The following is a 1,153,433-nucleotide window of genomic DNA, read 5'->3' on the forward strand; positions in this document are numbered from 1 at the left end:
CCCACAATAGATAATGTTACTGTTAGTGCTTCTAGGGGATTGCTTTTGTCATTCTCATCTTACTGCTCTACACACTCTCCCAGTGTCATGAGAAATGATCAGTTCCTATTCATCCTCCATTTCTCAGCTTAAACAACACTTGCTCCTGGAAGCATTCCTTGGCTGCCCAAACATGGATCATATGCCCTTCTTAAGTGTTTTGTGATTACCTCAAATTTCCTCTACCATGCAATTTATATTACTATATTATATTCTTAAGTTTTCTGTATTTCCCCCATTAGATTATGAAATTAGACTGAAGTTAAGGGCCATATTGGTCTTCTTCATCCTGTTCATTGTGCTATCCCCATTCCCTAGCACAATGCTTGGCACATACATATGAGACATTCAGTAACTATTCTTTAATTTGCTCACTAAAATATACTCTTGAACAGCTAGTACAATGGAAAGGAAATGACAATAAGCCACATAAAAATATTTTGTTTCTAAATGCATTGTATGCTTTGGAGAACATTTTACTTCTTAGCTACATTGATGTAGGCTATTGTTAAATTAGAATTCAACACGTGATATTAAGAACCCATGACCCAATACATTCAGAGTGATCAAGCCTAGAAATGAAGACTATGTGAAGACAGGTAGGTAACTCATAGTATTGACTGCAGAAGGCATGATTTCCCAGAAAACTCTAGAAAACAAATACATCTGACTTCTCAAGTATTGTGTTCTTCAATTTTTAAAGGGGCAAACCCAATTAGCTTAAAGGCATCTATCTTCTATTCATTTATGTCAAATACAAGAGTAGAATTTTCCAGATAGCTTTATCCAAGAGATAATTCCAAAATTAAATTAATAATTCTAAAATTAAATTAAATTATACATACCTATATAAACTTACATATTAAATATATCTATTTATATGAATCTCTATATCCTAACAATGAAAATACTTAAAGAAACATAAATATAGTTTTTTAGTTACCAAGAAACCAGAGCCTTTAAAACCATTTATTAACACAGAGTTAATCTGAAACAGTTGTGAAGCATTGTAGATGCTTTTATTTAAGGAAAAGTTTTTAGTAGGTCACTGTTTCATAAGAGATGAAGAATTATGTGCTAGTAATAGTATTTTTTTCCACAAAGGAATTAATAAATTAAATTGAAAATTGTGTCCAAAATAGTTTGCCTCTGGTGAATGTTTCTATCAAATTATAATGTAATTAAACCCATGGGCTTTGGAGTAAGGGTAAACTTCGGAGTGCTCAATCTCAGTCTCATTTTTCCTCATTTGCGTAATACCTTATAAAGATATAGGATATCATTCCTTCACTCAGCTGGTGTTTATTGAGTGTACATTATTTAATAGACATTATCTAGTAATGAAAAAGATACACATGGGCTACTATACTAAGCTTACCATTGAATGGAGATTTTATTAGTGAAAATGTGTGACAAAGCAGTTAGCATAGTTCTTTGCACATAATAAACACTCTATAAATGTTAATCATTATTAGTGCTGCTATTCCTTCTCAAAGAAGCAATAGAGCATGTTATCATAGACTAAAGGAAGATAGAGGTGGGTGTCAATTTAGTTGCATTCATATGTATATAAACACATGTGTTCACACACACAAATATTTATACATAAGCATGCCAAGGATTCTGTAATCTCCACTACGATTCTTCATTTTAAAGGTATAAAATCCAATACAGTGTTTTTCATAATACAGAGACTTAGGATTCAAACTAATTTAATAAAGATTTCAAATGAAGTTGGAATAGTCAGTGACTCATAGGTCAGAAGTGGGTGGCAGGTGACAGAGGGGAAGGTCTCCAACAGAAAAGAGACTCAGTACAACTTTCCCATTCAAAATGCTATGAGGTATTATTTTTTCTGTTATTTTAACCTATGGTTGATGTGTAAGTCACATTTTCCCACATTTCTATCCATGAAACTACTTATGTTTAGAGAATTTCTGAAAAGAAAACTTGTCAAGCACCCCCAAAACCAACAAAACCAAAGGTTAAGTCAATTTTTAAAAGTCTTAATCATAATCCTTATGTTTAAAGATTTTTAAATAATCTGGTGCTACCTCTTGCTTTATCAAGAACTGTGTAACTTTTATAACATAGCTTAATAGTCGAGATTCTGTGTTATAAAGAATGTAGTCATTTTGTCTTAAAATGTTTGTTGAATGTCCTTAGTAATTTCGAGTTATACAAAGCAAACCAAAAATTTATTTTAAAATCTGTACAATATTAAATCATAGATATTCATAGTTTTTCTCTGCTTTAATTGGGATTATGTTCATGTCTGAGCAAGAGTTCTCTTGGCTATGATTTCACTACAGAAGTGCTGGGTTGTCTTCCCATATTAAACTTAACTATTGTAAATTGTATGAAATGTTTTTAAGGTACACAAATTATTATTTATCCCAATAATATAGCTAAGCCTAATAACTTACTTTGATAGTCTTCAGAGTCTGAATAATAATAATATTAATATTAATAAACAGTAGAATAAACCTCCTTGTTTAGTCTGAATATATTGAACAAAAGTCCTACTTGTTTCTAAGCAAATATCATACATTAACAACATAAGTATGGCTGGTATGCTAGGTCAACCAACATGAAATTATATAAATGTAGATGGGACCAATTGTGAAATATCTTTGTCACTCCTTTAATAAGGTCAAGGATGGAGAATTAAATGGGTGAGTAATATTATTTTCCCTCTTATAGTCAGCATAATACATCTATTTCATATAAAATCATTGAAGGTAAATGCTCAATAAATTCTGTATTACTAAAGTTATTTTTGGAAATTTGGTTATTCACATATGATACTGTAGATATTTTGAAAAGAAATAAAAACCAAATATAAATGTGAGTGTGTTTAGTGTAAATCTACCCTGTGAAGTGGTACCCATAAGATATCATTCACTATGACTAAGAATAAAAGTCTGTATATTAAACAGCCAAGATGAATGGTGGGCATAGTATGTGGCCCTCATTTGACTAGATCCTTTAGGTGACTCAGAGCTAGGATATTTATTTTTCAATATATAATGAGCACTTGCTAAATGACAGACATAGTGCTAAGCACTGAGTGAGTATACAGTAGGAAATATAGTAACAAAGTCCTTATGGACTATGAGTCTGATGAGTAAACAGGAAATTGAAATTTAATGAGATATGTACTATAGCACAGGAAATGCAGGTTTACTTTGGGGAAGATGAATAAGTAAAATCTAGAAATCAGGAAGAGCTTGGTGTACATTTGAAAAGTTCAGATAGAAAATGTGAAAACACAAATTTATCTGGGGCAGAGGTTAGAATTTAGTGTTTAAAGAGAAAATATTAGCTACGTAAAGTGAGGTAAGCTTATCATAATACTAACCTAACCAAGAAAGTATGAACTTGATATTGTAGGCAAGTCAAGTATGGAGTGATGGGTTTAAAGTTTCTCTTAATATTAGTGACATGGTGATGATCCAACGATAGAAAAACAGTGGAATAGACCAGAAAATCATGTGATAGTATCTAGGTTGGTGTGTTGAAAGCCTGGGCTTTTGTGAACAATGAGAAGGGAGAAAAAGAATCCCAGAGATTTTTCAAAAGAAGAATCAAAAGGCACAGTGACATATTGGATGCGGTGGATGACAGAGAGAGAAGAGCGAAGGGCAATGCTATGATTTAAGTTCAGGCACCTAGAAATATAAGAGAGCTACTGCACACAATTTTATCTAGAAAGTAAAAACAGGGGAGCGAAATTCTGAATTCATTTAGTATGCACTGAATTTACATGTTATCCACAATTCAATCCAATCTGTACTATCGCTAGTTGAGAATAAACACAGGAAGAATGCACATAGGAAAGGAAGGCTAAAGATGTCATTTGGGAATTATCTGCATAGAGATCAGAAACGAAGCTGTGAATATGCTGTAAGATCAGCAAAGGCTCAGGTAGAAGAAAGATTCAAGAAAAATGTGTTCTCAAATATCAAATATCTAAGTTCATTGAAGGAACATAAGAGCAAAGGTACAGTATTGGCTGTAGGGACATAAAGGTCACTTGTAATCTTTTGATAGTATTTTCAAGAGTTCACGGAGTTGGAAGAAAGGAGAATCCTATATCTCACAGTTAAACTGAGTAAGATAGGAAGTGGAAGCAATGGAGAAGTCTCTTTCATCAAGATTTTGAATATAAATGGAAAGATTAAAAAGTACCAAGGAGAAGTAGTGAGGTTAAGGAAGGTGTTTTTTGTTGTTTTAATAGTGGAGGTAGTTGAGTGTGTTTGGAAGCCGTCTTTACATTAAAGAAAATTAGTTGGGCATCAAAAATACAAGCGTGAAAAATCATGAGGACTGCTCTCAAGGAGCTCACAGCCCAGTAGACTCTTCTCCCAAGAGCCTGAATGGAAACATGAGAAGATACTAAGTTTAAGATGAAGAAATGTGACAGAGTTTTCAGCAAAATTAAGTTTGCGTCTCAAGAAGCAATATTTTCACTAAGAATGAGGGGAAAAAAATGGAAGATGGTTGGATGTTTCAAGGAGAAAAGAATAATAAGTGAGAGCATAGCTCTGTGACATTCGAGAGGTGAATAAAAGGTTTGATGTGACGACAGGTACGATCTTGATAAAACTCCATAGAATGAATCTATAATTGTCACACTCTTGTGCATTTTCTTTCATCAGCATTCTATGGCCTGACAGCCAAAATAGAATGAGTAAGCAGTGGGGATAATAGATGTTTGGGGAATAAGAAGCTTCTTTGAAGACAAAAAGAGCATGCAGTGATCTAAAGTTGGATTACACACATAAATAAAGCAAAGTGTAGCAATCTAGTCCTGTAAATGATGTGCCTGACAGACACATAATATAGTAGGGCTAATATCATTACTACTAATTGGCATTAATAAAAACCATGGAAGAGGGCCTCCCTGGTGGCGCAAGTGGTTGAGAGTCCGCCTGCCGATGCAGGGGATACGGGTTCGTGCCCCGGTCTGGGAGGATCCCATATGCCGCGGAGCGGCTGGGCCCGTGAGCCATGGCCGCTGAGCCTGCGCGTCCGGAGCCTGCGCGTCCGGAGCCTGTGCTCCGCAACGGGGGAGGCCACAACAGTGAGAGGCCCGCATACCGCAAAAAAAAAAAAAAAACCATGGAAGATATGATTATCGTAGAAATCTCAGTGATTCAGATATGAATCTGGCATGTTACTTGGAACTTGAGAAGTAATAAGAATAGCTTTCAGTAATGTTTAAGAGTTCATACCTATTTTTGTTAAATGTTGTTCTTAGTTCTCACAAGGCAAATGACTCCATGGCTGAAAACAGACAAAAATGACTGATGAAGTATCAAAAAACTAAAATGGGCCTCAGTACCATAACTTGGCTTTTGCCCTACGTCCTTTTGGAGGAAGGCCAGAGCCAGAATCCTCAATGACAAGATCAGAGTAGGAAGAGTTCTCCTAGTAACAGGGTCTCCTGATATTGAAGGGCTGAATTGCTCTATCAGCCTTGTTCACTTCACTCCCGAATTATACATAAAGCTCTACTCCATGGGAAGAAGAAATAAAGAATCTGGAGGGCAAAATATAGAGTTCTGTTCTTGGTAATTCTCTTAGTTAGATATGTTTGCTGGCAAAGAGCAAAAGCACAAAAATAAGTTAAAGTTAAAAACAGATGTCCTTATAGGTATGCAATAGTGAAATACACATTCATTCATGACCAAGAAGTGAAAGGAGTTGGACATCACAGGGGATGAGTCAGACCTACAAATTTACTGGTGGAAATTTATTCCTTTCTCTTTCTCAGAATTATCTTCCCTTTCTGCTTCTTGTTGCTGATTTTCTATTTTTCCTCTAATCTTCTCTATCTCTCTGAAAGCTGGTTTTCCTGTATCCTTGAATATGGTCAGTTATGAGTAGAACACCAGCTCCCTAGTTAACTAAGTCACATTCTCTCTGTAACTAGGAGAGATCATCTAATTGGAGTCTAGGGTTTTGGACGGGGAGTTTTCTCAAGAAGGGGTTTGGAGGAGGAAAACATTTACTATCTCTAGTAGGCTAGTCCAGAACTTCACCAAGAATATAGAATCAAGACAGTGTTTAAATAGAGCAACTGACTTTAGCATTTAACAAAAAACATTCTGGAGCAGATAGTCCACACAGCATCAACTAAAAGGTTTTCATATACTATACATTATGGTTTAGGTTGGGTTAGAGGAACAAACTTAGGATACTGGAGTATGTTGTCCTGTGTATTTTCTGAGTTTTGATATAAAAATCATAAGAATAAACTGAGGATGTATCAATATAAGCTTAAAGACTGAGTGCACATCTTTTCTTCAGATAGCTAATAATCTACTTTTTTGAGGATTCTAGGTTTATATTTTTCAATCAAGTATTATCATTACACATTTTAAGAAAACCAAAATCAAATCCCTTTGGCTTTCAAGTGTGGCAAGTTGAAGTATTGGGAAATACTGGTTACAGTTCTATAGAAGAAACCAGCAGAATACAGCAACATATACTCAAATACTACAAGCTTCTTCCTTTATCGGGGCTTCATTACCTTATCAATTGACAATTTATACCTATATTTTTAAGCTTCAACCCAAATAAGACTGCTATTCAGCTGTATTCAAAGAGGATACAACTTGTTCCGTAAAAGTCATTTATACTTAAGAAAGCTTAAAAACTGCCACCACCTCCTCCGCCTTTTCAATCTTGATCCAGGCAAGGAGCTGGTTTTAAATTGGATCCTCACACTTGAGTCAGATCTTTATAGGAACACAGCAAGACAGGAAACTTGTCCTGTGTGAATCACATCTTCACCAATTGTGTTAACCTGTAAAGATGGTGAAAAATGACTGAGTGCCTCATATTGAAACTACAGGTTAAATCCCTCTAACAACTGATTTCAGAGAAATATATTTTATGTTCTGTAAATGTCCTTGCTTTGTAGAGTATTGCTCCAAGTAAGGAGCCCATTGACTATGGCAGGGAATCTTTTTATCATGTGAACATTTGGGATGTAACAGACTTGTTACCAGTTTATAACTGTATCCTATGGACTGAATTGTATACCCCTCTCATTCGTATGTTGGAAGTCACATCCAATGTGACTGCATTTGGATACAAGGATTTTAATTAAGGTTAAATGAAGTCATAAGTGTGGGATCTAAATTTGATAGGACTGTTGGCTTTATAAGAAGAGGAAAAGAGAGAGAGAAGAGATTTCTCTCTCTCCATGTACTTGCACCAAAGAAAGGCCACGTGAGCACACAGCTAGCTAGAATGCAGCCATCTGCAAGTCAGGAAGAGAGTCCTCACCAAAACCCAATCATACTGGCACCCTCATCATGAACTCAGTTGCTCCAAAATCATGAAATTTGATACTAATCACCAAAGAAAAGAACTTTAAGCATAAAGAAAATTGTGAACTTGCAAATTCTATCGTGGCCTTTAATTAATTATGAATTATAAACATGTGCTACAGTTGGCTACTTTGTGGATACAGTTACTTTCTTGTAGTTGCAAAGTAAATTATAGGGCTTCCCTGGTGGTGCAGTGGTTGAAAGTCTGCCTGCCAGTGCAGGGGACGCGGGTTCGGGCCCTTGTCTGGGAGGATTCCACATGCCGCGGAGCAACTGGGCCCGTGAGCCACAATTACTGAGCCTGCGTATCTGGAGCCTGTGCTCCACAACAAAAGAGGCCGCGATAGTGAGAGGCCTGTGCATCGCAATGAAGAGTGGCCCCCATTTGCCTCAACTAGAGAAAGCCCTCACACAGAAAAGAAGACCCAACACAGCCATAAATAAATAAATAAATAAAATATTTTTTTAAATGATAAAATATAGCTCCAAAGACACTTATACCTTGAGCTGATACTTTATGGAAATAATTTTGATTTATAAGAAAACCCAGTAGCTCTAAACTTAAGATAACTGAATTAATCATAAAGTGATTTTATTATGGTATGATTAAACATGAAGATGAAGTCATCATTATATTATTAATTTATATACTACAAATATGCAATTAGTGTTTGTGATTTTTTAATTTACAAGTTTCAAATACTAGTAAAGCCTGCTGCTAATTTGGTCTTTGGTTTAGCACTTTGGTTCCCTCTTTTTATATAATGCCACCTAACTTAATTCAGAGGAGAATTTCTAAATATTAATAGAGAAGGTAATTTTAGAAATTTAATTAGTGACTCCTCCCACACCACTGATTCAGTTTGGCTTTGGATCATTGATTTTCCAAAAAAAATAAATAAATAAGAAATTATTTCTAAAAATTCCATGACCTAAAATGAATAAGTAAAATAAGTAAAATAATTTATTCATTATAGCATCCCTTTTTGCTATACACTTTTCTTAAAATAAGCCAGGTTTATCTCTGCTACTTGTTAACAAAAATGGAGCTATGGAGCTTTTAAATGGAGTATTTCTTTCCAAGGCTGTATAGTATTTCATTAAGGTCTTATAATGCTACTTGTGTGATGGTACATAGGGAGAAAATATGAAAAATTTTATATGTTTTGGGACATTGAGGAGATAGGTGTTTTCATGCTTTCCTGAGCTAGAAGTACCTTAGGCAGGTGGCAACTCTATTTTTAATTATTTTTATTAAAAAGGAACACATTGAGCTTAGAATTTTGAAAAATAATTACCCTATGGACATGTTAAGGTATTGGAGATTATAGTGTTCACCTCAGGTTGCCTTTCAAAAGATAAAAAAGAAATAATATACTATATTCATCCTTTTATACATTCAACAAAATATTTATTGAGTACCTACTAAGTGTTAGGCTATATGCTAGGAATGGAAGAGTCAATGATAATTAAAAACAGACTTGATTTCTATGCTTATGGAACTTATGGCCTAGTGGGGAAGAATGGCACTAATGAAGTAATCATATAAATCAACATAAAATTGCAGATTTGGTACATGCTGTGAAAGAAAGGTTATGTGTTACTCTGACAATACTTTGGATTAAGAGAAAAACATTGAAATATCCTGAAGTAGAAAAGATGTGGGCAAGGAAGCTTCTCAGAGCCAAGAAAATGAGAGGGACCTTGATGAAATATGCCATTTGCCTTTATCCTAAATTTACCTTCATCCTAAAAATAATGCAAAACATGTGAAGGATTTTAAGTTAGCGGAGATAGACAACTGATGTGATTAAATTTGCATTTTAGAAATATGTGTGGTCTGAAGAACAGATTAGTGGAAGAAAGTTTAGATACAGGCAAACCAATCAGAAAGTTATTCTGGAAGTCCAAAGTAGAGATCTAATTACACAGAATAGCGTATTCATGATGAAGTTGGGGAGAAATGGAAAATCAACAAAATTTCATGGTGGATTGGATGTTTAGAAACCATAAAAGTAGATTTTGCTGCTACAAGAGATTATAATATCAATGTTAAGGTGGATAAAGAAAAAAATATCCATTCAGGTTATGATATGAGATAAGCACCCTGTAATGTGAATAAATGATTCTTTAGTATTTAGTATTTAGTATTTAGTATTCTTTAGTATTGACATTTCCAAACCTATAAGGACTCCAAATATCAATATCCTTTTCCTGGTTCATTACAATGCTGTTTTGTTGGTCTACAGAAATCTTCCTAGTTTTTAGTCTCCATCTGTAATTTTTGTCTGAATTTTCACTTAAGTCAACTTCTGTAGAAGTTATTCCACTCCCTGAGTGAAAATTATCCCTAATTTGAAGGACATCACTTGAGACTTTTCACAAGGGGACTGACATTTCACTAGGGGAAGACAACCCTTGAATGCTGAAGATTTCAGGTTGCTAGGTAACCCAGCAAAGTAGCCCAAAGACTCTTAGGAAATAGATTGTGTGTGCTAGCCTCAGAAATGGTCACATATCTAAGCATGACCTGAAAGCCCTCTATGTTTTCAAGAAAAACTCACCTTTTAATTCCTTCTATATACTTTCTTGGCCAATAATGAGGAATTAGGATGTGAGTTCTGAATCTGCTCACAAAAACTAAGAAGGTAACACAATGAGTTAAGTAACTTTTCCAATATTGGAATCAATTTCAGTTTGTAGTTGAGATTTTCGTCTCCTTTTAATAGAGTAATTGTTTCCAAAATAATTTAAGGCATGATCTCAATTATTCACATCACCTCAATGATCTGTTTTTCCTATAGTCAAAATTAGGCCCTCAACAATTTTTGTATGAATGGTCTGACTGCTGAAAAACTGTCTATGAATTCACAAAGACAAATTCTCCCATTCATTTTGCAGTTTTTCAGTTGACTTTTCCTGTCAAGACAAAGCCTCTTATAAAATCAAAGGAAATAATAAAACTGTCAGATGTCAAATTGGGTTTCTTGTCAACGCATTCCCCAGTGTCCTTTCTCATGGGGTTTGATTTCTTCTGAAGAATACATTTTGAAATTTGAATTCAAAACACCAAAGCTACACTTTGCTGTGCAACAGAAACTAACGCAACATTGTAAAGCAACTATACTCCAATAAAAATTTTTTAAAAACCCACAAAAGCTAAATTCTTATTGCAAGGTCTTCAACTGTCAGTATATAGACACGTGTAAAAATACAAATAAGTGTGCACTTTATGTACAAACATTTTCCATTTGATCCTCTTAAAAGAATAATGTGTAAGCAAATTTTATTTATCCCAGTTTTCTTATATTTGTGTCTTCATCTGAGAACACCCACACACCCACCTTCTGACAGTGCTGCTGACAATGTCACCCCCAATATGACAGTTTCATTATTTTTTCCATTGTCTGGGGGTTGGACAAATGCAACATATTCTAAGTTTAAATAAACTTCAGCTTAGAAAACTTAAGAGAAAAATACCATTTTTAGTAAAAGTATTTCAATCAAAGATCTCAGGCAAGATATAAGTTAAAAGAAAGGCCAACAATACTGACACTGAAACCTTAATACCCTCTACTTTTATATCAATTCTGCTCCCCTATTTTAAATTGTACACACACTTCTTTTGCATCTATTTGCCTCTTGACTTTTTTTTTTCCTTTAGTTTTTTAGTAGCACTTCTTGCATTTTGTTTCCTGGTATTTAATTTTTGCTTGTTAAACAAAACTAGGATGTATATTAATAGCTCTCCATTATAAAGGTAATATATGTTCATTATACAGATGTGAAATACAGGAACAAGCAGTAGAAAGAAGCACCTGTTGTTCCAGCACTCAAAGTTAACCAACACTGACCCTTTTCTTACAATTTCAGAATAACTAGTCCAAGAAGATACTTGAGAAATCATTTCAAACATACTATCTCCTCTATAAAGACCAAGGTGGAAATTCTACAACCACACTCACAGATTTTTAAGGACAAACAATAACCTCGAATAGGAAAATCCAAGTTTTAGAAGTGATTGTCACTCATTTTACCAATGAAGAAACAACATCAGTATAACTAGGCAACTTACTAAGGCAAAACAGCTTGCACAGGCATGAGAAATGGATGACAGTTCCCCTGCACTTTTCCCCTGTCATTTACCTATAACCACAAGGCATGGACTGTTTTCTATGCTTGGCCAAAAGGTAAAATCATATGAGTAAATTGTCTATAATATAGATTTCCTGGGTCCCACAATTATTCAATGAATCAGAATATCTAGGGGAGAAACACAACTTTTTTTTAAAGGTTGCAAACCATTGCTGATAACAAGCAAGTTGTGCAAACCACTGGTGTAAACCAACTCTTCCTTCTTTCATAATTCTCATGTTATTCTTCGCCTTCTCCTTTCTATCCTCCACTTAAATTCACTAAGGGAATATGTTCAGCATCATGATAACTGCAAAGGCAGATATAAAGAAAATTAAGAAATGAATTTGCCCTTGAGGGTTGGGCAGTAGGAGATGGTGGAAAAATGAGTAGATGTTACCTAAACTAGTAATTACATGCTAAGTGCTATAACTCAGGTGTGAAATGCTATGTGAGTGTTGTGGGATGAATCGTGTCTCCCAAAAGTTATGTCTAAATCCTAATCCCTGGTACCTGTGAATGTGACTTTACTTGGGGATTGGGGTCTTTATAGATATAATCAAGGTAAAATGAGGTTATACTGGATTAGGGTGGGTCCTAAATCCAACGACTAGTATTCTTACAAAAAGAGAGGGTCACAGAGATACAGACACACAGAGGGATGAAGGCCATGTGAAGACAGAGGCAAAAAGGAATTCTTTCCTAGTGTCTTCAGAGGAATCTTGGCCCTGCCAACATCTTCATTTCAGACTTCTAGTCTCCAGAACTAGAAAGAATAAATTTCTATTGTTTTAAGCCACTCAGTTTGCGGCAGTTTGTTAAAACAGAAAACTACTACTACAGTGAATATCATTTATGTAGCTTCTTTTGCAGGGGAAAAAAAAAACAGGTTGGAATGGTCAGTGAAATTTGTAAACATTATATAAATTGAACTCTTCTATATTTTGTGATTGCTATGGCCAAGTCCTCTGGGAAAAAATAATCATATAAGGTTGTGTTTATCTTTGCCTGTTTTTCACCAACATAGAAATGTAAAGAAAACAAAGAGGTGTAAATTTTTTCAATAAAATCTATTTTAAAATTTAGTGACTGCATACAAAATACTTGAAAAATAAATATTTCTTACTGTATACAGTAAAAGACCGAAAATGACTTCAGTTTTTAGTAAGATGGATACTATACTCAGCTATGTTACAGTAATTTCTCTGTCTCATATGTAGGGTGCCTGGTCTTTGGGGACTTTGAAGAGATATTTAAACAATCCCTAACAGTGAAAATAATAACAATAGAAGACTATGTGCTTTGAATTGTGCTGGCCAAAATCATACAGCTACTGTAGAGACCAGGAGAGAATAGAGTGCAGCATAGGAAAAATGTAAAAAGAATGGTGTCAATTACCAAAATGGAGGAACTGAAAAGCAGACATGTTAACAAAAATATGAGTCTAACTTAGGGATGAAACATTTGGACCAAGGTAAGTAGATAATAGGCTGTTGTTGCATACCTGTTTATCACCTGAAGTAAATAAAATATTACTTCTGAGCTCTTATCCATGCAACTATCATCTTAGAGGATAAAAGTGGACAAGGTGATACGAAAGTCTCAGTAAAAAGATGCCAATTGAAACTGGAAGGAAACTGAATTCAGAATCAGTTGTCCCAATTTGGAGCAATCAAGCTAACCCTTCACATGGGTAAGTAGAAATCTGTTTCGGGTGTCTATGTTTTGTTTTGTTTTGTTTTGTTCCACTTTTGAACCAAATGCTGAATGTATACATGTAGTATAACCAGATTATAAGTTATGGATAGTAAATATATATATGGAAATATGGACCAATGAACTATTGTGATTACTCTTCTGTAGTGTCTACTGTTGTAATCTCTAACCCAGATTCTCTGCCTTCTCTATTTCCTAGGATGGACTCCACCTGATGATAAGGATGATGATAATGACAATCCATACGGATAATCATTATCAGTGTAAGCTAGCATTTCTGTGCTCTTACTAGATACTAAGCATTACTCTAATTACTTTGCATATACTGTCTATTTTATCTTCATATTAATAATAATTGAGTAACAGGTATTCTTATGGCAGTTTTACACATGGAGAGACTGAGATGCAGGGAGCCGAAGTGAACTGCCCTAAGTTCACCCAGTGGTAGATGGCAAATTTGGAAATCAAATCTAGGTGTGCCTAACACAACATGTCATGTTATTAACCACTAACTTACATGATCTCCCTTGGTTATCATCTCCTGTATCTTCTTTTCAAATTGGCCCAGGGGCAGGGCCAGCATTATTCCACATCTAAACTGATGAAATGTCCAAAATGGAGTGAAAAATTCCTTCTAAGGCTTTGCCTAACACCTCTCTAGATTCCCTTTATATCCTAGGTGGCAGGAGTCATCAGTTTGGGGCTTGAGAAGTCCTTTCTAACATTTCCAAACAGGTGAGGAAGTAGAGTAAAGAATAATTCTTTCATGATGTCCCAGACTGCAGTTGAAGAATTTGACTTGTTGGTATTCAAGGTTCAAACTTTGAATGCCCTTTCCCACATGGATAAAAATGTATAATAGTGGAAGAACATCTTTCAAACTCAAAAGGAGGGGAACATTCAACCAGCTGATGAAAGGAGGAAAATCAGAGAGAAATTCAGGGACCAATTTCTGGTGCCTCCTGTGTGGTTGAAATTAGGAGGTGTGATCTAGGTAGCTTACTGCTTAGATTGCTCTTTCTGCTCTTACAATTTCACAAAAGGATGGAGCCATCCCAGAGGGACCATAGGGAAGGAAGTCAATGAATAACCCATATTTTATTAATTTTAATTTTCACTATGAAAGTATTCATATTTATTTTTGAAAAAGATAAAGGTAAGAGCAAAAGGAAAATAATTTTTTAAATCATCTGTAAATACAGAGGTGACTATTTTAATTCTATTCATTTGCCTCTAATATATTTAACGTAGTTATAATTGTCTAACAGATCACATATCTATATATCATATATGTTAAACACTATAAATAAATACACTTATTTTTACGAGAGTAGAGATACCACATACAGTTTTCTGTAACTTCTTTTTTTCTCTTAAAACATATGAGCATGTTCCATATCAAAAACATAAATTTACATAATTTTAAATATGACATAATACTTTTATATGTCAGTAATAACATCTTTAAAGTCCTCTTATAGTATATTTCAATTATTTCATTTTTCTGTTGTAAATAATATTGTGACAAACATCCTTAGCATTTGTCTGATTGGAACAGTCTTCCAGAATTAGACTCTAGTTCAAAGAGTAGGTCACTTTTTGATATTTGTTGCCCTCTGGAAATGTACTAGTTTACTCCCACAAGCAATATATGAAGTCCATTTTCCAACATCCTCACCCACACAAGGCCTGGTTAATGGCATATTTAAAAACTATTTTATGGTATGATAATTATGTGTAGGAAGGAAACTCTAGTACTAAGTTTTAATGTTGAGATTATCCTGTTTGAGCAAAACAGTGAGGCAAGTTATCCATTGCTTGATGAAGATGATTTGCCAAGGAATATTAACAATCAATGGTAGATTAAATTAATGGTAGGAGTATTAGCAATTTGGTATATTACCATAAATATTTGCTCCCTCAAAACACTATTGGATTACAGTTTCTAATAGTATCAGAAACTTCAGTTTTCATGACTTGAATGACATTTATTAACTTATTATTAGGGCAAAGTAAACCAGCATCATTTTATAGCCAAAAAATAATTAATCTGCATCACAGTTCCTCTTTTGTGAATCATCAAATGCCACCTACCTGTGGCAAGTTTCATGAGCCATTAGAAGGGATTTTCCATCCTCTGCAATATCTTGCTGTCAAAAAAAAAAAATTTATAAAGTACACAAATTTGGTTTTACTTTCCCAGACAAGGGATTATATTTAATTCAAAGATGGTTTACACTAAGTCATATGAAACATCTATATCTTTGCTTCCTTTTCACCCATCTGGATCTATTTCCATGATTGAGAGGCAAGCCAGATATTTTGCCTCAAACTTAAAAAAAAAAGAGAAGGAAGAAAAAGCCACAGGCCCACCCAATATGCTAAGTGTAGTCATTAAGTGTTTATCAGTTGCTCAAGGGTGGTGAAAGAGTAAAATTACTCTGTACAGTTTACAAGGCAAAACTATAATCCAGTCTCAGTGTTCCTACATGCTCCTGGATGATGCATATCCTGACTCAGGTTCATCTATGCAAAGATCATCGACATCAATTTGCTCTTTGCCTAATTTGGCTTTGAGTCACTGTCATGAGGTTATCAACACTTTAGAACAAAATGATTCTAAAGTTCTGAATAGCACTTTATTCTGTTTAAGATTCCATTTTTAGCGTCACTTGGAACTCTTTTGCCTCAACTGTTAATTTAAGAAAAGTCAAAGTCCTCAAACAATGCAAAAATGCCAAGGAAAAGAATTTAACGTGTAAAGCTAAATGGGGGTTCCACATCCCTGCACAGCATGGCTTCTCAGATGTTGCTCATACCGACCCTGATTAGGATCCAGTTTAGGACTGGCTAAGTATGGAAAAGTGAGTGATGCACTTTATTTAATATGTCATCTCTGGAAATTTCCACCTTTCTTTTTATATCATTAGAATTAAATACTTAAGGATTTTTCTAATTTTTTCTAAAGTGATATTTCAAAATATCATTGCATGAGATAAATCCAGACCCCCACTCTTATGTGGTCAGAATGTTGCGCTAGAATCAGACCAAAATTCTATAATCCAGTGAGCACTCCAGGGAGAAATCGAATAACTTCCCTCATAAGCATCTCTCCCTTTTAGAATTAGCTAACAGTAAATACTTTAGAACCCACTAATGACAACGGAGGCTGATGTAAAATGATGTGAAACTGCATCACCTGTACCACATGGATGTATTGTTGGTATTAACTGGCTATTTAGTTGGACTGTTGGGTGGATGCAGTCAAACATCAAGGTCACTACAGGGATTGAGATCATTCCAAGCAGCTCACAGAGTAGAAAGACAGTCAAGAAGGCCTTGGTTCCAATTCCAGAATTTATTAACTGTAAAATTGGGTAATTCCTGAACCCATCTGGGACTCAGTTTTATAGTTTGCAATTGGGAAGGGCTTTTGTGAAGTTAAATATTTAATTAGGTAGCACAGTACCTAGCATATAAAGGGTGCACAATAATTATCTGTTGAATAAATGAGTGATCGATTTTCAGGAATTCAAGAATTGACAAAATCTTCTTTCTATCCTACTGAAGGTGAACTGACCAACAAGATAGTTTTGTTGTTTCTAAAGTTCCTGACATGATATTTTTTCCTGTTTTCTTGCATTTTTGTTTAAGAAACTTTAAGTTTGGTTGCCTATCTATGGAATACTTCAAAAAATTGATACTTAAAATTATTTTTCTCATCTCTGCCAAATTATTAAAGAAGAAGAAGAAGAAGAAGAACAACAACAACAAAATCACCTCATTGTTACTATATGAGCCCAGACACTTCTCTTTCTGTTTCTAAATTCAATGCCTAAACAGTGAATTCCTTTATGGTCCTTTATGTCCTGGAGAATTACCATAACTTTAAGTATTGTCAGTGTACCTTAAACCCTACTACATATGAAGAGATGAGAAAGTTTCTGAGAACATGTGACATTCCTTAAGCTAGAGGAAGTAGATGGTGGCCAAAAATCTATATTTGGGTATGCTTTTTCTTTTGCATTGTAGTATCCTCCCAAAACATATCAGGCAGACATATCTTTCAGGTGTGTGGCAAATCACATAGGTTGGCTCACCAAACACCCATTTCAAACCCCCTTCCCTTGTTTCTGTCTATTTTATTATTATAGACTTCCTCAAACCTAGGGGTGACACAGCTCTGGTCAGTGACGCATGAGTATGTGATTGCCGGGCAACTTTTTCCTCTTTTTCATTCTCCATTCCTGTAACTCAGACTAAATCCCTGGAGAAGCAACAGCCTCTTGCAGCCAAAAGGACAAATCACAGAGTAAGAACAGTGGGAGCTGTGTTAGCCTAAGTTCCATGTGTTACCGAGACATGTACTTTCCTAAGTTGTTTTCTTTTATTTTTTCTTTAATGACCATAAAGCCCTTACTTTTTTAAGCTACTAAAGAAAGGGATTTCTGTACTTGCATTGGAATGTATCATGGTATAAAATCTGACTTCAAATCCTCCCTTTGAGATGATTTATTTGATGTCCCAAGTCAGATATTTTGTCTATGCTGTTCCCACATAACTTTGTGCATATCATTTTCCAACAACAACAAAGAAATGTTCTCATTGAGGTATAAATCAAATAGTGCACAAATTAAAGGATATATCTTAATGGGCTATTACAAAGTGAGCACAAACTTGGAACCAAATCAAGAAACAGAACATCTGTAGAAACTCAGAGTGCCCTCTTGTGCCCCCTCCTGGTCACTATCCTTCCCCCTTCCCCAAAAGCCACTATAAATTAGTCTTTCCTATTTCTGAACTTATATAAATATTATACACACACTATGTACTCCTTTGTGTCTGAAGCCTTTAGGAAAATACTGTACTTGTTCAATTCATTCAGGTTGTTTTATGTAGCAATAGTCCATTCATTTTCCTTGTTGTTTAGCATTCCATTGTATAAATATACCAAAATTTATTTATCCAATCTACTGTTGATGGATACTGGACTGTTTCCAGACCTTGGCAATTAAGAGTAATACTTCTATAAACATTCTTGTGCGTGGCTTTTGGTGCACATATGTATAGATTTCTGTTAAATATATGCCTAGGAGAGGAATTGCTGGGTCATAGGGTATGCATATGTCAACTTTAACAGTATTACCAAACACTTTTCCAAAGAGTTTGCACAAATCAGGCTCCTATCAGCAATGCATGAGAATTCTAGAAACTCTGCATCTGCACCAATATTTGGTATTTCAGTCAATTTTATTTTAGCCTTTTTTGTGGGCAGGAAGTGAAATTTCATAGTGGCTTTTTTAACTTCGCATTTTCCTGACTACAAATAAGAGTCAAAATATTTCAAATGTATCTTGGCTATTTGGATATCTTTTTGTGTGTGAAGTAACTGTTCAGGTCTTTTTCCCACTTAAAAATTTTTATAATTGTGCTGTCTGCCTTTTTTCTTGGTGATTTGGAAAAGGGGTTATATATTCCGGATATTAACACTTTTCAGCTATATGTATTAATAATATAAATAATCTCTCCCACTTTGTGGCCTGCTTTTTCATTTTCTTAATAGTGATCCTAATTTTACTATAGTTCAACTTATTAGTGCTCTTTTATGGTTAATGTTTGTGTATTCTACCTTAGAAATATTTTACTACCTCAAGATTTGAAGGTTATCTTCTAGAAGCCCTGCTGTTTTACTTTTCACATATAGATCTATAACACACCTTAACTGATGTTTGTGTGTAGTGTGAGGTGGAAGTCAAGATTTATTTTTTTGAATATGATATCCATATAGCATGGTTTCATTATGATACAATGATGTGGCATCTTAGATTCCAGCCAATACAGCAATATTCTAAATTCATCATATTATTTGCAATGACAGAATACAGCATAGCATACTAAAATTTGATGAAAATTTTGTGATAGAGAGTATAGAAACTGATATATTTAAAACAGGGGAAAACTGATTAAGGTTTTAAAATATTATACGAGGATAAGAAATGGCTTTTGAAAGTTAGAATAATTTAAATAAATTAGATATAGCAATATGAATTCATGATTTTCAATAAACATCCCCAGTTCTATTACCTAACCTAATATACACTCCTGAGACACAAAATTTTGATCCCTAATATTATTATTTACTGACATTAGTGGAATCTATGTTTTGGACAGGGAAAACCAAAATGTGTCTAGAATATCTTGTCAGACTGAAAGTGTGCTTTCAAAGTTATCTGGAATAGTGCTAAACAGGACAAGAATTCTAACCAAAAGGATAAAAACAAAAATAGTAATTAAACTTCACTAGAGAAAGTTAACCTTTTAAGCGTCATGGGTTCATAATATTACACAAAAGGGCAAATGACATAAATGATACTAATTTAATGGAATGAGTTAAAATGATATTTTTTAATGTTCTATATTGATAAACCCAAGTTATTTAAACACCATCTTCAAGTTTCTATCACTGCCTGAGTTGACTATCAGAAATGTTAACATACATTTTATATATATAGTATATACTATATATGATCATTATTTATTACTTTATATAAATATATTTATATACCAATAACTTATAAATGTTAATATATATTCAGAATTAACTCAAATATGCTTATATTTCTATCAATTATAGGAAACATTTTATTAAAATAAATTGGGTATCCAAGCATTTGAAATAGCAGGAAGAAATAAAAGACCAGGAGAAATTTTCCTTAAAGACTGAATATTATCTAAAGTAGAGATTCTCAACATTTGGTCCCCCAACAAGTAGCATCAGTGTCACCTGGGGATTTGCTAAAATGCAAATTCTCCAGCCTTTCCCAGACCTACTGAAGCAGAAACTCTGGAGATGAAGTTCAGCAATCTGTATTTTTATTATTATTATTATTTTTTGCGGTACGTGGGCCTCTCACTGTTGTGGCCTCTCCCGTTTCGGAGCACAGGCTCCGGACGCGCAAGCTCAGCAGCCATGGCTCACGGGACCAGCCACTCTGCAGCATGTGGGATCTTCCCGGACCGGGGCACGAACCCGCATCCCCTGCATCGGCAGGCAGACTCTCAACCACTGTGCCACCAGGGAAGCCCAGAAATCTGTATTTTTAAGGCCTCCTGGTGATTCCAATGTACATTGCAGTTTGAGAACCACTGATCTCATGAGACTATTTAAATTATTGCACAGCCTGAGCTATAAAGCTAAACTGTGTTGGGCATTTAACACTGACCCCCATATCTTTCATAGAAACTTGACTGGTTATAAACCATATAAAGAGTCACATTTTTCTCTGTACCACTGAGTTAGGGCTAGTCATTTTGAGACCCCACTAGACACAAAATTACTAGAGTGGGAATTAAAATCCAGATATATCTTAATACAGGACTGCATTCCATACATTCATTTTCTCTCCCAACATTCATTACAACTCTCCACTAAAAAAAGGACAGAAGAAAAGTCACTTGCCTAAACTGAGCTTCTACCAAATTTTAGGCTCTATACATCCAAGTAACTCTAATCTTCATATCCATGTATATTAAGATGAGCTGTGTAGGAGCCCAAGTTCAGCAAGGTTAAATATGGTCATCAAAGCCACACAGCCAAGCCAGGGCAGAGGCAGGATTCCACTCTAACTCTTCCTGAATCCATATTCTAAACATGTGTTCCTCAATATCATACAATTTTAATACATATGCCACATGAGTTCAATAAAAGGTTATTGGGTGAATGATGAGTGAAGGAATGACCTGAATTTCCCTGTTATGGCATTTTCAGGGGTTGCCTCAGTGGGCATGTTCCATATAGCTTCCAAAAACTGCAAAGAACACTGACCAACATGATGGTTCCCTTAATGGTAGAGGTAAGAAAGATACTAGAGGAAGTCACTGACATCATTAAAATGTTTAGATCCTTCAGGAGAAAGATTTCATTCACTCAATAATCTCAAGCTGTGTGTTTCCTCAGTGCCCCCCCGAAAACACTGAAAATACACAAATGATATAAAAGACAGCTTATAACATTTTCAATGAAAGTGTGGATTTCAATACCTTAAAAAGCATATTACACTAGTGTGAAGCATTCCTGGTTCATTTAATTTAACTTACCTTCCAGATAACTTCTCAGGGAAACTCAGAACTCAATTTAATTCTAAAATCATTGTAAAATGACATGAAATGACGTAAGGAGATGAATGCAATAGTTGCTAATGTATCTTGGTGGAGTCATGGGGCAAGGGAGAGAGAAACAGATTAAGATGCTGTAGACATTTGTTACTTGAAGAGCAGCAGGAATGGAAAATGCACAGGGGTAACATTTGAAAGCTGTGTGTGGGAGGCACTTGCACAAAATATTTTGTCAACAGGATTTCTGTGTATACCTCTCACACATTGCTTATGAAATCTACCCCAGACGAGAGATTCTCAACTTTTTTTTTTCCCTTGCAAGCTGTCTAGCCTATGTAATTAAAGTCCGCCAGTAGAATAGCATTCAGGTGCTGACAAGATTGATAGTTCCCTAGCCTTTGCCATAGAAAGACAAAGTTAGGCACTTTCATTTCACTCAACTACAGCTCTGAAAAATGATCACTCTCATCTGCCTCCTAGCGCAATCTCCACTGCTGGTTTCCTACTAAGTTTCTCTGTCAGGTCCAGATGACATTTTCCCTCTGCTTGCTGATAGACATTCACTCTCTCCAAGCACAGTTATTTATATTTGATCAAATGCATGGAAACATCTTGAACCTTTATTCATGGTAATAATAAAAAATCATGGTGCAGCTCTCTAAAAGAGCACACTGTGAAATAGAATCTGTTGTGAGAGGCTAAGAATCATTGATTTTCTCTTTACTTACTTACTACTATGGAACTCGAATTTCCCAAAGCATTACCACATGTGTGGTTATTAGATTACGTTAACAGACCCAAGTTTGTGTGTTAATTAGCTCAAATCTCATCATATAAGATTCAAAGCTTCTTCTGGGCCACACACATCAAACCCTCTCTGCAAAGTCTCAGTTATTTCTGGCATAACACCCTCTCTTGAAATCCTATGTACGTACAAAGAAAAATAAACACACATACATGTGTGCGCACACACACACACAAAGATAACTGGTTTATCATAGAGCAGAAATGGGAAAAGTTTTTCTGTTAAGGACCAGGTAGTAAAAATTTATGCAATGGAAGCCATACAGTCTGTTGAATCTTAATTATACCATTATAGCATACATAAACAAATGGACATGCCTGTGTTCCATAAATAAATCAAACTTTATTTACAAAACCAGGCTGGGGAGTAGAGAGAGCCTGTGAGTTGTAGTTTGTCACCTACCATCTAAGACTATGCCTGCAATGAGTTAGCCTCACTCTCTTCCCTGGGTGTAACCAAGTGAGAAATCTTTGCCACTATATGCTCTGTGCATTTAGTAATGCATTCTTTTTTCATAGGCGTAATATTTTTTGTTGTTGCTATTTCTTGAAACTGTGTTTTCCATTTCTGAAGAACACCCTTATATCCCAATGGGACAATGAGTCTACAGGTAATATCTGATTAGGATATTCCAATCCTAAACGGCTCCTGAGCTGTTGGATCTGACCCATAGATACTCTGTAGTCCACAGGCCATAAACAACTGTGAACGTTTGTTAAACTTCTAAATCATACTCATTACTATTGGGCCAGCTTTAGAAATATTACAATCTATATATTAAAATTTTTTTATCTGTATAAACAAACACATAGGCAGTTTTTTTAACTTTTTATTTTATATTGGAGTATAGTGGATTAACAATGTTGTGTTAGTTTCAGGCATACAGCAAAGTGATTCAGTTATACATATTCATGTATCTATTCTTTTTCAAATTCTTTTCCCATTTAGGTTGTTACATAATATTGGGCAGAGTTCCCTGTGCTATATAGTAGGTCCTCATTAGTTATCCATTTTAAATATAGCAGTGTGTACATGTCAATCCCAAACTCCATAACTATCCTTCCCCCCACATCCTTCCCCCCGGTAACCATAAATTCATCCTCTAAGTCTGTGGGTCCATTTCTGTTTTGTAAGTAAGTTCATTTGTGTCTGTTTTTTAAGATTCCACATATAAGTGTTGTCATACAATATATGCCTTTCTCTGTCTGACTTACTTCACTCAGTATGACAATCTCTAGGTCCATCCATGTTGCTGCAAATGGCATTATTTCACTCTTCTTAATGGCTGAGTAATATTCCATTGTATATAACACATAGGCAATTGACTGAAATAATGGTATTCTCATTTATAGAATGTTTTTATTAGGAACTATTCAAGAAAAAAAAGCCCCAAATAATAAATATTGTTAAAGTATTGCATTACATTCTCCTTAAGGTCATTCTTTATCTATTCAGTAAACATTTAATGAAAAACTGTTAGGTCCAGGTACTAGACTAGATACTGTGATGCAATTATAAGTAACACATATCTGCATCCTGAAGGAACTAGAGTTTAGTGTAGTTATTAGATTCTTTGTATAGACTTCTTAATCCTTAAATGCAAACATCCTGTGGATCTGTGTATTTCACTAGCTAGAGTGCTCAAGTGGATTTTATGACCAAATTAAAATGACTGGGAACAACTGACTTTATTAACAGAAATTTAAGCATTTTTCCAGGGAAGCCCTCACCCCCGAATCCTAAGTGACATTTAAATATGTCCATGAATTAGTAACTATTATGGCTCATCTTCAATTTCTTGATAGAAGAGCAGATTCTAAAGCCTTTCTTTTAGGGCCAGGGTCTGTAAATGCAGATGTCTGAACAACTCTGATAGTCTTTGTTGGATGTCTCCAGTGCTACTGACAGAAGAGCTAGGTGTTCACAGTTGCTAATAGCTGTGCCAGAAGCCCTAGAAGTTTTATAATGATGTCACTCTGACTGACCTTATTGCCCTCATTACTGCTGGAGCCTCACTCATGGCCCCTCTATTCCTCCTGATTCTTTCTAGGCTTCTGTCAACCAATCCAAGTAATTTTCTTATAGGAAGAACACACACTCTCCCCTCTTCAACCAAAACTCAGTAAAGGATGCCCCATAGCAAAACTGGACCCTCAGGGCTGCAAATCTTTGGTGGTTTATCCCCTTGCATATACAGCAGTGTTTCTTCAGGCATACCGGCAATACCGGTCAGGGTGATGAGGTCAAGATGAAGTCCCAAATTGTCTGCACTGTGTCACAGCCAACAATCCTCCCACAACTGCCTTCCTTCCTGATTCCAACAACTGAGATCTTTGTAATAAATTCAGGAACTGATCCAGAGACAATCCTCTCTAAAGGAGCCTGCATCAGACATGCTTTATATTTTTGAGTCACAATTCAGGAATCTCCTATACCTGTGGACATTACTATTGAAAACAGATATAGGAGGCTTTGTTTCCTCTCAATCTTAAACACCCAATGAAACTATTTACTTGGAAGAAGTACAAGCCTTCACTTCACTTACTAAGAGCATCTTAGCTCTCCAGGTTCTTGTCCAGGTAAAATCAATTTATAACTTATTTCTATGATAGCATCACTAAGTACAGTCAAAGTAACTATAACAGAGCTTTATTTTAGGATAAAGATCTGCAAAGAACATCATTCATATCCTAACAATGATAAAACGATGAACAATCTAAAAATATCATAATGTTTTTCTTGAGCCGATCAGAGAGATAAGTCTGTGAAGCAACCAAGTAACCTGAATATCAAAAAGGAACAAGTTCTTCCAAGGACAGACAAAACACAAAAAGAGTTGTATGTTTGGCAGAGCATGGGAGACAGGTGGCTACCATACCAGCAGGTAAGAAGGAATCAGTTTAAAAAGAAACGTAGTGTAAAAGGCCAAATGTGGGCTATCATTATTTTAGAACAGATGGACGTATGAAACATAAGTGAAAACTGCATTCACTTACAAGATTTGTTCCATGGGCCTCCACTAAGTACTTAGAAGGAAGACTGAGGGCAGGGAAGAAGAATAGAAAGAGCTCTGTTCAGTGGTCCAGGCATGCAGGAGTCGATTGGTGGCTGTTAGTAGGTAGACATGAATCCCTGCCCACTCCACAGACCCTTCTCTCCTACAAAGCAAAGTTTAAAACAACTTGGGGAAGGGCAGCAAATCTGTCACTCTCAGGACCCAGACAAAGATCTATTATGACTAGGAAAATAGTAGCAGAAAAAAATCCTCTACGACTGGGGAAGAAGCAGTGATTTATCTTGGGACCATACCAAGCAGAAGTCTGTAACTGCTGAGGGAAGAATAAGAATCTCCTGCCCAAGACCAAGTACAGCTGCAAAGCAGTTTGGTTGCCACGGTGAGAAGGAGCAGGAATATTGAAATAGACTCATTCCCAAGACCCACATGCACAGAGGCTGCTCAGACTGAGTCAGGGGAGGAGCAAGATCACAGAGATCCAGGGACTGCTGAAAGCTGAGGGGGAATAGGAATATTGATACTCACCAGCACTGTAGTCCACATGCTAAGTACAAAGCAAAAGTAGCCCACCACCAGAGAAATTTGAAGCCTTAGAGCACTGAGATTAACAATAAAAACAACAAATCAAAACTAACTCAGCTGCTGATGTTTAGACTAAAATCCCCATGCTGAGTTTAACAGGAGAGTTATGCCAATTTCAAGGGTTACTTACTGTTCTATCTACTGTTCCATACATGAACACAGGCATTCAGTAAAAAATCATGACACATAAAGGAAAGAGGAAAAAAATCCACTGGCAAGAGACAAAGCAATTAATATTACCAGACTCAAAAGACGACCCAGATGTTGAAACTATCAAACAGAGACTTTAAAATAGCTATAATTAATATATTAAAGGATATAGCAGAAAAGGTTAACAAAATCCTGAACACATGGGGAACATCAAAACAGAGATGAGAACTATAAGAAAACTTAAATAAACATATTAGAAATAAGAAATGTGATACTAGGAATGAAGAATTCCTTTAATGACACCATTAATAGACTTCAAAACAAGAGAGGAAAGAAGCAATGAATTTAAAGTTAAGTCAATATAAATTACCCAGATAGAAGACAAAGAGAAAAAGAAAAGAAGAAAAAAAGTAAATCTCAAGAACCACAGAACAATATTGGAACATCTAAGATACCTGTAATATTTAATCTGAGAGAAATAAGAGAAAGTGAAAAGGATAGAAAATAAGTTTGAAGAAACAATGTGGAAAATTATATAAAAATAAACTAACTGGGAGGCAGGATCAAGATGGCAGAGTAGGAAGACCCTGAGCTCAACTCCCACCATGAACACATCAAAAATACAACTACAGGAGTGGAGGAGCTTCAAGATAGCAGAGGAGTAAGATGAGGAGATCACCTTCCTCCCCACAAATACATCAGAAATACATCTACATGTGGAACAACTCCTACAGAACACCTACTGAACACTGGCAGAAGACCTCAGACTTCCCAAAAGGCAAGAAATTCCCCATGTACCTGGGTAGGGCAAAAGAAAAAACAGAGACAAAAGAATAGAGACAGGACCTGCACCTCTGGGAGGGAGCTGTGAAGGAGGAAAAGTTTCCACACACTAGGAAGGCCCTTCACTGGTAGAAACAGGGGGTGGGTAGGGGGGAAGCTTCAGAGCCACAGAGGAGAGCTCAGCAAAAGGGATGCAGAGGGCAAAGCAGAGATATTCCCGCAAAGAAGATCAGTGCCAACAAGCACTCACCAGCTTGAGAGGCTTGTCTGCTCACCCATCAGGGCGGGTGGGGGCTGAGAGCTGAGGCTTGGGCTTTGGAGATCAGATCCCAGGGAAAGGAATGGGACTGGCTGTGTGAACAGAGCCTGATGGGGGCTAGTGCGACACAGAGAACCGGGACGGAGTCTGCGAAAAAGGCTGGAACTGCTTAAGAATCAAGACACCATTGTTTCGGGGTGCGCAAAGAGAGGATACTCAGAGCACCACCTAAGTGAGCTTCAGAGATGGGCACAAGCAACAGCTATCAGCGCGGACTCCGGAGACAGGCATGAAACACTAAGGTGGCTGCTGCAGGCACCAAGAATCCTGTGTGCAAGCACAGGTCACTATCCACACCTCCCCTCCCTGGAGCCTGTGCATCCCAACACTGCCAGGGTCCTGTGATCCAGGGACAACTTCCCCGGGAGAACACATGGCACAACAAAGGCTGCTGCAAAGTCACGCCGCCCACTGCCGCTGTGGGCTCGCCCTGCATTGTGTACACCTCCTTAATCCGGCCTGAGTGAGCCAGAGCCCACTAATCAGCCACTCCTTTAACGCCCTCCTGTCTGGGTGAAGAACAGATGCCAGAGGACGACCTACATTCAGAGGTGGGGCTAAATCCAAAGCTGAACCCCAGGAGTTGTGCTAACAAAGAAGAGAGAGGTAAATTTCTCCCAGCAGCCTCAGGGGCAGTGGATTAAATCTTCACAATCAACTTGATGCACCCTGCATCTGTGGAATACCTGAATAGACAACAAATCATCCCAAAATTGAGGTGGTGGACTTTGAGAGCAACTGTAGACTTGGGGTTTGCTGTATGCAACTGACTAGTTTCTGATTTTTATGTTTATCTTAGTATAGTTTTTAGCACTTGTTATCATTGGTGGATTTCTTTATTGGTTTGGTTGTTCTCTTCTTTTCTTTTTTAATACTTTTTAAATTTTTTATTTTACTAATATTTTTTTATTTTAATAACTTTATTTTTTTTTCTTTCTTTTTTTTCTCCCTTTTCTTCTGAGCCGTGTGGCTGACAGGGATTTCGTGCTCTGGCTGGGTGTCAGGCCTGAGTCTCTGAGGTGGGAGAGCCGAGTTCAGGACATTGGACGACCAGAGACCTCCAGCTCTATATAATATCAATCGGCGAGAGCTCTCCCAGAAATCTTCATCTCAATGGTAAGACCCAGCTCCACTCAATGATCAGCAAGCTCCAGTGCTTGACACCCCATGCCAAACACTTAGCAAGACAGGAACACAACCCCAGCCATTAGCAGAGAGGCTGCCTAAAATCATAATAACTCCACAGACACCCCAAAACACACCACTGGACGCAGTCCTGCCCACCAGAAAGACAAGATACAGCCTCATGCACCAGAACACATGTACCAGCCCCCTCCACAAGGAAGCCTACACAACCCACTGAGCCAACCTTATCCACTGGGGGCAGACACGAAAAACAAAAGGGACTATGAACCAGTAGCGTACAAAAATGAGACCACAAACACAGTAAGTTAAGCAAAATGAGAAGACAGAGAAATATGCAGCAGATGAAGAAGCAAAGTAAAAAAACCCCAGACCTAACAAATGAAGAGGAAGTAGGCAGTCTACCTGAAAAAGAATTCAGAGTAATGACAGCAAAGATGATCCAAAATCTTTGAAGTAGAATGGAGAAAATACAAGAAACATTTAACAAGGACCTAGAAGAACTAAAGAGCAAACAAACAGTGATGAACAGCACAATAAATGAAATTAAAAATTCTCTAGAAGGGATCAATAGCGGAATAACTAAGGCAGGATAACAGATAAGTGACCTGGAAGATAAAATAGTGGAAATAATTACTGCAGAGCAGAATAAAAAAAAAAAAGAATGAAAACAATTGAGGACAGTCTCAGAGACCTCTGGGACAACGTTAAACCCACCAACATTCAAATTATAGGGGTCCCAGAAGAAGAGAAAAAGAAAGGGAATGAGAAAATATATGAAGAGATTATAGTTGAAAACTTCCCTAACATGGGAAAGGAAATAGTCAATCAAGTCCAGGAAGAGCAGAGACTCCCATACAGGAAAAATCCAAGGAGAAACACACCAAGACACATATTAATAAAACTACCAAAAATTAAATACAAAGAAAATATCTTAAAAGCAGCAAAGGAAAAGCAAAAAATAACATAAAAGGGAATCCCTGTATGGTAAACAGCTGATATTTCAGCAGAAACTCACAAGCCAGAAGGGAATGGCAGGATATATTGAAAGTGATGAAAGGGAAAAACCTACCATCAAGATTACTCTACCCAGCAAGGAGCTCATTCAGATTCGATGGAGAAATTAAAACCTTTACAGACAAGCAAAAGCTAAGAGAATTCAGCACCACCAAACCAGCTTTACAACAAATGCTAAAGGAACTTCTCTAGGCAGAAAACACAACAGATGGAATAGAATTACAAAAACAAACCCAAAACAATTAAGAAAATGGTAAAAGGAACATACATATCAATAATTACCTTAAATGTAATTGGATTAAATGCTCCAAGCAAAAGACATAGACTGGCTGAATGGATACAAAAACAAGACCCATATATATGCCATCGACAAAAGACCCACTTCAGACCTAGCAACATGTAGAGACTGAAAGTGAGGGGATGGAAAAAGATATTCCATGTAAATGGAAATCAAAAGAAAGCTGGAGTAGCAATTCTCATATCAGACAAAATAGACTTTAAAATAAAGACTATTACAAGAGACAAAGAAGGACACTACATAATGATCAAGGGATCAATCCAAAAAGAAGATATAACAATTGTAAATATTTATGCACCCAACATAGGAGCACCTCAATACATAAGGCAAATGCTAACAGCCATAAAAAGGGAAATCAACAGTAACACAATAATAGTAGGGGACTTTAACACCCCACTATCACCAATGGAAACATCATTCAAAATGAAAATAAATAAGGAAACACAAGCTTTAAACAACACATTAAACAAGATGGAGTTATTTGATATTTATTGGACATTCCATCCAAAAACAACAGAATACACTTTTTCTTCTAGGGCTCATGGAACATTTTCCAGGATGGATCATATCTTTGGTCACAAATCAAGCCTTGGTAAATTTAAGCAAACTGAAAGCATATCAAGTGTCTTTTCTGACCACAACGCAATGAGACTAGAAATCAATTACAGGAAAAAAACTGTAAAAAATTCAAACACATGGAGGCTAAGCAATACACTAATAAATAACCAAGAGATCACTGAAGAAATCGAAGAGGAAATCAAAAAATACCTGGAAACAAATCACAATGAAAACACGATGACCCAAAACCTATGGGATGCAGCAAAAGCAGTTCTAAGAGGGAAGTTTACAGCAATACAACCCTACCTCAGAAAACAAGAACAATCTCAAATAAACAACTTAACCTTACACCTAAAGCAATTAGAGAAAGAAGAACAAAAAAACCCCAAAGTTAGCAGAAGAAATCATAAATATCAGATCAGAAATAAATGAAAAAGAAAAGAAGGAAACAATAGCAAACAATGAACAATGTTCATTGCAGCTTTATTTACAATAGCCAGGACATGGAAGCAACCTAAGTGTCCATCAACAGATGAACGGATAAAGAAGATGTGGCAGATATATACATGGAATATTACTCAGCCATCAAAAGAAACGAAATTGAGTTATCTGTAATGAGGTGGATGGACCTAGAGTCTGTCATACAGATTGAAGTAAGTCAGAAAGAGAAAAACAAATACTGTATGCTAACACATATATATGGAATCTAAGAAAAAAAAAAGGTTATGAAGAACCTGGGGGCAAGACAGGAATAAAGACACAGACCTACTAGAGAGTGGACTTGAGGATACGGGGAGGGGGAAGGGTAAGCTGGGACAAAGTGAGAGAGTGGCATGGACATATATACACTACCAAATGTAAAATAGACAGCTAGTGGGAAGCAGCCGCATAGCACAGGGAGATCAGCTCGGTGCTTTGTGACCACCTAGAGGGGTGGGATAGGGAGGGTGGGAGGGAGATGCAAGAAGGAGGAGATATGGGGCTATATGTATATGTATGGCTGATTCACTTTGTTATACAGCAGAAACTAACACACCATTGTAAAGCAATTATACTCCAATAAAGATGTTAAAAAAAGTCAATTTTTAAATAGACAAATTTATGCTTATACATCCAGATATCTTCCTAACAATAGTAAAGGTTTGAAAAGCTAGCTAGAAGAATGCCAAAGGTTTTGGGAAATGTTTCTTCATCCCTTATGAAAGGCAACAAAACACAAGCAGAGGTGGCAGTATTGCCAGTCCTCACCTTTGTCACGCTCATGAGAGAGACTGATGGCAATGTCAGAATTCTTCTCAAGACTCTTACCTGTTGGTCATAGTATGCCTGATGCAATTAGAATGGATTCCAAAATCTGACATACTTCAGTTGGAATCCAGCTTCACAATTTATAAGCTGTATTATATTGGATAAATTAGTTGGGCTTCCTATGTTACTCCTTGTGAAGATTAACAGAGATGTGGAAAAGATATTTAAAGTAGCGTCAGGCATATATATTCAATTAATAATACATAATCGTTACTATTCTTGATATCTCTGCTATGATTGTTACTATTAATATTATTGTCACTCTTATTGTTATTGTTACTATTGCTATTATTGTTCCTGTTATTGCCTTACTGTTGCTGGTCTAACACCCAGCTTTTACTGCAAAATTCGAAAGTTAACTGCATTTTGTGGCAGTCTTAATGAAGTGATATGTGAGTACACTATGAGGTAAAAAAGTTAATGTCTTGCCGAGATGCACTAATAGCAGTTGGGTGAAAAAAAAATTGCAAACTGCTTGAGGAACAGGAGAGTTCATTTGATAACAATAGGCTAGTTTCCCTGTCTTTGTGTTATTTCCAATCAAAGTGGAAAATTCAATTGCCACTAGTTTTATGAGTGCCTTCAGCATTGGGGGAATTTGGTGATTAACAACATTCTGCATCATGCTAGAATCTTATGGGCAAAATAATATATTGAAAAAAATAATAATGTGGGCCAAGTATCTGTTTATAAACCACTGGAGAGATCTGCTACCACACCCTGACAGCATTTGACATTAAGTCCCTCAAGTGTGGGTACAGTGTGAATCTCTACAATGTTAGATCTCTTGACATCTAGCAAAAGCAAGCACTTCATAAATGTGGTCAAATAAATGGATGAACAGGTAGGCAAGCTAGAGGTGCTTTCTCCTCTTCTCTGAAGGAGGGGGTACAGATCAGTATGTCTGAAGTAGACTAACTATGGGATTCAGTCAGGATGCAGCCCAGATTCATTCAGCTATACATGTTTCTGTCTTTAAATTATGATCAAATGTTAAACTATCCACTATGTGGCAAAATGAAATGTATGCTGGCATGAGAATCAATATTACAGCTCTTATCATTTTGTATTCACTCAACTTGTTGGGAATCTCAAAGAGTAAAGTGCTATATCAAATCCTGCAGAAGCATCAGTGAATTATACATGCCTGTGCACACCTTATCCCACAAAAGTCTCTGAGACTTGAGTGGAGAGAAGGGGGAAGAATGAGAATCTGCATTTTAACAAAGTCCCTAGGTGATATGAACGCCTATTACACTTTGAGATGCATTGCTCTGGAACTGTCTTGCCCCAGCCTTGTCTCCATCTCATCAATGTGCTAAGCCACACTGGGATTCTAGAAAAGCCAGCTCCTTTGACATGAGCCACTGGAGAGGCAAACTCAAGACCCCAGAAGTGAGTTTTGAGTTAGCTGCTCACCTCCTTGGAACATGCCAGTTGCAGCTGAGACCTCTTGGTCCCCTCTGCAGATTACAAAGCCGTAGACAGAACCTAGACCCTGGGCCTACTTTAGCCAAGCCCTCCCCCAATCCACTGCTGACCCAGGTAGTTTCTGAAAGGACCACACCAGCAGAGTGACCATCTCAAAGCCAGATAAGCATGAGTGTGCTCACTCAGTCTATAAGGGTTGATGTTGTTGGGGTAGCAAACTCTGGACAAGTGAGTTGTAGCTTGACCTGTGTTCCCAGCTTTGTCACCAACATGCCATGCAGATGTGGATAAGTTGCAGAATGTCTTTGGGCCACAATTTCTCCATAAGTAAAAGAAGGAGGTTAGATAAATCTGGAATGGTCGCGGAAGGCATCCATGCACAGATTGTAAATTACTGCTGATGAGTACCACTGAGTGATGGCAAATGTGCTGTAATAGATTAGTCATGTCTGACACAGGTACAGAAATGCAGATCCTCATTCTGTACATCTGGAGTGGGGCCTGAGATCTTGCATTTCCAAAAATCTCCAAGGTAATGCTCACACTGCTGGTCCATGAACCACCTTTTGTTGTCCAATAACAGCCACTCACCACATGCGGTTATTGAACACTTGAAATGGGGTGAGTCTAGATTGAGATGTGATTTGAGTATAAAATCTACACTAAATTTCAAAGACTTAGGAGAAAGAAAAGAACGTAATGTAATTAGTTACAGAACATATGCAGAATTGGTTACATATTGAAATTATAATGTTTGGGATATGTTGGTTTAATAAAATATGCTGTTAAGGTTAATTTCACCTTTTTTTTTATTTCTTAAAATATGACTAGAAACTTTACAATTACATACGTAACCTGCATGGTATTCTTTTTAAAAAAACAACAGATATAGTTCACATATCTCCCAGTTAAAATGTTCAACTCAGTGGGTTTGGGTATGTTATGGTATTTTTAAAATGTGGTTTTATATATAAATATATATAGCTAAAATGGCAAATTTATATATATAAGACAAAATTTGCCGTTTTAGCCATTTTAAATGTACGATTCATTGGTGCTAATTGCATTCACAATACTATACATTCATCACCACTATTTCCTAAACTTTTTTGTCACTCCAAACAGAAATTCTGTAACCATTAAACAGTAACTCTCGAATCCTTCCTCTCCGTAGCCCCTAATCTCTCATGTTCTGTCTCTATGATGTTTGTTCTAGATGCTTCACATAAGTGGAAGCATAAAATACTTGTCCTTTTGTGTTTGGCTGCTTTTACTCAGCATAATGTTTTCAAGGTTCATCCACATTATAGCATGTATCCTAAAAGTCCTCAGCACAAGAAAAAAAACTTTTGGTAACTATGTATGCCGTCAGACATTAACTAGAATTATTGTGGTGATCATTTTCAGATATATACAAACATCAAATCATTATGTTGTACACCTGAAACTAATATAATTTTATATGTTAATTACACCCCAATTTAAAGAAATTGAGGTATATGTTTGTGATATCCTGATCAACAGTTAAAAATACAAGGTCTGTAGTTACCAGCAGCGTGTGCTCCCTGACAATCTATGGAACACAGACTGAGGAGCAGATACAACGTGGCCTCATTAGTTTCTGCTATTTCCAATTTTTTTAACTGATCCAACTGAATATATAATCCAAGTGGGAAGAAGCTTCTGAGACTTCAAACCAACTATCCAATAGATAATTCTTTTTAGTCTTTGTATTAGGTAACGTTTGCATTTGGTGTCTGTGTCTCAAAGCAGACCTCCATTGCTATCCAGTCCCTTCATTCAGTCTCATAGACTGAAATCCTTTGACTCACTTGAATCTTTCTTTAAAAGCTGAGTGATCTTTACCAGGGGTTTTCTCTGATCTCTTTTCTGACAGATTTAATATACTGCATACTAATAACCTACTTCTATCAACCTACATTCAAGGAATTGAATACACTTGTTAAATAAAACTGAAATGTCAAATGAGAAAGTGGTAAGAGGACTTAAAAGTGATCTAATTCTACTCTCACTATTGAAGAGGAGGAAACAAAGCCCAAGTCCCAGAACAACTTTGCTGCAGGGCTGTCAAAAACCCTAATTTCCTCACACCCCGGGAAGGACAACTTCCACCCAGTGACCTGCTTCTTATTCTTGAAAAACCTGCTCATAAACCATCTCAAAATTAACAATTTAAAGCAAACATCTGCCATTAACTTAGGCCAACAGACACCTTTCCAGAACCACAGCCATTAGCAAGCAAAGCCTAGTAAGCTCGACGCTGAGAGACTGCTGGTTTGGGGAGGCTATTTCACATCTCACTTGCTGAACGTCCAAGCTGCTGACTGAATCCAAAGCAAATGACCTCCTGGAGCTATGCTCGTTTTGTACATTGTGTAGAAATGGGTTAGCGACAGCAGCAACCATTAAATTTGTTTCCCTATGATTGCCGCAGTTGAATCAAAAATTACATATAAAACATCCACATACTTTACAGGTGATCTGATCAATCCAAAAGGAAGGTTTGAAAGCACAGTGCATCCTACCTGAACTTAATCAACAATTACCTCTCTGTCTCAATGCTTATCTTTGTCATAAGGTCAAAGTGGGAGGAGAGTGGACAGATGGTAATGCAAGAAGATATTGTTTCACTGATTAATTGCCTGGCCTTGAAAAAGGCTGTTCCCTCTTGTAATCTGGGAGTATCCAGAAAGCAGCTATTGCTTTATAAATTTAATTCAATAGTATGTCAAAAGTGATTTCTCATATTTTGAACAAATCTAAATGCCGCAAAATAGGGGGAAAATCAAGTAAATTATGATACATTCACATGATGCAAAGTTTTCATTAAATTATATAATTAAAATATAATTCTAATTATATCATTAAAATGTAATAAATGTAATTTTAATGATATAATTAAAATAAATATATAACTAAACTATAAAATATATATTATCTTATAATTAAGTTATAACAATAACAAAAATAGCGAGCACAATACAGTCCATACTGTTTGCCAGGCACTATGCTAAACAGTAAATGAGAATTATAACAGCCCTGTGAGAAAGATATTGTTATTATCACAAACACACACAAACAAAAACCCTACATATAAAGAAATGTGCCAAGATGTGAACAATAGTCGTTTTGAGAATAGGTGATTATTTTTACTGTATGATATAATTTTCTAAATTTTCTATAATACAATCATTCACTTTTTAAATTAGTTTTTAAAAGTTCATCTTTTCCGAATTGAATTAGTTAAATGAGATGTAACAATTTCCATAAAATTTTGAGTGGTGTGAGAGAAGTCCATAGTAAACAAGGTTATGATATTTGGGTGATCATTGTGTTAGCTTTTCCACTCTTTTTACATTATGTTAATATCCGCAACACTTGCCTTGTGACGGCTTAGATGAAACAAATAATACTTTCAAGAGCATCAAGAAGAACCTCTTGCATCTAGCCCACACCTAAAATTAGCTTCTGCTTGTCTGTGGAAATGCCTAAAATTGTCATCATTTTGAAATCAGTTCTATGGAAATGCCCCTGGGAAAAATAACTCTTCTATTCCTGAGACGCTAATACTTTCCAAGATGTTAACTCGTAGAAAGGGGAAACAAGACTCAGAAAGGTAAATCTTGGTAAAAACCCAGCTTTTCTCCTCCACGAACCAGAACTGTGACTTTGCATGAGTTCCCTGAGCCTCATTTCCACCCCTGTTCAATGGGAAGAATAATTACAACTTTCTCACAATGAGTCTCGTGAAAAAAATAAGGAGCTGTATAAATTCTGGCAACTACAGTTGCAACTACAGCCAGTGAACCTGCCATGAAGAGTGATGATGATGATGATGATGATGATGGTGGTGGTGATGATGCCATTGATGGTGTCATGACGATAATGGTGATGATGGCCATGTTGATGATTTTCACCACGCCTTACCATGCCGTCCTAATCTCTACACCAATATAGACTGCAGACCATCAGAAACAGAGATGACAAGGCTTCTATTTTTTAATGTCTCAGAAGTTGAATTTATTCTATTAGTTAATGTAGGAATATAAAGAGAATTAACTCATTACTCAAGAGAATGATCACCAAGGAGCAAAAAGAAGAACTCTGTGGACAGAAAAAACAGCTGTGAGGATACATCAAAAAGTAGATGCAAACAGCCTAAGACTCAGCATCTGATACTTCCATTGGGAGATGGTTCTATCAGAGAACACTGCTGAAGTAAATTCACTGCTATAGTCAATTTCTTGCTAACATAGGAATTAAGTGGAAATAGAAAACAGAGCTTCAGTTGAGTCTTAAAGGCAAATAAGCTAACATTAAAAATGAAAGTCAACTATTCATTCAGCTGCTCAGGACATAAGGTGATCACTGGACTAATAAACTAGTTTCATGACTTGGAACAACCATTTCAAAACCTTAAGTATGTTAAAGAGCACTGCCATTTTCATTATCAGATTCCCTTGGCCATTTCCAATAGACTTTTTGATATGAGTTCATTTTTCTTATCCTGTGATTCTCAAGTGAAGTTCAATGAGCTTGTCACTTAATGATGACCCTTGGAAGGATTTCAAGGCAAGTAATAGATTGAGCCACCTCTACCTGTCAATCACCCATGTTTTCTTTCAATAGCTGCCCACTCATTCAAAGGCTCTTGGGATGCTTTGCTCAACAGTTCTGCCTTTTCACACTGGTGCCACAGTGTCCAGATACTTTCATCAGCAAATGTACAGTTCTTTTTACTGTAATAGGTTGGAAGTATTTATACTGCAAATTTCACCATTTGACCATATTAGTCCATCTTCCTGACCTGCTCATCTTGCTCTTTTCCATTGATCTAAATTTTCTCTTGTCTTCAAGATCTAGTACAATCTTGTCTCTTTTCCTCACTTTAACAATTATCATTCTTACAGCTACATCCTTTTTCTGTTCCACATAATACATACCATATGTAATGACATATCTGTGCTGTAGCAGTTGTGTGTCCTGACAGTTAGCATACAGTCTCTTAAGCCATTTAGCTTTGGGATTTTGAAGGACACTTCTTATATATATTCAGGCAAATTACTTAACCTTTCTTTGCCTTGGTTTCCTCATCTGTAGATAGGGAAAATGGTAGCATTTACCTCATAATGTATATAGGATTTTTTAAATGCCTGACATACAGAAAGAATTCAATTGTTAGCTACCAAACCACTGAGTTTACTATTCCACTGAGTTTTTGTTTATTTGTTTTTCTCTCCAGTTGGGTTGTAAACCCTTTGGGGACAAGAACAGTAGCAGATGTAGTGTGACAAGTCCTAGAACCTGAACCCACCACTTACTAGAGCCCCAGTTCCCTTTTTATTCTTGTCACCTCATTTTTCAGAGAAGGAAACTGAGGCCTAGCGATGTCTAGATTTAAGATCACACAGCTCTGTTGGAAAAACTAAGGGTTAAACCCATTAATGTCAAACTTCAAAGACTTGTTCTCTTAACTCCTCTGTAATATCCCCCTTCCTTCTTTACATAACCACATTGAGTATATCAAGTGTAGAATAAGTGTTTATTGATGATTATTATGCAAGCTGTGTTTCCTTATTATAATACTGAACAATACACAGCAAATATATACTATTTTGGTATTTTTTTTAATATCTGAAAATTTACTGGAAATAAGATTGCTACTCAGAAGCTTAATATAGGTTTCCTCAAGTATGGAATGTTTTGCCACATAAATATTCCTAGACAGTATTCATGGATCAAAACACTTAAAGTGAAGATTGGAGCAAACCTCAGTCTTACTGGAATGAGCCTTTGAAAAAAACATAATGTATCAAGAACCATAAGGAGAGTGCTGAAAGCAATGTTTGCTTTGCTTAATGGAGCAAGTCCTAAGTATTTGACATTACTCTTAATAGTAGTCACTAAAACAGTTTCCAGTAAAACTTAGGCGAGGAAATTAATCCCATAATAACTGCATGCATCCAGGTTAGGTTCAAATAATAGTAATGTGATAGCATGGAGAAGAGTGGTTTTAATTTGTGCTTTAGAATGTATTGGGTGGGTGAATTGCACACACTGAAAGTGTGTTATTTCTTAGCCAATTTTATTATTTAGCAATAACTTTGAAAATATAATACAATAGGTAAGTTCTATATAACGTAAAATTATCAAATAATAGTTTTTCAATCTAAATACTCCTGTAATCAATCATTCAATCAATATTTATTAGGTATCTACTATTTCATACCTGGAACTTTGTTGCTAGGTTCTGAGGATACCAACTTATAAACTGATGTAGTTCTTATCCTCAAAGAGCTCATGGAAGAGTGGGAGAGATCAGTAGATAAATAATTTTAATTAGAACATGATGTAAAAAGTTCTATGTGACATCGACTGCTGTATGTGCACAAAAGTCCACTTCATTTTTCTTCTGGGAACATTGCTAGAGTACATTTCCCAGACTCCCTTGCAGATAAGTATGGTCATGGGACTGAGTTCTTGCCAATGCAATATGGAAAGAAATGATGTTTGACACTTCTGGCCCATAGAAACCATCCACAGGTTTTATTCTCTCTCATTTCCTCACCTGCTGATAAACAGAACTCTGAGAACTTCAAGGCTGGCAGAGCCACAAGATGGAAGGAACATGCATCTCAGAAACTCTGCTCACCAGGCTGTCTGTCAAATACTCACACTGAATGCTTACCTGAATATGAAATAAATATCTACTGTCTAAAACCATTGACATTTGGGGGTTGTTTGTTATAGCAATTAGCCTACTCTTACTAACACATACTCTCTACAGAAAAGATGCTTACATATGCCAAGGACACACAAAAGAGGGAGGAAGCACTTCTGCTTGAGCTACACTCTAGAGGTAAAACTCAAACCAGATCTTTAGGGCCATTTTCTCTTTACAATGGACAAGTTAAAAGTGCTCAGATAGCCCTCTCCATCCTTTAAGAATCTTACCAAAAATGAGACATGGTTCTGTTTTGCTCTTTCTAGATCCGAACACTCCAGAACCGAGTACTTACATATAAAAAATGGCCAATCAGAGACATGATCTAGTGAGCTGCTTACCTTAAGAGGAGAGTTGATGAAATCATGGCATTCAGGATGGCGGGCCCCTCCCAGCAAGTGAGTGCTTATGTGAGATGGTAAGAGCAGCTCACTGACTATAGCTTGTGATTTCTGCCACCTGAGAAGAGAAACCATTTATACTCACACGACTTACTGTCCATATTAATATGACTCAACTGTTCTATGGTCTTCATCAGCATAATTAACTACTCCAGGGATCTCCTGACAAGAAGATAGTAATTGCAAAGAACTTTATTGTTCATGCTAGGAACTTCCTGAACAATACCTCAACTCTTTATTAGAAAGCTCAAATGACAGTTCACACTCCAAGGTATTTGGACTCAACTCAACTTTCTCACCTTGCTATCTACCAATACTAAACAATCTGAGCATGATCATTACCCACTGCTAATCAAGCCTACTCATTGAGAGACCCATCTTCAAAAATGTCAATAAATGTCCTGACAACTTTTCCCTTCCCCATCTAAGAAGCTACTAAAACTCTAACAGGGTAGACAAGTTCCTCCCTACTATGTAAGTAGTAAACTCAACTTTGTCTTATCAACAGGTTGTATGGATGATCTATTGGTTTCCTAGGGCTTCTGTAACAAATTACCACAAACTGGGTTGCTTAAAAGAACAGAAATGTAATCTCTCCCAACTCTGGGCACAAGAAGTCTCATATCAAGTTGTTGGCAGGGTCATGCTCTTTCTGAAGGCTCTGGAAGAATATCCTTCCTTAACTCTTACTAGCTCCTGGTAGTTGCCAGCAATCCTTCACACTCCTTGGCTTGTGGCAGCAACTCCAATCCCTGCTCCTGTCTTCACATAGCATCTTCCCTATGTATCTTTGTCCAAATTTCTCTCTTCTTATAAGAACACTGGTCATTGGATTACAGCCTAATCCAATATGACTTCATCTTAACTTGTTCATATGTACAAAGACTCCATTGATAAATAAGGTTACATTCACAGGTTCTGGGTAGACATGAATTTGGGAGAGAACACTACCCAACCAGTACAGATGATATTTTGGAAAGCCAGAATTTTACTTCCCTCTTCTCAATATTAGAATGACTTAAACATCTTTTACTGTGGAAAGAATCTCTTGTTTTTAAATTAGACTTAAAATTCAGATGCCACTGGAGAGAAATACTGGTGCTTAAATTTGCATGAAGCTGTAAATGACTGACATTAGAGTCTTTCCAGAAGGCAAGTTTTACAGAGGAGGATGGCACAGAGAGAACAAGAGGCTAAAGAGTGCCCAAGGGAATTCTGGAACTATCACACACACACACACACACACAAAAACAGAAGCCTTACAAATTTGGCCAAAAATATTAATACTAATTCTAGGACCAATATTTTATCCTCTTTTGCCCTACTGTGATGGCAGAATTACTACCTTAAAATATTGGTCATTTGAGACCAAGGCAATGTATCCTTAGGTAGTCCAGCCTTTACATGTAATTAATTTGGAGACAGATGACACATTAAGTTATTATACATTAACACTTTAGTAGGATTCTTTAACAGATAACCAGTTATCAGAAATATCAGTGTAAAAAGTCAGAAGAGGGCCCTAAAAATACATAAACTCATGATATAGCTTCTTAGTTTCTTTATTATTTATTTATTTATTTATTTATTTATTGCAGTATGCGGGCCTCTCACTGCTGTGGCCTCTCCCATTGCGGAGCACAGGCTCCGGACATGCAGGCTCAGCGGCCATCGCTCATGGGGCCAGCTGCTCCGTGGCATGTGGGATTTTCCCAGACCGGGGCATGAACCTGTGTCCCCTGCATCGGTAGGCGGACTCTCAACCACTGCACCACCAGGGAAGCCCTTAGCTTCTTTTTTAATTATTATATTTATTTTTTTAACCGAAGTATAGTTGATTTACAATATCATGTTAGTTTCACATGTATAGCATAGTGATTCAGATTTTTTGCAGATTATATTTCATTACAGGTTATTACAAGATATTGGGTATCCTTAGCTTCTTGGGGAGGAAGGTTCTATGGGAGACACCCCTGGTCACCGAGTAACAGGCAAGGATTCTTTAGAATTATAACATCACAAGGCAAATCAACAATTTATCAACGCTTTTTGTATGTATTTGTCTAATGCCTAGTGTTATCTTTACTCATTACAATTCTTTTAATACTTCCCGAACTTTGCCATGAGTAGTATTGCACATTGAAATTCTGAAGTTTCTTTATGCTTCGGATGTCTACAAAAAATCACCTGAGAGCTCAGCAAAAGTCAATCTTACTAACCCTAGAAGCCCTGTCAAATTATCACTGCAAGCGGAGAAGAATGAACCCCCAGCAGATCCTTGATTAACCTATTCACTCATTCCACAACACAAAACTTCTGCTTCAAACTCTGAGGCAAAATTTGCTAATGATTAATATCAGCTGATATTTCTAGTTTGTCTGAAAACTGTCATTTTCCTCTTTTAAAATCTAAAACACATTACTTTCCCTGGGATTTTAAAATGCCTGCTATTTTCCATAAGCTATTCAGTGAGTTTTCTTCTGCAAGTATACATGCAGAGTTTTATTTATTTCAAATATTATTTTATTTGTGTGATTATGTCTTTGTATTGTGTATTTTGTATGTCTGGGCTTAAATATGAGTTTATTTCACATGACAAAAAAAGAAATTATAACTCTCTTGAGTTCTGATTCTCTTTGGGGCATATTTATTTAACCCTCTCCAATTAAAAAGAAATTCTTGGGCTTCCCTGGTGGCGCAGTGGTTGGGAGTCCACTTGCCGATGCAGGGGACATGGGTTCGTGCCCCGGTCTGGGAAGATCCCACATGTCGCGGAGCGGCTGGGCCCGTGGGCCATGGCTGCTGAGCCTGCGTGTCCAGAGCCTGTGCTCCGCAGCGGGAGAGGCCACAACAGTGAGAGGCCTGCATACCGCAAAAAAAAAAAAAAGAAAAAGGAAAAAAAAATTCTTCTCTTGTAGAATTTCTAAAAATAAAAGTATATAGAAGGCAAGAATGTATAGCATGGAAGGCAGCATGAAGGCAAGAAGGGACAACGCATTCATTTTATGAGGAGACATTTTTTTCGGAACAGACTTTCACTACTGACAACAAAGACTGAAATAAGAGGAGCTTAATACAGGAGATCCCTGAAAACCAGGCTAAAATGTTTGGTTCTTGAGGATTTATATTCATGTAAGAGATAGGCAACAATATTAGGCCTGAAGTGGAGGGGCTGCTAATTGACAGCTGATCCCTATGTAAATTCAACTGTCAATCAAGTATCAATGTCATTAAATTATATATTTTGTCATTTTGCATATCATCAACAAAATTATTTCTACAGAGTTGAACCTAGCCTTAACACTAAAAGGACATTTGATTAACAATGTATAAAAAGTTAAGCACTCATTCATTGATTCACCCCTTTGTTATTTGTTTCCTCAGTACCATTTGTGTCCTAGAAAAAGTGCTATGAATGATACAGTATCTATACTTCAGATGATGATAGAATAATGATTAAAACTAGGCTCTTGCCCTCAAGGAGCCCAAAGTTCAGTGAAAGGATTAAACTAGCTTTCCTACTGTTCAATGTAGAGAATAAGCAGTGCCATCTGAGAGAGGTAAAATGCAATAGGAGTGCAGAAGCAGGAAGGGACACATCTTCCTGGGAAGACCTGGAAAGAGGATGGATAGAACATAGACTTTGCTTCGAAAGATACTTGAAAATGGTGGATGAAATATTCCAGGGTGAGAGAACTGAATGAACATAGGAAACTTCTGGGCAGCAATTCAGTGCGGCTAAAGAAAGGCTTTCCAGAATATGGAAAGCAACTCTTTCCTTAGGAAGTTAGAGGTATGTGAAAACACTGGGTTAAACAAAATGGAAGAGAGGTGGGATAGGGAAGGTGGGAGGGAGACGCAAGAGGGGGGAGATATGGGGATATATGTATATGTATAGCTGATTCACTTTGCTATAAAGCAGAAACTAACACACCATTGTAAAGCAATTATACTCCAATGAAGATGTTAAAAAAAATGGAACCAGTTTCTTTATTAAAAGACTTCTCAGAGGGCCTCCCTGGTGGCGCAAGTGGTTGAGAGTCCGCCTGCCGATGCAGGGGATACGGGTTCGTGCCCTGGTCTGGGAGGATCCCATATGCCGTGGAGCGGCTGGGCCCGTGAGCCATGGCCGCTGAGCCTGCGCGTCCGGAGCCTGTGCTCTGCAACGGGAGAGGCCACAACAGTGAGAGGCCCGCATACCGCAAAAAAAAAAAAAAAAAAAAAAGACTTCTCAGAGATTTTGATATGCTAATTTGCATTTTAAATCCTTAAGAGGGTAATGTAGTATACCGCCATTAATAAACTTATTTTACTATGGAATTCACTTCCTTTCCAGAATATTTTAGAGGACTAATATTTAGTGAAGATACATTGTAAAGTGCTTGGTTAGAGCAGAGAGAGGGAATGCTTAGGGGATCTGAGGGCAGAAGACTTAGAGTCAAGCTAATGAATTCCGACTTTCATTTGGTAGGTTTCAGAAAATCAAATCAGTATGGGAAGCCAATGTTTGCCTGTGCAAATTGATTCATTACAGTATGTATTCAAAACAAAGCATTGGTCAACTGGGAGTCATTCTTATTCTAAAGCATACTAACCAGAGAAAAATTGAGAGGAATTTGCCAATATACTCATTGTGATATTCAAATGATCACAAGCCAACATTGTAAATGTGGGTGGGCAACAGCATGGTTTGGAGATTATCAGCAGGAGGATAAGCCTAGAGATCTGATTAAATGGAATTCTTTTTCTTATGCCTCTGCGTCCCCACCCATTTTATTTCCACATTTATGTCATGTTGACAAAACAAATAATATGATAATATAATACATGGGAAATAATTTTCAGTTCTATAACAAAAACATGCTCTGTAGAAATCCACCTTATTTGTATCATTTTCTTTATTGTTATTTTCTGAATATGTCACTGATCTGTCTATAGAAACAGAATGAATGGATTCTAGCCTTTGATATACCTACAAAACTACAGGGAACTAGGAAACCTGGAAGCTGAAGCCAGTCATCTTAGGCTTTAAGGATGCTTTAAGAATAAGGGACCAAATATTTGCAAAGAGGTTTAAGCTCCTTAAAAGAAAGATGCAACACGCTTAGCTCACATTTCAAAAAACTTGGAAAATTAAATTGATTTAAAGAGGAATTTTCTCCCCAGGAGAATCTATTTACGCAGCATCTACTTTCATTGCTCTTATACTCCATGAGTCATCAGGAAGTAACACAAAGTCATACAAGAACACAGAGTCCTCCTGAGATTTTGAAACAAATGGATTTGAAACTGCTCAGTTGATCCTACCCAGAGGATGATACATACAGGAATTCAGCATAAGGAGAGTTTGATCAGTTCAATTAAATGTAAGCACTGCACCTGTGGAACCTGGAACACAATGTTGCAGTGTGATTTATGAGGCCAAAGTGGGTAGATTTCATTAATTCAAAGCCTTACTATCTTGCATCTTTGCCATGTGGTTAATGTTACTACCATTTTAATGGTGCTTGCAAATAATCTACCAGTGAAATAAGAAACATATTTTTGAACTTTTCACAAGTTTCTTGAGTGTGTACTATGTGCCAACGACAGTGTGAGCCACTGGGAATTCAAATGTGAGTGGGAATCAGTCCAGCTTCTTTAAAAGACAACAAAAACTCGGCATAAGTCCTATGCTAGAAGCAAGCGTAAGGGGCCTACATGAGCTCATGGGAGACACACTATGCCACCTCAGTGTTTGGAAGAGATGAATTTTAAGTGAGTTCTGAAGGACTAGACAGAGTTAGCTAGGCAGAGAGAGCTGGGAGCAGGCCTGGGAGGCAGCAGGAGCCAAGGTCCCTGAACCAGGTGAGGACTCAGCATGTTAGAAGAAGTATAAGTAGTCTGTCTGACTGTTCTGCTGATTTTGATGATTTTGATGTTCTATAAGTTTGAGGACATAACCAGAGGTCAGGAAAAGCTGCCTGTCATGTTAGGGACTATGGGATTTACCTTGAGGGACATGAAGAGATAATAAAATGCTTTTAAGCAAAGTAAGGAAAATGTACAAAGAGATAATAATCATTTAGCCATTTAGGGCCATCCAGCATTTCTCTCCCCTTCCTAACAACACTCTAATTTTCTCTTGGGAATGACCTCTATCTCATTGTATACAATCTTAGAGAGACTGTAATTCCAAGCTCTTCTGTCCTCAGAAACTGAAAGAGTCACTGGAGGCTCCAACTGTCACATCCTTTCTCTCTACTCTATGATAATCATTCAGAACAAAAGAAACATTAATCCCAGTCAACTGAGGCAAAAAACATATATATGTTTTTCATTTCCAACAAGTGTGCCTAGGCAAACCTATAGAGCAATTCCCACTGACAGGAATTAGTTTATAGCCATTCAGAACGTGATTCTTTAAAATACCTATCTTTAAATTCCCACATATCTTTCTAATTCCTTCCCATATATCTTTTTTTTTTTTTTTTTTTTTTTTTTTTTTGCAGTACGTAGGCCTCTCACTGTTGTGGCCTCTCCTGTTGCGGAGCACAGGATCCAGGTGCGCAGGCTTAGCGGCCATGGCTCACGGGCCCAGCCACTCCGCGGCATGCGGGATCCTCCCGGACCGGGGCACGAACCCGTGTCTCCTGCATCGGCAGGCAGACTCTCAACCACTGCGCCACCAGGGAAGCCCCCAATATATCTTTTTAATTAAGTTACCAGAGATGGTTTCTCTTGCTGGCCACCAAAGAACCCTAATTAATATAAGCAATCAGCCTGATAGCAGTGCAAAGAATGACTCTGAATGAATACAAAACTGGAGGAATGAAAAACAGTTAAAAGGAAGCTGTCGAAATCCAGGCAAGAAATAACAGGGACCTAGAAGAACACAAAGGCTAGACAGTTTAAATGAAGTGAATGCAAACAAAATATAGAAAGGGCTACAACTGACAGGACTTTGCAAGTAATCAGACATGGGAAGTGAGGGGAAAGGAGGATTCAGGTCACCCAGGTTCCTTGCCTGAGAAACTGGATATGTGGTACTACTATCCACTGATCAAAGAAACACAGGAAGCGGTACCTATTTAAAGATAAAGATGAGGACTTTGTGTTTACACAAATCAAGTGATGCATGCCTGCTGAAGTAGCCTGTCAATGGTTAAATATTCTAGAGCACAAAGAGATTCTGGTGAGACATAGAGATCTGGGCATTATAAGTTGGTAGGAGAGAATTTAGATAAGGAGACAGGTGCATCACCAAGAATAGTATGTGCAGTAAAAACAGGACAGATAGAACATGGATTTGAAGAAGAAGCAGAGAAAAAAATCCCACAAAGGAAAGCTAATAAAAAGGAACCTTAACAGTAGGCAGGTGAAAAACAAATGAGTCACGGAAATCAAGTTACAAGAAGGAGTGGTCAGAGTGACATGTTGCAGGGAGTTTAGATAAAGATTAAGAAGTGCTTATTGAATTTAATAGACAAGAGGTCATCTGTGACTCTTACCAGTTTACAATTGACACACAAATGCAACATGACAAACAACCCCCAAATCAGTGGCTTAAAACCACAATCACTGATTCTCACTGATGTGGATGCTGCTAGAACAGCTGAGCTAGTCTGAACTCAGCTGGAGCCATTCATATCTGCTCATCCACTTCCTGGAACCATCAAGCTAGTCCAGAAACATTATTTTCATGGCAATCTCAGGGGTCAAGAGGATAAACCCAATCACATAAGCAATTTCAAGCATTTGGTCTTATTGCACTCAGAAACATTTCACAGGCCAAAGCCATGGTTGAACCCTAAGTCAAAGGAAAAGGAAATATACTTCCCCTTTTTAGTTATAGAAACTGCAAAGTCACAGAGCAAAGACCTGGACACAGGGAGGGAAGTAGCATGAGGGCCAATAAAGTAATCTGCTGCAGTCTGCCCTTCCCACTGCAATTACTCATATCCCTCTCACACGCAAAATACGCTGAGCCTCACCTCAGAAACCACAAAATTTTCATCCAGTCATGTATTAAACTCTACCAGGATCTTGTGATCTATCACATTCAAATGTGACTTCCCTTGATGTGAAGACACTATCTAAAAAGATAAGTTATCTACCCTACACAAATCAATATACTATGGTGAAACAGGGGCAAGATGAGAGCAAAAGCACTCCCATTCAAAAAGGAGAAATGAGAGGGCAGTTCTGTGAGCACTGTAATTCTAAAATCACACTGCAGAATGGTCTGTCTCCTATTCTTGGGGCAGGGAAGGTTTATTAGGCACTAATTCTCTTTCTGGGAGTGACTCCCCTGCACATTTTTCTCCATGGCTCTGAGCTCTGAAGCACCCTTCTTTTCTATCACACTTCCTTGGCTACATATGAAGAGTACATTGAAAGACAGGACATTTCTATGGCTGAGCAACTTCCTGCCTGGAAAAAGTTGGGGATCCAGTAGTCTCCTTACATTTTGAACAGTCTCAGTATCTTTTAGTTCAGAACGGTAGCAAATAGGGTACCTGAGTTCTCTAAAACATCTAGTGGAATTTTATTAGATAGCTCTGCCAGAGCTCTCCAATAGCACTTTCTACACTGAAGGAAACATACTTTATCTGCACTGTCCAATAAGGTACCCATTAGTCACATGTAGCTGTTGAGCAGTTAAAATGTAGATAGTATGACTGATGAACCAAATATTTAATTATAATTAATTTTAGTAGCCACATGTGTCTAGTGGCTATCATGTAGAACAAAATAGCTAACTTCATTATGTATTTTGGGCATATTAGGCTGCTGTGAGTTCATAGCCTTAACCTTCCTAAAAGCTCTTTGCTCCAACTAATGGAGTCTAAAAGGTACTACCCTAAATTTTTCAGAGGTCTTATCAAAGACCTACAGTCCATGACTATAGACTTATAGGACCTATGGTCATAACCTTTAGTTATTTGAAGGCCTTGTACCTATCAGCTGTACTCTAGGTTTTATCTTCACTCTTAGGATTTATCAGAATTGAAGATTCTTTTGCTGTCTGGAGAGGCTGGAGATAAGTACCTCTTTCATTTTCCCATCCAACAATTAGGGACTCTATATTCCTTCTAAATTTTGCTCACAATCTGCTCAGTACTTTCCTAAACTTATGACTTTCTTAAAAGTTTCATGAGTTTACTTGTAACCAAACACAAGTAAAAGAAACCAGAATATACCTTCAACATTTTGCCTAGAGTTCTACACAAGTACAAAAGTTCATTGAAGTATATTTTCTATCTTCCCAGTTATTATAATAGACAATGTTACTAATTTCATCACTACGTAGTGTGAGTTGCCATTTATCCACTCCTCTAATTGCTTCCTCATCACTGATTTGCTGGTCCCAAAACTCACGTCACAAATTTCAAATATTTAATATGGCAGCTGCCCATTTTTAGGCACTGATTTTTGTATCAGTTAGCTACTGGCTCAAGAAAACTACAATAATGAACCATCCAGAAATTCAGCAGCTTAAAACAACAATACTCTATTTTCTGGAAATGCAGCTTTGCCGTGGATCAACTGATCCAGGCTGGGATCAGCAGAAATGGTTCAGACCTGCTCCATATGTCCGTCTTCTTCCTCCTGGGACCAGCAGGCTATCCCAGGCATGTCATTCTCATGGAAATATCAGAGGCACAAGAAGGTAAGCCCAATCACACAGAAATTTTTAAAGATTTTTTGCCACCTCACGCCTCCTAGTATCACATCAGCCAAAGCAAGCCACAGGGTCAAACTCAAGTCAAAGGTCAGGGAAGTATATTCCGCTTTAATGGTAGGGACTGCAAAAATCACACAGTAAAGAGTGTAGATCCACGCTGGGTGAAGAATCAGGACCATGCATGCAATCTAACATAGTAACTTTAGCGAGAGAAATGAGTTGAGTAATAATGAGCACACCCGGATTGCAAGACAATGAGAAGTAAATGGGAGGGAATTAGAGATGATGAATGTAGACGGCATACTTCATAGAACCATGGATTACCAGGGTTAGAAGGAAACATGGGCCAGTGAGTAAAACCTCCATTTTGAGGCTTAATTTCTTTCTACGAGAGCTTCAGAAAGTAATCTTCATGTCAGTTCTTGGATGCCTGGATTGACAAGAAACTTACCACCATTCCTGCTTACTGCACCTTATATTCTGAGAAATCTACATTCCTCACATCTCTTTCAAAATTCTCCATGAAATAAGTCCGACATGTGTCAGTTACTACTTGGTATTAGTTCTGCTCTTCATGTCAGTGCAGAATAAGACCTTTCCTTCATTTGTAAGACAGCACTCTCAATGCTTGTAATCAACCATAATACCCTGTACTTGCCAAAGTGCCTCACTTTCAGCCTAACTTTACCTAGTTCTGTTTGCTGTTTCTCACACAACATAATATTGAGTGTACTTACCTTTTTTATTTGAGATTTGGGGCACTGCCAAATTTATAATGACACAGCTAATTATCTAGTTTGATAAAAGAAATTGTTTTGCCAATAGGAACATGCTACAATTTTGACAGGTGCACAACAGCAAGATGGTCAGTTCATGAGGAACTTGATGAAGGCTGGTTAAATTTGGTTTTGATGGTGAAATTTGGGTGTTGCATAAATGGACAATTGTGTCTAAAGGATTATTCCATGAGTCTTCTTTGGAAGGAAATACTCCTAGAACACAGGTAATTATTTTATCCTTACCAGTGACCTCAATAAAATCATGAAAATTATGTTCATGCACTCAGTGGATGACATTAACTTAAGTACGGCTGCCTGTAACACAAGATAACAGAAAGATAATTCAAATGAACATTTGATTAATTAGAGAAATAGTCCATCAGAGAAAGGATGAAATACACTAGGGATCATTGTTAGATTTATGCTGAAGGGCTTCAAGCCATCAGCGGAAGAAAAGTCAGAAAGTCTGGTTAGGCATAAGTACAGCATAAAGGATGGGGGTATCAAAGTGGTAACAAGCTGAGAGAGAACCAGTGCTATTTGGTTGCTTCTTCATTATTATTAATAATTAATTGATTATAATGGATAATTAATGATAATAAGCAATAATATTGATGAAATAAATACAGGAGAGGAACTTCAAATAATAAAGCTGACTTGTAGACCAGGAGAGATTAGAGATGAAGTTGGCAGACAATACCATTACATTGGCCTTTTTATTTAATGTTGAAACTTGCTTTCATTTATATTATTGCTCCCTATGAAGCTGGACAAGGAAGTTTTTAGGAAAACTGAGCTCTACTGTCCATTTTTTCATAAACTATCTAAATATGCCAATTTATATTCAGAGTATAGGATAGATTCATAGAGGAGAAAGAGATAAGAACCAGATCCATGTTTTTTAATATTATGAAAAGAAAAAAAATCACTCAGCTGCTTACCAAAAGCTGAGCTCTTTTCAGATTCCCATTAGTGTCTGCATGGGATTCAGCCAGTGGAATATTTAATATTAATTTTATTTCTTAAGAGGGCTATGGATTTTTTCATAAGGAAATAGTACAAGTGTGAATATGCTGGCTACATTTGATACTTTTTTCCTGCAAGAAGGTATCTAATGCCAGTAAATGGCTGATATGAGCTGCCTTCATTTCTGAGAAACAGGAGAGATGCGCTAGCCCAGTGCCTTCATATTCTGGATGTTGCTTCATCTAATGTCAAAGTCAACTGGGACCTTATTATTAACACTCATCACGTTTTGGTTTCATTTATTTATGCTAATTTATTCCATGGACTGTTGGTCATCATCTTTTCAAAATAGCTTATTTCTAGTGGACTGATGAGGGTGGAAAAGCAAAGGGAGAAAAAGCCAATTATCATATACGTCTCAGGCCACAGGAAGTGGTGGTGAAGGATGGCCACTACCTTGAGGTACAGCATGGTGAACTCTTGGCATGAGCATACTTAACTATTTCATGAGTTTACTCTTCTCAAGCAACCCCAAAGAGCCCTGACAGGTAATCTGTGATAATTTTTCCAGAGATGTGAATTTAAATCATGGACTCTGTGAAACTGGTAAGAAAAAAGCAAGTCACTCACTAGTAGGTCCACCAAGCCACTACCCAGTATATGCTCTAGAGTATATGTTCAATGGGGCAAAAGAATGCATGTATATGTATTTACAAACATGGGCTACTTAAAAGTATCAGGAATTATTAATAAATTTACTTAATATTTATTAAGGACCTATGATGGGCTAAATGTCTAGCTTTACTATAAAGTGCAAAACTGACATGATCTCAAGCATTCCATTGTTAATAATAGCTGATATCTACTGAATGCTTAGCACATGCCAGGCACCATTCTAAATATTTTATTCACAATAATTCATTTTATTTTCATAGCAACTCAATGAGACAGGAGTCCATTATTTTCTCTATTTTTTTTTTTTTTTTTTTTTTTTTTTTTGCGGTACGTGGGCCTCTCACTGCTGTGGCCTCTCCCATTGCGGAGCACAGGCTCCAGACGCACAGGCTCAGCGGCCATGGCTCACCAGCCTAGGCGCTCCGTGGCATGTGGGATCTTCCCGGACTGGGGCACGAACCCGTGTCCCCTGCATCAGCAGGCGGACTCTCAACCACTGCGCCACCAGGGAAGCCCTCTCTATTTTTAAGATGAGGAAATTGAGGCCCAGAATGGATAATTTACCCAAAATTAGTCATCTAGGAAATGGCAAACCTAAGATTTGAATCAAGTTAGATTGGCCCAGAGAATGCCCTTGGTCACTTAAGATCCAAGGGTCACTCTACTCCCCTGGACCCTAATTCAAAAACTGCAACCTTAGACACACATTTTTTTTTAACTCTGACTTAATCACCAGGAAGTAAAATTCCAATACTATTATTATTGTCATCATTTACTAAGTGAACTTTATGTATCAGACAACGTGCCAAACCTTAAAAATAATTGCTAATCCTTAAATTTTTTAAAGTGAGTAGTTTTAATCTTATTTTATAGAATAAATATCTGAAGCTTGGAGAGGCTGAATGACAAACTGATGGCCAATAACTTTACGTGGAGACAGAACAGGAATCTAGGTCTGCTTGTCTAACGCTCCTGTTCTGCTCATACCCAGTGACTCTTAAAAATAAAATAAACTTGCCCTTCCTAGGCTAAATTGAGGCAATGTCAGGGTGGGGTAGTGAGATAAAACTAAACTATTAAATTCTTTATAGAAAACCTGATCTCTACTTGCCTGCAGGCATTGCTAATATAGCGGGACCAAGAAGAGAAATGTCATAACTTTTGATGATAGAATACATCAGTCAGTAATTCAATCATAGGCAATGGAGATATAGCAGTGAAAAAAAAAAACACACAAAATCCCTGCTCCTTTGGAGCTTACATTCTAGTGGGAAGTCAGATAATAACATAAAATACATAATACGCTAGAAGATGGTAAATGCTACAGAGAAACATAATTCAAGGAAGTAATGTAGGGAATTCCATGGGTGCTGGGGAACGCTGCAATATAAGCAGGATGGTCACAAAAGGCTTCACTGAGAAGGAGAGAAGGAAACCACTCAGCTAGAGAAAGAGTATTCCAGGCAGAGGAAACAGCAATTACAACTCTTCTGAGTGGAAGAATGCCTGGCCATGTTGAAGAGCAAAGCTAGCAAATCTGGAATAGAGGAAGGAAGGAGAATTTAGGAAAAGAGAAAAGCAAAGAGGTAATGTAGGTCAGGTACTGAGATGTACAAAACAGTGTGAAGACTTTGGCTTCATCTCTCTCACATGACGTCACTTCATTTTTAACAGAACAGTGTCCCAGCTGCCTTGCTGAGCACAGACTGAACAGAAACAAGGATGGAAAAAGACTGTTGGAGAAACTAAGCAAGAGATGATGCTAAAATGGACTAAGAGTAAAAGCAGTGAAGTTGGTGAGAAGTCATCAGATTTGGGGAATATTTTTTTTTTTTTTTTTTTTTTCCTTTTTGCGGTATGCGGGCCTCTCACTGTTGTGGCCTCCCCCGTCGCGGAGCACAGGCTCCGGACGCGCAGGCTCCGGACGCGCAGGCTCAGCGGCCATGGCTCACGGGCCCAGCCGCTCCGCGGCATATGGGATCCTCCCAGACCGGGGCACGAACCCGTATCCCCTGCATCGGCAGGCGGACTCTCAACCACTTGCGCCACCAGGGAGGCCCTGGGGAATATTTTGAAGGTTTATGTGCAAAGAGTTTGTTGACATACTGGATGTAGGGTTTTAGAGGAGTGGTGGCAAGGATCACTCCAAGCAGATGGAGTTATTATTAATTGGACTGGAGGGACTGTGGAAACTAGGCTAAGAGTTTGGTTTTGGGCCTGATAAAGTTAACATTTCGATTGTACATCTGAGTGGATGAGCTGAGATTTGGATTTGTTAAGTCTGGTGGTCAGGGAAGAGCTCTGGAGTATAGATTTAAATTTTGGAATCATCTTCATACAGATGCTATTTACTGAGGCTACTAAAAAGTAGGTTCAGATATAAAAGAAAAGGAGCCTAAAGATTGATCCCAGAAAAGTCCACATTAAGAAGTAAGGCAGGGCTTCCCTGGTGGCGCAGTGGTTGAGAGTCCGCCTGCCAATGCAGGGGACACAGGTTCGTGCCCCGGTCCGGGAAGATCCCACATGCCACGGAGCGGCTGGGCCCGTGAGCCATGGCCGCTGAGCCTGCACGTCCGGAGCCTGTGCTCCGCAATGGGAGAGGCCACAACAGTGAGAGGCCTGCATACCACACACACACAAAAAAAGTAAGGTAGATGCGTAGAAAACACAAGATGGAGAGGATAAAAACCAAGCAGGTAAACTGCTTTTAATGTATGAGTTAGTTTTTGCTTGTTCTGAGAGAAGAATAAGTAAGGACATTATTTAAGAATGCTTAAGGGGAAAAAGTGGAATCTACTGTTAGGGATATTATGTAATTCAAAAAAAAAAATTAGAGCAACTAGGTCTCAGAAAAGATGGTGAACTAGATACCCCTAGAGCATCCATTAGGAGGTTTTCATGGCTTCCCTTCTAAAACTCTACCAGTTGTACAACTCAACTCCCAACTTTTATTCAGAGATCAAACTTCCAAGACTCTAATATATGATTGGCCCAGCTTCCCTCAAGTGTCTATCACTTTTCCAATCAACAAGAGCTAAGGCCATACTGTACAAGCATGGTTATCAGAAAAATGCTGTCAGTTCCCCAGAGAAGGGAAGCTGTAACCTTGTTAAAAATTAATTGGAAAAGAACTGGAAAATATGAAAATATTGTATATTTTTGACATCCAGGAATGTTGGTTTAGATATTTAACTTTATGAGAAAATTTTATATGGTTCTTATTATAATAAACTTTCCCACTACTGGTCCAAGGATAAACAATTCAGAGTTTTTTACTTAATGAGATTTCCCTTTAATGTCTGCTTCATGACAATTTTCATAATTCTGCAACGATAGTACAATGGAGTATTTTATTACCTTAATACATTATTTTAATTAAGACGTATGGCTTCTTGGACCCCATTTCACTTAGTTCTTTCATTAAATATACTAATTCCTTAGTTTGCTCAAAGACAAAGCATTCTTGATTAGTCAGACCTACTAAAAATAAATAGGCAGTGTGAAAAAGTGAAAAATGCTAGTTTAGGAATCTAAAGCTTGAATTTTATTCCTGATTCTGCCTCTAACCAGCTATTAGTGATCCTTCTTAAAATAGTTAACATTTTATATCTTAGTTTTCTCATCTCTATGGACAATCTTGAATTTCAGAAACGGCAAACTGTTTCATCTTCATACCAACTCCGGGTGATTTTGTGTTGAGAAGAGCTCTGAGATCATATATAAGATCTGCTGGCAAGGTAAGATTAACCTGATGAGTTACCAAGGTCTACTGGGAATTATACCTGACCTGCCAAATTTGCCAGGTCCTTACCTTGCAAGAACTAGATGGTTTATTCACTCAAAATGCATTTATTGAGTGTGTGCCAATACCCGGCACTGACCGCATCATGCATGGATAAAGACAGATTAAATAAGGTATGATCTCTTACCCTGGTGAAACTCGTTTTCTAGAAGGTATGATAAGAATTATAAGAGATTGTTTCTAGGGCTTCCCTGGTAGCACAGTGGTTGAGAGTCCGCCTGCCGATGCAGGGGACACAGGTTCGTGCCCCGGTCCGGGAAGATCCCATATGCCGCGGAGCGGCTGGGCCCGTGAGCCATGGCTGCTGAGCCTGTGCATCCGGAGCCTGTGTTCCGCAACGGGAGAGGCCACAGCAGTGAGAGAGGCCCATGTACCGCAAAAAAAAAAAAAAAAAAAAGAGATTGTTTCTAAAAGTATATTCGTGCTCTGGAACTGTATGAATTCCTGATCTCTCTGGAGGTAGAAAATATGGATGTTACAGAGAAACTCTTCAATCCTTTACTTATTCTCAGTTTCCTATTTCCCATATAAGTATTTACAGAGGAATAACAACATACAGACAAACAGCCTCATGGCTGGGTCACCACCCAGCTCTGTGGGCAGGAATGACAAGCAAAGTTACACTGCAAAATGAATCAAGTGAGACAGCACTGATGCAGGGCCCTAGACAGTAACCTGAACATTGCTGCCTTTCGACACCAGATGTGGCTCCCACCAAAACTGACATTCTAGAATGGACTTTGCACAATTCCTGTTCCTGCACCACTAGTTTCTTATTCAAAGGTGGGCCTAAGTGTGGGTGTGTGGGCTCATAATAAAGTACCTGTGCATGGGCTGCGAGGTGGATGGTGTCTTCAGTTTCCACAGTGGGCTTTCATTACCTGGAGAATCCTAACACTTCCCTAGCCCTTCCTCCTACCCAATCAATATTGACCTGTCTGGGGCTCTGCTCTCAGCTATATTTTTCTTGTCAGTTAAAGTGATATTGTTTATACATCAATTTCCTGTGAAATGAGTTAGCATGATTCAAGACATCCAAATCTAATCCTTTCTTTGATACCAAAAATACCCCAAACAACAACAAAAAAAACCTGAGTTTAGAAGTATATAATACCCAAACTGTGACGTACAGCAACTGTATCAGCGAAAAATATTACCTTATAAGATCTCTTGAGAGCCATCCAGCTGGACTTCGAGTAATACCTCTGCATTACAACATGCTGGAGAAGGTTTTTCTCTTTTCAGACTTTGAAAATAGGCAGGTATCAGTGCCCTTGAATGAAACCAGCTAGAGCCATTGACACACTTCTTATGACACAAACTGGAAAGGGGGTAAAAGCTATAAAGGAAACACTTGATAGCTTTGCCTACTGGAAAAATTACCTGTAGGCCACGAGTAGAACTTTGTTCCCTCCTAAAACGCATAATATAGGTTCCCCTACACAGCCTTTCCTCCATTTGTCTACTCCAAGGAGCCCAATATCTTTGTTTTCTCTGCCTCCTGTTTAGTCAGCAGGTAATTGTCAGAATAATATTCAAGGAGTGCTTCAAGTGTACCAGTCTTCTACACTGAAACCCTCCAGTGGCCCTTCTTTTCCCCTAGAAATTAGGTTAAACCTCTCAGAAGGGTATGTAAGTCCTTTTACAATCTGGCCCCTGCGGTCCCCTCAACAATCCCTCCCATCACTTCCTCTCCCTCCTGCAAGTCCTCACCTGGAACGCCCTCTCCACCCCTTCTGCTTAATGCTCGATCATTCTAGCTCCCACATGAATGCCTCAAACACTCTCCTCATCCCCTCAGCTAGACTTACTTTCTTCCCCTTTCAAGTCTTCATAGACACATATACTTTTTTAAATTGTTATATTTTCCATGTACAAAATGCAGATTTTAGGTGTTCAGCTTACTGAGTTTTGACCTAGGCAACCACCACCCCAACTGAGGCACAGACTGTTTTCACCACACGAGAAAATTCCTTTATGCGCCTTTCCAGCAAGTCCCTCTGCCTCAGAGGCAGCCACTGTTAGGACGCCTATCACAATAGTTTTACCTATTGTAGAATTTCTCATAAACGGAGTTACACAGTATGTACTCTATTGGGCCTGGTTTCATTTGCTTATTAGCATAATGCTTTGAGACTTTTTTCTGTTACTGTTGAGTGTAACAATAGCTTGTCCCTTTTTATTGCTGAGTAGTATTCCACTATGTGAGTAAACCACAATGCATTTGCTCTTTTTATAATTCTGATTTTTCATTTATTTATTTGTTCACTACCTGAATCCACCAAAAAAAATGAGGCATGCCATGCATGACTTTTACCTTTCTAGTGAACAATTACAATGATTCTGGAATTGTCTTATCTCCTCTCTGCATTATATTCTCTGTAAAAAAGAAGGAAATGAGAAGGAAGCCATTTATTTCATTCCTGCTATACTCTAGGTACCATGCTAAGGTCCCTCATTTGATCCTTACCACAGCCCTATGAGGTAAACATCACCCTACTGTACAAATGAAAAAACTGAGACTCGAGGCATTAAGGATCCTGCCTGGGGTTATGCATTCAGTGGAGGAAGCAGGATTTTAACTTAGATACTCCTGGCTCCAAAGCACATATGTTTATTTCTGTGTCATGTTTTGAGTCTTGTAAAAATCTCATTACTATGGCTAGCATATAACTATCCCTTGAATTGGAGATATAGTCTACTTTTTGTAAATGTCCTTAAGAAGATCCAGTAAGATGCATTATATTAGGCAGATAATAAATAAAATGAAAATACACAGCAAACAAATGTGATAAAGAATCTTCACTAACCAGCACTACCCAGATGGATGGCAGGCTACAAAGCAATGGCCATCAGCTTTCTCAGAAAAGCCATAGACACCTGTTCTTCTCCCAATGGTATCCATGGAAGCTGTTATTGACATTACTGTTATTATAGCTATTTGCCAGATTCCATCTACTGGACTTTCCATAATTTCAAACTCTTCTTCAGTGCCATATTTTCAAAATACTCCTATTTAATATAGTAGAAATAATATGGATTTAATATCTGGACAGATCTATATACAAATTTCGTTTGCACCCATTTACTATTTCTGTGAGCTTGGGTAAATCACTTAACCTCTTTAAGGCTAATTTCCTTATTTTAAAATGAATACATTTATTATCTTAATCTGCAAAACAGAGTTGGTAATAATGGAATCTCTTCATCGGGTTGTTTGAGAAAGAAATTAAATCATATATGTAACAGACATAGCATATTGCCTGGCACACTGTGAATTATTAATAATTGCTTTATATTTTTTATAATGATAATAATTATTATCATTGTCAGTACAGTTGGGTTATGAGTGAGGGTGTGCTTGAGCCAACAGTTAAAATGATAACTGGGAAAGCATCTGTTTGGTCTTCCCTAAAAGATGTGATTTCATGTTTCTTCCCCAGGAGCTAATCTTTCATGCCAGAAATGCACAGGGCAAATGAATTACCTATCCTAATAACAAGGAAAATGGTTGTTTTCCACAGGGAGATAAGTTGACCCTCCACTTAAAAAACCACAGTGGCTGGACAGCACCACAATTGGGGAAACAAAGAATAATGTGCTGCCTGGTATTAAGTGTGGAAAACAAGGGCACTACCAGAAGTAAGCACTGAGTAAACATACACAAGGTCTAAGAGTGTTTATAATTACCAAGAAACTCACAAAATGAGTCATGAACATTATAAACAGAAGCCATGAACATAGAGGGAACACACCTCAACATAATAAAAGCTATATATGACAAATTCACAGTTAACATCACCCTCAATGGTGAAAAGCTGAAAGAATTTCCTCTGAAATCTGGAATAAGACAAGATGCCCATTTTTACCAATTTTATTCAACATAGTATTGGAAGTCCTAGCCACAACAAACAGACAAGAAAAAGAAATAAAAGGAATCCAAATTGAAAGGAAGAAGTAAAACTGCTACTCTTTGTAGGTGGCATGCTACTATACATACAAAATCCTAAACACACCACCAGAAAACTACTAGAGCTCATCAGTAAATTTGGTAAAGTTGCAGGATACAAATTTATACAGAAATCTGTTGCATTTCTATACACTAACAACTAACCATCAAAAGAGAAATTAAGAAAACAATCCCATTTACCATTGTATCAAAAAGAATAAAATACCTAGGAATAAACCTACCCAAGGAGGTAAAAGACTTGTACTTGGAAAACTATAAGACATTGATAAAAGAAATTGAAGATAATACAAATAGATGTAAAGACATACTGTGTCCATGGATTGGAAGAATTAATATTGTTAAATTTACCATACTACCCAAGGCAATCTACAGATTTAATGCAATCCTTATCAAAATGCCAATGGCATTTGTTACAGAACTAGAACAAATAATTTTGAACTTTGTACGGAAACACAAAAGACACAGAATAGCCAGAATAATCTTAAGAAAGAACAGAGCTAGAAGAATTATGCTCCCTGACTTCAGACTATACTACAAGCTACAGTAAGCAAAACAGTGTGGTACTGGCACAAAAACAAACACATAGATCAATGGAACAGAATAGATAGCCCAGAAATAAACACACACACACTTTTGGTCAGCTAATCTATGACAAAGGAGACAAGAATATACAATGGAGAAAAGACAGTCTCTTCAATAAGTGATGCTGGTAAAACTGGACAGCTACATGTAAAAGAATGAAATAACATTTTCTCATACCATATACAAAAATAAGCTCAAACTGGATTAAAGACCTAAGTGTAAGGCCAGAAACCATAAAACCCCTACAAGAAAACACAGGCAGAACACTCCTTGACGCAAATCATACCAATAATGTTTTTAATCCATCTCCTAAAGCAAAGGAAATAAAAGCAAAAATAAACAAATGGGACCTAATTAGACTTAAAAGTTTTTGCACAGCAAAGGAAACCATCAACAAAACAAAAAGACAACCTACAGAATGGGAGAAAATATTTACAAATGATATGACCAATAAGGGGTTAATTTCCAACATACATAAACAGCTCATACAACTCAACATCAGAAAAACAAACAACCCGATTAAAAAATGGGCAGAAGATCTGAAGAGACATTTTTCCAAAGAAGACATACAGATGGCCAACAGGCCCATGAAAAGATGCTCAACATCATTAATCATGATGTTGATTAATTAGGAAGCCACCTAAGTGTCCACCAACAGATGAATGGAGAAGGAAGATGTGATATACATGCGAGCACACACACACACACACACACACACAATGGAATACTACTCAGCCATAAAAAAGAAGGAAATTTTACCATTCAGGATAACACAGATGGCCTTGGAGAACATTATGCTAAGTGAAATAAGTCAGACATAGAAAGACAACAACAATATGTGGAATCTAAAAAATAAACTAGTGAATATGACAAAAAAGAAAAAGACTCACAGATACAGAGAACAAACTAGTGGTTACCAATGGGGAGAGGAAAGGGGGGAGGGGCAAGATAGAGGTAGGGGATTAAGAGGTACAAACTATGATGTATAAAATAGTAAGCTAAAAGGATATATTGTACAGCACAGGGAATATAGCCAATATTTTACAATAACTATAAATGGAGTATCACCTTCAAAAATTGTGAATCACTATGTTGTACACCTGTAACTTACATAATATTGTACATCAACTATATCTCAATTAAAAAAAAAAAAGAAATAGAAGCCATGGAAAAGAGAAGACTGCTATCTGGGGCCTCCAATTCCCTGAAACATCTGGGGCCTCCGATTCCCTGGAACATCAAGGTTAGACTACTTGCCCTGAAGCCTTGAGCAGATAGGGCCTGAACTCCACCTATCTGATATCCATGTGATTAACTGTAAACAAGGACATGATTTAACAGTTAATAAAACCTGCAAATAGATCACAATGTGGTAAAAAAATTGTTCCTCAATTGATTTCTTTAAAATCTAAATTCAAATGATGAATGTCATTTAAATGCTGTTGACCAACAAATATCATTGAGTTGGCCCAGGTAATTGTTAACCAAACCTATAGTAAAGTTATCACTTGGAAATAAACTGTTTCAGAATAGATAATGCCATTTTAGGATACACTGTAAACACTTCAGTCATAGGAACTTTGAAGAGAATGTACCTGGATGGTCACTTTCTACACAAATAAAACAAACATAACAGTTCTTCCTTAACAATATGAATATGCAGACTCTCAAATGTAAAAACTGTTTTGAGTTTAAAACTAGGTGATAGAGGAAAGCATCCCCTCTCTCTCATTAACTAGCTCACTGACATTGAAGTACTCTAGGGAACCCCAAGGCAAAAGCTACTACCTCAAGCCATGAGAATTAGTACCCCTCTGTGACTCTCCGAGAAACAGCAAATTTGGTGGAGTGAGGCCTAAGAAAGGGTCCTTGTCGGAAAAGCCTTCAAATTTGAGTGAAACAGGAAAGGTGCTTATAAAGACAATCTACAACTATGTTAAAAGGGAGACTCTGAACCATGAAGTGCTAAGATTGTACGGGGGAGGGGGTAAATAATTAAGTATCAAAATCTAATCTTGGGCTTCCCTGGTGGCGCAGTGGTTGAGAGTCTGCCTGCCAATGCAGGGGACACAGGTTCGTGCCCCGGTCCGGGAAGATCCCACATGCCGCGGAGCGGCTGGGCCTATGAGCCATGGCCTCTGAGCCTGCGCGTCCAGAGCCTGTGCTCCGCAACGGGAGAGGCCACAACAGTGACAGGCCCATGTACTGCAAAAAAAAATCTAATCTTAACAAACAATGATATCCAGATAGTGAGAGGTGAGCTGAGCTGTAATGAGAATCAGGCCTAAGGCATGGAGGGACCAGCGTTTACATTTACTCATTTGCAAACTATTTTTGAGCTCTTATCATATGCAAGGGAGAAACTGGTGTACAAGACAAAGAACCTGTTTACATGAAACCTGCATTCTAATGGGTAAAAATAGTCAATAAATGAGAAAATAAACAGGATTATCCCAGACGAAGATAAACATTAGAAGTAAAATTAAAAGGATGATATGATTTATATTGACAGTGGGTAGGGGAGCATCAGAATAGGTGGCCAGGGAAAGCCTCACTGAGGAGGCGATGTTTAAGTTGAGAAATGATGAACAACTGAAGATCTGGAGAGTGGGTGCTCCAGGCAGAGAGAAAAGCAAGTACCAGGACCATAAAGTGAGAATGAGATTCCATATTCAAGAAAAAGAAAACTATAATAATAGGCCTGAAAAAGCGTAGAGAAAGGAAGCTTGAAAGGAAGTTCAGATTTTATTCTTATTGCGATGAGAATTCGTTGGACTATTTTAAGAAGGAAGTGACTTAATTTGCATGAAAATCTGTATGACTGCTTAGGTGGTAATAGATTTTAATGGGGCAAATATGGAAACAGGAACACCCAGTAGGAGGCTCTTCCAGGATTCTAAGCAAGTAAATTAATATCTTGGACAGAAGTGGTAGAGATGCAAAGAAGTGGACTGTTTGAGGCTATATTTTGGAAACACAGAACTTACTGACAAATTAAATGTAAGTGTGATAGAACAGAAAGAATCAATAAGATTCTTTTGATTGGGATTTGAATAACTAGATGTTACCATTTGCTAAATGGAGAAGACAAGAGGAGAAACAGGTTTAAGTAGAGAGGAAAATGAAGAGTTTGTTTTGGGCACCCCAGTGGGGATAACAAGTAAGTCATTGGACACACATATTTATAACTAAGTAGACAGGCCAGGACAGGAAATTTTTTAATTGGAAGTCAACAGCCCACAGGATGACATTTAAAACCACAAGGACAGATGAGATCACCTAGAGAAAAAAAAAAAAAAAAACAGTATAACTGAGGAAAAGTAGAAGAACCTAGTGCTAAGTCAAGAGGAAAACCAATAGTTAAAGGAGACTGCAAAGGAATCAGAGAAGGTGCCATGAGAAAGGTGCCTGGAAAACCAGGTAGTGGTGGGATTACAGTAATAAAATTTTTAAAAAACAAACCAAAAATACCCAGTGTTCGTCTGTTTTTGAAGAAGAGGGCATGATCATTGTCAAAACATGCTGAGAGATCCAGCAAAGCAGCAGAAAAAATGCCACTGGATTTGGAGATGGATCGGTGGCTTTTCAAAGATGACTTGGCAAAGAGTAAAGAGGTAGGGAATGAAGCCCAACCAGAGTGCCCTGAGGAGAGAACGGGACATGAGAAGTGCAGATATGAACAACTATGATTCTGATGTTGAAGGACGACAGAGAAATGGAGTAGGATCTAGAAGAAGATCTGTCTACAGAGTTTTTTTGGATTACTTGCATGTTATTTGAGATGGAAGTTCTAAATACTATTAGTTCCTACCACTTCGTGATTACTGTATGCAAGGTCCTCTTCTAAATGCATTCCCTGATTTTAATTACAAAACTTCACAAAACCCCTATGAGGGAAGTACTAATCCAATCCCCAATTTAGAGATGAGGGGAGTAAGACAGAGACAGACAGAGTAATGTGCTTCACCTAGTGAATGTTAGAGCCAGTGTTCAAACCAAGGCAGTGTGACTCCAGAGTTTGTAATATTAATCTCTACTCTGAATTGTCCCTCACTATGCTAGTCTGCTTCTAATACATATATTGTTATGCTGATGAGAATCAACCAGTAAACAGAGAAAAATTGATGGTGCCAGAGAAAGAGAGCTACAGTGCAAAAACAAAGTCCTTAAGAAGGCAAGACTGAAGGAGATCAAGAGCAAAATGGTACAGATGAGGAAGGGGACACCTCTCTAACCAAAGGGAAAGGAGAAAGTGTGCATCTGGGTGTAGGTAGTTCTACACGTTCGGTGGTAGGAAGATGAAGGCGTGACCAGATGTGTATTTCCTTCTCACCAAACTAAGAAGTGGGATCCTCTAGATCTTTCTCACTAAACTGTGAAGCAAGAGAAAAGGGTCCTGGTGTTTTGATACTAGAGGAGAAGTAGAAAATGTGGAGAATCCCAGCGAGCACACCCCAAGAAACACAGTAGGAGAAGGTGGCACCCTTTTGAGACTGGTGATCACGAATTTAAAGTTGGTCCACATGGTTGTGTCTTTTTCTCCAGACCTATTTATATGCTTGGGGACAGATGAAAAATTGTTGGGTTTATCTGGGCGAGGCTTAATCAGGCATGTAGGATGGAGGGATATAGGAATAAGTTAGGCTTGTCACAAGGTAAGTTCTCTTCATTATCAGAAGAGGTGAGAGCTATTTAACTTTAAGGAAAATGCCACTCACCTGGGATGACTTAAATGTGATCCAGGTACAAACTGAAAGAATAAATTAGACAAAATCTTAAATTATCTTCCTTTCTGATGATGTTTATGTTTACACTTTAATCCTTTTTTCATGTACACAAGTTTAAGGAAACAGGAGAAAACATTATGTTTGAAGATGAGTTAATTGTGAATTTGGACTCACATTTAGAGAGCAGAGTTAAGTCAGAAAATATCAAGAAAGCCTCTTCCTTTCCTCCCACATTATGGTGGGTGATAGAATATGCACCATTTCACACCCTCCTCCTCACGAGGGTATCAATCACCTTGGAAATAAATGCTGAGGCTCCTGGTTATAGACCCCATCACCTAATGTGATTTCTGCCCACTCTACCCCCGCCATCCCTCTAACTGGAAAGGTTCATGCAACACGTTGTGACTGTGTCATCTATTAATAAGAGGAAAACCATGCTGTACTGCCCTCTTTATTTTCTGGAAATTACATGGCTAAAAGCAATAGCTTCGGAGACTAACAAAAGACTGTTTCATCTGACTCTGGATAGTTTTGCACTCAGGAAAAAAAGAATTACTGTAATGACAAATTTAACAGCCTGGGCTATTAGTGGCTAAGTTTAGACTAAGTCTTTACCCTAGTTACTATGTTTAGACCCAAAAATGAAAATACTATTTTAAGATGGAATGGAAATGCTCACCATGCTTCTCACATGGGAAAGAAACCGCTGCTGAAAAGAGTTTGAATTGGTTATGAATACAATGCAATTATGCTATTGAAAACATTGGCTGGGACAGTATTTTTCTAAAGATAGAAACCAAACAGGTTGAAACGACTTCAGCGAGATTCCTTGTCGCTGCACACAGACTTCAACTACCCCAACATGCATGCAACCAAATGGAAGAAATTTAATATTCTTAATCACTCAGTCACTGACAAGTATTTACCACTGAGCACCTTCTCACTGCTCAGAGAGGGGAAATGTACTGAGTTAGGAGTTGGGACTACTCCAGCTACTGTCACATTTGTGAACTTGAAGGAGCCACTTCCTTCTCTTTGAACCTGTTTTCTTCCCTGTAAATGAAAGCCCCTACATATCTAAAATTCTATCATACTCCCATTCGAATAAAATAGCCACCTCTGATATTTTTGTCTGTGACTTTAAAAGCAATACTCTCTTTGTGGAATGAGCAAAGGGTCTATTCAGCCAAAAAGGGGTAGAAGTCAGGCAGGCACAGGACCAATAATTTGGGGTGTTTGCTTTTGGCCGGACATAATCCAAGGCACTTTACAAACCTTAGGTCTCCTTTCATCCTCTCCAAAAACCCATGAGATTGTATTATCAGATGGACCAAAAGGTCAGATTGCCAGAGCACTAAACATGGGATCTACTAGAGCATTCAAACCCTGGGCAGGGTCACATTGATTTTATGATTCAAAGATTCCCCAAATGTTCTTTGTCACATACACCAAACTTACCCCTACTTATGGAGTAAATTAAGCCATGAGAACTCCACATGAGAAATTCATTCCTTTCTGTTTTAGTCTTTCCAGATATCTCCTTTGGAAACGAGACATTTCAAAATTTTAAATGTAGCATATATTTAAGAGTCAGCCTGAGTTGTAATTCCAACTTTGTGATAATTCACTTAAGTAATCTGAGCCTTAGAGTCCTATCTGTAAAATGAAGAGAGCAATGCTGCCTTCCATTTCTGTGAGAATGTAATGAGCTTGTGTGTGTGAAGTATTTTCTTTGCTTCTCTACCTCTTTCCTTATGGACCAACATAATAATTCTCTACCATGAATTCATTGCTAGTGCACAATATTTGAATATTGTCTGAGGACAAATTTCCAGTCCTTGAGGACATAAAAATGTGGGTTATAGAGAAAGCAGTCATGTAAGCAAGAGCACTAATTCGTTACCGGTTATGTGTAAGAAAGTAATGTTCACCCAGCCTCCTTAGAGTTCAGCTGATGCCTTGTCCTAAATTTCAGACCTTGCAGTTAGGTCGATTGTGGCCAATAGGCCAAAAACAGAAGTGACTTGGTCACTTCGGTCCAGGGCATTTAGAAGCTGGTGTGAATTTTCCATACTTTCTCTTTTCCTATCAAGGTAATGCTAGATGCCAGCTGTAAATACAGCAGCATCATGAGATGGTAGAGCTTCTTCCAGCTCAGGTCCCTGAGTGATCCATTCTGCTGAGGAATGTCCCCCACTAACTGCACCAGAAATGCGAGAGAGTAAGAAATAAGCTTAGCTATGCCAAGTCACTGAGATTTAGGGCCCACCTCCCATAACTTACTCTATCCTTACTATTACCCTGAAACTACTGTAGTAGTATTGTAATAGAAGTTTCTACAGGATACAGAGCAGGCAGAGAGGAGGCAGTTCTGCTTGGATTGTCTAATACTACCTGGAGTATCTGCCTGGGGGATGCTCTTGTTTCAGTTTTGAAAGATAAATTGTTATGTTCATCAAGGAGCCCTAGGAGGTTTGGGGGCTAGAGACATTCATTCTAAGCAGAGGTAACAGCACAAGAAAAGGCATGAGCTATGAATCTGCATGACACAGAGAATCACAAGTAGTTACTTCTGGCAGGTAGTTAAGTCTTCAGTGTGGTATTGTGGTAGCAGAGCCCCAGTAAGAAATTACATCTCACAGATGTATGCCCGTCCATTCCCCCTGAGAGTAAAGGAGAAAGAGGGAAGAAAAAAAACACTGGTAGAGATGGAATCCCAATGAAGATACTCTTCATCTACTTCATAATTTTGCCTCAGGTTGGACCTGCTTAAAAACAGGAAAGAGTTCAATTTCACCACTGGTATTTATTTTTGCTGACACCAATGTAAACTTGCAACACCCATTCAACCTCACTCCAAGTGGTTTTCAAGTTGAAGTACCAATTATCCAAAATGGCTTCCTAGTATGAAATATCCATATTTCCACTTGGGGCCCCCTTATTCCATAAAACTCATTTAATGTATGAGCTTAATTACATGGAGATAGATCAAGGGCCTCAGAGGTGAAAGGCTAATGAGGGCATTAAATCCGGAACCACTTAACAGCCGCCCCATCACTTGGCAGAAATGTATTTTAAAATAGTGTTTGAAATATATTTAAACTGAAATAAATAAAACATATTTTCCTGTAAATGATGCCAAGTCTTGCCAATTAAACTCGGATCTATTTAAAAGAAAATCTTTAGCTCTCAACAAATGCTGGCTGCTTTTTCCCACTAAAAGCAATTCTGAGCATTCACGCTCGCACTTTTTCCCTGTATCATTATGCTGTGTTCCTCCTGTTAATATTTAAAGCCTCTGAAACTGTTTTTCCCATATGCTTTTGGAGTAGAATGCAAAACTTAAGTTTTCCATTTTTATGAAGCTTTGTAAAAAATAATCTCACGTGCTGCTTATTAAGGGAAGATATTATTAATATCTACAGGCATGAAGTCTTCACTAAATAACAAGAAAAAGAAGACTTGGTAGAAAGTCATTTATCTTTATCATACTGCACTATTCACCATTAAACTTGATTAATAATAATGGTATAGCAATAATCATAATTTTCGAATGTGATACACTAGGTGCTTTTCTAAGCACTTTATATATAGTACTATTTTACTGTATACTCACAACTACTGTACAACTATTTTTCACATGGGGAGACTGAGTATCGGTGATTAAAGAAATTTGCCTAAAATTTCAGAGCTTTAAGTACCTGAGCTAGAATCTGTATCTACATCTGTCTAACATCAGTTGAAATCTCTATTCTATTCTGCCTTTAAACTTTATAGTTAATTTAGTTAACCACAAAACATATATATTTGTTTGGAAACAAATATTTGAAACCACAATATATATATATGTATTAGTTTAGCTGTTGCAGATTCAATAAAAAATGACTATTATTCGAATCATGGATCCCAGTTTATGGGGTGAAATTAAAAAGTCATAAAATCAGAATAACTATCTTCCCTGACTAGGGAGACTGAGAGATTAATACAGGCGATTTTAAGGACAGTGAACACAGAGCACTGAAGGAGATGCATTTTGTCTATCCTAATAAAGTCAGCTGGAATTTAATATGCTGGGACTCAGAAATGGCTGGGCATCTTTGGTATATTGCTAGGACAGTCTTAACCAAAGCTAATTTTCATGAGATGCTTTCTACAAGGCCAGCCACAAAAAGGCAGACACAACCAGAAATCCACAGTTGTCAGAGGAGAGAAACAAATCTGACTACAACACAGTTGTTCCTTAGATTTAACTCTAACCATAGCCCCCTCTTTAGACTCACTGCTCTGTCCTGTTGAGAATGTGGGTGAGGGAAGGAGGGGAGGTGGGCTTTGTATAAAACATGAAAGTCTTATTTCACTTAAAATAAGTCCTGCCTCTTTTAAATCAACTCTCCACAGTAGTCCACAACTGTGACAAAGACACACTGTAACACTTTATTCTTGGAATAAAGACTACAGACCTTAACAAGACACACTCTGGTCCTTATAGACTTATCCAGCATCAGGCTGCACATTCTCTTCCTTACTCTCTGTACTTTAGCCACCTTGGATTTCTTCAGATCCTGAGAATCACTATGCTTCAACCACCACACCCTTTAGACAGTTCTTTCTGCTACAATAACCTACCCCTCATTCACACTCTATCCATTCCACTTTACCTAGTTACTTTTTACTGATCCCTCCAATCGCATAGTAGCCCTCCTTTTAGAATCCTTTCCATGATTGTAGTCTTGTACTTGCATGTGTCGTTATTGGAATTTATTTGAGTAAGGTCTGGCTCCTCTACGGAAGTGGCTGTTTTTGCCCATTATTTCATACTCAACACCAAGTGACTTGCCTAGAATAAGTCAACATTCCACAAGGATCTTGGGGCCCAAGGAGTGCTGCTTTAGCGCCTTCTAACAGGATATGTCAGAAGAGAATGAGAGACATTCCTTCCTCTTTTACAAGAGAAAATCATGCAGCCCAGTGATCACTTTTTGTATACCAACAGAGCATGAGTCTGGCAAGAGTTGGCCATGCCCTCCAGCCTCACACTGAAAAGCTCTGCAGAAGCCATGGAGGTTCCTAGCAGTGTCCAACAAGTGTAGAGATACACTTGTTGAGGGCCCAGTCAAGACACAAGTGGAATATCAGTAGTACCACAAGGTAACTAACCAAACTGATGACTGATATCTTCCCGAACATATTTGAAACACCTTCTGAGAACTCCCAAAACATAACTCTCTAAAGTGTTGTATGATTTAGTTTTCCTGACTAGGTAGATTGAGGCTCATCTATATAAAATTTCAAGAAGAAGCACATGTTAGTTTCCCCACTAATCCAAACTAAGGACTTAGTCCTGTTAAAGGAAAGAAGTCAGTCATTGCTGACTCACGGCCAGAGATTAGAGTATAGGTGTTGGCTCTTTGCTCATCAATCACATTATTCACAAAAACTACATGACAATGTTGCTTTGGGATTTCTACCTTTAGCATCTCTTGTTTTAATACTTCTTAATTACTCTTCCATATTTGTAAATATGTTTCATAACTTACTGAGCATCAATATTTAGAACAATGTATTGTTGCTGATCTGGTTTGTAGCCATAATCCTAAACCTTTCCATCTGTCTATTACTTGGACACCACATTAGTTAATGTAGCAATATCATAAGATTCCAGAGATTTAAGACATCAGGCATATTATTCTAATTTGCCTCTTAGAGTAATATGGTATGCTTTCTCTCCATAATTTTTTTCAAATAACAATTTCAAATGTCCTTGAATCAGTTTGCTATCAAAGGGGCCAAGTGTGGTGCTGGACCACCAGGATCATCTTTGCTGAGCTAATGTAATGGGAAATCAAGTCTTTTCACCACTGTCAGGCCCCAAGCCTTCCATTCCTTTCTTTTTTTCCTTAAATTATTACCAACTCCTGTGTTCATCTTTCAAGAGTACTTTTATGGGCCCTTCACCTTGTGCTCATCTCTTCCCCCATGTCCTTAATCCCAGCAACATCTGCTGCTCCTGAAAATCTTGCTGGCTAATATACCCAGAATGTTAATATAGTTCTAACATCCAAATACTTGGTGACTCAGGACCAATCAATTTACTTTCAGCTCTTGTTCCTTTAGTTTGCAAATGACAAATTAAAAATGCATCACATGTGAATTCCAGAGACAGGAACAACCTTCTGTTAGGTGCAAACAAATTTCCCTATAGTCTTATTTTCAGTGATGCTTCCAACCTTTTCTTCCTCCAGCCCACTCCCTTTATTCTCCAATTTTTGCCAAGGACTTCTGCATTTCCTTCATATCCTTCTGGGTTATCTAATTCATGCCCATGAAGCATCTCAGAAATCTATATTTTCTGTGTAACTCTCACTCATGAATGCAATATTTGTAGCTTCCATACTAGGCATCCCCACCTGGATGTGCCACAGCAATTCAAGTCAGTACCTTTAAAGTTGAATCCATCATTCCTTGCATCACAACCACTCAGCTCCCTTTGCACATTAATTTTTTTACTGAGCACCACAAACAGCAGCCTGGTTCTCCAAGACTCTTTTTTTCTACCCTCAATATCCAATCACTTGATTTTTACATTCTGCCATTTTGACATGTGTATCTTTTTCCTCCATTCTACCTCCACTTCTCTCCTCCCACTTACTATCTTCAGTGTTTCATCATCTTGCTCCAAAATGTTTACAGGATACTCAAAAGATTTCTCTCTATACCTGTACAAACCTTATTCAATCTCTTCTTCTCAATGCATCTGGAAAAAAAGTTTTCTAAAATGGAAAATATAATTATGCCATTTTCTTGCTTAAAATCCTTTAATACACCTATATCGTACTCAGGGAAAAAACTCAAACACATTAACATAGCAATCAATGCCCTTCCAAATCTGACCCTTTGCTACTTCTGGAGCTCATATCTTTCCAACCCCCTCCACCCAAGAAAGACTCCTACCATTCTAAACAACTTTCACTTTTCTAAATGCACCATGTCTGAAAAACATTCGCTCTTTCTTTGCCTTTGTAAATTCTGTTCAGTTCTCGAGATCTATCTCAGGTATTTCTCCTTCCAGAAAGAATTCTTTATTACCCCACACTTCCATCAGATTGCCTTATCCCTGTTTCTCTTCTACCACAGGACCAAGCATAAGTTATTATATTTTCTCACACACATTAGAATCATCTGTGCATGTGTCTGAATTTGAATTGCAGAACATCACCTATCATTGCAAATTCCATGGCTTAAATTGTCTTTAAGTACTTACCAATGAGAGCAATAAGCATGTTAGTTTCTTCAATGTAATTTATGAATTATCTGCTATCATTGCATATTAACTGGGAATGCTTCCTCTCTGTGTTGGCAGTCCCATGACCTTCTGCTTTTTTTGACCTCTGTGTTTCACCATGCTTGGTGATAAGGTGGGCTTTAGTGGGTTAATGGCTTCCTGACTTTATACAAAGAAAGTATCTTCTTCCTCCAGAGAAAAACATGAATTTGAGGTCTGCTCTTTTGTGTCAACATGAAGTATCCTCCATGACTACTTCTGTTTGGCTACCTCCTATTCATTATTCAGAGATGCTACTGTTATTGACACATGTAACTTCCACTAGAAAGAAGCCTTTTTGATATTTGTATGTCTTTTACTATGAGTTGCCTCAAATTTTTCAAAGTACTACTGAATTTAAAAAAAATAATCAATGGGTGGCGCAGTGGTTGAGAGTCCGCCTGCCGATGCAGGGGACACGGGTTCATGTCCCAGTCTGGGAAGATCCCACATGTGGCGGAGTGGCTGGGCCCTTGAGCCATGGCCGCTGAGCCTGTTCGTCCAGAGCCTGTGCTCCACAATGGGAGAGGCCACAACAGTGAGAGGCCCGCGTACCAAAAAAAAAAAAAAAATATATATATATATATATATACATACATATAATCGATGATATAATCAATGAATATAAGCACACTTAATGAATAATAACCAAATAGATGACTTTACCCTGACTTGATTTAATGCAGTTTTAAAATAATTCTCCTCAATTATCCGATACAAATTAATAGTGTAAAAATGGACTTTTATGCATTTTAATAGGTGTAGAAACATATGAGACCTTTAGGCATCCTTCAAATGATGCTACCTGAGAGCATCATTTTTACACCATAATGATAAAGCTCAATCTGTTTGGGGATCACTTTGGTTCAGATGAATTTCATCCGTGACAAACTCATCTTTTATTCTCCTTTTGGAATGCATTTATTAAAGATAAGAATATCAGAGTCAGGATACATAGTTTGTCTAACACATTTTTTGTTTAAAGGGAATTTTTTTTCCCTCAGTAACACTGTGATCCAATATGATCCTATGGTAAATGTTTAAAGTTGTACAGACTTTTATTTGTGCTTGAGAACAACAAATTTTCAAACGCCAATTATGTCCATTTCCTGTGATCTTAGGAAAAATTCTTATATACAGTGAGAGAATCTAAAAATGGTATTCTTTCATTGTCCAGAGTCTTTGACCACCAAAAATTATACAGAAAACCCAAAACAAAATAATTGTGATTTTTGAAACAGTATCTCAGTAACTTCTCTGTCAAAATTTTTTCTCCTTGTCTAAGTTGTGAAGAAATCAATCTTCAGAAGGACACTAACATAATCAATTAATGAGCTAATAATTTTCCACCTCCTATTCTTTATTCTGGTGACATTATACTGCCAATTGAGGACAAATTCCCTTCCAAAGAATGTAGGTCACCATAGATTTTTACATGAAAGGGAAGAGAAATCTTCTCTTTTATGCTCATAAAACAGAATACATACAGTTTTCTGTAATCTATTGTCAAGACAGTGAAAGTGGATGGAAATAAAAGAAAGCAGTATCTTGAAGTATTAAGAGTGTGGGCTTTGGAGTCAAGAAAAATGGATTTGAATTAGGACTTTGTTACTAATTAATTTTAAAACCTTTGACAAGTTACTTAACTTTCCTGAATTTCATCTATGAAATGAAGATGATAGCACATTAGCACATATACAATCCTTAAAATGTTTTCTGTCTTCAAGGATTTTTTGAAATGATGTACGTAAAGCACAAAGTATAGTGCCTGGTAGGTACCAAATGCTCATTAACTGATAGATGTCAATCTTCAAGGAGAGGATTCTTTCAGGCATCAGTTGTGTTGGAATGTTACTGTTATCCTTTCAACTACTATAACATTCCTTTCTAAATTATCACAGTGCATCAGTAGTACAGCCAAGGGCATAAGCCATCTCTAAAATGAATTTCTTTTTCCAAATAAGCCTGGAGCACACAAAATGACTAGAAATTTATAATTCCAAAGTCATTCTTTGTCCCCCTCCTCCAAGGAATTTAGGCAAGAGGAGGAAATTAACCCTGATTTATAGTATATTTGCTCAAAGAATGATATTCTCATATCTCAATTTTTGGGTCAGACATTAAGTGGAGTAGGTTATATAAATCTGAATTAAAAAGCACAGTTTATAAAGCCTCCAGTGATTTCCTGAGAAACCAGACAGCATAACTTCATTAAGGATAGAAATGAAGCTCCTTGATCCCGCTGCTTGAGAAAATGTACTTTAAGTGCACAAAATGGAAAAGCAAGAGAGAAATAAACATGCAGAGAAGAAAAAGAAGAAGAAGAGACAGAAAGAGGAAGAGAGAGAGAGAGAAGTAAGGTCTGTCGATCTCAACAGTGGCCTTTGTTCTACCCAGAAGAATTATGTCACTTCTGTAAAAAAATCAAAGAAGCTCAAAGTCATCACACATAGAAAAATAGCTGAGTTTGGAACTGCCCTCTACTTTAAGCATTATCACACTTCTCAAATAGATGAGTGTTATCACCAGATGCCACTAATGGAAAGGCATTTTACAGACACATTAAATTCTACTCAAAATAATATAGCAATGCATCAATTCCAGATTCACTTACATTGAAGTATTTTAGGAGTTAGAAACCTACTTTAGATTTATAGGGGAAAAATGACCTAGCAAAAAACTAACCTTCAGTCTGTAATATGTTAACTACCTACAAGCAATCCATGGTAACTTGGCATATACTAGTTATGTCCCACCCTTTAGCTGGAAAAACCAGCCATGTAAAGTGAGTAAAGTTGACAGTCATCTCATCGGTGTGATGTTCAGTCACCTAAAATGTACCTTACTCCCGTGAACCCTGTGATATGCCCCATCACAGCGTCTAAAATTGGAGCATTTGAAGAGTTATTCTTTTTGCCAAATATATATTATGTGTCCTCAAAGTCTACCTATTACAACTCAAATGTGTTACCTGCTAAGACTGTGACATTTGATATAACACCTTGCTGAAGTTAACTCATCTATTCATGTAAGTATTTACTCTTTGATATATACCAGGAACATTTTATATGACTGGGGATAGAATAATGAGAAAGAGTCATGGCCCCTGCCCTCAAGTAGAGGTGGTTCCATCCCAAGAAACTCAAATGATATTATTGAAAGAATGACTATTGTCAGGATGGGCACCTGAGAATATGATGAAAGAGAGAAGAAAAATATAACAGTAATAAAGAAGCAAGAATGGTTTGAGGACTTTTTAAACACATTTCTGTATGATTCTAATATGTCTAAATATCTGCCTACTGAAGATATACCCTTGATCTAGAAAGTGTTCAAGTATATAATCCACAGATTAATTTCTTACCAACACTATGAATGCCTGTTATCCTTGGGTCTATGACTTTACTGTAAGTTTAAATACTATTCCCATATTTAGTTATAATTATTCTAAAAATTAGGCATATTGAAAGTACAAATATTTTAATGGACCCCTATGTGCACATACCACTGAGAATATATGTTAACATGTCATCGTATCTGCTTTCTCTCCCCCCACCACTCTTTCAAGAAGTATAGTTACAGCTAAAGATTCACCTTTTTTTTTTTTTTTTTTTTTTGCGGTATGCGGGCCTCTCACTGTCATGGCCTCTCCCATTGCGGAGCACAGGCTCCGGACGCACGGGCTCAGAGGCCATGGCTCACGGGCCTAGCCACTCCGCGGCATGTGGGATCTTCCCAGACCAGGACACGAACCCACGTCCCCTGCATCAGCAGGCGGACTCTCAACCACTGCGCCACCAGGGAAGCCCAGATTCACCCTTTTATATCCATTTTTGCCTTCTTCTCTCCCTCCCCAAGAATAACCAATATTCTGATGTTATTTCAGTTATTTACACATTCAACAAATATTTGATGAATGCTTACTGTGTGCTAGACATTATTCTGGGTATTTGGAACACATCAGTAAACTAAAGAAATAAAGATTGTTGACCTTCCACAGCTCATTTAGATGGGTGAGACAGATTATAATCAACAAATATAATTAATACATACATTTTCTATTCAGTGAGTGACTAATGCTCTAGAAAAATGAAATAATGGAGCAGAATAAGGAAGATTCAGAGCTGGGGCAGGCAATTAGAAATTGAAAGGTGACATTAAAGTAAAAATTTGAAAGAAGTGAAAGAGTAGGAAGTGAGCTTAAGGGATATTTGGAGGAAGTACTTTCCAGGCAGAGGGAACAGGCAATATAAAGACCCTGTGGAGGGCTCCAGGACAAGATGGCAACACAAGAGTCTCCTGAACTCACCTCCTCCCATGGACACATGGAATCTACAGCTACACACACAGCAGTTTCCTCTGAAAGAAATCTAAAAACTAGCTGAGTGACTCCTACACATCAGGCAAACAAGAACACCCACATCACCCACATCAAAATAGGAAGGAAATGCTGAGATACACTCTAACCATAAACTCCACCCCAAAAATAGCATCGTACAATTAGGGGGAACTCCCAACTCATAGTTTCACCCTGAGGAGCAAAGAGTCTGGACACCATGTCAAGCACTCCATCTTTTAAGATTACCACCTGAGGATGGACCCCAGAGCACCCAGCTCTGAAAGCCAACCAGGCCTGAGTCCAGGAGACCCACAAGATTATTGCAAACAAAGACACAGTTATTAAGGGGTTCATGAGGACTGGCTGTGGCTACCCCTCCCCGGGACTCAGTGCAGAGAAAACAGGCAAAACCCCCCATATCTCCCAGGCTTTCCCTGAAAAAAGCCTATTTGCATACTTTAAAAGCTTCTGCTTGAGGGTCAGTCTTCTAATTTAATATGCATCTAGGAGCTAACTGCAAGCCCCAGAGAACAGGGAAGCCAGCAGACACAACCTCTGCCTTCTCACCTGAGCCTACTCTGAATCACAAACACCTCCCTGGGAAGGAGCTTATACATGTCTGGTGCTCCAGCTTTTCTGGCTGCTGCCCAAAGACAGGCCCCAAAGAACAGGTCAAAAGAGAAATCAAAAGAGAAATCCAAAAATACCTTGAAGCAAATGAAAATGGAAATACAACATACAAAACTTACAGGATGTAGCAAAAACAGTTCTAAGAGGGAAGTTTATAGTAATAAACACCTATGTTAAGAAGAAAGCAAACTCTCAAATAAACAATCTAAATTTACCCTACAAGGAACTAGAAAAAGAAGAACAAACTAAAACCAAAGTTAGCAGAAGGAAGGAAATAACAAAGATCAGAGCGGAAATAAATGAAATAGAGACAAAATAAATAGAGACTAAATGATTTCAGTAAATTTACAGGATACAAAGTCAATATACAAAAATCAGTTGTATTCCTATATACTAACAACAAACTATCAGAAAGAGAAATTAAGAAAACAATTCTGTTTATAATTGCATCAAAAAGAATAAGGTACTTACAAATAAATTTAACCAGAAAGGTAAAAGATATGTACACTAAAAACAATAAGACACAGATGACAAAAACTGAAGAAGACACAAACCAGTGGAAAGATATTCCATGCTTATGGGTTGGAAGAATATTGTTAAAATGTCCATACCACCTCCAAACAATCTATAAATGTAATGAAAACTCTATCAAAAGTTCAATACTGTTTTTCACAGAAATAAACCATCCTAAAATTTATATGGAACCACAAAAGACCCTGAATAGAAAAAGCAGTCTTTAGATAGAAGAACAAAGCTGGAAACATTATACATTCTGATGTCAAACTATATTACAAAGCTATAATAATCAAAACATATGGTATTGGCATTAAAATAGACACATAGATCAATGAAACAGAATAGAGATCCCAGAAATAAATCTAGACATATATGGTCAATTAATACATGACAAAGCAGCCAAGTTATACAATGGGAAAAGGATAGTCTCTTCAATAAATGGTGTTGGGAAAACTGGACCAGCCACATGCAAAACTAGACTCCTATATTACATCATACACAAAAATCAACTCCCAAATGGATTAAAGTCTTAAATTTAAGACCTAAAACCATAAAACTCTTAGAAGAAAACATGGAAGTAAGCTCCTTGACACTGGTCTTGGCAATGATTCTTTTGTACTTCACACTAAAAGCAAAGGCAACAAAAGCAAACATTAACAAGTAGGACTACATCAAACTAAAAAGCTTCTGAACAACAAAGAAAACCATCAAAAAATAAAATAAAAAGGCAATCTATGGAATGGGAGGAAATATTTGCAAATCATATATCTGATAAGGAGTTAATATTCAAAATAAATAAAGAACTCTCAGAACTCAACAGCAAAAACAAAAACAATTCCAATTTTAAAATGGACAGAAGAACCAAATAGACAATTTTCCAAAGAAGAAATATAAATGGCCAGCAGGTACATGAAAAGCTGCTGACATCACTAATCATCAGAGAAATGCAAATTAAAACCACAGTGAGATACCGCTTCACCTCCACTAGGATAGCTATAATCAAAGAGTTGGGTAATGACATGTTGGCAAGGACATGGAGAAATCAAAAAACTGAAGGTGGGAATGTAAAATGGGGCAGCCACCTTGGAAAACAGTGTGGTACTTTCTCAAAAAATTAAACATAAAATTACCACTATACCCAGCAATTCAAATTCTAGATATATACCCAAGAGAAATGAAAATGTACGTCCATGCAAAAACCTGTACACACAAGTCCACAGCAACATTATTCAGAATAGCTAAAGGGCGGAAACAACCCAAATGTCCATCAATTGATGTATGAATAAACAAAAGTGGCATAGCCATACAACAGAATATAATTCAACCATAAAAAAGAACTGATGTACTGATCATACTACAGCATGGATAAACTTTGAAAACATTATTCTAAGTGGAAGAAACCAGTTACAAAATATCACATATCATATGATTTCACTTAAATGAAATTGCCAGAATAGGAAAATATATAGAGATAGAAAGTAGATTAGTAACTGCTTTAGGCTGAAAGTGTGGGACAAGGAATTGGGGATGATAGCTAAAGGTTGTGAAGTACCTTTCAGAGGTGATAAAACTGTTCTAAAATTGACTGTTATGATAGTTGCATAACTCTATCGCTATACTGAAACCCATTAATTTATGCACTTTAAATGGGTGAATTGTGTAGTATGTGAGTTATATCTCAATAAAGCTATTATGAAAAAAGCAACACATACACGTTATTCCTTTATTTCCAAACATTTATATGTTTTCTGTTATCTGTTTATTAATGATATCTAGCTTAATTGGTCTAATTGTTATTTCTTGTCCTCAGTTGCATTTAGATTTCCACCTTATCACCTTTATCTTTTTGTTCTACAGATTATGCAAAATGTTTTTATTTATTTATTTATTTGTTTGTTTTCTGTATCTCAATAGATGCAGAAAAAGCTTTTCATAAAATTGAACATCCATTTATGATAAAAACTCTTCAGAAAGTGGGCATAGAAGGAATATACCTCAACATAATAAAGGTCATGTATGACAAACCCACAGCTAACATCATACTCAATGGTGAAAAGCTGAAAGCATTTCCTCTAAGATCAGGAACAAGAGAAGGTTACCCACTCTAGCCACTTTAATTCAACACAGCCTTGGAAGTTCTAGCTACAACAATCAGACAAGAAAAAGAAACAAAAGGAATCCAAATTGAAAAAGAAGAAATAAAACTGTCACTGTTTGCAGATGACAGGAACCTATACATAGAAAATCCTAAAGATGCTACCAGAAAACTACTAGAGCTCATCAATGAATTCATTACAGTTGCTGTATACAAAATTAATATACAGAAATCTGTTGCATTCTGTACACTAACAATGAAATATCAGAAAGAGAAATTAAGGAAACAATCCTATTTACCATGATATCAAAACGAATAAAATACCTAGGAATAAACCTACCTAAGGGGGTAAAAGACCTGTACTCTGAAAACTATAAGATGCTGATGAGAGAAATTGAAGGTGACACAAACAGATGGAAAGATACACCGTGTTCTTGGATTTGAGGAATCAGTATTGTTAAAATGAACTTACCACCCAAGGCAATCTACAGATTCAATGCAATCCCTACCAAATTACCAATGGCAGTTTTCATGGAACTAGGACAAAAAAATTTTTAATTTGTATGGAAACACAAGAAACCCTGGATAGCCAAAACAAACTTGAGAAAGAAGAATGGAGCTGGAAGAATCATGCTCTCTGACTTCAGACTATACTACAAAGCTACAGTGATCAAACAGTATGACACTGGCACAAAAACAGACATACAGATCAATGGAACAGGATAGAAATCCCAGAAATAAACCCACACACTTACGGTCAATTAATCTATGACAATGAATATACAATGGAGGCAGGAATATACAATGGAGAAGACAGTCTCTTCAATAAGTGATGCTGGGAAAACTGGACTGCTACATGTAAAAGAATGAAATTAGAATGTCTTCTAACACCATATATAAAAATAAACTCAAAATGTAAGGCTGGATACTATAAAACTCCTAGAGGAAAACATAGGCAGAACACTCTTTGATGTAAATCACAGCAATATTTTTTTTGACGCACCTCCTAGAGTAATTGACATAAAAATATAAACAAATGGGACTTAATTAAACTTAAAAGCTTTTGCACAGCAAAGAAAATCATAAGTAAAATGAAAAGACAACCAATGAACTGGAAGAAAATATTTGCATATGATGTGACCGACAATGGATTAATTTCCAAAATGGGCAGAAGACCTAAGTAGATATTTCTCCAAAGAGGACATACAGAAGGCCAACAGGCACATGAAAAGATGCTCAATATCACTAATTATTAGAAAAATGCAAAACAAAGTTACAATGAGGTATCACCTCACACCAGTTAGAATGGCCATCATTAAAAAGTCTACAAATAATAAATGCTGGAGAGTATGGAGAAAAAGGAACTCTCCTACACTGATGGGAATGTAAATTAGTGTAGTCACTACAGAAAACAGTATGGAGTTTCCTTAAAAAACTAAAAACAAAGTTTACCATATGATCCTGCAATCCTACTCCTGGGCATATATCCAGAGAAAACTCTAATTTGAAAAGATACATACACCCCAATGTTCACAGCAGCACTATTTACAATAGTCAAGACATGGAAGCAACCTAAATGTCTACCAACAGATGAATGGATGAATAAGATGTGGTATTCATGTGTGTGTGAGTGTGTGTGTGTGTGTGTGTGTGTGTGTGTGTATTCCACACAAAATGGAATATCACTCAGCCATAAAAAAGAATGAAATAATGCTTTTTCAGCAACATGGATGGATTTAGAGATTATCACACTAAGTGAAGTAAATCTGAGAAAGACAAATATCATATGGTATATGGTATCACCTATATGTGGAATCTAAAAATCAATACAAATGAACTTATTTACAAAACAAAAACAGACTCACAGCCATAGAAAACAAACTTATGGTTACCAAAGGGGATAGCAAGGGGTGGAGGAAAGGGAGGAGATAAATTAGGAGTTTGGGATTAACATATACACACTACTAAATATAAAATAGATAAACAAGGACTTACTGTACAGCACAGGGAACTATATTCAATAACCTATAAGGGAAAAGAATCTGAAAAAAGAATAACCTTGTAATAACCTATAATGGAAAAGAATCTGAAAAACAATATATGTATATATTACATACATATATGTATATATGTATGTATAACTGAATCTCTTTGTTGTACAGCTGAAACTAACACATTATAAAATAACTCTACTTCAATTTAAAAAAATGGCTTCAAATGAATTATAACTTCTTAATTGAAGGATTTATATCTTTCATAAAGGAAAATCCACAACCATTCTTTATTCAAATATCTATGCCCCATACCCCCATTCCCTTTTTTATAATCTTTATTATGCATATGTTAAACATCTCATTCTGTTCTTTTTGCCTATATACTATTTTTCTGCTTTTTTTAATTTTTGAATTTCTTTTCTCATTTTCAGGTAATTTGCTTGGTATCATTCTTATTCATTAATTTTCTTTCCAGATATGCCTAATCTACTTAATCTATTTAGTTTTTAATATCAGTAGCTATTTTTTTTCATTTTTCAAAGTTCTATTTGCTACTTTTTCAAGTCCTTTTATGTTCTTTTATGTTTTTAATCATTTAAATATAATTATTTTATATTCTTTTTTAGAGTGTTATTCTAATTTTCATGGAGCTCCAATCTTCTATTTTGTTTTGGCTTCCTCCAAGTCTCACTCATGTTGAACTGCTGATCATACATTTTCAACTTTCCGACTGAGGGCTGATCTTCATTAGTGGTCGTTTTAATGTGTGAGATTTCCAATGGTCTACATTGTGAAAGTATCTTTCCAGAATGGTTTTTCATTACCCAGGCCTATTTTTATGGTCATTCCTGAGCACAAAGGATTTCAAAACCTTTTAATAGTATAAATTCAAATTTTAAACTTCTGTGAATACAGATTCAAGTCTTCAATTTTTCAGGTGACTCTTCCCCCACCCCAGTCAGGAACCCAGGCCTAGATATAGAAGCTTTCTTGCCAGTTCTCTGTGCTGTGGCAAATTATGGCCAATTTACCTTTTGATGAGGTTTCAGCCTATTCAGGCATCTTAGTTTTAATTCTTTACCCCATTCAGACGCAAGACCCCATTTCCTATTAAAATATTGGGAGTGAGATGCCCACAGGCTTGATAACCAGATTACTCCTACCTCCTACCCAGAAGAGACATTGTCTCCGAAGGCTGCCAATGCATTTAGTTAAAAGGTAGGGGGGAAAATCATTTAAACCACTCTCCTCCCACAGAAACTGTTTTCACGACCCAAATAGTTGATTTTTCTCATTTCATTGAGCAGATGTTGATTGCGTTAACAAGAATATAAGTGGCTACTTGCAAATCTGGTCAAGATGACCAGAAGGCATCAATCAATACAATCTGAATCACTTTCTCTCCATATTTCCAAGTATGTCAGAGAAGTTTCCAGTAGTCTCTCACTCCTCCTTCTGAGAAAATGAACCATACTTTTTAAAGGTAGATATCTAACCAAAATATTACAATGATGCTAATCATCTTACTAACACTTGACAATAACTTCCTAATTATTTTCAAAACCAAACAATCAAAATGATACTTCTGCTGAGAAACCAAGTTGTGCTAACCCTGACCATTTCATTGACATGTTTTTTCAACCTGAAATATAAGAAGATAACTTACTTTCTTTGCAGGCCATAAAAAAAAAAATTACCATTCTTGGTTTCACTTTCAACTTTCTATCAGCACAACCTCCTAAATTCCTTTGTGTATAGGACTCAAGCCCACATGTGAAATGGCTATTCATGGAAAAGGTAGAGAATAATCGAATGGAGGGGAAGGGACTCAAAGAGAAATCTTGATAAAATTTATAATTTGTGAGGTACTAAGAACAACAACCACAAAAGTACAGCAACTTTAAGCTGTATTTCTGCAAGTTCTTCTTTCTCTTTTACTTAGCCTTGATTAATATTTTAAAGGAGAAGGGAAAGAGAGGAGAAGGAAGAAGTTGGAGGGGAAGAAGTGGACATTTGTTGAGTGTGTTCATAATAGGTCCTTGGTTATTTCTGTTTTACATGTACTGTCTTATATAATAATCACAATTCAATGAGATTAAATTAATTATTATCATCTGCAATTTAGTGACAAAGAACTAGGGATGTTATGATAGAATATGAGGGTAAAAAGCACAGATTATATTGAGAGTGACTGAGTTTAAATTCTGGCTCTACCACTTATTTACTTTGTGATTACTAGCAAATTACTTAACCTCTTTGTGTCTTAATCATCTTTTCTATTAAATAGGAATAATGGTAGTTATTTCAAATGGTCATGATTAAGGATTAAATAAATTATTTTACATAAAGAACTTAGAATAGCAAGTGGTTTATAGTTAGTTCTCAATATGAGGGAGCTCCAAAAGCATGCAAATATTTAAAAACAAATAATTACAGCTAGTAAGTGGCTAAACTTGTACTTGAACACTGGTATACCTACTTCCAAAAGCAGAGCCCTTTAACACTCTTCAATTGAAACACAGGTATCACCAATTCTATAGTTTTAATGAATATTCATTGGTTTTTAATGTCAGAAAGGAACTTTAAAAGATAATTGTTGCCCAAAGTATGTAAGAAGATAGAAGAAACCAAATGAGTCTGAGTATCCTGTTGTTTGAGTGTTCTGGCCCAAATGAATTATGTTCCATAGTGGTAAATTTGGAAATGAAACATTTCAAAGCCATGATTAGAGATTTATAAGAACAAAAAGATTGGAGTTAGGAAAATCTTTCCCTAGTTCTTAATAATAGTGAATATTAAAAACTACATTATCAGTTAAATCAACATTGACCCCGGGAAAAACCCCGGATAGCATCATCAAAAAACATGTAAGGGGCCTCCCTGGTGGCGCAGTGGTTGGGAGTCCGCCTGCCGATGCAGGGGACGCGGGTTCGTGCCCCGATCCCGGAGGATCCCACGTGCCGCGGAGCGGCTGGGCCCGCGAGCCATGGCCGCGGGGCCTGTGTGTCCGGAGCCTGTGCTCCGCAACGGGAGAGGCCACAGCAGTGAGAGGCCCGCGTACAGCAAAAAAAAAAAAAAAAAAAAAAAAAAAAAAAAAAAAAAAAACATGTAGGTTTCAATATGGATTCTATATAAAACACAAACATGAACATGGGCAAGTCCTTTAACAAATCTATACTTCATTTCTCAGAACTAAAAAAAAAAAAAAAAAAAACCCACAAATGAAGGAGGTATAGCAGAAGGGTCCAGTGAATGCCAGCTCTTAGATTCCAAGATGTAATGCTTCAAGGCTTGCAAAGTTGCTAAGTGCTCTATTTGTCAAGAACAGAAAAAAGAAATACTGGTTCTATCGGTGTCAATAAATGTGTTAAACAACATTTAGTCTGAGCCTTTGAATTTTAAAAATAAATACAGAGATAAGACTTCCAAATGAAATATAAATAGGCATGGAATTAACTGTAAATGTGATGGTCAAATTTTATCTAACATTTAAATTCAAATGCTGTCTGTTCAAAGGAGTCTAAAAGGAAAGTACCATTTTTACTCTTTGCAACTGTTATTTGAGCATTCGCGGTTTAATTTGATACACCCTGATTTCACTGCGTAGATCATTATAGTAAATGCAGCATATCACATGTGCTTATTAACTAGATGTTATCTCTTAGAAGATGACAACCTATACATTTTGAAACTATGAAATTAAGATTCACTGAAGACAAATTAGAGTAATTAATCACATTATCATGTGTCACTCAGATAGGCAAGAATAAGACAGCAATGAAAGGAAAGATGGAATCCAGTTACAAATTTGTAATTTAGGTGAAAATCTGATACTGGCTGAGCAACATTCAGATTTCAAACATAACTCAGCATCACTTTATTCCCTTAATTGAACAGTATTATCATAAAGTTTTAGTTAGCAGGTGAAGGTAGTTTTGAGGAAAATACATTGCTGCTAGCAGTTTGGTTGTCTTTACATCTAAAATACGTTAGCTCAGGGAACATAGTCATTTCTGCCCTTCATAAACCTAGTAAAAATATCTAGTAAACTGCTAAATCTTACCTCATTTTTTCATCTTTTCTTCAGTGACTTTTCAAGATTATTTTATTTTCACCCACCAAGCATGTGCCTAGGATGCTGCAACCAACTGATCATGGTGCTTTCTCAATAGAATAATCAGTACATAAATACTTCTGAACCCTTCACCTCCCTCATACATTATTAAGGCCACTGCCAGATTGATACTAGAAAAAGCCATTTATCCCTCCTTTGATTTTATAATATCATATGGAATGTGTAACTTATTATCCATAGTGCAGTAATTTGAGTCTTCGTGCAGATATCTACAAAGATTTTTTTTTATTGGAATTAAGCGCTCTGAAACTGGGACATTTTTATCTTAATTTTCCTTACAAAGTCTACTGCAATGTACTGAGGATATTCAAAGAATACGTAATAAGTAAACATGGCATGATACATCTGCCCTGTTGCCAAAGAATTCCAATCATGGAATTGAGATTAGACCTATGGAACAATCAGAAGACAAAAATAGTAACTTAGAGCATCAATCTGTGGTATCTAGAATTCATTTTGAGAGTTCAATAAAGGAAACCCTCATAATGATATATTATTTGACCCTCGATGTATTAGTAGGATGTGGATGAAAAAAACAGGAAGATATAAGCAACAGAGAAATCAGCACACTGTGTTTCTCCTTATTGGTGCATTAAGTTTTTACTGGGGAACAGTGAAAAGCATCATTTGATAAGGGCAAATGAGTTTACTTTATGGAGGACCTTGATATTCAAAATTATTACATCATGAGAGAGGTATAAAAGTAACTGGCTAGTTCTCCATGACAGAGCCACTCTGAATTTCCCACTAAACTATATCTAAAGACAGTAAAAATAAAAGCAAAATCTCATAGCAAGACTACTGCTTATTCAACTCCTGTCAAAATCTAGGAAAATTTCTATAAATTACAAAAATGAAAAATTTTACTGAAAGGGCAATCAATAGTACACTAATCCTGCAAAAAGTAGGCAAGCATATCTTTTGCCTTTCTCTACCTTCTTCAGTGGCTCAAAAAAACAAAATGTGCATCCAGAAAAGTCACCATATCCCATCTGTCACAGTATATTACTTTTTACATTCAGATGGAGATTTCAAATACAAGAAAGGTACGGAAAGGTTTCTTTTTTGGAACATGACACCCTGAGAGGTGTGAAACCTACAAATAAAGGAGTATATAGGGAAATATAGAAAGAGAAACACTAAGAAGTGTTACATACTTAGGATTCTAGTCTCTTTTTCATATGCACCACCTCTTTCAAAGTTCTAGAGAACCAAACTGTGAAGCAAGAAACAAGCAGATGTGGGCTAGTACTGCACAAGGAGTTCCCATCCAACTTTATCTGTTGGAAAGAGAGTCACCCATCACCGGGATGGAAAGGTACACCAATAAAAATGTCTATACTTGGATGCCAGCCCAAATTTGATCTAGATAGGTCTACCATTGTGAGACAAAAAGCCATGACCTTTTGAGACAACATCAGAAAGTCATGAAAATAGAAGATGTTGAGAATGAAATGCAATGGAATAAGATAAAAAGAGAGCTGGAATTTATAAGGAAAATAATAAGGAAATTAAAAATCAAATAATTGAATTAATATATACAGAATTAGTAAAAGCAGGATATAAAAAATAAAATTTAATAAAATCCAACATCAAAATAATACATGGAATGCCTAGATAAGAATAAAAGTCAGAATTTTTTTCAGATGCTTTTGAAATATTATATGAAAAAAATGAAGCTACATAGCTCTATTTCAAATGGAGTTTTGAAAGACATAAATGTGAAACTCAGTCAATTTGACTTAAATGAATGTAAAGACAAGAACAAGACTAAGACACTATCAAGGAAACAAGGACTAAGAAGATACACCCATTTACCCTTCCTGAAGAGAGACTTGAGATGGCCCAGAGAGTAATCAAAATTAAGTATTTGAAAATAGAAATTTTTGAATTGAAGAGAAAGGAAGTGAGCAGTAAAAATAAATATCTGAGTTGATGCTGTTTTTAATTTAAATGAAATACCAAATTCAAATATGATAAAATTAAGATTGGAAGGGAACATCTGTAATTTAAAAAATCAATTACAATAATATGAGGATACAAACTAATGTTACACTTATAAAGATGAGATGTGGACAAAACAAAGTTTAACTAAACCCCTTGCTTTCTGTAGAGAAGAAAGAAAAGAGAACATTACCCTTGTGACTTTAATGATTAGGAAACAATTTGAAAGCTAAGGAAACCACTTATATAATTAAAACCATAAAATACACTTTACAAAACACTGAAAGTATTAAAAAATATTTTAAAATATATGTTAAAATATATATAGTTATTAATATTTTAATACAAATGGTTTAAATTCCTCTCTTAAAAGAACAAGATTTTAATTAGGTCAAAAAATAAATAGGGCTTCCCTGGTGGCGCAGTGGTTGAGAGTCCGCCTGCCGATGCAGGGGACACGAGTTCGCGCCCCAGTCCGGGAAGATCCCACATGCCGCAGAGCGGCTGGGCCCGTGAGCCATGGCCACTGAGCCTGCGCGTCCGGAGCCCGTGCTCCGCAACGAGAGAGGCCACAACAGTGAGAGGCCCATGCATCACAACATAAATAAATAAATAAATAAATAAATAAATAATCTTATGAGGCACAGCCAAACAATATCATACAGAAAGGTTAAAATAAAAGAATGAATAAATATGTTTTAGGCAAACACAGAGTAAAGCAGCAGTTGAAATATATACATTAAATAAGTAGAATCTAAGGCAAAGTCCTTAGAATCTAAGGCAAAAAGCAAACTGAAAATTTTTTACATGGATCAAATCTATTTTTAAACATAAGTTGATAAATTCATGGACTTTCAGAAGGTTAAAAAAAGCCCATAGGGCTTCCCTGGTGGCGCAGTGGTTGAGAGTCCGCCTGCCGATGCAGGGGATACGGGTTCGTGCCCCGGTCTGGGAAGATCCCACATGCCGCGGAGAGGCTGGGCCCGTGAGCCATGGCCGCTGGGCCTGTGCGTCCGGAGCCTGTGCTCCGCAATGGGGGAGGCCACAACAGTGAGAGGCCCGTGTACAGCAAAAAAAAAAAAAAAAAAAAAAAGCCCATAACATTGAAATATGTACATCAAAAATAGTTTGAAATGAAAGGAGATAATAATAACTCAATATCTAAGAGAATTTAACAAAATTCTTTCATACATTACCAAAGAAAATATTTTAAAAGATAAATAAGGGCACAGATAATTTAAATGATAAAATAACAATGTCAAATTAAAGCATATATATTGAATTTTGTACCAAGATGGCAGAATAGGAAGCCCCAGATCCTCCTTTCCCTAAGGAGAAACCTACTCAACAGTAATACATGGACAAATACCTTTGTGATATATTCATAAACCAGTTCATCTAAACCAGTGGAATCCAAAAAACCAAAACAAATGAACAAACATAACCAAACAGAAACAGAGTTATAGATACAAAGAACAAACAAGTGTTTGCTAGAGGGGCAGGGGGAGGAAAGCAATTGGTGAGTAAGATCAAGAGGTACAAACTTCCAGCTGCAAAATAAATGAGTCACAGGTATGAAATGTACAGTGTGGGAATACAGTCAACAACTATATAATATCTTTGTATAATGACATATGGTAACGAAACACTGTGGTTATCAGTTTGAAATGTATAGAAACATTGAATCACTATGTTGTGTAACAGGAACTAACATAGCATTGTAGATTAATTATACCTCAAAAACAAACAAACACAGAAAAAGAGATCAGATTTGTGGTTACAGGGTCAGTGGGTTGAGGGGGAAGGGGAATTGGAAGAAGGCAGTCAAAAGGTACAAACTTCTAATTAATAAGATAAATAAGTATTAGGGATGTAACGTACAACACGATGAATTTATTAACTGCTCTACATTATATATGAAAGTTGTTACAACAGTAAATCCTAAGAGTTCTCATCACAAGAAAAAAGTTTTTTTCTATTTCTTTAATTTTATATATAAATATGATATTCACTAAATTTATCGTGACAATCACTTCATGATATATGTAAATCAAATCATTATGCTCTATACCTTAAACTTATATAGTGCCGTATGCCAATTATATCTCAAAAACTGAAAAATAAAAAATGCACACACACACACACGCACGCGCGCGCGCGCGCGCGACAGGATGTCAACAAGATGGCAGAATAGGAAGCCCCAGACCCTCTTTTACCTAAGGAGACATCTATTCAACAGCAATATATAAACAAATTCCCTTTGTGAGATATCCATAAACCAGTTAAGAGAGTCCCACCACCTAGTTGTGTGGAAAACTAGCTGTATCTAAGCTGGTAGGAAAATTCATGGCACTCACTCACCTAGTCCTCCCCTTGGCGCTCTGCGGGATAATCAGGAGAAAACTCCGAGTTCCTGGCTTCTCCCTGGGAAGGAAAATAAAAGACTGAAATATTCATGCAACATTCAGACTTTTGGCGAAAGTACCCAAGGGTCTGATTTCTGTCTTGCCTGAATCTAAGCACTAACTGGAAAAGGTGTCAAGTTGCGAGCTGCTGAGAACAAAGGCAACAATTTAGACTAGCACCTATTCACTCGCCATAGTCCCTCCCCCCCAGCTCAGCACAGAAGGAGCAGGAAAAAATTCCCAACTCCTGGTTTCTCCCTGAGGAGGGAGAGTTGGAACATGCAGCCAATGTTCTAGCTTTTTCCTGAGGGCTGCCCAAGAGACTGGTTTCTGTTTTGCCTATCTCAAGGCCCTAATGGAACCCAGAATATTCTAGGTGCCTGGGTGCCACAGAGAACAAAAAGAGCTGGGAGCCTCCCTGCTGTTCCTGAGGACCAGTGGTATAGCAGGCAGAGCTGACACAACTTGGAGGCCTCTCCCTGGGGGGAAAGTGAAGAGTAGACCTGGCACCCAGTGTTCCTAACTTCAAAACATATTACAAAACTATTGGAAAATATATATATATATATATATGGCCCCGACATAAAAACAGATCTATAGATCATGGCACAGAATAGAGAGCCCAGAAATATGAACAAAGGACATGAGCCCGAAGTCACCAAGCACACCTTGCAGACTCTGTGCCCTGTGCCTTCCTGGGAAATTCCACACTCCACTCACCTGGACCAGGCTCCCAGCCTGCCGCGGGCGTCCTTGGCGGTGTTCAAAGAAGAAAATAGTTCCTGATGCAGGAGACTGAGTGGAGGAGCCAGCTTCCCCAGGCTGCTGCCAGATGGGCTGGTTCAGAAACAGAGAGTAATGCCCTGAAGCTGCCCTTAAAGGCAAATGTTTGAGGGACAGGAACAGTTGGTCTTCTGGCATGAATTTTAGATACCTCCAAGCTCCCAGCAAAAACTGCTTGACTGGGGCTTTCCTGGTGGCGCAGTGGTTGAGACTCCGCCTGCTGATGCAGGGGACACGGATTCGTGGCCCGGCCCAGGAAGCTCCCACATGCCGTGGAGCGGCTGGGCCCGTGAGCCACGGCCGCTGGGCCTGCGCGTCCAGAGCCTGTGCTCCGCAACGGGAGAGGCCGCAACAGTGAGAGGCCCGCGTACAGCAAAAAAAAAAAAAAAAAAAGAAAGAAAAAAAAACTGCTTGACTTGAGGATGGTGGAAAGGCTTGTCAAGTTGCTGTAGCCTTGACCTTGACAGACTTAGCAAGGGAGCCCTAGGTGGCCGGGCCTGAAGCGCCCGCGCTACGCCAGGCCCTTTGGCTCCGTTCCTGAAGAGCTAGAGATTTGCTGCCCGCGCATGCGCAATTCACTCCCTGATTCTGGCTTCTGCAGCCCTGCGCGTGCTGGGTGCTCGAGACATACATTTTGCACAGATGGTCTGGCCTCTGGGGCCCGGAGCTACTGCCCTGTGGCTCTGATTGGGCGGCAGGGGTGGAGGGGCAGCAGCACTCGGGACTGTGATAGGTGACGGGAGCTAAACTCCTTATACAGGAGTCTGGGAGGGGGAGGGCCTTAGCACTCCTGCTCCCAGGTGTTTCTCATCCCAGGACTCCCCTGCCTGCCCATAGATTTTTTTTAAAAGCAGCGAAATTTGGACAAGAGTGCAAACACTTCCCAATGGGGAAAGGATAGTCTCTTTAAAAAATAGTGTTGGGAAAACTAAATATTTGCATGCAAAAAATGGAATTGGACCCTTCTCTTACACCATACACAAAAATACACTCAAAATGAATTAAAGACTTAAATGTAAGACCTGAAACCATAAAACTCTTAAAAGAAAACATAAGGAAAAGACTTTATAACATTGCTCTTAGAAATGAATTCTTGAATATGACACAAAAAATGTGGGCAAGAAAAGCAAAAATAGACAAGTGGGACCACTTCAAACTAAAAAGCTTCTACGTAGCAAAGGAAATAAGAGCAAAAAGTCAATTCACAGAATGAAAGAAAATAATTGCAAACCACATATTTTATAAGGGGTTAATTTCCAAAGTATATATAATGAACTCTTACACCTTATTAGGGTAAATAAATAAATAAATAAATAAATAAATAAATGGATTAAAAAATGAGCAAATGACTTGAATTGACATTTCACCAAAGAAGATATAAGAATGGCAAACAAGTTTATGAAAAGGTGCTCAACATTACTAATCATCAGGGAAATGTAAATCAAAGCAATGAAATATCACCTCACAAATGTTAGAAGGGCTATTATTGGAAAAAAAAGAAGGAAATAGTAAGTGTTGGTGATGATGTGGTGAAATTGGAACTCCTGTGCACTGTTAGTAGGAATGCAAAATGATGCAGTCACTATGGAAAATAGTGTGGAGTTTCCTCAAATTTAAAATAGGACTACCATATGGCCCAGCCATCCCAATTTTGGGTATTTATCCAAACATATTGAAAACAGAATCTTGAAATGATATTTGCACTCCTATGTTCATTGTAGTATTATTCACAATAGTAAAGAGGTAGAAACAACATAAATGTCCATCAACGGGTGGATAGATAAAGAGAATGTAATTTTCATTTATTCAGCCCTAAAAAAGAAGGAACTCTTGTCACATGCTACAACATGGATGAACCCTGAAGACATGCTAAGTAAACAGGCCAGTCACAGAAGGACAAATTCTACATGATTTCACTTGTATGAGATATCTAAAAGTAGTCACACTCATAGAATAAAAAAGTAGAAAGGTGGTCACCAGAGAATGTGAGGAGGGGGAAATGGGAGTTGCTGGTCAACAGATATAGAGTTTCAGTCATGCAAGAGGAAAAAGTTCTAGAGATCTACTGTAAAACAATTTACATATAGTTAACAATGCTGTACTGTATACTTACAAATTTGAGTTGACTTCATGTTATGTGTTTTTTACTACAATAAAATATACATATATGAATATATGTATCACATTTATTTTGGGGAAATTTACAAAATAAAATAGGTCTCAAATAAATTTTAACTGATCACCTAAATCACAAATTACAGAATAATTTACCTGGCCATGCCATTATAAAACCAAAAATTTTAAATAAAACTCTAAAAAGGGAAAAGTACGCTATCCTGGATAAATATTGCTGTAAAAGCATAAAGAAACACAACTAAAAACTAAGGTGTATTCAATAATGTAAAGGAAAATTATATATATATATAGTAAATCTTATATATGGGAAAAACTTCACTATTCAGCAAATTCCTACCCTTCAACCTCTCACATTACAAAAAGTTATGAGGACAATAAAGTCTAGTTAAGAAAATAAGGAGAACAGAAATTTTTTGGAAAAAAAGTTGTAAAAACAAAATTTAAAGGTTTTATCTTAAATATTATAAAAATATGTAAATCAAACATATCTAATAACAGTACAAAATAAAAATTTAAATAGCCAAGATATAACAACAGATGTGGGATTTTTCTTAATTTACAAATAATTACTGTAAACCACACTTGTCCACTTATCTTCAGAGCCTGTATAGTATATCATGGAGGAGTTATGAGCAGCCAGGCCCAGAGGCCAGTAGAAGAAACCCAGATGTATAAAGATCCTTTGGGAATTCCCAGAAATATTCAGGAAGGACTTGGAAGGATCACAGTTGTGAATAAATTGCAACATGGAGCCAAGGTGATTTGAGAAATGGTTCTTTGGTGGCTTTGTTCATAAACATTGATTGATTTGATTGATAACACTGAAATTAATTTGAACATGGGGGCATATCTCATTCAAGATGAAATTCTGAAAATAAAATGCAATTTTTTCTAATATAAAGGACATTTCAATATAATTGTCTCTATACTTTTCCATCACCATATCTCTAAGCCATCCATTTTAAAATTTATATATAGAAAGTACTTGAAACCAGGTTTGACTAACATTAATATTGGTATTTTCTGGATCATTGAATTCTGTGTGAATTTTGGCATATTTCTATACACTATTTTATTTACTGTGTAAAATTTTTATAATTACAATGTATCATTTTTATAAAAACCATAGTTTTTATAGTACAAATGCTGATATTTGGAACACAGGCATTTGTCTTCTCTCCCTCTCAAGACTCCATTGTAATGAGAGTGTACAACTCTGAAAAGTAATACATTCATAACACAGAAGAAATCACGTCAGAGACATCAACAGGTCAAGATTTATAGCATAAGAGAATGCAATAAATTACTGGAAAATGGATTGTAGTTGAAGTGGGTTGACAAAACAGTTGAAGTACTTGCAGTCCAGAATAAATACATGGGGGAGGTTCAAAGTTGAGAATGGAACACCATGGAGTCAGTAGATAAGAGGATATGTGAGAGGGAAATGTTAAACAAGAGAATTTGTTATAGTTCTGAAAACAAAACTGCCATGCTAGTCAGCCCTCTGCCCATTCCCCATAACCCACACTTCAAAATGAAGGATTGTCAACCCATTATTTTCTGTCTGAATGAAAATCAAAAGGCTTTACTCAAAAGGAAAGAAAGATGAAGGGAGGGAGGGAGAGAAAGAGAGAGAATGAGAGAGAAGGAGGGAAGAAGAAGGAGGGAAGGAAAGAAGGAAGGAACCACCCTGGGATAGCTAAGACTTCAGGTTGAGACTCTCATTCCAGCATTGGAAGCCAACTTCCTATCCACACACCCTACCTGAAAGCCTTCCTATCCATAAACCCTGTCCACCAACAATGAAATTTCAGTAAACTTTCCCATTTTGGAGAAAAGGCTACGATTAAAATTGATCTCCATACCCAGCAATAGAAGAAACTCAGATTAGCTACTGAGAATATTTAAACAAGTCCTTTATTCTTAAATATGAATATCCATGAGCCAAAAGAAAATATGAGAAAAAGTAGTAGCACAAAGGAATAATATAAAATTAAAAATAAACGTAACAATAAATCCCAGAGGAAATATAATTTATATAGTTTAAGGGAACAATTTTTACTGTGTCCTAAAAGAGATTTAAAGTTATAGCACTGATAAAATATAAATACAATGCTAACAAAAATTATCAATCTGAAAAGAAATGGTAGTCAATAGATTAATTGTAAAAAAAACCCAAAAACAAAAACCAAAGACCTGAGAGATAATTTTTTTTTTAATCTCTGATCTCAGAGCAAAGAAAACAAAACAAAAAATAAATAAACTATGAAAAAACAGGGAAGAGACATAAAGGACCATTCAGGATGTTCAATATCCTACTGAAAATCATTCCAACAAGAAAAAGTAGATGAAAATGAAGGGGAGGGAAACAACATCAACAATAGTGACAATAGCAAATTCAAAAGTGTTAAAGGAAAGCATTATTATTTAGAATGAATGTGTCCAGGGAGTGAAGTACTAGACACTGCCTCAGACTTTCAAAATTAAACATAAGACAATAAAAGTTTACAGGGAAGAGAAAGAAAAGCAGGTCACCTATAAAGGTCTAAAAGTTAGTTACACCAAATGCTAGAAGATAATGGAGCAGTAGCTCCAAGGAATGAGGGAAATGCCTTTGAATTCTAGAATTTTATACTCAAATAATCATTCAAGAAGAAGAGTAAATTAAGGTATTTTTGACATGTAAGGTTCAGAAATTTGAGCACCCACGATTCTTATTTGTGTGTATTTGAGGATATACTCCAGGAAAATTAAGGATAAAACCAATATATAGGAAGACATAGCTGGGAAACTGTAGGCAGAAAGACCAGAGCTTAAAGACCCCAAAGAAGGGGGAGGGGATTTCACGTAATGGAAAACATGATTGAATTGGATAAATTTGACTAAATTGATTAATATTGAGTAATTAATATTATTAATATATGACTGACTTATCTGAATCTAAGCTAGGTTCAGAATATAGCTGAACCTGCCCAGCCCACAAACTGGTGGCTCCCAGACATCCCTTTGACTTGAAGTGCATTGTGATACTTTAGGATGTAAGCAATGTTGCTGCAGTGTCCCAGAGACAGTGTTCAGAAGAATCCCTATTTCTTCATGAAATTCAATATAGAACTGGTAGTGTAGAAAAGTTTCAAAAATTCACAGAGATACTTAGTGTCTTGAAGGCTTTCATCTGTAGGCATCTGTGGTATGAATCCATAATAAACTTTCTCTCTTTCAAGAATATCATTCCTATAAAAGGAACTGCCAGCAGAAGACAGAGGGTGACCACACACCTTTCTCAACATCAGCAAGGAGACCAGAGAGGAAAGCCATGAGATTAATTCTTCCTAAACACCCACTAAATACCTTCTGAAAACAAGAAATCACTAGTTTGGGGTAGGGTAGTATCAGGTTAGAACTATCAGTGAAGCAGTGTTCCTGATCAATGAACCATCAACCTTTAGATTATCAATATGAACACAGCTTAAATCATACAAGCTCATGAAAATGAGGAACATTCATTTTACATTAGGAAATTTATGAAAGATTACATTGCAAGAGTAATTAAAAGGAAAAAACATATTTTTCCTTCTCAGATGATGGCAAAAAAAAGCATTTGATAAAAATTAAACACCTGCTCCTGGTTAAAACTCTTAGAAAGCAAAGAAAAAGATACTTACTTAGGAACATAAATCATAAATCCATACCTAATATGATACTTAATGAAACACTGGAGTCATTCCCACTGACATCAAAAACAAGACAATGATGTGGACTATTTCCATTATTAGTTAGCATTTTCCTGGAAGTTCTAGCCAAATTTAATAAAACATTGAAAAGAAAGGGGTAGAAAAATTATCATTTTTTGAAGAATATAAGATTATGTGCTCAGAAACTCCAAGAAAAATAGACTTAAAATTCCTGGAATCAGGGCTTCCCTGGTGGCGCAGTGGTTGAGAATCTGCCTGCTAATGCAGGGGACACGGGTTCGAGCCCTGGTCCCACATGCCGTGGAGCAACTAGGCCTGTGAGCCACAACTACTGAGCCTGTGCGTCTGGAGCCTGTGCTCCGCAACAAGAGAGGCCACCATAGTGAGAGGCCCGCGCACCGCGATGAAGAGTGGCCCCCGCTTGTCACAACTAGAGAAAGCCCTTGCACAGAAACGAAAACCCAACACAGCAAAAATAAATAAATTAATTAATAAACTCCTACCCCCAACATCTTTAAAAAAAAAAAAATTCCTAGAATCAGTGAGAGTTGAGCATGTAAAAATTTTTTTAAATTAACAGATATCTACATTTTTATATAAAACAATGATAACCAGTTAGGAAATACAAAAGAAAAAGTTTTGAATTACAATAGCGTCAGTACTTTTTACTTTTTCTATGAGTAGGCAAAACTCTTATAATGAAAGAAAGGTAATAACTATACTGAAGGAAAAATAACTCAGTGAGATACCATTGTGATTCATTGTGTGCTCTGCCCAAAATGAATGATGAACAGAAACTGTGATGTAGGAAGATCATCTAAGGGTGTATGTGTGGTGAACCCGAGGGGGAAGAGACCAGAGTACGAAATGCCAGCATGAGTACAGCTGTGGCAAGAACTAAGAAAAGAAGGGGGAAAGTGAATAGGAGAAACATCTTTGAGAAAGGATTGATAGAATTTTATGAGAATAGAATAGAGACTGAAAGGGAGAAAAAGTCTAAGATGACCACAAGTATTTCTTCTCCCTGATGGACTGGAGTATGGAGTGGGAGAAAACCAATGTGAGGAACCGGGAAGAAAAGCAGATCATGAGAACCAGTTCGGATATAGTGTGTTTCAGAAGTGGTAGAGTGTTCTTAACAAGTTCGAGGTATTAGATATGCTGTTTATGTAGATGTGTAAGTTAGCTACGATGATAGCCGAACTTAAAATACAAACCTCATGCAGCAAGTAAAAGAGCCTTCAAGGAAAGAGGGCAATAGACAAGATGGTGCCTAGATGCTAGTGATAATGAGAAATAGAGAACTGTATACTCAAATATTATACGTTTCAAAAGGAAGAAGCAATTGTGCTCTGTAAGACAAATATGGGGGCTATTGTTTAATTTAACAAAACAATTGTTATTTCAAAAATACCGTATTTTAGTACAAAATACATTATGATTCTGGTTTAAAAATGTAGTCTCCATATGACCCAAACAATTGTAAGTCTCAAAGTCAGTCTGTTTTATAATTCTATTAGATTAGACACTCCTAGAGGGATAAGGGTAATTCTATTTGGACTTCATAAATTCTATATTCTATAGCACAGGGCTACGTTTCCTTCTGAATCATAATGAAGAAAATCTGGCAATGCAAAGTCCCACATACTTATAATATCTTTGAGTCATCACAGCAAAAACTCACAAAGTTATTTAGCACAGGTGCTTCTGAAGTTGAGACATTTGGGGAGTTCAGAGTGCCTGTGGTCCTCAGACTCTTACCTTCTCCTGGAGTGATTCTGTTCTAACGTTAGTACACAGAGATATAACATTAATTGTGCCATATTTCTGGGTGACCCATTAGCTGCTAGGAATTTTTTGTAGAGAGCCAAAGCTTTCCAAAATGTCTATATTTATTTGATAGTTTCTATATTTCTTCATTTAAAGAAAATTTAAGAGAATATGGAATCACATGGAAATCATATGAATGGATCAAAGTCTTATACACCACATACTATTTTGATATACTCCTAACACTGAAAGTAGAAACTCCCTTGTCTGTGTTCCTAAAACCTAAACCTATCTTTGCACTTAGATGATACTATACTTATCCACATCTAACTTTTTTACTCTACTGAAAGATCCTTGGCACAGAGACAATGTTTCATTCATTTCTATATCATTGTTTACAAATACACTGTCTTGCTATCGTAAGCATTCATTAAATATTTCTCAACCCAGTGGATGAATTAATCAAGTTGATAATTTTAAAGTTGCATTCTTATGAAGCAATTCAGTAAGAATCCCTAAGATAAACTATATTAATTATTCAATTTACTGAAATGTAGAGTTTGATTAAGGAGTTTTCTGGCTACCTCACCATTCTAATTTCCAAATATCATTTGGTTTGAATCCCAGTTTAGAAATTCTTTTTGTATCCTGCTTTCTTGCCTTGAACTCTTCAAGCAAGAGCAATGTATTAAGGTATTTACTTATTTTATAACTACTAATTTTGTAGACTCTCAGAATTCACTATTCTGGCCATAACTTTTAGTTGTAAATGATATGAGATAAAGATACAAATTGTGAAGAAGAAAGAGATTTGAGTGAGATTCTATGCTATGTGAGTCATGAGAGTCAATGACATCAGATTTTTGTAGAAAAAAAAATATATATATATATCATGAACTTATATAGTACTGAATGAGTTTTCTTGGTATTTGTATCACTCTGAATAAATCTGACTGTCCATATGCACAAAATGCAGGACTTAATGTTGAAATTCAGTTCAATAATCATTCATTCAGCACCCATATGGGAAAGTCTGTGCTGGGTGTCATGGTGTGCAAAGATGCAAGCCCTGTTAGAGCTTAAAGTTTATTGGGGAAATCAGGCATGTGAACTACAACTAAAACTAATAAGTAATACAAAATGTTTTATCTCTGTGACTATGAGTTGTTTAACATCTATGATCCTGAATTTACTCATTTACAAAATAATGAAAGTAGTAGAATCTATTTCAGATTATTTTTATGAGAACAAAGTAAGATAATTTATATAAAGTTCTTAGCATAGTACATGGCACATTAAAATCACTCAACAATGATATCTATTACTAGTAATTATTTTAAGTGATACAGAGAGAGGTATCATAGACAAGAAAATGATTAGCTCTGTTTGTAAGATTAGGGTTTGGGGATTGAATCAAACAGGGAATAGTTTATGGAAGAAGGGATATAAATTTTGAAAAGATGAAGAGATCACAGACACCCAGGTACTAACATTGGGTTTCCCACTTACTAGCTATGAGGTTCCATAAACTCTCTTAGACTGTTTCCTCACCTGTAAAATGAAAATTATATTTTATAGGGCTGAATGAGGGTTAAATAAGACAATGTATGTGAAAGTATTACGTGACTTATAGCAAGCATTGACAAAAAGGAAAGAAAGAAAGGGAAAGTAGGGACTTCCCTGGCAGTCAGTGGTTAAGGCTCCACTTTTCCAATGCAGGGGGCATGGGTTTGATCCCTGGTAGGGGAACTAAGATCCCACATGCAGCATGGTGTGGCAAAAAAAAAAAAAAAAAAAGAAGGAAAATAATAAATAATAAAAGAGCTAGAGTGTTGTATCAGTTATCTATGACTGTGTAACAAATCACTCCAAAAGTTAGTGGCTAAAAATATCTATTATTTCACAGTTTTGGTGAGGAATCCAGGTACCATGTATCTGGGTCCTTTAGCTCAGGTTCTCCCACAGGAGAGAACAATTGCAAGAGAACAATTACAGTGTTGGCTTAGTCTGCAGTCTTTACAAGACCCAACTGTGGAAGGATCCACTTCCAAGCTCACTCACATGGTTGTTGGCAAGATTTAGTTCTTCATTAGATATTGGACTGAAAATGTTAGTTTGTCAATGGCTGTTGGCTGTAAGCCACCCTTAGTTCTTTGCCAAATAGGCTACTCCATAGAACTGCTCACAACATGACAACTTGCTTCATCAGAAGGAAGAGCCAGAGAAAGAGCCAGAGAGAGAGAATAAGATGGAAGTCACAGACTCCTGTAATCTGATCTCAGAAGTGATTATCTCCTCACTTTTACCATATTCTATCTATTTGAAGCAAGTTATTAGGTCCAGTCTTTACACAAAGGGAAGAAATTACAGAAGGGTTGAATGTCAGAAGTCAGGGATCATTGGGGGTCATTTTAGATATTGCTTACCACAGGTGTTCACACTGATGATGGAGGTTTATAAACATAGTGGTTAGGTGCATGGACTCTGGAGCCATACTGCCTGCATTCAAATCCTGCCTCTATTACATAATAATTTGTTATTCAGAACAAGTTATTTAACCTCTTTATTCCTCTGTAAGGGTAGAAGAAAATAATTCCTACAACATTAGGAATAAATAAGTTAATACATGTAAAGTTTTTAAACAGTACCCAAGACAAAGTAAACCCTCATAAAATATTAGCTTTTGTTGTTGTTGTGCTCATTATTGTTCTGACTGTAGAAAATAGAGGCAAAATGTAGCAAGTCACAGAAAGATGGAAAATAAAGGAGAAAAATGACTCAAGTGAGTCTATCTACTCTCATAACACATCTTCCCAAGTCATCATGGGAAGACTTGTTGTGTGGATCAGGTTGGCTGCTTGAAACAAGGCCTGCAAATTGGGAAGTACATTATGTTTTGTTGTAACAGGAAGTCATAAGGGGGCAAGGAGACAAAACTTCCCCACTACCAGGTAACGGGATAAGCCATATCACCATAGACAAAGGAGACCTTTCCTGGTAATACCTCTGAAGCAAGTCCACAATTTTAATTAAATAGATCAAATCAGAATATTGCACACTCCCAACCTCCTCCTTCAGAATAAAAAAATCTAGAAATATGGGAGAAGAAGTTGCAGTTTTTATAAATGGTAAAAGCTGTTAATTCTGCAGTGAATTTTATACATGTTTTATCACAGCAGAGAAATCGTGTTATTTCCAGCTCTTCTTTTTATTGCTAGTAAGCCTCACAGAATTACAACCAGTGAAATATTCCCCATTTCTCTTGGGTGGTAATGAATTTCCCAGTGGAAAAGGAGTAATTTCTTGTTCTCACTACATAATAACTCAAATATTTGGCCATGTTGTAGCATAATATTTTTAATTGTCTAGTCAAGATGGTGTCTTATATGTTAAAAAAATCTAGATATAGTTTTCTCTACACTAACAGAGAATTATATAGGTAAAGCGGACTCTTCACATGAAATAGCCTAATGCTCTCATTTTTTTTAAATTAATTAATTAATTAATTAATTTATCTTTGGCTGCGTTGGGTCTTCGTTGTTGTGTGCGGACTTTCTCTAGTTGCAGTGAGCGGGGGGCTTCTCTTTGATGTGGTGCATGGACTCCTCACCGCGGTGGCTTCTCTTGTTGCAAAGCACAGGCTTTAGGCATGCGGGCTTCAGCAGTTGTGGCTCGTGGGCTCTAGAGCACAGGCTCAGTACTTGTGGTATACAGGCTTAGTTGCTCCGTGGCATGTGGGATCTTCCCGGACCAGGGCTTGAACCCATGTCCCCTGCATTGGCAGGCAGATTCTTAACGACTGCACCACCAGGGAAGCCCAGTTCATGTACTTTTAATGTTAACATCAAGCCTGGGTCAGGCCCTGTGCCAGATCCTTCCCATTTCTATAATAGCTCGCCTAAATCTCACTCCAAGTGTTGTTATTATCACCTTTACAGATGAAGCAAGTGAGACTGGGAAATGCAATTGTCCAGTGATTTAATTAATATATATATATAGGGGGTGGGGTCAATATGGAAGACTAGGAGGTTGTGGAATTCGGGTCTCCACACAACTAGAACACTTACCAGGCACTGGTGGGGGACCACAGACACCTAAGGGGATGGGAGGAACCCCCAGCGACCAGGTAGGACATGGGAGGGAGTGAGAGTCAGGAGAAATGGACATGAGGTGCAACAGGTCTGGCGCCCCCTAGGGGCAGCTGGGGGAGGGGAAGGGATCTCATGCCTGGAGGGGAAAAGGGGGGGACCATTGAGAGGGCAGAGGATCAGAAAGGAGCATAATGGCCAGCTTTTACCCTGCCCACTTGGGCCCTGGGAGGCCTGCTGAGATGCTCTCCTGATCCTCTGCCCACTGAGGTCCCCTCCAGCTGCGGGGGTCCTGAGAGAGTGGGAGGGAGGGGAGGGGGAGCAAAACTAAAGTCTGGACCAACAGGACTGGCAACCTTGAGGGGCAGTGGGGAGAGGGGAGGAGTTCCCACACCTGGTGGGACCCACCCACAGTTCAGTGGTGAGGGGGGAGACACTTGGGAAACTGGAAGAACAGAAGGGAGCACAGCCAGCACTTTCCCTGTCCACTTGGGCACTGGGGAGCCTCTTGGGCTCCTGGGCCTAATCCTCTACCCTCAGAGGCTCCCTCTAAAATTGCAGAGCCTAAGCCCTGCCCCTACACACCCACCCAGTGCCCTATCTCTACAGGCGGCACTCTAAGACACCCTCTGAGACATCTCCAACAGGGCTAGGCCTAAACCCCGCCCATACACCCTTACCCAGGGCCTTACCTGCAAACTCAAGAACTCCACAATCCTGAGACACCCCCTCAGAACGTGCTGCCTTTCCCCTGCCATACAAGTCCTAAGCCTAGGCCCTGCCCCATGCTTAAACGTCACCCCAGCCTAGGCTTCATCCCCACCCTAAAACCCACCCCTGCCTGAGTCCCACCCCCCGCCTAAGCTCCATCCCCAAAGCCAACACCTTTTCTGGCCTTGCTTTTTTTTCTTTTTTCTTCTTTTAGGTTGTGGTTCTGTTTTACCTTCAATTCGTGCTGTCTCGGTGCACGTACATGTCACCAGCTCTTTTTTTTTTTTTTTTATGGCTGTGTTGGGTCTTCGTTTCTGTGCGAGGGCTTTCTCTAGTTGTGGCAAGTGGGGGCCACTCCTCATCGCGGTGCGCGGGCCTCTCACTATCGCGGCCTCTCCCGTTGCGGAGCACAGGCTCCAGACGCACAGGCTCAGTAACTGTGGCTCACGGGGCCAGCCGCTCCGCGGCATGTGGGATCCCCCCAGACCAGGGCCCAAACCCACATGTCCTGCATTGGCAGGTGGACTCTCAACCACTGCGCCACCAGGGAAGCCCTGTTTTACCTTATTGTTGTTGATTCATTTATATTTTTATTTTTTCTAATAAATCTTTTATTTTTCTAATTTTATTTTATTCTCTATACTTTGTTATTGTTCTGCTCTTTTTGGCATGTTCCCTTTTTTATCCTTTCTTTTTTCTGTTGTGGTTCTGTTATACCATGTTGTAGATTCAATTATAATTTTATTCTTCCTAATATATTTTTTAACTTTCAAATATTATTTTATTTTTTATTCTTTGTTATTGTACTGCTCTATTTTTTTTCTTTTCTTTTGTCACACCATGCGGCTTACAGGATCTTGGTTCCCAGACCAGGAGTTCGGCCTGAGCTCCTGTGGTGGGAGCACCAAGTCCAAACCACTGGACTAACAGAGAGCCTCAGACCCCAGGGAATATTAAACAGAGTGAGGCCTCCCAGAGGGAGGGAACATACCTCAACATAATAAAGGCTATATATGACAAACCCACAGCAAACATCATTCTCAATGGTGAAAAACTGAAACCATTTCCTCTAAGATCAGGAACAAGACAAGGTTATCTGCTCTCGCCACTATTATTCAACATAGTATTAGAAGTCCTAGCTATGGTAATCAGAGAAGAAAAGAAAATAAAAGGAATACAAACTGGAAAAGAAGTAGTAAAACTGTCACTGTTTTCAGATGACATGATACTATACATAGAAAATCCTAAAGATGCTTCCAGAAAACTACTAGACTAATCAATGAATTTGGTAAGGTTGCAGGATACAAAATTAATGCACAGAAATCTCTTGCATTCCTATACACTAACCACGAAAGATCAGAAGGAGAAATTAAGGGAACAATACCATTTACCATCGCAACAAAATGAATAAAATACCTAGGAATAAACTTACCTAAGGAGGTAAAAGACCTGTACTAAGAAAACTATAAAACACTGATGAAAGAAACCAAACATGACATAAACAGATAGATACCATGCTCCTGGATTGGAAGAATCAATAGTGTGAAAATGACTATACTACCCAAAGCAGTCTACAGGTTCAATGCAATCACTACCAAATTACCAATGGCATTTTTTCACAGAATTAGAACAAAAAATTATACAATTTGTATGGAAACATGAAGGACCCTGAATAGCCAAAAAGCAACCTTGAGAAAGAAAACTGGAGCTGGAGGACTCAGGCTTCCTGACTTCAGACTATACTACAAGGCTACAGTAATCAAAACAGTATGGTACTGGCACAAAAACAGAAATATCAGTGGTACAGGATAGAAAGCACAGAAATAAACCCACTCACCTATGGTCAACTAACCTATGACAAAGGAAGCAAGAATATACAATGGAGACAAAACAGCCCCTTTAATAAATGGTGCTAGGAAAACTGGACAACTACCTGTAAAAGAATGAAATTAGAATACTCCTTAACACCATACACAAAAATAAACTAAAATAGATTAAAGACCTAAATGTAAGACTGGATACTATAAAACCCTTAGAGGAAAACATAGGAAAAACACTCTTTGATGTAAATCACAGCAAGATCTTTTATGACCCACCTCCTAGAGCAATGAAAATAAAAACAAAAATAAACAAATGGGACCTAATTAAACTTAAAAGCTTTTGCACAGCAAAGGAAACCATAAGCAAGATGAAAAGACAACCCACAGAATGGGAGAAAATATTTTCAAACAAAACAACCAACAAAGGATTAATCTCCAAACTATACAAACAGCTCATGCAGCTCAATATCAGAAAAACAAACAACCCAATCCCAACATGGGCTGAAGACCTAAATAGACATTTCTCCAAAGAAGATATATAGATTGCCAACAAACACATGAAAGAATGCTCAACATCATTAATCATTAGAGAAATGCAAATGAAAACTACAATGAGATATCATCTCACACTGGTCAGAATGGTCATCATCAGAATATCTACAAAACAATAAATGCTGGAGAGGGTGTGGAGAAAAGGGAACCCTCTTGCACTGTTGGTGGGAATGTAAGTTGATACTGCCACTGTGGAGAACAGTATGGAGGTTCCTTAAACTACTAATAATAGAACTATCATATGACCTAGCAATCCAACTACTGGGCATATACCCTGAGAAAACCATAATTCAAAAAGACACATGTACGCCAATGTTTACTGTAGAACTATTTACAGTAGCCAGGACATGGAAGCAACTTAAATGTCCATAGACAGACGAATGGATAAAGAAGATGTGGTCCATATGTATAATGGAATATTACTCAGCCATAAAAAGAAATGAAATTGGGTCATTCGTACCAATGTGGATGGACCTAGAGTCTGTCATACAGAGTGAAGTAAGTCAGAAAGAGAAAAACAAATATCGTATATTAATGCATATATGTGGAATCTAGAAAAATGGTACAGATGAACCTATCTGCAGGGAAGGAATAGAAAGGCAGACATAGAGAACTGACGTGTGGACTTGGGGGGGAAGGTGAGGGTGGGATGAACTGGGAGATTAGGTTTGGCATAAATACACTACCATGTGTAAAATAGATAGCTAGTGAGGACCTGCTGTATAGCACACGGAGCTCAGCTCAGTGCTGTGTGATCGCCTAGTTGGGTGGGATGGGTGACGGGAGGGAGGTTAAAGAGGGAAGGGATGTGTGTGGCTGATTCACTTTGCTGTGCAGCAGAAATTAACACAAAATTGTAAAGCAATTATACTCCAATAAAAATATATTTATATACAAATATATATATATATATATATATATATATATATATATATATATATATATATATATATATATATTTGGCTGCTCCATGTGGCTTGTGGGATCTTAAACTTAGTTTCCCAGCCAGGGATTGATCTTGTGCCCTCAGCAGTGAAAGCACAGCGTCCAAACCACTGGACCGCCAGGGAATTCCCTTTGATATTTTTCAGCCCCTTCCGTATGTCACTATGAGAGGCATTGGGTTTAGGGTTGTGAGATAGACCTAGTTTCTGTCCTCAAGGAGTTTGTCTTAGTGTAGAGTTTGGGAGGGTCAATAAACAAATAAACAAATAAATATGTTCATTCAAATCATGATAGGTGAAGAAAGCAGCCAGAGAGCAGTGACTAACTGAAGGAGGAAGGGAGGTCAACCCAAAACAGGTCTTTCTGAAAGAGTAATACTTAAGCTGAGCCGGGAAAGGTGAGAAATGGTCAGCCAGGAGAAGAGGGGTGGGGGGCGTTACAGAGAAGGAACAGAGCGGACAAAGGACCTAAGACAGGAAAGAATCTGACTGTTCAAAGAACTGGAAGAAGTCTGCTCTGGGCTGAGTGACTTGCCTGAAGGCACTAAGATATGTAGCATAGTGGGAGACACCCAGGTTGCCGGGCTCTGATATCCATGCTCTTCCTTCACTGTGTCCCCAAGTGAACTAGATCCCAGGCAAGGGGGGGTAGGGAGTAAAAGGACCATAATCCTAAACCAAAGGACCATAATCCTAAACCCCTGAGTGCTCATAAGTTTACCTCCTAAAAATCTTAAGAGACAGCGGTGATCCTAACAAAAATCTTCACTTTTACAACTGACCAAGAGGAACAAACAGCCATTAATGTGGTTTCCTCATGAACACAAATTCCTAACATGACTGTAAAGGAGAAGGGGCTTCCTTTTACACACCTCAGAGTAAGACTATACAAGAGGTGACAACAACAGCAGAGGGACCTTCTCCTCTCCCCCTGAGGCACACCAGTTCAAGATAATGTTAGTTCCTCAAAATTCAAGGCTGGGGCGACTGCTATCAAAAAAAAATTTTTGGATGCCCGGTGGCAGTTTTGGCTGCAAGAGTAACAAGTGAGTTTTAACACTGAGGAGAGAAGAGCATGAATATTTCTTGACTACCTATGCTCATATCGTCTCATTTTCTCCTCACAGCAAACTTAAGACATAGGTCTTTTTAAAATGTAGCTCAGAAAAAGTAAGATTTATTTTACTCAAATTGACACAAGTTAAAATTTAAACTCATGCCTAATTTACTCCAGGTTATAGTTTTTACATTTTCTCAATACAACTGCATTTTCTGAGGTAAAATATTGGGGTAATATGGCAGAGTTCACAGCATGGATGAGGGAGGATTACATTGCATATTACAGTAGACAAATAGCCTCCTGTTTAGTAATCCCTTCGTTGGGAACATTAACAAGAGAAGGTTAGTGATGGATTATATGCCACCTAATTGGCTAACAACTGGATACATTTGATATATCATGATTATTGGTGGGTGATTATATCTGAGCAGTCATAGATAAAATGGAGAGAAACCCTGTGCTATAACTTAGCATTGAAATAAAGGCTCCTTAAATTCCAATCTGCAAGCAAAGGCAGATACAACAAATCTCTTAGGACAGCCTCTGGTGTAGGCAAACAATCTGGCACTGATGCAAACACCCCCATACATCCCACAGTTGTGTGCTGAGTCAAAATGCTATGGGGATATAAATTCCTGCCCAGCAGACTCTGGGGCTCCGTGCTTGCTTTCAGAGATCATTTTATAAGGTGCTGTCCCAATTCTCCTTTCCTACACTAATGGGCAGATTGCCTTACAAGTACAAATCATTATCAAAATAGACCAGGGATTTGACAGTACCTTTCATCAGCAATTTCAAATGCACTAGCTGGATGCTAGTAAAATGAATCAACCTGTTCCTAAAAGCAGGTGAGCTGAGCTACAAGTTACCTTCTGGAAAAGGCAAGTGTAAATGAGGCCCACCGCCCTATGAACTGAAGGAAAAAGAAGTATTTTAATGTAGAAAGGTGTTATTTTTCTCCATTTCCCCAAGCAGTTCTTAAAATTTAGATTTACTTTTTTTTTTTACCCTCTTTTAGCTTTCTTACTCATTTAAAAAATGCCAAAATATGAGTGTTAGATTTAAATAACCCCTTAAAAAGTTATATAAGTAGTGGCATTACAGGAATACCCAATTGAGACTTTGCAAGTAAAAGTAAAAACAACAACAAAAAACCAACACAATGAACATTTCTGAGTCCCATAATATTCCAGGCACTGTGCTATGAAGTTCACATATGAGCCTGAGTGTAAAATGGAATGTTTACTTTTATCTGAGCATTTTGGCTGAAATTACATACTATTCAATAATAGACAGTGGGAGACGTGTCCCTCTGCATTCTGAAGGGAGCAGTAAAGGAGGCATATTAGAGAGTGGCCACACCAGCCCAACCTTCAACTTATCACTCCATTCAACTCATGTAAGGTCAGGTGGAAGAGAATTGCCAGGCTAGTTGGCAATGTGTCCACTGCTTCTCCCTAGTGGGAGAGAGGAGGTAAGTGGTTCTCGAATGCCCACCAGTTAAGAGATGCAGAACAACAAAATGAAAACTCACAGACATCTAGAACACTGTAAAAAAAGAAAAGATGGACATCTCCCTCCAAGACTGGATGCTTGATGACATAGATAAACCCTTAGGCCCAGCTCAGTGCTGTCATGAGAGTACAGTGTGGGGATAAATGCCTTAGGATCTTGACATGTATCCTCTAGAGTTTTGTTCTAAATCGAGATTAGTATCTTCTTTCCATCAGAAAATTCTGACTGTGGGAGGATGACTAGAGATGCTTTAGAGTCTAAGACAAGAAGAGAGGGTAGCAGTGATTGTGCGTGTCCACATTTGTCATGGAAGAAATGAAGGAGTCTCTTTGGGTCAGTTGGATCCCACAGAAGATAACCAGCTTGAGCTGTGTTACTGAGACTCCCCAAGACAGAGGGGTACTATAAGTATCTTGGGGTGAACTGCTATACAAGAGGTAGACTGGTTAGTGGATATGACAGGCCAGGTGTCAAATGCATCATCTACATCAGTAGCTGCCCAGTATGGAAGTCTAGGATGGGCATTTAACCACTCACGGATTTGTGCCTTACAAAAACAGGAACATTTAAACATTTGCCAAGACAGAGGGAATGACAAGTAATATAAGCCAAGATAGAACTTCAAACAGGACAAGATAAATTAAAAAAACTTTGACCATTTTCCTCCTCTTCTTCTTAACCCCGGAGGAGTTGGAAGGTGAAAAGTGGGGGAGTTAGAGAATGAAAGAAATATTGAGGAATAGTAAAAGGAGAAACCATGCTATCTCCCCAATATAGATGGAATGGAATTGAGACTGAAGTTTAGAATTTAGATTTAAGTCTAGATGAAACATTTTAAATGCCTGAAATTTAATCTTTATGATCAAAATGGAATTGATTCTTATTAAAATGAGCTAAAGTTATAAAGTCTTGCCTAAATATTGTTGGAATAAGGGAAGTACAACAGAGCACATCTGAAGACTGTAGAAAAATAAAACATTGATAGTTTCCTGATAGATCCAAACCATATTCGGCCTACTCAATAAAAGTCATGTGTTACCTTATATTGACTTTACAACATCCCTACTACATAGGGTTGAAAGCAATAAAAAAATTCATTCAAGGTCTCATGCTTTGTCGATGATTGCTCTAGGGTTCACACTTAGGTCCTTCTTATTCCCGATTCTCTTCTTTTCCCATTACACAATGGAATCCACAAAAAGATATGAAATAAAACCTGGAATATCTAGAATTTAGGTCTATGTGGGCAAGTGGTTAAGAGATGTATTTGGAGAAGTAAGCAAGGAACATCATACGGAGTTTACACATCAGGTAAGAAGACTTTATTCTGTCCTCATCTTATTCTTTCAATAAAACAGAAATGGAGATTTGACGGGTGGCTTAGGAATGGGGACAGGAAGAGAGAAGGGTCAGATATGGCAGAAAGTGGGGGAATACTCCAGGAAGAACAAACAGCAAGAGCCAACGAGACATGGGGGTCTCCCCTTTCTACCTTTTCTTCATTTTTAACTGAAATGCCATGCCCACCCTGCCCTTACCCATCACATCCAAAGTTCATATTTGCAGTGAAATTTTTCTGACCTTCTCAACCAGAGTTAGGGCTTGTCTCTCTAATTTTATAGTTCATATTACTTTACTTTAAACCACATTGTTATTCTTTTTTGAAAATTATTTATTTATTTGTTATTATTTTGGTTGTGCCAGGTCTTACTTGGTCTTTGTTGCGGCATGAGGGACCTTTTTTTCTTTTTTTTTTTTTTTTTAGTTGCAGCATGATGTGGGCTTCTTAGTTACGGCATGCATGTGGGATCTATTTCCCTGACCAGGGATAGAACCCCAGCCTCCTGCGTCAGGAGTGCGGAGTCATATCCACTGAACCGCCAGGGAAGTCCCCATATTGTTATTCTTTAATTTTTTGTCCTCTTCTCTGTCTTCAGATCCTATTTAAGCAGTAATGACTATGTGTTCTATCCATTTTTGAATATCCTGTACCTAGCAGAGTATCTGACACATGGTAGACTTGAACATGAGAATGAATGTATAGGGATAGGGTAGGAGGAAGGGTGAAGACATGAATTTAAAATTACTGAGGCAATTGAATTCATTTTTAAGAAGCAAAATCTCCCTTAAGAATTCAAAACTAATGAATTCAGATATTATTCCAGGAAAAGCAGGCATATTTTTGAGAAAGAGGCATTAATAGGTTTAGTTGGTTGATTGGCTGGTAGATTAAAGTTTGAGAATCATGGAGTAATGCAGCATCTGCACATGTCCTAAAGCTTGGATGATGTGGTCTTCTCTGTCAAGACACATTTGAATTAAAAATGCTCTGCATGTAAATAAGTTAATTTAATATTCAGTTAGATGTTGTGCTGGTCAAAATAATTCTCTTGAAAGATGTTCATGTCTTCATCTCTGAGCCCTGTGAATATGTTATGCTACATAACAAGAAAGGATTAAATTGATAGATGAAATTAAGTTTGTTAATCAACTGACCTTAGAATAAGGAGATTATTCTGAATTATTCAATATGCCCAATATAATCACAAGTGTCCTTTGAAGTGAAAGAAGGTGATAGAGAAGGAAGTCAGAGTCAAAGACATATTAGAAGATGCTATGCTGCTGGCTCTGAAGGTTGGGGGAGAGTCTGTAAGCCAGAGGATGCAGTTAGGTTCTGGAAGCTGAAAAAGGTAAAGAAACAAATTCTCTCCTAAAGCTTCCAGGAGGAACTTTGGTTTTAGCTCATTGAGTCCCATTTGGACTTCTGACCTCTAGAACTGAAAGATAATAAATGCGTATTGTTTTAAGCCACTAAATTTGTGGTAATTTGTTAGAGCAGCAATATGTAACTAATAGAGACAGTAAAGTCCACATTAATGTAACTAAATGGTAATGCTTGATGGAAACCTAAAGACAAGAAAATAGTCATTTCCCGTGTTACTAATTGATTTACAAAGTTAATCACGTAAGAGAATCTCAAAAAGAATTTGCACCACAGGTGGCAATTTGTGTGTGTGTGTGTGTGTCTGTGTGTGTGTGTGTGTTTCCTTTATCAATGGTTGGCCATTGCCTATCCAGAATCCTCCTCTCTTCCTTATCTATAACACCGAATCTAAACTTGAGGACCTGGCTATGCTGATTCCAGATAATGGTATCCTTTTCTTTGCTGTATATGCAATCGCTAACTCACTTGCTGTTTTTGGATAATTCTTTCATTATTTCCAAATCAAAATCCGTATTTTTAGCTGAATATCAAAGCCATTTTCCAGCTAGCTAGGCCTTTCTTTGTTTGGTTCTAAAAAGTAATTCCTGGAATAATTGGAATCCATTGTGTATATAGAATAATGTGAAGAGATGTCCCCAAATTAGGTCATGCTTTATTACAATGTGCATGAAGCTAAATTGATTGGCCTACTCCCATTCCATCCTGAGGACAAGTGTCCAGAGAAACTGGAGGAAAAATGGCAAATTAAAGCACATCCTGGTAGAGTGCACAACTAGGCTCAGACTCTCTGTCCCATTTCATAAGGGAGCCCTAGGAGAGCTAAAGGGGCTGCATTACTTTTGCAACCTCTAGGTACATAATAACTGTTTCTGTTTGTTCTGATTACCTAAAATCCAACCTATCCCAGCACAAACTGGATATCCACAGAAAGCGTGCTGACTCATTTCTTTTCCTTCTGTGCCGTATCTCACTGATGTCATTTTAAGTTCTCTATGATCTTTCTTATTGTCATCATAGCCCCCTGAGAACATTTATTCTTACTCTAGACAGTAACCTTTAACATTTTGTCATGGTTTAGGTTGGTTTGTGGTCCTGTTGGGAAGCCTTATTAATCATTTAGGTTCCACATAGTACCATCTCTTTTTTTTTCCCCCTTTTTCGGTACGCGGGCCTCGCACTGCTGCGGCCCCTCCCATTGCGGAGCACAGGCTCCGGATGCACAGGCTCAGCGGTCATGGCTCACGGGCCCAGCCGCTCCGCGGCATGTGGGATCCTCCCGGACCGGGGCACAAACCCGTGTCCCCTGCATCGGCAGGAGGATTCCCAACCACTGCGCCACCAGGGAAACCCCACAAAGTACCGTCTCTTGAGTTGGGTTGAATAAAAGGTTGGCAGGAAACGACCTAAGCAGAAACATTCGATCCCGTTCCTGCCTCTCACTTCACACACATGGCCACTCTTTTTTTCCCATAAGCATCTCGAACGTGCAACTTACAGCTCCCTCTCCATCTCCTTCCACCAATGAGAGATGCCATCAAATTTAAGATGTTAGTATCTTCTATAACCAAGTGCCCACATTCATTCTATGTGCAATAAATGGTGAACCCTCAGATAGTACCCGTTCTAGAGTTTGTGGGAAGAGAACAATATCATGACAGCAAAATATTTGAGCATTTTCCCCAACACGCTTCTGACCTTTACACTGAGACAGGCATTTTGGTGGTAATGAAATCCTTAGTCTCTATTGACAGGAAAAGCATCTACAAATGACAGTTTTTATGACATAGTAAATTGTCCCAAATGCAGCTAAGCTAGTAGTACTCTTGTCAAGTAGAAGTCTCAGAATTGAGCTTAACTGCCAATAAAATCTTTAAAAATAAAATAAATAAAGTAAAAACAGTAAAGCCATCCTTGGCACTTATTTAGCTTTATGCCATCTGCTCTGAGGTTCAAATACTGAAAGATGCTTTATGCCTAAAGAAATTGCTCCCTTGCCATGAATGGGACGGCTGAGTGTAACAAATTCCATTTCATTCATAAAGGCCTCTATGAGTTTCCACTGAAAACAAGTCAGTATAACATCACTCTATCTGTGTCTCCCATACTGCACTTTATACTTTGGTTATTTATATTATGTCTTATCTCTCCTGTTAAACTTAACCTTCCTTTTTGGCACAGGTACCTAAAGAGTGATAGTTGTGATGGAAAAATAGTTTTGGCTGTATGCTTAAGAGACACTTTCGAGACTAGGCTGAACAATTAACTGAGTACTTAGTCTTCAGGAGATCACTGTGACCTCTGAGACTCACTTTATCCTGTTTTTGTTATAGGTTATTTTAGTCAGAATTGGGGGAGCTACTCTGGTGTCCCTTACCACTCAGTGATGATTTGCATTCACTTTTCATTAGAATGTCTTGACTTAACTTTTTTTTTTCTAGTTGACCTATATAATCTATACTCTTCTGTTGCTACCGGACATGGTGGAAGACCCCATTATACCTTTTACATGATATAATTAAATATGAATTAAAACCTGGATTCCTTAGTATTTTGTGGTGTATGCTGGTGGTCACAGGATGAATCCCCAAGGAGAGAGTATCAGAGAAGATGTCTGGGGAAGAATGTCTCTGGCAGACATCCTAGTGAAAGGCCTTTAGCCCTATTACTTCTAGTTGTAATGCTGATAGGACACAACAAAGACTCAGAGAAGACCAAGGAATGTTACAATGAGAGAAATTGCTGTTCCTATTGTTCTTGCAATTATTTTAATCACATATGCTTTGTTCATAATTGAGCCTTTGGACTGGGCAAGGTGAATTCTTAACTTAGTTCCTATGGTTCAGTTGACTGTTAATAAAATTGCTTTATCCTCCATAAGCCAGAGAGGTCTCTGCCTTTATTCTAGTTCCCCCAAAGGCCATGGTTTTCAAAAAGACAGTCCTTATCATCCATGTAAGATATGTTTAAGGATATCTATTTGCAGAGTCTTGTTTTTTGGTGTAGTTGAACTAGTATCTGATTTTTTAAAAATGGCTTATAAACTATTAAGTGCAAAATTAATTTATTGGAGGTATTATATTACTTGTTTCTGTTTCTCTCATAGTGCTTCAAACCTCGAACTTTAATATGTTGGATAAATAAACAAACAAACATATACAAATGTTGTTTACCTTTTCCTATAAACAGGCATTTTCACACACCACAGAGCACTTATTATCATTTGAGCTACTTACCTTAATTATCACTTCCTTGACCTCCCTGACTAGATTAAGTTTCCCATTTTAAATGTTGTCATAGCAAACTGCATTTTTCCTTTCTAGCACTTTACACAGATCTAATTAATTACTTTGCTAGATTATCAGTTTAATAAATTATCTTTCCTACTAGATTGTTTGCACCCAAAGTACAATAATCATATTTAGCTTGTTATGACTAATAAGATTCCAATATACTGTTAAATATTTATTGAATGAATAAATACATGTACAATTTGACTCTGAAAAATAGTGAAAAAAACATATGGTATGTTGCTTCTATTTTTGTTTTGGGATTTTATTAGTCTTTGAAATACAATTAATACCTCTTGTACTTACCAAGATGTTCATCACACCTGCCTGAAGTCCTAGTAGGAGAAAAACAACCTCCTAGCATGGCATGTAAATCTTCATGAACACATCCTGAACCGGCCTCTGCAAACTTTGACTTCCCATCCTGCTTCTAATTTTCTAGCCACACTAGGCTATTATTCTCTAAACACTTCACACTTTTTTGTCCTTCTGTGAACTACTTCAAATTCTTTGTGGAATGAGGAATATAAATAAGTAAGTGAAGTTATTTAGATAAACTGGTGCCCTTGTTAAGCCATTTCCTCTGTTTTCCTTCTCTCCTTCTCTCCACTAACCTTGAAGGTCTAGCTCAGATACCCTCTTCTCTGTGAAAGCTTTTCCTGATATTTAGCCCACACTGCCTTGGAAAACCAGGCAGAATGACTCATTCGCTTTTACTTTTCCATGTTTCCATGGTACTAAGATGCTTCTATGTTTTATCATATCATGTTATAGTGTGTTGTTAATTAATCAATTTCTCTCTCTTTTTCTCTCTCTCTTGGTTGAGAAAGCCAACGACAAGGAGGTGTTGTATCTACCACCACAGTACCAACCACAGTCATGGGCACATAATGTATGCTCAATAAATTACTGAAGCACCATCATCCATCCAGGGCTAAAGGCAGAAATGTGTTCCTCATCTTTAACCCCTCCCTTTTCATTATCCCAGCTGTTTCAGTCAGTCATTCAGTCAGTCAATGACATCCAGTCATTCTTCCTCCACAATAGACCTGTCTTCTATCCATCACTCTATCTCCTCTGTCTCCACCCTGGTCCAGGCCATCATTGTCACTCACTCGGCATACTGCAATTATCTCCTCATTGGTCTCTTTTTATCCACTTCTATCCACTTCAAACCATTCTCTGCATAGCAGCCAATGCATTTCCCTGTATAAAACACCTCTGTATTTCACTAAGAATAAAGTAAACCTCTTTGAATGATCTGACACTCACATCCCGCTCCAATATCACCAGTGCTCATTGAAGTCTGGTGGCACTGGCCTTCTTTTGGCTCCTAGAATATGCCAACTTTTTCTCTATTAATGAATTTTTCCCTTTTGTTCATTCTGCCAGAACTGCACTTCCCCTGGCTATTTGCATCTTTGGGTTCTTCTCATCTATCACATAATAACTAAATCTCAGAGAAGAATTCCTGATCACCCCCATCCAAAGTCCCCCTGTTTAAGAACATAAACTCTGGGGCAAGATGGCCAAAGTTTAAGTCTCAGGTCTGCCACTGACTCACTGGGAAAGCTTGGACAAGTTGTTTAATCTGTCAGCCCCTTAGTTTCTTCACCTATAAGATGAAAGTGCTAATAGAAATACTGTAAAAAAAAGTATTAAATTAATTAATTTACATTCCTAAAACAGAGTACAGATTAATACATTTTTTGAAAAAAGCACTCGACATAAGTACTCAATGATTATTAACTATTATTATTGTTATTTACCACCATATCCTATTTATGTGCTTTATAATATTTATCGAAGCCTATGGTTATTGGCTTTGACTATTATTAGCATTTATCACAGCCTATAACTATTACTCCCTCTTACTGAATTGTTCAAACTGGACAGTTAACTTTCTTCTTTGTTTCTACTGGACATGCCAAAACTCCATTCATAGTACCTATATGACATGATGGTATTTCCCTCATCTTCTAGACCAGGACACCTTGCAGCCTTATGCATCACAAGACCTTTATAAATATTTGTGCAATAAATGACTAAACAAATGAACTCTGATATAAGGAACAAACGTTCTAATAGAGGTCACTGTTTTAGTGATCTATGACTAGTAGCAGTATTACTACAAACTTGTCTGTTTAAGACAATACATATTTATTTTCTCACAGTTTCTATGGGTCAGGAATTCAAGCACAGCTTATTTGGGTCTTCTGCTTCAGGGTCTCGCAAAGCTGCCATCAGGTATCAGCTAGAGCCGTGGTCTCATCCGAGACTCAAATGGGGAAAAGATCCACGTCTATGCTCACATGATTGTTAGCAGAATCCAGTTCCTTGCAGGCTGTTAATGGATGGTCTCAAGATTATTGCTGATTGTCAGCTAATGGCGGACCTCAGTCCCTTGTCACAGGACCTTCTCCATTTAGCAGCTTGGGGCATGGCAGCATGCATCTTCAAGGAATAAAAAAATGTCTCAGCAAGGTAGGCGTTACAGTCTTATGTAATGTAATTATGTACACATCATCATATACACCCCTTTGTCTTTGCCGTATTCTATCATTTAGAAGCAAGTCATGTCCTGCATATACTCTGGAGGAGGGGATTATACAAGGGTGTGACCATCAGGAGATAGGAATCATGGGACCACCCTAGAGACTCTCTGTCACAGCCTCCCTGGGAAAGGAACAGCATGGGCCAGAGGAGATGATTCTGGGATCTGAATAATTCAGCATAATGAACCTAAACCAGGCCAAAACAGAGATATCCCAAACCAAATAAGCTAAAAGTCTTTCAAGTTCATTATCTAGTGCTCATATCTGTATAGATAATCATGCTTAATTTATATACAAACAGTACCCAGTTTTCATTCCTTAGTGTGACAGAGAAATCATTATTATTTATCAGTTTTAATCTATAATAAAATTCTGTATTAATCTATAATTGTTTTATTTTTATATGTATATTTTATATTTACATTTACTATTTATAATTTTGTTTGAATTTTATGAAAAATAACTTTATAGTTTCTTGTGTGGAGATATAAACAGGTAATTTTTCCCTTAAATTAGTTTTTTTTAAAAAGAGTACAAACTAGGTTCACCTCTGAGAGAAATAATTATTTGGCTGCTCCTTAATGGGTTCACGTAGGTGTAGTTCAGAAGTACCCTGGCATTTTAGGGATGGACCATACAGACACAAGAAGCTCACAGTCTCCCCAGCTTCCCAGTCCGGCCTCCCCGTGTCCTCAAGTCCATTCTTCATGTCTATATCTCCATTCCTGCCCTGCCACTAGGTTCATCAGTACCATTTTTTTTTTTTTAGATTCCCTATATATATGTTAGCATACGGTATTTGTTTTTCTCTTTCTAACTTACTTCACTTTGTATGACAGACTCTAGGTCCATCCAAGAGGGAGGGGATATGGGGATATAGGTATGCATATGGACGATTCACTTTGCTGTACAGCAGACACAAACACAGTATTGTGAAGCAATTATACTCCAATAAAGATGTATTTAAAAAAAAAAAGTCACCGTCTCTTGCAAACATGTAGGCACATACCAGTCTCAATCATACCTTTCAAACATAACTTTTGTGCCTAAATGCCAACTACTGTGTGATGATCAAGTTGTAACTGCTAGTTTCTATATTAAAGTCCAGAATTTTAAAATAATTCAGGGGAGAATCCAATGGCTAAATAAATGAGAACTTTTGTTAAAAAGAGGTATTTTCTTGGGAGAGTGGATTTTAGTTTCAGGACTTCTAAAAAGATACTTGTCCCCAGAAACCTCTTACCAGGGCAAGCGCTAAGTTAAATATCTCTCCAGGTATTACTAAAAATAGAAATAACACCAAACAGTAACCAAATAGCTATTGCAGTTCAGAGGATATGCTGAGGATGAACAATACTGGAAAAAGTGTGCATGTATATATTTACGGGTGTATATTTATGGGTGTGTGTTTTAATGGTCATTTAAAAGTCTTAATTCCATCTAGATATACCATGTTAAAATGACTGAATTTTTCATGGTATGTCAAGTCAATTTAAACATCCTAAGATTTCTTCCCTTGGTTCCCTGGATATTGAAATGATGTTTATACTATAAAGAATGGTGGAAACATAAAATGTAGAGTTGAAAATGTCCTGGGCTTAGAATAAGGAGCCCAGGATGTGACTTCTAATGCTTCCACTAACTAGTCTTCTGATTTTATCAAACTCCTCTGAAAAGTAGAGGGAGAATTGAACTCCAAAAATCACAAAGGCCATTTTCTACTCTAAAAGGCGACTGATAACACTTTATACCAAAAGTTATCTTGGAAATACTCAAACATCATATTTTGAAATATATCAATATTTATGAGACTGCAGAAGTTGTCCCACACATGCATTTTAAAACCTCCTTTTCTGATAAATTCCATGACTCACATTTACAGTAACAACACGGTAGTAAGAATTCTTTGTACTTATTTATTTACTTTTACTTTTTCCCGAGTAAATTTTCTTTTCCTACTGCTGGCTAATTCTTTCAAATAAAGTATCTTAAAAGGAGTTTTCCTTATAACCAGCTCAGAAACACTTTGGCATCAAATTCCTTGGAGAATATCAGATATGGGATTATTATGTTTTATTTTCCTCCCCACAAGGCCATTCCAGTGTAATTTAGTAGAGAATAACCAGCAATGCCCATGTGAGTGGGTGTTTTCTTGGCATCTTCACTGTGGAGTAAAAAATTGTGGAGGCCCTTAACAGCCATCTTAGGAATCAAGGTGCACAAAAGGCTTATCATTAATGTACTGAAAAACCATTCTATTTCATCCCCTAAGAAAACAGTCTTTTTTTTTTTTATGTACTTGTCATCTGCTTCAGAACCGAAAGCCAAATAGCAGAATTTGACATAAAGCTAGAGAAAATTAGTCCTACTAATTGAATGGCCTTTGACACACAGAAGTAGAGCAACACTTGATGCTCAATTTATAAATGAGAAAATTATATGTACAACCTGTGAAGAGACACAACCCAATTTTTCTCCTATTCTAAGGTTACTTAGACTGTATATTCCTAAACAAAAGAAACCACTAATTGATACACAGAAAAATTACTCTTCAAATAAACTATATGTCTAGCAAGTGAGACTGAAATGCTCATGGTGTTCTCTCAAGATAGACACTGAAGATCAAGTAACTTTGAGAAAATGAGTCTCATTTAACTTAGGAACATTAAATTCACAGGGTCTAAATAAAATGTAGATAGGTCAACACTGATAATATGCATTTATAGTTAGAGAGATCAAACATCTCACTTTGCACCTCCTGCCGAGAGCACCCCTTTTTCTCCCCACATGTGCCCATGTTTGACTGCTGAAATATATGGTCAGCCTGTTTACAGATACCAAAGTCTTACATGACAGTAGCTAGCAAAGGTTAGAAAACATTCTTAGGCATTGATTAGATGTTTTCATGAGCTATTTCTTCATTTTTCTAATTGTTAACCTTTATGTATAGTAGCACAGAATGTCAAAATTACTCATCCAGGAATCTATGGGAGAATCTACTCATGAATATAGAAATGGAAGATTACAGTAGTGGGTCCAACCAGCGATCTTCCTGGTCCAGGATTGTTCTCATCATGGATGCTGAAGCAGATATTGCAAATTGGCAGCCTGTGAGCTGAAAAAATCCATAGACACTTTTCATGAAGTTGGAACATTTTAAAATTGGCAGATTTCATATAAAATACGTATTGATATCTGGCAACATTGACCCAAATTCCCACAGGGCAATAATAGGCAGGACCTAGATAGCAGCTTCCACTTGTGGACAGGGTGCTCTCTGCCATATGACAGTCCTCATGTTTATCCTACACCCAAGCTTCTCTGCTCATTAAATTACATGCCTGGTTCCTATGGGTCATTGAATTTGATACTTCAGGGTTAGAAAATGAGAGTAGCAGTTGCTGCAATGTTTGCTTCATATCCTAAAGCTATTCCCTTATTTCTTCCTATTTTACCAGGCTTTAGACCTTTTAGTTGCATGTTTTCCTTTTATTTTTATTTTTTTCCCTCTAAAGAGTAGCATTCTGTAGACATTCATACTAAACTATTTTACTCTTCTTACTTCTCCTGGACATATCTAATCATACCTATGGCCTCAATTCTTAGTGAATATCTAATAAATATATACCTTTATGCCAGGCTTCTTTTCTGACCCCCAGGCCAATATATCCAACCATATAGATGACATTTCCATTGCAATATCCTATAGGTACTACCAGCTAAATAGGTACAAAAACGTATTCATTATCCTTTTTACAAACACTGCCTGTTTTCTTATATTCCCCATTTTAGTCACTACATTATCATCTACCTGAAATAAATCCTTGACTCTTCTCTTTTACTTCACTTCTCCTGTTTTGTTGAACCTACATCCCTATCCTTATTTTGCCACACATACTCATGCCTATTTCTATTCTCTTAGTCAGTATCCTTATTACTTAATTGGACTACTGCAATAGTATTTTATTTAGTTGTTTTCCATGTATGTAATCTCTCTACCATCTTATCCAGCCTTGATATGCCACTAGATTGATTTTTTTCAAGTCACAGATATTATTTTATTCCTTATACTTGAATTCATTGAATTCAGAATGAAAGTCCAATTCTCTAATACAAAGAGTCATTCACAAATTAGTGCTAGTCAGCCTCACAGCCTATCACTCTATCTTGCCATATGAAATAGTTCCCTGGAAAAATTATGCCAGTCTATACTTTTGACAGTGATGTGAACTCTTCTTAATAGAGGCAATTGCTACTTTTCCTTGAAGTCTCAGGCCAAGCAGTACACACAGGAAGCCCTATCTTCTTGTCCATTTTGAAGTTAGGTGTTCTCATACTATATATATTCCTCCACCATAGTACATATTATCATTGTATACTCTTTTTTTTTTGCTTGTTTATTTATATGATTTTCAACTGGACTCTCAAAAGTCTTAAGAGACAAGAGTGGTATCTTATTTATATTTGCATTTCAAAACATTTACCAGAGTGCTGGACAAAGAGTAAGAACTCAATATAAATATTTTCATTTGATTGATGAATAGGTACTTTAATATTGAATAGTTCAATGGTCTTTGAAAATTGGAGGAACTTACTTGACGATGCTACTTAAGTCCGCCAACCCATTCTTTGAAAATGTTAGCCTATTGAGAGTTCCCTTTTAAAAAAAAAAAAAATCCTAAAATTACTTCTTTAAAATTTTAGGAGTGAGGATGGTGCCTTTACTCATATGATAATATTTGTCAATAACATTTATAGGCCCCCTACACATAACAAAAGTGATTTTATAGAGATAAATCATATATCCATTCTCAGTTCTTATTTTTACTGACTAGTTAGTAAAAATAGCTCTAACTAGTTTTTTGTTTGTTTTTAATTTTTGGCCACGCCCTGCGGCATGCGGGATCTTAGTTCCCAGACCAAGAATCGAACCTGTGCCCCCTGCAGTGGAATCACGGAGTCTTAACCATTGGACCACCAGGGAAATCCCAGCCCTAACTAATTTATGTTCACCCATTCAAGATGATCTCTTTACCGTCATGCTTTTTCTCACCTCTGGCTTTAGAGTGGTTATGGCACCTGCAACCTTGGATTATAAACTTAATCTGATGCACTTTCTTTCTTTATCCAAAAGATGTCACTATATAAAATGAATCTAAGATGAAACAAAATTGCTTTTTACTCTCATTGTTTTGTAGAATAAAACTTAAAATATGGGGTTGAGGATAAGTGGTCATCTGAGTACATTTTTCAAAACAACACTTTGAAAAATGTAGCTCAAATTTGATTCAGCCAAAAATGTTAAGGAATATTTATTCTTCTCCTTAAAGTTCTTATCATGGTTTTCCTTTAACCCAGTAATACTTACAGTCTAACATTTGTTGTCTTGAATCCCTTGACATATTTAGATGAGTGCTGTATCCTAAATAGGCATCTTTCTGGCAATAAAATTTGTAATTAACAAATATCAGATCTTACAGCAGCCTTGGTAAGCAAGTATGTGGGTAGAGAGAGTGAAAGATGAAAGGGTATCAAGAGTTTTATAGAAATTTTCTCTATGTCCTTTAAATTTATGCTATTTAGAACGTTTTCAAAATAACATGACTTAGTATCTTTTTCTTTATTAGTCTCTGCTTTACAACAAAGTGAATCAGTCATACATATACATCTGTTCCCACATCCCCTCCATCCTGCATCTCCCTCCCTCCCACCCTCCCCATCCCACCCCTCCAGGTGGCCACAAAGCACCGAGCCAATCTTTTAATCTAAACCTTGTATTGTAGGCTGACTAATGCCCCCTTGGTGAAGTCCATGTTCTAATTCCCAGAAACTGTGAATATGTTGCCTTACATGGCAAAGGGAACTTTGCAGATGAGATTAACTTCAGGATCTTGCTACAGGAAGATTATCTTGGATTATCCAGGTAGACCCAGTATAATTACAAGGATCTTTATAAGAAGGAAGTAGGAGGGTCAGAAAGCATGAAGGCAATGTGATAATGAAAGCAAATATCTGAGTGATATACTTTGAACACACAGAAAGGGGCCATAAGCCAAGGAATGCAAATGACCTCAAGAAACTAGAAAAGTCGAGAAAACAGTCTCCCCTAGAGCTTCCAGTAGGATCCAGCCTGCAGACACCTTGTCTTTATCCCAGTGAAACTGATTCCAGACTTCTGGCCTCCAGAATTGTAAGAGAAATAAATTTATCTTACAAGCTGCTAAGTTTATGGCAATTTTTACAGTAACAATAAAAAAATAATATATCTTGTTTTTTCTTAAAAAGTGTGTTGAAATAAAACTTGTATAGCTTGTAACTTAGTATAAAATTATAAATAAATGACTTAGAATAATACCATGACCTGATTTTTTAAAATTAAAATTTGAACATTAATTCAAGTGGCATTGAATGTATAATGACTTAGGTGACACACACTAACAATGGGAGAAACTTCAAAACAGTATCATGTAGAATACATACTTTGGAGTGAAAGTCATAGTGCTGTATGCCTGTCCGTACTGCTTACTAGCTGAATGACATTGTGCAAGTTATTTGCCTTTTGTAAGTGTCAATTTTCCCATCTGTAAAATTAAAACATTAGTTACCATTAATAATGTTATAGGAATTAAATTATAATAATGACAACTTAAACATAAATAGTAATTTTTATGTGTCAAGGAGTGTTCTAAGCTCTTTCTATCTATGAACTCACATAATATTAACAAAAACTTTATCAAGTAGGGACTATTTTTATTCCCATTTTACAGAAAAGGAAACTGAGGTGTTTAGGAACTCTTCCTAGGTCACATAACTAGTAAGTAACAAAGGGAGTATTCTAAACCAAAGTTTGGTAGCATACTCCATGCTATTAACCACTGCATTAAACTTGGGCCAGTACCCATAGAAAGAGCATAATTAGCTGCATTATTAAAGTTCCTTATGTCTGAACTTAAAAGTTGTTTACCTTTTTCACCTAAACCCACTTTAAGGAAAACATTTTCAGAATCACAGAGATCTTTAAATAATCCCTGCTAGGTTGATCTCCAAGGTCCTTACAGGCTCAATGAGCCTATAAAATGGTCACTGTCAGCTCTCAAAGGTGTTGGGTGGTCAGAGTTCCCTATCCAAGGAGATAAAACTCTTGTATGTCCAGATGTTTTGATTAACTGATCACTTCTATCCTTTCCAGGCCACTGAATCTATAATTAATCTACCCAGGAGAAACATTTTTAAAAATCTTAATTTAAAATATCATTGTTCCAAAGGATAAAAATGATTTGTCATTGGAAAAATACTTGGTCATGAATTAATTCCAGCTTGTCTTTTCTAGAAGTATGTTTATTTTAACATAAGTCAAAAGTTCCACTTCAGTACAAGATGTAGAAGGAAAAATACAACCACCCCTAAAAAGGTCTTAATGGGATTTTTAGCAGTTTATTTTTATCTTCAAAGGAACTGAGAAAATATTTCTAAAGAAAAGCATAAAATGTTTCCAATTCTACCCAAAGCATTTGTATTTTCAGAGTGGCACTTTATTTAGCCCACTGTGTTCGCATTAATTTTCAGTGCTGCGAGCAAGAATGGCAGTGTATATTAACACCTGATCTATAAAGGAAACGCTGAGGCCTTTCTCAAGGTATTAGTCACCGCACCTTGGGAACACTGTTGTGCTTCTGCTGTTGGCTTCAATGCGGAAGGATGCACATGCTTTGATTCTTAATGAAACATGCATATGATCAAATTCGTCACCAAGAGCCCTGAAGCTTCAACTGCTTTTCCCAAACTCAGAAGGATTTTCCAGGCATCTTCTGTTTTTTAAACACCATTGTTCTATGCTGTATAAAACATCACTTCCCAAACAGAATGTTGGAAAGAGAATTATAATGTGAAGGAGGGAGGTCTTTCTTAAAGGGTTTTGTATGTTTAGCACCCTTATCAAGATCTTCAAACTTGATATTCCCTAAGGTTTAGGTTTCACAAATAAGAATTTAAAACTTCAGTTCAGCTTGTCTCTCTCATTTTCTAGGTTGTAAATTATTAAGGGTAAACATTATACCATATTAATTTTTGTAACCCAAGCACTAAGAATTAAAGATTCCACCATAAAAGTCATTCAACAACATTAAGTGTAAAGAAGAAAGAAACCAGAATCAAAGAAATCTCCCTTCCTTAGGTATTTGCTATCTGTTAGATATTGATTTATATATTCCCTGTCTAAATAAATATTCAGATCTTTCCAGTCTAAAATATATTTATAAGCTTTCCTTAACACTGACAACTTTTTGGTTGACTCAGTTCCATTTCCTTTTCCTTTCACTATCGAATTCCTGAAAAGAGCAGTCCCTATTCTTTGTTTTCTTTTCTTCAAAATGTGTTCACTTCTTAGCTCCTGCCAACTGTTTCCTTTTCTCAATTTTCTACACAATTATTCTACTCAAGTTTACCAACCACCTCCTGGTTATTATTTTTATTTCTACTCCTTAATCATTATTTCATAACATTTCACACTGTTGCTCACACATTTCTCTTGGAACTATTTCCTCTTGGCTCTTCATCTTTGCCATCTCAGGCACCCCCCTCCTCAACTTTCATAAAAGAGCAATCTTTCTACTGATATTTTTAAGGCTCTTATTTCAGTATTTTGCTCTTACTCTGTAATCTCTCCCTTGGCAATCTCATATATCGTTGTCTATCTCCTGACTTTTTCTACCAAGTTTCAATGCCATATTGTGAACTGGCTACTTCTCCTTTGCCTCTCCCAATTATAGAAGCTGAAACATTAAAATATGCATCTTGCATAGTCCCAGTGCTGGTTTTATAAGTGACAGTCTTTGCTGACACACCTTTTCAGCTTTTTTTTTTCATCCTTCTCCCTTTTTTTGCTCTAAATATGGATGTGATGGCTGAAGACACAGTGGTCATTTTGTGGCCATGGAGACAAAGGCTAGGAACGGTGGAACAGGAAGACATATAGTACTTGTGTCCCAATGTAAAAGGTGAGGATCACTCAGCTTTTAATCCAGTTCATGTATTTCAAAGCCTTTCAATCCATAAGGCTAAAGCAAAGGCTTGAATAACAAAATCAGATTAACACTGAAGCACTTACACCAAGCACAAAGAATTTTTCACACAAAGAATACAAAACTCAAAGACCTTTCTGTTTTGGATTGGCTACCCAAGCTGGGGACTGTGTACTGCAAATGAGTCCCATGTCATTAGTCCAGTACCCATACAGACCAAGTGAACATTTACATATGAAAAACTGTATGTTGTATCTACAGATTAAAGCCATACCCAAGCTTGTCTCCTTCTTTTTCTTTTTATAATTTCTTCACTGATCAAACTTGTCTTCTTCAAAGGTTGTGCCACTGACTACAATGAATGCTACAGATTATTTGTATGTCTCTGATTTATTAGTTCATAAATTCCTTCAACAAACATTGAACACATGCCATTAGACTATATGCTAGGTAGTGAGGATACAGAAATGAGTAAAGCATGGTCTCTTCAACCACTGTGGGCAACTCACTTTAGCTTATGTAACATATTGATAAAGTGGTGAAGGAGTATTATTGACTGAACGTTGATGTGCTTGTGTAAATTCTGGGCTTAGTGGATGACCATACATAACCCAGTACTGCTAAGGGAACTTCATATTTCCCCAATGACATTGATTCAGCACAGATAAGTTTAAATTTACTATTTCTGTTTTGTTGTTTTATGAGAACATCAAGTTCACATACCAATAAAAAATAAAGAGGTGGGTTGGGAACAGATTTGGGTCAGAGGAGAAAAAGCAATTGTTATTTATGAAGATTGATCTATCCATTTATCTATCATCTACATATCCTGTAACTTCTTGGGGTCAGCGTATTCCTTTACTCAGTTCTGAATATGAAGAATTTCAAAACTTCCCTCTACTATTCTTTTCATTTTCTTCATCTCTGTATGAAATAGATTTGCCATCTCCACTGAATTATTAGATCTTGCAGACAAACTCACTAAAAAATGTTGTCAAGAGAGAGGAACTTGACTATACCATGAACTCTATATATCCTCAGCCTGTTAATATAGTGGCTCATACTCTAGGGGAAAATGGCCAGATTGATATGCTATCTTCCTTGCATAATTGTCCATGTATGAATTTATCTATCTTCAAGTATTAGATGTTGAATCAGAACAAGAATGAGTATTGCATAGTAGTTAACAATTCAGGTGAAACTTTATTTTTGATGATGGAGATGACAATGATGGTCATCCCTAAAACAAAAGACTTATGATTTGTGGTTATATAACCATCTCATTTGTTTACCTCTTCCATAAAGCTTGCCCAATGATGTCAGTTCCAAGTATTATTTCTCTTTTCTGACTTCATGGCACTGATTTCTTATAACTCGTCATTGACAACCATAGTTATTAGCACTTCTCTTCAAACCAATGAATAAATATTCATTGTCAGTTTTAAGCAAGGGAGTTTGCTAGGCACTGTGGGGAATGTGGGTTGACCAATTAAGGAGTGAATTGACATATTCATAAAAGATTAGCATAAAATGGATTATGAAATATGATATAAAATATACAAAAGGGGCACTTGACTTTATAGAGAAAGACACTGCAGAGTCAAAATGTACACTTAGAAAACACATTCATTGTAGATATGATTCCATTTCCTGAGAGCTTTACTCCAAGCATATTTAATCTTATGTTAAACACAGTCATAAGTAACTGGTTCACTTGAAATTTGGACTGGTGAAGACTCATGATATCTAATAATACTCAAATGCTGTCCCTTTTTAAGCGTTTCTATTTCAATGAATAGCCAAGTTGGCACCAAATATAACTGGCCTTATAAGCAGCCAATTCATAGGCTGGCCAGGGACTTCTAAAATGGTTGGGAAGTAAAGTGTCACTTAAGTCATAGCAACTAAGTGAACTAACTGGAACTTGTATAAGTGTTTGATGGAAATACTAAGACAAATAAAAGGAGAGAGTAAGTGATGGGTCGAATTGGCCAAGTTCTTCGCAGGAGTCTTGTAGAAGAGAAGGTGATGAGGTAGCCTAGCCCCCAGAATTGTTTTAGATCCTAAATGACTTTCTAGTTCCCAAGCCACTTTCTCGTCTTTTATTGCACAATTGTTGGTAGATTCCCTTAGGCATGATCATCTGGGAGACATTTCTGCCTTTGTTATTTTCACATGCACATAATGAAAAATCCTCTAGAATTTTAGATATAACAAGTGTTTCAGTTCCTTGAGCTAAAGGAATCCAACAGACATATACAAATACACACACACACACACACACACACACACACACACACACAGATATACTCACACATTTATATATAAACACCCACTTCTACACCATACCTTATTTCCTAGTCCAAAGAAGAACAAGTAGAAAATACTCAAGGAGCACATCAGGAGACAGAAAAACCGCAACAACAAAAAGAGACACAACCACTAAAATGTTGTCATTAGGAGTTATTAAAGATAAAGGACATACCAGTCCCTGTTTTATAACATTGACATTTACAACCACAATTTTGAATCACCAAGGAAAATGTAACTTATGGTCATTGTTATGGTTACAAAGTAAGGGAGAGGTAAGTGTATAACGCTTCAGCTAGAATGCCATCAAACTATTATAAAATTAAGAATACTTCACTACTCAAAATAATATAAATCACTTATAATATTTAGGAGATTATTTCCCAAATTTTCCACAAAAAGGTCAGGTTTTAATATACTGCCTTGAGCTTATCTTATCATTTTGAATTTTTACTGCTCTCCTGTGTATTTATAGCTTGGCTCTCTGAATTAGATTTTGAGCTCTCTGGGCAGGAACTAATATATATTTACATCATTCCTCTTTAGGAGAAAGTATAGATATGTTTATTTTTTAATATTCTCTTACAGAGATATAAAAACATAAAACCCCTATTTTATATTATTTTAAAGCACACAACTCTGAAATAAACTCCAGTTCAAATATAACAGAGAATACTTTTTAATCATTAGATTAAGCCTGCTCATTCTCAGTGACATGAGGGTGAGATTGGAAATAGAATATCATTAAGTCAGTGATTTAGATGAAGGATAATAATTTGCATTTGTAGTGCAGAGCACATTTCATTCACGAAGAGGATGAGTAATTAGATTTGTTTTCCTTCCCCATAAATTACTAGAATTCAAGTGGCATAGTAATTATGAGTGGACTGACTGCTTTTCATGTTTTCCACATTGGTTTTCAGAGCTACTTGCAGCATTTAATATAGCATTTATGTGAGCTCCCAAATTTGGGTTTCAATGATACTTTCCATGTTTTGAAAAAATCCAACTTTAAGTCAGTTGTACAGTAAAATATTTGGTCCCAAGTATCAACTATGTGCTTTGTTTATATAGTTTAGGCTGGGCTTTTTAAAGGCCTGAGTGTTTAAATAACGTAATTTATGAGATAAGTTTCTTTCTACCTCCTTAGTACAGTAAGGAATGAGTGAAATTAGAATATTAACAGAGACAAAAATTGGGTCATCAATGCATAGATAACCCCTTTTGTAATCCAAAAACATTTTCCAAAAGCAATCAGAACATGTTAAGTTTTGAACTGAAATCAAATGGCTTGATTTTCCAAGGTGAATTGAATGTTTAAGAGATATTTGTAAAACTCTGCCATAGTTTTTCCCCTGTATATTTTACCAGAATTTTACTTTGTATCCCAAAATTGCAGAAGCTTTTGGATTTGAGTTCCTGGGGTCAGTGAGGTGGCATTATAAAACATATGTACAATAGTGGCATAAACTGAGGTGCACCTGCAAAAAGAGGTAATCATCTCTTGCTGCTCTTAGTTCTCAAATTATTTCTCAGCTTCTCTGAAAAATAAAGAGCAGCTCCATGAAGGTTTGTTTTAATTTCCACTTTAGTTTCCAATGGACATCCTTCATTATTATGTTACTTACACATATGATATACCACATAGCATGATTTAAAAATATATTAATATAGAGGCTATTGTTTTACTAAAATAGGGCTTTGTGACATGGGCATTTCTCATTATTTACTTCTCCCTGTCTAAATATATTATACATAATTGACTCCTTTTATAGAAACACTATTTTCCTCTTTGAAGCCTGAGATAGTAATTTTCAAATCTCTCTGAGATCTGCACATCTTAGTTAATAGCTGATATCAGTTATAATCATTATTGGGATAAGTCTAAAGATGAAGACCTAAACTTGAGTAAAAGAAAATCATTACAAGAGAATCTATTCTCTTAAATTCACTGAAAAAAAATACAAAATTTACATTTTCCTATTTTTTTTAATGTTTGGTGAGAAAAGAGAAATACATGAGTCCAAGAGGAAAATCTTTTGAAAATAAAATTTGTGCCAATAGAACAATAATTTGAATTAAGTAGGATTAACACTATCAAAAGGTGATGTTTAAATGTTAGTTTTTAAAGTGTTATGTAAAAATCATGATGTATCGTCCCTAAGAAACCATCCAAAACAAAAACAATAAGAAAAAATAGAATTGTAATTTCATCTTTAATGAAACTAAAACAAATTTATAACTCTCAATATATAAAAAAGGGTTGCAACTGCAGTGAAGATCAAACAGGTAAGAAAACTGTACCTGCAGCTGCAGATTTCAGAAAAACAAAGGCATCAGAATATAATTCTCCAAAGTTGATGGCACACCATGAGGGGATGAAACTAATGACTCCTTGTTTCATACAACAGGAATGAAATTTACCAGTTGGCAGTGGAATCCCCGAAAGCTCAACTTGATACCAACCTAAAGCACAGGGAGATGGGCTGAAAGAGAACTCAAAACTACTCCCACTATTTGCCCAAAACAGTGTCAATAGAGTGAAGGTTAGATACTCTTTAAGCCAGTATCTTTGGACTGAAAGGGAATAATGGCTTAAAGAACTCACTAACGGTCTTGGGGAAGTTAAGTTTAAACACTTCCCAGCATGGAATACAGTCCTGGCTTTGAAATAACACAAAAGCCAGCCCTTTGCTGTCTATAAGAGAGACACCTAAAACAGAGTAACGCAGAATGACTGAAAATAAAAGGCATATCTGGAAAACAAAAAAACACTCCTCCCCCCAAAAAAGCACGGGTCACCCTTAATATCAGTTCAAGGTAAACAGTAAAAAACAAGTCAAAGAAAGGTTCTATAAAATGATAGAGAGTACAATGTCCAATAAGTACTTTGGAATATTTATTTGCCTAATAACATATGATCCAAATACATAAAATAAAAACTTAAGAAATGTAAGGATAATTGTCAAAAGTATCTTAGAAGTAGGAATATTTAATTTACTTCACTTTGTCTAAGATAAATCAATGAGGTAATATATAAGTTAAAAAGCAGATGATCAAAAGCAAACTTCACATGCAGATGTGAAAAATGTATGTGCTCTTAAAATTAAGGCCTCATTTTTAAGTGCTCATGGAATATTCAAACACACACACCTAAATTTTGCCTATATATGAGTAATAAAAAAGCCTATAAAGAATTTTTTGAAATAGTACTAAGACAGTTATGGTAAGTAAAGTAAGTCACACAGTGAAAGACAAATACCGTGTGATTTCACTTATATATGGAATCTTAAAACAAAATATGTAGAATCTTTAAAAACAAAATAAACAAACAAACAACAAAACAGAAACAGACTCATAATACAGAGAGCAAATGGGTGTTTGCCAGAGGGGAAGTGGGTGGGGAGGATGGGCAAAATAGGTGAAGGGGATTAAGAGGTACAAACTTTCAGTTATAAAATAAATATGGGGGCGTAGTGTACAACATAGGGAATGCAGTCAATAATATTGTAAAAACTTTGTATGGTGACAGATGGTAACTAGACTTATGTGGTGATCATTTTGTAATGTATAAAAATATCAAGTTAATATGTTGTACACCTGAAACTAATATAATGCAAGTCATTTATACTTCAATAAAAATAAATTTAAAAATACCTCATCAACCATGAAATTACAAACCAGATAATAATAATAACAAAATACTGTCTTGACATTTTATTACTGTTTCTTAAACAACTCTTCTGTCAAAAAGAAGATAATATTAAAATTATGACATATTTCAAAATAATTATAATGAAATAATAAATATCAAATGATATGGGTTATAGCTAAAGAAGTGTTAGAAGAAAAATCATAGCCTTAAAACATATTTATAAACAGTATAGGATAAAAATAAATATAATAATCATCCAACTTAGAATGTTTCAAATAAAGAAACATAATAAAACCAAGAAAACAAGGTGAAAGCATTAACACCAATAATTAATAAATGAAGAACAGAAAATACAACATATCTAATAATTTTTCTTAAAAATATTTTGCTTAACCTGATCAAAAAGTGAGCAAACACAAATGCATAAAATCAGTGATGGGGAGAAAACCACAAATGAAGAGGAAATTAAGGGAGTCATAAAGGGACTAATTTATAAACTTCATATATATAAGCTCTAAAGTAGATAATTTTCTAGGAAAAAATAATTACCAAAACTGACTTTATACCTTATTTCATGGGAAAATATAGCTGTCAAAGAGCAATACCATCTCCAACACACCCCCTCATGCCAGGACTAAAAGTTGCAAGGAAGATTTCTACCAATTATTTAAAGGACAATTAATGGCAAAGTCATTTCCAGAATACAGAGAAAGAAGCGATACATTTTCGATTTTTTTATAAAACTAACATAACATTAATATCAAGACCACACACACACACACACACACACACACACACACACACACACAAACAACTGCAAGGAAACTTCATCTATGAATGTCAATGTAAAAGTCTTAAATAAAATATTGACAAACAGAATCGAACAGAACATTAAAAAATTAACATAGGGTCCCTTTGGCAGCACGTATACTAAAATGGGAAACATACAGAGATTAGCATGGTCACTGCACAAGGATGACATGGAAATTCATGAAGCATTCCATATTTTTCTTTTACAAGAGAACTCCCATAAATGTATCAGCAAATCCCTCAACAGAAACCTTGCAGGCCAGGGGAAAGTGTGATGATGCCTTCAAAGTGTTGAAAGAAAATGACTGCCAACTAATAATACTTTACCAGAAAACCTGTTTTTCAGAAATGAAGGACAGATAAAGACTTTCTCAGACAAACAAAAGATGAGGGAATTCAACACTGGACCCGCCTTACAAGAAATGTTAAAAGGAGTTGTTCAAGCTGAAATGAAAGACACTAATTAGTAACATGAAAACATATGAAAATATAAAACACACTGTTAAAAGTAAGTATATAGACAAATTAAGAATATTCTAATTCTCTAATATGGTGGTTTGTTAATCACTTAACTCTAGCATAAAGGTTAAAGGATAGAGTATTAAAAATAAATACAGTTACAATAATTTGTTAATGGATATGTAATATAAAAAGATGTAAATTGTAACATTAAAAACATAAAAAAGGGAGAGGGAAGAGTAAAAGAGAAGAGTTTTTGTATGCAATCGATGTTAAGCTATTATCAGCTTAAAATAAACATATCTATAAGATTTTTAATGTAAGGTAAACCATAAAGCAAAAACCTATAGTAGTTACACACAAGATAAAGAGAGGAGAATCAAAGCATACCAGTAAGGAAAATCATCAGTTCACAAAGAAAGACATGAAGGGAGGAAAAATGAGGGAAAGGAATTACAAAACAGCCAGAGAACAACTACTAAAATGGCATTAGTAAGTCCTTATCTATCAGTAATTACTTTAAATATAAATGGATTAAACTCTTCAATCAAAAGGCATAGAATGAATGAATGGATATATGACAAGCATCATATCAACAGTGAAAGGTTGAAAGCTTTTTCTCTAAGATCAGGAACAAGAGAAGGGTGCCCACTATCCCTACTCCTATTCAAGGTACTACTCCTAGTACCAGAAGTCCTAGCAAAACAATTATGTAAGAAAAAGAAATGAAAGACATCCAAGTCAGAAAGGAAGAATGAAAGTGTCTGTTTGCAGTTGAAATGATTTTATACATAGAAAATGCTAAAGATTCCTCAAAAAATGTTTTAGATTCAGTAAAGTTGCAGAATACAAAATCAACATACAAAAATCAGCATCGTTTCTACACACCAACAATGAACTATCTGAAAAAGAAGTAAAGAAAACCATTCATTTACAATAGCATCCAAAATAGGAAAATACTTAGGAGTAAATTTAACCAAGAAGGTGAAAGATCTACATATCAAAAACTATAAAACACTGATGAAAGAAATTAAAGAAAACACAAAATAAATGGAAAGATATTCCATGAACATGGATTAGAAGAGTTAATATTGTTAAAATGTCCATATTACCTACACCAAAGCCATCTATAGATTCAAGAATCCCTATGAAAATTCCAATGGCATTTTTCACAGATATAGAAAAAACAATACTACAATTTATATAAAACTACAAAAGACCCTGAATAGCCAAAACAATCTTGAGAAAGAACAAAGCTAAAGGCAAAACATTAACAGGGGAATGGATAAAGAAAATATGTATACATTATATATATGTATACATATAATATATAAATTAATTTAAAATATATAAAATACATTTGGACATGTATATGTGATATAAATATTATATATATAATAATTTTATATACACACACAATGAAATATTATTCAACCATAAAACAAAAGGGAATCCTGCCCTTTGTGACCTGGATAAACTTGAGGACACTATGTTACATGAAATAAGTCAGACAGAGAAAGATAAATACTGTATAATATCACTTTTATATAGAATCTAAAAAAGCCACACACATAGGAACAGAAAATAGATTGGTCAATTCCCAGGGCTAGGGGCAGGGAAAATGAGGAGATGTTGGTCAAAGGGCACAAACTTCCAGTTATAAGAGGAATAAGTTCTGGGGATTTAATGTACAATACAGTGACTGTAGTTAACAATGCCGCACTATATACTTGAAAATTGCTGAGACATTAAATCTTAAATGTTCTTACCATAAAAACAACAAAAACATGGTAATTATGTGAGGTGAAGGTTGTGTTAACTAACCTTATTGTGGTATTCATTTTGCAATATATATGTGTATCAAATCATCACATTGTACACATTAAACAATGTTATGTGTCAATTATAGCTCAATAAAGCTGGGGGGAAAAAGATTAATACACTATAATCCACGACCTGGGATTGATACACTCAAAAGAAATATCACAAAACATCATGACAGATGCTAACAATATATTTGATAATGTTTAAAATATATTCTTTTTTTTTTTTTTTTTTTTTTTTTTTTGCAGTATGCAGGCCTCTCACTGTTGTGGCCTCTCCTGCTGCAGAGCACAGGCTCTGGACGTGCAGGCTCAGCGGCCATGGCTCATGGGACCAGCCGCTCCGTGACGTGTGGGATCTTCCCAGACCAGGGCACAAACCCATGTCCCCTGCACCGGCAGGCGGACTCTCAACCACTGCGCCACCAGGGAAGCCCTTAAAATATATTCTTTTTTAAAATTTAATAAAAAAGGAATAGAAGAATACCTTGTTAACATTATAAAAACGCATATCTGACAAAATAAAGATCATATTTACTGACGCAGCTCTACCAGTATTCTCCTTAAAGTTCAGGGACAAGAAATTATTGCCCACTATTATTTAACATTTTTCTAGGTAAAATATGGAAGAATACATAATGGGTTGTTAACATGGGTTATTTAGGGTGGAGAGATGCTGTGGAATAGGGGAGAAAAAAGGGGGAAAAAGGAAGGCAAATAAAAATAAATTTTTTTTTAAATCTACAAGGAGCATGAATATATGCACACATAATCAAGTTAAACTATCCTCAAAAAATAATAATAATAACCACAGAAACTGCTATCATGTTTTGTAGCAATGCTTCTCAAACTGTACTGGTGAAAGGCCAATCTTTTATTTTCACTTCATCATGGTTAGATAATTTTAAACAATACAATAAAAATTAATTGCTAAAAGAGTATCACAACAACAATGGATGTCACAAACATGTCAAATTGCTCTAAAATTTTCTAAATGTTTGCTTTTAATTTTTATTCTTATCTTACTAGAGACCAGTATAAGTCTATGGTCTGTTTTACACAAAGGAAGACTCAAAAAATGCAAAAACATCCTCTTCTCTTGGACAGAAAGATTCAATTTCAAAATGAAGCTAATTCTCTTTAAATAAATCTATATATATTATTAAATCACCTTAAAAGCTCCCAAGAGTTTTTGGAGATATATAGATTCCAAATTCACATGAAAAAATAAACCAACTGATTTTGTCAAAAATAACCCTGGAAATGAAGACCAATGATGAGGGATTAGGCCTACCAGCTATGAACATATTTTAGGTCTACAATAATTGAAATAGAACAATAATGGTACATGAATAGACACACAGATCAATGGAATTATAATAGAAAGTCCAAATATAGATGCGAACATTTTTAGAAATTTAATTTAGATAAAGTTGGCCCTTCAAATAAGGGGATATATTAAAGACTGGATTATTAAAAATTAATGTTGGGACAACATGGAATAAAATAGACTTGGGTTTGTATATCAATTATTATAGAAATTATATATTTATACAAAATATTTTAATTTAAAATATTAATCCATAAATTCTCTAGAATAAAACATAGGGTTCTTAAAAATAATCTCAGTGAGAAAGGCCTTTCTATGTAAAATACATAAACTAAGAGGTGATTTAAGAAAAGGGTGGTAAGTTTACCTACACTTTAAAAAATTTGCATAGTAAAACAAACACCTTAAATAAAATTAGAAAGTAAACTGCAAACTGGGAAAAAATTGCAACTCATATCACAAAAGTTTCAATTATTTATATGTAAATAATATCTACAAATCAATATAAAAGATAATAATGGGAAAAGTAGTCAAATGTTATTAAGAGTTCACAGAAAATGATAAATGAATAAATCTTAAACATATGAAAAAATGCTCATCTTTACCCTTAAAAAGAGAAGTGTAACTTAAAATAATAATGAATTACCATTTTGATCTTTGGCAAAAATCAAAAAGTTCAGTAAGGAATTGTGTTGAAAAGAGCATGGGAAAAACAGTACTCTCATTAACTGTTAATGGAAATATATAGCATTATATAGATAACTTGTCAATATTTATTAAAAATTTCAAGATTTACATACTCTTTAAATCAGTACTTCGATGTTTAGGAATATCCTGTAGATAGAATCCCACATTGTAAAAATGATATTGTATAAATGATATATATTGAAATATTTTTATCATGAAAATGTTTAGAAAAAAATAAAATCCCTTAGACAGTGAATTAATTAATTTAATGAGGGCACATCCATGCAATGGAATATTCTATGGCTAATAAAAAGAATGAGGCATTTCTCTCTATATATATCCATATGAAATAATCTCAAAAATATTTTGTTCAATGATAAAGCAAAGTGAGGTAAAATATGTAGATAATGCTAACATTTATGTCTCACAATGTGTACACACATGTGTATTATATATTTGAATATATATATGTAAGATGTATCTTGACAGATTACATAAAAATAGCAGCAGGGGAGGGAAACAGTATGGCCTAGCAAAAGAGGTGGAAGAGAGACTTAACTGTAGACCCTTTTACAACTTTTGGATTTTTACACCATATTTATGAATTAACAATTTAAAAAAACAATTTATTAAAACACATAAAACATAAAATATATAAAGTACAAGTAATAATACTATAAGTAAGGTTTGTATATAATATAAATTAAGTGATATTCTATCTGAAGGTGGCAGTTTCCTCATCTGTATAATAATTTTGATCCCTGTGGACCTTTCCAACTATAAAAGTTCATGTCTATGTTATGGAATGTTCTTGAGAATGACACATGTATATTATATTTTTGGAAAACAACATATGTTATGCTGAGGGAGTTAGTTATGAAATAATTAACTTCTTGTTGTATTTTGTAAATGTCAATCAAAGCAGTCAAATGCAATAAAAGCTCAAGTGAGTTAAAATTAAAATCAAAATTGCAGTCTTGAACTTGGTACTGTTTACCCAGAATTTTTAGCTGGCCTCTAATTATTTGGGTTCTAAGAGAAACAAATCTTATCAGATATTTGAATTAAAAGGATTTATTTGGACATGACCAGAATACAAGTTACCAATATTATATATCTGTTGGAGAATAAATGAATGAATGAGTGGGTGAGTCACAAATAAATGTACCTTATTATTAGGAAAGGCAAGATAATTAGTTGAATCAAAGAACAGAGTTAAGGGGCCATTCAGGATCAAGATTCTGAATGAACAGAGCTCCATCCGGCCTCCTTAAAGGCCCCTGGGGATCAACCTCAAGTCTTTTCCAACCCTTTGAATTCTTTTAATGGTTTCTGTTTGTTGTTAGGATAAAGTCCAAATTTCTTAACATGGCATTCAGTGCTCTTTTGACATTACCAGTGCTTACTCTGGAGACTCATTTCACATTACTCTCCTTCTTCCAATCCATACTTTAGCCATTTTAAACTTTCACTTCCTTGAATTTACCACGTTCTCACTTCCTTCTGAATCTTTTTTTTTTTTTTTTTTTGCGGTACGCGGGCCTCTCACTGTTGTGGCCTCTCTTGTTGCGGAGCACAGGCTCTGGACATGCAGGCTCAGCAGCCATGGCTCACGGGCCCAGCCGCTCCACGGCATGTGGGATCTTCCCAGACCGGGGCACGAACCCGTGTCCCCTGCACCAGCAAGCGGACTCTCAACCACTGCGCCACCAGGGAAGCCCCCTTCTGAATCTTTGAACTTATTTTTTCCTGTGCTGACCCTCAACCCACTTCATTTCTCCTCTGGCTTATATTATATTTTGGTTTCAATGTTAACGTCAATTCACCCATGAAACCATTCCTGATCCCCCTAGACTATTCAAAGTCTCCTTTTCCTGTGTCCTCATCCATAGCATTACATATACCTCTTATCCTAACGTCACAATTTAATATAATTACCTGTATTATCATCTTTTGTCTCCACCAGTCTAAGATCTATGAGTATGTGTCTCATTTATTACCCTTTCTCCAAAATCTAACACAACTGTCACTATACTATTTCAGACTGCTGCTCCTAACACACACACACACACACACACAAAATAACCCACTTTCTTGCCTTATTTTTCTCCATAGCTTTTTTTTTTATTTAACTTATTGTATTTTAACTTCTTCATTTTATCATCTGTCTTCTCTCACTGTTATGAAAACTCCATAGGGCAGGAATTTTTCTCCATTTTGCTCATTGTTCTCTCCCCAGAGACTAGTACAATGTCTGGCACATAATAGACACCCAATAAACTTTCTTAAATGAACAAATAACTGAATGAATGATGATAGATGCTCAAGAAAAGAACTGTGTTTTGAATGAATGCATCATGCCAACAGGCAAGATTGAGAAGTGGTCTATACTTAAGGTGAGCTAGTTTGGATCCTCAAGGTTAACAAATACCATATTCCCACTTAATCAATAACTAGACCCTCCTGGAGAGCTAAAAGATGGTTCTACTCCATATCTTCACCTGATTCCACTTTAAGGTTAAAGCTTTGGTCTTATTCCTTTTGAACCCCCAGCTGCACCAGCACAGTGCTTTGCATATACTACACAAGATACTCAGTAAATACATGTGGAAAAAAGTAAATGGAATCACCAATACACTTTTGGTATTGTTATAATTTTAGGAGTTACTGAAATAGAATGATTGCCTATAAGACAGTTTGGTGGGGAGGAGGTAATTCTAAACTTTGGCCCTGGCTGAAAGGTTCCTTGAGGGCAGCTCATGTCCTCATAATTCCCACACAAACACTGGAGAGGCTTAATGATAACATAAGTCTGATTTTGACTGTATACAGTTAGGGATACCTATAAGCAAACATCCCACTGAAGGTTACAAATCATGTTGAAATCCAAGGCTGTTCCCATTGACTGGTGAAAGAATTAGGGAAGAGGAGAAATTGATTCTGAGCTACCACACCAGGCACAGTCAAGACTCTTGTTTGATGCTTTAACCAGTTTTTACTGGACACTGAAAGGAGAGCATTCATCACTAGAACCCAGGTTTGGAGTGTCTTCTTAGCAATGGGCAGAAAAGAGTTATTCTTCACACACATACTATCAGCTCATTATAGTCAGCTGGAATCTATCTCATTCCAAAGTTCCAGATGCCTTCCCTCTGAGAAGCAGAAGGGAAGTTGGAATTTTACAGGAATTTTAACCTGTAAGTTACTAATTGCAGGTCAAAAATTTGCTTTATCCACAGTTAAAACAGAATATCCTTCTCTTACTCCTTTCCCCTATTGATACAGGCAGTCCCAACTGAGAAAGAGTTAAGACAATATATTTCCTTGAGACATCTCTGTTTCCTGCCACCTCTATTTCAGAAGTCAATGGATTTCATAAGACGTTGCCCAGAGTTAGCCAGTAGCACTTTCAGTAAATGCTAGATACACTTATTTTGGAAGGAAAAGTTTGGAGAGAATTTGAACTGAATTGCTCAGAATAAAGGGATTCCCAGAGTCTATTGACTTCTAAAGAAAACACTGCATGTTATGTATCATATCCAAGGGGTGTTGAACTAAAAATGATGAGACATTTGCCTGAGTCTTATTCTTGATAGTTTAAAATTTTCAATCTATGGAGAATTCTTACCAGTAATTATTCAAAACCAGCTGCCATAGGAGCCATTGTGACCCTATTCCCACCCTTGCAGGGAACACTGTGGTTCTATGTTGAACCTGGATATTTGTTTCTAAGGAATGCAACACCAGTACTGCTTTATGCCTAGTCATGAAACTAGCACTTTCTGTCAACTTCTCCACAGTTCCTAAGATGTGAAAATTGAGATAATTGACATCACAATACCAGACCAAAGAACTCCAGAACTGAATAAACAGCACATTTGTGTACCCCAAAGCACTATCATATTACTGAAATATGATGATAAAAACAAAAAAGAATTTTTTATAAGTACAGATATGATATGTAATTAGGCATGATCTTTCTGACCATAGGTTACCATGCTTTGCCATTCTTCCCAAACATGTCTCTGGTCAATTTTCCACCAGAAAACCCTTTCGACGGCACAAAGGAGAAACAGCAGAGAAGTATGACATAAATACATGCATGTGTATGTACATATATAAACTAACTACCTTTGAAAGGGGACCAGGTAACACAGTCAAACAGATGAAAATTCTGGAGAGAACTCTGTATGTGAGGACAATTCCCAGGGAAAACAGATGATGAGTTGTTAGAAATAGCCTGAAGGTGGAGGAGAGAAGACATGAATCCATTGGCCCTGGGATGTAGTATAAGATACAGCTGAGAATGGTAAGATTTGGAGCAAAATGTCTCAAACAAAGAACTTTATAAATTCTAAAAGTAAATTGACCTTTAGCTCCCATCAGGAAGATATTGTGTAGCTTAAATGTTATGAGGTTCCTTCCCTCTCTTAGACAATTTTGGTCTCTTTTGCATTTTTCACTCTTCAATGCCATATCAAATCCATGTGGCAGATTAACCCTGAACAGTTGAGAAATTATTTCTTTTGCAAGTTTGAAATTCACTGATGTTATGAAGTTTTCACTGTATATGTTAAGGTGTTTAACACCTGTATCATTGCTAGATCTAAAAAAAGAATGTCAACATCTGATGTTTTCATTAAAAAAAATAATTCCTGAATCTAAAATAATGAAAACCAAAAAGTCCAAAGTCAGTTTTATTTTAACAACCATGGAAAGGGTGCTAGTAGTCTTTCCCAGTGAATCTAAAGGTTCATTCAATTCATTGACAATGAGTGGGGTAAATCTGAGGAGTTTCTATAGATTATCCTCTGAGGGTAAGCAAACCAATACCAGGTGAATGATGATGCAACTACTGGGACATATTTTGCCATTTAAAAATCCACCCCAAGACTTAATGTCTTAAAACAACAAAGATTTGTTATATGTCATGATTCTGAGAGTTAACTGGGCAATTCATAGTGGGCCAATTCAGTTGGGGCTGAATGACGTTGGATGGCCTCACTGACATGACTGATGATTGAATCCATGTTAACTACAGTGATGGACATAACTTGGTCATGTATCTTTCATCATCCAAAAGGCTAACACAAGCTAATTCATGTGGTGGTGGGCTCAGTGCTCCCCAAAATAGCAAGAAGATAAACTCCAAAGTGCAAGCACTTTTCAAGACTCTGCTTGCGTCGCATTTGCTAAGAACCCTTTGGCCAAAGCAAGACATGTGGCCAACCCAGAAGCAAGGGGTAGAGAAATAGACTCCACCTCTCTTGATAAAAGTTGCATTGTTAAAGGCATGCATACAGGAAGGAGAAAAATTTGGGGTCCTTTGGCAATCTACCATAGGAACAACAGAGGAAGGATGGCTTGTGAAACTGACCTCATTCTAGGTACCCTACAGAAAGCCAGTGTCCAAATATTGTCTTAGAAGACTTTTTGTGGTTTCTTGGTACTGGAAATTACTCTAGAATTAGAAAGGTATTTTCCTGCCATGATTCAAGGACATATTACAAGTCATTATCGTTCCAAAAAGAAACTTTGATGTGTAAATGAGGACAAACATAGCCCAATGGAAGACAATGGAAATCTCCTGGGTAGAGAAGAGATGCTGTTAGCTAGCTGGAGCCTAGCAACTCCCGGACTGTAGTCTTTCCATCTGGTGTCACTTGCCCTACATTTCGAATCCATCTAGTTTAGGCTTGAGATGTTAAAGCAGCCGCAGAGCACAGGGAGATCAGCTCGGTGCTTTGTGACCGCCTGGAGGGGTGGGATGGGGAGGGTGGGAGGGAGGGAGATGCACGAGGGAAGGGATGTGGGAACAGATGTATATGTATGACTGATCCACTTTGTATAAAGCAGAAACTAATAAAAAAAAAAGAAAAGAAAAGAAAAGAAAAAAGAAAAAAGAAAAAAAAGAAACTGCCAAACGGTTTTCCACAGTGGCTGGAATTTTACACCCCCGTCAGCAATATGTAAGAGATTCAGTTGCTCCATGTCCTTACCGGCACTTGGTATTGTTGGTCCTTTTCATTTGAGCCATTCAGGGGGTATGAAGTGGTAGCTCATTGTGGTTTTAATTTGCATGTCTCTGATTATCATCAATGTTAAACATGTTTTCATGTACTTATTGACTATTTGAGTAAAATTTTTTGTGAAATTTCTAAAAAAAAAAAAAGATCTAAATACAAAGTCTCACTAATAAAATAGAAAAACAAAACAGTACTAAAGAAATATGTTTATTTGGTCACAACAGCTAAAACTGCTATTAGGTTTAGCAACATACCCTAATGAATTTAGATTTTTGACCCATTTGGGATCCTGTATTCTATAAATTTAAAAGACTACTTAAATAGTAGTTCCTTTACCGTTAACAATAAAATTCATGGTTAATGGTAATTTCTTTACCGTTAATAATATAATGTTATATTCATTTACCCTCTATAATATAATTCACAATTTTAAACCTCAGACTGATATCATGTTTTTCTGTTGTTCAAAGAATAGTCTTTATGAGCTCAGGACTTTCTTGGATTGATGACAGAGGGTGGTCAGCACATTCTACAATGAAACAGAGATCCTTCTACATCTCAGCATTCATAATGAAAGCCAGTCAAACCTGAAAATATTTTCTTTCACTTCAATCAGATTTTACTGGATTTGCTGCTTTATGAGTCTATTCCCATCTGGTCTAGGTTCTTTCTAATTTTCTAAAATAATTCAACTAACAATACTTTTCATTCCCGGAACTTCAAAGAACATTAACACTTTAAGAAAATGTAATCAACCTCTAGTTCAGAGATATTTGAAAGGTTTATCTCATTTGTTGACTCAGTTTAGTAGTTGCTGCCAAAACACTGTATTGAGAAGGATTCTAAGGTCATGTTTGGTCTCAGGAGAAAAGAATATAGTGATTGATTAATGATGTCTGCTATGGAAACTAGCATAAAGACAATAGAACTTATCTTGCTCTAAATCAAACTTGTCATTTTAAAGACTGAGGAACAGGCAGCAAAAGGGACTTATCCAAGGTCTCACAGTATTGAATGATAAAAAAGTCCAATCTAAGAACCCATCATGACTTCAAAGCCAATATTTATTTGGATAGTTGTCATTCTTCAGCTGACCATAATCCACTTCCAACTATTTTTATCAGTTCCTCACTGTGTGCCAACATAGTTGGAAGACAATTCCCAGAGCTTGTTTCCTACTGCTGTTCCTCTCTCAAACCACAGTAGCTGGGACCTTCCTCTACCACTCCTGGCTGTACCACAGAAGAAGCCAATGAGTTAGGCTTTGTTGATCTGGCCTTTGTTCTGGAACTCTAAATCTTGGATGGATAGTGCAAAAAATGAGGAAATGTAGGGGAAATCAGATGATTCCAACCATCACAAGAGCCCATGAATCATACAGTTGCTGTGGTATGACTTTGACTATGCTTCCTGCAGACTGGCCTGCAAAGCTCCATTTTCTAAGCCTAAGGCTACCAGCCAATTGTCAATTATGGGCATCCCTGCTATTTGTCCAATGCATCTCCTTTTGGCTAAGGCCAGAGATGGTTTTTGTTGCTTCAAACCAGGGACTCTGAATGATGTTTTACTCAGCTCCACAATCATGAGGAAGTATTAGTGATGGAATGCTTTCCTCAGTCAAGTCATACGTTTACACATATAACCTCCAAAATTAAATAAAATGTGTTCCATTGAAAAAAATGGAAAATACGGTCATTTGACAATTAAAAACATGTACAACCATGTCATCTCAGGTAGTGGAAACAGCACAATTATTCCGTGGTGTTGATTTTCAAGTTTCATCAACATCGCCTTATTCTTTCAAAAATAATCATGAAAAAAAGCAAAAATTAAATAACTGAAATGAAACAAAGACTTTCTACATTTAATGAGAACTGCCTGGAAAAAATTCCCTTACTTTTCTCTACCCTATCTATGTTCAGAATATATCACATCTGTTAACTATAGGCTGTAAAGAACATGTATTTCTAAGATTAAAGGCTGGTTTATAGACCTTTGTTCATGTAAGATGTAGCAAACTCATAAAACTCTTGCTACATACAAAGTCTGTGCTAATGTATTTTTGGCAAATACTATACTCCTAAGCCCTGGTTTACTTATCTGCTGTCAGTAAGAAAAGGTAAGAGGACATGCTGTCCTGGAAACTCATAATGTATTTCCATCATGCTGGTATCACTTTGAGGCCAATTCATAGAGTATATATTACTATTCTTGGCTATTTACATTAAGACTCCATTAAAAAAATTTTTTTCCCCTAGCCTTTCTGTGTTCATTAATGAAAAATGCTACATTAAGAAATTTCTGCTTGGTTTTCCTTCCTGTTTCATATAGAGATTCATGTGTAATCTGAAAAGCAGTCTGAAAAGAATGGCATAAGCAGTCAAAATATTTACATATTTTCCTGTAAAATATTTCATAGAAAGATTTAACAGGCATAAGTAAGCTATGACAAGCATGTTCACTTATCTGAATAGAAATACTTTGAGCTGATTTCTTGGCACTGAGAGGAAAGCTGGTTAAGTGACATCTCCTTTTTTGGAATGCAATGATTAAACCCATGAGTTGTGCTTACCTTCTCTAAGAGGGTCAGTTTGATATGGAGTTGTTTTCAGTAAAGCTCAGTGTACTATACCTGAAATCATAGAATATGTCACTAACATCAGTAAGTAAGCAAAGATAAACATTGAAATTAAAACAAAAGAAGAAATGAAAAAAAAAGCAAAAGCAATAAACCATCATTACCAAAAACAAACATAAGATTGTATGAGAGTGTACTAATATATAGATGAATAATTTCACAGAAAACTGAGAAAACAGTGAGTGCTCAAATATTAAGAAATATCTTACATTTGAAGATGAGAAATAGTGTATCTGAAAAGAGGGTTTTAATGAAATGATTCTTCTATAGGTTAAATGTAGGGGTTTTTTATTGTTGTTTTTTGTTTTTTTGTTCTTCATGAATTGTGAGAGAAATATAACTGGAGAATATTGCCATGATCTCTTGCAAGATCTTTCTTCAATAAAGAGAGGAATGAATGGGGACATTTATTGATCCCAAAAGGTAAATGCCCAAGCTCAGAAACCCCTGTCTACTTCCCAGAGGAGCAAGCTGTAATTTCACAAGCTATGTAGAAGGCTCATAGATTCTCCAATGCTGAAGTCATCAGCATTTCACATCAGAGACTATGCTGAAGGGTGTAAAATGATAAATACTGGGCATCCAGAAGCCCAGATTCCTAACTCATCATGATGACCTGAATTTCACCTCTGTTTCCCATTCTTCTTTACCTGGCAGTTGAAGATAAGTCCTTTCTCTCAACAGTGATTTCTGAAGTGAAATGAGTAAAAAGTTGATAGCCTTTGCAAAGTACCCTACTTTGGTGAGGAGTGGTAACTTGGAATAAAAATGCTGGATCCACTTCCTATTATACCAGAAAAAAACTGGCTTCCACAGCCTCCCCACCAAGACTACCATAATGTATTGCTTATTGGGGGCTTCTCTGGTGGCGTAGTGGTTGAGAGTCTGCCTGCCGAGGCAGGGGACACGGGTTCGTGCCCTGGTCCAGGAAAATCCCACATGTCATGGAGCAGCTGGGTCCGTGAGCCATGGCCACTGAGCCTGCACGTCCGGAGCCTGTGCTCTGCAACGGGAGAGGCCACAACAGTGAGAGACCCGTGTACAGCAAAAAAAAAAAAATATATATATATATATATATATATATATATATATATACACACACACACACACACATATATATTGCTTATTGGTAAGAAGTCTCCTTGTTAGCAGCTCTGATCACAGAGGTTTCATTCTAATCTATCTCAAATTGCTCAGCTTGGAAATACATAGGCAATAATTCCTGTCTAGCAGGATTTCAATAGCCTCATAAGTTCTACTTTGGGAAAATATTCAAACTAAGATATCCGTTCACATTGTTCACCACCTTATACTCATTTGCACAGAATAAGATGTCAAATTGAGTATCTTAGAAGATGCAGTTCTGGTTGTTCAGCATTTGGATTGCCATTAAAAAAAAAAAGAAGAAAGAAAGAAAGAAAAAAAGGGTGGTCAAGTGAGACAGGGCTTTCATCTTAACCCAACTGCTAAGGATTTAGAGGATGACAATCTGCCCATTACAACATGACTCTCAAAGAAGGTGATGGCAGTTGTCAATTTGTGTCTTCAATTTAATTTGTTTTTCAAGACTTTTTTTTTTTTTTTTTTTTTTTTTTTTTTTTCTGTACGTGGGCCTCTCACTGTTGTGGCCTCTCCCGTTGCAGAGCACAGGCTCCGGATGTGCAGGCTCAGCGGCCATGGCTCATGGGACTAGCCGCTCCGCAGCATGTAGGATCTTCCTGGACTGGGGCACGAACCCATGTCCCCTGCATCGGCAGGTGGACTCCCAACCACTGCACCACCAGGGAAGCCCTTCAAGGCATTTTTAAACCAAATGGAGTTGTCCCAATTTTTAAAAGTTTAAATGTGTTTTTCTTCCTGAGTTTAGAGATATCTGTTAAATTTTTTTAATAAAAGAGGATATTAAAAAGCAATATGCAAATATTGAACTGTGGTCAAGATTTTTTAAAAACGGAGAGAAAAGAGATAATCATATTTCTCTGAACTTTTCTTGCCTAAACTCCTGCATTCTGCCCCAGAAATAATAAGATGGATGGATTATTCTGGGCTATAAAAGAGATTCGACTATTGGGAGACATTTCAACTCTTTGTTTGAATAAGATAAAATATTTTTTATTAAAAAATCTATATCAATTTGAAAGGCAGTATGTATATAGGATCAATTTAGAACATGGAGCATAGAGTTTGAAGTTACAGAGACTGGGGCTCCAATCCTAGCTTTAGCAAGTCATAGCTGTGTTACTGAATTCTCTGAGCCTCTTTCTTCATCAATAAAAAGGGACTAATAATAGTATATATTGCATGAGCTTGTTGTGAATATTAAATGAGGTGTCAAATGTAAAGTGCCTACTACTTTATTTTGGATAAGGCACTTAAAAAGTTTTAGTTTTATCATATAGCTAGATGACAGACAGCTGAATAGGCCAATAACTGTTCTCATGAACCTTTGCCATGGCTGCATACCTACTTTCCCTGGGTACCTAGGCTTTATTCACTTTATCTCTCCTGGATTGCTGCCCTCCAAGTGGTAAGCTCATTTATTCTTTTGACATTTACTGCCAGCCCTCTGTGTACCAAGCACTGTGATAAGTGCCCAGAAGGCAGAAAGAGCCAGATGTAGTTCCTGTCCCCAAAGAGCTTTCAGATGCATATATGAGAAGGGGCCAGCGTTGGAGGGATGTTGACAGTATTTATAATGTATACAATGATGAGTCATGATAGGGATGTATAGGAGTAACTGTAATCTGCCTTCTTTGGGGTGGGGTGGAGGACATAGCTAACTATATGGAGAAGACTTCTACTGAGCCGAATATGATTTAGGAATTAATTTCCAGCATAAGGAGCAGCAACACACAAAGACAGTGACCTCCTGCAAGACCAAGGGTGTGGATGTGCTTAGAATTCAGGGAAGGTTCAAGAAGGCAGTAGTAAGTGTATGGATGGGACATCATCTAGAATTACTGAATTCAAAGCTAGAATTAACTTCACGGATAATAATAAAAGCAATAATAACAGCAATAATTATATACCATTTGTTATGTGCCTGGACATTTTTACATATTAACTCCTTGAATACTTAGAAGCACTCTCTGATATAAATATTATTATGATCCTCATTTTAGAGAAGAGAAAACCTGAGGTATAGAAAGGTTAAGCCATTTCCCAAAGGATATCCCATCTAGTAAAAGTAGCAGAATTGAGATTCAAACCTAGTCAGTCTAGGTCCTGAGCCAGAGTCTCACACACAATGGTACTCTGTTTCTTTGCTTTTGTGTTTTCAGTTAAAGTAGCTTGTACACAACAAGATAAATGAATGGAGCCCTTGGTGAGTGAGTGACCTCCAGCTAAAGTGGCTTTATCAGCACTACCCTGACAGGCTGCCACTAGAGAAACAAAATTACCTAATTGCCTAGCTGTCTGTAGTTAACAGTAACATTAAACCCTTGTGGCTAAAATTAGACCACAGAGTGTGCTCATGATGGTTAACCAGCAAAAAAAGGAAATAGAGCCCAAAACACAAACCAGCGAAGAAACAAGGTGTGAAGGCTTTGGCATAACTTCATGCTCAGTGTATCTGTGACCCCTTGGAATCAAACATTCCTTCTATGGGCACCACACAGGTATGCATCTATAAAATGGTAGAAATTCCTACCTCAGAATGCTGTGAGGATCCAATGTCAGGTGTTAACCCTTAGACTGAGACATAGTAAAGGATGGTTGTTGATATTTTTCCTTCCTTATTCTTTTTTTTACCTCTTTCTATTTTTTACTTTTTTCCTTCCTTCCTCCCTCCCTTCCTTCCTTCCTTCTTTCCTTCCTTCCGTCCTTCCTTCCTTCCTTCCTTCCTTCCTTCCTTCATCTTTGTCTTTCTCCCTCCCTCTCTTCCTTCTTACTTTCCTTACTCTTATTCTTTCTTCTTAATTACCATCTAGTAACTCTTCCACTTCCCTGAATGGTCTTTTGTCATTGCATCTAGTAATAAAACTTTAGTGACAAAAATAGGGAGAAATGCACTAATTCTGAGAAAGGTTGATAATTATTCACCAGACTACTGGATGACTTAGGAAAAATTGTGATGTTCTAATGTCATTTTAAAAGCTCAGAATCATGGTCAGTATTGAGCTACAGACATTCCCACTATGAAATATGTTAGCCTCTCAAGATATCAGTTATTGTAATACCACACCCTTGCCCTACCACTCAAGGGCAACTGTATGTTAACTCATGTAATAAGATTACTCTTTAAAAAATAATTTCAACAGTGTTACAATTATAGATTTCAGGGTTGAAAGGTATCATGATAGGAATGCCTCCCAGAACTTAGACAAGCTAAGTAGTAGGTCTGAGCTAGAAAAAAATATACATTCATTCTGAGAGGACCTCTCTTTACCTCAAATTTATATATACAATTTATTCAGGGGAAAATACTTTTTATGCTATGCTTCCTCCTAGTTTCATACATACTTATTTAATGACCCATGAATATACATTGCATCCATATTTTCATTTATATACACATGATATCAGTGATAAGAATTTTCACAAAACTAATGTTTCCAAGTTTGAAAGAAACTGTTTTGATCCCAAAGGAAGTCATAATTTATCTTTTTTTAAACATTCTATCCATTAGCTTTTTGTCTTATGAATGAAAGTATGAAGCAAGTAAGTAATGTATTCATGTGCCATCTCCTTGGGTATATAAAGTTTAAGAAAAATTGATTACAAACAAATGAGATCTATGACAAAGGCAGAGGAGTAAGGTGAGCAGCCCCCCAAATTAATCAGCATATAAATTAATCTTGCTCCCAGACAAAAAGTAGAACAGGAAGCACTGTCATCAATTATCTACTATGCCAAGACAGTCTCCAGGACGAATACTAATGAGTATAAGCAAATAGTAGCTAGATGGGTAATATAAATACTTAAAAAGTTAAAAGAAAAAGTCTGAACATTTTCTAGTCTGTAAACTATACATATTAAAAATATCTTATTGGGCTTCTCTGGTGGCGCAAGTGGTTGAGAGTCCGCCTGCCGATGCAGGGGACACGGGTTCGTGCCCCGGTCCGGGGGGATCCCGCATGCCGCGGAGCGGCTGCACCCGTGAGCCATGGCCGCTGAGCCTGCGCGTCCAGAGCCTGTGCTCCGCAGCGGGAGAGGCCACAACAGTGAGAGGCCAGTGTACCGCAAAAAAATAAAAAATAAAAATAAATAAATAAATAAAAATATCTTATTATTATTATTACCAGCAAAAATGCTATCACAGTAATTGATTACCATTTACAGAGTACCTACAGAGTGCCCCATACTATGCAAAGAACTTTTCATATTTTTTTTCTAGTTTCCACATTCCTTTTGCAAGGTAAGTATTATTACCTTCGTATTATAATTCCAGCAACTGAACCTCAAGGAGTTTAAGTGTTGTAACTGCAGATCTGTGACAATGAATCTAAGTCTCTCTGATTTCAAAGGCTATACACTTTCCACAGTGTAGAGAAAGACTGAAAATATTTTTCAAAAGCATATGATTTTAGTGACATAGTCTGTTTTTACAATCCTGGTGCTCACTGACTAATTGTTATCTTCAGTTTATCTCAGAAGTTAAACATATTTCTTCCAGAAAGTTCCATACTATTTAACTACCTAACTTAAGGTATTCTAGAAATGACCTTATATAAAAAGATTTGGACAAGTGAAAGATAGACATGATAACCTGAGGTACAAACAGTTTCTAAGAGGATGAACTCTCCTAAGGAGGAAAGATTCTTTGATAGTGACCTCACTCCATTTTACTTTACTTTACACAAAGGGTGTTTTCCACAGCCCTTCTTATTCTTCCTCTCTGACTGCCCCTCAATTCTCTTCTTCTGTTAAGAACAAGAATACATGGAAATTCTATCATTTCAAGCCGAACCAACATGTATAATTATAAAATTTTTTGAGGAAAAAAGTAGCCATGCATACCTACTAATTCTTAAATGGACTATCATGAATTAGGGATGGGTAGGAAATTTGCAAAGTTTTGAAATATTGACAATAAAATTGCATATGCTATGATTGAGAAAGAAAAGAAAGAAATTAAATATTTGTGTGACTGTGAATAATCTTTTCTCTCTAAATCAGTAAAATACTTTGTAAATTTCAGGTTGCAAAATTATTCAAAACGTCCTTGAATAATGTCTTTAAAAAAGTGTTTAATAGTTAGAAACTCACATAACTTAAATTTCCAACATGACACATTATGGTATCTATACGTGTAATACTATACTATGTAGTCACCTTATGGTAATGTAGGACTGTATTTATAAACAAGAAATATACCTACATTAAACTGTTAAGTGGAAAAGTATTATAGATTATAAAAATATTAAACACAGTATGAGCCCATTTGAAAAAGCATATTAAAAAACATATTTTCTTCATTAAAGTAACATAATTTTATAAATTTTGGAAGTATGAATTGTTTTGATAGTTAAGTCAAAATCTCTTGAATTTACATATTAAAGGAGAAAATTAACATGTGATTATATTAAAATAAATCATAAAATTCAGTAGCCATTCTTTGTTTGTTTATTTGTTTATTTATTTATTTATCTAGGCTGCATTGGGTCTTCGTTGCTGTGCGCAGGCCCCCTCTAGTTGCAGCGAGTGGGGTCCACTCCTCACCACAGTGTGCGGGCCTCTCACTGCGGTGACCTTCCCTGCTGCAGACCACTGGCTCCATGTGTCCAGGCTTCAGTAATTGCAGCACGTGTGCTCAGTAGTTGAAGCATGCAGGCTCTTGGGCACTTGGGCTTCAGTAGTTGTGGCACGTGGGCCCAGCAACTGTGGCTTGTGGGCTCCAGAGCTCAGGCTCAGCAGCTGTGGTGCACAGGCCCAGCTGCATCGTGGCATGTGGGATCCTCCTGGATCAGGGTTCGAACCCGTGTCCCCCATGCATTGGCAGGTGGACTCTCAACCACTGCGCCACCAAGAGAGTCCCGGGAACAGTCTCTTGTGGGTTTCCCAAGGCCTCTCCAAGCATCTTCTCAATGTTTCTCATTATGGCTACTTTCTGTTGGGCTTTGAGAGGATATTCAGTTCTCTCAGGGATGGGGGCCCCCTTATACCAGAAGTACACAGTGATGGTAATGCCCCCATTTAGTAATGACTCTGTGTGATGCCACCAGTACATTGAGATGTAAAGAACATCACCAGGGCCAACCACTGTTTCATAACCAACCACGTTCTGGAAATTGGGGAACCTCTTGTAGTCAGGATTGTCAAAGTCCACCTGGCTCTGTCTGTCATGTGGATGATGAACAGGATATGGGTAGAGGCACTCAAACTGATCCGGAGGGAACAAAATGCATCGCCTGTAGCCTTTTATCTGAGCAAAGAAGTTCTGTTGCTCATCATAGTGAGCAGGTGTCACATTTCCTTCCATGACAATAAGCAGCAGGTTAGAGGTCAGCTGCCCCCAGCCACAATTTCCCTGTTGCCTATTAATCCAGTTCCAGTTAAAACCCAAGAAGTCCATGACAATCTTCCTGCTCACAGTGTCACTGAGTGTTTGCTGCAGATACAACCTCTCTTCACCTCCTCACTGCTGTATATTCTGCAGTTGCTCAACAAACTCATGAAATTTCATTTCTTCCCTATTGGACCTCAGCTTAAAGTTCTGGAAATTAGCCGTCTTCTTCTCATAATAGTGCAAGAACTTGTGGGTGCTGGCACTATACACAGAGAAGTCTCTGTTGTCAATATTTTCTTGCAGTTATTCAAGGCCCCATTTTAGGGCAGGATACACAAGATTTGTGTCTGTCAGCACCACAGGCTCCTCATTCTCAATAAGCTCCTCTGCCCCGGGGTTGCTCTGACTGAGATGCTGGATGGGCTGGGTCAGGAAGGTATAACTGAGTAGTCAGGACTCATCCCAGGCGGGGCCGAGGGCTTCGGCCTCTTCTCAGGGTTCTCCAGAGCCTGAGACCGCAGCCTCCACCGCAGTCACCGCCCTCAGTAACCATTCTTACTACATAATGCATATTAACATTAAATTTTGGCTTGCAAAACCCAAAAGTTGATATTCAAATCCCCCTTTCCCAACAGCTGACAGACTCTTAAACTACATTTATGTTATGTTATGTTATGTTATGTTATGTTATGTTATATATTATATTTAGGGTGAGGATCCAAGTAACCTAAAATAAAACAGCAATTGGTAAGCTTAATTTACTGTGATTGCATGAAGAATTCAAAAATTTAAAAAGAAACTGGAGAGATTATTTTTAAATACATATGGAAAAAATAAATATGTAGTAATTTCTAAGAAACTTTTTGAAAAAGAGATGAGAGTAAATACCCTACCACATATAAAATTTACTATGCTGTTTATTGAAATGAAAACAGTATTTCATTAGCATAAGCAAAGACCAGAAACAAAGTAAAAGAACAGAAGATAACTGAAAAATAGAAGATGGAGTTCAGGGCTGCCCAGAGAATTAGCATTTGAAGAGGAAAAGCCTGGAGAGTGAGGAAGTTCAAAGAAGAAACCCAAAAATCTACATTCAAATCCCCCTTTCCCAACTGCTGACTGACTCCTAAACTACATAAATATATAAAAATAATATATATTATAAATCTATATAAATAATATGTAAATTCTATTATATTATTTATAGAGTGAGAGTCCAAATAACCCAGAATAAAACAGCAAATGGGAGGCTTAAGAATGAATCTCAGCAGCCACACCAAGAAAACAAAAATTAAAGTTGAATCCCTATGGAAGTAAAGAAACATTTGCAAAAATTTTAGTATTTCTCAGTTTTCACCTCAGAAGGGTGCCATCCTAGGATTAAGTGCTGTATTCTAGAAGTGAGGACTATGTACTACATGTAAGGACAAAATTTAAATAGGCCTAACTTGACAAAGCCTAAAACTAAGTCTGACCAGGACTGTAGTAATCTGCCAGCCATCTGTGTACCAGATGAAAAAACTTAACATGCTTTAGAGAAATGCCCATCAAAAGAGTCCCTAAAATGTTTCATCCATCAAGCCAAAAGTTATAAGACATGCAAAACCAAAACCAAAACCCACAGAATCAAATGATTGAAAGTAAAAAAAAAAAAAAAAAAAAAGAAAATAGGCAATAGAAATAGATCTACAGATGATTCAGATATTAGAGTTATTCAACAGGGACTTTTAAGTAACTATTATCAGTATGCTTAAGAAAGTTACAAAAAAATTGGACAAAGTAGAAGAAAAGAGAGAATTTTAAAAGAGGATTATAATTTATAAAAACTGGTCAAATGAACATTCTAAAACTGAAAAATAGAAAATAAGAAATTAAAGATCATAAGAAGTAACAAGCTCAGAATTAATGTGTTAAATGTACAAACAACTATTGAGTAACCACTGGCAGACACTCTTCTAAGAGAAAGGGGTAAAATAGTGAACAAAACAAAATCTCCTTGGATCTTATGATCTAATGAGGGAAACAGAATATGAACAATATAAGTAAATAAATATTTTTTAGAAGATGACAACTGAAGGTGATATTACAAGTGAAGGAGACACTAAAAAGTTAACACTTGAATGAAGGAGGTAAAAGTAAAACACATGTAAAATCTGAAGAAGGGCCTTCCTGGCAGAAGGAATAAAAAATGTAAAGGCCCCGATAAGGTGGTGATTTGTCTGCTAAAGGAAAAATAAGGAGTTTAATGTGGTTGTAATAGTAGGAGATGAGATTATTAACCACTACAAGGACTTTGGATTTTACCCTGAGTGAGATGAGAAGGTAATACAGAGCTTTTAGTGTAAGTGTGACATGATTCAACATCTTGCATTAGACTGTAGGAGTTAAGAACACAACTAGGTAGAATACTTTGGAGTCTATTATAATAATTCAAATAAGAGATGATGGTGACTGAACCAAGATGGCAGTGGTGAAGAAAGTGAGAAATATTTATATTCTGGATATATTTTTAATCAATGGCCACAGGGGATATAAAAGATAGAGGGTACTTATACATGACTCTGAATTTTTTGCCTGATCAACTGAAGGAAAGGAGTTGCCACTAGTAAATGGAAAAAACTGAGCATAGAAGATTTAGGGATAGGGGAATATCAGGCGTTGAGTTTGGGAAATGTTGAGTAGGAGATAACTGTTAGACACCTAAGTAGAGATGCCAAGAGCCAAGTAAATATTTGGGTACATGAAACAGGAATTTGGGGAGAAGATCCAGACAGGATCCAAATCCAGGAATTTGGGAATTATTGACACATAAATTGTATTTAAAATTATGAGACTGGGTGGTATTTCCAAGGTGCAATAAGTAGAGACATGTAAAAGATTTAAAATCATTGTTCTCTGAAAAAGAAGAATAAAAAAATGATAGAACATTTGTTTATGGAAAGTACAATGGTTTGCTGTTATGAGTCTCTTTTTAGATACCATCTCTCATTTTATCTGATAGTACAAGATCATCTAGATAGAATTTTAACACTGAATGATCTTTTAAAATTGAAAGTCTTCTTCAGAGGATGCTAGTGAATCAAATTATTTGACAACTGTCAAGTAAAGAGGGAAGTAAAACTCAGGCATCTATTCTGCTTTTCCTGTCAAACTTTATCATGCAGTAACCAAATGATAAGAGGAAAGTTTTCCTTAATAAAAGTATTCCAACTAATAATACAGAAGAAAAACTGAATTAGAATATCATCATTTGACATCCCCTTATTATGAATGGATCTAGGCATTGAGAATCAATTACAGCTAAATTATAAAAAGAGAAAGAAAATGACAACATGGGCCTCCTGATCCAAATAGCCCCATCAAAAAATAAAATAAATCTAACCTAAATCTTCTCAAACCACAAGGTCCAACTACCAATTCACAGGAAATTCAAAAGTCTGAGGGATGAGCTAAGTTGATTGTTTAGAGGGGAGGAAGGAAGAATTTGGTTCTTCTGAAATGACATGAGCGATTTTGATAAAGAAGGTAGCATTTGAGTTAGCCTCTGAATAGTAATTATGATTTCAAAAAGAGAAGGGATTTAAAGCGGTTTTTCATGTTGCAGGAACAATCTGAGCAAAGACAGGGAAAGTGTGATATATTTGTGACAAGCCCAATTGTCTGGGTGGCTGAGGAAGAATCTTAGCAGAATACTGAAACCTTGCTTGAAAGTGAAGATGGGAGTGTGTGTGTTTATGTGTTTCCCTTAACTGTACTTTCTAAATTTTCTAAAATGAACAAAGGATTGTTATATAATTATATTTCTATACTTACATAAACTCAAGTTTTTAAAAATGTAATTTAATAGAACTTTCAGTCAACTAATGGAAGGCTTCAAATGCCATGATCAAGTTATTTTACTTTTCCCCTCACCAATCCTGGTTGTGCAACTAAAGATATACTTGGCTGTAACTCTGTTCCATTAAATGTTGATGCTAAGGGTGTCACCAGTCATAAAGTTTAGAAAAAATCAAGTAGCTTTTTCAGGAATGTAAAAATCATTACCATTATTGAAATGTTCAATTTGAAGCCCAGTTTGAGAAATACAAAATTTCTACTTTATCTTCAGGGAAGTCTTCCAAGCATACTTAATGTTGATGCCAATAAATTTTAAAATACATTGTGAATATAAACAGAGTAAATACAGTTTGTATAGGCTCCAATTAAGACAGATATTAAAGCTATAACTTGATTTCCAAACTGTTCTTCGTCCTGCAGATTGGGGACAATTTAAAACCTGACGATTGGTAGAACATGGCAAGCTAGTCAAATGGAATGAGCAGAGACAGATGTGGGAGCGAGGATGAAAATGGAAGGAGTGATCATCTAAGAAGAGGAATAATTTAAAAGACTTGAGAACTGTAAGGACTTAAGAAAAACCCAGGGCTCTCAGTCTCTGGTTGTTGGCAGAGGGAGGCTAAGATAGGGCTCAGGCAGCCAAAGCAGGTCTACTTAGTCCGTTACCCAAATTGGCTAAGAGCAGACACACTTCAAGGGGTATGAACAACTTTTAACTGAAAAATGGAACTAAGATGTGTTCAAAGAAATGGTGTCTGACCCAAGAATAGTGTTTAAGATCAAGAAATCTGGGACTTCCCCAGCAGTCCAGTGGTTAAGACTCCACGCTTCCACTGCAAGGGGTGAGGGTTTGATCCCTGTTCAGGGAACTAAGATCCTGCATGCAGCACAGTGTGGCCAAAAAAAAAAAAAAAAAAGCTGGGTTCAAGGAGATGTCAACTAGATGGAGAAACGGGATAGGGATCTCAAAAGGAGACAAAAGAGATCATCTAACCTTTGAAGCCAGCAAGGATGCCAAGAACTTATTCTTACTGGGTTTTTCTGTAAGGAAAGCAGTTCTGCTGATATAAAGAGGCAATGCCAGAATAAACCCTTACATTTTACCTTAATATGTTCTATCTTGGGAAAATCCACCCCAATTTTGTGCTTTTTCAAACTTTCTTACCGTTATCAATCAACACAAACTTGATGCCAAGTAATTAATATGTATCTATATTTCTCCACACATATGTTATTTGTATAGTATGAAATTATTCATGGACATTTGCAGTGTATTTCCTGTTGAGGGCACCATACATTCATTCATCCAACAAATATTAATTGGGTACATACTCTTTGTAAGCTCTTGTAACTGCTGGGTGTAGAGAGGTGAGTAAAGCTAACTTAACCTCTGCTCATTATGGAACACATTCCAACTGAGAGGTGTGAGCATTAAATAAATAAGATGGTAACAAATTCAAGGTAGAGATTTGGAACAATGGGGTGTGACAGTTAGTGACTGAGTGGCTACTTTAGGTTGGGGTGGTCAGGAAGATCTTTGAAGAGGTGACATTCAAGCTGCATCCTGAATTGTAAGAAACAGCCCTAAATGAGTGGGTTTCAGTGTCTAGATGAAAGACAAGGAATAAAAAAAAAAATAGGTTTTGTGATAGGATACCTTGGAAAATGTTTGGGAAAACCACAGGTGCTTGAGTCAAATCTCACATGTACTTTGAGCCCCTCTTTTCAGAGGCGTTTCTAAAAGAAAGATGCCCAGAGGGAGTTTTTTTAAAGTTTGGAATCTTCTCTAAGGGAGAAGTATCAAGAATGACTACTAACTTGAAATGAAAATGTAGATTCTGCAGAGCAAAAGAGATGAAGCCATCATGTTTTTATTGTACAAGCTGAGTTTCACAGGCGAATTTGATACTTGCTAACATCCCCCGCATGCCCAAATGAAATAAATGAGAAATGCAGGAGATGAAGGTACAAATCCAATTTCCCTTTTGCAACAAGACAGAGTCAGTAAGTCTTTGTTGCTTTCTTCATTTGAAAACTCATCCATATTTTATCTTCCTTCATAAACAATGTTTAGATAAACCCAGTGAATAATGGGGTTGAAAGGAAAATTTTAAAGGTCATCTTGTGTATACCCCTGGCTTCAGGCAAGATTGCATTCATGCCCACCCAAGAAGCTGTCATCTTTTCTGTCAGGTTTTGTTTTGGATAATGTTTATTTTTTCCAGGGGGGAGTTGTGTAGGGAGGACAGTAATGAAGAGCATGTTTGCCTTACAAATATAAGCAGAGTTATTTTTAATGTAGGAGCCCTCCTCTCCCTGTTATGCCAGGGGCAGAGTATTCTCCAAATGCCTTATACACTTACTTTCAGCTCTAAATGTATTTGTGCAAATCTCATGAATCATCAAGGCTTTTGAAAATATTTATAGGGAAAGAAACTCTACCCTTTTCATTAGAGTGAGTAAAACTCACATTTGTATCTCGCTATTGTTTAAGGAGAACAATGGATGGGTGGATGAAAGAGAATGTCAGCTGGATCAACAAACAGCTGTTCCAACAGAAGTCCTGCTACTCTATACAGCAGAGCAGTACTAATTGCTGCCTTCCCTGGAGTCTCTAAAGATTCTCGATTGGCATTTAGTACCCTGTTTAACTAAAATCAAAAGTTAGGGCTGAAATGAGACTTTCATCATTATGACTACTTCACCTCCAGAGAGAAAGCTGTAGGCCTTTAAAACTTTCTTTATCTTCTTTTTTTTTTTTGCGGTACATGGGCCTCTCACTGTTGTGGCCTCTCCCGTTGTGGAGCACAGGCTCCGGACACGCAGGATCAGCGGCCATGGCTCCACAGGCCCAGCCGCTCCGCGGCATGTGGGATCTTCCCGGACCGGGGCACGAACCCGTGTCTCCTGCATCAGCAGGCGGACTCTCAACCACTGCGCCACCAGGGAGGCCCTAAAACTTTCTTTATCTCATCTACCAGGAAGACTCCACCACTTTCCAAGGCAATATATTCTAGTGTCCTCTTCAAATGACCTAACTGAAACTTATAACCAGGTGGTCTCATGTCCAGGCTTTGATGGAAGCCAGGACTCTCATATTATGTATAAATATATACTCCTTATAATATTCATAGGCCCTTGCAATATTATTTTCTCTAGGCCACAGAAATCAAACTTCTTCTGAAGGCAGTGTGGTACTGGGTAAAGGTTATAGGAATTGGACTCAGTTCTGGATGAGAGTCTTGGTTCTTCCATTGACTAATTGGATGAGCAACTTATTTGAGACCCAGTTTACTCAACTTTCTCAAAAGGTTGCTGTGAGGATCAAATGTGACAATGCATAAATCATTTATAACAACATGCCTAATCCATATTAGATGTCAATTTTTATCACTGCTTACCCACCTTTTTCCTTTATCAATGGGTGTTTTTCAAGTTTGTTTGTTTTTGTTTCTTTTTTTGTGGTACACGGGCCTCTAACTCTGTTCTTGTTTTCTTTTGTTTTGGATAGAAGTAAGTTCTCGTAAGATTTTTTTTTTTTTGAAGATCATGCTGATAGTGGTGGGGAAGGTGAACTGGAAGTATTAAGAGGCGGAGGCTGAGAGGTCAGACAGTCAACTAGGGAAGAACTCCAGGTGAAGAATGATAAAGGTCTGATGAAAGTCTATGCTAAATTAATCTCCTTATCACAGGGCCAAATAATGAAGTATTTTGGCAAATGTCTGCAATCACCAAATTAACATTATAATCTGTCATAAGAACATGTCTTGGAAACACAGGTCTGGGAGGGGCCAGAAAATATGTTTCCTTCAACTTGCCATGTCATCTCTCAATCCTGTCTACTTTGGGAAGTCAGTTTTCAGAACCCAATTCTTGGGTTAAATGTGACTGCCTAAATTTACTGTCCAAATTTCCAAAGATGATACATAATCTGATTAAATTTTTTAATAATCCCTTTAATTATTACATTTTCCTGGAGAGCCCTACTCCATCCATCTCTTGACAATGAGACTGAATCCAATGATACTATAATCTCAGCTCGGTTTTAAGTGCCCTGTGCTTTGCTAGCAAATTGCCTACTCAGAAACCAACACCAGTTTTAACCCTATTACAGTCTATTGTGGAGGCTCTGTTATATTCACTTGCTTTACAGAGGATGACTATTATACACCACGGGACTCCAGAACCTGGGACTCCTTTCAGATAAAGAAATATAACCTAAGGTGTCTGCCATATTCAAGGCTCTGTCAGTTGCTGATAAAGCTAAGAGGATATACAGATCATCACAGCCATTTCACTCCTCCTGAAGTAGTAGTCAAACATTATCTAACAATAGGTTACTGGGATTAGACTGTAGATGGCTTGCTGCGATGGTCCATCTTTGCCCTGGCCCAGTAAGTACCTCTTTTGGCAGTTTCATAACAGTGGTGTCAAAATATTGCGTGAGTCTGTTAAGATTTACCAAGATATTTACTCTTTGCTATTTATTAAAATGAAAGCCTTCTTTTTTAACCTTTCCCTCTATTAATCTGACATTCTCTCCCAATAACACACCTATGCGCTCCTCAGGAACAAATGTCGATTTAACATTTTCCACTACTAACCTTCATGACAGCTATAGATGTCTGACAGCATGTAACTTAAACATTTCAGTGGCACTTAGCATATTTTCTCAAGGAGCAATTGGTGGAAGTGAAAAGGAAACAATATACTTTTCAGTAAGCAGTCTATACCTAACTGCCTACATCTCTCCCTCTCTTGTCCCCTTCCTCTTCTGGGAGGTTGCCACGGTGCCAGACTACGTGTATTGTGAGCGCTGCTGTTTACAGTTTAAAATGAAGCATATACCTATTACAGAAAATCTGGGAGAGAATACAGAAATGTAGGAAGATTGAGAGGAAAATTGATCTCTAATAAAGCAATAATCATTACTTTGGAACTGTTTCATACAGTATTTTTCCTATGAATAAAATTTTGGAATTTTGGTGTATTTTAATTTGTTTTAAGTGTGTTTGTATTGGTAGTATCCATATTAACTTGTTACACTCAGGAATCTTTTACTTGCTGGTGACAAAAATCCAAACTGAATAAGATTAAGAGAAAAAACTGTTAGAAGAAAAAGGCTCATTCATGTAACTTAGAACAGGGGTTGATCAGGTATTTTTCTCAATTACTACAAATAGGAAATATTCACATAATGTGGCAAGAAGAGGGAGAGTACTTTGACATCCTCCCACTTAGAATCCCAGAGGAATGAGCTTTCTTGGCTCCCAGGGAAGGACTCTGGTGGACCTGGATCAGTCGCTATGTTGGGGTAGACCCCTCTCCCCCTTAAAACTATAAGAAGTTGAGGAAGAGCAATTTCCCAAAGAAAGGGAAGCTCCTGTTTTTAAGAGCACAGCCAGGAGGAATAGTGGATAGTCACAATCAAGAGATGAGTATTTTCTAATGTCAGGAACCATGAATTTTCTACAAAATAAGAATAGTCCTTATCCCAGGAAGAAGGAGAGTAGCAGAACTTTATGAGGTGCATTTCAATGTATACCTTCTGTCCTTTGTAAAAGATTTTTAGTTTTATTTCTTTTTTCTTGCTACTTCAGCTGTGAATCTCTGTATTGGTGAGCCAATCCTATAGAAAAAGATGTTGCATTCCCTCAAGTGTGTTGGGGTAGAAAAAAGATTAAGGATCAATTGTTCATCCACAAGTAATGAATCAAAATTTAAATACCAATTGATCTATTGCTGGAGATTTAGGTTGTCTCCATTCTTTTACCATTTTAAATAATGCTACTTAGAACATAAAGAGCTTTCTAGATTTAGAATTATATAAGACCAATTTTTAGCAGTAGAGTTACCAGTTCAAAGGGTATGTATAATTCACTTTAAGGCCCTCAGTCCATTAAGTATTACTGAAACAGTATTTCAGTGATGCAGTTTCCTAATGCTGGCTGGACCAGCTGATTTATTTTAGTATTAATTGTCCAGTGGTCTGCATGTATCAGCTCATGTATTTACAGTTGTTAGCACTAAGCGCAGTGCCTTGCATATGAAATGAATTCAACAAATGTTTCTCAATGATGAACAAGAAGATGCTGGTGTTGAGAGTCCAGGGATTTTCCTAATTAATCTGTATTTAGGATGAAAGTATGAAAAGGAAATTCCTTTTATACAAAAAAAAGGTCATTGTTGCTGCACGTTGGCTTTCTCTAGTTGCGGCGAGTGGGGGCTGCTCTTCGTTGCAGTGTGCGGGCTTCTCATTGTGGTGGCTTCTCTAGTTGCAGAGCACAGGCTCTAGGCACACGGGCTTCAGTAGTTGTGGCACGCGGGCTCAGTAGTTGTGGCGCATGGGCTTAGTTGCTCCGCGGCATGTGGGATCTTCCTGGACCAAGGCTCGAACCCATGTCCCCTGCATTGGCAGGTGGATTCTTAACCACTGCCCCACCAGGGAAGTCCAAGGGGCACATACTTTTAAAAATTATATACAGTTTCAGGCTGTTTATGAAATACCACAAACTCAGGGGTACATGAAAATAAAACATAGTATGTTTTCCCTTCTCAGAAGCTACTTGCACTCTAGTCAGACAGACATACATTAAAAAAAAAAGAAAAAGAAAGAAAGAAAAAGAGAAGCAAACAGGATGTGGTAATTATGGATGACTGTAAAGAAGAGCTATCACTGGAAGTCTAAAGCCATGCAGAAAGTCATCATGGAGGGGGCTTCATGTGGGATGGTTCTTGATAAAGGGCAAACTATGTATGGTGAAGAGCTATCTGGTACACACTGAAAGATGAGAAATATACATACTCTGTTATGTCCAGGCACTATGCTGGGTCTTGGACAATAATATAAATAAATTAGACATATTTCTTAATCTTAAGAAGCTCCTGATATAGAAAAATATAAATGAAGAACAAATAAAGAGAATGTGATGTGATAAAGTGTAGTATTTTTTCTGGGAGGGTGAAAAAAGGTTTTCGAGAAAGTGTCATTTGAGGTCAGTTTAAATTGTGAATAGAATTTAAGTAGAGATAATAGCATTTGGAAAGAAATGGCGAAGACAAACAGTATGTTACTATTACTGGATCATTATGGGGGTACATGGCAAATGAGGCCATGTACAAGAGAGTGGACCTAGAGCGCTTTTCTAAGGAAAGGGCACTTTATCCTGGAGATAAATCCAGACTTGCTTAAGGATAAGAATAACCAAATGTTTTATTAAAAAACAGATTCCCAACACCCACCTCCCAAGATTCTCATTCAGAGGATGAGCAGGAATCTCTGTTGTTTATCGGTGTCCTGGGGGAATTATTATTTTCAGGCAAGTTTAGAAAATAATACTGGAAGTAAAAAATATTCAATGAGGGGTTTTCAGATGCGAAAAGGTATCTTCAGTCCTGGAATTTGGAATCATTCCTTTGATGGCAGTATGGACAATTATTAGATGCAGTTTGAAGCAGGAAAATATTCTGATGCCCCATAGTAACCTATTGCAAGATGTAATAGCTTTTTTATATCTTGCTTAATCCTTACTCTATTTATTCTTTCTTTATCCTAGTGGAGATAACCAATAACTGGTCATGATCCTCTTTATCAAAGCCCATCATTTCATATCTAAGTTTCCTTTTGGATTACATTTGGTCTTCATAGACTTAGCCTCTGTTTTCTAAAGTTTGATTTTAAGAACAACTCATTTTAATTCATTCTTTGGTCTCCTCAAGTCTTCTCCACATTTACCAAGTTCTGGAGCTTATTTACAACACTAAGCCAATTTCTTAGGAATTTCTGCACTCTTTTTATGGCTTGACATTCTGTTTACACTCATGTCTCAAACAGCTAAATAAAAATATGACACACAGTCAACCAATTTTGTCATTTATTCATGCAGCAAGTATTGCTTGACTATTACATGGTAGGCACTATACTAGGTTTTTGAAACACAAAGATGAATACAAATAAAAGTTTATGCCTTTCTGAAGTCCACAGCGTAGGAGTGGGGGGAACAAGAAGTAAACAAAGTTGCCCCCCAAAAGTATCTACTTTTATAATAGATGGAAATAAAATATTTTGGAAGCACAGAGAACAGAATTATCTAATGCTAATTTGTGGGGTCAAAGAAAGTTTCACAAAGAAGATGACACTTGAAGGAATAACAGAAAGTTTCAAAGTGTATGGGACTGTAATGGCTGCACTCTCAGTGTTCTATAGCATCTTTGGGTTCACCAGCTCCTTCACCAGCTCCTTTAGCTTATCCCCGATCCCTGTTAAACATTTCCCTAGACATTCATGATCATGTTTCCTTTTTGCTTCATAGTTTTATGTCATAGCTAGGTAGGACGACAAACATTTCCCTGGGTTTAAACCAGGAGAATTATACAAACTCACCCAGGTTCAGTTGAACATTCTGTAACTATTGCCTGAGTCTTGCTTTGGAAACCAAACCTGAAACCAGATAATTTTCACATGGTTTCAAGTTTCACCATCAACAATTCACATGATACCAGGCTCAATTCATGTATAATATAAACAGGTGTAAAATTTCAGCCACAAGTCACTGTAGACATATGTCGGATGGGTCTTGAACTTGGCTTCACAAAAATGATTTGAGCTTCCACAGAGAAAGTATTTCCATTTGTCATCATCGCAAGTATTCTCCCTTCCAACACATATACCAATAGCCACTGGTCTAATTGTGGAAATAACACTTCCTGATTTGCAAAGTACAGACAACAGATGCACTGTCCCCAAAATGACAGCCTGGTATGTCGAGGCATAACAATGGCCAGCCACAAGTTTGGTGGAAACTAACAAAACGTTTTAGAATAATGGGAGATGATGAAATGGATCTTCAATGAGGATTTAATATGTCATTTTTAAAAACCACTAACATATGAGGAAACTTTCCAACTTACAACAGTGTGGAAAGTAATGCAATACTATATTTGATTAGAAAGTACTTCAGGATGTATTAATGTAAGCACTTAGCAAATCTCACAAACATACCATTCTGAAGTGAGCATACAGACATTTTCAAACATCCATTTCCACTTAAGTTGTGCTCTAGCTGATTGCTCTAAATGTGAGGGCAGTTCTACAAGCTCTTTCATGTACACTAAATTCAAACCCTTTGATCCCATTTTGTTTTGATATTTTTAAATGGAAATAAACACAAAACACTTAAATCTCTATATTTCTTCATAAGCTGTGCACATTAGATTAGTTCTGAAAGTATCTTTCCCTTTTGAATCCTTGTAAAACAGTCATTTAACACTATATTCTTTCCCTCTGATTCTCTGGGGATTTTTATTTGCTTTAAATTCAAAAGGGCAAAAGACTTCATCAGATAATAAATCAAGAGTTAACCTGGAAAGACTTATGTTTAACTAGTCTCCTTGGCAATGTTTGAGTTCAGCTGTTCTGACATGGGGAGCAACATTTGAGAGCAAGGTAGAGTTAAAAAAAAAAAAAAAAAAGCAAGACCCAGGGAAGAAAAGGAAAGGAAAGGAAAGAAAAGAAAAGGGCTTGTTTCCCTAAATAAAAATAATAGGAAAGCATAGTAAACCTCAGAACATTTATCAGGACTAAGTACCACAGGTGAGTTTGGGAAAACAGAAAGATAGGTAAACAAAAAAAATGAGAAAAGTTTGCAATTGTAAAAGTAAACTTATGTTTATCACCCTTGGACAGAGCCTTGTCAGAAAATGCACAAGGAGGCCTGGCTCACTCCCACTGCAATCTAACCATTAGCAGAATGCACACTGAGAAGGGAAGGCAGCCTGGAGGTAGCCGGCATCACCCACGCTGGGGCTTACCTGCAGCTTTTTAAAAAAATACACATGCCTGGGGAAAGCTTAAAGATGGCGGAAGAGTAAGACGCGGAGATCATCTTCCTCCCCACAAATACATCAGAAGTACATCTACACGTGGAACAACTCCTACAGAACACCTACTGAACGCTGGAGGAAGACCTCAGACCTCCCAAAAGGCAAGAAAATCCCCATGTGCCTGGTTAGGGCAAAAGAAAAAAGAATAAACAGAGACAAAAGGATAGGGACAGGACCTGCACCAGTGGGAGGGAGCCGTGAAGGAGGAAAGGTTTCCACACACTAGAAGCCCCTTCGTGGGCAGAGACTGCGGGTGGCGGAGGGGGGAAGCTTCGGATCTGCAGAGGAGAGCACAGCAACAGGGGTGCGGAGGGCAAAAGCACAAAGATTCCCGCACAGAGGATCGGTGCCGACCGGCACTCACCAGCCCAAGAGGCTCGTCTGCTCACCCGCCGGGGCGGGCGGGGCTGGGAGCTGAGGCTTGGGCTTCGGTCGGAGTGCAGGGAGAGGACTGGGTTTGGCTGCATGAACACAGCCTGAAGGGGCTAGTGCGCCACGGCTAGCCGGGAGGGAGTCCGGGAAAAAGTCTGGACCTGCTGAAGAGGCAAGAGACTTTTTCTTCCCTCTTTGTATCCTGGTGCGCGAGGAGAGGGGATTCAGAGCACCGCCTAAACGAGCTCCAGAGACGGGCGCGAGCCGCGGCTATCAGCGCTCACCCCAGAGACGGGCATGAGACGCTAAGGCCACTGCTGCCAGCACCAAGAAGCCTGTGTGCGAGCGCAGGTCACCATCCACACCTCCCCTCTTGGGAGCCTGTGCAGCCCGCCACTGCCAGGGTCCCGTGATCCAGGGACAACTTACCCAGGAGAACGCACGGCACGCCTCAGGCTGATGCAACGTCACGCCGGCTCTGCCGCGCAGGCTCACCCCGCACTCTGTACTCCTCCCTCCCACCGGCCTGAGTGAGCCAGAGCCCCCGAATCAGCGGCTCCTTTAACCCCGTCTAAGCGAAGAACAGACGCTTACAGGCGACCTACACGCAGAGGCGGGTCCAAATCAAAAGCTGAACCCCGGGAGCTGTGGGTACAAAGAAGAGAAAGGGAAATTTCTCCCAGCAGCCTCAGGAGCAGCGGATTAAAGCTCCACAATCAACTTGATGTACCCTGCACCTGTGAAATACCTGAATAGACAACGAATCATCCCAAATTGACGAGGTGGACTTTGGGAGCAAAGATATATTTTCCCCCCTTTTTCTCTTTTCGTGAGGGTGTATGTGTATGCTTCTGTGTGTGATTTTGCCTGTATAGCTCTGCTTTTACCATTTGTCCTAGGGTTCTGTCCATCCGTTTTTGGGGGATTTTTTTTTACTTTTTATAAATTTTTTTCTTAATAATTACTTTTTATTTTTTATTTTAATAACTTTATTTTATTTTACTTTATTTATTTTATCTTCTTTTTTCTTTCTTTCTTTCTTTCTTTTTCCTTTCTTTCTTTCTTTCTATTTTTTCTCCCTTTTTTTCTGAGCTGTGTGGATGAAAGGCGCTTGGTGCTCCAGCCAGGCATCAATGCTGTGCCTCTAAGATGAGAGAGCCAACTTCAGGACACTGGTCCACAAGAGGCCTCCCAGCTCCACATAATATCAAACAGCAAAAATCTCCAAGAAAACTCCATCTCAATGCCAAGACCCAGCTTCACTCAACGAGCAGCAAGCTACAGTGCTGGACACCCTATGCCAAACAACAAGCAAGACAGGAACACAACCCCACCCATTAGCAGAGAGGCTGCCTAAAATCATAATAAGGCCACAGACACCCCAAAACACACCACCAGACGTGGACCTGGAAACCAGAAACACAAGAAACAACCTCATCCACCAGAACACAGGCACTAGTCCCCTCCACCAGGAAGCTTACACAGCCACTGAACCAACCTTAGCCACTGGGGACAGACAACCAAAACAACGGGAACTATGAACGTGCAGCCTGCGAAAAGCAGACCCTAAACACAGTAGCTTAAGCAAAATGAGAAGACAGAAAAACACACAGCAGAGGACGGAGCAAAGTAAAAATCCACCAGACCTAACAAATGAAAAGGAAATAGGCAGTCTACCTGAAAAAGAATTCAGAATAATGATAGTACAGATGATCCAAAATCTTGGAAATAGAACAGATTAAATACAAGAAACGTTTAACAAGGACCTAGAAGAACTAAAGAGCAAACAAACAAAGATGAACAACACAATAAAGGAAACTAAAAATTATCTAGAAGGGATCAATAGCAGAATAACTGAGGCAGAAGAACATATAAGTGACCTGGAAGATAAAATAGTGGAAATAACTACTGCAAAGCAGAAAAAAGAATAAAGAATGAAAAGAACTGAGGACAGTCTCAGAGATGTCTAGGACAACATTAAATGCACCAGGGGACCCAGAAGAAGAAGAGGAAAAGAAAGGGACTGAGAAAATATTTGAAGAGATTATAGTTCAAAATTTCCCTAATATGGGAAAGGAAATAGTTAATCAAGTCTAGGAAGCATAGAGAGTCCCATAGAGGATAAATCCAAAGAGAAACACACCAAGACACATATTAATCAAACTACCAGTAATTAAATACAAAAAAAAACATGTTAAAAGCAGGAAGGGAAAAACAACAAATAACACACAAGGGAATCCCCATAAGATTAACAGCTGATCTTTCAGCAGGAACTCTGCAGGCCAGAAGGGAGTGGCAGGACATATTTAAAGTGATGAAGGAGAAAAACCTGCAACCAAGTTTACTCTACCCAGCAAGGATCTCATTCAGATTTGATGGAGAAATTAAAAGCTTTACAGACAAGCAAAAGCTAAGAGAATTCAGCACCAAGAAACCGGCTTTAAAACAAATGCTAAAGGAACTTCTCTAGGCAGGAAACACAAGAGAAGGAAAACACCTACAATAACAAACCCAAAACAATTAAGAAAATGGGAATAGGAACATACATATCGATAATTACCTTAAATGTAAATGGAATAAATGCTCCAACCAAAAGACATAGACTGGCTGAATGGATACAAAAACAAGGCCCATATATATGCTGTCTACAAGAGACGCACTTCAGACCTAGGGACACATACAGACTGAAAGTGAGGGGATACAGAAAGATATTCCATGCAAATGGAAATCAAAAGAAAGCTGGAGTGGCAATTCTCATATCAGACAAAATAGACTTTAAAATAAAGACTATTACAAGAGACAAAGAAGGACATTACAAGATGATCAAGGGATCTATCCAAGAAGAAGATATAACAATTGTAAATATTTTGCACCCAACATAGGAGCACCTCAATACATAAGGCAAATGCTAACAGCCATAAAAGGGGAAATTGACAGTAACACAATCATAGTAGGGGACTTTAATACCCCACTTTCACCAATGGACAGATCATCCAAAATGAAAATAAATAAGGAAACGCAAGCTTTAAATGATACATTAAACAAGACGGACTTAATTGATATTTATAGGACATTCCATCCAAAAACAACAGAATACACTTTCTTCTCAAGTGCTCATGGAACATTCTCCAGGATAGATCATATCTTGGGTCACAAATCAAGCCTTGGTAAATATAAGAAAATTGAAATTGTATCAAGTATCTTTTCTGACCACAACGCTATCAGACTAGATAAGAATTACAGGAAAAAATCTGTAAAAAATACAAACACATGGAGGCTAAACAATACATACTTAATAACGAAGAGATCACTGAAGAAATCAAAGGGGAAATTTAAAAAATACCTAGAAACAAATCACAATGAAAACACGATGACCCAAAACCTATGGGATGCAGGAAAAGCAGTTCTAAGAGGGAAGTTTATAGCAATACAATCCTACATTAAGAAACAAGAAATATCTAAAATGAACAACCTAACCTTACACCTAAAGCAATTAGAGAAAGAAGAACAAAAAAACCCCAAAGTTAGCATAAGGAAAGAAATCATAAAGATCAGAAATCAATGAAAAAGAAATGAAGTTAATGATAGCAAAGATCAATAAAACTAAAAGCTGGTTCTTTGAGAAGATAAAAAATATTGATAAACCATTAGCCAGACTCATCAAGAAAAAAAGGGAAAAGACTCAAATCGATAGAATTAGAAATGAAAAAGGAGAAGTAACAACTGACACTGCAGAAATACAAAGGATCATGAGAGATCACTACAAGTAACTCTATGCCAATAAAATGGACAAGCTGGAAGAAATGGACAAATTCTGGGAAAGGCAAAACCTTCTGAGACTGAACCAGGAAGAAATAGAAAATACGAACAGACCAATCACACGCACTGAAATTGAAACTGTGATTAAAAATCTTACACCTAACAAAAGCCCAGGACCAGATGGCTTCACAGGTGAATTCTATCAAACATTTAGAGAAGAGCTAACACCCATCCTTCTCAAACTCTTCCAAAATATAGCAGAGGGAGGAAGACTCCCAAACTCATTCTACAAGGCCACCATCACCCTGATACCAAAACCAGACAAAGATGTCACAAAGAAAGAAAACTACAGGCCAATATCACTGATGAACATAGATGCAAAAATCCTCAACAAAATACTAGCAAACAGAATCCAACAGCACATTAAAAGGATCATACACCATGATCAAGTGGGGTTTATCCCAGGAATGCAAGGATTCTTCAATATACACAAATCAATCTATGTGATACACCATATTAACAAATTGAAGGAGAAAAACCATATGATCATCTCAATCGATGCAGACAAAGCTTTTGACAAAATTCAACACCCATTTATGATAAAAACCCTGCAGAAAGTTGGCATAGAGGGAACTTTCTTCAACATAATAAAGGCCATATATGACAAATCCACACCCAACATCATCCTCAATGGTGAAAAGCTGAAGCCATTTCCACTAAGATCAGGGAAAGACAAGGTTGCCCACTCTCACCCCTATTATTCAAGATAGTTTTGGAAGTTTTTAGCCACAGCAATCAGAGAAGAAAAAGAAATAAAAGTAATCCAAATTGGAAAAGAAGAAGTAAAGCTGTCACTGTTTGCAGATGACATGATACTATACATAGAGAAGCCTAAATATGCTACCAGAAAACTACTAGAGCTAATCAATGAATTTGGTAAAGTAGCAGGATACAAAATTAATGCACAGAAATCTCTGGCATTCCTATACACTAATGATGAAAAATCTGAAAGTGAAATTAAGAAAACAGTCTCATTTACCACTGCAACAAAAAGAATAAAATATCTAGAAATAAACCTACTGAAGGAGACAAAAGACCTGTATGCAGAAAGCTATAAGACACTGATGAAAGAAATTAAAGATGATACAAACAGATGGAGAGATATACCATGTTCTTGGATTGGAAGAATCAACATTGTGAAAATGACTCTACAACCCAAAGCAATCTACAGATACAATGAAATCCCTATCAAACTACCACTGGCATTTTTCACAGAACTAGAACAAAAAATTTCACAATTTGTATGGAAACACAAAAGTCAGCGAATAACAAAAGCAATCTTGAGAACGAGAAACGGAGCTGGAGGAATCAGGCTCCCTGACTTCACACTATACTACAAAGCTACAGTAATCAAGACAATATGGTACTGGCTCAAAAACAGAAATATAGATCAATGGAACAGGATAGAAAGCCCAGAGATAAACCCACACACATATGGTCACCTTATTTTTGATAAAGGAGGCAAAAATATACAGTGGAGAAAAGACAGCCTCTTCAAGAAGTGGTGCTGGGCAAACTGGACAGGTACATGTAAAAGTATGAAATTAGAACACTCCCTAACACCATACACAAAAATACACTCAAAATGGATTAAAGTCCTAAACGTAAGGCCAGACACTATCAAACTCTTAGAGGGAAAACACAGGCAGAACACTCTATGACATACATCACAGCAAGATCCTTTTTGACCCACCTGCTAGAGAAATGGAAATAAAAACAAAAATAAACAAATGGGACCTAATGAAACTTAAGAGCTTTTTCACAGCAAAGGAAACCGTAAACAAGACCAAAAGACAACCCTCAGAATGGGAGAAAATATTTGCAAATGAAGCAACTGACAAAGGATTAATCTCCAAAATTTACAAGCAGCTCATGCAGCTCAATATCAAAAAACAAACAACGCAATCCAAAAATGGGCAGAAGACCTAAATGGACATTTCTCCTAAGAAGATATAAAGATTGCCAACAAACACATGAAAGGATGCTCAATGTCACTAATCATTAGAGAAATGCAAATCAAAACTACAGTGAGTTGTCACCTCACACCAGTCAGAATGGCCATCATCAAAATATCTACAAACAATAAATGCTGGAGAGGGTGTGGAGAAAAGGGAACCCTCTTGCACTGTTGGTGGGAATGTGAATTGGTACAGCCACTATGGAGAACAGTATGGAGGTTCATTAAAAAACTAAAAATAGAACTACCATATGACCCAGCAATCCCACTACCTGGCATTTACCCTGAGAAAACCATAATTCAAAAAGAGTCATGTACCAAAATGTTCATTGCAGCTCTATTTACAATATCCAGGACATGGAAGCAACCTAAATGTCCATCAACAGATGAATGGATAAAGAAGATATGGCACATATATACAATGGAATATTACTCAGCCATATAAAGAAATGAAATTGAGTTATTTGTAGTGAGGTGGATGGACCTAGAGTCTGTCATACAGAGTGAAGTAAGTCAGAAAGAGAAAAACAAATACCATATGCTAACACATATATATGGATTCTAAGGGGAAAAAAGGGGTCATGAAGAACCTAGGGGCAAGATGGGAATAAAGACACAGACCTACTAGAGAATGGACTTGAGGATATGAGGAGGGGGAAGGGTAAGCTGTGACAAAGTGAGAGAGTGGCATGGACATATATACACTACCAAACGTAAAACAGACAACTAGTGGGAAGCAGCCGCATAGCACAGGGAGATCAGCTCCGTGCTTTGTGACCACCTAGAGGGGTGGGATAGGGAGTGTGGGACGGAGGGAGACACAAGAGGGAAGAGATATGGGAACATATGTATATGTATAACTGATTCAGTTTGTTATAAAGCAGAAACTAACACAGCATTTTAAAGCAATTATACTCCAATAAAGATGTTAAAAAATAAAATAAAATAAAATAAAATACACATGCCTGGTCACTAATCTGAAAATCCAATTCTCAATTGTAAAGTGTAGACTGCCCCCAATACTTCCATGACAATAATCTGTATCTTTTTTAAAAAGAATAATACCTACAGTTTTTCAAATAATACCTGCAGTAATTCTCTCACTAGCCATTGTTGAAAACTGTGCTTGATCTTCTGCCTTCGTGATGTCTATAATCTTCATTAGTGCTACTACAGGCTACCTCCAGAGCTATACCACCCCCTGGATGCAATGAAATATCTAAGTCTTTGTCCCTAGATGTATTAGTTTCCTAGGGTTACTGTAACAATGTACCACACACTGAGTGCCTTGGAAAAAGAGAAATTCATTGCTTCACAGTTCTGGGAGCCTAGAAGCCTGAGATGAAGTTATAGGTAAGGAAGTATCCTTCTGGAGGCTATGAAGGTGAATCTGTTCCATGACCCCCTCCTGACTTCTGTTTGTTAGCTGGCAGTTGTTGGCATTCCTTGGCTTCTGGAAGCACAAATCCAATCTTCACATGGCATTCTCCCTATGTCTCTCTCTCTCTGTCCAAAGTTCTACTTTGTATAAGGACACAGTCATATGGGAATTGGGCCTACCCTAATAACCTCACCTTAATTTGATCATTTGCAAAGACTCTATTTCCAAATAACGTCACATTCACAGGTACTGGAGAATAGGACTTCATCATCTTTTGTGTGTGTGAGGGGGGAGTGGGGGACACAATTCAACCCATAACACTAGTTCCTTTATTCATTCAGTCAACAAGTATTTATGAATCAAAGTCTATGAGCTAGGAAATGTCCTAGGCAATAAATGTGCCAAAATTATCAAGACAGCTTCAAGATAACTGAATTTTCTATAAGGTGTTGATATGAGGATATATTATAAAAATAATAAACACACTGCATTCCTGGGAAGTAGCTTATTCATTTCATTACTTCATTGATAATTTCTATCATGTATGATATTGTGTTAGGAGTCATATATGGAGAGATAAAGTACACACACACACACACAGAGGATTGTCTATTACTGTGTGATACATGCTAGAAGACAGGAATATGTATTATGGGTAAACAAAGAAGGTACATGTAACTGAAGCAGGAGGAACCAGGGATTGCTTCCAAGAGGAGAGGATATACTTGAAATGTGTCTGGAAAGACATGTTGGGTTAAGTGAGGAAGAATTAAGGGTGTTCTATGAATAGAGGCATAGAAAAGAACTTATATTGAATATAAAAGCAAGGAGACAGGAAAAAGCATGAAATATTTGGAGAACTGTGAATGAATCCATTTGTGAATGTGGACATGGGGATTTGACAGGAGAAGAGGCCCTGAACATGGAGTCTGACCTTCATCCAGGAGGTAATGGAGTCAGAAGGGATTGATGGGATTGGATATGTGTTTCAAGAAGCTAATTTTGAGAAAAGTGTGAATAATGGGATAAAGGAAGGTAAGGCTGGAGGTATGAAGGCTACTGTGATAATCCATGGAAGATAAAAGGAGGACCTGAACTAAATCAGTGGCCACGGGAAGAAAAGATAGGGAGGAAGAGCTTCAGGAGATGTTGAGGAGATCAAATTTACAGTGACTAATTAAACATCTGAGGAAACTTTCAGCTGGGGTAGGCATGAGCGAAAAGGCTGAACCTATATCACATATGTTATCAGAGAATTTAAATGGTGTTTCCTACTTATGGATGCTTTGTATACTTGCTCTCTGCCTGAAATGTATTTTCTTCCATTAACAAGAAAGAGCTCATCATTAAAGTTCAGTCCAACATCATGTCTAGAAAGTTCCCCAGCGCATCTCTCCCTACGCTATTCTCATATACCTTTTCTGCCCATATTCTTGTGAACTTTGTGTATATATTTCTTGAAACAGCACACTCTTACCCCACACAGTGATTCAATCACTTATAGATACTCAAAAAGTGTTGATAGATGAATTTATATGTTTGATATACTTTCTGCCTGGGCCATATAAGATTGGCAATTTAGACAGTATCCCATTACAATGAATAAATTAATAAAATCTAAACACTGTATTACTGGAAGAGTTAAGCTACAGTTATCTGAAAAGCTGGATAATTCTAGCTAAATGTAGCATCGCTTACTCTTGTATTTGACAGAAATTAATTAGTGTTATTACTTAGTTAGTGTTAATCCTGGAAATAATTATAGCAAGACTTTTGCATCCCAGTCCCTTAGTCTTTATACTTCAAGCTGGAATGCAGGAGTAGGGATACTTTAGTACAAATGTAAGTGGACTGGACACACTCTTTCAAAATATAGCAGTAGCAGCCACAGCACCATTCTCCCTTTTAAATATTCTTCCTAGCACACTATCCACAGGACGGTGGCTCCCTGTGTGCCCCCATGTTTCTACTTTAGTTGGACCTTCACTGTGTTAATGAAGTTAGTTGTTGAAGAAACTACAACACTCTCCCAGTGGTTAATGCTGGAAGCACAGCCAACCCAGCTTCTTTAAACTTTGGTTCTGAAGGCATTACAGGAATCTATGAATGAAATGAAAATGTTTTGAAATCCTAGTCTCTTTAATAGCCCAAGCAATCATCAGTAAATTGCAGACTTTACAGGTATAATTTTCAGTAAGGGTCAGGGAAATTCATTCATTAGAATTACGGGAGATAAAAATTTAAACGTCTCTATAATATTTATAGGAAGAGTGTCATCAGTATAAAGCGGCCTTAAATCACATTCATTCATTATTAAGCACTCCTCTACATTTCTGAGTGAAGTTTCTAATGGGATGAAATCTCCTCAGCTGCAATAACATCATGACTGTCTATTTATAGCCAAGTTGTCTTTGGTTATGGAAGTGCATTTTTAGGTTGGATATTAAAGCAGGTTTTCCCTTTGAAGGGAGATATCTAACTTTCAATGACAGTAACCCATTACTTAGTAAAGTTAGGAGAGTTCACTAAAATTGGAAATACCTACTAATTATAATTATGTAACAACTGGCATGCAAGCACAGTACTAAGATTTGTCTGAAGTCCAGTCTTTGACTGAGTTTTATTATGTTTTGTTTCTAAGGGCTAGGGTTCCACTTTCTATTTTAAAATGGAAAACAAAACAAACAAACAAATAAAACCCACAGAAACCAAAAAGGTTTCTACCTGTATGAGAAAATCAGTTTGAATGTGTTTCCTCTTTACCATTAAGCACTCTGGAGGTCAAGTAGACCATTCTCTCTTTATATCATTAAAGATCAATAATCACTCTTGATGTTAATTTCCTTCCCACACACACCTGAGGCTCTGAAAATAGTAGCCTCTCATAACTCTCACTAATAAATTGAGTACATGCTGTTTAAATACCCAAACCTGAAGGTACACAATGTATCTGTTCATTTCCTATTCATGAACGATATCACCTATGTAACTATGTGCTATTCAATTTGCAAATTGTACCTTTTGCTAAGAAAGCCTCAGGGTTCTACCAAATCATTAATTATGATATGTAAAATATTTAAAGCCAATGACAGCGCTAGTGAAACATAAGAAGAACAACACAGCGGGAGCAGAGCTTAAAAATAGCAATAGGCAGCATTCTTTGCCTGTAATTCTCTGTCCCAATTACACAGATAATTCAGGCATGAGTAAGGATAATTGAGTCGTTCCTCCACTTTGTTCTAAGTTGTAGATCTGGCCAAATATCAGCATCCATCAGGGCTGATTGGGATCTTCTTTTAAATATGCCCAGAAGCTAACAAACCGTAAGTGAAAAGAATAATGAAATGTACCCTCAACAAATGGTAGGAAACATTCAATTTCATACAGTAGGTGTTTATTCAAGATATAACTTTCTTTCTTAGACCAATTTAGGAGGATTCTGCTAAAACTTTTATCTCATGGAAGAATTTAAGAGCCAGCAGCCCAATTAAAGAAATTCTAAAATGTGTAACTATAAAAGAAGAGAAAGGTAGATTGACTGGCCAGACTATATTGAAAAAAAAATGGGAACCAGAGGATCTAAACTATAAACTTTGGAGAAACGAGATCAGTAGAGGTTAGACAAAACCCTCATGAGGCTTTTGGAAGTTGTTGATCAACCTGGATCTCATGATTTTATTCCAAATGATCTGATGACTCAAAACAAGAAAACGGACCCTCTACCAAAGAAGGCATCTATACAACAGTCTGGTCAAGTTGCCTCAAAATAAGGCCCATGATGGGTGAACTGAGGAGGAAAGACTACAAGTCAAGGAAGATGCAAATAAAATCCCTTTTTTGCATGTAACCTTTTCTGAAAAACAAAATACATGGGTAATAAGACCACTTGCCTGTGGTAACTTTCCACCCTTTACACTCGAATGGTGCCCAAAACTAAGTTAACAGGAGTTCTTATAAAACTAACAAAAATGATGTTAAAGTGAGAATTTTTGAAAGGGGATAAACCTTTAATAGGCATTGAGCCTATACTGGGCCTAAGCATCAAAATCTTATATTATCATCGCAAAAACCCTGTGAGGTGGATCTTATACACGAGGAGCTAGTCAGAGCACTGAGAAGATTTAAATCATAGTTGGATTCCAGAGCCCTCTATGCTTAAAGTAATGGCTTTTATAAAAATTAGTTCTCCTTTTCTATCTAATATCTGACACCAGATTTTTATTGGCAGTTATTCCCCTGGCAAGGGAGAACTCAAACATATTATATCAGTAATTAAAACTCAGAACTGAGTATGTCAATGTTCACTACATTTAACTTTGGTTTTCTACCACAGTCTGCCATCTCCCCATGAGTGTAACCAGGTACACAGACACTCAGGCCTCCACGCCCACCTTGCTCATCCCCTTCTGTGCATGCAGCTGTCAGCACTCCTCACTCATCTTAGCATCCTAGTACATCATCCTAATACTGAGATGTTTTTGTTGGTTTATCGTAATTCAGGTCTATAATGTTGTCAGCCTTTTAAAAAGCTTTCTCTAGAATGATTCTTCTTCCCTTTTCTTAAGAGATTCTTTCTACTCATTGTTCAAGGATCAGCTATCAACTTTTCATAGAGGTTAGTCTCTCACATACTCTGAAGCCAGTGGTTTTGCTGGAGGGTTAGTGGATGAAAGGTGGGGTGTGCATGGGATAGGCCCTGAGGTCCTGTGTTATATAAGAGAGAATGAAGAATCCATGCAGACTGGGGTCTCTGTACCATAACTTTATTCATGCTTTGCCCACAGCAAAGATTTATAAATTTAAATAAAATATAAAGTTCCAGAATTATATTTCTATACCAATGTGAAACTACAGACCATTTAATATGCTATCTTCCTCCCATGTCTTACTCTCCATTTGGAATTAGTTCCTCACCTGAAAATTTCCCTATATAAATGTTTCTATGTTAGTGCATTCTGCAGCTTTTTTTGGCATTTGAAAATCAAATCATAGCACACTGTAAGTCTGGGAACCATGTGTTTTAGAGAACAAACACTTTTAACTCAGGGTACATCAAGTCACAGCTACAGCTGACCCACAGTACATAATTGCCAAATGTGTTTGACAAAACTCCTTCTTATTCACTATGTAATGTACAAGCAGTAAATCCTAAAAATGTTTTGAGCCACTTGTTTTTTAACTTAATGCTGGGAAAGTTCAGATGGAAATGAACTATTCACTACAGAAATCTTTTGTACTCCAGCCAAGTGTAACTGGGGCCTTTCACTCTTTTCTCATGGTCATGCTGTTGGTCAAGCTGATTCAGAGTTGGATATCTCTCAGCTCTCCTGGTAGCACTGAAAGAGGTATTCAGTCTCCAGTTACAGAGCTTGGCTCCACCACTGGCAACAGAGATCATTCTACAGAAGGTGGTACCTCTTCCACCTACCAGCTCTTTTAAGTCCCCGTCAGGGCTGGCACATTTCACTCTGGCTCTGAAAGTATGTTTAAAGTCTTTAAGTGAAAAATCTTTGCAGGTTTCATAGGATGGATCTTAGCTTCCTTGGTATACAATGGCTTCCTTGGTGAAGATACAGTCAGAGAACACAGGCAGCAGTGCCTCACAAGAGATACAAAAGGGTTTGGTGACAACTGGAGCCAATCACGTGATAGGCAAACCAGAAAGAAAACTGAGCCTGACACTCAGGCTAGAAGCAAAAGCTTCTGAATAGGCCTGGGAAGGGTGGTAGAGGGTTTATGGTGAACTGTACAGTGACTGGAAATGAGTAAGACAGGTGCACTTGAAGGTATGTGCATCAAAAGGCCAATGATCTGGTGTGCCTGAAGAAGTATCAAGAAAGAGCGTCTATTTGGAAATATTGCTTGGAAACTGTTTTCATCTCCCACGAGTATGAGAAAATGCCTGAAAAGCTGGCACTGATTGAAAACTTTTCAAAGAGTTTTGCCAGTTTGGCCAAAATCAATCAGAATTAACAATTTCTCTCAAGGTTAAGCCAAATTGACAAGGGAAATGTAGGAGAATCTAGGCAGAACAAGAATTAATGAATTGAAAACTTTCTCTGCACATGTACACACACACATGTACACACACATAAATACTTATGAGACTTGAGAACTAAAAAGCCAAGTGATATTTTTTAAATAAATATTTTAGGCAAAGAAATAGTCTGTATTCTGATTCAGCTTTTACATTTTTGAAAACCATCCTATACTTTTCACCACATGATATCAAAACTTCTGCCACTCTTCTAAAAGACACCTGTAGCACTGTACTGTTGATTATAATATTTTTATTCTCCACTTAGACCATTTGTATTTATCAAAAGAAGTGTTTATGAAGTCTATTATATAAAGATATCCTCCCTAAATACTATATCTATGTTTATTCCTCAAAAATAAAAGATGTATTTGATGAATTTTTTACACTTGCAAATTCACATCTCCAAATAAAACTGTAGCATATTGAGTCTTCCTTATTACTCTTACTTCAGGTTTATTAGAAAAGCAAAACTACATCAGGCAAATTTCTGCAACTATAACATTTACCATTGTGAAAAGTCATGTTGACCCTTAATTATTTTCTTCTAGCTTGCTCTTTTCTAGTATATATCCAAAGAAAATCCTCAAAGCCCTCAAGTAAACTCTTGAGATGGATGTCACAAAGAACCAGCATTCCCTTCCACAACCCATTCTTTCACATCCAATGAGACAATTTCAATTTTATAATATTGTAATTTCATACTCTAGACCTCGTGTGATTTCACCAGTGTTCTTGTTTCTACCTAGGCAAAGTACAGAAATATATTGAAATCAGAGAAAAAGTAAATAAATAATAAATGTGAAGATAGCTACCCCAAGAGTCATGAGGATTAAATAGGATTACCTATGAAAACACCTTCCACGATGTTAAGTATATTGAAGGTATTCTGTAATTTCCCTCCCCATTATTTGCTTTTAACAATGCTCTCTATATGTTTATTACCAGAGGCAGCATACTCTAGTGACTAAGAATATTCACTTTGAAATCAGAGAAATCATATCAAACCTTGATTCTGCCAGGTGACATTGGACAAGCACTTAATCTCTTTGAGGCTAACCTTTATTTTTTCTGTCTATGAAATGGGATAATGCTTACTGCCCAGAGTTTTAGTGATTATTGAATGGAATAACACACTTAAAGTCCCTAACCCAGGCACTTGCCCATGGTAGATGCTCAATAAATTGTACCTATTATTTTTATCTTCAGTTTTACCCCTAATGCCCCTGAGATCATTATCTGCATTTTATACCTAAGGAAACTAAGGGCAAAGAAGTTAAGGGACTCCCCAGTTGCTAGAAATAGGATGAGGAAGACAAGAACAAGCATCTTTTGACCTCTAGCTAAGCCACCTCTTTCTCAAAGGAGGGATGCAATCATGGTGGTCGAGATACGTAGACATCATCTGGACCTCATTCTCTATTCCTGGCAAAACCAAGGGACTCCAGGACAGTAAAAAAAAAAGAGCCTGAATTGCATTTAACACATTAAATTCAATAAGTGAAAAGCCCACTACTCATTTAATGAATGGATTTCAGCAAGGTACATATTGAAGGGGAAAATTCACTATAACTTTTAGTCTACTGTGTATTTAGACTTGAGGAAGAGCCATGTTGACTCCTTTAGACAAACTTTAGAGTCAGCTGATGGAATATCCTCCTTAATGTCATTCAGGTTGATTGCTTGACATTATGATGCTGAATATTTAGATTTTGTATAATTTTTCTTTTGGTGTGCTTTTTTCAGAGTTTCTTATTTAGTTCTCACCTCAACTAATGTGGATATGAGAAGCTGTATCTGAATTATTTCCAGTACAGCCTAAAAATGGACAAGCAAATGCCATTCCTTAGGCTTCTACTATGAGCTGAACCCATGCTTGGCTTAATAATAATCATATCCATTTTAATGAAGTAGCATATGTAAAACACTGATTTTCACATCATTTCAAATTTGGTATTAGCTGTGAGTTCCCTGATTAGGCAGATAGTAAATTTCTCCAATGAAGATGTCAGATAACAAATTATATAATGGGAAGATCCAAGTATCTATTGATTCAACAAAACTACCCAAGCATATCTACACATCATTCTTTAACATAACCTTATCCCTTTTTATCACAAGCTCGTAAATTACCTTAGCATGCACCAGGGTCAAATAAATCACTTTTTTAATGGTTGGTTTCAAAAAACTATCAAGAACACAGACTGAAGTTAAGATGTATGTATCCATTCCTACTAAGTTACACCACAAGTATTTAACTCCCAAGAGTAGATCTAATCAAGCATGCTTGGCTATTATTAATCCCAGCCTGATAATTATTTTAAATTGTGTTCATTTCATGCTACCAATAGATTTTTTTCTTTTTTTCTGTCCTTCCAAAGCAGTGAACACCCTGGACTAGCTCTGCCACAACTTACCTGGACAACATTGGGAAAATCCTAGCATTGCTCAAACCTCAGTTTCATCATCTCTAAAATGAAGACATTAAACAAGATGACCTTTAAAGACATTTTCCAGCTCTAATGCTCTTGGCTGTTGCCTCTATTGAGGAAGCCAAGAATAAACTATGGAGGTTACTGGGAACTCTAAATCTACTTTTGGCTCTCTATATCCTCTTAAGTTCTAAGTACAGTTTCTCCAAGGCTTTATAGACATGTTTCATAGGCTCATTGAATCAAAAAATTTCTCTTATGTGTAATATTATATAGAACACATAAACAAAGCAGTGCTTTGAGTAGCATTGATGAGAAGGATAGGTTTGGGGGTCAGATAATCTGAGATCAGAGTCCAGGCTCTATCATTCAGTTGGTCTATGATCTTGGGTTAGTCAATATCTCTAAACATCAATTTCCTTATATGGGGCTAATAATATTATTTACTTTATGGTTTAAGTCTTAAATGAGAAATTGGGCATAGAGTTCTTAATATGGTTCCTGGAACAAGAACCTAATTCAGAATTTTCTTCTTTTTTTAAAAAAATTTAATACCTTTTCTTGTTAAAAAGAGGATTTTTTTCCAAGTCTTTTTCAATCAAACTAGTGAACACATTCCTTTCCAATTGGAAGCCCCCACAATGTATCCCCAAAAGTAAAGCGTTCTGGTTTCTCCCATGTTACACTTTTACACGGAGGCTTGTAATACAGAAAATGTTGGGGGAGGACTCAGCTTCAGAAATGGTTCTAAACATGGTAGAGAACCGTCCCATAGACCCTTGAATTTAGGGTAGAACAAGAAGTTATTTGAGTTAATTATGGCTTGGAAAGCCTTCCCCCATTTTACAAAGACTTAACATACATCCAGCAGATATTTAATGAGCTCTTACTCTGTGACAGCAATCCTGAGTCCTGCCCTCATAAAACATATATTCTAGTAAGTAAGAGAATTCAGAGGAGTACGATGCATGTACCAAGGTGAAGTTCACTGTAATAGGAAAGTGCATGGAAGGGACATCCATTCCCAACTTTATGGATCAGGTAAAAGCTCATGGAGACCTAAAGAATGCATAGGAGTAGTCAAGGAAGTAGAGAAGGATTGTTCTTGGGTGGAGAATTAATGTATCCCCTATTTTTACTGTCCCATATTCCCCTTTTTGAAAGAACTAAACTCAAAAAATTTCATTTATCTAAACAAATGATTGTCCATTCATGTATTTAACATATATTTTATCAAGAATGTCCTACATTCCAGACTCTGTATTCAGTGAACAGAGCAAAACAGTAGTGAACAAAGTAACAAATGTCCTGTTCTCTTCAAGCCTAATTTCTAAAGCAGGAGTCAGACAAAGCCTAGGGACTAGACCAGATAGAGTCTAGAAAACAGAGACATATGTTAATTGAATAATAAACAAATAATAATATAAGTTTAAAAAAAACTACACGGGAGATAGGCACTTAGGACAATGACTGCACACGGTAGGGTAGAAATGACAAAGTGAGAAGATTCACAGAAGACATTGCTAAGGAAGGTAAAAATTAACTTTGCCTATTTTGTCAGAATTATGGGATCACAAAGACACAGAATACAGGGACCAAATCTCTGAATCCAATGGCTCTCTCTCTCCCTCTCTCTCTCTCTCTCTCTCTCTCTGAAGATATAACTATATATATGTTATAGACTGAAATGTGTCCCCTCGAAATTCATATGTTGAATTGTATTGTGATTGTATTTGGAGATAGAGCTTTTCAGAAGATAGTAAATAAGTTAAATGAGGTTGTAAGGGTGTAATTTTAATTCAATAGTACTGTGTCCTTATAAAAAGAGAAAAAGACACCAGAGCTCGTTCTCTCTCTCTCTCTTTCTTTCTCTCTCTCTTTCTCTCTCTCTGTGCACATACAGAGGAAAGGCCCTGTAAGGACGCAGTGAGAAGGTGATTGTCTGCAAGATAGGAAGAGAGGCCTAACCAGAAACCAACCCTGATGGTACCTTGATCTTGGACTCCAGGCTCCAGAACTGTGAGAAGATCAATTTCTATTATTTTAACCACCCAGTGTGTGTATTTTGCTATGGTAGCCCCAGCTGACTAAAACGCTGTGTATGTATCTATCTGGATATATAATTTGTCTCCTATTCCCCATACCTTTGGTTGACTTCTCCTGTTGGCTACTTTAATGGGCTGGTCTGCTTTGGGTCGACTGATGACCTGCTCTTCCATTCATGTGAGTAACAGCCGGTTCCCAGCACAGACTGTGGCCAATGCAGCCACCAGCAGCTGCAGAATGTTATCTTCAAATTGAAGTCAACTGAGCCTCTGTTCACTTACTACCTGAGGCTGCATAAAGGGAAAAGGGGAAAAAAGAAAAATAGACAAAGAAAAACACTATGTCCTGTGTCCAGGTCAAAGTGTGGACACCAAAGGATTGTTAGCAGAATTATTATCTGAAGTCAGCACGTTCTCTCTACTAAGGCAAGAGAAAGGTAGGAGAAAACCTTCATCTTTATATACCTCCAGAGGGATGAAGTAAAACAGCTTTCTTCAAACCAAAAATACTCTTGAAAAGTTTAAAAATAAAACCTTCACTTCCTGCCGAAGACAATAATAATAAAATGGTTGTGTTTATTAGATCCTTTCTATGTGCCAGGCACTGTGCTGTGTACATTAACAGAGGTTATCTCATTTAAAACAAAACAAACAAAAAAAAAAACTGCTAACATTTATAACACTTAAAATGTTTCCAGAACTGTTCTAAACAGTTCTCACATATGATCACACTTTATTACATACCTACAAGGTAGGAGGACAAGTCCCATTTCATAAGGGTACTGAGGTTTATGGAGAGCACAAATAATTTGTCCAAAGTGCAACAGCTGGCAACCTGCAGAGCCAGCATCCCGTCCCAGGGAGCCTCTCCAATCCATGGCCTCCATGACTCAGCAGAAAGTGGGAAAGGTAAAGAGAAACTCAGAACATGGACGCACCACTCCTTGTTAGGAGGCTAGATCCAGAAAGAACTACCAAGAACACCTCATTGAAACCTCTCATTCTAAAAGAGAACAAACAGAGGGCCAAAGTTGGGAAAGTGGCAAAGCTAGGAATGGCCCCCAGGTTTCCTGATGGGCTTACCTGTCCATGTGAAGCACAGAGCTCCTTGCAAGACAGAACCTGACTGGACTCACAGTACACAGCAGGAAAGGCGGCATTGCTCAGTGAGATGCAGAGGCCTGAGGAAGTGCCATCAGTTTCTCTTCTCTTTCTATCTCACATAAAATAACATCTCCAGCCATATTATCTAGGACCTGAATACTGCCACATGATCCAATCAGTGGGGGGCATTGAAAGAGCTTTATTTTTTGAAGGAATCTGTGTTGTCTATTAACATGAAAAGATGGGGTATTGGACACCACAAAATACTTGTGAGCTTAGAGGGACAGTAAATTAAAGACAAGCCTGTTTTTACTTTTGTGTGTGTGTGTGTGTGGTACGCAGGCCTCTCACTGTTGTGGCCTCTCCCGTTGCAGAGCACAGGCTCCAGACGCGCCGGCCCAGCAGCCATGGCTCATGGGCCCAGCCGCTCCGCGGCATGTGGGATCCTCCCAGACCGGGGCACGAACCCGTGTCCCCTGCATCAGCAGGCAGACTCTCAACCACTGCGCCACCAGGGAAGCCCTGTTTTTACTATTTGAAAACAGATGCCCTTGTATCATTCCCTCCTTTCCAGCTCTTTGAGTTTCTTGGATACAGAGGTGTTAGCAAGTTTTGCTATCTGTTCTGATGTTATGGGGCCCAGAGTTAGTGTAGCTCAAGTGAAATTCTAGGGAGAATAGCCAGGAGAACACTTCACTTTATTTGTTTGTTTGGTGTTTTTTTTTTGTTTGTTTTTTTGTTTTGGTGTTTCTTTACAAGCCCGAGGCCTGGGGATACAAACAAGAGGAACACCCATCCATTGTTGCTCCCCGCCCTGGCTTTCTAACTTGTCAGTGACTCAGCACCACCCCCCTTTAATAGACTAAGCCAGGATACACTGGGGCTTACAGATGGTCCTAAGACTCGCCTGCCCGAAGCAGGTTTCCTGCCCTGGTTCAGGGAGGTTCTGGGTACTGCATAAATGCATCAGTATCACTAGGAATTTGCTACTTTCGATCATAAAAGCCATAAAATATTTCTTCTCTGCACTGATTCTGAAGACAGATTCAAAAGTACATTTAGAAATAGACATGTAACTTTTTTCTGCCTTTAATAGCTCCCCCAAACTGGGGGCCAAATATAAGATTCCCTTTCACACTTGACCAGATATAAAATGACATAAACAGCTGAAAATACTTTGGAGAATTACATGAGTCCCTTGAGGATGGATGTCAGAGTTTGCCACTAATTGTGTCAAATTTTCTATTGCTTTGCAAGCAGAACATTTTCAAAATAATGAACATTTGTATTGAGGGTTAGTTGGAAGAACGTTTTTTGTTGTTGATTATGATTGTTTTTTTTTTTTTTTTGTACTCTTAATAAGCAGAAGGTTGTGTACATCCAGCCTGTTAGAGAGACCCTTTCTGACCTCAGTATATCTTTCAAAGCAGACACATCAACCCCTTTCAAAAATATCCTTGTTTACTTTTCTCAGTAATCCACTCAACACTAGCCATGCTATGGAAACCTGTTTTTGAAAAAATAAACTAACAAGAATGAGTCAAATTGATAAAAGCCTACAAAATATAATTTCAGAAGGCAGAGCAGAAATTTGTAACTATATCCTCAAAGGCTGTAAGACAGTAAAGAGAAAACCCTCTTTGCACAACAAAACAAATTAATTTACATACTTAAAGGATATGTTAGGCTCAGAATATAGATAATCTCTGCTCTCCATTGCCTGGGGACAAAATATATGAAATGTAGAAGCTCTCTGGTGAGTTTAATATTTTTTAACATCTTATTTGCACTAAAGAAGTTTTGAACACTCCCCAAATCCTGAACATTTGGTGGAATTTGGTGTGCTCACAGCTGTGGTTGAGTTCTTGTTTTGCCTAGTAATGCCGTGCAATTCCATATGTTGTATATGTTAAAATTGAAGATAATTTTTCTTTTGATTGAATAAACAAACAAACCCTTCTTCTCAAGGAGGGAGTTTTACAGATTTGGGCAGACTGAAGCTTTGTGTATGTTGAGAAGTATTAATAATCTGATAAAAACACACCTGTGGATTGTGAGTGGCAGCACACAGCATGCAGATGTATGAAGCACCACCACCCAGGGTATGTTTTATTGGCTTAGAAAGAGCAGAGTAGATGCTGATGAACCCTGTATATGAAGGCTGAGAATGGATTTCATCTCAAGAAATCAAAATCTCTCAGATCGTGGCAGTAAATGAAATTTCAAATGTGCAGGTAGACATTACAATGAATATCAGACTATCCCATGACCTCTTTGTGTGAGCCCATGGAAAATAGTGTGGAGAAAAAGAAATCTAAGTTTGGTTTTCTAAGGGCTCATCCTAGCTCTGCCCCACCAGCTGTGTCTTTGTGCAAGTTTCTTACCTTCCTCAACTAACTACAGATAATCATAGTACCTATACACTGAAATGAGAGGAAGATTAAAGGATACTTTTATTTAAAAATGTTCACATGGGGATTGGTTCAAGATGGCAGAATAGAAGGATATACTCTCACTCCCTCTAATGAGAATGTGTGCCCCATATCCAAAGACAAAGGAGAAGCCACAAAGAGATGGTAGGAGGGGCACAATCACAATAAAATCAAATCCCATAACTGCTGGGTGGGTGACACACAAACTGGAGAACACTTATACCACGAAGTCCACCCACTGGAGGGAAGGTTCTGAGCCCCAAGTCAGGCTTCCGAACTTGGGGGACTGGCAACAGGAGGAGGAATTCCTACAGAATCAGACATTATAGGCTAGTGGGATTTGATTGCAGGATTTTGACAAGACTGGGGAAAACAGAGACTCCACTCTTGGAGGGCACACACAAAGTACTGTGTGTATTGGGACCCAGGGGAAGGAGCAGTGACCCCATAGGAGACTGAACCATATCTACCTGCTAGTGTTGGAGGGTCTCCTGCAGAGTTGGGGTGTGGCTCTGTCTCACCGTGAGGACAAGGACACTGGCAGCAGAAGTTCTGGGAAGTACTCCTGGGCATGAGTCCTCCCAGAGTCCACCATTAGCCCCACCAAAGAGCCCAGGTAGGCTCCAGTGTTGGGTCACCTTAGGCCAAACAACTAACAGGGAGGGAACCCAGCCACACCCATCAGCAGAAAAGCGGATTAAAGTTTTACTGAGCTCTACCCACAAGAGCAACAACCAGCTCGACCCACCAGCAGTCCATTCCATCAGGAAACTTCCACAAGCCTCTTAGATAAACTCATCCACCAGAGGGCAGACAGCAAGAAGAACTACAATCCTGCAGCCTGTGGAACAAAACCTACATTCACAGAAAGATAGACAAGATGAAAAGGCAAAGCACTATGTACCAGATGAAGGAAAAAGATAAAACCCCAGAAAAACAACTAAATGAAGTGGAGATAGGCAACCTTCCAGAAAAAGAATTCAGAATAATTATAGTAAAGATGATCCAGGACCTCGGAAAAAGAATGGAGGCAAAGATCGAGAAGATGCAAGAAATGTTTAACGAAGATCTGGAAGAATTAAAGAACAAACAAACAGAGATGAACAATACAATAAGTGAAATGAAAACTACACTAGAAGGAATCAATAGCAGAATAATTGAGGCAGAAGAACAGATAAGTGACCTGGAAGACAGAATGGTGGAATTCACTGCTGCAGAACAGAATAAGGAGAAAAGAATGAAAAGAAATGAAGACAGCTTAAGAAAACTCTGGGACAACATTAAATGCAACAACATTCACATTATAGGTGTCCCAGAAGGAGAAGAGAGACAGAAAGGACCCGAGAAAATATTTGAAGAGATTATAGTCAAAAACTTCCCTAACATGGGAAAGGAAATAGCCACCCAAGTCCAGAAAGCCCAGAGAGTCCCATACAGGATAAACACAAGGAGAAACATGACGAGATGCATAATAATCAAATTGGCAAAAATTAAGAACACAGAAAAATTATTGAAAGCAGCAAGGGAAAAATGACAAATAACATACAAGGGAACTCCCATAAAGTTAATGGCTGATTTCTCATCAGAAACTCTACAAGCCAGAAGGGAGTGGAATGATATAGTTAAAGTGATGAAAGGGCAGAACCTACAACCAAGATTACTCTACCCAGAAAGGATCTCATTCAGATTCGATGGAGAAATCAAAAGATTTAGAGACAAGCAAAAGCTAAGAGAATTCAGCACCAAGAAACCAGCTCTACAACAAATGCTAAAGGAACTTCTCTAAGTGGGAGACACAGGAGAAGAAAAGAACCTACCAAAACAAACCAAAAACAATTAAGAAAATGGTAACAGAAACATACATATCAATAATTACCTTAAATATAAATGGATTAAATGATCCAACCAAAAGACACAGGTTGGCTGAATGGACACAAAAACAAGACCTGTGTATATATGCTGTCTACAAGAGACCCATTTCAGAACTAGGGACACATAGAGACTGAAAGCGAGAGGATGGAAAAAGATATTCTACGTAAACGGAAATCAAAAGGAAGCTAGAGTAGTAATACTCATATCAAATAAAATAGACTTTAAAATAAAGAATATTACAAGAGACAAGGTAGGAAACTACATAATGATCAAGGGATCAATCCAAGAAGAAGATATAACAATTATAAATATATATGCACCCAACATAGGAGCACCTCAATACATAAGGCAACTGCTAACAGCTCTAAAAGAGGAAATCGACAATAACACAAAAATAGTGGGGGACTTTAACACCTCACTTACACCAAAGGACAGATCATCAAAACAGAAAATTAATGAGGAAACACAAGCTTTAAATGACACAGTAGACCAGATAGATTTAATTGATACCTATAGGACATTCTATCCAAAAAGAGCAGATTACCCTTTCTTCTCAAGTGCGCACAGAACATTCTCCAGGATAGATCACATCTTGGGTCAAAAATCAAGCCTCAGTAAATTTAAGAAAATTGAAAGCATATCAAGCATCTTTTCTGACGACAACGCTGTGAGATTAAAAATCAATTACAGTGAAAAAACATAAAAAACACAAATACATGGAGGCTAAACAATATGTTACTAAATAACCAAGAGATCACTGAAGAAATCAAAGAGGAAATCAAAAAATACCTAGATGCAAATGACAAAGAAAACACGATGATCCAAAACCTATGGGATGCAGCAAAAGCAGTTTTAAGAGGGAAGTTTATAGCTATACAAGCTTACCTCAAGAAACAAGAAAAATCTCAAGGAAACAATTTAATCTTACACCTAACAGAACTAGAGAAAGAAGAAAAAACAAAACCCAAAGTTAGCAGAAGGAAAGAAATCATAAAGATCAGAGCAGAAATAAATGAAATAGAAACAAAGAAAACAATAACAAGGATAAATAAAACTAAAAGCTGGTTCTTTGAGAAGATAAACAAAATTGATAAACCATTAGCCAGACTCATCGAGAAAAAGAGGGAGAGGACTCAGATCAATAAAATTAGAAATAAAAAAGAAGTTACAGCAGACACCACAGAAATACAAAGCATCCTAAGAGACTACTACAAGCAACTCTATGCCAATAAATTGGACAACCTGGAAGAAATGGACAAATTCTTAGAAAGGTATAATCTTCCAAGACTGAACCAGGAAGAAATAGAAAATATGAACAGACCAATCACAAGTAATGAAATTGAAACTGTGATTAAAAATCTTCCAACAAACAAAAGTCCAGGACCAGATGGCTTCCTGGGTGAATTCTATCAAACATTTAGAGAAGAGCTAACAATCATCCTTCTCAAACTCTTCCAAAAAACTGCAGAGGAAGGAATACTCCCAAACTCATTCTATGAGGCCACCATCACCCTGATACCAAAACCAGACAAAGATACTACAAAAAAAGAAAATTAAAGACCAATATCACTGATGAATATAGACGCAAAAATCCTCAACAAAATACTAGTAAACAGAATCCAACAACACATTAAAAGGATCATACACCATGATCAAGTGGGATTTATCCCAGGGATGCAAGGATTCTTCAATATACACAAATCAAACAATGTAATACACCATATTAACAAATTGGAGAAACCGTATGATCATCTCAATAGATGCAGAAAAAGCTTTTGACAAAATTCAACACTGATTTATGATAAAAACTCTCCAGATAGTGGGCACAGAGGGAACCTACCTCAACATAATAAAGGCCATATATGACAAACCCACAACAAACATCATTCTCAATGGTGAAAAATTGAAAGCATTTCCTCTAAGATCAGGAACAAGACAAGGATGTCCACTCTCACCACTATTATTCAACATAGTTTTGGAACTTCTAGCCATGACAATCAGAGAATAAAAAGAAATAAAAGGAATACAAATTGGAAAAGAAGAAGTAAAACTGTCACTATTTGCAGATGACATGATACTATACACAGAGAATCCTAAACATGCCACCAGAAAACTACTAGATGTAATCAATGAATTTGGTAAAGTTGCAGGATACAAAGTTCATGCACAGAAATCTTTTTCATTCCTATATACTAATAATGAAAAATCTTAAAGAGAAATTAAGGAAACACTCCCATTTACCACTGCCACAAAAAGAATAAAATACCTAGGTATAAACCTACCGTCAGAGACTAAAGACCTGTATGCAGAAAACTATAGGACGCTGCTGAAAGAAGTTAAAGATGATAACAACAGATGGAGAGATATACCATGTTCTTGCATTGGAAGAATCAATATTGTGAAAATGACTATACTACCCAAAGCAATCTACAGATTCAATGCAATCCCTATCAAATTACCAATGACATTTTTTATGGAATTAGAACAAAAATTCTTAAAATTTGTTTGGAGACACAAAGGATCCCCAATAGCCAAAGCAGTCTTAAGGGAAAAAAAGGAAGCTGGAGGAATCAGACTCGCTGATTTCAGACTATACTACAAAGCTACAGTAAACCAGACAATATGGTACTGGCACAAAAACAGAAATATAGATCAATGGAACAGGATAGAAAGCCCAGAGATAAACCCACACACATATGGTCACCTTATCTTTTTTTTTTTTTTTTTTTTGTGGTATGCGGGCCTCTCACTGTTGTGGCCTCTCCCATTGCAGAGCACAGGTTCAGCGGCCATGGCTCATGGGCTTAGCCGCTCCACAGCATGTGGGATCTTCCCAGACTGGGGCACAAACCCATGTCCCCTGCATTGGCAGGTGGAGTCTCAACCACTGTGCCACCAGGGAAGCCCTCACCTTATCTTTGATAAAGGAGGCAAGAATATATAGTGGAGAAAAGACAGCCTCTTCAAAAAGTGGTGCTGGGAAAACTGGACACCTACATGTAAAAGTATGAAATTAGAACACTCCCTAACACCATACACAAAAAGAAACTCAAAATGGATTAAAGACCTAAACGTAAGGCCAGACACCATCAAACTCTTAGAGGGAAACATAGGCAGTACACTCTATGACATAAATCACAGCAAGGTTCTTTTAGACCCACCTCCTAGAGAAATGGAAAGAAAAACAAAAATAAACAAATGGGACTTAATGAGACTTAAAAGCTTTTGCACAACAAAGGAAACCATAAACAAGACCAAAAGACAACCCTCAGAATGGGAGAAAATATTTGCAAATGAAGCAACTGACAAAGGATTAATCTCCAAAACATACAAGCAACTCATGTAGCTCAATATCAAAGAAACAAACAACCCAATCCGAAAATGGGCAGGAGACCTAAATAGACCTTTCTCCTAAGAAGATATACAGATTGCCAACAAACACATGAAAGGATGCTCAACATCATTAATCATTAGAGAAATGCAAATCAAAACTACAATGAGATATCATCTCACACCAGTCAGAATGGCCATCATCAAAATATCTGGAAACAATGAATGCTGGAGAGGGTGTGGAGAAAAGGGAACCCTCTTGCACTGTTGGTGGGAATGTAAATTGATACAGCCACTATGGAGAACAGTATGGAGGTTCCTTAAAAACTAAAAATAGAACTACCATGTGACCCAGCAATCCCACTACTGGGCATATACCCTGAGAAAACCATAATTTAAAAAGAGTCATGTACCAAAATGTTCATTGAAGCTCTATTTACAATAGCCAGGACATGGAAGCAACCTAAGTGTCCAAGAACAGATGAATGGATAGAGATGATGTGGCACATATATACAATGGAATATTACTCAGCTATAAAAATGAATGAAACTGAATTATTTGTAGTGAGGTGGATGGACCTAGAGACTGTCATACAGAGTGAAGTAAGTCAGAAAGAGAAAAACAAATACCATTTGCTAACACATATATATATAGAATCTAAAAAAAGAAAAAAAAATAATGATCAGGAGAACCTAGGGGCAAGACGGGAATAAAGATGCAGACCTACTAGAGAATGGACTTGAGGATACGGTGAGGGGGAAGGGTAAGCTGGAAGAAAGTGAGACAGTGGCATGGACATATATACACTACCAAATGTAAAATAGATAGCTAGTGGGAAGCAGCCACGTAGCACAGGGAGATCAGCTCGGTGCTTTGTGACCACCTAGAGGGGTAGTATATGGAGGGTGTTAGGGAGGGAGATGCAATAGGGAAGAGATATGGGGACATATGTATATGTATAACTGATTCACTTTGTTGTAAAGCAGAAACTAACATACCATTGTAAAGCAATTATACTCCAATAACGATGTTAAAAATAAATAAATAAATAAAAATTAAAAATTAAAAAAAAACAACCCAATCCAAAAATGGGTAGAAGACCTAAATAGACGTTTCTCCCAAGAAGACATACAGATGGCCAAGAGGCACATGAAAAGCTGCTCAACATCACTAATTATTAGAGAAATCCAAATCAAAACTACAATGAGGCATCACCTCACACCAGTTAGAATGGGCATCATCAGAAAGTTTATGAACAACAAATGCTGGAGAGGGTGTGGAGAAAAGGGAATCCTCTTGCACTGTTGGTGGGAATGTAAAATGATACAGTCACTATGGAGAACAGTATGGAGGTTCCTTATAAAACTAAAAATAGAATTACCATATGACCTAGCAATCCCACTACTGGACATATCCCCAGAGAAAACCATAATTCAAAAGACACATGCGGGGCTTCCCTGGTGGCACAGTGGTTGAGAGTCTGCCTGCCGATGCAGGGGACAAACCAGGGTTTGTGCCCTGGTCCAGGAAGATCCCACATGTCACGGAGTGGCTGGGCCCGTGAGCCATGGCCGCTGAGCCTGTGCATCTGGAGCCTGTGCTCCGCAATGGGAGAGGCCACAGCAGTGAGAGGCCCACGTACCGCAAAAAAAAAAAAAAAAAAACAAAAACAAAACACATGCATCCCAATGTTCACTGCAGCACTATTTACAATAGCCATGTCATGGAAGCAACCTAAGTGTCCTTCGACAGATGAATGGATAAAGAAGATGTGGTACATATATACAATGGAATATTACTCAGCCATAAAAAGAAACAAAATTGGGTCATTTGAAGAGACATGGATGGATCTAGAGACTGTCATACAGAGTGAAGTAAGTCAGAAAGAGAAAAACAAATATCGTATATTAACTCATATATGTGGATCTTAGAAAAATGTTACAGATGAATTGGTTTGCAGGGCAGAAATAGAGAAACAGATGTAGAGAACAAATTTATGGACACCAAGGGGGGAAAGTGGAGGGGGGTGGGAGTGGTGGTGTGATGAATTGGGCGATTGGGATTGACATGTACACACTGATGTGTATAAAACTGATGACTAATGAGGACCTGTTATACAAAAAAAATGAATAAAATAAAATTCAAAAAAAACCCCTCTTGAATGAAAAAAACAATATATAAAAATATTCATCACAATATTTATATTATTAAATATTGAAAACTCCAAAAAGTCCAATGACATGGGATCTATCTAATACACTATCCATGCAGTATTATATTATAATTCAATCAGTATTTTCACCTTATAGATCACAGTATAATTTGCAACCATATATTCATAAACTTATACATTTAATAAAAATTACAAGGAAACACACCAAATGTTGGGTTTGTGTCTGGGTAAAGGAATTTTGAGGGAGTTTGATTTTTCTTTTTATTTCTCACATCCTCTATAATGATCTTATAATATTTTTTAAAATCAGAAAAAATTACCTTATAAAATGACTAAATTAATTTTGCTTGCCAAAGACAAAATGTGAAATTTGCAGAAATAGCCCCTGAGCATTGTAGGGAGTACCATACTATGCAGGTTAAAAAACAGACCTTATATCTGAATCTTTGCTCTACTGCTTACTGTGTTACCTTATGCAACTCTATAAACTCCCTGTTTCCTCTTCCATGTAAAAGAAAAAATAATAACTACCACATGAGGTTGTTGTGAAGGTAAAATAAAACTATACATGAAATCTCTTTGCATACTGCTTGTCACAAAGGAAATTTTCAATAAATATTTAAGAAATATTCCACATTCAACTATACTGTAGCATTTTAAGAGCTTGGGAAGATCTTCCCTTAAGCATCCTTCTCCATGGTTTTATTTCCAATTTAAGAAAAATGGTTCAAACTTGAAAATAAGGCAAAAACGTTACTGCACTCACTTTCAAAGCCACACAGAACTATTGTTGAACAAATCCACATAAGTGTCCATTTTTTGATCTAGGGAAAGACAACTGTGTTTGATTTGTAATTGTCTATTTTTTTTAACATCTTTATTGGAGTATAATTGCTTTACAATGGTGTGTTAGTTTCTGCTGTATAATAAAGTGAATCAGCTATACATATTCTTATATCCCCATATCTCCTCCCTCTTGCTTCTCCCTCCCACCCTCCCTATCCTACCCCTCTAGGTGGACACAAAGCACGGAGCTGATCTCCTTGTGCTATGCAGCTGCTTCCCACTAGCTGTCTATTTGATTTGTAATTGTCTTGATCAGGGCCTGGGCTTGGTAAAGTTAGATCTTAACTTGTACAAGATGGATAAGCTGCAAATTATTTTTGTCCAGTAGAGATGTGAATAATTTCTGTTCAGTAGGAAATATAACTCCAAAGGTTAAGATATTATTATACTGGAGGACATCAATCAGTTTGGAATCCAATTTTTCAGCCTTATGTTAGCATTCTTTTTCCCACTGACTATAAATATATATATATATATATATATATATATATATATATATATATATATATATATATATAATTTTTTCTCATATCCTCCTTTGAACTAGGTTTACCATCCTGCTGGTTCCCTTATTAATGAGGTAAATAAATCTTCGATACGTGATTACTGTATATTTGTATGAGGGCCATGTTTTTAACTTATTAAAAATTATACTTTAACACTGATCTTGGACATTATTTTCATTAGTGATATAAAATATATAAACAGACATTCACCCTTGTAAGCATAACATATATAGTTTTATTAGTGATAAATATAACACTGGAAAAGGAAGATGCTACATGGGATCTTATATCAGTACGCCAGGGTAGTTTCTGTGGAATTTTATCCCTCATGATGAGATACACAGGAAACTTGTTTTGGAACGGAGAACTGGTGGGAGGGAGCTGATAAATGATGATTTCAAAGATGGAATTCAACCCAGGAAACCCATTTGAGACACAGTGCCTCTTGGCCTGTTAAGAGTGCTGTGGTGCACAGGTGAGCAGGGAGGAGAACGGTGTAGGTGAAGGGTGTTGGGAAAGGAGTGGGTACAGTGAGAGAGGGTGTATATCAAAGGCAATCCTTACCTGTTTCAAAATTTAGCCTGGATCTTATCATGCCTCAGGTACGAACGTTCTGTGGACCCACAGGGGTGTCCAAGAAATGTTTAGGCACAAAGTCAGAAGGGTTTTCATAACAACACTGAGATGATATTTGCTTTTTCACTGACTGTGCAAAAGTAATGGTGAGTAACGGGGCTTGCACCTTGACATGACACTAAACACTAAACCAGCGATCATTACAGTCTTTACCAAATGAACTCACAAAACGAAGGTCAGTGTCACTTAATAATGTCCTTGATGAAGCAGTAAAAGTTGCTAATCTTATTAAACCTCAACCCTTGAATATGTGTTTTTTAAATATTCTTTGTGACAAAAGGGGAAGTGTGAATAAAGCACTTCTGCTAAATACTGAAGATGTCTCAAGAAAAGGTACTGTGTGATTGAGCTGCCAGCTTAATTTGCTGCTTCTTTTTCCATGGAGTGTCATTTTTTTTTTTTTTTTTTTTTTTTTTTTTTTTGCGGTATGCGGGCCTCTCACTGCTGTGGCCTCTCCCGTTGCGGAGCACAGGCTCCGGACGCGCAGGCTCAGCGGCCATGGCCCACGGGCCCAGCCGCTCCGTGGCATATGGGATCCTCCCAGACCGGGGCACGAACCCGTATCCCCTGCATCGGCAGGCGGACTCTCAACCACTGCGCCACCAGGGAGGCCCTGGAGTGTCATTTTTAACTGAAATAATGACTGACAAACTATGGTTATTCAGACTTGGGTATCTGGCAGACATTTTCTCAAAAATAAATGAAACAAGCCTGTCACTGCAAGGAAAACAACTGTCAGTGTCTAACGTCAATGAGAACAATTCCACTTGCAAACAATTATTAGAATTTTAGAAAAGTTGTATCCACCACTGTGAGCTTGATAGGTTCCTCAAACTTAAAGACTTTTCTAGTGAAGTAAGTGGTGCAATGTTTCATGCTGTGCCGCAGAATGAGTCAACATTTAGAAGAGCTACATAATTCAATGAACTGATACTTTCCACAGGACCATTGAATGATGTTACAAAATTATGCCTGTTAAAGAAGAGCGTGCACTCAAAGATAGACCAACGGATTTTAATATACCAGATACCACCTGTCAAGTTTTGGTGTAGCATCACAGAAGAATGTCCTCTGATAAATGTAAAGTCTTTAAAGCCAGTTATAGCTCTAGTGGAACAGAAGAACAATATAGCTAGAGCAGAGCTTGTAAATAACATTAGGCATTAGGCAAGAATATCCACAATGACCTGAAAAGGCTATTGAAGTATGCTTCCCTTTTCTAACCACTATCTGTGTGATGCTGAATCTTCTTCCTATACTGCAATTAAAACCATGTATTGCAGTAGATTGAGTGTAGAAGCAAATAAGAGAACCCAGCTTTTTCTATTAAGCCAGATACAGAGAGAATTGGAAGAATTTAAAATGATGCTATTCTCACTAAATATTTTTTTGTTTTGGAAAATATATCTATATTTTATTTTAAAATGGTATTTATGTTAACAGGTACTGTGTTTAGTATTGTTTTAAAATTATTTTAAAATAATATGTATATTTTAAATTTCTACTTCAGAAAGTATCAATACATATGACCCACATTTTTAAAAAAAAGCTCTTTGGGTTCCTCAATAATTTTTAAGGTTGTAAAGAAGGTCTTGGAAACAAAAAGTTGGAGTAGTTCTCCTCTAATGTACTGAAGCAAGAAAGATCTCTCCATGCTCAATTAGGTTTTTCATCTAAAGAACAAAATAATCTTTTAACTGACAGCATGAAAGAATAAGTTTAGGCACTTGGGGCATTATATAGTTTGGGAATGATTTCAAGTGTAAAAGCTCTGTGAAGTTTTCACAACAGGTTGGAAGGCAAACAATAAAACTATGGTTTGATGAATAATTTTTATTCATTAAATGTCTGGGAATAGCTCGTATTAAGGCTTCCATTTAAATAGACACAGTGCTTATTTTTAAAAGTATTTACTTTATGAGTATATACATAAAAGGCTATCCTTTACAATGCTGCTGATATTAACTCTATTTCTGTGTGTTAATCTATGACCAAACACACAAATGTACCCAAAGTTTACACAGATGTCGGAAATAGGAGGCTGAGGGGCTATGTTTGATTTTTGGTTGGTTCCAAAATGGAGGCAACATCTTTATCAACTTGGCAATGGAGATTTTAGAAAATCATTAAAACTCCTTTATTGACTTTATTTATTTTGATGAAATTCTCATCACAGTAAATAAACAATATTTTGTTTAAATGCCAGTTAAAGTTCTGGAAAGCTATAGGCAAAGTCTCATCCACAGATTAGCTCACCTGATATGTTGGCTATCACCTTTTAAAACTGATTTTTATGTGTTCTTCAAAAGCCAAGAAATAATCCTTGAGAATCTGAATCCAATATGTTGACTCATGTTGACTCAAAGAAAAAAAGTGAGGAAAAACCACAAGGGTACCCAACCTCACACTGATTGAAAATGTCTTTTCACATTTTCTGTTGCACAGTTCAGTTTTCAGTCAAATGAAACTAAAAATGATGATGATGATGATGATGATGATGATGATGAAAGGAAGAAGACTATGAGATGGTGGAGGAGGAAAATATAGGATTTCTTATTGCTCATTTTGGAAGTAAAGACATTACCAAAAAAACAACTCTTCTGTCTTCTATTTCCACTATTTAGTAAAAGAAAAGGCATTTTAACATCACGAAAGGCGTGAAGGATACAATTTCAGAATAAAGGGCAGTCTTTCTTAAGATAAGCTAGCTAACAAACTTTACTGATTGGATGGATGGATAGATAGATAAATAGATAGATAAAATGTGTATGTATAGTTATGTACTCTATGTATACACACACACACACACACACACAGCACAGTGCCTGGCACTAGAAAGTGTTTGATAAAATGATTATTATAATTAGGTTTTTCACAGTTAGCTTTTTGTAGAGGAAGGAATAGCAGGTATAATGCTATCAGGAAAAGGTGGTTGTAATTTAGAAATATGTATGAACTTCCTGGATTTTTGCTTCATTTTATATTCTTTCACTTCAGAAAAAGTTTGAAATCATGGAAGAGAAATCTTCACGTTTCCCATGAAATCTTCTAAATGGGTCTCCAAGAGTACAGAGTGAGGAATCTAAAATAATATTAAATGATATTTCCAGATGTACATGTCACTCTTTGAGACCTTGGACTTATGTCAAAGCAAGAGCTGTTTGTATTTTCTTTAGAAATACTCTCTTCAAGAGATTACAGTCAAGCAGAAAAACTTGCTCAGCAATGAAATTAGCAATAGGTCCTCAACTGAATCACAGTAGCAACCCTGTGTAAAAATAAGTTGATAGTAGACATTTAATCAGAAAATAAATGTTCCATTCAAGTCCTTGAAGTTACATGAATTTAGCACAATATTCTAGCCCAGGAAAGTCAAATAACTTAAAACAAATGCCTTGACTTCCCCCTCCCAAATCCACCTCAGACATCATATTAACCATGCCTCTCTTTTCCAACCAAGTGCAGATAAAAAGAGCTCAGAACACCTTTTTTTATTCGACACTTGAGGATGATACCACTAACCAACCAGATTAGGCAGAAGGGATGAAACTCATTTGCTATTCCTTTTTTAAAATTTCTACTTCAACATCTATAGATAAAGTTAGTGAGGACTTTTACTCAAAAATTTTCATCTACTCATTCATTTTGTACATATTTATTGAGTTCCTTTTATGTAGTGAACACTTGGCTTAGGTGCCTGGAATATTGAGGCATTTAGGATGAATTGACCTCAAAAAGCTTACAGACTGGTGGGAGAGATAGAAAATAAATTACTAATTACAGTACAGGATGCTAAGTGCTGAGTGAAGTATACTAAAGGTGCTGTGATGACACAGAGGAGAGATACCAGGCCCTTTCTAGAGAGAGAGTTTTGGAAGACTTTTAAAAAGAGATAGCCCTTTTCTGAGTCTTGAAGCATGAGCAGGACTTCATGAAAGTTAATGGAAGTTGTAGGAAGATGCATTTTAGAGAAAGAGAAGAGCATTTGTAAGTTTATGAAGTTATAAACCAGAATGGAAAATTCTGGGATGCAAAGAATTGGTAAGACTTGGAGGAGTGGCATTGAGACAAGTCTATAGAAGGAGTGGTTTAAGTCACAAAAGTTTTAAATGTTGAACCAAGGACAATATTAAGAAATTACAAGTTCCTCCATAATTTAACAAAATTCAGTTGTGTTCAGGATTTATACATAAGAAACAAACTTTTCCAATAGGTTTAAAATAATAGGTTATACATAAAACATATATATAATTACATAGACTACATATAATATAGATGTAGATATACACATAGACATAGATACAGATACAGATATATAGCTACCTTAATACTGATTTACAATATTAAAATGAAACCCCAATCTATTCCACTGATCTGGCTGCATGCCCTGATCATGCATGCAGATATACATTTATCCAAATTTACCTGTAATTTTTTCATTTTGTGGAGGACAGTGGTGCTGGTGTAATTCTATACTAATAATACAATTGATAGGAGCTTCAAGTCCCTCTTTAGTAGTTTTACACCAACCCCTATACAAATTCTACATTGGGATTTTTACTCATTCTAAAGTAATTTAGCCTTCATGATGTAAACCAGAATAGAAGAAATATACCCTGTAATTATCAGTGTTATCATATCTCTCTTGGAGTTAGGAACCAAATGATCTGGAGCTATTTCCCTGGCTAAGCCACTTAACAGTACTGAACATCCATTCTGTATTTTTTTAAATGAGGCTAAGAAAATGTCCTAGTAGAGCTGATGTAAAGATTAAATAATCACGATTCTTAAGACAACACTTTATGAGCTCTCCTCTCAAAGTTGCACCTTTTTGTAAATTATCATTTCATCCTTACAGTTTCTCACATTAAAAACTTTGGATCTGCCCTTAACTTCTTTCCCTCTTTCTCTCACACTCCATGTCTGGTCAGTGAGCAAATCCTCTTGACTCAATTTTCAAAATATATCTATAATCTCACCCTTTCTCACCTTCTCCATTACTATCACTCTGATCCAAGCCAGTACCATCTCTCACCTGGATAATTCAACAGCCTCCTTCCCCACACAACAGCTAGAGTGGCCCCATTAATGTGTACACTAGATGCATCTCTCGTCTTTTCAAAATGCCCATCCTGCTCTGCACTAAAGCCCAAGTCTTCACCATGACCCACAAGGCTCTACCTGATCTGGCATCCTGCTCTCATTGACCTTATCTCCCTAACCCTCTCTCTTGCTCCATCAGTTTCAATCATCTGGACCTTCTTGCTGTTTTGCAAACATGTCAAGGATACACCTTCTTCAGGGCCTTTACCCTGGTTATCTTCTTGGACTAGAAAACTCTTCCCCCAAACAACTACAAGACCACCCCCCCTTACTTCATTTCTCCACTTAAATGTTACCCAATCAATGAGGCTCTCCCTGGCTGATCTGTATAAAACAGCATTCCCCCCACAAGTGGCCCCTAGTCCCCACTGTCCTGCTTTATTTCTCTCCCAGGCCTCCTCTCACTATATGTGATCACCTTCAGGGCAGTTCTACACTTCTTCCAAACATGTGCCAGCATCATACTCCCTACACCCTTTGACGTTAGGCACAGACATAAGACTCGCCTTTGTCAGTGAGATGTGGCCTATGTCTCTTCTTGGTAGGAGCTTTAAGAGTCATTGCAGAATTCATCATGTTTCTCTAGAAGATCATGGCATATGTGTCAAGATGGAGTCTCTGTCCTAAATGCCTATGTAACTGTGAATTGCAGAGCCCCTCTGTTAACTTGCTTTAAATCTGTAGCATAAGTGAAAAATAAATTTTATTGGGTAAACCACAGAGATTTGAGCTTATTTTTTTTACTGCAGCACAACCTAGACAATCCTAATATATTACCTGAAACATATTTACTTTCTCATTGTCTGATTCTCTCATCAAAACATTAGTTTCATGAGGGCAGGACCTTCATATATTTTGTTCACAAAATTGTGACACATACTGTATACCCAATTGATTGAATAAATGAATTGGTTGAATAAATGAACATATGGATGTATGATGTCTTAATATGAGGCAAGCATTGTTCTTAAGTGCTTTGAAGCTATTATCTGATTTCCACACTACTACCCTATGAGATCCATTTTGCAGATAAGGGAACTAAGACAGAGAAGGGCATAGTGCCTGGCACAGAGTATAAAACCAGTAAATGTTGCCTAAGAAGAGGGAATAGGAGTGATTAGTATTCAATTCTTTCACCAAATAACTGCTCAACTAACGATGGCTAAAGAATTTGGATAAATGTAGTACCAAAGAATCAGTGATGCAACTTAAAAGATGACTCATTTCTACCCTCATTGGTCTCTAAAAATGTTGTATTATTAAAAAGATTTTTGAATTATTCTAATAGACTATTTATTCACATTCAAATGAATATTCACCCATAATATCCAGAGCCTTTCTACATGGGTATGTATTTCATTTTTAGGCTAAGCTCATGACAGAGGCAGAATGAACAAGTTAAAAAAAAAATCAATTGAGGTGTCAGGAGGGTAGATACCCCTGGATTTGAATTCCAGCTTGGAACATTACTAGATGTGTGACCATAGATAAGTGACCTTAATAGCTCTAAGTGTCCATTTCTTCACTATAAAAGATATTAATATCTATTAATAACATCACTGTGAGAAATAAATGAAATTATGTATATAAAATGCTTAACAGAAAGTTGATCAATAAAGGGCAATAAAAAGATAAATAAATAAATGTCAGTTCCTTCTCCCTGCCCTGCGCTGCTCTATGGCAGTGTTTCTTAAAATGTATTCTGGGAAACACTAATTCTGTGGAATTTAAATAGCTCTTACAAGAAAAGGTGTTTGCTACAATCATATATTTGGGGGATGTATAACATTATTCCCAACTGCATGTGTTCTGCTGGTGCACAGCTGGGGGTTCCATCCCATTTACTAGTTGTGCAATATGGGCCACTTTCTTAACCTCTTGGTGACTCAACTTTGTCATCTGTAAAATGTAGATAATAATTTTAACTAACATTTAGGATTATTTTAGGTATTAAATGAGATCATCTACATATTGGGTAACCATAGAATCTATTATCCAAACCAGTACATTTTTTCCCAACATTTTATTTTGAAAAGTTGAAAGAACTTTTATCCACCATCATTCATATATATGTATATATATAACAAATGCTATAATTAACATTTTTCTAGTTTTCTTATGTATATCCATTTATCTATCCTTCCCCCCCGCTCTGGGACAATTTTGAGAGTGAAAGGAGATAATACTTATGCAAGAATAGATAGGTAATATTGGGACTTTCCCAGACACACTTGGATATATGGTCTTTCTATGTATAATTTACCTAGGACAGTAATTGGCCATGGTAAACACACAATAAATGATAGACATTATAGTTTCCAGTTAAGTTCTGAAAATTCTGAATTAAACAGAGACACATAGCATTTTGTCCTGCAGCCACAGTCCTGAATAACTTTCTAATTACTCAATTCAGTAATTGTCTGAGATTGCCTCCATATGACTGCAACTTTTATTTTATAGCAACTTAAAGATTCCATGATATTTAGTGGTCACCATGGCATCTTTTCCCCACTCCTGCAACCTTGAGAAAATTAATAAAACCTAAAGGCCATCTTGGCTAAGAGGCATAAAATGATATCTGCACAGTTCACCACATCGTAAAATAAACTCCACTTCTGTTTGCAAAGTTTCCTAACTGACCACTCAGTGGTTGCCCCACTCAAATTCAGCTTCCAGAATCCAGACACTTGTTTGATTGTTTGCAGCTGAGTGGTTTATCGGGAGGATTAAAGAATGTGTTCACTAGCTGGGTTTGTAGACATCAGCCAACTTGGCCAAGGAGAGATATGCTTACATATCAGTATGTTGTAGAAAAAACAACAAAAGTAATAACAAAATGCAACTACCATGTGTTAAGAACTTAATAGATGCCAAATAATGTGTTCAGTGCTACACATGGAGGATCTCTGGACTTGACATCTAAAACCCGGTTTATGTCTCTTCCCTTACAATCTGTGATTACGAGATTTTTACTAGGTCACTTAACCAGTTCATCTATAAAATCTGGACAAGTATACCTGACCACCCTGCTTCTCAGGATTGGTGGAAGGATCAAATATGATACTGCAGATAAATGTTCTCTGTCAACCACAGATTTCTATACAGAATATATTATTGTCTGTTGGCTATCAGTTCTCTACAAGTACCCAGCAAAACCATCTATGGAGTCTACTAGCTCAGTAATAGATGCTAATAAAAAATATTAAATTTGTAAGTCCTGGGAAATTTTTACCTAGGAAGGGAAAAATATGTTTCTTTATCATAATAAAAAATATAATAAATATATAATTATATAATAAAGAAACAATTTTCCCACCACATGTAGCACTTATGACATATCAGCTTGAGGTTTTAGGACCTGGGGTAAGTCCTATGCTCCCTAAATTCTTCATCTTTAAAGTGGGGATACTGTCACCTACAATACAGGGTTGTTATGAGAATTAAATAAGACAGGATATGTAAATGCAAGTTATGAAATTGAAAGCATTACCCAGATATGGCATAATTATTCTTTGTATGTACCTGAATAGTCACAGTTTCTGTAATGTAGATAATTTAGACTCTAGAACTTGTTATAATTAGCACTTATGAAGCTCCCAGAATGGATATACTTTATATTCCATTCAAGAAGGCATTTCACTTAATTTTTAATAATCTGCAGCATTTCTAGACAAATTTAAGCTGGGCTACAAAGAAATGTAGTATATCATAAAATGATCTGCAAATGTACATTAAATATTTCAAAAACCTCCCGAAGTAATGTTTGTAGCCTGATCCCATTTAACATTACTAAGTGATACCAGTTAGAAATATCCCGCATCACACACAGGATGTGTAAAATTCTACTGGCTGAGAGATCGTGTTTGCAGGATAAATTAAATATGAGACATAGTGATGTTGTCTTGTGTCCCCACCCAATATGTTGTTTTAAGTTTATGAAATATGCTCTCAGCAGAAATCCATCCTGCAATGCAAAATTAGCTTCTGGCCTGTGACTCTGCAGGCCTTTGCTAATAAATACCTTTATAGTCATCTTGTACTGATATTATAACTAGTAAAAAAGAAAGAGAGAGGGAAGTTGGGAAAGAGGAGAGAAATAGAACAGATAAAAGCTGTAAGAGTTTTTGGTGTATAAATTTAAAATATCCTCTGAATGTATTTCCTTCTTTAGTCTCTTATTTCTGCTCCAGAAGGGGTCTGACATGGCAGAAAGAATGTAAATTTGCGTACTAGAGTTTTGAGGGTTTGAATCCCACCTTCATCTCTTAACCTTGAGGCCATCTGTTTAACTCCCCACCCCCAGCCTTATCTATACAATGGGTGTTGCGACTGTTCTTCCTTGTTAAGAAGCTCAAGGTTAAGTCATGAGAGATCCAGGATACAGTCAGCAGTGAATGAATATTGATGAATGAATATCAGTTACCTTCTACTTCTCTCTTTTTTCATTTAGTCATTAGCTCATTCATTCATCCTTTTTATATAATGTAAACAAAGTACAATACTTGGGGACACAAATATTAATTTTGTTATTTACTACTTGTATGAATTGCCTCTGAACTTCAAATTCTTCATCTGTGACACTGAGTTCCATGGAAGTGCCTCTGAGCTGCCCTAGGGATAAGGGTAGGGTGACTGAAGGAGGATGGACACATGGCAAAATTCAAGGCTCCTACACTCTACCCTCAACCACAAATAGCAGCTCTACATTTATCCTCTTATATAGGTTGAGATTTCCTGCAAGATATTCTTTTTAAGAAATAATACCATTGATATGAAATAAAAGGAAGAAAATCTCTGGACCAGACAAATAGCTAATGATAGCTTTCCATTTCTGTTCTAATTTCCAATGATTCAAAGTATTCAAAGTGCAATCCTAAAGACTCAGTTTTTCAGTGAGCTACAGAAACCATGGAGTTTACAACAAGGTTCCTACTCTAAAGGAACTCACAGTCTCATAAAGAAGATGACACATCTGCCCATGGACTGTTGAAAAATCATGAGACAATGCAAGTGCCACTGTCGATGGTATAGTGGCAAGGTTTGGGGACTCAGAGATGGGAATACACCTCAAGGCCTGGCATAGTAAGGGATTTAGGCTGGATGGGAAAGAGAAAGGCCTGGGGCTGGTAGAAAAGAATGGAAAGGCCATATGCAGTGTGAATACAGCATAAGTTAATGTGCAGTGTGAGGAAAGAACATGAAAGGTATAAGAACCTCCAAGAAACAAGCCATTTCCTACTAGACAGAGATGAGTAGAGATGTTTTATAAGGGCTTGAATGACAAGCTGAGGCATTTGGGCTTTAGTTTATAATAATTAAATCCACTGGCAGTTGTTTTGAGTAGGACATGATAAAAACCATGTTTCAGGAAGCTAAATCTAATGGTATTGAGAAATTTGGGGTAGAAAAACCAGGATTCCAGCCAAAAGATATTTTGATAATCCTCATCTGACTTTGCAGCATTTGGCATTCGCAACATTTCATCTTTTCTTTGATACACTTTCTTCACTCGTCTTACTGGAAAAACTATGATTTCCTAATTTTCCTTCTCCCTTATAAGCTGGTCTGGTTTGCTGGTTCCTCCCATCTCTCCAGAGTCCCGACCACAGAATGTCTTGGGCTCAGCCCTTGTACCTCTTCACTTTTCTATCTACATTAACTCTCTTGATCATTTTATCCAGTCTGGTGACTTTTAGTACCATATATACATTGATGAGGCCCAAACTTAAACCTCCCACTTGAACCTCATTCTGGAATTCCATCTTGTTGTAAGCAACTGCCTACTTACCATTTCTAATAAGCATCTTAAACTTAAGTGCCTCAAACATACTCGTTCTTACAAAATGGAAAGTCCATTTTTTTTAGCTGCTTAGGCCAAAACCTTGCAGTGATCGTTGAATATACTCCTTTTCTCACACCCCATGGCCAATCCATCAGCAAATTCTCTTGGGTCCTACCTCCAGCAGGACCCTGGACATTTTCCCAACCTCTACCACTCCTACTCTGGTTTAAGCCACCATCATTTTTCATGGAGATTACTATAATAGTCTCCTAACTGTTTTGTTTTTACTTTTAACCTGCCCCTTTAAAGTCTATCCCAATCCAGCAGCCAGAGTAATTCTCTCCAAACATAAGTTAAATCATGTCTTTTCTCTCCTCAAAATGCTATTGGAGCATTTTGGCGTAATGCTTTGGTATAAAAGTCAAAGTTCTTACAAAGGTCTTCAGACCCTTGTTTACTTGGTCCCTGTCTCGGCATCTCCTACTTCCTATCTTACTCATTCTCATCTCAGAGCTTTTGCTGTAAACTGCTCACTCTCCCTAGAATGTTCTTCCACCAGATGTCCACATGATTTGTCCCTGACGCTTTTCAAGTCCTTATGCAAAGATTAGCTTTCCTTATTATCTACTTAAAGTTGTAGCCATCATTCCCCATAACCCCTATTGACTTCCCCAGCTTTATTTTTCTCCATGGCTCTTATTCTGCCAGTATAGACTTCCTCTTCTTCTTTTTTTAAGTTATTTATTTTATTTATTTTCTGACTTATACTAGAAAGTAAGTTTCATGAAGGCGGGATTGTGTCAGTTTTGCTTGCTCCTGTAACCCTGGTGTCTAGAACAATGATCATAGTAAGAACTCAACAAATAACGTGTTTGGTGAATAAATATTTTTAAGCTGATAAAGATTTAACTATGGTGAAAACAGTAATTTGACAGAAAGAAAAGAAAAAAACAAAAGGAAAGATAAATGAGAAAAAAATTAGAAGTTCTAAGTGGCCTGCTGGAAATAAGTGAAAAAAGGGGAAAGACCGAGGTTGTCACCCTAGCAACTCATTGTCACTCATACTTCTTATTGTAGGTACATAAAACTACCATTCACATTAGGTGTCCCCTTCTGTGAAAGTAAAAATTACTTAAAGGAATAGAAGAAAGCCTCCCATATTCAAGAAAAGATCACCTTTCATAAGGCATATCCTCTCCATGAACTAAGGAGGATAAAAAGTAACTTGGCACTTCCTAATTTCAAAAAGTTTTGCATATGTTTTCAAGATACAATTATTGTCCCCATTGTTTGGGTAGCAAATAGATCTGAGTGCTAAATGACTTACTTAAAGATAGCATAACCATTCATTGAGCAAAAGGGAGCCTGAGCATTTTCCTGGTATTTTTGGTACCTAGCATTTACTGAGCACTTATTACATCCTTGGAGAATTGAGTAGGACTAAAATGCACGGAGAAAGTTAAGAATTCAGTTTAAATAACAACATCGAAATGCTCTGCCCTTCATTACTCTGGTGGTTTAACAGGTAAGAGTCATATTTTTTCGGGTGATGTCATATGCTGCTCAATCTGTTGTTAACAAAGGGTTTTGGTAACACCTAAAATTTATGCTAAGTATAGTACAACAGGGAGAAATAAATTATAATATGTTCCATAAACATAAAAAGAACTTGATGAATTTGTATTTATTTATTTAAAAGCATGCAGTCTCCTGCCCTCAAGAAACCTCCAATTCAGTTGGGAAGGCAAGAACTGCATACCAAGGAAAAACTATTTAAAAATCCAATACATTACCCAAACAAATTATTTAAAAGATGAGAGAGATGATAAGTTTAGGTAAAAAATAAATCAGTCCCCTTTGGGGAAATAAAATGGAGGAAGTTAGGAACTGATAAAGTGGCAGATGGGGATGAGGAGGGTAAAGGAAAAGAACATTCTAGATGGGAGGATCATCAAGAAAGGGTATTCCAGAACACATCACAAACAATATAAGGAAAAAATATAACTCTTCCCCAATTCTAAAGGAAGGCAGAATCTCCCAGAAGATACAATGGCCAGCACTTACTTGAGAAACAGCCTCTGGATCCTCAAGTCTTGCCAGTCCCCCAGGAGAATAGACGGCAGTCAACTCAGTTTTAACTTCTCCATGTTACAGGGAAGAGCCAGCGCCACAGAGAGACAGAGAGGAAGCAGCTCTCTGAAAGCCCTCTTGCACACTAAAGGAAAGAAAATCATTGAGGAGGGAGAAAAGGAGAGCTGAATACCTCTAAATCTTGACGTTCCTCAGCAAAGCACCTTGCTTTAATACAAATGAAATCTTCACAAGTTATACATATTTAATTTACTGATTCAAAGATGAGTCAGGAGAGGAAAACAACAGTTGTGAACCTTTCAATGGTAGAGAGAGATGCTTTCTGAAGTTTCCCAAAGCCTCTCCGAGGTCAGACTCATCCTGAGTTTGCAGGAATGCAAAGGATTTGTATTCAGAGATATGGCTTGATGAGACCACAGTAATCATAATTCTTGTGTAGTAGATGTCACTAATCAATAAGAGGGGATATAAAAAGTCACACTCCTCCCTCCCTGTGCCAGGAAGGAGGATGGCAGTCCATTTCCGGATGTGTGCCACAGCCGGCAGAGTGACTCATCCTGGGCCAAAATACCACTGGGACATGAGGGGAAAAGGAAGAAATGAACACTGTGACAGGCCAAGAAAGCAGTGGCCACCACAGTCAATCTGAAACAAGCCTTTTCTAATAGCTACAATGATAAGGGTTTTGCTGAATCAGAGGCCCTTTGAGCTGAAAGGGGCTTCAGTCCAAACCTGTCACTTTACAACGAGTATACTGGGTCCCAGGAGAGGATATGACTGGTCCCAAGTGAGAAAGCAAGTGAAGGGCAGAGCTCGACTTAGAGCCAAAATCCCCAGGATGGGTCTTCTGTACCACACATTATGTACATCATAACAATTGTGCTAACGATGAAAACATCCTAACCAGCTGTAGTCCAAAAACCATTTACATGTTGGAATATAAACTATTGCCTTTATAGAAATCATGGTGTGTGATGACAGTTTGCAGAGAATTGATGGGGATTTAAAGGGACTGGAGCTGGGGGTGAAGGGTTATGATGATAGTTTCCAGGTTAGCCTCAAAGGTTTCCTAATTCATAGTCTATTGGAAGGATAGTTCTACCAATAATATCTCATTACAATCAAACCCCTTCCATCACATTTCTATGGGATGATGCAGTTGGAATACTGGTGCAGGAGGCAGGCATGTATATCATACCCTGAGAGCAATGCCAACCACTCTTCCCAGAGTATCTTGGGAGACTGAGGCTCTGGTTGGAAGAAGGGCAGAGAAGACAGCCATGTGTTCTAGCAACATGTTGAACCCCACATCCATAAGAAAGATGAGTCTGTCAGGCCCTAGCTGTCCTGATAAGAGGGTAAAAGAGAAACCCACCAAGGGGAAGAGCCTGTCTATGCCAAGTTCCTATCCAGATGTAGGATTTATTAATAAGTCTGGTTCTCCAAAGCCAAGTGTTTGACAGTGCATGAGCTTTGCACTGAGCTGCATTCTTTCACATAGTCCAACTTAGAAACAAAACTAGTTTGTCAAATGGCTGGGAAGAGTTGGGTCTAATGCTACTAACAACAACAATAAAAAAATAAAAATAGCTAGATTATTTACCTCTTATATGTTAGGCAGTATACTAACCATTTTATATATGTTATAAATAGTCTTTACAACACATTTTATGTTGATGATATTATCTCCATTTTATAGAAGATGAACCTGAGGTTCAAGGTAATGAAACAACTTATTCAACATAGCTATTAAATAAGAGATCTAGGGCCTCCCTGGTGGCGCAAGTGGTTGAGAGTCCGCCTGCCGATGCAGGGGATACGGGTTCGTGCCCCGGTCTGGGAGGATCCCATATGCCGCGGAGCGGCTTGGCCCGTGAGCCATGGCCGCTGAGCCTGCGCGTCCGGAGCCTGCGCGTCCGGAGCCTGTGCTCCGCAACGGGGGAGGCCACAACAGTGAGAGGCCCGCATACCGAAAAAAAAAAAAAAAAAAAAAAAATAAGAGATCTAGGATTCTAACCCAGGACCATCCGACTCCAAAGTCGAGTCATCCAAACACGCCATAAAGTAAAGCCACTCAGGCCATATTGGAGTCTACCAGCCAAATGTCATTAGCCTCCATTTATACTTCAGGTGTCACTGAGATGCGATGTGGGAAAGTTAGGATGTGACGTACTTTCATTCATCAAATATTTATCAAGTGACTGGCCATAAGGACCCACACATTGTGGGAGGTGCTAGAACAATAAGATAGGCAACGTCCCTGACCTCATAAAGTTTCAAAACCTTATCTTTGCCAAATGTCTTCTCCTAAAGTTATTGCTCTTTGTTATCTTGTATTTACAGATGAAGAATCTGAGGCTTAGAGAGTTTAAGAAAATCAACCAGAGTATCACAACCAAGAAGTGGTGGAACATGATTCAGAGCCAGGTTCATCTGATTTTGAGTCCATGCTTTTCCTCTCGCATTACATTCCCATTCTGGAAGCTGAACTTTAGTGGTCATAAAAGCACCAGGTCGTATTTCATGGAGGAGCAGTGTGCATGAGGGAGTCTATTTTTAGCTACCAGAGGAAATGCCTCTCTAACTTCTAAACAGGCCCACTATTCAGGGAAGGTGAGGCAGGCACCAAACTACAGAACAGAAAGAGAGTGTCATCTTGGAGCAAAAGAGAAGAGGCAATAGAACAAGCCTTCTTAGAGAAGAGGGGACAGAAGATGGCAGCTAAACCCACCTCTGAAGAAACAGTGAACACATCTCTGTTAAAAAGACAGTAGAGCTCTGTGTCAGAGCCTCCCTACCCAGGATCCTGCAAAGGAATCTCCTTGATCCATTGTAGCCTCCGAAGTCAAGGCATTAAATCTCTGAACCATGCACTTGACTGCTAAGCACTACTCTGTGGCTTCCAGATTGTTTGTAACTGTGGTATTATTGTTGGCATTACATCTTCCTGAGATTGGGGGCTCCGTCTTCCATTCCTCTGGCTCTCCGTGAAGAGTAGTTTGCACAGAGTAAAGGGACATACTCACTAAATATTTGTTCACTGATTTATACACTGGTTTTTTACAAATCAGTCAATATGTGGAGCCAGATTATGCTCTGAATAGAAATACAGAGGTGGCCTATCAGTGATTATACTATAATACTCCCCACTTATTTAAAGATTTATGGCAACAGCATCTATCTGAAACATAGTCACAATGCAGAACTTGGAAGGGGAAAGTGTGGAAGAGAAAGAAAAACAACTCTCACCAAGGCCATGTGCTTTCTGCCCCAGAATGAACTGGAGTCAACCTCAGATTACCATAAAGGGTCAGAGGGCTTCAGGATTTTATATGTTTTTGTTCAGCGCTATGGAAAAATTAGCACTGGTGTTGGTTTCCCTGACACAAAATTTAGTATCAGCAAATAAGAATAAGAAGTGGGAGAGGAGTGATCAATATTGGAATAGAGACAACACAGAGCTGACAGCCTATCAGGTGGGTAGGTGACAGAAATGGTAAAAATTACTTTGACCAAAAAACGCTAAAAATTATCACTTAAAGCCAAAGTCATTTAGTATTTGTACAACTAGTGTTCTGTCCCACTCAGTCATATCTGAGGATATACCTTTGTACAATGAATGTTAGAGTGTTGAAGGACCCTAGAGATTTTGTCCAACCAGTTCATTATTTAAGTGATAAAAATGAAGGCCAGAGAAATAAGTATCTTGTCCAACATCATCCTGCTAGTTACTAAACTTCAATAAGCTTTTTGCACAAATACACTGCACTCTGGTATATATTTATATAAAGAGAAAGACATGGAAAATTTAAAAAGTAAAATTCCATCTTTGCCCTCAGGAGCTCAGATTTGTTCATCTGAGCACTGTTATTGCTGTACAATCCCTTGGCTAACACTTCTCTGTCTCAGTGTGGATCCAGAAGGGACCGACACCGCAGCAAGGACAACATTACAAAGAAATGGAAAGGGGTCACGGAGATGTCAACAAGGTCTAAATTCCTTGCAAAATGGATGTGATCAACATCTGCAGCATTTCACTAATCTAGGTTAGTATTTCTAACCTAAAAGAAGATAGGGTTAGCGGGGTTAATATGTTTCATGTATATGTAGTGATCCGTTACTCATTCCACATGACCATGAGTTCTTTTTAAGTGCTCATGAACCACACATTTAATAATCCACTTTGGAATTCTGATGGCGATTAATGTGACCTTATTTAAATTATACTTTCCAGAATCTGTTTTCTCTTCTGTAGAGAGAACTAATACAAAATATGAATATGAGGGATTCACACAGCCATCAAAGGGTTAAGGAGGGCACCCCCCCCCAACTGCAAAAGTGAAGGGTACTGCCACAAGGTGCCAGCAGGGGGCAGCAAATAGCAGTTGAGGATGGGAATTCAGGAAGAACCCTTGAATGAAGGATGGGTAGAGATTTGGGGTACCCAGAACACTGTAGTTATCTCAACACAGAGAATGAAAAAGAAAAACTAAGAAAACGGAAACAGAGTTGATATATGTACCCCAAACTCATAATTTAGGTAGTGGTGGAACTAGAAAAGTTATATTATATTTACTGGACTCTATCTAAGAAGGCAGAAAAATGTACCAGACACTGGAGGAACATTTTCACTAAAAGTAATTAGTCTTTGTATTAAAGTTAATGAGTATGAAGAATTGATTTTCTGTTATCCAGAAAACTCACTTTTCTGGAACACACCAATTGTCATGGTCACCATTTAAGTGAAGTTTTTGCTGAACTAAGATTCTACATATGTGTATGCAAGTATGTGTATGCCTGCATGATAGGGGAAGGAGGGGAGAGGAAGGGAAAGAGACACAGAGAGAGAGAGATGGTCTGCCCCAAACCTATTTTCCAAGTTTCCCCACAGTCTCCTTAAAAATATATTCTTCTTAACCTAAAGGTGTCCACACTTCATCTGAACTCTGAGATGAATTTCTTTAAAAAGTTTTATGTGATTCCATCCAGCTACTTTTTCAGCTACATCAGGATGAATAAAATAAAATTTTCCATTCTAAAAAAAGCCTGCAATGATTTTTTTTTTCTCTCCACTCTTCTAACTTAACAAATAGTAGAGGCTAGGAAGTTCAGGGCTGGCAGAATCTTAGTGAACCTGGAAGAAGGAAATCCATGCCAAATAGTCAGGAAGACAGTGGTTAAGTATTTTTAAAATTATGAAAACTTGAAATGATAGGTCTCCACACAAGAAGAACACTTCATTCTCAGGGTTGTGGGGACCTTTTGGAAAGTCAGTTATGCTGAGATGTTCCATGGTTAGGGTGTCAGCTATTCCAGTAAAGCCAAAGTGCTGCTAAGAGAAAAAGACAGAGATATCAAAAATAAATACTTTTAGGGAGGGTTGTCAGCTGTGGATTTGCTGTGATAAATTGCCTTCATTTGGTTTCCTGAAATTATGAAAGCAGAAGCATCTTGGTCATTAAAGATTTAGGGAGTTGTGGGAAAGGAGCAGAGGTGAAAGGGAATTTGAAATTGTTCAAAATAAATCCTCAATGTGCCCTTCTATCTTGTCTCCCACCTCTTGCCAGGTCCTCTACATTCTAACCACACTCCTTTTTCTTCCCAGACTGTCCCAGCCTTCTTGTCTCCCTGATTTTGCTCTTGCATCAGTGTATAATGCTCCCGCCCCCAACATACAGCACTCTTTCTGGCAAACTCCAGAAACTCCTACTCATATTTCAAAGGCTACTCTGAATATCACCTTTTCTGGAAGAATTCCTTGATTTTTCTGAGCTAGAAATAATCACAGAACTCTAAACTCACCTCTGTTACAATACCTAAAATAAGTTATTATAATAACCAGGGTATGTTATCTCTTCATTTAACTGTAACTTCTTTGATGTCAGGGACTCTGTTTCATGAATATCTGTATCATCAGCATTGTATCATGTGGTGTGGCTCATAGCAGATGCTTAATAACTTGTGAAAATAATGAATAAGTGATGTTCTATTAATTACTTCATAGAAGTATACAACAATGCACATTCTAACAACCAATAATTCTAAAATATATTGGTAATATTGTGTATTTTAATATAATGAGAATTAATACTCAAGTATTCTGAGTAGACATCATTGCATCGTGAAGTAGGGGATGGCTTTTCAAAGAAGATTCTGTTGTGTTCTTGAAAAATTAGTATTCTAGGATTTAGAAGACTGATGTGACCACATCCATCCAAAATAGAATATTTAGATATGCATGAGGAGCATCACTAGAGAAGTAAGATGGAAACTCATTTGCAGAGATGGCCTCAAATCTATATGCATCTAATAAGATGAAGCTCTTATGTCGCCCCTTCTCTCTAGTTGAATTGATCAGTTCCTTCACAAGCCTTACTTACTTCCCTCTACCTTTGCACCTTCAATACTTTACTGCACTTACCAGTTTGCCTCTCTGTCTCCTCTCCTAGACTTAATCTAGCACATATTGGGAGCACAATAAATATTTAATAAAGGCATAAATAAGTGACTGGAGTAGAATCTGGGAAGGCAACAGTGCCTTCTGTATTCTCCCATTTAGGAATCTAGGCAAAGGTTGTTATCATGATCTTTGAATAAAAGGGCAGTAAGTGGAACTTTGGCAAACTCTTTGAACATTTGTCAGCAAAGCTTTAAGATTCACCAGTAGGACATGATCTACCAATTGGAAAAGGTTGAATGCTCAATAGCTGTGTTAATGAAAACAGAGGCTTATCCAAAATAAACTGTGCCAGAACCAAATAGGACAATAGAGTACTTCTGAATAAAGGGTGAACTTGGGCAAGTCATTCACATCTCTGAGCCTCAATGTTCTCACATATTAAGAAAGAGCTAATGATAGTAAATTTTCAAAAGGTTTATTGTGAATTAACTGAGATAACCCATGTAAAGTAAATAGCAGAGGGTCTGAGCACTCAAGTACTAGCTAGCCTTATTGACAACAACAACAATAATAAACCTCAGCTCTGAGAATGCCTGTAATAACTGGCCTGCCTTAACAAAACAATGTGCAGTTATTTTAGTTTGATAACCCTCAGTCATCTAATTCCAGTTGCCTGTATAGTGTTTCCTTGGGATCTGCTGGACTTGAGGTGACTTTTCTATTTGTTTTGATTTTTTCCATTGACATGAACCAGGAGATTGAGACAGATCAAAGAGTTTCATGAGTCCTTTATTTTCTATCAAATGTGATTCCAAGTACCACCTTCTTTAACTCCTCCCACTGATAGAAGGTGGGAATCTTCACTAGCTGGCATTGTTTACTGGGCGGTACTTGGGAAAATAGTAGACAGTATACACAGAGGTTTTGTCTGCAGCTTACAGCTTGAGCCATTCTATAAAGACCTCTCCAGCAAAAGAAAGGGCGTTATCCAACCCTTTTCAAAACTTTCCTTGGGGCAAGGATTACAGACCCATAAACTGGATTTGGTTTTCAGGGACTATCACCTCCTATGGTAAAATTTTATCACAACTTTCCTTTAACTTACTTGCTTCAGATATTAGAAACTAATTTCTCCTTAATCTTTTTAAGGAAATATGCATACTGAAAAGAGCCTAAACAAAGGCACCTCAAACAGGGAAAACAAGATACGTTCCACGTTCTTTTTCAGTGTAGTTATAAGCATATCATACAGAAAAAGACAGCAACCCCTGTCTAGCTGAATGTATCTGTTAAAATGGTATTCAATTGCATGTAGCAGAGATCGGATTATAACAGCTTAACCAAATAGGGCTTGGTTTCTCTCCTATAATAAGTATGAAGCAGGCAACATAGTGTCCATGTGGCTCTTCAAGGACCTCCTCAGATATTCAGGCCCATTCTAGTATTTTGCTCCACCATCCATAGTATATGGTTTTTGTCCTCATTGTGCAAGATTTTTTCTCCTGACATTGTTTCTGTGTTCATGGCAGAAGCAGGGAAAGACAGGAAAGGAGTGAAGGTAAAGTTTCTTGCCATTTGAAATGGTCCCTTTCAGTCAGGAATAGAATTGCTTGCCCAGAAGCTGCTTGACCCCCACTAGAATTTTGCTTGAATTTCATTGGCTGGAACAAGGTCGTATAGTCTTGCCTAGCTGCAAGGGATCAGGGGAGGTGAACATTTGTAAACAAACACATTGACACTCTTTACCAAAACAGAGTTCCAGTGATAAAATAGGAGGAAGAAGGGGTATAGTGAAATTAGATAGGCAGCTAATAGTACCTCACACACTTCAGAACAACAATAATCCATTTGTTCCTGAAGAAGGGAAAAATTTTCACAGTATAAGTGCTACTCATCCAGTTTCCCTAGGATCTCCAATAACGCCAACCCTCGCTTCACGAAAGAATGTCTACGTGATGCCTTTCCCTTATCTTGACATTCATAATGCTGCCCCTCTCCTCCTGGGAAGGCTTTCCCCCCAAGTTCTCCACTAAAATCTTTCTCATGCTTTATGAGCCAAATCAAAAGCAACTCTGAAGCCTCCTGCAAACACCCAACCCTGCTCCATTCACACCGTCAGTCAGCATAAACGTTCTCATCCTCTCCAGTCGCTGCAGAAGAATATACTAACATGTTAGCTGCATCTGGGTTTTATTATAATCACCTGTTCATAATTAATTATTAATAATAGTTATTGAGTGCTATGTTCTAGTATTGTGTGCTTCATATGCATTATTTTATTTTAACTTCACAACAACACTTGGAGTAGTCTATTCTCATTTCCATTTTACTGATGAGTGGGGGACCTCAGTTTTGAACCCAAGTTAAACTGACTCCAGTGTCTGAGCTCTTCATCACTCTACGATTCATAAATGTCTCTTCTAAAATAATTAATATCCTTTTTGAAGATGAAGACTACTTCTTAATTTTGAATTTCTTCACTATATTCTTCATAGCACTGAGCTTTGTTCTCTACAGAAGCTCAATTAATGTCTCATTTTACAGATAAACAAATTGAGAGTGAGGGAAGTTATTAGTCACAGATCCTGGGCAAGGACCATGTTTTTTTTGTCCCCTACTCCCAGTGTACTTATTTTACACTACACCATAATGAACTATCCAACCTTTCAACAAATATTTATTAAGTACCTATCACCAGCCAGGCAGATGCTACTTTTTGCCTGGGTTGAGAGTCCTAGCCTGAAGGATTACAGTCTTATTCACTGGGAGAAAACAAAACAAGATCCTGGAAAGGATGAGATGAAACATTTTCATCTTTCAGCTTGAGGCTGTGTGAAATTGTTACTAGTTTGGGGTCCAAGGGAATGCTGGGATGAAATTCATCAACTTTGAGGTCATTTACCATTTTGTGGGTTTTTCTGCCCCTGGTTTCTCCTCTGCTCCCTTTAGACTGTTTCTGATGTCATAACAGCAAAGCAGCTCTACAGAAGACATGTCTGGAAATCCTCCATTTTTGCTCTCCTGAACACTGAGTCACACCACCTCTCCCCCAGCCTCTGGATAAGAGGACCTCACAAGACTTTGGGTATGTCAGAGTTGTCATTATTTGCTATGCAACTTTATTTCCGGGCTCTGCAGCCTTTGAAACCCTTTGCAGAAAGAACTTCAGACAACTCAAGCTTTTATGCCAATGAAAGTGTAAAGAGAAGCCTTTGCTCCTTGCCTTTGGGTAAGCCAAGCTCTCCATCCCCTCTGACATCCCAGAGTGCCCCACCAGAGGGTAGCTTGCATTGAAATCTATCTGTAAAAACTCTTCACTACAGGGGATCTTGCTGACATTGAAGTAGGCATTGAGATTATCTATTTCTTCAGATCTGAATTAAATGTCCAGGTATATCGATGCATCAGTGAGGAGAAGGGAGGAGGAGAAATTCAGCATGGACAGTGGTTGCTTGTGGCTCCTATCAAACTCCCTACAGAGAAAAGGACAACCTGGCCAGGTGTGCTAAATCATTATGAACATGGCCTCCAAAGCTCCTGTTGTGGTCATTACATAGTGATAAAAATACACTTCCTACCTCTAAAGCATGGACAAACTCTTTGCTTCTTTTTCCTGGTCCTTTTTTAGAGAAGCTGAGGTGATAAAAATGCAGGCTTATTGAATTATACATGCTTCTAGAAACACATTTTAACAGAAATTCTCTTTGAATCTTCATGTTCACTTTTGAGAATACAAGGGGATTTACGCAAGGCCAACGAAGATGATTTCTTTCAAAAGATCTGGCTTAATTTTGCACTCACGGTGAGGGAAAAAGGATAAATAAGATGTCTAAAGAGGAGAAGCTATGTGTGCCCTTAGAAGACGCCTTTGGTACCTCTTTTCACATACCCTGGCTCACCCCTGATTTCAGCTGTAGCTGTTGTGGGAAATTTCCAGAGAGCTGAGACTCACGTCCCTCTGCAAGCATCCTTCTCTTCAGCTCTGCCTGACAACCTTCTCTGAGTCCACAGGGGTCCATTCTACTAGAACTGCAGCCTAGAAATACAGGCATTATCCCTCTGGGGGTAACATTTAAGCAAGAGAGGCAGGAGCTCGTGGATAAAAACATGTACCAGCCTCTTTCCTTCAGATGGACAATTCTGAGGGATATTCTCAGACCTCTCAGCTGCCCTGGCACCTTCCTGAATAACTTACCCTGACTTTGGCCTTTGTTCCTTCCCTGTCTCTCTCTTCCAGATTCTTCATTCCTGCTTCCTGTGACTACATCCTAGGCTCATAACTCCCTGTCTTAAGTTCTTTTTTCAAAAGAATCCAAATTTAGATACTACGTATAATCATAACAACTGGTCAGTAGATTTAGATCAGTCATCTGGATAAATTTAGTACAGGAGAAAAGAAAAACAAGTCATACTCATTATTTGACAGTATATAGGTTTAGAAAAAAAGTTTGATTAATTTTCCAGTCATCATGTTAACAGCACTTGAAAACAAACTATAGGTGTTGTTACATTTTAAACAACTAGTCTAGCATAACAAAGGATTATGTAAAATTTATTAGCATGAAGATTGCATGCACTAAGCCTCCCTGGTTCCTTTCTACTCTTATCCTTTCTAAAATAGACCTTTCTGCCAGGCATAATGTCCTCCAGTTTGGTGGCCAGGCAATAACAAAATCATGTATCCTGAAATTTAACTTATTTCCATATGTAGACATGTTCTAGACTATCAGGGTATTTGTAATTCCAACAAGAAAATGCAGTAGGCCTCACTTTGCCATAATCAGTCCTTTGTCACATGCTGGTTCATGCTTTAGGACTCTGATTCAGATGCAACCTTTCTGACAACATGTAATAACAGACTGGTTAAATGTAGTTCAGCTGCACATCCATGATTATCCTCATCTAATTCTGACACGGTACAGAAATATTGTGATTGTCCTATTTGTCTTATTTTGTTGAGTCAGAATAAATTGAACATGGAATAGATTAAAAATCTGTCACTAAGGTCTTGGTTTTCCCTAGTTCCTCCCCTCTAGGTCCACCTGTAAATGACATTCCATAACATTTAACACAACTTTTAATAATTTTATTTGTTTTTCCTACATAACTAGATGTGTGTTGAGGGACAACATGCTTCATTTGGAGTTGGTGCTCAATCAGTGGACACTGAATGATAAATCAATCCATTAAATAGTCAAAAAGCCAAAATAGAGGGAGAGTCTACTTGAAGACTTGTGAAATCCCAACTAAGTTCTGAACAACAAAAAGAGTCGAAATTGTTGTATTTCTCATCCTCAGAGTAGGAGACAAAGTCCCCAGAACTGGGGAAGTTTCTCAGTTAAAGCCCCATTTCCTCCTGTCCAGAGCTGCAAATATGTGTTCTCACCAAGTCCCAGAGTCAGCTCTCAGGCTGCTGAGTGATCCCACCCCTGGCCCTCGGAGCCTGTCTGTCTGGGACCAAGAGTTAAGTTAAATGAAGCCAACTGGCAATCCAGTCTGCTACCAGCATTAACAGCTTTGTTATGTCAAAATGGTTCCTCTGCTTATTTCTCCTGAAGATTTATTTCCTTAAAAATTTGCCAGTCTGGCCAAATTTGCTGAGCTGGGAAATGCTTGGAAAAGACCGAAGGAATGTTTTAACTCTGCCGTTGTTGTATTTTGTCTCCACTTAGAGAATCCAGTGGTACACCCCAAAGTGCAATGTGTTCACGAGCTTCTTGTAGCCACAGTGTAAAGTCTGCTCTTGTGATCAAGCTAATTCCCAAGGAGGATTGCAAGGGCCAAACAGCTCACAAATCATGATGTTTCATTTTCTCCCTGTAACTTAGTGCTCACCATAGCTCAGAGCTGAATGAACTTTGCATGGTTTATTTCATGATCTTCAAAACAATCCTATAAATTTGCTCTATTCTTATTATTTCCCTTTAGGAAACTCAGCTGACAAAAATTAAGAGATTTGCCCCCAGATAATACAGTTAGAAAGAGGTGACAATAAAGCTGGGATATTTATGAGGTTTCAGTGTCTGGTTTAAGGTGGGTCTTTTGATCGGATTGGGTAAGGATTATGACATAATATTATACTTTAGGATTGGTAGATACAGCAAAGCAAGAATTTCAAGGCAAGGGTTTCAAAGAGTCTTGGAGAATAAATAATTATTTCATGCTTCCATACTCTTAGAAGAATAAAGTCATGTTAAGGTAGAACAGGGAAGTGTGTGGAAGTGGATGGTTTGGGTTCTCATCAATGTCAGACAATTGGTCTTAACTTATTATTTGGAAAATATGGTTACCGGGTTTATCCTCAAAGGGTCAAAGGGTATATGGAGGTAGACATTTCCCAGGCTGAAGTCCCACCAAGTGAAAGTTAGCCACTTGTGATTAGAATCTATTTGAGTAATAGCTTCCAAGTTCACACTTACTACTCTGCCTAAACTTACCTATGAACCTCCAGTATGAAGATCCTTCAAAGGAGAAAAATCTCTCCTAGACTTAGAGATTAAGGAGTAGACTCCTGAGGAGAAGGAAGAATCCATTCTATGCATTCAATCCATTCTACTCACTGAAGATTATCAGACCCTAGAACTGTGCCTACCATGTAAGATGTGCTCAAAAGAGATTTGTTGACTTTGTGTTGAATGAACAGTAAGATGATGATAATAGTAAAAGTTGATACTAATACTTAATGAATGCTTACGCTGTACCAGGTATCAAGCTAAACATTGATATGGATTATTATATTCACTTCATGCAGCCACCCCAAGAGATGGGTACTATTTAGTTCCTATTTTCCAGAGGACAAGATAAAGTTAAAGACAAAATTAAAACACCCAAAGTCCACAAACAAAAACTCAAAGCCAGGATTGGAACCTAAGTTCTAACTGTAGAGCTGAGAATACTGAGGCCAGCATCTTACTTGCCACACTATGAAAAGAAGAAAGCAAAAGCATATTAGATTATGAGCTGGGAAAAAGAAAATTACGGAGTGGAGACCCAACTCTAGGATTCTATAAGTGTTTGGAGTGTGTGTATATTCCCAGGCTTGCTGTTTCTTTCATAATTTTTTTTTTAGGGTTTCCTTCATACTTTGTACAAACTTTTATTGTTATGACAAACATAACAATGCAAGGCAATTCCTGTTTCATGAGGTCCTTCCTATTGGGGCATAAACTCTTTGAGGGAAGGAATCTTATCTCTGTATTCCTAGAACCTGGCACAATACTGGGCACAGATTTAACACTCAACAAACATGTCTGTTGAATAAATATGTCTCTCTCATATTAAATAGCAATAAGTACTTTAAATGCTTTTTGTTGGGGCTTGAAAGAGTCTAATACATAATACTGTAACTCTTTCCCACCCAAGTTCTGAACATATTGAGAAATAAGACAGAATAATAAAACAGATAGGCACCAACATATCATCTGTATAATTGAGAAAGCTGATTTCAGAGAATGTAGCTTATACCTATTGGTGGGTAGGTTATGAGGCTCCAAAATTATCAGACATCTATACAGTCATAGAGAGTTCTGACAAGTTGTAGGTTTCTGCAGGTAGGAACAGAGTCTTTTTCATTACACTTATGCCCTCTGCAAGCAAGTGGGTTCCCCAGAAGAAAAAAGGAGAGAAAAGGACTGAATTATTCAAAAACACCCATCAGATTAGGTCTCTCCTCAGTCCTGGGAAGGAGTCAAGGAGAGGCAGGAGGACTGTGCTGGTGAAGCTCCATCCATGTGAAGGAAAACATGAGGAAAACGATAACTGTGCTTTCTCCTAACTGTGTTCCAAGACAACAAAGATAGAGAGCATCTTGAGAGTGCAAGAAACTGTGAAATGGGGTAAGATGGCGGAAGAGTAAGACGCGGAGATCACCTTCCTCCCCACAGATACACCAGAAATACAGCTACACGTGGAACAACTCCTACAGAACACCTACTGAACGCTGGCAGAAGACCCCAGACCTCCCAAAAGGCAAGAAACTCCCCACATACCTGGGTAGGGCAAAGCGGAGAGATTCCCGCACAGAGGAGCGGGGCCGAGCGGCACTCACCAGCCCGAGAGGCTTGTCTGCTCCCCCACCGGGGCGGGCGGCGCTGGAGCTGAGGCTCGGGCTTCGGTCAGAGCGCAGCGAGAGGACTGGGGCTGACGGAGAGAACTCAGCCTGAAGGGGGCTAATGTGCCACAGCTAGCCAGGAGGGAGTCCGGGAAAACTCTGGAGCTGCCGAAGAGGCAGGAGACTTTTTCTTCCCTCTTGGTTTCCTGGTGCGCGAGGAGAGGGGATTAAGAGCGCCGCGTAAAGGAGCTCCAGAGACGGGCGCGAGTCGCGGCTGAAAGCGCGGAGCCCAGAGACGGGCGTGGGACGCTGGGGCTGCTGCTGCCGCCGCCAAGAAGCCTGTGTGCGAGCACAGGTCACTGTCCACACCGCCCTTCCGGGAGCCTGTGCAGCCTGCCACTGCCGGGGTCCCGGGATCCAGGGGCGGCTTCCCTGAGAGAACGCACGGCGCGCCTCGGGCTGGTGCAACGTCACGCCGACCTCTGCGGCTGCAGGCTCGCCCCGCACTCCGTGCCCCTCCCTCCCGCCGGGCCTGAGTGAGCCAGAGCCCCCGAAGAGGCTGCTCCTTTAACCCTGTCCTGTCTGAGCAAAGAACAGACGCCCTCCGGCGACCTACACGCAGAGGCGGGGCCAAATCCAAAGCTGAGACCCAGGAGCTGTGAGAACAAAGAAGAGAAAGGGAAACCTCTCCCAGCAGCCTCAGAAGCAGCGGATTAAAGCTCCACAATCAACTTGATGTACCCTGCATCTGTGGAATACATGAATAGACAACAAATCATCCCAAATTGAGGAGCCAGGAGTCAGTGCTGTGCCTCTGAGGTGGGAGAGCCAACTTCAGGACACTGGTCCACAAGAGACCTCCCAGCTCCACATAATATCAAACGGCGAAAATCTTCCAGAGATCTCCATCTCAACACCAGCACCCAGCTTCACTCAACGACCAGCAAGCTACAGTGCTGGACACCCTATGCCAAACAACTAGCAAGACAGGAACACAACGCCACCCATTAGCAGAGAGGTGGCCTAAAATCATAAAAAGTCCGCAGACACCCCAAAACACACCACCAGACGTGGACCTGCCCACCAGAAAGACAAGATCCAGCCTCATCCACCAGAACACAGGCAGTAGTCCCCTCCACCAAGAAGCCTACACAACCCACTAAACCAACCTTAGCCACTGGGGACAGACACCAAAAATAACGGGAACTACGAACCTGCAGCCTGCAAAGAGGAGACCCCAAACACAGTAACATAAGCAAAATGAGAAGACAGAAAAACACACAGCAGGAGAAGGAGCAAGATAAAAACCCACCAGACCTAACAAATGAAGAGGTAATAGGCAGTCTATCTGAAAAAGAATTCAGAATAATGATGGTAAAGATGATCCAAAATCTTGGAAATAGAATAGACAAAATGCAAGAAACAGTTAACAAGGACCTAGAAGAACTAAAGATGAATCAAGCATCGATTAAAAACACAATACATGAAATAAAAAATACTCTAGATGGGATCAATAGCAGAATAACTGAGGCAGAAGAACGGATAAGTGAGGTGGAAGATAAAATAGTGGAAATAACTGCTGCACAGCAAAATAAAGAAAAAAGAATGAAAAGAACAGAGGACAGTCTCAGAGACCTCTGGGACAACATTAAACGCACCAACATTCGAATTATAGGGGTTCCAGAAGAAGAAGAGAAAAAGAAAGGGACTGAGAAAATATTTGAAGAGATTATAGTTGAAAACTTCCCTAATATGGGAAAGGAAATAGTTAATCAAGTCCAGGAGGCACAGAGAGTCCCATACAGAATAAATCCAAGGAGAAATACACCAAGACACATATTAATCAAACTGTCAAAAATTAAACACAAGGAAATCATATTAAAAGCAGCAAGGCAAAAACAACAAATAACACACAAGGGAATCCCCATCAGGATAACAGCTGATCTCTCAGCAGAAACTCTACAAGCCAGAAGGGAGTGGCAGGACATAATTAAAGTGATGAAGGAGAAAAACCTGCAACCAAGATTACTCTACCCAGCAAGGATCTCATTCAGATTTGATGGAGAAATTAAAACGTTTACAGACAAGCAAAAGCTGAGAGAATTCAGCACCACCAAACCAGCTTTACAACAAATGCTAAAGGAACTTCTCTAGGCAAGAAACACAACAGAAGGAAAAGAACTACAATAACGAACCCAAAACAATTAAGAAAATGGGAATAGGAACATACATATCAATAATTACCTTAAATGTAAATGGACTAAATGCTCCCACCAAAAGACACAGACTGGCTGAATGGATACAAAAACAAGACCCATATAGATGCTGTCTACAAGAGACCCACTTCAGACCTAGAGACACATACAGACTGAAAGTAAGGGGATGGAAAAAGATATTCCATGCAAATGGAAACCAAAAGAAAGCTGGAGTAGCAATTCTCATATCAGACAAAATAGACTTTAAAATAAAGACTACTAGAAGAGACAAAGAAGGACACTACATAATGATCAAGGGATCGATCCAAGAAGAAGATATAACAATTGTAAATATTTATGCACCAAACATAGGAGCACCCCAATACATAAGGGAAATATTAACAGCCATAAAAAGAGAAATCGACAGTAACACAATCATAGTAGGGGACTTTAACACCCCACTTTCACCAATGGACAGGTCATCCAAAATGAAAATAAATAAGGAAACACAAGCTTTAAATGATACATTAAACAAGATGGACTTAATTGATATTTATAGGACATTCCATCCAAAAACAACAGAATACACATTTTTCTCAAGTGCTCATGGAACATTCTCCAGGATAGATCATATCTTGGGTCACAAATCAAGCCTTGGTAAATTTAAGAAAATTGAAATTGTATCAAGTATCTTTTCTGACCACAGTGCTATGAGACTAGATATCAATTACAGGAAAAGAGCTGTAAAACATACAAACACATGGAGGCTAAACAATACACTACTTAATAACGAAGTGATCACTGAAGAAATCAAAGAGGAAATTAAAAAATACCTAGAAACAAATGACAATGGAGACACGACGACCCAAAACCTATGGGATGCAGCAAAAGCAGTTCTAAGAGGGAAGTTTATGGCAATACAATCCCACCTTAAGAAACAGGAAACATCTCGAATAAACAACCTAACCTTGCACCTAAAGCAATTAGAGAAAGAAGAACAAAAACATCCCAAAGTTAGCAGAAGGAAAGAAATCATAAAAATCAGATCAGAAATAAATGAAAAAGAAATGAAGGAAACGATAGCAAAGATCAATAAAACTAAAAGCTGGTTCTTTGAGAAGATAAACAAAAATGATAAACCATTAGCCAGACTCATCAAGAAAAAAAGGGAGAAGACTCAAATCAATAGAATTAGAAATGAAAAAGGAGAAGTAACAACTGACACTGCAGAAATACAAAAGATCATGAGAGATTACTATAAGCAACTCTATGCCAATAAAATGGACAACCTGGAAGAAATGGACAAATTCTTAGAAATGCACAACCTGCCAAGACTGAATCAGGAAGAAATAGAAAATATGAACAGACCAATGACAAGCACTGAAATTGAAACTGTGATAAAAAATCTTCTGACAAACAAAAGCCCAGGACCAGATGGCTTCACAGGGGAATTCTATCAAGCATTTAGAGAAGAGCTAACACCTATCCTTCTGAAACTCTTCCAAAATATAACAGAGGGAGGAACACTCCCAAACTCATTCTATGAGGCCACCATCACCTTGATACCAAAACCAGACAAGGATGTCACAAAGAAAGAAAACTACAGGCCAATATCACTGATGAACATAGATGCAAAAATCCTCAACAAAATACTAGCAAACAGAATCCAACAGCACATTAAAAGGATCATACACCATGATCAAGTGGGGTTTATTCCAGGAATGCAAGGATTCTTCAATATACGCAAATCAATCAACGTGATACACCATATTAACAAACTGAAGGAGAAAAACCATATGATCATCTCAATAGATGCAGAGAAAGCTTTTGACAAAATTCAACACCCATTTATGATAAAAACCCTGCAGAAAGTAGGCATAGAGGGAACTTTCCTCAACATAATAAAGGCCATATATGACAAACCCACAGCCAGCATCGTCCTCAATGGTGAAAAACTGAAACCATTTCCACTAAGATCAGGAACAAGACAAGGTTGCCCACTCTCACCACTCTTATTCAACATAGTTTTGTAAGTTTTAGCCACAGCAATCAGAGAAGAAAAGGAAATAAAAGGAATCCAAATGGGAAAAGAAGAAGTAAAGCTGTCACTGTTTGCAGATGACATGATACTATACATAGAGAATCCTAAAGATGCTACCAGAAAACTACTAGAGCTAATCAATGAATTTGGTAAAGTTGCAGGATACAAAATTAATGCACAGAAATCTCTGGCATTCCTATATACTAATGATGAAAAATCTGAAAGTGAAATCAAGGAAACACTCCCATTTACCATTGCAACAAAAAGAATAAAATATCTAGGAATAAACCTACCTAAGGAGACAAAAGACCTGTATGCAGAAAATTATAAGACACTGATGAAAGAAATTAAAGATGATACAAATAGATGGAGAGATGTACCATGTTCTTGGATTGGAAGAATCAACATTGTGAAAATGACTCTACTACCCAAAGCAATCTACAGATTCAATGCAATCCCTATCAAACTACCAATGGCATTTTTCACAGAACTAGAACAAAAAATTTCACAATTTGTATGGAAACACAAAAGACCCCGAATAGCCAAAGCAATCTTGAGAACGAAAAATGGAGCTGGAGGAATCAGGCTCCCTGACTTCAGACTATACTACAAAGCTACAGTAATCAAGACAGTATGGTACTGGCACAAAAACAGAAATATAGATCAATGGAACAGGATAGAAAGCCCAGAGATAAACCCACGGACATATGGTCACCTTATCTTTGATAAAGGAGGCAGGAATGTACAGTGGAGAAAGGACAGTCTCTTCAATAAGTGGTGCTGGGAAAACTGGACAGGGACATGTAAAAGTATGAGATTAGATCACTCCCTAACACCATACACAAAAATAAGCTCAAAATGGATTAAAGACCTAAATGTAAGGCCAGACACTATCAAACTCCTAGAGGAAAACATAGTCAGAACACTCTATGACATAAATCACAGCAAGATCTTTTTTGACCCACCTCCTAGAGAAATGGAAATAAAGACAAAAATAAACACATGGGACCTAATGAAACTTCAAAGCTTTTGCACAGCAAAGGAAACCATAAACAAGACGAAAAGACAACCCTCAGAATGGGAGAAAATATTTGCAAATGAAGCAACTGACAAAGGATTAATCTCCAAAATTTATAAGTAGCTCATGCAGCTCAATAGCAAAAAAACAAACAACCCAATCCAAAAATGGGCAGAAGACCTAAATAGACATTTCTCCACAGAAGACATACAGACTGCCAACAAACACATGAAAGGATGCTCAACATCTTTACTCATTAGAGAAATGCAAATCAAAACTACAATGAGATATCATCTCACACCAGTCAGAATGGCCGTCATCAAAAAATCTAGAAACAATAAATGCTGGAGAGGGTGTGGAAAAAAGGGAACACTCTTGCACTGCTGGTGGGAATGTGAATTGGTACAGCCACTATGGAGAACGGTATGGAGGTTCCTTAAAAAACTACAAATAGAACTACCATATGACCCAGCAATCCCACTACTGGGCATATACCCTGAGAAAACCATAATTCAAAAAGAGACATGTACCAAAATGTTCATAGCAGCCCTATTTACAATAGCCCGGAGATGGAAACAACCTAAGTGTCCATCATCGGATGAATGGGTAAAGAAGATGTGGCACATATATACAATGGAATATTACTCAGCCATAAAAAGAAATGAAATTGAGCTATTTGTAATGAGGTGGATGGACCTAGATTCTGTCATACAGAGTGAAGTAAGTCAGAAAGAGAAAGACAAATACTGTATGCTGACACATATATATGGAATTTAAGAAAAAAAAATGTCATGAAGAACATAGGGGTAAGACAGGAATAAAGACACAGACCTACTAGAGCATGGACTTGAGGATATGGGGAGGGGGAAGGGTAAGCTGTGACAAAGTGAAAGAGCGGCATGGACATATATACACTACCAAACGTAAGGTAGATAGCTAGTGGGAAGCAGCCGCATAGCACAGGGAGATCAGCTCGGTTTTTTGTGACCGCCTGGAGGGGTGGGATAGGGAGGGTGGGAGGGAGATGCAAAAGGGAGGGGATATGGGAACATATGTATATGTATAACTGATTAAATTTGTAAAATAAAAAAAAAAGAAAAAAAAAAAAGAAACTGTGAAATTACTCTGATACACCATAAGAAAATCAAAGAAAGGGTGACAAGTTTCTGAAGAAAAAGGAAAGAGATATAGCTATTGAAGTCCTAAAAGTTTGAGGAGGGAAGCAAATGACAATACAGGGAGCCTGGAAAAATGAGGATGAACTCTTCCACTGACAGAATATCTACTTATTTTCCTAATGAGGCTGACAATAAAGAATTCCTCTTTCAGGTTTTATATAAAATACATAGAGGATGCCAAATCTGCTCCCTCACCATCATATTCTCCCAAGGTTAGAGAGAGTTTTTTATTCATCCTATGGTAGGTGCTGGACTGTATTCTTGAAGGACTACAAGAATCAAATAATCCATCAATCAATCCATCATTTACAAGGCCAACCTTGCTTGTGATACAAATGGTTGCAGATTAGCTCAGAGCTGGTATTTTCTCACAGGAGTTGCTATATAAAAATTTTGACCACCATGGAAGATGAGTCCCGCAGGTTTTCACAGCAGTGGCTTCAGTTTGGGAAAAGCACTGGTACCATTTACTGGCATTTCAGCAAATAAATGAGTAAAGGAGGAAAAAGCAATTTTATTTTTAAGTTAGAAAATCCTAAAACCAGCATCACAGGGAGACTAAAAATTCAACTGTTTCCCTTACTGGAAACTGATTCTTAAATAATGCAAAGAGAAAGCTGCATGTACATCCTCAAAGAGTGAGTGTTATGAAAAGGCAAAAAGCAGGCCAACAAGATCTAGGGAAAACCCCAGTGTGGCTCTGGGACACGCCCAGGTTATGGGGTGGGCTCTGCCTGGGCAGGAGGTTGTGCAAATAAGGGGACCTCAGTGCTCAGGCCAGGAAGCATTCTTATCACTTCAAGGTACAAAAGATGCATGAGAGGACCAGATTCTGAACACTTTGGCCTTTGTTCTTAGGGTCTGTTTCTTTGTTCAGAGATTGGAATAACACTTTGAGAAGTGAGACATAAGAAGTCAGCCTAAGAGGGGAAAAAGGAATGTGGATTTGGAAAACTCAAGATATAAATTCTAAATCTTCACTGATTGTCTGTTTGAACTTGGACAAACTCCTTAACCTCTTTGGGCCTCAGTTCACAAATTCATAAAATGGGAATACTAGCCCCTGCTGTGCAGGACCATTGAGATGAACAAGTGAGGTAATTATGTGGCAGCATTTTGCACAGTGGAAGGTGGAATAAGACTGTCCACGGTCAGTGTTCAGGGAAGCCTAACAAGGCAACTGCCTAGGAAACCACCTGAATATAGATCTGAAGTCCCCACCAGGTCTGCCTTTGACAATAGGGGAAGCTGCTGAGCTTTGATTTGGACCTTCCTTTCTTTCCCTTCTTGTGACCTACTCATTTGTCTCAGCATTTCTATACTACCTTTCTTTCAGGATCTAGTGCCCCTACAGTTTCCCCTTAGCATTTGCCTTGGGTGATAGCATCTTAACTAATTGAGTGAGTAGATTTCCCTTCTTCTTTTCCTCCCTTAATCAAACTTAACTCTTTGTTATCCCATTGCTTCAAGACCTTTGTCTTCTGTTAGGGAGGGGGGATGCAAGACATACTGAGTAAGCTACTCACTAAACCAGACACTGTATAAACACTGTCTAATACAACAGTTCTCAAAGTGTGATCCCTGGACCAGCAGTGTCAACACCTCCTGGGAACTTGTAAGAAATGCAAATTCTCAGGCCCCATTTCTGACCAGAAGAATCAAAAACTCTGGAATGAGGTCGGCACTCCGTGTTTTAACAAGTCTTCAAGGTGATTCTGTGAACGCTCAAGTTTGAAAACCATCAATCTAAGGCAACTCTCCCAACAACCCAGCCAGATAAGCATGATTAACATTATACAGGTAAGGAAATTGAGTTTAAGAGGTTAAGTAAGTTGCCTGAGGTCACCCTGCTTATAAATAGCAAGGCTAGGATTCAAATTCAAGCCAGTCTGGCCACAGAGCCTGGCTCAAGTCCATGCCACCTCCCACAATACCATAACAATCATGACTGAAAACCGGCATCCTATTGCTCAGAGATAATAGTTGTATTCCAACATCCACCTGGTATAAGGGCTAGAACACAGGGTGTGAATCACTAGGACAAACATTCAAACCCTGACCATGCATTTCCTAGCTCTGTGACTGTGGGGATTCATTCAACATCTGAGCCTTATTTTCTTCATCTGTGTAGCTTTAACTTGGTCTTATTTTCACACATTTCTCTTGTCATTTATGGGAGAGCGCATGACACTGGGGCACTCCTGTAGATAAACTTTTTGTGTTTTGAAGCTCTTTAGAGGCATTCAAGTTCTATTGTCCAAGAAGAGGAGCATAATCAGCTGTTGCGTGTAAGGGAAAAGGGGGAAAATCTATAAAATAGATGTGTTACCCAACCCCCATAGCCAGTTACAAACAAATTCAGCTCCTTAATGATCTGAGCTCAACTGGAGACAAGATCGCTTATCCAAGATGAGAGGAAGTGGAATGAACACTTTTGTGTTTAGAAACTGAAAAGGAAAATAGCCTAACCATTAGCTGATATAAAAAAATAAAATGTGTTCAAGTCTGCAGTGGACAGACACCAGAATGGAGTCTGACTTGGTATTTCCCACATGGCTGGAACTATGAAGCTTGACCCCTGCCAAGGACAGATGGACTCAAGGACTTAGAGTTGTCATCTTGGGAAAATAAGCAGGGGCACTTTTTTCTTAGCTCAGGTCTAGATGGAAGAAATGTAATCTTTCTCATTCAGTGGATCCCAATTTCCTCATCTGTAAAATAGGGGTGAAATAAAATAATGTTTTTAAGACCACATTGAGAAAAATAACATTTATAAATTCAATGTCAATTCCAATTCATTTTTATTGGCTACCTAGAGAGCTGTGTTGAGAAGGCTTCTGAAGTTCATTGTCATAGTTGATTAGTAATAAATACCATGGACATGGTAGAATTGGGTAGGGGGTTGCCTTTAAGATAAAATCCAAACTCCTTAACATGGTTTGAAATAAAATTCTTTGTGATTTGGCTGCTATTGACTTCTCCAGGCTCATTTCACCTCTCAATCATTCAATTCATCCTCGACCATGCAGTGTATAATGTTCATTGCCTCAGAGGTGGCGTTACAATACTGTTTCTTCGGTCTGGCATGTTCCTGCTCTCTCCCTCTTCTTCTCCCAACCTTCACCACATTCTTACTCGCCAGGTACATACTGGCGTACACACACATGCACGTCCCATGTTTTGCATGGCTAGTACCAAGGTTATATCCTCCTGCGATATGCTCCTTAGCACCCCATCATAGCCCCCAGGTGTGATTATCTGCTTGCCTGTCTTTCTATTTCTCTGAGCTACAATCTCTCATGGTCACTGATTGTGTGCCTGCTGTCACCAATATGAAGCATTACGCCCCACCCAGAGCAAGCTAGGTAAATATTGCTGAATTAACCAAATTAAGGTATCAGTGATACATGCCTAAGAGAGTCAAGTACACAAAGGAAGGAACTGGAATCTGAATTCTTCTCACACATGCCAGAAGCTGTACACAATTACGTTTGTGCCTTAGGTTCCTCAACTTTAAAATGGAGAAATAATAGTACCTACATAGCAGTGTTGTGAGTAAATATACAGAGAATACTTAGAAAGCACTGGGTACTTAGTAAACACAACATAAAATGTCAGCTACTAGTGTTATTTCTTGTGATTGACCAGTTGTTTTGAAATCATCAATATCTGGACAATTTCTTAATCTTGATCATAACAAAATAATGAAATTTAATATGTGAAAGTTAAGTAATAAAACCAGGAGCAGCAACTTTAGCATCTAATTCTGAAGTCTGAGCTCTCTCCACTAATGTTACATCTGCAATAACCAGATCACCTCATTTCATAAGCACTTAAATATTATGCATAGGGAATCACACAGTAAACTGAAACTGATTACAACATAAAGTGCCACACATAGTACAACCAGTGCATACTGTTTTATTAATATTTAAACATGTTGTTTTCTACCTTTGCCTGCTTTAGGCTGGTAGGTAAAACCAGTGCCCTATATTATGTACAACAATACTGATACATTAAATTATTAAATAATTGTGATTGTCTATGGCCAATAAATCATTTTCTCACTTTATTTATCATCATCTATTATCACCTGCATTATTGAGATTTTAATGTTCTTAAAACACAATTACTTAACAGTATTAAGTATAGATATGGTACTGGACTGTGGAGGAAAGCACTATAGATACTGAGGTCATGGCTGAAATCTGGTCCAAATCTAACTCTCTAGGGCTATCCTTGCTTTGATGTTCAAATTCAGAATAAACTGAAACTCTGAACTAATGATATGTTTTCATTTCACATGAGACATGTAAAACAGCATCAACTGAGGAGATTGATCACTTAATAAGCTTTAATTCAGATCAAGATTCTCATTTTTCGTATGGAAACACAAAAGACCCCGAATAGCCAAAGCAATCCTGAGAAAGAAAAACAGAGCTGGAGGAATCAGGCTCCCTGACTTCAGACTATACTACAAAGCCACAGTAATCAAGACAGTATGGTACTGGCAAAAAAAAAACAGAAATATAGATCAATGGAACAGGATAGAAAGCCCAGAGATACACCCACGCACATATGGTCATATTATTTTTGATAAAGGAGGCAAGAATATACAATGGAGAAAGGACAGCCTCTTCAATAAGTGGTGCTGGGAAAACTGGACAGCTACATGTAAAAGAATGAAATTAGAACACTCCCTAAAACCATATACAAAAATAAACTCAAAATGGATTAAAGGGCTTCCCTGGTGGTGCAGTGGTTGAGAGTCTGCCTGCTGATGCAGGGGACATGGGTTCGTGCCCCGGTCCGGGAGGATCCCACATGCCGCGGAGCGGCTGGGCCCGTGAGCCATGGCCGCTGAGCCTGAGTGTCCGAAGCCTGTGCTCCGCAACGGGAGAGGCTACAACAGTGAGAGACCCACGTACCGCCAAAAAAAAAAAAAAAAAAAAAAAATGGATTAAAGACCTAAAAGTAAGGCACTATCAAACTCTTAGAGGAAAACATAGGCAGAACACTCTATGACATACATCACAGCAAGATCCTTTTTGACCCACCTCCTAAAGAAATGGAAATAAAAACAAAAAGAAACAAATGGGACCTAAAGACTCTTAAAATTTTTGCACAGCAAAGGAAACCATAAACAAGATGAAAAGACAACCCTCAGAATGGGAGAAAATATTTGCAAATGAAGCAACTGACAAAGGATTAATCTCCAAAATTTACAAGCAACTAATACAGCTCAATATCAAAAAAACGAACGACCCAATTCAAAAATGGGCAGAAGACCTAAATCAATATTTCTCCAAAGATGATATACAGATTGCCTACAAACACATGAAAGGATGCTCAACATCATTAATCATTAGAGAAATGCACATCAAAACTACAATGAGGTATCACCTCACACCTGTCAGAATGGCCATCATCAAAAAATCTAGAAAAAATAAATGCTGGAGAGGGTGTGGAGAAAAGGGAACCCTCTTGCACTGTTGGTGGGAATGTAAATTGTTACAGCCACTATGGAGAACAGTATGGAGGTTCCTTAAAAAACCAAAAATAGAACTACCATATGACCCAGCAATCTCACTGCTGCACATATATCCTGAAAAAAACATAATTCAAAAAGAGTCATGTACTACAATGTTCATTGTAGCTCTATTTACAATAGCCAGGACATGGAAGCAACCTAAGTGTCCGTCGACAGATGAATGGATAAAGAAGATATGGCACATATATACAATGGAATATTACTCAGCCATAAAAAGAAACAAAATTGAGTTATTTGTAGTGAGGTGAATGGACCTAGAGTCTGTCATACAGAGTGAAGTAAGTCAGAAAGAGAAAAACAAATACCATATGCTAACACATATATATGGAATCTAAAAAAAAAAAAAAGTGGTTCTGAAGAACCTAGGGACAGGACAGGAATAAAGACACAGATGTAGAGAATGGTCCTGAGGACACAGGGAGGGGGAAGGGTAAGCTGGGACGAAGTGAGAGAGTGGCATGGACTTATCTATACTACCAAATGTAAAATAGATAGCTAGTGAGAAGCAGCCACATAGCTGCTGGGAGATCAGCTCAGTGCTTTGTGACCACCTACAGGGGTGGGATAGGGAGAGTGGGAGGGAGACGGAAGAGGGAGGAGATATGGGAATATATGTTTATGTATAGTTGATTCATTTTGTTATAAAGCAGAAACTAACACATCATTGTAAAGCAATTATACTCCAATAAAGATGTTAAAAAAATTCTCATTTTTCTCCCACCCCATGGAACAAGACACAATGTCCAGGTTTCCTGCAGAATCAAAAGTCAATCATATCTCATATACCAATAATAAGTGAAAAACTCAAATGTAGATTTATTACTGTAAATCTACAAAAATTATAGATTGTAAAAAGACTGGATGAATGAAAACTCACGTTGACCATACACAACTGATAAAGCCATAAATTTATACACTTTCACCAGTATGTTTGCTTTATGTAAGTTTCTTAAAAAACATAAAAGTTGTGTCATTTCACATAAGTCAAGGTGTAAGAGAGAAGCTACCAGTTTCCAAAAATTGATGGACCAGCCCCATAACCCTTGAGCAGAAACTATCTGATTGATCTATTTAGCTCCATGCTTAGCAAGGGAGAGGCACATAGTACACCCTCAGGAAATGTATGTTAAGTGGATCTGAGCTATTAGAATGGAGAATATCTGTTTCCTCAATCAATTCTAATTGGACATGCATTTCATTTCAAAACAGTTTTCAAGCGGCGCTTAATGTCATAAATTGCTCCATTTTCTCTATGGAATGGGTTTCAATTCGAAAACCTAATGAGTCTCAATCCAAAGTTTATCATTTCAGGTGTGTTTTCCTTAAAACAGCATAGAAGAAATCAGAACTCATTTGTAAATAAGCATCGTAAGCAGACTTCAACTCAGAATAATTTCATTTTCTAAAGGAAAATGAGTCATCACCTTTACAATAGAAAAAGCAAATACTGTAAAATAAATAAGCAATGAGGAAGGAATACTGATATCATTCATGGTACACCAGGAAGAAAGAACATAGAAGAAAGGGTGACGGGACAAGTTCACTCTCTCAGAACCCTGCGTATGATATTGATACCAGCTCGGCGAACAGGAGGACTGAAAAGGACAAAAGACTTGGCTATTAAAAAGGATCTGTGAACCTACAGAACCCTGCAGTTCTCACAGAATCCACCTGAAAAGGTGCCAAGTAGTGAGTCTGTCACCACACATGCTCCAATGACATATGGCCAATAGATTGTTGGTAAATATTTAATACAGTGAAATGCAAGACTCTGATGCCAACCTGCTAGGGTTACGAAGAAGTGGAGCCATACTGACAAAAGGCGGGGCCTGCAGGTGACAGTGGTGCTGTGTTACAGAGCTCATATCTGCAGACTAAAATTAAAACTCACTCTATTCATATAACATAACTCCCTGCAGGAGATCTTGCTAGATTTTCTCTTTAGTTAAAGCTGTCTTCTATGGTTCAGCAGGTTTAGTGCAGAGGGAAATTATATTGTTGGACTTCACATCTGTCCTACATACTCTACAGTAACTCAAGTTGCTGTTTGGTCTTGGAATTCCCAATGACCCAACCCAATAGTAGTGTTTACTTTTTGTCAAAGTTGTCACACTCTCCTTATTCTGGTCACATGAGGAAGACTCTGTACTGACTAGTCCAACGTGAGGGAAGAAGACTGATTAGTGATGTATTAAGTTTTTTATCAAAGATCTGAATTTTGGATGATTAGAACTATGGCCCAATTGATGTATAGTCCTGAAGAAGTTTTAGAAGACAAGCATACTTCATTTTATTGTGCTTTGTTTTACTGGGCTTTGCAGATATTACATTTGTTTTTACAACTTGAAGGTTTGTGGCAACTCTGCATTGAGCAAGTATTTTAGCAAGACCTAAATAGACGTTTCTCCAAAGAAGATATACAGATCTTCTTCAATGTTGGTCAAACAGCATTTGCTCACTCCATGTCTCTCTGGCACATTTTGGTAATTTTCACCATATTTCAAACCCTTCACCAGCAAAAAGATTATGACTCGTTGAAGGCTCAAATGATGGTTAGAATTTTTTAGCAACAAAGTATTTTAATTAAGGTAGGTACATTGTTTTTTTAGACATAATGCTATTACACACTTAATAGACTACAGTATAGTGTAAACAATTTTTATATGTACTGGGAAACCAAAAACTTCATGTGATTCACTTTAGTGTGATATTCACTTTATTGTGGTGGTCTGGAACCAAACTCTCAATATCTCCAAGGCATGCCTGGTATTCAACAATCCACTAATTTGGAACATTCATCTCTGATTACTACCACACAATACTATTGACTTACACCAAAATTAAGATCATAAGGAAAGTAACTGGAGAAGGAGAGAAATGTTAATGAGTATTATTAGTTACTATTTCTGACTCTGTTTTGTACCAGCCCCATGCTAACTGGAGTGTGTACCTTATTTCCTTTAATCTTCACAACAACTTTGTGCAGTAAGTATTATTATCTACATTTTACAGAGGAGAAATTGAGACTCAGAGAATGTCATCTCTCTCAGTGGAAAAAGCCCAAAATTAGAACATAGGTTTGTCTGATGAAAGTCTATGCTCTTTGTCATCAAACTATGATGACAGAGTCTCTGAAAAGTCCTCTGAAGGGAAGGGTCTTATGGGATGAGGCAGGTAATACAGATATCAGAGGCAGTAAGACAGAGACACAAGAACTATTTTAACTCTAAAGGGAAAAAAGGATTAATCGCAATTGAAACTTTGTCTTAATATTAAGGACACGATTGGGGGACGAGGGACTGTCGTGCAGCGAGAACTGGCAAAGAAAAGGTGAGTCTCATGAGACTAGTCCATGTCCCAGGGCTGACCATGTGCTGAGGTCAATCCCAGAACAATGTCCCAAGACCAGGTAAAAGAAGTCTGTTATTTGCCTGGAATCAGCCCATACCAGGAAGCAGGGCCAAGGTTTAGAACAAAGAATGAAGGACAAGAACAGTGATGAGCAAAGCCGAAGGGGGAGAAATGTGGAGAAGTTGGTGAGGGAACTACCTTCCACCAGTAGTGAACTTTGATTGTGCTGCAGGGGTTGGCTCTGTGCTTGAAACTATACACTTCGCGGTCCTGCCATAAGGAACATCTTCCAAGGTCTCTGGAGAGGGATGGCCACATAGTACATGAGATTTATCTTTGGGTTCAGTCTTTCCTTGTTTCCTGGGTACAACATAGTTTCAAGACACACATAAATGCATTTAGCTGCTAGTAGATGAAGGCTTTTACTGATTATTTATACCTCTCCTAGTGTCAGACCTTGGCATCTGTTCTGATCTCACTGCAAGGTAAAGCATACCCTGTCTGCCTGTCTGTCTGTCTGTCTGTCTGTCTCTCTCTGTCTCTGTCTCTGTCTGTCTCTGTCTCTGTCTCTGTCTCTCTCTCTCTCTCTCTCACACACACACACACACACACACATACCGTCATTCCTAGACTAGCTATCCTGGTCAATGCAGTCTTCTTTAGGACCAGTCTGATTTATAGTCTCAAGGTTTTCACTGGGATCTTAGCTCCCAGCCAACTAGCAGGGTTGCCTGGAGGTCAGGTGACCAAGTCTGTGTTGCATTACTCATTGTCAAAATTTCAGCCAAACAAGGAACATATGTAAAACTTAGAGACATTCTGGCATCACTCTTAATTAGTAACCACGATCTGAGCATTTGTTATTTAAGCTCATTTAATTCCAGCCAGATTACAGCGTGTTGCAATGCAGGCTGCCTTCTGCATCATCATGCGAGGTTCCATTAGCAGGCTTCAGGGAAGCATGAAAAGTCACATTTAATCACTTCTCAGAGCAAACTGTCCTGAGATGGAAGTAACATGAGCTACCAGGGGCAGCAGCTCTGGCTGTGGTGGTTCAGTAGGCGGCGCCCACAGGGAGGAACTCCTGGCCAGCACACCTTGGTGCCCACAGCAGGCCTTTGTAATTTTCCAACATATGTTACATAATAAACATCATTTGGGAACCATGCTCTTGTGAGCGTGTATACTCATTCATCCAAGTGATCAGAGAAAAGAAATAATATTGTTTCCAATAAAGATGGTAGGGTCAGGAAATGCCATCACTGACCTGAGTGAAGAGTAGGATACCTAATGAAGATGAATGAATTTTTAAAAATAAAAACAAGTGTCAAATTATGGGTTCAAAGGCTTTCAGTTGGCCATGTGGTTGCATGTCAGAGGTCTTGATGTAAGGTGGTCAAATGTTATAGCTCTTTCTAATAAAACCCAAAACTTTTGAATGCAGAATATGGCAGGGGTTGTCTCTCCACAGACATGCAGGGCAGTCTGTGCCAGGGTGCAGAAAATTAGGCGGAACTGAAGGGGTCAGGAAAAAGACAGACATTTAGGAAACTCTTTCTCTCCTCTTCCTCAGCAGGGAAGGAGGTTGTTTCAGGACCTCTGCATTTTGAGAATGACCTGGATGCAAGGTCCATGTTTTGGACTAGAGGAAAAAAAAAAAAGAAATGGATAACTGGAGAAGTAGGGGATGGAGCCCAAGGGAAGGAGAGGAGTCATCTAAATGTGGTTGGGAACTGTGCAGTGTCACCTGGTCCATCTCAGCTCCTACGTGGGAAGTGTGAGACCTGGATTCTAGTCCTAATTCCACTCCTGTAGAACTTGGGCCAAGTGCTGCATTTCGCTGGGTCTCATTTTCCTTATTGGTCAAATTAGGAGTTGAATTATAGGACTTTCAAAATTTTTTCCAATTGGAATATTCTATTATAACGTGTTGAAGTCTGACTACTCTGTAGTTCTTAAGTGTTTGAAATAAAGTCCTGTTTGTTTAAACAAATTTCCTCTATTTTAAAGCAGTATGTAAAATGAGCCCTTTTTTTTTTTTTTTTTTTTGCGGTACACGGGCCTCTCACTGTTGTGGCCTCTCCCGTTGCGGAGCACAGGCTCCGGACGCGCAGGCTCAGCGGCCATGGCTCACGGGCCCAGCCGCTCTGCGGCATGTGCGATCTTCCCGGACTGGGGCACGAACCTGTGTCCCCTGCATCGGCAGGCAGACTCTCAACCACTGCGCCACCAGGGAAGCCCAAAATGAGCCTTTTTAAAAAAGGTTTGTTAAAACTTGTTTCAGTGAATCAGGGTGTATTGAGGCCTTTTTTGTACTCAATCTTCTGATAAGAGCTGTTGGAGAGATAAGAGACATACAAAGTAACTCCTATCCTCAAGGTGCACACAGGCCAGTTCAGAGAACACATAGATACACGTGAAGGGATGAGTAAGTGAGACAGCATGGGATAGAGTAGGAAATTGTGATGGGTCAGTGCAATGGCTATCAGAGAACTGAGTAGTCAGCATGAGCTGGAACAATCTTAGATAGATCTTGGAGGAGGTAGAACTGACACTGGGCTTTGAAAAAATATCTACAGAAGAGTGAGAGTAGGGGATAACCTATGTGAGTGTGAAGGCATTTATAATTTACATAATATACATGGGCAGGGAGGGGGACAGAAAAACAACCTAGATATTAGAGGAAGAGTCATGTAATGAAGGAGCAGGAAACAGAAGAATGCTATGGAATCAAAAGGAAGGCCTTAAAAGCCAGCAAAATTCAGAATATATATCTCTATTTATTACATACACTCTATATATGGTTGGTTTTGAAAATAGCTTTGAATTAGGCTATTGTCTCACAACGTATTGAGCTATTTTAATACTTTCATAAGAATTGTCAATATTATATATGCTGTATAAACTTATTATTAGATATCTATAGAGTAGCCCATCAGTCTAGGGCCACCTAAATTTGAATCCCTTCTTTGCCATATGTTACTTGGGTGACCTTGGGCAAGTTATTTATCCTCTCTATGCCTCAGTCTCCTCATCTGTAAAATTGGAATAGTAACAAAGTTTCCATGAAAATTAAATGCGTTAAGACACCAAAAGTGTCTAGAACAGAATCTGGCAGAGTCTAAACAATAAATGTTAGCACTTAAGTCAATTTACCGTAATTTACTTAATCATTTCCCAAATTCAGGAATTTACATTGTTTCCCATTTTCCATCATTAAAAAAGGCACTGCTGTTCACCTGAAAAAGGTTTTTTGTTATTTAGAATTAGCTATTTCTTTAGCAGAGAGGTTCCCAGAATTGGAATTACCAGAGGCAAAGGGTGTGAATATTTGAAGATGCTTGTTACATCTTGCCAATAACTCCCCGATGGGCTGTGCAGCCTTGCCTGCATGAAGAATTGTCTTTACAGAGAAAAAGAGAAGTTGCCAAGTTGTTAGAGGGGACTAGTATATCAGTGTTGTTGGTTTCATTTGCACTCCCTTGATTACTAGTGAAAATGGTCATCCTCTCATCTTTGTAAATGAGCAATATTTCACTTTTGTGAATTATCTATTCATGATTTTTGCTTATGAATCTGTTGGTCTTGGTCACCTTAACACTTGGTCACATAAATTTTTCTTTTTTAAAAATGTATTCAGCTGTGTTGAGTCTTAGTTGAGACATGAGGGATCTTTCATTGCAGCGTGCGGGCTTCTCTCTAGTTCTGGGGTGTGGGCTCCAGAGCGCACATGCTCAGTAGTTGCGGCACACCGGTTCAGTTGCCCCGCAGCATGTGGGATCTTAGTTCCCTGACCAGGGAGTGAATCCATGTCCCCTGCATTGGAAGGTTGATTCTTAACCACTGGACCACCAAGGAAGTCCAACACTGCTTTTTCTTAGCATGAGAGATTGTTTGTATTTGGATGATATTTATCAGGCACTGGTGCATTCTTCCCTAACTGACCTCACATCATTTAATACATGTGTTTCCTCTTCTGTGTGAATGAGAACATTATCTTGTAAGTCCTTAGCATCTATTCCAGACAATTCTTAGTGTCTGAATCAATGCTCTGTATACAGCAGATATTCAGTAGACATTTGATAAACCACACAAAGAATGCTATTTTCCTTTACCACTCTGATCAAATGTTATCCAAAATTTGAAATTCATATAAAGTTGTAATCCTCAGTACATGACTTTCAACTATAGTCACCTGGCATTTTTTAGTGTAAATGCCAAACTTGCACCTTATTCCAAAGAGTGTGATATCGAGGCTTGGTCAGGGAAGACTTGTATCAACTTGAGCTGCTGTAACAAAAATACCATAGACTGGGAGGCTTAAACCAGAAACATTTACCTCTCACTGTTCTGGAGGATGGGAAATCCAAGATCAATTCTAAGATCTGGCAGATCTATGGCCTGGGGAGGGCCTGCTTTCTGGCTTGTCGATAGCTGCCTTTTCACAGTACCCTCACAAGGCCAAGATAGCAAACTCTCATCTCTTTCTCTTCTAATAAGGACATTAATCCCATCCTGGAAGCTCAGTCCTCATGACCTTCTAAACGTAATCACCTTCCAAAGGCCCCACACCCTAATACCATCTCATTGGGAATTAGGTTTTCAATGTATGAACTTCGGAGAAACACAAGCATGCAGTTTATAGCAAATAATATTCACTGATAAATACAAACAGTATAATCAGATTACCTGGGCCCAAATAATCACTTCCACATTCCAAAATCGTAACTCCATTATTCAACAAACTCTCCAGCCTACAAAAAAAAGGAAAAAGAGAAGGCACTGTTTCCCCATAATACTTTTTGGGTACAAAAGTTTTGATGGATAGCAGTGGAATAATGAAGTGCATATTCTCCTGGACAGTCTAATGTAAGCAGGGGAAGCAGAATGGCCTATATTTCATGAAGTGAAACATTGACAAGGGCCAAACTTCATGCTCTCAGCACTTGGGTCATTTCATTAGCATTTGTTATTTTTATACATTGGTAGTTATGGATGTCAATGGCATTTTAATATCCCAGAATGGTCATAGCACCAATATACTCACTCCCACTAATGTTTCATGGCTTATGGATCATTTCCAAATCAAGAGCCTGGCTGATAATATGTCTTAACACTTTCCATAACAGAGCTAGGAGGAAGAAAAATAAGATCCTCTCTCCTGGGTATACAATATACTCTCCCACTTAGTTTATTATGACCAACATTATTTTTCATTTATTTTTTGAGATTTATAGGGTGCATTTCCTCCAGAGAATTCTGTTCAGAATTGAAAGTACTTAGGTGACTTGCTTGCATGCTATTAATGTTTTTTTATAAATTTATTTATTTATGTTTATTTTTGGCTGCGTTGGGTCTTCGTTGCTGCACATGGGCTTTCTCTAGTTGCAGTGAGCAGGGGCTACTCTTTGTTGCAGTGAACGGGCTTCTCATTGTGGTGGCTTCTCTTGTTGCAGAGCACGAGCTCTAGGTGCATGTGCTTCAGTAGTTGTGGCACATGGGCTCTGTAGTTGTGGCTTGTGGGCTCTAGAGTGCAGGCTCAGTAGTTGTGGCACACGGGCTTATTTGCTCTGCATCATGTGGGACCTCCCCAGACCAGGGCTCGAACCCGTGTCCCCTGGATTGGCAGGTGGATTCCTAACCACTGCACCACGAGGGAAGCCCTACATACTATTAACTTTACTTACTCTATTATAGCTTTAAAGTATTTTAGACCCAGGTATTGCTGTGCCATAGCTTCCTAAAGACCCCAACAAAATACCAAGCTCCTCTGTAAGGTCTTTATTTTATCACCAACATCTCCATGTCATGTACCTTAAAAGCAGAATTGATATAAATTAAGCTCTTTCCCACTTACACTATATTACTGCACAATACATTATACCTTGTTGTGTGAAGGCATCTATTAGGTTGACTTCCCAACTCCTTAACTATGTGACAAACAACATCACAGAGAGTAACAGATCACAGAGTGACATTCCCAAATCCACCTTTCACAATGGAACCCACCATGTCTGCAACTGATTTGGCTCAAAGGGAACCACCTGACAAGTTGGACCAGGCAGAGTCTTCTGTAAGAACTTAAAATTAGGAGGGAGAGTGCTGTGTTTTATCCCTTTTGGAACTGGAGGTACACAGTAAGAGAGTAATAGAAATTTTGATGAATAAATTGGTTAACAAATTACCCAATCTCTAGTGAGTGGTAGAGGAATAATGGCAAGTGATTTATTTACAGTCAGAAAACTCCCACATCTGACTTGAGGCCTTCTCTTGTATCTTCTATGCTCACCCCTTTATTCCTCCCCAAAGACACTGCCAGCATGATGACAGCAATTCAGTGTAAAAGAAGGAGCATCAGCAGCGCAAGGCCAGGATACCAGGTTTCTGGTCTCATATTGCCATTTATGGGGCATGCATACCTTGGACATGTTATTAACCTCTCTAGAAGTGTCCCTATGGCTCACAGGAGTCTACTTTCCAGGGTACTGGGAAAATTTAATAGTTGGTAATGTAAGTGAACTACTAAGTACTGAATGAATGAAAAGAACTGTGTGAAATGATAAAGAATGGGTTAAAATAGATAGAACCATTATTGAAGCATTTTGAATGATATGGACAGAGAAGGAGGAGATGATCAGAGTCAGGAGGAAACAATTATTTTCAGGCACTTCCTAAAGCCTCTACGACCTGTGTCTTTTAATTCCTCCTCAACCAACAGACTTTAACCACCTCAGACTCCATCCCCAGGTTTAACTAGTATAAATATTTCTACATAATGTGTATGGTGGTGTCTTTTGGGGGAAAAAGTTAAGATAAAAGTAACATGGCTGACCCACCTCTTCAACTCAACCATGCTCAATCAATAGCTACACCTTGGGGCTTTGGGACAACCACTAGCTGTGAGAAGAAAGTGTCTTCTCCCCATAGGGGTGGCATATTGAACCAGGTGCCCAGTGGAGGAGAGAGTTCATCTTCTTTATAAACATCTAAAGTAGGTATTTGCCAAAGGCAGGAAATTAGGCTGCAAGGCCTGCTGGCCTATGAAATATTTTGAGAACTGATGGAAGTTGTGTTTCCAAATGTGACATTAGCAGACAAAGAGGGGCTTCTTATTCCTATTGGCCTAAATTCCAAAAGAATCTAGAAAATCACAGCAAGGTTAAGCAGAAAACTGAGGAACCATATGATAAAGGCAAACCAATACTCATGGCTCATCCCTGAAATCAAGAGATCCAGATTCCAGGCCAATGCCACCACTTATTAACCTGAAGTCCTTAGGCAGGTAATTTAGGATCTGTGGATCTCTGTTATTTCTTACATAAAATAAAGGTGTTGGATTAGAAAACTGGATGTAGGGATAAGTGACAGAAGAAGACTCTGGCTAACTTAAGTCTAAAAGAAATTCAATGGAAAGATTCAGGTGGCTCACAGAATTGAGAGAAGTCCTAGAGAACCAGTCCAGGAAAGAACAGGGACCAGAGAGGCTCTGGGGACCTCAGGGGCAGGAACTCCCACACAGCCTAACCAGCATGCTCATGCCGGAGCGCATGTGCATCATCCTTATTTTTCCTTCTTTTTCTTCTTCCTCTTCTTCCCCTTCTTCTCCTTCTTCTTCTCCTTCTTCCTCTTCCTCCTCTTCTTCTCCTTCCTCCTCCTCCTCTTTTTCCTCCTCCTCCTCCTCCTCTTCTTTCTCCTCCTCCTCCTCTTCTTCTTCTTCCTCTCTTTCTTCTTCTTCTTCTTCTTCTCCTTCTCCTCCTCCTCCTCCTTCTTCTTCTTCTCTCTGATGCCTTTCTATCACTTCAGACATTCTTAAGAGATAGTACACACTAACCTAATTTACCATTCTTCCTTCCCATTGCCAGGTGAAAGCAAGAGTAAATCCAATTAAATCTGCACACGATGGGGAGAGATCAACTCCTAAAACTCCTAAAAGAAAACGTGGCTGCTGTGATCAATAGAAGGTAGAGTGGACTTTGGGTAGTCCAAATCCACAAGTGTCCACTTTAACAGGTGTTAAGTTATTTATAGCAGTAATATTCTGGGAGTCCACTTAGCCTTTATTACACTGTAAAAGAATTCTGATAGAGGAAACTGACAACACAAGGGGGATATATACTTAAAGGCAAATGGCAGCTCCCCCATGGGTCTGATTTAGTGCATCTTGGGTGGACCCGTGAATATGTATTTGGGAACATTCTGGTTCCTCAAGGGGTTCTGATACCAGATCAGGCTTGGGAACCATTACTGTCCTGTTTGTTTAACAGAAGACAATAGAGATAGAGACAGACATGGCTGTCATTATGTCATTAGATAATATGAAAGCTCTCCAGGGAGAGATATATATATAGACATATGTATCTCCAGACACCAGACACTGTAACATCACAGTTCCCTAACCTCCTTCTCTACCTGTCATGGTAGACCCGGAGGGCAAGAAAGAGGAGTATTACACAGTACAGTTTAGCCCAAGCAAAAGTAGCAAATACTCTCCCACTCTCCTTTATTAGAAACACTGAATTTAGCAATCCTCCTCCTTCCTGCTGTGCTCACTGCTCCCCCTCCCCACCTCATACACCATATGTTTTTAATCATGCCCCCACGGCTTCTCTTCCTGCAAAGTCCCGGGCAAATTAAAATTGAAAAACAGAAATCTGAGAACTTGGAGCAAACGTGGAAACTCGTGACAATGGTGGTAATCAGCAACCAGGCTGAATTCTCCAGCCTACAGGCAGGCGAGGGGATGGTTTGGGGCCTCAATATAACTAAACCCATAGTATACAGTACACCATTCACTTAATGGTGAAAGGGGTTAATTGTACTCCTTCTGACTTTTCTTAAAAAGATTTTCCTCATAGGCTCCTGAAAGTCCATTCTAGAAGATGCTCTTAGAGAAAATCTAGCTCAGATTTGGGGCTTTTCTTTTTTCGTTGTTTTTTTGTTTTTATTCTGAAGTTCCAATTGCTACATTATAAGAAGTTTATGAAATCTTTACACTGCCTCCAAAATATTGATTATAATCATATTTATTTTTCTGGAGAAGGTACATTATAACTTTCATCAGATTTTCACAAAGACTTTAAAAACACAAAATTAACTTAAAAGTCCAAAAGTTGGACTGGTCCACCTCACTCATCTCAAAGGCTATAAATGTGATGGCTAAAGTCTTTAAATCTATAGGTCAGAGAGGTCTGCTTCAATTCCTTTTCCCACCACTTCTAAGATGTGAGACCCCAAGCAAGTTACTTCTGAGTCTCTGTTTCCATAGTCACTTGTGGTGATAATAGTATCTGGTACATAACATTGTCTTACAAACTAAATGAATTAAAAATACAAAGTGAAGGCATAGTACCTGGCTGTCTTAATCCATTCAGGTTGCTATAGCATAGTACCATAGATGACCTGGCTTATAGACAACAGAAATTTATTTCTCACAGTTCTAGAGGCTGGGAAGTCCAAGACTAAGGTGCTGATAGATTCAGTGTCTGGTGAGAGCCTACTTCTTGGTTCATAGATGGCCATCTTTTTACTGACTCCTCACATGGTAGAAGGGACAAGAGAATTATCTGGGGTCTCCTTCATAAGGGCACTAATCCCATTCATGAGGGCTCTGCGCTTATGGCCTCTCAAAGACTCCACCTCAATATACCACCTCATAAGGCTTTAGGTTTCAACATATGAATTTCAGGGGGGCACAAACATTTAGTTATAGCAGTCGCATTCCAAGATTAGACTTTAGTCTTATTCTTACTATTATGCATTATTATTATCATTATTATTATTAATGACAGATGGAGAGCTTGAAAGCCAAAGGTGCTCAGTATCATCAAGCGATCACAGAATCAGAACATGAAGGCAGGTCTTCTTATTGCTAGTAAAGTGGGAACAGATGCCTAATTTTACTGAAGTTATTGGGATCTCCTGGCAAAGGAGGAGAAAAGAATCATAATATCAGAAGAAACGTATTTGCACCATGGCCCATATCACATATGACAGGCTTTGCTTCTCTTAAAGATGAATTCAACTAAAATACCAACTAATGAAATACATGGACTCATAGCTTCACAAAGATTCATGGGACTTCAGGAGTCATTAATCCCAAGCATTTCATTTCATAGATGGGAAACTGTGGTTCAGATAGGTCAGGCAACTAAGATACAATAAAGGTCATTGGGGAAGAAGCTAAGGGGCCAGTTTATAGTGACCTAAATGATCATCCTGGGTCCCATGTGTACAACTTTGCCTGAGAGTCAGAAGAACTGAGTTTGAATTCGGGGCTTCAATATATACTAAGCATGCATTCTCAGAATATTTATTGTAGGTAAGGCATGTGAACATTGAGGAATTGAGCAGTAAGACAGGCCAGGTCTGTGTCCTTAGAGAACTTACATTCTAGAACAGAAAATACACACTAAACAACAAATTACAAAATGATGATTTAATTATAGTTGTGCTGGAACAGCTGGGTGGGTCTAAACACACCTGCCTCATGCACAGGGTTATTGTGAGTATTACATGAGCTAATGCATTGTGGGCACATAAGAGGGTTAGTGTTTCACACCCACTAGCTATTATATCGTCATAACAGCTTCCCCATGCCCTACATTGTTTACCAGTTATGATTCTATGTGTCAAATACTTCAAGTCAAGAAGTTTTATCTCACAAAGTGAGTTGGTTTTGACTCCAGTTTGGCAGAGGTCACCAGGATTTTCTTTTTTTTTTCCACAGATACCACTGAAACACTTTCATGGTTTAGAGTTCTTTAGTGATCTTCTCTAGATTTTATTCATTTTCTTCCTAGTTCTGAGAAAGCTTGTCCTTTGACAGATGAAATCATGAGTGACTTAAAATGAAATAGCTTTTAAAAAAATTTAAACACAGAAGGATGTTTCTTCACTATTGAAAGAGGTGGGGCAGAGAGCAATGGTCCAGGAAATTCTTTCTTTTTTTTTTTTTCTTCCAGTGTTGACCTAAAAGGTCAGGACTCTGTGAAGTTAAATTGTACCCACACTGTATCTCTAGCAGCCTGGCTGAAGCACAGCCATGACTCTATTCATCTTTCAACCATCTCCCAGCATCTTCATTCCTCTCTTGGCTCCACACTGACACTGCATATTCCTCCCATGCTTCTCTTGTGAAATTCCTGCCCTACTCAGCCCCCCAGGTTATCTCCCTATTACTGAAGGATCAAGTTGAACTTCTGCTGACTTTCTAATCCCAGCTCTGCCTTGCACTCACTTGTGTGGCCTTGGACTAGCTCCTAATTGTTCTAAGCCTATTTTCTATGCATGTAAAAGGGACAAATACCTAACCCAGAGGGTGACTGCAGGATTAAATGAAATGCCATGAAATAGCTCGCAAGGCTGCATTCAGTAGGTGTTAAGATGTTATTACTTTTCCCTCCTCTAGCAGAGCATCTAGCCAGTGATGGGGTTTTTCTGAGGGTATGGGCATAGCCCGAGGCCTCAGGACTACCAAGGCAAGTGAGAGAAAGGTCAAGGCGGCAAGATGTGGAGCCTGTAGCCTGCTGCAGTGATCTACGGGACTTCCCTGGTGGTGCAGTGGTTAAGACTCCACGCTCCCAATGCAGGAGGCCCGGGTTTGATCCCTGGTCAGGGAACTAGATCCCACATGCATGCCACAACTAAGAGTTTGCATGCCAAAACTAAGGAGGCTGCCCGCTGCAACTAAGACCTGGTGCAACCAAATAAATAAATAAAAAGAAAAATAATTTTAGATCTAAACTGAGTTGGAAAGTGGGAAAGTTCGCCAGCTGCAAAGGTAGAGGGAAGAGTGTGCCCACGACTTTCCTCATTTCTGACACCAACTGCAAACTCAGAGGGTTCTCACAACCAGCCTCAGGTATTGATACAATTCACTGGAAGGTTTCATAGAACACTCTGAGAGCAGTTATATTCACAGTTACAGTTTGTTACAGCTAATGGATACAGATTAAAAATCAGCCAAGGTAATAAGTGGGTAGAGTTGAGTCCAGGAGGTTTTCAAACATGTAGCTTGAAATTGTCCTCTTCCTGTGGCATCAGAGCAGCGTTAGTCCCCTGGCACTGATATGTGACAATACTCACAGAACACTGCCAACAAGGGAAGCCCACCTGAGCCTTGGTGTCCACAGTTTTTACTGGGGCCCATCAGGCATAGGCATGATTGATTGCCTGTGTGGTGGATCTCAGTCTCCAGTCCTTCTGGAGGTAGACTGTACCATGTGACTCAAAGCCTGCACCCTTAATTTCTTTGTTAGACTATTCAATGTGACCCAAGACTCCCAGGCAAATAAAGACATTCCTATTAGGCATGACATTCCAAGACTACCTCCCAGAAGCTGAGGACAAAGCCTAGAACTCTCTTTGAGCAATTTTAAATTCTTTGCTACACAGAAACTTCCTCTCAAATGCACACTCTAGCTAAGTCACTCATCATCTGCCCGATCTTGACCTTTTATTCATTCCCCCACATGGAATTCCCTATCTCCTTCTCTTTCTTTACCCTTAGTTCAAAACCTATCTCAAATCACACCACCTCTGTTACAACCACTGCCTCATATTGCTCTTTTACTTTTCTTATTGCCAGTGATGTATTTTACCTGCATACCTCTGGCACGTCACCTCAACAAACATTTATTATATGCACAATGTTCTGGAGAAAAAGGAGAGAGAGAGGGATGACCAACATGTTGATCCTGAATTTAAGGGAGCTTAACATCTAGTAGGGCAGGCAAGTTCTTTTCATTCGCTTATTCAATGAATATTTATTGAATATCTACTTTGTACCAGGATCTAAACTAGTTGTCATAATACATAATTATCTATAATTACAGAAAAAAAAGTAAGACCCAATGAGAGAGAATGTGAATGATATGGTCAGATTCTAGTGGATCTTGGTATCACATTAAGGAGTTAAGCCTTAAAGTCCTGTGTTTTCTGAATGCTGAAACATTTACCTTAAGATGATTTTAGGTGTTATGTTAATAACTCTTCTAAACAGTTAGTACTTATGTATTTAGTTTAATGATTCTCATAGAAAAACATTATATGATCTGCATATTCCAACCTGTGATTTCAGTTATGACAGGAAAATTAGAGTTAATTTTCATTATTTAATGACCACTGTGGCCATATTTGCTTCACATCAGCTGAATCAGCCCTGGGTATAGATAATCTGCCATTATGACTAAAATCAGGTAATCAAGACTAAAAAGGCCAGAGATTGGGAATTACTGCTATAGTAACTGGAATGGCATGCTCAGATGTGGCTTTAAGGAAAGTTTCCAAGGAACCAGGATGGAAAACGGCTCAGACTGGTATTGAGCTATAGCCCAGTGAAGATGCTATTGGAACAGTTCTGGTGAGAGATGAGGAATACGTGACTTAGAGCAGAGGCGTGGGGTTGGAGAGGAGGGGATAGATCTTTAGCAGTCTTTAGGACTTCGAGGATGGACTGGAAGAGTTGAGAAAGAGAAGAAAATTTAAGATGACTCTCAGGTTTCTAGCTTGTGTGATTCAAAAGATTATGGTGGTAACCAAGATAGAAAATATGGAAAGAGAAATAGGTTTGGAGGGAAAGAAAATGAATTTGCTTAGAAGGTACTATGATTCCTCAGTATATTTAAATTTATGGAATACCATCTCATTGTTTCATGTATGTACATTTTCTCTTCAATTAAAATTTAATCAAAACAAGAAATAAGTGATATCCCTTTTTTATATATGCCAGAAAAATATTTAATAGAGAGCACCAGTTTTTATTGGAAGGCTCTGAGTATCCCAGTACCAATTAAATGTGTGATTCAGACTGAACCATTTAACTCGAGTCTCAGTTTCCACATCTCCAAAATGAGATATTAATATTGATACCTGCCACACACAAACTAAAGAGCTACACAATTTTTAGTTGGGTGGGTGTTGGGAGGTGGTCTTATGCTGAATAAGAATTTCTTCTTGAATTGTCTTGAACCACTTATCAAAACACCAGTAGTGAGAAACTGTCTGTGAGGGGACCAAGTTCCATAACCAAATGTCTAATACTTCTCTCCCAATCTAACTTTCAAAAAGCAAAGCTGCCTGGTGACTGTATCCAGACATCAAAAAGGAAACAGATGTTTCCCTACTTAATTCCACATTTTCTTCATCCTTGAGAAAAATAAGGCTCCATACCTCAAATTTACTTGTATAGTCAAGAGGGCTTTCTCCCCTTCCTCTCCCTCACCCCATAGCCGCGGTCATCTGAGGTTATGCCCAAGCCTGGTTCTGATTTGTATTGTATATTTTAATGCCTAACTAATGGGTAATTCACTAACATAAAAAAGTCAGACTCTCCAAGTGTAAAATAAAATCCACCCAGGCACACCTTAAACAGTGTGTAAAAATGTCAAAAAAAAAAAAAAAGGCTTCCCAAAGCCTCTTTGTGAGAAGACAGAAGGAAAAGATCAGACTACCCAGAGAGAAGAGCAAGGATTCACTTTGCATGCTTCCCTCAGTAGGTCAAAGACCTCAGTGCTGGAGAAATGACACAAGTCATTTCTATCAACAGTTGCCAAGTAACCCTGCAGATCTGTGGTCCATCCTTCTACACCTGACCTTAGCGGATTACATTAACAGGTTCTTTCACCCTCTGGCTTTCTTTTTGGTCCAGCCAATGGGAATCTATTATTAAACTCTCCTCAAATTGTCCAATCTGTGTGTAGTGTCTGTTTCCTGCTGAGACCAGACTGATACACTGATCTCAGGAATTAAATAAGGCTCAGGATGTGCTGTACCCTCAAATCACAGTTTCCTTGTTGCCAGGGTGTCTGAAATCCCCACACTGCTAACTCCTTCAGATCATAGAAGGCAGCACTGTCCAATAAGCCTCTCTGAAATGAAGAAAATGTTTAATTCAGTGCTGTAAAATATGTAGCCACTAGCCATATGTGGCTATTGAAAATGTGAAACATGGCCAGTGCAGCCAAGGAACTGAATTTAAATTCTATTTAATTTTAATCAAGTAAAATTTAAATAGTTACATATGACTAGTGGTTATCATGTTGGACAGTACAGCTGTATAGAAAATACAATTATTATCTGGAAAGAACCATACCTTAACTCCTTGCTGGTTTTTAAGAGTTTATTGCTAGTATATCAGGTCACCTATAATCCTAAAGTCATGGACAGGGGCAAAGGGATCCTTATTCTCTCTCATATCTATTTTCTTCATCTTTATCTCCCAGGGTTAAAACCCAAAGCCACTGCTCAAACCAGAATAGGCTGCTCTGTTTGCTGTCTTGGTCTTCCAACTATTTCATCACCAACATCAGATCCACCTCAGTGTCTTTTATAAACTTACTTTCTTCTTTCTGATAGTAGACATGAGTAGTATTTCCTGAGTCAAGGACTTCATTCCTCAACTTTCTTTGCTGGACCACCCTTCAGTCACTTACCTACTTCACCTACCATTGCTCTGTAGGAAGCTCCCAGATTTGTGTCTCTAGCCAAGAACTCTCTCTCTAGATGCATTCATCATTTCTTTACTATTCTTTTAGCAAACACTGTTGAGTATCTACTATGTATTTGGCTTTCAGTAATAATTGCTACAGCTTAATAACAATAATATCAACAACAATAATGGCTAATATTTATTTAGTATTTTCATGTGTCAGGCATTATTCAAGAGCTTTACCTGTATAACTCATTTAGTCTTCATACAACACTGCTAAATAGGGACTATTACCCCATTTAAAGGTAAAGAAACAAGCACAGAGAAATTCAGTAATTGCCTGAAGTCACACAGCTAGTGGGTAATAGAGTCAGCATTTAAATGCAGATACTCAGGCTCTAGAATCTATGCTCTTTGCTATACTTCCAATGACCATGGCCCTGGAAAAGCAGACCAGAAGAGTCTCCATCTTTTTCTTCCTAGAAACCAAGTAGTAGCATCCCTTGTACTAGGCATATTCACAGTGTACCCAAATCCAGAGGCTAGGACCCTTTTTATAATTTTCTAGGAGCCAGAATATCTGAGTCAATCTTACATGTAAGAGTTTTTCTTTTTCCTAAAGTCATATTACTAACATGGATCAAAGCCATTCCCTTAAACTCAGGAAATAGTATTTGGATGGGGGAAATCAGACGTTATTAAGACAGAGTGTTGTGGTAGGAAGAATACCATCCAAATTGTCCTAGAAGGCAATTTGCCATAATGTATAAAAAGTTGTAAAAATATGCATACTCTGTGACTCGGCAATTCAATTCTAGAAATATATTCTGGGGAAATAATCAGAGAAATGTGCAAATATCTATAAACATGGGTGTTCATCTGTAGCATGATTTATAATAATGTCAAATTTGAAATAACTGAAATGTGTAGCAAAAGGAAATTAAATTTTTTATGCATAAAATGTGTATTAGGCAGTGATTAAAAAGAATCTTTGTATATATTCATAAAGAAAATGATCTTAATTTATTTTTAAAATAGTTTAAAAGAGTCCATATACTATAATCACTTTTTTTTTGTTTAAAGAATTATACATATGCATAAGACAATTTAAAAAATCTGAAAGCATATATACCAAATGTTATCTCTAGATTGTAAAGTTGTGGATGGGTGATTTTTATACTCTTCTCTTTTCTTATCAGTATTTCTAATAATTCATATTTTTTAAATAAAAAGTCACCAGTTTCCTTAATTAAAGACATATTAAATTTTCTACTGAAGCCAAATCAGGAGTATGTTAGTATTTATTTACTAGGACATCCTTATTTCTAAAAGTCATAGTTCTATAGCAATCAAAAACAAGTCTGTCCATTGTAAATTTAAAGCCACCAATTGCACAATAGAATTCTTTTCTATTCAAATCATCAGGGTCTAATTTATGGATACCTTTTATTACTTTTTCCCTTAATTAAAATTTGATAAAGGAAGGCTGGCCAGCTGTTTCCTGATTGGATGGATGACAAGGGAAACAAACACACACATATAAATAAATAAAAATAACTGGAATGCAAATCTATGTTCTGGTATTTTCTGGAGATATGATCTCAGAGTTATTTAATCTTTTCTAACCGCAAATTAGCTTCCCTGTATGTGGAAATGAAAATAATAAATAATTTAAATAAATTTAATTGTGAAATAGGACACATATAGAAAAGGCATTCTGTAAATTTAAAGTGTTACATAAATGTTAACCAGGGATGGGTAATGACAATATTGGTTTGTTTTTCTCTGTCACTAACTTATTCTGAGACCTTGAGCAAGTCACTTAACCTTAAGGACCATCAAGTTCTTCAACCTTAAAGCAAGGAGTTGAATGGGGTGACTTCTTTAGTTGTTTTTGACTCTATCATTCTGTTATTCTGTGATTCTACTGGTCTGTTTGTGGGTCGTGACAGTTTCTTCCAGAGTCCTGGAAAATGATATGGAAATTGAGCTCATTGAGTTTGGCGGGAAACACGAAGCTAACTTCAGTGCTGATGTGATGATGGGTAGGATGGCTTTAGAAGAAACTCTCTGTCCCAGTGTCCTCTGAATCATTTCCTCTCCAAGTGAAGGCAAAGATGAAGAGTAAAGAAATTCTGCAGTGACTATACACATGGAAACTGACCCACCACCGTTCATCCCCAAGAAACTTCTTGGAGAAAGCCATGCCCGGAGGGTGAGCTCTGTCCCCCTTGAAGGCTGCCTCTCTCTTTCCCAAAGGCTCTGGCTGTCTCTCTGGCACTGCATAACTTGGAAATCTCTATGGTAAAACTGAGCGGTAATGACTCTTTAACTGTATTTATGGTAGAAAAAAAAATGTGTGTGAGAACACTGAGCAGAAGAGTTCTTCTGACAAGAGGATATGTTACTTACACAAAATAATTTCTGGAACATAATGCTATTTTCCTCACTTGTAAAAGATATAAAAATGTCCAAAAGAATAGAATTCAGAGAAGAAAAGGTATTTTAGTGATCAGTTGACTCAGCTCAGCCATCTGTAAAGGTGGAAACCAAGACTAAGTGGGAGGAAGGGGGAACAATAAGGAAAATGATTTACTCAATACCTACTGTCTTCTATTGCTTAACAGGACCTTAGTAAACATTCTCTAATATATATATATATATACACATATGTATATATATATTTCATATATATATACATATGTATATATATATATTTCATATATATATACATATCATATAAATATGTCAGTGGGTATGATACTAGATATGTAGATAGATTTTATAATACCAACCCATAAAATAGATATAATTTACCATCTGTTTCTTTAACAAAGAAGCTAAGGTTAAGCTAGATTGAGTGACTTCTCAAGGTCACAAATCTAATTAGTGGCAGAACTTGGGCCTTTTGTCCTTGACAATCAGAATCAGAGGAAAGCAAACTTTTTTTTTTTTTCTTCCAGCTTAGAACATCCTGCCCAGGGATGAGTAAGCAGACACTAACGTACTTTTTTAACTTCCTAAAGATATAACAACTTAGATGTCTCTAAGTATCAGCCAGTTATTCCTTTATAGTCTTTCCTTCTATCCTGGCCACTGGCAAAGTGGCATTATTATCCTGTGAGTCATCATGCTAATAAATAAATCTAATTTGAAGGTACCCCGTCTTCACTTTCTGTCATGATTTAACCCTCCCCACTTGTTCCCATCCTTTTCCTCTCCCAGCAACAGTCCCTGGTGTCTAAGAACAAAATGTCACTGAAGGAGTTGCATGAAATAAAAAGAGGACAGTAAGATCCTAAAACATTGCAAAACCATGACTTTGGAAAGTCAGCTTTGGAGCTGTTTGAGATGACTTAGGGAGGGAGTGTCTTTGATGATGGAACAAATGCAGAAAGAATGTGGCCAAGGATACAATAGAGTTTGCAAAGAGACTGTCATCTAAAATTACTGGAAATGGTGAAGGAGGGATATAGAGGGGCGTGGTCAGGAAACAGGTCCATATTTTTTCAGTGCTTCATCTGAGCTCCCAAAGCAATTTCTACCTTGGTTTGTGATTTTATTTATCTTTCTCCATTTTGGCCATTTTTCTTCATATCTGTATCTTCAAGGTCAAGGATTATTGATTAAAAAGATAATAGTCAGGGCCTATCCCAGAGCTTGACATAGGGAACATTCTCACAAAGATTTGCTTACTGCAGAAATAAGGTTTATAGGAGTAGGGGGAGTTAAGGGAGGTGGTTGAATAGTTTCTGTCTGCATAGCATTCCTTCCTTCAGGGAAGTGAAGAGAAGCTCCAATGCTATAATAATTCTCACTTTACAAGATTCAGGCCCACACTGGGCCCAGGGATGTGAACCCTGAAAGAACTCACTAGCCCCCAGGCCTCCTGGGTCAGGTAAACATGTGTGTAATCTAAGCCAGACCAATCAGGGCTCTCCTCAAACATTTCGCAAGGACCATGGGGACAGTTGCTCTTTCTTTTCCTGACTTCATCCACTCCAAAGACCAGGTGACTTGGAACTGCCATGGGGCCTTTTGTTAATAAGAGAGGGAGAAAATGAGAGAGGGTTTTGGTGCAATCCTACAAATACTTGAATGCAGCAATACATGAATATCCACCTTATGTTTTTCCAGTTATATAAGCCAATAAATTCTCTTACCATTGGAGTTGGGGTTCTCTCACTGGCAACCAAAAGACACCTGGCCAAGACAATAAATCACATGACTTCATACAGTCCCTTTCCACATTTTAGACCTGTCATCCCATTCAGAGATAAATAGAAAGGATGAGCTACAGGGTCATAAAAACTCTACCTATAGTAACTAACTCAAGGTTACATGGGTGATTTATGTTAAAGAAAAACCTATGTTGATAAGAGTTTTCTAGGCCTGTGAGAAGAGTCTCAGCAAAAACAATAACAGAATATTTTCTGTTATGTATTTAACCTCTCATCTGCTCTCCTAGCTACTGGACAGTCCATGTGTAGTGGAAAGATTCCTGGAAGTGGATTCAGAAGACCTGAGCTCTATCATCTACTATGCTGTACCTCACTATACCCCCAGATAAAGGCACATTAATCCTTCATGTCTCATATTCCATATTGCTGACAAGGAGATAATAGTAGCTATTTCATGGGTTGTAGGAGTTAATTGAAATTATATATGTATATGAAAGTCTTGTCTAGTGTCAGACATAAAACATTTTGTGCATATCTCTATTATAGCTATTGAATTATGAAAAAAAAAATACTGAATGCCTACTATGAACCAGGGTCTATTTTTGATGGTCTGGTAAAGTAGTGATCAAGTCAAAGCTTCTGGCCTTGGGATGTTTACATACTAATGGGGGAGAAAGACAATAAGAAAAATAATATGATATGATATGATATAATATAATATAATATTAGGAAATTATAAGTGCCATGAAGAAAAATAAAGCAGAGTGAAAAAGTACCACTTTACATAAGAAGGTCATGGAAGACATTACTAAAGAGGTGAGTTAAGCAGAGACCTAGATGAAGTGTTAGGCATATGCCTCTCTGGGGTAGAACATTCCACTAACATGTTTGAGGACCAGGAAGCAGGCCTTTGTGGCTGGAGCAGAGTAAACAAGGGAAGAGTGGTAGGAAATGGCACCTATATCTGATTTTAATATATTTGTCCCATTACTCCTCTGTTTGCTACATTCAATTCTAAGCTCCTAGAAAGCAGGGACAGCATCTTCTGCATCCACATTCCCACTGCCTAGTGTAATATCAACAAAGAATAGATGCAAAAATACTCAGTAAATATTTGTAATAAATTATGCATGTATAATTGAATTATTGGGATCTCAATAAGTGATTGTCAGGTTTGGATCTGAATGTTACATCTGTTTAGGCCAGATGTGACATGTTTAAACACTCATAACTACAGAAGCAATACTACAGGAACCACAGTCAGTTTTGTGTTTTGGTGGTATCCAGACAAATTAGATCACCTATGTGAAAGGCACTGAGTTGTTATAGAGCTGCTAGTGGACATATTTTTATATGTGGGCACTGATTAATTTAATGTGCTAAATATGCTAAGAATGTTATCTTATGGCTTCTGTGAGCTATGTTAGAGGCAAGAGAAAACACAGCAGTGAAAGGATATAAAGTGATGCAAATCCATAACAGCTGATTCTACACAAAATCATCCTTGTTGAAAAACAAAAATGATAATTACACAAGTGACACCTTTGTCACTGAAATGACCAAGCAAATTCTCATTTGCCTGATTCTCTCATTTCATCTAGATACCACCCAATGATGTTTTTCTAGACATTCTTGGGAATAGAAATTCTTTTATACTTTAATACACTTTTGAAGCTTTCAATAATATTTTAGTTAAATCTAAAAATATTCTTCAAACAAGATTCATTCAGAGAGGTGACATGAAGTGACTAAGTTTACAAGTCAGGAAAGAAGTTCAACTCAAGTCTTATAATTCCTAATTTACTTTTTTTTTCCATTCAAGAAGTATTCAATCACTAATATGGGTTGAAGAATCATCTGTACTAAATCAAATGTGAAATTAGAAGTTTTAAAAGTGGGTAAATGTAATTATTTAAAAATATATGAGGTAGGATTATTTTAAGCAGGTGACAGATAATCATCTTAATTTCATAATCATATTGAACTAGCAATGGAAAATTTAAACAAATATAGCACCCAAAATATAACAATATATATTTAGATTTATGTATTTATCCAGGATCTTGTCAGAATAGAATAAAACCCAATTTTAGTTAACTTTAGGTAAACTTTTATTTTCCTTGCTAAGCTATACTTTCATGAATTTACATGTTACCTAAACAAGGGAGTTTAGGAGGTCCTCTTCATATCAATATACATTATTTAAATCCCTGTAATTATAAGACTGTGTAGGAAGGAAACTCATCATAAAATGAAAATATTCTCCTATGATCACAGGAAGAAATTTTCTCCACTTTAACATTGCTTCCCTCCTACTAAAAATGTATTTTCCTAACCTTTACATTACCTATGAGGGTCACTTTCTTCTGTTTGTAAGCTATTAAACAACCAAAAATACAATGCAAACACAGTGTGAATTGACTAAAAATAAAATTACAAACTTTCAAGAGATTCATGGTTCCATGAAGTATGCTAAGTTCTCACTGCAAATTCTACTAGTCATTGACTCAAGAGAACCTGGTAAAATTAGACCAGTTAATTAATACAAAAGAAAGAAATCATCATGGATGGTGAGATATGCATTCCAAAATAGAAGTAGTTGAATATCAAAGATTAAGAGCAGTCCTATGGAAAAATAGTGCCATTCCAGAATATTTTTGTAAAAGTAATCCTCTAAATTATCATACTGCAAAAGTCCAATGTGAAGTAAAGGTTGTAATATCATACTATCATATGATTATGCTGGAAAGGTATGGAAAAAAATGAAATCAATACTCAATATACACTTTGTTCTAACACTGAGCACATAGTTGCATTTATAATTTAAATTTTTTTAATTATAAGATAAAATAAACTATCTTCAAGCTTTAAAATCACAGAAAAATATAGGAGTTGCTTCCTGATTCTTCTAGAAGTCACCTCCAAAGCAGCAAAGGTAATACAAAATCCTTGTTCAACAAAACTATATCTATATAAAATGTAAACTAAAATATATAACCAAGGAGGACAGATACACTAAAAAGCATACTAGGATATGGAAAGACACCAAATAAGAATATCCATAGCTTTAGAATTCAAACAAAGCCAGCACAAATTACTTCTCCAAAGTACGTGGAACATTTTGAGAAACAAAACTCATCAGAACACAAGGAGGGAAAAAAACATATAAGTGGTGTTGGGAGCTTCCTTGAATTAATTTAAGCATGAAGTCTAGAGAAGCTGGGAAGAACAAGACCAAATGTAAAAAATATGGAAAGTAGCCCACCATTGAGGCATAGAAAAAGAAGTAAATTTATATTGTGAACAGCCCTAGAGCACAAGCTTAAGGCTAGGAAAATTCACTCATACTTCTGGTTCAGACTGGAGGTTTTGACTCTCCCTCATATTTAACCACCTTCAAAACTCACCTAAAGGTCTAAAGATGTTATGTGGAAAGATGTTATAAAAAGAAAGAAAAAAAAACAGGAAAAATGTCAAACAAATATCATGCACCAGAAATTTTGAAGCAGAAGAAAATTGTGACAAATATATCACTATGATATTTTAAAACAATATAGCAGGGCTTCCCTGGTGGCGCAGTGGTTGAGAGTCCGCCTGCCGATGCAGGGGACACGGGTTCATGCCCCGGTCCGGGAAGATCCCACAGGCTGCGGAGCGGCTGGGACCGTGAGCCATGGCCGGTGAGCCTGCGCGTCCAGAGCCTGTGCTCCGCAATGGGAGAGGCCACAGCAGCGAGAGGCCCGTGTACCGCAAAAAACAAACAAACAAACAAACAAACAAAAAGACAATATAGCAACACCTTCTATAAAACAAGAGCACAAAGGAGAGATATAAGAGTTTAGGAATGCTATAATAAGGTAACAGAAGATAAAATGTTGGTGTACAAACTTTAGAAAAGAGTGGAAGAAGAATTTAAGTCAAAGTAAAAGTAGCACAAGAAATAAAAACATTGTTGAAAACACAGTTATGGACAGTGTACAGGAATGAGAAAAGTGAGGAAATAAAATGAAATATGAATAAACAGATAAAAGTATCAGAGAGAAAATGATATATATGAAATAAAGGCATGGAGATACATAAACACATGAATAGTGATCCCAAAGAAAAAACAGAAATAATAGGCAAGAAATAAAATGTATAGCACTGTCACTAAAAAAAAAAAAAATTCTATAAATTAAAAAAAAATTAATTTTACTGATTAAAAGAGAATAATGTGTCCCAGGTAAATTTGACACAAAATAATCAATACATTCCAATATATTTTCTGGACTACAAAAATAAGAAGTATTCCTTAGATATCTGGGGAGAAAAGATGAAGTTATTCATAAGGGGGAAAATATGGGCTGGTCTTGCACTTCTCCACAGCCTCATTTGAAAAAAGAATATAAGGCTTTGATGCCTTTAACAATCTTCAAGGAACAAAGAAAAAAAAAGACAGAGAAAAAGAAAGGGGGAAAGAGAAGGAGGGAAGGAAGAAAGGAAGAGAAAGAAAGAAACAAATTAGAAACTGACAACAAAAAGGAAGCAACAAACATCTTCCTCCTAGCTTCTCTCTTGACAACTATTGGATCAAAGAAGAAATAAAAATTAAATCTGTTAAATATTTTGAAAGTAACCATAATTAATACTATACATATTGAATTCATGGAATAAAACTACAGAAGTGATCAAAGAAAAATTCATAGTCTTAAAGGTAATGGTGATGAATAAGCATGAAACAAGTGAGTCACTGGAAAACCTGATTAACCATTATTTAATAGATAATAAGAGTAAAAGCATAATTACTTCCATAGATGTGGCAAAGGATAAAACTTAACGTCCACTCTTGAAAATACCTCTTAAGAAAACAGGAAAAGAACTCAGAGCCAGCATCTTAATTAATAGAAACTATAGGACCATTCCCATAGAGTAAAAAGGTAAATAAGAATGTTTTCATAATCAGTAGTATTTAATATTTTTGTGGAGGAACTAACCAATGCAATTAGGAAAAGAATAAAAAGAGATGTATATAGACATTTAAAAGGTGAATATAAAATCATTATTGTTTGTACATCCAAAAAATATTTTGTAGGAAAACCCAGAACATAAATGAGAAACTATTACAAATTTAAAAGAACTAGTATGGTAGTTATATACAAAATTCACATATAGAAAACAATGGCCTAAATACATGCCAATAAAAACCATTAGAAAATAAGTGAACGAAACTACCTCATTTACAAAAGCAACAAAATAGATAAATTCCAAACTTAAGAAAACACATGTAAAATCTACATGAATAAAGCTTCAAAATACTAATCACGGTCTCAGAAGTAGTAGACAAACAAATGGAAATGTTTGCCATGATCCTGAACAGAAAATCAAATATCACAAACTTAATTTTTCCTTTAATTACCCAATAAACTCAATATATTTTCAATTTTATAAAAACAAAAAGTTTTAGGGAAGAAAGAAAACAAAAAAATTGATATTTTATAGGAACTAAACAATAATAATCCAGTATTTTTTTCAAAAGAAGAGTGCTGAAAGGATATAGCCTTATCAAATATTAAGATATTTAAAAGATTCTATAATTCAAACAATGCAATGTATTCACTGAGACAATCCTTTCTGGATTTTTCTTGAAAGGAAACAGAGTAGTTTTAGATCCAAATCACCTGGGATTCACTTAGAGGAAACTCTGGGACTTGGGAACAAAGAATCCACATCTTTTTGGTCTGCTGTAGCTTAAGTGTAACTTAATAGTTGATGAAAAGAAAGAGAGAGAATCAGCAGGGCCAATGATTATTGAGGGATTGGATCACTTTCTCTCAACAATTATTTACTGGGCAGTAGCAAGCCCTATATCAGGCACTAAGAGATAGAGTTGTGCAGCATATACATAGGTCATCTATTCCAAAACAACTAACAATATTCTTCTCTTTCTTAAAATGTCTTTTATAAAGTTGGAAAAGCAAATTACATACTTTCTCAGCCTTCCATGCAGGGGTAGTCATGAATAGTCATTGTGAGGGGAAGTATGATGGGGACTTTCAGGAAAAGATATTATCTCTCAGATAAGAAACTGGTGAGGAGAAAGGCTCTCAGCAGTGATACAGCCCTCCAGTTCTGACTTTGATTGCATCCATGACTTCTGCATCTTCTGTAGCCATCTTGAGTGCATGAGTGACAACATATGGAAGCTGCTTATCTCCAAACTTCTTTTTAACGTCATGGGAGAAAAATACTCTTATTTCATTAAGCTACTGTAAGTAGGTATTCTGTTATCTGAAATGGAAAACATTCCTAGCTGAAAATAATTTTTTTAAATAAAAATTAAACAGATATATTTCCTATTTCCTGGAGCTTAGAATAGTGAGAAATAGTAAAACAGCATCAAAAATCTGTTCTAAGCTTTTTGGTCTCTGACTGACCATAGTTTAGAAATCATTCTTATTCACTGATTTAACTTATATAAATTCCACAACTGAGTATAAATTGTGGGCTTGTGTGTGTGTGTGTGTGTGTGTGTGTGTGTACACTCACATGCACTAGTGCCCTGGGGCACCAAATTCAAAGAATGGGCAAGGGATTGAGTGGATGTCTTTGTCCCGACTGGAAATGGCATGAATAAAATTACCTCTCTTACATTCTTAAGGATGAACTCCAAATTCAGGAGTTATACCACTGAGTTGGTGGGTAACTGGAGGGGTCATCACTGAATTCTCAAAATGAAAAGATATGGGCCACCTGGCTTTTACATTTCATGCTCTTCACTGAAAAGGCATGAGTGAGCAGCTCCAGCTTCAAGCTGGCTTCCCTTCACATATGACCTGAGGCTCCAACTAAGAGGCTACAGTTGTTATGACTCACACTAGACAAGAGGATTTGCCCCCAAGGGCACAAGGACAATCACTCACACGTGTGGGCAAAGCCAACAGATTCTCCATGCAAAAGTCTCTTCACCATCCTCTGTCATGCTTATTAATTATCCTTCCATCAGCTGGAAGAGAGGGCCCCCTTGAATGCCAAGCTGGATGAAGTAGGCACCACATTCATCACTGGACAACTGGCTGAGGCTGACATAATATATACAGATTCGATTCCAGACAGAGATAACCCTCCATGGCAAAGGCTCACAGCCGTGTGGTTTCCTAGACACTCAGTGCTTAAAAGACAGGTTGACCTTTCAAGTTTAGCTTCTCAAGATACATGTTCACCACACCAAGGGAAAGAGAAAAAAAAAAACAACCCAGAACATTCTGCTTATGAGTTCAACACAAAGTCCCTGCCTTACCTGTGGATATACTATCCATCTTCAGATTTCTAGTATGAAGGGGAGCCAACAAGACACTGCCCTGTATATAGTTCAAGATGTAATACACTTGCTTGCTGAAATTCATGTCAAATGAGATCATATATTTGAAGAAACTTTTGAAAACACTAAAACAATGTATCAATATATGGTATGAGTGCTGTGAAGCCTAATGCAAAGCAATAAGGATATTATGCCCTTGTTGAAAAAACTTCAAAGACTCCCATTTCCTACAGAATTAAGTCATAGCTCCTAATCATTAAGAGGGACTATTTATTCCCCTTCCCATAAGTCTTTATAAAAAACATGAGGCTACTTCAGGTCCACTTTCCAAAAGGCAGTAACATTGGAGGCGCATTCCCTGCTCTTCTCTGGTGAAGTGATTAATATAATTGGTGAAAACCATAACCAGAGGTGAGGGCACCCCAATGCCCAAGAGCAAACCTTCATTATTCTGTTTCAACCTTATCCCCTGCAAACAGATGGGGGAAAATCTAGGTCATGTGACCTCAAGATTTAGGCTTAACTCTTTTCAAATCTAATTATTTCCAGAAAGTTTTATCTAATGGTGGTTCCTTACCCCATCTGGTTCTTCAACCAGAAACCTGGAAGTGAAATGGTAAGTAGCAAAACTCCAGCACAAACATACACTGAGGTCACAACACCATCAAGACACTCAATAGATGAGGGAGGGACATTCTAGATTGAGGAAACTGCATTAACAAAGGCAGTAGACAGGAAAGAAGAGGCACATCTTGGGAATGTTCACTAATCCAGTGTGACTATAACAGTCAAGAACCCAAGGAGGTGCAGTAAGAGATGAGACTGGAAACATGCATCTCTGTGGGTTCTAGAACAAAACCTAGCATGAAGTGCTCTGTAATAGTTTGTTGAAGGAAGAAATTATATTATTTAAAATTCACAACAATCGTATGATACTGGTGCTGTTATGCAAATTTTAGAGCTGAAAACTGAGGCAGTCTAACTTCAGAATTTGTTCTCTTAACCATAATGAGACTAGACCATACATAATAACTGGGTGGTCCAGGACAAGGACCAAAATAAAAGAGAATGGGAGAAAGGGAGGAATAGAAGAAAGAAGGAAAAGTGGGAGAGAAGAAACCAAAAGCCTAAAATAAAAATTAAAAGAATGTATGATCATTTCCATAGTTAAGTTCTTGAGAGAAAATAGAAAGATGTGAGAATCACTGGATTTCTACTGTAAACAACATAGTAGAAACAATGGTGTAATGAAATGACTTAGACCTTTCCCTCCCCGAAGTTCTCCGATAGCAGGGACTATCATGGCTAGAGGACTCTGTTGAAAGCAAAGTCACTACATTCTCCCAGTTCAGAATATGCTAGTTTTCCTGCTTTCTCTCTGCCCGAGTACACAGTAACTGAAACTTGTCTGACCATCTTTTCCAAAGAGATGTAAGATGGGACAGGAAGCCCCAAAGGCTGCCATTGGAAACTGCAGTATTTGAGAAGAGATGCTATCTCCTGTCCTTTAGAAGGGGAAAGGAGTGCTTCACTGGCTCTCTCCCTGAAGCCATCTCAGGGGAAGGGCCCTAATACAATGTTCCTAGAAGTTGGGAAAGTGGGTCAGAAGAGGAACTTGACACCTCATTCCTGGTTTGGGTGTCCAGTCAATGTCTGGTTTTGCCAGCCTGTTTCTGAGTGGTTGGGGCAGAGAAGAGTGCATGGGGAGATGGAGTTGTGATCCATCCGGCAGAGGCTCCCAAGTTTCCAAGAAGTAAAAAGATGAATCTCTTGTCCTAGAGTCCATCCAAAGGTGGATATTAGGTGGAAGCTGCAGGTTTGCTAGAGGCAACTACCTTGTGGAGCTATGAGGAAAACCCATAAAAGGACTGTGTCCTGAGATCACCAGCTGGAAGTCACCAGAAAACCAAGGGGAGCTTCACAAGTGGCCACCAATAGTAAGATTCCCCAGGAAAGATGAACTCATAACACACAAGGAGCAGAAGCTATCAACACAAAGCCTATAAAGTAGACACTACTAGTATTGCCATCCTTGATATTTGATTGAACCTATTCCCAGATGCTTCAATAGCCCCAGGTCATGTGGCTTCCCAGAGACAAAGTCAGGGCTAATCACATCTTCTGTTTTCTTGTCTAGTACTCACTTCATCCCTACTCTTCAGATCACCTTGCCTCCATGTCAGAGTCACAGGAAGATTGAAGCAGACCATTGGCCAAGCCACAGCCATGGTCACTGCGTAGAAATATTCTCCCCAAAGCTAATTCTGGTCTGTGGAATATCCAGTCAGAGCTATACCTCCCCGTCATGCTGAATTACAAAATACAGCAAGATGACTAACTTTTCTCTCATCACCAGCCACTGTGGGCTAGATGGCACTATAAACTAGGCTTTCACTGACACCATCACTATGAAAATGCCCGCAGCAGATGATGCTGAGGTGAAGCTTACCTGAAAGGTGCAACGTGGACAGAAGTTGAACTTCAGCTCCAGAGTGGTCATGATAATTTAATTTCTATCTTGAAACATCAAGGAAAATTTTATAATATGCATTATACCCCAAATCATGATAGTCTTCTGAGCCAGAAAGCCAAAGTGAAAGGAGGAACTGGATTCCTTCAAGTACTTAAGTAAACCATCAGGCACACATTCTTAAAATAGCTGCAGATAATCCCCCTCAACTGCAAGAGGATAGACAACAGGGACCAAAGATGAGGGTGTGAGCCATCTTAACATTTCCATTTCTATCTCGTACAGTATCTTTCCAGTAACGCAGCCAAGGAAAATTTTGTAAACCAAAGCTATGTAGACTTTTCCTCCACCCCTGTGTTAGTTCCTTGCAGATTTCCAGATGGTATTAGATATGAAAGAGAATTATTAGGGGCGGGGGGAGCAGAAGGTGGAGGTCAGGATGTAGGTCTGACACCTGTACAAGGAGAGAAGGAAGGAAAGAGGATTGGGTAGAAAGAGTCTTAGACGGCAGCACAGTTCCAAGAATGTTTCAGCCAGACCAGTGAGGAGTCCTCTAACCAAAGCTGCTCACTGGAGGAGTCTTGCATCTCTCCAGAGTCCAGAAGCAGCCTACAAGAAGAGTGCCTGGGAGCCAACACAAAGGTAGATTCCGAGGGGCAACAGCTGTAAGCCTTCGGTCAGTTGTGTTCCTTACAGTGGGAGATCTGAATAACACATTTCATCGTCACCACATTCCTAACCATTGCAGTCAGGGTTTAGAGTTCGAAAAACCAGAAATCAACGCTGGCTAAAGTATGTGTAAAAAAGGAATTTATAGGAAGGTATTGGGTAGCTCACAGGATTTATGGGAAGGCTGGAGGAAAGACTTGGGAAATGGGCAGGAATCAAGGTTATGCCTCAGAAATAACCTGATCAGGATGCTGCTGCCGTGGCTGCTACTGAAACCAGATTCCAGCACTTTCACTGCACCATGGCAACCACCACTGGCACCCCTTCTGCCATGACTAGACATTGGATATCACTGCCACCACTGCCACTGGCTGAATAAATTCTAAAGTGCTGCTGCTTCTCTGCATCACTTGAGTTATATTCAAAATACAGAGAGGGAACACCTAATTGGTTCAGCTTTAGTCATATATCCTGGCCCCCAGGTAGGGTTGCCAGATTTAGCGAATGAAAATGTAAGATGCACAGTTAAATGGAAATTTCAGATAAACACTGATATTTTTTGGTATAAGTATATCCCATGCAATATCTAGTATATACTGAACACTGAAAATATTGTCATTTATCTGAAATTCAAATTTAACTGGGTGTCTTTAATTTATCTTCCCAGGGGCCAGCAGGAGGGGAGAGTGGGTGTCTGTTTTTTAGTGTCTGTCACATAAGGCAGTAAACCCTGCCTTCCAACAAGATTGATGTAATGGTGAATTCTCCAAACTTGGGAAAGAGGTTATTAGGTTGTACTGCCACGGATGGGAATATCTACTCTCCAGAGTCCAATTAATACGGCATCCCTTATCATAATCAATGTAAAAGGAGCTACTCGGGGACATATTTTTAACCGAAATTTCTCAAGAACAGAATGAAATGGGCAGAAAGATATTTTTTTTTCTTGCTTCTCATGGAAAGTTGGTTTTTACAGACATATAAGTACAAAGCATTTGCTGTTTCACACATTTGTTAATGTCCAAATCTGGGCTTCATCCAGAGACAATAATATGCAGGGACACAGATATAACTGACTACAACTGCATCTGCCAACTCTGTTGGGCTGGTGGGGGCTTTTCTCAGACATAGGCTCTTTGAAGAATTTTATAGATAGAGAGAATGAGTACTTTGGGCAAGAGCTGTTATCCCAAGATTTTGATGAGACAGTGTTTCAGTGAGCACCACATGCCCTGCTGAAACGTGACCTCCAGGAACCCAGCCCTGGTCCTAATAGAGAGGTACTTCTGCTAGAGGCCAGGACCAGTCTGCCTGTGGCTGTGCTTTTCAGATGGATCTACCCCCTGGACAGGAGACATGCCCGGGAAGGGCCAGGAGCCTCTCTGAAATAAGACATGTATAAAGGGGAAATATTACAGTTCTTGAAAAACACAATTCCCCATGTAACCAAAACCATGTGTCCCTGGCCTGGGGGCTTTGTTCTCAGCAGGGTGTCAGATGCTGTCCAGCCTTGGAATGTGCTTTCTCTAGGCAACCAGTACCAGGTAGGGGACAGAATACACACCAAGTCCCTCCTCCAGGGTATCTGTGGCTTCAAGGTCCCCCCAGAGCAACCAAATCACTACATCTCTGTCTTTTACACATCCTCCTATCAACCTTTTCTAAACATAAAAGAGGAAATGATGTTTTCACAGTGTGGGCCCTTCCTAAGTGACACCTCACCTTTTCTAGACAGTTTCCAAAAGAGCCTCTTTTCAGAGCCCTCTTTTGTGTGCTGGGTGGAGAAAGGGAAAAGGTTTTCAAAAAATCTCACTGTGACTTTGCATATCACAAAAATATCTAAGATGATTCCGTTTTGTAATCTCCATGCCCTGCCCCTGACACACACACATCAGATTTTAAATCAATTTGTTAGGTTACTTCTATTCACAAATATTTAAGCGTATTTATCACTAAGTGCTTGGCATTATACTAAACACTAGTGATGTAAAGATGAAAAAGATAAAGTGATCCTTACCTTCATAGAATTTTCTTCTTTAATATACCCCACAGAAATAAGTATAAAGCTTTACATACAGTTCATTTCAATTAAACTAGTATTTATTGAGTGAACTGGAATTCCCCAGGAGAATAAAGTCTCCAGGAAAATAAAATCTTATTGAAAGTATACTAGATGTTCTTCCTTCTTCCTTCCTTTCATCCAACAATATTAAATATTCACCATGTGCCAGGGTCTGTGCTACAGTCTGGGTATCCAAGAGTAAACAAAGAATTGCTCTTGTGGGGATTACAGTCTAGGGGGAGAGAGACACCTTAAAAGATCATTCTCAAAATGGAATCACAGCTGCAAACTGTGATAACATTTGTGATGGTCCATATTGGTAGAATGAATAAATGAATAAGGGGTACTATGAAAGCATTCAACAGGGAGTCTGATAAAGCTCATGAAGCCATGGAGTTTAATTCAGCATTTAAGAGTAAGGTCAAGGGCCTCCCTGGTGGCGCAAGTGGTTGAGAGTCCGCCTGCCGATGCAGGGAATGCGGGTTCGTGCCCCGGTCTGGGAGGATCCCATGTGCCGCGGAGCGGCTGGGCCCGTGAGCCATGGCCGCTGAGCCTGCGCGTCCGGAGCCTGTGCGTCCGGAGCCTGTGCTCCGCAACGGGGGAGGCCACAACAGTGAGAGGCCCGCATACCGCAAAAAAAAAAAAAAAAAAAAAAAAAGAGTAAGGTCAAGAAATGTAGGGGAGGAGAAGTTACAGCCAGGTGCTGGGCTATGAATTCATGAATTTTATCTTAGTCTCTTGAGGTTTTTATTATTATTCTCATTTTGTGAACAAGGAAACTGAGACTCCGATTTGAAGTAATTTGTCTGCTGTCATAAGGCTACACAGTGATGGTAGACCTTGGATTCACTGCGTGCCTCCAGAATTCATGGTCTTTTCCTAACACCACATTCCCTCTCCCTAAGCCAAGCAATATACTAAACACTAAGACCTCATTTCTTACCAGCCCATTGGCCTTTGCGTTCCTCAAATACCCCGAACACATTCCCATCTCAAGTTTAAACTTGCTCATATGTCTATGTAGCTCCCTCCCTGCCTGCCTCCCTCCCTGCCTCTCTCCCTCCCTCTCTCATTCAGAAGTTTCCTTAAAGAAGCCTCCTCTGACCCCATTCACCATAATAGTGTCTGCCACTCTGTTTCCCTGCTTTATTTTTCTCTGTACCACCTATCACTATATGAAAGGAATTTGCTATTCATTTGTTAGTTGTCTCTTCCCCACTAGAATGTAGGCTCCATGTAAGTCCCAGACTATATCAAGTAGGGTCCCAGCAGGACACAGAATTCCACTCTGATGCTTTTACCCAAAGGATTTCAAAAGAGAGGTGGGCATTTTACAGAGGCTAGAGTTGTTTTGAGGAAAACAGTGAAGAAGTTTGAGACATCTAGAACTGAACAAAAGCCAGAAGGCATTACCACGCTTAGGCTTAGAGGGAGGCACAAAGGGAGGAAATGTTGTCCACGGAATCAGCAATTTCTGGAGCTTGCAGGAGGGGCTGGCGGGCAGCAGCTCTGGCAATGGAGGAGATGGCCAGTGCTGGAGCTGAGACCGTGGGACAGGGAGAAAGCCCAACCTCTTACCACTCTACCCCGACCCTGTTTTCCGCGTTGATGCTCACTAACCAAAGCCAACCGGAATCCAGCCAGCAAGGCGGCACAGGTGGTGCTGTCTCCAGCAGTCAGTGTCTCAGGCACAGAACAGGGTGGAGAAGTGGAGGATGGATCTGGGAATGGGAAGCAATAAACGGAGAATGACCAGGTACAAGGATTTTGTTTTGTTTACCTCATTTTCCCACCACCCAGAATACTGCCTCTCACAGCTTGAGTGCTCAATAATATGTGTGAATAAATAAAATATGCCCCATGAAAGAGAAAGACAAAGACAAGGGGACTGTCATCAGAGCAACCAGGAGTCACCCAGGAGTGGTTTGATGGGGACTTCTAACCGGGTGGCAGCTTTGAGCCTGGAACAGAAAACCAGACCTGAAAGTTGCTTCTAAGGAGCGTTACACACTTCTGTAGACTGAAAGGTTATATAAATTGGGAAACAGGTCACATCCACAAATATTAAGGAATGCAATGTAAACTGATATCCAGCCACTCAGATGGTCTGAGCTGATGTCCAGGGAGGAGCTGGAGGTCAGGTGTTCATGCTGGCTGGGATCTTAGCTGTGGATCATCTAGGTGCAAACAATGGAAACCCACTCATAGGAGCTAAATAACAAAAGGGGGGATATACTATGAGAACACAGGACTATTTTAAGGGATTTAAAGAAAGGAGATGTAGAGGAGGGACCACTGTAATTACTCCATCTCTCTAGGGCTGGGTCAGTCAGTCATTCAGCAAACATTTATTGAACTCCCATGGTGTGCCAGGCACTGTGTTAGATTCCGAGGTGAACACAACAAAAAGAGTGTCATCTCCGCTTCTCTGGTTACATTTGAATTCTCTCTTGCTCTCTCTCACTACGTCAAGTTTTATCTGATTTTTGTGGAGACAGCCCACACAAACAGTCCCCACCTGCACTGTGCACTTATGCCTTTTGAAGTCCCTAACCCTGCAGAAACATGATGTTTCTGAGTTTGAATTCTAAGCTCCAAGAAGAAAGAATCCAAGAAACTGACTGGATGGTTCTATTCCAATCAAGTAATCGAGTAGGGCAAAGGTCTGAGTTACCTGTTTCTCTGCCTGCTCAGCAGGGAGGAGAGAAGCATACTTTGTGAAGGGAACATAGGCAGCCTCTCCAAGAAGAGACTGGAGGGAGGAGACATCATTAGTACAACAGAGCATCTCCACCCATTCAGCCTTTACATGCCATCTCTGCCCATTTTTATACTCTGTAGAAAAACTCAAGGGCAGGAAATAAGAGAGTGCACCCATGAATATAACACACCGGCTCTGTTTACGAATACCCTGTGAGAGAAACGCACACCCTCTGAGGACTGATTCTTCCAGCTTGTTTACAGCATGTTCAGTATAACTCATCAGATAACCCATCAACCCACAGACACAGCCCTTCGGGGCTGCCACAGACAATAACCAGCAGGAGATGTGGCAAAGGAAAAGGGAGGGCATTTGTTCCTCTAATTTAGTTCTGACTAAGTGAGCAACTACAGTGAAGACAGGCAGATCAAATAGAAATTCCTGGCGTCCATGTTAATGAAAACGTCTACATTATAATTAAAGGTACAAAAAAAATCTACTCTAAAATGTAGAGCCTATAGAAGATGGAGTGGTTCACGCTGAACCAAATATAAAGCTACCTGGAATCTGAATCCTGTGGCATTCAGTGGGTTATTGATTCTTGCCAGTGGCAGTAGTGGTAATGTTCAGAATTTAAAAAAATATTAACTATGATTTAATTCATTTAAGCCTTACCTTGGAAGAGGTGGAGAGAGGCAGAAATCTGAGAGAAGAGAGTCATATGTGATAGTGCCACTTTCATTTCTTAAAAAACGGCTCCCAAGAGGCTCCTAACCATAGTAGGTACTGCCAGGATTAGAGGTATTAGAAGCATACATGGACATAGTGCTTATGTATATCTCTGCTTTCAGTGTAGTCTTTTTTTTTTTTTTTTTTTTTTTTTTGCAGTACACGGGCCTCTCACTGTTGTGGCCTCTCCCATTGCAGAGCACAGGCTCCGGACGCGCAGACTCTGCGGCCATGGCTCACAGGCCCAGCCGCTCCACGGCATGTGGGATCTTCCCAGACCGGGGCACGAACCCATGTCCCCTGCATCGGCTGGCGGACTCTCAACCACTGCGCCACCAGGGAAGCCCTCAGTGTAGTCTTATGAACAGACAGGAAGTAGACACTGAAGCTGGAAACAAAGGGCTTGGTGAGCCTCATGTGGTATAGAAAAGGCAAGGGTGACCCACCCCTCTGTCCCCCAATCAACTTGTCACATAAAACTTTAAGACCTTCCAGGAGGCAATGGACACAAATATCTGTTCCCTAAGGGCTCATAGAACCAGCAGCAACCTTATCAACAACAGTGCCCTCATTTTACAGGCGAGAAAAATTAAGACCCAGAGAGATGAAAGCACATCATCCAAGATTACAGGCAGTCACAGGTCTGCCATGAGATTGGAATACCCAACCAGAATATGCCTTGTGGCAGGCAGAATGCTGAGATGACCCTGAATGACCCTCATCCTTGCATTGATACCATTTTCTCCCTTTTGAGTGTGTATGGAACCTGTGAATATGATAGCACTCCTGTGATTGTTACATTTTAATGCCAAATCAAGATAATCCTGGGTGGGCCTGATCTAATTAGATGAGTGCTTTAAAAGGTTAGTCTCCTGGCAGGTTGCAAAACAGGAAGTCTGAAAGATACATGCTGGCTTGCCTAGAAGAAGACAAACATCTACTCTGAGGACTGCCTGAGGACACCATGTGACAAGAAACGGAGGTGGTCTCAAGAAGCCCAGAGAGCTGTCTCCGGCTGAAAACTAACAGGAATATGGGAACCTCAGTTCTACAACTGCCAGGAAATAAATTCTGCTAGCAACAGGTAAGCTTAAAAGAGGACTCCAAGCCCCAAGTGAGAACTGAAACCCCAGCCAATATCTTGATATCAGACTGGTAAGACATTGAACAGAAAACTCAGCCATGTCATGCTCAGGACTTCTGACTTACAGAAATTCTAAGACAATAAATGAATAGTGTTTTCAGCTGTTAAGTTTGTGGTAATTTGTTATGCAGCCAAGAAAAAACTAATACACTTCTGAAGAACTTATCTGGGTGGGGATTTTTTTATTTCAAGGAGCTGAAACTTTATAAAACCAGCTTGAGTAGAACAAAAAATGGTTTCAGAGGAGGGACAGTTATAGTAAAGACACAGAAATCTCATAGAATCTGAGAACAACAACAAAAAACTAAGCTTGGGTTCTTATAAAAGCTTTTGTAATGGAATCAGCCACCTTTCCCACCCATCCTACGGTGGACGCCATGTTCCAGCCATAGGAACTAGTCATAGTTATTTAAATATACTTTCCTCCTCTATGCCACAGCAGTAATTAAATTTTGTCTTGGGTGCCAAGGCTGCTTGACTGGCCATGGCTGCCTGGAGTGTTGTATTGAGGAGAGTTTTGAGTCTGATGTTTGGAATCAGCAAGAATAATGAACTAGGGTAAGATAACAGGCAGTGATGGCCTGAGCCAAGGCAGGGAATGGTTGACAGCCTGCATGCCATCTATTTGTTAACCCACGTCTGCCATTGTTTATGCTGTATCTTCAGCTTGAAATGGCTGCTCCTGGTGCTATCTTGCTACCCAAAACTACTCATTATTCAAGGCTTCTCCAAAAAGCCAATCTCAATTTCTCCTTACTCTCATCCATTAAAAATTAAGAATTACTCTCTCCCTCTTCTTGGTCCTAGAGTACTTTCTTCCTACCTCTATTTTCAGATTTAATATCATTATGGCTTGAATTGGGCCTGCTACAAAGATATTTGAAGTCCTAACCCTTAATACCTAAGAATGTGACTTTTTTTGAAATAGGATCTTTGCAGGTGTAATTAGTTAAGATGAGGTCATACTGAAGTACTGTCTCTTTAATTCAATATGACTGGTGTCCTTATAAGAAGAGGAAAAGAGACACAGATACACAGACATTTTTATGGAAAGATGACCATGTGAAGATAGAGGCAGGGATTGCAATTATGTTGCTATGAGCCAAAGAATGCCTGGGGTTACCCAAAGCTGGAAGAGGCAAGATCTTCCCCTAGAGGCTTCTGAGGGAGAGTGAACCTGCTCATACCTTAATTTTGGATGTCCAGCCTCCAGAACTGTGAAAGAATAAATTTGTTTGTGCTACTTTGTTATGGCAGCTCTGAGAAACTAATGCAGATATTCTATTGGTTTTGTGTAAATTTCTGTCTTCCTCATTAAATTCTAAGCTCCATGAGTACAGAGTCCATGTTCTATTCATCTTTTTATCTTTCATGACAGTAAATTTTGGATAGATAAATAAATGGATGGATGTATTTATTAACCCATTCATTCATTTGGCAAATATATAACGAGTACCCACTATGTGTCAGACACAATCCCAGGCCTTTGGGTATGTAGCAGAGAACAAAATACATTTTTTAAAACCCTGACCTCAAGAAGCTTATAAATGAATGAATTAAATATGGGTGGGTTGATGGCTGGCTGGCTGGCTGGATGGATGGACAGTGAACAATTACCAAAAGGAATTTTAGATCCTCTAATATGGTCAAGATTGGTTCAGGCATCTGAAATAACTAAACTTGCAGAATGCATTTAGTAAATTCAGTTTCTATAGTTAAAGCTGTTGTTCTCAACTGGGGCAAATTTTCCCCCCATCCCCACCCTAGAGGATGTTTGGCAGTGTCTGAAGACTTTTTTTTTTTTTTTTTTTTTTCTTTTTGCGGTATGCGGGCCTCTCACTGTTGTGGCCTCTCCCGTTGCGGAGCACAGGCTCCGGATGCGCAGGCCCAGCGGCCATGGCTCACGGGCCCAGCCGCTCCGTGGCATATGGGATCCTCCCAGACCGGGGCACGAACCCGTATCCCCTGCATCGGCAGGCGGACTCTTAACCACTGCGCCACCAGGGAGGCCCTCTGAAGACTTTTTGATTGTCACAGTGGGAGGGAGGGCTACTAGCATCTAGGGAATAGAGGCTAGGACTACTGCTAAATGTCCTTCAATGTACAGAACAAATCCCACAGCAAAGAATTAACTGGCCCAAAATGTCAGTATTGAGGAGGCTCAGTTGAGAAACCTTGATTTAAAAGTGTCCAGGGAACCCAGGGAAGATATAGGAAAGCAAGTGAATCTGCAGCGTCTGCAATCAGCTAAACACCATGCTGAGATATTTACTTATGTTAACGTGCTTAATCCCATTTTACAGATGATGAAACAAAGGCTCAGAATTTAAATAACTCTCCCAAGACCGAACATTTAGTATGTTGTAATACTATCATTAAGCCAGGTCTGACTCTCAGTGTTCCTTCCCTCCTATCACAGCTGCCTCATTCACTAGAACTTCCCTGACTTGAAATTGGAACTGAAGCTGAACCCTGGGGGTGAGGATATTAAATCTCAATCAGCAGACAATACTGAGGCTCCTGGGGACATTGGAGAGGAAAGAAAATTCTAGAGAACTATTAAAAGGAGGAGTGAGGAGATTGAAAAACTGGCCCTCTCCTAAAGCCATGAATCAGATATAGGTATAGGTAATGAAAGGTAATTCTCTAATAATACAGGAGTTCCATAAACTAATGAGAACAATTGTGAAAGAGGAGGAGAGATACTTGAAATGGAATCCCGAGATTGTAAAAGCTACAGCAAATAGAAAAAGATAAACATAAGAATTAACCTATAAGAGGGGCTAGAAATGCAATTTATGTATTTGTCCATTCACCTGGTATCTAGTAAGTGCCTACTTTGTGCCAGGCACTGTGCAAACACTGGATTATATATTGGTGAACACATAAATGTGGCCCCTATTATCATGAAACTTACAGTCTGATGAAACTTATCAAAACACTATCCCATAATAGGGGTATGTGTGTGTGTGTATAAAGATACACATATTTCATCTCAATTAGATTTATTGGCAGTCAGGAAAGCAAAAGGCTATGATACAACCTCGAGTTTCCATGTTTTCTTCAATTATACATCCTCTGTCAGTCTCTACATGCTTTCTTCAAGGGTAACAGCATAATGATGATAATGATCTTTATTCTTGTGTTCAAAAAGATTGCTCAGCAGCCTCTGATGAGGTTTAAGGAGTTGGAGAAAAAATGAGAAAAGAGGACTGGGTTTGAAGTGGCACATTAGAGGAAATTATCTGGGAGAATTAAGCTCTTCAGAACCAGAAAGTCTCTTTCTAGAGTGACCTCGTTGAAATGATTTAAAATATATCATAGTAAGCACTCTAACAATATTATAATCCTAATTTTCTTGTTGCTGTTCCCATCCTCATATCCCCCTCCCACAGAGAGCTTTGAAACATTCAGTATTAAAACAAGTGATTAAGGAAAATTGAGGATTATTTTGGGGAGATCCCTGATAAATCTATGAAGCTGGTAAATTCTATCTTCAGAGTCCATTCATGCCCAGTGACTAGAAAGGTACTAACCCCTTTCTAGAGGCTGTGCTCACTGAATATTTGCTGAATAGTAAGTGCTCACTGTATATTTGCTGAATGAATGAACACTCTTACCCTTCAGGAGCTTCTCCCATCCTTACAAGATACTCATTACCCTCCCGCTCTTTGATGACTGCAGGGTCCTCTTGTGGTCCTGATACCAATCATTCATTTATGTGTTTAATAAGTACTTACTGTATGTCCGACATTATGTTATCAGAAACTTCATGATAGAGGTATCATTATAGCCACTGCTGCTATTGGCTTATTTAGCTGTGTCATCTAGGAAAGCACTCTAAATGTGCAGATGTGCACTCTACAATGGAAAACATCCATTTTTTTAAAAAACGTAGTATATTTCAGCAAGAGGTTCTTCCTACTAAAAGGAATAGACCTCTGCAATGAAAGAAATAGAGCAAAGAATGCATTTTGCCAAAAGAACACATCCCATCATTACCTTTTCCCCCACGTCCACCTTCTCCTCCATGCACCTCCCCCTACCCCGCAAGGTTGATTGCTGAAGAGAACAGAGACTGATGCAACCCAGAAAGCTCGGGTTAAAGAGACAGCATCTGAGAGGCCATCTGAGCCATCCACCCTCAAGCTGATAAGGAAAGCAGGCTATTCAGCAGTTTTCTCAGTATAAGGAATAACATCAAAGCTCATGATACAATACAGTGATGACTGTATTTAAAGTTAATTTCTATACAAGGCTAACACATTGCCAAATCCAGGGGCACCCTCATCCCATGTGTATGGGATGTGCATGAACTCTTATGCAACAGCTTAACATAGGTCCATCTGTAATGACAGCAGAAGAGGTCTACAATATTCTATTAAAGATAGAGAGCAATCTGAAAAAGAATGTATTAAATAATTCCTTTTTGCATATATGTATACTATATACATTTATACATATATAATTAAAAGATAAACTGAGGCATATTAAATATTTAAGGGTGTACTTGAGCAAAAATCAATTTGAAATCAGGCAGCATCCAATCTAGCAGATGAAAAGGAGCCCCAAGGAGCTGTATGAAATAAAGTCTTTGGTGGGCAGAAGGGAACAAGAGCAAGGAAGTTATACCAGGCAAAAAGGTGGGTTGTTGTTGCAAGGTTACTTTCCTTTAGGGGCTGGCAGGGGTCTAGGAGTCATATTACCTAACTAGTGCTGATCAGGTGATTCCTGATTGACTGGTTTAAGATTCTGTTTCTGGGGGAGTCAAAACTAATTAAGTCTTGGTTTGGTGATATGGGGCTCAGCATTTGGGACTCCCATTTTGGACCTGTCATCTTGCTTTTAGCAAAATGTACATATATACATATAGATATAATGATTCAATCTCTATAATATCAGTTTTAAATCTTTTGTGTATTTTATCACTCATTTTTATATTTTTAAAATATTTCTTAGCTCTACCTATCTACCTACCTATCCATTTACCTCTACCTATCATTAGAATTTCAGCTCCAAGAAAGCAAGAACCTTGCCTCTTTCATTTACAGCAGTATTACCAGTGTCTGAACAGTGTGGCATATAGTATATAATTTCAACAATTATGTATTGAAAGGAAAAAATAAATGAGTACCTTTGTAAATGCAAAGAAAAAAACTTGGAAGAAAACTGTAGTCACCTTGGGGCCAGGGAGCTTGGTAGATAAAAAGAAAAGAAGATATGAGGGAATCTATTTACTTAATATTCTTTTATATTTTATGAAAGTTCTACAATAAGCCAGTATTTATAAAACTAAAAAAATAGACAGTGGGGTTTTATAAAGATTTTTATAATGAAATTTGATCAGTTTATTCAACGATTACAATTCAACTTTTTACAGTTGAATTAAAAGTCCTACAACATGAAGATAACCACCCTTAACAAAACAGTATGTGAGAAGAAGAGGCTTGAGTACACAAATAAAAACTGACAGAAAATGGGAGGGAAGAACACAGGCTAGATTCAATCGTCATCAACAAATAATTGTGTCATCTTTAGAAATTCCTGTGTTAAAACTTCTAGGTAGGTGGCCCCTTCTGGACTACTATAGGAAAGTGTCTAGAGCTGGAAGATGGTTAAACCATATGGAACTCTGTCTTTTAAAAGATTTCTGAGTGTGCCACACATTACATTAGACCCTTGAGTTACAAGGATACATAAGGTTCCTTTCCTGCCTCCGAAAAAGAGCTTAACATCTCACAGGTAAGATAGATAAGTGAATAGAAGTATTGAAATACAATGTACCAATAGTTGAGAAAATTGCTCTTGAAGCAGAAGCTACATTAGTTCAAATCATGCAATAAAGTATTGCAATTTAGCGTTTTGAAGAATGAATAGGAGTTTCCATATTAAAGACAGTTGGATAGTTCTTGGTGAGTAATCACGGTCCTTCTTGTAGCAGCAACTAATGCTCTTGAACTTTTGATATACAGACGCTGGCTGGGATCCTAATGTGTGTCTAGGAAGGAGGGGGAGTATCAAGAATGTATCCCACTTCCTGAAGCCCTTCTTGTCTAATCTTATGTGATTAGCTAATGTGAAAAAATACATAATAAAAGGTAATGATTACCTTGCTTTTTACTTGCCTCAAAATTAATATTTTAATTTTTGCTCAAAACCCTAATCCTTTATTGTAAAATGATGGATAGGTCATACCTATGATGGATAGGTAAAATGATGGAAGAATATAGAGTTTTCTCTTTCCCAAATTGTACCACATGGAGAGGTGGACATGCTGTTATTTAGAATAAGAGTTATCAATGGCCTCTTACCAACACCTCCACCATTTCACGTTCTTACTATACAGAGGTACTTGCAATTCTGCAAACACTTAACATACTATTTAGGGTTTCCACTCCCTTTCCCACTCGCAGCAAAACTCTATTCAGAAATTACCACCTCTCTGAAGACTTCCCCAGCTCTCCAACAGAGTCTATCACTAGTCCCTTTCTTTATGTTAATTCTGTCCATTTTTGGTCTTCTCTAATAATCCCTAATTCACTATAATGCAGTTTCTTATTTATATGTCCCTTCCTTCCTACCACACAATCAGATCCTGGAGGACAGAGATCACTGAACTTTGTATTTTCAGTACCTACAACCTTGTCTGGGACAGTGGTGGTGTCTAGAACAACAGAGAGGATTTGTGCAACAGAGAGGAATTCTTGAGCCAGCATCCTCAGTTCAGAGACAGTGTTTGTATAAATAACAAAGCCCAGACACAGGTAATCTTTTCTCCACCCATACTGAATATCTCATTCTAGTACTCAAAATTCCAGTGTCCTAGTCATTGTGTTTTAAACCTAATTATCAAACCCTTCTATACTCAAAACTCACACTTATTTCAATGGTTCCAGTCTCAGTGAGTGGTACCATGACCCAGACAGTTGCCCAAACCAGAATCTTATGAGGGAGACATTGATTCTTTATTTCCCCAGATACTTTTTGCTCTCATTCTGATAATCCTGCCATGAGTTCCCTTTAGAAGAACCTCTGCTGGTCAACTCTTAGCCCAAGGGCTCTGGGAGAGCAGTCTTTAGGGGAGGTCCCCATAACCTAGTTTAGGTCGAATCAGGCTTATTATTTTACTGGCCACAGTGATTGATTCCAGGAAGAGAAGTATGATCTAAGTCAGAAGAGCAGTGTGGAAGTCTGAGTTTTGTGACTGTTATTTGGCCTTTTGGAGAAGTGGAACTCTCCTTCATAGGACTTAATGCTGGGACAACTTTAGCCTATCAACTACCGTTCATTGGTATTGAGTACAGACTACTTTGCCACAAACCACTTGAGTAGCTGCATGACTTTTGCCTCAACCTTCTGCCCTAGTACTGCCCCTCTCCAACCCAGTCTCTACCCAAAGTGACTTTTCTAAAATGCATAATATGATCATATTTCTGCCTCCCTTAAAATCTTTCAGTATCTCCCCATTATTGCCTGGAATAATAACTTCCAAAACTAATACCACATGCAAGGTATACTGTCTATATACTTTTTAATTTTCTGCCCGTTAGGATATTTTGACCTCCTAAAAAGCCATTCTGCCTGGGGAGACACTGCCCCCTAGTTGGGCTAGCCAATTCATAGAGAGCAAGGACTGAGCCTGGGGCAGGCCTTTAGTATACAAACTACCCAGTCCAGAGCCTTATCTCCTCTATCTGGCCCATATACCCCAGGAGGCAATATTCCTCTGCCTCAATTATCCTAGGGTCAGGTACCAGGCAACTAGAAACCATTCCTATAGCTCAAAGCCCTCCATAATTTTTCAAACTAGCCAGTCCTATGCTGTTTCCATTGCCCTGTCTTCCTTTTCCAAGGAAACCCAGTAAGGGCTCTGGCCTAAACCTTTGCCTGATCCCTGTCTTCTCTCTCCTGACCCCCTCCACCCCAGTGTTTTCCCATGTGGCCCTGCATAGTATGCCATGTCCTCTGTCTCTAGGACTTGTGAGTACAATAAACTTGGTTTTCCTGAGTCTTCTCATCTGTTTCCTCTTATGATAATACTTGACTGACCATCTCATATAAAAATACCAAACACAAGTTCCCTACTTACATCTCTAACTTTAAGGCTACTCTCCTCTCCAGCCACACTGAACCACAAGCAATCCCCTAAAAGCACTATGACCTCTCTCCCCTGATTTTTGTCCAGGCATTTCCCTTGTTTTGGAATTATTTCCCTAGTGCTTTTCTTATTCCTATCCAATTCCACCTAGCATCTCCTACTTGTTGTTAAAACTCTGCTTAGACATTTGTGCATCTGGAAGACTTTCCTACTGCACTACCCCCAAGTCTGGGTGAAGTACTCCTCCTGGGTGGTGCCTAATAATCTCGTGTATACCTGTCTCACAGCACTTGTCACTGAACTATAATTGCCTGGCTTAATTTTTCTGTTTCCTCCATATACAGGAAATACCAAGAAGGCAGGAACTGTGCCTTACTTGGTGTCACACCCCCAGTATCTGATACAGGGCTTGGCATAAAATCAGTACCTAATAAATATCTGTTAACTACATGATAAGTGGCATAGTAACATGAAAAAATAGTCTATATTAAAGTTGATAAATATTTCCTCCTAAAGATGGGACTTAACTTTAGCTGCTGCTTCCCCCAGAGCTAAGAGCAGGTCTCATTGCAGCAGAGGGAAAAAATACGCAGGAACAGATGATGAGGCATATGTAGCTCCTTGCTCTTTTCCTGCAGCAAGAATTCACTTTCACTTTCAGGTAGGCCCAGGCTGCCGTGCAGTCTATTCCATGGCCTCCTCGGGGAGCCCAGAGAGAAGACAACTTGACACCAAGTGAAAGAACCAAGTTCTGATGAAGAAGAGGGGCTTTACCACTGCATCACTAGTCCAGCCACACTGCCAAGTGCCTGGATTTGCTGGGTGATGGGGAGGAGTAAAGGTGACTAACAGACAAGCCCAAGCCAGTGGTTCAGCTTCCAGGAAGGAAAGAGCAGCAGATTTTCCCTGGCTACACGCTGCAAGGAGGAGGGGTGGGGGTGAGAAGGATGGATAAGGATAAGGAAGCTAACCTTACCCCAGATTTGGGCAACGCAAGCCTTTCCACACAAGTCTGTTCAAAGTGCCCTTTGCTGAGGGCCTACCCTAAGCCCACTGCCACCAGTAAGACTTTCCTAACTCTCCAGCCTATGGTAATCTCTCTGGCTCTCCTACCAGCTACCATAGCACCTACTGACCACATATTCATTGCATTGGTACTAAGTACTGGCCACTTGTCCACAAGCAGCTCTGGCTGAGTGACCGTGCATTTTATTTAACTAAGGAAACAGGTCCTGACTTACCTCCCCAACTGAATTAAAAGGTCGGGGATCACACTGTGTTCTTCTTTATATGTCTTTTTATATGTTCACAGCATTAAGCACAGTGCTAAGTTTGAGATACCAAGAATCACTCAATAAATCAGACTTGAGTCTGATTTATTCATTCATCAAAAGTCTCACTATAGCAGAATCTATTAAATGGACACAGTCAAGGCTTCCTATAGGAATCAGCTTCTTCTGACCTGAGAACACCCGAGTATCAGTGGCACATCTTCACTTTACCCTCAACCAAATGACAACTGATAGGCTGGATCAGGTGCTGGAAAATGTGAGCTCCTGCATGGATCTTATATCATATGCCATCCACCTATGAGCTCTTATGTTGACAGTTCATAGTCTGCAATGCTATCCACAGAGTGCCTGGAGTTAGGGTTAAGTACTACTGCTGCTAGTTCTTGCCTGATTTGAATGGGGTCAAGATGTAGGTTACTTAAGTCACAGTGAGATTTCTATTTTTCCAGAGAAAGAACATGGCCTCAGTTCTTTGGCAAGTGTGAGTGGACCCTATTGTCCCATGATATGGAAATCGATATATATTTAAGGTTCTTACCATATTCAAAGGAGGATGCTCTAAGCCCTTAGGGTTTCAAGGATGATTGAGATACTGGTCTCCACTCTCAGAGAGACTGCAGTCTAGAATTCATGCTTAGCAAATTGTGAGTTGACCAGATAATAGGAGTTCAGAAAAGGGAGCAGCCACGTCAAAGGGAAAGGGGCTTGAATCATGCCCCAGGGGATCCTTGGGGTTCAGTTAGTGAAAGAGGTCAGTTAGTGAGAGGTCATTCCAGGCCAAGAAAAACTGAAAGTCCAGGGCTAAAAGTAGGAATGTGTCAGACTTTTTAAGGAATAGTGTGAAAACCAATCATTTGCAAAAGAGTTAAGTAAATGGATGGTTATTCATGTAACAAAAATTTACTGTAGGAGTCTCTGAGAAAATCTGAACCTATTATTACAGTTGTTTTAGAGAGTTGCTGGAAATCTGCATTCCATCTTTTAGGTTTTGCACTATGAAATGCTTGTGAGACACTGCATTCAGTGCTGAGTGGTGGAACAGGGCTTCTTGAACTTTAATACACACGAGGCATCTGGGAGTCATGTCAACATGCAAATTCTGCCACACTGTATCAGGGGATGTTCCTGAAATCCTACATTTCTAACTAGCTTCTAGATGACATGATGCTCCTTGTCTGTGGGCATACTTTGAACAGCAAATTACAAGAGCATCTTTCACTTTGTTGATGTAACTCCTATTTGTCATCACAGATTTCTTATTAAACATACTAGATGATAGACTCTTTGGGGGAAAAGACAATATTTTGTAAAATGTGTACAATGATAATCAACATTTTTTAAAAGGTGTAAACATACTCAACATTTATGGTGGCAGCTCACCATCAAATGTAGAGTTCAATTCAAACTGAAATGAAGGATTTTTATGGCTTATGACAGGGGTCAGCAAACTTCCACCATGGGCCAAATTCAGGCTACCACCTGTCTTATAAGTAGAGTTTTATTGGAACGCATGGCTCCTTTTATGCTCTAATATTAGAGATAGTTGCTACAGAGACCATATGGTCCTCAAAGCCTAAAGTATTTACTATCTGGCCCTTTATAGAAAATTTGCTGACCCCTGGTGATTTCTGAGTATCTCACTAGCTCTGAACTTAGACACCTAAGCTGCCCTCTAATCTCTTTGCTCCGAAGTCCAAATGTCTCTCTCAGGACACTGCTTTGAAGGGGCAAAACGGCCTCCTCAATTCTCTTGACAGGAGAAAGATTGGACTTGCTCAAGAAAGACCCACATCATGTGGCAGTTGGGGGATATTGTGGGAGACTTGAGTCCGGAGGGCTCACATGACACTCTCGGCAAAAATGCAAAACCCTTGTAACATATTTATTTCCTCACTATCAGGTACAAACTAATACATGCTGGTTCATGACTGGTGAGTTGGCTCAGGAGGAAAGCTAAGGTAAAGCAGCCTTACTCTGTGGGTGTGTGATTACTCTTACCCATCCTGGAACCCAAACCAAACTTTGTGGTCTGGCCCACCTCACTTGGCAAGAACCCAATCCTCCTGAGAGTCCTTGTTTCAGATTAGAGAGTGTCTGTTCCAAACCTGGCATACAACTGCAAGAGCTTTAAAAATACAGGAAGTAACCCCCTGCCCAACTGCCTGGGAAATTTGGACAGTCCCAGAAAAGAGACATTTGTCTGGACTAACCTGTGGTGTTGGCCTAGATCGGTGGCTAGTGGAGATCAAAAGAAAATGAGAAAGGATGCATGTTAAGGAGGGGCGAGGGTGAAAGTAAGGTTCCTCTAAGTGTTGAATACAAGGAAAAACAGAGGCCTCCCAAGTCTTAAACTGTAAAATCAACAGAAAATGTATCAGAGCGAAAATATGGGAATTCACATTAAAGATTCAGAAGAGTTTTTCCAGGCACATAAGACTTGACACTAACCCAGAGAGAATTATCAACACATTTAAAGGGGAAAATATGTCTGGCAACAGAGGGGCTGTGCAGCAACAGAAGCAGAGGAGGGAAAAGGTCTTGGGGCTAATATTGGTGATGCCCATCTTTTCCCGTACCAGAGAAGAGGGTGCCCGAGACAAGGGGCTTAACTCATCTCTTTGGAGGATTTCTTACTTCCTTTCTCCCTCCTTCCCTCTCCCCTCATTCCTCGTTCCCTTTCTCCCATCCACTTCCTCCCTCCCTCTCCTTCTTTCCCTTTCACTTTTCCCCAAATATGTATGAACAGTATATTCTCTGTCAGGACCTATGCTTTAGAGGTTGAGAATACAAAGTTAAAAAAATTTGAGTCTCTGCTCCCAGAAAGCTTAGACGTCTAGTGATAGAGACGGGCATTAATAAAATAATAACACATATAAATATATAATTGCTGTAACGAATACCTGTGATAAATGTTACAAAGCCACAGACAAAGCACAACCCTACCTTGGGGCCTTTACACTTGCTGTTCCTCCTGTTTGGAACCATTTTTCTCCAGATATCCTTAAAGCTCTCCCCTCACTTCCTTCAGGTCTGCTCAAACATCATTCTCTCAGTGAGACATGCCCTGATAATCCTGGTATAAAACAGCAATTTCCTCCTTCCCCACCTCCCTTAATGCCACTTATGTTTTCTCTATTATACTTATTACTTTTAGATATTATATATATATATATAAATGTATACATATATGTGTGCACATATGAGTACATAGGTGTGCAGTGTGTGTATAATGTTCTGTTTTCCATTGGTTGTTCCTCCTACTGTTTGTCTCTCTCCAAGAAGGCTACAGGACACAGACTTTGCTTTGTTCACTGATCTGCTGTATCCCTAATACCCATAAGAGGCACTAATACAGGTTTATTAAAAAACGAATAAAACTACAGATGATTGGAAATCGTGTATTACACACATTTTTTAAAGAGTAGTAGGGTATATGCCCAGTAGTGGGATTGCTGTGTCATATGGTAGTTCTATTTTTATTTTTTTAAGGAACCTCCATACTGTTCTCTATAGTGGCTGTACCAATTTACATTCCCACCAACAGTGCAAGAGGGTTCTCTTTTCTCCACACCCTCTCCAGCATTTATTGTTTGTAGATTTTTTTGATGATGGCCACTCTGATCGGTGTGAGGTGATACCTCACTGTAGTTTTGATTTGCATTTCACATTTCTCTAAACATGTGGCACACATATACAGTGGAATATTAGTCAGCCATAGAAAGAAACAAATTGAGTTATTTGTAGTGAGGTGGATGGACCTAGAGTCTGTCATACAGAGTAAAGTAATTCAGAAAGAGAAAAACAAATACCATATGCTAACACATATATATGGAATCTAAAAAAAGAAAAAAAAGGTTCTGATGAAACTAGGGGCAGGACAGGAATAAAGACGCAGACATAGAGAATGGGCTTGAGGACACGGGGAGGGGGAAGGGTAAGCTGGGACAAAGTGAGAGAGCAGCATGGACATATATACACTACCAAATGTAAAACAGATAGCTAGTGGGAAGCAGCCGCATAGCACAGGGAGATCAGCTCTGGTGATTTGTGAAGGGAGGGTGGGAGGGAGACTCAAGAGGGAGGGGATATGGGGATATATGTATATGTATAGCTGATTCACTTTGTTATAAAGCAGAAAGTAACACACCATTGTAAAGCAATTATACTCCAATAAAGAAGCTTAAAAAAATAATAAATAAAGAGTAGTAGGAGTTAACTAGGATAAGAGAGAAAAAAAGTCACTGCAGGAAGAGAAGAACAGGTAAGAAGGCTTTGGAGAGTAAAAGCAAACCAAGAAGCTAGAGTGAAGCTGAGGAAAAATCATGTCAGACTTTATGGAACAAGTTCTTTTTGCCCTTTTTATTCCAAGAGCAATTTGAAACCACTGAAGGTTTTAAGCCAAAAGATTTATGTTCAGATTTGCATTTTTAACATGGTAGCCCAGCTATCCATTGGATAGTGGCTCAGTTATCAGCAAGATGCCATAAAGCATTTGAGTCATGCCACAGGCTCCCCTTTCTCTGATTCCCTGCTCACCGAACTCGTTTCCGATTAGAATTTGGCTTTCTAGAATTTGACAGAGACCATGATGTGCATTTCCTAATGTACATGAGAGAGATGTGCTTCAAAATAAAGTAATAGGTGAGTATTCTGTGTTATCTGTCAGTTCTGCGAGAGCCTCCTGAGAGATGACTCCTGCCTCCTTGACAAACCAGGTTTTTAAAGCAATAGAGCCAAAGGTCAGACCTTGACCTCAGTCACCTGGCCAAGATGAATGTTCACCTTGCAGCCCCTTGGCAGCCCACCAGCAAGCCCACCCTGATAAACCCCTACCCCAACCCTGCCTGCCACCCAAAATCTTTGGGCTGTTAAGCAGAAAATCACTGTTTCATTCCGAGCCAGGCCTGGGAGGGCTTATATAAAACTCTGGGCCAGTGTAAAACTCAGCTCACCTGGTGGCTGACCCGCAAAGAATGAGGAGCCATGTTGAAGGAAAAGTGGTGGTTCAGCAACTCTGGATTTTCTTGGGGAACCCTAAAGGAGTACACAGAAAGATCATTATTGTGGGGTGATGACAAAAGTAACATAAAAGGCATTTGCGTGAAAGCAAATTAAACTAGTTACTCTGAGGCTCTGCTGAGCTTCTTTGGAAAGACATTTGCATGCTGAAAATGTGAAGCACAAACAATGAGCTAGCCACACTCATGAAAGCACTGAAAGGGCCTTCTGAACAGTGAAGTAGCAATGACAGTTTGGAAAAGTAACCATCATTTTCCCTTAATACAGCTCCATTCCACCAGGTTCTTCCTGCCAGAACGTCTAAGGAGAAAAACCACTGTACATCTTCCAAGATCCTCCAACACCCACTCCAAGTCTGGCCCTGAAATCGAAGTTCTCCAGGTCAGCAGGACAACCCTCATGGTCTGGAATACCAAAGTAAACAAGACAACACTGAGAGCATTCTTCATACGTGTCATCCGGGACACCCATGTTTTTTGCCTTCTAATTACCTAAGACAAAAACCACTTCCTCCAAGACTGGGCATTAAAAAACATGAATTTTACCCCCAGCTTTGCTACTGGCTGGCTATGAGACATTGAAAAGCAGTCTGAGCTATAGTAGATGATATTCATCCAACACCCTTTGATTCTTTACCCAGTGCCAGACCCCATGCTATGTTCTTAGAAAATAAAGATGAATAAGAGAAATCCTTCTCCTCAAGTTGCTCCAAGTTCCTTCAGGGAGATAGGCAAGGAAAGCAAATGTAACAACAGCAGCACAAGAAGCTCTATACCAGAAATATGCCCAGGGTATTAAGTGGGCTTCGAGGCCAACGCACATTTGCCTGCGGGAGGCTGGGAATGCTTCCAAGAGGAAGCGGCAGCTGAACTGAGATTTGAAAGAAGAGTTATAGTTCAGCAGGGCAGTAAGGTGGACCTTAGGGAACGGAGGATATTTCAAGCAAAGGGCACAGCGTGAGCAATGGTGTTTAGGTAAGAAAACAGGTGTTTTGGTGAGAGAAGCTGCAAATCTTAAATCTTCAAGAGGACCACAGATGGCATGAGTTGTGCAGGCTGAAGTTGAAGAAAGAGGCAGAGGAAAGAACATTGTACCTTACGCTGTGGTCTTCGACCATTTCCCCCCGGCACTCAGTCAGCCTGGGCATGCAGACTACCCTTTCTGCTAACACATTACTCTGCCTGAACGCTTTCTCTGGTCTCAGAGGCAGGTTCTGCCCATGCGCAGAGTGGGCTGAAGTACTTAGGTGTTAAAGCCACAGGCACAGATACCACCAATGATGATGGTAACTGGCTGATAAATACCCAACAAACTCAGCCTCTGAGACAGTTTCTACACAGGTCCGTGTGGTCCCCAGTGTGCTCATAAACACACCTACTACTTCCTCTCTTCCCTGTGTCACTTCCCCTCTTGCCTAATATTGCTCCCTGGGATCTTGGTCTCACCTTGGGTTTCCCTCAAAGATTTCAGTGCAAGTAATTTGGTGATATCGACAGCATGTGTAGCATAGCAATTACTTAGGTGTTCACCTCTTGAGGGCTGGGATGGAATACAGGTGGAAGGCTTATGCAATAGTTCTACTATTTTAAAGAAATTAAGGCAATATTAATTATAAAGATGGCTGGCTTGTTTTATTGGCAAGTTTCAGAGAACTTGAAAAAACATATGATAGATCAGCCAACTATCTACTCAGGGCATGATGTGAAAGGTAGAGGGTCTCCATGGCAATGTTAAGAGACTTAATTCCTTACAGTTGCAAGGCAGGCTATGCTGAAGATCAGGCTCAATATCTGATTGTAAGAATGATAGAGTTACAAAGGAAACTGAATTTACAGCTCCTGCAGGGCCCCTATGCAAGGGTCAGGACACCAAAGGGAAGGAGTGAGACCCTGAGAACAAGAATGAGGGAATTTTGGTGTATATCTTTGAGAACACTCAAACCTCAGATTCCCCCTCAGGTGTCTCTAGGATGGCAGGAGAAGCTGCTTTCCCATGGATAGAGTGAATTTTCCATCACCTGGAGACCATGCAAGGCCCTGATTTGAAGTAGACTCATCACAAGATGGTATGCTCCTCAGGATCTGCCCTTATCTCCCTTCATTGTTTTGAGAAGAGTTGTAAATATATTTGGCCAATCAGGAAAATTATTATTGGATTATTTGTGCCTTTTATTGTGTACAGTTAGAAGAATGCTTATTTTTTTGAGTACTGTGTATGGATTCACTGGATTTTAAGATTGATTTTATTATAAATATTTATGCCCCTGTGTTTTATTTACTTAATGAAGGCAAGAAAAGAGGCAAAGATAAATATAACCTTAATGAGTTCATTTTTCAAATAAGATAGTACAATAATGTCAAAATACATAGAATATTTAAATTATTACAGAAAATTATATTGGACAACAATGACCTATAGATATATAGGATATATAACATCAAGTCTCAGCATGGCCCATGCAGGTATTTATGGAAAAGGGAAGCAAGACCAAACAGCAAAATGGCAATAACTTGGGATTTAAGGTTATTACTAATAGACTATAAATGCTCCAGAGGCAAGGTAAATGGGCAGCTAACAAAGATACTGCTTGACTTACATAACAAAAAATATAAAAATAAAATACAATTCTCAAAACTTACTAATAACTCTCAAACTAACAAAAATGGGCAAAATATTTGAACAGATGTGTTACCACTGAAGACGGAAGCACGGCAAATAAGCACAGGAAAAGAGGGTCAACATCATTAGTCATCAGGAAATGCAAAATAAAAAAATGAGATACCACTATACATTTATTTTTTTAACATCTTTATTGGAGTATAATTGCTTTATTTTTTTTCATTAAAAGGTTATTTTTTTCTTTTTATTTTTTAATGTTTATTGGAATATAATTGCTTTACAATGGTGTGTTAGTTTCTGCTTTATAACAAAGTGAATCATCTATACATATACATATATCCCCATACCTCCTCCCTCTTGAACCTCCCTCCCACCCTCCCTATCCTACCCCTGTAGGTGGTCACAAAGCACCGAGCTGATCTCCCTATGCTATGCAGCTGCTTCACACTAGCTATCTATTTTACATTTGGTAGTATATATATGTCCATGCCACTCTCTCACTTCGTCCCAGCTTACCATTCCCCATGTCCTCAAGTCCATTCTCTACATCTGTGTCTTTATTCCTGTCCTGCCCCTAGGTTCTTCAAGACCATTGTTTTTTTCTTTTTTTTTTTAGATTCCATATATATGTGTTAGCATACGGTATTTGTTTTCCTCTTTCGGACTTACTTCACTCTGTATGACAGACTCTATGTCCATCCACCTCACTATAAATAAATCAATTTCATTTCTTTTTATGGCTGAGAAGATTCCATTGTTTATATGTGCCACATCTTCTTTATCCATTCATCTGTTGATGGACACGTAGGTTGCTTCCATGTCCTGGCTACCGTAAATAGTGCTGCAATGAACATTGTAGTACATGACTTTTTTTTTTTTTTACAACTTTCTTGGAGTATAATTGCTTCACAATGGTGTATTAGTTTCTACTTTATAACAAAGTGAATCAGTTATACGTATACATCTGTTCCCGTATCCCTTCCCTCTTGTGTCTCCCTCCCTCCCACCCTCCCTATCCCACCCCTCCAGGCGGTCACAAAGCGCCGAGCTGATCTCCCTGTGCTATGCGGCTGCTTCCCACTAGCGATCTACCTTACGTTTGGTAGTATATATATGTCCATGTCTCTCTCTCGCTTTGTCACAACTTACCCTTCCCCCTCCCCAAATCCTCAAGTCCATTCTCAAGTAGGTCTGTGTCTTTATTCCTGTTTTACGCCTAGGTTCTTCATGACATTTTTTTCCCTTAAATTCCATATATATGTGTTAGCATACGGTATTTGTCTTTCTCCTTCTGACTTACTTCACTCTGTATGACAGACTCTAGGTCTATCCACCTCATTACAAATAGCTCAATTTCGTGTCTTTTTATGGCTGAGTAATATTCCATTGTATATATGTGCCACATCTTCTTTATCCATTCATCCAATTAGGTTGTTTCCATCTCCGGGCTATTGTAAGTAGTGCTGCAATGAACATTGTAGTACATGACTCTTTTTGAATTATGGTTTTCTCACAGTATATGACCAGTAGTTGAGATTGCTGGGTCATATGGTAGCTCTATTTTAGTTTTCTAAGGAACCTCCACACTGTTTTCCATAGTGGTTGTATCAATTTATATTCCCACCAACAGTGGAAGAGGATTCCCTTTTCTCCACACCCTCCCCAGCATTTTTTGTTTCTAGATTTTTGATGATGGCCATCCTGGCCAGTGAGAAGTGATACCTCATTGTAGTTTTGATTTACATTTCTGTAATGATTAGTGTCACTGAGCATCCTTTCATGTGTCTGTTGGCAATCTGTATGTCTTCTTTGGAAAAATGTCAATTTAGGTCTTCTGCCCATTTTTGGATTAGGATGTTTGTTTTTTGATATTGAGCTGTACGAGCTGCTTATATATTTTGGAGATAATCCTTTGTTGGTTGCTTCATTTGCAAATATTTTCTCCCATTCTGAGGGCTGTCTTTTTGTGTTCTTTATGGTTACCTTTGCTGTGCAAAAGCTTTTAAGTTTCATTAGGTCCCATTTGTTTATTTTTGTTTTTATTTCCCTTTCTCTAGGAGGTGGGTCAAAAAGGATCTTGCTGTGATTTATGTCATAGAGTGTTCTGCCTATGTTTTCCTCTAAGAGTTTTATAGTGTCTGGCCTTACTTTTAGGTCTTTAATCCATTTTGAGGTATTTTTGTGTATGGTGTTAGAGAGTGTTCTAATTTCATTCTTTTACATGTAGCTGTCCAGTTTTCCCAGCACCACTTATTGAAGAGGCTGTCTTTTCTCTTTTGTATATTCTTGCCTCCTTAATCAAAGATAAGGTGACCATATGTGCATGGGTTTATCTCTGGGCTTTCTATCCTGTTCCATTGATCTATATTTCTGTTTTTGTGCCAGTACCATACTGTCTTGATTACTGTAGCTTTGTAGTATAGTCTGAAGTCAGGGAGCTTGATTCCTCCGGCTCCATTTTTTTTTTTTTCCCAAAACTGCTTTGGTTATTAAGGGCCTTTTTTGTTTCCTTACAAATTGTGAAATTTTTTTGCTCTACTTCTGTGAAAAATGCCATTGGTAGTTTGATAGGGATTGCATTGAATCTGTAGATTGCTTTGGGTAGTATAGTCATTTTCACAGTGTTGATTCTTCCAATACAGGAATGTTGTATACCTCTCCATCCATTAGTATCATCTTTAATTTTTTTCAGCAGTGTCTTATACTTTTCTGCATACAGGTCTTTTGTCTCCTTAGGTAGGCTTATTCCTAGGTATTTTATTCTTTTTGTTGAAATGGTAAATGGGAGTGTTTCGTTAATTTCTCTTTCAGATTTTTCATCATTACTGTACAGGAATGCAAGAAATTTCTGTGCATTAACATTGTATCCTGCTACTTTACCAAATTCATTGACTAGCTCTAGTAGTTTTCTGGTAGCATCTTTATGATTATCTATGTATAGTATCATGTCATCTGCAAACAGTGACAGTTTTACTGCTTCTTTTCCAATTAGGATTTCTTTTCTTTCTTTTTCGTCTCTGATTGTTGTGGTGAAAACTTCCAAAACTATGTTGAATAATAGTGGTGAGAGTGGGCAACCTTGTCTTGTTCCTGATCTTTGTGGAAATGGTTTCATTTTTTCACCACTGAGAATGATATTGGCCGTGGGTTTGTCATATATGGCCTTTATTATGTTGAGGTAAGTTGTCTCTATGCCTACTTTCTGGAGGGTTTTTATCATAAATGGGTATTGAAATTTGTCAAAAGCTTTCTCTGCATGCATTGAGATTATCATATGGTTTTTATCCTTCAATTTGTTAATATGGTGTATCACATTGATTGATTTGCATATATTGAAGAATCCTTGCATTCCTGGGATATACCCCACTTAATCATGGTGTATGATCCTTTTAATATGCTGTTGGATTCTGTTTGCTAGTATTTTGTTGAGGAATTTTGCATCTATGTTCATCAATGATATTGGCCTGTGGTTTTCATTTTTTGTGGCATCTTTGGTTTTGTTATCAGAATGGTGGCCTCATAAGATGAGTTTGGGAGTGTTCCTCCCTCTGCTATATTTTGGAAGAGTTTGAGAAAGATCGGTGTTAGCTCATCTCTAAATATTTGAGAGAATTTGCCTGTGAAGCCATCTGGTCCTTGGCTTTTGTTTGTTGGACGATTTCAAATCACAGTTTTAATTTCCGTGCTTGTGATTTGTCTGTTTATACTTTCTATTTCTTCGTGGTTCTGTCTCAGAAGGTTGTGTTTTTCTAAGAATTTGTCCATTTCTTCCAAGTTGTCAATTTTATTTGCATATAGTTGCTTGTAGTAATCTCTCATAATCCTTTGTATTTCTGCAGTGTCAGTTGTTACTTCTCCTTTTTCATTTCCAATTCTATTGATTTGAATCTTTCCCCTTTTTTTCTTGATGAGCCTGGCTGATGGTTTATCAATTTTGTTTATCTTCTCAAAGAACCAGCTTTTAGTTTTATTGATCTTTGCTATCGTTTCCTTCATTTTTTTTTCCATTTATTTCTGATCTGCTCTTTATGATTTCTTTCCTTCTGCTAACTTTGGGGTTTTTTTTGTTCTTCTTACTCTAATTGCTTTGGGTGTAAGTTTAGGTTGTTTATTTGAAATGCTTCTTGTTTCTTGAGGTAGGATTGTATTGTTATACACTTTCCTCTTAGAAATGCTTTTGCTGCATCCCATAGGTTTTGGGCCGTTGTATTTTCATTGTTATTTGTTTCCCAGTGTTTTTTTATTTCCTCTTTGATTTCTTCAGTGATCTCTTGGTTATTTAGTAGTGTATTGTTTAGCCTCCATGTGTTTGTATTTTGTACAGTTTTTATCCTGTATTTAATATCTAGTCTCATAGCATTGTGGTTGGAAAAGATACTTGATACAATTTTAGTTTTCTTAAATTTACCAAGGCTTGATTTGTGACCCAAGATATGATCTCTCCTGGAGAACAATCCATGAGCACTTGAGAAGAAAGTGTATTCTGTTCTTTTTGGATGGAATGTCCTATAAATATCAATTAAGTCTATCTTGTTTAATGTGTCATTTAAAGCTAGTGTTTCTTTATTTATTTTCATTTTGAATGATCTTTCCATTGTTGAAATGGGTTGTTAAAGTCCCCCACTATTATTGTGTTACTGTTGATTTCCTCTTTATGGCTTTTAACATTTGCCTTATGTATTGAGGTGCTCCTATATTGGGCGTATAAATATTTACAATTCCTATATCTTCTTCCTGAATTGATCCCTTGATCATTATGTAGTGTCCTTCTTTGTCTCTTTTAATAGTCTTTATTTCAAAGTCTATTTTATCTGATATGAGAATTGCTACTCCAGCTTTCTTTTGATTTCTGTTTGTATGGAATATCTTTTTTCCATCTCTCACTTTCAGACTGTATGTGTTCCTAGGTCTGAAATAGGTCTCTTGTAGACAGCATATATTCAGGTCTTGTTTTTGTATCCCTTCAGCCAGTCTATGTATTTTGGTTGGAGTATTTAATCGAATTACATTTAAGGTAATTATTGATATGTATGTTCCTATACCATTTTCTTAATTGTTTTGGGTTTGTTTTTGTAGGTCTTTTCCTTCTCTTTTATTTCCTGCCTAAAGAAGTTCCTTTAGCATTTGTTGTGAAGCTGATTTAGTGGTGCTGAATTCTGTTAACTTTTGCTTGTTTGTAAAGATTTTATTTTCTCTGTCGTATCTGAATGAGATCCTTGCTAGGTACAGTAATCTTGGTCATAGGTTTTTCACTTTCATCACTTTAAATATGTCCTGCTACTCCCTTCTGGCTTGCAGAGTTTCAGCTGGAAGATCAGCTATTAACCTTATGGGGATTCCCCTTTATATTATTTGTTGCTTTTCCCTTGCTGCTTTTAATATTTTTTCTTTGTGTTTAATTTTTGATAGTTTGATTAATATGCATCTTGGCATGTTTCTCCTTGGACTTATCCTGTATGGGACTCTCTGCACTTCCTGGACTTGACTGACTGTTTCCTTTCCCATATTAGGGAAGTTTTCAACTATAATCTCTTCAAATATTTTCTCATTCCCTTTCTTTTTCTCTTCTTCTTCTAGGACCATGTAATTTTAATATTGTTGCATTTAATGTTGTCCCAGAGGTCTCTGAGACTGTCCTCAATTCTTTCATTCTTTTTTCTGCTCTGTGGTAGTTATTTCCACTGTTTTATCTTCCAGGTCCCCTATCTGTTCTTCTGCCTCTGTTATTCTGCTATTGATTCCTTCTATAAATTTTTAATTTTGTTTCTTGTGTTGTTCATCACTGATTGTTTGCTCTTTAGGTCCTTATTAAATGTTTCTTGTATTTTCTCTATTCTGTTTCCAGATTTTGGGTCATCTTTACTATCATTACTCTCAATTCTTTATCAGGTAGTCTGCCTATTTCCTCCTCCATTTCTTTGGTCTGGTGAGTTTTTATCTTGCTCCTTCATCTGCTGTGTATTTCTCTGTCTTCTCATTTTGCTTAACTTACTGTGTTTGGGGTTTCCTTCTCACAGGCTGCAGGTTCATAGTTCCCATTGTTTTTGGTGTCTTCACTCAGTGGGTAAGGTTAGTTCAGTGGGTTGTGTACCCTTCCTGGTGGAGGGGACTGTTGCCTGTTTCCTGATGGATGAGGTTGGATCTTGTCTTTCTGGTGGGCAGGACCACATCCAGTTGTGTGTTTTGGGGTGTCTGTGAACTCATTATTATTTTAGGCAGTCTCTCTGCTAATGTGTGAGGTTGTGTTCTTTTCTTGCTAGTTGTTTGACATGTGGTGTCCAGCACTGGAGCTTGCTGATTGTTATGTGCAGCTGGGTCTTAGCGTTGAGATGGAGATTTCTGGGAGAGGTCTCGCCAAATGATATTACGAGGGGCCAAGAGGCCTCTGGTGGACCAATGTCTTGACCTCGGCTCTCCCACCCCAGAGACTCAGGCCTGACACCTGGCCGGAGCACCAAGACTCTTTTGGGAAGTCTGAGGTCTTCTGCCAGTGTTCAGTAGGTTTTCTGTAGGAGTTGTTCCACGTGTAGATGTACTTCTGATGTACTTGCTGGGAGGAAGGTGATCTCCATGTCTTGCTCTTTCACCTTCTTGAAGGTCCTCCCTATACACTTATTAAAATATCTAAAATTAAAAATCCTGACCATACCAAGAGTTGGAGAGGATGTGAAAGAACTGGGACTCTTATGGAACAACCACTTGAAAAAACAATTGGCAGTTTCTTAAAAATTTAAACATACTCCTATTTTGTCTCCTAGATGTTTCACCCAGGAGAAAAGAAAGTATATGTTCATCCAAAGACTTGTACATTAATTTTTACAGCAGCTTTATCTGTGATAGCCCCAAATTAGAAAAACCTAAATGCTTATCAACCTGTGAATGAGTAAACATATCCTTGTAATGGAATATTACCGGTAAAGAAAAGAATGAACTATAGATACACAAAATAACATAGATGAATTTCAAAATAAGCACATTTAACAAAAGAAATGAGGTTATGACTTCCCCCAGTCAAAGAGTAGGCTTGCTTTTACCAGCTGTAAAAGCATTAAATTCCCAAGCTCGGTGTTCCTCAACTGTGTTGCAAATCCACCATGTACAGCATCAGTCTGGATTCCTCCACATTAGTCCCATGGGATTTGAGCAGTGATAGTGGCTGGGATAGAGGCTGTGCATGAACACAACAGCATGATGATCCACTCACCAAGGCTGATATTGTTATTCTCATTGCTGAATATTCAACCCATTAGTATCAGATACCAATACCGAGCCTTTGATATAGTACCATCCCTCAAAGGGATCAACGAATCATTTGTTGGTAAACTGATTATATCAGTTTCCTCTCTAGAAAAGGCAATGATTCATCCTGAATGAAATTGATACATATTCTGGATAAGGATTTTCCTTTCTTGCTGGTAGTGTCTTGGTCAGCATCACTATTTGATGGTCCACAGAATGTTCATTTTACTGACCTGTGAGCCCATATAATATCACCTCAGATAAAAGACTCTTTAAGACAAAGGAAATGTGGAAATGGGTGCATGTTAATGAGATCAACTTTTCTACCATATATTGCATCATCTGGAAGCTGCTGGCCTGATAGGATGTTGGAATAGCCTCTGAACAGCTAATGCACCTGCTTGGGGATGAACTCTGCAGAATAGGGCGTTATTCTTCAAGATGCAGTATATATTTGTAACCAATGGCCACTATATGGTGCTGTGTTTCTAACAGGTAGAATACAAAAATCTGGGAACTCAGGGGTGGGAAGAGGCTCTGGGAATAATTTCTTCCTGTGACCTGTAGTTGAATTTGTGCTTCCCATTTCTACAGTTTTAGGTTCTGTAGGTTTCCAGGGTGGGGAAATACTTCTACCAGTGGACACAGTAAAATTCTTCTAACTCTAAAACTACACCTGCTGCCTGGTCATTTGGGGTTCTTTATTGGCAGGGACAATTGGCAGTTTCTATATTGTTAGCAGTTATTAGCCGTAGTTATCATGAGAAGATAAGACAGCTGCTACATAACTGGGGTAGTAAAAAGTATGTATGGAACTCAGAGGATTCACTGAGATGCTCTTGTTACTTCCAGACTGTTGAATAACATAGAACCATTAATTTCAGCAACCACAGACTGACAACAACCCAGTAATGAGGAACTTGAACCCTTCAGAGATAAAGGTCTGGGTCACCCTATAAGGCAAGCAACCTAGACAAGCAGAAGTGTTGGCTGAGGATGAAGGGAATCTAGATGGATGGTGGAGGAGGAAGATGATAAATATCAGCAGTAGCTTCAGGACCATCTACAGCAATAGGGACTATAGTTTATGCCACGAATTCTCTTTTTATTTTCTTAAGAAACTGTGACTATCCCCCACATTGAAAAATCAGTAAAAGAACAGAATAAACTTAATAGAGGGCACTAGTTGATCCAAGAGGGGAAAGTGGTGGTTTGTAGCAAATGCTGTTGGTTCCCTATCCACTACTCACCACACTCATTGTTCCTGGGTGTGCCAATAGATTCTCACTAAAACTCCCATGATTTTGCCTGAGGGCTTTCTCTCAATGTAGTAGCATTCCTGACCCACACACGGGTTAGGATGAAATTGTTGGTGAGAAAACCCCCAACCATAGAAGTGTTTCTGGACAAAATTAGACAGATAAATAGCTCAGTTTCCTGGACCCTCAAACAGAGCAAATCAGAAGCAACTCCAGTTGGTCCCTATAAGGTTCAGCATCAATTTTCCATAGCAGTAAACTTCTTATTAGCCAATCTTATATTCTCATCCTTTTTTTTGTTTGTTTTACTTCCCACCAGGTGATTGATGTGAAATGTTTTATGAAGGATGTTGAACTGGAGGATTTCTACACTCACTTCTACTCTGAAGTTTTATAGTTTGAAGACCAAATCCAAGACTTAACCCCTTTAGGACTTTTTCCCTCATGAGCTCCATATCAAATCGAGCACACCTAAATTTCATCTGCTTTCTCAAAAATGACAGTATGGATTACTTTAATGCAGACTTATTTTGCTTTCCTGTTGTCTTAGAAATACCTGTCTGGTCTCCCCAGCTAGATACCTTCTCAAACCATATTATCTGAGGTGGTAAGTTTCCAAGTATTTTATCCTCAAAGTAATAATAATAACTTCACCCAAGTACTCAGAACAATCCTGTGAAGTAGGTTCTATTATTATTGCTCCAATTCTGCAAAAGTGTGAACTAAGACTCAGGGATATTAAGTCATTTCCCCAAGGGCACTCAGCTGGTAAGTGGAAGAAGGGTCAGGCTTTGAACTCAGATACTCTGTCTTCTTAACCGTTTATCTTCTACTGCTTCTCAAGGACTATTTTGTTGTTGTCTGCACTGGGCCTTCGTTGTTGTGTGCAGGCTTTCTCTAGCTGCCGCGAGTGGGGGCTACTCTTTGTTGTGGTGCATGGGCTTCTCATTGAGGTGGCTTCTCTTGTTGTGGAGCACGGGCTCTACATGCGCAGGCTTCAGTAAATGCAGCACACGGGTTTCAGTAGTTGCGTTGCGCGGGCTCTCGGGTGCACAGGCTTCAGTGGTTGTGGCGTGCAGTCTCAGTAGTTGTGGCATGAGGGCTCTAGAGTGCAGGCTCAGTAGTTTTGGCCCACAGGCTTAGTTGCTCCATGGCATGTGGGATCTTCTCAGACCAGGGAACAAACCTGTGTCCCCTGCATTGGCAGGTGGATTCTTAACTGCTGTGCCACCAGGGAAGTCCCCCAAGGACTATTTTCAATCTTGTTTTTCCTTCACAAAAACCTTGTTTTGAAACATTTGTCTGTATAAACTAATTAGCTATGAATTACCCAATTTTATTAGGTAATAATGAATTTGCTTTCTTATTTTTTTAATTAACCAAAGAAATACAACATTTCTAACCATGAAGTTGAACTCACCAGTGTGATCACTAGACTATAAACTCTATAAAAGCTATTTCTTGAATGAATGAATGAATGAAAAAACTTACCTTATATAACCCAGTCAAAATAAAATACACTGATATTAGCTAGATTCTGCAGCTTGGAGGTAGACAGTTTTGAGTTAGGCTATTCCAAAATAAGATATTAAAATCAAATTCAACATAGGACCTAATAAAGGGGTTGCACGGTGACTCATTCTAGTAAGATGGTTGCTGAGAAAATAAAGGAAGAAACCTAAGAAATCCAATTATAAAAAGGATGACCCAGTTGTGAGTCTGACAAGGTTTTGGTGTTCCAGCCAGGTGTCAGGCCTGAACCTCGGTGGTGGGAGAGCCGAGTTCAGAACATTGGATCACCAGAAACCTCCCAGGCCCACATAATATCAATCAGCTAGAGCTCTCCCAGAGATTTCCAACTCAACACTAAGATCCAGCTCCACCCAATGGCCAGTAAACTTCACTGCTGGATGCCCCATGCCAAACAACTAGCAAGACAAGAACACAACCCCATCCATTAGAAGAGAGGCTGCCTAAAATCATTCTAAGTTCACAGAAAACCCAAAACACACCACTGGACGCCCTGCCCACCAGAAAAACAAGATTCAGCCCCACCCACCAGAACACAGGCACCAGTCCCCTCGACCAGGAAGCCTACACAACCCACTGAGCAAACCTTACCACTGGGGGCAGACACCAAAAACAATGAGAACTACGAACCTGCAGGCTGTGAAAAGGAGACTCCAAATACAGTAAGGTAAGCAAAATGAGAACACAGAGAAATACACAGCAGATGAAGGAGCAAAGTAAAAACCCACCTGACCAAACAAATGAAGAGGAAATAGGCAGTCTATCTGAAAAAGAATTCAGAGAAATGACAGTACAGATGTTCCAAAATCTTGGAAATAGAATGGAGAAAATACAAGAAATGTTTAACAAGGACCTAGAAGAACTAAAGAGCAAACAAACAATGATGAACAACACAATAAATGAAATTAAAAATTTCTAGAAGGAATCAAGAGCAGAATAATGGAGGCAGAAGAACAGATAGGGGACCTGGAAGATAAAATAGGGAAATAACTACTGCAGAGCAGAATAAAGGAAAAAGAATGAAAAGAATTGAGGACAGTCTCAGAGACCTCCAAGACAACATTAAGGGCACCAACATTTGAATTACAGGAGTCCCAGAAGAAGAAGAAGAAAAGAAAGGGTCTGAGAAAATATTTGAAGAGATTATAGTTGAAAACTTCCCCAACATGGGAAAGGAAATAGTCAATCAAGTTCAGGAAGTGCAGAGAGTCCCATACAGGATAAGTCCAAGGAGAAACACGTCAAGACACATATTAATCAAACTATCAAAAATTACATACAAAGAAAACATATTAAAAACAGCAAGGGAAAAAAACCAAATAACATACAAGGGAATCCCCATAAGGTTAACAGCTGATCTTCCAAGAGAAACTCTGCAAGCCAGAAAGGACTGACAGGACATATTTAAAGTGATGAAAGTGAAAAAGCTACAACCAAGATTACTCTATACAAGGTTACTCTATAACAAGGATCTAATTGAGATTCGACAGAGAAATTAAAAACTTTACAGACAAGCAAAAGCTAAGAGAATTCAGCACCATGAAACCAGAGTGACAACAAAGGGTAAAGGAACTTCTCTAGGCAGAAAACACAACAGATGGAATAGAATTACAAAAACAAACCCAAAACAATTAAGAAAATGGTAAAAGGAACATACATATCAATAATTACCTTAAATGTAAATGGACTAAATGCTCCAACCAAAAGACATAGACTGGCTGAATGGATACAAAAACAAAACCCATATATATGCTGTTGACAAGAGACCCACTTCAGACCTAGGGACATATACAGACTGAAAGTGAGGGGATGAAAAAGATAGTCCATGCAAATGGAAATCAAAAGAAAGCTGGAGTAGCAATTCTCATATCAGACAAAATAAACTTTAAAATAAAGACTATTACAAGAGACAAGGACAGTATATAATGAATAAGGGTCCAATCCAAGAAGAATATATAAGAACTGTAAATAATTATGTGCCCAACATAGGAGCACCTCAATACATAAGGCAAATGCTAACAGCCACAAAAAGGGAAATTGACAGTAACAGAATCACAGTGGGGGACTTTAACACCCCACTTTCACAAATGGACAGATCAACCAAAATGAAAATAAATAAGGAAACACTAGCTTTAAATGACACATTAAACAAAGTGGACTTAATTGATAATTATAGGACATTCCAACCCAAAACAACAAAATAAACTTTCTTCTCAAGTGCACATGGAACATTCTCCAGGATAGATCATATCTTGGGTCAAAAATCAACCTTGGTAAATGTAAGAAAATTGAAATCATATCAAGTAACTTTTCACATCACAACATTATGAGGCTAGATATCAATTACAGGAAAAAAAACTGTAAAAAATACAAACATAAGGAGGCTAAACAATATGCTACCAAATAACCAAGAGATAGCTGAAGAAATCAAAGAGGAAATCAAAAAATACCTAGAAACAAATGACAATGAAAACACGACGACCCAAAACCTATGGGATGCAGCAAAGGCATTTATAAGAGGAAAGTTTATAGCTATACAATCCCACCTCAAGAAACATCTCAAATAAACAACCTAACCTTACACTAAAGCAATTTGAGAAATAAGAACAAAAAAACCACAAAGTTAGCAGAAGGAAAGAAATCATAAAGATCAGATCAGAAATAAATGAAAAAGAAGTGAAGTTAATGATAGCAAAGATCAATAAAACTAAAAGCTGGTTCTTTGAGAAGATAAACAAAATTGATAAATCATTAACCAGACTCATCAAGAAAAAAAGAGGAAAGATTCAAATCAATAGAATTAGAAAAGAAAAAGGAGAAGTAACAGATGGCACAGCAGAAATACAAAGGATCATGAGAGATTACTACAAGCAACTATATGCAAATAAAATTGACAACTTGGGAGAAATGGACAAATTCTTAGAAAAACACAACCTTCCAAGACGAATGAGGAAGAAATAGAAAATATAAACAGACCAATCACAAGGACGGAAATTGAAACTGTGATTAAAAATATTCCAACAGGGGCTTCCCTGGTGGCGCAGTGGTTGAGAGTCTGCTGGCCAATGCAGGGGACACGGGTTCGTGCCCTGGTCTGGGAAGATCCCACATGCCACGAAGTGGCTGGGCCCATAAGCCATGGCCGCTGAGCCTGCATGTCTGGAGCCTGTGCTCCACAACGGGAGAGGCCACAACAGTGAGAGGCCCGCGTACCGCAAAAAAAAAAAAAAAATCTTCCAACAAACAGAAACCAAGGACCAGATGGCTCACAGGCAAATTCTATCAAACATTCAGAGAAGAGCTAACACCTATCCTTCTCAAACTCTTCCAAAATATAGCAGAGGGAGGAACACTCCCAAACTCATTTTATGAGGCCACCAACACCCTGATACCAAAATGAGACAAAGATGTCATACACAAAAAAAAACTACAGGCAAATGTCACTGATGAACACAGATGCAAAAATCCTCAACAAAATAATAGCAAATAGAATCCAACAGCACATTAAAAGGATCATACACCATGATTAAGTGGGATCTATCCCAGAATTGCAAGGATTCTTCAAAATATGCAAATTAATCAATGTGATACACCATATTAACAAATTGAAGGATAAAAACCATATGATAATCTCAATGCATGCAGAGAAAGCTTTTTGACAAAATTCAACATCCATTTATGATAAAAACTCTCCAGAAGTAGGCATAGAGGGAACTTACCTCAATATAATAAGGGCCATATATGACAAACCCACAGCCAACATCATTCTCAATGGTGCAGAACTGAAACAATTTCCTCTAAGATCAGGAACAAGACAAGGTTGCCCAATCTCACCACTATTATTCAACATAGTTTTGGAAGTTTTCACCACAGCAATCAGAGATGAAAAAGAAAGAAAAGGAATCCAAATTGGAAAAGAAGAATTAAAATTGTCACTGTTTGCCAGTGACATGATACTATACATAGAGTACCCTAAAGATGTTACCAAAAATCTACTAGAGCTAATCAATGAATTTAGTAAAGTGGCAGGATAGAAAATTAATGCAAGGAATCTCTTGCATTCCTATACACTAATGATGAAAAATCTGAAAGAGAATTAAGGAAACACTCCCATTTACCATTGCAACAAAAAGAATAAAATACCTAGGAGTAAGCCTACCTATGGAGAAAAAAGACCTGCATGCAGATAATTATAAGAAACCTATGAAAGAAATTAAAGATGATACAAACAGATGGAGAGATATACCATGTTCTTGGGTTGGAAAAATCAACATTGTGAAAATGACTATACTACCCAAAGCAATCTACAGATTCAATGCAATCCCTATCAAACTACCAATAACATTTTTCACAGATACTAGTACAAAAAATTTCACAATCTATATGGAAAGATAAATGACCCCGAATAGCCAAAGCAATCTTGAGAAAGAAAAATGGAACTGGAGGAATCAGGCTCCCTGACTTCAGACTATACTACAAAGCTACAGTATTCAAGAGAGTATGGTACTATCACCAAAACAGAAACATAGATCAATGGAACAAGATAGAAAGCCCAGAGATAAACCCATACACATATGGTCACCTTATCTTTGATAAAGGGGTCAAGAATATACAATGAAAAAAGAAAGCCTCTTCAATAAGTGGTGCTGGGAGAGCTAGACAGCTACATGTAAAAGAATGAAATTAGAACACTCCATAAAACCATAGACAAAAATAAACTCAAAATGGATTAAAAACCTAAATGTAAGGTCAGACACTATAAAACTCTTAGAGGAAAACATAGGTAGATCACTCTGTGACATAAATCACAGCAAGATCCTTTTTGACCCACCTCCTACAGAAATGGAAATAAAAACAAAAATAAACAAATGGGACCTAATGAAACTTCAAACCTTTTGCCCAGCAAAGGAAACCATAAACAAGATGAAAAGACAACCCTCAGAATGGGAGAAGATATTTGCAAATGAAGCAACTGACAAAGGATTAATCTCCAAAACATACAAGCAACTCATGTAGCTCAATATCAAAGAAACAAACAACCCAATCCGAAAATGGGCAGAAGACCTAAATAGACATTTCTCCTAAGAAGATATACAGATTGCCAACAAACACATGAAAGGATGCTCAACATCATTAATCATTAGAGAAATGCAAATCAAAACTACAATGAGATATCATCTCACACCAGTCAGAATGGCCATCATCAAAATATCTGGAAACAATGAATGCTGGAGAGGGTGTGGAGAAAAGGAACCCTCTTGCACTGTTGGTGGGAATGTACATTGATACAGCCACTATGGAGAACATTATGGAGGTTCCTTAAGAAACTAAAAATCGAACTACCATATGATCCAGCAATCCCAATACTGGGCATTTAACCTGAGAAAACCATAATTCAAAAAAAGTCATGTACCTCAGTGTTCATTTCAGCACTATTTACAATAGCCAGGACATGGAAGCAACCTAAGTGTCCATCAGCAGATGAATGGATAAAGAAGATGTGACACATATATACAATGAAATATTACACAGCCATCAAATGAAACAAAATTGAGTTATTTGTAGTGAGGTGGATGGACTTAGAGTCCGTCATACAGAGTGAAGTAAATCAGAAAGAGAAAAACAAATACCATATTCTACCACATATATGTGGAAACTCTAAAAAAAAAATTGTTCTGATGAACCTAGGGACAGGACAGGAATAAAGATGCAAATGTATAGAATGGACTTGAGGACACAGGGAAGGGGAAGCTGGGAAGAAGTGAGAAAGTGGCATTGACATGTATATACTACCAAATGTAAAATAGATAGCTAGTGGGAAGCAGCTGCATAACACAGGGAGATCAGTTTGGTGCTTTGTGAGCACCTACGTGGGTGGGATAGGGAGGGTGATATAGGGAGGGTGGGAGGGAGATGCAAGAGAGAGGGGATATATGTATATGTATAGCTGATTCACTTTGTTATACAGCAAAAACTAACACAACAATGTAAAACAATTATAATCCAATAAAAATGTTAAAAAATAAAATAAAATAAATTAAAATAAATAAAATAAAATTCAAGGAACCCCATTATCACCTTGTGAACTCTAAATTGTCCAAGGATTCAAAGTGGCAACTCCTCTTTGGTAGGCGGCTTTTTTTTCTTTTGTTTTTTGGAGGGGGTGGTTGCTGTTTTGTTTTGTGTTTTTAATTTTTTGTTCTATAGGAGAGACTTGATTCTCTTTACAAAGAGGAATATTGGGGCCACAATGGTAAATAATGGAGCACTCAGTCTCATTTGGACTACTCCTGATATAACTGATTGCTCTGATTTTCCATTTGTTCCCATATGCCAGAGGCATAATGATCACTTAAAAATATAAATCAGGCCCCGTCACTCCACTGCATAAACCCTCAAGGGACTGTGCATTTTGCTTAAAATTAAATCTAAATTCATTGCCATAGCCAAAAGACTGTGAGATTGTTTTCCAAGCAAATTACTGGATGATTCTTTTTCCCTTGGAAAAATGGAATGAACCACAGAAAATCTATGACATTTAGTGGATCTTCCTATCAAAATGACTCATTCACCATTCAGTCACCCAATAGTAGTCCACGAATGCATTCTTACATGCAGAACTTTCAACTAGTCCCTTAGTGCCTAACACTTGAACATGGATTAACATGCAACAACAGGGCTTTTAGGAAATCTTCCAATAAAAAGGAAAAATTTCAAACAGACAAATAACTTATATTTAATATCCTCACAGTTAAGACAAGATATTGAAGATTTTGCCTTCAGTAAACAAGGAGAAGATGCCATGAGAAAAAAGGAAAAATTCGGAAGAAGAATGCACTCTGGGAGATTGAAAGTATCCAAAATAAAACATCCAATAGGAGTTAAGGAAATCTCCAAGGAAGTACACAAAACAACAAAGAGAAAATTAGAAAGGAGACAGAAAACAAACAAGAAAAGAGGGAGCCATAAGAGAGATAAATCTTTATTTACCTTAAGACAGGCAGTTAAAGTCTAAAATTAACAAGCCAAGAAACAGAAGTATAGCATGTTATTTAAAATTTTGGAGGTAAATAAGAGAGTTGAAATGAATCCCTCTGAGAAGTAGATCTGGAGGTTAGGAAATGGTAGGCAAAAGTGGAGAGCAAGGGATTGCTGGTCATATAAATAAATACATGTGTATATTTTAAGATACCAAAGAGAGCATATCTTTATATATATACACACACACAGTGGTATGTATGTGTATGTACATATATTACTTTGATTAAAAAATAAAATAAAGATACAGTAAATAAACTTTTTTTTTTTTAAGATTTTTTCCAAGGTATGGTTTCTCTCTCCTAGTCCTATTGGCTTTTTTTGTGGTATCTTTTGAGAATGTTTCCATTATGGTATTTCTTTGGAACTGGTGTGACTAGCATAATTTGGGGCGTCTTCCTAATATGATTCTTATGGAAGTGATCTAAGGACCATGCTTTTTTTTTTTTTAATCGGCCACTCTTTTATTATATCTCATAATTTTGTGGATCAGGAATTTGGCCAAGGTTTGGCTGGGCAATGCTTTTCCTTCACATGGCATTAGCTGGGGCAATTCACCTGGAGGTGAAGTATCCACTTCAGAGATGGCTCACTCACACAATTGCAAGTTAGTGCTGGCTGTTGCCTGGAAGCTCAGGGAAGGCTGTCAGCTGAGGGTCTTAGTTCTTTTCTACATGCACTTCTGCACTCGGGTAATTGAGTTTTTTCACAGCATGGGTACTGATCTATTCCAAAGAACTCCCTGCAACTGCAAGCATTAAAGCTCAGCTAGGGGTACAGGCAGGCAATTTAAGGCAAAACAACAACAGAGACAAAAAACACAGTTAAATGTGACTTTAACTGGTTTCTTTCTTTGTCCCATATCTTCCCCGGGAATTTGTGGAATTAGCTGTGATTATGGGAAGTGGCTGGTCGAGTGTTCAGGCCTCTGGGTACCACCATTTCTTCTGTCCGTCCCCTGTAGTTATGAATCACAGCATCCAACACAGCAGTTTTCCATTAGTAATAACTTAGAAGGTACCTGAGAAATGCTTATGGAAAGGATAGAAGGGAAAGGGAAAATGGGATGAAAAGAGTTATATGGGGGAAGCAACCAACTTTTTAAAGCTGAGATGCTACAAAATTAATAGTAATCCACTAGTTGGAGGTTGGGTGAGCACATAGAAAACAGTCTGATTGTTTTGACTTTGAGAAAAGACCCTCAATCTGTAGTTGCTGAGCATCTAAGTGTGTGTCCAGCACAAGATGTAGAGGAAAACAAACAGAAGCAATGCCTAATGCCCACAAGTGTTTTAAATCCTCTTCTGGAAAACAAAGTTGACAAACATGAAAGAGATAGCAAACAGCTGTATAGCTGCTATACAATGCCATACAGGCAGTGAGTGCAAAAGGAATTGGATGTCAAACAGGTCAGAAATTCATGGAGAAAGAACCCTCAAGAATGAATTAGACTTGAATAATAACATACTTATGCAACCTACATGTGAAGCACAGGAGAACACACAGCAGAACCAGTGCAGAGAAGGATTCACATGGGAGGGAACCTGGACTAAACGAGAATTTATGGGCTTTGGAGCCCAGGAATATAAATGTGTTGCAAGAGTTTTGTACTTTTGCTGAGAGTATCATGTGAGCCCTTTGGATTCAGGTCTCCCAAGATCTCCCTCACCTGCCACACGATGTGAGGGTTTCCTGGGCAAGTCCAATCCTTTTCCTGCCAGGAGAACTGAGGAGGTCTTTGTGCCCCTTCAAAGCAATGTCCTGAGAAAAACATTTGGACTTCAGAGCAGAAACCTTAAAGGGCAGCTTAGGTGCTTAAGTTCAGAGCCAGTGAGATACTCAGAAATCACGTCTTCAGTCTTATAGTGGGAAATAAATAATAGCTGTGCAGCTTACTGACAGCAGGGAAGAGCGAGAAATTGCCCCAGCCTCTGCTTCCTCATCTACAAAATGGAATAACTGCCTCCGAGATTTGTTGGGAGGTTTTGATGGCACAACTTATCTTTTTTTTTTTTTTTTTGTGGTACGCGGGCCTCTCACCGCTGTGGCCTCTCCTGCCGTGGAACACAGGCTCTGGACGCGCAGGCCCAGTGGCCATGGCTCACAGGCCCAGCTGCTCCGCAGCATGTGGGATCTTCCCGGACCAGGGCACGAACCCGTGTCTCCTGCATCGGCAGGCGGACTCTCAACCACTGCGCCACCAGGGAAGCCCCCACAACTTATCATTTTTAAAGAGCACTCAGCATACATTCTTATTCCTCTTTTCCTGATTGGAACAGAGTATTATTGATGGTGAGAAATCGTGGGAGGCTGTTAGTCACAAACACCTGGTCTAATCATCAGTCACCTGCACAAACTGGGCTGTACCTTATTCATTGGATTCAGACTGGCTCTTTGGTTGTTTTATTTTGACCAACTCAAGTCAGTCCAAACTGTGTGCAGCTCTAGGAAACAGGCTGAGTTTGGCCTGTGCATTTTGGCATTCTGGACAAGGGGGTCACTAGGGAGAGGATGAAAAATTACATGGCAATGCCTCCTGACTCTGACTTCCTACAGGCGCCATCCACCTCTTGCTGACTCTGGGTCACCAGCAGCATGCCTCCCCTCCCCGCGGCCCATCCGCCCCTTAGGCCTGGCAGCTCTCCTCAGATACTGACTTCCCTTGCTCGCCTCCACACGTGTTCTCAAGGTGGAGGCAACCCTAATGAGGGACCACAGGGCAGCAGCTACAGCAGGTATTTCTTCTGCAGCAAGCAAAGTGAGGCCTGCAGCAGCCTCCTCTGCAGGGCCTGCCTGGTCCCACAGCCCTGCAGGTCACCCCTCAGACATAGGATGCTCCATCCCTTTGTCCTGGAGTCCTCCCAGGAGATGGGGAACTGTCTGAGCTCCACTGGACTGCCAGGGAATTCCCCAAGAGATTTTTTTTTTTTTTTTTTTTTTTTTTTTGTGGTACACGGGCCTCTCACTGTTGTGTCCTCTCCCATTGTGGAGCACAGGCTCCGGATGCACAGGCTCAGCGGCCATGGCTCATGGGCCCAGCCGCTCCGCGGCATGTGGGATCTTCCCAGACCGGGGCATGAACCCGTGTCCCCTGCATTGGCAGGTGGACTCTCAACCACTGTGCCACCAGGGAAGCCCCAACATTGTAAATCAACTATATTTCAATTAAAAAAAAATTTAAAAGTGGTAGAAATATTTGATTCCATCCTAATAATCCAAGACAATGGATGTTTATCATTGGAGCAAAGCAAATAAAAATATTAAACCATGAAATAAGATTGAACTTGAAATTGATACTATCTTCATTATATTTTAATAATGAAGCTCAACCAACCAAAACCTAGCTAACTAAAGCCTTCAGTCTGACATATTTTACCCTCCATATTTAGGAGATGGAGTCTGATGGTGACAAAAGATATTGTCTTAGGGTTCTTAGGTTAATTTCCAAAATGCGTTGGTTTCAACCTACAATTATCTCAATATCTTTCAGCTTCAATGGCTACCTTTACTGTTCCTTGGATGCTACAAGCACAGGTTCCCTATCTTTAAGTCATTCACACACACCAGAAAACCTGCTATATTGTAATTGCTCAATGAAAATCTACTGAATGGATGGAGCCTTTATTATGAATGATAATAATAAGTAAATGAATAATAATAAATATTATTATCATATAAATAATAATAAATGAATGGATTTCTTTATTATCCAAAGAAATCCTGAAACCTAGCAAGATTTTCAATCTTCCATTAGACTGAGACAGAAAATTTGGACATTTGTGAAACAAGATAGACTATTAAACAAATAATCATAAAATATCATTGCTCAGAGTCCCCTAGTCCCCAAACATTCAAGTTAACTGATATTTTCTGTTTTCTAATGATATTTAACATCATTTCTTTCTTCATATAAAACTCAAAAAGGGTCTCCCTGGTGGCGCAGTGGTAGAGAGTCCGCCTGCCGATGCAGGGGACACGGGTTTGTGCCCCGGTCTGGGAGGATCCCACATGCCGCGGAGTGGCTGGGCCCGTGAGCCATGGCCACTGAGCCTGTGTGTCTGGAGCCTCTGCTCCACAACGGGAGAGGCTACAACAGTGAGAGGCCCGTGTACCGCAAAAAACAAACAAACAAAAAAACTCAAAAAGGCCTCTCAATGTGGAGCACACTCTTTTACACCAATGTGCTGCAGAGGAAGGGGGTGTCTATTCTGGTTAATTGGCTCACAGAACTGGTTTTTAGGTATCAACAATATTCTCTATTTAGTCATCGAATGATCTCCATCAGGTTACCACGTCCTGGTGCTATTCTATTTTCATAAGTGCTCTTTCGTCACCAGCACATTTTCATCCTTCTTAATATTTCCAATGGCATCACTTCAGTCCACTAACGTAAAAAAACAAGCAATCTAAAAATTATCCTCTGCTGTTTCCCACTCATCCACAGAGAGTGAAGTTGCCATTTACGGACACTTGCTGTTGCCATGTTTTTCAGAAAGTTTGCCATTCCACAAGCTGTTTTTAGCCCCCATACCCACGACACTTCTACAGGCATTTAGTATTTCTTTATCTGATGCTTTTCCAAGGCAATACCTCCGCCTCCTCATTGAATCATGCAGTCTGTCTCTTAATCAAACGATATTTTTTGAAGTGTTTCCTCACTGGAGCCCACAAGGTTGTTTCTCATATTTTCCCCTACACCTGCTTCATACACTAACCTAAGGAGAACCACTTACGTCGTTTATTGTCCTTTTTGGAACAGAAATATGATATTTGTCATTTCCCCATTCTCCACAATCTGGCCCAACAGTTGAAAGTATCTAAAAATATCAACTAATACATCTTTATTTTCTTGCTCCCCAGAAACATATTTTCTCTGTTTGTATCTGGTATTTCACAAAAGATTGGCCAGATTCAAAACTGTGTGTTGCAGTGAAAACAGCTTGAAAATTAGCAGCAGAAAGATTGGTTCAGAGCTCATTTATTAGAGATGTGACTTTGGACACAAGCATATCTGAACCTCAATTTTCTCATCTGCAAAATGGGAAACACTGTGATGATATTTCAAGGTAGGACCTTTGGGAGGTAATTAGATTTAGAAGAGGTCATGAGGGTAGGGCCCTCCTGACAAGATTAGTGCCCTTATAAGAAGATACAGCAGAGAGCTTTCTCTCTCTCTCTTCCTCTATACCACACACACACACACACACACACACACACACACACACACACACACACACCGGAAAGGCCATGTGAGCACATACAAGATGGAAGCCATCTACGAGGCAGGAAGAGAGTCCTCACAAGAACCTGACCACGCTGGCACCTTAATCTCAGACTTTCAGCCTCCAGAACTATAAGAAAATAATTTTTTGTTGTTTAAGCCACCCAGTCTGTGGTATTTTGTTATGACAGCCCAAGCAGACTAGGAAATGTGGTACCTGTTGTAACTACTCAACTCATTGTGGCAGAAAAACAGCCATACATAGACAATATGTAAACAAATAAGTGTGATTCATTTTTTATTTACAAAAACAAATGGCTGGGGACTTCCCTGATGGTGCAGTGGTTAAGAATCTGCCTGCCAATGCAGGGGACAAGGGTTCGATCCCTGGTCCAGGAAGATCCCACATGCCACGGAGCAACTAAGCCTGTGTGCCACAACTACTGAGCCCGCATGCTGCAACTACTGAAGCCCACGCACCTAGAGCCTGTGCTCGGCAACGAGAAGCCACCTCAATGAGAAGCCCATGCACCACAGCGAAGAGCAGCCCCTGCTCGCCGCAACTAGAGAAAGCCCACACACAGCAACGAAGACCCAACACAGCCAAAAATAAGTAAGTAAATAAATAAATTTATTAAAAATACCTCACAAAAAACCCCGAATAGCTGGCTACTACTGTCCACAGACAGTAGTTTGTCAACTGTTGTTCTAGACCAGGGGTCAACAAACTACCTGCCACAGACAAAATCCAGCCAAGTGCCTGTTTTATTTATTGTCCTGTAATTCAAGAATGGACTTTATATTTTTAAATGATTACATTTTAAATGATTATATAGGTAACTACATAATACTCAATATTTTGCTTCTGGTCCTACAAATCCTAAAATATTTACTACCATTCTTTTTATGAAAACGTTTGCCAAGCCCTGTACTAAAACATAAGGTCCAGTTGACACTTAAGTTCCATGTACATTGGATCAGAATTTCTGTACCTTATGTTAAAGCCCAAAATTGACATTTTGGGAAGGAAATATGGAGGGAAATTTCTTGTGAACTCTTAAATTTCCCCTAAAACTCATCTTCTGCATCTCAATAAAAGGCACCACCAAATTCACAGCTAAGAAAGCACGTAACCTGGGAGTTTTCATTAACTCTCTCTTAAGCCTTTATTTAAGCAATTGGAAAGAACTGTCGGTCCCATTTTGAAAATATCTGTACAAGTCCAAGCTATTGAAATTATCACTGATGTTGCCCTAGCCCATGTTATCATCCTGGTCTCCCCGAGATAACTATCACACTCTCTTCCTAACTGCTCTTCCAGCTCTTCCTCCCATACCCACCCCCATCTAGTCGATAAGAGAAGTCAGAGGGATTTCCAAAAATTTAAGTTCCTTCTTAAACCTTTGCATAAAATCCTCTAGTAGTTCCCCTATTGCATTTAGAGTGAAAATCTAAACTCTTGACTGCGGTCTGAGGGATCCTGGAGAATCTGGCCCCTATCTGCCTGTCAAATGTAAAATCATGTGATCTGAACCCACTTCAGTTTGGTCCCCTCTTGTCTTCTGTCAGTTCCTAGAACCTGGACACACTCTCACTCAAAATAAGGGCTTAAAGCTTGCTTTTTCCTTTGATGGGAATGATTTTTCCCTGGCTCTTCACCTTGATGACATGCTTTCATCATTTATATCTCAAATTAAATATCATCAGAGAGGTCTGTCATATCTCTCTAAAGTAGATCTCCCCGATCATTCTCCATCACAGCACCTTGTTTAATCCTACACAATGAGTTTATTTTGTTTGTAAACTCCACGCACAGTATCCACTTCACCCAGCACAATGCCTGGCACTCAGTGGTGGATGCTCAACAAATATGTGCTGAGTAAATGACAGTATGTAACAAAGTTCATACTAATAATCACAAAACCACCCAATATTTGTATCACAATTTGACAATTCATAAAATTTTTCAGATGGACTAACTCATTTAATCCTCATGGAAGATGTGCAAAGCCTCAGAGGTGCACAGCCTAGTAAGAGAGATGAAAGAATCTCTGATAACAAGCAGAATGTTATGAGAGCACTGAGAGTGGTACCAATAAGGTATTTTGTGAAGAGAGAAAAACTTTGGGGTCCAGAGCCATTAGGAAAACTGTATTAGTTTCCAAGGGCTGCCATAACAAAGTACTACAAACTGGGTTGTTTCTAACAACAAAAATGTATTCATTTACAGTTCTGGAGGCTGAAAGTCTGAAATGAAGTTGTCAGCAGAGTTATGCTAGCTTTGAGACCCTGAGTAGCATCCTTCCTTGCCTCTTCCTAGCTTCCAGTAGTGCCTGTCAATCATTGGCATCCCTGGGCTTGCAACTGCATCACTCCAATCTCTGCCTCTGTCATCCCATAATGTTCTCCTCATGTTTCTCTATCTGCATTTCTGTTTCTTCTTCTTAGACAGCTATCAGTTATATTGGATGAGGGTCCATCCTAAGCAAGTATAACCTCATTTTAACCTGATTACATCTGTAAAGACCCTATTCCCAAATAAAATCACTCTCAAAGTACTGGAAGTCAAGACTGAAACATATCTTTTTGGGGGAATACAATTCAATCCATAATAGAAAGCTTTGCAAGAGAGGTAATAAAAGCAATACATTGAAGGCAATCATACTAAAAATGACGTAAAAGGATTTTCTCAATCCAATTTCTGCAACAACTCCAAAATTTCAGTAACTTACAACAATAAACATTATCTCACTAACTAGTCTGTGGGCTAGGCAAGGGAGTTCTGCTCCAAGTGGCAGGTCAGTTTCAGGTCTTCTTCAAGTCTCTCACTCTGAGACCACTGGCTTCCAGGTGCTGGCTCTTCTCACTTTGGATAGCCAAAGTGCAAGAGGTCAAGCACTCCAGGCAAGCACACATGAAGCCTCTGCTGTGTCACCTCTGCTAAAACTAAATTGGCCAAAGCAGCTCACCAGACCTAGGCCAATATCCAGTGGAGCCTGGAAAGATACCCTGCCTACTCTCATGGGAAGCCATGGCAAAAAGAATGAAGAATTAAGAACAATTATCCAATCTTCCAAAGGATTATCATCAAATGTACTCATTTTTCCCATGAAGCTCAGAGACAGAGGCCCAGACCCAGACTTTCTTCTAAAAGTCCTCATGAAGGTCTTTCATATGAGGAGATTTATTTATATTGTGCTGCAATTACATGTCTCAGATGAGAAATGTCCCAGGACTTTGGGTGTGATGAAGAAATCTCTAGAATTAATGAGAGGCTAGTTTTACCAGGCACTCACATTATATATATTTTTTCTTCAGTAATAGCCAAAATGGGGCTTGCCAGTGTAACATACAAGAAGGGTATTAGAGGGAAAATGGTCCAAGAGCCCAAAATGAGGGGACAGATATCTTATGTGAGGTCATTTGGAAGAAAACAAGCCAAAAAAATTAGAGCCAGTCAAAGCCTGTAAAGAAATATTAAGTCAGGTGAAAATTATGAAAGTGTCAAGTCTAAAATAGGGAATGGGTTCAAGTGGAAACTAGACAGGAGAGTGAGGGGAGTCCTGGAAAATTGCCAAAAACTTCTCTCAAGCATCCTTAGCTCACCTTCAATGACTGGCATGTGTGGGGTCCATGGGCACATCATAATGGCTGAAATACAGATTCAGGGTACATGTTTTCCATCTGAATACCCCGATTGCAGAGTAACATGCAAAACTAATTTCATTTTGCTGAAAGAACCCATTCCACTTCCAGGAAGAATGTACTATTGGAAGGTGATGACAGGATAGAGCTGTAGTGGAGGGAATTCCCTATCAGTTAATATGAAATGAGTCAAAGATGTCCGAGTGAGGACTTTGCATTTAAATAAGTTATCACACCACTATATTGACAGAGCAGCTTCATAGAGCCAAATGAATGCAAATGTTTTCCAGGGCATGGGTACTCGGAGATGAAACAGGAGAATGAAGTTTCTGGAAACTGTGGCACCTAAGAAATGCTGAAGTTACTAGAGATATTTTAACCTTGGGGACCCATGGTGAGTGTCTACACATATGTAAAGGGCCTTTTGATGGAAGAGGGAGTGGACCTGTTCCACATGACTCCAAAATGTAGGTGGATGCTACATTATCATTTCAACCTATAGAATGAGAACTAGTGAGCTTTCTGTAAAGCCTATATGGTAGGAGTAGGTAGGATGGGGCGTCGGAGTATAATTCAGTCTAGATCTCACATTTATAAGAGCCTTGAGTCAAAACTCAAGGTTGTGAGATTGTGTATATAATCAGTGTTTTTTCTTTAGTGTTTTTATATGTGTGTCAAAAATATTTATTTACTGTAAATATTATAAATGTAAAATAACCCTTGGCATTTTTTTGTTTTTATATTTTATGAATCTCCAAGAGAAATTGACTCGGGTCTCTCTTAACCTCTAAGAAAGGTTGGTTTCCTGCCATTTACATGGTTCAAAAGGAGGAGGGCATCTATTTATCTAGGATGAGATCAAGGTAATTTGTGTGCTGGGTATTAGTATTAGATTAGATGTCTAAGATTCCATTCAATATTGACATTCTTTAATTCTAACTTCTCTAGGTTATACTTTTCTTGTCTGTAAATTAAGGCAGTTGGACTAGCTCAGTATTTCTCAATGTGGAACCTGAAGCAACACTACATATTCCTGGAATGCTCTTTGCCCTCCACCCCCAGCACCCAACCCCACAAGAGTCTAGATAACTCATATTCCTCCTGGTTTTAGTTTGAATGTCAGTTCCTCAGAGTAAATTTTACTAGTTTTTCAGATTAGGGTAAGACCTCTGTTAGACACACGCCTGACTCACTTAAGCTCCACAAGGGGCTGGACTGATTTATCACCACGCCACTATTGAGCTTATAGCACAGTGCCCTACAAAGAGCAGAGACTCAACAAATAGTTATTACATCAATAAACAAATTACTTAGAATATTAATAGGTGTTAAATGATAAAGGGCTTTAATGGTCAAATTTATTGAACTAAATATTCTTAACAGATTTCTTTATTACCATTTTCAAAGTCTAATATGTGAACAACTATGGAAAGGGTACATGTTGTGTTTTCTCAGTTTTGAGATTTACTTTTAAAAACAATTTTACATTTCTCAAATTCTATGTGTTTTTATAATATATTGTTTAATATGTTTCTTCCCTACCCTCCCTACAGCTCCACCAAAATCTGTTATTAAATCTTAGTAACTATTCCCTACAATTAATGGTGTCATAGAATTAAGGGATTCCATTAGTTTAGAGTATTTCTCAAATGTGGTTGATTATGGAATCTTTTTTTACAGAGCTTCTCCTGGGACTGTGTTCTGTGGTATACATTTTGGGAAACAGTAGAATAGAAGGCCCCTTCCAAATTTACTAACCTTTGAGTCTATTGGCCAGAATTAGAAAGCAATAGCTGTAGGTAAAAAGAACAATAAATATGATTACTGAGACTTGAATATTCTAGAACCTGTTTAGTAATCTCAAACAAGTCACTCAAACCATCTGATTCTTAAGTATTTTATCAGTAAAAAAGGGACAATAATGTCTCTCCTGCTTACTTCATAGGACTATTATTAGAGAATAACAGGAAGGTTAAATGTGGAGAGGTCAGATTCTGGTTAAAAATATTAGAATGAACAGCTTATGTTCCTGTCTTCCCCAAAATAAACTGAAATGACAGTAAAGTGATCATTTTAAAAGGGCTAAGCTTGAAGAAGGAGGAGGAGGAAGAGAGGGAGGAAAAAGAAGAGAAAACAGCAACATTTTGGAAGCTGGACAGCAGACAGATGAGTGATAACTGATTCAGCAGATCCTAAAATGCTGAAACCTAGGGAGGAAAGCAGACAAGTAATTTTATTTGTACCCCTTAACTTCAGGATGTATGTGTAGGAATAAAATCCCTGAGAAGGCAAGTAGAAGAGATCTAGAGCAAAAACAGGACTTGAAGTTCTTCTTATTCAAGGAGAAAAGGAAGAGCAGAACATTACCCCCTCCAAAGAGAGAGAGGAAGAGAATAAAAAATAAAGGTCCCAGACCTTACATATGTTTCCTGATTGGAAGTATCTGCTGAGTGCCCACCACAATAAATAAAAGAGAAATACTACCACTATACCTAATCATAAAATTTTAGAATTCAGAAGGTGAAGATAACTGAAAAGCTCTCTGGGTTGATGTGGGGGTAGGAGAAACTCAGAATGGAGTCAAACTTCTCATCAGCAATGACAAAGTTGACAGTCACCTGAGGTGTCTGATAATATTGATATTAGATTTACATTTATACAGAGGGATTAAAAATGAATTAGTGACAGGTACATAGAAAACAAAGAAAACTAAGACAAGTATTTATCCTGGAAAATAAAAAAATTTAAAAAGAAAAGACAAAACTGCAAAATGTGTTCATAAAATTATAATAGTATAAACATGGTACATAAATTTTACCATAAAATTTGATATAGCTATATTCAAAGGAGTATTTATTATTTTTCTATTGTGATATAATAAAGTATCACAAGTTTAGCAGCTTAAAACAATACACATTTATGCTCTCACATTTCTGTGGATCAGAAGTTCAGACCCAGCCTAGATGTGTCTCTGATCAGGGTCTCACAAGGCCGCAATCATGGTGTCAGCTGGGCTGCATTCTCATCTGGAGGCTTGACTGGGGAAGAATCCACTTCCAAACTCATTCAGGTTATTGACAAAATTCATTTCCTGGTGACTGTAGGGTTCATGGCAGATTTCTTCTTCAAAGCCAGCAAGGGTGGAATGAATCTACTAGTAAGAGGAAGTCTTATATAATATAACATAACATAACAATAGGAGTAACTTCCCATCACCTTTGTCATATTCTATTGTAAGAAGCAAGTCACACATCCTTCCCACTCTCAAAGGGAGGAGATGATGCCAGGGTGTAGACACCAGGAGATGGGGACATTGGGGCCAAAGTCTAAAATATATCAGACAGCATAGAGGGCAGCTTTTTTTTTTTTTCTGATACTATATAGTGTAGCATGGTATGGTGGAGTTAGATCTGGATGGAATCCTAACTTCTCCACTTAAAAAAAAAAAAAAATATATATATATATATATATATATATATATATATATGTATATACATTTACAAAGTTGTGTAACCATAAATTATTATTGGTCAATCAATAAATGATTATTGTTGTTTAAGTCACTAAGTTTTAGGGTAATTTGTTATGCAACAACAGGAAATTAAGACAGATTTTGGTACTAAGAGTGGGGTGCTACCATTACAAAAGCTTAAAATATAAGGTGGTTTTGAAAAAGGGCAGTGGGCAGAAGCTAGAAGGACTTTGAGGAAAGTGTCAGTGAAAGCCTGTAGAAGACTTTGTGGAGGCTGCAGGTAAAAGCTTACAGGAAAGTGAAGACAGTACTACCAAAACCTGAAGGAAAGAGGAGCCTCCTTACAGAATGGCAGCAAGCTTAGCAATACTGTCCCCTCTGATAATATGAGAAATAGAAAATATACCTAATGAATTGGGAGACCCAGTTAAGGAGATTTCCAGACAGCGTGGTGAAGGTGCTACTTCACTTCTTCTGCTGCTTATAGAAAAATGCAAGCAGAGAAAGGCTAAAGGAAAGACCAATAAAACAGAGCCAAGAATTGTTGAGTTTAAAAATTCTCAGCCTCTCAAGATGACCTGTGATGCTAAAATTAAGAAATGGCTTCTGGGCAAAGATCAAATCTAGGACACTTTCAGGAAAACATAATCTAAAAATGAAGCCAAAGGTGTGTACTCAGGAAGATTCAAGCCAGTACCTCACAGAATCAAACCAAAGAACTTCTAAGCAGCTTAAGGATATTGACCCTCAGTAATCTCAACAGAAGCCCAAGGAAGAGAAATTCTTATCTCAGAGATATTTGCAGGTGTGGCTTTTGTCTATTTAATATCTCAGAAGGAATAGGAAAAAAGTAACCTTTATTCCTTGGTCCTATCACAGTGCTTCCAAAAACCCTGACTCAGAATGTTGATCTGGAGACTTTGCAATCCCTAAAGAGATTTCCATCTCAAGGACAACTGAACAGTGTATGTCCTGAATGACTCCAGTGGGCCCAGGAAAAGTCACTGTATGAAAAGTAAACATCTGTTTCTCACCTATGCTTTCAGAAGTGAATTTTTACTTTGTTGTGATAGTCTAAATTCCCTGGGAGAGTGGTCATTCCAACCACTGGCTCTTCTTCCCTTCTTCCCATTTCCACACTAAGGGGAAGATACACAACTAATATGAGGAAAGGGTTATCTCCTTACAGCCATAATATTTTACTTATACACAAAGACAACTACATTGTTCCCAGAAACTACAGAGATATTGAGATAAAGAGGGAAGGGGAAAGGGAGAGAACAGGTTGGGAGTTCTTGAAAATTTTAAAGTAAGCTATCTCCACCCTCACTTCCAGTGTCCCTCCCATGTGCACTATAAGTCCCTGAAAGAATCAATCAATCTTAATTCAAGAGTAATGAGATAATCCAAGGGAGTTTGAAATTCAACCAGCCAAAGGAGAAGTTCTTAGAAAATGCAGAGTAAGAGTAGAGTCACTGTGTTGTCCGAGCAAATTATTGCACAAAATTGAAAGTCTGCTTCAAACACCAAAATAGAAGGCTATTGTATGCAGGGTCAGTAAATTACCTCAACTGAGTATGTACAGTAGAACAGGTGTCAAAATCTATTACTTGTATAAAGCAGTAACTTAAAGGCCTACTTGTGTATGGAGATCTGTCTCTTTTAGATATAGAGTTAAATGAGAATTTCCCAAAATGACTAACATAGTTCCCCAAATCTAGATTCTCTAAGGAGAAGGTATCTGGTCAACAAGAACATAGAACTTCATGAAGTTAAAAGACTGTAGTTTAACAAATAAATTGTGCAGAGGTTTAAATTGACCAAAGAAAATGACCTTAAATAAGAATGGAGGTCCACAGAATAGTCAAATAACAATTGCCATGGTATGAAACAAGGAAAGAAGAAATTCCTGGGCTACTCAGATCATTTTTATTCATAAGTAGCAAATGATAGGCATTTGGGAAAGTTTTTCCAGGGATTAAACTCATTTTCTGCAGATGATAATAATAATAACACATTTTTAACATCTTTATTGGAGATTAATTGCTTTACAATGTTGTATTAGTTTCTGCTGTAAAAAAATGTGAATCAGCTGTATGAATACATATATCCCCATATCCCCTCCCTCTTATGTCTCCCTCCTACCCTCCCTATCCCACCCCTCTAGGTGGTCACAAAGCACCAAGTGGATCTCCCTGTGCTATGCAGCTGCTTCCCACTAGCTATCTACTTTACATTTGGTAGTGTATATATGTCAATGCTAATCTCTCACTTCGTCCCACCTTACACTGCACCCTTCCTATGTCCTCAAGTCCATTCTCTACATCCGCGTCTTTATTCCAGTCCTGCCCCTAGGTAAATCAGAAACTTTTTTTTTTTTTAGATTCCAAATATATGTGTTAGCATACAGTATTTGTTTCTCTCTTTCTGACTTACTTCACTCTGTATGACAGACTCTAGGTCCATCCACATCTCCACAAATAACTCAATTTCCTTCCTTCTTATGGTTGAATAATATTCCATTGTATATATGTGCCACATCTTCTTTATCCATTCATCTGTTGATGGACACTTAGATTGCTTCCATGTACTGGCTATTGTAAATAGTGCTGCAATGAACATTCTGGTACATGACTCTTTTTGAATTATGGTTTTCTCAGGGTATATGCCCAGTAGTGGGATTGCTGGGTCATATGGTAGTTCTATTTTTAGTTTTTTAAGGAACCTCCATGATGTTATCCATAGTGACTGTATCAGTGTACATTCCCACAGACAGTGCAAGAGGGTACGCTTTTCTCCACACCCTCTCCAGGATTTATTGTTTGTAGATTTTTGATGATGACCATTCTGACTGGTGTGAGGTGATACTTCATTGTAGTTTTGATTTGCATTTCTCTAATGATTAGTGTTGTTGAGCATCCTTTCATGTGTTTGTTTCCAATCTGTATATCTTCTTTGGAGAAATGTCTATTTAGGTCTTCTGCCCATTTTTGGATTGGTTTGTTTGTTTTTTTGATATACAACTACATGAGCTACTTGTAAATTTTAGAGATTAATTCTTTGTTAGTTGCTTCATTTGAAAATATTTTCTCCCATTTTGAGGGTTTTTTCATCTTGTTTATGGTTTCCTTTGCTGGGCAAAAGTTTTGAAGTTTCATTAGGTCCCATTTGTTTATTTTTGTTTTTATTTCCATTTCTTTAGCAGTTGGGTCAAAAAGGATCTTGAAGTGATTTATGTCGAAGAGTGTTCTTCCTATGTGTTCCTTTAAGATTCTTATAGTGTCTGGCCTTACATTTTAGTCTTTAATCCATTTTGAGTTTATTTTTGTGTATGGTGTTAGGGAGTGTTCTAATTTCATTCTTTTACATGTAGCTGTCCAATTTTCTCAGCACCACTTATTGAAGAGGGGGTCTTTTCTCCATCATATATTCTTGCATCCTTTATCAAAGATAAGGTGACCGTATGTGCGTGGGTTTGTCTCTGGGCTTTCTATCCTATTCCATTGATCTATATTTCTGTTTTTGTGCTAGTACCATACTGTCTTTATTACTGTAGCTTTGTAGTATAGTCTGAAGTCAGGGAGCCGATTCTTCCAGCTCTGCTTTCCTTTCTCAAGATTGCTTTAGCTATTCAGGGTCTTTTGTGTTTCCATACAAATTGTAAAATTTTGTATGCTAGTTCTGTGAAAAATGCCATTGGTAGTTTGATAGGGATTTCATTGAACCTGTAGATTGCTTTTGGATAGTGTAGTCATTTTCACAATGTGGATCTTCCAAACCAAGAACATGGTATATCTCTCCATCTGCTTGTATCATCTTTAATTTCCTTCATCAGGGTCTTATAGTTTTTACGTCTTCTGTCTCCTTAGGTAGGCTTATCCTTAGGTATTTTATTCTTTTTGTTGCAGTGATAAATGGGAGTGTTTCCTTAATTTCTCTTTCAGATTTTTCATCATTAGTGTATAGGAGTGCAAGAGATATCTGTGCATTAATTTTGTATCCTGTTACTTTACCAAATTCATTGATTAGCTCTAGTAGTTTTCTGGTAGCATCCTTAGGATTCTCTATGTATAGTTATCATGTCATCTGCAAACAGTGACAGTTTTACTTCTTTTCTGATTTGAATTCCTTTTATTTCTTTTTATTCTCTGATTGTTGTGGCTAAAAATTCCAAAAGTATGTTGAATAATAGTGGTGAGAGTGGGCATCCTTATCTTCTTCCTGATTTTAGAGGAAATAGTTTCAGTTTTTCACCATTGAGAATGATGTAGGCTGTGCATTTGTCATATATAGCCTTTATTATGTTGAGGTAAGTTCCCGCTATGCCTACTTTCTGGAGAGTTTTTATCATAAATGAGTGTTGAATTTTGTCAAAAGATTTTTCTGCATCTATTGAGATTATCACATAATTTTTACCCTTCAATGTGTTACTATGGTGTATCACATTGATTGATTTGCATTTATTGAAGAATCCTTGCATTACTGAGATAAATCCCACTTGATCATGGTGTATGATCCTTTTAATGGGCTGTTGGATTCTGTTTGCAATTATTTTGTTGAGGATTTTCACATCTATGTTCATCAGTGATACTGGCCTGTAGTTTTCTTTTTTTGTGATATCTTTGTCTGGTTGTGGTATCAGGGTGATGTTGGCCTTGTAGATTGAGTTTGGAAGTGTTCCTCCCTCTGTTATATTTTGGAAAGAGTTTGAGAAGGGTAGGTGTTAGCTCTTCTCTAAATGTTTGGTAGAATTTGCCTGAGAAGCCATCTGGTCCTGGGCTTTTGTTTGTTGGAAGATTTTTAATTACAGTCTCAATTTCAGTGCTTGTGATTGGTCTCTTTATATTTTCTACTTCTTCCTGGTTCAGTCTTGGAAGGTTGTGCTTTTCTAAGAATTTGTCCATTTCTTCCAGGTTGTCCATTTTATTAGCACATAGTTGCTTGTAGCAATATCTCATGATCCTTTATATTTCTGCAGTGTCAGTTTTTACTTCTCCTTTTTCATTTCTACTTCTGTTGATTTGAGTCTTCTCCCTTTTTCTCTTGATGAGTCTGGCTAGTGGTTTATCAATTTTTTTTTTTATCTCCTCAAAGGACCAGCTTTTAGTTTTATTGATCTTTGCTATCATTTCCTTCATTTCTTTTTCATTTATTTCTGATCTGATCTTTATGATTTCTTTCCTTTTGCTAACACATGGGGGCTTTTTGTTGTTGTTCTTCTTCTTCTTTCTCTAATAACTTTAGGTGTGAGGTTAGCTTGTTTATTTGAGATTTTTCTTGTCTCTTGAGGTAGGATTGTGTTGCTATAAACTTCCCTCTTAGAACTGCTTTTGCTGCATCCCATAGGTTTGGGGTGGTCATGTTTTCATTGTCATTTGTTCCTAGGTATTTTTTGATTTCCTCTTTGGTTTCTTCAGTGATCTCTTGGTTATTTAGTAGCATAATGTTTAGCCCTCACGTGTTTGTATTTTTTACAATTTTCTTTCCTGTAATTGCTCTCTAGTCTCTTAGAGTTTTGGTTGGAAAAGATACGTGATATGATTTCAATTTTCTTAAATTTACCAAGGCTTGATTTGTGAGCCAAGACATGATCTGTCCTGAGGAATGTTCCATGAGCCCTTGAGAAGAAAGTGTATTCTGTTGTTCTGGGATGGAATTTCCTATATATATCAATTAAGTTCATCTTATTTAATGTGTTATTTAAATCTTGTGTTTCCTTATTTATTTTCATTTTGGATGATCTGTCCATTGGTGAAAGTTGGGTGCCAAAGTCCCCTAGTATTATTGTGCTACTTTCAATTTCCCCTTTTATGGTAGTTAGCATTTGTCTTATGTATTGAGGTGCTCCTATGTTGGGAAGCATAAGTATTTACAATTGTTATATCTTCTTCTTTGATCGATCGCTTGATCATTACGTACAGTCCTTCTTTGTCTCTTCTAATAGTTTTTATTTTAAAGTCTATTTTGTCTGATACGAGAATTGCTACTCCAGCCTTCTTCTGATTTCCATTTGTATTTTGTCTGATATGAGAATTGCTACTCCAGCCTTCTTCTTTTTTTTTTTTTTTTTTTGCAGTATGCGGGCCTCTCACCATTGTGGCCTCTCCTCCTGCAGAGCACAGGCTCCAGACGTGCAGGCTCAGAGGCCATGGCCCACGGGCCCAGCTGCTCCACGGCACGTGGGATCCCCCTGGACCGGGGCATGAACCCACGTCCCCTGCTTCGGCAGGTGGACTCTCAACCACTGCACCACCAGGGAAGCCCCAGCCTTCTTCTGATTTCCTTTTGTATGGAGTATCTTTTTTCCATCCCCTCACTTTCAGTCTGTATATGTCCCTAGGTCTGAAGTGGGTCTTTTGTAGGTAGCATATATACGGGTTTTGTTTTTGTATTCATTCAGCCAGTCTATGTCTTTTGGTTGGAGCATTTAATCCAATTACATTTAAGGTAATTATTGATACGTATGTTCCTATTACCATTTTCTTAATTGTTTTGGGTTTTTTGGTAGGTCTTTTCCTTCTTTTGTGTTTCTTGCCTAGAGAAGTTCCTTTAGCATTTGTTGTAAAGATGGTTTGGTGGTGCTGAAATCTCTTAGCTTTTGCTTGTCTGTAAAGATTTTATTTTCTCTTCGAATCTGAATGAGATCCTTGCTAGGTACAGTAACCTTGGTTGTAGATTTTTCACTTTCATCACTTTAAATATGTCCTGCCACTCCCTTCTAGTTTGCAGAGTTTTTGCTGGAAGACCAGCTGTTAACCTTATGGGGATTCCCTTGTATATTATTTGTTGATTTTCCCTTGCTGCTTTTAATATTTTTTCTTTGTATTTAATTTTTTGATAGCTTGATTAATATGTGTTTTGGCATGTTTCTCCTTGGATTTATCCTGTATGGGACTCTCTGCACTTTCTGGACTTGATTGACTATTTCCTTTCCCTTATTAGGGAAGTTTTCAACTATAATCTCTTCAAATATTTTCTCATTCCCTTTCTTTTCTCTTCTTCTTCTGGGACCTATATAATTTTAGTATTGGTGTGTTTAATGTTGTCCCAGAGGTCTCTGAGACTGTCCTCAATTCTTTTCATTCTTTTTTCTTTATTCTGCTCTGTGGCAGTTATTTCCACTATTTTATCTTCCAGGTCACTTGTCCTTTCTTCGACCTCAGTTTTTCTGCTGTTTATTCCTTCTAGAGAATTTTAAATTTCATTTCTTGTGTTGTTCATCATTGTGTGTTTCCTCTTTAGTTCTTCTAGGTCCTTTTTAAACGTTTCTTTTATTTTCTCCATTTTATTTCCTAGATTTTGGATCATCTTTACTATCATTACTCTGAATTCTTTTTCAGGTAGACTGCCTATTTCCTCTTCATTTGTTTGGTCAAGTGGGTTTTTACCCCTCTCCTTCATCCGCTGTATATTTCTCTGTTTTCTCATTTTACTTAACTTACTGTGTTTGGGGTCTCCTTTTCACAGGCTGCCTGTTCGTAGTTCCCATTGTTTTTGGTGTCTGCCCCCACTAGGTAAGGTTGGTTCAGTGGGTTGTGTAGGCTTCCTGGTGGAGGGGACTGGTCTCTGTGTTCTGCTGGGTGGGGCTAGATCTTGTCTTTCTGGTGGGCAGGGCTGCATCCAGTGGTGTGTTTTGGGGTGTCTATGGACTTTTAGTATGATTTTCGGCAGCCTCTCTTCTAATGGATGAGGATATGTTCTTGTCTTGCTAGTTGTTTGGCATGGGGCATTAAGCACTTTAGCTTGCTGGCCTTTGGGTGGATCTGGGTCTTTGTGTTGAGATGGAGATCTCTGGGAGAGCTCTTGCTGATTGATAGTACTTGGGACTGGGAGGTTTATGGTGACCCAATGTCCTGATCTCGGATCTCCCACCTCAGAGGCTCAGGCCTGACACCAGGCCAGAACACAAATACCCTGTCAGCCACACGGCTCAGAAGAAAAGGAAGAAAAAAAAGAAAGAAAAGACAAATAAATAAATAAATAAATAAATAAATAAAATTATTAAAATAAAAATAAAACATTATTAAAATAAAAATGTTTTTAAGTAATAATAATAAAAGTGAAGAGGGAAACCAAACCAGTAAATAAATCCAGCAATCATTACAAGCTTTAAAAAGTAAACTAAGATAAAAATAAAAATCAGAAACAAGTCAGTTGCAGATAGCAAACCACAATTCTACAGTTGCTCCCAAAGTCCACCACCTCAATTTTGGGATGGTTCATTGTCTATTCAGGTATTCCACGGAGGCAGAGTACATCAAGTTGATTGTGGGGACTTTGTCTACTGCTCCTGAGGCTGCATGGAGAAATTTCCATTTCTTTTCTTTGTTCTCACAGCTCCTGGGGTTCAGCTTTGGTTTTGGCCTCACCTCTGCATGTAGGTGGCCTAATGGCATCTGTTCCCCACCCAGCAGGAGGGGGTTAAAGCAGCGGCTGATTAGGGGGCTCTTGCTCACTCATGCCAGGGGTGGGGGGTGGGGGGATGAGGAGTACTGTAATTATAACTGGAATGCAGGGCGAGCCTGAGGCGGCAGAGGCTGGCATGAAATTGCAACAGCCTGAGGCGCGCTGTGTGTTCTCCTGGGGAAATTGCCCCTGGATCACGGGACCCTGGCAGTCGCAGGCTGCACAGGCTCCTGGGTTGGTGTGGATAGTGACCTGTGCTTGCACAAAGGATTCTTGGTGGCAGCAGCAACAGTGTTAGTGTTTCATGCCTGTCTCTAGGGTCTGAGCTCATAGTCGTGGCTCACGCCTGTCTCTGGAGCTCATTTAGGTGGTGCTCTGCTTTCTGTGGGCAGACGGGGGAAGAATCCCCTCTCCTCTTGCACCCCGAAACAATAGTCTCTTGCCTCTTTGGCAGCTCCAGACATTTTCCCAGACTCCCTCCCGGCTAGCTGTGGCACACTAGCCCCCTTCAGGCTGTGTTCACGCAGCCAACCACAGTTCTCTCCCTGGGATCCAATCTCCCTGGGATCCGACCTCCGAAGCCCGAACCTGAACTCCCAGCCCCCGCCCACCCCCATGGGTGAGCAGACAAGCCTCTCGGGCTGGTGAGTGTTGGTTGGCACCGATCCTCTGTGCGGGAATCTCTCCACTTTGCCCTCCGCACCCCTGTTGCTGCGCTCTCCTCCGTGGCTCCAAAGCTTCCCCCTCCACCACCCGCAGTCTCCGCCCATGAAGGGGCTTCCTAGGGTGCGGAAACCTTTCCTCCTTCATGGCTCCCTCCCAGAGGTGCAGGTCCCATCCCTATTCTTTTGCCTCTGTTTATTCTTTTTTCTTTTGCCCTACCTAGGTATGTGGGGATTTTCTTGCCTTTTGGGAAGTCTGAGGTCTTCTGCCAACATTCAGTAGGTGTTCTGTAGGAGTTGTTCCACTTGTAGATATATTTTTGATGTATTTGTGGGGAGGAAGGTGATCTCCATGTCTTACTCCTCTGCCATCTTGAAGGTCCCCCAGTAACACTTATGAATGCTGAATATGTACTAAGCCCATATAACCTACTCATCACTCCTCACAACCACACAATGAGCTAAGTGTTATAAGGTTTCACAGTTTGCATATAGGAAGAAGCTTAGAAGTTAAATAAGTAGCCCAACATTATGTGGCTAGTAAATGAAAAGCCAGGCAATGTAGGTAAGCTCATGCTTTTAACCACACCAGACAGACAGTAAACAAAACTAACCTTTGAAAAATTATAGAAATATCAAACTATTCTATTCATAAAAATTAGGGACCTACTTCGAGAAGGCACAGACCAGTATGGAACACACAGCAGACAATAAGCACATGATAGTTTTCATAATTGTTGGGTGTAAATTTTAGTTAAGTTCACTGTTTAACAGCAGAAAGATATGGATTTTATTCCAACATGTAGATACATTCATTTATACAGTGTATCTTGTTATCTTCATTAGTCCTGAGTTTGAAACCACTCCAGATATTGTCTTTATATTGGAACTAACTAACTAAATAACTAGTATAAAATAACTAAGATGACTGCTTAACTACCACCATTAAGACTATGATGCTCAGATGGAACAAAACCAAGAAACAGCTACCTCTGACAGGATGCTATTGTGATAAAGTTTAGTTTTGTCTCAGAATGGGAAAACAATGCAGTTTAATCTGGTGTGACCAAAATAAAATGCTTAGCTAAGTTCCTTTAATTGAACATCCTTTTACCACTCACACAAAATATCCTATTTTTACTGATTATTTCCACTAGTGACATTTACTAAAGTTTCTTATAAAATCTAAAAAGGTCTATACAAATTCCAAAATTATCTAGGCTTTGAGCTATCGTCTAAATTCCTGACTGAGTCTAATTGATTGTGCCTCTAAAGAAACATTCCATACAAGTGAGACAAATATCCTAGATATACCTCACACATTCTTAACCACGTCCTCTTGTGCATACCCTCCCTGACCCTGAAGGTCATACCATTTTCCTTTAGATTGGATGGACATTCATCCAATGAATCACTCTCAAGAGTTGTCTTCCATTTCCCAGCCCTAATTGATAGAGATGGGACTTTTCAGAAAGTATCTGTAATAACAACTTAATATTTTGCAGAAAATTTTGCAATGCTGTAAAAGGGACTAACTGCCAAAATGATTTCCATCCCAACCACTCTCTTCTGGATAAAAACAAAAAGGGTACATGACTTTGTACTAATGGGATGAGGTGGATATTTCTTTGTTGGGAGAAGTAATCTAAAATTGAATGCAGACTTTAATGAACTATTAAACTCCCTAATAGGATATCTTGAAACTTGATAAACATAGGAATGTAGATTTTGATTCCTTTTCTATAAAATCCTATAGCTCTGCTAATCCAAAATTTATACAAACCAAAACATCTAATTCTTTTATGAAAGAGAAGGAGCACTGTTTGGGTGCTTTTTTTTTTTTTTTTTTTTTGGCTGTGTTGGATCTTTGTTGCTGCGCAGGCTTTCTCTAGTTACGGTGAGCGGGGGCTACTCTTTGTTGTGGTGCACGGGCTTATTGAGGTGACTTCTCTTGTTATGGAGCATGGGCTCTAGTTGAGTGGGCTTCAGTAGTCGCAGCACATGGACCCTACAGCGAGCAGGCTTCAATAGTTATGTCTCGGGCTTAGTTGCTCCTCGGCAGGGGGGATCATCCTGCACCAGGGCTAGAACCCATGTCTGCTGCATTGGCAGGCAGATTCTTAACCACTGCACCACCAGGGAAGTCTTATTTGGGTGCTTATTATGTGGCAGCCACTGAGTCACTGAGGACCCTGACAGCCATGATACTGAGGTTTTTAAGGATAAGGATGGTGTCTGATATTCGTTTGTATCCTAAGTATCTAGTACATTGCTCCCAACTGTTTAATGGTTTAAATGAAACAGATTTAAAAAAGAAACACTTTCCGTAGTTTTAAAACACTTGTTTAACTTTTTTTATTATTATTATTTCTAAATGTCAGATGGAACGTAGCTTGTTATTCAGATGGGTTTTAATTGGACTTTAATCCTTTGACACAAGAAACGAGAATCTAAAAAGTTGACAAGATTGGCCTTGGTAAGATGCAAACCTCAAGGCATATTCTGGTGGATCAAATTCTCTTTTATCTTACTTAAAACACAAGTGCTAAAGGAATGTGGCCTTGGGAGATTGTTTAGTAAGACATGAAACAGCAGCTCAAGAGGTTGACTCTTGAGAGGACAAGTAGGACAAGAATGGTCCTGCTTTGCCTCCTGCATGTCAGGTCTCCCGTCGAGCACCTGGACTTCAGAGAAACCACTGGAGGAGACAAGGTGCTGTCAAGAGGTCCTGCATGGAACAAAGAAGATAGGGAGGCAGAAATGTGAATTTTCTGTGGAAGTAGAGAATAAGAACCAAAATGTTCATGATTTTTTACAATGGCAGGGTGTGGTGGAGGCAATTGAATGAGATGAAAAATTCAACCACGATATTCCTCTGGAAGTTGGGAATTTTTTTTTTTAAGTAGTAAAGTTTTCTTGTAAAGCAGCTCACTACACAATGCGGTCAATTTTCTCTGTATCAGTTTGAGTCGTGAAGAGATATAGAGTTGAATATACACCATATGATTGCTCACTAAGCCATAGGAAACCAGAATCCTTTAACATCCTTGTCCTAACTATAGTTATTTGTATATTTAAGATTTATACCCCATTGATTCCAAAAAAAAACTGAAAGCAACTTACCAGCTAATACAAAATGTAACTTAAAGCAAATCAGAGACTCCCCTTAACTAGAATAATTTTGTGGCAAATATGCTCTTGTGCATCTTTGGATAGGTTGCACAAGCATTCTGATAGATTTGAAAAAAACTGGCTCTAAACATTCTGATAAATCTCACAAAAATGCAAAAACATTGAGTTATATCAATTCCATTTCCTGTCATAGGCAAGGGTTTAAACTTAGGTAGAGTTAGAACTTCTCCTGGGATTTGAATCAAGGAGGAATTTATCATGTAAAACTAGCAAGAGGGATGCTGTATCACAATAGCATAGATGCTGTCTTTCACCTCAGTTCAACAGAAGTCAGAGAAAGATTGCTCAAATGGATAATTTTTATATCAAACCTCTACAAATGCAGAGAGTATTATCTTCTGCATAATAATATAAATTATATAATTCAAATACTTTGCTTGACTTAATACAGAGATAGAATATAATTACCTAGTTCCACAGGTAATTGGCATGTTTATTTAAATGTCAGCTGTCTTAGGAGAACACTTGGTTAAATTTATGATCAAATGCCCTAGTAATTGCCAATGATATAAAAAGTCTATATTACTAATTAGTGACAATAGTAACTAATGAGTGTAGAGATTTTCTTCAGCTTATCAAGCACTTTTTACAGTCATTATCACATTAAATTTTTATTATAACCCTATAATCATACAGGTATCAGGATCTGCCTTCTTTTAGGGATGAAGAAAGAAAGGCTTGAAACTGTTATGTAATAGGTCAAGATGGTGTATCTGGTAAGGAGTAGTCAGAACTCAAACTCAGGTTTTAAGTTTTACTATTTATGTCCCTAAAATTGTATGTCCCTTCTATTACATATTTTCTTTTCATCTCTAGTTAAATATCAACCCAAAGTACAGTTGTCTTATGAAAGAGGCAGATTTGGTTTGGGATTAGATAAAAGCCTTACTTTAGCTAGTTTTAGTCAACATGGTGAAAGAAGATAGAAAGAGGAGGAAGGTCCTGAAAATATAATTTGTTGGGATGTGATCCAGATCCTGCCAGCCTTGTAGACTACTGTAAGAAAGAATATTGTCCTCTTCTCAATCATTGATACTAATCATTGAGACGGCAGAGTTTGATAGCACATAATACAAACAAAAAATATTTTCTTAAAATTGTATAACAAAGATATTAAAACCATCCAGTTTTCCTTAATGAATTTCATCCTCACTTCTGTAATTATATAATACTCTTTATTGCCATCAAAACCTTTCTTCTTAGCATAATTGCTGGAAAGTCCTCTTGGGGAAGACATAATTTTCTAACTCCCTTCCAGTGGTCAAGGGCTTGAGGATAGGTTCTGGCAAGTGACAAACTCTATTCAGTGTCCCTAATCTAATTCTTCTAGGAAACCAGTAGTATTTATTCCTCTAACAGACTTTCAGAGGTGGAGGCCCAGTTAGGGATTCCATAACTTGGTTACAGAAAACAGTATATTCATTCTCTTTTAATTTGTCTTTTTGCCCTAAATTTACACATTCCTCTTTTTATTTATTCACTCACTTAAGCTGCTAGGCCTACTAAGGGGGTTGACTCCAAAAGACAAAACCAAAGGTGTGATTCTTGAAGGGAAAACAGCTGCTGATAAACTGCTCTTTAAGGTCTATCCTTGTTGTAAATAACAAAACCACTTTACCAGTGTCAAAGGACCTAGTCTTCTCAGGAGGGAATGTGCATGCCACACACATCAAGCCTGTGTACTCCAATGTTGTAAGTACTAGAGAACTGATTAAAAATTGATTCATGGGGCTTCCCTGGTGGTGCAGTGTTTGAGAGTCCACCTGCCGATGCAGGGGACACGGGTTCATGCCCCAGTCCGGGAAGATCCCATATGCCACAAAGCAGCTGGGCCCGTGAGCCATGGCCACTGAGCCTGCACATCCAGAGCCTGTGCTCCACAACGGGAGTGGCCACAACAGTGAGAGGCCCGTGTACTGCAAAAAAAAAAAAAAAAAAAAAAAAATTGATTCATGCATGTTGACTAATATTACATATCCTGGCTTCAAGACAATTATGTAGACAAACTGGTTTTTTGTTCGTTTGTTTTTCTTTTGACAAGGCAAATAGTAGAAATGAGAATGTCAAATAACCTGAGAAAATTTATGAAAATTCTCCCTGATAGAATGCAATAGCCCTTTTGTATTTCTGAGGACTCTTTAAACAAAGTCATTTAGGATGACTGAGATTTTCCAGATATAAGCCAGGGATATTCAGATTATTTTCTCAAGTTTGCTGGTGGTATGATCTGAGGCATATGACTTTGGTATCTACCTGGAAGGGACATCACTTGATTAACTTGATACTACTGAGTGCCTTAAACAGTAAGGTTAGAAATGGATTGCATTAAAAGAGACCACTGTAAGATTTACAGAGCAATCTTTATTAATCTGGTAAACATTTACTGAATGGGTGGCTACAACATATTAGGACAAATCTTAAGTGCTGGGGATGTAGCAGTGCACCAGACAAATGAGTTCTTTGTCCTAACTGACACTATGGTCCAGTAGGGAAGACAGACATAAAAGAATCACAGAGAAGTTATATATTTAGAATTGTGCTTATGTTTTAACAGAAAATTAGAAAGGGGCTATTAGCAGATATAACCTGCAAGATGAAACTTAGACTGGGAAATTGAATGATCAACACAGGTCTCCTTGTGAAGTCCCTTTTGAGGGAAAGGCTAAAACAGTGAGTAGGAGTTAACTAGGTGAAGAATGCAGGGATGTGTGTGTGCCCATGTATATCAGGGCATGCATGGGGGAAGTGAGAAGATGAACATTCTAGGAAGAAGGCACAGCAACATTTGATGACATGAAGGGGAAAAGAGAGAAGCTTAGAGTGAATACAAGGAGAGAGTTTGGAGGTTATTGCTAGAGCTCATACAAGAGATTATTACTGGACTAAGTTGTGTGAGTACAGATGGAGAAAAGTGAATGGACTATACAGGAACTGGAAGGTGACTGGATGTGAAGGGGGAACACTCTAGGTTTTGTTCATGAGGAATACTTTGGAGGGAGGTGCCATTTTCTGAAATGGAAAACACAAGGAAAGATTTACAAAAGCAAAATTGAAGTCTTAAGAGCAAATTATGAATTTATACATACACATATAAACTATATTTTTTGGAAAACAAAGTTATAGGAAGATTGTATGCAAAGACAAGCAGTACTTGAATGTGAAAATAAAAGGAATAAGTATATCAACATATCACCAATCACTTTAAGGGTCCTCTAACCAATATTTTTCAGTAACTTATTTCTTAAAGTACTGTTCTAATGTGGGTATTTGTTTAAAATTTCTCTAGAACACTTTAGAATATTCCTAAGTTAAAACAAAATTATGAAAGGGCTTTTACCCTGTATCTCAGATACCAGTTTTCCAGATGAAAAAGACTTGGCCTTGCCCATCACTGAGAAGAATGGCAGATGTGGTATGAAAAAGTTTAAGATTGGTCTGGCCAGTGAATGTTTTTCATTTTCTTGGGGATAAAGCTCCCAAAGAAACTCTTCTGTTGCAAGTAGCATTTAGACTTTAAAACAACAACACATAAGTAGATAAGCTATTTGACAAAATGACCAGGACCTACAAAATGTTTGGATGTGAAGTAGAAATAACTCCTAGGTTTTGAACATGAGTTAATAAGAACAGTAGAAATTATAAAAATTTTATAACTTATAGAAACTTCTAGAACATTCTTATCTTCATAACTCATTTGCTTATGTTATTATATTTCTCATGGGGAAAACATGATGATAAGCTAAAAATCCTGCAAAATGAACTAAATTTTGGAACACTGTAATTATTGTGCCCCCTTAAAGCTTGGAAAAAAACACATATGTTGAGGATAAATTAAAGACATTCTGCTCCAGACAGTGGATAGCAAACTTGCCAAACCAAGAAACACTTTCTCCCAAGAAATCGCCCAGGCCAACATTTATTTAAAAGACTGAAATAGATTAAAAGATGACACATCTAGAGCGACTTATTAAGGGAAACCCAGTATTTCAAGAGCAAGGTCTCTAACGTTCATGGAGGATGCCAAGAAAGATTAAAAACCTACTCTCCCACAGCACAGCTGTTGGTACCTCTATTATCGATGGTTCTAGGCTGGCTGGACAAAAGGTCTGCTCCAAATTGGCAATCCTTATGTTCTTATTATGCGTGTTTCATCACTGTGTTCTAGAGGAAGAAAGACCATCGCCACCAACCAACATCTTCTCATTCTGGAGTCATCTAAAAATACCTGCAGACAGTATTACCCTGCTATTACCTCACACTCCTGCCCATCAGCCATGGCCACCTCCTACCTCCCCGCTCACTAATAGCACAGTCCTGTATCACCTCCCACTCAGCCAAGCAACACTACTGTAGCTGCTTTAGATACACTCATATCTATATATATAGTCTCATATATAAATATATATTCAGACATATACTCATGTGCACGCAAAAATGCTTTTACAAAAGAAGAAGGGGAAGCTAGTTATGTGAAAGTAACTGCACTTTGGAAAGTTAATGTGATACGACATTTAGGATACAGTTCCCGTTCTGTCCGAGTGTCCACCCAAATGTATGTAGGGAGGCATTTGCTAATCCCAAACATGCGAAGCATTTGCTTTTATTAACCTCTGACCCTTGAGCAATTGCAGCCTCCGTTTCCTAAATCTATTGCATTATACATTCTATTTCTTCCTTTTAAATATTGTAGTATAATATTATAAACTTAATATTTAAATTATAATTTTCTAGACCAGGCTGGTACATTTTCTATTTTAAGGATATTTTATGGATATTGTGCTCAGAATTCAACAGATATCTATTCTACTACTATTTCTTTTTACTGTTTTTTTTTCATTATTATTATTACTACTATTTAGTGACAGACTGAGTTATTGGTATGTCATTTGGAGACAGAAATGAGTGAGATAAAAAAGGGTTCAGGGGCTTCCTTGGTGGTGCAGTGGTTGAGAGTCCGCCTGCCGGTGCAGGGGACACGGGTTCGTGCCCCGGTCCGGGAAGATCCCACATGCCCCGGAGTGGCTAGGCCCGTGAGCTATGGCCGCTGAGCCTGCGCATCCGGAGCCTGTGCTCCGCAATGGGAGAGGCCACAACAGTGAGAGGCCCGCGTACCGCAAAAAAAAAAAAAAAAAAAGGGTTCAGGAGCTGAAGCAGTAACAAGACTGGGAGATGCTTGGTCTCTGATAGCAATGGCAGGCAAAACCACCGCTCGCATAATCAGTGCAACCACGGCTTGCAGCTAGGAACTGGGAATCCCACAACTCCTCAACTACTCCGCACCTAGCACCAAGCCCAAATGAACGCCGCTCAGTAGCACCTATGGCTGTGACGAGTAACTGAGATCACAGTTGCGGAAGGCCTCTGCGGGTGAAAATGGCGCGGTATGGCGAGGAAAGTTTCCATTACTTGCTTCATCAGAACATCTGCGCTGATCATTAAGCAGACAGTGGAGTGGGCACTGGGGACAGAGGACTAGGCTAGTTGCCACAAACCCAGGATTCAAGTCCTGACTCTGACACCAACTTGCTCAGTGACTGAGCAAATCTCTTCAAATAGCTGAGCCTTAGATTTTCCCATCTGGGCAATATATACCTCTCCCATCTGCCCTACAAATTATTGTAAACATTGAATTAGAGTTGTATGTGAAATGCTTTAGAAAGTAAACCACAGGATATGGCTGTGTGTTTACGACTGAAAAACTGTACCTGGATACTGTCCATATTCCAAACTAAAAGAAGTGTCTTTCACACACACACACACACACACACACACACACACACACACACACACACACACCATCTTCCCTGTCTCAGCTAATGACACCACATCCGTAGAATGTAAGCTCCATGGAGGCAGGTATTTGCAAGAGTACTAGTGCCAGCCATACAGTGGGCTCTCAATAAATATTTCTTGCATTAAAAAACTGAATCTACCCAGTTGCCTAAATGAGGGCATGTTATCTATGATACATTCTTGTCCTTCATTCTGACACATCTAATAAATCACCTCCAGCTGGCTCTGACACCTGGCTATGTCAGTCTCTTCCACTCAGTGGTGTACCAGCAAATGTTTAACACCCAGCTGTCAGGGAAACATTTCTGGCATTTGCCAATTTTAGTGGTGTAAATATTCCCACTATGGCCCACTTCAATCAACCAACATGATGGCACATTGAGTTGGGAAGAGGTGCCCACAATAGACTCTCAGGGCTGGTGTGTCAGCTCTAGCTCACCACAGCTCCTGGGGTTCTCATCCTAGACAAGACACCCTCCTAGCAGCCTGGCTTGATTCCCGGATGGTCCTCGTTGTAACCCACCACCCACATTGCCAATAGCATGATCTTTCAAACACATACATCTGATCATGTGGTTTTCCTATTTCAAAACCTTCAATGCATTCCTCTTGCTTACATAATAAACATCAAATACATAGTATGATAGACAAGGCACTTCTTAATCTGAAGGCAGTTTTCTGAGACCCTCTTCAGTGTCACTGTGTACTCTAGCCATACTGAACACAGGTTCTTCAACATCTTATGCATTTTTATTTCTCTCTGATCTGCTCATGCTATTCCCACTTCCTGTATAGACACTTTCCTTTCCTCTCCACCTGGTAGACCACCTACAAGTTCTCCAGGTCCAAATAAAAAATCATTTCCTCACCAAAGCTTTCTCTGATTATTAGTTATTTCCTCTTTACCCTTCACTTACCTATCAGCCCAGACAGAATGAATTTCTCACTCATTTATATCTCTATATAATTGTAGTCATACATATGATAACAAATATGAGCTTTTCTTACAGTTATTTGCTTATTTCTTTCTCTCTTTCCTGCTTGTCTGTGAGCTCCCCTTAAGTAGGACCTTGTCCTTAATGAGCCCTCAGAAGATACTGAATCACTAAATTGATGTCTTTCAAAGCTACTCAAAGTTCTCTGTGGACAGGCAGCGTCAACTTCAGCTGGGACCTTGCCAGAAAAGCAGAATCTCAGAGCCCACCCAGACCTACTAAAGCAGAATTTGCATTTAAAAAGAGTTCCTGGTGATTCATAAGCACATTAAAGTTTGAAAAGCCATATTAAAGTTTGAAAAGGTCTAAAGAAAGATAACTAGGGCCAACTATTGATGAACTTGACAGCTAGGCAAAAATATTAAAGTCTTTGTGGAATAGGAGTCTACTGACTGAGATAATATAGAAGAACACTATTTGTAGGTAATTAGTCTCACAACTTGGATGAAATGATTTAAAAGGCTGAGACTATAGCAGTGGTTCTTGACTTAGGACATTTATCTCCCCTCTCCACATCAAGGAGTATTTGGCAATGTCTGAAGACATTTTTGGTTGTCACAACCGGGAAATTGCTACTGTCATCTGGTGGGTAGAGGTCAGGAATGCTGTTAAACCTCCTACAGCACCCCTCACAATGAAGAACCATCCAGCCCAAAATGTTAACAGAGGAAAGACTGAAAATCCCTGGAATAAGAGGAAGGAAAGGCAAGAAGTTAATGAAATTATTCAGGCTTGTGGTGATGAACCTTCACTGGTGTCAGGGTGGTGCTAGGTCAACTCAGAAGAAGAGGAAGAAATAGGAGTGGCTTCACAATAAATTAACAGAATTTAGTGAGGAAGGCCAAAAGAGAGGGAGGTAGAAGAGAGCTCTCAGTTTTCTCCTTTGGGTAAAAGGAAGAATGGCAGGAACACTGGCAATAATAGAAGCAGCTGTCATTTTAATGCATGAAAGCAAGATGCAGAAGGATTTAGGCAAGTCACAGGGATCCTGATTTCACTAAACTTATCTATTGAGCACCTGCTAAGTTACTGGAACTGTGCCCTTTCGCATATTTGACCTTTTCAATCCTCCAACAACAATCCTTAAAGTAGTTATTAGTAGATTTTTCCTGCTGAAGAAACTGAGGTTCAGAGAAGTTATCTAACTTGTTAAAGAAAGAATTAGGCCTCAAACCCACAACTTCTGACACCCAAACCCAGTATATTCTCCTCTCTAGGGGATATAGCAAATGGAATTTTATCAGTTGCTGCTGACTCATCATGGCATAGCTGCCTATCTGAAAAGGCATTCAGAGGCATGTTCAGGTTCATCAACAAAAACTGTCATCAATTAGATCCCTGTCACGGAATGGGAGGGAGTCATGAGAGTACATATGCTGCATATTTGTGATGCTCATTCTGCACTACATGGACTCAGAGTCAGAGACTGTAGACTCAGCCCTTCATTCATTATAAGGTCCAGACATAAACATTTGAAATTAACATGATTTTAGTTCTAACAATTAGTGAACTTTTACTCTTCCATATAACATCACTAAATCCCTATCCTATTTCTTCTTATAAACCAATGAAAATGAACAGAAAATTAGGTAGCATTCAATATACACGTTATTAATGACAATTAATAGTGACATTATCAATATTGTCAAATTATTAACATCATTGAGCAAAAACAAAGCTCCAATCTTGCCCAATTTTATAATATTCTAGATCTTTTTTTAATAGAATAAAACCAAAATTATTTAAGTTTATGTTAAAACTGGTGATTTGAGGAGGAACCACCAATTGCGGGGCCAAGGGAAGAGACCTGAGTCAGCAAAAAGGAAAGGACAAAGCTAAAGACATTTTCCTGTTCTCTGCTTTCTTTCCCCCATAAAGGTGCACTCCAGTTCCCTCCCTGACAACTCCTACTGATAGTTTAGAGCCAAACAAAAGTGATACCTCCTTTTTGTATCTTTCCTGGACCTTCCTGGATAGAATTAGTTTTCCCTCAACTGAGCTCTCATAGCACAGAATATATAGTTCTGCATAATACACTATATTAATGATGTATTTACATGTTTATATCTCTATGAGGGTATGACCTGTTTTGAATCAGGGGTTGTTCTTGATTCATTTTGTAGCCTTAGCACATAGAGCAGGATCTGACTCCCAGCTGGTACTTAATAAATGTTTGTTGAATTCAATTAGCATAAAGTCAGTCCCAGCAAGTGAGTGTTTTAGGTTGACTTTTTCCTGCATCTTTGGCTCCTTTCAAATGTACTTCATCTTCTTAAGCTGTTTGCATTGATGTACACTATTTAAATGACTTAGTGAAGAATAAAGAGAGATGGGTGTCTGGTTTCTTTCACTTAGCATATGATTTCAAGGTTTATTCACATCATAGCATGTGTCACTAATTCATTTCTTTTTATGGCTAAATAATAGTCTACTGTATAGATATATCATTGTTTAATCCATTTTCTCTTGATGGACATTTATTTGAGTTGTTTCCACATTTTGGCTATTATAGATGAAGTTGCTATGAATATTCATGTACAAGTTGTTGTTTAGACATCTGATTTCATTTATGTAAAATAGCCAGAATAGGTAAATCCATAGAGATCTAAAGCAGATTAGTGATTGCCAGAGCGTAGGGGAAGGGAGGAATGAGGAGTGACTGATTAACAGGCATGGGGTTTCTGTTTGGGATGATGAAAAGGCTCCGGAACTAAATAGTAATGTTGGTTGTACAACATTTTGAATGACTTAATGCCACTTATTATATACTTTAAAATTGTTAAAATGGTAAATTTTATGTTATATGTATTTTACCACAATAAAAATATATTTTAAAGAGATTGATAAAAAGTCAATACAATTGGACAAAATTAGCTACCAGGAGCAAGATTCTTTGTTCATGAAAAACATTCCACCTGTGCTTCTGCAGTTCCCCTAAGTTTGCATGCAGAATCTGAGTTATTATTTCCAATGTTGAAGAAAACCTTATCTAGTGTTTCTGGTGATATCGACACAACAATTTTGTATAGTAATTTTGTAATATATGTCGAGAACCATAACAGTGTTCATGCCATTTAAACTTAGAATAATTCCAAGGATTTATTTTAAGGAAATGTTTCACAAGAATAATATAGCTCTGTGGGAAAAAAAAAGTTTATTACAAATATGCCTATAATATCTGAATGCTGAGAGAAAATCCAACAATAGAGGATTGTTAGTTAACATCTGCAACACTAACATGATAAGATATCTATGGAAACTATTTAAATATTTTATGTTAGGTAAAAAGAACAGAATACTACGTTTTTAACTCCCTATGAATACAATTTAGTTAAAATGTATGCAAGCGATTGACAGAGATTGCACATTGAAACAGAAAGTGTAATAGGACTGAAAATGACTCTTTTTCCTTTTTACAAATCCCTTTACTATCCCTTCAGTTATTCTTTCATTCAAAGAATTGTTCATTCAAATGAATTCAAATGAATTCTTTCATTCAAAGTATTTTTGAGAAACTATAATGTGCCGGGCACTACGTTAAGAGTTGCAGCTACCATGATGAACAAGACAGTCAGGTTCCCTGCCCTCAGCAAGCTTTCATTCTAAGAGAGAAGATAAACAGAAGCAAATAATTATACAGTTAATTATCTAACTGTGATTGTGACAAGTGGTATGAGGAGATGTATAAGGTTTCTAAGAATAAGCAGATGTTTCATTTGAGGTCTCTGTTGGATACTTAGTGGAAATGTTTAGTAAAACACTGAATATAAGAAGGGAAGTCAGAACTGTCCAAATAATTTGAGAGTTTATTAGACTTCTGATGGTAATTCAAGCCAAGGCAACTTCTGTGACTGCCTGGAAGGGAAGCATAAAGTGAGAAGCTAAGAAGGCTTAGGAATAAGATCCTGAGGAATTCCAATAAACAGAAGCAGTCTACAGTAGTTGCTAAGAACAGGGATTCTGGAGTTATGTTTCCTAGGTTCAAATTCCCAGCTTTGAGAGTTATTTAAATTTTCTGTGTCTCAATTTTCTAATATGTAAACCCAGGATAACCTCTCATAGGATTTTACAAGAATTTATTGATATAGTATACATAGGGTACTTAGAAGAGTACCTAGCGTATACTAAAATCTATATAAGTGTTGGCTGTGTGAAGGTCAGATATAAGACAAGAATCTCCCAAAGAATCCTAAAAAAGAATAACCAAGGCAGTAGGAGAAAAAAATCCGGAGAGTAAAGTAAAAAGGCAGTGGATAAGAGTGGCAAATATTGCTGAAAGTTTATATAAAATGAGGACTGGAATGTATACATTTCATTTATGTTACAGAGATGCTGGTGGAGTAGAGGATAGAGGAGCAAGACTGGTGTGTGATAAGGAGGGAATTCTGATTTGTTTTCTTTTTTCTAACAACAGTAGTAATACTGTTATGATTTTTTAAAAGGAGATAGAGGAAGCAAAGAAAAACTCAGAGAGTTAAAAGTTACTTACACACCATCATTACAGTATTAAAGCACTGTAAACCTGACTACATATCTACTTTTACAGTGAGTTTTATACTTTCATATGTTTTCATGTTGCTAGTTAGGTTCCTTTTATTTCACCTTTAAGAACTCCTTTCAGAATTCCACTCCTGAGTATATATCCAGAAAGAAAAAAAAACAACACTAATTCAAAAAATACATGCAGGCTTCCCTGGTGGTGCAGTGGTTGAGAGTCCGCCTGCCAATGCACGGGACACGGGTTTGTGCCCCGGTCCAGGAGGATCCCACATGCCACAGAGTGGCTGGGCCCGTGAGCCATGGCCACTGGGCCTGCACATCCGGAGACTGTGCTCCACAGGAGGAGAGGCCACAACAGTGAGAGGCCCGTGTACCACAAAAAACAAACAAACAAACCAAAAAGGTACATGCATCCCACTGTTCATAGCAGCACTATTTACATTAACCAAGACATGGAAGCAACCCAAGTGTCCATCAATAGACAAATGGATAAAGAAGATGTGGTATATATATACATAATGGAATATTACTCAGTCATAAAAAATGAAATTCTTCCATTTACAGCAACATGGATGTACTTAGACAATATTATGCTTAGTGAAATAAGTCAGACAGAGAAAGACAAACACTGTATGATATCACTTATATGTGGAATCTAAAAAATAATGCAATTGCATGTACATGCAAAACAGAAACAGACTCACAGACATAGAAAACAAACTTGTGGTGACCAAAGGGAAGAGGGGATGGGGGAAGGAAAAATTAAGGGTATGGGATTAACAAATGCAAACTACTATGTATGAAATAGATAAGAAACAAGGATATATTGTGTAACAAAGGGAATTATAGCCACTATTTTGTAAAAACTTATAATGGAATATAATCTGCAAAAATACTGAATCACTATGCTGTACACTTGAAACAAATATAATATGGTAAATCAACTATACTAAACAAAAAGAACTCGACTGAGCTCTGACCACAAGAGCAACAGCCAGCTCTACCCACCACCAATCCCTCCCATCAGGAAACTTCCACAAACCTCTTAGATAGCCTCATCCACCAGAGGGCAGACAGCAGAAGCAAGAAGAACTACAATCCTGCAGGCTGTGGAGCAAAAACTACATTCACAGAAAGACAAGATAAAAAGGCAGAGGGCTATGTACCAGATAAAGGAACAAGATAAATCCCCAGAAAAACAACTAAATGGAGTGGAGATAGGCAATCTTCCAGAAAAAGGATTCAGAATAATGATAGTGAAAATGATCCAGGACCTCAGAAAAAGAATGGAGGCAAAGATCGAGAAGATGCAAGAAATGTTGAACAAAGATCTAGAAGAATTAAAGAACAAACAAACAGAGATGAACAATACAATAACTGAAATGAAAAATACACTAGAAGGAAACAATAGCAGAATAACTGAGGCAGAAGAACGGATAAGTGACGTGGAAGACAGAATGGTGGAATTCACTGATGCAGAACAGAATAAAGAAAAAAGAATGAAAAGAAAGGAAGACAGCTTACGAGACCTCTGGGACAACATTAAATGCAACAATATTCGCATTATAGAGGTCCCAGAAGGAGAAGAGAGAGAGAAAGGACCCAAGAAAATACTTGAAGAGATTATAGCCAAAAACATCCCTAACAAGGGAAAGGAAATAGCGACCCAAGTCCAGGACGCACAGAGAGTCCCATACAGGATAAACATAAGGAGAAACATGCCGAGACACATAGTAATCAAATAGGCAAAAATTAAAGACAAAGAAAAATTATTGAAAGCAACGGGGGAAGAACAACAAATAACATACAAGGGAACTCCCATAAGGTTAACACATGATTTCTCAGCAGAAACTCTACAAACCAGAAGGAAGTAGCATGATATACTTAAAGTGATGAAAGGGAAGAACCTACAACCAAGATTACTCTACCCAGTGAGGATCTCACTCAGGTTTGATAGAGAAACCAAAAGCTTTACAGACAAGCAAAAGCTAAGAGAATTCAGCACCACCAAACCAGCTCTAAAACAAATGCTAAAGGAACTTCTCTAAGTGGGAAACACAAGAGAGGAAAAGGACCTACAAAACCAAATGCAAAACAATTAAGAAAATGGTAATAGGAATATACATATCAATAATTACCTTAAACGTGATTGGATTAAAAGCTCCAACCAAAAGACACAAGCTTGTTGAATGGACACAAAAACAAGACCCATATATATGCTGTCTACAAGAGACCCACTTCACACCTAGCGACACATACAGACTGAAACTGAGGGGATGGGAAAAGATATTCCATGCAAATGGAAATCAAAAGAAAGCTGGAGTAGCAATACTCATATCAGATAAAATAGACTTTAAAATAAAAAATGTTACAAGAGACAAGGAAGGACATTACATAATGATCAAGGGATCAATCCAAGAAGAAGTTTTAACAACTATAAATATATATACACCCAACATAGGAACACCTCAATACATAAGACAACTGCTAACAGCTCTAAAAGAGGAAATTGACAGTAACACAATAATAGTGGGGAAATTTAACACCTCACACCAATGGACAGATCATCCAAACAGAAAATTCATAAGGAAACACAATCTTTAAATGATGCAAGAGACCAGATAGATTTAATTGATATTTATAGGACATTCCATCCAAAAACAGCAGATTACACTTTCTTCTCAAGTGCTCACAGAGCATTCTCCAGGATAGATCATGTCTTGGGTCAAAAATCAAGTTTCAGTAAATTTAAGAAAATTGAAATCATATCAAGCATCTTTTCTGACCACAATGCAATGAGATTAGAAGTCAATTACAGGGAAAAAACCGTAAAAAACACAAACACATGGAGGCTAAACAATACGTTACTAAATAACCAAGAGATCAATGAAGAAATCAAAGAGGAAATCAAAAAATACCTAGAGACAAATGACAATGAAAACACGAAGATCCAAAACCTATGGGATGCAGCAAAAGCTGTTCTAAGAGGGAAGTTTATAGCTATACAAGCCTACCTCAAGGAACGAGAAACATCTCAAATAAACAATCTAACGTTACACCTAAAGGAACAAGAGAAAGAAGAACAAACAAAACCCAGAGTTAGCAGAAGGAAAGAAATCATAAAGATCAGAGCAGAAAGAAATGAAATAGAAACAAAGAAAACAATAGCAAAGATCAATATAACTAAAAGCTGGTTCTTTGAGAAGATAAACAAATTGATAAACCATTAGCCAGGGTCATCAAGAAAAAGAGGGAGAGGACTCAAATCAATAAAATTAGAAATGAAAAAGGAGAAGTTACAACACACACCACAGAAACACAAAACATCCTAAGAGACTACTACAAGCAACTCTATGCCAATAAAATGGACAACCTGGAAGAAATGGACAAATTCTTAGAAAGGTATAACCTTCCAAGACTGAACCAGGAAGAAATGGAAAATATGACCAGACCAATCACAAGTAATGAAATTGAAACTGTGATTAAAAATCTTCCAACAAACAAAGGTCCAAGACCAGATGGCTTCACGGGTGAATTCTATTAAACATTTAGAGAAGAGCTAACACCCATCCTTCTCAGACTCTTCCAAACAATTGCAGAGGAAGGAACACTCCCAAACTCGTTCTATGAGGCCACCATCGCCTGGATAATGAAACCAACAATACAACAAAAAAAGAAAATTACAGACCAATATCACTGATGAATACAGATGCAAAAATCCTCAACAAAATACTAGCAAACAGAATCCAACAGCACATTAAGAAGATCATACACCATGATCAAGTGGGATTTATCCCAGGGATGCAAGGATTCTTCAATATATGCAAATCAATCAATGTGATACACCATAGTAACAAACTGAAGAATAAAAACCATATGATCATCTCAATACATGCAGAAAAAGCTTTTAACAAAATTCAACGTCCTTTCATGATAAGAACTCTCCAGAAAGTGGGCACAGAGGGAACCTACTTCAACATAATAAAGACCATATATGACAAACCCACAGCAAACATCATTCTCAATGGTGAAAAACTGAAAGCATTTCCTCTAAGATCAGGAAGAAGACAAGGATGTCCACTCTCACCACTATTATTCAACATAGTTTTGGAAGTCCTAGCCATGGCAATCAGAGAAGAAAAAGAAATAAAAAGAATACAATTTGGAAAAGAAGAAGTAAAACTGTCACTCTTTGCAGATGACATGATACTATACATAGAGAATCCTAAAGATGCCACTAGAAAACTACTAGAGCTAATCAATGAATTTGGTAAAATAGTGGGATACAAAAGTAATGCACAGAAATCTCTTGCATTCCTATACACTAATGATGAAATATCTGAAAGAGAAGTTAAGGAGACACTCCCATTTACCATTGCAACAAAAAGAATAAAATACCTAGGAATAAGCCTACCTAGGGAGACAAAAGATCTTTATGCAGAAAACTATAAGACACTGATGAAAGAAATTAAAAATGATACCAACAGAGGGAGAGATATACCATGTTCTTGGATTGGAAGAATCAATATTGTGAAAATGACTATACTACCCAAAGCAATCTACAGATTCAATGCAATCCCTATCAAATTACCAATCGCATTTTTTACAGAAGTAGAACAAAAAACTCTTAAAATTTGTATTGAGACACAAAAGACCCCAAATAGCCAAAGCATTCTTGAGGGAAAAAAATACACAGCTGGAGGAATCAGACTCCCTGACTTCAGACTATACTACCAAGCTCCAGTAATCAAGACAATATGGTACTGGCACAAATACAGAAATTAGATCAATGGAACAGGATAGAAAGCCCAGAGATAAACCCACGCACCTATCATCAACTACTCTATGACAAAGGAGGCAAGGATATACAATGGAGAAAAGACAGTCATTTCAATAAGTGGTGCTGGGAAAACTGGACAGTTACATGTAAAAGAATGAAATTAGAACACTCCTAACACCATACACAAAAATAAATTCAAAATGGATTAGAGAACTAAATGTAAGACCAGGCACTATAAAACTCTTAGAGGAAAACATAGGAAGAACACTCTTTGACATAAATCACAGCAACATCTTTTTTAATCCACCTCCTAGAGTAATGGAAATAAAAACAAAAATAAACAAATGGGAGCTAATGAAACTTCAAAGCTTTTGCACAACAAAAGAAACCATAAACAAGACCAAAAGACAACCCTCAGAATGGGAGAATATATTTGCAAATCAATCATCAGACAAAGGATTAATCTCCAAAATATATAAACAGGGTCATGCAGCTCAATATTAAAAAAAAAACAACCCAATCCAAAAATGGGCAGAAGACCCAAATAGACATTTATCCAAAGAAGACATACAGATAGCCAAGAAGCAAATGAAAATCTTCTCAACACCACTAATTATTAGGGAAATGCAAATCAAAACTACAGTGAGGTATCACCCCACACCAGTTAGAATAGGCATCATCAGAAAATCTACAAACAATAAATGCTGGAGAGGGTGTGGAGAAAAGGGAACCTTCTTGCACTGTTGGTGGGAAAGTAAGTTGATACAGCCACTATGGAGAACAGTATGGAGGTTCCTTAAAGAACTGAAAATAGAATTACCATATGACCCAGCAATCCCACTACTGGGCACATACCCAGAGAAAACCATAATTCAAAAAGACACATGCACCTCAATGTTCATTGTAGCACTATTTACAATGGCCAGGACATGGAAGCAACCTAAGTGTCCATCGACAGATGAATGGATAAAGAAGATGTGGTACATATATACAATGGAATATTACTCAGCCATAAAAAGGAACGAAATTGGGTCATTTGTAGAGATGTTGATGCATCTAGAGACTGTCATACAGAGTGAGGTAAGTCAGAAATAGAAAAACAAATATCATATATTAATGCATATATGTAGAACCTAGAAAATGGTACAGATGAACCAGTTTGCAGAGCAGACATTGAGACACAGAAGTAGAGAAAAAAACGTATGGACACAAAAGGGGAAGGCAGAGGGGGGTGGGAATTGTGGTGTGATGAATTGGTAGATTGGGATTGACATGTATACACTTATGTGTATAAAATGGATGACTAATAAGAAAAAAAATTTAAGTAATATTATAAATTAAAAAAAAGGAAAAAAAAAGAACTCCTTTCATTAATTTCTTGTAAGGCAGGTCTAGTGATGATGAACTCCCTCAGCTTTTCTTTGTCTTGGAATGTGTTTATTTCTCCTTCCTTTCTGAAGGACAGCTTTGCTGAGTATAGTATTCTTGGTTGGCAGTTTTTTTTTTTCTTTCAGCACTGTGAATGTATCATCTCACTCTCCCCTGGCCTGCAAGGTTTCTGCTGAGAAATCCACTGAGAATTTTATGGTGGCTCCTTTGTAGGTTTTCTGTCATTATTTCTCAAAATAAGCTTTCGGTCTCTTTCTTTTTCTCTGCTCCTTCTGGGAAAAGTGGCAGTTTTGTAAGATAAATAAGTTCTAGAAACCTATTATAAAGCACAATATCTATAGCTAACAATACTATATTGTATACTTAAAATTTGCCAGGATGCCAGATCTTACATTAAACATTCTTACCACACACACACACACACGCACGTACGTATGCACGCATGCAAATGATATTAACAACAAAGAGGCAGGAGGAAACTTGGGGAGGTGATGGATATGTTTATGTCCTTGATGGTGGTGATGATTTCATAGGGTTATACTTATCTCCAAACTCAAGTTGTATACTTTAGATACATACAAATTTTTACATGACATCATACCTCAATAAAGTTGTTCTGAAAAATCTCAGAGAGCATCTTACACAAAGTGTCAATGTGGCCTCCAGCCCTAAATGTCACACAGACTATAATGGCACATAAGAAATTACTCTTCAGGATGGTAACTATGATCATAACTTTTTTTTTTGCTCTGCCACCAAGCCTAAATGTAAAGGCTTAAATATTTCCAGTATTTCTTTTAAAGGCCAGCCCTATAATTGCTGTCCTGGCTCTTCCCTTAAGCCCCTACAATTCCCTTTGTTAGTGTCCAAATGATTGAGTTACAGAGGAGCTGGTCAGATTTATCATCACAATTGGTTTCACTGTAATCGCATTTGGACCCAAATCTGACTAGAGTGAAAGCGTGAGTATTGAGACACTTTTGCTAATAATGAGAAATGCTTTGGGCATTTCTAGTTTGAAAAAGAAATGCTAACAGTTGACTGCCAATAAATAAAGGAGATTCCATAATATGAGAGTGGTAAATACTGGCCGTGATGGTGATAGCAATAGACAACACTCAGAACAATGGTGCTTGAACCAAGAAGGGCTCTCAAGTACCCTGGGATAAACAGCCATATAGGGACAGGCAGGAACTAGGAGCAGGCAATCCTGGGTCTTTGAGTAGGATCATAGGGTCCAGCATCACCAGTATCAATGGGATGGGTGAAGGCAGGGAATGAAACAGTCACAGGTCAGACTAGTCATATCCATAACAAATATGGTGTCTGAAAAGGGCCTGAAGCACACAGCCTGATCCGAAATCTTCAAAGGAAAAATGAAATGGAATGAAAGGAAAAGGAAGGGAAAAAAGGGAAGGGATGGAAAGGAAAGGGATGGGAAAAGAAGGAAAGGGAAAGAAAGGAGAAAGGTAAGAGAGGGGAGGGGAGAAAAGAGAGGAGCACTGAAATTAAAAGGGGCTTAGACTGGCTGGTAGTTCGAGCATCAGAGAACTTCTTGTTTATGACTTAACCCATTTCCTCCTTTGTAAAATGGGAGTGATGTTGATGACTACTTCAGAGGATTGCCATGAGAGAATTAAATAACAAAGGAAAGTACCTGACACATAGTTGCTCATCAGATGTTGATTTTCTGCCTTCCCCAGTGACAAGTATTGCTCCAGCAGCTGCCTGGGGATTTCATGTTGTTATTTTTATTGAGGCAGCCAGACCTACATGTTGGGCCTATCCAGAAAGTCTAAATTTTAATTTCAGAGAAGTTTTAACCCAGATAAGGAATTGGCTCTTTTGGTTTCAAAGAACCTAACGATCTGCTTGGCTTTCTGCCCCAGTGACTCTCACTCTTCTCAGCTGCCAGTTCTATTGTACCACAGACTAGAAGGGCAATGCTATCCCTATATAGAGCCATCTTAAGGATTTCTAGACAAATGGCTTAGAAGTTCAATGTCAAGTCATCCTGCAAATGATCATGAAGTGTACTGCAGATGTGTCCTAATTTCACTCTTCTTAGCCTTGGTCTCATAGGGTCTTAGATGTACCAAAAGTTGTATTACTTTTGTTGATACCCATACTTCTTTCTTAAGAGTACTGCCCAACCTATAGCCTTGGACTATGATATTCATACCATGTGACCTCACTGCTTGATCATGGCCGATTGAAGCAGTGACAAGCATTGGCCCAAGACTGGCCAATAATATATTCTCTTCTATGCATTTAGAATCTGGACACAAAAATGTTACTACATTTTGCAGCAAGCCAAGCAGAGAGTCCATGCAGAGCAAAGACCACTAAGTCGGGGTGATATAAACCAATTGGAAGTGAGTAGAAAAGATCAATCTGCTGAGAGAAAAGGATGAAATATCTGCCTGGAGAAGGAGAGATGAGAGCCGGTGTGTCTTCAGAAACAGAGCAAGGACAGAGAATGGATGTCTGATGATTTTCCAGATCCCTTGAGGCTTGGCTGTAATTCTAGCATTTTATTTATGGGTAATTTTCCTGTGACTGCACAATGCATTCCCTTGTTCTTAAGTTATATAAATGTATCTCTTCTTTTGTTGCTGTTTTCAACCAAATATGCCCAAGACATCAGGCCAAGAGTCCTATCTTTGAATCAGTCTTGGGGTAGAGTGTCTCCTGTCAGACTGTCTTAACTCCATCTCCCACCTGCCTGCAACACTCTTCTTCCAAAGGCAGCTTCTGCTCTCTGGCTCTGCCCATATGAAAGAAACTGCCCACTGCCTAGATTCACTACTGTCCATTGTATCAGTCATTCTCTTAACAAGTCTATGGGTGACAAAGGGTGGGACTATATTTTTTAAATAAAATAGAAACTTCTCAGAGTTTTCAGGATATAGAAAGAAAGAATATAAAATCACGTACATACACATGCACTATAATTTTCCAGTTCAGGAGAGAAATGTTGAAAATTCGAAGAGAGTATCTTTAGTTCTAATTCTAGCTCTGCTGCATTCAAAATAATGTGGCCTTGGGAAATCATGACCTAGGAAAAAGTCAACCTTTTAATCTTAAAAACAGGGATATTACCCATCTCATGCAGTTATTGTAAGGATTAAATGAGAGAATGAATATATTCTGTGAACAATTCAGTGCTATACAAAAATAGGGAAACATCATTTCCTTTACGAAAAATATACTTAAAGACCTGGGTTAACAGAAGTATCTCAAGTAGCAATACCAGTAAACTCAGAAGCTTAGATTTTGTATTCAGATATAAGTGACATATAACCTTGTGTATGTTTAAGGTTTACAGTGCATTGATTTGATACATTTATATATTTCAGTATGATTACCACTGTAGCATTAACTAACGCGTCTATCACAGCACATAATTATTCCTATTTTGTGGTGAGAACAATTAAGATCCAGTCTCTCAGACACTTTGAAATTTATAATACAATATCATTGACTATAATCACTATGCTGTGCATTAGAGCTCCAGGATTTATTTATCTACTAGTTGTAAGCTTATACTCTTAAACAACATTTCTCCAATTCCCCTGCCTCCCAGCCTCTGGTAACCACCATTCTACTCTCTGTTGCTTCAACTTCAGCTTTTTGAAATTCCACATGTCAGTGATATCATATTTGTCTTCCTCTGTCTGACTTATCTCACTTAGCATAATACCTTCAAGTTCCATTCATGCTATCACATTTCTCGTGGCTGAATAATATTCCATTGTATATACAGACATACATCAGAGATACTGAGGGTTCAGTTCCAGACCACTGCAATCAAATGAATAGCTCAATAAAGCAACTCACACAAATTTTTTGGTTTCCAGTGAATATAAAATTTATGTCTACACTATACTACAGTCTTTTAAGGGAGCAATAACATTATGTCCTAAAAAAATGTACATACCTTAGTTAAAAAATACTATATTGCTAAAAAATGCTAACCATTATCTGAGCCTTCAGCTGATGGAGGGTCTTGCCTCAGTGTTGATGGCTGCTGACTGATCAGGGTGGTGTTGCTGAAGGTTGGGGTGGCTATGGCAATTTCTTAAAATAAGATAACAATGAAGTTTGCCACATTGATTGACTCTTACTTTCATGAATGATTTCTCTGTAACATGAAATGCTGTTTGATAGCATTTTACCCACAGTAGAACTTCTTGCAGAATTGGGATCAATCCTCTGAACCCCTCCCTCTGCTTTAGAAATTAATTTTATGTAATATTCTAAATTCTCTGTTGTCATTTCAACTGTCTTCATCACATCTTCACCAGGAGTAGATTCCATCTCAAGAAACCACTTTCTTCACTCATCCATAAGAAATAACTCCTCATTCATTAAAATTTTATCATGAGATAGCAGCAATTCAGTCACATATTCAGGCTATACTGCTAATTCTAGTTTTCTTGCTGTTTCCACCACACATGCAGCTTTTTCCTCCACTGAAGTCTTGAACCCCTCAAAGTCATCCATGAGGGTTGGAATCAGCTTCCTCCAAGTTACAGTTAGTGTTGATATTTTGACTTCTTCCCCTGAATCACGAATGTTCCTAATGGCATATAGAATGGTGAATCCTTTCCAGAAGGTTTTCAACTGACTTTGTCCTGATCCATCAGAGGAATCACTACCTATGGCAGATATAGCCTTATGAAATGTATTTAAGTAATGGGACTTGAAAGTTGAAATTACTCCTTGATCCATGGGCTACAAAATGGATGTTGTGTTATAGCAGGCATAAAGAACATGAATCTAGTTATACGTCTCCATCAGAGCTCTTGGGTGACCAGGTATATTGCCAATGAGCAGTGATATTTTGAAAGGAATCTTCTTTTCTGGCAGTAGGTCTCAACAGTGTGCTTAAAATATTCAGTAAACCATATTGTAAACAGTTATGCTGTCATCCAGGCTTTGTTGGTCCATTTATAGAACACAGAGTAGATTTAGCATAATTCTTAAGGGTCCTAGGATTTTCAGAATGGTAAATGAGCATTGGCTTCAACTTGAAGTCACCAGCTGCATTAGCTCATAGGAGAATCAGCCTGTCCTTTAAAGCTTTGAAGCTTTGACTTCTCCTCTCTAGCTATGACAGTCCTAGATGGCATCTTCTTCCAATATAAGCTTGTTTCATCTACATTGAAAATCTCTTGTTTAGTATAAACACCTTCATTAATTTCTCAGCTAGACATTCTGGATAACTTGCTGTAGCTTCTACATCAGCATTTGCTACTTCACCTTGCACTTGTATGTTATAAAGATGGTGACTTTCCTTAAGCCTCATGAAACAACTTCTGCCAGCTCCAAATTTTCTCCAGCAGCCTCATCACCTCTCTCAGCATTCAGAGAATTGAAGAGAGTTATAGCCTTGGCTTTGATTAGGCTTTGGCTTAAGGGAATGTTGTGGCTGGTTGGATCTTCTATTCAGACCACTCAAACTTTCACCATGTCAGCAATAAGGTTGTTTCACTTTCTTATCATTCATACTTTCACTGGAGCAGCACTTTCAGTTTCCTTCAAGGACTTTTCCTTTGCATTCACAACTTGGCTAACTATGTGGCACGAGAGGCCTAGCCTTTGGCCTATCTTGGCTTTCAACATGCCTTCCTCATTAAGCTTAATCATTCCTAGCTTTTGATTTAAAGTGAGAGACATTCAACTCTTCCTTTCATTTGAACACTTAGAGGTCAGTGTAGGGTTATTAATTGGCCTAAATTCAATATTGTTGTATCTCAGGGAATAGGGAGGACCAAGGAGAAGGAAAGAAATGGGGAAATGGTAGGTCAATGGGGCTGTCAGGATACACACAACATTTATCGATTAAGTTCATCATCTTATATGGGTGCAGTTCATGGCGCCCCATAACAATTACAATAGTAACATCAAAGATCACTGATCAGAGATCACCATAACAAATATAGTAATAATAAAAAAAGTTTGAAAATTGCAAGCATTACCAAAATATGACACAGAGACACAAAGTGAGCAGATGCTATTGGAGTGTGCACCAGTAGACTTGATCTACGCAGGGTTGCTACAAACCTTCCATTTGTAAAAAATGAAATATCTGAGAAGCACAATAAAGCAAAACACAATAAAACAAGATATGCCTGTATCTGAGAATCATTTACTTCAAAAATAGTAGAGATTACCTCTCTACTATTTTTGAAGTAAATTAACGTCTCCCATTGACATACAAGCTACTGTTATTTTGCTGTTTAGACTGAGTTGAAGAGGAGGAAGAGAAACTGGGTTTCTGGGCTGATATATGATATTCCCAAACCAAAGAAACTACCTAAAAAATATGTAAAAACTTCATTGGGCAGTGACCTCTATGACCTGCTCAATTATCCATGCATTAACTCAAAAAAAAAGAAAAGAAATTTAGGGGCTTAAAATGAGCTTAGTACTATAATAGGCATAATAAGGGTAAAAAAGGAAATGATCTAGTTTTTATCCTCAGATAGCTTTTGATCAGTCAGAAAACAAGACAATTTCATTTAATTCAGTGCTTATTCATGCGTTTATCACTCATATGTTCAAACATTCAATCAACTAACATTCATGAAGATACTACTCCGTGCTAAGAGTAAACTGCTTCAACTAAAGTGTTTTTAAAGAACATCCCAGTTCCTATCCTCAGGGACAGAGGTAAAGAAATAACTATAATTCCTTCTTTTCTTCATTGTTCTTTCCTTTCTCTCTCCTTCTTTTTCCTTCCTTCTTTATCTTCCTTCCTTCCTTCTCTTAATCCAGTTACTATTTAGAAAGCCTTGACTATTCGACAAGCACTGGGCTCTCTGCTTCTAACCCACAGGACAGAAAAAGTCAAGTGTAGGTTGTGGTAACTAGCTTCCAAGGTGGCCCGAAGATCCCTGCCTCCTGGTGTTCACACCCTTGCTAATCCCTTTCCAGACTGATCTATGCAACCAATAGGATATTGTGGAAATGATGGTTCATGACTCTTGAGGGTGGGTCTTAAAAGACACTGTCTCTTCTATCTTGCTCTCTTGGGGCACTTGCTCTGGGGGAAGCCAGCTGATGTTTTATAAGGATACTCGAGGAGCCATATGGACAGGGTCACCCAGCAAGAAACTTAGGCCTCTTGCCAACCACCAACAGTAACTGGGTAGGTATGTAAGTGAACTAATTTGGGAACAGATCTTTCAGACAAAGTGAAACCATTAAATGACTGCAGTCCCACTGACATCTGGACTACAACCTCATGAAAGACTCTAAGCCAGATATTCAGAGACAATACAGACACTAACTACGTAATTACAAGTGTGAATAAGTAGACACATTGTGAGATATGTTATTGAGGAGATAGGAACAGAGTGCACACACAGAAGTGGATTACCCAGCCCAGCCTAGCAAAATTGAACAATGTGTCACCGAAAGAGGCAAGAGTTAGGTCTTGATCAATGATTTAGTGTTAGTCAAGTAGTGGGACCCTCATGTGTAAAGCAATAGAGCTGTGAGTAAACTTGGCAGAATGTAGTTTCTGAGTGACCACAATTTTTGAAAGGAAAGGAAATAAGATTGCTCTCCAGGCATTAAACAATGAATCTACACATTATGAATTGGAGTTGAGATATTTGAAACAAACTTTTAAAGAAAGAATGGCTCTCATACCTGTAACAAGATTAAGAATGTTAACATATGTAAAGAAATAATTATAAGACTGTTCCCACAGGATGAGTAAGGCAGTAATAGGTCAGTGTCTATCCAAGTCTTATCTACAAGGGCAGGGAGGGGAGGCTGCTGTCATGCTAACACAGGTACCCTGCCCACCTTAAAGTTACATCCTGGTAGTGGAGAATAGAGTGCTATCAGAATTTGAAGTTACAAAGCATGAGAAGTATATGACCTATTCCCCCTGCTTTGATACTGTGCTCTTAAAAGGGTGCTGTGTTTGTGTAGTCTAGCTAATCCAATGGAGAGTTACAGATCTCATTGTAATTTAGTAAACGGGCATTCTGGCTTCATACATCAGGTCATTGTGACTGTAGGTAGGAATAGTTTTGAGAACAGATTTCTGGAACTTACAAGGATGTAGAACAGACTAAGGCCTCCTTAGCCACCTGATTGGGTGGTGGGCTGGTCTTCCTCCAAATACATTTTCACTGCATCAGCATACCCTACCTGCTTTTCCAAGCATGATGGCAAAGAACAGGAACTCTGGAGCCAACACCACTTAGATTTAAATCCAAGCCATGTGAAATTGGGCAAGTTACTTAATCCCTCTGTGCCTCAGTTTGTAAGCCACTCTGTGTTTCGTATGGTGATCATAGTGGAACAGCCCTCATGGGGTTGTGTGAGGATTGAAGGAGTATCACATGTAAAGGGCTTAATACACTATCTGGTTCCATATTATTATTTTTCCAACCAAACTTTCTACAGAGGAAATTCTAGTAACTGAAAGTAGTTCATTCACTTATAAAATACAAATGGGGAAAGTAGAAGACAAAAGATGAGAGGCCACATATAGAGGACCTTGGAACTTCAACCTTATTCTAAAGGCAGTTAAGACCATTGAAAGATTATAAGCTAAAGACTGGTGATTATATGTGCACCATAGAAAACTCATGGTTGTAGCAGGTAGAGAATGATTTACAAAGGGTGAAAAACTGGAGGCAGGGAAAGTAACTAGGTGATAGGGGCCCACAGTTCCATGAGATGGCAGTGGGGATTGAAAGAAGGGTAGGGATTCAAAAGCCATTTAGAAACTAGAGTAATAGGACATGGTAATCAGTTAGAAATGGGGTTGAGGATAGCCCAGTGGCCAGGCTGGGGTAAAATACAAGTTCCTCCTCACGGGACCACATGCCAGTTATTTATTCACTCTGGGCCTTGGTTTACTCATCTGCAAAATGAGGACATTAATGGTACTTACTCCAAGGATTGTATGAGTATTAAGGTTTTATTAAAATGTAAAATGTGAGGTATAATGGTACTGACCTCATACGGTTGGTATGATAAAGTGCTTAGAACAGTGTGTGGCACATAATAGGTGCTATAGGAATGGGACCAGCCTAGGATACGTCTTAGGTTATTGGCTTGCGTGAGTGGGTGGGTGGTAATGTGAATCACTGAGATAGGGAAGGAAAGAATAGAAGCAAGTATTTCAAATGATGGGTTTTAGGTGCTAATGCTGTCCAAGTATATAGGTTCAGCATGTGGGTGTGTGTGCATGAAGGTTCACATATGCATGTTTACTAGTGTCACACACAGTGATAAATCTTGTGCATATATTATCTTATTTACAGGAGAGGTAGCTACTACTGAAATAACAATTACTGTAAATAATACATTTTACATATGAAGTTGCGACTCTGATCAAGCATTATGGTATCCACCTCATAAGGTCAGTATAATGATTGAATGAGAGAGTACATGTAAAATATCTGCACGATGGCCTGGTACCCAGTAAGAACTCAGAAAAGAGTCATTATTAACACTGTTAGTGTGGCCATGTTGTTGCTAATGTGCTTTGCATGAGGTTAGACAGCTATTGAGCATCAAGGTTGGGGTTCAAATCTAGGACTGCCCAACTGAAAAGCAGTGGCTCATAATCACTGTTAGTGAGTAGGTCTGTGGGCCCTACAGTGTAGGTGGCTCAAAGCTAAGTGGTATGAAGGATACACACAGACTGAAACACACAAAGACCTTAAAGTCTTACAGGGGTTGCCGGACAGTCTGGTTGAAAAGAAAAGAAGTATCCAATGTGGGATGAAGATTGCCTTGACCAGAACAATGAATCAACTAGGTTTTAAAATGCAGTCAGGTGACGAGAGTTGGGAAGGTGCCCCGGTGTCAGGGTGAGCAGAGTCCAGAAGGTGTGAATGAATAGGAGGCATACTGATGATTCAGAGAAGCCACGATAGGAAGTGTCAGATCCCCAAACACAGATTTGCAGACCAATTGGGTACTAACCTAACTGCTCCAATGCCCTGAGATTAAGCCCAAGCATTGCCTCTAGGACTGACCTGGAATGAAACTTTAGTTGTCAAAAGGAAAGCAGCCAGGGCCATGTTTGCTTGGTGCTGCTTGCAGGAGTTACATCCATAAGAAATTGTGGGAGGTGCACATGGAACTCCCCACCCACTGGGGTTGATACCCGAGCTAATTGAACACATTTCCAAAGCCTCCCGTGTGAGAAGGAAAAAATAAAAATGTTCTCTCAACATTTTTGAAGTTCATAAATGTGGCAAATGTTCAATAACTATATTTAACTCTCGTTGCATATTCCCTGGTTTTTGAAATATATTAAACCAACAATTTCATGCACTTGACAGGAAAGGCACATTTTTCTGCTCTTTTTTCTTTTGCCCTTTGAAGTGACCACCCATGTCTGCTACTGTCTTGAAGTTTGGGCTCAAGATTTACCTTTTCCAAAAGTTGCCCTGGCTAAACATGCCTCTCATTGAGCTTTTCCTCCCTTTGTTTAGCATTTTGGTATTGGATGTGAGCGAGGTCCTGGCAGCAAGCAGGAGAATGGAAAGATGGGAGGAAAAGGTGCAGAGTCCAACATCCACAAGGCAGAAGCTCAGAGGTGAACAGTCAGGATCTGCTGTGCCTTTAATTATCCCTCTTGCACTGTAAACATTGCTCTAGGTTCCTGCTCCTCAAAGTAGGGTCCTTGGACCAGAGTCATCATGAACACCTGGGTGCTTGTAAAAAATGCACTCTTAGACCTGCCCCAGATCTACTGAATCAAAATCTTCATTTTTACAAGCTGTGCAGGTGATCCTTATACACAGTGACATTCTAGAAGCACTGTGCTAATGCAGATGTATCACACTGCATTACAGTTGTTTTGTTTCCTTGCCTGTCTCTCCCTACACTGTGGTTCCTCTAGAGATGAACTGCATTTTATGGATCCCTATAGTCCAGCACCTAACCCAGTGCCCAGGAAACAGAAATAGTTACCACGTATTCTGTGCTTATTATTTGCCAGGTGGCGATATATATACTTTCAATCATTTAATCTTTACAACAATCCTACGAGGTCACCGTTATTTCCATTTTGCAGATTAAATAATCAGGGCTCGAAGACCATAAGTAATTCACCTAAAGTCACAGAAATAGAAAGCAACAGAACTGGCATTCAGATGGATCCTTATCGGACTATACAAACCGACCTCTTCACCACTATTTTATACTTCCCTAGATGTTTAACAGATATTTATGGAATTACACAGAATTTGCTGTGCACAATCTCGGCTGAGTCTCTGCTTCTTTCTGTCATAAAGTGAAAGGACTAGGGCTGCAGTTTTCATTTACCATGCAGTTTCTAAAGTGCAGAAGCATCCTGTATGCGTTCAAGGAAGTGGCCTGTAACTATACTAGGAATTCTGCATCCCCCAGCCCTCTCCTCTTGTAAGATCGGCAAGTGTTAGTAAGCCCTGCAGAGAAGCAATCCGTCAGGCAGAAGGTAGCCCAGAGCCCTTAAATAAAACATCCTCACAACCTTCCTCGGAGAGCATGGAGACAAATACCACGGATGTGAACGGTGTCGCTGGGATTACCAATGACGTGCTAATGGCTGTTCAGGCAATCTCCGTGCCTCTTGCGCTCTGAGTCACCCGCTCCCTTTGGAGCCTGTGCTCACGTCATTAAGGGACTGAGAGCTATTCACAGATCACTGACTAAAGGCAAGCTTGAGTCCGGCCTGCACCACCACCCCCACGGCCCTCTCCAAAAGACTAAGGTCACGGACAGGAGGCCCTGGAGCTTTTTACCGCCGCCACAATGAAGGGAGAAGGAAAGACAAGTCTTTCTCTCTTCTTTACATACATCACTTTAGCTGTGCTTCTGCAGATGCAAACTTTCCTCTTATTCCAGAATACGTTGAAACTCTTTACAAGGAACAAGCAGAATCTTGAGGAGGGTGATATACTTTTGACAGTTTATTATTATTCTAAAAAAAACTTTCTGATGTTATTTTTAATTCCACAGACATTTCATTACTAATCAACCCTGGAGCTTTCAGTTTCTAGAATACACACACGTTTCCTTTTTTGGATTTTTTATGTGACTGCTTGGTTGAAATTACTGTAATTTCACTTGTTTGTTCTTGCCATAATAGGATCATCTAAAAGACTAGGAAACATTAAGTGTAATATTTCCAGACACCACATTTTCTCCTACCCTGACTTAATCCTTTGAAGTAAAACATCACTTGGTTTTCCCACTGAGCACTTCTCCCTAAAATAAAATCACAGATCTGCTTTGGTCATTCTAACACTTAGATATTTCCAAGTTAACTTTCAGGGAGTCACAACTTGACAAGCCTAAAAAGTACTATATTTAGCTGCAATTTGGGAGTGATTTGGGAATGAAGATTGAATCTGAAGAAGCAAGATGGGATAGAGTATTTTGAGGTGAACGAAACAGGTAACAACTGCAGAATTATTTTTTCCTGAATAAACCAGGATCTATTTGATGGCCACTTTTTTATCCTTTCTCATAATCAATCCAACCTTTATACAAGTTTGAGCTCTTCAAGTTTAATCACAGGTTTTATCCTAAAAGATAATTTTCCTGATTGACAGGAAAAAAAGCTATTCATTATATAAAGCAAACTGGCTGGTGATACATTTTAGCCCAATTTGCTTTCTATGCTAATACCAAAACATATGAACTTAAGCATTTTGTTGGTGAAGAAAATATCACACTGGAGTTATTAAGACCAGTCATCAAAGTGATAAGAAAAGGGAACAATTTTTTCCAGACTTCCAGACTTTTTGAATTCTTATATCCAGCCTGAGAGCAGAGTTCTCAGCGTCAATTACATTGTTCAGTCAAAGAATGACCATGGAGAAGAAGAAAAAAAATGTAACATGTCTCCCATTTCTATTAAAATAAGAGTCAGGTTTAATACAGACACATTTTTCCCTAAGTGTGGTAAACAAACTATCTCCTTTGGGAAATATCATTTGGAGAAAGGAAGACATCTTTTTGAACAAATAAAATTTTAATTTATAAAAGAAATTTTACAAAGGCACAATGGGATCAATTCTGCTTGTAATCATGGGAACATGATCAGTATATTTAGAGAATTTGGTGTATCTGGTGTGTTGAAGAGCCATAGGGGATTTCTTGATTATATGCACCTTGATTTATGGTTCTAAGGTTTATTTAAAAAAACATATACACCCAAATTATAAGTTTTCATCATTATAGAGTTATGTATCTTACATAAGGCCACCAGAATTTATATTTCATTCTGTTTTCCCCAGTGATTGATGGGTCCAGAGAATAAAGTAGTGTTAATATACAGTTTCAGACTGTTCTGGAGTCAACTCAAGGATGATTTCCAGGTGGTTGAAATGGGGATGAGAGAGCAATTTTTACACAGCTCATTTGTTGACAATGAACTAATTTGAAGAGTTTTCTTGGAAATCCACCAGAATGATGGAACAAGGCAGTATCAACCAAGTTATCTTCACATGTAGCACCAAGATACTGCTACTGGAAACTCAGGGTCCTTGTCCTCTCTGAAGATCTGGGAAAGAAATCACCACCAAGTACTTACACTGTTCTACACTCTTATCCTCATGAATTTATTCAATACTTTCAATAACCCTGTGAGGAAGGGATTATTATTGTTACTCGTGAGTTTAGAAAAGTTAAGTAATTCATAAATCATAGGTAGTGAGCATTTCAAAACTACTTTGAGGATCATGCATATGTGTGCTTTTTTGTGTGTGTGTAAACAGATAAGGAGAGGTGGTTTATAGAACATTCTGGAAGCCCCTTGCAAATGTTCCTCTTGAAAATAAACTGGATTTATTATAGTAGCTGCCTGGAGCATTTTTAAACTAATTTTAAGTATATTAGCTCAGGAAAGAAATGTTCTTGCTGCTTCACTGTTTAAAAAAAGAAACTGAAATGTATCTTCAATCTATTTTACTGTTTACCATACTTTCTACATATTTTATGTGTGTTCTTTTCAATAGGGAAAAGGAAGTACCTGGGTAAGGGAACACACCTATAGTTAGCCAGAGCCCCAGTAAACAAATATTAGATGGAGAAGCCAAAAAGAATTGAGGCTTTGGAATAAGACAGACCTAGGTTCTATGTAAACTCCACCACTTTTATTTTAATGATCCTGCTGAAGTTTATTAGCTTCTCTGAGCATCAATCTCCACATCTATAAAATAAGCAAATCATGATACTTATGGAGTGACTGTAAGGGTTAACTGAGAAAAATATATATCAAAAAAAAGAGCAAAACTGGCATTGTGTTGTTGCCTGACAAATGTCAATTCTCTATTGCATGCTTTTTGGGGGGATCTAGTGGCTGCCAAAGGTCCCAGGACCAAACCAAAGTGATGGCTCTCTGAGAAACACTTACAGATCCATACCCAACTTCTCTTAGCTGAACTCCAAGCCAAAATTCACCCCCAAGAGAGCAGAAAGTCCTGGGAAATTAGAGATTCATAATATATTTTCTAATTCCTGGAGGCCTTATGACAGCATCTTGAACTTTTAGCTGGCTTGATAAATTTTGACGATTAATGTTTGGAAATAATTTTGTCAAAGATGTAACCGTTCACCACGTGGGCTGGAAAGATTAACCCTTTTTGTGTTATTATTATAATAATCATTATGATTGCTAAAAATAACTGGGAAATAACAGAACATTTTAAAATTAATTTGTCCTCACTATCTGAAATTGAAAGAGCCCATTCATGGTCTAAAGAGAAAGCCTTACATTTCTAATGATATAGTGTCATCAATGTTTCAAGCATCAGTTCTTCATTGTTAGTTCCTCATTACAGATTGAGATTTTGGGCCAAGGCAAGAGTGTCTACTTATGTCTTAAATACACTGGGATCTTCATCATTACTGTCGTGAAGTATGGCCATGCTCATTGGTCAAACAGAGAGGCTATTGAAAGAAAACTGAAGAAAAAGCAAGAATTACTCCATTTTCCTAAGTAACATCATGAGTTCCTGAAATGTAGAGTACACTGTTCACTCATTCTTCCATTTAGTCATTTATAATAAGCACCTACCATGTCCCAGGCCTTGTACTAAGAAGTCTAAGAAAAGCAGATTCCTGACCTTAATGAGCTACCATTCTAGAGAGACTCCCTCTAAGTCAGGGTTACTCAAAATTGTCACTATTGACATTTTGGGCCAGATGACTGTTGTGCACTGTAGGATATTTATCCCTGACCTCTACCACTAGTGCCAGTGGCACCTCCTTCTCAGTATTGACAACCAAAAACATCTCCAGTCATTGACAAATGTCCCCAGGGAGGGAGTTGGGGACAAAGTTGCACCTGGTTGAGGACCACTGGCCTAGATGCACATACCAATAAGTAACTGCCATTGGTGGAAGCTCCCTGTGCTGTTCTTGGTCCAGGTCACCTAAACTTCCTGGTTCAAAAATAAATTCTATGCTATTTTTGGTTTCCTGGAAAAGTTTATGACACAACAGCTCAATATAACTCAGATGAAGTCACACACACTTATGAAATTTAAATCTTTCCCAAGCAACTTATTATTTTCAGGGGGAAAAAAAAGGTACTAAATGCAAATGCCTGGGAGGCTTTAATATCTATCAGATCCAATAATGAACACAGTTTAGGGAGAACTGTTGCATACAATGTAGATTTTGCAGAAGATATCATAGAAGAGCAAGTATCTTGTGACCACTGGAGAAACTGTTTTACCCATCCATATAACTCTATAATGATCTATACATATCCTTCACCCGGGTTCCAGAAGCTTCATATGACTTAAAATATGTAATCAGTCACTTAAAACTAAAACAAAGAAACAAACAAAAACAAAACACCTTAGGAAAATTCCTCCATCATTTAGGCTCATTTAGATGTGAAGTATAGCAGTTGGACTTTCAAGTATCAACTCAGATCAATTGGTAGTGGCTGTCTGGAGTACTGGGCTGGGAAAAGTTCTAAGATCACACCTAAGGAAAAGAATGCCATGTTTGATTAGTGATGTCTATGCTGTCCACTGAAGAGTAAATTGTGTATACCTGCTATTTGCCATCCTTGATCCAGATACCATTTTCAGTGCTAGTGTCCATTATTTACACAGACTGGTTAACTCCAAAGATGAAGTATATAAATGGGCTTGCTGTATCCAGTTCTGACCAGTTCTTCAATATTATATATGTTATCCTACTTGTTTCTACTAAACAATTTGGAAGACTGTGTTTTCTTTCTAATAGATTATATCATGAGCAAGTAAAACTAAAGCTCACATCTCAAGAAAATGATTAGGAGTAATACAAGGCTTCTCTGAGGATTTATTGATCTTTCTTTCAGTTTTTCATTTTAGAGAGGCATAACCTAGGAGCATGGACATATGCCATCAATATGATTTCTAGGTTCTTCCTAACAGTGTTTTATTGAAATCTATATATCCCTCTCTCCATTTAAATATTTACTTATTAACTTATTCATTTAGTAAATATTTATTTAAGGCCATCATTGTGCAAGTAGGATGCCAAATGATTAAATCAGACATGAACTCTTCCCACAGGGACCTTAAAATCTATCAGAAGAGATAAGAAATTCATACATTACAAGGTTACAAAAGATAAAATGACAAACACCACTGCAGAAATTTTTAAGAAAGGAATTGTAGGAAGACTAGGAGGTAGAGACTCCTTTCCAGGTAGGAGATCAGCAAAGAGATTGCCTTTGAGTGGGACATGAGGTACTGGTAAGATCATACTGACAGAGATAGACAGAAGATATTCTAGGCAGCAAAGAAGGCTATAGTAAAAGCAGAGAAGGGGAATATTTGGGGATATAGATTTAAAAAGAACCCAGCAAGTAGCTCTGTTTGAATGGAACAAAGTATTAAAAAAGAGGTAACAGGAAATAAATTTGGAAATACAGAGTGGACTCAGACCTATTCTGAGTATAAAATCAGAGTAGGTAGATGTGATCTTTTAACAGATGAAATTCCAATTATACTTATTGGATGAGAGAGTTGGGTCATAACCCCCTTCTTTTTTTATTTATGTTTCATGAACATGATTCATGAAAGAATCATGTTAGAAGAATGGGCTGCTTGCCCACTTACCAAAGGGAACCAGGCATCCTCCTCTATGCTGACGACAGTTTTATTTTTATAAACTGGGAGAGGTCTTAAGAAAAGGACTGATTCTTTCAGCTAATCACCAGACACATGATTTTTAATTTAATATACAAAAATAGAGATCATTTTATTTGGCATTCATTCTTTCATTTTAAAGGCAGACTTAAATGTTGACTTAAAGAACTCAAACAACTGGACAGGTTTTCAGCTATCAGGGGGACATTTGCTGTCTGCTCTTGCAAAGTGGTAGAGCCTGTTGCACATCCCTCAGGGAGTATACTGAGATGATTTTACAACTGAAGCAGCTAAAAGATGAAATTGTACTAACTACTGTGATTCAGGGCCTACAATGTGACAGACATTGTGTAAACTCTTACTTAATTCTTCATTCTATAAATATTAATGGAACACCTACTGTGTAGAAGATGCACTAAATACTTGGTATAGAATGGTCAGTAATGACAGATAGGAGCTCCTTCTTACTTTCAAGGAGCAGAGAGTCCACAGAGAGATTAATCAAATGATCATAATAATAAAGTAAAATTACAAACGGACAACAGAGCTGTAAAGGGACTATAACAAGGTTCTCGGAAAACACATAAAAAAAAAGGAAAGAACCCAACACAGACTGTGAAGTAAAGAAAGGCTGATTCAGGAAGGTCACTAAATAAAAGTGGGATGGGTAGAAGGAAAAACATTGTGATCAAAAGGGACAACAGTTCTGAAGCAGTAGGGAGCATGTCATGTTTGAAGAATTCAAAGAATGCCAGTAAGTTGGAAAACAAAGAGAGATGGAGAGAAGAATGTGTGATGAGAGATAGGTAAGGTGAGATGAGGTAAGAATTTGGGTATAAATCTATGAACAAAGAGAAAACAGAAAGGTTTCAAGTTTGGGGAGTTTAGAAGAAGAGAATCTGATCCGATTTCCACTGCAAGAGCATTACTTTCACTGCAATGTGGAAATAGAGAAAAAGGTCAAGGTACAGATGTGAATTCTTTAAAGGCTGTTTTAGTAACCCGGGCAAGAGCTGAGGGTCTGTACTAAGGAAAATGTAGGAGACATAAAGGGAAAAGACAGAGAGAGGTGATTGGCTCTGGTAGATATGTAGGTGGTGACATTGGCAGTATTGAAGGATGGGGAAGATGAAGAAGGCAAGAGAGATGTTAAGGATGAGATGGAGATTCTAGAAGACAGAGCTGGATATATGGTGGTTCAAGTCATCCCCAAGGGGCACAGGAAACCAGGAAGGGGTCTGATTTCATAAGAGCCTGAAGTAGGAAGAAAACCAAAAGAGAGTGGCGTCCTGGAGAACATGTTTCAAGAAGAAGACAGCAATTTTCTCAAATGCTGCTGATGACAAAAGAAATAGTTCTAGGTCTGAATGCCTCAAATTTTGTGTCATTTTTCTACATTATTTTGTTCACCAGTTTACAGAGAATCTATTCCAAGGCTTACATCTGGCAGCCATTGGGCCAGGTGTATCCACAAATATATTTTTTTGACCAGTTCAGACAGTTTCAAAAAATAGAATTTGAAAGCCTTTATGTTGGTCATGTGCTCTGCAGTTAACCAAAGGCCTTGAAGTTTTGTTTAAAACAAGTATTTTTAACCTGGGCCTTACAAACATTTATGACAATCATACCAAATACACACACACACACACACACACACACACACACAAACACACAACAACAACAACAACATGGTGATTATTGTACTTAAACTTCTCCTCGGCCATAATGTAAAAAATTTTAAGGTATATCCTTTGAAATTTCTCATTCCGCTTAGTTCTAGTGTCTACAGCAAGGAGAATTATGGCCTCCGAGAATATTACATGCCCTAATCCTAGTACTTTGAATATGTTACCTTCCCTGGCAAAAGGGACTTAGCTGATGTGATTAAGGTTAATTGGTTGACCTTAAAATAAGGAGATTATCCTGGATTATGGAGTGGGCCCAATGTAATCACATGATCACCTAAAAGCAGAAGAGCAAAGCAGAGGGTTAAAGCAAAGAGATTCAAAGTATGAGAAGAATTTGCTCTTGTTGGCCTAAAGTTGGAGAGGGCTACTTGACAAGGCAATGGGGACCTCAGACTGACAACCAAAGAAACAATATTCTGCCAACAACCTAAATGAACACTACAGAAGATTGTTCCCCCTGAGCCTCCGGAAAAGAAGGCAGCTCTGCTCACACTTTGATTTCAGCTTTCAAGGCACTGAGCAGAGAATCCATCCAAGTTATCCTGGACTTCTGACCTACAGAACTGTGAGACAATAAGTGTTTAAGCTGCTAAGTGTGTGGTAATTTATTACACAGCAATAGAATGTGAATACAGCATCCTTAATAAAGTATATATCAATTTTGTAGTATATCCACGGTTATCCCAAGTCTAACTTCCTCCAGAAAGACTTCTTAGATCATTCTACCTGATTTCCATCCTCTAAACTCAGAGCGCTTATCTGTACCACCTAACAACATATTTGTTGTTTGCCTTGTCTGGCTATTCAATTCTCATGTTGTTTCACTTTTCATGTGTATTTTCAAAACTTCTATTAAAAAGACTGGAAGTTTCTTGAAGGCAGGGACTGAGTCTTTTTTTTTTTTTTTTTCAGTATGCGGGCCTCTCACTCTTGTGGCCTCTCCCGTTACAGAGCACAGGCTCCGGATGCGCAGGCTCAGCGGCCATGGCTCACGGACCCAGCCATTCCGCGGCATGTGGGATCTTCCCGGACTGGGGCACGAACCCGTGTCCCCTGCATCAGCAGGCGGACTCTCAACCACTGTGCCACCAGGGAAGCCCAGGGACTGAGTCTTTTATTCTCAAAATCAACTTCTGAAAATCTGATCTGGTTAAGTCACTGAGCTACTTAAATTATTGAATGGCTTTCTGTTGCCATCAGCACAAAGTTTTCTGGGCATGATCAACACAGATGGCAGAGCACGATCTGGCTCCTCCCCCCTCCCTAGCTCCATCTCATAAGGCACCATAGCACCCTCCCGCTGGATCTTCAGCCACAGTGGTCTCATCTCAGTCTCCCTTATTGGCTATGCTCATTCCTGCTCCAGGGCCTTTGCAGATGCTGTTCCTTCTGCCTGGAGCTCTCTTTCCTCCTTTCTGTGCTTGGTAAATTCCAGCTGTTCCTTTAGATCTCAACTCAATGGTCCCTATTTCTCAAAAGAAGCCTTTTGTGGACTCTTTTACCAGGTCAATGAACCTTTTTATAAGTTTTCATAGCAAAGTGAGAGAGTGGCATGAATATATATACACTACCAAACGTAAAATAGATAGCTAGTGGGAAGCAGCCGCATAGCACAGGGAGATCAGCTCGGTGCTTTGTGACCACCTAGAGGGGTGGAATAGGGAGGGTGGGAGGGAGGGAGACACAAGAGGGAAGAGATATGGGGACATATATATAGGTATAACTGATTCACTTTGTTATAAAGCAGAAACTAACAGACCACTGTAAAGCACTTATACTCCAATAAAGATTAAAAAAAAATTTTCATAGTATCACTCTTTCCTTATTCAAGCAATTTAATACTTGAAACTGTGATAAACTAATTAATGTCGTGTCACCTCCCAGTAAAAATTCCAAGATGGTAGAGAACATTCCATTTTTGTTCTTTGGTATAGTCCCAGTTTCTGACAGGGTGCATGTTATGTAATGGTGTTTTTAAAAAATTATTATAAATGCATATATAACTGTAGTCGACAGAATAATGTCCCCCTCCCCTCCCCAAGATATTCACGTCCTAATCCCTGGAAGCCATGAATATGTTAGATTGCATGGCAAAGGAGAATTAAGGCTGCAGATGGAATTAAGTTTGCTTACCAGTTGACCTTAAAATAAGATTATCCTGGATAATCTAGGTGGTAATAAAAGTGGAAGAGGGAAGCAGAGAAGAAGAATCAGTCAAAGGAAGATGTGACTAGCGAAGAGAGACAGTCATGGACCGACATGCAACACTGCTTGCTTTGAAGATGGAGAGAGGGGAGCATGAGCCAAGGAATGGGGCAGCCTCTAGAAGCTGCAAAATGCAAGGAAATGGGTTCTCCCCTAGAGCCTCCAGAAGGAGCATAACCCTGGCAATGCCTTGATTTTATCCCATAAAGGATTTCTAACCTAAAGAGCTGTAAGATAATAAATTTGTGTTGTTTAAGCCCCTAAATTTCTGATAACTTGTTACAGCAGCAATAGAAAACTAACACAATGACCTAGACCATTGCTTTGCCCACAGAAATTCAATACATGTCCTAATTGACTTCAGCTCAAAAACATTTACTGAGTAAAATTGAATTGTTAACAGTCTAGTATACTGTGACAAGATGTATACAATTTGGAGCTGTAAAAGAAAAACTTTAAAAATATTACCTCTAACCTCTTTCCCATAATACAGATAAAAAAATAATTGAAGCTCAAAGAAGTAAAGAAACTAGCAAAAAATTATACATCTAGCTGGTGGGAAAGCCTCAGGGAGACCACCTATGTTGTGAGACAATGAGAGGAAAAAAATAATGAAAAGAGTTAGGGAAACAGCTTTGAATAATCTGTTCTACATATGGTGATCTCCAGGAGTAACAAGTAGTGCAATATTTTTCTGTCTTGCAGACTAAAAGCCTAGGAGGTCTCTACCTAATTTTTTCAAAGAATACTAAATAACAAATACAATAACAAATAACAGATTGGCTGCAAGAGGAGAAAAAGTACTCTTTGAGTAAGAGTTGCCACATGGGATTAGTGAGTGTCTCATTATCTGTTGCTTGAGTTAAAAAAAAAATGCTCACATTATATAAATAGATTCCTTTACTCTTTGGAACAAAAATTATGTGTGTTTAGGTTGTAAAATGAAATACTGGCAAGCCAGAGAGCTAGCTATTATGTTAACAAATATCAGTGAGGTTTTTTTTGTGTCATAATGTAGTAGGCCATCGGTTCATGTCAATAGTGTGACTTGCTACTTGCCAAAGAGTTTATTTAAAATTATACTATTTGAGACCTAAATACATGTCTTCTGTTACCTACCAGATCTAGAGGATTTTCAACAGACAGATAAAAAGCTAGTGCAAATCATCAACCTACTCTGAGACTAAAGCAGAAGCATGACAAATACACAAATAATTCATGTCATCAGTGCCTTTGATGTCAGCAATGGACTTCAGTTGGGAACAGTCATGAGAAGGGAAAAGGTATTGGGATTTTCAAACAGTGGACCATCTAAAAAAGCATCCAGTCACTGTGGAATATGAATATTCTAGTCTTGGTTTTTCTGTTAGATCAGTCATTTTTTTAATCTGACAAATTTTAATGGAAAACATAATCCTGCCATAACACAGGTATTTGCAAACATCATCAGTATTAGTAAAACTGACTCTGGTTAATAGGGCCATGAAAATGCAAATCATTATTAAAGAGACTGTGTACAAATTAGAGAAAATGACTAATAGTAACATATTGTTCTGAGATGTCTTCCCCCAAGCAAGGCAAAAAATACCAGTCAACTAGTCAGCCAGGCTTTATTTAGTATCTAATCTGTTCTCAAAAGTATCCAAGCCTAGAGATGCAAGAGAAGCAGGTGGTCACTGCATTTATGAAAACAATTAATTCTAATGGCTAAGGTTTATGGAGAACTCACCATATGCCAGAAAAATTTACCTGGCTTAGTCATAATCTTCATACCAACCCTGCGGTGTGTAAGTTTCCATTCCCATTCTACAAATGAAGAACTATGGGAAAGTTGCAAAGAAGTCAAGTATCTTACCAAAGGCTATACAGCTAGCACAATGTGGAGTCCAGACTGATCCCAAACAGGTGTTCCTTCCACTCACTCTGCTGTTCCATTCATTTCTTTTCAGAAACAGTGCAACACATTGCTAAGAACCATAGATTAGGAGGGTTATCATAAAGCCGACTGTACACAAATACATGTTTGCTGTCTTTGAGAACCAGTAGAGTGTGGTGGCTAAATGCTAAGACTTTGGATTCAGCGTGCTTGGGTTCAAATCCCACTTCCTCCAACTGGGAAATTGGCTTGATGTGCCTCAGACATCTTTATTTCTATTACCTCACTCATAGAGTCTTTAATGAGAAGACCCAAATGCAACACCAGCTTCCTTATAGGGTCATTTTGAGGTAATGCAGAGGCAACACTACCTTCTTCATTGTGTATGTGTCATGAGGTAACACGTACACAGCACTTAGAATAGAGCCGGGTCCATAACTGTCATTCTGTGATTGTTAGCTATCATCAGTGTGAATCAAAGCAAGAGGGAGTAAAATTGATAAGTGTGTTTGATAGGCAGGATTGAATGAACAAAGGAGAAAAAATTAAAAGATTGATCAAATTTTTCCCTTTCTGAGCAGTCATTGAGTATGAGCACAAGCATGTCGTAGTCCATGGAAATGAATAAGATACATTTTTGGACCTGTCTTCAAGCAGCTTTTAAATCCACCTGCATTTACCATTGGGGCCAGATTAGGACAAGTGAGATTTTGGTTGGTCTCAGGAGACTCAGTCAAACCCCATATCCACTCAACACAACCTCATGCTTATTCTTTATCTTTGGCCTACACTCTGATCCCTTCCCTCCATTCTGCCTGACCTAGAATGCCAGCTCTCTTCATCTATTCCTATCTGCCACCTTGAAATTGCACTTCGAAAGTTACAAAATACCGGGGCTTCCCTGGTGGCGCAGTGGTTGAGAGTCCGCCTGCTGATGCAAGGGACACGGTTTCGTGCCCCGGTCTGGGAGGATCCCACATGCCGCGGAGCAGCTGGGCCCGTGAGCCATGGCTGCTGAGCCTGCGCGTCTGGAGCCTGTGCTCCACAACGGGAGAGGCCACAACAGTGAGAGGCCCACGTACAGCAAAAAAAAAAGCAAGTTACAAAATACCTTTTGGTCCATGTAACGAGATCTTTTCCAGTTCTCTCCCAACCAAACCCTCTCAAAACAAAAGCTTTAAGTTATGTAGTTTTCCAAACACATGTTACTGTTACTGTTTTATCCCCCATATTCTGATATCAGAGCTCTTATCCTTTCACATTATCCTTTTGCCATATAATGACTAGTTCTTCCAGTCAGGCTTAAAGAAAACTCCTATGCAGAGACTTCTCTGATCTGTTCAAGGCAATCCCCCACTCTTCTGTGCCCCTTCTGTAGCTTATATCTAAGTCTACGATGCCCTTACCAAGTTGTAGGGCAACTGGTCTTGGTTCCTTGTCACTGCCAAACTCCTTAAGACATAGACTTTGCCTGGTACCTGGCTCCATAGTAGCCATTCAGACCACTTAATTTCCACCACACTGATACTCTATGCTATAAAAGTTAGTGCCTGGCTTTGCACATATGACTTAGTAGTAGTGTTGAGGAGTAAGACTCATCATTTGAGCAAAATCTTAATCAGTAAATCAACAAATAATTGACGAAATGATTTTTATCTTTCTAGCTCAGTTCTCTGAGGCATACAAAGGAAATATCCAAAGAACTTAGTATATAACTTGGGGGAAACAAAACTGATCTAGACTTAGGTGATTAGACTCTTAATTATTAATCTCTTTCCTGTTTTCTTTTATCTCCTGACCTGTGTTGTTCACAGGATATAATCACTAAGAAGTTTATTTATTTTATCTGTTGTACAGTTAGTACCATTGGGGACAAATTTTTTTCTGTGGTTGGAAACCACAACTACAGAAAGGCATATGAATGCACAGATGGGTGAGCAACTGTTAGAAAAGGAAGACTCTGGGGAGCCATTAAAAACAAGAATTAATTCTGAATAGCAAAAGGAAATTACCCTAAAGTGTAAGTATAAAAGCAGCATGAGTGCTCCTTATATGAAATGAGAACATTCTATACAAGAATTTAGGGAGCAATAAAATCCATCCTTACATTATATTATTTTATAATCATCCTTTCTCTTTGATAATTGTAAGAATATAATCTATAACAATTATTTAGCTCACTCATATAGAACGTTCTGGTAAAGAGTGGCAGAAGACACCCAAGCAAAAGTATACGAGCAGGGGTTTCCCTGGTGGCGCAGTGGTTGAGAGTCCGCCTGCCAATGCAGGGGACGCGGGTTCGTGCCCCGGTCCGGGAAGATCCCACATGCTGCGGAGCAGCTGGGCTCATGAGCCATGGCCACTGAGCCTGCGCATCCGGAGCCTGTGCTCCACAACGGGAGAGGCCACAACAGTGAGAGGCCCGCATACCGCAAAAAAAAAAAAAAAGTATATGAGCAAAAGAATATGCCTCATTCAACCCCGAAGAGAATCTCAAGTATTTTCTGTCAAATGGGAGACTAGGAAATCCTCTTCTGTTTTCTACTCTGGCTTCTCAAGAACTCAAGGTGACTTGTAAATGAAAACTATGCTCTTCTCTTCTAAAGCTGTCTGGCCCAAGAAATATTCCAGCATAGGCTGAATAATTTATCTACTCTTGATTCTTAAGAAAAAAGTAAAATAATATGTATATTAATAGGTATGTGTTATTCATATATTTATTCAAGAAATTATTGAACATTTCCTAAATACAAGGCAACATGCCAGCTACTAAGAATAAATGGAAAGCTAAAAGATAAATAATAATAGTTAACAATTACTGATTGGTCAGAACTTTGCATGAATTATTTTAAGCCTTGTGATAATCCTTGTAGTATTAGCATTTTCCTTATTTTCAGGTAAAGTAACTGAACCTTAGGAAGATTAAATAACTTTTCTAATGTCATGTTACTTATAAAGTAGTAAATTTAGGATTCAAATCCAGGACTATCATATTACAAGGGTAAGAGATTTCATGGAAGAGATGACATTGAATTAAGCTTTGAATGATGAACAAGAGCATTAGCTAGATTATGCTAGGATATGCTATGGTAACAACCAATCCCAAGGTCTCAACAATTTCTTTTTCTTCTTGTATTTCATGTCTGTTGTGGTTCAACTGTGCATCTTTTTTTATTCTGCAACTAGTTTGACAGAACATGCCCTATTTGGAACATACCTGATTGATAGCAGAGGAAAAAAAGAGTAATTGATGGGACCATGCAATGGCTCTTAAGTCAGAAGTGACTTAATCTAAGAAATATAACAAACTGGTGAGTATAATTAAAAAAAGAAGCAGATCCACAGATATAGAGAACAAGTTAGTGGTTAGCAGTGGGGCAGGGTGGCGGGGAGAGGTCATATAGGGGTGGAAGGAATAGGAGGTACAAACTATTGAATGTAAGATAGGCTCAAGGATGTATTGCATAAGACAGGGAATAAATAGCCAGTATTTTATAATAACTGTAAATGGAAGGTAACCTTTAAAATTGTATAAAAATATAAAAGTTTTTTTAAAAAAGAAATGACTTAGATAACTTTCATTCACATTTCATCAGACAAAGCAATTTATAAGTCAAGTCTGCTGTTAGTGGAGTACAGAGGTAGAATTCTCTTATGGAGAGAGATAGCAGTCCTTGGGAATTCTGTTACAGGTTTAGATGAGTGGAAATGGGAAATAATATTCTAAATAGAGGAATATTCTAAACTTGACTCCAATCTCCATAAAAAGTAACCATGTAAGTATTTACAGAGAGTGGAATTTTAAGTCCATATGGAGTATTATTTAAGAGGTACAAAAAAGGACAATGGTTTGGGAGTATCTGTAGGCTGATCTGAAACAGTCAGTTTAAGAGAGAGAATTACTGAATGAGAGGGGAATAAAAAAGACTGCTTAGGCTTGCAGCAGAATAGGAACTTTCTCCTCCCTACTGTGTGCCTAAATGTCTGGCAATCGTAACTACAATTTAGACAGTGACACCAAACACCACCATCTGCTCTGATTTACTCTCATGACTTTGAGTTGGGATGGGCATCCAAAACCACCTGTCTAAGCTCACAGCCCTCAGATCTGAGTAAATTGGCCACTTACTGTCCACAACATTGAAGTAAGAAAGGCAATTCTTCTATTAGCACCATTCTTTCGCTAAAGTAACCTACACAGCTGAAATGATTTTTCCTTGGAAAACAACTGAGTCCCTGAAGGGTTGAGATTGCCTTAAGGTTACTTTCTGAATTTGATCCTGGCATCAAGAATAACACATTGACTGTTTTCTTTAATTTTACAGTGAGCTGTCCCCTCCAAGGAGACTTCATCTAAGCTATCTATACAATGCCAAAGTAGCCTATGAATATAGCAAAATACTAGGCAAACTGAAGGTTGGTTTTGATGTCAGATAAATCTGCACTGCCTACTTGGTGACCAATGACCTGGGATGAACTTCAACTTATCTCTGTACCTTCATAACTCCTTGATCAAAGTGGAGACTGTCTCACCTAGAGCTTTGCAAATCTCCTGCAGGAGTTCACTTATATTTTAATTGACACATTAGAAACCAAAAAAGAATAACATATGTCATTAGAAAATCAATTGGCCTCTTGGAGCTTTCATAGCCTCATCTGAAAGCAGCAGACCTGAGACTTGAGGCTACATGACCTGGGTGCCATTTTTACCCTTTTTGGTTACTTGACATAGAGAGCCCTGAAGGGTATGATGCTTTGAGGAAGAATAGCCAAACATCAACCTTCCAGAATCTCTGAGTGAGCAAGCAAAAGTAGAAACCATTTCATATAATACTCTAGGGATAAGAAAGCAATACTAAAGAGAAAACCAAGTACCTAGGAAACTGGAATTCTCACAAGCATTTCTTTTGTCTGAAGGGAATTATTTTAGACAAATTACGATCCTACAGAACACTGAGGAGAAGTTTTCAAATTCTAAGACTTCCTCAAATTTACCACACAAAGCATTTACCAACAAAATAAAAGAAATGCCCTTTTAATCTAAATGAGGCCCTCTGAGCCTTACCCACAGAGTGTGTTCAATTCATAGAAACTTTAGAAGCACAGTTGAATTAGAAATTCTATAACCTTAACTTGAAACAAACTTTGGAAATATTTCAAAGCATTTTCATGGGTTCTCAGCAAGCTCCAAGCCAATGGGTTTCAAATATTTTTCCCTGTGTCCCTGTGAACCGTGGAGAGAAGGGAAAGCCGGAATTATCAGGATCCATTCTGCCTCTCTGACTCTTCAATCTGAGTGTGCTGCTTTTACGCATATTATACATTGAACTTCCAAGAAAAAGTTCTCCTGAAGAATGGATTCTAGTATTCAAGTGCTTTGGGGAAAAACAAAACAAAACAATTTAAAAACCACTGTTCCAAGCAGGAAAAATTAGAGAAAGCTTAAAATGCATCAGGTTCTGGTGTTCCCTAGCTCCACCAGGTCTGTCAGGAACAGGGAGGGGTGAGAGAGTAGTAAAATGATCCTTAGGAGAAAAGGCAGCAGGAAAGAGGAAAGAAAAACTGGCTGCAACGTTCCTCTTACTGCGTGCGAGTTGCCCCTGGCAGCAGCTAGGAAAGATCCCATTCTTTGCTGAACGTTGTAAGTAACCAGCTGGGCTTGTCATGCTCACTTAATAGCAGTACTTTAAGGAAGTGTTGTCATTTCCTTGTCAGATTCATTTCTCTACCCTCTATTATCTTTTCAAAATCACATTACAAAATATTATGAGCTTCCTGTATCAGACACTTTGGTTCTTAGTCACTCAATTATTAAAACTGTATGATTTTTTAAATTACCATTATGTGTGGGCTGTCTTTACCAAAGCGACAAAGCTATTGAGTTAACCCAAATGGTGCTATGATTGCAGGATCAGAACATGGAAAATTATAGCACTGGAGGAAAAAAAAAACAGCTATTTTGCATCAGTGCCAATAAAATCCTGGGAAACTCACCATGACACCATTATGCTAGACAGAGCAGAGCAAAATGCTCCCCACGTATTTCCACGCAGGGTAATAGGAAAACAACACCGTATAGGGCTGATAGGTCTGTACCAAGTTACTCATCTATAGTAAATGAGGCCCTCTGGGAAAGTGACAAAAGCCCCCTCATTTCACAGCAAGAGCCACCTCTGTCAGCTACCTCACTGCCCCGTGCCCATTACCATGAGGTCTCCGTGCACCTGCCATCAGAGCTGCTGACAACAAGGGCTGGGTCCTCTGCCTCTCTCGGGGGACAGCTGGGGGCAGAACTCCATGGAAACAGCATTACTGGGATTCTTCCACAGGACGAGCTGGCTTTATGAGGTGAGCTCACTGAGCTTGATGAGCTTCTGACAAGACCAACGTGAAAAGGAGGGGGAATTCGCAGGTGCCTACCCAACTTGATTTTTTTTTAAAGAAGCCAAGCAACCTTCCTATTGCCTGACATTCTACAGATGATCACTTAGGTCTCCCTTAAATTCTCCACCGGAGACAGCTGGGCCTACTTAACACTGACCTGCAAATTCAGTCTAGCTCCAATCTCTGGAGCCAATTTTCCTGCTTGGCAGAATGGGTGATTTACCATGGCCCAGGCAAGGAACTCAAGGAGCCAAAGCCATACATAGGGTATAAAAATGGAGAGGGATGTTACATAACTGATGGCAGGTGTGGTGGAAACCATGGTGAACTTGAGAGGCTATGCTCATCCAAAGGCCTCAGCATTATATAGCTTCAGTGGACTCTTTTCAGGACAAATACAAGCCACCTTTGGCAGAGCTTCCAGTTTGTTTGTTAAGACATCAGAAATACACATTTTCATACAGAATTGGATTTTAAGTTGGTGAGGTTTTTGTCTTTTAAAGCAAAACATGTTTGCCCGCTGTCTTAGTTTCCAGTTGCTACTGTAAGAAACTACTACAAATACAGGGGTTTAAAACAACACAAATGTTTTATCTTAGAGCTCTATAGGTCAGAAGTCCAAAATATGTCACACAGGGCTAAAATCAAATTGGTGGCAGGACTACATTCCTTTTGGAAGCTCCAGAGGATACTTTTTGTTTCTTTGTTTGTTTGTTTCAGTTTCTATAGGCTTTCTACATTCCTTGGCTAATGGACCCTTCCTTCATTTTCAAGGCCAGCAACAGAGCATATTCAAGTTTCCTCTGACTCTAACACTCTTGTTTCCCTCTTATAAGGACCCATGTAATTACATTGGGTCCAACTGGATAATCCAGGAAAATCTCCCCACCTCAAGATCCTTAACTTAATCGCATCTTGGAAGTGCCTTTGCCATGTAACATATCCACAGGTTTGGGGGATTAGGGAACAGACATATTGAGGAGCCATTATTCTGCCTATCACACCTCCATTATGCAATGGTCTAGGCAACTTAAAGAGCTCAGAGGCTCAGCCTCACATCAGCCTTGAGCCCTATACCCAGTAACTAGATTCTAGTACCATAGTCATGTCTCCATTTTCTCTGCTCCAAGTCTTGTCAACAACACACTTTCTTGCCCTTACAACATCACCTAGATTTAAAGGTCACACAATGATATTCTTGATCCAGAGTATGGGACTGAGCTCACTGATGGGAATCTCTTGTTCCCAGACTTTAAATTTTTACCACCATGACTTTTCCACACTGCCTGGATCGTCTCCAGGGCTGTCTGCTGCTCTCTCTACTAAACAAAGTCCTGTCCCAAGAATTGTAGCTTCATTCTCTTGGGTTCTGAAACCAGTTACTCTCATCTTCAAACCTGTGAAATGACAAACCTCTTAGGAAGGATTATACATTTTTACTTTGCAGACATTCATCAACCATCACTTGAACCAAAGATGTATTCCTGGGCCTGAGTGGGTGCCATGAGGATGGAGGAATGAGATGCTCAGAGCACTGCCTCAAGGATACATTTTTACAGGGTACTTCCTTCACCACATTGACTAAGGAGGCTCAGATTTTGACTCCAGTTATCAAATTGAAAGTATTCCAACAATATTTAAGTGCAGGGATGGATCTCTCCTAATTAATGCAAGATCTCCCTGGAACTCCCTGCTTATAGCAAAGGTCCCTTTATCTCCTTCTCTCAAGGGAAATGGGGGATGCAGTAGCCAAGCCAGGACCAGATTCCAGCAGGGGCAGAGAAAAGAGAGTGAATATCACTGACATTGGGTTATAGTTTTCCTTCATAGTGGTAATGAGTTTACCAAAAATTGAAGCCCAAGGTGACAGTGTTTTATTGAAAGGAGTTCTAGACTTCCAGGCTGATCAAGGCCAGAGCAGAATTTAACTTGGCTTAGTGATAGGCAGGGGGTCACCCTCCCTGACAGAACAGGAGAATGGAATCCAACCACAGGCTGCTGCTGCCAGATCTTCTTTCTCACTTTCTCTCACCTCCCCCTGCCACTTCTTCTTCCTTACTCTTTCCTTATTCTCTTCTCTGAGAACTTCTTCTTTCCCTCTTGTGGAGGAGGAGTAACTATATAAAGAGAGTATTTGTATTTTCTCCATTTGAAAGTGTGTTTTGTTAAATGACCTTCGACCTGTAGCCTCTCACCCAGAACATCGTTGTGCTTTCCCTGAAGAGCCCATGGGACCCAATGAGTAATTTTTATTGCATTCAGCCTATGCCCACAAATAGCAGAGACTGTACACAAAAGTCACAGACTACTGGACCCTCTGCTGCATCTGTCCCAAAGATGTGTCTGACAGAATTGTTTTACTGAACTGTCAACACTTATAAAATCAAGACATTTCACTGTAAAATTCAGATAACCAGATTCTCTTAAAGAAGATGATCTGGCTTCTCTGTGTCTGCATTCCTGTAGGCAGTACACTCCTAGAACTAAGTAGTAGTTGACCTTTTAAACAGTCACACTCTCCAGTGTGACCCATCTACCTGACTAGCCCAGCTGACATTTGAGTTTGTAACCCATGCAGTCTAATGTAGCGGTTAAAAGTATGCAGTGGGCAGGCCTAGGTCTGATTCCTGACTCTATAGGTGAGAGCTTAGGCCTCTGAGGGCATTGTGGAAGCCATTGGTAAGAGATCAAATCTCATTTCCACACACGAGGAAACTCTCCAAATTATTTTATCACCTCTGAATATTCTTGCACTGAGGATTTCTAAAAACAAGCTGACCATGGATTGGTTCTTTGAGATCGCCTTGTCATTTACAGATTGGTGATTTGAAATGACTTCTCTTTCCAATTATACTTATTACATCTGGCCCACCTCCAATGTTCCATGATGTAGCACTGTGAGTGGGCTGTTACTTTTTCTGTTTAATACTTGCAAACTCATAGCATGGCCAAGATGATCATTTAGTGGTGAAGGATACAATAACAGGGCCAGGTCACCTCACCTACAGCACTCCTGGTGTCAGCTTCCTGGGCTATGGATTCCATTTCAGACCCCAGCATATGCTCAATATCACTTTCAACACAGCCCTAAGGTTGGGGAGGAAACATTTCATTGCCAGATACATATTTAAAACTAACAAATAAAATGTTCTCAAGAGACCATTCATTGGGCCATTTTATTTTCAGGATGCACAGGAAATGTTTGTCTGACCAATTTGAAATAAATGTAATTGACCTTTTAAACACAGAACCTGCGTGATTTAGGGAAAAGAGAGAGAAACAGTTCAGCTTAATCCTGTTAGAATGAATAACAATGGTGACTCTTCTATAAGACCTTTAGCTAATAAAAGCAGAATGTCCTTTCTAATGGTTATTAAAAGACTGGATATATAGAGATATGAAGATGGAAGAATTAGTAGCAGGAGTCCAGTTACCGTATCCCAGAGTGATATCATGAGAGAAGCATGACATTGCTAGGCAACGCTGTGCAGTTAAACAAGTTTTCAGTGGCTCAGTGTGGTAGAGTAGGTAGGAAACAAGATTCTAGAAAAGCAAAGGGAAGAAGGATTAAATTATTTATTTTAATAGGATGAGGATGGAGGGTATAAAAATATACAAGTTAGAGCCAAATTTTCAGGATATGAAATGTGAATTCTAAAAAAGAATTCTACAAAAATTAAGAATTCTAGAAAAATAAACATTCCTTTCACCGAATTAAAGATGATTTCTAAAAATGAAGATTGGAGGTATTACCCAGGTATTATGCTTTATATACATTAGATCATGGTAAGAGTCACTGTACCTTTTTACAGGTGAGGAATGAGGTTCAGGAAAGTGAGTCACATGCCCAGGATTAGGAGCTAGAAACAGAAGAAGCCAGGATTTTGTTAATAACTTTTTATTTTATATTGGAGTACAATTGATTAACAATGCTGTGATAGTTTCAGGTGTACAGCAAAGAGACTCAGCTACACATATACCTGTATCTATTCTTTTTCAAATTCTTTTCCCATCTAGGCCATTACATATTACTGAGCAGAGTTCCCTGTGCTATACAGTAGGTCCTCATTGGTTATCCATTTTTAATATAGCAGTGTGTACATGTCAATCCCAAACTCCATAACTATCTCTTCCCCCCACCCTTCGCCCCTGGTAACCATAAGAAGAAGCCAGGGTTTGAATGCACTCTGCAATTCCAAAGGACATGCTTTTCCCATTATTCCATGCTGGGCTCCTCTATTTAAGAATAACTGTAAAATAGTTACTCTTAAAAATAATGTAATGTAATATAAAAATAACTCTTAAATGTGACTCTAGCTTTCCTGAGCCTTCAAGATTTCCAACACAGCAGTATATTTTGCCCTGGAAAACAAACACATTACTGTGAATAGTCAGTTATCATTCATTGTTTCAACAAATACTACTTTCTCTCTCCCAAGCACTGTTCTAAGTATGGGAGAGACAATGGTGAAAAAACGAATTTCCTGTCCTCTTGGCACTTAGTTTTAAGGAGCTTGAGAGATTAGCAATAAACTAGTAAAAAAAAAAAAAAAAAAACCCAAAAAGTTTATATTATCTTAGGTGGAGATGTATGTTCTAAAGAAAAATAAAGCAGGGCAAATGAGATATGGAAGTGTGGGCTAGATGAAAGGGTGATCAGAGTCAGTTTTTCTGAGATGTTTTTGATCTACCTTCTATTACTAAGAAAGACTGTTTAGTGCTTTTTTTCTGCTATTACTCTGTTTTGATTATTTATAAATTCATTTATTCATTTGGTTGGCTATTTGTTTTTGTACTTCTACTTTGACGCATTGCAAAAATGAATTTCTCTTCTAACTTCTTGCCTTGACCTACAAATGCATTACTCTCCCCAAATGAACATACTGAAACTAGGATTTCAAATGCTTTGAGAGGACCTGCTCCATTTCAGTCATCACCTCCTAATTGGTGCCCTGCTTCTACTCCTACCCACCCACTGTCCATTCTCCACACAGCAGTCAGTCACGGTCTTTTAAACACACAAATCAAACAATAACATTCTTCTGCATGAAACCCTCTGATGACGTCCCATGGAACTTAGAAGAAAATCCACCCTCCTAAATGTAACGCTATGATCTGGCTTCTATCTCTTCTCTAACTCCATCTTATACAAACTTCTCTGTGTCTTCTACTCTATTATTCGGCATTTTTATGATTAGGGATTTTATTGCAACAATGGGATAGGGTGTTACTGAGCTCAACATTCAAATGGGTCATTTTTTTTATTTTTAAAATTTTTAATTGAAGTATAGCTGATTTACAATGTTGTGTTAATTTCTACTGTACAACAAAGTGATTCAGTTATACATATATACACATTCTTTTTCATATTCTTTTCCATTATGTTTTATCACAGGATATTGAATATAATTCCCTGTGCTACACAGTTGGACCTTGTTGTTTATCCATTCTATATATAATAGTTTGCATCTACTAATCCCAAACTCCCAATCCATCCCTCCCCCAACCCCTCCTCCTTGGCAACCACAAGTCTGTTCTCTGTGTCTGTGAGTCTGTTTCTGTTTCATAGATAAGTTCATTTGTGTCATATTTTAGATCAACTGGGTCATCAGAAACATCATTTCAAACTACTTTTTCCTATTCCTCTGTACTAAAAATGAAACAAACAAACAAAAACATAGAGAATAAAATTCTAGCTCTTTGACTGGAATTCAGAATTCTACCTTCCCAATCTTACTTCTCACCTTCCTCCCATTATATACCTTTCTTGCCATCCAGACTAACATATGATATGTAATCTATTCATACCTCCCAATTCCCCTCTCTATTCTTTTATTTTTACCTCTGAAATAATTATCCACTCTCTGCCTCTCTCATTTCCAAGTACCTACATCTTATCTAAAGTTTTATTACCTGGCTCAGCTATCATCTCCTCCAATAAAATCTTTGATTCTCCCAAAGGAACAGAATTTCTTCATCTCTTACATGGTGCATCTCACTTTCCAATTTATATTGCAATTTTCTATATTCATCTTATTTTTTTCTACCAGTCCATAAATTCCTTATATTAGGAAGAGTAAATGTTAGCTGTTGTGCTAAACAATCTCATGATCTCAGTGGTTTAACAAAATGAATACTGATTTGTGGCTTGTATCACAATCCAGTGTGATTCAGTAAGGATAGGATGAAGGGGGTGGAGAAATAGACTGATTTTCTCAATCACATAATTTTCCAGGCTGCTCCTTCCATCTGGTGGCTGTGCCATCTACTAAGGCCTTGGGATCGTCCACTTAAGACTCTGAATCTGTCTGGTAGCAAGGAAACAAAAAAAGCACAGAGAAGCTGTACTCACTCTAGACAGCCTTGGTCTCATTCATGAGGAGTGGTTGCATGGCTTCACCCTAGTACAAGTGAGCTGGGAGGGTAGGTTTGCAGTGTGCACAGAAAGAAGAGGAAATGCCTTTGGTGAGCATCTAGCCAGTCTCTGACACAGTCCCCAATTACAGATTCAATTGGAATCCCCCAAAGACCTACTGTAATGACTTGAACATTGAATATTCTCAAAATATACCCCCAAAAGGGGGAAAACTAATATGGTGAGACGACTCTGTGAGGAAGCTTTCTTTCCATATCCTCTAGTCTTGCTTCTCTTGTCAACTTCGGATTCCCTATTCTTCCACATGGAAAAAGTTTGAATTATAGATTTCTGGTTAATTACACTCTCCTGTTATAAGCAATAGAGTCAGCACCATATACAAAAATTCCCTGACCCAGGTCATTTTCCCTTGTGCCAGCCCGTGGTGTCTGAGATGTACATATTGGAGTCAATCACTTGTGTTATGACATCTAGAGCCAAAATCACACGGATTATATTTCTACAAATTACCAAAGTATAATGAAATTAAAAAATTAATTTAAAATGAACTTTAAAAATCTATATGATAGTTAAATACTACAAACTTACTCTTTGGTAAAGGGAAAATCATGAAGGAAATTTCAAAACGATTTGAGCAGAATGGCAATAAAATATAGGGCTGGCCAAAATGTTCATTCGGATTTTTCTGTGTGATGTTATGAAGAACCTGAACGAATTTTTTGGCTAACCCAATACTATTCAATACTTGCCAGTGTTTGTAAGTAGCTAAAACAGTACCTAGGGGAAAATGTGTAACTCTAAATCCATTAACCAATAAAAAAGACGTATGACAGAAAGGAAACAGCCAGGATGTTAAAAGGGACAGTCCAGGATATTGAAAGAAGGCAGCAATGGACAAAGTTGTACAATGTTTGAGTGTCCCATAAGCCATGTGAACACAAGGGAAAGTAGATGGGCATTAACTGTCTTGCTCAAAAGGGCTAGATGCCAAGGCAAAGAGTCTTCCAGCAAGAAGTTGTGGGGTGTATTTTTGAGAGCACAGCTGGGAAGGGTTGGACTATGTCATAGCACAGCAAGTATCCCTGACCAGAACCAGAGCAGCGGGAAGAGTCCTTCGGAGCTTCTGAAAAACATACAGAGGTACCCTATGAGAGAGCCTACATTTAGACCCTTGTACCCTAGAAGGAACCACCATCCAAGAGAAGGTTAAGACAATGTCATATAAGTAAAAAGCATTTATTTTCATTTCTAACCTTTTCTCTAATCTCTCCTTCCATTTTCTAACACTAGAGAAACTAGAATTAAAATAATAATGAGGGGGAAGTGAAAAGGCAACAGACCTTCCCCCCACTCAGACTGTAGCCTGACCAAAATCAAGGCTATCAAGAAGGTGAACACCAGATTGATGTGAGACTAAATTTTAAACCACACTAAATAAGACTGGACTTTTTAATACTTGAAAGTGACCGGGAAATGATGGGAGCTGCCTGAGACCATCTTAAGGGCTGGGAAAGGGAGACTCAGCAGAAAATGTTTGAAAGAAGCAATTGAAAAAAAATAATAAAACTGCTTTGTTCTTGTATCTTGCAGAAATCGGGTTGTTCAGTGAACTAGATTTTATTAAAAACAAATGATCTATGCATTCAACTCAAGAAAAAAAATACAAATCAGTAAACCCAACGAGATAAAAAGGAAGTAATAAAATGTTAGAAATTGATGAAATAAAGAAAAAGAGGGGGAAAATACATTATTAACTGAACCAAGAGCTGGCTCTTTGAAAAGAATAATAATACAAAAAGTAATGTGACAGATTTGGAGGAGCAAAGAAGCAAATAAACAATTAAAAAGAGGAAATAACTACAAAAAAATAAGAGATTTTTTAGAGTTATGAAAAACACTATGAACAACTATATTGAGTTACATTTAAAAATCTAGATGAAATTATAAGTGACACTGGGAAAACTGGACAGCTAGATGTAAAAGAATGAGATTAGAGCATTTCCTCACACCATATACAAAAATAAATTCAAAATGGATTGAAGACCTGGATGTAGGACCTGAAACCACAAAACTCCTAGAAGAAAACATAGGCAGAACACTCTTTCTAAATTGTAGCAATAATTTTTTTGGATTGGTCTCCTAAGGCAAAAGAAATAAAAGCAAAAATAAACAAATGGAACGTAATTAAGCTTAAAAGCTTTTGCACAGCAAAGGAAACCATTGGCAAAACAAAAAGACAACCTACTGAATAGGAGAAACTATTTGCAACTGGTATGACCTATAAGGAGTTAATATCCAAAAATACATAAACGGCTCATACAACTCAATATCAAAAAAACAAAGAACCAGGCTTCCCTGGTGGCACAGAGAGTCTGCCTGCTGATGCAGGGGACGCGGGTTCATGCCCTGGTCCAAGAAGATCCCACATGTTGCAGAGTGGCTGGGCCTGTGAGCCATGGCTGCTGAGCCTGCGTGTCCGGAGCCTGTGCTCTGCAACGGGAGAGGCCACAACAGTGAGAGGCCCACGTACTGCAAAAAAACAAAACAAAACAAAAAAACAAAGAACCCAACTAAAAAATGGGCACAAAACCTGAATAGACATTTTTCCAAAGAAGATATACAGATGCCCAACAAGCACATGTAAAAATGCTCAATATCACTAATCATCAGAGAAATGCAAATCAAAATCACAATGAGATATAACCTCACACCTGTCAAAATGGCTATTATCAAAAACTCTACAAATAACAAATGTTGGCAAGGATGTGGAGAAAAGGGAACCCTACTACTCTGTTGGTGGGACTTTAAATTGGTGCAGCCACTATGGAAACAGTATGAAAGTTCCTTAAAAAAAACTAGAAATAGAACCACCATATGATCCAGCAATTCCACTCCTAGGTATATATCCAAACAAAGACAAAAACAAAAACACTAATTCAAAAAGATACTTGCACCCCAATGTTCACAGCAGCATTATTTACAATAGCCAAGATATGGAAGCAACCTAAGTGTCCATCAACAGATGAATGGATGAATGGATATATATATATATATATATATATATATATATATATATATATATATATATATATATATACACACACACAATGGAATATTATTCAGCCGAGAAAAGAATGAAATTCTGCCATTTACAACAATGTGGAGAGAGTATTATGCTTAGCAAAATAAGTCAGACAGAGAAAGGCAAATACTCTAGATTATCTCTTATGTGTTAAATCTGAAAAATAAAACAAAGGAATGTATGTAGCAAAACAGAGATAGACTCATAGAGAATAAACTAGTGTTTACTAGTGGAGAGAGGGAAGGGGGGAGGAGTGAGATAGGGATATGGGAGCAAGAGACACAAATTACGATGTATAAAATAAATAACCAATAAGGATATATTGTACAGCACTGGGAAATATAGTCATTATTTTGTAATAACTTTAAATAGAGTATAATATATAAAAATATCAAATCACTGCATTGTATACCTGAAACTAATATTGTAAATCAGTTACACTTCAATTTTTAAAAATTGCTCTCCAAAGAAGTATACTGGAAACATCTGGATATGGGGTTATAATTAAAAACAAAATCAAAACAGTTTCCTTTAAAAGAAGTAGAACTCTTAATTCAAACTTGTTGGATAGCTGATAATGCAAGTGAAAATGCTGGCATAAATAGATATTGGGAAGTCTTAGGATTTGAATTTTATCATTGACCATCTGATTATATCCATACTTATAGAAAAATAGTAAATAGCAAAAGATTCATTAAAAGCCTACAAGAAGTCCATGACAAAAAAAAATCTAGATTAAATTAGTAAATATCCTGAAAAAGATGGAAAATGTCAAAATAGGCATACAATGAAATAGAATATATTAATATACCAAAATCATTAAAGAAATTGATGATAATCATTTTAAAAGCTTCCCATCTTCCACAATCTCTCCCAAAACATTTCAGACTCAGAGAGTTGTATGAGTGAGTTCATTAAATTTTAAAGAAACAGATAACAATCATATCTCAAGTTTTTTCCAGAAAATGTAAAAGCAATAAAAGTTATTCAACCCATTTTAAGAGCTAATATAACATCTATATTTAAACCACATAAAGTCATAATAAAGTAAGAAAATTTGGGTCAATTTTACTTACAAACATGTATGCAAAAATCCTAGATTAGCTAATTAAATTTAATTGCATACTTTAAAAAAATTAAGACAAGGGCTTCCCTGGTGGCACAGAGGTTGAGAGTCCGCCTGCCGATGCAGGGGACATGGATTCATGCCCCGGTCCAGGAAGATCCCACATGCTGAGGAGCAGCTAGGCCCGTGATCCATGGCCACTGAGCCTGTGCATCTGGAGCCTGTGCTCCACAACGGGAGAAGCCATAACAGTGAGAGGCCCGCGTACCAAAAAATAAAAAATAAAAAAAAAATTAAGACAAGTAGGGTTTGCTTCCGAAATTCTTAGATGGCTAAGTATCAATCAAAATGTAATTTACTACATAATACATTAAAGAAGACAATTTCTACAGTCATTTTAATATATAAAGAAAAATCATATGATAAATGTAAGACATTTTGTTTTGATTTTTAAAACCCTCTTAGAAAATGAGAAGTAGAAACTGTTAACTTGATAAAAATAATGGTGATAATAGCTTGCCAAAACCTAGAGCAAACATCATACACAGCGTGAAATTTTAAATTTATCATTTTAGGTTGGGAGAAGAAAAGGGTATGTGCTGTCCTTTCAGTTGTTTAACATGGTGCTAGAAGTCCTGACCAACACAATAAAATGGCATGCAAAGAAAGGGAGAAGGAAAAAAAGAAAGAGATTAGAAGGGATAATACAAATTGGTTACCAATTTTAAGACATAAAAAATGATATTATATACCTGAAGAACAACAACAAAAAAAAGAATATCAGTAGACAAACCATTAGAACTAATAAGATTTGACCAAAGTAACTAGAGACAAAATCAAGTCCTCAAAACCAGTAACATTCCTTGTCACCAGTAATAACCAGCAAATGGCATGGCAATAAAAAAAAAAATTGTCTAGGAATGAAACTAATAAAAGTGCTCAAGACTTTGTGGAGAAAAATTTTAAACTTTTTTAGATGACTTTGCCCACCTTTCCCAAAAATTTTCAATAAATAGAGAAGTATACTTCATTCTTGGAGAGGACAGCATTGTAAACGTGTCAACTCCACCAAATGACATATACATTTAATGTAGTTCCAATACAAGTAACAGTGAGAAATTAAACAAATTTATTCTAAAATTTTTAAGGAAAAATAGACATCCGTGAACCAATACATGGTTAGGCCAATAACTAACAAGTCATACTTATCAACAGTGTGGTCCTAGCATGGAGTTAACAAAGAGAATAATGGAATATGGTAGAAAATCTAGAAACAGATCCTTTAATATGAGACTCTACAATATGATAGAGGTGGCATCAAAGATCGGTGGGAAAGATATTAATTATTTAGAAAACGATGCCAAGAAGAACATGTCATATTTCCCACTTCACATATTACATAAAAATTAAACTCTGAATAGATTAAAGACCTAAATGAGAAAGGTGAAATTATAAAATGATACACGTTGAAGTAGGAGATTATTTTTGTTAGTTTGGGACTAGAGAAATATTTCTTTAAATAGACTCCAAAATCACAGGCCATGAAATGAAAAACTAATGAAATTACATAAAATAAAATATTTTTGTTTAATGAACATCATTATCAATGTTAACAGATGGGTGGCAGACTGAGAGAAGATATTTGCAATATCAAAATCTGACAAGAGTTTAACATCCAAAATATACAAAGAATTCCAGAAAATCAGCAAGAAAACTATAAGAAACACAATGCCTAAATGGCCAAAAATTAAACCAACACAGTTCATTGAAGGTGATTCAAAATGATCAAGATTAAGTGAACAGGCCTTCAAAGGAATCCTGAAGGCAATAATAATATACCAAATTTTACCCAAAAGATTGACAAAAGATAGGTGTATATGTAAAGTGTTTCTTAGAACATCATAAATTGGAAGGATTCTTACTTTGTTAAAGGAAGGTAACCTGGTATATCCACTGTGAAAAGTTACGTAGGTTATAATTTAGCTGTCCAGCTCCTGAGTAAATAGGCCAAAGAAATTTCCACACCAAGCCACAAGAATACAAGTCCAAATGGGTTAACAAATACAATCCTACCTTACATCTAGAGTAAGAAAACCGACATTTTGGAACAGTGCTAATGACCGTGAGAGTTCACCTCTGTGGTCACAAATACTGGATTCATTCTCCTTTCTACAAACAAAGTATCCTCAACCCTCCCTCAAGGGAAAATTTTTATAGTCTCATCTAATCATGACACCAATTTTTATATCAGTCAGAATAGGATAGGTTTTGTCATAGTAAGAGATATTTTCCAAATCTTATTGGCTCATAATAGCGACATTTATTTTTCATCTGTGCTGTTTGTACACTCTATGGCAGGATGGCTCTGATCATAATCACTCTGACTCTAGGACCCAGGCTGACAGAGCAGGAATTATCTGGAACATTATTGGTCACAGCAGAGGCAAAGTACATACTACACATATCTCCACCTGGAAGTGATATGTGTCACTTCTGCTCACATTCCAAACAACCACATCAACCAAAGTAATTCACGTGACTAAGTCCCAAGCTCAACATAGTGGAGAAGAATAGCTCTCCACAAGAAGGTCAGTTAATGTTGATGAACAGTCATAGTCTACCATAGTGCATGTTCATTGCAGTATTGTTCATGGTAGTCAGGAGTTTGAGTTAGTCTATCTGTCTACCAAGAAGGGGAACAAATGAACAATATACATACACATCTGTTGCTTCATGTAGCCCTCAGAACTGATAATACATTTTAATATATAAGCAAAGATAGATTTCTCTAAGTACTAAGTTCAAATTTTAAAAAGAAATAATCAAATTAAATTTATAACATTATATAGTGTGTTTTTTAAAATCTCATTAATGAAAAAATATTACATTTTTCAAAAGAAAAACATATCCACAAAGATATGTGGAAGCTCAATTGGAAGAAAATACAATACATACATTAGATTGGGGTAGGTATATATGAGGGATAGGGGAATCAAGTGGATATTGGGGAAATCAAGTTGATATTGAGTGATTCATATAAAAATAACAAAATAAAAAATAATACTTTACAATGATTGATGCTGGTGTTCCATGTACTGAATATGATCAATTCAATTCTGTTGAATAGACGTTCATTTAAACAGAATTCTAGGGGCTTCCCTGGTGGCACAGTGGTTAAGAATCTGCCTGCCAATGCAGGGGACATGGGTTCGAGCCCTGGTCTGGGAAGATCTCACATGCCTCTGAGCAACTAAGTCCATGAGCCACAACTACTGAGCCTGCTCTGTAGAGCCCATGAGCCACGACTACCGAACCCAAGCACCACAACTTCTGAAGCCCATGTACCTAGAGCCCATGCTCCACTACAAGAGAAGCTACCGCAATAAGCCTGCTCACTACAACAAAGAGTAGCCCCAGCTCGCCACAACTAGAGAAAGCCCATGAGCATAAACGAAGACCCAGCACAGCCATAAATAAATAAATAAATAAATAGATAAATAAATAAAAGAATTATAGATCCTTTTTATATATAAATATGTGACTTGAGAGGGATAATTCATTAAATACTATTAATATGTATACATCCTTTACAATAAACTAGCTGATGTGTTTTTGTCTTCATCAGACTCTTAAGGAAATGATACTTGGGTAATGTAGGGTTTTTTTTTTACAGGGGATAGATCATAAAAATGCCTGGCACAGGGCAGATGTTTAATAAATGGTATCATTTTTATACATAGAGTGCTTTGCTGTGTATATGTTATCTTATTTAATCATTATAACAAGGTAAAGGATTTTAACTGCAATTTCATAAATGAAGAAACTAATAAGAGAGGAGGTAACTGAGTTGTCCTGAGTTTACAATAACAGCAAAAAGCCAGGTTATAATAGAAATTTCTGACTTGTGAATTTTTTTTCAGCTTTATTGAGGCACAACTGACAAATAAAATTGTAAGACATATAAAGTGTACATCGTGATGATTTGATTTATGTATACATTATGAAAAGATTCCTCCCATCTACTTAATTAACACATTCATCATTATATATATATGTGTGTATATATATAGAGAGAGAACACAGGTTGTACTCTCTTAGAAAATTTCAATTATACAATACAGTGTTATCAGCTATAATCACCTATCAAAATTCCAATGACATTTTTCACAGAACTAGGAAGAACAATCCTAAAATTTGTATGAAACCACAAGGGACCCTGAACAGCCAAAGCAATCCTGAGAAGGAGCAACAAAGTTGGAGGCATCACACTTCCTTCAAGCTATATTACAAAGCTAAAGAAATCAAGCAGTATGATATTGTAGCAGAATAGAGAGACAAGAAATAAACCTATGCATGTATTGTCAATTAATTTATGAAAAAAGAGCCAAGAATATACAATGGGGAAAGGATAGTCTCTAATAGATGGTGTTGTGAAAACTGGACATCCACATGCTAAAGAATAAAACCGGATCCCTACCTTACAACATAAACAAAAATCAACTCAAAATGAATTAAAGATTCAAATTTAAGACCTAAAACTCTAAAACACCTAGAAAAAAACATATGGGTAACGTTGTTCTTGGCAATGATATTTTTAGATTCAACACCAAAAGCAAAGGCAACAAAAGCTAAAATAAACAAGTGGGACTACATTGAACCAAGATGTGAATTCTTGTATAATTTTCATTTGACTCTTAACACTCAGTCTAACACAAGAATAAGAATTCTTTGTGGCTCCAAGGAGAATGTGGTTTGAGTCTGGTATTACAAGTGTCTCTGAGTAGCCCTCAACCCTCTTTCTTATCAGCTTTCGAGTACTTACCTCAAGGACAGTGCAACTGTAGCCTGGATGGACATAGAAGCAACTTCTAGAACTCTTCTTTTCTACACTCTGCTAAACTTCGCCTGAAAATACAGTTTGTTCTGGTGCAGCTTCCCACAGGCACAGTAAAGGCATCACGGTTAAGTAGTTCACAAGCTCAAATACTGACCCACCTTACTAGGGGGAATAAAGTGTATATGACAAACCTTTAAAGGCATGCTGACAAACATTTTTGATAGGCAAGAAAATGTTTTGCTTCAACAGAGGTAAATATCTTTAAGGCAACATCTACAATAAAATGTTAAATTAAGTGGGCCAGGCAAATAATTATAGAATGGCATACAATTTGAAAGGAATAAAAGATTAAAAGATATTGTGTAATGTCAAACTGCAACCCAAGAAAGATTAGGTATTTATTGGAGCATGAGAGAACCTTGAATTATGAATATATAAGAGAGTAAGGTCAAGGCAAAAAACAATTATGCTCAGGGACTTCCCTGGTGGCACAGTGGTTAAGAATCTGCCTGCCAATGCAGGGGACATGGGTTCACTCCCTGGTCCAAGAAGATCTCACATGCTGCAGAACAACTAAGCCCATGTGCCACAACTACTGAGCCTGCGCTCTAGAGCCTGCAAGCCACAACTACTGAGCTCATGTGCCACAACTACTGAAGCCCGCATGCCTAGATCCCGTGCTCTGCAAAAAGAGAAGCCACTGCAATGAGAAGCCCATGCACCGGAATGAAGGATAGCCCCCACTCGCTGCAACTAGAGAAAGCCTGCGTGAGGCAGCAAAGACCCAACACAGACAATAAATAAATAAATAAATAAATTGATTAATTAATTAATTAATCAATTAATTAATTAAAAACAATTATGCTCAAATAGCCACAGCATGCTGAGGAACAACCAAAAAACTGCAGATGCAACTTACTCCCTTTAAGTGTGCCATCAAAATCTCTAATATTTAAAAGAAAAACTTTTGAGACAATTCTTCTCAATCAGGAGTAGGAAAACCACAGTCCATGGTCTGTTTTGTAGGGCCTGCAAGCTGAGAAGGATTTTTACATGTTTAGGGATTTGTTGAGAAGAAAAAGATGGAGAAGGATGAGGAAAAGGAAGAAAAGTGACAAGGACAATATACGGCTTACAAACTATAAGATATTTAGTACCTAACCCTTTCCTAAAAGAATTTTGCTGACCTCTGTTCAAGATCAGTGAAAGAATGGGCTTGTTTCTGCATTGGCAAGGTATAACATGAAAACTCCAGAAGACGAACACAGTTGTATAGTATCTCTTACCCAAAAAGCAGGGTAACAACCTATAGTAAACTAACTTGTTTACTTGTTTACTATTGTCTATGGCTGCTTTTGAACTACAACAGCAGAGTTGAGCAGTTGTAACAGAGACAGTATGGCCCGCAAGGCTAAAGTATTTTCTATTTGACAACATAAAGTTTGCCAACTCTGTAATAAAGCACAATAACAAGACTCTTGCCACTTACTTTGTAATGTCCTTTGTATATTGCTAGACTCTGACTTCTCAGAACTGAGGGACACAAAAGCTTTTTCCAAAAGATTTTTAACCATGGGGGCTAAATTTCCTTTTATGGTTTTGCCCTTTTGCTCCTCCTGTTCTGTGTTCCATCATGGTGTTCTATTCTTTGTTACTGGAAATACAAATAATTGTGAAGGCACAATCCTTGTTGACACAGACACCAGGCCTGTTGATCACATGGTTGGTAAAATTCAACCAGACTTATATATATTTCTACCTCAGACAATAGCTAAGATTCTTTAGTTAAAACATTATATGAATAAGACTTGAGTTGAATAATTACACTGTGGATAAATTGGTGTGAACATATTGAGAAAGATACTGTAAGAAATATATATATATATATATATATATATATATATATATATAGTTCAACATGGGTTTTGTTTAAGATATTGTCATTTAAATCATATTATTACATCATAGAATATCTCCTTTAAGGGGTTTGTATGAGGATGCTTGAGAAAATGTCTCAGAATTTGGTAATTGGCCTGATTTTATTGTGTGGACAAAGTGTATATGATAACTGATTCTTCCATTTATCAATTTGTCTCCTCTCAGCTCTAAATTCACCCTTCATTGCCTGCTATGCAAAAATGGATGTGGGCCCTTTAAACATGTTTCGTTTGCCAACTGGCACATTATTAAGCTTTGTCAATAGAGGGCACTGGAGGGACATTGCAGGGGGAAGGGTTTTGCTGTCTTGTTCTCAGGTTCTTTCAGGTTCTCAGCAGGCTCCTGAAGAAGGGCACATGGCTTCCTTAGTGTCCAGCAACTGTAGCAAGACTCTTGCCACTAACTATGTAATGTCCTTTTTTATATTGGTCAGCTTCTCATCACCAGACATCTCAGCATGTACAACTTCTCCAGTGTGTGACATCCAGAAGGACCCACTGACCAGCAGCTTCCCTCTGTATCCCTCTCAAGCTGTGGCTGGTGAGATATGTTCCCACGTATATCTTTCCTGGGCATGCTGGAGAACAGATTTTCTGGCAACTTCCAAAGGACATATAGCCAGCAGCACATTGACCATCCACAGAGCCACACCAGCCCTCTCCACAAGGACTGGATCTCAGCCCTGGGGTGAAGAAGGAGGTATCTTCCTTAAGTGCTCTATCTCAGCCCAGAAGGTAGTGTCTGCTCCTTATATATGCTATTCCTTTATTCTTTAGCTGCTCTCTATTTTTCTTACTACCCAATGCCTTTTTACTCCAACCTCTAGGTAGAATTAAAAATTCTTTATATTAAACTCTCTCTGGTAAAATTACTCTGTGCTTTCTTTCTCTCCTCATTGGACTCAGACTAATACACTAATTGTTTCTCTTATTTGTTTGGGTACTGGAAAACTCTGAGTTAAATGCCTATGCACATGTGTTTTTATAGACTTACATACATTCACATGCATATTCATATAATATACAATTAATATATTGAAATATTTTCTTTTATATCTGGTTATATAGTCTATACTCTTTAAAGAAATGAATTACTTTGGATACGATTTGCATGCTTAATATGACACATTGTATGATGCAAGTATTAAATTACTAAACAAACAAATATATCTGAGAAGTTGTGCTAAATATAATTAATTATAAACATATTAATATATGCTTAGTTTGACCACCAATCCCTGAAAAGTTGATAATCCAGGAATGACTGTTTAAGGATTTTAGTCCTGCCTCTAGGGCTGCCCTATTGCACAGTTGGCTCTTGTGCCTTGAAATCTGGATTCATTAAAGTCTTCTGACTCACTGCTGTGGCTCTTTCTAACACTGAGTTCACATATGTTCTTACCACCCGCTTTGTGCTAGCGGCACCTGCTATGGCTGCCTTGACTACAGCCTTCTCATCTGCATGAGTAGTTCTGTTTCCTACAGGAAACCCTGTCACTTAGACAGGAAAAGGAATGGATTTCTCCAAGAATGCTGAGAGAAAAACCATCACCAAAGAATAAAGTAAACACGCTTCTTTGATGTTTCTTGCTTCTCCTTATAATATACCCCTGCGTACAAGAAAGGAGCCATCGCTCAAAGTTTCACCTTTTTTGCTGTCGACCCTTTAGGAAAGAAAGTACCAAGGAAACTTTTAAGATCACCAAATTCAGCAGTAGCATAGTTGGAAAATCTAAATATTGTGCCTGAGAGGACATCAGGAGATTGGGGTAGTCCTGAATACATCTACCTCTAAGTCATCAATTAAAACTAAGTACTAGCTTACAATCAAAAACAAGGATATGAATCTCAGCATTTCAAATATCTAAAATTGGAAACTATACGTCCTACACTAGACAATTAGTGGAGTAAGTCATGGTTTCTTCCCACAACACACAGGCAAACCATTATTAAAACCGAGGTCACAGAAGACTATTGAATAACATGAAGAAATGATCTTCATGCATTATTAGGTTAAAACAAAAGTTGTTATGAGGCAATGAATATAAATTTTATTTTTAAACATATGTATACCTGCAGACACCCACATATACTCAGACAACCTGTACAAGTGAATCAAAAAAATGTGGATGGTTGTTTACTCTGGGTTAGAACTATGAGTGACTTATACTACCCTGATGTGCTTTTCTGAAATCTTCAAGCTCTCTATAATAAATTTGAATTCTTTCCATAATTAGAAAAAATACACATTTTTAAAAAGGCACAGAAATGACTGAATAAGACAAAATTTGCAAATACAGGGAAAACCTATAATTCCAGATATAGTTATGGAATAGAATTGCTCCACTGTTTGGTTTTCTTGGTATTTATTTTTAAGAAAATACTTCCTGATTAAGATTGGTTGCTGATCTCATCAAAGCAGGGAGCAAAAAGTAATCTCTAGAATCAAGGCTTTTAATCAGTTAGTCTCAGTTAATCAGTTATTCAACAATATAAGTCCCTGAGAGTATAGTTGCATGGAGATGGTTTTAACCAATAGATGTATGGATAGATTAGATAGATAGATGATAGATAGATAGATAGATAGATGATAGACAGATGTAGATGATAGACAGACAGATAATGTCCAGTAATGTATTTGTCATGGATTTAAAGAACAGGAAATTAGTGTTTTTAAAAGATTCACCTCCTCCAAGCAGGCAGTGTTACATTCGCCTAACCAGAGATTTCTTCATATGTAAAAGGGAGATAAAAATAGCCATGAAAATGAGTAAATGAATGATAATATATAGAGATGAAATATTAAAGTAGTTAAGTTGCTCCTGTTAGGAAATTGTGTTTGGGGTTTAAAGAGATATGCATCATTCTCTGTCTTTTGCTATTTGCTATTTCATCATCTTCTTATGTAGTAACTAATCTTAATTGAGTACCTATAATGAAAAGCCAGATATTCAGCTAAGCATTTTAATAATAATAGTTACTATATTATTATTAGATATAATAATATAGTCTATATTATAATACAATAATATATTATAAAATAATAATATATATTATATAGTAATAATTACTACTAATGATAAGAACAATAACTACTACTGTTACTATTTTTCAAGTGTTTACAATATGCCAGGCATTTTGAAAAGAACTTAATCAATACCATTGTATTTAGTGTTCTCAACTTTCCTATGAGGTAGGCATTGCTATTTTCAGAGGAGGAAACAGAAGATCAGAGAAATTGTGTGACTTGCTGAAAATGACAAGTATCTGTAGCAGTATTTAAATGAAGATATTTTTACAAACAGTTCATATAGCTCAATATCAAAAAAAAAAAAAACCCAACCAAAAAATGGGCAGAAGACCTAAAGGGACATTTCTCCAAAGAAGACATACAGATGGCCAACAGGTACATGAAAAGACACTCAACATCCCTAATTATTAGAGAAATGCAAATCAAAACTACAATGAGGAATCACCTCACACCAGTCAGAATGGCCATGATAAAAAAGTTTACAAATAATAAATGCTGGAGAGGATGTGGAGAAAAGGGAACCCTCCTGCACTGTTGGTGGGATTTTAAATTGGTACAGCCACTATAGAGAACAGTAAGGAGGTTCTTTAAAAAACTAAAAATAGAATTACCATATCATCCAGCAATCCCACTCATGGGCATACATCTGGAGAAAACTCTAATTCAAAAAGATACATGCACCCCAATGTTCATAGTAGCACTATCTACAATAGCCAAGATATGGAAGCAATCTAGGTGTCTATCAACAGATGAATGGTTAAAGATGATGTGGGGTATATATACAATGAAATATTACTCAGCCATAAAAAGAATAAAATAATGCCATTTGCAGCAATATAGATGAGCCTAGAGATTATCATACTAAGTAAAGTAAATCAGACAGAGGAAGACAATATCATATGATATCACTTATTTGTGGAATTTTTTAAAATATACAGATGAAGTTATTTACAAAACAGAAACAGACTCACAGACATAGAAAACAAACTTATGGTTAACTAAGGGAAAAGGAGGGGGTGGGATAAATTAAGAACTTGGGATTAACAGATATACACTACTATATATAAAAATAAATAAACAATAAGGTCCTACTGTATAGCACAGGAGACTATATTCAATATCTTGTAGTAACCTATAATGGAAAAGATCTAAAAAAGTATAGATATAGATATATATAACTGAATCATTTGCTTAACCCCTGAAACTAACACAGCATTGTAAATCAACTATACTTCAATAATGATAATAAACAGAAGATGTTCTTGATTTCCAGGTCTGCTCTCTTTCCACTGTCCTAAGCTACTGATTTTCACATGGCTCAGTGATTTGGGGTAGCCTTGGAGATACTCAAACTAAACATTTGAGTTTCTTAAGCCCAGAGATGTAAGGATCATTGGCAGAAATGAGTTATCAAGGACTCTATTAACATTGGTTGAAATAACAAAAGAATGAGACAAAGAGAAAGATGGGATGGGAAGTATAATCAGACTCTACTCTTATTTTCTGGGTCTATGGAGGCTAGGGAGGGGTAGTGGTTTTTGTAATTATTTTGGACCCTAACACTGATAGCATAGCATTATCCAGGCTTACATTGCTTTGTGAAGTCAGAAATGTCTTGAAGAGATAGCTGTAGCTAACCCTTTCTGTTCAAAGTAGTGAATAGCGTAAACATTATTGTTGAATGAAAACTGTGAATTCAGTTAGAATTCACTAATTTCAGTTGTAAATTATCTTTTTAATATCCATGTAAAACAGAAAAATCACTGGATTAACAGCTAGAAAACTAGAATTCTAGGTCCAGTTCTATATATTGATGCAACTTCCTTGATTTTCATATTCTTCCTTTGCCAAGGGGTAATATGCAGACTTTACAGGTTTTTTACAAGATGCCAGTGACATAGTGAATTTGGAAACATTTTAGAGAGTATTAAAGACTGTGAGATGTATCATATGGAACATGTGTCAATATGAAAGACACTTTTATTATAAATAATTTCTTCAGTAGAGGTTAACTTTTCAAATAACTTTTATTTGAGCTTTTCTTTTCTTATTACAAAAATAATATAGCTTCATGGCTCAAAGTGTCAAAGTTACAGGAAAATTAACTAAAAGTCCTCTATGTAGTGATGGGTTGGAGCTGCCTAATACCAGTTTGTGAAAGTCAATTGTTTGTGTCTCTTCCCAATTACATGTTCAGTGATACTGTGTTGGTAGCTTGAAGTCAACCATGATGAGATTGTTTACACCATGGAAATTGGCAAATGTTACAAAGCCGGTCTTTCTTTTCTGGAGAAACAGTTGTTAAACATTTACTAGTGTACCACTGCACATAATCCTTGCGCTTTATCAGTTTAGTGAACCTTAAATCAGATTGCTGTCCTTTGTATTAAGTCAAAAATTGAGGGAGAGTCAAAAGAAGAACCAGAGAGTCTGTCTTCAGCCTTTAACATGTCATCCTCCAACAGAGAAGGTAAAGTGTATCTGAATAAGCAATGAGAAAACATGCTTTATGAGCCCTAAAGACCTGCATTGACTTAGTCCTTTGCATTAGTTTGGCATGTGAATGAGTTACACAACCGATGTGATATTTATTTCATCCTCCTCTCATTCTTTCTTTTTCTCTCTCTCCTTCCTCCCTCCCTTCCTTCCTTCCTTTCTCTCTCTCCCTTTCCTTCTTTCTTTCCTTCTTTCTTTCTCTCTCTCTTTCTTTCTTTCTGTCTTTCTTTCTTTCTTTCAAGAATTCTAACCACTAAATGCCAACACTTATAGATCTTTAGAGGCTTTGCTTGTACCCAGGTTGTTTCATTAGTGTCTCATTCTTAATGAGAGCATTTTAGATCTTTGCATTGATGGCCAAGAAGTAGGGTTATTAGCCTTCCCTTAGACATTTGAGTTCCCTGTTAAGGATCCAAATTATGTACAGTTCCAAGACACTATTTTGGTAGCAAATAGGATCTGGAGCACCACCCCCACTTGCCTTTTATCCCTTTATTTTATTGAACTATTTTCCTAGCTGTCACCACACCAGAACATGAGGAACTAATTTTCTAGGGATTTCAGAAGATCAACGAAGACATTTGAAATATTGGACTTATTTTCTCCATACTTACGGTGTTCAGTCCATATACACAAAAACTTTAAAATGACATTTTGTCCACCAGAGGGCACTCATATTGTTCCAAGTATAGAACTAAGAATTATGGCAATTTGAAGAGAAGTCTGAGTCAGAGAAATGAAAGAACTCCCCCGGATTACTCAAGTCTTAACTAAATACCAAACAGAAGAATAAAAGCAAATTTTCTTTATTCCATTTTGTTTTCTTTCTCCCTACCCTGTTACCTCCCACCACACACACAAAAATTCTTCTCAAGTGTATTCATTAATTCACCAAAGAGAAAAAAGGGAAGGGACCAGGGTGAAGTTCTGTGTTCCACACTTTCAAAGTGTCAGCTTCACAGGAAGGTATATTTTTCTTTAAAATGTGGGAGTGTTGGAAGTGTGGAAGAATGTCAAGAAATTGGTTTTCATAAAGTTACATCCTTGGTGCTTTAAGATGATACCTCTGAAGTTGTTTTCTACCATGAAGCTGATGAACTGCATGCTTCAGATGACAGGGCTTCTTCCCTTGTCTTGGAGCTTTACACTTCTCAGGCGCTAGAAAAAGCAGAGGCCACCACATGATTGCAGTCTAGTGTGTTGACAACCTCAAACACAAGTTATCCCAACTTCTCACAAAAGCAAAATAAACTTGTGATTTCTGAGACATGTTGTGTAGCTCATTAGTGGTTTCAAGTAAGTGCTGTTTATTGATCTTAAAATCTCTCTCTCTTCAACGAAGGTAGACTTTCACCTATGTCTCCATCTTTTCCAAACACTCCAGTATTATGGACCCAGCAGTTAGACCCTAGTAATTGCTAAATTTAAGCCACTAGACCTGAGGTAAGGATTCTATCTCATTCCAGCTATGCTAACATGTCAAACATTTGCTTTATCCATTCCATTCTGTTTCTCTGCAGGGGCATTTTTATTCATACCTTTCAAAATTAGGCAGATCAAAAGACCCATCAAATCATCTCTGCCTTGGAATTGCTCACCAATGAAAAGCCTGAATTTCTTCTCTATTTTAAAAAGTGCTAGGTTAAGCCAGTTTAGAATGACCTGAAATCTAGCTATTTAGTATCTATGTAGTGCAAATACACATACCATAAGTACTTTACAAAAGGAAGAAATAATGAGACAATTTAAGTTTTGTGTCCGTTTGCAAAATTGATGTCAAAGTAATGATCAGAGAATTGTTAATGAACATTTATGAACTTGAACTTTATAGCCTGGCCCAAAGTTGCCAGGTACTGTAAATCTTTGAAAAAAATTGCCCTTTAGCACTGCCAAGACCAAGAGCCCCCCTTCCCCAATTCACATCTGGGTTCAATTTGTTCTCAGTTAAAAGAGCTTAACCCATAGTGCTGACTTGGGAAAGCAGCAATGTTATATGAAAGGAGCAGAAATAGGTGAATATATTTTTAAGTCCTCCCTTGAGGAGAAAATTGTGTTTTATTATGTTTGGATAGTCGTTATATAATTGCCTGGCATTAGGGAATTGGCTGGTTTGCTGTTGGACAATGCCTATTGGGTTTAGATGGTTCTTTTTTGAAGTATGCAGTTTACTGGTCAGAAGCCTTCAAAAATAAAGTACTTTATTACAAGAGCTTTAAACTGAGTAGGATTAAGATGAAGAAAATTAACTCTCTTTCCAATGCATTAGATAAGATACAGAAAGGATTCCATTAATTCAGGTTTAACATGAGAAATACAGCAGATATAAAAGTTATTTTTTAATATAGGTAGAGAATGGGAAATAGCAATGAGATTAAGGAAAATGTAAAAGGGCCATGATTCATATTCAGAGGTTTTTTACTAGTTCTTCTCATGAATGTGACAGTTGGCAATTACTTTAAAAGTCTGAATCTTTTAGGGTAAATCAACTTCATGTTTGGAAAGATTTATTCCAGATGGGGAATTATCATAAGATGCATTATAACTTTACTGACTAGATGAAAAAAGCTGAGTAGGTCTCTATTAAATAACAGTAATGATAGGAAAAGAAAATAGTACCACATCTTATCTCCATTGACTTTTTCTCCTTGCAATGACCTAGTGAGCACCGACTCCCTTCATCAGATCTTAGTTCAATTATCACTTCCTCAGGGAGACCTTCAAACACATTGATTAGGTCAAATCCCCTTCTCCCTGCCTACTGCCCTCACCCTCATGATAAGCTTTTAAAGCATCATGCTTCTCTCCTTTTAGGAGTTAGCAAAGTCGCAACTTTACATTTATTTGTTCATTTCTTTGACAAATGTCTATCTTTCCACTAAAGTATAAGCTGCCCAAGGACACAGACTGGTTTAGCTCTCCAATTAGTCACAAGCCTCTAGTACAGTGCCAGGCAAGCAAGAGGTACTCAATGCTTATTTGTTTATTGAACTATGAATGAATAACCAGGCAAGGCAACTGTGAGATTAATGTCATATTACAAAGTAGTTAATAAACTCAAAAACTCAAGTTAGCTAACCCAAGCTAACACAGTCGTTTAGTAACAGAGTTGGGTGGGACTAAACCCCTTGTCCTACTTTCTTTTCCCAATGTGCCTTATCAGAAAAACTATAACCAAAGCATTACGACTCAAATCAGTACAAGTATAAACTAGCCAACCAAATTTGTTTTCCATCACAGTAGTAAAATAAATCAAGTGACCATCAGCAATATTCTAGATAAATGATTATTTGCAAAGTAAAGTTAAATATTATTCAACCAAATGAAAATATCTCCTCAGAAAATTTATATTTATTTTTTAAAAGGATTGTATTTTATAAAGTCTGCATCTGCTTAGGTGTAAGGAGCAGACACTTCCTAAAATAGGTAGATCAAATAAATAAGAACAGGGTTTTGATTTTCTTTGCTGTTTTTTAAACAATAACATACATGTTTAGTTTTGATCACTTGATTTAACAGACAAGAAAATCATGACACAGAAAAGAGAATTAAATTGCATGAAGCTTGTGTCAGGGCTTGTATTAATTTGTTAGTTTGCTTGGGCTGCTGTAACAAATGCTGCAGACTAGGTGGCTTAAACATAAATTTATTTTCTCACTGTTCTGGAGGCTAGGGGTCCAAGATCAAGGTGTCAACAGGGTTTAATTTTTCTGAATCTCTCTCCTTGGCTTGTAGATGGCCATCTCCTCCATGTTGTTTTCACATGGTCCTTCTTCCATGTGTGTCTGTGTCAAAGACAAAGAAAGAATCTTGAAAATAGCAAGAAAAAAGTGACTCATCATGTACTGGGGAGTCTTAATAAGATTAACAGCTAACTCCTCATCAGAAGCTATGAAGGCCAGAAGGCAGTGGAATAACATACAAACTGCTTTTAAAAAAAAACCAAATTTTAAAGTATAAGAAAATTCTATGAGCAATTCTATGTCAAAAAATTAGATAACCTAGATGAAATGGGAAGTTTTCTAGAAAGATACAAGGTACCAAAATTCTCACCATAAATTATGAAGTCCTTTATGTTCTTGTCCATACATAGTAGTCTCATCTATCATCATATCCCCTTTAGCTTATTATACCTCAATTAGCCTGACTCTCATTCAGTTCCTAGCATCATGGAGTACATAATGCTCTATTCCTTTAACTTGTTGATTGCTCCATTTTATCTTTGAGGACTCACTTTAAATGCTATTTCTGCAAAGACAATTTCTTGAACTCCTTATAAGTAACTACTTATTAAGTAATACTATCTGCTTTACCAAAGATAATTTCCTTCATGATACCTTTCCCTCAAATATATACTTGGTAGGTTGTAATCTAGTTTTCAATCAGTTCTATGTTCAAATAACTATGTCCAAACTTCTTTCCTAGATAAAATTCTCAAGGCTGATTTGGGTCTTTGTTTCTGAGCTCCCAGGGCAATATATCTCAACTTAATAGTATATATCTTGAGACCAGATGAAATTAAAAATTTGGGTGGGAAGGCCATACACCCTTAAATCTGATCTGCATTCCAGAGTAGTGTATAAATCAGACACTGCCACTCAAAACCTCTTTAGATCTCATGTATTACAGTTGGGGTTTTGAAGCAGGATTTTTTAGATGACCTAAATTTGAGATTCTCAATATTCTCTTATTGTCTGACAACTGTCCAGTTATTTCAGGATTTATCTTTATTTTTCTTGATGAAAGGAGGAAGTAAAAGCCAATTTACATGATTATTCTGAGTCTTTCCAATGACGTCCCCTAGAACAGAGTTTCTAAACCACAGCATTGCTGACATTTTAGATCAGATAATTATGTACTGAAAGGGTCTATTCTACACATTATTAGATGTTTAGGAGCATTCCTGGCCTCTACTAACTACAAGCCTGCAGTATCACCTTCATCTCCAGTTACAACAAACAAAATGTCTCTAGACATTGCCAAATGTCCCAGGGGTACAAAGTCACCCCCAACTGAGAACTGAAACAACAGGCTCAATAGGCCCACCTTATGCCTTCAAGTTATCACAGGCAATATGTTTACCAAATATTTGTTCAAATTTATAACACGGGCCTCCATTTTTCGAAACTAAAAAAAAGGTTTCCTGACTGCCTAACACAGAGTCAGAGTTTCTTGACTGCCTAACACATTACTGAAAGGTCAATATCACATATTTTAAATATTTTTTATAAATGGCACCACATTTCAAGTTTATGTGGAATCATAACTGCAGAATTAGTTTCTGTACAATAATTCTAGATTCAGAATAAACAAATACAAACATTTGTATATTGTGACGAAACCCAATTTAAATTCATTTCTTACATGTAAAAATACAATTCTGGTTTTTGGTGGTTAGCCTTCTATGTGGGAATTTAGAAATCCCAGCTGCTTTCAATGTGTGGTTCTGTCACTTTTAACACATAGCTTCAAGAGTCACCATGTTTATGTGTTTCAAGTCATAAGCAAAAGAACATGGAGTATTATATAAAGGAGGGTGTTATGGGCTAGACTGGGATACAAGGAAATAGGTTTGATGATTACTCTCAGTGTCTGCTACTTTTACTCATCATTATTATATCCTCTCATTGTACCTTGTACTTTTTTTCTTCACGCCATTCATCATAATTATAATAAACTAAATATTTGAGCAGCTGTTAGTTTAGTATCCAACTTGCCTCAGGGGCAGTACACTCCATAAAGACCAGAACTAATCCATCTTATTTGATGCTGTATCTCCAGATCTAGCAAAGTTCTCGGCATTTAGTACTTTCTCAATAAATCTTTGTTAAATGAATGAATAAAAGAATAAATAAATAGATGAATTAATATCATAGATATGGTACTTGATTTAAATATAGTCTAGTAGATCTTCACAATAGTGTATTATTCTTTGCCAGACACAGATCTGGACATTGGTCAACAAGAGATAATGGCTGGCAGAACAGCAGAATATCCTAATGAGGGACGGTAAGGATGGTGATGCAAGAAGCAAGCAAAACTTAGAATTCTGTGCAGTAGCCAAGAGTTTTCTCTCCTGATTACATGATCTCATGCTTACCCTGCTTAGTTAGAGTATTTACAGCTGGTTCTGATCTCCACCTTCTGGTGAGGAGAAATAGGGGCTTTTTAGTTGCCAGGGCCCAGGTTTTACTGATCGTGTTGGATTCTGAGGCTCCTTCTGCTGCCTGAGATGGTCAACTTGGCTGGGCCATGGTGCCAAGATATGTGATCAGACATTATTCTGGATGTTTCTGTGATGCTGTGTTTGAATGAGATTAACATTTAAAATGGCAGACTTTATGGTGGTCAGATTGCCCTCTGTAACATGGCTGGCCTCATCCAATCAGTTGAAGACCTAAATAAAACCAAAGACTGACCACACCTAAACAGAAGGGAATTCTGTAGCAGAGGGCCTTCAGACTTAAACTGCAGCCTTGGGTCTTCTTTGGGCCTCAAGTCTGCCCCGCCCACCCTTCATTTATTGGACTTTCCAGCCACCATATTCATGTGAGCCAATTACAAAAAATAAATCATACAGTATCCTATTGGTTCTGTTTGGTGGTAAAGTCAAACACACTGCCCATGTAGAGTGTAATACACTCTAATACACTGATTCCAGACTTCACTCTAAATAACAGTATTGCCCTTATACTTTACAAGAATAGCTACTTTCAAAGACTTTGCATAGAGTTGTACTCATGTCTGAAATGGAAAGTGGTCTCTAAAACTGTAGGTATTAGATTCCACTTATCTATTCCCAAATTTATTTATTTTACTTGGTTTTAAGCCCCTTGAGGGCACACCCTGTATTATATCCATCTTTGTATTCCTAGCATCCAGCCAATAGTAGCAGGTTTTAGAAAGTGTGCTGAATTAAATAAATAGACAAATGAAGGGTAAATACTTATGTGTTAAAATATAGGTCTCAATGTGGATTAAATTAAATGAGATCAAGAATATAAAGCTTTGGGCTTCCCTGGTGGTACAGTGGTTGAGAGTCTGTCTGCCGATGCAGGGGACATGGGTTCGTGCCCCGGTCCGGGAAGATCCAACATGCTGCAGAGCAGCTGGCCCTGTGAGCCATGGTCGCTGAGCCTGTGTGTCCAGAGACTGTGCTCCACAACGGGAGAGGCCACAACAATGGGAGGCCCGCGAACCGCAAAAAAAAAAAAAAAAAAAAAAAGAATATAAAACATTTATCAAAATGCCTGGCCATAGCAAGAGTGCATCTAACATTAAGTTTCTGTTTTTTGAATGTGTATGTCAGAGATATAATTTCCTTCATTTCTATAGTTTTCTATTTTAACATCTTTATTGGAGTAGGATTGCTTTACATTGTTGTGTTAGTTTCTGCTGTATAAACAAGTAAATCAGCTATACTTATACTTATATCCCCATATCCCCTCCCTCTTGCATCTCACTCCCACCCTTCCAATCCCACCCCTCTAGGTGGTCACAAAGCACTGAGCTGATCTCCCTGTGCTATGTGGATGCTTCCCACTGGCTATCCATTTTACATTTGGTAGTGTATATATGTCAATGCCACTCTCTCACTTTGTCCCAGCTTACCCTTCCCACTCCCCGTGTCCTTAAGTCCACTCTCTACTTCTGAGTCTTTATTCCTGTCGTGCCCAAAGGTTCTTCAGAACCATTTTTTTTTAACATTCCATATATATGCAATAGCATACAGTATTTGTTTTTCTCTTTCTGACTTACTTCACTCTGTATGACAGACTCTAGGTCCAACCACCTCACTAAAAATAACTCAATTTTATTTCTTTTTATGGCTGAGTAATATACCATTGTACATATGTGCCACATCATCTTTATCCACTCATCTGTTGATGGACACTTAGGTTGCTTCCATGTCCTGGTTCTTGTAAATAATGCTGCAATGAACATTGTGGTACATGACTTTTTGATTTATGGTTTCCTCAGGGTATGTGCTCAGTAGTGGGATTGCTGGGTCATATGGTAGTTCTTTTTTTAGGTTTTTAAGAAACCTCAGTAGTGTTCTCCACAGTGGCTATATCAATTTATATTCCCACCAACAGTGCAAGAGGGTTCCCTTTTCTCCACATCCTTTCCAGCATTTTTTGTTTGTAGATTTTTTGATGATGGCCATTCTGACTGGTGTGAGGTGATACCTCACTGTAGTTTTGATTTGAATTTCTCTAATAATTAGTGATGTTGAGCATCCTTTCATGTGTTTGTTGTCAATCTGTATATCTTCTTTGGAGAAATGTCGATATAGGTGTTCTGCCCATTTTTGGATTGGGTTTTTTGTTTTTGATATTGAGCTGCATGAGCTGCTTGTATATTTTAGAGTTAATCTTTTGTCAGTTGCTACATTTGCAAATATTTTCTCCCATTCTGAGGTTGTCTTTTTGTCTTGTTTATGGTTTCCTTTGCTGTGCAAAAACTTTTAAGTTTCATTAGGTCCCATTTGTTTATTTTTGTTTTTATTTCCATCTCTCTAGGACGTGGGTCAAAGAGGATCTTGCTGTGATTTATGTCATAGAGTGTTCTACCTATGTTTTCCACCAAGAGTTTTACAGTGTCTGGCCTTACATTTAGGTCTTTAATCCATTTTGAGTTTTTTTCGGGTATGGTGCTAAGAAGTGTTCTAATTTCATCCTTTTATATGTAGCTGTCCAGTTTTCCCAGCACCAGGTATTGAAGAGGCTGTCTTTCTCCATTGTATATTCTTGCCTCCTTTATCAAAGATAAGGTGAACAGAGGGGCATGGCTTTATCTCTGGGCTTTCTATCCTGTTCCATTGATCTATATTTCTGTTTTTGTGCCAGTACCATACTGTCATGATTACTGTACTTTGTAGTATAGTCTGAAGCCAGGGAGCCTGATTCCTCCAGCTCTGTTTTTCTTTCTCAAGATTGCTTTGGCTATTCGGGGTATTTTGTGTTTCCATACAAACTGTGAAATATTTTGTTCTAGTTCTGAGAAAAATGCCATTGGTAGTTTGATAGGGATTGCACTGAATCCCTAGATTGCTGTGGGAAGTATAGTCATTTTCACAATGTTGATTCTGCCAATCCAAGAACATGGTATATCTCTCCATTTGTTTGTATCATCTTTAGTTTCTTTCATCAGTATCTTAAAGTTTTCTGCATACAGGTCTTTTGTCTCCTTTGGTAGGTTTATTCCTAGGGATTTTAAACTTTTTGTTGCAGTGGTAAATGGGAGTGGTTCCTTAATTTCCCTTACAAATTTTTCATCATTAGTGTATAGGAATGCAAGAGATTTCTGTGCATTAATTTTGTATCCTGCTACTTTGCCAAATTCATTGATTTAGCTCTAGTAGTTTTCTGGTAGCATCTTTAGGATTCTCTATGTATAGTATCATGTCATTGGCAAACAGTAGCAGTTTTACTTCTTCATTTCTGATTTGGATTCTTTTTATTTCTTTTTCTGCTCTAATTGCTCTAATTTTTCTTCTCCAAAACTATGTTGAATAATAGTGGTGAGAGTGGGCAACCTTGTCTTGTTCTTGATCTTAGTGGAAATGGCTTCAGTTTTTCACCATTGAGAATGATGTTGGCTGTGGGTTTGTCATATATGGCCTTTATTATGTTGAAGTAAGTTCCCTCTATGCCTACCTTCTGGAGAGTTTTAATTATAAATGGGCATTGAATTTTTTCAAAAGCTTTTTTTGCATGTATTCAGATGATCATATGGTTTTTATCCTTCAATTTGTTAATATGGTGGATCACATTGATTGATTTGCATATTTTGAAGAATCCTTGCAATCCTGGGATAAACCCCACTTAAACATGGTGTATGATCCTTTTAATGTGCTGTTGGATTCTGTTTGCTGTTATTTTGTTGAGGACTTTTGCATCTATGTTCATCAGTGATATTGGTCTGTAGTTTTCTTTTTCTCTGTCATCTTTGTCTGGTTTTGTTATCAGGGTGATGGTGGCCTCATAGAATGAGTTTGGGAGTGTTCCTCTCTCTGCTGTATTTTGGAAGAGTTTGAGAAGGATAGGTGTTAGCTCTTCTCTAAATGTTTGATAGAATTTGCCTGTAAAGCCGTTTGGTCCTGTGCTTTTGGTTGGTATAAGATTTTTAATCACAGTTTCAATTTCAGTGCTTGTCATTGGTCTATTTATATTTTCTATTTCTTCCTGGTTCAGTCTCAGAAGATTGTGCTTTTCTAAGAATTTGTCCATTTCTTCCAGGTTGTCCATTTTATTGGCATATCATTGCTTGTAGTAATCTCTCATGATCCTTTGTATTTCTGCAGTGTCAGTTGTTACTTCTCCTTTTTCATTTCTAATTCTGTTGATTTGGGTCTTCCCCCTTTTCTTCTTGATGATTCTGGCTAATGGTTTATCACTTTTGTTTATCTTCTCAAAGAACAAGCTTTTAGTTTTATTGATCTTTGCTATCATTTCATTCATTTTTTTTCATTGATTTGTGATTTAATCTTTATGATTTCTTTCCTTCTGCTAACTTTAGCGTTCTTTTGTACTTTTTCTCTAATTGCTCTAGGTGTAACTATAGGTTGTTTATTTGAGATTTTTCTTGTTTCTTGAGGTAAGATTGTATTGCTATAAACTTCCCTCTTAGAACTGCTTTTGCTGCACCCCATAAATTTTGGGCCATCGTGTTTTCATTTTCATTTGTTTCTAGGTATTTTTTGATTTCCTCTTTGATTTCTTCAGTGATCTCTTGGTTATTTAGCAGCATATTGTTTAGCCTCCATATGTTTTTATTTTTTACAGTTTTTTTCCTGTAATTGATATCTAGACTCATAGCATTGTGGTTAGAAAAGCTACTTAATATGATTAAAATTTTCTTAAATTTACCAACACTTGATTTTTGACCCAAGATATGATTTATCCTGAAGAATTTTCCATAAGCACTTGAGAAGAAAGTGTATTCGGTTGTTTTGGGATGGAATGTCCTATAAATATCAATTAACTCATCTTGTTTAATGTTTCATTTAAAGTTTGTGTTTCCTTATTTATTCTCTGTTCGGTTGATCTGTCCATTGGTGAAAGTGAGGTGTTAAAGTCTCCTACTATTATTGTGTTACTGTCGATTTCCCCTTTTATGGCTGCTAGCATTTGCCTTATGTATTGAGGTGCTCCTAGCTTATGTACTGAGGAACTCCTAGGTGCTCCTAGGGTGCATAAATATTTACAATTTTTATATCTTCTTCTTGGATTGATCCCTTGATCATTCTGTAGCATCCTTCTTTGTCTCTTGTAATAGCCTTTATTTTAAAGTCTATTTTGTCTGATATGAGAATTGCTACTCCAGCTTTCTTTTGACTTCCATTTGCATGGGCTATCTTTTTCCATCCCCTCACTTTCAGTCTGTATGTATCCCTAGCTCTGAAGTGGGTCTCTTGTAGACAGCATATATATGGGTCTTGTTTTTGTACCCATTCATCTTGTCTATGTATTTTGGTTGGAACATTTAATCTATTTACATTTAAGGTAATTATAGATATGTATGTTCCTATTACCATTTTCTTAATTGCTTTGGGTTTGTTTTTGTAGGTCTTTTCCTTCTCTTGTGTTTCTTGCCTAGAGAAGTTCCTTTAACATTTGTTGTAAAGCTGGTTTGGTGTTGCTGAATTCTCTTAACTTTTGCTGTAAATCTCTTAATTTCTCTGTCAAATCTGACTGAGATCCTTGTTAGGTAGAGTAATCCTGGCTGCAGGTTTTTCCCTTTCATCACTTTAAATATGTCCTGCCACTCCCTTCTGGCTTGCGGAGTTTCTGCTGAAAGATCAGCTCTTAACCTTATAGGGATTCCCTTGTATGTTACTTGTTACTTTTTCCTTGCTGCTTTCAATATTTTTTCTTTGTACTTAATTTTTGATAGTTTAATATGTGTCTTGGCATGTTAGTTCTCGGATATATCTTGTATGGGACCTTCTGCAATACCTGGGCTTGATTGACTATTTCCTTTCCCATATTAGGGAAGTTTTCAACTATAATCTCTTCAAATATTTTCTCAGTCCCTTTGTTTTCCTCCTCTTCTTCTGAGACCCCTATAATTTGAATGTTGGTGCATTTAATATTGTCCCAGAGGTCTCTGAGACTGTCCTCAATTCTTTTCATTCTTTTTGTTTATTCAGCTCTGTGGTGGTTATTTCCACTATTTTATCTTACAGGTCACTTATCCATTTCTCTGCCTCAGTTATTCTGCTGTTGATTCCTTCTAGAGAATTTTTCGTTTCATTTTTTGTGTTGTTCATCATTGATTGTGTGCTCTTTAGTTCTTCTAGGTCCTTATTAAATGTCTCTTTTATTTTCTCCAATCTATTTCCGGATTTTGGATCATCTTTACTATCATTATTCTGAATTCTTTTTCAGGTAGTCTGCCTATTTCCTCCTCATTTGTTTGGTTAAGTGGGTTTTTACCTTGCTCCTTCATCTGCTATGTATTTCTCTGTGTTCTCATTTCACTTAACTTACTGTGTTTGGGATCTTCTTTTTGCAGGCTGCAGGTTAGTAGTTCCCGTTTTTTTGGTGTCTGCCCCCAGTGGGTAATGTTGGTTCAGTGTGTTGTGTAGGCTTCCTGGTGGAGGGGAGTGGTGGCTGTGTTCTTGTGGATGAGGCTGGATCTTGTCTTTCTGGTGGGCAGGGCCACATCTGGTTGTTTGTTTTGGCGTGTCTGTGAACTTAGTATGATTTTAGGCAGCCTCTCTGCTAATAGGTGGGCTTGTGTTCCTGTCTTGCTAGTTGTTTGGCATGGGGTGTCCAGCTCCAGAGCTTGCTGGTCATTCAGTGGAGCTGGGTCTTAGCATTGAGTTGGAGATCTCTGGGAGAGCTCTAGCTGATTGATAGTACGTGGGGCCAGGAGGTCTCTGGTTGTCCAATGTCCTGAACTCGGCTCTCCTACCTCAGAGGCTCAGGTCTGACACCAAGCCTGAGCACAAAGACCCTGTCAGCCACATGGCTTAGAAGAAAAGTGATAAAAGAAAGAAAGAAACAAAGAGAAAAAAATAAAATAAATATTTTAAATAAAAAAATTTTAATATTAAAATAAAAAAATAAAATAGTAATAAAAAAAAGAAGAGAGCAACCAAACCAATAAACAAATCCACCAATGATAACAAGCACTAAAAACTAAACTAAGATACACATATAAATCAGAAACTGGTCAGTCACATACAGCAAACCCCAAGTCTACAGTTGCTCCCAAAGTCCACCACCTCAATTTTGGGATGATTTGTTATCTATTCAGGTATTCCACAAATGCAGGGTACATCAAGTTGATTATGGAAATTTAATCCACTGCTTCTGAGGCTGCACAGAGAAATTTCCCTTTCTCTCCTTTGTTCTCACAGCTTCTGGGGTTCAGCTTTGGATTTGGCCCCACCCCTGAATGTAGGTTGCCCTCTGGCATCTGTTCTTTGCCCAGAAAGTAGCTGGTTAAAGGAGTGGCTGATTAGGTGTCTATGCCTCACTCTGGCCGGGGGGAGAGAGGGGTATGGCATGCGGGGCCAGCCTATGGGGGCAGGGACCAGCATGATGTTGCAACAGACTAAGGTGCACTGTGTGTTCTCCCAGGGAAGTTGTCCCTGGATCACAGGACCCTGGCAGTGGTGGGCTGCACAGCTCCTGGGAGAGGAGGTGTGGATAGTGACCTGTGCTTGCACACAGGATTCTTGGTGGCTGCAGCAGCAACGTTAGCATTTCATGTCCATCTCTGGTGTCCGCACTGACAGCCATGGCTTGTGCCCATCTCAGAAGCTCGTTTAGGCAGTGCTCTGAATCTCCTCTCCTCGAGCACCTGAAACAATGGTCTCTTGACTCTTAGGCAGGTCTAGACTTTTTCCCAGACTCCCTCCCGGCTAGCCGTGGCACACTAACCCCCTTCAGGCTGTGTTCACACAGCCAACTCCAGTCCTCTCCCTGGGATCTAACCTCCGAAGATGGAGCCTCTGCTCCTAGCCCCCTACTTGTCCTGGCGTGTGAGCATACAAGCCTCTCAGGCTGGTGAGTGCTGGTCGGCACGAATCCTCTGTGTTGGAAACTCTGCTTTGCCCTCTGCACTACTGTTGCTGTGCTCTCCTCTGTGGCTCTGAAGCTTCCTCCCCACCCCACCCCATTTCCACCAGTGAAGGGGCTTCCTAGTGTGTGGAAGCTTTTCCTCCTTCACAGCTCCCTTCCAGAGGTGCAGGTCCCATCCGTATTCTTTTGTGTGTGTTTTTTCTTTTTTCTTTTATCCTACCCAGGTACGTGGGAGTTTCTTGCCTTTTGGGAAGTCTGAGGTCTTCTGCCAGCGTTCAGTAGGTGTTCTGTAGGAGTTGTTCCACATATAGATGTATTTTTGATGTATTTGTGGGAAGGAAGGTAAACTCCACATCTTACTCCTCTGCCATCTAACATTAAGTAGTAATATCTATTACAGGCAACCTTGTTTCATTGTACTTCACTTTATTGCACTTCACGGATGCAGTGGGTTTTGTATTTTTTGGGTTTTTCTGTATCACAAATTGTAGGATTTTGACAACTCTGCATCAAGCCAATCTATCAGCACCATTTTTCCACCAGCACTTGTTCATTTTATGTCTCTGTGTCACATTTTGGTAATTCTCATGCTATTTCATGCTCTTTCTTTTTATTATATTTGTTATGGTGATTTGGGATCTGTGAACTTTGATGTTACTATTTTAATTATTTTGGGGCACAAGGAACCATGCCCATAAAAGATGGTGAACTTATTGATAAATGGGTATGTACTGACTGCTCTACCTATCTTCTTCTGTTCCCTCATCTCTCTCCCTCTTCTTGGGTCTCCCTATTCCCTGAGATACAACAATATTGAAATGTGGACAATTAATACCCCTATAATGGTCTCTAAGTGTTCAAATGAAAGAGAGTCACGTGTCTCTCATGTTAAATCAAAAGCTAGAAATGATTAAGCTTAGTGAGGAAGGCACACCAAAAACTGAGATATGCTGAAAACTAGGTCTCTTACTCCAAACACTTAGCCAAGTTGTGAATGCAAAGGAAAAGTTTTTGGAGAAAATTAAACAAGCTATTCCAGTGAATGCATGAATGATATATGAAACAGCCTTACTCCTGACATGGAGAAAGTTTTTAGTGGTCTGCATAGAAAATCAAACCAGTCACAACATTCCCTTAAGACAAAGTCTAATCCATAGCAAGGCCTTAATTCTCTTTAATTCTATGAAGGCTGAGAGAGGTGAAGAAGCTGCAAAAGAAAAGTTTGAAGCTAGCAGAGGTAATTCACAAAGTTTAAGGAAAGAAGCTGTCTCCATGACATAAAAGTGCAAAATGAAGGGCTTCCCTGGTGGCACAGTGGTTGAGAGTCTGCCTGCCGATGCAGCTGGTGAGTTTAAGATGAAGCCAATGCTCATTTACCATTCTAAAAATCCTAGGGCCCTTAAGAATTATGCTAAATCTACTCTGCCTGTGCTGTATAAATAGACCAACAAAGTCTGGATGATAGCACAACTGTTTACAACATGGTTTACTGACTATTTCACGTCCACTGTTGAGACCTACTACTCAGAAAAAGGCTTCCTTTCAAAATACTACTGCTCATTGACAATGTACCTGGTCACCCAAGAGCTCTAATGGAGATGTACAAGACTAATGTTTCCAAGTCTGCTAACACAACATCCATCCTGCGGCCCATGGGTCAAGGAGTAATTTCTACTTTCAAGTCTTATTATTTAATAAATATGTTTCATAAGGCTATAGCTGCTACAGATAGTGATACCTCTGATGGATCTTGGCGAAGTCACATGGAAACCTCTGGAAAGGATTCACCATTCTAGATGCCATTAGGAACATTTGTGATTCAGGGGAAGAGGTCAAAACATCAACATTAACTGTAGTTTGGAAGAAGCTGATTCCAACCCTCATGGATGACATTGAGGGATTCAAGACTTCAATGAAGGAAGTAACTGCAGATGTGATGGAAATAGCAAGAGAACTAGAAGTAGATGTGGAGCCGGAAGATGTAACTGAATTGTTATAGTCTCATGACAAAACTTTAATGGATGAAGAGCTGCTTCTTATGGGTGAGCAAAGAAAGTGGTTTCTTGAGATGGGATCTACTTCTGTGAAGATATTTTGAAGATTGTTGAAAGGACAACAATGTATTTCGAATATTACATAAACTTAGCTTATAAAGCAGAGGCAGGTTTTGAGAGGATTGACTCTATTTCTAAAAGAAGTTCTACCGTGGGTAAAATGCTATCAAACAGCATTTCATGTTACAGAGAAATCATTCATGAAAGTAAGAGTCAGTCGATGCAGCAAACTTCACTGTTGCCTTATTTTAAGAAATAGCTGCAGCCACCCCAACCTTCAGCAACACCACCCTGATCAGTCAGCAGCCATCAACACTGAGGTAAGACCCTCCACCAGCAAAAATTTACAACTTGTTGAAGGTTCAGATAATGGTTAGCATTTTTTAGCAATAAAGTATTCTTTAATTAATGTATGTACATTGTTTTTAGACATAATGCTATTGAACCCTTAATAGACTACAGTATAGTGTGAACATAACTTTCATACGCACTGGGAAACCAAAAATTTCAAGTGACTCGCTTTACTATAATATGCACTTTACTGCAATGGTCTGGAACTTAAACCTGCAATAACTCTGAGACATGCCCATACTGTATCCTGGAAAGGTACCAAGACCAAAGGCAGGATATCAGTCCAAACAGTCTTTAATCGAAAGGTAAGCTGAGAACAAAACTGCACTGTAAATGCTGAGACAGAAGAAGAGATTGAGGAAGCTGAGAAACTGGGATCTGAGTGAAGCAGGCAAGTAGAAAATGGTCTAAATGAGTTCTGAAAACAGAGCCTTGTTGTCTGAGGGACCTGATATGTTTATCTAGGTGGCCCTCATTTGAGCAAACCAGTTTATCTAAAGATACTAGAGCTAGAAGGACAGTGACAATGCCCTAAACACTTCCTAACAAATAATGGATGGGTGGGGCCCAGAGAAATCATCTGCTCACATCAATGCCAGAGCCTCTACATACCCCAGAAACTGCTTCCTCCTGTCCACATTAAGGCTCAGAGCTTCCCTACCTCGTATGCTCTCAGTGTCTGACTCGACTGTTAACGTTACAGAATTCATTTCACTGACTCATTAGTGACTACACACCTGCAGGAAACAGATGACACACTCAGACTGGGAAAATTAAAGTGAACTTAAAAGGATTCTTGCCAGAATGGTGGAGAACATATAGGGAAAATACATGGAGTCTTGCACTACCCCAAGCTGAGTGTCGGAGGATCAAAATCCTCAGGCCTACCCACCCCCAGGCCTGAAGGAGCATGACAAGGGAGCCATGAGGGAACCTGGAGAGACAGAGTGAGTGGGGTGGAGAAGAATGACTGAGAGAACTACAGCTTTTACTTGAGGGAAACACCCAGCCCGAGTATGTGGACAGAACCAGAGTGATAATCACCTGACCTCATTCTGCTCCCACCTACTGGTCAGCTAATGCCCCAGCCAAACCCAGCCAGAAGCCAGAGGACAAAGGAGCCCAAGGTCAGCTCTGGGGTTCAGAGCAGGGCAGGAAAGTGTAGAGAGTCAACTGGGAAGAGCCACGAACATCAGATATACGGCACATTGCCCCACCTTCATAAAGCTCTGGCACTGCCTCAGAAGGGACTAACTTCATATGGTTGCCCTGGGATAAAGCCAACAGCCTGTCTTCTTTCATAGCCTCATCTACCTCACCAACCTGTACATTCAGCTCTTTCACATCAGGGTGAAATCCTCCTGCTTCTGGTCCAGTGCTTTTCTTTCCCCAACTACCTTCTTGTTTACTCATAGGAAGAGACTAGTGTGTACATCCCTCCAGGCCTTGGGACAGGCTCTGACATGTCAGAATTGGCTGGACATGTCCATGCTAGGACCTCCATGCTGGGACCTCCATGACACAATAAAATATGTACTTGGCACTAAAAAGCAACTGATTACAATGGAATCTTCCTTGGATGAGTTAGATACCTCAGGATTTTGCAGGGCCCCAGGTCAGGATTCTCAATGTCAATAGTCATTGCACAAAACAGTATAAAATATTATTCTGTCTTTTTTAGGGTTTGATTATTTGCATCCTGGATTAATAGCACTTCACTACATGTTACAAATTAACAGCTTCTGAAGTTTTTTGCTTTGTTTTGTTTTGTTTTTTAAAGTTTGATAGTTTTGTAAACCAGCCTTGAAATTCCTAGTTCTCAATACTGGCCAGAACCCAAAATGGAAACTGAAAACAAAGAAAAGAAACTGTTCTCACAAGTCAGAATTAGGCAGCATCAGAAATCATGAAAGAGGTTGGAAAACATTTTCAGACTGGTTTTACAACTCCTGTTAGCCTAGATAATTGATATCACCACCAAAATTTACCTTGACTGGGCTTTGAAAACTTTTGAAATTCACCTTCCTAAATGAATGCAATTCATAATTCCATGAAGAATGCTAAGGGTTCCCCCTCCCACCCATTACACTGAATTGGAATTGTATACCATGTTGGAAATCCTAAAGTCAAGTTTGAAGAATCACCTTGAAACCATTAATTACCAGATAATGCTCCAACCAAAGAAAAGACTTAAGGATGAATAAAAGAACTCACAGGGTGGTCTAACACTAAATTATTTTCTTGGGACCACTGTGGAGGCAATGTCTCTTGGGTCCCAAGTCTGGCACTAGACAAAATGGTGAAGCTGTTCTCAGTCACATGTGCTCCATCCCATTGCCTTTATACCCAATAACTTCTATGAGGCTCCCAGGGCCACCTCACCCAGGCCTCCCTGATAACTCAGTTCTCTTCCCAGGCAGGAAGGTTTCCTTATTTGGTTGGATAAGAAAGCTTAACCTTCCTATCTTCCTTCCTAGATAATATGCTAAAAAGTGGTTGGTTTTTTAAGTCCAGTATGTGGCTTTAAGGAGATTTATCCATGATGGAAAAGACCTGGCCAAGGAATCAGGGGGATTAGGTTCTTGCTTCAACCCTGCCACCAAAGGCAATTGTGATCTTGGCATAATCACTTTATCTCTGTGTCTCATTTTCTTCTTCTGTAACATGAAGGTGTTGGATCACGTCAGTGATTTCCAGGCCATTTCTTTTAACCTTTGTTCAAATGCAGTCTTACATTGAAGTTCAATATGTGAAGCAGAAAAAGGTAGAGCTACTCTGATTTGAAGGGAAGGTAATTTCCACCAATCCTGTGCACCTGACCATCACACTTCCCTGTATCTCTTAAGTTCACTTTGCATTCAAAGTATTACCTTTTGCCCGTGCCTCTGGCTCATGATCTCTGAAGTTCTGATTAAAAAGCAGAACTCTGGGTCCCACACTTAAGATCTACTAAATCAGCCTGGGTAGAGCTGAGGCTCAGGAATCTTCTTTTAAACAAGCATCTCAGGTGAATCTCATGAACACAAAAATTTGAGCACGTTGAAAAGAACCAGACCAGATATTTCTGAAATCTTTTTCTATGCCAACACTCTAGCAGTGTTGCTCAATATTTAAGATTTACAAAGCCATTTGAAATCTGATGAAAGAAATGAATCTTCTGTCTGAGAAAACTGCAAACACACACACACACACACACACACACACAGAGGCACATGTGAAATTTGTCTAGAATTACAGCAAGCTTAAATACCCAGTTATGTATCTTCTTGATGTCCATCATGGACACTCTATGAGCCCATAGTTAAAACCCCTGTGATATCCATGACCTAACAGTGGTATTTCAGGATGAATGTGGTGATTCATTACAGAAGGAGCCCTTCTGGCATTAAATCAAACCCTACTAGTTGCTGATATTGTACTAAACCAAAGGTTTCCTCCAACTTAAAACCTCTAACCCAAATTCAAACTTGTTCGAAGTACGTAGTACTTCCTTTTTGGGTTTTGTTTGTTTTTTAATTTTTTAATTACCAGGAATAGTGTCAGCCTGAATTTTTCTCAAATACTTCACTACAGGTATGAGGATAAAATGGCTAAACTCCAGCAAACCAGCTGACACTTTTCCAAGATTCTTGCTGTAAGGGCTATTCAGTTCCCAATTGATTTGTTTCTCAGATTGGATGCATAAATAATCCTGCCCATGGAACACTAGGGTCATGTCTTCCAACAGGAATGATGTGGCCAACTAATGGCTGAAATCCCAGGCATTCTTTTCAAAGGACCAAGGAATGAGCTTAGGACTAGTTTTCAACATGCCAACCAATAAAACTGTGTGGTGGCACCGAGCACACTTGTAAAGGGCTGATCCCTAAATATTCACAGACATGACAAGGAGTAGGATGGTCCTTTCCCAAAAGCTTGCCTCCATTTTCTACATGCCACCCAGATGTGTCATGTGGAGTGGGAACACTAGCATACAACATAGGCAAAGTGCTGTACCACCTATATAAGTTCTTTATTCTTTAAAAAAAATCTTTCTCTTGCAATTTGAGTGATTTTGGCTTTCATTCTGCCTTTGGTCCAACAGCTAAAGCCCCTTTCCAAGTCAGCTCCCCCGCCTATGTATTCCCAGTCAATAGGGAACCACTTAACTACATGAACATTAACTAGTTTGGAGTTTGCTTTTCATCCTAGCACTAATAGGAGAGGAGGAATGTGTTTGTGTTTGCAAGTTTTCCGTGTGGGTTAAGCAAAGATTGTTTGCTCAAGTATGAAGCTTGGAAGAGAAAGAGAAAACAAGGCCCATGTCTCATCTTGTCCTTTGGAGGTAGGCAGAAGGGCCATTGTTCACAGTGCAGCTGAAACTTGTGGGGTGAGAAACCACTGGAGCCTATTCTCTGAGGTTTCTGAAAATTTTCCTCAGACTTATCTGAGGAAAGATAAGATAAGTTGACAGACTTATCATTGTCAGCAACCGTGGCAGGCTGTTTCATTTTGCCTTTCATTCCTTATTTATTGCTAAAGCAAATGACAATGACAGTTAAGGATGGAAAGAGTGGCAAGCCAGAGTGAAATATAAGAATAAGGCATTGATCTAAACAGGAGAAGTTACTAAAAAGGAAAGGGAGTTCCTTCTTCTCTAAAAGCTCAAAGTAACTTTCATATTCCAGCAAAGCTGGACTGAAAGCAAAATTATTTTTAAAAGTAAACAGATAACAAGTGGTTCATTCAGAACTCCAGGGTGGATTTCTACTCCCTCCTGCAAGGAAAAGGTTGCCTTTTAATTCTTTGTAGGTAAGACAAGGCACAGAACAATGGGGAGAAACATGTTTGAAGGTAAAAAATGGATATATAATACTAAAGAAGAAGCTAGAAGATCCCTTAAAGTATAATCCTACCTTTCATAGTCTTAAGAAAAAGAATACCCTTGGTTTCCCCTGTCCTTAGCTGAGCCACGGCCAAAATAAGGATGCTGCTATTAATCAGGGACTTACTGGGGATTCTGTGTTTTTGATCTTGGCTTATTTGTTTAGTGGAATATACAGCATCTTCCATGTTTCTCCTTACATTATAGTTATCGTGATGAGCCAGCAGTATCTATTCTGAATGCCCTGATTTTGTCCCATTAGTAAAAAAAATGGCAATATATAGATACAATGTTTCAATGTTTCCCAATAACCAAAACGATAGAATCCTAGATCTTCAACATGGTTTGCATGGACCTCTATAATCTGATCCTTGCTTATTGTTCCAGCTCCAAGCACTAATATTTTGCCTCTTGAACTGCATGTTCCAATAATTTCAGAAACTTTAATTTCCTCCGAATCATTGTGCTACTTTAAGCCTCTATAGGTTTTCCAATGATATTCTATCTCCCTGGGCAACCCTCTCCCCTTACTCATTCTTTTCCCTGTACCTAATCCAACTTATCTATGTAGACATAACTCAGGTGTCATCACATCTAGGAAGTCATTCTTAACACACCAAACCATTCCCTCACATGAGATTAGGCACCTGGGCATGACATCCTCAGGAGAACTACCATATTTTATTGAAACTATTTTTGTGTTTATCTCTGCTACTAAATCATGTGTTCCTCAAGGACAAAGGTGATGCCTTATTCCCACTGCCAAGCAAAAAGAAGACACTTAATTGAATTTAATCAAAGAAAGACAGAGTAGTATGAAGTACTAGAGGGAAAAAACATTGAACTTCAATGACAAAGACATGATAGGCAAGCCTATCTTGCCCCTCAAACTCACCAGCTGAAGCTCACTTTGCTGCTGCCATCTTCATCTTCAGTCTTCCCTACATGCTAGCACAGTTCTTTGGTAAGTCTCATGGCATGGTCCATTGTAGCCTGGCTCTTCATGCCCAGTGCCCACTGAACTCCAACTCTGACAGTCTCTGCTCCAATCTTTGAATCTGAACAAACCATTCTCCAATATTCCCACCACCCAGTAACATTCAACAGCCGGTATCTAGGGCAGCACTGACCTAAGACCAGACAGAAACCACATTCCTGTTCCCTATCAGTTCATTATTCCCTCCACAATTATTCTAAATGACTGTCTTAAATTTTAATTTCCTGTAATAAGAATGAAAGGAATCTTCAAATGATGGTTTCACTTATTTGACTGAGTCTTATTCATCTCTCTTTTTTAGGGACCCAACATAATGTCTAAAACATAGGATACACTTGATGAGTAGGAATTAAGTAAGTATAATTTCTATGGTTCTTTTCAAGCTTATGATTAGATGCCTTGTAGTAGAGACGAATAATCATCTACCAAGATGTGTGCTCCACTCTTCACAGTGTTAAGTTGGTGCTGGGAAGAGGCTTCTTAGCTAGGGACTACATTTCCCAGCACCCTTCAAATCTATTGCAGCCATGTGACCAGTTTTTACCAATGAAATGGAAGTAGAAGAAACATATGGCTTCTCTAATTCAGGGATTTGAAGAAGTGTTTAAAACTTCTCCATGCTCTTTTATTCCTGATGGTTCAATGCAAATGACAAAAGGGCCCTAGAGTAAAGTCTGGCAAACTTTCTATGTAAAAGGATAGATAGTAAATATTTTATGCTTTGTTGCCATATGATCTGTCACAACTACTCCATTCTGCCTTTATAGTGCAAAAGCCACCGTGGACAACACATAAAGAAACATTTAAGGCTGTACTCCAATATGGCTTTATTTACAAAAATAAGTGGAGGGCCATATTTAGCCCACATGACATAATTTGCCAACCCCTGCTTTAGAGGACAGCAGAGCATGAGATGGAAGAAACCTGAATACCTGAACCCCACATGGAGAAAAAGCAGCAACACAGACCAGGATCACCAGTCTTGGTTTATTACATGAGTACAATAGCTAACTTCTACTTTGTTAAGCCACTGAAATTTTGGAGCTTACTTATTAAATAAGTTAGTATTGCCTTTACTAAAATATAATCCTAGTGTCAAATAAAAGAAATGAGAATTAAATATGTAAACTTTAAAAAGCCACCAAGATGAGCTTAAGGCAAAGCCACAAAACTTTGTTCTCTTGCTCACCTGTCCTCTGAACCATTCTGGCTCCTAGAATCATTTTTTTTCTCATGCTTTTCTTCCTACTCTCCTACCTCTATCTCACACTCTATTATATGGTCAAATCAAAATGAGGTTAAACATGATATATTTTATTCCATAGGTGTATTTTAATACTGTACTGGTTACACTTAACTCTGTACATACATATTATTTCTTTAAACTTAGTAACAAGATGCCATAGATAACCTGATAAAGGAATATAGCCACTATATGTCACACACAAAGGTATTGCTGTCCTCTATGGACAAAGCTGTTTGGTGATCTATGGGAAAAGTAAAAGGCCTAGCCCCTTATTTTGTGTTAATGTCCATTAGAGGGCCCTAAAGCAATGCCGCTTGAACCTGATGTGCCCTGGAGTGTAGTAAAATTATCATTTAACTTCTAATTAGAAAGCTATCTCAGCCTAGGCATCAAACATGTGTCCAAAGACTGGAGGGAGTGGGGGGAGGTTTGGCAGTTGGTAAAGGGAGGGGGATGGAGTGGGTGACACTTTTGCCAGGAATAAGTTGAAGACACATCCTCACTCTAAGCCCATAATTGTTCCTTCCCCTGATAACTAAAGAATTGTAAGTGGGTATACCTTACCAGGATTTCAGTGTAAGTAATAACAAATTCAAAATTCAAATCAACCAGATCTAAACAACGAAGGGCATTTGTTATCTCATTTAAATGAAAAAAGTTAGGATGGGGTTTAGTAATAGTTTGATCTGGACTATGGCTCTATTTCCTTACAATTCACTTATCTCTGTCCTACATATTATAGCTGTGTCCAAATGTCTCCTTATGTCACTGCAGCAGCCCCAGGCCTTACAACTGTACATCACACCATTCAAAGTCAGGGAGTGGTTTTATTCTTTCTCCAATCATAGATAAAATTATCCCATGTTCTGACTTGACTAAATTGATCAGGTAGATGGCACGTGTTCCTTGGTTAGAACTTGGTTAGACCTGTCACTGCTAGTCCCCGACACAATTGTTGTTCCAAAGGGGATGAGAAAATACTGATTGACTTTTTCTAATTAGGGCCCACCCAATCTGCATACTAACCATATAACAGGAGAGGGGTGGAGTGGATCTGTAAAGGCAATCACAATGTCCAACCCACTAAGTCAAGGTCAACACATCTGGTCCCTTTCCTAGAGTCTCCCCCAGGGCATGCTTCAGGTCCTCATACAATAGATTCCATGCTACTGTACCTTACCAACTTGCCAGATCCTGCTTTGCTGGCTTACGAGTAAGAAATAATCCCTGTTTTGCTGCTGAGGGAGTTGAGAATCAGAGTTAAGTCATCCTCCTAAGAAGTTGCAGCTAATAAGTGGTACAGCAAGGGTACAGCCACAGCTCCACCTGACTCAATTTCATGTTCTCATGCCCCACTATGATATCCCTCCCCCTAACACAATGATAGGTCAAAGTTGGAAGATATTATCACCCCAGCCCGGCCTACCATGTTAGGAGACGTCCCATCTGAACAGTGGGCTCTGCTCTGCTTTCTTACATTGAATGTTTTCTATAAGTACAGAATCTACAGTCTGTGCCTGAAAAAAATGTATTCTGGGTCCTTTAATCATCTAGGTGTCTAAGTACAATCCTCGCATTGAATAGAAAATGTGTATATGTGTGTATGTGAGAGTGCACATGTGCATATGTTCTATTTCCCAGTGTTCTTAAAATCTTAACAGTAGGTGGCTTGCATGGGTTTTAAGTGTGAAAAGACTCCACAAGTCTGTGGCATATGGCTAGCCTCCCTCCAGAAACTCTCTAGTCCATCCCATACAATCCTGGGGTTGTTACACAGTACTGACATCTGCCTAACTCATTTACAAATTTGTACCTATGCATATACACACTTCACACACAGCCCCTAAAGAAGGTACCTTCAAACCTTCTCCAGTTTTTAACTTCATCATCCTCAGTGGTCTGGACAGTTCCAAGATATGTTCAGAGTATGTGAGTAGTGTGTAGGGCTAAGTTCAAGAGGTGAAAGTGAGTTGATCCCACATTTGCTACTCAGTTTGCCTACTTAACAACCATGACTTTGGGTGGTTTTTAACCTCTCTAAACCACCATATCTCTTATTGGTATAATTGAAATAATAATAATGTATATTCCACATGGTTGTCATGAACACAATGGAGTATTGAAAACACTCAAAAAATGTTCACTGCTACTTCTATTATACTAAATATTGATGTTTATTTCTTTTACACTTAAAATTACTAATTAGAATTAGCATTTTTTTAATGGACAACTTTCTAGAAATATACAGACCACCAAAACTGAATCAAGAAGAAATAGATAATATGAACAGACCAATCACTAGAAATGCAATAGAATGTGTGATAAAAAATACTTCCTACTAAAACAAAAGTCCAGGACCAGACAGCTTCACAGGCAAATTCTACCAAACATACAAAGAACTTTTACTGATCCTTCTCAAACTCTTCCAAAAGATTGAAGAAGAGGGAAAACTCCCAAAGACATTCTATGCAGCCACCATCACCCTGATACCAAAACTAGACAAAGATACCACCAAAAAAAAAAAGAGAAAATTACAGGCAAGCCAATATTTTTGATGAATATAGATGCAAAAAATCCTCAACAAAATTTTAGCAAACCAAATCCAGCAACACATAAAAAAGATCATACATCATGACCAAGTGGGATTCATCCCAACTTTACAAAGATGGTTCAACATACACAAATCAGTCAATGTGATACACCACATCAACAAAAGAAAAGACAAAAATCACATGATCATCTCAATAGATGCAGATAAAGCATTTGACAAAATTCAACATCCATTCATGATAAAAACTCTTACCAAAGTGGGTATAGAGGGAACATATCTCAACATAATAAAATCTACTTATAATAACCCACAGCCAATATAATACTCAATGGTGAAAAGCTGAAAGCCTTCCCACTAAAATCTGGAACAAGACAAGGATGCCCACTCTCACCACTTCTTTTCAACATAGAATTGGAAGTCCTAGTCACAGCAGTCAGACAAGAAAAAGAAATAAAAGGTATCTAAATTGGAAGGGAAGAGGTAAAATTGTCATTATATGCAGATGACATGACACTATATATAGAAAACCCTAAAGACACCACACACAAACTGATAAATAAATTCAGCATCGTAGCAGGATACAAGACTAACATACAGAAATCAGTTGCATTTCTTTACTCTAACAATAAAATATCAGAAAGGGAATGTGAAAAAAATACCTTTTAAAATAAAACAAACAAACAAAAATACTTAGGAATAAATCTGACCAAGGAGGTGAAAGACTTATATGCTGAGAACTATAAAACATTAATAAAGGAAATTAAAGATGATTCAAAGAAATGGAAAGATACCCCATGCTCTTAAATAGGAAGAATAAATATAGTTAAAATAGCCATATTACCCAAAGCAATATACAGCTTTAATATGCTCCCCATCAAATTACACATGACATTTTTCACAGAACTAGAACAAATAATCCTAAAATTTATATGGAGCTGTAAAAGACCCAGAATTGCCGAAGCAATCCTGAGGAAAAAGAACAAAGCAGGAAGCATAATCCTCCCAGACTTCAGACAATATTACAAAGCTATAGTAATCAAAACAACATGGTATTGACACAAAAGCAGACATATGGATCAATGGAACAGAATAGAGAGACCAGAAATATACCCAGACATCTACAGTCAATTAATCTTCGACAAAGGAGGCAAGAATATAAAATGGGAAAAAGACAGTCTCTTCAGCAAGTGGTTCTGGGAAAGTTGGACAGCTGCATGTAAGTCAATGAAGTTAGAACACACCCTCACACCATGCACAAAAATAAACTCAAAATGGCGTAGAGGCTTAAATATAAGACAAGACACTATACAGCTCCTAGAAGAGAACATAGGCAAAATACTCTCTGACATAAATCATACCAATGTTTTCTTAAGTCAGTCTCCCAAGGCAATAGAAATAAAACCAAAAATAAATAAATGGGAGCTAATCAAACTTACAAGCTTTTGCACAGCAAGGAAACCATAAACAAAACAAAAAGACAGCCTATGGACTGGGAGAAGTTATTTGCAAATGATGCGCTGACAAGGGTTTAATTTCTAAAATATAAAAAGAGCTCATACAACTCAACAACAAAAAAACAAACAACGCAATCAAAAAATTGGCAGAAAACCTAAATAGATATTTCTCCAAAGAAGACATACAGATGGCCAATAGGCACATGAAAAGATACTCAACACAGCTAATTATTAGAGAAATGCAAATCCAAACTACAATGAGGTACCACCTCACACCAGTCAGAATGGTCATCATTAAAAAATCTACAAATAACAAATGCTGGAGAGGTGTGGAGAAAAGGGAACCCTCCTACACTATTGGTGGGAATGTAAGCTGGTACAGCCACCATGGAGAACAGTATGGAGGTTCCTCAGAAAGCTAAAAATAGAATTACCATATGATCCAGCAATCCCACTCCTGGGCAAATATCCAGACAAAACTATAATTCAGAAAGATACATGTATGCCTATGTTCATAGCAGCACTATTCACAATAGTCAAGACATGGAAACAACCTAAATGTCCATCAACAGATGAATAGACAGAGAAGATGTGGTGCATGTATACAATGGAATACTACTCAGCCATAAAAAGAAGGAAATAATGCCATCTGCAGCAACATGAATGCAACTAGAGATCATCATACTAAGTGAAGTAAGTCAGAAAGAGAAAGACAAATACCATATGATATCACTTATATGTGGAATCTAAAATATGACACAAATGAACCTATCTATGAAGCAGAAACAGACTCACAGACATAGAGAACAGACTTGTGGTTGCCAAGGGCAAGGGATGGACTGGGAGTTTGGGGTTAGTAGATGCAAACTATTACATATAGAATGCATGGACAAGAAGGCCCTATTGTATATCACAGGGCACTATATTCAATGTCCTGGAATAAACCATAATGGAAAAGAATATAAAAAAGAATGTATATATGTGTATAACTGAGTCATTTTGCTATTTAGCTGAAATTAACACAACATTGTAAATCAACTCTACTTCAATTAAAAAAAGGAGAATTAGCATTTTATTCAAATGACCAAATTCATTCTATTTCCTTACTGTTGGATATTAGCTGCATATAATTTCCATCTGCTTCGTATTCTGCCTTTGGGAATCTAAGCTTTAATTTAGATAAAGGTCTATTTTCCTCTTTCATATAACAGGAAAATAAACAAACAGATACAAAACATATCTTTTAAGTATCTTGGCTATTTACTTTCTGATTTATGCTATCCAGCAGTGCGCTTAAAGTTTTTCTTCCATTTCTTTTTTTGTTAGCTAAAGTAGCAGATCTTTTTACAATTTCCTTTAGTAATTACTTTCGGTACTTACCAAATCTAAGCAACTAAGACACAGGCCCTGTAAAGAAAATGTCATCTCTACACAGTCAATAGACCCAGGTTTCAATGGGCTTAACCTGAAGCTCTGGTCTGCCCAACATTTTAGTGTTACATCCCAAGGTCCTCAGAGCTAATGAAACAGTTGCAATCCTAATACCTACTTAAGCAAATTGAATGTGGCCATCCAGGAAAATTACCCGTTGTCATAGTAACCCTTTTACTATTTAGGTCAAGGAGAATAGAATTTAGAAAAAAGAAAAACCTGGCAGCAAATTCTACAACCTAAAATAAAGTTGTGGGAAGTATGAGGAAGAGGCAAAGACAAACAAGGGATTTAATTCAACATGGAGGAAAACACCCGAAATGCATGAGCTCCCCATAATATGTTCTCACTTAGCCTGCTTGGCCATAACGTTGGGGGGTGTCTCAGCTATAGATTCACAGAATGTGAAACATTGAAGAGCTTTTAGGAAATCTAACTTGAGCCTCTAGTTTCACAAATAAAGAAACAGAAGCCTAGAAAGGTAAAGCAACTTTCACAGTTAGTATACTCAGTTATTGGCCCATGCTGAAACAGCTCTCCTGCTTTCCTGTCCAGCGTTCTTCTTATCATTCTATCTCTGAGATTTAACGGCATAGAGGAACCATCCAAAAGACCTTTTGGAGTTTTTGCTATCTTAATTTATTTTTAAAAATTATAAAGGATAGACTCAGTGCAGAAGAAAAAGACAGATTCGTCTTAAACTGGTTACATGACCAGCCAGTTACAGAAAAGTTGGCAAGATCTCATCACCAATTACACATTGACCCTGTATTATGCACTGTGCTGGCTCCTGGAGATCTAAGATGATGTGGTCAAATCACTTAGGCCACTCATAGTTCTTGCAAAGTAGAACACCTTTATGTTCAGACTGAGAGGGAAGAGTCTGAAAATCTCCATCTCTGAGGGATTTATTCTCTATTTCACAGACCTTAGAACATATGGCAAACTTACAGTCCTAAAAAGCAACAGGTGCAGCCTGATTTTAAATCTATGATGTTTTCCATACTGAGAAACAGTGGAAATTGCAAAACAAGTACAGTGAGGCATTTTAATATTATTATCATCATTGAAAATGTGGATGCTAGTTGGTCAAAAAAAAAAAGGGGGGGGATCCAAGAAACTGAGCCAGTACATAGCATGATCCAGTAATATGAAAAAGGAATCCTCTATGTACAACATTTAAAAGATGTGTATGTATGTCAACATCACTGAACCATGTCCACCTTGGCTTAATGCCAATTCATTTGGTTTGCTAGAGCAGGACCAGGTACTTTGGTCTTATCTTCTAATGGTGCCCTTTGCCTTTCTGGTTGAACTTTTCATTGACTAGAAAGAATCCTTGGATTCCAACTGATCGCTAAAGAAAGATGTCTTGGTACCCCATTCTCAGGCCAGAATTCCTCAAGGCCAGGAGCAATCAAATGATTATCCAGCCTTAAACCCAGCAGGACTTGCAAGAGTTGAGAGGGAGCCTATTTGTTGATGACCATGAAGGGAAGTGAATAAGGGACAAGGAGCCCCCATAGAGATGTGGAAACATCAGTCTAAACATCAGTGAAAGTATGGTTCTGCCATGGTACTTTGTAATGGATTCTGTTTCTCTAATCAGACTTTAAACTGGGCAAAAATTGGTACTAATAAATGTGCCTTGAGTAGACGCATAGGTAGGTAGCTGGAAAAGAACAGAGCTGTGGTGACAAGTGATAGTGTTGATAAATTCTAAAACAGGGATAACTGATGGTTACATTCATGCAGTCAGTCACTCACTTATTGAACCAGTATTTATTGGGGAGCTACTATGTATTGATTCTGTTCTTGTTGTTAGAACTACAGCAGTAAGCATGACAAGGTTCTGTCCCTCATAGATCTTATATTCTACTGACAGGAGACATAAAATAAAAACTGACTAAAATAAAAATTCATGTGGCAATCAATGCTATGAAGAAAATAAAGCAGAATCAGGTGGTACCGGATGATCCAGCTGGAGGCAATGACATAAGCAATTCTAGATGACCTCTCTGAGAAGGTGACTTCTGAGTGCAGAGGTCCAGGCTGAAGCAGGGCCTTGAAGATGGAGTAAGCTTGGACTGTTCAATGCACACAAAAGACAATTATTGTATGACTGGAGTTGAGAAGGCCAGGGAAAGAGTAGTAAGTGATGAGGTGAGGGACTGGGCAGAGACCCGACCACGTATCACTTTAGGGGACATGGTAAGGATTTTGGATCTTTTATAATAAACTGGGAAGCTATTAAAGATTTTGAAGAGGTGAGTTAGGTGATCTGATTTACATTTAAAAACATCACCCTGACTGCTTCATGAAGAATAGACTGAGGAGAACTCAGGTGGTGTGAGGGAGAAATGCATGAAATAGTTTATGATAAGCTGAGGAAGAAGTGATGGCATCAGGAACTGGGAAGTAACAATTTAAGGGGTAAGAAGTGCTCAGAGGTAGGATCAACAGGACATATTGACGTATTGGGTATGAAGCAAAGGAGTAATTCAAAGATTATTTCTAGGATTGGGAACTAAGCAAAACTAAAGTAATAATGGCCCCATTTCAGAGATGGGAAAGAGTGGTGAAGATTTTTTGAAGATGGAAATCAAGATTTCTTTATTGGAAGCATTACTTTTAAGGAGTATGTTGAATCTAAGAGGAGAGGTCACATAGGTGGCTGGATATATGTCTGGAACTCAGGGAAATGGTATGGTCTAAAGGCAGAGATTTGGGAGTCAGAAATGTACATGTTGATTGATTGGTAGTGGCTGCTGGAACACTGTGTTAAAGATTGTGAAGTAAAGTTTGAACTCAGTGGGAAACAATGCTGAGATTGGTTAGTAATTCAGGTACCAGTAAACCCCATGATTCTCCCAATTTGAGCACAGCAGAAGGGGTAATGGGTCATGTTTGCTACTAGGAAGTCATGCAGCAATACATTAACCCCAAGAAAGATGCTTCATACAACAAGATTTAAACTAGTACCTCAGGACAGGTCAGGTCAGGTCATGCTTCAGTATTAAAAGGAGAATGGGTTACAGGGCAGAGATTTAACAACAATAGCTACCACCCATTGAGTGCTTATTTTGTGCCATTTACATCATGATTTCATTTAATCTTTATAACCAGCTTGAAAAATAGGTATTATATATATATTGTTTTATCAGGAATTAAATGAGGATTTCAGCAACCAAGTTTATGAAGCTAGTAAGTGGTGACATTGAAATTCAAAATCATGTGTTTAACTTCAAAGTCCATGATCATTCTATTTATCAAAGGAAATATCAGAATAGGGACCAAGTCAGAATAGAAACTGAGCCGATATGGTGAGTAGAAACAACTATAAGATAGAGGTGATGAGCGCTCTGCCCCCAACCAATGAGGGAGGTCCTATGTCACTTGATGACACGGACAAGAGGAGAGCACACACTAAGAACTCATTTTCATTCATTTATTCCACTAATATTACTAAACTCAGAGTGGCAGAGCAGGGAGGAGGCAAGAGCAAGACTGAGACTGTGAGTTTAGAAGGGCATAAGTGTGAGGAAGCAAGGTGAGGGTTCCTACAGATGCACAGAGCAAGAAGGGTTCACCAGAGTGAAAGAGCACCATGTCCTTCACCATCTCTTGGCTTTGCAACCAGGAACTTGCAAAGGGTTAGGCACAGAGGTGTGCACCTTCTTCCCATGGCTCTTCAAGGAAACCCTAGGAGTACACAAACACCCAATCCACTGTTATTAGTCAGCCAGTCACATTTTTGTAGGCCAAGAACCTACAGTATTTAATTAGCCACACCAACTGACTTTCGGATCCAACCAGAAAGCAAAACTCAATTCAAGTTGGAAGATACTAAATTGAGTATCCAACATGTACTAGCAACCACCTGTGATTTCCAGATGAATAAGATATCCTTGCTACCCTCACGGGGTTTACTATTCTGTTACAAAATGATATATATGCACACATGCATGTGTGTATGCATGCACACACACACACAATTATAAAAGGCAGAATAGTAATGTCATCATAAAACTACAAAGAAAATATTCTCAGAGCTCAGAGGGATTGAAAACATCCTGTAAGGGGATTAGGAAATGCTTTATAGATTAGTTTTTGGGGTTTTGTTGTTGTTGTTTTTAAGGAGGGGAACTGGCTAGACAGAGATGGCCAGAAAGAGAATTCTAGATAAAGAAAAACATCAGGGAACTACAGCTTATGTTTGGGGGTCAGCGAACTCTCCTGCCTTAGATGCTTTTTTAAGGAAGATGGTCTGGGTTGGCGGGGGGCAGGGGGTGGTATTTCCATATCCTTCTTGATTTTTCAGCTTGAAAGTCTTGATTGTGAGAATAATGGAGGTGGCAAGACCTCTTTGAGAATCTGATGAAAGTGATAGATCTTCCCTCAAGAAACATATATCTGGATCCCCAGGTAAGAAGTCACCAGTTACACTCTTTCCTAATTCCTTCAAAAACTCCAGCTATCATCTTTCCAGGAAAAGCCATATCCAGCCAACTTTCTAGCAAGCCTAGTCCTGACTGTTTACACCAGAAGCCAATGTGATCAGCTTTACCTGAGACTGGGAATGGCCTTTCCATTTGTTCTGTTGTTATTAACGCATGTCAAACCATGAGCCTGCTTAGTCTGGTGGTGCAGCACGAACTGAACTCGAGGGCACTGAACATCCGCCTCCTTAGGAAGGCTCCCCAGTGAATGATGACAGCTCCACACCGGTCAGAGAAAGAGGGAATTAGTACATTACATAACAGCAGCTTATAAATGAAAATTGATCCATGGCTATTTAAACATTTGAATTAGTTCAAAATCAAATATGTGTACACAGTCATGTCCCCAACATATATATACATTTATGCAGCTTGATGACAATCAGTTGAATTCAGTATTCAGCCTTTCCACACTGCACTGGCTCTGCTCCTTACCAGAGATCACGCATAGACTTGGGCCTAACCCAACTAATAATCTGAGTACATTATCCTCAGTTTTGTGTTTCCCCAATGAACCAATTAGACTCCACCAGAAAACCTAGTTAAGAGTGTACACTATTAGCCTATGGGGCATGTTTGGCTCACAGATTTATTTTATTTAGCCTGTAATTTTTAAAAATCTTGGATTGTCTTTAATATTTTGAAATCAGGAAATTACACATCAAAATCCAGATTTCTGAGGACTTTTTAAAGAATCTGGAGACTTCCCTGGTGGTACAGTGGTTAAGAATCTGCCTGCCAGTGCAGGGGACACAGGTTCAAGCCCTGGTCCAGGAAGATTCCACCTGCCATGGAGCAACTACTGAGCCTGCGCTCTAGAGCTCACGAGCCACAACTGTCGCGCTTCGCAACAAGAGAAGCCACCAAAATGAGAAGCCCATGCATCGCGACAAAGAGTAGCTCCCCCTCGCCGGAACTAGAGAAAAGCCCATGTGCCACAAAGAAGACCCAGTGCAGCCAAAAATAAATAAATAAATTTATAAAAAACAATAAAATAAAGAATCTAGAGATCTGACAATAATAAGCATATTTTTACATAGCAACAGTTTAAAATGAATTACAACTGCCCCCTTTAGATACAGCATGGACTCTCCAGTTTGCCACAGCCCAATCCAAAATTGAAGCATATCCAAACTGCTTCATAAATTTGTAGTAACTGCCTAGCCCATGAACACATTTGAGGTTGCAATCCTTAATCTAATACTGTAAATGATCAGGGTAGTATAATATAGTACTTAGGAGTATAAGCTATGGAATCAGACCTACCTGGGTTTAACTCTTTACCATCTATTGGTTGGACAAAATGAGTTACTTAATTCCCAAGATTCTCATTTCATCAGCAAAATGTTGATAATATCTTACGGGGTCTCTGAATAAGGACAAAATTAGGCTGTGCTTAGCACAATGTTCAGTATGTTGTCACCCAGTAATAGTAGTTGAAAGATATTAAATTGTTTTTCATTAGTAATAACTTTTCCTCCCTAGAGAATGATCAGACTTTTTTTTGCACCACTGAAGTCAGGCTTAGTCATATGACTAGTTTTAGCCAATGAAATGTGAGAAGTGAGGTGTGTCACTTCCAGGAATGGCCAGTTTGTACTTTACCACTTTTCCTGGACCACTGATGATACTCCAGATAGTGACCCATTCAATGCCAAGTCCTGGAAGGAGCTCAAGGAAAATGTGGAGGAGAGCTCCTAGCTGACCCTCAACAGAATGGAGAATTAATGAGGTAGAAAACATTTTTCTTTAGGCCTTTGAGATTTCAGAGGTGTTTGTTACAGCAATGTAACATAGTCCATCCTGACTGAAATTGTAGTGGTAATTATTATTTTTATCACTACTATTATCATAATTTGTGACTGTTACTCAGAGTGCTTTCCCTTGCCAGGCCTCCCTTTCCTTTATTTCCAGGGCTCCTGGCAAAGAGACCAGGAGATGCAGAATCTCTTCTCTGTCCTTCATGGTCAGCTGCTCTTTCCCTCCTTATTTCATCACCCACTTTGAGCTTAACTTGCTGTCATCTCACAGCCCTCAACACTCCTAGTGATCACAAGGCTTTGGGGAAGGGGAAAACACAAATCATTCCTCTTTACACTAATACTGCCTCTCCCCTTTCAATGTGAGAAGAACTACAATTTTATTCACGTCACAGACATGTGCAAAGAAAATATCAATTAATTCTACATTTAATTTCATTTTTCTCCAAAGTTCCTACCCTTTTGGGTAGTAGGAGAAAATTATCTTCAGTTGAATCCAAAAATTTAACTTGATTTAATAATATTGACCAAAAGTTGACAAACTAGTACCTGTAATCCCACTATTTGTGCAAATAAAGTTTTATTGGAACACAGTTATGCCCATTCATTTATATATTGTTTATGTATGTTTTCAGGCTACAAGAGCAGAGTTGAGTAGTTGCAACAGAGTCCATACTGTTCGCAAAGTCTAAAATATTTAGTATCTATCTCTTTGTGGAAAAAGTTTGCTGGTCTCTGATAAAAACTTTATCTTTAAGTAAATGATCAGTCCCTTTGGGATAGAATTCTTAGTCTTTCAGACTTCTCTTTCTTCATTCAACTCCGCTCCAAGAACATATCTTGGTTTTAAAGGGTCTGTGGTCTCTGTAACCATGGTAAAAAGAGAGGGGGAGAGACCAGGTCCTTGGTGCATGTGGTACCCTCTGGATTCTTGCTCGTATCTACTGTAGAGTGGTTGGTATGGATTGTTCCCTAGACTAATAACCACTGACATGAGACTCTTCTTATTCCTGAGTGTTCTGTGAAATTCACTGTCAAGTTTGCAACTGGTGAAACTCATGGTCTGTTCTCCTTTTAGCTTGTTAGTGTATGGTACCTTCCCTGTTGACTTGACTACAGATGATTTTTCAGACTCCATCAAGGGCCAGCTGGAACTCCCATGCAGTCCTCAACTGCAGGACCACTTTTTCATTATGCCAGGAATCCCTTCTGGCAAACTCCCCAGACAAAATCTCAAGTAACCTCCATATATGATCCCAGGGATATGTGGAAATTTCTGAGTCCTACGCAAGCTTCATAGGAAATAAGGATGCTTTGAGAAGGCTGCATATGTTTAACCATACTGTGATGCCTAGTTTCAAGTGGAGGAGATGACCTTTGAGGAAGTCACCTTCCACCATGCTAAGTAGAAAACGGAGCAGAAATCTCTCACCCTTCAGCATTCCCTCCTACTCATCTAATATTCTGCTATTTCATTCTAAAGGAGGGAGAGTGGGGCATATGGTTGGCCATTGGCCACCTGTTATGTTGCTTCTATCTCTCCCCAAATCTCTCTAGGTGATATGAGTATTTCTACCTTGTTCTTCCTGTATATTCAGGATGCCTATAAATCTCTATACAACTTTATAACTGAGCCTAATAGTCCAGGTTCTTAATACATTAAAAGGCAAGATGAAGGAATGTGAGGATAAGATAGCTAGTATATTAGTTTCTCTCAACAAACTGGGGCACAAAGACTACTGTATTGTTGAAGTTTTGAAAACCCCTAATTGGGGATATTCAGAAGCTGAATATTATCTTTCTTTTCATTCCTGCTGAAACGTGTAATAGATGTAGCTCTTGGGCTTACTGGGGAGAAAGTCATATACACTGAAAAGCAAAAGAGAGGAGCACATTCAAAAAAATGTTGTTCACATGGGCTTCCCTGCTGGCACAGTGGTTGAGAGTCCACCTGCTGATGCAGGGGACATGGGTTCGTGCCCCGGTCTGGGAGGATCCCACATGCTGCGGAGTGGCTGGGCCCATGAGCCATGGCCACTGAGCCTGTGCGTCCGGAGCCTGTGCTCTGCAATGGGAGAGGCCACAACAGTGAGAGGCCCGTGTACAGCAAAAAAAAAAAAAAAATGTTGTTCACAATACATATGCACAGGATCAAATCCATCTGAAGAGATCAGGCATCCATGAAAAATACATAAGAAATTACATATGGAAACCCTACCACCAATGCAGAGGGACCACCTTCACACCTCCTTGTAATCAAGGTTGTTAGATCTACCCCCAACCAGCAGATGTAGAGTAGGTATTTAACAAGGTGAGATTTTCATTCAAGTAAATGGGCATTTTTTAGCCCATCTCTCCTTCTCTTTAAAATAAAGTGGAAGGATTGGAAGCTGATTGAGGTCACTCTCAGCTCTAGAATCAATTTCAAAATGAGGCAGTGTAGAATAGTAGTAAGCAGACAGTGTCTGGAGTTTTATGGCCCTGTATTTGAATCCTGGCTCTGCCACTTAGTAGCTGTGTGTAACCATTCACAGTCACCACCTAAGTTTCTATATCATGGGCCTCTGCTCCTAAGGGATTAGGATCTCATGTGGTATTTGATTATTTTCTCCCATCCAGACCACATTGGTTTACATTATGAACTGGCCACAGGCAAAACAATAGCAAACCCAACCACCTGCCCTTTAAACAAAAATATATTTATTATTTTTAACTAAAAGGACAATTGCTCTAACTGGAATACCACATGCATCAGCAAAGTTAGATTCTAATTTGGCAGACTGTCAGAATCTCACCGAATTCCCCTCTCTTCTTAGTTTTCCCAAATGACTTTTGAAGGTCTAGCCCCAGTTCCCGGACTTGAGCCATGCAAAGAACCCAGAGACTGAAGTTCTGGAGGGTCCCCTATATTTATAGTTCCTGATTCCTGAAACTTGCCAACATGTCTTTCTTTGTGATTATTTCATAATTTTTCCAGACTGTGAAGTCACAACTCAAAATGGTGCCTGGTCACTTATTCAGTGGTCACTCTAAGAATTATTTTATCAAGTGCTAAAAAGCTGGGAAGAGATGATGATGCTAACTATTACCAGGATTCAGGTCATGGGAAGAATCTGGGACTGGCCACAATTTTGACTGGCATTAAATCTAGGCATGGGAATTGAAAGACAAGTATTATCCAGAAAGTAAAGAGAACTAAAGGAAAAAATATATCTGTTTATTCAGCTTTTGCTGAAACATTTCTAACGTTTCTTTAGGTTGGAAATCACACCATTTCCATAGTTAGTTACAAAGACCTTTTTATTATTAGGGAAAAGAAAGGATGACAGTGCCACACCTGGAAGTTATAATGACAATTATCTTGTGAGCATGTTTGTGTGTATGTGTGTATAGTCACTAAATATCTGAAACACTCCTCAAGGTCCCTTTGTGACCTTGGACACAAACTTTCCCACTTTACCTAGCTGGAGAGGACAAGAAAAACCTGGGGGGGGGGGGGAACGTCAGTTGTACTATGGAAGGGTCCAAGAGCAGGGTGGCATCAAACAGGCCTGCTTGAGGTGAGCAGACCCACAGGACAGGTATGAATAGGAATCACAGGAGCCAGAGGTCATATGAGGGGCAAAATAACATATACCAGATCTCACCTACTACTCATACCAACCCTGTGACATATGAACAGACAAGCTTGCCTATGGTTACATGGCAGAATCAAGATGTAAAACCAAGCAGACTTCAGACCCTGCCCTCTCCAACACTCTGAATATGCACTCTACCTCCTAGAATGTGGAATACAAAGTCATAAGAGAAGGAATAAGAAGTAGCCAAGATGAGAAAAAGTTGAGAAATGGAGTAAGACAATTGTTAAGGCAAGACAGTGCAGGATTTAGGCCATGCACAATATCTGGTTATCTATGAGCGTTCCTTGCTTGCGGGTACCATGTTGTATCATGAAGAATCTGAAATGCATCAATAATTGAATATTAGGTATTTCATAGATCATTAGTCCCAGAACTATTGCCTCTAATGAAAGGACACTGGGAAGGAGGCAGTGCTTTTATAAATGAATGAATCTCCAAGTTATGAAGATATCTGGACAAACTGAGGGAATTTTAGTGAGGTCAATACAAAGGAAAAGGACAAATAGAGTCAGGAAGGAGATTTGAGGGATTTGAGGAATTGTCTTCTTTGATAATCACTAAGATAGTTGCTCAGTGTTTCTGGATATATAGATAATTCAACCAACACTATTGAATGCCTCTTCAGATCCTTGAGCAAGAGAATTTGGAAGAAATATTAATAAGAAATGATTGTTCCTGCACTCAAAGGGCTTATGATCCAGTGAGATACATATATATATCCTTAGAGAAAGGGTATGAATTTTTTTTCTTTAAAAAAGGGACATGTGGAAGGACATTCAAAGTGTATAGAATGTCATTCTCCCTCTTTTTCTTGGCACTGATTGAAATTAAGTTTCTCTCACCCCAACACACATCCTTATATTACAGTTTCCATGGGGACTGAGAATTTATGTTGTGTGACAAAATGTCATTATAGTTAAGAATCTTAGTGCATGAGGCACACACTAATATTTGCATCCATTGGAGCCACCAGGAGAAGCTTTCTGAAGGGTAGAAAGCTAAAGAAAAGTAACATTTCACTCCACTTTGTTACAATTTGTCCTTTCTTTGAACTCTAAAATACAATTTAGCTTTTTATCATGGTGCCTGCTAACTGTTCTCCAGTTGTTAACTTTGTGTCATTCATCCCCAAACTAGTTTACAAAATTCTGAAGAGCAGAGATTGAGCCTTCATGTTCCCCTGTACTGCCCTCAATGCCCAGCTCAATGTCAAATACAGAGGCAGGGCCTGGTACTGGCTCACTTGAGCTGACTTAAGTAGGAATCGCAGTCAAGACAGAGAAGAGGGAGGTTCAGAGAAACTGAGTGAGGAAAGGTTAGAATAAACCTTGCAGTTTTAATGATCCAGGCTCATATTTTGGAAAGACCTGAATTTTCAGGGAGAGGTATGAAAATTGCACAAATCAGAAACAAAGTTAAAGGCAGCCTAGAGAGTCAGGGGACTGGCTGAGCCTCAATTTCATGCTTACATCATTATCTACTGGCACACAAAGAGTGTACTGGCTTTCCCTTAGTGCTGTTTCACTGTAGAAACTATTAACCCAGGAAGGACACAAACCAAGACGTTGAAGTGTTCACTGAATATTCACTGAGCCCCACAGGTGTCCAGCAGGGCACCGACCATGTGTCCATAAAGCACATGGTTGCCACAAAAGTCAGTGAAAGCCTATAGATTTAGTGGTGGCTCAGATAGCCCCAGGGATATTCACCTGTGTTTCCTTTGGTCTTTTGCTCACTCATTCTTCATTTATTTTTACAGCACAGTATTGAGTCAGCTTCATGTCAGGATCAATAATTATGCCACATGACTAAATAACATTAATAAAAACTTTGGAGCCTCCCATGCATTCAGAAGCCAATGTCTGAGGAATTGGTGAGCCATAAGGGAAGAAGGATAGTCCAAAAGAGAGAAAGTGTTGCTATATTTGGGCTCATTTCTCAACAAGGAGATTTTCATGCCTAAATGTATTTTTCCTTTTCATTGATCTTTCTGGTATAATCTCTTCTTTAGGCCTGGATTGTGCCTAACTTTTTCTCTAACTAAAGACAGCAGGGATTCTGGTGTGAGGGCCTCACTTGGCTTTCAGAAAGATAGCTTTTTGGGTTTAAATGCTATTAGAAAAGACTATGGGTCTTTGAGCTTTTCTCCCACCCTCTCTTTTTTCCAAGGGATTTGTCTGGAAATTATTCGACATACTTGAGTTTTCAGTGAATAACTGAAACATGCTAGCAAACATAAACTTCCAGGCTCTGACTTGGCAAAGAAGATGTACAGAATAATTCCTCATTATTGGATGGGACAAGCCAGAAATGATGTGGGGGGGGGGGCAGATTTGCCAGTGAAGACACTCATCACTAGCCCAGCATCCACATTAGGGGAGAACTCACAATTTAGAGGGACCAGCCGACTTTAGTTACTGAAGATCCAGATCCAGTCTTCCCTTTCCCTCCTTTATCCTTTGCTGTCCTCCTACAACCCATGCCCCAGCCCTTCTAAACTACTGAGAGCGTCTCATAGACCTGTCATGAGTTATCTCCTTTGAGAGATCTCAGTTATCTCAGTGAATATGTAGAACTCAGTTTCGGTATTACTGCTCTAGCGCAGATCCCTTCAATTAAACAATGAGAAATTTAAGATCTTAAGACATTCACCCAAGGACACACATCTAGTAAGTGGCAGAAACCAGGTCTTCTGGCTCCAAGATCAGTGTTCTTTCCACTACATCATGCTACTGAAATTGATTACCAACCCCAGTTCCATGTTACCAGAGGCTGTCCTAGTTATCTCATATTGTGAAAGGTGTAACAAAATTCTCAAAGCAAAAGTGATAATTTACTTTAAAAATTTGTAACACCACATTTTTGGTGTTGATCAGAAAATGGGACAAACTTCACAGAATCGAATGATAATAAGATAATGCCAATGCTAGTATATTGCAAATCTGAAAAGGTTGAAGCCCACAGTAATATTCAACCCTGCAAACTACACCCACACATTCAGACTCTGACCTTGAACAACTAATCCTTAGCAAATCTACTATACCTTAGTTTTATGCAGTTGTATTTGGTGGAAGCAGCAAGTGAGTAGATGTTTTTCAAAACAAGGTAATGAAAGCCCAGTGTTTACTGTACTAACGTGGGCTCCTCTCTGCCCAGAAGTTTCAGAATTTTAATAATAACCAACGTCAATGTTTAATTTAAAGCTAGAGCTACTGGTTAAGAAACTGCTAAAAATAATCTGCTTCATATTGATGGCTTTGGCTTTGTTGACTCATAAAATGTCAGGGTTAGAGAAAAATAACTTAACAGAAGCTTCAGCTGTGATTGTACCTTTAATTATTGATGCTCCATTCTTAGTCATCAGGACCCAAAAGCTAAGATGCGACATGATGAACAGAGACCATATGATGAACTAAGCTTGGGGAGGCTCGCTCTCTATTCTGTCCACAAGACTCCTAAAATTAACAGCTTACAGTAAAAACCACGGAGTCCAAATATCAACTGATTTCATAGCATTCCTTCACAGTGGATGGTGGGAGAAGGAGAGGAAGGGCATGAGTTGCCAGATTTGGGAAGCAGAGAACTAGGAGATGCCTATGTCCTTAGTACAGCCAAAAGTGAAGGTCTGTGCTTGTGAGCTTAAGAGAATGGTTTCCAAATGGATTCCCCTAGTTTACAACAAAGACTCCAGAATCACTCAAGAGATTCAGGATTCATCACTGTTGAGAAGGAACAGTTATGGGATTAAGAATCAGCAGAACTGAGTTCTAGTTATAGCTCTGCCTTATACTAACTACGTATACTTGAGCTGCTCGATCTCATAGTGTACCTACCTCATCGAGTACCTGATGTACCTAAAAATTCCTTACTGACCTTCAGCTACCAATTACTGAAGCCAGACACCATGCTAGGTGCTTTACATACATTAAATCACAGCATTCTGTACTCACAGAAGGGACTAACATTTTTATCTTTGTCCCCAGATAATGCAAATAAACTCCATGAACCCTGTATTTGTACTCATAAAGTGAAAAGCTAAGAATTGATTTCTGAAAATCACAAATGGAGACATGACATAGGCTTTCCAGAAGGTATCAAAGTGCAAGTGAATAACGAATTGCTCATGACAATGGGGGTCAACATTCAAGGGGTATTTTTTTGTTTTTTGTTTTGTTTTGTTTTGTTTTCTGGTTTGTTTTGGTCTCCAGTTCCCTTTTCTAAAATTAATCAATTTCTGACATTGTCACACAGCAAGAACACAAAGTCAAAGGAAACCTATGCACTCACTACCCCCCACAGAATCTGATTCAATGGCTTGCAGCTTTGAGGTTCAGCCGGCAGACAGAGTCTTTGGACATTTCAAGAGCAATGAGAGAAATGCCTGCCACAACATGTGCTTCTCAACTCTGCTGGCCTAAGAAGCCAACCCCAGACCCACCATGGGGTGGGAAGGCATCACAAACTGCTTCATGGAGCTTCTAGAAGCCAGACTAAGAGGGTGGTTCTGAATAACAAAACTTAGGCTGGCCCCAGAAATATTTTCATGTAACACCAGTGTCAGCTGCACATGGAATTGCTTCTTCCAAATCAGGAAGGAGTTTGCCCTGAGCCGGCATACTCTTGGGTTCAGACACATTTGTTCCATTCATTATCCATCCAATCAACCTTTCCTGAGCGCCAACTTGTGCCAGCCTCCTGGAAGCCTGTACTCTATACAACAAAATGAGGGGGAGAGGGGAAGTATTAATAGCTAATAGTGGTACCATGTATTCAATCCTATGTGAATAAAGAAGAAAGGAAAATAAGCCAGATTATGGGGAAAGGAGGTCCAGAGGAGTTTCCCAGATAGGGTTTCCAGATTTAGAAAATAAAAATAGAAGGTGCACGTTAAATCTGATTTTGAATATACAACAAATACTCTTTTTAGTGTAAGTATTTGGGGCCAATATGAAACATACTTATACTTTAAAAAGTATTTGTTGTCTATCTGAAATTCAAATTTAACAGGCATCGTTTATTATATGTGGCAATCTTCTTCCTAAAGGAGTTGCCTGGCTGAGTCTTACTTTGGTAAAAGGTTGGAGATGTTTCTCCTGTACGCTTGACTTATTAAGGATGAGATTGAGGTGCCTCCTGACTGTACATAGGAATGACCCGCCAGTCTCTGTCTTTCCATCCTTACAATTGCTGGTGCCATTTAACCTTGACCTTCAGGTTCAAAGCCACCCAGGCTCTGACCCTGTCACTCTTTATCAGAAGAGTCAATAGCCCAGGTGACTCAACAACACTGACCTTTCCATTGGCCCTGCTCAGACCATGCACCTGGTATGACCAAAATAAGTTTTGTAATATATATGAATGAGTGAGGGTCTTAGTTACTACTGGGTTTTTTTCTCTAATTTTTGTATCCAAGCTCCTATCCTGTCTCCCAGTTTCAGTAAGAGGGCCCCTGCTAGAATCAGGCACATGTCAGATATTCAATAAACATTAAATCTTTAATGCAGCAACATGAAAAAATGGACCAGAAGGTAAAAGCTGGGCCCCAGCTTTGCATTATTACACAACTCCTCCTATTCACTGGCCCTTGATTTACTCATCTGTAAAATTAGTGGGCCAAATTATATAGATGATCTGTCTCCCTAGCCCCTTTTAATTCAAGTCTGAGCTATTTGCCTATGTGTATATCCAGGCCTGTCCCTATGTATTAAAAAATCCATAAGGTTATTCAATTTCCCTTTTATGCAGGCCAAGATTTAATGTGTGAAGATAATATTGAGCAATAACTCATTGGGAAATTACCTTTGCTAAACTCAAACCATGTTTTAGTTTCATAATTCAACACAAATCCCTCCAAATTTCTAATCCTGGGACCAGTTTGAAATCCTTGGAGCATCTCTATCTTTATACAGCGCTCCAAATAAGCCAAGCCTTTTGACAAAAATTATCTATTTATGCTTAGCCTTGATGATGAATGCTGTTTTTTTAGCCTTGCTATTTTAAAAAGCAAATATTTTTCTAACAAATAAGGACATTTTTCCTCCTTTAATTTTCTTCAATTTTTTTGTATGTTAGAATTAATAGGCAAATTATGGCTGAAGTTTTCCTCTCAAAAATTTATCCAGTTAACTTAGTGGCACTCAACCCTAATGGCACATTAAGAAACACGTGGAGATCTTTTAAAATGACTGAAGCCAGGGTCTCACCTTAGATAAATTAAATCAAAATCCCAGAGGGAGGAGACCCTGACTTGCTAATGATTCTAAGGTGCAGCCAAGATTGAGATATACAGAATTAAAACACCAGAATTGTTTCCATGACATTAAATGTTTACATTATCTTTGCAAAATATGTGAGGCCAACAGTAGGGCAACTGGTCTGGGAGCACTATAGAGAGATGGGTTTGAGGGGGAAATTAATGTAAAAGTAACCCTAAGGGTCCAAGGCCACAGAGGACATTTAGCCATCATGACGACTGGGTGGAGATGAACGATCACTGAGAGGTCTCTTGGGGATTAGGAAGAGTACAATTCTAAAACCACCACACCTGCAAATACATGTGAGCATGTAAGAGAAGAAGTTGACATCTCCCATGGACCAGATTGCAGCCCCCTTTCAAAAACCTCTCTCTCAGCCATTTTACCTCATTATTCATCACTGAAAAGATAATTACAGTTTTGCAAGAAAACTGATCTCCTTCCTCGATCCTTATCCATTGCAAGCTTCCTTTGACTTTCTCCTCTTCTTTCCTCTCCTTCTCTTCCTTCTTCCTCTTCCACTACTACCATTAGCACAACCACTAGCAATTCTGAAAGGGGACATACAGTGAAGGGGGAAAAGTCAGGAGCAGGGTCAACTACAGAGAGTGACCAGTATACAGAAGTTCACTTTTCTTTCTTCTCCTGGTCTAATTCTGGGAGCATTCTGAGAGTTAACATTTATTGAGCACTGACAGTATCCTAGCTTGAGTTTCTCTTTATTTTCTCATATTCATCTAATCCTTGCTGCAATCCTCTGTAGAGTTACAAATATTATCCTCACTTTGAATTGAGGAACCTGAGGCGTAGAGACATGAGATAACATGTCCAAGGTCATACACCTAATAATCAGCAGAGCCAACATACACCTCAGCTGCTACTTCTCCTATGATCCACATCACCAACCATTGGTAGAAAGTGGTATCTCTCTCTGAGATTCCACAACATTCAGTTTCCCTTTCCAAGCACATGTCCTGTTCATGTTGTGGTAATTTCTGAACCCCCTCCTAGAGAGCTTGACTCTCTAAAGGTACTGACTTTATCCAGTTTATTTGTGTCCCCATTGTGCCAGTACAATATTTGACATGGAACATATCCAATCAATAACAGGTGAAAGTTGAATTGATTTGGAAGTGAAGGAGTGTGTGTTTCAACAGCTGACAATTTTCTTTAGCAATTTATGCTCTGAGGTACCAAGGAAGCTTTTGAGGAAAGCATTTGAGACCTGGAAACTCTTGTTTTAAAGTTACAAGTTCAATTAATCAAAGATATACCCTGCATAGGACGGGGCTGAGGCACCAATCAAGAGGCCAGTGCTGGAACTGGGTTTTAAAGGCTGTAAATTTAGGAAGGATATTATACTAGCAGCTGCCCAAAGCAAGAAGAGCTAGCAGGATCAGTTCAGAAATAAGTTGATTTTATCTCACATATCTCACCCACTGTATTGGTAATGACTGCTTAAGGAGCACTATTGGGAATGATCTGAGATTGTATCCAGGCTCAGCAGGAAAAAGAATATGGTGTTTGATTAGCAATGTCTACCCGGGGTAAGGGAAGGGGAGGAAGGGTTGCAGCCATGCCACGTAGCTGTTATCCTGAAGCTTATTCACATTAACATCTCTTAGTGAAGGTCTTCTTGGTATTTGATTCACTACCAAATACAAACACTAAAAGCCAACAGATCAGAGTTAAGATAGAGAAGCAAGAGATGGAAAAAAGAGGGAATAAGGAGAGTAGGTCTAGGAATACCCACAAATACAGTCTTGTGGGGTCAGAGCTATTTAGAATTAGTTGAGGTATCTGGGTGTATCTGGCTGACTTAAAGGACTGCAATCAGAGTGGATGGAAATCACATCATAAGAATTACAGTTCCATTACAATAAGAAATCCAGCCAAGCTGGACAGAGCACAACCACAGCTCAGGCATCTCAGATTTACACATCCCAGAGACCATCTTAGAACTGAGAATTCAACTCCCCAAATGGCGAAGCATCATAGTGTCAATGATGACATAATGAAATTAGCCCAGTTAATTTTAGTGGGTGTAAATAGATTAGATCCTGGGGAGAGCTAAACTGATACTCATTTAAATTAATTCCAGGTGAGAAAATAGAAGTGACAGAAAACAACACAACACTCTTATTGCAAAGCTGTGGCTTGTGTTATCCTTCAGAGACACAAAATCATTTTTAAATAAATGTAAGAATAGAAAAAGTCAGTGACAGAATTTAATTTGTTATCACTTGTTTTATCACAATTACTTAATATTTTGAATAAGCACAAGTTAGCTCATGAAAGTGCTTCATTTAAAACTTCTACTCTCAAAGCTAAAATTTTAAAAGAGAGTAATTTTGCTTTAACCTCAAAACATTTTAAGACTTGTTCCAGAAGAGTAAATGAAAATATTGGTGAGGGAATTCCCTGGCGGTCCAGTGGTTAAGACCCTGCACTTCCAATGCAGGGGACACGTGTTCAATCCCTGGTCAGGCAACTAAGATCCCACTTGCCTTGTGGCATGGCCAAAAAAAAAAGAAAAAAAGAAAATATTGGTGAAATAAGCATATTTACTAAGTTGCTAACCCTTATATAAATAAGTGTATAAGGTTAGGGCTACCAGACATGGTAAGAATATAATTTATGAAATTGCTTTTTGCCCTGTCCTCATTCTGTATACTAGCTAGAGTTCAGACGTTAGTTATGATTCTCCATTATACCCAAAGGAATTAAAAATTCTAGCTTTTCATGATACAAATAAAGATAAGTTGTTCCTTTCTTGTGGTTCCAATTGTCTTAATAAATGTCTTACTTCCAAACTGTAGACAATTTATCAAAAAGTTTCTAAAATTTCATGCAGTACAACTGTGCAATGCCACAGATAGCCAAGAAAAGGAACTAGAGTGTGAAGGAAGGAATAGAATAAGATGGAGAAAAGAGAAGTGGGTGGGTGGTGATGGGGCATTAGGTAGGGTTAGATTCTATAGCTATGTCTGTGGTCCTATCCACTTTCTAGGCAATTGTTTCTTTCTCTAACTTTAAAATAAGCTTTTTTTGTTGTTGTTGGTAGTAAAGTGAGACCCGTTTATTGTATTAAAATTTTTAATAAAAATATAGGAAGGCAAAGAAAACTGCAATCATACACCTATATATCACTACTGAACAACTTAAGCATGTAACTTTAAATACATATAACACATACACTATGTACAATAGATTATATTGTGTATACTAACTTGTAATCTGTTTTTTTAAATTAAAAATATATCATAAATATCTTTCTAGGTCAACAAATATTTAATATATACCTGATATATTTTTGATTGCATTAATGTACCATAAACTGCTTAATTATGCAAATATGAGCATTTAGTTATACCAAGTTTCCCTATTATAAATGCTGCCATGAATACCTCCTAGTAAAATCTTTGTGCAGATGAATGATTATTTTCTTAGAATGCATTTTTTAAAGTAGGTTCACTTGTTTCAAAGGGTAGGTGTCTTTTGAAGGCCTTTGAAACATGATGCCCTCCAGAAGGGCTGTGAAAATGAATGCAGTGGGTGTTTCACTGTAATCTCACCCAAACTGGATATCTGGGTGTTTTTTAAAAAATCTTTGTCAGTTAGATAAAGGGAAATGACTTTATATTTCTTCTGTTAATTCACATTTTATGTGTACCTTCTTAGAGTTCTATTTGGAGATCTATCCATAGTCTTCCATGCCAGCCTGTCTACAGCTAGCACTAAAGAATGTGGCCATGGATGACCTAGCTGGGTGCTTTCTCATCCCCCTTTTCTCATGAAAGAGCTGATTCTTCCTGACAAGGTGAACAATGCCCATGTGCATACTTCCAAGGTGAATGGAGAGAGAAAGATAAGTTATCGCCCACAAATTTCTGCCTTGGCAAAAAGACACTCTGAAGATACATTATGGAGAAGACAGCTGAGACTGTAAAAATTCTTTCAGATAGAGAGGCTCCCAGCTTGGAGTTATTGCCACAGACAATGAGATGTTACTTCCAGCCAACCAGATAGATGGCCTAGAGGGCAGATGGCTACCTCTGCCACCAGAAAGTTGCAGGCTTCACTAACAATCCCAGCAGCATCGGGAGAAAGAGAAACAGCAAAAGGCTCATTCTCATTGGCGGAGACAGAAGAAACTCACAGAAGTCCACTCAGTATCTCCAGGGCCTGTCAATTTCTCTACAAAGTGACAGAACATCTGCCTGAACCAATAATCTAAGAGGGGCAGAGAAAAGAAAAGAGAGGAAAAAAGTATTCCCAAGTTCCTCACCTGAGAAGCCAAGCCCAGGTGGGAAAGATTAACACAGGAGCAGGTCCAGAAGGATTAACTCAGCCCCTAGGACCACTAAGGGCTCCAGGAACTTGCCCGCACCATCCCCCAAGTGGCCTGGGATGTAGGAATGCTCAGGAGGCAGAGCTTCTGGGTTTGAACCTTGCTTTACCATATGATGTATGTGAAGCCATGGACAAGTTATCACTTCCTCTAAGCATTCATTTCTCATCTATAAACTAAAACTAATAATACTTTTCTCATAGTGTTTGCTGTGGATTGATTTGTGTCCCTCCTAAATTCATGTGTTGAAGCTGTAACCTGCAATGTGACTGTATTTGGAGACAGGGCTTTTTGAAGGTAATTAAGATGAGTCATAAGGGTGAGATCCTAATCTCATTGGTTTGGGGGCCTTATCAGAAGATGAAGAGTGAAAATGAAATTTCTGTCTCCATGCACACGCACTGAAGAAAGGTCATGTGAGGACACATTGAGAAGGGAGCCATCGACAAGCCAGGAGGAGGGCCCTCACCAGAACCCAACCGTGCTGGCACCCTGATCTCAGACTGCCAGCCTCCAGAACTGTGAGAAATGAAATCTGTGGTGTAAGCCACTCAGTCTATGGTATTTTGTTATGACAGCCCAAGCTGACTAAGATAGTGTTGTCAGGGGAGAACTAAATGAAAATTTGTATAGGAAACACATACCATATATTACATGTTCAATAAAGTTAACTTTAAACCTTTCCTATTCTCTACGCTCTCTCCTCCATGTAACCCTCTCACCCAGATATTTGCCCAACATGTACTGGAGTTTCCAACAACATAATTTATTCTGCCCCTACCTCTTCTCACTCCTCCCGTGATCTTAATGTTGCCACCCTCATCCTAACAACCAGTCTGAATTTCTGAATGTTCCCTCTTCTTGGCCATTTGGTTTTCATGTTCTTAATGCTGAATCGCACTTGATCCTGACTAATGAATTTGTCATTGGTAAGAAAAGGTTTCCAGTGTCTTAGAACAGTTCCTGGCACATAGTGAACCCTGTAAATGTAGTTATTGTCATTGTTACTCCCCAGCATTCTGACATTATAATTAAACTATTTTTCTTTTATTTTCTAGCATTCAATAAGAGTAAGCATAGTTAATTATACTGTCCTCCAAATAAATGGCTGAAACGAGAATGCCTATGCCAGGTATGGCCCTTTGATGTGTGTGGGTGCAGAGGGGGGAGTGGGGTGGGGGAGAAAAAGAGAGAGAATTTCTCTTTATATTGTAAGATATCATATACCAGGACAAACTTTATACCAGGGACCCAGAACCACAGCAAAGGAAAATCTGAAAATAATTCAAGGATAGTCCCTCTCTAGGCCCCAGCTTAGCTCTCCATTTGCCTGGAAGAGATAGATAAGCCATAAGAGATACCTAAGACCAATGAACAGGTGGAACACTAACCTGGGACACAGGACCACCAGTGGAAGTGGCCAGGAGACCCTGAGGCAGGACACCAGACTCTGTAGAAACTCCTTGCTAAGTATCTTGGGGAAATCCTAGTTGATGTCTTGGGGTCGAGTCTCACCTCTGTGTCTGTCATATCTCCTCTCAGAACTATTGAGTTCCCAATAAGAAGAGCAGGTTGTTCTGGTAAAAAAAGAAGTGAGTGTGCTGGTGGGAGCTGGCAGAGACAGTCAGTGTCATTATGAAAGTGCCTGTGATGTTGTGAAGCCAAGGGAAATGGAGCCAGGATGCAGAGCCATGAATAGATCCCCCAAAGGAACATCAGACTGGATGGCTAAGTAGAGACTGGATGGAGAATGGGATGGGCGAGGCAGCAAAGGAGCTGGAAACTGCAGGCAAGAACATTCCACAGAGAGCTCAGAGCTGAAAGCCAAGCAGGCTGAGCATCCCCTGGGGCATTTCTTCTCCATAGAACTCAGTGTGTATCATGGGGCAGTGTGCCTTTGAGTTTCATTAGGGAGGCAGTATTGCCTATTGGTTAGGAGGGTTGGTTCTGACACCAGACTGCCTAAGTTCCTATCTCAGTCCTGCTGTTTGCTAGCTGTGTTATCTTGGGCAAATTACTCAAGTTGTGCCTTGATTTCTTTGTATATAAAAGAGGCTAAAACTGCTACAGACTTAATAGGGTTGTTTGTGAGAATTAAATAAAGTACAGGTAAAGTACTTAGAATAACTCCAGATTTAGAGTAAGTACTTAATATGTACTATTATTATTATTATTATTATTATTATTATTATTTTATCAACATCATCATCATATGCATATAAATCCCTCTAGATCCTAGCAGGGAGGAAGAGCTAGGATCATTAAGTTAAAAACAAGATTAATAATCTTGCCCTTATCCAGTTGTCAGTCCTATCATCTAGAACTCTCATTTTACATATGTACCAATGTGTATGGGCTTCCCTGGTGGCGCAGTGGTTGAGAGTCCGCCTGCCAACGCAGGGGACACGGGTTCATGCCCCGGTCTGGGAAGATCCCACATGCCGCGGAGCAGCTGGGCCCATGAGCCATGGCCGCTGAGCCTGCGTGTCCGGAGCCTGTGCTCCGCAGCGGGAGAGGCCACGACAGTGAGAGGCCCGCGTACTGCAAAAAAACAAAACAAACAAAAATAAATAAATAAAATAAATAAATAAATATGTACCAATGTGTCATGTTGATACAGCTTAATAAATACCAATTGTTATACACCTACTTGATATCAGGGACTAGATTTACATATGTTATGACATTTAATCTTCATAATAAGTCTAAAAAGAAACACTATTATCATCTCCTCAAGAGTAGGCTTTAGGAAACTATAAATTGCAGCCCAAATCCAGCCCACTGCCTATTTTACAAACAAAGTCTTATTAGAACATAGTTGTACCAGTCATTTACATATCATCTATGGCTATGTTCATGCTATGGTGGCAGTTACTAGCTGAGACAGCAATTTTCAGAAAAAGTTTGCTGACCCCTCCCCACAAGAGATGAAGACACTGAGACTCGGAAATAAACACTGGGTCCAGGGTTGCATAGCTAGCTTCAGAGAAAAGATTCAAACCCAAGTCAGCCTGAGTTCAAGCTCAGGCTCTCAGCCACTATTATACAGTCTCCAAAGTTATTGGTCTTCATATAAAGGCCAAGAGGAAGTCTCTGAGGCTAGATGAAATAAGTAGATGGAGCTATGAACATCAATTAGTCATATAAATATCCGACATCAGGTCCATGAGTCAGCAGCATTTCCCTCCATTGTCACCACCAAATTGGTTGGCTGTGTTCAATAGTCTTGTCAAACGCCAGGCAACATGCAGTGAGCTCAAAGCACATAGTTCCCATTATGCCCACTGTATTGCTCCAGCAGCACCAGTCTTGGAAACAAATGGGAAGAAATTCCTATTAGGGCCCCTTCTTCTACAACTAATACAGTTCCTGGTTTGGGGCTGGTCAGCAGCATTTTTACTTTCACTTGAGTATGCCTATGTGTAAGCAGAAAGAGAGAGAAAAAGGAGAGAGAGGCTGATCTCAATTGAGTCCCAAATTGGTCACCATCTGATGAGCTTTAGATTAGATGGTCCTGGATGATGGTCCAGTTTGGAACTGGAACTAAGAAGGCAGCGTGCTGTATTGGAAAGAGATCTGAATCACAAGTTCAAACAGTGCTTCTTGAATTTTAGTGTGCCTAAGAATTATCTGGAGAGCATGTTAAAACATCGCTTCCTGGGTTCGGTGCCCAGAGATGCTGACTTTATAGACAAGGCCAAAGAACTTGCATTTCCATCAAACTCCCAGGTGACACTGAGCCACACTGTGCATAACACTGAGCCAGAGGAACTGGCTCCGGTCAGTGGCACACTCTTCACTACCTGAGAAGTCACTAAAACTTCCTGGGCTGTTTCTCATCTGAAAAATGGAGCTAATAAGCTAATAATCAATGGAAGAGGAGATTAATACAGAAGTTGTTTTAATATTTACTCATAATGAAAATCAGGATTTCCTGAGCAGCTACTCAGTTCTGTGCCAAGCATCTTACACCACACATTGCCTCTGATCTTCATAACAACCTTCCAAGGGAAATAAAATCACCATTTAACAAGCAAGAACCCTGAGGTTCCAGAGAGGTACCTTGTCTGAGATCCACAGCTAGGAAGTAAAAGGACTACAATTCCGACATAGATTAGAATGTCGCCAAAGCACACGTTTAAATCCTTCAAATAGGCCTAATTAGTCTCCTAACTCTACCAGAAATTGCTTACACAGTAACTTGTATCCAGTATGCAGGAGAAAGTGGGGGATCCTGACTACAGGTAGCAGCCACAGCTTCCAGCCATCAGAGGAGTGAAGACAGCTTCCCCACTTGCCCTCTGCTGATGATGCCATTTGATGGAGTGCTTGAGACCAGTGATTACCCACTCTTGAAAGCAATCATTTCATCCTTCATCCTTCAATGACCAGCAGCAGGGGTGCCTAGGGCTGAGAGAGCTTGCAGCCAAGGGTGAAAAAAAAACTTTCAAAATCCAGGGAGCTCAAATGAACACCTCTTGAGAAAATATATTTCAGAATTAAACGTTTAATGCTGGGTTTTCATTTCCTAACAGCAATGGGCTGTGGAAACAAGTGCCAAAGAGCAGAAGGAGACTAGCAGCGACCCTTGCCAATAACAGAAAATTATTTGTTGCTTCCCAAAGTGGTATTTGAGCTCAGCGGGCTGCACTTAAGATGTGACTGGATAATGGCTGTGTGACACACCCCTCTAATGGAGCTGTCACACAGGCTCCGCACAGCAGCCTGAGCGGCGGCTTCGAAGAAGATCCTCCACTGCCAGGCTTTTGCTTGGGCTGTTCTGGGCCAGGATGGAAGGAGATCCTCCTGGCCGCTTCAGTGACTTTGGGGGACAACTTGAGTCTGGTGGAGACATTGTGGTGCTCCCAGCAATTGAAACAGTTGGACAGTGGCCTAGCAGAAACCTGTGCTGCCTTTTATGTTCATGGGAAAATCTCTCCATGAAATCCCTACAGATGGAAAAATAAGTGTATTCGTTTCCTCTTGAGCTATAACAACAAATTACCACAAATTCAGTGGCTTAAACAATGCATATTTCTTGTCTTATAGTTCTGGAAGTCAGAAGGCCAAAATGGGTTTCCAAAATCAAGGTGTCAGCAGGGTTGCTTTCCTTCTGAAGTTATCGTCCACATGGATTTGCATCATGGAGTTATTGTCCACATGGACCCTAAATCAATTATGTAAATAGTTCAAAGGGTATTAACCTTAGGTGACATCTGGATTATATTCTATCAATAATGTGACACTCTCTCCCCAAAACTACCTATTCATAAGCACATTCCTTGAGCCCTCATTTTCAAGATTGAAATTACAGAAACATTCTAAACACTAGCAAAAGAAACCTTATTCCTCCTCTCTCTTCTTCCTGCCTAAACCTTGCCTCTTCGGCCAGGGAAGCCCTGTCCTCCTCATATGCCACAACTTGTTACTGGGGACTCTGCTCCCATTAAAGGGACAAAGCTTCAAGAATCTCTTCAGGGAACAAGACCTATGCATCAGGGAGTTATGAGTGTGCAAACTGGACCCAGGATCTCTTCCTTCTTTCGGAAACTGTTGCAAGGTGAAAAGCTTATAACAAGAAAGCACATCCACAGTCTCTTCCTAGCCTTCAAATTAGATTTATTCACAGCTCTAAGACTGGAATTCTAAAATATTAAATCTCAAAACAGGGATGAAGATGTGAAACAACAATGATTGCAAAGCCATACCACTGATTGTAGTACCCTTACTCATTTTGCTCTGGGGGATTAAGACTGAGGATACTCTGCTAAAATCAAATGGTTACATTGAGTGGTATGCTGGAACCAACTTATTAAATTTCCAGGAATTCAGTGAGCTCATAAACACAGCTCACCGAATATGTAAAAATTTATTAAAATTTTTATTACATAAATTTATAACTAAGCAATATTAAAAACAAAATCAATACACTCCCAAAACCCATCACTCCTAATGAATGATTTTACTACATTTCAATATTATATATGTTCTTGAGGTTATTTATATCTATTGCAGTTGTGAGGTGGAAATACTATGTAATGGTGCATTGATACCATCCTCCCCCCCAACTCTACATCCCATGTCATGATGTTGGTAACTTAAAATCGGCCATGGTGGGAATAGTCACGGCACGGAAATCAACAAAGGCCACAAGTCAGGGTTTGATTTATTGTTTTGCTGACTATCTCGACTTAAGAATGTAATGGAGAAAATGTTAATACTGCAGATTACACTTTAAAGCAGGTTGTCTATAATTGTTTGAGGAAATAACCTTCCTGTATTCTAAAACCTTTATCCAATTCAGCAAATAAGCTGTACACATCATTAGCCAAATCGTAAAGTTCCAACATATGTCTTCATTTCTTCAGTTTCATCTTATTAGCTAATATAAATGAAAATACCAAGCAACATTCATGTCAGAACTACACTCATTCTTCAATTGCAACAGTAGATCGGGTAAGGATAAAAGAGTTCAGCAAAAATCAACAAAAATACTGTGAGAATCAGTTCACTCTATGGAATTTATGATAAAGATGATTGTATATTATATATATATATATATATTTTTTTTTTTTTTTTTTTTTTTTTTTTTGCTGTACGCGGGCCTCTCACTGCTGTGGCCTCTCCCGTTGCGGAGCACAGGCTCCGGACACACAGGCTCCGCGGCCATGGCTCGCGGGCCCAGCCGCTCCGCGGCATGTGGGATCTTCCGGGATCGGGGCACGAACCCGTGTCCCCTGCATTGGCAGGCGGACTCTCAACCACTGCACCACCCGGGAAGCCCTGTATATTATATTATTTGTAATGCCCATACTTTGTATCAGTAAAATTTTTAATAATTTTTTTTGAATTTTTGAATTTTATTTTATTTATTTTTTATACAGCAGGTTCTTATTAGTTATCTATTTTACACGTATTAGTGTATATATGTCAATCCCAATCTCCCAATTCACCCTACAACCACCCCCAAAAATTTTTTAATAAATTTATAAACATGTATATATCTATATTTGTACAGACACACACACTTTTTATAGAGCTGGTAATTAAACATTTACTGCCACATCACTGGTTACATCTTTCAGAAAGAGAAACTTGCCCACAAAGACTAGTTACAAAGAAGAAAGAGAATACTCTAAGGCCACATCATTCATTTCTACTAGAAGCTCGTGAATATGGACCTAGAGAAGGGGAAAGAGATTTGAGGGAAACTGGATGGAACCTATATTAGAATTATCACAAAACCTTCTGTGTGCAAAGCAGGCAGAATGCAAGACTATACAAGAATAACTGAATAAAATCTCAGGGCCCAACTAAGAGGGCTCTTGAGAAAGCCAACTCTCATAGAAAAGGAAGCTAATGGGAATATACAAAGGTTCCTCCATTTTTAGCCTCTAAGATGTCACTTCCTTCTTTGGATTCTGTAACTTTTACATGCTTTGGCTTTTTGGGTAATTTGGCTTTCCCTCCTCTTTGTCCTACAGAACATTTATGGGCTGTACATCCTGTGAGGGCAGGGGTTGTATCTGTTTAATTCATCCTGTTAACCCTAGCATCTGATATAGCCATGACATATAGCAAGTATTAACATATATTTATTTAAATAATCAATATTTAAAACAAAATGGAAGCACAACCCTTTCTTTTATTCTTAGTTCAACTGCTCATGGCTGGAATTTTGTAAAGCTATTAAAAAAGCAAACAAACATAGACACACACGTGCACACACAAGAGAAATAAGCAAAAGTTTAAAAGGGTAGAGCTCAAAGAGCACAAGTTTACACTCCCGTAGTAGGTAATAAGAATGCTTGCCAAACACAAGACCTCTGTTCTGTTTTCCTACCTTGTCTGAGTCTTAACCATGTAGACTCTCTTGGCAGGGTCCATATTGTTTTCTGCCTCCTAGGAGCTAATCGGATTTAATCCTTTTACAAGCCTAAGGCAAATCAAAACCCAAACTCTTTTCTATTCTAAGCCATCCATGGCCTCGTGGGGACTCCCAAGAATTTGAAGCTCATTTGTAAAGTAGCAATGATAGCATACTGAACTTGCTTCAAATTACCAGTTTCACTTAACTCTTCATGGTTTTTATGTTCCTGGATAATGAATGGTGGTTACCATGAGTATCCAGGAACAGAACAAGCCAGAGAATGCAAGAGATGTTCCCAGGTGTCCCAAGCATCAAAAGGAGGGAAACCAGATCTGTTGGCAAATTTGGGACATGGAAAAGTTGGAGACAAATACAAGAGGCTCTGGAGGTAGGTAGAAACTGAAAGATAGTCAACACAGACAACAGAGACATGTAAATCAAGAGAGGCAAGATAATTGCCATAATTGAGGCCACAGACCCACCTAATATTTGTCTTCTATTGGCCCTGTTTGAATGATATGGCGATAGGTTGTCTAATTTAAAGGTAGAAAGTCATGGTAGGTACAGACTCCCCCATTACCATCTCTGTGAGTAGTTTTTAGATTTATAGATTTATGATAAAACCAGAGTTTGAATTAAAATGTATATAGTTAACATTTTTACCAAGGCAAGACGAAGGTAATTTCTTCACAGGGTAGTATCTCTTTAGGCTCTACAGCTTAATCAATGACTAGAGGTTTCAGATTTTTCCAACAGTTCTCACAGAACACCGGCTGAACACTGGCAGAAGACCTTGGACACCGGAAAGGACTATAATGATCCCTGCATAACTGGGTAGGATGAAGAAAGGAAGGGAGAAGGAGGAGGAGAGGAAGCAGGACCTGCACCTTGGGGCAGGGGAGCTGAAGCAGAGGAGAGATTTCCGAATTCAGGGAAACACCCTATCCAACAGGGAAACACCCTCTCCAAAGGGGAAACTCCCTCTCTAAAGGGGAAACTCCCTCTCCAACGGGGACTCTCCCTCTCCAACGGGGAAACCCCCTCTCCAACGGGGAAACTCCTTCTCCAATGGGGAAACCCCCTCTCCAACGGGGAAACCCCCTCTCCAACGGGGAAACTCCCTCTCTAATGGGAAATCAATTGGGACAGAAGGGAAGCATTTGAGGCTGTTGCAAGAGGGTGAAGCGGCCGATCTGTGGCAGATGGGACAGAGTGAGAAATACACAGACAGTTTGTACCCACAGCCCTACGTGCCTTGGACTGGAATGTGTTCACAGGTGTGCAAGGGGGCTGGGAGCTGGAGCATGGGGATTGGAGAAGAGGCCTGGAGTAAGCACTGCTGTTGGCTGTGGGGAGACAGACTGAGGGGACGGGAGGGAGGAAATCTGCAGCAGGGAATGCCTATGGAGGAAGACTGGACTGCCTTGGAAGCAGGAGCTACTGCTGAGTCACACAGAGGGGGAGGAGCCACTACTGTAGCCTCTCTCTCCCCACACGCTAGTGCCTGCCTATGGACAATGAAAGAAGTCCGCTCAGGGCTGACTGCCGAGCAATAGAAAAAGCCCCCCAGGGCTGGCCCTCATGCACCTTATGCCGGGGGCAAGAAAAGACCCTCACTAGGGCCATATCTCTTGTGCTGTGGCCGCCGCCTTCTCTGTGCATTCGGCACTGCTGGGGTTCCCACGATCCAAGCAGTCATACCATCTCTGTGCCCGGTCCTCCCTGGGGCAGACCCTCTTAAGAGCTCCAAGGCAGCCTCAGGACCAGACCGCTGTGGGTGGACCACACGCAGAGGTGGGGATAAAACCAAAGCTGAACCCCAGGGACAGGGCAACTAAGGAAGAGGGTCAAAAATTTTTCCATCAGCTGTACAAGCTGCAGATTAAATCCCCATGATAAGCTAAGTAGACCCTGTGTCTATGGAATTTCTGAGCCGACAATAAGTGTTCCCACAAATGAAAATGGTCTAGCTCTAGCAGCTGTGGACTTTGGGGGCCAGCACATGCAGGAACTGGGACACATCAGAGTCTGAGTGGTTCCCACAGGGCCCACAGCAGGTCCAGAGACCAGCTCAGAAGCAGGGGAGGGCTTCTTGGGGAGGCAAAGGTGGGCTGTGTCTCACTGCATGTGCAAGGACATGTAGAGCAGAGACCCCAGGGAAACATAATTATTACTATTAATTTTATTATGTTTTGATTCATTCTGTTGTTGGTTCTGGCTTGTTTTTTTTGTTTTGGTTTTTTCTCTATTTTTTGTTGTTTTTTAGTATTTTTTTAATTTAGTCTGTTGGGTTCTTCGTTTTTCTAATATATTTAAAATTTTTAAAAATATATTTCTATTTTTACTTTGCCTTTCTGATCTGTGTTCTTTTCCATTACTTTTTTCTTCTTCTTTTTCTTTAATGTGGTTTTAATTCTTTTAATATTTCCATTTCTACTTTACTTTTCTGTTATCCTGTGTTTTTGTCCCTTCATATTTTATTTTATTATTATTTTTAAAATAATTTTTATTGGTTTGTCTGTTTCCTTGCTTTATTCTTCAGCTGGCACACTGCTTTGGTCTTCTTTTTAGGTTTTGTGTTTTTGTTAGTTCTGATCCTAATTGTGTGATTTCATTTTTGAATTCTTCTACTTGTCTGGCTATTCTCTTATTTTTTGTTTCATTTGGTTCTGCTTTCATTTCTTTTGCATGTGTATATGTTTCCTTGTTTCTGTTTTTGTTTGATTGATTTTGTTTTTACTGTTTCTCTGGGGTTTTGTTTGTCTCTTCATTTCTTTAATATATTTTCTATTTTATTTTTTTATATTTATATTTCTATGTTGCTTTTCTGTTGTTCTGTCTTCTTCCCACCCTCACCCCCTTTTTTTTTTTTTTTTTTTGCATTACGCGGTCCTCTCACTGTTGTGGCCTCTCCCATTGTGGAGCACAGGCTCCAGACGTGCAGGCCCAGTGGCCATGGCTCACGGGCCCTGCTGCTCCGTGGCATGTGAGATCTTCCCAGACCGGGGCACAAACCCGTGTTCCCTGAATCGGCAGGCAGACTCCCAACCCCTGTGCCACCAGGGAAGCCCCCCGCCCTTTTTTTAATCATTTTTGTCTCTGCTTCACTCTTCAGTTGGCATTCTGCTTTGGTTTTGTTTTTTGGTTTTGTGTTTTTCTCAGGTTTCTCTTTAATTGCTGGATTTCATTCCTGGGTTCTTTGGTTTGTCTGGTTGTTCTCTTGCTTTATGTTTTATTTGGTTCTGTTTTTGTTTCTTTCCTGTATGTGCATGTTTCTTTGTTTATGCTTTTATTTGTTTGATTTTACTTTTTACCATTTGTCTGGGGTTTTGTTAGTCTTTTTTTTTTTAATCCCCTTTATTGCCGGGATGAGTGACTGCAGGGTCTTGGCTCCTCTACCGGAAGTCAGATCTGAGGCTCTGGGGTGGGAGCACCAAGTCCAGGATGCTGGATTACTAGAGAATTCCCAGTCCCTGGGACGATTAATTGCTGAGAGCTCTCACAGAGGCCTCTATCTGAATCCAAGACCCAGCTCCACCCAACTGCCAGCAGCTCCCAGCACTGGATGCCTCACACCAAACAACAAACAAGACAGGAATACAAACCCAACCATCAGCAAACAGACTACCTAAAGTCATACTAACTTCACAGATACCCCAAAACACACCTGACACAGCCCTGCTCATCAGAGGGAAAAGAATCAGCTCCACCCACCAGAATGCAGGCACCAGTCCCTCCCCTCAGGAAGCCTATGCAAGACACTGGACCAACCTCACCACCAGGGACAGAGAACAGAAGCAAGAGGAACTACAACCCTGCAGGCTAGGGAAAGGAGAGCTCAAATACTGTAAATTAGACAAAATGACAAGACAGAGAAATATCTTGCAGGGAAAGGAGCAAGACAAAAACCCACAAGACCAAATAAATGAAGAGGAAATAGGAAAACTACCTGAAAAATAATTCAAAGTAATGATAGTAAAGATGATCCAATATCTCAGAAACAGGATAGAGAAAATACAAGAAACATTTAACAAGGAACTAGAAGAACTAAAGAGCAAACAAACAGAAATGAAAAACAAAATAACTGAAATTAAAAATACTCTAGAAGGAATCAATAGCAGAATAACTGAGGCAGGAGAACAGATAAGAGACCAGGAAGAGAAAATGGAGGAAATAACTGCTGGGGAGCAGAATAAAGAAAACAGAATGAAAGGAATGGAGGACAGTCTCAGAGACCTCTGAGACAACATTAAGTGTACCAACATTCGAATTTCAGGCATCACAAAAGAAGAAGAAAAGGGTCTGAGAAAATACTTGAAGAGATTATAGTTGAAAACTTCCCAAACATGGGAAAGGAAATAGTTAATCAAGTACAGGAAGTGTAGAGAGTCCCATACAGGATAAACTCAAGGAGAAACACACTAAAACAGATATTAATCAAAATAACAAAAATAAAACACAAAGGCAAATAATTAAAGGAGCAAGGGAAAAGCAACAATGGAATCCCCATAACCATAAGGTTAACAGCTGAACTTTCAGCAGAAACTCTATAGGCCAGAAGGGAGTGGAAAGATATATTTAAAGTGATGAAAGGGAAAAACCTACAGCCAAGATTACTCTACCCAGAGAGGATATCATTCAGATTTGATGGAGAAATCAAAAGGTTTACACACAAGCAAAAGTTAAGAGAATTCAGCACCACCAAACCAGCTTTACAACAGATGCTAAAGGAACTTCTCTAGGCAGGAAACACAAGAAAAAAAAAAGACCTTCAATAACAAACCCAAAACAACTAAGAAAATGGTAAGAGGAACATACATATCAATAATTACCTTAAATGAAAATGGATTAAATGCTCCAACCAAAAGACACAGACTAGCTAAATGGATACAAAAACAAGACCTGTATACATGCTGTCTACAAGAGACTAACTTAAGACCTAGGGACACATACAGACTGAAAGTGAGGGGATGGTAAAAGATATTACATGCAAATGGAAACCAAAAGAAAGCTGGAGTAGCAATTCTCATATCAGACAAAATAGACTTTAAAATAAAGACTATTACAAGAGACAAGGAAGGACACTATGTAATGACCATAGGATCAATACAAGAAGATATAACAACTGTAAACATTTATGCACCCAACATAGTAGCACCTCAATACATAAGGCAAATGCTAACAGACATAAAAGGGGAAATCGACAGTAACACAATAACAGTAAGAGAATTTAACACCCCACTTACACCAGTGGACAGATCATCCAAACAGAAAATAAATAAGGAAACACAAGCTTTAAATGATACATTAAATAAGATGGACTTAATTGAAATTTATAGGACATTCCATCCAAAAACAAGAGAATACACTTTCTTCTCAAGTGCTCATGGAACACTCTCCAGGATAGATCATATCTTGGGTCACAAATCAAGCCTTGGTAAATTTAAGAAAATTGAAATCATATCAAGCATCTTTTCTGACCAAAATGCTATGAGACTAGATGTCAATTACAGGAAAAAAAAACTGTAAAAAATACAAACACATGGAGGCTAAACAATACACTACTAAACAACCAAGAGATCACTGAAGAAAACAAAAAATACATAGAAACAAATCACAATGAAAATGTGATGATCAAAAACCTGTGGGATGCAGCAAAAGCAGATCTAAGAGGAGAGTTTATAGCAATACAATCCTACCTCAAGAAACAAGAAAAATCTCAAACAACCTAATCTTGAATCTAAAGCAATTAGAGAAGGAATCAAAAAAAAAAAAAGAACCAAAGTTAGCAGAAGGAAAGAAATCGTGAAGATCATTTCAGAAATAAATGAAAAAGAAATGAAGGAAATGATAACAAAGATCATAAAACTAAAAGCTGATTCTTTGAGAAGATAAACAAAATTGTTAAACCATTAGCCAGACTCATCAAGAAAAAAAGGGAGAAGACTCAAATCAACAGAATTAGAAATGAAGAAGGAAAAGTAACAACTGACACTGCAAAAATTCAAAGGAACATGAGAGATTACTGCAAGTAACTCTATGCCAATAAAATGGACAACCTGGAAGAAATGGACAAATTCTTAGAAAAGTACAACTTTCCAAGACTGAACCAGGAAGAAATAGAATATATGAGCAGACCAATCACAAGCACTGAAATTGAGACTGTGATTAAAAATCTTCCAACAAACAAAAGCTCAGGACCAGATGGCTTTAGAGGTGAATTCTATCAAACATCAACAGAATAGCTAACACCTATCCTTCTCAAACTCCTCCAAAATATAGCAAAGGTAGGAACGCTCCCAAACTCATTCTACAAGGCCATCATCACCCTGATACTAAAATCAGACAAAGATGTCATAAAAAAGGAAAATTACAGGCCAATATCACTGATGAACATAGATGCAAAAATCCTCAACAAAATACTAGCAAACAGAATCCAACAGCACATTAAAAGGATCATACACCACAATCAAGTGGGGTTTATCCCAGGAATGCAAGGATTCTTCAATATACACAAATCAATCAATGTGATACACCATTTTAACCAATTGAAGGATAAAAAACCGTATGATAATCTCAATAGATGCTGAAAAAGCTTTTGACAAAATTCAACACCCACTTATGATAAAAACCCTCCAGAAAGTGGGCATAGAGGGAACCTACCTCAGCGTAATAAAAGTCATATATGACAAACCCACAGTCAACATCATTCTCAATGGTGAAAAACTGAAAGCATTTCCACTAACATCAGGAAAAACACAAAGGTGCTCAGTCTCACCACTATTATTCAGCATAGTTTTGGAAGTTTTAGCCACAGCAATCAGAGAAGAAAAAGAAATGAAAGGAATCCAAATTGGAAAAGAAGAAGTAAAACTGTCACTGTTGGCAGATGACATGATACTATACATAGAAAATCCTAAAGATCCCACCAAAAAACTACTAGAGCTAATTCAATGAATTTGGTAAAGTAGCAAGATACAAAATAATGCACAGAAATCTCTTGCATTCCTATATGCTAATGATGAAAAATCTGAAAGAGAAATTAAGGAAACATTCCCATTTACCATTGCAACAAAAAGAATAAAATACCTAAGGATAAACCTACCTAAGGAGACAGAAGACATGTATGCAGAAAACTATAAGACACTGATGAAGGAAATTAAAGACGATCCAAACAGATGGAGAGATATACCACGTTCTTGGATTGGAAGAATCAACATTGTGAAAATGACTATACTACCCAAAGCAATCTACAGATTCAATGCAATCCCTATCAAACTACCAATGGCATTTTTCACACAACTAGAATAAAAAATTTTACAATTTGTATGGAAACACAAAAGACCCTGAATAGCTAAAGCAATCTTGAGAAAGAAAAGCAGAGCTGGAGGAATCAGGCTCCCTAATTTTGGACTATACTACAAAGCTACAGTAATCAAGACAGTATGGTACTGGCACAAAAACAGAAATATAGATCAATGGAACAGAATAGAAAGCCCAGAGATAAATCCATGCACATATGGTCACCTTATCTTTGACAAAGGAGGCAAGAATATACAATAGAGAAAAGACAGCCTCTTCAATAAGTGGTGCTGGGAAAACTGACAGCTACATGTAAAAGAATGAAATTAGAACACTTCCTAACACCATACACAAAAATAAACTCAAAATGGATTAAAGACCTAAATGTAAGACCAGACAGTATAGAACTCTTAGAGGAAAACATAGGCAGAACACTCTATGACATAAATCACAGCAAGATTCTTCCTGACCCACCCCCTAAAGAAATGGAAATAAAAACAAAAGTAAATAAATGGGACCTAATGAAACTTCAAAGCTTTTGCACAGCAAAGGAAACCATAAACAAGACCAAAAAACAACCCTCAGAATGGGAGAAAATATTTACAAATGAAGCAACTGACAAAGGATTAATCTCCAAAATTTACAAGTAGCTCATGCAGCTCAATATCAAAAAAAGAAACAACCCACTCCAAAAATGGGCAGTAGACCTAAATAGACATTTCTCCAAAGAAGACATACAGATTTCCAACAAACACATGAAAAGATTCTCAACATCACTAATCATTAGAGAAATGCAAATCAAAACTACAATGAGGTATCACCTCACACAAGTCAGAATGGCCATCATCAAAAATCTAGAAACATTAAGTGCTAGAGAGGGTGTGGAGAAAAGGGAACGCTCTTGCACTGTAGGTGGGAATGTAAATTGTTACAGCCACTCTGGAGAACAGTATGGAAGTTCCTTAAAAAGTTGAAATTAGAATTATCATATGACCCAGCAATCCCACTACCAGGCATATGCCCTGAGAAAACCATAAATCAAAAAGAGTCATGTACCACAATGTTCATTTCAGCACTAATTACAATAGTCAGGACATGGAAACCACCTAAATGTACATCAATAGATGAATGGATTAAGAAAATGTGGCACATATATACAATGGAACATTACTCAGCCATAAAGAGGAATGAAACTTAGTTATTTGTAATGAGGTGGATGGACCTAGAGTCTGTCATACAGAGTGAAGTAAGTCAGAAAGTGAAAAACAAATACCATATGCTAACAGATACACGTGGAATCTAAGAAAAAAACGGTACTGATTAACCTAGTTGCAGGGCAGGAATAAAGATGGAGATGTTGAGAATGGACTTGAGGACACGGCGGGGTCGGGTGGGAAGGGGAAGCTGGGACGAAGTGAGACAGTAGCACTGACATGTATACACTACCATATGTAAAATGGATGGCTAGTGGGGAGCTGCTGCAGAGCATAGGCAGATCAACTCGGTGCTTTGTGACCACCTAGAGGGGTGGGATAAGGAGTGTGGGAGGGAGGCTCAAGAGGAAGGGGATATGTGGATATATGTATACCTATTGCTGATTCACTTTGTTGTACAGCAGAAACTAACCCAACATTGTAAAGCATTTATACTCCAATAAAGATGTAAAAAGATAATTAAAAAAAAGAAAATGGAAAATAAATTTGAAGGCTAAGAGCAGCTTGAGGTTAATCCTCAACAAATTCCATAAAGAAGAGTTGAATATCTTAAAATATAATAATGTATTTTAAAGTGGAATTCAAGGGTAATGTGTGGGGTCGAGCTGAACCTGGAAACTTATGAGGGACTGTTAGTGGAAAATGGTCTCAGGATTGACCCTCCAAAATGTTTAAAAATGGGATGGGCCTTCTTGTGATGTACAGCAACCTCAGTCATATACGTTTTTAAGCAAAAAATGGGCAATTTTTTGCCAGGGATGCTACAGAGGATATTCTTCTGTTGGATGAAGTGAGAAATGAAGGCTGTTATATTATTTTAAGTGGCAAGACACAGAGTTACATTCAGGCTAACTCATGTTTGTTATAAGGATTATTGTGACAATAAGGTAAAGAAAAATTTTCCAGATATTCAAGAAAAGAAATTGCAACATGGCCGTACTTAAAGAAATTGGAACAAAAAGTTTTTCTGTATTTGTTGAAGTTTTAGGGACCTGAGAAGCACAAGTCTGGGGATTTTTGTCTCAGGTAGGCTGTCACTAGTGTGACTAAGCTCTCAGCTACCCTCCCTGCCTGTTTCTCTGTCTCTTGCATCTCCTCTTATTACCACCTGACTTTCTTTTCAATACCATTCTCTACTTATCCACAGTTTCCACTTTGTCATAGCTTTAACTTACTCATAACTTTGCTCACTCATGTCTATCCTAGACCTTCTGTATGCTCCCACTGCTTGCAAAATGATTTGTTCTACAGCACAGTAAAGTGCAGTACAGAAAAGGAATTGATTATCCCATAAAAAATCATTGTTTGGTTGAGTTTTCAGCACTAAGCTATGTCATAGACCACCACTGGTTTAGCTGAAGTTTTGCCTACATTTGGGTCAGGTCCTTACATCTGATCCTGGCAGCAGTGTCCAGAGTAGAATGAGGTCGTATCGTAAAGAACACAGCAGCCCAGAGCTGGGGACTCAACATGCTCTGCAGACAACATAGTTTCTTTTAGGAAAGAATAGTGGGTATCCTGATTAACCCATTTAGTAGAGTGTGCAGGAAGAAAGTGGAATAAAGAAGTCTCTAAGGTCTGTCTCAACACTCAGTCTATAATTCTGACAGCTGGAAGTTAGTATGCAAGGAAGATGAGTACAAGCACCCCACAGCCAAGTTCTGAAGGCAAACTCATGTACGATATCAAGTAAGAATTCTGGTGGTCCTGTTAGAAGCACCACTATTGCCTTACGCACCATCTAGGTCATTTTGACAGCAACTAAACACTAAGAAAGTGAGGTTTCACCAATGAATGATAAAAAGCATTCTCTTTTCCAGGGACCAAAATGAAAAGACAATAATCAAACCCCGTAGCCTGATATTTCTATCTGGGTAATATCTCAGGGTGAAAAGGGGGACAATGGGCTGGGCCTGGCACGTGCTCTCACGCTGAGACAGCAACCCAGGAATATCTTCCCTAGAAAGCAACCCAGTGGGGAGCTTCTGTGAGAAAGTGAAATATAAATTATTCATTTTATTTTCTTTGTCTACTACCCCCAGCAAGCCTGTTTCTGCAGAGGCAAACAGAGCACAGAAGAAGATATCAGCCTAAGGCTCCTGCACGAAGCGCTGCTGAAGATCACTGCTTTCCAACAAGTACACATGCCACAGAGGACAGCAGGCAGCCTGGATGGCAGCAGGAGGTAACAACTGTCGCTGGTCTGAGAGGCAGGCTCACACATTCCATTGCTCTGCCACTCACTGAATGGGCAAAGCGCTTCAGTTCTGTGGAGCTCAGTTTTATTAGCTGCAATGAGAGAGTCATCTAAGGGTATCCTGGAAGAATTGGTTCTGGAAAAGCACGTGGTCAAGACTGGAATTCCCTCCTGACCAGCCAGCCTCCCTAGCCCCAAGAAATTCTTTAAGTACAGAAAATACCAACTAGAGAGAACTGCAGCATTGGGAACCCAAAAAAGAGCACCCTTCACAGAGCCTAACAATAAAGCGAGTGAAGAAATTCACTCTTGAAGAGTGACTGCTGCCTGCAGAAGGATCTGGACAAACAATGGCATCACTGCAGCAGGGTGCAAGGAGGCATCAGACTATGAAGACCATTTTTCAATAGCAAACCATGTGCTTGTGACAGAAGCAACCTAAGTAGTACCTAGGTCCTGTGACCTAGGTCATTTTTCAATAGCAAACCATGTGCTTGTGACAGAAGCAACCTAAGTAGTACCTAGGTCCTGTGACTGGACTGACCATTTTTCCAGGTCTCTATTCTTCTGCAGTTTAAAAGCAGGACTGGACTCCTTGGACTGAGTAAGTAAAATTCTTGGACAATTTATAAAGGAAAATCTCAAATTAATCCAGTGATTAGCCTGAATATTAAAAAAGAATAAGAAGCGACCTTATTCTCACCACCAAGTTGGTTAAGAGGATCATGCAAGTTTCCTTAGACAATTCAGAGTTTTAGTCAAGGCAGCCTTAAGGTTTCCACCTACTTTGAGAACCTCTGGACCTTGCTGCAGTCCCTGAAAGGAAGTACAACTGCTAAGTGACCTGCAGACTTCTTGCTAACCCAGATCCAGGTCAATTACCTCTGGCTATCAAAACAATCTTGTTAAATAAGACATAGGGAGGAGATGGAAGAACTCTGCGTCTTAGTCTTCTGTAATTCCAGCTAGTCATGTTGCCTTCATGGTCTCCATGTGTTAGATATGAGACACTCATTCTGAGACCCAGGAGGGTCAGTGATCAAATACTACCAACAGTGTATAGGAGTCTAAAATTGTATTGTCACAACAAACCACTTACCTTCATTTGACATATTCATGTAGTGTTCAGCCTTTACTGCCTGGCCAAATCCTCCATACAGGGAATTTCTGAGTCAACAGCATTTTCAAACCAAATATGAACTTTTCTCATAAAAACGTAGTACTTGCCTGAACTTTAACATCATCTGCTCTTCTCTTGGTGCAAGAACTATCAGGCTACATCATCCTTGAATGCCTACAGACTAGAACAGGAGTCTCATAATTTCATCTCTTACTAACCTGCCATCTACTTTAAGACTGTCAGGCTGTTTGTGAATATTCTGACAGAAAATCTGGATTTTGCTGCTTGGGTCACCTTCAGCTATCTTTAGGAGGTTACTTTATCACATCCATGCATATACTCAGATTCATGAATATCTATTTATTTCTACAGTACTTTGAGGGGGCTTGCTCACATTTTTTAGTTATAGTCTTAGTGACTTGTTTTACAGAGGACTTTGCAACATCTAGTTCTCTTGCTATTTTTCTTAGAAGTGCTTCTAACATGTAGTTTTAGAAAAAAAACTTCATAAACTCTTTAAAAAGTAATATAAATTCATTATTTAAAATAAACCAAAGAGTTGAATCATACTTGTTCTGCTACCTAACAGCAGCGTTATAAAAATGCTTTGTAAGCTATAAAATGTAATAAAACATTTTTGGTTATTTTTTGGATTAAAGAAAGGAAAATTATGATTGGAAACCTTAAATTAGTATTTATCACAGAGGGGTAGGACAGGATGAGAAAAATGGAAATAAATATTTATAAAATCTATCCCTAATAATTAGAAAAGCACACAATGCTATGGTAGTCTATTCCATAAATGCTAAAGCATACATACATACATATATACATACATATGTGTATATGGATGTATACACATGTATATGTGTGCATCTCTCTATGTATGTGACCATATCTGCCCTGGAGCTCACTGCTACTGGGGAGGACAGAGAAGGAAAGATGTGACACAGGCTCCTAGAATCTTCCATAAAAGTAGAGTGGAGGCACTGAAGAGAAGATGTCAATTCTGCACTGTGGTGTGGGAATAGGGAAAAGGAAAGGGTGTGGTATTAAAACTTGAGAGAAGGTGATGCAGAGAAGTTGAGTCTTGAACAAAACATTGGTTCTCACTAAGCAAACAGAGATAGAAGGCAAACACCCTGCCAGGGTATAATGTGTAATTAGATGAGTGGGTGAGGCCAGGTCAAGAAAGAAGATAAGCTTGGTGAAGCAAAAGTGAAATTGCAGAGAAGTTTAATGTCATTCTTTGTCTTTTGAAGAACGTTGTATTCCATTTTCGGGTGACATTCTGAGTCCTGACTCTGACTGGCCCATAGTTGCTACTCCAAACACCATGGTGAGAGGGATTCTGGGACCTCTTTTGAGCTCCAAGAGGAAAAGCGCTATGATTACTCATATCATGGACATGTCCAAGTTTACCATGGATGCTGGAGTGGAGCATGGCAGAACATCTGTCAACCATTGTCAACCATTACAGCTGAAACAGGTTAGCCATGTAAAAAATATTCCTTGACTGATGGACAGGAAAACAGCATCATCCAATTTGCTCACCCTAGAAACAGGAAGCCCTAGTTATCCAGGATTGGTTTAACAGGCAGCATTTTTGATACTGCAATTTTAACTGCATTCTCCCGGGTGATTTGTTTCATGAGTGTTGCTGGCATTATCACCATTTTCCAGGTACTCCTGGGAATAATTGAAATTCAAGACAAATATTCTCTCCAGAAAAGTCTATTAAAATACCAGAGGGAAAGAAATTCCTAGGTAACCCATACATTGAACAATAGTGTCTATGTAACATGCAGACATGGGTACTTCCAGCCATTTGAGAACCATCTCATCTCATCTCATCTCAGTGAATGTCATTCACATCACCCTCATCCAATAGCACTACATGTTTTTCCTGGAGGAATTTTAGGCTACATTCTCCTTCCTAATTTAAATCTCAGAGCAGTTTTTTAGCTCATCTGCTTCTTCATCCATTTATCCCCCCACATTTACTTAAAACCTATGATGTGCCAGACTGTGATCTACCAGGTAAACAGATCTAGAACTTACCCCCTTGGAGCTCAAAGTCTAAAGGGAAAATAGACACTTAAGGAAAAAATTATGTGTTCCACTGAATGCTTGGTCTCCAGACCTCTCTAAGGCCCATGTTAGCTATAACTTCACAAGGATTTCTTGCTCATTCTTCCTCTTTCAACTACAGGAGAACCTATTTCATTTTGTTGGCATTTGGCAGAATTTTTGTTTTCTCTCCTGTTTAAGATCTCTACAATATTTTCTTTGATTTTTAGCCCTTGGAATTACATCCAATCTCTCCTTGAGACTCTCTCCCCAGTTAGTCCTCTAATGGACTTTCTCTGTGTGTGGTTTATTGTTATTGTTGTTGTTGTTGGTTATTATTATTATTATTATTATTATTATTATTATTATTAGCATCATAGGCTTGATATAGACAAATGTCAAGAACTTGACCTAAGATAGAGACCTGAGAGGTCAAGGGACAGGAGTAAGCAGGATGAGGAATGGTAAAATTTTTTTAATATTTGGATCAGTCTACAACATTATAATCCCAGGCTTTACCGGAGATGTTAGAGATTACCCAAATCTCTAAAGAGAAGGAGGCAATGATGTAATAACCACATTTTCTATTTTCTGTATTTGATGCTTTAACAAGTTGGAGCTTTGCTGACTGGATAGGGATAGCCCCTCCCAGAATTAGCCACCTCCTAGAGACAGTAAAAGACTGGCCTGCAAGCACAGCTTTCATATGCAAACCAACCAATTCAGAACCCTTCCCCCACAACCACCTGCTTTGTCAATCTCTGGCACTCAGGGCCACAATGCCCCTGCCCTAATCACCCCAGATTCAGGTAACAGAAAACTAGGTCCAGCTGCTATGCTCCACAGACCACCAAAATAATTCAAACTAGCCAACCCTAAATCTGTTTACCCTGTCTTGCCCGTTCCTTGCCACAGAAACCACAATAAAAGCCTTGCCCACATTTTCCCCTCATTCCCTCTGCCTCCCGACCAATCCTGGTGCTTCCCCATATGAACCCCATGGCATGACATGCCCCTTCCTCTTGGGATCTGTGAGTATAACAAGTTATTTTTTCTATGGCATATGTCTCCTGATTTTTGGCCTAGCCATGCCTGCCTTACAATAAAATATGTATTTTAAAACCAATGGTTCTTGAACAGAGCTGCTTTCCTTAGACTTTTTCTATTTGGGATGACCCAGAGATTGCCATACCCTTGGGCTTCTCCTAAAAAAAAAAAATACAAATGTCTCTGGTTTGCCCTATAAGAATGGGTTTTGTGGTGGCCATGAGAATGTGCCTCTCAGATCTCTGACTGAAGGAAGTACGATGGACTGGTGGTCCAGATGTCGTGCTCTAAATTCTATCAATCCATTTGCATGGAGGCACATGGGCTACACGCAGCCAATGACTGAGGTCTGAGTAAGGCAGAGACCTTAAGGCTGGCTCATTCCTAGGAGACAAGGGACTCCTCTGACAGTCAGCCTTGGTTTGAGGACTCCCTGACTGCCTTGCCTAACTTTCATTAGGATGACACTGCAGTTTAAGATGTTTCCACCACTTTCCTACCTTCCCTCTGTCTTTCACCCAGGGTCAGACCTGCATCTTGTTCAGCCAGTTTAACCAGACTCCCAGTTTTCTCTCAGTTTTTCTCCCAATAAAAGTCTTACTCATCTAATGCCGTATTTGTGTCTGCTCCTCAGAGGAACTGAAATACACAAGTGTAGAACCAGTAAGCCCTGGAATGATTCCAGAACAGCCCATCTTTTTTTTGGCTCATCATGAAGAAATGAACTATACAAAATAAATGATCAGTGCCCCATTAGAGAGTCAATCGATTAGCCTGGAGTGAATTAAGTTCTGGTCAACAAGGCATTCAGAATGTTCCATATGTATACATTTTTCTTTCTTGGGGGCACAGAAAACCTCCTGTGTCAAAGTCTGTTCTTAATGTTGAAGTCTTTAAGAAGAATGAAAAAAAGAGAGATAAAGGAAGAAAGAAGAAAGAGATATTAACTCCAGCATGGTAAAAAGGCATAATGCTGTCCAGGTGGTCCAAGAATTTAATTTCCACTGTCAACACTGAGTAATGGGCTCAGAATCCAATGACCCAATGATTATGCTCTGACCCATGCATTTTTTATAAGAGCAAGGGTCCCAGACATACTTTTTATTTCCCTAGGCCAAATTTCTGTTGCCACCATCAGGACAGAGGCTGCTTGTTTGAGGTGATATCAACATGGAATTTATTTCCTAAGCAGGAATAGTGTACACCAGATAAATCAAGCCTCAGCACACCAGCAAAAGCCTCAGCTTCTAGATTTCCCACCCACTATTCCTATTGAGGTTGTTATTTTTATTTGAGTGTTTGTTTGGTTTTGTATCATTACTTTCAAAGTAGGAGGCCACGTGCATTACTATATCACCATTTCACTTTGGTCACATCTGACTGGAACAGAGAGGGACAGCTTTTCCACATTCAGTGAATATGTAGGCCGCTAGGAGGCTATGAGGTGGACTTAAGAGTTCTGCCATGAGGATGAGAATGACAAAGCATACCAATCAGATTTTCTTATTCACAACTTTGAATGTAAGAGAGAGAGAGGTAAGTAGTTTATATCTGGAGGAAAAGTCAAAAAAGAAGGAGCATGTGCAAGAAAAGTTGGGTCATGAAATGGTGCAGCATCAGTCTGGGGAAGAGGCAGAGGGGATGCTGCTGTTAGAACAGTACTAACCCTTGGAGACATCTTGGTTCTCAAACTACTTTCCCACGCAGCCTGGTTGTAGGATAGTTCCCATATTTCCTTAGGCCTTGATGTAGTCAATAACTTACAGTATTCTTACAGGTTACACTTATTCTTACACTTACAGATTTTGAGTGAGATTCTGCTCTTGAGGGGAGAAAAATCAAACAGATTACAATTACCTGGAGAGGGAAAACTATTAAAAATACAGATTGCAATACTCTCTCCTGGAGATTAAAATTCAGGAGGCCTGGCCTGGAGAACCAAGAATATGTACTTTTTACAGATTTCCAGATGATTATGGTAATAGGCCAAATCTAGAAACTACTGACCCAGCACAATGACTAGTCAATTCAGGCTCCAGAAATAACAAAAGATTCATCAGAAAAGTAAATATAATGGAGACGTGGAAGGCTGCATGTGCCCCATCCCTAAGTAAATGAGCAGCAACATACTAGTTATAGGTGTCTTCTTAAACAAGGTGGTGGTTTGGGTTGTCATTCATAGAACAGGATCCCTAGAGAAAGGTGACACCATTACACAAATCAAAAGTAAAGATGCATTTTCCAGAAAGTATGAGGGTACTTATGGAGGCAATTGTATAGAATATTCAAAGGGGGCTGTCAGAGGAAAGTTAAGATCTACTTTCATAGCTCAAAGTCCATGTGCAAGCTATAAGTGGATCTAATCATCTGAGGCTCCGTGTCTAAATCATGCAATTAATAGCCTGGTCTCTGTGACCACATGGATGTAAGTTCAAATTCCAGCTCTGCTCCCCACATACAAGATGTATGACTTTAGGCAACCTTCTTAAGTCCTCTTGGCTTCAGTTTCCCCATCTATAAAATAAGAATAGTACTGGTACCTTCTTCATAGAGTTGTTCTGAAAATTAAATGGGATAATCCATTTAAAGCATGTAAAACAGTATCTAGCACATAGTAATTTCTCATTAAATGTTATTCTGTTGTTGTTTTGCTACTATTATAATATAATAATAACTATTATTATTATTCCTCAAGCACCTGCTAGTGTGTGAAGTGAGATACAAGCACTTCTTGCATTCAGGGACTGATTCTAAGACTCCTTGCTGCTTCCCTTCCTGCTTCTCCCTCATTTCAATCCACATGTGCTTTCATCCTGTTCTTAGCACCATTGGACTAGACATTTGTCTCTGATATCTCTGGGATTCTGACTTTTGAGTTCCCTCATGGAATCTGCTTTAGATGTACCCCAACTCATTTCCCTCACCTCATGAAACCTCAGGTAGAATACCTTGGCCAGCATGCCCATGGAAATCTAAGACCAACATGGCATGCTTGAGCCCCTGTAAGACAGTGAGTCAGAAATTGGGTAAATTACATCTCTATTAGCAGATTGATGACTACTTTATTAAATACTTTAAAGGCGATTAAGTCTCCAAACTGATATCTCTCAATGGTGAGCTCCCAAGCATGCCAAGTTTCTCTAGCTCCAGATAGCTGATGTAAATAAGAGAACAAAGACTTATAATAAATCTATTATCAAGTTCTCCATTTGTTAATTATGGGAACCATTTCTTTTATTCATTGTGTCAATTTAAATTGCTTTTCTTTCCCTAGAGAACTTGTACTTCAAAAAGGCAAGATTTTCTCAAAGTTTCTATTGCAAGCCTGTGACTAGCAGGAATCCCAGCTGGACATTCATGCTTTTTCAACATCTTAGTCTCTTTCACCGTATTTGATCTGCCTCTCCTGAGCCCAACCTTACGTCATTCAGAAAAATCATTCAAATAGCTTTTGCCTCAAGTGTTTCATTGAGAGGTTTTCCCCCCCACAAAGAATGAGGTCTGCTCTGATTAGCATAGAATCCAGCCAGTTCTTTTTCTATGATCAAGGACAGTTTTTTCCACCTGTACCAGGAGGTTTATAATCTACCAGCTGGAAACATTTCCTCTAAAAACAACAGTGCTGAAGTCTACAGGGGTGGGGGTTATAAAGAAATATCTAGCACGTCCTCAGAGCAGCTTATATTATATCCAGACCTTGATTCAGAATATGTTCTGTTCTGTTCCAGAGATGACAAAAGCTTTAGCCAAAAAGCAATCTTGCAGGAGAGGGGAGTTGGAAGGCCATAACACCCACGTGAAGAGAGAGCTACAGTCAGAAGTACGCAAACCCCAGAAGTTCTTTCAACCACTTGCGCTCAAACCTTGCTTCACAACTGAGTAATGATCAGTTATTCTATTGATTCAGACCACAAAGGGGAACTGGACTATTTCTGAGCATAAAAATGAAAAAAACAATTTTTTTTGGTAGCAGCTAGTGTTTAAAGATGTCCCACAATGAATCACACCTTTCAGTATCCATGCCCTTGTGAGTTCCTGTCCCCTTGAATCTGGGTTGGGACTTTGATTTTCCTGAAATAAATAAGATATAGTGCAAGAAATGCTGCAGGTCTTCTGAGGCTGGGTCAGAAGAAGCCTTGTAGATTCTGCCTTGGTCTCTGGTATGCTTACTCTGGGGGAGCAAGCCTCGTGTAAAAAGTCTGGCCTATAAGGGAAGACGCCATCTTGAATGTCCAGCCCAGTTGGACATCTCCTGATGCCTCTAGCCCCAGGTGCCATCTGACTGCAACACTCAAGAAGAACTAAGCTAGAATTACCAGCTGAAGCCATTCGACTGCAGAAACACAAGTGATAAAAATAAGTTGTTGTTGTAAGTCACTAAGATTGGGGCATGTGTACCAAGATGTGGTTACACCATAGTAGATATTAGGAAAAATGTTCTAAAAAGTTAGGGTTACTGATTCCAAAGGTTACATGGCATCAGTCCTGCACTATACAGGAATTTTTAGTTTAAAATCTCAGAAACAAATACATACTGACTTAAGCAATTATTAGTTCAGGTAACTGAAAATCTTAGTTGCAGAAAATCCCAATCATAACTAGATCTAAGTCCTCAAAGATGTAGTAGGAAATTAATCTCACTCCTTCACTTCTGCTCTTCAGTTGGCTCCACTCTCAAGCAGACTCTTGCTTTGTGTTAACAAAATGGCTACCAACAGTGCTATGCTTGAAGCTTAAACTTTGGAAACCCCAGTGGAAAGAGAGCTTTTCTTTCTCAACAACTCTAACATTGGTATAGACTGGCCTGGCTTGGGCCACAAGCCCACTCCTCAAGCCAAAGATGAAACAAGTACTTTTCATAAACCTGTAAACCAAGAGGAAAGAAAGAGTAATTCCCTAAACAAAATGGGGCACTTATGGTAGCTAAGATATCACTTCAGGTTCAGTAGCAGAAACCCAAAATTTATATAACAGCTTAAAACTAAGTTAATTTCTTTCTCCCATGTAAGTTCAAGCAATGTAGCACTTCTCTTTCTTGAGGGCATCAGGGACTGAGAATTTTTTAAATCTTATTGCTTTGCCATTATTAATAAATAGGTTCCATCTTTTGGCTTAAAATGGCTGCTCCAGCTCCATTCATTGTGGTCCTATTCCCTCAAGTAGGAAGGGGGAGAAAGTGAAGGGAAGGATGTGTTCCTTCTCTTTAAGGGAAGGTTACAAAAATCACACATTAAACTCTGCTCATGTTCAGTTCACCAGAACTGACTATGCATAGCTGCAAGAGAGTCAGGAAATGCAGATTTTATTGATGGTTTTTTGCCCAATGAATATGTCTGTTACTATGTAACAAGAAAATTTCTGGGAGACAACTAGCAATCTCTAAAATATACAATTACCAACAGAAAAGGGAATGGGGGCTAAGTAGAAAAAATATCATTCACTGCATAAATGTTTAAATTTCTATGATTCTAAGATATTTTTAAACACTATGGGATTGTTTCTTTCTTGAAAACTGTTACAAGTTGCATCACTAGTAGTAATGACCCTCCATTTCTCTAATAAGACAGTCTGCAGGGTGATTCCACTTTATTTTTGTTTTCTTTTGTTGCTTTTGCAGTTTTTTGAAGTTTGTGCATAAATTTTCAATTCAAAAAATGTACACCAAGTAAGTTAGAATGTGTTCATGAGCCTGACACTCAAAATTAGGAAATGTTGTTATGTTTTAGTAGAGGCTACAGACATTTTCTCTTTTTTTTAGAAAATAAAATATTACAGATAAAATTGAATTCCACTGTTCCATTCCCCTCTCTTCCTGTCTAGATGCATCCCACTTCATGAATTTTGTGTGTATCAATGCACATTATAATACTTTTTCTAATAATAATAGTGAGAGCAAACATAATGCTTACTGTGTGGAGACATTCTTATAACTGTTCTTCAAATATTAACTCATTTTATCCTCATGATAAACAAAAGGTAGGTAACATTATTATCTTCAGTTTACAGATGAAATCTGAAGCACAGAGAGATGAAATAACCTTCCCAAGATCACACAACCAATAGTAGTAGAGTCAGTATTCAAATCCATGCATGCTGACTTGGAATGGAGTATGTGCTTTTAAAATCACTAATAGAAAATGGTCACTATGCCTCAAGAACACTAAGTGGTATTGCTTTGTGCAAGTCCTTGCTTTAATTTCAATAAATGTTACCATTTGTAGCATTCTGCAACATGACATCATGAAAATTTTTTTTTTTTTTTTTTTTTTTTTTTTTTTTTTTTTTTTTTTTGCTGTACGCGGGCCTCTCACTGCTGTGGCCTCTCCCATTGCGGAGCACAGGCTCCGGACACACAGGCTCCGCGGCCGTGGCTCGCGGGCCCAGCCGCTCCGCGGCATGTGGGATCTTCCGGGATCGGGGCACGAACCCGTGTCCCCTGCATCGGCAGGCGGACTCTCAACCACTGCGCCACCAGGGAAGCCCCATGAAAATATTTTTATATTTATTCTTATTGACGTATATAGATCTAGTATTTTCATTGTAACTGCTATGCAATATTCCATTGTACAGTTATAATACAACTATCTATTTCCTAGACTATTTTTTAAATGTTTCTAAAAAGTTGCTATCTGACAAAGTAATAATAGGTTAAATAAACATTGGGGTTTTTTTTTTTTTTTTTTTTGCTGTACGCGGGCCTCTCACTGCTGTGGCCTCTCCCGTTGTGGAGCACAGGCTCCGGACACACAGGCTCTGCAGCCATGGCTCGCGGGCCCAGCCGCTCCGCGGCACGTGGGATCCTCCGGGATCGGGGCACGAACCCGTGTCCCCTGCATCGGCAGGCGGACTCTCAACCACTGCGCCACCAGGGAAGCCCTACATTGGGGTTTTTTAACAAAAGTTCAGTCTATATCATGTATCTTCAAGGCACATATGTTACTGAAAAATTTATTTCAAAATAAATAAATAAAAGAAAAACCATTTCCCTCCATTGTCCAAAAAACCAAGCACAGTGACTGGAAAATATCATGTCTAGGCAACAGACACTTTGACCATCTTTCCTGAAATTTGTGACCAACCTAAGGCAGTGGATTGTTCTCCACCAAATCAAAAGTACTGAATGATTTTTGAACAGTACTTGTACACTCAAAATTATTTTTGTACTTTCCTACATACTGGAAGAATATTTTACACACTAACAAGTAAATGAAAACATCGCTAACTGATGACAATATTATTATTTTCATTTTAATATCAATATAATTTAGCAAATATTTATTAAGCATATGTAATATGTTAGACACTCTCCCAGCAATATATAATAACTCTGCCCCCAAATTTAGTGGGGGGAATGTCAAGAACAGAGAAAACATTTAATACACAGAATAGAAGTGTCCCTGGGAATGTGCTTAATTCAAATCAACATTTCTCAAGGTATAATTCCATGAAGCAAAGCTCCCCGGAGTATCTTTCATGATGTATTAAAAGATGTTAAGTGAAGAAAAAAGAGGATATGCTTTCTGGTCAAATAACTGAGGAAACCTGTACAAGCCAACTTTAATATATTTTCTTATTGCACAGATATAACAGTTTTAAATGTGGAAAATACTTTAAAGATTCAAAAATCAACAGAACCCCTCTGCTCCCTCCTGAGGAGGGAATCTAACAATTTTCAATTCAGGAATTTGGTGAATTAAGGTCAATCAGTAGTCAGACAAAATGAGTCTGGTTATTACATTAAATACTGGTGACCCAAAGGTAGAAGCCACGTATCAGAAACTGACCTAACTAAATAATGTCTACAATATTATTGCCCGAATGGTGTGCCACATAGTACTAGAAATTCAAGATCACACACACACACACACACACACACACACACACACACATACACACATCCATGACTAAATAAATGACCAAACCCATGAACTGAATAAATTTGGAAAATAATGTTTACTATAACTCTCTATTAAAATCCTTTAAAAGGCCCTGGAGCTTTTGAAAAGGTTGCATTATGTTTATAAAGTGGCAGAAATTAAAACCAATTCTCAAACTGATCTTCTATCTATTTCCTAAGATTGGCCTTGCATCTGCCATGCAAAATAGAGTTCTACCTGTGAGGGCCAGTTGGGATTCAATCTTTCACTCAACCAGGAATGAATCTTTCATTCAACCAATGATCAAATGCTCATTGATCGAAAGACATTAAGATACACTAAGAGGGGTAAGTGAGGTAGGGCCCTGGAATGATATGTAAATCGTGTGCTAAGGCTGTGGCCAGTTTGAATGTCCCTATAAGGAAGCTCCCTTCACTGACTTTGGAACTCAAGGAATTATATGCAAAGGTCCATAATGATCTCCTCTCACCCTCCAGGAGACCTACACTCGGGACGTACTTAGAGAAATTTGAGTGTTCCGGCAATTTATGCCTGCTTATATTATTAAATAATACTATATTGTGTGGAAATAGAATTTCTTCACAGATTTATGAACAACCCCTTTGTCTCTTAAGATGACATGCACTAGGCTAAGACATGATATCAACCTTTATTTGATAAACATGTAATCTCCTTATTTCATAGACTAAGGAATTAAGATGAAGAAAGGCTAAGGGCTTGTCCAAAATTTCCAAAGCCAATTAGAGTCAGAGGTAGGATGGGAAAGAAAGTCCCTTGAGGTGAAACAGTGTTAAGATATATGGGGATATTAGTGGCACTGGAAAAAATGGCTAACTTGTCGTTTAAGTTTTATGTTGAGAATTTTAAGTGCAATCATTTAAGGGGAGGTTCACACACAGTCTGCAAGTTAGGTCATCCAGTAGTAAAAGAGCTATTTCCTAGATCTTGTTTTATGCAGAATGGAGAAGTGCAACAAACAAGTATCTATATTTTGGAAGGGAAATTCATATTGTTTGCTCCTTCTCCTTCAAGTCACAGTTAAAATGTCACCCATTCAGAGATCCCTTTCTGGCCATGCCCCACAAATACTCCCCATGGTTCTATATCATATTATCCTCACATTTCCTTCATAGTGCATATTGCACCCAGAAAATTAATTTACTTGCTTATTGTCTCTCCCCGCACTGCCACGCCCCGCATTGGAACATACAATTCTTGTAGTCTCTCTTTTCATCACTGTGTGCCTGTTGCCTAATAAAGCATCTGGTTCAGAGAAGACACTCAGTACCTGAGTGGGTGAAGCCAAATCCAGATGGCAAATGGGAGGGGAGGGACAAGATAGCTACAGACCCTCTGTGATGTATGTAGGTGAGTGACACAAGAAGAGCATTGAGGAGAACTTCTGGACAAAGGTGCAGAGACCTAATGGAATGTGAGCGGTTGAGAAAAGGTTAGACAACAGAGGCTGTGCTGAGGAGGATTAGACTCATGCAGAGTGAGCGGGGGGCGGGCGGTGGGGGGCAGTTAGGAGTCTTGGGAGCTGAGCTCTTCCTGAGTCAGCAGAGTAGGAGTTGCCTACGGAGGTGTTATCAGCTTGATCTTTGTTTAAGCTGAGAACAAAAATGTTTCTGAAAGACCAAAATCCTTTTCTCAAATCTCTACATTGCCACTACCCGGGATCTGTCATCCCCCGCCCTCCTATGCCCTGTTACCCCTGCATAAGCCCACCACCACCAGAGGAAGAAGTCTAGAGGGTTGACATGAGTCTGGCCATATCACACTTCTCCATAGTGCCTTCTCCATCCAATGTCCTCTGCAGTAACTAGAATAACGGCTTAATGATCATTTAGAAAATTTATCTAGGGAAATCCTTACAGGCAGCCTGCCAGAGTCTGGGAAAGGGAAATTTCAGGCCAGGCCACGAGGGAAGAAATTCATATACACTTTCCCCAAAAAGGACTTAAGATTTTAAAAATGTCCCAAGGGCAGAAAGTCTGTCTGCTGTGGTTGTTTTCTGCACCACCTCCTCCCCAGCAGACTGAAACTCCATATATCTTGCTGAGAGGTAAGCCTAAGCTTCGTCAGTATCCAAGTTACAGAGCCCAAATACTTCTGTTTTACCCACCTCGAAGGGCATGTTTTCCCCCACACCAGCTCTTAAAAGGATACACTCAACCTGTGGCAGAATAGAGGGGTAAAAATTCACAAAGAGCTGAGGGTGAATGAGGTTCTGGAGTTGTTGCAAATATGTAGACAATTGGGCGCCTTGTGAATGTATGGAGAAGAGCCCAGCACCTTAGTCAGATGGAAACAGTGAGGTTGGGACTAGCTTTGGAACACACAATTACCTAGTTGCTGGAGACAATCACCCTCTATGGCTTTCTTGCCTATGCTGGAAATTGCACTAATGCACCCCATACATCTTGAGAAATAGGGCTGACCTGCAGTGTGGCCATGGTCTCTGTGCTTCTCTTATTAACTGATGCCTGATGGTTTCAGCCAATATTCAAGTGAAGATGACTATTTTCTTCATTACATGATCTCATCCTATTTCTGAACTCTTTATTAAACTGAGTTTAATATTACATGTATGCATGGTGGATTAATGCAGGTCAGTACAAGGGTATCTAACATTGGGGAGATCAAGGAAGCTTCCTGGAGAAGTTTATAACTGAGCTGACTTTTATAGGATGTGTAGTGTTGAATGAGACAGAGAAGAAGAGGAGAAAGGTTTTCTATGTACAGAAACACATGTAGTTGCTCAAGCACCAATTTATCCACTCATTTAGCTTCAGCCAGTCCATAATCATTTACTGAGAAAGGAAGCATAGCAGAGTGGTTAAGTGTACCCACTCTGGATCTAGATCTGCCTGGCTTCAAATCTCAGCTCTGATACTTCCTAGCTGTGTAACCTTGAGCAGGCTATTAACCTCCCCGTGACTCTACTTCCTTATCTGTAAAATAGGGATAATAATAGAACCTTCCTCTTGGAATCATTGCACAGAATAAGGGAATGAATATGTGTAAAGTGCATTATAGAAATGTTTGCTATTATTATCCTTGCTATTCAGTGCCAGACACTTGCTAGGTACTGGAGATAAAAAGATAAATAACAGGCATAATCTCTATCGTCATAAAGCACATAGTCGATTGAGAATATGAAGGTACAGTAAAGGCGGAAGTATGGAGTGCTATCAAATTATACAGGAAGGAGAACTATATTAATAAACAGAGGCTAGATTAAGTCAAGGCATCAAACAACCCCCAAATCTTATTGGCTTATAACAACAACTGGGTACACTTCATATTTCTGCTAGATGTCTGGAGCTGTGCTCCAGTCTTCTCAGTGAGGGACCCAGACTAACAGAGCCTTCAACCACCTAGAATAAGGCAGTTGCCTTGAGAGAAAGAGGGGTGGCTACTGCTAATCATACCCTGGCTCTTAAAGGCTCCTGCCTGGGTGTGGTACACACTATTTCTGCTTACATTTCATTGGCCAGAGCAAGCCACATGATCACAACACACTTCAGGGTTGAGTGAGCATGCAATCCAACTGTGTGCCCAAAAGGAGAAAAATGAGAGCATTTGTTAATAGTCTTGATAATGGCCACCTAAGCTAGCATTACAGGGTCAGATAAACTTCTTTTAGGAAGTGGTATTTTAGCTGAAAGCTCATAGTAAAACAGGAATTAACCAGGCACAAGATGGGATGGGGTGATTCCAGGCATGGTGATGAAAAAACCAATTAAGCAGAGTCCAAAAGTGAGGTGGCCAGAGAGAAGGCTGAGAGGCTGTCGGATCAGACTGTGTAGGGCCCAGCACATATATGTGCGCTAAACTGAATGAAAATCATCTTGAAGCAAAGATGGCCTCAAATATGTTTGAGCATTAGATTTTCATTTTAGAAGATGGTTCTGTTTGTGATATGTAGAATGGATTAAGATGACTAGACAGGAGGTCTAGATCAGGGGATACTGGTTAGGAGAATCTTGCTGTTATGCGGGATGAACCAAGAGAGAAGCAGGTGAGTAGAGAGAAACATATAAATCTAAAAAGAATCTTAATGGAAGCAGAAGCATCAAGGATGGTTGCCAAATTTCTGATTTGGCAACCAGTAGATGGTGATACCATTCACCGAAGAGAAAATATAGGATGAAAGGAAAGATGAAGGGTTTAGCCTTAGAGAGATTATATATGAGAGGCTTCTAAGTTATCCAAGTGGAGATGTCCCATATGCAGTGAATTTGTAGGTGTGGAGCTCAGAAGGGAGGCCTGAGTAAAAAAAATAGATTTAGGAGTCATCGGGATATGAAAGTTAATTGAAGATACAGGTGTAAGAATACTGTTCTGGAAGAATGTCCAAATGCAAAGAGATAAAGGCATAGGATCCCCTAAAGAACACCGATATTTGAAGGGCAAGAAGGAGCAGAGGGTCTCAGCAAGGAGGTTGAGAAAGATGTCTGGAATGGGGATTGAGGAGTAGGCGACGACAGTACCAAGGGAGTAAAATGAAAAGACTATTTCAGAGGGGAGGGCCATTAGTGTGATGCTGCTGAAAGATTCGAATAAGAAAGTAGCAGATAGGTAATTTCTGATGAGAAAATGCCAGTTGGAAATTGGCAGGAAAGAGTTCCTTGGCCGTGTTGTCAACAGCAGTGTTAGCGTAGTGGTGAAGGTGGGAGGTAAGATGACATTAAAAAGATGAGTAAACAGAAGAGGAGGAAATAGAGCCAGTGTGGCCAGATCTTCTAGAAGCTTGGTTGTGATTGGGAAGAAGGGTAAAAGGTAAATACTTTATGTTAGGTCATGAGATTAAATCTGGAACATTTTTCTTGCCTTCCAGGAACTTAAAATCCAATAGGAAATAGACAATATAGCCACAGAGAAAAACAATAAGGCAGTGAGACACTGAGCCAGACAGTTTGGAATTCAGAGGAAATATTTCCCCCTGGTGATAGGGCCCTCAAGGGGAAGTCTCAAAGAGTAAGCAGAACTTGATCTGGCCCCCAAAGAAGGAGTAGACCTTAGAAGAAGAGGGAGTTCCTAGGAGGGAAAAGAAAACAGATAAAAGCACAGACATGTGATAGCATTTGAGGAACAGAAAGTCGTACAATCTGACTAGAGCAGAATAGTAGACTTAGAAAGGATCCACATTTCATAATTTTCAAAAGGTGCTCTGGGGAGCCCTAAGGTTCCCACAAAGGTGTCCACAAGGAAATATTCTAGATCAGGGGATGGTAAACTATGGGCCATGGGTCAAATCTGGCCTACCAGCTATTTCTGTAAATCACGTTTTATCGGAACACACCTATTGCTTACATACTGTCTATAACTGCTTTCAAAGTACAATGGCAGAATTGGGTAGTTGAGACTGAGACTGTATGACCCACAAAGCCAAAAATAATTACTCTCTGGCCCTTTTCAGGAAAAGTTTGTCAACTCCTGTTCTAGGTAATGGAGGTCTTTCTGTTCTTATGGTTAAATCCTTTTTATTTATTTTCATCATTATTGGTAGAATCTTTTGTTAAATACTTTAGGAGGTCTTGCACAGACAGATGATGACAGAGTTACAAGAACTTAGGCTTTCTGCACCATTTCACAAATAAAATGAAATAAATGCCTTATAGTCTTTCTTTTCTTTTAAAGTAAAATATAATCAAACATGATTGAACTTTGTTGAGATGACTCCAGCATTGTTATAAACTCAAATTACCACATGAGGTTGTAGTACAGGAATGACTGCAGGAAAGCTCTTTACTGCTCATCCATATCTAGTTTTACACTCCTTCTGGCACAAGGGAGAATTACACTTGCCTTCCCCAACCTTGCACTTCGACAAGGTTATATGTTTAGTTCTACTCAATGGTAGATGTGTGTGTGTGTCACTTTTGGGCAAAACACTTAATTGTCAGGAAGGAGGCCCTCCAAGGATAATTTCCCCCTGTGACAGCACTGAGTGATACTGTGTTGAGAGTCAAGTGTTCAGTATGCAGTAGCCTAAATTAGTGAGCCTCTATGTGGAGATTAGTCACCTGAGAGAGCCACCCAGACCAGAAGTAGACCTTGTGGAAGGAAGGTGTGAAGTTCCTGAGATTTTGGTAGTGTTTGTTACTACAGTATAACTTATCCTATCCAGACTAAGGTAATGACCTATGGATTATTTATTGGCAGAAGAATGCTTTCCTCCATGTTATAGTGTTCCAGACTCATATGCTTTAGAGCATTTCAGTATTTGAAGCTTTATATTTTCTCTCTTTCTTCAATACCAGGCTATCATTTTAAGCAGTTATCAGTATGTCCCACATTCACATTCACTTATAATTTGCTGCTCCTAACCATCTATAAACCAATAGAGCACATACTTATAATCTTTATAATCATTTCTAAAGTAAAATGAATTGTCTCTGAGAGAAGTCCTTGAGGGAATTTCTTGTGATCAAAATGTTTCAGTAGCACGGGCAGGTCCTCTGACATCCATTTTGATGATTCAGAGTTCTTTTTTCACTTCCTTCCTTATTTTGAGTGGTGTTCTAGGTCAGAGAGGCGATCAAGCAGTAACTTTTGGATAAGACGTGAATGGATTACTATATGTTTAACAAAACTTCATGGGATTATTCTAGAAATTTTCAGACTTTGTTAGGTCTGATATGTATTTTAAAATTATTTTTCCACATCCTCACCTTATATATCTGGCAGGCTTCTCAAAATAGACTTATTACCCTCCCATAACACCTATCTCAATAACATTTTTTATTATCCATGAATTCATCTATGGCAAAACTCTGTTGTCTTCTTTGATTCCTCTCTTATCATCCCCCAACAGACAATAGACCATGAAGCCCTATTGATTCTACCTCTAAAATGCTTCAATAGTCTCAACTGACATACAAAGCCCTTCACAAGTCAGCTCCATCTTACTTTTAATGGACATTTGTCTTTGTTCTGGCCAGTATCTATTTCCATCTATTTAGGTAATAACAACCAAATAGATTAGGGAATTTAACTTTCTCCCATCAGTACCATTAACTTGATGGTATTCTCTATCAAGGGGGTCTCCTCTCTTCAAGCCAGGAGGTGTCCAAGTTGTAACGAATCAGATGCCGTCTCACTGAACTCTGATGTTTAAGGGAATTCACTGAAAATGATTTACCTCATGAGGCTGCCTGAAGAGACCACCAGTGGTTTCTGATGCCCCAGTTCCTGTCTGTTTTGAATCCTGGCTCTTCAGCGCTTCCTACGATTCTGTGAGTAGCACTGTATGCTTCCAATAAATTGTCTGTGTGTGCATGTGCATGTGTGTCTGCGTGTGTGTGTGTTGGGGTGGTGATGTGTGTGTATGTTTGGCATGAGTTCTTCCATCAGTTTCTGTTGCTTGTAACCAGAGGATTCTAACTGATACTCTGCCTTCCAACATCCTCCCAAGGTTCTCCTCACACATCCTAGATTCCAGGACAATAAGAAATTGAGCAGTTTCCACAGCGTGTTATATACTTCCATTCCATTTTCAAGCTTTGTCCTTAATTTTCCCTCTTCCCATAATACCCTTTCTTCATTTCTGGAAAATTCCAATTCATCCTTCAAGCATTAGCTTAAGTAAGAGAGGAAGTATTTCTACTTCAAACCCTTACCCAACTTTAAAGGCAAAATTAAGTGTCCCTGTTTTATATATATTCATAGCAATTTTTACATCTTTCTAACTTACAACATGGTAGCACAGCTAGTGATTCACATGAGCAATTCTTCCAGGAGATGCTGAAATCCTCAAGGACACACAGGCAAAATTCAACACATATTTGTTGAATTGAATGAACTGAATTACATCCAAAGGGATTTTTTTCAAAAGATGGCTCTCACTTTTTTTGCTTATATGTTTTAAAATTTCCAATCCTCTTCTCTTTTGAAAATTATATCCCATTAACACTTTATAGAATTTAGAATTAATGACTGATGAGACGTAGAAAGCAAAAATAGTTGTTTTCTTCCCTCTGTGGTTCCCTGTCTCTCTCTTTTCCACTGACACATCACATTTTGATGCCATTTTTTGTTTCCTTCCAAGTTCCCTTGGCCTCTGTCTTTGCGGAAATTGCAATGACCCATTATGCAATGAGTTACATTGTATAACAAACAGGATTTCCCTCCTCTCCTGAGACCATGTGGAAGAAGAAAAAAAACATGAAGTCCTTAATAAGGCTGCTCATGTGAATGAAGGCCAAGGATGCAATCCCTTAGGAAATTCTGGAGCTGGATACAGTTGGGCTCCTCCTGGTAAATGACTAGTGAATTATTCAATAAAAACAAAACATAAAGAAGAAAATGCCAGGGGTTCCTGTCTATCTTCCTGAAAAGATTGGTCCAAAGCCCCACTTTGCAATTGTTCAAATGAATTAACTTCAATCAGAGAAGCAAAATGCTAATCAAAACTACAGGGAAATAAATGGAATTGGTCTTCTCTTTGTATTATCTAATGGTGTCTGTCCTATCTCACCTGCTGCACTTCCTGATTGACCAGAGAGTTAGTAAATATTTCTTTGGTATTTTATGTCGCCATGATTGAAGAGAAAAAGGAAAGTAATCTTTCTCACTTAACTTCTTGAGCCTCTTCCCTTAACCCCTTTGCCTATACAAGGAATTCCAAATTCCTGAATTTAGCACACGAGGCCCTCCATGATTCCATCTAGCCCCAAGCTACCACCTCTCCCACTATCTCTATGATTCTACTCTAAAGCCAGTAACTTTTCCAGTTTATCCAAATACTCTGTTGACACTCATACTTTCAAGCCTGCTCTACCTTTTAACTGGGAAACTTATTCCCCTTTATCTAGCAGGAATATCCTCTCCATCTTTGTTCATTCAGTTCAAAGACTAAGCCCCTCACTACTCTGTGCCCCACGGCACTGTAAACACCTCTCCATGTTCTCCATGTAATTTATCATTTGATGTATTTTTCCCTGCCAGACTCTGAGCTCCTTGAGAGCTGAGAGCATATACCAATCACAGTTCCCAAAATATAATAGATATTCTAACATTTGTTGAATGAATTAATCATTACTCACTTCCAAAATAAAGCCATGGAGGGTTGTTGTTGAGGGAGAAGTAAATGCCCAGTTAATTGTACACATGCAAGTCTTTCCTTCCTTCTAAGTATGTTAAAGGAAACCAAAAGTTAAGTTTCATAACACAGATCATATGCCCTGTGCTAGGCACCACGATACAGAGATATAGTCTCAGCTTTGAAAGTTTACAGTCTTGTAAGAAAGAAGCCTCAAACTGGTACATGTTACAAAATAATAATGGGGTTAAAATGTGCTTATTTAACCTTTCTTATTACAGAAAAATAAACTTGACATCTCTGAGGCTCACTGAAAAACACTTCAATGACACATAAATAAATGGGCTTCACAGTGCCAGAGAGAATTTCATTGGTCTTTGCCATGACAGTTAGCAATCATGGTATCTGGAAATTAACACAAACAGAAACCAAAGGAAATTTCTCTATGCACACATAAAGGCATAAAGCAGTTAATCTATAGAACCATTAAGGATACCAACAATAAATGACAAGGGATAAACATATACTTATCTCCAACTGGTTCTGTTTAGGAGAAGAAGAAAAATGAGGTCAATGCTTCACTCAAAAAGCTATTCTAGGTTAAGCCTTTCTAACATGAGCATAGATAGATAGAAATTGGTTATTTCAGCCCAGATTCCAACAGCTTTAAAGAGCTTTTCTCTTTAGAGGGTAACATCCATTTAAGGGATCTTTCAACCTATACAATTTCCCAATTCCTAAAATTGATCATAGGAGCAACTTGATTCCAAAAGAAGTTAGGACTTCAATAATGACGGTAGGATAAGAAATAAGAAATTACTACTAACTATTTTACTGGTCTTGAAATTAAAAGGTAATATGGCATTGTGAAAAATGCATAAGCTTTAGAGAGACACAGGTTCTGGTCCTGGCTTTGTCTCTCCCTGGCTGTCACTTTCTGCCTGTAGGAACGTGGGCAAGATTTTTAGCCCCAGTGGACATCAGCTTCCTCATCTGTGAAACTGAGATTTTCAAAAGCCCATTTCATAAAGGTTTGTGAATATTGAAAATGATATTATAAGGCAGTGGTCCCAAACCTTTTTGGCACCAGGGACTGGTCTCGTGTAAGACAATTTTTCCACAGACCAGGGGGGTGGGGGATGGTTTCGGGATGATTCAAGTGCATTACATTTATTATGCACTTTATTTCTATTATTACATTGTAATATATAATGAAATAATTATACAACTCACCATAATGCAGGATCAGTGGGAGCCCTTGTTTTCACTTGCCACTCACTGATAGGGTTTTGATATGAGTCTGCAAGCAATTGATTCATTATGGTCTCTGTGCAATCAGACCTCTCTGCTACTGATAATCTGTATTTGCAGCCTCTCCCCAGTGCTAGCATCACCACCTCAGCTCCACTTCAGATCATCAGGCATTAGACACTCATAAGGCACACGCAATATGGATCCCTCACATGCACAGTTCACAGTCCTATGAGAATCTAATGCTGCCACTGATCTGACAGGAGGTGGAGCTCAGGCAGTAATGTGAGCGATGGGGAGCGGCTGTAAATACAGATGAAGCTTCACTCGCTCACCCGCAGCTCACCTCCTGCTGTGTGGCCCGGTTCCTAACAGGCCAGGGACCAGTACCAGTCCATGGCCCAGGGGTTGGGGACCCCTCTTATAAAGGACCTAGCCTAGTACTTAACACATAGTTACATATAAAGTAATACATACTCACTGTATAAAAGTATACGGGGCTTCCCTGGTGGCGCAGTGGTTGAGAGTCCACCTGCCGATGCAGGGGACGCGGGTTCATGCCCCGGTCCGGGAAGATCCCGCATGCCGCAGAGCGGCTGGGCCCGTGAGCCATGGCCGCTGAGCCTGTGCGTCTGGAGCCTGTGCTCCGCAATGGGGAGGGCCACATCAGTGAGAGGCCCACATACCGCAAAAAAAAAAAAGTATACAGATTATTTAATTAAAATTAATTTAATTATTTAATTACCATTTTAGATAGAGAATACCAAAGTAATGGGAGATACTACTATTGTCCCTGTGTTTAATAAAGACACAGTAGAGGAGAATGTTAAGGATGAAGAGCTGAGGTAAAGAACATGACAGAAAGGGAACAGGTAGAGAATAAAAGTAGGAGCATCTTAAGAGCACTGGATCATTGGAAGGGGGTTTATAAATATGTCGGGTTGGCTAAAAAGTCCAGCATCCTAGGACTGCATAAAAGAGTGAATTTCTGAACAGTCCACTTGACTTTTCATTCCACTAATGGACATCCTTCCTTTCTTCAATGATAACTCTCTAAAATGTCCTGCAGCTACAACGGTGTAAAGAGAAATATAGTTTTCTAACCACAGATGGTCATACAGATGGATGGGAAACCACTCTGGATAGATATAGGTTACATGATTTTGTTGTGAAGAGAATCAAAGAAGTAGTAAAGGCAATCAAGTTGTGGACCCAAGTGAGATAGTATTGCAGGATTTCTAGGTGGTGGCACATTTTGTTTTGCTGCAAGGCCCTAGGCAGTTAAGGAACAACAGTTCTAAGATGTGAACACATCACACCGTGAACTCTCCAGTTTTGACTTGAAAGAGACACAGAATCTTCTCTCTGAGCAGTGGTGTGAAGAGCTCCAGGCCTTAGAGGGAGAAAATATTAGGTTCAGGCCCCTCCAAAGATACTTGAGAGCCATAAGATATTGGGCAAGTTTTTTCCATATCTAAATTTCAGTTAAATGAATAGAATAATAACTACCTCATAGAGTTATGGTACAGATTAAACAGTATAATTATATAAATTAGATATCACAGCCCCCTACTACATAGTAAATACTTAATAAATGGTAGCTGTGCCTGTTATGTGGGTGAAAAAAAGAGAGGAAACATGGTCATTTGTCCATTTCTGCATTTGGTACTAAAAGAATCCCACGGAAGATTGAAGATGAGCCTTCGCAAAAATAACACCTAAACCTACACCAGTTTCAGTGAACCCCAGTGAAGCCAAAGGATGCATTTTCCACAGAGGCTACCAGAGAATATTGGACGGAAGGAGTTTCACTTTAAAACTCCCTCATTTTCCCCTGGGAGATGTAGTCAGGTGCCATAATGTTCTGCCCATTCAGGGGGAAGTCTGGCCAGTTGTGGGAAGTGCTAAGTGGGGGCTTTTCAAGGCTCTTATATTCCCAACAACCCCCATCTGGAACTTCAGTATAACTGATGTACACATTTGCAAAAACTGTCACCTGAAACTAACATCTGTGTCTGGATACAAATTCATATTGTGCTGCCAATACACCTCACTTCATTATGTTCAGGTTATGTTTTAATGACCAAGCATCACGCTTGCCAGTCTGCTGCCCACTGTGCAATGATGCCCAGTCTGTAGGTATGTACACTCAACCAGCTCCTCCTTATGGCATGTAAAAAAGGCAGAGCATTGGAGTTCTGCCTGGTGAGGGCCTAACTACCTCAGCCCTGTGTACAGCTGAGGCACTTGAGTTCTATGGTACATCTAGTAGAAAGAAGCCCCAGACATAGGGGATCAGAGCACTTAACAGCCATGTGAGCTTCGGAGGACATCAAGTAGCATCTACAAGCTTCAGTTTCCTTGTTTATCAAATGTGGATAAAAGCGTTTGTCCTCATCAACCTTCCAGACTGCTTGGGTGGATCAAATTATAAATAGATAAAATGTGTGCAAGTTTGGTATAAATTATGAAGTACTGAGGATTATAATAATATAAGCAATATTGTCATTATTTCTTCTTATAGGTGTATAAAATGTCTTATAAGTGTTTGAAAAAAGTATATAAACTTTCATTGAAAGAGGATCAGAAAAAGTGAGGATGGCATCTGTTTATTTGCGTCTTCTCTAAATATCTATTAAACACATTGGAATGTTGGGCTTATGTCCCAGACATTTGTTTTGGAAGGGGTAACAGTGTGTCCCTAGTAAGTCCCTATCAGAATCGTAGGAATGATTTTGTCTCTCCATGTTTCCCAGAAAATTTTTCAGTGCCGATATCTTCTCAGTGCATTTCCTTTTTGCTTAAGCCAGCATGTTGGTTACTATAGCTTGCAGCTAAGAAATCTTACTGATACACATGGTATATGTGGAAAAACCTTTGGGACCAGGCAGAGCTGGATTGAAATGCCAGGCCTTTCATTTACTAAACTTGGACAAGTCACTTAATCTCTTTGAGCCTCAGTTTCTAATCTGTAAAATGGGAATGAGAGTCTCTTCCTCACAGAGACTGAGTAGATTAAATTAGTGTGTGTAACTCCAGGTTGTTCATGTTATGCTGTATAAATGATGCAGTTATGGAAGTATTCACTTATCTGTTACTCCACAATAAACATGTACTGCTTTGTATTAGTAAAAAAAATTAGCATGTGTGAGAACACTGAGCAGGTTGTTGGCATCCAGAGGGGCTTAACATACTGCAGTTGCCTTTATTCTCTTCATCAATGGTTATTTACTTTTCAGGATCACTCACGCCTTTGAAAATCTAATGAAAGCACTGGGTTTCTGATCCAAAAATAATGCACATATACATATCTACACAACCTCTTTCATATAGTTTCAGAAGTTTTTTGGATCAACTGAGGTCTAATAAGGGCCCCCCACCAAAACTAAGTAACAATTCCTACTATAAGTTGTCACTTACATACATACATGTTTTCACTTTGAGTGTTAAATATCTGCTTTGTCTCTAAGCTCTTCTGCTACTGTTACTATCATCAAGACTCAATAAATGCTTTTACTTTTATAAAGAATAACTACTTAAAAGGGCTTTTACATTCATCATATCACTTAATCGTCAAAGAAAATCCTGTGAAGTCTATGTTGTCATCTTATTCTATAGATTGGAAGAAAAAATTTTATTTTTTATTTCTCCATCATAAATAAGCCTCATGAGGCTATAACCTGTATTATTTTAGTCACCATTGTTTTGTCAACAACTTATGCAGTGCCTGGAACATGGTAGACACTCAGGTACTCATTCAAAATAAATGAAAGGAAAATGTAAAAAGAGGATTCTCATTTCCTAAATAATGAGACAATACTTTGAGGCTAAATCAGCACAAAGCCAAAATTCTATTAGAACTTCCTTGTGACCTTAGCCCAGTACCATCAGAGATACAGTGAACTCTTGGTAAATATTTCATTGATGGATAGGTGGATAAATGGATGAATGAATAAAACCTCCTTTGTAAAAAATGGAACCCTGAATTTCAACAAAATGTTTCCTTTATCTATTACTGCCCAAAACTTAGTAGCTTAAAGCAACCATTTTGTTTTGCTCTCAATTTTGTGGATCAGGAATTTGGGAAGGGCTCAGCTGGCTGGTTTATCTCTAAACTACATGGTATCAGCTGGGGAGAATGGGGGTAGAAGATCCATTTCCAAGCTGACTTCTTCACCCACTTGCCTGTCCTTGGCTGGAAGAGGTCTCAGTGAGGCTCCTTTCTGTCCCCATGCAGTGCCAGAGTCTCTTTACTTTGCCTCTCTAGCAGGGTTGTCAGACTTTTTACACAGCAGCACAGGGCTCCAAGATGAAGAAGCAAAACTTACAGTCCACTTAAGTGCTATGTCTAGAATTGAAACAACATCATTTCCACTGGACTCTATTGGTCAAAGTAGTCACAGGTTGGCCTATGTTTTAAGAGGTGGGGAAATAGATCTCATGTGTTGATGGGAAGGATAACAAAGAATGGGAAGCCACTGTTAATCTGCTACAGTTTCCTTGACCAAGACAGAAAGTTCACAGACATTCAATTGTGGCATTGCTCTTGTTGCCAAGATTTTCGTCATGGAATAACCTTTATTTCCCAAATATCAATAAATAATCCTATAAATGCTTAGATTAAAATTCAGTGAAGCTTGGATGCATATCTGAATTAATTTCCATGCTTCAGTGAGCGTGTCTCAGGGGTAACATAGGAGTGTCTGTGTTCTAGTTATTTAAGGTAATTCAAACTTCTCCAAATCTGGTGGGATCAAGCAGCCCAAAATAGCATTACAGCTAAAAATTTACTCTACAGTAAAGTGTCATTACAAATCAATCCTGCACTACCCACCTCCTGGGCATGCAAAAAAATCAGCACTGCCACTTTCAGGATATTTTAGCATCTCAACAGGGAGTACCTCTAAGTAAGAGCTAAAATAGCACAATGATCCCAGAAACCATATAGAAGAAAGAAAATACAAATAGCACAAACAAGCACAGGGCATCTTGGACAGTCCCAAAGAGAGCTAAAGTTTATTCTCAACAATTGTTTCTAGAGGATCTATATTTTAAGGAGTTATACTTCTGAAGGTTTTAGCCACCCCTCCACTCCCACAAATTCAAATTATTTCCACAGGCACAAGGATTATTTTCCTATTGTGTCATGATCTTAATCTCTACCTGCCACAAACATTTATATTACACATTTATCTTCAATGACCCAGAGCTTTTGCTATCTATTAACTGATCAAAAAGAGGAACTGGTTAGTTTTGTCAAATGCAAATGTGCACTTGGATTATTTTGGCTCATTGAAACTTTCAGTGTAATGGCTGAGTATATTTGGGAAGAAAACCTTTTATGAATGTAAGGCTTGCCATAACTAAGGTCCATTTAGACACAAATCTAAAACCTTAGAATATGAGAACAAAGGAGAGAATAAACACAATGGGTTTAATAAAAGTTACAGATGTTTACCGCAGAGAAGGCATCTGGGAGAACCGTTTTGTTTCTGATGGGGCACAATGGTCCCAGCCTCAGTATCACAATCTTTCATTCTTAAAACATCCACTAGAATGCAAGATCCATGGGGAGCAAGATTTTGGTCTTTCGCTCATTAATGTATCCTAGACATTTAGAGCAACACCTGGTACCTAATGAGCATTCAATAAATGTTTGTTCATTTTTAACAAATGAAGTTCATGAGGATTGGCTGAAAGGGACCCAGGAGGCTAACTGAATGTGGGTGTACTTACTGGAGAGGTATTCATGCAGCAGGAACTCTGTCCATGGCATAAGTGAATGGAACCAAGATACCTGCCAACATTGAGGCAAGTCTCAGGGTCCTTGTCCATTGGATAGTGTGTAATGAGGGTCTCCTCAGTGCTAAACAGAGCAACCAACTGAGCTAAAAAGAGGGGACCCAGGCAGAACCCCTATTCTGTGCTGAAACTGAGGAAAGGGGACAGATATAAGACTGTTGCAACCCTAACTATCACTTGGGCACTCAGATTCCAAGCCTGATGAACTGAAATGGGTATGGGGGCAGAGTGGAGGAAATACCATATGATCTGAAGTGTGATATGTGACATAATTCCAAGATTTACTCTATTCAGAGGAAAAGAGTAATGTGAAGAAAATCATTATTCACCCTTTTTCCTTTTAATTGACTCAGGAACTGGGGACCATGCCATCTCAACTTGAAGGTGTGAGCAGGCATAGGTATGAGAAAAAAGCAGAGACTGACATAATCCTTCTTAACCCCTAAAGCAAGACATTCCATAGCCTCTCTCCTCCTGAGATATTCTGAATCTGAGGAACTTTTTAACAAGAAAGCATATAATATCCCGTCTCTAAACTTTTTAATGCATCAAGAAGAACTGATTTGAAAAATTATCCATGGTAAGTTTTGCATCAGAATTTACACAATATGAAGCTAGAGAAGAAAAAAAAATCTCAAAATCCAAGTAGACCACAAGCTAATGAGATTTAACTATTGGTTTCTGTGTCACAAAAAAGAAACACCCATAAGATGATGAGATATAGCCCTTGGTTTCTGTGGCATACACACAAAAAGAAAATCAACCAAACAAACAAACAACAACTAAACTGCAAAAAAAAAAAAAAGTCAAGGTCTATGCTCGTCTTATTCAATGTTTTATTACCAGCACTGCCAATAGTGATGAATTTACAGTGAATGAAGGGAGTCTGGCCTTGCACATACAAAACACTGTCTCAGGCTGTCAGAAGTCCTATTCACCAAGTGGTTTGTGGGTAACAGATGCTGTGTTCCCTTTTAGGAGGGAACTCTTTCTGCATCCCTGATCACCTGCTCTTTGCCAGCCTGCAGTCTTTCCCATGAGTGTACCTTTCTTCCACTGCATCTTGTAACCTAACCTCACGAGAGAACTACATCCCAGTTGGGCTCCAAATTAAGAAGAAAAGCATTAAATAGCTTGAGATGCTCAAAGTTGATCAAGGAAAAGAACAATATTAAAAAGCAGGATATACTGTAACACATATACATAGAAAAAAAGTCAGAAAATATCCAAACAATACCCAAGGTGAGCAGTGCAATTATGGGTGATATAAAAATTTTTCTCCTTTATGATTGTGTTATATGTTCCACAAAGAACAAATATCATTTTTATATTGAGAAAATATCATCAAACTGAAATATACATGTATATGATCCCATTTTTATTTTCATAAAAGGATTATGTGCACGTGTGTGTATGGGTGAGTGTGTGAATGCATTCATGCATATATGTTTGTATATGTATAGAAAAAATCTGGAACTTCAGACATCAAAACTATAAATAGCAGCCAAGTTTTGGAAATGTGATTGAGGGTATGGGGGAAAAACAGAGAGGAATTTTACTTCTTTTCTTTTATTCTTCTGTAATGTTTGAATTTGTATTTTATAGTAAATGTGTTATTTTTAAATTTAAAAAATAGGTGACTAGAAATGATATTCTAAAGTGTCCCCTTTGTAGTCAGGTCCATGGAAAATCCAACTATAAAATGAAATGTATTATTGCTATGATAATGTGTAGTTATTGATATGATAATATTATTATACCATTATTGCTATTGTAAAAATACTTTACATTTGTATAGGTTAAATTCCTTTTTTTATTCCTTAGGTTAGACTAAAGAAAACATACCTGAGGGACAAGTGATAAAATACAGTTCTCTAAACATAATGAAGCGCTTGTGACTTACATGTGAGTCCTTCCTAAAAACAGAATGAGAAGGAAGCTTAAGACCTGCTCCTTGAGGAATCTGGCTGAGGTACAGGGAAGATTTCACACAGTGAGGGCAAGTGGCACCAAGTGTGGGTTAGCAAGAAGCACACACAGAATTGCTTTCCCTGGAGGAGTTTAAAAATAGGCTGGCGTGTCTGGGTGAGTGGAAATGTGTTTCTGCTGAAGGCCAAGCAGATGGACTTAGTGACCCCTCAAGGTCCCTTCCGGTCCTGTGACTCGGGCTTACAGTCCTGTCTCAGACACAAGAGCTACACCTCACCCGAACAGCCTCACCTGTGTTCACTGGCTACTTCATCTCCATGGGCTACAGACGCTCCCCACATCCTGCTACACCTACAATTCTCGAGCCAGCTCCTAACTGGATAAGGAGCCTAATAGCAAATCTTTAGCAAGAAGACTGTTGTTCAGAAGCAAATTCAAAACATGAGGTTTACAAAACCCAAATTGAAAGACATACAATAAGATAATTGGCTTGTAACCTTCAAAAATGTCAATGTCATGCAAAACAAAGTAAGGCTGAGACATGTTCCTGGTTAAAGGAGACTAAAAGAAAGTGAAAGGAAACTAAATTAATGGAAACTAAATGCAGTTCAGTGATCCTGAACTGGATCACATAATGGGGGGCGGAGGGAGGAAGGCTATAAAAAGCATTACTGGGCCAATAAATGAAGTTGGAATGTACTGTAACAATGTTCAGTTTCTTGGATTTGAATCACATACTATGATTATGTAAGAGAAAATCCTTGTTGTTAGGAAATAGACACTAGAGTATTAAGGAGTAAAGATTAGATGAGTAGCTGGATAGATAAAGATATAAATATACGCATACACAGATGATAAAGTAAATATGACAAAATGTTCAAAATTGGTGCATTTGAAAAAGGATCTAGAGAAGTAATTTGTACTAATGTCTAAACTTTTCAATAAATTAGAAATTATTTCAAAGAAAAAGTGTTTAAAAGTGGGCTCTAGGGCTTCCCTGGTGGCACAGTGGTTGAGAGTCCGCCTGCCGATGCAGGGGACACGGGTTCAGGCCCCGGTCTGGGAGGATCCCACATGCCGCGGAGCGGCTGGGCCCGTGAGCCATGGCCACTGAGCCTGCGCGTCCGGAGCCTGTGCTCTGCAACGGGAGAGGCCACAACAGTGAGAGGCCCGCGTACCGCAAAAAAAAAAAAAAAAAAAAAAAAAAAAAAAGGGGGCTCTAATGTTGGTGTCATGACTTAGGCGTTTCACTCCCAGGATTCCGGCCTCCTCATCTGTTCCTCACCACTAGGAACCACATCCATCTTGGCTAACCTTGAACATCTGCTTCTCCTTTGGTCCTAATTTCTGGGACTGCCACAGTTCTCCCCTCAGCTTGTCTCCCCACTTCATACTTTCACATCTCTAACCCCATCCCTTCAGGATTAGGACTCAGGCCAGTTCCTCAGTTCCAGTGCCCACGTGGCAATCCCTGACTGACACTGCTCACATCTTGACATGACAGCTGTCTGCCTTGTCCTGAGCAAAGCTCTAGTTCTTTCGGGCTTGTTCATTCTTATAAAAACAAAAAAAGGCAAATAAAATCTTTCTTATATTCATAGGAGTTCAGTAAGCCACATGATAAATGGCTTGCTCACAATTTATTGCCATGTATGCCATGGTGGGAATCTTAACCTAGAAAAGGATTTTAAATTTGGTAGGGAGGATAGGAACTAACATTTATGTGTGCCACCCTTATGCTACGTGATTTACATACCCGATCTCATTTAACCATCTCAACACTTTTGCATGGCAAATTTTATTATCCCTATTTTATAGATGAGAACATTGAGGCTCAAAGATATTAAGCAATTTGTCCAAATTCATGGCTACTAAGTGATTAAGCCATTAACCAAACCAATGTCCTTACGTTTCCAAGACCCACACTCATCATACAAATGACTTCACAGGGAATTCCCTGGTGGTCCAATGGTTAGGACTCCATGCTTCCACTGCTGGGGACCTGGGTTCGATCCCTGGTCGGGGAACTAAGATCCTGCAAGCCACGTGGCATGGCCAAAAAATTAAATAAATCAATAATCAATAAATGACTTCACAACATGGCATCCCAAATCTGTGGGCATACAGCAGAGTAACACTATCTGTACTGACTTAAAATTAGTAATAGCAAATAAACTCTGAACTAATTTACATAAGCTATTTTGTTAAATTCCAATAAATATAAGCCACTTTATATTGATCTTTCATTTATATCTCCTATAAAATTTTGAATAAAATTCAACACATTTAGGGGAAAAGATCTCTCTTTATTGTTAGTAATACTGGTGGGAATATATACTAGTCCATTCCTTTTGAAAAACAACTTGACAACATATAGCTACAGCCTCAAAATATCTGTACCATTTAACCTAGCAACCCCTGGATATCTATCCAGTATTGTAACTATGGATGTTGGGTAACTTTGTGTGCCAAGATCTTCCTTGCAGCGTTATTAACAATAGTTAAGATAACAGCCTAAATGTCCAATGAAAAAGGCATGGATAAGTAAATCACATTGCACATTCCCATAGAATAACAATGTAGCCATTGAACATTATGTTTATAAAATGTAATGACATTTTAAAAATTCTGGCACTGAAAGTCATGCAACTTCATGAGACCATGAGGAATATATGCAGGTAGGGAAGAGGTAGAAGAGAGACAAGCACTGTCCCTGTTCAATCAGACATGAGGATGAGGAGGAAAACTGAGCAAAGGAGACAGAGAAGTAGCAGCCAGTCAGGTGAGAGGAATAATGAGAGGGCGCCATGCCTCAAAAGTCAAGCCAATTTGTGGGGTATTACAATGGAAATGATCAGTGATGTCAAAAGCTGCTGATACGTTAAGCAATGATTGTCAGTGGGTGTTAGAACTTGAGTTTGTTGTTGTTGTTTAATTCTGCCTTCCTGATAGAAATCAGAATTGTGGTTGCCTAGGGTGGGGAAGGGAGGTCATGGAGATAGATAGGAAAAGGATATCAAGGAGCTTCCTGGGTGGTGAAAATGTTTTACATCTTAACTAGGGTGTGGGTCATACAGGTATGAACACTTTTCAAAACTCATCAAACTGTACACCTAAGATCTATGCATTTCACTTTGTGCAAATTATACTTCAATAAAAAAAAATAAATTCTATTTTTTACCTTTCTGCATTTTCTAATATTACTGTAATGAACATTCATTACTTTTATAATAAAAAATAAACATTTAGAAACGAAGGTTGGATTACTGCATATGTCAAACTTCTTTGAATTGTAAAGGTAAGAATTAGCAGGATATTATTTTTCCCTCAACCAAAAACCAATGTAAATAATAATTGAATAGTGTACATAATGAAAACTTTGCCATGGATTTCTCGGGGTAAACTCAACTCCGCAAGTAAAAACCTAATTCTTATAGCTAAACCAGGAAACATCTACTTCTTGACAGGTCAAGACTGGACAGTTCAAGCTATGAGTGGTTTTTGCATTTTACAAATGCAAAGCAATGGAAGCTAATATCAAAACGTAGTTTTTGTCCTTGTGTAAGTCAGCTAAATTCTGTGTCCAGATTTTGTCCAAAATGGCAATTCCATGAGTTAATGATTATGAAATTATTTGGAAATCATAAAGAATTTTATAAGTTTAAGGCCTGGGAAATATTAATACAATCTGAGGCCATGGGCAGTTCCATTTATCTCAGTAACCTTACAGAGGATGTTCCCTTTGAAGGTAGACCTCAAACCTCCTTCTTTCCTGAAAATAATCGCCCAGAGCAAATGTTCCAATAACTGTGAATCTGAAACAGCCACTTTCTATGGTTAGTGAATTTTTGTAGTACAATGAGAAGGCTCATATCTTGAGAAATTGTCAAGCGACCACTTACTCTCTTTTTCTATACATCCTCAGCATCTCAATTTTCATTAGAATGAGAGACTCTTATCTTTTTGTAAGTTAGTTGAGAAAGAAATTTTAATTCATCAGAAAGGCATATCAACTTCCATATGTCCAAAATGAAATCTCTTCTTCTCTCCACAACTTGCAAAACTTACTCCATTTCCTGCATACAAAGCACCTTAGTACATGTCTACCACTCCCAGAAATTGTATTTGAGTGATAGAAAATAATTAGTATTTTCCAGAATAGAAAGCTGAACCAAGCTGAATTAGAGAGAAGACAAGAATAATACCAAGATAAATGGTGTGGGTCTTATCTTATGGCCAAATGGATGTCACTGAAAGTTTTTGAAAAGAAGAATAATATAATTTAAAAAAAATAAGTGATACTTGAGCAAGATGAATCTGGATTCGGTAAAAATAGATTGAAAGGGACCAAGTAATAGAAAAGCCCCCAGATGAAAGTCTACTGACATGTAAATGGCAAGTAACGGTGAGGTCGTGAGGGCAGTGAGAATAGAACCAAAACAGGAAAGTCAGAAATAGGATACAGTCATGAAGAAAATGAAAATAAGGTTGAGGACATGATGAGTTTAAGACAACAGTGAGGTCCAAATAGAAACATCAGGCGTATACAATCGAAAGTGCAAGACTAGAAAGCAGAACAGCAGCTTCAAACATAGTTTGGGAAGAGTATTCCATTCAGTGTGGTCATAGAGGGTCTGTAGAGTTGCCTTTACCAAAAGACTATACAGATTTTATTTATGTAATAACACATCTAAGCAATATATCAGAAATAGCTTTTCAGCATGTAAACAATATTAAAAGTTACTATGATACTTTTTACATTCTTTTTTCCATACTCTTCAAAATCTTTTTTCCATAGTCCTTAAAATTTAGCATGGATTTTACACTTACAGAACATCTCAACTTGGGCTAGCCATATCTCACGTATATTTACATATACTTGATTTATATTTAAGTACAATTCTAGATGATACCTTCCCACTCCTCATAGCTTAGCATTAATAGCAGAAGGTTGTAGGGGAAGGAAAAACTGACTACCAAGACAAAATGTGAGAAGGTTTATGAAAGTGTGTGTTTGTGTGCATATATGTGATATATATGTGTTTTTATCTATGTGTGTACTTATAATGACATTTATCAAGTTTTTATTATATACCAGGCACTGAATATAGCATTTAAAATGTATTAGTATGGTAGCTAGCTGAAACAATTCTGTAGAGTAAGTACTATGAATATTATTCCAATTTTAAGAGTTAAGAAAGTCTTAAGACTAAGTAACTTTTTTCAAAATTATTCAGCACTTACTATTTAGCCAAGACATGGAAGCAACCTAAGTGACCTTCAACAGACGAATGGGTAAAGAAGATGTGGTACATGTATACAATGGGATATTACTCAACCATATAAAAGAATGAAATATTGGCACTTACAGCAACATGGATGGACCTAGAGATTATCATACTAAGTGAAGTAAGTCAGAAAGAGATAGAGAAATATTATATGATATCACTTTTATGTGGAATCTAAAAAATGATACAAATGTACTTATTTATAAAACAGAAACAGACCCACAGACATACAAAACAAACTTATGGTTACCAATGGAGAAAGGGGGAGGGGATAAATTAGGAGTCTGGGATTAACATATACACACTGTTATATATAAAATAGGTAAACAAAAATGTTCTACTGTATAGCACAGGGAATTATATTCAATATCTTGTAATAAACTATAATGGAAAAGAATCTGAAAGAGAATATATGGGTGTATGTATATATAACTGAATCAATTGGCTGTACACCTGAAACTAACACAATATTGTAAATCAACTATACTTCAACAAAAAAATTATTCAGCACTTAAGTAACTTTGATAAAGTTACCTAACTTCTTTAAATCAGTCCAGTCTCATCCCAGAATCCTTGCACTTAACTTATATTAATATTTATGGGATTTATTTTATTGACTTTTTTGGTGAAAAAATGAAATGCTAGAGCTATTATTAAATAATAACCCATTGTAAGCAATTTTCATATTATAAATTAATATTCAAATTATGACTGTAATGATTGTGCACTAGCCATAATATGAATATCCAACAATCTATTTAATCATTTCTCTTTCTCTGGACTTTAGTTTATGACTCACAAGTGAGGCTTTTCTATTTAGCAACACAAATAACTAGCTCACCAGTTTGATTGGGTATGCAAAAATACAGTGAAATAGATGCTGAAAACTAGATTGATTATCATTAAATTCCCAAGCGTGGCTTCCCATGGAGAATAGCAATATAGCTACAGCTCTCCATCCCAGCCCTCACTAATGGCCACAGTCAGGTATCAAAGAGACTTGGCAAAAGCCTCCATATCTGCCCAACTTAGGCACAGTTGACAAATACACAGCCTTAGGAGCAGATCTGAAGACAGATATGCCAACTAAACACCAAAAATGTTGCCAAGTCAGAAGGTTCTCTTATGTCTGTCAACTCCACAGCTGGACAATGAACTGACATGCTCTGCTAACATGTGGCAAGTTTCCAAACCCAAGGCTTCTCTTCCAATTGAAAACCAATTAGGCAGAAAGTACTTGACAATTAAATCCCTCCTCTCAGAACATCCACAGTCCTATAAAATTCCAACAGATAATTACAGCAGAAGTAAAAGAGATGAAACTTAACAGTGCTTATAAAACACATCCCCAACTACCCAAGGCTTTGTGACGTTAGTACCATTATCAAGTACTCACTAAGACCTTCTCTCCTCTGCCTCCTACTGGTACCATACACAGGGATAAAGGAGGAAGACAGATACAGAGCCCTAAGTGAAGCACTGCACCAAGTTCAAGTTTAGGCACACAATCAGATATGTTACTCTAATAGACAAAATTCAGTTAGTCTAAACTGCATAAACTGCTTGGCTTGAGAATGAGTTTTTCTGAGATCTCATGGAGCAGATCTGCCCCACGTACCCCTCCATCTCTCCCGTCGATATCCTGGATACATGCCCAGCATAGTGTACTTTCATTATTATTATTATTTTTGGTAGCAGAAAGCTTAGAGGAAGGACTCTTAGAAATATGTAACACACGATAGGGACCCTCCTGGGACTTTCTAGGAAAGAAGTACCCTTAAAAAATTGGAAATATTCATGCATGTCTTAGTCCTTTTAGGACTTAGTCCTTTAATTGTTCCCTCCACGGATCCTAAAAAAGTTACAAATTATTGCAAAAAAGAAAATGCTTATCTGGCCAAGACTCTGAACAAGGATCCAGAAACTTCTAATAAAAGGTGACAGCTTCCTCTTTTCTGCCCCCACTCGATCCTATGCAGACATCCACCAAAACACCTATAGCACCTTGTGACATTTTTTTTGCATTCTGCATGCACACACACACACACATGTTCATACACACACAGAGACAATTAATGTTTCTAAAAGTGCATGTCTACACCATCAACATCAGACTTGTGGGAGTGGGGTGGTTGATAAAATAGTTTCCTGGCACCTACTCCAGCCAGGCCAGCTAAATTAGAATATTTGGAGAGTGGAAAGTGGGATTCAGTCAGACAACAAAGTCTGACAACCATGATGCTTTGAACCCTGAATCTCTCAAAGGCAGGGAATATGTTTCGGCTAGAAAGGAGATATTTGGGACCAAAGGAACGACTTTTGAGATCTACCAGGTTACCCCACCCCACCCAGGACACAGGCACTGGTCCTTTCTTCCTCCAAGGACAAGCCCAGCCCCACTTAGCCTGAAAAGACTTCTGCATCCTATCCGCCTTGTTAGAAACCCTGAAATATTTCCCCATAAATATGAAGCTCCTGGTTAGCACAGTGCACAGTTCCTCATTCTCATTGTCTGGGAAAAGGTCTTCAAGCAAGAATGAAAACTGGGATAATAATAGAATTGAGTTCCTGGGTCATTTTAAGAAATTACTATTAAAACTAATCACAAAAGAAGTTCCTACTATAATGTAGGCTGGAACTTCTTAAAATAGGAATAATGAATCTGGGTTTGTTTATTTTTGATTCATTCATTAATTAGTTTTTCATTTATTCATTTTTAATTCAATAAATATTTATTGAGCACCTCCCATGTACCAGGCACTAATATTATACCTAAGGATAAACAAGATAGACAGACTCTGCCCTTGTATGGTGAAAATTTGTTTCATTTATTTACTCATTCATTTATTCATTTGTTTAACAAATTTATGAAACACACTATTTGGAAGCAACTGGGATGGACACCGTAGAGAATCTTTAGACAAATTATGCATAGGCCATGCCCTCAAGCAGCTTTCAACCTAGCTGTGGTGTCAGAGATCAAAATGATTGATTCTCATACTGGGCAAAATAAAATGAATACTAAGTACAAGAATGAGATTACTTCTGGGACTTCCCTGGTGGTCCAGTGGGTAAGAATCCACGCTCCCAATGCAGGGGGCCTGGATTCAATCCCTGGTCAGGGAACTAGATCCCACATGCATGCCGAAACTAAGAGTCCACATACTGCAACTAAGAAGCCTGCATGCTGCAACTAAGAAGCCCATATGCTGCAGCTAACAGCCCACATATTGCAACTAAAGATCCCATGTGCCACAACTAAACATGCCTCAATGAAGATCCCGCATGCCACAACTAAGACCTGGCACAGCCTAAATATATTAATTAATTAAAAAAAAAAGAATGAGATTACTTCTGAGTAAAGCTGACCAAAGAGGAAAGGTCTGAGCCAAGCCATAAATTGCAGCAAATTTTGTGGTGCAGATATGAGAACACTCATCTGCTGAAATAACAGGGAAAAGGCAAATATGCCTATCCAATATCTGAGAAAAGGTGTAACAGGATGGGCATTTTATAGGGCGGGTTTAAAAACTGGAGAGAGAAACATCTGAACAGATTGAAGAATACCTGACTAAAGATTTAATCTCTGTTGCAACCCTATATGTGAAGCTTCTTTTTCCATTTATTCACTCAATTCAAAATATTTGTTGAGTACCTTCATATAATGGTGAAACAATTTGTAAAAATGTCACCTGTTGTAGCTAAGAAGACAGAAAATGTAGTAATGAACTTTTGGATTTGAGTGGTGAGATTTCCAGGCAAAACCTTCAAGGTGCTGGACTGGCTCTTATTGGCTGTATTTGATAAACTGCTATAAATAAGAAGGAGATGCTCTAAAGAAAAACTAGCTAGTTTATAAGCAGAACACAGAAGAAATATAGAGGGTTCATGATTTTCTCACAGGGAACATAGCACTGTTTTTCATCCCTAACCTCTCTGGGAAGCAGAAAATGTCTCAAAATAAAACACTGCTTGGGGACAAAAGATCAAATCACAGATATGGCCATAAGATCCTTTATAAGGATCTGTGAAAGAATTAAGTCAGGGCCTAGTAGAACTTCTCTGCTATACTAAAAGGTTTATAAGGGTATTATAGTTGTGGCTTTTAGCTCATGGAGTAAAATTACATCATAATCATAGGAAATCCACAATGTTTTTAATTCAGCTGAAATGGCAATGTTCTGTTCCTATAGATTAAAAGGAATTGAGACTGTAGAAAAAATGTCTTAAAATTGTAGAAAGACTTTTGTGCCCCCAATTCTCTATAGGCAGGAGGCAGGAATATTGTCCAATACTCTTTTCAGGAGGAATGAAGGAGGGTGAAAAAGAAATGATATACTAGCAGTCTTAGCCAAAAACCATGGAGAACAATGGACTGGGAGCCATTTCCAGGGAGCAGAACTAAAGTCTAACCAAAGAATATTCCCCATCTCCAGAGTAGGGGAAACTGGCAGAATTTGCCCATAAAAAGTTTAGAATTGCTATGGATCAGTAACTGCTATGTACAGTCTATCCTTCACCCTTTCCAAATGAGAATATCTATAGGTGATTCTCTTCTCATTTCATCACTATACGGTAGGTATGTATAGGGCAGATAACTTCTTTTTCTAGTATATAAATTTCTGGATCAAGAAGAGTTTATGTGAACCTGATGTAGATCAAAACACCCTTGACTTCAAGCATCATGCCACAACTTGGGTTTAGGAGGGTCTTGGAATGTAAGTGAACATTTTCTGCATGTGACATCATGTTGGTAATTGTGGCCAGAAAGCAAACTATGGTAGATTGTTTGAACTAGAGAGCCCTAGGATTCCATGCCTCCCTATATCCACGGTTTTTGGTCATGCTTTTTCACTCTAACTGTGGGCTTGTTTAGACCGGTGGGGAATAAAATCTGACACCAGCAGAGACTTGAAATAGTTCTTGTGCATCTCTCTTGATACCTGACACTGCCATTAGAACATATGGGCTAGCCTACTGGAGGTAATGAGAGACACATAGAAAAGAGTCAAGTTGTTCTAGCTGAACCTATAGCAGATCAGATGATCCCTAGTCAACGTGCCAACTGACTGCACCTGCCTGAAAAAGCTTAGCCAAAATGAGCTGAGCCTGGCCCAGATCAGCAAAACAATTCAGCCAACTTGTAGACTCATGAGAAGTAATGGACACTAAGTTTAGGGTGGTATGCTACCCTGTAAAAGCAAATCGAAACAGACAGTATGTAAAATGGAGTCTATTTGCCATCTCAGTACTAAAAGTTCCCTTTGAAGAAGTTTAATTAAGGCAAATTTGAAAGATCCCTAGTTAACAGATTCATCTTATAATGATACCATAAAATCTCAGCCAGATAGACACCTATAAATTTACAAACAGATTAAACAGAATAGCAGAGAGACTACAACCGATACAAGAATTCAATAAGTCAGTGTCTGAATCACTGAAAAGAGCCATAGTCAGAGATGTAATTATTCTATCACAGCATGGCCCAGCCTCTTCAATGCAGGATGATTCCCAAGGAGACCATCCAGTCCTTAGAAATAAGTCTAGTTTAATTACATTTGGTAATTAGATACCTCTAATAAAAATCACACTTAGGATGAATGGGGGATCCTTAGTGGGATTAGAGAAGAAAGGATAGATCTGTGAGACATAATCAAAGGGAAAACCAACTAGTCTTATAGTCTGACTCTGGTTGAGGAAGTATGAAAAATGAGGCATCAAAGATGATCACAACTCAGTAATTAATTTGCTTAAAAACCTTCAATGGCTCTTTGGGAATTTATGTGATACCCCTCCAAAGTCTAAGCTCCATGAAGGACTGGGTCATTAAAAATCAACATCATTATCCTCACAAAAGCTAACATCTGTTGGCTGCTTATGTTTGTTATATGTCAGGCAGTATACTTCATTAACTGTCTTGTTTATGTTTACAACAACCCTGAAAAATAGGAACTGATATTACCCCCATTTTACAGACAAGGAACTAAAGTCTTGGGAGCTTGAAGTGACTTGCCCAAGGTCATCCAGCTAGGACACAGTGGAGTCAGGGTTCAAACAGAGGTCTGTCTTTTACTTTGAAGCACTTACTCTTAAACATTACCTTATTCTGCCTCTTATAAGACACTTATTAGCTCCCTAATGCCAACTCAGGTTTGGCAAATAGTAGATACAATACATATTTGCTGAATGAATAAATTTTTAAAAAGGAATAAATAAAAAGATATATGAACAAATGAGTAAGAAATGATAGCACCAATGACAGAGACAAAAACTGAGAGGAGGACCTTAAGGAAGAGGTAGGAAGACTTTGGACCTTATTTGCTAATAAGAAAATGGTAATTCCTCCATGTGTTCTGGAAGAAATTAACAGGAAGGTATTTGAGAATTAAATGAACATCAGTTTTTGACATTGTCAATATAAAAGCAACTAGGTTATTTACACAGGAGCGACCTTTGTTTATGTGGAGGTAAAAGGCAAAAACGGAGGGAGAGGAGGTCACCAAAATGAGTAAATGGACAAGGTCTGGGAGTTTACTGCTGAGAAGGAATATTTCGTCAAGTCGTGGTCACATATGGTCATACTGTAAATCATTCTTCCCAGGGTGTACTTGCTTCCATGTGCACTGACCCTAATTAGCACGAATTCATTGATTATGTCCCTTTATGTACTATTCACTGTGCCAGACCCTTCATATGCATTCCATAATTTAATTCTCACAGCAACACTGTGAGATGAATATCATTCCATTTTTATGGATGAGGTTCAGGGAGAGAAAGATCATTCAGTTAGAAAATGGTGGAGGGGTTCAAACTTAGATCTTTCTAACACTAAAACCCTTTCTTATTTTCTTATACTATACAAACAGAACGGCCAGGTAACTGACTGAAAGAGAAAAGTGGTCTTCAATGGGCAATGTTAAAGGAGAAACATTTTTCCCTTCCAATACATTTCCAAGGAGAGAAAAGAATAATAAACATGAATGATCATTTCCAGTCAGTTGAATGATTATATCAGTAATTATTGGTCTTTATACTTAATTCCTTAAAAAAGAAAGAAATACACCCAACTTTGATTAAACTACCACAACACCATGAAGGCTATGTAGCAGAGAAAATAGCGTGGGCAGTTTTTCTTTTCCAGCTCAGTGTCTTTATTCTTTTGCATCCTCAGTTGCTATCAAATAACTTATTTTGCCCATGTAAGACTATATGGTTTGACTAAGAATTTGGTCATCTTAATTATAATCCCTTGTATGGCACAAAAGGGCATTCTCCACGAGATGGATGCCAAGTCATATAAGGTTTTGGAGCAGAAAGGCAGAGCCTTTCCTACACCCATAGTTACATACGCTGGTGCTAATGGAAGGATTTCTCCATTCCTAACAAGGGCTGGGAGAGAGTCAAGAATTCTATGATGAGCACCCTGTGGAGAAACAGTTTGCTTGTTGTCCAAAACAAGACAGACTAATAGTCTGACTCTTTCCTGGAGTGTCAGTATAGATTTCACTGGACATAAGTGTCCTCATTCCCCTTTTTAAAGTAGTTTTATAATACTTCCAACAATGTTCCAAGGCGCTTCTGACTCTCAACCTTCTTCATTTGAGGACACACATTATGTCCTCTAAGATACTATAGCTTTCTGATGGCAGGGACTCTCTAAATAGGAGTTTGGGTTGTGGCAAGGTCAAACTGAGAAGAGAGTCTTAGCTTGAGGGACTTTATTATACAAAATAGGGCAAAGTAAACAATAGGAGGCAGATCTGGCTATATTTCTGACAGTCCAGCAGAGGTGGAATCCATGCAGGGAAGAGGTAGCAGTCGAGGCAGAGGGGGCCAAAAAGTCAGGCAGGTAGAACGTGGTGATGAGCATTCCAGACAAAGATAATATAAATAGGTGGTGAGCACAGAGAGTTAGCATGGCCCCAGTGGGGTCTGGGCTTTAGGAATAGAACTCTAGTCATTAGGCTATGAGAAAGGGGGTCTGTTGGTGACAACTACAGGCCCAATTCTCAGAAGTCCCAGGGTCCTGGAAAAGAAATAAAGACACAAGGGAACAAGACAGAAACTCTAGTGGTGATTTGACCTCACGAATGAGGAGAAGTTAGGCTTGTTAAGGAGATCATGCCAGATCAGAAGGGAAATTGAAGTCCTGAGCCCCTAAGCCAGATTGAGAGCAAGATGTCTCCCAGAGTCTACGTTCATATTCAGCTTACCTTAGAGAGGCATCTATATGGTTTAAAGGGATTAAGTCAGCCCCTATAGTGACTCATAGATTATGGAATTTTATATTCCACCACAGGTTTAAGTCTAGAGCCCTGAGCACATAAAAGACATTTAACTATAACCATCTATACTAAGTGTATTCTATGTGCTAGGCACTAGTCTGGGTGCTTGACATGTGTTACCTCATCTAACTATAACCAAAGAAATATATACTATTATTCCTATCTAAAAGACAAGGATCCTAAGGATCAGGGAGGAGTTTGTTGCATAGGGTTTTGGGGTGGGGTGTGTCGAAGAACTGTTCTACACTTTGATTATGGTGAGGATTGCATTTGTCAAATTTTGGAGTGAGTTTTACTGAATGTAAATTCAATTTCAATAAACATGACTTTAAAAACTTAAAAAAAAAATACAAGGAATCCAAGGCCAGGTAGGTGTAGTAAATTGTCCAAAGTCATGCATTTAATAAATGATGATGCTGGAATACAGATACAAATAGCTTAACAACAAAACCCAATCTTTAAAGTAGATTGCCAATCTTGGTCATACATTTTTGTACAACAACTATTTGCTAAATTCTTGTTATGTGGCAAACTCTATGCTAGATATTATAGGTACCATATATGCCCTTAAAGAGCTTAGATTATAGTGGGAAGACAGATGCATTAAAGACAGTAACACTTTCCCCCGGACTCTGGTGGAAGACTAGAGGGTGCTATGAGAGCACTTAATGCTGGGACCCAATACTTCCCTAAAGTGAGACCTCCTGAGGGAAGTGATGGAAGACTAGTGGTCATGAAAGCAAAGGATGGAGAGTAAAGGGCAAGAAACATCTTTATCAAAGCCCAAGAGGCAAGAGAAAGCATGATTTCTTTCAAGTTACTGAACAAGGCTTGTGGACAGGAGTGTAGGGTGTATAAGGAGGTGGGAGGAAGAGAGAAGAGATGTCACCACAGAAGTGGCCGAGCCCCATTACGTGGGAACAAGGAGGCCGCATCTCCCGGGACCCACCCTGATGAAAAAGCCAGGAAAGGATTTGAAAGTCACATGACGAGATGTGCAGTTGGGGAAAATATTCTGGCTTCTATGTGGAAAGGATGGATGAATGGATGAATAGAAAACCAACTCTTAGGACTTTCCTGGCAGTCCAGTAGTTAAGGCTTCATGCTTCCACTGCAGGGGGTGCAGGTTCGATTCCTGATCAGGGAACGGAGATCCTGCCTACCATGGCGTGGCCGAAAAAACAAACAAACAAACTCTTGCTCTTTATACTCCATGAAACAGGCCCTAGTAGGGTTTAATTGCTCCTGTAGCTCATCTGCCCCTTAGTCTTCTAGTCTTCTACTGGGGCCTAGAGCCCAGAAGACAGCCCCTGAGGCTGAGTCCACCATCAGGAATGCTATCATATGGAAATAATGAATGGTTTTCATCTAATGGTTGTTTCCTTTCATACTCTGTATGGACCCTCACACCCCCATCCCAGTCAGGTGGTCTCCATTGGCTTCTGAGTCTCCATGCCCAGCTTTTATAGCTCTGACAAGTCATCTACAACCCTCCACTGCTGTTACCTCAAAAACATTTTTCTGCTCTCTCTGCATCCCTGCAGTAGACCCGCAGATTATGGCTCAACACAGAGAAAAAGGAGCACAGAAGAGGTCTGGAATGTTCGCTGTGATCCCAAACATGTAAAAGGTCTTGGCCTTATGTGATAAATCATACCTTTCACATCTGTCAGTGGAAGAGTTGAAAGGGGCACATCTCTTCTTCTGTGTGGCCAAATGGTTTTCTCCCAGCACTAAACAAGCCCATTTGAAACACAGGTTGGCAGGGGTCAATTCCTTTATCATCACACACATTTTAACAATCCAGTTGCTCAAAGAATATAAAACTTTATAACTGCCAACAAAGAGAGAACTTTGAAGAGCCTTTCAGAAGGAATTATGTACATAAAATTCTAATTGTTGCATTGATTTAATGTCCCTCTTTGTGTTCCTACCACTTCCTTATCATAATTATGTACCTTATCTCTACACTTTTACCCCATCTTATCCTTCATGCATAAAACCAAATAGGAGAGAGGGGCCTATAGTAGTTACCCACCTTAGGTACCTGTAGACTAAGCAAGAGGTGATGAATTTAGGTCTTTTTCATAAGACCGTGCAGCCTAGAAAAAGAAAGGGCAAGTGTTTAGAAAGAATAAAACAAGCAATAGGTTAGATATTTTTACTTCTTCTCTGTAAGTTAAGACATTTTTGCTTATTAGCAAGGTTAGTTTAAGACAAGTTTATAACCAGTATGACTATAAAAGTGATTCAATATTAGCATTACACCAAAATGACAGATGCAAATGCCAGTAAGGAGAACATTCTGAGCAGTTTAAAGGGCTCTAAAAATGCAAAGCATTATGCCTATGTTTCTCATTAGCCTCATATAGTTATGACATCTCACCTGTAGTCAATATTCTATCATCCAAGTTCAAAATAGACCTGATTTCAAAAAAACAAAAGAAACCTTCACTCAGTTTCCTGAAGTAGAGAGAGAAAGGAAAGAAGGAAGAAAGGGAAGGAGGGAAGGAAGGAAGGGAAGGAGGGAGAGAGGGAGGGAGGGAGGAAGGAAAGAAGGAAGGAAGACGGAAGGAAGGAAGAGAGAGAGAAGGGGGAAGAGAGTCAGGCTATTGATCAGGCTAAGGTGATATAATACAGCTCATGCACTTTATTCATATAAGAATGTTCCTGAGCTCACGTTTGTAGTCAATTTACTTATATTTTAGGTACAACTTTAATGAGCCTGATTATCTAGTTTCCCAGTCCAAGGTATCCTGTAGGCAGCAGGTCACCTGGGAGACACACACAGGCGGCATCAAAAAGTGACAGCTGGCAGCGCAAGAGTTGATGAAGAAGACAGAAAACCTCTGAAAAGTTGATACCAGAACTTCAACACAGAGCCTTGCACTCAACAGGCTCTATTACAGCCCTCTAGAATAATTTATGATTGAGTCATCAAGACAAGATCAAATTAGAACGTTCTATTTAATAAAGCCGGGAAATATATATACATTTTCAAAGATGTTCACCAAAAATAGCTTAAATGAACCTATTTTTATACATATGAACTTTGTAACCAGAAAAACTCATTTCCTTAATGTTCGAGATGGATAGTTAACATTTTACTGTATGTTGGTTATGTCCTAATTTTACTCTCAAGCTGCCTGTCCCTCCTGCCTCTCCTGCCCCTCAGTGACCAGGGAGCCACACTCCGGAAACACAATGTCATTATGCTAATACTACCATAAAGTTAACAAAATTAGGTAGGTAAATTTACTACCACCTCCCCAAATAAAAGCACACATTGCTACCCCAGCCCCAAATAAATGACTCCAGAGTTAGCTATGCCGCTGCCTGCTGCCAATCAGATGCAATGTTAGTGTATATGATGACCAAATTTAAATTCAATTTTAGTAGGCCATGTAAGAAGACATCCTTCTAATCTAACAGTCTGAGATTTTGTGACTGAATTTGTCTTTGAATCCCTTGAGTCAGAATCTCAAGATATCAAATCATTGTCACCCAATTGAGCTTAACTCTTGAACCTGGAATAGAAAGACAATAGATTGACTGGGACCTTGAAAATGGAGCAAGAACCTACATAGGTGATGTTTTGCATGATTCTTTCCCCAAATGTTAAAAACGGAAAAATCAGGGTCACCAATGCCAAATCAAACTTGAGATAAGAATTCTGCTGTACATACTAATGGTCAAGGTTTCTAGACACCATCAATACTTGAAGTAAGAGTGAAAAAGAATAAAAGAGAGAGAATGGTAAGTGTACAAACACCAAGAACCACCATCCACTTGGGGATAGCATGCCAAAATGTTTAGCATAGCACAAAGGAGGAAAGAACCCCATGGAGAAAAGCTTTACAAAGCCATTCATAAAAAGTCATGGTCAGTGTTATAGGTTGGAGAAAGGTGGCATATCAGTCAGGATAATGCTATAGTGATGGACAACTCCCAAGGTCCAAAGCTTAAAACAACAGATGTCTCTTTCTTTCTCATGCCACATGTCCACTGCAGGTCAGCTCGAGCTCTGCTCTATGTTGCCTGCCTTCCTCACTCCAGGATCTAGGCTTGCAGAACAGCTATTTTCTGGTCATTGCAGTTCATAGTGACAGAAGGAAGGAGAGGAAGTACTAGAGCATATGTTGGTCCCTAGAACCTCTGCCTGGATGACTTTTAAGGGAGTAGGAAGTATAACCCTCCTGAAGGGAGGGGCTTCAAATACTGTTGTGCTGGAATGCAGTCACTACAGGCAGTAGGGTAAAAGTGCCAAGAGGTCCGCCAAAGATCAGAGCTTTTTGAACTTCAGCATACACGAGAATCCTGTGGAGACCTTTTTTTTTTTAATATACTTAAAAAAAATTTTTTTTAATTAATTTTTTGGCTGCGTTGGGTCTTTTTTGCTGCACGTGGGCTTTCTCTAGTTGCGGCGAGAGGGGGCTACTCTTCATTGCAGTGTGCGGGCTTCTCATTGTGGTGGCTTCTTTTGTTGCAGAGCATGGCTCCAGGTGCGTGGGCTTCAGTAGTTGTGGCACGTGGGCTCAGTAGTTGTGACGCACGGGCTTAGCTGCTCTGCAGCATGTGGAATCTTCCTGGACCAGTGATCAAACCCGTGTTCCCTGCATTGACAGGCGGATTCTTAACCACTGCGCCACCAGGGGAGTCCTGGAGACCTTCTTAAAACAAAACTTTCTGGGCCCCACCCTCAGCCATCCTAATTCAGTAATCCTGGGTGGAACCCAATAATGTGCATTTCTTTATATACAGGCATACCTCATCTTGTGCTTTGCTTGACTGTACTTTGCAGATATTGTGTTTTTAACAAACTGAACGTTTGTGGCAATCCTGCCTCAAACAAGTCTATCAGGATAATTTTTCCAACAGCATTTGCTCACTTCATGTCTCTTGGAACATTTTGTTAATTCTTGCAATATGTCAAACCTTGTCATTATTATTATATTTGTTATGGTGATCTGTGACCAGTGATCTTTGATGTTAACACTGCAAAAAGCTTACGACTCCTTGAAGGCTCAGATTATGGTTAGCATCCTTTAGCAATAAAATATTTTTAAATTAAAAAAAATGCACATTTCTAACAAACTCCTAGGTGATGCTGATGTTGCTGGTCCATAGACCATACTTTGAGTAGGAATGACACAGAGCTATTGCTGGGAAGCAGCTGTCCAAACAGACATTATGTGTTCCAACCTTATCTTTGAATCTAGGTGGGGACAAATGACTGGTTCTCACCAAAGAAATATGAGCAAAAGTGATGCATGCCACTTCTTGAATTAAAGTGGTTAAAAAGAAGTGCCTTTTTCTCCCACTTCCTTCTGCCATATGCTTTCTACTTTTTGATGCCTGAGGCAACATTATAGCTCATGTTTGAAGTTAAAGACTCCATCAGCCTAAGCCACTTTCCCCCACGGACAAGAAGAACCTACATCAGATTACTATGGGAAAAGGAATAAATTTCTATCATGTTAAGCCATGAAATATAGGGATTTGTTTTTTACAGCAGGTAGCATTACCTTATCTAACCCTGGAGAGACTGGGAAGAAGGTCAAGAGAATCTTGACCCTCTGTCCAATATTTATCATTTTTCTCTCCTTCAGTTACATGAGAAACCTCTCTGCCTCCTAAACTTTTACAAATGTCACCTCCTTTGATCCTCCTTTATTATATCTGTTTTCTTCTCTAACTCACTGTGGTAACAGATAAAATTAAATGGATTAGGATTATGGGGTGAAAAAAACTCAGAATCACTTTAATTCCTGCTTAGGGTACTAGCTTAGTACCTTAATAATACACTTAATTATAGTTTATTCATTCATTTAACAAAACTTTACTCAATGTTAACTTACATATGGCTAAAACAGCCCTGTCTCCAAAATTGGCCTGGGCATCACCCCTGGTCCCTCCCATAACCGTGGCAGATATCAAAAATTAGAAGTGCTTTTTCTCACTGAGTCAAGAGAAAGCCTCAGGATCCTTTACAGCAGGGTGCTCCAAATAGTCACGACCAATAAATCCAGAATGGTGGTTTTGCCATGAAGGAAAAAAAAAAAAAAAGCAATATGTATCCAAGTCATTTCTATTTGTATCATTTCTATCAATAAGTGGATTTTTTCCAAATATGTTGGAAAAGGTTTGGTCTCCTGTGGTCACTCATTTCAATCTAATTCTTTTTTTTTTTTTCATAAAAAGACAGCATTTCTATAGAAATTTGAATGTTACTGAGAAAGCAAGTAACCCATTTCACCATTTATTGAGTTTAAAAGTCACAGGAGGGTTCTATATAAATGACCACCATGTTTGTTTTATCTAGTTTTCCCTTAGGAGTGGTCATTTTAAATTTATTTATTGATTATAACAAAATGTATACTATTCTAGGGTATGAAGTTTGTTAAATAGGAATTAAATGATCATATTGTTTTGAGGCATTCTTTGCTATGAGCATGCATAGATTTATAGATTTACACAAACATTATTATAGTTATATTTCTAAATGTGTGTGTATTATACGTACCTTAATATTTTTAGTGTGTTACTAGGCTGTGCCTTATGACAATACATTTTAAACATGTTCACCCTATCATTTTATTACAAAGTTGTCTTTGAAGATGTGTGTAACTAGAAAAATTATAATAATATTCTTTATACTTATTGATTTAATTTTAGATATTTAGAATGTATAACAATGTTCTCTCTATGTATTTTATATTGTCTTTTTTTTTATTTTTTTTTTTATTTTACAAATTTAATCAGTTATACATATACATATGTTCCCATATCCCCTCCCTTTTGCGTCTCCCTCCCACCCTCCCTATCCCACCCCTCCAGGCGGTCAGAAAGAACCGAGCTGATCTCCCTGTGCTATGCGGCTGCTTCCCACTAGCTATCTACCTTACGTTTGGTAGTGTATATATGTCCATGTCAATCTAATTCTAATATGTTTTCCTGAGTAATGGAAGCTGTAAAGACCATACTACATTTGCAGCTAAGTTTCCACAGCAATTTACGTTCCACTAAGCAGATATGCCTGCACAAAACTTGAAATGAAGAAATCAACAATGTGAGATAGAAGCCTTATATGAAGAGACTGGACCTTCGGGCAAACACTACTGCAGAAGTGTTTGGTTCTCCTGAGGCAGCAGTGAGGAAGGTTTTACAAGCCAGGGCCTGGCATCAAAGGCACAGAACAGCAGGTGTCTATGGCAGACAGGTTTCTCTTAACAAGTCCCTGGTGTGATTGGGCAATTCATCAGGCCATTGTTCCTGAACGAGCAGGACCTACGCTTGGTTCCACCCTTAGTTCCAGGCAAGATGGGCTCCTGTTCTGGGACCAATACTTCAGAGGCTCTTTCTCTGGCTCTCCTCTGGCCACCTCCCCTCCCCACCAAAAAACAAAAAGCAAAACAAACAAATAAAAAACACTGAGGTGAGAAGTATGTGGGGTCAACAGGACATACTTAACTGGATTTCTAGCCCCAGATTGTGCCCTGGGAACATGGACTCAGATTCCTTACTCAGATAGCCCTGAGCTTTCTGCCAGGGCCTGTGTGGGCTTCTACCCTGGGGCCATTCTCCTAGGAGTGGACCACACTGCCAATGTGGACACCTTTAGGTCTGAGGGCAGCTTGTTGCCAGGAGTATACATAGAGCTTGGACATGTGTGCTATAGCATCCACAGATATGCCAGTGAGGGTCCCCTGCAGCTTAGAATGGAGCCAGAAATGGGAAGAGAAAGATTGGGAGCCTGGATTGGGGGCTGGGCTCATGGTTTTTCCATGCCACTATGCTTTGTTGAGCAACCCAATTCTAGTCAATCTTGACCTTCCAATGTCATTTTGAAGGTAAATTTCTCAAGGTGGGAACATAGCACTTATTTCATTTAACAGTTTGAAGCTTATGTTTAAGTGTTAATATTTAGAGATGTTATATGAGTATCTACTTGTGCTCTTGCCCTAGATCCCACAAATTCTAAGCACTACTTAGTTCTCTAGCTTCTGATGCATTCTGTAAGCTACTTCACACTCTGTAATAAACCCCTTTCTGCCTAAACTATTCAGAGTTTATTTTGTTCTCTAAAACCAAGAACCCTGGTTGTTACACTTCTCTAGATGTTTAGAAAAGGCTTGTATTTTCCTCTTGTTGTAGATAAGTCTACATGAAGTCCAAGAATATGGGGTTTTTTCAGTATCAACCATAGCTTCTATTTGTTGTGACTCTTCCTGATCTCAAGGCTCTGTTACTATAGTAGAGAAGAGTATTCAAGGTTGAATGAGAGCCTGGGTTGGAGACAGCTCTAACACTTACCAAGTGTGCACTTTGAACAAGCCATTTTTAACCTCTCTGAACCCTAGCTTCTCATCTGAGAATTGAATAAGATAGTGTGTGTACATATGCTTCATTGAATAGCCCTCTGCTGATGGAACATTGTCATTACTGGAACTAAAGAAAAGAGTTAATAATAGCTGACTCTAGGGATATATTCCCTGTGGTGTATTCTCAGAAGTCCTTTCTTTTGTTTACTTCAAAAACCACTGCTCTAATCACTTCCCTCTGGAAAACCAATTCCACTGTCCTAACTTATGACTGTCCTAACTTATGTCCTAACTTATGAAACATTAGGAAATGTTTCTAGAAAGTCATTCAAATGTTTCCATTTGCCAATCCCATTTTGGTACTTCAAGTTCTGACTCCTTATGCTGCAGGAAACCATTTTCTTCCTTGCTTGCTATTTAAACTCTTCAACACTTGTCAAGCATTATTATATCATACTCACCCTACTCTGGGATTTAATCACACACTCCATCCACTTAAAGACATATTCATTTTCTGGAGTATCCAATGACATGATCTACAATATCAGAGATAAGGATTCAAGCATTTAAGTTCCTCTTGGGTTTTCTTGCTTTTCTGAATCTTAAAGAATCTTTAGAGTTAGTCCTACAACAATGCAAGTTTAAAAGCTTTCACAACATGATGTATTTCCTTTTCATTACATTTTTTCAGATTAAGAAACTACTACAGCAGTAGCCTATGCTAGCAGGAAGATAAGGTTTTTGTGGCTCATAAACTTGGAAAATGGAACATATCAAAAGTCATTTTGTTGGCATATTTCAATTAAATACCTAAAAATCCATGATGATATAAGCAAGAACTGCATCAGGTCATTTCTCTTTTTAAAGAATTTTCTAGTTTCTAATGGTCAGTCTTGTAAAGTTTCCCCCACCAAAAAGTAACTGATTGGAATTGTGGAACCGTTGAGACATGGCATCGAATTGTTGAAGCTACATACAACCTTTGAGAAAGTGCTTTCCATTTTGGAAACAATCGCTGTACCTATAGGTTCTGTGGCTGGGCACTTAGGCATTTTGGCCCCATTCCTTGTCCTTCTTCAGCTCAGCTCTCTACTAGAGGGGTAGCATGAGCCATGCAGTCTGTTTCCCAGGATCCTATATCAGCTGTCTTCTGGCTGAGTTTTGACAAAGGAAGTCAGTGGAGGGAGATTGAATGGGGTGGAAGAGAAAAGCCAGGACATTTCTCCTCCTGTGTCTCTGCTGGAGGCAACTTCTCAGCAGTTACTTCTCCTCTGTGGCTCCAAATCCTCTGTTCCATTGTTTGATAGGTTCATTTAGTTCCACCTTCCATCTGATGACCCTTTAGACAATAACACTGCTAAATGTTTCATCTTTCTAGCCTACAAATGGTAGTGGTTTTCTGTTGTTTAATTTTGGATTACCTTATCACTCCCTCTATGGTTCTTAGAAATTCCATCACCTGTGTAATAATTTCCCTAAATTAACTTCACTCTGTGGAAAAATCTTAAAGTGATTTCTGCTTTCCTGGTTAGACTATGATTGGTAATATAATGCACTTAATTTTGAAACAAAGCACAAAATTATTAGTGCACCAATAGAAATATTAATGAACTTGGATACAGTAAGTCACCTTATAGACTTCTCAGGACTTTACGGGAAGTAAAATATAAATTGTGGAAAAAACTGCCCCAGCAAGAAGAGACCAGTGGAATTAGAGGTATCAGTGGGATCTAGAGACTTGATGGTCATTTTTTTTTTCCCTCCAGGTGAAATAGTATCTAGGTGAGTAGTGAATATAATAACAGTTACTGACCTATTTAAAATTCTGACCTTGGGCCAGTAGATTTATTATCTAGTATGGACTGCTTTAAGATGTTTAAAAAAAAAGATGATCATTACAACAGTTCAGGGTAACACTTGAAAACATTATGTCTGGTTTGTTAACAAAACAAATGCCAAATATGATATAAACCATCATGGAAATATTTGCTTTCATTTTTATCTCATTCTTTCATTTATTCATTGATTATCTACCATATGCCAGTCACTCCTCTAGGCCCTATAAATATATCCCTGAGTAAGGAAGAAAAAATATCCCTTACTTGTGTGGAGCTTATGGCCTGGAGGGGGTGAAGGCAGTGTTTGGACCAATATCAACCAAGAGTTGAAAAACTCCATAGAAAAAACAGCCAATCTACACTTAGATTTTTTTTTTCTAAGTAATTTGTCATCTTAAATTCTAAAAGGGAAGAGAAAATTGTCTTTTTACTTTCTAAAATATAGTAGTACATAAGGGTACTGGATTTGAAGTTTGTCAAGTTTTGATTTGAGTTCAGGCTCTTTACTTTCCTGATTGGTTAAATTATCATGTTTATCAAGGATCCCTCATATAGGATCCTTGAAGTAATTTTAAAAATAGGGAATTGTGTTGAGAATAGAGATATTTAAGTTTGGAGAACTGAATTAAGTGAATAGTTCTGCCTCATTTTCATTTTATTTTTGATTCTCAGCAGTTGACCATGATATGCTTGTGGATTCATTGTTTTTGTTGTTGTTGTTTTTGTTTACCAAATTTGGGAAACTTTAGGTCATTACTTTTTTAGATATATTTTACTGCCTTATTCAATCCCTCCACTTCTGTGACTCCAATTACACTTTCATTAGACCAGTTTATATGGTCCCATGAGTCACTAAGAAAATACCATTTAAAAAAATTTTTTTTGTCTCTGTTCTTCAGATTGGATAATTTCTACTTTTTTATCTTCAAGTTCACTGACTTTTTTATTCATTATCCAATCTGCTGTTAATACAATACAATCATTTTTTAAATTTTATAAGTACACTTGTTAGTTCTAGAATTCCACTTGGTTTCATAGTTTCCATTTTTCTGATGAGATTTACCACTGTACATTTCCTATATACATCCTTTCTTTTAGATTCTTAAGTATGTTTATAATAGCTAATTTAAAATCAGCATCTTCTAATTCCAACATCTGAGTCATCTGGGATCTGTTTCTTGTGGTTGCTTTATTTTCATGATGATTAGTCACATTTTTCTATTTCTTCATATAACTAATATTTTTTATTTTAGGCAAAACATTTAAGATAATACATTATAGTGAGTTTGATTATATCATCTACCTAAATAAGCTATTAAGTTTTGTTCTGGCAGGCAGTAAAACTTCTCCTTTATTAAAAAAAAATCTGCTTTTATGATCTCACAAACTTCCTCTTATTCCTTTAAATACATCTGGTCAACTTTTTCTACCATAATAACTATCATGACTCTAGTTAAGGGGAAAAAGGCTGTACAAATGCTCAGCAACTTAGAAGTCATGGGTATTAGAGTTTGAAATCCATTTCATCATTTTATTTCAAGGGTGCTTCTATGTGGAGAACCCACTGTACAGAATTGCATATATATTATTTTGTATTACCTATAAAGATCATATTCTGTAAGAAAGTAATATAAATCTTTTTTAAAGTATAAATAGTCTTCCAAAATCAATTTGTAAATACATCTTAGTTTTCAAAGCTTAATGTGTAAAAAAATGATCTTAAGCAATTCCAGGGAAGGAGTCTTATCAGCTTAATGGAAGGCTGAATTAGATGCAATCAGAACAGTAATTTAGAGGTAAAGGAAACAAAACTACTTGTTAATCTCTGTTTGGATGAAATATGTATGAGGACTGAGCCCATATTTGAACACCTGTCCTTTTCCTGTTTGAGCCAAAGACGGAAAACCAATTATTTGATAGTATTTTTGTTATTGTTTTAAAAAGAACGTATTTGTTGTACATTTAAAAAAAATACTTAAAAGTATAAAAGAATGTTTTTAGTCTTCTCAGAGATAAATACCTGAACATATTAAGGTATTTCCTTCCAATTTTGATATGTAGGTATACATGTATATGTGTATGGGTGGGTGAGTATGTGTCTGGGTGTATGTTGGGTAAAAAATCACATATATAAAACAAAATTGGATTGATGCTCCCAATATAATATTTTATACATGTTACTAAAAACATTAAATGGGCTTTTCCATATCATTAAGTGGTCTTTGAAAAATGTGATCTTTAGATGGCCAACAGGCACATGAAAAAACGCTCAACATCGTCAATTATTAGAGGAATGCAAATCAAAATGACAATGAGGTATCACCTCACACTGGTCAGAATGGCCATCAACAAAATGTCTACAAATAATAAATGCTGGAGAGGGTGTGGAGAAAAGGAAACCCTCATATACTGTTTCTGGGAATGTAAATTGGTGTAGCCACTATGGAAAACAATGTGGAAGTTCCTTAAAAAACTAAAAATAGAACTACCATATGATCCAGCAATCCCACTCCTGGGTATATATCCAGAAAAAGCAAAAACTCTAATTCAAAAAGATACATGCACCCCAATGTTCAGAGCAGCACTATTTACAATAGCCAACTCATGTAAACAACCCAAGTTCCCATCAACAGATGATTGGCCTAAGAAGATGTGGTATATATATATATATATATATATATATATATATATATATATATATATATATATATATACACACACACACACACACACAATGGAATATTACTCAGCCATAAAAAGAATGAAACATTGCCATTTGTATCAACATGGATGGTCCTAGAGATTATTATACTTAGTGAAGTCAGACAGAGAAAGACAAATATGATATCACTTATATGTGGAATCTAAAAGATAATACAAGTAAATCTGTATGTAAAACAGAAGCACAGTCACAGACATAGAAAAAGTTACCAAAGGGGAAATGGGGTGGGGGAGGGACAAATTAGGAGTATAGGATTAACAGATACAAACTCCTATACATAAAATAGATAAGCAACAAGGATTTACTGTATAGCACAGGGAATTATATTCTGTATCTTGTAATAACCTATAATGGAATATTATCAGATAAAATAACTGAGTCGCTATTCTGTACACCTGAAACTAACACAATACTGTTAATCAACTATATTTCAATTAAAAAAAGAAAACTGTGTGGACTTCCCTGGCGGCACAGTGGTTAAGAATCTGCCTGCCAATGCAGGGGATATGGGTTCGAGCCCTGGTCTAGGAAGATCCCACATGCTTTGAAGCAACTAAGCCCGTGCGCCACAACTACTGACCCTGTGCTCTAGAGCTTGCGAGCCACAACTACTGAGCTCACACGCCACAACTACTGAAGCCCATGCACCCTGGAGCCCATGCTCTACAATAAGAGAAGCTACCACAATGAGAAGGCTGTGCACTGCAACGAAGAGAAGCCCCCACTCGCCACAACTAGAGAAAGCCCACGTGCAGCAATGAAGACCCAATGCAGCCAAAAAAAAAAAGTGTTTTTTGTTAATTTTTTTTTAATTTTTAAGAATTAAATTTTAAATATTAAAAAAATTAAATTAAAGAAAAATAAAACTATGATCTTTGATAACTGTCCAACATGTTATTGCAAGGATAATTTACTTATCCATCCCCCTCTTATAAGAGATTGTTGTTTCCAATTTTTCATTATCAAATAAATTAAATAATTGTTCACATATCTGATTATTTCCATACAATATATTTCTGACATGGAAATGGTGGGGTGATGGATGAGTTAAGATAGCAGGACATCAAGCCAGTGTAATGGAGAGAGTAAAGCTTGAAACAGAAGTAGCGGTGGTTTTAGTTAGTATTGTTTATATAACTGAATTGGAGAGGAGAGTATGCCAAGGCAGCAGGCTTTCATAAAATAGTTGCTCTGCATTTCCAACAATCATTGGAAAATGGGGGCTTAGACTGAAGATTTGTAAAGCTACAGTAGAATTCTTCATAGCATGTGCTGCAGAGCATCCATTGTGAAGGATTTTAACAGGCGTTGCATTAAAGAAGTGTTCTGATGTGTAGTGACTTTGGGAAATACAGACTTAAAGCCAAACAAGATTTTCGCTCTTATGTTTTACTACAGGACTTCCTAAAACATTTAACGTTCTTATATGCTTTTTTTAACATCTTTATTGGAGTATAATTGCTTTACAATGCTGTGTTAATTTCTGCTTTATAACAAAGTGAATCAACTATACATATACATACACATATATCCCCATATCCCCTCCCTCTTGAGTCTCCCTCCCACCCTCCATATCCCACCCCTCTAGGTGGACACAAAGCACTGAGCTGATCTCCCTGTGCTTTGTGGCTTCTTCCCACTTTTTAACACACACCAAACACAGTCTACAACATGGGATATTTCCCAAACTTATTTGACCACAAAATCTTTGGTTCATTAAGTATATTGAGAGAAAAGTGTTCTGTGGAACACCAGACCGAGCAAAAGTAATCTAACAGAATTGAGGAAAAGTACATTACAGTCAAGGCCAGTGGAAAAAAACATATCAGATTAAGTTTGATTAGGTTAAATGGTTTTATGGCAAGCAATGCACATCTTGAAATCTTGCTTTCAATTTAAATTCCTTATTTATCTCTTTTAAAATGCCAAATGACTTATACCCTTCTTTTGTCAGTGCATAACTCTACACAGAAGTAATATTTGGTGGGCTGTGAACTTTATCTCACTATGACATGTTTTTGCAGAGGTCATATAATATAGTGACAAAATCGCAGCCTAGGATTTGGGACAGAGTGTTTGGCTCAGCCACTAACTAGCTTTGTGATCTTACAAAATTAACTTTTTTTGGCACAGGTATAAAATGAATTGTCTGTTCTATGAATGATTTGAACTAGATGGTCAGAAACTTTCAATTTTTCTCACCTGTTGTCATTCACAGGCTTCAGGATGATCTAACCAGCCTCTCTCTCTCTGTGATTGGTTTCACAAATTCTACGTTGTGATGGTAATCTTATTCTCTATTGAAGATCCACAGCATTTTTAATAACGATGCTATATTCTAAAGATATAAACCTAGAGAAAAACAGATAGTTATTCAACTTCCTATCAATAATTTTAAAATAAAAGCATTTCTGTTCCACCTTTTGCTTTCACAGACATTTGTGCCCCAGAGATCAGGGAACTTGTTCACTTACACTTTCTACATTTTCCTTGTAGTCCCAGGTTGGCCAATGGCTTATTTGTCCTTACAATAGAGATGTTTAGCCTGGGGTTAGTAGACTTCAAGGGGTCCATGAACCCCATGAAACTGTGCATAACATTTTCTCTTTAAATGTGAGAACATTTATCTTTTTGGGGACATACTCTACAGCTTTCAATAGATTTTCAAATGGCATTTTCAATCCCTCAAAAAAGTTAAGAAGTATTGCTTATAGATTTCTTAAGTTTTTTGAAGAGGTATATGAAGGAAAAAACAAGGCACAGATTAATGCTCAAGTTCAAAACACTGATCTAAGTTATTGTTAATTTACCCATCATCAGAATGTGTGGGAGTAGAAATCTCAGGGTATAGAAATCAGCATGACTGCAAAAAAAAGGAAAAACAAAAAGTCTATTTAGAGGAATTTTCTCCTTTTTTCTTTGCCTCCTCAGGCCCTAACCACTGCATGGGGAAAAAAAAAACTGCAGGAAAAATGTCTTAATGCTATGTTATAAAAACAATGATTAACCAGATAGAAGTGACATCATTGGCAAAAACGGAGATAACAATATTTACTCATTTATTAACCATGTTCTTAGAAGCCTTTAAAAGAAACATTGCTATAGGATTGTCCAGTGTCAGTGGAGTGACTATGACATAGTCCACTGTGATTGGCCCTTTATGGAAAGGATTCTTAGGAAAGCCTGTCTGTAGGATAATTTGGCAATTTTTAACCTAATCCTGATTAATTCAGTCATACACTCTCTTCTGCATGCTCTCGGACTCCAGGTCTCAATTTATTAATGCCTATTCTAGATTAAAATCACACATATATCTCCATTCACTTCTGAATATCATCATTCTGTGACAGTGATGATGATAAAAATGTGGACAATGAAAAAAATGTGGACAATGATGAATATAGCTAATATTAATCTAGTATTGATATTTAGTATGTGCCTCACAGAAAGCCTTTAAAGTAGTGACTATTATTAACACATTTACAGACAAAGAAACTAAACTATAGAAGGTTAAGTAATTTATCCTAGATAATAGAGCTAGAAGATGCCTAAAGCAGGATTCAAGGCCAGATAGTCCTATTCCAGAGCTTATTATGCTGTTTGGCCTCTAAGATGTAATTCATATACTCCTCATTTTTCATCATCCCAATTTTTTCTATGTTTGTTCTCCCTCAGTTCTCCCACCCAGAATGCCCCCAAATTACTTCTAGATTCAACTACCACACACTGCAAGTATTTTCCCCTGGCCCAAAAGGTGTGGTCATCTCAGTTCATGACATAGGATGACTTTGACAGACCTTGATGATCATACCCCTTGCTGGCCAATTGTGGCTGAATCCAGTCTTTTGTGGTCAGAAATGGAAGCATTTATGTTGCAATGGCCCTATCGAAGTTAGTTAGAGTTAAACTCTGAACAGTCACGTTTTACTGATTATACGTAGATGTTTTACAGATCATATGTAGATGACTGAATGTCCTGGGCTGGCCAGGAATAGATTCTACATTGTACAAGATTGTTTCCTAAACTTTGGCCATTCACATAATACCTTCATGATTTCTTTCAGTCCTGTGCTATCTCGACCAGTATTTATGTAATATTTTGACTTAAATATACTTATTCTTTTTTAGTTAAATAAATGAAAGTTTATTTCATCACAAAAATTGAAAACTAGTATCATCTAACCTAAATAGAGGGCAATTCGACATGGGGAGGGGGGAGGGTAAGCTGGGACAAAGTGAGAGAGTGGCATGGACATATATACACTACCAAATGTAAAATAGATAGCTAGTGGGAAGCAGCTGCATAGCACAGGGAGATCAGCTCGGTGTTTTGTGACCACCTAGAGGGGTGGGATAGGGAGGGTGGTAAGGAGATGCAAGGGGGAGGAGATATGGGGATATATGTATATGTATAGCTGATTCACTTTATTATAAAGCAGAAACTAACACACCACTGTAAAGCAATTATACTCCAATAAAGATGTTAAAAAACAATTTAGTGGTTACCCTTGAGTTCACAATGTACCTCTTTAATCAGAGCCCACCTTCAAATAGTATTATATTACTTCATATATAGTATAAGACCTTACAATTCTTAATTCCCCCTACCATTCTTTGTGCTCTTGTTCTGTGCATTTTATTTTTCATGTGCTGTAAAAATGCATTTCTATTTTTGCTTTAGACAGTTTTTTTTTAGAGCAATTAAAGATTTCTTAGTTAAAAATAAAAAAAAAGCAAATATGATGAAACAAAACCATATTGCCATGTTGTTAAATTCTACCTGGATTTCACTGCTTTCTTAGGCTCTAATTATTGGGGTGTTAAAAAGGGAAATTATGTAGTATTAGAGAAAATCTAGTATTAAACTAGGATTTCTCTTTGATCTAATCAGAAGTGTTAAAGGGGAATGAACAAAAATAATTTTTTATACTATATGATTTACTCTTATTTAATGCCCTGTTTGCATATTACCTAAAATTCATCTTGAGAAAACTATCCAGCAGAAATAATGCATATCATATATAATTTAAAATTTTCTACTAACTATATTAAAAAAATAAAAATAAAGAGGAGAAATTTATATTTTATTGAAACTCATATCTGAAATATTATTTCAACACTTATAGTCAATATAAAACTATTATTATTTATGAGACATTATTATTATTTATGAGACATTTTATTTTATTTTATTTTATTTATTTATTTTTATTAGTTTCTGCTTTATAACAAAGTGAATCAGTCATACATATACATCTGTTCCCACATCCCTTCCCTCATGCATCTCCCTCCCTCCCACCCTCCCCATCCCACCCCTCCAGGCGGTCACAAAGCACCGAGCTGATCTCCCTGTGCTCTGTGGCTGTTTCCCACTATCTATCTACCTTACGTTTGGTAGTGTATATATGTCCATGCCTCTCTTTCACTTTGTCACAGCTTACCCTTCCCCCTCCCCATATCCTCAAGTCCATTCTCAAGTAGGTCTGTGTCTTTATTCCCGTTTTACCCCTAGGTTCTTCATGACATTTTTTTTTTAATTCCGTATATATGTGTTAGCATACGGTATTTGTCTTTCTCTTTCTGACTTACTTCCCTCTATATGACAGACTCTAGGTCTATCCACCTCATTACAAATAGCTCAGTTTCGTTTCTTTTTATGGCTGAGTAATATTCCATTGTATATATGTGCCACATCTTCTTTATCCATTCATCTGTTGATGGACACTTAGATTGCTTCCATGTACTGGCTATTGTAAATAGTGCTGCAATGAACACCGTCTTTTATATCTGGTATATATTTTACACTTATAGCACATCTCAATTCATACCAGCTACATATCAAGTACTCAACAGTTACATGAGGCTAGTGACTACAGTAGTACACAACACAGAAGCCTTACACTGCACACTTCAGGAAATACAGGCTAGAATCAAGATGCCTAAGGTCCACGATCCTTTGTGGTTGACACGGTTATGACCCCAACAGCCAGTTAACCTTTCCAGACCTCAGTTTCCATGCCTTAAAAATAAGAGGATTTCACTGGCTGTCCCTGTGGTTTCAAGCTGTCCTGCTCTACTGTGATTGCCATTTGTTTCTTCCCTGTTGAAGCTCTCTTTAAAGCCTTATTCCCACTATCTCGGAAAACTTCAAACAGCAAGATGCGCCATTGGCCTCCAACATTGTTGGTGAATGTTGCTACAAGAGAGCAGATACAGAGATGGTTTATATCTGAAGGTTACATGCCTGAAAGCAGCCTCCAAAGGAGATGCAAAGCACATCAAGAGTCAGCGTTCATCTGTTTGTTCATTAATTAATTAATTAATTAATCAATCCATTCAACAGACATTCATCGAGGCTGCTCTGTATCAGGCCCTGTGCCAGGTGTTGGACACAGAAAGCTGAATAAGATATGATCTATCAGTGGGAGAATGGGTTGTGGGGAGTTTGGTGAGACAGGGTGATGAGTACTGTTGACTGAAGCCCAGAGCTTCAGGAGCACAGAAGCAGAACTCCTAATCCAATCTAGGTCTTCCTAGAAAAGGTAACATTTAATGGCCTCTTGAAGAATGAATAGAAGGTAGCCAGGCAATGAGCAAAAGAAATGTTTTAGGCAGAGGAAGCAGCAGGTGCAAAGGCAAAAGACATATTTGGGGAACTCGAAGCAATTGTCACCAGATTTCAAGGTGAGAAATGACAGTGGAGAGATAGTAATTAGGGTGTAGATCTGGAAAGGTCTTGGGTGATATTTAAGGATTTAGACTTTATCCTGAGATCAGAGGAGCACTGGAGATTATAAATAGAGGGCAGGTAGAAGTGCATAATAATATATATATTAGATTCATATCTCTCTGGCTGCAGATCAGAGAAGGAAGGAGAGAGTCAAGGCTGAATGATAGCAAGGGGATCAGTTAGGAGGCTGCTTCAGCAGTCAAGGCTGAAAGAAGGAAATGTATTGGAGAGAAACTTAGGATGCAGAATCCAAAAATTGAATGGACTCACTGCTGCTGGTGAGGGACAGAGAAGTAGTAGAATGAATGGTATTCCAGGCTCTGGCTTAGATAATGGTGACATTCCCCAAAATGGGAACCAAAGGAGGGGGAATAAGTCTGTTCACTACTTTCTTGACCTGGAATCTGACATAATTTGTAGAACTTATGGAAACTACCAAAGCAGTCTTGGGTAGGCTTTGGAAGGCTTCAAGTAAATAACTGGATACTTTCCTTAGGTGAGAGTTATACATGTTTATTTCACGTTCATTGATGAGGAAACAAATGAATCATAATACAATAATATGAACCTTTATAGTTTAAAGTTATGATTTTTTTTCATAGAGACTTTGAAGCATATTGAAAACAAGATAAAGTTGTTATAGCAGTAACTTCTCTGAGCTATCCTTGAAGTATCCTCCTCTACCGTAATTTGGCCTCTAGAGTTTATGGATTATAAGGGAGCGGATTTTTTTTTTTTTTTTTTTTTTTTTTAGTCTCTCTTAGCCAGCCAAGATGAGGATTGAGATCTTCATCAAAGTCAGGAGAGCATCAGGAAGGGCCAAGTTCAGGTCTGCAGAGCACTATGAATGCATTCAGCTATTTGTCCCCAAAGCGTGGCACTGGCTGCTTTGTATGGGTTTCAATAGGTGTTGCTGTTTACAATCCTCATTGCAAAGACAAATTAGAAAAAGATGTTAAATAAATGACACAGCAATCGTCAAAATGATTACACAATAAAAGAGCAGAGATAAAAAAAACAGTATGGTCAAAAAAAAGGAAAAAAAATGTATAAATCAGACAAAACATGAGAGAGGATCAGGAAGTTCTCTAAATTTGAAAAAAATGAAAATGATTTTAAAAAATCCTGAGTGATAATAAACTAAAAATGTAGGTTAAGGTATTACTTCTTAAGGGAAATCTACAAGTAAAGGTCCCCAAAAGGATCACCCCAGGCAGATATTCTTAGAGTCCTAGTCAGCTGATTCTTCTTTCAGGCAAGTAATAATAATACCTGTGAAAATAACTGATTCCCTAACTTGGACGTTTCATTAGATTAAAACCACAAATATGGCAGTCTCACATCCACTGGAAATCAGTAGATTTTTGTCAAAATTAAAATGACAAGACACACCACTGAGCATGTCATTTATTGGGGGGGCAATTTTGCCAAATAAAAATCTATTGTTTGCTGTAATGAAAAGTTGTTGGCTATTTTTAAAACAGATTGGAAATGACTTCCTCTTCACAGCTGTTCACACACCCTAATTTTTGGTCACCCTGGTCCGAAGGAAATCTTGCAGTTAAAAAGACTTCACATAGGGCTTCCCTGGTGGCGCAGTGGTTGAGAGTCCGCCTGCGGATGCAGGAGGCACGGGTTCGTGCCCTGGTCCGGGAGGATCCCACGTGCTGCGGAGCGGCTGGGCCCGTGAGCCGTGGCCGCTGAGCCTGCGCGTCCGGAGCCTGTGCTCCGCAGCGGGAGAGACCACAACGGTGAGAAGCCCGTGTAACGCGAAAAAAAAAAAAGACTTCACATAATTCACTGCTCTCAAGTGTTTTCAATTCTGTTCAATTCAATGGTGAGTGAAGCTGTTTAGGGCGGAAATTCTTGTCTTTCCAAATTTAGTGTTCTGAAAACACGTTGTTGTGTGTAGTGAGCATTATACGAGCCATCTAAATTTAGCAAACATTTTCATTCCCTTGCCCAAGCCCACCCACAGCAGTGGATGAAACTTTGATTTCCTCCACACTCATCTGGGTAATGTAGACCCCTCAGGTTCTACAAAGCTTGCTGAGCAAGAAAGCTGAATGCAGAAATGTCAGGAAAATATGTAACCTCTGGACCTAAAGAGGGGTGGGGTTGGGGGCAACTCAGCCTCCACTGACTAATTCAGGTTGTTTTTTAAACTATTTCTCACCTTATCCACATCAGGTCTCATTTATTTGCCCTGAGAGCACCTGGAGAGATGCTTAATTAGGGGAAGCCAGCTCACTGTTTACCTGAGGAGCTGGACCTCAGCACTCACTGTGGCTCACCTCTGAGCTGAAGGTCAATCCAGGATGTCACAGCTCTCCTCCATTTTGATTACTTTGAGTGCAGTCATGCTTCTTAAAGGTTTAAAAATGTGTAGGCTTAAAGCAGAACTTGGATTATTGAGGTTGAATGGAAGTTGCTTTATATGGCATAGGACTGCAGCAGAGAAAAGAGGAGACAACTTTCTTTACACAATGCCACACATAGTAGGTTAGCAATAAATGATGGTTGCATAAATAAATTGTGGCCGGCTCTAAGCAGAAAGCCAAATTTATGATCCACCATCAAATCTACATAGCAATTTTTATCAAACTTTACTGCTTAAGTGCAGCAAACATTGTGAGGAGGCAGAGAGAAAAGAATATGATTAGGTGATTATTAGGTGAATGATATGATTATGATCAGCTCATTGTAGAAAATTCTTTGAACTCTTATATCCTCTCTTAAAAGTTCATGCAAATTTCAAAGTCTATACTGTTCTATATAAATTTTTAGCTTATGGCTTCAGGTACCACCTTGACAAATAGTTTGAGAAACACAGCAATCTGTCATTCTCTCTATCATGTTAACCAAAGAGAGGTTTAGAAAAAGACTTCTGGGAATTTATATACCCCAATGTTTGTAAAAATTATATGTAAAATTTATTTTATTTTATTTTTGGCATTTTATTATCAATCAGCAGATGCATTTTGACGTTTTCAAAGATTAGGAAGGTTTTATACATTAATATATTGAGTTCTGTATTACGGGAGAAACTATGTAATAAAGTAAGTAACTTTGTATTAACCACTTGGTGTACATATGTCACTACTACAGTATTGAATTAGATATCATAAAAAATAGCTAACTAATATTCCATTATATGTGCTATGAAGACAAATGATTTTTAAAAAACCTTGAACTTTGCATACATTGCTTTATAATAACACCTTCTGCAAATACAATATGACTATATTATCTAGAAATTTTCTTCAGAGGGATGAAAATAGAGTTTCATTTTCCCTTAAAGCAGCTGCTATAGGTAAAAGAGAATAAAATTCTTTTAGTCTTAATGCATTGAAACTAATCCACACTTACACCTTAAGTACTGAGTTCTAATACTGATTATACCTTCAATTCTGAGTCCTAGTTCTGAGTTTTAGGCAAGTGTGATAAACATTAAAACAAGTAAATTAAATTTCTATTGTTCAGTTAGGTTATATTTTATTAGTGTTACCCAGAATTCTCGGCCGAAGCTAGCTTCCTCCTGTGAAAGGTTTATATATGTATAAACCTAGAAGTGAAGCATAATATTGACACAGACTTTCATGGGGTTATCCCATAACAATACCCTAAATATCATGACTTTCATAGGGCATGTTCACCAGGAAGCAGATGAGACTTATTGGGCTGTACTCTCAATGTCAACACACATGAGGGAATAAAGGAAGTAGAATGAGGTAGGGGAGAAGTCAAATTGCAAAGCAGTCACAATGAAGGCCCAACTGATCCTACTGGGAGCTTTGCAGCAAGTCTGATCCTGCAGAGTTGTCCCAAATCAGGGCCAGGGGCAGACTTTTATATCTTCATACTGACCTTGGGACAGAACCTTGGGTGTGGCAGCTCCCTTCAAGATGAGGCCAGTCTCTCAGGAGGACTCAACCATAAGCTATCTGTCACCAATACAGAGCAGATGAGTTAGTGCTTCAGTCCTGAAATAGGTGTGATGGGGAATCAGGCCAAGGCACTACAATGACCACTACAGTAACCTCTGTTCAGTCTCTAGGGGTTATAGAGGAAGTCAGCTACTTTCTCCTAGAAGGCAGACACAGTATTCATTACAGTAAGTCCCCTGCATAAGAGCCTTCCAGTTGCAAACTTTCAAACATGCCAACGTGCGTTCGCATGTCCAATCACGTAACTTAGTTCACATGTGTGGCATACATCGTCACATGCGTGCACTCTCTACAAGTGGTTGTGCTTTTGTGTACTTTATTGTACAGTACTGTATAGCATATAGTAGTACAGTATCTGTATTTCAAGCCAAGGATGTCCGAAAACAAGCATAAAAGCAGCGGTGATGTAGCTGATACTGCTAAGAAGTGCCAGCTGTTGTACTGTACTACTGTACTTTTCAAGGTATTGTACTGTAAGATTAAAAATGCTTTCCTTATTTTTTATGTTTGTTTGTTATGTATTATTTGTGTGAAAAGTATTATAAACCTATTACAGTACAGTACTTATATAGCCGATTGTGTTAGTTCGGTACCTAGGCTAACTTTGTTGGACTTACAAACAAATTGGACTTATGAATGCACTCTTGGAACAGAACTCGTTCCTATGTAGGGTACTTACTGTATCTTGCTGTCCTGGTACCTTAACACAGTGTTTGACACCTAGAAAATGCTCAGTGAAATTTTGATGACTGGCATTCCCCTGAAGACCAGAGTCAGGCTTGTGTTTCACCTGACACTAAACTTCAAAGACAAGAAATCTTGGGTCCCCAAATTCTGAAGGCAGAATCAGGTCTCTTCCGAAGCAGACAGGAATTGTGGGCAAAGGATAATTGTCAGACTATGTTAGAGAATGCTCTATATACAATATACATGTGGCAGAAACTCACTTAAATGGATTTCTTCATATTTTACTTTATTGTAACTATGACTGATTAATAAGGATCAGCTCACTGTTTCTACAGATTTCAATAAGTTGTATGTTTGGTGGGGAAAAGTCTGCCAAGGTGAAATCTTAACTATGATTGTTTTGAATAAATGATTTAATTCATTCTGCTTATATTTAATGCATCTCTATTGTGTATCAGGCCCCATAATGTGTACATAAAAATAAGTAACACATGACTCTTTCATAGTCCTGGGGAAAGACCAGCCAAACTAATGATTATAGTAAATCAAGGTAAGAATTTTGTTGGAAAAACCATAAGAGCCATGTCCAGTATGGAACAGCAAGTGTCAATAAAAAGATGAAGCATCCTTAATATCTTTAATGTCTAAAACTCTCTTTCAGGGGAGAATCATGTTATAAGAAAAAATCTAATTTCTCCAGTCCATGTGGACTTCTCAGCATGGGACGATTAGAACTGAAAAAAGTCCATGAAACATTCTAGGAATTTTTTAATACTGAGAACTTTTGCTCTCTGCCATCTCCAAGACCATACTGCTTTTTATAACTTCCATCCTCCCCTGCTTGTGAGCCAGGGTATGTCAGTGAAATATCAAAAAGAGAACAGAAAAGAAAATTGGATCCAAATATGACTGAACATGATTGTCAGAGCCATACAGACTGAATGAGGCCAAAGTTCACACACATTCCTCTACATCTGTGTTGATGTGGATGGAAGTTTTTCTAACTCTGCCTGATCCTTCCCAACTGCCCGTATGAAGATATTTTTGTTAACCATCTGCTAATTAACAGAATTGGAATTCTTATGTGTCATGAGGCCTGTGACAACCAAATCTGATTGCTCAGAATTGTCCCTTCCTTCCTTTAACTCCTTGTCTTCTTCCTTTCCCCCTTTCTTGATTAATCTTTAAGAAAAACATGACTTACAAAAATAATAAGGCATGATCCCTACTCACAGTGTATTCAGCCTGATGGAAGTCAGACACATAAAGAGGTAATTATAACACAATGTATATATTAAAAATGAACATATGTTCATATTGTATGTATACATATATGCATATATATGTATACATACACAATGTACATATGCCATGTTAAGCATATATTTTAAATATGTCAGATATAAAATATATATGTATAATATACATATAGAAAGGCCACCTGCCAACAGCCAGTCCCAACGTGCCAACCATGTGATTGTGCCACTTTGGAAACAAATCTCCCAGCACAGTTAAGCTTTCAAATGGCTCCAGATGACATCTGACTGCAACCCCTAAAAGACCCACAAGGCAGAACTGCCCAACTAAACCATTTCTAAATTCCTGATCCATAGATAGCCCCAACAATAATAAATGATTAACATTGCTTTAAGCTACTAAGTGTTGGGATAATTTGTTATGCAGCAATAGATAACTAATATAGTTGAGCAGGATTAGGCAGATGAAGGTCACAGAAGCCACTGGGTGAAAAAGAAAAGGGGAAAGCGTTCAAGGAAAAGGGGAAAGAGCAAAAGTTCAGAATGTGTGGGGCTAGAAGTGAAGCTCTAGTACTGGAGAGTTAATTTTAGGATTTAAAAAAACTAAAAGTAAAAGATGTGGCTTGAGCAGTAGCCAGAGCCAAGTCATTAACGGTTTTATATGCAGAGTTAATGAACTTGAAGTTGAGCTCAACAAAGATTCTCAGAATGGGCTCTCTGGATCACAAACTCTGGAGTTTGTTGAGTTAAAAATTCCCCTGGGGATTTTTAATAACGACCTCAGCTGATTCTCAAGTCCATGAAAACTTAAGTATGTGCTGACAAATGGGGAGCAACTGACAACTGTTTAAGAAGAGAAGTGTAAGCAGATAGGGTAGGGGGTGCATAGAGAAAGAGAACCAGGCATGGCTTTCTTGATATAAGAGAAGCCATTTTTGGCCTAAGCCATTTTGTGATCTAAGCCTGGCCACAATGTTTGTCCTTGAACAGGTCTCAGTAATTAATGATCATAAGGGAACAAAAGAATGCAGAAACAGCTCCAACCAAAAGACATATAGACTGGCTGAATGGATACAAAAACAAGACCTGTATATATGCTGTCTACAAGGGACCCACTTCAGACCTAGGGACACATACAGACTGAAAGTGAGGGTAGACTGCCTATTTCCTCTTCATTTGTTAGCTCTGGTGTGTTTTTACCTTGCTCCTTCATCTGCTGTGCGTTTCTCTGTCTTCTCATTTTGCTTAACTTGCTGTTTTTGGTGTCTCCTTTTTGCAGGCTGCAGGTTCATAGTTCCTGTTGTTTTTGGTGTCTGCCCGCAGTGTGGAAAATTGGTTCTGTGGGTTGTGTAGGCTTCCTGGTGGAGGGGACTGGTGTCCGTGTTCTGGTGGATGAGACTGGATTTTGTCCTCCTGGTTGGCCGGACAGAGCCTGGTGGTGTGTTTGGGGTGTTTGTGAACTTATGATTTTAGGCAGCCTCTCTGCTAATGGATAGGGTTGTGTTACTGTCTTGCTAGTTGTTTGGCCTGGGGTGTCCAGCAATGTAGCTTGCTGGTCATTGAGTGGAGCTGGGTCTTAGTGTTGAGATGGAGATCTCTGGCAGAGATTTTGCCATTTGATATTACCTAGGGCTGGGTGGTCTCTCGTGGACCAATGTTCAAAACTAGGCCCTCCCACCTCAGAGGTTCAGGCTTGACATCTGGTCGGAGCACCAAGACCCTGTCATGCACACGGCTCAGAAGAAAAGGGAGAATGAAAAAGAAAGAAAGAAAGAAAAAATAAAGTTATTTTAAAAAATTATTAAAAATTAAAAAGTAATAAAAAACAGAAAGAAGAGAGTAACCAAACCAAAAACCAAATCCCCCAGTGACAACAAGTGCTAAAAATTGTATTAAAAAAACAAACCAAAGGGGGCCCGGAGGAAGATGGCGTTAGAGTAAGATGCGGAGATCACCTTCCTCCCCACAGATACATCAGAAATTCATCTACATGTGAAACAACTCCTACAGAACACCTACTGAACGCTGACAGAAGACCTCAGACCCCGCAAAAGGCAAGAAACTCCCCACATACCTGGGTAGGACAAAAGAAAAAAGAATAAACAGAGACAAAAGGATAGGGACGGGACCTGCACCAGTGGGAGGGAGCCGTGAAGGAGGAAAGGTTTCCACACACTAGGAAGCCCCTTCACGGGCGGAGACTGCGGGTGGCGGAGGGGGAAAGCTTCGGAGTAGCGGAGGAGAGCACAGCAACAGGGGTGTGGAGGGCAAAGCGGTGAGATTCCGGCACAGAGGATCGGTGCCCTCAGGCACACACCAGCCCGAGAGGCTTGTCTGCTCGGCCGCCGGGGCGGGCGGGGCTGCGAGCTGAGGCTCCGGTATCGGGTATCGGGTTTCAGTCGGAGCGCAGGGAGAGGACGGGGCTGGCGGCAGGAAGAGAGCCTGAAGGGGTTAGTGCACCACGGCTAGCCCGGAGGGAGTCCGGGGAAAAAGTCTGGAGCTGCCGAAGAGGCAAGAGACTTTTTCTTCCCTTTTGTTTCCTGGTGCGCGAGGAGAGGGCATTAAGAGAGCTGCTTAAAGAAGCACCAGAGACGGGCACGAGCCGCGGCTAAAGGCGCGGACCCCGGAGACGGGCGTGGGACGCTGGGGCTGCTGCTGCCGCCGCCACAAGGCCTGTGTGCGAGCGCAGGTCACTGTCCACCCCGCCTTCCGGGGAGCCAGTGCGCTCCGCCACTGCCGGGGTCCCAGGACCCAGGGACGGCTTTCCCGGGAAAGTGCACGGAGCGCCTCGGTCTGGTGCAACGTCACGGCGGCCTCTGCCGCCGCAGGCCCACCCCACACTGCGCGCACCTCCCCTCCCCTCTGCCTGAGTGAGCCAGAGCCCCCGAATCAGCGGCTCCTTTAAACCCGTCCTGTCTGAGCGAAGAACGGTCGCCCTCCGGCGACCAACGCGCAGAGGTGGGGCCAGGTCCAAGGCCCCAGGAGCTGTGAGAGCAGAGAAGAGACAGGGAAATCTCTCTGTGCAGCCTCGGAGGCAGTGGATTAAAGCTCCACGGTCCACTTGATGTGCCCTGCGTCTGTGGAGTGCATGAATGGACAGCGAATCATCCCAAATTGAGGAAGTGGACTTTCAGGACAAGATTTAAGACTTCCCCCCTTTTCCTCTTTTTACAACGAATTATCCCAAATTAAGGAGGTGGACTTAGAGAGCAAGATTTCAGACTTTCCCCCCTTTTCCTCTTTTTACAACGAATTATCCCAAATTGAGGAGGTGGACTTTGAGAACAAGATTTTCGATTTTTCCCCCTGCTCTCTTTTTGTGAATGTGTATGTGTATGCTTCTGTGTGAGATTTTCTCTGTATAGCTTTGCTTCCACCATATGTCCCAGGGTTCTATCTGTCCGTTTTTTTTCAATAATTACTTTTTAATTTTAATAACGCTACTATATTTTATACTTTATTCTATTTTACTTTACCTGCTCTTTCTTTTTTTTCCTACCTTCCCTTCCTCCCTCCCTCCCTCCGCCCCTCCTTTCCTTCTTTCTCTCTTTCTTTCCTTCCTCCCTCCCTCCCTCTCTGCTTCCTTTCACTCTTTCTTTTTCTTTCCTTCCTCCCTCCCTCCCTCCTGTCTGTCTTTCTTTCCTTCCTCCCTCCCTCCCACCCTTCTTCCTTTCACTCTTTCTTTTTCTTTCCTTCCTCCCTCCCTCCCTCCTGTCTTTCTTTCTTTCTTTCCTTCCTCCCTCCCTCCCTCCATTCACTCTTCCTTTTTCCATCCCTCCTTTCTTTCTTTCTTTCTGTCCTCCCTCCCTCCCTCCTTTCTTTCTTCCTTCCTTCCTTCCTTTCTTTCCTTCTTCCTTTCTTTCTCTCTCTCTTTCTTTCTTCTACTAATGCTTTCTTTCTACTTTTTCTCCCTTTTATTCTGAGCCGGGTAGATGAAAGGCTCTTGTTGCTGCAGCCAGGAGTCAGTGCTGTGCCTCTGAAGTGGGAGAGCCAACTTCAGGACACGGGTCCACAAGAGACCTCCCAGCTCCACATAATATCAAGCTGCGAAAATCTCCCAGAGATCTCCATCTCAACACCAGCACCCAGCTTCAGTCAATGACCAGCAAGCTACAGTGCTGGTCACCCTATGCCAAGCAACTAGCAAGGCAGGAACACAATGCCACCCATTAGGGGTTTATTCCAGGAATGCAAGGATTCTTCAATATACGCAAATCAATCAATGTGATACACCATATTAACAAGTTGAAGGAGAAAAACCATATGATCATACATGCAGAGAAAGCTTTTGACAAAATTCAATACCCATTTATGATAAAAACCCTGCAGAAAGTAGGCATAGAGGGAACTTTCCTCAACATAATAAAGGCCATATATGACAAACCCACAGCCAACATTGCCCTCAATGGTGAAAAACTGAAACCATTTCCACTAAGATCAGGAACAAGATAAGGCTGCCCACTCTCACCACTCTTATTCAACCTAGTTTTGGAAGTTTTAGCCACAGCAATCAGAGAAGAAAAGGAAATAAAAGGAATCCAAATGGGAAAAGAAGAAGTAAAGCTGTCACTGTTTGCAGATGACATGATACTATACATAGAGAATCCTAAAGATGCTACCAGAAAAGTACTAGAGCTAATCAATGAATTTGGTAAAGTAGCAGGATACAAAATTAATGCACAGAAATCTCTGGCATTCCTGTATACTGATGATGAAAAATCTGAAAATGAAATCAAGAAAACACTCCCATTTACCATTGCAACAAAAAGAATAAAATATCTAGAAATAAACCTACCTAAGGAGACAAAAGACCTGTATGCAGAAAATTATAAAACACTGATGAAAGAAATTAAAGATGATACAAATAGATGGAGAGATATACCATGCTCCTGGATTGGAAGAATCAACATTGTGAAAATGACTCTACTACCCAAAGCAATCTACAGATTCAATGCAATCCCTATCAAACTACCATTGGCATTTTTCACAGAAGTAGAAAAAAAATTTCAAAATTTGTTTGGAAAAACAAAAGACCCCGAATAGCCAAAGCAATCTTGAGAACGAAAAACGGAGCTGGAGGAATCAGGCTCCCTGACTTCAGACTATACTACAAAGCTACAGTAATCAAGACAGTGTGGTACTGGCACAAAAACTGAAAGATAGATCAATGGAACAGGATAGAAAGCCCAGAGATAAACCCACGCACATATGGTCAACTTATCTTTGATAAAGGAGGCAGGAATGTACAGTGGAGAAAGAACAGCCTCTTCAATAAGTAGTGCTGGGAAAACTGGACAGGGACATGTAAAAGTATGAGATTAGATCATTCCCTAACACCATACACAAAAATAAGCTCAAAATGGATTAAAGACCTCAATGTAAGGCCAGAAACTCTCAAACTCTTAGAGGAAAACATAGGCAGAACACTCTATGACATAAATCACAGCAAGATCCTTTTGGACCCACCTCCTAGAGAAATGGAAATAAAAACAAAGATAAACAAATGGGACCTAATGAAACTTCAAAGCTTTTGCACAGCAAAGGAAACCATAAACAAGACCAAAAGACAACCCTCGGAATGGGAGAAAATATTTGCAAATGAAGCAACTGTCAAAGGATTAATCTCCAAAATTTATAAACAGCTCATGCAGCTCAAGAGCAAAAAAACAAACAACCCAATCCAAAAATGGGCAGAAGACTTAAATAAGCATTTCTCCAAAGAAGATATACAGACTGCCAACAAACACATGAAAGAATGCTCAACATCATTAATCATTAGAGAAATGCAAATCAAAACTACAATGAGATATCATCTCACACCAGTCAGAATGGCCATCATCAAGAAATCTAGAAACAATAAATGCTGGAGAGGGTGTGGAGAAAAGGGAACACTCTTGCACTGCTGGTGGGAATGTGAATTGGTATAGCCACTATGTAGAACAGTATGGAGGTTCCTTAAAAAGCTAAAAATAGAACTACCATATGACCCAGGAATCCCACTACTAGGCATATACCCTGAGAAAACCATAATTCAAAAAGAGACATGTACCAAAATGTTCATTGCAGCTCTATTCACAATAGCCTGGAGCTGGAAACAACCTAAGTGTCCATCATTGGATGAATGGATAAAGAAGATGTGGCACATATAGACAATGGAACATTACTCAGCCATGAAAAGAAACGAAACTGAGCTATTTGTAATGAGGTGGATAGACCTAGAGTCTGTCATACAGAGTGAAGTAAGTCAGAAAGAGAAAGACAAATACCATATGCTAACACATATATATGGAATTAAAAAAAAATGTGATGAAGAACCTAGGGGTAAAACGGGAATAAAGACACAGACCTACTTGAGAATGGACTTGAGGATATGGGGAGGGGGAAGGGTAAGCTGTGACAAAGCGAAAGAGAGGCATGGACATATATACAGTACCAAACGTAAGGTAGATAGATAGTGGGAAGCAGCCGCAGAGCACAGGGAGATCAGCTCGGTGCTTTGTGACCACCTGGAGGGGTTGGATGGGGAGGGTGGGAGGGAGGGAGATGCATGAGGGAAGGGATGTATATGTATGACTGATTCACTTTGTTATAAAGCAGAAACTAATAAAAAAAAAAAGCAAAACGAAATGAACACAGAGAACCCTACGACAAATTGTAAAAGTAAATGTATACAGACAAAATCACACAAAGAAGCATACACATACACACTCACCAAAAGAGAAAGAGGAAATATATATATATATTTTTTTTAAATGGAAGAGAGCAACCAAATCAATAAACAAATCTACCAATGAAAATAAGCTCTAAATACTAAACTAAGATAAACATAAAACCAGAAACAAATTTGATGCAGAAAGCAAACTTCAAGTCTACAGTTGCTCCCAAAGTCCACCGCCTCAATTTTGGGATAATTTGTTTTCTTTCAGGTGTTCCACTGATACAGGTACATCAAGTTGATTGTGGACATTTAATCTGCTCCTCCTGAGTCTGCTGGGAAAGATTTCCCTTTCTCTTCTTTGTTCACACAGCTCCTGGGGTTCAGCTTTTGATTTGGTCGCCTGAGGGCATCTCTTCCCCACCCAGACAGAATGGGGACAAATTAGCAGCTGATTAGGGGGGGTCTGGCTCACTCAGGCTGGGAGGAGGGAGGGGTACAGATTGTGGGGTGAGCCTGCTACAGCCGAGGCCGGTGTGACGTTGCAACAGCCTGAGGCACACCTGTGTTCTCCCAGGGAAGTTGTCCCTGGATCACGGGACACTGGCAGTGGTGGGCTGCACAGACTCCCAGGAGGGGAGGTGTGGATAGTGACCTGTGCTTGCACACAGGCTTCTTGGTGGCTGCAGTAGCAGCCTTAGTGTTTCATGTCCATCTCTGGTGTCTGCGCTGTTAGCCACGACTCGCGCCCATCTCTGGATCTGGTTTAGGCAGTGCTTTGAATCCCCTCTCCTCACGCACCCCAAAACGATTGTGTCTTGCCTCTTAGGCAGTTCCAGACTTTTTCCTGGACTTCCTCCCAGCTAGCTGTCGTGCACTATCCCCCTTCAGACTGTGTTCACGCAGCCATCCCCAGTCTTCTCCCTGGGTTCTGAGCTCCGAAGCCCGAGTCTCAGCTCCCAGTCCTCACCCATCATGGAGGGTGAACAGACAAGCTTCTCAGGCTGGTGAGTGCTGGTCAGCATTGATTCTCTGTGCAGGAATCTCTCCTGCCCTCTGTACCTCTTTTGCTGCACTCTCCTCTGTGGCTCCAAAGCTTCCCCCCCTCCCACCCCCCGTCTCTGCCAGTGAAGGGGCTTCCTAGTGTGTGGAAACTTTTCCTGCTTCATAGATCCCTCCCAGAGGTGCAGGTCCCATCCCTATTCTTTTGTCCCTGTTTTTCCTTTTTTCTTTTGCCCTACCCAGGTACGTGGGGAGTTTCTTGCCTTTTGGAAAGTCTGAGGTCTTCTGCCATGTCTTATTCCTCCACCATCTTGAAGTTCTCCTCCTGATTAATTTTTATTGTTATCATGCTTTGGAGAAAGTTGCAAGCCTGGTGTATTTTTTAAAAAATTGATTCTGTAAGAAATTACCACAAATGTAATGGCCTAAAACAATACTTTTTATTATATCACAGTTTTGGTAGGTCAGAAGTACAGCATGATATGACTGTATTTTGTGTTTAGGGTATCACAAGGGTAAAATCAAGGTGTCAGCCAGGGTTGCAGTTCTCTGCCTGTTGAGGCCCAGAATCCTCTTCCATGCTCAATGGTTATTGGCAGAATCCAGTTCCACATGGCTGTAGGACTGAGATTCCCATTTCCTTGGCATATGGTCCCGTGTCTTCAACCCAACAATAGCACAGAATCATTCTCGTGTTTTGCATATCTCAGATTTCCCCTCCTGCTTTAAAGAGATAATGTAATATCCCTATCTTAAGGTCCACTGATTAGTAACCTTCATTACATCTGTCTAGTCCCTTCTGCCATGTAACATATACATGGGTGTAACACCAGAGAGAGAAGAAGTCATGGGGTCAAAATTCTGTCTACTACACCTGACATATGTATACTGTTCCTCTCTCTTTGCTGGTTGATATCTTTGGAAACAGTACAAGAAGTACCCTTAGAGAGAAGATGTACTAAACTCTAAGGCAATGCCTAATGAAATAAAGATTTAGGACTTCCCTGGTGGCACAGTGGTTAAGAATCTTCCTGCCAATGCAGGGGACATGGGTTTGATCCCTGGTCTGTTAAGATTCCAGGTGCCATGGAGCAATTACACCCATGTGCCACAACTACTGAACCTGTGCTCTAGAGCCCGTGAGCCACAGCTACTGAGCCCATGTGCCACAACTACTGAAGCCCGTGTGCCTAGAGCCCATGCTCTGCAAGAAGAGAAGCCATCACAATGAGAAGCCTGCGCACCATGACGAAGAGTAGTCCCCACTTGCCACAAATAGTGAAGGCCCGCATGCAGCAACAAAGCCTTAATGCAGCCAAAAATAAATAAATTAAACTAAATAAATTTAAAAGAAAGAAATAAAGATTTCTCTGCACTAGGTCAGATGATCAAAGTCACTTAGTCCTAATTTGTGGCTTACTTTCATTCAAATCTCCCACCACATCTTAGTGTAGTCAGTGAACATAGAGGTGGACAGGGAATCCTGGGATGTGAACTCAAGACTATGTGGCTTGAGAACCAGTTTCTGACCACTAATGCTGGTTCTGCCAGTATCCAGAGACATTATACATCAACTACATGGGAAAGAAAAAAGAGAGGGAGAAGGAAAGGAAATATTTATGTGTCAAACACATTCATACACACTATTTTATGGAATCCTCAGAAATACTCTATTTAGTGATATCTTCTGCATTTATAGAGGAGAAAATCTCAGTCAGGTTAAGTGATTTTGCAAAGATCGTAGAATTTGCAAGTCGTAAAGCCAGAGAACCACGTGTAAATCCAAAGTCTACTGTCCTTCAGTCTATTCTACCAGCCTATAAGTGATATACTCCTTCCAAAGTTGTAAGCAAAAGTTCTGCCTACCAGAAGCAGCAAATGAAAAGAGAAAAAATGTTCTGTGTGGAGTGAGCCAGGATGGTATTAACAACTGTGAGGTTCTGGACATGTCCATGGAACCAGGCCCAAGTGTGAAGCTGAATGTGCCCAGTCTCCTCAAGAAATGAGTCCTGAGGCCAGCATACTGGGCCCTGTGTCAGCCACAACCATGCCAGATAATGCCTCTTCTTCCCAGGAGCACATCCTGGTTCAGCCAGGATGCCATCTGGGTCTCCGATTAATTTGAAGATGACAAATTATGGTTTAAAGGTAGTTAGCTCTAAATACCAAGAGATGCTGGTATTAACCTGTGAAATCATTCGAGATAGCTCTACAAAATGACATCATTAAAATGATGCTTTTGTTCCCAGCCCTTTGGTTTGGCATGGTTCATCTGGTCTGAAATGCTCTGCCAAATGAGAATTCATGCCACTGCTTTGACAGGAGCCACCTTTGGGGTCAGAGAATGTCAGGCCATTGTCCACCTCAGTCAGAGCTTCTGGGTTGGCTATCTTTCTAAACAAACCCTGGCCTTTAGAACCTTTCCTATAGGGAGACCTTTCTCCTGCCTCCTTTTTATGCCTTCATATAAATATGCCTGAGCAATTTCTTCTCAGAAAGAGCATAAACTACTTTTCTTTACGTTTTTATTATTTCAAAATGTTCAATCTAACATTTGTCATTCATTCCATAAACACGTAGTGAGTGTCTAATGTGTGCCAGGCACTGTATTAGCTATCTTGGGCACAGCAGTAAACAAGACAGATAAGGTTTTTTATCTCAAAGATCTTGAAATCCAAATCGTCAGGGAAATGCAAATCAAAACCACAATGAGATGTCATCTCACACCTGTAAGAGTGGCTGTTATCAAAAGATAAGAAATAACAAATGTTGGTTAGGATGTAGAGAGAAGGGAACCCTTGTGCACTGTTGGTGGGAATGTAAACTGGTGCAGCCACTATGGAAAACAACATGGAGGTTCCTCAAAAATTAAAAATGAACTACTGTATGATCCAGCAATTTCACTTCTGAGTGTTTATCTAAAAAAAAACAGAAAAAACTAACTTGAAACTTCCATGTTCACTGAGGTACTGCAGCATTATTTACCATAGTCAAGATATGGAAACAAGTTAAGTGTCTATCAATGGATAAACAGATAAATAAAATGTGATATACACACAAACATGTGTATACATACATACACAGTAGAATATTATTCAGCCATAAAAAAGGATGAAATCTCGCCATTTGCTACAATAGGGATGAGACTTGAGGGCAATATGCTAAGCAGAATAAGTCAGAGAAAGACAAATACGGTATGATCTTACTTACATGTGGAATCTAAAAAAGAAAAACAAAATGAGCTCATAGACACAGAGAACAGATCAGTGGTTGCCAGAGGGAGGGGGTGGGGGGAATCAGAGAAACAGGTGAAGGGGGTCAAAAGATACAAACTTCCAGTTATTAAATAAATAAGTCATGGAGATGTAATGTACAGCATGATGACTATAGTTAATAATACTGTGTTGCATATTTGAAACTTGTTAAGAGACTAGATCTTAAAAGTTCTCGTCATGAGAAAAAACAATTTTGAACAATGTATGGTGACAGATGTTAAGTAGATTTATTATGATCATTTTGCAATATATACAAATATCAGATTATTATGTTGTACACCTGAAACTAATATAATGTTACATGTCCATTATGCTTCAATGAAAAATATCATGAAATTCAGTGGGAGAACACAGGTAACAACAAAGTAAATACATAAATGGGCAACGTAATTACAGAGTGTAAAAAGTGACATGAGAGATACAAGCAAGCTTATGAGATACCAAATATCCAGCAGCGGCAACTTAGATAGAAGGCAAGAAAAGAGCTCACTGAGAAGATCATATTGAGAGGAGGCCTGAAAGATATGGAGCAAAGAGATAGAGGGATAAAAAATTACATGTAGAGAGAAGAGCACTTGCAAAGGCCCTGGGGTGGGAAATAGCCTTGTGTGCTTGAGGAAGAGAAAGGCAGCTAGTGTGCCAGGAAGATAGTGAGTGAAGGAAAAAGATGGTGTGAGATAAAGTTGGAGAGGTAGGGAGAATCCAAAACATGGGGGACCCTGTAGCCCATGGTATATATTCTTTTGTTTTGATCCTCCCACAAACCTGTTAAGTATTAGTGGGTTTTCTAGCAATGAAGAAACCAGTGCTCAGGAATTTTAACCAGCTGAATGATGGATTTCCTCCAAAGACCAAGAAGGCCTGGCCTTGCAGAACTAACTTTAACCTACAAAATAGTTCCAAATTGCGACATAAATGAAATTCTTCAATGAAATTTCCAGGCCCTTAGATTGACAGGGCCCAGAAAAATTCCGGAATCTATTGACAAGTATGAATTTTTGCAAAATGTTCCAAGAGAGCCACCTTTAGAACAATGAACTAGGCATGAAATTATACGACTACATGTATCTAAAGCCAAAACTGAAAACAGGTCCAGGGACAGGCAAACAAGGTCATCTCAACCACCTCTGTGCTGATGATTTTTTAAATCTGTGCTCAGTCTCAATATTGCACTGAATTCCATGTCTCCTATTCCCTTCCACTGTGGTTCTCAGCACCTTTTCCTTGGCAGCATAATTTGGCAAACTCAAAACATACATGAAGGGATTAAAAGTTCAAAACTGATTTTAAAATAAATTTTGTAAAATTGAAAAGAAATGTACCCAGTTATAGCACCACTCACTGTTTTCCCTTAAGCTCTATGTCACTGAATGGGTAGAAATGTTAACTGCTCTGACCCTTCTTGCTTCTGTTTGTTGAATGAGCTGTAGTAAGAAGGAAACCATAAAGGCAGTTTTATTTTTTATTTCTACTGCTGTCCTCAACCCATTCTACTAGGTCCTTCTTTTCTGTCCTCTCAAGCCAATTCTATAGCTTTTCTGGCCATTTCTGGATAATAATAGAACAGCATCATTTTCAAATATTAAAAATAAATCTAAAACAACATCCAACCTCTCATCCAATTTTAGGCTCCTCTCTTCTCTTGTATGGAATAACCCAAGAAGTCTATAACTTAGCAGTGGGAAAGGGACATGGCCAACTTCTTTACTACTCCAATATCCCATTCTCCCTCTGTTCTCTCCTCCTGTCTTGTGTTCCTGTAGGAGTACCAAAGTAAGAGAGCCATGTGGACTGATTCATGAATTAACAATTTTGCCTAAACAGTCCCTCCTCCTAAAAGAAAGATCAGGCAGCATTTTCTCACCTGTGCTGTGAAGAGGTGGAGGTTAGGTCCTGGGGCATCGCTAAAAGAATTCAGATTCCCAAGCTTAACTTGCAAAGAAACGAAATTCATTTAATGTAAATTGAAAAATTACTTCACAAAGAATTACACTATCTATACCTTATCCTCTGTCTCATAATGTTCATCTACAGAGCCAGTGTCACCTTTGTAACCATGACGTCCATGTGAGGGAAACCAAGGCAAAGAGAACAAGTAACTTGCTTCGTGGCTCCAGGCCAAGTGAGCCTTCCAACAGAGCTTATAAGACTTAGTCTCTCTCAGGCTTTGGCTTTAGAGCCTTCCTAACCATGAGTTGTCTATATTTAAGACCTCTCAAGGCTGCTTATGATAATTCTGCTGTTATAAATTACCTGTCATGCCTCATTCACCATTATACATGACTGTTGAATACTGTTCTGTCACATTAAACCACCTTAAGTTTACACTTAAATGATACTCAAATGCAGGGACACATGTTATACTATGTTTTTGTACAGCAAAGTGTACAGACTTATGAGGATTGTACTCCTTTACATTTGGATAGTTGTGCCATGCTTTACAAAACACATACACTCTCTCTCTATTGTTCTGTCTCTCACACACACACCCACATACACACACTATCTTATTGATCCCAGTGAGGCAGATACTGAGATACTGTTATAGAGAAGTAGGGCCAAGAGCTAGAAAAAAGGTTCCAGATGTTCACGTTGCTTATTTATTTGCATTGATAAATGATTGTTTCTGAATTTATAGCTTTAAGTAGTCTGTCTCAAATTTCATTAAGTTTTACAAGTAAAGTCGATCCTTCTGACATTTCCCTATTCTCTGTAAAGAGAAATTAGTAGAATTTATTCCACTTTGCAGAATGGCTACGCTTCTCAAATTCATGTAGGATATGGGAATTTAGTGATATTTGTTAATAAAAGTTGCTTGGTAACCAAGGACCTAGTGTGAATATATTTTAATAGTTAATGTAGGGGGCTTCCCTGGTGGCGCAGTGGTTGAGAGTCCGCCTGCCGATGCAGGGGACACGGGTTCGTGCCCCGATCCCGGAGGATCCCACATGCCGCGGAGCGGCTGGGCCCGCGAGCCATGGCCGCGGAGCCTGTGTGTCCGGAGCCTGTGCTCCGCAACGGGAGAGGCCACAGCAGTGAGAGGCCCGCGTACAGCAAAAAAAAAAAAAAAAAAAAAAAAAAAAAAAAAAAAAAGACTTTAATAGTTAATGTAGGAAATGTTTATAATCCCTATCTCTCAAAAGTATTGTAAAATTAAAAAATTTAAGCGTAATTTATTGCCCTAAGTAGAGCATTTTCTCTGTGGGAACATTGCCCAGACAGTCAAGGAATACCTGTTGATTGGTTGACAGCATAACTTTGTGTTCATCTTTGTGCCTTTCACAATGTGCTAACTGCAGTACAAAACTGAGTCAGTTGCTGGACAATAAAAATATATGAAGGCAAAAACAAGTAGAGTAAAAGAAGGAATGTATCATCATTTAGCTCTTATCCAAACAATTTCAATCCAAATTAATTTTCTTTCTAGCTGGATTTTACCATGGGAGGAATAACTGTGTCAGCACATTTGGATTGATATGGTGTTTAATATGCTTAAGTTGTAAAGTATGGTTGGCCCTTTTATTTTGTTAATGCCAGATGTAATTTTATAATAAAGCAATATGTATTTATTAAAAACCATATGCAAACTACAAAATAGGAATTCTACCCTCTTTGCTTTTCCTTTTTTTCTCATTTCTTTCAAGTGCCTCTGAAATTGTCCTCCTGCATATCCGTGGATTTGTGAATTTTGACCATCATCCATAAGGTGGCCACAAGAATTTGTGGCCATATTTGTAAACAATTCCATTGATCAGGTTATGCTGATCATCTCTATTTTGGGTACAGGCATTGTTTCTTAATCTACAGCCCCTGGATCACATAGCACATAGTAGGTATATAATAGATGTTTAAAGGTTGAGTACATACAGAAAGAATAGAGTGGGAAGGCCATAGCTTGAATACCATTGGTGGCCATCTCCGTCACAGCAACAGCAACGTTTCTAAGGCTAAGATGTCCATGAAACAAACCACTGTGGCCAAACTCCCATCATTTATGCAATGTCTTCTGTGCTATTCTATACTCCTCACATCATCTTTATCATTTATAATCTTATTTAATTTATTAACACCTTTATTTTTCCTTAAAAATATTTACAAAGGAAGCAAAACCAATTCTGATATATATCAGAAGAGTGGATGCCTATAGAGGTTGGAGATTGACAACTTCTAGGGAGATGAAAATGTTCTACATCTCAATCTGGTATATATACAGAACTGTGGTGATTAAAATATGTAACTTTTGGGCTTCCTTGGTGGCACAGGGATTAAGAATCTGCCTGCCAATGCAAGGGACACAGGTTTGAGCCCTGGCCTGGGAAGATCCCACATGCCACGGAGCAACTAAGCCTGTGTGCCACAACTACTGAGCCTGAGCTCTAGAGCCCACAAGCCACAACTACTGAGCTCACGTGCCACAACTACTGAAGCCTGCATTCCTAGAGTCCGTGCTCCACAACAAGAGAAGCCATGACAATGAGAAGCCCGTGCACCGCAACAAAGAGTAGCCCCTGCTCACCGCAACTAAAGAAAACGCGCGCACAGCAACGAAGAACCAACACAACCATAAATAAATAAATAAATAAATTTATTTTAAAAATAAAATATGTAACTTTTTCCTCATTTAAAAATATATTTAAAGGAAAGAAATAGATCAGGTAACTTTAAACACATTCACAATTAAACAGTGTTAATGGTGTTATTAGATTATAGAGAGATATGATTCCTTACAGAAGACTCTAAGCCTGAAGACTGCTCTCTCCTTTTTAAAACAGAGATTATTTTTAAAAAATTAATAAATAATAACGCCTCCTCCCCCCAAAACAGAGATATAGTATTAAAAATAAAAGCATAAAGAATGCTAGCAGCTATGTCTCTTGTTCTCCCCTTCCCCTTTGTCCCTTTCTTTTCTTTAAAAAAATATTTATTAGCATCCTTGCTTCTACTGTCAAATAGCCATGAGTCAGGCCTGACAAATTAAGCTGCAGGCCTGTACAGAAGAGGCCAACCTCAGCACAGGGTAGGTCCATTTGCAAAGAGGGTAGGGGTCTAGCAGTATCAGAAGATCGGCTGCATCCAGAGAGAGTAAGCAAATAAATGAATACATCAAGAACAATGATGAGTTGGGTTTCTCACTATTGGAACGGGGTTAGAGATATGGAAGAATATAAAACTGGAATAAACCCAGCTGGCATTGGATTAGAATTGGATGTACCAAGGTGAGAAATAGTTATTACAGATAGATACAGAAATAAATATAAATGTAAATGTATGTGTAGCTCCTAGCCATCTGCTAAAAGGGCTTGGAAGCAGTGGAATCCCAGTAGTAATGAGCACCTAGTGATCATATCTTGGTTTCAAATAGTAAAATGAACAGGACTCCTTGAAGAAATGACTGAATCCAGGGCTAGAACTGGGAAAGAAGATGATGAGCCTGGAACATCTTTGGTAACAGAAAGTAAGGAAATGCTCAAATAAGGATGAGGGCGTATATCAAAAGAACACAGAAGTAAAACTGAAGGGACTCTAACTAGCCAAATAAAAAAATAAAAATGTGTTAATAAATTAAATAAGATATTCTAAAAAACAACTGGCTTATCTTTAAAAATGCCAAGATGATGAAAGCTAAAGTAAGTAAAATATGGGTGCAAGAGGAGGACACTCTAAATTCTGCTCGGAGATGTCAGGGAAGGTTTACCAAAGGAGATGATATGCATGTAGTCTGGTAAAATGAAGTTGTTATATAACTACAGAGGAAGTCATTTTAGGCATAGGAGACATTTTCAAATGTGTAGAGTGCTGAGCACTGTAGTGAGTTGGGTGTACCTAGAACATACAGAGATGGTAAAGGCAGCTGGGGAGATGATGTGGGACCAAATTATGATGGGCCATTTCCTCTTTTTCTTTTGTACAGTGTTTTGAGCACATGCAGTTTGAGAAATTGAAAGAGCCATTTGAGCTGATGTATTCGTCCAGGCCTTCTGAGAAGTAGACTCCAAGCCAGAATTAAATGTGCACGGAGTTTATTAAGAGAACTGCCTGCATGAAAGGAAATAAGGAGGAAGCTGAAGAAGTCTGGGAGAGCCATCAATCTGTGATGCAAGTCTGACCCTGTGTAAGGAGAGGTAAGGAAGTTTGGATGGAAGTTTCAGCAGAGCCATTTGTGAGTCCTTCAGTCAAAACTGACTGTCAAGTACTCCCCACCTCTCAGAAATGGGTCTGTATTTGCATTCCTACCTCACTCAATTATTGGTGGGAAGCAGCCCACGATAGGCACAGCCTCAGTGCAAATGCAGGGATGAACTTCAGAGAGCAGCAGCTTGGACCCTTAGTCAATTATGCTTCCTGTAGTAGGAGGCAGCCTTCTCATGGCCAGAACATTTGAGTTTGGGATGATGAAAAGGATTTAACTGTTAGAAGAGGTGAAGGTTATTACAAGGAGAGGTGTGAAGGAGCTTAAATTCAAGCATTTAGTACTTCACCTCGTTCTTTTTGAAGTATCAATTTTCTTTTAGTTACTAAGGAATCTGGCATTTTTGAGCTGAGCTGTGAGCACACTTATCAGTATGCAGTAAATAAACATGGACAACTAATCCTGGAGAACGCACCAACTTGCTTTGGCTTCTTAATGTAGTTAAGTCTTCTGTGTTTTGTCTGGTCCATCTGTGGAGGCTAACTTAAATATCACATAACTGTGTTCATTTTCTCTGGAATTATTTTGATCCATCATTGTAACACACATTGTTTTACACTCAGCAGAAGCTGCTTTGTAATTGTATATGCTTTTCACTAATAGGGAAATAAACTTTATATTTGGTAGAAAAACACATTTTTTTCCCTTAAACATTAGGTTCATGTTGTGGGAAAAGCTGGTAATGAGGAATAACAAAATGGTCTGATTTTTTTTTTCTAAATTTTTATTTATTTTTGGCTGCATTGGGTCTTATTGCTGCACACAGGCTTTCTCTAGTTGCGGCGAGTGGGCACTACTCTTTGTTGTGGTGCATGGGCTTCTTATTGCAGTGGCTTCTCCTGCTGTGGAGCACAGGCTCTAGGAGAGTGGGCTTCAGTTGTTGTGCCTTGCGGGCTCTAGAGCACAGGCTCAGTAGTTGTGGCACACGGGCTTAGTTGCTCTGCAGCATGTGGGATCTTCCCTGACCAGGGCTCGAACCCATGTCCTCTGCATTGGCAGGCGGATTCTTTACCACTGCACCACCAGGGAAGTCCCAAGTGTCTTTGATTTTGAAAAGGTTGGGAACAATTGAAATCAACTGATCCTGTTGAGGTCCTGTTGAGTTTGAAAAGAGAATGAATCCATGCCGCATTTTCAAGTTGCTTTAGCCTTCTTAACTGCAAATTTCCTAAACCTTATTAAAGAAAGGAGATTATTTTTCTAGACTCATTTTACCCGGTTTGGAGTCCTCTCATTCTTTATCAAGTGCCTAAAAGGTTCTCCAAATTGCAAAAGTATCAACTATAAAATATGACTCATTGCATTTCTTTCAGTGAGTAATGCAATTAACACTACAATATTGTAGCCACTATTTTAAAAAATTCTTATTAATGATTATTAACTGTTAGCATGAGGGGTTTTTTTACCTCTGAGAAAAAGATTCAAGATGCCCATTATAGCTTTTAACAAACTTAATAGTGTGTCCTTTCCTCAAAGGATGATATGTCTGTTCCAAATGATGCCATTTAAAAACACAACAGAGCACTTCATTGGATTAAAAAAAAAATGGTGCCTGGAAAAATTGGGGGGAATTTTTTCCATTTGATGGCAAGAAAATTGTTATTCTAAAAATGAAATGCATATAAGAAGTAGCTTAACTGAGGAATCATGCTAAAAATGTCTCTGTAAAATAGCTGCTGCATATGAACTGCAGTTTTGGCATTTAGTCGTCAAGACTATTCAGGTAAATGCTCTATAATACCTGAATAAGAGAGCAATATTTTTTGTGTGTGGTGAAGGGGATGGGGAGAGAAGAATCCCCATCCCCCTTTAAAAGAATAATCATTAACTTTAAATATCTTTCATTATAAGCACCATTCCTGGTTTCATATATGCTGTGCTTACTTGCTCCTCATCAGGAATGCACCGATTTACCCAGAATTCACACTCAACTTTTAATGCTGATCTGAACGGCAACCCTGGTACAGTCAGGCTGAAGCAATTTTTAGAGAGGATGTTAGAATGAATTTGCTTGATTTTGGATGTGGGTACAAAGATCTGTTTTGGTTATTTTATTTTTAAGGCTGTTTTGTAGCTGCACCAAATCCACTGGCCCATTACAGAAGAGGAATGAAAAGATGTAGCTTCTTCATTGTCAGGATCACTGCACTGCATGACTTCAGGGGTTATGGCTTATATCCTCCTCCATGTGTGATACAGTACAATAGAAGAAACTGTCTATTCATTTATTACCAGATAGTTATTATGGGGGAGAGGGTTTTTTGAAAGGTGAAAAGCTGATCACTGATATAACAAAGCCAGATATACAGAAAAATTGATATTTATTCCAGATTTAAAACTGTGCTGTCCAATGTGGTAGCTACTAGACATCTATAGCTTTCAAGAACCTATAATTCTTGAAATGTAGCTAGTCCAAATTGAGATGTGCTGTAAGTGTAAAACACATACCGGATTTTAAGGACTTAGTATAAAAAAAAGGAATGTAAACTATCTTATTTTTATATTGATTATATGTTAAAATATATTGGATATATTAGTTTAACTAGATTATACTATTAAAATTAATTTCAATTATTCTCTTTTACTTTTCTCAATGTGGCTTCTCAAAATTTAAAATTACAATGTGGTTCAAGTTGGTGGCTTGCATTATATTTCTATCGGACAGCACTAGTCTGGAGTATTTGATCTACTCAGACCCTCAGAAATCATTTCATCCCTTCTATTCTTTGTGTCTAGCACAAAACTCCTACAGGAGCCCAGATTAATCTTACTGGGACACTGCCCAGGTTGGTTGATGCCAAGATTGGGATCCTCTAAAACAAAGTAGGAAACTTGAAACATCAGGAATGAATGAGCCAAATGAGTTTAATAGGTAGAAATTGTCAACATTTATCCTTTGACTGTCACAGGCTCAGATTTGGGAATTGTGGCTTGAATCGAGATGTTTCTCTAGTGCAAAAGTTATTGAACTGGAGCCCATCATAGACATGAGGGTGTTTTATAAACCCCTTGATATTATACAAAATTAATATATATGTGCTTTCTTGTATAGAGAGACTCTAATTTCAATTAGATTCTCAAAAAAGACAATGGCTTCAAAAATATTAGGAATTCTAATTCTAGGATGAAATGTCTCATTCAGATAGGTTATACCACAATTACTGTTAGGTGGCCATCCATGTCTAAGAATATTAGTCTTCTCAATAATGTGCATTCACAGGTCATGGAAATCAAAGTTCATAAAGTTCAAAGAACAAGTATAACTAACAATAAGTGTAAGGCAGGAAGACTAGTAATGACATTACAAGGAAAGGCCCCCTGATATTATGTCCCAGGAAACAAAGCTACTGATGATTCAGCACACAATTCCTATTGCTCTCACACTAAAAGGATCAGTTATACATCCCTTGGTATCTATGGGCGATTGGTTCCAGGACCCCCACGGATACCAAAATCTATGGATGCTCAAATTCCTTCTACAAAATGTCATAGTATTTGTACATCCTCTTGCATACTTTAAATAATCTCTAGGTTACTTATAATACCTAATACAGTGTGAATACTATGTAGTTTCCTGAATGAGGCAAATACAAATTTTGCTTTTTATGACATTCTGATTATTTTTTTTACCAAATATTTTCTACCCAAGGTTGGTTGAATATACAGATGCAGAACCCACAGATATGAAGAGCTGACTATAAATCCAGTTCTGCCTGGAAGAAGAAAACTTCATTCATTTATTAATTCCTTTGTGCTCTTATAGAATTTTAACATCTATTATAGTATTTAGCCTATTATATTCTAACTTTTCAGAACTTACATAACTGTCTCAGTTTATACCATAATGTGGTTCAAGAACAAGGGGCACACCATTTTTTTCACTTTTACCCACAGCACCTAGCAAACAGACACTCAATAGGTGTTGCTGAGTCAAATAATAAATTAATGGTTGTCTAATTTCTACATATCTCAGAATAAAAGATAATAAGTGAAACAAATACAGCTTTAAAGATTAAAATTTAATGGAGAGCTAAATAAAAGGTTAGAGCCATGTAGTTTTAGTCAAATGACCAGATTTTACATTTGACCCTGTTCAATGTTCACAAATTGAACTAACCTGCAGAACGATTGTACACAGATTGCAGCTGTGATATACTTCTCCCAGGTCTAAACAGCGCTGATTCATTCACCACAGTTCGTTTGCAAGTGAAGGAAACAAACTTTTAAGTTAGAGAAATATAAGCAGTCTTATATCTGAGAGTCATCAGGAAATGTTTGGTGAAAGAACTGACTGAAAGTTAAACAGGTTAACGTGACATTTCAAAGGGATTTTGAAATTCAATAGCTTTCTCTAGCAGCTGATGTTTATTCTCTGGTTGTAAGGCAAATGTTGAATTTCTTCAAAGGAACAATGATAGATTCTAGAATAACTAGACAGGTTCAACATTCATGATAGTTGTTTTCTTCCCCTTCTCCCTAACCCCTCCCTACCCCATGAAAATCATAGATGTATGTACATAACAGAAAATGGGAAAGTCATCTGGCTGGCTCTTAAACATGGTTTTCATCATCATCAAAGAGATTTGTGTGTGAAAACTATAATTTATAGATTCAGAAGAAGTAGGTATGGTGCCATTAAAAAGAGAAAAGCAAAACCATAAACAATATATGTAAATCCAAGAAGAGGACATATTCTTTTTTTCTTACCATATCAGCACTGTGCAGAAATGTAAGATGTTTACTATTGTTTGAGTGAAAGTTCCATGAGTTGAGTAGTCCCCTTCAGTAGTACATTTTCTTTCACTTTTATTATTTACTTATTTGAAGTATAGTTGATTTACAATATTATATTAGTTTCAGGTGTACAACATAGTTATTCAATATTTTTATAGATACTTCATTTAAAGTTATTAAAAATAATGGTTATATTTCCCTGTGCTGTACAATATACCCTTATTGCTCATCTATTTTATACATAGTAGTTTGTATCTCTTAATCCCATACCCCTATCCTGCTCCTCCCTCATTTCCTCTCCCTACTGATAATCACTAGTGTGTTCTCCATATTTGTGCATCTGTTTTTATATATACATATTTATCTTTAAGATTCCACATATAAGTGATAACATATAGTATTTGCCTTAATATGATATTTCACTAAGCATACTACTCTCTAGGTCCAACCACACTTTTGCAAATGGCAGAATTTCATTCTTTTTCATGGTTGAGTAATATTCCATGTGTGATATATAGACATATATAGTAATATTCCATGTGTGATATATATATATATATATGTGTGTGTGTGTGTGTGTGTGTGTATACACATACACACACACACACACATCTAAATATCCACCTCACATCTTCTTTATCCATTCTTCTGTTGGTGGACACTTAGGTTGTGTCCCTATCTTGGCTATTGTAAATAATGCTGCCATGAACATTGGGGTGCATATAGTTTTTTGAATTATTGTTTTCATTTTTTTCAGATATATACCAGCAGTGACATTGTTGGATCATATGGCAGCTTTACTTTTAGTTTTTTGAGAAAACTCCATACTGTTTTTCACAGTGGCTGAACCAATTTACATTTCCACTAACAGTGTATAAACCTTCCCTTTTTTTCACATCCTTGCCAACATTTGTTATTTGTGGTCTTTTTTATGATAGCCACTATGACAGGTGTGAGGTGATATCTCATTCTGGTTTTGATATGCATTTTTCTGATGATTAGTGATGTTGAGATGAAGCAATTTGAAAACACTAGAAAGAAATGGATTGGAAGAATTAACATTGTTAAAGTGTCCACAGTACCCAAAGCAATCTACAGATTTAATTCAATCTCTATCAAAATACCCATGACATTTTTCATAGAACTAGAACAAATAATCATAACATTTATATGGAACCACAAAAGACCCTGAATTACCAAAGCAATCTTGAGAAAAAAGAACAAAGCTGGAGGTATCACACTCCCTAACTTCAGACTACACTACAAAGCTACAGTAATAAAAACAGCATGGTACTGGCACAAAAACTGAAACACACATCAATGAAACAGACCTCTTAAACTCATACCTTTGGTAAGTTCTGTTAATTTTACATTCTCAAGACTTATGTTTGCATTCTGATCCGTAGCAATAATTCCCACAGTTGTTTACTCTTAGTTCTGTATTTACATGCATTTGAAGCTTATCCTAGTACATTTTATCAAACTTCTCCCTTAACTGATATTTTGTTTTGTATTTTGGTTTGCTGGATTCCATCAGTACCCCCTCCCCTCAAAAGCTCTTGTGAGCCATATTCCCTGAGAATGTCCATTGCCTATGATTTTGGCTTCCAGTGGGTTTTAAGATGCTGTTCCTAGGAAGTTTTGGGGGTCCTTGAAACTGTAACTTGATGTCTTTCATCAGTTTGGGGACATTCTTAGCCATTCTCTATCCAAATGTGGCTTCTGTTCTATTTTATTTCTCCTTTTGGGATTCTAATTACACATGAATTAGACTTCTCATTGTAACTCCAATGCCTCTTGTACTCTTCTTTTTTTTTTCTTTTTGTCTCCATGCTTTATTCTGGATATTTCCTTCTGAAATAACTTCTAGTTCACTATTTATCTTTAGCTGTGTATAATCTGATCATAAACCAGTCCACTGAGTTCATAAGCTTGGGTATTATATTTTTCAGTTCTATAATTTTTGTTTTATTCTTTATAGTTTCCAGTTTATTTTCCTTGAACATATTTATAGCATTTGTCTGAATACCCCCCTGCCCTAGTGTGTTTTATTACCTGGATTTTTCTCTCTTTAAAAAATCATGCTTTGTCTCTTCATGACTGACTAATTTCTGGTTTAGTGATGGAAACTAAATATGAAATATTACTGAAATGATTTGTGTGTAAGAATTTGTTTTTCCCCAAAACTGCTTTTATGAGGCATTTAGGGACTCTGGCATCCAGGATCAATTTAATCCAATTCAAGGACTAAGATGATTTGAAACTGAGCTTCAGTTCCTTCAAGGTCCAGTTGGCTTTGAGTTCACCTGTACTCCCTAAAGACTGTCATCAGAAGTTCTGTTTAGTTTCTCAGCTGCCACTTCTGGAATTAGCAACTGGCAGCTACAAATGCTGGGCTAACCTCTTTGGGTTTCCTTCTTCTCCTGGATATTTTTCACTGCCTTATTAACCCTCTGGTGTTTTCAAAGAGAATTCTTATTTAAAAATTTTTTTCTAGGCTTTCTATTTGTTCTGAGTGGATGGTTGGTCCAAATTATTGTTTGCCATTACCAAAGCTAAAGTCCTGGTTGTTGGTACACAACTTACTTTTTTTAAAAAAAATATTTATTTTATTTATTTATTTTTGTCTGTGTGGGGTCTTTGTTGCTGCACACAGACCTTCTCTAGTTGCAGCAAGCAGGGGTTACTCTTCATTGTGGTGCACAGGCTTCTCATTGTGGTGGCTTCTCTTGCTGTGGAGCACGGGCTCTAGGAGCACGGGCTTCAGTAGTTGTGGCACATGCAGGCTCAGTAGTTGTGGCTCACAGGCTCTAGAGCACAGGCTCAGTAGTTGTGGTGCATGGGCTTAGTTGCTCAGCGGCATGTGGAACCTTCCCAGGTCAGGGCTTGAACCCATGTCCCCTGCATTGCCAGGCGGATTCTTAACCACTGCATCACCAGGGAAGTCCAGGACACACCTTACTTAATTTGATGTCAATTTTAACTTCCAGGAAGACTCCAATCTGTTATTTCCACTGTCTGTTATCTTGGCAGGATGCTCATCTCTCATCTACTCCATGGATGATCATGGTGTAATTTTCATAGTACTGCCTTCACTAAATGTACATCCTTAGGACTACCTATACCTTGTGAACAACTCACAGGAGACATAGTCTGGCTTAACAGGACAGATAAAGAGGGTTAAGTCAAGGAATCAGAGTTAGAGAGAAAAAGCTACAGGAGTGATTTTGGAGAATGCAATGGAGAACAGATTTTTATGGAAGGATAGAGAAGCATTATCAAATGCTGAAGAGATCAAGAAAGTGAAGAGGGAGATTAGGATACAGGGCCTGGTAATTAAGAGGTCACCATTAATACTTAAGACAATAGTTTCTATACAGAGTATACTGGAATTGGATAAGTGAAATATAGATGAAGAGTTGGAGGTAGTGGAGCCTTTCTTTTGGAGGTCAAGATATGAAAGAAAACAGAATGATGGGGGATATTTTGGTAAGGAAAACCCAGTCAAGGAGAGATTTTAGTCATTATGAATTGCTATTAACATGGTTCACTTTTGAATATGTTTGTAGATTGAAGGAAAGATACCAGTGGAGAATGGATTAAAGACTGAAGAGGGCAAGAAAATTGACTGAACTAAGTCCTAGAGAAGACAGAAAGAAAATGAGCCATGATAAGCTCTCTGATGAGAAACAGGAGTACAACATGGAGATAAAGAGATTTATAAATTCTGAGAAAAAGGTAAGTGGGTGGGAATTACATAGATCCAGTTATAATAAATATGTTTTGGTGGTGCTGTAAGAGAAGATCATCAGCTCATTCTAAGTGTGAACTGTCTATTTACCTTTCATGTTATTATCCCCTTAACACCTGCAACATACACACTTTATTGGTTCTTTAGTCTGTCCACATTGACTTTAGAGTGCAGAAATAGGAAACGTTTTAAATACTCCTTTAGAAATTTTCCATCTCATATATCATAAAATACTCATTTTCTCTCCTCAAAATGTATTTTGGAGAATATTACTACAAGGACCAATTAGGTAGGACACTTACTGATATGGAAGTGTAGAACAAATAACATTCTCTGACCTAAATGGATGTCAAATAACTTGAGCAACTGGTTCTTTTCTTCCCAGTTTGTTTTCTTATAAATGGAAACTCCACAAGGGCAATAACTGTGTGTTTTATAGGCCTTGTCAAGGTATAGCAAACACTGGGGGTGTTAAATAAATAACAAATAGGAATAAAATTCCCAAATAATAAACCGACTATAAACTCAATCAACTACTGCTAGTGATGCAGAGGCTGCACTTAAAACTACCAGGAAAAAAGTACATACCTCCTTAACCATGGTGTCCAGAAATGTGAGTTACATTTTGGTAATTATGACTTTCAGGTAACTCATAAATATTTACTGAGTATTTCCTATTTGATTCATAGTAACCTGATGAGAAAGTACCAATACTGTACTCATTTTGAAGTGAAATAAATGAGGATTCAGCATACTACAGAGCTATTCAGCTAATATATTCAAACCTGGAATTCAAGCTCATTTTTCTGACTCCAAAGCCAATGGTTTTATTTACAAGGCTATACAGCCTTCCCCTCAATTTAGCACTTATAAGAGTTGGATGATAATGCTTTTCCACGTGAAAGAATGAGGAATCATACCATTTGATTGTTTAACAATACAGATCCTCACCTTGTACACAGCAGACAAGTATTACTGGCCAAGCATAAAGATAGAGTTTAATGAACAGAAACTATTACTCAACAATCAGAAATGGAGCACGTCCTCTTGTTTGATTTCAGCTTTGTATTCTAATATCTGGGCAGTGATATGTTTAATAGGTCATATGCTAATGGCAGAAAATTTGTACTTAAATACCCTGTATTAAAGGTAAAGAATTGCCTAAGGAGAGGTTACATTACCAAAAAGGCAAACTTCTACTTTGCATAACAGAGCATTACATTTTATTTCTTTACTTTGATGTTGAACAATCTTGGTAAATTATGTGAGAAGAGAGTGATGTGGCCAAAACCTCTGTGAAGAATTTTAAGGTCCACCTAAATGATAAGTATTATGAAATATCATCACAGTGTCTTGCATTAATTAATTCTATTGACGTTTTAATGCTTTTGAAAATATAGACTGTAACAAGACAAAAAAAATTATATTTAATCTATCTCTTAGTATTCCTGCAGATCACCCTGTGTGATACCAAATATTAGTTGGGAATAGTAGCTATAAACAGATGAAATTTGAGAAAATAATATAAAAATAGTTATGTTTTATACAATTTAGCTTCTTTAGAGTATCATGCTAAGTTTTACAAACCATACTTCATTCAACATTGAAAATATGGCATTGTGGTTCTGAGAAAAATTTATCTCTAAACAGGATTTCTGTCATTAAATTTATATTTGTCAAGAACGTCACAAAATTCGCTTCACATTTTAATACTTATCTCTTTCTATTATGGAATCTTGTTTAGACACAAAAGATCTATCAGAATACTGTAGCATTCAAAAAAGAAATGAAGAAAGAATGAAAAGAACTGAGGACAGTCTCAGAGATTTCTGGGACAACATTAAATGCACCAACATTCAAATTATAGGGCTCCCAGAAGAAGAAGAGAAAAACAAAGGGACTGAAAAAATATTTGAAGAGATTATACTTGAAAACTTCACTAATATGGGAAAGGAAGTAGGTAATCAAGTCCAGGAAGCACAGAGAGTCCCATACATGATAAATCTAAGGAGAAACATGCCAAGACACATATTAATCAAACTATCAAAAATTAAATACAAAGAAAACATATTAAAAGCAGCAAGGGAAAACAGCAAATTACACACAAGGGAATCCCCATAAGGGTAACAGCTGATCTTTCAGCAGAAACACGGCAAGCCAGAAGGGAGTGGCAGGACATATTTAAAGTGATGAAGGAGAAAAACCTACAACCAAGATTACCCCACCCAGCAAGTATCTCATTCAGATTTGATGGAGAAATTAAAAGCTTTACAGACAAGCAAAAGCTGAGACAGCTCAGCACCACTAAACCAGCTTTACAACAAATGGTAAAGGAACTTCTCTAGCCAAGAAACACAAGAGAAGGAAAAGACCTACAATAACAAACCCAAAACAATTAAGAAAATGGGAATAGGAACATACATATTGATAATTACCTTAAATGTAAATGGATTAAATGCCCCCACCAAAAGACACAGACTGGCTGAATGGATACAAAAACAAGACCCATATATATGCTGTCTACAAGAGACCCACTTCAGACCTAGGGACACATACAGACTGAAAGTGAGGGGATGGAAAAAGATATTCCATGCAAATGGAAATCAAAAGAAAGTTGGAGTAGCAATTCTCATACCAGACAAAATAGACTTTAAATTAAAGACTATTAGAAGAGACAAAGAAGGACACTACATAATGATCAAGGGATCGATCCAAGAAGAAGATATAACAATTGTAAATATTTATGCACCCAACATAGGAGCACCACAATACATAAGGCAAAATACTAACAGCCATAAAAGGGGCAATCGACAGTAACATAATCATAGTAGGGGAGTTTAACACCCCAATTTCACAATTGGACAGATCATCCAAAATGAAAATAAATAAGGAAACACAAGCTTTAAATGATACATTAAAAAAGATAGACTTAATTAAAATAGGACATTCCATCCAAAAACAACAGAATACACATTTTTCTCAAGTGCTCATGGAACATTCTCCAGGATAAATCATATCTTGGGTCACAAATCAAGCCTTGGTAAATTTAAGAAAATTGAAGTCATATCAAGTATCTTTTCCGACAACAATGCTATGAGACTAGATATCAATTACAGGAAAAGATCTGTAAAAAATATAAACACATGGAGGATAAACAATACACTACTGATTAACCAAGTGATCACTGAAGAAATCAAAGAGGAAATTAAAAAATACCTAGAAACAGGGCTTCCCTGGTGGCGCAGTGGTTGAGAGTCTGCCTGCTGATGCAGAGGACACGGGTTCGTGCCCCGGTCTGGGAGGATCACACATGGCGTGGAGCGGCTGGGCCTGTGAGCCATGGCCACTCAGCCTGCGCGTCCTGAGCCTGTGCTCCATAATGGGAGAGGCCACAACAGTGAGAGGCCCGCGTACCACAAAAACAAACAAACAAAAACAACAACAACAAAAAATACCAAGAAACAAATGACAGTGGAGACACGACAACAAAAACCTACGGGATGCAGCAAAAGCAGTTCTAAGAGGGAAGTTTATGGCAATACAATCCCACCTTAAGAAACAGGAAATATCTCGAATAAACAACCTAACCTTGCACCTAAAGCAATTAGAGATAGAAGAACAAAAAACCCCAAAGTTAGCAGAAGGAAAGAAATCATAAAGATCAGATCACAAATAAATGAAAAAGAAATGAAGGTAATGATAGCAAAGATCAATAAAACTAAAAGCTGGTTCTTTGAGAAGATAAACAAAATTGACAAACCATTAGCCAGACTCATCAAGAAAAAAAGGGACAAGACTCAAATCAATAGAATTAGAAATGAAAAAGGAGAAGTAACAACTGACACTGCAGAAATACAAAGGATCAAGAGAGATTACTACAAGCAACTCTATGCCAATAAAATGGACAATCTGGAAGAAATGGACAAATTCTTAGAAATGCACAACCTGCCGAGACAGAACGAGGATGAAATAGAAAATATGAACAGACCAATCACAAGCCCTGAAATTGAAACTGTGATTAAAAATCCTCCAACAAACAAAAGCCCAGGACCAGATGGCTTCACAGGCAAATTCTATCAAACATTTACAGAAGAGTTAACACCTATCCTTCTCAAACTCTTCCAATATATGGCAGAGGGGGTAACACTCCCAAACTCATTCTAGGAGGCCACCATCACCCTGATACCAAAACCAGACAAAGATGTCACACACACAAAAAACTACAGGCAAATATCACTGATGAACATAGATGCAAAAATCCTCAACAAAATACTAGCAAAGAGAATCCAACAGCACATTAAAAGGATCATACATCATGATCAAGTGGGGTTTATTCCAGGAATGCAAGGATTCTTCAATATATGCAAATCAATCAACATGATACACCATATTAACAAATTGAAGGAGAAAACCATATGATCATCTCACTAGATGGAGAGAAAGCTTTCAACAAAATTCAACACCCATTTATGATAAAAACCCTGCAGAAACTAGGCATAGAGGGAACTTTCCTCAACATAATAAAGGCCATATATGACAAACCCACAGCCAGCATCGTCCTCAATGGTGAAAAACTGAAAACATTTCCACTAAGATCAGGAACAAGACAAGGTTGCCCACTCTCACCACTATTATACAACATAGTTTTGGAAGTTTTAGCCACAGCAATCAGAGAAGAAAAAGAAATAAAAGGAATCCAAATTGGAAAAGAAGAAGTAAAGATGTCACTGTTTGCAGATGACATGATACTCTACATAGAGAATCCTAAAGATACTACCAGAAAACTACTAGAGCCAATCAATGAATTTGGTAAAGTAGCAAGATACAAAGTTCATTCACAGAAATCTCTGGCATTCTTATACACTAATGATGAAAAATCTGAAAGTGAAATTAAGAAAATATTCCCATTTACCATTGCAACAAAATAGAATAAAATATCTAGGGATAAAACGACCTAAGGAGACAAAAGACCTGCATGCAGAAAATTATAAGACAGTAATGAAAGAAATTAAAGATGATACAAATAGAGGGAGAGATATACCATGTTCTTGGATTGGAAGAATCAACATTGTGAAAATGACTACTACCCAAAGCAATCTACAGATTCAATGCAATCCTTATCAAATTACCACTGCCATTTTTCATAGAACGAGAACAAAAAATTTCAAAATTAGTATGGAAACACAAAAGACCCCGAATAGCCAAAGCAATCTTGAGAACAAGAAATGGAGCTGTATAAATCAGGGTCCCTGACTTCAGACTATAGTACAAAGCTACAATAATCAAGACAGTCTGGTACTGGCACAAAAACAGAAATATAGATCAATGGAACAGGATAGAAATCCCAGAGATAAACCCACACACATATGGTCACCTTATCTTTGATAAAGGATGCAAGAATATACAGTGGAGAAAAGACAGCCTCTTCAATAAGTGGTGCTGGGAAAATTGGACAGCTACATGTAACAGTATGAAATTAGAACACTCCCTAACACCATACACAAAAATAAACTCAAAATGGATTAATGGCCTAAATGTAAGGCCAGACACTATCAAACTCTTAGAGGAAAACATAGGCAGAACACTCTATGACATAAATCACAGCAAGATTCTTTTTGACCCACCTCCTAGAGAAATGGATATAAAAAAAAAATAAACAAATGGGACCTAATGAAACTTAAAAGCTTTTGCACAGCAAAGGAAACCATAAACAAGACCAGAAGACAACCCTCCGAGTGGGAGAATATATTTGCAAATGAAGCAGCTGACAAAGGATTAATCTCCAAGATTTACAAGCAGCTCATGCAGCTCAATAACAAAAAAAACCCAACCCAATCCAAAAATGGGCAGAAGACCCAAATAGACATTCCTCCAAAGAAGATATACAGATTGCTAACAAATACATGAACGAATGCTCAACATCATTAATCATTAGAGAAATGCAAATCGAAACTAAAATGAGATATCATCTCACACCGGTCAGGATGGCTATCATCAAAAAATCTAGAAACAATAAATGCTGGAGAGGCTGTGGAGAAAAGGGAACACTCTTTCACTGTTGGTGGGAATGTAAGTTGATACAGCCACTATGGAGAACAGTATGGAGGTTCCTTAAAAAACTAAAAATACAACTACCATACAACCCAGCAGTCCCACTACTGGGCATATACCCTGAGAAAACCATAATTCAAAAAGAGTCATGCACCAAAATGTTCATTGCAGCTCTATCTACAATAGCCAGGACATGGAAGCAACCTAAGTGCCCATCAACAGATGAACGGATAAAGAAGATTTGGCACATATATACAATGGAACATTACTCAGTCATAAAAAGAAACGAAATTGAGATATTTGTAGTGAGGTGGATGGACCTAGAGTCTGTCATACAGAATGAAGTAAGTCAGAAAGAGAAAAAACAAATACCATATGCCAACATATATATATGGAACCCCCGCCCCCCACAAAAAAGGTCATGAAGAACCTAGGGGTAAGACAGGAATAAAGACACAGACCTAGTAGAGAATGGACTTGAGGATATGGGGATGGCGAAGGGTAAGCTGTGACAAAGTGAGAGAGTGGCATGGACATATATACACTATCAAACGTAAAATAGATAGGTAGTGGGAAGCAGCTGCATAGCACAGGGAAATCAGCTCGGTGGTTTGTGACCACCTAGAGGGGTGGGATAGGGAGGGTGGGAGGGAGGAAGATGCAAGAGGGAAGAGATATGGGAAGTGTGTATGTGTATAGCTGATTCACTTTGTTATAAAGCAGAAACTAACACACCATTGTAAAGCAATTATACTCCAATAAAGATGTTAAAAAATTAAATAAATTTATATTTATACTATCTCTTAGCATTCCTGCAGATCACGCTGTATGTTACCAAATATTACTTGTGAATAGTAGCTATAAACAGATGAAATTTGAGAAAATAATGTAAAAATAGTTATGCTTATTATACAATCTAGCTTCTGTAGAATATCATGCTGAATTTTACAAACCATACTTCATTGAACATTGAATATATGGCATTGTGTTTCTGAGAAAAATTTATCTCCAATCAGGATTTCTGTCATTAAATTTATATTTGTCAAGAACCTCACAAAATTCCCTTCACATTTTAATACTTATCTCTTTCTATTATGGAATGCTGTTTAGGCACAAAGAAATCTATCAGAATACTGCAGCACACAAGAAAATGCAATAGAAAAAGAGACACATTAAAATAAAAATTACAGATGTTAACCAGAAGCAATTTTTAGTTAATCCTTACCCATTACTAAGAATCTAATATGTAGGGCTTAGTTTGTGAGAGTACATGCTAATATTGCATAATATTTCTTTTTCTAGAGTAAATGTGAAATATAAATGAATATCATCTCCAATGGCATAAGAAATTCACACATAAACAGAGAGAGGGAAAGGGAAGTAGTATAAAAAGAAGGAAAGAATTGAGAGAGGTGTTTTTGATTTCTTCCTAAATGGTCAGGCTTTAATCTATACTTATTGAATGAACATATCCAAGTATTTATCTTCTTTAACCAAATGAAAGTGCTGCTATAAATTTTGTATCTGTTGTACATTTTGAATTTTCCATTAAGAACTGTCTCATACTTTTTGAATAAGATTTCAAATGAAATTAAATTATTAAAAAAATTCTACAGTATAAATTCATTACTATCTCTGCTTCTCATTTAAAAAGAGAAATTAGAATAAAGGAGTTTATAAACCTCTGAAGATATGTAATACTTTGCAAAGACTAAAGAAAATACAATTTTCAACAATTTGCAAGAGAATTTTAAGAAATTTAGTTAATCTCAAAAACCTAGTTACAGAGATTGGTTCAAGATGGCAGAGCAGAAGGACGTGCTCTCACTCCCTCTTGCAAGAGCACCGGAATCACAACTAACTGCTGAACAATCATCGACAAGAAGACACTAGAACTCACCAAAAAAATACCCCACATCCAAAGACAAAGGACAATCCACAATGAGATGGTAGGAGGGGTGCAATCACAATAAAATCAAATCCCATAACTGCTGTGTTGGTAACTCACAAACTGGAGACCACTTATACCGCAGAAGTCCACCCACTGGATTTAAGGTTCTGAGCCCCACGTCAGGCTTCCTAACCCAGGGGTCTGGCAATGGGAGGAGGAATTCCTAGAGAATTAGACTTTGAAGGCTAGTGGTTTTTGATTGCAGGATTTCAACAGCACTGGGGGACACAGAGACTCCACTTTGGAGAGTACACACAGTAGTGTGCTCATCAGGACCAAGGAGAAGGAGCAGTGACCCCATAGGAGACTGAACCAGAACTACCAGCTAGTGTTGGAGGGTCTCCTGCAGAGGCTGTGGGTGGCTGTGTCTCACTGTGAGAACAAGGACACTGGCAGCAGAAGTTTGGGAAGTACTCATTGGAGTGAGCCCCCCCAGAGTCTGTCATTAGCCCCACCAAAGAGCCCAGGTAGGCTCCAGTGTTGGATCACCTCAGGCCAAACAACCAACAGGCAGGGAACACAGCCCCATCCATTAGCAGACAAGTGGATTAAACTTTTACTGAGTTCTTCCCACAAGAACAGCCAGCTCTACCCACCACCAGTCCCTCCCATCAGCAAACTTGCACAAGCCTCTTAGATAGCCTCATCCACCAGAGGGCAGACAGCAGAACCAAGAAGAACTACAATCCTGCAGCCTGTGAAACAAAAACCACATTCACAGAAGTATAGACAAGATGAAAAGGCAGAGGGATATGTACCAGATGAAGAAAAGAGATAAAACCCCAGAAAAACAATTCAATGAAGTGGAGATAGGCAACCTTCCAGAAAAAGAATTCAGAATAATGATAGTGAAGATGATCCAGGACCTCGGAAAAAAGAATAGAAGCAAAGATTGAGAAGATGCAAGAAATGTTTAACAAAGACCTAGAAGAATTAAAGAACAAACAGAGATGAACACTACAATAAGTGAAATGAAAAATACACTAGAAGGAATAAATAGCAGACTAACTGAGGCAGAAGAATGGATAAGTGACCTGGAAGACAGAATGGTGGAATTCATTGCTGCAGAACAGAATAAAGAAAAAAGAATGAAAAGAAAGGAAGACAGCCTAAGAGACCTCTGGGACAACATTCGCATTATAGGGGTACCAGAAGGAGAAGAGAGAGAGAAAGGATTCGAGAAAATATTTGAAGAGATCATAGTCAAAAACTTCTCTAATATGGGAAAGAAAATAGCCACCCAAGTCCAGGAAGCACAGAGAGTCCCATACAGGATAAACCCAAGGAGAAACACGCCAAGACACACAATAATCAAACTGGCAAGAATTAAAGGCAAAGAAAAATTATTGAAAGCAGCAATGGAAAAATGACAAATAACATACAAGGCAACTCCCATAAGGTTAACAGCTGATTTCTCAGCAGAAACTCTATAAGCCAGAAGGGAGTGGCATGACATAATTAAAGTGATGAAAGGGAAGAACCTACAACCAAGATTACTCAACCTGGCAAGGATCTCAATAAGATTGGATGGAGAAATCAAAAGCTTTACAGACAAGCAAAAGCTAAGAGAATTCAGCACCACCAAACCAGCTCTACAAAACACGCTAAAGGAACTTCTCTAAGTGGGAAACACAAGAGGAGAAAAGGACCTAAAAAACAAACCCAAAACTATTAAGACATGGTAACAGGAACATACATATCGATAATTACCTTAAACGTGAATGGATTAAATGCTCCAACCTAAAGATACCGGCTTGCTGAATGGATACAAAACCTAGGGACACATACAGACTGAAAGTGAGGGGATGGAAAAAAGATATTCCATGCAAATGGAAATCAAAAGAAAGCTGGAGTAGCAATACTCATATCACATAAAATAGACTTGAAAATAAAGAATGTTACACGAGACAAGGAGGGACACTACATAATGATCAAAGGATCAATTCAAAAAGATGTAACAATTATATATACATATGCACCCAACATAGGAGCACCTCAATACATAAGGCAAATGCTAACAATCATAAAAGGGGAAATCGACAGTAGCACAATAATAGTAGGGGACTTTAATACCCAACTTTCACCAATGGACAGATCATGCAAAATGAAAATAAATAAGGAAACACAAGCTTTAAATGACACAATAGACCAGATAGACTTAACTAATATTTATAGGACATTTCATCCAAAAACAGCTGATTACACTTTCTTCTCAAGTGCACACAGAACATTCTCCAGGATAGACCACATCTTGGGTCACAAATCAAGTCTCAGTAAATTTAAGAAAACTGAAATCATATCAAGCATCTTTTCTAGACCACAACACTATGAGATCAGAAATCAATTATAGGGAAAAAAATGTAACTAACACAAACACATGGAGGCTAAACAATACGTTACTAAATAACCAAGAGATCACTGAAGAAATCAAAAAGGAAATCTAAAACATACCTAGAGACAAATGACAATGAAAACACGATGATCCAAAACCTACGGGATGCAGAAAAAGCAGTTCTAAGACAGAAGTTTATAGCAATACAAGCCTACGTCAAGAAACAAGAAAAATCTCAAATAAACAATCTAACCTTACACATAAAGGAACTAGAGAATGAAGAACAAAGAAAACCCAAAGTTAGCACAAGGAAAGAAATCATAAAGATCAGAGCAGAAATAAATGAAATAGAAACAAAGAAAACAATAGCAAAGATCAATAAAGTTAAAAGTTGGTTCTTTGAGAAGATAAACAAATTGATAAACCATTAGCCAGAGTCATCAAGAAAAAGAGGGAGAGGACTCAAATCAATAAAACAGAAATGAAAAAGGAGAAGTTACAACAGGCACTGCAGAAATACAAAGCATCCTAAGAGACTACTACAAGCAAATCTACGCCAATAAAATGGAAAACCTGGAAGAAATGGACAAATTCTTAGAAAGGTATAACCTTTCAAGACTGAACCAGGAAGAAATAGAAAATATGAACAGACAAATCACAAATAATGAAATTGAAACTGTGATTAAAACTTTTCCAACAAACAAAAATACAGGACCAGATGGCTTCACAGGTGAATTCTATCAAACACTTAAAGAACAGTTAACACCCATCCTTCTCAAATTCTTCAAAAAAATTGCAGAGGAAGGAACACTTCCAAACTTGGTCTATGAGGCCACCATCACCCTGATACCAAAACCAGACAAAGATACTACAAAAAAAGAAAATTACATAGCAATATCACTGATGAATATAGATGCAAAAATCCTCAACAAAATACTAGCAAACAGAATCCAACAACACATTAAAAGGATCATACACCATGATCAAGTGGGATTTATCCCAGGGATGCAAGGATTCTTCAATATAAGCAAATCAATCAATGTGATACACCATAGTAACAAACTGAAGAATAAAATCTATATGATCTTCTCAATAGATGCAGAAAAAGCTTTTGAGAGAATTCAACACGCATTTATGATAAAAACTCTCCAGATAGTGGGCATAGAGGGAACCTACCTCAACATAATAAGGCCATATATGACAAGCCCACAGCAAACATCACTCTGAATGGTGAAAAACTCAAAGTATTTCCTCTAAGATCAGGAACAAGACAAGGATGTCCACTCTCACCACTATTATTCAACATAGTTTTGGAAGCCCTAGCCACAGCAATCAGAAAAGAAAAAGAAATAAAAGGAATACAATTTGGAATAGAAGTAAAACTGTTACTGTTTGCAGATGACATGATACTATACGTAGAGACTCCTAAAGATGCCCCAGAAAACTATTAGAGATAATCAATGAATTTGATAAAGTTGCAGGATACAAAATTAATGCACAGAAATCTCTTGCATTCCTATATACTATTGATGAAAAATCTGAAAGAGAAATTCAGGGAACACTCTCATTTACCCCTGCAACAAAAAGAATAAAATAATGAGGAATAAACCCACCTAAGGAGACAAAAGACCTGTATGCAGAAAACTATAAGACACTGATGAAAGAAATTATAGATGATATAAACAGATGGAGAGATGTACCATGTTCTTGGATTGGAAGAATCAATACTGTGAAAATGACTATACTACCCAAAGCAATCTACAGACTCAATGCAACCCCTATCAAATTACCAATGGCATTTTTTTTACAGAACTAGAACAAAAAAATCTTAAAATTTGTATGAAGACACAAAAGACCCCATATAGCCAAAGCAGTCTTGAGGGAAAAAGTGGAGCTGGAGAAATCAGACTCCCTGACTTCAGACTATACTAGAAAGCTACAGCAATCAAGACAATATGGTACTGGCACAAAAACAGAAATATAGATCAATGGAACAGGATAGAAAGCCCAGAGATAAACCCATGCACCCATGGCCAACTAATCTATGACAAAGGAGGCAAGGATATACAATGGAGAAAAGACAGTCTCTTCAATAAGTGGTGCTGGGAAAATTGGACAGCTACATGTAAAAGAATGAAATTAAAACACTCCCTAACACCATACACAAAAATAAACTCAAAATGGATTAGAGACGTAAATGTAAGATCAGACACTATAAAACTCTTAGAGAAAACATAGGTAGAACATCCTATGATGTGTTCGTGCACCGCAAGATCCTTTTTGACCCACCCCCTAGAGAAATGAGAATAAAAACAAAAATAAACAAATGGGACCTAATGAAACCTAATAGCTTTTGCAAAGCAAAGGAAAATACAAACAATACGAAAAGAGAACAGTCAGAATGGGAGAAAATATTTGCAAATGAATCAATGGACAAAGGATTAATCTCCATAGTATATAAACAGCTCATGCAGGTCAATATTAAAAAAAACAAACAACCCAATTCAAAAATGGGCAGAAGACCTAAATAGACATTTCCCCAAAGAAGACATACAGGTGGACAAGAAGCACATGAGAAGCTGCTCAACATCACTAATTATCAGAAAAATGCAAATCAAAACTACAATGAGGTATCATCTCACAGAAGTTAGAATGTACATCATCAGAAAATCTACAAACAATAAATGCTGGAGAGGGTGTGGAGAAAAGGGACCCCACTTGCACTGTTGGTGGGAATGTAAATTGATACAGTCACTATGGAGAACAGTATGGGGGTTCCTTAAAAAAGTAAAAACAGAATTATCATATGACCCAGCAACCCCACTACTGGGCTTATACCCAGAGGAAACCATAATTCAAAAAGACACATGCACCTCAATGTTCATTGCAGCACTATTTACAGTAGCCAGGGCATGGAAGCAACCTAAATACCTATCGACAGATGAATGGATAAAGAAGATGTGGTAAATATATACAATGGAGTATTACTCAGGCATAAAAAGGAACGAAATTGGGTCATTTGTAGAGATGTGGATGGACCTACAGACTGTCATACAGAGTAAGTCAGAAAGAGAAAAATAAATATCGTATGTTAACACATATATGTGGAACCTAGAAAAATGGTACAGATGAACCGGTTTGCAGGGCAGAAACTGAGACACATGTAGAGAACAAACGTACGGACACCAAGGGGGGAAACCGGAGGGGGGTGGTGGTGGTGTTGTTGTGATGAACTGGGAGATTGGGATTGACATATGTACACTAATATGTATAAAATGGATAACTAATAAGAACCTGCTGTATAAAAAAAATAACATTCAATAATTCAAAAAAAAAACACTTAGACATGCTTTTTTTTTTTTTTTTTTTTTTTGCGGTACGCGGGCCTCTCACTGTTGTGGCCTCTCCCATTGCAGAGCACAGGCTCCAGACGCGCAGGCTCAGGGTCCATGGCTCACAGGCCCAGCTGCTCTGTGGCATGTGGGATCCTCCTAGACCGGGGCACGAACCCATGTCCCCTGCATTGGCAGGCGGACTCTCAACCACTGCGCCACCAGGGAAGCCCTGTATTCTCTTATAAACTATCAGTTGTAAGATAATAAATAGTTCAATATAAATGAATTTAATCACAAACCATATATGAAATATTACATGAAATAGAAAAAATATATAGGTATCACATATTACATGAAATAGAAAAAAAAATATAGATACGATATAGCCCAAAAATTACCCCCCAAAAATTATCCTAGAAATTTCTAAAAGATTACATAACTAACATATAATTGTCAAAATGAAATCAATATACAAAATAGGGATATCAATTAAAAATTATGTGCAGTTATTAAATTTCATTTCTTAATAAGCAATGAACTAAAACCTGTTAAGTGATGTCCTACACAATGGGATGGATGTTATATTAAAATGATTGGTAGAGAGCAGTCGATACAAAGATTCTGAAATGTAAAACAACTGCTTGTTTTATATAGTTTATATTTTATTGGAAAAGTAATGTACTTTTCCAATAAAATGTACTAAAATGTATTCATTTCAATAATCTGTTTTATTTTCTATATGTGTTGTATGAATTTCCCTAAAGCATTCTCCAGAGTTAACAATTTGAAACTTATTCATGTATTTTATTATGCATCCTACAACTAAGACTAAGAGGCAGGTAAGAATGATTGTAGCAAACAGCCTAATTACAGAAAAAAGCTAATACATTTTTACACTACAACATTTTGAAACCTATTTTGTGTTTATTGAAGTATGATTTTTTCTTCATGCATACTTTTCAAGATATATATATATATATATATATATATATATTTTTTTTTTTTTGGTCAGAGTATTAGTTCCTTAGGGCTGTCGTAATAAATTACCACAGATTGGCTGGCATAAAATAGCAGAAATTTATTCTGTCACTGTTCTGGAGCTTGGAAGTCTGAAACCAAGGTGTCAGCCGAGTTATTAGTTCCTACTAAAGTCTATGAGGGAGAATCTATTCCATGCTTCTCTCCTAGCTTCTTATGGTTGCCAGCAATTCTTGGTGTCCCTTGGCTTGTAAATATACCAGTTCAATTTCTGCCTCTACCTTCTTGTGGCATTCTTCCCTGTGTCTCTCTCTTCTCCTCTTCTTATAATGACACAGACATATTGGATTAAGGGTCTTCCCTGCTCCAGTATGACCTCCTCTTAACTACTTACATCTGCAATAGCCATATTTCCACATAAGGTCACATTATGAGGTTTTGGAAAGGACATGAAGTTTGGAAGGATGCCGTCCAACCCAGGGCAGTCAATTTCCATTTAACATTAATGAAAAGATTCCTGTATTATATAGCATCCAAAAATGATTGATGAAATAGGTGAATCATTGTTGAATATTATATGCGATCTTTTATATTCTGATCAGATACTCAGATGGGCACTTACCTTTGGGAATCATTCTCATTCACAAATATGACGTACATACAAAGAGGAACTTACAAAATTCTTCAGGAAGGACTGAGGAGATTAAGCTAGGTACTTTCATTTGTTTCTAATTTGAGCATACTGCTCCCTAGAATATTTTCTAATTCTGATTTCACTGCAGAATTGTTCAGATCTGAATAAAGTCTGTAAATTACAAGTGGTAAACAAACTTGGGAACTAAAGCTAAAGTTTACAGAGGTAGATAAAGTAAGTCTGAGGTAAATTCAAGTATTTAATTCTTATCTTTTGCCCATATAGTTATGTTGATATTTTATTCATTGGATTCACCAACTTAGAGTTTGTAATCATAATTGAGAAGATGAATTTTTCCTGTATTTGAATAAATAGTTTACTGAGCAAATTAATAGTATAAATATGACTTCAAGGGAAACTACTTAAGAAACAATCATTTACATGCACCTTTAATGAACATGCCCATGTATCCTTTTACTAATTATCTCTTATTCATCCTTTAAGTCACAAATCAAGCATCATGTTGTCAGACCTGGTTTCCTTCAGTAGATGAAATCCCTACTAGATATACTTATGGTACCTTGTACTACTTCATTATAGCCCTTACCACTTAGTCAATTTTATACTAATATTTATGATTATTTAACTACCATTGCTCTTCTCAGCTAGACTATAAACTCTACAGGACTGATACTATGGGCTATGTGTATTTTACTTGCCTTTTGTTTCTTTGCCTAGTTCAGTACTTGCTGCATAACTGAATAAATTAGAAGTGCATATTTATGTATAAAAAGTTATGTGAATACTGAATCAATTTCATTAATTTGTTAAAGAATCCTCTTCCACGTGAACTTCACCTGAATAAACATTTTACAGTTACAGCTACTATTTGTAAATACAATCATTACATTGGTTTTAGTATCTGGAAGAGATAACATACTTTTCCATTTCAAATAGACTTTGCATATTTTGACTAGCCCAATTTAAAATTGCAGGATTCAAATTATGAGAGATTTTTATTTATCAAAAGCATTCTGGGGTATTATTAAAATAAACACAATTGACTTTGAATATAAGTTTTGTGAAACATTCTCTGTGAGAGCTATTAGAGCAATTCTACATTGTTAGTTTCTAATATATGAAAACATGGCACATATCATACTGAAAAATCCCTTTAAAACAATGAACACTGTAATTTCAGTAATGAAATTTATCAGTATAATGCATTTTTAAAATAATACTTGAATATTTTTAAATTTTCATAGCACCTATATTTGAGAAAGCTATAGTAGTGAATAATTATTCCCAAGTAGGAAAATTAAAATTCATTTTATGATCATTATTAATTATTTGAGTTATAGACAGTCTTGCAAATCTGAATATCTAAATTCAGAATTTGGGCATGCAGATATAATTATAATCTCTCTTTTGACAGCTTGAATTTACATAGTTAAGTAAATACACATATTCTTCTCTTCTTCTTCTTCTTCTTTTTTAAAAAAATTCCTGGTTAGAGAAAGGACTGCATTTCAAAAGTCAAATATAATGCTAAGATAAACAATTTTTTCCAGTTTTGAGACACTGCTGCATCTTGAATTGAGCTATCTGTGTCATGCTAATATTTCCTACATTTTCTTTTTGAGAAAATAATGCTAAATACCCCCTATTTCCACACATATATAGTACATATCTCTCTATATCCCACACTTTCTTATATTAGGCTGTTCAGGAATATTACACGAGAAACTGAGGAAGAACTTGAAGAATCAGATGATGATAACTTTCTCATAATTTGATAGCTGCTCTAAGCTTGGCTGAGCGTCCTCTGGGGTTATCTTGTACATCTTGATCTGCTGGAGTAAGTACCTTCTTATGCATCATTTTCCACATTAAAGGGGCCCTTCCTATAGAGAATCCTTCCGTGTTTTCATGATCTGAACCCAACTGTGATTTTTGTACCACCTTCTGTCTAGCACTTAGGTTAAACCTTTCTGTCATGCTTATCCCAAGCAGGAATCGTTTGATGATGCGATCCTCCAGTGAATGGAAGGAGAGGGCAACAAGGCGACCACCAGGTCTCAGAAACTTCTGAGCTGTCTTCAGTCCTGTGTAAAGTTCATTGAGCTCATTGTTCACAAATATGCGAAAAGCTTGGAAAGTCTTGGTAGCGATATGGGTAGATCGTTGTAGCAAGTCTTTTCGTGCATAAGTAGCAGAGGGAGGAAATGCACCTACAAACAGATTTTGTAAAAACAGGAAAAGAGGACAAATAGGTAACATTAATGTTTTCCACTGTAAATTTACTGGGTTGCGTTGTGTGTATATTTAAGGAACTAAGTTTCCTTAGAAAGCTGTGTCATTTCGTCCATACATCTCCATTTTATTTCTGAGCCTTCCATCAAAGTTTAAAACTATTCTGTCAGAAACATCTTTCAGAACTCTTAAGGGTAAATGGAATCAAACAAGAGCAGAGAAAGAGAAAAAGGTGAACAAATATTTCAAGAAATAATAATGAAAAACTTCCTAACTTTGATGAAAAATATTAACTCTCAGCTACAAAAAATTAAATGGACCTCAAATAGAATAAACAAAGAAAACTGCACCTAGATGCATCATGATCAAACTACTACAAGCTGAAGATAATAAGAAAAATCTTGAATATAACACAGGAAAACAATATATTACATAGGAGAACAAAAATATGATTAACAGCTAATCTCTCATTAGGATAATGGAGTCTATAAGATACTGGAATAACATTCAAATTGTTGAGGAAAAAAACCCTGTCTTCCAAGAAAGCTATTTTAGAACCATTCTTCAAAATTAAAGGTTCAAAGACATTTTCAAATAAATTTAAAAATGAGAAAATTCATTGCTAACAGCTCTAAATTTAAGAAATGCAAAAGGAAATACTTCAGGCTGAAATAAAATAACATCAGGTGATAACTTGGATAGAGAGAGGGTAATGAAAATATGAGTGATATGATATGAAGATAAGAAATAATTCTCTTAATTTCTTAAAAGACAGGACTGTCTTTCTGTCATTCTTAATTTCTTTAAAGGCAAGACTCTAAGTAAAATTATAACATAACATTCTTGGTTTTATAATATAGATATAGATATGTATAGTATATGACAGCAACAGCACAAAGGATGAGAGTGTGTAAATGAAACTACACTAGTACAAGGTTCTTATATTTTACTGGAAGTTAAAGTTGCATATTGTGGTCCCTAGAGCAATAACAAAAAATAATGCAAAGAAATAAAGCTAATAAGTGAATACAGAATAAAAATAATCCACAAAATATTGTTTAACACAAAAGAAGGCAGAAGAACAGGAAAATAAAAATGAGACAAAGAGAAGACAAATAGCAAAATGGCAGACAATAAATCCAAATATAAAAATAATCACATGAAATGTAAGGGTACTAAACACTCCAATAAAAACTTAGAGGCTGACTGAAAACTAGCAAGACCTAATTATGCATTGTTTACAGAAATGCACATTAAATATAAAAACAAATAAAAGTAAGCAAGAGGCTGTGAAAAAGTATACCATGTAGAGATTAAGCATAAAAACCCCCAGAGAGACTATACTACCATTAGACAAAATAAACTTTTAAAAAGAAGAATTGTTAGACCCCAAAATAAACCTTTACTATTGAGGAAAATGATCAAGACAGCAGGAAGATACAATTACAAATGCATATGCACCAAATAACATAGTTCCAAAAATTTACATGCCTCAGAAAAATGACCCACATTTATATAGGCAATTATGTTTTCTCCAAAATGTCAAGTTAATTCAATGGAGAAGGAACAGATTTTCAATGAAAGTGATTATTTGTACAAAATAAAATGAACTTCAACCCTTACTCCACACCATACACAAAAATTAATTCAAAATGGATCATGGACCTAAGAGTAAACACTAAAACCATAAAATATATATCTGACAAACCTCTCTTATTCAGCACATATAAGGGAATCTCACAATTTATTAACAGTTCACACTTAGTAATCTGTAGCTCTGGTAGTAAAGTACATTAAGACACATCTGATTAATCTTCTTAGGAAATTGGATCAGAGAAGGGGAGAAATAATATTTTACCTGTACCACAGAGCTGAGAACTCGGCAGCCTGACATTAACCAAATCAGTGTTATGGTTCACTCTTCCTCTACAAAATCTACTTTGCTGAAAGGCTAGAAAATGTTAGACATTAGGGAATTTATCTTCCAACAACCAGGTCTCTCAGAAACAAAATGCCAAAGTCAAAGCTGAGGAGGGAGGTCAACTTCTTTCCCTCTGCTATTCAACTTCTCCATTTTCTGGGAAAGAGTTCTGGTCACTGGGCAATGTATTTCAAAACATTCTAAGGATCTGAACAAACATGCAATTATTCACGATTTAGAGGTTGGATTTAGAGAACGCTTCAAGAAGGTTGCATTCCTGAAGTCCTTACGTGATTCAAACCTTGCCTAATTCAACGCTAATTTTTTCAAAGGAGAAATGTAATATAAAACACATTTTAATGTATATGGATTTTAATGTAAAATAGGAGGTAAACATTCATGGAGCATATGGATCAACAAACACTGTAGGATATTTTTGCTTTAAGGCTTAAAAACTTGTTTTTCTTATCATCTCTAATACTTTGTAGAAATTAAAACCACGGCTCAACATGGTAACTGCTTAGCTTTCTTTGCATTTTACCACATTTCAAAGATATATATTTGAGGATGTGGTTTTTAACATAGCACTCTGAATTAGCCATGCCTGGATATGTGTTAACTAAATGGATGAAATGATAGAAAAGCAGAGAGCTTAATTAACACTTCCTTGATATTATCTTTAAATGTTTTTGAAAGCTAATACAAATAGGAAATGTTAAAATAACAAAGTAATGTCTGAAATCCCCATAGAAATTCTAATATAAACAATGGCATTGGTTCATTTGACATGACAAAGTATGGTAGGCATTTCTGTTTACCAGCTAAAATGGCACCTTCCTCTGCTATAATTATAGCTTATAATTAATTCAGCCAGCTAGTTATGAAACTATGAGTTTCCTGACTGATTCTTTTAATTGAAGAAATCTGTTTTTATTTCAAAGTATTCATATAAAGTGAGACTTTATTAACATTTTATATTATGCAATGTCAAGTTTATATAATTCATGTTCACATTAAGTACATCCACACTATGAATCTGGAGCTCACAAATTAACACCACTGTGACCAGATAAGCTTGTTTTTATAAGGTCTAATTAGGCCTTGTCAATATCATATCATGGAGAAAGAAAATAAGAGCTTTTGTTTATATTTAGGAATGGATGATCCTGAAGATAATAGGATAACTACATTCCATGAAGCTTTCCTTCTGGGGTTTTCTTACTTTTGTTTAGGGAATTCTAATATGGACTATGTCCACTGGATTTCTTGGGAAGGATTTCTAGGTGTGGTCCTGTCAGCCTCCTCAGGTCCCATTTTTAGAGAGATGACAAGGGACTGCAATGGGCAACGTGTTTCGTGCAGCTTTTTGGTGCTGCTCTGGGGATGAAAGGCACATATCCTCCCCTCCTTTATACTGGCCCTTTTGTGTCTGTAATTTATGGGAAGAGAGGTTGACAATGCAGATTGTGTAAAATGAAATAAAGAAACAAAAGTATATAAAATAGCATAGGGTAATGAAAATTAAAGTAGTAAAAACATCAACTGGCATTGTTACAAACAGACAAGAATATAAGAAAAGACAATACTGCTATCAAGAATTAAGCAAGATTCTTTGTCTGAATTGGACACTTTAAAGACAATCAGTAAATATCCTGTGCCTCTGAGGTAGCAAAAAAGGGTTTCCTTGTGAAAGTCACTGGTCATAGAGCAACTCTGCTACAGAGTTCTTAGGTATGCATAGACTAGGTAGGAACATTTGCCTACAGGTCATCAGGAAAAAAGATTCAAAAACTATACCAGAACCAATGCCTACCTATGATCTGGAATCTGATTTAGGCCATAGGAAGAAAAATATTAGTGAAACATGCTCCCTGACTCTGAGTAGCTGGCTGTTTTGCAATCCTTCACTGCTTTCTCATCTCCCACATCCTGTTATCAGAAATAGAAACTGGTCTCTCTGTTTTTCCATTTCCTGAGCTTAATCACAAAGTCTTGTATGGCTAATTCATTTGATTAAGGCAGAGAGCAGGTAAGATAAAATATGGACTCAATCACAATTTGGGTCATTTGGTTTGGTACTGAGAGAAAATCTCCTTTTTCTGGTTTATAGTCCATCAACAGATTTACTTCACACCAGGCCAATGTATATTAGTTCTAAGTGGGAAGAGGTGTGCTTACTCTTCACATAGCACTTATCACACTACCGTGATTACTAGTTTGCTTGCCTGTCTTACTCATTCGACTCTGATCTCCTTGTGAACAGGAACTATTTCATGTTAATTCATATCCCTACTGCTTAATAGAGAAGCTTATGATTCTTAACTTTGACTGCACATCAGAGTCACCTGTGGAGCTTTTGAAAAAATAAAGATGCTTGGCTTAAGTCCAGACCTATTGAATCAGTTTCAGGGGTTTATTACACCAGGAATCAGTACTTTAAAAAAGCTTTACAGAGGATTTTGACTTGCAGACAAGATTAAAAACTACTGTAGTAAACACTCGGTAAATGTTTGTTAAAAAGATAATGAACAGATAATGAACAAAAAATATGTATAAATGAATAAAAATCCAGGACCATAACTACAAAGTTTCATTCACATCATTGAATGGATATATGAAGAGTATAATATTCAGTTACATCAATAAGTGACTAAATGAAGAACATAATATTTTTAGTCTGAGAAAACATTATGAACAGATTTTTTAAATAATGTCATGAAACAAACCCCATCCTATATCCTACTTTTTGGCCAAATATGATTGTGCATACCTAATTATGATTTTAATGGGACAACTAAACTCTTAAATTTGCTAACAATATCATTGTCTCAATACAACTGTATGCATGTATTTAATGATACCTGATACTGACTGGTAATGTCCTTAATGAATCAATCATTTGCACATGCAATGGAGCAACTATAAATAATTTGAACCTTAGGCCATGCAAGCTTGAAAGCCTTTATTATCTGAAATGAGCAAATGTGCAAAGTGTACTTTATTTTTGCATATTTTCTTTTACAGAATAAAATAAGACATGAGAATGTATTGGTAAGATTTGGAAATTTACAGTAAAAAAATTCATCAAGATCTTCAGTGGTTTAAGTTCAAATTCCCCCCAAAGATGAATGCATTAATTAATTAATATTATAATTAATATTATAATTGAGTTAATTAACATTGTTGGGATTTTTAGGTTAACTATTTCTCTTAACACCTTTGAAATCTTAAATGACAAGTCTTCTCAGTTCTTCAAAATAGCAGAACTGTTTTCCTCCTAATACCTTAAAATAGCAAAATTATGTCAGTAAAATTCCTACAAAGGGAAATTAAAAGCTAATATACATTCAATACCAAGTTAAGATGTTTTCAAGTTAAGTACACTTTAAAAAAAATGTATATTTAAGAATAAATGAATATTAAACCCACTATGGGATAACAAGTTCTAATTTCAGTATAACCTTAAGACATTAATTGGCACTTACCTCTCTCACAGTAATGCTGGGAAAATTCATAATATAAGAGATCGACCCTAGCTATTCAAGAAAATTTTTGAAGTGTTCTGCCTCACTAGAGGCACTCCATTCTCACATTCCAGATCAGGCTCGTTTGCAGTGGTATTTTACAATGCCTGACAGTTTCATATCCTTATTCTTTTCTTCCTCTCATATCAGCAAATTCTGGCAACTCTTTATCTGGAATGCATCCAGAACCCTACCACTTCACACCAGTTCCACTGCTCTCACCCTACTCCAAGCCATCATCATCTTTTCCACACAGTCATCAGACAGATCTTTTGTGTACAAAAATTGGATGTCATTCCATGGTTCAAAACCTCTAGTATCTTCCTATCACATGAAATAGGAATTGAAGTTCTTCTTACCTTGGCCAAATGTCCCTATGTTATATACAATTTCTGCTTCTCACCACCCCCATTTCTCTGAACTCATCTCCTGATACTGAACTCTGTAATCTTAACTAATTCATGGTGTGTTCATCCTGGGTCCTTTGACCTGTACCAAGAATATCTATCTGCCTATATATACCTGGATGGGTTACTCCTTACCTCACTCAGGTCTCTCCTCAAACACTGCAGAATTAGAAAAGAAAAATAGCACCCTGTCACTGGAGTCCCCTTACATGGTTTTATTATTTTTTTTCATAATACCTTATCAGGGATAATATTTATTTGTTTACCATCTGTCTTCCTCCACTAGAATACACACTCAGTGAAAACAGAGACTTTGTTAACTGCTATAAATCTTTTACAGCAAGAAGAGTTAGTAGATTGAAAGAATGATTGTATTTGTACTTTAAAGTTATAAACAAAGTCATTGTTAAAAAAACAAAAACAAAAGCAAAAAGATTTATTATCTGTAGTATATGCAGCAAAATGTTAATGTCACTACTTAAATTCCACCCTAAGAGGCAATCAAGAGGTATACTTTCTAACTTTTCTCTTAATAGATATATATGACACTTGTATATAAATGTATGTACATGCATACATATATATATTTGTAAAAAAAGAATGATCTGTACAATAACTGCAACTTGTTTAATTACCTTACTTTTAAAAATAATTTCAGTTGTATAGACACATTATAGTCCATTTTGTTTGTTCATTTAACAAATGTTTATACTGTCAAGAACAGTACCAGCTAACTGGGAATGGTAATTAAGGTAGAGGCAGTCTCTACTTTGGTGGAGTTCATATTGCCACCACAGCAGGAATATTTGGGATGTTTTCTATTTTTACTATCACAAAAAAATGCTGCAGTAAACATGTGAACTGCACATTTTAAAAAATTCTACATGGCAGAAAACCTCTACAAAGTAAAAAGTCACAATGTGGGAAAAATACTTTAACTGTATGTGAACTTGTGATAGTACGCCTGTAGAATTAGTGTTAGGTCAAAAGCTGTTTATGCCCATTTAAATTTGAATCAATGCTTCTAAATTTACTGTCTAAATAGATTGTACCAGTTTACTTCCACCAATAGCATTTGAGAGAGTCCACCTCCTCACGTACTCGACTAGTACTGGAAACTATTACTTTTTGTAACTTTGACTAGTCTAATAGTAGGCAAATGATAGCTTATAGTTGTTTTAATTTGCATTTCTTTGGCAATTAGTAGAAGTGGGCATCCTCTCAAATATAATGACCATTTGATTTTAGCTATGAACTGCTTGAACAAACTCTTAATGTGATGTTGCTTTTTTCTTTATTGATTTGGCAAAACTATTTATAAAATAAAGATATAAAGCATTTTCCTCTCATATATAGTTACAAATATTTTTCCTGGATTGTGACTGCCTTTTTACTTTGTAGATTTTTTTCTGCTCTATAAAAATTTAGAATTTTCTGCTATATAGAAATTTTTCATGTCTTTTAGATTTTGTCAAGTTTAGGAAGGCTTTTCTCACTCCAAGATTATAGATATAACCAACTGTATGTTTTTCTGGTATAGTTCTGGTTTTATTTCTTACATTTAAATATTTGATCCACAAGAAGTTTAATTTTTAGTATAGTATGAAGTAGGGATCTAACTTTATTTTTTAAAAACCACATAGCTAATTGCCCTATTTATGAAATAGTATGTTATTTCCCTACTCATTTGAAGTACTGCTTTGATCATATGCTACATTTTTAGATACAAATCTGCTTCTGGATTCTCAATTGTGTTGCACTGATGTATTTCTCTATTTTTCTGCTAATACCAGATTATTACAGCTTTTAAAAATTTTCCAGTACATTTTGCTATCAGGTGGAGTAAGTCCCCCTTTCCCATGCCATTATCTTTCTTTAAAAAATTTTTTTGGGTATTTTCATTCACTTATTATTCCAAATTAAATTTAGAAATAATAAAGTATATAATGATAAACATTTTGATTGGAATTGCAGTAAATTTCTAAACTGATCTGGAAAAATTTACATTATCATATCAAACAATCCATCCAAGAAACAGTATTTCCATTAATATTTTACATGTCCTTCATTAAAGTTGAATAGTTGTCTTCACTTAAGTCATGGTCAGGCTATTTGTAAGTACTGTGTTTATACATACACATTTTAACCATCTCTATGGAAAAGCATAAGGAATGATAATATTATATTAAGATGACATGATGTAACAGAAATAGGGCTAAACTTTAGAAAGGAGAGACTAGGCTCAGTGTAAGATCTTTTACATTTTTATGGCTGTTTGATGTGGGACAATAACAAAACTTCTGAGTTTGTTTCCCCACTAGAAGATGAGGTGATAACACTTCTCACAGGATTATTCTGAAATCAAATAAAGAAAATATTCAGGAGCACCTAGTGCACACTTGGCATAAAAGTAGTCACTTTAGGAATGTCATTCACACACTTATTTATTATTCTCAGTTGTAAAATGGAATAAGTGATGAGGGGATTTGATAGGTTAATTTGAGGTTCTGCCAAACTAATTTTACTTTCATCCTGAACTAATAGCACAGTAGGTAGGATAGAGGGCTTCTGAAAACCCCTGAAGCATCTGAGTAATGCTTATTGGATTTAGGCATCAGACTAAAACACCTCGGCATCCAGAATGAAGTTAAAATTTTCCTTATGTACAAATTAATGGCGTACGTCTAAGTTTACTAGGCAGTATTTAGGCCTTAAAAGTATGAAGACTTAGCATGGCATAGGAAAGAGAAATCATAAAAATTTTTTTTTTACAGTTTGACCTTGACTTATAATAACTGATGCTAAGAGTTAAAACTCTAATTTCATTAACCTAAACCTTCCAGATTGCACTCACTTGTCCAGGAGATTATTTTCCATAATTACACTCCTAGATTCCTCTTGCCACCTAACTATACAATTTGTATTATGGCATTCTAAGCACATAATATTCTTTCTCTGTTCTTTTTTTATTTCTTTGCTTTAGTTCTCATGGAACATTTTTCTGCACAGGTTATCTGCTTTCTTAGGCACAGTTCCACAAGGATAAAATATATTTGGAGTCATTTTAAACCAGGCCCATTGTTTTCACAGCTCCAAAAAACCCAGTAATTACATGCTGAATGATGTATATCAGTAATTACAGCATCATTCACTTAGCCAATATTCATTATGTACAATGTAGTAAACACTGGGGATTAAAATGTTTATGAAGACATAGTCCTTGTCCTCAAGAAATTCAAACCCAAAGAAGAGAATGATAGACTTCCGGGTAAGATGGCGGAAGAGTAAGACGCGGAGATCGCCTTCCTCCCCACAGATACACCAGAAATACAGCTACACGTGGAACAACTCCTACAGAACACCTACTGAACGCTGGCAGAAGACCCCAGACCTCCCAAAAGGCAAGAAACTCCCCACATACCTGGGTAGGGCAAAGCGGAGAGATCCCCACACAGAGGATCGGTGCCGAGCGGCACTCACCAGCCTGAGAGGCTTGTCTGCTCGCCCGCCGGGGCGCGCAGCACTGGAAGCTGAGGCTCGGGCTTCGGTCAGAGCGCAGGGAGAGGACTGGGGCTGGCGGCGAGAACTCAGCCTGAAGGGGGCTAATGTGCCACAGCTAGCCGGGAGGGAGTCCTGGAAAACTCTGGAGCTGCCGAAGAGGCAAGAGACTTTTTCTTCCCTCGTGGTTTCCTGGTGCGCGAGGAGAGGGGATTAAGAGCGCTGCTTAAAGGGGCTCCACAGACGGGCGCGAGTCGCGACTGAAAGAGCGGAGCCCAGTGACGGGCGTGGGAAGCTGGGGCTGCTGCTGCCGCCGCCAAGAAGCCTGTGTGCGAGCGCAGGTCACTGCCCACACCGCCCTTCCGGGAGCCTGTGCAGCCTGCCACTGCCGGGGTCCCGGGATCCAGGGGCGGCTTCCCTGGGAGAACACACGGCGCGCCTCAGGCTGGTGCAACGTCACGCCGACCTCTGCTGCTGCAGGCTCGCCCCGCACTCCGTGCCCCTCCCTCCCGCCCGGCCTGAGTGAGCCAGAGCCCCCGAAGAGGCTGCTCCTTTAACCCTGTCCTGCCTGAGCAAAGAACAGACGCCCTCCGGCGACCTACACGCAGAGGCGGGGCCAAATCCAAAGCTGAGACCCAGGAGCTGTGAGAACAAAGAAGAGAAAGGGAAACCTCTCCCAGCAGCCTCAGAAGCAGCGGATTAAAGCTCCACAATCAACTTGATGTGCCGTGCATCTGTGGAATACACGAAGAGACAACAAATCATCCCAAATTGAGGAGCCAGGAGTCAGTGCTGTGCCTCTGAGGTGGGAGAGCCAACTTCAGGACACTGGTCCACAAGAGACCTCCCAGCTCCACACAATATCAAACTCAACAGCAGCACCCAGCTTCACTCAACGACCAGCAAGCTATAGTGCTGGACACCCTATGCCAAACAACTAGCAAGACAGGAACACAACGCCACCCATTAGCAGAGAGGTGGCCTAAAATCATAAAACGTCCGCAGACACCCCAAAACACACCACCAGACGTGGACCTGCCCACCAGAAAGACAAGATCCAGCCTCATCCACCAGAACACAGGCAGTAGTCCCCTCCACCAAGAAGCCTACACAACCCACTAAACCAACCTTAGCCACTGGGGACAGACACCAAAAACAACGGGAACTACGAACCTGCAGCCTGCAAAAAGGAGACCCCAAACACAGTAACATAAGCAAAATGAGAAGACAGAAAAACACACAGCAGGAGAAGGAGCAAGATAAAAACCCACCAGACCTAACAAATGAAGAGGTAATAGGCAGTCTACCTGAAAAAGAATTCAGAATAATGATGGTAAAGATGATCCAAAACCTTGGAAATAGAATAGACAAAATGCAAGAAACAGTTAATAAGGACCTAGAAGAACTAAAGATGAATCAAGCATCGATTAAAAACACAATAAATGAAATAAAAAATACTCTAGATGGGATCAATAGCAGAATAACTGAGGCAGAAGAACGGATAAGTGAGGTGGAAGATAAAATAATGGAAATAACTGCTGCAGAGCAAAATAAAGAAAAAAGAATGAAAAGAACAGAGGACAGTCTCAGAGACCTCTGGGACAACATTAAACGCACCAACATTCGAATTATAGGGGTTCCAGAAGAAGAAGAGAAAAAGAAAGGGACTGAGAAAATATTTGAAGAGATTATAGTTGAAAACTTCCCTAATATGGGAAAGGAAATAGTTAATCAAGTCCAGGAGGCACAGAGAGTCCCATACAGAATAAATCCAAGGAGAAATACACCAAGACACATATTAATCAAACTGTCCAAAATTAAACACAAAGAAATCATATTAAAAGCAGCAAGGCAAAAACAACAAATAACACACAAGGGAATCCCCATCAGGATAACAGCTGATCTCTCAGCAGAAACTCTACAAGCCAGAAGGGAGTGGCAGGACATAATTAAAGTGATGAAGGAGAAAAACCTGCAACCAAGATTACTCTACCCAGCAAGGATCTCATTCAGATTTGATGGAGAAATTAAAACGTTTACAGACAAGCAAAAGCTGAGAGAGTTCAGCACCACCAAACCAGCTTTACAACAAATGCTAAAGGAACTTCTCTAGGCAAGAAACACAACAGAAGGAAAAGAACTACAATAACGAACCCAAAACAATTAAGAAAATGGGAATAGGAACATACATATCAATAATTACCTTAAATGTAAATGGACTAAATGCTCCCACCAAAAGACACAGACTGGCTGAATGGATACAAAAACAAGACCCATATATATGCTGTCTACAAGAGACCCACTTCAGACCTAGAGACACATACAGACTGAAAGTAAGGGGATGGAAAAAGATATTCCATGCAAATGGAAACCAAAAGAAAGCTGGAGTAGCAATTCTCATATCAGACAAAATAGACTTTAAAATAAAGACTACTAGAAGAGACAAAAAAGGACACTACATAATGATCAAGGGATCGATCCAAGAAGAAGATATAACAATTGTAAATATTTATGCACCAAACATAGGAGCACCTCAATACATAAGGGAAATATTAACAGCCATAAAAGGAGAAATCGACAGTAACACAATCATAGTAGGGGACTTTAACACCCCACTTTCACCAATGGACAGGTCATCCAAAATGAAAATAAATAAGGAAACACAAGCTTTAAATGATACATTAAACAAGATGGACTTAATTGATATTTATAGGACATTCCATCCAAAAACAACAGAATACACATTTTTCTCAAGTGCTCATGGAACATTCTCCAGGATAGATCATATCTTGGGTCACAAATCAAGCTTTGGTAAATTTAAGAAAATTGAAATTGTATCAAGTATCTTTTCTGACCACAATGCTATGAGACTAGATATCAATTACAGGAAAAGAGCTGTAAAACATACAAACACATGGAGGCTAAACAATACACTACTTAATAACGAAGTGATCACTGAAGAAATCAAAGAGGAAATTAAAAAATACCTAGAAACAAATGACAATGGAGACACGACGACCCAAAACCTATGGGATGCAGCAAAAGCAGTTCTAAGAGGGAAGTTTATGGCAATACAATCCCACCTTAAGAAACAGGAAACATCTCGAATAAACAACCTAACCTTGCACCTAAAGCAATTAGAGAAAGAAGAACAAAAACATCCCAAAGTTAGCAGAAGGAGAGAAATCATAAAAATCAGATCAGAAATAAATGAAAAAGAAATGAAGGAAACGATAGCAAAGATCAATAAAACTAAAAGCTGGTTCTTTGAGAAGATAAACAAAATTGATAAACCATTAGCCAGACTCATCAAGAAAACAAGGGAGAAGACTCAAATCAATAGAATTAGAAATGAAAAAGGAGAAGTAACAACTGACACTGCAGAAATACAAAAGATCATGAGAGATTACTATAAGCAACTCTATGCCAATAAAATGGACTACCTGGAAGAAATGGACAAATTCTTAGAAATGCACAACCTGCCAGGACTGAATCAGGAAGAAATAGAAAATATGAACAGACCAATCACAAGCACTGAAATTGAAACTGTGATCAAAAATCTTCCAACAAACAAAAGCCCAGGAACAGATGGCTTCACAGGCGAATTCTATCAAGCATTTAGAGAAGAGCTAACACCTATCCTTCTGAAACTCTTCCAAAATATAGCAGAGGGAGGAACACTCCCAAACTCATTCTACGAGGCCACCATCACCTTGATACCAAAACCAGACAAGGATGTCACAAAGAAAGAAAACTACAGGCCAATATCACTGATGAACATAGATGCAAAAATCCTCAACAAAATACTAGCAAACAGAATCCAACAGCACATTAAAAGGATCATACACCATGATCAAGTGGGGTTTATTCCAGGAATGCAAGGATTCTTCAATATACGCAAATCAATCAACGTGATACACCATATTAACAAACTGAAGGAGAAAAACCATATGATCATCTCAATAGATGCAGAGAAAGCTTTTGACAAAATTCAACACCCATTTATGATAAAAACCCTGCAGAAAGTAGGCATAGAGGGAACTTTCCTCAACATAATAAAGGCCATATATGACAAACCCACAGCCAGCATCGTCCTCAATGGTGAAAAATTGAAACCATTTCCACTAAGATCAGGAACAAGACAAGGTTGGCCACTCTCACCACTCTTATTCAACATAGTTTTGGAAGTTTTAGCCACAGCAATCAGAGAAGAAAAGGAAATAAAAGGAATCCAAATGGGAAAAGAAGAAGTAAAGCTGTCACTGTTTGCAGATGACATGATACTATACATAGAGAATCCTAAAGATGCTACCAGAAAACTACTAGAGCTAATCAATGAATTTGGTAAAGTAGCAGGATACAAAATTAATGCACAGAAATCTCTTGCATTCCTATATACTAATGATGAAAAATCTGAAAGTGAAATCAAGGAAACACTCCCATTTACCATTGCAACAAAAAGAATAAAATATTTAGGAATAAACCTACCTAAGGAGACAAAAGACCTGTATGCAGAAAATTATAAGACACTGATGAAAGAAATTAAAGATGATACAAATAGATGGAGAGATGTGCCATATTCTTGGATTGGAAGAATCAACATTGTGAAAATGACTCTACTACCCAAAGCAATCTACAGATTCAATGCAATCCCTATCAAACTACCAATGGCATTTTTCTCAGAACTAGAACAAAACATTTCACAATTTGTATGGAAACACAAAAGACCCCGAATAGCCAAAGCAATCTTGAGAACGAAAAATGGAGCTGGAGGAATCAGGCTCCCTGACTTCAGACTATACTACAAAGCTACAGTAATCAAGACAGTATGGTACTGGCACAAAAACAGAAAGATAGATCAATGGAACAGGATAGAAAGCCCAGAGATAAACCCACGCACATATGGTCACCTTATCTTTGATAAAGGAGGCAGGAATGTACAGTGGAGAAAGGACAGTCTCTTCAATAAGTGGTGCTGGGAAAACTGGACAGGGACATGTGAAAGTATGAGATTAGATCACTCCCTAACACCATACACAAAAATAAGCTCAAAATGGATTAAAGACCTAAATGTAAGGCCAGACACTATCAAACTCCTAGAGGAAAACATAGGCAGAACACTCTATGACATAAATCACAGCAAGATCCTTTTTGACCCACCTCCTAGAGAAATGGAAATAAAGACAAAAATAAACACATGGGACCTAATGAAACTTAAAAGCTTTTGCACAGCAAAGGAAACCATAAACAAGACCAAAAGACAACCCTCGGAATGGGAGAAAATATTTGCAAATGAAGCAACTGACAAAGGATTAATCTCCAAAATTTATAAGCAGCTCATGCAGCTCAATAGCAAAAAAACAAACAACCCAATCCAAAAATGGGCAGAAGACCTAAATAGACATTTCTCCACAGAAGATATACAGACAGCCAAGAAACACATGAAAGGATGCTCAACATCTTTACTCATTAGAGAAATGCAAATCAAAACTACAATGAGATATCATCTCACACCAGTCAGAATGGCCATCATCAAAAAATCTAGAAACAATAAATGCTGGAGAGGGTGTGGAAAAAAGGGAACACTCTTGCACTGCTGGTGGGAATGTGAATTGGTACAGCCACTATGGAGAACGGTATGGAGGTGCCTTAAAAAACTACAAATAGAACTACCATATGACCCAGCAATCCCACTACTGGGCATATACCCTGAGAAAACCATAATTCAAAAAGAGACATGTACCAAAATGTTCATAGCAGCCCTATTTACAATAGCCCGGAGATGGAAACAACCTAAGTGTCCATCATCGGATGAATGGGTAAAGAAGATGTGACACATATATACAATGGAATATTACTCAGCCATAAAAAGAAATGAAATTGAGCTATTTGTAATGAGGTGGATGGACCTAGAGTCTGTCATACAGAGTGAAGTAAGTCAGAAAGAGAAAGACAAATACTGTATGCTGACACATATATATGGAATTTAAGAAAAAAAATGTCATCAAGAACCTAGGAGTAAGACAGGAATAAAGACACAGACCTACTAGAGCATGGACTTGAGGATATGGGGAGGGGGAAGGGTAAGCTGTGACAAAGTGAAAGAGCGGCATGGACATATATACACTACCAAACGTAAGGTAGATAGCTAGTGGGAAGCAGCCGCATAGCACAGGGAGATCAGCTCGGTTCTTTGTGACTGCCTGGAGGGGTGGGATAGGGAGGGTGGGAGGGAGACGCAAAAGGGAGGGGATATGGGAACATATGTATATGTATAACTGATTAAATTTGTAAAATAAAAAAATAAATAAATAAATAAAAGATGAAATATACCAGCTTTCCTGTTATCACATTGTAATGAGGCAGGAAATGCTAACTTAAATATAAACATATATATATATATATATACACACATATATACACACATATGTATACATATACATATTTTTCATAAATTTGGGCAAAGTACTTATTCTCTCTATGCTTCAATTTCCTCATCTTTTACAGCAAGTATGAATAACTGAGCTCTGTTTCAGCTCTAAAAGTCTACTATTTTATTATATTCTCAAAGTAATTACTTCCTGTTAGCTCAAACACAGCAGTGTATTGGAAGGATAATGTAAAACATCATTGCGTTTTCTGGAAGAGGTGAATCGTTGATATTTAAAAAGCTTTGTGATCATAGCAGCATCAGTGGCCTCAGCAGTAGCCAGCCATGGGCTGCTTAGCAAAGTATTGCCATTGATATGATTCAGCCTTCTAAACTTCCCTTTTTCCTGTCTCTGGGTTCAAAATTGCATGTTCTTAGGGTGGAGTATCTGGACTAGCTTGACTTGATTTGAGCCTCCAGCCACCTCTGGAACAAGAGGCCAACAGGAGCAAGAATTGGAGCATTTCACTGTGAATTGAAGCTTTTCTGAAAAGAGGACAACATTGTTAAGACTTTGGTAGCTGTATCAAGAGGTGTTTATTCATCCAATATGAATGGTACTTTGAGTATAATTCTGTATACTAGGCATATTATTAAAAAAAAAAAAAAAAAAAGGAACCTCCCACATATTTTGTTACATGGGTTATACCTATCAAAATTTACCTTACTGGAAATTAAAGCTGAGAACTTTTAAATTCTGTATTTATTAATTTGTTTAAAAATAAAAGGTCCATTATATAAGTGAAAAAAAAAAGAAGAGAATGATAAATAAATAAATATTGGGAAGAGGGTTATAAAGAAGGATTGTACATACTATTAAGAGGAGGGGGAGGGGGAGTGGAGAGGGAGGGGGAAGGGATCTTTGGCCCTCATATAGACAGCATTTTCCAAACTACTGTTCTGCAGAACAGTGATCTTGTAAACTATAGCACTTGCACTCCTAACCAAACACCAATGTGTCTGTTTTAAATCTGAGAAACGCAGCATTTTATACTCCTCTTTTGGAGACTCACAATACCCATTAGCATGGTAAAGCTCTGAAGGCAACCGTTTAACTTTGTTTACCTAGCATGTCCAAACTTTTTGAAACAGAACTTTTAATTTTTAATAAAAACTATTTATTCCATAGAACTCGTTTGCTGGGTAACACACTTTGGAAAATATTGAAAATAGGTTTTGTGTTAACCACTTTCCAAATATCTTAATTACATCATTAAATCCCTATAATAATCCTGAGAGGTAAGAAGTAAATATCCTTAGTTCCATTTAAAGGTCAAAAACAAAGGTGTAAAATGTGTCTTCTCAAGTTAACAGGAGTCAAATGGGAACTCAGATCCTTTTAACATGAAGTGTACCCTAACATCCCCTTTTTTGAAATACTGAATGAGCCTAACTTCTCCAGAAGAAAGGCATAGCATTTCTGGCGAGTTCATCTGAAAAACACATTCAGGGAAGCCCAGATCAGCATTAGTTCATCTAAACAGAAAGAAACAAAAACCAAAAAAAAAAAAAAAACCCCTTATATTATTATATAGGTTTGTAATTTTTTAAATTTCCTTAGGATGTTCTTGAGTTTTTAAGTGTGCCCAAAACAAGGCAACAATTTTAAGATTGTATGTTCACTAAACTATCTCATCTCCTTTTTCCTGATTAGAATTTAAGGAAGTTAAGATGAAATCACATGGTTTAGAGTGATTTCCAGAAGCTCTGATTCCATGTCTGGTGTTTGTATAACAATCTCATTTTCTGGGAGAAAATGAGTGTGGAATCTTTACTCTAAGCCTGAATAGCCTTTTACTGAGAGATGTTGTAATGGAACCCAAATCACTTTGCATCAAGTTGCAAGAGTTTGGCTTTCTTTCCACATTTCCCTTGGGGAGATGGGCATTGTCAAGCCTAAAGACTGCGCATGTGGTGAAGGCAGCAACTGCCCTGATCTCTTACCCTGGGAACAGTAATGAATACCTTTGGCTTTTGTCCTTTTCGTTCCATTGAAAATAATATATTGTTAGCTCAGGTTATTAGACTGTGCATTTGTCTCTTTTTCATCAGCTTTCTTGATAGTGGGTTTAAAAAAGAAACAGTTGCTACTGCTGCCATTATAAAAAGACTTTTGGGCAGGTACTGATTACATGTTTTTGATTAGGAATCTAGACTCATCCAGTGCAGTACATACTGGGCTTTTCCTGACTCACTTGCTAGGAAGGGAGCCCTTTACAGTTTTTTTCATGTTCTAAAAATGAATCTTAATATTCTCCAGCTAAGCAAAATGAGGGGACAAGCTTGTGTACAATTAGGAATAAAGGGCTCAGATGGCTAAAATCTTGGGAAATTAAACCCAGATCCTTTTATTTTTTTTCTTTAAAGCTTCTTAAAAAATGTTGAAAGAAGACTGAAAGATTTTTCCATACATTTGTTATTAAGCATTTCTTGTAAATACACAATTTTACCAATGACAGGGCAGTGCTCCTTGCTCTCATTCACAGTCTAGAATGCCCTTTTCCCTCTTCTTACAGTTTATGTCTACTCATCCTTAATACTCACTAAGGTGCAATCTTCTTCAGGAAGCTTTTGCAATGACCTTTTAATAGATATTTTTATCAAACTATTTACTACTCTATACTATTTATCTACTAGCCCCTACTAGGCTGTAAGAAGTCCAGAAACCTTTTCTTATCTTCCTTATATCCCCAGTCCCAGGTCTAGGGCCTGGTGCACAGTAGGTGGCAAAGGGGAAAATCCACTAAATAAAGATATTCTTCCAGTCCCAGATAAAGATCAAGATGTACCATAAATGGTATTCTGAATGTGGAAATTCATAAAATCCCTGAAATCTTTGTAAGATTTTGTATATACATGCAGATTTATGTGGAGACACTGCAGGGCTTCTATCAAAGTCTCAAATATACCAGGGACTCCAAAGTAGGTAAATTCCTGGCAAAAACATATTGAGTTTACTGAGTTTTTGGCTTACAACTTACCATCTTTAATAATACCACTAAACAAGGCTCTGCATTTATCTAGTTTTGGTTTGTTATATTTTTCTTTAACTCCAGGAATATCACCACTTAGCACCATCAGAAGCGTTGGTTAAAAAAACCCTTTAAAAAAACAAAAAAACAAAAAAACACCCCTTTATGCATGACAGCAGAAGTTGGAAACTATAGCAGTGAATATTCAGTCTTCCTCTGACTCACAAGGAATTTCATATTAAAAAAAAAAAGAGAAAAGCTTGCTTAGTAACAGGCTGCACTATATATAATAATAGAACACAATTTGTATGTGGAAGCGGTAAGATAGATTTCATTCATAAAAAACACCATGCTTCTGGCTAGATAAATTACTTGAGGTCCCAGAGAGAAATTATCATTTTTAGTTCTGGGATATCCTTATGCTACTTACACTTTTTAAAATTTAATATATTCACATGTTCAAATATATTGAGATTTTTAAGCTTGTGAATGAAATTAGCAATGTGCTGTGGCTGTCAACGTGATGCACTGCAATTCCTACTCAGTGATAGGGTTTAAAAATTAATTCAGCTCTTGAACCTGTTTGTCAGCATTCGTCTGTCGAATTTCCATCACATTTAATAAGTCTCTGTGATGTAACTCGTGTCCTTTTGCCTGGGCTCCTTTAATGTAGGGTTAAATTCTCACCCATCTGAAATTCAAGTAATATTACAAATTTCAAATTGTTAATTAAAATCTGTGAACTTCAGTGGTTCTGGATAAAATTGGCTTTACTCAGTGAGGTTCTTTTGAAACTTCTTCAGAGTTTCATCTAATCCCCAACTCCTACCAGGTTAAGTCTGATGACAACATGATCTCCCTCTGGGTGGTTGAGATTTACAAATCCTCCTACAATAGCGAAAGCATCGAGTTGTAGGCTTGAACCAAAAAGGTAACAAGGAACATTACCTACTGAGATGAAATAAAAAAGATGGCTCAGAATTAAATTAAAAGAATATCAAATAAAAGGATTGATATTTTTCTCACATTATTTTTCAATAAAGCTAATTCTACACTACCTGTGTCTTAAAATGCTTAGCATAGATGGGGTAGCTCAAAATGAATCATGATTCCTATTACCTATTTAGGTAGTCAACATTAAATTTACTTATTGCATCTTCAAACCAGGATTGAGGACTATTTGCCAGATACTGTGAACACAAAGCAGTCTAAGCAGGAGGTTCCAGCATATTAAAGACCCATAATAAGATACTTCATTTGAACCTTTAGGAATAATCTATAGGGCATACAGTACTACTCTCAGTTGGGCCAGTCACACTTTCCAGAGCTGGGAGATGGTAACAGGAAAAGATATTTAACAATGCCATCTTTTTCTTGTGAGGTCAGCACATACACATAATTAATCCTCATGCTCCAAGGTAAAGTTGTTTGCCCTCCTGTAGCATATTTAACCTGCAATGGAACACTTCTCAACTGTATTGAAATTATTTAAAAAAATTTAAAACTTAAATATTTCTCCCACTGAAATATAAGCTTCCAGAAGTCAGGATCGTGTGTTACTCCCAGAAGGCAGGGATTATGTGTTTTCTCATTCTTCTCATAACAGGCTTGATGAAAGACTAATAGACTGTCTTACTGAATTAAAGAATAGATGATCAATTTCTCCAAAGGCCCATAGCACATGGATTTTAATTAAATAATAGATTATAAGTGTCTCCTTTTTCTCCCTACCATATCCCAATCTAATAGTGAACCCCTCCCCCACTCATCTTTTATTTTTCTGCCTGCTCTATCCTACTAAATTGTTCTAGGAGCAGTGTTTTGGATAATGTTCAGTGAAGGTTACTGGTTTCTAGAAGAATGTATGTTCATTCTGAAAAACAATGTTTCAAGGACTAAAGGCATATATATATATGCCATTAATCTCACCTAGGGGATTTAGCCTATAAAGGAAATAACCCTCTCGGCTCCAAAATCCCTTAAATATGCATAGAAGCATTTATTAATTATATAGCTTTCAATAATAGCCTCCACTAGGAGGTAAGCCAAATATCTAATAATGATGATATGATTAAATAAATTATGGTATTTCTTACTGATACTTAGTATACTGACATAAAAAATGAGTAACATGATAAAACACTGAGTGAATGAACTCCCAAATTATATCCTTTCAACCATTTCAACTCAAAAAATGCAATAATAAATAAAAATAAAGAGATAAAGAGAATATGCAAAATTATATGTGTGCTATGGTGGTAGAGTGGTATTACAGGTTTTTAAAGTTTTCACTTGAATTTCTTAATGTTGTATGACATAAATGGGAATGCTTTTATAATAAAGAAAATTTTACATTTTTTCTATGATCATGAATTTTAATTATTTTTACATGTATTTGTGAAGAAGATTCTATCAACAACTAGATAAGGTAAATTCTTCATATTGATTAGCTTTTGTCAAATTCTATCATATGCCTAGCACAAGGGTAGGTAGTTTTAAAATGTAATTTCTAATCATCACAGCAATCTTATAAGTTAGGAAGCATTATCCTTATCTTAAAGAGGATTGGAATGATTATATAACTTGTCCAATTTCACACATCTAGTAAACAGCAGGGCTAAAATTTGAATCCAAGTTTTTGTATAATTCCAAAATGAATTTCTTTTTCCATTATTCAGTGACACAACAGAATGAAGAGACATGAACCCTGACTAATAATGCAAACAGGTAAGCAATATAGCAATACAGCATACTGGCTTGTTAATTTAAGTCTGTCATCAAAGTCCATTTTCCATCTAAAGAGTACAGAGATGAAGTCAACAACTTATAAATCCTACCTGCTAGATTATCATTCTCAGCTTCAAATTCTGAGATAGGTCTGAAGCACATAGGACTCTAGATCTTAATCTAGAGATTAGCTTTCCAGTGGACTTTACATAAATGTTCCCATTCTTTTTTTTTAATAAGAAATTGTAGTACCTTCAACATCATTGCCATGATTCTGTCTCTAAAACATTTCACTGAATAATAATAATTAGGCAACAGAAATATTCATTCAACAATAATAATTTATATTATTTTTAACAATAACCCACGTTCTCTTTTCAAAATCCAAGCCTATAGCTTATTGTGTGAGGGCTAACTTGTCACCTGGTTAATGAGATTTGATTCACCTTGAATGAGCTGGCAGCCAGCCCATCTTTAGAGTTCTTTAACTGATGAAAAAAAGGGGGGAGAAAGGTAAAGTAACAGCAGGAAATAATGTTTTCAATAAAAAAGGGATGCCTTCCCCAGTCTTGGCCTTTCCTCACACTGCTTCTCAAGCTTCAGGTTCCTAGTTCATTGACTGCTACATCTCTGCCTGCTGACATCTTAACCATCCCTTCAAAAAGCAAGACAGCTACTGCTTGTATAGGAAATCTCTCCTGGTGAATCCATTCTAAAATTTTTTACAGCATTTGTTCTATTCACTCAAATGCATTTACTCACTCAGTAACCTGCTCACTCACTTATTTTTATGCATTCATTCAACAAAACTTTAAAAAAGAAAAAGTCTACTAGAGATGAGTCCCTATTGGGCATTTAAAATACATTGTCTGAATTAGTTATCCAAGAATCCTGTGAGGTAGCTGTTATCATTCATATTTTTCAGATTAAGAAACAGAGATTTAGAGAAGGTAATAAATGCCCAAATTTACAAGGCTAGTAAATGACAGAGCCACTTCAAATCTCCCTTATTGAATAGTTCTTGCTTCCTCTAACCTAGTCTTTTGTTCTTTAACTCATTCCCTAGGAAATGGGTGCTGAGGCTACTCTGGTAAAGTTAGATATGTTTACTCTACACTTGAAGAGCCCACACAGTCTATGAGGGAGACAGAGTGTAATGAAGTAAATGCTCCTTAGATAAATGAACAACATGCAGGAAAAGTGAGCAACTTCAGGAAGATGGCAAAAAGGAAAGTTCAGGAAAGCTCCAAAGTAATGTCTAGTCTTGAAAGAAGTAGACAAAATTTTTTTTCTTTTTTTGAGGGGAGGGAGGAGAAGTGAGGAATGACATATCTTGCAGAGAGAGATCACATACAAAAGGATGGAAGTAAGAAAGCAGAAAGTGAGTTCTGGGACCATGAATGGTAAGCAGTTTGGTGTAGACAGGGAGTGTGGTATGGGGAAAAGGTGGTGAAGAAATTAGGTTAAAAAGATAGGCAAAAACCAGATCAAGAAGGGACTTGGCTTTCATTTTAAGGAGTTTAGGTTTTGTCTTACAGATAATAAGGGACCTACTAAGGATTTTTAGGAGAGGTGTGATAGTAGGAGAGTTGTATTTTATAAATATAACTCTGGTAGAGCTTGAGATGGCGGGGTTGGGAGAGACACAAGGTATAGAGTCCAGTTAGAAGACTAAGGTAAATATTCTGGCAAAGATAATAAAGGCTTATAATAAAGCAATGACAGTGGAAATCAGGGTGGGGTGGACACAAAGATTTAGGGAGGCAGAATTTAACTGTCTTAGTGATGCACGTTTTCACTTCATATTAAGGTTGATTTGAGGGTTTTGATTTGGGCTTTTGGGTAAATGTGGTTAGGTGCATTAGAAACAGAAAAAGAGGCAGGGTCAGTGGCACTAAGCAAGGTGAGATTTGGAACACTGAGCTTTATATGCTTGTGGGATAAATAGTTGATATGTTCAGTAAGTAGTGGCAAATATTGGTCTAGAGTTCAGAAGAAAAATTTGAGTTGCACATGGGCATACAGATGATATCAGATCTGTAGAAATGGATGTAAATGCCCAGCATCATATGTACAGTGAATCAAGAACCAGGGATTGAACTCCCAGCAAACAATAACATTTAAGGCAAAAGCAAAGGAAGAAAAATTAGTACTGAAAAAGTACAAACAGAGAGGCAGGAGGGAGAATATGCCATCATAGGAGTCAAGGGGGGAGAGGGGAATGGTAAAATATGAGATAAAGGAAATGGAAAACTATTCTGCCTCATTTTAGAATTATATGCTTAGATGTCAATATCCCACTACAGTTTAGACTTCTTATGAACATATAATAAGGATATATATATATAATATATGGCATATATAATTTTTTTTTTTTTTTTTGCTGTACGCAAGCCTCTCACTGTTGTGACCCCTCCCGTTGCGGAGCACAGGCTCTGGATGCGCAGGCTCAGTGGCCATGGCTCACAGGCCTAGCCGTTCCGTGGCATGTGGGATCTTCCCAGACTGGGGCACGAACCCATGGTCCCCTGCATCGGCAGGTGGACTCTCAACCACCACGCCACCAGGGAAGCCCCAATTTTTAAAATATATTATATACACAGAGAGAGATATAGATAATGTATCTTTATAAAAAATTACTGAAAGAAAAAGAAAGTAGAAAAAGGGAAGTCATTAAAAGGAAAGAATAAAAATTTTTAGAATTAAAAGAGCAGTGTTTATCCTCATCTATTCATATTTCAATGTTTTAGCAGCAAAGGTTAGTCAACCACTAGAGTGGTATAGCTAACAGATACACTAAATTGATGCTTGCAATTATCAAGATTATGTTATAAAATGTCACAAAAATAGGGCAATGAGAATTAAACTTACTAACAGAACACAAATCGTGACATGAAACATGAAATGTAAAAACAGTGGGACTGAATGAAGCAATACCTAAGAGGGGAGAAAAGAAAATACTAGTGATAAAGTAAGATGCAGGAGGGCCTCAGTGCCTTTGTTTATGCTTAGTTTCTTTGTCTTGAGAATGCTTCTCCTAGACTTGTCACTTGGCTACTTATTCTTCCAGACTTTGATTAAAGGCTACTTCTTCAGGGAAGCCTTCCTGAAACCCCTAAACCAGGCTAGGTCCCCATTGTACTCTCTGTAAACCTTATAAATTTATACTAAACCCTGTATGTTAATACTAAACCCTAAATGTTTTCTTCATAACACTTATACAATTTATAATTATCTATTTATTTGAATGATTATTTGCTTATTAACTGTTTCACCCTCTGAGGCCTGGAAAGATTAAACAACTTGGCAAAGTTACACAACCACTAAGTAGCAAAACGAGGACCTGAATGCAGATCGGCCTGACCCTAAAGCCTATATTCTCTTGTCATGCCACATTGCCATAATGAAGATGAAAGATGAACAAACTGCTATAGTTTAAATCAAAGGCCATACCCAACTTGGGAGATCAAGGATGGAATAATTAAAAATGTAAAGTGTCATTTAAGTTGGGCTTTATGGTGGAGAGGTTTTCAACCAGTGGAGGTGGAAGGAGAGGTCTATTTTTTTCCAGGTAGAAGATATAGCACAATAAAAAACATAAGCAAAAAACATATAAAGCATGCTTGGAGGGAAAAGAATAGAACATTTTTCGGATGAGTGGTTCTTTGAGAAGGTGGGAGTGGCTTGCTATTAGTATCAAGGGGAGGAGTTATATTGTTAGGATTAGGAGTGGTGTGGAGAAGGGGTCGGAGAAGAATGTTAGGGAATAATTAATGCTGTTGTCGTTGAGTTGATTAAGGAGGAGAAGGCTTGTAAAGCTAATTAGTAAGTTATGACCTCACCCCCTCCTTCACACAAGAATACGCTTTAATAGCCCGACACATCATTCCCCTACTACTCCTATCATTAAACCCCAAAATCATCTTAGGTCCTCTTTAGTGTAAGTATAGTTTAAGAAAAACACTAGTTTGTGAAACTAATGACAGAAGACTAAAACTTCTTATTTACCGAAAAAGTATTGCAAGAACTGCTAACTCAGAACAGTTAGGGAAGAATACAGATGATGATGAGAGAAGTGTGAAAATAAAGTCTTGGACGAGAGAATGGACCCAAATAGATTATATCAAGCTTAGGAGTATGGGATTAAATGTTTCAGCAAAGGACAGCCATTGAAAGTTTTTGAACAAGTAAATGACATGATTAGTAAAGCCGTGATGTCCTAGGGGGTTGACTGGAGGTTAAAGAATGGAACAAAGTCTACTCAAATAACTTAAGATAAAAAACAATCATTAAAAGGAAATGTATGAATCACAGGAAGTCAATTACAGGAAATAGCACTAGGCCTTAAAGGAACTAGAGAGCTATCAGACAAGCACTCCTTCCACACATGTGTTTGTGCATGCATTTGTTTCTGTGTGTATCTCTGAACATCTCCATTTTCTAGATGACTGTTCTTTCTGCAAACTAATCTCCTTCACTCTGTTCTTGGTTCCCAGTTCTCCTAACTATGGCTTTCAACTTGCTCTTGATTGAAAGAGAGGCAAATCTAGTCCTAATTCTTCATCCAATACCCTATAATTACAGATTCTGGTTTTCTTGGCTCAAAAAACTTTTTAAAAACATCTTTATTGGAGTGTAATTGTTTTAAATGGTGTGTTAGTTTCTGCTGTATAACAAAGTGAATCATCTGTATGTATACATATATCCCCATATACCCTCCCTCTTGCATCTCCCTCCCACACTCCCTATCTCACCGCTCTAGGTGGTCACAAAGCACCAAGCTGATCTCCATGTGCTATGCAGCTGCTTCCCACTAGCTACCTATTTTACATTTGGTAGTATATATATGTCAATGTTACTCTCTCACTTTGTCCCAGCTTACCCTTCCCACTCCCTGTGTCCTCAAGTCCATTCAGTGTGCCTGTGTCTTTATTCCTGTCTTGCCCCTAGGTTCTTCAGAACCAATTTTTTTTTTAGATTCCATATATATGTATTAGCATACGGTACTTGTTTTTCTCCTTCTGACTTATTTCACTCTGTATGACAGACTCTAGGCTCATCCACCTCACTATAAATAACTCAGCTTTGCTTCTTTCTATGGCTGAGTAATATTCCATTGTATATATGTGTCACATCTTCTTTATCCATTCACGTGTCATGGACACTTAGGTTGCATCCATGTCCTGGCTATTGTAAATAGAGCTACAATGAATATTGTAGTACATGACTTTTTCTGAATTATGGTTTTCTCAAGGTATATGCCAAGTAGTGGGATTGCTGGGTCATATGGTAGCTCTATTTTTAGTTTTTTAGGGAACCTCCACACTGTTCTCCATAGTGGCTGTATTAATTTACATTCCCACCAAAAGTGCAAGAGGGATCCCGTTTCTCCACACCTTCTCCAGCATTTATTGTTTGTAGATATTTGATGATGGCTATTCTGACTGGTGTGAGGTGATACCTCATTGTGGTTTTGATTGGCATTTCTCTAATGATTAGTGATGTTGAGCACCCTTTCATGTGTTTGTTGGAAATCTGTATATCTTCTTTGGAGAAATGTCTATTTAGGTTTTCCACCCATTTTGGGTTGGGTTGTTTGTTTTTTTGATATTGAGCTGCCTGAGCTGCCTATATATTTTGGAGATTAATCCTTTGTCCGTTGCTTCATTTGCAAATATTTTCTCCCATTCTGAGGGCTGTCTTTTCATCTTGTTTATGGTTTCCTTTGCTGTGCAAAGGTTTTAAGTTTCATTAGGTTCCATTTGTTTATTTTTGTTTTTATTTCCATTTCTCTAGGAGGTGGGTCAAAAAGGATCTTGCTGTGATTTATGTCACAGAGTGTTCTGCCTATTTTCCTCTAAGAGTTTTAGAGTGTCTGGCCTTACATCTAGGTCTTCAATCCATTTTGAGTTTATTTTTGTGTATGGTGTTAGGGAGTGCTCTAATTTCATTCTTTTACATGTAGCTGTCCAGTTTTCCCAGCACCACATACTGAAGAAGCTGTCTTTTCTCCAATTTATATTCTTGCCTCCTTTATCAAAGATAAGGTGACCATATGTGCATGGGTTTATCTCTGGACTTTCTATTGCGTTTCACTTATCTATATTTCTGTTTTTGTGCAAGTACCATACTGTCTTGATTACTGTAGCTTTGTAGTACAGTCTGAAGTCAGGGAGCCTGATTCCTCCAGCTCCATTTTCCTTTCTCAAGATTGCTTTGGCTATACCGGGTCTTTTGTGTTTCCAAACAAATTGTGAAATTTTTTGTTCTAGTTCTGTGAAAAATGCCATTGGTAGTTTGATAGGGATTGCACTGAATCTGTAGATTGCTTTGGGTAGTACAGTCATTTTCACAATGCTGATTCTTCCAATCTAAGAACATGGTAGATCTCTCCATCTGTTTGTATCATCTTTAATTTCTTTCATCACTGTCTTATAGTTCTTTGCATACAAGTCTTTTGTCTCCTTAGGTAGATTTATTCCTAGGTATTTTATTCTTTTTGTTGCAATGGTAAATGGGAGTGTCTCCTTAATTTCACTTTCAGATTTTCATCATTAGTGTATAGTAATGCAAGAGATTTCTGTGCATTAATTTTGTATCCTGCTGCTTTAACAAACTCATTGATAGTCTCTCGTAGTGTTCTGGTAGCATCTTTATGATTCTCTATGTATGGTATCATGTCATCTGCAAACAGTGACTGTTTTACTTGTTTACAATTTGGATTCCTTTTATTTCTTTTTCTTCTCTGACTGCCATGTTTAAAACTTCCAACACTATGTTGAATAATAGTGGTGAGAGTGGGCAACCTCGTCTTGTCCTGATTTAGAGGAAATGGTTTCAGTTTTTCACCATTGAGAATGATGTCGGCTGTGGGTTTGTTATATATGGCTTTTATTATGTTGAGGTAGGTTCCCCCTATGCCTATTCTGGAGAGTGTTTTTCAGAAACGGATATTGAATTTTGTCAAAAGGGTTTTTTGCATCTATTGAGATGATCACATGGTTTTTATCCTTTAGTTTGTTAATATGGTGTACCACATTGATTGATTTGCATATATTGCAGAATACTTGAATTCCTGGGATGAACCCCACTTGATCATCGTGTATGATCCTTTTCCTGTGCTGTTGGATTCTGTTTGCTAATATATTGTTGAGGATTTTCGCATCTATGTTCATCAGTGATAATGGCCTGTAATTTTTTTGTGTGACATTTTTGTCTGGTTTTGGTATCAGGGTGATGCTGGCCTCGTAGAATGAGTTTGGGAGTGTTCCTCCCTCAGCTACATTTTGGAAGAGTTTGAGAAGGAAAGGTGTTAACTCTTCTCTAAGTGTTTGATAGAATTCACCTGTGAAGCTATCTGGTCCGGGGCTTTTGTTTGTTGGAAGATTTTTAATCACAGTTTCTATTTCAGTGCTTGTGACTGGTCTGTTCATATTTTCTATTTCTTCCTGATTCAGTCTTGGAAGTTTGACCTTTTCTAAGATTTGTCCATTTCTTCCAGATTGTCCATTTTATTGGCATACAGTTGCTTGTAGTAATCTCTCATAATCCTTTGTATTTCTGTAGTGTCAGTTGTTACTTCTTTTTCATTCCTAATTGTCTTGATTTGAGTCTTCCCCTTTTTTTCTTGATGAGTCTGGCTAATGGTTTGCCACTTTAATTTATCTTCTCAAAGAATGAGCTTTTAGTATTATGGATCTTTGCTATTGTTTTCTTTGTTTCTATTTCATGTTTGTTATCTGATCTTTATGATTTCTTTCCTTCTGCTAACTTTGGGGGTTTTTTATTCTCCTTCCTCTAATTGCTTTAGGTGTAAGTTTAGGTTGTTTATTTGAGATTTTTCTTGTTTCTTGAGATAGGACTGTATTGCTATAGACTTCCCTCTTAGGACTGCTTTTGCTGCATCCCACAGGTTTTGGGTCATCGTGTTTTCATTGTCATTTGTTTCTAGGTTATTTTTTGATTTTGTCTTAGATTTCTTCAGTTATCTCTTGGTTACTTAGTAGCACACTGTTTAGCATCCACGTGTGTGTATTTTTTACAGTTTTTCCGTGTAACTGGTACCTAGTCTCATAGCACTGTGGTCGGAAAAGATACTTGATATGATTTCAATTTTCTTAAATTTATCAAGGCTTGATTTGTGACCCAAGATATCACCTGTCCTGGAGAGTGTTCCATGAGCACTTGAGAAGACAGTGTATTCTGTTGTTTTTGGATGGAATGTCCTGTAAATATCAATTAAGGCCATCTTGTCTAATGTATCATTTAAAGCTTATGTTTTCTTATTTATTTTCATTTTGGATGATCTGTCCATTGGTGAAAGTGGGGTGTTAAAGTCCCCTACTATTATTGTGTTACTGTTGATTTCCCCTTTTATGGCTGTTAGCATTTGCCTTATGTATTGAGGTGCTCTTATGTTGGGTGAATAAATATTTATAATAGTTATATCTTCTTCTTGGATTGAGCCCTTGATCATTATGCAGTGTCCTTCTTTGTCTCATGTAGTAGTCTTTATTTTAAAGTCTATTTTGTCTGATATGAGAATTGCTACTCCAGCTTTCTTTTGATTTCCATTTGCATGGAATATCTTTTTCCATCCCCTCACTTTCAGTCTGTATGTGTCCCTAGGTCTGAAGTGGGTCACTTGTAGACAGCATATATATGGGTCTTTTTGTATCCATTCAGCCAGTCTATGTCTTTTGGTTGGAACATTTAATCCATTTACATTTAAGGTAATTATCGACATGTATTTTGCTATTCCCATTTTCTTAATTGTTTTGGGTTTGTATTTGTAGGTCTTTCCCTTCTGTTGTGTTTCTTGCCTAGAGAAGTTCCTTTAGCATTTGTTGTAAAGCTGGCTTGCTGGTGCTGAATTCTCTTAACTATTGCTTGTTTTTAAAGCTTTTAATTTCTCTGTCGAATCTGAGTGAGATCCTTGCTGGGTAGAGTAATCTTGGTTGTAGGTTTTTCCCTTTCATCAATTTAAATATGTCTTGCCACTCCCTTCTGGCTTGCAGAGTTTCTGCTGAAAGATCAGTGCTTAACTTTATGGCAATTTCCTTGTATGTTATTTGTTGTTTTTCCCTTGTTGCTTTTAATATTTTTCTTTGTATTTAAGTTTTGATAGTTTGATTAATACGTGTCTTCGCATGTTTCTCCTTGGATGTATCCTGTATGGGATCCTCTGTGCTTCCTGGACTTGAATGACTATTTCCTTTCTCATATTAAGGAAGTTTTTAAGTATAATCTCTTCAAATTCTCAGACCTTTTTCTTCTCTCTTCTTCTTCTGGGACCCCTCTAATGGGAATGTTGGTACATTTAATGTTGCCCATAGGTCTCTGAGACTGTCCTCAATTCTCTTCATTCTTCTTTCTTTATTCTGCTCTGTGGTAGTTATTTCTACTATTTTATTGTCCAGGTACTTATCTGTTTGTCTGCCTCAGTTATTCTGCTATTGATTCCTTCTCGAGAATTTTTAGTTTCATTTATTGTGTTGTCCATCATTGTTTCTTTGCTCTTTAGTTCTTCTAGGTCCTTGTTAAACATTTCTTGTATTTTCTCCATTCTATTTCCAAGATTTTGGATCATCTTGACTATCATTAATCTGAATTCTGTTTCAGGTAGACTGCCTATTTCCTCTTCATTTGATTGGTCAGTTGTTTTTTACCTCATTGCTTCATCTGCTGCATATTTCTCTGTCATCTCATTTTGCTTAATGTACTGTGTTTGGGGGTCCCCTTTTCACAGGCTGCAGGTTAGTAGTTCTCATTGTTTTTGGTGTCTGTCCCAAGGGGCTAAGGTTGGTTCAGTTGGTTGTGTAGGCTTCCTTGTGGAGGGGACTGGTGTCTGTGTTCTTGTGGGTGGGACTGGATCTTGTCTTGTGGGCAGGGCCACATCTGGTGGTGTGTTTTCGGGTGTCTGTGAACTTAGTATGATTTTAGGCAGGCTCTCTGTTAATGGGTCAGGTTGTGTTCTTGTCTTGTTAGTTATTTGGCATGGGGCGTCCAGCACTGGAGCTTGCTGGCCATTTGGTGGAGCTGGGTCATAGTGCTGAGACAGAGATCTCTGGTAGAGCTCTCGCCAATTGATATTATGTGGTGCTGGGAGCTCTCTGGTGGTCCACTGCCCTGGACTCAGCTCTCCTATCTTGGAGGCTCAGCCTTTACACCTGGCTGGAGAATTAAGACCCTGTCAGCCACACAGCTCAGAAGAAAAGGAAGAAAAAAAAGGAAGAAAAAAGCATAAATTAAAAGAATAATAATAAAATTTAAAAAATAATAATTAAAAAAAGAGAGGAACCAAACCAATAAACAAATCTACCAATGATAACAAGCACTAAAAATTAAACTAAACTAAACTAAGATAAACATGATAATCAGAAACAAACAGACAGCCAAGCCCAAATCTACAGTTGTTCCCGAAGTCCACTGCTTCAATTTGGGAACATTCGTTGTCTATTCAGGTATTCCATGGATACAGGATATATCAACTTGATTGTGGGGATTTAGTCTGCTGCTCCTGAGGTTGCATGGAGAAATTTCCCATTCCCTTCTTTGTTTGCAGAGCTCCTGGGGTTCAGTTTTGGTTCTGGCCCTGCCTCAGTGTGTAGGTTGCCCTCAGGCGTCTGCTCCCCACCCAGACAGGAGGGGGTCAAAGCAGCAGATGATTAGGGCTTTCTTGCTCTCTCAGGCTGGGGAGAGGGAGGGGTATGGTAGTCATAACTGGAATGTAGGGTAAGTCTGTGGTGACAGAGGCCAGCGTGACATTGCAACAGCCTGAGGCGTGTTGCATGTTCTCCTAGGGAAGTTGTCCCTGGATCTTCGGACCCTGGCAGTGGCATTCTGCGTAGGCTCCCGGGGGTGGGGTGGGGGGATGTGGGCAGTGACCTGTGCTAGCACACGGGATTCTTGGTGGTTGCAGCAGCTGTGTTAGCGTTTCATGACCATCTCTGGGGTCTGAGCTGATAGCTGAGGCTCATGCCCGTTTCTGGAGCTCACTTAGGTAGTGCTCTGCCTTCTGTGGGCACAAGGGGAAGGAATCCCCTCTCCTCATGCACCCCAAAACAATGGTCTCTTGCCTCTTCAGCAGGTCCAGACTTCTTCCCAGACTCCCTTCCGGCTAGCTATGGCGCATTAGCCCCCTTCAGGCTGTCTTCATGCAGCCAACCCCAGTCCTCTCCCTGGGATCTGACCTCTGAAGCCCGAGTCTCAGCTCCCAGCCCCCATCCACCCCTGTGGGTTAGCAGACAGGCGTCTCAGGCTGGTGAGTGCCTGTTGGCACTGATCCTCTGTGTGGGAGTTTCTCTGCTTTGCCCTCTGCACCCCTCTTGCTGTGCTCTCCTCTGTGGCTCCAGATTCCCCCCTGCTCACCCTCTGTCTCCACCAGTGAAGCAGCTTCCTAGTGTGTGGAAACTTTTCCTCTTTCACAGCTCCCTCCCAGAGGTGCAGGTCCCATCCCTATTCTTTTGTTCTGTTTTTTCTTTTTTCTTTTGCCTACCCAGGTTTGTGGGTATTTTCTTGCCTTTTGGGAAGTCTGAGGTCTTTCACCTGCATTCAGTAGGTGTTCTTTAGGAGTTGTTCCACATGTAGATATATTTTTGATGTATTTGTGGGGAGGAAGGTGATCTCCACATCTTACTCCTCTGCCATCTTGAAGGTTCTCCCCGGCTCAAATGTTTGAGAGAAATATCTAATTTCCATGACTCTTTAATCAGCTGATTCTGGGGTACCCTGGTATAGCAAACATGGTTATGTAGGTCCTACCCTTTCTTTATCAGGTATTGGGAGTTGGTAAGGATCTATGCAATTGCAAGGAAAGAAGGTGTAGGCTGGGCAGACACTCCAAAATATATGTAACCGATGGATTTGAGTGAGGAGAGTGAAAGCAAGTAGATCTTTAAGGAGGCTATTGTAATAGTCTAAACAAGGGATAAACAGTGGTAGTGATAGGGGTGGAAAAGAGAGGAGTGAATCAAGAGCCAGGATCAGGATAGAATTTAAAAACTGATCACATGGAAAATTGTGGGTGGGGGGGCTTAGAAAGAAATGATTCAAATATACCTCTGAAGTTTCCATGCTGTAGGCTAGGAAAATGCCTTTTATAGTTTCATAAAACATTAGAGATTGGGAGATCTAATTCACTCTCCCTTTACAACTGAGACCAGAGTGAAAAATGACTTGTCTTGAATAACAGTCAATTAGTGGCAGAGTAGGGAATTAAGAGTCAGGGAATTTATACTTGGACAGTGGGTGGTGACAAAAATCTGGACCTTGGTGGGGTGGGGTGGTACTCCAAGATTTCCAAGGAAATGGACAAGAACAATATTGCATGAGAAGAGTTAAAGATGCAAATGAACGATACCTGTGTTAGTAAAGGAAAGATGGAAGAGTAAGAAAATTGGGCCCTGAATGGTAAAAGATGAAGCAGAATCTGGTCAGGACTAGGGCTAGCCATAGTTAGGTAGGTATAGAACGTGAAAGAAATCTAGTTAGTTGGGATCCAAGAACAATCTAAATAGGAGGCTCATTAGTCATCAGTGGTAGTATGAGTCAAAAGCCAGATTTGCATGGTCAGCCAGATGGTTGGTAGCAACTGAATGGAAGTCAGGTACTACCATTAGCACAACAAACACAGGAAGGAAAAAAGGTTTTGTTGGAGAAAATAATTAATTTGCCCTATTATCCATTTTGACATTGGGGTACTAACAAGCAATTCAGGTAGAAATGTCCTGCAGGCCACTGGAAATGTGGGAGTAGAGCTTAGAAATGTGATCTGAGCCAGAGTCATGTCTGTCTATGTATCTATCTATGTGTCTATCTATCTATATATCTATCTATGTATCTATGTATCTATCTATCTTTCTATCTGATGAACCTGCTAAGGCTGACACTATAGAGAGAAGGAAAGAAGTTTCAATAGAAGTAGCCTTATATTTGGTGGTAGGTAGGAGGATCTCAAAACAAGGCCATTTGTCTTGGACAGAGAAGCAATTTCACTGCCACTGGAAATTCTGGGAACCTGTAAATTTTATCATGCTTTGGTGACACACTAGAACTGTTATACAACAGTTATACAACGAATCTCTCAATACTTGTTTACAATAGGTGGGCACAAATAGATCTTTTTTTTTTTTTTCCTTTGGCTGCGCAGTGTGGCATGCGAAATCTTAGTTCCCTGACCAGGAATCGAACCCGTGCCCCCTGCAGTGGAAGTGCAGAGCCCTAACCACTGGACATCCAGGGAATTCCCAAATAGACCTTTTTTTTTTTAAAGGCAAATAGACACAAATAAACCTTTCTTTTAAAGGCAACCCCCCCAAAAACAAAAAACTTACCAACAGTTATGGACTTTTTCAGGAGCTACTTTTTCTTTGAAGCATTATTTCAATAATTATGACTCTGAGGGGGTGTCTATTACATGAGTGTATGTTTACTAAAACATACAGTAAAAGCATATATACGTAGAAGACATGAAGCAGTAAAAATAGATAAAAAGGTCTGAGTAAGCAGAAACTAGTAACCCTAAAAAAAAGTTAATCATAGAAGTTGGAGATAAAGAGTAGCCAAACCAAAATAATGACAATTTATGAGAGCACAGAGCCAAAGATGTTCCCTGGTGAGACTACAACGTGATAGTCTAGTAGTGAAGTTGTGTAGTATCCTGAACAGCTCCTGAGTCACCTTCTAGTCTCTCAGAGACCAGGTTATGTAGCTTAGATAACTTTCTTATTAACATGAATAGTCTTATAACAATTCCTTTTAATTATCAGGCAAAGCTTAGAATAACAACCCTTTATTACTTAAGTTTGCTTAAATGTGTCTTTGACTTCAGCAACCTAAAAGAACTTACTAACATGACACTTTTTGTTTGTCTGGTAGGTGATTGGGTAGGAAAGAGGAAGGGAAGAAATGAAGAAGGAGGCATTAAACCACATGCAGGGTTCCCAAAGGGGATGTGTGTGTGTGTGTGTGTGTGTGTCTAAAATCAGCAGATGAAACAAAATAGGAAGAACTGGAGAAAATAGAAAAAATGGGCATGAATATGATATAACTATATATATTTAGATATTTAAAATAAATTAAGATTTTAAATAATCAATAAAGGCTATAATGAAAGAATAAGAACAAGAGTACTTAGAAAAAAATTAGAACTTTAAGAAGCAACTACTGAATTCAACAAATGGGTTAAACAGAAGCTTAGATATATCTTAAGAGAGACTTAGTGAACCAGAAAAGAATCTTACCTAGATTGTAACATAGAGAGACAAAGACATGGGAAATGTGAGTGACATGGTGAATAACTGTTGCATAGGAGTTGGGAGAATGAGAGAAAGTAAATATGGGAAGAAATAATGTCTGATATTTCCAGTATTGAAGAAATATTAAAGAAGTTCATTCTGTTTCATTAATGACCAATAAAAATTGAGTCACAACCAAACACATCACAATTAAACATCAATGAGAGGACAATCTGAAAGGTGACAAGAAAAAGAAAAGGACCAACTATAAAATAATGACAATTAGACTTTTCCTCAACCATAATAGATGTCAAAAGACAATGGAATAATATCTTAAAAGTATTAAGTGAAAATAACTATAAACCTGATGATTCTATACACAACTAAATTATCATTTAAAAGTTAGGGCAAAATAAAGACAGATTTAAACAAAGTATGAGAACGTATCTCTCATAGATCTTCACTGAAATATCTCAAAATAAGTACTTGGGTAAGAAGGAAACTGCTCAGAACGGAGTGGGAATTGTAGCTAAGGGAAAAAAAAGTAAACATGTTGATATATCCAAATAAGCACTAACTGTGAAGACTACTAACTAGGAAAGATCATTTTTTTGTTAATTCTTGGAAGATGAAAGCTTTGTCTTAATCATTCATGTGACTTCATTAGTGCCTAGCACAAAGTGGACTCACAATAAACACTGATGATTAAATTAATATATAATGTATATATGAAACAGATGTCTCATCTCAATGTTAGTTCAAATTCTCTGCTTTGCTAATGAAGAAACTGAAAATATAGAAGACTGACCCAGTATTGTATGGCATATTGAACCCAATTCACCCTTTAGAGAACAGGAAAGATATTACAAGTGTCAAAAAATTATTGTAGTTTTCCTTATCATTGTAGGTCTGAGTCTACCTAACAATAGAAAGTGCCTATATACTGAAGAAATTAGTTGGTTATAAGACTCCTATTAGTTGTCTCTAATCTCATCTATTTTCTAAACATCATAAAAACTATAAAGAAATGGACATGAATTTATTCATTCAAGAAATATTAACTGAACATGTATTATAAGCCAAATACTATATTAGGTCTTGAGGATTAGGCAATAAAGAAGATATATCTAATCTTTGCTCTTATAGAGTTAATAGTCCGGCTGATAAGAGAGTCATTAAATGGATAATTTTACATTAGAATAATGTAGGAAGTCAGTAAATATTTCCTATTGCTTACTGAGTGCTACATGCAGATGGGTACTACATACAAATGTAAAGGGAAATTATCTGTTCTCCAGTTTATAATATGGTAGAAGTGATTCCAAGTAATAAAAAATATGTGAAGCAACATATAGCCACACAAACAGTAAAGGGATAAAATAAATTAAAATGTTTGAAAAATGGCAAAACTGCTAATATTCTTAACAAAAATAAAGAGATGAGGGAAAGATAAGAACATATGAAAAGTTAGTATAGATTCCTAGTATTTTCAATTCGAGGAATACCTTTTCCAAATATTCTATAATATCTCAATGTTGGCACAAAGCAAAAGATATCACAGAAAATAATTTTAAAGTATTCTTCTTAATTTTTAGTTATGATTAAAGTTTGGACATCAAAACTACTATTTCATTCACTATTTCTCCTCCCAGCCTTAGAAATATAATCATTGATCTCTGTCAACCTATTAACATTTGGGGTTCTCTTTCTTTGACATTCTTTTGGGATGATTTGAACATTTTAAACTCTGAAAATGAAAACAGATGCTTGTCTTCAAAGAATATTCCCAACATATAATCACTGACATCTGAAACTACTACTTTTAAGAATGGTGCTGCATACTGTTGATCCTCTTAGTACTTTGGGGGTGAAGTAAAGACTTGTTATTATACTTACAAGATACCTAGACAACATCTGAATCATGTCAATCTCAGAAACAAAATGGTAGTACAATTAATATATAAGACTGCTTGATCTTGATTCTCAAATAGAGAGCTCTCATATTTACCACCAAATTCTTAAAACCGCTCAATAACTAGTTACAGGAACAAATAACATTTCTTCTTATTCTTCTTCCTCTTCCTCTTTTTTCTTTTTCTTTTTTTTAAATTAATAGAGAGAACGACAAAATGGCCAGGCTATTTATATGCATCCTTACAAAATTAATACCAATGGGAAAACTGCTATAATGCCAGCATATCATTTTGATTTTCACTTGCAGAAGCATACAAAGTATAAAATAATAAGAAATGGAGTAATGAGATAAAAGGATGCATTTCCCTTCTCTTATCCCATAGAAGCAGTTTGAAATTCAGCTATAATCAGGAAAACCTAGAGGGCCTGGTTATTCTAAATTAAGAATCTGACCCAATTCGAGATCACATTTAGGATAGAATATCCCAAGATAATGGAGAATCCCAGGGACTTGAAGTGTGTTGGGTCCTGGGATAGGACCCTCAATTGCCTGTCTTCTATTGCTCACAGCCCTCTGAAATCCTACCTGCTTCTTCATTTATTTGTTCATTGATTTTTTTCATTTCTGTAATTAATAAGTTTCTACTGGGGGCCAGGGTCTTTTCTATAAACAGCCATCACTCTCCCCCTAAAAGGCCCAACTCAAACGTCTCTTTGTCTATAACTTCTACTCAATAACTCAAACTTTCTCAGCACATCAAAATCAGTTGCTCCCTTCTCTGGATTTCCATACATTTTTGTTCTTGACTCTGTTATACATAGCATTTATTACAGGGTGACAGAGTGAGTTGCTTATATGACTGTTTACTATATGAGTGTGTGAGATCCTGGAAGACTGAGCTATCAGCATTCTCCAACAGCAATTCATGCTGTGCCTTAATCATAAGAAAGGGATTTAGAGTAGTGTCATAAATAAGAGCACAGGGTCTAGAGTGAAATTACTAGCTTTCAATTGCAGCTCCACCTGACAAGAGACAAGTTATCTGGCCTCTTTGTGCTTCAGTTCCTCATCTGTAAAATGGGGATAAAAGCAGTACTTGCCTTATGGGTAGTTGTGAGGACTGAGTTAACACGAGAAAATAATTTAGGATAGTACCTAACATTTGTTCAAAAAGTGTGAGCTAGCATTATTACTATTAAATTATGATTGGGCCACAGTCACTTGGGATTGGCATCTCCTGCTCCCTACTTGGTACTTCAAACTGAGGATAGCTAGATTTTTTAGGAGAAAGATTTTAAGGTTTTATTCTTACTTTTTTTTTCCACATTTCATTTCATTCTCTTTTGAGTTGGACTTCTTGTACAGAATGTCTCTTGGAAAGATTACTTATTAAAAGAAGAAATAAGTTTACTGGGCAGAGTAGAAAGACATGCGCTCACTCCCTCTTGTGAGAGCACTGGAATCACAACAAGCTGCTGAACAATCATCGACAGGAAGACACTGGAACTCACCAAAAAAGACACCCCACATCCAAAGACAAAGAAGAAGCCGCAATGAGACTGTAGGAGAGGTGCAATCACAATGAAATCAAATTCCATAACAGCTGGTGGGTGACTCACAAACTGGAGAACAAGTATACCACAGAAGTCCACCCAATGGAGTGAAGGTTCTGGGCCCCATGTTGGGCTTCCCAACCTGGGTTTCCAGCAACAGGAGGAGGAATTCCAAGAGAATCAGATGTTGAAGGCTAGCTGCATTTGACTGCAGGACTTCGACAGGTCTGGGGGAAACAGAGACTCCACTCTTGGAGGGCACACACAAAGAAGTGTGTGCATCAGAACCCAGGGGAAGGAGCAGGGATCCCACAGGAGACTGAACCAGACCTACCCGCTAGTGTTGGAGGGTCTCCTGCAGAGGCGGGGGCGGCTGTGGCTCACCGTGGGGACAAGGACACTGGCAGCAAAAGTTCTGGGGAATACTCCTTTGTGTGAGCCCTGCTGGAGTCTGCTATTAGCCCCACCAAAGGGCCTGTACGCTACAGTGCTGGGTTGCCTCAGGCCAAACAACCAACAGGGAGGGAACTCAGCTCCACCCATCAGCAGACAAATGGATTAAAGTTTTACTGAGCTCTGTCCACCAGAGCCACACCCAGCTCTACCCACCAGCAGTCCCTCACAACAGGAAGCTTGCACAAGCCTCTTAGATAGCCTCATCCACCAGAGGGCAGACAGCAGAAGCAAGAAGAACTACAATCCTGCAGCCTGTGGAATGAAAACCACATTCACAGAAAGACAGACAAAATGAAAAGGCGGGCCTCCCTGGTGGCGCAAGTGGTTGAGAGTCCGCCTGCCGATGCAGGGGATGCGGGTTCGTGCCCCGGTCTGGGAGGATCCCATATGCCGCGGAGCGGCTGGGCCCGTGAGCCATGGCCGCTGAGCCTGCGCGTCCGGAGCCTGCGCGTCCGGAGCCTGTGCTCCGCGACGGGGGAGGCCACAACAGTGAGAGGCCCGCATACCGCAAAAAAAAAAAAAAAAAAAAAAGAAAAGGCAGAGGACTGTGTACCAGATGAAAGAACAAGAAAAAATCCCAGAAAAACAACTAAATGAAGTGGAGATAGGCAACCTTCCAGAAAAAGAATTCAGAATAATGATGGTGAAGATGATCCAGGACCTCAGAAAAAGAATGGAGGCAAAGATTGAGAAGATGCAAGAAATGTTTAATAAAGAACTAGAGGAATAAAAGAACAAACACATAGAAAAATTAAAGAACAAACAAACAGAGATGAACAATACAATAACTGAAGTGAAGAATACACTAGAAGGAATCAATAACAGAATAACTGAGGAAGAAGAACAGTAAGTGACCTGCAAGACAGAATGGTAGAATTCACTGCCATGGAACAGAATAAAGAAAAAAGAATGGAAAGGAATGAAGACAGCCTAAGAGACCTCTGGGACAACATTAAATGCACCAACATTCGTATTATAGGGGTGCCAGAAGGAGAAGAGAGAGAGGAAGGACCCAAGAAAATATTTGAAGAGATTACAGTCAAAAACTTCCCTAATGTGGGAAAGGAAATAGCGACCCAAGTCCAGGAAGTGCAGAGAGTCCCAGGCAGAATAAACCCAAGGAGAAATATGCCAAGACACATACTAATCAAATTGATAAAAAATAAAGACAAAGAAAAATTGTTAAAAGCAACAAGGGAAAAACAAAAAATAATATACAAGGGAACTCACATAAAGTTGATAGCTGATTTCTCAGCAGAAACTCTACAAGCCAGAAGGAAGTGGCACGACATATTTAAAGTGATGAAAAGGAAGTCCTACAACCAAGAATACTCGACCCAGCAAATATGTCACTCAGATTTGACAGAGAAATCAAAGTTTTACAGACAAGCAAAAGATAAGAGAATTCAGTACCACCAAACCAGCTCTACAACAAATGCTAAAGGAACTTTTCTAAGTGGGAAACACAAGAGAAGAAAAGGACATACAAAAACAAACCCAAAACAATTAAGAAAATGGTAATAGGAACATACATATCGATAATTACCTTGCATGTGAAGGAATTAATGCTCCAACCAAAACACACAGGCTCACTGAATGGATACAAAAACAAGACCTATATATATGCTGTCTACAAGAGACCCGCTTCAGACCTAGGGACACGTACAGACTGAAAGTGAGGGGATGGAAAAAGATATTCCAGGCAAATGGAAATGAAAAGAAAGCTGGAGTAGCAATACTAATATCAGAAAAAAGAGACTTTAAGATAAAGAATGTTATAAGAGACAAGGAAGGACACTACATAATGATTAATGGATCAATCCAAGAAGAAGATATAACAATTATAAATATATATGCACCCAACATAGGAGCACCCCAATATATAAGGCAACTGCTAACAGCTATAAAAGAGAAAATTGACAGTAACACAATAATAGTGGGGGACTTTAACACCTCACTTACACCAATGGACAGATGGTACAGAGAGAAAATTAATAAGGAAACATAAACTTAAATGACACAATAGACCAGATAGATTTAACAGACATTTATAGGACATTCCATCCGAAAACAACACAATACACTTTCTTCTCAAGTGTACATGGAACATTCTCCAGGATAGGTCACATCTTCGGTCACAAATCAAGCATTGGTAAATTTAAGAATATTGAAATCATATCAAGCATCCTTTGTGACTACAACATTACGACATTAGAAATAAATTACAGGAAAAAAATGCAAAAACCACAAACACATGGAGGCTAGACAATAACTAAATAAGAAAGAGATCATTGAAGAAATCAAAGAGGAAATCGAAAAACACCTAGAGACAAATTAAAATGAAAATACAATAATCCAAAACCTATGGGAGGCAGCAAAAGCAGCGCTAAGAGGGAAGTTTATAGCAATTCAAGCTCACTTCAAGAAACAAGAAAAATATGAAATAAATAATCTAACCTTACACCTAAAGGAACTAGAGAAAGAAGAACAAACAAAACCCAGTTAGTAGAAGGAAAGAAATCATAAAGATCAGAGCAGAAATAAATGAAATAGAAACAAAGAAAACAATAGCAAAGATCAATAAAACTAAAAGCTGGTTCTTTGAGAAGATAAACAAAGTTGATAAACCTTTAGTCACAATCATCAAGAAAAAGAGGGAGAAGACTCAAATCAAAAGAATTAGAAATGAAAAACAAGAAGTTACAACGGACACCGCAGAAATACAAAGCATCATAACAGACTACTACAAGCAACTCTATGTCAATAAAACGGACAACCTGGAAGAAATGGACAAATTCTTAGAAAGGTATAACCTTCCAAGACTGAACCAGGAAGAAACAGAAAATATGAACAGACCTAAAACAAGCAATGAAATTGAAACTGTGATTAAAAATATTCCAGCAAACAAAAGTACAGGACCAGATGGGCTTCACAGGTGAATTCTATCAAACATTTAGAGAAGAGCTAACAACCATCCTTCTCAAACTCTTCCAAAAAATTGCAAAGGAAGTAACACTCCCAAACTCATTCTACGAAGCCACAATCACCCTGAACCAAAACCAGATAAAGACACTACAAAAAAAGAAAATGACAGACCAATATCATTGATGAATATAGATGCAAAATTCCTCAACATAACAGTAGCAAACAGAATCCAATGAAACACTAAAAGGATCATACACCATGATCAGGTGGGATTTATCCCAGGGATGCAAGGATTCTTCAATATATTCAAATCAATCAATGTGATACACCATATTAACAAATCGAAGAATAAAAACTACATGATCATCTCAATAGATGCAGAAAAAGCTTTTGAAAAAATTCAACATGGATTTATGATAAAAACTCTCCAGAAAGTGGGCATAGAGAGAACCTACCTCAACATAATAAAGGCCATATATGACAGACCCACAGCAAACATCATTCTGCATGGTGAAAAACTGAAAGCATTTCCTCTAAGATCAGGAGCAAGACAAGGATGTCCACTCTCACCACTATTATTCAACATAGTTTTGGAAGTCCTAGCCATGGCAATCAGAGAAGAAAAATAAATTAAAGGAATACAATTGGAAAAGAAGAAGTAAAACTGTCAGTGTTTGCAGATGACATGATAGTATACACAGAGAATCCTAAAGATGCCATGAAAAAACTACTAGAGCTAATCAATGAATTTGGTAAAGTAGCAGGATGCAAAATTAATGCACAGAAATCTCTTGTATTCCTATACACTAGTGATAAAAAATTTGTAAGAGAAATTAAGGAAACAATCCCATTCACCACCATAACAAAAAGAATAAAACACCTAGGAATAAACCTACCTAAGGAGGTAAAAGACCTGTACTCGAAAACTATAATACACTGATGAAAGAAATCAAAGATGACAGAAAGCGATGGAGAGATATACCATGTTCTTGGTTTGCAAGAATCAATACTGTGAAAATGACTCTACTATCCACAGCAATCCACAGACTCAATGCAATTTGTATCAAATTACCAATGGCATTTTTTACAGAACTAGAACACAAAAATCTTAAAATTTGTATGGACACATAAAAGACCCCGAATAGCCAAAGCAGTCTTGAGGGGAAAAAAAGGAGTTGGAGAAATCAGACTCCCTGACTTCAGACTATACTACAAAGCTACAGTAATCAAGACAATATGGTACTGGCACAAAACAGAAACATAGATCAATGGAACAGGATAGGAAGCCCAGAGGTAAACCCACGCACCTATGGTCAACTAATCTATGACAAAGGACGCAAGGATATACAATGGAGAAAAGACAGTCTCTTCAATAAGTGGTGCTAGGAAAACTGGACAGCTACATGTAAAAGAATGAAATTAGAGTACTCCCTAACACCATACACAAAAATAAACTCAAAATGGATTAGAGACCTAAATGTAAGAGCAGACACTATAAAACTCTTAGAGGAAAACATAGGAGGAACACTCTTTGACATAAATCAGAGCAAGATCTTTTTTGATCCACCTCCAAGAGTAATGGAAATAAAAACAAAAATAAACAAATGGGACCTAATGAAACTTCAAAGCTTTTGGACAGCAAAGGAAACTATAAACAATATGAAAAGACAACCCTAAGAATGGGAGAAAATATTTACTAATGAATCAATGGACAAAGGATTAATCTCCAAAATATATAAACAGCTCATGCAGCTCAATATTAAAAAAAACAAACAACCCAATCCAAAAATGGGCAAAAGACCTAAATAGACATTTCTCCAAAGACATACAGATGGCCAAGAGTCACATGAAAATCTACTCAACATCACTAATTATTAGAGAAATGCAAATTAAAACTAAAATGAGGTATCACCTCACACCAGTTAGAATGGGCGTCATCAGAAAATCTACAAACAACAAATCCTGGAGAGGGTGTGGAGGAAAGGGGACCTTCTTGCATGTTGGTGGGAATGTAAATTGATATGGCCACAATGGAGAACAGTATGGAGGTTCCTTAAAAAACTAAAAATAGAATTACCATATGACCCAGCAATCGCACTACTGGGCAAATACCCAGAGAAAACCATAATTCAAAAAGACACATGCACCCCAATGTTCACTGCAGCACTATTTACAATAGTGCCAGCTCATGGAAGCAATCAAAATGCCCACTGACAGTCGAATGGATAAAGAAGATGTGGTACATATATACAATGGAATATTACTCAGCCATAAAAAGGAACGAAATTGGGTCATTTGTAGAGAAGTGGATGGACCTAGAGACTGTCATACAGAATGAAGTAAGTCAGGAAGAGAAAAAGAAATATCATATATTAACAAATATATGTGGAATCTAGAAAAGTGGTACAGATGAACCAGTTTGCAAGGCAGAAATATAGACATACATGTAGAGAACAAACGTATGGACACCAAGGGGGGAAAGCAGGGGGTGGGGTGGTGTTGGGATGAATTGGGAGATTGGATTGACATATATACACTAATATGTATAAAATAGATAAATAATAAGGACCTGCTGTATAAAAAATAAATTAATTAAGTTAAAAAAAAGAAATAAGTTTACTTATGAAATGTCATTTGCTAATTGGCATGAAGTTACCATACCAATACACACAGTGTATAACAGACTGAAGAAATTTAAAATGACAGAAGAATAAGTGTACTATCATAGGCAGTAGCAATGACAACTATGACTCACTGGCAAGCCATCCAAATTCAGCTGTAGGCTTGACCATACCATTCTCCACTAGAGTGGTAACTGAATTCTGACATACTCATTTATTCCTTAATTATGGCGACATTAATACAAAGAGTCCTTTTTGGGGAAGATGGAGGAAGCAACTTGTAGGTTATTAAAACAGAAAAAGGATGGCAAACTAGTCTGATTAGCTTCATCAGGAAAAAGTTTATGTTCCACTAAAATTTGACAGCAATGCCCATTTCTTAATGAATGCTTTATTTTTCATTTCAGAGGTTTCTCTCTGAATTAACAAAATTTTACTGGGAAAAGATAGTGATTTCAAACATAAGTTGAGGCATGAGCCATCAATGCTACCGTGGAAAGATTCACCTTATATTCACCAATGCAGAAAAAGATGATTATTCTTTCTAAAACTCACATAACCTCTAAGGGAAGAACAGCTTGGAATGAAGCAACCAGCCTATCACAGATCACACTACTTGGCTGTGGACAGGAATTCCAGGGTAGAAGACCACACTCAGGGTTCTAACTAGTGCACTTATTTGATCTCTGGATCACCCTAGTTCTGGACAGAGGAGAGAATAAAATGCTTACAAGTGTATTTACACTTTAAAATTCACAGAGAACTTTCCAAATATCATCTCATTTATTGGTTATAGCAGTTACTAGTTATCCCTTTCTTCCAGATGAAAAAATAAGGATCAGAGAAGATAAGTGACTTATTTAAGTTCACAAAGCAAATAAATTGCAGAACCAGAAATAGAACTTCAGGATTTTTGATTCCATGTCTTGGGGAGTCTCACCTATTCCTCACGCTGCTTTAACTGATACTGAGGACTTTGATGCTTAGGTCTCTCACTCTTCAATGTGAAGGGCAGAGTACAATTGATTCTCAGTAACACCTAACAACGTACAATTTTTTTTTCCTGAATGTTTATTTTACTTTGGCTGAGAACGTATACATCTTTTTATTGATTTATTTGTTCAACAGGCATTCATTAAGCTCTGGCCATGTACCCAGTACATGAGTCAGAATAAAGGTTACATAAAAATTTTAGTCAGAGAATAATGTCTATACGTTTAATCAACAAGAATCAGACATATCTAAGAAGCTTCCTCCCGTTGCCTTTTTCCCATTGAAAAATTGATAGTATAAGCCTTCTGTCACTGACAATCAATGGATTAATTATCTATTTTGTGAATTTGAATCTAAATCCCAATGACCTGAAAAGTGATCAGTATACTTCTTTGATTTTTGCATAAGCTTGGAAACTGCAAGTGAATTCCAATATTCATTTAAGTAAAATATAATTAGTAGGGTTATATTTGCTAAATAACAATGATCATCATCATTACTCACTTCCATTTCAAGATAAGAAAGATAAGGTCTAGAACTGTTCAAGTTTACACAGAAAGCAAGCTGTAGAACCAGGAGCTGAATTAAGATCTTCACATTAAACTAGATTTAATTTAATAATTAAGATTATTATTTTTTTCAAGTTTATCACATACATTTATTTTGATCTAGGATGAATTCTAAATCATTTTGAAAATCATAAACAATTAAATGAAGTCTTTCATTTCACCTACTGAATTTAATATTAAATGACTTTTTTTTCCCTTGACGTATCCAGAGAATTGAAAGAGAAATGGAATACAGGATAGCTCTAATGAAATATGAACAGCTTATTAAGGAAAATAATCAGACTTTGTTATTCAAAGGGATACCCAGAACCAATACCTTTTTTTTTTTTTTTTCCGGTACGCGGGCCTTTCACTGTTGTGGCCTCTCCCGTTGCGGAGCACAGGCTCTGGACGTGCAGGCTCAGTGGCCATGGCTCACGGGCCCAGCTGCTCCACGGCATGTGGGATCTTCCCGGACCAGGGCACGAACCCGTGTCCCCTGCATTGGCAGGCGGACTCTCAACCACTGCACCACCACGGAAGCCCACCAATACCATTTTTAAGCCTACATAAATCGGATATACATTAATTCTGCAAAATCTAAAACCACAGCCATTTTGTCAAAATTAAGTACATAAATTTCTTTCCTGAGGAGCTTGAGTATTTTTATATGTACCACTTCCCATCTTTAAAGATTCTTATTAGTAAAAATAGTTTATCAGAGAATTATTTTTCTTCAGAGTATCCCAAAATTATAAGGGAGGGCAATGTGTGTTTTCTAATTTACCTGAGTACTTTAGTGTTAATGTTGTTAGACCATTTTGGTATGGGAGATTCAGTTTCCATTTCAACATATAATGCACATAAAAAGTTTTGAGACATATTAAATTCTTTATTCTAACTAAGCTTCAAAATCTGGTGTGTATTTTGCATATATGGCACCTCTCAATTTACAGCAACCACATTTCAAGAGCTCCACAGACACATGTGGCTAGTGGCAACTGTATTGGACAGTATAGGTATAGAGGAAAAGATAAATAGTAAACAAGCAACAAGAACAGCATAAATGCTGTGACAGGCTAATACAGTGCTATGGGAGCAAAAAGAAGAGAATCTCAACTAATTTGTGTAGGACTGGAAAAAACTTCTAAAGGAAGTGACATTTCAACTAAGCTCAAAAGGAAGAGCTGACATTAGCCACAGGAAAGGGTAGGTGTAGGGAACTTTAGTGAAGGGAACACTATATACAACACTGTATATGTGTTATTTATATGAAAATTCCTGGCTAGGAGTTCTGAATAGTGCATATAATCAGTGAAGTCCTTCAGGTTGTTTTTGGAATTACCTTACAAATTGCTGACTGGTAATTTACAAAGGAATTCATGGTAGTTGTAAGTGTTCTATTCCATCCTAGAGCCCCAAATCTGTCTTCTGGAGCTCCCATGATCTGGAAGAATACTAGAACTGTAGTTATTTGTACTAGCAAAAGGCACTAGGCTTTAGGTTTTATAAATACAGCTTAATCACTTTAATTATTATATAATTCCACTAAGAATATTGTGATTACAAGTGTGGTGGTCTTTTTTGTTCTGAGAGATGATTAGCTTTTTGAAAGCAAAGGAAGTGATTTATATTTTTGTCCATACGTGGCTTTTACTATGTGTCAGGAACAGTGGCATATTTCCCAAAGTGCTTGATAATATTGAACATGTTTAGTATGAATTTATTAAGAACCAGAAAAGACATTCAAATATAATCACTGCATATCATAGCCTGCTAAAATACATGTTTGTTAAATAAAGATATTGCTTAGGAACTGTATGGGGTTGAACAGTGTCCCCCATAGTTCATGTCCACTGGAAACCAGTGAGTGTGACTTTATTTAGAAATAGGAACTTTGCAGATATAATCAAATTAAGATGAGTATATACTGGATTAGGGTGGGCCCTATATCAAACATGACTGGTGTCCTTATAATAAGGGAAATGTGTACACAAAGACAGATGAACAGGGAGAACACCATGTGATGATGGAGGCAGAGACTTAGTGATGCATCTACAAGCCAAGGATACCAAGGACTGCTGGAAACCACCAGAAACTAGGAATAGTCAAGGAAGCTCTTCACCCAGAGCCTTGCTGATACCTTGGTTTGGGACTTCTAGCCTCTAGAACTGTGGAAGAATAACTTTCTGTTGTTTTAAGCCACCTAGTATGTGGTACTTTGTTACAGCAGTACTATGAAACTAATATAGAAACCTTCTTGGGCCCTCCATTGCTTCCCATATTTCCTTATGAAGCAGCTCTCTTAAGAGACTTCTATTTAATGTACTTGACAGATTAATCCCTTTCTCTACTAAACAAATTGTATTCTACTATCTAGAATTCCATATAGTGCTGCTCCCACCAAAAGAACTGTATGCTTATAGCCCAGAGCACTTATATTGTCAATACATAGTTTAATGAAATATCACATGAACTGGTGAAATATGAATGCAAAAGGAAAGACAGTTGCTGTTTCCATGAATACTAAGTTGGAGACTTTGGAAACTTTTCTCTTATAAAGGTGAGCCACATAAAAATGCAATCAAATTAGATGTGGGTGAGGTAATCATTAAGACAAAAATAATGAAAATCTAGAAAATATGCTCATTCAGATTACCTTGTAAGTATCTTTAAATTCTTCATTTTAATAAAAATAAAATTAGAGCTTATAGAATATATGCCATGGCATCATCAAAAAATCTACAAACAATAAATGCTGGAGAGAGTGTGGAGAAAAGGGAACCCTCTTGCACTGTTGGTGTGAATGTAAATTGATACATCCACTATGGAGAACAGTATTTAAGGAACCTCCCTTAAAAAACTAAATATAGAACTACCATATGACCAAGCAATCCCACTACTGGGCATATACCCTGAGAAAACCATAATTCAAAAAGAGTCATGTACCACAATGTTCGTTGCAGCTCTATTTACAATAGCCAGGACATGGAAGCAACCTAAGTGTCCATCAATATATATAGATAAATGGATAAAGAAAATGTGGCACATATATACAATGGAATATTACTCAGCCATAAAAAGAAACGAAATTGAGTTATTTCTAGTGAGGTGAATGGACCTAGAGACTGTCATACAGAGTGAAGTCAGTCAGAAAGAGAAAAACAAATACCATATGCTAACACATATATATGGCATCTAAAAAAAAATAATAATGGTTCTGAAGAACCTAGGCGCAGGACGGGAATAAAGACGCAGACGTAGAGAATGGACTTGAGGATACGGGGAGGGGGAAGGGTAAACTGGGACAAAGTGAAAGAGTGGCATGGACATATATACACTATCAAATGTAAAATAGATAGCTACTGGGAAGCATCCACATAGCACAGGGAGATCAACTCGGTGCTTTGTGACCACTTAGAGGGGTGGAATAGGGAGGTTGGGATGGAGATGAAAGAGGGAGGAGATACAGGGATATATGTATATGTATAGATGATTCACTTTGTTATAAAGCAGAAACTAACACACCATTGTAAAGCTATTATACTCCAATAAAGATGTTAAAAAAAAAAGAATATATGCCATGGGTGTGGTTTATGTAAGAATGGATTTCGTGGGACTGCAGTTAGGACCCAACCATGTCCATATATATATATATATATATTTATATATATGAATGTATATGTGTATATATACATATATGTACAGGTTCTATAATTCTCCACTTGAAGCAACTTTTTCTATTAGCCACACAATCATAACTTCAGACTACAATAAATAAGAGTGTTTCTACTATAAGTACAAGTTTATTACCCCATGTTTTTATTCCATCACTTATTAGCCTGTAAGTTTCATGAACACAAAGGCTCTATCTGATTTGCTCCCCATTCTACCTTCAGTACTTCGTAAAATGCCTGGTATATAGCAGCATCTCCCAAGATATTTTTTGAATAAATAAGCACAAAATGGAAAACATTTTTTTCTGTTTTTCCCTTCTCCAAAGAATTATATTATCATCAATAAAGTTGTATTAAAATGGGCTGCTTTGAGCCTTAAAAATGGATTCATTATGGAGAACTCAATTTTTTAATGGCATTTACAAAAATTGGGTTTTATCTACACATACATGAAAATTCTCATTTTTAGTATATCATTTTTCACAGCCCTAATATGCTTTTCACATCATAATCTTTCTGAAAATACTTATGTACCTATTCTACATCTTCAAATAATTTCTATCTGATACCACAGTGTTATTTCCCCAAGTTTACAGATTAGGGTTCTGAGACAGAAAAGTTAGCTTAATTTCTTAAAGGCAGATTCCTAATGATGCCTCAAATTCTAGATTAGCATTGACATTGCCACTGTACTCTTGAGGAAATTGCTCACCCTCCCTGAGCCTTAGTTTCTTCAGTTATCAGATGAGGCTTTTTGACTGGATGATCTCTAGGATGCCCTCTACCCCGAGTCCTCATTTTCAGCACAGAAAATTCTGGATTTTCTTATCAATAAAAAAAAAAAAAATGTGACTTCTCACTGCTCTTCTTTCCAAAATGGGAGACAGAGAACATAGCTAGTTAAATAATGACAGAAAGGATAAGGTGGAGATGTGTTAGTGAGTATGGAGTAGGAAGAAAGGAAGGGACAGAAGACAGGGTGAATGTGATGTCAGCCTGCTAGGATAAACGTTTTGGGGGAAGAAAATCATGGAATATTTTATGCTCACATAACCTGCAAGATTTTACTTGTACTTTCCTACAGGAATCTCAGTGGTAAGTTGGAAGGGCTTTGAGGCCTTGAGGTATGCGGCTTAAAAAATTAAAGACTTGGTCAACTCTTAATAACTAAATAGAATATCGTTTTATTAAATTGTTATAAAGTAGTTGCTATATGACCTCTAAATCTCAATCTGAGTGAATGTATAATTAAGTTTTATTCCTTAAACTATGTATGATATTAAGAGAGAGGCAACTAATATTAGGTTCTTTTTACAAGCTATACAAATATTCCTTTTTTCTACATCTTTAGCTACTTAAAGTAACTTAATAGGAACTACTAAAAAAAATCTTATTACATTTGGTAAATAAAAATGATGTAGAGTTTCAGATGGTCCAACAAGATGAAGAATTTACCACTGGAATTCTGTTAAATAACTTCAGGATTTATATTTTTGCCTTGGAAAACTTTCATCATGGAACACAGCTGTGAAACAACTTTGGCTTCAGACAGAAAGGCTATAATAAAGCACCTCCTAGCTATACTTAGGTTCAAGAGGTTTATGGTGGTGAACAGCAGAAAAGATGAAATGTTTCAATAAGCCCCTCAGGCTGATTTAGTTAGCATTCACAAAGTGGAGTAACCTATACATCACATACCCTTTGTTAGCTGGTTGTTTAGAATAGATGTATGAGTCACTGGATTTTATTTTAGCAGTTGGGCAATGCAATTCTCCTTTTGCCCAAAATATTAAAATGCAGAAATGTGAAACTAAGAGAGGTAATGTCATATCTTATACAGGATGCTTATCAACCACTGTAATGGATAGAGAAATTCTTCTGCTCTTGTCATTCCACGTTTCACCTTGGTAGGCACAAATGATAAATCACATCATGCACAGAAAATTTCTATTATTAAACTAATCAGCAAACTACACTATATTTTTAAAAATTGTGTGTGGGGGAGAGGCGTTGGAGGGGGGAAGCTTGCAAATCCAAAGAAAGGTGGCATAAGAGAAGGATAGGCAAGATTCTATCCTGCATGATTTCAAGTACAAATGAATCCCTCTGGGAGTTTGGGGGGATTCATATATATATATACACACATATATATATATATATATATACATATATATATATATATATGTGTATATATATGTATATATGTATATATATATATATATATACACACATAGATGTGTGTGTGTGTTTGTGTATATATATATATATATATATTTTTTTTTTTTTTTTTTTTCTTCTCTCAGACACTGTTCAGAATTAATGAGGGTACCTGCAACGATGCTGGCAAGCTGCTGGGTTCTGGTGATGGGGTAGATGCTGCGTGCCTGAACGATTGCTGAAGCGATTTTCTTGGCGTGCTTCTCCTCCCCGTATGTTCTCAGGATGGATGCAAGTGCCTGTTGATCTAAAGCGTTCACAACATCAGCTGCGGTGGGCATGTCAGGGTACCTACGCAGAAGAAGAGCCAATTAGTTCGCTGACATCAGTTTTCATTGACAAGAGGTGAAACTTCAGAGTACTGAGACATAAAGTCAGGCATACACACATAGTCTAAGAGGTCTTATGAGGTTTTTAAAGTCACAGACTGAAATCTTACACAAATGAAATAGATTTTCCATTTCAAATACCCATGATTATGGCAAGTGGGACTGTGTGTGACATTCATTAAGGTCAAGGGCAGCAGAAAGTTAAAATGCTTTATTAGCCTTTAATTCAGAAAGAAGTTATTATTCCTTATGAAGATTTCTCCTAAACTAAAATAATGGAAAATGTTTTGGATTTAGTTTGTTCAAATTTAAATTACTGATTGATTTTTTTTTTTTAGTATAGAAGATACAAGGCTTACTGACTGATATTTAAATGAGCCTAGATCTCAGGAACTTAACTAAATCTAAGACTGTAAAGTAACCAACTATTTATATGAGGGTACAAATTGAATTTAGAAAGTCTAAAAAAGAAGATACTGCTGGTCAGTTTCCCTCACAAAAACTAGAACAACCTTAATAGTAATAACATATATTATTTCAAATTGTTAACAATATGGGCTTATACACCCATGACAAAAGTCACCATTGGGTAAAATCTGGTAATTAACAAACAATATTAAACAGGCCTAGATGGTAATTTCAGGTGGAGGAGACAAAGCAATAACAACCTCTGGTCAAATAGAATAAATTATAGTAACAGGAAATAGCATTCACTTTGTCAGGCCATTCCAATTTACCTTAATTTAGGGAAATGTGTCAAGGAATTTTAAGTGATGAGCTAACTGAGATCTTAATTATTAGAAAGATAGCCTTGCTAATAGTACAGTTCTCTCTCCTGTAGTTAATATGTTGGATTGATTGTTGGTACCATACTGTAATGACTTTAAGTAAGAAGGATATAGTAGCTTTAAGACCTGACCATCAATCAGAGTGGGGATGATAAGGAATACCTGAATCTGTCCTTAAAAATACTACATTGCACCTTGTTAACATGTCTAGTACCACCAGGAAAATAATTTTGTTATTGTGCTTGGCTTGTCCCCTATTTCGCCATGACCTCCATCTCTCTCTCTCTCTCTCTTTGTGTGTGTGTGTGTGTGTGTGTGTGTGTGTGTGTGTGTGTAACCTTGTTTTCCAGATCCGGTGATTCTTCTTTTTTTTCTTTTTGGCTGCCATGGTACTCCCAGATCAATGAACATCCTATAAGGTAGCCTATTTCCATCTCAACAGGCTTTGCTCCTTCAATAACAGCTTTTAAGGACAAAGATTTGGTCTATAGAGTCAGATCAACCTCGATCAGAATCACAGCCTTGCTACTCATATTGTGTAAACTTTTGAACCTATTGGAGCCTCAATTTCTAACCTGTAAAATGAAAGTAACAATGCTTACCTAACAGAATTGTTGACAGAATTAAGGGTTCATGCAATTATAAACTAGATAGTATAATACCTGGGACAGAGAAACTCAATGAATGTCACTGTCCTTTAGATCTTGTCCATTCCTAAATTTGCCAAACATCATTCTTGGTCTAACTGAAAAATCTCTGTTAGATCTTACCTAGCTGTTAATTCAACTGCCCAAACCACCAAGCATCAGAATGAAACTTGTTAGTGATGGTAAATTCAGACTCATAGACTACATGTACAGGTCTATCAGGACAATTCTAAGATTAGTATGGATGTACTCAGCATTTTTTTAATACCTTTCTACTTTTAAGTAAGAAAATTAAAAGAGCATTTTGCTCAAATACAGTTCAGTGGATAATAGGCATAATTTTATTTTACTCTCATGTTCACATAGAATAGCAGTGTATTGGGTTAGCCAAAAAGTTCCTTCGGTTTTTAAGTAAAAATAAAAGACATTTTTCATTTTCACCAAGAATGTTATTGAAGAACGTATTCACCATTTTGTTCCACTACCTTCTGCCATTTTTCTTCATAATTCCATCTTCCCAAAACTTTTTTATCTTTTTGAGCAAAGAACTGTTCCAGGTTCCTTTTACAGTCTTCCAGGGAATTGAAATTTTTTCCCTTAAGAGAATTTTGTAAAGACTGAAATAAATGGAAATCCGAAGGTTCAATGTCTGGTGAATACGGCAGATGAATCAGAACTTCCCAGCCAAGCTGTAACAGTTTTTCCCTGGTCATCAAAGAAACATGTGGTCTTGCGTTATCCTGTTGGAAGATTATGCATTTTCTGTTGACTAATTCCGGACACTTTTCGTCAAGTGCTGCTTTCAGTTGGTCTAATTGGGAGCAGTACTTGTTGGAATTAATCGTTTGGTTTTCTGGAAGGAGCTCATAATAAGGGTTCCCTTCCAATCCCACCATATATCACCCTCTTTGGATGAAGACCAGTGTTTTGTGTGGTTGGTGGTGGTTCATTTCACTTGCCCCACAATCTCTTCCATTCCACATTATTGTACAGTATCCACTTTTCATCACCTGTCACAATTTGTTTTAAGAATGGAAGTTTTCATTAGTTTCAGTAGAGAATCGCATGCAGAAATATGGTCAAGAAGGTTTGTTTTTCGCTAACTTATGTGGAACACAAACATCAAAGCGATTAACATAACCAAGCTGGTGCAAATGATTTTCAATGCTTGATTTGGATATTTTGAGTATGTCGGCTATCTCCTGCATGGTATAACATTGACTGTTCTCAACTAATGTCTCAGTTTGATTGCTATCATCTTCAACTGATCTACCTGACCACGGAGCATTGTCCAGTGAGCAATCTCCAGCACAAAACTTCACAAACCACTTTTGACACATTTGATCAGTCACAGCACCTTCTCCATACACTACACTAATTTTTTTTTTTTGCATTTCAGTTGTGTTTTTACCTTTCTTGAAATAATAAAGCATAATATGCTGAAAATGTTGTTTTTTTTCCTTCCATCTTCAATATTAAATGGCTACACAAAAATTCACCAATTTTGATGTTTTTTTTAATGCATGGTGATTTGACAGCTATCACAATACAATCTAACAAAATTGTTTTGAATGAAGTGAAAGACAACTAAGGGCTGCTAGAGCCATCTTACGGAAAAAAACGAACGAACTTTTTTGGCCAACTTGTTTCCATAGGGCTACAAGGCAAAAGGGGCAATACTCTGGAAAACTGATAGGCTGTTAAGAGGCTTCAGAATAGGCATTCAAATAGTGAAGAAGCCAACATACAAAATCTGCCCTTCCAAATTAAAAGTTAAGAGATCTTGTCAGTCCTCCAGAGATCACCAACTTACAAATGACTACACTCAGGAGGGAGAGAAAATATTAACATAATTTATTGCATAAATATTGCCATAATTTATGGCAATTCATTATTACCTTCTAGTGAAGAATACAACTGACAACAGAGCTAGACCTGCAAGTCCTTGAAGCTGGGAACTTCTTTCTGCTATATGAGAATTTATAATCTGAAAGCTACTGTTGAACTTGGGGTAGTACAGAATTAACTATGCTGTAAGATTCCAGTGTTAAATGGCAACAGGTTAAGAAAGCCTCTTGCACCATCTTCATCACAGGGAAATATCAGCTTCCAGGATCTGACTGGCCAAATTTATTGGCTTGGACTCCCTCTTCCCATAATACCACTTAGATTAGCATTAAATATATTTGCATCTCCAACTTTCCCTTATCTATGAATTCATGTGAACTAACTCCTTTCTGAATGCCATGAACTTTCTTCAGATATGTTAACATCTCTGATTAGTTTACAGCCTATGCTATCTACCTGGAAGCCACCCAGCTTTTCAAGATACATTTGCTCAATACTATTATTATCCATTACATACTGACTTAGAGTTTAATTCTCGAGGGCTTATTTTCATGTTCTTAGGGGAGAACCTCAGGAACCCTCCTCATTCATAGACTACAGTCTGATGATGTCTCTACATTAACAATATGGGGATTTATTACTATTAACTAGAAGCTTTGTTCACTGTATTTCAGAAGGCATCCTTAGTAAGACATAGGAACAGCAGAAATTTGCTTGACATTTTATTACCTCCGCACAACAACCTCAGTCTCCAAACATGAGAAGATATTTGACCTTTACTATTAGTCATTGGTCTTTAAAAGATTTTTATTGTTTTCTTTTATGACATTCTTCACTCCATGAATGCCAATTTGTGCAAATGAAGGTATAAGACTCAGAACAAAAAGGTTCCAACAAGATGAATCACACTCTAAGTTAACAGGTCATATCAAAACATGGGGAAAAGGCTATATGTGAACAATTACCATGAGACAAAGAAGTCTGTGGGAAAAAAAGTCAAAGTCAACTCAATATTAAATTGTTGACTTAAATTGGACATTAAGTTTCTCATATAAAGGTCCTTCTGACAGATTGGAAGAAATGTTGGAAAATACATTTGTTTCAGTAGAAATGTTTGTGCAGGTCTAGAATTGCAGATTAGTAACAGAATAGCTTACAAATTTAGATAGAAGAAAGAATAATGTTCTTTTAGAAAGTAAGCTTCCCAAATGTAGGGGCCATGATAAATAATTTGGTGGAGGGGGTGCATAAAATGAGAAAAACATGCTTAAGCTTTGTTTCGTAGGTACAGGCTATTCAGTTCCTGGGCCAGTGTTGGGCATAGAGACAAGTGCTAATCTAAGCTTTTAAAATTAATTTAGATTTAAAAGAAATTATCCTATACTTTCCTAGAATGTGACCCTCTTTGTGTTATTTAATATATATTACCTATTTAAATGATGGAGAACAAATGTATTTCCAAGGTGGTGAGGAATGAAGAGGAGGTGTAAAGCTGTCTTACACATAGTACTGTGTCTGATTTAGTACCATAAGTTTTAGTTTCCCTGGAGAAGGTTGAATCCAAGTGACTGTACAAGAAACAGGACAAAACACACAATTGCTGACCTCTAGGATCTTGCCTTTTATGCAGTATTCAAAAGAATATGCATTAAATATAGTTCCTTTTACTTTTCACAAAAGGCATAGTTGGGCCTGCACCAAAATGAAACCACTGCTTCAGTATCATATTAATATTGTTAGTAGTTTAAAAGATCACAGTGTATCTGTAAAAAAGAAAATCAGTTATCCTCTTCACTACTCTGTGTAAAGACTGCAATGATTTTTCTTTTAGAATCCCAAATCTAGAGAAAGACTAAAGTCTATAACGAGTAGCAAACAAAACTGATTTATTATGTATGGATAGTGTTAGGTGTGGGCGTGTGATGGGAATTCTACAGTCTTAAAAGGAAATTAAATTCAGAGTGTTTTTGAGAAATTGATTTCTTGTTATGAGGAGAAATGCTTTATCAATACTCACCTGCAACCATCCATTCTCATGTCCAAGGGGCCATCCTTCCTAAGGGAAAAACCTCTTTCAGGGGTATCAAGTTGCATGGAGGAACACCCAAGATCCAAAAGAACTCCATCCAAAGTCCCTGGTTGCACTCCAGCTTTCATTAGTAAGGCTTCTGCCTGGCTGAACTGGCCCAGGATGGCTCGGATCTGTTTACTGGGGATAAACCCAGGAGATGGAAAAAACACTTATGTCATATTAAAGTCTTTCTTAAGGTCTAGGATCAATGAAAGGGAGCACATTCTATTATTAGCTTATTATTAACCAATATACGTTTACTAAGTGCCAACCACATGCTTTGTACTATATAAGGACATACAGATATGGAAACTCTATATCTTTGGTTTCAACACCAGAGGTGGTTTAACATAATTTTATTCTTGCTAATAAACACAATTTATTTTATACCTTGTGAAGGTATATAAGTTTATGAATTAGAAAAATGTGCTGGTCAGACCAGTCCTTTTATTTTTTTTTTCTAAAAAAAAATTCTTATATCTCTGGGCTGGGAAAAGAAACATATGCCATTCTCTCAAAAGAATAAACACCTGTACACTGTTGGTGGGAGTGTAAACTGGTATAGCCACTATGGAAAACAGTATAGAGGTTCCTCAAAAAATTAAAAATAGAACTACCATATCATCTAGCAATTCCAATTCTGGGATTATATCCAAAAGAAATAAAAACACTATGTTGAAGCGATATCGGCACACTCATGTTCGTAACAGCATTATTTACAATAGTCAAGACATGAAAACAATCTAAGTGTCTGTCAATGGATGAATGGATAAAGAACTTGAGATGTGTATATATATATTATTCAGCCATAAAAAAGAAGAAAATCTTGTGATTTGTGACAATATGGATGGACCTTGAGAGCATTATGCTAAGTCAGACAGAGAAAGACAAATACTGTATGATCTCATTTATATGTGAAATCTTGAGATTGAAAGAGAGAGAGAGAGAGAGAGAGAGAGAGAGAGAGAGAGAGAGAGAGAGAGAGAGAACCATGCTCGTAAAAAAAGAGATGAGATTTGTGGTTACCAGAGGTGGGGGATGAGGTAAGGGGAATTGAATGAAGGTGGTCAAAAGGTACAAACTTCCAAATAAATAAGACAAATAAGTACTGAGTTGAATGAAGGTGGCCAAAAGGTAAAAACTTCCAGATAAATAAGACAAATAAGTACTAGGGGTGTAATGTACAACACAATGACTATAGTTAACACTACTGTGTGGTATTTATGAAAGTTGTTAAGAGGATAAATCCTAAGAGCCCTTATCACAAGGAAAAAAAATCCCTTTCTCTTTTGTATTTATATGAGATGATGTCTGTTAACTAAACATTGTTGTAATCATTTCATAATATATGTAAGTCAAATCATTATGCTGGACACCTTAAACTTGTACAGTGTTATATGTCAATTATTATCTCAATAAAACTGGAAAAAAATAAACTTTTAACTAGTAAACCAATTTAAATATCATTTTTCTTTATGTTTTATTACTTATTATATGTCAAACATCTTCAAGCCAACCATTTTAGCTTTCTCCATATTCTTCACATAATTCAGGATAGGGGTGCTGTGCAGCTGCACACTTGAAGAATGAAACTATGCCTAAAATAAACGCCTTCTTACAGAAGCAATGTTTTAGTTCTCAGCAGGGATTCTGAAGTGAATGGAGCATTCAGAATTAACAGACAGGCAAGGAGTTGGGATCACCTTACAGCTATATTAATTCTCCTTCCTACACAAAGTGAGATGCTGCCTTCAGTGTTCTTCAGAAGCCCTAGGGCAACTGGCATGCATTTTGGAAGGGGAATGAGAAGAGAAAAATTGGGCAACATTCCAAGACCTCATTCCCTCCATCTACAGGTGTATGGAGTGAGGGTGGATTTCAACTGTGTTGGGGAATTCATATCTATGATATTTACTTATATGTTATGTTGTTTAAGGAGAATTTCACAGCTCATTGGTAATTTTTTCTCAAATTCCAATGGTCAAAGTGATTTTCAGATTTACTCACCAAATAGTCACTAAATATCTGCTATATGTCAGGCATTATGCTATTCTGAGGTATAAACAGATTAATACATCATGGCTTTCTGAGCTTTGAGCTGAGAGAAAGGTATATAAATAAACAGTTTGCAAAACAATCTCATGGGTGCTAATAGTAGAGAGACAGACAAATTGCTATGGCTGTATTTGGAAAATATAAAATGAATGCTAATACTAGCATTGAAAACAGAAATAGTAGAATCTTGGGATTGGAAGGCAACTCACAAATCATTTGTTCCAATTATTTAATTGATGTTTGAATCTTTTCCCTTTCCACCATCACTGCCGGAGGGCAGGGTGGGGAGAAGACTCATTGTTTTAATCATATCTCATTCACCCCGTTGGTGAGGAAGGGATTCCGATTCTAAAATTATGGAAATGGTCAAGTGAACACACAGCACCCGACACTGGACAGATGAGACTAACAGGAGTTTATTAATCACATCCACTCACAGCCCAGGGGAGGAGGACACCAAATGCCATGCATGGCTACATGGGTGCTGCACTCAGGAACAGAGTGGACGGACAGGCTGTGAGAAGCAGATTTTATGGTATCAATAGGGTAGGGTGCCGCATGCCCAAGAAAGGATGTGTTGGCTTGTTTGAATAATTCCACGGGCTGGCAGGGAACTGAAACCTGCTACTCAGGGATGAGCAGGTATTATGCCTGATCCCTTTGATAAGGAGTGTTGTTTGGTTAGGAACTTTCTCTGTGGAAGCACAGTGGGGAAGAAAAGTTGTGGTTAGGCCATTTAAGATTCTTACAGCTTTCCCTAAATGTCAAGAACACATAATACTGGGCTTAAATTTTAGACCTTACCTCACAGTCATTTAGCCTGTGTTTGAACATTCCCAGTAAATAAAAACTCCCTATTGGTTTTTGGTTTTTTAAATTTTTTTTTAGTCAGTTGGTTTTTAGTGAAGTTGCTGGCTGTTACCTCACTATTTCTATAACTTTTGTCCCAGGTACCAGTCCATGGAAAACAATTAAAAACCCATGGCAGCCTGTTACATATCTATTGTTAGTTATGGTAAGCGATACTTGCTGGCTACCTCTTAGTTGCCAGTCTCTTTTTTCCAACAGGACGTCAAAATTTCAGCCTTGTATCTTGGGAGAGAATGATCATATCCATGACTGTTTATGTCAACTTGGCTTGGCAAAAGTACCCAGTTATTTAATCAAACAATGATCTAGGTATTGCTGTGAAGGTTTTTTTAGATGTGGTTACCATTACAGTCAGTTCCCTGTAAGTAAAGGATATTACCTTCCATAATGTGGGTGTGTGTCATCTGATCAGATGAAAGGCCTTAAGAGCAAAAAATGAGGTTCCCCAGAGGAAAAGAAATTCAATCTCAAGACTATAATATCATCTCCTATCATAGTTTCCAGTCTGCTGGTCTGCCCTACCATTTCAGACTTGCCAGTCCCCACAATGCGAGCCAATTCCTTGAGATAAATCTCTCTCTCTCTCTCTGTCTCTCTCTCTGTCTCTCTGTCTCTCTCTCTCTCTCTCTCTCTCTCTATATATATATATATATATATATGATGTGTATGTGTGTATATGTATTTATATCTCCTACTGGTTCTGTTTCTCCTGAGAATTCTATCCTAATGGATATAATATCTCTGCTCAAGAGGTAGATTTCTGATTAGCTAAGATAATTTGCACACATGACCACCACGGCCCCTATAATTTGTTCTAAGATTGGCGTGTGTCACATCTTTGGCCAATAAGATACAAGAGATATTTCCTAGGGACTTGGGGAAAGAAAATTCTTTTCTTCCATTGAGCTATGGGAAGAAAAATGTTTTTCAGACTCTCACTTGATATGAAAAAGCACACAAGCTCTGAGCATTGCCAGCAGATATCTTGGCCCAAAGAAGGGAGAGGGTAGCAGCCAATTTGGCCAAAACTCTACAAAGCAGAGAGAAAGATTAACCATGTCATTAGATTGAACCTCACCTAAAATCCAACTTGTCTCTGAACTTTTGAGGTATATGAGCCTATAAATTACCTTTGTTATTTAAAACCAGTTTGAGGTTTTTTTTTTTTTTTTTTTTTTTTTTTACTTGCAATGGAAAACATAACTATTATAGCTACCATGCTTCTCAGGTGTTCATTTCTCTAAATCATACAACTCTTGTTTCTTCTGCTATTTTCTATGCAAAAAGTCTTTCACCATGCAAGATGCTCTTTTCTGAATGTGTCCCAGTTTGCCTATGTCCCTAGATCTGAACTCCATAATGATCAGCACAGAATAAAGTAAATTCTTTCCTCTTTTGTTATAGTTATTATATTAATACAGCTCAAGATCAAAATAGTTTTAGAATTTGTTTCACACTGTTGACTTATACTATCTAATACCATTGTACACCACTGCTAAGCCTGTTTCCTCCACACTGTACTTGTGCAATTTTATTTTGTTAATTATTGTAGATCTAGTACAATCTCTAACCTAGATATTTTCTACAACCATTAGGATCCAGATATTATCTTGAACCATAGAAATCTTCTTTACACTGCAGCAAAAGCCTCAAACAAATCACTATTGCCCAGTCTTAATTCCTTAGCATTAGAGCTATATCCTGCTTAAAGCTAATAATATAATTGTAAAATAAAAATAATATCTTATAGGAGATGTTTGCATTCTTGGACACCCTCAAACATAACTGATTAACACTAACATTCAGATAGTTTTAGGCATGACAAAGAGTAAGTAACAAAAATATAATCCTCACCATAATCATATACAAGTATGAGAATATCATGTGGGGGAAAAAAGTAACCATGAGACAACACCACAAAGTAAATCATGTGTTTAAGGCAGAGTCTTCTGATGCTATATCAGTTATGTTTCTAGAATTAGATTATTCTCATAGTAAAAAAAAAAAAATCTAAAAGTATACCAACAAACTGTTGAAAATTTAGCCTTAACTTCAGACCCTGGGGCATTATTTCACATATGCAATTATATTGAGGCTAATTTTCCTGGGTAGGAAGATTCCACGCCCACGTTTTTCTTTCTTCTTCTCTTTTTTCTTTCCTTCTTCTCTCCCTTCCTTCCTCAGGTCCTCTCTCTTCCTTCCCTCTCTCCCTACCTCCTTCCTTTCTTCCTCTTTTATTCAAATTTTAAGTTCTTAGTATTTTTGCATATGTATTTTACAAGTGTTATAAAGCAAGTAAAAGAAAAGTGTGAATTCGCCAGAGAGGATCATGATGGTCACAAAAACCGAGCCAAACCAGGACTTTTAGCCATAACTACAAATACAGAATTTGTTTATCATTGTCATCATCATTTGTCATTACGCTAGGATCCCCAGGATGTAAGTAAAATGTTGCTTTTGACTCAAAGCACATGTTACATGAGAAGATTCTACAACCCAACGTCAAGAAAAATAAGGCACTTAGCAATAGAGTGCCAGTAATACCCTAGTTCCTGGAAGCCATTTTTTGAGGCTTTGACCATGATAAGTATTGTTAATCTTGACTCTGGTAAGTCATCTGCACTTGGAGTACAAGTTTTGGGTTTGTTTTATTATAAAGGATCCTAGTATATACTGAGGCTAGTGATGTAAGAGTAGCTACTACGTGATTTAGGATTAAACATGGAACTTCATCATTCCTCTAACTGCATACAGTCTAATGATAGCAGTTAAGGATAGATTACACAACAAATTATAAAAGTAGATCCAGATTCTTTCTAAAAAGAACAAATCATTTAGCTGTGAAGGAATTGAGGTCTTAGATGGGGATATGGAAACAGATTCAGGCATGAAAGAATAAGTTAGAGATATAATTTATTAGAACTGGCTCAGTCACTAAAACTGAGGCATCAAGTCAGTATCAGCAGCGAAGGCAACCTCATGTAAAGTTACCTAAGCTACAGACTAGGCCATCTTCAGCCCATTATCAGGAACCCTGTGGTGAAATCTGAGGGTACACTGAGCTAGCAGATGGATATGCAGAGAACTCTGATCATATGGACCAGAGTGACAAGCAGAACAATGTAAAGAAGAAAAGTAACATTTCTTAAGAAGATGCCAGGAATGTATTCAGATACTTAAAGTTCGTTTCAGGGTTCACTTTGTCATTTACTTTAATCATTCATTTTGTGTGTCCATTTGAGGGCATACCTAGGTGATAACATTGCCTAAGAAGATATGAAGAGCAAAATCCAAATTGTTTTTGCGGGGGTGAAGGTCTGATTACAGTGGATTCAAGCCTTTCTCACATTAGTATCAGCATTAATCCATGAAATCCCAGTGTGCTACCTGTTTTCTAGTCATTAAATTTTATTGGTCTGTAGGCACAGAGCAGGGGCCTTGGCTGTTTTTATCACTTCATTAGGCACCCCTCAAGCAAGGAACTCAGAGGGAGCCAAAGCAGTGGATGAAAGCATAGCTCATATTTGAGCAATGGTAAAAGCCAACATTTGTAGAATGCTTCTTATGTACTAGACCCTGTGCTAAATGCTTTATACTTATTAAATCATTTCATCCTTATGATAACCCTATGAGCTAGATGACATTATAACCCACATCTTGCAGATGAAGAAACAAGTACAGAGAATGAAGTCACTTACTCAAGCCATATAGCTAGTAAGTGCTGGAATTAGAATGTAAACTCAGTCCTGTCTGGCTCCAGAGTCATGTTCTTAACCACTACACTGTAATACCTAGGTTTCTATTTATTTAGTGCCATTTCAGACCTCTAACTCTTCATCATTATAACCTTGTCATGGTCCACAAATCTGCCTAGTTTTTCTGATTTTTTATTAAAATGCTTTAATTGTTTTCAATGTTTGCCATCTCTTCATAGCTATAGGTCTGCAGATTCAGCACTCAACAAATATTTGCTGAATAAGGATTATCTACCAGGTACTGGAATATAGGAATATAAAAATGAACAAAATCACACAATATAGAAAGGTATATACACAAACATATATAAATCACTGAGGAGATGGTTTATTTCTTCTTTAAACAACAGTGGTAGAGCAGAAAGGGGAAACTGCATCATAAGGCTTATGTTTAAAAATTGGTTCTGATACTTATTGACCCTATGGTATTGGACAAGTTATTTAATATCCCTCAGTTTCAGTTCCCTGTGTCTCATGGTATTTAAGTTTTTCCCCTTTGAGGCAGCCTGGTATGGTAGAAGTATCTCAGTAAGTTCTGGAGTCAGAGTGAATCAGATTATTAACTTTTTAATTATTTATCCCTTTACGACCCAGATTCTTTATTTGTACCATGTGGGCAACAGAGCAATTCCAAACTCACAAAGCTTTGGTGAGGAGTATGTTAATCAATGTACATAAGATACTAAGATGACTAGGCAAAGGAAGGCCCTCAATAAATGTTATCTCTCCCTCTGTTCCAACCTGCTTTTCTTTTTTTTTTTTTTTTTTTTTTGCGGTATGCGGGCCTCTCACTGCTGCGGCCTCCCCCGTTGCGGAGCACAGGCACCGGACGCGCAGGCTCCGGACGCGCAGGCTCAGCGGCCATGGCCCACGGGCCCAGCCGCTCCGCGGCACATGGGATCCTCCCAGACCGGGGCACGAACCCGTATCCCCTGCATCGGCAGGCGGACTCTCAACCACTTGCGCCACCAGGGAGGCCCAAACCTGCTTTTCTTCCCTTAGAGATTCTTCTTACGATTCGGTCACTGTGTTGCCAGCTGAAAGTTGGGAGTCATAGCAAGGATTTGCTCCAGGCACATCAAATGCAGGGCCATATTGACTATAAAGAATTCTCCAGTCTCTTTTATGTGCTGCTACTGAGCTGTATTTCTCCTTCCATTTCACGATGCTCTTGTTATAGTTTGAGAACTGTTCGCTTTTTGATATGTTAATGTTTACCATACTACATAAAGGTCCAAGATATGTTGATTTTCATATTAATTGTGATCACTTTTTAAACACTATTAAAAGATACACTTGCTCAAAGAGTATTTTCATACACTGTAGAGATGGAACGAAAAGATGTTGTTTTTGTTCTGCATAATCTGCTCAAAATCTTTGATAGCATTATCTTTATTGACCATTGTCTTTCCCTTCAGGAAATACTTTGTAAAAATTGATTTCATTGTTTAGTCACAACTCATATATTGACTTGAATAAAGCACATTTTAGAAATGATGAAATGTAATTATATTTCTATTTTTCAGTTACCCTTTCAAATTGTATTCAATGGAGTAATATTCCTCTGTTCTGGAATAACAGTTTCGGAGGCTATGTTATAAAATCTTTGAAATTCCATTGTCCAGGAAGAGGTTAAAGTACTAATTTATATTAGACTTTCATAAGACAATTACACATGTTGTGTTCTCCAGGGTAATCTTAAAAACTATAGTAAAATAAAGTATAACATATGAGCAAACAGAGAGAGAAGACAGAATGATAATAACAAAAAAGGTGGCAATAAAGAAGAAAAAAGGAACAAAGAACAGGTTGATACATAAAAAACTAACAGGAAGATAGTAGATAGATCCAAACCCAAATACACCAGTAATTATATTAAATATTCTGACTGAATACTCTAATTAAAAAAAAAGATTTTCAAAATCCAATGATATGCTGCTTATAAAAGACAAATTAACTATTAGGACACAGAGAACTCAAAAATAAGAAGATGGAAAAAATGTTAATGCAAACACTACACAAAAGAAAGGTGGTATCAGATACAGCAGATTGAAACAGTACTAGAAATAAAAAGAGATATTTTATCATGATAAAAGGGTCAAATCTACCAAATGGCATACAAATTACAAATCTTTATATCCGTAATAATAAAGCTTCAAAATATGAAGCAAAAATTGACAGAACTAAAAGCAGATGGATAAATATATAACCATAATGGTAGATTTTAAAATATCACTCAGTAAATATTGACTAAGCAGAACAACATATAGGAAATTTGAAACACACAATTATCAAGTTTGATTTAACTGACACAAAAAACCCCATACTCCAAAATTATATGAATGTATATATTTTTAAAGACACACTGAATTTGTAAAAAATAGACTATCTGCTGGGGCTATCAGACTAGTTTCATCAAATTTCAAAGGGTGATATCATACAGAGTATATTTTCTAAGCACAGTGGAATTTAAGTAGAAATCAATAATAGGAAAAGTCCTATTACAAAGTCCACAAATGTTTGGAAATTAAGTAATAGGCTTCTAAATAATCCAGAAAATAAAGAAAATTAATAAATATTTTAAACTAAACAATACTTAAATAGTATAACTTACCACCTAATGATAATAAAACACATCAAAACTTGTGGAATACTTCTAAAATCATTATTGAGAAAAATCCACATAATTAAATGTACATAAAAGAATGCTGAAAGTCAATGATCTATGCATTCTTTTTTTTTTTTTTTTTTTTTTTTTTTGCGGTACGCGGGCCTCTCACTGTTGTGGTCTCTCCCATTGCAGAGCACAGACTCCGTACACGCAGGCTCAGCGGCCATGGCTCACGGGCCCAGCTGCTCCGCGGCATGTGGGATCTTCCCGGACCGGGGCACGAACCCGTGTCCCCTGCATCAGCAGGCGGACTCGCAACCACTACGCCACCAGGGAAGCCCTGATCTATGCATTCTTATTTCATAAATTAAACGATAACCACAACAATCTATGGAATAGGATAAAAAATGATTTGCAAATGATGTGACCAACAAGAGGTTAATATCCAAAATATACAAATAGCTTATAAAACTCAATATCACACAAAGAATCCAATCAAAAAATGGGCAGAAGATCTAAATAGACATATTTCCAAAGAAGACATACAGATGGCTAACAGGCACATGAAATTCAACATGTTCAACATCACTAATTAAGAGAATTGCAAATCAAAACTACAATGAGGTACATCTCACACTGATCAGAGTGGCCATCATCAAAAAGTCTACAAAGAATAAATGCTGGAGAGGGTGTGGAGAAAAGGAAACCCGTGTACACTGTTGGTGGGAATGTAAATTGGTGCAGCCAATACACACACACACACACAATAGAATATTAGCCATAAAAGAATGGAATATTGCCATTTGCAGCAACATGGATGGACCTAAAGGGTATTATGCTTAGTGAAATAAGTCGGACAGAGAAAGACAAATACTATATAATATCATTTATATGTGGAATCTAAAAAAATAATAAAATGAATCCATATACAAAACAGAAACAGACTTACAGACATGGAAAACAAACCTATGGTTACCAAAGAGGAGAGGGAGGAGGGGAGGGAGAAATTAGGAGTATGAGATTAACAGATACCAAGTAATATACATAAATAATAAGGATTTACTGTATAGTACAGCAAAATTATACCCAATATCTTGTAATAACCTACAATGGACTATAATCTGCAAAAAACAAAAGCAAAAACAAAAACCCAAATCACTCTACTGTACACCTGAAACTAACAAAATATTGTAAATCAACTCTACTTCAATAATAATAATAATGAAAAAGACAATACCAAATTAAAATCCTAAAAAGAGGCAGAAAATTATAAATACAAGAGGAAAAAAAAAAGAAATAGAACAATAGAAATAATTAAAGAAAAAACAAAAATTTGTTCTTTGAAAATACTAAGAAAATTGATTAATCCCTTATAAGGGTAATCAAGAAGAGAGAATGAACAAATTACTAACATAAGGGGTAAAAAAAGAACATGTCACTACAAATCTTACAGGCATTAAAAACACAATAGGACATTATCAAGCACTTTACGATAATAAATTTGAAATTTAGATCAAATGAAAAAATTCCCAGAAAAATCATAACTTACTAAAACTGTCCTATGAAAAAATGTAAAATATAGTCTTAAAAGCATTAAGAAACTAAATCTGCAATTATAAAACGTTCCACAGAGAAGACAACAAGCCTAAATGGCTTCACCATGAATTCTTCCAAACAGTTAAAATAGCATCAATCTGATATAAACCCCTCCAGAGAACAGAAAAAGAGCCATTCACAAAGCCAGCATAACCCTGTTATGAAATTAAACAAGTACATTACAAAAAAAGCAAAACTAAAGGCCAATCTTTCTCATGGGCAAAATAACAAAAGTTAACAAAATATGAGCATATCAAATCCAGCCACATATATAAGGGATGATATCACTAGGTTGATATCCACTTGGCAAGGTCTGTGAAGCAGTTGAACGTGCAATAGTACTGAAGCTAAGGAGAGAGATCAGGGCTGGAGAGACAACTTTTGTAATTGTCTTAAAAGAGTAGGGATTTAGAAAATGTTTATTAAATGAATACACAACAGGATTTTAAAACGGAAAAATTCTTCTGGTCTCAGTTTCAGGCCAATATAATCGGGAAATAGATAACCACTGCTAAAAGAAACACCAAATAAAAATGCAATTTTCCCAAATACATGGTCTAGAGAAGGTTTCATTACACTTGGACCCCTCATAGAGATGTTTATTTAATTTTATATTATAAAAGACATTAGAAAATGAACAAGAAAGAATTCTAATAAGAAAATTTTTTTGGCAAGAACTGCTTCCTTGCTTAATTTTCTTGGCATCTCACTTTACTCTTTTTAATGATATTCAAACACTTAATCCTTGATTCCAAGTAATTCTCACATAAAAATATCTATATCCTCTGTGCTTAAATCACCCAGCCCACTCCTATACCCCACATTCTCTCTCTCTCTCTCTCTCATCAAAGACTATACTGTTCCAATGATTGGTGATATTTCTTCTTCAAGACTGAAGTAGAGCTTACTTATGATTCATTTGGCACTCAGTACATGCTACTTTGTAATGTTGTTTATCTTTTTATCACACTGCCTCTGTTAACAAGGACTTAAACCTATTATGGGTCATACAGACCATGTTATACAGCTTTTGGTATGTGTAGTACCTAAAAGATTCTAAGTGTTCAATGAAAGTTTTTTTGATGATGAAAGTGGTGATGATTTTAAAGGCATTAACATTTTTAAAGGCATCAAAGATGAGAACTCAGTAATAAAAAACTCAATGTTTTTTCCATCATACTTCACTAAGAAATACATGTAAGATACACAGTAAACTGATACAGCCTTGGAGGGACAAACAGTTATGCAGTGTGTAGCCTGTAAATTTAAGTCAATACACTCGTTAGAAGGGCTTAAGTTTCAGGCATTTATTTTTCACATTTTTAAGAGTCATGAGTTGTTTTATGGAACCACCTTATAACCATAGTCAATCAACCTAAAATAGTGTATTTTAAGTTTTTGTTCATGATATATGGCCATCTACATTATCACGGAAGAAGTTTGTTCATGGTATCTTGTGACATACATTATCATGGAAGAACTTAAATATACTCAAAGGAAAAAATGCTAGCATGTTCTATTAACAAAGGAAATAAAATCCACAATTCATACATACTAACCAAAGCCAGGGAATTCAGTTAAGGTTAAATATAACTCATTCAATAAGGAAGGAAACTTTGAAGTGCTTTAATTTGAAGGCTGGTATTACAATACTATTTAAATAAAATTCCTTTTTGGAGTATCCTTTTTTCCCTTCTGGAGCACTTTAAAAAGTCCCAGAAAAAAATGCATTTTATTTCATATATACAGAGATTTTACATATCTACAGAGATATGTAAGCGTGTTGGTTTTCTCTGTATAATAATTATCAGATAGTATTTGAGAAATGATGTTTAAACTGCTTCTTCTATGATTTCTAATATTTCTGACTCCTTATGCTAGATAACCCCACTCCCTTCATATTATCCTTTTATCCAATTTCCTATAAATCTTCGTGTGATCACTGGAATAAGAAGTGTCCATCTGTTGGGGGCATCATTTTCCAAAACTTACATGTTCTTAAGTAGTTCTGATAAATTCAACCTCTAAAAAATCACCATGCATATACACTGCCAAAATATCCCATTGATTCTATCAGTTATTCAGGAAGATCTCTCATAACTTAAACATTAATAGTTTTGAATGCCTGGCATTGATGATGCCGGGTGCTTGGATGACTGCCTGAACCCAGGTCTGAAGGGACCAGATGATTTAATCTAATGATCTCTAATTAAGGGTGAATATCATGATAATCTGGAGAATGCTTACAAATTATGGATGTTTTATTACCATCTTAAAAAATCAACATCAAGACAAACATGCTATATTTAGGGGATTTTCCTGAAAGGTTCTTATTCTCATAGCTCTCTTTAAGGAGCAATGGTTAGATATGGCCAAAAAGAAAATAGGTTTAGGTATGTCTATCAAGACCAAGAGGAACAGCAAATTCTTGAGGCTGATGATAGCTTTTATACACTAAGTACGCACAAGAACCATAAAGCAAAAGAGTAAGAAAAATTAAATGCTTACTGTTATGGTAAAGGATAAAAATTGCTACATAAGGCAAGGGGTGGCAGCTGCTAGGAACGCTGAGGCTTGGAAATATTAGTTGTGTGTCGCCCCCTTCCAAAGAGAAGAGAGAAATTCTCCTTACTGGTGATGAGCAATGAGGTCACTGACACAAGGATGTCCTGTGAGGGTACTAAGCTGTCCTTATGCATCAACAGGTCCTAACTCTAGTGTGTAAGTCTGAAATTACCAGTTCCTACCCTAGTATCTTTTGATGGGTGGACTTAAAATGGCACTGTGAATTTAAATTCAGTTTAAATAAAGAAATAAAAATCACTAAATACAACCAAGTATTTTAAAATGAAGGAAAAATCGATAATGGAAGTCAGTAGTGCTTTTCAAATGAAGAGAGCAGTCATTAGCTAAAAATTCAGTCTGATGTTTGAATTTTTAAATTAATGCACATTTTAATCTACTCTATATCTATTTTCATTTTAATATAAAATGTTTAATTATAAAACAATGTTTAATTTAACAAGTCAAATTGTTGCTCTAGGAAGACATACCATGTTTTTCCTGTAATCTTGAATACTCACTGACAACACTTCTGACAACATATTAAAATGATGCATATTAAAACAAAGCATCCAGAGAAGGAAAAGACAGCCTGCAAACCTTTGTCCTATTGGTAGTTCTCATTAGTTTCAAAACTCAGTGTGGTTATTACATAATATAACAAGATTATGGCAAATAGCTAACGGCTTTTAGTTTAAGGAGAAGAAAATATGGCCTTTCTGACCTCTTGAAAAAAATCATTAAAACTAAAAATTGATAGTGAGATTTTAGTGAATTTTCATTGCTTTTTTAAGTTCAGAGGGAGTAAGAAAAATGCATTCCCTCTGTAAATGCAAATTAATTAGCTGAATATGTGTCAGGAGCAAATTTTTTAGCCATACTATTTTCCAATGACCTCTCTCTGAAAAGGTTTTTCTGTACTTTTCAGTTGCTTAGTTTTATTTCTGTGACTACTGTATATCATTTCTCATTTTAAAAGAATATTCAAATGTACATTAGCAGGAGATAATTTCCCAAACAAAGCATGAATTTAGTTTATCTACGTCTTGAGTGGCATTATTTTGCAAAAGGGTGACTGCGTGATTAGGTTCAATTCTGGAATTGATGATTTGTATATGACATATAAGTTAGATTATTCTAAAATCTGGAGGCTGTGGCTCTAGATGCATAAAAATAATAACAGTTGTTGGCCATAAAAGATTTAATCAATTTTATAATTTCTCTTAATTAAAACCCAACATTACATTGCAGAAAGTAGAGCCTGCTGATAACACTGCAAACATAAAAATTACTTTAAGACCACACTACTTTTTATTTTAGGAAATTCCATAGGGATGTTCAACATAATTCTGAGTATATGTGGAATCCAGTTAGAAAATCAAAAGAATAAATCATCTCTATATTAAGTTTAAATTTTGAAATGTTAATATTCTTTATGCACAGATAAGATGCTTTTGAGATTTTTAAGGAAATCAGTCTGCTACAGACACTATCTGAATACTTCTATGTGTCAGATACTACATTAGATACTAAGGTCCCTATTGTAAGAGTTCATAACAGTGCACAACTTTATGATTCACAGAATGTTTTAACCTAATCACACTTTGACCTTCATCACAATTCTATAAATTATATAATGTAAACACTTTTCTCCTTACTTTATGATGATTGAAACTTGAGATTAGAGAATATTTTTCTTACACGTCTTTCTATAAGATAATCTAGCACAGTAATAGGGAACAGATGGGTACTTGATAAATACTTGATAACGAGTGAATTGCTCAAGGTCACACATTTAGTAGTGGTAAAGCTAAGTACTAAACTTAGGTCAGTTAGTTCCAAGACCAAGATGTCAAAGTATTACTATAGATAGCTTTGAGAGGTTGATTCAGGGCATCTGTTTGCACATCTCTCTGATGAAACTGATTTCAACACCTTCTTAATATAGTCATTCTAGAGCTATGTATACATTTTTTTTTGAAAAGGTGGAATGGCATGCCAGGAGAAAAAGTCTATTCATTGCTCTACTTTTAGCATCCACCCTTGAGGGGGAGGAGACAGTAAAGAAATGGAATTATAGAGATCTAGCATCTATGTCACCAATGTGGATGGCTAGACCACTGGCAAGTATTACCAGACTGAAATTATCTGCCTGATGAAAAACTTATGTGCACTTGAAAATAGGAACTATCCAAATATCAATCTTGAATCAGAATTAACCAGGTTAGCTTCATACCAACACAACAAGGTTTGCTGGAAGAACTACATATCTCAACTTCAAAAAGTGCAAAAATAAAATCTGAAATAATACATTTTTGCAGAAAGTACTAAAATGAATTCATTCAGATTTTGGGGTCAATTACTTAGGTTATTTCATTTGTATTTAAATTAGTTTTACAATAAATATTTATTGAAAGGCATTTTCAGGACTGCTGGGCTAGGTGTTAAAATGTTCAGAAATGTTGTGTGTCTTTGGGTAAATCATTTCTATATCTCGGCCTGTTTAATCATTATAAAATGCCAGATCTGGACTTAAAATACCTCTCAAATACCAGGATGCCCATATTCAGTAATTTTTGTATAACAATAGCTAACATTATTGAACTCTTACTATGTGTAAGGCACTGTTCTGAGCATTCTCTTTGTATAAAGTGTATAATCTTCAAACATACCTGAGGTAGGTAGTATTATATTCCCCCACTGTATAGATAAGGAAACTGAGGCAGCAGAGTTAAGAAACATCTTGAAGGGTTACATAGCAATTAAGCAGCAGAGCTGGAATTCTAACCTAGGCAGTCTAGTTCTAAAGCCTGTACTATTAAGCACCATGCTGTACTGCCTCTGAGACAACAAGAGTTACTAAGTCCAAGAGCACAAATGATAGTTACCATTTATTGTTATTATTATGTACCAGACATTGAGTTAAGGGCTTTATGTTATTTCATTTAATCCTTACAAAAACAATAATCTTTGAGGTAGTCATTATTATACCTATTATACAGGTCAGGAAACTAACTCAGAATTTTGCAATAATCTGTTCACTGTCAGAGGTAGTGATAGGCTGAAATTCTAATCCTGTTTGCTCTGATTCCAGTGCTTCTACTTTTAACCACTGGGCTATTATGATGTTTTGTAAGAAATATGCTACTTTTGGGGTTGGAACTCATCCTATACATTTTGCATCTCAAAAGGGTCTTGGTGGGTTTCAGGAGAAAAAGATGTAGTTGGAAAAAATTATAACATGCTGAAAGGGTTACCAGTATGGAGCTCTCCTACTAAAATTTTATATAAGCATTTGAATTTTCCAAGGAAAAACAATCAATATGCGATTAACAGACACACACTAATACATATAAAACAGATAAGCAACAAGGACTTACTGTATAGCAAAGGGAACTATATTCAATATCTTGTAATAATCTATAATGGAAAATAATCTCAAATATATATATATATATATATATATATATATATATATATAACTGAATCACTTTGCTATATACCTCAAACTAACATAATATTGTAAATCAACTACACTTCAATTTTAAAATGTGAGAATTAATAAGTAAATGCCACATTAAAAATAATAGTACTAATGATTGTTGAATCTGAGGTCTGACAGTAAAGTTTGAGAGAATAACTTTCTCTCCTCAGATTAAATGCAGGCATCTCCTTAACTGACACAACTGAGTTATTCCATACACACAATTTTGGCAATGTTTCATACAGGGCTTTAAGAGCAGCTAGGTCACTAAATAAAAAACTGAAATATTTTTCCTCTTCTTAATTCCAAATGGTGGTCCCTTCAGATCCAATTTGAAATGCACTGGCAGAGCTCAGCATGTAAGCTGGCACTTGGCTGGCTCAGAAGTCAAGGGACTTTATTTTAACTCCATGCATGGATGCACAGAGTATTTTAGTACCTTTGGGAAAAAAGCAGTAAAGCTAAGCAGGAGGAAAACCTGTTTGTAACTGATTATATTACATTTGTACAAAATGGTATCACTCCCATCACTTCTAAAGACTCTACTGTTGGAAGTAAACAAGTGCTAAGGAATCCTCTTGAAATAGAGCAACAGCAATAATGCCAACAAACATGGTAGAACTATGCAGTATCCATATCCATTGTAATAAACAACAATAATAATATGCAACTAATCCCCTTCCATAAAATAGTAATCAGTCATTAAATTAAGAAAAATAAAACAATAATATTTGGCTTTTAAAAATAAACTTTTAGGGCCTCCCTGGTGGCGCAAGTGGTTGAGAGTCCGCCTGCCGATGCAGGGGATACGGGTTCGTGCCCCGGTCTGGGAGGATCCCATATGCCGCGGAGCGGCTGGGCCCGTGGGCCATGGCCGCTGAGCCTGCGCGTCCGGAGCCTGCGCGTCCGGAGCCTGTGCTCCGCAACGGGGGAGGCCGCGACAGTGAGAGGCCCGCATACCGCAAAAATAAATAAATAAATAAATAAATAAATAAATAAATAAATAAATAAACTTTTAAAAGGCTCAGTATATATAATGTTAGTATACATATACACATATATAAACATATTTAAATATATATTATATATCCTAAGAATACAAAGCATATGCATATTATATATATACACATGCATATATATTTATGTATTATATGTAATTTTTTAGTTCTAAGAGGGAAATAAATCTAATTGGTCAAAATCAGTCATAAAATTTTAACCATGTTTCTGCAAAAAACAGCAGTGCCAAAGGGTAATGCATTGCTAATGGTTTCCAGTAGAATAAATAGCTACTCTGACGTCAAAACTTTGTTACACTCCAATAACTGGCTCACTTGGGGTTTCAGGTACAGCAAGTTACATGTCAGTTTTAAATAAAGTTATAAAAATAGAATGCCTGGTGAACTATGTTGTCTCTATGCAACCTGATATGTTATGATTTATATCCAATAAAACATTAACAAAGGTGATCGATTATACCAAAATAGTATCTGGTGGTTTAGGATGCCCTGCTCCTTAAATTTCAGGTTAAAAAAATGCTATATTTTACTTTGTCTTTTCCCAAAGTGGTATATAACTGAGTTACCCACCGTTAGCACATGTCAAATCAGAAATATTTACATGACAAAATGATTCATGAACTGGTAAATCTCCCTTGATAAGATATAATAATAATATTCTAACCAGGGACATGGAGCAATAAGGAACAGTAAGTCTACAGAATGCAAAAAAAAGAAGGGTTATTATGTTAGTCATATAGGAATATCAGTCATTTTTCAGAAAAGATATTGCTCAAATAAATATAGGAATTTACAATCAAAATGGAGCAATTGTATCACCTTACCTTAGAACTAGAATTGAAACTATAAGTTGAAAACCCCGAAAGATGTGTTCCAATTATGTATTATATTTAATAATGAAAAGATGCCAATTAACATAGTTTCATTTTAAAGTGGGCGCAAATGAGATCTTATAAGGCTTGAAGAATACATCAAACAGAATATACAATCAGAATGATAACAGTTTTCTATAACAGTGTCTTACTATGGATGGCATGGAGAATATATTTGTGTAGAAAAGGGGAATACAATTCCTATTTCAGCAACAGTATTTACAGAAATATTATCAAAACCAAGCAATATATATTCAAATTACTGATGAAGACAGCAATTTATGTGCAAGAAAATATTTACATTCTAGTATTACTCAATTATTATTTCTATATTAAGATAGAAAATATTTTATTCTTATATATAGACATTTATATGTGTTTTAACCATGCAATAACACATAAATCCATCCATGCATATGTATTTCTTCTATTCCCTTATTTTCACTTACTTTGTATAAGAGAGGCAAAGAGAAGGAGATTTAGGCAGACAAATCCAAGTCTCTAGAACATTGCCCCCCACAGGCAATGTTCCAAGCACTGCTATAGGCTATTGAAAATCATCAGCAAACAAAACAAAGAGTTCTGCGTCATGGAGATGATATTCTAGTAGGGGTGGGGATTAATAATAATAAACATTTAAAATAAGTAAATTATATAGTTTAATAGGTGATAAGTGACAACAAAAAATACAAAATAAAGTGGAGAAGAGTAAGATCAGAAGTGCTAGGGTTGTGATTTTAATAAAGTGGTCAGGTAGGTCACTGAGAAGGCGATGTTTGAGCAAAGACTTGAAGGAGGGAAAAGGAGAGGGAAGAACTTTCCAGGCAGAGGAAATAGCTAGTGCAACAGTCTTAATTCAGAGGCATGCCTGATAATTTTGAGAAACAGCAAGGAAGCCCGAGTGACCACTGCAAAGTGATAAAGGGACAGAGAAGTAATGAGGAGGCTGAACATTGTAGGGCTTTGTAAGCTACTGTAACTTCTTTGTTTTCTATAAAATAGTTACCACTGCAGAGTTTTGAGCAAAGGAATGGCATAACCTGGCTTAAGTTTTAAAAGGATCATTAATGGCTGCTGTGTTGAGAATACACTGAGGAGACATGAAGGTTGGGTAAGAGGTTACTGAGTGATCCAATTAGGACTGAGGTGGTAGCAGTGGAGGTGGTGCCATCTAAACATTCATAATGCATTTTGAAGTTAGAGGCAATAGGATCTGATGGACTGATATAGGGAGAGAAAGAAAGAGATAAATCAAGGATGACAATAAGGATTTTGGCCAAACCAATAAGAAGGTTGAAGAAGGCTATAGGTAAAGCAAGTTTTAGGTAAATGTCAGTTGTTCAACTTCAGTCACATTAAATTTGAGATCTCTTTACATATAAATGGAGACATCAAAAAGATATTTAGATATACAAGTCTTGAGTTCAAGAAAGAAGATCAGTATGAAGATAGTATTTGAAGCCATTAAACTCGATGGATTTACCAAGCGTGGGAATCTACACAGAGAAGAGAAGAAAACCAAGGAATTCTAACACTAATACTGAGGAAGGAATACTGATGAAATTATAACTGACATGGTATATATATTAATTGCAATAATAATATTCATTAAGATGCTCATCAGATACTGTATTTGGGCCTTCGTGCATGTGTTTCTAGACTCCAAATAAAAGATAATAAAGAGAAGGCCTACAGGATTGACGCTTTCATTTATTCAGCAAGCCTTTCATGCTTTTCACAGTTATTTATGTCTAGCCTTTCTACAATGGTGTCAGTGAGCTTCTACCTTAGCAGGGTACGGACTTCATCATCACATTCCATAGTCTATTAATTTTGTTGGACAATTCATACCTTGCAAATTTAGGGAACTCAAAGGGAAGGAACAGGGAAAGTAAGAAGGGAATATGGATCATACCTGCCTATGATTCATTAAATAGGGCTTGATCTAAATTTACATTTATAGACCATAAAACACCTATTTTGCTTTGTCTCTGTTTTTTATAGCATCAGACAACTTTGGTAATTTGTATTTACTCCCATCACACAACAGAATTCATTTCACACAAGTCTCTGATTGGCTTATTCCATATTTTGCAATTGTCTTGGTCACCATCAATAACAGAGGCTTGTACATTAACTGGCCAATATTATTGCTATTATCATACTAGTGAAATAGGGTGAAAGAAACACACTTTTTTCTTCCAGTGTTGTTGAGATATAATTGACATACAGGACTGTATGAGTTTAAGGTGTACAGCATAATGATTTAACTTACATACATCATGGAAAGATGACCACAATAAGTTAGGGAATATCCATCATCTCAAATAGATACAAAATTAAAGAAATAGAGAAACTTTTTTTCCTTGTGATGAGAACTCAGGATTTAGTCACTTAACAACTTTTACATATAACATACAGCATGTTAATTATGTTAATCATGTTGTACATTACATGCCTAGCACATATTTATCTTATAACTGGAAGTTTGTACCTTTTGACTACCTTCGTCCAATTCTCCATCCCCCCACCCCCTGCTGCTGGTAAGCACAAATCAGATCTCTTTTTCTATGAGTTTGTTAGTTTACTTGTTTTTGAAGTATAACTGACTTACAACACTACGTTAGTTCTTGGGGCACGATATAGTGATTCCATGTTTCTTTACATTTCAAAATGTTCACCACGTTAAGTCTAGTTACTGTCTGTCATCATAACAAGATGTTACATAATTACTAACTATATTCCCCACACTGTACATTTTATACCTGTGACTCATTTATTGTTTTAACTGGAAGTCTGTATCTCTTAATCTCCCTCACCTATTTCTCTCATTCCCACATCCCCCTCATCCCCCTCCCTTCTGGCAACCACTTGTTTGTTCTCTGTATCTATGACTTCGTTTCTGTTTTGTTGTGTTTGCTCATTTGTTTTGTTTTTTAGATTCTATATATAAGTGAAATCATACAGCATTTGTCTTGCTCTGCTTGACTTATTTCACTTAGCATAATTCCCTTCTAGGTTCATCCATGTTGTCATAAAGGCAAGATCTCATTCCTTTTTATGGCTGAGCAATATTCCATTGTCCATCTATTGATGGACACTTAGGTTGTTTCCATATCTTGGCTACTGTAAATAATGCTTCAAAAAAACATAGGGGTGCATATAACTTTTCAAATTAGTGTTTTAATTTTCTTCAGATAAATACCCAGAAGTGAAACTGCTGGATCCTATGGTAGTTCTATTATGATTTTTTTCAAGAACCTTCATACTGTTTCCCATAGTGGCTGCACCAATTTACATTCCCACCAACAGTGCAGGAGGGTTCCCTTTTCTCCTTATTCTTACCAACACTTGTTACTTGCTGTCTTTTGGATAACAGCCATTCTGACAAGTGTGAGATGATATCTTATTGTGGTTTTGATTTGCATGTTCCTGATGATTAGTGATGTTAAGCATCTTTTCATGTGTCTGTTGGCCATGGGTATGTCTTCTTTGGAAAAATGTCTGTTCAGGTTCTCTGCCCATTTTTTAATTGGCTTGTTCATTTTTTTGATATTGGGTTGTATGAGTTCTTTGTATATTTTGTATATTAACTGCTTATTGGATATAGCCTTTGCAAATATCTTCTCCCATTCAATACATGGCCTTTTCATTTTGTTGATAGTTTTCTTTGCTAGGCAAAACCTTTTTAGTTTGATGTAGTTCCATTTGTTTATTTTTCCTTTTGTTACCCTTGCCTGAGGAGACATATGCAAAAAAATATGGCTGAGATCAATGTCAAAAAGTGTGCAGCCTGTTTTTCTCTTGAAGTTTGATGGTTTCAGGTCTAACATTTATGTCTTTAATCCATTTTGAATTTATTTTGGTGCATGGTGTGAGAAAGCAGTCCAGTTTAATTCTTTTACATTTAGTTGTCCAGTTTTCCCAATACCACTTATTGAAGAGGCTGACTTTTTCCCATTGTATATTCTTGCCTTCTTTGTCATAGTTTAATTGACCATTAGTGTGTGGATTCATGTCTGGGCTCTCTACTCTGTCCCATTGATCTATGTGTCTGTTTTTGTGCCAGTACCGTACTGTTTTGATTATTATAGCTTTGTAGTATAGCTTGAAATCAAGGTGCATGATACCTCCAGCATTGTTTTTTTCTCAAGATTATTTTGGTTATTTGGGATCTTCTGTGTTTCCACACAAATTTAGAATTCTTTGTTCCAGTTTGGTGAAAAGTGCCATTGGTATTTTGATAGGGATTTCTTTGAATCTGTAGACTGCCTTGCTCAGTATCGATATTTTAACAATATTAATTCTTTTAATCCATGAGCATGGTGTACCTTTCCATTTGTTTGGGTTGTCTTCAATTTCTTCCATCAGTGTCTTATAGTTTTCTGAGTACAACTATTTTACCTCCTTAGTTAGATTTATTCCTAGGTTTCTTTTCTTTTTTTCATTTTGATGTGATTGTAAATGAGATTGCCTCCCTAATTTCTCTTTCTTACGGTTCATTGTTGGTGTATAGAAATGTGACAGATTTCTGTATATTAATTTTGTATTCTGCAACTTTATTGAATTCATTGATGCATTCTAACAGTTTTTTTGTGGCATCTTTAGAATTTTCTATACATAGTCATTTGCAAACAGCAATAGTTTTATTTCTTCCTTTCAATTTGGATTCCTTTTATTTCTTTTTCGTGTCTGATTGCTGTGGCTGGAACTTCCAGTACTATGTTGAATAAAAGTGATGAGAGAGAACATTCTTGTCTTGCTCCTAATCGCAGAGAAACAATTTCATATTTTTAAAAGTTTCCAAAAAATTAATAAAATAAAATAATAAAAATAAAAATAAAAGAGTTTCCTTCTTACAATGTTAAACACAAGATTTGAATGAGGGTTACAATGGTAAGGGTCAACCAGCTATGAAACTTAGGTAAAGTTATACAAATTTTCTAGCCTAACTTTAAGGTTCTACATGGTTAAATGTAGCTGAGAATTCAAGCATACAAACCTATTTGCCATGTGTGTAGCATTGTCCTGAGCCCTAGGGAAGATGCACACAAGGCATATTACATGACTCTTGACCTCTAATCACTTAATACCTTCCTGGGACAATAGTATATTCTGTTCACATTAAAAGACAATATATTATAGAGTATAACTATACATTTATGTGTAAAGAATATAGAAAGCATAAAGGAAAAAGAAAGTCAAAAATGAGGCCAACCAACTAACACACATATATATAAAGAGAAGGGTTTTTTAATTATTGTTTTTATAAACTTTAATAGAATTCTTTTAAAATTAAGCCTTTGAATGATTGATCAATTTAAGAAAAGTCCATGAAACAAAATGGATGTCTACTGAGTTCCATAAACTGGGCAAGATACTATGGATTGAAAGACAAAAAGACATGGATGGTCCTTTCTAATGGGAAGAAATACAATTATAATAACAAGTGATTAATTATATGTTTCAAAATTCAGAGACAAATTCTTGTCCTACCATCTGTAAAAATAAATCAAAACATATATTCAGGTGTCAAAAAAACTGGAGTTTAACAATATATGTACACTTAACTGTTTTTCTCCAAGCTCTAGTTTTAGTAATTTATCCAGCTCTTTCCTTGACTATAAAACTAACTGTATTTCAAGTTTAATTAGGTCTCATTTGTTTATTTTTGTTTTTATTTCCATAACTCTAGGACATGGATCCAAAAAGGTATTGCTGTGATTTATGTCAAAGAGTGTTCTGCCTATGTTTTCCTCTAGGAGTTTTATAGAATCTGGTTTTACATTTAGGTTTTTAATCCATTTTGAGTTTATTTTTGTGTATGGTGTTAGGGAGTGTTCTTTTCATTCTTTTACATGTAGCTGTCCAGTTATCCCAACAACACTCATTGAAGAGACTTGTCTTTTCTCCTTTGTATATTCTTGCCTCCTTTGTCCTAGATTAGGTGACCATAGGTGTGTGGGTTTATCTCTGGACTTTCTACCCCGTTCTGCTGATCTATATTTCTATTTTTGTGCCAGTACCATACTGCTTTGATTACTGTTGCTTTGTAGTATAGTCCGACATCAGGGAGCCTGATTTCTGTTTTTCTTTCTCAAGATTGCTTTGGCTATTCGGGGTCTTTTGTGTTTCCATACAAACTGTGAAATTTTTTGTTCTAGTTCTGTGAAAAATGCCATTGGTAGTTTGATAGGGATTGCATTGAATCTGTAGATTGCTTTGGGTAGTATAGTCATTTTCACAATGTTGATTCTTCCAATCCAAGAACGTGGTATATCTCTCCATCTGTTTGTATCGTCTTTAATTTCTTTCATCAGTGTCTTATAGTTTTCTGCATACAGGTCTTTTGTGTTTCTATACAAATTAAAAAAAAAAAATTTCTGTTCTGGTCCTGTGAAAACTGTCATTGGCAATTTGATAGGGATTTCATTGAATCTGTAGACTGCCTTGGGTAATATTTTGCACATCAAAGGAAACCATAAACAAAACAAAAAGACAGCCTACAGAATGGGAGAAAATATTTGCAAATGATGCTTCTGACAAGGGATTAATCTCCAAAATATACAAACAGCTCATACAGTTCAATATCAAAAAAAAAAACAACCCAATCACAGAGTGGGCAGAAGATCTAAATAGACATTTCTCCAAAGAAGACATAGAGATGACCAAAAGACACATGAAAAGATGCTCAACATCACTAATTATTGGAGAAATGCAAATCAAAACTAAAATGAAGTATCACCTCATACTGGTCAGAGTGGTCATCATCAAAAAGTCTACAAATAATAAATGCTGGAGATGGTGTGGAGAAAAAGGAACCCTCTTACACTGTTGGTGGGAATGTAAACTGGTACGGTTGCTATGGAGAACCATATGGAGGTTCCTTAAAAAACTAAAAATAGAGCTACCATATGATTCTGCAATCCTACTCCTGGGCATGTATCTGCAGAAAACCATAATCCAAAAAGATACATGCACCCCATTGTTCATTGCAGGATTATTTACAATAGTCAAGACATGGAAGCAACTTAAATGTCCACCAGCAGATGAATGAATAAAGGAGATGTGGTATATATATATATATATATATATATATATATATATAGACACACACAATGGAATATTATTCAGCCATAAAAGAGTGAAATAATGCTATTTGCAGCAACATGGATGGACCTAGAGATTATCATACTAAGTAAAGTAAGTCAGATAAAGACAGATATCATATGATATTGCTTATATGCAAAATCTAAAAGCAAATGATACAAATCAACTTATATACTCTACTTCACTTCATTGTACAGTAGAAACTAACAGAACATTGTAAAACAACTATACCCCAATAAAAAAAATTAAAAAAAGAAAACAGCATTGTAAATCAGCTGTACTGCATTATAAAAATAAAGATAAATTACAAAAAACAAAACAAAGCAAAACAAACAAACAAAAATAGAAGTAGACCCACAGACATAGAAAACAAACTTATGGTTACTAAGGGGGAAAGGAGGGGGATAATTAGGAGCTTAGCATTGGCATATACACACTACTATATATAGAATAGATAACCAGTGGGGACCTGCTGTATAGCACAGAAATGTACTCAATATTTGTAGTAGCCTATAAAGGAAAAGAATCTGAAAAAGAACAGATATATATGTATAACTGAATCATTTTGCTGTACACCTGAAACTAACAAAACACTGGAAATCAACTATACTTCAATAAAAACTAATTGCATTGCATTTCATCCATGTTATCTATAAGGCCAAGAGATAAAAGGCATGACAATAAAATATGAACTAGAGGGTCTCATTTTAGATTATAACACCTAACTTGACAGAAGTGGGTATAGCCAATAATAAGTTTTACTGTATATAAAATGAATAAACCACATCTCTTCATATCTTGCTAATAAGAGGCTTATTTCCAGAGGATGGGAAGACTATGACACTGTATTCTATTGATGTCTGTGTGTGCAGGGGTGGGGCGGGTGGGTGGTCAGAGCACATACTATGTTCAGTTCAGAGTACCACATTTCAAAAGATATACAGACCAAGAGATCCATGAGGAAAAGCATTTGGAGGTCAGGTCTTAAGAAATTTAGAATGGGAGGAAGTAGAAATAATAACTGTTTCCTTCATAAAGATTGAGGCACTTGAGAACATTAAAAATATCAAAATCTCAAGATTCATAAGAATAAACCTTGTGGATGCAGTTTTAAAGTTTCATGTATGCAAAACTAGGAAGACTAATATTTTGATGACTCTCTGCCTTTCTTCTCTATGACCTGGAAGAAGCCAGAATAGCAAGAAAAGGGTCCTGAATATGAAGGAAACTGCAGTGCTTAATCTGGATGAGAAAGCGTGGGCTGCTATATAGATATGGACTGGTATATTGTTATGGCTCAGCAAAGATAACATCTGATAACCCAATATTTGCCTAATAAAAGGTTATTTACCCCAAAGAATATGCCAAGTAGGATCTAGAAACTTTAATTACCAATTTTTAAATTTCTAATCTCTATTACATTTTATTCCAGGAAATGTCATTTCCTTTGTTAACTCAATCACAATATTTTTTCACCCTAGCAGAATTAATTATACCATATTTCACTATCTCAAATGAAGTGAATATGTATATGTTTGCATATATATACATAAATGTATGTACATATATAGTTATATTTATAATGACTGCATAGTCAGTTGTTTACATGTTGATCATCCCTTGATAGATTGTGAGCTATTCAAATAGGAAGCTTTATACCTACTAGCTCATCCCTATAATATGATGGGCAGTCAAGACATTTATTACATAAATGTATGAATCTGCTGGTTTAGTGATTTGCACTAAATCTGTGTGCCTTTGTTAAGTGGCCTTCTAACAGATAGGCAGTACAGAATAGTAGTTAAGAATAAAAACTTTAGATCCAGACTACCTTGGTTTAGATCCTGGCTCTGCCACTGACTAGCTCTCTGGGACTTTGGCAAGTTACTTAACTAAGTGTCTTAGTTTATTTATCTATAAAAACACAGAAAGTAATAGTAAACTATGTGATAAGTTTGTTATGAAGATTAAATAATACCTGTAAAGTGTTAAGAACATCAACTAACACACAATATAGTCAGTAAGTAGCAAGGAGAAATAAAAGTATACTCTTGCCCATTAATGTAGGGGGTGGCTACCTGAATGACTAACAAGCAATCTGTGATGGTCTTTAGGAAGGGCCATAATGATACATGTTCCTAATATGTGTGCAGGCACACACACAAACACACAGATATACAATGTAGCTACCTCTATACTTATCTATATTTATATATTTATGTATATATTGTATATATATAATATTACATACCTCTCTCTCTATCCCCTCACTCATTCACTCACCCATCCATTCATCCATCTATCCTACTAAGGCCATATTCTCTGAGGTGGAAAATGGCAGATAAGGAGAGTATCAAATTTCAAAATGATCTAGCAAGAGGTAACTTGTTCCTGATTATTTACAAATGTAACGTCTTGAAAGTTCAATTGAAAGCTATGAAAGATTTATAATTTTGGGATTTTAGTTTGTGGGTCTGGTGTTTAATTTCTGAAAACTCATTTGTTACCTATTACTATTCCCAAAGAGAAGTACTACATTCACTGGGGGTTCTAGAAAGTAATGGATAAAATGATACAGTGATAGTGTCTAGGCTTTTAGTCAAGGACACAATTCTTGAAACCCAGTAACTAGAACATTTCTGGTGAAAAATGGCAGTATTATTAAATTGGTCTACTGACCCAGGTTATGTAATAAATAGATCTAATTATGGTAGTCAAACATTTTTTACTCCTACCTCTAGAAGACCTACAAGAAATACTAAAACTTTTAGGCAATGCACTCTCTTCAAAATGGAGTAGTTATCTTAGTTAAGAGTGGTAATATGAAATATTTATCCCTTAAATGATTAGGTAAAGATGAGCAGCTCTCATGAAAAAAAATAGCTACATCTTTCAAAGAAGTACTATTTTAAGTATTTTAGATAACTATGACATACAAAACAGGGAGCTTCTGATATAATTTTGTTTTGGTATGGCTGGTATTCTATTTTCTTTGAGCCAAAGAAAATATAGGTCTAGGACAGTTGGAATTTACTGTATCCTAATTTTCCTGCAAGGAAATAAAAATATCAGGGATTCAAAGGTTCAAGGAATCCTCAGATGTCTCTAGGGAGTTTGGGGGTGCTCTTTTGTGTCTTTAGTCTTCTCTAGGAATCAATCAGTTAACAAAAACTTGTTGATCACCTACCATGTCCCAAGGCAACAGAGAAGAAGTAAATAAGGACAACAGGTCCTTAAGGAGTTACAGTAAGGGACAAAAAGATACAAGCCTTTACATACATAAATAAAAAGGATAATTTCAGGTACTGGTAAGTGTTATAAAGAACATAAAAAAGGGGAAATGGAGAACAGTGATGGTGGAGATGAGGAAAGGGGCTACCTCATCTTTAGATGAAGGAAAAGTCTTCATTAAAGGCTGAAATGTTTAGCTTGACTGATGAGAAAGAGGAGGCCACACAATAGGGAAGAATGTTCTAAGCAAAGGAATAGCAGGAGCTAAGTACCTGATATGGAAATGAAATTGAGTATGTCTTCAGTACAGAAAAGATAGTATGGCTGGAACACTGTGAAGAAGGAAAAGCTTAGAGAAAGGTGAAGTTGCATAGATAGGCAAGGCCCACTTAAGGCAGACAGAAAAGTTAGAAGCCTTCTGTAGTAAGCCAGGCTAGAGGTGATATAGTTATACTAAACTTACAGCATTTGGGATGGTGAGAAGTGGCAGACTTAGGACTATATTTTGTAGTAGTCAAAAGGTATTAGTGAGGGAGAGGAATCATGGATGACTTCTTGGTTCTTTGGCCCAAGCAACTGGGTGCCATTTACTGAGACAAGAAATAAAAGATGATTTTGGTGGGGAGGAAATCTTATTTAGGGTTTGCCCATGTTAAGTGGCAATTTCAAGCAGCTAATTGGACTAAACCTGAGTCGAGTTTAGGGGAAATGTAGGGCTAAAGATATAAGTTATCGGGCCTCAGTGAAGAGATGGTCTTAGAAACCATGGGACCAAACCCTGAAAGAATGTAGATAGAAAGGAAGGCCAAAGACAAAGGCTAGAGGCACTCCAAAATTAGAAATCTGTTAGAGGAGAAGGAGGCCAGGAAGTGGAGTTGGTGAGGAAAACCAGTGACTCTGAGGTCAAGAAGTCTAGAAACAACATATCAAGAAAGGAGAAATGGTTATTTCAGTAAAGTGAGGACAAAGGCTCAATTGCAATGGTTTAAGGAGCAAATGGGAAGTGAAGAACTGGAGGAAGGGAAGGACTGGAGGAAGGGAAGAATATGGAGAACATTTTCAAGGAGTTTTGCTGTAAAGGGAAGAGAAAAATGAAGCAAAGCCATAAAGGAATTTAAGATCAAGGTTGTTTTTTTTAATTGTGATATTAAAAATGTTTGTTTACTGAGGAGGATGCTTCCATGGAGAGGGAGAGACTGATAATGCAGGAAAGGGAAAATTTCAGGAGCAAAGTCCTTAAGAAAGAAGAAGAGACTGGGATTCAGTGCTTAAGTGTAGAGGCTTATTTAAAAGAGGTATTTCTCCATTATAACCAAAGGGAAGGCACAGCGGGTGGGTACAGATACAGGTAAGATGGTGAAACTGATGGTAGAAATATGATACAGTTCATATTTTATTTCATCTCTTTATCTGTAGGTGCAAGGTCATTGGCTGAAAGAGAGAGAAAAGGAGCTAGAGATTTAAGAACAGAGTATGAAACAGTTGTCTAGAGAATGGGAATTTACTGGCAGTAACAAATGTCCATTTGAAATTAGTGACGCCTTCTTTGTTAGCTAAAACAGCAATCCTTCCCCTTCCTATCATCAACACTTCTTATTCTTTTTCCCTACTGTATATTCTCCTTAGCGCTTGCTGACAAGATATATTTTACCTCCCACTAGACTGTATGCCCTAAGAAGAAAAGGATTTTTGTATTTTTTCTTCACTAATACACCCTCAGCACGCCTCACACACAGTTGGTGCCCAATAATATCAACTGATTGAATGAATTTGTGGTAATAAATTTGAAATTAGTCCAGTCACTACAATTATATTCTTTTCTCGAATAATGTTCAGATGCAGGTGTGGAGTAAGTTGGGTTTAAAGAAATTCAGGGGTTATATGAGGAAATATGACAGAGGAAGAAAGGGGAAATATGAGTAATGACATAAAAGGGGTGATGGATAGTAAAAAAGAATTATAGTCATTGGACATTGACTAGAGGCTGGAGTTCACCAGGGAGGTAAAAAGCAGTGGGAGTATTTGAGTAGGGGATCTAGAAAGACAGGAAGTCATGGTTACAGAGTGTGATATTTGAAATGGAAATTTTAGAGATCTAGGGTATGATCATGTGAGTAAATGGCTGAGGTGAGATAAAAAAATCATTAGAGTTAAGGAAGCTAGAGAACTGAGAGACAAGGATGTTGAATGCAATTCAGACTGGTCAGTGACATATTTCTAATGTTGATTCCTACAGCACTCGGTACCTAGTATCTATGAAGCATCTAGGGCTTTGTGAGTTGTTACAAGGAAAGTCTATTATAGCATTATATTATTTCTGAATGACATGGGGAATCTCAGAGCCCTGGAGTAATGACTCATTTATACAAGAAAACTGATGACCTAGCAAGAATAAAATTGATCTTCAATATCTTCTTGAGGGAGAATGTTATGAGTTTCAAGTTAGTTGAGAAGTTTGGTCTCCTCAAAGCTAGAAGCTTTATTAATTATAAAATATACTGCTGAGAGGGTTATGTGTGAGGAATGAAGCAAAATTCTGGCCAAAACATTAAGTTTGTAACTTAGCAACAGAGAGCTTGGCCAAAAAATGGTCATTCTCTTTCACTCTTTGGCTTGAGAAAAGTAGATACAGTGGGGTGAGAGCATGGTATGAAAAGCAAAGGTAGTAATTTGGCCATCTTTGAATCTACTTCAAATACTCCTCTAGTTAGTAAAAATACAAGAGATCTGCACTACTGAGAAGCAAATGGGAGGCAAGAAAGTCACAGAACCTTAAAGAAAAAGATATATTTCAGGTGTGACTGAGGGAAGGCTTTGTTTAAAAGGATAAAAGAAAAATCCAGATCTGATAGTGATTTTGATTCAAGAATCATTCTTTTCTCAAAATATCTCCAGAAATTCCTGAAACTCCTCTCTCACACTCCAATCACAAATAATGCAAATGGAATAGGAAAGTGAAGAGCTAAAACTGACAAGGTGGTTGACCTGAAACATTTTATTAGTGATGCAGAAATAACAATGTTTTGAATGCTACTGACAAGTCAAAGGTCACTGATAACAAGACAGAAGACGATTTTCTGGCAGGTGAAAAACAGAACTGAAGGTGAATTTCTAGACAAGAAAACCAACTAAGAGAAGGATACTTTGGCCTTTGAATCAATAATTTATTTTGCTGAATCAGCCATGCATACTGGCCAGAAAGTTACATACTTAGGCTCCTCTGCCCCTCTTTTATGAGCAAGAAGCAAATGAAGCAAATGACGTAGGAGAAACATCATTTTTTTAATGGAAAATAAGTCACAAAATATCTCTTTAGTGTTGTACCAAATTAGTGCAACATCACATAATAACATCATTTGTTTAATAGGACAAGGAAGCTAAATTATACAACATAACGGTGTGCATAATGATGAGCATTACCTGTTTAATGATGTAAAGAAAGGACTTATCAATGAATGAACATTTACTGAACCTCTTACAAAATGCAAAGCAACAAGGAAATACCAAGATTTAAGCATAAACTCATCCCTTATAGAAAATAAAACCTAATTTAAGAAATGATATATTTACATGTTATAGTATTAGGTGGAGTACCAGAGGGGTATTTTAATTTTTAGCTACCGAGAATTTGATAGAAGCTCTTGTCAAATTCAAAAATATTATTTTGAACAAGTAAAAAATTTAAAAAATTAATATTATAGTTACTCTATTTTAATTTATTTTAACCAGCTATTGTTGGTTAAAATAAGCTACTTAGCAGTTTTCCTTTCATTATTTTTCTGGTTGATTTCAACCCCTTGAGTAACTTGTTAGAAAATGATTTGAAAATAAGAAGTGATGTAAAAAGCCTTGTAAACGCTTATTAATTGTTAATGCGCTTTACCTTTAAGCCACCTGCTGTACCTCTAAAAGTTGATTATGGGACAAAGTCATCAGCAACTGACTAAGGAGAGAATGAGTTTTCAGTTCCAGATTTCCAGCATAGTATTTTCTCTCCCCCTTAGGAAATTCTGTTTGAATTACCAATCAATCTGAAAATGTTCTCAGGTTCTGGCCTTATGTAAGGCTTGATTAGTGGGTCAAATTACAAAAGATGCTAAACTGGTATTTATGGAATCAAAGTATGAATCAACTCACTTCATAAAGCAATTAAAAGGTGTACTTAGGTAAAAATACTTTTTGGGAAAAGTCCCTTCTCTTGAACAAATTTAATGTCTTAAGAAATTAACAAAACAGTCACAAAATAAAATTAAAACTCTATTATAAATTGTAACAATTGCAGCAGTATTTACCATAATTCAAAATATGCATACTTTTAAATTCACATATGCCATTTCCAATAATTTTTGCTCTTGAGAAATTATAGGCATGTACAGAGTTATATGAAAGAATATGTCCATCATGGATAACTTAATATAAAAATTATTAATGAATCTTTTACATTCTATTTTGCTATATCAAGTCTTTGAAATCCAGTGTGTATTTTACATTTCCAGCACAACTCAATTGAAGTGCCAAAATTTCATCAGAAATGCTTGATCTGTATTTAGATTTCATAACATTTACAGTTGAAAGAGTAAATTCACATGTCTAAGTTACTCTTAAGAGTTTCAAGTATTGATTTTTTTAAATTTAAATTTATTAAAATTAAAAACCCATTTCCTCAGTCACAGGAACTTCATGCCAAGGGCTCAATGAGCTGCCACATGTTGCTAGGGGTTACTATATTATACATTGCAGTTCTCAAAGATGGTCATCCTCGCTCATAGACATCACCCATTTGCTTCACTAACGTATCTTAGTAGGAGACATGAGCCTGAAAGGTGTCCCATAACGATACCATAAAAGCCCAGGTTATTTTTCACTGGTTTTAATGGTAATAGTAGTAACAATGGCTAGAGCTGTAATTCTATTGCTCATGTCTTTTGGCCTATAATATGTGACACACAGTACTTATTACTTGCTAGGCATTTTTAAAATCATTTGACATTTATTAGCTCAGTTAATCATTTTAACAATGCTATGAGGTAGGTAAGAGGTTACCAAACTTGCTTGGCTCACTGCACCCTTAGTGCCTCAGTAATTTTTTCACAACCTCTCCAGAACAAAATAAATATCTAAAAGTTCCATATTAAGTAGTTAGGGCCAAACAACTTAATAAGTATTTATGTCTTAAAATTTAGAGCCACTTGAAATATGCATTAATTAAAAGAAGAAATACTATTTTTATTTTATTCTTAATCACAATTACTTACTAAAGGTATATATATGCTTGTTAGACAATGTATAACTTTTCAAAACTTGGCATCAGGTTGAACACTATCACCCTTATTGTTTCATATTGATTTTCATATCTTACTTGTTTTTTTAATCAAAACAACCACTAAAAAATCAAGCTTGGTAAAGATATGACATTGTTGAAAGAAATAATGTATGATGTAATGTTGAAACTGTGAACTACTTTGAACTAATAGCTTGGCTGTATACAACAGGTGTTGAGTATCACTGTTTCCCTTGAAAATGTAAAATATACTTTTGTACCCACATGAATTCACTTAGTCTTCTGTGTACAGTTTCAGAGGTGGAGAGGTAGTTAATTATTCTCATCATTTTACAAATGGGGAAATAGGAATGGAGGTCAAGTAATTTTCCCAAAGAGCCAAAATGAGTAAGGGTGGAGCTGGGTTTTGAGCACAATGACGTTGTGTGAGTCCATCATCTGTAATTTTTAACTATTCTGCATTTCTGATTTCCAGCCCAAAGTATAAGAAGCCAAATCAGTTAAGAAGGCATATCATCCCCCATCTAGCTGGACATCAGTTCAGGTCCTAGACCGGCTTTCCTTCAGATCTATCTCCTGCTCTGCTTTGTATTTAAGGGGGGCTAAACTGCAGTCTGCACTCTCCAGGATTCTATTAGGGTCAGGCAATAGAAGATATTGACAATAGATCAGAAGGCAGGAGGAAGAGAGAAGTCAGGATATCTACTTCCTCTCAGCCTCTTTTCTACAATTTCAGCTCTGGCTAGGTGACCTGGGTTCTTGAGCTCCAGAACTAGCTCCTCACCTTTGTCCCTTCAGCCCAAGATTAGCAGTGGCTACTGGCCTTGCTAATCCCTAGACAGCCTCCCTGTTTGGCTTCTTAGATGTTCAATTATTGTGTTCAACTCACTGAGAAAGTCTCCTTTTGTCCCCGAGTCCTTCTGACACTTGCTTATAAATACTCTTTCCAGTAAGTATAAGATTTGAATGACAAGGCTTCCCTGGTGGCTCAGTGGTTGAGAGTCCGCCTGCAGATGCAGGGGACATGGGTTCGTGCCCCAGTCCGAACATGCCACGGAGCAGCTGGGCCCGTGAGCCATGGCCGCTGAGCCTGTGTGTCTGGAGCCTGTGCTCCGCAACGGGAGAGGCCACAACAGTGAGAGGCCCGCGTACCACACACACACAAAAAGATTTGAATGACAGAGTAGTTCTCAAATCTGGACATACCTCAAAATAACCTGGAAGAGCGTTTAGAAATGCAGATTCTGGGGCCACAGTGAAAACAACAAAAAAATAGGAGTTAGAACTTAGGAATTTGTACGGCAGGGGGTTGTCGGGGAGGAGGGAGAAGCAAACAAACAAATTAAAAATCATCCCCAATAATCTTATGTAGTGAAATTAGAACTACTTAAATCCCACAGTATATGCAAAATGATTATGAAATTGAGTATTATGTAAACGATATCATGTTAAAATTCAGACAGAGTAAAAAATTTAGGACAAGAAAATAACAGTGGTTATAAGAAACTATTCTTTTAAGATTAAAGAACAATAATAAAATGGATAGCCTTACATACCCTCATCAGGTAAAGAAATGGAAAATTAACCGCCTGCAATCTGATATCCTTGCCTAACAAGATATAGCCAAGATCCTGAATTCTGCACTAATTATTCCCTTGCTTTTCTTCATAGTTTTTTTAAAATCTATGAACACATCATCAAATATTATTATTTAGTTGCCTGCTTTTGAACTTCTTAAAAAATTTGTTTTGGGGCTTCCCTGGTGGCACAGTGGTTGAGAGTCCGCCTGCCGATGCAGGGGACATGGGTTCTTGCCCCGGTCCGGGAAGATCCCACATGCCGCGGAGCAGCTGGGCCCGTGAGCCATGGCTGCTGAGCCTGCGCGTCCGGAGCCTGTGCTCCGCAACGGGAGAGGCCACAACAGTGAGAGGCCTGCATACCGCAAAAAAAAAAAAAAAAAAAAAATTGTTTTGAACTGGCTATCCTAGCCATTTCCAGCCATTTAAGCAATCAGCTGAGGCCTCAGTCATTACAGAGCAGAGATGAAATATCTCCCATTGTGTCCTGCCCAAATTTCTGATCCATAAAATTATGAATATAATAAAATGATTGTTGCTTTGTCTTGTGATGGTTTGTTATGTACCTATAGATAACTAAAACAAGATTTTAGTAAAAAGTTATTATTTGTTCTTTGGATATAACATTTTCCTAGGGAATACAGATGAGGAAACAACCTTCTCAGAAATATATGTTCTCAACTAGGTTAGGCTATACATAGTTAGGATGAGTTTTCAATGGTTAGTAAAATTGATAATTTGCCCCTTACTTTATATATTGCTACTATAACCCACCCGGAGATCCCAGAGTGCTATTTTTAATTTGAATTAAACTTTAATACTAATATATTTGCTTAAGCATATGAATGCTGTAACATTGGCCAAAGGAAGGAAACTAGAATAAAACAGTTTTCCTCTCAAAAAAGTAACTGAGGGGCTTCCCTGGTGGCGCAGTGGTTGAGAGTCCGCCTGCCAATGCAGGGGACGTGGGTTTGTGCCCCGGTCTGGGAGGATCCCACATGCTGCGGAGTGGCTGGGCCTGTGAGCCGTGGCCGCTGAGCCTGCGCGTCTGGAGCCTGTGCTCCGCAACGGTAGAGGCCACAACAGTCAGAGGCCTGCGTACCGCAAAAAAAAAAAAAAAAAAAAAAAAAAAAGTAACTGAAATGTCAACAGTATGATATATATCATTTTATTAAATCAGGTAGGAAGATAAAAGGGCCTTCAACCACAGCAATGCAGGGAAGCAAACATATCGGTTTATGTTTTTAGATATTCTTTCCCACTTGAACTATTTTAACTGTACTAAATACCACGTTGCATAAACTTCTATTGCTAAGAGAGAAAAAGTGTGACCAAAAGAAGTCATGAGATTAATTCTAACCACAGCAGTATTTCTATAGCTAACTGAATACTCCACTTGGAGCACACCTGCTGGGAGGCTGTTTACTCACACCAACGATGACATCAAGACTCCATACATTTTAGGAACTCCTCTTTGGCATTTATTTTCAAAATCATCCAAAAATCCCTCTAGAATGCCAGTTTTAAAATATACTATTTTTACTTTCACACTGTTTTTTTTTTCTTTCAATGTGGCACAGAATTATATTTTTTTCTCAATAAGTTCTCCTATTAGTAATTATAAAAATACATATAATCATTCTCAGCTGTAAAGTTTAACCCATATTGCTCCTTTCAGAAGAACAAGCACTCAATAACAGATACCTATGTTAACAAAATTATTAAAGCAATATGATGTCTAGAAAACAATGTAAGAAATTTGGTGTCTGCCAGTAACCAACTCTTACAGGTTGGGCTAGATCTGTGAGATTTGGTTCTCTGCCAACTTAGCACACCCCTCCCCTTTACAGCAGTCTCAAAGAAACTCCAGGGTTCACAGAGAACATTTTGAAAATCACTAGTCAGATCAACTCTAGAGGTCCTTTTTTCCTAATTCTTCAAGACAGTTGTTAATATTTATTCTATCATTTGGAAATTAAATAGTTATAGAAAGTTCAAGTAAGGTAACACTGGAGTTTTACCTACTAAAAAAGTAAAGACACTGATGAAAGTGAAAATCAGTAATATAATGGACAAACACAGAAAAGGAAACTACCATATTACTTTATAACCTGATGGAATCCTTTTTCTTACATTTGAAGAAATGAGCATTTTTATACTCTAGAATGATGCTTACTAAATTATCATTGACTAAAGATTACTATTTGGAAATGATCTTTAGCTCTTTTCCTCTCTTCCTAGGATAATTTTTGCATATTAACAGTATATTGGAGCCGTTCTAATTTAATTCAAGAAACAAATTTTGAGCACTGAGAACACAGAGGTGAATAAGACATCATTTCTGTCTTTGAGTTGCTCATACTCCAGAGTAGAGATGGTGCAAAGCATGAGAGGAAATCAATAAATCTAAAAATAGTAACAAGAATTTTAATATGAATATTTAAGAACAATGGACAAACACGTGCATGCTAATAACATGCAAACATATGTATAGCTCTTCTGTCAAATACCTGGTCCTGATATTCTCACAATTCTAGTGAAGATTGGAATTTTAAACAGAGTTTTATTGATATTATTTTAATAGCCCCCGTTTTAGCTTCCTTGCTTCTGCCTTTTGCCCCTTGAGAGTACTCTCAACATAGCAGCCAGAGTGACGCTTTTAAAACATGTCAGACAATGTCATTCATTCCTGGGCTCAAAATTCTGCAATGACTTCCCATTCCACTCAGAATAAAAGCCAAAGCTCTTTCAACTACCTACAAAGCTCTGCCTGATCTGTCGTCTGAGCACCACCACCCTCCCTCCCACCTATTAGCTTTCTGACATCATCTCTCACTCTTAACCAACTCTTATTTGCTCATTATCTACTTCCCACATGGACTTTCTTGCTTTTCCTTGAATACATTGGACATGTGTGGCCTAACCCTCATGCCTTTGCCCTGCCCTGGCTGCTCCTCTGCCTCAGTGCTCATTTTCTCAGGTCTATCCTGTGCTAATTTCTCACCTCCTCTAAGTCTTTGCTCAAATGTCCCATTCTTAATGAAACCCTCTTTACCCTACAGAAAATCGCACCTAGTTTTGTCTACATTCCCCCACATTCTCAATCCCCTTTGTTTTGTTCTGGTAGTTTTCCAGGGCATGTATCACATTTCTCACATAGACAATTTACTTATTATATTTATTATGGGTTCTGCCCTGCTAGGATTAACTTCCATGGGGGCAGAGCTCTTTGTTTGATTTTTTCACTTACTTAGCCCAAGCACAGAGAAAAGTGCTTGGCACATTGTAGGTGTTCAACAAATATATGTTGAACAAATGAACAAATGACCATGTTTCTAGATTGATATTTCAAGAAAATATTTCCAGGGTATTTTACTATTTTGAGAAATCTGATAAGCTGTTTAAAAATACATCTTTCATTTTCTGACAATTATCTTGCTAAATAATTCCATTTGGCTTTTATTATTTTTCAAGTTTGGAACACATTAGCAGATTAATAGGGTTGTCAATCATCTACTTACTCACTCAGGTATCCTTTCACTCATATCTCTCTAACCATACCAAGCACACTTGGAATATTGAAAGAATAGGAAGGAGGCTGGGAGGCCAGTCAGGCTAGAATAGAGTAAAATGGAGGTGGGCACAGAGCAGAGTGACATGATCTAATTTGTTTTCAAAAAAGGATAACTTGTCCTGGTGCTGAAACTGACTACAAAAATATTATAATGGCAGAAGTAGGGAGACTGGTTAGAAGGGAAAAATCCAAGAGATGATGGTGGCTTGATCTAGGGTGGTATTGCTAAGGTGGTAAATAGGGGCCAGATTTTGTGTATATTTTGAAGGTACAGCTAATGGGATTTCTAGACAAAATTGTATTGCATATGAAAAAGACAGAATACTCTTTTTTTATTAAAAAAGTATTTTATTTTATTTTGCCTGAGCAAATAGAAAAATACAATTGCCCTTAACAGATGGTTGGATTCAGGGAAAAGTAGGTTTTAAGGGGAAGATCAAGAGCTTTGTTTGGATGTGTTAGATTTGAGATTTCTATTAGACATCCAAGTGGAAATGTTAACTAAGCAACTGGATGAATATGTCTAGAGATAAAAATATGACAGTCATCAATGAGTAGATAGTTTTTAAAGCTCTGAGACTGAATAAGATTACTGAGGGAGTGAGCATAAATAGAGAAGAGGCCTGTAGAATGATTCCCAGAGAAGCACAAATATAAAGACGAGAAGGAACTTGTAAAGGAGTTTGAGAAGAAGCTAACAGCTCAGGGAGAAGAAAAACTAAAGAATCAAAATAAAATAGTTTGAAGGAGGGGAAAGTGGGCAACTACATCACATGATGCTGACAGTTTAAGTAAGATAAGAAAAGAGAATTCACCATTGAATTTGGTAATGTGGATATCATTGGTGTTTGTGACAGGAGGAGTTTTGGTAGAGTTGAAAGGTAGAGCAGGTGAAAGCTTTTCTTGGGTAAATCCAAGAAAGAATGGAAGGAGCAGTTCAAAACAGTGAATCTAGACAGGTGATGGAATAAGTACAACAGAGAAGTGAACTCACCAATCACATATTTGTACTTGAACGTTAGCTGGGCGACTGACTCCAAAATAATAAAAACAGAAGATGCAATGCTATAGTAACAACAATTAAGATTTATTTAAATAATTAAACATTATTTTCTCACTTATGATCATGAAGATGAGGTGACTGACACATAAAGTAAATTGCTCAAAGTCAGATAGTTAATGGGAGGAAAAAAACTGAAGGTAGGGCTTCCCTGGTGGCGCAGTGGTTGAGAATCTGCCTGCCAATGCAGGGGACACGGGTTCGAGCCCTGGTCTGGGAAGATCCCACATGCCGTGGAGCAACTGGGCCTGTGAGCCACAATTACTGAGCCTGCACGTCTGGAGCCTGTGCTCCACAACAAGAGAGGCCGCGATAGTGAGAGGCCCGCGCACCGCAATGAAGAGTGGCCCCCGCTTGCCACAACGAGAGAAAGCCCTCGTATAGAAACGAAGACCCAACACAGCCATAAATAAATAAATAAATAAAGCTTAAAAAAAAAAAAAAAAAAAAAAAAACTGAAGGTAGTCTTGTCTTCCAAAGAGACTTACCTTTAGGTTAAAAAAAAAAAAAATCGGGGCCTCCCTGGTGGCGCAGTGGTTGAGAGTCCGCCTGCCAATGCAGGGGATACGGGTTCGTTCCCCGGTCTGGGAGGATCCCATATGCCGCGGAGCGGCTGGGCCCGTGAGCCATGGCCGCTGGGCCTGCGCGTCCGGAGCCTGTGCTCCGCAACGGGAGAGGCCACAACAGTGAGAGGCCCACATTACGCAAAAAAAAAAGGAAAAAAAAAAAAATCATCCACAATCTATGAGTATCTGGATGTCGTGGTGGAGAAAAAACTTAAGGTTCAAATGGATATAGAAATTTAATATCCAGATGTCATTATTTATATGAGCAAAGTTATTTTAAAAATACCTTTTCTTATTCTCTATAATTATTTTGCTTGCCTTTAAAGAATTCTACTAATATTAATATTCAAAATTTTAGTCTGGTTTTAAAATTATTACTATCTACATTATTTAACCGGTAAAGAAAATACTTTGTCTCCTAATCTAAAATAGTCAGAAGCACAGAATAGAATGGTGGTTGCCAGGTGCTGTGGGGAAAGGGAATTGGGGAGGTATTAGGCAAAGGGTACATAGTGTGAGCTATACAAGGTAAATAAATCCTAGAGATCTACTGTACAGCATAGATTCTACAGTTAACAATACTGTATTATATATTTTAAAGTTTGCTAAGAGGGTAGATCTTATGTTAAGTATTCCTATCACACAAATAATAATAATAAAAAGGATGAGAATAAACTTTTAGAGGTAATGAATATGTTTATGGCATAGATTGTGGTGATGGTTTCATGGATGTATACTTATCTCCAAATTCATCAAGTTGTATACATTTAATATGTACAGCTTTTTAAATGTCATTCATACCTCAATAAAGTGGTTTATAAAAAAATACTTTGTGTCATAAAATCAGGTACAAAGAAGTACTCTTCACTTATAATGTGCTCCATTTTGTGTATTTACATTCATTGCATTTGATAATATAAGTATAAATTTTAAACCACTTAAAAAAAACTATATTCATGATATCAGATGTGGTTCCTTAATGTGAGAAATTTAGATTGTTATTAGGGATATAATAAGAAATAAAGACTAATTTTGTTTTCCACTTGAATTCCTTCCATATAGGTAGATAACTTTGAAATTCTAAGCTTAGACTAGCTCTTATTCTATTTTTCCTCATGATGTGTATGCTGCTACTTTAATAAGGGGAGAAAAATGGGTCAGGCCCTGTTAGATATTCAGAGTGTGGGTGGAAATCCTTTGACTAGCTTTCTGGGGATGCCTCTAACATGGGAATTGCTGTTGAGATTCCAGGAGAAAAAGATAAAATTCTGTCAGTAGCGATATCTCTTACAAATAAACCCTTTCACACCCACTAAAAAGAAGGTTAGAAAGGTGCCTGAAACCTAGCAATTAACCAATATCGTTGCAAAGTTTTAGTGCAGAAAATCCTAAGCTGAGCCTCATATTGCACACAATATGTTCCTTTTAATATACTTGCTGATATGAAAAATAATTCTCTAAGATATAAAATAAGGGCGTTAATACAAAAAGCATTTTCTGAATTATTCTATGTATCCTGATATCTTTAATTATTACATGATAAGTTAATGTCATATAATTAGCTTTTGTTTCTTTAAAAGATATGATTATTTTTATTTATAGGAGTTTGACAGTTTAAATCTGAATTTTTCAGTTTCAGTAAAAGGAAAACAGACTAGCATTAGTAGAGAATGGAATAAAGTTTCTTATAACATATAGTATCTAAAGATCTTTTCATAATGGGAATATGTATATTCCCATATAGGTTCCTTTGGTATGCAGGACCCTCAAGTGGAAATAGATGATAACTGGTTTTTGTACAGTAAAAGCTGGTAATAAGGGCTCTGAGTTCATTGGAAGGTATACTATACCTAATCAGAGTTTATCTCCTAATATTTCTGTGAGAAGTTCTGTATTTAGTGAAGAGTTGAGTCTGCAGTTAGCCCCTTAATTCCCTCTGGAACCTAAATCTAGACTAACAACATTATTTCAAACAGTAGTTTGGAGATTTAAAAGGGTTCTATTTACATTGTGAAAATGGAAAGCAAGATAAACTCAGCAAATTGCATCAAATTTCTTCTACACATTTGATGCAGAAAATGGAAAATTATCATCCATTCATTTATCCATTCATCCATATGACCTTAATCCAGTATCTACTACAGAATTTTGAAGAAACAAAGTCAGGTAGGACACAGTCATGCTTGAAGGAGCATACAGTATATGGAAGTAAACCAACAGAATAGTGTGTTAAGAGCTTGGATAAAGATTGCACAGGGTGTGATGGGGGAAGAGAAGAAGGATACTAAGTCAAACTGGGAGAGTCACTGATGACTTCCTAAAGAACATGGCACTTAGTGGGGTAAATAATGCTCCAGTTAGATGAACAGCATGTAGATATAGAGAGTGGTAGGACAAAACATGATGAGTTTATTATGTAAAAGTAGTTTAATACTTCATGGAGGGTATGAGGAGACTGGTGTGGAGTCATAGGTAATAAATCTAGAGAAAGGACAGAGGCCAAATCCTTAATGGCCTCCTGTGGTAAGCCAAAAAGGTTTAACTTTATCTGGAAAGCTATGTTTCATCATTGAAAAACTATAAGAATTTTACCATGGAATAAAGCCTGCTGTATAGAAGTATTGCTTGAATAGCTCATTTAACTTGATCAGTGATATCTTATTATTACAAACATTTTACTTGTCCTGTGACATGTCCATAATATGTCCTATATAATGGGTATCCTTCCTTCTCATAAATATTTATAGTAATGGTATTTTATTTAAATAACATAGTTCTTCCATGTTATAGAAGCTTATTTCTACAATATCTAAGAGTCCTGACACTCATTACTCTGTATTGTAAATACCTGTTTAATATCTATAATTTCTGGTAAAGTAGAAAGAGATTATATTGCTCTTTTTACCCAGCTGTATCTCAGAATGCAGTTGAATATCTGCCCCAAAATAGTTTCCTGAAATGAACTAAATGAGTAACAAACAATACTTACAGTGAAAATAAGAACAGATATTCTAAAAATAATTTAAGTTTGGGTTTAGAATACATTTGATATTTTCCCTTCCAGGAGATTTATCTACCTGATCTCGTTAGTGGTTCACCTATCTATTAGATTGAGCTGTGTCTTGTGGTACAGAGACACAGAGCCCTTATCTTGGGCTTCTGAGCATTCCCCATCCCCAGCCTATTTCCCTATATACAGCAGGCTCTAAAATGAATATTGAATTGTACATTAAATTTAGATTGTATTCTCTTAGGAAACAAGAATAAAATACTAAAGTAGATAATCCAATCCAGCAGCTGTTTGTTTCAGTTTTACTTTAAATATCAGGCAAAAGTGGGGGTGTAAAGAACAGGAGGATTATACGTGTAACTATAGCAAACGTATTTTGATTTAATTAGCTTAGTACGTTACAGAAAATACAACTATTGTTTTCATTCTTTTAATAACTCAGAAGCCCAAGCATAAAGGATTTTACTAAAAATTTCTCATATGTAATAAAATATGTCTCTAAATATGTATTGCTTACACAAGATAAAATAAAATGAAGGCTTTCTAGGTATAGTCATTCTTGTGCTGAACAAGCTGCTATTCTTATCCTGGTACCATATGGTTATGTTCAAATGACGTAGGCAATAAAAATGGATTATCTTAAGTTTGTGAAGAGGTAATTCATTTTCTCATAGTTATGATAATATGAAACACCATTTACATTTCAATATACATGTTGACTTCCATGAATCAGTTTTATAAACTTTAAATTAAATATTCTAACTGAAGAAATAAATCTATAACACTACTTGGGAATGGGTGTAGAGGTGTTAATTATACAGGTCTACATAAGTCTATAGTTTGTATAGTCAGAAAGCAAAAACCAAAGAGTTTATCTGAAATAAACATTTGCAGACTCTGTCTACTTATGTCAGTAATAAGCTAAATAATAAATAAGAAGAATCTACAGAAAATGAAGACAACTCAAGAATCAGCCTTCCAGAATTTTCAGGTTTCAGAAAAAGAAGGGCTAAAAATTAAATATGGAAAAACTTCAACCTTCTTTAATGAGGAAAAAGTAGCTTCCGGGAAGCCAGCAACATATGAATACAGAAGGAGAAAGCCAAAGAATGGGAGACACATAGGAAATATTTTCTGACTGGTTGATGACATTCAAAAAATATTAGTTATTTTGGCCTGAAGCCAAGAGTTGATGGCGAAATCAAAACTTATAAAAAGTAAGTCTAGGTGTGGGGGGGGAAGACAATGATACAGTTCATTGGAGTAGTGCTTGGATGTCGTTTTCAGTATTTACACTGACAGAGGTAGTCTTCAGTATTTACACTGACAATGGGAAGGAGAGCCTGTGATAAAAGGCAAATGCCAGAACACTTTGCAACGTGAAGGAAGTTGGATGCAGTGTTCCACACCTTAAATCTTAAACCGACTCTGATATGTGCATGTTAAGGAACCAAGCAGATAAAGACAGGAAATAAAAGCCAATAATCCTGGTATACACCAATGAAACTTCTCAGACACTTAGAGTTATGATGATAATAATTAGCATAATCATATATTATCTTATATAATAATTATTATAACAAAGCAACTATAGCTAGTATTAATTAATTTTATGCTAAACAATTTAATTACATAATTTAGTTCTCATAACACAGCATGAGATACGTATGAATAGGAACTCATTTTACAGATGAGAAAAAAAACTCTGAAAGGTTATGTCACACATCTAAAATCCTACAGCTAAAAGAGGCAGAATTAAGACTCCAAACCACGACTTTTTGATTCCAAAATCTAGACTGCTTCTCCAACAGTGTGGATGGATATTTGTCTTAAGTCAGATCTGGATGAGTCCAAAGGGGAAGGATCCAGCTAGAGACAAAGAAGGTTCTTTGTGAGTCTGCAAAGTTTCTGGCAAGAAAAAAAGTAGCACATCCAAGTATGGAAATTGAAAAAAACTTTAATAAAGAGACTATTTACAAACACATGACTAGATTAAGGAGAGGCAAAAAGGGATGTGAGAAGTACCCTGAAGCTAAGAGGTGAAGAGGCAAGGGCAAAGAGTGGTGACTGAAAGCCCAAAGAGTCAGAGCTGCATCTAGTAGGAGAGGCCTATGAACAATGAACTTTGAAGAGGAATGTGGCCACTGCTAAGACACATTCTGACCTCATCTCTGTCCTCTGATTTCCTGCCAGTGTCACCCATTTGCTAAACCCAAGCAGAAGCCAGGAGATAAATGTTGTCGATAAATCCATAAAAGTTATCTTCCTGGGATCGGTGTAGACAAGGGCAGAGAGAGGTTCTAAAGACAAAAGGAGACTATCCAGCACACCTGGTAGGAATTCAGAAGAGTAAGGGTTGACTTAGAAAACTGAGAAAGGTAGTTCATTTGGTAAACCTGGGATAAGATACATTTTTGAGCCTGTTCATCATTCCTTCTCTAAGGTACTATCATAATCCCAAATCAGGAGAAAAGTTAAATAATTTTCATACACTATAAATGTTTTTTTAATGAGTTGATTAAAATGTTTTAATCACTTATCTAATATAAATCTAAATGTAAAAGATCTGAATCTAAAAGAAATCATAATTTTAAAAATTGAGATGCCATTCACTTACCATAATGTTCACCCTTTTAAAGTGTACAATTCAGTGGTGTACACTGTAAATATTTTGAGTACAGACATCTCTTACTCTGAAACTTGATTCCACTCCCCAACCATGTGTCCTGTCTTCGTAGTCAGTATCTATATTTCATATTCTGTTTCATTCATTGCAAGACAGGCAAAGTACAGTTTAAGAGATGGCAGTTTTCAGGGGGTTCTAATTCTCTAGGCATATTGGGGTTTCCAGGCAACAGGATCCTAGAAAGTATAACTGTCATTCACACCACTGGTTTCTGTTTTGTTTGAACCATAAATAAACACTTGTTAACTTCCATATATACTCCAAGCAGAGCTAGGTTCTAGGGATATGAACATACATTAGACAAAGTTTCTGCCTTCAATGAACATTTAGTACACAGTGTGAACAAATATGTGGGATATAGCCATATAGGATAGGTAGTTTTCAAAAATTTTTGATCAAGATACATAGTCAGAAATATGGTTTAACTGCAATCCCATATACAAAAATACAATATATATGTGTATATACGTACACATATATATTATTTCACTGGAAATGATACTCAATTTAACTTCCATTATGTAACATGATATTTCCTATTCTATTCCATTCCATTCCATAAAATGCTCATCAAGACCCCAAAAAAATGATTTCATGACTCACTAAAAGAATATGCTAAACAGTGTTCTAAGTCTAATCCTCACAACATTCCTAGGAAATAGATACTATTATTATCCCCATTTTAAAGATGAGAAAACTGAGAAACAGAGAGGTCGAGTTATTTATCCAAGGTTTTTCAGTGAAAAAATCAGAGCTGGGATCAAAAAATGAAGGAGTCTGGCTGCAGAGCTTTATAGTAAAGAAGAAAAAGAGAGGCCAAATATTAAAGTTGCCAAGACCTGAGGGAGAACTAAAAGACCCTCACTGCTGATTACACACAAGGGGCAAGGGAAAGGAAATAGTTAAATAAGATTAGTGCCTGAGCTCATTCACCCAAGAAATGATTATGAATGTATGCTTCCCAGTTGGTGCCATTCTTCCAGAGAGTGACAAAAGGTGGAACAGATTCTGGAGGAATGAAAATTACTGAAAGTCTTCTGTGAGAATGCAAATACTCTGCCGGAATTAGGAAAGTGGCAGGACTAAATGTACTTATCCCTTTTCCTCTTCCTTATATTGGCCAAGTCAGACGAGTGGGAATACTTGAAGGGTCTTTTAAAACTGAGATACAATATTAACATCAGTTTCACCTATAAGCATGCAACATAATTTTACTTTGGAATGAATTATTTTAATCTTTTAGAATGCTAGTAAAATGGGAAGCTAGGGACCATTAAAGCAAAGTAAAATTTCTAATAGGAAGATCAGGAAAAGAAAATCTTCAAGTCCCAATCACCATCAGTTTCCAAGTAAAGTGGCAATTCCTAGCCTTCTAAATGGTCTTACTGAATCCTTTCCAATTTTACCCTCCTCCAATCTATTCTTCATACAGCAGGCAGAATAATCTCAATGAAAATATGATCATGTCAGTTCCCTGTTTCACTGTGCCTTTTCATTGCTCTTAAGATAAAGACCAAAACCTTTAACAAGGTCCTGTGTGGTCTGGCCCTAGCTTACCTCTCTAGCCACTCCTTCTATCATCCACTCACATTGCTCATTTTACAGTCCCTTTAATATAACATTTTCTTTCCTCCTGAAGATCTTTAAATATTCTGTTCTCACTACTACAAATGCTCCCTCTCACTCCACCATCCCTCCCTCTTTACTGAGCTAACAGTCACTAGTCCTTCAGATCCTGACTTGAATTCACATACTCAGGTAGTCTTTCCAGATGTTCTAGACTAGATTAAAACATATTGCTCTTAGAGCATACTGTGCTCACATTGTTCTTAAAACATATTAAGTATGTTCATATTAAGTATGAATTAAGTATTCGTTCTTAGACATAATCCCAATTGCATTTAAATCATAAAAGGTGAAATTATCTGTTTGCTATCTATTTTTGCTTCATCGTAAAATCTGTGAAGACATGGACTATATGTCCTAATCCCCTTGGAACCACTAGAACTGTCAGACTGCCTGAAAACTACTTAGTACAATGCATTATTTTCTCAAGCCTCGGAACTAAAAGTTTAGTAAACCAGAGAGTCAGGTAGTTTCACCTCCTCAAACGCCTTCACCTTGCAAGATTGGTATCCCTTGCACAAAGGTTATATTTAAAAGTATTCAGTGGGGCAAATACAATATTCTGTTTTAGTAATATTTGCATTACCAAAGAGAGTGAAAAGGTGACAGGCCATCATCAATAATTCAAAAAGATCTAGTTAATTTTTCCAGGTTGTCTTTTTTTTCATGCTTGTTTATATTTATAAAAATTCTTTCACTTTGACTATTCATTAGCATAACTAGCCTCCTATCATTAGTAAGATTAATAAGAGCTGCGTCTCATATCTTATTCTTGCAGTCTAAATTTTAGGTAGATAGGGCTGTTTAAGATTATGTGTATTCCTTTACATAATTTTTACATTGGTCCTGAAGACAAAATGCCTGGGTTTGAGTTCTGGCTCTGCTAAAGAATGTGACTAAATTGCTATTTTACATATACACATATGTATATATAAAATAGTGTGGTAGAAAGAACACAAGCAGTGAACCTGAAGCCATGAGGTCAAGACTTGCCTTTGTCTGGGTTTCCTGTGTGAATTTAACCAAAAGTAAGAAATGGTGCCTGAAAAGGTAAATGGTAAAATTCAAGTACTAGAGAACAGATGGCACGACTTGAAACAGATCATATGTGTAATTTAGAATAGATCATATCATATAGGTAAACATATTTATAACTTCCTAAGTTAATGACCATGGAACAAACTTTAATAGAAAAGATGAAGGCCAGCTATTGATACTTATTTTTTCTGAAAACAAACAAAACAATGGAAGTTCAAATAGTATTATTAACTTAATGTTCCTCAAGGATGTCAGAATATAAGAAAAATATCTCTTCTTACGAAAGGTAAGATTAGACCCTGATTAAAGGCAGTAGAGTCAGTTAGTTAAAAGGTTAAGAATGTTTCATTCACACCCCTTGGCTCAGAAACACGAGAGCACCTCAGACACAAGAGACACTTAAAGTGTGTAGACAGGAATACTCTGAGGATGCTGGGGCCATTTTACACCACCATCTCTTCATATCCAGCCACCAGTATCTTTATCATTACATCTATTTAGGGATTGTAATTCATATAATGCAGTAACACCATGGGCAGAAATGGATAAGTGCTGTCAAAACGTGCCCTGGATATGCAGAATCTCTCTAGTATGGGAAAGAACCACTTCTGTGGTTCTTCCAGAAGAACCACAGAAGTAAAACATTACGGGAGCAGTAGCTTTAATGAACTGCATCCTCCAGTAAGAAAGTAGAACCATCCTAGAAAAGGAGTCCCCAATGCTAAAATTTTTGCAATAAGGGACTATATATTTCAAATAATTTTCTAGCTTCATATCTGAGGTAAAGATTCCAGCCCCACATGACTGAACAGTTAGCAGGTCAAAGGAGAATCTACACACATAAATATACAACAAAGACAGGGCCTATGAAAAGATCCTGGAAGAGAAAAGAAGAATTCTGTACTCAAGATACAGAACAAAAACATACTTTTGAAAATGATTTATTATATATACAAAAAAAGGTTAGAATGTGTATACTTTGGATTCCATAAATTTCAAGAAGGTCTGCTGACTATGAAATAAAGCATTAAAATGAGATTATAAGACAAGAGGAAATAAAAAGGAATTGGCAGAAAATAACATGTCAACAAAATTAAATAAGACTACAAGAAAAGAAAATTTCCAATAGCTGAATTAAAACTTGAACAAGAGGCAGTAAAAACCATAATTGACACTGTAGAAAACCAAATCTGTAACACATGGAATAAGTCTGAAGAGATTTCCTATAATACTGAGGCAAAGTAAAAGTAGCAGAAAACACTAAGAAAGGAAATAAAAGACATGTGGGACAGATAACACTCCAACCAACAAATCATAAGTGCTCATAGGTTAAAAAAAATGAGAAAAGAGTAGGGGGTAACTAACACAAAAACTCCTTTGTAGAGAAAAGACCTGATACATAAGCCAAAATTACTCACTGAGTACATAGAAAATTGATTAAAAAAAGAGATTAATTAGTAATATTTCTTAGTGAAATTTATGAATGTCAAAAATATTCAAAGAAATATATCTAGTAAGCATCCAGCCTAATAGTGGGAGGAAGGAGTGAGAAACAGATTACCTAGGAATGGAAAAAATAAACTGGGTTGACCTCAGACTTCTCCACAATACTACATGTCAGAAAAAAAAGAGTAACATCTATACAATTCCCAAAGTGCCATCCTAAATAAACTGTTGCCCAATGTAAGAAAGCATTAGAAACACACTGTTGGGTAGACAAAGACATAGATGTTTCCCTTTTGCATATTTCTAGAAAAACTAAGATGTAATCAATTGGTGGAGAAATAAGCCTACATAAAGAACTTGAAAGGGGACTTACAGTGTTATAAAAAGGCTAGTGGGGTGCATTGAAATGAATTAAATCAATTGAAGTAAGATTACTTTAGATATTACTACCAAACAATGCAAATGTTAACTAATAATTTTCATAATAGTAGATATTAATGTCTAAAAGCCAAAATCATATTTTAAAAGCCAAGAAGTGGGAAAAGAGAGGGAAATAAAAATTCAGGAAATAAGTTCTCACTTTACATGGGATGGTTAATCAAAAAATATTTCTTTCTGTATAGTTAACAGTAAAAAATATTTAAGTACTTTTAATCTTAAAAAATACTAACATCAGCCAGTAGTAAATTAAAAAAACTTTTTAAATGTCATCAAACTTGCTAGAGAAAAGGCAAAAACAAATATGTATATGTGGATAATGGACAAAAGAAAATTTAAATGCCAAAGATAATTTCAATAAAACACAAAAATAGAAAATATAAAACAAGATGACAGGGCTTCCCTGGTGGCACAGTGGTTGAGAGTCTGCCTGTCAATGCAGGAGACACAGGTTCGGGCCCCGGTCTGGGAAGATCCTACATGCCGTGGAGCGGCTGGGCCCGTGAGCCATGGCCGCTGAGCCTGTGCTTCCGGAGCCTGTTCTTCCCAACGGGAAAGGCCACAACAGTGAGAGGCCCACATACCGCAAAAAAAAAAAAAAAAAAAAAAAGACAAGATGACATAGAAAGAGTAAGCATATCCTGATTTAATTACCCTTTACAAAAACCAGATTTGTTTACACAAAGTAAATACATCTGGCATTTGTTGTTTATAGGAAGTAGATCTAAAATAACACAGCATAGAAAGACTTAAAACAGCAGTAATATGGATAAGGATAAGACTATATTAGAATTAGAATTCTAATAAATTAAGTTATAATTACATAAAGGAAATATTCTGCAACCAATAAAACTATTCTTTAAGGTAATTTAATGAAATAAGAATGTGCTGATAATGTACAAATAAAATCATATTTTGTAAACTATATATGTGTGTATGTATGAGTGTATATATATACATATATATATATAACCAAAAAGATTAGAAGGAAGTACACCAAACTGTTAATTTTGGTGGTGGTGGGCTATGAATCATTTTAATTTTCTTCTCAGAACTTTTCTGTACTTTATCATTTTAATTAAGAAAAAATATTAGTCAGAAACATAAATACTGTAATCAATGGAAAAATATACCATCATCAATAAAAATATATCAAGACATCAATTCTTTCTAAATTAGTATGTATTTAATACAATTGATCAAAATGGTTTCTAAACTTGGCCAAGATATTCCAACATTTTAGAAGTATAAAAAAGTAAAAATATCCAAAAAGTTCAAACAAGAAATAGTACATACAATATAATGAAATATTGGCAATTAAAAAGATGGAATGGGGAACCCTCTTGCACTGTTGGTGGGAATGCAAATTGATACAGCCACTATAGAGAACAGTATGGAGGTTCCTTAAAAAACTAAAAATAGAACTACCATATGACCCAGCAATCCCACTACTAGGCATATATATATATACCCTGAGAAAACCATAATTCAAAAAGAGTCATGTACCACAATGGTCACTGCAGCACTATTTACAATAGCCAGGACATGGAAGCAACCTAAGTGTCCATGAACAGATGAATGGATAAAGAAGATGTGGCACATATATATAATGGAATATTACTCAGCCATAAAAGAAACGAAATTGAGTTATTTGTAGTGAGGTGGATGGACCTAGAGACTGTCATACAGAGTGAAGTAAGTCAGACAGAGAAAAACAAATACCGTATGCTAACACATATATATGGAATCTAAAAAAAAAAATGGTTCTGAAGAACCTAGGGGCAGGACAGGAATAAACATGCAGATGTAGAGAATGGACTTGAGGACACGGGGAGGGAGAAGGGTAAATTGGGTCAAAGTGAGAGAGTGACATGGACATATAGACACTACCAAATGTAAAATAGCTAGTGGGAAGCAGCCACATAGCACAGGGAGATCAGCTCGTTGCTTTGTGACCACCTAGAGGGGTGGGATAGGGAGGGTGGGAGGGAGACGCAAGAGGGAGGAGGTATGGGGATATATGTATATGTATGGCTGATTCACTTTGTTATAAAGCAGAAACTAACACACCATTGTAGGGCAATTATACTCCAATAAAGATGTTAAAAAAAAAAGATGGAATGAAATACACAAAATCATTACTACTGATTAAGGTGGTGGAATGATAAGTGAGTTTCATTTTCTTCTATATACTTTTCTGTATAAGTTTACCCCAATGAGAATATCTACTTTTATAAACTGTTGAAAGTAACAGCTTATTATATTTTTATAATCTGCTTTACCTACAGTCAAATGATGGAATCAATTATAATTTTTACTTTTTCTTTATACATGTCTATATTCTCTAAACTCAGTGTATGGAGCACATATTATCCCTAAATTCAGAAAACAAAAAATTGTTTAAAAAAATTGTCTTCCAATATCCATCTTCCACTGTGGTAAAAGTCAGCCAACACCCCACTGCTCCAATTTTAATGTGTTTCCTCTTGTACAGTCTTCAGAGGCAACAGGGAAAAGTTTCAGTTTTCAAACAACAGGTGACCTGACATGTCATCTTTTCTGAAAGAGCTAAAATGGGTTAGCCTAAAATTCAGCTTTCCCATGAATTGCTTAGTTTTCTGTGAAAATGTTAGTTTCTATTTTTGACTTAGTTTTGACAGAGTGAAGAACATGGGATTTTTCAGGAGAAGCATAGGCTACTCTTTGACAACAACAAAATAAATAAATAAATGAAAGAAATTATTATATTTTCTCAAAAGATGTAAACGTTGAAATGACAAAATATTTCCTTTTTGCACACTTTACTGCAAGTTGTAATTACATATGTATTTTTTATTACTGAATCACCTGTTCAACTTTACTATGCAATGAAAAACAGTTTCAAAATAAAAAACAAAGACAAATAATGAACAATGTTATTGATTTTCTTAAAAATACATATGTAATCCTAGATATCAATTACAGGATTACATATGTTTTCTTTTTGTTTGTTTGTTTGTTTGTTTTGCGGTATGCGGGCCTCTCACTGTTGTGGCCTCTTCCGTTGCAGAGCACAGGCTCCGGACGCGCAGGCTCAGCGGCCATGGCTCACGGGCCCAGCCACTCTGCGGCATGTGGGATCTTCCCGGACCGGGGCACAAACCCGTGTCCCCTGAATCGACAGGCGGACTCTCAACCACTGCGCCACCAGGGAAGCCCTATATGTATTTTTAAGAAGATAATGAATTTATCTAATTTGTCAATCCTTCCAACAAACCATCCATCCATTTATCCATTATCCCCAGAAATAATCCATAGCCCGAATTTGTGTTTATCTTTGTCATGTGTAGTTTTATACCATAACTATACATGTAGATATTTATAAATAATATATAGCATTACTTGGCTTTTTCTACTTTACATAGATATGCGGAGATGCGTCATATAATCTCTAGGATTGTTTCTTTTAGCCATTGTTTTCCCTTTCTCCATACTCCCCCCCACCATTAATTCCTTCTTTCTCAAGTTCTCCATGATTGTATATACAAACAATGCATATACAATTTTTTTAACATTAAAATATATCCATGAAAAATAAGTATCATTTCCCCCATGTGCTCACTTTCAAAATTGTTACGTCTTCCCAGTTTGATAAGTAAAAAGTATTATACCATTATTATTTTAATTTCATTTTCCTCCTCACTGCTACTTATGTGGAGCATCTTTTCACACATTGATCTTCTATGATTGACCCTTCTATCCTTTACCCACTTTTCAAATTGGAATTTGTTGTCTTATGAAGTTTGAGAGAACTCTTTCTATATGATAAATATTGATGGGGTTCAGGAAGAGCTACCTCAAAATATGGCAACTTGGCATAGTGAATATCTTTAAACTGAAGGAATTTGAGAAATGGCACATGTAGGTCATAAGCTCTTCATGTGAGAGATGCCTGCCTAAACCCAAAAAAGCTTCCTTATCTCTGAAAATGAAGGGACGAGAGGAATCTAAATAAATGGGACTTGCTAAATTTTGCCCACATTACTATCCTTAGCTCATACCCTTTGTCCTATCATATTTTTCTGTAACTTTCCACTCTTCATCAAATCTAATATAAAAATGCTCCAGTTTTACTGTATCTTTGGGTCTTCATTTCCTTATGAAGTCTCATGAGTCATGTAAAACTTAAATTTATATGCTTTTCTCTTATTAATCTGCCTTTTGTTACAGGGATCCCAGTTGAGAACTTAGAAAAAATATATTTTTCCTCTTCTGTAATATCAATCCTTTTCCTATCCTCCATATTACTAATATATCTTCTCTAAGTTAACTGTTTGGAAATTTTACCATATGATTTTTGTCATATATTTTTTAAATTTTTATATAAATAGATATTTCTATTATTTATTTTTATAGATTTATGATTTTGAGTCTCAACTAAGACAGTTTCTTACCTTTAGATTGTATATATAATCTCCTCAATTTTCTAATAGGACTTTTATTTTCAATTTTTTCATACATTTTTACTCTATCTGGAAATTACTTCTGAATCTGATTTAAAATAGGGGTCCATTTTATTTTCTTCAAGTTTGATAGGCATTGTACCAACACCATTTATTTAATAATGCACTCTTTTCTCAATGAATTAAAACACCTTTATCTTCTGTTAAATTCTTTTATGTAGTACAATCTATATCTGGATTCTCTGCTCCACTAACCTACTTGCCTATTCTTATGCCAGTATAATATTGATTTCACTACAGTGACTGTATAGTGTGATCTGACATCTGGTAAGGCAAGTTTCCTCTCAATTTTTTCTTTTTCCCAAAAGACCTTGTCACTCTTCCCCCCATATCTACTCAAGATTATATTACCTAAGTTAAAAAAAACACACATAAGTTAAGGTGAAATCAATTAATATACTTCCTGGAATTACAATAAATACATATACGAATTTGGGGAGAAATGGCCTTCTTTTATAATAGTAATTTGTTTTACCCACAATCACATATGCTTTCTCTTTTGTTCAGATCTTTTACGTCCTTCAATAGAATTATACAGGTTTATTTTTATTTGGAAATGTGTCTTTCTTGCTAAATTTATAACTAAATATTTTATAAAGTTTTAGGTGCTTTTAAGAATGGAATATTTTTTTCCCATTTCCCTTTCTACGTATTTACTACTTGAGTAGATTTTTAAATTTTTATCTAACCATTTTGTATCATCTTATTAATTTTACAAGTCCTTTTGGGTTTTTAAGTATTCAGTCAAATCATTATTTTTAAAAAAAGACTATTTTAACCTCTCTTTAGTTTTTTAATTACATCTGCCAGACCTTCCAAAAATACTGATTAAAATATATATAGAAGTTAATCCATATTTACAACCTGATTTTTGACTAGATTGTTACAGTATTTCACCTTTTGGGAAAATAACTGCTATTTGTCCTTGGTTAATAGGATATTTTACGTTTAAGTAGTTGACTTATATTTCCATTTAACTTACAGATTTTAATAAGAACAGCTAGCTGATCATTGTGATGCTTATCAACCTATCATTGATTGACTATCTGATATGGAGCCATCCTTGTATTCTTGATTTAAACCCTATTAGGCCATAGGTATTATTCTTTTAACTAAATGAAGGGTGAATTAGATATGCTACTATTGCATTTTGAATTCTGCATTTATATACTTCAGTGAGGTTGGACATTTTCTCTTTTTCCTTTTATGCTATCTCTAGCAGAATTAGGTATTAATACTGGATTCAATATAAAATGAATTTTAAGAGCTTTCTTTATTTACCATGGTCAGGACTAGCATAAAAGGCAACGTTTTTCCTTTTATTTTTTAAATTTATTTATTTATTTTTGGCTGTGTTGGGTCTTCTTTGCTTCTTTGCTTTGTGTGCGGGCTTTCTCTAGTTGCGGCAAGTGGGGGATACTCTTCATGGTGGTGTGCAGGCTTTTCAGTGTGGTGGCAGAGCACAGGCTCTAGGCACGTGGGCTTCAGTAGTTGTGGCATGCCAGCTCAGTAGTTGTGGCTCACAGGCTCTAGAGCGCAGGCTCAGTAGTTGTGGCACATGGGTTTAGTTGCTCCGCAGCATGTGGGATCTTCCCAGACCAGGGATTGAACCCATGTCCCCTGCATTAGCAGGCGGATTCTTAAGCACTGCACCACCAGGGAAGTCCCTTTTCTATTCTTTATAAGGGCTAGATAACAATTGCAAATCTGATCACTGTGCATTTTTCTATGTACTTTACTTACCTTTCTAATCTCTTTTATGGTAATAACCTATTAAAGTTTTATAATTATTGAGTCAATTTTAATAATTTATATTTTGCTAGGACATCATTTATTTATCTAGGTTTCATATGTTTCCACAGAATTACAGTAGTATCATCTTATAATTTACCTTGTGTCTATGGTTGGTCTTCTCTCTCAAACTTAAGCATATATTTTCGCTCTCTCTTTCCTTTAACAATCAGTGTGAAAATGGATTTTGCTATTTTCAAAGAATGCAAACAATGATCTATTGGGATTTCTTTCTCCTTTTTCTTTTTGGTTTTTTGGTTTTTTGCTTTTCAGTTTCTTTGATTCCAGCTTTTACCTGTATTAATTACCTCTTCCTGCTTTCTTCTTATTTATCTTATTGTTCTTTAATTAATTTATTAGGTTAGGCAAAGGAATTATTTTGTCGATGAACTAAAAATATCTCAGTAAGATTTGAGACAAGATATAATTTAATAAAATGAGATTATTGGGTGATGGGTGAAATACATCCTATCTCTATTAAGACATGTATACCTTTTAGCAAACCATTTAATATGTGTAGCTAATAGTTTCCACATCTGTAAACTGAAGAGAATACAGAGCCTCAAGATTCCTGTTAAGTAAAAAATTACACCTGATAAAATTGATAATTTTAAGTTCCATTTAAGAAACTAGGGTGTTTGGAAGAATAAGAGACCTTGGGAATCACTTCCTTTAGAAACAATAATATCTAAGAAGATTCAGGTTGTCTATGATAGTGAAATATAATGGAGACCTATACTCCATTATATATATATTTTTATATATATATATATATATATATTTATATTCTATAAATGTTCAGGTCATAATCAAGTGAACTCCTAAGAAGTTTCACAAATATGAATGCCCTAGTACAAGACCTTCTTAAAGAAGGTGCATCTAAGTTATGTTGCTTAAAATGACAGAAAGATTAAAAAAACAACAACAACAACAAAAAACTACTATGCTACTAAACCACATCCTTATATTTTTCTTAGAAATAAAGAAGCTGGGGTCAAATGGGTTTCCAGGGACTTCGTAAACACTGTGATCTTGCGAACAAAAATCTAGGTATATTTATTTACACTTTTATTGGGAGAGTTAATCACATTGATGGATTTGCAAAGAGTCTGGGACCTGAGAGAGGTTGAAAAAAACTATTCTAGGTTAGTAATCCAACTTCTACCTTTAGTCTGTGATCAAACTTTTCTATGGTCATACTTTTGCTACTTCACCAAAGAGACCTTCTCTTTGTTGGATAGCTACAACTAGTAAAAACTCTAGTTTACGTCAAGTCAAACTTTACCTCTAAAATTCTCATCTATTTTGTTGATTTCAGTCTCTGGAGCTTCACACAGTAGAACAATTCCCCATTACAGAAAATAGCCTTTTACATATTTGGAGATAGCCATCTTAATTCCAAGATATTTTTCTTTTTCAGGCTGGTGTCTTCTAAACAACATAGCATATGGACATAACTCATTAATTCAAAATTTTTTCTCTAAAGGAAGATGCTTTAACAACTGATGAAGACAATAACTTTATATTTTTTAAAAGTTCTCTAGTAAATGCTCACTAATTTTGATAAATGGATAGAGTGCTCTACATTTACTTATGAATTTCAGAAAGACTTCAAAGAAAGCAATTGCATTATTGTTTCATGAGTTCTACAGAATTCTACAGAATTTTTACATATTATTTATTTACTCCACTAAATTCTTAGAAACTGTAACTCATAAAGTACTTAAAAAATGTTTTTAAAGTATGGGTTATTTGTCAAAATACTATTCATGGATGGATTTCAACACATTTTCAAATTTTAGCCAAAAACAAGTTTTTGTGTTTATACTTACTTACAAAGGATAAATGCAGTAATATCATTATTTTAAGTGATTCTAAAAATATCATTTACATCAATTCTTTTTGGATAAAAAGGGAGGAAATACTTAGTGGAGTGACATATAGTATCATACAAGGGAGAACAAATTCCAAGATGGTAAACTAAGCTCCATAAAACTTAGCAACAAAATTAAATAACTATACAAGTGCATTACTTACGAGTACAGTTCTGAAAGCTGTTCAGCTATTGCATAAGCTGTTGGGTCTCTGTCTAAGGCATACAGAGTAATATCTGACTCCTTCTGTAGAATGGCTCTTGTGTGTCCTCCTGAACCAAATGTCATATCTAGAAAAAACTAGCCAACACAGAAAAAGAAAATTACCACTTAGCATGAACAAAATTTATTCTTGCCAGCTACCTTATTTCTAGACACACATAATGCTTTTCAGAGCTGATAGCAAATAGAAAAACAAATTACTTTTTTTTTTTTTTTTTTTTTTGCCTAGAGTTCAATTTGTTATACATGAGATCTGGATCAATTATGAGTGACCAGTCCAAAAGAATTTGTCAGAGTAACAGCAAAATGATAATCTTTGTCACATGCTGGCCAATTCAAGGCAAATTTGCATTTCCCTCCATAAGTTCAAACTAGCCAGTGTTGTGCTGCTAGCTTTTTACTGCTGTCAAGCACCTGACTAAAAATGATATTTCCAACAATTTCTCATCATTTGGAGACAGCTTACAATTGGTGTGGCTCACTTTATCTCAAGTTCTCTAAATGCTTTATATTAAACATAAAAAATATTCAAGAATACAGAGAGAGAGAGAGAGAGAGAGAGAAAGAGAGAGAGAAAGAGATTATACCTAACAGTAGTCATAGGACAAATATGTAATTAACAAATCAGACCTGAAAAAGCCCAGGGGTTAAGTCAAAACACCTGGGATAAATTATAGCCTTGCCACCAAGTAGCTACATAGCTTTGGAAAAGTCATTTAAAATTCCAGGGTTTTTAGATTTCTCCAGAGTTTAAAAAGAAAAGGAAGGTCTAGGAGAAGATACTCCAACACCTGCCTAATTGGTAAGGTGACATATAATTTCTCATCTAAACCAAAACACTTTTGGTAGTAAAAGATTTGCCAGGATAACAGGATACAAGGTATGGGAGTACATATGTTTAAATGCTTGGATCACTGAAGACACATAATGAAGTTAATTGGATCTGAATCTATTTCTTAGCTATTTTATTTGGCCACACTTAAGAAAACAATGCTGGCCCACTTAAAAAAAAAAAAAAAAGCCAGCTGGCAGTTGGGCAAGAAACTAGACCTGGACCATAAGAAACATAAATGTAAACAAGGTAGTTGATTGTAGTTGGTTTGGAAGTCAAGACACTCAGCACATCCTCTCAAAGTTACACTCTTAGTTTAATGTGCTCTCTGAATAAGCCTCACTGGTATGATGAAAATAAAAACAGTTATTCCAATAATACTGAATACTGTGACAAATAACATACACTATAAGTCAGACTGTTAAAAATATTTAAACATATAACTTTTTAAAAGTTCATGTGTACATTGCACAAAGGAAATTCCTGTAATGGATTTGAACATTTCCCTGCCCTGAATGTTACAACTTATTTCAGGGAGAGTGGTCAGAGACAAGGCACAATTATGCTCTGATTTTTTTTTTTTTTTTTTTTTTTGGGCTATAAGCTACCATGCTGAGTCCTGTCCTCTGATCATGTCCTCAGAAAAGTTAGCCTACTATTCAAAGAATAATATGGAGGAAATCTTCTGATCAAAATTGAGAAGAGGACGGATGTAAAATATAAGATGTAAATGCGGTTTAAAAAAAAGGTGCAAGCACTGCTTCTTAACATAAATTTTTTAGTATAATTTAACCTTGTACTTCTATCACTGTCAGCACAAAAGGTATGGCTACATATATTTTTCACCTTTTTAAACAGTAACTTTAAAACAACACTTAAAGTCTTATTATTGGTAAAGCTGTTAGGAGTACATATTTAATCTCAAGATTGAATAATTTCCTCAGTCTGTATACTTATTTTATGCATCTATGAGGGTAAAAATCTTCTACCATAGCTCGCCATAGCTTGCCTCAGTTTTAAAATTGCTAGAGGTTTACCATGACTTAAACAAATAACTTTTCCAGGCAAAAGTATATACCACTTTCTTGTTATGCCCCAATATCAAGTCTTATATAGCCCTGGATTTAAACTGAGAATATATCAAATAAAATAATTTGCATATGATTACCTTATCCCAAGCCAGGAAAGTCCCAATCAATATTTTTAAAAAAATCCTTATGATTAAAAATATTTTGGAAAATGTGAGATGATTATAATCTACATGATTATTTTTTTAATATATCATGATTATGCCCTTGGAGATGTACTGACAATCAAGGAAGTTTCCATAGGAAAAAAATAATCTATTATTACCAGTCAAATGTAAAACAAAGCAAAAAGTGGGAGACAAATGGGATTTATGAAACTAGAACTGAACCCCACAATATGTCCTGGGTTAATAGGTGATTGGAGCCATCGACTTCCATTTTTAAAATTCTAATGTACACTGTCCATCAAATATAGTAAGTGACTTCTAGGCCTTATGAGTCACCCAGCACTACAATTGAAAAGGGAGCCAATTAGTTTTTCCTTTCTCCTGGGTCACTAACTTAACATAAGACCACATTTTTTAATTTGTACAACTTGATAATAAAATAAGGCGACTGGATGATTTTTTTGCTTAACAAATGCATAAGAACAACATAACTGAATGTTTCAAAATAATCCTTTTATGAATCTCAACTATGTATATATGCAAATGTTTATCTTATGCTCCAAACATATATGGAATTCTTTCTTTGAAATTACCTGATATAATTTATCTAAAAATCTGAACCCATATGATACCAAGAGTTTTTTCTGGTAATTTCACTCATCACCTTTATAACCCTGGCCAAATCATTTTAACTTTCTGAGATTCAACTGCTTCATCTAAGAAATGTGGATAAAATGTACCCTTGTTTACCTCAGATATTTATAAAGGTTATCTTATTTCTTCCTTAAAACAATGAAGTAGGTGTTAGTAAATTTTACATACACAGAAACTAAAATTACACTAAGCTAGTAAATGGCAAATGTAAGAATTGAATACAGGTGTACCTGGCTCTAAAACCCGTGTTCTTTCTCCCACTGACTCTGCATTAAGTCAACAGAGTCTATATCTGCACACTGCTTTATGACTTTCCAAGCATTAATGTTTTCTTACTTGGTCTAACAAATACTCTGTAACAGGGTATGGAAAAGTGGCATTATCCCCATTTTTACAATGGGGATTGTAAAAATTTGCATATTATTATGCAAATTATGCATATCTTTCAAGTTCAGAAAGATAATGTGACTTAAGATCATATTAATAGTAAGTGAGGGAAAGAGAATTCTAAACAAGGTCTCACCAACTCTGAATTCTGTGATTTTTCTGAAAAAAAATAAAGAGAAGAAGGGAGGGAGGAAGTGAAACAATAAATAAGAAAAAAAATAAGAGGATGGTTAAGAAAGAATCATGGCAGAGATGGCTTTACAAAAATTATACAACAAAAGCTTAGTGTTTTATAGATGACCCATTCCCACTGGAATTAAGGCTCTTGAAAAGCCATCTTTCTGTATCTTTATCTCTCTCTCTTTCCCCCTCTTCCCCCTCTGTGTTCCTCTTCTCCTGTTTCAAGAAGATGCCTAGGTATCTAGAGCTTTAGAATGTATGTTCTTTGAGGATATTTGCATGGAAGAAAGAAAAAACTTTCTATCTTTCCTATCATTTGAAGAAAACCACTTTTGTTCGGGTTTTTTAGTTTGTTTGTTTGTTTGTTTTGCGGTATGCGGGCCTCTCACTGTTGTGGCCTCTCCCGTTGCAGAGCACAGGCTCCGGACGCGCAGGCTCAGCAGCCATGGCTCACGGGCCCAGCCGCTCCGCGGCATGTGGGATCTTACCGGACCGGGGCACGAACCCGTGTCCCCTGAATCGGCAGGCGGACTCTCAACCACTGTACCACCAGGGAAGCCCAACAACCACTTTTGTATCTTTTAGTTAGAAACAACAACACAGTTCAGAAAGAGAGAATGCTAGTTACCCTGGGTAGGTGGTATCTTTAAGGAAAAGAGATGAGAGACTTCTTTGAAATTGAGTAGGAGAGACGGAAAAGATGAACAAATTCCAGAAAGGCGCAGGACCAATAAAGTGACTGACAGGTGGTAAAATCTCAGAGCAGCTGGCTAGATGATGGACTGAAGGGGAAGGACCCTCAATCACAGGGTTCCCAATGTTACCAGAGATTTCCATGCCTCTCTATGGCACAGAAGAAGCAGAACCTTTGGTCCCAGAGGGTCTACAAAGATTGAAACAAAAGGCATCTTAGGGGAAATTAAATGTGACATGAGGTGAGTAAGAAGGTGCAAGGTCTCTGCATAGCTCTGTATGGTGTGTGGGGTCTGGGGGATAAGTGAAATTGATGGCTTCTCAGCACAGGGAGACTGGGGATCAAAATCAAAGTGAAGGTGATTTAAAGAAAATAAAAACTAGCATTTGAGGCAGAGGATTCATCACAATTCTCCAACACTGCCTCCAATTCAAAATGGTAGCATCAGTGCACAGTAGTAGGTGTTTACTGTATATTTAATGATGTGATATGAAAAAAGAGCTCAGTCTCCCAATGTAACTATGATAAAGATTGCAACACTCATTTGTGCATATGAATTCAAGAAGTAAGACTCATTATGATAGGATCACATAAAATAGTCACAAGATGCCTAGCTTTTAAGTCATTTAACGTCAATGTATTCCTAATATTAGCAATTGATTCATTAATGAACAGAACTTTTTCAGAACATTAATAATGATCTGTAATTATATAACTCTATAGCACCATGTTTTTATTTGCTGATCAGTCTCCTTTACATTTGAAATAAGAAAGTGAACATTTCTTATCTTATGTTAGCTCTTTTAATCAAATACAAATAAATGACATTTTATCCCATGGTCTTCTAAATATCATAGAAAAGATTAGATTTTACTTTTCACCATGATGAGTCACAGTTGAATAGTTGAGCTATAGCTGCGGATCTGATATGGACATGGTACAGACACAGAATTTCAGAGCTCAGAGGGACATAACAGACTATTCCACCTCCTCATTTTACTTATGAGGAGATCAAGGCCCAAAGAAGGTAGCTGGTAGCTAGTTGAGGGCAAAGCTAGTATTAAAACTCAGACCCTGTGCTCCTTCCACCTCATCTCATAATACTCCCCCACTGAAATTATATAATCACACTGAAATAAAAACAATTGTTCTTTGGAAAAGCATTTTCTTGATATGAAGATATATACAAGTGGGAATTCTGCACCTTAAGCCTCCAACACAGTTAAAAACAACCACTGTTCTACCATTTTAATTTTAAGACTGTATGATGATAAATCTGTAGAATTAAATTCTAAAGACGATTATGTTTTATATGTGGCCTGAAAAAAATGTCTGCCCATTATGTGTAATAGCTACTGGTGAAGACTGACCTCTTGACAGGTTACAGTTTTCAAATTCATCTTGAAATTAAAAACAAAAAATTAAAACACCTAAAATCATAGACTCATGGGTGATTAAAGCTAGAAGGGCCTATAGAAGTTAAGCCAAATTTAATTCCGTCATTATATACCACTCTGTCTTTCTAGATTATATCTATGTCCCTTTTATACTTCTCAAATGTGATATCCTTTAAGACAGCTAAGGCTGCTCTCTGAAGTGGGGAGACTTACAGAAATCAAGGGATTTGCCCAAGATCACCCTGCATAGACTAGATATTTAAATGATTTGTTTTTCCCAATACAAGACCTCTAATCATTGAAATTTTCACACTGGGACAACACTGTTAAAATTGGACAGGAAAACATTTTGGGCCATGAACAGTATGAGGGCAGATCTTGCAATTACATTTTTCTACTGTTGATTAGTCATTTCCAATCTGTGCAAGATTTTTAATAGTAAGTTCTCATCTGAATTTGGAAACAATATGGCCTTATTTCACTTTAAAATTTCTTCCTATGAATATTTTCTTTTCTGGCAATTAATTTTGAATTTTTCAAATGAAAGTTCTTTTGAAAGAATTTTAGTTAAACTTCACCCATCTGTAACTAGCTTCATTTTGAAAAACTGAAATGTCTCAGGCATATACTTAACTTTCTAGAGTTTTTTCAGGAGGTAATTAAATTAAAATGCATGGCATTAATTAATAATCTGTATATTTACAGAACATCCAATATAGATAAGGCCATAGAAGGTAATACCAAGATAATAAGTTATGACCCTTCCAGTTTGGTGAGAGAATTTAGACATGCACACAAATAATTATTAGTAAAAAGAAATCAACAATATAAGAAAGGTGTATATAATATTTTACAAGGAGTAAAAAAATATTAATTTTAATCAGTAGTGAGATGAATGAAATTGAAGTAGGTTACAATTCAGCTGGGCCTTGAAGGTTGGGCAGAACTCAGAGCTCACCCTTTCTTCTCACTCTCCATATTTTCCAAATCAAATTAGTTACCAAGTCCAGTTGATTTTACCATACAAATATATCTTAAATCTTTCTACTCACTTTTTCAATTCAGTCCCCCATATTTCTTTGCTTTATTATTGCAGTAGCCTGACAACTCATACCCATACCTCTAATCTCACTTCTAATTCTTCTCGCTACACTGTTAACAGGATATCCTTTCTAAAATAAAATTGTAGCATGTGAAATTCTACTTAAACCGTCTCACAGGCTCTCCAAAACTACATGATAGAGTCCAAACTTCTAGGCAAAATGGACAATATTCTTCATATTCTGGCCTCCTCATTTATTTCCAACATTATCTCTCACTACTCATTTCTTTCCAACATGATCTCTCACTATTCCCAGACATGAATTTTACAACATATTCTAACCATACAAAAGTATGTGCAATAATCAAACATGCCAAGCTGCCTCATGACTTCTCTCCCATTTTTCCTTGTTCCATCTCTCTCAAATTTTATTCCCAAACAACTATGAGAATCCTAATATGTCCACAGCTCTATTCCAAGAGTTAGAAACACAATAGCAGGCCGAAATAGACATGGGTCCTGCTCTCATGTAGTTTTCAGCCTGGAAGCCTGAGTATCTCTAACATACTGTCCTTTCTTTCTAGAATAACCTCTGAAAGATGCCCTAAACATTTGTGTCCCTGGTGCCAAACAATAAATAACACACAGAATATAACCAATAAATATCTGCTGGATAAATAAAAACAAGGAGAATTAGAACTTAAAAAAGGCATAGACATAGGAAAGGATATGTCAGATATAAGGAGAGCAAGTTTGACTGGAATCTAGGATTTATTAAAAGAAGAGGGTGGAAAGGATAAAAAGGGAAAAGAGAGAAACGGAAAAATGAACAACTTTCATGTATGTTCCAGATATTGTTTTAATTTTTGCAGTATGTACCCTCTCTTAATCCTTGTAGTAGCAATGTAAGATAGACAAACTAGGAGCTCATGCCTGAAAGGTAGTGTGAAATCAAACTGCAGCAGTCCTAAAAGGCTAGGGTAAGTAATTTACACCACATTTGCTAGACGCTGGACAGCTTTGAAGACTTCCTTTTTTAACATTCAAAAAATAATTTATTCCCATGGATATGGGGAGGGGGAAGGGTAAGCTGTGACAAGGTGAAAGAGTGGCATGGACATATATACACTACCCAACATAAACTAGATAGCTAGTGGGAAGCAGCCGCATAGCACAGGGAGATCAGCTCGGTGGTTTGTGACCACCTAGAGGGGTGGGATAGGGAGGGTGGGAGGGAGGGAGACGCAAGAGGGAAGAGATATGGGAACATATGTATGTGTATAACTGATTCACTTTGTTATAAAGCAGAAACTAACACACCATTGTAAAGCAATTATACTCCAATGAAGATGTTAAAAAAAATAATAATAAATAAATAATAATAATAATTTAACTGCCAACAGTACTAGATGGATGGAACAGTGTGAGAATATAGTGGTGACCTGGTGTAGAGCACCCAGGTGAGAGGACATAAAAGCTTGAACTGGCAGTAGGAATGGAGAGTGATAACAAATGTATGCCCGTTTATTTCATGCTTATTTTATGCAAAATGTGGTGCTAAACATTTTATCGGTATTATTCATTCATTTTATATACAGGCATAAATATACACACATACACAGTTAATTGAAAGTGATTCTCAAAACCACACTCTGAGCCAAGTTACTATTATTATTATAATACTATTTTACAGAAGAGAAAGGGGAGGTTTAGAGAGGGCTAGGTAAGTTGTCTGAGGCACAGCTAATGAATGATGAAACCTGATTTCAAAAACCATTCTCTCTCTTGAACCTGTACTACTAATTACTTTGCTTTTTTATAGAGGTAGAATAGTAACTAGATGTGGTGAGTGGAGAAGTAAGAAAAATTGTTTAAATGATCACAAAGCATGCTATCTAGGTAACTAAAAGGATAATAGACACCATTTATTATGCAATTACGTGCCAGTGCTAACTATGCCACACACTTTAAAAACTTGATCTAGTTTAATTCTTACCACGGCCTGTACGTTAGGTAAAATAACTCCACTTTACAACAGATGAGTGTGTTGGAGCCATTTACTTTGGAAAACATGAATGGGTGGTACAATTAGAGATAGAGGCAGAAATAAGCATTTCTTTTCCCTCCCTTCCACACTGCCTCTCCATGCCCTGCCACCTCCCAGTTAGTGTTAGAAAGGCCAAGGAACAACTTCTTACTCCAGAAGACAGAAAACTAAAAGCATGTGAAGATACAGGCAGCTTGATAGAAAGAACAAAGAGGTTTAAGAATTTCATATAGGAATAGAATAACTCCTTGTAGTAAACTTGAAACAGTGAAGTGAGGGACATGGCTGAACAGAGATTTTGAAGAGAATAAAAAAAAAAACATACAAATGTAATAACGGCCCGATTATAATAGCAATAATCCATAGAGGGAGCAAGAAGTCTGGTTCCTGAAAATGCTTAAAAACATTAAGTTTTAATTGTATTTAAAAGCTTATCCTAATCAAAAACATTGATACATGTAAAAAAAGAGTAAGATAAATTATTTTCATTATATATCCAAATTATACTATGTGGCCTTTGGAAATTTGTGCCACAAATACAGTGTACCTGGCATACATTTACCAAAGGCAACAGAGGGGAGTTCCTTTGATGTAACCAGTGAGACAAATGTTAAGAAAGATGAGCTAGTTATTTGGATATGATATAATGGATATTCTGACAAAAAATCACTAGAAAGTAGTCTGCTTTATAATGTCACGGAAATGTTCATAATTGCTAAGGCAAACTATTATTCTACCATTGTGTGCTTAAATCACTCAAGGCTATCAGCGACTTCTCTCAGGCTTTACTTATGCTTTCTGTCTAATCTGTGACAGGTAGACATTTGTCACACTGATGCATTTGGAGACCTGAAATAAATTAGAACATATAACTGTGAACGTAGAAGGCCACCAACCTCATAGTCAGCTAACATTCTGAACAAACATTTTTCCTACAAAACCCTTTGATTTATTATTGTCTTGTCAAGGTCTGTTGAGTATCCGTCTGCTACACTCTTATTTTGTTTTATTTGTAACTAATACATGAGCTAATGTAAAAGGAAAAAAAAATCTCAAAAGAACATAAAAGTTATACCAAACAAAACAATCAATGCATTGCAATAAATTTATCTTCTTTCTCATTTTATCAAGAGTATTGGTGTTACTATGATGACTCATTCTGCATAAATTCTGCAGACATTTCATCTTGTAGCTTAAATTCTATCTTATTCACAAAAGAAATCTTAACTTGTCATAACAAAACTTATTTTTTCTTTTCTTTGTAAAGTACATTCTTCGATTATATTAAATAATTAGAGTATTCATCCTTCCTGGTGATGAGTAGCTTTTACTCTTACCTGTAACATGGAATAAATTTCAATCATAAGTCCCAGCGCTGTACAATGGACTGCCATTTGATCTGTTTTCAGATACAATGGTTGAATTAACACAAACAGCTAAAAATAATATGGCTTGGGTGGTCTCAATAAGCTTAATTTCACAAAGGTCTCAGGCCCAGGCAATGTCAATCTGTCTGCATCTTTTTGAATAAGAAAAACAGTTTTTAATCAACACCATCAAGAAATTCAGATAACATATTCTGGACAAACTTTTCTAGGAACACCACACAACTACTGAGAATGATAGACAGCTATTTTCTTCTAAGAATTATTAAGTGTATAGATTGTTTAAAGTATTTGGAAAAATAATGTGAAAATAATACAATACTGAACTCTTTCATCAATGTGTTCAGCAAATGCTCTTCCCAAAAATTTTTGGTGGGGGCCACAAGTCATTTTACTGATGATGGTTTCAACATCATTCTAATATTAAATGCTTATCACCATTAAAATAAAACCAATGATGGTAAGATTTACTATTATTTGGCTTCCAAATAACATTAATTTTATACAAGTCAAAACACAGCTATATATATAAGTATTGGTGTCCAATCCACTGTGCGTATATGTGTCAATGTGTATGCACACATATAAGGGCAGGTGAGTAGGAACTTCCGTATTCCTTAACTTGTTTAAACACATGATTGAAGATTGGACAAGTTTCAGACTCACACTCAGGATACACTATACCACCATTAAATCCTTGTGTGGAGTAGATGTTAGAAAGTAAAATTTAAGGAGTGACAAAGAGTTTCATAAGTTAGGAAGAGAAAAAATAATCAAGAAAATATCTTTAAAATAATTCAAAATAATTAGAAGAGGCAAGGTCAATAAAATATCTACATACTTTTAGAACAAACTGCTTATGTGACTTTCCAGTATTACACGAATTGAAAAACAAGATCTAAATGAGGCAGCAGGGTGTAAAAGAAAGAGAATGAGGTCAAAATATCTGATTTCTGATCCAGACTCTATTATTTAATTGCCATAAAAGTTGGACAAGTTACTTAACTTCTCTGAACCTCAATTTCCTCATGTGTAAATGGAGATAAATATACAATATTAGTTCACATCACTTTATTTAGCCCACAACATCTTTATTAGGATATGCAAATAAGACAATATGCATGAAGGAAATTTGAAAATGGTATAGTACTACATAAATAATATTAGTAAAATCTATCTTAATTAAGAAAATAATTATTCACAAAAGGCCTAAATTTCATAATAACTTATACTAAATACAAAAGTAATTTAGCATACAAAAAACATTTCACAGCTTCTTAGTTTGAAGAAACACTAACAGAACCTTCAGTTGGCAGATCGTCTTTAAAAGGATCCTCTCGATAATGTTAACACTTCTAGAGGGAGAAGTTCCAAAGAGTTTTAAATGCAATAAAAATCACCTATGATATATCTAAAATAAGACAATTTCATAATTACTCTTTGCTATGTCTTAAAACTAAGAAAATATTTTTGCACTGTCTTTTTTAATTCAGCCCAAATTGAAAAAAAATACAGCTTACTAGACAATCTTTTAAATACTTACTCTCTAAAAGCAAATGTTTAAAATGTAAATATTATTATTACTTTTCTTTTGCAGATAGTAATACCTTTAAAGATTTTTAGTATTGCCCTTTAAAATTTTATCACACGGGGATTTCCCTGTGGTTCAGTGTTTAAGACTCCATTCTCCCAATGCAGGGGGCCTGGGTTCCATCCCTGGCCAGGGAACTAGGTCCCACATGTATGCCGCAACTAAGCATTCACATGCCACACTAAGGAGCCCACGAGCCGCAACTGAGGAGCCCACATGCCACAACTAAGGAGACAGCGAGCCACAACTAAGTAGATGGCGAGCTGCAACTAAGGAGCCCACCTGCCGCAACTAAGACCCGGTGCAACCAAATAAATAAATAAATAAATAAATAAATATTAAAAAAATTTTTTATCACACTACTAATCATATGCGTAAACATGGTGCATAAACAACTCCATGTAGGGAGAATGAATTGGACAGTGGGGCTAATTTAACTACACTGGTATTCTGACATATTACTAGAAACAAAGCATCCAAAATTTCTCTATTTTTAACTGACCAGGAAAACTTTATACAACTTTCAATGTGGCCAGTTGACTGACAAGAAGTAACAGTCATATTAAAATCAATTATCTAATTACCTTCATAATAAAGTAAAAATTACACACTTATTGTATAAATTCTGTATGGAGAATACAGAATTTTAGAGTATAAGTTTTACATGTAGATACAAAGAATTATAAAATATACTACTAGTGTCCTAATGGACATTCAGTCTACTTGGAGAGACCAAACATGTATCCCTGAAATTATTAAATAAATTCCAAACATGCCAAATTTTTACTGTGAACTAAAATTGTATATTTATCTCCATTTACACATGAGGAAATTGAGGTTCAGAGAAGTTAAGTCACTTGTCCAACAAAATTCCAGACATGCCAAATGCCAGTGTATAATTACATGTCAATGTTAACAAAGAGTAAACTATGTTTTACAGAAGCAAATAATACTCTATGCAGTCATGGTCTGAAAAGTCTCCTTCATCAAAGAAGATGGCCTCAAGTCAAACCTCAATTATAACTAGCTAAGTATAACAGAGGAAAGAATGTGTCCCAGGAGACAGGAAAAATCTGAAACAAAGGCAAAGGAATTATTATTATTCATTATTCTTGAATCATTAACTGATTTAATTGTATAGCATACAGGATTTGTAAAACGAAATAGACCAGGTTGAACATAAGGTTGTTTAACCTTTCTGAGTCAGCCCTCTTAGTTATAAAATGAAGTCAGAAACACTGATCTTATAGGATTACAATGAGAATGAAATAAATTTGTGTATATAAATTGCTTAGAATACTTTCTGGCACATAGTGATTAAAAATCATAATAATGATAGTGATGATGATGATGATGATAATAATACCTACTACTTCCACTGACAAGAGGCACAAGAACAGATGAGAGCCCATGAAGCATAAGACTTGCACTAGGATAATGACAGGTAGAAAAGGAAGGGCTCATATGAGGAGAAATGACAAGGAATGCTACCATGAAGGAGTACTCATAAGAACCAAAGCTTAGTTTAGATACAAATGATAAAGTTGGAAAAAATGTCAAACTTGTCACAGAAGTTTCAAATCTGTTTACATTAAAGAATGATGACAGCACTGACCAAAACAAAACAAAACAAAACAAAACAAAAAACACTGGTATCATCAGAGGAGATAATCTGTTTTTCTGGGAATCAACATGATCCTCTCAAAATCTGACCCTCTCAAAATCTAAAGCACCAATTTATAAGCGGTGGCATATATTTCCTTCATACTCACGACCCCTTCTAATTTATCAATAGTTTTACATTTAAATCAATGACAATAACAGGTTAAGAATCAATTCAAGAACACTAGCAGGGAATGGGTCATATTACAGATGGACCCTCTTATTATTATTAAAAATAATAGCAAAGACTGATTAGATTCTTTCTACATGTGCCAAGCTACTTTACATAACAACTCTGTGAGGTAGATGCTACTATTATTTCCATTTCATGTGGAGAAGCTTTCACCTAAGGTTGCATGGTTAATAAATTACAGAGTTATCTGAACTCATGCAGTCTGTCCTTTGAGTCTATGCTCTTAACAAAACTTCCTATAGTTTCCTATAATTTATTTTTGAGTAGCACAAATATCAGATCATGTCACTCCTCCTCTGCTCAAAACTCTCTAATGGTCTTCCATTTCACAAAGCCCCTCAAAATTTGCCCAGCCAACCTCACCTAACTTAACTGACTCCATCTTCTACTCCTCCACTTCTGGATCACTCTATTCCCATCAGCAGAGCCTTGTTACTGTTCCTCAAACAATGTCTGTCATAAAGCATTTGTACTTAACGTCCCACCTGCCTTCCCCATCACAGCACAGATATTCAAGGATGGAGCATTTGTTCTGTCTTCTCTTTCAGGTCTTTGCTTAAATATAATCTTCTTAGTAAGGCTGAAAACTAAAATTTTTCTCACCATCAACACCCATTTCTCCCTATACCCCCTCCTTGCTTTACTTTTTCTCCATAGAACTTATCTAATATAACATAATCAACCTCATATCCTTCTTTTTTATTGTGTTTATTGTCTGTGTCCCATCAATAGAAGGTAAGTTCTAAGAGAGTAGATAAACTTTTGTATCTCTCATACCTGGAACAGTACCTGTCACATAGAGCTGAATAAATATTTGAATGTATACATGAATAAATGAATACAAATCTATTGGTAACTAAACAAATTTTGTTTTCGAAAAAAGGATAAAGGAGAAAAGGGAATAGGAATTAATATTTATTGAGCATCTAACGTGCGCCAGAAAGTTTACAAGGTGTTTAGCATCCATTAACTCACTAAACACTCATCTAATTCTCCTGTGAGACAGATATTTTTTTGCCCTGTTTGCCCAGGAAACAGACTGAGTTCAAGTGGCCTTTCCCAAAACAAACTGCAGTAAGTAATGAAGCCAAGGTGAGACAGTGGCCTTTTTGATTCTGAGGGTCCATGAGCTTCTTGCTTTATCACCCTGCCTCCTGTAAAGTATTTTAGGTAGTAGCTAGGATTTACACATCTAATCTAATCTAGCAGAAATCTTTAAAAACATTTCCATGAGTAAGCATCATCATATTCAGATGGATGGGTGCAATTCTAGTAACTTTTCAGATAAACAATATTGTGATGATTAGTTTATGTGTCAACTTGTCTAGGCTACAGTACCAAACACTAATCTAGGTGTTGCTGTGAAGATATTTTGTAGATGTAGTTAACATCCAAAATCAGTTGACCTTAAGTAAGTGAAATTACTCTCCATAATGTGGATGGGATCTCATCCAATCTGTTGAAAGGCCTTTAGAGCAAAAACTAAGGTTTCTTGGAAGGAGAAATACTTCTTTAAGACTACAGTAGTGAAGATGAACTGGTCTGAAAGGCAGAAATAGAGACACAGATGTAGAGAACAAACGTATGGACACCAAGGGGGGAAAGCGGTTGGGGGGTCGTGGTGTGATGAATTGGGCGATTGGGATTGACATGTATACACTGATGTGTATAAAATGGATGACTAATAAGAACCTGCTGTATAAAAAAATAAATAAAATAAAATTCAAATAAAAAAAGAAGAAAAAAGAAAGAAAGATTTAAGTCAGAAGTCTTCATGTTTGCATTCTGCTGACAAACTATTGACATTCAGTGAGAAATTTCAATGCAAAAAAAGAAATGGTAATTCTTCCTCTAAAATTCACCTGCTTTTGAAATTGTCAGCAAATAATAAAAGTGGACATTTTGCTAATGGTGGCATGGGGTAAAGACCTTCTTCCATACGAAGTAAATTGTAATTGTACTATTAAAAAAAAGACTACAGCAGTGGCAATCATTTTGTAATATATAAAAAATATCAAATCATTATGTTGTGTATCAGAAATGAATATTGTAAGTCAATGGTTAAAAAAAAAAAAACCCCGCACAGCTTTAACCCCTATATGAGACTCCAGCCAGCTTACCTGCCCGACTTCAGACTTGCTAGCCCCCACAAATGTGTGTGCCAACTCTTGAAAATAAATCTCTTAATATATAGGTATAAATTTTATTGATTCAATTTTTTTCCGGAGAACCCTGACTATTACAAACACTGTCTTCAAGTCTGAAACAATAAGTAAGACAAAACAGAAAATCCAGACGTAGACTTCTAGCAATGCTGAGTAGAACAGGCAATAAACATTTGTTAAGTTTAGATAAACAAATAGATGGCTTACTTAAAGGAAAAGGAAGAGAGAAAGCCTATAAAATTCTTAAAGAAAATACTGTCTGTCTGTCAAGAAAAACTGTTTTTTGGGGGGGTTCTTTTTATGCTTAATAAAAATTTTATTTCCATTTTTTCTTTGTTCAAAGGTGTCCAAACACTGGCAAACTTCTTAAATTGAAAGAAGAGTCGTCTAATTTATTCAGCTCATTCAACCATCGATATTGAATGTTTGTATTTTTTCTTACACATATTTCTTGTATTCCAATCGTGACATTCTAGAGCACAGTGAGCACATTTATAACTTATTACTGCATTACTACCTTGGCTATTCCTTGACCAAAATTTACTTCATACAACTGACAGCCTAACTAACCTACTAAGAAAACCTGTTTTAATAAACTTTGGATAGGTATTAAACAAAGATCTTGTTTAATTTGTATAGGGTTATCAAAATTCACTACAGATAGCTGGAATTAGCATTAATAATTTTATTTGGTTTGAATCTTAGATTTTGGCTTCTTTAAGGTGTTCTTTGCTATGGTATTGGCATAAGGTATAATTCTCCACCCAACTATTTCAACAGAGTCCTAATGCAGTGCTAGAAAACCACATGGGTGCCCTTAAGACCACTGAAAATGAAGTTAACAAATGGGGTTCATTTAGCAAAGGGTCTCCACTCTATGACCTTGGAAGTCATTTAATAAAGGTGCGTTTAATACAGTTGTGTGAAATAAAGAGAAAATTTATATGAAAATACTTTGTATACTGTAGATCACTACACACATATTATTTTTGCTATTAAACATTTGATGGTGACAATAATGGCATGACATCTAATTCTATCTCAAATTGTGTTTAGAAATACTGTCTTTCAAAACACCATAGATCCAAAACCAGAAAATTAAGTCAGACAGTCAAAATTATTTATTGCTATGAAAAATAATTAGGGAGCTTGAAAATCTCACTATAATAGATCTACCACCTGTTTAGTTTGACTGCATTGGGAATCTCAAAAGCCTATATCATGGTCTCTGTGTTCATGAAACCTGTGTTGTGTGCCTCCTGTACCTCCCCCAATTATGACCCCCCCACTTTCAAAAAGTATGGCTGGAGTACTTGAAGCAATAACCCAGAATAATACAAGTATTTTAGAGTTACAAGGTACTTAAATGCCAAATATGAGCATTACTGCAGAGACCATTTAGGTTTCTAAGCAATAAGTATAACATGAAAACTATTATAAGGATATTTTTAAGCACCAGGACTATATTATGTTAGAATACAAGGGGAACAACTTCTTAAAACAAAACAAAAAACTATAAATTGCTATAACAAAGGGAAGCTAGTCTTCCCTATATATCTGCTTCCACTTTTCAAGTGCTTCTTCTGTGTTAGTTCTATTTATTAAACAACAACCAAAAAAGTCCAATATTTCCAATCGATTCTAAATTAAATCATCTTAAATCATGCCTTCTGAAATTGAGGAGGAAACACTATTAAGCAACACGAAAAGTCAATTTTTCCAATTATTTCCACCTAAAATTAAACTTCTACCCTCAATGCTCTATCTTCAATTCTAGATTTATGTTGCAATAAACATTACTGAAAAATAAGTTGATAACCACTTAAAGCCTGGAAATCTTTTAGTTATGCCAAGTTGTATGTTACAGAATGTGTTATCATTTGTTGTGAGACAATATCATTTATGTCTTCATAATGCGAAGTATCAAACCTATCTGACACAATCTTAAGAGAAGATACAAGGTAGAGAAGATATGATCTTTGAATGAATACCTGATCCTAAAAAAAAATACAAATAAGCAAAGAAGGTTTAGTTTCCTATGTTTGAAGTAAAACATAATACCCCAAATAACCTCAGATGATCCAGTTAATCATTTGAAAAAGGCTTTAAATATATAAACACTGGCTATACCAAATGAGATCTGGAACAGGCTAAGGTAAAATAATACACATTAAAATATTAAACCATATCAAGAAAATTCTTCTTACTCTCGCTAGAAGGAGAAAATTAGGCAAAAACAACCAGCACTTTCTGTTAATCAGTTAAGATATTTTACTGTCAGAACACAATGCTAAGCTATTTTCTAACTACTAGTTTTCACAACAGGCTTAAAAATAAATCAACTTTGCCTTTCAGGAGTTTGTCTTATTTCAGACATGTAATTGTTGTTACTTCTTAAAATGTTTCTGTGCCAGAAGAACTCTTCTATATCACCACTTGCTTTTTTGTACTTGGAATTCATAATTAAACACTAGAATACTACCCACAAAATGTGAAATATACCACAGATTTACGTACATGTACTATTTTTTTTTTTTTTTTTTTTTTTTTGCGGTATGCGGGCCTCTCACTGTTGTGGCCTCCCCCGTTGCGGAGCACAGGCTCCGGACGCGCAGGCTCCGGACGCGCAGGCTCAGCGGCCATGGCTCACGGGCCTAGCCACTCCGCGGCATATGGGATCCTCCCAGACCGGGGCACGAACCCGTATCCCCTGCATCAGCAGGCGGACTCTCAACCACTTGCGCCACCAGGGAGGCCCTACATGTACTATTTTTATTAAAAAATATTTTAAGTTGTAAAAGAAAAGTACTATTGACTAACTGTTCTACTAAAAAAAATTTTTTTTACAAAAATGATATAGTCCTTGAAAGGTAAATTTCTTTATGGTAATATAAAGTTTAAATAATTTAGATCTTCTTGTCTCTTTAAACCTCTATTCCAGCTTTCTTCTGCCTTCAATATTAGTTAATTGTTGAATTCTCAAAAATATCCCACAAAGTACTAAAAACTATAACACAAAGGAGAAAGAAAAGCAATGTGAATTACTGTGATATCCAAACCAAAGACGTTATAAGAAAAGAAAACAGGCACAAATTTCACCAAATTATATAGAGAATAAATATTTGCTTTAAAATTTCAGATGAAATTTAAAATAAAAGCATTGTCACCAATTTTAAATTCTACAGGCAAGTGTAAAGACATTTGTGCTAGAGTTCAATTCTACAAAACAATTTATAATTTCAGGGGTAACTTTAAAATATAAACCTTAATATGATAATCATATGAAAGAAGCATCACTTGCCTTCTGGTAGATATATAGTAACTCTCTGCTATCAAGCAAAGTTATTATTAGTAGGCTCAATGTTTTAACTTCATTATACAATATAATGTAAATGCAATCTAGGATAACTCTCATTAGTGCCAGTCTACATCTATTACTTTGGTTGAACAAGTTGTAACTAAAGCAAATGAGCTAAGTATAGCAAATATTGACTTATTCCACCATAAAAAATGTTTTTAAAAAAAATCAATTTTGTTAAAATGTTTTAATTTGTACTAATTCACATTATAATTCTACCTAATATAAACATTAATTCTGCATCTTCTGTCATGATTGTTTATCCAGGTTTTAAAACACATGTAATTCAACAGATAATTATTAAACACTTAATATATAAGCAACACACTAAGCTCTTTATATAAAAATGTGGCTATATGACTTCAGGCAAGTCACTTTACCTATCTAGGCCTTAATTTTTTCAATGATAAGTCAAGAAGATTAAAAAAGATGATCTCTTCAAGCTCAAATATTCTGTAATTCTAAAATAAATAGCATCTAAACATATCTGACTATAACTTAAGAGACAATTCCTTTGCATTTTTAAGACAGTTAAGTAAACTTGAAATAACTCTATTATAACTTAATATCATGTCACGTGGGCCTCCCTGGTGGCGCAGTGGTTAAGAGTCCGCCTGCCGATGCAGGGGATACGGGTTCGTGCCCCGGTCTGGGAGGATCCCATATGCCGCGGAGCGGCTGGGCCCGTGAGCCATGGCCGCTGGGCCTGCGCGTCCGGAGCCTGTGCTCCGCAACGGGAGACGCCACAGCAGTGAGAGGCCCGCATACCGCAAAAAGAAAAGAAAAAAAAAAAAAAAAAATCATGTCACGTGAGCTGGAAATTTAAACCCAAAGAATAAGTATCAAAATGTTGATAAATGAAACAATGAATTTTTTCCTATAATTTCTGAAAATATTAGTTGATCTTTATCATCTAAGAAAATATGAATTATCTTTGTTATTGTTAGTCATGGAAAAAAGGTTCATGTGAAGAAGGGATTTTATCTATGTTCTAGGATAAATGAGAAAAGAGGCCATCTATTTTCCTTCTCCAAATAAATGGTTATAGTCACAGGCAAGAGAACTATTAAGGGAAATTAGAAACAGGAGGTATCTCTTTATGAGAAGTAACCTTAAAATTATCAGTAATAAACAGTATTAAATCAACTTTTGAATTATTATTGATCATGGAAAAAAATTAAAGCAGTCAATAAAGTATAATCGACATTTAAGAGCAAATCAATTGCATTAACTCAAAATACAGAGCACTACACGAGGCTCTAGCAGGAGTCCTGAAAAGAAAAATTATAAATCAATAGTATTTCAAATATATATAAAATCTGTTTCAAAGAACTTTGTAGTAATGGCTTCATAACTAAGTGCTGTTGCAATGAAAACACAGCTGATTGTGATCAATTTGGGAGTCTTTCATTTTACTGAAATTTCCATTACAATGTTATTTGAACAAATCACAAAATACTCTTGTATGGCATCCTAGTGATGTTTTATAAAATGTGAAGTTTACTGTACTGGTTAGCTCATCATCACCACGGGGAATCATCAAATGGAAATGATTCATTCATGTAAGCTGACTCCTATAATCGTTAACCACTTGTGCACTCGAATTGAAGGAGTACTGATAGAGTCAGGAGGTTTTCAAACTGGTCTCTGTTATTTACCACCACTTGCTCCATGGTTAATTGAGACTATAATAAATTGATCCGGACATGTTTACATTTGTCAAAATAAGAACTCAAGGTATAGATGCAAGGAGTTTATAAACAAAACTAAACAATTTTAGGATTGAATTTAGAAGTTCAAGCTTTAGGAAAAAACCTTGGAGTTTATTGATGGTCTCTTTCTGCACAAATAATATTTGATATTGACTTTAGACACAATCCCCTATCTATTATGACATTCTGTAGGCTTTGTTTCTTTCTTTGGGAAATAAAAAATGAAGATACACAGGACTGAATGACATTAAACACACAAAAATCTCATTTGGTAGTTCAAGTTATTAGTGACTTTGCAGCAAGGTTTATATCTTGAAATTTCAAAATAGTATTTTAAAGAAAGAAAGGAAACTTGGAATTATGACTCTACACTAAATTATTTAACAATTCTCGTGGGCTTCTGAGGGAAATGAAAATTCAACAATATACTTACTAGCACAGTATTTCAGTTTATAATATCACCCATATGCTATATTTTATTACAAATTCAAATGGATTCTAGGAAATAAAACAACAATAAAATAAGCCATATACCTAAATTACACATTGAGAAGATTATGGTAAATAATATTTCATGAATGTAAACATTAAAAATAAGCTAAGGTGAATTGATTACTAAGAAACAAGTTTACATATTTTTATACTATCATTTATATGAACAACCACAGTTTCCTTTAGGAAATAAACATTATTATTTTACACCAACAGAAGTTATTGATGACATTTCCCAATACAAAAGAGAAAGTAACAGTAATCTATAATTATATCATTTATGTTGACTTTGGGGAAAATATAATAATGCTTCAAATGGCATTCTAAAAGGTATGGCTCAGCCAAGAGTATACGGGCAGCAGCAAGACTCTGAAACTAAGTAGCTGAATGTAAACTTAGGTGAGTCCTAACATAAGCTTTGCAGTTAATATTATGCATCACTTTTTAAAAGACATTTCATATTCTTCTGTTTCTTCTGTGCTTCTACTCAACGATTTATTGTAATGAACATTATAAACTAGTAAGTTAACATTTAGGTATGAGTCAATTTTTTAAACATTTGCTTGATATCATTACATCATTAACTTTTAATTCATAGTAAATGAATTCCAGTAAGTGAATAATATCTTACATAATATTTTCATCTCTAAATAAATCCAAACAAAAGATCATAGTTATTTAATAATTTTCACTGTTAAAAATCACAAAGAATTAAATACCATCCATCTTGGTTTAAGACTCTGTCAGAATATTAAAATATCTTTCCAATGATATATTTGAATTTATTTTCAAATAACATATGTGATTCATATGTGGTTTGGTGAATCAAACGTCAGACATAGTCTGAGTCAACTATGATATGTCCCAGAATGTCTTCCCACTTATAAAGTTAGTTTACAACTTTGTTAGTTAGTTACAATTAGTTTACAATTTTGTGATATGGTATTCATTGTATTCTCAAATGCCACGAAAACTAGTATAACAAAAGACAACGAACAGAATATTAACTCAATCTGGCTCTGGGCCAGAATTGGGGAAACCTAAAAAGAGAACATGGCTAAAGATGAAAAATATCCAAGACAGTAATGACTGCATGTCTAAATTATATTATAAATACTCAAAAACTCCCATTTTATAAAATCAAAGGCATATTTTTCCATAAACTTGATCACTTACCTGTGTGGCGTTAAGTTGAAATCTTACACTCTCACATACACAAATAATACAGTAAAGCTATTCCCCAAAGTATATGTGTGTGTACACACACACACATATAATATATATATATAAATAAAGTATATATGTCCACATGTATGAAGTGATGAAACTATCATCTCTAAAGATATTTCCATATCAGAAGAGATACTTCTTTCTCTATTGTTATTTCTCAAATTAGGAAATACTTGCTATTTGGAACACTTCAAATGATAAATAACAATGAAAAGTAAATTAAATCATAAATTAAATGTATCATAAATAAAAATAAAATTATACTATATATTTAATGCTGCAACTATGAGGTAACCATGTTTTTATTATTTTAATAAGATGGACATCCTTCCATGTTAAAAAAAAAGTTAACACTTATTGTGTGTTTCCTATGTTCCAAGTTCTATCTGATATGTTCTACCTTTTTAATCCTCATAATGATCCTGAGTTACACTTATTACTATCACCTACCTCCCCTACCAGCCCTACCTCATCCTTTCTAAGAGCTGCATGGTATACCGATGTGCAATCTTACCATCTATTTATGCATTTCCTGAATAGTACATTTTAAAACATTCTAAAAATCTCCAGCAACCTAAATGAAAATATATACTCAGAGTTCAGCCAGGATTTATTTAGCTAGTCAAAGAGGACCATGGACAATATGAAAGTTTACAAACTCACCTACTTTTGTTCAGAACAACCTCTGGGTTTGTGGATAAACCTTAGTTACTTTTATACTTCTTAATTTTTATTTCTAAAGCACTATCATATCTCACAGACTTCATAAGCTTTATATTATGTACTTCTAAGAAGTTTCCAGAAAAAAATTATTCGAGGTTATATTGTTTAAGCTCATCAAGAACAGCACTGTTTTATATTTTTATGAGGTTTCTTTCCAAGTATATTAACACTATGTTCATTCTATCTGATTACTAGAATGAAAATATGTGATTGGTAAAGTGGTTTATTTCTAAAAATACATACTTAAAGATTAACCAATATGAGTATGTCTTCACAGGTTCCACCATTCTATTCTATCCAAGGAATCTGAATCTCCTTGCTTTTGACAAGTGTACTATATACATGGATTAAACTTACTTAACAACAGTATCGTCTTCCTAAAAAAAGTTTTAACTCTATCTTACTGTGGTATTGGGTAAAATTAAGCAGTAAAGGCAATTACTAAAGATAAACAAGTATATTGCATTTTGAAAAAAATTTTACATAGAATTATTCCCCAATTAAATATGATCAAGCTTGGAGAATTTAAAAATGTTGTGACACTGTAACCCATGCTATTTTCATCCATAATATAAGTACTATATATTATTGTATAGAATGAAAAGCTAGACAATTATGGTTATTTATAATCAAGTCTAATAAATTTTATAAAACAACATGTTTTCTTCAAGGGTGGAACCAGTAAAACAATTTTTATTATAAATATAAAATCCAAACTCACATAATTACCCTTCCAAAAAAAGTCCATCAGTAATATAGATTGAAAAGAAAGATTATTAAGATTTTTAGAAAAAGAAATCTTAAGTATGTGAGCTCTAAGAAATCATGTATTTTTTATTGACTGTAAAGTATTTTGTAATTATTGACAGTAATACAGAATTCTGTGAAGTAGGTTTCCTATATTTGCTGTCCCTATAACATTTTCTCTTCAACCCACTCCAATCAGGTTTTCAATTCCAACCACTTTCCTGAAGCACATCCTTACAAAATCACCAATGACCTCTATTCAGTTCATATTTTACTTGACCACAGCATTTCACACAATGGATGATTCAGTTCTCAAATTATGTCTTCCCTGGCCATGGTATTAAAGACCTTCTATGGCCTAACTTTTCAATTGTTCTCTAGACTCAAAACCCCAAATGTCATATTTGTCATTTCTACTTGGATTTCTACTATGCACCTAAAATTTAACATGGGCAAAACAGAATTCTTGATTCCACTATATTTTTTAAAATATATATGAATACATAAATATTTATGTTAATGTATATATAACATATAAATGTGCATATTTTTATATATTTATTTGACTGTGTATTACATAATTATGTCTCCCTCAATATATCATAAACTCCATGAAAACATGGATGTTTCCTGTTAACTGTTAAATCCTCAGGGCTACAAACAGTACCTGAAACATAGCTAGAGCTCTATGAATATTCACTAAGTGAATAAATAACATACAGAATTAGAAAAAATGATTCTTCACTTTGCTTTTACCTTGGGCTTTAAAATATTATGTAAAACAGTTTTAAACCTAAAACCATTAGCAGATAATAATTAATAGATTATTTTGTTTCTAAATGGTTTCAGAACAGAGTTAAGTTGATCCTGAACTATCAATAATAAAAATACTAATGATGATAGCTACTAATTGTTCAATGGCTATTATGTGCTAGTCATTTGAAGATGCTTTATATACATTTAATCCTAATAACAATTCTCAAAGATAGGTATTATAATCCTCCCAAGTGCAAAGAATAAAGACAGATATAGAAACTAAGGCTCAAGATAAAGCAACCTGCCCAAGCTTTTAACAGATGGGGCTGGGATTTGAGCCCAAATCAGTCTGACTCAAAACTCAATACTTTTACAGGGAACTATATTCAATATTTTGTAATAACCTATAAAGGAAAAAGTCTGAAAAAGAATTTATATATATATTTATACACATTTATATGTATATACATGTGTGTGTATAACTGAATCACTTTGCTGTACGTCTGAAACTAACACAACATTGTAAATCAACTATACTTCAATTTTAAAAAAAGGAAAAAAAACCTCAGTGCTTTTAAAAGAAATCTGTATTCTGCCTGCCTTTCTTTTTTAGTTCTAGTGTTTACTTATTTTAAATAGAATTCAATTTAATAAAAAAAAAAACTGTCAGTCAACTGCTACAATGTCTAACATACTGCAGGACAGTAAACAAATATAGAAAAGATATGATCCCTGATCCTTTGGACCTTATTATAAATAATTTCAGATGATTATAGATAGATTTCAAATCAGAAAATATTTTAAGACTATATAAAGTGGTTATTTTATGCTTTTAAAAAATGCAATATTCCCTTTTCTTATAATACCTATTCTAAAATTAAAGACATTTAGTAAAATGCGGATTAAGTAGGTCTAATCATTAAAAGCAAACTTCCAATATATCTCCTTTACCCAGGGACTCCCTAACAAAGCAGTCTGTTTTTCTCTGACACATTTGATGGAAGATGGCTTTCACAGGTTACACAAACTTCTTGGAGTCTACTCTACAGGGAAGATAAGATAGACTGTGGGTTTGATTCCTAACCAGTACTTATTATTTACCCTGTCTCTCCCCTGTGACAGTGTATATGGGCATATTTGCAAATTATTAAGTCACACATTACAATAACATAAAATTGAATCAGCTATAATTTTTAAAACTTTAAGTAAAATATAGCAAAATTTTGGTAGTAATGATAATAAGAGATAACGCTAGTTGAGAATTATAAGCCAAGCACAGTCTTAAGTACTTAAATGTATTATCTTTAAATATTATTAGCAACAAATTACTTACAATTGGTTATGACTCACCAGTGTGTCTCTGCACATAAGTTTGAGACCATGTCTTTATATAACAAGTTAGTTATTCATGCCTGTGGGCATGAATATTTTCTTTATTATTTATCTTGCATTTTGGCCATTTTCTAGCACCACAGGGCAAACAGAAAAGAGGGAAAATAAATTTACATCAATCAATGTTATTACCTCCAGTAGCTATTGTCAGAGTTGAGAGGAAGAAAACAAAACCTAGTGAAATATGAAAGATTTAGTGTGTTTGTGTAAATTTCATTTATTCATGATTTTACTTTCTTTACAAAAATAACTAAGGAAAAACTGGTAACAAATACTCAATAGCAATTTGTCAGAATTCATTTTTCTTACTCAAGTCTTGGAGACCACAAGTGGAAGAAGAAAAGGCCCCAAAATTTAAATAAAGTACAAAGGAACTGGGGAAATTGGTGTTTAAAATACGTTATTCTTTTCATTTGTATCACTTATAAAAATCATGTTGTTTCTACCTCACTTTTCAACCTCAGACAAGATAACTTAAGAAATTGAATGCTAATTCTCTAGTAGAGAGGAGACATACAAAGAGAGGATTGTCATAATTTATATTAATATGTCTCTAATAAACACTAGCATCCTTAAATGGCAGAGGTCCCAGCCCTTCTTAGTCATTAAATAACAACCTTACTGATTGAGCCAAAGTAGTAGAAAAGAAAACAGAAAGCAGAAAACTAATCATAGTTTCAGATTACATTTTTTTAACAGACTTTATTTTTAGAGCAATTTTAGGTTTACAGCAAAATTGGCCGTATTACTTTTAAATCAGTTTTGCTGAATCTAGGATCATGGAAAGATCAGGGTAACAGCAGTGATATCAGAGAATAAACAAGATATTTAAAAATGTTTCAGATATACAATTATCAAAACACATCCATTTGAAATGAAAGATGAGAAGAGTCAAGGATTCATTTGTTCATTTATTCACTCAACAATAAAGACTTAATGTGTACTCTTATAGAGTAGTATAGTCTACCATAGTACACAGAGAACACATCACAAGCTCGTCATTTCAATAACCGAGTGGGATTATGCTTCCATTAGCTGAAAAATGTAAAATATGAGGTAATGGAATGAGGACTTGATTTGGGACTATTTGAGTTTACAAGGGTTTTTAAACATCATTATTAATCAAAGAAACACAAATTGAAAACAATGAGATACCACTACACACACACCAAAAAAAGCTAAAATTAAAAACACTGACAATACCAAAAGTGTTGAGTTTGTGAAGCAACTGGAACACTCATACACTGCTGATAGAAGTGTAAAGAGATTAAACCACTTCGTAATACTGTTTAGCAGTACCTACTAAATGCTAAATATATGCTTACACTGTGATCCAGTGATCCTACTGCTAAATACATACCCCAGAAAAATGAGTGCATATGACTATTCAAAGATATGTATAAGAATGACCACATCAGCTTCAGTCATAATAGTCAAAACTGGTAACTACCCAACAGCCCATTAACAGGAGAATGGACAAATAGATTGCTTTATGTTCACAGAATAGAATAGTATACCATAATTTAAAAAAGAATGAACTACTAATCCTATCAAAATGTAGATGACTGTTACTAACATGTTGAATGCAAAAAAACAGCCATAAGTTAGTATATACTTTATGATTTCATTTCAATGAAATTCAAAATCTAGGAAATGGAGGTAATAAAGTGAGAATAGTGGTGATACTCTGGGGCAGGTATGTTCTATATCTTCACCTAGGTAGTAATTATGAGCATATATTAATTTATAAAAATTCATGGAACTGTACACGTAAAATGTCTGTATTTTGATGCATGTATTCTACTCTTCACTTAATAAAAAATGTTATTGGAAAAAGAATATATAATCAGAAAATTAACAACGGATAAATGTAACAATATATATCTAAGCCATCCAAATAGAAAAAAAGGTAAGATTATAGATTTCAACCCACAATTATCAGTGATTATATTAAATGCAAATGAACTAAATGTTCCAATTAAAATATTTCTAGATTGTTGTTGTTTTTTTGTTGTTGTTATGTTTTGTTTTCTTTTGTTTTGTTTTTGTGGTACGCGGGCCTCTCACTGTTGTGGCGTCTCCCATTGCGGAGAACAGGCTCCGGACGCGCAGGCTCAGCGGCCATGGCTCACAGGCCTAGCTGCTCCATGGCATGTGGGATCTTCCCGGACCGGGGCACGAACCCGTGTCCCCTGCAACTGCAGGCGGACTCTCAACCACTGCGTCACCAGGGAAGCCCTAGATTGGTTTTTAAATACACCTATGCATGTGTGCACATGTGCACACACACAAACTAAATCAGTACAAAAAGGTTTTCTTTTATCATACACTGGGTAAAAATAAATTGCAGATAGTTTAAAAATTAGTATTTGAAAATGAAACATTTAAAGTACAGAAAGAAAATATAAGTGAATATCAATATACTTCTAGAGTGGGGAAGATCTATCCTAGCATGAAAACAATGACCAAAAAACATAGTCAAATGAATGGAAAACAGATTGTGTTTCATAAAAATGAAAATTTCTGAGACATACACACAACAAACCTATAAAGATAATGTAAAAATAAATTTTTAAAACGAGGTGAAATATTTTCAATGAATATAATTTGAAAGTATTCATGTCAACAATATTCAGTTTTTGTCTGAAACAACAGGATTAACACCTAAAATTTTTTTATATGGGCACATTAAAATTAAGACTTGCACATAGACTATATTAAAATGTTCAACTTCAGATCTAATGATCTAATAAGGGAATGTAAGTTAAAATAGAAATAATGTGCTCTTGATAAAAACAAGTATTAATATTTGCACTGATAATACTGCTGGTAGAATGTCAATTGGTAGATATTTTCTGGAGGTCAATTTGGTAACATGTACCGAACACCATAAAATGTACGTAACCTTTGGTCTATGTCAAGTAATTAATACCAGTGTAATAATTACATAAAGCAGTTAGTAATTTTCCATGAAATATCATGAACAATAGCAAAAACTGGAAACAGTGAATTTCTAACAGCAGTGAATTGTTTAACTATGTGTGGTATATTTTTGCAAGAGAATACTGTAAATGCACTGTTTATTCATATTTGTTAACATGAAAAATATTAATGATACACTGTTACATAAAAAATGTTGTTTTAAGAGTAGTGTATATGTGTCAGAGTTTTCAGAATGCCATAATCCTGAATAAGCTACCACACTGACAGTAAAGATTTCTCTTAGTAGATGTTTGGGCAGGCAAAGGAAAATAGAAGCAAATTAGGCAGTCACGCATCAAATTACTTCTACCTCTAGGGAAAGTGAAAAGCAAGTAACTCGGGTTAAGCATTTCTTGTCTTGAAATCAGAAGCACTGAAGCCCCAAATCTTTCTTTTTATGGCTGAGTAATATTCCATTGCATACATGTGCCACATCTTTATCCATTCATCTGTCAACGGACTAGGTGGCTTCCATGTCTTGGCTATTGTAAATAGAGCTGCAATGAATATTGTGGTATGTCTCTTTTTGAATTATGGTTTTCTCAGGGAATACGCCTAGTAGTGGGATTAATGGGTCATACTGTAGTTCTATTTTTAGTTTTTAAGGAACCTCCATACTGTCCTCCATAGTGGCTTTACCAATTTACATTCCCACCAACAATGCAAGAGGGTTCTCTTTCTCCACACCCTCTCCAGCATTTATTGCTTGTAGATTTTTTGATGATGGCCATTCTGACTGGTGTGAGATGATATCTCATTACAGTTTTGATTTGCATTTCTCTAATGATTAATGCTTTCAGCATTCTTTCATGTGTTTGTTGGCAATCTGTATATCTACTTTGGAGAAATGTCTATTTAGGTCTCCTGCCCATTTTTGGATTGTGTTGTTTGTTTTTTTGATATTGAGCTACATGAGTTGCTTGTAAATTCTGGAGATTAATCTTTGCCAGTTGCTTCATTTGCAAATATTTTCTCCCATTCTGAGGGTTGTCTTTTCGTCTTGTTTATGGTTTCCTTTGCTGTGCAAAAGCTTTGAAGTTTCATTAGGTCCCATTTGTTTATTTTTGTGTTTATTTCCATTTCTCTAGGAGGTAGGTCAAAAAGGATCTTGCTGTGATGTATGTCATAGAGTGTTCTGCCTATGTTTTCCTCTAAGAGTTTGAAAGTGTCTGGCCTTACATTTAGGTCTTTAATCCATTTTGAGTTTATTTTTGTGTATGGTGTTAGGGAGTGATCTAATTTCATTCTTTTACATATAGCTATCCAGTTTTCCCAGCACCACTTATTGAAGAGGCTGTCTTTTCTCCATTGTATATTCTTGCCTCCTTTATCAAAAATAAGGTGACCATATGTGCGTGGGTTTATCTCTGGGCTTTCTATCCTGTTCCATTGATCTATATTTCTGTTTTTGTGCCAGTATCAGACTGTCTTGATGACTTTAGCTTTGTAGTATAGTCTGAAGTCAGGGAGCCTGATTCCTCCAGCTCCATTTTTCGTTCTCAAGATTGCTTTGGCTATTCGGGGTCTTTTGTGTTTCCATACAAATTGTGAAATTTTTTGTTCTAGTTCTGTGAAAAATGCCATTGGTAATTTGATAGGGATTGCACTGAATCTGTAGATTGCTTTGGGTAGTAGAGTCATTTTCACAATGTTGATTCTTCCAATCCAAGAACATGGTATATCTCTCCATGTATTTGTATCACCTTTAATTTCTTTCATCAGTGTCTTACAGTTTTCTGTATACAGGTCTTTTCTCTCCTTAGGTATGTTTATTCCTAGGTATTTTAATCTTTTTGTTGCAATGGTAAATGGGAGTGTTTCCTTAATTTCACTTTCAGATTTTTCATTATTAGTGTATAGGAATGAAAGAGATTTCAGTGCATTAATTTTGTATCCTGCTACTTTACCAAATTCATTGATTAGTTCTAGTAGTTTTCTGGTAGCATCTTTAGGATTCTCTATGTATAGTATCATGTCATCTGCAAACAGTGACACCTTTACTTCTTCTTTTCTGATTTGGGATTCCTTTTATTTCCTTTTCATCTCTGACTGCTGTGGCTAAAACTTCCAAAACAACGTTGAATAACAGTGGTGAGAGTGGGCAACCTTGTCTTGTTCTGATCTTAGTGGAAATGGTTTCAGTTTTTCACCATTGAGGATGATGCTGGCTGTGGGTTTGTCATATATGGCCTTTATTATGTTGAGGTAGGTTCCCTCTATGCCCACTTTCTGGAGAGTTTTTATCATAAATGCGTGTTGAATATTGTCAAAAGCTTTTTCTGCATCTATTGAGGTGATCATACGGTTTTTATTCTTCAATTTGTTAATATGGTGTATCACATTGATTGATTTGCATATATTGAAGAATCCTTGCATTCCTGGGATAAACCCCACTTGATCGAGATGTATGATCCTTTTAATGTGCTGTTGGATTCTGTAAAAACTTAAGACTTTTGATGCCCTTCACGTAGCTATGTTACTTTGACAAGAGTAACAGGCAAGATTTATTAAGTGTATATTCCATGCCAGGAAGTTTTCTAAGGTGGTGTTTTATACGAATGCTTTAGTTTATTTTTTACAAAAACCCTACCCAGTACTATCATAACCCCATTTTACATGTAAGATAACAATCTCACAGAGGTAAGGTCAATGGCTCAAGGTCACATAGTAATAACTGGAAGCACTAGCCAGGTCCACTTGGCTCCAAATACCAGACACTATACTACCTCTTAATATTAGATATCACATGATGTCATACTATAGTCAAAACCAATTAATACTGTAGAAGAATTGTGGATAACAGTAATATCAAATACTTATTTAGAACAGGCAGTGTTCTAAATATTTTCCAACATTAACTGATTTAACCCCTATTATACTCCTATTATTTTATAGATGAGGAAACTGATGCACAGAGGAGTGGAGTAACTTTCCTAAGAACACAGTAAGTTGTAGGGCCAGGATTCTAATCCAGACACTGTGGCTCCCGAGTTATGCTTTTAATGAAGACACTATAGAAAAGGATATTTAATTTTTTTGCTAAAGTACAAAAAACTATGAATAGTATGATTCCAATTTTGTAAGAAAAGAAAAATCATATAAACACAGAAAGAGTTTGGAAAGATATATACCAAGAGGATTAACAGTAGTTATCCCGAATTACAGGGGATAGTTTCGGTCTCCTTTAAACTTCTTTGTATTTTATTAGAATTTTCTAAAATTAATATATATTTCTTTTGAAATGTCCAAGTACAACAAACATTTTCAAATCATGATTTCCTTCCACCACTATCACTATTCTGATCTTCATTACCTTCTCTCTATTAACTAATCTCCCCATGTCTGGTCTTCTTTCCCACCTGTAAACTCCAAACTAGCACTAAATTAACCTTCCTATAACAAAATGCCGCACTTCAATTATATTATCATCACCTGAAAAAATATATGCCTACATATATTTGTTTACGCATTTATTTTCTATTTCCTTCACCAATATGTGTGCTCTTTTCGGGTAAGAAATTTTCTTGTTCATCAAGAACAGGTACTGTATGGTGCTACTGCAATGATCTAAGAAAAAGATGGTAGTGGCATAGATTAGGGCAAAGACCAACAGAGCAAGTTGAAACAAATATACTTGAGACATATTCTAGACTTAAATTCAACAGAGCTTAGTGATTATTTATCAGGTGCTGGGAGTAAGAAAGATAGGAATTCAAAGGTGATACCCAAGTTTTTGACTTGGACAATTGGTTGGCCATACCAATCACTGAGACATAAGGAGGTAAAGGTTTGAGAAAGTTAATAAAGAGTTGTTTGAAAAAATTTTAATAGGTGCCTGCAAGAAATCTAAAGAAAATCTCCAAAACAGAGACAGACATACGATTTGAGAGTTAAAAATGGATGCTTTGAAAAGAGAGGTAAGTTAGGAATGGATATCTGAGTGCATATTTCATAATGTATATATTATAGTAAATTCTAAATAGTATTGCATATAAATAGTATTGCATTGTAAATTCCAAATAGATTCAATATTTAACGGTAAAAACACACCACATTAAATAAAACTTGGTTATAAAAAAATGAAGTGCGAAAGTTCTTGCTTACTATGACTCAAAATCCAGAAACAATAAAACAAAAACAATCCTCTTTAAGCAAAGTCAAAAGTCAAATGTCAAATGGGGGGAAATATACTAGCAACTTATATTACTAACAAAGAGCAAATCTTCCTGATATATATCAAAGACAAAGATTTGGAATTGCTTGCATATATATGAAGAGTCTCAAGAGGGTATACAAGATACAAAGATATTAATTATTACCTTTTTATAATTAATGGAGAATTCAAATATTTAAATTAAAAATGGTAAACTTTTAAAAGTATAGTAGCTGGATAGTGAGAAGAGGAAGTTTAAAATAGGAAGAGAAAAGGTGCTAGAACCTAGGAAGAAATCCCAAAGGACTTTAATATGTAAGAACAGACAAAAATAAAAAATACAGCAGAGACATCAGTATGAACTCATGTTTAGCTTAATATAGATACACACGGTTACATATAGAAATATTTATAGATATGTGTATATAAACAGGTTAGTATACACACACTTACTTCCCTTCCTTGTTCTGTCAGCTGAGTGGGCAAGGCCACCCAAGTAGCAATGAACATACCTAGCACCCAGATATTGGTTTCCAAATACCATTCTCCAAAAAAAGAATGGATACTTCTAGTACTCAGGCAGGACATATACAAGATGAACCTGGAGCATTTCTAGTAGTAGAAAGTAAGAAATTACTAAATAAAAAAACAAAAATCAAAAACCTTCATTAATGGAGGTATGTCAAAGGGACACAAGAGCCAACTGAAAGAGCTACCAACAGCCAACTAAAACAATTTGAATAAAATAAATACTGGATTATATCTCAAATATAAAATAAATATCCACGAGTCCATACTGATATAAATAAATGTCTGAACAAATAAAAAATAAGGAAAAAGAGAAAAATATTCTATGCAGAATAATTCCAAATAGTTTATGCAGATACTCCACTCACAAGGAAGGGAGCAAACTCCCCCCATCCCCCCCTCCCCAAGTGTGAGCTGCACATAGTGACTTCCTTCTGAAAGGTACAACATGGAGAAAGGAAAAAGAGTAAGTTAATAATGGTGGAATCTAAAAATCCTAACTCAGTCAGGTGAAGTTTAAATCAACAGTGTTAAACCATGTTGATAGTACTTTCTCTTGACATGATGTGATAAAAACAACCCTTTACCTCTGTGGCCTTCCTCCCCAAAACCCATGAGCTCAGTCTAACCATGAGTAAAACACTAGGCAAATTCCAATAGAGAGGTATTCTACAAAATACCTGATTAGTAGACCTCAAAACTATCTAGATCTTCAAAACCAAGGAAAGTATGAGAAACTGTCACAGTCAAGAGGAACCTAAAGAGACAGAACAACTAAATGTGTGGTATCCTGTATGAGACTCTGGAGCTAGAAAAGGACATTAGGTAAAAGCTAAGAATATCTGAATAAAATATGGACTTCAGCTAATAATACTGTACCAATACTGGTTTATTAATTATAAATAATGTACCATATTAATGTACAATGTTAAATAATATGGGAAACTGGATGCAGGTTACATGGGAACTCCCTGCAGTATCTTCACAAATTTTCTTTAAATTTTCAAGCCTCTATAAAGCCTAGGTTCAGAAGTCTTTAAGATTCTTCATGTTCAAATCAGCTGTCCCAATCACTCATTAATTTCTCCTACACAGTTTCATAATAAAGATGCAAACTAAAGTAAAATACCAAAGTTTGAAAGGAGGAAAAAAAAAGCAATCAACAAAAGAGATTTTCTTCATAATTTGCTCTTCTTTCCTTGGGCTGAACAATTTTCTCACAGTCCAATACTGCTATTTTCTGTTTATTTCTTTCAGAAGTGCATATAGGTCTGATATTGGAAGACAATCAGAAATCAAGAACTGTTCTCAACTCCCTCAGGAGGCTGGTAGTACCTAACACAGTGTCTGAGACAATGGAAAAACCAACTAGACCTCTCTCAGCATCAGTCGCCTCATCTCTAAAACGAGCATTTAATATCTACTGGGCTACTATGAAGATAAAATGTAAAACAGAATGTAAGGCAGTTAGCAGAATGCTGAAACATGGAATAATAAATGGAAACTATTAGGAATAATAGGAAAATAGAAAATAGTGATGCAGTAAATAAAGAAAATTTGTATTCTCTAACACAATAAAAAAGTAAAAAGGTAATAACATATGAATTTTCATCATCAAATTAGGGACCTGAGATACAGCTGCTATGATGCTTTTGAAAGTATTATATTCAGTAAACTAATCATCCCCCGTATAATACAAGCTACCAGAACAATATGAAAAAAGGAACTGATCTAGTTATGCTCTCTTAAAGTAGATAAGCTCCAGTTCATTTAGATGGGCTTTATGATAAAATTGTGCCGCACACCTTTAATTAAAAGCAGATTACCAAAACTGAATAAAAACATAAATAAATTTGGAAATTTAATTGCTTTAATCTATATTTATGATCTGAGGAATTTAGACTTTCTTATGCTACCTAGAATCCCAAATATGCACTAAGGAAGAAAGCAGTTCATTTTATGCTGTAACATGTTGCAAAGGTAACTATCTTTCCAGATAGTCTGGCAAAAGCGTATATTTCTTAGTAGTAAATACTTCTTCATATGCCTAGAAAATATAATGAAAAAGAAAAGAAAAGGCAAGACAAGGCAGGGCAGGCAGGCAAAACACAGCACCTTAGAATATTTAAGTTTCTTCATTTCCAAAGCCATATTTGTTTTCTGATGAAAGATAAAATTGCATCTTCCTGAATCAGATATATTAATTTCTATGATTATGGTCAAAGTAAATTTAAAAAGGGCAAAAATTTGAAAGTTTCTTAAAATATGTAAATAGTCATGAAAATACTAAAGAAAGAAACCTTAGAGAGTGAGGGTTTTTTTTGTTTGTTTGTTTGTTTTGCGGTACACGGGCCTCTCACTGTTGTGGTCTCTCCCGTTGCGGAACACAGGCTCCGGACGCGCAGGCTCAGGAGCCATGACTCATGGGCCCAGCCACTCTGCGGCATGTGGGATCTTCCTGGACCAGGGCACGAACCCGTGTCCCCTGCATGGCCAGGCGGACTCTCAACCACTGCGCCACCAGGGAAGCACATTAATATTATTAACAGTCGTAGATTTATGATTAATGTAATTATCAACGATTTCACAAACCTAGTTACTAACTTAGACCAAGTTTAATTTTAAAGAACATTATGTTCGGGACTTCCCTGGTGGTGCAGTGGTTAAGAATCCGCCTGCCAATGCAGGGGACACGGGTTTGATCTCTGCTCCGGGAAGATCCCACATGCCGTGGAGTAACTAAGCCTGTGTGCCACGACTACTGAGCCTGCGTTCTAGAGCCCAAGAGCCACAACTACTGAGACTGTGTGCTGCAACTATTGAAGCCAGCATGCCTAGAGCCCATGCTCTGCAACAAGGTAAGCTACCACAATGAGAAAGCTGCACACCGCAATGAAGAGTAGCCCCCACTTGCCACAACTAGAGAAAGCCCGTGTGCAGCAACGAAGACCCAACACAGCCAAAAAATAAATAAAATTTAAAAACAACACAAAAAGAAATGGATGCTGAGGACAGACCAATCAGCCATACCACCACAGGGAGCTTGTTGGAACTTCCATTTCACAGATAAGGAAATTGAGATTCAAAAAAATTAAGTGACTTGCACAAAACTTCAGTGTTAAATAAATTGAATTACCAGGAATAAAACCTAGGGATTTCTAAAAAAAACAAACAAAAAAAACCACACACAAAAAAAAAACCCCAAAAAACATTATGTTCATTATTAAAGAAAATGACTAAAAAAATTTTTTTAGTGTAATAGAAATCACCTCCTGTGATTCTACAGCCAGTAATTTTAGTATATCACCTTTCAGATCTACGAATCTACATCAATGTTTTAATGGCTGTATAGTATCCTTCTATATCACATTTGCCTTGAATTTCTAAATTATTTTTTAAATGTACATTATAGAAGAACTTAAGTAGGAAAAACCCTTACATTATAAATATCAGTTTTAAATCTGAAGCTTTCAAAGGTTTGAACAGCCAAGAAAAGAAACACCTGGAGAATCTTTCTTCCATAAAGTTTTCAAAACACATAAACTGACAGCCACATCTGACTTTCCTTGAACCCTAATGTCCACTTATCCAATCCTTTGAATTCCTCCTCAGAATTTACTTGCTAATCTACTCTCCGCTCTCCATTGTAACAGTGATTGCATTAGTTAAATTCTCAGAATCATTCATCTAGATTACTACATAAGCATTTTCATTAATTCTACCAGTCTCTCCCCATTTTGGTCTAATCTCTGCTTTGCCTTTTGAAATATCTTCTTAAGAAAACAAATCTAATAAGCATGTTACTCCCTGTTTAAAAAACGCTAGTGATTGCCTTGTTGCCTACAGGTTAAAGTCCAAACTACAGCTGTCCTTGGAAGAAAGGGGTTAAGGATGGAACTGTGAGTGTTTGTTAAAGGGACCTTTAGTTGTATCTATTAATGTTTTATTTCTTTAAAAAATTAATTAAAGAAAATTAAGACAAAATGTTAATTCAGGGAGACAGGAATATAGGTGTTACTTGTACTACCCTTTGTGTTTTTCTATATTTTAGAATTTCTCTTTAAAAGAAGCATTACTTGGATTACTGATTCAAAAAAAAAAACAGTGAAAGCAAGAAGATTATGCTTCTGAGTTATCCTACCATATATGACCTACATAACCAAAATTTCTTATTTTTATAGAATTTTTTCATTTCTAACTTGTGACAGTAATCACTTGCATTCAGTTTATATTCACACCCGCGTTTCTCCACTGGTCAGGCTGAGGGTGTCATTGTCTTTTGTTTTTGTTTTTTTTTTCAAGACATGCATGCCTAAACATAGAAGTGCTCCATAAATATGTGACAAAGAGAAGAAAGGATAGAAACAGGATGAGAGGGGAAAAGGAGGAAAGGAAGGAGAAAGAAAGAGTAAACAAACTGATGTGAGTATAGGAATCTTTCCTCAAATGTAAGCAAAAATTGTATTAAAGGTTTTAGTTTTCATTATGATTGGCACATTACAATCTTCTAGAATATAAAGACTTTTCAGAGATAGAAGATAACCAGTTTTTTTCCCATGTTTTCAAGACCAAAATGAGGAAATAAAATCTTTTTTTTTTTTTTTTTTTTTTTTGCGGTATGCGGGCCTCTCACTGTTGTGGCCTCCCCCGTTGCGGAGCACAGGCTCCGGACGCGCAGGCTCAGCGGCCATGGCTCACGGGCCCAGCCGCTCCGCGGCATATGGGATCCTCCCAGACCGGGGCACGAACCCGTATCCCCTGCATCGGCAGGCGGACTCTCAACCACTTGCGCCACCAGAGAGGCCCTAAAATCATTTTAAAAATTAACATACATTGGATAAAAGAAAATCTAAGTAGTAGATCATGGTGATAAGATACTGAAATAACATGTAGAGTTTTAACTTGTTGTTTTAGTATAAATTAGATTTTTTTTTTTTATATCCAGCATCAAACAATGTTCTATGGGGGTGAATCTCCCAGTGTGGGCTTTCTTGGAAAGAAGTGTACTCCATCTCCTCATACGTAAGCTGCAGGTACCAGATGATCCCCTCTGCTCTCAGTCCCTGGCAGTAAGTGACCTGGATTCAGACAATTACATGTTCCACCTGGGATTTTGAAGGAGTAATGCTAAAATGCAGGGACATTTAAAAATTTATGCACGTGGGGAATTAGTTATGTATATACCAGTAGACTCAGATAACACTGAAATGATTATAATCAAGTTTTTCAAAGGAAAAGACAAACATATATGTCTAATTTGGGGAGACAACTATAAACTATGGCACAATGACTGTGTTACTCTCTTTCAAGCAGAAACATATGTATTCTTTCCAGGTAAATACATTCTACAGTACCAATGCTGGAAACAAAATGGTGTTTATAAGGTAATCATAAACTATGGGATTAAAGGCAATGGTGAAGTATTTCTTGTTTTATGATCTCAAGAGAATGATTGCATCATGATAACATCACCCTCTAATGAGTCTTTTGGTTTAAGTAATTGTTTTGTTCATAGATAAGCAGTTTTTAAATGCTTGTCTTGGTTTTAGATCAGTAAAGATACAATAGGGAGACTGTGTGTGTGTGTGTGTGTAATAAATTAAATGTCAAAATAAAGTACCAAGGAAATACAGTGATTTCATTTTGGCAATGATTAATCCCCAAGGGTAATTAATGTTAATGTTTAAAGAGCTATATGTATGATATTTTGATGTATGTGTTTTATTCAGACTTTACAATTACCTCTTCATATTTAATTTTTTTAATAAATTTAAGCCCATTAGAAAAAAATTTTTGGCTTTGTTCTTTAAAAAAAGGAGACTCTCCTAAAGAGAGAGAAATTATAATTTGGAAAATGTATTAAAATTATAATAAATAATAAATATTCTAATAAAAGATAGGATATATGCTAGTTGTGGTAAGTTTTCAGATTGAGGTCCATATTTTAATGGACAAGGAAAAGGCATCCAGACAACAGAAAGTAATGAACACTGAAGAATTAACAAAACAGCTCACTCAATTTTAGTTAAAGATAATTAAGTTCCTAGAGAATAAGCCATTTTGGGTCAGGTGATTCTGGGAAAAAAATTATATAAACAACATTATTTTACCTAAGTCACTAAAGGTGAGAAAATGCATTTGATTGTATGTATGCTACATGTATGATGATTGTGTGACATGTATATGCTACATATATACTTTGTATATAGTTTTATATATAGTTACATTAAAAAAGCATCCTATTAAAATTAGATAACCCAGTAACAGCATGTGGAGAGAGTTATGAGAAGAGAAATCTGGAACAGATTTCAAATGACAGCAAAAGCAGTGCTGCCGTGGAAAGAAGTTCTGGCAACAGGTGCAGAAAGATGAGCACATGGGAAGGCAGCCATGAAGCCTGACAGAATTCTGGGAATAAAATAATAATATTTAGAATTTATGCCATACTTTTTTTCCTTCAAGCATTTTACACACATCAACTAATTAATCATCAAAACACCCACATGAATATTTCTTCCTCATTATCACACCCAAGAATGATGTTACTTTTTCTTAACTATGTAATACAAATCATATTTAAAATTTTTTTCACTTTTCACACTAAACTTTTCTGCAATATTTGCCTTTACATCTAGAACTAATTTAATCATAGCTTTTGGTATCTTCAACAGATTCTATTGCCCCAAACAAATCCAAAATTAGATTGCTTGTTTCCAATAGATTTCCTTTGAGAGTGACATCAGGATTTATTAAAAGAATGGATACACCATGGTTGCTACGGTTCACATTCAATCTGATAGAGCATATTAAAGTTCAGAATAGGTACTGGGCAAATAAATAGAATATTAAAAACTTCCAGAAATTCTGAAAAAAAAATGCTCAGGTAATTTTCTTAGACTTTATAACATTACCAAATGACTATTTTCCAAGACTTACTAATCACCAAATCCAATAGCCTTTACTAAAATGCTCTTAAGTCTGTGATATTAACTACCACACTTTTGGCTTGGCCTTCCATGACAATGTACACTCTAATTTACTCTCTTCATTAACTGCTATTTCTTTAACTGCTGCCTTTAAAATGAATGAGCCCCTCAAGAATCCCCTTTGTTAGAAGTGGGCTCTTGAGCCAGATTGCCTGAGTTTGTATTCAAACTCTTCCACTTACTAGCTATGTGAACTAAGGCAATTTATCTTGTGTGTTAGTTGTTCCATCTGTAAAAAGGAGGTGTTGGTAATAATTGTACTATACGTATTTTATAGGGGTTGTGTGAGAAATATGTGAGAAAATATATGTCAAATAGACATACAGTGCATGGCACATAATAAACATAAACAAACGTTAGCAGTAATGATGATGTTAATTTCTATTATTACTATTATCCTCTTTATTTGTAATATCATCTAATCTTATAGCTTCAATTATTCCTACTTTGTGAACCACCTTCAAAAGTAAATCTTGTTGATTTAACCTTTTTCTAGAACTCTAATTCTCATTTTCAACTACCTGCTGAATAGCTCCATTATAGTGCCCTGTCAACAGCGCAAACTCAATAGGCACCAAACTGAACTCATGACCATCCCATCGTTCTGATGCTTTTTATCTAGTTGTAGAAGAATTTCAAAATACAAGTTATATTTCATTACTATGCCACCCTAAGTTACAACCTCGACAATTATTTTAATATTACACTTAAAATAAGGCCCAACTCATTTTCTCCAATTTGGCAGTATATAATTTGTCTTCTCATGTTTTCCTACCTTGACTAAAGTTATTACCCTTTTACTTAAATCTAAAACTAAGAAATGTGGTCTATTATAACTTATTCTAACACACTTTTTATTCTAGTGTCTTTTTGTACATTAACTCTTTCAACTTACTTTCTTGTATGGAATGATATATAATCTCTGATATCTCTTAACTCCAAACTTTCACTATATTGTTGTTTTCTAACATTTACATATAATGGTTAATGTTTACTATGATTCATTTCCCTTTTATTTCTTTAAATTATAGTTAGTACATTACATTGATTTTTTTATTATATGTATTTGGTTATATGTTCAGAATAAGAAGGGATGATACAAAACTTTCATAATAAAAAGGGGATGTTAGGTCTGATAGAATTGAGAATCAATGTACTAAATGAAGAGCTACATCAGGGAGTTTTATTGACTTGCTGGGTTTATTAAAGGAAGGAATGGTTTGTTATTGGTTTGTTTATTTTAATATTTTGACCATTTAGTACATTTTATTTACAAGGAGTAGGGCAATGATAATCATTACCATTATCATACTACTTTGCATATGCCTATAGTTTATAATTATTGCAAAATCTCACTCAGCATATTAATTTCATATGTACATACTCTATGCCAGAATTAAGTATATCAACTCCAATATTTTTTAAATGCTTTTAGAAAACAACAACGGTCACTTTTAAGAGGCCAGGGTCACACTAAGAATAAATTCAGCAGATGGGTATACAACCATTGACTTATTTATAAAAGACATCAAGGAAACCATTCTTAAACAGATTAAATTCTACAAAAATCCTAAATCTGAAACTTAAGCCAGATCATTAATTGTAGAATCCTACTGTCTTAACACAAGCAATTCTGAAAGTAGTATAGTAACCTGATATTAAGAGAAAGATCATGCCATAATCTCCTCCTTGATTACTTCCCAACAACAGACCTGTAGTTAAGAATCATTACGTCTTTTATGAGATGAGGAAATGGGGGTTTATAATTTCAGGAACAAGGGCTGAATATAATTTCTCTTATATCTATCACCTATTAAACAACCATGTTTTTTCAGAAATGATTTAAAGTGTCTGTTTTTGTAGAATTTTGGTAACAGGATATTTTCTATTCTTTTATTTGTGTTTGAAGGCCAATATCTTCTGGGTGGAGCCATCAGATTTGTTTGGTAAAGCTACCAGAGAATAAAAATAATTGTCTATACTATCACTTGTAAGTTTTTCAGTAGATATGTATAATTTTATAATAGAAGAAGGGAAATAAATTTGTCTACAGACAAGTTTGACAACTCATAAAAATTATTTTTTAGAGTTTCTATCATTTAATAAGATGATCTTGTACAAATGTTTTTTGGTTATTTTATTCCCTCCCCATTCCCTGGGGATAAAGCACTGATAATTTTTAACATTTCAGAAAGAAATAAAGAGTGACTTAACACATCTAGAAAGTGATGACATAAATGTTTATGAGCAAAGATATTTATCTATTTGAAAAGGTCATTTTTAAAGACTTCAAAGATTCTATTGTAACGAATATCCACAGTCACGAAGAATTATGGCATACTGTACTGAAGATACACTTTCCTAATACACTGAGATCTGTTGAAAACCATAAACATAAAATACATTTATGACATGAATAGAAGAAAAATGAGTTTCTAACCATTCTAGCTATTCTGAAGATAGAAAATGTTTCCATGTTGTATATGCCTTAATAGAAATCTCAGGTCTTCATCTCTTTTTTCTTCTTCAACTAGGTACCGTTCCAAGATCATGCCTCCCATAAAGTACAGGGATGAATGAGATTGTCTATGAGGTCCCTTCCAAATCTAATTTCCTATCCTAGGGTACACTTTAGACCCTAAAGGGTAAGAGTAATAACACATTAGACACACATAGGAACATACAAATTTTTCCAAGCAGAATACCATTACTGAAGAGGACCTGGAGCTTATTTAGTTCCTCATACAAAATAAATGAAATAAACAAAGCCCAAGGATATAAGGTAACCTACCTAAGATGACATAACAAGTTAACAGCGGGGCAGAAACCACAAATTGCTAATATTTACTGTGAACTTACCACCCTGTAAGGTAGGTATTATTACAAAGCACATTTTATAAATGAGAAAGGTGAAGCGAAGGGAAGGTAAGTGGCTTGTGTAGGTCATAAAGTAACAAGTTAGAGGGGGAACAGAGGTTTGTCCTCAGATAATCAGCTTCCAGAGCCTTGTTCTTAACCACTATGCTGGAATCTTCCTTTTAATTGCAAGTTGGATCTCCTAATTCCCTTTCCAGCTCCCTTTACTGGAGACTTAATAAATAAAAATTCCTGCTTGAAAATAAGATCAACTTTGCTCTTATGAGTTACACAGAAAAGAATCAATAGCAGAAACATCAGATAAGAATCCTAGTTTGAAACTTCAAATAGCTCCATTATTTCAACTAATATTAGATATTTACATGAAAATGCAAATGAGTCAACTTATGGAGATTAACAGAGGATCAAATTTTAAAACAGAACTTTCTCAAGCACTATTAATTTCTGCACTTAGCTCATGCTTGCAGCTCTACCACATGGATGTTTGTTAAACGAGCCTAACGATTAGAGCCTCTGTCCAGAATCATTCTAAATTGGGACCTTAATTGTTTCTGTTTCATAAGTCAGTGGGTGTAATATTTTATCTGTTGGATTTTCTAAATGCCAGTTCCATCATGTTCTGAGCACACTCTTTTGCCCACTCAATAGACTGGGTCATCAAGACAAAACTTTGGGATAACAGGATAATGAAATTTTCTAATTCTTTAATTATTCTCTCTTACAAGCAATCAATAGACTAATATTTTCATGGGCTCATCTACATCCCTCTCTCTCTCTCTCTCTTCTCTCTCTTCTCTCTCTCTCTCCCAATTTAACCAAGCCCAACTGTATAAATCACACATTAGGATATTTATTTTTAAAAATTATTTTCCAGAATAAAAAAAAGTCCCCCAAAGGCTGTAAATTAAAAGTAAATAAATAAAGGTTTCATAACATATTTTTTTCCCTTTTGCTCTCTGGGTGAACTGTTAAACTATAAAAAGAATGTGGTATGACCACCATCTGGTTAACACCAAAAATATAAACAAATCTCTTTCATCAAAATTGACTGGAAAGAAAATTTTTTTATCCTGAACCCCACTTCCTTCCTGACTTCCATTTGGAAATGAGAAATGAATTCAACAGAGGGGAGGTTACAAGACAATTTTAGAAAGCAGCTTAGGCATACTGCTTGTGAACTGGAAGGGAATCAGCAGTGTGGTGCAGCAAAAAGACATGCATAAGCTTTGAGGCCATATAAAACTAATTCTATCACTTCCTTGTTCTGTGAAGTTGGGCAACTCATTTTGCTTCTCTAAACCTAAATTCACTTGTCTAGAAAGTACATAAACTAGCAAGTGTGGCCAAGGGGACAGAAAGAAACTCTAAATGTCTTGGGAAATAAAAGCAGAAATACAGATACAATAACCAACGTTATATAATGTGAATAAAGCAGAGACTCATGCCACGGGCTGACTCTATTTCAGAGGCAAATAACTATACCGATAATTGAAATCTGAAGAAAGAGGGTGGGACCAATAACAACAGGGGTAAAAATTAGAAATTAAAGATTCCTTTTCAAGGGAGAGTATAGAAAATACAGGTCTTAAAGAACAGCCATAAACCTACTTGCAATTCTAAACCTTGCTGAGTGGAGACACACAGAAATTTACAAGATGCAGGAGGAGGGGTAGTAATTCAATAAACAGTCATTGAGTGAGGAACTGAGTTAAATGTTGAGAAAATACAGAATGACCTCTCCAGTTTAAAGAGGAAACAGGTAAGTTAGCAGACAACCAAAAAAGTGTAGTAAATGTCATCCTGGAAGAAAGAACAGTGTAATAAATGCCACCATGGGAGAAAGAAGGGACAGAAGCATGTGCAAGGTAACAGAGACCCAAAAGAACCTCATAGGTCTAATGTGGATGGCAAGTAGGGCATGTAGCAGAAGAGGAGGTTGACAATGTAGAACGGGCCGGGTGGTAAACGAACTTGTACATCTGCCAGGAATTTACAGTCCATTAAACTGAAAAGTAATATGATCAGATGTAAAGTTAAATCCATTTAACAGCAAAGTGGAAGATGTACTGAAAGTAAGTGATAAATTAAGAGGCTCTTGCAGTCATCCTGGTAAGAGATAAGAAGGTGGTGAGGTGGTATTTTAAAGTGGGGGATGGGTGAAAAAACTCCAATCAAGAATACCTACTGGGTTTTGCCTGAGAAAACCATAATTCAAAAAGAGACATGTACCAAAATGTTCATTGCAGCTCTATTCACAATAGCCCGGAGATGGAAACAACCTAAGTGTCCATCATCGGATGAATGGATAAAGAAGATGTGGCACATATATACAATGGAATATTACTCAGCCATAAAAAGAAACGAAACTGAGCTATTTGTAATGAGGTGGATAGACCTAGAGTCTGTCATACAGAGTGAAGTAAGCCAGAAAGAGAAAGACAAATACCGTATGCTAACACATATATATGGAATTTTAAAAAAAATGTCATGAAGAGACTAGGGGTAAAACGGGAATAAAGACACAGACCTACTTGAGAATGGACTTGAGGATATGGGGAGGGGGAAGGGTAAGCTGTGACAAAGCGAAAGAGAGGCATGGACATATATACACTACCAAACGTAAGGTAGATAGCTAGTGGGAAGCAGCCGCATAGCACAGGGAGATCAGCTCGGTGCTTTGTGACCGACCGCCTGGAGGGGTGGGATGGGGAGGGTGGGAGGGAGGGAGATGCATGAGGGAAGGGATGTGGGAACAGATGTATATGTATGACTGATTCACTTTGTTATAAAGCAGAAACTAATTTAAAAAAAATAAGAATACCTACTGGGTTTTGAATTCAAGTACCAACCAAACAATTATATAGTAGAATATTTAGAGCTATAAGTTTGTTTTTAATTGAGTTCCAAATACTCATTTTGAACATCAGGTCCAAATATTTGTCTTGTGAAAACAAATAATTTCTTCCAATGAAAAACTTTCATCCACAAAAAGCACATCTCAAACAGGGAAATCTTTTCTTATTACCTATTTTTTGATCACTGTTCTTCTGTCTGAACAGATGGGAAATTCTTCCTCTTAATCCAACTGAGGGCAGAAACTCCAAATGGTAAGAACTTTCTGGCATGGTTTTACAAAGAGTGCTTAAATCTATTCCAACAACATAGTGTGGGAGTATTTCAGCATAGGTTGGAACAGTTTCAGGTTCATCATTACCTTCTGAGAATACCTTTGATAAATAAAGCCTTAAAAGAAAGTAAGGCTAAAGTCTCAACTCTCCTGAATAGACAGAATTATTCTCTTCTGCTTTCAACATTCCAACCCATATGGGTAGAACTCCCAAACTGCTGATATCTAGAAATGATAGCAATGTATGCCCGTCCTTTATAATGAAATTATAAAAATGTTAGAGAGTTTTTGTTTAGTTTTTTTCTCAGGGGGTGTGTAGGGAGAGAATCTTTCATTTTTTAAAATCATCCCTACTTCAAATTCAGTAGAGGTATTCCTAAAGCACCTTTCCCAACTCAGTATCCTCAAGCTTCTCTTTTATTTTTGTTCTGTCTCCAACCTCTCCATATCCAAAATAATAGATATTGGTTTATTTGTGTGTTTGCCTGTGGAAGAGGTGTTAGCGAGAAGATACTAGTCCAATTCTTTTGCTCCCATAATATCTCTAACACAAATCCATGTCAATGCCATGAACCAAATAGAAGTAATAAGAAAGAAGAGGGAAAGAGGCAATAACAGGAAAGGGAAGACAAAGAACCAATAATAGTTAAATATGGACCAAGCTGAAGAAAGACCAGTTCTATACTAGTATAGTATAATTACCAAATTGAAAAATTAGAATTTTTCTAGTCCAACTACTTTGTTGAAATTTTGATGCAAAAGAGTACTGTAGGAGATTGGTGGGTGTGGGAAGAAGAGGGACTGATTAAGCATTTCAAACCTAATCTGGCAAGGAGTTTAGGACTGCCTGCCCAAGAGATTCATCCTAAGCAATAATAGGTCTTTAATCTGTATATTTAAAATTTGAAGAGGCTACATTGCTCCTAGGTGTGTGAAGAGTATAAAAGTATCAGATATTACCCAACTTCTTTTTCTAAATTCCTCAGTTGTTTCAGTGAGTAGTTTCCACTTGTAGGAAAGTGGAAACTACTTTTCTTGCCTCAGAATTTTATTTATTGACTCTCAATATGAGAAATGCAAATGTACTTTAAATGTGCTTTAAGCTCTATTTTGCTATCGTGCTTTTTTGTATAGGTCCTTTCTCTAGTTAAAATAATTTTTCTGTTGGAAGCAGATGAATCCTGGACAGTCATTTACTAGTTTGGTTTGGGTAACCCATCAGAAATACTCCAATGAAATAAGAGATGGTCCTACTCTCATATTATCTTTAAGCCATCCTCATCCACTACTTGCCTAACCTCCCAAAATTATACATTTTAAATCTAGAATCATACCTTTTAATAATTACCTAATTCAAAACAATTATTTAATCTATAATAGACACAGCAGCCTGGAAGGGAAGGTGATCTGCAAAGTCACATAGAGTTGGGACCAGAACCCAGGTCTCCTGATTTCCAGTCTAAAACATGAAAGATACAAGAATGGCCCTGGCTAAGCTTCCTAGATGAGAAAAGATTGTGTGGTTTCACCAACCCACCTCCCCACCCCCTAACACACACACCTTGGCTACATCCATATTTCAGTACATTTTGTCATCATATTATTGTCATCTCCATATGTACCAAGCAATGTTTATGAAATGCTTTACGAACAATGTCTACTCATCAGAAAATCCTGACATAGGTTCATCAGAGTAGAAAAGGCTAAAACAATCAGAAGGCTGAGACTGAAGCCAAGAAGATGTGCCGGTAACAAAGCATCAAGTTACTTGAAATAAATTCAAGTGTTTAGGCTAAATAAACAGCAGGATAGGAAAAGTGAAGCATATTACTCCCTTGCCCAAAAGCTATCTTACCTAGCAGCATCTTAGCCTGGAGGTAAAATTGCTAAACAACCTGGTACCAGTCCACATTTCTAATCTCATCTTCCATATCCTTTAATGCAGTATTATACTTCTTTGGGTCCCCTTTATATGTTATAAATTCAGTAAGTTATGAATTAATGGCTTTTTTGTCACTGAGATCATAGGGTGCTTGAAAATACAGAGTATGTAAACTCCCTAATGGCCATTACAGTTCTAAAAACAACACAAACTCAAGAATACTTGCTGACAGGGATGATGACAAGTACCATAAGTAAGAAAGGAATAAATGGAAAAAGACTGCAATAAAATCAGTATACTGAATGCCTTGGTGACTGAAGAAACATAGTCATCTATTGGCCAACAGGAAGACGGGTAAGAAGAAGCTAGTTTAGCTTAGGTATAGAAAGCCAAAGACTTAGGCAGTCTCTTTTGTACAGAAGTGCTAGGAATACGGCTCCAGAAACAACATTATTAAAATGAAGAACATACAGTAATTGGGAAAAGTGTGACCAAACATTACATGATTAAATAATCCTGACAGAACACATAATTGCTAAGTAAACTGACTCCAGATTTAGAGAGAGGGCAAAGAGAAGTGGGGAGAGAAGAAGAGGGGAGTCAGGAAATAAAGAGATAAACAAGAAAAATAGCAGGGAATGGAGATTTACTCTTTCTTAGTGGAAGTCCTTGAGGATGAAAAATGTCATACCTTGAAGAGATCAGCATAAGATATGGTAATTAGGCTCCCATAATCTCCTGAACTTTAGATGTCATAAAATGCCAGAAAATGGAGTTTTTCCTTTGTAATTTATACATTACCAAGAATTCTCTAGCTGTTCAGAATCTCTAATAAAACTCCAAACACCCAGTTAATAAGATTCAAATATCACAATTTTGCTAGCAAAAGAGGAAAAACTATATACCAAGACATGACTCAAAGGAAAAAAAAAAAAAAAGGCAAGGAATTGGTAAAGTGGTGTGGCCAAGCCATGAACAAAAAAATAAAAATAAAATGAGGTTGGGTAAGAAGATAGAAAAACAAAAATCCTTTAGGTGGGGTTGGGGAAGAGTGAAATAGGTGAGGGAAACTAAGGTACAAACTTCCAGTTACAGAATAAATGAGTCACAGGGATGAAATGTACAGCATAGAGAATATGGTCAATAATAATATAATATATTTTATGGTGATAGATGGTAACTAGACTTATCAGGGTGATTATTTTGTAATGTATAGAAATATCAAATCACTATATTGTGTAACGGTAACTAACATAGTGTTGTAGGTCAATTATACATCAGAAAGCAAACAAAAAGACTCATGGCAAAAGAGATTAGATTTGCGGTTACCAGGGTCCGGGGAGGGGGCGGTGCTGGTGGGGGCAGGTAACTGGATGAAGGCAGTCAAAAGGTACAAACTTCCAGTTACAAATTGAACAAGTACTAGCGATGTAATATACAACATGATTAATATAATTAACATCACTGTATGTTATATATGAATGCTGAGAAAGTAAATCCTAGGAGTTCTGATCACAAGGAAAAATAATTTTTCTTTTAGTTTGTATCTATATGTGATGATGGATGTTCACTAAAGTTATTGTGGTAACCATTTCATGATGTATGTAAGCCAAATCATTATGCTGTACATCTTAAACTTATACAGTGCTGTATTTCAATTATATCTCAATAAAACTGGAAGAAAAAGAGAAAAATCTGTTGACCCTCAGAAAGGTTAAACTCTAACTGGTGATAGTCTTAGGCAAAAGAGTATGTAATCCAGCACTTCTCAACATTACATATGCAGAGATTAAATTCTTCAAGCATATTCACAATGTTCTTTGAAAAACAGGTAAGAAAGAGGTAGGGTGGTGGGAATTCTTTGGTTAAATAAGTTTGCACAGTGGGTACACGAAGTTAAAAATATTTTGCTTTTTTTTCCCCCTAGGATTCTTACATGCTAGTGTATAATAAGAATCTCCAAGAGAAGTACAGATTATGCTATGTTTCTAAAACTTAATTAACCATAGAATTCTTTAAAGCCCATCTCATTAGAACAGAATTAAGGGAAAATGAATGAAAACCCAAAAGGTCAAATGGTTGCCTTTGTTCTTAAGCGTTTCTAAGGAGTAAAAAGAACAAGGACCATCTACTATATTCCAACAAATCTAAGATCATACTGATTATAAGATGAAGCATTAATATGTACTATGAAAGAAAGATGCTGCCAATTAAATTATGACATGTCATCAATTGTAAAATGTCTCAATTTCAAATAGCTTCAAAAGTAATATTTAAGAGTAAAGATTCAAAGATGTGTAATCCATTTACTGAAATATAGATTATCTATTGTATATCTAGATCAATACTTTTCCTAAATTTCCTTTCCAAATCTGGCATGAGACAGCACACTGATGTGCTGCCATAAATTGCCTAACGTGTTTATTATACAGATATTGTTGAAGACTTTCAAAAAGTTACTCATTAGCTGGGCTTCAAGTTCCACATTTGATTATGGGTAAATAATTCCCACCTCCAAGGGTGCTGGGAGGATTTAAAGAAATAATATATGGAAAGTGTGAGGAAATAAGTAGGCACTTAATATGTGAGTTATCTTCTCTTTCTTCTTCTTTTATTTCTCCCCCTCAGTAATTAACCCTAGCACTTTATCATCTTGCCAGAACATATTTGATCACTTCGGCCAAAATACCTTCCTGGTCTTGATTTCTTGTTTAATCTTCTGTAAACATGAAGAACACCTAATAAATCCCCCCTTGCAGAATCCTTTATACAAATAAAAGTACGTTCAAACAAATATGAGCACAATGAAGAACAGAATCTTTCAAAAACATGTCATTTTTAATAAGTTTATTAAGGTCAAATTAATGCAATGTAAAGGAAACTAAGCATGCCACTTAACCTCCAACATAATGTTTAGTCGGAGAGCGGGCTCTTATTTGACAAACCAATGTACTATTATTGTATGAACTAGTTTCTGTGGAGCATAAAAGAGTTCTCTCATGGACTGATAAATTAGCAAGCTAAAAAGAGAAGGAATTGCATTGAATAATTTTTAAGGGAAAAAAGCATCAAGCAAGGGAGAAATTAAACACAAATGACACAGAGTTCAAAAAAGAGCTTTAAAAAAAATCAACATGGTAACTATAGGTCTATTCAACAGACCAAAAAAAAAAAAAAAAAAAATCATAAAGCAAAACAAAAACCTAAATACCAAAGAACAATTAAGCAAGTTGCCAAAAAACAAAATACTTTTGTGGGATGTCAATCAGTAACAGTGAGCTGACAACTGTGCCTTAATTAATTTTGAAACTGTTTCCAATTAGTTAGTATAGAACACTAGAGGCTTCATGCTGCCTATGACTCAGTGCACTGACTCATCCACCAAAACTTTTCTTACAGAAGAAATATCCAAGCACCCGCCAGGATGCAAGATCAAAAGGAAAGAAGGTTCACCAACCTTCTTAGTTAAAGGCCTGTGATAAATTTAGATGACCGGAAGGATATGGAACAACTTTCCAGAAAGGTTTAATAGCCAGAAATAACTTGAAAAGTTTGATTTGTTAACAAAACAATGAAAATATATTCTTTAAAATTGCTACTGCAACTATCTCTATAAAGAATGCTAGTTGTTTTTTAAACTATACAGAGGATATAAGTAATAAAACCAAAATTAAAGTGTTTAATTAAATTCACAAATTCATCATATATAAATATCCCATATTTCCTAACTTCTTAATATAGCAGTGGAAACAAAATTTAGATATGAATAAAAGCCTAAAATCATCATATACATTTAGCCCATTGAAAGTTTCTTATATTTTTTTCAGATTTAGTTTATCCTTAGTGTGATCCAAGATTACTGACCTTTCTAGAATTAATATAAATGCCTTAAGTGGCTCTTCAAAATAACTACAAAAATAAAAAAGAATGCAAGTAACTACCTTTCCTTGTGTTTATCATAAAATTTACCTCTACCTAACATTTTATCTCTACCTCAAACATGTTATTAAATCACAGTTGCAATATAGATAACTATTTGTAAAACAGTTTAGGAATGTTTGGGGGTTGGGAGAGAGAGAAAAGAAGAATGAAAGACTACTCCCTGCAGGGAAAACAAAGAAGACCCTTTATTCAGAAACTGAAATCTAGGAGAGGGGGTGCTCCACAGGACTCAGCCAGTCTCAATATCGCAGAGAGCCTAGGGGATCCAAGGAGAGAGGTCATATTAATACCAAGTCAGTTCCTAAACAAATTGCCAATAAGAGATCCATTACGCCATAGAAGTCTATATGTAATGATTCAAAAAAATTAATATGACTTACAAAGACAAGTTAGTACAGGAAGTAAAAAAGTAAAGACATGGAGATAGGAAGGGAATGAAGATGGCAATAAAGATATAAGAAATAAAAAGGTAAAATTAAAATCACTAGTAAGACTGTTACTCAAAACATAGGACATAAAATGTTTATGTCCTTTGATAAAGGAAGACCACAAAATTTACGAGTTTCCTAGAAGCCACTGCAAAGAGAGAAACATATGCAGTCACATGATTTGTCATATCCAGAAAAACACACACACACACACACACACAAAACCTAGTCCTTCAAAATAAGATTTCTTACTACTATTGTACCTTGAAAACAAAAATTTCCTATCAGTCCTCATAAAGAAATCACAGAAAACCACCTTCTCTTCCACCCCTACAGTGAATATAACAATGAGTTTTAAAGTTGTGTTACTTTTAATATCCCTCAATATAAGCGATGGAATAACAGTGAAGCACAATTCAATTAAACTAATTCTAATGTGAAAACCATATGGTACAAGTACACTACAGTCCTTCATAAATTTTATTTCCCCAAAAATTTTTATAGGTATTAGGTGGCCGAGAGTTCAAAGTCATAATCTAAGACAAGAACCTGGAGTCTAGCTACTTTATGTTGTTTGCTAAAGAGCAAGTCTATATATTTTGACAGTAAGCAGGAAAAGATATGTGGCTGATATACACATACGAAGCCTAATGAGTCTAATGAGAATACCTGCCTGAATTAATTAAACAAGTGCTTAATGAGTCCCATTACATACAAGATAAGATAGTACTTAGTGGGGATACAACGTTGAACTTGTCTACCACCCTCCCGTAGCAGAGGTTAGAGTGCTGGGAACCACATGCAATTAAATAAATAATTACAGCAGTGATAAGGACAGTAATAAGATTGAGTGGCTGCCGGAGAAGAGCCTAACCTGGAAATGAAATGTTTAAAAAGGCCTTCCAAAGAAACCATTAGCTAAGCGAAGACCTGAGACCTGAAGCAGCAGTTAGCTCAGAGGTTCCAGACAGAAGTTAACACAGATCCCAATCAGTCCTCCTCTAGGCTCATCTTCCTTACCCCAACCATTAAATGATGGAGCTACTTAAGGATCAGGACACTTTCATTTACTCAAAGACAAGGAAAAATACTCTAAGCCCATGGCTTCAGTTTTTACTTAATGCTGAAAACTAGGTGACATGACAAAAATCAGTAATGTGTCACTGTTCCCAGAGGTGTTCCATGACTTTCTTCTCCCTAAGTCATCAAAAGATTACCTGGCTTTGAGCTCCCAGTTTCTTTCTCTACTCTCCACTGCAAGCAAGGCCCTATGTTGTCAAAACAGGAAAACACAGTTACATCAATTTAAATAATGAAGAGCAAAGAAGATGAAGGACGAATTTGAATAAAAGTTAGCCTGGATGGGAGTAGAAGGGTAGCTTCTTCAGGAGTTTTGAAGAAAGAGGTGGTCCAACAGCTGCATTTGATGAAGACAGAAGATGAGAAAAGGAACAAGAACAATATTACAAAGTACTGCTGGGAATTAAGAGTTCCACTCATAGTTTTGACAAATGCATAAAAAACTTGCACTATTTTGAAATAATTTTTGTTTTAATGAACTGTGTTCTTTTGACCACACACTCCTCAAAGACTGCATCACATGAATTATGACTTCATATGAAACAAAACTGACAAGTTTTTGTCTCATGCTCAGACCTTTCCTCTGAGTTCCCAAACAATTTATCCAACTAGCTCTTGAAACTCCATGTTGACTATGTGAAAAGCATCTAAAAACATGTCCCCCACCAAAAAAAAAAAAAATAGAAAATCTTCCTTAAAAAATTTGAGTCTTCATCCATCCAATGACAAGGCTATATACCTACCTTAACAGCTACATTTCTTTTCACCTCTCACATCTAACTCCTCGTCACCACATTCTGTTTATTTTTAATACAAAATCTCTCAAATCTGCCTACTTCTCTCCATCTAAACTGTCACCACTCTAGTCCAAACTATCAACATCTCTTTAGATAAATTCAATTACTTTCTAACTGGTCTCCTTTCACTCACCCTTACACAATCTATTCCCAGCCTACTACCTCTAATCTATTCTCCACAAGGCTATCTGAAATGTTCTTTACAAAATACATATCTAGTCTAGTTACCCCACATCCCCCTGCTGAAAACTTTTCAATGGATTCCCACTGCTTTTCAAATAAAGACCAAAATCCTTAATATGGTCTTGAGCCTAGCATTTTCTGATGAAGACTTCATCTCTTTCCATCTCTTCTTTGCTGTCTACACTTAGCCACACTGGTGGTCTTCAGGTTTCTAGCATCACCATTTCTGCAACATCTTATTGGTTACACTGGTCAACCCAATTCATTATGGAAAAGAACTATGGAAGAACATGAAAACCAGGAAGTGAAGATCAATGGAAGCCATTTTGTAGACACTGGTTATGACAGTATGTTAACTGATCTTTTATTCAATCTTCCCTAATGATTAAACTCCAGGACTTAAACTTAAGTGACTATAGTTAGCCTGAAATTACCTTGAAGTCTTGTGCTTAACCTTAGTCACAACTCCCATCCCGAAGGTACCCTATTTCCTGCCATGATCTAAAAACATCCTCTTCCTACCTTTCAACCACTAATTCTAGCCCTACTACTCCAACAGACATTTTTTCAATTTTTCCAAGAAAGGAAAACTTACAAAATTTCATATCCTAAGATTTACCTTTTGTCTTTTTCTTAAATCAGATTACTCTTAAGTAACATTCCCAGATAGGATTTTGTTATGACATGATATATTTTAACAATTTTGTAAGATTTAGAAGCTGCATTTAATTTCCGTATGCATCATTATTCCAATATGTCTGTGAACTTCCAAATCTGAGATGGAAATTGAAAATTAAAAAATACACTTTTCCCTTTAATCATATCAAACTTTTGTTGATTTTTGGAATAAGTACTAATTCAATACTTTATTCAAATAAAACATAATAAAATTATAGTATAATGCAGTGGGGAAATGAGAAGTTTTTTTTTTTTTTAATTTGATTTTCACAAAACTTTTCAGGAACTTGTCTAAAACAAACAAGCAAAAACACTACATTGTGTGTCAAAGAAAGAAATAATTCTCATCTAATGTACCACATGACACACCAAGGTGAATATTCAAAGGACAGACAATTGAACAACTCACTTTAGGGCAAATAAAAACTCAATTATAGTTTATGAAAATCTCATAGGAACCCCCCCACACAGGATGAACTTAAAAGCTGGTGAAATTAATCTGTTAATTGATTTAATGGATTCATTTTTGAGATTATTAAGGGCCCATGATAAAATAAGAAAAAGAGATCGAGAACAAATTATTTTCTACCAGTTTAAAACATAGACTAAGTAACGTATTAAGGTTAAGGGACAAGAACAAATTAGATTTTATGAAATATCTAACTTTTCTCACATAAAAATGATATATATTTTAATATAAAAGAATGTAACTTAATAAAGAGATGCTACCCATGCTTATAATCGTGATATAATTACATAGCGCCATTTAAATCAGCTATATGACCATTACAGTGCTACATTTCTAGACCCATGTCTTGTTGCTATAAACTTTACAAGGCAAAAAAAATAAATAAAAAAAGGGTTCAATTTTTACAGCTCTGGCTTCTCTGCTGGGAGACCCAAGAAGCTTAACAATTAATGTTAATCACAATGATTTCCATGGCATGGGCATATACCCCAGGAAATAGACTGAAAGTAGGAAAATATTTCACAAAGCATGTATACTTCGGGAACTACTCATCTTCACTATCAGGTTTTACTTCACAAATGAAGCTAAAAACCTCATCAAACCTCGTTTAATTCCCTGGGCAAACATTATTTTTATCATGCTATATTTTTATTTACAATGAAAAATATTGTTCAGTATTACAAAAATCACCTAATTTAAAATAAGTACAATATCTAAATAGCACAACTTGGCTAGATTTTCAAGATTAATCTTTTAAAAGCAATACTTCTGATTGATTAGGATCACCAGAAGTAAACTACTGCAAATGATTCTTCCAAAAATAACAAACCCATTAACACCGGACAAGGGTGACACTATTAAAAGTTTATCAGTTTGAACAAAAGATGAAACTGCAATAATTCCACTGCATTTTAGTGCACATTTGGATATGTTCATAAGCAAACACAGAAATTCAAAGATTACATTTTTATGCAACATATTTACCGATGGCAAGAAAAAGTAGAGAAATAAACATTTTAATGGGAAAGATCAGGTATGTGCACCTGTCTTCATATGGAAAAGGAATGCTTGGAAGTTTAGTAGAAAGGGAAGAAAATGTTAAGGTAGTTAAAAGAGAAGTTATGCTGAAATTACTCTTCACCAAATCCAGTCAAGAATTCTTACTGTACTAGGCGGCTAAGTGTTAATTAACCTGGCTACCAGATACATCTAAGCTGGGGTGCCTTGGGGGAAGGAGTTAACAAGGACAGAGGCTGAGATGGTAAAGAAACTTTACTACCTTGCAACACAGCAACTTTATATCAGGATTCTATTGAAATTTTGTTGCCAGGTAATTCCCTGCTTCACATCTCTATCATACTAGGTCACTGTGCAAAACAGGACCCTTTTCCTTGGTTCTAATCCACATGCTACTTTGTGCCATCTTTCCCCTAACCCAGTGGTGCTCAATGAGGGTGTTGAAAAATGTGTTCAGGTTATTACAAAGAATTGGAGGATGCCACCAGCATTTAATGGGTGAGGTACAAGAATGATGGATGTCCTGCAATGCACAGCACAGTGCTTCAAAATAACCCAAATTCTATATGACACACAGTTCACAAAGTGGGGGGAGGGGGAAAGGGAGAACAATGATCTAAGCCTGAAACCAAATTTTGTTTTACATCTCATACAGTACTTTTTACAAAGATTGAATATACATTGAATTTTCTAGGAATGGAGCTATTGTGTAAATTGAGAGAAACTTTACCAAGAATAGCTCTCCATTTCAGAAAATCACGTCACATTCAGCAATGCCACTTGTCATATTTAAGTGGTCAATACAATACCCCTTTGTTGGTCTGCATGTGCAGATTTGTGTTCAGTCATTCTGTTTATAAGTACAAACCTCTGATACTTCGACAAAATGTCCATCTCAAATCCAATGACCTTCACCTCTCACAGTCAGTTGCTAGAACTTTTCATTGGCTTATCATGTTCTAACTGAAATTTTAAATTCAAATACTCTATTCTTTAACCACAACTACTCCAGCTCTCACACGGGCACATCCACTTGTGTTCTTATTCTCTGTCTCTCCCTTCCACAACCACACTACTTTCAATTACTTTATCCCCCACATTTCAAGTATATATTAACACTTGAAAAATATCAGTAATAATCAGAATTATAATTTATAGAGTATTTACTATGTACCAGATATACTTTACACACATCTATACCTAAACACTTATTAACCCTCACAATATTCTAATGAGGTAGGAACTATAATTATCCCCTTTCTTAGACAAAAACTGAGGCACAGAAAAATAGTGTAATTTGCCTGTGGTCACACAACTCATCAGTAGAAGAGTTCCAGGGCCCAGGCTCTTAACCACCACACCACACTGCCTCGTGTCTCGATGACTATTCTAAATTTTCAACAACCTCCTTGAACCACCACTTCAATAATCTCTTCAAACAACTTTCTGATTTACAGACAACATTGTCTTTGATCTCATCCTGAAAATAAAGGCACTCAGACTAGATTCCTCTCAATTTTTCTGGCCCATTACCTACAAATTTATCTTCAATCACACCCATCCTCACTTCAAGTCTCTCCTCTACTCAAAGCCAATCTTATACCTGTGCTCTTGAACCAAGACTCTCCTCCAGCTTTCATCAGACCTCCCCTCTCCTGTATCTTCAAACTTTCTCTCTGGCCTACTCTATCCTCACAGAAATAAGGAGTATAACTACCTACCTACCTGCCCTCCTACCTACCCACATACATACATACACACACACATACATACATAAAACTCTTTCTTGACATACTACTATCCATATTCTACCCTCCTTTACTCATCCAAATCTTTTCATATCAATTTATACTTGCTCTCTCTTCCTGTCCCTTCCATACAGGAATCTGATTTCCAATGAACCATTACTCCATTGAAACTGCTCTCCCTAAGGTAATAATTTAACTGTCAGCTCTGAAAAATATTTTCTAGCCTCTACCTTTCTGAAATTCGGATGCATCTGCCATTGTTGATGGCTTGTGTCTTAAAACTCTATTTCCTTAGCTCACATGTAACCAGAGTCTCCTGGACCTCTGCATACCTCTTTAACCATTCCTTCTCTCTCCTTCCTTAGGTCATCTTCTTCGACCAAATTTGTAATACATTAGTTTCCTCTGCACTTCCATCTGTAAAAAAAAAAAAAATGAGGGACCTCATTCTCTTTGTGGCTTCAATACTGCCTTGCTGATGACTCCTTACATTTTTTTTTTTTCTAATCTGGTCTTCTCCTTGCTTCAGACTATTCAGTCAATCAACTACCTTCTGGACAGGAAAACCTAGATGTCCTTTAGACATCTCAAACACACAAGCCCAAAATTTAATTCATCAACTTCCCCCAAACCTAATCCTCCTCCATTATTCTCCATATCATGGAGCAGCATCACTCTCCATTTGGTTAGTCACACAAAAAAGAGAGTGATGATAAGCTTTTTCCCCTTCATCCAATCCACTGCCACAACTGCTGACTTTTCAACTCCTTCCTTCAACACACTGATTATTGTTCCTTTGGTTCAGATACCTATTATCTTTTATCTAATATAAAACATCAGCCTCCTTGCCTACAAATTCTCCCAACATATAGCCATTGAGTAGCCTATAAAAAGTGGAAATTTAACCAGGTCACTCCATATCTTAAAACTCCTCAAAGATTCCCATTGCCACAAGAAAAAACTCCACACATCTTGGGCTTCCCTAGTGGTGCAGTGGTTGAGAGTCCGCCTGCCGATGCAGGGGACACGGGTTCGTGCCCTGGTCCGGGAAGATCCCACATGCCGCGGAGTGGCTGGGCCCGTGAGCCATGGCTGCTAAGCCTGCGCGTCTGGAGCCTGTGCTCCGCAACGGGAGAGGCCACAACAGTGAGAGGCCCGCGTACCGCAAAACAAACAAACAAACAAAACAAACAAACAAAAAAAAAAACTCCACACATCTTGATCTGACTAGCCTAGTAGTATTTTCTGCCAGGAAAATGACCTAAATAAAATTGTTGAGCTCTCACTTGATTATAAAGTGAAGAAAAGGGGGCACATACACATGCATACATACACACATCTCTAAAACAAATAGCATACAATCCAATAGTAACCACTGAAAATTAACATATTAGTCAGAGAGCATATCATGTAGTCCCTCACAGAATATTTTAATTTTACAGAGACTCTTGATGACACTTAATGGTAATAAGTCCTTAAGATACAGAGATTGGTAGCAAGTCATCCCAAGAGAAGAGAAAGCATTCAGTCAGTTCTGGCAGGGGAAAAAAGAAAAAGGTGGCACACCCAAACTTGGTAATTTGAGAATGATAGTTTAATTAAGGAACTATTTGTAAAGATGTAGACAGAGTTTAGGGGATAGGGAACAGGGAATAGTGCACAGCTCCAGAGGATCTGACAACAGCCAGAGACGTTACCATCCCAAGCCTGAAGGACAAAAGGAGTAAGTGATTACCATTATCTAGAGAGGGTTAGTTATATAGAGAGGGCCTCCTGACAGGTGCTATGGCTCTGGGGAGAGAAAAGCAGCCAATTCAAGGCAACACAAAGGAGTACGACGACTTCACTTTCCCCTCACCCTCTGATCTCTAGCTGGTATCTCTCATTGGTATGATCCAACCAGAAGCCAAAGGGCAGGGAAGCTAGATGATATAGTTGGTAAAGGTCATCCTCCCAGGACACATACAGGGTGAGAAGGATAGAAAGTGGTTCTAGAAAGATACAGAAACAGAAGATATCCAGCCCTTTATAAAGCCAACTCTGACAATTACAAATAATGTTATGTTTGTAAGAGACCTTAAAGAGGATATAGTTCCAAAATCTTCATTTTCCATATTAGGAACTGAGGCTTAGATAAGCAAGTGACATTTCCAAGGTCACATCATTACTTAGGAGTAAAACATGAACTGGATGCCAGGTCAGGTGATAATCTCCATTTTGGTAACCTCTTGGTCCCCCAACACAGTGCTAAATACATAAAAAAAAAAAAAAATTCAGGGACTCCCCTGGTGGTCCAGTGGTTAAGAATCCATCTTGCAATGCAGGGAACACCAGTTTGATCCCTGGTCAGGGAACTAAGATCCCTTGTGCCACGGAGCTACTGAGGCCACGAGCCACAACAAAGCAGCCCGCGTGCCTCAGCTACAGAGTTCATGTGCTCTGGAGCCCACACACCACAACTGGAAAAAAGCCCGGGCACTGCAACGAAGAGCCCACTGCAACAAAAGATCCCGTGTGCAGTAACTAAGACCCAATGCAGCCAATAAATAAATAAATAAATACTAAAAAAACAAAAACAAAAAAAATTCAATACATACTTCTTGGATTGAATTTTGTAAAGTTCTTTTAGAAAATACAAAAGAACCAAAAGTAATTTGATATGACGTGAAAATTTCCCCTGTAGTCATTATGTTAGAAAGAAAAAAATACAAAAACAAATATCAAACTATATGAGTGTGTATTTCTTCTGCAATCTAGCAAAATCAATATATAAAATGTTATGAAAATTGGGGGAAAATCTAAACAATTTCAAATGTTCAAAATAACCACATGTACCTATTCACAGACATGTTGACCTAAAGTCTACTGACCTGCTGTGTAAACAACTAGCATCTAAAAGATCTCTCATTTCTGAGTCATGAAAATAAATTAGCATAACAAAAAAGAAAACCATCAAAGGCTAATTGATGTAGTATAGACAATTTAATGTTTTTGTATTCTCCTAAAACATCATTAGAACTACTTCAAGTTACAGTCTACAAAATTCTGTTGATGATCAACACATAGCCAAATCATCTAAGTTAATTAAATAATAAAGCTTTACCTATAAAATCTTAATAATCAGAAAACTCATTTCAAAAAATTTAGTTTCCCCACTCACACTTTTATAGGAAATTACATATACTCAAATTTATCAAAGAGAATAACAGTGAATGAATAGTTTCTGCTCACATTTGAACTTTTATGCAAAATATTAGAAAATAAAACCACAATGAGAGATTCATATAAAATATGCTTACTAAAAAAAAAAAAAAAAAAAAAGCTTCTAACTCTATCACGACATTTTATTTGAGGGAAAACTATACAAAGTATGTCCAATTTTTAAGAATCTTGAAAATAAATGTTTATAGCAAGCATACACATTTTATGTTAATTTTTAGCAATTGCAATACATTTACAAAAACTGTACTCACTGAATGCCTCTCTTAAACATCATGCAAACTTTACTTTCAATTTTGAACATTATGTAGATTTAAGCTAAACTATTTTTATTTAAAATATTCTTATAGACTATGAGTGTGGTATATAGTACCTAATTGCAACATCCATTCATCTAGAATTCATCTGGAGATTATACTGTTATTCCTGGTTAATTATTTTTCTACTCAATTTTTTTTTACCCTATCTTTTTTTTTTTTTTTTTTTTTTTTGCGGTACACGGGCCTCTCACTGTTGTGGCCTCTCCCATTGCGGAGCACAGGCTCCAGACGCGCAGGCTCAGTGGCCATGGCTCATGGGCCCAGCTGCTCCGCGGCACGTGGGATCCTCCCGGACCGGGGCATGAACCCGCATCCCCTGCACTGGCAGGCGGACTCTCAACACTGCGCCACCAGGGAAGCCCTACCCTATCTATTTAATACCATCAATACATAAATATGAAGAAAAGGTTTCTGCCTTGGTTAAAATAGTTGCCATAAGAAAATACCTGCAGAGCATTCAATTGAAACTCACATGGAAGAAGATCCTTCCCTCTCTTCCTTTAGGTATGAACATATATAATTCATCAAGTAGATCAGGAAAGATAAAATTAAGAAATCACATTCAGAGCTCAAGTGGGTATTCTCTGTCACTTAATTTTTACACCAAACACAGGTCAGTCTCTGAAAGGTAATAAGCCAACTAACAGGTTGAATATTAGCCCAAGACATTGAAGCTACAAACACATGGCAAGAAATTCAGCAAAATTCAAATAATTGACCAGGGATAGGTTTTCTCCAAGCTAGCACACTTTGAACTGTCAGAGCAATCTCTTTAGTGTACTGTTTTGTAAATGAATTTGTCAGGATTAGTACTAATAATAACATTAATTTTATTAGTTGGATCTATGTTATAATGTTTATTCTACATAAAACAACAGCAATGAAAAGCTTCCAAATAAACTAAAGCCACTTTACAACATTTAGGTTTCTAAATGAAATACAATAATGCATATGGGTGTTTTAGAGTTTGGATGAAATACTGTTAATTATATCAAGGGAACAGTTTATCCTAAATATGAGTAAGAAAACAGTCTAGGTATGGAAGGTATAAAAAATCATTTTTAGCTTTTATTTGATCTATTCACAAAGCCAGAAAATAAAATTTTCCTTAAACTCCTAGGCCAGTGGGGCCAAAGTAATGATGCAGATTAGACATGGCAGCCATTCATATTTCAACTTACTTTACGTATTTACCAACTTCTCTTATCCCTTCTTTTTCCATTTCCCAAATTCCTTTACAGCTTTGATATTCAATGTGTTACCCAAGGTTTCCTTCTTTTTGCCTTGACAATCATATCTATTCTCAAGAGTTTAAATATCACCTGTGTGGTAAATTCAATCTCCATATCTAATTTCTAACTCTAGTCTCTCATTTCTGTTACTGGACATTCAAGTGAAAGCCCCCCTCTTCAAACACAATCATCCATCTTTCCATCTCTATTCCCAAATAAGCTTCAACTCCAGAAATTCCTTGTCAAACCTCAGGGCACTGAGAGAAAGTATCAAGGCTCCCCATATCCAAAAGGTGAAGTCCCATATCATTAGCAAGCCTTACAAATTCCTTCATGTTCTGAACATTTGCTTACCTGAGCACATGCTGCTTTCTCATGACTTTCTGCCTTTGCACAAATAGTTCTACCTAGAATTCCCTTCCTCTCCTCCTAGAATTCCCTTCCTCTCCTTATCCACTTAGAAAACTCCTTGTTATTTCTGAAGATGCATATTAGCCTTCATCTCCTTTGTGAAAACCCAGGTAGAACAGTTTCCCTCACTATTACATCAAAGCAACATATATACATATATATATATATGTATCTATCTAATTATATATAGATATAGATATAGATATAGATATAGATATAGATATAGATATAGATATATAATGGAATGTTTTATTCCAAAGAGCTCTTCTATTGCAGGCTATTTCTTTTTTGTAACCCTTGTACGTAATAAAGTGTCTAACATGAAAATGGTGTTTAATTCATGTCAGCATCATCCTGTACTTTTTAATTCCTAAATATCTCTCTAAAATTTGTGCAGGGCTTCCCTGGTGGCGCAGTGGTTGAGAGTCCACCTGCCGATGCAGGGGACACGGGTTCGTGCCCCAGTCCGGGAGGATCCCACATGCTGCGGAGCGGCTGGGCCCGTGAGCCATGGCCGCTGAGCCTGCGCGTCCGGAGCCTGTGCTCCGCAATGGGAGAGACCACAACAGTGAGAGGCCCGCATACCACAAAAAAAATAAATAAAATTAAATTTAAATATCTGTGCATTCCTTTCCAAATCTACAATTATCACCACTCATTATCTTTGGTCAAAAGTCTCATTAGTCTAGACCAATCCATTCTCAATAATGTAGAGAGAATAATCTGTTTAAAAGGAAAACTTAATCATCTCTGACCTCCACCTTCCTCTCCAGCCTCATCTTTCAAACCTCCCCTTTGCATCTTCAGCTCATTCAGTGGCTTGTTTACAATCCTTCATTCTTGCCATACTCTTACCCAGCATAAAACCTTTATATATGTCCTCTCTTCTCTCTGAAGTGAATTCAACATCCATTTATGGTAAAAACTCTCAACAAAGTGGATATAGAGGGAACATACCTCAACATAATACAGGCCATATATGACAAGCCTAAAGCGAACATAATACTCAATGATGAAGAGCTGAAAGCATTTCCTCTAATATCGGGAACAAGACAAGGATGCCCACTCTCACCACTTTTATTCAACATAGTATTAGAAGTCTGAGCAACAGCAATCAGACAAGAAAAAGAAATAAAATGAATCCAAACTAAAAAGGAAGAAGTAGAACTGTCACTGTTTGCAAATGACATGATACTATACATAGAAAATCCTAAAGGCACAACCAAAAATCTATCAGAACTCATCAATGAATTCAGTAAAATTACAGGATACAAAATTAATATACAGAAATCTGTTGTGTTTCTATACACTAACAATGAACTATCAGAAAGAGAAATTAAGAAAACAGTCCAATTTACAATCACATCAAAAAGAATAAAATCTAACTAAGGAGGTAAAAGAGCTGTACTCAGAAAACTCTAAGACACTGAGGAAATAAACTGAAGATGACACAGAGAGATGTAATGATATATTATGTTCATGAATTGGAAGAATTAACGTTGTTAAAATGACAATATTGACTAAGGCAATCTACGTGATTCAGTGCAAACCATATCAAAATAGCAATGGCATTTTTTCACAGAACTACAACAAAGAATTCTAAAATTCATACGGAAACACAGAAGACCCCAAATGGCCAAAACAATCTTAAGAACAAAGCTAGAGGTATAGTACTCCCTGATTTTTTAACAGAGCAGGGCCCTATGGGTTTTCTTGGGACAGAGCCCTCCCCACAGGTCCTCTGGTTTAGCTCCTCTCTGAAGTATCTAATGAATGTAAATTGGTGCAGCCACTATGGAAAACAGTATGGAGACTCCTCAAAAAATTAAAAATTGAACTACCACAGGATTCAGCAATTCCATTCCTGAGTATTTATCCAAAGAAAACAAAAACACTAATTGGAAAAGATATATATATATATACCCATATGTTTATTGCAGCATTATTTACAATAGCCAAGATATGGAAGCAACCTAAGTGCCCATCAACAGATACATGGATAAAGAAGATGTGGTGTATATATACAATGGAATCATACTCAGACATAAAAGAATGAAATCTTCCCACTTGCAACAACATGAATGGACCTAGAGGTTATTACTCAAAGTGAAATAAGTCAGAGAAAAACAAATACTGTATGATTTCACTTAAATGTGGAATCTAAAAAACAAAACAAATGAATAAACATAATCAAAACAGACTCATAGATACAGAGAACAAACAGGTGGTTGCCAGAGAGGAAGGGGCTCAAGGGAGGAAATAGATGAGGGAGATTAAGAGGTACAAACTTCCAGTTGCAAAATAAATGAATCATGGGGATGAAATGTACAGCATAGGAATATAGTCAATAATAATGTAATATCTTTGTATGGTGAGAGATGGTAACTAGATTTATTGTGGTGATATTTTGAAATGTATAGAAATATTGAATCACTATGTTGTATAACAGGAACTAACATAGTGTTGAAGGTCAATTATACTTCAAAAACAAGCAAGCAAACAAACACACTCATAGAAAAAGAGATCGGACTTGTGGTCACCAGAGGTGGGGTGGGGGAGGGGGAACTGGAAGAAGGCAATCAAAAGGTACAAACTTCCAGTTATAAGATAAATAAGTACTAGGGATGTAATGTACAGCATGATAAATATAATTAACACTGTTGAATGCTATACATAAATGCTGTTAAGAGAGTAAATCCTAAGAGCTCTCATCTCAAGGAAAAAAAATTTTTTTCTATTTCTTCAATTTGGTATCTATATGAGATGATGGATAATCAATAAACTTATTGTGGTAACCATTTCATGATGTAGGTAAATCAAATCATTACAATACACACCTTAAATTTATAGTGCTGTACATCAATTATATCTTAATAAAACTTGAAGGAAAAAAAATGGTGTAGTATTTTCATATAACCGAAGCCATGCTCTCATATACTTTACATCATCCCTTGATTACTTAGAATACCTAATACAATGTACATACTATGTAAATAGTTGGAAATACAATGTAAATGTTTTGTAAATAGTTGCCTGTGAGCTGCAAATTCAAGTTTTGCTTTTAGAACTTTCTGGAATTTTTTTTTCTGAATATTTTGATCTGCAGTTAGTTGAATCTATGGATGTGTAACTGCAGATATGGAGGGCTGACTGTATTCTCCTTCACAGCTGTGGAAATTTCACATTCACCTTGATAATTATTTAATAAATGCCTGCCTCCTCCACTAAATTATAAGCTCCTTAGAGGCTAAGATCATGTTCAGTTTTGCTCCACATTGTATCCCCAACATCAAGAGCACTGCACCTGTTACACAGAAGCTCAATAAATATTTACTGAAAAAATGAGGAAATGGTCTCATTTTCACACAGAAACTTAGACCTAACAGCTCATTGTCTTTTTTGTCAATTTCCCAAGGCTTTCTTCACTTCACCCAATCACTTGCCATATCTACCTTCTTAATGTTTCTCTTACCAGTACCTTTCTTTTCATTCTTGCTTTTGATAATTATTTCAACAAATATTTATAGGGTACTTTCTAGATGCCAGTCACTGTCTTCAGCATTGAGGATATAGTTGTAAAGAAACAGAAAAAAACACAAGCTTTGTGGAACTTAAATTCCAGAATGCCATGGAGGGAGGGTGTGAGGGAGGGGCAACAATTAAGAAGCAAGATGGGGCTTCCCTGGTGGCGCAGTCGTTGAGAGTCCGCCTGCCGATGCAGGAGACATGGGTTCGTACCCCAGTCCGGGAAGATCCCACATGCCGCGGAGCGGTTGGGCCTGTGAGCCATGGCCGCTGAGCCTACGCGTCCAGAGCCTGTGCTCTGCAACGGGAGAGGCCACAACAGTGAGAGGCCCACGTACAGCAAAAAAAAAAAAAAAAAAAAAAAAAAGCAAGATGAAAATGAAAAAATATAGCATGTTACTGATAAGTATTAGGGATAAAGAAGAAAAGCAAGGAAAGGGGATATCAAACATTATGGGATGGTAGTTGAAATTTTAAATAGGGTGGCCAGGGATGATATCTCTAAAAAGGTGTCATTTGAATGAAGACCAGAAGTGAGGGAGCCAGTCATGTGGATATCTGAGGGATGACTATTCCAGGTTTTCTGACTTAACAGATGTGCTGTCTACTTTCACCTAGAAACTCCAGTTTGCTTAGATTAGCTCTATTGGAAAATTTAGTAGTGAGGACCTTGCTCTAAGTGAGCATACTAAGAAATAAACACTAGCAGAAAAGAATAAAAATGCACCCAGAAATATATAGCCATGTAGGGATTTAGGGAAGGAAGAAATTAAGGCACTTAGAAAATCACTGTTACATAGAACAGAAAAGAATGGATATTCAAAATTACAACCTTAAGTCAATTTTAAAAAGTTTAATTTAGATGTATAGACTCTAAGGTAAGTAAGGTTATACTTTGGAAAGATTTATAAGACTTTTTACCCAAAAACCAATATAAAACAAAAGTAATGAACAAAAACATTTATAGAACTTAAAGTAGTAACTGGAATATGCAATCATCCTAATTTACAATCTAACATAAGTGTTAAAAATGGTTTATTGTCTTCTCATTTAACTAGTTAATTCTTGGTCTCCCATAATCACGGAAGTAAAAAGTATCAGAGACCTGCAATACTGTGGTTAACATCCTAAACTGACATAATGAGCTAGAGATTAATTCTGTAATGAATCTTATTTAAAATGCAAATTAATATCTTGCTTTTCATATCATAATGCAAATGAATATCTGCCTTTGTATATCATAAAATTCTCTACTTTGTGGATATAATTATATATTATAAACTCAATTAGAGTTTGCTCTCTCTCAGCAAAATGAGCATCCATAAAATGGATTACCTTTGATCTATCATTTACTATTAGTTCTTTTAACAATATTAATAGTTTAGTTACTTATCCTGCCATTCAGGCTGCCTTTCCCTTACCTCCTTCAGGAAACTCTAAGCTATTTTTGGTGGGTGCCAGTTCATATTCTTTGTTTCTTCAAAAATGAAAGAAAAATTTGTACCCTATGGTAGACTGAATGTCCGTATCCACCCAAAGTTCATATGCTGAAATCCTAACCCCCAAAGATGATGGTATTAGGAAGGGGGGCCTTTATGAAGTACCTAAATCATGAGGATGGAGTCCTCATGAATGGGATTAGTGCCTTATAAAAGAGGCTGCACCATATGAGGACACAGCAAGAAGACACTGCTATGAAACAGGAAGAGGGCTTTCACAAGAACATCTGGCACAATGATCCTGGACTTACAACTATAGACTAAAAAATAAATTTCTGTTGTTTATAAACTACCACCTACTTGATGGTATTTCCTTATAGCAGCCCAAATGGACTAAGATATACCCAGTGGATGGTCAGTAAATAAAGTGAGCCATGAACAAAGAACATTTTGATTTATATGATTACATCTTCAGAAGGATAAAACTCATTCATTAATCAGTTATAAAAAAAATTACTTTTTGAATTCTTTTCCATGTGTAATTATAAAACCAAATCTGTCAAGTCAGTTACCTTGGATGTAATAAAAAAATTCAAACCAGAACACACTGAAAACAAAAAAATTACAAAAAATGCCAGTTGTAGTTGGATACTTATTTACCTTTATCCTTTATCCTTCAGCATAATCGAATCAGAATTATGTCAATCCATAAATAGATTTTACAGGAAATGGAGAATTTGACACTAACACCACTTCTCACCCCTGGCTTTCAGAAGGTATAGTCACATTAAGAAGAACTGACTGAATATCCCTAATGTAAGTTTCTCGAAGAACTTCTAACACTTACTTTGAATAAATTCTGAAATAAAATATTTTATTTTGTATGTTATTAACCATGAATTTAAGCTAATGGCTCTTCAGGGGAAAACAATAACTTTAGAAAAATCTCAGCAGTTTCTATAATGAACAAGATGTTACAAAAATATTAAACCAAGAAAACAGTATAAAACATTTCTCTCTCATAGTTGTCTGTCTCACTTAGAAATATCTGAAATATTCTGAAATATCTCACTTTGTATTTAAGCTCTAAAGTAGTCCTTAGCAAGAAAAGTTGGCTTCATGTTCATTCATTAACGTAGTTTGCTGCTTTGATCATTTTAAATTAGAGCAAAATCAAGCCTTTCTATTCAAAAATGTTGGTTTCACATGTATTACTCAAAGAAGAAATCATCTTGGTGACAATATTCCGTACTAGTGGAAAAGTTAGTCTTCATAAGACCATTTTGAAGATCATTTCTAAAATGGGAGGAAGAATGGATGACTGAATTTGCTTTAATTATTTCATGATTTCTTCTATAAAGGAAGGTAAAATCAAAACCACAGAGAAGAGACATAAGGTAGCGAGGAGGCTGGAAAAAGAAGGGAAAACATATAGAGAAGATAGAAATTCATGAAGTTTGTCTCCCTTTTTAGTATTAACACTGTTTCCTGAAAACATCCTCTTACAGTTTCCTTCCCTTGACAGCACCCTTTCCCTCTATCTCCATCTCTAAGCCTCAGTCACTTGATGGCTCTAGTCAGTTTATGCTATACCTTTCTTTGAGTTAATTTCTTTTGCTTTTCAAAAAGAAAAAAATATTCAACAAAAGAAAGAATTGGCTTTTTTCTGGAAATTTAATTATAAATACAGAAAAATACTGTATAGCACACAGAGCAAATGAATATGACGAGGATAAAATATATCCTTAAAATTATTACACAATGCAATATAACATCTCATACATTAAAGACTCAAGCAAACCAAGTGAAAAGTTTATAGGGAACAAGAAAAATTAAGTAGCCATAAAAAATGCATATAAATACTTTCTGAAACAACATTCATCAAAGTAAATAAAATCTTTAAATGCACATTACCTTCTGATAAATAATATTTGTTTCACACAAAGGAGACAAAAACTAGCACCACAAAAAAAGAAAGAGAAAGAGAGTTCACAGATCATTACAACAAGATGAGTCACAATGAAGTTTTGCAACTTCGTTTATTATAAAATAACATTTTAAGTATTCTACTTACAGCTAAGTAGTTTGTTATACGAGGAGAAGGTAGTGGAAGAAGAGTAAAATAAAACGTTCTGAGAACTCACAAGGTCAAGGTACACTTCCTACCACTTTTAACAAAAATAATATGGGACCTAGAAAAAAAAACCACTGGACCTAGCCTCTTGCAGTAACTATGATTAGACTATTGATCAGGGACTAGTGCTGACCTAAATAGACAGTAACCAGTACTCAGAATGACTCATGCAAATGTGCTTTGTGAACAGAAAAACCTCACCTGTTTCTCCTTTTTCTTTCTCTGAGCTTCCCTTACAGAATGGACCTTTGTTTTCTTCCTGAACTTGAAGAACTGCTCAAATAAATTTTAAAGTTCAGTACTTATGTCTGACATTTAGAAATGGAAGATCATTTTCGCAACCATGGAACCACATATATTTGGGGATTATTGCTGAACCAAAAACTGTAATTTCTAATTACCTTTTAAGTTAAATTTAAAACAAAAAAAGAATCTTAAATTCTCATATTTGAATAGCAAACGTATAGGAAAGATTCATCTTCTGGGCTACAAAAAAGACCAAATTATAAGAAGATAATTTAAAGACACTGGATAGGCAAAAGAATCAATTAAGTTATTGGTCTTATTTATCCAATGTCCTTTATAATCTGCTTCTAAATTCTAATGAAGATAATTATATACAGGGATAAAAATGCATTAAGCCACTGATAGAAAAGCAAAAATATTCTCACGGATACTAAAGTTACTAGAAAGGGTGGATATACATTCAAGAAATACACTGCAATTATTAAAGATTTCAATATGAAAACTAATGTAATTATACAATTATTTATTTAAATAAATGTGCATAAAAATACATAAATGGAAAATAAGTATTTTAAATAGTACCACATCTTTAAGGGAAAATAAGCATGAATAAGTTATTCTCCTTTTAATTATAAACGATGTATATACTTCTAAAACTCTAAAGAACTGTTAAAGAAACTAACATTTTGGGCATGATTGAGTAGCTCATTTACCTAAAGACCTTATTTCTTTATATATGCCAAATAAAATTTGAAAAAATAACCCGAAAACTCATTTTTTCATCAATTTTTCACATTTCTTACAGCATGAACAAACATTTTATAAATAGCATTAAATATATACATTCCCATTAGAGAAAATATGCTAAATTTATCATTGGGATCCATACTCCCATATGCCCCACCCTAAAACTCTAAGAGGAATTTCTATATTTGATACTTTGAGTAAGATGGGTTTAACTAATACACATTAGAGCTGATAAACTGTAGTTTTTACAACAAAAAATTAGTGATAAAAATTATAATTAAATGATCAGATATAAGAATTCAATATTTAATTGTCTAATTGTTTTGTGTTTATTACTGTTGACTCCCTGAAAGATTTTAAATACCTTAACAACAGTATGTAAAATGTTCATCACATCACCAGGTAGTGCAGGCTACATATAAATGCTACTAATAGCTGAAATATCAGATAACATATTAAATAAATACGGTACTAATAAAATATTGCATATAATAAACACAAAGCTAATCATGAAATCCAATACTAATGGGATTTTAAAATATATATTAAAGACATATTTTAGAAGTATACATAGAAGAAATCTGGAAGAAATACAAAATCTGCAACAGTAAAATAAAAAAGCAACAATATTTATTTTATTTGATGTTGGCATATAATTATAAAACAATCATCTATTTCTAGAGGCCATAATTTAATATAAAAAGAAGTGTTTTCTCAAAACAGTAACTTGCTCTTTTTTAAAACAAATTTTTATTATGTTAAAATACACATAACTTAAACCCACCATCTTAACCATTTTTAAGTGTATTTTTCAGTGGTAGGTATTAAATACATTCATAATTTTGTGCAACCATGCCTACCATCCATTTACATAACTCATTTTATCTTTTCTATTAAAAAATAACTCCCCATTCCTCTCCCCCGCAGCCCTTGGCAGCCACCATTCTACTTTCTGCCTGAGTCTGACTACACTAAATGCCTCATGTAAATGGAATCATATAGTATGTGTCTTTTTATGACTGGCTTATTCACTTAGCAAAATGTATTCATAGTTCATCCATGCTGTAGCATACTGAAGGATTCCCATCCTTTTTAAGGCTGAATAATACCCTATTTTATGTATAGGCCACATTTTTCTTCTCTCTTCACCCATCAATGAACATTTAGGTTAATTCCCTGTTCTAGGTATTATGAATAATGCTGCTATGAACATGGGTGTGCAAATACTGCTTCAAGACCTGCCTTTCAATTCTTTTGAGTATACCCCGAAGTGGAATTGCTGGATCATATGGTAATATTCTATTTTAAATTTTTTGAGGAACTGCCCTACTGCTTTTCACAGCATCTGTATCATTTTGCATTCCCACCAGCAGTGCACAGGAGTTCCAATTTCTCCACATCCTCACCAACCTTGTTTTCTGATTTTTTTGACAGTAGGCATTCTAATGGGTGTGGGGTGGTATCCCATTATAGTTTTGATTTGTATTTCCCTAATGATTAGTGATCTTAAGCATCAATTTCATGTGCTTATTGGCCATTTGTATATCTTCTTTGGAGAAATGTCTGTTCAAGTTCTTTGCCCATTTTTGAATCAGATTGTTTGTTTTGTGTTGTTGAGTTTTAAAAGTTCTCTATATATTCTGGATATTAAATCCGTATCAGATATATGATTTGCAAATATTTTCTCCCATTCTGTGAGTAACCTTTTTAACTCTGTGAATAGTATCTTTTCATGCTCATTTTTTTTAAATTTTCATGAAGTACAATTTATCTATTTTTGTCTTTTGCTATCTGTCCTTTGGTGTTATATCCAAGAAATCACTGCTAAATCCAATGTTGTAAAGTTTTTGTTCTATGTCTTCTTCTAAGAGTTCTACAGTTTTAGGTGTTATATTTAGGTCTTTGATCCACTTAGAGTAAATTTTTTATGTAGTATTAGATAAGAGCCCAAGTTCATTCTTCTCTCTGTAGATATCCAGTTTTCCCAGCACCATTTGTTAAAAAGACTGTCCTTTCCCCGTTGAATGATCTTGTCACCCTTGTCAAAAATCATTTGACCATACATGTGAGGGTTTATTGCTGGGTTTTCTTTTCTATTCCATTGATTTGTATGTCTGATTTTACGCCAGTACCACACTCTTGATTACTGTACTTCTGTAGTAAGTTTTGAAATTAGGAAGCATGATTCCTCCAGGTTTGTTCTTTTTCAAGATTTTTTTGACTATTCAGGGTCCCTTTAGATTCCAGATGAATTTGAGGATGGATATTGCTATTTCTACAGAAAACATCGTTGGGATTTTGGAACAAATTTCATTGAATCTGTAGACTGCTTTGGGTAATATTTTAACAATATTAAGTACTCAAATCCATGAAACCAGGATGCGTTTCTCTTTTTTATGTCTTAATTTCTTTTACAAATGTCTTGTGGATTTCATTGTACAAGTCTTTCAACTCCTTGCTTAAGTTTACTCCTAAGCATTTTATTCTTTTCAATGCTATTGTAAATGGAACTATATCATAATTTTCTTTTCAGATTGTTGATTGTTCATGTATAGTGATTTTTGTGTGCTGCCTTTGTATCCTGCTACTTTACTGAATCTATTTATAAGTTCTTTAGGTTTTGTTTTGGTTTGGGTTTGTGTGTGGGATCTATAGGGTTTTCTACATATAAGATCATATCATCTGCACAGATAATATTACTTCTTCCTTTCCAATATGGATGCCTTTTATTTCTTTTTCTTGACTAACTGCTCCAGCTAGAACTTCTAGTAGTATGTTGAACAGAATTGGTGAAAGTGGGCATCACTGCTTTGTTCCTGATATTAGGGAAAACACTTTCAGTCTTTCACAGAGTATGATATTTACTGTGGGTTTTTCCACATAAGGCTTTTATTAGGTTGAGGTAGTTTCCTTCTATTCTAGTTTGTTGAGTGTTTTTACAATGAAAAAGTGTTAAATTTTGTAAAACGTTTTTTCTGCGCTGATTAAGATGATTACATGTTTTTTCCCTTCATTTTGTTGATGTGGCATATTACACCAATCAATTTTTGTATGTTGAACCATCCTTGCATTCCAGGAATAAATCCTACTTGGTCATGGTGTATAATTCTATCAATGTGATGCTGAATTCTGTTTGCTAGTATTTATTGAGGATTTTTGTGTCAGTGTTTATAAGGGATATTGGTCTGTAGTTTTCTTTTCTTGTAGTGTCTTTGTCCGGCTTTGGTATCAAGAAAATGCTGGACTCATAGGATGAGTTAGAAAGTATTTCCTCCTCTTCCGTTTTTTAGAAAAGTCTGAGAAGGGTTAATATTAATTCTTCTTTGAATGTTTAGTAGAATTCACCAGTGAAGCCATCAGGTCTGGGGCTTTTCTTTGTCAAGAAATTTTTTGATTACTGATTCAATCTCCTTACTAGTTATAGGTCTACTCAGATTTTCTATTTCTTCATCATTTAGTCTTGGTAGCTTCTGTGGTTTCTAGGAATTTATCCAATTAATCTAGGTTATCCAATTTGTTGGCATACAACTGTTCATAGTACTCTTATAGAATCATTTCTATTTCTGCAGAACTGGAGGTTATGTCCCCGGGACATTTTTCAGTTTAGTAATTTGAGTCTTCTCTCTTAGACCTTCCAGCTAAGACTGTCAACTTTGTTGGTCCCTTCAATTTGGTTCCATTAATTTTCTTCATTGTTTTTATTTGGGTTTCATTATTCTTCTTTTCCTAGTTGCTTAAGTTGTAAAGCTAGGTTGCTGATTTGAGAACTTTCTTGTTTTTTTAATCTAAGCATTTATAGTTATAAATTTCTCCCTTAGCACTTCTTTTACTGTGTGTCTTCAGTTCTGGTATATTGTGTTTTTGTTTTCATTCATCTTTAATATTTTCTAATTTCCCTTGTGATTTCTTTGATCCATTGGTTGTTTAAGAGTGTGTTGTTTAATTTCCACAAATTCATGAATTTTCCAGATTTTGTTCTGTTATTGATTTCTAACTTCATCCCATTGCTACTGGAGAAGATACTTTAAATGATATCTGTCTTTTAAAATCTATTGAGACTGAATTTATAGCTTAACATATGGTTTATCCTGGAAAATATCCCACGTGCACTTGAGACATCTATATGCTGTTGATGTTGGGTAGAGTGTTCTGTAAATGTTAGATCTAGTTGGTTTATTGTGTTAAGTCCTCTATTTCCTTATTTACATTCTGTCTGCTTGTTCTATAGACTATTGTGAGTGGGGCACTGAAGTCTCTAACTATTATTGTAGCACTGTCTCTTTCTCCCTTCAATTCTGTCAGTTTTTGCTTCATTTATTTTGATTGTCTGACATTAGGTGCATAAATATTTATAATTGCTTTATCTTATTGCTGTACTGAACCTTTAATTAACATTTTTTTACCAAAATGGCCTCTTTGATTTAATTAAAATTCTCTTACTACTTCTATTTAATTAAAAATTAAGGTGAGATTCCAGGAAAACTGTTTAAAAAACAGTTACATTTTTATTATTTATTTACCTGTGTGAATCCAAATTGTGCAAAAAAAAAAAAGACACTGATGTTGATTTCAAAGTTTTTGCACTCAACAAAATGTCTCACTGTTATATAATGCATAATGGACTTGATAACAAGTAAATTACATAAACAAATTCATACTATACAATACCATTTTTAACCTGTTTTATATTTGGGATGGATTGTTTATTAGAGAGAGAAAAAGAGAATACCACTGTTAAAAAGTAGATGAGAGGGCTTCCCTGGTGGTGCAGTGGTTGAGAGTCCACCTGCCGATGCAGGGGACACGGGTTCATGCCCCGGTCCGGGAGGATCCCGCATGCCGCAGAGCGGCTGGGCCTGTGAGCCATGGCCGCTGAGCCTACGCATCCGGGGCCTGTGCTCCATAACGGGAGAGACCACAACAGTGAGAGGCCCACATACCGCCAAAAAAAAAAAAAAAAAAAGTAGATGAAAACAGTATTCTATGGCTACACCATGGTACCTTCCAGGAGAAACATAAAATATAAGTCTTAATGAGGGAATGTCAAATAAGCTAAGGGAAAAATTTACAGACTGTACTAATTTTCAGAATTGTCAGGCAAAAATTTTTGCCATTATATAATCTACAGATATCTAATGGCAACAACCATGAGGGTCCTATCCAGTATTATTCACACTAGCTAGAAAGCCAACTCTACATATTTCTTCCTAATGCTACATTCAGTGACACCAGGTTAGTAGCTTGAAATGTGCATGGTAAGAATTTGTATTTCATGGGAATCTGCAAGCAAAATAAATCAAGGTTTTTTTTATTTTTTTTAAATCCGTACCCCACCCTGATCCACACACTAGGTTGTTAAATATTTACCAGTACAACACTGGAAATATTACATTCCTGAAGGTATTTTGATACATAGGTCACTTAACTAGCTACACAATGCTTTAAAACAGAAACATTTTTCAAATAAACAATGGTAGAAAGAAGTGTAAAATAAAAATTTGCTTCCAAGAAAGCTATATGTTAAAAAATAAAGGAAAGGACACTGCATCTTGACACAGTCCATTCTATCTGAAATTTAATAGTTCTTTCTTTAGGGAAAAAAATGCATCTCCCTACATGTGCTATAGCACAGGTCCTGTCTCATATAAAAGTTCTTAACTTTTTCAATAATTTGAGGTTAAACAAAATAAACTCCTCCTTTCTGTTATTGATCAGCCTTTAATATTTAAAGACAGTAAACCTATAGTCCCAGGATTTTCTCTTTGATGTTCACTCTCTGTTTAAAGATTATAAAGGATTTAAAGTAAAACAAGTGAAATACTGCAATTGATGTTAAGAAAAATCCACTATATAGAGCATAGGGCATTTTTTAGAAAGAAAATTATCATATCTTGTACCATGACAGCTTTGGTAAATCAAGTGATGATGAAATTAGTGTAAAATGTTAGACTATCAAAATAGATAAAATACTTATTTTAAATATTTAGAAACCCAACCTTATAACCTTAGCCTGACATTTATCATAATTTATTTTGCATCAGTTAGGTACCAGCTCATTTTCTCAGTCCTCATATCTGTTCCTTCCCCAGATTTCTCCAGTTACTTCATCAGACTGGGCCTGCCACACTGAGGCTGGAATCATAAGTCTTGAGCCTGAGAAGCTACCATAGTACCCGAGGGACATTCCTTTTATCTGTGCCTCACATCTGTCCTCCAGTTTTCTCTGACTTTTATTCACTCCCTTAAAAATCCTTACAAACCCACCATGTTACAGTCCTTATGCTAGGCCCTGAAGATATAATGATACAATGGTAGACAAGATAAACATGTCCATGATTTTCACGGAGGGCAGTCTGCTAAGAGAGATGTCCACTGAATAAATAATCTCATTAAAAAATTATAATTATAAATTATTATAAGTGCTATGAAAGAAAAGTATATGACTCCATGGATGTATTAATCAGGAGACTGCTCTCCTCTGTAGGCTCCAGAAAAGCTTCCCTGAGAAAGTGAAATTTAACTCAAGACCTGAAGAATGGTTCAGGCAAAAGAAACAGTACTTTTTCAGTTCCAAACATGTTGGTTCCACCTTTGCTGGAACTTTTATTTCCACCTTTGCTGCCTCCTGGCATTTTTCTCCTGAATTTTATTGTATCTAGCTACCAATGCTGACCTTCCTATCCCCATAATATCATCAGATAATGTTTATTGAGCTCATACTACTCAGAAGATACTATTCTAAGCGATGTACATAAATGAACTCATTTAACCCTTACAATGACCATATGAGATAGGTTGTATTTCTTCATTTTACAGATGAGAAATCTGAGGCAGAGGCATGATAAGTTACTTATAAGTTACACATGAAATTACACATGATGTTATTACACATAAGTTACACATGAAATTACACATGATTACAGATGACATTACACATCTACTGGTACTAGTCCTTGCATGACCATCATGTCCCTCATAACTTATCACTCCTATAGAAACTCTAAGGCACCAAGCTACATTAGCAATACTACTGGGCAAAGAATACCAAGACTCCTATATCCTTCAACCTGCTATCATTTTCAACTGGACAGGATCATGCATTTTTCTCCAGCTTTCAGAAATAAGGAATAAAAAATTGACCAAAGTAGCCTACACTAAAACATCCTCAGGAGCAAGAAAAATGTCTGTAGAACAAGTAATACTTTCCTACAAAAATTATTCACCCAGACTATGAAATAATGAAAACAGGGCAAGGAGAAGAATTATAATTTATTTAACCCCTTCTGTACCTCCCAAGGAAGAGGAAGAGGAATTTTTTTCTTTTAATTCAAACTCATAAATATTTTGTATGTATTTGCAAAACTAAGTTAATATGTAGTGAGTTGGCTATGATGCAGAAGAAATTACCAAAATCAATTATTTTCTTTAAGTAAGCATCTTTTAAATATTAAAGAAAAGGAAATAATTATTAAATTAATGAGGCCTCACTCAAAACTATATTTAAAGTTCCTGTTATGATCAAAGTTTCACTTGCAAATTTATCATTGAAGGTGATGTGAAAAACAGTAATTAAGTAGGTGATTGATACAGGTGAATGTATGACTCATAGTTTGCAAAGGAAAATGATTTTGGAGAAAAGGCTCAGGAAGAAAAGCAGCAAATAATGGGTTCTGGAAGAAATGAAGAACTTTCCTGTCCAAGGACTGTCAGTAGTTCTTTATTACTTGAAGATTAAGGGAATAGTGAATAAAGCTGTCTGCCAGACAGCAGAAATGGTAAGAAATAACATTGTCTCTAAGTGTACCTCACATTAAATTTCTCATAAATAACATTCATAAAATTAAACTTTCTATAAAAAGTTACTAGAAAACCCAACTGAAATCAGAACAATGGAAATGTCAAAATAAACCAACATTACAATTGTCACGAACTTGAACAGAATGAAACAGCAGGGTAGGTCAAGTTGTAGAATTGCCTAATTTTATTCTACTTGGTTTTTGAAAAAAGACAAATCCAGTACTGAATTAGAAGGAGACTTAGCCAGGTTTGTTTCTGTTTGGTTGTTTTTCTACTTCATGGGTTATTGCAAAATAAACATTTGGTTTTTGTTACTAGGGTTCAGCAAATTTATACAATGAATTTGGTTTTTGGTTCCAGAGATCAAATTCAAGCCATCAAATCCAGTTCCACATTTTTACTAACTGCCCCTCCCCTCTCATATATATCTCAAATATATATATTTATACATACATTTTAAAACTCACATTTTGGTATGAGTTTTAATTACTATCCTTGCCTTATGAATCTTTAAAGGAAGTGAAGAGAATTTCATTTTGATGAAGTCATACTTAACAGGAAGTTTTATCCAATTTAATTTTTTAACTTACATTTTCATGTATATTTTGGAGTCCCTACTATGTGACAGCATTTAGTCAGATACTTTAAACACATAATCTCATTTAAGAATACTGGATTTGGGCTTCCCTGGTGGCGCAGTGGTTGAGAGTCCGCCTGCTGATGCAGGGGACACGGGTTCGTGTCCCGGTCCGGGAAGATCCCACATGCTGCGGAGCAGCTGGGCCCGTGAGCCATGGCCGCTGAGCCTGCGCATCCAGAGCCTGTGCTCCGCAATGGGAGAGGCCACAACAGTGAGAGGCTCGCATACCGCAAAAAAAAAAAAAAGAATACTGGGTTTATTTCATTATATATATACTGCCTGCCTGAGGACAAGGTAAACAGAATATTTTTTATGATAAAGCAACCTAAGTCCTATCACTGATGGCTTTTTAAGAGCTGTGTGTATGTGTTCACACACACATGCGTGCTAGACAATGGGTTCAAATCTATACAGTCTTGTTATAGAATCTTTGCTCTTAACTACTAAGCCACTATATGTTGGGAAAAGAAACAAAAAATGGCTTTTAAAATGAATATAACTGATTTAGGTAATAATAGTAGCTTCTAGAATAAGAGATCATAGTTTGGAAGTCAGTATGTTAATTACTATCAGCATGAAGTTATAAACAGACATTTAATGAAAATTTACTATGATAAAGATTTCTTTTCCTTTTGTAAATGTGATTAATTTTCAGAAAGACTAGTTTTTTCTTTTTGGATATTGTAACACCTAACATTTTTGTGATCTTTTTATAGATTTTAAAGATTTTCATACCTAAGACCTTATACAATCCTGTTAGCAACACTATAAATAAGGCAAGCATGATGGATAATTTTATATGTCAACTTGGCTGAGCCAGAGTGCCCAGATATTTGGTCATACATTACTCTGGATGTTTCTGTGAAGGTATTTTTTAGATAAGAATTAACATTTAAATTGCTGGACTGAGTAAAGCAGATTACCCTCCATATAATGGGTGGGTCTCATCTAATCACTAGAAAGCCTTAATAGAACAAACACTGACCTCCCTGGAACAAGGAGGAATTCTGCCAGCCAACTGCCTTTGGACTCAACCTGGAAATCTTACCTGGGTCTCTGGCCTACCAGTCTACTGTGCATATTCTGAATTTACCAACCCTCTATAATCACGTGAGTTAATTCCTTAAAATCAATCAAACAATCTCTCTTTCTCTCTCTCTTTATATACACATACACCATACACCCCCACCACACACACACACACACACATATCCTGTTGGTCCTATATCTCTGGAGAACTCTCAGTAAGACAGAAAGGTTGCTGAAAACTAAGCCTAAGAAAACAGGGGACAGGAATTCCGATTTTTATCTTTGTCTCCAGTCATTCCTAAAAAGATACGAAAATTCTCAAGAAGCTATATTAGAATTCAGTTTTCATACCCTAACCACATAGCTGGAATAATGTTATTTTCCTTTTAAAACTGTTTTTGACAAAACTAATCAACTCTGGAAAACAGCTTAGCAGATTCTCAAAAAGTTAGGCAAAAAGTTACCATATGACCCAGTAATTCCACTCCTAGATACATGCTCAAGAGAACTGAATACATGCCCCCACAAAAACTTGTACATGAATGTTCATAGCAGCATTACTCAGAGTAGTCCAAATGTGGAAACATAAATCTCATCAATTGATGAATGAATAAAAAAAAAAGTCGTATCCATACAATGGAATGATTCAGGAATAAAAAGAAATGAAGTACCGACAAACGCTAAAATGTGGATAAATACTGAAAACATGCTAAGTAAAAGAAGGCAGGCAGAAAAGACCACATATTGTATGAATTAATTGATATGAAATGTCCAGATTAGACAAATCCATATAGACAAAAAATAGATTAGTGGTTGTCAGGGGCAAGAAGGGGGTCAATGGGGAGTGAATGCTAATGGGTATGGGGTTTCCTACTGAGATAATAAAAATGTTCTTGCATTAGACAGTGGTGACAATTGCATAAGCTCGTGAATATACTAAAAAACACTGAATTGTACACCTTAAAATTGTGAATATTAAGTGAATTATATCTCAGTTAAAAAGTGTTAGAAAATATAAAACTAACCAACTTACCTGCCTTTTTTGTGGTGCCAAACAACGAACAACTTCATCCACCATCACTGGAATATGTAATTTAGTCATCACTTCAGAATCTCTGTCTTGTAACTCCTGAGCTCCAGTTTGATCTGTTTGTTCCTGGGCTTCATATTCATTACATCTTTCTGCTGTAGCATGTATTTTTTTTGGCCAGACACCCAAATTAAATATGCCAGATTCCAACCAGCACGAAAGAAATTTTTTATAGATTCTACAAAAATATGGGTATTGAAGCATTCTGTAGATCAACAAATCTAGAAAAAAATTTAAAATATCATGATTGTTGGCTTTTTTCAAAAGAATGTTATAATACTTGGGGGAAAGCAGATTAGTATGAAATATTTAACACAGGAAAAATACATAAAACTCATAATCTCAGAAAAGTGAAGGTAACTACCCTCCTTATTCAAAGCAAGGAACCCAAGAGAACGCCAGAAACTATTTGAAAATACAATTTTTAATGTGGCCTGATAAGCTCTGAGACCATTAATGTTTTAACCATCAGAGATGTGAATATTGATTAATCAGTCATCATTTTTCTAAAAGGGATTAAAAACATTATTCTATTTTAGGTTCACATGGTCTTTTATTTCAAGCTCTTCTAATTGTTTTTCTCATAATGCTAAATCTTTATTTTCAATAATTTAACTTTGTTTGAAAAATTGTCCCTGAAAAAAGACTATGCATGTACAACCAAAAAGAAAAGGTTATCAGTCTATGAAAATCTTACAGATTTGTCATGGATATGCTCTGACGAAATCATCTCACCATGGCTTATATCAGTGAAATACATATCATTTTAAATTATAACTTTATAAACACTCCACTGAACACACTTTGGCACTTCATATCATTTTAATTATCTGCTCCCTGCCCCATGCCCCCAAAAAAGCAAGTAAATAACTGATACATTCCTTCACTTTCTCTTACTTGCTCCATTTTATTCTGTAATCTGTAATTCTTTAAAATGGAGAGGAAAAAAGTAATTTATGAAATATATTAACAGAACACCTTTTGAATGTTCTTTACCCATTTGGATGCAAGCAACATTTTTGATATTATTAAAGTTTAATTAAATATTAAAGTAAATAACAAGTAAATAACAATTTAACACTACTCTTTTCCTTCCTCATGTATTATGAGTTATTTAAAAGTAAGAACCACACCTTTATATCCACAAAATCAGATGCACACTAGGCGCTTAGTACGTGTTTTCTGGAAAAAAATAAAAATATAAAAGAATGGATAGATAAATTCCAGATTCTATAGGATTAACCTTGCTTTAGAAAATTTTACTTGTCTCACTGACCCTACCAAAAACCACATTCTCAAAATATTTAAGAAACATAAATCTTGATTAAATATGCCTTCCCTTCCTTTTGCATTAGAAAATGAAGAATAATGTTGAAAAGTCAATCACATGTAATGACTGGAAAATAAATAAAAATACATATTTGATATTGTATCAATATAATATCAGTAAGATATAACCTTGAGGATATCAAAGACATAATTCACAGAATTATGTTGTAAATGTGACACAGAAACAATATGGCAAAACAAATTTTTTAATGAGTGTTTTAAGTGAGATTTTGGATGTTCAGCAGTAACAAATTAGCCAAATTATGAATTATGCCTTATGTTCTCCAGAAAGTTTACAGAAGTATGCCAAACTATGCTCTAACTTAGCATTTCTAACATATTTCAAAATAAAAGCTATGCTCTAACTTACCATTTCTAACATATTTCAAAATAAAAGCTAACATTTATTGAGCACTTACTAAGTACCACTTACTATTCTAAGCACACTACATGTACTAACTCATTCAATCCTTACCCCAACTCTTAAAGGTAGGTACTATTATTATTTCCATGTTGCACAAGAGGAAGACAGAAAAGTAATTTGCTGAAAAGTCACATAGCTAGAGAGCCATAAAGCTAGAACTGTAACATCAGCATTCTATCCCCAGAACTTTTTCTCTTAACCTATATGCTATAAACACAGCCCACTGGCTCTATTTAATACACTCATGTAATTGAATGGTACTTTGATTACACTATGACTAGGTATTTGTAGTATTCCATGAATTAGATTCATATTTTTTAAGGAGCCAATATGTTATTGCTTGGTCCTACTCCACTTGGAAATACAGTATACTGTGGGGCACCCAACAGAGGACACAGGAACGATGTACAGCCCTAAATAGTGGAATATGGAGTATTTAAACAATACAACCAATAACTTATTCGATTATTTTGCCTATCCAATATATGTAAACAATCTATACTGCAATGTTCAGACTTTGATTTTTTTAAAAAAAACAAGCAAACAAAAAGCCCATCAATTCCAGTATCAGAATCAGAACCACACAGGAAAAAGCAAATAGGGTAGAAAAAAATGCTTCTTTCAACAGCGCTTAATTTTCTTCTGCATTCAATTTCTTTGTATTTACTCAAATATATTCAAGGTACAAAGCCTCTAGATTTTGGTATACACTAATTGGCTACTAATGTGGGTAAACACGGAGAAAAGGCCTCAATAATTAATCTTCCTTTTTGGTTGTGTCTTTGAATACCTCCCTAAAAATGGAAGGGGGCAAGGTCTAAAGGGAGTCCCTTCCCTCTCTTCTGCAGCCCCATATCCCACCAGATAACCCCGAGCACTTCCACAGTCCGCTAAGAACTAGCCCCCCCACCAGACGATTTAAGATAGTTTAACTTCCCTCTGTTCACAGAAAAGAAGCAAGATATCAGGAAACCTAAACTCTACAGCCAACTCTGTGGTTTCCTAGGCAAGCCATTTAACTTTTCTCTGCCAGCAAAATTCAATTTAAACTGAGACCACGGAATTAGCCAGGTTACTCTTTTAAATGTGGGAACACAAAGGTGAGCGATACCTTTGAAAATTACTTGCTCAACGGAGCTACCAATTACCGTCATTGCAGTCAGCTCCCCCTGCAGAGAAAACCCTTCGGAAACTTAATTCCTAAGGCCAAAAATTCGACCTGGAGGCTGGCACCCGAACACAGAGAAAGTGAAAGAGGTCCTAAAGAAAAAGTTAGAATCCATTCTTTTGCGTAAGAATTACACTCTGACAAGGGAAACTGTTTAGAAACTTCTGAACTCAGGACGAATGAGTGTTGAGGAGAGGAAGCGGGAGAGCAGAGGCGCGAGTTTCCTCTGTGCTGGGTGAATCCGGCAACCCCTGGAAGTTCCCCCAAAGGTGAGAGGGGGCTCCAAAAGAGCTCCCGGGACTCGGCCACCTTCTCCTCACCTGAGGCACGAAGATTTCTCAGTTGGCCTCTAATTCGGGCCTGCGACGACCACTACGGTGACAGAGAACCTGAATTTGCCGCCCGCACAAGTCCCAGCCCTGGGGGAAACTTGCGAGAACGGACAGATTGGGCCCACGTCCGCCCCAGCAACAGAGGACCGTCTGCCTTTGGTTCCGCTGCTTCCAGGCCCCAGCTGCCAAAGGGCCCCAGGAGCTCGGGGTTCCAAATGGTGTTCCTGGGGGAGGTGCGGGATATAAGTCCCTAGCATTGCCAGGTTGAAATTCACTTTTACTTTTTTTTTTTTTAATGTCTAATGAAACTTCAAATCTCACTTTCCATTTTATCCTTCTCTCCACTCTTTTCAGTTTACTCTGAATCTATGTTAAATTTCTATGTTTTAAATAAATGGCAGTTAGTACACTCTAATTTATAACAAAAGGTGGGAATTTCTGTCTCCTTAGCACTACGTATTTGGAAAGTTTTGGTTCTTTTCCCTTCATTTCGTTACAAAATACGCCAGTTTCTTGTCCTTTCTGTTGTACGCCTTAATGTCTTGCCAAACTAAAGAGAAGCCAGCTGGCATAGTAAACCTACAATTCCTTAAAAATATGGACTTCAAAATCTGAACACTGTTAAATGGCAAGCGTAAGGCAGAATTTAAAGTTAAATGTAAAATAAGCATTTAGATTAGGTGTGGAAACACCTGTGAGACTGGTCAGCCTTATGCAATGTGGGTATCAAAAATGACGAAATTTAAACACTTCTACTTATTCACCAATGATCAGTACACCTTTACAAGAAATTGGTAATATATGCCTATTTTCAGACTACATTAGATAGCATCTTAATATCACTTAATCTAGAATGTATTTCAGAAACAAATGACTCCATTCCCAATTCGCTGGGTTGTACCCTTCAACAGAAATATTTTCCTTTAGAGATTTTCTGAAAACTTCAGTTTTCTCTTCAGTAAAATGAATAGTATCTACATCTCATGGACTGTTTCAAAAATTAAGTCACCAGATAACATATATAAAATTAATAAATGTCCAGGACATCAAAGGTAAAGTACTATAGAGTGAGTGCATATTTGAAATAAAATTAAAAGCCTTCTCAATTTTATTACCAAACCCAGCACCATACAAATCACTATCTCATTAGCTAAGATATATGTAATACAGCCAGCAATTAGTAGCTTTATTGATGCTCTATCCAGTGTTCAGAAAGAATCTTATAATATGTATCATATACAATAGTGTTTCTGATTTTCAATAGGAAATAAATGTCTATAATATGAGCGTTTCCTCTACATTGTTTCACTTATAATACTCTGCATTTGGTGGTGTGCTATCCTGTATATATGGTGATGCTGAATCACTAGAGCATAAGCTTTGAGAGTGCAGGGATTTTGACTCAATTGTGTGCTATTATGTCCTTAAAATCTACAATCAATAACTACTGAATGAATGGATACAATAGTAACATAAAGAACAACAATAAAATTCAGATCAGACTATTAAAAATATCCTGATAAATAAAAGATGAATTCTCTTAGCGAAAACATTTCCCATTTTTTCCAGGTATTTTTTTCTTTTTAAAGTGTACATTCTAAAATACTACCTACAACCCAGGCTTAAAAGCCCATTGCATCCAATAATGAACTAAGCCAATAAATTTAAATGAATTTATTTTATAATGCCATCATTAGAAAGAAATGTAAAAAACGGCCATACAACAAATAGTTTCAGAGTCAGCACTAAGGGAGTAGGCCTGGGGTTCCTGAGAAATGAAGCCTGGGGCCTCAAACCAAAGTCCTGAACTTTCAATTAACTGAGGCGAATTGACCCCAGTTGGGTCCAACTGAAAGTGGTTGGAACGAACAGGTCCCTATACCTTCCAGATTATGGGACCTGTGTCTTGGAGGCCTCACTACTCAATAAAGAAAAGGAGAAAACAAATACCCAGAACCCATTAATCCACACCCAACAGGCTCCGCCTCTCCCCCTAGCCGAGAGCACCGCCAACCCCTGCCCGCACCCGTCTCACTCACACCCAGAACCCTGGGACCGGAGCCCGCGCCCACGGTCTGAAGGCTGCCTGAAGATCCCAGGTGGCAGCTGCGGCCTAGCCCCGCCCACCTCGGCCAACGCCTCCGGAAACTGCCGTGCGAGTTGCCACGGTGACACGGAGCAAGGTGGTTTCCACGGTAAGGGGGCCGCTGAGACGCCTGGCGCCAAACTGCAGCGCGCCACGGCCGCGTCCGGCGTGATGACGTCACGAAGACGGCAGCCAATGAAACGAGGCGCTGAGAAAGCTGGCTTGGGTTTGAATCTCTGGGCTGAGTTTGAATCGCCGAGAGGCGGACATTGAAGTGAAGCGTCTCCGTAACCTCTCCTGGGCCTGAGGTGAGTTAAAGGCAAGAGAAGAAAACTCTCGTCTCGGGGACGTTTTTTCGGATGACCCGTCTCGCAGGAAGCAGAGGGGTCCCGCCGCCTCAGAGATAGAGGACCAAGTGGGTTTGTTGACAAATACGGAAGCGTTAGGTAGGGCGGTGCGGGTGGGGACGGGGGTGGGCCTGTTTAGGGTCCCAGTGGAGAAAATGAAAGTAAGAAGGAACTCGAGAACCCACTAGAATGTGGTTCTGCCTGATTCGGAGACCTCGACTGCTCAGCAGGAAGGTCAGGGATCTCCTGCCTGAAATTCTCAGGAAGTCGGAAGTTTTAAAGGGCATCTTGGCCCCTTTCCTAGACTTTGGCAGAACGCTTTTAACTGTCCGGCACCTTACAGTGTAAAGTTCCTTCCGGACTCCAAATTCAGAGTGTTTTGTTTCAGACACAGATGTAAATGTAACTCTGGGCTTAACTATCAAGAGGAGCCTTGGTTCACCAGCTTGTATCCTTTTTGTCCAGCGAGGTTCTGCGTTAGCCTGGCAAAGGTCACTTGGGAACCTTCCCAGACCCCAAATGTAGCATCAAAATAAGACCTGCCAGCACTGACTTAACGGGATTGCTGGGACTCAGGTGAGCTATGGAAGAGATACTGGTTGACAAAGTGTTCTGCAAATGAAAGGGACTTAAAGCACTGAGCATCAGTTCTACCGTCTGTTCGTAGTTTCTGCGAGATTCGCCTTGAGGAGTGCTCATTAGGCACTCAGTTTCAGAGAAGTCAAGGCTGACTGCTGTTTATGAGATTATTTGACCAGAATTGAATAACTGTGCTGTATAACGTATAGTTGAGGTTACTAACTGTTATCGGGTAGAATGTGTTTGGCATTCTACAGGTTTTAGTTGATAGTGTTATTCTATCACGGTCAGCGCCCCCCGCCTTGGATTTTGGGAGGTATTTATGAACCTTGTTGCAGGAGAATGTTAGATCCAAAGGCTAGATACTGCTTGTTATTAAGTTTCTACTATTTTGTAAGAATTGTGTATTTCGGTACACAAAGATTATCTGCCTTTAACGGTAGTAATTGTCTCCTCTTCTGTTACTAAATAAGTATTTACAAGTACACAAAATTTTCATTTTAAAAATGTATCTTGTCCCACTATAAATATACCTTGAATCAATTAAGGTACACAATAAAATGACATTTATGCTGTGAACTCAGAAAACTAGGAGGAAAAAATAGCCCAGATGTCAGTGCTGCCCATCCCTCCACTTGAAATTTTCGTTCTTCCTTGATGCTTACAAGTGAATAGAAGCAGTGGCTCTAACACTCAGGTTATTTCCAATAAGAGGTTTAAGTTGCATAGAGACTATACATGATAGAGTGGAGGATAGTTCCTGTTCCTAACAAATGTTTATTGAATCTGAATCTAATTCAGATTTGAATTTGTATTTAAGAAATCATTTATAACTGTGTTACTCCACACATTCAAGAAAATTTATATGACCTTTCTGTTCCATTGTTTGAAAGCCTTCTGTTTTGATTCCAATAGACCAGAGTTGTTAAGAACATGGACTTTGGTTTTGGACCTGGATTGACATTCTGGCTTCTCACTTACTCTCTCTTGTAATCTTGGGAAAATTCCTTAGCCTAAAGCTAAGTCTCTGTTTTTGTAAAATGGAAACAATAATAGAGTCTACTTTATCTTTTTAAGGATTGAATGAGATGATGAATGTCAAATGTTTACCATAATGCCTGGCATATTGAGTGTGCCCAAATGATCATCGTTGTTCATTTTTACTAGTTATCACCATATCTACCTAATCCAAGAGTTCTCAATAGCATATTTTCTGAGAATAGGTAACTGTGTGTGTTATCCAGCAAGCACAGAGAAATCATGAATTTTCAGTTTTATTTCAGCATTCATTAAGGAGCCCCAGTACTAGGCCCTGAGGTTTCTATCAAAAGTAGGCAAATAGTTTAACTTCTATCAGAAAATTTCTGAGGGTTATATATTTACATCATGGAGAGTGATGATTAAATACTTGAGCTTTAGATTCAGTCAGTCTGAGTTCAAATTCAACGTCTTGTGCTTCCAATAGTGTAACTTCAGCCAGTTAATCTATCTATACTACAGTTTCTCTCTATATAAAATAGGTATGATAATAATACCTATATCATAGGATTGTTACAGGGATTAAATGAGAAGTATGTAAATTGCTTAGCACATTTGTATTTGTAGAATAAGAGCTCAGGAGAAAGTATTCCATAATTGTTACTAAATGAAAGTTTGTGTTTAAGGTAAATTTTAATCTTGTTTTGTTTTGCTTTGTTTTTGAAATAAAAATACCTAGACTTGTTTAAAATCCAAATAATACAAAAGGATATAAAGTAAAAAGTAAGACTGCCTGTCACCCAGACCCTCATATTTTCCCATCATCAAGCAACTGGTATTATCAATTTCCTCTGTTCTCTTCCTGAGAGAGCCCATGCATGTACAAATATGTATATATCTTTTGAAAATACAAATGTTTGAATGCCAGGTCCACTATTCTGCACTTGTTTTTTGCACACATATCTTGAAACTTTGCATTATTTCATTCAGTTATTCAACAAGTATGTAATAAATCCTAAATATTTGACAAGCCCTCTTCTAGGTTCTGGAGTGCAGATGAAGTCCATACTCTCATAGTGCTTACATTTTAGAAGGTAAATAAGCAATAACTATGTAACCAAATAATATATATTTTCCAAGTAGTCTAGATGCTAGGAAGAAAAATAAAGCAGGCAAGGGATTAGAGAGGAAAGGGCACAGTGATACAGTTTTGAATGGAATCTATAGGGAGAGCCTCTGTGAAGTGACATATGAACAGAGACCTGAATGATGAACTGAGATATTAAGATTTGCGAATATCTGAAGGCAGAGCCTTCCAGGCAAAGAGAAGAGAAGGTGCAGAGCCCATGAGGCCAGAACGAGACTGAGGTGTTGGAGGAACACTAAGGACAGTGTAATTGAAACAATAATTGAGAGGTGGGATAACATTTGGAGACAGGGGTGGAGACGTAGAACCCACAGAACCCACAGATGTAGAACCCACAGAACATGGTAAGTTTACATTTTATTCTTATGCTGGGAAGTCATTGGAGCAGGAGAACAAGATGAGGTCCATAACATGATCTGATTGCTTTTGAAGAAGGTATCAGTACATACAATCAGTGAATTAAGTAAAATTTATTATACTTTCATATAATCCTTGACTTAATTGGCCTAAACTTTATCTAGGGAGAACAGTAGCTAGATATAAGATTAGGACTTGCCTGTTCCACTTGGTTCATATTCACTTGCAACTATTGAAGAGAATTAGTTTTAACACCTCTTCATTAAACATAACAGAAGAATGAGCTTTTCTATGTGTCAATCTCCCAGAAAATTGAATGTTACCCTTGTTAAGTGATAGTGGTTTAACCATCTTCAATGATTAACATAAAACATGATCTCGCTTTCCTAATTTTGTAAAGAAATTGGGCACATTATTTAACTATTTTTGATGCCTCGGGGTCCTCATTGGAATTTCTTGTTATTGCCAACCACTGTACTCTACTGTGATAATGTTGGTTCTCTTAGAGAAGTATACATGTTTACCTCTACTCTAAATGGATATATTGCTTTCTTGAATTCCATGTCTACTTTTTATAACTTATTAATTAATTTATTCATTAAGCAAATTTTGAGAACTTACTATATACCAGGCACACTACAAGAGATAAGGAGGGATATAAAGGTAGAAGCGTACAGTCCTATTAGCTGTTATGTTTTGTCACTTTCTAGTACACTTTTCTAATCATATGCAATAATCATAAAATTTAGAGCTAGAAAAGGACTTTAGATATCATATAGTCTAACCCTGTCATTTTATGGATTACCACTAAAGCCCTTCATTACTCTCTTTCATACTGTACTCTCTCTAGACTAGACAAATACCTTTCTGTTATAATGAAAATGGCATTAGAAGTGTTTATCCTTAATGTTTTAGTCCCACCAATGAAATCCTAACAGCTTGCTTTTTTGATTCTATCAACAAATACCACTTAAGAGTAGATATGACAAAATTGATCATAGTCTGTGATACTGTCTTCTGAATGGTCATCTGAAAAGAATTTTTGAATCAACACAGTATTGCACAGGTAACAATATTTAGGCTTTTCTTTTGCCACTTCTTAGTAAAAATGGTTAAGGATATCCTTTCTGTGTGCCTTATTCAGAATCAGCTGGATGTCCATCTCTTTTACCTGACCATGTTAGAAAAGAAAGCAGTCATCATGTTTTAATGTAGGAACAACCTTGTTAATCCCTGAAGATGTCAGTATATTTGAACATAATTGAGCAAATTTTTACATTCAGTAATTCCCACTTAACTTAAAATCAAATCTGAGCTCTATAGTCTGGCATTCAAATCTTCTAGATCCAGCCCCACCTTTATCCAGTTTAATCTTTTTAATACAGCCCTCTCCTTTCCCTTTTCTCTGCAGCTGCAGTCAGGACTGAACAGAGCTAAACTGAGCATCTCTTTAGATGCTCTAGATAGAATTACAATCACCTAAAACTAAACTGTTAAACAAAATGAGATTTAAGCAGATTCGTCATGCAGCCAGTTATGTCCTCTGCACAAGCTGTTTCCTACCACAGGCTTTTGGACTTGCTGCCTGCAATACTCTTACCCCAGAGAGCCGCTTACTTGCTCAGTCCCTCACTTCAGTCTCTGTAAAAAGTTACCCCACTAGACAAGCTTTTCACAACTACCCCATCTAAAATACAAGCCCACACATACACTTCTGACCCTATCTATCCCAAGACCCAGAAAAATGCTTAGCACATAGAAGGCACTCAATAATATTTATTGAATGAATAACTAGTTTTCTTTCCTGAAATTTTTTTTAACCTGGTTAATAACTATCCATCCTTCAGCTCTCAGTTCCAGTCATTCCTCTAGGAAGCTTTCTAAGAATATCAATCTCCTATTATAGTCTTAGGTAGCAAATTTAACCTTTACCTGATAGCACTTGTCACAGTTACACCTTTGCATATTTGTGTCATTTTATCAATGTTTCCTCACTAAGCTATATGTAGTAATAACAATAATAGCAGTAATAGCAAACACTTGTAATGCATACTCTGTGCCAGGCATTGTTTTAAGTGCTAATCCTCACAAGAACTCTATGAGGTAGGTATTATTATTAATCCCACTTTACAGATGAGGAAACTAAACCACAAGGGGGTTAAGTAACTTGCCCACTGTCACAGCCAGTAAAGTAGTAGAACTGGGATTTTAACAATTAACTTTATGAATTAATGATTGATTAATTAATTAACAAGAGATACCTTCCAAGCTAAGATCTGTTTTTTGTTTTGTTTTTTGTTTTCTTTTAATTAATTTATTTATTTATTTATTTGGCTGAGTCGGGTGTTAGTTGCGGCACGAGGGACCTTCATTGTGGTGCGCAGGCTCTTTGTTGCAGCACGTGGACTTCTCTCTAGTTGTGGCACAGGGGCTCCAGAGTGCGTCGCCTCTGTGGTTGCGGCACAGGCCCTCCAGTTGTGGTGCACGGGCTCAGTAGTTGTGGTGCACAGGCTTAGTTGCCCCATGACATGTGGGATCTTAGTTCCCCGGCCAGGGATCAAACCTTCATCCCCTGCATTGGAAGGCGGATTCTACCACTGGATCACCAGGGAAGTCCCCTAAGATCTGTTTTGAAATAATCACCTGATGTTTTATATATGTTTTTTTAACCATTTCATTTGTGTGTATTTTATCTATCATTGAAAAAAAAAGTGTATCCGTTAAAATCAAGGCATTTGTTGAACATTTCTAAAAGCTTTTAGAAATGTGTATAGAGGTTAGTTTTTGGTAATACAAAGAATGTGACACTCTATTAGCCTTTAATAGACAGGGATCAGAAATGCTAAACATCCTCTAATACCTGGGACAGTTCCGAATAAGGAAGAATTGTCCTACCCAAAGTGCCAGTGATAAGCTCATTGGGAAACACTAACTAAAAAGATGGACCAGTATCTTTGGGAAGAAGAGGCAGGAAGAGGGGCAGATAAGGAAGAGAACTGGCATTTATTGAATGCCTTCATACACTTAATACTTGTTATCTCTTTCAGCCTTCACAACAGCTATTAGGTATTATTCCTTTTATACAAATGAGAAACCTGAGACTCAGTGAGGCTAAGTAACTTGTCCAAGGTCACAGAAGTGGGGTATAGGTACTCTGTGGGGGTTGGCTAGACAGAAGCTCAAGGGTGAAGAAAGAGTGGAGTAGCAATTCACGTGGGACCTCACTGTTAGAATCCAAATGACCATCCTTTCCTCTTCAGTGTTCCAATTTTGGGGAAGAAGAGAGTCCTAAAAAGGGGGTGCTGTGTCCAGTGTCTTTTGCTTTTAGATTGCTTTGGCCTTATTTGAATTCTTTCCAAAAGTATATGATTTTACGACATATTTTAGCTTTATCATTGTTGTTATTTCTTCCACTTTAGGAAACAAACAAAATATCTTCTTTTAACCCTTTCCCCCTCCACCCACACCATTTCTTTGCTTACTTTTGTGGTAGTATTTCCTATATTTGCTATCTGAGTCTTCTTCTCTTCAGGCCTTTGTCCTACCATTCCATTCCCCCAAAATTGCTTTTGTTTGTCTCCATGTTGCCAAATCCCCTGATTACTTATTAGTAAGTACTTAACCTATTAGCAGTATTTAGCACAATTGATCATCCTCTCCTCCTTGCTTTAAAAAGTTCCCCCTAAATGTTTTTGTTTTTTGTGGTACACGGGCCTCTCACTGCTGTGGCCTCTCCCGTTGTGGAGCACAGGCTCCGGATGCGCAGGCTCAGTGGCCATGGCTCACGGGCCCAGCCGCTCCGCGGCATGTGAGATCTTCCCGGACCGGGGCACGAACCCGCGTCCCCTGCATCGGCAGGCGGACTCTCAACCACCGCGCCACCAGGGAAGCTCCCCTCCCCCCCGCTAAATCTTAATGCCACGTTAAGGTTTAAAAACTTTGAAAAGCTTCAAATGGCATTAAGACTCTGAGGACAGCGTTTACTTTCGTAACTTAGCTTTCAGCTGCCTTGACATCTCCACCCGGACGTTGATTAAAATTCTCAAATTCGGGCTTCCCTGGTGGCGCAGTGGTTGAGAGTCTGCCTGCCAATGCAGGGGACACAGGTTCGCGCCCCGGTCCTGGAGGATCCCACATGCCGCGGAGCAGCTGGGCCCGTGAGCCATGGCCACTGAACCTGCGCATCCGGAGCCTGTGCTCCGCAACGGGAGAGGCCACAACAGTGAGAGGCCCGCATACCGCAAAAAAAAAAAAAAAAAAAAATCTCAAATTCAAGATATCCAGAATGAACTCCTGATCTTCCCCCCAAAAGCTGCTCTACCCTCAGATATTTCCATCTCGGTTGATGGCTACTCTATTCTTCCAACACTCAGGCCAAGAACTTTGGAGTTATTCTTGAATCATTTCTCTCATTCCCCACATCTATCTATCAGGAAATTCTTTTTTCTTTACCTTTAACATACATCCAAAATCTGACCACCACCCTGTTCTGAGTTGACAGCATCATCTCTTGTCTACATTACTTCAATGGCCCCACTAGTTTCTATTTTCTAAAGTATGTCAGCAGTGAAAGTAATCAGATTATGTCACAATACAAAAAATTAAATGACACACACATACAGTAACTTGATAAATCTCTGAAATATTAGTCAGAACCTGGGCTTCCACTTCAACTCAAACTTTGTAGCTAAACCATATAAAATCACAGGTATAGGCTACCCAAAAAGCTAGCTTTGATTTTTCCCAAGGGCTCTGATACTATTTTAGTTTGGATCACAGGAATGGACAAGAAAGGATCTCTCAGAATCATATTAAGGTAATGAAGGGAGAGCTTTGGCTTATGAGCTATTTTTAATAAAAGTGATCTTGGCGGCAAATCTCTTGGCAGTGGAAATTGACACAACCAGGCTTATCTCTGCCTGTATCTCAGAGACCCATAGGGGTAAAAATAGTTCCAGGGATGTGTCAGTTAGCTAGCCCAGGTATGAAGGTGACAGAGATAGTATATTCCCCCAACTGTGTATTCAGAGATCCTAATCTCTGAATAGAGATCCTAGTCTCTGCTCTATAATGATGTAAGTTTAAGGTACATCAGTGACAGCAGGTTCAAAAAGTATTGTCTGACTATATGACTACCTCACATAAAAACAAGAAAAGTAAGGATAAACTAATAAAGAAAAACAATTTAGGAACCTCAACTATCCAGAAAATAATCTAGGATCAAAAAGTTAAGACCAAGAAAAAAAAGAAAGCCTTTTGGTATTCACTAATTTATTTAGTCATCAAGTATTTATAGTATCTACCATGTGCCAGGCACTGTTTTAGGCTTGGAAAGCATTGATAAGCAAAACAGATTTTAAAAAATGCCCTTAAAGGGCTTATAGTTTAACTAGAAGAGAGAAAGTAGACAACAAACATGCTAAATAAGTAAAAAATACCTATTCTATTAGGAGGTGGTAAGTGCTTTGGGAAAAAGTAGAACAGTATAAGGGTGATTAGGAATTTGGTTGGCAATTTTAATAAGGATGGGCAGAAGGGGCAACATTTGAACCAGGACTTGAAAGAAGTGAAGGAGTTAGTCATGTAGTTATTGAGGAAAGCACTTTATGATAGAGAGAATGGCTAGCAGAAAGATCAAGATTGGGGCACTTGGTGTGTTAGCTGGAATAGAATGAGCAAAGAGGAAAGCAATAGGACATGAGGTGAAAAATGTAGGCCATTAACAGAACTTCAGTTCTGAATAAGATAACCACTGGAGGGTTTTGAACCAAGGATTTCCAGTAACATTTACTAGATGAGTGGAACAAAATTAACACCTTTCTTTATTTAATAAGTACTATATGCCAGTCATTTTGCATACAAGTAGAATTAATATTAATACTTTTTAATTTCAGAGAAATATTCAACCATTCACATAAACAAAGGAACCAAGATAATCAACAATGTCTGTCACTGAGGAAGACCTGTGTCATCACATGAAAGTAGTTGTTCGTGTGCGTCCTGAGAACACAAGAGAAAAGGCATCTGGATTCCATAAAGTGGTCCATGTTGTAGATAAGCATATTCTAGTTTTTGATCCCAAGCAAGAAGAAATCAGTTTTTTCCATGGAAAGAGAACTATAAATCGAGATATTACAAAGAGACAAAATAAGGACCTTAAATTTGTATTCGATGCTGTTTTTGATGAAACTTCAACTCAGTTGGAAGTTTTTGAACACACTACTAAGCCAATTCTTCGTAGTTTTTTGAATGGATATAATTGCACAGGTAATTGTTTCAGTTGGGATTTGATGTTTCCATCTGATTTCAGTTTTATATTAAAACAGACATCTACTTGACCCTTTCTTCTAAACATAATCAATTTTAAGGTGCTTGTTTGCTAAAAATTCTTTAGTAGTTCACTGTAAATGTAGATTTTCTTTGAAATTTAGTCATCATATATAACATATATCATTTGTGAAACTTTTCCTGGGTCTTGCTTTGGTTCCTATAGATGGTCATCCTTTCAATTTCTGATGTTTTAAAACCATGTACTTCTGGTAATTGATACCAGATTTCTCACAATTTGTATTCATAAATATTCCCAATGTTCACTGATACAACTGTCTATCCCTGGGGAATAGTGGGACATTTCTGAACATTTGGCAATTTCTTCATAGCACCATTTTTTTCTTTGTAGTACCTTGAAGTAAAAATCTTTAAAGCCCATGTTGAGTATCATGAGTATCATGCTGTTTTAGCATATTTTCAGCCCAAAAAAAGCATCTTTAGTGCTCTCAATAGACCTATAATAATTTGCCTTTCAAAATGGCTCTGTTGATTTCCTAGAAAGAGAAATCTCCAAAATGCCAGTTAATTGAATGCTTACCAGGCACTGCACACCATTATTAATATCTTATTTTTGTAGTTAACATAATTTATGGCATTTTCTTTAAGACACCCCAAAACTGTTACATGTTTACTGTCTTTCACTGACTCATTCACTTTTATTACAGAAGACTTACCCTCTAGATCAGGCAAGAATGGAATGTGGTTTATTGATTAGACCTACTTTGATTCTCATTTTTAAGCAGATATTCTTTTCCTCATTCATGAAACTTCATATTGTCTCTAGAGATTTAAAAAATTTCTCTTGACTCCAAATGAAAAAACCTCTACCAAAGTAATACTGAATCTTTGGTTGCTTCTTGGTTTTACTTTATATTATCCAGCTATCTTAAGACTTCTTGATGTACTACTAGCTTATATAAAATAGAACAAAATGAAACATGCATCAGTTTAATCCATTCCACTGAAAAGTATTTTTGTAGTTTGTTAATGAACTTAGCAGAGAGATTTAACCTATAAAAATAATTCTCAAAGACTTATTGCGTTAACTGAATATTATGTTGGGTATTTGCAATATGTAATTCAGAGTGGTTTTTTCCTTTGTTTTTTGCATTTGAAGAAATGCATCACTGTTCTATTGTACTGGATAGAGTCTTGAAAACAAAGTAATTTGCCTAAAACAAAAATTTTAAAAGGAATTTTATAAATGGCTTTTATCTGGAATTCACCAAACTGGTATTGAGTACCTGCTTTGTGCCAAGTCACTTGCTAGGTGGGAAGGATACATAGCCTCCACTTTGGTGGAGCTCACAGTTAGAAATACAGTATGATACATGCTAGAAGTAAAAGGATGTAAGCATACACTGAGGGCTCAAATGAGAGAGTAGCCACTTCGGCCTAAGACAGTTAGGGAAGGCACAGGAAAGTGACTTTTGTGCTGAGTATTTAGTGCAGGTAGAAGTTTTCCAGGTGGATTAAGTAGAGGCACTCTCCAGGACAAAAGCAGTGGACTCAAAAGGGAGCAGCACATGTGGAGAACTTCAGATAATCTAGTATGCCAAAGCACAGCAAGGAAGAAATAGTCTGGAGAGATATGTAGGGATCTTCCCTTAGAGTCTCTAGTATTATTTCTAGGTGAAGAATTTGAACTTTCTCATGTGGGACTGTGGAACAATTAAGAAGGTTTAACATATTCATATTTTGTTTTCTTAAAAACAACTGTACAAATTCTAAGGGATTTGTTAAAGAAGATTGAGACTAATAGGTAGGGAGACTGATAATTGATTAAAATTTGTGATTGTTGTAGAAGAAAGGGAACATGTGGAGGGCGGTTGGGTGGGTGAAGTTACCATTAATCAATAGAGAATATAGGAGTAAAAGTAGACTTGTGCTGAAATTGCCAGGATTTAAAAATAAGACTATAAATTAATTTGGATCTGTTGGATTTAAAGTTACTGTTCAGGATATCCAGATGGAAGTATTCACTAGACAGTAGATACAGTAATGTTATATGTCATAACAAAGCTTTGATCCCTTTTCATAAAAACTCAGTACTTGCATATGGTGCCACTGGAGCTGGGAAGACCCACACAATGCTAGGGTCAGCTGCTGAACCTGGAGTGATGTATCAAACAATGTTAGACCTTTACAAATCCATGGATGAGATTAAAGAAGAGAAAGTATGTAGTACCGCAGTTTCTTATCTGGAGGTAAGTTGGCAATATCATTCTTTAGATTAATCAATAGTATTGAGAATTTTTTTTTAAGAAATTCCATGGTCCATCCAAATTATTCTATCATGCAGAAATTTTCTTATAAATATATAAAATCATTACAATTCCTAGTCTTAGGTATTTGTTATGGATCTTATTCTTTTTCTGTTAAGCATTTTATTTTACCACAACTTCTGACTTATACAGAAGTAGCAAGATTAGTACAAAGAACTTCCAGATACGCTTCATCCAGATTCCCAATATGTTAACATTTTACTACCTTTGCTTTCTCTCTCTGTGTGTATATGCATTTTTTTCAACTGTTTAAGTTACAGACTTGTAAAAAAAGGAAATTTCTTAAATAACCACTGAATAGTAATCAATATCAGGAAATTAACAATGATACACCTTTATCTAATCTATAGACCTTAATGAGATTTTGCTAATTGTTCTAGTAATGCCCTTTATTGAAAAGAAAATCTAAGATCGAAGATTGCATTCATTTGCAATTCATCTGTTTAGTCCCCTTAATCTGGATTTTTTTTTTCTCTGTATTTTATGTTGCTGTTGTAAAACTTTTAGTTTGGATTTGTCATGATTACATTCAGGTTATGCCCTGGCAGGCAGGAACACCACAGAAGTGATGATGAGTTCTTCTTTTATAACATATCAAGAGGCTTATGTAATTAGTTAGTCCCATTACTAGCTATGTTAACTGATCAGTTTCATTATGCCGGTGTCTGCAAAGTTTTTCCACTGTAAACGTACTACTTTACACTTTATAATTAATAAGTAACTTGTAGGGAAACAATGTAAATATCCTCTGACCCCTCAAACTTTAATTTGTTAGTTTTAGCATCCACTGATGATTCATGCCTAAATCAATTACTATCATGATGACAGATGATACTGATTTTTAAATTCCATCATTTCTTCTACATTTATTCATTGGCTTTCTACTATAAGGAAGAGCTTTCCCTTTCCTCTACTGTATCAATGTAGACTTATGGCTTCTTAACATTATTCAGTAGATTATAATCCCTTTCTCTAAGCAATTTCTGTATGTTCAAATTGTGCCAGATTTGGCTAGGTGAGGCTCCTTCATGCTGTCTCTTGTGTTTTTTTGACATACTCCATCACTCTTTGAGCCCTCCTAACCTCTTAGTAGCTGACATTCAACAGATCATAACTAAGTGACTGTCACTCTAACTTTGTGTTCAGGTAGTGTTTTAGAAACCAGTGCAGAAACATAAATCTCTGATTTTACTGCCTATTTATTTGTGATGTCAAAGAGTTAATTTCTAGTTTTTACTGCTCTTGTTGACATGTTATTGTTTGGTTTCTACTGAGAGAGTTTCTTCACATTTCAAAAATTGATCAAGATTATGTTGCTAAAAATTTTCTTGTCAGTCTATAGAACTTGGTGATAAAAGAGAAGTAAAACTCATTTTCTATAGTTACATATTGAAAAGAATTGTTCCGAACTTAATCAGGAAGAGAGCATGGCAGGATTCATTACTTCTTCCTTAGATCCTTTTATAACTGGGAGAATTTTGAAGTTTGATTATTTTTATAATGTTTTTAATTGTTTTCCCTTTTTTTTAATCTTTCATTTTATTAATGGTAAGGCAATATCTAATCTAACGGTTTTCCATTCAGGCTGTACACCAAAATTGGCTATGGGGCTTTTTAAAAATAGACATGCTTAGGCCTCACCCCCTGGACATTTTAATTTAATAGGTCTGGATTGTGGCTGAGGCATCTATGTATTTTAAAAGCTCCCAGGTGATTTTGATGCATAGACCAGCTTGAGAGTAATTGTCTAATTATATATTTTGTATGATTGAAGTGGATAAGGGGAATCATTTAAAAAGTGACTGTTGCTTATCAGAAGAATAAGAACTAAAAAATTATCTCTTCATATTATCATTTTACTACTTCTAAGAATTTATTACATTTAAAAATGGTTATCATTCATTGTAGAAAATTATACCATCAATGAATTATCGCTGTGAGCTATTTATTAGAACATGGATATAACTTACACAAAATAATTCTTAAAGACAATTTTATATGTGTTTTTTAATCTTATATATGTGTAATTGTCATTTTGTTGGCACGTAGAAAACTTAGTATCTTTAGTAAATTCATAAAATCAAGGCAATTGTATTATTACTGTACGTTATTTACAGAAATTACTAAAAAAAAAAAAATTGCCAGAGATTTAAAACACAGATGTGTAGTCAGTGCCATGCAGTAGAGTGAGGATATCAGGCTCTGATCCCTGCTCTGATATGAATGCTACATCTTCTTGTTCTCATGCTATCCTATTACCTTTGTGACTGTGAACTTGGACAAATCACTTAAACTCTTAGGGCCTCAGTTTCCTCATCATTCAATTTGGGGGGGTCAGGGTCCCATTATGGAATTATCATCACATGTTAAACTTAATGTAATTGAAGGATAAATGAAATAAATATCATTTATCTTTGAGTATGGTTTTTATTTAACTTTTAAACTCTAAAAAGTTTGGATTACTTGGACATCACGAAACAATAAATATCTTCTCCAGTAAGAACCATGGTACTTCCATATAACTTACATTTCAGATTCACTAGAGTTTCCTAAGACCATGTGTCCGTATATTTCCAGGAAATAGGAAAAGACAATTCCAGCTATCCTATTTCTGTTTCACTGTAGTCATCAAATTGGGAATTATGGGAGGAGGGTATAATGACTCCACCTTTAAATTTTAAGTTCAAGTGCTGGTAATCAAACTCTTCCATTTTCTCAGATGTTAGGAAAGTAATAGCAATGTGTGATAGAAGGGGTGAGATGAATAGAAATGAGCTGCTGCTTCTCTAATATAACCTTAAATCAGCAATGTGTGTATATTTGTGTGATGCTATCGCTATTGTTTCATCATCAATGCTAAAGGAGTTCTTTTTATTTTAAGGTATATAATGAACAGATTCGTGACCTCTTAGTAAATTCAGGGCCACTTGCTGTCCGGGAAGATGCCCAAAAAGGGGTGGTTGTTCAGGGACTAACTTTACATCAGGTATGTTTATAAACTTCTTTTTGGCTTGTTCAAATAGCAAGTATGGTTATTTAGCCATTTACTTATTTTAAAATAATCAGGGTATATCTATAGTCTTGTTTTGTTTCCCTTTGAAATAATCAAATGGGCTTTCCTTTTAAAAGTCTACTTGAACATTTAATAGAGTATATTATTCTGCTTAATATATTTATATTTTATCTCCTCAGAGAGATTAGATTTTATCTTTTATTTTTCATATATCACCAAAGTACTAAGCAAATGATACAGTCAATATTTAATGGGATTTAATTTATGGAAAATATTTTCTTACTTATTTTACCTTTAAAAGCCTTCTTGCTTGTTGATGGTTTATTAAAAATTTTAAAGATCAGTGGTTAATTTGGGTATTTTTTCTTCTCCTTCAACTTCTTTAGCCCAAATCCTCAGAGGAAATTTTACAGTTATTGGATAATGGAAACAAAAACAGGACACAGCATCCCACTGATATGAATGCTACATCTTCTCGTTCTCATGCTGTTTTCCAGGTAACAGGTCACTAGACTACAGCTCTTAAAATTAAATTTAAAATAAATGAAGCCAAATTTATGAACAGTAATTTTCACACATACAAAAATATCTCTTCATCTGTGGACTTCTCTACTTCTCAGCACTTCCTTTACTTTGAAGCTTTGAGAAGATTCTATCAAGAATATTTAGAATTTAGATTATGTAAGTTAGACGTAAATTTTTACCTGTGTGAAAATATGATAGTAAAGTGGTAGTATTAGAGGTTTTCTTTCCTTTTCTTTAATTGATGAAAATATTTAATCTTTACAAAAGATAGTCTTATATTCAGAGCAGACTTTCTCTTTATAGATTTAGATTTACAGAACCAATAAATTGGGGAGATACTGATTCACTTTTTAAAAGATTTCACCATAGTGACCATGTAAGTAGTTGCATTCCTTAAGGAAGTGTGTGATTCAGTTGATACAGTGCTTTTTAGGAATACCATTCTAGAAAAACCTAAAGCATAGGTTAGTAGTTATTATTTGTAGTTTCTAGTTCTGTTAAAATTCAAATGATTATACATCTTTATTCTGGATTATGCTTTGTGGAACTCATCTAATAGAAAGAAATTGTTATAGTTGAAAGAATTCAAATCAGGGGAAACCAAGTCATTCGGAAAGTCTCTAGTCCACAAAATTTTATTAATCTTTTCTCTTCTTACCACTGACTCTTCATTTATCAGTAATCTTGAGAGAAATCTTTATCAGGGACACTGAGATTTCCCCAAAATGTCTTAGACCCTGCTTTTAAGTGTTACCAGAATACAAGTGGCAGTTGTTTTGACCTTCTATCAAGCCAGGAGTTTTTTGCCCTCTAGTGCACATATAGGAAGTCTTTTCGTTTTCAAATTTTTCTCAACTTTGGTAATTACTTCTGGTACTCTTGGATATCAGCCAGTCAAGTTATACCTTGTTCATTATGTCTTTAAAATAAAAATAATTGATTTCATGCTCTTTTAAAAATAAAGTGTATTTCTCTTTTAATTTTGTTAAATCTAATCCTCATTTTCCCTATTCTCCTGTGATTTCAAAAAGATTTATTTGAGACAACAAGATAAAACAGCAAGTATCAATCAAAATGTCCGAATAGCCAAGATGTCACTCATTGACCTGGCAGGGTCTGAAAGAGCCAGTTCTACCAGTGCTAAAGGGACCCGGTTTATAGAAGGCACAAATATTAATCGATCACTTTTAGCTCTTGGGAATGTTATCAATGCCTTAGCAGATACAAAGGTAGGTACTATATGTTTATTTAAGTATTTTGAAATACTGAAATATTTATACTTCCCAGAAAGATATCATTTAATATAATTGTCTTAAAGATCTATTATAAATCAAATTTCAAGAATGTAACAATAAGGTTTACATAAAGAGCAAAGACCTCAGAGAACCTAGTATATCACATAAAACTTTGGGGGTTTTGGGGGTTTTGTTTGCTTGTTATAAATTTATTTTGTATTTATTTATTTTTGGCTGTGTTGGGTCTTTGCTGTGCATGGGCTTTCTCTACTTGCAGCGAGTGGGGGCAACTCTTCCTTGCGGTGCACGGGCTTCTCACTGCAGTGGCTTCTCTTGTTGCGGAGCACGTGCTCTAGGCGTGTGGGCTTCAGTAGTTGTGGCACACAGGCTCAGTAGTTGTGGCTCGTGGCCTCTAGAGCTCAGGCTCAGTAGTTGTGGCACACAGGCTTAGTTGCTCTGCGGCATGTGGGATCTTCCCAGACCAGGGATAGAACCCGTGTCCCCAGCGTTGGCAGGCAGATTCTTAACCACTGCACCACCAGGGAAGTCCCTGTTTGTTTTGTTTTTTAACTTCTAGCTTTATAATCAGAATTTGTTGAATGAAAAGTATTGAATATCAGATTGATAGTTAATATTTTATTATACCTTCTCATCATTTATTTTGAATTTGATTTTTTAAATGACCATTTAATGATCACTACATAATAAGCATGATAATTGAATTGGCATGAAAATAAAAAACACATTTTAGAAAAACTAAACTCTGGTGGTTAGTATTTTATATATATATACTGTAAAATTGGTTTAAATATTAAAGAGAGTTGATTTTTCTTAAAGAGGAAGAGGAGTTAAAATGTAATTAAATTACCTAATAGGATAATGTTTGCTAGATGCTTCTGGGGCATTAAAAAATAGTTTACATCTACTATATGCCAGAAGTGCTTACAGGAACACAACATATTTGATAACTTCTGTATTTGTAAAAATGACTTCCTTTTTTCAAAGTTAAAATATGATAATTTAAGTTCAAACCAGGCTCAGAAGCTTTAGGAAAATTACCGTTAAACTGTTCAAAATGTTGCAATTTGATAAAGTATAAAGTACATTAAAATGATTTGGGAAGTCTTTTCTAAAAGGGCAAGTTACTGAAATCACATGAATATTACAGAGCAAAATATATATATATATGTATATATATATATATACATATATATATATATATATATATATTTTTTTTTTTTTGGCGGTACGCAGGCCTCTCACTGTTGTGGCCTCTCCCATTGCGGAGCATAGGCTCCAAACGCGCAGGCTCAGCGGCCATGGCTCACGGGCCCAGCCACTGCGCTGCATGTGGGATCTTCCCGGACTGGGGCATGAACCCGTGTCCCCTGCATCGGCAGGCAGACCCTCAACTGCTGCACCACCAGGGAAGCCCGCAAAATATATTTTGTATTCTAAGTTAAAATCTCAAAACATGTAAGCAGATAACATGGTACAGAGACTAATCTCCTAAACTTCAGCCATTCATAGTATTTTTTCCATATACTGACTAAATTTTTAGTAATTGACTCCTGTTGAGTCATTTATTAGTCAGTGTTTAATGCACGTCTTGTACATGCAAAATCAATTCAAGTAGCACCAGCCGTGCACATTCCACACTGTTTTGGAAAGACTGCTATGGTGGAAAGCGTAGTACTACTGGGAGTTGGGAGACTAGGGCCTGTTTCTAACTCTGTGGATTACCAACCATGTGACCTGAGGCAAGTCATGTCACTTTTTGCTTAGCTTAGTTTTTCTCTTCTGTAATATGAAAGATTTACATTGGATAGCATAAGGTTGTTTTTAGCTTAACATTATACTGCTCTGTTTCTATATGGAAGTGGTAGCGTTTGGAAAATTTTTTACTTTAAAATCAGAACTGTATCTTTTAAGTAAAAGAAAACCTAGAAAAATTAAGTTCTCTTAGAACTGTGGTTGTGCTTTCAGATAAATATCTGTAAGATAATAATTATAATTTATTTTGTATTCATGTTAGATGGTAATTTAAAGAGAAGTAGCTCTATGCCATACAGAATTCTTACTATGCCTCTAGTATATTTCTCTAGGGCATATATTACTTCTGTATTTTAGTTTCTTTTTAAAAAATGGAGATTTTTTTTTAATAACCATTTTGGTTTTTAATAGTTTTAGATACAGGAAAGTTGGTAAGATAATACAGGAAGATTTTATTAAATATACCCCACACTCAGTTTCTTCTGTTGTTAACATCTCACGTTAATACGGTACACTTATCACAACTAATGAAACAATACTGATATTTTATGATTAACTAAAGTTCATACTTAATCAGATAGAGATATAATCTTTTAATGGGAAATTTGTTTTATATATTCACTGAATAGTTCCATAAGATTCATTATCATCATTTCGGTCACTAATTATATCATAAGTCTGGGCAAAGTTGAGCAGTGCTTAAATTCTTATAGTGAAATGGTAGCAGGTTTACATTTGAATGTAGAAAATGACATAAGAATTCTTTTTTTGTTCTTTCAGAGAAAGAATCAGCATATTCCTTACAGAAATAGTAAGCTCACTCGCTTGTTAAAGGACTCTCTTGGAGGAAACTGTCAAACTATAATGATAGCTGCTGTTAGTCCTTCCTCTGTGTTCTATGATGACACCTATAACACTCTTAAGTATGCTAACCGTGCAAAGGACATTAAATCTTCTGTAAGTGTGTTTACTCTGCCTTTGTCGTAAGAGTACTGGGTGCATTTTTTTCTTTTTTATACTTATAGCAAAAGATGAATTAGAGATGTATTTCTACTAATGAGTTAGGAATCAGGGCTAGAAATGTCTTTACTAATCTGGTTAATTGAGCATTCACTGGGACAATTAAACCATTAAACATCTTGATTTCATATATAATAAATAGTATTATTTAGTCTTTTGGGGAGCTAGGATGTTTTAGTGACTTTCTATCTAACCTTTTTCACATCATGGTACATGATATTTTGATGGCACCGTGGTGTAATTGGTCAAGGCTTTAACACATTTGTTACAGCCAAGACTGATTCTCTTCTGTAACCCAGCACCAATACTTTCTACCCGAAAACTTTGGACATGTTTGCTAATCTCTCCAAGCCTTAGTTACTTCATCTGTAAAGTAGATATAATATCTGCCTCAGTTTATAAAGTAAATAGCTCTTTTAAAACAATTTACTGTCACATTCATGATATTGATGTAACCAATCTGTGTAGCTAGAGCAATAAAATAATGATTGGTTAGGTTGGTATTTTTGCCAATAATTTGGGGTAATTTTTTAAAGTGTAAGTCAAACATGATGTATATGTAAAATCACAGGATCTCAGGGTTGGAATAGACATAGAGTTCAGCTGGTATGATGGCTTTTTTGGGGGGCTTACCACTCTGCTACTCCCATTGAATGAAGATAAGTGGGTTATTATCTTCCTTAGAGAAATATTTCTATGTTGTTTATATAATAAATTGGGAAAGATTGTACTGTATTGGGTATACAAACTTTTTTCACACAAGTTTTTCATGCAGTGCTTACACCAACTCATTGAGGAAGACATTTTTAGCTCTACTTTACAGTTGAGGAATCACATGGTCAGAGTTTTAAGTTAAGTGAGAAGTGGGCAGGGCCTCAAAATCAAGTATTTGGGTTACATGTTTAATGTTCTTTCCACTATTCCATAGCTGCCAAGGGGCTCATACTTTTATAAAAAGGATAAAATATATTAAGAACTCATTAAAAACTACTTGAACTTACAAATGGGTGGAAATTTAAATTATCTCTTTATATCTTAAAAGTCGAAGGACCAGAAAAAGAAAGTGGGCAATTTTTATGTGAATGACTGTTTTGCAAGTTCTTTAAAGTACCTTTTCTCAGATAGTAAGGGAGTTTCTTTTATAAATTCAGTATTAATGTGCTCAACATATCCTCTTGTCATAGATTTTTAAACATGAACATAATTGATTATAATTGTCAAATGATCATAATTGTCACAAATTCTGGATTCATGGAACTGAATTAATGAGGCTATAATGCTATTTTGTTCATGTATATAACTGTGATTTTTATCTCTATATATACGCAATCATAATTTCTATTTTTTAACAGTTGAAGAGCAATGTTCTTAACCTCGACAATCATATAACTCAGTATGTAAAGATCTGTAATGAACAGAAACAAGAGGTATGTCTCCTCTTTACATTGTTGCTAATCTCCCTCAGTTCCTCATTTATGGGATTCTGCAATCTTTACTGTCTAAAACTTTGATTTGCTTTTCTTTTATAATTGAAATCTTGCTTGTTCAGTTATTTTTCACAGCTGAAATTTTTCTGTGGCCACGTATAATGGAGACAAATAATTTGTTTTGTATTTTAAATACTGTTTCTCTCTATTAGATTTTAATGTTAAAAGAAAAACTAAAGGCCTATGAAGAACAGAAAGACTTTACTGATGAAAATAACAAAGTAATGATTTCAAACCCTCAGGAAAAAGAAATTGAAAGGTAAAATTGACATTAAGATCTCAGTTTGAGGATTTTGTGAAATTCAGTCAGCTATTTAAAGTTTAAAATTTAGTCAGATATTTTGTTATCATCATCATTTGTTGTATGTCTGTATATATTCTCAACTGAATTCAGAAAGTCACTGAATTGGTCTTATATTGCACACATTGGAGGTCAGGTAATTTTAACTGTGATTATACAGATAATGAGAACCAGGTCTTAGGTATAAGATGGAGAAAGTAAAGCCAATTATGCCACTTATGAAATTGGTTTTTAGTAGTTTCCATATTTTTCTTCTGTGATGTCTTACTCCCTTCTGGCTGCTATAACGAAGTACCACAGACTGGGTAGTGTTTAAACAAACAAACAAAAAGTTATTTCTTATAGTTCTGGAAGCTGGAAGTCCTAGATCAGGGTGCCAGCATGGTTGGTTAAGGACCTTCTTCCACATTGTAGACTTCTCCTTGAATCCTCACATTGCCAAAAGAGAGGGAGATCTCTCTGGAGGCTCTTTTATAAGGGCACTAATCCCATCCATAGGGTCTCCGCCCTCATGACCTGATCACCCCCCAAAGGCTTCTCTTCCCAATACCATCAGCTTGGGTGTTAGGTTTCAACATATAAATTTGGGGGGACACAAACATTCAAGCAATCGCATCTGGCATTATCATTATTTACATGGTTCATGTAAATCGTACCTACCCTTTCCTGACTTTATATAACTCTAATAAGCCACTTAATTGAGTTTAAGCAGTTAATTATTTGAAGGGACATCTCTCAGTGATATAAATTGACACAGAAATATGATCTGTTCACTCTAAGCTTTTAGCAGGTAAATTTTAAAAAAAGAAAGCTGTAATACAGTACTTTCAAGTACTTTTTTCCTAAGTAATTAAGACAATTTCCAAGTTGTCCTGATGGGACAATAGTTCAAAAGCTGTAAATCTTCAGTAGTTCTAAGCAGACAGTAAGGAATTCTTGGATCAAACAAGTTTGAAAATTATTCCTTACTTAAGGAATCTAAGAGGTTTCCAAAGTACATCAGCATATTAAAAGCTCTAAGAGGCCCTGTGGGAAAGGAATCTGTTCACCTTTGATTAAAATTGAGTAATTATTCTCCAAAGCTAATCTTCTATTATCATTAGTATGAGAAACTAACCACATCTTAAGCCACTGATTATTCATACTGTTTTGGAACTCTTGAGTTTGTAGAAGATGTTTTAGGGTACATAAGGAAGACTAGTTGGTAGTGATTTTCAACCTACTTTCAAGTACAACACTTTTTAAAAATTGGATTTGTGTATTGACGTTTATATAAAATATCCTTGATTTGAAAAAAATCATTTTTTCTGCCTCAGTTGACCCCAGATGCTAAGATAACTTCTTCTAATAAAATAACACTTTATGTTAGTAGCTGACTTTGTAGATTTTGATGATTTTTAGGCCCACATTAATTTCATCTGAGCACTACAACAACTCTGAAATTTGAAGTGAGGTATTGTTTTCTAACTTACAGATAAGGGCAAGAAATATATATCATCTCTTTCAAGTATTAATTCTTTGCTCCCATGCTATGCTATTTTACAAATACCATAAGAAGTAATTAAACAGTTATTTCTCTCTATCAGTGATAATGAGTCCATTTTTCATACAGCATAAAGTTGACCTATGTATTGTTATAGTACAATAGCTCTGTTTATACCAGAGATTTCCTAAAGTATTTAAATTATTTTCTATTAATCCCCCTAACAACCCATTGACAAAATAAAGTTATATTTAATAGTCTTACGATGCTTTTTGTTATATTCTACCAATTTTACAGTGTCTTATAAAAAGTAACTTAAGCAAAATGATTCTTCATATTCCTTTAATCTTAACAATGAAAGCTTTTAACTCTGCTATATTATTAGTTGTGTTATTATATTTTGTTAGTCAAATGTGGGATTGGTCCTCATGCAACCAGATATCTTGTCGGTGATGCATGTCTCTTGAAATTTAAAGCAGTGACCAACTGCTCAAATTTGGAGTCATTGCTTTCATAAAATTGCTCAGCGGTGCTTAACCAGATCTAGTTACCAATTAAAACTTTACAAATTGGTAGACTTTTCTGGAGTTGAGTGGCTTTAAGTCATTGACTCTTTCTTTCTGGTAAAATGATTCAAGAAGGAGATGGCCTGAGCTATGAAATAAACACTTATTTGGATATTTTTTGCATTTCAGCTTGACTTAACCAACAATAAAAACTTTGAGTTTTAATTCACTCAACAGGTTAAATAATTTACTTGTATTTATAAAACAGGTAATAATAAAATTATATACCCCATAGCCTTTGTCATTTTCTCACAAAAGTATCTGTCTCCTTAAATGAATATATGGAATACCTTTTATCATATCGATCATACTTCACATAGAATTTTTTTAATGCCATGAAGTTTGTTTCTTTAGAAAATAATATTTTTATGAAGTTTAAACAGATAAAGGGAAGAATATACAGTATTTGCTCTCTATTAAAGCTATTTGGAAAGATAATATTCAAAACATCATAAAAAGAAAGTACAGTTGTTCTTTATACAGAGTACTTATAAAACTTCACTTGTGACTATACCAAGAAAATTGTCTAGAGTTTATCATATGTCACCTAAAATTATTGGCAAAGATTTTTGTTTTCTAGCTATTTGAATGTTTTAAATGACTAGAAAATAGTCAATCCCTTAGGGCTCTCTGTTTTAAAAATGACAGTTTTTTTTTAAAAAGAGCTCTCTAGAAACCTTTGATACTAATTCCCTTCCTTCCATCCTAAACTATACACCACCAACTAAAATAAATCTGGACCATAAAATTTTGAAATTGACAAATATTTAACTGTGTCCTTGGGTGAAGTGTTCCAGAAAAACTAAGAAATTATCTTTGGGTGTAACCTAAAGATAACTTATCAAATCATTTATTGGCCTTAGCCTTGTTGTAATACAATACAATGAAATTGCAATGTCCATACATACTTCCTATGAAATATTTATCAGTTTGACAAAACTACAGTAAAGTCGATGTATTGTGGTTTATATTCATTCCCAATAGTTTCATTAAGAACTACTGATGTAAATTGTCAGTGTTTTTACCACAGATCCTTACAAATATATCCAAAATTCTGGCCAAAGAAACTTTATTTTTAAATGCATATACTTTGTTACCATTTTATTTTAAAAGCTTCAAGTTAATTTTTCTTTGAGAGAAAAATTGTTTGCCTATGTGCGATTGTTTATACTGTTACTGTAGCTCAGACCTGATCTGTGACCAATATTCTGCTGACCCTGGAGAATGCAGGATTGCAGGCTCCTTTTAGGGATTTCATAGAAGTGATTCAGCTTGAGGTCTTTATGCATTTGCAGGAGATGTGAGTCACAGTCCCCAACTTTGATTCCCTATATCTATATTGCCCTTTGGAGGAAGCACAGTGGAGGGGCTTTTCCTAGATTTACCACATTGTAAACTTGAATGTTTTGGGTCCTGGCATTGTCAGCTGACTCTTAGCCAAGCTGTAGGGGGTACCTAACCATATGGTGTGTTTTCACTGTAACAAGTTCTAAAGCTAAAAATTGGCTATCTCACTTTCCCTAGGGTGCCATAGAGGCACCATATGATTATGCCACCCACTGCTTATTTCTTCACAGCGAGCCAACACCAAAAGAACACATATACTGTGTTGCTTCTGAGGCCTTATGAATTGGAAGAGTACAGGTCCACATTATCATCCTTTTCTTAAATACAAAATGTTTTATTTTTGGTAAGCTACTGGATTATGCAGACAAAATACAGTGTATGACTAATACCATAGGCCTTAAAATACCTATATCTTTTAATAACATGATCTTTGGAGGAGAGAGAAAGAAACCCAGTGCTGTAAAAATAAAGTTCAGAACCCATTCCAAACATTTTTGTTATTGAATAGGAAAACAGTCACTCAAACCTATTTACTGTTTATCATTGAATCTAATTCTATGAATGGTGTATATTCTCTTGTTCATGCATTTCTTTTTTTTTTTAACATCTTTATTGGAGTATAATTGCTTTACAATGTTGTGTTAGTTTCTGCTGTATAACAAAATGAATCAGCTATACATATATATATATCCCCATATCCCCTCCCTCTTCGGCATCCCTCCCACCCTCCCTATCCCACTCTAGGTCATCAAAAAGCATCGAGCTGATCTCCCTGTGCTATGCGGCTGCTTCCCACTAGCTACCTATTTTACGTTTGGTAGTGTATATATGTCCATGCCACTCTCTCACTTCGTCACAGCTTACCTTCCCCTTCCCCATATCCTCAAGTCCATTCTCTAGTACGTCTGTGTCTTTATTCCCGTCTTGCCCCTAAGTTCTTCATGACCGTTTTTTGTGTTTTTTTCCCTTAGATTCCATATATATGTGTTAGCATACGGTATTTGTTTTTCTCTTTCTGACTTACTGCACTCTGTATGACAGACTCTAGGTCCATCCACCTCACTGCAAATAACTCAGTTTCGTTTCTTTTTATGGCTGAGTAATAGTCCATTGTGTGTATGTGCCACATCTTCTTTATCCATTCATCTGTCGATGGACAGTTAGGTTGCTTCCATGTCCTGGCTGTTGTAAATAGTGCTGCAGTGAACATTGTGGTAGATAACTCTTCTTGAATTACGGTTTTCTCAGGGTATACACCCAGTAGTGGGATTGCTGGATCATATGGTAGTTCTATTTTTAGTTTTTTTAGGAACCTCCATACTGTTCTCCATAGTGACTGTATCAATTTACATTCCCACCAACAGTGCAAGAGGGTTCTCTTTTCTCCACACTCTCTCCAGCATTTATTGTTTGCAGACTTTTTGATGATGGCCATCCTGACCAGTGTGAGGTGATACCTCATTGTGGTTTTGATTTGCATTTCTCTAATGATTAGTGATGTTGAGCATCTTTTCATGTGTTTGTTGGCAATCTGTATATCTTCTTTGGAGAAATGTTTATTTAGGGTCTTCTGCCCATTTTTGGATTGGGTTGTTTCTTTTTTTTGATACTGAGCTGCATGAGCTGCTTGTGTATTTTGGAGACTAATCCTTTGTCAATTGCTTTGTTTGCAAATATTTTCTCCCATTCTGAGGATTGTCTTTTCATCTTGTTTATGGTTTCCTGTGCATTTCTTTAAGTAAACTTTGCATTATCTATCACAAAATACTGAGATTCTATGTGTTTTATTTTTGGTAGATTTCAAGAAATTCTGAACTGCTTGTTCCAGAATCGAGAAGAAATCAGGCAAGAATATCTGAAGTTAGAAATGTTACTTAAAGAAAATGAACTTAAATCATTCTATCAACAACAGTGCCATAAGCAAATAGAAATGATGTGTTCTGAAGACAAAGTAGAAAAGGTATTTAATAACTTTATCATTAGATTGTAGAGAATGTAAAAACATGGGGACTTATAATTCTAGAAATTTGATGGGCGATGTTGCTTCATCACCCATTCTCTACAAATACCTGGAAATGCTGGAGGAAATGTAGAAAACATTGTTTTAAATGTATAGTTAAGTCTACAAGAAAAAAAATTCCTAGGTGTGAGAAACAAAAAGGAAACAAAACCCCTAAAATCTCAGTTATAACTGTTGCTTCTGTGAGGATGATGGAATGCTTAACAGGTAGTTAACACACTCAGGGAGAGTTGGGTACCAAGGTGGGGCAGTGAGAACAGTCCACCCCAGATGCAGGCAATAGTTTACAACTTAGACCAGTGGGAGGGTTTTTTCCTCCCCAGGGAAGAATATTTTGTCACTGACATTGTTACAGTTTCCACTGCATCAGTGCTAAAAAAAAAAAAACCCAGATCAACTTTTAATCAGTTTTATTATTTAATGTAGTAGTGCACTGCCCTTCCCCTTCACACACACAGACCACTTTCACTACCCTGCTTTGATGTACACCACTACTTAGGTAAGGGGCCCGAGGGAGACAGGGAGTTAGAAATGACAGTCCCCACATAAAGCCAGGAATCTCAGAGACCTTCACTCTTCATATTGGAAGTACAGCAGGAGAAAACATTTTACCAACTAGCACAGGAAAACAAGGAATCAAGCCTAGGGTAAGAAAAAAAAGTCTCATTTGAAGACTGTCATTATAGATATACTTTTCACTATAGATTTTCATTATACATTATACTTTTATAATCCATGTGTTTTATTTAGCAAATCCCTAAAGTGAGACATTAGCACAGAAAAATGGTATCAGAGCAGTGATAATCTATAGGAAACTGAGCGGAAGCAATGCAAAATCAGCCTAGTGAAACAGATCCTCAGTTCAAACCACTAATGAGAGCTCACTGTCCACACTTACAAAACCCATAAAACAGTCCTCCACAGGCAAGTCAGCAGACTTAGCAAATATGACAGAATCCCCAAAACGTCAGATACTATAGCAATCTGATAAAACCTATAAAAATGAATTAAGTCACCAAAGAAGGACTTAACAATAAAGGAATCAAAGAAAAAAAGAACATACATATATGAGAAGAAAACAAATGACACTTCCAGAATGTAAAGATTTATTTACTGAAACTTAAAATTTCAGTTTATAGGTACAATACTAGACAATGTTTTAAATACTTCACATACATTAACTCATTTATTTCTCAGAAAATCCTGTGGGCTATGTGATATTATTATCCTTGTAATTAAGATGAGGAAACCAAGGCACAGAGAAGTCATTCTGCCAAAGATTACCCAGCTCATAGAGTCAGAGCTATGATTTGAACTCAAGCCAGCTGATTCCAGAGCCTGAGCTCTTATCCCTGTCCTTTTATGCATGTTAGATATAGCTAAAGAGAGAATTAAAGAACTGGGAGATCTGAGGAAATCACACCAAATACAGGATAAAAAGATAGCAGATGTGAACAAGATGTTGCTATGTGAAAGACAGACTAGAAAGTCATGCATTCATCTAATAGATATTCTGAAGGAGATACATTAGTGCAAAAGAACAAAGGATAATGTGCAAAGTCTAAGGCTCAGAATTTTCTAGGACTATTAAGATGTGAGTAAGATGTAAATTCAAGAAACATGCGTTCTAAACAGGATAAAAGAATGTATACTTGGAGGTGTGCAACTCCAGAGCACCAAAGATCAGAAAAATAAACATTTTGAAAATACTGGATTTCCCCTAGTTTGGTGTTCATTGATGATAAGGTTAATTGCATTTTTAAGTACTATTTTATACTTAGTAGTATAGTGCTTTAAAAAACTAACATTTTAGGTTTTTGTCAGCCTATGAAATGGGAAAGATGTGATATGCTAAGAAATTAACCATAAAGTATTAATAAATATATCATGGCTATGAATTTATAAGTAGCTATTAAGCTATATTATCAAAATTAGTAATTTATTTACTGAATATGCATTTATTATGCCTTATTGAAACTATCTTTGTTTTAAACCACTTTATTGAGATATATGATTGATGTATGAAGAAACCCATAAATATTTAATATAGACAACTTGATGGGTTTGGTGATAAATATATACTAGTGAAACCATCACCATAATATATGCTATAAGCCTGTACCTTACCTCCTAAAGTTTCCTCCCACCCTCTTTATTATTAGTAGTATTATATTAATAACAACACTTAACATAAGACCTACCCTCTTAGCCATTTTTAAGTATACAGCAATAGACTATCATTCAGCTTTTAAAAAAGAAGAAAATTCTACCAATTGCAACAACATAGATGAACCTGGAGGACATGCTAAGTGAAATAAGCCAGACACAGAGGGACAAAGTTTACATGATACCATTTACATGAAAAATCTAAAATCGTCAAACTCAGAAGTAGAATCAGATGGTGGTTGCCAGAGGCTGTGGGGAAGGTGAAACCAGGAAGTATTAGTCAAAGAGTACAAAGTTTTAGTTATGCAAGACAAATAAACCCTAGAGATCTACTACTGTACAGCATAGGGCCTATAGTTAATAATGTATTGAATACTGAAAATTTCTTTTTAATTTTGTTTATCAAATGCATTTAAAATATTCCTCACATCCTTTTAAGGCAGAAGAAAAATAGAATTTATATCTTTATTTGAAATTTATTGCTGTAGTTGTACTTTAACTTTCTTGAACTGCAAAATTGTTTGCCAGTATTTTTGATGACCTTCATGACTTCCAAATAACAGAATATCTCATAGAATTAATATATCAGTTTGTTGTTGTGAAACCCTTTCATATGTTTGTTAAATGGAATTCTGAAATACTGCTATATTTACCTATTCTAAAAGTTGTATGTATTATCTCAATTAATTGCACTTATAGAGTTATTTGCAGTGGAGATAATAATTCTCAATTTTGTGGAGGTATCCATTAAATATCAGTTATCTGAAAGTGCAATTATCTGTTTTATTTCTTGAAAAAGGCAAGAAATTCAGTCATGGAAAACTGCTACTGACTTAATATCTCAACTTTTAACAACAGCTTGTTTTGAACACTTTTGTTTATATGCAGAGCATTGTGCTAGACACAATAGAGGTTAAAAAAAAAGTATAAGACAATATATGTACTTCAGTAATTTATAAGCTTGTTGGAGCAATAAACTGATACAAAAATGACACAGCACTATATGATTGTGATGTAACGAGTAGTGCAATAATAAAAACAACTAATATTATTGAGCATTAACTACGTGCCGGACACTTTTCAAAGTCCTTTGCATGGGTTAATTCATTTAGTATTTATAACAAGCCTATGAGGTAGACCCTGTATTATCAACATTTGTGAGCAACAGAGATACTGAGAATTCAAGTAAGCTGTCTAGAGTTATACACCTAATTAATGTGGTTGAACCAATATTAAACTCTGGATGTCTGGCCTCAGTCTGCACTTTTAATCATTCTGCTATACTATAAGTATTTTAAGTGCTACAGCCATTCAAAGGAGGAAACAGTGGCTTCCAGTTGTTGTGGTGGAGAAAGTCTTCCTAGTGGAGAGATGAGATTTATACTGGGCATTGCATGAAAATATTAGTGGGAAAAGAATAAAAGGAATAGTGTATTCAAATGAGGACACCAGTTTGACCAGAGCACAGCATATTTGTAGGTCAGTGTATGTGGAAGTACATAACTATACTCAACACTTCCTGCCAATTCCCACTGCTTTACCCACAGCAGATATCATTGATTGATTACAGCACTCTTTCTCTCTGAATCTGAAGTTGCCAGAGTTAACCACTATAAATAGATCAGAAATGGCACATGATATAAGACATATTTTGCCATATTGGGAATTAGTCAATTCGGATAGAATAAAAGGACAAATTGTGGAAGCTTTAGTTGCCAAGAATTATACGGTCTATTTGTGTAGTCCAAAGGCAGTCTTTGAGGCAAATGAGTAGTGTATTATCAGAGCTTAGAATCAGATTGCCATTTTTTGAACATTAGAATATTAGTACAATTAGTAAGTTTGGTCTATTTAATCCCAAGCTAATTTAAATCATGGTTATTTTACCCTGTTTTACTTACCCCATTGAATTGTGAATGTGCATGCTTAGAAACATTAAGACATAGAGTAAGGAAATGGCTTTGGCTGGTTTCTGTAATTTTTTTCTGTTTTCATCTTTATTCTGCTTTTTTCAACCCACTTGCCTTTTCTGATATCTCACTTTTGGTCATTGCAATCCATGTTCCAATTTTTATAGCTATTTTTATGAGACTAAGAATAGCTAAGTCTAATAGCTAATGAGACTTACCTAAGCAATGAGAATAAAACCTCTTAAGTTTATTGGTTGTAAACTGTTGAAAAACATAGAAAGACATCTAGAGGCTGAGTTTGCTCTCACAGAAGTGTCAAACTAAGTTTTACTAAACTGCTTGCTAGGTCAAGGCATTTTATATCTGTCTTGGACCCTCTCCGAAGAGGTTTACTCTCATAATTGCCGAAAGAATCTCACTAAGCTATAAATGGTTCTTGAGTATGGACTCTGAGAGTAGTATTAAAGTGAAGTTCCGGGGTAATTTTATAGCCATATAAAGATAATACACAAATTATTTTCAGTGAAATAATCAATTTACCATGTTAGCGGTCAGTTCTTTTGCACAAAGCAATAGTAATACCTAAATTTTAGAATTTCATACTTATTCTCGCTCAAGACCTTTTGTGTTATTCTGGAGATTTTGTTAATAAAATATGTAAAGCTTTTTTGAAACTTTAATGGGAAACAATTAACTTTAATGTCAGGGTTTAACATACATATTTTAGAATTTATTTCCAAACATTTACTTGGTATTTATTTCAGAACAGTAATTCAATAAGAATTACCCTGATGGAAAATGTCCCCATGGAGAACCATCATAGAGTATACATTTGATGAACATTAGAAGTACAAACTCAAAAAACATACCCTGTGAGATTTTTAGTCGGGATCTTTTGGTATTAAATATTGACTGCCATCAGACCCGCAGATCATGTCCTGCCCTGGTTTCTAAGAATACCTACAACGTTTGTAAACGTTAAAGGAAAATAAAGGTAGTTTGATCTAACTGCCTTCCTTCAGGCAGGTACAATACTTTTATGTTCATTTTTCAGATGAGGTGACTGAAGAGCCACTGAGATTGACTTGCCTAAGTTTTCACACCTGCTGAATAGCAGAAGAAAGTCAAGAAGCCACATATCCTACCTTCTGTTGGATACCAGTGGCTCTAAACTTTTCAGGTTTCAGGACCCCTTTCTGCTTTAAAATAAAATATTTAGGACCCCATAGAGCTTTTGTTTATGTGGATTTCATCTACCAATATTCTATTAGAAATTTAAACTGAAATTTACAAATATACATTATGTATTAGCTAACTTAAGAACAATCGATTACCCATTGCATGACAACGTAACACTTTAATGAAAAATAACTAATTATTTTCTAAAACAAAAAGAGGTAGTGAGAAGAGTGACGTTATTACCTATTTTTGCAATTTTCTTTAATAGCTGGCTTTTCCTCAAAATGTCAACTTACCTTTTATAAAAGATAATAAGGAAGTAGAACTTAATCTCCTAAAGAGAGTAGCTCTTTAATCAAGTTCAAATATAGTTCCTGCTCCTTTTTTCATTTTTTTTTTCATTTTTCATCTTTTTTCATAGGATGTGTTCATCCCTACTTCCAAAACCAGCTGCAAGTGCTTGTTCTAATCTTTGGGGATCTGTTGTCTCAGGTCCAGCTATCACATCTTATGATTATTGAATTTAGTGTCTTTTGGCAAATAGTCCAAAGAGGTCAAGCTGTTCTGGCCCACAGTGCCCATGATAGTGTGCAAGACCATCGGGGTAAAAAACCAGAAGGCCAGTTTTGATCTCAATTCATGTGTAGGTAAAACACCAAAAATATTTGGACTATCCAGTATGTGTCCTGAACCAACCATCAGGCGAGATCAGATGTTTATGCCACCTGGATATAAGCTCTATTTTCTTTCATTGGCAACAGCCAATCTAAAGGCCTTGCAGACAAAACCACAACAATAGAATACCTCTTCACATCTTTCAAACTGAAGGAAAGACAAGAGCAGGACATGTATCTGCTTTGTTTTGAGTAAGGAAATCATGGGATTTATCAGACCTCACATGAACTTTTCAAATGCAACATTTAAAGGAATGTATTTTGCAAAGAAAAAAAAGTGGTAGTCTTCAATTTGGCCATTGTATTTCTTAAAGTCATAAACTCTCAACATGTAATTTTATAAAAATGACTCACAACTCAATTTCCTGTTTTCCTGCAAGCAGTAGTACTGTGAGATTTCAAAGGGGAAATAGCTTTAAGTACAAAAGTATAGCCTAATTTAATAGACAACAATAGCACACTTAAAAGGAAACATACTACTGTACTAATATCACATACATCACGTATCATAAAAGGTTGACTATTAAATGCATTATTTTTCAGGCCACTTGCAAAAGAGATCATAAACTCGCAATGTTGAAAACTCGCCGCTGCTACCTGGAGAAGAAAAAGGAAGAGGAACTGAAGCAATTTGATGAGAATACTAATTGGCTCCATCGTGTGGAAACTGATATGGGACTCTTAGGTCAAAATGGTCATATTCCAAAGGTACATATGTGTTTGTATATTCAGACTTATTTTCTAAGAACTGAGCTCCTTAAACCCATTGTCTTTGTTGTTGAGTAAATATCTTTCATAAGACAACTTTTGGTCCAGCTCCCGGAGATTTGACTCATTTTACTGTTTTTAACTGAATATACCTTCTGCCTCCCTGATTACCTACTAGATTTGCCTTTCTTGTACTTTCAGAAGAGTAAAGTTACTTTTAAATGTTATTCTTAAGTGATTGCATCCTTTTATGAGGAGCTCTTAAGTTAGAATGAAGTAATTCTATGTCAGACTGTACTTGAGGTTTCATCATGTAGGTAATTTAAGTTTGTTTTAATACTTGATATTTTGTGCAAAAATAGTTTTAAATGTGGTCAGCATTATTTGTATTATAGCTAAAGAAAGCCAATTTGAAAGCTGTATGCATTTATGTTTATGTACTAAACTGAAGATATTCCACCTAGAATGGCAGAAGTTTATAAAGAGAGGCGATGGTTACTAATGATGGTTAATGGCTGAATCAGATCAGAATTGTGTTCAGCTACAATGTTACAGATAATTTTCTCCCTTAACAATAGTAAGCTACAGAAGTATGCAGTTCATTCCTAATACAGTACCTCCCAAATGTCTTCAGTGTCATCATTATACTTTTCTTTTCATAGTTGTGATAACACTATTCCATCTTTAGTCTTGAGTTCACACTTAGGCCAGAAGAGGAATGAAAGAAAGGGGAGAGAGAGATCTGTATTGGGAAAGCAAAAACTTTTCCAGAAATCCCTAACAGACATATCTGAATTGACTAGAATTGTCACGTGGCTATCCCTAGATACAGGGGAATCTGGAAGGGTGAGTGTTTTGCTGGACATATTATCATCCTGAACAAAATTAGAGTTCTCTTAATAAGAAAGAAGGGGAAGGGCCTCCCTGGTGGCGCAAGTGGTTGAGAGTCCGCCTGCCGATGCAGGGGATACGGGTTCGTGCCCCGGTCTGGGAGGATCCCATATGCCGCGGAGCGGCTGGGCCCGTGAGCCATGGCCGCTGAGCCTGCGCGTCCGGAGCCTGTGCTCCGCAACGGGGGAGGCCACAACAGTGAGAGGCCCGCATACCGCAAAAAAAAAAAAAAAAAAGAAAGAAGGGGAAAATTAATATGGAATAAGCAGCTAGCAAACAAGCTGCTACAAAGTAACTAATTTTGATCTCTAAATACCTAATACTTTAAAATAACAACTTTTTTATACTCTTTTTTAAAAGGAAGAGTATCTAAAGTCTTTAATTTGATGATGCTCTTCTGAAAGTCTATATTATGTATCAGCTCTGAAATCTTAAAATTTCTAGAAAAGCATGAAACTGAAAATAAATACAGGTGAAATGTAGTATAAAATATTCAGTACAAATGAATGCAGCTAGTGATTGTTAATATTCAAAGATATCAATTCTTTGTTATAATTTAAAGATATTAGCCAATGCATCATGACTAGGGAAATCAGTATAAATGTGTGTCCTTTTAACACTGAAGCCCACACTGAAGGGAGAGGAGACTAGCAGGAGTAGTGAATGATGACAGTTCAAGGTAGTAAAATTGGAGCAGTGAGCAGCAGATACCTTGTTTCCTAAGAAGATGGCCAAGGATAAATAGAGACTGAATAGTTCTTTAATGTGGAAATTCATTGAGGGCCAACCAACAGTCTAATCGACACTCAGCAATCCTAGAAGTCTTCACAATATCTTGATGAAAGTATGCCAGCCAGTTAGTTCAGTAGATTGGGAATTAAATGTAGTACAAAGCATACTTTAATGAGATTTTATAACTTAACTTAATTGACAGAGCACTTTAGAATATTAATATTCCCTATAGCAAGAATGTAAATATTGGAAAGAGGATAGACACTGGAGTTGAAGCGGTTGGTAATTCCATTATTTGATAGTTGTGTTGAATACTATAATAGTTGTGTTGAATACTAACTCCTAACTCTAACACTAACCATATAACTTGGGGCAAGTTGTTTAATTTCACTGTCTTAACTTCTCATCTTTAAAATATACTTAAGGCATTATGAACTTAAATAAAATGCTGTATGCAAAGGACTAGCACCACTTAATACATAATGAGTGGTTGATAAATAATAGTTTAATATTCTAAGCCACAACATCAGAGACATCAATAGCCAAAGAAAGGTGTACACAAAAGGAACACAGCAGCATTAGCTGTATTATAAAATACGTTTGCTATTTTTCCTCCAGAACAGTGTTTCTGACCTTTTTGGGTCATAGATGCCTTTGAGAATCTGATTAAAGAGCTATATATAGATCTTCTCCTAGATGGACGATTGGGGGGGGGGTCACATTCATACAATTTTGCTTTTTTTTGGGGGGGGGGTCATTTTTTCCATTAATACAACATTAAGAATATCTGCTCTAGAAGAAAACTAAAGTGCACTTATTTTAAAATACCATATTCCTCTTAAGATTACGTAATGGGCATATTTACATGACTTAAAAGGAATAAGCAAAAAAAAACAATGATAAATCAATAAACTATAATAGGGATTAACTAGGCTTTCAAACGGTAACGTCTGAAATTCCATGCTTGATCTGAGAATCTAAAGCTGTAGAGGCCCATCGTGGAATGCAACAGCCTCCATCAAAGTACCTGTCAGGGTCCCCAAGCCACAGTCTGGATATGTTTTCAGAGAAAATAGCTGATATCCTGGCCAAACAAGTGTTTCTCACTCGGTGCGCAAGAGCGGTTTCTCTTGAAAAGGTAGCAGATGTTGAATGTTTATAGTAGTTTTTGGTTTGTTTCACTTATATTTGTCATGTTTCACTTATTTGTTAGAGACTATGTATATCCAAAGAAGTCTTACTCTCAAGATGATCATTGTCAAAATGACATAAAATAACAAGTATTTTGGTTAGTTTTCTTTACTATTACTTACAGCCATGATGTTCTAATAGAATATTTAGCCATTGTAGTGAGCAAAAACTTTCTCATGAAGGGTCTAAAAAATGTTTTTGGCATATGGTAAAATATAACATAAAATATACCAGTTTTATGTGTACAGTTCAAGTGGCATTATATTCATAAAAAGAATTAATATATATAGATATACATTTTAAAATGTTATTTTCATCTCCAATAGCCTTGCTTAATTTACATTATACTTATAATCTAGTACATTTGTGTAATCAACAGTCTAAAATATAGCCCAACTCCAACTAGAGGAGTACTTAAGATCTTTTTAATATTAAAAGAAGCAAAAAAATCAATTGTAGATATTTACTAGTTTGCCTTTGTTTTCCCATATTTATCTTAAGCTCCCAATTTTTAAAATGGTACAGTATTCTTTTTATTTTTTTATTTTTTTATTTTTTTTCTTTTTGCTGTATGCGGGCCTCTCACTGTTGTGGCCTCTCCCGTTGCGGAGCACAGGCTCCGGATGCGCAGGCCCAGCGGCCATGGCTCACGGGCCCAGCCGCTCCGCGGCATATGGGATCCTCCCAGACCGGGGCACGAACCCGTATCCCCTGCATCGGCAGGCGGACTCTTAACCACTGCGCCACCAGGGAGGCCCCAGTATTCTTTTTAGTAGTATTATTATTGCTATTTTTTTTTGGCTACTTAGTAGCATTTATAAAGTTAATATTGTTCAGGTTATTTTCGATAAATTTAAATTTTTTCACCATGGTCAAATCTAATTTTTCTAATAATCTGTCTTCTATAACTCTTTTAATCAGGACTTTTCACACCTGAATATGAATCTGGAATTGATTTTTAAATTCTTGTTTTTTAATGCATTTTATTATGAATAATTTGAAAAAATTAAAATTAAAGCAGTTTCCATCACCCTAATCCCACTCTCAATTTTTTTTTCCTGTGGATATTTTCACAGCTGAAACAGTTATCTATGTATAAGCCATTATTATCTTACATAAACAAACTGAGACATAACTTTGTGAAAAGATTTAACCACAGTTGTACAACTCTGGACAGACATCCAGTACTGCGACTTTCAAATTGCTGCCCTTTTTTCTATACCCTCCTGCGTTATCTACCTCTTAACCTCACAAATTTATCCACTTCTCTGTATCTCCCCTGCCACTACCCTAATTCAGACTCCCAGCCCCCATTATCGGACTGCTACATTTGACCTTTATGCTTCCATTTGTATTCCACTGCAATTCATTCTCTCTACTGCAAGCAAAATGAGCTTTCTAAAAGGTAACTCCAATCATATCACTCTTCAGTACTTCCTCCCTAATGTGAACTCTATTATGATTTCCCAGGTCTGGCATGGCACCTGAAGGCCTTTCACATTTTATATATTACCTTTCACTATACTATATTCTTACTTCAGCTATTACTAACCTCCCCGTAGCTCTCATAATAGGCTATGCGCTTCCAATCAGATTCAGTCATTAGTGTATCAAAACAAGAAAAAGATTCAAATTGTAAACTTGGTTTTTCAAAGACAACAAACTAGCCAAGAACTATTATTGAGTAAAATAATTATACAGTCAAGACTTGTCTCTTTAAGAGTGGTGCAAGAAGATAAAACAATAAGATTAACAGAGGGAGTAAAAAAAGAAGGGTTTTTTTTTTTTAAAGAGAAAAGGTGGAATATTTGACAAACGTGTTCATAGTTTTAGGGTCGTTGAATTTTTTGACTGGAAAAAACTAAAGAGATCATCTAGGCAAGCTCTTAAATTTTAGTCAAGTAAACTGATCTCCATAAAGACCATATTTTGGGTTCCAGGTAGCATTTGTGCCATAGTTGAGCCATCTCTAAAATCACCTGATTCATAGGCCAGTGGTCTAACCGTATCATCCTGACTCCCTAAAGAGAGTTTGCTCTAAAATACTTGCTGTATTTCTTGAAATACAATTATGAATCATGTCAATAAACAACCCCCAACTTTACTATATCTCAGACACATAGAATTACATTGTTTCCCTGTCATAGTGCCCACCACTAGCTTAGGAAGTATTACAAAAAAGAAAAAGAAAAAAATAACTTTAAGCTTACAGAGAATCAATGGCCAACTGCAGGTTGGGAAGGAGTATTGAAAACCTAAAATGGATTATGGGAATTATCTGTTGGAAGTTTCTAGGCACAGCTCCCCTGCTTATAGGATTTTTGTCTCAGCCCCTTACAATGTCCAAAATATTTCACTCCGTTTTATTTTATTAACTAAAATTTTTCCAATTTAATATTCTGAGAATGCTACTGGATTATTACCATTCATACTTTAGTGTATCCACTTAGCTGACGTTTTCCATGCTTAAGGTTTAGTAGATTTGAGAAAATATAAGTAATTTTAGGTGGTAGATTAGAGAACATTTGGGCATATGCACATAAGGGAGCCTACGAGAACATTTTTACACTTGGCCTAGAATGAAGCTTATACCAAGACTGGGTGAAGGTAAGATTTTTTTTTTTTTTCCACACCTCATGGCATGTGGGATCTTAACTCACCAACCAGGGATCAAACCTATGCCCCCTGCTGTGGAAGCATGGAGCCCTAACCACTAGACTGCCAGGGAATTCCCCAAGAGATTTTTTTTTTTTTTTTTTTTTTTTATGGTACGCGGGCCTCTCACTGTTGTGGCCTCTCCCGTTGCGGAGCACAGGCTCCGGACACACAGGTTCATGGGCCCAGCTGCTCTGCGGCATGTGGGATCTGCCTGGACCGGGGCACGAACCCGTGCCCCGCTGCATCGGCAGGCGGACTCTCAACCACTGCGCCACGAGGGAAGCCCCCCAAGAGATTTTTATTGTGTGAAACTTTTATTGTATTGACATAGCCCCTGTCCTGGTGGTGTACCTTACATTCTAATATGGAGAATCTATGAACAAATAAATAAATGGAATTGTTACTAATCAGTGCTATGGCAGAAACTATGAGGGGTGGAGACTGTTCATCTTTAAATGTAAAGCTTAGGGAAAGCCTCCCTGAAGAAGTGACATTTAAGCAAAAACGGGCCATATTCATGTACTTTCGAAGTATTATGAACAAGTTGGATAGACCAAGAAACTGTCACTATAGTAAAATTTGTTCTGAGTTCCTGACGTTCAGTTTCTGAGGAAATTTGAAACTTGTAAGTCATAGACCACCTGCACCAGAACACTTGTTTTTCAAATTGTTCTTAAACATACCATTTCATATTTTTAAGAATTAAAACTATTGACACCAATATAAAATAAGTTTTATTAAAATTGATTTAATTTTAACATTTTTAAATGAATCTGAGGTATAGTTTGTATTGTTTTCCCCAGGAACTTGATAAAGAACTTCATTGCCACCATTTGCACCTCCAGAACAAAGATTTGAAAGCACAAATTAAACATATGATGGATCTAGCTTGTCTTCAAGAACAGCAACACAGGCAGACGGAGGCGTAAGTACATGGATTTACCTGTTCTAAAAATGTTAATACTGTAGACCTAAGGAACCTGAAGCATAGAAGTTTAGTTTTCCATTGCCAGAAAATTTAATTTTATCCAGTACAAGGTACATATTATTTTTTAAGTGTCTGCCAGCATCAGAAATCATACAGAGTTAGAAAACACTGAGAAAGTATAAAGGATGTTGTTCTTCTCCTCTAATTTTTTATAGTGCTTTATAGTTTTGAAAACATTTTTTAATTTATTATTTTTATGTAATATATGTCATGTAATACAAAATTTCAAAGATGCCTCTACAGTGAAAAAGAGTTTGTCTTCTACCTGTCCTCTAGCCATCCTTGTCCCCTCCTAGAAACTACTACTATTAATACCAACTGAATTTTTAAGTAGACAGTTTTTAAGCATTTGTAATTCCAGAATGATTTTTTGCTATCATTAAAATGAAGTTATTAAAAGTGTATATTTTTTAACATCATGTCCCAAGTTTTAAGTGATGCTATAGTAGCTCTTTCATGCTCTCTCTACTAACTCAGTAGTAACACCTTTTAATTTTTGAAACGTAATGGTAAAAAAGTATAACTTGATCTTTATTTTTATTACCTTGGATATATCAGTCAACTCCTTAGGTGTCACTTTCATGCTCTGTAAAAATGAGAAATTTATTTCTCTAAGGGCTTTCTGCCAATCTAAAATTCTACTAGAGTTCTTCTAGTGTTCTCAAATAACTGGTAATTAATTTTCCATACTTTTGATTTAAAGGAAATTATATTAGCATAGTTATTTTTTAAAAGAAGAAGAAAAAGGGAAGGAAAAACTTTAGGGAAATATTATCCTGTGGATAGAAGCTCACCCTGCTCTCCCCATACTTTCTATATTTATACCTAGAGCATACATTGAACATTCATTTACTTGTACTCACACCACCTGCAAGAGTTAAAGTTGTCAAAGAAACATTAATTTATTTTGACCATACTGTATTTGATACACCATACAAATAGATTAATATATTTAAGATACATTTTGGCCTCAAAATGGGGAAAAAAGATTTCTAACTTTGAATATTGGTGAACCAAAGCATTACAGAGGCAATACAATATAGTAGAAAGAGTATGAGTTTTAGAGTTGGTCTTGAATTCTAGTTTATATGAGCACTATAACCTTGCATAAATTATTTTACCTCACTAACCCTTAGTTTTCTTATATGTTAAATTATCATACTTTCCTTATAACAATTTTAAAAGGATTAAATAACAAAAAATAATGAGTGTGATGCACTGTCTTAGCCTGAGCTTATAGAGTGGAAACAAACAAACAAAAAAAGATTTAGTATATATTCAGAGTGCTGAAAGAAAAAAATTTTCAACCAAAAAGACTACCTCACAAAGTTATCATTCAGAATTGAAGAAGAAATAAGAGTTTTCCAGACAAGCAAGAGCTAAAGGAGTTCATCAATCATTTATAAAGCTAGTATGAAGGTTAAAAGAAGAAAGTAGTAAAAAATAACTAACTACAATAATTCCTTAAGGAATATACAAGATAAAAAGATATAAAATATAACGTCAAAAACATAAAATGTGGTGGGGGATGAAAACGTAGACCTTCAGAATGCATTCGTACTTAAGTGGCTACCAGCTTTAAATAGACAGTTATAAATTTGTGGTTACATGTAAGCCTCATGGAAACTTCCAAGCAAAAACCTATAGTAGATACACAAAAGATAATAAGAAAGGAATTAAGCATGCCACTAAAGACAGTCATCAAACCACAAAGGAAAAGAACAAGAGAAGAAAGGAATGGAGGAACTACCAAACAGCCAAAAAAGAATTAATAAAATGGCAGTAAGTACATACCTGTTAATAATTACTTTACATGTAAATGTACTAAATGCTCCAATCGAAAGACAGAGTGGCTGAATGGATATAAAAACAAGCCCCATCTATATGCTGCCTACAAGAGACTCATTTCAGACATACAGACAATTCACAGACTGAAAGTTAAGGGATGGAAAAAGGTATCCCATGCAAATGGAAACCAGAAGAAAGCTGGGGTAGCTATACTTATATCAGACAAAATAGATTTTAAAACAAAGACTGTAATAAGAGACAAAGATTGGCATTACATAATGATAAAGGAGGTCAATCCAACAAGAGGATATAACATTTGTAAATATTTATGCACCTGGCCTAGGAGAACCTAAATATAAAAAGCAAATATTAACAGACATAATGAGAAATAGACAGCAATACAGTAAGAATAAGGGACTTTAATACCCCATTCACATCAATGGATGGGTCATCCAGACAAAATCAATAAGGAAACATCTTCCTTAGACAACATGTTACACTAGACAGACTTTACAGATATATACAGAACATCCCATACAAAAGCCACTGAATATACATTCTTCTAAACTGCACATGTGACATTCTCCAGGATAGATCATATCTTAGGCCACAAAATAAGTCTTAACAGATCTAAGAAGATTGAAATCATATTAAGCATATTTTCTGACCACAGTGGTATAAAACTAGAAATGATTCCAAAAAGAAAACTGGAAAATTTACAACATGTGATTAAACAACATGCTACTGAACAGCCAGTTCATCAAAGAAGAAATCAAAAGCAAAATAAAAAAATAGACAAACAGAAAAACAAGAATAAAGCCCAAAGTTAGTAGTAGGAAAGAAATAGCACAGATTGGAGCAGAAATAAGTGCAATAGAGACTAAAATACAACAGAAAAGATCAATGAAACCAAGAGCTGCTTCTTCGAAAAGATAAAATTGACAAACCTTTATCTAGACTCATGGAGAAAAACAGAGAAGGCTCAGATAAATAAAATCAGAAGTGAAAGTGGAGATGTTACAACTGATACTACACAAATACAAAGGATCCTTAGAGACTACTACAATTATATAGCAACAAATTGGACAACCTAGAATTGCTAGAAAATTGCTAGAAATATACAACCTACCAAGACTGAATCATGAAGAAATAAGAAATCTGAACAGACCAATTACTAGTAAGGAGATTGAATTAGTACTTAAAAACCTTCCTACAAGCAAAAGTTCAGGAACAGATGGCTTTACTGGTAAATTCTATCAAACATTCAAAGAAAAGTTAATACCAGTTCTTCTCAAACTCTTTCAATTAAAAAATAGAAGAGGAGGGAACACTTCCAAACTCATTTATAGGCTAGCATTACCCTGACACCAAAGCCAGACAAGGATAGAAAATTTCAGGCCAATATCCCTGATGAACATAGATGCAAAAATCTTCAACAAAATATTAGCAAACCAAATTGACCAATACAATACTTTAAAAGGATCATACACCACAATCAAGTGGGGTTTATTCCAGAGATGCAAGAATGGTTCAACATCTGCAAATCAATCAGTGTGATAACAAAATGAAGGATAAGGCATCATGTGATCATCTCAATAGATGCAGGGAAAGCATGTGACAAAATTTAATATCCATTTATGATTAAACTTGCAACAAAGTGATTATAGAGGGAACATACCTCAACATAATAAAAACCATATATGACATGCCAACAACTAACCTCATACTCAGTGGTGAAAAGCTGAGAAGCTTTTCATCTAAGATCAGGAAGAAGACAAAGATGCCCACTCTTGCCACTTTTATTCAACATGTACACACTACTGTATATAAAATAGATAACTAATAAGAACCTACTGTATATCACAGGGAACTCTACTCAATATTCTGTAATGACCTACATGGGAAAAGAATCTAAAAAAGAGTGGATATATGTATATGTATAACTCATTCACTTTGCTGTACAGCAGAAACTAACACAACATTGTAAATCAACTATACCCCAATAAAAATTAACTTTAAAAAAACCCATAGTATTAGAAGTCCCAGCCACAGCAGTCAGACAAGAAAAAGAAATAAAAGGCATCTAAATTCAAAAGGAAGGAGTAAAACTGTCACTTTTGCCAATGACATGATATTATATACAGAAAACTCTGAAGACACAACCAAAAAACTATTAGAATAAACAAATTCAGTGAAGTTGCAGGATACAAAAATCAATATACAGAAATCTGTTGTGTTTCTATACACTAATAACAAACTATCAAAAAGGAAATTGAGAAAACAATTCCATTTACAATTGCACCAAAAAGAATAAAATACCTAGGAATAAATTTAACCAAGGAGGGGAAAGACCTGTACACTGAAAACTATAAGACATTCATGAAAGAAATTGAAGAAGACACAAATTAATGGAAATATACTCCATGCTTATGGATTGGAAGAATTAGTATTGTTACAATGTCCATACTACCCAAAGCAATCTACAGATTTAGAACAATCCCTATCAATACTCAATGGCATTTTTCACAGAACTAGAACAAACAATTATAAAATTTGTGTGGAACCACAAAAGACTCCAAATAACCAAAGCATTCTTGAGAAAGACAAAGTGTGAGCAACAACACTCCCAATTTAAAAACTATACTACAAAGCAATAGTAATCAAAACAGTATATTACTGGCACAAAAGCAGACACATAGATCAATGGAACAGAATAGAGAGCCCAGAAATAATCCCATGCATATATGGTCAATTAATTTACAACAAAGGTGCCAAGAATATACAATAGGGAATGGATAGTCTCTTCAATAAATGGTGCTGGGAAAAGTGCACAGCAACAAGCCAAAGAATATCTTACACCATACACAAAATTGTATTAACTCAAAATGGATTAAAAACTTGTACGTAAGATCTGAAACCATAAAACCCTGAGTAGAAAACATAGGCAGGTAAAAATAACTGTCATATAATACAGCAGTTCCACTTCTGGGTATTTATCCAAAGAAAATGAAAACACTAACACAAATGATAAAGCACACCTGTGTTCATTGCTACAAAAAACAAAAACAAAACCCAAGTTTATAGATACAGAGACCAGGTTATACAGGTTGGTGGTGGGGTGTTGGGGGCAGGGATGGGGAATTGGTCAAGGGACCACAAAGGGAGTCACAAAGCACAAACTTCCAGTTATTAAGTAAATCATGTAAATGTAAGGTACAGCATGGCAACTATGGTTAATAATACTGTACTGCATATTTGAAAGTTGCCAAGAAAGTAGGTCTTAAAATTTCTCATCAGAAGAAAAAGAATTCTGTGACAGATGTTAACTAGACTTATTGTGATGATCATTTTGCAATATATACCAATATCGAGTCCAAAAACTTAAAAATAAATGAATGAATGCATAAATACATACAAACATACATACATGCACACATACATACATAAATAACTTATGTCCTGGGTCCCTGAGACCACCTCCATGTTTGATAATTTACTAGGATGACTCACAGAACCCATCGTATAGTTGACTCCATAGTTATGATTTATTAGAGTAAAAGCATACAAAACAAAATCAGCAAAAGGCAAAGGTGAATGGGGCAAAGAACAAAGGAAACCAGTTAGTTGTAAGCTTTCAAGTGTCCTCATCCAGTGGACCCACACAGTTGTGCTTAAGTTCTCCAGAAAAAAGTTGCAATGACCCATGTGAAATGATGTCTACTTCGGAATCTTGTTAGGCTGACACTTAGTGTCCTGGATTTTTATTGGGAGCTGGTTGAATAGGCGCCCTGTGCCTAGCAGGGTGAATCAAAATTCTAGACTTTCCAAAAGGAAAGCAGTTGTAAATAACTGTTTTTATTGACTTTCTGATTAATGACTTTTCCCTACAGTTGTTACCTACTTGGCTTAAATGGCGTACTCCCCACTATCACCAAAAAGAAAAATGTCACAGACTATTTATTTGTACTGCTATCTAAATATTTAAGATTCTTAGATAATAAAGTAGTTATTTCCTTAAGTGTTAAAATTAGTGCCTATTCTTTTCCCACTGCCCTATTCCTACTTCAGATGGTTCTATTCTTCTGGATGTTATGAGTCAGCTGGAACACCAGGACTAAGTCATTTCAAGATTATTCGTGTTGTTTGATGTCTTCTTTGATATAAAAGTTAGGAACCACCTATAACTTTTTAGTTCTGGCATTTCTTCAGTGAACACTCTTCATGGAGGTCTAATACCTAAAAAGATGCATTTAGTACTGCTCTGATTGACAGCAATAGGCGAGATTTTGAATCAGAGCCAAGAATCCAATGCCCCATCATTTTCCTGTACCCACCATACTTTTCCACATTTTTCCTTTGAATGGCTTTGAAAGCTATTGCTTTAGCTCATGAAGAGCTAATTTCAAGGAAAGTTGTCTTTTGTTCATTTGTTATTTTTTAAACCTTATATACCTAAGTTGAGCTTCATCGTTTGACAGTGTATTAATATTTCATTTCAATCTCATAGTATTTAATAACAATAACAACACTATTTTTGATTTGTAAATCACATTATGCTTTGCATAGTTCTGAAAACAATCTCCTATTGAAAGTAGTGGCTGTCCAGCTGTACCCCACATTATAGAAGAGAAACCTCAGGTAGTGCCTTATCCAAGGTCATATAAAAGCAAGTGAAGACTCGCTGAGACTACAGCCTGGTGCTTGTAATTCCCATCCAACATTCTTTCCAATCTATACTTAATGTATTAAGAATATTTGAGGTATTTGATTGAAATATTCTAAAGGAAAATATGTACAGGGAACCATTTTAATCATCTGCTATTACTTTGGATGTTACATAGAACCATAATAATGTATTTAAAATTTAGTATTTATCTTTCTTTTCTTGTCACCTTCTGTATGCAGAGTATTGAATGCTTTACTTCCAGCCCTAAGAAAACAGTATTGTGCATTAAAAGAATCTGGCCTGTTAAATGCTACTTTTGAGTCTGACTTCAAAGAAATTGAACATTTGGTAGAGAGGAAGAAAGTGGTGGTTTGGGCTGACCAAACTACTGAACATGCAAAGCAAAATGATCTACCAGGGGTTTCTATTCTTACGACCTTTCCACAACTTGGATCAGTTCAGTCTTCTCCTTGTTGTAAGTACAGCTTTTATTTCATTAAGTAAATAAACATTATTTCTAAGGAGTAGCCTCCGTTATAATATCAATCAACAGAACAGTCAGTTTTTTAGTAGGTTTGCTATTTTGTGAAAATGGGAGAATTAACTTCAGAATCATTTCAATTAACCAGTATCTTTCAAAGGTATAAGAGTAAGTATGCTTGATGTTCTAAATAATTCTAGCAGTAAAGTTATTTTATTTTACCTTTTTTTGATAAGATAATTTTACTTCCACCCTTCTTTAAAATTTAACTTCTATTAAAGACTGAAGATTATAATTAAGAATATTATATTCTGTAATACATAACAATCTTGTATGTTCTTAAGATCAACTAACAGTGTAGAATTTATTGTTTTTTTGTTGGCAGATCACTTGATGTCTCTGCTCTCATAAAAGTGTGCATGGGACATTTTAATTGAAAAACTAACATATAATCTTGGTTTTAAAATATTCAGATTCTATAGCAGTAGAGTGCCCTCTTCAACTTTTCCCAGAACCTCAATCTTCTGTGCTATCTTAGAGATTAATGCCTATTAACAGTTTGGTTATCATTACAGTGTGTGTATAATGTTTGTATTAGATAATTAACTCATTAGCTTTTTGTTACATTTCACATGAATGCTAGCATATTGTATATATATTAAACTACAACTGTTTATATTTGTTTAGTTTATTTGAACAGTTTTAGGGTACATACATAAAGAATCTAGCATGTTTTTTAATAGTTGTGAGAATTGATGCACCATCATTTACTTCACCATTGTTCTATTGGTGAACAGTGCATGTCAGAGAGCATGCCCATATACAGTAGTCCTCCCTTATCTGCAGTTTCACTTTCCACCATTTCAGTTACTTGCACTAAGCTGAGGTCCAAAAATGTTAAATGGAAAATTTCAGAAATAAAAACTTCATAAGTTTTAAATTGCACACCGTTCTGAGTATCATGATGAAATCTCATGCTGCCCTACTCTGTCCTGCCCAGGATGTGAATCATCTCTTTGTCCATCATATTCTTCCCGTTTGTCATGTAGTAGCCATCTTGGTTATCAGATCGACTGTCACAGTATTGCAGTGCTTGTGTTTAAGTAGCCCTTATTTTACTTAATAATGGCCCCAAAGTGCAAGAGTAGTGATGCTAGCAATTTGGGTTTACCATAGAGAAGCCATAAAGAGCTTCCTTTTAAGTGAAAAGGTGAAAATTCTAGACTTAATAAGGAAAGAAAAATAAATCACATGCTGTGGTTGCTAAAATTTATGAGAAGAGTGAATATTCTATCCATGAAGTCATGAAGAAGGAAGAAGAAATTCATGTTAGTTTTGCTCTTGGACCTCAAATTGCAAAAGTTATGGCCACAATGAGAGGTAAGTGCTTAGTTCAGATGGAAAAGGCATTAAATTTGTACAATACGATATTTTGAGAGAGTCCACAGTTACCAACTTTTATTACAGTATATTGTTAGAATTGTTCTATTTTATTATTAATTATTGTTGTTAATCTCTTACTGTGCCTAATTTATAAATTACACTTTACCTTAGGTAGATATGTATAGGAAAAGAAAAGAAAAACATAGTAAATATATGGTTCAGTGCTATCTGCAGTTTCAGGTATCCACTGGTAGTCTTGGAATGTTTCCTCCCATGGATAAGGGGAGACTACTGTATTCCCATGTCTGCATGTGTACCAGTTGCCTAGGAACTAATTTGCTGGGTCAGAGAACAAATATTTTTTTTTAATTAAAATGATCTGTCAAACTCTCCAAAAATTTTCTTATACAAGTGTTTATGAGATTTTACATTTGTTTATGTCTCATCTTTACCTTAACCCAAAGTAATAACAGCAACACTAAATTAATGTATATTCTTTTTAAATTTGCAACTCTTATTTTTAGTGATTTTAATTCATTGAAGTTTGTGGAGACTTCTTTAAAGACCAGCATAGAGTTGGTGTAAATGTTTCAATTATGCTTTTAAAGAATATATTAAGTCAGGTCAAATTGGTTGTGTTCTTCAAATCTTGTTCTTACTGACTTATTTTTTAATTCATGTTCTGTCATATACTGAGGTGAACTATTAAAAACTTCATCTTTTACTGTGGATTTCTCCATTTATATCAGGCTTCTATTGCAACACTAAAAAATTAACACAAACATATCAACTTAAAATAACACTGATTTATTATCTCAGAGTTCTGTAGATTGGAAGTCCAGCAGGCTCAGTTGGTTACTCTGCCTCGAGTATCACAGGCTAAAATCAAGGTATCAGCTAGTTGGGTCTCCCATCTGGAGATTCTGGGAGAGAACGTGCTTCTAAGTTCATGCTGGTTGTTTGCAGAATTCAGTTCTGTGTGGCTGTAGGGCTGAGGTCTCTGTTTTCTTGTTGGCTATCGGCCAGGCAGCTCGAATTCAGAGCAAGTCCAAACTTGCTAAAGTACCTGGCATTGTGCAGGCACTCAGTTTTTAGAGGTCGCCCCTATTCCCTAGCATGTGGCCCTCTTCATCACTTCATCTCCTAGCCAGCAAAGGCAGGTCAAGTCATTCTCATGCTTCAAATCTCTCTTACCTTCCCTTCTGCCTCATCTCTTCTGCCTACAGCTAGAGAAAGTTTTTGCTTTTAAGCACTCATATGATTAGATTGAGCCCATCAAGTAATCTAAAATAATCTCCCTATCTTAAATTTCATAACCTCAATTACTTCTGAAGATGTATGTATCTTACTTATTTTCTTGAAGACTGTTTAGCTGGGTACAGAATTCCAGTTTGGTGTTCTTTTATTTTAGCACTTTAAAGACATCATTTCATTATCTCCTGGTTTTTGTTGTTGCTTTCGTAGCCAGCTTTCATTCTAAGTGTTGCTCCTTTGAATATAATCTGACTTCTGGCTTCCTAAAATGTTTTCTCTTTGTCTTTGGGTCTTAGTAGTTTTGCTGTATTGTGCCTAAATGTAATTTTATTTCTACCTCTCTTACTTGGGTTCACAGGACTCTCTGAATTTGTGTCTGCATTATTTTTCAGCAGTTTTGTAAAGTTCGTAACCATTATATCTTCAAATATTACTTCTGCCACTTTTATTCTCTTTTCTACTTCTGAGACTCCAATTATATTACTTGGTACCTTTTTATTGTCTTACCTATACCTTTTACTCTCTTCTGCTTTTCATTGTTTTTTCTCTTCCTGGAAATTTCTTTTCACATATTCTGTAGTTTCTCTTTTCAGCTGTGTCAAATGGTTCTTAAATCCATCAAGTTCCCTATCTCAGTTATATTTCAATTCCAGAATTTCCATTTGATTCTTTTTTTATAGTTTCCATTTCTTTGCAGAAATTCTCACTGAATCCGCTGGGTGAAGTCTGTGCCTGAGAATTCCCAAGCCTAGAACCCACTGCGTCTGTTTCTGTTCTCTTTCTGCTGGATTTCTTTCACGTGCATTTCCTTGAATGCATGCTAATTTTTGTGCATCCCACATGTATTTGCAGAATCGTTTGTAGAAATCCTTTGAGACTTCTGATAACAATGTCTTCCTCAGAAAGGATTAACATTTGCTTATTCCAGGCTCCTTTTGGCATTAGCAGTCTAAAATCGTTTCAGTCCAGTTTTAGAGACTGAGATAATTTGAAAGTGAACTTCAGCTTCTGCGAGGGCCTGCCTACTCCTAGTTTACCCTGTGGAGTTTAGCTGTGCCCCAACTCAAATTGGGGAGGGTTTAGGAAGAACTCCCTTTAGTAGGCACTAAATTCCGGTTCCTGCATCCCAGTCCTACAAAGCTCTCAACAATGTTACTAAGCTGTTCTGCCACCTCCAGCATCAGCAAGTAACCTTGAGGGGAAAATAGCTGTAAATGCAGAGATTACTTTCCTGAGCCTTCAACTTCCTCCTGATACCTGCCTATAATTCTTCACAATCTTGTTAGCTCTCCTGTGCCTTCAAGCCTGTGTTTTTTATATTTTGTCCAGATTTTTTACTTGCCTTCAGTAGAGAGGTTGCTCTGAATTACCTAAGTCTCTTATTATTAGGTTTCCTATACTATATCTTTACATTAAGATGACAGGCAAGTTGGGGTTATATGTATATTCTTTTTCTTTTAATAAAGCATTATCTTCATCAGAAGTGACCTTGTTGAGATCATTAGAAGGAAAACTTTAAGATTTTTTTCAGATTCTCTCATACCTTTGGGGCCTTGATTCTTTATTTATAGTGCATTCAAGATGTTGGAGAGGAAATAGAGTTTTAACACCAAGATTAAGAAATACTGACCACCTGCTATGTGATGATCAGTATCCCTTATTTAAAAATCTGTATTTCACTTACAGTGTAATTGCGTAGACTATACTTGTCAACAGTAAAACAAAACATTTATTTGGTTCTGAATTCTTTTTCACAACGTATTCAAAAGGAAAGACTATTGAGGTTATGTTACCTTTTATAATCATGAACTTTCTTCTGAAAATGTATCAGAAGGTGGGTTTTGTTTTTATTATGTTTTGTTCTTACTTTATTATTTTAATATTCAAGTGATTTTATAGATTAACTATTTGCTTAGTATGTCTTGTTCATTCCATGAATTATGTATATTATATTCATTATGAAGAGAGAGTCAAAGATGACTAACAGGGAAGGGGTATAAAGTGAGTCAATTTATAAATGTTTATTTTTCTTAGTCTTAGAATATTGAAGTAGTTCATTTTAAAAAGTATAAATAGTGAAATTGATGCTTGAATTTCTAAAGACATGAAGCAATAGCCAAATAGCATATATTGCTAAAATTTATCAATAAATAGTCTTAACAAATTTTAGAAGTAAAATTCAACTCAAGCAAAACAGAGTTGAATGTGTCTCATTCATCTTAAGCTTCTACATGTGCCACAAACTTTTTTCCTATACTCCTGTAATGTCAAGTGGTTTTGTTGTTAAATTTCAAAATTACTAAATGCTGTGGGGTTTGAATATTTTATTTCTGGTGCTTTAAAAAGTATTTACTAGATCAGCTACATTCTTTGTATTTAAAACACACACACTGTGTTTTTAAAAATCTGATGAGATTAACTATAATTGATATAATCTGTACTCTGTTGTTAGGAATTTAGGTTGTTTAATAAATTTTCATTATTATAAATAATATTGTAGTGAGCAAATATATATATTTATTGTGGTGCTCATGCCTGATTACCCCTATGAAAAATTCCTGGAAGTGGAATTTCTGGCTCAAGAAATGTGCACTTCTTTAAAAGTTTCTAATATATATTGCTAAGTAATTTCTCCCTCTCCTATATGGTTGTACCAATTTTAACTCCCATGAACAGTGTAAGAAAATGAGCTCCTTGATTCTCTGAGTGGGGAGATTGTTAGTAAAGCGGCTGGAATGGCGAACCCGAGCACCAGGAGATGAATAGATGAGGTGCGTTTTAGAAACCTTTCCCGATCACACAGTGTACCATCCTCTGGGTTTCCCATGCATGTTTTAGCTGTAGGAAGATTCCCCCGAACCTGGAGATTTGGGACCCATGGAATGGGTACCACGCAGTATTACTTTAAAGGATCTACATTTCCTCACCCAACCTCACCAATCCTCTCAGCCCCAAGAGTGTGGAGCCTTATGTCTCATCCAGGTGTGGGTCTAGATGTGGTCAATCCAGGTTGCATCACAGCCCCTGAACGAATTTTGTAAGAATTTCTCTCTCTTTCACTGTCTTTGTTTTTTGTGTGTGTGTAATTTATTTTTATAATGGGGTTTAGCTGATTTTCAATGCTGTGTTTATGATGCTTTACACCCACTTGATTCACTTACAGAGAGATATCAATAAATACTTTTTAAGATTAAAAAAAAAAGAAAAGAAAATGAGCTCCTTTTTCCTTTTAGCTTCACCAGCTGTTGGTGTTAAAATATTTTCAATTTTTAATTTTTAGAAAATCATTTTCAAACACATAGAAATACAAAGAAAACTATAATGAGCCTTATGTACTGTACCTATCACCTAACTTTAAGAATTATCTCATGGCTAGTCTTGAGAACCCCATCTGCTTTCCTCCACCCCATCTATATCTGTACTGGATTATTTTGAAGGAAAACTCAGGCAACATATCATTTCTTCCGTTTACATCTTAGTGTCTCTAAAAGAAAACACAGTGCCCTTTTCATAACTAATGCCATCAGTGTTCAAATTTCCTCCATTGTCCCGTAAATGATTTCTTTTTATAGCTTTTTTATATCAGTATCCAGACAAGGCCCATACTTTGTCATTGGTTGGGATGTATCTATTAAATCCTTTTAAATCTGGGGTTCTCTCTCCCTCTTTTGTCTTTGCTAATTACTTATTGATTCTTTGCCACTTTAATAGTCATAAACATTATCTTCTTTGCATTTTTCCTTTGTTTACTAGTATACTTGAGTGTATTTTTTTCCATCTATTTAAGGATATATTTTCTGTGAATGACCTAGCCATCATTTGAACATTTTTTTCACATAGTCATGTATAGCAAAAATTGTTACTTATTTACAAGAGCTTAAGATATGGATGTTTATTCATTCATTCAGTAATACTTATTGAACTTTTACTGTGTGCCAGGCACTTATCTGATGGTAAGGATACATCAAAGTACAAAGGCAGATCATGTAGAGCCTTGTAGGTCATTATAAGGACATAGGCTTTTACTCTGAACTAAACAGAACTATGGCATGATCTAAGCAGAGAAGTAACATATCTTAGTTATGTTTTTTTTTTTTTTTTTTTTTTTTTTTTTTTTTTTTTTTTGCCGTACGCGGGCCTCTCACTGTTGTGGCCTCTCCCGTTGCGGAGCACAGGCTCCAGATGCGCAGGCTCAGCGGCCATGGCTCACGGGCCCAGCCGCTCCGCGGCATATGGGATCCTCCCAGACCGGGGCACGAACCCGTATCCCCTGCATCGGCAGGCGGACTCTCAACCACTGCGCCACCAGGGAGGCCCTCTTAGTTATGTTTTTATAAGATCCCTCTGGTTTCTGTTTTGAGAATAGATTGTCATATGGCAAGGGTTGAAACTTAAGACACCACTGCAATAACCCAAGTAAAAGATGGTGGTAGCTCAACCAGGTTGGTAGCAGTGGAGTTGGTGAGAAGTGGTCAGATTCTAATATATTTTGAAGGTAGAGCCAGCAGGATTTCCTGACAAATTGGATTTGGGGTGTGAGAGAATGAAAGGGTAAAGTTGACTAAGATTTCTGAACTCCGCAACTGAAAGAATCCAGTCACCTTAAAAGAGATGGTGGAGCAGGTTTATAGGGTAGAGGTGACAGATTAGGAGTTCAATTTGGAGCATTTTAAATTTGTCTAAGATACATCCAAGTGGAGATATCATGTAAGCAGTTGGATATAAGAATCTGGAGTTTAGAAGTCTGAACTGAAAGATAAATTTGAGAATTGTTAACATTTAGATGATATTTAAAGCCATAGGACTAGATGAGATCATCAAAGGATATTAACTCTTTCCTGTAAGATACATGTTGCAAGTATATTCTTCAGGTTTATCATTTACTGTTAACTTTGTTTAAGATGTCCTTTTTAATACTGAAATTTTAAACTTTTATCTAATAAAATAGCTTCAGTTGTTTTTTTCTCCCCCTGCCTTTGGAATTATTCCTCAAAAGGCCTTTTCGGGCCTCCCTGGTGGCGCAGTGGTTGAGAATCCGCCTGCCGATGCAGGGGATACGGGTTCGTGCCCCGGTCTGGGAGGATCCCATATGCCGCGGAGCGGCTGGGCCCGTGAGCCATGGCCTCTGGGCCTGCGCATCCGGAGCCTGTGCTCCGCAACGGGAGAGGCCACAACAGTGAGAGGCCCGCATACCGCAAAAAGAAAAAAAAAAAAAAAAAAAAAAAAGGCCTTTTCACCCATAAGTTTTTTTAATTTTTGCTTCCATTTACATTTTGACGTAAGATAACAGGCAAGACTCTAACTTAATTTTTTTCCAAAGAGCTAGTCATTCTTGTATAATATATTGACAGTCTATCCTTATGGCACCATTAATTTACATACAGTAAGTAGTCATAGGTAATTCTGTTTGTTGGATTTTTATCTTATTCTTTTGCCTATTTGTCTATCCTAGAGCTAGTAACTATTATTTTAAAAACTAATAGTTTATAGTATTTTTTTGCATATAGCAGTGCTGGTCCCCCTTTTTTATTCTTTGTTTTTAAAGTGTCCCTGACTAAGAAATGTCTGTCAGAATCATTTTTTTTCTGATTCCAAGGAAGTAAAATCTTTTTGAAAATTTGTAAATTTTGTCTTCACATTTTCCTACTGTCAAATCTTCTCACTCTAGAATAGTTTGCCTCTCCATATGCATACCCTCTTGTATGTTCCTCAGCAAAATTTTAAAATTTTCTTCATATATGTCTTATACATTTGTTAATTAAAGATATCCTTTGTTTTTATATTTTTGTTATATGGACTAATTTTATTTTGCTTATATTAATAAGCCTATATTACTTCTTATTCAAGAAGAAATTAACTTTTTAAACTTTGTTAATTTTAATACTTTACCAATGTCAGTACTTAATTTTGGGATAGATATTTATTTGACTTAAAATCTTTGCCTCCAAACTACATGTCTGTTGACTTGGAGTAAAACATGCACCTATTTTGGGTCTGGAAAACAGAGAAAGCACTCACTGAGTGCCATGCAGGGTGGGGATGCCGGCAGCAGGGTTTAATTATGGAACTGATAAAATTTCTGACATTAAATGAAAAGTCAAGATTTCCTCATTATCCATCTGGAAACTCACATTTAGTAATATTTCTGTCTCTAACCTTTCCTTTTCTTAAATTTTGCACCCCATGTCAGTGATTTTATCTTAGAGTACAATAAAAGATACTAGTAGAACCAGTTTCTTATAGTACAGATATTCTGATTGAATACAGGGTTCTTATGTAAGTTTGTTTCCCCTGTAATTACTTGAATACAAAGATGTTTCATTTTATAAAAAAGATCTCTATACTAATTCCTCATATAATAAATATGAAGCAGCAAAATGCTTATAAACTAAATCTTTCATATATCTTCCCACTTGGCAACAAAAGTTAATCAGTGCCAATAGACAATGAAAGTCTTTTTTGAAGCCCTAAATACATTTCGTTTGGCCCTTAGTCTCCTTGTACACAAGGCATTGTTCAGTTATTCACCTGTAACTGCAAATATTACTGTAAATTAAAAGGTTCTTTGCATTGTCTTTTTCTTTCCTCCCATCTTACATAAGCATGAATACTAGGAAAATGAGACTGAGAGGAAAACATGGTATCTGCTATTTCCCACGGAGACAGGTTTCAAAAGGTTATGGTTGATTTATTACTCAGAGTGCTGGATTAATTCAAAGGACTATAACAGTTCTTAAAATGTATTCTCTCTTTGTGATATTCGTAAATAGCTGATATTATCTCTGTAGGCATTAATTACTACAATAACCACAATAGTGTCTTATGAATACATTAGAAAATGTTTATTAGTTTGGTTAATTCACTAGTACCTTAAGGTTATATATCTTTTAAGTAGTTAAAATTCATTCACCTGTACATTTGCATCTGCGAATTCCATGAGTCACAAGGCTGTTAAAAAGAATCCAGATTTATGAGTAGTACAGTAATTGTATCAATCACTTGTAGCCTAGAAGTGTTTATTGAAATGCATATATTAATATTTGATTTCACTTTAGAACTTTGCCAACTAATTTTAACTTAGCATAGTTTCCCAAAATACTTGCTCGCGTGCATATTAACATGAGTGCTAGCAAAAGAAAAATCCTTGCCATCATTTTGTACCAAACCTCAATTAGATCTAATCCCATTCATCAGTGTCTCCCTGTCATGAACCCTACTTTGCAGCCTGTGACTCATGTTTGCTAAATACTGCATTCTGCTTTTTACACTAACGTACAGCTCTGTAAATCTTTTAACATTTGCAGTCTTAAGCTTTTGATAAATTAGTTCCCCTGGGTAAAATCATTCAGGACACATGATATAGCACATCAAAAGATGACCCCAGAAGGCCTGCCCATTTTTTAAGAGGGGGATTTTTAACTCATTAGTGATAAGTTATCTAGTCTCTCTATTTAGAGGAACCATCTGTGGAATATTTCAAAAAGCTGAAAAATAAATATAGACCCCTCCTACCTAAGAAACCACATGAAATTGCCAGTTAGTACTTGTGTTTTAGAGATTTACTTAAACAGAGAATAGAGTGATGATTCTTAATTCAGTTTATTTTAAAACATTTTGAGAAGATTTGATGTAAGAAATGAATAATTATACTGATATCTAGAATAGTTTCCATTTCTCACCTCTCCCCCTTTACAGTCTGCTCTTCACCCTAAAATGATCTTCCCAGCAAAGTTCAGACCCCTTACTTAGAAGAACCTTTAAAGGCTTTCCCAGCCCTATGCAGACTCACTTCCCTATAGCACTCGGTGTCCCAACCTCCTCTTAAACATGCTTTCATTTTCTTGCCTCTACAGTTTCCAGGCTTTTCCCTCGATCTTGAGTGCTACTTCCTCTCCATCCCACATCCTAGCCCATTAAGATCCTTATCCTCATTGACAGTCCAATTTAGATACTGCCTTCTTTATGAAACCTTCCCATTAATGAGTCCTCCCCACTTTGCCTGCACACACTCTTTTACATTTCCATTATATTTTTTATTCCATTGTTATAGCAATTATCATATCTTACCTTCCCTCTCCCCAACAAACTATAACTTCATTGACAGTCGAAAACAGTTTTTTCATCATTTTTAGGTTTATTGCCCCTTTCACTAATGTTTTAACCTCGTTTTGCGTTTTTTCACTGAACCCCTTGTTATACACACATTTTCCTATCAAATATGAATTTAAGTAATTTTTGTTACCTGCATATTATATTTACCTAATCCCCTATTAATGAACGTTCAGTTGTTTTCCCTTTCTTGCTGTTGTAAACAACACTCCACTGAACATCTGTGTATGTGTGTGCATATTTTGTGACTTGTTTAATTATTTCCTTAGGCTAAGACCCCCAAAAGTAGAATAGTTAGGTCAGAGGGTCTGTACATTTTTAAAGCATTTGATATGCATTGTCAGGTTATTCTCCAGAACTATTATAAGTGTACAGTCCACCCCCATAAAGGGGGGTAGAAGGTGAATATTTTTTTTAATGTGCTTTTGTCCATTTGTATTTCATTCTGGGTTACCTGTTTATCTCCTTTGTCTTATTTTTCTATTTCATTTTCCTTATTTACTTTGATAGATGACCACATACGTATATACATAGATATACATATATATACAGACAAGAACTTTAAACACTTTGCCATATATGGTACATTTTTTTCTCTTATTTATGGTGGTTTTTAATTTCTATGTAACCCAACTTGAAATTTTAAAGGTATTTATCTATTTAATTCACATTTATGTTTTCTTTCTTCTAGTAGTAGTAGGTAGATGACATCTCAGTTTTGAGGGGTTGAAATGGAATAGTGCCTTCTATTCATATTTTTGGGTCTGTGAAGAAAATTTTTAAGTCTTCATTTTAATCATATTTATATATGTTATTACTTTGTATTGCTTGGTTTCTTTACCTGAATGCCCCTGGTAAATCAATAAGAGACTTTAGTTCTGCCAACAACAAATACGATTGATATATGAGCATATCACTTTTCTTGCTGTGAGCAACAAATTATAAAGTAGGAAAGTTTAAGTGAACATTAAGATCATATAGTGCTAAATTCTGGTTCTGTGTATGAGATGAACCCCACTGTGATTTTCCTGGTGGTCTATAATTAATCAAGAATTAGTATGACCATTTTAAAGTGGAAATTCAGTAAATATATAAATTGCTAAACTATATGATTTTTATGATGTAAGAACATCATAAAGTAAGGGTTTCTATTACTTGGGCCTTTCTTTTTTTGCTACTATGAAACATTATGTGTAAGTTTTAAGTTCCTTTTCCTCTGTAATGGGCATTGGTTTAAAATTATTTAGATGTGACTTGTTAATAATGCATTGATATAAGGGCATTTCTTATAATAATTAAAGGAATTCATTTAAAAGTAAAAATATACTGACATTTCCTAAAACTACTTTTAGGAAAACAGACATAAAACAAGTCTGTTTTTCCTATTTTCTATTAAAATGCATGTTGGATGATGTATAACAAATTTCTAGTATTCAGCTAATATTTCTAAACAGTATGCTTACTGCTGTTTATTGATTCATCTATGTTTAGGTATTATCAACTCATTCTAAGAGATGAAGATTTAGCTCGTTTACACCACCACTTTATTTCTTTTTCCTACTAATGTACTAGCATATTATATAATATATAATTTTCTTAAATTATGTAATATCCTTGTGTATTAGTAGCATCATATAAGAAGTGGCCTATATTAATATATGTAACATTTAACCCTATGGCCTAGTTAAGGAAATTTTTTATAATAAGCAAAAAATAAATATTGTAAAAAAGTCTTTTAAAAGTAAAAATATACTGACATTTCTTAAAACTACTTTTAGAAAGACAGACATGAAACAACTCTGTCTTTTTCCTGCTTTCTACTGGAAACATTTTAGAGTCCTAAACCAAATCTGTGGGATAAGCTTCTTGGAGAAATGAAATATCTGAAAGATTGAAATAATGAAGCAAACTAGATTATGCTCACAAGTGGACTTAAATAGCTTAAAGAACAATGCAGCCAGTAAATACATTTTTACATGTTTCTCTTGAGGTATAGGCAATTTCTCAAATGTCTTTTTCATATACTTCTTTATGAGACTCTCCTGTATTTCACTAACAAAGTCAAAATATCTAATTTATTGCTTTTATTGCACTGCCATTAGTTGATCATATTCCTTAAAATTTCAGAAGTTTGGGGGAATGATGGCAAATGGCAGATTAATATCTAAACTGTGTTTACTTCTTCATTAACCACTTAACCAATCATCAAATATTTGTTCATAATTTCTTTTAACCACTTAGCAAATATAATTTAGTGAGCAGACAAATTAATTCTAATTTTATTACTATTTTTACTGTTTTTGTTTTGATATTAAGCTGTGGCTTATATTAATAGCATATTTTATTCTATAAAGTGCTACACAGACTACACAAATGTTAATGTTCTTATGTTGTAATCTAGGTAACATTGTGTTACAATTTGGACTACTACTGATGAAAATTGTATTTTTTCACTATCCACAATTTTAGCACTTGCCTTTAGAGTTAATTTTGAAAGTGGTTTTAATACTTAAAAGACTTAGAAAGGCTTCTAAACCTTGGCAGTCTCAACAAATGTTTTTTTCTGACTTCCTTTTTAAGTCTCTTTATGGACTTACAGTAAACAAACGTTTTGAAGTGGGAATCTCTAGCCATAATGTAGGAACAGATAAATAGAACACTAAACCACTTTATCCTGAAATGCACATTTTCAGATGTATATACGATGCCTTAAAGCACCATATAAATATTTTAAGATATTTCCTAAACTATTAATGGTTAAGTATTACAAAGACTAGGATTGGATTCATTAAGCAAAACTTACCCTAGGGTTTAGAAGAGAGACTTTTCTATGTCTTTCATTAGCTCTGATCTGTCTCTGATCACTTTTCAAATCCTGGTCTAAATTGTAGGACATAGTCATTTTGGAAAGTTATATTATTTAATCATATAACTTTCATTGCCTACCCTCTTCCCTAAACCTCTTCCCTAAAGGAGTTGATGAATAAATCTCTAGCATTGTTTATGCATTTTTTGCTAAAAAGGCTTCATAACTGTAAAAACAACAATAGGGTGCATTATATCGTTATTTTATTAATATGTGCCTTCAACTATGTGAAGTGTTAAAAAGCCTTAAGAGATCGTCTTGAATTTCAAGATAACTATGTTAGACCTTTATAAGTAAAGCAATACCAAAGTTATTTTTCTTTTTTTTTTTTTTTTAATTTTTTTTTAATTTTTTTTTTTTTTTTTTTTTTTTTTGCAGTACGCGGGCCTCTCACTGTTGTGGCCTCCCCCGCTGCGGAGCACAGGCTCCGGACGCGAAGGCTCAGCAGCCATGGCTCACGGGCCCAGCCGCTCCGCGGCACGCGGGATCCTCCCAGACCGGGGCACGAACCCGTGTCCCCTGCATCGGCAGGCAGACTCCCAACCACTAGCGCCACCAGGGAAGCCCCAAAGTTATTTTTCAATGAACATTTTCTCTCCAGGAAGTTCCCAAACTGTTCTTTAGAATTATATGTATTCTAGTTAATTTGAAAACAATAATAGAAAATGTCTTGATCCTTAAAGTGGTATCCTCTCTGTTTAATCATCTGAATATCTCAACAGACCTGTGAAGAAATTAAAGTATATCTTACCTTCGTATGGAATCTAAATGTAAAGATAAAGATAGGTATAAGAAATATCATTAAAGCTAGAGGCCTTTAGGACACTTAAAATATCTGAAAGCAAACTGATTAAATCCATGTCCTCATACAAAATATATTTTTCATTTCTTAGAATTTTTACTATCTAAGCTTTATTTTTATTTCTACTATTTATTATGTGCTATAAACTTTAAAGCATATCAGAATTACGCATGCTAACATTCAGATTTCACAAGTGGTTTACCTCTTCCCTGCATAAGAGGAATTTTCCTTCATTCCTGGGACTCATGACTTTAAATCCATTCTGCTCATTCTCACCATATTGAATGATTTATTTTTGCTGATTGATTCACATTTTTATTGGCCCTCTTTAAATTACTAGGTAGATAACTGTCCTGCCTTTCTTTTTGTTGCATGCTAGGGAAAACATAAGTAGGAGAGTGAGATGGTAAGCCAGTGGAGAATGGGGCTAAATAAAAGATCTTTCCCACCTTCCCTAGGCCTAGAATGTTCATTTTGCCCCTCTATTTGATTGCCAATTCCACTTCATGTTATCTGCTTGCATGTTTCAGTTAGACTCATAGCTTTGGCTAGTTTGACCCCACTCAGAGTCCACAGATTTGGGGTAAAGCTATCCCAGGACAAGCAAGAGATGTGATTTTGGACTGCTCTTTCCTTTTATAGCCCCAAAGTTTAACCATTTTTCTTTTCATTAAAAGCTTCTGCATGTGTGTGCATGTATGTGTGTCTGTCCGTCTCTCCCCTCTCCCCCTGCCCCCTCCTTTTTTCCCCCCTCTTCACCTCCACCTCCTTTTAAAATTCAGTTTATATTTTTATAAAAGTAATACCTGCACATAATTTAGAAAGTTAGCAAGTACTATAATATTTGTGTAAGTATTCCTTGCCCTATTGCTGCCCACTCCCAATTCTTATTCACCTTTTAGCTATTTCTTTTGATTTTTCCTCCTAATTTCTAAATTTCAAATTTATACTGCTAATTCTTATTTCTTTATATTTTTCCAATTTTAGATATTATCTACTTACTTTTATTTCATTTTATTTTAAAGGATTTAACTCCTTTACAATGTGTATACATTTCCTCCTCTCCCCCTTTTTTGCCAAAACAGTTTTTCACCTTTTTAAAAATAAATCTCTAGAGTGTTATCAAGTAAATATCATTCTCTGTTGAGCTAAGAAGTGTATAAATTCTCTTTCTTGTACAGCTTTATTGTTTCTGTATGTAGTATTTGCATTTTTTCCCATCTTTCTTGTTGTCCCCCTTTATTCTACGGAAGTACATCCTCCAATAAATTCTGGAGAATGGGTGCATAGGAAGTAAAATTTTTTTAGACCTTGGATGTACAGCAATATTTTTATTTTCTGATTGACTAGGTATGGAATTCCAGATTGGAAATGATTTTTCTAAGAACTGTGAAGACATTGCTCCATTGATTTCTAGATTCCAGTGTTGCCATTAACTGTCATGCCATTTTTATTCTTCATACTTTGTGTGGAACTTTTTCTCCCAGGAAGATTTTGGGATCCTTGGTCTTCTGAAATGTCACAATGGTATACCTTGGTGTTAGTCTTTTTTAAGTTCATTACGCTAAACAGTTTGTGGACCTTTTGCTCTGGAAACCTTTATTCTTTCACTCTGAGAAATTTTCACATATGTATTCAAGTACTTCCACGTGCTTACATACATAAACCTCCATAATATGTTTCTGCCCTTCTTTCTGTTCTGTCTTTGGAACACTTATTATTCTGATGTTGGATCTTCTGGATTGATCCTCTAATTCTAGTATCTGTTTTCTAGTATTTACCTCTTTTGGTTTGTTTGTTCTTCTTTCTAGGAGATGTCTTCCACTTTATCTTAGAACCTTAACTTTTATGTTTTTTTCCTCTCATTTTAAATTTCTAAGAACTCTTTCTTATAATTCAGTGTTTCTTCTTATAGCACTTTGGTTTTGCTTCATGAATGTAATAATTTCTCATTTCTCAGAAGAGATTAATTATGGTTATCCTAATATACTCATTTATTTCCTCTCACTTTTTTTTCCTGTGTGTAGTCATATGTCTTGATGATCATGTTGAAAGACATACTCTCAAATATCTGGTGACCCTCGTTGTGTTCTGTGTACATAGTTAGGTCTTTCAGCTAATGAGCCATATTTCCTTCTGCTCTGTTTTCTGTGATTTTTCCCCCCTTTTCACTCATGGGGTCTGTATGTACATGCTTTGATTTGGTTTTGATGGGGTTTTTGTTTTTGTTCAAAATTGGGATCATGCTGTATTTAAATTTCTTTACTGCTTCATTTCATGGGACATTTTCCCAAATTATCAGATAATCTGTAAAATATGAAGGATGAAGTGGGGAAATTATAAGTTATTCTCTCTATGCCTTCCTTTTTTCCAGTTCTAGCTACACAATATTTCTCATAAGGTCCTCTACTGTCCTGGTGTGCAGATGATACTTTTCTCTTATTACCAACATTAGAGCAAGTTTTCTCCTATTTCTATTATATGGTCATTTTAAAGGGAATCTGGAAGGGGAGCTACATACCCCTACTCAGATTACCACCTTGGTTAAAACTGGTTTTCTTTTACAAAGTTAACCTTCATATCTCTTCTTGTACTATGGGGGTTTCTAAGGTGAGACATTTAAGGCGGAGCCAACCAAGGACTGGATCTTCTAGTGAGAAGTTTAAGTATTCAGTGCCTTTCTATCTTCTGCCCCTACCAAAAAGAAAAGATTCTAATATCATGTATATCATATATTACTTGATTAATGCATTCACTACAAGACCAGGTTTTTCATTTTCAAGGCTTCGCTAAACATGGATTTTAAATGCATTGGCTCCTTTTTAAGGAATTGAATGTGCAAGATAATTAACAAGATATTGGGAGTGAAGCAGTCAGCGCTTGTGTCTGAAATCGCAGTATGTCTATGTCTGGAAGTGAAGATAAATGTTTCAGTTGTTTGAGGGTGTTTAGAGATGAGAAAGTAGAGTGCCTGACCTAAAAGGAGATGCCCTTTCCCATCACTCTATTAACTTATATCTTCCCCTCACATTGCTTTTTGTACAACTTCCTAGGAGCCAAAATCCATTTTCAATAAATTTTCTTCTGTCTGCCACCCTTGTTCTAGAACCATTTCCTACTTAGCCTCACTCTCCTTCCTTCCTTTTCCCTACCCCAGCATGATAATAACACCCATCATCTCTAACTAAGAACTCATATCCTCAAGCCCCAAAGAGCACCTGCCGCCTCAAGTCCATGAGTATCCAGACCAGAGAGGGAAGGAAGCAGGTTTTAAGACACCTGAATTCACTTGGATCAGAGCTCCTCAAGGGGACAGGACTTCAAGCCTGATGAGTGGGGGCTGGGAGCAGGGAATGTCAGTAAGAAGAGAATGCCAAATTTGAGGGATGATATTTAGGACCTTTTGAACTTTTCTGTAATTGTGCATGTCAAATGGTTCATGGTTTTATGGAAAGTTTTCAATTTCTGTTAAATGGTATAAAATTAATATATACTACTCCTTTGTGTGAACTTATCTTTATTCCTGATTGTCAGACACCTAATCACACCTATGTATGTTACTACATACATTCTGGATTTACTTTATATAATTTTTATCTAATTATTCGATTACCACACCCTTCCCACATCTATTACTACTACTACCACTCGAGTCCAAGCTCTTGTTATTTCTTGCCTGAGCTATAGCAATAGTCTTGTTACTGTTCTTGTTCCTTGTTTCCTCTCTTACCCATTCATATTCTCTTCTCCACACAGTAAGCAAAGCAATTTTTTTTTTAAATGTAAACCAGATCACATCATAACCGTGCTTAGAATCCTCCACAGATATCCCTTTGCACTTGGAATAAATCCAAGCCCTTATCTTATCCATATATCCTAACACAGGCTGGCCTCTTTCAATATCTCTAGCTTTTCATTTCTTCTCTCCCTCTAACTCACTACACTTCAATCACACTAGCCTTCTCTCGTTTCCTTGAGCTCAACAAATTTATTGTTGCCACTGGGTCTTGTGCTTCCTGTTTCCTCTACCTCTTTCCCCAGATCTTTGTAGGCCTGACTCCTTCATAGCCATTCAAGTCTCAGATCACATATACCATTCTTAGAATCACCTTCCCTGGCCATCATAAATCACACCCCTCCTATCTCCCATCACCCTCTACTCCACGTTTCTGTCTTACTGTCTTTACAACTTATATATCATTATTAACATATTAAGATAATTTATTTTTCTGCCTTCTCCCCTAAGAAATGTAAATTCTTAACTGTTCTGTTTGCTGCTATATTCTCAATACCTAGAAAAGGTCTGGAACATGGCAGTGCTTAATACTAGAAGAATGAACAAACAGTGAATCTTTTTATGCACATGCAGTCCTCTTAGGTTGTTTTTCTTGTTCCATAGCTGACTACAGCCTTTTTTTTTTCATTAATCAAATAAACGTTGATACCATATTGAAAATAATAGTAGTAACTTCTTTTAAAGATCTCGACGTTATGGTTATTGTTATTATTTGGACATGAATTTCAACAAGTCATATTCACATAACCATGGATCATAACCATTTCAGAGCAATAGAAATGCAGTATACCTACACTGTGTTGGAGAATTAAAGTTCTAAGACATGGTCTAGAAATAACAAAATTTTTCGGAACATAGGATACCTGCTACCTTCTATCCTTAGTATATGATGTGGTAGGCTGGTTCTTTAGATGGAGAGACCCTGGAGAGCAGACTTGCTATCCTCCCGAGCAGCTGCCAATCTTTTCCATCCCAATTTATAAGAGCTTACCTTATAACAATGCATTTTTAATGTCCTGTCACCTCCTGTGTGGCACCTCTATTGCTGAGGTATTTCATTGACTACCATTACCTACTAGAGTCCCTTGTTCTGAAAGTCCTTAACTACATGATTCCTTTTCTCATTTTATGGGCCCTTTTTAAAGGAATTATAATCTTCCTCCAGGTTCCTTCTTTGTCATTTCCACTCTGTAGGCCAAAGAATTACAGAATCTTGTTAGATAGTATTTTCCCAGGCTGAATCAGGGGAAAATACAGACTCCCCAAGCCTGCTTTTCTGGAAAGTTACTGCACATCCTCTAATGGAAAAGTACAGCAGATCTCTTTTATAGACATAGACCTAGCATATCCAGTGGTTGTTGTAGCCTCTAATCCAGCACCCTCCAGTTTGCCATACCCACTTAAAGTATTCTTGCCTAACTAAAGGGGAATGACTATTTATTATATAGTTGTATTTATATATTCTGGATGTTGTATTCAAAATGAAATTTCATGTTGTTTATCATGCTCTTTTAGTCTTCAGGAATAAATGGAGTCATTATCCCCTTAGTTACAGTGAATTGACTGTCTAATTTTTATTTAAGCCTTTAAATCTTATTTTGCTCTGATTATCTTCTGAAACTTTCTTAGCAACTAGTCAGCCTAAGTAGTTCTGAATTGACCATCTATTTTCTGCTCTCTTTTTATTTTATCTGTACTTAATAATTGAGAGGATAGAAAGAAAAGAACCCCCTGGATTTGTATTTTGTACATGCTGTGTGTCTGTAGCATCTCTCCTTTCAGATCCAGTAAAACAGTGGTATGTGAGTCCGTTATTGGCCACATCTTCATGTTTCTCCATCAAGTTATCATATTCTATCAGGAGAGCAGAATTATAGCTAAAGAGAATGTCATTGTAAGATTACTATTGCTTTTACTGCAAACTGTTACTTAGTCTGATCATATCAAAATTTGATATTGGATGTATGTTTAGATTATCCCAAAGAACAGGTAGATTTTTTTTTTTTTTTTTGGTGTGTTATGGAAGAACCCCCCCCCCCCCTTTTCATGCTGTTTATAAACAATAGAGAAAACATGGTCCACCATCATGGGAATTTGCCCACTGCCACTCCAGAGATTATCCCGCTGTAGATATGCACAAGAAAAATAGTTACTCTGGATAATCCTTATCCGTTGAGATTTCATGGTCCATTGTGTTCTAAATTTTAGAATGTTGTTACGACGCCTGCATGTTCAAATAACACTTAGGTGTGCCTGCTTTAACAGTACCTTTGGTTTATATTACAGTTTATCATCAGCCTTGATAAACTGGTATCTGATAAACTGAAAGTGAAATATATTCAAACAATATATTGTTTGAAATATATTCTTTTGGTGATAGTGGTGTGCTGGGTATTGATGGAATACTGGAAAGTAAATTACAGCTTACCCTGTGAACGTCATAATGCTAACAGTTGAAGCCTATATTTCTAGAGCCTTTCCTTGAGCCCTAAATATTTTATAGATATTATCTAATTCTAGAAAATCCCTGTACATAGAAAGATAGTATCCCCTTTTTTCTAGGGGGTATTAATGCCCACACTGCTTAAGTGAGTTGCCCAAGGTCACTCAGTGAGTTGTTGGTGAAGCCAGAAATAGAATCCAAGTCTCCTGACTCCCAATTCAGTTTTCTATCCTCGATATAGTTTTCTATCCTCTACATACCCCTGCTCCCTCTCCTGGGAAAAGAAGTTAATCTTCCAGCTATTAATAGCCACCAAATTGGTGGTAGCAGCACAGTGGAGAAAAGTTACTGTCTTTACACTGCAGCATTAGTATAAAAATATCTGGTAATGGAAAATTTGACAAATGTCATGTTAAAGGGAGTGGAAAATTATTTTAAGATCTGGATCTCATTTATCTAGTTCTCAGAAAAGTAAAATTCCTTAGTAGAACAGAGATCATATTTTTCTTCCTGTTTTTAAATTGTATTTCCTAGAGGGTAATTGTCAGCCTAGCCACAGCAGAGTCTACTGTCAACTAATGTAATAAGAGTAATGCATGTACTGTTGCTGATTGTTATAAATGTATTTTCTAACTTGGTTGAAAGTTTGAATTGCTTTATTGAAATACATAGCACTTACTTTATTCAGCTTTCAGTGTTACTTAAGTTATCATTATATTGTAAAGCAAATATAAACTCAGTTGAGAATTTTACTGCCTAATTTGAAAACATGGTGAGAAATACACATTATAGTTTCTTCCCTGGACAGCACACTCCAAGCAGAGTTACTTCGTGTCAGGCACCATGAAGTTTACCAGAATGAAATAGGCAAAGCTGGAAAAAAATATATTAATTAAAAAATGCAGCATAAGTACACTGTAGCTGATCAAGATTATTGTTATGTATGTAATCAAGTCATTATTTTGTACACTAAAAGAAAGTGAGAAATCTTTATGTACTTAAATATTTAAGCATGTCTAGTATTGTTGGAGTTCACACTTAAGTTCAAACAAAACAATTTGTCTCTTAATTTTGGAGCAAGGAACAAGAATTCCCCTACTAAAAATCTCTGGACATTATGTTTCTGTTTAAAGCTTACTAAACATCTTTAATCAGGAGAATGACATGATCAGAATTATGTTTTAACTGTAAGTGTAAAAGATGCAGGATTGGTGAAGATTGGGAAAATCAAGGAAAAGGTAAAAATCTAGTTATGTGGGACGCACGTGACTGAGAAGGTAGTGGCAAGAGAATAATTAGAAACGCGAGTGTATCGCCATGAAAAAAGAATGAGATAATGCCATTTTCAGCAACATGGATGGACTTAGAGATTATCATACTAAGTGAAGTAAGTCAGAGGAAGACAAATATCATATGATACCACTTAAATGTGGAATATAAGAAAAAAGATACAAATGAACTTATTTACAAAACAGAAAGACTCTCAGACAAAAAAAAACACATTTATGGTTACCAAAGGGGAAAGGAGGGGTAGGGATAAATTAGGAGTTTGAGATTAGCAGATTAAAAACTACTGTATGTAAAATAGGTGAACAACAAGGTCCTACTGTATAGCACAGGTAACTATATTCAATGTCTTATAATAAACTATAATGGAAAAGAATCCGAAAAAGAATATATATATAAAACTGAATCAATTTGCTGTACACCAGAAACTAACAATGTTGTAAACCAACTATACTTCAATTTAAAAAAGAAAAAGAAAAGAAATAAGAGTATAGAATAAGAGGGTCAAGTACAGATCCTTAGAGAAATGTGTACATTTACTGGATGCAGTTTATTTTCATAATTGCCCAGTATGTCAAGATAGCTGTATCTATAAATTAATATTGATATTAGCTACTTAGTATCTATTTTCTGTTGTAGAATTTCTTTATAATGAGTTTATTAACTTTAACGTTATTAGCAATAACTTTTTTTCTTTCCAACTTATTTTCTTTTAAATTTTTATCAATTTGGCAGAAAATATACTTATTATTAGGTTTTTTTTTCCTTCTCTTAACTGGTACGGTTATTGGAAAACTATTTAGGCAACATTATTGAACTTCTTTTTAATTTTGTTGAATAGGCACATCTTCGAGCGAATCTAATCTGCTTAAAATTCCTCCACAAAAAAGAATCCGAAGAAAATTAATGCCTTCTCCCTTGAAAGCAAAACATCCCCCAAAATCTACACTGTCTGAAAATATGCAGCTCAATGATTCCCTCAGCAGAGAACTTCAACCCATTGTGTATACTCCAGAAGACTGTAGAAAAACTTCTCAATATCCATCTTCAGTGACCCTATTAAAATCATCATCACATACTACCAGTTTTCAGGCCATCAACTCAAATACAAACAGTGATAATTCTCTGAAAATGTTGTGTGAAGTAGGTATCCCTCTCAGCAAGAGAAAAGAATATGGTGAGGAGGATTTGGAGTCTACATTTATTATATGTGAAGACACCAAGAGCTTGAAAAGTAAATTACCTGAACAAGAATCACTACCAAACAACAACATTTTACAAAGGTACACAGGACTATTTGCCAATTCTTCTTTTGTTTTATTTACATAGCCTTTAAACTATTAGCTTTCTTTTTCCTCTGTAGCTGTGTTTAAGATCTGTTTCATAGATGAAGTATGCTATCTTGATTACAAAAGTCCGTGTTTTTACCTTCATTAAATTTTAATTGTCTTTCTCTCTAAATATTAATCCATTAACACAATATTGTGAAGTCTTTAATTTTAAAACTTAAGTTGATTCACCCTTGTTAGGCTAGAGGAGACCTTAAGATATATTTAGTTTGTTCTTCATACTCCAGAGTTAAGATGTTACAAGCCATCAATGGATGATTACCAATTGTTTATTATTATTTGTTAATATCTTCACTAAAGGAAATACCACAGTTTCTATTGATGTTTAGCAAACCTCATCTCACTCTGAAATAGTCATAAGTCTAAGGTATGGTTGACTGCATGTCATCCAAGCAAAAACATATCCTTCTCACTTAATATGTATATTCACAATGAATCTAAATATGGGAAGAATGATACCTTCCCCTTTCTATGCTGTGGGAATGCAGAAATCTATCTATGGTTTTAAAAAGAGAAAAGAAAACCCCAGGCAATCAAGGGAAGTTTATAGTATTGAATAATGTTTTCCTTTATGTATTAAGACAAAATGATGTTCTAATTATGGAAGTGTATGCCCCCTTTTTTCTCCATAGTACAAATCAAAATTACTTTTTATTTTTCGTTATTTAATATACAGGCTTGCCCCTTCTTCATTCTCAACTAAACATTCTCTGCCTATACCAAGCATAGTACCATCCTACATGGCAATGACTGCTGCTGCCAAAAGGAAACGGAAACTAACAAGGTACATTTAAACATAAACTGGTTCAGGCTTTATACTTGTAAGATCATCTTTATACTTTGTTTCCTACAGCTCTTTTTATTTCTTGTAATTAGACCGTCAATTCACATTTAAGCATATGTATAGTAAACTGCTCTGAATGCAGCACTAGTTTTATTTATTTATTTATTTATTTATTTATTTTTAATTTATTTATTTTTGGCTGCACTGGGTCTTTGTTACTGTGTGCGGGCTTATGCTGCTCTTCTTTGCAGTGCGCGGGCTTCTCATTGCAGTGACTTCTCTTGCTGTGGAGTATGGGGTCTAGGTGCACAGGCTTCAGCAGTTGTGGCACACTGGCTCAGTAGTCATGGCTCACAGGTTCTAGAGCGCAGGCTCAGTAGATGTGGCGCACGGGCTTAGTTGCTCCGTGGCATGTGGGATCTTCCCGGACCAGGGCTCAAACCCGTGTCGCCTGCATTGGCAGGCTGATTCTTAGCCACTGCGCCACCAGGGAAGTCCCAGCACTAGTTTTATATTATCAAAGGGAGATCTTGATAAAGCCCAAATATTTCACTTGATATTTGTATAAAGTATTCCATATTTCAGATTATTAAAAATAAATTTAAGAGTCTTCTGGCCTTCAAAAAGGTCATTTAATTTTAAGTTTTCTTCTGTTGACAATTTTTACTCATTTGGTATTTCTCCCTTCAGACATTACTGAATTTCTTCAGTCCTAAAATTATATTATTTTAATGGATTTTGATATATGACTAAAATGTGATGAGTGAATAGACTTCTGTTTCTGGCTATGACATTGTAGCTTGTATCACACAAAGCTTTCCATCAGGAACAATTATAAAAGCTGATAAAATTCAACAGCTGCTTGAAGGCACTCGGGAACAACCAACACAGCCAGGACTTGAGGGTCTAAGATCCCAGAGGAAAGGAAAACAAGTTGTGGCGAACGAGACCTTCTCTGCCTCTTTTTTCCATTTAGCATTTGCCAGTTCGTGGCATCAAATATAGAGGTCAAGCAAAAAATGGAAGCCTATAGCTATCAGCATCTCACTGAGCTAGGGAAACAAAATCTATGTAGCTTTTGCCCTCAAGGTATTGGCCAATTTCTAAACTCTGTGGAATAAGAGGCCACAAAACCAACTAAAAGTGGCTGCCAAGAAGCTAAAGTAATAAGCAGGGTTTTGACCTTCTCATGGGACCAGGACACTAAAATGGTTGTTTGGGATCATCCTGGAGAAAAGACCCTGTTAAATGCCCAGGGTTTTATTTGAAATCTTTGAAGGCCTATGCTTTAGGTAGAAGTAGGGCAAACTGGAAATAAACTGGTTCTTGAAAGCCTGAAACAGACCTTTGCCCAGTTCAATCCCTTTTTGGATCAAGGTGATCTATCTCTATTCTGCCTACTTGCCAGAAGAAAATTAAATCATCTCTGAAGAATATACCACCTCCAGCCTCTACAGTTTTTCATATGCAGTGTTTAGCACTTAAGCAAAAGTTACCAAGAATGCCGGGAAACAGGATGAAATGACTGAAAATCAAGAGAAAAAAACAAATTAGAGAAGCAGTGATACAGATATTGAGATTATCAGATAGGGACTTTAAAATTTTAATTGTGATTAAGTTCAATAAAATAGATGATACTTTCCCAGAGAGCTGCATTCTATTAAAATGAATCAAATGGATATTCTAGAACTGAAAAATAGAATATACTGAAATTGCAAACTCAAATCAGTTTAACAGATTAGGCATGGCAGAAGAAAGTTTAGTGAACTGTAAGATAGGTTAATAGAAAAATATTCAAACCAATTGCAAAAGTATAAAAAGAAAAATATAGAGAAGAGCAAAAAGAGACATATGGGACACAATTAAAAAGGTCTAGCCTATGTGTATTTTGAGTCCCAGAAAGAAGTGAGAAAAAGAATGGGAAAAAATAGTATTTGAGAAGATGCTGGCTAATAATTTTCCAAAACTGACCAAAGTTGGCAAATCACAGGTTTGAGAAGCAATGCAAACTGCAAGCAGCATTAATACAAAGAGAAACATACCTAGGTACATAGCAGTAAAACAGCTAAAAATTAAAGACAAGGAAAAAAGTCTTAAATATATTGTTATATGACATGAAGCCCATTATATAGTCTTTATATCCTGTAACATAAAATGCAATGACAAGATACAGTGAATGGTTAAATTGTAAAATGGATTTGACTTGCTTTACCTCTTTTTCTTTAACGTGATTATGGAGAGAAGAGCATACGATCTTAAGATAACTCTTTTTTAAGTTTCCTATATTCCACCATGGATGTGTTATCATCCGGGCTAGTGCTAACAAATTTGCAAACAGCCTATTTGTTTGTGCCACATAGAGTATCATCTCATAGTTGCATTTAGCATCTGTTCAAAGTACCAGCGGAGTCTTGAAATGTTTATGTTTAAAATTCATGGATTGATTTTTCCTGAATGTCTCTGACTATCCATGACATTTACAGTTTTGTATTTTGCTGTGTCACAAATTTGAACTGTACCATTAGTCGTATATGGGAATCAGTCACTTAGCCTAGCTAACCACCATCATCTGTTTTATCCATCTTGTCACTAATTTTCATTTTGTGAGTCATGTTACTCTTTTCTTTAATTAATGCTGGGGACTTTTCTTGTTCTTCACTGGTAACATGCTCTGCTGTTGTAACTAAGATGTAGCAAAAGTTTTTTGCTTCTTAGCAAAAGCTAAGAATAACTTTTAAATGTAAACATAGTCATTATCAAAACCAAATGATTTTTCAAGAAATGTCCTGGTATGTAAATTGTGTATTTGGAGTGGGTTTAGATGAGTTAAAGGGCTTCCGAAATAATATTAAAGGACAACTAAAGAAAGTAAGATTTCTCATAGCCTATTAATTGCTCTGTTACATTCCCTCTGGTACCAATAATTAGATCCTGCCATTAACTAAGGTTAAAAGAGATTAATGCTAGAAATGTACATAATTACTTTTTAAAAGAATCTTCCTTTCCCCCAATTAAATCTACATGAGCTTGAGAGTAATGGACTCTGGTATTTTCCACTTAACAGCTTTATGTACATATTTAGGTGTGTGTATATTTTGTTATGGTTTTTAAAAATGAGGAACAGCTCCATGTATAATTACTTTTTTCTTTTTTATCAGTTTTTCTCTCAAAAGAAAAAAAAAAAAATTAGCATCTAGAAGCACTGGATATTCTAGAAACCTACCAGACTGAATTTTTTAGTAACTACTGAAATTGAGAATATCAGATGTGTAATCATTTCAATTTATATAATGACTGTAACAGACTATTTTAACTAAATGCATCAATTTACCAAATATATATGTAAATTTTTTCTTATAAATTATATTTATTAATTTGGGGTTTTGTTTGCTTTGTGTCTGTTTCGTTGGTTGGTTTTTTGTTTGTTCCACAGTCTTTCTTGGCACTCAAAAGTGGTCTCACACCTACATACATTTTTGGTTTATTTTGAAAAATGTCTATGATTCCAACTAGAAATTATCTCCACTGAAAGAATATGAGATGCATTATGTTTATCAAGCAAAAATATTATGCCTATGTACGGGAACAAAAGACTAATCTTAACTTTTATTAATAGTTATGGAAATACATTTGGCATACAACTAGAAGATTCTGTAGGTTTCTTCTCAAAACAGTCTTTAAAATAATTTGAATTTGTACCCATACCAATTTTAGGGCTTTTTATTTTGTGATCTAATATAAATCTAACAAATTTATAACAAATGTTAAATATTTTATTAGTTGACTATGTTACCTAAATCCTAAAAATGTTTGAGTGTGTTTTACTTATATATAAATACATAACTTATTTGATTAGGCTTTGATTTCATTCCTAGAAATGTGAGTTTTATTCAAATAGATTTACTCAAAACCCCGATTTTCAAATAAAAACAATCTGTGAGTGAAAACAAAGGTCTTAGAACTAACCAGAGTGAAGAATCATACCATAAAATAATAAAGAAAACCTTAAGATATATTGCAGGGAAAACAACCCTCATCGAAAGTAACCAGTGACATTGATCTTTACACTTGAAGACATTAAAATCACCAAATGACCCAAAAAGAATTTTTGCCTTAGACAGCTGATACATATATATATATATATATATATATATATATATCAAATATATATATATATATTTGATATATATATATATATATAATCAAAACTGTGTGTTTTAGTATCCAAAATGGATTTATAGTAACTTAGTTTATTTGGCACCATTTGTGAATAGAAAATTTCTACAACTGAATTTGTTTACTTTCATAACACAAGTACTTCTCTGTAACCATTTTGGGAAGATATTTGCATTCTTGAGCAGAGCTGGCAAAATCATCATTATGAACGCCATAATCATTTCTCTTACAGGCTCTAGAAAATTTAGATACATAGGTTGACTTATTTTTCCCAGCATTCACTGTGCTTATACCCATTTTTCTTTGCTAACATATTAAATTGCCATTTCTGACTAGTTTCAATGAGCATATAACCCATATTCTCCTGTTCCACAAACATAAACCCACATCACTTTACCACAGGTTTAGGATTGCCAGAAAAAGTTGTTGCCATAAAGGGAAGCCTCCAACTGTTAATCCAACTGACAAGCAAATTAATATCAACTTGTAAAATGGTATATAATATCTTGACTAGCCAGAAATTTCCTAAAATTAGCTTATTTGAATCAGTGTGGAAAGGGATGTTCATCTGCCACTTTGACCTCCAACCCTACCTGCTAAAACTTGATCCTCTGTAGGACTGGGAAGGGTTGGATTGCTATTTTTCAGGACCCAGATCAATCTCCTCTCATCCACAAAATCTTCCATTTTTCTCTCTTCTTCTAAACTCAGGAACCTGCGGCTTCTTGTAGTTTGAAAACGTGTGGTGCTGTTTTTTAACTCTGCCTTGTATTATTTTGTGTATTTGTCCTATTTTTCCCCCATCCCACCATATATCTATTATGTAAGTTTTCAGCACATGGGTTGTTTGTGCCTTACTCACTTGTATATCCTGTGACATGAGGCCACAATAGGTGTTCAGTAATATGTCAACTCAAATTGAGTTAGAAATTTGACCCATTAATAACATGAGAGTGATGTAAATTTTTGAAGACAAAACAAATGAAAATAGGTCATTCTTTTAATTTCACTTTCTATAATTGCAATAATCAGAGAGAGATTCTCATTCTATTACCATGCTTTGATTTAAAAACAAGGTTTGCAAACAATCTCACCTGTTCATATTCCCCAGATTAGGGATTTTGTAATCTGAGATTAGTTTTTCACCTCTTGCAATGTGCTCCTTATCTCTACACTTTGAATAACAGTGCTTGCATGCAGTCCAGCACAGCACCCTGAAATGTTCTGTTAAAGAATTGTGACATACACCTCTACTCATAATCTCCAATTTGAATAAACGTCATTAAAATCACACACTGCTAAACTTCCCTATGAGCCAAAAATTTATTTAGTATCTCCAATTACTTCTATGGGATTTTACAACTTAATATTTTAGTATTTCACTTTTTCTTTAATCATTATTGAATGTAGAATATGTATTTGAACTTAGAGATACAAAAAAAGACTTTACTAAAATACAACTTTTCCCTTGAAGCCCTACATCAAATACCTCACTAAGTGCTGAGGTAAATTCTGGATCTGCCAAGCGTGTTCACCAAGATAATTCAAGTGGTAAGCACGTCCAAGAAAACAGACCAACAATGGGTATGTCTCAGCTCTCATTTTGATATTTAATAACATGATTAACTAACATATGTATAGTACTTTACATATTTTTACAGTGTTTTCATGAGAGTCTCCTTTTATGTACTCATCACCTTTATTATTGTACATGGTGAGTGTGGTTATCCCTGTTATAGATAAGAAAACTTAAGACGCAAAATAGAAAACATGCTCACCCAAGATCACAGAGATATTTCATGATGGAGCCAGAACCCAAAACTGGATCTCCTAACTCTATATTCTGTACCCTTTTTGTTATCCATACTGCCTCGTATTGCAGAAGAGTGGGTAAATAATTTAACTAATAATTGAAATAATTAACTATGTTATTTAATAGGTTAGTGATTAAGTATATTTTACAGATAAACTATATATCCACTTGAAATTTTTCTCTTAGCCTCTTATTTTTAATAATTTGGCCTCTGATTCATTTGTACAATTATTGTGAGGTTCCATTCTATACCTAGTTACAAGCATATTTTAACTCCAATTAGCAAGTTGAAAAAAAATGCTGATGGTGGTGATTACATCCTCTCAATTGCATATGGAGGTGACATGAGTCCATGGTAAGGAAACATCTTCAGTGAAACTAGAGTTATATAGCATGCACCAATTTCTAGGCCTTTGTGTCCAGACCTATGTTTCTTTGACACTGTAGTTCCTAAGACTTCAATCAGGAAGTATTTATTTACTATGCAGTCACTATGTGCTAGGTTCTGTGATGAATATAAAGATCATTAAGACCCAGTTTTGTTCTTCTCTAAAGGAACTTATAATTATAGCACTTGGAATTTAAAGGGGTTTCATGAGATAACGAGTATGTCTAAGAATAACATGAAAACTATTATTAATTTTTTCTATCAATTCTTTTTCATTAGAGTAATATAAAATTTCTCAATAGCTCTGCCAAGCTGCATTGATAAATCCTTACTTCTTGTGGTGCCCAGTGGCAGTTGTTTACCTTAAGCTCAGTGGAAATGTCTTTCGTGCAGATTTAAAAATCAAACAATGAAGTCCTGAAAAGAAGAATTTACTATGATTATTTGGTTCAACATGCCATATTTAATAATGCTTAACACTGTGTATATGCAGTTGTTGTAGATATGTACTGTCCCATTGGTCTTCTGAAAAAGTTCTCCAGGAAGTCATAATCCTGCAACCAAATAATAAATTTATGATAATTCTCAAATAATAGAGACTTAGGTTTCCTAATATACTTATTTTCTAAGAATAGTATAAAATGCATCAAATATCTTATATGTAAAGAGAGATGAATAATCTATAGAGAAAACAGTAGGAGAGAATACTAAACTACAGTACTTGCCAAAGAGGAAAGATTATGTCTTGTTAAGGATAATGGAGCACTTAGAAAAAGGTATTAGTTTAAGGGAAGATAATGGTTTATGTACATTAGGATATCCAAGTCAAAATGGCCAAATACACATCAGGAATTACTAGAAAAGTAAAAGAGAACTGGGGCTGCCTTCCTTAGAATGTATTCAACTGACTCCAACTAACAGTGTACAAATTAAAAAGAAAAAAAAAAGGAACATCAGTGGGAAAGAAGGAAACTCTGTTTACTGAGCATTTAGAGAAATAAGAAATAGTGTCAAGAGAATATGTGCCCCTAAAACTAAAACCTAATGTGATCAAGAAAATGGATAAGAGATTAGACAGACCCATAAAGAAGTCAGTGGCCCCCTTTTGTAACAACACTTTGTTGAGTAGAGAATCATTGTGAACACTGAAGAAGAACCAGAAGAGTGGACATATGTAGATGGAACACATTTTAGAGGTAGCCGTGAAAGGAAAAAGGGCTATGGGATCAGGATCAGCACGTTAAGAAGTACTGGACTCAAATGATACTTCTAAATTGGAAAAATTTGGAAGTTTGAAAGCCCTAGGGAAATAATCCAAAGAAGGAAAAACAAAAATTGATGATGCACAAAAGAAAGGGAGCAATGTTCACGGAAGTAGTCTTTCCTTAGTTCAAGAACAGAAGTAAATGTGGTAGTTTATTCACTGACTTCACTCGATAGCTTTGGGGCAGGGGAAGGGGTGTACGTACATGCGCACTAAAAGTTCAGTTTACAATGTGGAGAAATGAATTTCTTCTTTAAAACCAAGGATATTAATGTTTCTTTGTTGGTGTTCTGTTTTAAATCAGGTTAATTAACAGCTGTGAAGTTTAACGAATGATGAAAATTCTTTTTGAATGATACTTTTACCATATTTATGTATCTTTTTATTTCTTCTCTAGAATATAAAAGAAACATCCATAAAGTAAAGCCAACCATGGTTAGAAAATTTGGAAGAAGTATTTCAAAAGGAAATCTAAGATAAGTCTCTTCAAAATCAAGGGACATGAAATTGACAAGTCAGCTTTTAAAAGGGTTTGTTGCCAGTACCCTTTCAGAAACTTCTTAAAAATCTTTGAAAGAAGACCATCTTAAAAGCTAGGTTTACCCAAATACCTTCAGCAAGCAGAAAATGAAATTCCATCTGTTTTGTTCTTTTGTATTCTAAGCAAATGTAAAATTTCAACAGAAAACGTGTGTTTTAAGTGTCTAAAATATTTGCTACCCTTTAAAATTCCTAAGTCAGTATGGTGGCAACTCAGTTTTACTATGCTACAAGTTGATTAGGACATTTTAGAAAATAGTATACTTAAATTATCTTTACTGTTTTTTAAAAATAAGGAGAATTTAGGAGTGATAAAATTATAACCCAGGATTTATTTGGTCTTTTCTTTCCAAAAATACCTTGATGTACAAATGTACATATATGTGCCCATAAAGTTGTTGTAAATATTATTTAAGTAGTCTTCATGAATAAAATACTAATATTGTTTCTCACTACTAGATATATTAAAGATGTAGATTTTATAGTGCTTGCTTTTCTGTCTCGTGACTACCCCTTACACACCTTAAACTATTATTTTTTTTATAAAATGTTAATTTTGTATATTTGTATTTCAGATTAGCTCAAGATATGTGGCACTGGAACCAAACCTGAAAATAATCCATAGGTTCCTTAATGATAATGAGAAGATGTTTTAATCATTTTCTCTGCTATAGGAAGTACATGGAGCTGCAACTTAATCTTATGTCCTTGTTCACCTGCTTTGTTTGGCTTGTTTATCTTCTGAATACAACAAGTATTTGGTTAAATGAACTTCTAATTTCATATGGCCTAGGACCTGTCCCATCAAAGCAAACAACCATTTAACAACCAGTTGCAAATTTTAGACCTTTCTGTTATTAGTCATGTTTTTCAAATCAAAATCTAGTTGAGAGAGTATGAGATGGAATAATGATCTTTGAAGTTCCTTCCAGCTGTGACACTCATAATTCCATATTCGTAAAAGTATACCTAGGATCTGCTGTAGGGAGAACAACCATAGACAGTTTTTGTTTTCCTTTTGCCATTAGGCCTTTGGTTGTGTCGCCTATTTATCAGCTACATTAGTGTCTCTATTATTCCTTTCCATCTATTTTAGGTAATTATATGTTTCAAAAGAAATCTTTTTACCACATACTGATGAATGGCTAGCTAGCAGGATGGTGACCCTACCTCGTGGTCCACCTCACACCATAAGACGTGAGTGATTTTCTTATATTGTCATTTTTATCAGCTAGGGATTTCACCTTCTGTAAAAGTTACTAACAATGCCTTTGCAATGCAATCACATTAAGGGGAAATTAGAGAGAATAAATAGTAATGAATGTGGGAAAGGAAAACTGTGGAATATATGAATAAGGAAAAAATTCATGCATTTAAACTAAAACAAGGTGCTATTTAATAACTCACTAGGAAAACAATTTTTAAATGAACTTATGTAGAAAATAGACCAATCATAAATATATGGCTAAATGAATTTTCACAAAGTGAACAAACCCACTAACCAGCCCTCAGATCAAGGAATAGAGAATTATCAGAATTCTAGAAGCCTCTCTTGTATCCTACCTCCCTCTAAGGGTGACCACTATCCCAGCACCATAGATTGATTTTTAACTAAAATAATTTATCTTTATTTTTGTTAAAAAAACAATGTTGGGGCCTCCCTGGTGGCGCAAGTGGTTGAGAGTCCGCCTGCCGATGCAGGGGATACGGGTTCGTGCCCCGGTCTGGGAGGATCCCATATGCCGCGGAGCGGCTGGGCCCGTGAGCCATGGCCGCTGAGCCTGCGCGTCCGGAGCCTGCGCGTCCGGAGCCTGTGCTCCGCGACGGGGGAGGCCACAACAGTGAGAGGCCCGCATACCGCAAAAAAAAAAAAAGGAAAAAAAAAAAAACAATGTTATTCCAAAAAGAACTGTAAACAATAAAAATGTGCTTCCTCCTCCCCCCCACCCCACTACCAATATCATTCCCAGTTGTAACCACTGCTAATAGTTTAGGTACCCTGCCCAGTCATTTATTTTATTCATATACAAACCTATATACTTGTTTTTTTATAAAGTATCATACTATTTGGTTTGCAATTTGTTTTTTTATTCTCATTTGAAAGCAGTGTGGGCATCTTTGTAAAATTTTTAAGTGTGAACTTTATAAATATTGCTACCACAGATTGATTGCTCCTAGTGACAGGTGACAACAAATAATTTTCATGAGGCAAATCAAAGATCAGAGAGAAAATCTAGATGATGCTGTCTCTTCTGACTAACGCTGTACGCCGTTTCTGAGAACATTTTGGAGTATCCACTAGAACTTGTATATCATGATGTCCAAAGTATAGTCCACAGAACATGGCTCACCTGGATACTCTCTGCCAAGGAAAGGGTTCCGTGTCAAAGAAGAGTGGGGATGGCAACCTGCCAGGACGCGGACCATGCACACTGACAGTATAAGCCCCTGAAGTCTTGAAGTCAGAATCCTACTTGGTTTAACCCAGTGACTCCCAAATTCCTTTGAAACATCGAGCTCTTAAAAAAAAATGTTTAATGGAAGATAGTACAATGAACCCTCATATAATCATAATACTGAGTCCAATTACCAAACTTTTCCACATTTGTCTGGAATATCCCTTTTTTCCCTTGTTTTTCTTCCTTTGCTGGAGTGTTTTAAAGCACCCCAGATACCGCTTCATTTCATCACTGTACACTTGTTTATGAGTCTGAAAATATGGCCATATTCTTATTTAATACAAAAAAGAATGCATCCTTTTATTAAAGCACTCCTGGTGATATCCCTGAGAACATCCTTTGAACAATGTTCTGGATTAATAATGGCTATATATACAATGGAATATTACTCAGCCATAAAAAGAAATGAAATTGAGTTATTTGTAGTGAGGTGGATGGACCTAGAGTCTGTCATACAGAGTGAAGTAAGAAAGAGAAAAACAAATACTGTATGCTAACACATATATATGGAATCTAAGAAAAAAAAAAGGTCATGAAGAGCCTGGGGGCAAGACGGGAATGAAGACACAGACCTACTAGAGAATGGACTTGAGAATATGGGGAGGGGGAAGGGTAAGCTGTGACGGAGTGAGAGAGTGTCATGGACATATATACACTACCAAACGTAAAATAGATAGCTGGTGGGAAGCAGCTGCATAATGCAGGGAGATCAACTCGTGCCTTGTGACCACCTAGAGGGGTGGGATAGGAAGGGTGGGAGGGAGACGCAAGAGGGAAGAGATAGGGGAACATATGTATATGTATAGCTGATTCACTTTGTTATAAGGCAGAAACTGACACACCATTGTAAAGTAATTATAGTCCAATAAAGATGTTAAAAAAAATCAACAGAGGATTAGAGAATAGAATAGAGTTATGATGGTAGGGGTTTAACTCAAGAGAGTTACGTGCCAGTTTGGAGCAACCACTTTCCACACACTAATGCTAACTCCACCAGTCTTTCTCTTTCACTTTTACTAAATTTAAGACTTACTTAAAACAAAGTTTGGTTTTTGTAGAATAACATATTAAAAAGTAAGTTTATATTATGCTTTCCTACTTCTGTAAGTTAGTGGGAGTACTTGTTCTTATGTGCCTGGATATTGTATTAACTTTGTTTACATGCCAAAAGGTAGGTACAGTACACACCAGGTATGATGAACGACAGTTAGCTCTGCTATAACAGGGCATATGTGTTCCTAAAAATCACTGAACTATGCCTAATTGTGCAATGAAACCACAGGGCTTATGGGACAAATGGGGTTAGGGGCACAACACTCAAAAGCTTTGTCATTGGCACAGTAAAAGAAAGACCGAAACCTAATATAAACAGCCCCATTTTACATGTGAAGCATTAATAAATGCATAAATACTACTCTAATTATGGCACTTTGCCTTGAAAATGAAGTGAAGTTTGCTCATGGAAGCGGGTGTAGGAGAGTTGCAGCATGTGGGTTAAAATGAAATGATGACAGGCCAGCCGGTGATCTGAATCAGGTAGAAATTTGTAACACCAGATATGGATGGCTGTGGCACATTGTTCCTGAGAGTTGTGTGTGTTTTGTGCACACCTCCATGGCTTGGTTCACCTACGTGCAGTTTTCTGTGTTCACCTAATGTTTCATTTGGATGAAATCTCTCATAAACAAATGCAAAATGCACATTATGCTCAAATTGTTCCCTGATATAATAAATGGTGTTGGAGCAAAATCATGTTTTCAAAATAGTTATAGCAGAACTAACTATAAATATTGAATTTTTGCTTAATAATCTAAAAATGGATTAGTATTCATAAAAAATGTATTTTATTTTAAATTATCCTTTGGTTCTTTCACATTTGAATAACTTGGATATCTAAGATAACTGCTCAATTAGAGCTTTGGTATTAGTGGAGATGCAAGTTCTAGAATCATATCAGACATTTTAACCTTGCCTTGAGAGAGACTTCCAGTCACAGGCCTTATATAGTGTCCCATCATTTGTGAAGGAGCCATCAGTCAATAGCTCTTAATAATAATCTTACTTTTGGGGGCTCTTATCATGTGATAATCGCTTTAAATGCATTTTTCATTTATTCCTCACCACAAGCCTTTAAAGTAGATGTTACAGACTCACAGTCCCTCATTTACAATTCTAGAAATTCACAAATTTTGAAAATCAGAAGTTTTTTGTTTTCGTAATTTTTGGCCATAAAATCTTACGTCCACTAATGTGAGACTATTGATGGTCTTTATTTATCCCATCTAGTATGAACATTTAAAGTTCATACTAAGAAAGTTCATACTGCAGAAATATTAATGTCTGATTATGAGGTGTTGCCTCAGACCCCATAGGTGTTGTTATATAAGTACACCATGTATATTATATTGCTTTTCTTAAACAAAATATTTTGCATTTCCAATCTCCTAGCCACAGTTATTTCACATGATGTTTTATAGACAAAATGTATTTATTCTTCTACTTAGAAAAGAAGAAGATGACACTTAGAAAAGTTACTTTGCCAAAGATCACAGTAGCAGAGTTGGGACTTGGAACTCAGCTTGGTACAAAAGAGTTGCTGTTATCCCTAGTTGATACACTGCCTTCATCTACAGTGGGGCTAATACTCTGCATAGATAGATAGATAGATAGATAGATAGATAGATAGATAGATAGATAGATAGATAAACTATACAAAAAGCATCTGCCACAGAAAACAAATTCCCCTCGATAGATAGATAGATAACTATACAAAAAGCATCTGCCACAGAAAACAAATTCCCCTCCCATGGTTATCTGTGATTTGGTAGAAAGATTTATTCAATGCGTTTTATAGTTATAATTAACTTATGTTTAGCTCGTATTGTTTATATCAAAAACAAAAACAATTTAAAGTATTATTAGTAAAATATTAGTAGCAGTCTTTAATATCACTGAAGGCATTCGCAAATCCTATGGATTGATTTTTCAAGGACAATTTTATGTGTCTTTTGCAATCAAAATATCACATAGTATTGTTGCATATTCACAACTTGCTCATAAGTTGTTGACAACTACTCAAGATATATTATAAAATCACTGATTTATATTCTGAATGTTTTTGCATTAAAACTCTATAATCAAAGTCTGAAAACACAACTTGGACACTAAGACAAAATACAACCTTGTGTTTCAGGAATCAGCACAGGACAATTGTTTGTGAAATGTATATGTAGAGTACTAAGTTCTTCCTCTCCTGTAACTTCCCCCAAAAGGCAGTAGTTGACAGATAGTCCATACTTCTCAGAGTGAACATCATTTAAGAAACCACTCAAACTTTGCAAATGGCAGATACTGCATAAAAGCCACTGTAGGGATTAGTCTATCAAAAAGTTGTCAGGAAGGGTTAGTTCTGAGATATTTCTGTCATGTGTGTGTATCTAAAGCAGACGTAAGACAAAATAAGCCAGGAGCCATAATAATAAAAAAAAAGAATGAAAACGTAGTTTATTCTCATACTTTCAAACAGATGGAAGGTGAAAGATGTATGTTTGGTATAATTAAGATTAGTGACATGAGAGGAAAACAGTTCTGTGATCACAACTTTGGACAAGAATACTGTCCTCAGCCTCATTTCTCATCCCTGAAGAATATTCTTATTCTCTACAAGCCACCTCTCAAATATAAAATGTTGGGAATCCTTTTTAATACCACCACCCTCTGCACACATTCCTTTCCCATTCTCCCTTCATGTGGCTGTTTCAGAATCACGTGGTTTTTTTAAAATTATTATTCCCTACTGTTCTTCCTAATAACAATTATTAATATCGGTTAACTCCCACCCCAAATCTCAGTCAGTTCAAAGTGCTACCTGAAAATATTCCAAGTGCATTGCTCCCCTGAATTCTTCATATCAGGTAAAAAATATTAATCTATTTGAACTAAGCCTGAAAGATCATCACCTGACTGTTCTTACTATATGTTCTCTCTGCTTCCTCTGCTTTCTCCAAATAAATCTACCTTCATTCCACCTCCCTATTCAATTTCAAGTCAGCTGAACCAGTGACTCCCCAGTTAGCTCTGCCCCTACAGTTTGAAGAGAATCTACTCACTGAAAATACATCCCCAGCAGCCAACAACTTTTTTACTGTCTTGTGCTACAGAGCACCACCTAAAATGCCCCCAACTGAGAAAAAAGTCCCTAGCTACCACTGAGCTTAATAGATAACTACAAGTGGGGTTTTTGCCTGTAAAACATATTTTCCAAGTTTGAGTGTGTGTTTTTAAATATTGGCATCAATGTTAGAGGGCCTCTATTTTTTTTTCCAAAACTTCAACTTAAGCTATTTCAGCTATCATCATTTTACCTATAAAATTTGGTTCTCTGTATGATTTAAAGACCAAAGTGAATTTCTAACTTTTCGTTATCAACTTCACTTGCATTGCAGTGTTGTTGAGATTCATTTTGCCACACATCTTGGAACCATATTTCTTGTAGGTCTTTAGTTAATTACCAAGTTTTGTTCATTCTTACTAGCCTTTACTTTTCTTCCCTGAAACACATATAATTTAAACCTGTAACCTCTCTTCATTATACTATATAATTATTCAAATGTTTTGCAAGTTAGATTATCAGTATTTATACATGTCCACAGAGTCGTCATTTTGACATTTTAGTAATATAGCAGACATTTGTTTTGCCTGGTCCACCTAATCTGAGTTTGATGAGACAGTTTCACTTTTTCTTTGGGAAACCACTCTTCCTCAGTGAGTTCCTAATGGACTAGCTCTGCACACACACACACACACACACACACACACACACATACACACATTCCCCCAGCCCATCATGACCACTCAGTGTAGTCCATCTTCCTGATAACAACAATTGGTTCCAAGAGGACATCTGATCCAAAATTCAGTTTTCCCAGTCTTCTTTGATAAGTGGTGCTGGGAGAACTGGACAGCTATATGTAAAATAATGAGATTAGAACATTCTCTAACACCATATACAAAAATAAACTCAAAAGGGATTAAAGACCTAAATGTAAGACCAGATACTGTAAAACTCCTAGAGGAAAACATAGAATACTCTTTGACATAAATCGTAGCAGTATTTTTTGGACCCATCTCCTAAAGCAAAGGAAATAAAAGCAAAAATAAACAAATGGGACCTAATTAAACTTGAAAGCTTTTGCACTGCAAAGGAAAACCATTGATGAAAGGAAAATACAACCTACTGAATGGGAGAAAATATTTGCAGATGACATGACCGACAAGGGATTAATATCCAACATATATAAACAGTTCATACAACTCAACATCAAAAAAACAAACAATCTGATTAAAAAATGGGCAGAACTGAATAGACATTTTTCTAAAGAGGAAATGGAGAAGGCCAAAAGGCACATGAGAAGATGCTCAACATCACTAATCATCAGAGAAATGCAAATCAGAACCACAATGAGGTATCACCACACACTTGTCAGAATGGCTGTCATCAAAAAAGAACACAAATAACAAATGTTGGCGAGGATGTGGAGAAAAAGGAACCCTCATACACTGTTGTGGGAATGTAAATTGGTGCAGCCACTGTGGAAAATAGTATCGAGGTTTCTCAAAAAACTACAAATAGAACTACCATATGACCCAGCAATTCCACCTCTGGGTATATATCTGAAAAAAAGAAAAAAACAGCATTACTTTGAAAAGATACATGCACGCCAATGTTCACAGCAGCATTATTTACAATTGCCACGATAAGGAGGCAACCTAAGTATCCATCAACAGATGAATGGATAAAGATGATGTGGTATACATATACAATAGAATACTACTCAGCCATAGAAAAGAATGAAATTTTTGCCATTTCCAGCAACATGGATGGTCTTGGAGGGCATTATGCTAAGTAAAGTAAGTCAGACAGAGAAAGACAAATACTGTAGAATTTTTATTTGTATGTGGAATCTGAAAAATACAACAAACTAGTGAATATAACAAAAAAGAAGCAGACTCACAAACAGAACAAACTAGTGGTTACCAGTGGGGATGAGGAAGGCATGGGAGAGTAGGAGGTACAAACTTTTGGGTGTTAAGATACAGTACAAGGGTGTTCTGTACAACACGGGGAATATAGCCAGTATTTTGTAATAATTCTAAATAGAGTGTAACCTTTAAAAATTGTATAAAAATTTTTAAAAAGAAATTCAGAGTCTTCCCTATGAATGGTAGAGAATTTGTTTCCTTCCTGGGTTACAAGGAATTAGGATCAGGTAAGCTTAGATCTCTGACATCTTCCCCAGCTTCATGGAGAAAGCTGTCTGCAGAATGAAGTCAACACAGAAAAGTAAGCAGAGCTGAGAAAAGGAGAAAGAGAGAAAGCTCCTAATGACACCTCTTGAGCTCCTTAATCCAGGTTTGCCTAAAACTAGGTAGATTCAACCCCTGTACTACCCAATTCCATAAACCAGTGTATTTTCTTTTTCACTTAAACCACTTTTTCTTTTTTTTCCTCTTTATTTTGAGATATAGATTCACACGAAGTTGCAAAAATAGTACAGAGAGGTTCTGTGTACTTTTCACCCAGTGTTTCCCCAATTGTTCTTACATCACTATAGCACAATATCAAGCCAAGAAATGGGCATTGGTACAATATGTGTGCACAATTCTATGCCATTTCATCATGTGTGCTTTTTTATCTAACCGTCGCCGCAATTGAGATACAGGACTATTCTATCACCACAAAGACCTCCCTGGTGTTACCTATTTCTAGTCAAATCCACCCATCCACCTGCCATCCCTCACCCTTGGCAATCACTAATCTGTTCTCCATCTCTATTATTTTGAGAATGTTATATAAATGGAATAATACAGTATATGACCATTTGAGATTGGCTTTTCTCACTCAGCTTAATGTCCTTGAATTCATCCAAGTTGATACATGTATCAATAATTCACTCCTTTTTATTCCTTTTTTATTTGGTATCCCATGATGTGGATATACCATAATTTGTTTAACTGTTCACTTCTTGAAGAACATTTTGGTTGTTTCCATTTAGGGGCTGTCACAAATAAAACCTCTATAAACATTCACATACAGGTTTTTTGTGTTTGAGCCACTTTTAATTGATATTCTGTCATTTGCAACTGAAAACGTTTTGAATAATACAACCAGAAAAAATGACAGAAGAGAGTAGGAAGAAAAATTTTCTCTGTCTTTACATATTCCTTCATTTGCTCATAAAATAGAAACTTCATCCAACATTTACTCTCTCTGAGAGGAAATAGAGAAACTCTTTCTCCACGTTCTTATTTTTTCTCCCCTTAGAGAAGTGACCTATCTAATCTGGGATAGTAAAATCCCAACATCCATTGTTCCACATTGTTCTACTGGTCTGGATTAAAGTGTAGAATGGTACTACTCTACTTCATGTAGAGCCTGGCCTCTTGCTACATTCTCTTGCCTTCTCGTGGCCTGTGTTTTCTCATATTTTAGTTCCACGCAGTAAACAGCCAGGGTCAGGACACAAGCCAAGAGCCTCACTGTGCTCTCAGCCTTTTCTTTCTTTCTCATTTGCATTCAAAGAGCATTGGGTAAGCCATGTTCCTTCATGGGGTTGACTGGATAAGAATTCCAAGATCTGAACTTGGAGAGAAGTAGTGAAAAGCTCTATACTCTTAGTACTCCCATCCGGATCTCATATCTACTTCTCAGTTGGTTTTGAACCCAGAGGAGAAGAGATGTGAGGGATTAGTTTTTCCCAAACTCCCAATGTAAAATGCTTATTTGTACTATACGACTTCTCAAAGATATGGCCACATTTAAGTTCTTTCCATTATTAACCTGAAATTTCTTTTTTATTATATCAGAGTGATCACTTAAACTCTAATCTGTTCATGTTCGCTCTATCCCTTCTTTCCTCCTTTCATATACATATAAATATACACCAAAACTTCACACATGGTCCTCTGAATTTCTGAATTAGATCACTCCCCATGCACAGGTGACCCATAACTACATTATTCAATTCCATCTATCCTCAAGTTTCCATCCCCATTTCAAACACACTTACTCACCTTTATTAGAATGATCAGTGCTGCCACATTTTTTACATTGTTATCATTACTGAAATGTACAATTTTTACATTCCTGTTCTTTACCTGTTTATCTCATAGAATTCCATTAACTTTCCCTCATAAACATCCTTCCATCTTTTCCAAAAGAAAAAAAGCCAAGTATTAGCATCAACAGAGCTTGCATTTCTCTGTCTGGCCATCACTGGCACAAGAGCAGCAAAGCCAGAGGGGGATATAAGATGTCAAAAAGAGATATGCATGCTGGGAAAAGGTAGAACATCCATCAGTAATTCTAGTAACATAGGCCTATATAATTTGGGCATCTTTCATGTGGATTTTTCCAAAATCAGTGTTTAACTCCAAGCTAATGCATCTGCCAAACACATTTCTTTTGCTGTTAATTGGGAAAAGCCATCCTGAAACTTTCCCACTAGAATATAAATCATTCAAGCAGTTGGGTGCTTACGCTACTGAAGGCCCAAAGTCCATGATTCTAGCTCTTGCTTTCAGAGTCTATAATGAGAGAGGCCTCCCTCTTGCTTACCTTTTCTGTTTTGAAGCAGTGACCAAGCTTATTAGCTCTTTGTGGTACCCAGCCAGTCAAAGGTATTATCTTAAATAATAATACTTTAAATACTTGGATGATCTTGACTCTTGAAGAAATGTACTGTTGCTATTCTCCATTTCATGGAAAGTTTAAAGACAAGCCTTAAGAATTAATTGAACTAGACAAACCTTGCAGGTGAATTTTAGTGCTTCTTTTTGACCAACACAATACTTTTTGATTCCTCTAACAATGATTTTTCCTGGGAGACTGCTTCCTTATGACTGTAAGTTTAATTTTGTAGGAGATATAGTGTAATGAACTTTTGGTTTTATTTAGTAGTCATCATAACTCCCTAGATCGACTCATTCTCCCTCCCAAAAAAAGAAATAATGGATAACAATTCATGATATTAAGCATCTTTTGTAGGTATTGGGTAAGTTTCATCATCTTTCTTTCCCACTATTGAAAGTTACTTTTTAACTAAGGGTGGTGGGAAGTGATGGCTGTCAGAATTAGTTAGAACTCATTTCAAAATTCTCCATCTGTCAGTAGTTCAGCATCATTGCTCATAGTCCCAAGATGATACAGTTGACTGCAGAGAAATGGCATCTCCAGGTGAAATCCATTTACAAAAGTAAACTAATTTCCAGCAATGACCTTAATGACCATTAGAGAGAGTTCTTCATTAACCAAAAGCAAGCTGCAAAGGGAAGATGAATGCAATCATTCACTTGGCATGCACCAGACATGAAAATTTTCTAGTTTTTTTCCCAATTCATTTAATGCTCATTTAGAAATATGCACCCAAAAGGACTTGATATTTCATTCTTGTATAAACTGTAAACACATCACAGTGGTATTTGGATATCTTACAGACCTTGTCTGTAAACAGAAGTTGCTTCAAGGCATATTCCAGATACTTACTGGTACAAAATTTTAGATGCTTAACAAGTTCTTCAAATGAATGGCAATAATTTTTAACATTTGGATAATAAAAGCACATTTGGTACAATGAAAAATGTTATAGTTGTTCGCTTTTTAGTGACCATCACAAAAGCTATGTATAGAACACATTTGCAAGATAAATCCTGAATTGTATGTAGTTTCATGATACCTTGAAACATATCTATATCTGAAACATATTTAAATAAAAATTCAAGATTCTAGATCCTATCATATTATCTAATGCCAGATGGAAATAAACATAATATTGTACAACTTAGCATGACTCAGCAATGCAAGTGGCTTGGATTTAGAATATTTTTCAATTAGAAGTGTCATTAGAAAGAAAAATGCTAGGGTTGGGGAAGGAAGAAAACCTATTCCTGAATAAACAATTCTTCAGACTACTATATTGATGAGGTCAGTTGTAGCATTAGCAGACATGTAGCAAAAAAGGTTCTTTTGTATTCAAACATGTCTATTTGTGAAAGGGCCAATCAGCATGTCCACAGGTGTATAGTAAGAAGCATTCATAACTGGTTGAAAAGTTAAAGTAAATGAAAAGAAATCACTAATGCAAACATGAAACTATATACACTTTAGATGAAAACAAAAAGCTGAGTAGAAAAATACCCACTGTAAATATTCATGCAGCAATTAGACTTTGAAACCTTAGATTTGGTATTATAAGATTAACCTAAACACATAAGGTTCAGAAATGTCATTTATGTTTATTTTACTTAACTAAAATCAGAGCCAATAGTCTAATAGGTTTGTATAGCGATAAATGTTGGGCAGAACCTATTGGCTTATTTGTAAATAAGCTTGCCTTTCTTGGGAGTGAGCTGTTTCTATTTAGAGTGTGAAAAACAAGAAAGAAGTTATTTCACTTAAAAAGAATAAATCAGCGTTTAATATTCCATCACATGTTAGTCATGCGATGTTCACAACAACAAGACTATAAGCCCTGTGAAATCTTGTCCTTTTTGTTCCTCCTTGCACCTCAACACCTAACACAGTACCTGATCCTATGTTTTCCTGTGTTCAAGAAATCCAATGGGAGGCCCTACTATGGTTCGTGTTTGGCATTTCCCAGGGCAAAGCAAGCTGCTTAATTTAGGGGAACACAAGTCCAATGCTGTACAAATGGTACAGTGATTTTTTTTTCACCAGCAATAAAAGTAAAGTGATTTATTTCTTACAACTAAATTTTAAAATATGTTCTGACTTCTCCAGAGTGGCCTGGGTCGTATGTTCTATATCTCTTAGGTGGTGAGTGAGTCATACACCTTGAGAGGTGTATGCCATTTCTCCCCTCTGGGCAGTGGGACATGTGGCTATGCCATTCTTGGCAAGGCTCTCATTTTAGCCCTAAACATTGAGTTGTTTAATAACTTTGGTTGAAATTTTTTAAAATCACATCTTAACATGTTGAACTTTCCTGTAATGTCAAGATTATTAAATAATCACCTAGAGTTATAACTGTAATTGTTTACAGGGTATTTTTAGCCAAAAGTAAAGAATTCTTTTCTTTTGCTGAATTGAAACGCATACTATACATCTATTAGACAGCTTTTATTAATCCTGTGTAAGTTTACCCTTTCAGTATGCTTAAAAGTCTAGGTTCTGTACTATAGTTTCATTTTCCTATGTCTATTAACTCATAGAAGAAAGGAAAAAATCACATTTTTATATGTAAATAAAATGTTTCATTTTTATGAATAGGAATCAGATGAAATTACAATGATCTCTAACTGTCCAGTGTAATTTCAATCAGAATTGAGGAAATGGGGTGCTCTGGTTATTTGAATTCGAAATTTAACCATTTTTTTTTAAGTTTATGATTTAAAGCCTTTTTGATTTTGACACTCATTGTTGAAAATTGATATTAGAACCTTGGAGTAAGAGGGGATATCAGTAGTTTCTCATCTGTCCTTCCATGCAGTTCTGGAATCCATTCTATGGTGTTTCTGCCTCCTCCTGAAAATTTTAATGGATAGGAGATTAATCTCTGCAAGATAGCACACTCCATTAATGGAATGCTGTATTAGAAAGTTCTAATTTATGTTGAATCCAAATCTGACCCACTGAAACTTTGGACCATTGGTTCTAGTTCTGTTCTTGCAAGCAATGAAGCTGTATCTTTTGCTCCCATTTTACCACTTATACTTAATCTAAAATCTTGTGCAGTATCATTAACCATTATTACAAGTGCTTGACAACATCACTGGGAAACATTCCGTTCCTGAGTGATTGCATATGTTGTGTGAGTCATAAATGCCTTCAGCTGCAAGGAAAAGAATGCCCAACTACAGTAGCTTATGAAGTGAGGACTGACTTTTCTCATACTACAGATCTGGAGGTGACTAATTGCTGATGTTTGTTCAGCATCCTGACAATGCTCAGGAATGTTTTCCCTGAAGTCCTCTAGGTCATTCTTATCTCTATCTGTATTCAAGGCAGGAAGAAAAGGAAAGTACAAGGTTTCCCCAGATGTATCTCTCTTTTTCTCAAGAAGACAAAAGCTTTCCCAGAAATACTCCAACCAGACTGTATGGCTTATTTACAGTTTTGTTTGCAGCCCTTAATAGAATGGGGTGCCCAGCAAGTGATCACGAAATGTGAAATTAATACATGAGTAAATGTCTTAACATCAACACCCCCATGTGAATAAAACTCTGACTTTACAGGAATTCAGACCAGAGAGAGGATAAATATAAAATCAAAATACAAAGAAGTCAAAAAGCTCTCACTCCTCTTTGAAAGAGAAAAGAAAGCCACCATAAAGAAGGTACTATGGTGAGACTTGTTTAAATGTTATTGCTTGCTTGCTTTCTAGTTATTTAAAACTGGCAAAGGGGGCTGTAATAGTACACATTTGGTAACAGTTGTTTTCAAATAAAATAATAATAGTAAACGTAAAATAAATGATCAGTAAGTTATTGTTGTGGAGGTTTTTCTGGGGAAATCTCAAAACACAAAGAATAGAAAGAAAATATTAAATGTTTCTAGGGAGAAAAAAACCTGGGAGCTTGTTTGAAATGCAAAAATCTCAGACCTCACCCCAGACCTCCTGTATCAAAATCTGTATTTTAACAAGATTCCCAGGTGATTTGTAATGTGTACATCCTTCCATCTTTTCTTCCTCCACCATCAATTTTTCTTAATTATATTATTATAGAATAATGTTCTGTTCTTTTACATAATCCTCCTAAGGAGTCGCAATATTATTAGTATAATTATGTAGATGGCATCCATACAGAACTAAGTATGACTTGATCCAAGTTGAAGGAAATGTAATACTTGACATCAGAGTTTACACTATTAACATTTGGGGCACTATTGGCATTTGGAGCCAGATTATTTTCTGTTACAGAGGGCTGTCCTGAATGAGATAGGATGTTGAGCAGCATTCCTGGCCTCTACACATTTGATGCCAGTAGCCATCCCTATCCAGTTGTAAAAACCAAAAATGTTCCCAGACATTGCCAAATTTTCCCAGGGAACAACATATTCCCCTGTTGAGAAGCTATAGTCTATATGAAGACCACCCTTTGACAAAGAATCTTCCAAGCAGCTTCTCTTAATTTCTTTCTAGCTCTTCCTTTACTTCTCTGTTTATATACTGTAAATAGACTATATATTATATACTCTATTTACAGTGTTTAATGTTGGTCTATTTACTTGGATATGTTTTTTATTTTGCAACTGTATCCTCTTGAGTAAATTTTTAAATAAAACGTGTATGGACAGTAAACTTTCTGAGTTCTTCCTTATCTAAAAATATCTCACCTTGGCTCTTAGTACTGATTACTGGTTTAGCTGAATATAGAATTCTATACTCAGTATCCTTTACACCCAGGACTTTGAAGACTTTGCTTTACTGGTTCATGCAGTGTTAACAATGTAAAGTCTGATAGCAATGTTATCATTATTTCCTATACATTTGGATGTAAATATGTTATCTCACATAGGTTGAGTTATATGAAACCACCAATATTTGACCATTTTTTCCTACAACCCAACAATTTTATCTGGATCAATCTAATATTTGCCTTCTCTTTGTCTTGCTTGTTCTATACTTCCTTTTTCCCTCGTGGTTGCCTTCTTTGGGGTTGTATTTATTACATTTTTCTCTGTTAGTTTGTAAGTATGGATTATTTTACTATTTAGTGATTACAATAGAAATTACAGCATGCATCACTGACTTACTAAAGTCTAATGGCTTGGTATTTTTACCTCCTCCCAGGCAAAACAAAGATCATCACACACTCTTTTTAGGCTTTCCTGACTTACATGCTTTTGCTTTATATATGAATTTGTCCTATATGTTAACTTGCAAACAAAATTATCATTGCATACAATGTTTACTTGGATTTACTCTCATCATTTTACATTTTGGTTGATTTTTATTCCTCCTTTATCTTCTTGGTCCCTTGATGGACTCTTCTTCTTTTTTTTTTTAATATGTCTTTATTGGAGTATAATTGCTTCACAATACTGCGTTAGTTTCTGTTGCACAACAAAGCGAATCAGCAGTATGCATACACATGTCCCCATATCTCCTCCCTCCCATCCCCCCATCCCACCTCTCTAAGTCATCACAAAGCACAGAGCTGATCTCCCTGTGCTATGCTGCTGCTTCCCACCAGCCAACTATTTTACATTCAATAATGTATATATGTCGATGCTACTCTCACTTAACCCCAGCTTCGCCCTCCCACCCCATGTCATCGAGTCCATTCTCTACGTCTTCATCTTTATTCCTGACAAGCCCCTAGGTTCTTCAGCACCTTTTTTTTTTTTTTTAGGTTCTGTATGTATGTGTTAGCATATGGTATTTGTTTTTCTCTTTCCGACTTACTTCATTCTGTATGACAGACTCTAGGTCCATCCACCTCACTACAGATAACTCAATTTCGTTTCTTTTTATGGCTGAGTAATATTCCATTGTATATATGTGCCACAGCTTCTTTATCCATTCATCTGATGATGGACACTTAGGTTGCTTCCATGTCCTGGCTATTGTAAATAGTGCTGCAGTGAACATTGTGGTACATGACTCTTTTTGAATTATGGTTTTCTCAACATATATGCTCAGTAGTGGAATTGCTGGGTCATATGGTAGTTCTATTTTTAGTTTTTTAAGGAACCTCCATACTGATTTCCATAGTGGTTGCATCAATTTACATTCCCACTGACAGTGTAGGAGGGTTCCCTTTTCACCACACCCTTGCCAGAATGTATTGCTTCTAGCTTTTTTGATAATGGCCATCTGACTGGCGTGAGGTGATACCTTAATGTAGTTTTGATTTGCATTTCTCTAATATTAGTGATGTTGAGCATCTTTTCATGTGCCTCTTGGCCATCTGTATGTTTGCCTTGGTGAAATGTCTATTTAGGTCTTCCGCCCATTTTTTAACAGGATTCTTTGTTTTTTTGATATTGAGTTCCATGAGCTGTTTGTATATTTTGGAGATTAATCCTTTGTCTGTTTTTTCATTTGCAAATATTTTCTCCCATTCTGAGGGTTGTCTTTTTGTCTTGTTTATGGTTTCCTTTGCTGTGCAAAAACTTTTAAGTTTAATTAAGTCCCATTTGTTTATTTTTGTTTTTATTTCTGTTACTCAAGGAGGTGGATCAATAAAAGATCTTGCTGTGGTTTATGTCAGACAGTTTTTTTCCTATGCTTCGTTTTATAGTGTCTGGTCTTACATTTAAGTCTTTAATACATTTGGAGTTTATTTTTGTGTATGGTGTTAGGGAGTGTTCTAATTTCATTCTTTTACAGGTAGCTGTCCAGTTTTCCCAGCACCACGTATTGAAGAGGCTGTCTTTTCTCCGTTGTAAGTTCTTGCCTCCTTTGTCATAAATTAGATGCCCAAATGTGCGTGGGTTTATCTCTGAGCATTCTATCCTGTACAGTTGATCTATATTTCTGTTTTTGTATCAGTACCATACTGCCTTGATTACTGTAGTTTTGTGGTATGCTTTGAAGTCAGGAAGCCTGATTCCTCCAACTCTGTTTTTCTTTCTCAAGGTTGCTTTGGCTATTCGGGGTCTTTTGTGTTTCTATACAAATTGTAAGATTTTTTGTTCTAATTCTGTGAAGAATGTCACTGGTAGTTTGATAAGGATTGCAATGAATCTGTAGATTGCTTTGGGTAGTATAGTCACTTTCACAATATTGATTCTTCCAATCCAAGAACATGGTATATTTCTCCATCTGTTTATATCATCTTTGATTTCTTTCATCAGTGTTTTATAATTTTCTGAGTACAAGTCTTTCACCTCCTTAGGCAGGTTTATTCCTAGGTATTTTATTCTTTTTGTTGCAGTGGTAAATGGGAGTGTTTCCTTAATTTCTCTTGCTGATTTTTCATTGTTAGTGTATAGGAATGCCAGAGATTTCTGTGCATTAATTTTCTGTCCTGCAAACTTACCAAATTCATTGATTAGTTCTAGTAGTTTTCTGGTGGCATCTTTAGGATTCTCTAGGTATAGTATCAAGTCATAGGCAAATAGTGACAGTTTTACTTCTTCTTTTCCAATTTGTATTCCTTTTATTTCTTTTTCTTCTCTGATTGCTGTGGCTAAGACTTCCAAAACTATGTTGAATAAAAGTGATGAGAGTGGACATCCTTGTCTTTTTCCTGATCCTAGTGGAAATACTTTCAGTTTTTCACCATTGAGAACAATGTTGGCTGTGGGTTTGTCATATATGGCCTTTATTATGTTGAGGTAGGTTCCCTCTAGGCCCACTTTCTGGAGAGTTTTTATCATAAATCGGTGTTGAATTTTGTCAGAAGCCTTTTCTGCATCTATTGAGATGATCATATGGTTTTTATTCCTTAATTTGTTAATGTGGTGTATCACATTGATTGATTTGCATATATTGAAGAACCTTTGCATCCCTGCGATAAATCCCACTTGATCATGGTGTATGATCCTTTTAATGTGCTGTTGGATTCTGTTTGCTAGCATTTTGTTGAGGATTTTTGCATCTATGTCATCAGTGATATTGGTCTGTAATTTTCTTTTTTCGTGATATCTTTTTCTGGTTTTGGTGTCAGGGTGATGGTGGCTTCATAGAATGAATTTGGGAGTGTTTCTCCCTCTGCATTTTTTTTGGAAGAGTTTGAGAAGGATAGGTGTTAGCTCTTCTCTAAATGTTTGATAGAATTCACCTGTGAAGCCATCTGGTCCTCGACTTTTATTTGTTGGAAGATCTTTAATTATGGTTTCAATTTCATTACTTGTGATAGGTCTGTCTATATTTTCTAATTCTTCCTGGTTCAGTCTTTGAAAATTACACCTTTCCAAGAATTTGTCCATTTCTTTGTGGTTGTCCATTTTATTGGCATTTAGTTGTTTGTAGTAGTCTGTTATAATCCTTTGTATTTCTGCAGTGTCAGTTGTGATTTCTCCTTTTTCATTTCTAATCTTATTGATTTGCATCCTCTCCCTTTTTTTTCTTGATGAGTCTGGCTAACGGTTTATCAATTTTGTTTATCTTCTCAAAGAACCAAGTTTTAGTTTTATTGATCTTTGCTATGGTTTTCTTCGTTTCTCTTTCATTTATTTCTGCTCTGATCTATATGATTTCTTTCCTTCTACTGACTTTGGGTTTTCTTTGTTCTTCTTTCTCTAGTTGTTTTATGTGTAGGGTTAGATTGTTTATTTGAGATTTTTCTTGTTTCTTCAGGTGAGATTGAATTGCTGTAAACTTCCATCTTAGAACTGCTTTTGCTACATCCCATAGGTTTTGGGTCATCATGTTTTCATTGTCATTTGTTTCTATGTATTTTTTTTATTTCTTCTTTGATTTTTTCCATGATCTCTTGGTTATTTAGTAGTGCACTGTTTAGCCTTCATGTATTTGTGTTTTTTACAGTTTTTTTCCTGTAATTGATTTCCAATCTCATAGTGTTATGGTCAGAAAAGATGCCTGATACAATTTCAATTTTCTTAAATTTTCCGAGGCTTGATTTGTGACCCAAGATATGATCTATCCTGGAGAATGTTCCATGTGCACTTGAGAAGAAAGTATATTCTGCCACTTTTGGGTGGAATGTTCTATAAATGTCAATTAGATCTATCTGATCTATTGTGTCATTTAAAGCTTGTGTTTCTTTATTTATTTTCTGTTTGGATGATCCATCCATTGTTGAAATTGTGGTGTTAAAGTCCCCTACTATTATTGTGTTACTGTTGATTTCTCCTTTCATGGTTGTTAGCATTTGCCTTATGTATTGAGGTGCTACTATGTTGGGTGCATAAACATTTATAATTGTTATATCTTCTTCTTGGATTTATCCTTTGATCATTATGTAGTGTTCCTCCTTTTCTCTTGTAACAGTCTTTATTTTAAAGTCTACTTTATCTACTCCAGCTTTCTTTTTATTTCCATTTGCATGGAATATCTTTTTCCATCCCTTCACTTTCAATCTGTATGTGTCCCTAGGTCTGAAGTGGGTCTCTTGTAGACAGCAGATATACGGGTCTTGTTTTTGTATCCATTCTGTGTCTTTTGGTTAGGGCATTTAATCTATTTACTTTCAAGGTTATTATCGATATGTATGTTTCTATTACCATTTTCCTCATTGTTTTGTTTTTGTGGGTCTTCTTCTTCTCTTGTGTTTCCCGATTAGAGAAGTTTCTTTAGCATTTGTTGTAAAGCTGCTTTGGTGGTGCTGAATTCTCTTAGCTTTTGTTTGTCTGAAAAGCTTTTGACTTCTCCATCTAATCTGAATGAGATCCTTGCTGGGTAGAGTAATCTTGGTTGTAGCTTTTTCTCTTTCATTACTTTAATTATATCCTGCCACTCCCTTCTGACCTGCAGAGTTTCCACTGAAAAATCAGCTGGTAACCTTATGGGGATTCCTTTGTATGTTATTTTTTGTTTTTCCCTTGCTGCTTTTAATATTTTTTCTTTGAATTTAATTTTTGTTAGTTTGATTAATACATGTCATGGCGTGTTTCTCCTTGGATGTATTCTGTATGGGATTCTCTCTGCTTCCTGGACTTGATTGACTACTTCCTTTCCCATGTTAGGGAAGTTCTCTCCACTATAATATCTTCAAATATTTTCTCAGACCCTTTCTTTTTCTCTTCTTCTTCTGGGACCCCTATAATTTGAATATTGGTGTGTTTAGTGTTGTCCCAGCAGTCTCTGAGATTATCTTAAATTCTTTTCATTCTTTTTTCTTTATTCTGCTCCTCGGAAGTTATTTCCACCATTTGTCTTCCAGCTCACTTATTCGTTCTTCTGACTCCATTATTCTGTTATTGATTCCTTCTAGTGTATTTTTCATTTCAGTTATTGTGTTGTTCATCTCTGTTTGTTTGTTCTTTAGTTCTTCTAGATCTTTGTTAAACATTTCTTGTATTTTCTCAATCCATGCTTCCATTCTATTTCCAAGATTCTGGATCATCTTTACTATCATTACTCTGAATTATTTTTCAGGTAGGTTGCCTATTTCCTCTTCATTTATTTGGTCTTGTAGGTTTTTACCTTGCTCCTTCATCTGTGACATTTTTTTTTTTTTTGCCATCTAATTTTTTTTTTTAATGAGTGGAATTGTGTTCCTGTTTTACTGGTTGTTTGACCTGAGGCTTCCAACACTGGAGTTTGTAGGCTATTGGGTAGAGCTGGGTCTTGATGTTGAGATGAAGAACTCTGTGAGACCTCACTCTGATGAATATTCTCTGGCCTCTGAGGTTCTCTGTTAGTCCAGTGGATCAGACTCGGAGCTCCCACCACAGGAGCTTCTGCCCGACCCCCCGGTTTGTGAATCGAGATCCCGCAAACCTTGTGGTGTGGTGGTTCACTCTGGGGTTCCTCCCATCTCCTTGGGGGTCTGAGTCAGCCCACCACCAGTGGCCAGCAGGTGCCCTAGTTGTGGGGAGACAGTAACTCCATGTCTTCCCACACCACCATCTTGACTCCTCCCAATGGACTTCTATTTTGGCCTGAAAACCCCCCTTTAGTCCAGTTCCTTTTGTGAATTCTGTGAGTTTTTATTTACCTGGGACTGTCTTATTTCACTTTTATTCTTTTGTTTTTTAATTGAGATATAATTAACATATAACATTGTAGTATTTTAGGTGTACAACATAATGATTTTATTTATATATATAGTGGAATATATATGTATACATTTAGGTAACATCCATCACCACCCATAGTTACATTTTTTTTCTTGTGATGAGAACTTTTAAGATCTACTCTCTTAGCAACTTTCAAATATACAACATAGTATTGTTAACTATAGTCACCATGCTGTACATTACATCTCTTGAGAACTTATTTATCTTATAACTAGAAGGTTTGTTTGTTTGTTTGTTGTTTTGTTTTGTTTTTTTGAGGTACACAAGCCTCTCACTGTTGTGGCCTCTCCCATTGCGGAGCACAGACTCCGGATGCACAGGCTCAGCAGCCATGGCTCATGGGCCCAGCCGCTCCGCGGCATGTGGGATCTTCCCAGACCGGGGCACAAACCCATGTCCCCTGCATCGGCAGGCGGACTCTCAACCACTGAGCCACCAGGGAAGCCCTAACTGGAAGTTTTTACCTTTTGATCAACTTCACCCATGTCACTTTATTCTGTTTTTTTTTTTTTTCTTTTTGCGGTATGCGGGCCTCTCATTGTTATGGCCTCTCCCGTTGCGGAGCACAGGCTCCAGAGGCGCAGGTTCAGCAGCCCTGGCTCACGGGCCCAGCCACTCCACAGCATGTGGGATCTTCCCGGACTGGGGCACGAACCCATGTCCCCTGCATCTGCAGGCGGACTCTTAACCAGTGCACCACCAGGGAAGCCCTCACTTTATTCTTAATGAATATTATCTAGTTATAGAATCCTGAGTTGCCAAGTCTTTTCTTTAAGTACATTAATGACTTCACTCCATTGGTTTCAATTTTAGCTCAGAATTCAATGTCTATCCTACTGCTCTTTTAAAAATAATCTTCTTTTCTTCTCTGGATGCTGTTAAGATTTTCTCTTTATCTTTGGCTTTCTACAATTTTTCTATATGTGAGTGTAGTTTTTTCATTTCCTTTTCTTTTTTTTAATTTTCAATCCTGTATAGAAGTCACTGAACATCTTGAATCTGTGCATTTTAACAGTTAGGGAAATTTTCAAGGAGAATTTTTAATTGTTCTCTTTAACTAGTATATTTCATCATGTTCATGACACCATTAGTTATAACTTATACCATTAATTTATGTAACCAAGAATAGGAAAAATAAACCCACGCCCAATTAAATAAAAGCAAAATAAATTACCTACACAGATATTCCTAAAACTTCTTCCTATGAAGAATCCACATCTTCTGAATCACTTTTTGGTAGCTTTCTGTGTACAGCATTTCCTCAAAGATTCCATAAAGGAACTAAAAGCCATCAGATCAGTGATGGACTCTTAATCTGGCTTTGAAATTATGTCGAACTAACCTACTACTGACTTGTCCTTGGAAAATGTTGTTAAACATGTCTAATCAATCTCCTTCACCCCTCCTCCATAACTATTTTGTTTCCTAGTAGGTGAAAAGAGTGCTCCACTATTGTCTCCAGGATTTTCCTCCAAGCCACTGACCCCTGTTCTGAAAGTTTTGATGTTTTCACTTTTGATATTCACATGCACGGGCAATGATAATTGATAGCTGCTGTCCAGCTTCAATGAAAGTAAAACACCTCCTGATTTCAGAAAAGATAAAATGTGAAAAAAATATGCATCTCGTTATCAATGAAATAATTGATAACCTCTGCCTTTTCTTTCTCTCCTTTCTTTCTAGGACTCCAATTAAATGCATATTAAGCCTATATATTTAAGCATCTTTCTCCCATATCTTCCATTCTTTCATTGATGATAAATCATACCTTTGGGGTCCTTAATTTTCATTTTTGCATTTCTCAGTTCTAGCATTTCTAGCTGATACTCTTGGAAATAAGCAGTGTCCTGATTTTTATGGTTTCCAGTTACTGGATGAAACTTTTGTTTGTCTTTTACCTCTAAGAGTATTGCAGGTATTGTTTTGCAGTTATAGTTTATGAAAGGACAAAGGGCTTTTTTGTTAGTAGGTGAATGCACTGTGTGGAATAAAAACCATATTGCATGACTTGCAGCTACATACAGTGTACTATAAATACAACAATAGATCATATGATCAATAGATCATAAAGGATTGGTGATGGATTCTGCTATCAGCTTCTTGTTCCTCCCTGCTAAGGAAGCAGTGGAGCTTAGTGGTCATGAGCAAAGTGAGTTACACAGACGTGCATTTGAGTTCTGGCAGTTACTTTATTTCTCTGAGTCTTGCTATCTTTATCAATACAATTAAGATAATAACAGTAGTGATCTTAAAGGGCTGTCTTGGATCAGGTTAGAGTAAGTAAGTATGGATTGAGTATGTAGAGCACTAGCATAGCACCTGGCATATAGTCAATATTAGATAAATGCCCTCTTTAATTAGGATATTGGTGGTAACCAACCCCTTATCTGGGACAGTCTTTGTTTTCCTTCCAGAATCTGCACTCCAGTCACATGTGCTGCGATGTCTCCTGTTTCTTCCAGGATCTTTCCACTGAGTCTTGAGCTTTGCTGATGCATTTGGCCACAAGTTTGCGCTTAAGGTACATCTTTGGTTTCTAGGTCTTTATCCACTAATGTACAGCCTTGTAAATCTTTCTTCCTTCCATCCTGCTCTGCAAAATGCTGTCCATGCATCACGCTGCAGCTTTCTGTCTCTCTAATGGGAATTGAGGGGGTAGAGAGGAAGAAGAGAGCAGTTATGGAAGAAATTGGAAAAGAACATATAAATTCCCTCTGACAATACAAGTCACTTCCTGTGCAGGGTCCAAATCAGAAACAGATCCTCCAATGCACAGAAACAAGGGTGCTGAGATAACTCCTGGGCCATTCCACACACCTGACCCCTAGAGGAGATCCACAGGTGTTTCCGTTGTGCTTTTTATTTATACACACATTTCACATCTCCAAAGGGAGGGGGGCTGTGCCCACCAGTGCAGCCTGAGAGGATTATATGGGAACCCTGGGCCATCACAGGAACGGAAAATATCAGTTGCTGTGTGGAAGACCAGGTTCAATGTGTGCTAGCCCCAGCAGATGTCCCGATGCTGTAAAAATGCAGAATCCTCAAGGTGACATCTTATTTGCATTCTTTCTCCTTAAAGTTGACTACAAACAAGTTCCGATTAGTTGGGTTTGGGGTAATAGAAAATGTAATTTCTATGAGGATGGAAGTCATGCCTCATTTATTTCTATGTCCCCAAGGCAAACCCTGAACAACATTGTTATTGCTTCTTAATGCATAAACAATGGTATTGTTAAATTTGGTCTACTCCAAATGATTTAATCCATGACTAATCCATGTTTAAAGGGAAGTAATAACACATGCTTTGTTACCCCCAAAATAACTTTTGATCAAGAAAAAATAAAATACTTCTAAAACTACTACTAGATAGTGTAAAGATGTCTACTACAATTATCATTTATATAACTTGAGAATTTTAGCAAGTCATTTCTCTCCTCTGTTGGAGCTGTTGCATTCTCACAACATTATGTAGTGAAGATTAATATGGTGTGAAAAAAGTATACTTCTTTCTTTAAAAATCCATATTCAGTTTAATCTATAACATAAACACAGATACTGGTGCCAGCCCTCTTGGAGGAAAGTTCACTGTGCTATTTCTTTTTTGTTACAAATGTTTTTCCAGGCCTTGCCTTGGTAATAATCACTAGGAAATACTTAGTGCCTGGCTGTGTGCATAGCCCTAAAAGAAATGTGATGATGGTCATTTGGGAGCAGAAATCAGATCCCACTCATTATTTACCTTCCCCCTGTCCAAGGCTAATCCCTGCACCTGTGCTCTGGCCTCCACCTCCCCCGCCCCCTCCTGAAACCTATTCCATCATGTATACCTTTTCTAACACTTGGCTCCCTATCTCCCTCCTTCTTTAGGCTCCTTTCTCATAACTTGGTTCTTTAGTTCAATATGCTTCAATGAAACACCTGCCATATGCCTAGCACAAAGCTGGGCACTGGGACAGGTATAAAGAATAATAAGCCATTATCTTGCCTTCTAGATTCTAGAAGCTCACAGTATAGTTTGAGATGTTGACATGTAAATAAAATATTAAAATACATATGTGTGGTAACAAAGGCATCTAGAAGTTGCCATGGGAGCAAATATGGTCAGGTACCTCACATTTGACCTAAAGCAACTACAGTTCTCTATTCTTCCTTTTATTGTAAGCTTCTTGAGGTAATATTAACATACATATATCTTGCTAAGTGTCAGGCAGTGTGCTCAGTGCTTTTATCTACATTGTCTCTCTATTCCCACAACAAATCCAGAGCGAAGTTCTAGTACTATTCTCACTCTATAGATGAGGGAACAGAAGCAAAGAGACGTTCCACAGCTTGCTTTAAGATCATACAGCTACTAGGTAATATCTACTTGGATTAGTTAAGATGCTTTCAGTTGCAAGAAACAACAACAAAAACGCTTAAGCTGGATTAAATAATCAAGGGAATATGTTGGTTTATATAACTGAAAGAAGGTAGGATGAACTTCAGGTAAGGTTTGGTCCAGCAGCTCAGTGATGTCACCATGGGCCCAAGTTCTTTCTTTCTCCTTTGCCTTCCATCCTATTGGATTTATCCTTAAGCTGACTCTGCTTGTAGTATTAGAATGACTGCTGCAATATCTTGCACTGCATGTCTCCTGCTTTTATCCAGAAGAGAGAAGTCTGTCTTCCAGCATCAAACAATGATTCTGGGTTTCCCTTTGGTGCTGTCACTTCTATCCTTGATTCAAACACTGCCTCAAGGAGAATGGGATGCTGAGAGATTACACATTTTGCCTCCTGTACCACAGAGTTATTGGGAGGACTTGATGGGATGTCAATACCTAGCATAGTGTTGGCATATAGAACTGCTCATCAAGGTTAGTTGTTGTTATTAACTACTCTGTTACACATTTCCATGAATGAACTATTAAGGGTGATTCTTTTGAGGGCTCAGAAGAGAACGCTATGATCTGAATGTTTGTGTCCCCCATATGTTGAAATCCTAATGCCCTATGCGGTGAGGTTGGTAGGTTGGGCCTTCGGGAGGTGCTTAAGCCATGAGAGTAGAACCCTCATGAATGGGATTATTGCCTTATAAAAGAGGCTCTCATGAGATCCCTAGACCATTCCACCATCTGAGGACACAGTGAGAAAGCACCAACTGTGAACCAGAAAGAGGGCCCTCACCAGAAGGCAACCATGCTGGCACCTTGATCTTGGCCTTTCCAGCCTCCAGAACTATGAGCAATAAATTTCTGTTTTTATAAGCTACCCAGTTTTATAAGATACCTGTGGTATTTTGTTATAGATGCCCAAACAGACTAAGACAACTATCATTGTTATTGTGATTATTATTATTAACTACTTTGTTATATATTCATGTATTCAACATTTACCCACTCATTTAACTAATATTTATTGAGTGTCTTTAATGTACCAGGCACTATTCTAGGTGCTGAGGATACAGCAGTAAGAGGAACCAGGTCTGTGCTCTCCTGGGGCTGACTTTCTGATAGAATATCAATGGATAAATAAGCACATAGTAAAACAAATAGAAATTTAATATGTACTGTGAAGAATAAAGAGGGGTGTGGGGATACAGAGCAACATGAAGGGTACACTTTTATAGAGAATGGTCAGAGAAGACCTCGCTGATGAGTGACATTTGATCCTAAAGAAGTGAACCTGTGAACTATGTGGGCATCTGAGAAAAGAGCATTCCTAGAAGAAGGCACAACAAATGCTTTAATTCCTGTGTTTGCTTCTAGCTTTCAGGGATCCAGGAAGATACAGGAATCATAGGAAATTTCTGGCAGTATCTCCAGTACCAAGGTGGACAGTTTACAGCAAAATGCCTGGAAGCCACTATAATAGTTCATGTGTCTTAAAGCCCATGGATCTCTGCCACTGCCTGAGAAGCAGCAACATAGGTTTGGCTTTTCTTCCCCCTTCCAACTTTGCACGCTAGTGCTCTGGTGGAATCTATGCTAGTCAGCTGCTAGCAAAGATTTCTGAGAAATGTAGTTTGCAATCTTGCAACCCCTTCACTACAGGGGAGAGCTTAGAAGGGGAAAATGGAGCTGAATTGTCAAAGACGTTTATAGGTACATTTATGAATGCTATTTTTGACATCTTGTATGTGGATCCTAGAGGGTTAGATGTAGGCTATGCCTCTTATACTTCTTTCATGAATACCATTTTTCTCAGCTAAGATTTTTAAAAATTTTTATTGGAGTATAGTTGTTTTACAATGTTGTGTTAGTTTCTGCTGTACAGCAAAATGAATCAGTTATATGTATACTCTTTTTAGTTTTCCTTCCCATTTAGGTCACCACAGAGCACTGAGTAGAGTTCCCTGTGCTATACATTTTATAGCAACTATAGGTTCTCATTAGTTATCTATTTCATACATAGTAGTGTATATATGTCAATCCCAATATCCCACTACATCCCACCTCCCCTTCCCCCTTGGTATCCATAAGTTTGTTCTCTACATCTTTGTCTCTATTGCTTTGCAGATAAGATCATCTGTATCATTTTTCTAGATTCCACATATGAGTGATATTATACTATATTTGTTTTTCTCTTTCTGACTTACTTCAGTCTTTATGACAGTCTCTAGGTCTATCCACATCTCTGCAAATGGCACTATTTCGTTCCTTTTTATGGCTGAGTAATATTCCATTGTATGTATGTACCACATCTTCTTTATCCATTCCTCTGTTGATGAATATTTAGGTTGCTTCCATGTCCTGGTGATTGTAAATAGTGCTGCAATGAACATTGGGGGTGCATGTATCCTTTTAAATTATGGTTTTCTCCGAGTATATGCCCAGGAGTGGGATTGCTGGGTCATATGGTAGTTCTATTTTTAGTTTTTTGAGAAACCTCCATACTGTTCTGCATAGTGGCTGTACCAATTTACATTCCCACCAACAGTGTAGGAGGGTTCCCTTTTCTCCACATCCTCTACAGCATTTATTGTTTATAGATTTTTTGATGATGGCCATTCTAACCGGTTTGATTTGCATTTCTCTAATAATTAGTGATGTTGAGCATCTTTTCATGTGTTTGTTGGCCATCTTCTTTGGAGTCTCAGCTAAGATTTTGATGGAAATTAGGTTGCAGACAATTTAAAGTTAAACTCTGATACATGCTCAGGACCTGGAATTTGGGATGACTGAAGGCTCATCTATTTATAGTCCTATCCATGAGAATGATAAGGCCAAGAGTCTATTATAAAAATTTTAAAAGCATGGCCTGTGGTCTCAGTTGTCAGGCCACTCCACTGCTATACACTAGGTGTGCCATAGAGTTGGAGTAACATTGATTCTGTGTAAACACGGGCTAAATGTCAGGCATTAGTCTTGGTCAATTATGAGTGACTGTGAACAGGTAATACCATTGCTCTTCACGTGTGTGAAAGTGTCAAGGCCTCAGGGATAAGCCTGTAGGTGATGACGACAGACAGACCAGGGTCTATGTATACACTTGACTCATGGTAAACATTCAGAAGATGGTACCCTCTGACATAATAATGATAAGGGTGACGTCCACAGATGTTCACTCTACTTATTTTACCTGATTACAACTTATTGTTGTTCCCTGACCTGAAAAATATAATCCACCATTTAATACCAACCAGATTGAATTGATTATTCTTAAGGAGAATAACAAACAGGAGTTTTGAGAAACTTTGCCCAGTCGGTCTATGTCCCTGATATTAAGGGTCCTGAGGTTAAAACATGTTTGATATTTAGCATTTCACTGTATAAATGTTTCAGCAATCAGTGGAAATTCCACTGCAGGTGTCTTGATCATTGCTTCCGTATTCCACATCCATTGCTTCCAAAAGCAGGAGGCCAGGTCTTAACTAACCACATAAACAAAGACTCTGAAGAAAGCAGCACTGGGTCACCACTTGACGTTTGCCACCAAGAAAGGCAAGTCAAGCAATATGCTTTCTCCTGCCTGAAAAACTCAAGGCCTGGTTCAAATGTACCTTCTTGCTGAAGACCCTTCCATCTGTTCAGGTCAATACTAACTCTCTGTTCATGCAACTGAAGATGCTCATGACCACAAAATTGTTGGAAATAGTTGACATAGATTCAAACGCAGACCCATGGTGCAGATGGTCAACTCCCATTACCGCACCTGTAATGCAATTATCTTTTGATCTTTTTTTTTTTGCCACTAAATATAAATTCTATAAAGACAGGGTTCATGCCCTATCCATCTTTAAATGCCCTATATCAAAACAGTGCCTAGCAAAAATAAGTGTTCAATAAATGAATTTTACATTATACATGAATGAATAAATGAATGAATGAAATGTCATCTGAGTCTCAGTGATAAACATGAGGTTTTTCCACTTGGACTGGGAACATGAATGAGTTTAAAATTCCTGTCTAGAAAAAATGATATCTCATGATCTCTGCTCGTTGACCCAGAAGTGGCCTTTCGTCTTCTCATCAATCCTCTTATTACCTGATACCCCTTAGTAAATGGGCTCTTAAGAAGGAAAAATGGGCAAAGTGTCAGAAGTAAATGAGTAAGAAGTGAAGGGGGAATAATATTATGGAACTAAATCTTAAAGAATTGTTAGGTATAAGTTGTTTGAGAGGAGAAAAAAATTCTTCAAATTTCGGGAGTATCAGTGCAAAAAAGATGATGTTTGGGATTCTTTTCACTGGTCTCAAGGTTCTTTCCTATCTATTGTCTTATTTTTACTAAAACAGAAATAATCTGCCCTATGAAACAAAGAAGAGGCTATTTCACATACATACACACACACAAAAGCTAGAGTAAAGAACACAACTCAGCCCAAGGAAAGAAAAATTGAAAAGAAAAGAAGGAAGCACTGGAGTTGGAAGATTGGGATTCGATTCCCAGCTCTGCCCATTTGTAGTTGGTGATCCCAGGGAATTTACATTGCTTCATAAGCCTCAGTTTTCTCCTCTGTAAAATGGGACTAGATTTCTATCTAACAAGGTTGTCATGAGAACTAAATGAGATCTTCAACGTGAAAAATACCTTTTAACTGATAAAGTTCTATATAAGTGTGAGGTAAATTTTTTTCAAAAAACAGATGATCACAATGAAGGCAGGCAACATTTTTTTTTTTTTTTTTTTTTTTTTTTTTTGCTGTATGAGGGCCTGTCACTGTTGTGGCTTCTCCCGTTGCGGAGCACAGGCTCTGGACGCACAGGCTCAGTGGCCATGTCTCACGGGCCCAGCCACTCCGCGGCATGTGGGATCTTCCCGGACCGGGGCATGAACCCGTGTCCCCTGCATTGGCAGGCGTAGTCTCAACCACTGCGCCACCAAGAAGCCCAGGCAACATTTTTACAATGGGCATATATCATTTTAAAAACAGAAAAAAATAAGGTTATACCTATCTACATGTATGTACCTAGTATAAATTTCAGTCCACAAGCTCAGGAGCACAGAAATGCAACGTTCCTATAATCGAACTTATTCTACATGCAGCATTCTTCATTTCAACTTTGTGGCAGAAAACTTAGTTTTCATCAATTCAGGGTAAATCAGCCAGTTCAGTGGTTGCATCTGTGAGGGAGCTTATGGGGAGTCACAGTATCAGAAGTGATGCTTGGTCCATGCCCAGTCATCAGCTGTCCCTGCTGGCATCTACCCATAAGACATGTGTCACCCATCATCATGCTTCCACCTGGCTTCACTGGGAAGATTGCCTTCTGGAATCTCTACTGGAAAGCCCCATTGACAAAAATGCATCCTCATTGCCCTGGGTGGTGGAGACTGCCCAGGGATATACCCTGGTCAAACTGAGGCTGCTCCTGAAATTTCTGTTATCTAGAAGAAAACGGGACAACATTTAAAACAAGCCACTACAAAAATCTCTGCCCCTCCAAGGACCTTAGAGATTTGGTGGACACACACCCTCATTGTACCAAAGGAAACCCAGAGAGCTTTGACGTTCTCATGGTTGACCTGAGTCCACTGATTCCAGGCCATGATTTCCTCTTTTAAACTACTGTGCAATGTGTGTGCTGCCATCTGAGAGAAGACAAATAAATACACCAGTCCTCAGAATTCAAGGAGGCAGTTATCCAATAAATGCAGGGCAGTTTTTTCTGGTCTTCTATTTAAGCAACAACTACAGCTTGAGTTTCTTTGTGGAATAATATTCATATTATTGGCTTGAATAGTCTTCAGTCCTTTTTAGCATATGGTAGATGTAAACATGCAAGAGCAAATGTGTAAAAGAGTGTGTGCTCTGAGCACAATCTAAAGTCTTGCAACTGAGTGCAGCACAATGTCAGTTAAATTCAACATTTTACTGAGTATGTTCATGGTGACAAGTCCTGTACTAGTTTCCAGTTCTTTGCAAAGTAAAACACACTAATGTGGCCCCAAAATGCTCATAGTGCAGTGTAGAAGCTTTGAGTCCATGTGTCTTTTCTGGCCAGGAATGGGGCATAGGGTATAGTATGTGGGAATGAAAAGGAGCAGGAGACTCAAAGCTGCCATTTACTATGGTACAAATGAACCAGTCTGCAGGGCAGAAATAGAGACCCAGATGTAGAGAACACACGTATGGACACCAAGGGGAGAAAGCGGTTGGTGGGGTAGTGGTGGGATGAACTGGGAGATTGGGATTGACATGTACACACTGATATGTATAAAAGGGATAACTAATAAGAGCCTGCTATATAAAAAATTTAATTTAATTTAATTTTAAAAAAAGAAAAACTACCATTTACTGAGCACTGGTGAGGCACCAAGCACTGTCATTTCATCCTCACATCTCTGTATGGAAAGTACCAGCACATTCTCCCCAGGCTCCCCTCCAAAGACATCAATGCAAACCCTACACTTCAAAACATTAAATACAGCTTTTGTTGCCTCTCAGTGCAAGATGTTTCTGATACAATCTATTCCCTTCAAAGATGTGGTGGGGAATGGTGGGGGGTGATTTGAGCAATGTATTTTTATTTTTACATTTTAGTTCAGACTGGAAAATTGGTATTTCATTGCCAAATCAATCAAGAACACATTTATTACTTAACATTGTTTGAAATAATATCTACAATGTTCAAAGTTTCAATTAAAAGCATAAAATATTTTCAACCTCAAAGTCAAAACAATAACACAAATATAAACTGCATTTCATGCTCTGTTAATATTTCTCTATGTGACTATAGATGAATATTTCTCTCTCCCTGTCTCTCTCTCTCTCACTCCCACTCTCTCTGCCTTTGTTTTGTCACCTGACAAATGAGGAAATTGAAGCAGTGTCTTAAATCATCTCTAAGTTCCTTTCATGTGATTAAATATAATTATTTATATTATGCTTCTAAATAGCAGGTGATGATGAAGGGTTTTCATCCCCGCCGTTGTATGCTGTAATGATTATGGGTAGAGTTATTAGGCATTGTTTCTCAAAGGGGTAATTTGACTGTAACAGGAATAAAGATACAACACTTCCTTGTGGAGGGGGTACCAGCATGCACTCACAGCCAAGTCTTGAAACTAATAGCTGCTGCCACATGCTGAGTGACAGTCATGTGCCACAGACTTCACAAACTTTATCTCATTTAATCATTGTAAGAACCTCTGAGAGAGCTGTCTCATATGCTGAAACAAATGTCTAGAAAAATCAAATGACTTCCCAGGGTAACATAGCTAGTAATTCACAGCCATTTACACCAATAATTCACACTCATTCAAAAGGGGTTGCCTTGATGATAGGGCCACAGATAGCCCAGCACCTCTCCACTGAGATACTGGGCTAATGTGACTAGTCCTGAAACTGTCTAGGAGGCAGGGGTTATACATACCCTCACCTGTGACCCCCCAACTGCAAGCTTGTACCTTGGTGCTATGCCACCTCCCCTATTTCCATCACATGAGGCTCACACATTGTGGGTACAGAAGCTGCTGACATGGATTCACTAGCCTATGTAGGGTTTTTCAACATTGGAATCACCATTTAAAAATTAAGAGGTTATGCATAAAGATGCAGATTTCCAGCTTCTCTTCAAAAATCCAAGGACCTGGAAACACTGAGCCTACATTCTAGCCTGGCAACAACAAGTTGGAGCCAGGGCTGCTCCCTGTCTATACTGAACCTTTGCACAAACTAGAAAAGGTGTCCCACTGGGCTGATGGAGGCTGCTGGGCTCACAGCTTGGTGAGGAGAGAACAGGCTGGATTTCACTCACTTACCATTGTAGCCTGCACCCTCGTGCACAGCTGTACGTGGCAGTCCTGGTGGAGCAGTTCTTCCTCCAGATGCAGAACATCCTCTCTGGGTGATACAATCCTTAACATTCCCTTAATCCTCCCTAACTCTGAGGCCCAGTGCCAATTAAACAACCTAAAATCTATGGACTTTCAGAATTCTGTACCCAGCCCACTTCACTCATTTCTCTTATCTCAGGGCCCCTGTAGTTTTCTTCATTCGCAACCCTCACTCTAATGATTTATGGGAAAAGAGTAGCGTGATGGCTTTTAAATGTATCTACAAGATACTCAAAAGACATAGAATGGCAAACATGCAGGCATAAGCTAGAGTTACCAACCATGGATGTGGTTGATCTCAACCATTTGAGAATTTCCACTGGTGAGCTTAAGTTCTTCCATTCCATGGCGCACTTGGACTTCCAACACCTCTTGATGTTCTTCTGAGCCAGTGGCAGCTCCCCTGCTCACTCCATTGGCTTTGCCCCAAGCTTGCAGCTGAAACACTATTGATTTACTCTTACTTTCTCATAAATGCCCCCTAGTGTTCCCTTTACTGCCCTCTCCTCATTCCTCAGGTAGCACTGGTTCATACATCAATGCCATCACTGCCACATTTGATCATTCCAAATGGACGCTGCCCTTTTCTCCATTAAGGTATCAAGCCCTTTGCTCCATTAAGCCTATTATGCCCTATCACGGGTTGAATTGTGTACTCCAAGAAAAAACGTGGAAGTCCTAAGCCCCAGCACTTCCGAATGTGACCTGATTTGGCAATAGAGTCATTGCAAATGTAATTATTAATATTAGGTCATAATGGAGTAGGATGGGCCCTTAATCCAGTATGACTGCTATCCTTATAAGAAGAGGAGAAGAGACACAGAGACACCTAGAGAGAACTCCATGAGACTACAGGGGCAGAGATTGGAGTGATCTATCTAGAAGCCAAGGAATGCCAATGATTGCTGACAATAGCCAGAAGCTAGGAGAGAGGCAAGGGACAGTCTCTCTCTCAGTGCCTCCAGAGGGAACCAACGCTGCCAACACCTTGATTTTGAACTTGTAGCCTCCAAAACGATGAGAGAATACATTTCTGTTATTGTAAGCTACTGAGCTTGTGGTAATTTGTTAAGGCAGCCATAGGAAAGGAGGATACTCACCTTCATCAAAATCAGCTCAAGTCTGGCACCTCTGGCCTGGACTGGTCAAGAGTGTGGTTGGGATTTGTTTTAAAAGGACAAGGCCCAGTGGGGACCTCTTAGCTTTGGCCTACTTTCAAGTCTGGGTGTAGTGAGCAGATTGGAGACTGTAATTTTCCCTTTCAGTATCTTAAATATAAAAAAAGTCTTTGTTTTTCCCTCTCAGTTTGCCACTCCACCCTCCCCACCCCCCAATATCTCGCTGGTAGTGTGCTGAGAGCAACATCTCCCTGCATGGATGTTCTGACTCACTCCTTTTCAATAACACCCTCTTCCTTGATAAATCAATATCCTGACCAAAGGGATGGTTCATTTAGGTCATTAAGCAAAGTAGCCAGAAGAAATGAGATGCAGCTTCGTTTCCAAGGTATTTTTGCTTTTGCTCTTATTTACCTGGAAAATGTAGTTAAAGTACAACTTCTAAAAACTGACTGAGAAAACTGATTAGACAGAGCTGTGATGGTTAAGCAAGGAAGCCAGGAAAATGTGGAGAAGGAGCTCTCACGGGAAGGAGGGGATTGTCTTGGGCAAATCACATCCCCTCTCTGAGTTTCAGTTGTCTCAGGTTGAGGGATGGAATAGATATTATCTTTTCTGAATCTCTGCTCTTGAGTTCTATGGCTCCCCTGTCTTAAAAAAACAAACAAAGAAAAACAACAACAAAAGACTATACTCCAATAAAAACTTAAAAGATTTTTAAAAAAGAAAGAAAGAAAGGCAACATCCAAATGATATGCAAAACCCTCAGTCTTCAGGTTTGCTTCTTTTCAGGCCTTGTTCATTGAAGACATGACTATCTTTGGATGATGGCTTTTGTCATTCTTAAGGCATGCTATGGACATTGACCTACGATGCCTGCTCACCAGAGGTACAGAGAAGCTGCAAATGGCATTGTCACCAGTAAACCAAGGCACATTTTCAGGTAATGACATTTCAAGAAGGACTGTAGCCAAAATCTATTAGATAAAGAAATTTGAATGCAGATTTCCATGTTCAGTTCTTTTAATTCTCTCTCTGTGTTTCTGTCTCTCTCCTCTTTCTCATACACTTTCTCAGTAAAATGTATTTTATTAAATTTTTATGGAAAATTATCAAATGAAGATAAGCATAAAGAAGAAAATAAGAAACACACATAATCTCACCACTGAAAAAGAAATACTATTAGCAGTTTTGTATTTGCTTTTGGATGTATCTTGGTGCACGTACATGAGTGCATATGTGTCTGTGTATGTGAGAGAGAGAAATACAACTTCCAAATCAACTTTGCAAAGAATTGTGAGAATTTTTATGAACTTTTATAAACCCTCAGTTTCAGGAGCACAACTTCTTTCCAGTTAGAATATACTCAGAAAGTCAATAATATATTTTAATGAATGCCAACAGCCCCATATTTATGGGGTCTCTGAGAAAAGCCATTTATAATGTTGATCTTTTAAAAGGAGACCAGGTGGTGATCTTTGGGCAGGTCATGTGTAGTTTGGGATAACCAAAATCAGTGGTCAAATGCCCCAGGCTCTGCTACACAACAAAGAGCTCCAGGAGCTGTTAGTTGCATCATTGATTGGACGTTTATTGAACATCAACTGTATGTACAACCTCATGGTCTACATTAAGGAATGACAAATATATATATATATATATATATATATATATATATATATATATATATATATATATATCCTCTCCTCTGAAGAAACTTATAGTGTAAGTTTAAAAGAAATAAGTTCTAGAACTCACTTTTTCTAAACTAAAATCTTATACTAAAATTAATATATAAAATAGATCAAAGCAGATTGTTCTGGAGGACACAGAGGTAAAGGCCTGGAGATCCATCTGTAAGTTTTTCCCAGGTGGCCCCAAAGGATTCCATAAACTACAGTGTGAAAACCAAGAGGTCCAGAAGATGCATGAAAGCATAGATGGATTTGTGATTATGAGTGTGGTTGGTCGTGATGAGGAAACCACAGTTAATAGGCCCCCTCTGTGTGCTGGGCACTCTTACTGTGGTTTTGCCTCTATCAATTAATTTAATCCTCACAACAAGCTGGCTATGTAGTTACAAGCATTCCTATTTGATGGCTAAGTATATGAGGTTTGGAAAGATAAAGTGACTTACCCAATATCTCATAGCTATATTTGGCAGGCCTGAGATTCAGTTGCAAGTCTAGTGGACTCCACCATCCATGACAACTCTTATACCTAAATAGAATGCAAGAGTTAAAAGTACTACACAGGGGAAGCAGTAGAGTTTTAGCTAGAAGTCTGGGCAAAATTCTGAGTATAGCCATTGGAATATGACATAAAAGAGAATGCATCTTCCAGGTAGAGCATAGTGAACAGAGATTGATATGTGCTGATATACACTGTGTGTAAGGAACCCTGAGTACGAAAACACTTATTATTTAGAAAATCTGTCTGGAGCAGGAAAGGACTTGATTTAGAGTTAAAATAATGCTTGGTAACCTCAGAGGAACTCCCTCCCAAACACTTAGTAATTACTGTATTGTTTTAACACATGTCCACAGATTTTTTGATACTCCTCCTTCTAGGTGGTAGAGCTTAATTCCTCACTCCCCCAAAGTTACAAGATATGGGTTGTTAAGTTGAATATCATAATAGGGCACTGAATTAAGCTGTTCTGACAATTAAAGCAAGAAGAGAAATATATTAGATTTCATTGTTGCCATTCCCTGACAAAAGAAAACCACATCATTCATTTGCAGAAGCAAAAACAATTATTTTTTCTGTTACTACCTTTAAGGTAGTAACAATCATGTAGGCCTTTTATTATCCCACTGGTGACCAAACAAGAAACTTTCTAAAAGGCACAGAGAGACGGTCCAGATAGATGATCCTTGCACAGCTCTTTGTGTGTGTGTGTGTGTGTGTGTGTTACGTGGGCCTCTCACTGTTGTGGCCTCTCCCGCTGCGGAGCACAGGCTCCGGATGCACAGGCTCAGCGGCCATGGCTCACGGGCCCAGCCGCTCCACGGTATGTGGGATCTTCCCGGCCTGGGGCACGAACCCGTGTCCCTTGCATCGGCAGGTGGACTCCCAACCACTGCACCACCAGGGAAGCCCCTTGCACAGCTCTTTATAAAAGGTCTTCATGTTTACAATCAAATTGTAACTCAATGAAGGCATTCCTGCAGGAGATAATGTGAACAAACTGGCTTGTTTTATGACTCTCTGAATTGATTCTGAGAAAATTGCCATGAAGAATCGAAAAGAGGGCTTCCCTGGTGGCGCAGTGGTTGAGAGCCTGCCTGCCAATGCAGGGGACACGGGTTCGTGCCCCGGTCCGGGAAGATCTCACATGCCGCGGAGCGGCTGGGCCCGTGAGCCATGGCCGCTGAGCCTGCGCGTCCGGAGTCTGTGCCCCGCAACGGGAGAGGCCACAACAGTGAGAGGCCCGTGTACCGCAAAAAAAAAAAAAGAATCGAAAAGAATGAATAGTTAAGCACCACTTTTATCACACCTCTCTCTTGCTAAAAAGGTTTCAATGATTCTCTATTACCTACAGGTTTTTAAGACTAAATATTCTACAGTAAAAGAGCTGTACATCAGAGACTTGTTAGAGAATCCCATCATAAACTCTTCGTACTCCAGCATTTGCCAAAGGTTTGTATATTACTGACTTTGCCTGTTGACAAGTATCTAGTGGATTTGTTAAGGAAGGAGTAGAAAGAGGCTCAGCTGGACTGGACCATGGCAGAGTAATGAGCTGGTTCGCTACTGGGGTCTTCTCAGCACCAGGTGATATGGGATTATCCTGGAAAGGTAATGAATAAACGTATGGTTACTGGAGTTTAAGGGGGGAAGGGATAAATTGGAAGATTGGGATTGACACACACACACTACTATATATAAAATAGATAACTAATAAGGAACACAAGGAACTCTAAATACTCTGTAATGGCCTATATGGGAAAAGAATCTAAAAAAGAGTGGGTATATGTATATGTATAACTGATTCACTTTGCTGTACACTTGAAATGAACACAACATTGTAAATCAACTATACCCCAATAAAAATTAAAAAAAAAAATAAAGGATGGTGGACATTATATAACTTCCTTTATTTATTTAAAAAAATACTTAATGGGTATCTATCTACCAATGTTCTAGTTTCTTGCATCAGTAAACAAAATAAGTGCATGCACACAAAGACTCTACCTTATGATATTTATATTCCAATGGAGAGAGACAGACAGTAAACAATTAGATGAATAAAAGTAAGTTTTATAGTGTATTAGAAGACAATAAGTGTTATGAAAAAAGAAAAAAATAGAGGATCATAAGGGAGATTGGGAATGCAGGAGAGCAGGTTGTAACTTGAAATGAGTGGTCAGGGAGGCCTTGCTACAGAAGTGAAATCGGAGCAAAGCTTAAAGGAGACGAGGCAGTCAGCCATGGAGATATATGAAAGAAAGCTCTCGTCAATCAGAGGGAAAGGCCAGAGCCACAGCACCACCAGGAGTTGAGTGAGCTGGGGCAAAGGAGGAGGAGATGAGGTTAGGGGAGGTGTTGGGGGTCTCACAGGTTACGGTTGGAGCTTTGGAAGCCACAGGAAAGTTCTGAGTAGAGGAATGACTTGCCCTGACTTAGGTTTCAAAAGGGATTCTCTGGCTGGGGCAAGGATAGAAGTAGGACGCCCAGTTTCCCATGGAGTCATGGAATCAAACAAGGTCAAGTGCCAAGGACTGCTTTGTGAATGACCTTATCTGAGCTGGCCAAAGAAGCTGTCACAGCCTGAAGGTGACGAAAGGAAATCTCTTTCTTAGTTTTCCTGGTTGCATGCTTCTTAGATGGCTAAATTAGACTAGAGAGCAATTCCTGGCTGTTCTGATGACTGTGGTGCTGGCTGCCTTCCCTGTCCACTGGGCCTCAGTCCTGTGGTCATATGTGGCTGCCGTATTTTCACTTTGTTTCAAGACATGGTAGCTTTTAAAATCTCTTCTGTGGCCTCCTTCATTTGGCCCTGGGGTGATGGAAAGGGAGAAGTAAGACAGTTCTCTGGACAAATCCAGTCTGTTTCCTGGATTCTTTTAAAGTGATTCTCAGCACTGTCATACTGGGGAGAGGCCTGATCTCTTAACAAAGAGGGGTTAAGGAGGTTCAAACTAGCTCATCCCCAGACAGACCTTTAGAGCAACACTGTCTGGTAGAAATATAATGTGAGCCACATGTGTAACTTTAAATAGGCTAGTAGCTGCATTTTAAAATGTAAGGAGAAACAGGTGAAATTCATTTCAATAATATATTTTCTTCCACTCAATATATCTAAAATATTATTTCAATATGCAATCAATATGGAGATTGCAAAGAGATATTTTAAATGCTTTTTTTCTACTAAGTCTTCAAAATCTGCTGTGTGTATTTTACACCTCCAGCAAATCTCAGTTCAGACGAGCCCATTTCAAGTTCTTCATGTGGCTAGTGGCTACTGTGCACAGCTCTAGAACTACAGACAGAGCCCAAGATGCCTGTATTTCTCTAGGTCAGCTAACTTTGTACACAACTGTTTGGTGCACTTAATGATCCACAAAACTTGGACTATGAAATTGGAATTTGGTCATATATGATACAAGGGAGGTAGAAGAACTTTGATTATATCCCATCCTCAACTGCAATCTATCTCCTACTCCCCTATGTAAATAAGAAAGAACTTTGTGCACCAAAAAGTGTTTTGCTCAAGCTTATTACTCATTACAACTGCTGGCTCTATCTTTGGAGTGTACACATCATTCCCGCCAGGACGTACTTGAGGAGTGAATTGGTACTCAATAAGCAAAAGTTCTTCTTTGACAAGGGTGATGGGCTTACTCAAGAGGTTTACCCCCAGGAAGAGGTGAAACTGCAACACAGAGCAAACAGATCTTTATTTGAACCAGGTTTTCTCCAGTTACTACTGTCAGGGTAATTTATGGCTAAAGTTTGGTGTGTTTTTCACCAAGGCAATTTATTTCCAGACCCCCACAAGGGTCTCCACAGTGCCTGTCAGTGATGACTGGTCCTGGCTGGGGGATGTCACTGTGGTGAACATAGAAAACAGAGCGAGAACTCGGGCTCCAGCAGACTGCACTGAGTGAGTTGCATTCTGAAGTGGATGAAAGACAGCTAAGAGGGGTCTCTGTATGTCTTATAGAGTACAGTTTACTTCCTTCTAAAGTCAAATTCAGGATGTTGAATAAACTCAGGAACAAAGTGCTAAAATGGCCAAACAGGTCAAATCAATAAGAAGGATGGGGAGGGCTGTAGAAGAAAGAATTAAGGAGACACACAGGTATTTTACTGGACTATGTGCATCTTGAGGACTGGGTCTATTTTGTCCCCCCCTTCCCGCCTTTGTTGAGTGAATGAATGATGTAACTAATACATTTTATTATTCTGTGACCCAAGACAACAATTGGTTCAAATTCTTGTGCCTTACACAAAGCCATGTAGAATTCTAAAACTTGTATAATTGGACCAGTTGACCTTTAAAGTCTTTATGAGACTCTATGACTCTGTAAATTGACTGAAAATATGTTAATGAGCATTAAATACCATTAGGCCTGAAAAATACAAGCTTTAATTGAGTTTTATGGTAGATACTAGAAACAATACTTGTCACGTTTTTCTTGGCCCATGCTAGCCCAAGAGCTGAACACAAACTAGTATAAATATGAGGCTCTACTGAGTGAGGAGGAGGTTTTTTTGTAGTTATTGTTGATGGATAAAGCACTAGATGAGGAAGCCCATGATGTTAGGCACTAACCCTGAATCCTTGTGTCCTAGGCCATCACTAGGACCTCTGTGGGCCTGGTGCTCATAACTGGAATAGATGATCTGCCAAACCCTATGGGCTCTGGCTTTTTTTTTTTTTTTTAATATAAGCTTAAGTGAAGATGCCCAGAATATGAGATTTGGACAAAGACCTGCCAGAAAGGAGGGAGCAAGCTGAGTATTCTTGTCAAATTACATTGTTTTGTTTTGTTTTTTTACCAATCACGATATGCTAAGCAATGCTGTGGCAGCAAACATCTCAGTGCCTCTAGACATCAAAGGTTTACTTCTTGCTTATACTAAATGCCCATTCTACTTCATCAGGGAGCTGTTTATTGTTGTCCTCACTCAGGGTCAAAGGCTCTACCGCTTGAAATGTCATGAGTTACGGAGGTAGGCAATAAAGAGGGCTGGAGAGTCACACACTGGCAACTAATTGCTCCAGCCCAAAAGTGACACACATCAATCCTGCCTACATCTATTGACCACTCATATGGCCTTGTCCAAATGCAAGGGGGCAGGGAAGTATAATCCTCATACGTACTTGAAAGAGGAAGAAAACTGGATGCAGATGAACAATGGAAATTTCTACTACATTCAATAATCTGCTTTTTCCACATAAAAAGATTATCACAAAAGTATTTCTACAATGGTCAATACATGTATATCAGTATTTTAAAAATCTTTTATTATGGGAAATTTCAAACACACACACAAAGATAGTCTAATGAACTCCCAGATAGCCATCACCCATCAGCACACCACTATTTCTAACCAATGAAAAAGTTTTTATTGCCCAAAGGAGCTTCATTTATTTATCCAGGCTCCTGTGTTGGACATTTGGGCATTGCCAAATTTTGTCACTATAAATAATACTGCAATGAACATATTTACCCATAAGTTGTCACTTACTTGATTATTTCTGTATGATAAAATCCTTTGGCCCTATTAATGACACCCTCCATACCCACCTTCCTCCCCAAGTGCTGACTTCCTGGGTCACTGCTCATTCCCAAGACAATAAAGAGTCCCAGGATAAAGGAAAGGACAGCGTAGCAGGTCATGTCCAAGCAAAATGTTTTTCTATTCTCAACAATACTCTAGACTTATATATACTTCATGAAAAATATGATTAATATATAATTTATCAGACTGTGATTTAAGAGGTTACCATCTCTTAAAAGATTATTTAATTAGAAATTGGTTTTTAAAGTTGCATTTCTTCCCAAAGCTAACATAAATCCACTCATTGGAGAGAGTCCTTTGAATGAGGGTAGGCTTGCAGTTTCATGGAAGGACATGAATCCTGGTTTCAGTCACACACTATCTATAAACTGTGTGACCTCAGTCATGTTATTTAGTCTCTCCAAGCCTCTATTATTTTCCTTTTGTAAATTGGCGATTCTAACATGCAGGCTTGTTGTGACGCGTAGATAACATGGTGCTTGTGAAAACATCTATTACTGGGCCTGGCATATGGTGGGTGCACAATAAAAATTTCCTTTCCTTTTTAATTCTCTTTTATTCTCAGGATCTACTCAAGGCACGATCATTGAATGACACTGTTCATGTTATAGTTCTTAGCAAGCAGGTGTCTTCTTGAGGATACATTCAGCAATCAATAACATTGGTTGGAAATGAGTGTTTTTCCATGACACCAAAACCAAATTTTGGAAAATTCTTTCAGGTAAGCCTTCTCTTTGGAAAATTCCAACTCCCTTATTTGCAGCAGCCAAGTGCTATTCACCCCAGGACCCAACACCTTTCAATTTGTTATTTTCAATGTTAATAAATGATTTAGTTAATTTCCTGTTTTCCTCTGCTCACCAACCTGCCAGCAGCAGTCACACACTGGCCTTAAAATAACTGTACTGATGAACAACAGATTCAAATTATTTGTAGGAGATCTGTAGCTGTGTTACACAGTCAACCCAGCTGGAAATGGGAAGGCATGACTTCTAGCATCCAGCTGTGTGATTTGGTGAATGCAAGTGAAGACTAGGTTTAGGAAGGCTTGGAAAGAAGGGTGTCATAAAACTTGAAAAGATGTGTTCAGTATTGGTGAGAACAGAAAGCTCTGTCTTGATCTGGTCATGTTCTCTGGAGTACCTGGTAAACACCAAGCACACAGTAGGAATTAAGAAGTGCACCTGGGTTGAGTGGAGGCCAGTAAGGGAGTGAGTGTTCCCCTTCTCCAAATTCAATCTTGTTCCAATTTTTTTTTTCAAGTCTCTTCCTATGACTTTAGTAATTTTCATGATTTGGCTTTTCTTTGCTCTCATTGCCAAACTTTTCTTTGTATTTCTCACCATATCTAGTGGAAAGGCTGGCACTCCTAGAGAATTTAGTAAATGTTTGTGGAATGAACAAAAGACACAGAGGATCTCCTGCAAAAGATACAAGAAACTAAACTTTGAATGTTTGTAAGAGAGACTGAGAGAGAGAAAGATGGGTTGCGTGCCTTTGTGTGTGGATATTTATATGTCAGATTTTAAAGTTCTCCCCACAAGGTGGACACCAGATCACACTGTGGTGCACTAAGATGTATACTCGTTATTCATGGCTTTCTGATGTTGAAATTTAATTAAGAAAACTCTAAATAGCATTCAAATCTGGTTTCTCAACAGTGATTTTGATGACTTGAGCTGTGTTTTTTTCCATCCCTATTGCTTTCAGATATACATAAATCTTTTTTCCCTTTCCATTTTTTTCCATGTGTGTGAAATGTGATACTTTTCAGTATTCTTGGGTTCCTTTGGAATCCAGACTTTTCACTTCCTCCACATCTGCTATGAAACCAAATATTGATTAATGTGACCTATAAACCTAACCAGTTAAAGGGGGCCAATGACCAGTTCCTATTCTTGGATTTTTAAAAGAGTATCTATCATTTTTCCCAATCTCTCTCTTAATTATGTGAGTTTTTTGGGGTTTTTTTTATTTTTGGTTTATGAAAATATTAAATGAAGATAATACCAGCAGTAAAGTCCTCAACCACATCTGAGGCTTAAATTCTGAGCCTTGGGGCTTCCCTGGAGGCGCAGTGGTTGAGAGTCTGCCTGCCGATGCAGGGAACCTGGGTTCGCGCCCCGGTCCGGGAAGATCCCACATGCCACAGAGCGGCTGGGCCCGTGAGCCGTGGCCACTGAGCCTGCTCATCTGGAGCCTGTGCTCTGCAACAGGAGAGGCCACAACATTGAGAGGCCCGTGCACCACAAAAAAAAAAAAAAAAAAAAAAAAAAAAAAAAAAAAAAAAAAAAATTCTGAGCCTTTTGACTAACCCTGAACAGCTCATTAACTTCAAGATAGAAATGTTTCTAACTTTGCCACTTTTGTCCTATAAAAATTACAGTGTGATGTGAAAATATACAGACCTAAACATCTCCAGAAGGTAGTTCCTATTGCTTTGAAAGGCTCATAAGTATGACAAAGAATTTAGCAATAAAATAGGGCCATCACCCAGTGATTTCTCAGGATAAAAATATACTTTAAAAAAATTGTCTGAAATTAGGACTTAGACTGGTGAAAAGGATGCTTGCTATGAAGACTAGGAGAGTGACTCTTGAGTTATAGTATTACGTTTTCCCAAACAGTGTAGGATATACATAGAGTCCTCCTGTTTCCAAATCCCAAGAAGTTCTATTTACATAGAATACAATGAGACTGGTACCCTCTGTAGTTTGTGCAAAAAGGAGACCTAAATGTATGTATGCAAAAGGCAGAGTATTCCTCAAAGTAGCCACCTCCTTAGAAAGGCTCAATCCAAAATAATTGTTTAAAACTTTAAAATTACCTTAAAAGTCTGTGTTGCATTCTTTGGAATGCCCTTAATAGCTTCAAATAATCCTTTGATGGGGGATTTGACATTTGGAAATACTAAAAATCTTTAGGTACCGAATTGCATAAAAAGAGTAGAACAACGTAGGGAATGTCAATTTTCTTTGGTTGAAAAAAGAAATAATTCTGAGGTATTTGGATTAAATTTTCCATGTGCCTGAAGTGACTCAGAGCTTCTCCCAAGGAGGTAAGAGAAGGTTAGGTGCAAAAGAAGCCTTGATAGAATAAACATGTGGCCTCCTAATGACATAATTTTGAGGGAAGCAATGTTATTTTGGTTATTTTTGTATTTTTCTCAAGTCTTGTTTTGTTTTATCACATGCAAAATCTAGTTGGATGCTTATATTGGTGCCTCGGTCTCCTCATGGAAAACACGGGAAGAATATACTTTAAGGAGGCTGTTTCTGAGAATGTGTACATTAAAAGACAGAGGTTGTTGAGATTTCAAATAACAATCTAGCTGGGGAATTCTCTTGGAAAAAACTCTGTCTTGAGGCAAAAGACTTGATCCCCTACCCCAACCCCATTGTGAATTCATCAGCCCTAAATGGTCTACATATCACCATTTTGCAGAAAGGATGGTGAGTGGGAGAAATGTATAAGTTAACATGATTCCTAAGCAAGTTGCATTCCACACTTCACCTATTGACTATAGGTCAAACATTCTGTACAAGATTTCCAGTTGTGGACAAAATAACCAATCCACCACCATCTTCTTGTTCCTTTTGGCTTGGTGAGGAATCCAAGGGCTAGTAAGGCTGAACCTGTTGTACTTCCCTGAAAACCAGAAAACCACCCCTGCCTTTAGAAGGGAAAACCACAAACTCAGCAGATAAAATCAGTCTTTGCATACAGCGTGATTACTTCTACCAACTGAGAAACCTCCCTATTTCCTTCTATTGAAAGTCCAACCTATTAAGGTTAGTCAGAGCCCTGGTGGGTGGGGTGTCTGTCTTGTGTTGGTCTGCTCTTGTTGTGGTGCTCCCAGAATCATGGCAGGAAGTGTTGAGTGATCCCTTTTATGTCTAGACAGATATTCATAATGAAATAGATGTCTGGCTCTTGAAGCCAACTTCTTAGTCTGGAGGTATTTCAGTTTACAAAGGCCCCAATAAGAATGGATGACATTGTCTTGGGTGAAGCCACAGAGACTCAGAGGAAAAATGAGCAGGGATGGGGAGAGGGGCCATTCACCTAAGGCAGAATACTGACTATAATAAGAATCCTGTGTGTTAAATAATATAGAACTGGAGAGTAGTCATCAAGTCCGACTTTCCCAGACATCCAAATAACCTGCCTTGATCTTCTTAATGCCCCCAAATGATTGCAAGTTTTCTTAATGGCTCGTTTTCCTTTGGCATTCTTAGGACCCTCGCTTTTAGCAGAAGCTAGAGCAAGCCGCTGAGGGTTCACATTACACAGTGTCCATAACCATTTTATGAATTTCATCATAAGCAAAGCCAGTTGGACAAAGAATGGGCTCTTGCTTTTTTCCCTCCATTTTTTCCCCCTTCCCAATTTTCCATCCTGTGGAATGACATTGGAAAGGATTTTCTCATGACCAATCCTCTTCTATCTATCTGTTAATGAAAGAAAGTGCATCATCCATTGCTTGGTCAAATTTAACGTCTCTGCATTACCTAGAAATAAGGGTGTGATAGACAAGAACAAGTTAAAATAGAGTGGGATGAGATGGAAGTACTTTCTAAAAACTCCATTCTTTTTTAACTTTTTTTTTTCCTTCTTAAACTTTACCATTATCTGCCTGCTAGGTGGAACTTATTCGGATAATATAGCCCAGATGTACCTTGTTGTACCCAACAGATGAATTCCTGGAAAGCTACATTTGATAGAATTTTTATAAGTTGAATAATATTTTCCTGTAGACTCGCATTATAGTAACAGATGCCATTATCCACATTTGACTGGTCTTCAGTAGGCAGAGGCCTCTCACCCTTGAGCTTCAAGTTTCTCAGCCAAATCTCTATGTCAAACAGTAATGATCCAGAAATAATGAGCCCTTACATGAGCTAGGGGAGCACTCTACTTAAGGGAAAATTGACTGTATTCCTCTGAAAGTAAAGAATCTTTATTGTGACTTCCGGGGAAGATGGCGGAAGAGTAAGACGCGGAGATCACCTTCCTCCCCACAGACACACCAGAAATACAGCTACACGTGGAACAACTCCTACAGAACACTTACTGAACGCTGGCAGAAGACCTCAGACCTCCCAAAAGGCAAGAAACTCCCCACGTACCTAGGTAGGGCAAAAGAAAAAAGAATAAACAGAGACAAAAGGATAGGGACAGGACCTGCACCAGTGGGAGGGAGCTGTGAAGGAGGAAAGGTTTACACACACTAGGAGCCCCTTTGCGGGCGGAGACTGCGGGTGTCGGAGGGGGAAAGCTTGCGAGTCACGGAGGAAAGTGCAGCCACAGGGGTGCGGAGGGCAAAGCGGAGAGATTCCCGCACAGAGGATAGGTGCCGACCGGCACTCAGCAGCCTGAGGCTTGCCTGCTCACCCGCCGGGGCGGGCAGGCTGGGAGCTGAGGCTCGGGCTTCGGTCGGAGCGCAGGGAGAGGACTGGGGCTGGTGGCATGAACACAGCCTGAAGGGGCTAATGCGCCACAGCTAGCAAGGAGGGAGTCCGGGAAAAAGTCTGGACCTGCCGAAGAGGCAAGAGACTTGTTCTTCCCTCTTTGTTTCCTGGTGCGCTGGAGAGGGGATTAAGAGTGCTGCTTAAAGGAGCTCCAGAGACGGGCACGAGCCGCGGCTGAAAACGTGGACCCCAGAGACAGGAGTGGGACGCCGGGGCTTCTGCTGCCCCCGCCAAGAGGCCTGTGTGTGAGCGCAGGTCACTGTGCACGCCCCCCTTCCGGGGAGCCTGTGCAGCCCGTCACTCCCGGGGTCCCGGAATACAGGGACAGCTTCCCCCGGAGAGCGCACGGCGCGCCTCAGGCTGGTACAACGTCACACCGGCCTCTGCCGCAGCAGGATCGCCCCGCACTCTGTACCCCTCCCTCCCCCTGTCCTGAGTGAGCCAGAGCCCCCGAATCAGCGGCTCCTTTAACCCCGTCCTTTGTGAGTGAAGAACAGACGCCCTCCGGCGATGTACACGCAGAGGTGGGGCGAAATCCAAAGCTGAGACCCGGGAGCTGTGAGAATAAAGAAGAGAAAGGGAAATCTCTCCCAGCAGCTTCAGGAGCAGCGGATTAAAGTTCCACAGTCAACTTGATGTACCCTGCATCTGTGGAATACATGAATAGACAACGAATTATCCCAAATTGAGGAGCCATGTGGATGAAAGTTTCTTGGTGCTTCAGCTGGGAGTCAGTGCTGTGCCTCTGAGGTAGGAGAGCCACCTTCAGGACACTGGTCCACAAGAGACTTCCCAGCTCCACATAAAATCAAATGGTGAAAATCTTCCAGAGATCTCCATCTGAACACCAGCATGCAGCTTCACTCAACGACCAGCAAGCTACAGTGCTGGACACCCTATGCCAAACAACTAGCAAGACAGGAACACAACCCCCACCCATTAGCAGAGAGGCTGCCTAAAATCATAAAAAGTCCACAGACACCCCAAAACACACCACCAGACGTGGACCTGCCCACCAGAAAGACAAGATCCAGCCTCATCCACAAGAACACAGGCACTAGTCCCCTCCGCCAGAAAGCCTACACAACCCACTGAACCAACCTTAGCCACTGGGGACAGACACCAAAAACAACGGGAACTACGAACCTGCAGCCTGCAAAAAGAAGACACCAAACACAGTAAGATAAGCAAAATGAGAAGACAAAAAACACACAGAAGGAGGAGCAAGATAAAAACCCACCAGACCTAACAAATGAAGAGGAAATAGGCAGTCTACCTGAAAAAGAATTCAGAATAATGATAGTAAAGATGATCCAAAATCTTGGAAATAGAATAAACAAAGTGAAAGAAACAGTTAACAAGGACCTAGAAGAACTAAAAATGAATCAAGCAATGATTAGAAACACAATAAATGAAATTAAAAGTACTCTAGATGGGATCAATAGCAGAATAACTGAGGCAGAAGAACGGATAAGTGACATGGAAGATAAAATAGTGGAAATAACTACTGCAGAGCAGAAGAAAGAAAAAAGAATGAAAAGAACTGAGGACAGTCTCAGAGACCTCTGGGACAACATTAAACACAACAACATTCGAGTTATAGGGGTTCCAGAAGAAGAAGAGAAAAAGAAAGGGACTGAGAAAATATTTGAAGAGATTATAGTTGAAAACTTCCCTAATATGGGAAAGGAAATAGTTAATCAAGTCCAGGAGGCACAGAGAGTCCCATACAGGATAAATCCAAGGAGAAATACGCCAAGACACATATTAATCAAACTGTCAAAAATTAAATACAAAGAAAACAGATTAAAAGCAGCAAGGGAAAACAACAAATAACACACAAGGGAATCCCCATAAGGTTAACAACTGACCTTTCAGCAGAAACTCTGCAAGCCAGAAGGGTCTAGCAGGACATATTTAAAGTGATGAAGGAGAAAAACCTGCAACCAAGATTACTCTACCCAACAAGGATCTCATTCAGATTTGATGGAGAAATTAAAACATTTACAGACAAGCAAAAGCTGAGAGAGTTCAGCACCACCAAACTAGCTTTACAAGAAATGCTAAAGGAACTTCTCTAGGCAAGAAACACAACAGAAGGAAGAGACCTACAATAACGAACCCAAAACAACTAAGAAAATGGGAATAGGAACATACATATCAATAATTACCTTAAATGTAAATGGATTAAATGCTCCCACCAAAAGACACAGATTGGCTGAATGGATAAAAAAACAAAACACATATATATTGCTGCCTACAAGAGACCCACTTCAGACCTAGAGACACATACAGACTGAAAGTAAGGGGATGGAAAAATATATTCCATGCAAATGGAAATCAAAAGAAAGCTGGAGTAGCAATTCTCATATCAGACAAAATAGACTTTAAAATAAAGACTATTAGAAGAGACAAAGAAGGACACTACATAATGATCAAGGGATCGATCCAATAAGAAGATATAACAATTGTAAATATTTATGCACCCAACATAGGAGCACCTCAATACATAAGGCAAATACTAACAGCCATAAAAGTGGAAATCGACAGTAACACATTCATAGTAGGGGACTTTAACACCCCACTTTCACCAATGGAAAGATCATCCAAAATTAAAATAAATAAGGAAACACAAGCTTTAAATGATACATTAAACAAGATGGGCTTAATTGATATTTGTAGGACATTCCAACCAAAAACAACAAAATACACATTTTTCTCAAGTGCTTATGGAACATTCTCCAGGATAGATCCTATCTTGGGTCACAAATCAAGCCTTGGTAAATTTAAGAAAATTGAAATTGTATCAAGTATTTTTTCCGACCACAATGCTATGAGACTAGATATCAATTACAGGAAAAGATCTGTAAAAAATACAAACACATGGAGGCTAAACAATACACTAATAACGAAGTGATCACTGAAGAAATCAAATAGGAAATTTAAAAATACCTAGAAACAAATGACAATGGAGACATGATGACCCAAAACCTATGGGATGCAGCAAAAGCAGTTCTAAAAGGGAAGTGTATAGCAATACAATCCCTTAAGAAACAGGAAACATCTCAAATAAACAACCTAACCTTGCACCTAAAGCAATTAGAGAAAGAAGAACAAAAACACCCCAAAGTTAGCAGAAGGAAAGAAATCATAAAAATCAGATCAGAAATAAATGAAAAAGAAATGAAGGAAACGATAGCAAAGATCAATAAAACTAAAAGCTGGTTCTTTGAGAAGATAAACAAAATTGATAAACCATTAGCCAGACTCATCAAGAAAACAAGGGAGAAGACTCAAATCAATAGAATTAGAAATGAAAAAGGAGAAGTAGCAACTGACACTGCAGAAATACAGAAGATCATGAGAGATTACTACAAGAAACTCTATGCCAATAAAATGGACAACCTGGAAGAAATGGACAAATTCTTAGAAATGCACAACCTACCAAGAATGAATCAGGAAGAAATAGAAAATATGAGCAGACCAATCACAAGCACTGAAATTGAAACTGTGATAAAAAATCTTCCAACAAACAAAAGCCCAGGACCAGATGGCTTCACAGGCGAATTCTATCAAACATTTAGAGAAGCACTAACACCTATTCTCAAACTCTTCCAAAATATAGCAGAGGGAGGAACACTCTCAAACTCATTCTACATGGCCACCATCACCTTGATACCAAAACCAGACAAGGATGTCACAAAGAAAGAAAACTACAGGCCAATATCACTGATGAACATAGATGCAAAAATCCTCAACAAAATACTAGCAAACAGAATCCAACAGCACATTAAAAGGATCATACACCATGATCAAGTGGGGTTTATTCCAGGATTGCAAGGATTCTTCAATATATGCAAATCAATCAACGTGATACACCATATTAACGAATTGAAGGAGAAAAACCATATGATCATCTCAATAGATGCAGAGAAAGCTTTCGACAAAATTCAACACCCATTTATGATAAAAACCCTGAAGAAAGTAAGCATAGAGGGAACTTTCTTCAACATAATAAAGGCCATATATGACAAACCCACAGCCAGCATCATCCTCAATGGTGAAAAACTGAAAGCATTTCCACTAAGATCAGGAACAAGACAAGGTTGTCCACTCTTACCACACTTATTCAACATAGTTTTGGAAGTTTTAGCCACAGCAATCAGAGAAGAAAGGGAAATAAAAGAAATCCAAATCGGAAAAGAAGTAAAGCTGTCACTGTTTGCAGATGACATGATACTATACATAGAGAATCCTAAAGATGCTACCAGAAAACTACTTGAGCTAGTCATTGAATTTGGTAAAGTAGCAGGATACAAAATTAATGCACAGAAATCTCTGGCATTCCTATATACTAATGATGAAAAATCTGAAAGTGAAATCAAGAAAACACTCCCATTTACCATTGCAACAAAAAGAATAAAATATCTAGGAATAAACCTACCTAAGGAGACAAAAGACCTGTATGCAGAAAATTATAAGACACTGATGAAAGAAATTAAAGATGATACAAATAGATGGAGAGATGTACCATGTTCTTGGATTGGAAGAATCAACATTGTGAAAATGACTCTACTACCCAAAGCAATCTACAGATTCAATGCAATACCTATCAAACTACCAATGGCATTTTTCACAGAACTAGAACAAAAAATTTCACAATTTGTATGGAAACACAAAAGACCCCGAATAGCCAAAGCAATCTTGAGAACGAAAAACGGAGCTGGAGGAATCAGGCTCCCTGACTTCAGACTATACTACAAAGCTACAGTAATCAAGACAGTATGGTACTGGCACAAAAACAGAAAGATAGATCAATGGAACAGGATAGAAAGCCCAGAGATAAACCCACGGACATATGGTCACCTTATCTTTGATAAAGGAGGCAGGAATGTACAGTGGAGAAAGGACAGTCTCTTCAATAAGTGGTGCTGGGAAAACTGGACAGGGACATGTAAAAGTATGAGATTAGATCACTCCCTAACACCATACACAAAAATTAGCTCAAAATGGATTAAAGACCTAAATGTAAGGCCAGACACTATCAAACTCCTAGAGGAAAACATAGGCAGAACACTCTATGACATAAATCACAGCAAGATCCTTTTTGACCCACCTCCTAGAGAAATGGAAATAAAGACAAAAATAAACACATGGGACATAATGAAACTTCAAAGCTTTTGCACAGCAAAGGAAACCATAAACAAGACGAAAAGACAACCCTCAGAATGGGAGAAAATATTTGCAAATGAAGCAACTGACAAAGGATTAATCTCCAAAATTTATAAGCAGCTCATGCAGCTCAATAGCAAAAAAACAAACAACCCAATCCAAAAATGGGCAGAAGACCTAAATAGACATTTCTCCACAGAAGATATACAGACAGCCAACAAACACATGAAAGGATGCTCAACATCTTTACTCATTAGAGAAATGCAAATCAAAACTACAATGAGATATCATCTCACACCAGTCAGAATGGCCATCATCAAAAAATCTAGAAACAATAAATGCTGGAGAGGGTGTGGAAAAAAGGGAACACTCTTGCACTGCTGGTGGGAATGTGAATTGGTACAGCCACTATGGAGAACGGTATGGAGGTTCCTTAAAAAACTACAAATAGAACTACCATATGACCCAGCAATCCCACTACTGGGCATATACCCTGAGAAAACCATAATTCAAAAAGAGACATGTACCAAAATGTTCATAGCAGCCCTATTTACAATAGCCCGGAGATGGAAACAACCTAAGTGTCCATCATCGGATGAATGGATAAAGAAGATGTGGCACATATATACAATGGAATATTACTCAGCCATAAAAAGAAATGAAATTGAGCTATTTGTAATGAGGTGGATGGACCTAGAGTCTGTCATACAGAGTGAAGTAAGTCAGAAAGAGAAAGACAAATACTGTATGCTGACACATATATATGGAATTTAAGAAAAAAATGTCATGAAGAACATAGGGGTAAGACAGGAATAAAGACACAGACCTACTAGAGCATGGACTTGAGGATATGGGGAGGGGGAAGGGTAAGCTGTGACAAAGTGAAAGAGCGGCATGGACATATATACACTACCAAACGTAAGGTAGATAGCTAGTGGGAAGCAGCCGCATAGCACAGGGAGATCAGCTCGGTTCTTTGTGACCGCCTGGAGGGGTGGGATAGGGAGGGTGGGAGGGAGACGCAAAAGGGAGGGGATATGGGAACATATGTATATGTATAACTGATTAAATTTGTAAAATAAAAAAAATGAAAAAAAAAAAAAATGAAAAAAAAAAAAAAATTTCACAATTTGTATGGAAACACAAAAGACCCCGAATAGCCAAAGCAATCTTGAGAACGAATTATGGAGCTGGAGGAATCAGGATCCCTGACTTCAGACTATACTACAAAGCTACAGTAATCAAGACATTATGGTACTAGCATAAAAACAGAAAGAAAGATCAATGGAACAGGATAGAAATCCCAAAGATAAACCCATGCACATATGGTCACCTTGTCTTTGATAAAGGAGACAGGAATGTACAGTGGAGAAAGGACAGCCTCTTCAATAAATGGTGCTGGGAAAATTGGACAGGTACATGTAAAAGTATGAGATTAGATCACTCCCTAACATCATACACAAAACAAAGCTCAAAATGGATTAAAGACCTAAATGTAAGGCCATAAACTATCAAACTCTTAGAGGAAAACATAGGCAGAACACTCTATGACATAAATCACAGCAAGATCCTTTTTGACCCACCTCCTAGAGAAATGGAAATAAAGACAAAAATAAACACATGGGACCTAATGAAACTTAAAAGCTTTTGCACAGCAAAGGAAACCATAAACAAGAGCAAAAGACAACCCTCAGAATGGGAGCAAATATTTGCTAATGAAGCAACTGACAAAGGATTAATCTCCAAAATTTATAAGCAGCTCATGCAGCTCAATAACAAAAAAACAAACAACCCAATCCAAAAATGGGCAGAAGACCTAAATAGACATTTCTCCAAAGAAGATATACAGACTGTCAACAAACACATGAAAGAATGCTCAACATCTTTAATCATAGAGAAATGCAAATCAAAACTACAATGAGATATCCTCTCACACCAGTCAGAATGGCCATCATCAAAAAATCTAGAAACAATAAATGTTGGAGAGGGTTTGGAGAAAAGGGAACACTCTTGCACTGCTGGTGGGAATGTGAATTGATACAGCCACTATGGAGAAGAGTATGGCGGTTCCTTAAAAAACTACAAATAGAACTACCATATGACCCAGCAATCCCACTAATGGGCATATACCCTGAGAAAACCATAATTCAAAACGAGTCATGTACCAAAATGTTCATAGCAGCCCTATCTACAATAGCCTGGAGATGGAAACAACCTAAGTGTCCATCATCGGATGAATGGATAAAGAAGATGTGGCACATATATACAATGGAATATTACTCAGCCATAAAAAGAAACAAAACTGAGCTACTTGTAATGAGGTGGATAGACCTAGAGTCTGTCATACAGAGTGAAGTAAGTCAGAAAGAGAAAGACAAATACCATATGCTAACACATATATATGGAATTTAAGAAGAAAAAAATGGTCATGAAGAACCTAGGGGTAAGACAGGAATAAAGACACAGACCTACTAGAGAATGGACTTGAGGATATGGGGAGGGGGAAGGGTAAGCTGTGACAAAGCGAAAGAGCAGCATGGACATATATACACTACCAAACGTAAGGTAAATAGCTAGTGGGAAGCAGCCGCATAGCACAGGGAGATCAGCTCTGTGCTTTGTGACCGCCTGGAGGGGTGGGATAGGGAGGGTGGGAGGGAGATGTAAGAGGGAGGGGATATGGGAACATATGTATAACTGATCCATTTTGTTATAAAGCAGAAACTAACACACCATTGTTAAGCAATTATACTCCAATAAAGATGTAAAAAAAAAAAAAGAATTTTTATTGCATAATGTAACTCTTCACTCATGGAATCTTAGGCTACCAGGAACATTATAGAAAATGCTTTCCAAACCTCTCTTTCTTCCAGATGAGGAAACTGAGGTCCTGAGCATTCATTCATCTGTAACAGCATGCAACAATCATATAATATGAAGGAGAGAACATTGAGGTTGGCAGCCTTGGCTTCAAATATTCTCTTCTAAGTGTACTAGCTGTTTGGTTTTGTTCAAGCTATCAGAACTTTCTCAGTTCAGTTTCCTTGCCTTTAAGACGGATAGTATCACCCACCTTGCAGGATTGTTGTAAAAATTAAGTAAGATAATATATAAGAAGTCGTAACACAGTTCCTAGAACACAGTGAGTTTGATAAATGTCTGTCATCTCTCTCAATTTCCTTTTTTTTGGATTTTTCAATTGACATATTTTTTTATGTACTTATTTTAAAAATTGCAGAGGTAATAATGCTTGTTACTGAATTTTTTTTAAGTCAAACAATATAGAATGAAAAACAAATGGTCCCTTTTCATCCTCCAACCTGACTCCCTTTCTCCAAACTTCTTTCTAATGGTTTGCTTTGTATCCTTCCAGAATTTTTTCTTCACCACATTTTTTAGGTGAAACACATCCTGTACTAAACACATCCTATACCAACATCCTATGAGGACCTTCAAAAAGTCTTTGTATCAGTCTGTTACTGCCATAAAAATTCTGTGTAACAGAACGGGCACCAAGTCTCAATGGCAAACAACCATTAGTATTTATTTCTCACTCATACATCAGAGGGTCATCTGGGTGGCTTTGCTGATGTTAGGTGTGTTGCTTGGCTTGGCTCCAGGCAGAAAGCATAGTTCAGTTCTGCTCCCCTGGTAAGATTTGGCTCCAAGTTCAGTTCAGTTCTCCTGCATGTGTTCCTCTTTCTTCTGGGACCATCAGGGCACATGGAGCATTTTCTTTTTATGGTAGAGATTGGAGGTTCCCTGAGAGATGAGTGGAAACATGTGATGTCTATTGAGGACAAAGCTTGCAGTGGACTCACTGTCACTCTGAGCCAAATTCCATTGGTCAAAGCAAGTCACATGGCCAATCCCACCAAAAGTTGGGTAGGAAAATAACTCCATCTTCTAGGGAGAGGAACTGCCAAGTCACATGGCAAACAGCATGGCTAGAGGGAAGAGTGAACAACTTGGAACAGTAAAGCAATTCCCCATAGTCATAGCAAGGGCCAACCCACTTGAAAGAAAAATGCATCCCCTCGGCCAGCCTATAAACTCCTGGTGGGCAAGAACCGTGATTGTTTTGTTCCTTGCTCTGCTTCCAACATCAAATTTGGAGATTGGAAAAGAAAAGAAAAAAAAAATTAGTATTCAGTAACTCTTTGTTGAATGAATATTGAGAATCCTGGTCCAGGAGAGTCCAGGAAAGAGACCAGGAATAGTAACCCCAAATATTACTTGTGTGTATTTGTGAAGCTGCCTGTTTTCCTCCAGAGCTCAACATGCATTTATCAAAATGTGAAGTTGGCAGCCAGTATTCAGAGCAGACCAGAGGTTCTGGAGTTGGCCCTTCATCAGAGAGTGGTAATTTTTATGCCAGTGTAAACCTTTGCTTAATTGCTCTGGCCTGGCCATCTGAGAATTACAAGCCCATAAGTGACATGTGGAAATATAGAATGCACCCACAGCTTGCCTTTAAATGTCAGCAGCGTGGCTGAGGTGTTGGCTTGAAATTTAAATATGGTTTCCAACCCAATTGTCCTTTATAATTTGTTGTTTTAACAGACAGAGGTGGTAAAGGGAATATTTTGGGGTCACCTGAAAGGCAACCAGCCCACTGAGGCTGTGGAAGGGACTTGTTCCAGAGGAGAGAGGAGGGGAGGCTGGGCAGGAGTCTGGAAGCTGGTGCCTGGCCTCTAGCGCAAGTGCTGGGATCCCAGGGAACCGCCTTTGATTGCCCTTCGATTCCCCTCCCCGCCCCCCCCCCCCAGGTTTACCTCAGGGCCATCCATCCTCTTTGTGAACAATTAACGTTATCTTTCAGATGATCATAGTGTAATTATATAATTAGCCTAATTGTGGGTAATTGTCAGCACTGTGTAATTTTGAAACCTAGCCTCTAACACTGTGGCACAATCTGTAGGCAAGAGACTCCCGTACATGCAAAGCAGCCACTTGATCCTTCTTCCTATTCAGGAATTTTTTCCTTTCAAGGTGCCAGAAAGGAAGAACAGGCCTCTTTGTAAATCCATTATCTGTAAAACAAGGACCCTGACAAACACATTTGCAGAAAAACAAGGGCTTTGTAAAAAGCCTTGTGTTTTGGCACTGGAAGTCAAAACCACGTGCCAGGGGAATGCTATGTTTTCTCTGGAACTGGCAAAGATTTTCCTTCCTATACTGAGCAGCAAGAGGGTCGAATTGCAATCCCGTGGCTGATTCCCTACCTGAGGTATCTCTCTGAGGGTGATTCTGAACTGAGGTGTTATATCTGCCATCCTTCACATAAGCTAATTAGCATGACTGAGGGTGGTGGGAAGGTCTCTCCTCTCTCAGAACATCTCTGAGATCAACCTACCCACAAATGCCCTGTCTGGGCCTCATACTGGTCATAATAGCGATCATGTGTTCAGCATTTAAAATCTGCCAAGCCAGGAACTATGCTGAATGTTGACATACATTATCGTACTGAACCTTAAAACTCCCCCGAAGGGTAGGTACTATTGTTATCCCCATTTTACAGATGAGAAAGCTGAGGCTCCAAAGAGTTGAGCAAGTTGACCCAAGTCCCACAGCCATTAAGTAGCTTCACAGCCATTTAAATCCACATTATCTTGAGCCCAGAACCCTGTGCACACCACTCCCTTGGGGTGAAGAGTTATCCATTAGTGCGCATTTACTTTTAATATTTACTCACACTCTTGCTTTCACTGGCTGCTTTCAGTGTTGGTGGGGATTAATAAGAACAGGGGTGAGTGGGGGCAAGGCACACACCACTGAAAGGACATGAGGGTGCTAGTGAGGAAAGGATGAGGATAAAATGTTGAAGGGGAAGGTAGTGAGGGATGAAGAAAACCAGACCTCGTGCTCTATGTACCAGATAGAACCATAAACTTCACTAAAAATTCAGCTTCACTGGGGCAGCATGCTTCTGTCTATATCACCAACTCTCAGAAAAGTCCTGGCACTCCAATAGGTGCTCAGTAGATAGTAGCTGAATGAATGAAACTTCTGGGGAAAGGGTGAGAAATAAACTCAGATGCCTGCAGGGTCCAAGTGATTATGAAGATGAATGATGCTGGCCAGATTTAAAACAAACACACAAACACACATAGCACAAAAGTGACAAATGCTAATGGGGATGAAGGCCCTGAAAATCCATGTGTGACTTCCCAAAGTCACAAGCCTAGTGAGTAGCAGAACTATTAATAGCACCCAGGTCTCCCAACTTTCTGTCCAGTGTTTTTTCCATGACCACTGCTACTCAAGCTCACGGATGTGTATTTCTTGCATCCACAATCACAGATTTTTTTTAACATCTTTATTGGAGTATAATTGCTTTACAGTGGTGTGTTAGTTTCTGCTGTATAACAAAGTGAATCAGCCATACATAAACATATATCCCCATATCTCCTCCCTCTTGTTTCTCCCTCCCACCCTCCCTATCCACCCCTCTAGGTGGACACAAAACACTGAGCTGATCTCCCTGTGCTATGCAGCTGCTTCCAACTAGCTATCTATTTTACATTTGGTAATGTATATATGTCCATGCCACTCTCACTTTGTCATAGCTTACCCTTCCCCCTCCCCATATCCTCAAGTCCATTCTCTAATAGGTCTGTGTCTTTATTCCCGTCTTACCCCTAGGTTCTTCATGACCTTTTTTTTTTTTTTTTTTTTTTTTAGATACCATATATATGTGTTAGCATACGGTATTTGTTTTTCTCTTTCTGGCTTACTTCACTCTGTATGACAGTCTCTAGGTCCATCCACCTCACTACAAATAACTCAATTTCGTTTCTTTTTATGGCTGAGTAATATTCCATTGCATATATGTGCCACATCTTCTTTATCCATTCATCCGATGATGGACACTTAGGTTGCTTCCATGTCCTGGCTATTGTAAATAGAGCTGCAATGAACATTTTGGTACATGACTCTTTTTGAATTATGGTTTTCTCAGGTTATATGCCCATTAGTGGGATTGCTGGGTCTTATGGTAGTTCTATTTTTAGTTTTTTAAGGAACCTCCATACTGTTCTCCATAGTGGCTGTATCAATTCACATTCCCACCAGCAGTGCAAGAGTGTTCCCTTTTCTCCACACCCTCTCCAGCATTTATTGTTTGTAGATTTTTTGATGATGGCCATTCTGACTGGTGTAAGGTGATAACTCCTTGTAGTTTTGATTTGCATTTCTCTAATGATTAGTGATGTTGGGCATCCTTTCATGTGTTTGTTGGCAGTCTGTATATCTTCTTTGGAGAAATGTCTATTTAGGTCTTCCATCCATTTTTGGATTGGGTAGTTTGTTTTTATGATATTGAGTTGCATGAGCTGCTTGTATATTTTGGAGATTAATCCTTTGTCCTTTGCTTCATTTGCAAATATTTTCTCCCCTTCTGAGGGTTGTCTTTTCATCTTGTTTATGGTTTCCTTTGCTGTGAAAAAGCTTTTAGGTTTCATTAAGTCCCATTTGTTTATTTTTGTTTTTATTTCCATTTCTCTAGGAGGTGGGTCAAAAAGGATCTTGCTGTGATGTATGTCATAGAGTGTTCTGCCTATGTTTTCCTCTAAGAATTTTATAGTGTCTGGCCTTACATTTAGGTCTTTAATCCATTTTGAGTTTATTTTTGTGTACGGTCTTAGGGAGTGTTCTAATTTCTTTCTTTTACATGTAGCTGTCCAGTTTTCCCAGCACCACTTATTGAAGAGGCTGTCTTTTCCCCATTGTATATTCTTGCCTCCTTTATCAAAGATAAGGTGATCATATGTGTGTGGGTTTATCTCTGGGCTTTCTATCGTGTTCCACTGATCTATATTTCTGTTTTTGTGCCAGTACCATACTGCCTTGATTACTGTAGCTTTGTAATATAGTCTAAAGTCAGGGAGCCTGATTCCTCCAGCTCCATTTTTCTTTCTTAAGATTGCTTTGGCTATTCAGGGTCCTCTGTGCTGCCATACACATTGTGAAATTTTTTGTTCTAGTTCAGTGAAAAATGCCATTGGTGGTTTGACAGGGATTGCATTGAATCTGTAGATTGCTTTGGGTAGTATAGTCATTTTCACAGTGTTGATTCTTCCAATCCAAGAACATGGTATATCTCTCCATTTGTTTGTATCATCTTTAATTTCTTTCATCAGTGTCTTATAGTTTTCTGCATACAGGTCTTTTGTCTCCTTAGGTAGGTTTATTCCTAGGTATTTTATTCTTTTTGTTGCAATGGTAAATGGGAGTATTTCCCTAATTTCTCTTTCAGATTTTTCACAGATTGTTTGAATTTAATCCATTGCTCACATTTTATGATGGGGAAACCAAGGCCCAGAAAAGGAAAGTGATTTGCCCGGACCATATAGTAGGTAAGTGGCACATCCAGGTTTTGTGGTTATTATCCTAAGGCTCTTTCAACAATTCCATAGGGCCTCATATATACCCAGGAAGTATTCTTGCTTTGTGGGAAGCTAAAACACTATTCTCCTACCTGAAAATCAGGACACATTTTGAATTTCAGTTGAGGAAGTTAAACCCTGTTAAGACAAGAATTGGATTTATATTAAAGATGGTCCCTCATAGCATCAGAGAATGTTAGATCTTGAATGGCCTTTAGAGAGCAAAGGATTTACCACCCTCATTTACAGATGAGGAAACTGAGGCCCAGAGTGATTAATGAGGAATATTTTTGTCATTTACATTATGGTAATGTCTCTGCAGTGTCATTCAGAAACCAGGAAAGGTTAGACAGAGACCAGAACAAAATCCTAATAGACAGAAGTAAGTTCTCATCCCCTGCAATGAGCAATTCTTTCCCACTCACCAGTGCCCTTTTCCTTTGGAGCATTTAGGGAAGAGTAATCACCAGCACAGATGGAATGAGCCTTCATAAAGGGATACTAGCAGGAGCAGGTGATGCTTGATATCTTTATTCCTGCATGAAGGGGTTGAGGATGCTCTTCAGTGCTTAAGAGTTAGGAATCATTCCAGGAAGGCAGAGCCTTGAGCTAAACTTTGAGAAGAAAATTAGAGAAGAAAGCAAATTTGTGGCAGGTGCTCCTTCAAGCTCTTTTGCATTGTGTCATGGTCAACAGCTAGTGTTCATGGTGGGACCTGGGCTGGAAACTCAGGAACCTACAGAGCCAGCAAGTCCATAAAAGAAGGAAATGGAGAGTGCTTGTCTCATCTCCTCATCACATCCTGTGATTTTAGCAGTATTGGCTTTCTTTTTTCCAAGAGAAGCTAGACACCAGATTTTTAAAAATTAGGAACTAATTACATTTAAAAAATACAGCATAGGGCAAAAAACAAAAATTAAATCTTATATCTGAGGTTAAAGTTGGCTGCTGGCTTGCCACGTTGGAACCTCCATTTTAGAGCTTAGCTGATCTGACCAATCAGTGCAGAGATTTAAGTCCTCCATCTCTAAGACAGGACAAAAGAGCAAGATGAATGGGAGGTTCATTTGGAGCTTCTGCAGACAGTTAAATTGTCTAGAAGATCCAAGCCTTCTTTCCTTCCAGGAGGAAAATGTAATATTTGTGCTGGAGACAGTATTGTTGTATAGAAAGAGCACTGGCTTAGGAGACAGGAGTTCTAGTCTTGATGCCTCCAGTTTTTGGTTTAATGACCTTGGGCAAATCTTTCTCCTTTCTGACTCTCCAATCTGTCAAGTGAGGTCCCTCACCCTGCCTTAACGGGTTCACTGGTGATCAAATCGGATAATGCTCTGAAAGTACTTTGAAATCTGTAACAGGCTATGTAAACAAGATGGTGTCTTAAAAGTCTGTGAATCAACTTTTATAAGAGAAAATGGTGATATAATGGACAAATCATAGATTTTGAGTCAGAAAGAGCATGAGCTCAAATTCTGGATTCCCCACCACCAGCTATACTGCCTTGAGCAATGTTTCTCTGTTTTGAGACTCAGTTTCCTCATCAACAAAATGGGATAAAAATGTTTTTATAATGCTGTTGTGAGGAGTAAATAAAGCTATGTATGTAAAAAATGCATGTAGTACATCAGTGGGTGCTTGATAAACATTTCCTTTCCAAATATTTCATTAAGATTCATTGATTCAGAAGGGCATGGCATTATGAAAGAGAATTAGTATTTAGTAATTTTCCCTATTCTGAAAGGATATGATTTTGAACAAAGAGAGAAAAAGAGATTTAGTAGATTAAAACAAAACAAAACTCTGAGAAGGAAACGAAAGGTGGCAGAAGGCTATTGTGGGGAGGCAGTTAGGGAAAGCTTTAGCCAAGAGGTGACATTTAACTTGGTCTCTTGACCATGAGGGGACACTCAGGAGGCTTACAGTGGGTGATGGCAATGAATCTTCTAAGCAGAGGGACAACACGGGCAAGACCCTGAAAGAGAGCCAGAGCAGGCTACATCCAGGAAGTAAAATGGTGGGGTACCACAGCTATCTAAAGCATAGATCCTGGGGTCATGGAAGGCAGTAGGTACAACCAGAAAGATACCCATGGCTGGTTTGCATTTCTCAGGAGTTCGCTTTATTCTGTAAACCATGGGATGCCATCCAAAGGTTTGACACAGGGGAGAAACATGATCAGACTCACTTTGTAGGAAGAACTTTCTGGTTGGAGCATGGAGGGTTGGAGGAGCATGGAGGGTTGGAGCATGGAGGGCTGAATGGAAGAGGAATATACCAGAGGCAGAGAGACCCATTAGGGAGCTCTTGAACTAGGGCAGTGGCAGTGGGGAGGGGTGGAGTCAGGGAAGACCAGATAAACATCTCAAAGACTAATGCTGGATTTGAATTGTGCCTCTGTAATACAGAGAAATTCTGGTATATTATTTCTGTGGGAAACATTTCCTTTTCCCAACTGGACCACTTTTAAAACCATTATCATTCTGGTCAATGAAGGAGAATATAGGAGGCTTTAATTGGCTTCCTGAATAGACCAATAATTTTTATTATTAAGATAGTTGACTAGGGAGAGCAGTGGTAATAGATCCCATCTTACTAACTTCTGTGTCTCTCCTTCTGGTAGCCTCTTTTGAAATAATAGTATGTGACTTCAATATGTTTCATCATTCTAAAATAAAGTCACACTGATTTTATTTTACTATGAAACTTAAAGCAGTAAAGCATCATTAGTAATATAAAAAGGGGTTATATTAAAGTGTTAACATCTGTTATGGTCTCAGGCTTTATTGAACTTTCCAAACTTTCAGATGAAGAAATAACAAACTTCAAGTGGAAGTACCCTGAATGAATAAAATAACCTTGTCTCCTTGGCAATTCAGGAAGAGAATGGGACATACACTCTATCTTCAGGGAGAGATAAAAAGAGAAAAATTAAAGAGATTTTTCTGCACTGAGTATATGAAAGCCTCCTTTTAGGGTTGGTCTGTGCCATGTACATTAATTTTGTTTTAGGGGAATTAACTTTTCCTACCTAGTTCTTAGGTTCTATTTCCCAGGCTGTAGCAATCAGAGTCCAATACAAAACAGATGGCCCCTGGAATGGGACAATTCAGGAGGATTTAACGAGGGGATTATTACAAAGGTTTGGACAGGGTTAATGAAAGCCAACAAGAGATGGTGAAGCACTTTGCTTCTAGTAACAGCCTGGGGTCAGGAGTCATTACCACCCCTAGGTCCAAAGGGACAGGAAATGGGGTGGTTACTGGAACCTGGAGAAAGATATAACTCCATGAGAGGGTCAAAGGGTAAAAGTCATGGCTTTGGTAGAGAACCATGGCCACTGCCAACCAGTGATCTGATGGAATGGGACTGGGAGAATGAACATCCCAACCTCACTCTTCTCTCTCCTATCCTACCTCTAAAAGTCTCCTGTGAGCATCTCCCACTGGCCACACCCAAATGGAAACTAGGGCGTGGGGGACCCTCTTGACACAGTTCGTGAAAGCCAGCCTCCCTGAGCATAGAGCTGAGTGGTGGAGGCTAGAGAGTGGTTCTGGAGGGGCAAAGGTAGAATACTTGGTGTGTGGGATACGTGAGCTGGTGGTACCAAGCATGTTGAGGTAAAGAGCTTGGGTCTGGAGTTAGCCTGTATTTTTCAGTTTTGCCATGTATTACTTTATTAGCCATGGGAAGTTTTCTCATCTGGGCAATTTTTAAAACGAACCTATCTCCTTGTGTTACTTAGAGGATGAAATGAGATATTGAGTGTAGCTGGTCTGGCACAGTAACTGGCCAGTGTACTGATTTGAAAGCCTTTGTCCCCTTCGTACATTTGAGACCCTTCATGCGTTTAGACTGGAGGGGCAGGGGTGTCAAGACATTGCTTAGGGATATTATTTTAGATAAACAGAGAAATGTTATCACTTGAGATCCAGATCACAATCCGATTAAAAAAAGAAACATCAAATAAACAGAAAACCTCGGAAGGTTAACTTCATGCTAATGGGATAAGCTATTTATTATCAGGAAACGCTGTTGTGGGCCCCACCAAAAGAAACTTTAATTTTTGGCTTTTTATTTGGACCTAATCTATTGATACCTGAAAAAGACAGATTTACAAAAGAGAATTAGGAGGATATTTGCTAAATAAATTAATTATTTGAGAAATTATTATATGGCAAGGACTCCAATAGTTGCTTTACAAACATTCCTTCACTTAATCCTCACAAAAACCCTGTGAGGTTAAGTATGATCATCACCATTGGATAAAGGGAAATGGACACTGTCATATGGTAACTTCTCTATGGCCTCAGGTAATACTAAGAACTTGAAGAGCTAGGATTCTGATATGGATCAGCCTGACTTCAAAGCCTCACTCTTCCATGTATCAAGCCACACAATCAGAAAATGCCCAGCCAACCCAACCACATAAATCCAAGGATGCCTATAAGGTATGAAGGTTTTCATAATCACCTCTTATCAGCTGTTTCATTCATCCCATAAGTTCCCTCACTTCTTTTGACCACAAAGTCTATGAGCATCAAGCTGTGGGAAGAGCACAGCCTTTGGCAGGAAATAGAATCTGTATTTTTAATTTTACCAATTTTGATTTTCCCTCCTTTGAGAAGTCATCTGCACTCCTGTTTTTCTTCTGTACAATGGGATAAAAATAGCTACCTACCTGAGAGGATAGTTGTAAGGACTGAACCAAACAGGGCATGGAGAGGAATTTATCACAGGCACCTGGCACAAATGTTAGGAAGAGGAGATATTAGATCCAAAATTTCCTGTAGTCCAAACAAAATCAGTTTTTCAGAAAAATCCTAAGATTTTGCTATTTGAATTAGTATTTAGCACTTGATTTAGTATTTAGTATTTTGTCTCTCCCATAGACAAAGTGTGTTGGTATAATTAACCTATACTCAGGGTGTTTGAGACTAAGTGATAAATGTCTTTCTGGGTGCTAGAGTCAGGAAGTTCATTTGGGTTAGCTAATATATAGTTTAATTATCATTCTTTAGAGCCAATACGCATCTTTACTTTGGATGTTCACCTCTTAATATTTTGCTAGCCAAGAATTGAAGGAAGAACAGGGCTAATCTATAATTTCCCTGTTAGAATGTAAGTTTCACAAGGGCAAGGACCTTTGTCTTTCTTATTTCTTATCCTATCTCCTGCTTCAAGCTCGAAATAGACACTCAATGTGGATTTCTTTATGATGAATGAAAATTTTATTTTGAAAAATGTGTACTGAGAAATCAAGATTTCTCTTGGAACTATAACAGTTGAGAATTTACCTATTTACAGTTCCCAAAATGTATGTTGAATTTTTTACTGTTTTGGGAGTCTAAGAGCTATGTCCAGATAACATCCAGAGGTCCTGAGTCTTTCTGAAATTGTCTCCAAAACTTTGACCCTGACCTGTATCAGAAATGTGTTTGTTGATGTGACATCTGGGAGGCAGAGACTTAGGCCTTGCTCTGAGGCCGTGGCTCCCCAGGGGAGGAGAGCTGAGCATTGTTCAGTGTGTAAGAATGCCATTGTGCTTGTTGGCTGTGTCCCAAGGGAAGTGTCCTGTCTCAACAGTTGGGCCACCCCTCTTTCCGGGCCCTCAAACTATCTCCCTTTTGTGCAGATAACGTTTTAAGGTTTACTAAAGATCAAATTCTGTGTTTCGCCTGAATTGATAGCTTAAAGCCTTGCTATTTGTTTTTAGTCTTGTCTATGATGAGAAAAAATAAAAGATTGGATTCAGGTGGATGGATCTGGTTACCAGTTCATCAAATTACAGGTATTGATTGCAAGTTACTACACCTTAGCATCTGATACCCTTAAGATGTTTAAATAGGCCGTATCTCATTTCTCCAGGGGGCTAACATTCCATAGCAAATGTAGTTTCTAACTTGTTGCTTCCCAGATAAGCAGCATCAGAAGGATATTTAATGAATCATTTTATTTTTATTTTGACAACAACATAAAAGTGTGGTTAAAGGGTCTTTAAAGAAAAAATATCCCACTGATAATCTCCACTCTACAGTTTTTAGTAGGTTGTATTTTCTTCTAAAATTTGTTCATTTACATGAGTATTTTACATAACTAAAAATCATACTGTTAGAAATTTTATTTCTCTTTTTTCCATAATATTATGCTGTAAATACCTTTTATGATCTTATATTTACCTTAATTTACTTACCCATTCCCCCTGTGTTGGACAGTTATGTTGTTTCTAATTCTTCTGCTACTACAGGTAAAAGTAGAAAGAGCATGTTAATTCAAAGTTTAAAAAAAATTATTCTGTTAAATTAGTTACAAAAGCTAAACATACAGAAGAGAAATAGCTATGTCAAATGAGATTGATTTGAAACTTCATAGCCCTCTGATTACTGGCGATGTTCTGCTCATCTGGCTGTCTAGGCACTTGTTTCATTTCTCTCTCACTGCTCCATTTGTGTGCTATGGGTAGACATTACTCAGGTTCAAAACATCTACCACTGAATACACATTGTTAATGTTTTCCTATATTTGGTTTGCATAAGTGAGAAATACATTGTTGTTGAGTTAAGCCTCACATGTTACATCAGAATAATCTAGCCTATGCTGACTGATACACGTGTGAATTCACCTGAACAAGCTCTCAAAGTGTATTTGGAGGATTGAAGAATATTAACATTGTTAATGATTCTTGATATGTGTATTGGTTGGTTAGCACTTCAAACATACTGTGGAAAAACACTCTAAAACCCAGTAATTTAATATTCAGTCTCAAGGATCTGCTGATCAGCACATCTAAGGTGGGCCCAGCTGGGCTGACTCTGTATCTCTCATCCTCCTCCCAACAGCAGCAGGTTAACCTAGGCATGTTCTTCTGTAGATGATAAAAGCATTAGAGGGCACACCCAACCACACAAGCACATTTCTAACCCCTATTTGTATCATGCTTACTAACACCCCATTAGTCAAAACAATTCACATGGCTGAGCCTAAAAGTCAAGGTCAGGGAAATGCACTCTACCTCTAGAGAGAGGAGCAAAGGGGAGACGTAAAGAATTGGGAACAGTCATTCAGTCTACCAAAATATGTAATGTCACAGTGTTTACCAAAGATTCTACCAAACTGCTTTTCTACTATATCCTATAAGCGTTGCATATTCCCACAATCTCAATAGCCCTAGATGTTATCACTGATGTTTTCTTCTTGCTAATTTAATGGAGGTAAAATAGTAACTCTGTGTTACTTTACCTTTTACTTTAAATAGCACAAAGAGAGATGTTTCCCCCATGCATTGGAATACTTCATTTGTACTTCAAAGGAGACAATTCTGGAATGAAATATGCCATTTTCTTTTTTTTTTTAACTTTGTTCTTTTAGCTGGATATTTTGAATATTACAGTTAGACAATGAGAGAATTGCAGCTTTTCTTATTTCTGGACCCATCTGTGGCCACAAATTGAATGGCTTCTTCTTTCATATGGGAAATGTCTATGGGATGTGGTGACCAAGGATTCTATTTTTCTTCCCCACATTTCATTCTCCAAGCTTATGTCTTCCTAAATAATATTCTCTCCTTTGCCCTGAAGCTTTTATTCCTGCTCTTTACTGTGCCCAGGTACTCATGCTTCACTTTCCACTTCTGTACTTCTCACCCTTAAACAACCTGTCCTATGCAGTTGGAGGACTGAATGTCCTGTATCCCTTCTGTTTGTGAGGAGCTGTGATTGGATTTGGCTAATGAGTTGTGACCAGAAATAACATGTGTCACTGCCAGGCTATAGCATTTCATAGGTAGTTGAAGACCCTCCTGAACTAGAATCCCTCTGTCACTGCTGGTTGCTCCATTAGCTTGGATCCCCTGCCAACCTGCAGTGAACACTAGCATGAGTGAGAAACAAACACTTGTGGTCTTAAGCCATTGAAATTTGCAGCCCTGACTCACAGGGTTACGTGCTCATCCTATATCCCTCCATAGTATTGTGGAGTTTTCCCTTTCTTTGTAGTTACTACCTTTTTACTAACTGGGGTATGGGTTAGATTTATCATGTTAACATATCCTCAGTACAGAGACAAAATGTGCTCAATAAGTGTCTGTTGAGTTGACTTTTATGTTTCACATAAACATCTCTGAGGGTTTGGGTTTATGAAGAAACAGCAATGATGTGAAATTCTTAGCTAATACAAAGCCTCACTTTGATCTTGTATTTGAACTAGATCTTCACCCATCCAGTTAACCAAAACCAAATTGACCAGAATCAGATTCTCCTTCTGTCCTCTCCATGAAACTTCTGCCTTTGCCAAGAGTTAGGAAGTCCCAATACAGACAGAAAGACCCAGAGGGAAGATTAAAATCTACTACTATTCAGCAAGTGGGGAACTACCACAGACTGGTTCCAGGAGTGATGGGCAGAGCGTGGACTTTGCATGAAAGTCCTCTTCATTGGGGAGTTCAGGAAGAATAAATGGTGACTCTCAGGCTGTATCACCTGGCAAAATCTCAGCGCCTTCCCAAGAATTAGAAAGAGCAAAAAACAAAGTAGAGAAACTAGTTGCCAGCTCGTCTGAGAGACAGCTTTGCTAAAAACCTTGAGGACACACACAAATGACATGGTTCATTTCATGAAAACTGATTTATAAATCCAGAGATGACAAATGACAGGACTGGGACAGGTTAGTTACCAAACACGTGTATTTCCTTATTTCCTTATCACAAGCAATCGTAACTTTGGTGACTTGCTTATTTTTTAATTGTCCTCCAGTTGAAAGTCCATGAGGGCAGGAAACATGTCAATTTCAGACCCTGTCCCATTCCCAGTGCCTGGAACAGGGCCTCAGGTGTGAAATGCCCTCAATAAACAGCTACTACTGATTGACCTACTGAATGAATGAATGAATGAACAAAAGAACAGATCAAAATAGACCAGCAACAGGGGACTGTCTAGTTAGATGGGCAAGGATCAAGTTCATCAAGGTCAGGTAAAGCAGGGAAGGGTAGTGTCAGCAGGTAGGTCAGGCCTGGGCAGGAGAGTCCCAGACTCCTGGAGGGCCAGTAGCAGGGATCCAGGCAAAAGGATCAAAGACTGAGGCAGAAGGCTGGACAATTAGTGGTAAGGATCTAGCCAGAGAGCTGAGTTCCTAGGTCCAGGTCCCCAGCAATGAGAATGAGCTGAGTAGAACCAAGGACTTCCTGACCAGGACCTGAGCTTACCTAAAGCATATAGCAGAGACTGGCAAGGACCCAGGGTGGGATGCCCAACTATACTGGGGCAAAGAGCTTCTGAGTTTATAGCCACATTGATTCTCAGCATCCTTGGGCTCTCAGACAAAATACCGACAGCCTCAGCTTGGCCAACTGTGACTAGCTTCTCATGTACCAGAATGACAAGAAGTGATGATGCTGTGACTTTTGTCTGCATATCTATAAAAAGGAACAGATTTTTGCAGGCACACAGGTATTAGATTTACTCCTAGCTCCAAATCACTCACTAGCTGGATGACTTAAGCAGTTTTACTCAACCTCTCTGAACTTTAGTTTGTTCATTTGGTGGTACCAATACCTAGCTCTCTCAGTTTTTGTAGGCCTAAAAAAGGCAATGACATAACCCGCTTACCATAGTGCCTCACCTAAGAGAAGCACAAAACAAGTGATACTTCTGTAAGACAAAAGTATGCTTACATAAGAGAACGTGATTCATGCTTGTGTAGAGCAGTGAATGCATAACTGAGTGTAATAGCTACTCTCCAAAGATGGCTTCTACTAAGCAGTATTCACACTCTTGTGGAGTCCCTCCCTGAATATGGGTTAGCCCTGTGACTTTAACCAGTGAATGCAGAAGTGACACAGTGCCAGTTCTGAGCCTAAGCTTTAAACACTGACAGCTTCTACTTTGAGGAGCTCTGGGCCACCATATAAGAAGTCCAGCTTCCCAGTTAAAGAGATCATATGGAGGCTCCATGTAGAAAGGAAGAGGCCCTGAGACTGCCTTATGTCCCAGTGGAGCTCAATCTTCCAGCTGCCCCAGCCCCAAGGTGACAGACGTGGGAATGAGTTATCTCAGATATTCCAGATGACTTCAGCCCCAGCCAACAGCTGCAGTAGAGACTCCAAGCAAGACATCAGATGAACTACAGTGCTGACCCCAGTGGATCCATAGAAATTAAAAAGATAATGAAATAGCTGTTGTTTTAAGCCACACAGTTTGGGGGTGGACTGTTTTGTTCCCCTGCAGTTGACAACCGAAACACTGAGGTACCTAAGATTTAGTTATCAGGAGCTGGGTTTTTCTCTAGGCTCCATGCCTGACCAAGGGTGAAGACAAGTGCTACAGGCAGGCATGTTCCAATGTTGCATCCACACTTGCCAACTGCAATAGCAGGTCTGACTAATTTGCCAAGGATCCGTCTGTCTTCCAAACTCGAACCCAGAACAATTTGAACCAGTTGTCTCTTCAAGGTCAGTAGGTAGCGGCTCAACAAAATGGGTTTCAGCTGGAGTTTGCCGCTCCTATTCTTCACCTGAAAAGTAATCCTGTGATCCTATCCTGAGTTTAGCAGCCCTGGGACGTGAGAAGCAGGGGAGAGGTTAGGGGGATGTCACAGATTGCTCCTGTCTAGCAACTGCACAGTAAACCTGAGACTGAGGGAGCTTGTTGAGATGAAAACCCAGTAGTAAACTAGGACAGCCCGGCTGATATTGGATTTCAGCCCTCAGACAGGAGGGTGAGTGGTATTGGTATTCAGCCCTTTCTGAATGACTTCAGAGACCTGTGTTGTTGAAAATACTGTCGAGGAGCTATTGTATTCATTGGGCAGCAATTAGACTAAAAGTGCCAGGGAACCAGGCACCCATAGCTTGCTCCTGTTGAGGCAGGTTTAATTTCATCAGGCGTCACAGGGTCATTCAGAGAAAAGGTGGAGGGAGGGTGATGCCTGTAGCAGGGGCTGAGAGAGAAGTTGGAAGGCTCCCCTGGCAGCCCCCTTTCTATTCTTCTCTGTCTTGGCCTCTGAAAGCTCCCCCTTTCAGTAGGTGGCCCCTCCAGCCCCGGCACAGTGGCTGGCAGCCGATGTGACAGCCTGGGCCAGGAGAGACAGACTGATGGGCAAGCTCTACAAATGGATGTTTCTAAAGGGTCAAACGCTGAAGTGAGGAAAGTGGCTTTCAATGATTGTGGGTGGGACAGAGAACCACTAAAATGTAGCTTGATGGTTTAAAAAGTTTATTCCAACATCAAATATCATTAGTTCAAGTCTTACTTCTGTCATGCACTAGCTGTGTGGCCTTGGGTGAGTTACTGAACCTCTCCGGGTCTCTATTTTCTCATCTGTCCAATGATAGTAATATGGTGCCAATTTCATGGAATCAGTATTGGAAGGATTAAGTGAGATAGCGCATATCAAGCACACTAGCACAGGGCCTGCAAACAGCAAGCACTCAATAGATAGTAGTTGTTTCCTTAGTAGAAGTAATAGTACCACCTACCCTCCCTCTGCCATCTCTTAGGGAAAATCCTAGGATGCCATCCCTGACCCCCTCTGCTCTGGAAAGAAATCACCATTCCCTCCTCCATGCCTTGGATTTATCTCTTTTACTTTTTTCTCACCCTGTCTTCTAATGGTTTCATGGTAATACTTACCTCATGCTAGGGATTCTCCTAAGCACTTCACATGTATTAAGTCACTTGATCCTTGCAACAATAATACATAAGGTAGGACTAATATCATATCTCTCCCCTTACCGGTGAAACAACTAAGGCACAGAGAGGTTCAGAAGTTTGCCCCAGGTCACACAGTAAAGTCTAGAGCAGGGATTCCACCCAGGCTGTCTGACTCCAGAACCCACAGGTTATGTTGCCTCCATCTCTTCCCACCCATCTCCCCTTTCAGACTGAGAGCAGGACGGTCTTCCTCAGTTTCGGGTTGTCAGTGCTTAATGCACACCTGCCACGGGAATGGCACTGTGTGGAGACTTGTTGAGTTGAAGGGCATTCAGTCTGAACTGAGGTCCACCTCCAGCCAGTCTCAAGAAATTTTTCCATCCAGCCTGGATCTTGGAATTCAGATGAGATGTTAATGCTGCTTTTTCCCAATAATTATCCTTGATATGCTGTCCTAACCACAGATCTTGACAAGAAGAGAGTATGAGTCCTCTCAATGCATAAATTAAAATATAAAAACTGGATGAATCCATTATTTCAGGAGCTCCGGGGGATGGATTCTGACGGAGTTTATGCAGTAATGGAAGTAAAGCCCCTGCATAGAGGAGGTGATCAGTGAATCCAGGTCTTTGTCTGCTTCTCGCTCTGCAGCCCCTCCCCTTCCCAGAGCTCACTGCACAGGTAGCTGTTGGCTTTGCACCACAGGTAGAGCCTCCCTGTAAGTCTGTGCTGAACAAAGAAATGTTCTGCCTGTGGTCCCGACCCTGCCACGTTCAGTCTAGGTAACTTTGGGTGAATTCACTGACACGTGTGATGTAAACCCTGCCTTGGGGAAATTTTAAGTCTAGTAGGGCTCTGGGTTTGTTTGTAAAATAGGTGATAATACAGGTTTCCCGGCGATCCGAAAGTAAAGCTTTCCTATGAAACCTTTCATAAGTAGAAATGGAGTAAAGCGAAGAAGCAATTACCTTAGTACACATCTTGCTAACGGATGCACAAAATAAATAGGCACAGGTGCTCACAGACGTGGTTCAAAGGTATGTCGGCTTGATGCTGAGTGTGGTTCCTGGGGAAGGTGCTGGGCAGTATCACTCCCCAGGCTCGGGGCGCATGACGCCTCTAAAACAGCTCGCTGCAGAACAAATGCTGACCACAATTTTCGCTTTTCTCCTTTTACCCTAAAAGCAAAAAATCCTCTACTGATTTCTTTCAGTTAGCAAAAACAGATACTAATATAAGTCTTTGGTAAAAGTGAAGTGGCGTAAAGTGAACTTACCAAAAATGGGTCGTGGGAATACCTGTACCTTTTTCTTAAGGCCATTGTGAAGACTGAGTGGTATAATACATCTGAAATATATTTGAATGTGGTGAACCCTATGTGCTTGTTAGCACTGGTACAAAGAGCATCAGACCAGGGCTCAACAGACCTGGATCCCAACAGTGCCTGACTTAGGGATCATGTGCCAGCCACATAACCTTCCTGTGCCTCAGTTTTCTCATCTGCAAAATTAGGATGTGCTCTTCAACTTTTTCCCTCATAAAATGGTTGTCTTGTCTGGCAGACTGCGTGTGTGTGTAAAAGACAGAGTGCTGTGCAAATAGAAAGGCCAGTAATCACTGACTGCTTCAGTCTAACAGACTGTTAGAGTGCCTGGTTTCCACCTGCAGCAGGTGCATGTCCACATTGGCAGTGATCATTTTCCTGAGTGGGGGTCAGATTAATAGGCTGAGAAACACTGACTTCTGAGTAGATGAGGCCTTTTGAAAAATGGGATGCTGAATGAATGAAGTGCACAAAGGCTTCTCACAAGGGAAGTTTCCTCTTCTCTAGTTCCAGAATTCTCCCTCATCTAGGTGGGGATGGGGCACGGGGAAACATGCTGCCTGAAGGGGTCTTAGAGATCACTGGGCTTTACAAATGCACCCGAGGCCTGGAAATTGAGGTGATTTGCCCCAGGTTGCCAGCAAGTTAGAGGAAGAGCTGGGAACTCTTTTCTCTGCACCATGTGCTTTCCTAGAGCTGGCATATTTTAAATAATGAAAGACTGGAGCCAAGTCTAGGGATGAGAAAGACAGAAGCAAGCCCATTTAGATCTCAAACAGCATTTATATTTCAAATTCGCATATTCAGATTTATATCACTCTAGCCAATTAATTGGTGTTTCTTAAGTTTGAATGTCAGAATGGAAGGACTATACTGCCAAGATACAAAGACGAAGACTAAACTTTTTTTTGCAAAGTATGTTCTCAAAATCACTTGCATCTATAGATCCCTGGAGGAAGAAGTTGTGTTCATTAAAAAAATCTAAATTCCCAAGTTCTACTCCGGACCTTTTGAAAACGAATCTCTAGCCTTGGTGTCTATGAATATGCATTTTCATAAGCTCCCCAAGTGATGCTCATGCCTGCTGAAGTTTTAGACCCACCATGTTAATGGAAAGAGCACCAGCAATAAATTGAGAAAACTGATGTTCATTGCAAGGAAACAATTAATTGTGTAAAAATTTGATTTCAAGCTAAAAATGTATATAGTTCATGAAATTGTGTGATATATTAAGACAGGACAATATGTATAAGATGCATTCATTTTTAAAAACAGACGATTTTTTAGAGCAGTTTTAGGTTCACAGCAAAATTGAGGGAAAGGTGTTTCTGTTTTCAAAAAAATTATGTTGGCATAATTTATGTCATAAATGGAGAAAATTAAAGGCCTCTCTATCCAACAGTAGCAATTATTTCAGAGGGCTTGCTTACAAGGCACCCTCATTTCCTATATCTATAGTGCTTGAGAATGTATAGTGAGACTGTGTTACTTATGTCATCAGAAAGCACTTATAAAGATTCTATCTAGCTAGCTATGTATCTATCTATCATCTGTCAACTTACCTACCTCCCTATCACTTCATTCATCCATCCATTCATCCATCCATCTCTATGAAAAAAACATTAGTTTGGGCTGCAGATTTAAGTCCCAGTTGGGCTTCCAACTCATTGAGTTACAGAGAAACAGCATGATATTAAGAACTTAATTTCTGGGTTCAGGAAGACCTGGGTTCCAAACCTGACTCCATCACTTCTTGGTGACATGATTTAGGTAATTTTCCTTATTCAACTGAGTCTTTGTTTTCTCCTTTGCAAACGAGGATAAAAATAGAAACCCTATGAGGAAGGTTTTCTTTTTTTTTTTCTTTTAATTTTTTTTTTTTTTTTTTTTTTTTTTTTGCGGTACGCGGGCCTCTCACTGTTGCGGCCTCTCCCGTTGCGGAGCACAGGCTCCGGACGTGCAGGCCCAGCGGCCATGGCTCACGGGCCCAGCTGCTCCGCGGCATGTGGGATCCTCCCAGACCGGGGCACGAACCCGTGTCCCCTGCATCGGCAGGCGGACTCTCAACCACTGCACCACCAGGGAAGCCCTCTTTTAATTTTTAAGAACAAAATTTTTCAATTTGTAGAACTACAGACAGTTCTACCAGTGCAAAGTGTTATGTGGAGAGAGCCTGGCATGAAGATGGGCTATTTTTTTCTGACCAGTACCCTTCCCCTTTCTTCTAGTCACCATGTCCAACCCCCAGCTCCTTGCTTTGGGGATCTGCATCTCCTTCTCTTCTACCTGTGATTCTGATGGAAAGAGCACCAAGATAATAGGGTTTCTGTGGGGTGTAATTGGTACAAACGTTGCAGATTAGTCCCTTAGTCACAGTGGGGCCCCAAACAAATAGCATTAGTTACTATTATAATGTCCTGTCCAATTGATTGGACTCAGGGCTTTGTAAAACCCCTCCAGCTCATAGATTCTGGGCCTCTCTCCTTCCCTCTCCCTTTGCCTTTCTGCCTTAAATTCCTCAGACATGATTCCCTGAGTGTGAGTCATGCTCACCATCCCTTCAGCCTCCATGGATTTGTCTCAGTGATGCCGTACCTTGCTATTTACTTTTTTTCATTATCCAGCTGTACGTTGGTCTTGTGATCATTCAGCAGTTTCTTTTATCAAAAGATTGAGAATTAGAATGACTAGCCACACACATCCCCCCAAAGGCCGCAAAGTGTTTCCAACCAGATCCAGATTATGATGTCAAACAGAGGAGGCTTCAATTGTCCTGATCACTTTATTAGCTTCCATGCATCATCTGTGCCTGTGATTTAAAAAAAAAAAGGCCAGAGAGAGAGAAGACAGGGACCAAAAAGCATTCCAGGAGAGAAAGAATTCCCCCTTCTTCTCTACATAAACCCAGGATCATCAGGCCAGCTTCCCATCTGTGTTTTAGGGCTGCTTCACATTCCATTGGCTCTCTTGGAACCTAATTGTTTTGTAGGGTCCCATCAGCTGTACCCCAAGCAGAGAAATTAAGTGGAAGCTGAAGGCTGTATGCTTTTCTGTGGCGCCCCAGAATGACTTGAGTCTCCTGAATGGAATTTCATACATGTGTTGGGTGAGGTGATTTATTATGGGAGGTAATGGAAATTAATTTCACTTTGAACCCTGGGGCACCAGAAAATGCCTAAGTGCTGAGCCATTTTCTGTAAGTAGGCTATAAAGCTGCTACTAGCTTCTGAGTGGGCATGAGGTGGCGATGACCACTTGTAAAACAATGAGCTGGAAAAGGAGGTTAATGGTCCCTGGCCGTCAGGCAGCCTCCAGAGCATGCCTACCAGCCCTTGCTGTCACGGGACTCTTAGTCTTCTTGGCGCCACAGATAACAGGGGTGCTGGAACAGTCCCTGTATGCAGAAGGAGAGCCAAAGGAGAAGCCAGGGGAACATTCTTCAGGGGCCAATGACCGTGTTTGACCAGGAGCATTTGGCTGAGTGGGGTAACCCCATCCTGGGCGTTCCCTTAGTAGGAAGCAGAATGGCTCAGAGCTATAACTGGGCCCTGAGGAAATTCTGTTTCTAAAGATGGCCTCAGTTCAGGCTCCCACTGCTTAATTTGAGAAGGACGGGTTTTCCCAAGACAGCTTCTGGGCTCCAGGGTCTCCCACCCCACAGTCTTCTGATTTAGGATTTTCAAAAAATATCCCAGCCACTATCAGAAGGCACAAAATCCAGGGACCATTCTAAGGCCTCCAGTGAAGCCATTCCCCAGATCCTGTTGTCATATCACAATTGTGAGACCTTGGTTAGAAGACCCTCCAGGGTTTTCTGGGGGAGGGGCTCTTCTTGGAATTCATACGGAATTCAAATATGTGCTCACTATATTAAAGGATCACTCACTATCTGACATACTATATAAATATAAATATATACATCTATATACAAATTATCTCATTTATTGTTTGTTTCTTCATTAGAATGTTTTGTTCACTGTCACATTCCTAGAGCCTAGAACAATGCCTGGCACATAGTAAGCCCTCAATAACTGCTTGCTGAATGAAAGAATGAACCATAGTAAGCATTTTGGGGAATATAAAGATGAATGAGGCACAGGACAGTCCTTTAAATAATTTTCAACTTATTAGAGAAAGCAAACACTGATTTCATGCATCCATTTTCCCAACAAATATTTAATGAGTATTTACTAAGTACCAGGCACCGCTCTGGAATTTAAACAGTGAATGAAATATATCCTGAACCCTATCTCAGAACCAGGAAAAGCTGAGCTTCTGAAAAATAGTGATGGTTTGATCTGCTCATTTGTGTGTATCTTATAACTAATCAGGTTTCCCTTTTTATATTTTTCACAAAGAAGTTCAGAGTTCACTAACCCAGATGTGGTCATCATGTTTGCATTTCTACTTTTCTATGTACAAACTTTGCCCTCTGACCGTTCTACACCATTTCCTTTTCCTCCAAGTTTTATTTTTCGCTTTTGGTTCTAGTTTTTTTCTATTTGTAAGAGAACAGCATTAAAAAAATTATAATCATGTAGTGCCTCAAATCCTTTAAGGAATGATGTAGAGCATGAAACCATACAAGTAAAAGTATTTTGGGTTTATTCGTAAATATATCACATGGGGAATTCCCTGGTGGTCCAGTGGTTAGGACTCAGTGCTTTCACTGCCATGGCCCGAGTTCAATCCCTGGTTGGGGAAGCCACAGGGTGAGAATCTACAATAGAACTATTGGAACTAGTAGGGGTTTTAACAAGGCCTCAGGAAACAATGTCAATATATAAAACAATTGTAATTCTATGTACTAGGAACAATTAAGAAATAATATTTTTAAAATCTCATTTACCAACATCAACAAATATTGAATACTTAGGGATAAATTTAACAAAATGTATACAAGACCTGGACAGTGAAAACCAAAATACATTGCTGAGACATTGAAGACCTAAAAAATTGGAAAGAAAACATATGTTCATGCATAAGGAGATTCATTATTAAAATGCTCATTCTTCTGAAACTGACCCACAGATTTAACACAAGCCCAATTAAAATCCTGGCAGATTCTGGAGAAATTGATAAGCTGATACTAAAATTTATACAGAAATGTAAAGGACTTAGAATAGCCAAAACAATTTTGAAATAGAGGAACAAAGTTGGACCTGAAGTCTTACTATAAAGCTACAGTAATTAAGAGGGTGTGGTATTGACATAAGAACAGACATACAGAGCAATTGGACAATAACGAGTCCAGAAATAGACTCACAGAAATATGGTCAATAAATTGTTGACAAAGATGCCAAGGTAATTCAATGGGAAAAGAAGAGTCTTTACAACTAACAGTGCTAGGACAATTGAACAGCAACATGAGTACATAAAAACAACACTGACCCTTACCTTATACCATATACATACAAAAGGAAATCTTAAAATTAATCATATACTTAAAAGTAAAAACTAGACTACAAAGCTTTTAGAAGAAAACATAGGAGAAATATTTTTGTAACTTTTGGATATATTTGAACACAAAAATCAACAATTATTAAAAGGAAAAATGGGTAAATATGGACATCATTAAAGTTAAAATCTTCTGCTTGTCAAAAGATACCATCAAGAAAATGAAAAGGTAATCCATAGAGTGATAAAAAATCTCAATACATATATCAGGCAAGAGATTGTTTCCAGTATGTTTCATAGTATGTTCCTTCTGTGTGTGTCTGCATCCTAATCTATTCTCCTCATCAGGACACTAAATCATATTGGATTAGAACCCACCTTAATGATCTCATTTAATTTAGTCACCTCTTCAAAGGCCCTATTTCCAAATGTAGTCACATTCTGAGATACTGGAGGTTAGGACTTAGACATGAATTTTGAGGGGACACAATTCAGCCTATCACATTTATTCAGCCAAACATACATTTTTATGTAATAAATTTATGGTGACTATAATATTGGTGAGGCTGAATTGGAATGCTACAGGACTCTCAAAAAATGATTGATCAAAAAACTTTGTGTCCACTTTGTGGATCCTAGCCCAATTAGAAAAAAAGAAAAATAAATAAAGTAAGGAAGACTGGTATAGAGGGGGAGAAGAGTGGGAAGATAGTTGCTTGAATGGTAACTTTCAAACAAAATTATTAAGTGATAAAATTTTGAAAGCTTAAGATTAGGCTTCCCACTATTGTCCTATTGTAAGGGAAGATTTGGAGGACACCCTTGCTGAGCCATAAATTTCCCAAGTGCTTAGGGCTGACACTACTGAAGTTATACCCCCTTGAAGTTGTTTTTTTTCAGAAGGAACCAAAAAGGTTATACTTGTGTTTCCTGGCATAAATAGAACTCTTCAAAAAGGTGGTTCTTGTTCAAGAAAAATAATAGGAAGATAAAAATCATTTCAGATGTCAAATGGGAAACCCAGTGAGTTGATTTTCTGTGACCACATTCCCATGGAGGGAAGAGGAGAGCATCTGAGGGGAAAAAAAATGGTGGGGGTGGGGTAGCTCATAGCAGGATAAAGGAAATCTCTCTTTTATTGATAGTCTCTTCAAAAAAGGTAAGAATGATTTCACCCTCTTAGAAGAATAGTTTGGGCTGAGCAATTACCTTTATAGCAAAGGTTAAACAATAGTGAACTCTACCTTTAGAATGAAATCATTAATAAAATCCCTTCTGAACTCTGAAATATGTTATTTAAGGCCAATTAAGATTTCTCAGCTAGTGACACCAATCCTCTGGCACCTTTGAAAGAGCATTAGCACACATGGAAGTGCGGGGGTAGGTGTACAGTGCTTCCCCATAGCTGTTGGAAAGTGAAGAAAAATCAATCCACTTACAGACACAGCAAGGATACCAGAGACACCTTCATCACTGTTCCCATTCCCACTCCAAACCTTGGAGTCCAAGACATCTCACTAAAAATCAAATTTGAATAATGACCACCTAGGCTTCGTAGCAGAGAAAGAGTATGAGGAACTTCACAACTGTTATTTGGGTTCACAGACACTGAGATTAGGAATATTATTTGGGAAACAGAGCTAGAGCAGGGAAGGGCTGACCTTTCTCTTGGAGGTGCTGGGAAGCTACCGTAAGGAGGGAGAGAATGGAGATACATGGGATTCATATTAAGGAACTGGTTTGAGGTGGCAGTATTAGAAGTTTTAAGTGTATGACACTGCATAAGACCAACCAAATGTCTTATTCAGTCCCAAGTGGGATGACCTTGGGTCCTGGTTTGTCTGAGACTGTTCCATTTACTCCAATTGTCCTAGTGTAATTATTAATTTAACCCCCCTTTCATGTTCAGTGCAGATGATAAGGTAATTATATAGTCACAGTAGTGCTAACAGACTTTCCCCAAATTCTACGATTCAGGGTGTAGGAGAAATGCAAAGGCCACACCTTCTAGAACATAATAAGTGACACGTAATCACCTGTAGGAAGAGAGCCCTTCTTACCTGTCTGGGTCAGGGAGACAGCAACAGTAGTTGCAGCAGCACTAGAGGCTGCAGAATGGAGTACAGCACCAGGGACCACAGAGGAAATCCTCCTGACTTCCAGGGAGATCACGGAAGCCATCTGGACATTGGCCGTAGGAAGTTAGAAGGCTTGGTGGGGGGGGTGGATGGGGACCTTAACATTCCTCACATTACTGGGTGGTAATCTGTTTAAAGCCATTGCTACTGGGATTTGCATATTCTCAGAGCTGGTTTCATGAGTGTGCAACCAGGACCCTGCCCTTAAAAGAACCCTGCTTTGGGGGTTTAATGTTCTGTGGTCACCACCTTGAAATTCTTAATAATGTTATCTTTGATACTGTATTTCATAAGTCTTTTTTTTTTTTTTTTTTTTTTTCGATATGTGGGCCTCTCACTGTTGTGGCCTCTCCCGTTGTGGAGCACAGGCTCCGGACGCGCAGGCTCAGCGGCCATGGCTCACGGGCCCAGCCACCTTGCGACATGTGGGATCTTCCCAGACCGGGGCACGAACCCGTGTCCCCTGCATCGGCAGGCGGACTCTCAACCACTGCGCCACCAGGGAAGCCCCATAAGTCATATTTCGACTTACAAAAATAGAGTATGTTCCAGGGACTTGGAGGCTCAGCTCACATTCGTTCTTCCTCCTGCTGCCTTCCTGCCTCCCCAGGGTGGGTTCTCAGTAGCCCAATCCCCTGCCCCCAAGTACCAGCCTGCTTGACCTCCCCACCCCTGCCCTCTGCCTCTGGAGGGGGCCCGGGTGCAAACACAGCGGGATCGAAGCTGAGGTGAGCATGGCAGCATGGTGGCAGCCATTCCTGATGGGGCTGGCATTACCTTGACTGCCCCCATCCCAGTACCGCACACGTCCTGCAACAGAGGTTGCCATTCCTTGGACATCAGCCGTGCACTGTGAGTGAGTTGGGACCGTGGGCCTGTGGGAAGGGGAGGATGACTTCCTCGCCCCCCAGCCTGGACACTGTGCTTGGTGGCAGGAGGGGGCGCCCTGCAGCTGGTGGGCTGCTTGCACACGTGACAAATTGCAGAGCCAGAGTGGAACCTCAGATGTCTGTGAGGGCTGCACTCACCTGGTGAGAATTCCCATGCCTGAGGGAGTGCAACATTAAATAGTAAATAAAAATACAAGGACAGGGGCTTCCCTGGTGGCGCAGTGGTTGAGAGTCCGCCTTCCGATGCAGGGGACACGGGTTTGTGCCCCAGTCCGGGAAGATCCCACATGCCGTGGAGCGGCTGGGCCCGTGAGCCATGGCCGCTGAGCCTGTGCGTCCGGAGCCTGTGCTCCGCGGCGGGAGAGGCCACAACAGTGAGAGGCCCGCCTACCGCAACAAAAAAAAAACAAGGACAGATTGAGAAAGAGAGCCAAAGGCAGGGAAAAGTGTTCTATTCTAATACCTTTAACGCCTTTTTTCTGCTTTTTGGACAAGTGGCCCACATTTCCCTTTTGCACTGAGACCCTCTAATTATGTAGTCATCCCTGTGTGTTCCCCTTAAGAAGCTGAGGTAGTAAATGTCTTTCAGAGAACAACCTGTATCCCTCAGCTGACAGACGAGTGTGTGTCTGTCTTGATAGTCCTGTGACATCTCTCTGCGGTGGATCCCACCTCCGAATCCAGTCCCCAACACCATCTGCATGCCTTGGAGATGCCTGCCTTTCTGTACCCCCGTTCTGCATCCTCGGTACCCCCCCTGCTCATTTCCAGTTATTGGCACCCCCTATCAGTCTTATCTGTTCAGTTGATTCACAGCTGTCTTGTAATTTGGGAACTCAGAATTCTCGCCCCTCTTCAGACATTTATAAAACATTTTGTATAATGCAAAGGATATGATATTTAGAGTCACATGTCCTGGATTTAATCCTGGCTCTGTTATTCACTAGATGTATAACCTTGGGTGATTTGCTTCACTTCCCTCAGCCTCAGTTTCCTTATCTGTAAAATGGGGAGCTAAACCCTGCTCTCCAGTACCTTGATTCCCCAGGTGCGTGGGGCATCCAGAATCAGATCCTGGTATCTTGGTGACTCAGGTCAGTACTTCTATAGCTGCTTTACTGGACGTACTGAAAGCCTTCATCCCCTTGTTCTTTATTTAGGTCAGAAAGCTTATCCAGGCTTCCTATCCTCTCTGTCAATTTTTTTAAAACTCCTAACCAGTTTCTTAGTCTCCATCCCAGGGCTTACCATATAGAGTCTCTCTCTTTCTCTACTCTTTTCCAAAAGACCTTGGAAAGTCAGTCTGGCATTGTATGGATTTTGGTTTGACCCCAAGATGTCTCTCCTTAGATAGCCACTCTGTTCCATGAACTGGAGGGAGGCAATAGGCAAATGAAGTCCCCCACCAGCCCCCGAAACACTCCTCTCACTCCAACCCCCTTGCCTCAGATTCCCAGACCCTGCCAGGAGCCAAGACCCTGAGTCTCCCCTTTTCACCAAGGGAGATTCAGCATCTTTGCTGTGTTTTGCTTTTTGCATTCTTTGCCCAACATCCTTTGGCCTGTGTGCAGGTTTAATTACATGGTCAGCTAATCACTGTAAAAATAAAGTTTGAAAAGAAACATTGTTTTTGCACGAGAAGACATCACATTTCCAAGAAGCACCGCTGCTAACAAGCTCAGAGCTAGAGACTGTGGAAGCATCCACACAGGCATGTATCTCCCTCCTCCCCTGGGAAGAAGACAGCAACAGCCAGCAGGCTGTCCCCATCGCTTTATAGGTGGGGAACCACAGGCATTCGGATGCTGAGTGATGCTCCTGGCAATCAGAGGGATTTTGTGAACGAGGCGCTCAAACATGGGCTGGCCTACTTCCCGCATGGTTTTACAAGGGACAGGATTTATGTCTTGGCTTTTCCTGTCAGAAGCCTCCCAGTCACCGTATGATGATGAGCCTAATCCCCAGGGATTTGGGTGTGAAAACAGAATGATTTTGGCTGCCCTCTTCTCCCCTCACGTCTCTACAGCAAAGGCAGTGTTCTTGAGTCAAGCAGGATTCCGAAATGAGGTCTGCACCTGGTTTTAAAACCAGCCTGGAGGAAATCTGCGTGATTATGGGTTTTAAGAAATGACCTTCCTGTGGTTCTGGCTCTCAGCTGAAAAAACCCACATGTTACTGGGTCAAGATTATTTGTGGTCTTTTGACTATATACAATGAGATAATCCCAGGAGAGAACAGTTGCGATCTTCACTTTTATTGCCTAGCACAGGGCCTGCCACAGTGTAGGAACTCACAAATTTGAGTTCAAAGGATGGATCTGTTCAGTCTTATCTGAGAGACAAGACAGGGAGATGCTTACAATGAGGGCCAAGGGCCCTGTCATGGGTAGAGGAATCCAAGAGCACTCAGCTATTTGGGTGCTTTTATGACATCCCTCATCCATCTATTCCACCATAAAGGCTGTGCCCCCTCCTCTCCATCTCCATGACCACTCCCTTAATTAAAGCCCTAATAATCGCTAGCCTGGACCATTGCAGAATTCTTCTATTCATCTGCTTCCAGCACTCACCAGCTTCTTCTACCATCCAGTGCATCCTTCAGACTGACATCAAAGTCCTCATTCCAAAATGCAAGGCTCATCATGACTCTCACCTGATTGCAACCCTTCAGTGCCTCCCTATTTCCCACTCCAGTGTTCTCAGCCCCTCACATCCCCAGAGTTTAAAAAAATCTCATTCTTGCTGAGCTTTGGATCTGCCCCATTGCCTCGCCTTTCTCTGAAGTGGAAGATCCCACACACTCTGAAGACAGAGTGCGTTGTGTGTAAAGAAGAGTCTGCCTGTCCTTGAGTTTGCTAGTGTGCATTATCAAAACAGTGGGGATGTATAATGTTGAATAGGCTTTGAACAAAATATACTGCCTACCCAGTGATTCTGATATTTCCTTCCAGAGACACATCATGGTGAAGAATAACTACCCTAGGAGAGAAAATCCATGCATTGCATACAAGCTTTTTCACGATCGGGTTCCTGCTGTCATCTGTGGCTTCATCTCCCACTGCTTGCCAGCTCACTGCATCCCTTGCGTCCCCATCAACTCTCTATGCTACTCATTGTGAACTGCCAGCAGCTCACCCACTCTACCGTGCTGTTTCTCGCCTTTATACCTTTGCAGGGACAATTTTCTCTGTTGGAGCCAACATTTACTGCATGCTTGCAATGTACTAGACACTATTTTAAGAGATTTACGTGTTTTAACACTTTTAGCCATCAGAACAATCCTATCAAGTACCACAATTGCTGCTCCTATTATAGAAAATGAAACTGAGGATCAGAGAGGTTAGGTAACTTATCCTAGTCTACAAAGCTTATGGTGATAGAACTAGGAATGGACTACAGGCACTTTGCTTCCAGACTGCATGTATGTAACACCTGAGCTACAGCTGTCTCTCCCATGGCTTCCTGGTGAACCCCTACTCATTCTTCAGTACTCCAGTGATGCACCACCTCCTCCCTGAGGTCTCTCCCGACCTCTTCAGGAAAAGTTGAGCATACCCTCTCGTGCCCCACTGAACCCTGCACATAACCTCTGCGATAGCTCTCAACATAATGGGAGACAATGACTGGTCCCATGCCCCACCCATGCACCCATGGGGATTTTTAAAAAAATATCTTTATTGGAGTATAATTGCTTTACAATATTGTGTTAGTTTCTGCTGTATAACAAAGTGAATCAGCTATATGTATACATATATCCCCATATCCCCTTCCTCTTGCGTCTCCCTCCCACTCTCCCTATCCCACCCCTCTAGGTGGACACAAAGCACCAAGCTGATCTCCCTCTGCTATGCAGCTGCTTCCCACTAGCTATCTATTTTACATTAGGTAGTGTATATATGTCAATGCCACTCACTCACTACATCGCAGCTTACCGTTCCCCCTCCCCGTGTCCTCAAGACCATTCTCTCCATTTCACCTCCGCATCTTTATTCCTGTCCTGCCGCTAGGCTCATCAGAATCTTTTTTTTTTTTTTTTTAGATTCCATGTATATGTGTTAGCATATGGTATTTGTCTTTCTCTTTCTGACTTACTTCACTCTGTATGACAGACTTTAGGTCCATCCACCTCACTACAAATAACTCAGTTTTGTTTCTTTTTATGGCTGAGTAATATTCCATTGTATATATGTGCCACATCTTTATCCATTCATCTGATGATGGATACTTAGGTTGCGTCCATGTCCTGGCTATTGTAAATAGAGCTGCAATGAACATTTTGGTACATGACTCTTTTTGAATTATGGTTTTCTCAGGGTATATGCCCAGTAGTGGGATTGCTGGGTCCTATGGTAGTTCTATTTGTAGTTTTTTAAGGAACCTCCATACTGTTCTCCATAGTGGCTGTATCAATTCACATTCCCACCAGCAGTGCAAGAGGGTTCCCTTTTCTCCACACCCTCTCCAGCATTTATTGTTTCTAGATTTTTTGATGATGGCCATTGTGACAGGTGTGAGGTGATACCTCATTGTAGTTTTGATTTGCATTTCTCTAATGATTAATGATGTTGAGCATTCTTTCATGTGTTTGTTGACAGTCTGTATATCTTCTTTGGAGAAATGTCTATTTAGGTCTTCTACCCATTTTTGGATTAGGTTGTTTGTTTTATTGATATTGAGCTGCATGAGCTGCTTGTGTATTTTGGAGATTAATCTTTTGTCAGTTGCTTCATTTGCAAATATTTTCTCCTGTTCTGAGGGTTGTCTTTTCGTCTTGTTTATGGTTTCCTTTGCAGTGCAAAGCTTTTAAGTATCATTAGGTCCCATTTGTTTATTTTTGTTCTTATTTCCATTTCTCTAGGAGGTGGGTCAAAAAGGATCTTGCTGTGATTTATGTCATATAGTGTTCTGCCTATGTTTTCCTCTAAGAGTTTGATAGTGTCTAGCCTTACATTTAGGTCTTTAATCGATTTTGAGTTTATTTTTGTGTATGATGTAAGAAGTTGTTATAATTTCATTCTTTTACATGTAGCTGTCCAGTTTTCCCAGCACCACTTATTGAAGATGCTGTTTTATCTCCATTGTATATTCTTGCCTCCTTTATCAAAGATAAGGTGACCATATGTGCATGGGTTTATCTCTGCGTTTTCTATCTTGTTCCATTGATCTATATTTCTGCTTTTGTACTAGTGTCATGCTGTCTTGATTACTGTAGCTTTGTAGTATAGACAGGGATCCTGATTCCTCCAGCTCCCCTTTTCTTTCTCAAGATTGCTTTGGCTATTTGGGGTCTTTTGTGATTCCATACACATTGTGAAATTTTTTGTTCTAGTTCTGTGAAAAATGCCATTGGCAATTTGATAGGGATTGCATTGAATCTGTAGATTGCTTTCAGTAGTATAGTCATTTTCAGTGTTGATTCTTCCAATCCAAGAACATGGTATATCTCTCCATCTGTTTGTATCATCTTTACTTTCTTTCATCAGTATCTTACAGTTTTCTGCATACAGGTCTTTTGTCCCCTTAGGTAGGTTTACTCCTAGGTATTTTATTCTTTTTGTTGCAGTGGTAAGTGGGAGTGTTTCCTTAATTTCTCTTTTAGATTTTTCATCATTAGTGTATAGGAATGCAAGAGATTTCTGTGCATTAATTTTGTATCCTGCTACTTTACTAGATTCATTGATTAGCTCTAGTAGTTTTCTGGTAACATCTTTAGGATTTTCTTGTATAGTATCATGTCATCTGCAGACAGTGACAGTTTTACTTCTTCTTTTCCAATTTGGATTCCATTTATTTCTTTTTCTTCTCTGTTTGCCGTGGCTAAAACTTCCAAAACTATATTATTCAACATAGTGTGAGAGTGGTGAGAGTGGGCAACCTTGTCTTTTTCCTGATGTTAGAGGAAATGCTTTCAGTTTTTCACCATTGAGAACAATGTTGGCTGTGGGTTTGTCATATATGGCCTTTATTATGTTGAGGTAGGTTCCCTCTATGCCTACTTTGGGGGAGTTTTTATCATAAGTCAGTGTTAAATTTTGTCAAAAGATTTTTCTGCATCTATTGAGATGATCATATGGTTTTTATCCTTCCATTTGTGAATATGGTTTATCATATTTGATTGATTTGCATATGTTGGAGAATCCTTGCATTCCTGGGGTAAACCCCACTTGATCATGGTGTATGATCCTTTTAATGTACTGTTGGTCTCTTTGCTAGTATTTTGTTGAGGAGTTTTGCATCTGTGTTCATCAGTGATACTGGCCTATAGTTTTCTTTTTTTGTGACATCTTTGCTTTTGGTATCAGGGTGATGAGGCCTCATAGAATGAGTTTGGGAGTGTTCCTCCCTCTGCTATATTTTGGAAGAGTTTGAGAAGGATAGGTGTTAGCTCATCTCTAAATGTTTGATAGAATTCACCTGTGAAGCCATCTGGTCCTGGGCTTTTGTTTGTTGGGAGATTTTTAATCACAGTTTGAATTTCAGTGCTTGTCATTCGTCTGTTTATATTTTCTATTTCTTCCTGGTTCAGTCTTGGAAGCTTGTGCTTTTCTAAGAATTTGTCCATTTCTTCCAGGTTGGCCATTTTATTGGCATATAGTTGTTTGTAGTAATCTCTCATGATCCTTTTTATTTCTGCAGTGTCAGTTGTTACTTCTCCTTTTTCATGTCTAATTCTGTTGTTTTGAGTCTTTTTCCTTTTTTTCTTGATGAGTCTGGCTAATGGTTTATCAATTCTGTTTATTTTCTCAAAGAATCAGCTTTTAGTTTTATTGATCTTTTCTACTGTTTCCTTCATTTCTTTTTCATTTATTCCTGATCTGATCTTTATGATTTCTTTCCTTCGGCTAAGTTTGGGGCCTTTTTTGTTCTTCTTCTTTCTCTAATTACTTTAGGTGTAAGTTTAGGTTGTTTATTTGAGATTTTTCTTGTTTCTTGAGGTTGGATTTTATCACTATATACTTCCGTCTTAGAAGCGCTTTTGCTGCATCCCATAGGTTTTGGGTCATTGTGTTTTCATTGTCATTTGTTTTTAGGTATTTTTTTATTTCCTCTTTGATTTCTTCAGTGATCTCTTGGTTATTTAGTAGCATATTTTTTGGCCTCCATTTGTTTGTATTTTTTACAGTTTAATCTCATAGTGTTGTGGTCAGAAAAGACACATGATATTATTTCAATTCTCTTAAATTTACCAAAGCTTGATTTGTGACCCAAGATATGATCTATCCTCAAGAATGTTCCATGAGCACTTGAGAAGAAAGTGTAGTCTGTTGTTTTTGGATGGGATGTCCTACAAATATCAATTAAGTCCATCTTATTTAATGTGTCATTTAAAGCTTGTGTTTCCTTATTTATTTTCATTTTGGTTGATCTGTCCATTGGTGAAAGTGAGGTGTTAAAGTCTCCTACGATTATTGTGTTACTGTCAGTTACCCCTTTTATGGCTGTTAGCACTTGCCTTATGCATTGAGGTGCTCCTATGTTGGGTGCATAAATATTTACAATTGTTATATCTTCTTCTTGGATTGATCCCTTGATCATTATGTAGTGTCCTTCTTTGTCTCTTGTAATAGTCTTTATTTTAAAGTCTATTTTATCTGATATGAGAATTGCTCCTCCAGATTTCTTTTGATTTCCATTTGCATAGACTATCTTTTTCCATCCCCTCACTTTCAGTCTGTATGTGTCCCTATGTCTGAAGTGGGTCTCTTGTAGACAGCATATATATGGGTCTTGTTTTCATATCCAGTCAGCCAGTCTATGTCTTTTGGTTGGAGCATTTAGTCCATTTACATTTAAGGTAATTATCAATATTTATGTTCCTATTACCATTTTCTTAATTGTTTTGGGTTTGTTTTTGTAGGTCTTTTCCTTCTCTTGTGTTTCCTGCCTAGAGAAGTTCCTTTAGCATTTGTTGTAAAGCTGCTTTGGTGGTGCTGAATCCTCTTAGCTTTTGCTTGTCTGTAAAGGTTTTAATTTCTCCATCAAATCTGAATGAGATCCTTGCTGGGTAGAGTAGTCTCGGTTGTAGGTTTTTCCCTTTCATCACTTTAAATATGTCCTGCCAGTCCCTTCTGGCTTGCAGAGTTTCTACTGAAAGATCAGCTCTTAACCTTATGGGGATTCCCTTGTACGTTATTTGTTGCTTTTCCCTTGCTGCTTTTAATATTTTTTCTTTGTATTTAATTTTTGATAGTTTGATTAATATGTGTCTTGGTGTGTTTCTCCTTGGATTTATCCTCTGTGGGACTCTCTGCGCTACTTGGACTTGATTGACTATTTTCTTTCCCATGTTAGGGAAGTTTTCGACTATAATCTCTTCAAATATTTTCTCAGACCTTTTCTTTTTCTCTTCCTCTTCTGGGACCCCTATAATTCGAATGTTCGTGCATTTAATGTTGTCCCAGAGGTCTCTGAGACTGTCCTCAATTCTTTTCATCCTTTTTTTTTTTATTCTGCTCTGCAGTTGTTATTGCAACTATTTTATATTCCAGGTCACTTATCTGTTCTTCTGCCTCAGTTATTCTGCTATTGATTACTTCTAGAGAATTTTAAATTTCAGTTATTGTGTTGTTCATCATTGTTTTTTTGCTCTTTAGTTCTTCTAGGTCCTTGTTAAAGGTTTCTTGTATTTTCTCCGTTCTGTTTCTAAGATTTTGGATCATCTTTACTATCATTACTCTGAATTATTTTTCAGGTAGACTGCCTATTTCCTCTTCATTTGTTTGGTCTGGTGGGTCTTTACCTTGCTCCTTCATCTGCTGCATATTTCCCTGTCTTCTCATTTTGTTTAACTTACTGTGTTTGGGGTCTCCTTTTCGCAGGCTGCAGGTTTGTAGTCCCGTTGTTTTTGGTGTCTGCCCCCAGTGGGTGAGGTTGTTTTAGTGGCTTTTGTAGGCTTCCTGGTGGAGGGGACTGGTGTCTGTGTTCTAGTGGGTGGGGCTGGATCTTGTCTTTCTGGTCAGCAGGGCTGCATCAGGCAGTGTGTTTTGGGGTGTCTGTGAACTTAGTATGATTTTAGGCAGCCTCTCTGCTAATGGATAGGGTTGTGTTCCTGTCTTGCTAGTTATTTGGCATGGGCCATCCACCACTGGAGCCTGCTGGCCATTGGGTGGAGCTGGGTTTTAGTGTTGAGACAGAGATCTCTAGGAGAACTCTCACTGATTGATATGTGGGGCTAGGAGGTCTCTGGTGGTCCAATGTCCTGAACTTGGCTCTCCCACCTCGGAGGCTCAGGCCCGACACCAGACTGGAGTACCAAGACCCTGTCAGCCACATGGCCAGGTACGTGGGGATTTTCTTGCCTTTCTGAGGTCTTCTGCCAGCATTCAGTAGGTGTTTCTGTAGGAGTTGTTCCACATGTAGATGTATTTTTGATGTATTTATGGGGAGGAAGGTGATCTCCACGTCTTGCTCCTCCTCCATCTTGAAGGTGCCCCTGCAATAGGAGACTCCACTGAAGATCCCAACCTCCGCAAGAGCTAGAGGTGCAGAGGCACCTTTTTCAGAGGGTTTGCAGCTTGCTTTTTTTTTTTTTCCTTTTCCTTTGTACTTCATGCTTATTCACAGGGTGCTTCATGCCGAGGCCTTACACCCAGCACTCCAGATTAGAGTGCCTAGTGAGAAATGGCTGTGCTGATGCCTCAGCTTGGTGGGCCAGGCACCCATGGGGATTTTATCTGTATGTCTCTAGTACCTAGGCTGGCACATCCTAGATGTACAATAAAGTTTTGTTGAATGGAATTTCACACTGTTAACATATGAATCATTTCCTTTTTTAGCCTCAGCTTTGTGAATCAGCTCTGCCTCTCAGTTATCCTCAGCACCCTTCTTCTGGAATATGTTTTTAACTGTAGAGAACATAAGAGCAAACTTTCCAGCAATGGGAGGACTCTTCACATTCAACTCTAGTTAAATCAGCAACATGTAAGTGGGCCTCAGAATTACTGAGGCCAGTGTCACCCAGCTTCACAAAATGTGCTTTATTTCTTCAGTCAGGACATCCATGACATGTTATAGGCATAGCTCCATTCTCCCAGAGAAGGAGCTGCTGCCCTGAGTTTATAAATTTCTGTTCCCCTTATCTATCACTACAAATCAAACCACCCTAAACCTTACTAATCTCTCGTGGTCATGAATCTACAAATGAGGCCAGGCTCAGCAGGGACAACTCATCTTATTCCATGTGAAGCCTGGGGCATCTGGTGAGACTGGCTGCGGGCACATCTCCCTCCTCCTGCATCTCAGGGCCACTCTGTGTGGCCTCTGCCTGTGCTCTTTCTAGCCCGGTAGGCTCACAGTTGTTAGACATCTTTCATGGCAATTTGTTTCACAGGGTGAGTGCTCCAAGACTCCCAGGCTGAAGCTCCATGTCTTCTTATCACTTGGTCACAGAATTGCAGAGCATCATTGCCACCGCATTCTATTGATCAAGCAAAACACTAAGCTCAGCCCAGATTCAAGGGAATAGAAATTAGACTCTCTGTCTCAATAAAATGAGTAGCAAAGAGTTTGAAGCCATTTTTAATTTACCACAATACCCAAAGCCAAAGAACAAGTAAAGCATCAATTAAAATGGACATTGGGGTACAGAATGTGGTTATTTAGAAACTCAGGACAATAGAAGACCCATACGATATGAGAAGACCTGAACACAGAAGAAGGGACACAGCAAGAGTCCAAGGAAAGAGCTTAAGGGCTACTCCTCTGAGCTTCACATTTGTCTGTGAGATTTTCTCATAATGAGAAAAACAATGAAAGCCAACATTTACTAAGTATTTGCTATACATTTTCTCTTTTAAGAGGTTTAAATTTACTAACTCATTTAATCCTCTTAATTGAAAACTGGAGCCCTATGAAGTCAAATAACATAAGCCACATAGCTAGAAAGCTGTGGAGCTAGAATTCCAGCTTTGATGGTCTATCTCCAGAGCTGATGTGTTTAAGGCCATCCCATATACCTTTCTATCAATATTTCTAAGATCGAGGGCATTTTCTCCACACATGGACCAATGTGTGGAGAGAGCATCTTCTCAAGCTTTGGGTCATGTCTTAGTCTTTAACTTAAACAGAGATTTTTATCACATTTATCTGGGATAAGGCCTGAGCATATATACTTCCCGCATGATTCTAAAGGGTGGCCAAGGTGAAAGATAACTGGGCTAAGCCACATTCTCTGAGACCCCACATTCCAAAAGTTAGCCCTGGTTTTGATTTGATTTGATCATGACACCGAGGACCCTAACTTAAGTTAGGCTTACCAAGTGAGTGAAGCTAGTGCTGTACTCGCATGTGAATAGGTGAATCTCTCCCCCCACCTCTCCTCCTCTGCCTTGCAGCAGTTCATTTCTTGCTCAGCACCTTCTCCAGAGCCTGGAAGCCCCATGAGAACAGGGACTGTGTCTGACTTGTTCTGCACTCCACCCCCAAGCATCTGACACACTTCCCGGCATGTCGCAGACACCTAGTAAAGAGGTGTTGAATTAACAAGCAGATGACTCACTAGCACTTGTCTACAAGGGTCTATGTGATGGAAAAAGCAAGGACTTTGGAGTCAGGAAGACCCAGGTCATAATCACAGTTTTAAATTTCAAGAGAGTTTCAGGGATGCTCTAAAGTGTGTTAGACAAAAATAACATCAGGATTACCTTGCAAAGTCTTTATAATGGTGCCTCGAGTAAGGCTAATACAGCCAGTATTTCTTCCAGAAACAGACCTCTGTTTCTCCAGTTGAGCAATAGACCAACATGGCTTGCATTTCAGAGACAAGTCATAAGAAAATAGCTACCTTTAAATCCTGGAATCATCCTCAGCTTGGCACGTTACTTCATCTCTGAGCAGCACATGGGGATGGAGACCCCCTGGGCCAATAGCAGTCACAGCTCCCTGAGGGTGGAATGAGAAGATGAATGGCCTGCACCACTTAAATTGTGTATGAGTGTCATTTTTATTACATATTTGATATTAATATACAATTTTAATATGTTGTTATTTTAAATTTTGTTTTATTTCATTTTATTTGCCTTCATGGACATCGAATGCTCAGATAAATTCCCAGTTCGTTCTTTGTCAAGCAATATGGCAGATCTGGTCTGAAAACAAAACAAGAAAGGGAGAAAGGGAACCACGGGAACTGTAAGAAAGAGCAAAGGAACCAGCACAGGACAAGAAAACAGAGACGTGCTTTGGACAGCGCACTCTCTCTTTTCTGATTTGCTCCGACAAAACTCCTTTGAGAATTCTATCCTGTTTTCTCCATTTAATTAACAAAATGCTCTTGCAGTGTTAATATATGCCAGGCACTATTCTAAGTGCTTTGTAAATATTATCGCATTCAATAATCATAATACCCCCATGAGGATATTATTACTCTCATTTTACAGAGGAGGAGACTGAGGCATAGAGAGGCAAAATCGTTGGTCCAAGGTCACTAGCTACTAAGAGCCAAAGCTGGGACTCCATGCTCTTTACTGCGACTCTAAGCTGGCCCCCATTTTCCACACTGGCATTGCCCTGGACCCTCACCGTCTGTCACACGCTCCATTCACTGCCTCCGTACTGATCTCCTGTCTTCCGTCTCCTCACCCTCAATCCATCCTATAAACTTCCATTCTTCCCATGGTCTAATGAACATGCTTAAATGCCAATCTGAAGATGCAGCCTCTACTGTCATACCTAGAGTAGGATTTGCCTAATTAAATTTCTCAGAACTAACATTACAGGATATGGGACAAGCTTTTTTGGGAAATGCTGTATGCGTGTCTTCTTCTTGGGGAGGGAGGCCTCGTATAGGGGTGGGGGAGTGGGAGATACACACTACTGGGTGTAAGACAGACTCAGGGACGTATTGTACAACACAGGGAATATAGCCAATAATTTTTAATAACTGTAAATGGAGTGTAACCTTAAAATTTGTAAAAAAATAAAAATGTATTTTAAAAGAGGTGCTGTGGAGCCTCAGAGCAAAGAACTCACCTTAGTTTCACCCAGCATTTCCCAAATTCACCGGAGTGCAGACAGTTTGTGTTAGTGCAGATAGTGTTAGTTTCAGGTGTACAGCATAGTGATTCAAGATTTTTTTGCAGATTATATTCCATTATAGATTATTATAAGATATTGGGTATAATTCCCTGTGCTATACAGTAAATCCTTGTTGCTTATCTATTTTATATATAGAAACCTGTATCTGTTAAATCCCCTACTCCCTGTCTCCCTTTCCCCTTTGGTAACCATAAGTTTGTTTTCTATGTCTGTGAGTCTGTTTCTATTTTGTATGTATTATTTTTTAGATCCCACATATAAATGATACCATATAGTATGTGTCTTTCTCTGTCTGCCTTATTTCACTATGCATAATATTCTCTAGGTTCAACCATGTTGCTGCAAATAGCATTATTTCATTCTTTTTTATGGCTGAGTAACATTCCATTTTATATATATATATATACACACACACCACATTTTCTTAAGCCATTCATCTATTGATGGGTACTTGGGTTGCTTCCATGTCTTGGCTATTATAAATAGTGCTGCTATAAACACTGGGGTGCCTGTATCTTTTTGAATTAGAGTTTTTGTTTTGTCCAGATATATACCCAAGAGTGGAATTGCTGGATTATATGGTAGCTCTATTTTTAGGTTTTTCAGGAACCGTCATACTGTTTTCTGTGCCATCTCCTTTCTTTCCTCTGTGCTTTGCTTCTGTCATTTCCTCTGCCAGGAATGCCCCCTCCTTTCTCCCCAGTAAACTCCTAATCATTAAAAAAACCAGTTCCAATATTCCCCCCTCTCCACAGCCTTTCCCACTTGGCCCACTTTCCCTCACTGCACAACATGTTTAATACCAATCTCCTCTGGCTCCTCAGAGATCTTTATCATATCACTCTTTCTTTTAAAGCTATCATGTTTCTATTACTCTTCCTTTATCTATTATATCACTTTTTAAAAAAAGCCATAATTATTGAATATGCAGTATATGCTAAGCTCTGTGCTAAATATCTTATGTGAATTTTTTCATTTATATTTCATAAAACCTTTGAATTAGATATTATAATTGTTGTTGTTATTGTTTCTATTATTTGCATTTTAGTGAAAAGGAATCTGAGGTTCAGAGAAGACATAAACCTAAGGTCACTTAGCTCATCCATCATTGGATTTGAACCCAGGTCTTCTTGGGAACCCATGGGATTCATGTTAATTCCACCTGTCGGTCTTCTTCCCTGTAATGTGATGTTTAAGAGCACAGGCCCTTCTTACTCATTTCTCTACCCTTAACTTCTAGCACAGGACCGAAGAAGAATGTAATAACTACTTGTTTCATAAATGAACAACTATGGGTGGGAAGTGATCCAAGTGAGACTCTCCAGCCTTAACAATTCTTTCCCCCTGACCTCCACCCCATCAAGTGAGACCCTTTTGTCTGACCTTTACCCTCTGACCACAGAGAGAAGTAACCTGCAGAATGTTGGCTCCACAGCCCTCATCAGAGAAGGGATGAGCTTTGGGTCTCAGATATTTTGCTAAGACTGTTAAAGTTAATATTTATCAAGTATCAGTACTTCCAGTGTGCCAGGTACTGTTCTAAGTGTTTTTCATGCATATTCATTGTTCCCATCCTAATGTAGGTGCTGTTATGACTCCCATCTTATAGATGAGAAAACTGAAGCACAAAGAGATAAAGAGAGCTGCCCCAGCTCCCACAGCTAGTGAGTGGTACAGCCAGCATTCCAAGGCAGACAATCTGGCCCCAGAACCCACCCTCTCACTCACTACTCTATACAGCCTTCCAACAGCCCATGCAAAGAGAAAATAAGAACAACACCCAGATAAAAAAATGAAGTTTCTGTTCTGTTTTGGAATTTGGGTGGTCGGTTGACTGATTTCCTCAATGGATCTATTACTGGCTTGACCGCATTTCCAAGGAACCCCACTGAGGTGGGTCCCCTGATCAGTGTGAGATTATATTAAACAACAGGGTGATGTCTCTCCGTGTCTCTGTCTCTTTCTGTCTCTGATTCTTTCTGTCGCTCTCTTTCTGCTGACCCCCTCAAGCCTTTCTGTTCTTTCTCCCTCTTTTTCTCTCTCTGACTCCTTTCCCAGTCCCATAGCTCAACACACACCCTTAATAACTTGGGAGATTCACTCCTTAAAAAAAAAAAAAAAAAAAAAAGACTTTAGGCTTTACAAGCAAATTTATTTTGGTAGAAGTGGGTGAGAGGAAATCTGCCTGTGTTTGTGGAGGGATTATATTGGAGGGGCAGAAACAGGGAGCCATGTCAGGGGAAATGCAGCCTCCAGAGCTGGAATGAGCCTGTAGCCAATTGGATAATAACTGTGTCATTTATTACCTTATTGTCTCAATTGTGTCTTTTGAATTTCCTGACTCTTAATCCAAGAAATCTCTTCTCAATGCTCAGGTAGTAAATTATTTATCTGCCTTTCTTCCTCTTTCAGTAAACCTCGTTTCCCTGTGGGAATGCTGCAGTTACTAGCAACTTGCCCCAGACAGAGCACTGTAGAGCAGAGCTGGGGCGCTTAACCCTGAGCCTTCCCAGGGAGGTCAAGTCATGATGATCAGTTCCAGGAAGGCTGTGCTGAGTGGTAAGTAAGAGCCCACACTTTAGAACCAGACTGTAGATCCAGATTCCAGCTCTGCCCCATACAGACCATGGGTTCTGGGATGAGTAACTCGATTTTCTCATCTCTAAAATGGGAATGATAATAATCTCCAACTTGTAAGGCTGTGAGGATTGTATGTATTACATACGAACTGCACTTAGAAGAGTTCTTGGCACATCGTAAATGCTTTGTAGTGTTTGCTTTTGCTGTTATTGTGATTCTTATTGGTAGAAGGAGTAATTGTTGGTGAGAAGGGCTGGTTAACAGGGAAAGAATTCTCTAAAAACTTTCCATTTATTTTTATTGACCCTCCTTGGTTTTACCTCATCAAACATTTCTTGATCAGTGTCTGACTTAATGCTGAGGATTCAAAAAGAAATAAGACCCCAAATTAAATAAATAAGTAAATAAATAAGAGATAGATAAATAGATAGATAGATAGATGATAGATAGATAGATAGATAGATAGATAGATACATACATACATACATACATACATACATAGAGGCTGTCCCATCACCCAGAGGGTTAATCCTCCTTGAGAAGTTGGGCATATTAACAGGCCACTCCAATAAAGTGTGTTACCTGCTTAGATAGATGAATGCAGAGCATTCAGGGACACCTCATTGAGAGGAGAATGTCCAGTCTCAAAGTACACCAAAGATGAGTAAGATGGGAGTAGGTGAATTGAGGTAGGAATGGAATTCCAGGGTGAGATCATGACATGAGCACAGCATGGTACAGGAAAATAGTCCACTGTCAGTGAGGCACTAAAACCATGAGATATTGTCAGATCACAGCAGAGAGTTTAGGAGATGAGGCGGGTACGTGGAGGGCCAAATCATGGATGGAGTGACAAATATTCTTGGAATTTAACTTGGTTTGTTCCAGGAAAAATCCCAAAGAAACTCACAGTTCTTATCTCAGGTAATAAAACCTCAGATAAATGGTTTCCTCATTCATATCCTGAAAAGAGCTCTCTCTCTCTCTCTTTTTTTTAATATCTTTATTGGAGTATAATTGCTTTAAAATGTTGTGTTAGTTTCTCTTGTACAGCAGACTGAACCAGCTATAAGTATACATATATCCCCATATCCCCTCCCTCTTGAGCCTCCCTCCCACCCTCCCTATCCCACCCCTCTAGGTGGTCACAAAGCATCAAGCTGACCTCCCCGTACTATGCAGCAACTTCCCACTAGCCATCCATTTTACATTTGGTAGTGTATATATGTCAATGCTACTCTCACTTTGTCCCAGCCTCCCCTACCCCCTCTGTGTCCTCAAGTCCATTCTATACATCTGTGTCTTTATTCCTGCCCTGCCCCTAGGCTCATCAGTACCATTTTTTAGATTCCTATATGTGCGTTAGCATATGTTATTTGTTTTTCTCTTTCTGACTTACTTCACTCTGTATGACAGACTCTAGGTCTATCCACCTCATTACAAATAGCTCAGTTTCGTTTCTTTTTATGGCTGAGTAATATTCCATTGTATATATGTGCCACATATTCTTCATCCATTCATCTGTCAATGGACATTTCAGTTGCTTCCATGTCCTGGCTATTGTAAATAGAGCTGCAATGAATATGGTGGTACATGTCTCTTTTTGAATTATGGTTTTCTCAGGGTATATGCCCAGTAGTGGGATTGCTGGGTCCTATGGTAGTTCTATTTTTAGTTTTTTAAGGAACATCCATACTGTTCTCCATAGTGGCTGTATCAATTTACATTCCCACAAACAGTGCAAGAGGGTGCCCTTTTCTCCACACCCTCTCCAGCACTTATTGTTTGTAGATTTTTTGATGATGGCCATTCTGACTGGTGTAAGGTGATACCTCATTGTAGTTTTGATTTGCATTTCTCTAATGATTAGTGATGTTGAGCATCTTTTCATTTGTTTGTTGGCAATCTGTATGTCTTCTTTGGAGAAATATCTATTTAGGTCTTCTGCCCATTTTTGGATTGGGTTGTTTATTTTTTTGATATTGAGCTGCATGAACTGCTTGTATATTTTGGAGATTAATCCTTTGTCAGTTGCTTCGTTTACAAATATTTTCTCCCATTCTGAGGGTTGTCTTCCAAAAAGAGCTCTCTTGAGAAACAATAGATGATTCTCAGTGGCTATTATTAGAAGGTGATTACTTTACCCCAGTAGGGAAGTCCATTCCCAGCTTGGGCCTGGCTTGGACTTGGAGAGAGGATTCTGGATGTTCTAGTTATCTATTGCCACCTAAAAGAACACTCCAAAGCTTAGTGGTTTAAAGCAAAAATTTATTATCATGTTTTGTGATTCCATGGATTGACTTAGCTCAGCTAAGGGATTCTCACTTAGTGTTGCTTGTGAGATTGCACTTGAACGTTGGCTGGACTACAGTCATCTGAACGCTCCACAGAGTTGAATGTCCAAGATGGCTCATTCACATGGCTGGGAGTTGATGCTGGCTGTTGGCAAGAAGTTCAGTTTGGCTATTGACCACAGCCTCTCCAGATGGCTGTGACTTCTCACAGCATGGTGGTGAGTTCCAAAAGGGAACCAAGTTTTTGCTTAGGCTGTAAGCATTCTAAACAGCCCAAGCAAAAACTGCAAAGAAGTCACACTACATCAGCATTAATGCTACCATATCCTCTTGGTCAAAGCAGTCATAGGGCTCACCCAGATTCAAAGTGGTGGCAAAATAGACTCTATCTCTTGATAGAGGAGTGGCAAGAATCCATTGTAGAAGAGCATATAGGATGAGAGATATCACTGTGACCATCTTTGGAAAATACAATTTGTCACACTGGCACAAGGAAGACACTTCTCAAGAATGTGTTAAGAATACACTCTCATTAAGAATATGTGCTTGGAGTGGCCATGGTGTTCCAGGCAGGGAGAGGAGCTGGAACTCACTGTGAGAGTAAGTCAACCCTTCTGAGGGCTCTTGCATGGAGGAAAGAGCATTGGGCTAGGGGACCAGAAACATGGGTTGGAGTCTAGCTGTTCTACTTATTAGCTGAGTGGACTTCAGCTAATTACTTCCTTCTGAACCTCAATTTCCTTGTCTGAAAAATGGGAACATGTAAAAAGTAATCTCAAAAAATCCTGTTTTAGAGACACCTGGGATTGCAACTATACTATAAGGGGTTTGTTTCCCCACAACTGTGTCCAACCTCATTAATTCTTTTATTAACTGGCTCTCTTTATGGAGGTAGTATGACCATAATAGCCCCAGTTTGTCCAGAACAGTCATGGATTAAGCCTTTTGTTTCAGTGCAATTATGAATAGCACCCCCTTTCACTCTGAAAATTGTCAGTTTGGATGATAAATTATATGGTCACCCTCGCAATAGGGCACAGGTTAATGGCTGTTACCCTCTGTCATTACATGCTAACAATGGCCTATTTCAATACTGGAACTTCATTAGGGATGAGTACTAAATCTCAGTCTAGATTCTTCTGATTGTAAGCAACAGAATTCAATTTAAACTAACTTAAGCCAAGAATGGAATGTGTTGGATAGATACTAAAGTATCTTGCAGAAGTTAAGGACAGTGAAGCCTCTGAGGGTCTGAAACAAGGGAGAGAAATGTTGTCAAGTGCCCAGGCAATACTATCTTTAAGTCTCTGGGTTTGTGTTTTCTTTCTTTTCTGACTGGCTTTCTCTGCTTCTTCAAGTTCATCATGACCAGAAGATGGCTATCTGTGGTTACCATTTGTTACCCTCACTTACAGCCATACACAGAGACTAACTTATTACCAATTCCAAATTCCTTGAAAAGAAAATGTGATTAGTCTACCCCTCATCCATTTTGCTAGGAGTGGGTGAAGGACAAAGAAGACACTTGGGGCCCACCCAATGGTATAGAGGAAACTCAGAGAAAATGGTTGTTAGTCCAGGTCCTGCAAAAAGTAGATGCCAAGACTAGATTAAATAAGGTAAACTGTATGTTGGGAAATGTTTGTGAGACAGAATGGTAAGGGAGCCAGGAGAGAGCCATCAGATGTAAATATGATCACAAGTGAAGGGGAGAGGGTAGGAAGGAAGGAAGGGAGGGAGGGAGAGAGGAGAGGGAAAGTGTCTTAGACTGGTTCTAAGTCCAAGTTTGAAGTTCCAAGGAGATTTCAGCAAGGCTACTGAGGAGTCCTCATGCCAAAGTTGCTCATCAGGGGAGATCCATGTCTACCAGGAAGAGGTCTACCTTAGTATCTCTGCTGGACTCAGTCATTGGATAGGATTAGCCTTTGGGAGGAGATGTCTTAGAAAACACGGCAAAGCATTTCAGAGCTCAGAGCTCAGCAGCTTAGGCCTTTAGTTGACCATACTATCATAGGTGAACATCTGAGAGGCACACTCCCATGGTCACAACAATGGTCATGATGAACAGAGTGAATGCCCAATAGATGTCTAGTAGAGCTAATTCCCCACAGTGACTCAGAGGTCACCCAAAGCTTGAGTCAAATTTTCTATTCTAGACCCAATGAGAAGGCAAGGGAAGTAATAGAAAGCAGAAGAATGAGACTGGAAGCTGGAACTGGGAAACTCTAAGATCAGTCATACTTTCATTCAACAAATATCTATTGACTATGTGCTACATGCAGACAGTGTTCCAAGTTCTTGGAAAACAGTGAATGAGGCAGGGATTCTGTCTACAGCCTAATGAGAACTTAATGGACCAGAGAGACAATGACAATATTCTATGAGAAGTGTTATTACTGGAATTAAACACAAGATGCTGACTTCACAGGAGTTGGACACTTAACCTTGATGAATATTGGGCTATCAAGGAAGGTTGATGGGAACCTAAACACTGTGTAGTCTAACTCTACCCTCATGTTACATCTGAGGTTGGTAAAGCGTCTTGTTCACAGTCAGGTCATTTTGATGGCTATTGAGGGAGTTTTAGAACTCAGGACTCTTGAATTCTACCTTATCTCTATACTCTGCATCTGATGGCAATTAATTATTGCCAGCCCTAGGAAGGCATCCATTCCTCCCAGCAGAGCCAAGGGTTGTTATTATTTGCTTTCAACCTATCAACAACAATACCAATAATATAGATGATTAAAAACCAGGCTGATGATGCTGCCTTTTAGAACTCTTTGAGGGTTTCTGAACAATCAGGAAACTTTAGCCTGTATTTTCAGAATATGCTGTCAGGGAAGGTCATCTGAATCATATCCATCAAATGTTGGGGATGACTAACTGTCAAACAAATATCACTTTAAAGAACTGGTCTTTAGAAATACACAAGAAAAAATCACTTCTGTTGCTTTTGAAAGTGTTCTTCATTTCCTCTACTTCCCCTTCTGGCCCTCGCTCTGAGCCCCTCCCCCCAAACAAAAAGCCCGCAGAAGAGGTACATACACACCTCCTAGCTGCCCACAACTTGACTGGCTTCAGGTACCCAGGATCCCCCAGAGCAGCTGCTCTCCCCTCATTTTGTTCTTCTCTGGACAGATCAGGGCTGACTCACTAAAGCCTGAAGGCTTTGCCTCCTCAGGGTTATGGCCAGTGGGGAAGGGAAAGAGCTGCACTCTGGGACCAGCGGGTAATTAAAGATATGCATGTAGCTCAACAAGTGGCTTTTGCACTGAAAAGGTCTTCAGTCAATTTAGGCCAAAGAGTGAAAGTTCACAAAGACAAGCCTGGAGGCCGCCTTTCCCTTTACTGGATCATCAGCAGAGAGAGGGTCTTCCAGGCCCTTGCATTGGGTACACGTTCTTCCAGACTCTTCTTCTGAGTGGTTTCTTTACCTGAAATTCTCCTTGATAGAAGAAGGGGGTTGCAGAAACAGCCCAGCTTACTCATCCTCCAGCCTTCAGGTAAGCTTTGTTCAATTTTACCAGAAAAATATACATGCTAAAGGAGTAGCACCAAAGGTCAAATTATGGCATCTCTTTGGAATATAACTTCAGGAGCAAAAACCAATCAAATGAACATAAACAAGCAAATCCCCCCTCTTTTGGCCTAAAATAGCACACCCCTCTCCTCCCATATCCACCTTTAAAAAAAATTGTCTATTCTTGTGTAAAATTCAGAAACAAAGGAAGAAAAGCCTTTAATTCTTCCCTCCCTTAGATTTTCACTGCTAACATTTTGGTGTATATCTTCTCATACTTTTTTTGCCTAGGCCAAATATGTACAAACATATACACATACATACTTTTAGAAAAATTGATCTGGAGGACAATTCCATGTTAATATATTTTTATACTATTATTCTTGAGGGATATGTAATATTTCTTTATACAGATATACCATGAATAATTTGACCAATCATCTATTGGATATAAGTAGGTTGTTTCTTATTTTCAGGAAAGCCCACTTGAACTTCACCCCAAGTCTCTCCTAGTATGGCGGAAGTTTAGTTTAGCAAAATGGAAAAAGGTTGGCTACTTTCCTCTAAATTGATATAGTTCTCAACTAGGGGTGATTTTGCCCTCCAGGGTACATTTAGCAATGTCTGGATAAATTTTTGGTTGTTGAAACTAGAGGACTATGGCTGGCATCTGGTGATAGAGACCAGAGATGTTGCTAACCATTCTACAATGTATAGGACAGCTCCATACGACTGAGAATTATCCAGTCTAAAACATCAATTGTACTGAGGTTGAGAGACTGATCTGATCTAATTGTAGTTATAAACTCCAGTGAGCTGTCCATTAGATCTCCATGCTAGTCCCTTTCTTCATGTTTCTTATTGCCACCTTTTCACCTCAATTCATCAAATACAAATAGAACATTGCGCTGGACACAGAAGTGGCAAAGAGACAGCTCCTTCCGTGCACTGAATCACACCTTGCCTTGCAAAAGCTCTTTTTCCAGATCAGTGGAAACTGCTTTTCCTTATCCATGTTGCTCTTAGCAACCAAACTCCCAGTCGTTATTCAGTGACTCACTCTGCAGTCATGTGCTTTTGAGCTACATGGTCCACCTGAGAGCCACGCCATTCTCTATCCTGGCCTCCAGAAAAATTCCAAGACCTTGGCTTTCCTTACTAGTTACTCTATTCCCCATGTTGGCTTAATTTACCCTGTTCCCCTCTGTAATGGGGACTCTAATTTCTACCCTCCCTTCTTCCTCTGAAGGTGTCAATGGTCAGATGCATCCTTGCCCCCTCCCCTTCTGAGAATTCAGAGTCCATTCTCCTGTCATTGGCTAATCCTTCCACATGTGTCTTGGACTGCACCCCTTCATGCCTCTTTACAGCCATTGCCTCAATGCTACAACTTTGCCCACTGCAGCATTCTCAGGGGTCCTCCACTAAAGCAAAACTACCTCTTTTTATATTCCCTCCCCTTCCATGGTAAGGGAGCCAGGAGAGAGCCATCAGATGTAAATATGATCACAAGTGAAGGGGAGAGGGAAGGAAGGAAGGGAGGGAGGGAGGGAGAGAGGGGAGGGAAAGTCCCCTTCCATGCTGGACCGGGTTTTGTCAACTTGGCTGAGACTGGTAGCCATGTTTCCCAGGATTCTCTTCCTCATATGGCTCTGGTCAATTTTTGCCAGTCTAGGAACTGACATAAAATTTGGAAGGCAGAGGTGAACCAGAAGGTTGCTGCAGTTAGGCATGTTGACAAAGGAATAGATGCAGAAGTGCTCAGTGGACGCCAGCTTGTTCTAGCTCACCTTATTGGCTACTAACCCTGCTGACCAACAAATTTCCCAGGACCCCCAGGAGACCACAGAGCCAACAACTATCCCAGAGACAGCAGTTTCCACAGAACTCTCCATGAGCTTCCCTTTGTGGCCCCAATCAGAAGCAACCAGACCCGCTTCTAGGATTGCCCTGCCAGTTCCAACTTGTCCACCTGCACTGGTTCTTTAGGCAGTTTGTTTAGTGACTGCTTCTCTGACCCTCCAACTCCCTCCTTCCCCAGCTCCTCCCACATTCATATAGGGACAGACTTCTGTCATAATTTCTACAGTACTCATAGTGGCTCTGTTTTCCTGAGTGGACCCTGTCTGATAAACTTGCACCGACCATCTTCTTCAGAGTGGTCTATGCTCACTGCTTCTCAAACCTCACTCCATAATCACTCTAAGCTCCTGGTTCTGGTCTTCTCCTCCAACTACTGTTACCAAAGTCACCATCAGCCTCCCGTTTGCTAAAACTGAGGGACACTCTACAGTTTGACTCGTACCTTGTACCTTTGCAGGCTCCGACCCTAATATTCTCTCTCTTATTCTTAAAGGTCTCTTATTTTTGGTCTCCATGAACTCACTAATAGCAGGCTTCCTTCCTCTCCAAATGTTCCTTCTCCATCTCCTTTATAGATTTTCTTCTACCAGACCCTTAAATGTTGATATTCCGTGAGGTCCTAAAACTTTTCCGGTTTGGTATTGTCTCATCTCTAATTATCTCCTTTCAACTTCTTCTTCTTAAATAAGCCCTCTCACTCATAAGACTTCCTTCAATTACTACTTGTTTGTTGATAATCCCTAAACCTATGCCTCCAGCTCAGACTTCTTTCTCAAGTTTCAGTCTTCCATATCTTACTACTGATGGAGTAGCTCTCCTTGGATAATCTTGGCAGAAACCTAAATTTTTAGCTCTACTGGAAAGCTGAGCTCATTCCAGATCCCTCTTGGACCTTAGCATGGTTAATTCATGCCAAGGTAAATGAGGCTTTGACTGCAGGTACAGTCATATCCTCACCTCCTGGTCCTTGGCCACTGCAGTAATAAATGGCCCTGGGCAAGTTTGTTAACCTAGCTGGTTTTAGTTTCAGTATCTTTAAAATGGGGATAATGATAATACCTACTTCCTAGTTTGTTGTATTAGAAATAGTGCCATATAAACATTTTACAACTTGTTTAGAATTTTATGTAAATGGAATCATAAACTATGTACCGATGATTTTGAAATTCATTCTTGCTGTTGCATATATCAATAAGCCATTTCTGTAATTTTCTTTCTCTTTCCTTTTCTCTCTTTCTTTCTTTCTCTCTTCCAATTTCTTTCTCAGATTTTAATATCAGGTTCATACTGGCCTCATTAAAAGAATTGATCAGTCATCCCTCCTCCTTTATTTTTTGAAAAGATTTATGTTAAATGTGTATTATTTCTTCCTTAAGTGCTTAATAAAATTCAACAGCAAAATAAAAAAAGAAAGAAAGAAATAGTGCCGTATATTATGCTATGTAATTGTTTACTATCATGATATTATTATTATTATATTTTCAAATTTTACTGCTCTTCATGTCCACTGACATTGCCTTAGTTTAGGCCATTATTACTCTCAACTATTACAGGAGCCTCTTAACCAATCTTAACTCCAATTTATCCCCATAAAACTCATCCTTCACAGGGTTGCCAGAGCAAGCTTCCTACAATGAATCTTTTCTATATAAAGCCTTTCAATGGCTCTCCACGACCTAAAGAATAAAGTGCACAGTCCTCCGTTTGTTTTACATAACCTAGCATGTTCCACCTTGATTCCTCCACTCTTACCTTCCCCGTGTATATCTCCTGCATGGTCTGTGGGTACTTAATGTTCTGTATCCTTGTTAAAAACACCTTCTCCTATGGCACCATCCCATCATCACTTCCCCTGTTTTAACTGAAAGACTCCAGTTTGAAGTTTATTTTATCATTATCCCCTCTGAAAGACTTTCCTTCGAACTTCAGCCCATCCCCCTGAGGCCTATCACAGTCACCCCTTCTTATACACTCCCAGACCTTTGGTATACAGTTCTAAGAATAATGACCTCCCACATTAGACTGTGAGCTTTTCAAGGGAAAGGACAATGTCTTATGGATCCCTATATCCCTGAGTCAACTCAGTGCCTTCATAAATGGTGAATGAATGAATGACTGAGTGAAAGCCCATTGGAAATTCAGGGAAAGTGTGGGGTGCTTTCAGGTAATGCTATCCAATGCTCATAGTGAGGACTATGTCTTGACAGGGAAAGGCCCCTTCAGAGTAATGTTCAGTGGAATTTGTCTCAATACCATGCAAGATCAGGAAGATCTCATCCTGTTTCCTACCTGCATTTCCCAGTTGTCAGTATTTGTCTCACTAATGTTTATGGGAAATTCTCTGGAAATGACCCCATGTAGCCACAAAGACAATTCACCTTCCACAACCAAACCCACATGGCTATGTAGTTTTTGCTTATTTATTTTCTGCTGGTAATAGTATTGACAACTGAGGTTAGGGCACTTCCAAAAATTAAAAACCAGTTATGGGTTGAGGTTTCCAGAGATCAGTTCAAAAATTTCTTCTTTTTTCCTACAGTGAGGCCTACCTCTCCCCTATTGGCTATAATGGCCAAGCACTTGCCCAATTCAGATTTGACCCAGTTATGATTGCTTGCCATCTCTCAGCCCCATGAAGACCACATCCAGGCAAAGTAAGCAAGGACCAGCCTTATTCCTAGTCGTCACAGGGGTGAGAGTGAAGGGTCTTGCAGTATGAGTGGAAGGGTCTACAGGCATAATTTGCAAACCTCATAGTGCCTCTCAATTGAGATATTCTGCCACTAGAAGGTCTTTGCTGATAATGCAAACATGTTCCTTGGAGGGAGTGCAGAAGAAGGGTGAAATGGTACCTTTGCAAAAAGAAATGAAGCTTGAGGACACTTTTAAAGGATAAAGTGCAGAGAAAGATCCTGGCAAGGAGAAGTTTGGAGAGTGGAGTGTGGACAGAAGATGGGAATAAGATCAGAAGTGGTTGGAATAGGAACTAGAAATTAGAAGACCATTTCAACATAGAATGACTTTTGTGCCCAGATGGTTAGAAAAAAGAAAGCAAATGTCCACTAACTCCACTGGGACTACTGTGGTTTCCAGGTCATGTGGTTGTATTAACAACAGCTAGCATTTTAGGAGCATGATATGTGTCAGGCACTATACTTACAAGTATTATGTCTTTGGATGCTCATTGCAACTTTATAAGGTAGGATTATGATTATTTTTGCTTTAAAGATGTAAAAATTGAAGCAAAGAATGGTTAGGGAACTAGCCCCGGGTCACACAGCAAGGCAACAATAGAGCCAAGTTGTAAACCCAGGGTGTCAAATGCCCAACTCAGCAGCTCTCAAGTGCTAAGCTCTACTGTAAATTGAGACTGGAGCCTAGTGGTGAGATAAAAGATCTCCAAGAAAACTGAGTCAAATCCCTCCCCTGGCCCAACTATAGTTAGAACCTAGCTATAGCCCTGCCATGCGTTCTCTCCCTCTAGCAACCAGCACACGACAGCAAACCCTTGCCTCTTCAAATAAAAGAAGTTAAAAGAGGGGTACAAGTGTTGTCCAGCTTTTTGCCCCGCTCACTCTGTTTTTTCTGGCTTTCTGAAATTTTGAGCTCTGCCTCAACCCATCCCCACTTCTCTTCAATGCTGGAGAGGCCAACTTGTCCCATTTTGCCCAAGACTCTCCCTGTTTTAGCACTAAAAAAATCCTTGGTGCCAGGAAACCCCTCTGTCCAGGGCAAACAAGAAAAGCTAGTCACTCTACCCCCACTGTCTACTCCAATCCCTTGCCCTTCCTTCTACTTAATATGATCTGACTTCCTGTCCCCTGGTTTGCCCATTTATTGGCAGACTTTGGTTCTACTTTCACCACCCAGAATGCACATTCAAAATTCTATACAGAAAAATTCCTGTCTCTTAATATCTCTATAAACATATTCCCAGGATGATAGGTATGTGAGTGTGTGTGTCCATACTTCTTTTTGCATAGCTACAATTCCTATGCATGCACCTGTGGTATTCCTCTGCTCTTGGTTAGCATTCTGTTCCCATTTTGTCCACAGACCCACATGAATTTAATGTGTCACACTACATCTTATTGATATTTCCAACTGGCTTATCCTTTTGTTGAGAACTTTGGCACTTCCACTGTACCATTCGCTCATGGTGCAGGGGAAAGAGTACTGGCCTTAGATGAAGAAGTCCCAAGAATTGATACCAGTTACTAGCTCTGTTTTCTCGTGGGTAAAAGTGGATGATGAAACTATTTTCCTCGCTCAACTTCCTGAGCTGTTACATGGCTCCAATGGAATCATAAGTGTGAAAGATCCAGGTAAACTCTAAGTCACATTAAAAAGGATGTTATTATATCATAAAAATATCACTGTAGAAGACAGGCAAAAAGAAGAAAATGAACAATCAAGTTTATTTCTTAAAGAAAAACACATCAGTTGATACCATGGTATGAGTTCTTCTCAGTGTTTTTCTATGCATATAGAGATACATATTAATTTTATAAAAGCTCAATCCATATTGCTTTGTATCTTGCTATTTCTTATTTAACAAACTATTGTGAATGTCTTTCCATTTCATATTAATAAATACTAACCTACATTATAATTGATAATAGCTGCTTAGTGTTTTGAAGCATGGAAGTAGTATGATTTATTATAACAATACCATAATTTTGAGCATTTAGGTTATTTTAACATTTTCACTACTATAAACCATGTTAGAATGAATACTAACATTCATAATTAAGAATGGATACATTCTTAATTATTTCCTTAAGATACATTCCTAGAAGTAGAATTTCTGAGTCAAAAATCACAGCTTTGACATATGTTGCCAAATTTCCTTCTAGAAAGATTGTAGCAATATCTATTTACACCAAAAGTTCATGTGGAGTTTATTTCTCTATACCCTTGCCAATACTAGATATTATATTTTTTGTTTGTTTTGTTTGTCAATTTGGTAGGACAAAAGTGACTTCTCATTATTGATTTAATATCATAGATCTTTTCATTGAGGGATACTTCCTGGTTTTGATTTCGTTTTTCTAATGGGGAGATCTATAATATTAAAAGGTCTAAAGTTTCCTCTGCCTATTTTGTGTTACTCCAATTACTTTAAGGAAATACATATTTACATTCAACTTTTCAGTGGTTACTCTCAAAATTTTGATATGCATATTCAAATATATTTTTCTAATGTGTAGAATTAGTAAGATTTATCTCCTCTGATAAGCTAAGAACTTTAGCTTACTTTTACATTCCTCTGACTTTCCCACTTCCAACCCCCAATTCAGTAGGTTGTTTTCTAGCTATAGCTATTCAGTCTATAATCCATCAACCCACAGTGAAGTTCTTATGGTCCATGATGAAACAGGATGAGCTGAGTGGTGAACAGGAGAGAGCAAATTACCACGCCAGTTATCTCAAAAGAGTCTATTAAAGCAAAATAAAGGAGACTTTATTATTTCATCATCTCATCTACCCAAAGTGTGTCAGTCAGTGTGATTCTCTGGAGAAACAAAACCAATAGAATGTATATACGTGTATATATATATATAAGTTTATTACAGGAATTGGCTCATGTGGTTATGGAAGCCAAGAAGTACCACAGTCTGCTGTTTGCAAGCTGGAACACCAGGAAAGTCAGTGTTATAATTCAGTCCAAACCCAAAGGCCTGAGAATCTGGGGACTGATGGTGTAAGTCCCAGTTTGAGTCTGAAAGTCAAGAGCCCAAACTCCAGTGCCCAAGAGCAGGAGAAAATAGATGTCTCAGCTGAAGAAAAGAGGATGAATTTGTCCTTCCTCCACCTTTTTGTTCTATTCAGACCCTCAGTGGACTGGATCATGGCCACCCACATTCAGGAGGGTGATCTTCTTTACTCAATATACTGATTCAATTGATGCCAGAGATATCCTCACAGACACATCCAGAAATAATGAATTACCAACTATCTGAGCATCCTTTAGCCCAGTCAAGTTGACACATAAAATTACCCATCATATAAGGGCATGAAGGAAACCAGGCATCCTGAGGGACTAGAACCAAGAAGTCAAGAACAATTGAGAACTCATTGTGCACTCTCTCCTCTTTTCAGTGCAACAGCTTCATTCTAAAATTTTTCTTTGTTTCCCAAACTTACCATACAGAAATCTCCATTGTGACTCAAGAGAATGCCCAAGATTGAGACTGGAATCTCTTTGTCCCAATTCCAAATTCCCAGGAAAGAGACTATAATTGACCTGTTTTGAGTCAGGTGACAATCCCTAGATAAATTAGCTACAGCTAAGGGCGGGAGTCACAGGGCAAGCATTTGGCTACCAACCTCTGTGGAGTGTGATCACTTTCCAGAAGAAAACTCACCTCAGTGGACATCCATCACAGAGCGTAACCCCCAGGAAAGCAAAAGACAATTGGAGTGCGAATGAGATGTAGAGATCAACAAGTACATTGATTCTTATCTGAGTAGCTTTTTCAAAATACACCTACCTGGGCTCTACCCACACCTACTAAATCAGAATCTCTGGAGTAAAAAAAAAAGGTAGATAATCCCAGCTAGATAAATCGAGGCCTATGGAAGAGAAATAATTTGCCTTGGGTCACTTAGTGATCAAAGATGCAACTGGGATTAGAACCCAGGATTCTTTCCAATAAAAGCTCATCTGTATCAACTGTGCCAAAGCCATACATGCATGAGCCAGGGCTTGGATGAGGTAGAGCACTGGGAAGTCCACATGCGTTCTTGTAAAAGGTAAATGAAGCTGGAAAAATGCAAACGTCCTGGGGATGCAAAATTGCTCCAGGAAGAAGAATTTTCCTAGATTTTATTATCAAAATGCTCTAAGCTTTTGTGGCTTTCCTAAGTCTGTACAGTCTGTTCTCTGGGCTCCAACCCATCAGCTATGGCTAAGGGAATAGAAGGATGTGGAGTGTTTGGCTTCCTTCATAAAAGCACAATCCCTGTTGCTAGGGCTGAAGGCCGTGGGTTTCGGCGTGAAAGTAGAAGTTCTTCTCTTCCACTCTCCCATATCTCTCTACTTCCTACCAATCAAATAATCTTTAACTTTTAAAAATGGGACCTTAAGTGCATAGAATTGGATTAATCATAATCAATGGTTCTTGACTCACTCTCACTATGCTTTGGTACAAGCATAGCCTTCTTTTACTTCTTACTTTGTTTGTTTTTAACAATAAAATAAGCCTCTCTGAGCCCACCACCCAACACAAACACCAGGAACTTGGCAATAACTTATATAAACCTGTGCATTCCTTCCCCTCTCATCTCCCCACCTCCCCACCTCTTTCTACCAAATATAGTTGCCAAGCTGAATTTTGTGTTCATCATTCCTTTGCTTTCTTTTCTTTTCTTTTTTTTTTTTTGTGCGGTACGTGGGCCTCTCACTGTTGTGGCCTCTCCCGTTGCGGAGCACAGGCTCCGGACACGCAGGCTCAGCGGCCATGGCTCACGGGCCCAGCCGCTCCACTGCATGTGGGATCCTCCCGGACCGGGGCACGAACCCATGTCCCCTGCATCGGCAGGTGGACTCTCAACCACTGCGCCACCAGGGAAGCCCCTGCTTTCTTTTTTTTGTGGTTTTATCTCATCTATATATATTCCTAATAAGCATTTTTTTAAATTTAGTTATTTTTAACTTTATAAAATGGCATTATACCATTTAAAATTTCTGGACTTACTATTTTTACCTAAAATTATATTGCTGAAGGGAAAAAGGGCAACTTCATAGCAGAGAAGCCTGGCAGGCACCATCTTAATCAAGGGATCAAAGTGAAATTAATCAGCAATGGAACAAATCAAAATCATGTGCTTGATAGGATGCAGTGAAGAGTACAGCATTGCTTCTGGGATATTCTTGCCAAAGATACATAATCTGAATCTAATCATGAGAAAACATCAGACAAACTCACACTGAGGGACAGTCTATGAAATAACTCTGCTGTAATCTTCAAAAGTATAAAGGTCATGAAAGTCAAAGAAAAATTGAAGAACTGTTCCAGATGAAGGAGACTAAAAGGACATGATGACTAAATGTAACATGTGATTCTGAACTAGACTCTTTTGCTCTAAAAGGCATTTTGGAACAATTAATAAAACTTAAATGAAGTTTGAGGATTACATGGTGGTCAAATATTAATGCAATTTCTTGATTTTTGATGGTTGTACTGTGGTTATGTAAGAGAATGCCCTTCTATGTAGAAAATATACCCTAAATTATTTAAAGGTGATAGAGTATCAGACTGGCAACTTATTTTCAAATGAGTCAGAAAAAAAAGAAAGGCATTTGGACTGTACTTGCAAATTTTCTGTAAGCTTGAGGTGGCTTCAAAACAAACAAAGTAAAAATAAACACAAAATGTATATTACTAAGATCCACCCAGATTTTTGCGTATCACTGTAATACTTATAATTTGACTACTGAGTAATACTTCACCACAGTTCATTTATTGTCTCCCATTGATGGGAGGAGGAAATAAACCTGAGAGTTTAGGTGACCATCATCAAGTCATACAAAGGTTAGCCATCAAAGCAAATCATCAGCCCAAGGCTTTTGCTTCCCCAAGTCAGTGCTCCTCCCACCAGGTTGTATGGAAAAACTTAATGCTGTGATTATCATCAATAAAAAACCTTGATGGTAAACTGCACTCAATTCCTGATTGACCACGATAGGGAGAGGGAAGGAGATCCTCATGAAAGTCAAAGAAAGATTGAAGAATCATCAATAACCTAAATCGGGCTTAAACTATTCCACAGTTAAGCTCCTATTACCTGAAATGGGAAGGGTTGGGGAATCAAGGAGGAAGCAGAGTATGTGGGGTTCTAGACCCTGTTGCTATTCAACAAGAGAAGTAACTCTTCATTTTCTGAACCCCTTTGGATAGGAGAGCTCATTTCAGGTCCCTATTGCACCATAGCCATGTTTCACACATACCAGACAACCAAGCTTTGACTGCACGTGCAATGACAAATTGATCCAATCATTTGTCTAGGTCTAGAAAAGGATTTGTCTAGGTCTAGAAAAAGGTCTACCAGAATAGGAAGAAAGGTCAGTCAAGATTGCCCAGGGCCAGAAGATGGGAATGTGCAGTGTCAAAAAGACCAGTGTAGATGCAGTAGGTGATACAGTGTCTGGTACAGAATTAGGACAAAATAAATGTTGGGTACACTCCCTCAAACCCTCAGGAAATCATGAAGAAATTCAGGACAGCATAAGAGGGTGTTGTCTATTACTGGTGGCAAAGAAGCTAAGCTACAGGAAGCCCCAGACATTCACAGAAGTGGACCAGAACCTAGACTCTGCCCAACATCAGTAGGTCATTTTTAAATTTCTGATCATTATTTTTCTCATCTCCATATGAGAGAATTTAATCACTTGATCTTTTAACAACCTTCCAGTTCAGATATTCTATGAGTACTTCTATGCAACACAGAATGGGACCAAAACTATCCAACTCTTCCAAAGGCCAAAGAACAGTCTTCCTCCTCCCCTTCCTCACACGGTCTCTGGATGCTCTGTGGAACTGTAATTTCCTCATCCAGGACACACACTACTTAGAGCACAGAGGATGCACAAAATCGAGTAGAATTTCCCAAGGTGGTCCTACAGACCACTAGTCTCTTCAAAAAAAAAAAAGCCTCATATTAATAGCAGAAAAGACCATTTACAATAGCAACAAAACATGAAGTATCTAGAAATAAATTTAACAAGAAATCTGTGAGATCTTGGTAATAAAAAAATTTAAGCTCTTTTGAGGGATTCAAAAAGGCTTAAACAAATGGGAAAAAAAGCATTCTATTTTGTTGGACAGGAAGCTGCAAACTCAGAAGATGTCAATTCGTGGTAGGTAATCTACAAGATTAAAACAATCCCATAAATATACCAATTGGAAATTTTTTAAACAATCAGACAAGCTAGTTCTAAAGTTCATTGTAAAAATAAACAAAAATTTATAGTCAGGAAAATTCTGAAAAACAAGAGTGACAAGGGAACAAGCCCACCAGACATTAAAACATACTATAAAGCCTTAATAATTAAAACAGTATGCTATTGATGCATGAATGGAAAGTAATCCATGTAACAATTAAAAGTTTGGAAATAGACCTCCATACTCACAGGAACTTAATAAATAATAAAGAGTGGTATTTCAAATTATTGGAGGCAAGATGGGTTATCCAATAATTGTTGTTGGCACAAATGGTTGACCATATGGGAAAAAAATGGATGTATAAACCATGCTTTATCCCAGTATAAATTTCAAAAGAATCAACTGTTTAAATGTAAGAATGAAAACATAAAAGTACTGGGACTTCCCTGGTGGTCCAGTGGTTAAGAGTTTGCCTTCCAATGCAGGGGGTGAAGGTTCAATCCCTGGTTGGGGAGCTAAGATCTCACATGCCTCATGACCAAAAAACACAAAACATAAAACAGAAGCAATATTGTAACAAATTCAATAAAGACTTTAAAAATGGTCTGCATCAAAAAAAAAATCTTAAAAAAAAAAGTACTAAAAGAAACTGTGGAAGAATTCTTGTACAATTTCAGAGCAGAAAAAGCTTTTAAACTATGATTTTTTTAAATCTAGATGTCTTTAAAAAGAAATTAATAATTTTGTTAACATTTAAAAAGTCTTGGACACCAGAATCAAAGATAAAAGGCAAAGAAAAAAATAGGAAAAATATTTTCAACTCATCTAAAAAAGGGCTAATTTCTGTAATACATTAAGAGCTCTTACAGATCAACAAAAACAGACCAACAATCCAACAGGAGAAGAGCAAACTTCATGAAGAATTCACAGAAAAGTAAATATAAACAGCTCTTAAATATATGAAAGAATGTTCAACATTGTTCTTAATAAGAAAAAAACAAGTTATTGCTACACCAAAAACATCATTCTTCACCTATCATTTTGGCAAATCTCCAAAAATTTGATATGGCACTCTCATACACTCTGTATTATATATACATTGATGTGAGGATTTCACTTCTTGGAATTTGTCTCACATATGTAAAAATATCTCTATGTGAGATTATGTATTGCAGCAATGTTTCTAATAACTTAAAATTAGAAAAAAATTGCATATTCACAAAAGATAGAACTGACACAGCCATGAAATGGTGTCATTAAAATATAAGGATGCTTTTTAATGTACTGACATAGAAAAAAATATTTGGTAAGAGAAAAATTAGGGATATATTGACTGGTGTTTATAATATGATACCATTTGTTTAGAAGTAGATAGAAATATATATATATTTGCTATATACAAATAAAATATTTCCAGAAGGATATACAAGAAAGTAATGTTGCTTGTAGTGAGATGAACTGGATGAAGAAAATAAGATTCTTTTTTTTTTTTTTTTTTTTTTTGCGGTATGCGGGCCTCTCACTGTTGTGGCCTCTCCCGTTGCGGAGCACAGGCTCCGGACACGCAGGCTCCAGACACGCAGGCTCAGCGGCCACGGCTCACGGGCCCAGCTGCTCCGCGGCATGTGGGATCTTCCCGGACCGGGGCACGAACCCACGTCCCCTGCATCGGCAGGCGGACTCTCACCCACTGCGCCACCAGGGAAGCCCGAAAATAAGATTCTTGAAGTGTATACCCTTTTATACATTCTGAATTTTGAATCATATGACTGTATTTCCTACTCAAAAATTAAGTTTATGAGACTTCTACAGAATTATCCTTTCTCTAAGAGATCCATAATGAACACTACCAAGATAAAGGCTCTGAGAAGTCCTATCTATAATAAATAAACTCTTTAACTGCTTATTCCAGCATTTCCCAAATGTATTTGATTCTGAAACTCATCCTACTTAATACTTGTGCACATCCTGTGGTGCCAGCTATAGTGGGAAACACTGTCTCAGAGCCTTGAACTGCTCAGGGTTGCCCCAAGCCCTATGTCCTGAATGGAGAGCCCTGCTCAAAGTATCCTACTTAGGAGAACTAACCCTTAAGGGAAATCCTATGCAGAGGGAACCAATTATAGTTTCATCTTAGCCTCTGGGTAAAATGGGAGAAAATCTCTTTCCCCTATCTACCCTCTCTTTTCTGAACCAAGGCAGAATTTTCAGTTGTGTTTTTTTTAAAAAAAAATCAAATGTACCAGATCATTTGATAAGGAGAATGCACATATAGCCTTTGGCTATGTGAGTTTATGTGTGTATAAATAAGGCATCAGGGAAGAGGGTTGTTAAACAACAAACATAAAGTGGCCAAGTAAGTGAACGTCTTTTTTTTCATGTTATAACCCAAAGGAAAAAGAAACATGACACTTCTAATAGTATTTCCGTATTTACTTTCCCTGCTGTGCAAGATTTCCATATAATTTACACACTTGACATTCCCCTTGGAATTGGGCTTTTCAGGTTGAGAAGTCAACTTATTTTAGAGCGTGCCTAAATAGAGTCATTCTTTGGTGCCATTTGTGTTGACTCTCAAAGGGAGATTGTTTTCACCATTTGGAAAAGTCAATGTCAGGAAAAGCCAACTAGAGACCATTCTTGGCCCTAATTAAGAGCAGAAGGTCAGCAGAAGGGAGAGTGGAGAGCTTCCCAGAATCCTAATATAGCAGCTAAACTTCAGCAATGCAGAAGTAAAGAGGTCTTCTAATAAAGTGGTTCTCAAAGTGGTCCCCAGACCAGCAGCATCAACATCACCAGGGAACATGGTAGACATTTTAGAAACTGAGTAATTCTAATGCAAACTAGACTCAGAGAACCATTGCTCTAGCAGAAGAGCCCCCAGTCATCATCCCCATGTAAGAGTGCTCAAGGTCCAAGAAGTGCTTCCTGGGAATTTAGTTCTAAGTTTCTTTTAAGTCCTGGTTTAAGGATTTAGTGTTTAGCCCCATGTTAGCCATTATAATTTTGGAGGAAATGGCAGGGATTTCTTTCCAGAAAACCCAGAGATACAATTACTTCTATTCTAAAAGAGGAGGAAGGATGAGGAGGAGGGTACAGATGAAGAGGAGAAGAAGAAGAAGAAAAAGAAGAATCTGGGCTTCCTGGCTAAGAAAATTGGCTTGTAGAGCTGGTACCTAAAAGAGTAACAACAGTAATAATATTGCAACAGGGGAAACAGCTACCCTGGAACTGATGTTCAGGGGTGACTAGAAAGTGGACGTATGTAACTACCTCATCACAGTAGCTGTACCATGAGCAGTTACTTGGAAGTTGAAGAGCCTCCTAGAGAGAAACTGACTCTCAGTTCCTAGGGTCAAACACCAGTGGACACAAGTTTCATGTGGGAGTGTGGATGGGTGGGAATTATTTGGAGCAAAATTGCAAATGGTCATAAGTAGACACCAGAAAGATAATTCATCACAATGGCAGGAGTCTAGCCTAAGGAACTGGACGTTGTCACTGGGCTCCAGGATCAAAGGAGAGCTGTTGGTCCCTAACCCTCTCAGAAACTGGTTCTTAACTCTATTCTCCCCACTTCTCTGTTGGTGTGGGATCCCCTTGTGGAGAAAAAGGGCTAAGTGTGACATTACAGAGCTGTGTCTTTCATCTCTGAGGTCTGGAAAATTCTACTGGGGGATCTGCTCAGTTTATTAAGAAGGGAAAAAATTCTCCAACGTATTGCCAAGCTGCCCTGGATGCTCAGGCATAAGGATGACAGGGAGAAACAGAAGCCAGTGGAAGCAAGGCCAGAGGAAGTGATGGGAAGAGGTATAGGGGAAGTGGGCAGAAGTGGGCAGGGAGCTCAAAACAATTGAAGCCAATGGTGAGTTTCATCCTGGACTAAATTTTTAGCATGCGCAAGCACACCTCTTTCTATGCACTTTCACTTCTACACAAAATTTTGTACCCATTTTCCCTTAAATATACTGTGTTGCCCCATCCTCTTTAAGATGTACTGGGAAAGACACGTACTTTGGAGTCAAACAGATATGAGTTTAAATTTCGACTCTGCCATTTACCAGTTTGTAATCTTGGATAAATTACATCTTTTCCCTCATTTTCATCTGTGGAATGGATAAGCCAGCTTTGTGGGTCTGTTTTGAACTGCAGTAATAATAACATGAGTTATCACTTTTTGAGAACCAGCCAGGTGTTCCACATACGTGATTATCTCATTCTATCTTCATAACCACACATTGAGATAAATATCTTTTTCCCTCTTCACAGATTAGGAAACAGCCCCACATGGGTTAAGAAATTAGCCCAAGGTAAGTGTCAGAAACCAGGATTTTCAAAGTCAGGTTGAATCTGGCCCCAGTACGCATGGTGTTTCCACTACGTAACACTGTCTTTCAACAACATCAAGTACAATGTCTGAGAGGAGGTGTCTACAAACCTTAAGCTTTCTTTTTCCCCTTCTTTCCTGCAGTACTCTTCCTTTTATTCTCCAGATCTGGCTGGCTTTCCACCTCCTTCCAGATCATCTTTGTGAAAAGTGAAGTTCTTCCACCTTCCAGTAATGATGATCCACAGCATTCATGAGCTGTCTTTTGATTTCTCACCTACAACCCATCTACTGAGGCCAGGGAAAGCTACTTAAAGCATGCATTGTCATCTCTCTTTTCTCCAGTGCATGCCTCTTCCTCAACCACCAGCTCGTTGACTTCTCATGCATGAATCTTCTTATTTTCTGTGTTCTCTACTCTGGAGCCTTGCTGCTGTCTGGCACACCCTGGTCGAACTCAATTTGTTTAGCTCCTCCTCATCTTGTGTATTGAGAGCTGTGGGTGGGAGGACCTGGAACCTCTCCAGCTGCCTGACTTGGAGAGAATGGCCCCTGTTCAGGGGTCCCTGGTCCCCCCAACATGTGTTCTGGTTTTTCTGCCTGGAGGCCCACACTTGTTTTCTGCCTCACAGGATTCACTGCTCAGACATACTCAGTAATAAATAACAACCTAGATGATTGTGTCTGGTAGCTAATTGACTGTGTAACATAGGCTATCAGCCTCTGGGGCAGCACAGTGGGCGCTTGTAATTAATCACCCTCATCCCAGCCTGACCACCCAGCTATGCCGAATCACAGAACAATTAGCCATTTTTGAGTGGGTTTCCCTGCCTGGGTTGGGGAGGTAGAAAACATTTTATTAATGTAGCTTATTGTAGGTTCTCAGAACCATATTTATTCTATGGGAAATCAGCACTGTGCTGGCACTGTGGTAAATGCTGTAGGAATTGGCAAGATCTAGAAGAAATAATCTGTGCCGTCCAGGAACACATAAGTAAATTAGAGATATAAGACAAAACTAGCAACTAAGACTGTGAGCCACAACTACTGAGCCTGCACTCTAGAGCCCGTGAGCCACAACTACTGAACCTGCACTCTAGAGCCCGTGAGCCACAACTACTGAGCCCCTGTGCTGCAACTACTGTAACCTGTGTGCCTAGAGCCCATGCTCCACAACAAGAGAAACCACCACAATCAGAAGCCCGTGCACTGCAACAGAGAATAACCCCTCTTCACTGCAACTAGAGAAAGCCTGCACGCAGCAACAAAGACCCAACACAGCCAAAAATAAATTAATTAACTAATTAAAAAAAAAAAAAACTAGAGTAAGGATAATATGATAGACGTTGTATGAGAGGTACAGATACATTCCTGTGATGTAAGGGTATGTGTGGTTTTCTTAAATTCAAGTATAGTTGATTGCTGATTTGCAGTGTTTCAGGTGTACAGTGAAGTGATTCAGTTACGTATATACTCTTTTTCAGATTCTTTTCCATCATAAGTTATTATAAGATATTGAATATAGTTCCCTGTGCTATACAGTAGGTCCTTGTTGTTTATCTATTTTATACATAGAAGTGTATATCTGTTAATCCCAAATTTCTAATTTATCCCTTCCCTGCTTTTCCTCTTTGGTAACTGTAAGTTTGTTTTCTATGTCTGTGAGTCTGTTTCTGTTTTGTAAATAAGTTCATTTGTATCACTTTTTTAGATTCCACACATAAGTGATATCACTCATCACTTTTTGTCTTTCTCTGTCTGATTTACTTCACTTAGTATGAAAAGCTCTAGGTCCACACATGTTGCTGCAAATGGCACTATTTCATTCTTTTTTATGGCTAATATTCCACTGTGTATATATAACCACATCTTCTTTATTCATTCACCTGTTGATGGACATTTAGCTTGCTTCCACGTTTTGGCTATTGTAAATAGTGCTGCTATGAACATTTGGGTGCATGTATCTTTTCTAATTAGAGTTTTCATCTTTTCCAGATATATGCCTAGGAGTGAGATTGCTGAATCATATAGTAACTCTACTTTTGGTTTTTTAAGGATCCTCCATACTGTTCTCAATGGTGGCTACACTAACGTACATTCCTACCAACAGTGTAGGAGGGCTCCCTTTTCCCCACAGGTAAGGGTGTGTTTTCATTGGGAAATGGGGAAGTTTGCACCATGAAGGATGGAATCACAATGTAATATGGTGGTTCGCGTTAGAATCACCCAGGAGAGTAATTCAAAAATATAATTTTCCAAACCCTACCCAATACCTATGGAATCAGAATCTCTGAGGGAAAAGCAAGTCCAAAGTCTCTATCCAGATGTTTGAGAAATCCTCATGTAAACATGATTTAGGGCAGCCACCCAGCCCCGTGTTCAGAAAGCTTTGACCCACTCTTATATGGATGGGTCATGACAGCTTCCTGAAACATGGAATCCCTCCATCCAAGCCTGCCCTTACCAGCTCAGTGAACCAAGGATGAGCATTCTACTCAAGCTTAGTTCCTTGGGACTTGAAAGTCAGTTCTAGCTGAGTAGCTGAGTGTGCTGGGCCTGAAATGTGACCTGGAATCTAGGGCATTGGAGAGTCAGACACAATAAGGGAGAGAGAGAAATTGCTTCTATCCCTGAAAACATTTTAGTTTCCAGTCCCAGTTCCTTATGAGAAATTTATACTGTTTGCAGTAAGTTTCATGAGCATCTGTTTCCTTCTAAGAGAACTGCATTAACTAAAATTTGCTTACGTAAGTTTTCCTTCCTCATAGGCAATATAGTTTACAGGAGACAGAACCTCAAAATTAGAGAGACTTCAGAGGCTAGCTATTTCAACCTCTCACCCAGTGCAGGATTGATTCTCTCTACTCCACTCTGTGAAACTGATTAACACCATATATGACAGAGCAGATGCTCAAAAAAGCACCTGGGTCTTACACCTTCTGAGAAAGAAAACTCAATACCTCAACTTTGGATGCTCTGACTATTAGAAACTCCTCTCATTGTTGGGCCCAGATCTTTCTCCCTATACATTTTTATCATTGGATCTCCTCTCTGAAACCAAACAGACTAATTCTATCCCCTTTTCACCATAATAGTGTACAGTATTTTAAGATGGCTCTCTGCATCCTCCCTCCATATCTCGTCTTTTTTGAGCTAAATGTCTAGGTTTACTCAACGGTTCCTTCCATGTCCTTTATTCCAGATCCTTCATGATTCTGGTCCCTCTCAAACTGGCTACTCCAATTTGCCAATGTTCCTGTTAAGGTACAATGTCCAAAATCAGACAAGGATTCTGCATATATTACCATCATCTCTATGTTTTTTACAGTCTTGGGAGGCAAAATAAATTTTCAGGTCCAAATGTTGGCACAGTTACCTTACACAACAATCCTCCAGTGAGGTAGGTCTTTCTCTTGTTCCATCTTACAGACGGAAGAAAATTAAAGACTAGAGCAGTTATATGTCTTACCCAAAGACATACAGCTAAAAAGTGGTGGAGCTTGGTTGTTATGAGCTAAATTGTGTCTCTCCAAAGTCCAATACTCAGTACCTTGGAATGTGACTGTATCCCAAGATAGGGCCTCTTTAAAGAGGTACTTAAGGTAAAATGAGGTCATATGGATAAGCCCTAATGCAATATGACTAGTGTCCTCATAAGAAGAGAAGATTAGGACAGAGACACACAAAGAGAAAACCATGTGAAGACACAGGGAGAAGATGGTCATCTGCAAGCAGAGACGCCTCAGAAGAGACCAACACTGTCAATACCTTGATCTTGGATTTCTAGCCTCCAGAGCTTAGAGGAATAGTTTTCTAAGTCACCCAGTCTGTGGTACGTAGTTAAGGCAGCTTGAGCAAACTAATATGCAGGGCTTGAGCCTCATCCTTATATTCCAACTGCCATGGCTTCTCTATTTTACTATACAGTCTCTTGCCCAGATTTCCTTCCTAGACAATCTTCTTTGTAGAGCATACTGAAGGCATTAAAAGGGCCCAGCTGGAAACTATCCTGAGCAAAGTGTCTCTCTGCTAATACAAAAATAACACACAGCCTCTGAGGGTTGATAAAGAGAGAGCCCTTGGATTCACGTCCAGACGCAGGGCAAACGCAGACAGGAGATAGTAGGTGACCTAGCAAGTGAGCCAGAGTCTGAGGCTTGGGGCCATTTGGGTCTCCTGTGATTGAACACATGCTCAAACAGAGCTGCAGCACCAAGGAGGGTGCCAAGTCATAAAACATCTAGATCATGAGCACGGGAAACAGAGAGACCTCTACTCCTCACCAGGTAAAGGCAGCAGAGTGGCATGGTTAAAAGTGTCAGCTCTGGAAGTAGGCTATTTGCATTTGCCCCTTGGCTTTACCATCTGAGAAAATTGCTTATTTGTTTGGGGCTTTAGATTTTTCACTTATAAAATGGGGGAGTACCTATCTTATAGGGTTGTTGTTAGGATTACATGAATAATGTATAAGGAGTACTTAGGACACTGCCTAGTACATAGTTTTAATTTAAACACTTATTATGTGCCAGAAAGTCTTCTAAGCACTCTACAAATTAACTTATTTACTTCTTATGTCCACTCAAGGTGAGAACAAATATTAGCCCTACTTTACAGGTGAAGAAAATGAACCATAGAGAAGTTAAGTTGTTTAGTCAAGGTAAGAGGCAGAGTCGAGATACAAACCCCAGAGCTCTTGGCTCTGGAGTCCATCCTTTAAACTACTATACCATGTAGCATTAAGTGAGTCTTTCTTATTGTTATTATTAGGTGTGTAATCTTAAGCAAATTCTTTGGTCTTTCTGAGCCTCAGTTTCCTCATCTGTAAATTGGGTATAGCACCAATAGATGTCATAAGATAATGCATGAGGACAGTCTAACACAGTATGTAAAACATACAGAAGTATGCAAAAGATGTTTTTCTTCTCACTTCTTTAGAGCTCCTTAAACTTCTTTCTGTGTTTACAAGAACAGCCTCAGCCTAAGGAGGCAGTGACTGATCTAGCATAAATCCTGATTGGCTCCAGTTTTTCAGTTGCTTGTAATTTAGCTTCACTGTCCTGAGGTTGTATTGTCTATTCTTTAGCCCCTGAACACTTTGTTTCAATTTCAGGGGATGCTAAGTATTACTCCACTCGTCTCCCAAACAGGAATGCCCCCAAGGCCCACTGGCAGAAAGACTCTTCTAGTTCTAAAAGGCGAGTCTTTCTATTTATTGAGTTTCTGTTTAGATGGGAAACTTCTGAAATGACTGGAATGCTCTTTAAAACTTCCAGTTCCCACTTGTCTGCTCAAATTTTTTATCCTGTGGACACACCCATGTCTTTCAAAGTGGTTTTAATGTTGGCAATTTACAAAGGATGCCAGAGTCACTCATTGCCACTTTTATGCTTGTCCAGGCTTTCATGGAATGGTTTAGAGAAGAAAACAATGTGCTAGTCACACCATTTGTTCTAGATTTTGCTAGTCTGATCTAGTCTGAAAAGAGAGAGGGCCAGCTGCAGATTTGAGGCATGACTGTATCACACCTACAAATGTACTTAGAGGCCACACTTCCTCATTTTCCTTCCTACCTACTGCCTTCAAGAAATTGATGGTTGGAAGACTGGCATTCTAGTTCCCTTGTTACCCTTACAAGCTCACTGAGGATTAAAATCAAGGGTCAGCAAACTTTTTCCATAAAGGGTCAGATAGTGAACTTTTTAGGGTTTGTGGGTCATATGGTCTGTCTCTCAGTTCCTCAACTCTGCTGTTGTAGCATAAGCAGCCATATATAATATGTAAATGAATTTTACATTTACATGTAAATTCCAATAAAACTCTACTTACAAGAAAAGGCAGCAGGATGAACATTTAATTGAAATCGCAATAAAAAGCATCTTCATTGCAGAAAGTTTAGGGAAAGATAGAAATGAATACCAAGAAGGAGCAGGCAGTTTATTGTAGTCATCAAATGCAAGGACCCCAGGCTGACCCCAGTCAGCCTGCCTGCATCAGAGTTGTGGGACCTTAAGCAAAGAACTTAATTTCTTCAGACACCAGCTTTTTTATCTGTAAAAGTAGGAATAATTGTAGTATATTCCTCATAGTACTAATGGGAGAATGAAATGAGATGTTCTAGGTAAGAACTGGAAACCTAGTAAGCACTCTGTGGTTCTCAGCTGTCAGAGAGAGGCCAGCAGAGCAGCGTGCGTGAGTGTGGGCTCGGAAACCAGAATGTTTGGGTTTGCAGCCCCGTCCTGCCACTTACGAACTGAGACCAAGGGAAGTTACTATGCCTCAGCTTCAGCTGTAATAATAGTCCCTGTCTTATAGAGATATTGTCCTAGTCAGTTCAAGCTACTGTAACAACTATACCATCGACTAGGTGGCTTATAAACCACAGAAATCTATTTCTCACGGTTCTAGAGGCTAGAAGTCCAAGATCAGGGTACCAGCATGGTCAGGTTCTTTCAGGTTGCAGACTGCTGACTTCTCAATGTGTCCTAACATGGCAGAAAGAGATCTGAAGAGTTCTCTGGGATCTCTTTTATAAGGGCACTAATCTCATTCATGGGGGCTCCACTCTCATGATCTAATTTCCTCCTGAAGGCTTTGACATGTTGGTGGTTTCCAGTTACTGTCATGTTGCAGGAAGGGGGACCCCCTCCCAGAGCCTGAGAGCAGGCTCTTGTCTAACACTCAGAAATGAATTGTCTGAGGAGACACACGTGTTGACAAAACAAGAGACTTTATTGGGAAGGGGGGCCTGGGCGGAGAGCAGCAGGGTAAGGGGACCCAGGAGAACTGCTCTGCCACGTGACTCACAGTCTCAGGTTTTAAGGTCACGGGGTTAGTTTCCAGATTGTCTCTGGCGAGTTATCTTGCTTGGCCCATATTTGGTCTGATTCAGGGTCCTTCCTGGTGGCATATGCATCTCTCAACCAAGATGGATTCCAGCAAGAAGGACTCTGGGAGGCTGGTCGTCTCCTCCTGCTTTTGGCCCCTCCCAAATTCTCCTGGTTAGTTTTCTGCAGCACCAGGCAAGTGGGCCTTGCCAAGGCTGTGGTTTGGTCAACAATTCCCTAACAGTTATTTCAAGTAATATTGTTATAATTGTCTTTGGGCACACGGCTTTTTGTTTATTTTTGTGTTCTCTCTTTAGGAGAGTTTCTCCAAAGTGGAATTTCTAGGGTGAAAGAATAGGCATAGTTTTAAGTTGCTGTATATGTGTGCTCAAATTACTTTCCAAAATGAATGCACCAATTTACAGCACTGTCATAGCATTTGCATTTACCAGACATCAATTTCCTCATCTGTCAAGCAAGGGTACTGAAGCTTACTTGGTCTTACCTTACACAATTATTGTGAGAATCCAAATATATGTAGTCATGCTTTGGAAACTGCCACGAGATATATCACTGTACTCATTTCTCTTTGGTGACAGTGTCTGATTAGGCCAAGTGGCATCAAGAGGGAGGGATGGTGTTTTAAACATGACCTTCCTCTGGGCGGCTGAGACTACTTGTGGTGCAAACTGCTGACACATCTAATTCAATTAAGGGTACGGTACATTGCGGCCCTGACCAGCCTTTCGGACTAACCACAGTAAGCAAACGTTGCCATGATTTCATGACTGGAAACTACTGTCTTAATAACTTCTTAATAACTACATTTCATAACTACTGTCTTAATTTGGGCTTTCCAAAGAGGAGCACTGCCCACTTAATAAGAATGGTGTGGAGCCTTTTTCCAAATGGGAAAAAAAACTAACACAGTGGCCTAGGAACAAGGCCACCCTCTCCACTTCCAGATGTATTTGATGCTTATGAGTTTTGCATACTTTATTGTGTGTCAATATAGAAATCCCCATCAGGTCAGCCAAGACACTGGAACAAGCACAGACTTTGAATAAGGAGACCTAGGCTTCAATCCCACGACTATGGCTTATTTGTTTGACCTTGGACAAGTTGTTTCTTTTCTCTGAGCTTCATTTTCCTGACATTTAAAATAATAATTCTTATACTAACCTTTCAGAATTCTTGGGAGACTTAAATAAGATTAGATATGTCAAAGCAGAAATTGAAAATCTAGCAAAATGCCACATAGTAAGTGTTCAATAAAGAATAATAAAAGACAAGTATGTTAAAACAGCTATATATTGCAGATCCCTTGGCAGTTGCTCAAGATTATTTGTTAATGCTGTTTCTGGAGTAATTATTTGTTTATTGACCCAAAATTTTGCTTACTTGTCAACTCTTCCAGGAAGCATTTCTGGAATCCACCTCCAATCCCTACCTCAGGTAGAACTGACCTAATTGAGTAGATGCAGCATTATTTTTTAAACAACTTAGGGTTTTTTTTAAAAACAAGTTTGAATTACTTTTGTTTACTTTTTGTAATAAATAATGTTATGATAAACATCTTTTGCATCTTTTGAATGTTAAATATCTTATGGAAACAGCTTTTTCCATATTCAGGGATTTATTTTTTCCTCCATCATTTAGGATAGTTTTCCCAAAGTAGAATTACTGGGTCCATGTGTATGTCCACTTTTAAAGCTTTGGCTATATAGTTTCAAATTGCTTTCTAAAAACTTTTTATTAATTTTCACTTATATATCACTCATGTGCCTAGAATTTTTCCTAACCCTAATATATGTACCTCCTACATACATCATTTATAATACTAATAATACTGTAGCATTGTTTTCCTATATATTTTCCCCCATGCAGTTGGGATCTCTTGGGGTCAGATTTGTTGAAGTTCATTGAGATGTGATTGAATGAGTGAGAAGGAACAAATGAAAGAAAGAAGAAGAAAGAAAGAAGGAAGGAAGGGAGGGAGGGAGAGGTGGAGGAAGGAAGGGGAAAGAAAGGAGAGAAGGAAACAGATAAAAGAGAGAAAGAGGAAGGAAAGAAAAGAGATAACTGAAAAAAGTGAGAGCTAGAAACAGAAACAGAGAGAGGAGATAAAAAAAGAAAAGAAAAGATAGATGAAAAGAAAGAAAGATAGGCTTAGGACACTATGCAGAATGAGAGAAATTAAATATGGAAAGGATAGAGTTTCTGGCCTTAGCTGCCAGCACTAATTAAAGCCTCCTATAGAACACTTTTCTTCAAAGAGAGGAAGGGCAACATGTCACATACCATAAGGTACATATACAGGAGTAAATAAATTGTCAACCAATACGTTTTTAAAGGGAATCCGTTATGCTTATTTATTGAAGCTTTCAAGTGTTATGTTGGATCCTGCAATGAAGTAAATTATTAAGCATCTCTGTATCTACTCTGAAAAATATCATGGCTCCTTCTTTTGAGCTTTCTTTCTATTTATTTCTTTCTATTTCTCCTCTAAGTCCTTCTTTTGGGGTATTTGGAGCAATTCTTTCTATTTATCATTTGAGTTCCTCTTAAGAAAATGCCAGAGACGCCCCCACTCCCAGTTTTTGCAGGAACTCTAATACTGGAATTCTCTGTGTCTGGTTAATGTGAATGTTGAAAATCAAAGTAATGTTTATCCTATGATTTTCCTGGGGCCCCTTTCTCCCAGTTCCCCCATTTTCCTGCCACAGTTTCTTAATCTCTCCTCAAAGAAAACTGTTTTCTTTCGGAAGTCAGACATTGGAAATAGCTGACCTGGACTTTGAATGCAACTGGAGTTGTCAGTCATATGATTGCTTCCCCAACCTGCAGAGATTTCACTTTCAAAGTGAAGGCAAAAATAACTACACGACTCAGTCAAATGAAAGGGTTAGAAAATTAGAAAAGGGCTCCAATTCTACTTTTATAAATGCTCTAGCTTATTGATTTCTGTGAAGTCAAGTTTACTTTCCAATTCTATCAAACCCAGCCCCCCGGCATAGAACTCTGAGGGGCAGGAGAGTGGGTTTCAAAGTTCTACAACCAGGTTCTGGGCCTGGCTTGACCACTTTGGTTCAGGATGTCATGTAGGCAGGGAACTCAACCCCAACTGAACTCAGTTTCCTCAAATGCAAAGGCGGATATTATCAGGACTTACCTGATTAAACTCTTGGGAGGATGAACTAAGATAAGGTACACATGTCAAATCATAGCATAGTTCCTCACTTTTCCCCTCTGTGCTCACACTTTTCCCCACAGAGAATTCTATACATCCTTCAAGGCACAGTTCAAATACCACCTCTCAAGTGAATTGTTCCCTGACCCACCTCTGACATCTCATCAGTTACCTACACATCTCATGTGGCTTGTCACCTATTCTGCCCTGGGGTGATTTGTGACAGCCCTAGGCCGTCAATACTTTGTATTTTTAACCCAGAGTGATGGAAACTTAAGTCCATTCTAATAAATCAATGTTCCTAGCCTAACCAACTCATTTAGCAGGGCAGTGGTACTAAAGGACTGGAATGGTGAATCTGGCAAAAGCTTGGTGCAGGGGGAGAGAATAGGCTGGTTACTATTTATCAATAATGAGACCTAGCATCTCATTTTCTCTGCTTGGGTGCTGCTACCGTGATCTTTTTGGTGGATCGAGGCTTCATCCCTTCAACTAGAGGATGAGCCTTTGAGAGCAGAGATCAAATCATATGCCTCTGTCCTTCTCTCATTAGAATCTGTCATAGTGTTTGCAGATATTTATTAAGAGCACTCCAACCCAATTTTTAGAGATACATAGAATGTCAGAGGAAAAAGTACTTGTTAAGCAAGGAGGAAAACTTGTATGCAATGCCTAGGATTTATTCCAGGAGACAGTCCCAGCATTTGTCACAGTATGAAAACAATCTCAGGCAAATGCTTACACTGAAGGAAAGTTACATTGCCTTTTCATTCATGCCTTCATCCAGTGATAGCCTTCTACTATACAGGTCTCTGATCTCAAAAAGTTTACACTCAAGTTGAGGAGATAAAGTCTCTAGATCCACAAAAATGATCCTGGCAGCAGTCTCTAGATTAATGAAAATGAAATGCCAGCTCTTGTGCTTGATAAATGGTATGACTCATCTCAGATTAGGTAGTGTTCTCATTAACTGCTCACAAATCCGTGTCCCTCATTCATCTAGAAGCTATTCAAGGGCAAGAGTCATGCATTAATCATCTTTCTATTCTAGTGTGTAGAACAGTCCTTGACATTCATTCATTCATGTATTCATTCACTCAACACATTCTTAATGAGCAGCTACTATAGGCCAGGCTTAGTAGGTGTCCATCTTAGCTTAACTTTTCCAAAGCCTCTCTCCTCTTAAAGTACATCAGGGTCTACATCAAAGGAATGTCATTTTAATTGAATTCAACTAAACAACACATTTTTAAAGCCCCTACTGTGTGCTAGGCATTGGGGATACAGCCATGTGTCTTGTCCTTAAAAGGCATTCAGTCTAGCAAGACAGATGCTGAATAAGTAACAGGTATCCTAAGGAACCTCTGTATTTACAGACTAAATCCCACTGTCCATTACCTGGTCCATTCTTGCGACTTGCTCTGCTGTGTGATTCATCTCAGTTCCTGCCCTCCTTATTCCTTCCAGTCTGACCTACCTTCTGGCCATGGCCCAGCTCCATGTGCAGGCAACTGGCCCTGGCTCCCTCTTGGTTTGGCAAATTATGAGCAGTCTTTTGGGTAATACAAGTCAGTTCAGCTTGGCTCTGAAGGCCTCCCCCTCCCATTTACCTCCAGGGTGTGGGCCCCAAGGCTGCCTATGAAACAATGTGTAATAAAAGACATTCACTTTGTAGTTGCTAATTGAAGGCATGAATGAAGAGGCAGCCTACCTTTTCTTTCAGGGAAAAGGTTTGCCAGGGATCAGCCTTCAAGTTATTAATAATAAGTATAAGTGCTGCAATTGTCTTCTGGGCAATAGAACCCTTCTAGCATGCATGGCGAGTGGGGAGGAGTGCTTAAAAAACCATTTTAATTAGGGCAGTTATGACAACTAAATGTTTGAGACTCAGGGTTCCTAATCCTTGTTTGATTTCCACTTTAATTACCTAATAATGTATGTCTCTGTTCTCATTGTAATCTTTGCCTTTGAATTTGTGTGGAATTCATTTGCTCAGGATAATTGCTTCTCAATAAGGCTCTCTCTTGTCACATTCACAATGATCTAACAGTAAGGGCGGGGGGACATTTACTGTCATGAGGGAAATTTTTTAAAGACTGGTGAATGCCAGCTTTCTCATTATGTCCCATTAGAGACGACGAAATAGGTGACAAGAGGAAAGTCTAGCTTTGACAGTTTTGATCAGAAATTACATCAGTGTGCTGCCTCTTTGTCAGGGACCCTGAACTCAAGATAGAACTAGAAGAGGCCAAGAAGAGGAGAGATGGGAACAAACTCTTATCGAGCAAGTACCTACAAAGCGTCAAACTCTGAACTAGACACTTTGCAAACACAGCTCATTGGATTGTCATAATAACCCACGGAGGTAGCTCTCGTGTTTCTTGTTCTGCAGATAAGGCTCCAAGAGTGTGTTGTCCTGGGTGAATCAGCAGATTAGTGACCAGGCCCATAACCTATATCCCCTCAACCCCATTGTGCCACTTCCCTTGGTCTTGACTTCAGAGGCTGTGTCATCTCAAGCAAGTTATTTAAGCCCTCTGAGCCTCAGTTTCTTCATCTGTAAAGTGGAGGATGAAAGAGCCTTCTCGGTGAGAATTAAAGTACATAGAACACTTGGTACTAGATACCCAACAGCTTTATCATTCAAACGATAATCATCGTTATGATGATCCTTTATCAGGACAGGACCTTGCCACTCCACAGGCTCCTGAAGCACTAGGAAGTAGCAATCTGACACTGAGACATCGTGCAGGCACCTCAAGAGTGGTGGCCTCAGCCAGGCAGCAGTCTGAGTGCCCCAGGCCCCCTGCATCTGCAAAGCCTCGATGGCATTCAATTTAAGTTATCCGTGTTTGCCATCCGGCATAGGCTGGGAGGCAGGGGCAGTGGTTCAGCTTCTGCAAGAACTGGTGGAAGTCATGGAGGACACAGCCTGGTGCCCGGAAGGAAAACCTGGGGTCGCAGACAAGTCACTCCAGCAAGGGTCTAGAGTGAGGCCGTAAGATGGGGGTATTGGTATTAAGGCTCTGGGGTTCAAGGAAAGGATTGGTGGTTACAGCACCAAGGCCCTAACTCAGAATCTGGCCACCACCTGGGTCCCAGGTACTGGGCTAAGGCCTGAGGATACAGCAGTAGACAAGCTAGCGTTCCTGACCCTAAAGAGCTCCAGGACTAGGAGGCAGGAGAGTCAGGCACATTAACAAATTTCTGTAATACAACATGATGAATAACTCTCATAGAAGCATATACATCAAAAGCCTCAGGAAGAATGAGAGAGGAGCAGTTGCTGGAATCACCAGCAATTAGTTGTTAGGACTAGGACACTAAAGCCTGAGACTGATGAGTAGCTAAGTTGACAAACACTGCATCGAGCTCCTTAAAATCGCCCCTCCCTGCTTCAGCTGGAAATCGGCCCACAGGGAGAGGAGCCGAAGCCCTAAACTGCGGGGTGAGAGCGATGCGGGGGAAGCTGGGGTTGGGGGGGTAGTCTTGGTAGGTGATCCTCTGGCCCCCACGCCCTTCTCAAATAATGTTTCTACAAACACCCTCACACCTACTTGGCTGCATCCCTTCCTCTTACAAATACCATGGCAGAGGGGATGCCTTTGATCTTCACAGAGTTCTCAGTGCCCATTGTGACTGGAGCCCTGAAAATATTTACAAAGCCAACGGGTTGATGGCTCCGCGGCAGGTCTCACTCGGATCAAATATGGGATGTTGGCTTTGTAAATCACCATGCGTAGCACCAAGAATGGACAAGAATCATGCATGACATAAAGACATTTCCTGCATCTGCAAATCATGCGTGTTCGCTGGAGTACAGGATGTGATGGTAGCACAGAACACACAAACAGATGTGTGTGTTCATGTATTTTATGTGCACACACGATGTATCGGGGCCCACATGTAGACCTTTGCACTCACGTGCCCATTATTTCCGATGCACACAAGTGTACGCGCACACGTACATAAAGACCGTCACAGCGATCCAGATTGTTCCTGAGACGTTTGGCTGGGGCTGGCAGCTGGAAGTCCATCCTAAACCCAGTGGCCATCTTCACTCAAATGTTGGGTTCAGTGCAACTTTAAAAGCACAGCGGGCTCGTTACAGTGCTATTCCCTGGCGTTTGTGCAGAGATGGGTGTGATTAGCCAAGCCACAGAGGTGGTGGAGCCTGTCCTACTGCCTGCCTGGACTCACCCAACACTTCCTTGGAGGAAACGGGCAGCGCTGTGTCTCCACACCCGAGATGAATTCTCCCTAGCTGCCTTCCTGTTTTGACATCTGAACTCCACTGATAAATCTGTGGATTTGGGTCAAGAGCCTCAAGCCTCAATTCTAGGACCTTGAGTTCTATTCTTTCCTCTGTCCCTGCCTGGCTTTGTGGCTTTGATGGGCCATTTCCCATCTCAGCCCTGCCTAATCTCTAAAATAGGACATCGGTCTAGATCTAAAAAGTCTGTTTATCAAAAACTACTGGGGAACATATAGAATTAAGTAAAATATAGATCTGTGGACACCAGACCTCTTGAATCCAAATTTCCCAGGTAGGACACAAGAATTTGTATTTTCACAAGTCTCCAGAGAGATTCTGATACAGATCTGTGAGCCAGGGGTTTGGGAACACAGGATTAAATGTTTGTAACACCTCTTTTCAGCTGCCTGTCTGATTCTAAATGCAGCCCCCTCAATGTCGAGTGCTTTCCACTAACATGGGAGCATAGGTATGGAGTTTTCTAGAGATGCTCTATATTAGATCTTTATTGCTGTATAAAGATTATCCCTAAACTTCGTGGTTTAAAACTACAATAACTATTTATTAAGGTTATAGTCTCATGGTTTCTGTGGGTTAGGGATTCAGGAGTGGCTTGGGTGGGTGGGCAGTGCTGGCTCAAGGGCTGTTATGAAGTTGCAGCCAGTATGTGGGCTACAGTCATCTGGAGGCTTGACTAGGGCTAGAGGATTCACTTCCAAGATGGCTCACTCACAGAGCTGGCATCTTAGTGCTGACTGTTGGCAGAAAACCTTAGTTCCTCTCTGTATAGTCCTCTCCAGGGCTGCTTGAGTGTTCTTACAATATGGTAGCTGACTTCCTCGAGAGCAAGTGATCCAAGAGACCAAGGGGGAAGCCATGATGCTTTTTATGACCGAGATTTGGAAGTCACACGTTATACCTCCACAACAATTCATTAGCCATACAGATCATCTCTGGTTCAGTGTAGGAGGAGACTACCCAAGAGTGTGAATACCATGAGGATCACTGGTGGATGTCAGTGGGGACTTCACAGTGAAGAAGTTTTGTGAAAACAAGGCCTTAGGTAGGAGACGTGAACATCGATGCATTAGTGGCATAAAAAGGTGATACTGGAGCAACTTACCCACGCTGCTCCCTAAGCTCTGAACACCCCCACATCTGTCACAGGGCTGCTTCAGGGATAGCACACAAGTTCCTAACCTGTGTTTATCAGCCTTTGACTCTCCATACACATCCAAGAGGGTAGGGCCTCCTGTCTGCAAACACAGCCCTTGTTAAGAAGGTCATTCTGAGAAGTTCATTCTACAGACTCCTTAAAAGCTGTAGGCATCAACAATGAACCTGAGATACCGACCCAGCTGTCTTTACAGAGAAGGAAACCAAACACTGCCTCTATTGCCCCTGCTATCCTGACAGTCTTTTGCTCTCCCCTGGTCTTATCTAGAGATTTTGCCCTGGGGCCCTTATGCACAATATTTGATTTGTCATGTAGCATGATTTGTCATATTAACTTGACAGCTTGATATCTTTTTTTTTTTTTTTTTTTTTTACAGCTTGATATCTTTATCCTCATTTACAGACAAGGAAATTGAGGCTCAGAGACAATAAGTAACCTTACAAAGTCACACAGCCTTTTGGAGGCAGAACTATAGGCAGCTTGACTGCAAGCCCCAGGAAGAGAAGAGGAAGTCCAGACAAGGCTTTCAGCTGCCTCGACATCGACAGACCACCCACCCAGCATCTGACAGGAGCTCTGACGTCTCCCCAGCAGGGAAGTCCACCAGAAGTCTCTCCAGGGCCACAGGTCATTAGGTAAGCGGGGGGTTTAGACTTCCTCCAGGGCAGTGGGGCCTCCCTTCATAGGTGAGCCCCTAGACCTGGCAGCTGGAGGGTCCTCTCGGTTGCCTGGCTTTGAGGGGCCAGGGCGGAGGTCATGCCCTCTTGTAATCAGAGAGCCCTGCTCTGCCGGGGCCACGTGTGTCAACGTGCTAATGTTTCACGATTGCGACTCAGTCTCTCACTTCAACACAACCTTCCAGAGCAATCATCGCAAAGCGATACCTGCCGGCTGCCCTCCGATTATTTTACAGCCCTCCCTCCCTGGCTGCAGCTGCACCAGCCTCTCCTCTCTGGTTTCTTTTCCCTCCCTGTTCCTGGAAGGTGAGGGGGGTTAGGATGCAGCAGTAGGAAAAGAGGAAGGAATCACGCAGCAGCACCAGCAGGGAGAGTCAGTTCGCACTCCCCCTGCACCTGCCCTGTGCCAGGCCTCGTGCAGAGTGCTGGGCATACGTGATACACCAAATCCCCAAGCAGCCCTGGAAAATGAGGGCATTTTCCAGCCACCTGGTTGTCACTCCATGCTCTGAAGCCAGGCTCAAGGTGGCAGAGTTGAAAGAGACCCTAGAGATCACTTTGGTCCAGTGACCTCATCTTACAGTGGTGGCTGGCAGTCTCCTCGCCTAAAGTCAGACAGCTTTGTGGCTGCACAGTCAGGTTCAGGGTCTTTCCAACACCCCAGGCTGCTTGCCATCATCCCTGTCATTAGAATCACATCTGTGGAGAACAGTGAGGAAAGTTAAAGGCAGCAGGGGCATGCAGATAAATGTATGAAACATTTATTTGAACATATGCTAGAAAAAGTAATCAGCACATCAAACCTATGATAATTTTATATTTTTGGTTTAAGATGGGGCAAAATGTATTAAAGTGGAAAAAAGGGGGGGGGATTATTTGAAAAAAAATTAAATTATAAATTCAATGTATGAGGATATGGCAAAAACAAAATCATGAAAATAGAAAAAAAATGAAGTTAGGAAAATGCTGCTGCAGGGCATGGAATTTGGACCACACGAGTTGTGTTCAAATTCCAACTGTTTACCAGATGCCTGATATTGGGAAAGTCTAACCTCTATTTCTGCTTCTGTAAAATGAGAACAATAGCAGGATTATTATGAGACCCAGATTGCGTAAGGCATGTCAAGCCGGTAGATTTGCTCTCTCTTCACGGGTGTGCGAAGAGTGAGGCCAGGCTGAGGTGGGTACTCAGGGTCCAGGGTGCGGTGCATCTGGAATATCAGGTTTGCACTTGGTGTAACCTGAGCTATGGGAGCCGCAGAGGTGGTGGTTGGGCTGCTCCCGAGCTGATCTAGTTGCCATGGAGCCGGTGGAGGATGAATCTGGTAGAGCACACTGGACCGAGCAGGGTGGGTGTCAGAAAGCTGGTGAGCGTGCTGTGACCCTCATCTAGAGGGAAGAGGTGAGGGTCTGGACTATGGTCTACAGGCCTGGGAAAGGATTCAGCTAGGAAGTGGGGTGGAGATGGAAGCAAGGGGGCAGCAATCGGATGTAGATGTCTATATGGGAAAGAGGCAGGAATACCAGGTGCCCAGCCAGAGACCTTGGAAAAGACATCCCTCCTGGTAGCTGATGCCTTGGACCAGAGTGAACTATGTAGTGTGATGCCAAAGAGCAGGAGTTCTGAGGTCAGCCTGCCTGGATTCAAACCTTAGGCCGCCTTCTCTGAGTGTTAACTTCTTTACCTGTAACATGGGATAATAATTTTACCTACTTGTAAGATTGTTGTAAAGATGAAATGAAGCAATGCATGGGAAACACTCAGTGGTAGGCATACCATAAATACCCCACAAGTGTCATCTCTGCTTTATCATAAGTATCTAGTACCATACCTGGCAAATAGGAGGCACTTAGTAAATTTTGTTTCATGAATGTCTAAGTTAATTCTTCACTGTTGACCGCATCCAGCCTCAGCCTTGCTTAAGCAGAAGTGCTAATCATGCTGCAGTTTGATGTCAGAGAAGAGAATGAAACTGGCCGGGATAACAAAATGTGTCCCAGTGTCCCAATCACAGCTTCTCTGAGATGCCTCCCAGATGGCCTGAGATCCTGCTTTTCTAGAAGCACAGGTTCTTGGAAGGGGGCAGTACCCTTGGAGCTGTTGTTTAACCACTTATCATACAGATGGAGCTCAGAGAGGCCAGTGACTTGAGGGAAATCAATGACAAGAGCAAGGACTAGAACCAGGATTGCTCACTCCCATCCAAGCCCTTCTAGAAAGCCAAACGGCCTTCCTTCCAGGCCATTTGTCATCTGCTCCAGAGAGCTGGATTTGGGCCTGGATTCCTCCATTCAGTAGCCCCAGACAGCTGAAATCCCTCCCTCCCTGGATCTTTCCAACCGGGACCCTTGTTTGTTTTCTGATTTTGAGCAGACTGGACACCCTACTCACAGACCTCAGGGAGGTTAGGGAGGAGACAGAATGTTTTGCAAATGGAAAATTCCCATCCAGGCCCAGCAGGAAGCAAGTGCATGCTGCTAGTCCTTGTTCTGTGGGGGAAGGGAAGGAGAGTAAAAGGCCTGGGCTGCACCTGCAGGAAAGAGCTACTTAGATGCCTGGCAGGTCCTGGATCTGACAGAGAGCTGACTGGGGAGGAGAGATGTGGAGGAGGGCAAAGCTGCAGTCAATAAGGCAAGAAAGTATATAATAGGTTCCTACATTTCAATATTCATTAAGATTACTCAGGACCACTCCCTGCCCATAATAACTTGATCTAGGATGGGACAAAGAATCTGCGTTTGTATCAAGCACCCTAGTTAATTCTGATCACCGTGTTCTGCAGAACACGCTTTAAGAAACACAGGTCTTGGCTTCCCTGGTGGCACAGTGGTTGAGAGTCCACCTGCCGATGCAGGGGACATGGGTTCGTGCCCTGGTCCGGGAAGGTCCCACGTGCCGCGGAGCGGCTGGGCCCGTGAGCCATGGCTGCTGAGCCTGCGCGTCCGGAGACTGTGCTCCGCCACGGGAGAGGCCACAACAGTGAGAGGCCCGCGTACCGCAAAAAAAAAAAAAAAAAGAAAGAAACACGAGGTCTGACTCTGCTACTTATTAGCTGTATGACCTTAGGCATGGTTATTTAATCTCAGTGAGCCTAAAATTTCTCATCTGTGAAACTGAGATAGCAGTAATAAATTTCTAGAAAGATAGTTGTGAAGATAAAATGCAATAACAAACTAGAAGGACTTAGCACAGGGCTGGCATGTTGGAGGCCCTCAAAAATGGTATTTATTAATGTAACAAGTAGGAATTTTGTTTTCCAGACATTCTCCAAGAGAGTGCCTCATTAAGAAATAGTCAAAACAAGAAAAATAAACTTCCTGGATGAGTATGTGTCTTCCTTGGGGTGTCAGCAAAGAACAGAGGACCCAGAGCCGCCAAGTCCCTCAAGGGTCATGGAAAGGGATCTCCAAATGCCACTTCTGGGAGGAGAGTTTTGGAGGAGAGAATGAAAAGTGTAAACTGGGAAAGAGAGAAGAACCAGACCACTTTTGAGGCATAAATAAATTAGGGAATAGAGACAAGAGAATTTTTTAAAGTCTGTGTGAGTTAAGAAACAGATCCCGTTTAATTTTTTTGGAGAGGAACAACTAAAAATTCAAAATGCATTTATAATTATTTTTGGCTTTGGACTGTACTTCTTTGTATATGACTGGACCACATGGGCCTTCAGCTATATTAAGGCTATATTATGCTTCCTGGAAGCATCTGCCACATATTCCTCATTTGGCTGTGGATCTACTAGAGATCTCTGCTTTGAGCTTCTTGGATAAAGTACTTCCTAAAGCAATCCATGAGCTCCACAGGGGCCCTGGCAGAGAAGGCCTCAGCTTAGCTCAAATACTTCCTCCCAACATATGAAGGATTTTCATAAAGCATCTACTGCATTTTTGCCAATCCAGAGGAAAATAACATGAATTTAGCTATAACAGTACAAGAATGAGCTCAAGATGCAACTCAGTGTAGAGGCTAAAAACACAGTTCTGGAGATAGATTGTTGTGGTTTCTGTCCATTCTCTGCTGCTCACTAAACATGACCTCAGGAAAGTTCCTTAATCTCTCTGTACCTCAGTTTCCTCCTCTGTAAAATGGGAATAATATTAGTACCTACCTCATAGTGTTGCTGTGTTGGTTAAATGAGTAAGTATTTCTGTGGTACTCAGAACATTGTCTGGAGCACAGTAAGCACTGTATTAGTGTTGGTTGTTAATTTAATTGTCAAGGATAGGAAACAGTGAGATAAGCCCTTACTAGAGGTCACAGTTAATGAATACCCTGCTGACCTCTAAGAAGCAAAGGGAGTGGTTTAGACCAGGGTTTGGCAAACCATTGTCCATATACCCAAGGATGCAATTAAAATATTATGGTACCTATTGACCAGAGCTGTGGAGAGGGACCTGCATAACCACAACTTTATGTGCACAGCTTGGCTATGCTAATGGCGGAGGGAGGGAGCCTTCTACATTTTGTGCCCAAGACCACATTTACCCCTACTTCATTTCCTTAAATCAAGTAGTACACCCATACCCTAGTCAGCTGGTAGCCAAGAAAAAGCAGTTAGGAGGCCCCAAGTTCTGTTTCTATTGTCTCACTCCACCTTCTGTTCATATTCTACCCAACTTTTGACTGATTATCTTTCCATTCTGTTTCCAGCCCTGCTTTTCCCTCTTAGAATTCAGCCTCCACCATTCAGACCTGCTCAAAACAATCAACTTTGCTCACTTGACGTTTCCTCCTACTCCTGGCTGCCTTATTAACATGCCCTCTTAACCCCTGAGCACCGACATTTGCTTAGGTCTACACAGTCCCCCTAAGTAGAGATCAAGGGTTCACTGCCACCTCCCTCACCCTCATTCCAGGCAGAGGAGGAAAATGAGAACCATCTGGGAAGTTGCCCTCTCCCTGATGGAGATGCCCTCCTGCCTTGCGATCTTAGGCAGGGCCAGCGGTACCTTAGTGGCTCCAGGGTTGGGTGCAACCCACTCCCAGACATCATCACCATTGCCTCACATTAAACCTTCCTACATGCCTCCCACTCCAAAGAACCCCCAGCTACCGCATTCAGTTCATAAACTGTGGTGCCTGCCTTCTAGGAGCTCAGGGTCAGGGAAGTTTTGATCCTAGGGGTCTCCACACCCAGTGGTCTTGGGCAAGTCACAGAGGCTCTTGGCATCTAACATTACTCCAGGTGGTCAGCTCCCATGCCTCTGTTGCTGTTGCCAGTGGGAATTGCCAAAACCGGTGGCTCCCATACATGCCTCTTTGAGGCGAACACCTGGCATCAGAGGATTGTGAAGGGCATCTCAGTTCATTCCAGGATTGGGTGGAATCCAAGGCCTCATTATCTCTTTTCTAGTGGGTTTCAAGATGCTGAAACATGTTCTGATTTGACTGGGGCTGCATCTAGCCACAGCTGCCCCAGAAGAGCAGCTCTTCGCGCGATAGCTCCCCTCCTCCCCCAGCTCTGGGTTTGCACCAGCCAGAAGGGGCCTCGGGAGTTTGTCCCTTTAGCAGCAGTAGGAGTAGAAGGAGCCGGTGGGAGTAGAGAAGGGGTAGCTGGTAGCCCACTTGGCCCCCTCCCAAACCCCGGAATGCCAAAGGTAACACCGAAATAGGCGGGGTGTTTTCTCATTCTTCCAGAAAGCAAATCCTGTAACTAGGGCCTGCTCTCCATGGCCGTTACAACTTGTTTGACATTTGAGTTAGTGGTGCTGAAAAGAGGAAAATCCACCCTGGAGGAAGGAATGCTGTTTCCGTGACTAATTGACTGGCTGACACCTCCTTCCCTGGGTCCCTCCCTCCCGGGTCCTCCAGGCAGCCAAGCTGGGTTATTTGCCACGGATGATGGCCTCAGCAATTTATTGCACCAGCCCAGAGGGACTGCCAGGCTACCAATTCTGCAGTGTGCTCACTGTGGTTTACGGGAGCCATGCTCCAGCTCTCCGTGGGCACATTCATTCCCTAGCAAAAGATGGTCTGATGGCAGAACTGGCATCATCCGAAGTAGGCTTTTCAGTAACTGGTACCAAAGTGGGCACTGAGCATTTGCAGGGAAAAAGCATGGAAAGGCAGCTCTTGAGGTTGTTCCTTTCTCTTCTTCTTGGGGGACATGTTGTCAGAGGATTTCTTGGCCCAAGTGACAAGCCACCACGGGGGCCTACCTCCTGCCTCTGGAGGCATCAGCCCATCCTTCTCTGCTCTGGCTGGGTCTGTTCACTGTCACTCTGCTGATGCTGATACTACAGGACTTTGGACCACTCTCTGAGTAGCAAGGATCTAGAGGAGTTTCCCAAATCTATCCTATCACTGGCTCCAAGATTCTGATTTAATTAGTCTGGGACTGAGCCGAGGAGAGTTTTGGTTTGTTTTAAATCTCCCCGGTGTATACTAGGGAGACACATGCATGCTATAGGTTTGAATATACATCAATTATTTCTGTAAAGATACAGAAGAAAAAGTAGCAGTAGTTGCTTCTGGGAAGGGAAACTGGGGGACTGAGGTGATTATTCACTATACACCATTCTGAATTACTTGCATTTTTTGAACAAGGGCATACGTTACATTTCCAAAAGCATTAAAACAATTTTTAAAAAAAGAAGAACTCTTGGAGCCATTCTTATAATCACCAGGTGTTATGGGCTGAATTATTTGTCCTCCAAAGTGTTGAAGTCCCAACCCCCAGTACCTCAACATAAGACTGTATTTGGAGATAGAGTCTTTCAAGAGGTAATTAAGGTTAAATGAGGTCGTATGGGTGGGCTCTAATCCAATATGACCAGTGTCCTTATTAGAAGAGATTAGGACACAGACATGCACAGAGGGAAGATCGTGTGAAGACACAGGGAAAAGGAGCCTCAGAATGAAATCAGCCCCGCTGGCATCTTGAACTTGAACTTCTAGCTTCCAGAACTGTGAGGAAATAAATTTCTATTGTTAAGCGACCAGTTTGTGGCATCTGTTATAGCAGCCCTAGCACACTAATACATGGAGTTTCACCATCACTGATCTAGTGGAGGAAGGAATAGACCTGGGATAGTGGAAAGACTAAATCTGCTGAGTCACCAACTTGCCATGCGGTCTTGGGCAGATCACTTCTGCTCTGGTTCACAGTTTCCTCACATGTCAAAGGAAGGAATTCACCTACATGGTCCCTGCCATTCCTTCATGCTCAGAAATGGGGGTTCTATATGTATGTAAAAGGAACAGAAAAGGGCAACATTGTTGAGTGATCAGCTATTATAGCCCAATGAGTTTTTTAATTTTATTAAGCATGAATCCATTTTTAACTATAAACTGTTATGCAAAAGTCCAGTATACAAGTAAGTTGATTGAAATGGACCTACTCTGGTTGAAGAAGTTGACATTGTTCCAATCCCTTTGCCTTTATGGTGGACCCTGCATCAATTCTCTATGAACCTTTAGGGATCCCTGGGTGATAGCCTGAGACCCACGTAGTGGTCTAATCCTCTCATATTTCAGGCATGGAGGCTAAAGCCCATACTCTTGAGTAACTCACCTCAGAGTCACCCAGTGACTCAGTATGAAAGCTGGGCTCTACTCCTGACTGTCTGGCTCAGTCTTTTCTCTGCATTTGGTGAGGCATTAAGAATAACTTGGTGTTACTGATGTTATACAAACTATAACTTCTCTTTTTCTCCTATAAAACATGCTCAATATAAATTTGCATGAGAGGCAACATTTTTACCAGGGGATCTGACTATATTCACCCCAGGTGTAGACATAAGTGAGGTTGTCTACACCAAGAATAGCACAACTTACTCACATTAAAACTCCCCTTTCTCTTCTGAAACTCAGCAGGCTACCCTAGCTTCTAGGACTAACCTCTTTCAGCCTCCTGTGATTACAAAAGTAGGGAGATACACAGGCTCAAATAGATTTGAAAGAAGAGAAAATAACCAAAATATATCATAAGAAAGAAAGAGACCTTGAGGAAAGAAAATATCACATAATATGGATTCTGTGTTTCTTGGCTCCAGCTTCCATTTTCATACCTTGTTTCCTTTCAGAAAACCTAATTTTCCCCCAAGCTGTCTCCTGATTGACTTTCACTTGATATGGTCACTCGATAGCACCGATCAGTTAATCCTTCCATATGGTTACAATTAAACTACCAATCTATGCTCATTTTCCCCCTTATGCTTGCTAATTTCTTGTGAAGATTATCCTTCCAGCTAAATTACCCTCATTCCTTTATTATCGCATCCATATTTCCCCAGGAAACTGTAAGGGTTCTGGGGATTGGGAGACTTGTTGGAGCACTTCCTCTGTCTTGACATCTTGCACACTTTTGTGTCTTTCCCAAGTTAGGAAAGAGCATGGCTGGGGGTAGGGGTTCTGCATTCAGTGACCTCTGAAATTTCCTGTAGGCTAGGGGCTGGTTATGTGAGACCTTTGCTGGGACAGGGGGGTCTTGTTCTCAGAATTCTCCACTTCTCCCCTCAACTCTGAGGTTTAAAGCAAGACAAAAAGTCTTATGTCCTCCTGGCCCTGAAGGCCAACGCGGTGAAGTTATTTCCTTTCCATGGTCATGAATTTCCATTCTCAACACCTCACTGCAGTTGCCCCAGAAGAATCTGATCTGGCCCCACTGTCCCAGCCTTCATGTTTAGCATAAGAGCTTTTCATAAACTAAAGGTACCAAGCAAGATTTGAATATAGGTGTTGGAGTAAGTTATCCAGATCCTTTTGACATCTAACCCAACATCTTACCTAATTACTGAGTTTCACCAACAGACTCCATTGGCTTTCTGATGGAAAACTCAGTTTATGAGATTTTCAGGTTTAGCTTGAGTCCCGTAGGGCTGGTAGGCCCTTGACCCAGAACAGTCATGGCAGACAAAACTGCTCCTGCATCCCCCGTGGGATAAGCTTTAGGTCCTAATAATTTAAAATTTTGTGAACTAGTTTCAATTTTCTGCTCCCAGGGTTGTTTCTCATTCGGGCAAAATGCCCATTGGTGTCAACAGGGGCAAGCCCATTATTTTTGCTTCTTTTATGACTCTTGTTATTTCTTCCTGCCCAAGTTGGCTGCACACAAGTCCAGTCCCACACAGTGCAAAAAAAGATAGGATTCCTGCCCCAAGGGTGTAGCAACCTCATATTTTCCTCTTTGCTGCCTCTATTTTTGTTCCAGTGTACCACAAGTTCTGAAGCCTTGTCGGCCCTGAAACACTTTACTGTGTTTTGTTTTGTAGGAAACACTTGGGTTTTATGGTTGTGGGTTATAAAAGGTTTCCTCCCCTCCCCCACTGCTTCTCCCGGGAAATTTGATGGGTGTGACCATTACCGATGAGCCCTGCTGGGAAAGCCCAGGCCATGCTCAGCTTTCAGCCTGAGCCATGACTCTTCTATGCCCTGGTCCTAATTTTGTCCCCCTCTGGCTGGCTTTGTTTATTGGCATTAATATTTCATATTAAAATTTAATATTTAACTTTTGCTTTCAATATTTAATGTTCTGCATCTTACATTTGGATGTCTCCCTTCTGGGAGCAGTCAGCTGCACTGCGTGATGCAAGAACTAATCCTTTTGACTTCCAGTAAAATGACCCCCCCTCCCTTCCTTTCTTTCATTGTTCACCATCCCTCTGCATTCAAATCCATCATGGTAGCTATCTGGAGAACATTTCTTTCTTCTGCTCACGCATTCATTCAACATATATTTATTGAAAGCCAACTCTGTCGGATATTATAAAAGGTGCTGCTAGGGACCCACAAACACAAAAATAAGACCCAAGTCTTATCTTGAGAAAGTCAGAGAGAAAGCATCATACAAGTAAGGTGACAAGTATTAAACACAGTTTTGTGGGAAAATATAGAAGAGAGAATGACTAGCTCTGCCTTGGGAACTATGGAAGGTTATTCTAGAAGAGAAGTCATCAAAATGGGACTTAGAAGGAACAGAAGGTCTTATCAGATTGTGTGCAGGGAGGGCATTCTGTACACACTGGGCTAAGGCGTCAAAATGTAAAAGCATTGATGATGATTAATAATGATGGTAATGATGTATTGTAGGATGGTGAGGAAATTGTTCCTGGAAATGGGGCTGCGTGTGTGGAAGAGGGAGGCAGCACGAGCCTATGACAGAGTTTGGTACCCAATTGTGAAGGACTTTGTAAACCATAAGAGATAGTTTGAGCTTAATCGTTTATCAAATAAACTTGAAGATAGGTTCTTAGCAAGTGAGCACCCTAGGAAATCTCTTTTGCAGAATACTGTAGAAAAACACCCATCACTGGGGAAAGAATCTGGATTCAGAGCTCCTTCTAGGTGGGATAAAGAGAACTATATTTAAGATACCTGCCTTTGAGTCATTTAAAAGATAGCTGGAAAAATAAGGCAAATATCAGGAAACAATGAGAAAACCATTGGATATATAACATAGTGCCTGATGGTTTGGAATCAGAGAAGGAAGCTTTATACTCCAACCATCTTTCCTTTGGTACCTTCTCCATTTGATGAAGTTCTCCTTCACAGACCATTGACTCATCCACCAGAAACAGAGTTGTAGGGTCTCAGGGCGGTATGAGCAAAAAGAGAACTAAAATAAATAAGCTGAGAGAACAGAACTAGAGCTTGGTAACTTGAAGGGACCACTGAGTGAACAAAGCAAGTAAAGGACAGAATGGACCAAGGTACAAGTGAACGAGAGGGGACAATTCAAGACTAAGATGTGTATCTTAGATGTCTGCTGGAGCATTTCCAGGGTTTCTCACTAAGCTGATGATAAAAATCTTTTATAAAAAATTTTATTGAAACTATCTTTGTTTATGCTAATTACAGAGGCAAGATTCTTTGTGAAATGGTTGCTTTTTCTTTCAATTCACAAATACATAAAGTAGAAAGTAAAATTCTCTCCTACCCCAGCTTTGGACAATGATCGTCAAAACACACACACTTACAATATATACAAATATGTGTTTTCAAGTGGGCCAAACATCGAAAGCTTTATGAAGAAATAACACTGTCACACTGACCAGAGGGTTGGGAATTGTAGCTCAGCCAGGCATTAGTAAGAGAATGTGCTGGAACTGGAAGGTAGGAGCAGAACTCCACATGTTTCAATATTAGCAAACTAAAGGCCAAGTAGGTATCTGAAGCAAAGGTAGGCCTGGAGCCTGAAAATAAACAAAACCCACAAAGCAAGTCAGGAAGCCACCATGAAGAGTATCACAGTGAGAACTCCACTTGGAGGAATTATCCCCATGAGGGGTTGCTCGTACAGGGCTTCAGAGGAACTCCAGAGTTGGGGAGATAAACACGGAGTGAAAGATGGTTTACTGGAAAGAGGGTGGCTCAGAGGCTAAGATCAAGGTCTGTGTCTCAGCTCTGCAGTCCATCAGCCCCCTGCCTCGGGGTGTTTATGCCTCAGAGACTCCCTTTCCATTGTCATGGCTGTGAAGGATCAGAGTGACACCTGCACTACAAAGCAGAGTCACAGTGAGAATCACGTGACACATTCCTTCACTCAGCAAGTGTGTGCTGCAGTGCCTACCACCTGCCAGGCCCCCTACTAGGAGCCAGAGTTAGAGAATAAACAAAATAAGCAAAACTCCCTTCCCTCAGGCAGCCTGCATTCTAGGAAGTTCAGTGCATGTGAAAGGGCAGATCATTGATTTAACATGAGCGGCTATACTCCTGTGTTCTATTAATTAACCTGCTGCGTCTGCCTGTGAGGAAAGCAGTGAATACAGTCTCACTGACATGGCCGGATAGGATCTAATTAGGCCGAAAGGAGGGAAACGGATTTCCAGTACTTTGGCTGAATGGATGCAATGGTGGGAATGCGTGGGTTGTCTGGGATAAAATTCTGGCTTCGAATGGGATGGGCCATCTTTTCATGGACTCACTTCAGCAGCTCACTCAGGGATCTGCTCCTCATCTTGTTAGAAGAGGCCAAGGTCACCACAGCAGGGGTGGGGTTTCCCATGATCACTGCTACAGCAAGACGTCCAGGTGCTCTGGGCAGCATGGTGTCGCAGGGGAAAAGCCTGCAGATTCTGGAAAGAATCCACTACTACCCAGGGCTCTGTGCCAGCCTCAGTGCCCTTTTTCTCAGATCTACTGGACAGATTGACTTTACCTTAACTTACAAATCCTTGACTAGCTCGGAGCTGTAGAGATGTCTGGATGGAGGTCAAGGCTAGGTGAGAGAGAGTTTTGAAGAGTCATTCATGGAGCTGGAAAAGAAAAGAAGGTGAAAGAGACTAACCCTGAGTAAGCAACAACCACGGGACTGTTCATATATGTGTTACTCCATTTACTCACTCCTGTTAATTGATAATAACACCGATATTTTTTGAATGATTATGTGCCAAGCATTAGGCTTAAGTTTTTATACACATATCCATATGGAACCCTGTCAACCACACTCATTCATTCAACAAATATTTATTGGGCATTTTCTGTGGAAGTCAGGGACTGCTACCATCTCCATCGAACAGTTGAGAAAACTAGAACTTGGAGAAGTTAATTCTCCAGGTTTACTTAATTAGTTACAGAGGTAGGACTCAAACCCACATAGTTTGAATCTATACTTGTAATTTCTATACATTATACACTAGAATATATTATAATTCTGTCATAGCTTAGTGCCCCAAAACATGAGCTGTTGTATTTTATTAGGATCATGGTTCTCCTTATTTTACAGACAATGCAACTGAGGCCCAGATCAGTGACAAAACTTGTGCAAAGTCACCCACCAGAAACTGGCTGAGATGGCATTTGAACCCAAGTGTCTTGGACCCTACAGTCTGCAATTTTTGCAGCACAGTGTTGCCTCCTTCAGGCTCATCCCCCGCTAATTCAGAAATCTTCCCCTTTTTCCATTCATTCACGGTGCACATCTCCAAATGCAGTCATAGCCTCTAAGATACAGTTGTAAATACAGCGGCTAATAATGGTCAAGGGGTCCTGAGTCTTTCCCAACATTGTCACAAGACAACTGCACCCTTGTGTCTTGCAGCCCCTGTCTTTCTTCACGCCCTGCCTTCCAGACTGGCATCTGGCTCCCAGTGGAAGTGCTGGGTGTGTGTGGAGGCCACACTGTTTTTACTGCCCCCAGTGAGACAGGCTGAGATGACTGGTCCCTCAGACCAGGCAGGACCTCGTGTCCAGCATGTACCAACTTAGCTCTTCCTCTCTCCCCAAACTACCCCCACCCCACGTCTTTCCCAACAAGGTTGCTGTGGTGGAGCTGCGCTGCAAAGGAGGGGTAGAAACAAGGTCACAACTGCCAGCCTGACTCCACGGTCAGCCAAGCCAAGCAGGGCAGTGGACACTCCGGGGTTCTGCATTCCCTCTGGATTATTCATGAGTGCATACCATCCCCTCTGACAGTCACAGGTAAATCCCAGATTGAATTTTTCTCTTCCCCTGAAAAGGACCCTATCAATATCCCTGGGGTCAGGAAGATTCACCATCTAGCCTTTTTTACCTGGGCTGAGGGTACTTGGAGGCCACTTGGAATTTGCTAGGCTGGATTAGGTCCCCCCCCCCCCACATCTTATTGCTATACAACCCTCCCTGCACCCAGCCCTTGGCCCTCGAATCTTTTGTGCACACTTATGCTACACTGATCTTCCTTAAATACCTTTGCATACATCACTCCACATCTAATGCCTTGTGGCTCTGCATCGCCTACAGGTTTACCTCAGTACACTGGTCTATCCCAGTTAGTATCAGGTATGCCTCTAGTAACTTATGCCTTAAAATACTGAGTAGTCATATTGGAAAATAATCAGATTATTAAAGCTAGTTAGAACAGATATAGGTTCATGCTCTCTCATGCTCTTGAAATTGCATTTTGATATGTTCCCTATCACACATTTTTTAAAATTTATTTTATTGAAGTGTAGTTGATTTACAATGTTGTGTTACTTTCTGGTGTACAGCAAAGTGATTCAGTTATACATATATATATTCTTTTTCATATTCTTTTCCATTATGGTTCATTACAGGATATTGAATAGACTTCCCTGTGCTATACAGTAGGACCTTGTTGTTTATCCATTCTATATATAATAATTTGCAACTGCTAATCCCAAACTCCCAATCCATTCCTTCCTCATTTTCCCCTCCTCCTTGGTGACCACAAGTCTTGTTCTCTATGTCTGCCTATCGCACATTTTAATATGTCATCATATCATAAAGCCACCATGTGATTCTTTAAAAAAGAACTAAGGTTCAGTTTCTTCAACTGCAAAATGAAGGTAAAAAGGGCACACAACTCATGGATTTATTCATTGAAAAAAATATTGATTGAGTTTCTACTATGTTCCAGGCACTTCTGCTTACATCCTCATGCATGATTTTGTCAGAACAGAACAAACATCTCTGGGCTGACAGTGAAGATGAAGTGAGGTCATGAGAACTAACACTCATTGAGGGCCCAGAACAGAGCCTGGTAAGTGGTAAAACTCAGCGCCTGTTCTACAAGCTTAATCCTTAAAATAATCTGGTGAAGTAGGTGCTATAGTAGCCCTACTTTGTGGATACACCTAAATGATGAATAACGGTTTAAACAACTTGCCCAAGTTCAACACTTAGCAAATGGCAGAGCCAGGATTTGAATCCAGGCAACCACTGTTCTTTGTTACATCTGAGTTTGGACTTAAAACACTTAGCACAACACCTAGCACATAATAAGCATTTAGTCAAAGCTATTATTCTCAGTCTCATTTTCATTATTATATTTCAAACTCTGGGAAGTGCTTATAAGTCATTTATTCTGTTGCTTATATTCTTTTGCATAATTGCACCCATTATAAATTATGGTAAGGCATGCGAGTGCCCTGTGGTACTATTTGCTTTCTTTCATGCAGTATACTGTTTGATTTCCATCAAACTCTGAATACACCATGAAAACATATTGCATTCATGAGTGTCTTCTGTCACATTTGTTGTGTTAAGGGAGGAAAAAAAAACTTCTGCTCCAAACAAAATCTCAGAAAGGAACCTGCCTTTCAGAGTCACAATAAGGAAGCAGGATTAAATGGAAAAGGCATGGGCTTTGGCACTGGGTAAATTGTTGTCCAAATTTCCAATTCTGCCACTTGTTAGCTGTGTGTGTTTGGGTAAGTGGCTTATCTTCTCTGAGCCTTCCTTCCCCTGTTCTGAAAAATGAGAGGGTTGCCTCAGGTTATCACTCTGGTCCTTTTTAGCCTTCAAGTGTGTGATTTGAGGTGTAAGTACAGAGTGTCATAAAGCTTTTCCTTAATCCAATTTTCTTAGGACAAGTTGTTAAAGAACGACTATTAGGCCAGAGTCAAAGAACGTTCAGTGACAACAGCCCTAAATTCCATTACTAATAGAAAATCAGTAATGAACACTGAACTGTCTTCAGGTGCCCTAAAAATAATTGGTCATGGATTTTCTTTCAAAATGCAAGGGTTTTGAATTTCACACTTTGGGTATTCATGTTGGAAGTTATTTGCAGATGGAAGGAGTATACCATGGTGATCATTCCTTTCCAGGGAACTTACCCAAAATCCAGCAAATTGGGGCAAGCATTTTAGAATAAAAAGAAGCAAAAGATTGTTTATCTGAAAGTTGTGTTGAGGTTCAAATTTATGATGGAGCTTTGAGACTTTACTTTCTTCCTCTGAGTCATGGATAAATAAATGCATCTTTTCAAATAGAAAGACATAGATAAATTTTCAAATAAAAAGACATACTTTTGAGGGGAAAAGAGACCTTAGGGATTATCTGGCCACAATCTTTTCATTTTAACGATGATGAAATTCAGCTTCAGTAAACCTCATCCATAAAATAATGCTAATAATAGCACTTGCTGTGAGGATTAAATAAGGTAATGTTTATAAACCACTTAGCACAGTACATGATATGAAATTAGTGCCCAGTGATAGCACCTACTTATTATAATTTTTGCTTAATATTATACACTTGCCTAAAGCCACACTGGTAGTCTAGGCATAGTTAATTGAGAACTAGGGCTCCTCAAATCCAGCAGTGCTCTTTGTAAAACATCATTCATTCAACACATATTTATTGAGTATCTGCTAAGTTCCATGCACTTTTATAAATACTGGACCTACAGCTGTGAGAAAAACAGACCAAAAAAAAAATAACATTAATGGCTTCATGGATCTTAAATTTTAATGGGGAAAATATAATAAACAACATAAATAAGTAAATATATCTAGGATGTAAGAAGGGAAGATATAAAGCAGAGAAAAGGTAAGCATTTGGGGGAAGGAGGTGAGAGCACAGTTTAAAATAGGATGGTCAAGACAGGCAGGAGATGAAAGAGGAAGCCATTTGGATCCCTGGGGGGAAGCATTGCAGGCAAGGAGACAGGAGCCCACATGCCCTGAGACAGGAGCCGGGTGCTCATATGAGGACCATTAAGGGGGCCAGTGTGGCTGGAACAAGGTGGTGGGGAGATGAGCACAATAAATGTGCAGTACTCTGCAGAGCATCATCAGGACTTTGACTTTTATTCCTAGAGATCTGGGAAGCCATGGAAAGGTGTGAGCAGAAAAGTTACTGGAGGAGACAAACTGGAAGAAACTGCTCCTGACCCAGAACACAAGGGTTCCTGGGGTTAACAAACCATATATATATATATATATATATATATATAAAATACAAGATAGATACTATATGTGTCTTGCACTGCCTGAAATATTTATTATTTGGCCTTCTTCAGGATAAGTTATCTTAGGGAACTAGATCACACCAGAGGAGAGTGAGAGAGAGAGAGAGATAGAGAGAGAGAGAGAGAGAAAAGGAAGGAAGGAAAGAAGGAAGGAAGGAAGGAAGGAAAGAAGGGGAAGAAAAGGAAGGAGGCAGGGAAGGAGGGATCCATATTGGCTATCTAGTGCTGTGTAACAAATTACCTCAAAACCTAAGGAATGAAAAAACACACATTTATTATCTCACCATTCCTGTGGGTCAGGAATCCAGGCATAGCTTAGCTGAGTGTCTGTTATGGACTGAATGTTTTATTACATTCAGTATATTATGGACTGAATGTTCCCCAACTTCGTATGTTGAAACCCTACCCCACAATATGGTGGTATTAGGAAGTGGGGCCCTTAAGAGGTAATTCAAAACAGATGAAATTAGAATTAGAGGAGTGGAATAAAGTGCCCTTGTGAAAGTCACAGGAGAGCTTTCCACAGCCTGCTCTTCACCATGAAAGGACACAACGAGAAGATAGAGGTCTGGAACTTCGAAGAGGGCTCTCACAAGACCCCGACCATGCTGGCACCCTGATCTCAGACTTCTAGTCTCCAGAACTGTGAGAATTAAATGTCTGTTGTTTATAAATCACTCAGTACTCTGTTATAGCAGCCTGAGTGGACTAAGACAGCATCCCTGGCTCCGGGTCTCACAAGGCTACCATCGGTGTGTCAGCCAGGGCTGCGGCCGTCTCCAGGCTGCACGGGTAGAGGACCACTTCCAAGCTCATGCATGCCCCTGTTGGCAGGCCTTGGATCCTCTCCAGCTGTGGGTCACAGACACCAGTTCCTTGCCACAGGGGCCTCTTCACAGGGCAGCTCACAACTTCGCAGCCGGCTTGTATTTCCTTGGAGCCAGAAAAAGAATGTGAGAGGGCACTCAAGACAGAAGCCGCAGTCTTTTGGAACCAAATCCTGGCAGTAACATCCATTGCTTCTGCCATATACTATTCATCAGAAGCAAGTCAGTAAGTCCAGGCCACAGTCAAGGGAGAGCGTTATCCTGGGCATGCATACCAAGGGGTGGCAATTGTCGGGCCATCTCAGAGGCTGGCCACACAAGTTCAGGAAATAGAACCAGCTTTCACCAAAAGGGGAAATGACAGGTAAACATAGTAGGAACTTCAAGATCATCCTCTCCTGATTTCTCAGAATATCAGTTTGGAGAGAGAGCCCGGGACCAACATCCAGCAGTAGCAGCCAGGCTTCATTTCAGTGACCACAGAGCCCACTGATGAGGGAATTCCTGAGCACACAGCCAGTTCCATATCCCAGGCAGGCAGGCAGCTGAGTCTGACGAGGTAACTGTAGTAGGCAGAGTAATGGGTCCCAAAGATATCCGCATCCTCATGTCCAGAACCTGAGAACATGTTACCTGACATGGCAAAAGAGACTTTGTACGTGAGATTAAACTCAGGGTCTTGATAAGGGGAAATTATCTTGAATTACCCAGGTGGGCCCAAGGTAACCACAGGGGTCCTTGTGATGAAAGAGGAAGGCTGGAGAGACAGAGGAGGAAACATGATGACAGAAGCAGAGGTTGGAGTGATGTGACTGCTGCCTTTGAAGATGAAAAGGAGCCATGAGCCAAGGAATGTGTGCAATCTCTGGAAGCTGGAAAAGGCAAGGAAATGGATTTTCACCTAAAGCCTCCAGAAGGACCATAGCCCTGTTGCTACCTTGATTTTAGCCCAGGGAGACCCATTTTGGACTTCTGATCTTCAGAAAATAAATGTTCTTGTCTTAAGCCACTAAGTTTGTGGTAAGTTGTTAAGCAGCCATAGGAAGCTAACATCATAACTTAGTTCTTTTCTTTGTTAATTCTTCTTGATTTTTATCTTCAGTTTTTCTGATGATAAAGAGCCACTATCTTCTTTCATATCTTTAAAATTATTTTAATTTATTTTTTATTACACAAGTAATACCCAAATACACATAAAAATAAACACATATATACAAAATGAAAACAACATATACAGATGAAGTTCCTCATGATCACTGTCTCCAACCTGCCCTTTCCCCAAGTAACCATTGTTGACAAGTTGGTATATCTCCTTCCAGACCATTTTCTACGCCCTTTCAATCACAGATAAAATACATAGCCATTCAATAATTAGCTCTTTCAGCAAATATTTATTATGTCATTACTACATGCTAAGCACTACTCTAGGTACTAGAGACATAGCCCAAATCCCTGCCTTCCTAGAACTTACATACATAAAATATAGCCACTAGACAGGGCAGACCCAGCAGTGGGAATCAAGGTGACATGATTTGCCAGGTCTACACTGTTCATTACAATAGCCACGAGGTGCACGTAGCTATTGAGCACTTGCCATGTGGCCAGTCCTAACTGAAGTGTGCTGTAAGTGTAAATATTGGATTTTAGTACAAAGTACAGGATGTGAAATATATCACTAATAATTTTTTATATTGATTCCATGTTGCAATGGTAATATTTTTGGCTAGCTAAGTAATAAACTTTACATATATCATTAAAATTAATCTCACATGTTTCTTTTTACTTTTTACCAGTGTGACTGCTAGAGCATTTAAACTTACATATATGGCTCATATCATGTTTCTATTGGACAGCGTGTGATGTATGTCTGGAAAAGATTGCACGGGCTGCTGGCGAATGGATTGTGGTAAGCAAGAGTAAATGGGTGGGAAGACCAGCTGGAAGGGTCCTGCAGCAGCCCATTCAGTGCTTGGTGAAGAAAAAGGTTGGAGGGAGCCTAAGAGAAGTCTATTCAATAACCCCTTGCCCTCCAATCTTTCTTGAATGAATTGGAGACAGAAAAGAAGCATACATGAAAAATTGCAAAACAGTGCTAAACTGCATATGATCTTTTGTTCTGTTTTGAATGTCAGAGCTTTATGAAAGACAATAGACTCAAAGTTTCTTCTCTCTCCCAATCCTATCAGAATTTCAGCGGAATAAGGGGAGGAAAGGGTGTAGTCACCTTACCTAGAACTTAATACATTCCAGTGATCGTTAGTTAGTTCCCAGAAATTAGAGGCCTTAGTCCCATTCTTCACCTTGACTGGGCCCATCCAAAGTAAATTCCTTAACAGGACTAGATGCTCCATCAAATTTAGTCTCCCCTGCTCTTCCAACAGTGTCCCCTCTAAGCATCCCAGTGTTCATACCCTGATCCACAAGTGTCCAGGGCTTCTCACTATAGCAGAATCTCAGCCACCTTCTACCCCCAAACCCAGGCAATCTCCAGGTTTTCAGGGGACATATGCAACACCTCCATTCACAAATCTTCACCACTCACTTGGACAATTCCATAAAGTAGGGCCTATGGACTGGGATCTCTGTGCCTCTTAAAAACAATATAGGGCTTCCCTGGTGGCACAGTGGTTGAGAGTCCACCTGCCGATGCAGGGGACACGGGTTCGTGCCCCGGTCCGGGAAGATCCCACATGCCGCGGAGCAGCTGGGCCCGTGAGCCATGGCCGCTGAGCCTGCGCGTCCGGAACCTATGCTCTGCAACGGGAGAGGCCACAACAGTGAGAGGTCCGCGTACCACCAAAACAAAACAAAACAAAACAAAAACAATATAAATTTATCATTCTTTGAAATCCACAGAGAACATTTGCCAACAAAATTTTTTGCAACAACTCTGTGAAACAGGCAGAGAAAGAAAAAAAGAAAGAAGGCACTTAAGAAATGACTTTTTCTTAAGTCTTAGTCACTTGCCAGTGCATTTCAGATCTGATTTGCTAGCAGATTACTGACATAATCATTTTAATATTCACATATGGATCTGTCCATGGTGTCCTGTTAAAGCATCATGACTTCCTAGCATTGGGACACCTGGGCAAGTATGTGAACCACTGGCACAAACACACTTAGCCTCCTGGCGTTGGATATGCTGATCACACCCCCCAACCCCCTAGTAACACTGTGGGGCTGTGGAGTTTTGCTACCACCATTAACCATTAATGTGACTTTGAATAAGTTCTCTGGCCATTCTCCTAGGTTTCTATATTTTAAAAAAATAAAGAGACTTTAAACCACAACCTTCTGCTGTAGAGACTATATGTACAGTTAAGGAAGGGCATCATTTAAGAAAGGATGAGGGATGTGAAACTGCTGTTTCCTTCATATTCTCAGTTCCTCTGGCCTTTCATGATGTGAGCATCTTACCTTGCTGAGTGTTATTCTAACCAAGATCTATATTTTCCATACATTGTTGTCTTCTTTATCAAGAACTACTACAGATAACCAAATACATTATACAATTATACAGACATATACATATGTATATATGCAGGGTTGTTTACATATATAGACAAACAGACATATATACTCAGGGTTGTATACAGCAAACAATGTGCCCTATTCTACATCAATTATTTAAGGGCTCTTTCAAGGCCACTTTGACCACATGCAATTTTGCCTTAGGTGTTAACTTTAGAACCTAGCTTGACATAAAATGTAATTTTGCTAAACTTCTGTCCAATATTCCTCAGGCCTAGATACAGAAGAGGACACTGCTGGAGAGATGCCTGTTTTACAACAAAATCTTCAAGCCCCCTCTGATGCCAGTGCCCTCTGGCCTCATGGGTTGATCAGACCTTAACTTGGTGCCTTTCAGTTGGGCCTGGGAAGCTTCCTTCCATTTTAGTATCTTCTAAGACCTCTGAAGTCTGGGGTAAGTAATAAAAATCATCCAGAACAGGGCCAAAAAGAGCCAAAACAATGAATGTTCTTTTGATACACTTGGAAAATGAACTGATCTCCTATCTCTAGAGGAACAACACATGATGTTTTCCATCTGGCAAGGCTATGGAAGAATAATGTAGAAACAAGAGTCTATTCACTGGAGCCATTGTGGCGCAGTCCTAGAGCTGGGAGTGGCAAGTTTGCATCACTCCACCCACTTACAAACACTCAAATGTGGAGTTCTGTTTACTGGCAAAAGTATTTTCAAACTCTCTCCCCCTCACCCCCCCACCCCCAAGTCATTTTTGTCTAATAAATGACTAAATGTCATTATGTTATCTAAAAGTTGGAAAGGGGGTCAGAGGTCCATGGCCTTCAGCTATACAGCCTCTGATGAAGAGCTAGCTGCTTGGTCCTTGTTGAGATGCTTTGGGCTCCATGTAACATTATACCCTGACTCAGACCTAAATGCTTCGGAAAATTGTCTCCTATGGCCAGACACTCAAAGGAGAAAGAGGGCGGGTCTCAAGCATGGTATCGCAGCAGTTCAATGATGTCATCGTAGACCCATCTTCCTTCCATTTTTCTGCTCGGCAGCAGCTTCTTTTTAAGACCAATTCCCTTGTCAGAAAATGGCTGTAGCAGTTACAGATGCCACAGCCAGGGTCCAGAGGCAGCAAAGGGACTATTTCTTCTTGCTCACCTTCTTAAAGGGGGAATTTTTCCCAGGCCCCTCTTAACCCCAAGCAGAGCTTCCTTCTCATCTCATTGACAAGAACTAAGTACATGCCCACTCCAAAATCAGTCACTGCCAAGGGGAGTGGGACACCCATGATTGGCTTGATTCAGGCATATTGTTGTCTGGAGAGGATGACTCTCTGGAGGGAACAGAAAGACTGTTCTATTAGTAAGAAAGAAGAGAAGAAATTAATTTGTTTAGACAACAACAGTGTCTTTTATATTCATCCAGTTGTGAAACACAGATAGTGGGAGAGCCGAGTACATATTATTGGATTGGCCAAAAAGTTCTTTTGAGTTTTTCCATGAGATGTAACAGAAAAACCTGAACGAACTTTTTGGCCAACCAAATACTTCATTATATACAGTAGATATAAATAGTTTATGTAGCTTTACATGGTGTTATGAACTGAATATTTGTGTACAACCCACCAAATCCATATGTTGAAACCCTAACCCCCAATGTGTTGCTATTAGGAGGTGGGGCCTTTGAGAGGTGATTATGTCATGAGGGTGGAATCTTCATGAATGGGATTAATACCCTCATGAAAAAGACCCCAGAGAACTCTGTCACCCCTTCCACCACATAAGAACACAGTTAGAAGACAGCCATGTGTGAACCAGAAAGCCGGAGCCTTGGTATTGGGCTTCCCTGACTTCAGAACTGTGAGAAATAAATGTTTATTGTTTAAGTCACCCAGTCTATGGTATTTTTGTTATAGCAGCACAAATGGACTAAAACATGTAGAACAATCAAAACCTTTTATTTGACTTTTCATTTTATTTCTCTCACTCTTGGATCTGAAATTATAGCCTCTCATCATCATTATTATTTTCATCTAAAATTACTGAGCACTTAGTATGTGCCAGGAACTGTGCAAACCATTTTCCGTGAATTCTGTCATTTAATTTTTCACAACAGTCTTATGAAGTAGGTACTGTTTATCTTCATTTTACAGTAAACTAAGTCTAGGAAAGTTTAGGTAACTTGCCCATTTTGCACAATTAGTGGAGGGGCCAGGACTTGAGTCAGATTATTAAAATTCCAGATGAATAACCATTCATGTAAGAGATGAGTCTCCATGCTCGGTGCTGGGAATAGTGAAAGCAAACATAGTTCTTGCCTTTATGGCATCTGCCATCTAATGAAAAAGAAAAATAGAAACAAATAGATTATACAAATTCTACAAAATTTTAGTGGGTGTTATAAAGGAAAAGGAATGAAAGAGGGCCCTTATTTATACTGTGATGATAAACAGCCTTCTGGAAGGCGGACTTTATGCTGAATATAGTGAAGGAGCCATGTGAAGGAGCCATGTGAAGGGTGGAAGAAAAAATTCTAGGAAAAAGCCCTGAGGTGGAAAAAGTTTGACACTTTCAACACATGAACAAAATTGGTGTGACTGGAGCAAAATGAGAAAGGAGAGAATTGCCTAAGTTCTAGAGAGGTAGGCAGGGGTCAGGTCATTTGGGCCTCATAGGTCCCTTAAGAATACTGAATTTTGCTCTAGGTGCATTCTGAAACTATCGAGGAGTTCTAAGCAGAAAACGAATGTGATTCGATTTGACCTTAAAACTTGATCACTGAAACTACTGTTTGGAGAATGGCTGACTTGGAGAGAGAACAGACATAAAGAGATCATTTGGGAGGCCATTGCAGCCACCAGGAAAGCAGTGATGGTAGGTGGCCACAGAGCTGGAGATAAGAGGATGGAAATTCAAGAGATATTCTATAAGTAGAAGTGACCGGAGTTGGATGGGATTGAATACAATGATGAGGGGGAGGCAGAAACTGAAGATAATTCCCGGTTTCTGGTTCTCACAACTGCTGCTAAAGAGTGAAGCCACTGAGGGAGGCAGCTGCATCGCACAGGGAGATCAGCTCAGTGCTTTGGGACCACCTAGAGGGGTGGGATAGGGAGGGTGGGAGGGAGACGCAAGAGCGAAAGGATATGGGGATATATGTATATATATAGCTGATTCACTTTGTTATACAGCAGAAACTAACACAACACTGTAAAGCAATTATACTCCAATAAAGATGTGAAGAAAAAAAAAACAGGGAAACCACTGACCAGGGTCAAATGTAAGAATATAAAGGTTCAGCTTGAGACATATTAAATTTGAGATGTGGGGCCTCCCTGGTGGCGCAGTGGTTAAGAGTCCGCCTGCCGATGCAGGGGATACGGGTTCATGCCCCGGTCTGGGAGGATCCCATATGCCGCGGAGCGGCTGGGCCTGTGAGCCATGGCCGCTGGGCCTGCGCATCCGGAGCCTGTGCTCCGCAACGGGAGAGGCCACAACAGTGAGAGGCCCACATACCGCAAAAAGAAAAAAAAAAAAAAAATTTTGAGATGTAAGATGTCTAGTAGGCTATTTCACATATGATCCAGAGCTGAGAAGTTTCCTGGAGATGTATATTTGGATATAGTTGGCATATTGATGACATATTGATGGTATTTAAAACCATGAGAAGGAAAATATTGAATATATGGGAAAACAGAGAATCCAGAATACAAAATACAGAGGAGGTTAAAATGAAGCCATCGGGAAGGTAGAAAGAAAGCTGGAAGAGGGAGACATTAGCCAAGTCAAATACAGGAGAGCTTCAGGAACAAGAGAGTAGCCAGTTATGCTGCTTGCTGCTGAGGATCAAGTATGATGGAGCCTGAATTTATATACTGAAAGAACCCATCCATTGGCCATTACTTTGAACTTAAATGACCCACACCAAGGCACATAATTATGAAGTTCCATTATATCCCAGACCAAAAAGAAGATTCTAAAATCTTCAGAAGTAGTAAGAGAGGGACAATAAGAACAAGCTACATACAAAGAGTTGGATTCAGAATAGCATGAAACACCTCTAGAGTAGCATTAAAAGCTAAAATACAAATGGATAATGCCTTCAAAATTCCAAGGGAAAATGATTTCCAACACAGACTTATATTCAGAGTCAAGTAAAAGAAAAAGAAAAATCTGTGTAAACATGAAAGATTTTTTAAAGTTTCTCTCTCATACGTCTTTTTCCAGGAAACTACTGAAGGATGCTATCCCACAAGATGAGAGCATAATCAAAGAAAGAAATCCCAAGAAATGGGATAAGAAGAAAGAGAGAGGTGAGGGAGATTCACAGAGTGGTGATAAAGGGAAGTTCCAAGATGACCGCTCTGCAGCAAGCTTAGAAGGTAACCAACCCCAACCAGTGTGAGGACCAGGACTAAGAGCTCCAGAAGTGATGTTGGCATCTGGGGGCAGAATGCAACTGATAAACTATGTGGTGTGACTTACCATGTTGAATGAAGTTTTAGAGAGAAAAAAAAATTTAGACTTGAATGAATAATAGGTATGCAGAAAATAACAAATGAAAAAACAAAATTGAAAACAAAACAATTGTTTGTGCCAGTGTTAAAGTGTAATTTTCAAATAAAAAAGACAAAATCATGACTATAATATAAAAATAAAATGAGCATGTCAAAGATTTTTATTTAGGGGCTTCCCTCATGGCGCAATGGTTGAGAGTCCACCTGCCGATGCAGGGGACACGGGTTCGTGTCCCAGTCCAGGAAGATCCCACATGCCACGGAGCAGCTAGGCTCGTGAGCCATGGCCACTGAGCCTGCGCATCTGGAGCCTGTGCTCCGCAGAGGGAGAGGCCACAACAGTGAGAGGCCCGCATACCGCAAAAAAAAAAAAAAAAAAAAAAGATTTTTATTTAACTCATCACTTTAGGAGGGAACCAGTAAAACAGTACAGCTAGTACAAAGGGTGAATTCAAAGATCAGAATCATATATAAGAAACAAGGAATTCTGAAATGAATTTACAAAGAGAAACAAAAATGATATATAATCATTTTTATAATAAATGATTATAAAATAGGGCAAGATTGATAGGGCAGTAATCAATTTCATTCATAATAGTTTTCTAATGCTATGTAACAAATCATCACAAATTTCACAGCTTAAGAAAACACACATTTACCATCTCACACAGCTCTGTAGGTGAGAAGTCTGGTGGGCTCAGCTGAGTTCTCTGTTTAGAGTCTTAAAAAGCCAAGATCAAGTTGTCCACTGGGTTGGGCTCTTATCTGGAGGCTCTAAGGAAGAATCTGCTTCCAGGCTCATTTAGATTACTGGCTGGATTCAGTTCCATGTGGACAGAACTGAAGACGCCATTTCCTTGGTGGCTGTCAACTGGGATTGCTGTCGACAACTAGAAACACTTCTCTGGTTCTTGCACTTGGCCCCCTTCCTCTTCAAAGCCAGCAACTGGACGTCAAATCCTTCTGGTGCTTTGAATCTCTCTGACTCCCCGTTCTGCCACCAGCTGGAGAAAACCCTCTACTTTAAAGGGCCTGTGAAATTAGGACTCATGTGATTAGTTTAGTTCCACTCGAATAATCTCCCCTTTGCCATATAACATAACATAATCACAGGAACGATATCTCATTCACATGTTCTGCCCACACTCGAGGGGAGGAGATTATCCTAGGACCTGGGTCACTGGAAGGTTATCTTAGAATCTGCCGGCCACAGCATCCCACTATACACAATTATTTGCATTTCTATGGATAACAATGACATGGGGGCAAAATCTACAAACAATGAATGCTGGAGAGGGTGTGGAGTAAAGGGAACCCTCCTGCACTGTTGGTGGGAATGTAAATTGATACGGCCATTATGGAGAACAGTATGGGGGTTCCTTAAAAAACTAAAACTAGAACTACCATATGACCCAGCAATCCCACCACTGGACATATACCCTGAGAAAACCATAATTCAAGAAGACTCATGTGAGAGACTTCTGGGTAAGATGGTGGAAGAGTAAGACGCGGAGATCACCTTCCTCCTCACAGATACACCAGAAATTCATCTACACGTGGAACAACTCCTACAGAACACCTACTGAACGTTGACAGAAGACCTCAGACCTCCCAAAAGGCAAGAAACTCCCCACGTACCTGGGTAGGGCAAAAGAAAAAAGAATAAACAGAGACAAAAGGATAGGGATGGGACCTGCACCAGTGGGAGGGAGCTGTGAAGGAGGAAAGGTTTCCACACACTAGGAAGCCCCTTCACAGGTGGAGACTGCGGGTGGCGAGGGCGAAAGCTTGCGAGTCGCGGAGGAGAGCGCAGCCACAGGGGTGCGGAGGGCAAAGCGGAGAGATTCCCGGACAGAGGATCGGTGCCGACCGGCACTCACCAGCCGGAGAGGCTTGTCTGCTCACCCGCCGGGGTGGGCGGGGCTGGGAGCTGAGGCTCGGGCTTCGGTCAGAGCGCAGGGAGAGGACTGGGGTGGGCGGCGTGAACACAGCCTGAAGGCGCTAGTGCTCCACGGCTAGGGAGGGAGTCCGGGAAAATGTCTGGACCTGCCAAAGAGGCAAGAGACTTTTGCTTCCCTCTTTGTTTCCTGGTGCATGAGGAGAAGGGATTAAGAGCGCTGCTTAAAGGAGCTCCAGAGACGAGCGCGAGCCGCAGCAGTCGGCGCAGATTCCCAGAGACGGGCGTGGGATGCTGGGGCTGCTGCTGCCCCCGCCAAGAGGCCTGTGTGCGAGCGCAGGTCACTGTCCACGCCCCGCTTCCGGGGAGCCTGTGCAGCCTGTCACTGCCGGGGTCCCGGGATCCAGGGACGGCTTCCCTGGGAGAGCGCACAGCGCGCCTCAGGCTGGTACAACGTCACGCCGGCCTCTGCCGCAGGCTCGCCCCGCACACCATACCCCTCCCTCCCCGCGACCTGAGTGAGCCAGAGTCCCCTAAGGGGCTGCTCCTTTAACCCTGTCCTGTCTGAGCGAAGAACAGACGCCCTCCGGCGACCTACACGCAGAGGCAGGGCCAAATCCAAAGCTGAGACCCGGGAGCTGTGAGAACAAAGAAGAGGAAGATAAATCTCTCCCAGCAGCCTCAGAAGCAGCGGATTAAAGCTCCGCAATCAACTTGATGTACTCTGCATCTGTGGAATACATGAATAGACAACGAATCATCCCAAATTGAGGAGCCGTGTGGATGAAAGGCTCTTGGTGCTTCAGCCGGGAGTCAGTGCTGTGCCTCTGAGATGGGAGAGCCAACTTCAAGACACTGGTCCACAAGAGACTTCCCAGCTCCACATAATATCAAATGGCGAAAATCTTCCAGAGATTTCCATCTGAACACCAGCACCCAGCTTCACTCAATGACCAGCAAGCTACAGTGCTGGACACCCTATGCCAAACAACTAGCAAGACAGAAACACAACGCCACCCATTAGCACGGAGGCTGCCTAAAATGATAAAAAGTCCACAGACACCCCAAAACACACGACCAGACGTGGACCTGCCCACCAGAAAGACAAGATCCAGCCTCATCCACCAGAACACAGGCACTAGTCCCCTCCACCAGGAAGCCTACACAACCCACTGAAACAACCTTAGCCACTGGGGACAGACACCAAAAACAACGGGAACTACGAACCTGCAGCCTGCAAAAAGGAGACCCCAAACACAGTAAGATAAGCAAAATGAGAAGGCAGAAAAGCACACAGCAGGTGAAGAAGCAAGATAAAAACCCAACAGACCTAACAAATGAAAAGGAAATAGGCAGTCTACCTGAAAAAGAATTCAGAATAATGATAATAAAGATGATCCAAAATCTTGGAAATAGAATAGACAAAATGCAAGAAACAGTTAACAAGGACCTAGAAGAACTAAAGATGAATCAAGCAATGATGAACAACACAATAAATGAAATTAAGAATACTCTAGATGGAATCAATAGCAGAATAACTGAGGCAGAAGAACGGATAAGTGACGTGGAAGATAACATAGTGGAAATAACTACTGCAGAGCAGAAGAAAGAAAAAAGAATGAAAAGAACTGAGGACAGTCTCAGACACCTCTGGGACAACATTAAACGCACCAACGTTTGAATTATAGGGGTTCCAGAAGAAGAAGAGAAAAAGAAAGGGACTGAGAAAATATTTGAAGAGATTATAGTTGAAAACTTCCCTAATATGGGAAAGGAAATAGTTAATCAAGTCCAGGAGGCGCAGAGAGTCCCATACAAGATAAATCCAAGGAGAAATATGCCAAGACACATATTAATCAAACTGTCAAAAAAAATACAAAGAAAACATATTAAAAACAGCAAGGGAAAAGCAACAAATAACACACAAGGGAATCCCCATAAGGTTAAGAGCTGATCTTTCAGCAGAAACTCTGCAAGCCAGGAGGGACTGGCAGGACATATTTAAAGTGATGAAGGAGAAAAACCTGCAACCAAGATTACTCTACCCAGCAAGGATCTCATTCAGATTTGATGGAGAAATTAAAACGTTTACAGACAAGCAAAAGCTGAGAGAGTTCAGCACCACCAAACCAGCATTACAATAAATGCTAAAGGACCTTCTCTAGGCAAGAAACACAACAGAAGGAAGAGACCTACAATAACGAACCCAAAACAACTAAGAAAATGGGAATAGGAACATACATATCAATAATTACCTTAAATGTAAATGGATTAAATGCTCCCACCAAAAGACACAGATTGGCTGAATGGATAAAAAAACAAAACACATATATATTGCTGCCTACAAGAGACCCACTTCAGACCTAGAGACACATACAGACTGAAAGTAAGGGGATGGAAAAAGATATTCCATGCAAATGGAAATCAAAAGAAAGCTGGAGTAGCAATTCTCATATCAGACAAAATAGACTTTAAAATAAAGACTATTAGAAGAGACAAAGAAGGACACTACATAATGATCAAGGGATCGATCCAATAAGAAGATATAACAATTGTAAATATTTATGCACCCAACATAGGAGCACCTCAATACATAAGGCAAATACTAACAGCCATAAAAGTGGAAATCGACAGTAACACATTCATAGTAGGGGACTTTAACACCCCACTTTCACCAATGGACAGATCATCCAAAATTAAAATAAATAAGGAAACACAAGCTTTAAATGATACATTAAACAAGATGGACTTAATTGATATTTATAGGACATTCCAACCAAAAACAACAAAATACACATTTTTCTCAAGTGCTTATGGAACATTCTCCAGGATAGATCCTATCTTGGGTCACAAATCAAGCCTTGGTAAATTTAAGAAAATTGAAATTGTATCAAGTATTTTTTCTGACCACAATGCTATGAGACTAGATATCAATTACAGGAAAAGATCTGTAAAAAATACAAACACATGGAGGCTAAACAATACACTACTTAATAACGAAGTGATCACTGAAGAAATCAAAGAGGAAATTAAAAAATACTTAGAAACAAATGACAATGGAGACATGATGACCCAAAACCTATGGGATGCAGCAAAAGCAGTTCTAAGATGGAAGTTTATAGCAATACAATCCCACCTTAAGAAACAGGAAACATCTTGAATAAACAACTTAACCTTGCACCTAAAGCAATTAGAGAAAGAAGAACAAAAAAACCCCAAAGTTAGCAGAAGGAAAGAAATCATAAAAATCAGATCAGAAATAAATGAAAAAGAAATGAAGGAACTGATAGCAAAGATCAATATAACTAAAGCTGGTTCTTTGAGAAGATAAACCAAATTGATAAACCATTAGCCAGACTCATCAAGAAAACAAGGGAGAAGACTCAAATCAATAGAATTAGAAATGAAAAAGGAGAAGTAACAACTGACACTGCAGAAATACAAAGGATCATGAGAGATCACTACAAGCAACTCTATGCCAATAAAATGGACAACCTGGAAGAAATGGACAAATTCTTAGAAATGCACAACCTGACAAGACTGAATCAGGAAGAAATAGAAAATATGAATAGACCAATCACAAGCACTGAAATTGAAACTGTGATAAAAAATCTTCCAACAAACAAAAGCCCAGGACCAGATGGCTTCACAGGCGAATTCTATCAAACATTTAGAGAAGAGCTAATACCCATCCTTCTCAAAGTCTTCCAAACAATTTCAGAGGAAGGAACACTCCCAAACTCATTCTACGAGGCCACCATCACCTTGATACCAAAACCAGACAAGGATATCACAAAGAGAGAAAACAGCAGGCCAATATCACTGATGAACATAGATGCAAAAATCCTCAACAAAATACTAGCAAACAGAATCCAACAGCACATTAAAAGGATCATACACAATGATCAACTGGGGTTTATTCCAGGAATGCAAGGATTCTTCAATATACGCAAATCAATCAACGTGATACACCATATTAACAAACTGAAGGAGAAAAACCATATGATCATCTCAATAGATGCAGAGAAAGCTTTTGACAAAATTCAACACCCATTTATGATAAAAACCCTGCAGAAAGTAGGCATAGAGGGAACTTTCCTCAACATACTAAAGGCCATATATGACAAACCCACAGCCAGCATCGTCCTCAATGGTGAAAAACTGAAACCATTTCCACTAAGATCAGGAACAAGACAAGGTTGCCCACTCTCACTACTCTTATTCAACATAGTTTTGGAAGTTTTAGCCACAGCAATCAGAGAAGAAAAGGAAATAAAAGGAATCCAAATGGGAAAAGAAGAAGTAAAGCTGTCACTGTTTGCAGATGACATGATACTATACATAGAGAATCCTAAAGATGCTACCAGAAAACTACTAGAGCTAATCAATGAATTTGGTAAAGTTGCAGGATACAAAATTAATGCACAGAAATCTCTGGCATTCCTATATACTAATGATGAAAAATCTGAAAGTGAAATCAAGGAAACACTCCCATTTACCATTGCAACAAAAAGAATAAAATATCTAGGAATAAACCTACCTAAGGAGACAAAAGACCTGTATGCAGAAAATTATAAGACACTGATGAAAGAAATTAAAGATGATACAAATAGATGGAGAGATGTACCATGTTCTTGGATTGGAAGAATCAACATGGTGAAAATGACTCTACTACCCAAAGCAATCTACAGATTCAATGCAATACCTATCAAACTACCAATGGCATTTTTCACAGAACTAGAACAAAAAATTTCACAATTTGTATGGAAACACAAAAGACCCCGAATAGCCAAAGCAATCTTGAGAACCAAAAACGGAGCTGGAGGAATCAGGCTCCCTGACTTCAGACTATACTACAAAGCTACAGTAATCAAGACAGTATGGTACTGGCACAAAAACAGAAAGATAGATCAATGGAACAGGATAGAAAGCCCAGAGATAAACCCACGGACATATGGTCACCTTATCTTTGATAAAGGAGGCAGGAATGTACAGTGGAGAAAGGACAGTCTCTTCAATAAGTGGTGCTGGGAAAACTGGACAGGGACATGTAAAAGTATGAGATTAGATCACTCCCTAACACCATACACAAAAATTAGCTCAAAATGGATTAAAGACCTAAATGTAAGGCCAGACACTATCAAACTCCTAGAGGAAAACATAGTCAGAACACTCTATGACATAAATCACAGCAAGGTCCTTTTTGACCCACCTCCTAGAGAAATGGAAATAAAGACAAAAATAAACACATGGGACCTAATGAAACTTAAAAGCTTTTGCACAGCAAAGGAAACCATAAACAAGACCAAAAGACAACCCTCAGAATGGGAGAAAATATTTGCAAATGAAGCAACTGACAAAGGATTAATCTCCAAAATTTATAAGCAGCTCATGCAGCTCAATAGCAAAAAAACAAACAACCCAATCCAAAAATGGGCAGAAGACCTAAATAGACATTTCTCCACAGAAGATATACAGACAGCCAACAAACACATGAAAGGATGCTCAACATCTTTACTCATTAGAGAAATGCAAATCAAAACTACAATGAGATATCATCTCACACCAGTCAGAATGGCCATCATCAAAAAATCTAGAAACAATAAATGCTGGAGAGGGTGTGGAAAAAAGGGAACACTCTTGCACTGCTGGTGGGAATGTGAATTGGTACAGCCACTATGGAGAACGGTATGGAGGTTCCTTAAAAAACTACAAATAGGGCTTCCCTGGTGGCGCAGTGGTTGAGAGTCTGCCTGCCGATGCAGGGGACACGGGTTCGTGCCCCGGTGCGGGAAGATCCCACATGCCGCGGAGCGGCTGGGCCCGTGAGCCATGGCCGCTGAGCCTGCGCGTCCGGAGCCTGTGCTCCGCAACGGGAGAGGCCGCAGCAGTGAGAGGCCCGCGTACCGCACAAAAAAAAAAAAAAAAAAAAAAAAAAAAAAAAAAAAAAAACTACAAATAGAACTACCATATGACCCAGCAATCCCACTACTGGGCATATACCCTGAGAAAACCATAATTCAAAAAGAGACATGTACCAAAATGTTCATAGCAGCCCTATTTACAATAGCCCGGAGATGGAAACAACCTAAGTGTCCATCATCGGATGAATGGATAAAGAAGATGTGGCACATATATACAATGGAATATTACTCAGCCATAAAAAGAAATGAAATTGAGCTATTTGTAATGAGGTGGATGGACCTAGAGTCTGTCATACAGAGTGAAGTAAGTCAGAAAGAGAAAGACAAATACTGTATGCTGACACATATATATGGAATTTAAGAAAAAAATGTCATCAAGAACATAGGGGTAAGACAGGAATAAAGACACAGACCTACTAGAGCATGGACTTGAGGATATGGGGAGGGGGAAGGGTAAGCTGTGACAAAGTGAAAGAGCGGCATGGACATATATACACTACCAAACGTAAGGTAGATAGCTAGTGTGAAGCAGCCGCATAGCACAGGGAGATCAGCTCGGTTCTTTGTGACCGCCTGGAGGGGTGGGATAGGGAGGGTGGGAGGGAGACGCAAAAGGGAGGGGATATGGGAACATATGTATATGTATAACTGATTAAATTTGTAAAATAAAAAAAAAAAAAAAAAAATCTTCCAACAAACAAAAGCCCAGGACCAGATGGCTTCACAGGCGAATTCTATCAAACATTTAGAGAAGAGCTAATACCCATCCTTCTCAAAGTCTTCCAAACAATTTCAGAGGAAGGAACACTCCCAAACTCATTCTACGAGGCCACCATCACCTTGATACCAAAACCAGACAAGGATATCACAAAGAGAGAAAACAGCAGGCCAATATCACTGATGAACATAGATGCAAAAATCCTCAACAAAATACTAGCAAACAGAATCCAACAGCACATTAAAAGGATCATACACAATGATCAACTGGGGTTTATTCCAGGAATGCAAGGATTCTTCAATATACGCAAATCAATCAACGTGATACACCATATTAACAAACTGAAGGAGAAAAACCATATGATCATCTCAATAGATGCAGAGAATGCTTTCGACAAAATTCAACACCCATTTATGATAAAAACCCTGCAGAAAGTAGGCATAGAGGGAACTTTCCTCAACATAATAAAGGCCATATGTGACAAACCCACAGCCAGCATCGTCCTCAATGGTGAAAAACTGAAAGCATTTCCACTAAGATCAGGAAAAAGACAAGGTTGCCCACTCTCACCACTCTTATTCAACATTGTTTTGGAAGTTTTAGCCACAGCAATCAGAGAAGGAAAGGAAATAAAAGGAATCCAAATCAGAAAAGAAGAAGTAAAGCTGTCACTGTTTGCAGATGACATGATACTCTACATAGAGAATCCTAAAGATGCTACAAGAAAACTACTAGAGCTAGTCAATGAATTTGGGGAAGTAGCAAGATACAAAATTAATGCACAGAAATCTCTGGCATTCCTATATACTAATGATGAAAAATCTGAAAGTGAAATCAAGGAAACACTCCCATTTACCATTGCAACAAAAAGAATAAAATATCTAGGAATAAACCTACCTAAGGAGACAAAGGACCTGTATGCATAAAATTATAAGACACTGATGAATGAAATTAAACATGATACAAATAGATGGAGAGATATACCATGTTCTTGGATTGGAAGAATCAACATTGTGAAAATGACTCTACTACCCAAAGCAATCTACAGATTCAATGCAATCCCTATCAAACTACCACTGGCATTTTTCACAGAACTAGAACAAAAAATTTCACAGTTTGTTTGGAAACACAAAAGACCCCGAATAGCCAAAGCAATCTTGAGAACGAAAAATGGAGCTGGAGGAATCAGGCTCCCTGACTTCAGAAAGCTACAGTATTCAAGACAGTATGGTACTGGCACAAAAACAGAAAGATAGATCAATGGAACAGGATAGAAAGCCCAGAGATAAACCCACGCACATATGGTCACCTTATCTTTGATAAAGGAGGCAGGAATGTACAGTGGAGAAAGGACAGCCTCTTCAATAAATGGAGCTGGGAAAACTGGAAGAGACATGTAAAAGTATGAGGTTAGATCACTCCCTAACACCATACACAAAACTAAGCTCAAAATGGATTAAAGAGCTAAATGTAAGGCCAGGCACTATCAAACTCTTAGAGGAAAACATAGAACACTCTATGACATAAATCACAGCAAGATCCTTTTTGACCCACCTCCTAGAGAAATGGAAATAAAGACAAAAATAAACACACGGGACCTAATGAAACTTAAAAGCTTTTGCACAACAAAGGAAACCATAAACAAGACTAAAAGGTAACCCTCAGAATGGGAGAAAATATTTGCAAATGAAGCAACTGACAAAGGATTAATCTCCAAAATTTATAAGCAGCCCATGCAGCTCAATAACAAAAATATAGACAACCCAATCCAAAAATGGGCAGAAGACCTAAATAGACATTTCTCCAAAGAAGTTATACAGATTGCCAAGAAACACATGAAAGAATGCTCAACATCTTTACTCATTAGAGAAATGCAAATCAAAAGTACAATGAGATATCATCTCACACCAGTCAGAATGGCCATCATCAAAAAATCTAGAAACAATAAATGCTGGAGAGGGTGTGGAGAAAAGGGAACACTCTTGCACTGCTGGTGGGAATGTGAATTGGTACAGTCACTATGGAGAACAGTATGGAGGTTCCTTAAAAAACTACAAATAGAACTACCATATGACCCAGCAATCCCACTACTGAGCATATACCCTGAGAAAACCATAATTCAAAAAGATTCATGTACCAAAATGTTAATTGCAGCTCTATTTACAATAGCCCAGAGATGGAAACAACCTAAGTGTCCATCATCGGATGAATGGATAAAGAAGATGTGGCATATATATACAATGGAATATTACTCGGCCATAAAAAGAAACAAAAATGAGCTATTTGTAATGAGGTGGATAGACCTAGAGTCTGGCATACACAGCGAAGTAAGTCAGAAAGAGAAAGACAAATACCATATGGTAACACATATATATATGGAATTTAAGAAAAAAAAATGTCATGAAGAACCTAGGGGTAAAACAGGAATAAATGCACAGACCTACTTGAGAATGGATTTGAGGATATGGGGAGGGAGGGGGAAGGGTAAGCTGTGACAAAGTGAGAGAGAGGCATGGACATATATACACTACCAAACGTAAGGTAGATAGCTAGTGGGAAGCAGCCGCATAGCACAGGGAGATCAGATCGGTGCTATGTGACCGCCTGGATGGGTGGAATAGGGAGGGTGGGAGAGAGCGAGACACAAGAGGGAAGGCATATGGTAACAGATGTATATGTATAACTAATTCACTTTGTTATAAAGCAGAAACTAACCATTGTGTAGCAATTATACTCCAATAAAGTTGTAAAAAAAAAAAAAAGACTCATATACCACAATGTTCACTGCAGCACTATTTACAATAGCCAGTACATGGAAGCAACCTAAGTGTCCATCTACAGATGAATGGATAAAGAAGATGTGGTACATATATACAATGGAATATTACTCAGCCATAAAAAGAAACGAAATTGAGTTATTTGTAGTGAGGTGGATGTACCTATTGTCTTTCATACAGAGTGAAGTAAATCAGAAAGAGAAAAACAAATACTATATGCTAACACATATATATATGGAATTTTTAAAAAATGGTTCTGAAGAACCTAGGGGCTGGATGGGAATAAAGACGCAGACGTAGAGAGTTGACTTGGGGTCACCGGGAAGGAGAAGGGTAAGCTGGGACAAAGTGAGAGAGTGGCATGGACACATATACACTACCAAACGTAAAATAGATAGCTAGTGGGAAACAGCCTCATAGCACAGGGAGATCAGCTTGATGCTTTTTGTCCACCTAAAGGAGTGAGATCGGGAAGTTGGGAGGGAGAGGCAAGAGAGGGGAGATATGGGGATATATGTGTATGTATAGCTGATTCACTTTGTTATACAGCAGCAAGTAACACAACATTGTAAAGCAATTATATTCCAATAAAGATATTTTTTTAAAATAACATGCATCATTATTAGTTTTCTGCAGTGTATAGAATTATAAAAAGTCAAAGACCATGAAAGGCAAAGACAACCTGGATGAATGAGCTAGATCCACTGATCTTGTTCTGCCAATTCTAAAGTCGTTCATAATTTTTCTGCCACCTGTTATACAAGAAAAGAAATAAAACATAACACATGGGTCACTTTTGAGCAATATGTAGGTAACAATTGGATAGGCACGTAGCAAAAACTTGTGATGTGACTTTATGTCTACTTATAGCTACATGTATTGGGCTCCATGACTGTTTGTTAGTTTAACTTGGTTTTGCAGAATAAGCAAGGACTTGCAAAGACTGAGTATAATACCTATTATAGACATTCGTTGTTTTTCCCTACCTGAAATGTCTTCCCTTTCTTCCAGGAATAACACCCTGATTTTCAGTTGGAGAGCCACTCCTCTTCCATTAAGGTGGGTGATACATGACCAAGGCTAATGTGTAAATGCTAAGGACAAAATATAGTCATAGCACAGAAAAAGGACTAACCAACCCAGGATAGTGGAGGCAGAAAGTCCTTGACTCAGTGTGACAAGTGAGCTTGATTTTTTTTTACAATATCAGAAAATTGTTTAATGTTTTAATAATAGCATTTCTTTGTGTGTGTGTGTGTGTGTGTGTGTGTGTGAGTTTGACTTTGAAGGACCATAAAAATGCTAACACTTAACACATTGTATGGTTGTCACACATCAGGCACTATTTTTCACGATTTTCATGCACTGCCTCATTTAATGCTTACAATCCAAGAAAAGTAAAACTAGTATTACCTATACTTTACAGATGTGAAAATTGAAGCACAGATAAATTAAGTAATTTGCTCAAAGTTACACAGCTAAAAAGTGGTAGCGTCAGAGACCATTCTCTTATGCTACACCATACTGATTTTCAGAAGTAAAATCAGTTTGTGGAAAAATAACTCCACTCCCCAAACAAAAGAGATCCCTTTCTTATACTGAGAATGACCAAAGAGGTTCCAAGGTCTGCCCTCCTTGTCCCCACGCTTGGTACTCAGGGGTGCACTTCATAGTCCCCAGGAAAAGACCCTAATTCTTGAATACAGCAAGCCTCTGCTCTGTTGAAGATTTAAACTTACGTGTGAATCAGAAGCACCTGGAGGGCTTCTGGTGATTGGGTTCCACCTTTGGAGTTTCTGGTTCAGTAGGTCTAAAGAAGGGGTCCAAGACTTTGTATTTCTACCAGCTTCTCAAGTGATGCTGCTTCTGGAGATCAGGGGACCACATTTTGAAAACCACTGGCCTAAGGTATAAGTAATAGCAGCACAGGGCAATCTGAGATGGGTCTCTACTCACCCGATTCTTTGCTTCCAAACCTAAAGGACAACCATAGTGACAAACTGGTGCGGTTATTGGCAGATCACCCAGGCATAGAACCACCAAGTGGAGAAGCTGGCTTGGAGAGGATTGCATCATAGCTGATGGAGGGAAATTCAATATCCGTTTGAAGTGAAATTAGGTTGGTTCTTGCCTCTCTGTGTAGCAGGAGGGAGGAAAAAAGCTAACCAAAAAAAAATATGGAAAAAATATGTATTTTTTTGGAATGGTGAGTTGATTCCTTGGTTTCACCAGAAAGTCATCCTTAATTCTTTGTATTTCTATGGAGTCTCTCCTGGAAAATTTCAGTTACTGACAGGACCCCAGACGTTAAACTTCCAAAACCTCTAAGAGGCTTCTGGGTGTTGCTTGATTGGTCTTTCAAAAAACAAACCATTTTGGAGCTTGGTTTTTCTCCTAGGTTCTTCAAGAAAGAAAACTTTTCATCATGTTTCACATGTTGTGTGTTTCCTGTTGCTTTCATATGGTCCCGCTTGAAAGCCTATAAATCCTATCTTGCAGATCTTAATTTGAAATATTTATGTAAGGTATTTTTCCATGGCTTGAAATTTTATTCCTTCACATCTCTGGTTCTTATTTCTACATAACTCTGCCTACTGAATGCATGCTGAAAATGCATATATGTTTTATTTTTTAAAGCTATTTTTAGGGGTTAAAAAAAAAAACACCTCTCTCAGACTATTCACTGTAGACTAAGAAGAGAGTGACTGACTGTTCACGAGAAGCTGCCAACTTCATCCTCTTTGGAAAAGTTTGAACTACAATATTTCAAAATTCATGGGTGGTGAGTGTGGACAGACATTTAAAAGATGCAAGACCAGAGTTGGCTAGAGACTAAAATCCACACAATACAGAGCAATACCTTATGAAGAGTCATAAAAATAACACAATGGATCAAATGCTTTGTGCCACAGGTTTTTTTCACACCCTCCAGGGAAATTGCCCAAATCATTTAAAAATGTGGTAAATCCAAGTTGTTATCCATCACCTTCCCCACCATTTCTTTCACCGCTTCTAATCTCATACAGATGTGGCATGACTATCGAAGGTTGGGTTCAACACACTTGGACCTTGCTTTCAAAGAAAGCAGAATTATAAAATTTTTTTGAATTTCTGCCACCTACTGGCAGCTCAAAGTGCTAGAACTGAATGCAGGGTAACAACACTTCCTGTTGGAGGCTGGTTATGGTTTTCATCTGGAGCATATTTAATGAGCACATACTTTAACTGATCTTCAGTACATGTCGCTGATTTAGTGAGAAAACAGGGTGGATTGAGTTATTTGGGAGCTAGCTTCCAGGTCCCAGAGCACCCCGTAACCATCCCTGCCTGGTAGGCCTGATTACAAAGTAAACTTGGCATTTTTGGATTCCCTTCCCTTTGTGGTGTGAATCGCATGGCTTCAGGATTGGTGAGTTGGTGCTCAGATGGCGCTGTTGTTTGCCCCTGTTGCCTAACCTTCAGTGGCAAGGTTGGTACGTTTCTAGGTGTAATTCTAGAAGGCAGATAGTCTGTGTTTGTGGACTGTGCAAAATGAATCTGAATATTGACTTGTATGGCATCTGGAATACATTCTGGAAAGTTCTTAGGGGGAAAATTGTAATGGTGTGGGATTGCCACCCTGGTGTGTAGAGCCAGGAGAGTGAGGGAAGATCTTTCAGCTTGAATTATCATCCTGTTTCTGATGTTAATTTTGACAGCCTAAACCTAAGCTAAGTTTTTGGAAAATCTCCTCAAATCCATCCTCTAACAAAATAACCTACATGCGGCACCATCTTGTCCTTAACCTTGTAACTCTTCTAGTCCTGCTTTGTCATTTCTAGGTGTGCCAAGTTTCAAAGAGTTCATTTCATTCCAAGGGGCAACCAGAGAGGGATCAAAGGCTTTACTTCATTTTGCCAAGCTGGAGTGTTTATTATGCTGGGTCTATCTCCCTTTGAGGATTGCTATCTGTGGGTGTGAAATCTGAGTCCCAAGAAAGGCAGATGAGAAAAGCTTGGGGGGCAGCCACCAGAAAGGAAGGTGTCATTTATGCCAAGAGAGGAAAGCAGAGTCAGGGATGCTGGAGAAAATAAAAAAGGTGAAAGTACATTGGACATATGGCAAAGGGTGGTGACCATCTGGAAAAGTGGATATTGTAATGGGGCAGGCAACCATCAAAAAAGGGAACTGAAATTTTAAAAGAAATTAAAGGCCAAGAAATAGATTGAGTGATATTCCAGTGAACATGTTTGAAAAATAAAGGCTGTGACAATGAAGGTCCTAGCTCTATGGTCTAGCCATATTAAATTTCTTTCAGTTCTGCGAGCATGGTGTGCTCTCTCAAGCCGCTATGCCTTCATGAACATCCTTCTCTCTGCTGGAATATTGTTCTGTACCTGACCTCCGGCATTCTCTTTTTACTAAACCAAGTCTTCCTACTTACTGTTCAGATCTCAGCTTCAGTCTCTCTTCCTCTGAAGGTCCGGGGAAATCTCTTCTCCACCTAAGTGAGTGACTCCAGATGTCATTGGGGGAGTACTTCCTTGACCATAGGATCTACAGTTCCTCTTACTGTTGGAGTTTCTTCTTTCCTGAAAGGGCTATGCTCAATCTTGGCAGGATCTTGTTGCTTTCATCGCCTCTACAACCTCAGCACCTGGCACGATACCCTAGACATGGTATGTTATTAATTCTCATTTCTGAGATAAATGTATAAATTAAAACAGCTTGATGGGACTGGTCGAGCTATACATTTTGAAAGAACATCCTATCAATTTGCCATTTCTGGTACAACTCCCTTTCCACTGTGTGAGTAGAGAGAAAGACGGACACCAGGTTGGTGCCTCACCATTTATAGCCGCAGTGGAAGCTGAGGCCAAAGACACTGGTGATTTTAACAAATCACAGCATTCTCTCTTCCTTCAGGCTGGAACAAGGCCATCCCTTCAAATAAGGCAAACTTGACTGTCTTCTTTGCCTATGTTTGGACACAGATGAAATCAAATCCTATCATTGTATGAAACAGAGTTAGGTAAGAGTGGTCACCAGTATCAGCCCCAGAATATGTATCCTGGGTTCAAGTGGAATCTTTCCTCAGAACCCCAACAGAGTGGACAGATATTATTTTGCTAGTATATCTTTATATTAAAAATTTAGATTAGATCATTTTACTGATGTTTTAAGGTCAATGAGAGAAAGGCAAGTGGAATATTGGTGTTTTGCTCTGTGTTGATGATGATACAGGATACTTTTGAAAGTACATCCTTTTGAAATTTGCAGTTTTTTAAATAGTTTAGAATGTACTTTAAAATTAAATATATATCCAACTTTGTGGAAACCTCTGAGTGTGAATTTGAAAAACATGTCTGCACCCAGCACAGTTCTAAATGTTTTGCCCGTATCAACCCTTCCGCTCTCCAGAACAACCTCATGAGGCAGATACTAGCATCATGATTTTATAGATAAGGACACTGAGGCACAAAGAGGTTAAACAGTTTACTCACTTACAGCTAGTAAGTTGTAGAACCATGATTAGAATGCTACATCTGGCTCCATTCATTCATTCTTTTAACAAATATTTATTGAGTGTCTACTGGGTGACAGGCACTGTTTTAGGCACTAGGATACTGCAGTGAACAAAAGAGACAAAAATCCCTGCCCCCTGGAGCTCCACTCTAGCATCCTCACTCTTACCCACTACGCTCTACTGTAACTGCTCTCCTCTCCAACTGGCTGCCCTGGGCTCTGTGGGAAAAGGTCAGTGATAAGAGAGCCAGAGTCAGAACAGACACATAGCTGAGACCAGAAAGGGGAGTAGGAGTTGGCAAAAAGGCAGTGGGGGGAGGGCACTGCAAGCATTGGAAACAGACAGAAACCATGAGCCCATCAATATCTCAGCACCCTTACCACTCTCTTCATCATTGTCCTAGCCCAGCAAAGGGGCCAAAGGCACCCCTAAAATGGGCTGTTTGTGAACTTTCTGTTTTAAGAGGTTAATCCTAGACTGGCCTTGACTTTCCTTCTCAGTATTTCACTGTTGATCACCACTGTCCCAAGCCTCACTCATTACCTCCTGTCTGCTCTACTTGGTGTCCAACTGAATCAATTTCTCCAACTTTTGGTCTTCCCGCTTCCTTCCCCAGCTTGTGATCCTTTTCTAGGTTCTTATCTCATATACTCTCTGCACAAGAGTATATCATTCTCTACATACTCATCCTTGTGTTCACAGATTAGATGCAACTTCACTCATATTGAGTGTCTATAATGTGCCAGGTGCAGTTCAAATGCTGGGTACCTGTGGGAAACTGAAAAATGCTCCCTGCCCCCGCAGAGATATCCCCATCTTAACTCCCAGAATTTATGATGGTTACTTTATATTACAAAAAGAAGACTACAGGTGTGATTAAATTAAGAATTTTGAGACGCAATCACATGTATCCTTGTAAGAGGGAGACAGTGGAAGATGGGAAAATAGAGCAGAGAGAGAGACAGTTGAAGATCATGGCCTTGAAAACTGGAGTGATAGAGCCACAAGCCAAGGAAGGCTGGCAGCCACCGGAAGCTGGAAGAGGCAAGGAACGGACCCTCCCCTAGAGACTCTGGAGGGAGTATGGCCCTCATTTTGGACTTTTGGCCACCAGAACTATGAAAGAATAAATTTCTGTTGTTTTAAGCCAACAATTAGTGGTAATTTGTTACAGTAGCGTCAAGAAACTAATACAGTACACTTTCTCTGGTTCCATATTAGACTTCCCAAGGCCATTCCTATGGGTTCCCATAGCACCCTACATTTTCTATACCAAACCAGCTTACCACATTCTATATTAAATGCAATGTTTCCATGTCCTCCATTGGACTAAAAACTCCTTGAAAGCAGGAACTCACACCTTATTCATCCTCGTATATCTCCAATATTTCATATGGTACCTGGCATATATATATAACACGTGCTCCATAAATTTTTGTTAAATGAATGAATAAATTATCATAGAACATTATAGTGTTATTTACTCTTTTTATATGTGAATGCATTTTCTTTCCAATCAGACTGTGAGAAACCACAGCTTTGTAGCATCTGTGGTACAGAGCACAATATGGTGCACTGTTCCTAGCCGAGGGATGGCATAGGGGTCTCACCTCTTATAATTAGGAAAGCCTGCCTGGTTATTCAGTGAAATAGGACACCTTGAACAATTAATGGTGTCTGTCATAGATGTGACAGTTAAAAGGAGTGATATATAGACAGATACTTTGCCATCCCTGACCCAGATTTTGTCCCATAGATAAGATCTCTTTCATCTAAACATGAAACAAATGATGCTCTTGCCCTCCAAAATCCTAGAACTGAAATTTGGCATCTATAACTCATCCATGGTTCTACTGGCTTCTCATATTCTCAGTTCCTGGTGTGAAAATTGACCACTGAGTGTGACATTCTTTTTTTTTTTAATTTTATTTTTGTCATTGAAGTATAGCTGATTTACAATGTTGTGCTAATTTCTGCTCTACAGCAATGTGACTCAATTATACACATATATACATTCTTTTTTTATATTCTTTTCCATTGTGGTTTATCCCAGGAGATTGGATAGAGTTCCCTGTGCTATACAGTAAGACCTTGTTGTTTTTCCATTCTAAATGTAATGATTTGCATCTGCCAACGCCAAACCCCTAGTCTTTCCCTCTCTCTCCCCCCGCCTTCATTCAACATTTTCCCCAGCTGACTCTGTTCTAAGTGCTGTGGCCAGCCAGCTGTACAGTCCCTGCCCTCAGAGAGCGGTCTAGTTCAGCTGAGTGAAAGGGGCTAGAGTGCAGGGGTATGAAGGTGTAGTGGGGCCTTGGTGGAGTAAACGTCTGAGGAGAAAGGGAAGACTGAAACCTGCAAGCAAAGACCTTGGATGAACCCTGGAAACTGGCTGTTGGGGCACTGACTGAAGGGAGGGGACGTTTTGGCCACTGTGGCTCGGGAGGAAGTTTGTGTGACTCAGTGGTTCTCCCTCCGCCTTCAGCTCCAGGTCTCAAAGGAGGCCTGGGCTGTCTGGCTGACTTTGCAGTGAGCTTGGTAAAAATTTAGCATTTCGGTCACTCCCTGTCCCTTGAGCAGAGCTCCGGAAGCAGGATCGATAGGGAAAGATCGTCAGCAGCTAGAGGATGCTATAAATCGTTTCAACCCTGAACAGAACCATTTGGGAGCAGACTGGCTGAGACTTCTGGGAAGAGCTAAGGCAAAGCTTTGGGGTTCCATTCTAATGAGCATTTCTGCTGCTTAAAACTGTGCCGTTGGAGGGTGAGGGCGGGGAGCTGCTGTTGGTGATTCTCTATTCAGACCGTGAGGTGAAATCCAATGCCTTAACAGACAGTTATAAAAATGCCTTTTTTGTTTAGCAGGTATCTGCCTGAACATAAAGTGCATATGTTAAAGCACTAGGTAAGACGTTAAAGGTAAATGCTCCGTGCTATGGTCTAAATAGTTGTGTTCCCCAAAATTCCTAGGTTGATGTCCTAATGCCCAGTGGAATAGTAATAGGAGGTGGGTTTTGGGGAGGTGATAAGCTGATTTGGGGGAGGTTATTAGGTTGATGCCCTTATAAAAGAAACCTGGGAGAGCTCCCTTGCCCCTCCCCCCAGGTGAGGACACATGTGAGAAACCTGTGGTCCCCAGAGGGCCCTCACCTGACCATGCTGGAATGCTGATCTTTGACTTCCAGGCTCCAGAATGGTGAGAAATAGACTTCTGTTGTTTATAAGCTGTGTAGTCTGTGGTGTTTTGTTATAGTAGCCCAAACTAACCATATACCCTACCCAACTGATGTCATAGAGAGGACTTAGATCATTGAGCAAAAATGATCTGGGGTGGAGCTCAGCCTGCACCTCAACAGCTGTGTGATCTCAGACAAGTTCCATCCCTGCTCTAAGCTTCAGTTTCCTCATCTGTAAAATGAGGATAGTAATAGTACTTACATCACTGAATGCATATTAGGCAGTAAAGGGACTTAGCCAAGTGCTTGGAAGATAATTAATGTTAGTTACAAAGAACTTTGAGGGGGGGATGGGCAGGGGGTAGGAAAGGGGAGTTTAAGGCTTGTGCTGGAGGCCAAGGATAGGTTGCAGAACAAAAAGTACCATCCTTGCCTGGGAGACAGTGTTAGAGGCTGAGAGTTAGTCGACTTACGGTAAGATTAGAAAGCAGTGGTGGGGTTAATAGCTGCTGCTCCTTGTTCATTTCTTCAGCAGACATTTACTGAGCTAGAGTTAGCCAGGCACCCTGCTAGGTCCTGGTGGTACAGAGATGACCAAACATTTCCAGGTGTATCTTAAGTTCCATGAGAGCAAGGACCACATCTGAGCTCTAGCACCCGATAGAGCTAGGTAGAGCTAAGTTAGTAGGTATTGAATAATTATTTTTTAATGAGAAAAGTAGGTGCTTAGTAATGATTTTTAATGCAATAATAAAAACAATACCTATCAAAAAACTATGCATGTCTGAATTTGGCTAAATACTGCCAGATGGTTCTCCAGAACCACTGTGCCAGGTACCACTCTGCATCCCTCCCCACCAGCCGTGGATGAGGGCCTGTATCCCTCATCTCCACCCACACTTGGCACTATCCAGCTTTCTAATCATTGTGAGTCTAAAATGTGTAAAGTGGTAGCTCATTGGTTTTGGTTCCCATTTTTCTGATTACTAATACATTTGAACAAAACTTCAAATGCTTGCTAGTCCTTTGGGTTTTCTCTTCTGGAAGTTGCCTGTTCTTGTCCTTTGCCTGGTTCTGCTCCTGAGTATCTATTCCAAATAGATTCTCAAACATGACTGTAGAGAGCAGTGCACAAGAGTAGTCATTGCTGTTCTTTGCAGTGGCCACAAGTCAGAGACAGTGTGAAGGCCTTCACTGGGAGACTTTATTGTTGAAGGTGGAATACGCTTATCCTGATATACTAGGTGGCAATTCTAAGGTAATAACTAGATGTAAAGGTAGCAGCACAGACAATTCTTAAAAACATAGAGACGGGTGATAAAAGAAACAAAATGAGATCTACCAAACAATGCCATTTGTATGTAAATTACAAGTCCATGCACAGAAATTACCTATATGTGTATGGATGAGTGGTGTGTATTTTCTAAAGAATGTATTAAACACATAAGAGCGGTTTTGGAGGGTGCGGGGTGGCAGGGAATAAGGATGAAGAACCAGGATCAAAGAGGATAAAGAAAATGGTGATGATAATATGTCAAGAATTGAGGAGTAACGGTAACTCAATCCTGTGCAACTGAGATCTGATGTTAATAAAAATAGTAATTCATAACCATAAATATAATGCTTTGTATTTCTATGACTCCTTGAATCTTTCAAACTGTTTCACAGCTCTTTTATTTGATACTGATAACAAGCAGCCCCTTGGGGAGACATTCCTCTCCCCAATGTAAAGAGAAGGAAATCCAGACCTGGAGAGATTAACTGTGCCTGAGAAGACACCAGGACCTAGAACCTCCCACACTGAACTTGCCTTCTTTCCACTACAAGGGATTGGTCAGTCGCTGTCACTGGGCTCCTTGAAGGCTGGGGAAATTTGAATCAAGCCCTTCATTTCTCTTTCTTCACATCCCTTCCTGCCGGGTATAAACCCAGGTGCCTTAGCGAGCTTCCCACTTCCCTACTACATCTTGGCTCTTAAGGCCATTTCACACATAGGGCTCCCATTGACCCTGGCTCTCTCCCTGATTGAACCCGAAGACTAAAACATCCTTTACAATAAGCACTTCTTTGTAATAGACAGATTTCCTGGACCCATAAAACAGCTTTTAGAAAGGGCGAGCTGTATTTAAGGAAGACATTAATATAGTGCCACAAAATGAGGTTTGCTGACATATGACTCTCTGAATAATTTACTTTAAATAAATTAACACTGGAATTTACATTTACCTTTGAAAGTCCAATTTACTGGAGACACTGCGGATGTGCTCCCTGGAGAATGGGAATAATGAAAAACATCAGCCTTTGTTTGACTGCCTTGCTAAGACTCATAATAGTGAAATGGCTACTTTTTTCAGAGGGATCTCCCTCCATCAACACTCTCTCAAACCATCCATTGGAGGGGCTCCCTATTTTCCCAGGAGTCTTTCTGTTTGCCAAAAAGGTGAGTTTAGCACTCAGATGGGGGGGGACAAGGGACAGGAGATATCATGGAGGAAAGAAAACCCAGTTTTCTTGAAAAGTTAATATTTACAATAACAATATAGCTAGAAGTTATTACTAAATTAATTGCATATATTATCTCAATTAATCCTTGTAAAAACTCCATGATAGGATCTCATATTAACCTCTTTTCACAGATAGGAAAACTTTGACTTCACTAGTTAACTTGCTTACAATTCCACAGCTAATAAGTAGTGGACCTAGTATTCAAATGTAAGGAACCTTAAATCAGAGTCCACACTTAGATTTTTCTTTTAAATAATTATCAAAGTATCAATCATTTAAATATTCAAATTTGCATGATCATTATAAAAAATGGGAAAAAAAGAAAAATATATAAAGAAACAGAAAAATAAAATCGCAATCACCTTCTCTTAGTACTCGGGGTTAATTTATTACCCAAGACACTCAGGACTGATTATTTGGGCATATTCTCTTCTTCTGGCAAGTCTTCATATCTGTTTTTCAGGGACTAGGAATATTTCCCCATGCTTTAGGGGCAGGGGTAGTAAGGGCAGGCCTTTGAACGAGTAGAAAGGGAAGGCAGGGACCTTTTGGCCCATTAAAATGAGTGCATGATTTATCCATCCTTTCCAACTGGCAGCTGACCAAAGAGGCTGATGAGCATAGCAGGCTTCTTGAGCACATGGGGTTCCAGCATATGGAACTGCAGTGCTGCCCCAGCCTGTAATGACATCTCCCCCTCATCGCTCAGGGCATGGAACAGTCCTGGCTGGTGAGAGAACCAGGGGCAAGGAAGCCGCCTGAATCCCTGGCCTGGAGATGGTACCCATAGTCACAGATATAGCCTTAGTGGCCTCTTGCCACCAGCAGCCCCCAGCCAGCCCTTTGCAGGCTGTGCCAGGGAGCTCCATCTCTAATGCCATCCACACTCAGACGTACGGGATCCAACAGCAGAGCCTGAGGCTTGCGCTTTGAAATCAGAGCTGGGGTCAAATTCTGGCTTTGCCACATTCAAACTGCATGAATTCTGGCAGATTATGCCACCTGCTAAATTTCCATTTCCTCAATTATAAAATTAGGCAGTGGAGTGCTGTGACAGTGCGGTATGTGGCCACCAGAATGAGGCTCAACGTGGGAGAAGCCTAACTCCATTACTAACCAGCTGGGTGACTGTGGGAAAGCTACGTAGCCTCCTGGGTCTCCATTTGCTCCTATATTAAATAGGAATAATGACACAAGTGAGGATGAGACAAGATATTACATATGAAGTGCCAGTGTATATATAATACTTGGAAAATATTAGTTGTTTTGTTACTATTAAAATGGGATGACTAACACAATATAGTAAAGCAATTATACTCCAATAAAGATATTTTTTAAAATGGGATGATTAGAATATTTAATTCATATTTTTGGGGATTAATGGAAATAATATACATAAAACACTTTAAAAAATGTATGCTGTTGGAAGTTAAGTTGCTTGGATCAAACACCTTAAAGTCATGCTGAGTTCCTTTTTTCTCCTCCTAAAATCATTCTACCAGCAAATATTGTCAGCTCTACTGTCAAAATTGTCCAGACTCCAAATACTCACTGCTTTGCCTGCTCCCTCTGAGTCCAAACCACTGTTATTCTCACCAGGATTATTTCCACTGCAGCCCTCCAACTAGTCTTCTGACTTGTGTCCTTGCCCCCATACAGTATATTCTCAATCCAGCAACATCTAGTTTAAGGTTTTTCATGTTTTTTTATCTAGTTTTTTTTTAATTGAGATAAAACTGATATATAACATATGTTAGTTTTAGACATATGACATAATGATTCTATATGTGTACATATTCAGCACAATGTCTGGTTAACTTCTATAGTTTTTTTTTTAATTATTTCGAAATACTGACTTTCAGAAGAATTCCAAAACTAGTCCAGAGATTTCATGTATATCCTTTACCCAACGTCCCCTAATGTTGACGACTAACATACAATGACAAAACCAGGACGTTAACACTATTAACTCTGGTTTGTATTCAAATTTCACCATTTCCGCCCCCCGCCCCCGTTTTTAAAAAAATTTTCCCCTTTCCAGATGTAGTCCAGGATCCATATTGCTTAAAGTTGTTATTTCTTAGTCTCCTCCCATCTGTCACAATTTCTGTTTTTCCTTGACTTTAACGACCTTTAGATGAGTACTGGTCAGTCATTTTGTAGAATGCCTATCAGCTTGTGTTTGTCTGGTGTGCTCTCATGACAAGGTTGAGATTATGCATTTGCAGCAAGCACATCACAGAAGTGATGGTGCGTTCTTCTCCATGCATCATCCTCAGGCTCCATAATGTCACGACCTTGTTAGTGATGTTAACCTTAACTACTTGATTTCAAAGTGCCCTGTACTGGGTTTCTCCACTACAAAGTTACTGTGGTTTCCTTTGTAACTGGTCGATATTTTGGAGGAGATACTTTACAACTGTGCTAATATTCTATTCGGTTCAAATTTTCACCCTCCAATTTTAGCATTTGTTGGTGGAACTTGCCTGCAAAAACTATTACTGTGGAATTCTAATGGTGATTTTGTGTTTCCTTCATTCCTTCTACACTTATTAATTTGACTCCTTCTCCCCCACTTACTAAATTTATTCAAGTATGTGTTTATATTATTTTTATTTTATCCTATGGATTTAATCTAACTCTACTAGTATTTGTTTTGCTGTTCAAATTGCCCTAGATTTGACCTTCAAGTTGAGTCCTGTCCTCTTTCAACATGCCCCCAATCTTTCTTCAGGCACTCCCTTTATTTCTCACCAGAAGACATCCCATCTTGCATTTTTCCTGCCCTAATCGTGAAAATAACACCTTCTCTAAGGAGCCCTGGTTTCTTCCGTTGGGAAAAAGGCATTTAGAAGCCAACATCTGGGTGCTAGATGTACCTGTTGGTATGGGGGTATCTTTGCTCCTGGGCCCCATCCACAGACAGAACTAATCATATATATGGACACTAACCAGCACACAGCAGGCTTTAGAATATGTCAGCTCAAGTCATTCCTCTGCTCAAAACCTTCCTTTGACTTCTCATTTCACTCATCCCACACAATGACTTACAAGACCCTACTTGATTTCCACTTCCTCTCTGACCTGATTTCCTTCTATTTTGTCTCACTCTAGCTACACCGGTTTCTTTGCTGTTCCTCCAGTGCAAAGTATATTCTCACCACAGGGCCTTTGCACAGATTCCCCCGACTGGAACTCTCCTCATGTAAGTGGCTCCCTCCCTTCAATTAGATCTTTGTTAAGGTGTCTCCTTATGCAACTGATACTCCGTACCACCCAATATAAAATAATAAATTATCCTCTCTCCACTCCAATATTCCCTATACTCCTTACCTTGCTTAAATTTTCTTCCCGAAATTAACATCTAACATCTGCATCATTTCTTCCTACACATCAACATCTAACATACTGTAATTTCACTAGTTTACTGGGTTTTGTCTGTCTCTCTATTAGAATGAAAGCTGTGTCTGTTTTGTTCACTCCTACATCCCTAGTACATCCCTAGAAGAATGCCTAGCCCATAGTGGGCACTCAATAAATATTTGTTTAATAAATGAATGAATGGATGAATGAATGAATAGTTAAGAATATGAGCTTTGGAATCAGAAAAAAAATCTGTACATCAACTCTCACCTCCACTATCAAAACCAGCTGAGGAAAACTAAACACATTTCATAAGTGCTCTACTCTTGAGTTCTATCATCTGGAGAAAATAATACTTAGCTCATAAAGGGTTATTGTGAGAATTAAATAAGATAATGAGAAGCCATCTTTACTGAATGAATGAATGAATGTGTTAAGTGCCTGGCAAGCTATACTCAATAAATGGTAGCTATTAACATCATCATCATAATCATTACCATCTAATAAAAGAATTTGTTTTGATCACAGGACTAAGTTCACCATAGATTCCCTCCCCGTCCCTTTTGGCAAGTTGTCTCTAACTGAGGGGCTTTAAAGACAAGTTCTTGGTCCCGCAGCTGTCCAAATGAGTGTTTTTCCAGAGGGTCTGGGACCCCTGGGACATTCTCCAGAACTCGAAGTCATGTTTTGATGTGCTGGCCTGTGTGAGAAAACCCAAAAGGTGTAACTAATTTATTCAACAGAAATATAAAACAGGCCCCTTCTTCTTACATCTGGAAGGAACCAGCAGGGGAAACAAAGAGAGGCCCAAGGTTTGCCAGGATGATGCCCAGGTCCCTCAAGGGAACAACTTCTCCATGTGACCCTCCAGCAGAAGGAATAGGCTGAGTTGAGGAATACTATTACTAACAACAGCCTGCCCCAAAGCCGCCCTATCCCCAGTGTGAATTTCCTACACTGATCCCCAGCCAGTCTTTCGGGCTCTCTGAGGGCAGCTGAGAACTGGAGGTGTTTGGAGTTTTCAGCTGTTACCTGGGTTGGCGTTCTCCAGGGCAGCCGCCAGACAGATATCCAACCAGCCTCCCCTGTAGGCCTTGGTTTGCTTCCTTCTTTCTTGACATTGACACAAGGAGAGTGTTTCCATCCTCCACATGGTCTCTCAAGTGGTTTTCCAGTCTAACGCTGAAACATTTATACAGGCTCGGCCACAGCAGCTGTGTGCCGGGAAATGGGCCCAGACACCCGGAGGCCTCCCAGCCATCCAACCTCAGGAAATAAGAATGCTGGCTCCTTGCCACACTGTGTTGGTCAGTCTCTTTGGGGCCTTAGAAACGTAGAGCGAAGCCTGGGTGGTGTCTGGACTCAAAATTTGAAGGAGGGGCTGTGGTAGACACTAGGAGCATGGACACAAAGTTGTCACTGTAAAATGTGCCTAGAAGATTTAAAGCAAGGAGAGGAGGCTGGAGGGAACTTGTGGCTAATTCCCTCAAGCAGTGGTAGAAAAGGGTGTGAACTGACTGCCCTCAGATGCCCAGAGCTCCCCTCCCACTCGGCCACTTTGTTAGCAGCACTAGGATCTAACTCAAATCAATTACTATGAGGATCAAATGAGATCATGTATATAAACGCTCTGAATAAAGTACTATGTGACTGCAAGGATCCGTCATAACTTCTCTCCCAGTCTCTAATATATTCTAATTTGCCTGCTTTTGTTGTGTCTCTTTCTTTCTCTGTTTCTCTGCACATATGCACACATGCTTAACTATCCCATTTGCCCAGTTGGGTTCTAAAACAGGTTGTTCTGGAGGATTCATCGATTCAGGATTAAATGGTGATGGTTAAACATACAGCAAGGTGCCAGACTCCCTGAAAGCACAGTTCTGCTGCTTTCTAGCTGAGTGACCTCTGGCGTGTTGCTTAACCTCTCTGTGTCTTGGTTTCCTCAGTTTAAAATGGCGATGATGATGATGATAATAGCTCCTACTTCCACTGAGTTGTTGTGACGTCTTCAGACCATGTGTAGTACACCTAAGTACCAATTTTCCTATTCACAAATTAGTGATTTTCCAAAAAAAAATGGAAATGGGATCACTTTTACTCTATGCTAAAACTATACTGTATGAGTCTGAGTCTTTCTGTTTTGGTTCTGAAGTTGTTCTAAGGTCTTAAAGGGACCCAATTAACATGATGAGCATAAATCATCACTGTGTGAGGTGGAGAAAGAGTTGGTTATTTGAGCTCTTGTATTATGTGGATTCTGGCTGCCTAAGATGTTCCTTGTGGGTCACACTCCGTGATTTTAACCTGAAGTTGAAGGGGCTAAACAGGAGCACTATTATTGCTAAACTGAAGTCACCAGATGGTGCCTCCTTTGTCATACCTGAGGCTGACATTCAAAAACCCTGCCATTACTTGTGAGGTGACCTCTTACTTGGCTGAGAGTCTTATTTCAATAAGCAGCATTCCATTGGCACAGTGCATTTTCCAAAGCACGTTATGTGAAACACTAGTTCCTTAGAATGTTAATAGATGTTGCATGAAAAAAAGCAGTTCCATGTTCCATGTTTGGGAACCTTTTTGTTAAACAAAGGTAAGCAGTTTCCTTTAACCGGAGGACTTCACAAAGCCTCTCACATGCTAATTTATGCTGTCAATACCCAAGAACTCTCCTCAAACATCCTTGACCCCAAACCTGTCTTGTGGAGCTTAGAGCACCTCGGGAAATGCTAGCTTGGTAGGATTTAGAATCAAACAGACATAGAAAAGTCAAGTTTCAGTTCTATGACTTGCTATCTGTCATGGTAATTTGTAAGGTAAATTACTACATTTCTCTGAGCGTCTGTTCTCTCATCTATAAAATGGGGATAAAATATATACCTCCTGATTTGTTACATGGATAAACTATATTTTGGAAGGAAAAGTGATGTGTTTATGTAGTGTACGTATAGGATGAAGATAAAAATTAATGTTGGTATTTCTTGCCAATGGGCTTTGGTGGTCACAAGAGTCTCCCAGCTGTCCAAATTTGTACTGTACTGTACTAGCCATGTGTGACTTTTAATCATATAAAATGTGTCTAAGCTGTAAAGGTTAAAATCTGTGCCAAATTGTGAAGACCCAGCACACAAGAAAAGAGAAACTATTTCCATTTTTCCATTAATTACATGTTGAAGGGATATTTATATTTAATGAATTAAATGAAATATATTATTAAATTGAATTTTACCTGTTTCCTTTTACTTTTTAAAATCCTTTTATTTTTGAAAATAAGTCCACTACTATGCAATTTTAAATCTATAGTGGCTCATGCTTGTGGTTCATAATGTTTTTTTATGGTCCAAGTGGTTGGAAGAGTCTCAGAGCCCTTCCACTCCCTAACCTTGTCCATACCACTGGCCTCATTGTCTGACACCACGCAGAACCACTGACCACTTCCCAAGCTGCCTGAGCAGTCCTCTGAGGGCCTGGCAATCAGGCTGAATTTCCAGGATGTGGGCTTGGAAAGAGTTAATGAATTAGCTTAAGAAGATGAATAAGTTATGCCTAATAGAGACAGATTTCAAAGTTGAGTTGGGAGAAAGCATTATTCGGTCTGGAGTCCATTATTATGGTCTGGACTTTGATTTCATAACAACCCCATACTCTGTCAGCCTCTCACAGACAGACCCTCGCTGTCACCTTAATCACCAATTAAGGGTGTCTGCATCAACTGGGCGCTTTCTCAGGCCTGCTCCAGAGGTGAGTTAAACAGATCTTTGGCCTCAAGGGCTTCAAATATGTGTTTGCCTTGAGACAAAGAGTCTTGGGATCCACTACTGTCAACCTATCCAAGACAGGCAGGCTTAAAGGTGTAATGAATACCTGAATATCATCCCTGGGCAGTAAACGTGGTGGGTGATATGGGAATAGTCCCTAGTGCTTTGACTGTGTCTGTTTAAAGACACACCTCACTGTCTACCCTATATGATGGTTCTGTGTAAACATAGCTGATTTCCCTTCTTAGAACATAGCTCCAAGTTTCCAATGAGGAGTCACATCTGATTTATCTTTATGTTATCATCTGATACAGAAACTTGAACTCGAATGCTCAATAGGCAGGCAAAAAGGAAGGAAGGAAGGAAGGAAGGCAGGAAGGGAGGAAGGAAGGGAGGAAGGGAGGGAGGAAGGGAGGGAGGGAGGAAGGGAGGGAGGAAGGAAGGGAGGGAGGAAGGAAGGGAGGGAGGAAGGAAGGGGGGAGGGAGGGAGGAGGAAAAGGAGGATCAAGAAGCACAGCAAGTTAAAAAGTCTTAATCTGAGAGCTCTGAAGAGCCTCCCAGGCTCCCCCAGACTCCCTAAGCTCCTCAACAGGAATTAACCATCTAACTTGAGGAGTTGCTCCTCAGAGGGGATCATCTAAGTTGGGTTTGGTAGCATCAACAATCCCTCTTTTAAAGCTTCCCTACACACCCCCACCAGTCCCTCACCATCACATCACCCACTTGTTTTTACTGTCACACAAATAACGGCAATTTAGTTTTTTATATATATACCTCAGGTCATTCCACAAAGATCTGAGAAGGTTTACCACAGACAATGACACCTATAATGAAATAACAAACCTATAAAATGAGAATCAAGTTTAGAGAAACTAGCAATAGAAAAGCAAGGCCAGGTAGAGATAAATCCGAATGCTGGACTGAGTGTCACCCTGGGTGCTGGAGGGTGGCCTCACATTTGGATCTGAGCCCTGTTGGGTGGGTTCCAGCTACAGAACTATTTCTGTGAGGCTTTCCCCTACCAGCTCAGGCCACTTCCTTTCTCTTCCCAGGCCAGCCCCAGAGGACAGGCTAGTGTCCCATACTTCACTTCAGCGGACCAGGAGAGGAGGAGGGGCAGGAGATGACGCAGAAGCAGCAATTAGGAAGTACCGCTTACTGCCTTAATTGAGCTGAGGGGAAGCGGGGGACAGCCAGCAGTGAGGTTGGTGCCAACATCCTTCCAATAAGCGGTGTCTGCGTGGGGAGGAAGTCTGGGCCTTCCCCTCATCCATTCTCAGCATTCCCATCAGAAGTCCCGGAAGCGCAAGCCCGGAGCTGCTGGCAGGGCCGGGCTTTTGTGGGTGAGCTGGCCTTCTCTGTGCTGCTCACTCTGGGCCAGGCCAGCCTCGCCTTTCCCTACCAAGGCCCAGGCCCGAGCACATCTGCGCTTTCCTGTAAGGCTGCAGGGACTGGCTGGCACTGCTTCCCAAGGACCCAGTTGCACTGTAGAGGGGCCTAATTAAGACCTTCAAGCACAGTGCCCTCGGAGGTGGGCGAGGGCGACCAGAAGGGTCACTCTGGGCAGCTGACGGCAGCTGCCCCTGCGCGCCCTATCATGTCTGCCGCAGCCCTGCCCTCCCAGCCCACATCCTGTTAAGAAGGATCTGACCCCTAGCCCACTGCCTGATTAGAGATGATGATGCTATTTTTTAAAACTATTTCTCCCTAATGAGCTTCCACATCCCTGTTTCCAGTCCACGCGATATTGGAGCTGGGCAGGGTCTGTGTCCTTAGCAGCTGGCTTAGCCCAAAGGCCCTCCACAGCCTCATTATCACAATTCCCAGAACCAAGGCAGGCTTTTGTCTAGGAGCTTGTAACTTGTTAGTGGCTTGAGGCTAATTCATTTCTCCTTTGCCTGTAGGGGAATTGCACAGGCCCCCAAACAAACGTTTCTCTAGCTCCATCCATCTATGTCAACTACTAGGCACCGGAGAAGCTACGAAGGACCTGTTTTCCAGGATCTCATGCTTAGAGTAGGCGGCTGGGAGGAAAAGATGTATGTATACCTCCAGTTATGATATAATTCATGCTCTAATGGAAGTGTAATGTTTAGTATATTCAGTCTAGAATAAGGTGAGTAAACCCCAGAGCTCATCATGGTGAGTCCTCCTTGTCCCTTGATACCCAGGGAAGGTTGGTCCAAAACTCCCCATTCTGTTCTCCCTTAGAACTCCAAGACCTGCCCTGGATTTCCGCAGATACCTGCAGGCTTATATAACACTGTCACCTCTGGGCTCCTGTGTCCATTCACGTGTCTCTGTTTACATCACACAGACCTAGCAACAAATCCGGTTCTTTTCCTGGATGTTCACACAGACATAAACACACTCACAACCTCCCTGGAGATATTCCTGAGGGTGGTAAACTAAACTGAACAGTCAGGAATCTGAGGGAGATGGAGAAACAGTGCAAGACTCTTCAAATGTAACATTGGGCATCTTCTAGTCTTAAAATGCCAATGGCCAGAGACATTCCCATGACCCACTTTTCCATCTCCTCTCTTCTATCTGCAGCTCTGATCTCCCTGCCCTCTCTCAACCTTTGCGAAAACAGAATCCAAACCAAACGCACATTTTTCTTATTGTCCCCTGCAGAAAAGCTTAAACATCTCATTCTATTGTGAAGCCTCCTGTTGCCTTTATGCTTCCAGCACTTTATAGCTCCCCCCAACCCCCCACCTTGAAGCTTTTCAAGATATTTTCCAAGAGACAGGTCTCTCCCTAAAATGAATTCTATGCTAACGCTTCAAGTAGTAATACTTTTTTCTTTATTATATTTGTTAAGGTGCCATCGTACAAGGCAGGTTGCTTGCCTAACTCTCCTAACAAGCACTAGAATCCATTCATTTGACGTTATCCTGGGAATGGAGTCTCCCATCCATGATAGGAGCTTGCTCTTGGATCCCAACCTCAGGTTTCACAAGAACTTTTACCTGATGTTTGGAATCATACTTTTATAGGATTGGAGCCTATCTTAGAAGTCATTCCCTGTTGTGTTAGCTGTCTGTCCTCGTATGTGGTCACAAAGCGCTTTTTGCTGCCACCTGCTCTGCCACTTACCATCCTGCCATGTAATTGGCATGTGAGTTTTTAGTTTCCCCCACTAGACTGCTAGTTTTTTGAGTCAGTTCTAAGAGTGCATATTATTTACTGTCATGCACAGGTATGATACCTAGCACATTGCGGGAGCTCAAAAAGTATTTCCTGAATGAGGAAATAAAGGAATAAATGATTACCAGTCACCCCTCATTTAGTAACTGAAATTTCCCTGTAAAACACCCTTGATAGGTGACCATGCCCTCTTCTGGGATCCTCCAGTGACAGGAAAATTATGGTTTTCTTACTGCTAGGAAGTTTTTCTTTTTGTTTAATCTATAGCCAACCTACTGCAACTTCTAGCCATTGGCACCTACATCAAATGTAGCCAAACAAAATGCATGCCATTCTACTTAACAGCTCTTCAAATACTGGCAACAGCTCTTTTCCTCCTCTGGACTTCCCCACATGCTCTTCTTTCTACCAAGGTGGTTTTGTCTCCACTTTTGACTTCACTAAAACTTATTCTTCTTTCATGTTGTAACTTTCAAGTCACTTTTCCAACAACCTCACATGATCCATCCATTACTTTAACCTTCTTTTTACTGTAAATGATGCCTAATCCATGTAATGAAAGAAGAAAGAGTCTGCAAATCTTAAAGTATCTGGTTTTCTTTCTGGCATAGAAAACAAAAACTCTGAATTAAGAGACACTCACCTTTCTATTTAAATATGTTTATTGCACTCAAAATAAAACCCAAGTGTCTAAACAACTCACAAAATCCTTCTTGACTTGATCCAAACATCTCATATCATTCCTTCTCTTGCAGGCTCTGATTTAGCCTTGGTGAAATACTTGTAGTTCCTCAAACTTGCCTTATCTCTCTGTTCCTTCTGGGTTTTAATGCTCCCTCTGCCAACGCTTTTCCTTCACTATTTCTTTTTCCTCTAGCTCATTTCTTCCAGGAAGCCTTCCTTGGTCACCACCCCAAAGGATAAGTGAGGTGCCTTCCAATATGCTGCCAGATTGTCCTGTACTTACTGTCTTATCAATCAGGGTAGAGATCCTGTCTATCTTTTTCATTGCTCTGTTTTCATTACAAAAAGTGTATGGCACATAGTAGGTGTTTGGGGTTTTTTGTTTTGTTTTGTTTTAACATGAAAGAGCTCTCAACTCCAGATACTAAGAAGGTATACATTCCATTAAGAAATAAAACTTGGAGCCTAATCCATTGTCTGCTCCCCTATACACCTGGGTCTTTCCAATGAGGTCATGAAGAGCCATCATTTTCCACCCACACACATGGAATTTGAACAGTGGCTTGTGACATTTGGAAGGGATTTAGAGATCTTGGTGATTATTTGGATGGATTTGTATCATGTTGCAGGCCCCACAGCATGTCAAGCCTTTGATCAATATACAGAATGTATGTGGGCCAACAAATTGTGATACATGCTAACAAGGTCATCCTTTCCTCAGGACTAAGACACATGAGGCTTTCTCTGTGCTCCTTTTGACTGTATTCTTGAGTGCTCCCTTTCTCTATAACCAGGGCCATGACTTTTTCAGGGAGGTTGACAAATACAAACTCACAGGGGAAATTGTAATCATCCCTAATCTAGCTGGAGCTTTCTGACCATGAGTTGTAACCTTAATAAGTATAAGTAGGTGCCATCTGTCTATCCACATCCTCACGGCTGCACTAGCCCCTTCTTTATCTGTTCAGTCTGGGAGAGCTGCCAACGTCCTGTTAGGGGCCATTCTTAGAGCGAGGAGAGGGCCTCGTGTTTCTCCCTAGGTCCAGGTCTTGTCCTTCAGATGAGTGAAAGAGCAGCAACATATCTCATTGATTTGAGGGTACTTCCCAATCTAGCCTACTTTCCAGAGATTCAAATATCTGTACCTTTAGAATCATCCCTTTGGGTTAGAGTATCATTCTCCTCAAAGGTCCCTGTCAATGTGTTTATCACATAGCATTTTTAAAAATTTAAAGTGATAGAAACCCTAATTCAAATGTTGGATATTGTTGTAAATAAGTTCCTTGAGGATCATTTTAACATACAATAGAATAAGTGTTAACATGGAAATTGCAAACACATACATATGAAAAATGCAAGGGTGCTGTTTTAGAAATGGCTTCTTGTGTGCTTGAGATAAAATATTCAGTGAGCACGTCATATAAGGATTCAATAAATGTTCTATTTCCAACAACTCACACAGAAACACAAACTATATTCTCTGCAAAGGAAATTTTTTGATTCTTAAGTGATTCAATGACTCAAAAAGTGGCTCCAGTGATAACAAAGTTATTGACATCAAAGATACTTTATGAGTAAGGTTGTTTTGTTATATATGAGAAAAAATATCATACTTCTGAATCTATACAGATTTTATATGTGATTCACAATATTTAAATATAATTAAATTGATAGATTAAATACAATATGCATACATTTGGATTATTCCATTTACATACCTAGAAGTTTATCTGTTTGAGTTGACAAGCAAAATTTTCTTGTTGATTTTCTCCCTGGGAGAATAGGAAATAACCCCATCTGGGGGACTTATATTCATGCATATACAATAAATATAAGGAATTTGAAAAAAGTTCTGCTTTTGTCTTTATGGTTATTTTAATTCTTTTTTGAAATATCAAAAATCAAAATATTTCAAAAGCTTTTTGGGGCATGTTTGTCTCTGATTTTGCTGGTATATGTTTGATCTGTGTATGTGGGTGGTCTGCTTATTAGCTCCTTGGGTCTGTGGTCCAAACATTGTCCAATGGCTGAAACCCAGGAGGGATAGGATCATGTGGTAACAATGCAGCCACATAGAATTGCCCCTTTCAGAGCCTGGGGAAGATGCCATATCAAAATTCTGTCATTCTCTGTAGGGATTAGGACCCTTTTATCCCAATTCTTGGTCTCCTGTCTATTCAGGGAGTGAGACTGTAGCAAAAATCTCACTAGTCCTCTAATTAGTTTCCAAGGGCAGCTGTAAAAAGTTACCAAACATTTTACAGCTTAAAACAACAGAAATGTATTCTCTCATAGTTTGGGAGGTCAGGAGTCTGAAATCAAGGTATCAGTGGGGCTGATTCCTTCTCAAGGCTCTGAGGGAGAATCCATTCCATGCCTTTTTCCTAGCTTCTGCCAGCAACCCTTGCCATTCCTTGGCTTCTGTGTCATGTTACTCTAGTCTCTGCCATTGTCTTCACATGGCTTTCTCCCTGGTGTGTCTGTCTCAAATCTCCTTCTCCTTTCTCTTGTAAGGACACTAGTCATTGTATATAGGTCCCATCCTATAGCCACAATGATCTCATCTGAAGATCCTTCATTTAATTACATCTGCAAAGTTGCTTTTTTTTCAAATGATGTCATTCTCACAGGTTCCAGGTGTTAGAACTTGGACACATCTTTGGGGCGGGGTGGGGGGGTACTATTCAACCCATGACACCCTTATTTCCTAAACAACAAGTTTACTATTTATTCTTCAATCATGTGAACTTTGACAATAGTATCAATCAGCTGCATTTCTGTGGGGTTTGACTGCTAGGCAGGTACCATCTTAGTTCATCAATGAGGTCTGAGCAGTTTTCTGGGTAGGACAGAGAAGCAGCCACCATGGGATTTTACCCAGGTCTTCTGACATTATTCCTGGTCTGCTCTGCTGGAGCATGGAAATGCGTAGCTGAGAAAGTAGAGTCAACTTAAAAATAAAACATCAGGCCTGGATTGGGTGCTCCGTGTCTGTACTTTTCGTATCATTTACCTGTCTGTACTCTTCATGAGGCCAAGGTCTGAGAAGACAGAGACCATTTTGCTCACCATTGTATCCCTAACTCAGGTGAATATGAAGGAGGAATATATGTTAACGAGAGAATGAATGAGTGAAAGAAAGGAAAGTTTTCAGCACACTGGGCCGTGTACCTCAGACCTGGCTCTCACCGGGGTTCTTATCTGGCCAGCCCACACACCCCCTCACTGGGACTTCCAGTCCCTCATGGTATGGGCACTCCCCAAGAGACTGGTTACCTCAAAGATTAAAGTACCCAACCTGTCTATTTTTCCCTCAGTTTTCTTTCTCAGTATGCCTTCCAGAAAGCACGAATTTAAATGAGGCCAAATCAAGAAGGCTGCCCATTGATGAAGGCCTGGCCTCCCAGAAATAGATACAAATGAGAGAATCAAACACAAAGTACCTTTTTAAAGCTTCTAACAGACATAAACTTATTTAATTAAGGAAAGCTGTGCTGGTATGAGTGTGTAAGTGTATATGTGGTGTATAGGTTATATTCCTGAATACCATCAAAACTGAGAGGCCACAGAAGAGATGCATTTCCTAGAAAATCAAATTGGGGAGTTAAGGCCTCAGAAGACAGAAAGCCTAATGATAGCATGGACTGTCATGGGGCAATAGCATGGGTTCTGGAAAAGTGTAGTTCAGGAAGTCTTGATCATTCCTCTCCCCCTCCAATGACCCTGCTACGAAGGTCTCACTCATCCATTTCCTTGGCCTCTTCCCTCTTCTGTGATCTGTTCTTGCCTGACCCTGATCTGACTTTGCTAATTAATGACTTCTTCAGTGTAACCCTTGCTAGGAGTATTGAAAGTTTGGTCAGATGGGTTGATGAAGGCCTAGAAGAACTGGGGGTTGGAAGGAGAGGGGAGGAAATATTTGTTCCACACACCTGGGCAAACACAAACTCTGCCAACTTGTAGGGCCAACACTGGGCAACAACTCTCTCTCTCTCTCCTTCTTTCTATGTCTAAGCCAACAGTCACTAGTTTCTACTATGCATCTTCATGACATTTTATTCTATAAATACTTCCTCCCTAGCCCCAAAATGATGAGACAAATCACACATGATTTACCTTTTTGTCTCATTCCATTTGGACTCATTCCAGACTGTTCACAGCAATTTAAAAAATGGCACGTAGTTTTTTTTGTTTGTTTGTTTTGTTTTTTTGCGGTACGCGGGCCTCTCACTGCTCTGGCCTCTCCCGTTGCGGAGCACAGGCTCCGGATGCGCAGGCTCAGCGTCCATGGCTCATGGGCCCAGCCTCTCCGCGGCATGTGGGATCCTCCCGGACCGGGGCACGAACCCGTGTCCCCTGCATCGGCAGGAGGACTCTCAACCACTGCGCCACCAGAGAAACCCTGGCACATAGTTTTGATCTCAGTGTCTTCTTCCCTAGCACCCAGGACAGTTTCATCTTAATATGTTGTAAAAAAATACAACATATGTCTCTAAGATAAGGGGATGTGTTGACTTTAAATAACTTGTAATTAAAGTAGGAAGAAAAGAGCATAGTAATTTGAGGAAGGACAGTTCTGGGTTCAATTCAAAAGCACAAAATATTCTGTGACTTTGGGGAAAATTATATAAACTGAAGATCAATTTGCTCATCTGTGAAATGGGGCTATTAATAAAGAGCTCACAGGGTTGTGGCAGGTCTTAAATGAAAAAACACATGGAAAAGGTCTAGCTTGTAATAGCTGTTCAATTCGTGTAAGTTTTCTGCCCTCCCAGCCCTAAAAATGCTCTGATATTGACTGAGTCTTTTTCATAATAAATTTCTCTAGACACATCTGTTCCAAATTTCAATACAACAATATTTACACCCAGACTTGTTTCAAACATTATGGCAGGAGCACATATAACTTTAAATATAGGCTTATGTTGTACACATAAGATTTGGGCATTTGACTGAATGCAAATTATATATCAATGAAAAAATGTCTACTCTCTTTCCGCCCAAAGCTGTGGGGTTGTGTTTCTACTCTCTGAAAGGCTCCCTGACATCCTATCCTGGTCTCCAGGTGCAGATGTGCCCCAGCTGGAAAAGGTGACAACAAGCTGCTTAAATGTTTATGTACCTCATTTCCTCAATTATAAATCCACATTTTCTCATTTTAATATTTCCGGAGAAGCAACTTACATTTGATACCATGTTTTTTCTCTGCAGCGCCCCTCCAAACCACTCACCCCCTAATCCTCTGGAAAGCCACCCTTAAATGATAGTGTGTCTTAGATCAATGTCATCAATGAGATCTGCTAGTCAGATGTAGATAATCTGAGGATAAATAAGAACACATTTTGAGCATTTCCTACAGGAATTATTCTAAGGTTTTACACCTATTAACTCATTCAGTCCTTAAGACAAAACCCACTGAGATGACAAGACCATTATCCCCATATTACAGATGAGATACGTGAGACTGAGAGAAGCTAAGGAGCTTACAGAGGTTCAAACAGTGTGGAAGTGGCAGAGCTGGGATTTGAATGCAGGCAATCTGGCTCCAGAGGCTATGCCCTTAAGTGCTACACCTTACTGCTTCCCTAAATGAGATTATGTCAGCAGCAGGAAACCTTGGGTGTGCATGCTGAAAACCCACTGAATGCACTGAGAATATGGGGGCAAATGTTATAGTTCTGGCCCTTGGGGGTTTATGGTCTCAGGATACATACACATGAAACCTAAACATGAAAAAGTGGGGTATCAGGAAGCATTTTTGATATAATAGTATAAGCCTTTGTTGCTGCACCCAGAGAGAGGCCCTGCGAAGGACTCCATTCATTGACTGGTCACTTTGCTGGAAAGGGGCTTTGGGGGCTGTCTTAGTCTATTCAGGCTGCTATAATAAAATAACATAGACTGGGTAGTTTATTAACAGGAGAAATTTGTTTCTCACAGTTCTAGAGGCTGGGAAGTCCAAAACCAAGATGCCAGTAGACTTGGTGCCTGATGAGGACCCCCATCCTGGTTACTAGACAACATCCTTCTTGCTGTGTCCTCACATGGCCTCTGGGGTCTCTTTATTAAGGGAACTGATTCTATTCACAAGGATGCCAAACTTAAGACCTAATCACCTCTCAAAGGCTCCACCTACAAATACCATCCCACTGGGAATTAAGTTTCAACATATGAATTAGTGTAAAGAGCATACTAAGTTGGCTCTAACCCCCTCCCACCACCACTAACAGAACCCAGATCCAACCCAATCTGACTTTAACCAGAGAGGCTCCATTTTTGTTTTGCATCTGTTCTCGTGGAGCTCAGCAAAGACTTTCATTTAGTCAGTTCTCAGTCCTCTTCTTAACTTGATCCCTCAGCACTGCTCCCATCCTTGACCAATTCTGGTGGCAATGACTATGTTTGCAACTCCTATGGCTATTTCCCATAGCATTTTGGTGCTTATCACAATCACTGGCTTTGTGTATATGTGTCTTATCTCTAAGATTCTCCCTAGTAGACCTCAAATTCCTTGAGGGCAGGAGTATCATTCACCTCTAAACCCCCAGAGCCTAGCACTCAACTGCTGTTCAAATGATTAATGATGGTAGCCAGATACCTGGGTTCTCATTGCCCTTTGCCTCAACTTTAGGCAAGTCACTGGACTTATATGCGTCACCTTCTCCATCTGTCAGGTGCTTAGAACAGTGCCCAGCTTACAGTAGTGCCCAGCACATACTTTTGAAGGAATGGATAAATCTATGACTGAGTGAATGAATGAATGAATACCCATCTCTACCTACTTACAGATTCCTTGAAGATCAAGGAAGTTCCTGTGAATGGAAGCTCATTAGAGAGTTAACAGCTCTGCAACAATCATCGAGTATTTTTTTATTTTCAAAAAATGTAGTAGATATGATCAAATGCCTACTACAATGGCTATATTACAATGGTCCAAGATGACCTCCGCATTAGCTCTGTTTCCTGGTTGTCAACGCTTGTGAATCAAGGATGGACTGTATGACAAATAGAATCTTGTAGACATTACAGTGTGTGATGTGTGATCTCCAAGCCTAGGTCAAAAAAAATGCAGTCGCTTCCACCTTGGACCATTGCATCACTTGTTCTGGGGGAAGCCAGCCACCATGTCATGAGAACAGTCAGCCCTGTGAAGAGGCCAACACAAAGAGGAACTGAACCCTCCCGCTGACAACCAGCACCGACTTGCCAGCCATGTGAGTGAACCATCTTAGAAGTAGATCCTCCATATATTACAGAGCACAGGGAAATATAGCCATTATTTTGTAAACACTTTAAATGGAGTATAATCTATAAAAATATTGAATCACTACACTGTATACCTGAAACTAATAAAATAGTGTAAATCAACTATACCTCAATATAAATAATATAATAAATATATTATATTTATAATATAATAAATATAAATAAATAATATAAATAGATAATATAAATAAATAAATATAAATATTTAAATAAATAAATAATATAAATATAAATAATATAAATACAAACAATATAAATAAATATAAATATAAACAATAAAAATATAAATATAATTTGTAAAAATATAAATATAAACAATATAAATAAATAAATAGAAGTAGATCCTCCAGCCTCGGTCAAGCCTTCAGACGACTTCAGCTCCAGCTGACATCTTGAATGTTATCTTAAGAGACCCTGTGGTAGAACCACCCACCTAAGCTGTTCCTGAATTCTTGATCCGTAGAACCTATGAAAGATAATAAATGTTAATTGCTGTTTTAAAGCACTAAATCTTGGGGTAATTTGTTATGCAGTAATAGATAACTATTACAAAGCAAACTGCCCCCCCCCAAAAAGTATAAATATCACATGAAGCACACAGAGAACTTAATATCTGGTAGTCTATTTTACCCATCATAACAGAGGCTCTTCACAGTATAGGAGAGATCATCCATGCCAGCTGTGGGATGCAGGTGCCCCAGGGAGCTTCACAATGGGTACAAGTACAGCAAGACACAGAGGAGCCTGGCTGAGCTAGAAAAATGTGCTCTGAGCGTGTGCTTTCCCTCTGCCACCTCTCCCACATCTTTCCACTGCTCCATCAAGCCCTTAATGGGAAACAGTGATCCCACAGGGTGGTAAGGGAAATAAAGCATTCAGTGCCAGCACCTGGGAAAGCTGCACCAACCTTCCTGCTTTGGCTACAGTGTTGAGATAGTCCATATAGTGACTTAAGGTAAATCAAGAAAATACACCCTTTCCTCCCTGCAGCTGCGGCCCCACTCCAGGGCAGTAGCATGAAGAACAAAGTATGGCCTGGATTTCACCTTCCTGGCCCTCTTGGGTTGCACCCTTCTGCAGGGCACAGCCACCCCCTAGAGTGATTCTACTGATCGATGGATACCCAGATTCTGACCCTCTACCGCCAACTCCCACCCCTGCGCCCCATGGAGCTGGTGAGTGACCTGCAGAGAGCTCCCAGACCTAGGATCAGAATCTGATGAGGAATGAAAGCAGGCCCTGTCCACACTAGAAGCAGAGTAGGCATTGCCGAGCTAAGTACACAGTCTCATGCTGCCTGAGCCGCTGCCAGACTTGTGAGCCCAAGCTCAGAGGGACAGGCTTTATTTTTAGCAGGTAATCAGCCCTCATTTTGTTCCTCTCAGGGAAGCCCCACCCTTGTCTAAAGGGCCCATGTAATTAGCACTTCACCAGCTCTAATTCCCTCCCTAACTGCCTTAATTATCATCCAGCTGACCTTTGTTCCCTTAATGGCTGTTTGACTCTGGATCCCTGTATACCACTTGGCCTTCTCCCTCTCCCCTCCCTTTTGCTCAAGGAGCTATTGTATACTGTACAGTATTTGGTTTTTCTAATCCCAGGGAGTCTTTGGAATCCCCACACCTTCTTGAAAGCAACACTCATTTGCAGAGTGCTGCTTTAAACTACTTTCTCCTGCTTAGCTTGGCTGGCTTCTTAGAAATCAACTTACAAGTCAAGAGAATGGGTATTACTGGTCTCCTTTTATAGGAGACAAAATTAGATGAATTAGGTTAATTCGGGGACTTGAGCATGCAGTTAGTTACTGACAGAGAGAGACCACACCAAAGCATTTGACACAGTGGCTTCTTGCTTTCCTGCTTCTCCCAGCTGAGGAACTTAAACTTGGGCCACCTCAATGATCCCAATTTCTGACCCATATTCTCTTAATACTAGGTGTGACCACTTACTTACACTTGTTTTTAATCTCAACCTCAAGTTTTCTGAATTTGAGGATTGCTTTTACCTCCTCCCCTGCCCCAGTATGCTATACAATAATAGTAAAAGCTATTATTTTCTGACCCCCAACATGTATCAGATACCATTTTGTATCTCATTATATCCTCCCCTCGACTCTAGGAAGCATTACTCTTTCCATCCCCTCTACATGCCACTCAGTCTTCACTCCAGCTAAGGTCCCTTCCATCTCTTACAGTTCCAACTTTTCTCACTCTCATAGATCCACACACAAATGTGACTTCACAAAAGTCACAGCCTTCAAAAAACAGCCTTCTTTTGGTTCATATGCTCCTCTAGTCATCACCTATTTTTCTCCTCCCATTTATAGGATAATTTCTTTAAAAAAAATAAAATAAAAACTTGTCTGTATTTTTGGTACCAATTCCTCCTTTTCATTTTCATGGAAGACATTCCAATCGGGCTTTCATGCTTTCCACAACTCTTGTCGAGCTCACCAATGGCTTCCATGTGGGTAAAGCCACTGCTTATCAGCAGAATTTGACACAAGTGATCTCTCCTCCCAGACTTCCAGGCTTCTTGGATACCACACTCTCCTGCTTTTCCTCCTACCTCAATGGTCACTCCTTCCCAATTTCATTTGCTGGGTCCTCCTCATCTCCATCACCTTCAAGGTGGCTCAGGGTTCAGGTCTCAGGCTTCTCTTCTATCAGTACTGACTCGCTAGGTAATCCCATCACATCTCATGTTTTTATACATCACGTCTATGCTGATGATTGCCAAATTTTTATCTCCAACCATGACCTCATCTATGAATTCGGTTCACATATCCAGCATCTTACTTGACATCACTGACTTGACATCACTACTTGCCTAATGAATAGGCAAACTTTAAAAATGGAACACATGAAAAAACAGACTTCTGTATTCTCTTGTAGGAGTGCCTCCTCAAAACCGTTTCTCTCACCACCTTCCTCATTTCGGTAGATAGTCAACTTCCTTGGTTGACTTGCTCAGGACAAAAACCTTGAAGTCCTTTTGGACTCCTCCCCTTTTCTTCTGCCACATATTCAACAATCCAGTGAATCTTGTCAACATTTCCTTCTGATTAAATCCATGATCTCATTACTCTTTTGCCACTTTTACCACCTTGATCTAAGAAACCACTGTTTTTGCCTCTGTTATTGAATAAAATCCTAACTGTTCTCTCTCCATTTGCTCTTGTTGTCTCCTCACATAGTATATACTCCACAGGAAAGCCAGATCATGTCAGATGATGGTACCCCTTTGCTCAAAACCCTTTAATGCTCCCATCTCACTCCAAGTGAAATACAAAGTCCTCACAAAGACCTACAAAGCCGTGCATGATCTGGCTCCCTAGTCTTCCCCTGAGTTTATCTCCTATTCCTCTCCCCTCTGCTCACACTGCTCCAGCCATACTTGCTTCTTGAACACCATCAAGTTTGGCTTCATGGCCTTTGAATTTACCATTCCCTCTGCCTGGATCAATCTCCCACCAAATGTCTATATGGTGTGTTATCTTGCTTCATTTGGACCATTGCTCAAATATTCCCTTATTTGAGCCTTCTTTGACTTTATATGAGGACTGTGTCCACTGTGATGGACAGACTGAAAAAAAGTGGCCCTCATGATGCCCACCTTCTGATGTTCATGCCTCTGTGTAATCCCTCTCCTTGAATGTGGGCAGGATCTGTGACATGCTTCAACTATATAGAATATGGCAAAGTGATGAGATGTCACTCCCATGATTATGCTACATTATATAAGCTGTCAGACTCACTCTAGAGACTTGCAGTCTTTGAAGAAGTGAGCATCTATGACAGGAGGGCCAGTGTCAAGGAGCTGAGAGTAGCTTCTGTCAGTTGAGTATGACCTCCAATCAATGGCCAGTAAGAGACCAGAGCCCTCAATTCTACAGCAGCAAGGAAATTAATCCTAGCAACAACCAGAGTAAGCTTAGAAGTGGATTAATCCCCAGTTGAGCCTCCAGATGAGAACACAGCTCAGCCAACACCTTGATTGCAGTCTTATGAGACACTGAGCAAAGGACTCAGCTAAGCAATGAATAGACTCTTACCCTAGAGTCTGTACACCTGAAACTAATATAACAGTGTAAATCAACTATACTTCGATAAGTTGTGTTTTTTAAGCCACCAAATTTGTGTTAATCTATTATGCAACAATAGATAGCAAATATACCACCCTATAAAACCTCCTTCTCTGCCATCCCTTTTCTCTTTCCTTGTTTTGTTTTTCTCTATATACTTACCACTATCTGACATTTAAGTTGTTTTTTACTTTAAAAATGTATATTTGATTATCATCTTTCTCCTCCACTAAAATGTAACATCAAAAACTGAATTTTCAGCCCCACAAAAGATTTCTCGTTCATAACAGAAATTTAATAAACATTTTTGAGTGAGTGAATGGCTTTCCATTTTAGTAATAGCTACATTTTTTATGTGTACCAGAGCCCAGTGGTACACATATGGTGAAGAACCAGGTTATTTTTTCTAGTACAACATAGACCAATTCCTTTGTAAAGTGCAAATAAAGTGAATTACTAGAAAAATAAAGCCAATTTTAAAATTATTGTTGTACTCAAAAGACATAAAATTATTCTGTCAAATTGCCATAACATTTTCTAAGTACTTACTTTCAATATCTTATTTATCTCATTGCCAACCTGTAGCAGTCCTAGAACAGGCAACAGTTCAGGAAAACATTTTGAGTGTCACTACTGAGCAAATAGTCAGGGCTTTGCCCAGATCTCCTCAAGTCCTTTTTTCCATTTCTGTATGTTTTTCCTCCAAACTTGGATGTGGAAGTTCACTCAGTAACTTCTGAGGCGGACTCCCCTCAGACTACTGGAGCCCAGCTCCCCTGCATAATCCAGAATTTTCCTGTGGGATTAAACTGAAGCTACCTTCTTTGGAACTTTACCTAAAATTACACCCTTGTTCAGCTCCCCATTTTGCTGCAAGGGAGTCTGGAAAGGAGGGAGATGGGGGTGGGAGCAGGTGGCTATATATTAAAAACCCAGATGCGCTTATCACTCCTGTGAAGTTATATGAGACTCTTATTTTCCTTCTTCTGCTTTTCTATAGCTTCCAAATTTTCTGTGATAAATATCTATTAGATTTTAAATAGAAAAATATGTCATTTGGGAAAAAATCAGTGGTCATATATATAATAAACAGCACATAGAATGGAACTGTATTCTTTTGACCATTTTTCTCTTATACCTTTCCCTCATGCCTATTGCTCTTTTGTTGCTTTCAAGTTTTTTTAAGGCTGGCTTTAATCTTTCCAGTGTTTAACACATAGTAGGCATTTAATGAATTATCATTAGACGAGTGAATGAATGTGTTAATTAATTCATAAATACAATGAATTTTCCACCAGATGCAAAGTGAAAGGTTGAGAATGTCCCTGCTTGAGAATCTTGGACCTGGAAACCCACACCTTGTACCTTCCCATAGCTGACTCTTTCCACAGTAGATTGGAGGAAAGCTTTTGGGGGATAGTTTGGCTTTCTAGGATCCCAAGTGTGATTTCCCTCAAGTGACCTCCACTGGTTGCTGTCTAGAATCTTCCCAGATGGTAATCACTCACCCAACCTCTGTGGAAAGGCACTGGCAATATTGAGATGATATTCTACTGAGTGGAATGCACCCTTGCCCATCAGCTCTCTTCTCTGTTCTGAGGAACCTGGGAGAACATAGCCTGGATGTTGGCAATGAGAGTCATACCCTGGGGCCGACACAGGGAGCCCCAGCATGAGCTTGGCTCCCAGCTCTGGCTCTCTGAAATGATTGGGTCATCCTGATTGTTTTAAGAGCTTAGCTTTATTTACCCAAACTCATCCCCTAGAATGAAGAGTTTTTATTCATTGAAGAAATGCTCATTGACCTTTACTTTCTCCCATACAGATCCCTGATAGTGATTACTTTGAAAATTGCTACAAGATGGACTTAATTGAGATGCAATTTATCAAGGGTTCACTTTCTGTTTTCGTGTCCTAACTGTGTTTAACGTCAGACCTGTCTCAGGTGGAATAGGCAAGGGGGAAGAGGTATAAGCAATAAGAGTTGCATGTATCAGGCCTACATTGGTCCAGGCCCTGGCTCCTCTTAGCTTACTTTCATACGTATCACCGAGCATGGATGAAACCAGGAGGAGTGGAGCAAGAGGGAGAACTGGCACTTACCATGTGCCAGATATTTTACCTGCGTAATTATACTTACCCCCATTCATTGGGCATCTGTTATGTACTAGATATTTTCACAAGCATCTGTCCTTTAACCCTCACAAATCCTAATGAAACAGATCATATTAGCCCCATTTAATTATTAAAAAATGAAGGATCAAAGAGGTTAGTTCCTAATTTTGGCTAAGATTGCTCATCATGGCCTAATATAAGTCCTCTTCTTCTCTCTCAGTAAAAGAACCTCCACATTTGAACTGGACAAATGGCTGCCCAGAATTAATACTACATTTCCCATCCCCCTTTCAGGTATGTATGTATGTGACAAAGTTCTAGCCAATGGGATATAAACAGAATTAGTGTGTTCAACTTCTGAAAAATGTTCTTAAATGACAGGAGACAAGTTTTCCTCTTTCCTGTTGTTTGGAATGTCAGTTGTGATGGCTGGAACTAGACCAATCACTGAGCCATGAAATGGAAGTCACGTATTGAAGATGGTAGAGCAACAAGATAGACAGAATCAGTGTCGCTGATGAGTAAGGAACTATTGTACCAGTCCTGTGTGGTCTATCTTTACACAAAAGAGAAGTAAATTTTAATTTATTTAAGCCATGGTTATTTGGGTTTTTTTCCTAAATCACAAGCCTGAGATGCCACAGCTAGAATGTCACAGAGCATATGGCCCAACCTAGGTGTGATTCCAGACCTCCTGAATTCTCTAGTCTATTCTGCAATTCCTGGGAACTCTAGGAGTTTGGTAGTGATAGAAATATGGCTTAACTGGGCACTGAGAGTATAGCCTTTCCTTGAGATTAAGCCATGCTTGGCCTTCCTTCATACTGGTTAAAGGCAGAGGCAAACAACCAGGCAACCAGTGATAAAACAGAAACCATGTCTCCAAATCCAGTCTCTTCCACATTGCCAGCCTAATGTACAGTCATTAGTCCAAGTACTTATAAGTGACAGAACCTGATCAGCGGCTTGGTTTCCTGATTTCCAATTCTACATTCTTTCCATCATACCAGGCTGCTTCAATGGCATCTGGGCCAAATCTGAGAATGTAGGATCCTCTTCAAACTTCTCCAAGAATCCCACAAAAAGATAACCAACAGATTAGGAGGAAATTAGGAAGACAAACATCACTGCCTGATCCCTCAAGGGCAAGGACTGCATTTTATTTGTTTGGCTATCCCCAAGGCCTCATACAAGACATGGCATATACCAGGCATTTAATACAATTTTCTTGGAAGGAAAACAAATGAAGGGTTAAAAAGCCGAAATCAATGATCCAAACGGACTTGAATCTATTGTTTACTACAGCACACAGGTGGCAGCAATAGCTCTGAAGAGGCTCTAAGCAATATACTTTATTGGGCAAGAAACCAAGTCTGGGGTTTAATAAAATGTCCACATTGACATATTGATTTCTCTTGACCAGTCCCCTTGCTTTCAGGATGTTCTCTCAGGCAAGGCAATCCATAGAGAGCACAATCTATCTCTCACTTCTATCCCATGGTGACTAGGTGGCATGTTAGCCATAGAGTGCAAAGCAGTTAAGGTTAATCTCTGCTGGGTCAAACACAACATATACAGACAGTATGGCCCATTGACAGGGAGAAAAAGAAACCTTTTCAACATCAACATGCTTTGCTATCTCCTGGCTGAGCCATTCTACATTGATCTTGGTCAAGGTACTTAATCCATTAGACTCAGTTTGCTTCATCTGCAGAATGGGAACTTAATAGCATTGGCCTCATAGAGTTGTTGAGATGGTTTAATGAGTTAATATATGTGAACCACTTAGAATAGTGTCTGCCATATAGTAAGTGCTCAATAAATATCACCTGCCATTGTTGTTATCATCATCATCATCATCATGAAGTCTGTTCAGTTTTATTTTTCAAGGAAGAACAGATAAATTTCAAAGAGTCTTTCCCTGTAGGTGCTCATTCTCCTTTTCCTATAAGCTCACAATTGAGATACCATATATTAAATGCCCAGGCCCTTGAAATGATGCGGGATTATGCACATTTAAAAATCTTACATATCTTACTGAAATTTCAAAAATCTTAGTACTTTTATTTCAGACTACAATTTATAAATTTCCTCTTCCATCCAGCTGACAAGTTTTTAATTGTCAAGATAAGACTTATTTCTTCTGTCTCTCCATTCATTGTACGTTTTCTATTTCTCTAAGATGCTACCAGACCCTGCAGGACTTGCTGTCATGTTCTCTCACACTGTTCTTTCATTGGCTTCTTCAGTTTCTTTCTGCTTTCCAGCCTCCCTCACTACTTCTCTGGAGTTAACTCATCCTTTAGGATTCAGCTCAAGCAGCACCTCTTCTAGGAAATCTTTTCTCACTCTCTAAATCTGAGTTAGTGTGGCTGACATTGTAAGTTGTCCACCCAACCAACATTCCCAGCTTGCCTTCTTCCCAAGGCACCTCTCACTGTAAAGATGGAAAAAGCCAGCTACTTGTTTTCCTGGCTTCTCTGTCAGCTGGAGTGGTCATGTGATCTAACTCTGGCATATGAACTATACAGGAAAATCTGCTGAGGGTACTCTATGGAAAGATTTCCTCTCTCTGATCGAAGCAGAAAGCATGCAAGAAGAATTGTCTTGTGACACTCTTGTTGCCCCATATCCTGACTTTGAAAATGACTGTGTGAGAATACCTGGACCTGCAACAGTCATCTTTTGACCATGGAGAGAAGACCTAAAGATTAGCTGGGACACAGACCCAGGGGCCCATAGACCACAGAACTGCTGCATCAACCTTGGATCCACCTACTTCCAGACCTCTTGCTGAGTAAACAGTAAATGTCCTATGGTTTAAGCCACAATTAATTGGTTTTTCTGTTACCTGTAGCAGAACATAACCTAATTGATATGGCCACCTACATAATAACATCACCTCATTTGTGGCCAAAGGCACCAGGTCAAGACATCTGACATTTTCAAGACCAAGCTGTATTTAAGCCATATGCCCTGAGTTGGACTGCATCTGCTCAGAAGAGGAGGTCCTTTTTCTTATTCTCATAAAGTACCATATATAGAGACACAGTAGGCTCTCTTCCCTGGTGCTCCTGTAATACCACCCTGTATTTCTTTCTTTTTTAAAAAATTTATTTATTTATTTATTTATTTTTATTTTTGTCTGCATTGGGTCTTCGTTGCTACATGCGGGCTTTCTCTAGTTGAGGCGAGTGGGGACTACTCTGCATTGCGGTGCGTGGGCTTCTCATTGCGGTGGCTTCTCTTGTTGCAGAGCACAGGCTCTAGGCGTGGGAGCTTCAGTAGTTGTGACACGTGGGCTTCAGTAGTTGTGGCTTGCAGGCTCTAGAGTGCAGGCTCAGTAGTTGTGGTACACGGGCTTTGTTGCTCTGTGGCTTGTGGGATCTTCCTGGACCAGGGCTCGAACCCGTGACCCCTGCACTGGCAGTCAGATTCTTAACCACTGCGCCACCAGGGAAGCCCCAACCCTGTATTTCTTATCATAGCACCTCTCCCACACTAATTGCTAATTTCTTTTTTGAATTCCCTGTAAGACTGAGTTTCTTGAGGATAAGAAACATTTCTGGGGCTTCCCTGGTGGCGCAGTGGTTGAGAGTCCGCCTTCCGATGCAGGGGACACGGGTTCATGCCCCGGTCCAGGAGGATCCCACATGCCATGGAGCGGCTGGGCCCGTGAGCCATGGCCACTGGGCCTGCGCGTCCGGAGCCTGTGCTCCGCAACGGGAGAGGCCACAACAGTGAGAGGCCCGCATACCGCAAAAAAAAAAAAAAAAAAAGAAACATTTCTGATTTTATCCTATACCCTCAAAGCCTAGCAAAGTCCCTGGTATGTAATAAATATTTTAAAGCTAGTTTGAATCAAAGTGACAAATTAAACTTTGGTTGAATTTTGTCCTTATTTTTAATTTAGGAAACGTCCCCCAAAACTAAAGGGGCCCAGGGATGGACCATGCTGGACTTCATCAGCTAAGTCTGTCCTGATGCCCAAAGAGTGCATCTTGGTGATGGCTGGAGCCTGTGCTTCAAGAAAAAGCTTGACTTTAGGCCCCTCTCATAACGTACCACTCTGCTTTCATCTATTCAACAAAAATTTTCTGAGTACCTACTATATGTCAGGTCCATGCCTTCCTGCCCCAATCCATCCAATTTTAGACCTCCCACCCTATCCCTGGAGAAAGAATGCTGTCTTTGACTTCAATGTTGAATCCATCCTGTCAAATTTTTACTTATGTGATTCCCCTCCCAAATGAATTTTCATTTTCAAAGAAGCCCAAGAAAAAGGACAGGTGTAGCCTAAAGCAGAGGGTCATAAGTTTAAATGTCTACAGAGGCCAGACCTGAAATGCCAACAAGTATAAGTCAATGGGGAGTGATAGAGACTGGTTGATTGGAGACCCCTCCTGTCCAAGACCAGCCAAGGACTGATGAGAAAGAGGAAGCCCAGTGTGGCCCAATATTCTGATCTTTGAAGAAAAATCAAAACTCTAAATTTTTTTGTGAAGCCCCCTCCCCTGCCAATGTTAGGTGCTGGCAACTAACTCAAACTTAAAAAAAAATCATATTGGCCAGATAAAACACGTCTGTAGACCAGATCCAATCGGTGGGACACCATTTTGAGATCTCTGACTTAAAGGAATGAATGGCAGCCTTCCTCGTGATTCTATGGTTCCCAGTTGGAGAAGGTTTGGGGTAGAGCAGGGGAGAAACAGCCATAAGGCAGAAAAGGACAAAAAAACAGGCAAAGTTTTGTTTGGGGGAATGGAAGGCAACTAGTTCTTGCTGAGCTCTGGAGTCGCTGGGCTGGTCCCTCATATACAAAATCTTCCTTTAATCTTCACTTCTCCCTCCAGGTGAGTCTAATCTCTCCATCTGACAGATGTGTCAGTAGAGAAGTAGGACTAGAACTCAGGTCTCCTGACTTTGGGTTTGGGCTCTTTCCAATTCATACCACGGACCCAACAACTAATCTCCAGATTGAACCTTCCCATCCTCGCTTCCATTCCTCCTTTTTTTTCTCATTTGCTCTTCTTTAAACCTGTGTGAAGCGGTCCATTTCCATGGGTTTTATTTTTAATTTTTTCTGACCATACTGCACAGCTTATGGGATCTTAGTTCCCCGACCAGGGATAGAACCCCTGCCCCCTGCAGTGGAAGCACAAAGTCCTAACAACTGAGCTGCCAGGGAATTCCCTCAGTGGATTTTAATTTGAGCTGCCACAGTTTCCTTATCCATGAAGTGGGCATAATAGTAGCACCTGCCTCATAGAGTTGTGCCTGGCACATAGTATGTGCTCAATAAACATTAGCTTCTCCTCCTTTATTCCTATTATTTCATTTCCTTTACTATTCTCTCTCACACCCCTTTTTTTTTTTTTTTTTTGCAGTATGCCAGCCTCTCACTGTTGTGGCCTCTCCCGTTGTGGGGCACAGGCTCCGGACGCGCAGGCTCAGCAGCCATGGCTCACGGGCCCAGCCACTCCACGGCATGTGGCATCTTCCTGGACCGGGGCACGAACCCGTGTCACCTGCATCGGCAGGCGGACCCTCAACCACTGCGCCACCAGGGAAGCCCGAAATAGATCTTTTAAAATTACTGCTCTCTGCTCCTGGTTCCATACCTGGAAAAAGGTGTACTTTCTGGGTCTTACCTACACAGAAACTATTTACTGGTAATGTTGCCAAGTTTCTGAAAGGAAGGAAGGGAGGAAGCGAGGAAGGAGAGAGAGAGGAAAAGAAGGAGGGACAGAGGGGGTGAGGGAGGAAGAGAGGGAGGGAGGAAGCAAGCAAGCAAGCAATAGAAAAGAGAGAAAGAAAATGTCCATTCCTAAGACAGAATATAACTTCCAGTAGTGTGTCAAGTTCCCGTGCTCACACCTCTCCCTAAGAGCCTGGGATTTTATGCTCCAGCCCAGAAATGACCCTGACAACTCAATGGAAGCTAGGGATAGCACGGTTTTAAAACTTTGATATGCATCCCTCTAAAAAAAGCCCATTTTCATGCAAAAAGACCCAACCTAGAGGAATAGTATCAAAAAATGATACATTTTGCTTTGGGAAAGAATTCCACTGCATGATTATTTTAAAATTCACCACGGGGTCTCCCTACTGTATTTGAAATACAATTTTATTTGTAAAATTTAATTAAAAATCCACAATTCTAGAGGATAAATTGCTGAGATAAAGTTCTTCATTATGGACAGGGAGATATGAGGCCCAGAAAGAAGTGACTAGACTCGGTGGAGTAGCTCCAGTTGTAACAAAGTCAAAAACTGATTCGTTGTTATCGCTATTGTTGTTATAAAGTGGTTTAGCTAAGGTGCTATATTGTTGGGATGGGAAGGAATCTTGCTTATCAGCTAATAATAAATGCGACAGTATTAGCTATTCATGAGCCCTCACCAGTCCAAGGCACTGTGTTCAGGGAGCTGGAGAGACAGCTGCGAACAGCTCAGCCATTGGGCCCTCCCTCACGGAATTTACAGTCTGATTTCATTTCACAGACAAGCAAACCCAGCAGGATGGAGGGCTTGCTTAGGGCCGCTCAGCCCATTATCAGGGGACATCAGAACTAGTACCCAGGTCTTTGATTTTGCAATCCCCAGTTTTTTGCACTACATTTTGTTGTCTCCTAGGAGTCTAGGATGCTCCTATTTAGTTAAGGAAGAAACAGAGGGGTCTCTGGCATCCTCTCCAATTCTATTAGGAGTCAAAGGATCCAGCATTAAAAGGTCCACCTCACTGGGTCCAAACACTTTGAGGTGAGGGCACTGGTTAAGTAAATACTGTTGTTCCAAGGTCACCACATCAGACAGCAATGGCCCCTGACAATTCAGTGGGAAACTTCTCTGACCACCCTGGACAAATAGCTCCCCGTCCCTACTTCCAGTCACCCATTGTACATACATCACTCTGCTTTATTCTTTTCTTAGTACCTATCACTATAGATATTGACCTATTTATGTATTTATTTTGTGTCATGGAAATAAATGCCCGTGAGCAGAACTCTACTTACCATTTATACTGTTCTAACTCAGCAGGTAAAAACAGTGCCTGGATCATAGTAGGTGTTCAGTGAATATTTGTGGGGTGGATGACTGAATGATGGTTCTTGACTTCAGACGTTGGATTTATAACTACCAGCTACTATGACAGAGCCACCCTGTCGCTCAGGCACTGTATCCCTTAGCAGCATCCCCCAGTGGGGAAACAGTATCAAACCCAGAGGTGAAAAGAGTTTGGTGGGAATGTTTTCTTTTCTTTTTTTTTTTTTTTTTGGTGGGGGGGTATGTTTTCTTAACAGAAATGTTCACTGCCTGTCAACCTTCCTGCTGAATCCAGCAATCTGTTTCCATCTCATTACGGTTGTGATTTTTTTTTTTTTGAGGCTACATCTGTAGCACTGAGAAGTGTTAGAGCAATTTCCATAATAGCAAGTTTGTTACCCAACTCTCTCCAGTTTACATGAAGTGACAGTGTTTATTGTGTAGGATACGTACATTATGGCTCCAACGTCATTTTCTTGGATGTCACCCACCCTGCTTTGTTTCTGTTTGTTACTCCAGCAGAATGATTCTCTCAGGAGAAAAACTAAGATGTTTTAATAAAAGCCCAACACCGTAAAACGGTTTTTAAGGGAAAGTCATTTTTTATGAGCTATGCTAACTGCCAGACTGCTGAATACGTCCCATTTCTTTTTTCAGTACTTTGTCCCTTCCTGGGGTAACTGCCTTATGGGGACTATGTTATATTTCCCTTTGGATCCTGCAGCTTAACTGTAGTCTAAGCAGCTAGGGGATACTTAATTCATGTTTGCAGAACATGAGAAAATAAACGTATCTACCTATGTTACACCTGGTAAAGACAGCAGCTGCCCGAACCTAAACAGGCTTAGCAAAGAAGTCTATTCATTGTGCCAGCACCATGGACATCAACCGTCTTAGCAAAATTTTCCCTTTTCATATCCCATTAATTCATGAGATTGTTTAAAACTCCTCGTATGGTCAGGCCACTCAAGGTGACTGCTCTCTTGCTCTCTGTAAATCCGCTGCTCAACCAGTGCCTGCTTCACCTACACCCTACTCACGTCACTGACCTTCCTACATGCCTGCCCCAGGCCCCAGCTGGTGATTGTTATTATCAAAGGGACGGGTGAGGGGTGGGCCCCTCTGCTGGTTTCCCTGGTAACTAATGAGCCAACCTGACATCAATTCCCCTATAACTGGCAACCTCTCCCTCCCTGAGTGGGAGTGAAGACGAGCCGCCATGTCCTGCCCACCATCTCCCCACCCTGTCCGCTGCACACGGTGGGTTGTTGCTTCTGGACCTTGCTTCAGACGTGTAAGCTCCCCCGTCCATTAAACCAGGGGTCCCCAACCTGATAGGAACTGGGCCGCACAGCCAGAGGTGAGCGGCAGGCAAGCGAGCGAAGCTTCATCTGCCGCTCCCCATCGCTCGCATTACTGCCTGAACCATCATATACCACCCTCACCCCGGTCTGTGGAAAAACTGTCTTCCACAAAACCGGTCCCTGGTGCCAGAAAGGTTGGGGACCACTGCATTCAACCCCTGCTGTCTCTGTTGCTGACTCCTGGCTCTTTCTTGGATCTTAAAGCTGGTCAAGGGCTTCCCTGGTGGCGCAGTGGTTGAGAGTCCACCTGCCGATGCAGAGGACACGGGTTCGTGCCCCGGTCCGGGAAGATCCCACGTGCCGCGGAGCGGCTGGGCCCGTGAGCCATGGCCGCTGAGCCTGCGCGTCCGGAGCCTGTGCTCCACAACGGGAGAGGCCGCAACAGTGAGAGGCCCGCCCTACCGCAAAAAAAAAAAAAAAAAAAAAAATGCTGGGCAAGTGCAGGCCTTGTAGGCCTGTGGGGTGCAGCCCAACAACTGGCAGAGCCAGCCAGGAGACCCAGGAAGCTTCCGTGAGTGCTGAGATGTTGGGAAGCCCAAGATGGGGAATGGAAAGTTGCGGGGGCCCCCCACTAACATGTGGGGCCCCCAATTCCGGGTGTGATCCCCAAACTTCTGGGGTTGAATGCAGCGGTCCCCAACCTTTCCCCGGGGTGGCCACCCACTAAGGTGAGGCCCCAGAGTTCCAGGGGTGAACCCGAAAGTTGTGGGGGAAATCGCGGGGTGGCTGGCCACTAGTATGTGGGACCCCTGTGGTGGCTGTTCTTGATGACAGGTCCAGCCAAGAGATCTGCGGAACAACGGCCCCAGTGGCTCTGCTATGGTGCCAGAGTGAGCCTTTTGTGATTTGTTAAGCTAGCTTTCTAGAAAGAATTGGTATTTCTCTTGTGCCTTTTAGATATAAATGATCTACCTGGGCTCTCTGGAACTTTAATCTTCTGTGATCTCTAAGGGTAAAGGAAAAAAAAAAAAGAAGCCTTTTTTAACTCTAGCAGGAAAACTGTGAGGTGTCTGTGTCCATATAGATATATGTATGTCTGGCCCGAATGAATTTCAGCTTCACATGATCTGGGAACATTCAGTACTGAATTGATATCTGGTATTGAAGCTAGCTCAAGCTTGTTGATTTGATTAATATAGACATGTCTTTCGAGTCATCAGTGTTACATATAATACTGCTGTTGTACCTAGATCTACTAGAGGTCAAATAAGACCTTACTGTATCTGTTGCAAACTTGTCAGCAAGGAAAATAACTTGATACAATGAAACTTTAAGTAAAGGTAAATGAGATAAGAGCTTTTGGGTAAACTCTATAGGAATAATTATGTTTTGGGAATGGCTAGCTATAATAGTCTCTCCAGATTTTGGTCACTTGAAACTAAACTAAGTTAAATGAAGAGAATTCATTGACTATCTGGTTCATCTCAAATTGGATAAAATATTGGAACATTAATTGCCGGGGAGGTCTCAGCTTACCTACCTTTGCCTACATAGGAGAGGAAGACTGAAGCATGAGTTTTGCAATCAGGAAATGCTGGTATGACAAACAGTTCACAATTACTTGCTTCTTGGTTTTTACCAGAGATCAAGATTTTTAAGGGTTAAGATTATAATCAGTCATAGTTCTAGTTATTGTAATCAAGTATTAGTTATCGATTACATTGTAATCAGGTGTTTAATGGTGCCTTTTTAAGACTTGTCATTTATATACTCTGATGCTTTTGCAAAAATGCTTCATCTTCAAGAAGATTCATAGGAATCTTCATTTTGACAAGTACTGGTCTCTGATAAATCTCAGTTTATTACCGGGGGACTGGATAAGAAGTTAAAGAATCCTAAGGGAAAAACTGATGGCTTCATAACAAGTTAACAGGAGGATTGGTTACTGAGTGAACTGGTGAATATCATTATAATGTTTATGGGTTTTGTCTGGAATGTTACTGGTTTTGATCTATGTTTTCCAGATAGAGGGAAGCCCTTCCCCTCAAGTTAGTTATGACTTACAGCAATTGGGTAAACTGCCCCTGTGGGTAGAATGAAAGTATTTTTCTTTTCTCTCTGGCTGGTCCCTCCAGAAACTGGAGACTCTTGGGTTCTGAGCAGCCTTATCAGGTGAGTGGGAAAGACTGTCTCCTGGCAGGCACAGGAATCTTGATACTTTGGGGACCTCTAGAAGAGAGAAACCCACCAAGGTGAAGCCTTATGGCAGGTCTTTGGTGTGGCTTTCCTGGCCTTGAGAGGCCTTTTGGGAATTCAGTCTGATGCCTTCTGAGGAGTTCCACTGCAGCCAGTTTGAAGGAGCCTATGTGGTCAATTGACCAGACTTTTGTTTTATCAACAAATTAGTTTTGATTTGCCTGTATTTGGTGGAGATGAGGGTAATTTCAGACAGATAAAAAGACTATGTTTTAGTGGATGTTAAATTCTAGTTCTGTTAACTGAGATCTGTATTTATGAAAGTTATTGTGTTAGCCATACTTTTGCCCTGATGTTCTGGATGGAAAGAAAATTATCTAGTGAAGCTGTCAGTGAGTATAACTACTCATGAAGTGTGACACTGCTTGCTTTAAGTCTGCTGCTAAAAGCACATGTACAATTCCTGTGGGACAACTGGGTATAAGTGATCAAATGTATAGCCTATAAAGTGTTTCCCTATTAACATACCTCTGAGTCTGTTCACGAGATCTGATTCGTTTTCCCCCAACATGGAAAACTAGGCAAATATAAAGGAGGCCTAGCACCGAGGAACATGGGCTATGCTGTGTGGAATGGAATAGGCTGGCTTTTGGACACAAAAGTCCAACTAGTGGGATTAACTGCTTTTTGTTTGGAAAGAGCTAATGGGTCTACCCCCAGTGACACTCAACATAACATGAGATGGCAGACCTGTACTATGACTGCTGACTCCTGCCTAGGCCACCAGAATGTTTCTTTTAGAGCTGGAGTCTTCCCCTCCCCACGGGGGTGGCCCTGGGTTTGTGAAAACTGGGGGTGGCCTTACCTTCCTTATAGCTGGGCAGGGCACTGCTGCTATTGACTCCCTCTCCACTGACCTGATAAGCAGCTTGGTTCTGCCGCTGTCTGTATTGTATTTGTGGTATCTGGTTGCAGTGCCTCTGCATACCTGCCCCAAGGATATCAAGGAAGAGGGGCGGACCAAGATTGTGAGGGTCATGCAGGGTATGTAGAGGAGTGTATGATCAGTCCACTCAAGATGGCTGTTGTCTTGACCTCTGTACATCCCCTGCTCAACGAATACCTGCTTCACCTACACCCTACTCACATAACTGACCTTCCTGCATACTTGCCCCAGACCCCAGCTAGTGATGTTCTTATCAAAGGGGCAGTGAGGGGCGTGCCCCTCTGCTGGTTTCCCTGGCAACTAATAAGCCCACCTGATTTCAATTCCCCCTGTAACTGGCAACCTCCCCTTCCCCCTGGGAGTGAAGACTGCCACCATGTCCTGCCCACCATCCCCCCAACCTGTCCGCTGCACACGGTGGGGTGTCGCTCCAGGACTTTTGCTTCAGACATATAAGCTCCCCCATCCATTAAACCACTGATGTCTCTGTTGCTGACTCTGGGCTCTTTCCTTGGTCTTAAAACTGGGTAAGTGTAGGCCTTGTAGACCTGCAGGGTGCAGCCCAACACTACTATTACTTGCAAAATTAAAAAAAAAATGTAAACCATTGGTTGATACAGAAATCATGCTTTATATCAATAGTTCTTTTTTTAATTTATTTATTTGGTTGCACTGGGTCTTAGTTGCGGCAGGCGGGCTCCTTACTTGTGGCTCAACAGCTCCTTAGTTGCGGCTCGCCAGCTGCTTAGTTGTGACATGTGGGCTCCTTACTTGTGGCATGCAAACTCTTAGTTGTGGCATGCATGTGGGATCTAGTTCCCTGACCAGGGATCGAACCCAGGCCCCCTGCATTGGGAGCACGGAGTCTTATCCACTGCGCCACCAGGGAAGTCCCAATATATCAATACTTCTTAAGAGAGGCAGTCCTGCCCCCAGGGTAATGTTTTAGGAAATTGTGGGGATAGTTTTTGTGTTGCAGTGATAAGAGAGAGCAATACTGGCATTTATTAGATGGGGATCAGGGATGCTAGATATGCTGAAATGTGTGGGATGGACCTGACCAGTGAAAAACCCTTCATGTCCCATGTGATTTTCTAATGTCCCACCCACTATTCATATAGGTGAGAAAGAAACCCGTGTGTGTGTGTGTGTGTATACATATATGTACACAAATATGTAGATACATAGATACATAGATACATAGCTAGATCTGAGCCTAAAATTTCACTCCATTTTGCATATACACAAACTCTATTTATTTGCAAGGTTTTAAAAATACACTGAATTTTTTAGGAATCAACTTCCATGTAAATCAAGAGTAAATTGTAATTTTTAAAAGTAGTTCCATTAAAAGTCGTTCACCATTTTAAAAAAATTACATCATGGAAGGTGACATCAATCATGGTATTTAAAAGCAACACCCGTATCAGCTTACATGTGTCACGTTTCTGGAGATTCTATGTATAGATGTAAGTATCTGACTCTTGCATGACGTTGCCTGGAATCCTTGGGCTCAAGCTCGTACATTCTAAAATACATATCATTTTATTATTTCCTTTCAATTATCCCTTGTCTCACAACATTACAATTGAATTTTTTTTGTAACTGTGAGTATAAGCAAATTATGTTGTCTATGAATTTTATTCCAGGGTAGGAAAAGGTGTTTTACAAAATATTTATTATAAGAAGGGTGCACTGGGTCTCATTGGTTGAGAATAATTACCTTATAGGAGCCTCTTATATATACCAGACCCTCTGCTAAAAGTTGGAGATACAAGGATGAACGAGTCAAACAAAGGTCTGTCTCTGCTGAGTTTACAGTCTAGTGGGAAAGCTAGACATCAGTGTATAATTGTTCCAGTGATTATTTGATTTCATATGTGATGTTAGGATGGAAGTGCAGTGCCAGTGCCGTGGAAGAGGTTATAAAGGAGCCTTGTCTGATTTGTAAAGGCAGAAGTTTCTCTGAGGAAGTGATGGTTTCAGTTGACTCCTAAAAGATAGTAAGAGATACCCAGAAGAATACAGGGTGGGGTGGAGCTTTCTAGGCTGATGGGACAGCATCTGTCCCCCTGAAAGTCTCGAGATATTCAAAAAGCAGGGAGAAAGTTGGTGTAACTGAAGCATAAAGAAGACCATGAAACATAATCATGGTCTTAGTTCAGACTACTATAACAAAGTACCATAGACTGGGTGCCTTAATAAACAACAAAAGTTTATTTCTCAGTTCTGGAGACCAGGAAGTCCAAGATAAAGGTGCTGGCAAAGTCAGTGTCTGGTGAGACCCCACTTCCTGGTTCATAGACGACTGTCTTCTTGCTGTGCTCTCACATGGAGGAAGGTTCAAGGGAGCTCAGTGCAATCTCTTTTACAAGGACACTAATCCCATTTATGAGAGCTCTGCCCTCATGATCGGCTCACCCCCCAAAGATCCCACCTCCAAATACTACCACGTTGGGGGGTAGGTTTCAACTCATGAACTGCGGGGGATGCAAACATTCAGTCCATAACAGTGAGGGAAAGAGTGGCGTGAGATGAAAAAAGGCATATCGTAGGTTAAGTAAGAGAGGTTTGAAAAGTATTTTAAAGATTGGAGCAACCAGAAACCACTGGAAGGTTTGGAAGATCAATGACCTGCTCAACTTTGTATTTTAGAAAGATCACTGACTGTTGCATGCAGGATGGTCAGAGGTGGGCAAGAGAGGATGACCAGTTAATAGAATCTTAGAAAATGTCACATGAGAGATGAGAGTGCCTTAAAAATGGTACTTGAGTATGATGGAAAGAAATAGCTGGTTTTGAAAAACATAGAGGAAGTATAATTGCTGTAGTTTTGAGACTGATTAGATGTGGAAGTGGGGAAAGAGGTAGTTCTCAAGAATGTTTCCTGGGTTTGGTCCTGAGCAACTGAATGGAGTACTGACCAATGAGGTGGAGAACACTGCAGGGCAAGCCAGCTGGGCAGAGAGAATTAATGAGTTGCATAAGAGACCACATCTACCTTTACAGCAACACTTCAGATGAGAAGAATGAGGCTCTGAGAAATTAAGTGACTATTTATATGGAGTCACCATTAAGGATAATACAGTTCAGATTGGAAGTTCAGCTCTGATTACAAAGTCTAAAGTTCTTTCCCTATGTCACATTTGCTGAAAAATATTTCCAGGAAGTTATAATCACTGGTGATTTGGGGGAGAGGTCCTAAAACGTGTCTACAAATGGCCACTCAACTAGACCTTGATTGACAAGTGTACGTGGCTGGTCATTACTCAATACTATGAGACCTCAGAGGTGTGGGGGACACAGTTGGCTGGAATGATCAGAGAAGGCTTCACCAAAAGGCTGGATCAGGAGATGAGTAATGAAGGATGAGCAAAAATTTAATAAGTGTTAAGGCAGTTGATGTAGAGGGTGGTTTCGTGTGCAGAAAGGATATCAGTGGGAAGCAGTGATTTCAAGTATAGGCTCTGGGGTCAAACTAACTATATCTTAAATCAGATCTATTGTTTTCTAGCCACGTGTCCTGGGACAAGTGCTTCTTTGACTCTTTCCTCTTCTGTAAGATGAGAATAATAATAGGACCACTTCTAAGGTTGTTTTGAAAAGTAAATGAGACTGTGCATGTCCTTATCATGGTCTACAAGGCCCCATAAGACCTGATGCCCTGCCATTTCTCAAACCTTAATCCTACTCCCTCTCCCTCCTGGTCCAGCCTCACTGGTCTTCTAATTCTCCAAGACACCAAGTGCACTTCTGCTTCAAAACCTTCCCCTTACCATTTCTTCTGCCTCAAATAGTCTTCTCTTGAATATCTACACAGTTTTTCTCAGGTCCACCTTATTGAAGAGATTTGTCTCCTCTAATGCCTTCTAAAATAGTTTCACCATTATAACCTCCCTATTTTGCTTCATATTTCTTCAAAGCATGTGTTATTCCCTGATAATTTATTCATCCTTTTTTTTTTTTAGTCTATTTTCTCTGGGATATACGTTCCATGAAACCTGAGATTTTCTCCATTGTATTCAGCACCTAGAACAGGGCCAGACCCATAGCAGCTACTCAGTAAATACTTCTGAAATGAATTCATCCATGAAAAGCATTTTGCACAATCTCTAACATATAGTAAATAATTCATATTAGTTTTTATTTCATTATTCATAAGGCTATTCTTTTGACATTTATGGCTGCATCAGATTTTTTTAATACTAGGACACATTATTTTATGTGTCCTTTGTATGAAGGATATATTATTTTCTGTGACTTGCTTTTGTCTTATGAGTTTTCTCTTCTAGCTTCAGCTTACCTTCCACATTTCTGAGACCAGCTTTCAAAAGCAGAACTGGTCAGATACTTTCAAATATCCCCACTGCTTACAAGAAAACATCTAAAATTAATATGGAGTGTTACAAGGTCCTTCATAATCTGGGCTCAAATTACCTCTGCAGTTTCATTTCTTCCTATTTTTCCCCATTCATCATATACTCCAGCCCCACTAATTTACTCATCAATCTCCAACACACCAGGTTTTTACATGTATCTGTGTCTTATACATGTTATTGCTGGTATCAAGAATCCTCCTCGTTTTTTGTTTTTGTTTTTAATACAGTGAGTAGGGACTATTTCCAAATCACCTTTTTCTCACTGGTGACAGACAAATCAGAAGGGTTTCCTGGCCAGATGATCTCTTGTATCTTTGGTTATTCAGTGGTAATTAGAACAGCAATATCACATTTCCGACACTCATGCTACAACTCCCTACTGCTATAGCTGTGGCAGGCATCACTAGTTGATCAAGGCACTCTTTCCAGCTGAGCCCATACCTAGTCTTAAAATCCTCTTTAGCCAAATGCCCCAGGCAGCCAGTTCTAATTGCTCAGAATTGGCACTAAAAATGAAGTGCATTTGCCATCTCTTTGAGGCCCTAGAACTTGGCAGGTGCTCAACAAATGTTTTTTGAACAGATGCTGAGTTTAGAGCTATTTACAACAAGCAGCAAACATCCTTTTTAAAAAGTGTAGATTAGCCTTTTGATATCACTTCAACCAAAATGCTTTTTAAGACTCAAGTATCTTCTAAATCACCCATTCTTTTTCCCAACTGTGTCCTTCATCGCGGCATCACCCCTGACTTATTGCCTCCCTGGACCTGTTGAGAGTCCTGCCACCTGCTCCCTGTTGGATAGTCCCCCTGTTCCTTTTGAATGCACTTCTGAAGAAACCATCTCCATTTCATAGTTTAAATATTTGTTCTTGCTTCTGCTTTACAGTCCTAGCCATTCTCTCTCCCTAGTTTATGTTCTCAGTGACTCATGTAAAATTTTGCCTAAGTGGATAAATGAACATTTATGCTTCTGAGAAAATGGTGTAGGATGGTGAGTGCATTTGCTCATTAGAGAATTTCTACCTATACAGATCCATTTTTCTAAATCTATTGGCAATAACATCTAAAGCTGCCCCTTTTTTCAGCTGTTTACATGATTTTGACTTCTACCATTTTGGGTAGAGGAGGATACAAATTACCTAAAAGGATGAGGTAAAGAAATGGGATGTCTAGTTAATTTGATAGTCTGGTAATCTTGGGGGAAATTCCAAATACATTTTTGTTTTTTTAAAAAAAAGTTTAAATTTTAATAAAAATTTACCATTCTACCTTAACAATAACACATAGCTACCCTAATGGAGCCTTAGAAGCTTAGATGATGGAGCACTTTTCAGGACCCCAGGTTATCACTTTGAGTGTTAATGCCCCTTGCCCAAAGATCCAACAATTTAGGAGATGAACTGATTATGTATTGGTTCTGGGACTCAGCATGTAAATGTCTTCCATCCTCAGTTAGCAATGTTTCTCACTAACTCCCTGATGTCTGCCTAACTTTTTGCTACCTATCAGAGAAAAAAAGCTCCCACATCTTGAAATTTCTAGAGTCTACTTTTTTAATTTTCATGTGCATAATTGTATTCTTGTTTTAAGGAGTTTGATGTTAGAGTTACTAAATATCAGTTCATGGAATCCCACCCACTCTTGTCCTAAAAATCACAGTTGGTGTTCTCACCATCTACCTTCTTCCCAGTCCAATGATGCTGCAGGTCCAGATGGGCACCTGTTGTTCTTGTTACAAACAGAGACATTTAATGTGCTCGCTGCCTACGAGGGTATCCTGCTCCAGAAAAGAGAAGACAACCTGGAATAATTTAATGTGAATTCTAGTGATTTCAGCACAGCTGATAGCAAAAGCAGTAGCCTCACTGCTCTTCTTCAGCTAAGATAATAGAGCAAAAATATCTAGACACATAGAGTCAAATCCAAGCCGTACCATCAACAAAGTGTGTGACCTTGGGCAAATCACCTTGATTCTCTCTCAGTCACTGCTTGAATCTGTAGAGTGAGGGGACTGGATTAGATCACTTTTAAGGTCCTTTTTTGCTAGCAGCTTCTAAATCTGAACTGCCTTAGCCCTAATCTGGGGAACGATTTCTCATTGCCTCTTCCATTCCAGCACCATCTTCCAAGGCATCCTATATAAAGACTGATAGTATTTCGCTGTTACTTTTTCCTTGCTTTAGGGCTATTAAGTGGGGTGACTCACAGGGCTGGGTTCCAGCTGGGGGCTCAGAAGCTATCCATTTCTGAGAGGGGAACTCTGAGACTCTGAAGGAGGCAGAAAAACAAGGAGCACCAGTTTGCCACTGGTCACCTCCTCTGCTGATCCCAAAGAAACACACAATCAGGCAAAAAAAAAAAGAAAGAAAAGAAAGTCCCTCTAAGCAAAGAGAACCCCATTTCCAAGGTCCAGACCTTTCTGATAAAAAAGGACTTTCATCCCTCAGGGAGTCAAGTGACACAGAGAAAAAAAGTTTAGAGAAATATCCAAATGGTATTTTCATGTTGCCTGCTATGGCCTACATATTGTAAATAGTCTCTTCCTTGTACACCATTAATGACTTTGTGTCATTTTTAGGCATTTGCAATGCCTATCTCCTAATCTTTATTTGTAATAGGATTTTTTTCTGATTATAATAAAATACATATTTGTTGTGGAAAACAGAGAAAAGTTTAAAACAAATTTTAGAAGATTATCCATAGTTTCACTATCAAGCATTTCTGTGTATTTCATTCCAGTTCTTTTTTCAAGATTCATAATTGTAACCCAGGCATCAGCTGTTCCCTCTTCCCCTTATTGAGCTAGCAACAGGTTACACAAAAGCTTTCTGTGCATTTGTGAGAACCCTTTCCAGTGACAGAAAACTCAACTCAAACTGGCTTAGGCAGGAAAATGAATTTATTGGATCATAGAAAATTTCAGAGTAGCAACCTAAATGTCTGTCTGAAGGGGAAGGGATAAATAAACCATCATGTAACCATCCAATGAAATACCATGCAGCAGAGAAAACGAGTGAACTAAAACTGTACGTTGGAACATAAGACAATTTCCACAAATACGCTGAATGAAACAAAGCAAGTTGCAAATGAACACATATACTATGATACCATTTGTTTATGTAATTATTTAAGGATATACACAAACATAGCTCAAGAATACATGTATATCTAAAAAGGGAAAAAGAGGGATTGGAAGAAATCAACCCCAATTTCAGGAGGGTGAGAGGGGGCTGTGATCAAGAAGTTAAAAGAATGCTTTAACTATGATGGTCCTGTTTTATATATGAGGTTGGGTGATGAGTATCTGGGCTCTTATTATACTAATTCTATACATTTTGGTAAATCTGAAACATTTCATAACTATTTTTTAGAAACACACACATATACATGCACAATTCCAAAAACAGTGATAACTCCAGCATCTGGAAGAGCAGTATCCCAGCTTCAGTCTGTCTCTCAGCTCTGTCTTCCTCTAGATTAGCTCTATTTGTGGTAGCAAGAAGGACAACAAAAAATTTACCTTGCTTTCCTCACCATTCTGGCTGTAAACTCACACTTCCCTTTCCAAAATTCAGGGATAGAGAGAGAGCACTCCACTCTGCCAAGAGTCCCGAGGAGAAATCCCCAGTTCCATTCCATAGGATTCCAAGTCCATGCCTGAATCTATCACCTGGGGAGGAAAAGATGTGGTATGCTCTCATTAGCCTGGTCTGGGTCATGTCCCCACCCCTGGATTTGGGGAGTGAGTGGGTGAGTCAATAACATCCAAACCACATGGAATAGGAGGGATGGGTGTTTCCCCAGAGGAAAACCAAGGAGTTGTTAGCAGAAGGTGAAATAGATTCAGGACCGATATAAACAACAGATGTCCCCTCTGATTAGTGAAAAATTGTTAATTTACTGAAGATACCTTAAAGGACAATGAAGAAAGGATATACAACAAAAAGCCTACAGCAAACAAGCTGATGATACCACTTACTCATCTCGCCAGAACCTCCTTTTCACCGTGCTGTCCCCCCACAACTCGGATGTTCTTTCTCCTTCTCCTTCCCTCTTTACCACAAAATACCCTGACTTCCTAACTGCCCTCTCTCACTTTGGCAAAACGACACCGTTCCATCCAGACTGGTGTATTTTCTTTGCCTTATGCTCAGCAAAGCAAAACACTTACGGTCAATAGGATGCATTTCTTTAGAAAGCGGGAAAGTTTAGGGATTATCCTTTATTATTGAATATACCCTGGGGGAGGGGAGTGTCTTATACCCATCCAAGCAATTTATCAAAGCACAACTTCCAAATGTTTGCAAATGTTTAATCCAGAGAAATTTTAATACCAGCTTCTAAGACAATGCATTTTCTCCCTTTTACCAACTATATAGTTGTTTACAGAATGCTCATTTTATAGTTTTATACTTCACTTTTATATTTTTCTCAAATCATTTATTATTCCACTAAAATCTTAGTTTTGTAATGGTTATCTAATATAACTTTATATGAATGTATCAATTTTTTAAGCAATCATCTATTGTCAGACATTTAGGTTGTTTCCATTCGTTATCATATTATAAGTAATGTTGACATTAACATATGTTCATATGATTATGTTTTTCTCTGAGAATTGCCTTAGGATCTATTCCTAGAATTAGAATTGCTTAGCCAGTTGGGTGTGAACATTTTTATGACTCTTGATACAGTTTGCCAAGTAGCTCTTCAGAAATACTAAAACCAGGTACCCTCCCCTAGCATTGTATGAGAAGAGGATAAGGTCATTCTTAAATTCTGAGCGAGTCCTTCTGTGCCCTTTGATGCAGTAGCTGTTGAGCTCTGAGTAAACCACAGCATCCAATTGTAAAGCAAGGATGGTGACACAGTGCTTTCCCACTGTACCAAGTGTTAAACCCTTCCAAGAAAAAGCAAAATCTAGAGATAGTAATTATACCCTCCCATGCTTTCTTATTTACCTTTCTTTTTATCTACCCAGTTTCTCAACCCCCAAACTTATAAATCATTCTTGATTCCTCCCTTTTCCTCCCCATTTGCCATCTTTAATCTTGAACCACCTCCAATCCCTTCTACTTCCAACATATAACCTGAATCTGTATGCTTCTCTTCATTCCTTTGGCTACCGTGTTGGGTTAAGCCACCATCAACTCAGGCCTGGACTATTGAAATAGCTTCCTAAGTGCTTTCCAAACTATTCTCCATGTAGCAGTCAAAGGGATCTTTTCAAAGTGTAAAGCCTTAAAGACACCTCCCTGCTTAAAATGCTTGAGCCCTCTAACTTCTACTGACTTATCTACGTCACCTCCCTTTCACTGGCAAGCCTCCAGCCACACTGGTTCCTTTCTGCTCCAGAAGCACTGGAAGCAGATTCCCATCTCCGGGGCTTTCATTCTCCAGATCTTTATATGGCTGGTTCCCTCAGGTCATCCAGATCTCAGGTCAAATATCCCCTCCACAGTGAATCTTCCTTGGCTAACCAGTCTAGTCTCCCCCATCCCTCTCACCTCCTCCATACCCTACTGCCAAAAGTGTTGTTCAAAAACATACCTGAACATGATGCCTTATGGCTCACGAAAAGAAGTACAGTTACCTTAATGTGATTTTTCAAGTCTCTCTATGGTTTAATCCAACCTAACTTCCCAGTCTTTTTTTCCAAGGACTAATTCCCATTCCCCACCAACACACACACACACACACACACACACACACACACGCCAGATTACTCATCATTCCTAAATTTCTTTTACCCTCCTGGCCTCCATGAATTTGCTCATCTTATTCCCCTAGGATGAGTAGTCCCTACTCACTAAAATACTGCTCATTTCTCAATCCTGTTCTCAAATACAGCCTCTTCCAAGACAATTTTGTTGCTTCCTCGAGCCAAAATGAATAGCTTCCCTGTAACACAGAGATGACAAAGAGATTCCAGTTTAATTCGCGATCACTTCCTGAGGAAAATTTGGGAAGAATTCTGAGGTAACATTTGAAATATCAGAGAAAGAGGTCTGAGGAGGAGTTGTGAGATATAGATGTATAGTGTTATAAAATATAATGCTTCATCTTGGATGTGTTTCTTTCATGTTTTATAATGTTTATTGATCCATACTCTTCCTTTGCCTTGAATTGTCAGAAACTTAAGTTTAGTCCATTAGGACCTGGCTTAGTATGTGTCACATGATACATACTCAATATATTTTGACTGAATTTAGTCTTTTCTAGAATGATCTTCAAATATAGACCAAGGGAGACAATGAACCTAGAAAACAAGTAATGAATGAGGAGTGGTAAGGAGTTGACTGAGAGTTAAATCTTTCCCCACTCTTGGCTCAGAAGGTGAGGCTGACCTGGAAGTGTGGTTTTCTAGAAAGAGCAAAGACTCAGGAATCAGATTAATCTCAGTCCAAATACCAGCTTTGTCACTTCTTAGCTGCTTCAACTTTGGCAAGCTCCTTCATCTCTCTGAACCTTAATTTCCTGAACTGTGAAATGGGGACTATAATACTCATCTCATGGGATGTTGTGAAGATTAATGAGAGGAAATAGGAAAGTCAAGGAATCTTGTATGTAGTGCTTTACTGGCTCCTGGCAGATCTTGGGTTCCTCCCCTTCTCATTGGCCAGGTGGGCATTTGATAGTTCTCTTATCTAGTGTGGAGATGTCTAAGCTACTTCAGATGACAGAGAAAGGAAACAAGCTGGCTAGATTCCCTGATATAAAGGATGCCCAGCATAAACCCAAATGACAATTGAGAGCCTAGACTTTCCACATTTGAATTTGACAATAAAGCATTAAGTTTTTCTGAGTTCGCTTTCCATTTCTTCAGGCTTGGCTATGTTTTGGTTCTTCCACCTCTCTTTTCATGGAGCAAACAGACTATGAAGCCACATCAGCACATTCAACACCTCAAGGAAATGCCTCACCTGTCCATGAGCAAGGCTCACCTAAGACACTGGCCAGCAAGGGAAGAAAGGAGACAGTAAAAATAGCACCTATGTGATCCATTTCCTGAAAGCTCACCTCTGGAGCTTACATTATCTGTGAAGTAGTCATAACTCTGTGACACTTAACCTTCTGATCAAAGAATAAAGCCACTTCCATCTCTCATCTCTCTTTTGGACTTCTCATTTAAAATACATGCACACATACACTTTTCCCACCAAATGTCTGTTCTTGAATTGAATGTTCTTATGTCTCCCATGCCTCAAACATAAGCCCTCCTTAGCCCCCACTACCATGTGGTTTGTTCAAGAAAGAAGCTAAGAAATTAGGAAGCACTTAGCACTGAGCAGTGTGTATATCTAACTAATTCTTTAAGTCTTATTCCCAGTGGCTTGCTATGACAGAAAACTGAGGACATAAAATGTAAGTCACAGAAGGACCTTGATGAGCCCTCATTTTACAGAAGGGAAAACTGAGGCCTGAGAAGAGAAAGATTTTCCCAAGTTGAGACATCAAGGCAACAATAGACCAGCTTTCTAGTCCAGTGCTTGCCTGTTATGCCATATGCAAAATCACATGGGCCTAAATATATTTCCCATTCCCACATTACGCCACCTGGGAAATGATTGGTTGATTTCCAATGGCTAACATTTACTGAGAATTTGCTATGTACCAGCTGATTTGTGTGTGTTATTTTATTTGGTCCTTCCTCACCAGAACCCCTGGTGGTCAATTATTATCTCCATTTTATAAATGAGACAGGTGAAGATTAGAAAGGGTCGACAATTTACTCAAGATTCTGCAGCTATGAGTGAAGTGGTATTTGAACTCTGGAAGTTTGACCTCAGAGGATGAATGCTAAACTACCTGATCCTGTTTCTTTAGTAGGAGAGCTTTGCTGGTGGTGTTCCCTTTGGCACCATCAGACATCTATCAGAGACCAAAATACATTGGAGAATGCACAGTGCTGGAGGTCCTTGCCAATGAGCAAGCAAAGCCAAAGGAGCTGGTGCACTACCTAGGGATGGAGGGAGATGAGGGGCCCATCTAGGCTCGACGCTGCTAGCTTTGGAAGCATGGAAAGGTCAGGCCTCTAGCGTTGCCCTGGACCTGTTCTGTTGTCTGATCTACAACAGCAGACAGCAGCAGGGCCCAATCAGTTCCCAGCTACCTCAGTCATCAAGGGTAGCTGCCGTGGCCGTGCCCAGGGCTATGAAAACTGCATTATCCAAGATGCGGAGGCATCCATTGTCATGGTTTCTGTACATTAACCCCAAGGAGAGAAACATTTATCCATGGTATCCTCTCTCCATCCTGACACTGGACCCCATCAGTGCTTCTGAATCAGTGCAAGGAGTAGGAATCCTGCTTTGGCCTTGAGAGCATAGACCAGTTTTGCTGGTTTAGCTGGCTTAGTCACCAACAGGGAACCTGCAATCTAATTTCAGCCCTGTCATTTGGTCCTCTCTCTGTCCTATCACTTTTTCTCTCTGGGCCTCACTTTTCCCATTTGTTTCAAGGTGAGTGGGAACTCTAGTGAAGCTACATTTAAGATAAACATATCTAGCTGGCACATTCTACGTACCTCATGCTCTGGGTTTTGATGGCAGGATAGGAGCTGAAGTCACAAAACAGGCAGGGACCCAGGCATTGTGCTGGTGATGAAGCAAGGAACAGTGAAGGAGAAGTGCAGAAGGCAGCAGGAGCAGCCCAGGAAGGATGCTTGAGAGGAGAGGGGTTGCAGAGGGTCCTTAAGAACACAGAAGGGCAGCCTCCACATCTTTGTCATAAGAGATTCTCTCGTTATGGAGCTTTAAGGAAGGTACAGACAGGCCTTGAGGGCTTGGATCTTTTGCTCCGTCCATCCCCTGGCATCTTACATCCCAGTTTTATTCTGATCGATTCTCAGAACCACCAAGAAGAACACTTCCTCATTGACAATGTTGAGAAAGATGAGCAGTGAATTTCAAAGCCTGCTTAGCTAGAAATACACAGTTTTGAAACACACACACACACACACACACACAGTTGTTTTTAATGGTGCTTCAATAGGAATAGTACTTCTAGCTCAATAGTCTAAGATGGCCTCTAGAAAACTCCCTGGAGAAATTAGGATAGCAATTCCTATCATCCAGCTATGGATGCAGGTTTGCTCACCACACTAAGATTCAAAACTCCCTAGACTAGCTAAAACACATAGCAGGAAGAAAGGTAACAGAGCTAAACATCGAGGCCAGCATTTGGGTCCAAAATTAAATTTCTCACCAACCAGAGTCTTTGAAACAGGTCCTGGGAAACATGCTCCAAGGTGTACGAGAGCCAGCAGGGCCATACATCAATTTAGGCTGGGCAAATAAAAGAAGAATGCTTGTATTTGTGAATCAGGCTGGCTTAAGAGTGTTCTGGAGTGGAATCTTCATCTGCTATACAGGAGATTCACACATGCCATTTCTCAAATGTGCCTTCATACATACTCTCCAAAGGTAGCCCAGGGTATAGTGGAAAGGACTTAGGCAGGTCTAGATTCAAAGCCAGGTTCAGCCTACTGTCTTTGAGAAGTTGGGCCAGTTATAGCTGAGCCACTGTTTCTTGAGCTGTCCCAAAATATGCTTCCCCTGACTGGTTGTTGTAAGTAATAAAGATAATGTATGGTTACACTTCTCAGATTAGGTTGGCAAATTCCTAGGAGTATTTGGCAGTACGCTTGGGAGTATGGGAGGCCATGGCATAAATACAAGGCGTGTTCCCAGTGTTTCTCTTTTACTCAATGGCAAATCATTTACAACCTATTTTTATAGTAAGCCAAAGAGGGATCTCTTATTGAGTAGAAAGAAAAATCTGCTGCCATGTTTAAAGCTCAAAGTGGGAAGGAACTTTCAAGACACAGACAGCTGCTGCATGGTCTAGGCCCCTAGCTCCTTAGAAATACACACTCCCTTTCTCTGTCTTCAGGGTGCTTCAGCAGAAAATTTGAGATGCTTTGGGGCCTATGAAATACTTAGCATGGACTTTGGCACATAGTAAATGGTTAATAATTAGTAACTGTCATTATTTGTAATTTCTGGAATGAGATCATCCTATTGGATGATCATGTGTATAGTGTTAGATCCAGTGAGGAACATCCCTTTTTAAAAGGGATACAATCAAACAATAATGTGTCTAGATTAAAGGGTGATGGCCAGGTTGGTGTGAGGTCTGGAAACCCTATTATATGAGACAGTGTTCTAGTCACTGGGGCTCTTTAACCTGGAGAAGTGAAGAGAGGACAAGAGAGACTCTTCCAATATCTGAGGGGCTGAGAAGAGGAAGACAGAGGGAACATTCTGAATAGGCACACAATGACCAACCAGGTGAAATAAATAAGCAGATTAAACCTCTACAAAAAAGAAACACTTTTTAACATTTGAGTTCTCTGGCAGTGGGAAGCAGAGTATAATGGTTAAGTACTCGGGTTCTAGAATCAGAATCATGGAGTTCAAATCATAGTTTTGACCTGTAATAGTTCTGTGAATTTGGGGAAAGTTAGTTAACTATCTTTGGTTCATTCTCCTCATCTATAAAATAGTGATAATGAGATATTCCTCATAGGATTACTGTGAAGATTAACAAAAATATTTAAAGCACCTAGAACAGTGCCTGATACATAGCAAATCCTCAATACATTATTTTATACAGAAGTTGGCTGGAAATGTATATTTGAGAGTGTTATGGACTGATATTTGTGTTCCCCTGGAATTCATATGTCAAAACCCCAACTTTCAATGGTATTAGATGATGGTATTAGGAAGAGGGGCCTTCGGGAGGTAAATAGCATTCGATGAGGTCATGAGGGTGGAGCCCTCATAAATGGGATTAGTGCCCCATAAGAGTCACAAGACAGATTGCTTTCTATCTTTTCTGCCATGTGAGAACACAGCAAAAAGATGACCATCTATAAAACAGAAAGCAAGTCCTCACTAGACACTGAATCTGCAGGTGCCTTGATCTTGCACTTCCTGGCCTCCAGAACTATGAGAAATAAATGTCTGTTGTTTAAGCTACCCAGTCTATGGTACTTTTTGTTATAGCAGCCTAAATATACTAAGACAGAAAGACACCAGGGTACAGGGAATACTTGAAGCCATGAATGTTATAAGATTGTCCTAAAAGAGAACATACAGGAAGAAGAGAAGAGAACCAAAGCAAACCGAAGCCCTGCAATACTAGGATTGCAGTATTGGAATGCATCCAGCTGCAAATAGCCAAAAATCCAACTAACAGTGACTTAACTTATTAATGATCTTACATAATAAGAATCATGGAGGGGCTTCCCTGGTGGGGCAGTGGTTAAGGATCCACCTGCCAATGCAGGGGACATGGGTTCGATCTCTGGTCTGGGAAGATCCCACTTGCTGCGGAGCAACTAAGCCCATGAGCCACAACTACTGAGCCTGCGCTCTAGAGCCCGCGGGCCACAACTACTGAAGCCCACGCACCTAGAGTCCATGCTCTGCAACAAGAGAAACCACCACAATGAGAAGCCCGCGCACCGCAACGAAGAGTAACCCCCACTCGCCGCAACTAGAGAAAGCCTGCGTGCAGCAACAAAGACCCAACACACCCCAAAATAAATAAATTTATTTAAAAAAATCATGGAGGTAGGTGGTTCTGATTTTAGTCTGAGTTTAGTGATGTCATCAAGAGCCCAGGCTCTTTCTCTTCTCTATCCTGCCATTTTCCACATATTGATTTTCCATCTTCATACTTGTTGCCTCATGGTCTCAAGGTGGTTTCCAAAGCCTAAACTCCATGACCTCACTCAACCATGTTCAAGGCAGAAATACGAAGTAGGGACAAAAGGTTCCGTTTTGTGAAATCCTGTCTTTCATTTGGAAGAATAACTCTTCTCAGAAGTCCTGTTTTGTCCTTATGTCTCACTGACTATATAGCTGGCTAAAAAGCAAATCACTAGTGAAGGAAAATGGGATTAATATTCCCATATTAAACCAAATAATGTATGCTCCAGATTTGAGGTAGAAGCTTACCTTCCCTAAAATCAATAGATCTTGGGCTTCCCTGGTGGCACAATGGTTGGGAGTCTGCCTGCTAATGCAGGGGACACGGGTTCGAGCCCTGGTCTGGGAGGATCCCACATGCCGCGGAGCGGCTAGGCCTGTGAGCCATGGCTACTGAGCCTGCGCGTCTGGAGCCTGTGCTCCGCAACAAGAGAGGCCGCAATAGTGAGAGGCCCATGCACTGCGATGAAGAGTGGTCCCTGCTTGCCACAACTAGAGAAAGCCCTTGCACAGAAACGAAGACCCAACACAGCAAAAATAAATAAGTTAATTAATAAAATCAATAGATCTCTGCCTAAGAACTAAACGAAATTTAGAGGCAATGACTAGTAAGTAGCTGTCATTTGTCACATTTGGGCAACTCCAATATTTAAAGGGTTAGCAGAAGAAAAGAAGACAGTGAAGGGTGTTGAGAAAGAAATACCATAGAAGTTGGAGGAAAATTAGGAGAAGTGTCAAGGAAATGAAAACAGAAGAAAGTTTCAAGGAGGAGGGAGAGGTCATCACACTCAAATGTTTCCATCTTTAGGTCAATAAGAACTATAAGGGTCCACTGAACTGGTGATTTATAAACTGAGCAAGAGCCATTTCAGTGGAGTGATGGGAGTAAGAGCCAGAGTGAAAGGTTATAAGAAGCTGAATGAAGTGAGGGAATAAAAGGGGGAATGGAGATGACTCTTTCTAGTAGTTTAACTGCAAAGAGTAGGTGGAGGAGAAGACAGAGTAAAGAGAGAGGTTTTTTAAAAAAGGAGAAACAGTGCACTTACTCAGGGGAGACAGAGCCTTAGGAAAGGGAGGGAGAAAGAGAATGAAGATAGACTACGTAGGAAAGAATAGGGTCAATGCCATGTGCAGAGGTCAACCTTAGATAAGAAGAATTATATCTTTTCCTCTGAGATGTAATGGTGGGAGGGACTTGGAGAGTTGAGGGGAGGGAGAAGGAAGGAAGGACAGGTATGGATACAGATAAAAATTGTATTTTAGGCTCACAGATGGTACTCAGAAGGGCCTGTGATACCAAGTGCATGGGAAAGGAAGTGGAGTGGCGGTATAGCTGAAAACAGCTTCCCATAAATCGTTAACCTCAGAAAATCCAGTTGTTCCCAGCTGTGGACATGGAGGGAAGAAGAAAAGACCATATTTACCCACCTTTCTTGGGACAGTTTAGTGTCAGTCCCCTTAGGTTCTGAATGAAAATGGACACCATAGGACCAGCTAGACATACGGCGGAGTCATTTCTTCAGAAAAGGCCTCATTGCCCAAAAATGCATTTCCTCCCACCCAGCTTCAAGGGCAGAGTTCCACACTATTAAGCCCTTGGAATTTATTACAGGGAGCTTTTGGAGCCTATACCATTGACATGTGTCCTAAGTGATGGCTTTATTGTTTCCAGTAGTCCAGGCCTCATGAGTCTTCAATTAAGAGAAAGTTTTCTTTAAAGAAAAAAAAAAAAAGAGAGAGAGAGAGAGAAAGAAAGTTTTCTTTTCACTCCCAGACACATTTTAGGGAAAATGCTCAATCCATTGGAGACAGTACTGGCTCATGTTCCTCAGGAAAGGTGCCTTCAGCCCGGTGTTTCTATAAAACACCCATATCTCAGACAAATATTCCATCAGGGACAACAAAACAAACCATTGACAGACTGGAACCAAAATGTAGTTGAGGGCTTCCCTGGTGGCACAGTGGTTGAGAGTCCACCTGCCGATGCAGGGGACACGGGTTCATGCCCCGGTCCAGGAAGAACCCACATGCCGCAGAGTGGCTGGGCCCGTGAGCCATGGCCGCTGAGCCTGCGCGTCCGGAGCCTGTGCTCCGCAACGGGAGAGGCCACAACAGTGAGAGGCCCGTGTACCGCAAAAAAAAAAAAAAAATGTAGTTGAAAACCAATTTTGTTCAAAATTATCCAATTTTTACATTTTGGTTTGGGTGTCATTTAGGATTGGTGGGGGATGTTAGGCTCTATTTTTTTACTCTTTTAAAATACAACTTTTAAAGTGAACTAAAATGCAAGAAAATTCTTGAGGGATAAAGTCACAATGTTGATAACGAATTTATTTAAATACATTTTATTACATCAAGAAGATAGGTGGTCACTGCCTTCTTTTCAAAGACAAGCACATGAACAGAGGTAAAAAGATTCTCCCAAAGTCACAGAGATGAGTAGTAGAGCACGGATGTGAACCCAGGCGTTCTCACTTATTTGTATTAGCCCAGGTTTCCACATCTTTTACAAGCGGAGTGATGATGATAGTTACTTCACAAATGTATATTAAATAAAATGAAGCCTTTAAAAGTGTCTTCTTCAATGGATTGTTGCTGGAGAAAAGGTTGGAACTGGTCAAACAAAAAACTGTTGAGCAATTCTAGCAGAGAGGCAGTAGGCTTCAGTGTGGGGAGGCACGTGGGTCAAAGTTCTTGACTGTGAAGGATTCAAACTGACTGTAGCTAAGTAAAGCAGCAATGAAATTTGTTGGTTGGGAATTGAGTGGCTCCCAGGCTCAGCGGGAAGGCTGGGGAGCCTGGTTCGGGCAAGGGGCAGGAGCTAGGGAAGCTGAGTGGCCACAGTCACATCCCAGAGACAGTCTGCTTAGACACTGGTCATAGCCTCTGCCTTACTACTTCTGCCACCACTGGACCCTGGACACCATACTTCAATCCCCCAAGTGAATTCTAAATGAGTCAGTTGATTAGATGTAAATCTGGTTGCAGTATCTCATCACCTACCATGTCTATGCAACAGCTTCCAGAGATGAGGAGACCAAGAATCTATCTAGCCTCTTTCACTTCCACCCACTTATAGAGGCAAACCCCCCAAATATGGAAAGGAGCTTCAGATTCTAGAAAGGAAACAAAATGGCAAATGCTCATTGCAGATGGTATACTTAAATAATACTCTTCTTAATCTGACTTCCATCTTCCTATGGCACCTATCTCCTAGAACTTCCTCGTCTGTAACTGTTGGGCTCCTCACATTGGTGGGCTTCTCATGTTTTCATGCCTTGATAGAGCATCCCCATTCCCAGGTCCATGCTCTTGTTCTTCTCCCTTTTTCTGAAAATACTTGGGATTTGATCCAGGCTTTCCTAACTCTCCAAATCCTACTATTGATAACTAAGGGCCTGGCATGTTTATTGAACACTGTTGCCTACAGTTCTACCACCTTCCAAGAACCTTCCCTAATGAAAGTCGTTCTCATTTATATCCCCGATCTCACTGTGTCCCCCTTCCTCAGAAGCATGTCCAGTCTAGTTCACAGAATTAACGACTTGACCATATATATCACTGCTTCATTCATCAGCTGATAGACATGGTAATATGGAGAGAGGACCAGGAATCAGATTCTTGTGTATCACCAACCTGATGTACTTCCATGGGCAAGTTACCATTATCTTAAGCTGCTGCTTTGGAAATGTATGGAATAGATGAAATCATGGCTTCCAACTTGGGTCTTTATTAGAATCACCTGTGGGAGAACTCAAATATAAATTTCCAGGATCCAACACAAACCTTCTGAATCTTCCAGAGTGAGTCCAAGAATCTACAAGTTTTATTTTTGTATTGTTTTGTTTCTCTTTCTTTCTTTCTTTTCTTTCTCTTTCTTCCTTCCTTCCTTCCTTTCTTTCTTTCTTTCTTTCTTTCTTTCTTTCTTTCTTTCTTTCTTTCTTTCTTTCTTTCTTTCTTTCTTTCTCTTTCTTTCTTTCTTTCTTTCTTTCTTTCTTTCTTTCTTTCTTTCTTTCTTTCTTTCTTTCTTTTTAGTTTTGCTTTAAGTGTGTCAAATTATCCTGATAATAAGCCAGGTTTGGGACCCCAGAACTGAAAGATTTCTCATACCTTTTAGCTTTAGGAAGTGATGAGGTAGTAATAGATAGCAATTAACACTCCATCTCTGGGGTCAGAAAGAATCAGATTCTGACTCTGGCTCTGTAACTCTCTAGCTCTGAAATGTGATCAAGTAACTCAACCTCTCTAAGCATCAGTTTCCTCATTTCAGAAATGAGAATGATAAATGTACCAATCCCATGGGATTATTGCAAGGGCTCAGTGAGATAAGGCATTTGCTACCCTGAGCCCAGTGCCCGGCCTATGAACAGCACTCAGGAATGCTAGCTGGATTATTGTGATGATAAGGGGAGGAGAGTTAAGGCATCCGGCTGTGTTGGGGGAGGTTGGAAGAAAGCTGGTGGAAACATGACTTTCTTTTTTCTGTTTTTCTGCTTGATTTAACTATGTAAAAATATAACTGATGAACTTAAAATGTTCAGGATGTTGGCGTTTTTCCCCCTTTTTTCTGGCTGCAGCTTCTCAGAAGATGCATTCCCAAAGAGGAACATCTCAGCCCCACCAGCCAGTATGTGACTCGCTCCTGCGTCTTGGCTCAGGCCTGAATGTGGTCCATAGTAAGCTGCTTTGGCTTAGTGACTCAGCATAGTAGGCCCTTTTTCATTTCTCTCTCATTCCCCAGCCAAGAAACTCTCCCACTTCTCTCTGCCGTCTGCTACTGAGATTGCATTCTGTATCATCTACTGGGAGATAACACAGTTAAATTGATGCTGGGAACCTTATAAGGCTATAAACACTTCTTTGCAGGATGGACGTCATAATAGCAAATTGAGAGCGAGTGCCAATAATAGATTTCATGGGTTTCTTTTTTCTTTTGCACATTCTTCAGGGCTCTCCGAGGGGGGACTGAAATGACATGGCAACCCCGAAATAGTCCAGGGAATCAGACTGAGGAAGAAGTCTCGAGCAGACAGGCAAACCAAATACAGCCCACACCTTCTCAGTCCCAAATCTATCTCCCCTAAAAAGTGAAGGTGCCTCTTTGGTTGGAGCAGTGGGAAGATGGCTTTGGTATTGGACAGCTCTGGGTCTTGCTTCCTCTGCCTTATACCAGCTATGTGACCTTGGGCACGTGGTCTACGTCCTGACCCTCCTGCTCCTGGTCTTTGTAATGAGCAAGAGTGTGCTGATAATACGAGATGGCACAGTAAACCCGCCTGCCACTTAGTAGGGGCTCAGAATGTGTTCACTCAATTTGCATTCTTTCTTTCCTAAAATAGCCCCACATTGGCAGAATCAGTCCATTTCAGACGGGCAACTTCCACAACAGAGTGACTCTAGATGGTTCCAGCAAGAGAGAATTCACTTCCCCTAGAGATCCTTTGAACATGCTATATGGTGTAGTAAAAAACACACTCAGGTGAGAGTCAAATTTGAACGCTAGTCCTGTCTTGCGACTTACCATCTTTGTGTCCTTGCAAATGTTATTAAGAGTTTCTACGTTTGCCGAGGGCTTCCTAGGTGCCCAGCACTATACTGAATGCTTAATATGCCATATTTTACTTCATCTCATAATAATCCCTACCGAGTAGAAATTACTACCCTCACATTATAAAGGGCAGAGAAACTCAGTAACTTACCCAAGACCACATCGGTATAAAGGGTGACGCTTGGATTTGAACCCAGTTCTGTCTGGCTCCAGAGTCCCTGTTTCTAATCCCCATGTACCTCGCTCTTGCTTACTGTTCCAGATCTTACTTTCTCAACCTGCAAAAAAAGGGGGATAATAATCAATGCCTACCCCCCAGGGCTTTCTAGAGAGGAACACATAAAATCATGGATTGAGAGGGCTTTATGCACCGAGAGGACAGTTTATTTAAAGAATTGTAGTTATTATCACAAACGGTGTAATTGTCTCTTTGGTCTCTAGAAAACAATCCCTGTCCCCAAAGAAACTCAGAACTATAAAGCTGACCATTCTTGCCTGCACCCAGCAATGTGAGACTGAGGAAAAGGTGGCTTTTGCAGCTACACGATCGTATATTGAGCAGGGTAGAGTACACACTAAATCTGTATTTATACTTGGGAAACCACGCTGTGCTTAAATTAGCACTTGAAGAATAGAAGCTTCTTTAAAGCTGCCCTTCTTAAGTAACACAGACTAACATTTCTATAACTACAGACAACAGTATTTTGAAAGCAATAGCAAGATGCCTTGAATTCATCCTTTATCCTCACCCACTCCTCTCCAATCACACACCCCCAACTTCACCTCCCCCTGGCAACCAGCGTCTAAAACCAAAGCTCTTTTCCAACATTTGTGGTTCAAGCAAGGTGTGAATAATAAAGACTGTCAGAGATTTCTCCAGGATCTCCTGGTTTATTCGATGATATATTACTTAGAAGTCACAATATTCATCACAAAAAGGCTCAGAAGTATTTAATTAATCAGAGGTACCCCAAGCATCATTGCAGTATCAAAGGAATCAATTTTCCAAATTCAAGAAAACCATAGAAATAGCATCCAAGCTCTGTCCTGAGATTTGTCCTAATTTACGAGGGTCATTTTACCTACTGCTCAGTAACACCAAAATTCCACCTGTCTCCCTCCTTGAGCCTTGCTTTGGGGAGTTTATCCTTATCTAGTTCTTTTTGCCCAGACATGTATCTATGCATACCACATACACACGTGTGCGTGCACACTCACACACACCATGCACATCACCAATTCCCATGGAAACCAAACAAGGAGGGAAAATCAAAATACAGAAGAAACTACAGAAGAGCTCTCTGACCCTATTGCCTGATTCTCCCCAGACCTACAGCTCTGAGACGCTTCTGAGATCTCTGTAGGGTTGTGAGCATTCTTTACCATTTTAATTTAGAGTTGAAGAGGGATGCCTTTAAGTTGAGAATAAATAACCACATAATTGAGCATCACAATGAATAATCAAGAGAGATACTAATTTTAAAACAATCACACAGCCACTGGAGTGGACAGAAGCCACTTATGACTTTTGATCCCAAAGTCACCTTTGCCCAATAAAATATTATAGGTGTGGGAAGCAAGGAGAGAGAATGAGGAAAAATAAGAATATTAAATATTTTCCTCACTCCCTGAATAGCTGTAAATAGGGAGTGAATAAGTGCATTAAAGTACATCTGTACAATGGAAAATTGTGCAGCCTATAAAGAATGAGAGTTTCAAGTACTGACAGGGAAAGATGTCTAAGTTATACTGTTATGAAAAACAGAATTGCAGAGCTGTGTTACTGTATTAATCCATTTAGGTAAAAACAATAATATGAAGAAAAAGTATGCCTTTAGTTAGCATGTATGTATAGAAAAAATTGTGGGAGAATGTAAACCAAAGACTTTCAGTGGTTATAGCTGTGTAGTAAGATTATGGAGAATTCTTATTTTCTAAGCCATTCATTTCCGTAAAGTTTTTTTTTTTTTAAGGTCAAGAATCTACTAATAATCAGAAAAGGTGATGAGGCTGAGCAAAATTATCTTCTCTGCTCTATGGGGACTGATAACCTTGAGATCTGAGGGACCCCTGTAATGATATCTACAATCGCATGCCCTGGGCCCTTCATTTCCCCGTATAAGCAGACATATTTTGGAAACGCAGACATGCCACATTCTAGCCAAATCTCTTTTCTTCTATTTTTGAAAAACCAGAAAAACCACAGTGAGTTGTGTTCATCATTTCTGGTCCAGCAGTGGCCAAGTGGGTGGGTGGCAGGGTTCCAGGTTCTGATGGATGAAAAGACTTCAGTGGCCAAAATGTTAAAGACCTTTCCTTCTTCTCCTTTTGTGTTTTTTTTTTCACCTTTAGTGCTGGCAAAACACATTTACAAAGTTGTTGTAATGACAGGTCATCTGTCATCAGTCTGTAATATTGCCAAGGGCCAGTCCTCCTGCCCAGTGTGGACTCTGGTCACTTATCATAAGAGAATGGCATCTGGAACATATGATATATTTTGACTGAGAAGAAACATGAGAAGGGACACTTGGTCTAAGGTTTCCCTTCACCCAATTTCTTGGCAGGATTTCTCGTTAGAGAATCGGAGACCCCCACCTTGGACAGCCAAGAAGAAATCATAGGTTTAAAATGTGACTACATGTCCATCGACAGAGGAATGAGTAAAGAAGATGTGGTACATATATACAATGGATTATTACTCAGCCATAAAAAAGAATGAAATAATGCCATTTGCAGTGACATGGATGGACCTAGAGATTGTCATACTGAGTGAAGTAAGTCAGATGGAGAAAGACAAATGCCACATGATATTGCTTATATGTGGAATCTAAAAAACCAGTACAAATGAACTTATTTACAAAACAGAAATAGAGTCACAGATGTAAAAAACAAACTTACGGTTACTAGGGGGGAAAGTGGGGGATAAATTGGGAGATTGGGATTGACATACACACTACTATATATCAGATGAATAACTAATGAGGACCTACTGAATAGCGCAGGGAACTCTACTCAGTATCCTGTAATGACTTATATGGGAAAATAATCTTAAAAAGAGTGGATATATGTATATGTATAACTCATTCACTTTGCTCTACAGCAGAAACTAACACAACACTGTAAATCAACTATACTCCAATAAAAATTTTTTAATAAATAAATAAATAATAAAATAGAATAAAATGTGACCACAAGCAGCCAAACTGAGTGTTAAACTCTTTTGTTGTAAACACTTGTTGGTGATCTGCAGAAACCACATGAACTCCCTTTCTTCAAGGACCACCATTATCTACTCTCGGCAGCCATGTTTTTACTTTTCTTTTCTTTTCTTTTTTTTTTGTGGTACGCAGGCCTCTCACTGTTGTGGCCTCTCCCCGTTGCGGAGCACAGGCTCCGGATGTGCAGGCTCAGCGGCCATGGCTCACAGGCCCAGCCGCTCCGCGGCATGTGGGATCTTCCCAGACTGGGGCACGAACCCGTGTCCCCTGCATCGGCAGGCAGACTCTCAACCACTGCGCCACCAGGGAAGCCCAGCCATGTTTTTTCTACATAAGTTTCCCACAGCCTCCCAATCCCAGTTTCATCCAGGATGAGCACCTGACCCACCAGGACCAATCAAATTTTTCTGGCAATCTGTGATTATAAATCAGATTCATCAATTTCCTTTTTGAGGCTAGAGCTGATAAGCCCAAAAAACCAGGAGCTGTGGCACTGGTACAAGTCAAAATAATGCGCCAATGGTGTAGCCACTGTGGAAAACAATTTTTCCTCCAAAAATTAAACATATTATATGATCCAGCAATTCCACTTCTGGGTATATGCCCAAAAGAATTCAAAGCAGGGACTTGAGCAGATTTTGTACACCAGTGTTCATAGCAGCATTATTCATAATAGCCAAAAGGTGAAGGCAAACCAAATGTCCATCAATGGATGAATGGATAAACAAAGTGTGGTGTGTGTATATATACATATATATATATGATGGAATATTAGTCTTAAAAGGAATGAAATTCTGACACATGCTACAACATGGGTGAACCTTGAAGCCATTATGCTAAATGAAATAAACCAGACACAAAAGGATAAATATTATATGGTTCCACCTATATGAGGTATCTAGAGTAAATTCATACAGACCTAAAATAGAATGGTGGTTGCCAGAAAATAGAAGGGGGTAGGGTGGAATGGGGAGTTATTGTTAAATGGGTACAAAGTTTCAGTTTAGGAGGATAAAACAGTTCTGGAGATGAACGGTGGTGATGGCTCCACAAGAATATGACTATACTTAGTACTACTAAACTGCATACCTAAAACTGGTTGAGACGATAGATTTTATGTTATGTATATTTTACCGCAATTAAAATTTTAAAAAAAAGGGAATGTGTCACAAGCTCTGGCCAATATTGGAGTTGGAGTTCAAGGATTGTGAAGCCAGGGCAGCAATTTTGAACAAAATGCATTCAGTTCAATTGCACAGATATTTCCTGAGTACTTACTATGTGTTAGGCCAGCTGAGAGGTTATACAGAGAATTTAGGGATTAATAAGACTTAGTCTAAGCATCAGGAAGCTCACACTCTAGGGGAGATTTCAGAAAGTACACAAATACAAGGCAAAGTGCAATAAAACCATAAATAAAAAACAAATACACCTTGGAGGATTGAGAATTCAAGGAAGACTTCATTGTACATTTGACATCTGAGATGTGCCATGGGGTATTGGTAGCTGCTATAGACTAAATAAAAAATTCATGTTGAAACCTAATCTGTAAAGTGATAGTACTTCTAGGTGAGGCCTTTGGGAGGTGATTAAGTCTTAAGGGTGGAACCCTCAGGAATGGGATTAGTGCCCTTATAAAAGAGCCCCAGAGAGCTCCCTTCTTCCTTTCACCAAGTGAAGACACAGCAAGAAGAGTGGGAAGCAGGAAGCAGGCCCTCACCAGACACCAAATCTGCTGGCACCTCGATCTTGGACTTCCCAGACTCCAGAACTGAGAAATAAACTTCTGTTGCTATAAAGCACCCAGCCTATGGTATTCTATTATAGCAACCAGAACAGAGTAAGACAGTAGCATTGTGCCAGGAAGGGGGCATTCTAAATACAAAGAATATGGGTTAAAGCTGTGAGCCAATTTGAGGAATAGCAAGCAGAGGATGGGATAAAAATAAGGGCAGAGAAAGTAACATTGAACTTATTCTCGGCCAGAAATCATGCACAATGTTTTTCACGTATCTCATTTAATCTTCACAGCAGTCTTGGGTAATATTAGGTAATATTGTAGAAGACTCTCCTGGTCACCTATCCTACAGCCTTTTCTCCCTCCTCCTTCCCTGCCTCCAAGCCTGATTTAGTTTGGGGCTATTCCCCCTGGACAGATTTGTCTTGCTGGAAGTGTTCCTCTCAAGCTCCAGGGAATGAGTCTTCATTAGTCCAACCCGGTGGTAGTAATTCCATTCCCGTTGGCTTGTTTGAGCTAAAGGCAAGATGCAATCTGACCAGAAAAGAAAAGAGGAAGGGATGTCTGCCAGAGGACTTTTGGAAAGACTTTTTTCTCTGATATAAAAAAAAGACAAAAAAACTTTCTGCCTTTGGGCGCATCTGTTTAAGAATGTGAAACCTGGGGCTGTGGTAGTCTTCTTGTGACCATAATCATATGACTCTAAAAGTGAAACTAACCCTCTAAAGATGACTGAAGAGAAAGATAGAGAGAAGCTACTAACTTTGAGCCCCTGAGTTAATCAACACTGCAAACATTTCCCTCCCTCTCTCTCTTTACTTAAGATAGCACTTTTTGGTTTTTTTTTGCATTTCACGGGCCTCTCACTGTTGTGGCCTCTCCCATTGAGGAGCACAGGCTCCGGACGCGCAGGCTCAGCGGCCATGGCTCACAGGCCCAGCCGCTCCGCGGCATGTGGGATCTTCCCGGACCGGGGCACGAACCCGTGTCCGCTGCATCGGCAGGCGGACTCTCAACCACTGCGCCACCAGGGAAGCTTGACACTTTAAAAAAAAAAAAAAACATTTAAGCCACTTTAAGTTGGGTCTTCTATTAATTGCAGATGAAATGTTATTTGAGTCTCCAAATAGGTCGGAGATAAAATAAGTTGCCTGTAAGTTAAAGATCAAGGTATCTGACTCCAGGTTACTGGTGGGATGAGATTAAAATAGTAGTTTGAGACCTCAAACACCTGGGTGAGGAGTGTTTGGGCAAATCACAGGGCAGGAGGGGCAACCCTCCTCTGAATGTGTGAGAAGCTCAGGAATGCAAAGCATCAGTCCCATTATTTTAGAGTCACACCTCTCGTTGCCTATGGCCTGGCCTGGGGGAGGGAAAGGGATGGTGTTTCTGTGGTGACTCAGCCCTTACCCTCGAAAACTCAAGAAAATGTCAAGCATGCCCTTGTAGGCAACCTTTCCTCTGTCAGGGCTGTGTTTATATAGGGAAGTGCCTGGAAAGTCTTGCTCCTCCTTTATGCTTGACTTGTTCGATGTCTCCCACCTCCTCCACTCTCAGCGGGTGAGGAGCTCAGTGTCGCTCCAACCCCCTCCCTCTGCCTGCCACACATTTCCAGGCCTTCGTTTGAGGCAGCTGCCGAGAGGTGGAATGACTTCCCTCACCAGTATTTTTACCACCCATTGGGAGGAAGAAGATTGTCTTCTATAGGTTATTGTAAGGTATTGAATATAATTCCCTATGCTATACAGTAAACTCTTGTTGCTTATCTATTTCATGTATAGTAGTTTGTATCTGTTAATCCCATACTCCTAATTTATCCCTCCCCCTCCCCCTTGGTAATCCTAAATTTGTTTTCTATGTCTGTTTCTATTATATATATACATTCACTTGGATTATTTTTTATATTCCACATATAAGTGATATCATATAGTATTTGTCAGCTATACTTCAATTAAAGAAGAGAAAAAGGATTGTCTTCTATAAAAATACAACTCGTCATGCTGGGAGAGGTTAGAGGAAGATTTCCACCAGAGGTGGCTGGAGGCTGCCACTGGAGCAGTGGACGTGAGTCAGATAAATCTGGATTCGTATTCCAGCTTGGATACCATGAGCTACACGATCTTGGGCAAGTCACTTCACTTCCCTGATACTCCGGTTTATGGTCTGAAGAATGGGAGTAATGTCACCTGCTCTACTTACTTCATGAGGTTCACTTTTGTCTCCAAAAAAGACAATCAAAAACATACACAGGGCTTCCCTGGTGGCGCAGTGGTTGAGAATCTGCCTGCCAATGCAGGGGACATGGGTTCGTGCCCCGGTCTGGGAAGATCCCACATGCCGCGGAGTGGCTAGGCCCGTGAGCCATGGCCGCTGAGCCTGCATGTCCGGAGCCTGTGCTCCGCAACGGGAGAGGCCACAACAGTGAGAGGCCCGCGTACCGCCAAAAAAAAAAAACATACACAGCCACCATGCCAACCTCAGGACTGGACCTTGAGGGGCTGGGGCTCAAACAGAGATTTTCATTTGGGACAGAGGAAGACAGTTCAGAAACAAGAATTTAGTATACCCAAGCTGTCTGTGCGGATCCTGAAAGGAATCTGGGGAAAGAGAGGGGCATAAATGCACTACAGCAGAAGAAGGAAGATCCAACTGGCTGAATCTCTTCTATGAAGCCTGACTGTGGCCCTGGGGCTTTGCACTAGTTCTCTCATTCAACCCTCCCAACAGCCTCGTGAGATGGGCATCCGCACCTTCATCTTCATTTTATAAATGAGAAAAAGCAACACCAAGAATTCAAAGGTACCAGCTGAAGGTAGATTCTGGTCTCCTCATAACACAGGTTATGAGGGATTTTTTTAATGAAAGACTTAAAGGTTTTTTAAGTCCTTTTGGCTCCTAAGGAGGAATGAGAGGAAGCAAAACCTTGGGAACGAACCTTGCAGTCTTATGAGAATTTTCATGCCTATGGCTATAGTCCTCTCATGAGCAGAAGGTCCTGGAGGGTCCAATAGAAATAGTACTGAAAGTGACTGAACGGTAGTAATTGTTCCATAAATTGTGCTGAATAATGAATAAAAGAAACCCACATTATAGTCTAAACAACTTTCTAACTATATAGCCTTGGATGAACTATTGAATCAGGCATCATTTTTAACTAGAGAAGGAGAGTTGATTTATGCCTCTCTTCTCTCTATCCAGTGGATTTGGGTTGTTACTGTAGGATGAGGACAATCAGCTCTGATAGCGGAGGGGAGGGGGCTGAGCTGGACAGTAGACCAAGCACTGGTGTGGAGATCAAGAGATCGTGAGTCCTCAGTCTATTCATTTGTAAAATGGAAGATTATGCTAGATCCATGGTTTCCAAGTTTTCAACTTTTTTTTTTTCATTTTAAGCAACAGTTGAAAGGTTTTACTACCTGAAATCTGACATGGAACCCCAAACTATTAGGTAAGTAAATGTGCTGAACAGACTGAAACAGCACAGAGATTCAGAGCTCCTCCACCCCGGGCCCTCCCCCCCCACCCCCATCACCCTTCCTTCCCTACTACCAAGGCCACTTTGCAAGATAGGGGACCCACAATCTCTGCGGGGTTTCCCAAGGTTGACTTCCAAAGAATTATTCCAAATGCTTTCCTGACTATGATTCTTTAGCCTCACAAAAATCCTATAGCATAGGTATCAATATTAACCCCTTTCACAGATGAAGAAACTGACGCACAAGGAGCTTAATTAACATGGCCCAGGGATTAAGAATTAAGACTCTTAACCGAGAGTGCCTCCTTCCATAGAGGGAGGTGGTTTCAGATCCCCAGTGACATCTATTCTCCTGACCCAAAGACAACTGAAATCAAGCTGAGAATATAACCTTGATGTGACAGGAAACACCAGTCACAAATGAAATGTTATTTTCCAAAAGAGCTTTTTGGCAATAGTTTTTTTTGAGAGCTCAGCAGTGTTGGTGACACGAGCTTGGTATTGGGGCAGTAGAGGAAGATGTCCAGAAAAATGCCTTATGTCACAAGCTCCGACAGCACCAAATGTGTCAGAACTCTGCCATGTGAGCTGCCACAGTGGATCTATGTGTGTAAACAAAGCCACCCTTCAGGCATTTGGGGGAAAATGACTTTTTTGATGGCTCTAATGAGTGCGGACGTGTCAGAAGCCTGGACCGTACCCTCGCCTTAATGAGTGAGCTTGCACAAGTGAGCATCTGTGTGCCTTCAAGAAGTGGTGAGAAAAGACAAAGCTATTGTGACTCAAATGAAAAGCCCAAGTTTCTGGTAACGCAATGGAATACACAGACTTACAAAAAAGAACGATTCCAAGCATAAGGACCCTGCTGTCAGGGAGTAGGCCAGTGTCTTTCTATTACACTTTGCAGATCTCATCTGTGTGACAGAAAAGATGACTGCTTGTCCATTGGTGTCATTCTTTGTCTGCCTACTACGTGCCAAGCATTTATTCCAATCTTCACTCGATATTCACTGAGGCTCTTGGTAGTACTTTCCTAATCAATATGACAGATACAGTAAGAGTCCTTCCATTCTTCCTTCTTTTATCCAACTGAAGAATATTTGTTGAGTTCCTATTGTGGATCCATTATCCAAATACTCATTCCATACAGATTTATTAGATGTCTACTCTGTGCTAGATGTTGAGTAAAGGCCTGGGGATGCATGTGATTCAGACAGTGTCCCTTTTCTCTGAAAACTTCCAGCACGGTGGATTTGCTTTCTGTAAGTCCACTTGTCCCATGTCACTTTGCCCTTAGAGTCTGGGCAACCTACAAGCAAAACTTTAACAGCAGTGTCTTGGATCCTTGGAAAGTCCTCCATGCATACATAAATGCACATATATAGGGATACCAACTTTAAGTGGACATTGATACAGCACTGGTCTTACCTCCATTAGAGACTTGAAAGAATATCCATCCCATTGATGCTTGCCTCCATATTAGAAAAGAACTGAAAATCGGGGAATGGATTGATGTTGCTATGAAAACCCAAAACAGAGAAAGGAGTAAGGAGTAAGTGGAAAGGTCAGTTGACATAATCTCCCCATCAATATTCCTGGCTAAATTAACCAGGTTGCTGTAACATAATTTTAGGAGTTTGCTGTTTGGGGTTTTGTCTGTATGTGTTCAGGCCATGCAGTTCCAAGAACAACTGTGACTCGACTTCAGAAGTATGTATATTTATATATTTCCATCCTCATCTTCTCCATCACCATCAAATGTCAGTTCTCTTCCATGAAGGCAGTGGGGCCCATGTGATTTGCTGAGCCCACAATTATTCATGCTTCCTAGTGCCCAAGCCAGGCTTTTGCCAGCCCACATCCAAAGCACCCCACAGCCCCTGTTCCTGAGGTAGAAGATGGGGTTCATCAAGGTCAGCTTGGGCCAGTGTCTCTGAGTTGAAACCAGTAGGCTGAAAGGACATCTACTTCCCTTTCTGAGGATTCCCTTGATGTCAAGACCCACCATTCATCATTTCCAATTGTGGAAACTTGGCATTTATTTCAGAAAATGCCAAATGTGTTTTCCTTGCATATCTGCTGCCACATCAGTGATCTGTCCTTAGCTAGATCTCTCTGAAAAAAAGGAAAGAAGCAAGCAAGCAGATCTTTCTGCCTCTTTCTTATTGGGTGATCTTGGGTGAATTACTTAACTGTCTGAGCTTTAATAAGTTTAACAATGGAAGCATTAACACCCACTGAATAGAATAACTGTGAAGATTAAATATAACACCTATTACATAATAGGTAACAATAGTATTGTAAATACTATTATTAATACTATTTATTAAGTGCTTACAATGTGACATTTGCTAATAAATGTTAATTCTTCCTTAAGTTGTCTAACTATGTTACCCCTCTAAAATTTACATTTTAAAAAATCTGTACAGCAGGCTTAATAGTATTTCACACATTTATTTTAATGCAGTGGTTCTCAAACTTGAGTATGCTTAAGAATCCCCTACTGAGCTTCTTAAAGCATTGCTTGCTGGGCCCCACTGCCAGTGTTTTGGCTTAGTAGGTCCAGGTTAGAAACTGAGAATTTGAAACTCTAATAATTTCCTAGTAGATGCTGATGCTAATGGGCCACACTTTGAGAAACGCTGCTCTAAGAATTAAATTCATTGAGAATTTATTCAACAAACATTTATTGAGTACCTACTGCAAGCTAGGGACTGTTCTAGGTATAGAAGGAGAAGCTATGAACAAGACAAAGTCCCTGTCCTCATGAAGCTTTCATTCTGTCAGGGGAGATAGACACAAGTAAAGCTACAGAGGAACACTAACATTCAGTACTTTGAAGAAAAGGAAAGCAGGTTAAAGTGGTAGTGAGTGACTGGGTTTCACAGGAAAAGATATTTCAGATACAGCAGCCAGGGAAGGCATCTCTGAGGAGGTGATATTCGGTTAAAGAATGATAAGGGGGACTTCCCTGGTGGTCCAGTAGTTAAGACTCTGTGCTTCCACTGAAGGGGGCGCGGTTCGATCCATCGTCAAGGAATTAAGATACTGCATGCCATGGGGTGAGGCCAAGAAATTAAAAAAAAAAAAAAAAAGGGAAAGGAAGGGAAGAAAGCATTTGATCTAGGAGAAGAGCACTCCCATTAGAGAGAACAACAAGTGCAAAGATCCCAAGGAAGAAATACATTTGAAGACTTTCAGGGACCGAAATGGCCAGCGTGGCCCAAGCAGAGTGTGAGTCAAGGGAGAACGAGGAAGTGGAGACAGAGAAATAGGCAGCGAGTCCACATCACACAGAGCCCGTAGGTCACTGTAGGCAGCTTGCATCTTGTCTGAAGAGCGATGGGCCGCACCTGCAGTGTTTTCAGTAGGTGAGTGGCATGAAGGTTAGCGCCTGAGTCTAGAATATTCCCAAAGAGCACCCTGGCTGCTGGACAGGACAGGAGAGGAAGTTAGGGGCTGCTGAGACCGTCTAGGGGAGGGACGAGGGGGGCTTGGCCTCAGGTGGTAGCAGAGGAAGAACTGAACAGTGATCAGATGCACATTATACTTTGTGAGTCAAGCTGAGGACTTGCTGTGGAGTTGGGGGTAAGGCGAGGGAAAGAGGGAAGTCAAGAATGGCTCCTGAAATTTTTGACTGGATTTAATAAAATAAGATCTTCCGTGAGAAAGTATCTGGCACAGAATAAGGGCTCGATACTCATCTGTGTTTGTTATTTTTTGGCGGGGGGTGGGGGGGGCGGCCTGCGGTCGCTGCGTTCGGTCTCCGTTGCTGCGCGCGGGCTTCCTCTAGTTGCGCGAGCGGGGGCTACTCTTCGTTGTGGCACACGGGCTTCTCATTGTGGTGGCTTCTCTTGTTGCAGAGCACAGACTCTAGGCATGGGCTACAGCAGTTGTGGCTCGCGGGCTCTAGAGCTCAGGCCCAGTAGTTGTGGCGCACGGGCTTAGTTGCTCTGCGGCATGTGGGATCTTCCTGAACCAGGGCTCGAACCCATGTCACCTGCACTGTCAGGCGGATTCTTAACCACTGCGCCACCAGGGAAGTCCCTCATCTATGTATTTTGGAATTGGGACATTTTCAGTTTGGAAATTCTAATGCTACCAAAAACGGCCATGTAGCCTGTGCACTGCACAACTTATGTAGAGTAGGATATGAATGGAGTTGTGTAAAGTTGTTGCTCTGGGAAAGCTCTGACTTTCAGGACTCTGACTCTTTGTCAACGTTCTTCCTTAGAATTTTCAACCTTTCTGCAACCAAATATAACTCCAGTAAACTGAGTGGAGTGTCCTGTGTGAAGGCCACTGTGCCAGGGGTTGAGCATGTGTCACTCCTTTGGGAATATTCTAGAACTCAGGGGCTTACCTTTGGAGTATGAGCTTGTAGCAAGGAAAAGAGTCGTCACATCATCAGTGATCAATATTGATGTGGGAGCCTCCTTTCTTGGCATTTCCCCAAGATTCCTTGCTCAATGACTGTGGGCCAGTTGCACCCCTTGATTATGGGGGTGGCTTCAAGTGCTTGTGACATGTGAGCTACTCAAGAACAGCCAGGATGGAGACCCATCCCCTCCCTGAGTGGGGCTGGCAAGCTTTTTACTACACCAGCAGAGACAAAGCACATGCATTCTGGGGGAGCCATCACATCTGGACTCTGGATCTCTCCAAGTACCATCAAGAAAGAAACATGACATTAAAAAATTCGGGGGCCTCCCTGGTGGCGCAAGTGGTTGAGAGTCCGCCTGCCGATGCAGGGGATACGGGTTCGTGCCCCGGTCTGGGAGGATCCCATATGCCGCGGAGCGGCTGGGCCCGTGAGCCATGGCCGCTGAGCCTGCGCGTCCGGAGCCTGCGCGTCCGGAGCCTGTGCTCCGCAACGGGGGAGGCCACAACAGTGAGAGGCCCGCATACCGCAAAAAAAAAAAAAAAAATTCGGTTGTATTTTTTAAGAAGTTTATTCTTGTTGTTTATAGCTTAGGAGGTTCAGTTTGTGTTCTTTGTACCAAAATTGTGAAGAAGGCAAAGTTTTTCCCCTTCAACTTCTGAAGCCTATCTTGCCTCCTATGTCTGCTTTTGGCATTTACTCCTGATGCCCAGATCCCCATGAATGTCTACGTCAGTTCCCCCTTCCTCTCTTCCCTGGACTTACCCAGCTGCCCATGCTCCATACCAGAATTCACCAACACCCATCAACATGTATTCATTCAGAAAGTATTCATAGATCACTCTACATGTGTTTCACAAAGCTCCCACTCTGGGTACTGCTCTTGTTTATAACCGCCAGTATTTTCTGAGTGCCTATTATTTGTCAGGCACTGAGCCAAATTCTTTCAGTAAATTATCTCATTTAATCCTCACGGCAATCCTATGATTTTAGTACTATGATTTTATTAGCCCCCTATACAAATGAGTATACCTGTGAAAAGGTGAAATAACGCCCAGGATCAGTCAGGAAGCTTATAGCAGGGTGGGATGCAAACCCAAACCTTTCGGATTCACAGCCCATGCTCTTAATCACTGCCATCTTGCCCTTCAAGGCGGAAGAAAACTAGCATTTATAGAGCACCCATTGTGCGACATGCCCTTTACAAATGCCATCTCATTTGATCCTCACAGCAACTCTTCAGGCTGAAAGGAAACAAGGGTCTCGGAAAGGTTAACAATCTTATGCAAGACCCACAGTGATTTTAGAAATGACTGAGCCAGGACACAAAACCAGATTTCCTAGATACCAGTGTTCATGTGCTTTCCACAGCACCAAACAGCCCAACTTCATAGCTTCGCTGAGGAGCTATGGTATTTGAGGGGTTCTCTGAAGGTTGCATAGGAGATGCGTAGGAGAGGAACAGCCTGTGGATGTAAAGAACATCATGAACAGACCTGGCAGCCAGAACAGCTCAAAGTACACACAGGTTCCCCTAATGCTCTTGTTTCCTTGGGGTGGAAAGCCAAGGAGAGAACAACATCCTTACTTTTTACATTTCTATACATTTTGTCTCCCCTTCTCCTTTGTTTGAAACCCTTCAATGAACCACCGTAATGCCATGGCTTGTATGATCTGTCCCCTGCCTGCTTCCCTTTCTTATGGGGTTTACTCAGTCACTCTGCTCCAGCCTCACTGGCCTCCCTTCTAATCCTCCAATGTGAGGCGAACGTGCTAACCACTACAGTACAGAAACACCTACTAATCCTCAAATGGATCAGTTCTTTTGCACTTCAGAGACTTCTGTATTTATTCTGTGTTCCACCAGTAACTTTCTTTTACCTCATCCTCCTACAGCAAAGATCAGTACAAGTGTCACCTCCTCAGAGGCCTTCCTTGCCCCCATAGTTACTCTCATTATGACATTCTGCTTAAGTGTTTCTTGAATAACTAAATCTATGCATCTTTGCCATGTGTCCTTGAATGTTTGCATTTCAAGAGAAAAAAATGTAGTGTTTGTTATCAGCCTTTTCCAAAACTGGTTTGTCTGCAGGTTGATCAGTCCTGCCCCAAATCAGCATTCAGCTGAACCTTCAGATTCTTTCAAAGCAGCTTCTTGACATAAGAAGTTTTAAACTGAGTGTAATATTGTCGCAAACCAAAAACCAAGTAACAAACCCTATTAGAATAAGGTGATTGTGAGGGTTCAGGCTTTAAAAACTTGTCTTGATGTATTAGAAAGACAAAAGAACTCTTTGCCCTTTAACCTACAATTGATTTGTCCTGCTGACCTGAAATCATAGCCAATAACCCCAGTAGTCTGGAACAGGCCCCAGTGCTCCCGTAAGGACAGATTTCACAGATCTGTGTGCTATAGGAGACAGAAAGTCTTCTTTCCTGTATGTGGTTTATGTTACAACACACTCTAACATTCTCTGGCTTCTTTCATTTATTGCAAGTCTTCTCCTCATTTTTGAATTATGGAAGGAGAAGAAAGAGATTTTTTCTGTCCATAAAACAAAAAGCTTAAAACTATTAGCCAATAGAGTATCCCCCAACTTCTCAGGGCAATGTTATTTTCCTATGAAATTATACACAATATCAAGACTCGTTCATTTGAAAGTGACAGAGACCCAACTAAAAATGTCCTAAGCAAGAAAATGGAACTTACTGGTTTGTGTAGCTCAGTGGTTCCCAAATATTTTGGTTCCAGTATCCTCTTACACTTAATTTTTGATGATTCCCCAAGAGTTTTTGTTTATATGGGTTATATCTATCAATATTTACCATATTAGAAATTAATACTGAGAACCATTTTTAAATATGTATTAATGTATTCATTTCTAAAATAATTATAAACCCATTATATGTTTACAAAATAGCATATTTTATTGAAAAATGGGAAAAATATTGAAAAATACCTATATTCCCCCCAAATAGAAAAGAGTCATATCATTTCATATTTTTATAAGTCTCTTCAATACCTGACTTAATGGAAGACAGCTACATTCTTGTATCTGCTTCTACGTTCAATCCACTGCACTATCACATATAACTTAACCCCTGAAACTCCACTGCACACTCCTCAGGGAATGAGAGTGAAAAAGACAAATAACATCTTACTATTATGAAAGTAGTTTTAAATTTGAAGACACCTGAAAGAGTCTTAGGGATCCCCAGTCTTGGGGATCCCCTAGCTCTACCCCTGAACCTTTTATGTAAAAGGTTCAGGGGTAGATCTGGATTCAGGCTTGGCTGAATCCAAGTGCTCAGGAGATATCACTGAGAATCTGTCTCTGTCTTTTGGTTCTGCTTTGCTCTGTGTGACATGTGACATGTCACCTACTCAAGGACAGCCAGGATGAAGGCCCACCCCCTCCCTGAGTGGGGCTGATTCTCTCCCACCAGCAGTAAAGATGGCCACCAGCAGCACCAGGCTTATATCTGAGTGAATTAGCAACCCCAGGGCAAACAAACATACAAACAAACATAGAGCTAACAAAAGTCCTACTTCTGACTCTCAATGGACAAAGTTGGGTAATGTACTAATACTCCAAGAACAATGTCACAACGAACTGGGAACAGAGTATGCTGAATAATCCCATCTGGATTGCTTACTCAGTCTGGAGCTGAAGGAGTGATTTAATACCCTCTGAACCACATGCACAGACAAGGATGGCTCCTCAAAAGCAAACAGAGTTGCTGTTACCATAAAAAGGAGATGAATGCTGGGTAGGCCAAAATAACAGAGGTCAACGTCACTCTTTGTTTCTAAGATGCTCAGCTACCATAATGAGAAAAAAAGTGTTCATATCTTCATCTACTCATTTTTTCATTCATTCAGCTTTTATAGAGTACTTGCTCTGAACAAAGCTTTGTGCTGGACATTAATAATAATCATAAATATAATAACAGTAGCTAATGCTCATTGAGCACTCCCCTTTTTTTAGGAGTTCTGTAGGTACTTAATCCTCACAACAACCTCTGAGGTAGGTACAACTTTTATCCTTAGGGACACAAAAATGAGAAAGTAGTGCCTGACCCCTAGAGGGGCTCACAGCTTTGGGTACAAGTAAATGATTTCCAACCCAGAGGGAGAAGCTTTATGAGAGTGATATGAACACAGGGGCTGTGGATATACCCAGAGAAAGGAGGGACTAACTCTGACAGGGTTTGGAAAGGCTTCCTGGTGGAAGGGACAGTATACGCAATAGCATGGAGGCTTGAAGATGTGTTCTAAATGAAGAATTCAGTGTGAAGGGAAATCAACGCCACTCTCATCTTTTTCATCTGATCTATGCCGGAACCATGCCGAACATTTCACATGCATCATCTCAGTTAGTTTCCCTGCATTGCATTGTATTAGCCCTTAGAGAGGAAACTGAGAACTCAAATAGCACAGCAAGTAAGGGAGTGAGCCATGATTGAATCCAGGTCTTTCTAAAAAGTGGCGTATATAGGAAGAGAGAATGGACACCCAGGATTGGAGGGAGGCTGGAGGGACATTGTTCCCTTTACACAGCTGCTAGCGAAAAATGAAACTTCTAAATATATGGCAACAGTATTTACCAAACCAGAGAAACCCAGTTATACACAGCTATATAGCTTGACAGGGGATTTTTTTTGGAAATGTTTGTGTTTTATTAACATTTTTTAAAGTGTTAAAAATGAATTCCCATTTAAGAAAACATATAACACAAATGCCAATATTGAAAAATATTAAATTACGTGAAATCCTAACAGTACTGGAAAATCTAAGCTATGTCTAAAGCAGACACATCGATATGTTAGCTTCCTCCCAATTAAGGCTGGGAACTGTGCTTGACTGGGGCCTCATGCTTACAAAAGAGTTCTCTCTCCCTTCTTTAATTCAGGAAAGACAGAGTCAGGGGTAGTAGCAATTTTTGATCAACAATGAGAGTGGCTGTCTCTAGAAATTAAACTCAGAAGGAGTAACGAAAGGGAATGTCTTAAAAATTTTGAACTAAATCCACCTTGGAAATATCCACATCTCTACTTTGTCTATGGTGACTTGCAAAGAATATATATTTTATTGTGATTATAATATGAATCCAATATAAAAGGCCAAGATATTTTATAGTAGGTTGACTGCTGATGAAGGCAGTTATAAATGGCTAAGAAGTAACCAAGGTGGCTGAAATAAAAGATCTTTGAGAAAGGGTGGGCCACAGGGTAAAGGAATAAGATCTCAAGTGGAAGGCTGGCTGGTTGGTTAAGGATTAACCCAAATTTGCACTTCATCCTAAAAGCCATGGCAAGTAATTGAGCTATTTTTAAAAACATGATATGAGGGCCTCCCTGGTGGCGCAAGTGGTTGAGAGTCCGCCTGCCGATGCAGGGGATACGGGTTCGTGCCCCGGTCTGGGAGGATCCCATATGCCGCGGAGCGGCTGGGCCCGTGAGCCATGGCCGCTGAGCCTGCGCGTCCGGAGCCTGCGCGTCCGGAGCCTGTGCTCCGCAACGGGGGAGGCCACAACAGTGAGAGGCCCGCATACCGCAAAAAAAAAAAAAAAAAAAAAAAAAACATGATATGAGTTATAGTCATGGAAATCCAGGGTGCCATGAGAGTTCATAGCTAACATTTCTAAACTGGATGAGGAAATCAGGGTAGGTCTCGCAGAGGAAGTGACATTGAGGTTGAGAACCAAAGAAGAGGAAGAGCTAACTGGGAAGAAGAGGATGACGTGTCCTAGGCAGAGAAAATGTAAGAGCTCAGCACATTTGAGGAATCGAACAAAATCCAGAAATGGCTGAAGCGTGATTGTGGAGTGTGGGAGAGTGATGTGGCTAGAGAAACAAGAAGTGTGTAGACCATGGAAGGCTTTGGAAGCTGATTTCAGAGTTTAGATTTAAGCATGAAAGCCTAGGACATTCACTGAAGGAGTTCGCCATGATCAAATTCGTGTTAAAGGAAGATCATTCTGGCTACAATCTGGAGAAAGGGATGATAGCCTCTGGTTGTGGTCCTTATGGCTGCAAATACATATTTCCATGGGATAGCTTATCTCTGCATAAATTTACATAACTGGGGAAAAATCTTCCTTTCTCTGCTAATTTGCTTTTCTTGGTTGAAAAAGTGGAACATGGAATTAAAATAACATGGGACCCTCAAAAATTCCAGGGGAGGAAACAAGATTGCGTGTGCATAGAAGATTTAATTGTATGATCAGGGTGCACTGGATCAGAGCAGAGATGGGCAAAGCTATCTAAAATTGAAAGGACTCTGGTCAGAGCAAACATTTGACTAAATGCAAAAACTTATCTAAGAAGAGAATTGTTCATCATGGTAACACCAGGCAAAGGGAAATAACCAAGGCAAATCTTGGTGTTGTGATTCTAACCACCATCCAGGAGAGGTAGAGTCTTGCCCAGTGGACTTTGGATAATATGACAACATTACCAAATCATTCCTATTGTGGAGACAACTGTGTACCAGATTGATGGTCTCAACCCTGATGGACCAAGAAAATCACATGTAGAGTTTTTAAGAAAAAAATACAAATGCCTGACCCTAATTTTAGGTCTGAGATGTTGAAAATTTCGTAAACTCCACACTGGTCTCAGAGATATAGCCTGCGTGGAGAACTACCATTGTGTCAGGCAATCTTAGCCTGACACTGGAATCAATTTAATCTCCTTTTTCTGATTCTGTGCTCCCATACAATTATCTGGTTATAATTTTGTTTCGTAGGTAGGTCTTTGTACAGAGAAAGAATGTGCTGGTTCTTGCCATACAAGTGTTCCAGTTGAAAGGATTATTACATTTCTTCTCGTGAACTGATAAACTGACAATGGCAATTTATACAGCAATCTTAAGATACCTAATTAATATGAAACTGCCTTTGAGAGAATAATACTTCTCTCTGGGTAACAGTTTCAGAAGCTGTAAGCCTTGAAGACCATCTAACTTCACCAAGATAATATCATCATTTGAACCTTTGCAGGGATCAGCTTGAAGGTATTACTGACTTTTCATTAACCTTAACACAAATGGTTTATCCCTCCACTCACCCCCCAGAAAAAATCGGATAACAATATTTTAAACTCAAGTATATATAGTAGTAGCTTAGAAGCAAGAATCCAGGTACTGGGACATTGAACACATTCCTTAATGAGTCCCTTGGTTATACTTAAACTAAAAGCCCCACTTACCTTTAAAAATATTGTTTTCATGATCAAGGGAAAGTGTTCCCTGCAGTGTATTAAGCTGCTCAGGGGAGAGAGGGAAAATATTAGAACTTAAACGTGGAAATGAATATAAAAGACGCATCATAAATTTCACAGACCCAGCAGCAGGTACTAAAAGAGGTCTTTATTTTATTAAAATATTAACCGACTCTTCAATTGAGTAAGTGGGACTGAAGCTGAGCTTCAGTAGGTATTGTTCCGGCTTTACAACGGAGCCACTACCCTTTTTAAATGTAAATGGAGGGTATCTTTTGTCATCAACAAACGTTACAAGGAACAATGGAGAATGGAAGAAATGTCATGAAAGCAAATGCAAGAAAGCACAGAGGTAGATAATTCAGCTGCAACATCCTTGAAAACATGCCAAAAATCCTTATCTACTGAGGGAGCTCCAGTGGGGACTGAGAAATCACTTATCCCAGAGAGGAGGGCTCCTTGTTTTCCTGTGGAGATGGCATGGGGCCAGAGTAGCCATCCAGAGGAAAATGGAAGAATAGAGTTTAGTAGAAGGAGGCCCAGGTGAAAAGAGAGAGAGTTGTGAGTGAAAGGGAAAAAAACAATTGCTCGCTGTTTTCCATGGCCTCCTAAGGAAGGACAGCCCTTAGGCTGGGTACCCACCCTCAGGGTCCCTGGGGATTCTGTAGGAGACACCCCCAGTAGATAAAGAAAAAGCTGACACCTCTGCATGGGCTCAGGTAGCAATAAGAAGCTGGGCCTCTTAACATTCCAGCAACCTGTGTACCCTTTACCACACAGTCCAGGCCGGAGCCAAAAGGAATGTTTGCCCTGCAGCACCAATGTAGATAAACCCTCAGTTTACCCTGGAATTAGAAATAGAGAAATGAGATGAAGGAGAAGGCGCAGCATTGTTTGCTCAAATTGCATCTCTCCAGGCTGGTGGTAGAGGTGGTGAATGAGTGGTTAAGCAAATGGGTTTGGGAATTAGAAAGCCCTGACTTTGTAGCCAGTTTTGCCAGTTATTTGTTGCGTGATCTTGGAAATGTTACTTAACCTCTCTGGGCTTCCTTTGTCTCATCTATTAAATCAGAAAGTAATACCTTCTCCATAGGTGGTTATGAAAGTTAAATAAGATGCCTGATAAAAGGTTTGGCCCAGTGTTTGGCAGAGCGAGTCTTACCAGCAAATTAAATGGTATTTTAGGGCAAGAGAACATTTTGAACTGTTATCCACTATCTTCCCACTCCACTTTCACCTTCATCCCTCATTTCACTCCTTCACATGAACTCTGTGACCCTTCAGCACTGGCAGCTACACAGGAGTTAACCCTTTTCTAAGAGAAGGGTGTCAGCATGGAACCAGGGGAGAAAAGTTGAAAAGTGTTTGGCTCTTGAGTTTCAAGAACTGTGAAACAAGTGTAAGTCAGAAAAAGATTTGGAAATATAAATGATCTCTCTTGGTCTTTACTCTCCAGACCAAGTAAAGATTCTAGGACTAAGAAGAGAGATGATGATTGAGACAGACTGGGTTAGAACAGAATAAGGAGAGATGGCTGAACTTGACCAAAGTACCATCAGCCCAAAGGCACCACCAGCAGAGAACTGGGTCAGTGCCCTCAGGTGGTTCACTCTCCATTCCTGTGATCCATGGGCACCAGCTAACCTGAGCACTTATATTAGTTTTCTTATCATCATCTGCTGGGGATCACCCACGGATAGCCTGCATGTGCCCAATGATCACCCAATGATGGTCCAAAAGTGATCCACATTTGTTCCCTAAGATTTTGTTCATTCCTAGCCAACCCACTTTGTGACTCTCCTTCAGTGACCAAAACACTCATTAGCCCAGGCAACTTAAAAGGGCAATGGTGGTTCAAAAAGAAAAGCCTTCCATATCTAGCAAAGATGTTACCTGATAGAAATCAGGTGAAAAATCTCCCACTGAGCCAGAACATTTCCCATGTTACAATATCTGTTGTTATTTTTATCTGTACCCATAAATCCCCAGACAAATTATGACTGTCCTCCATGCCTAATTTAATCTCCAGAAGCAAAATTAACTTCAGTATTTTGTAATTGCAGGGAACTCCCACTAGCTAAAAAAATCGTGGTTCTGTCTTCTGACCCCTTGAACCACACAGTTGAACGCAAAAAGGCCCATTTCCACAGCAACAAAGTAACCAGTTACTGTTCTAATCCATGCCTGAAATGTCAATGAGTCTTAAATAATTCTGAAGTTTACTTCTGCTCCTCTGCTGGGCAAGGCTCCTACAATGGCCTCTTCACACCTTGAAGTGACTGGAGAACTAAGGAAAAGCCACTGTCCCTAAATAAATCAGCTTTTAAAAAAGTCAGACAGGAAAGGGGCAGGGGAGGGCCCAAGAATTTTCTATGGAGACATGGAGGATAATTTTCCAAATTTCCAACGTATTCCTGAGAATTCAGGCAGCATGTGTTGCCCCTGGGGTTTGCTATACGTGAAACACTGGAAACATGAACAAACCAGAAAGAGCAGGTAGATATTCAGTGAAACAAAGCAAAGAGCAAGGTGTGAATTTTCCATGCAGAATGTGCCCTAAGAATGATATGGGGTAAAGAAAGCATTTGTGAGTAATGCCTATGTGATAAGCAATTGTCATGGCAGTTTGGCTTGACTTCTTTCTTCCTTTCCTTGATGGAGCATCGTAAGAAGCGTCCACAGGGCAAATTTCAGAAAAGGCTGTATCTGAAGCCTTCCTCACCAAACTCCAGTACTGATTACAGTAATAGAGTACAAGGAATATTAAACCCCTTGTAACACATGGTGCATTAAAATCTTTACCCTTCCCTTTCCTTAGCCATCATCTGACCATACCACTGTATTTTTCTCCACTTTTCTTCATTCTCCATTTTCAACCGACTGTAAAAGAAATTTGGGTTACATTCTAGGGAAAATAAGAATGCTGATAAGTAATATAGAGCATGAGTCATGAAGGCAGGAACCATGTCTGTCTTGCTCGCTGCTAAACCCATGGTGCTGAGCCCAGTGTCTGGTTCACAGTAGATTCTTATTCATTCATTTATTCAGTCAGTCAGTCATTCCACAAGTGTTTATTGAGCATCACCTATGTGCAAGATACTGTTCCAAGAGCTTGAAATACAACAGGAAGCAAAACAGAGGATGTCTCTGCTCTCATCGAGCTTGCTTTCTGATGGAGCAATTCAAACAATAAACAAATAAAGATATAAAGTGCCAATCATTGATAAATGCTTTAGAAGAAATAAATAAATGAAACAGAATAATGTGACAGGAAATGTCAGGGAAGTACAGGCAGTGAGGATATGGTACATATTGCTTGAGGTGGTCAAAAACCTCTCTGACAAAGTGTCCTTTCACCAAAGAACTGAAAGAGTCAGAGAGTGAGTCATGTGGTTTTCTAAAACAAGAGCATCCAGACAAAGGAACAGCAAGTCCAAAGGTACCGAAGAGGGACTGTGTTTGCTGTGTTTACAGAACTGTAAGGAAACCAGCGTAGTTGGAACAAAATGAATGAGGGGGAGAGTGGAAGGAGATATAATCAGAGAAGTAGTGGGAGCCTTGAGGAGGAAGAAGAAAATGTAGGACCTTACAAGTTCTTTAAGGACCGAGTCATAATAAGTCTGTAAGAATATCAGTTTTTGTGCCAGATGAAGTTGGAAGCCCCTGGAGAGTTTTGATCAGAAGGGCAACATGACCTGACTTTGATTCTACAATGACCTCTCTGAGTGTTATGCTGAGGGATACTAGAGACGCACCACTGAAATGGGCCAGAGTGGGAGCAGGTAGACGGATAAAGAAGCCAATGAAAAAACCCAGGCGAGAGGTAGTGATGGCATGAACAAAGGGAATATGGGAGAGTGGCAGGAATTTGTCACATTCTGGTTATATTTCAGTGATAAAGAGCTGAAAGGATTTGCTGATGGATTGGAAATGGGATGTGAGAGGAAGAGAGATTCTTACCCTGAGCAACTAGGAAAATAAAATTGCCATTGACAATGTGGGAAGACCATTCATGGGAGAAGCAGATTTTGGAGGTGAGGGCAGGATCTGTAGTGCAGGTTGGGGCATGTTAAGTTTGAGCTGCTTATTAGATATCGAAGTGTCTATCAAGTAGGCAGTAGGATATATCAGGCTAGCGTTAAATGGAGGGGTCTGAGATGGAAGTATACATTTTAGAGTTAAGTTATATAAAAGGTATTTAAAGTCATGAGACTTAGTCAACTGAAAACTGATTGTAAATAGAGAAAAACACCAAAAGCTAAAACCAGGAACTGAACCCTATAATTTAGAAGTCTAGGGGTGGATAAAAATTCAGCAAACTGAGACCAAGGAGTAGCCACTGAAATAAGAAAACCAAGAGAGAGAACTCCAAAATAATTTCTATTGAAAATGAAAGAATGAATGAGATCATGGATTTGGGAGCAAATACCAAGTCTTGGTCATCCTTGCATTTCTACTTACATATAGTCTTAAAAGGATAAATGTAATTATGAAGGCAAATAGTCCTAATATTAATGTTTCAAAGTGAAACAATCCCAGGAAACACAGAGCACCAGTTTGTGGCCTCAATTTCCCATCTGAGGCTGTAAAGCATTCCAGTTAGGAATGCAGGCACAGGGACCAGGCTATGAGGGCTCTCATTCTAGCTCTGTTACTCACTAATTGCATGACTTGACCAAATTACTTAGCCTTTTGCTGCCTCAGTTTCATCATCTGTAAAACGAGGACAATAACAGTATCTATCTCACAGGACTGTTAAAGATTAAGTGTTGGACTTCCCTGGTGGCACAGTGGTTGAGAGTCCGCCTGCCGATGCAGGGGACACGGGTTCGTGCCCTGGTCCAGGAAGATCCCACATGCCGCGGAGCGGCTGGCCCCATAAACCATGGCCGCTGAGCCTGCGCATCCGGAGCCTGTGCTCCGCAATGGGAGAGGCCACAACAGTGAGAGGCCCGTGTACTGCTAAAAAAAAAAAAAAAAAAAAAAAAGATTAAGTGTTAAGACATATAAACTCTCTGAACAGTCCCTGGCATTCAGGAAGCACTCAAATAATTACTATTATTATGTGGCACATGATAGGTGATCAGTGACTGATCCAAATTTGCTTTAAGCCAAGAATTGCCTCCAAAGAAAGAATGCACTAGAAAATAAAGTTATTGCGGGACAGCCCCACGGGGTCCAAAATTTTCTGCTTAGTTATATGCATGCCTATTTTATTTTTTAACAAAATTTTAACATACCCAGGACTCTTTTGCTAATGTAATATTTCTCTTTGTACTGTGTGCATACCCTCATCTTTTAAAAATCTCTTACGGATACTAAGGAAAGTCCTCACGTCTTAGTTTGTGCCAGCTGCTAGAACAGCACAGCATAGATTGAGTGGCTTATAAACACAGAAATTTACTACAGTTATGGAGGCTGGGAAGTCCAAGATCAAGGCTGTAGCATATTTGGTGTGTTGTGAGAACCCACTTCCTAGTTCATGGACAGCCTTCTTCTCACTGTATCCTCAGATGGAGGAAAGGGTTGAGGGAGCCCTCTGGAGCCTCTGTTAGAAGGGCACTAGTCCCATTCATGAGGACTCCACCTTCATGACTTATCCACATCCCAAAGGCCTCACCTCCGAATTTCACACTGTGGATTAGGTTTCAACATATAAGTTTTGGGAAGACACAAGGACTCAGTCTATAGCACCTTGTTAAATTGAGTGTCTTACTTTAAAAAATAGTCTATGCTTTGTTAACATATTGAGTAGACTTTCCCACAAAAGCCAATCTAACAGGAATCAGGTTTTGGTTTTTTTTTTTTTTTCATCAGGAAAGGAAAGAAAAATGAATATTTTTTCCTATGTCAAATGGAGGGGAGAAGAGATTCGTATTGTAATTTTAGTTTCCATATTCTTTCCATTCACTCTCACTGAGTGTTTTAATTTTGTTTTCCTACTCTGAATTGTTTTTCCTTGAAAAACCACTCCTTCCTACTTGTTCTGCTTCATCTCATACTCCAGTGAAGGAGTTCAATTGAAATTGAACCCTATTTCCCTTCATATGCATGTGGTACACACAAAAAATTCTATACACAGTTGATCTCGTCAAACAAATCAATCAGAGGATGATGATTTTCTTTCAAAGTGATTTTTTTTTGCTTTTCAAAAGAAGGTGCCAGTAGGATTTCCTTAAGTAGTTTATTCAGGACATTACTACTACAATCTATTGTTGAGAATTTGATACAGCATATAGTAAATACTTAAGGAATATCTATTTTTATCAATGATGTGATCTACCTGAAAACATAGGCATCTGTGTATATATCTGTCCCTCCCCTAGAGTCAGGATGGCAAATAGATTTTATTGCTTGTTCCAACTCAGATTGATTGGAAAGAGTTGCCTAGAGCATTGAATTTAAGAAGATTTTGAGGGACTTCCCTGGTGGTCCAGTGGTTAAGACTCCGTGCTTCCACTGCAGGGAGCGTGGGTTCGATCTCTGGTCGGGGAACTAAGATCCTGCATCCCACATGCCATGTGGCTTGGCAAATAAATAAATAAATAAATAAATAAAAATAAAAGGATTTTGAGACCAAATCCAGATTCAGACAGAAAGAGCACCATGATCGATTAGAAATGTCTGATGTGGGAGCAAGAAGGTATAGTGGCCGTCCATGTGCTTCCCAACCTTCACTAGCAGTAATTATCTTCAGAGAAAGATATCATGCATCTTTGAATCACTCAGAGAGCATAGCACAATTTATGGCCTGTGTAGACAGTGTATATTCATTAATTAAATTAAATGGAAGATTAGTGACTTTCAAGACTATTTGCAATTAACCAAGTGTCTTCCTTATACATACCTGGTACTTTTGTCACCCAACCAACACATTTATTGAGCATTTACCAGTTGGAAGAAGTCCCTCTATAGACAGTCAAATTCCCCTCTCCTTCCTTGCAGAGATCAGAGTGTTCACTCACTCACACACACACACACACACACACACACACACACACAGAGGCACATGCACACACACCTCAATCATAAACCCATGATAAGAGAGATTTTGATTTTGCCTTGGTTGTAGGACACAGGCACCCCTAGAACCCTTCTACAGTTACCGACCCTAAGTTCATGATCATCCATGAGCATTTTTGCCTGCTTCTTTTAGCTAAAGTCATGACAGTAGGAAAATAAAACGCAGGTGAACAGGTCTGGCCTAGAAGTTGTATAAATATTAATACCATGTAACACTTCTGACGGCAGTCTCCTAAACTAAAGGGTAATATTGATAGTCCTTTAACTAAACCAGATCATAATCACTAAAAAAGTATATATAATCCAAAGATTTTCTAACCATCAATAAAATGGTCACAAAATTAGGAGAATTTTGACTGATTATAATAATGATGATAAATTTAAGGTCATAAAGACAGTCTGGCCTTTTAGCAGGAAGCTTCCCACCTTGGGTGACATGCTGAGCAATGCAAGAAACTCCAAGGCAAGGTCAACAATCATGTGGGAACTCTTACAGGCAACACATGGCATGCTTTGGGTAGCAACTTAAATGTTTTCTCAATTTCACCCAAATATACTATTATGGACCTGGGTCACAAGGAGAAACTTCTGTGGGTCTGTAAATACTCTAAAATCCCAAGCAAAACTCAGAAAATGGGAGCATTTTTCTTTTTTTTTTTTTTTTTTTTTTTTTTTTTGTGGTACGCGGGCCTCTCACTGTTGTGGCCTCTCCCGTTGCGGGGCACAGGTTCTGGACGCGCAGGCTCCCCGGCCATGGCTCACGGGCCTAGCTGCTCCATGGCATGTGGGATCTTCCCGTTCTGGGGCACAAACCCATGTCCCCGCCTCAGCAGGCGGACTCTCAACCACTGCATCACCAGAGAAGCCCTGGGTGCATTTTTCTAAGAAGAGATTTCAGAAAAAGTCCAAACAGAGTTAAGAAGACCTCCTACAGGGACTTTACTTTGTAATTCATAATCAGCACCCCTTTCCTCTTTCCATGCCCCATCTTCATTCATCTGAACTCCAGATACATTTTGTGAAATTGTTAGTTTTTCCAAGATATATACTATCCATGTTAAGGAGGAGATGGGTAACAGGGTCATATCCGGTACAGTGATCTTTTCATTACCCATACTTAGCCAAAGGAAGTGCTCAGTAAACATTTGGTGATGGAAGGGATGAACCATCTATTTATAACAGTGGAGTCATTGAGCTGTTAAGATTATTATAGTCCTCGAGTTAGGGTTTGATTTGGTGTCACTGTGTTCACAACTTGACTTTTTTAAAAGCTACAGATGAAGAAAGAAACTCATTCTAATCCTGAATTTAAATATTACAATAGATAGCAATTATCACAGACATCAAAGAGGTAGAGAAAATTTCATCATTAAGAGGATAAAGATGTTATTATTATAACCAAAGAAAGATGATCAGATGCAAACCTATTACAGCAGCTGTTAATAAAATAAAGCTTCATAAAATGGGTTAAATTACCTCCTTAATATTAAACAAAGGATTTTACAGATGTATCTTGATGGAACTGAATATGAGGGCAAGCCATGGCACATTACTTCCCCTGTTTCTGCATTCCATGATGAAGCCAGAAAATAAACCAATAAATGTAATCATGATCATAGCAATATTTATGGAGCCACTGCAATTTCCAATACCTTTCACACGTTCTCATTCCTTTATTAGACTAGAAGGTATTCAGGTTATGTTCAGGGTGTTTAAGACACAAATGTATAACGCACTGGAATCTACAGTTGTTTTATTAATGAGGTAACACATGTGGCCCCTGGCAATTTTTAGAGGCAAGTCCATGCCTCTATCAGAAGGGAAGTTCAAATTCTCTTCGCATTTCATTCTCCTCCCATAAACACATGGATCAGTCACTGTGAAGGAATTTTCATGTCTCAGTGTCATTCTTTAGCACTGGAGGACAAATAATAAGGTTGTAAAATAGCCCCAATATAGTATGTATGCACACCTCTCATCCATGGTAATTACCTGAAGTCATACAATGCCTTAACGGGTCAAAATTACTGTTAAACCTCAGCAAAACTACACAGTCCTTCAAAAGAAAGAGCAAAATGGCTTACAAATGAGGTGACATCTCTGTTTAACAGCCAAGGACAGCATTGCAAAATAATTTGAGATGGGAAGCAAAGCCTACCTTATCCAACTGAACAATGCAGGGGAACTTGAAGTTGTCAGAATGCAATTATCCCTGCTGGAATTTGGGCAGGCCAGCACCTGACACTTCCAAGCAATGCCGTAGGCCTTTTTAATGAACATGAGCCCTCCAGATTGGATTTCACCTCAATTCAAGGTATAAAGCCTGCACTCTGAGAATAGAGAGTGCAGAGATGTTAATTAGTTCACTGCTGTCAGGTTCAGAATTGCCCTCCTGGAGACCAATAGGTCTAAGGTCGTCATTTCACAGAAGGAAACTGAGGCCAGGTGAACATCACACAATAAAGAAATGAGTAACTTTGCTTTCTTTGTGTTCCCTTTTGTGTCCCTGAGTCTGCAGTTTCCTCAATTCGATTTAATTCAACAACTATTTATTAACTCCTCCTCTGTGCCAGATCTCCTGCTGGGGTCCTAGGAATTTATAGGAGTAAAGGAAACCTGGTTTCTGCTTTCTAAAAGCTGCTGCTCTGGGTGGAGGGACAGACATGGACACAAGTAATTCTCTCAGAAGGCAGAGTGTGCTATGGGCTAAAGGACAGATAGGACCATGGGAATAGGCCAGTGGGAAAGAGTTCCTTTCCTGGAGGAATGTGGGAGAAGTTCCTGGGAAAGGCCTGCCTAGCTGTACTTCCAAAACCCCACCTAACTTCCCAGTGGGTTTGCCCTCCTGATCAGTCTCTGCTCTGCCATTTCTCAGACCCAAGCTTTCATTCAAAACTTCTCTGGAATTCATTCTCTTGGGCTTTCCTGGATTTTGACCTGGGGACAGGGTTGGATCCATGTTTGGTGAGACCTAAAGGATATACAATTTGGGGGCTCTCTTTAAGAAAGAATACAATGTTACAAATACAACACTATGCTCAAGGGTGAATATATTCGAATAAGAAAAGAGATCACAACAAATTGTTGAAGGCTTAGGAGTAGAATCCCTTTTTTCTTGGGTCTTATTGTTAATTTGCCAGAAATGCTTACATAGAAATACTTCCTACCCCCCCCCCCCACCATGCCGCCTCCAGCACACACAGCTCCAAGAAACCCCTATCTCTCTCCAAGGGTCCACTAGCTTCACAATAAATCTGCCTTTGCTTGGAGAGATGACTGGCTCGAGGTCACACCGTGAGTAACTGGTCAATCCAGGACTAGAACCAGGTTGCTTGAGTGAAAAGAGCACAGACCTTGAAGTCACACAGACCTGGTTTCAACCTTGCCTCAGGCACTAACTAGCTGCATGCCTTCGTGCAAGTCACTTCTAGGTTTCCCCTTTCCCCTCTAGTAAATGGGAATAAGAATCTTAAGCACATAGGGCTGGTAACTATTCTAATTGCCTAGGATCGGTCCTTACTTGAAACAATAAATGCTCAATAAATGGTAACCATCACAAAGACTACTTCTTTTCCTCAGTAATCCTCTATTCTTCCTAGGTAATAGAATTCCTAAATTTTAAACAGGCACTTAGATATCCTGAATCAAGTCTTCATTTCTCAGCCTATGTGTCAGATAGATTTGGCCACATGATGAAAGTTTAGCCAATGAAGCATAAGCAAAAGCAGTGTTTCCAACTTCTGGGAAATCTCCTTAAAGAGATGGCATATTCCCTTCTCCAACCATTCATTTTTTCTGGTGGTGGAGAAGAAGCATCCAAATTATACCCTGAGGTGATGCTGAGAATGGGGCCACACATATAGGATTTTGCTATATCCTATTAGTCAAGGCAGTCACAGAGCCTACCAGGATTTGGGGAAGGAGCACATAGACCCCACCTCTTGATGGCAGAACTGTCAAAGCATTTGCAGTCATCTTCAATTGATCCTAATACTAAACATGTTGAAGGAAATTTCACAGAACTAGGAAGGCAGATAATTTGGCAGTTTGAAATATGTATTCATTTTCTAGGGCTGCCATAACAAAATAGTACAAACTGGGTGGCATTAACAACAGAAATTTATTTTGTCACAGTTCTGGAAGCTGGAATGCCAAAACCAAGGTGCCAGCAGGGTTATTTTCCTCTGAGGTCTCTCTCCTTGGAGTGCACGTGGCCACCCTCTTGCTTTGTCCTTACATGGTCTTTCCTCGGTACACATGCATCCCTGTTGTCTCTTTCTTCTTATAAAAACATCAGTCGTATTGGATTAGAGCTCCACCCTAACATCCTCATTTACTTTAATCACCACTTTAAAGACCCAGCAATCTCCAAATATGGTTACATCTGAGGTACTAACGATCAGGACTTCAAAAGATGAATTTGGACAGATGTAATTCAGCTCAAATGTAATTCAGTTTGACGTAACAAATGTCAAATCTAATGCCATTATATAAGTAGAAAAACTGAGGCCCAGAGAGAGAAAATGATTTTCCAAAGTCAGACAATACAGTGAGTAATAGAGTAGGAATGAGAGCTCTTTCCAGTGCAGCCCTTTTCCAAGACTTGTGTCCTGCCTTACAGGAGGCAGGAAACAGAGGCAGAGGAACCAAGAAAGGCCCAGTGTGGGGGCCAGAGATTCCTCTTTTTCTCTTGAAATTCCAGGCTTTTCACAATTATTTTATTCAGACCCAGATCTCTGGCCTGCTCATTCTTTTTTCTATTTCTTGGCTGACATTTCTGGCGTTCAGGTCACTATTGAGATTCTGAATCACAGTAATATTGGAGAATAAGATGTCCTTGTTTCTGCCTTAACATAGATCTGTCAAGACTTTGGGAACATCTCCTCAGTGATTTGCAAACTCAGACCCATTCTGGGACTCTGAGTCATCTCATTAGTCCCCCCTAATTTGCAGTGTATACCCCATCTTTGATTTGTAGTTCTTGGGTTTCAAGAATAACCTCCATTGTAGAAAGGAGTTGGCCTATGTTCTGTCGAGGCTTCTTCTAGGATGCATCTGCTACCTTCTAGGATGGAGATGGGGGAAGGGGAGACTCCAGATGTGGTTTAAGCCTTCCCAGAAGGTAGGACAATTGGTATTCCATGTTCTCCTCCTGGTCTCACTTTGCATTCCAATCTAGGTTTCTATATTATATGAGGTTAGAAAACTAGTCTTCCCAGAGGTAAAAGGATCAGTTTAATTTCAATTCATGTAACAAAATTATATTAAACTTCAATTATATACCAGCCACAGTGTGTTTGGGGGGCAGGGGGAGGGAGGGGACAGTATAGCTAATTGAGACTGGCTTGTCACAATATTCTAACAGAAAGTAAGCTATAATTAAAAACAATAATTAGGAACTTCCCTGGTGGCACAGTGGTTAAGAATCTGCCTGCCAATGCAGAGGACACAGGTTCAAGCCCTGGTCTGGGAAGATCCCACATGCCGCCCAGCAACTAAGCTCGTGAGCCACAACTACTGAGCTTGTGCTCTAGAGCCCACGAGCCACAACTACTGAGCCCTCATGCCACGACTATTGGAGCCCGTGCACCTAGAGCCACAATGAGAATGAGAAGTCCGAGCACCACAACGAAGAGTAGCCCCTGCTCACCGCAACCAGAGAAAGCCCACGCACAGCAAAAAAGACCCAATGCAGCCAAAAATAAATAAATAAGTAAATAAATAAATTTATTTTTAAAAAAGAGAGAATGACCACCTAGAGGGGTGGGATAGAGAGGGTGGGAGGGAGACGCAAGAGGGGGGAGATATGGGGTATATATATATATATATATATGTATAGCTGATTCACTTTGTTATACAGCAGAAACTAACACACCATTGTAAAGCAATTATACTCCAATAACGATGTTAAAAAAAAAAGAGAGAGATAATAGCATCATATATTTCTGGCAAGGAATGAAGGCCAGAAGAATGGAGAAGCTAGAGAGAACTGCCTCCTTCTCCCACCTGATTTCCTGAACTACTGACCATTCACAGAGGCTTGAGATCACTTAAAGCAGTGGACCTAGAGCAATTCCCCCCACGTGGGTTGTCTTATTGAAAAGACAGAGGACTAGAGTTCTGAGTTAACTCACTGTATGACTAATATTTTCCGAATAGTTCACTGGGGAATTTTCAAAGTTTCTGTTAAGTGTATATATTCCAGTACCAAATAGACAAAACTGCATGATTATCAACTCAATGAGTTCTATATTCCCCTACTACAAAATGATGGGGGGACTTCCCTGGTGGTGCAGTGGTTGAGAATCTGCCTGTCAATGCAGGGGACATGGGTTCGAGCCCTGGTCTGGGAGGGTCCCACATGCTGTGGAGCAACTAAGCCCATGCGCCAAAACTACTGAGCCCGCACTCTAGAGCCCCCGAGCCACAACTACTGAGCCCGCGTGCCACAACTACTGAAGCCCACCTACCTAGAGCCCTGCTCTGCAACAAGAGAAGCCACCACAATGAGAAGCCAGCGCACCACAATGAAGAGTAGCCCCCACTTACCCCGCAACTAGCGAAAGCCCGTGTGCAGCAATGAAGGCCCAACACAGCCAAAAATAAATAGATGAATAAATAAATTAATTATTTAATTTAAATGGTGGGACTGACCAGAGTGGCTTGCAAGTACTTCCATCTCTGAACTTCAGGGATCAGATGAAGATGTTAGGATCTCATATGCAAAGTCCTGGACAATGCTTTTCTATCAACTGAAAAAGAGAATGTTTTCCAGGATTGATGCAAAAAAAAAAAAAAAAAAAGTAACCTAGAGGAAGAGCCCTGCATATTGTAATTGATTATTTACTTTTTTTTTTTTTCTGCGGTACACGGGCCTCTCACTGTTGTGGCCTCTCCCGCTGCGGAGCACAGGCTCCGGACACGCAGGCTCAGCGGCCATGGCTCACAGGCCCAGCTGCTCTGCGGCATGTGGGATCTTCCCGGGCCGGGGCACGAACCCGTGTCCCCTGCATCAGCAGGTGGACTCTCAACCACTGTGCCACCAGGGAAGCCCTATTTACATTTTTTGCTGAACTTATGGAACCATTTGGGGATGAAGAGGAAGCAGAAATATGTTACAGAAGCAAAGTCCTTGAGCCTGGGGAGTGTTAATAAAGTTCGTCATGTGCTATGAGTGCAGGGCTTCTACAGGATTAATAAATGCCCCTTTGAAAATGTTCTCAATGAAGAAAGAGATAAGATGCCTCCCTGCCGCCTCATTTTGTATCTCTCACTTATTTCCTGATCTAAATCCAGGGTTTACCACTCCTTTTGTGACTAGTGGAATTTTGCCAATAGGAACACTAACTGAAGGCCTTTAGAAAAGCTAGAGCCATTCTTCTGGCCTTCATTCCTTGCCAGAATCCTTCTACTCTTGTTTCCATAAGGTACTCTTGTCGCATCCTATTACTTCCACTAGTTTCAGAATGATATCACCTCAGTGAGGTACCACCGTTCCTCTCCTTACAAAAGAAAACAGACCTAGTTTCTTTAACCTTTCAGCAGAAGCAAATTCCCCAAATCCCTCTGTCATTCTGGTTGCCTTCTGCTATGCCTTCTCTAGTTCCAAAATATCCTATTTATAGAAAGAAACCCAGAATGAGCTCAGGACTCATAATATGACCTAACCAATCCTCTTTACATGACTAGAATAATTTTCTCTGACTCCTTTTCAGTTTTGCAACGTGCCCAATATATTCCAAGCTCATTCTCTTTTCTTTTATTCCAATACATATGAAATAACAAACATTCAAACTATGGCAGTGTTACTGTTGAGAGGTTGATGCCCATTGTATTCAGGAACTTTCTGGAATTAATGGGTTGAAAAGTAAGCTACAGTTTGTGATTCGTGTAACTTTAGGGTGAAAGGAACAGTTCTCTTCCTTGAATTATTTTTTGTTATTTGGCATTCACTTCAGTTAATAAAGAGATTAGCTAGTTTTCAATGAAGCCATAATGCAGACAATACCATAGGCTGAAGCAGCATTCGTGAAGAACAGTCCAACCTGGGAATTTGTTAAAAATGCCAAATCTTGGTCCCCACCCTAGACTCAGAATCCACTTTTAACAAACTGCCCAGGAGATTCATGTGCACGTTAATTATGAGAAGCATGGTTTTGCACCTGTGAAAGTTTCCCTCCAGATGTTCTAGGCAGATTTGATCTGAAACATACCTTGTTAGGCCCTATCACAATATAGACAATGTTACTAGTTTTCACTTACCTTTCCATGATCCTAAGTTACGTGACACCCTAGGGATTTGCTTTCTCTTTTTATTCACTTTCTAATATGATCTTACATTTAGCTCAGTATATTTGCTCACGAGCCCTGACCTGACATGTTCTTGACCTGTCTTAATCCCCTATCAACTTTTCGTATTAACAACATCACTTCTCTACTTGCCACCCAGACTTCCTTTTATTCATTTCTTGTCTGTAAGATGGTTTAGACAGAGTCATTCAGTTCTTCCTCAATATTCCACGTGGTCTTGCTTCAGCCTCATTATAGGGTTGTCTGGTTTTCCTGAAACTGAGTTAAGTCATATCCAGATCTTCTGTCTCATGCTATTTGTCAGACTCAGGAATGCACAGAGGTTACTGCAACTAAATCATAACTTTTCGAAGCCTTTCTCTTGCTTGCTTCTTTTTGATGCTCTGATTGTTTCCTTTCTAACTAAATTAGGTTCGTAGATGGAAGATTCTTTGAGTTCTTTTTAGATATGAGCTCAACACCAGGTTCTTGGCAATTGTTTCCTATTCTTGTTTGCAGAAAGCTTTCCAATTTGTGCATCGTGATTCTTTGCTTCTCCTTCTATTGCCTGTGGAGAACCATTATAGATCAGGAAGTGACTAAGAGAGCCAATCTTTCTTCCTACCTGGTCAGAATCACTTCTTATATCATAAGCAGAACACTTTTGCTACCTTTTTTTTTCTTTTCCTAAGCCTCCAAGACAGCAATTTTGTCACCTTCTGAAGCCTTTCTGTGAACACTTTCTTTCATTGATTATAACAACTGATCCTTAGTTCAGAGAAGGTAACTGTTGACCTCTTGGCAATAATTAAGCATGTGCTCTTCAACTGTATCATCTTCACCCGACTCAATGACCCTCCATAGATTAGATCTTGGGTCTATTAGACTCTGAGATTCTTTAGGGTAGGGAATTCTTAATATATGGATCATTGGCCTCTATCAAGGTGTCTGGCATAGAGCAAGTACTGAAGGGGGAGGAGAGGAAATAAAAGTAAGGGGGAAGGACGGAAATAATCTATCCAACACAAGGTGAGATGGAGAGCTTGGCAGTTAAGTACAAACAAATAGATTTGGGGAAAAAAGTTGGGAGGCAAGAATGAAGTACTATCTCATTACTTCTGCCTTGATATGGGGGAGGGGGTACCCAAACCATTCTTTTCAGTGTGACTTGCTGAATTTCCTTTTAGAAATTAAGAGAGAGGAGACTGTCTCAAGAGATATTCCAAGCATCTGTTCCCTAAACAAAAGGAGTCCTTTTTCATTTCTGATTTTGTAGACTCCTGGTTTGTTCCCTCTCTCCCATTAATTCTGAGACTCTTGACACATCTACTTAATGATATCTTTGTGCCTCCTAGTCTTGATAAGCCCCTTCTTATTAATTTTTGTACCCTTGTTCATAAAGGTACAGGCAGAGGATAAACTTTATGACTATGGCTTTGGTAGAAAACTGCATGTGAACATCAAACAATTCACCAATAAAGAACAGTACTGGTGGTCTGAAAGCAAAAATCCTTCCTTCTAGGTTGTATTAATACACTTCGCTTTAAATTTGGCTACATTGTCACATGGTAATCTTTAAGGAACAAGCTTTGTTTACTGTTCAGTTTGAAATGTTCTTACCATTACTAAAAATGAATGGGATCAGATGAACCCAGACAGGTGTGATATTCATATCATAGTTGACGAGGTTCTTGTAGAGAAAATGAGATGGCCTCCAGAATAAGTGCTCCTGAGATTAAAACTGTGGCAGGTCCAGTACTTGGCATCTATCTTAACAACTTAAATGACTGCAACCTTTGCTTATATTAGAAACTGGATTTCTGCAGATGGAAAGAAAGAAAATATGTAAGTGAGTGGATGGAGATTAAAAGGTGGAAAGCTGATAACAAACCAAGAGCATTCTTCTTCAGATCACTGAGAAATCAAGAGAGGAAAATGTATGTATGTCAAGACACCATCTCTTCTCTTCCCAACTCTCTATAGCAACTCTCGTTATATGACAACTCTTGTCCCTCATCTTGGTCTGTGAGTTGTAGGTTTTAGTAATGATTCCAGGAAAGAAGAACAGTGGTCAAAAATATTCCTTGGGAAATATTTTCAGCACAATCACGTATTGTCTAAATCATTTCAAACTAATCAATTGTTCATGTTTTGAATCCCCAGGCACCCAAGCTAATGATTTAGGGTATCCCACTATAAAATATGACATTAATTTTCAGAATAAGGATCCATCAGAGAAGTAACTAATAGTCTCTATACAGACCACAACTACTGAGGAAAAATTCATATAAATATATCACCTAGATGACAGTGGAGGGTAATTATGTCCACAGAGTAATCATCTCCCTGTGTTATTTCAAGATTTCAGATCTGTACTAGAGACAATGAATACTTAATTACAGCATTATGAATTGCTTTCTCAGGAAACCAGTTTTGTCCACAAAACCTGTACCCCAAGATCTCTGAGGATGGTATGTGCCAGCTGTTCCAGTCTTAGGGCAGCATCTGCTGGCTAATTCATGGATCGACAAAAAGTGGCAATTTGTGGACAATCTGAGCAGTCCTTTTAGTTGGAGGGAACTGTTGTGTTGGTGACTGTGGAGGTGTCTGGCATCCTTTTATGATGACCAATCTCAGGTCTCTAGGAGCCTGGCAAGTCTAGAACTATCCCTAATGAGGTCTGATAAACATCTGAATACATGTATCTTGGTTGGAGCCTAGGATAAGCTAGGTTGGCTCTGGAAACATCTCTAGAGCGATATCAACTCAACACTGGACTTACAGTAATGATAACCCGGTACCAATGGAGATTCCAATGAACAGAAGTCCATATACAGAATTAGGAAGTGAAGCCTGTTTTCCATAAGTAAGGCATTTCTGGAATAGGAGGGGGAGGGGAGCAGGACCTTGAAGCAGCCACTAAATGCCAATGTTCTCTTGCTTCTAATCGTCCTATCGTGTAACTGAGGTTTATACACCTAAGGAAGCACGATTGTCATTCAGATACAGCACTTTTGATCGGCATAA

The 1,153,433-nt window shown here is 38.1% G+C and overlaps 2 protein-coding genes, 2 long non-coding RNA genes and 2 pseudogenes across 11 annotated transcripts; 4 read left to right on the forward strand and 2 right to left on the reverse strand.

The window, feature by feature from the left end:
* Positions 1–90,409: 90,409 nt before the first annotated feature.
* On the reverse strand, positions 90,410–175,331 carry LOC132494145 (hypoxia-inducible factor 1-alpha inhibitor-like; annotated as a pseudogene).
* LOC132494564 (U6 spliceosomal RNA) lies at positions 133,989–134,089 on the forward strand (annotated as a pseudogene).
* Positions 175,332–410,338: 235,007 nt separating the features above from the next.
* Positions 410,339–793,303, reverse strand: METTL15 (methyltransferase 15, mitochondrial 12S rRNA N4-cytidine). Of its 6 annotated transcripts, none has more exons than XM_060104443.1 (6): positions 793,188–793,303; positions 787,751–788,028; positions 705,209–705,345; positions 645,361–645,552; positions 639,844–640,022; positions 410,339–410,442 (listed from the first exon to the last, which is right to left on the reverse strand). In XM_060104443.1, the coding sequence occupies exons 2-6, from the start codon at positions 788,009–788,011 to the stop codon at positions 410,417–410,419; spliced, it is 795 nt and encodes a 264-aa protein (XP_059960426.1). In that variant the 5' UTR covers positions 788,012–788,028; positions 793,188–793,303; the 3' UTR covers positions 410,339–410,416. The 6 variants fall into 6 exon arrangements, with proteins under 6 accessions (XP_059960426.1, XP_059960422.1, XP_059960424.1 ...); XM_060104439.1 differs by lacking the exon at positions 410,339–410,442 and adding an exon at positions 586,199–587,088; XM_060104441.1 differs by lacking the exons at positions 410,339–410,442; positions 793,188–793,303 and adding exons at positions 586,199–587,088; positions 793,102–793,152.
* Positions 793,122–900,304, forward strand: KIF18A (kinesin family member 18A). Of its 3 annotated transcripts, none has more exons than XM_060104435.1 (18): positions 793,122–793,454; positions 802,449–802,821; positions 804,934–805,091; positions 808,051–808,155; positions 808,569–808,679; positions 809,739–809,936; positions 812,496–812,672; positions 814,088–814,162; positions 814,375–814,481; positions 819,717–819,879; positions 826,412–826,576; positions 832,852–832,973; positions 839,730–839,965; positions 862,753–863,194; positions 863,937–864,044; positions 869,695–869,804; positions 872,083–873,422; positions 900,106–900,304. In XM_060104435.1, exons 2-17 carry the CDS (start codon positions 802,497–802,499, stop codon positions 872,163–872,165), a joined length of 2,685 nt encoding a protein of 894 aa, XP_059960418.1. In that variant the 5' UTR covers positions 793,122–793,454; positions 802,449–802,496; the 3' UTR covers positions 872,166–873,422; positions 900,106–900,304. The 3 variants fall into 3 exon arrangements, with proteins under 3 accessions (XP_059960418.1, XP_059960419.1, XP_059960420.1); XM_060104436.1 differs by lacking the exon at positions 900,106–900,304 and adding an exon at positions 886,937–887,020; XM_060104437.1 differs by lacking the exon at positions 793,122–793,454 and adding an exon at positions 793,462–793,561 and having other exon boundaries at positions 900,106–900,247.
* A 15,789-nt stretch (positions 900,305–916,093) lies between these two features.
* Positions 916,094–971,488, forward strand: LOC132494011 (uncharacterized). The gene is made up of 5 exons (XR_009533036.1): positions 916,094–916,213; positions 934,393–934,492; positions 938,833–938,970; positions 965,689–965,833; positions 971,360–971,488. It is a non-coding gene; the product is annotated as an uncharacterized LOC132494011 (long non-coding RNA).
* A 51,296-nt stretch (positions 971,489–1,022,784) lies between these two features.
* Positions 1,022,785–1,035,025, forward strand: LOC132494010 (uncharacterized). The gene is made up of 5 exons (XR_009533035.1): positions 1,022,785–1,022,904; positions 1,023,842–1,023,964; positions 1,028,799–1,028,911; positions 1,030,749–1,030,930; positions 1,034,713–1,035,025. It is a non-coding gene; the product is annotated as an uncharacterized LOC132494010 (long non-coding RNA).
* The last annotated feature ends 118,408 nt before the right edge of the window (positions 1,035,026–1,153,433 follow it).

This window comes from Mesoplodon densirostris, chromosome 7, assembly GCF_025265405.1.
Source record: "Mesoplodon densirostris isolate mMesDen1 chromosome 7, mMesDen1 primary haplotype, whole genome shotgun sequence".
Lineage (NCBI taxonomy): Eukaryota > Metazoa > Chordata > Mammalia > Artiodactyla > Ziphiidae > Mesoplodon > Mesoplodon densirostris.

Bases quoted from the DNA above. Each gene is read 5' to 3' on its own strand.
- METTL15 (XM_060104439.1), bottom strand. From the start codon at position 788,011: ATGCTTCAATACCCATATTTTTGTAGAATCTATAAAAAATTTCTTTCG. The intron at 645,553-705,208 runs GTAAGTAATGCA...GTTTATCCCCAG, and splicing joins CAGCTTTCAGAACTGTACTC to TAAACAGATCCGAGCCATCC. The intron at 640,023-645,360 runs GTGAGTATTGAT...TCTTCTGCGTAG, and splicing joins ATGAGAATGGATGGTTGCAG to GTACCCTGACATGCCCACCG.
- KIF18A (XM_060104435.1), top strand. From the start codon at position 802,497: ATGTCTGTCACTGAGGAAGACCTGTGTCATCACATGAAAGTAGTTGTT. The intron at 802,822-804,933 runs GTAATTGTTTCA...ATAAAAACTCAG, and splicing joins GAATGGATATAATTGCACAG to TACTTGCATATGGTGCCACT. The intron at 808,680-809,738 runs GTAACAGGTCAC...GATTTCAAAAAG, and splicing joins GTTCTCATGCTGTTTTCCAG to ATTTATTTGAGACAACAAGA.